Below are 1,153,433 nucleotides of genomic sequence, written 5' to 3' on the forward strand. Positions count from 1 at the left end.
CTGGATTAATGTTTGTATGTGTAGGGTGTTATTTGTTGTTTGTTTGCTTTTGCTTTTGTCTCTGATTTGTTCTGTTTCAGTTGTCAATTTCTGTTGGGTTTCTCTTTGAATATCTGATAGCACACTGGGGTTCTGTCAGGTCTTTCTAGAGCCTTATGTCCTAACAGATTCAGTAATTGTGTGTCTTATACATGTAAGTGTTTCCTAGACTTAATATTCGTTTAATCCAATACTCGGACATTAGTCTGAGGCTTGGACAGTCTTCTATAAACACCACTATCACCAGGACAAGCAACCCCAAAAGTTTGGACAACCATGAGGAAACAAAGAAACACCATGCAGGCAAAGGAGCAGGAAAAAAACCCACAAGACCAAATAAATGAAGAGGAAATATGAAAAACACCTGAAAAAGAATTTAGAGTAATGATAGTAAAAATGATACAAAATCTCGATAACAAAATAGAGAAAGTACAAGAAACAGTTCATAAGAACTCAGAAAAACAAACAGCAATGGATAACAAAATAACTGAAATTAAAAATACTCTAGATGCTATAACCAGCAGAATGATGGAGGCAGAAGAACGAATAAGTGAGTTGGAAGATAGAATGGGGGAAATAACTGCCACAGAGCAGGAAAAAGAAAAAAGAATAAAAAGAATAGAAGACAGTCTCAGAGACCTCAGTGATAACATTAAGTGTACCAACATTCGAATTATAGGCATCCCAGAAGAAGAAGAAAACAAGAAAGGGTCTGAGAAAATATTTGAAGAGGTTCTAGTGGAAAACTTCCCCAACATGGGAAAGGAAATAATTAACCAAGTCCAAGAAGAGCAGAGAGTCCCATACAGAATAAACCCAAGGAGAAATACACCAAGACACATATTAATCAAACTAACGACAACTAAACACAAAGAAAAAATATTAAAAGCAGCAAGAGAAAAGCAACAAACAACATATAAGGGAAAACCCATCAGGATAACAGCTGACCTCTCTACAGAAACTCTGCAGGCCAGAAGGGAATGGCAGGATATACTGAAAGTCCTGAAAGAGAGAAACCTACAGCCAAGAATACTCTCCCCAGCAAGAATCTCATTCAGATTTGAGGGAGAAATCAAAAGCTTTCCAGACAAGCAAAAGTGAAGAGAATTCAGCACCACCAAACCAGCCTTACAACAAGTGCTAAAGGAACTTCTCTAAGTAGGAAACACAAGAAAAGGGAAACACCTACAAACACAAACCCAAAACAATTCAGAAAATGGTAATTGGAACACACATGTCAATAATCACCTTAAATGTAAATGGATTAAATGCTCCAACCAAAAGACACAGACTGGCTGAATGGATCCAAACACAAGACCCTTCTCTATGCTGCCTACAAGAAACCCACTTCAGGTCAAGGGATACATATAGACTGAAAGGAAAGGGATGGAAAAAGATATTCCATGCAAATGGAAGTCAAAAGAAAGCTGGAGTAGCAATACTCATATCAGACAAATTAGACTTGAAAGTAAAGACTATTAAAAGAGACAAGGAAGGACACTACATAATGATCAAGGGATCCATTCAAGAAGAACATATCACAATGGTAAATATCTATGCCCCCAATATAGGAGCACCTCAATACATAAGGCAAATGCTAACAGCTATAAAAGGGGACATTGACAGGAACACAATAATAGTGGGAGACTTGAACACCCCACTTACATCAATGGACAGATCATCCAAACAGAAAATAAATAAAGACACACAAGCTTTAAATGACACATTAGACCATCTCGACTTCATTGATATTTATAGGACATTCCATCCAAAAACGACAGACTACACTTTCTTCTCAAGTGCACACGGAACATTTTCCAGGATAGATCACATCTTGGGTCACAAATCAAACCTCAGCAAATTCAAGAAAATTGAAATCATATCAAGCATCTTCTCAGACCACAACGCCATGAGACCAGATATCAATTACAGGAAAAAAACTGCAAAAAATACAAACACATGGAGGCTAAACAATTCACTCTTAAACAACCAAGGAATCACTAAAGAAATCAAAGAGGAGATCAAAAAATATCTAGAAACAAATGACAATGAAAACACAACAACCCAAAACCTATGGGATGCAGCAAAAGCAGTTCTAAGAGGGAAGTTTATAGCAATACAGTCCTACCTTAAGAAACAAGAAAATGATCGAATAAACAACCTAATCTTATACCTAAAACAACTAGAGCAAGAAGAACAAAGAAACCCCAAAGTGAGCAGAAGGAAAGAAATCATAAAGATCAGAGCAGAAATAAATGAAAAAGAAAGGAAAGAAACCATAAGAAAAACAAATAAAACTAAAAGCTGGTTCTTGGAGAAGATTAACAAAATTGATAAACCATTAGCCAGACTCATCAAGAAAAAAAGGGAGAAGATGCAAATCAACACAATTAGAAATGAAAAAGGAGAAGTAACAATGGACACCTCAGAAATACAAAACATCATGAGAGACTACTACAAGCAACTCTATGCCAATCAATTGGATAACCTGGAAGAAATGGATACATTCTTAGAAAAATACAATCTTCCAAGACTGAACCAGGAAGAAATAGAAACCATGAACAGACCAATCACAAGTATGGAAATTGAGGCAGTGATTAAAAATCTCCCAACACACAAAAGCCCAGGACCAGATGGGTTCACGGGCGAATTCTATCAAACATTTTGAGAAGAGCTAACACCTATTCTTCTCAAACTCTTCCAAAATATTGCAGAAGGCGGAGCACTCCCAAACTCATTCTACGAGGCTACCATCACCCTGATACCAAAACCAGGCAAAGATGTCACAAAAAAAGAAAATTACAGACCAATACCACTGATGAATATAGATGCAAAAATCCTCAACAAAATACTAGCTAACAGACTCCAACAGCACATTAAAAAAATCATACACCATGATCAAGTGGGGTTTATCCCTGGGATGCAAGGATTCTTCAATATATGCAAATCAATCAATGTGATACATCATATCAACAAATTGAAGGATAAAAACCATATGATCATTTCAATAGATGCAGAAAAAGCTTTGGACAAAGTTCAACATCCATTTATGATAAAAGCTCTCCAGAAAATGGGCATAGAAGGAAATTACCTCAACATAATAAAAGCCATATATGAAAAACCAAAAGCCAACATTGTTCTCAATGGGGAAAAACTGAGAGAATTCCCTCTAAGAACAGGAACAAGACAAGGGTGTCCACTCTCACCACTATTATTCAACATAGTTTTGGAAGTTTTAGCCACAGCAATCAGAGAAGAAAAAGAAATCAAAGGAATCCAAATTGGAAAAGAAGAAGTAAAATTGTCACTCTTTGCAGGTGACATGATATTATATATAGAAAACCCTAAAGACTCTACCAGAAAACTGCTAGCACTCATTGATGAGTTTAGTCAAGTAGCAGGATACAAAATTAATGCACAGAAATCTCTTGCATTCCTATACACTAACAACAGAAGAGCAGAAAGAGACATTAAGGAAACTCTCCCATTCACCACTGCAACCAAAAGAATAAAATACCTAGGAATAAACCTGCCAAAGGAGGCAAAAGATCTGTATGCAGAAAACTTTAAGACATTGATGAAAGAAATCAAAGACGACACAAACAGATGGAGGGACATACCATGTTCCTGGATTGGAAGAATCAAGATAGTGAAAATGACTGTACTACCCAAAGCAATTTACAGATTCAATGCAATCCCCATCAAATTACCAATGGCATTTTTCACAGAACTAGAGCAAGAAATCTTATGATTTGTATGGAAACGCAAAAGACCCTGAAGAGCCAAAGCAATCTTGAGAAGGAAAAATGGATTTGGTGGAATCAGGCTCCCTGACTTCAAACTATACTACAAGGCCATACTGATCAAGACAGTATGGTACTGGCACAAAAATAGAAAGGACGATCAATGGAATAGAATAGAGAACTCAGAAGTAAGCCCAAACACATATGGGCACCTTATCTTTGACAAAGGAGGCATGAGTATACAGTGGAAAAAAGACAGCCTCTTCAATAAGTGGTGCTGGGAAAATTGGACAGCAACATGTAAAAGAATGAACTTAGAACACTTCCTAACACCATACACAAAAATAAACTCCAAATGGATTAAAGACCTACATGTAAGGCCAGACACTATCAAACTCCTAGAAGAAAACATAGGCAGAACACTCTATGACATCCATCAAAGCAACATCCTTTTGGACCCACCTCCTAGAATCATGGAAATCAAATCAAGAATAAACGAATGGGACCTCATGAAACTTCAAAGCTTTTGCACAGCGAAAGAAACCATAAACAAGACTAGAAGGCAACCCTCAGAATGGGAAAAAATAATTGCCTATGAAACAACGGACAAAGGATTAACCTCCAAAATATACAAGCAGCTCATGCAGCTTAACACCAAAAAAGCAAATAACCCAATCCACAAATGGGCAGAAGACCTAAATAGACATTTCTCCAAAGAAGACATACAGATGGCCAACAAACACATGAAAAGATGCTCAACCTCACTAATCATCAGAGAAATGGAAGTCAAAGCCACAATGAGGTATCAGCTCACACCAATCAGAATGGCCATCATCACAAAATCTGGAAACAGCAAATGTTGGAGAGGGTGTGGAGAAAAGGGAACTCTCCTGCACTGTTGGTGGGAATGTAAGTTGGTCCAGCCACTATGCTAAACAATTTGGAGGTTCCTTAAAAAACTACAAATAGAACTACCATATGATCCAGTCATCCCACTCCTGGGCATATATCCAAAGAAAACCATAATCCCAAAAGAAACATGTACCATAATGTTTATTGCAGCACTATTTACAATAGCCAGGACATGGAAGCAACCGAAATGCCCATCAACAAATGAATGGATACAGAAGATGTGGCATACATATACAATGGAATATTACTCAGCTGTAAAAAGGGATGAGATGGAGCTATATGTCATGAGGTGGATAGAACTACAATCTGTCATACAGAGTGAAGTAAGTCAGAAAGAGAAGGACAAATATTGTATGCTAACTCACATATACGGAATCTAAAAATGGTACTGATGAACTCAGTGACAAGAATAAGGATGCAGATACAGAGAATGGACTGGAGAACTCGAGGTATGGGAGGGGGCGGGGGGTGAAGGGGAAACTGAGATGAAGCGAGAGAGTAGCACAGACATATATATACTACCAACTGTAAAATAGTCAGTGGGAAGTTGTTGTATAACAAAGGGAGTCCAACTCGAGGACGGAAGATGCCTTAGAGGACTGGGGCAGGGAGGGTGGCGGGGACTCAAGGGGGGGGGAGTCAAGGAAGGGAGGGAATACGGGGATATGTGTATAAAAACAGATGATTGAACCTGGTGTACCCCCCCCCCAAAAAAAATAAAAATAAAAAATAAAAAAAATAAAAAAGAAATGAACAAAGAAGAATCAAAAACAACTGGAAAACAAGTAATAAAATGGCAATAAGTACATACCTATCAATAATTCCTCTAAATGTCAATGGACTAAATGCTCTGATCAAAAGACAGAGAGGCTGATTGGCTAAAAAAACAAGCACCTTCAATATGATGCCTATAAGAGACTCACTTCAGGGTGAAATATACACAGACAAAGTGAGGAGATGGGAAAGATCACATGCGAATGGAAATGACAAGAAAGCGGGGAGTAGCAATAATCATAATAGACAAAATAGACTTCGACTCCATAAAAAAGACAAATAAAGGCATTATGTAATGATAAAGGGATCAGTACAAGAAGAGGATATTATACTCATTAACATACACGCCCAACAAGAATATACAATAGCAAAAAGTTTCTTCAGCAAGTGGTGATGGCAAAGTTGGACAACTACATATAAATCAGTGAAGTTAGTACATATCCTCACACCATACACAAAAATAAACTCAAAATGGCTTAAAGACTTAAACATAAGACACAACACCATAAAACTCCTAGGAGAGATCATAGGCAAAACATTCTTTGACATAAATCATACCAATGTTTTCTTAGGTCAGTCTCCCAAGGCAATAGAAATAAAAACAAAAATAAACAGGACCTAATTAAACTTAAAAGCTTTTACACTGCAAAGGAAACTATAAACAAAGACAACCTACAGAATGGGAGAAAATATTTGCAAATGATGCGACTGACAAAGGCTTAATTTCCAAAATATACAAACAACTCATACAATTCAACAACAAAATAACCCAATCAAAAAATAGGCAGAAGATGTAAATAGAAATTTTTCCAAAGAAGACATAGAGATGGCCAATAGGCACATAAAAAGATGCTCAACATATCTAATTATTAGAGAAATGCAAATCAAAACTACAATAAGGTACCACCTCACACTGGTCAGAATGGCTATCATTAAAAAGTCTACAAATAACAAGTACTGGCGAGGGTGTGGATAAAAAGGGACCCTCCTACACTGTTAGTGGGAAAGTAAGTTGATACGGTCACTATGGAAAACAGTATGGAGGTTTCTCAAAAAACTAAAAATAGAATTACCATATAGTCCAGCAATCTCACTCCTGGGCTTATATCTGGACAAAACTATAAATCAAAAAGATACATGCACCCCTATGTTCATATCAGCACTATTCACAACAACCAAGACATGGAAACAACCTAAATGTCCATTGATGGATGAATGGATAGAGAAGATGTGGTACATATATACAATGGAATACTACTTTGCCATAAAAAGAATGAAATAATGCCATTTGTGGCAACACGGATGGAACTAGAGATTATCACACTAAGTGAAGTAAGACAGAAAAAGAAAGACAAATACCATATGATATCACTTATATGTGGAACCTAAAATATGACACAGATGAACCTATCTACAAAACAGAAACAGACTCACAGACACAGAGAACAGGCTTGTGGTTGCCACAGGGGAGGGACAGTAGGAGGCAATGGACTGGGAGTTTGGGGTTAGCAGATACAAACTGTTACCTATAGAATGGATAAACAGATCATCCAGACAGGAAAACAATAAGGCAACTGAGGTCCTAAATGATACAGTAGAACTGTTGGATTTAAATGATATCTAATTAAAGGACACTACATCTGCCAAAAAAGCAGATTACCCATTCTTTTCAAGCACACATGGAGCATTCTCCAGGACAGACCTTGTTGCATGCTGGGGTCACAAAACAAGCCCCAACAAGTTTAAGAGGCTAGAAATTACATCAGGGATCTTTTCCAACCACAGTGGTATGAAACTAGAAGCCAACTACAGAAAGAAAAATGAGAAAAGAACAAACACATGGAGACTAAAAAAAAAACAATGGATCAACAATAAAATCAAAGAAGAAATCAGAATATGCTGAGACAAATAAGAATGACAGCATGACTTTACAAAATCTATGAGATTCAGCACAAGCATTTGTAAGGTGAAAGTTCATAGTGATACAAACCTTCCTCAAGAAACAAGAAAACCACCTAAGCTACCACCTAAAAGAATTAAAAGAAAATCCAAAATTCAGTAGAAGAAAATAACAAAGATCAGACAGGAAATAAAGTAGAGATCAATAAAACAGTGGAAAAGATCAATGAAACCAAGAGCTGGTTTTTTTTAAAAGATAAAGAAAAATCAACAAACCTCTGGTGAGGCTCACCAAGGGAGGATCCGGATAGAATAAAAAATGAAGAGGAGAAACAACCGATACCACAGAGATATAAGAAATCATAAGAAAATAGTATTAACAGTTATATGCCGACAAATTGGACAACCTAGAAGAAATGGACAAATTTCTGGAAACATACAGGCTGCCAAGACTGAATCAAGAAGAAAGAGATAATTTGAGCAGACTGATCACCAGACATGAAATAGAATTGGTAATTTAAAAAACTCCCTGCAGAAAAAGTCTAGGACCAATGGCTTTACTGGGAAATTATGCCAAACATATAAAGAAGAACTTATACCTATCCTTCTCAAACTATTCCAAAAAATTTATGGAAATGGAACCCTCCCAAATTAAAATTCATTCTATGAGGCCACCATTACCTTGACATCAAAACCAGTCAAAGACATTACAAGAAAGAAAATTATAGGCCAATATCTTTAATGAACACAGATTTAAAAATCCTCAACAAACCAAATTCAAGAATACATAAAAAGGATCACACACCATGATCAAGTTGGATTTATTCCAGAGTCACAATGATGGTTCAACATATCCAAATCGATGTGATATATTATATTAACAAAAGGAAAGACAAAAACCACATGATCATCTCAATATATACCAAAAAGAAAAAAAAGAAAAAAAAGCACTTGAGAAAAATTTGACATCCATTCATGACAAAAACTCTCAATGTGTATATAGAGGGAACATATCTCAACATAATAAAGGCCATTTATGTCAACCTACAGCCAAGGAAATACACAATGGTGAAAAGCTGAGAGCTTTCCTGGTAGACCAAGGAACAAGATAAGAATGCTCACTCTCACTGCTTCTATTTAACATGGTACTATAAATCCTAGCCACAGAAATCAGGAAAGAAAATTAAATGTATCTAAATTAGAAGAGAAGAGGTAAAACTGTTGCTATTTGCAGATAACATGATACTCTATATAAAGAATCCTAAAGTCTCCACCCCAAAACTATTAGAGCTAGTAAATGAATTCAGCAAGGTAGCAGGATACAAGATTAATGTACAGAAATCTGTCACATTTCCATATGCTTATAATGAAATATCAGAAGTTAAAAAAACACTCATCAAAAAAATAAAATACCTAGTAATAAACTTAACCAAGGAGATGAAAGACCTATACACTGAAAACTACAAAACATTGCTAAAGAAAATTGAAGATGATTCAAAGAAATAGAAAGATAGCCATGCTATCGGATTGGAAGAATCAATATTATTAAAATGGCTGTACTACCCAAAGCCATCTATAGATCTAATGCAATCCCTATCAGAGTATCCAGGACATTTTTTTACAGAACAATTCTAAAATTTATGTGGAATCACAAAAACCCCTGAATTGCCAAAGAATCCTAAGAAAAAGAACAAAGTTGGAGGTATAACCCTCCCAGACTTCAGACTATACTACAAAACTACAGTAATAAAAGCATTGTATTGGCACAAAAACAGACACATGGATCAATGGGACAGAATAGAGAGCCCATACACCTATAGCCAATTAATCTTTGACAAAGGAGGCAAGGATATACAATAGAGAAGACAGTTTCTTCAGCAAATGGTTCTGGGAAAGTTGGACAGCTACTTGTAAAACAGTAACATTAGAACGTTCCCTTATACCATATTAAAAAATGAAACAAAACAAAAAACTAAAAATGGCTTAGAGACTTAAATGGAAGACAAGACACCATAAAACTCCTAGAAGAGAACATAGGAAAAAGACTCTTTGACACAAATTGTAGCAATATTTTCTTAGATCAGTCCCCCAAGGCAAAAGAAATAAAAGCAAAAATAAACAAATGGGACTTAATTAAACTTAAAAGCTTTTGCACAGCAAAGGACAGCATCAACAAACAAAAAGACAACCTATGGAATGGGAGAAAATATTTGCAAAAGATGTGACAGACAAGAGGTTAATATCCAAAACATATAAAGAGCTCATAAAATTCAATATCAAAAAACAAACAATCCAATCGAAAAGTGGAAAGAATAGACACTTTTCCAAAGAAGTCTTACAGATGGTTAATAGTCATATGAAAAGATGCTTAACCTTGCTAATTATTAGAGAAATGCAAATCAAAACCACAATGAGGAATTACCTCACAACTGTTAGAGTGGCTATCATCAAAAAGTCTATAAATAACAAACAGTGGACAGGGTGTGGGGAAAGGGAATCCTTGTCCACTGTTGGGAATGTAAATTGGTGCAGTAGCCACTATGGAAAACAGTATGTTGTCTCCTAAAAAAACCCCTGAAACTAGAACTACCGTATCATCCGGCAATTCCACTCCTGGGTATATATCTAGAAAAAGTTAGAACACGAAATCAAAAAGATATGCACCCCAGTGTTCACAGAGCACTGTTTACAGTAGCCAAGACACGGAAGCAACTCAAGTGTCTGTAAACAGACGATTAGCTTAAGAAGATGTGGTATATATGTATACATACACACAGTGGAATACGTAATGGAATATTACTCAGCATGAAAAAGAATGGCATATTGCTATTTGCATCATTGTAGGTGAATTTAGAGAATATTATGCTTAGTGAAATAAGTCAGACAGAGAAAAACAGATACTGAATGATATCACTCAAATGTGGACTCTTAAAAAAAATACAAATGGGGCTTCCTAGGTGGCGCAGTGGTTAAGAATCCGCCTGACAATGCAGAGGTCACGGGTTCGATCCTAGCTCCAGGAAGATCCCACATGCCACGGAGCAACTAAGCCCGTGTGCCAAAAAAAAAAAAAAAAAAAAAAAAAAAAAATACAAATGAATGTATATAGGAAACAGAAAGTGACTCACAGACATAGAAAACAAACTTGTGGTTACCAAACGGGAAAGGGAGGGGAGACAAATTAGGAGTATGGGATAACAGATACAAAGTACTATACATAAAATAGATAAGCAAGAAGGATTTGCTGTATAGCAGAGAGAATTATACCCAGTATAACCTATAACATAATATAATCTGCAAAAAAAACTGAATCGCTATGCTGTACACATGAAACTTACACAATATTGTAAATCAACTATACTTCAATATGTACATGTTTCAAGATGAATAATAAGTAAAGTAAATGACTCATCTTTTGTCATACATAGTTCATCCTAACTTTACCTGGTAATTGGGGAGACCATATGTATTAGCTAACTGGGTTTATTTAGAGAAAAAGCAAACCTCATTTCTTTAGAACAGCAGGCAATTTTGCAACTCAGAGCAAAGTGCCCACTGACTTAGACTCTTATCCTGTCACAGAATCTGGAAGACATGGGTACTATCCCCCTTGATGTTTGCATTTCAAAGAGATGATTCCCCAGCTCTTCAGAAAGACACTGCTGGTCAGAAAGATGACAAGAGGCCAGGTGACAAAAGACCTATCTAGTCTTCAAAAGGATTTATATGTATTTCAAAGAGATGAGGAAGTACTTACAATGATAAGTTTTCTAAAGCAAACGCTCTGTGAAAAGGGAGGGGAGGGAAATCTCTTCCCCCATTTTCAGCAGGGAGAATTAAGCCTCTTATTTTTAATTTGTGTTTGTTCTTACATGTGCAACTCTGCGGAAAAAATCATTATTTGGTTTCACAATTGTCTGCTAATAAGATCTGTTATGTAAATGTTTACCTCTGGGCATTGAGACCCTGTGCAATATTTATAACTTTAACTCTGATAAATGTATCCTATAAGCTGAGTTCCCTAGAAATTTGAGATCCCTTCTGCAGCAGTCCTCCTCTCCATGCTCTAAGAAAACGGAGTTACTTGGGAGATCAGAGATCTGGCTTAGGTAATTTTGTAGGTGCCATGACCCTTGGAACTATTCAGTGGCCTGCCCAACTCTTGAGCTCCTTAGTTAATTTATATAGAGTTAATAATTCCTCCCTTGGCCTTCCTCTTAATTCCAGTTACTATTGCTGTAGATATCCTTACTGCACCCAGACAATTCCTTCTTACTCCTATCTATAACAATGGCTCTGAACACTAGACACGTATTATACTCACCAATGTACCTTTCATAAAATAACCATGTCCAAGAACCCATCTCTTTCAGAGATGCCAATTCAGTTGATTTGCCGTGGGACCCAGGCATCTATATTTTAGATCTCTACTGTGCAGCTTAAGTTTAGAACCACTGATCCAGAACAAATGATTAGTCTAATAAGCCACTCACCAACAATAATAATTACCCTCTGTCTGTAAGATGGTCCCATGCTGATCCGTTTAGAATGGTGGGGACTTCCACTTTGCTGGCTCTCTATATAATGGAGGAACATCTTTTAGGGAGACCACATTATCACTACCATCATCCCTGCCACCACCAATAACTGTAAGCTACATATTTGAATTCTTAGTACCATGCACAAAGTCTGACATGCACCTGCACCTGATAAATCTTTATTCAGTGAATGAGGAATGTCTTGTTATTGAGTAGTATGTGAGAATCAAAGAGACAGAACATGGAGTAAAGAAGGTCTTTTCTGAAATTCCAACTCCAGGGATGTAGGATCATATTAAAATTCAAGTACGTGACTATTTGCTGGTAAGAAGAATTAAGGTATGATCATAGTCGGCTGTTAGATTTAAAAAGGGGTGGGGGGAGGGACTCAAAGCCAGAGGAATTTCAATGGAAGTTAATTCCTGGATTTTTAAACATTTAGATATCAATAAAGTATTCTGTTATAGCCTATTCATCTCTCCACTGAGAGAGAAAAACAAGAAACAAAAGGAAACAACATCCGACTGCATTATCACTACTTGTTGACTTGGGTGGGAGGGTAGTAGTGAGGAAAATAAAGGAGGAAAACTGGGCAAAGATAATATTTTTATGGCTGAGGAGGAGAAAGGAAAAGTGTGGGAGGACAGAAGGAAATTGATTGAGTGGGCCTTTCCCGGTCAAGGCAAGCAGAGTTAGAATGGGGATAGTTTCTTCACACACAAACATAATATTTTATTAGCCTAAAAGACATCTAACAATAATTTTGGAGCTTCCTATCTTTTTTGACATACATCTTGTACCTTTGGTAAATGTGCTTCCTGGGTTTTTTCTCCCCCTGCAGCCATACATTGTCTTCTGCCGACAACTTTTTTTTTTTTTTTTTTTTAAGAGGGCAGGCATTTAACCAGGAGTTTACCTACATTTACCAAATGCTCCAGTCCCCCAAATGTTCTACATTCAAAAAAGAGCTCCTGGTCAGGTAAACTTGAAAAATAAACCTGAAAAGCTGTGTGCTATAGCCCCATGCATATTGACATGTTAAAGGTCCGAGAAACCTAAAGTGAAGAAATATGTTGAATTTTAACCCAGCATACTACATATTTATGAAAGCAGGGAACTCTTTACAATAACTTACTAACAGCCTGCAGAACTAGAGATCTGTATTACACACTTTGGGAAATACTGTATTAACTCACTTTACCTGCATTACATTTTCTATTCTGTTACTTTAGTTCTATTATTGTGTGCCTTTATTCGTTTGTATTACCAAAGACCTAAGAAAGAAGTGAAAGAAGCTGAATTTCGGAAAACAGGCAGGGGAAAGAGGAAAGCAAAGCTCCTAGAGGGCAGAAACCAAGACGGTGTTAGAGAAGAAACCCAATTAAGCTGATCAAGGACTTTTCACATGAATATCTAATTTTGGGAGAAGAAGAGTAAGGCAATAGACTGTCTGGATTACTGTATGTGATTTTAGGATTCCTACTAGATGCAATCTAGTTTTTAGACATACAGCCTGTTCAAAAGAAAGGGGATGAATGTTCGCTGAGCTTGAGATAAGCAAGAGGGTTAGTACAGGGAAAGAATGGTCATGTTCTTTGTGATGATTTCAGAAAAATTGCTCTGATTCCTCTCTAGAACCTGGTTATGACCCACATTTCATTAAAAAAGAAACTGTGTTTGGTTAATATTGTTGTTCTCTCTGCTACCTCATTACCTACCATAAAATTTATCATAACCCAAACTCAACTAACTAGATTCCTCTGGCTATAACCAAAGAGCCTTTCTTCATCGTTCTACATTTGGAAAAATAAATGCCAACAAAAGAAGCTAATGGGAAGGATTTATGAGATGTGCGATAATTCCAGTAGCATGACTTTGATTTCCAAAATGCTTTCACATTGAGTATCTAATCTGGTAGCGGCTAGGCAACTGTAATTATCTTAGTTTCCAGATGAAGGCAGTTAAATGATTTGCCCAAGATCACACTGCTGGAAGAGCCTGAACTTTAGCTCATTTCTTCTGACTCCAAATTCTATCTTCATCCCAACACATGTACAGCTTACATTACTAGTTCTTTAATTTTACAAATAATTCATACTTAAAGTTCACAGAAAAATGATGAGTTAACAGCTAACGATTATTGAGAAGTCACTATGCTGTGGGCTCCGTTTTGCGTCTACATAAACTATCTTATTCCATGCTCATAATATTCCCGTGGAGAAAACACTATTGCTGTCTTCATTTTACTGAAAGGAACCAAGGTTTGGAGAAGTGGATGCGTCTGGAATGGAGACTCAGGTCTTTCTGACACTGGAGCCCACTCATGCCCTAGAGCTGTTTGTGTTAGTTCTCTATCTATACAAATCACAACAAACTTAGTGGTTTAAAACAACACAAAGTTTTATCTTACGGTTCTGGAAGTCAGAAGTTCAACACAAATCTCACTGGGCTAAAATGAAGATGTCGGCAGGGTTGCAGTCCTTCTGGAGGCTCTAGGGGAGAATCAACTTTTGGCTCTCTCCAACTTTGAAAACCCAGCCACATTTGTTGGCTCCTGGCCTCCTTCCATTTTCAAAGCTTGCAAAATCCACCTAATGCTGCTCTCTCTGTGGGGCCTCACTGAGTCTGCTGCTAAGGACGCTTGTAATTACATTGAACACACCTGGATAATCTAGAAGACTCTCCCTACTTTAAAGGTCTGCTGATTAACAATATTAATTCCATCCGCAACTTTAACTTCCCTTTGCTCTTTAACTTAACATATTCAAGGGACGTGGACATCTTTGGAGGACATGACTCTGCCTACCATCCTGTACTTTCTCTTTTCACAGAAAGTAAGACTCAGTGAGGTTTGGAATTCTGTACTACATTTACTTAGGTAGAAAATGTCACTAGGATGTTTTTAAAATACTTTCAAAAATAAATATGTAAACAAAAATAACTTGATTAATAATGAAGGGCCTCGAAAATATGAATTTTCAATGAAACAACTGGATTTGCGTAGTACTATGTACTTTACAGAGTATTTTCACAGACATCTGATCTCCATAGATCACCTATGAGGTAATTAGGGTAAAGCTTGGTAGTTAATTAGCCCTCCTCCCACCCTGCTGTTTTTTTGCTTTCTTTTTCTTTTTATCCTGCCTTATTTCACAAAATTGTTTTTTCCCCAAAAATAAACTATACTGTGTAGTCCTGGTAAAGATTACAATTTTAACCTAAAATAAATGCATTTAAAATTTCCACAGCTTTCTATTATTTTTTAATTTACTTTTCAAGGAACTCGTGAAAGGATTTGGAGTATTATTTGCAGATGGTAGGTCTTGGAGCTGCTTTATCTCATCTATTAAAGGAAAATGAGAATAAAGTAGACATTGTTAGGAGAAGTAAGAGTGAAGTTGGTAAAAGGAAGGCATTTATTCACTGAAAAACCATATGGAACACTTACCATATGCCAGGCACTGTTCTAGGCTCTAGGCAAACAGTAATGAATAAAACAGCCTAGAATCCCTGTCCAGGGAGCTTAGACATCAATTTCTAGAAGAAGAGACAGATAACGAACAAATTAACAAATACATATATAATATTTAGCAGTGTTAAGTGCTGGGAAGTCTGAGAAGAGCCATTCAGGGTGGTGGTTGCTATTTTCTATGGTGATAAGTTACTATTGTGAATGGAGACAGAAAGGAAGTAAGAGACAGAGCCATGTGAATACATGGGTACAAGTGTTGTAGACAGAAGGAACAGCAAGTCCAAAGGCCCTGAGATGGGAATATTCTTGGCATATTGGAAGAAGAGCAAAGAAATTATTTTATTTCATTTTTCTAGCATTATTTACAATAGACATACATCGTTGTGTAAGTTTAAGGTGTGTAATGTGTTGATTTGATAAACTTATATATTGCAAAACAGTTACTACCATAAACAGCTAATACTTGTATCACGTCACATCATTACTTTTTTTTTTTTTTGGTGAGAACATTTAAGATTTACTCTCAGCAATTTTCAAGTGTAAAATACAGTCTTATTAACTATAATCACCATGCTGTGCATTAGATCCCCAGAACTTATACATATTCTAACTAGAAGTTTGTACCTTTTAACCGACATCTCCTCATTTCCCTCACCTCCCAACCCCTGGTAACCACCACTCTACTCTCTGCTTTTATGAGTTTGGCTTTTTCAGATTCCACACATAAGTGTTAAAAAATGGTATTTGTCTTTTATCATCTGACTTATTTTACTTAGCGTAATGCCCTCAAGGTCCATCCATGTTGTCACAAATGGCAGGATGTCCTTATTTCTAATAGCTGAATAATATTCCACTATGTATGTATTTATGTGTGTATGTGTGTCTATATATGTATTTTTTACCACGTCTTCTTTATCCATTCATCCATTGATGGACCCTTATATTGTTTCCATATTGTGGCTATTGTGAGTGATTCTGCAATAAAATGGGAATGCAGATATCTCTTTTATATCCTGTGTTCATTTCCTTTGTATATACATCCAGAAGTAGAATTGCTGGGAAGAAATTATTCTAAGTGAATCAGAGGGAAGAAAGCTAGACAGAAATAGGAAATGGGTTCAGAGAAATGCGACAAGACTATAGCCTAATATTTGAGAGATTTGTTTTTATTCTGAATGCGATGAAGATCCACTGGGTTTTTGGAACAGAGAAGTGAGATCTGACTTTAGTTTTGAAAAGATCACTCTGGCTGCTGAGAGTGAGAAGGGGTTAAGGGGAAGAGAGACCAGTCAGGAGGCCGTGAAAATCGTCCTATTGAGGGATGATGGTAGCAACTGAGATGCAGGAGGGGCCAGATTGTGAATTCATTTTGAAGGTAAATCTGTAAAGATTACTGATGAAGGGGAAGTGTGATGTGAGGGAAAGGTAGGAGTCAAAGATAAAGCCAAGGATTTTAATTGAGCAACTGAAAGAATGGAGTTGATATTTACTTGGATGAATGAATCCAGGGACAGAGTAGGTTTGGAGAAGAAAATGAGGTTTGTGGCTTTGGACATGTTAAGATTGAATTTCCTATTGGATACTCAAGTAGCAATGTCAAATAGGCAGTTGGATATGTAAGTTTGGACTTTAAAGCTGGATATATAAGTTGCGCGTCATCTTAAGTCTGTTTCCTGGTGTACCTCAATATTTAGCAGTTGGAGAAAAAAGGTGGAAATTAGCAAAAGAAGTTGAGGAAGGGCCAGTGAGATAGGAAGAGAATCAAAATATAGTAACAACCTCAGAGTCAAGTGAAGAAGGTGTTTCCAGAAGGAGAGTAAAAATGCAGCTAGTTGGGGGAAAAACATAAAATTGAAAATTGCCTGTTGAATGTAGCAATGTAGAGAGGACTTTGATAACCTTGACAGGAGTTTTTACAGTGACATAGTAAAGATGAAACTGATTGGAGAGAGCTCCAGAGTGACAGAGTGAAAGAAAGCAGAGACAGCAAGTATAGACACCCTTTAAAAATGATATCTGTGAAGAGGAGCAGTAAAAAAAATTTTTTTAAGTTATAGGGAATAAAGTTTATTTTGGCAGAGTGTTAAACAAAATTAAAATTGCATACATTAGTGACATAACTCAACATGTTTAATTTAGTATAAATGTGACACATTTTCTTGCTTTCCTGTGTTCTGCTAAATCACCATAACCTAAACTACTTTATAAAACTGATATGCTGAAATTTAATTTTACTGTTTTTGCTTACGGTCTGATTCCAACTGAATATTAGTGGAGAGGATCACAAGTCAAGGGAAGTTTTTTTTAATTTTTCTATTTTTGAAATTTTATTTTTATTGACATATATTTGACATTGTGTAAATTTAAGATGTACAAGGGAAGGTGTTTTTAAAAAATGGTAGAAATCAGAGTATATTTGTAGGCTGATAGGAATGAACTAGTAGGAGAAATTGATGATGCAGGAGACAGGACTATTGCCAAAATAAGTAGGTAAGAGGATGTGGGGATGCGGCTCAGGGAAGCACCAGCTTCACACAGAACCATGGAAAGTGCCAAGAGGGAAGATGGAAGATGCAGGTCCAGATATAGATAAATTGATAGATGTTCTCATTGCTGCTGAGAACTTCTGACGTCTCAGTGAAGCCAAATGCAAGGGCATCAAGAGAGAGTGACAAGAAGGGAGGAGCTGTGGAGAGTGTGAGGAGAGAGAAGAAGCAATCACCTAGGCAAGTCGGGGTGTGAGTATACTAGGGAGATGCGGTAGGATGCTGGTGGTGAATTTCAGCATGGTTCTGTGTTTGTCTCTAGCTCCCCCAGGGATAGGAGATTGAAACTCAATCACAATCATTGGAGCTGTAAGATTTTTAAAACTTGTAAAGATATTGTCTCTTTCTGGATCATAATAAAGTATTCTGAATGAAGCCTTTCATGTGGTCCACTCTCTGGGAACATTTGCATTTCCAACAGTAAGAGAAACCATGATGATTGAATAGTGGAATTTCAGGCTTCAGTAATAAGGTTGGTGAGAAAATGCTATTGGAGAAAGAGTATAATTGCTGTTCCTGAGATAACAGTATATTGTTATCAATGGATGCATGAATTTGGACATTTATAGATCAGTAATTGTGACTTTAGATATTTACTTCTGACAGAGGCTATTTGTTAACGTCTGGGTGAGTATGCCACTTAGCTCTGAAACAAGAAAAGAGTAGGAACAGGGAAAATTTTAAGGGGGTAGTATGGTTGTAAATCTTCTTTGTTGCTGTCCTGTGGTTGTCTCTTAAAGCTATGATTCATTTCTAGGGTTTTTCACCAAAGTGAATAATAGGAACCACAAAGATTCCCAACATTATCTTTTTTTAGCCCTTTGGCCCACTATTACAACGCTAAACTTAGACATCTTTGGAAAATGAGAGCACAGTGGTGTCCTCATAACACAAGATGCTAAGTCTAGTCACCCCTTCCATTTAATAAAGACAAAAGAGATGTCTCTCTCTCTTAAGTGGCAGAGCTAACCTTATAAACTGTCATAGCTCTGCTAAAGCAAGAAAATTCTGAGAAAACTTCTGACACATTTTTCTAGACTTCTGGAAAAACAATATATAAAGAACCAAGAAAGCCTGACATGAAATGAAGACAGCTTACTGCTCTGTCTTTTTCTTTAATTGGAAATACTGTTTTATAAGAAGCTCCATTTTGTTTTCATGTACTTCAAAGAAGATCAGAAGGGTTTGATTAGAAAAATCTTCACTGGTGTTTTAACATTGTTGTTTTATTTCAGAGTTCATGGTGTGGTTCAAAGAGAGGTTGATGGGCCTGATAGTGTTTTCTGGTCCAGGATACAATGGGAATCTTGAATTCTAACTGGGTAATTCCCAAACAGAAATGCAAAGATAAACAGCAGAAAATATAATGCAATACAAAGGTATTATTCACTTATACTTTGCATTTGCAATATATTGGTTTTTTTCATTGCTAAGGGTCATTATCTAGCCTGCTATTTATTCATCCATCTACCTTATTAAACTAACATTTATTGAGTATCTACATGGTTCTAGCCTTCACACTAGATGCTGAGAATATGGAGATTAGTCAGTGATGTTCTTGATATCATGTAGCACGTAATCTTCTCTTCCAACGTAGCCAATGGTATTGGGTTGAATTGTGTCCCCCTAAAATTCATGTCCACCTCAGAATGTGGTTTATCAGACCTCAGAGTGTGACCTTATTTGGAAATAGGGTCTTTGCAAATGTAATTAAGATGAGACCACTCTGTGGCATCCTTATGGGAGGAGGGTTATTTGAACAAAGACACACAGAGGGAAAGTAGCCATGTGAAGACGAAGGCATAGGTTAGAGTTATGCTACCCCAAGGAATGTCAAGGATGGCTGACAGTCACCAGAAGCTAGAAGGATACAAGGAAAGATAATATCCTAGAGCGTTGAGAGAGAGCATGGCCCTGCTCACACCTTGATTTCAGAGTTCTAGCCTCCTGAACTGTGAGACAATAAATTTCTGAAGTGTTAAACCACCCAGTTTACAATAGTTCGTTATTTGTTAATGTCAGCCCTTGCAAACTAATATAGATACACACCCATTTTGCTATATCTTCACTACCTTCAAATAATTCTCTTCTCTCACTTTTTCTTTTGTAAAATTATTCTCTTTAAATGGGGTAAACTTTCAAAGAAGTGGTCTTTTACTTGTTGATTTGAACTATTCTGTATCGTCCCATTTTCTTTTTTTCACCCAAAGTGTTTTTGTCTTCATGTAGGGTAGATGTTTTCTTTTAAAAGTATATCTTTGAGACAGTTTGCTTTCAAAGTACAATTATTTTGTGGTGTAGAAAAAAGTTAGCCAGAGGACTAACTAGAAGCTGCAAGACTTTTTTTTTTTTTTTTTTTTTACCAAACCATAGGTGAAGGGCTTCTAATTCTTCCCTGAATTTCAAATACTTTTTGTGAGAAACAAATATGGAAGGAAAATGATATCAGGGCTTCTTAAAGTTAAATGAAATTTCTACTTGGCCACGTCTTAATAAACAGAAGCCAGTTAAGCCATATTTTTTTTATCTGCACAAAATGAATGACATTTCAATCAATAGATCCAACAGCAAAGAGCAAGCCGTGGTGGTACAGCTGCCAATGTCAAATATAGTAAGTACTCAAGAATACATTGGCAGGGACAAGTTTTGTGCAAATGTTTCATGAAAAGCAAATTCTCATGGTAATTGTTGGTGACCATGGAGATCATGTTCTAAATTAACATTGTACGATTATTGATTTGGAGGTAGGAAATGCATTTATCCTAAAAGCTCATTACCTAGCAACCACTGAGGCAGAGTCACCCAATCAGACATAGCCTCTCTCATAAAACTATGGAAGTCAAATTGCATGTAGTTTTTTGTGTGTGTTTTGTATTCAAAAATAGGTCTGCATAGCATAGAATATCCATAGCCATGACTTTTCAAAACTGCTCAAACTAGATTCTCTTATAAAGAATAGAAGAGAGCATAAAAAGATCTCTTAGGATGCTTGGGAAATAGAAAAAAAGATAAATTACTTGCATTGGTTCCATAACTTTTATTTTTTTCTTCAGGAGAGAGCCTTCTTCCTTCCTGCCTACATTCTCCTCATTCTCTCTCTGTCTCTGTCTCTCTCTCTCTCTCTCTCTCACACACACACACACACACTTTCTCTTCTCTCAAGACTAACCATGTATAAAATCTTAGAACGTACATCTACAGAACTATTTAATCAACACAACCCTACTTTCATGTGGCATTTCCTTTAAAATATTTCTTTCTGAAATATTTCCTTAAGATAACGATGCTCAAGATTAATCAGAAAATTCTAACTTGATGTGAAATAAAATGTAACTGGGCTCTTCTTGGGTGATGATCCCATGAGAGACAGCTGTTGTGAAGTGCAAGTCCAAGTTTACTCATTCAGTTCATGGAATTAAATAGTAATTCACAGGGAAATAATGCCCCTCAGTGACAATAAATATTTGTGCATCTATTTTAAGATTCTACTAATTTCCTTTCATAATTGAATATGTTGGAAATAATTTCATGCTACTGTATAGAAGTGGAGGTGTTTTGGAAGTGGTGGTGACATATCTTTAAGAATCTGTTATAATAGCCTATCACATACAAACCCAGCTCATTTTTTGAATATTTTCTAAAACATAAGAATAAATTAAACTGTCACATTAAAACTAGAAGGATAAACTACTCAAAGATCTTGACCTTCCTTACTTAGTATCCCTATATGATTCTTAATGATATCATTAAGATTTGATGATAGTTTGACTAGCTCTGATCAAATCTCAAAGGAGAAATGGTTACTCAATAGAAAAATGGAATTCTACCCTAATGCTTTGCAGGGGAAAAATTATGTGAACCATGTATGTAACTATATTCTGAACCCTTAAAATTGGTCATAAATCTCTCAAAAATTTAATTTTTTAATCTGTGTAGACTTGTTTTCATTATGCTTAATGTTAAAATCTAGTTACCTGTTGAGTGCCTGCATGAAAGATGAAATGCTTGGAGCATTTGGCATGACAGTTATAGCCATTAGTTATTAAGCTGGTAAAGTTAAATTTACAACCAAGTGACAGATGAATGAATGCTTTACTCCCTAATCCTCATTTCCTATCAGTTAGGTGTACTACAGTCTGAGAGGCTCTACTAAGTTGAATTATAAACAATACATCTATATGTACACATAACTAGAAACACAGTGATGTATATAACTGAAGTTAAGATCCTTAGCTGGCAATAGTAATGTGTCCCGTGACTCAATCCCTAACAAATATTTATTGAATGCCTACTAAGGGCCAGGGATTGGGGATTTAGCAGTAAACAAAACAAAAATCCCTGCCTTTGAGGAACACTAATTCCACGATGACTTTAATTACAACATTGCAAATAAATAATTAACGAGAATTTTGTATAAGATTGAGCAATGTAACTGGATTTTTACTGAAGTAAAATTTATATAGAGTGTAATATACAGGTAGGAAGTAAACAGTTTGACAAGCTTTAATAAATATATACACCTGTGTAATTATAACTGCAGTCAAAGTATAGGACATTTCCATGTCTTCAGGAAGTTCTCTCCTGCTCTTTCCTAAAGAACCCATACACTGCATCAGGAATTACTGTTCTGATTTTGACAAGCAGAGATTGCTTCTTCTTTTTCTTAGATTTTATATAAATAGTATTATAGAGTATGCACTATAGTGTCTTACTTCTTTCACTCAGCATAAGGTTTTTGGGATTCATTCATGTTGTATCAGTAGTACGTTGCTTTTTATTGCTGAGTATGATTTCATTGTATGATTGTAACATAATTTGTCTATTCATTCAAATGTTGATGGACATTTGGGTTGTTTCCAGTTTTAGGTTCTTATGAATACAGTCTGTAACTTAAACAATCTGGCATAATCCTTTTTCATATAAGTCTGTTGTCAGATATATGCATTGTGAATATTTTCTCCCAAGCTGTAGCTTGTCTTTTCATTTTTTAATCATATCTTTTGATGAGCAATGTTTTTAAAATATTTGAAGTCAATTTGACACTTTTTTTTCTTTTATGGTACTGACATGTTCTTTTGTCTCATCGTTACAAAAACTTTTCCTTTTCAAGAGTCACAAAGATAGTCTATGTTTTCCTCTGGAAGCTTTAAAGTTTTAGCTTTTGGTTTTAGGTCCATGACCCATTTCAAGTTAATTTGTCTGTGAGGTAGAGGTTGAGATTTATTTTTTCTCCATGTATTTATCCAGTAATTATTGCATCATTTTTTTGAAAAGGCTATTTTTTTTCCCCTACTGAAATGCCTTGAGGAATTTGTCAAAAGTCAATCGACCATATATGTTTCTGGAATATTTCTGAACTCTGTTCTGTGTCACTGATCTGTTTTTTAATCTTTATGCAATACCATACTATTTATAATAAATTTTGAAATTAGGCGTTGTGAGTCCAAATTTGTTTCTTCCTTATTCAAAGTCATTTTAGATATTGTGGGCTCTTTCCACATAAATGTGAGAATTAATTTTGTGATTTTGTACTTTAAAAAGCTTGTTGGGGTTTTCCTGATTTTGTGTCGAATCAGTTTAACATAATTGAATTGTGTTGATATTTTTACAATATTTAGTCTTCTAATCCATAAACATGGTATATTTCTCCATTTATTTAGGTCTTCTATTTCTCTCAGAAATGATAGTCTTACATACCTTTTGTTAAATTTATTCCTGAGTATTTTATCTTTTTTGAAGCTATTTTAAATGCTATCATTTTAATATTTATTTTAAATTATTTGTTGATATATGAAAGTTTAATTGAATTTCATACACTGATTTTGTATCCTGAGAATTTGCTAAATTTACTTATTAGCTCTGTTTTATAAATTTCTTAGGATTTTCTATGTAAATAGATATATTTTCGGCAGATAAAGACAGTTTGTAACCAGACTTTCAAAGTCTTATTAGAAAACAAAATATTATTGAGGTTCAAAATGACTAATAATGTGAGTATAAAAATAAGCCACCAAGCCTTCACCATATTGACGTTATATGTTGAGTCTGAGACAGTTTTTTTGTATCCTTGTTAACATAGATCAGTGCTGTCCATTAGAAATACAATGTAAAAAAATTTTCTAGTAGCCACATTTTAAAAAGTAAATAGAATGGATATAATTAATTTTATATTTCATTTAACTCAATATACCCCCCAAATATTATTTCAACATATAATCAATATAAAAATTAAGAGATATTTTATAGTCTTGTCTTTGGTACTCAGTCTTTGAAATCCAGTACGTATTTAATGCTTACAGCACATCTCAATTTGGAGTAGCCACATTTCCAGTACTCCACAGCCACATGGGTCTAGTAGCTTTCATATTGAACAGTACAGATCTAGAGGATAAAAGACAAGTATATAAACAAGTAACTTGTTGAATATATATTTTGTCCTACAAATGCATGGAAGCTAATAAGATAACTTCACAAATTTACTTTCTTGAGGCACATTTGCATTATCTAGCACTCTTTTCAGTCTAAGCACTATTTTAGGGAGGGATGGCAACGGTTAAGAAGCTAAGCTCTGAGCTAGATCGCCTATTTTCCTATGCTGCTTCCATAATCTACTGTGTGACCTTGGACAAGGTTCTTATTCTCTTATTCTCTCTTTGTCTTAGGTGAGTTAAATAAGATCAAACAGCGCAAGGTGCATGGTAAGCATTCAAGAATGTTAATTCTGAGTATTTCACAGTGTGTGTGCATGTGTGTGTGTGTATGTGTGTGTATTTGCAAATACCTTATATAAGACCTGGATGAAAAATGGATCCAGTGTGTGAGTGTGTGTGTGTGTCTGTGTATGCAAACACCTTATATAAGACCTGGATAAAAAACACATCCTGTGGCAAGTCATGTTCATTGGTGTCCCTTTGGGTTGGTCTTATAGTTAAACTGAGCCACGTATTATCAGGTTTGATATATTAAAGTGGTATAATCAAAAGCATGACACTTACGAAGAAAAATCACGAGGAAATTGTCTGTGGAACCAACCAAAGGGAGCCACCTACCCTGGCCAGCCAAGAGAGGTTCCATCTAGGGATCTCAAAATCACTCTCTATTTAGAGCTGAATGGACTTTTCAGACATTTTTTATAGATATATTTGCTCTAATTTCTATTTGTTGGCTCAGTTGACATCTGGCAGCTCTCTGGCTCAGTAACAAGTCAAATTACCTTTTCCTCTTTGTTTTAATAACTATACCCTTCTATTCTCCTCTCTGGAAGCCGGAGAAAGGACAGAAGGAAAAAAAGAAGTCCCTCTGAGGCAAAGTCTTAGATTTTTGAAAGAATCTATTTTGGACTCGCTTTAAAATCCATTCATTTTGATGAATATAATCTAGCATGTGTCTGGAGCCAGCCCAGTAAATTTGTGAAGATTCTCGGCTTCCTCTCAGTACTCTCAGAGAGACAATAATTCTGCACTTCCGCGGCATAATGAGATTTATTTGCACAACTTCCATGAGTGTATCTATAGAATGTGCTTGTGGGGGAGAAGGGTTATTCAAGCACTATCATTTGACTTTCTGCTCTCAGTAAATGTTTGCTATTTGAGATATTTTTCTATGTATGTGTCTCTTAGAATTTCTTTGCTTTGTGATGTGTTCTCCTCTTGGGAGTCTGGCAGTATAAGTGTTTGACAAAAAAAGCTAATAAATCTGAGGTTAATAGGGCTCTAGACAGCAAAGTACATAGAATAAGGAGTCTCACTAGCTGCAGAGTACGGTTGAATGCAGAACTGTCAACAGGAAGTCCGATTATTGCAAAGGGCAGGACAAAGCTCAGAAAAATTCCAGATGAGTTTTCAATTCACTGAAGTCGTATCTCACATCAGCATATATCTCTCTTTTGGGTTTTGGAGTTGAAGAGAAATTAGTCAAAGAAGGATACAACTCTCTTAGGGTTTCAGCCTAGCTTGAATTTGGAAGTGGTTCAGGTAAAATACCTTGAGGGCAAAGGACACAGGAATGGGGAGTGTTCACACTTCGATACATCATGCACCTTACATGTCTGTATAAAGAGCTACATGGTGGAATCTCCTGCATTTTGTGATAATTTGCCATTCACTTTGCTTTTGAAGCTCAGTGACACAGATTCACGCCCTACCTACAGGGAAATGAGGCACATTGAACTCTTATCTGCTGTGGTTCCACAGTGGAGGTGAGGTGGAGCTGTGAGCGGGGATCCTGTTCATGCAGAACCTTAGTCAGGAGCTTGGCTGAGTGTGGGCACAGACTGCTGACCTCTGCCTGTCACGGCAGCCACCACTCTATTTTCTCAGAGTCCTCAGATGGGGTGAGGAGGGGTGTCGCTATGGTCGTGGAGGGGACTTGCTGCTGGACGGGGACTGCTTTTCTCTGAGATCTGAGCACCGAATCTGTGACGGGATGGAGAAAAGAGGCCTCATAGTTTTTAACACGTAAAAAGAGTAAAGGGCTGAAACATTGTACATTTGAGGAGTAGAAAAGGGAAAGGCAACTTACGTGTACATCTGACATGGGGACCCAATTATCAAAGAAACTAGGTTATCTCCGATCCATAACACAGGCATTGGTTTCTCTCAAAATCAAGTCGACTATCTCTTGAAACACACACATTTCTCACACTGAAGAAAAAAGAATCTCATTTAAAAATAATATGTCAGGAATGAGGATAAACTGAGGCTTCCATATAATTGTAAGTTTCTCAATATTTACTGAGTAGGCAATTTGTACCAAGTTCATTTCTAGGTCCAGCAGGGATGTCTCAACAGGTAAGGGTCTCATCCAGCAACAACTCCCTGACTCTTACCACGAGGTCCAACTTTGTATGAGGCACTGGCCCATGCGGGTTGGAGAGAGCAAGGGGAAAGAAGTTCAAGAGGCCTTGGGGGTGTCTGCCAAGCACACATTCACCTGCTCTAGAGACCACCAGGTAGCCTTGGGAAAGAAAAAGAGAAGGGGGTGGGAGCAGTATCACTGAGAGAGTAAACCCTCCAGCCTCTAATAGCTCTCTACCTTCTCATGTAGCCTGGCAGGACTTCTTGCTCTTAAATTCGTTGGAATAGAACTGTTTCTTAGACTCAGTTCCCTTTGAGGGCTTACGCTAGTTTGCATGGACATCTGTAATTTTTTTGAGCGAGGGCAGGCATACTTATAATTAAACAAGGGAAGATGAGGAAGTATTAAACTGAAGTAGAAATAATCCTTCCTATTCTAATTTCCATCTTCCTGCCTTATATGTGTATATTTTTCTTGATTCTCATATTTTTTGAGCTGCTCAATGTACCCTTCTCTTTTCTCTACCCTCTTTCCCTCTGTAATTTTATCTGATTTGCCATAATAATGATGTCAACGTAAATGAATCCCCATCTTTTCTCGTTTCTGCCTTTTATGCACATTATGCTGTAATAAAATTGGACTATCCACAATATGACAGAAATCTATTCCCCACATGGTTAGTGTATCAGTTATTACTGAACAAATACATTGTTTCCCATGTAAACCGTAGCCTTTCCTATTTTAATCTCTATATGGCCGAGGCCTATGTTTTTGACTCTGTTTAAATGCTATATATTTCTGATTCCTCTTGCTTACTTCACCCCCTCATCCTCCTCCCGTTCAAACCTACCCACCCTGGGAAGTAATTCTCTCTCCTTGAACTTCCCACTCTATCCTAGCTACTTGGCATGTGCTAACTCATTCAGTACTAACCATAACCCTATGATGTACATAGCCTTATAATCATCACTATTTTACAGATGAGAAAACTAAGGCATAACAATCACGTGACTTTCTTGATTTCATGCTCTTAGTAAATAATACATCCAGGATTCTAGATAGTCTGGCTCTAGGGTCCTTGTTTTTAACCCTTACTCTGTAACACCTAAATATCATCAGTGCTTTATATATAATGTTAAAGATGTTGATAGCAACTTCCTTTCCTACTCTAATCTACTTGAGTCTAGAGGAGCAGTTTGATTTTCTTTGGTTCCCCCACACTGCCTAGCAGGGTGCCTTACACATTCAGAAACTCAGTAAATATTGGGTGGAGGATTGATTCTCTTATTTTGTTACTGCATCACTTTCTGTAGTTTGGTTGTCTCTAAATTTAACCAAACAGCATGTTAGTTGATGGTCAATATGTTGATGTGTCAAAAACCTTATTAAGGCCAGAGTAAGCCATCTCCTTCATATCTTTCACGCCACCTCTCACCTCCTCCTGGCTGAAGAAGAAAGTGGAATTGGTTTGACATGACAAATTTTGTGGGCTGCTTTTAAACAACTTAGTAACCTCCAGGATTTTACAAATTGATCTTTTTCTTAATGAATTGCCCCAGAAACTTTCAGGTTTGAGAGTCAGACCAACTGCTCCATAATTCATGAGTTAGTCCTTGTGTTCTTCTTGTAATGCAGGATGAACTGATTAATTTTTTGGACATTTTGGCAAATCTGATCTGGGTGACTAAGTCCCTGGCCTGTTTTAAATCCTATTTCTTAAGTCCTCTGGTAGGAATTATATTATGTCTCTGACAATAGTGGCCTTTGTAATGAGAACTGAAACAAAACAGGCATTAAACATGCTCATGTTAGGCAACCAGTATTCATTTCTCTTGTTACTACAAAGATTGTCTACCCTTTGTTTTTGACTATATTTGAAATATATTTCCTGGTTACATCCCTCCCACTAAGCTGATTTTTTGTATCAGAAGCATATGCATAGTTCGAGCCTTTGGATGAGAGAATTTGGATTCATTTATTTTTGAAGGTTAGAGTTTGGGGATTATTTATTACAGCAGCCCACCCCATACAAGCATGACCTTTACACTGCTCATGAAGAAGGGCTGGTCACACAGACAACCATCTACCTAATCTCCCCTTCTTATGCCATGCAAGGGCCTGGGGAAAATTCTGCCGCTCATGAGGTAGTCAAAATAAACTAATCTATAATAGCTGAAGACATTTCCCTCTTGCCTGAAAGATGTAGCTCCAACACTTTTATTTTTATTTATTTATTTATTTATTTATTTTTATTATTATTTTTTTGGGGGTACACCAAATTCAATCATCTGTTTTTATATACATATCCTTGTATTCCCTCCCTTCCTTGACTTCCCCCCACCTCGAGTCCCCCCCACCCTCCCCGCCCCAGTCCTCTAAGGCATCTTCCATCCTCGAGTTGGACTCCCTTTGTTACAACAACTTCCCACTGACTATCTATTTTACAGTGAGTTGTATATATATGTCTCTGCTATTCTCTCGCTTCGTCTCATCTTCCCCTTCACCCCCCGCCCCCTCCCATACCTCGAGTTCTCCAGTCCATTCTCTGTATCTGCGTCCTTGTTCTTGTCACTGAGTTCATCAGTACCATTTTTAGATTCCGTATATGTGAGTTAGCATACAATATTTGTCTTTCTCTTTCTGACTTACTTCACTCTGTATGACAGATTGTAGTTCTATCCACCTCATTACATATAGCTCCACCTCATCCCTTTTTAGAGCTGAGTAATATTCCATTGTGTATATATGCCACATCTTCTTTATCCATTCATTTGTTGAAGGGCATTTAGGTTGCTTCCATGTCCTGGCTATTGTAAATAGTGCTGCAATAAACATGATGGTACAAGTTTCTTTTGGGATGATGGTTTTCTTTGGGTATATGCCCAGGAGTGGGATGACTGGATCATATGGTAGTTCTATTTGTAGTTTTTTAAGGAACCTCCAAATTGTTTTCCATAGTGGCTGGACCAACTTACAGTCCTACCAACAGTGCAGGAGAGTTCCCTTTTCTCCACACCCTCTCCAACATTTGTGGTTTCCAGATTTTGTGATGATGGCCATTCTGATCAGTATGAGGTGATACCTCATGGTGGCTTTGACTTGCATTTCTCTGATGATGAGTGATGTGGAGCATCTTTTCATATGTTTGTTGGCCATCTGTATGTGTTCTTTGGAGAAATGTCTATTTAGGTCTTCCGCCCATTTGTGCATTGGGTTATTTGCTTTTTTGGTATTAAGCTTCATGAGCTGCTTGTATATTTTGGAGGTTAATCTTTGGCCGTTGTTTCATAGGCAATTATTTTTTCCCATTCTGAGGGTTGCCTTCTAGTCTTGTTTATGGTTTCCTTCACTGTGCAAAAGCTTTGAAGTTTCATGAGGTCCCATTGGTTTATTCTTGATTTGATTTCCATGATTCTAGGAGGTGGGTCAAAAAGGATGTTGCTTTGATGGATGTCATAGAGTGTTCTGCCTATGTTTTCCTCTAGGAGTTTTATAGTGTCTGGCCTTACATGTAGGTCTTTAATCCATTTGGAGTTTATTTTTGTGTATGGTGTTAGGAAGTGTTCTAAGTTCATTCTTTTACATGTTGCTGTCCAATTTTCCCAGCATCACTTATTGAAGAGGCTGTATTTTTTCCATTGTATATTCTTGCCTCCTTTGTCAAAGATAAGGTGCCCATATGTGTTTGCGCTTACTTCTGAGTTCTCTATTCTATTCCACTGATCTTCCTTTCTATTTTTATGCCAGTACCATACTGTCTTGATCACTATGGCCTTGTAGTATAGTTTGAAGTCAGGAAGCCTGATTCAACCAACTCCATTTTTCCTTTTCAAGATTGCTTTGGCTCTTCAGGGTCTTTTGCGTTTCCATACAAATCATAAGATTTCTTGCTCTAGTTCTGTGAAAAATGCCATTGGTAATTTGATGGGGATTGCATTGAATCTGTAAATTGCTTTGGGTAGTACAGTCATTTTCACTATCTTGATTCTTCCAATCCAGGAACATGGTATGTCCCTCCATCTGTTTGTGTCGTCTTTGATTTCTTTTGTCAATGTCTTAAAGTTTTCTGCATACAGATCTTTTGCCTCCTTAGGCAGGTTTATTCCTAGGTATTTGATTCCTTTGGTTGCAATGGTGAATGGGAGAGTTTCCTTTATTTCTCTTTCTGCTCTTCTGTTGTTAGTGTATAGGAATGCAAGAGATTTCTGTGCATTAATTTTGTATCCTGCTACTTTACTAAACTCATCAATGAGTGCTAGCAGTTTTCTGGTAGAGTCTTTAGGGTTTTCTATATATAATATCATGTCATCTGCAAAGAGTGACAATTTTACTTCTTCTTTTCCAATTTGGATTCCTTTGATTTCTTTTTCTTCTCTGATTGCTGTGGCTAAAACTTCCAAAACTATGTTGAATAATAGTGGTGAGAGTGGACACCCTTGTCTTGTTCCTGTTCTTAGAGGGAATTCTCTCAGTTTTTCCCCATTGAGAACGATGCTGGCTTTTGGTTTTTCATATATGGCTTTTATTATGTTGAGGTAATTTCCTTCTATGCCCATTTTCTGGAGAGCTTTTATCATAAATGGATGTTGAACTTTGTCCAAAGCTTTTTCTGCATCTATTGAAATGATCATATGGTTTTTATCCTTCAATTTGTTGATATGATGTATCACGTTGATTGATTTGCGTATATTGAAGAATCCTTGCATCCCAGGGATGAACCCCACCTGATTATGGTGTATGATTTTTTTAATGTGCTGTTGGAGTCTGTTAGCTAGTATTTTGTTGAGGATTTTTGCATCTGTATTCATCAATAATATTGGTCTGTAGTTTTCTTTTTTTGTGACATCTTTGCCTGGTTTTGGTATCAGGGTGATGGTAGCCTCGTAGAATGAGTTTGGGAGTGTTCCACCTTCTGCAATATTTTGGAAGAGTTTGAGAAGGATAGGTGTCAGCTCTTCTCAAAATGTTTGATAGAATTCGCCCGTGAACCCATCTGGTCCTGGGCTTTTGTGTGTTGGGAGATTTTTAATCACTGCCTCAATTTCCATACTTGTGATTGGTCTGTTCATGGTTTCTATTTCTTCCTGGTTCAGTCTTGGAAGATTGTATTTTTCTAAGAATGTATCCATTTCTTCCAGGTTATCCAATTGATTGGCATATAGCTGCTTGTAGTAGTCTCTCATGATGTTTTGTATTTCTGAGGTGTCCATTGTTACTTCTCCTTTTTCATTTCTAATTGTGTTGATTTGCATCTTCTCCCTTTTTTCTTGATGAGTCTGGCTAATGGTTTATCAATTTTGTTAATCTTCTCAAAGAACCAGCTTTTAGTTTTATTTGTTTTTCTTATGGTTTCTTTCCTTTCTTTTTCATTTATTTCTGCTCTGATCTTTATGATTTCTTTCCTTCTGCTCACTTTGGGGTTTCTTTGTTCTTCTTTCTCTAGTTGTTTTAGGTGTAAGATTAGGTTGTTTATTCGATCATTTTCTTGTTTCTTAAGGTAGGACTGTATTGCTATAAACTTCCCTCTTAGAACTGCTTTTGCTGCGTCCCATAGGTTTTGGGTTGTTGTGTTTTCGTTGTCATTTGTTTCTAGATATTTTTTGATCTCCTCTTTGATTTCTTTAGTGATTCCTTGGTTGTTTAAGAGTGAATTGTTTAGCCTCCATGTGTTTGTCTTTTTTGCAGTTTTTTTCCTCTAATTGATATCTGGTCTCATGGCGTTGTGGTCTGAGAAGATGCTTGATATGATTTCAATTTTCTTGAATTTGCCAAGTTTTGATTTGTGACCCAAGATGTGATCTATCCTGGAAAATGTTCCATGTGCACTTGAGAAGAAAATGTAGTCTGTCGTTTTTGGATGGAATGTCCTCTAAATATCAATGAAGTCGAGATGGTCTAATGTGTCATTTAAAGCTTGTGTGTCTTTGTTTATTTTCTGTTTGGATGATCTGTCCGTTGATGTAAGTGGGGTGTTCAAGTCTCCCACTATTATTGTGTTCCTGTTGATGTCCCCTTTTATAGCTGTTAGCATTTGCCTTATGTATTGAGGTGCTCCTATATTGGGGGCATAGATATTTACCATTGTGATATGTTCTTCTTGAATGGATCCCTTGATCGTTAGGTAGTGTCCTTCCTTGTCTCTTTTAATAGTCTTTACTTTCAAGTCTAATTTTTCTGATATGAGTGTTGTTACTCCAGCTTTCTTTTGACTTCCATTTGCATGGAATATCTTTTTCCATCCCTTTCCTTTCAGTCTATATGTATCCCTTGGTCTGAAGTGGGTTTCTTGTAGGCAGCATAGAGAAGGGTCTTGTTTTTGTATCCATTCAGCCAGTCTGTGTCTTTTGGTTGGAGCATTTAATCCATTTCCATTTAAGGTGATTATTGACATGTGTGTTCCAATGACCATTTTCTGAATTGTTTTGGGTTTGTATTTGTAGGTGTTTTCCTTTTCTTGTGTTTCCTACTTAGAGAAGTTCCTTTAGCACTTGTTGTAAGGCCGGTTTGGTGGTGCTGAATTCTCTTCACTTTTGCTTGTCTGGAAAGCTTTTGATTTCTCCCTCAAATCTGAATGAGATTCTTGCTGGGGAGAGTATTCTTGGCTGTAGGTTTCTCTCTTTCAGGACTTTCAGTATATCCTGCCACTCCCTTCTGGCCTGCAGAGTTTCTGTAGAGAGGTCAGCTGTTATCCTGATGGGTTTTCCCTTATATGTTGTTTGTTGCTTCTCTCTTGCTGCTTGTAATATTTTTTCTTTGTGTTTAATTGTCATTAGTTTTATTAATATGTGTCTTGGTGTACTTCTCCTTGGGTTCATTCTGTATGGGACTCTCTGTGCTTCTTGGACTTGGTGAATTATTTCCTTTCCCATGTTGGGGAAGTTTTCCACTAGAACCTCTTCAAATATTTTCTCAGACCCTTTCTTGTTTTCTTCTTCTTCTGGGATGCCTATAATTCGAATGTTGGTACACTTAATGTTATCACTGAGGTCTCTGAGACTGTCTTCTAGTCTTTTTATTCTTTTTTCTTTTTCCTGCTCTGTGGCATTTATTTCCCCCATTCTATCTTCCAACTCACTTATTCGTTCTTCTGCCTCCATCATTCTGCTGGTTATAGCATCTAGAGTATTTTTAATTTCAGTTATTTTGTTATCCATTGCTGTTTGTTTTTCTGAGTTCTTATGAACTGTTTCTTGTACTTTCTCTATTTTGGTATCGAGATTTTGTATCATTTTTACTATCATTACTCTGAATTCTTTTTCAGGCATTTTTCCTATTTCCTCCTCATTTATTTGGTCTTGTGGGTTTTTTTCCTGCTCCTTTGCCTGCATGGTGTTTCTTTGTTTCCTCATGGTTGTCCAAACTTTTGGGGTTGCTTGTCCTGGTGATAGAGGTGTTTATAGAAGACTGTCCAAGCCTCAGACTAATGTCCAAGTATTGGATTAAACAAATATTAAGTCTAGGAAACACATACATGTATAAGACACACAATTACTGAATCCATTAGGGCATAAGGCTCTAGAAAGACCTGACAGAACCCCAGTGTGCTATCAGATATTCAAAGAGAAACCCAACAGAAATTGACAACTGAAACAGAACAAATCAGAGACAAAAGCAAAAGCAAACAAACAAACAAATAACACCCTACACATACAAACACTAATCCAGGGAGATTTTGTAAGCTAGGATCAAATATAGAAAAGAGCTGGAGTACCACCAGAGAGAATGGAGATTCTCAGAATGTAATTAGACAACTGTACTAAGAACTAAGTTAAAGACAAAAGCCTAATATTAAATACCAAGGCAGTGCGTCCTCTGGAGAATAGAGCAAGGAGTCTGAGCAGACTGATAGTGTTGCTTATAAGTATGTTAAGATAAAATACACTTAAAAAGGCTGGAAGAAAGGGGAACAGAAGAGTGTAATGTGGTTGGAAATATGCAAAGAAAAAGAAAGGAATAGAAATGTATAAAAGATAGGGATGAAAGGAAAGTATGAGAGATATATTGTCCGTACTACCAAAAACTTAGCTAGATATAGAAGTATATAAAAATGCCAAAAAAAAAATAAGAATAAAAAATATCATTAAAAACTTATGTTATAAAACTTGTAGATCCCTTAGGGCTAAGATCGTATTTAATAAAGAAAAAAAAAAAGAGAGAGAGAGAGAGAGAAAGAAAGAAAAAAAATTCCAGAATTGATCCCAGAATGGACCAGTTCAATAGGTATTGATACTACTATTTCTGTTTCCTCAGCGTCTCAGATGTAAGTGTCCTTCTCCTTGCCTTGGGTTTTTTTGCATTATTCTGTGACCAGCAGAGGTTCCTTTATTGTTCGTCTGTAAGCGTCGGTGTGTGGGGAGGGAGAGGGTACAATAGTGTCTCCTTCTCCTGGGAGTGAGTGAGCAGTGGCGCACTGTTGTTTCAATCGGGCTTGGAGGTGCCTGTTGCAGAGGGACGCTGGTGGCTCAGGCATAAACAGAATGTCTTAGAGTTGGGCCTCTCTCGGGGGGTTTTTTTTTTGTTGCTGTTGTTGTTTTTTTTTTCTCTGGGCAGCCTCCCTGCTGCTGGTGTTGCAAGGGGTTTTAATCTAGCCCCGCCCAAGTGCCTGAGGGTGCTTGTTATCCCTGAGCGCCTTAGGTGGCCCGCAGGGCGTCTCTCCACTGCCTGTTGCAGAGGCACCGAAAGAGAGAGGCTATGCATGCCGCTCCTCCACCCCCCCCCCCCCCGCCCGTGAGCCTGCAGCCTCCAGCCGCCATCATGGTCAGGCAGCTCTCAGGGACGGGCACTCCTCTCCGCGGACCTCCTCCCTCCTGTCCTCTCGGTCCGTCACCCTATGGGCAACGTTTCTCACCCTGAACTAGCTCTCTGGTTCCCACGCTATCACTCCCGGACCCTCGGTTCAGCCACGGATCGACGTCTCGGTCCAGGAATGCTGAGCTGCGCTGCGGACCCTCCATATGTTTCTCACTCCCTCCCATCTGCCACAGCTCCGCCGCTTCACCCTCTTTGAGCCTTCATAGATGCCTCCCTACTGGCTATGTCGGGCTCCCTGCGGTCCTTTCTGGTGTCCGAGGCCGCCTGCTGGTGTTCAGCTGGTTCTCTGTGGGAATGACTGCGTCCTTCCATGCATTCCCAATGCATCTGTGGAGAGGGATGCACTCCATGTCCCTCTACTTTGCCGCCATCTTTTCCCTCTCTCGCTCCAACACTTTTAAAGGGAGGCATTTATTTCTTCATTCATCCATTTTTTTTAAACAAATATTTATTGATGTTCTACCATGTGCCTGGTTAGGTGCTAGGTCAGGAGGAGATGAATAAGAACTGACCCCTGCCCTTTAGGAGTTCAGTCTGGTGAGAGGACACTGCCAAATTGTGTATCAACAAAAATATTGGGTGTTTACAGAAGGAAGAGTGATTAACTGCCCAGAGCACTTAGAGAAGGTGACTTTTGAACAAGGTCTTCATGGCTAGAAAGGAGTGTGCAAGACAGGGAGGAGGCAGAGGAAAAAGAGGTGGGGGATGAAAGAGAGAGAGAGGGATAGGGATGAGAAGAAGATTTGGGCTCTGATGGGGAAGGGTTTAGTGTGATTTTCTAAAGGGGTGATATTATCTTCTGAAGATAATAGAGTCTGAAGGTTCTGAAACATGAGCATGACATACTTGCTTTTTTTTTTTGGTAGAAAGATCATTTTGGTGTCAGGTGGGGGACAACTTGGAGAGAACGCTGCCTACAAATACTGAATGACACTGCTCAGAATTTGATTTTCTGAAGATGTTTATATAAAAACTCAACCCTAGTGGAGAGAGCACTTTATTAATGATGATCATGTGTTGATCATCGTTACTGATTTATTTGACCTATAGCAAAAGAATCAGCTCTGGCATGACTTTACTGCTCTCAGAGTACAAAATCACTGTTATTTTCCCAGCCTAGTGTGCGTATCTGAAATTCAACCAAACCCTTGGTATTTAAGCAAGTTCACGTTCATTTGTAAGCTGTTTGTGCAGTAGGATTTGGATAAACCTATTATGCAACTTGGTGGGAAAATGCCCTTAAAAGTAATTGTGGAGCCCAAACTTTCTCTCCTGATTAAAGCAGAATCAAAGTTTAAGAGGTTATGAGACTGATTATGGGACTTGGGATACTGTAGAGCTGATGGCAATGGTGTCTGCAGGCCTAATATAGAGCCTCACGTCCAGTCAATGGCCAAAATATTAATCAATTGTGACAAGGGTGACTGTGATGCATAATATAAGTCACCCTTGAAAAAATTAGCTTTCTTGAGCAGGAATAAAAACACAGATGTAGAGAATGGACTAGAGAACACAGGGTGATGGGGAGGCTGGGAGGTAGTGAGAGAGTAGCATTGACATATATACAATGCCAAATGTAAAGTAGATAGCTAGTGGGAAGCTGCCGCATACACCTGGAGATAGGCTGAGCCCTTAGTGATGACATAGAGAAGTGAGATAGGGAGGGTAGGAGGGAGGCTCAAGAGGAAGAAGATATGGGGATATATGTATACATTTAGCTGATTCACTTTGTTGTACAGCAGAAACTAACACAACACTGTAAAGCAACTATACTCCAATAAAGATGTATAAAAAAAATTAGCTGTCTTTCCTGTGTCCATGGATAGAAATGATTTCTCTAATGATGGAAAACTATATTCTTTTACATAAAAGTCTCAGATTCCATATTTGTAAAAGAAGAATCTTGCTGTTCAGGGTATATTTGAATAGCCTGCTCGATTCATGAGAGAACAGGGGTATATTACAATATTATGGAGTAATAGTAAACACACACACAGTAGGGCCCATCTTTAAGGTCTTATATCCTAATAAGACTTTAAAAATGTTAAAAAAAAATAATGAACATATATAGTAGAAACCCACGTGTGTCCACAATGAACTAAAACTCTAGAAAAATATCATGATATTTGACTTAAAATTGGACTCAGCCCAGGAGAAAGCAGAAGGAATTTTGCAGGTAGAAGCCATGATTATTTGATGTCTGGGGTGGTGGTGAGTAGCAATGACAAATCAAAGCCAGAGCTACTACCCATGTGAGAGAGTAGAAGTCTATCTTCTGAGTCAGGTCCAAGACCTGAGTTCAAGACCTGACTCTGCCACATATTGGCTCTGGGATTGTGGGAAATTCATTTAAGCTGTATATGCCTTAATTTTCTTATCTGTAAAATGAGCAGATTCAATTATGTCCCCCTGAGGTGCCTCCTAGTTCTAACATTCTGTGAATTCTATGAATTCATGTCATTGTCTGAAGGTCTACGATTTCAGGGGTTTGATGAACCTGCCAATGTGGTTGGTTTACCAGACTCTGTTGATGGGCTCTTAGGGCCATGGTGCCAAAACAGCAATGTCAATGAGGCAGTAAGGGAAGGACTTTCTCTATATTCCTTCAGGTTTGGAGCTGATCTCTATCTACCTCAGTTTCCACAAATCAATTATGAATGTGGAGTTACTGAATGAAGGTTATAGCTCTCATAGGACTGGATCCACCAAAGATACAGTAGCAGGATGCAAGGCTAGGATATTCTGGTCCTCTCCTACAGTGCCCATACAGTGCCGTGATTAAAGCATTGCCCATCTTGGTGACTCAGGCAAGTTGCTTAATCTCTCTGAGCCACATTTTCCTCACTAGAAAACTAGGCTAAGGATAGCACCTATCTCATTAAGTAGGCTTGAAGATTCAGATAAATAATTTAAAAAATAGTTTTTATTGAGTGGTAAAAGTCTGGCATTTTGTCTGAATATTAAACTCTTAATCTCACTTATTTTTCAAAAGGAGTAGAGGGAATGTTGAGTAGAAGGACTGGGGTGGTAGAGAGGGAGGAAAGAGGGACACCAGAAACAACAGTTTTGTAGCTTTGTAGCTTTGTTTTGGGCTGGGCTTTGTCCCATCATTTGCTTGTTTTCTCATAATTCATAGGCACACTGCTGTGGCACATGTGACATTTGACTTTCTAGAGGAAAATAATGAAGCAAGAGAAAGTTAGTGCAAGTGGATTCATGGCCAAGCATAAATGTAGCTTCTGTATTTCATGTTCACACCAGTGTGTTCTACTTTAAATTTCCCTATTTTTTCCCCACTTTTCAACTTGGTAGAAATCATTTGCTGTCCTTATGTTCAGTTAGTGGATTTCTTTTGTAGGAAAGAGAGCTTTTTAAAAATCTCCTGTAATGACCGCAGCACAAGTGAATTCTTTCTATAAATTCACTTGGATTTTTACCTTGACTGTCGCAAATGAAATGTAAGAATAAATTTAACATCCCTCAGAGAAGCAATAGGCTCCTCTTCTATTCATTTTAGGCTCACACCTATTATTAATTTGTTTTTCGGTTTCCATAAAGGGCAGACTAAGATAAATTGCACTCAAAGTGTAACAGGAGGGATTTGGAAGACAAAGTGTAAAACTGGCTTAGATGAAGATTTTTGAAACACTGTGGTGTATTTTCTAGAGTGCTGTGAAAATATCTCCCCTTGAGAATTTCCTAAAGAGGCTGGCTTCCTCCCTGTTTATATTATATTCCAGTAGTAGCTGAAGTGTGGTGGCGGAGGCGGTGGTGGGGGTGTGTATCCAAAGCCCTTTCCAGTCCAATCCTTCAGAGTCTAATACCAAAGGGAAAGAAACTTCGCGAAGAGCCTTTATCATTAGAGCCAACTTAATGACAAGGAGCATTGAAGCATTTCTATGGCGGGTGGTATTCTGTGTCTGTTAGCTATTATTAAACTTATTGAGTTTTTGCAGGGATTTATCTCTTGTTGCCTCTCTTTGCTGTTGGCTCAATAGGGCAATGAAATCAGAATTGCATGCCTGTGACAACATGGGGCGTTGCCACAGGATGAAAGATGTTACCAATTTAGCTTGCCGACCACTTCAAAATCAAGAGGAGGAGCAGATGGGCTGGCGCTGGAAAATTCTCTTACTTGTTAGATGAAAACAACTCATAAAATACTAAAGATGGAAAAGTGATCTTAAAAATTAAGCAAATACAAATCAATTTTTTTGTGTCTCTTGGTAGGTTTCCTAAACAATAAAGTCATGTTTGGCCTAGAATCAATCAAAGAGCATTTGTTGATGGCCTACTAAATATCTGTTATGAACTATGGAGTACAAAAGTAATGAGTTTTAAAGATATGGACTGCTTCTAAGGAGAGTACATATTATTACCAGGACAAGCTGCACACACGTGTGAATGTCTGTCTATATCTATTTGTCTATCTATATATGCATCTCTCTGTGCGTCTATGTATCTGTCTATATATCATCTACCTATAGAATTATATTAGCAGCAGGTCTTGAATTAAAAGTATATGTATATCCCATATAGATAAGACTAAATGTTAAAATTTGAGGTACTGGCGTATAAAAAATGGTCAGTTATGCAATATGCAATGCAGATATTATAAAGGAGAATTTTAAGAAAAATTAATATGTATAGAGGCATCAGAGAGGACTTAATCTGGACATTCAGGTGCATAGATGGGAGGAACAAAACAATTAGATGTGACAAACAGCTTGAGCCAAGATAGAGGGTAGAGTCAGGGAAGCAGTGAAAAGACCTGCTTAATAGGGGCTAATTTTTCTTGATTTGGAATTACAGAAGACAAAATAAGATAGGCAAAAGGCCAAGAGAGCTAGACAGAATTGGAATTAACATGAAACCCATTATAGGGTTCTAAATTAGAGATAGCTCAAGGTTTAGTGGATGGATGAATCTAGATTTGGAGGTAAGCTCTACCTCCACCATCTCGTAAAATTGGAGACTTGCTTAATGGAATCATTTGGGATGATGAGAGCTGAACAATTGTGCAAAAATGCCATAGTGGAGGCAAACTTTTTAAAGGTGGAGAGGTATATAATTTAGCATAGGAGTTGCTGCAAACTTGGTGATATCATCCATTTATAAAACATTTGTCAGTACCAGCACTCTGCTAGATACAGTCAATGGACAAGCTCCCTGTTCTCCTTGAATTTATAGTTGTGTTAAAAAGCAAAATTTAACTGAGTAAATTTTAAAGATCCTACTGGCTTTATTCAATGATTCATGAACAGGGAAGCATTTAGCAGATAGAAAGGAGCTCTGGGGCGCTGTGCAAAATGGAAGGCTTTATAGGCAGAAAGTGGAGAGGGACAAGGAAAGAGCAGCTTGTTTAAGGTAAGGTCACCTTCTTTTGGGGGACAGAAGGGGTCTATTGAGCAGATTACCTCGTTAGAGCTGACCAGATAATTCTAGAGTGACTGGTTAAAGGTTACAGTCTTGGCAGAGGGTGAAACTGCAGTTAGGTTAGGTATTGAGTCTTGGTTTGCTGACATGGGGCTTAGCACAAGTGACTCCATTTTGGGCCTGTTGCCTCTTTTTAAATAATTTGAAGGATGTCCACATTTAATACATACTACTATTTTGGCGCACAGAAAAAAAGTAGCTTATTTTTCTACAACTTGTCTAACCTTCCTCCTGATTTTTATCCCACTGGGTAACAGGAAAATATAACATTGCCAATTAACAATATTCCATCTCATCTTTCTCAATCTCAGTCATGTAATAGTCTCTGTGGGTTAAATCTTTAGTAAATCCAGAATTTTCAATTCCCCATTAGGGCTAGTTTAGATTGTCTCTTTCACATGACTCAATCTTTTAGGTAAATCTTTAGTTTTCAGATTTTTTTGTTCATCTTCCTGCTCTTTTCCACAGTGGCATCTGGCTGTGGAAGGCTTGTTTCAGTGGCTTTGAGATCGTGAAAAAGAAGAACTTAGGAATTCACATGGTGTCTTTCAGATACTGGTGACCTGAGCTGATAAGGCACAACCAGTGCTGTCCGAATATTTGGAATGATAAATGAGGTTAATCCCTGGAGTCCACAGTTAAGCCATTTATCTCTGATTCTATAGTCCTCTGTGTCCCGACGCAGGCCCTGATGGTCCACCACCGCTAGCAACAAATTCATGAGTGCTCACTGGGCTACACAGGACCCCTTCATGTCCCACATGGGCTCTGTGTTAGCAGAAGAGCTGTCTCCCTCTCTTCAGCTGGCTTCTCAGACCATTGTTGTACTGTTGTTCTCAGCCTTTCTTTGTGATGCCTGAGAAAAAATATGCAACTGATCCTCTTCTCTTCCATGTGGCATCACTGGGCTTTCTCAGACTTACCTACATGTTTCTAAAACTCCCCACATCCTGAAGATTTTAACTCTGTTTCAGTCTGAATTATCTCCCTCACCGAAATTCATATGTCAAAGCCCTAACACCCAGTTCCTCAGAACATAAATGTATTTAGAGATAAGGCCTTTAATTAAGGTTAAATGAGGTCATATGGGTGGACCCTAATCCAAATTGGCTGGTATCTTTATAAGACAAGGAAAGTTGGACACGCAGAGAGACATCAGCGTTATGCAGACTAAGGAAAGTCCATGTGAAGACACAGCAAGAAGGTGGCCATCTGTGAGCAAGGAAAGAAGCCTCAGAAGAAACTAAAGCTGCCAACATTTTGATCTTGGACTACTAGCCTCCAGAATGGTGAGAAAATGAATTTCTGTTTAAGATACCCAGATTACGATATCTTGTTATGGCAGCCCAAGCTGACTAACACAACTCCCAAAGCAAAGAGCTGAAGAGTTATCCATACGATTTCTTGGCTCTTTCCTCTCTTTCCTTTCTATGATTAACTGGAGCAGGAAAGTTGGACTTTCCATTTCCTGTGCATGATACTTTCCTATTTTAATCCTCCTTTCCATCCTAGGGATCAAGCCTCACAATACACCTATGGTGGAAGAAAGGATAACTTTCCCTACACTAATAAAAAAAAATCCATGATTTGAGTCTATCAGGCATGACTGTTCTTATGGTAGCCATGGAATAATTTGCAACAATGAAACTAGCATGAAAATGAATTAGTTTAATATCCTCAAAGTATTATCCCTGCTACATGGCTTAGTGGAGGAGACAAGCTTTAACATATAATCATACAAGCAAATAAGTAATTATGAAAAGGAGTGTGAGGAAAGAAAATATAGGACCTATTGAGATGGGAATAGGTGGAAGTAGGGAATTCCTCACTAAGAAAGTAGCATTTCAGCTGGAACTTGAAGGAAGAGTAAGATTCAGCCAGGAGCAGGAGGAGAGTGTTTCAGGAGTGCAAAGGCAAAGAGGAAGGAAGCTCCTCTGAGGAACCAAATGTAAACTAGTGGGGGTGGGTGGGGGGCTGAATCAGGATGAACATGCGGCATGGGATGTAATAGTGCACTGGGCTATTATGCAGACTCGACTGTGGAGAGCTGGTGGACTGCTTAGAGGTTTGAGATTTTAACCCCAGTGCAAGGGCAGCCACCAAAGGATTTCAGCGTGTGATTGCCAATTTGTGATGATGGAAACTCCAGGGAGCAAAAATATGTAATGATACCAGCTACAGTAGCATTTATTAAATGCTTGCTTGGTGTCAGGAGGTTTCTATGTTGTTATTTAATCCTCACAGCACCTGGTGAGGTAATAATTGCTACTCTTTATTGGGTACTGGCAGTATTCCAAGCACCATATTAAATACTTTACAAATAGATCTCTAATCTCACAACAAACCTGTCAGGAGGTATTATTATCTCCTTATTTTAAATAATAGAATACAGGCTCAGGGTGATTAAGAGATGATTAAGGTAAGTGGCAAAGCTAGTGTGCAAGCTACAGCTATACAATCCTACCTTCCACAGTCCTTGGTGTGTAGCGTATTTAGAGAAACAACTGAAAAGGGTTAACAGTAGACAAGGCAAGATAAACAAGTTAAAGATGTGATTTGAGGAAGGCCTTTAAGTATTCCTGAATCTCTCATTCTGGCTGAATTTAGGACAAATCCACAAAATCTATTGTTCCTATGTAATTTACCAGCAGCCCATTAAATCATCTTGTGTTCATGCCATGTGTATTAGTTTCCTAGGGTTTCTGTAACAAATAACCACAAACTCAACAATAGAAATTTATTTCATCAAGATTCTGGAGGCCACAAGAAATTAAGATGTCAGCCAGCCCGTGTTCCCTCTGAAGGCCGTGAGTAGCATCCTTCTTTGCCTCTCCACTGGTAGCTCCAGGCATTCCTTGGCTTGTGGCTGCATGACTCCATTCTCTGCCTCCATCTTCACATGACCTTCTCCTTCTTTACTCATTATGTCTCTTCTCAGTGTTTCTCTTATAGGACACCTCTCACTGGGTTTAAGATCCAGCTGGATGATCTATGATGATCTCATCTCTAGATCCTCAATTTAATTACATCTGCAAAGTTCCTTTTTCCAAATCAGGTCACATTCACAGGTTCGAGAGCAAGGATACAGCTTTTTCCCACTTCACTATGTGTTCCATTTCTGGAAGCTCCTCCTGTGTTCTGGATGAACAGCCAGAGAAAACCCAGGGGATGATCAATCAATCTGGTTGTGATCTCTTTGCTTCCAGATTCAGAAGACCTCTCTCCTCAGGGTTCAGCTCTCTTGCTGTGGTTAAACCTTCCGATCAAATATAGACAAGTTAAAAGTCTACAGACGCCCATGGATTTTTTTTTTCCATTTTATACTTGGGGGTTTTGTGATATTTCACAATTGACCAAGACCATATAATTTCCCTTTCCCTCCTTGATACACAGTTCTCTTTTATGTTTCAGTTGGTACATAGGGCATTAGAATGCGTGTGGTTATTGTACCTAAGAGTTAAAAAGTCTGTCTGGGGTATAAATAATAACCACAATTTCATTTTTGTTTTCATTTTTAATTCATCAGTGTTAGTCCAATGAACCAAAGTGAAAAAGATCTTCACACAGACCTGAGTTAACAAATTCTTTTCCACTCACTCATACATCCAGGCATAAACGATAAGACATCTTCTGTGCTTGGAATGGAGCCCTGTAATCTGACCTGCAGATCAAAAAAGTGCTAATAAGTGGCAATCAATCCATCACCCAACAAATGGTTTTATTTTCACTCAGTAAGGGTTTCACGCTTAAAGGGGAGATGGATAATTAAGACTTCATGTTTCAAAATATTAAATATTGATTTGTAGACATTTAGCAGCAGGCATAAAGCTCTCCTGAGGGATGACAACAACTGTCTAAAAGATTATAAAAGATTTTATTTCTCTTGGTAGAATTTAGCATTTATTTCTTATTTAAAAGATGTGAAGTGAGAGTTAGTAAAATATTATATCAAGGAGATAGCTTGGAGCTCCGCAAATGGCTGTCACGTCTGCGGTGTGTGGCTAGCCAGAGCTAAAATAAAACCGTTTTGCCAGTTTCATATCGGCTTTTGGTTTATTGAAGTGTCAGAAGGTTTATAAGCTCTTCAACTCAAGTTTTGATTGTTTTATCCAACTACTGTCACTTCTTATCAGTATTAAAGGCAGAAATCAAAGAAAAGGCCCAGGGGAGGAGGACTTCCAAATGTTGCTTTTTGCTGTCACTGTTGTAATGCTGATACTCTCCTGACAGGCCCTTTTTCTTGACACCACGGAGTAATTAGGGGGATTTTTATGATAGGCTTTACCAATTAGTTAATACATTTTCTGATTAAGCACTCCTTTGTCTCAGCTGTGGAGAAACTGCTTAAATGAGTAGGAGCTGGAGATGGAACCTACAGCCAGGGATAGAGGGAGACACAATGGTGAATCCAACTGTCACTTGAGCTTTGACTTTCCTAAGACCTTGAGTCAGGAATTCTTGTCAGTGCAGGCAACTGGGACAACATTAGGGCCAGACATAATATTCAGACCTCACAGAGTAATTTTGCAATCAATAGATCCCAGGTAACGTGTGGATTTCTAGCACCTCGATGAAATTCAGTGTCTTTCCAAAGATTTTCTCCACTGATAAGCTCTTTTGGTTGAGGGATTGTGCAAGACAAAGAAAAAGCACATTGAATGGATGTGGGGAGAACAACAAAACAGTCTAAAGGTTCTGGAAATACCTGACATGGAAGATTGATAAAAATTGCAAAATTCCCCAGTGTTGCCATAGCATTCTCAAAAAATATAATTTGTTTCATCTTAATTTACACTACTTAATATGCTTCAATGCAAGCAAGCATGCTATCAAAAAATTACATGCCATTTGGTTTATTGAACCAAGGTCTTAGTTGAAAAAGTAAAAAATGTGGTTTCAAGGCAGAGTTCTTTTGGCAAGGTAAGACTTGGTATTGTTGGGTAGAGTGAGGGGGTGGTGGTCTTGGGTCTGCTCTTCCACTGGGGTAAGAGTGGAGTTTACTCTAAGGCTTAGAGTTTCCCAGGTGGAAGACACCTTGGAGGGACTTGGCTGGGTGGTCTCTGCTGCCCTTCTCCTATTTGGCTCTAAGAGTGGCTTCCTATCTCTGAGCAGCTTCTCAAATTTCCTTCTTCTACAGCATTCACTCTAGGGTCTTTTATTTCTCATTTTAGTGCTGTGGAAAAGTGACAGTAGTTCACTTTAAAAAATTGGAATTTGGATTGAAGTTCTTATAAACTTCCTTTCCGTTGGAGATCATATAATGTTTGGGCATGTTGCTTTTGCCAGCTCCTGCTACTTGCTTGCTTTCTTTTTTTTTTTTTTTTTTTATAAATTTATTTATTTATTGGCTGAGTTGGGTCTTCATTGCTGCGCACAGGCTTTCCCTAGTTGCAGTGAGCAGGGGCTACTCTTTTTTGTGGTGCACAGGCTTCTCATTGCAGTTGTTTCTCTTGTTGCAGACCATGGGCTCTAGGTGCGTGGGCTTCAATAGTTGTGGCATGTGGGCTTCAGTAGTTGTGGCACATGGGCTCAATAGTTGTGGCTTACGGGCTCCAGAGCACAGGCTCAGTAGTTGTGGCACACGGGCTTAGTTGATCTGCGGCATGTGGGATCTTCCTGGACCAGGGCTCAAACCAGTGTCCCCTGTATTGGCAGGTGGATTCTTAACAACTGTGCCACCAGGGAAGTTCCTCCCGCTACTTTCTAAGATTCAGGTAGGTAACATCCCATAGGTGTAAACTGTGAAAAGAAATGAGCCAGAGCCTCAAGTTCCCAAATTGTAGCCATGATTCTCCACTGGATGATCCTTGGATCTCCACACCCGGTGATCTGCTTTCTATTGATTTTTGTTTTCTAAATCAATTGCACCATGGGGCTTTAGAATTGCTTATTGAGGAGGTTGAAAAAGAAGCAAAGTTGGTTCAAGAAAATTTGCACTCTAAATCTGAAGTGCCCAGCACTAGGGCTCTGCAGCCCTCACCTCATGCTTTGATGGCTCCATTGCATATATCCCATGGCAAAGCGGAAAAGATTTAATGAATAGCCTTGTGGTACATGAAATTGATTTCTTTAGCAAATATTAGTTTGGGAGCTTCATGTGTGAAACTGACATGCAGTGTCACAGTTCATTTTATTTTCTTTTTTTGCACTGGTATATTCAATTTTAGAATAAAAATATTTTTGTATTTCCCATTGAAATTCACTTGATGCAGTTTAGAGCTGTCTTCTGCTTATAATGAAACACTTAGAATTAAAAATGTATTCTTTTAAAGGCACATCTTTTTTTTTATTTAAACATTTGAATGCATCACACCATTTTATCAGCAGTAGTAAGTAGAGGATAGAATAGGGAAGTGACAGAAAATCCATTTGGCAGGGAAAATAGGCTCTCTTCATATGTGTATATGATTGCATGTGTGTGAGTAACATTAAGTAATCATAATACAAGGATAGACATCTTTTGGCATCATAATGGCAAATCAGAAAATAAAATACAATTTTTAAAATGTAGTCTGTTTTGGTCACTTGATTATTTCATACTAGCAGCAAATAGAAAATAGACTAAGACAAGAGAATCTACCACGCTAGATTCTAAATTGTCCTAGGTTATATCTCTTTTATAAGTGAAAGGGAATTAAAAAGGCAAGTCATCTCTTTGGAAAAGACAAGGAGACAATATAGTGAGAAATAAACAGTCATATTTTGTTTTAAACATATATTTTATAAAACAAAGAAGCAGCTGTGGTTTCTATAAGAGAACCACTGAGAGTGCATTAAATGGAATATTTAAAGCTGTAAAGTTGAAGTGGGAATTCATACCAATTATCATTGCCTCTAATAATTTAGATAGTATTTCCTAGTATGCAAGAAAATCTCTAAAGTATACAATCACGTCCATATTTATATTTAGGTTTGAAAAAACAAAACAAAGAAAAAAATCTTTTTTTTCTGAGAGCTTCCAGGAAAGTCTTATTCAACATGCAAATCCCTTCTGATTATCAGGTGATCGAGGAAGTATTTGTCATTTCTAAAATACTAAACATTAGATTCTGAAGATAATGTGCCCTGAAGAGGGGAAAACCTGGCTCATTTAATAATGCATACTTCATTTACAGTTGCAAGGAGCTTGGTTCTTCAGGCTACAACATTTCCCCCAGTCATGGCTTTGATGCATGCAGATCTCTAAGTACATTTTAAACAGAACAACAACTGAACGACACACCCAATAGGATTCATGAAGAGGAAATAGACATATTTTGGCATGGGAGAATATTTATGCATTATTTAACAGCAATAATGTTTGAATTCATACATTATGCAAATGCAGTTATAATCAGGAAAATGAAAGAACTTGGACTGCTGCAACATCCTTAAACTCACCATTAGGTACCTATTTGTGCATAATATTTAATGCTGCACAATGCCTTACAATGCTACAGTGTGTTACTTGAAGAGAAAAGTTATCAGAGATTAACTGGGTATAAAATGAAAAGTTGATGAACCCCTGATTGCTACCTTGATAGTGACTTCTATAAATTTACCCTCAAACAAGTGCAAGGATGTTAATGATAATTAACATGATATTGGAATAAAATGTACTTTACGCAAATGCTGTCCCCCACTAAAGCTTTCTCCTATTTAGTCAGATATGAACGACTTCATCTTCTTTATCTGGAGAGCCCCGCTTATGTGCAGGCACTATTCTGAGAATTTTACATGACTTACCTCATTTAATCTCATAACAATTAGCTCATAACAATGCTATGAGGTAGACACTATTACTATTCCTATTTTACAGATGAGAAAATGGAACCACCAAGAGGATGAGTATTTTGCCCAAGGTCACTGAAGTATTAAGTGGTAGAATCTTGACTTTGAATATAGGAAGTTGATCCAGAGTCTACTCTCTTAGTCCCAATGTCATGTTGTTTGTATGTATTACTATAACAGTTACTTATGTTCTACTTCCTTCTTCTAGACTGTAAATTCACTGCATTGAAAATGATAATAATTGAGCATTTGTTATATCCCAGGCACTGTGCCAGTCCAGATGGATGCAAAGATGAGTGAAATACAGCCCCTGCTCTCCAGGGGCTCCCAGTCTAGCAAGGGAGATAAACATGAAACTAGACTGCATTGTGGGAAGAGAGAGACAGGCATGCAGAGAGGGAATTAGAGAAGCAATTTGAAGGGGAAGGACATCTAACTCATCTGAAGAAATGGGAGTAGGAAACTGAAGGAAAGCTAAAGGAAGAGATGCTCATAACTGGGGCTGCATCCAATTTACTTGGTCCTTTCCTTATCCTCTAGCGTCTAGAATGGGATTCTGCACAGAGAAATTGAATAAGTAGATCAGTTTAATGTTTAATTGGTTGAATTAAGTCACTCTTTCCCAACACCAGGGACTTCCATGTTGGTGATCTTGGGTGCCACAGTGCCTGGGGAGAGTTTAGAGAAGACATGTGCCCTGATTTTAACTGAAAGTAGTGGTTCCTGCTGATTTGTGGAGAATTTTATAAAATCCATGATCTTGCCCCAGGAAAAAAAAATACAGCTATGTTGAAATATGTGAAATTTCAAGGTCCTTGTGAACTCTCTAAAACCACTTGGGACCCCAGCTTAGAGACCCCTGGTCTAAAGGATGGCAAGTTGGATGACTAATAAGCCGACCAGTATATAAAGGCCGTGAGTGAGTACAGATCAGCAGTTCTTAAACTTTCTGGTCCTGAGGGACTCCTTTACACTTCTAAAAACTATTGAGGACCACCCCCGCCCCAAGTTTTTGTTTATGTAGATTATACCAATCTATACTTATGTTAGAAATTAGAACTGACAAAATTTTTTTAAGCTTTTATTAGAATATAATTGCTTTACACTCTTGTACCAGCATTTGAGGTACACCAAAGTGAATTAGCTGTATTCATACACATATCCCCATATCCCTTCCCTCTGCGACTCCCTCCCACCCTCCCCGTCCCAGCCCTCTAAGGCATCACCCATCATCGAGTTGATCTCCCCTTGTTATACAGCAACTTCCCACTGGCTATTTTACAGTTGGTAGTATATATATGTCACTTCGTCCCAGCTTCCCCTTCGCCCCCGCCCCCCCAACCTCGTGTCTTCCAGTCCATTCTCTGCATCTGCATCCTTATTCTTGCCCTGTCACTGGGTTCATCAGTACCATTTTTTTTTTTTTTTTTTTTTTTAGATTCCGTATATATGAGTTAGCATACAATATTTGTTTTTCTCTTTCTGGCTTACTTCACTCTGTATGACAGATTCAAATTCTATCCACCTCATTACATGTAGCTCCATTTCATTCTTTTTTATAGCTGAGTAATATTCCATTGTATATATATGCCACATCTTTTTTTTTTATAAATTTATTTATTTATTTATTTAATTGGCTGTGTTGGGTCTTTTTTGCTGTGCGCAGGCTTCCTTTTTAGTTGCGGTGAGTGGGGGCTACTCTTCACTGTGGTACGCAGGCTCCTCATCGCCGTGGCTTCTCTTGTTGTGGAGCACAGGCTCTAGGTGCGTGGTCCTCAGTAGCTGCAGCACATGGGCTCAATAGTTGTGGCTCACAGGTTCTAAAGCGCAGGCTCAATAGTTGTGGCGCATGGGCTTAGTTGCTCCGCGGCATGTGGGATCCTCCTGGAGCAGGGATTGAACCTGTGTCCCCTGCATTGGCAGGCAGATTCTCAACCACTGCACCACCTAGGAAGCCCCTGCCATATCTTCTTTATCCATTCATATGTTGATGGGCATTTCGGTTGCTTCCATGTCCTGGCTATTGTAAATAGTGCTGCAATAAACATTATGGTACATGTTTCTTTTTGGTTTATGGTTCTCTCTGGGTATATGCCCTGCAGTGGGATTACTGGATCATATGGTAATTCTATTTTCAGTTTTTTAAGGAACCTCCAAACTGTTTTCCATAGTGGCTATACCAACTTACATTCCCACCAACAGTGCAGGAGAGTTCCCTTTTCTCCACACCCTTGCAACATTTGTTGTTTCTAGATTTTTTGATGATAGCCATTCTGACTGGTGTAAGGTGATGCCTCATTGTGGCTTTGACTTGCATTTCGCTAATGATCAGTGATGTTGAGCATCTTTTCATGTGTTTGTTGGCCATCTGTATGTCTTCTTTGGAGAAATGTCTATTTAGGTCTTCCACCCATTTGTGGATTGGGTTATTTGCTTTTTTGGTATTAAGCTGCATGAGCTGCTTGTATATTTTGGAGATTAATCTTTTGTCCATTGCTTCATTGGCAAGTATTTTCTCCCATTCTGAGGGTTGTCCTCTTGTCTTGTTTATGGTTTCTTTCGCTGTGCAAAAGCTTTTAAGTTTCATTAGGTCCCATTTGTTTACTCTTGATTTTATTTCCATGATTCTAGGAGGTGGGTCAAAAAGGATCTTGCTTTGATGGATGTCATAGAGTGTAGAACTGAGAAATTTAAAAATATTGTCTATTAGTTCAAAAATTACAACAATCCCCATTATGTGATTACATAAATGTTGTTATAGAGCATAACTATGATTTCAAAATCAAAAAATTAGCAATACAAGTGGTATTAGTTTGCAGTTCTGTAAATCTATTGAATGTCTGGCTCAACATAAGATAGCTGGATTCCCAAGTCTACTTCTGCTTTTAATCTGTTGGGATACGTTATTTTGGTTGAGCATACGAAGAAAAACTATTCTCGGATATGTAGTAGGAAAGGGAAGAGTACTTTAATAGTTTCATAAGATCATTGTGGACATTCTTCTTTGATATTACACCAAAACTTGGCAAGTAGTTGTTTCTTAAAAGTTATTTGAAATGTCAAACTTGAAACCATATTAATGAACTTTTTGTACTCTGTCACTTGAAAGTCTACTAGTTTTCTTTGCATTTTTAGTGGATCTTTTGCTCTTGCATGATTTTTATAAAATTTTGCAAAGTTATTTGGAAATGTAAGTTCATGGAGTTATGCAGATCTTCCAAATGTTGAAACATTTCATTATATAGCATTAAAAAACTGCATTCACTAATATCACCATCTATCTCACCCCAAAATCTTTAACTTTGGAAAGCTGTCATACTTATCATTATGGATATAAGATTTCCAAAATTTCAATTTTCATGTGAATGAAATTTAATTTTATCAATGACAACAAACACTGTCAGTTGCTTGTCTTGAAGTGATAGGTTCACTTCCTTTGTTTTTGAGAAAATATCTCCCAAATACACAACATTGACTAATCATAGTTTGTCAGTCATTCTTTCAAGTAAAAATGCTTTTCCACAAAGTGGCTTCTTCAGCTCACAACACAAACGATCACACAAGTGCTTCTCCTTGCGACAAAGCTTGTGCTTCTATATGAAACCAAAGTGCTTCATATCTACTTCCCATTTCATCTTGATTATTAAATATTGTATTCAAGAGTAGCTTTAATAAAATTTTTATTGTTTCATAAAGGACATTCTTAAGTGAAACTGGCATATTTTAAAACTGTAATTGCAAGGCAGTTGAAAAATAAGATTATACTGTATAGTTGGTTGTCACTTCCTTGATTTTGCGAAGGCACTGGAAGTCCTACCCACCATATCTTTTGCACAATTAATGCAAACCATCGGTACAATGAAAAAGGGAAATAATGTTTTAGTATTATTATGAAAATAGTTTTGACCTTGCAGATGCCCTGAAAAATCTTCGGGACCCCTGACATTCTGCATTCCACACTTTGAGAACCATTGGTGTAGAGGGTACAAAGAGAAATTCACTTCCTCTATGGAAGAAGGTTGAAAAAAATATGGAGGCAAGTTGAGAGGTTTGGGGGAACAACTTTTTAGGGAGAGAAGCTAACTAATAAAAGTATTAGTGTATACCTAAGTGTGTTTCAAGTGCAAGGAAATATTGTAGACTTCTTGGAGGCCCAATACACCAATTTTCACATTGGATTTTTCAGGATAAGGATGTGAGACTCCTGAGGCAGTCATTTTCCTGACTGCAATTGTTGACCTTCGTGTTTCAAACACACCAACATCTATTTCTCTGCATAGCATTTAAAGAAAGAGTCAATGGGAAATGGTAGGAGGGAATTACACTCAACCAGTTGAAAAATAGAGATTTTTAAAAACTTCAAAACAAAGGCTTTCAAGAGTGAACTTATGCTGCAAAGACATAAGCTTCGGAGAATTCAGGTTCAGAGTAGAGTGTTGACAGAGGCAAGACTGGGAAAGCAGGAGAAGGCTGTTCTGCAGTAATTAAAACTAAACTGAAGAAGTCGAAAGATGCTTGTTATCCTGTGTTTTCACAACAGTGTGTTCAGCTGCCATGGAGGAGGCTCTATTAGCATTTACTTTACAAATCTCATTTCTTCAGAGGTCAGAGCTCAAGCTGAAAATTCACTTCTGGTGGAAATTCCTTACCTTTCTGTTGGCCTGTGTCACAAATGGAATGCTTCTTGGGTTTATTTTAGTTGTCTAAATATTGTAGAGTTGCCTGGTAATAAATCAACTTTATGTAATATTTTTCTTCTCTTTATCTTTAGTCATCTTGAAACACTAAGGGTTTCTTGCCTTAGAGTAGAATACTGTATAATACATAGATCACTGATAAAAAGATAATTTGGTGTTGTGAAACAGGTTAATAAGAAAGAATATTACTAGCCATTCATCTTGCTGCCTCCAAGGCAAAGAATATCTTCCAGAGAGATAGCAGTTGAATGTCTTTTTAAAAACGCAGTGGTAATTTTCCTACCAAAATTATTGGCATGTGGATGGAAACTTGCAGTAGAAAGTTATCCTAAGCTTCAGATTTTGTTCCTACTTTGTGATTTCCTTGATATCACCATTCCTTTAAGCACAGTTAAGGTATATTGTGTAGGATCTTTCATATAGTCCGATATGCAGTTATTTCTGAGATTAGGTTAGCATTTGGTGCTGTTTCCTGCCAAAGAATTTTGCAAAGGAAATTGCTGTGCTTGGGTAGTGAAAATATATGCTCCCAGCAGAAAAAAAAAAAAAAAGCTTAGACTAGAAAAACTTACCCTGTTCTTCTGAACTCTGCGGGTCGCTGTCACAAGAGAGGATAAGGAAGTACACAACTTTAGAGATAAGAATAAAGGAGATAGGATAGTAGTCTCATGTTTCTACCTATTTGGAAGAAACTATTTTTGTGATTTGAAATGTTGTAGACATTCATACTTGGCTTTGTAACTAATATAGTGACTAAACACGTTTATGTAATTCTGGACTGGGCATCGATGTTAGATTAATGGAAGACCTTTTGGGTAGTGCAATCTGTTCAAGTCCCCAGTGGGGTTTCTCAGAGGACTTTTTGGAGGTATCTTATTGGGAAGTTTACATAAAAATAATCATAGAATTAAAAAATCATAGCAATAAGGGGGCCTTGGAGATGATTTATTACTAAGCATTCATTCCTTAGGTGAAATATGTTTTCAGCTCTTTAGGATCATACCAGATGAGAATGAACCTCTAAGATGGGAAATAGGCCAGAGAACTCCTTGCATTCCTTTCAAGACCTAGGTTTTCATGATTTAATAATAACAGATATAAAAATATTTGCATTGACATAAAAGCCCTCCATACATTCTAGCTATCAATTTTATTAACTGTTGGTTAGATGCTAAAGAGTGAGGGAGTTAATAATAAGACCAGGTCTGAGAAAAAGGCTGAGAAAAAGGCTGTGCCTCTATAGAGCTTTTCAAAGCAAATGAAAGCAGCATTAGCCTGCTGACTGGTCGTGATGGGGAACAGCTGAAAAGAGCTTAGACTGTCCAAATCAACACAAAAGCAGTACAGGTGACACTTCGATCTCATATAACTTTAACCCCCCCCCCAAAAAAAAAAACCCTTGTTGCCTTTGTGAGTCAGAATCAATACAGCCTAAAAAGAGGCCAAAGGAAGGAAGCATAGTATTTGCTTACTCATAATGAATACTCTCCCTGTAATATAATATTTGTGCTTTTGTTTTTAGAGATATAATGCCCCCTGCCACCCACCATCACCCATACACACATTCCAAGCTGAAACATGGCACCAAGAGCTTCACACTGCACAGTTTCATTATTAATAGTGTTATCATTAATGCAAATGTTGACACATTATCTGCACAACCATTTTCTAGTAAGGAAATCCACAAATAACGCCTGACATCTTGTTTGCATAGCAGCTACAGTGTGTATTTTTCACTGTTCTTTGTATCTTTTTTGCACATTGGAGCTCCACATCATTTTGGCCTGGTTCAAAATCTTTTAATATGCAAACCTGAATCAACATCAAAGGACACATCAGCTTCAAAACGATTTTCCACACTAACAGTCTTGTGCATCGCCACCAAATATTATCACATTGATTACTAAACAGTTTTAAGATTCAATGGTTTTGTGTTGATTTTTTTCCCCATTAATATATGTGGACTTTCACAATATGATTTTAGGGGCATAATTCTTTTTAAATTTTTTTAAGCTCTTTGTTGGAATATAATTGCTTTACACTCTTGTACCAGCATTTGAGGTACACCAAAGTGAATCAGCTGTATTTATACATATATCCCCATATCACCTCCCTCCCACGACTCCCTCCCACCCTCCCTGTCCTGGCCCTCTAAGGCATCACCCAGTATCGAGTTGATCTCCCTTTGTTATACAGCAACATCCCACTGGCTATCTATTTTACAGTTGGTAGTGTATACATGCCTATGCAACTCTCTCACTTCATCCCAGCTTCTAGGGGCATAATTTTATTTTTCTCATTTTCTTTTCTTAAATCTATTCTTTATTAATATGTAATTTTTAATACAACTCAGGGTTTTCTAGCATCATGATGTTAATGATACTTCAATTACTTTACACTATTGCTTGCAATGCAATTAAGCAGGACGCTGAAACTTTAACATTAACATTCCTTCTGTATGACTACACCCCTTACATAACTATTGCAAACTCGCTACCAATTCTGTAGGATTTAAATCAGAAACAATCTTTGAAGAGCTATACTTCACCATAGGCTGCAAACATCTTGGCTCCTAAGAAAGGCATCGTAGAGAGGGTTCACTAATTGATTTTTCCTTAAGAACAATCTGTTTCTCTTCCAGTTCATTATAGGAAACACTGGCATTTGTCATTTTTCCAATATTTGGAGCTTGCTGCCTTAATAAATGCACATATCAGATGATGCTCACTCCCTGTCTGATGGGCGAACGGTGTTGGGCAGAAGAAGGTCACACTGATGTTAAATTCACTGCTGAGCAAAGGATCAAAGTGTAAATGGAATCCTGAAAGCTGGGAAATGTGAGTGTGCCAGTGTAAATAATCTATTAATTATTGACAGCTGAGGGACTGAAAATTCCTATTTAGTCATGACATCTTCATTTTCACACTGACTGAACCATTTCTGGCATCTTAAAAATTAAAGTTTTCTTTCACTATAGCTATGAAATACTTCCATTTGTGCTAAATCTCTGCTGGTGCTTTCTTCTTCTTTTGACATTTTGTCTGATTTTTGCATATTAAAGCAATATCAGATATGACAAAAGGCAAGGAATGATCCGAGAAAGAACAATGGTATTAAGATTGCTTACACATTACACATTTAAAAAATTCTGTTCCTATGTAGGGGGGAAACAAGCCACAGGAAAATTGTGAGCGATGCTTGAGAAGCTTCAGGCGTGTTCACTATTCATAGAAGGCAAATGACATTGAAGGTGCTGACGCTTATGAGACCATTTAGCAGATATTGCGGGACTGTAGGTCGTGCTTCAAACATTTAAAATGTATTCAAGAAAAGGACAAGGCGAATGTAAAATATTTTAGTGTCCTTGCTGTAATTTTTTAGTTATTAATATGAGTCAGTCAATGACACGGTACCTTCATATATTCAATTTCTTTATCTCTACTACACATCATTTCTTTAGTTGCGGCATTAGCTATTTGTTTAACTGAAGTAACTGGCACTCTGCTCGTCAGAGTTTAACTGGAGAGAGTATAAATGTAGCCTAACGAAAAGGTTGGACCATACAAGAACATTTGGGGACTTCTGAGGCACAGTGGGTTGGTGCCCCTGACATGTGGGGGAACGGCTTTTATTAACAGCGCACTTCCATTGGCGAGGTAATGTTCAGGCCTTTGATCACTATAAAGACCCTCTCTTCTGGGTTTCTTAACAAACTAAAAGGTTGAATCAGGTTCCCTGAAGTTTGTGAACCCCTTTTTGTCCATTTGGGTCAAGTTTGAAGCCCAAATGGGCCAATTTATGTTTTCAGGTTAGTGTTGCTTTGAGTTGAGGAAATATGTTTGAACTTTCTTTTCAGCAGTCCAACTCAGGGGGTGTGAATAACGGTGAACTGTTCGCACGAGCCCCAGCACACCTCCACTGCTGGGTTTCCTACTGCTGGACTGCTGGTCCAAACTGGCCTTAAAGGATTTGACACCAGGAGGAGGTCTTTCATGTTTCTCTAACTTTGATTTCCCACTCTCTGCTACTGATCATTTATGATAAACTGGAGCCTTTTGAGGTGAGCAATGTCATGGCTACTGTCTACATTTGAAATGATACTACATTGATACATTTTACAACTAAAACATATATGAAATACTTGATTTTTAAAAGAAATGTTTTAGGTAATATGTCTAAGATAAAAAGGGAAAAAGCGAGAGGGAAGGGTTACCACGGAATAAACGTAAGTGTGAGGAATTTAATTATGTAGTTTGTTTAAAAGAAGAAAGAAGTCAGGAAGGATCAGTGAAGAAGGCGTGCATCAGAGGCTAAACTAATAGCAAACCATTATTCCTAACAGAATCACATAGTAGGTATGAGTCTTTGTCTCTTCAGTTTGCAAAGATATTTTTCTTTTGGGGGGTGATGCTATGCATTGTGTGTTCTACAACAACAGTATCTGAGATGGAGGAAATATAGATCCATCCTCACAGCTTATAACAAGAGAGAGCTAACTCAGCCATAGCCCTGGTGGTACTGGAAATGCTCATTATGTCCAGCAGAGGGCACTAGTAACTAGTGCACACCAGTAATGCATCATGGTGTTGCCCATGATGAATAACCATATTTTCAATACATCACAAGCCACAGTAATGAGAAGAGCCAGTTATTATTTTTGTTCTTGTTATCATGACATAATATCTTTTATTTATCCCAGTGAACATTTTCAACTTCTATAGCTTCAATTAAAATATCAATACCTGGTTCAGAATACTCTCTCAACATCCAGAATAGATCTGTTAAAACAAATCCACACAGATGTTTTCACATGTCTGAATAAAAAGGACTTTCCTGACTTTTTCCTCACACTAACACTTCTATTCATTTACGCCAGATTCCAAAGCCAAAGGGCAACAATTCTAAACACCGGAGATCTTTGAATGGATAGAAATGGTGCTTTAGAACTTTTAAGAACCGTGGCTCTTCTGCCCCAGCAGGGACTTTTCACTGAGGAGACACAGTCAGTGTTCAACAAAACTTGATTTCACAGACTTCAAAAATTTTAATTAGCCATCTCCTTACATATTTAGGTATTATTTATGTAACCATCATATTACATATTTAAACATTAACACTAATTTGGCAGCCTGCTGAGCGTTACTGAAGAATTCCTTAGAGAGTGACAGATATTTCCAACCTATTACCAAAATATCATTCATGAACTTTAAGGGAAGAAAGGTGGCCCTTTTCATCACCCTGGACAAGACGTGTAAAAGGAAGAAGCAATGGAACTTTATCTATCTTAACCGTTCCTCAATAAACTTACCTATAAAAAACAATAGCAAACAACTTCAAATCACTGGCAAGAAAGAGTTCCTTGCACTATTTCTGTGCAGTAGCAATCTGAAAGCATTATTATGGAATGATGGTTATCTAAATATAAAGTCTATGCATATTCTTATTAAAAAGAAATTTTATGACATTTTAAATTAAATTAGTATATTTTTATATCACCATGTGTACCCATGTGTTTAACTTTGTATCTTTGTGATTCTCCATTTTTGGTGGGGACACCTAGACCTTATGAATATGTGTGGTAGTTAAAAAATAAATAAAAACATGAATGTACACTGCAGATCATTGAAATGACATATTTTACCATAAAATTATGCCTTTTACGGCTTTCGCTGAAAATATAATATGTACCACTGGTTGACCAATCAGAGTTTTGAATTTTGTTACTCATATTTCTTGCCACCGGTTTATAGGTAGCATCCATTTTGCTTTCCATCGCAGTTGTGCCTAGTTGAGTGTAGAAAAAGTTACATTCTGGAATATGGTGAAAGCTTATAGGAAGATTTATGCCATTTTGAATGGATTGTTTCAGGTTGCCTGCATTTTTAATACCCCTTTCTTGTCACGGAGAAGAGAAGTTTGTTATTTTTGGCTTTCATTAGAGTTCTCACTTCAGAGTTGGTTAGTATGGGTTTCTGCTTTCAAAGCTGACATCTCTTTTCTTTTTAGCATCTGTTACATAAACAGGGTGAATAGCTACAGGGTTCCAAAATCGTGAAGGAAGCAGCTAACCCGCTTATTCCTCACTAGCCAATGTAACTGACAGCACTTAGCTCTCTCCACCCCTGCTGTCTCAGTTTTGAAGGGAAACACTGTTGTGCTGCCTCCCCGACACCAAGGTGCTGACAACAGGCAGATCTGAGGCAATGAGTGTTACTGGGAAGAGAGCAGAGGAGGGAAGCCTGGTGGTGGGAGAATGAAGGTAATAAAGGAAATTATTAACACTTCCATAGTGGTTTTTGCATATTTATCTCACTGATTCTCATACTATCCCTTTGAGAATATATAATTATTACTTCCAATTAAAAATTCTATATACATATTCATATATATGTATGTTTTAAGTAAAAAAGAGGATAAATACTCTAGATAGGAGATTTTTTTTTTTTTTTTCTGTTCTCTGAGCTAACATTCAGGCAGGGATTGGTCAAATCAAAATGTCTTAAACACAAAGGAAAATATTATCTCACACAACAAGAAGTTTCAGCGTAGAGTGGCTCCAGGGCAGAATGATGTCCTCAAGGACTGAATATTTGCCATGGTCTTTCTGCTCTGCTGTTCTCAGAGCACATTGGATTCACACTCAGCTTGTGTCTTCATGGTCATAAAATGGCTGCCACAGCTCCAGGAGTCACAGTTCACATTGTTAAACAACACAGGGTCTGGCACAGGTTCTTAAAGTTAACAAAGTCTGATGCATTGAATTGTACTGTTTTACCTCTGAACTCAGTGGTGTCTTAATTTCCAAGCTTCACAGGGAAGCAGAATAGCTCCATTTGCTCCTGCCTCTCAGGTTCAAGTACATAATGAAACAAACACAGAAACAAAAACCTTGGGCTCAGAGAGTTAAATAATTTGTTTCAGGATCTAGGAGCATATATGGAGCATAGTGCCCACTGTTCTGTCTCTAAGTTGGCCCTGGAAGGTGTTTGGCTTAAGAGAAGACAGTCCTCTTGGATATCTGTTTATTTGTACATAATATCAACTTCTTTGTACATAGTAGGCACTCAATCAGCATCAGTTGATTTGATTTTAGGTTTAAAAATGAAATTAGAACGAAGTTCCCTCTGGCTATTTGGCTTTGCTCTCTCTGGCATTTCCCTGTGATAAGTTTAATTGAGTTTGAACCAGACTCAACTGTGAGAAATGTCCAGGACCCAGATATCTTTTCTTATGTGTTTAATTTCATGCCGTTATCAACATAGATGGAGATAATCAGACTCAGTGAACTCATTCTGCTTCTCTAGGATGCTAGCTCCACTCTCTGTAATTAATCAGCCAATTAATCTACGTCTTTTGAGTACCCCCACTAGTACTCCATTGTACCTCCTCTAAAATATGAGAAGGTGCTTTTCATCAAGGAGCTTGCAATACATTTGGAGAAACATGTCAAATACATGTAAAGGGTGGTTAATGGTTTTAAGGTGTTATAAATGCATCAAATAATTAAGCTCCCTGGGACGTTCAGTACACAAATAAACACAAGATGTGAGCTGGCCTTTGGCAGGGGAACTGGCCACAAGGGAGCAGAACAGTGACTCTGATGGAGAAGCTCTACTCAAATTTTATGAACATGAGTTTTCTCAGATATCTGCAGCTGCACCACCTGGAGGGTTTAGAACTGAATAGGCCTCAGAGGCATACCTCAGGCCTGAAAAACCGGGCCAATTGCTTAGGGCTGTGAACTCTATGCAGTGGGACAAGGATTCAGAGAGTCAGCCTTGAGGGCCAACGGAGGATGCTTTTATTTAGCAAGATTTAACTATGAGGCAAAGTTTTCAGGATTTATTCAAACTATCAGCCAGTAAACGTGGCCCTCATCCCCGGTTCAGAGCCCACCCAGCCATACAGCCTCGTTTATGACATTTAGTATGGTTTCTAATTCAGCCTAATTTCCCTTGCCTTATCAGGAGTGTGGGCTCAGTGGACTTGAGAGCAAGAGTTCTCTGATTTACTATTGTTTCTTTCAGCAGAACCTCTGAAGCTTGGATCAGGAATAGAGGTATCGATTTGGAAGTCAAGAACAGGAGATGATTATTGACAACAGATAGGTACACTATCTAAGCAAGAAATTACCAAGGGGAAAGCCAGAGATAGAGCCCAGAGGATTGCTCACTAGGGTTGACTCTAACCAAAATTGTCCCTGGTCTTGGATGCCTCATTTGTAAAAAGAAGACCGTAATAGTATATCCACCCCACAGGATGTTGTAAAGTTTTGGTGAGTTAATAGATGCAAAGCATTAGAAACTTTCTTGACAGATAGAAAGTACTCAGTATTATTGTCAATAAGACTAATCATCTTCTAATTCTCCCTTTTTCCATTCTTATCCCTCTACACATTTCTCCTGTCACTACTAAGCTGCCCTAGTGTCCACATACGCTCCCTGGATGTTTGCGACCCTCTCCAAGCTCCTCTTGAGGGATGCGTGGGCCTGCAGTCCTCTCTCTTGACTTTCCACAATCCAAACTTAACTCTTGCATATCATGTAATCCAACATTTCCACTCTTGGGTGTATATCCAGGAAAAATGAAAACACTAAATTGAAAAGATACAGGCACCCCAGTGTACACAGCAATGCTACTGACAATAGCCAAGGCATGGAAGCAACCCAAGTGCCCATCAACAGACAACTGAATTAAGAAGATGTGGTATTTATATACAATGGAATATTACTCAGTGAAATACTGCCATTTGCCAAAACGTGGATGGACCTAGAGAATACTATGCTAAGTGAAATAAGTCAGACAAAGACAAATACTTTATCACTTATATGTGGAATCTAAAAACTATGTCAGAGAAAGACTCACAGACAGAGAAAACAAACCAGTTACCAAAGGGCAGAGAGAAGTGGGAGGGACAAATTATGGCTATGGGATTAACAGATATAAACTACTATACATAAAATAGATAAGCACCAAGTTCATATACTGTGTAGTACAGGGAATTATAGCCATTATCTTATAATAGCCTGTAATAAGAATATAATCAGCAAAAGTACTGAATCATTATGCCACACACCTGAAACTAACACAATATTGTAGATCAACTATACTTCACTTAAAAAAAAAAACTTAACTGTTCCATTTTAAGCCCCACTAATTCTGACATGGGTGTTTGCAATATAAGTAGACAATGGCTTAATGTCTAAAGAATATCTCTACTGCTGAGATATGACATCGATAGTGGTTCCTTGATTCAGGGCTCTCTTGGGTGTTTTGCTCAAAACACACTTGTGAGCAGTCCCCTACTCATGTGATACCTTGAAAGCAAGAAAGGAGAGAGCAAAATAAATGGTGAAGAAGTAGGACAGAGAGATGAGCAGTAACAAGGGTGCAATCAGACTATTTCCACAGAAACCAAGAACTGATTAAAAGAAAGAAGCAAACAAATTTGTGGTCATTTAAAGCCTAAAGACACATTTAATAACATTTCTTAATTTCTTTAAGTTTCTGTCTTTTTCCCCCTATGGAGGAAATCTACCCGATATAACATAAACCACTAATACTGTGCTCTAGGCAGAACATGGTTCTGTGAGCCAATGCATGCGAGATTCAGGGAAACTAACAACATTATTGATTTTAGTCGGGCTTATTAGAATCAGTGTTACATGCCCTCTTCCTCTACCAGATTGTATTTGGACTTCATTATGAAATCTCATTACATTAAAAGGAGGCAGCAATGAGTTCTGTAAATAAAAAATTTCCAAAGATGGACTTGCTAAAATTAGTATATCTGTGAAACCTACTTTGGGTACCAATCTGTCAAGAAATGGAATCATGTATTTTCTTCCTACCATGCATCCCCTCTGCCCCCTTTTTTTTTCTGGATTGGGAATATTCACCAAATCTAGCAGCATACAGAAATCTTCCCTTTATTTTCCTGTTAGCATCCCTGTGCAGCATGCAGCTGGGTGAGATATCACATCACATAATGACTACAGCAGCTTGAAGGGAAGAATGTGGGTTTGTTTCCCTTTCCATACAGTTCAGTGACACAATAAACTCGTGAATCCCAAACAAGAGCTCTGACAATGGAGTTCAGTCTGCAGCCGTCTGGCCCCAGGTTTAGTGCAGGACTAGAAGGGATTTGAAATCATTCCCATTTCTGCTTTAATATGTGGCATATTGTTTGGCTTAGGTGGCTTAAATGAATTGATGAAACTGATGGAAATGAACTGAAGTTATTTTTCCAAAGTTATTTTTCCACAGCAAATAGTTACAATATGTATTTTCTTCTTAGGCCCTCACTCCTGGGGCTGTTTATTCAGTATCAACACACACAGTCTTGTAAATACTGGAGAGAAGGATGAGAACTATTTAGCCAGAAAGCTGAGTTCTCTCTCTTCCAAAATTACAAGCACAAACTCAACACCAAACTCTGAGTGTGGCTTCACTTGGCACTGAGGAGCGATTCTGAAATCCCCATTTGAGAAGCAGGGAAAGATGAGAAGTCCAAGGCCTTCCTGGAGGGACTCGGCAGCAAACCCCTGGCCTGCTTCATACACGGCTCCCCAGTGTCAACTCGCACTAACTTTGTCTCAGAATGCTTCCTCCTCACCCACCCAGTTGCCATTTAGGATCTCTGCAGATCTGGGCATTGATCTCATCTGTTGCATTAATACTGACATGAGGACAAAGACCTCAGCACCAAGATGCTAAACAGATTATTACAGTGTAGGAAGAGCCACGCAGAGAAGTTAGAACTCCCAGGACTCAAGTCTCCAGGTAAAGGGTGACGGTTAAAGTGACAGGCTGATTTCTCCCTCTTCTGACATGGTTTTCCCCCTTCACCATACCCTCTATAGATTAGTAGTAGTGTCACACATTTACTCAAGCCACACATAACCGTGCTGGGAAAACATAGTATCTTTATATTCCATAATTGATCTGAGTCTTCTTTATGAGTCCCCTCTCTCCTGATGCTTTGAGTTGCCAGTTAACAAGATATCAGTCTCCTCTGCTTTAAACAGTCTCATTTCAGCCTCTGGTTCATCTGTCTGGCCTCCTCCTAGGACTGTCTATGGGCTGCTGCTCCTGCACCACAGGGACTTGGCTTGGTCCCAAAGTCTAGGGATGTCCTAGAGATTTGGAGCTTAAGAAAGCGGGCAGGCACTAGTTGCAGTGTTCCTAAGTTCCCCCATAACTGTAGGTTTTTAATTATTGTCCCCTCTTGGGCTGTGACCTCAGGACGGGTGGGGCAGGGGAGGGGGATTGTGTGCATAAGGAAATGCATATGCATCCCTTCTGCTTCTTTTCTTCCTGCCATTACTCAGAGCTGGCAAGGTTGGGCTTTTATTTTACTTTCTCTTCCTCTCTGGTCAGGACTTCTTACATCCTACATCTCCCTTGCAGAGCTCAATCCCACTAGTCATTGAGATTTAAAGACAGAATACAATTCACCAATAAAGGATTACAACTCAGAAGGCGTTTTGAAAGCATTGCACCCATTGCCCACTGTTGTATTGATAGAGGTAAAATTTGAGTGGAATTCTAAAATATTGGCATTTTCTCTTTCCCATATGAGCTTTCTTCACAATGTCCACTTTCAGAGGCAGACTTGAGATGTCTATTGTCCTAGCTCCCATGTTGTATAGCTAGATGCCTTGAATCTCCTAAAATTCTTTAAGCCAGATGGGTATTTATTTTTAATTACCACAGTATACTTGGAAAAGTGTGCATGATGTTTGTAACATAAACTGTGAAGGGTTTTGTATCAATCTGGTTATCAGTCTATATTTACAGTCACAAAATTCTCTCGCAGTGATTTCATTAGAGCACTTCAAAGCAAGGAAGTCTCACTCCTAGTTTATAGAGTTGTATATACAGAAGCATTAGGTTATGAAATTAGTTTTCTAAGCTTCTACAAGGGGAGAAATGATCTCATTGTACTCAACACTAGTCAACCTCCCCTGGATTACATTATACAATTCTGGATACAAACAGTACATCTCTCAGAGGGCAACTGAGATCCAATCATTCAACATATTTATTCAACAAATATTTCAAGCACTCTACAGCCCAGCTCTTTTTTTTTTTTTTTTTCTGTGCTGAGGACTGAATGGTGAAGTGTTAGATAAGGTAGATAAAGTCTCTATCCTGAGGGAACTTGTATTGCGGCAAGTAAAAAAAGAAAGGTTGAAAAATGTCACCTGCCTTATCAGTCAATAAAGGATGTTGCAGCCATCAAGCCATCAGCCACTGCAGCCACCCCCAACTGTGCACCCTGCGGGGATTCGGGATGGAGAAAAGCAGGATACTGGTCCTAGATAGCTAAGGTGAATATCAAAGGAATGATTCAATGAGTCCAGACTTTTGCATCTTCCCATGCATAGAAAAGCACTAAATTCATTAACCTGAGCTGTCTGCTTTTCTTTAATTAACAGCAATATTTTGATGCTCCATCAACCTGATTTTTTGTTGCAAAAATTCTTATATATCCTGGCTCCTCCTTTACCTATTCAGAGCTGTCCCTCAGAGCTATCTGAGAGGCTGTCTTCTGGGCTTAAGTCTTCAGCAAGTCTATTGAAAAAAACATAATTCTCAACTTTTAGGTTGTCCATGTTTTTAGTCGATATGGGTAAATATGAATAGTATCTAGGGACCTTTAAGAGTTTATCCATAAGAAGAAGAGAGAGAGAGATTTGGTAATTGTAAATAGTAGATGGCCTGAATTTTAGAAGAGAGGGGAACTATATTTCTATTTGGTGTTGCCGTGTAGAAAAGGACCAAGTCAATGTGGAGGATTAGGGCGGCAGATCTTGTTCAATATAAGAAAGAACTTGCTAGCAGTTAGAGTTTTACTTCACCTGTCTCTGTGGAACCCTAATATATTGCTGGTGGGAATGTAAATTGTGCAGCTGCCTTGGAAAACAGTTTGGCAGTTCCTCAAATGATTCAACATACATTTACTACATGACCCAACAATTCCACTTCTAGGTGTATACACAAGAGAAATGAAGACATACATGCATACAAAAAGTTGCCCATGAATGTTTATGGAGGCATTGTTCATGATAGAGAAAAAGGGCAAATGATTCAAATGTCCATCAACTGATGATCAGATAAAATAAATGGAATATTATTTTAATGGCCTTTTTATTGGCCATAGAAAGGAATGAAGTACTGATACACATTACGACATAGACAAAGCTTGAGAAGATTATGCTACATGAAATAAGCCAGTCACAAAAGACCACATATTGCATGATTCCACTCATATGAAAGGGCAGAATAGGAAAATCTATAGAGTCAAAAAAAAAGATTAGTAATTGTCTAGAGCTGTTGGGGGGTTGGAGGGGTGGGGGAATGAAAGCTAAATGGTATGCAGTTTCTTTTTGAGGTGGTGAAAATGTTCTAAAATTGATGGTGATGATGTCTGCACATATCTGTGAATATGGTAAAATTGTATACTTTAAATGACTAAATTGTAGGATACATGAATTATAGCTCAATAAAGTTGTTAGAAAAAGAAGTAATATTTGAATCTGTGGTTTTGACTTCTCAAACCAGATTATGGGAGACTCCAAATTACAGCTTTGGTTCAAAGGAAACGAGAAGGTCCATTTCAGACTCTTTTGAGCCTTTCAATTCTCTATTTTAGCAAGAATGGAAATCAGATATTCTCTGATGATTTGGGGAAACTGGGTTTTCTGAAAGATAACTCCTGCCTTTTTGTAGTGCTCTCTGTGTCCTTTGTCCTAGGTTCCCAGTCCTAAAGATGCAATGATAAGATCCAGAAGAAAGATCTGAGGGAAATTCACAAATCAGTTGCTACTCTTCCTCTCTCAACGAACTTTTATCAAAAAGGACAATTTTTAAATGAAACATATACTAAAAGACGGCTATCACTCATCAATATATTCTTGAAATTTATAATAAGGAACAAAATATCAAAATTGTATTATCGTTTGTTGTATGAAATAATGCAATTTTTACTTATTGATACTTACTGAGTATCTGTTGTGTCCTAGTCACTTTTATAAAGCTTAGTCATAATTCTCTTTAAAGAAAGAGTTTAGAGGGACCATAGTTTGCTTCAAATCACTGTTTTTTGTTCAGTGGCAGAGCCAGGACTTGAATCTGTGTCTTTCAGACATCAGTCTGCTGTTACAAGTTGCCTCTGAAGAAAGTGGACCAAAACTGCAGCTTGAACATCCTTACTGCTAAGGAGTATGAAACAACCTAAGAGGTAAGAAAGAAACCTGGCTATGTAAAAAGTCCCTCCACAAAGTTGCTAAAAGTGAAAACACATTCTAAAGTGAGTTCTCCCAATTATTTCTTAATGGGTCAATACCATTGCTCAAAGTCTTAAAAATTCAAAATTTCTTATTTCATGATTACTGGATTCAAATGGCAGTGCTCTCGCTGTCTTGTCTTTTTCTCTTGCTTTCACCCTATACAAATTGCTAGTTGTTGAGCTGCCAACAAACCAGAGCTCCCCTGGTGCTTCTCACACATCTCCAGAAACGATGTCAGACCAGCTCGGCTCCTGTTCATATTCTCCTTGGCTGATGAAATATTTAAACCGTGCTGATAGCCTCAGATGGCATTTTAGATGCTGAATACACCACCCTGTGGGTCTCTTTCCAGAGGAACAGTAGGCTGCAGTGCCCCGCATCCATCTCTCTCCCATGTTTATGCTAAAAATGACACTTCCTCCTAATGCTTTTTAATCAAAAGCAGCTCATCACCAACATTAAAAAAAAAAAAAGTCATTGCTAGTAGGTTTGACTGGGCAAGTGCACACAATTAGTAAGACCTTTTGGAGGAAGAATGTACAGAAAATGCTGTATTCGTTGACTTTCAATTAAAATGATAACAGCAACAGATCAAGTGATAGGAAACCTGTTGCCTTTCTGTCAACCCTGAGGCTGGTGCCTGGTGGGAGAGAGAGGCTGTCTCTGCAAGTACAGGTGAGCAGGTCATGGCAATGTGCAGCTTTCACACCCAAGCTAATTGAGGACAACATTTTCATTTTGACCTGATCCCACAGAAAACAGACAAACAAACCCAAAACACTTGTCGAAGAGCTGCGCTGACACAGGTAAGGTTAACAGGTGTGAGGGACTAGACTTTCCTTAATATTAATCAAAAATAATTTGAGCCTTAACACGATGCCCTTGCTCCTTAATTTTGATGGTAAAAATCAGGCCGTTTCCCTTCAATGTCGTTAATGGGGTCAGTCTCTGAGTCTGAGCCGGTTGTCATGCCGTCAGTCCCGCGGAATCCTAAAAACCGTCATCATTTGTTTCTAAACAGATCAAGAGCTATTTACCATCTCAGTGTTTTGTGCACAGCTGGGTGTCTGGCAAATGTCCAATATCCATTAACATTTAAAAATTAGTCCCATAATGCATCTTTTCTAGGGCTTGAGAAATATACACAGTGACACATGTTGGGAACCAATTACACTTGCACTAGCATTAGTCCGGCTGCATTCAACTTCCCAGTAAATGCAGGCTAATTTAGTTTCCAGAATGGAGTGTCTAAATTCATACAGTGACCTTAGAGAAAGCTGAGTATCTAAAGATTTAAAGTGGAACAAACTGCTTAGCAAGAATATTACTTCTCACAGTGAAAAGTGAAAACACATTATGTGATGATTCACTGAATTTCTGCATGTTTCCTTCTAATCCATACTTTCTAAAACCTGCAGTCAGGATGAGTGGGGAGGGCACAGTCAGACTAACAGATTTCAGTAGCTATTTCTTATTCCCTTGGTCTGCAAAGCCAACATCACTTTGTATGTTCACGAGTAATTCAAAATGTGTCTGTTCTTTCTCACTTCTGGGGTTATAGCTGGGTTACCTGATTCCATTTGCTTAACGAACGAACAAATTCTGTCTTCAGAGTAGAGCACTTCCAACGCTATTTGGGAATCATATTATCATATTGCCCAAGATGAGCAAAGCAAACTATAATGGGTGGTTTGGCAAAACGCCGAAAATAGAGAAATTCAGAAATAAATACTTTCTGGAAAGTGTTTTTCAAATTTGCCCTGTCTAGAAAAATTCCTCTACTAATATCCAAGGTAAAAGAGGGAGTCGGATCTATCTGGGGAGCAGCACCCCCCTTCTTCCCAGGTGCCCGTTCAGTTTTCAGTAATCAGGATGGAAACTGATTGGCTTCTCTGGCTGATGATTCTGGAGCACGTCGTGTACCAGGCTTATCTTAGCTCGCTTAGTCTATGTCATGCTGTTTAATAAAGCTAAACTGCTCACATAAACAGAATACTGTGCCATGGGCTTTTAGGATTCAGAGGTAGTTTAAAAATATAATTTTTCACTAACATTCAACAGAACAATTTAGCAATAGCTTACAGAAAATTGCAGGAAAGCAGTAATTTTCCAAATGTGCACAAACTGATTCAGCAATTTACAAATTAGAGACTTTGGGGGTGGTTGGGGATCTGCAGTGAGCTAAAAAAGTTGTCCTCTCCTAGGGAAGATTTCCCATGCTTCAGGCCATGCTCGAGAACGTTATTCCATTTTTCTCAAGCACCTTGGAAAATTTCACGGTAAAGCTCCTTTTGGAGGTTATAATTGTTAGGTTAAAATTGTATTGACTGAATTGATTTAAATTAGGGTTGATTCTAGGAAATGTCAAGGCCTCTGTAATTTAAGAGTAATTTTTAGTGAGTTTGGGAACATGTTAGGATCTCCTCTGGGATGCTCTTATTTTGAGAAGACTATATATCTACAATGTTTTGGGTTGAAATGTTTTTAAACATCATAGGAAATACAACTGCTTCATCAGGGCTGTTGATTTGTGTTTTTACTAAATTAGGAGTTTGGGGTTAGTATTCTCTTTCATCATTTGGGGAGTGTGAATCACAGTTACTGCTGAAAATTTGTTAGATAGGCAGATAGACATAGTAGATTAAAATAATAAAGAATAAATATGTCTGTTGCAGAAAACCGATCCCACGAGAAACCAAGCACCACACTCACAGAGTTGGAGAACTCAGGTTTATTACGCCAGCGGACCCAGACGAGTTAATGCTCCAAAATTGTGAGCCCTGTTTCCGCCCAGTTTTCTCCTTTTATAGATTAAGACATATAGCTACAGTTGGTACTAACTGATAGGTTACACAGTTTCTATAAATCACAGGTGGTTACAGAAAGTGGGGGTTGCTAGGGGTTACGGGACGCGGGAGTTCAGACAAAGGCGAGCAGAGGCAGGAACAGTACATTTTATACTTATATCAATCATTCCTATGCAATCATTAACAGGCAGGCAGGGTTCACATAGCAGGCCTTAAACTATAGATTTCAAATCTTCCTCATCATGTCTATTGGGGAAAACATTTCAAACCTATAATTTTTCAAAGCTGTTTATATAGTATGTTTCCAGGTCATTATTTAAAGTGTAGGGATTAACCCAATGGGTGTAGAAGACCTTGATTTATTAGATGAGAAGTTCAATTTGGTTGAGAATATTTCATTTTAATAACTTGAAAGGTAAAGATTTTTATGTCTAATGGTAATTTGAATGTGTGTCCTGCTTAAAATACTAGTTCAAAATAGGCTGGGGGAAAGGTGCATTTATCTTTTGTATAAAATGCATGCAGAGTTATGATCTCATCACACATACAAAAAGACCCTTTAGAGTTGGAATCGTGAACAAGAAATGTATTTCCTCCAACTTAATTATTTAGTTTCCTATGAAGAAGTTGCTCTGCAGAGGTCAATTATCCTTCAGGGATATCCTGGAAGAAATGAACAATTAGCTTGATTTTCTGTTGAATTTGGAGCTTGAGACTCAGTATGTGATCTATTAAAAAAAGGAGATAATTCCTCTTAAACCATGTCCTAATCTACATGGGAGTCTTACACTGCAGGTAAGAAATCAGCAAAGTAATCCAATCCACCACCATGGGGCCAAGACTGAGCATCTCAATACACAACAATCATGGCTTCAAAACATTAAAAGAAAAATCTCTCATGGGGAGCAGTGAAGGATAACAGAATTCACTCCTCTTATGAAGTGTAAAACCTTATGAAAGGGAAATGCCATTTGATTTTTTTTTTTCAATGAGAGAGAATTGCTCAAATCTGATTAAAGGCAGTAGTAGCAAACATTGTAATTTGGGGTAATCAGGAGAATGTACAGTTTTATGGAGAGATGAAAGACAAGAGTCAGACTTTCATAAGCTTCAGACTATCTGGGAGGCTGACTATTACCTGGCTCTGCTCTAAAGTAAGCTTTCTTGCCCCAAGAAACAGAATTTAAAGTGGGGACTAAATTGAGTTAAAAAGCATCCTACACAGAGCTTTTCAGAAAAGCACTGAATTCGCCTACACGATGAATCTAGAAAAAAATTATTTCCTCTCTGGAAATGTCTTTCTCTCTTTTTGAGTTAACATGGGAGTTGTAAATACAACATTCTCTCTCCCTTTCTCTCTCTCTTAATTTGAGGATGCTAGTTTCAGCTGGCTCTATTGCCTGCTGAAGAAGCCAAGGCTAAGCTTTAAGCTAAATAATACCAGATGCCCCTCAGGATCTTTACATCCCCTTCATGTCACTGATGGAGCATTTCCCCTGAGGATGCATTCATTTATTCTGTCTCAGTCCTAGGAGTCAGGCTTTTAAACACACACACACTCGCGCGCGTGCACACACGGAAGAGAGATGAGACTATGCAATGGGTTTACAGAAGAACTCGGAAGTATATTATGGAGTGGAAACTTGCTGGAGCTGTGTCGTTTCAAATAAATCCCAAGAAAACAGTTTTATAGCCAGTTGCTGGTTTTCTTTACAAGAGGAAGAATGGTTTTATCAAAAACCACGGCCTTGGGCTGGCAGAAATAAGTTTCTGCATGGAGCGGGGATAGAGCTCTCTTGAATGGCTGTTACTTATGATACCAAAGATAATTTGTAATAATACATAAAGAGAGCACCCTGAATTCATTTAACCAATTTCAATGGGATTTAGACACTTTTCACACAATTTCATTGCCTTTTATAGCATCCTGGTGAGGCAGAACGGGCAGATCTTGTTTCTGCCTCCACAGTTGAGAGATGGCTGTGAGGAAGACTAGAGCCAAGGATGTGTGGAGCAGCGTCTGGTGATATAAGCTTAGGTGCTTCTTGTCGAATCCCTTGTCTACTTGTTTTTCTGATACATTTCCCTTTCAATATTTTTCTGTACTCAGTTGCACACTGCTTCAAGTCTTGCCTGGAGGAAGGCGAGAGGCAGGTCTCAGGACTTTGAATCAATCTGAAACGCATACTCTTTGATTTTAATCCCCCCCTTTCACTGAAACTCAACTTCTGCTAACAGCCTCAACATGGCCTAGTAACCTGGAGCCATCGGACTGGGATCTGATGCGGCCAGAAGAGATTTTATGAGGAAATGTGTGGTCCTACCTCAGTCTGGACTTGTATCTCCAAAACCAAGCCCCAGCCTACTGTCAGCTTAATGTGTCCTGAAGGATTGAGTAGAGACAGTGATCGTGGCTTTGGTGTCAAGGCATGCCTGGATTTAAGCCCTGGCTCTGACACTTAGTCTGAGTCTTCCTCATCTGTAAAATGGAGATAACATTGATAACCACCTCAGGATTATTTATGTAGGTATTGGTCAGGATTAATGAGACAACGTGCTCAAACATGCTGTCACCACAGACTTGTGCTGAACACAACTCGTGTCTCTGTGATGCATGGTAGCTGTGGACTCAGAGTTTTCTTGAGCTTGGTCTTTTCTGTAGTGTGCTTTTTTGGTTAAAGCCCCCAAATGCCAGCTTTCTCTGTTATACCATGTCAGAACCCCACAAAGGAACTTCCCTGAATGTAAATTTATATCGAAAATATGTTACAGAACTCTTCATATCAGAAACTTTTGTTGGCCTTGATTATTTCACAGTATATACCTACATCAAATCATTATGTTGTACACCTGAAACTAATATAATGCTGTGTGTCAATTATATCTTGATTTAAAAAGTAAATTAAAAGAAAGATGACTGAGGAATCCATTAACTAATCTTTGTCCTATTTTTTTTTTTTGGCTTAAACAACTGAAATTTACTTTCTTACAGTTCTGGAGGCTAGAGGTCCGAGATCAAGGTGTTGGCAAGTTTGGTTTCTTCTGAGGCCTTTATTCCTGGCTTTCAGATGGTCGCCTTCTCACTGTGTCATCTTTGTCCTATTGACTAGTAAATTTTGTCGTAAGAAGGCCTCACACCTCATAAAACTCTCTGAAGGCGTAAAATATGTGTGGGGGCAGTTTCCAAAGCATTCTTTGGGCTTTGATACAGAATCAAACCTCAGAGAACGTTAGACCCAACAGCACCTGGAGGATAACCAAACTCACTGCTCAGCCCATTTCGCAGATGAGGAAACTGAAACATAAAATGGTCACACTGCTCTTCAGTTACTAAGTAGGATAAGAGCCTTGGACTCCTAAATCCTAGTATTGTGCCTTTTGTATCTCATAGAATAAAATATAATCTGTAATAAATATTTGTGGATACAAGTCTAAAGGCAAAGGCTAGTTGTTCATAAAACAACAGATCCATGTAAACAGTCCAGTTATTCAGTCAACTCACTCCTTGGCAGGGGAAGGGGGGACGTGTGGCTGCTGGGGAAGGGGGGATATGTTGCTGATGGCGAAAGGACTCAAATTGGCTGTTTGGCTAATTGTTTGATGAAATCACTCTCAGTTCAGGCCAGTGGTCATTCCAGTAGCCTTCTAGATACAAACAGATCAGGAAAAAAGTGCTTCAGTGATGTCCCTTTCACTGCTGTTCTGAATGAATGGGAGGCAGTGATTATGGCCAAGGGGCACTCAGTTTGACAGAAAGAGATGGTTTTCATTCCTTGGAATTTACAGGATGCATAATTGTGGCTAGTTGTCAACTCTGTCTTATTCCAAAGGATGGTTCTTGGTGAGCCATCACATATGTTTTGCTTCCATGGTGATTTATTTCCTCTATTCGTTTTTCCTTCAGTGGCGCATTTGCACAAGGCCTAACGAAAGATGGGCACCAAACTCAAGTGCGCAGTTCAATAGTTCAAAAGCCTTTCTCTGGGAATTAAGGGTATGTTTGAGCAACCACCAGAATGATAGATGAAGTCAATACAAGGCAATTTTAGTTTTTTCGTTTCTTATTTGCTCTTAGAACTATGCATTTTGCCTAATGAAGAGTTGGTGAAGCTTCCTGTCTAAGTTTTAAAACACCCCAAAGCATTTCCTACTCCATCTCCACATTCTTTTTCTCTGGTACAAACATTTTATTCTCAAAGGTCTCTAAAAGTTAGAAAATGTTTCAAAGGCGGCAACATCTGTTCCATACGTATTAGTTGTTCCCAAAAGAGCTTTGCAGAATCACCTTCACTAGTGTGGAGAAGCACTGAGCTCTGTTACATCTACTTATGTACCAAAATATCTGGATGCCTAACTACTTGTGTAATCTGAAGACCTGGATCTTATAAATAATGCCTCATAAACATTACTACCTGAACTTCACCAGCTCACAGCCCCCAGTTGCTCATTTGAGGGTCCCAGTCCCTCTCCCACTTGATTCACTAATCAGGTATGCAGGCCCATCCTGGGATACATTCACTTAGGATTCAGTCTCTCAGGTTTTATGCAGGGTGCTTCACCAGCCTTACAACTGTCCTTAGAAAGGAGGCTCTTCTTGGCACAGCAGTTGTCTGAGGATGGCCCCAAGGGCCTTTTGGGAGATGGAGCTGCACCATCACGGGGGTGTCAGGGGACTGGAGACTCATGAGAAGGGATAGAAAGACCTTCTTCCCAGCTCTGTGTCATACCTTGTCACCAGGACTCCAGAGCAGAAAAACTTGAGTCCAGAATCTTATAACATCTTCTGTGAATTCAGCTCCATACATCCTAACTTCTCCCTCCCTTTGTGTCCAATACTGCTGCCTGTCAGACTGGTATGGGGAGGAGAGTGGTTGGGGGAATGGAAGGATACCATGCCACCCCCTGCATCCCTCCTTCCACCTCAGCATACCTCATGTATATAACTACAACAACATTCTTAACCCCCCAGTGCCTCCTTCAGTTGAAAATCCATCCTCTTGGAAAATTCACTCATGGGAATGAATACATCCACGTGTGTGGTGGGGTAGGATGGAGAGGCAACTGGATAGGAAAGTTCTCATCCTGAAATCCTTGACCAGTGTAGGAACCTGGAGCCACTCAGGTGGTGAGACCCTTCCTTCATGCTGCAAGGGGGTCTGGCTCCTTTTGGCCAACAGTTGTTTCCTAAGCTGCATGGTTGTCAGAGGTAGGTTCTCTTCTCCCTGTGGCTGATGGAATGTCCTCCTCAGCTGGCTTCCAGGAGAACAGAGTATGCTGGTGACTGTTCTCAGCAGTTCTTTATTGAAGAGCTCACATGCTTGCTCTCAAACCATACAGTAAAGGGGATGAAGGTGGGGGAGACTGCATGGCCTCTGCAATGCAGGAAGGAGCAAGGCCTCCCTACCATGCCCTTGAGGATATGCCAAGAGGATGCTTTCTTGCTTACTAATTCTCCCTTTTCTTTCCTCTCGCCCCTTTAAAGCCCTTTCCCATGTGGGTTCCCAGCACCATCCCAATTTCCTTCCTACTTCCACAAATACTCCCATGAATTCAACACCCTGATCAGAATAATGGAGCCGTTGTATCCCTCCTTGTGTCAGGAAAAGTCCACAACATGGGCCTCATGTATCCACAAGATATCATGGCATTTTTTCCTTCTATCTCCTGGCCCACAGGATGAGCTCTCACGTAGAGTCCACTGAAGCCATGAAAGTCATGTTCCCCCTCTACCTCTTCCCAGGATGCTGTCCTTTTTTTAAAAAAAAAAATTAATTTATTCTTAGTTGCAGCACACGAGATCTTCATTGCGGCATAAGAGATCTTTTGTTGCCACATGCATAATCTCTAGCAGAGATGTGCTGGCTCAGCAGTTGTGGCGCAAGGGCTTGGTTGCCCCGAGGCATGTGGGATCTTAGTTTCCTGACCAGGGATCGAACCTGCATCCCCTGCATTGCAGGACGGGTTCTTTACCACTGGATCACCAGGGAAGTCTCCAGGATGCTGTCCTTTGGAAGACCTTGTACCTAATCTTTGGTACAGATTCCCATTTCTCCTTGTTAACAAAACTTTGACTTTGTTTCTTGAGAATGATCCTGGCTTTATATACGTTCCCCTGCATTACGTTCCCTAACATTCATTGGCATGAATGGCACCAAACCTCAATCTCTTCTTTCTCAGATGAAACTCAAGCCTCTTTGAAAATTAACTCATGGAAGTGGGTATACAGGTTGACCCTTGAAAAGCATGGGAGTCAGTGGCACTGATCCTTTGGCTCAGTCAAAAATGCCTGTATTACTTATAGTCTGCCCTCCACACATTCCACATCCAGGGATTCAGCCAACTTCAGCTCGCATAGTACTGTAGTGTTTACCATTGAAGAAAACAAAAAAACAAAAACAAAAAAAACCCATGGATAAGTGGACCTGTGCGGTGTAAACCCGCATTGTTCAAGGGTCAACCATACACGTGTGTGGTGGTGTAAGACAGCTCCCCAGATTTCTCTCTGACCACAGAGTTGGGGTGTAGAGGTGGGAGAACTTTGCAAGTAGTCTTCACAGTTCACCAGCATGGACTGTGCTGCTGGTGCTGGGGGTCCATGCCCCGTGGACACTCGGTATGTTTTCATATGTCCTTTAGCCTTTGTCTTAGGTTGGGTCCCCCAGGATCAGACCCTGAGACCAGGATTTAAGTATAATTATATAGTTTATCTGGGAGATGAACTCAGGAAACACCAGTGGGGGAAGGAAGGTGTAAGACAGGAAAGTGAAGGAAGGACGCTCATGTGTGCGCAGTGGACTCCCAGGCTCAGTCCTCAGCCAAACTCGGGGAGACTGTAAGGAACTTACCCCAGCAGCGGCCCACCCAACGGGTGGGGAAGACGGGTACTTATTCTTCTCTGTTACTGATGGCATGCTACTCTGGGAGGCATGAACTCCCTCAGCGTTTCCGGCAGGCCCTGCCCTCTGTTAGAAACCAGAGAAGACCCTCTGTGCAGAGTCACAAGGTGCTGCACAGAGCCGATAATAGCTTGCATGGGGACAGTCAGAGCCAAAGGGAAGGGGCAGCCAGTGGGCTGCCCTGTCTGCTACTGCTCTATTCATAGACACGAGGAGAAACACACTTTTATATTTTACTGGTCTATGACCCAGAAATGCAGAGACCCCTCCTTCCCTTTGGTCAGAACCCACTCCATGCAGTTTGCTGGTGTGGCTTTTTTAAATCAAAGCCCTCCCTACCCCCACCCACAGAGAAGGGTTTAGCAAAGAAGAAGGAAGCCTGGCTGGGATTTGGGCCATCAGTCTTTGTTTTGATAGCTCCTAAGAAGGTGGCTAGTACCTGTTTAATGAAAATAAGAATTTGTTAAATGAAATAATAAATTAAAAATTGGGATTTGAGTCAAGAACACCTGATCTCAAGAGTTGTGTTCTTTTCATTTAGTTCCATCCTTCCCTCATTAGGGAGTCCCTGAGCTGAGGAGGCTGGAAACAGTAGCTGCCACCAATGGTGGCAATGAAAGGGTTCCCTCACTGGGAATTCTCCTCCCTGACTGATAATGGCTTTTGTGTGTTTAGGACCAGGATCTGTAAATTGGCCTGCCAACCTAGCCAGAATGCTAAACCCCACTCCATTAAGGGCCATTCAAATCAACCAAAACGTCAACACTCTTAAAAACGGATCTATTAATAATTCAAAGGCTTTAGTAACAATACAAGCATTTTCTCACATTGTATTAGAAAATCTGACAATGTTTTCCCATATTTATAATTGTGCTGGCTTTATTTTTCAGAAATAGTATGATTGCTAAGCACTGACACATTTGTTTCTGTACTGAATAGTCTGGTTTGACGAAAATTTTCCAAAGCCCGTAGTTCTTATTTCAAGAAATAAAATTTATATAGGAAAACTGTGAATTCATCCCAAGAAAAAAGATGCTAATTTTAGCACAGCATTAGTGGTGTTTAGGTGTTCTTGTTTCTTCTAATTCTTTGATAATTTGTTATGGGCAGTAACTTTCTAATGAGGACCCATTCTGTTCTACCGGCTGTAACAGGTACTAAGGTTTCCACGCCGTGAGTCTGCACACACATTACTTACACATGCCACATGCATTCACACACTTAAGCTGTGTTCATTCATTCATTCATCCATTGGACAAACACTTGCTGATGCATAAATATGTCACTAAATGTATACACTTATTTGAAGGCTGACAATAAGGAAACTGCTTTGCTAAAAAGGAGAGTGCAGACCTTACATTAGGAAGGACCTTAATTCAAATCCTATTAGCTGCCCAATGCCGAATAAGAAGTGAGTTCAACTCTCCAAGTTTCAGTTTCTAAATCTGTCAGATTGTGATAAATAATACTTATCTCATGATTGATGAGGGTTCAATTAGATGAGACGTGAGTAAATTAATATTTAATTCTATGGCTGACTCTATGAGGTTGATATCACCATGCACATTTTTGTAGAGGAGGCAATCAACATTCTCCCAAATATGAGTCTCCCAAGTTGCACAGAATGGCATCTGTGTAGCTAACGTAGGAGGCCACATTCTGATTTATGTGCCTGACATCCTGCTCTGCAGTTTTCAGGGTTACACAGAAGTAGCAGGAAGCTTCCTCTTATCTCAGGTGACACTACAATTGTTCTTGTCAGGGAAGAGACATAGAATCTCTTTTTTTTAAATCAATTAGATACTCGTTAAGGTTAGCAAACTTTCCTTGATTGGTAAAGGAGTATTTGGCTTGTGAAAGGGGCAGTAGCAACTTAACTGCAAAGCAGAGGATGCCTAACAACTTCCCTAAAAGTATTTTCATTTATTTCCATTGGGTTTTATTAAACACCCAGCATTAGAGCCTAGGAAGGCTGTTTAAATATTTGAGCAGGAATTGATTGTGTGTTTTGACATAGTTGTGCTTTTGCAGGGGTATCAATGGATTGTTTGTCCGTTTGATGAACTTCTTGCATGAGTGGTGTTGACAGTCAGACTATTCCTTCAAGTGCGTGTTTGGTTTCACCAGCATCCTTCTGTAATATATTAGGGTAAATATTTTTCTTTGTGTGTATGGGAACACATTTCTAAAATCACAAAGGAAGGCAGCGGGAATATGTGATGTTCGTATACAAATATTTATTTTATAGACAACGTTTCAGGAACATTTAGTGCATAAAGCTAAATAGATCTATATATTGATTAAGCTGGCTGGTTCCCAGGGCAGGAGAACTTGATTCATCTCCCGTAAATTCACTATTCTCTTTAGAGTTTCAGGATCTTCCCTGGCAGCGTTCTGCCAGGGTGATAAATCCTCTGCCACCTACGTGGGCATGGGTAAAGAAGACAGAAGCATGAACAGAATTTTTTGAAGATAGCATTACAAAGCATAAAAAATGTTTACCTTTGATATCTTTTGTATAAGAAACCTAAGAAAAATAATCTTTATATTTTTTCTTCATATTTTGCCCTACTTTTTGACAAAGGGAAGGAGGATAAAGCAATAATGAGATGGGGTTTGGAGCCTGGCCCACCTAAGCGCTCCTCTACCCCTGAGTGTGGCCTGAAGGGGGTTCCCTACAATCCCGAATCTCAGGCTCACCCTCTAAAAATGGGTACAACTATAACTACCATGTAGAGTTGTGAAGATGAAAGAAAACGTATACTTTAATGTATACTTTAATCTTAATTATACTTTAATTTTCTGGGTACTTAAGTACCCAGAAAACAGTAAGTAATGAGTAATTGTCAGCTATTTTTATTTTTTAACAAAGTTATTATAGCCCCTGGGAAGACAAAATTTTGAGTAGTTGGAATATAGTATTAGAAGTGGGCAAGGTGCAAAATTCTCTTTTTAGCTCTACTATTGACTCATTGCATATTTGGCATTAGTAATGTACCTTCTTATTTGTGTCATTTAATTCTAAGTTATCTGGAAAATATGATGTTGGAATTTGGTGATAACAACAGTGTTTTCAGAAAGGAATATGGAGAAGGAATAGATCACACAGAGCCTTGTTGACCATTGTGGAGACGGTGGCTTTGACTTTTACCACATCAGGGTTTTAAGTAGAGGAGTACAGTTAACCTAAATTAGGTTTTTAATTGACTCTTGTGGTTGCTGTGTTGACAGTAACCTATGGTGTGGGGTTTGGGGAGAAAGATGAGGGAGGAGGCAGAAAGACCCGTCAGGTGGATATTGTAATAATCCAGACGAGAGTTGGTGGTACCTCAGATCAGGATGGCTGCAGCAGAACTTTTGAGAAGTAATTATATTCTTGGTGTATATTCAAAGTAGAGACAATAGCATTGTAGATGGGTTGGATGTAGGGTGCAAGAGCAAGAGAAGAGTTAAGAATCACTTGAAAGCTTTGGCCTGGGTAAGTGGAAGGATAAAGTGCCATCAGCTGGGATGGGGAGAACTGAAGTGGAGCAGATTTGGGGTGGGAGATCAGGAGTCCAGTTTGTGACATTCTGATTTTAAAATGTTTGTTTAATTCTAGGTAGAGATGCTGATTAGGCAGTCAGAGTTATGTATCTAGAGTTAGAAACATGAATGTGGAGATCAGGCTGGAGATACAAATTTGGATATCATTTGCATGGAGATGTTATTTAAAACCATAGACTGGATGAGATCACCAAACAAATTAGTGTGATACAGTAAAGAGGACCGGTGTTGAGCCCTGGGACAGTTTACTTCATTAAATGAAGTCTTCCAAAAATTAAAGGAAGAGCAACATTTTTCAAAAGAGACCGTATCTACATTTGATCACTTTTGTGAAAAGTATAATTCCTTTTGCTTTTGCTGGGTTTCTGCTGAAAGGGAAGGCATAGTATACACCAGGTGAAATTTGATCTTTTTGAATGGCTCTTAACTGCCATGGACTTGTATCTGGAATGTATAAAGAATGGTCAAAATTCAATAATAAGAAAACCAACCCTTGATTAAAACATAGGCAAAAAAAATTGAACTAAAACTTTACCAGAGAAGATATAAAAATGGCAAATAAGCACATGAAAAAATATACAATATCATTCGTCTTTATAAAAATGCAAATTAAAATCACAATGAGATATCACTGCACACTGACTAAAATAACTAAAAAGCAAAAACAAAAGAAACAAATAAAAAAAACATAGTACCAAATGCTAAGGAGGATACAGAGCAACTAAGACTCTGATGGTTAGGCATATAAAATGATATAGCCACTCTGGAAAACAGAAAGTTTCTTCTTATAAAGTTATATGTACTCACCACAGAGCCAGCAAGCATGTTTACCTGAAAGGAATAAAAACTCTTTAGATGTAACACAAAAACCTGTACATACCTATTTCTAGTGGCTTTATACATAATTGTCCCAAACTGGAAACAACCTAAGTGTCCTTCAACTTGTGAATGGATAAACTGTGGTACATTCTTACCATGGAGTACTATTTAGCAATAAAAAAAAAAAAAAAAAAACTGTGGATACACACACCAACATGGATGAATTTCAAATGCATTGTGGGAGTTTAAAAAGCCAGATTCAAAGGCTATATATTGTCTGATTCTATAAAGACAACCTATAAAGACGGACAGCAGATTAGCAATGTGATGGACTGGGATTGTGGAAAGGAGTTGACTACAAAGGGCACAAGTGAATATTTTCGAAGCAGGGAGCTCTTCTGTATCTGGATTGCGGTGGTGGTTACATGACTGTACACATTTGTCAAAACTCATAGAACTGCACACCAAAAAGTGTGAATTTTACTGTACAAATAATTATATCTCAGTCACCCTGGTTAAAAACATAGGCTTTCTTTACACTAACAAGAAACAACTGGAAAAGAAGTCAGAACAAACAGCCACATGGCTTCACAATGTTGAACTACTGGGAAACTACCTCAAAAGTCAAGAGAAAACCGGATCCCATGCTGAAGTTTTTCCCAAGGCCTGGGCAGGAGGGAGTGGGTCGATGAGGCCCACCCAGAGCACTCTGAACAAAGCCAGAGATGGACTTGCTGTGGACCGCTGGACAGCACATCGCCTCAGTGAAAGATGACCCAGCCTGATGTACTACAAAGTGTCAGCATACAACAAGCTTCTTGTATTTTTAGATCCCAGACTCAGAGACACCATGTATGGTATTTTCACCTGGGGTGAGGTTGACCTAAAACACCACAGGCAGATTCTCTGGAGTAAAGGATTTTTAACTACATGTCAGCAATGATTAGTTACAAAGGGAAAGAGAACTTGCCCCATTTGACACTAAATGACAGAACAATGTGACAAAAGCTAAAAACAGAAAAAAAAAAAAAAAATCAGTCTTTAAGACAAGAGGCTGATCCCCAGTAGTGTTTCGAACAAGTCTTTTGATTACATCTTTTGTCCCACGAATAATAAATCCCTACCCTCAAAAGGCTTTCTAGGCTGGTTTCCTAGATTTTGGCCTGGTGACCTCCAACGCACAATTTGCAGAGTTGAAGGAATCTGACCTGCATTTAATATTTAGTTTCTATCTATCTCTGCAAAGTGTATTCTGGAGAGGAAGCCACAGGATCTCGTTATCCCCCTATAAATCAGGCACGGCACGGACTACACGTTCTATAGCTTTTTAGAGACCTGAGTAATGGGTTAAAACCCTGATTAGTAAAAATGCTCTTTTACACCTCTTGACTTAGTCTTCTAGCCAGGCTATGAATTGTAATATTGGCTTTCTGTGAAACTTCAGCCTCAGCAATAAAGTATCGTGTAAGGCTTCGCCAGAACTAAGCACAGAGAGATACCAGACAGGGTCCCTTGCCATAAGGGCAGGCATTAGGGTAGGAAGAAGCAAGACTTAATAACAAAATGATAATGATGGTAAAGATGGCAATTCAGAGTAGTATACGCGAATCACAGATGTGCACGTGAGCTAGTAAACGCTATAGAGAAGCAGCACCCTGTAAGCAGAGGTTTGAGAATCACACGGTTCTGCCCTCGAGCCCAAGTTCCATTCCTTGGTGACTGTGAAACACTGGATGACTCATGGACCTTCTGTAAATCTCAGTTTCTTTATCCAGAAAAAAAGGTAATTGTAGATGCTACTTGCCAGCGTGAAGGAGATCATGCCTATAAATGATGAAGTACAGTACGTGGCACAGAAGCCCTCCATAATGTTAACTGTTGGTAGTGGAAGCAGAGACAGCAGAAGCCATCGTAGGATTGGAAAAAAGCGGCTGTTTCTGCAGCGGTATGTCGAGTGTGCTCTCAGGGGGAGGTCCCGGCCGGAGCTGTACGTTTGGGAGGATGAACAGTACTTACAATCATGGTAGTGGAGTGAGGTTAAGGAAAGAATGTAGACTGAAAAGAGGGCAGGGCCCATCACAAAGCCCTCTACCATACCAGAGTCTAGAGGTTGGGCCGAGAAGGAGCTACTAAAGTTGACATTTTTTTCTTTCTATTTATTTCCGAATTTACTTCTATAACACTTTACAAATTCTCCATGAATATCACAGTCATGGAATTACGCTTCAACCTAAACCCTAACAGATAGCTCCACTCACTTTCATTTCTGTCATTATTAAGGGAACGTGAAAAAATAAGTTAAATAAACTTCTGTTGGCCTGTGCAATTGTAGTCCGGGTCTCCACTGTCAAAGTAAAGGGTTGAAGCAATTATCTAGATAATTCAGGCAGAACCTACCAGGCCCTTGGGACCCTTCTCTCCTTCTGCTGCCTGTGCCTGAGTAACCAGGGAATCACTGCAATCCTTTCTCTGCTCACGTAACTCTGGTCTTGCTATGTCTTTAACCATCGGACCTTGTCACTGAAATAAATATATCATATTGGAAACAAATGCCAGGGAGGGAAGACACTCTCATTTCACATGTGGATGTGTTTTATTTCCATATGGACTATGCTGGGAGCCAGTGCAGAAGGCAGATCTAAAGTGTAAAGGATAAATGAAGGCAGACAGTCAGGAACTGAGTCCTTGTCAATTTGAAAGGAAATCAAGCTCACTAAAGGTGAAGAAGCTGAATTTTCTCGACAAGATCCTGTGTTATCATTCACTGTTATTTATGGCTCTTTGGGAGAACAGCAAGAATACTAAAATAAAGGAGAACATATTGACCCATGGCACAAAACACTATGAATTTATAACCTCCTCATTAGAGATATTTTTCTAATCAAGAAGTAGCACTTTAGCCTCATGGAAAGGGATGTGAAAGGGATGAGATGTTTTTGATAAAAGACTGGAAAATTGTACTTGCTTAAACGGCCAGGGTGGGATAAGTAACAGCAGAGTAAATGAAAATCTCACTAGCAAATGGCATCCTCCCTTTTGGGTGACTGAATCTAAGTCCATGGAACTTGCAGTTGTGCCCAAATAAAGAGAAGCCACCAGCTCTAACTCGGCATTGACAGAGGCTGTCAGATCTTATCTTAATGAGGCACAGATCCTAGGACAGGAGAGGAACAAAACGAAGCTGTGTGATAAGGTACACGGCGCAGTAATTGGATCAAGCTGAGGCAATGGTGGTCCTTAACAGCAGCTCTGGGTACAAATGAAAGGGCTGTCACTTGCAAATAATTTGCTATGTTTCAGTGTTCACTTTTGTCTATAGACTTGTGTGTCAGAAGAAGAGTCTTAGACTTTCCTTCTCCATTTGCCTTCCAGAATATTTATTTGTCTCTAACTACACTTCAGCAAACTGAACAACATGGAAATCTTGAGATGCTTGAAATCCTTGACTTACATGAATATGATATACTTTCTCAGCTCTTACCTTATTCTGCATCCAGTAAATTCCCTATGTTTCTGGCATAGTGTTGCAATTTGCATTGCATTGTCCGTGATTTGCCAGTGTTCCCCCAAATACTAGGTAAATATTGGTGAAATGAACTCTCCAGAATAAACAAAGGTCTTGTTACAATCAAAGAAGCATTTAGTTCCCATGACCCACAGCACTCTTATAACAGTTCCATGGATATTGTTTCTGATATCTATTGCTTTGTAACAAACTATTCCCAAACGTGGTGGCTTTAAATAATAACTTATCATTTCTCATTATTCTACAATCTGGATTGGGCTCAGTGATGGGTTCTTCTGCTCCATCTGGTGTCTGTTGGGGCTAGAACATAAGAAGATGGCTTCTCACTCACATGTCAGGGCCTCACCTTTGTTGTCTGGAAGAGCTGGGGGCTGATCGGGCATCTCTCTCCACATGGCCTCTTCATATGGCAGGCGTGGGTCTCCTGAAGGCATCATGGTCTCAGAGAAGTTTGACTTCCTACCTTGTGCCTGGCTTCCAATATGGAAGATGCAAAGTGTCTAGTCCTCTTAAGGCCAGAGCTTGTCCCATAACATCAATTCTGCTACATTGTACTGATTAAAGCAAGTGATGGGGCAAGACCAGACTCAAGGGAGGGGGAATAGCTTCACCTCTTAGGAGATGAAGAAGCATCATGTATGTACATGAGGGAAGGAATTGACCTTTAGGGGCCTTAGAGGTGCCTCCTGACTGCTCTGATGGAGACCGAGGAGCATTGGACATCAGATCTTTTGCTTATAGACGATTTATCTATAGTGTAGAGCATATTATTACAGGGATATGAGGAACCCTGGACATCATTTGAAAGGAATTTCTCAAACAATTTTATGGTTATCCATAATAAGAAACATCTTATATCATGATCCAGTATGAAAAACTATACAAACATACACACAGAAGTAGTTTCGTGAAACAATATTGATCCTTAATGTGTACATTGAACTCTGCTGGGTTTATTCTGCTTCATTTTAAAGAAAATTGGTCTTGACCCATTGAAACTGATTTTATGATCCACCAGTGGGGTAGCATTGTGATTTGAAAAATACCAATCTAATCCTATCTACTCATTTTACAGATGGCATTGCTGAGGTTTCGTGGGGCTGGGGAACTTGCTGGGCAGAGGCAGAACTAGAATGCAGTTCTCTTGACTCAGAGACTAAACCTCTACCACTCACCACACTGCTGTAGGAGCCACAGAGCAAGCTGTTATCTAATGTGTGCTGTCAATTTTGTTTAGTTTGCTTTCTCATTCTGGTCTACACGAAGGTGCAAAAGAGATTTTTAAAAAACATTTTCTTTCTCATTACCCTACAACATAACCATGCTTAGTGTATTTATTCAAGGGTGAGCAGTAACTCACAGCACTTTCAAGCAAGCACATAAATGATAACCTATTCTCCGCCCTTGGGCTATTTTTTTTGGTAGTTCACCTTCTTCACAACCCTAGGATAGGTAAAAGAACTAAAAGTTCATGTCAGCGCAAATAGGGAACATTTCCTGACTTCAATGCTGTGAAGACCTGGAGGAGTTTCCTAAGTGGGGTGGTGGAAACATCCACAGGAGATCTTGAGGGGTAGGGCTGTCTTCCAGGAAGAGTTTTAGTGTATTTCTGCCTGGAATCATAGATTGACTATATGGCCTCTGAATCCAAATCATTACTCACCTTGATGTAATGGTGTGATGGGGCTCCATTAACTGATGGCCCGATTAGCTTTCCAATAATAGAACTGCTTCTGAAGTACACTAAACCACCTCTAAACGTGGGCCTGCAGTTAACAGTGCAGAGCTGTGTAGAGGTTTCTCCGGTCCTTCCTGTAGCTAGAGGTTCTACTGCAGCACCGTCCAATAGAAGTATGATGTGTGCCACTCATGCAGCACTTGGAAGTTTTCTAGAAACCACGTTGAAAGAAGTAGAAAGAAACAGGTGGAACCAATTTTTAAACTTCATATTTTGAAATAAATTTAGACATAAAAAGTTTACAAAAATAATTCGCTATTCCCAGACATCTTTCATCCAGCTTTTCTTCATGTTAGCAACCTGTATAACCATGGTGAGGTTATCAAAACTAAGAAATTAACATTGGCGCAATATTATTAACTGAACTACAAACTTTATTTGGATTGATGGAATTAATTAACCCGGTACATCCAAAATATTATTGTTTCAACATAAAAATTATTAACAAGATATTTTACATTCTTTGTTTTGTAGTAAGCCTTCAAAATCTGGTGTGTATCTTATGCTTATAGCACATTGCAGTAGGGACCAGCCACATTTCAAGCACGCAGTTGCCCAGTGGGGCTGGTGGCTCCCACGTCAAGCAGTGTAGTCCTACCTTATCAACTCAGAGAAGAGCTGCCATCAATGATCGACTTACCCTGGAGTGAATACTGGGAGGTACTTGAGTTCATGGAGCACTGATGGTGGGGACAAAATAAGCTGTTGTTGAGAGCACTGGCTTGGGGTCAGGTAGAATGGAATTCCAACTTTGCAACTTACTGTTAGCTATGTGACTTTGGTATATATCTCAAATTTTCTGGGCCTCCTTTTCTTCATCTACAAAAAAAAAAAAAAATGGAGAAATAACACCAACTCATGGGGTTACCGGATTGACCGAATGAGATCATGCAGTTAAATGCTAGCACACTGCCTTACCCGGGGTGGCTACAAGGCAAATGTTAGCTTCTAGTGGTCATCTGTGTCATGGACAAAAAATCAAATATATGTGCATTTTCTTCAGTGTTGAGTGATAGGAAAAGTTGGTTTAAGGCTCCAGTTAATATTTTAGGAAAGCTCAACAAGTGGTTATTGAGCACCTACTGTTTTCTAGGCACTGTCCTGTGTGCTAGAGGCAAAAAGATAAATAAAAGCCCTTACGGAGCTTTTGCTGAAGAATCTGAAAGACTATTTATGTAAAAGGAATAGTTACCTAAGGTATTTTTTAAATCAATGGATCAGGCTGTGTTAATTAGTTGGATTAAAATTTCCTTATTTCCTTGTTATGGAATGAAGGGGCAAGCTCATGGAGATGGTTAGACGTGTCAAAGAAAACCATCAATTGTAATAACAACAAGAGCCAACATTTCTTGAGCACAAAATCACCGTGTGACCCCAGCAATATGACTCTAGAGCTTTGCCTTAACTAATGCCTTATGCTTTCTCTAGCAAAATTTTTTGCTACTTAAATCTCTGAATGTAGTCAATTTTTAAAATCTTGACACAAACAGAGAATCAGGAAACCACAGCAGTGATTCTTCCGAACTTGTAATTGTCTTTGGGAAATTGTACTATTGGATGATCCTGCACTTCCGCCCTCCCTCCTTCTTTCTTTCCCCCTCCCTTCTTTCTTCCTTTTTCTTTTCCTAGCTTCCTGTATTTCTTGCATTTACTTTGTATCATGAGATCTTTTGTCCGAATTGTCTAATTTTTTGTTATAGATGCAATTTAAGGAATGAACTACTTTGAACTAACATTCAAAATAAGGACTAATAGCTCGTTGGTATATTTTAAAAGATTCTATTTATAGCGCAGTGATCACAAGACAAACAGACTGCATTCTGGCTCTTATATATAGATATATTCCTTTGGGGCAACTTAATCAACTTGAGTCTCAGTTTCCTTATTTCTAACATGAGAGTAAGAAAAATGCCTTCCTTTCAGGATTGTTTTGAAGATTAAAAAAGATGATGTATATGTAAAGCTTGTATTACAGCATATGCTTTATACACATGGACCACAGAATGAGTGTGCAATAAATGGTTGTTTAACCATCAGTCCAAGATGTCAACCTACTTGTGAATGGGGGGGGGGGGGGCTAGTGTAGCAAGAATGCAAAAAGAAAGAGTACTTTAGCTTTTAATTAGCTAAATGGGATTTTAGTGCTGAGATGATAATTTTGAAATCTAGATTTTTTGAAGCTAGATAAAACTATATTCCCCCATTCAATTATCTCCAATTTAACTTTTCAAGAGTATTTTGGGCATGATATTTCTTTCATTATTTAAAGAGGATTGCCTTTCCACCTCTGCCAGCAAGGCCATGAGACTCTTTGCTCTGGCATGGAAGGAGGCCGGGGGAAAAGGCAATGAAAAGTCAGAAATTGGCCTCTTCTGGGCCAGGAGATTCAGGGAAAGGATGAGATGAGACAAAGCGAGGAGTTCTCCTTGCCCCCTGGTTGGGTCCACTTCTCATTGGCACAAGGAAACTTAAGAATCAGCCAAATAATTTGTGATCCTGAGAAGTGAGTGCTAGTGGCATGGTGTGGGGAGAGGCTGCACACTTTCATAACAAACCCAACTTTACAGTGGGTCTCTGCTCAACTTGATTTAGAAATGATGGTACCATCACTCTTAGGGATGAGCCTGAGGGAGCATCACTGGCTCGCCTTGACCTTTGTAAGGCTTAGCAAAATTGGCCTGGTGTGGGGATGTAGGGGCCTTGAGAGGCCAGAAGACTGCCAGAAGTTGGGATGAGAAGGCTGTGGAGCAGAAGACTCTAAGATGGGCATGAGGGGAATGGGTTTAAACAGTTGGGACTGTGAACTCTGGCAATGAACACCAGACTCTCACTATTAAGAAAATGTGAGATAGAAGCACTGTGCCGCTGTAGCTCAAGTTCATGGAACAGAACAGACAAGACCAGGCCATTTGTAACAGAGGACACTGGATTATTTGCAGATGCTTTCTCCCTAGTACAAGCCACATTCCTCCACATACTCTGACAACAGTTTTACAAATAGCAGGGGAAGGATAAGATAGTTTGAAATACTGAAAAGAGACTGTTATACAAAAAGAGGCTGAACTACCTTAAAGGAATAATTAAACTATGGAATCTAAGTTTACCAGATTAGATTAACATTTATTTTATCTTCTATTAACTGGTAGTATAGGTATGTATACTTGTACATGTAGAAAAAAATAGGAGAATGAGAACATGGGAAATATAGCCAATAGTTTATAATAACTAGAAATGGAGTATAACCTTTAAAAATTGTAAATAACTATATTGTACACTTGTAACTTATATAATATTGTTCATTAACTATACTTCAGTAAAAAATTTTTTTACATTTAAAAATGGGAGATGCCTTTCAAGGAGATGGGTAAGATTGTGAGAAGAGCACATTTTTGCAGGGGAAGATCAAAAGTTCCATTTTGTACATGTTAAATTTGGGATGCCAATTAGACAGCTAAATGGAAAGGGTGAGTAGGCATTTAGGTATGTGAGCCTGAAATTCAGAAAAGAGGGCTACACTGAATATAAAATGTAGGCATTATCAGCAAATAGTGTTTTTGTGCCAGGGCATGGCTGGTCCTTGGCAACTCAAGTGTTTGAAATATGTGTACCTTTCACTAGTTACCTTTCGGCAGCACTGCACACACAGCTGGGACAGGGGGATGGAGGCCCAACTGATTTTCCTTTTTCCTTTGACTATAATCTTAAGAAAAATGGAAAAGTAGGAGTAGATTTGGATGACCTAGAGGGTACATATTGGTGCTGAGTACAAAATTCTTAGACACCTGCGTGGTTTCCCATGAGGAAGGGAGCAAAGCAAACCTGCCCACACTCCCTACCAGCTTCACAGAAGGAGTAGTGAGGACACGATTGGCATGTCACCCAGGTCAATATTTTGAGAAGGAAAGTCCTATCCTTTTGTAGCCTGCTGGTTTAGTACAAAGGCACAAGAAGAGAAGACGTGAAAGAGACTGAACACTAACAAAAGCCACTTGCCTTCTACTGTTTCCACCTCTTTACCTTCTAAAAATAACATCTTCTAGAGCTGGGCCTGCATATACATCTGTCTGTTGGGGTTTTCACCATCTCTGGGTTATATTCATGCATCATGATGAGGAGACATTTAAGGCATGTACCTCTCACTCCCGTCTGTCCACTTATACCCTCCATGTTTACCTCTCCTTCATACATCCATCTTCCCCAAGTGTGTTCAGACCTAACAGCGGAAGCAAGTGCTCTATTTCATGTCACTGGGGATGGACACCATCTTTCTAAGCAGATGCGTGTGGATCGATCTTCTCTGCGTCACTGACATAATATAACCCCCCCACTCTGTTGAGGTGCCCACAGGTCCACTGTCTTACCTGACTTGTTTTTAGTTGCTGATTCTGCAGAGTCTATCTTGTTCTTGAAATAAACACAGTCTCCTTTTCTGAGAGGCTTGAGCAAAGTATAGGAGAAAGGTTAGTAAGTAATGGCTGGTATTGACAGCCACCATCATTCAATACCTTCTTATGTTCTGGCTCACTGTGCTCATTTCTTTGCCTGTCTTATCTCAGATACATATGAAGTAGGGGTTTGGAAGGCCTTGTATATGGCGGTTAGGGCCAAAGTTCTGAAGCCAAACTGTCTAAGTTAGAATGATCTGGGTTGCCTTTTGCCTTGATGTTTTCATCTGAGTAATATGAATATTAATAGTGAGGATAATAAGAGTATCAACTGCAGAGAGTGGCCTCACGGACTAAATGTGATAATACAAAGACACAAAATATGACATTAAGAAATTAGAAAAGCACTCGGCCCATAGTAAGTGATGCATAAATATCAGCTTTATAAATATCAGTATTAAATTTGTCCTCCTGTCAAAAATGAGAAGAATAAATCCAACGTAAGTGATCCTAAACTGCACCATGATAGGTGGTATGTCTGGACTTAAAGCCAGGTTTGTTTTAAGGCTATACATCTTCCAGTCGTACAGAGGCCAAAATGGCCCCATGACAGATTTCTGACATTTGTGTATAGCTAATGAAGGTTTCACTCTAACATAAGAAATAGTGGTAAACACAGGATGTGCTATATCACACAGGTACATGTTATATCACTGTCAAGAGAAGACCACAGTGTTGCCATTTTACTCAACTCCTGTACAAGTTCAGGTGGCCCTGATCTACGTGCAAACTAAAACAACAATAGTGACAAACCCCCTGCAGCTATGTCAGAAGGTCAGCGTGCCTGACCACTACCACATCAGATCCTGGGCTGCAGATTCCTGACTGCATAGTCGAGCCTGTGCATGTACTTTGTAAACTTTAAAGCTTTTATAATTATCATCCCGGGATGCCTATTGTGTGGGTACCAATACCTAGGAATATTTGTGCCATCGGGGTGGAAATAAAAAGTCCCTGAAAGTTGATGTTATAACTCCCAATGCATTTTTCCTCTCTATTTTTCTTGTTTCTAATGTTGACAACCGCCCACATGGTGTTCACTGGTTCTCAGTGTAGCCCACAGAAATGCCAGCTGGCTGCACGCCAGTGTCAGGAGGATAAGATTGTTGAGTGCTTCCTCATAGCAAAAGCTTGTCAACGACCAGCATTGTTTCTGAATCTGAAATATTTTTCTTTTTCTGTCCCTTTGGTTTCTCTCTCCACCTGGGAACGGGACCCAGAATGGGTTACTAATTAGATTGTGGGGGCAGTGATTGCTAACAACCCCAGCCCTCATCCTTATGCAGCACCACTCACTTAGCTGTTCCAGCGGATACGCGGAGATCGGATGGGGCCGTCAGCGTGCACATGCAACATCGCAGGACGTCTGCTGTGTCTCCTAGTAGTTCCACGCTGGCTTTTAAAATATGATTTGTTTTCTCCAAACCTGTCCAATGCACAACATCCAGAGAGATGTATGATAAAAACACAAAACCTGCCTCCTGCCTATTTTTGACAATTATAACAGTCTTTGTCTTCCATTAATGGAAATGCTAAGTTTATCTGTTTGAGAATCGATGACCACCAAAATTCAAACAGAGCATTTCAAAACCCAAGACCTTTCTTCTATCCTAATAACAGCTCCTCCGGTAGCAGCAAAAACTCTAAGGAGTATTCTTTAGTTTGGAATCTGGTCTTGTGTACATTGGATTGCTGATTAGAGCAATAACAAATGAAGGAAGCTTGCAGAGCGCACAGCACTTCCTAGACTGTATAAAAATATGTTATCTTTTACTCAACAGGCATAATGCTTTAAAAATGAAAACTCACAGGCTTCGGGACCTATTTTGGCCTCCAAAAGCTCCCAGCCAAAAATCTAAGGGCTTCTGGCTGTATGCATTTTGCACATAATGAAAATACATGGAGTGAGCCTTCAACCTGTGTGTGATGCGTGCATACCAATATAGTAACTCTGTGTGTTACTGTGCTTGTGTTAATCTGCCAGGAATGAGATCAGTTCACTGACAAATGTCTTTAGAGAATGACAGAGTCAGGATACAGAGGTGTCTTTGGTTTACACTTGGTGCTGTGGTAGCTCAGAACACTGTATTTTCTCATGTGGAGAGTGGTCACTTACCAAGGCTCTCAGGGGTTGCCATATTGGATTCCAAGTGCCTCTGGATTTGGAAGCAACAACAAAAGAGAGGCATTGATTGGTCCCGCTCTTCTACCATAGGCCTGAGGTTTCCTTCTATCTGCAACTCCTGACCCAGGGCTGTCCAGTAATTTGTTTAAAATGCAGCTATGGTTTGGAATACTTAAGTTTTTCTTGCTCTGGGTATATTGTGCATTTCTTTGGTAGAACAACAGATGAGCTAGTGTTTACTGAGGACTATGTTCTAGGCAGGTTCTAAGGGCTTTACATGTGTTAGTCCATGTAATCACCACAACAATCCTATCAAGTAGCATTATTATTTTCCCAGTTTCTTGATGAGGACACTAAAACACAGCAAGGTTAAGTGATTTTCCTAGGGTCACACAGTAAGTGGTAGAGGGGAAACAGGTCCAGTGCTTTTAACCACTATAGCCACGGACTTTAAGAGATGACTTTTATGCAGAAATAGCAGTAAGGAAATCTTCTAATATCTGGTCAATCCAGAGGAGAAGCAAGAAACCTCTGATTTATGATACATAAACTTCTTGGCTATCCAGGCTACTTGGCCCTGTTAGCAACAGCATCTAAGATTCCTTTATTTGGGGGAATATCCTAAATCTATTGTAGCTACACCTTTTCTCCTTTTGCAACAAAAATATTCTGAATGTGTAAAATACATGAAAAAATTGCAACTAGTAAGAGGTATGAACATAAAGATTCTCTTATCCTGCGTGGCGGTAATAGAATAGATGTTTCCAGAACTGGTACCATCCACAGTTTTAAGTCTTATCTAAGAAGGAGATAGGGTTCCACTCCAAAGGAATGCAATGTTCGCTGTAGTTAAATCATTCGGCTGGTGATGTACCCAGAGTAAGGAGTGCTGCTGTATCCTCCAACCATTTGTGAGCTTCACACAGTTGTAGGACATATTCTGTAAACTCATTTTCTGTAGGTGGTGCATTTGATCAATGACTAGACATTTCAAGGGATGCCTCTGAGTAGAATGTTTTGATTTGCTCCTATTAGGTCTAGCTCTCTCACGATGAGTCTTGGGTCCCCCTGAGTATTGAGATGTTGCAAGCATTCGAGGTAATACGGAGTGACTGCTATTCCTGAGGAACTTAATGAAATAAGGATCTGTTGAAACTCTACCCTTGGAGACTCACGTATAGACTTTACCTTGGTCTGTGGCCAGGACACAGGAGAGGGATGAGCCATTGGTTCATTTATTTCAATTCATTCCATATTATTCCACATCACCAATCCATTTTACTCTGTAGTAATACCAATAGCATTCTCTTCTTGGCCTTAACCGGTGAGTCCTTTAGGTGTCCAGTGCTATCTCCTAATTATTTTCATTCCTGCCCCCCCCCCAAAAAAAAAAAACAATCAGCAGCAGCAGTGTGCATGATTTGGTTGACTCACCTGCCAGTTTTGCTACATGTAGAATTCTACAGTAAATCTGCAAACGAAAGGGTGTCCAAGTGAAGACTCTACATGTTAGGATAATTCACTAACTAATGGTTGCACTGCTAATTTGATTTTGCTGCTGATCAGAGATAGGAAGAGAATTGTAATTGAAATGCATTGCAACCAATTTGTAAATGTTGGTACACATTATCCATCATTGTTATGCTATTATGCTATTAACATAAATTATCACATAGAGGTAATTTAAAACTGTTAACTGACACAGGTATATCTTTTTCCTGGTGATAATTACACATAAAGGAAAGAGGTCAGGCTAAATGTTGCACGGTATTATTGCATGGACTATTGATGGACAGTAGTGATTAAGTGATGTTAGCGTTGAAAAATTACTTTGTTCCCAGCATTTCTATTAATTTTCTGTTATACATGAATTTAAAATATCATATTCAAATAAACAATAGATTTTTTCTTAAAAATGCACTTTTAGGGTTAACTTTTCTAAGGTCACTATTCTGCTTCATACTAATTTAATATTGATTTTAACGAGTTTTTGTTTCAAGGTTTTTAGCTGCATACCTAGCTATAAGACATTTTCTTTTAAAAGTTGGATAACACTAACTCACTACTAGTGAATTCTTGGTTGAGTACATGAATTGCCAATTCATTTGTATATTGATGAATTGTGTTCTATATTCTTAAGCAAATTAGTACCAAAAATAATAAGCTTATGCTTCAAAAGGAGAGTATTCACTTTGACCAAAGGAATTGGGATATGTGGGCAGATTCTGTGTTGATGCTATGATACTATGAAGAAAGATTTTCTGTGGAGTCTATCAGATTATGTACTGTATGTGGCTTTGGTGATATTACTAATGAAAGGGGAACTAAGATCGATTACAGGATGGGAGATAAAGCCAGATGAGGAGCATCGGATTTTTCAGGTTTAAGCTTTGAAAGTCTTAAGTGCTTGAAGCACCTCAGCCAGAGGTTAGATTGTCAATGAATATCACAATAAAAATACTGGACAAGTCATTCCCAGAAATGTTCTATGAAATCTTACCACAATCGGATGTCAAGGACAAAATGTAAAATGACAAATAGGCCCTTAATAGAATAATGTGCTATAATCTCATCCCAAAGGGTTTCATCAATTCTAGGACTGTTGAGTCTATGAGAGTCGTGGGTTACCAAGTATTTATGAAATGGACATGAAACAACATAGGTGACATTCTGAGGCTGTGAAGTAGGAGGCCTAGACTGATTTCTCAGTGCTCAGGTCAGAAAATAATTGCACATAAACTTATATAGAACGTGCTACAATAATTCCTTGTTATTTTCAAATGTGGAGTGTTAAATGCTAAGTCAGGACATAGTGGGATGTTTCTAAGTGATAAGTTCTAACATAATCATGAAGGATGAAAGACATATCATCAAAATTACTCTTGAAAACCTCAGGAAGTTGCCCTATTGAAGACCGAGACACCCTCTCAGTAAATTCAGAGCCACCAGTTTTCTCCCAGGTTGTGTAGATCAGTATTTCTGTGCTCAGCAGAAGCAGTAAATGCTGTCTATTTATGGCCATAATGTACAAGAAGGATCTATGTATAAGCACCAGAGTCTGAGTTGACATAGCAAGGACACATGATGAGGGGCATATAAGAACCAGGGCAGGTTGAAGGAACAGATTTTCATCTTCTCACATGCCGTCTACAATTCTCTCTGGGATTTCCAGGTACTGAGTGAAACTGCCAAAACTGCTGGCCTAATTACATTATTTGAATAGTTATCTTTCTCTTCTTCTCTTTGCCCTCTCTCTTTTCTCTTCCTCTTTTCTCCCCTCCTTCCCCTCCCCTCCACTACTAACTCTCAATGGAGCATTATTTAGCATCACCCTGACAATCTTGTCAAGATAGAATAGAAACATTAAGACTTTTAAAAAACTTGTATGTAGTCTATTCTCAGCTCTAAGATCTCCAATTTTTCAAACCTCTGTGTCTTATTTTATGTTGGTACGGATTCTTAATGTTTTTGTAGGTCAGACTTTTTGAGTAGATTCTGAAAAGACATTTTCCCAGAAAAATGTACTATAAACATTCAAACTCAATGTAAATAAAAATCAAGATCCATGCATGGGCCTATAATTTTTGACTAAGATTCTCTAGAACAGCACAGATTTCTCCTTCAACCAGCAGGTGGTCCACATTCTTATGATCCAATATTCTCACCTATATCATCACTTTAGAGGGGACCTATAAGGATGATAAGGACAAGAATACTAAGCTTGAATAGCTAACATTCATTAACTGCTTAAATATGTACAGGCACTAGTCTAAGTTAACTCATTTACCATTCAGCACAACCTGATGACAAATGTGCTGTTATCTTCATTGCACTGTTAAGGAAACTGAGGTACAGGGAGGTTAAGGAATTTGTTCAAGATCACACAACTAGTAAGTGACTGAATCATGATCTGAGGCCAGAAAGTCTGGTTTGAGAGTCCAGACTCTTAAGCTCTGTGGAACACTACCTGTGGTATAAAATGAACTGGGCGTCCTTGCTACTCTGTTTGGTAAAAAGAGAAGAGAATATGATGATGGCTATACTGTACCATCAAATTGTGACTCTGGGACAGTGGTCATTTCTACCAGTGCTTCACTCCTTAGAAGAGGATGTGCCTCCTCTTAGTATTTGAAGCTGGCTGTTGACCTACAGCTACATGCAGCCAGTCTTACAATCAGCCCCTTGGAAGCACTTGAAGTGATTTCTAGCAGTTTTACAATCTGATTCTGGATTCCTAGAAGGACTATACTTACTTTCCAGAACAGCTTAATTACACATTATTATGTTTTACAATTAAAATATAATTTCAAAGACTGTTGAATAAAAATGATATTATTTAGGACATGTGGTGGCAAGTATCAGAAATTTAACTTGTTATAACTTCAGGAACAAAAGAAAAATTATTGGATCATGATCTCCAAAGATCTACAGAACAGTGAAGTCATGGAAAAACACACAGAAGCTAATACTGATGGATATATTTGGTTCTCACCTGCTTTTCCTTTTATCCATTTTCATTTATGGCCAACTGGCTTTTTCCAAATGGCAGGAAACATGAACCACCATAACTTACATGTTTTATATTTTACATCTTATCACAAAAGGGAGACAGTTTTATCATGTTCTTCATACCCAGTTCAAGAATCTAGACAATATATTTTATAGACATATTTTGGGTTAACTTTCCACCCTTGGAACAAATCAAATGTGACTTAGGATAGAAGGGTTGGATCAAGTGAAAACATATCAGCCCCATAGAGATATGTGGAGTGAATAGGAAGGGAGAAATTCCCAGGAAAAGAGGCAGAGTGATAAACAGACAATACTTACTGGGTGGCTACAAAAGAAAACTCAAGTAAATTTATTTTTTTGAAGTTACCATTAAATTATCGAGGACTGGAACTTCTCTGGTGGAGCAGTGATTAAATATCTGCCTGCCAATGCAGGGGACACAGGTTTGAGCCCTGAGCCAGGAGGATCCCACATGCCGTGGAGCAACAAAGTCCATGCACCACAACTCCTGAGCCTGCACTCTAGAACCCTTGAGCCACTACTACTGAGCCCATGTGCTACAATTACTGAAGCCCATGCTCCTGGAAGCCTGTGCTCCACAACGAGAGAAGCCACTGCAGTAAGAAGCCCACTCACCCCAATAAAGAAGCCCACTCACCCCACTCGCCACAACTAGAGAAAGCCTGTGAGCAACCAGTGAATAAAAAAGCCCAACGCAGCTGATAAATAAGTAAATAAATAAATAAATTATTGAGGAAAATTGGAAAGGGGGCTTAAAAACTTATTTCTTACTTTACACAGTCAGATGAATACATTAGGAGAAAATGATGTGCAAATCAAATTTGTGTTAATTCAGTAAATAAGTCACTATTGGAAAATTTTTGCTATAAATATTTCAGCAAAAGTACCACAATGTTCATTGCAGCACTATTTGCAATAGCCAGGACATGGAAGCAACCTAAATGCCCACCAACAGATGAATGGATAAAGAAGATGTGGCACATATATACAATGGAATATTATTCAGCCATAAAAAGGAATGAAATTGAGTTATTTGTAGTGATGTGGATGGACATAGAGACTATCATACAGAGTGAAGTAAGCCAGAAAGAGAAAAACAAATACCGTATGCTAACTCATATATATGGAATCTAAACAAATGGTACTGATGAACCCAGTGACAGGGCAAGAATAAAGATGCAGATGTAGAGAACGGACTTGAGGACATGGAGGGGGGGTAGCAAAGGGGAGGCTGGGATGAAGTGGGAGAGTAGCATGAACATATATACACTACGAAATGTAAAATAGATAGCTAGTGGGAAGTTGCTGTATAACATAGGGAGATCAACTTGATGATGGGTGATGCCTTAGAGGGCTGGGATGGGAAGGGTGGGAGGGAGTCGCAGGAGGGAGGATATGGGGGTATATGTATAAATACAGCTGATTCACTTTGGTGTACAGCAAAAACTGGCACAACAGTTTAAAGCAATTAGATTCCAATAAGGAACTTAAACATAAATAAATAAAATAATATCATCCTAAATTTGGATTTTTATCAGTTTAAAGTGAGATAAAATTGTAATGAGAAGCCAATGGGAATAAGAAATACCTTTCTTAGAAGAATAGCTGTGACGTCCTGCTGAATGACTTCTAGAAGAGTCTGGGACTATGATGAAGGTAACTAAGCTAAGAAGGAAAGTGAACACGCACAGTTTAGTGAAGGACTTGTCAGAGGTTTTTTTGATGGTGTGATTGCCACCTGGTGCTTTTTAATGAAATAAGCAAAACAGAATTAATACACATAAGACTTTAAGTAACATGATGCTGGGACATGGGCCTGGGTCAGCTCCTAGAAGAATCTGTAGTTTTCAAAAGAGGGATTTCACTGGTCTAGCTACACTTGCTTTACATTGCCATCACTGTGCTGAGTAAAAGATGGTTTTACACAAGAGTATTCTTAGGAATTATGTTAGTAAGAAAGGCTTGTACTTTATGGAGGTCACGTTTTCAGCACTGAACAAGAATCAGGATGTGAAGGACAAGTTTCTTTTTCATTCTTTCTCATTCCCATTAAGTGAGAAAAAGAAATTTACATGTGGAACTTTATGTATTTAAAAACACATGGGAGTCAGAGTGAAGCCTTTCTCCTTGACTAGCTTGAGTGAGTATGAGAAACATTGTGCTGTGGATGGGCACATGCGGCTCCAAACTCCATCATTTGGAAAAATGAATAGCAGAAAGTTTTAGCTTTAATGCTTTTTTAAAAATGTGCTTTATGTTTAGATTTGCAGTTAATATTTAAAAATCTCTTTCATCTAGCATTAACTCTGTAAATATGATGATGAAACACTAGTATCAATTTGTAGCAATTTTTGGTGAGGAATAGATGTATATTTGCACAGCAAGTTCAAAGGACACTTTAAGACTAAACAAATGTAACATCTAATTAAGGTGATAGTAGGCTGTCTCAGTAGCTTGAAAGGACAAGATGGTATATATGGGAGGGAGCAAACAGAAGGATGAGATATGGTGGGGGAAATGCAAGAAGGGTGCAAAATTTATAAGAAACAAAATGTATTTATATGTAATTACAGTCATTGATTCTATATAAAGGAAACAGAAAATAGTATGTTAGAAATATAATTTGTGAGAAGGAAAATCCAGCAGGCTTCTTGTTCATTCAGAATTATGACTCATTACTCATTATGTCATTGGAAGGCATTAGTATATAGTTGGTCGAGAGTATGGGCTATAGAGTCTAAGTTCGAAAATCTTTCTTATTGGTTGTGTGACCTTGGACAACTTTATCTTTTAAATCTCAGATCTACCATCTTGAGGATGTGGGTAATAATAGAACCTGCTTGAGAAGGTTATTCTGATTAAACAAGCAAATCCATATAATGTTATTACCACAGTGCCTGCTATATAGCAACTGCTTAATAAAGTTTCCTATTATTTATGACTCAGTCATTAATTCCCCCTCCTCACTTATGGATAGAAAAATCTGTCTCATCATGTACATGCTGCATCCTGCTCATATTCCTGACTTCAGCACTCTCTGGAATGGTCTTAAAAGTTGTTTGATCATGGATATCTCTTTGACCAGGGAATAGTAATAGACTGCTCAAGATAGAAGGTGGCAAAGGCTTAGCTACCATTCTTACTCATGAGAAAGCCGAGTCCCAGAATGCCTATGTACACTTCATAAGGCAACTCAATTAATTGGTGTTAGACTTGTGATTTTCTCCATTACAACATTTGTTCTTAAGATTCTTTGGGCCAGGAGCCTCTATGAGCGTCTGACAAAAGCCACAGACTTTATCCTCAACCACTGTATGTGTGTACATATAAAACATTGTGCATACAATTTCAGGGACTCCTCCCTCCACACCTCCAGAGGCTCTTGATTACGGACTCTAGCTGATCAATACCCTCCTGATTTTGCACCTTGAAAAAAAATTTTGGTTAGATTCATCCTTGTTTTTCTCCCCATCCATGTCCTTCATGTAGACTTTTAGTCTCTCTTCCCCTTTTTCTCTAGACCATAGGCACAGGATCAGGAGATCTAGAAGTAATACATTATATTTTAAAGTTGGTTTGAACCGAGAGGTCTTACCCCCTGAATCCTTTGGAAATGTTTCAACACAACCAACTCCTAGAAAAAAAATTTCTACCAAATCCCTCAGGAACAGGGCAAAGAATATGGTAGGAAAAACATAAATGTGGGAGTATGTCCATATGTGCGGCTGTTCTAATTTTTATTATATCAAGAACATGTGAAATGAGATGGTGCCTCTAGATTTGTGCTCATAATGGGGAGAAAAATTGCTCAAAATCATTGCTTTCTTTGCCTCTTGCAAATGATGACTTGGGTTTCAGCTGGAAACATATATCCAAACTAAAGCTTTCTCGTCAGTGGTAGAATGATTTTTTTTTTTTTCTTTTTGAAAAGTTACAAGCGTCTCTTTGTATGCAGAAGAGTGAACAGTCATACATATAAGAGAATGGAGGGAAAAGGAGTGATTCCCTTTCAAAGTAACAGAGGATTATTAGGGTATTAGTGAAGGAATAAGAGGGAGAGGCAAAGGGTCAGAGTAGAGGGAGGGGAGAGAGGAAAGGAAAGGAGAGAAAAGCATAGGGAGAGCAGATTGCCAGCTGTTCATCCACCCCCTGCAATTCTGTTGGTGGCAAGCAGAGGACCCCCACTGTCCCTTCCAACCTAGTAAAGCCCCCAAATAAAACAGCATGTACATTAGCATGCGAGGGATATTATAACAAAACTCCACAGATGGGGTGGCTCACACAACAGGCATTTATTTTCTCACAGTTCTGCAGTCTGGAAGTCCAAGATCAGTGTGTTAGCAGGGTTGGTTTCTACTGAGGCTTTTTTCCTTAGCTTACAGATGACCACCTTCTTTCTGTGTCCTCACATGGTATTTCCTCTGTTTGCACATCCCTGGTGTCTCTTTTGTGCGTCCAAATTTCCTCTTATAAGGACCTCAGTCAGATTGGATTAGGGCCACCTTAAGGGCCTCATTTTAACGTAATCTCCTCCTTAAAAGCCTTATCTCCCAACGTAGTCACATTCTGAGGTACTGAGTGTTAGGACTTCAACTTATGATTTGGCAGGGGGCGGGGGGTGGGGGGGAGGAGGGCCCAATTCAGGCCATAAAAGAAGAGTATTTTGTCAGCCTGCTAGCCTCATAAAATGGTCATCCAGGCAGAGGTGAGCAGAAATTTTGTGTTCTTCATTGGAGTAATGCTTCCGTAAGGTAGAGTCATGCAAGGTGGGCTCACCACTTACATCTTCAGCCATCAGGATTTGGAAGATATAAGGTAGACAGACAGTGATTACTTTGGCTTTTTGACTAAGGTAAGTCCCGAATCCTGCACCAACTCTCTCTGCAAAAATCTGAAGTGTCTGGAACAAAAGATTTTCTGTAACCCTGAGAATGGATTTCCAAGAAGGCTGCCAACCCTAACATAAAGGCTTTGCTCCCATCCAGCTCTCATTGCTGTGTATACTCACCATGGTGGAACATTTCCAATCCCATCAGCTTGTCTTTGATTTTACATTTTTTATAGTAACTTTCTAGCCAAATATCAATGCTGCTCACTGTCTTTTAGATGTTGAAAATCAAAAGTTGCAGAGTGGCTATGTTTTTATTTTATTTAAGGATTATTTCTATTTTTGGCAATCTTTGACAGCTCTTTTCAGCACCGACACTACAATAAACCCATTGAAACTCTGGCTTTTATGGAGAGCAAACAAGCCAGAGAATTATTTCACCCAACTAAGATGAGAGACAGATTTTTGCTGGCCTCCGCCTCCAAAAATCCTATATATCTCCATGACAGGTTTACCTTAAGAATGGAATTTTGTGTCTTGCTTGCATTTTCTAAATTTTGTCTGGAGTATTTCACATAAAATAGAAAAGTACTTTTCATATCTTTTATTTAAAGCCAGGATATCTTCTGGGCTAAAGAGGTGACTTTTAGAAATGGAGCTAGGACGTGATGGTCTGCCCCAAATGGGAGACAAATCTAAAGTGTGCTGAGCTAAGAAGCCAGACAGGTTTCAAAAACCTCTTACTGTATTTATTTTTATCTGTATACTTCATCTTGTGTCCATTCCCATATGATCTGCCATCAATTACCCAATGTAATGGAAACCTCAAGTTTCTTATAAGGTTGAGATACAATAAAAGTAACTGGAGGCCAGTGAGGATGCCAGTTCAGCTTTTGTCTTGTTACCTGCCCCTCCACATCCCCAAATCCTTCCTATGAGCTTGTTAAAAGCTTCCATTTGTATATTTCTTCCCTTTTCATCTTTTCAAGTTCATTGGGAAAATTATAGTGTTGTGTTTCAAAGCACATTGGAATACCATAGATCAGGAATTGAAATCCTGGCCCTATGCTTGCTGTGCCAACTTGAATGAGTTTCTTGTCCTTTTTTCTGCCTCAGTTTTCTCATCTGTTAATTGGTGCTATGAAAAATAAATGAGACTTTATTCACAGAACACTTAGTCTAGTGCATGGCTACGTAGCATCAGCACTCCACAAATGGAAGCTATTTGTATATTTCTTATTCTCCCTCATTATTATCTCTTTAATTTTGGTCCCCTCCTCTCCTCTCTCTCCTTTACTGTTCAGCTTTCCCTTTCTCTTAACAATAACATAGTATATGCATGCCTTTGCCTGTGACCCAATCCAGTGAGTCTCAAACAAGGGCTATGTTGGAAATGTTTAAGGATATTTAACTATTTCAAAAGCCTGAGGGAAGTCTTAAATTGATCTGTAACAGCACTTCATTGTTTCTTTTCTTTTGACTCCAATTAGGTGAACTCAGTATAGAGAAACTGTCTGGTTCATGTTTATCAGCAGCTCTGATGAGGAGTTATAAATGTCTTACATTAAAAAGAGAGAGAGAGAGAGTGGGAAAAAATCAACTTAATACACTTTTTTTTTCTGGGAATTACAGTTTTCAACATGTGGAGTCCATGAAGATTGGGAAAGGGAATAAACAAAGTTAAACACTTTTTTTTTCTCTTTTCCCATCTCTAAATTTAAAAAGACATAGATTAGATGCTTTTACCTGTCCTGAATACTAGTGGTATGGACCATGTCAGCGTGACTTTTTAATTGAAAGGTGTTTTGGTGTCTGAAGCCCTTAGCCCTTTCATTGAGGGATACTATAAGAAATAGGTTTATGAATCATACCACTGTATTAGTTGTTCAGGAATATTATTGAGGACATTGCCTGGACATTATTCAGTGTGGCTCCTATATAAAACCCATCTCATTATTTCATATTGGCATCTAGGAAATTTCCAAATTCAAATCTCAAATTTAATCACTGAAGGGGTCTTTATAGCTTACAATCTACATTCTATTCTCTCAGATCCTGGTGTTTAAAAAACAATGTTTTCAGATTTTTCTATTTTATAATATTTACCTTAAATTCTCTCTAGAAAAAAATCAGAGTGTACATTAATAAATAATTCTTCTCTCTTCTCTGGCTCTTCTAACTTCTTAGCACTCACAGACACCATTTCCTCCAGATGCTATTTCATTCACACATTTTTAAGGCTCTCTTTACCTCCTGTGTAAAATCAATGACTAATAATTTGTGCACATGGACAAAAGGAAGTGACTCTATTCTTTCTCCTTTTCTGACCTCTAATTTTTTCATGTGTATTTCTGTTTGGCTTGTAGATGTTATTCTATGCTATCTGGTAAGAAGAAAGCCACAGTGCTAACTGGTACCCCATATCATACCTGACTTTCCCTTATGGTCTTCATTTTGCTAGTGAAGACTCTGATATTTTTCTCTTTTCTACATTTCTCTTTTCTTTTGTTTGAGAATACGCTATATTTTATTTTGGAATACATCGTATTTTACCTTGAGGATATGGACCCTGGATAAAATTGTTCTTGAATTACTTAGCTTGTACCCTACTTAAAAACAATTAATTTTTGCAAGCCAAACTACCCACAGAATGTAGCTGGCTCATGCCAGTCTTTGATTTAGTAATTTACTATAAGTTATTGAAAGGGTTTCGCATTTTAATTTTGCATATTGTTTCAAGAGCGTTTCAATCATTTACAACAAAAACTTTAGTGAGCAGGATACACATGGAACATTATTTTTTACAGGAGAGCTGAGACACTGATAATTGAGATGGCATGTGATTTAGCACATGGTGAAAGCCATGGATCTGGAGTAGGACTTCTTGGGTTTGAACCCCAGATTCTTCACTTATTTGCCATCTTAGTCTTTCTGTACTTTATTGTTTTTGTTTTTTAATCTGTAAAATGGGCCCAAAGTGACACTTTTAGGTTAGCTCAGAACCTGCTGCATGAGCAGTATTATTGTTTTGATGATTTTAAATTTTCAGGATAAAATTGTCAAAACTGACCTGCAATGAACTGGAACGTAATTACATTTTATTGCCTTAACTCCACATCTCTTGGCTAATTGTTGTTGGGTTTCTGTTTTCCAGAGAAAGCTGTTCTATACGCCAGCATTATACTTGGACTTGGGGAACAAAAAGGAGCTCATGTAAAATGAAGCTGAAAAAGAAGTTGCTGATTTTAAATGAGAATTGTTTCTTATAAAACCCAGGAAGGATAAAGAGCCCCACTCAGTTCATTAACCAGTTACTAAATGGTGTTTGTGTTGTCCCCATGAATACTAAATGAATTCATTATGATGTGTGCTATTGCAGTGAATAGCAAATGAATTCATAAAGATGGTCTTCATAAAAATATTCCTAATGGAGAAGTTATGCATTATCAAGCTGGTTTCTAGAGGAACTAGGGCTTACGTTTAAACAGGGGAAATAAATAATACTAGGCATGACATTGGTTAGTTGGAGTTATTTGGGAAGGTTCTACAGAACTGAGAACACACTTCGTGTCTTGGTAATATATCAGTAGCCTCAGATGACTCTCAGTTTTTGGTTTCTGTTCTTTGTTACTGATGGCTGATATCTATTTTTGCTTTTGGTTCAAAAACAAGGATCCAATCATAGATAGCTGGTCAACAGTAAACCTTTGCTTTGTGATTAGAAAGATTAAGTGAGAAAGTCTTAAAGGGTTTTCAACCTTTCCTGCCCAGAGGCTGTCTGAAGGAATGGCTATCACACTTGACCAATCTTCAGGTCAGTTGCTGTACATAAAATTCTGTGAACCCCCTCATCTGGTCTACTTTCTCTCAGCGTAAGAATAAAATACATTTTAGAATTAACAGCATGAATGGTGCACCCTTGAAGTAATATTTGAATTTTATTGACCGTCATAAATAGATTATGAAATGATGGCAGCAACAAAAGCACAGATGGTGTCTTATTATAAACCTGCAAACTACAAGCAATGAGCCTGAAGACCAGTCAGAGTGCACTTGTGGGCCATCAATGGTCTAGAAACCACACTATGCTAACCTCTCATCAAAAGGTAGAATTAATTTCTTAGAAAAAAATTGACACAGCTTCTTGGTTTCATGATAAAATTAGAATATTTCCAGGGCTTAATTTTCAAGAACCAGCAGTTTTATGTGTCACCCTAATTTATGAATTACATTTGAGACTTTGAGAGCAAAATTTAGTGGGAAGTATAAAAATTAAAAGAAATAGAAGGTAAAACTTTACTAATGCAAGCAGTTTAACAATTCAATTAAATTGCAGCCTACAATGTGCAAAGCAGTGAGGAAGATACATAAAGAAGACACTGTGTTAGCCTTCAAGAAATATTCAGTAGAGTTTGTCATGTACGTATTTCACCATGATATAAATTAAACTGGGATAAGACCTAGAACCAATATACACATAATGGAATGTGAATAATTATCACAAAATAATAGCAATCACTTATATAGGATTTTTGTGTGTGTGCCAGGACCTTTTGTAAGCACTTTACATAAGTTACTCATTTAGTCCTCACAACAAGTCTATGATGTAGGCACTACTGTTATCCCAATTTACGTGTGAGGAAACGAAGCCACAGATGGTACAGTAACTCAGAGATAACTAACTGATTGTCACCTTTTCCTGGTTTCCTTCTATGATGGAGAAGAATTTTGAAGTTGTAGAACAGGGTAGAGCCAGAAGATGGAAGAAGGTTGGATTCTTGATACCATAAAGAAGGTTGGACTTTCCAAAATGGAAGGTAGTATCAAAAGCAGCAGAGGTATAAAATAGGATGACTGGTGAAAAAAGGCAGAAAAAGATGTTTGATAACTAGAACATTGATGGTATTTTTAAGTGACTGGTTCATGGAAATATTGGTGTAGGGACATGATTTCCAGATTAAACTTAAAGAAAGAATAGGGCATAAAAAAGTGAAGACAGTAAGTCAATTCTGTTCTTTTGAGAAATTTGGTGTTGAGGGCCAGGAGAGCAAGGATGAGATTAGTTACAGGTATTTTTAAAAAGGAGAGCTTTCAAAACAAGCATGGAATAGATTTAAGAATGATTGTCAGAGGGGAGGAGTCAATGGAGACAAAGTGATTAAAGGTGCAATCATCCCACCCTTTCTTGGGAAAGATATTTAATTTTGTTTAATTTATTTATTAAAATATAGTTGACATACAATATAATGTTAGTTTCAGGTGTACTACATAGTGATTTGATATTTGCATACATTATGAAATGATCACCATGATAAATCTAGTAACAATCTGTCCCCATACAAAGTTATTACAATATTATTGACCATATTCTTTAAACTGTATATTACATCCCTGTGGCTTATTTATTTTATAACTGGAAGTTTATATCTCTTAGTCCTCTTCAGCTGCCCCCACACCCCACCCTTTAGGCAAATACCCTTTTGTTCTCTGTATCTATGAGTCTGTTTTCATTTCATTTTGTCTTGTTTTTTAGATTCCATATGTAAGTAAGATCATATGGTATTTGTCCTTCTCTGACTTATTTCACTTAGCATAATACACTTAGCTCCATCCATGTTGCTGCAATAGCAAGACTTCCTTATTTTATGGCTGAGTAATGTTCTGTTTTACATATATATATGTCACACCTCCTTTATTCAGTCATCTATCAATGGATACTTAGAATATTTCTATATCTTGGCTATTGTAAATAATGCTTCAATGAACATTGGTGTGCATATATCTTTTTGAATTCGTGTTTTTATTTTCTTTAGGAAAATACCCAGAAGTGAAATTGCTGGATCACATGAAAGTTCTATTTTTAATATTTTGATGAACCTCTACATTATTTCCATAGTGGCTGTACCAATTTACAATCCCACCAATAGTGCACAGGGGTTTTAGTTTCTTCACATCCTTACCAACACTTGTTGTTTGTTGCCTTTTTGATGACAGTCATTCTGAAAGTTGTGAGGTGGCATCTCGTGATTTCAATTTGCATTTCCCTGCTTTTAGTGATGTTAAGCATCTTTTCATGTGTCTGTTTTTCATCTGTATGTTTTCTTTGGGAAAATGTCTATTCAGGGCTTCTATCCATTTTTTAATCTGGTTGTTTTTTGGTATTGAATTGCATGAGTTCTTTGCATATTTTGGATATTAACCTCTTTTAGCTACATCGTTTGTATACATCTTCTTCCATTCAGTAGGCAGCCTTTTCATTTTTGTTGATAGTTTCCTTTGCTATGCAAAAAGATTTTTAGTTTGATTTATTTTTCTTTTGCTTACTTACCCGAGGAGACGTATCAAAAAAATATTGCTAAGATCAATGTCAGAGAGCATACTGCCTATGTTTTCTTCAAGGAGTTTTATGGTTTCAGATCTTATGTTTAGGTCTTATGTTTAGGTCTTTAATCCATTTTGAGTTTATTTTTGTATACAGTGTGAGAAAGTAGTCCAGTTTGAGTCTTTTGCATGTGTCCAGTTTTTCCAGCATCAATAATTATTGAAGAGGCTGTCTTTTCCCCATTGTGTATTCTTGCCTCTTTTGTCATAGATCAATTGACCACATAAGCTTGGGTTTATTTCTGAGCTCTTTATTCTGTTCCATTGATCTACATGTCTGTTTTTGTGCCAATACCTTACTGTTTTGATTACTTTTGCTTTGTAATACCATCTAAAATCAGGGAACATGGTTCCTCCAGCTTTGTTCTTCTTTCTCAAGATTGTTTTGGCTATTCTGAGTCTTTTGTGTTGGTCTTTTATAGAATATTTGTTCTAGTTCTATGACAAATGACTGGTATTTTGATAGATATTGAATTGAATCTGTATTGCCCTGGGTGGTGGGTTAATTTCACCAGTACTAATTCTTCCAATCCATGAGCACAGCATACTTTTTCATTGCCTTATAGTTTTCCAAGTACAGGTCTCTTGTCTCCTTAGTTAGATTTACTTTTAATACAACTGTAAATGGGATTGCTTTCTTAATTTTCTTTCTGAAAGTTCATTGTTAGTGCACAGAAACAACAAACTTCTGTATTTTAATTTTGTGTCTTGCAACTTTACCAAACTCACTGATGAGCTCTAGTAGTTTTTGGTGGCATCTTTAATATTTGTTATATAAAGTATTACATCATCTGCAAAAAGTGACAATTTTACTTCTTCTTTTACAATTTGGATTCCTTTTATTTATTTTTTTCTTCTCTTATTGCTGTGGCCAGGACTTCCAATACTATGTTGAAGAAAAGTGGCAAGAGAGGTCACCCTTGTGTTGTTTCTTATTTTAGAGGAAATGATTTTAGCTTTTTTACTGTGGAGTATGATGTTGGCTGTAAGTGTGTAATATATGGCTTTTATTATGTTGAGATATGTTTCCTCTATACCCACTTTGTTGAGAATTTTTATCATAAATGAATTAATTCTGCCTAAAGTTTTTTTCTGCATTTATTGAGACAATTATATGATTTTGCTTCTTCAATTGGTTAATGTGGCATATCACATTGATTGATGTGAGATATTGAAGCATCCTTGCATCCCTGGGATAAATCCCACTTGATCATGATGTCAAAAAGACAACTTTTTTATTTTACAGCAATTGGACAACATTGTGTGAGGAAACATGACTTGGTGGTGCTCTCCCCAGCCTAAGCTCTTCATTAGCCAACTGGCCTACTTTTTTTGTGATTGTAATCCTAGGTGGGAAAGAAAGGTGCTTTTGACTAAGATTAAGAAGAAAAGTGAATCCAGGAAGTAATTTCAGGGATGTCAAGAGAAAAGTTTTCTGATTTTTTCGATGTTTGGTCCCTTTCAATGCCACTTGCATGTTTTCTGAAGAAATTTTTGTCAATTTTTCAGACTCTGGACCTTCATTAAAGAAAGTCTTATAACACACACACACACACACACTCACAATCTCCAGTTAATCTAACTATAATATACAAAAGCCTTACTTTTGAGCAATTTCCTATATTACTTAAACATATAGTATATACGATGATTCAGATGACTTTGATTATCTTAACTTTTTTAAAACACTGGCATTAGAGGCTGTCTAACTTATCAATGGCACATTACACATTTTAGAAATGAGAGAACTTTTCAACTAGTGCTGTTGCAATGCAAATAGAAGTGATTTTTCTTTTTCTTCTTGAGAACAAGGAAAACAAAGAGAATGTCGCACAGGCTAGAGGAGAAGGGTAACCTGGCCTGAAAGAATTAATCATTCCTTGTTTTACTTTAGCTGTCACTAATCTGTACTTACTAGATTTTTACTTCACAAAGCTAACTCCCTGATACTTAACTCTGTGTGAGTTACTTCCTGCCTCTTACTCGCTAACCTTATTTACAACTTGGAAGCTGCATTCCATATGACCATTGTAACAAAATCATTTGTATAGTTTGTTTTGCATCTCAGAAAGGAGGTCCCCAGCCAACAAACCATAGACAGACAGACAATCAACAAACTGCCAGACCCCTGTCACCGGGTGGCCTGATGCCAGCTGTAACTGTTTTGAAATAATACAAGGGAAAAAGAAGAATAATACAAAGGAAAAAGAATGCAAGACCCCCACCTACTTGATCCTTATCACATACCCCAGACTGTGAGCCCCCACATATAAAATCTACCCTGACTCCCAAGGATGGGGGTAGGGGGTGCGGGGGGAGGGGCACAGTTCTTGAGGCACTAGCCTCTTGTGTCTCCCCTTTGCCTGGAGAAGAAAAATAAAGCCATCTCTCTCTTCCCTCAAAATCTGTGTCTCCGTATTTCTATTAGGCCTTGGTGTACAGAGGAGCTGTTATTATGGCAATGTTGCAGAAATTGATCCCACCAGAAACCAAGCACCACACTCAGAGAGTTGGAGAACTCAGGTTTATTGAGCCAGCAGACCCAGACAAGCTAACGATCCAAAAATTCTGGGCCCTGTTTAGGGCCAGTTTTCTCCTTTTATAGATTGAGACATATGGCTACAGTTGGTACTAACTGATTGGTTACACAGTTTCTATAAATTACAGGTGGTTACAGAACACGGGGGTTGCTAAGGGTTACAGGACACAGGAGTTGCTAGGGGTTACAGGATGAGGGAGTTTGGACAAAGGTGAGCAGAGGCAGGAACAGTACATTTTATACTTATATCAGTCATTTCTATGAAATTATTAACAGGCAGGGGTTCACATAGCAGGCCTCACACTATAGATTTCAAGTCTTCCTCATCAGCAACAGTGCCTAGCAAAATGTTAAATGAATTAAATGTAATTAAATATGAGCTTTAACACATATTATCTCATTTAATGCTCACCAAAATCCTGTGAAGTAGGTAACAGTATCCTTTTTTACAACTGAGGAAAGATGTTAAGTGACTTGACTAAGGTTCCAGGGGTGGAGAGGCAAAGCGTGGTCTTGAATGGGCTTCGAGTATGCTAGTACTGCTTTCCCTGCATTACATTTGTTTCATTTATACTTAAAATTGAACGTATAAGGCAAGTTTAAAGTATAAACTTTGCTGTGCTATTAAAAATTATAATTTTTAGTGTAATGATTTCTAAAAACTGTTCACAGTCTTATACTGTGGTTTATGCCTCAGCAGAGAAAGCTCTCAGCACTTTGAAAGTGGGACCATTTTATGTAGCCTAAAAATGCTCTCAAATAAGGCCATTTAGTAGTACTCCTCAGACAACCTCCTGAATATAAAGTATGAACAGAGTCTAAATGAGAAGAAATGTTTTTATGGGGGGAGAATGCTATTATTAGCATCCTTAGAGTCACCATGGTCTTAGCGTGGTACCTGAAGAAAAATGATGTAGATTTATTGATACTAGTCTCTACTACCCTCCTGGAGGTAATTGATAATCAATTACGTAACTGTTTTTAATATCTTTTCTATTTCTACCATAACAACCACAATACAAGCACAGATGGATTAATGCAATCATTTATTCCTTCCACAAACTCTCTTTAAGTAATTATTTGGTGCCAGGCATTGGGATTAGCATTTTGGATACAAATATGAACAGAGTTCCTCATCTATTTCCTTGAGACTCTTGTTCGCCATTGTGTGCATTTTAGGTACTTACATGTATGTATACACGTTTGTAGTATTATACATAGAAACTTTAAAATGCATTATAAAAGATACCATAACTAATGATAACCTGGCATTATGCATCAAACTAACAGTTGTCCGAGACAACTCACATTCTAAACTTCTCCAGGAGAGAAGCTGCCTTATACAGCATTTCTCTTTCCTCCCTCACATCTCCCTTCCTTATCAGCTGGTACAATGGCTTAGATTTAGCAAGTGGCCAAAAATACTAATTAAATGAATTCTTGATTGGCTTTTGATGATCTTTATTCTTTAAGGTATATACATAGCATTTTTCTCTGTGGCAGAAATAATTTTTGATGATCAGTTAGATTTATTTTTTCACCAAACACTAATAAATGTTGCTAGAGGTCCTAGGTAGTGTCTGGATAATTGTCGCTGAGTTCAATTCACATCTAAACAAAGTCTTGATGCTCCAGGATTACTAAGGATGATTTGGCATATGTCAAAATTGTTTCTAAGATCCGTAAATCAGGCAGCGTTTGCATAATGCCACTGCCATTAAGTGATCTAACTTTCACATTCACGTGGTGACTTTATGTTTACCCATCCTGTGGAGGAGAAAAATTGAGAAAACCAAAATTTGCTTGGTCATAGAAGGCAAATCACTCAGTCAATTGTCTTGCCTCTCTAGGAAGCTATGGCTCAGAAACAAATTGAGCATATCTAAAGCTGGTAAAGTGGCTGAAGCTTCAAAAGCAAAACAAACCCAGAACCTGATAAATCCCTTTGCTTAAAAGCAAAACCAAAGAAAGTTAAGTGACTAAGAGAAAAGCTTTTGTTTAGCAGCCAGAGATATGACACACAGTCTTGTGGGAGACAGGATGAGAATTCAGCTCGCATAAATGATCCCACTGTTTTAATGGATGATTTTGAAATGACCAGAAAAAGCATATTGCTGTCTCATTTTGATCAGGGTTTAAGGTAATATAGTGGAACAAGTTTGATAATTAAAGAGCTCCAGGAAAGCTGATGTTTACTTAAAAAAATTAAAACTAAGCCATTTTTCTCACCATGTAATTTAGGTGACAACATTTTTTGTTTGTTTATTTTCATGAAAACCACTTCATTCTTTATCAGCTAGGCTCACTCATTTCTGAGAAGTCGGAATTATGTGCCCCCAAAGTCGATGATGTACAATCAAACCAGCTTGAAGCATTTAAGGTCATTTTGTGATTGATTAGATTTGAACCAGCTCTTCTTCTGGAGGATATTTTGTGGTAAATCCCACAATCTTGTGCGTGTATGTGTGTGTGTAATTTGTGCAATATTTAGCCCCATGACCCTTCCTTACTTGTTGAAATACTCTCTCCCTTTGGGCTGTATGATAATGAACTCTCTTGATTTTCCCCCCCAATCCTTTTACTTCTTAGTCTCCTTTCTGGGGAGTTTCTTCTTTGCCCCATCTCTTTAATATGACTTAGTTTTCTGCCCCAGTTGCAATATAGGGTGAAGAGTGTAAACGTTGAGTCAGACTGATTGTGGTTTCTCAATAATTAAGGGATTTTGAGAAAATATTTTAGCTTTTTATGTCTTGTTTTCTCTCAATAATATGCCAAGATAATTATTCTTGACTTTGTTTCCTAGGGCTGCCACAACAAAGTACCATAACCTGGGTGGCTGTCTCACAGTTTTAGAAACCAGAAGTAAGATATTTAGGTCTTAGCAGGACCATGCTCCTTCTGAGACCTGACATTTTGCCCCTTTCCAGATTCCGGTGGGTAGCTGGCAATCTCTGACATTCACTGGCTTGCAGTTGGGTAACTCCAATGTCTGTCTTTGTAATCATATGTGTTTTCCCTGTGTCTGTGTCTTCACATGGCCATCTTCTTATAAGGACCAGTTACATTGTATTAGAGGCCCACCCTACTCCAGTATGACCTCATTTTAACTTAACTAATTACATCTGCAACTACTTTATTTCCAAATAAATTCATATGTTGAGATGCTGGAGGTTAAGACTTTAACATATCTTTCTTGGGAGGACCATTTCAACCCATAACACTGACCAGTGGCATTCTTGTTTGAACTAGGATGATGGATCAAGTGCTTGGAATCTAGTAGGTGCTACAAAATTATATTACCTTCCTTTCTCCTTCATGCTGGGTTATAATTACCATGTCTGTCCATGACTGATTTCAGTCTATCCCAAAGTCCTTAATCTTTGTCCAAAAATGTGCACTGAATGTGGTGAAAGTTGGGTCACCACGTTGATCTCTTATTGATTCTCATCCTCACACTGGTTTCTGAAGACATGCGCTAATTAATGTTATTTGGTGTTTTTGTATAGAGAAGCATTTACCTGCACCTTATGTAGTGTTTATCCATTGTTGGCTTCTTTCTTTGTCATTTTATTCAGTTTTACTGCAATCCCTTCCAAACCACAATATACTTTTGTGCAAAGAACCAGATCACTCCAGGCAGAGGGTTAACGTCCACGATAGTGGACCCCACAAGCACCAGCTCTGATACAGGAGGCAAGACAGCTCTGGAAGTCACAAACTGTCCTAAGTGTGGATGCTCAAAGAAGGGTGGCTAGTTTTAATTGTAATACTTTACTTTTGGCTATGCTTACCTCCTGCCAGATTTCTAATTCCCTTAACATTTAAGATTGCCAAATCAGGCCATCTGTAAACATGAGAAGTTGTAAAACTGGGGTCTCTCACCAAAGCGATAGTTTTAATAATCTGAACAGAAGAAAGACTGATTTTCCAGTCCTGAAAGTCCCAAACAATTTAGTTTGGAGTGGGTATACCTTCCCCCTTTCTCCACCCTCTGCACGTCCTAGGACTTTCTGGATGTGGGTGGATTTTGGTTTAATGAACATCTTTTTCTAATTTTCTTTTTTCCTTTCTTTCTGTCCAGAATGTGCCTTGGCAAGCATTGTGGAGAAGCCCAGCACAGGCTTTCATGAGCCAGAAAGGTTAAAACTGTGCTGAAAGGACAGCCCCAGCTCTCTGCTGTTGGTGGGTTATTCTGTTTATTCTACATATGTTTCCTTTTAATTAAAATGTCATTTTTAATTAAAAATGAAATGTCAAGAAGAAAAAAATTGGCAAAGTCTGGACTATTGCAATGAATACAAGCGGAAAAAGTCAGTAGAGAGGAAAAAACTTTGAAAGGATGAGAACTGTATCTCATTCACCATTTTGGTAGAAAGAAAAAAATCAAGAAGAGCTTGGAGAGGTTTGAATGATCTTTGTTGTTCATGGCACACATGCACATCTGCTTTATAGCATGTTCCCATAATTAAAAAATATATATTTGATATGTGGGCACATGCTTTAAGTTAATGAGTGATGCTGATGGGTGCCACATTTTTCATGAGTGACAGAGCCACTAATGAGATGCAGCATTGACTGCAGAGGGCACCAATAAATTGTGTAAAACACCCCTGCTGGCCATTTATTTAATTTATTTTACAGACGTGTAATGCCTTATAGTTTAATATGGAGCTTTTATTTTGTTATAAAGACCGAAGCCTACAAAGGGCTTTTCAGGAATTATGCATCATTTATGCCTCTCATTCCAGCATTGCTCTGATACAGAATGTTCCATGTTATGATTAAATCCTCAAAGGGATGTTTCCATAGACAAGTAGATTTCATAAAAATAACTGCACTAGAGTACCCATCACTTTTCCTAGAGTGTAGGAGCTGACACGTGGTTAGGAAGATGGTGGGGCGTGTAGAAACCAGCTGTGGAGGAATGACAAAAAGTAGTTTTGGTATTGAATAAGGGAGAGACCAATGGGGAGTGAACCTCTCCCCAGCAGGTAGTACCTTGATTTGGCCTTTCATCTCTTTCATTTTTGTCTTGTTTTGCTCTTTTGATGAAAACTTCCCTCCCTTTCCATGTCTACCCACGTTGGTTTTATTTTCTTCCCTCTTTGGTACCATGTTTTTCCTTGACTTGAGTCTGTGTATAGCCTCTTCCTTACCCTTGAAATATAATTTCTCCCTCCCTATACTCTCCTCTAACTCCCTACCTAGCTACTCCTTCTCATCCTTTGGATCTCAATGTATACAATCTATTCTCAACAGTGACCAAATCAACTGCTTTTTCTCTACCATGAATAGGTTCTGTGATTACCCACCCACCACGATAATCTTTCATAACACCCTGGACTCCTCCCTGATAGCACTTATTGCAACTTTAATTAAATAATGAAATGCTCAACTGCCAACTTACTTGCTTACCTTTTCTAGAGTATAGGCTCCAGGAGGGGAGCCCGTGCCTACCTTATTGATGACTACGTCTCTAGCACCTGGCTCACTTTCCCATGCATAGTAAATATTAGATACATATTTGTTGTTGAATGAAGTTTACTCTCAGTAAAGTAAGACTCTGTAAGTGTGTGGTTAGTATGGTTTGTTGCAAAGCAAGTTAAAAGTAGTGTGCGTTCATGCAGATTATGAAAGGGCTTTACACACAGGCAAGCGCAACTCTAGCGTAGCTTTAGCTCTGTCTCTAGTACAGCTGTGATCCATGAAAACGACAGTGGTGATTAGAGTTTTATGCTGAAATGATCAGAAAAATGTTATTTATGGGGACATAATTCAGTAAACAAATACTAAGATTCTACTGTGACAGGCAGTGTGCTTGGTACTTACTGTACAATTTAGGAGCTCTCAATTTAGTAAAATTTTCTAAGCAAGTGAGAATGAAGGAACATTTCTATGTTAGCTATCTTTTTTTGTTCTCCACCAGTAGATGTTATATAGAGGAAAATGAAAGTTAGGTATCTGCCCAGTTCTTTACTGATCTACAAGGAAACATACTTGTATCTATTTATAAACCTGAAACTAAAGGAGATTGAAATGCTGTTCCTTGTTTACCTTAATAGCTGATGAATATTAAATGACTACTATTGTTGAAAAATAAATAAAATGGTAGAAATTTTATTAGGTATATATTAATTTCCCTGTGTAGTCCTCAGTTCTGTACATATAAGTAATAAAAGTAAAGACATTTGCTATCTGTTTCACTGGATTTTTTTGACAGTTATCTTTGAAAATTATTGAAAAGTTTCCCCCATTTTTCTTTATCACTGTGATAGTCCAGAAGTCCTGCCTTGTGTCCAATGGAAATCCCTCCTGCTTTATTAGACCACTTTCTGCTTGTTTGCTTCTCCGTATCCATGGAGAACAACTGATCGACATCCTTCATATAAAACTCTTTATATTCTTGGAGGCAGTAATTTCCTGTGAGATATTTAGTTGAAAGTTTTATAAACTTTAAGAGAAAAAAAAGGACCGTGGTTAGTTTATACTTCACAAAAATATTATCCAAAGTTTTGGACATAAGGATAGTCACATTTACCTTCCTGTGTGACAAATTAACTCTAACCCCCTTTTAAATAGCATTTTGAGCCCCATCATAATACAATTAAATCATGTATTTCCTGTCAAGCGTGGTTAATTATTTTGAAAGTATGTGCATTATAGCAACTCTTTTTGGCTTCTCTTAATTTCTTGGTAAATCTCTTCGACTGTATTCTATCATTTAAATTTATAATTGTCCCAATATGAATTATCAGTCATTTTGAATTGATTTTGGCAATTTGATTTTAAAAGCTTGAAATCTGATTATGGATAACCAATAAAAAAACATTCATGTGAGAGACAGGAAAAGATACTATCTTTTAGGGTTGAGTGATTCAACTTCAGGAGCAGTTTAAAAAAATACCTTATCTTTAGCATTAATTTCACATTAGCTGTCCACAGTAGTTTAAGAAATCCAAACATTTATGTAATAATAATGGCAAAATGTCACTGAAACTGCAAACATTTGTATGATGATCTAGATGTGAAGGTATTCTCTGCATTGACAGCACGTGGTATTAACTATGTCATAATGTCTTCATTCTTTACATCAAGGTAGCTCTTCTCCTTGGAAGTTGTATGACTGGAGGGGTCTCTATACAAATTAACAAAAAGTTCTGCCCAACTGTTTCCTTGGTTTTGGTGAAAGGCTGCCCTCTTGTGCAGAGATGAGAAGCAACTGTTAAAAAAACCTCATTTGCCTTATTAATGATGTAGTTCCTGTTGGATTCTGAAACGGACATTATTACTTTGCTTGGCATCCACAAACTATCATTTAGAAATAGCAAGAAGCCACTTTTAATCTTTCTTTGGACTCCTTGTACCTTAGAAATGAATTATGATTTTCATAATTCTTTTATACTACTCAGACCAAAGATAAACTTTCACTTCAATATAAGAAAATAGTCTACCAATAGGAAGAACTTATGTGGTTCCCCTTTTAAAAAATAAATGATATGCTTATTTCTAATGACAAAATCTTCTGATCTGTTGAAGGCTGGTCTTGACTTTATCACCAGAGGGAGATAAGAAACTTGGAAAATGTTTTCAAGATTAGCGCTTAAAAGTGAAAAATGGAGCACATACACTCTCCCACCTTTTTTTTGTCTTATTTTTCCAAGTATTTAGTTTCACTGAAGAAGCAGTGATTACAAAATGCATCTTTGATAAGTAGATAAAGTAGTTGGATTATTTCTAATACTTTTTAAATTTAGCATTTTAAGGAACTTAACAAATAGTTATTGTCACTTAGAAAAGAATTAGTTGACTACCTGTGAAAGTTACGAGCAATGAAGAATCCTGAGCAATGTTATCTGAATTAATTACTCTGTCTCTAACCCATAACTCATAGATGGAGAAGTAAAGCTTTGATGTGGCTTACACATTAGGATTCCATGAGGTCTTTAGTTATTGGATGATGTCTGAACTCCATATTTTTAGAAGATAAGAATGACTTAAAAGCAAACAGAGCCCGAAGAAAAATAAAAATATATGTCCACACAAAAAGTTGCAAACAAATGGTCATAGCAGTATTATTCATAATAACCATAATAGCCAAAAAAAAACGGAAACAATCCAATGTCCATCAGTGGAAAAAAATGTGGTTTATCCATACAATGGAATATTATTCATCTGTAAAAAGAAAAGAAGTACTTATACCTACTGCAACATGGATGAATCTTGAAAACATTAAGCTAAGTGAAATAAGCCAGACACAAAAGGCTATATAACGTATGATTCCATTTTTATGAAATGTTCAGAATAGGCAAACCTATAAAGATGGAAAGTAGGATTAGTGGTTTGGGAGTAGGGGTAATAGGGAAGGATGGATAGGGAGAGAGGAAAAGGAGAGCAGCTATTAATGGGCACAAGATTGTCTCAGGAGGTGATAACACTATTCTAAAATTGATTGTGGTGATGGTTGCACAGCTTGGTGAATATATTAAAAACCATTGACTTGTGCACTTTAGATGAAATGTATGGTATTGGAATTATACCTCAACAAGGCTGTTGTTTAAATAAAAAGGTAAAAAGCAAAAAAACAGAAAACAAAAAACAAAACCTCGCCCACTGTGTTCTGTAATAAAGTCTTTTCCTTTATTGTCAATGTCTGATATTTGGCATTCAAAACCCTTCGTATGTGTGCAGTTAGCCTCACAGAAACTTCCTTGGTTTACAAAGATTTTATGTCACTGGTTCAAATCTGCCTTCTTGTTTTATGAGTTTAATTGTTATGAATAATACTCCTTTAGACTCTTTCCCCCCTTCCAGGACAAAATGCCTTGGAGGGGATGTAAATATTTTAAGTGTTTTTACAATATTTATATGAGCAGAAACAAAGAGACAAGGGCGACATTTTGCCCTAACAGAGCAGAGCACAGGCTTTGAGGTCTGACTGATTAAGATTCAAATCCTGCTTATTAGCTGTGAAATCTTGCACAAGTTTTCTTTTTGAGTCTCAATTTCCTTAGCTATAAAATGGGGACAGCTTCACACAGTTGTTCTCTCGTGTATTAGATTAGATAATGCATTTTAAGCACTGCAAAGTTGCTTAGCACATGATAGATGTTCAAAAAAAGAGATCAATAATAATCTTTCTGAAGGAAACAATTTTGTTTATTCAACTAAAGTACATGAATAGAAAACAGAGTTAGCTTCCTCAAGGCACTTTAATGTTAATTAGGGAGTTTTTGCTTTGTTCTTTAAAAATAGGCATATTTATAGAGAGTTCGATATGAAGATGCACTTTTTTTTTTCCTTTAAAAGAAAGGCTAGATAGAAACATGTAAGGGGTCATCGTAGCTTTGGGAGAATGGACAAAATTATTCTCTTCAGGTATTATTTTCAAAATAATGGATTTTACTTGTCTTAGGAATTTTTTTTTCTGCCTTTTCATCACAATTGCAATCAGCACACTACCTACTCTCAGCAACAACAGAAACAGCTGGATCACCCATTTGGATGAGGGATTACTCTTCAGTATTTATAGTAACACCCATTTCACCAAGTGGAGCCCAAAAGAAGGAAAAAACAAACAAGTGACTTTCCTTATAACAGGTAACTGTTTTCTTTTGTATTAAATTTCCTTCCCTATTGCTTTCCCCAGCTTCAGATTCTGAAGCCTGTTTTGCCACTCAGGGGACACTTTGAAAGCAGCCAAACCAATGTAGCCAATAGAAATTTAACTTTAAAAATACAAAGTTCCCCTTTAAATATGCTGTAGAAGTGTTAAGCGAAATTTAGGGGATAAAAACAAGCACATAACTATGCCAAAGACCTTGAAATCTGAACAGAGACTATGTTCGAAGTCAGACATGCATAAATAAGTCTTTTCTCAGTGATATTAATGAAATGGTTAATTCTGTTGTCATGGCAACAAAGAACAGCTGTGATAAAAAAGCTAAAGGTCTATACATAATGCCCAATACAAGGTGTCTCTAGTTCTAAAGCTGATTTTCTTAGCTACAATAGAAGTGATGTGTTTTCAATATCATCCTAAGCTTTCACGTCAAATCCTTCCAGTTAATCCAATAAATAGATGAATAGCATAAAAAGGAATATATGTTTGCACATTATAAACCTTATAAAAGAAGTTTACCTATGCTCAATCTTAAGAGGGGATCTGGAAGGTAAACATATGCTCCTGCAAAAATAAAAACCTTTACTGAGTGGAAATTGTAGAAAATAAAATATGTTCAAATGGGATATCAGAGTAGTTATCAAATACATCTTTACATAGCCAGTCAGTAGGAATGTATTATATTTGAGATAATGACATCACTGTCCACAACAACAGCAATGTAATAGCAAAAATAATTCAATGTTTAAAATTCACGAGAACATAATAAGTGAACGAGTTTGTTTTCCAGGGCCATCAATGCTGTTTGTGTGAAAGTGAATTCACTTCAATTTGCTGAATAATTACACCAGTAAATCTACCCCAGATTGCATGTCAATTTCAGAATTTGATAGAGACCCGTATGATATTTCATCTTTCTTCATAAACCTCTTCTCTCCACCCTCTGGTTCCTGGAAGGTGGTCTAGCTTCCTTGGTCCTCCTCATCTCTGCTCCTCATGGGTCTCTATCAGAACTATTTTCTCCACTCTCGACCGTGTTCGTAGCTTGGGTGCTCATGGTTTCTTCCCTGCATTACTCTAATAATCAAAAGGGTCCTCAATTTAATGTCTTCCCAGATGTCAGAGTGACCTTTTTAAAACACAAATCCAATTGTGTCATTTGTCTTAAAATCCTTCAAATAGTCTCCCTTTATATTCAGAAAAAATTCAAACTTCTCTTTTTATTCGTCTTTATTTTTAAAATGAAAACTGTATATATTTAAGGTGTACATGATTTCATATATCTATACATAGTGACATGATTACTACAGTCAAGCTAATTGACATGTCAATCTCCTCCCATAGTTACCATTTTTTTGTAATGAAAGCTCCTGAAATCTATTCTCTTAGCAAATTTCCAGTGCATAATACAGTGTTATTAACTACAGTCAGGCTGTTCACTAGATCTCTAGACTTAAGGCATCCTACAGAACAGCAGCTTTGTATCCGGCGACCAAAGTTTCCTCATTCGCCAACCTCCCTGCCCTTGGTATCCATCATACTATTCTCTGTTTCTGTGTTTTCAACTTTTAAAAATTACACCTATAAGTAAGAGCCTGAAGTATTTTTTCTTTCGGTGTCTGGCTTATTTCACTTAGTATAACGTCCTTCAGTTTCATCCCTATTGTTGTAAATGGCAGGATCTACTTCTCAGGAGGCGCTTCATGATCTGAACCTCAGTGACTTCACTCTCATCTCCTGTGATGCCATCTTCCTCTCTGGCCAAAAAGACCATTTGAAGCTTTCCAAATGGGCAGTATGTTCTCAATGTCTGCGTCCCTTTACAACTCTTCCTTCCTTTAATTTGAATGTCTCTTTTTGCTTCTTCATCTATTGCTCTCTTCTTTGTAATTTTAGATCTAACTTATATTTTCAAAGTTGGGCAACATAGTATTATATGTAATGCTAAAAAATGGTCCAAATTTAAATGTCCCATAGTTAAATAATTTAGTTAAATTGCAGCATAGACGCAATATGGAATATTTTGAAACCATTACAAACTATGCCAGAGATATACATATATTGATGCAGAAGATATTTATTGCTATCTTTTAAGGTTACTATCAGGTGAAAAAACAGTATGTTCAATGTGATTCAAGTTTTTAAAATTAACTTGATTGATGTATAATTTACATACTATAAAATGCACACATTTTAATTGCATAGTTTGAGTTTTTTTTAATGCGTACTAGTGTGTGACCATCATCCAATCAAGAAAAAGAATATTCCATCACCCAAAAGTTTCCCTGGATCCCCTTACAAGTCAATCCCACTGCCACCCATGGCCCCAAGCAACCACTGATTTCCCTTCTATTACTATAGATTAGATTTTCTTTCCTAGAGTTTCAATGAAGCCACATAGCATGTGCCTTTTTGTGTCTGGCTTTTTTCTTCCAGCACAGTGATTTTGAGATTCCCCCGTGTTGTTTTACTGATAATCCTTTCATTTTATTGCTGAGTCTACTTCGTTATTCAATAATTTACCTGTTCACATGTTGATGGACATTTGAATTATTTCCAGTTTTTGCTTACTATGAATAAAGCTGCTATGAACATTTAGGTACACATCTTTGCATGGACATGCATTTTTGTTTCTCTTGGGTAGATATCTAGGAGTAGAATTGCTCAGTTGATTGGTAAATGTATGTTCAACTTTACAGGAGACTGCCAAATTGTTTTCCAAAGTGGTTGAACAATTTGACATTTCTGTCTTCAGTGAATGAGATTCCAGTTTCTCCATAGTCTTACCAAGTTTAATAGTACCATTCTTTTCAATATTGGCCATTCTAGTGGGTGTGTAGAGGTATTTCACTGTAGTTTGATGTGTATTTACCTGTTGATTAATGACATTGAACATCTTTTCATGTGCTTGGTCATCTGTTTATCTTTTTGGTATTTATTCAAATCTTTTGCTCATTTTTTAATTTGTCTATTTTTCTTGAGTTTTAAGAATTTAAAGATTTTTTTCTGGAAACAAGTTCTCTGTTTCGTGTATGTATTACACAATAGTACATAATGTTTTATGTAATTTTTACCTAATATTACATAATATTTTCACCTTGTCTATGGCTTGACATTTCATTTTTTTAATGGTTTTATTTATTTATTTACTTACTTATATACATCTTTATTGGAGTATAACTGCTTTACAATGTTCTGTTAGTTTTTGAAGTACAACAAAGTGAATCAGCTATATGTATACATATAAAGAAGAGAAGTTTTTACATGATTATGTTTAGGTTAAAATAAAGCATAAGCACATCTATCAAACACAGAAATAACCTAATTGTGTCTTTCATCTTTGCGTTCCTGTAACCTGGTTCAGTATCTGACATAGTCAGTGCACAATAAAATTTGATTGAATTCATTCAGCAAGTATTATCAAACACCTACAACATGCCAGGAGCTGTGCCTGGAACTGGGAACACAAGTTATATATGAAATACACACCTTGCAAATAAGTAGCTTATAGTTGAATAAGTGAAAGGCAGAATGCTGTATATGGACAAACCTCTATGTTGTCTGTGCCTAGCAGGATTCCTAGTACTTACTAGCTACTTGAAAAAAAGTGTGCCATTGAATGAAACAGAGTGATAATAATTGAGCCTTGTATTTTTTAGTGCCATTGTTTCAGATACACTCTCCATTTATTTCAGACGATTTTTTGCTTGTTTATTTGTTTTTAACTTTTTTAATAAATATGATGGCAGACAACCCAAATAAAAGAGAATTTGATAGAAGACTGAGACATGTTTATAGCAGAGTTTTGTTTGGAGTGACTGAACCAAGTGAGCTATTACTCTAGGGCCTCTGCAGACCTGATGACCCCTAAAAGGAGAGGGATCAGACAAATAAAAATTTTTTCATTATTTTTTTTAGGAGAGTTCATCTTTAAATAAAAATGGAGCCCCAGACAACTGCATGGAACTGTCTCCTTTTCTTCTTTATTAGAAGTGGTCAGATCAGATCTCAAGTGAGTTTAAATGTCTTAATTATTAACAAGACTATGATCATTCTTTACATAGATGTTGTCTAGGTATTCCTCAGTCATTAGAATCTCGACACCAGTGTCATGATCTGTATAATCAAATTGGATGATTTCATCCTCAGGCTCCCTAATCTACGTGATACTGGTAACTCATTTCCTGTGAAACATTAACTCCCAGATATTAGATATATCATTATTGGTTACTATGTTTGAACCTTTTTCTAATAAGGGCAAATAGAAATGGTGATTGCAAGAAGTCTCAAAACATATGAATAAAGAAAATGTTCTTTCAGCAGATGATAAATTCTAGTTAAGTAGTCGTTCATGTGTAAATAGAAAAAGCAATAGGGAGTGGGGAGATTTTTTATATGGATAAATTGACCATTGATCACTGTTTTAGTCATGGGATGTGTTTTTCTTTTTATGATAATATTTAATGGGCAGGTTTTTTAGTATCAAGCCTTTATGATGGGAGATCAAAGCATTTTTGTTTTAATTTTATGGTAGCATTCTACAGGGTAGGGACTTTTACAAACATTAGTTTCCTCTGCATTTAGCTTCTGTCTTCAGTTTTGAGAATAAATCACTACCTGTGGGTGAAAATATACACCTTGATACATTTGGTAATAGCTTTGAAGACAGAAAAACACATGCATGTTCTTTGGAGTGCAAATAGAGAAAATGCACTTATTATAATCTTTAGCTTTTCCAAATAGGAATGCATTTCTGGGGAACACAAAGCTGTTGTCTAATTATTAGTGAATTCTGAACTGCTGATTAACTTGTGTTAAATTGAAACTGGGATCATCCCTTAATCCAGCCAATGCATTGCACTATTGCATTTACTAAACTTTACTGGCTGGTTCATGACCATTTTGTTGTCCTTCTACAGGATGACTTGTTATAGAGTTCCTTAAAAAGCAGCATGATTTATTTTTCAAGCTTTCTCGGTTCTTCCAGAGTTGACAGACATTACCGTAGAAAGTCCTGGAGACAACAGTGGACTTTGTCTGGCTTAGATCTGTATGAGAAAACTCTGAAAGGGACAGCAACATTTTTCACACAGTCAGAAAGCCCTGGAATAAATCAGTTATCTTCTTGTGGGGAAAGGTGGCTTCTATTGTTCTGCCATAATTTAAAATCTTAATGACTGAAGAAGAGGGTTCTTAGAGGGAAGAAAGAAAGATATATAATTTTATTCTCAACAATTAAAAACCAACAAACTGAGACCCAAAGTCTAACCCAGTTGTAATGTTACCATCTAATCAATAAAGACAAGAAATTTTAAAGTTTGTAATTTTGTCAATTAACCTGTCATTGCCTCAATATCCTTATCTAGAAAATGAAGATAATCATGCCATCTTTGTCATTGACTTATTTCAAGTTAAATCAAATCATTTAAACAATCCACTAGGACAATAGACGACACAGTAAGGGCTCAATAAATATTAACATTATTATTAGTAGTACTATTGTTAATTCTATTATATTCCACTTTTATTATTATTTTGGATAACTCCTCTCTGGTTTCTGTAATGTTTAGAGTAAAGTCTGTAAAATGAAAATAGCTGAGCATTCATCTATTCATCTTTGGTGGTGATCAGGAACTGACATTGCCCTTCTGGAGAGAAGCATCCTTAAACATTAGAGATCACCGTGTCCTACTTAATGGATAGAAGAAAGCAGTGTAAGCCTTTCAGGCTTGCATCTTGGAGGAAAAAAAATGTCATGGGGGACTGCCTGAGCCTGAGCCGACATCCTGGGGCATGACGAAGTTTCCCACTGTGTTGAGAGAGCACTAAAGCTGAGTCAAGAGTTTGTGGTAATCAATTCACAGTTTTATTTGGCAATACAAGTCCATGCTCTTTTTTTTCCACAATTCTAAAATCTAAAAAAACTCCAAAATTCAAAAAGACTCCAAAATCCAAGAGGGTTTTTTTTTTTTTGCCGGGGGGGGGGGGTGTTTTTTGTTTGTTTTGTTTTTTAGTAACATCATTTGCCAGCGAAATTAACCTGACTTGCACTCATTTGGGGGTGAAATCTGAACTGATGTGATGTGAACCTATTGTAGCATCATCATCGCCTTAGAGTGAACACACTGATCTGGAAATATTAATGACTTCGTCTGTGGAGTGCTGCCCTGATCTTCCTGGGGGTGTGTATGATATACAGGATATGTGCATGCATTTTTTCCTAAAATGTGAGAGATTCTGAAATAGGAAACACGTGTGGCCCCAAGCTTTGTGGATAAGGGATTAAGAACGACAGCTACTCTCAGATTCACTTTGTTCTGGTAAAGTGAGCAGAGCCAGTGTGATCTGTCAATTCCCCCCTGAGTCACCACATCTGAGTGCCTCTGGAAGGCTTCTGTCATCTCCATGCAGCACCAGTGGGGTCCCTAAGAGAAGGGAGGCCATCGAGACCGAGAGCACAGCCTGACTATGGTGATTTTTTACCTTGGAGAAAGTAAACTGTTCCCACTTTTTTGAAGCCAGGAGTCAAAATTTAAAGACTATTGGGTAATCAGAATTCAATCTGAAGAGTGACCTCTGGAGTGAGATTAGAATATAACCTTGTGGGCCTGACATTTCTAGTTCCAGTAAGGCCTTTGTATATTGGAGACGTGGGTTCCTACCCATCTTTGGCTTTCAGTTTGGTGTTGAGAGCTCCTGCCCTAGTGAGCTGTCTACACCTTGCCCTCCTTCATTAATGTAGCTAGTACCCAGGGCCACTCTGGGCTGTTGCTTTCCCTTTTCTTTCCATCATCTTGAGAATAAGATACCACCTCTGATATTTATTGATATCTAGCAACTGCAGACATATAAGGTCATATTAACGGAAGACTAGGCTCGCCGGCCAAAACAAGACATGGATATTGGTACTTAAATATTTTAGAGAAGGAATGTGTAAATTGAAAGGGTGTTGTTTAGTAATGAAATCCTAGAAATGATATCACAGATGGAAATCATTAAAGCACCCTAGAGGGAAGGGACTCCGGCCAGGGGAGGTGACTTACCAGCCCAGGTGCTCTGTTCTAGTAGAAACTAGTGTCAATGAATATTCCAACTGTCTAGTTGACTCACTTTACTTTATTTTTATGTTTTCCTTGCCTAGAGGGAAAAAATATGTTAACCAGAAGTCTTGAGAATCCAGGCTCCTTGGATGTTCTGGTTCTTATTGCACAGTCTGTTTTATAGAACTGTGTCTGTGACTGGAAGTAATAGGAGTTTACCCCAAGATATGGAGCTAGTCCACCATGTGCACTAATAAGTCCCCAAGACTGAGCTACCACCCAGGAGGACTTCTTGTAGGTGAGTGGCAGCCTCTCCTGAGACTGTCTGCCTCTGCCTGCAGAGAGCAGATGGGTGATTAAATGAAGCTGACACGAGGAATTTCTCTAGTTGTCAGATGGGAAATGTACATATTCCCCTCCAGGTTTTCTTCCTGAAGGAAAACATCTATTTTGGTGTTCTTTATTCTTTCCTAAGGTTAGGATACATCAGATTGACAACAATTAGTTAAAAAAAAACATTTACTGAGTGTTTATTGGTTTGTCCTTACACTCTCAGGCCTTAGGGGTGTGCAAAAGAAAGGGAGATGTGTTCCTGCCCCAGGGAGACTAAACAAACAAACTTTAAACATGAAGAAGCCAGTTCTGCAGCTAAACCAGGGCAGGTAAGTGTGGCTGGTTTGATTGACAGTGGGGAGAACTGGGGACTGATTTGGTTAAAGGAGGGGAAGAGAGGTATGAGCAGACTTGGTGAGAGGTTCTAGAAACTTGTAAACAGGGAAGACACTCGCATGTCTGCAAGTGTCAGGTAGGCAACGGGAGGGGTGAGTGGGGGTGGTCTGTCCATCTGAAGAGCCCTGCCTAAAGGCTCAGCTGCTTGTAGTTTTAGCTCAGGGGTCAGCAAACCCTTCCTGGAAAGTGCCAGACAGTAAATATTTCAGAATTTATTGGCCATACTGTCTCTGTTATGACTAGTGATTATGAAACTCCAATATGCAACTTGTTACCATGAAAGCAGCCACAGACATTTGGGTTAGTGAATGGATATGACTTTGTTCCATTAAACCTTTACTTACAAAAACATGCTGCTTTGGTGTGGCCACTGAAGCATGCCCACCCCTTCTCTAGAACTGATGGTTGTTGGATCTGAGTTTCCAAAAAGATATAGAAAACAGGATCATAATGTGAAATATTTTGATTTTAAAATGTTGACTCAGTAAAATTTTTAATGCCATCTGATCCGAGCAAAATCATTTCTATGGCCCCATTGCAGCCAATTTGTGCGCTCTTAGTAAGATTTGATATAGCCTTGGGGATAAGCAGGATTTGACAACTGAAGAGGAGAAAGAAGAACTTTATAATAAAAAGAATACCATGAGAAAGATGATCGGGGAATGGAAGCTACTCATGGTGGGTGGTTTAGGGTTATAAACACTAAGGCCATCTACTAGTCATAAGACCTTGGATGAATGACCTCACCTCCTAGGCTTGGGTTTCCCATCTCTGCATAATAAGGATTAAATTAGTTATTATTTGTAAAAGTCGTTAAAACAATCCCTGGCTCAGAGGAATCACCAAGTAGCTATTGGGTTAATAATGGTAAAAAAAACCTGTTAAGAGGACTTGTAAATAACAAGCTAGATGTGTAGGCCAGCTTACTATTAGGAATAAGTGCAAAATTTTTCACTCATTGTCCATTTCACATTGATAGGTGTGTTTTATTATTTGTAGCAGAGATTAATGAATTCTACACAGACAGATAACTTCTGTTTGGTCCAGAATCAAACCACTCTTGACTGGTCACTCACTCTGCAAATGTGTCTCTTGATTCCAAAGATCAAGTATTCAAATCTGTATTCCACAGATACACTCTGTATACCAACTGCAGAGGAAGGAGAGAGAAGGAACCTATAAGGATATCTATGGTATGCAAATTGCTCCATAAGGTATCAGAGCTCGTGCTGTAGTCCTGTGAAGTAAATATGACAGTCTTCCCTCATCCTCCGAGTCCAGTAGCTTGCTGCTGCTAAGTGGCAGTGGTAGAAACTCAAACCCAGTGTAACATCAATACCCATGTCCTTCCTTCTTTCATAGCTGGGGTTTTCAAAATGTGTCTTGTGGAACTCCAGAGTTTAGGAGAGTGACCATAAGCCCCTTGTGAGCAGAGAACTTGAATGTCTTTATGTTGAAATCACCAAGGCCTAAAACATGCACTAGGTATTTGTTAAACAAATTAATAAATACACAAATAAAGGAGGGGAGGAAGGTACATAGGACCTTTATTCTTGGCCTATTTCGACCAGAGCAATTCCACTTGCATCTGTTTTATCCATTTGGAAGCCCCTGCAGTGCATGTCACTGCCTCCCCCCAAAGGCACATTATCTTTCATGGGACATTTGCAACAAAGCTCAGCAAATACTTAAGTGTCTTTGCTACATTATTGTAAGCAGGTGTCCCCTCTAGGCCTGAGCTGAGATTAGAACCATCTAGCAAGTAGAAGCTCTTAAACCTATGCTTCAGGAGCCCAGAATTCCCAACTAGCACTTCTAGGACTTTCCCAGGCCTGTTCCCTGGGTCCTCTTTCCAAAGACAGATCCTACCATGCGATGTGTCCCATGCAATGTGGGACAAAGTCTTTGGAGGAAAAGAAGGTTTTGTTTGTTTGTTTTTCCACTGACCTGAACATTTGCACTAAGGTGTCCACAGGCAAGTGTCTGAGGCCACTTACAGATACAGAGAAAGAGGGTGTTCAAGAGAAAGGTTTGGGCTGGAAAAGCAGTTTCCATTTGTACTTTTGCTCCACGTGCCATAAATATTAGGGCCAACTCATTGGACCCCTTTAACAGAAGGTAATACAAGGAGTGGGGACGGCTTTCATTCTTTTTTCCTAAAAGTAGAGCTGATGTCACACTGAAAGGATTGAGAGTTTTGTTGAACAAGAGGATGTTGATAATGTAGTGCAAATTCAGATTGGCAGAATCATGGTTTAGAGTGATGGGACCCTGGTGTCTCCAGGTGCAGTGCTGGTGGACAGGAGGACTGGGTCGGGTGGGGAACATGGCTCCTTGGAGACAGATGCTAATCCTATTGTTGTCGTTGGAAGTTGGGAGTGGGGTATGCTTTAAAAAGGGCTGACATAGGTAGGCTTGCAGGTGAGGGTTGACCATTAACATTTATTTCATAATGTTAATGAGACCTCATTGGTCCACATAGTGACCTAGTGAGGCCTGAAGATTTTCAAATCAGGTGAACAGTCACACGAGTGCTGTTTGATTATCCTGGTGCTGACAGTTCAGCATGTGCCCCCATTGGAGCAGTCCTCGCTAAAATTCAGCCTTTCTTGCAGTAGTTCTCGTTAAGTACCCTTTGTAATTCTTTGGATAAGGGTTTCTAAAAACCTATTCTATTAGGGAGCCCCAAATCTGTAATTTCCTTATAATGAGTCCTGTTAATTTGATGACAGCCTTCTCAAATATCAACACCACCCTCCTTTGGTCTGTAGGGGGGCTTCATAATGAGAAGGATCCAGGGGGACAGAGAGCTGCCAGACACATTAAAGAAGCTAGTGTCCCTGACTAAGGAAGGACTTATTAATGATTTCAGTCCCAAAGGGAGAGACACACAGAAATTCTTCAGAAAGAAAGGAATGGTGATGGTGAAATCAAAGCAACCCAGATGGCCTATAAACAGGCTAATTATGTGGAAGGCCCAGAAGCAACTCTGAAGTTTCTTCCCCAGCTGCCTTTGGATTCTGCCAGGTAGTCAAATGCTGGCAAGGTAAACACATCTTCCACAGGTCATCAGCAAAGTGGTGCCACACATTAAAACAAATGATAACCCCCTAGGATACTTCGTTAAGTAACAAAGAATATTTTAGATCTTTATGGGTAAAATTCTAGAGGATTTAGAAACCTCCGTGTTAGTCAATGAACAAAAATTATTATACAGATTGTTTTTCTTACTGGAAAGGCAAAATTAAGGAACACTGCATATATGTATTTGTTCACACCCATAACCATAATGTCAGATTAAGGAAAGAAAATGGTTCTAGTGCATTGTTAATTTATTGCAATTGAGAGTTAAATGGCAACATTTTGTTGAATAATGTCATTTGATGTCAAAATTTTCTTTATCATCTTAGAAGTATCAAGTCCAAAGCTTGGTGCAGACTCTGAAATAAGAAGTCAGGATTGAAAAGCTCTGCTCAATCTTTTGGCCTTCACCAGACCTCTTGTGACACCCTGACAGACATCTGAAAGCAGGAAGTGCAGGCCTTTTTCCCTGAGTTTGGTGATTTCAGCAATATCTGCAGAGAAGCCAGTTGCCCAATTTAGAATGGAGAAGGAGAGAGAGGGTGGGAAAAGGAAGCATGGGGGGGTTCCTATTTAAAATGAATGGATAGATATAAACATGGCCAGGATGATGTCATTAAAGGCATCTTGGTGATTACTAATTGATGTTTCCATGAGGTGGAAAGACTAGAACCCTCCCCCCCCAAGAAATCCAGATATTATGCAGGTGTCATTTTTAACTATATCTCATAGGAAGAGAGAACAATTGTTTGTGGTAGTTCTATGTTCAATATCAAGGCTTAGTCTAGAAACCTAGAAGTGGGGATTCCTAGCTGACCCTAGCACTCTTCTGGGCTTACACATTGTTATGTGATTTTCTGGTGTACATGCCAGTCTCTTGTCATTGTACTGTGAGTTCCCTGAAGGGAGGAGCCGTGCCATTTAACTCAAAATTTTATTATGGGGAAAGAAAGGTCTTTTCAAAAAATATGCTGGGACAAATGGACATCCACATGCAAGAGAATGAAGTTGGACACCTACTTTACACCATCTAAAAAAGTTAACTCAAAATGTATCAAAAGCCTAAATGTAAAAGCTAAAAATATAAAAACCTTAGAAGAAAACATAGGTATAAATTCTATGACTTTACATTAGGTAATAGTTTCTTAGATATTACACCAAAAATATAAGCAATAAAATAAAGTAGATAAATTGGACATCATCAAAATTTTTATAATTTTGTGCTTCAGAGGACACTATCAAGAAAGTGAAAAGGCAACATGCAGAATGAGAAGAATTTTTACAAATTGTATATCTGATCATGGACTTGTATCTAGAGTACACAAAGAACTCTACAACTCAATATAAAAAAGACAAATAACCTAACTAACATAAAAAGAGAACATGAATAGATATTTCTTCAAGGCAGAGACAAAAATAATATACACATGAAAAGACACAACATCATAAGCTATCAGGAAAACCCAAGTCAAAACCACAAGGAGATACCAGTTCACTTTGCTAGGATGACTATAATCAAAAGGACAAATAATAACAATTGTGGTGAGGATGTGGAGAAACTGGACATTCACACACTGTTGGTGGGAATGTGAAATGGTCCAGCAACTTTGGAAAGCAATCTAGTAGTTCCTTAAAAGGTTAAACATAGTTACCACATGACCTACCAATTCACTCCTAGGTATACACCCAAGAAAAATGAAAACATGTCTACACTAAACCTTGGACGTGAATGTTTATAGCAGCTTTGTCAATAATAGCCAAAAATACTTCTACTGACTGTCTGCAACTGCCAGTGCTTGACACCTCACATCAAACTACAAACAAAACAGGAACACAAACCCACCCATCAGCATAAAGACTTCCTAAAGCCATATTAACCTCACAGGTACCCTAAAAGACACCACCTGACACAGCCCTGCTCATCAAAGAGAAAAGACACAGAGCCACACACCAGAAAGCAGACACCAGACCCCGCCACCAGGAAGCCTACACAAGACACTGGACAAACCCCACCACAGGGAGTAGAGGGCAGAAACAAGAGGAATTACTACTAGGCAGCATAGGGAAAGGAGACAGCAAATCCTATAAATTAGACAAAATGAGAAAACAAAGAAACACCATGCAGGCAAAGGAGCAGGAAAAAACCCCACAAGACCAAATAAATAAAGAGGAAATAGGAAAATTGCCTGAAAAAGAATTCAGAGTAATGATAGTAAAGATGATACAAAGTCTCAACAACAAAACAGAGGAAATAAAGAAACAGTTAATAAGGACTCAGAAGAACTAAGGAGCAAACAAACAGTAATGGACAACAAAATAACTGAAATTAAAAATACTCTAGATGGTATAAACAGCAGAATAACTGAGGCAGAAGAACGAATAAGTGAGTTGGAAGATAGAATGGGGGAAATAACTGCCACAGAGCAGGAAAGAGAAAAAAGAATAAAAAGAATGGGAGACACTCTCAAAGACCTTGGTGACAACATTAAGTGCACCAACATTTGATTCATAGGCATCCCAGAAGAAGAAGAAAAAAAGAAAAGGTCTGAGAAAATATTTGAAGAGATTATAATGGAAAACTTCCCCAACATGGGAAAGGACATAATTAATCAAGTCCAAGAAGCACAGAGAGTCCCATACAGAATGAACCCAAGGAGAAACACACTGAAGCACATATTAATCAAACCAACAAAAATTAAGCACAAAGAAAAAATATTAAAAGCAGCAAGAGAAAAGCAACAAATAACATATAAGGGAAAACCCATAAGGATAACAGCTCATCTTTCTGCAGAAACTCTGCAGGCCAGAAGGTAGTGGCAGGTTATACTGAAAGTCCTGAAAGAGAGAAACCTACAGCCAAGAATACTCTACCCAGCAAGAATCTCATTCAGATTTGAGGGAGAAATCAAAAGCTTTCCAGACAAGCAAAAGTTAAGAGAATTCAGCACCACCAAGCCAGCCTTACAACAATTGCTAAAGGAACTTTTCTAAGTAGGAAACACAAGAAAAGGAAAAGACCTACAAAAACAAACCGAAAACAATTAAGAAAATGGTAATAGAAACACACATCAATAATCACTTTAAATATAAATGGATTAAATGCTCCAACCAAAAGACACAGATTGGCTGAATGGATACAAAAACAAGACCCTTCTCTATGCTGCCTACAAGAAACCCACTTCAGGTCAAGGGATACATATAGACTGAAAGTAAAGGGATGGAAAAAGATATTCCATGCAAATGGAAGTCCAAAGAAAGCTGGAGTAGCAATACTCATATCAGACAAATTAGACTTGAAAGTAAAGGCTATTACAAGAGACAAGGAAGGACACTACATAATGATCAAGGGATCCATTCAAGAAGAACATATAACAATTGTAAATATCTATGCCCCCAACATAGGAGCGCCTCAATACATAAGGCAAATGCTAACAGCCATAAAAGGGGAAATCAACAGGAACACAATAATAGTAGGAGACTGTAACACCCCACTTACATCAATGGACAGATCATCCAAACAGGAAATAAATAAGGACACACAAGCTTTAAATGACACATTAGACCATCTCGACTTGATATTTATAGGACATTACATCCAAAAAAAGCAGATTACACTTTCTTCTCAAGTGCACATGGAACATTTCACAGGATAGATCACACCTTGGGTCACAAATCAAGTCTTGGTAAATTCTAGAAAATTGAAATCATATCCAGCATCTTCTCTGACCACAATGCCATGAGACTACATACAATTACAGGGAAAAAACTGTAAAAAATACAACCACATGGAGGCTAAACAATATACTATTAAACAACCAAGAAATCACTGAAGAAATCAAAGAGGAAATCAAAAAATATCTAGAAACAAATGACAATGAAAACACAACAACTCAAAAACTATGGGATGCAGCAAAAGCAGTTCTAAGAGGGACGTTTATAGCAATACAGTCCTACCTCAAGAAACAAGAAGAATATTGAATAAACAACCTAAACTTACACCTAAAACAATTAGAGAAAGGAGAACAGAAAACCCCCAAAGTGAGCAAAAGGAAAGAAATCATAAAGATCAGATCAGAAATAAGTGAAAAACAAAGGAAGGAAGCAATAGCAAAGATCAATGAAACTAAAATCTGGTTTTTTGAGAAGATAAATAAAATTAATAAATCATTAGCCAGACTCATCAGGAAAGAAAGGGAGAAGATGCAAATCAACAGAATTAGAAATGAAAAGGGAGAAGTAACAACTGACACTGCTGAAATACAAAAGATCAGGAGAGACTACTGCAAGCAACAATACGCCAATAAATTGGATAACCTGGAAGAAATGGATAAATTCTCAGAAAAGTACAATCTTCCAAGACTGAACCAGGAAGAAATAGAAACTATGAACAGACCAATCACAAGTACAGAAATTGAGGCAGTGATTAAAAATCTCCCAACACACAAAAGCCCAGGGCCAGATGGATTCATGGGTGAATTCTGTCAAACATTTAGAGAAGAGCTAACACCTATCCTTCTCAAACTCTTCCAAAATATAGCAGAAGGAGGAACACTCCCAAACTCATTCTATGAGGCCACCATCGCCCAGATACCAAAAACCAGGCAAAGATGTCACAAAAAAGGTAATTACAGGCCAATGTCACTGATGAATATAGATGCAAAAATCCTCAACAAAATACTGGCTAACAGAATCCAACAGCACATTAAAAAAATCATACACCATGATCAAGTGGGGTTTATCCCTGGGATGCAAGGATTCTTCAATATATGCATATCAATCAATGTGATACATCATATCAACAACTTGAAGGATAAAAACCATATGATCATCTCAATAGATGCAGAAAAAGCTTTTGACAAAATTCAGCATCCATTTATGATAAAAACTCTCCAGAAAATGGGCATAGAAGGAAATTACCTCAATATAATAAAAGCCATATATGAGAAACCAAAAGCCAACATCGTTCTAAATGGGGAAAAACTGCAAGCATTCCCTCTAAGAACAGGAACAAGACAAGGGTGTCCACTCTCATCATTATTATTCAACATAGTTTTGGAAGTTTTAGCCACAGCAATCAGAGAAGAAAATGAAATAAAAGGAATCCAAATTGGAAAAGAGGTAAAATTGTCACTCTTTGCAGATGACATGATATATACATAGAAAACCCTAAACATGCCACCAGAAAACTGCTAGCACTAATTGATGTATTTAGTAAAGTAGCAGGATACAAAAGTAATGTGCAGAAATCTCTTGCATTCCTATATACTAACAATGAAAAAAACAGAAGGAGAAATTAAGGAAACTCTTCCATTTACCATTGCAACAAAAAGAATAAAATACCTAGGAATAAACCTGTCTAAGGAGGCAAAAGACCTGTATACAGAAAACTAATGAAAGAAATCAAAGATGTTACAAACAGATGGAGAGACATACCACGTTCTTGGATTGGAAGAATCAACATAGTGAAAATGAATATACTACCCAAAGCAATTTACAGATTCAACACAATCCCTATCAAATTACCAATGGCATTTTTCACCGAAGTAGAGCAAGAAATCTTAAAATTTGTATGGAAATGCAAAAGACCCCAAATAGCCAAAGCAATCTTAAGAAGGAAAAATGGAGTTGGTGGAATCAGGCTTCCTGACTTCAAACTATACTACAAGGCCATAGTGATCAAGACAGTATGGTACTGCCACAAAAGTAGAAAGGAAGATCAATGGAACAGAATAGAGAACCCAGAGGTAAAACCAAGCACATATAAACACCTTATCTTTGACAAAGGAGGCAAGAATATACAATGGAAAAAAGACAGCCTCTTCAATAAGTGGTGCTGGGAAAATGGGACAGCAACATGTAAAAGAATGAAATTAGAACACTTCCTAACACCATACACAAAAATAAACTCCAAATGGATTAAAGACCTACATGTAAGGCCAGACACTATAAAACTCCTATAGGAAAATGTAGACAGAAAACTCTATGACATACAACAAAGCAAGATCCTTTTTGACCCACCTCCTAGAATCATGGAAACAAAATCAAGAATAAACAAGTGGAACCTAATAAAACTTAAAAGCTTTTACACAGCAAAAGAAACTGTAAACAAGACAAGAAGACAACCCTCAGAATGGGAGAAAATACTTGCCAATGAAGCAACAGACAAAGGATTAATCTCCAAAATATATAGGCAGCTCATGCAGCTTAATACCAAAAAAGCAAATAACCCAATCCACAAATGGACAGAATACCTAAATAGACATTTCTTCAAAGAAGACATGCAGATGGCCAACAAACACATGAAAAGATGCTCAACATGACTAATCAGTAGAGAAATGCAAGTCAAAGCCACAATGAGTTATTATCTCACACCAATCAGAATGGCCATTACCAAAAAATCTAGAAACAATAAATGCTGGAGAGGGTGTGGAGAAAAGGGAATTCTCCTGTAAGTTGGTACAGCCACTATGGAAAACAGTTTGGAGGTTCCTTAAAAAACTAAAAATAGAAATACTATATGATCCTGTAATCCCACTACTGGGCATATACTCCAAGAAAACCGTAATCTGAAAAGAAACATGTACCATAATGTTCATTGCAGCACTATTTACAATAGCCAGGACATGGAAGCAACCTAAATGCCCATCAACAGATGAATGGATAATGAAGATGTGGCACATATATACAATGGAATATTACTCAGCTATAAAAAAGAATGAAATGGAGCTATATGTAATGACGTGGATAGACCTAGAGTCTGTCATACAGAGTGAAGTAAACCAGAAAGAGAAAAACAAATATTGTATGCTAACTCATATATACGGAATCTTAAAAAAAAAAAAATGGCCCTGATGAACCCAGTGACAGGGCAAGAATAAGGATGCAGATGCAGAGAATGGACTGGAGGACACAGGGTTGGGGGGTGGGGGGTGAAGGGGAAGCTGGGATGAAGTGAGAGAGTAACATAGACATATATACACTACCAACTGTAAAATAGATAGCTAGTGGGAAGTTGCTGCATAACATAGGGAGATCAACTCAGTGATGGGTGATGCCTCAGAGGGCCAGGACAGGGGGGTGGTGGAAAGGAGTCGCAGGAGGGATGGGATATGGGGATATATGTATAAATACAGCTGATTGACTTTGGTGTACCTCAGAAGCTGGTGCAAGAGTGTAAAACAATTATATTCCAATAAAGAGCTTAAAAAAATAGCCAAAAATGAAAACAAATATCCATCAACTGATGAATGGGTAAATAAAATATTGGTATTTCATACAATGGAATACTCTGTCACCACAAAAAGAAATGAAGTATTGATACATGCTACAAGTTGGATGAAACTTGAGATTATGCAAAGTGAAAGAAGCCAGTTACAAAGGACCAAATATTATGTGATTCCATCTATGAAATGTCCAGAACAAGCAAATCCATAGACAGAAAATAGACTGATGTGTGCCTGGGGTTGGGGCAGAGAGGAATGGGGAGTGACTGCTAGTGGATATGGGGTTTCTTTTGGTGGGGTGATAAAATTGATAGTGGTGATGATTGCACCACCCCAAATACACTAAAAGCTAGTGAATTGTATACTTTAAATGGCTGAATTTTATGTTATGTGAATTATATCTCAGTAAAGCTGTGAAAAAAGAATCTATTGTGGACTCAGCCTACAATATGCCAGCCCTCAACCTGGGCTGGGGAATGCAAAGATGCATATGACAAGTGCTTGTATGCAACCTACTGTACTTATAGGTAGATGCATAAGGAGCAAAGATATTACCAGGAGGGAAAGATGAACTCTCCTGTTTGGGGATTCCCTAGAGAAGAGAGCCCAACTTCCTGTGTTAGTTTTTGAAGAAAGAAAAAAAATTTACTCCTTCCGTGAGATTATGAAGAACAATACAGAACAGGGAAACAGCACAAGCTAAAACATTATAGTGTTTTATATATCTTGGCATAGGGTTCATTTTTTAAGCTTCTATGCTAAAAAAGGAAAAAAATAAAGAAGTTTAGAGAGCAGTTCACTGGGCAATTGATCTAGTATTAATGAGAAGTGGGAGGATGTCAATTCTGGCTGAAAGTGTGGGATGGAGTGGAGGGTAAGGACCACACAGAGGGCATCTTTATGGAGCCCTCACTCTGAACCTGTGTGCATCAGCTCTCTTTACCTGCAACAGGTCTGTTTACTCTTTTTTCCACTTTAGAGACAAGGGAAGTGAGGCACAGAGAAGTTAGGTAACTTGCCCAAAGTCTAAAGCTGCTAAGTGGCAAAGTTGGGATTCAAACCTGGGAAATCTGTCACCAGAAATTGAGCTTTCAGCCACTACTTTGTTGTTGTTGTTGTTGATGTTGTTTTTGGCCATCATCAAAAAATTTAGAAATAATAAGTGCTGGAGAGGGTGTGGAGAAAAGAACCCTTCTGCACAGCTGGTCAGAATGTAAGTTGACACAGCTGCCTTGAAGAACAGCACGGAGATTCCATAAAAAATTAAAAATAGGACTACCATAGGACCCACCAATCCCACCACTGGGCACACACCCCGAGGAAACCATAATACAAAAAGATACATGCACCACAATGCCCACCGCAGCACCATCTACAAGAGCCATGACATGGACGCAACCGAAATGTCCATCGACAGATGAATGGACAAAGAAGAGGTGGCACATATATACGATGGAACACCACGCAGGCATAAAAGAAAACGAAACTGAGTTACCCGTAGTAAGGTGGATGGATCCAGAGTCTGCCACATAGAGTGAAGTAAGCCAGAACGAGAAAAACAAACATCGTATATTAACATATATATGCGGAACACAGAAAAATGGCACAAATCAACCGGTCTGCAGGGCTGAAACAGAGACCCAGATGCAGACAGCAAACACATGGACACCAAATGAGGAAATCAGGGGGTGCTGGGGTGGGATGAATTGGGAGATTGAAATTGCCATACGTACATCACCAACAAGAAGAAAGGTATCAAGTTGTGCACTCCAAACGTATGCAGTCCATTGCATGTCAATTGTACCTCAATAAATATTCTTAAAGAAAAAAAAAATTGAGAATCCAACAACAACAAAATAAATAAAAAAATAAAATAAAATCCACTTAGTTTATATGCTTTGGAGAATCAAATTAGTTAATATACAGAAATACTTAGCATAAAATCTAAGATATATTAAATTCTCAATGTCAGGAATTAATAAGTATTAAATAAATAAAAAGAAGAGGTGGCACATATATACAATGGAATACTACTCAGGTATAAAAAGGAATGAAACTGAGTGGAAAAGGGATGGATCTAGAGTCTGTCATACAGAGTGAAGTAAGTCAGAAACAGAAAAATGAATACCATATGCTAACGCATATATATGGAATCTAGAAAAATGGTACTGATGAAACTAGTGGCAGGGCAGGAAAAAAGACACAGACATAGAGAATGGACTTGCATATACAGAAAGGGAAGGAGAATCTGGAACGTAGTGAGAGAGTTGCATTAACATATATTTATACTAATGAATGCAAAATAGGTAGCTAGTGGGAAGCTGCTGCATAGCACAGGGAGATAAGCTTGGTGCTCTGTGACTACCTAGAGGTGTGGGATGTGGAGGGTGGGAGGGAGGCTCTAGAGGGAGGAGTTATGAGGATATAGGTACACATATAAACTGATTTATTTTGTTGTACACCAGAAACACAAACCTGTAAAGCAGTTATACTCCAATAAAGATGTATAAAAAACAAAATAAAATGTTTAGAAAGGATATTCCCTGGTTGTCCAGTGGTTAGGGCTCCATGCTCTCACTGCTGAGGGCCCAGGTTCAGTCTCTAATCAGGGAACTAATATTCCACAAGCTTCACAGTGAGGCCAAAATAAAGAAATAATGTTTTTTAAAATGCTTAGAAAGATTTGAGGAAGAAGCAAACCCTTTCCCACATTCTTTACATTTATGGAGTTTCTCTACAGTGTCAATACACTTGGGAATGACAAAAGGTGAAGAATTGGCAAATGGTTTTCCCACATATATTACACTCAAAAGGCTTCTCTACCATGTGGGTTTAAAAATGTTTAGTAAGGGACTTCCTTGGTGAACTAGTGGATAAGACTCCTCCTTCCAATGCAGGGGGCACGGATTCCATCCCTGGTTAGGGAACTAAGGTCCCACATGCCATGGGGTGTGGCCAAAATTTTGTTTTTAAACTTTAGTAAGATATGAGGAAACAGTAAGGGCTTTCCCATATTTGTCACATTTCAATGGCCTCCCTTCAATGTTTATTTATATGGTAAGAAAGGCTTGAGGAGTGAGAAAAGGTTTTCCCACCTTCCTTACATTCATATGGTTTCTCTCCTGTGTGGGTTCGCTTGTGGATGATAACGTATGACAAAGTAGGATATGTTTTCTGACATATATTACACTCAGAAGTCTTCTCTCCAGTGTGAGTTTTCATATGTCGAGTAAGGCTTGAGGACTGAGTGAAGGTTTTTCCACATGTGTCACACTCAAAAGTCTTCTCTCCAGTATGAGTTTTCATATGTTGAGTAAGGTTTGAGGATTGAGTGAAGGTTTTTCTACATGTGTCACACTTAAAAGGCTTCTCTCCAGTGTGAATGCTAAAATGTCTATGAAGATATAAGGAATTTGCAAAGCCTTTCCCACATTTGTCACATTTAATAGTCTTCTGCCCGGTATGAGATTATAAATGTCTAATAAGATGGTACAAAGAAACAAAGGTTTTCACACATGTGTGACACTTAAAAGGCTTCTCTCTGGTGTGAGTTTTCATATGTCAAGTAAGGTGTGAGGGTCCAATGAAGGATTTCCCACATGTGTCACACTTAAAAGGCTTCTCCCCAGTGTGAGTTTTCATATGTTCACTAAGGCCTGAGGAGCGAGTGAAGATTTTTCCACATGTCACACTTAAAAGGCTTCTCTCCAGTGTGAATTTTCCTATGTCGATTAAGGCCTGAGGATCCAGTGAAGGTTTTCCCACATTCATTACATTTATAGGGTTGCTTTCCAGTGTGGGTTTTCAAGTGAACATTAAAGGGCAGATAACTTTTGAAGTCTTTCCCTCATTCCTTACATTTGTAGGGTTTTATTCCACTGTGAATTTGACTGTGAACAAGAAGGTATGAGGACAATCTAAAGGCTTTCTCACATGTGTCACATTTAAAAGGCTTCTCTCCAGTGTGTGTTTTTATATGTCTACTAAGGCTTAGGGGTGCAGCAGAGACTTTTCCAGATACCTCATATCTATAACATTTGTTAGCAGTGTGAGTTGGTACATATTCACAAAGGCTTCCTGAGTGAATAGAAGCTCTCCCACATTCCTTCCCGTCACAGGGTTTTTCTTTATTTTGAGTTCTCACTTGTGCCTGAAGGTAAGATGCATTAACAAATGCTCTCTGACTGTCTCTGCATTCTAAGGCTTTCTCTTGTATGCTAGATTTCTGGTACACAATATCTGGAGTTAGCCTGATGACTTTTCCACCCTGATTGAACATGGAACATTTTTCTCTAGTAAAGGATTTGTTGTGCAGGGTAAGGAAGCTTTTTTCCATACTGGTTATCTTCAAAAGTCTGCCCTCCATGTTGAGTTCTCTTGTGTGTCCTAAGGCATGAGTGGTCACTGAAGTCTTTCCCACATTGCTCACAGTCATAGAGTTTCCATCCATTGTCATTTCTTACCTTGGCAGACTCCTCTCTCCACAGTCCTCAACTCTTCTTGTTCCAACCAAGAGATCAGAGAGGGTTTCAACACTTGATTTCCTGCTGTGGTCAGGTTCTTGTAGTTCTCCAGCATCACATCTCTGTATAGTTTCCTCTGAAAGGGGTCCAGTAAGTCCACTCTTCCTGGGTGAAGTCCATAGCAACATCAGCGAAGGTCATTGACTCTTGAGAACAATTTCTCAAACACAATCACCATCCTTTATACCTCTATCTTTTCCTTAGGAAGGCAGAAAGAGTCCTTAGAAAGAACACCTAGGACCTCGCTGAAGATGGGAGCTCAAGTCCGGGCAGACATGAGGGATGGAGCCAGACCTGTCCAAAGAGACACCTCGAAAGCCCAGCAAACCTGTCCTTTAACGCTCTCCGTGCATCCCAGATCCTCCCTTAATGCGGGCCTCATCAGGGACATGCTGCAACGCACGATGACCAAAGTAACTCTCTCCTCCAGGGGTGGATCAAAGACCATCACCCACTACTTTGTTTTGAAGAAGTTGTTCCAGTTTTGCATCCCCTGAGAAACCTGGCACAAGGCTTGGCCCATCCCTGGTCCTTGGAAAGTGATTTTTTGATGGAATGAACCCAGCTCTCCTATCTGTCAAGCCCAAAGAGACTGTGTTAGGAAGCCCTGCTCTTGAGCATGGGCAGTGCCACCACCTAGAACCAGAGCAGTTGGAGATGGAGGCACTGGTACCATGTTTCAGGACAGCTGCCTCATTCCTTCCTTCCTTTTTACTCTTTATAGCATCCAGCCAACAGATCCTACTGCATGGCAGCACCATCCTGAACAGCTAGTTTAAAAAAATTTTGATATTATATTATAATTTGGTATTATTAAACTAATATTTATTGCACACTTACCACATGCAGGCACTGAGCTAAGCACTTTGCATGCATTTTCTCCTTTTGACCTCACAATAATGCTGAGAAGTTGATCCTTGAGAGAGTGGTATATTGGTTAATGGTATGGATTCAGGAGCAGATTGCCTGTGTTCAAATCTCAGCTCTGCCATTTACCAGCAGTGAGACTTGTACAAATTGTTTTGTAGCTCTGTGCCTCAGTTTCCTCATCTCTAAAGCTATTGATAATAATAGTACCTACTGCATGAGGTTGTGATGGTTAAAAAGGTTGTAGGATGTATGGTGTTTGGAATAGTTCATGGCATGTAGTGCTGGCTCATTAAATGTTACTTGCTATCAGTAATCTCCTTTGTCCTTCAGTTTACAACTGAGAAAACAGGCTGAGCTTATTAAGTATCTTCCACAAGAAGACACATCTAAGATGCAAAGCCAGGATTCAACACAAGGAGTATGACTCCAGAATCTGCTTTCCAAATCACTACACCATGTCACCTGCCTACAAGATTCTGTTCACTTGGTATACATCTTCTGTGAAGCATCCTTTGTCTTCCCCAGATGGACTAAAGGATGTCTGTATATTATTTCCATAATAGCATGATCAAAGTTATGTTAGAAGAAAATTACTTTGTGTTTCTTGTGTTTTCCCATTACTTTACACAGTAGCTGGTATCTACTGGTTATTAATAAATACATGTTGTTCTCAACTCTACAGCTAAATATATCTTCAATCCATTCCTTCTTCCTTAACCCCACTATTGCTGCCTTATCAGTTCAAGTTCTCAAAATTTCTTGTTTGAGTGGCTGTAAGAGCACCATAATTAAACTTTGTGCTACCATACCCATCACCATACCTCGTGATATGAGATACTCTTAGTAAGCCTCTGTCTGTGCAACCAAAATTCTACAGTTTCCCTGCTAATAAAATTGATCTGAAAGCTAAATCTATATACATCTAGACCCAACAATTTCACAATTTGGGCAACCCTGCCACCTGAAAGTCCTTAAGTATTATTTGATGAATGTAGAGCTGTCTCAGCTATTTATGTTGATGGAGAGTGTTGATTTGTAAACACTTCTTGGTTGAGTGTAAAAATGGTTGATGCAATAGTAATATGCAAAGTATGGTTTTCTTTACTGTTGCTATAGCAAACAAGCCATCTAAAATTTTCAACTGCCTAAGAAATTCCATATGGGTCTATTTATAGTAATGAACATCTTCTCTAAGGAAGGTATGTTCTAAACTTTCTGAAATTGACACATTCATTCATTAAAATCTCACTTGATGCAGGAACTAATAAACTTCCTTTCCTAAATAAACAAATCTTTTACAGTGTATAAAGATTAAGAAAATTTCATTTCTCATTTTGCCTCAGCATGAAACTTGTAGGCTAAATTTTATTAACTGCTCAATTACACAATCTGGTTAGGAGCCAGGCAGCTTCAGAATTTTCTATTTACTACTACAATTCTTTCAGTCTTTTCTATCTAGTAGAGTTGCACCTTATACTTTAGTTTTCAATACCTTGATGACGAATGAAGTTAAGCACCTTTTTCTACATTTATTAACAGTTAGAATATCCTCTTTTTGTGTGGCACCTATTTATGCCTTTTGCCCATTTGCACTATTGGTGGTCTGTTTGTTTCGTATTGATTTGTAGGTTTAATCTTTTGTATGTGAGTCATCAGTCATATGTATTGTAAATGTATGTTCCCACTTTGTGACTTACCTGTTCATTCTCTTAGTGGTCTTTTGATGGGAAGAAACTCCTCATTTTAAAAAAATTTTTAAATTTTTGGCTGTGTCATATGGCCTGTCCCCAACCAGGGATTGAACCCAGTCCCTCAGCAGTGAAAGCGAGGAGTCCTAACCACTGGATCGCCAGGGAATTCCCGGCAACTCCCAAATTTAATGTTGTCTTTATCAACTTTTTCCTTCATGATAAGGATTTTTGATTCCTGTTTCTTAAATATTTACCACTATACACCCATCAGATTGCTAACACTCCCTCTTCCAAGATAAAGTGTTAACAAGGGTGAAGAGGAACTTGAATGCTGCTGGTGAAGTGTAAATGGCTATAATAATTTTGGAAAACAATTTTGATAGCACAGACAATAATAAACACACACAATTCCAATGATTCAGCAATCCCGTTCCTGGTTATTTTCTCAAATGAAATGCATTCATCTATGAACCAAAATACAAATGCAAGAATCTTCACAGCAGCATTATTTGTAATAGTAAGAAAGACTACGAATAACCTATATTTTCTTCAATAATAACATAGATATGAAATTATGACATACTTATGAACTGGAATACTACACAGCAATAAAAATCATCAAATTACCATTATATCCAAAGGCTTATATGACTCTCCAAAGGCTAATATTGGGTGAAAGAAATCAATCACTTAAAAAAACACATATTGTGGGACTTCCTAGGTGGTGCAGTGGTTAAGAATCTGCCTACCAACGTAGGGGACACAGGTTCAATCCCTGCCCTAGGAAGATACCATATGCCATGGAGCAGCTAAGCCCGTGCACGACAACTATTGAGACTGTGCTCTAGAACCTGTGAGCCACAACTATTGAGCCCATGTGCCACAACTACTGAAGCCCACTTGCCTAGAGCCCACACTCCGCAACAAGAGAGGCCACCACAATGAGGAATGTGTGCATCACAATGAAGAGTAGCCCCCACTCACCACAACTAGAGAAAGTCTGTGTGCAGCAACAAAGACCCAACACAGTCAATAAAATAAATAAATAAATTAATTAATTAATTAATTTTAAAAAACCCCACATATTGTGAGTGACTCCCATGGCAGTCCAATGGTTAAGACTCTGTGCTTCCACTGCAGGGGGCACTAGTTCTATCCCTGGTCGGGGAACTATGATCTGGCAGGCTGTGTGGTGCAGTAAAAAAAAATTAAAAAACCACATATTGTGTGGTTCCATTATGTAAAGTTCAAAAAAAGGCAAACCAGCATGGTGTTACAGGTCAGGACAGTGGTTCCTTTGGGGGAGAAAGGAAGAAAGTCCAAGGAGGATTTCAGAAATTCAGGGAGATTTTTGACTTGGGTGGGGATTAAATGAGTATTGTTCTCTATGTGTGATAAGCTGAAACCTATGATTTGTGAACTTTTCTGTGTGTGCTACATTTTAATAAAAGAAGTTTATAAAAATAGTTAGCACATAAGACAAAAATTATATTAAATTTCTTTTTGAAAATATTTGACGACATTGTATTGTCTTGTCTCCTTATTTATCAGTGTAATCTGCTATTTCTTGGGCACAAAAGAATGCTTAGTTTTTGCTTCTAAGGTCATGAGTTTCCACTTTAGATAGTTTTTTTTTCATATCTTAGGTACTAGATTCTAGAAACACAGAACTAGTATGGACCTTAAAAATCATCTTTAAATCCCCTGAAGTAGGGCAGTGAGAATAGAAGAAGACACAGAAGCACTTATTTCAGAGGTAGAATTGATAAAAGTTGGTGAAGGATGGGAAGAATACAGTGGGACAGATTGTAGTTGAGTTTTATTCTTTGGTCCATCCATTCACCCAAATTTGGTAACAGCAGAGGCGTAGAAGACAGAGCCCACAGAAGGCTCTTGATTCTTGCTGAATATGTTTCCTATTGTTGCTGTAAACAATTACCACAAACTAAGTTACTTAAAGCAACACAAATATTTATCATCTCACAGTTCTGGAGGTCAGAATCTAAGAAGTGTCTCCATATGTTAAAAACTAAGGATAGGATGAACTGCCTTCCTTTCTAGAGTCTCTAGGGGAAAGTCCATTTTCTTGCTTTTCCAGCTTCTAGAGGTGCTTGCATTCCCTGCTTTGTTACCCCTTCCATTTTCAAAGCCTTACATGACCAGTTGAGCATTTCTTAATTGCCTCACTCTGACATTCTTTCTCTTCTGTCTGCCTGTTCCACTTATTGAGGACTCCTGTGGTTATATTTAGCTCACCGAGATAATCTAGGATAATGTCCCCATTTTAAGGTCAGTTGATTAGCAACCTTAATTCAATCTGGTACTTATTCCCCCTTTGCTATGTAGCACAATAAATTCACAGGTTCCAGGCATTAGGACATAAACAGCTTGGGGAGGGGACATTATTTTGCCTACCACACAACAATATATTATTTGTTATGATACAAGAAAGATGATGTGAACTTTAAGCTCCAGGGGTCACAAGTGGAGGCTGAAAATAAAGCCATAGAAGGCAGAACAGAGAGATGAAGGAATCTGAGTTCTGTTGATGTCATTACATGAAACTCTGGATCCAACTACTCCTGGGTTTTTAGTTATGAAAGTCAATAACATTTTCTTTTCCTAAAATATTTTGAATTAGGTTTTCTGTCACTTGCATCCTGACTGATATGGGGCAGGAAGGAAAGGAAGAGTTTATTGTAATTCCAATGATCAATCCTGAGTGACTAGAAGAAGAGCAAAGCTATGATATATGAGGAAGGAAGAGAAGAGATGAACTAAGGAGGAGATAAGAATTGACTTTAGGCATCTGGGGTTAGGGTTTGTAATTGAATATCTATTGTGCAATAAGCACTCCGATATATACATTTGAAATTCAGAGAAGTGGGGATGACACAAATAGACTTTGGAGTGGCCAATTTTTCTCCTCTTATCTTTAATGTGAATGTTTTATCTATGGTGTTCTTTGTTAGGTCCTTGGACTCCTATACTGCTGTCTTTAGCAGAAGAGGGCATAAAGTTACCATGTTCTTGTCTTCAGGAAACTTTCAAAGATTTTTATCTTAAGGGTTAGCTCAGAATAATATTGCAATAGGACATAATTGTCATTGGACATAATTGTTGGCAAGACTTTGGAGTAGGATAAAAATTACTCATGCTCATAGTCTCAAAAGAGAAAATGAACTTTCGTTATTAAATACATGCCCCCCCCCCGCCCAAGCACATACGTTGGTTGAAGCCCCATCAAAACATCACAGTCTATAAGAAGGAGGAGCAAGATGCAGTCTCCCAAATGTTGCAAAACAAAAGGGGAATGAAAAAATATATATATGATTAGCTTCCTGCAGTCCTGTCCCAAACCCCTAAGCCCTCCCTCTTCCTTTCACTCAAAAGGGGTTCTTTTAAAATAGAGAAAATAAGCATTTTTAAGTTTCTTACCTAAAGACATAAATTGAACTGAGAGTTCCTTATCTTTCACTCAGGTTCTTATACCTGTAAGAAAATATGCAGGCTTAACCTTTTCAATAATCTTGAATCTTAGCATACGTGTGTTTTTCTCACACTTGTATGTGTTGTCTGTATGTGTGTGTGTGTGTGTGTGTGTATGTATAGTTGCGTTTTATCTTTGACCAAATACTAGAGTCCATGGAGATGGATACCATAAGGCTAGGAAAGATGAATAAGCCAGCAATAGTAATAGGCAGGTAGATCTTATTTTCAACAGACACATAAAGGGAAATTATTGGTAAGAGAAGAGGTCTTAACCCATATGTTGACTAATACAAATCTTCAAAAACTGCCAGCAGTATGTGAATTTGAACTCATCAGTGGTAGTGGATTAGAGAAGGCAGGGACACAGAAGACTCTTGGTGTCTGTGGAACACAGCATATAGAAAAGTGCTACATAAATTCTGTAAATAAATAACTGCACAGATAGATTAATCGGTATGAGTCACTAGTATAGACTATTTACCAGTGACAAAATGACTTGGTTTCTTTGATTGCACGACAGTTTATAGTGCATAGTAGACGAATAGTAAATATGAAAAACAATGATAGACAATATCAGAGTTTATAAAAGCTGTTAATGAAAGGCTAATAGACTCAGAGGGACAATTAGCCATGCAAGTTTCCAACCCGGGTGGGACTACTAACTTTAAAAATGTCATTTGTAAATTTAAAAATGTAAGCAGAAAATCTGCATTAATTAATGTTACCATATTAATTAATAAAAGAAAGAGCTAGACTACATGAACCTCCCAGAATCATTAAAGATCTGGTCCAAATCTTCACTCTGCAGGCAGTTTGCTGAATTGTATGCATCTGTGGATAAAAGGAAAAATTACAGCTCTGGGTGGATAATGGTGTGTCTAATGGCTTTCCTGTTAATTCAATTAACTTTAGGATAGAAGTAGATCAGATCCTGCCAGGTAATAAGCTCTTTTCTAAGGACTGTATCTTAACTCTTTCAGACAATGGTTATAACATAATTTCTTCAGACCATTAAGTGCCACCCTAAGACCACCAAAACTGAACAATGCATCTCCAAATATTCATATTGTAGAAAAATAGATAATACCTGCTTAGCAAAATGATCTGGAAGAGAGGGTATCATCTGAAAGTCGTCAGCTGAGCTCCATTTCTAAATATGATAATTGGATAATTAAAAACATATGTAAGTTTTATTACTGGGATCTTTCATTTTTGTTAGAATTAGTTACCCTACTCTCTTTTTAAAAGAAGCTTGATCTTCCAACTGCTTGGAATGTTTTTTTCCAGATTGCTAAGGTAAGGAATGAATGCTTAGGAAGTCATACCACCAGTTAATACTAAGATAGTCTGATTTTGAGTCTAGCAAATGTAGATTTTTGCTAGTAGCCTTTTATCTCTTTAATGTGTATTTGAAAGTTCTGTGTTCATAAATAACAGCAACAGAAATTATAATTACATCTAATGTATTAAATGCAAAGCTATAATCATCTCCATTTTACAGATGAGGAAATTGAGGCTCAGTGCTCCAGTTAACGTATCCAAGTTCATGCACTTGGCAAGCAGCAGATCCAGATTCTAATAATCTGTGTGTAAGATGAATAACTTTTTTCATATTCATAGGAAGGTTTGGAAAGCACAAGTGAAGATGGGGAACAGGTACTGCGGGCTGCGCAGCGGGGGAGTGGAGTATTAGGTTTAAATATGGACTTTGCCCTCTTCAGTGTATGGTCTTGGGCAAATTGCATAAACTCTTTGAGCCTTGGTTTTTCATCTGTGAAATGGGCTAATAACTTTTATTCTGATCGAATTACTGTTTGTTTAAATGAGATGTTTTATTTACATTTTAATTTAGATTTATTGCTGTTGTTTTGGTTGATAGTGTTTTAAAACAGTGATAGAAGAACTTGTTCTGCATTAAAAATGTGTGACATACATGTAAACAATATTTACAGGTAATTTTTTTCTTAATATACAAAGTCAACAAGAATTTTTAAGTTATTTTATTATAGTGATAAGGCTCTCACATGAGTAGTATAAGACAGACCTCTGATAGTCTCTTCAGACAATATAAGATCTCAGAAACTGAGTGTTTTTTAATTATTGAAATTCTGTATTTATTATAAAGTATAACCTGCTTATATGAGCTCTAGTATAAACATATTTTAAGTGAAGATATGTTAAAGATTTTAATGGACTCATTATTAACAAGGGAACCAGTAAGATTTACTTGTTTCAGTATAAACTATTTAATTTTAAAGTAACAATACAGGGGCTTCCTAGGTGTTGCAGTGGTTAAGAATCCACCTGCCAATGCAGGGGACACAGGTTTGATCCCTGCTCCAGGAAGATCCCACATGCCACAGAGCAACAAAGCCTGTGTGCCACAACTATTGAGCCTGCGCTTTAGAGCCCGTGAGCCACAGCTATTGAGCCCATGCACCTCAACAAGAGAAGCCACAGCAATGAGGAGCCCGCACATCACAACAAAGAGTAGCCCTGCTCGCCACAACTAGAGAAAGCCCGTGTGCAGCATCAAAGACCTAACACAGCCAATAAATAAATGAATTTAAAAAAATGACAATACATAAGAGGAGACAGAAGATGATTTGTATTCAAAAGACCTTTATTTTCTAAATTGTTTCTTTATAGGATGGTTTTAAATAAGAGAAAAATAATTGATTACTTACTCAGTGAGAGTTATTTAATTAACCTGTATTATTTTGTTCCATCCTCACAATAACCTTAGGAATTAGAAACTATTTTAATACCAGTTTTAATAGATTAGGAAGTTGAGGTTTGGTTGTCTGAGGTAACAAGCAATTGACAGCCAGGTATCAAACTCCAGAGACTGTAGTTATCTTCCAATGTTGGTTAAAGCCCAGAGTATATAAGGGACGTATGTTTGGAATAGTAGTGGGGGACCTTAGTAGGAGAGTAGTGAATTTCATTTTAATGAGACTGCATTTAATTTGTTAACATGGGAGAGGATCTAGAGGTTTTTATGATGGTGGATAAATATGATGGGACATTCATGTTGGCAAGTAATCTACCAATAAAATAGCACTTGAAGAAGTAGGAGGGGCTGTGGGATGACCTGCTAGGAGGTTATTACAAGAGCTGGATAATACAGCTTGAAGGAATGAACCATGGCAGTTTCTACAATTTAAAACTGGGCAAAGACTTGAGGAACGTTTTAGGAGTAAAATTGTTGGACATGATAAAGGACAGGATGAAAGCAGGAAGATAAAAAGTGGGAGAAGTAACTATTTTGACTTTTGAAATTGGGTTTGAAATGCTTAAATACAGCAAGTGGTCAGATACATGGATAGAAGTCCAACTTGGAGGTATAGATGTTAGCATCATCTATATAGAAAGGGGGATCATCGGAGAGGAAATCTTAACGACATCTTCATTAGATTTGAACTAGCTTTGTATGTACTACTGAATGTGAATGGAATTTACTGGAGAATTAACTCCCAACTGCTCTACCTCAAAATATAAATGGTTGACATGGAATTGTAAAAGAGACAGCAAAATACTTTGTTATTTAAAATGCTTTATAAAATTTTATTTGATATTATTCAATCATACAGATTTTGTGGTAAATTTGAATTTCTAAAAGTGCATAATCAAACATTTAATTTTTCTTGATCTCTCATTTGTCACAGAAATATGCCACAGATGATTACATAAAGATTTACTACTTATGGATTCATATTAAAATATATCACAAAGAAGAGATAAACAAATTTATAGGCTGCTGCTTGCTGATTATAAAAAGAGAGAAATAAAACAATATTATTTGGCAATAACAGAAAATATCCATTTCTTTTTCATTTAATTACTTTGGAAATTCAATGTAAACACTAAAATAAAGAGTTGGTAAAGCGGTGTTGCACATTTAATATGTATTACCAATATTATATTTTTCATTCTTGAATAATGAAGCCCATGACCCACTGCTGTATAATCTGAGCTGTGTTCACACATTCATTGCTGAAATCACGAAGGTTACTATTAGAAGCAGATAGAACAGATCTGTGCACAGCAAAAGAGTGGCTTTAACCAGAGTTTCATCCTAACGTCTTACTTTGTTAGGAACATAGTTTAAATATTTAAAGAAGAATGTCATGTTGATTCATTGGTGGTGCTTGGACACCCATCTCAGGTGTGAGGGGTGAAGAGCACAGCATGATACAAATGGTTACTAAACATTCTTGGCTTCAGTACCCAGTACCAAAAAGAAGTTATTTCAGGGAACAGCCTTTAAAAAAGTTTCCCAAACCCTCTTGGTTTTCTTTTCCTGCCACAGTAAATAATTATTTGACTTCATTTGAGCTTTATGGAGCTAATTATCTTTGCTTAGAAACAGAGTTAAAATTAAATGTAATTTTTAATTATAAAATGTTTCCTTGGAAATATTTGCTTGATTGTACTTTGTTCTAAAATACTTAATTTCACTTACAATTAGGAATCAAAGACAGAGACCAGCATAGGGCAATTTGGAAACTGTAGCATTAATTGCCACAAAAAAGTTAGTATTTTTCATAATGGACAACTGATGGTGAACATCCAATTAACTGCTACCTAGTTATATTTAACAATTTTCCTCAGAAAAGAATTATTCTATTTTATGACCAGAAACTGAATGGTCACTGGCAGTAGACGTTTTTAAGATTTAGGAAATTCTTTAGAAATTATCTTTTGTTACGTAGACATTACCTATTTGTTTGAATTTAGAAAGAGCTGAGCATGCTGATCACAATTAAAAAGATCAGCATAAGTAGGTGACCTCAAAGTTCACAGCAACTGTTCCACAAAGCACCTTATCACATGGGATTCACAGCCAAGGGCAAGCCTCTCTTTGGTTCATAAGGTGTTGTCCTGGAAACCATTTTGATGCAGTCGATAATAGGGCAGACAGAGAGACACAGGGTACAGCCTGTACAAGTGTCAGTAATGGTGGGCAGGTGGGTTTCAGGATCAAACTGGATAGCCTGCAAACAGAAAGAAAGAGTCTTGCTGTCACGGCCCACAAAGGTCAAGAATGCCCCCATTTTAGCATCAACGCTTTTCTCCACTGCAGGAGAGCTGCACTTGGAGACAACTACGCCCAGTGCTGTGGTGCAGCTATAGCAACAGTTGAGCTGCCAGAGAGGAGGGGAAAAAAAAAAAAGAAAAGAAATCCTTTTAAATTCGAAACACAATGTTTAAAATTCCTTAGAGGTATTTTTCTTGCTTTGTGTGAGGAAAATATTTCATAACATAGTAACTCTCTAGGTTCCTGCATTCTGAGAAGAGAGCGGGTCCTGCCAGTCTGCCCATGACTGGGTGGGTGTCGGCTACCTGAGGGGGGCAGGGAGCTTCCACACCTTGTCCCCCTCACACTCCTAGTTCTCAACAGTGGAGAAGAGTCACTGTCAGATGGGGTGATGAATGAACTTGTTTGGATTTCAAATTGTGCTTGTAGGGTTTAGAAGAAGGCAGCAGGAGAAAAAAAATAGCATAAGAGCCAGCTTTCAGGTTTCAGGATTTCCAAGCTGATTCTAGGCATTACCCCACCACCAAGGGGAGAGAGCACTGAAAGATGGGAGCCTGGACACCTGGCTCCTGGTCCTGGCCCGACACTCCTCGGCTGGGAGAACCAGGATAAGGCTTCAGCTCTAAAACTGCTCAGACTTTTGAGAAATTCAGTAATTTATTCTGTTCTTCCTCCTTCCCTCTCATCTTTCCTTCCTTTCTTTCTTTTAACATGATGCAATCTATAATAGGCAATGAAAACACCTAGTGTGAAATCTACAACTGAGATTTTTATTTAAAGTGATGGTGATTGTTAGCCTGTTAAAGAGAGACATTTCAAAAGTGGAAGCAACATGCAAGAATTTCCACCTGGGGGTACTTCAGGGCAGCTATGTGGGGGCAGAGGGGACTTGGGGACTTCTCTGGAAGTCTCTTTTGCAGAACAAGTCAATAGTTTTACTCAGACTGCATGCTAAATTGGAGAGATGAGCTAGGGGGCTGAGAAAAATTATGAGGGACATTAAGCTCCCTTTTTGCCCCAGATACTCCTTGAGGCCAGGTCTGCAAAATCTTACATTTTCAAATAATTACTGAATTCTAATTTTTTTCCTGTGTCATACACAATGTGTTATAATCCAATTCGAAATATTTGTTTTTTTGTTTAAAAATTTACCTCCCTCCAATGAGGTTACTTGTAACTTGTAACTATAACTTTTTTCTCTTTTATGCACACAAAGATGAAAATGGCCTCATTAAATTGTCAGACTGCTTAATATTTTTTAAAAATTCTGATCTTTAAGGAAACACCCTTATGTCTGAACAAGAACTGTAGCTATGACAAACCATTAGAAAATTTGTCTAAACAAATTGTTGCCATGTTTTGTAAAACATCTCAGATGGCTGTTTACATGAGCAAAAGCTATTTTTCTTCCTTATGCACCCTTTTATAAATAGAAATCCAAGAAGCAGTTGATGAATATAAAAGGATACTTATGTTTTAGAAATCTTAAACTTTGAAAATGTGCGAACATGTAAAACTTTACATTCAGTTGGAGATTTTGATTTTTCTGTTATTTTTGAGACAGAAGAGTCAAAGAAGGACTTTAAAAATCTTTTAAATGCAGAATTGTGATTTTCCCCCTCATTAATAAGATTATTTTTGCTGAAGTGGTACCAAGGCTAGAATTCCAAGGTGGGCGTCATAACCTCTAAGATTTAAGATGTTAGAACCCTGATGCTGTGACTTTAGTGAGAGAACTTCCTGACTTATCTCTGATTGGTTAATTAGAGGAAAGATGAAATGAAAGTGATATGATTAGCATTTTCAGAATAACTGTTAGAAACACTTTTCAGCTAAAAAAAGTGATATAATGGGTAAAAATTTGGTATAGAAATAGTGTTAAATTAAGGAGGAAGAGATTTTTTAAAAATGAAAATTATGTCTGTCATACCTCTATTAGGTGGTCAGCAGAATACGTAAAATTGTACCAAGTGAACAGGACCTTTCTCCAAGCTGAATAAGGTAAATGAACTACAATTTTAAAAAATGGGCCATTTTATCTATCTTGAAAATTCATTAATCATCTTAAAGGGATCTTATTTTACTTTATTATACTTCTTTATAGCCTGAAATGTTTAATGAAAATAATATTATTCTGTAGTTTTTAGCCTGAAGACAGTTGAATGACCATCTTTTCTTTATTGTCCCATGGCAGACTGTCAGCTACAGGCTGAGGACCTGGGAAGAATCTCTGCCTCACTTCATGTGGTAGGAATATAACTTACTGGCTTTTCTAGCCACAGAGGAATGTCTGGTCCCAACTAGCACAACTAGTTGGTGGGAAAATGCTTTTTCTTTCTAACTGTAGTAAAAGTCCAATCGATACTAAATGGAAGAACATTCTCTTTTGGTAGAAAGAAGCAAGTCCTTTCAGGCTCGTGGCAATAAATGGTAGTTCTTTTTCCTTCCGTCTGCATGAAAGCATGATGCTTCCTCATGGCTATAATTGTGTGAATTTCTCTTTTTGTTTGAATTTTTCCTTCCAATTTTATGAGTGATGAACTGATCTGAAAACAATACTGTGCACTGAACGGTGGCATCGTTAGCATGAGTTATGGTTTCCCTTTAAAAACTCACTAGGCTATGTGGGTGAGAGGACGGAGAGCTATGTATGTCACTGCTGAGAAGCAATGTTTGGCACGTCTGGTCTGAATCCCACACTTTGCGACGGAAGATGCTTTCTGCTACAAAAGCCAGAAGAAACATGCCTCACAGCATCCTAATTACAACAAGGGTCTTACCTGGTAGCCAGAGTCATTACAGGTCATGTAGCATTTGCCACAGTTGATACACATTTCTTCATCAATCACAGCCACAACTTGCTCAAAGGTGGTCAGTTCACCAAATGTTCCAAGGTACTGCAGTGCTTTTCCAATCACATCCTAAAAGATAGGCACTGAATTACTTACAGTGTTCATTTTAAAACATTACCATGTGATGATTAATATCTGTCCCAATTTCCCTGTTTTTATAGACTGTTGCATTATATAACTTAGAAGCTTTTGGATATTGTAGTTCTCACAGATATACTTTTTATAATTGTAGCTTACATATTTGTTTCCTGAAAGATGGGCTTTCTCTACATACATAGCTTAGAAACACAAGACCTAACTAATTGCCTTCAACAGGTTTGCTACAAATGATCTAAATCAGCATTTCTGGGGACAGAAGAAATGACACCCTTTTCAGTGATTGTGGCTTACTTTTTCTCAATTTTGGACTTTGAATGATCCCAAAGTAATGACATGTGACAACGGGTAATGCACTGATAGTAGAAAACTTCAGATTGCTAGGGATGAGGGGAATAAAAATGTGGATGCTATGCATTTATAGCACTGCATGTGGAGTCTACATTTTCATTTAGAAGAGTGCTTTGATAGCATACCCACCTGTCATATCTTGAAGAGTATATTTCATTATTTAAAAATTCTAATTTATGTTAATTAATTAGGTTAATTTAATAGCTAAATAAGATGCTCTTTTACTCTTAAAGAACTAGGATTTTCTTCATTCATCATTGAAGATTTTTCATGCCATTACACATTGCTTTGTTCTTCATATTAATTGGAAGTGTGCTTAATATGTGAAGCACAGAAGATGTTTCAGCAACAATAAGAAACACTTTGTTTCATAAAACAAAACAGAAGAATGTAACAACGTTTGTCAAATTAGTATGCTGTCAAGATTTTCTGCTTCTGTTTTTAACTTTTAACAAGATGATCTTTTGTTTGAATTCAAAGTCCATGTTCGAGGAGGTTGACTCTTATTTAAAGGCATCTTCCTATATTCTCTTTGGTATTTTATTTTCTGCTCTTCTTTTTATGACCTTGGTTACCCTTTTTCACTCTTTTTTTTCCTGTTTCAGCTCTAAATGACATATTGCTTATGACTCTGAGCTTTTAAACTGAAACAAAGTTTACATTACTATATACTGTTCATTTGTGTCTCTCTCAAGAAATAAGATGATTGAAAACTTACTGTCTTTACTATTTTCTTTTCAGTGTGTTGAATCTATAATTTCAACGATACCACAGTCTGATTGTAGGGGGCGCTTGATGTCCAAATCAATATCTCTATTCTGAATTTGTCTCACAAACTCAAGATCTACTTTTATCAGCTGCATGATGAGCATGGTCACTAAAATTTGGTACATCAAATTCACCATTCAAGGAACTTTTCATCAACATCACAAAACTGGATCTTCCTTCTGATTTCCTTAGGCTCATGAACATGGTTAGGATTTTTTCAATCACTGAAGCCTGAAATTTCAGAGTTGCATTTCACTCTGAATTTTTCCCTGTTTCAATATCTCATCAGTTGCCAAGACGTCTAAGTTCTGGATCTGCAATAGTTTTTTGAATCATCTTTCCATGTCTACTATAATCTTTAATGACTACTAATTAATTTCCCATTACTTCTAATGCAGTTACAAAAGCCTACCTGGTAAGTCTCATCCTCATATTCTTCCTTTCCTTTCTACCTTATGCAGTGTTGTCATCTTAATCTATGCTGTAGAGCACAGACTAAATTCCTCACTACCTTACTCAAAAATCTGTTGCATTAAATACAGTTTCACATTTAAGTCTAGCATTTAAGGCTTTCTACCAAGTAGTCTTTTTTGGTCTTATTTCTCACTTCCAAACACCATGTGCTTCAGCTACACTGGACACATGCCCTGCACTGAACATACTTGTCAATCAACTCCTTTGGCACCTAATTTTATCTTGAGTCCTCTGTCCAGAATAGCCTTTCTTCCCATCTTCACTTTGAAAAATGCTGTCCATTCTTCAAAGACATCTCACGTGCCGCTGCTTCACGAAGATCTCCTCAATTCTTCCTTCTTTTCTAACCATATTGAAGCTAGGCTCTCCCTCTTCTTCTTTCTCTTCTTCCTTTGTCTCCTACATCTTTTCCTCCTCTCCTTCTCCCCTCTTCATCCTCTCCCCTTGTCCCACCAATGGACTATAGTATTTTATCTATTATGTGGAACTAATGATTACAGATTACTCTGAGTTCCTACTATGTATTGGGCCAGTGCCAACATTTTAAAGCATGTTCCCATTAAAATCTCACACATTTTATGGAGGATGACATTTAAGGTACAAAATTAAGTAAACGATGAAGCAAGGATTCAGACCAGTGCTTCCTAACTTCAAATTCTATGATCATAAGCACTCTGCTTTGCTGATTCATCTGTTATTTCTCCATTTAGCAAAGTCTACTTCATGCTGTAGATATTTTCTACATTTAGCTCCTATTTGCAGTCTCTTAGGAGGCCTTACTCATCTTTGTGTCTGATGTTGTGTATCTTGCTCCCGAGATCACAGAAACATGATAGGTACTCAAATATTTGTTAAAATAAATGTATCTTTAGTTTTTCTATATCCTAATCATACAGCAAAATACTAGTCACACAGTTGTATGAGCTAATAGCTACTTTTTGATTTACTGAATATTTTTATTAATATGAGAGTCACAAAAAGATTTGAGTACCTCTTTAAATACAAAATAATCATAGTCAAAGTATCTAGGTATGTTTAATATTTTCTCATAGTATTTTAAAACAGTGAATGCATGAGATCACTCTATGGCTGTAAAAGACTATACGTGATAGAAAATACTTTTTTCAATCTAGTAAACAAAGCAGTCAAAACAGTTGTTTCATTGAATTAGATCACGGCTTGACTGAAATCATCAGTAAATATTCAAAAGATGATTAAACATGAAACTCCCTAGACAGTCATTCAGCTTATAAGGCTTATTCCAAAGAAACAATGCATATTTCTAAGAGATTTTATTGTAGGAAACAAATCCACATTCTGTGTATATCAAATATGTCTTTTGCTCTGTATTGGAGACTTGCTGTTGTCATTTATTAAAACATCATTGTTTAATGTGAAACTAAATAAAACAAAGTCCTTGGAGCCTCTAAAAATTATTAACACATGGTGTTAAAAAGTCACCCCTCATTCATCATAGTCCTTAAGAAAATTATATATATATACATATATATATATTTTAATCTGGAAGAGGATAAAAGAATGACAACTATTTTAAATTATTTTGGAAAGAATATTGAAGAAAATGAATTATCCTTCGATTTGGCAGAAAATATGGACATGTTTTTAAAATTCCAAGCTTTCAGGTAGTACTGCCAGCTTATAAATACCCTTCAGTACACGTTCTGGAATTTGGAGTTTGCTGAAGGATGCATCTAATCAGTAAAGCACATATGGTGAGTCTAGTCCCTGTTGGACACACATCTGTGGAGATTAGGGAACCTACATTTATTATCCCAAGCCTGGTGTGGATATACAGAGGTCGCGTGATCTGCTATAGCCATTCCTGATTAGCGGAAAAGTTTGTGTATGAAGGTGTATGTGGAAACAGTGATGCCAAATTCTTTAAAGTATAGATGATACATTTGATTTAAATATGTGTTCCCAAAATTAATGTTGGGAAGGAGTACAGAATTCTAGAATCACATCTTTGTCAGTTAATTATTTGTTTGGGATAATCAAACATTTAAAAACTAGATCAGTCAATATTTCTGTTTAGGATCAAAAGTGAGGAACTGAGTGTCCCCATGCCATCCCCGCCGCATTATACTTAATATATTATGCTTAGTGTGTATTTCTTAGTTTTGGCCAATTTTTTTTACAAGTGATTGAAGTATTTTCAAGTTGTGGCATGTTAACCATCCTTCTTAGATTTAAGTCTTCTACACATCTGATTAGCACACTATCTACAGTACCTGTAAAAAGTGTCATTTAAAGGCCAGGACCAAGGACAGTGTGTGGTGGGCAATCACTAAGACGTCTATCCGAAACAGATCGAAATTATTTGGACGTAGCTGTTTAATGACTTTACCATTTTCTTATCTGTACCATTACCGATGTCACAGGTTCTTATCTTTTATATCAAGTTCACTACTTGCGTCATAAACCTAGCAAAATAGGAAATGAGATACTTTGGTTTGTTCTCACTGAATTTAAGCTGACACTTGATAATTTCTTCCTTTACTAAGGCTCTCAAGTCAAAAGTTTAATGATCCTTAATGAAGCTTTCTAGTCTACTTCTATCTTTTCTTCACTCCCCTTGCCAAATCAACCTTTGCCTTTTCTAAAGAACCGGGAGCACCATTTATTTTTCAGCAGTGTGATACAGCTATACCATACAAAAATATGAGGGTGAGTCAAAAATTATCCACACTCTGGTTATATTAAAACTTCTGTTGGCCGCACTGTCTTATCAGTGCTTTCTGTTTAAGGCTACTGTCTCCCCAGTCACTGCTGTGCAGGTGTGAATGTGTTACACCAGTTCATTTGTAACTGCAGTGCGAGCAAAAATGGATGCCCCGCTTGTGATCTGCGCAAAAGAAGAGCAGCGTGCAGTGATTTGTTTTTTGTTGTCTGAGGGTGTACCTGGCGCTGTTATTTATCGAAGACTTTGTGCACAGTATGGAGAAAATATTTTGTTGGGAAGAAGTATGTATGAATGGAAAGAGAAGTTCAGGGAAGACTGCACATGTGTTAGCCATCAAGAAGGAGCTGGGTTCACTTCTGATGAAGTGAAGACAATGGTGCATTTGTGCCTCGCAGCTCAGCCTAAAACATTTTCTAATGAGGGAATATGAAAGCTTGTTGACAGATGGACAAAGGGTATGGAAAAGCAAGAAGATTATGTCAAAAAATGACGTATTTGTCTTTTCTAAAAGTTAATTAAAATAAATTCTACAGCCAGAGTGTGGATAATTTTTGACTCACCCCAGTACTTTCAAAGATATAGCTTGCAATTTATTTTCGATATCTTATATAAGGTCCTCTGAGCTAGGAGACAGAGACGGTGACTGTACAATTAGAAAGGGAAGTCTTGAGATTAAATTCGGTAGAACTCTGATAACAGGACAGCGTGAATATGCTGAGTTGGGAAGGCAGAAACAAAGCATGATTCAGGAAATAAAGTAGCAGATTAGTGGAGAAGGTGACAGAAGCAAGCAAACCAAGAGGTGGGTTAGAAGCTAGTGAGGACCTGGGAACTGAAGTAGATGAGAGAAGGGACAGTAGGGGGAGCCTGTTACTGAGTGAGACAGATGGGTGAGGTTTGGGTATGGTCAAGGTTGGTTCAGTATAGCTCTGTGGCCCTGATCACTATATTCTTTTTATGTGGGCTGGCTCAGGCTTTAAAGTAGCAAGTTCTTGCCAGACACTTTGGATTTAAATTCATTTAATGAGGCTAAATGTGATGTGTTTTGACTATATCCTTACCTATCTTGGGCTTCAACTCTCCAATATGTTTTCCCTGTCCTTTTCAGTTCTAAGAGCATTCTTTATGGGGATGCTAGAAAGATAATAGGAGTTGAACAGTTCTAATTGTAAGTTAACAGCATACCATCTGCTCTAAGTAGTGGATGGATTCTCTCTTTTTTTAACTTTTAATAGACAAAATATATTTCCATTTTTCCTAATATTTTCTCCAAATTCAGATAATTTGAGGCTTTGGTACTTCTGGAACATTTTAAAATCTTGATGTGACTCTTTTATGATCATCGTTGGTAATGTGATCTCTATTTTCTCATATGACCAATGAATACTGAGTTATCTAAATGCTTAACTCTTTTCCTACTCCTTATGAAACTCAGAGATTATGTCATCAAATTTCAATTTGACGGCTTCTCATTCTACTTGATCCATGTTCAGGTTAGAGCTCTGACTACGGGATGGTTTTCTATTGTTTCTGAACTCCCTGAAAGTAGATTTAGTGAAGGTGGCATACTTGTACATTTAAGCTCAGACTTCCTTTCTGTGGCCTATCAAGCTCTACGATGCTATGGGATGGTTACTTTCCTTCAAGATTCTTTTGGCTGCCCTTTTCCCCAAACAGAGTTTTATAAGGAATCAGAAACAAGCCAATGCAGTAAGTTCCTCATTGCTTCTCTCTCTTTTGTGAGATTATATTTCCAACAAGGCAATTCAATAATTTTTCTGATGTTTTGCCTTTAGTGGAGTGGGATTTTCAGCTGAAGTCTGTAAAGGCTCACATCGCTGCTCTATCTTGCCCGTCCATATTAACCATCTGGTTACGAGGTCTCTGATGTAGTCCCAGGATAACATTTCTGTTTTCCTTTCCTTTCACTCTCCTGCAGCTGCTTCCTCCATGCTTCACCTTCAGGTTTGTGGATTTCCATGCACGTGTATATCTTTTTGACATATACTGCTCCTCCCCTAGCCCTTCCATTAGACCTATTTATTCCAAACAAGATATATCTTTCCATCATCATATTCTGGTCAGGAATCACATCTCAAACCATCCCCATAAGACTTATAAGATGATTTTTTACCAAATTCTGTTCATGTGTTTTAAAGTTCAGTTTGATAATATTTCATCTGCTATTTGTCTGTATATAGACAACCGAGAACGTTAAGGCCTCCTGCCCATTTCTCTGGTATCTTCTGAAAATTGCTGGGAAAGTCCTCCACTATTTTTCTTTCTGTGCCATACCTTTTATGTTTCATAGTATCTAATATGCCTTACAGTTTTATCTGAGTACTTTTCTCCTTCCCCTCACAACTCAGTTGAAATAATAAACCACTCGATCAGGCTGACTGGTCTCCTGCCAACAACTGTCTTGCCAGTCTTATGAGATGCAGTCCATCTCTTACTAGAAGCAGCAGGAAGAAGAGATGAAAACATCACCAGTGCTCCTAAACCATTCATTTTCCTACCCAGAAATTCAAAGATGTTAGAGATACATTCCTGGCTTCATAAAGAGAATGAGAATTCATTCTCATATATATCAACAGAAGTGGGAAGCATTCGGGGAACTTTATAAGTCTTGGCAGACTCTCAAATGTCTGTTATATGCTGCCTGGGAATAAAGCACGTTTCTCATTTAGCAGGGCCAAATGTGCACACTGTCACTTCAGTTCTCTTCAGCCAGGAGACAAAGCTGCCTTCCATTTGGTTTCTTTTCTCTAGTTCAGGTGAACCCCTGGAGTGTGTCAGGAACTTCTTCAGAAGATCCTGGTGCACCTTTTAGGAGACCTTTATATCCGTTGCTAGAGGCCAGTTCTGTTTTTCTCGTTTATCTCATTGTTCCCCTTCAGGCTTCCAGCACTAATTTTGATTACCCTCCTCTTCCTCAGAATCCTTTTCTTTCTATTTCTTTCACAAAAGCGATGGCTCCACAATATGGCCATATGTACAGTAAATGCTGTGTCACTATGAAATGAAAATCAAGATGTAGGGTTGATAAAGAGGAAATTGACTGGATGCCAGGCTGATTCTAGGGCCCCGGACTATTGCCTGTGGTAGGACTGACAGCCTCTGAGACAATTTTTTTAACTTTCAAGGATGCACGGAGAAGCTGGATTCCATGTTGGCTAGAAAAGACTTCTGGCTCTCAAGGACCCCCTATCACAGTGTAACACTGGGAGTAACCACTCTTGATGCTTTAGCTGAAATTCCTAGAAGGTTAATCAGTACATCCCCTTGCCCTTTCACATCATTTAAGACTGATCAAGAAATCTGGATTATTTTCCTCATTACTGCCCCTCAGTTTGGTCCTTTCTATTAAATCCTATTGAACAAAAGAATGAGTTTTGTATTGGATTTAAGGTCCCATGGCTACATATTATTCCAAGTATGTATTAACACTATGCTTTGCAAACAGACTCACATGCCTGAAATGCTACCTTCCTTTTTTTCTTTTTTGCCTTTTTTCCTTTCATGAGAGACAGCAGAAGATAGTGATTAAGGGCCCAAGGTCTAGAGCCAGATTTTGAAATCAAGTCTTGGTTTTGATGTCTTCCTAGCTGTGTGACCTTAAACAAATTATTTAACCTCTCTGTTTATTAATTACTTAATCAGTGAAATAGGGAAAATATGGGTACTGATAGGGCTATGGTGAGGATTAAATGAGTTAATCCACAAGTATGCAGAACAGTGCCTGAAACCTCATAAGTACTCAATAAATATTAGCTTTTATTATTAATTCTCTGCTTAATTAACACTAATTTATTAAACTCCATGTTAAATATCACCATCTCTGTGAAGCTTTCCACAATTACCGGAGGCAGAACTAATCCCTTTCACTCCTCTGTGTTCCCAGAGCATTTTGTACATATTTGATTGAACTGTAAATAATTTTTAACATGTGTCTTTCTCCCTTGTTAGACTATGAGCTCCATAAGGATAGATATCTTTCTTTTTAAAATTCATGTTGTACTCCCAGTTTCGAGCACAACTCCTGGATTGCAGCGAGTGCATAATAAATATGTGTTAGCGCTACATCTCCACTGAGATCGGGAAAATCCTGGTGCCTTGAACTGTACCTTGTATGTCTCTGGACATAGACCTGGTCCTTAGCACACTGCTGGTCATATAGCAAATACTCAATAAACACTTAACTGATTGACTGATGTTGAAACTGCCTACTTCTGAAGCAGCGGACCATTAAGTCTTATCTGAGGCATTTGAAAGAAAAGAACAAAAGATGAGATCTATTGAGCATGGCGTGCTTAGAAATAATATTGTCACACTCATAACCAGGGAAGGTAGGGGTAGATTAGAAACTTGAATGCATGACTGAAAAATTTGTTCAGACAAGAGGAGCTTAGTTAACTTTGTGGGGCACTGGGGCCCTTTCTATAGCAGATGGGGAATAAAATACTGTGCTAGCTGAGAGGATAAACAAAGCAGTGTTATGGAGTTTAAACTATTGAACAGAGGAATCTATAAAGAGGCCAGCAGAGAGGAGAGAAGAAACAAGCTAAAATAAACAGATGGGTGGACAGTGAAAATATTAAGCATGAAAACAGCTAACCCAGACCCTCTAGGAAAAAGGGAAGAAGGAAAAACAGTATGTCAAGAACAGAAGAAACACTGTAGGGAACACGTAAAAGTAATGATGAAGCAGCAGAGGGAAGTACGCAGTGTGCCTGGGTAAGTGTGGCACAATAAAACAATAAAAGCCCAGGAAGCAATGTCTGATTCCCATGGAGAGTGAAAATGACTCTTAAAGGGAACGTGCCTGTTAATTTCAATGGGGAATGAACAACCACACGGCTGCGTCATCCAGATGGAGTCTGAAATAATGGGCAAGGGGGCAAGGGACTCATATGAAAATGACAACAACCGTGGCTCCTCACATTTGAGCAGAACTATGCCTCGTACAATACTTTCACACACATCATTTCATTTAGAACAATGGAGTTGAGGCCTTCTGACATTATCTAGTATTTATTCTCCTTCCAGATCACGTCATTCTTCCTTTTAAAAAGCCTCAATAGTTTCCTGCCAAGGACTTTCCTTCTTAAGGGTCTTTGCATTTCTGTTCCTTCTGAATGGAATGTTCTTCCCCCCAGATGTTTATCTGTACTGATCACTCTCTCACTCTTTGAAGTGTTTACTCTCATGCTATTTACCCAGGCAGGCATCTCCTGATCAACCTCTCCAGCAATTCCTTTTCTGCTAATCCTGCTGTATCTTCTCCAACAGCACTGTGATCATCTGACATAGTATTTATTCACTTGTTCATTTGCTTATCATCTGTTCTCCTTACTAAAATGTAGGCGCCATGAGAGCTGGGCTTTTGTTTTGTTCACTACTGAATTGCTAGTGACTAGAGCAGTGCTGAAACATAGCGGGTGGACGTTAATAGTTGTTGGATGAATGATGAAACGGATGTATGGGTGAATAGGACAATTATCGCCAACTGGAAGTTGGACTCTCAGTGGTTACAAGTGAAAGACTAAATGAAATAATGCCAGATGCCCTTGCTAAGATGAGCAGTGCGTTCTGACCTGTGGACCACTTCCTCATTCTTAAGACTTCCTCTTTTTTTTTCCCTCCACATCATCGTTTCCTTCTGATTATTCTCTTATTTTTGTGATCACTGTTCCATTTGCTTCCCCAGAATTTCCTACTCCTTCATAGGGTGTTAAGTTAAGTAAGAAATAAGAAAATATATGTGAAGCTTCTGTCTTATGTCTGGCACCCAGTAGGTAGTCAATATGTCAGTTCTTTTTTCCTTATATCCTTTAGTGCAGGCCCATAATTAACTTGAATTCATTAATTTCAATATGCTCAAATCTAAATTTTTTCATCCCACACCAAAAAAATCCATCAAGCCTAAAAACACTAAGAACAAAACCCTGATTTATTATCTTTTATTTTTCTTTATCTCAGTTAGTGAGATAATCAAAAATCTAATCATCTTAGTCTCCTTATTTTCTACTCCTTACTATCCCTTATCCCTCAGTATATAATGAGAATCAGTAAGTTTTAGAGGAAGAATTAACAAGACTTCATCAGTTTCACCTCTGCCTCTGTTTCCATAACCATGGCCACTCACCAAATCTAGGACCACATTATGAATCACAGGGAACATCCTTTTTTCCCCTGACCATTCTAATCACTACCTAGTCTACAGGGCTCCTTAAATGCCACTTCCTCAGAGAGGCCTTCCTCATTCTCTTCAATCTAAATTGGGTCTTGTGATGAAAGAGACTCCATACATCCTATATTTTTCTTTATAGTTTGTATTACAAATACAATTTTATACTATTAGTGTGATTCTTTGTTTTAATACCTGTTTCTTTCTCTATTCTGCATGCTTTATGAGGACAGAGGCTGGCTGCTTTATTTACTGTCCTATAGATGCCCAATTCCTAGCACATTGCTTGTCTCATCGTCGGCATGCGATAAAGATTTTCTGAAAAATATATGGACTTCTTCAAAACTTCCAACTTGGTTGACCTCCAGAACTTTACGTGTTCCCACTGACATTCTTGAGTTCGCTTTATTGGAGATGTGGCAATGGAGAGTCACCTTAACCTTACCTCCTTCAAGCTGTCCATTCCTAACATCATAGCTAATGGCAGGTAACATTTATTTAGGATATATTTGGTTCAGACTAAAAGCACTTCACACACTATCTAATTTATAACCCCGTGAAGCAGAGTCTTTTATTATGTCCATCCTATATATTAGCTAACTGAGGCAGGTTCAGTGCTAAATGGCAGTACCATAATTTGAACCCAAGCAGTGTGATAGAGTAGATCCAAGCTTAATTCAGGAAACTCTTTTTCCATAAATGTAATCTCCTAAAATCTTACAAACTTTGCCATGTATTTCAATGAAGGAAATAGCTTCTTGCAGTCACTTTCTTCAAACACGGGCCAGTTACTACACTGACACTGGTAAACCCAAATTCAGTTTCATTAAATGCCTATGGCATTGCAGCAGGTAGAAAATCATAAGAAATATCACTATCTTATTCAAGATGATCTAATGTATTGTCTGGACTTCATTTCATCCCTACTTACCAAAGATGTAGCTCCTTTAGTCATGCCCTTTCTGGTAGCTTTAGCTATTCTCTCCTAGCATATAAATACATGCAAGCCTAGGTTATCCTAACATATACGAACCAACCTTTCTCTCTGCTACATGTCTTCTTATCACTTTCCTTCTGATCTTTCTCAAGTTCAGGAAAGAGTATTCCATATGCCTTATCCTTAATTTTGAAGCCTTCATTCACTCTTCAATTTACCACCTCCTGGATTCTACTTTTCAACATTCAACTGAAGCTGCTTAGGCCAAGATAAGCTAAAATATGAAGGCCTGATGGTTATGCTAAGGAGTTTACCTTAAGACCATGGTTAAGATGTAGGAAGTTTAAGCAAAGGGGAAAATAATCAAAACTGCATTTTAAAAAGAATACTCCATAATATTTAGGGGATACATTAGATAAGAATGAGAAAAGAAGGGGGGAGGCCAGTTTGTAGAATATTTCAGAATTTCAAGAAAGAATGTGTAAAGCACTACACTAAGGCCTCTGCAGCTGGGAAAAGCAAAAGAGGAAGAAGACATGACAGATAAAAATGGTGGACACTGGTAAATGTCCCATGATCCCATTCATGAATGGGATGAGTCACAGGATGAAATCTAGGCTACCTTTCACATTTCTGGCTTAAGTAAGAGGGTGGATAGAGTGTTGTTCATTGAGACACAGGACTCACAAGGAAGATCAGGCTTGGAAGGAATGATAATTAGTTTAGTTTTAAGTATGATGACCTTTATGAACCTTGTTTAGACTATCCAGGTGGAGATATCCAGAAGATCATGGGTGACACAGATTTGAAGTATAAAAAGAGGTAGGGATGGAGGATAGTTGAGTCAATGTATAGGAAAAGATTAGATGAATCATAAAGTGAAATGACATAGAAAGAAGGAAGCAGAGAGAGGAGTGCAGACAACATAATCATGTCCTCTCTCCACCCTCCTCTCCTATTGTTCCCCAACCTGCACCTGCTTCTGTCATGTGAAGCTACATGCTGCTACCTGAACTCATCAATCTCTTCCTCAAGGACAACCTTCTCCTAACTTTTCCATCTGGTTAATATCAAGAAGAAAAGGGAACTATATTGAACATATTTCAAAGTAAAGAATAAGCACTGTAGTAAAAGAAACATTTTTGTCTTCACAGAAATGTTAAAGTAGTATTAAGGTCTTGGTTTAAAGTAAGGGCCTTATAGCCAAGAATTTTGGATTTTGTCAGAAGTTCTTATTTGTAAAGTTTTTTTGTTAAACTCTTCCTTATTATACAAAGATTTACTTAAGGTATGAAATTTTTATAGAAATTGGCCATCCTTTTTAGGACTTTGTCTAATTCATTTCATTCGGTCCCACTTATGTATTTTTGTTTTTATTTCCATTACTCTAGGGGGTGGATCAAAAAAGAGCTCACTGTTATTTACATTGAAGAGTGTTCTTCTTATGTTTTCCTCTAGCAGTTTTATTGTCTGGCCTTACATTTAGGTCTTTAATCCATTTTGAGTTTATTTTTGTGTATGGTATTATGAAGTGTTCAAATTTCATTCTTTTGCATGTTGCTGTCCAATTTTCCCAGCATCACTTATTGAAGAGGCTGCCTTTTCTCCATTGTATATTCTTGCCTCCTTTGTCATAGATTAGTTGACCACAGTTTATCTCTGGGCTTTCTATCCTGTTCCATTGATCTATATTTCTGTTTTTGTGCCAGTACCATATACTGTCTTGATCACTGTAGCCTTGTAGTATTAGCCTGAAGTCAGGAAGCCTGATTCCACCAACTCGGTCTTTCCTTCTCAAGATTGCTTTGGCCATTTGGGGTCTTTTGTGTTTCCATACAAATCGTAAAATTTCTTGTTCTCATTCTGTGAAAAATGCCATTGGTAATTTGATGGGGATTGCATTGAATCTGTAAATTGCGTTGGGTAGTATAGTCATTTTCACAGTGTTGATTCTTCCAATCCAAGAACATGGTATGTCCCTCCATCTGTTTGTGTCTTCTTTGATTTCTTTCATTAGTGTCATAGTTTTCTGAGTATAGGTCTTTTACCTCCTTAGGCAGGTTTATTCCTAGGTATTTTATTCTTTTTGTTGCAATGGTGAATGAGATTGTTTCCTTAAATTCTCTTTCTGCTCTTTCATTGTTAGTGTATAGAAATGCAAGAGATTTCTGTGTGTTCATTTTGTATCGTACAACTTTACCAAATTCATGGATTAGCTTGAGTAGTTTTCTGGTGGCATCTTTAGGATTTTCTATGGATAGTATCATGTCATCTGCAAACAGTGACATTTTACTTCTTTTCCAATTTGGATTCCTTTTCTTTCTTTTTCTTCTCTGATTGCTTGGCCAGGACTTCCACAACTATGTTGAATAGTAGTGGCGAGAGTGGACATCATTGTCTTGTTCCTGATCTTAGAGGGAATGCTTCCAGTTTTTCACCATTGAGAATGATGTTTGCTGTGGGTTTGTCATATACGGCCTTTATTATGTTCAGATAGATTCCCTCTATGCCCACCTTCTGGAGAGTTTTTATCATAAATGGGTGTTGAATTTTGTCAAAACCTTTTTCTGCATCTATTGAGATGATCATGTGTTTCTATCCTTCAATTTGTTAATATGGTGTATCACATTGATTGATTTGCATATATTGAAGAATCCTTGCATTCCAGGGATAAACCCCACTTGATCATGGTGGATGATCCTTTGAATGTGTTGTTGAATTCTGCTGGCTGGTATTTTGTTGAGGATTTTGCATCTAAATTCATCAGTGATATTGGTCTGTAATTTTCCTTTTTTGCAGTATCTTTGTCTGGTTTTGGTATCAGGGTGATGTGGTCTCATAGAATGAGTTTGGGAGTGTTCCTTCCTCTGCAATGTTTTGGAAGAGTTTGAGAAGGATGGGTGTTAGCTCCTCTCTAAATGTTTGATAAAATTCACCTGTGAATCCATCTGGTCCTGGACTTTTGTTTGTTGGGAGATTTTTAATCACAGTTTCAATTTCATTACTTGTGATTGGTCTTTCTTTCTGATTCAGTCTTGGAAGGTCATACCTTTCTAAGAATCTGTCCATTTCATCCAGGTTGTCCATTTTATTGGCATATAGTTGCTTGTAGTAGTCTCTTATGGTGCTTTTTATTTCTGCAGTGTCCATTGTAACTTCTTCTGTTTCACTTCTAATTTTATTGATTTGAGTCCTCTCCCTCTTTTTCTTGATGAGTCTTGCTAGAGGTTTATCAATTTTATTTATCTTCTCAAAGAACCAGCTTTTAGTTTTGCTGATTTTTGCTATTGTTTTCCTTGTTTCTATTTCATTTATTTCTGCTCTGATCTTTATGATTTATCTCATCTACTAACTTTGGGTTTTGTTTGCTCTTCTTTCTCTAGTTTCTTTAGGTGTAAGGTTAGGGATTTTTCTTGTTTCTTGAGGTAGGACTGTATTGCTATAAACTTCCCTCTTAGAACTGCTTTTGGTATATCCCATAGGTTTTGGATCGTTGTGTTTTCCTTGTCATTTGTCTCTAGGCATTTTTTGATTTTCTCTTTGATTTCTTCAGTGATCTCTTGGTTATTTAGTAGCATATTGTTTAACCTCCACGTGTTTGTGTTTTTTACAGTTTTTTTTCCTGTAATTGATTTTCAATCTCATAGTGTTGTGGTCGGAAAAGATGCTTGATATGATTTCAATGTTCTTGAATTTACCAAGGCTTGATTTTGGACCCAAAATGCGATCTGTCCTGGAGAATGTCCCATGTGCACTTGAGAAGAATGTGTAATCTGCTGTTTTTGGATGTAATGTCCTATAGATATCTATTAAATCAAGCTGATTTATTGTGTCATTTAAAGCTTGTGTTTCCTTATAAATTTTCTGTCTGGATGATCTGTCCATTGGTGTAAGTGGAGTGTTAAAGTTCCCACTATGATTGTATTACTGTCGATTTCCTCTTTCATAGTTGTTAGCATTTGCCTTATGTATTGAGGTGCTCCTATATTGGGTGCATATATATTTATAATTGTTATCTCTTCTCCTTGGATTGATTCCTTGATCTTTATGTATTGTCCTATCTTGTCTCTTGTAACATTTTTTATTTTAAAGTTTATTTTATCTGATATGAGTATTGCTACTCCAGCTTTCTTTTGATTTCCATTTGCATGGAATATCTTTTTCCATCCCCTCACTTTCCGTCTGTATGTGTCCCTAGGTCTGAAGTGGGTCTCTTGGAGACAGCATATATATGGGTCTTGTTTTTGTATCCATTCAGCCAGTCTGTGTCTTTTGGTTGGTGCATTTAGTCCATTTACATTCAAGGTGATTATCGATATGTATGTTCCTATTACCATTTTCTTAATTGTTTTGTTTTCTTTTTGTAGGTACTTTTTTTCTCTTATGTTTCCCGCTTAGAGAAGTTCCTTTAGCATTTGTTGTAGGGCTGGTTTGATGGTGCTGAATTCTCTCAGCTGTTGCTTGTCTGTAAAGCTTTTGATTTCTCTATCGCATCTGAATGAGATCCTTGCTGGGTAGAGTATTCTTGTTTGTAGGTTCTTCTCTTTCATCACTTGAAGCATATCATGCCACTCCCTTCTGGCTTGCAGAGTTTCTGCTGAGAAATCAGCTGTTAACCTTATGGCAGTTCCCTTGTATGTTATTTGTTGTTTTACCCTTGTTGCTTTTAATAACTTTTCTCTGTCTTTAATTTTTGTCAGTTTGACTACTATATGTCTTGGCGTGTTTCTCCTTGGGTGTATCCTGCCTGGGACTCTCTGCACTTCCTGGACTTGGGTAGCTATTTCCTTTCCCATGTTAGGGAAGTTTTCAACTATAATCTCTTCCAGTATTTTCTCGGGTCCTTTCTCTCTCTCTTCTCCTTCTGGGACCCCTATAATGCAAGTGTTGGTGTGTTTAACATTGTCCCAGAGGTCTCTTAGGCTGCCTTCAGTTCTTTTCATTCTTTCTTCTTTATTCTTTTCTGCATCAGTGATTATCACCATTCTGTCTTCCAGCTCACTTATTCACCCTTCTGCCTCAGTTAATCTGCTATCGGTTCTTTCCAATGTATTTTTCATTTCAGTTATTGTGTTGCATATCTCTGTTTGTTTGCTCTTTAATTCTTCTAGGTCTTTGGTAAACTTTTCGATCTTTGCATCCAGTCTTTTATCAAAGTCCTGGATCATCTTCACCATTATTATTCTGAACTCTTTTTCTGGAAGGGTGCCTATCTCCTCTTCATTTAGTTGTTTTTCTGGCATTTTATCTTGTCCCTTCATCTGGTACAAAGTCTTTTGCCTTTTCATTTTCTCTTTCTTTCTGTGGCTGTGGTTTTCAGTTCCACAAGACGAAATACTGCTGATACTGCTTGATACTGCTGTCTGCCCTCTTGTGGAGGAAACTATCTAGGAGGCTTATGCATGCTTCCTGTTGGAAGGGACTGGTGGTAGGTAGGGCTGGATGTTGCTTTGGTGGGCAGAGCTCAATAAAACTTTAATCTGCTTATCTGCCACTGGGTGGGACTGTGTTCTCACCTTGTTGGTTGTTTGGCCTGAGGCTAGCCAGCACTGGAGCTTACAGGCTCTTTGATGGGGCTAATGGTGGACTCTGGGAGGGCTCACACCAATGCGCACTTCCCAGAACCCCTGCCGCCAGTGCCCCTGTCTCCTTAGTGAGCCACAGCTGCCCCCCATCTCTGCAGACAAGCCTCCAACACCAGCAGGTAGGTCTCGTTCAGTCTCCTGTGGGGTCACTGCTCTTTTCCCCTGGGTTCTGGTGAGCACACTTTTTTGTGTGCCCTCCAAGAGTGGAGTCTCTGTTTCCCCCAGTCCTGTGGAGGTTCTGTAATCAAATTCCGCTGGCTTACAAAGTCTGATTCTCTGTGGATTCCTCCTTCCGTTGCTGGATCCCCAGGTTGGGAAACCTGACATGGGGCTTAGAACCTTCACTTTAGTGGGTGGACTTCTGTGGTATAACTGTTCTCCAGCTTGTGAGTCACCCACCCAGCATTTATGGGATTTGATTTTAACGTGATTACACCCCTCCTACCATCTCATTGTGGCTTCTCATTTGTCTCTGAATGTGGGGTGTCATTTTTGGTGAGTTCTAGTGTCTTTCTGTCAATGATTGTTCAGCAGTTAGTTGTAATTCCAGTGCTCTTGCAAGTGGGAGTGAGCACATGTCCTCCTACTCTGCCATCTTGATCTGATCCCTGTACCATTTTTAATAAGACTCCTCATCTCTCCTTGAGGCTTTAAAAAATGTTTACTTATTTTCCTGACTTCCCATTTGCTTGCTTTATTTAATTCTGCTGAGTTTGATATTTTATTTGGATAAGTAAGTGATCAGCTAGCTTTAATTCAACTGCAGCAGGTCTTTTGTTTGTTTTGTTTTTGTTTTGCTTCTAGGTTATCAATACATTCCCTGAAGCAATAAAAGACTAGAAAATGCCACAGTGCTTTTATAATCACTTTGTAAAAGGGTGAGTCAAAATTGTCTGCACTCCGGTTATGTTAAAACTTCTGTAAAGTCTACAGCCAGAGTATGGATAATTTTTGACTCACCCTCATACTTCTTTTATTTCAAATATAAATAATATTTTTCTTTTAAATGTTTATACATAATGAAAAGATGGATATCTTACATTTATTTCAAATTAATTAAGTAGAGAAAAGGGGAGGGACAATTCCCACTTAACCCCAAATCATATATTAGTTACAGCCAAACATGGTGTGGGGGGTTGTGAAGAGCTGAAGGATCTGGCCTCTTCTTTACTATCAGTGTCCAGTTCATCTTTTCATTTGCACACAAATAATTTAAAGGAAACAGCTCAAGAGACTGTTTGGGGCTATTATACTGTTGAAAGTCCCAAGCGTTCACTTTATTTGGAATTATGGCATTGAAGTGCTGGTAGAAGTTGTGTTCAGCCACTTCCATATTTCCTTTCAGAACTCTGAATCACTTAATGCTCCCAACATAAAATCTAAATTCCCCTGTTTTTAGCATAAGACACATTTTTTTCCTCTCTGGTATGTAGAGGAGATTTCTAAGGGTTCCAAGTCTTAGTTGACCACTAAAGAGGAATTTCAAAGAGCTCCTAAGAGTAAGCTTTTCAACTGATGCTTCAACGAGAAATTGGAGATGTAGGAGTAGACAGTCACTAAATAGAGAAGAGTAAGTTTCAGTGACTGCAAACCACATTCAGTGATGCTGATTTCAGAGACAATGTGGACTTATAATACTCCCTTTTTTTTTTTCATTATGATTGCTTTAAAATAATTCCATCTTGAGGGAGGTGGGCAGGAAGGAAGTAGGTGTGGTTATAAAAGGGCAAGCTGAGATATCTTTGTGCTGATGAAACTCTTGTATCTTGACTGTGGTGGTGGACATGGGAACTTACGCATGGAGCAAAATTGCACAGAACTAAACACACGTGTGTGCACACATGCAAATCAGGTGAAGTACAGCTGGAGAGATGTGAATAAGATCAGTAGATTGTATCTGTGTCATTATCCTGGTTGTCATACTGTATTACAGGTTTACGACGTGCTACCATTGGGGAAACTAGGTAAAGGGTACACGAGACCTCTCTGTATTATTTCTTACACCTGTATGTGAATCTATAGCTCTCTCAAAAAGTTAAAGAAGAAAAACAAGAAATATAATGCACACCTAATTCCATCTTAATGATAATTTTTGATGGTATTACCCAGAAAATAATTTCCTGGGTAACATCAAAACCAGAGAAAGTTTGTCCAAAATGTAAAGTATCATGTTGATATTGATGGTGCATACTGATCATTTAGTTGTACTGTATGACTAACATATCTCTTCAGTTTAATTGTGGATTAAAATAATTTTTAAATGACTATGAGAAGACAAAAAATTCACTGTAATATTTTCTGGCCTATGTAATACACCAAAAATTTCCATGAAACACATACTTGACAGTGTTCTAAAAGGTATAAAATATACAAATAAAAGAGGCTATCCTATCACTGCAGACAAAATTTTTAAAACTTTCAATATATTTTAAAAACAAAATCAGTGATCTATTTAAACAGAATAAATACAAACTAAACAGTAAAATGGACATATTTATATACACAGTTTAATCTTTACCTTAATAGTAGGAATAGGCTTTTTGGGGATAAAGTGGTTTCTCTCAAGTGGTGGAAAAGTTGCATTTTGTTCTTTCCGTCTAATCTTTTCCTCTGCTATGATTTTCTTGCGCTGCTCAAGATAAGGTCCAAAACTTGGCAGTTTCTAATAGGAAAACACACAAATAAGAAAGTATGTTAGCTCACAGAAGAGAAAAATGTGAGGATATAAACACATAAATATTATCAACAAACAAAGGTGTGTTTTGAGATCGTTTCACGTATACTGTAACAAGGTCTTCATTCATTCTTGGACCACTTGTTCTTCTACGTATCAGAGTCCATTAATTATTAAAAGGAATACATTAGCACAATGCTTTTACCAAATATGTATGTATTAGATATACAAATGTTAATTAAAATGCAATTCTAAATAGAATAAAATTCACAATGGTGAACCAAACCATTCACTTAAAACAATAGCTGTTAGATCATTTGTTTGGTTCATATAGACAGAAGGTGAAACCTATTGATGCTTTTTTTCCTCTTCATCAGGTTTTTAGCACAATATAGACACAGCCTCATCTCTGACAAATGCTTTTGTCAATAGCAAAGGTACTTTGCCAAAGTTCTAATCTGTATCTCTATTTTGTGTTCAAGTTCTTACTACATCCCTTTAAAGATTGTAACTAATGTTGATTGCAATTTACTGGAAAAACAAAATGGTAAAAATATTGATTTCTCTATACAGGAAATAAACTTTATTTTGCACGCAGGAGGCAAAAATAGAAATGAAAAGCAGAGGAAATATCACAGTGCTTAAACAAACTCCATCAGTATTCAAAATCACATTATGGAGCTTTAAATCTCAAGGTTATTCAATTGTACTTTACAAAGTTCATTTAGAAAGATACCTGGGTGTCATGGAAAAATGCTAAGTGGTTTCAAGTTAACACGAATATGCCCTCATACTTTTCATTATCCTACAATTATTTCCTCTTCACTTTGTCCTTCTCTTCTAGAACCTTTGATCTTCACTTTTACTGACATATACTGCTGGTGATAGACGCCACTGAATTCCAAATGTTCTGTGGCTGCCTGTAACCTGGAATTGCTAGGTCTCTTTTCTAAGACTGCAAAAATACGCTCCACCCTGCTCTCCACCTCTCCTGCAGAATAAAGCACATTTATCTAGCCGTTGAAGGCTTGGAAAACTACAGTCCTCCAAGGTCATCCTGATCTCTGACCTAGCAAGTATTTTGGTGAAAAATCACACTTGTTTCAAAACACTGGCCTCTACCTGCCAGGTTACGTAATGCTCTAGGAAAATGAGTTCTCTGGTCCTTTAGAGATGTCAGTAGGGTAGGTAAACTAAACTTAAATTTTGTTCCAGTTCAGCCAAATTGCACCTGAAAATTTATATTAACAGAAAATATTCATGTGCAACTATCTAAGATTGTTACTTCCATTATCAATTTACTGTAATTATGTCAAGTTGAAACAGAAACAATGTTACGAATGTCAAATTAATTTACATACAATTAAACCAGAACTATATACTTCATTTCTGCACCTTAATGCTTTCCTAAATTACAATATTTAATGATTACAGTAATATGAAATGATATGATGGAGGGAGGGAATATATGAATATATTGTATCTATTTTATCATAAAATAAGTGATACTATCTTGTTACAAAGCATAAAATAGAGTATAAAACAAATCCTTGGTATTATCACATATTTAAACCCCTTTAATGTAGAAAAGATAATGCTTGTTTGGAGTGTCCTCTTATGAAATGACTCTTTCCTAGGGCAGATGAGGTATTAAGGTTTACACTTGGTGCCAAAGAAACGCCCCTAGGGTCCTGATAACACCTCATAAGGTGGTGAATGCATGTCCACTTGATATAGATCTTGTTAGAACATCACTCTCTCCACATTTCTCTTGTACAACAAGGATACCTATATCCTAATCTTATATCCTTGAAGATTATCAAAACTTGTTAGTGTGAAACACATGACCTCTGAGTCTAGCAGATCCCTCGCAGTGAAGCCAAGTTCTTTGAAAATCTGTGCCATTATCCTGATTCCTTGATGGAATCTTACCTTACTCAACACTAGTTCACTCCACCTAAAAGTTCTTTAAAGTCATTCAAAAGAGATCATTCTTGGAACTTCTTCTATCTTTTAAACAGAGAAGAGGAGACATTTTTTCCATTTAGATTATTCTTTATCCAAAGAGAAATAAAGCAGTTAAATTTAAACTGTGATGATTTCAAATTGTTCCAGTAATGGTAATAGTAATAATAATGATAATAATAATAACAGAAAATCCCTTGATGCAGAATGGAATACAGCTGGAATAGACACCAACCACCTGATAGTTTCTGTAATTTTTTTGGCAGTGGTTGACCACATTTGCCATATTTAACTAATGCAGCCTTTTCATGGTTTACGGTGCTATGATTTTAATGTGCTAATCTTTCATAATTAGTCCTAAGGAGAGGTTCTCAGTCTAACATAAAGATTCCTATAGGATTTTCTTTGTGTGTTTGCAGTTTGGAAAAGAAGGAAAACTGTTGCCAAAGTTTTCTTTAAATTGAAAGCACCTCCACACAGAATATCAGTGACTGCCCCCTCCATGTTCTGCCATTTATTTCCAAATCAAAGAGGGTCTATTTGCATGTAGTTTCTTTTTCTCACTGCCATATGGAGATCCCAGAGGCTGAAATGTTGTAGTACTAGCTTCCAAAATTTCAAGGCTGCCATAGTCATTTTGCTTCCTGCATTAGTAAGAGAAATTTCAATGCTTTTAAAAAATTATTATTACCTTGCACGTATTAGGATGCCTCTAGGATAGCTGAGAACTGAACATTCGAAAAGTTAAGTTTTCTGAAAATAAAAAAGATCAATTCTCCCTCACACCAGAGGATCACATATTACATTTAAGCATATGTTTGTATTCAGATCTTGCCAAAGGAACAAACCAAAGCAAAATAAAAATAAGAAAGAGTGAAGATGAAGGCATAGCGGGCCACTGTATATGTGTGCAATCAGCGATGATTAATAAAGCATTTAGTTCAAATCTCTGCCTGAACATATAGTTAATTGATTTCCTATTGCAGGAGGAGAAGCAGCAGGGCCTGACAGAGCCAGCAGCAGGAGCTTTTCCTCTTCATTCATTATTTTCTTGCAGAAAAAGTTGTAGCCCGCAGTAACTCAAAGTGAGAGGTTTTGAGCGTCATGCTATATTTCTTAAACAAAGGAAAAAGTTCTTTAGGATTCTCAAAAGCTGCTTTGTAACTGATGAGCTGAACAAAGCTCAGAAATGGTGTGATTTTTGTTTCAATAGTTCCTCCAGGGATTCATCACTGATGAATTTGTCCTCACCAGAAAAGCTAAATCCTACTCATTTAAAGATAACAGTATCTCGCACTAAAACTGTCTCTGTCCAGATATTAAAAGCATTACATTGCTGATAGAAAAGTGACAACATAATGAATCAACAAGGATACCTTAAGCCAGCAAGGCTTTAAGGTAAAGAAGTCTATTTGGGTTATAATTTATTCATGGATCAATCTAAAGGTAATTGAGCATATTATGAAGTAGAAGAGGGTTCTTGTTTCTAATAGAAGCGGGCACTAGTATCTTCCAGTTTAAATTGCATAATTTTTATGAGAACGGCAGCAAGTTGGCTAATAGCACTGGTCTATAGTGCTGTAAGAGATCAACTCTATTTTCCTAATCATACTCTCTCATCTGATTTGAAACAATGAGGGTAAGAAAAGTAATTTCTTTGATATCCAAATGGTAATAAGTTAAAAGATAAAATGATTTCAGGTTTATACTGAGTGCGATATATATATGTGTATATATAGTGCATATACTGTAAATATATATACACACACACACTGAGTGCAATATATATGTGTGTATATTACAAATTGCATATATATTTTGCACTCAGTATAAACCTGAAATCCATATATGTATGTATGTCTCATTTGTGTGTATATACACTGACAGATTGAAGAATAAATTAGATGTAAAGGATACGGTATGTTTCACGACTAAGAATTTATTTTTTTTACAAAAACATGTTCACATATGACTAGGTTACACTATTTATCTTTTGTCATTTATTCAACATATACAATATCAAATGCCTACTCTGGGCCAGGAACTGTCCTTTGCTACATTAAAGGTTGAATAATTTCCATACATAATGTGTGTAATTATCATGGTGAGTAATTTTATAAGTATTTCTTGTCATTCATTAAGGGCGAGTGTCAGACTGAAATATATATCAAGTATATCTGGTTGTTGCAGTTATCTAAAGGCAGAGTATACTAAGCTCCTTGGAAAACTATTTAATCTCAATCAAATGACCAACAAAGACAAAAGTGAAGAAAATAAACCTTCAAAGAGTTGATCTTTAACAAAACTCAGAAAGGCAATGGCAAATAAAATAAAATAAAATAAAAAAATGTTGGAGCACAATGGTTAAGAACCCGGGTTCTCTGAGTGTGTTCCTAACATACCCTAAATTCAATCACTGTACGTTTGGCATGATCCGAGGAAGTATGGGAGACAGATGAGAGGTCTCTGATCTGCACTGTCTGAATTCAGTTACTTTCTTCTTCCCTTTCTTCAGTCATGAGAGTAGTCAATTGCTTACATTCGATCCTCATTTTTATTCCAAAATCTGCTTTAACATGGCTTACATAATTCAGAAACTCAGATTTTCCCCATAAAAAACTGGCTTGTAATACTTAATCACTGATACGATAGTAAGCAATTTTTCATGATATTATCAAATTTGGACAGTGGAAAACAAGAAAAAGGCAGAGAGAGAAGGACCATCTGTACATTATGTTATCATATACTATGTGGTGCCCAGTGATGCAAATTGGGACACTGCAAAATATATGCAATTAATGAAATACATTAGTTTAACCTGATAAATTTAAGTGGACAACTTTTGATCAAAAATCCACTGTCTATAGCAGTCAAAAGCAACAATAACACGTTTCACAGTGAAAGCAGAAAGCCAACATTTGCATAGTGGTTAGGATACTGATTGAGAAGTCAAATTTGCATTAAAATCACAGTTTTACACTCATTAGCTGTGTGACTATGAGCCAATTACTTAACCATTCTGCTACTAATTTTCCCTATCAATGAAATGAGAATGATAGTATCTAACTCACGATGTTGGTATAAGCATTAAATGGAATAATATTTGTAAAGTGCATGCCTGCCAATTTATTCCCACAAGCCTTAACTGCTTATATTGCATTGTGTACCATGCTCTGTATTTCCATGTTTGCTCATGCTAGGAACAAGCCTGCCTTGTCTTTTTTACCTGGTACACGCCCATTTGGTGTTTTCCTCTCAGTTCAGCATTCACAGCGTCTAAGTAATGTCTTTTACTGACTCCCCTCTCTCCCCAGTGTTGGCGGCCCCTCGCAGTGCAGGAGAGCACTCTGGACACTTTTTATCCTTGTTCTTATGCGACTGCCTTATCACTATTAGCTTTTGCCTCCATCGTCCCCACTTGAGGTCCTAGTTAGTTTTTGATCCAGCACATAATAGGTTCTCATTATTCTTTTCCCCTTGTTTTTGGCTTGTTGCTTAGTTTTTTTTCTTAATAGGTTTTTCAAAACTTGAAAAATTATTGAATGAATGCACGCATGCATATCTTGAATGTATTTTAAAAATCCTGCTGGTTGTTTGAAATGTCAGACAATCCCAAACAATTATTTTCAGAAAGAAATTGTTACAGAAATAGGTTCTTTAAAATTAAAAATTATATTATACATATACAACAGCTGTGATTCATAAATTTAAAAAAAGAAACACTTATAGAGTGCAAGGCTCTTACAATTTATATATGAAAGACAATTTTTCTCCTTAAAGAGCCTGTAGTTAATAACAACTGCAGTACCCCAAGACAGAGGCTGTGGCAGAGGTGACCCAGGGGTGTCAGGGGAGCAATGACAATGTGCACCTGACCCAAGCTGAGAGGGCAGAACTTTTCTAGAGGAAACGACATCCAAGCTAAGTTCTGAAGGGTAAGGTGAAGGTTGGTCGGCAAGTAGTGAAGATGGAGGTGTGAGGATCAGGAATGGGGAAGAAAATTCTCTGAGTGGAAGAAATACCAGAGAGAGAAGGTGACTCTTTGAAAGAGGTGCTGGGGAGCCAGCAGACTGCTGACCCTCTGCTCTGTGTATCATAAGATACAGGAGGATGAAGAGCTTCTTCCGTGAAGGGGAAGCACGTTTTGTTGTGAAGTGATGAAGTCGGGATGTATGTTAGGAAGAATGTCAATCAAGAGAAGAAGAGTCTAACATGAATAGGATGCCAGCAAAGGATGAAGGAAGTAAGACTTGCTTTTTGCCAAGGACCGTGCAGGTGCTGGAGCCACAAAGACAACTAGGAGGTGGTTCTTTCCAGAAGCAGCTTACGGCCTGTGAGGAAGACTGATTCATGTTCAGTGGGACTGAGGTGAGAATAAAACAATAAAACATTATTGTTTTATACTGTAATATTATTTAAATGATGTACAGCAGATTCCTCTAAAGAGATAAACTTCATTGCTTAAAGAGATAACTTTTAAAGCAATATCTTTAGCTTGGAGTTCGGAAATTAAGCCCTGATGTTGTGATTGGAGAGAAGAACAAAACCAAAGAGATGGCCAAACCACTATGCACAAGAAACGCAGAAGAACTTCAAAGCAGAGGGACAAGAAAGGATAGAGGAGAGGGATGACGGAAGAGCATGAAGAGAAGGAAAACCAGAGACAGAGAGGGAGCAGAGCCTGATGATGTGATGGCCAGAGGACTTATACAACGAGGAAGAGTGAATATTCAATTTTAAGCCATTTGTGTTGCTGCAATCCAAATCCTCCTCCATGACCCCTAAAATTTTAATAATGTCTCCTACCCACTTACATGCCCTGGAGAGAAATCTGGAGGAAAGTCAGGGAAATAGAGTTGAGTTTCATGGTTGGACTGGCATATCACTCAAAGAATAGAGACCAATGAGAGGTGATATTTGAGGGAGATTCAGAAATCAGTGGGAGTAGGAATTTATTGCCAGAAGCGACATAGAGTAGAGAACATAATCTCCAGAAATTTTGTAGCAATATCCAGAAGGATGCGGCTGGGTGATCTCAGCTGACATCTGGGCCATGTGGGTAATCATAAGGAAGAAAGGGAAGAGGAAGAGACACATAAACAGTTTGATGTAACCCTGATCTAATGAGCAATTAATTCCAACTAAGACATTAAAGACTTTCTAGCGAACAAGGAATTTAAACTGTGACGGAAATTATAAAAGGGAGTAATAGTGTGTGGTGCTGGAAAGGGGGAAAAAGAGTAAGGAATGGATGAATAAAGGGACGAAACATTAAGAAACTACAGAACGAACTCATTTTTTAAAATACCTCTTTATTGGGAACGAACTCATTCTTACACAACTGAAACATAGTAAGTGCCTGAGGAATAGTAGCAGGTAAAGCTGGGCCATCTATGAAGGGCGCTGAATTCCAAGCAAAGCAGTTTGGATTTTTATTCTTCAGGAAACACCAGATATTTGAAAATATCTAATCAGGTCTTTGTGGTAGCAGACAAAAGAATGAATTGGGGGAGAATGCTTGTGGTAGAAAGAAGAGAATGATCCAGAATGTTGGAGATGGGATTCCAGTTGTAGCAGAAAAGTGAAATAGATGACATAACTTTTTTCTTTTAAGATTCTACAGTACTCTGGAAAATAGAGAAACAATATTGACTACACATCCCAACCCCAACAGCACACATTAATCTTCACTGCCTCACAACCCACCGATTGCTTTACCCCTGCTCTGACAGTGACTCCTGCCCGAAACCAGCTAGCTTTCATTCTTTCTGACAAAGAACCCCTCTTGGATAAACTTCTGTCTCTACCTCTTTGCTACTCAACTTTCTGCAAATGACCCCTCCTCTCTCACCATCCCCTCCACCATCAGAGTCTCAAACATTTTCAAAATCACATGGGAACTGTGTTAATGGGTAGCTGCACAGGCTGTGAGCTACAGAAGAGTTACATCTTAGTGAAAATGAACATAAAACAATGTTGGTAGGGAACCTGAGAGGGATGAAATAGGATTTGTTTTTCTTTCCTGGCATTCTGGAGGACTCCTGCTTGTGTTTTGTAGTAACGATGAAGTGGGGGGAGAAGACGTGAAGGAAATCAACTTCCTCAACAATAGCTCTAGGGAGAGGTGACTGTAAGTTCTGCAAAGGAAGAAACTGCACCATCACTGTTACCTTCACCAAAATCAGCGTATTTATTGAGCATCGCTATACACCAAGCCCTTTGCAAAGCGCATGAGTATATTATCTCCTCTTCATTGCAACCCTGTGAGGCGGGTATTGTTCTTGTTCCCATTTACAGATGAGAACACAGGTTCAGAAAGGCTAAATAACTTGCTTCCGTTCTCACTTATTAATATATGGAAGAGCCAGGATTCAAATCCCAGTCTGCCAGATACTAGACTTTGCGCTGTGCTGTCACTCATATTTCTGTGTAGTCCTTACAAAGCTTATTAAATGAGCATTTAATATATTTTTGATTGACATAAAGAAAAATACTACACACATATTCCATTCCTTGAAATCTATGCTTCCTGTTTTTCTTATTCCACAAACTGTGAAGGGAAAAATTCCTCACACAGTAGACATCATTAAAGGAAAATGCTGAACACATACCATGCAAAATATCTGTATTAGTTTAGTCCTGTTTATTACTGGCCTCAAGTTTAATGAGCTCAAGTTAATACAGGTGAAAGGCCAGAGTGTTACATGCAGCAGTTAATGAAATACCATAGAGCTGCTGAGAAAATGATTAGCAGGCAAATGTGATTTTAATATACTTCATTCTCAAGATGCAGTGCCCTGTGGGAAGCATCTTTCTGGGGGAGATAATGTTGTATATTGTAAGTAGCACTTGCTTCTGAGTTAGGAGATGAGGCTCCGATCTTAGCCTTGCTATCAGCTTTTCTTATGACCAGTGACAGTGCAGTGACTGCCTCTTAGTCTCAGTTTTCTCATCTGTAAAATGAGGAGGTTGGACCAGATAATTTATAAGGTTTTTTCCAGTGTTACGTTTTGTTTTGTTTTCAAATTCAGTTAGAAATCCTCAGGGTTTATGCCCAGGTAGCATCACACAGTCTGTGGATGAAATGTTGGATTGAGTCATAAGTTATATAACTCTTTTCCTCCTATTTAAATATAGAACATTCTGAACCTATTCAAGCCGTAAAATATGATATTATAAATAATGTTTATCAAACTCCTAAGGGTGGAGTTCATAAACTGTTTTAGCCTTCATCGGTACAACCACAGACAGCACTGCTATTTTATCTCACTATTAAATAATGAAATCTGTATCGATAATTAACAGAAATAAAAATAATTTTAAAAAGAAAGCTATAACAGTCTGTATAAATTAGGAAATTCCTACAGATCACAAGTAATACTACACTGTAATTACCTTTACAAAGTTTGATGTCTAGTTACAAACTCAGCTGACACACTCTATACAAAATCAACCACACACGTACTTGAAGTACATATAAGTGATACCAGGCATGAAATTGCCAAGTAAGTAAGAATAAAACACAAATACACTTTGATTGCTTTTGTGTATATTTGAAGTTTTAGGTTGTTAAAGGAAAATAGAGCCTTCTACTAGAGCAGTGTAATATACACAATGGTCACTCATCTTGGGATGGAGAGACTAAGACGCTTAGTCTCTAAGACAAGTCATCTGCCCTCTGTGAGCCTCATTTGTCATCTGTATAAAACAGAAATAACAATGATCACTTTTTCTCCTTACTCTTCACAATTTTTTGAAAAAGGAAGGCACTAATAGATTACTAAAGTGTAGCTCTTACCACTTTAAAAACTATAAAGCAGCAGAGAACCCAAGTGTTATTTTAATATATAGAACATAAATGTGATTTATGCTCAATATAATAAACAATATAAAGATGAAGTGAGTATGCTGCATTATAAAAATGTCACAAAATACCAGCTACACATGAAGAAAGAAGTCCTGAGCTACAGTTCTCCCAATGCTTTAGGAGGACTTGGATGAAATAATTTGCTTTTGAAATCCACCTTCACAATGCCACTGCTTTCATAGCTAAATTATTGCATAGAATGTCAAGGGCAAAAACCGTGAAAGAAAATGGAATAAAAATTACTTCATACAATGGGATGGAAGCAAAGGAAAACAGAAAAATGGAGTGATGAAGAAAATGGGACTGCTACAAATATGAAAAAAGCATTCAGGATTCAGGCTATATTTGGAGCCAGAGTAGAAGATTAATCAATCTTTTCCATATTTATTCAATATGATACCTAATATTTTCCTACATGGAAACACCTGGATGACTGCTTTAAGCCTTTTTACCTCAAAGTGTGGCACAAGATATGGACTGTTACATTTTGGTCCAATCAAAAACCCTATTTGGAGTTACATTTCAGGACATATTGGAAAAAATGATCATCACTTTGAAAGTCAACTTTTAGGGTTTCTATGCTAAGCAGGAGATTTATATTGGAGAGAAAATGAAAGTAAGTGCAAGTTTTTAGTTGAAAGGAAAAGAATTTTCTAACATAATTAATTACCATGCTGGTAGGAAGTATTTAACATGGGAAAAGAATCTTTTATATGCATGGCAAAGTGCTCCACAAACAATGGCTTCTGCATACAGATTAGAAAACACTAGCTAACATCCATCTGTAACATCAGATTTGTATCCAAACTTAGGTCACTACTGAAGGCAATCCTTGCCGCACAGATTTGGATTTTCCTCTCTGTCTCTTCCACATCACTTTCTAAACTATAATACCATTATTTATGCATTTTCTGTTTTTCTGAATAGATCATAAACATTTTGAGAAAAGGATACTTCTCAAACACGTTTTATCATTCCCCTTACTTCTTTACGTACAGTTGGCCTTAATTAAATATTTGATGAATGATGAAGGATTAAAATCAACAGAAAGCTGTACTGACAAGAAATTTCAGCTAACCATATGTGGTCACAGCTTAATGATGACAATAAATGATCTAATCTGAACACTTTTCATATAAAATATTCAGAAAGATTCTCTGTATGCACAATGCTTAGCAAGAGTGGGACTGATTTAATGCTTAATGACCAGACAAATAATATTTGGCTTGGCCCATAATATTGCATAAATCAATCCCTGATAATAACGGGGAATTGTAAAAACATTCTATAGCCAAATAGCATTTGTAGTAATAAGGTACTATAAGGTATAGTTCCAACAATCAATTTAGATTCAATGGCTTAGAACTCAATACAAATAATTTCTTTGTATTTTCCAGGTTCTTTGTTTAAAATTTTCTATCAAGAAAATAGTATTGACAAACTATTTCATTTTCCTGTTCATTACAAAAAATCAAACTACAAAACATTTTATAGGCCATAGTTATAAAAAACATTATTTTATTAAAAATTTGCTTTGAACAGTTGTGAATCTAGGCAATTATCACATGAGGTCAAATATCCTGCTTCAGGGAAAGAATCACCCACTTGATTTTGTGGCCTTGATGAAGGCCCTATGGCAATGCAATACGTGTTACTGTTCTTTTGCCCTCCCCCACCCCCCCACCCATTGGCTGCCATAGTCTTTTGTAAAGATGAACCTAATGCTTTGCGTTGGCTAATACCACAAAATGAGGACAGCAGTCAAAGAAACCAGGCACTTATACATAATTTTCTGAGCTTCATCAGACATCAGCCAATTGTTGAATATCACATGTCCTAAGAAGCATTAGCACCGAACTCTTGAACTCTTACGTAGCTCTAAATTTCTAAAACCATAAAACCATAGCTCGCGGTTTTAGAAATTGTTTTTGTGTATTATCTCACTTAATTTCAACACTAACATAATTATTATAATATTGATGAATCGAGGCCCATAGATCTGGCAAACATCTAATGCCCAAGGCACATAACATTAGGCAGCAGAGCAAACTCAAACCTGGGTCTCCCAACTCCAAGCTTAGCCCTTTCTCCGCTACTTTGACTGGCCATGTCCTTCCCAAGTTTTTGGCTGCTATTTCTGTAAGGTTTGGCATTTTAGGAGAAGATACCAAGGGAAAGAGCTAATAAAATGTGTTCTTGTGAAAAGCTCATTCTATGGGCTAAGCATTGAAGACATAACAGAGGGCAAAACAGATATGATCCCTAGCCTCAGGAAGTCTGTAGTAGTTTGTCATGTAATAGGATGAAACATAAATAATCCTATAAATATACACAATATTTATTACAATATTCAATGATATATATTTACCTGATTATTTATTTAAGGTTTAATCCTGTCTAGACCTAATCCTAACCTAATTCTCACCTCTAACCCTTTGTTGTACTCACCAGACAAAATCTTAGCCTGTATTTAACCCAATTATCCAGCTACTCTATATCTACACTTGACAACTGAATATGGCTAGAGAATTTGACTGCTCGCTGTCCCCAAAATGGGCACTCAGTACTGTCCAATAAGCCTTGGTATGTTATCCCTGTCACTCTTGAGTTTTCTCACTACAAAATAACATTTTTATACCTTCTTCTTTCTCCTGAAAACTAAACTGCCACTCCTCGTTGTTAGTTGATGATCTTGGTTAAAGTTCATTACATGATTGGTTAAACTTTTTGAAGTAATTGTTCTATGCTGAATTTTATGAAGCTACCTCATTTGTACTATCATCCTTCATCTTTTCTTCTGTTATGATAGGAAGTGTCCTAGTTCTTTCAAAGGATCCACTGAGGGCTCTATCTCACATACACCTGAACATCTGAAGGAATTTGCTTCTGTAATTTTTATCTCTCCCCATCCCGTGATTCACTCTCATTTTTAAAAAATTATTTACATGAACACACAAATACAGGGCTTCCTAGGTGGCGCAGTGGTTAACCATCCGCCTGCCAATGCAGGGGACCTGGGTTCGATACCTGCTTCAGGAAGATCCCATATGCCACAGAGCAACGAAGCCCATGCGCCACAACTACTAAGCCTGTGCTCTAGAGCCCATGAGCCACAACTATTGAGCCTGTGTGCTGCAACTACTGAAGTCCACCCGCCTAGAGCCCGTGCTCTGCAACGAGAAGCCACTGCAATGGGGAGTCCTTGCATCACAATGAAGAGTAGCCCCTGCTTGCCACAACTAGAGAAAGCCAGTGTGCATCATCGAAGACCCAACGCAGGCAATAAATAAATAAACAAATTTATAAAAACACACACACAGATATGCTTTAATCTCTCATCCTAAAAACAAATACATAAAACAAATAAAATAACTCCTTTGACTCTACAGCCACTTCCAGGTATCATTTATTTATTGCCCTTCAAACTTCTCTTAAGAATGGTTAATAGTGTCTGTGCTCACATGGTCACCTCCCATTTACTCCTCAATATACTTTTTTTCAGGAATTTGTTCTCCATTCCAAACCATGGATGTGCTTTGGTAATGAGGTCAACAACCACCTTTATTTTGCAAATTACATGACCACATTTTTGTGCTCATTTTACTTTCTCTCTCAGCAATATTTAACCTAGGTAATCCCTCCCTCCTCCTTAAAATACATTCCTTCTTTTCATCCTACATGACTTCTGTATCTCTTTCGCTGGTTAAATCTTTCCTTGTGAAACATAAGTTAGAATATCCAAGGCTCAGTCCTAGACATTCCTTTTCCCCTCCTCTGTCAAAATACTCTTCCCAAGTGTTTAATCTTGTCTTATGGCCTTAAATATCATTTAAGCTATGCCTTTCAGATTTATAGCTCCAGTTCTGTTCTTTATACTGAACTCCAGACTCTTACATCCAGCACCTTAATTAACATATTTAATTAATTGTTGAGAAGCAATCTCAAAATTAACATGTCTTAAGTAGATTTCTTGTTATTTCACTCCAAATAGGTTCCTTTTCTAATCTTCCCCATCTCAGATAATGGAGTGACTCCTCACCCATTTGCTCAAGTAAAAAACCTAGGGTTATTCTAGATTCCTTTCTTTCCCTTACCATCCTGGCTCGATCAATCCTTCAGCAAAACACTAGGCTCCACCCCGAACACACATCCCAAATCTCCGCACTTTTCACCACCTTCATTGATACTGCACTAAGTCTTTACTGTTCCTCACAGGGAACACTGCAGTAGCCTCCTAATACACTATGTATTCTCCACATAGTAACCAGAGCAATTGTCTCAAACAGAAATGAGAACAGGTCACTCCTCTGCTTAAAATTCTCCAGCGATTTCCTAGTGTACTTAAAATAAAATCTAAAAGCTTCACAATGGCTGCAGATTTGTCTGATCCCTATCTCTTCAGTTTTATTTTTTACTGTCCTTCTCTTAATTGACTATACTGCAGCCATACTGGTCTTCTTGATTTTCTCAGGTCTTATAAATTCCTATAGCCTTAGGGCCTTACACTTAAAGTAGGCCCTTCAAATCACACTCTGCATATCTCCTTTTTAATAATAATCCTATAATTAATTAATTGTTTGTTTCTTCATCCTCTCTAGAAGGTATGAACTACCAGAATAGGTTGTTCGTTAGTTTTGTTTCCCCAGAACCTTGAACCCTGGCTGACTCATTGTACATTCTTAGTGAATGAAGGTAGTTGGTAGCAGTATATTTAGGACAAACAGTGTAGTCCTTAAACTGAGCTTGGCTTCCAATCTTGGTCCCATTATTTACTAAGTTTTTGGCCTACTCAAATTTTGCTTACCCTTTATAATATCTCAGTTGCCTCATTCATAACATGTGAGTAATATTTCATAGGGTTATAGTAAGGATTATGTAATTTATACACAGTATATAAAATGAAGCTAGAGCTTCATACATAGTAGGCACTTAATAAATGTTAGTCCTTATCTTAACATCATCATGATTATAGAAATCCTAACAGTGCGTTATAGTTTTTTCCATTATTATCTTACATCTATTCCAGCATACTTTGCTATGTGCTTAATATTACCCTACAATTAACGTTCCCCTGCCTCTAGTAAACTATTTTTCCATCTTTTACAAGGAAAGTCAATGGATTAAGCATGTTTTACATGATGGAAAATTCTTTATTTTACATCTAGACTACACACCCTCTCTAAAGAAAGAATTGCTCACATAGTTATATAATTTTATGCTCTGCATGTTTACATAAAATTAAGGAAATGAAGATTTGATATTTGAGAAGTAAATGTAAATACTAGTGCTTAAAGAATGAAGGCAAGCCCCTTCTGTAGCCTAAAGTAAATGTTGTCATCTGTGGGGGTTGGGGAAAGACCCTAAGATCTCAGCCCATTACCATGCTACTCCATGAACATCTGGCAGTCTGTCACTTCACAGGCAACAACATCTTCTCTAAACAGAAGAGACTTGAATTCATCAGGGATTCCCATAGTATAGTATATGCTTAACTTAAGTACCTGCTTTCCGTGATTTCCATAGATTATCATATTCATGACACTGTGGAGTGAAAGCATTCTTCTCACTCTCTAACCAGAACATGAAAAAGAAATTAAGACACTGGCAGGCACTTTGTCTCCAGTTTGTTGGACAAGTAAGAAAAGGACTTTCTACCCATTTATGTAAATGAAATTCTGTCAGCTTGGAGCATTTTAACAAAGATGACAGCCATCTGTCTATTAATAAATACCTGACAAGATAACAATTACATTTGGAGTTGACTGTTTTTTCTTTCAATAAATGTAGGTCAGTGGGTATTTTTAAAGATTTTGTTTAAAATAAATTTGCAAACCCCAATAACTTCTCCCCTCATGTCCATTAAACCAGAAAGAAATTTCAACACATACATTCTTGCTTTCTTAGTAGTGGTTTTAGAATATAATGGTCAAAGCTTTCTTTAACATATATAGAATGATACAATTAAATATGCATGTGCTTACTGTGTGTATATACACACATGCACACACACATAAACATATGTAAGATACCCATACTCTAACCCAATATTTTGAATTTCATAGAAAGATGTAAAACATATTAGGCTCTGTTGTCCAGGAGCGGTTACTCAGTTTAGGGATTTTCTGGGTTCTTGTGCTGCTTCTTCTATTAGACTTTGGATTTTTATTTCATTAGGATAAGAATATGTAACAAGTTAATTAATCTGGTTACCCATCAAGCTTTGGGAATATATTTATGAATAATATTTAAGGAATAAATTGAGTTTTGGCAGATTATCTATAGAATTCATTAATCCATCCTGGCCCAATGGACTATTAGCTAGATTTCAGAAAGTGACTTTTTTAACCAGAATGAGGATGAAATTTTGAATTTCCTTTTATGGAAGATCATTCCAAGAGAATGTGTTTTTCTCTGTCTAGTGGAGTTTGGGAGAGGGTCTATGTTGATGTATTAGAATAACAGTTACAAGTACTGGATAATTTTAAATTTATTTGTTACAAATTAAAAGCACAACACTGTATTTAATCACATTTAAGATGTTATCATATACAATTATTATGCATTCAATAAGAGGAAAATATTATCAAAATAAATTGTTTAAAATATTAATAAAACCTTTTCACTTTCAGAGTCTGCTAATTTAAAGATGCCATCAATTAATTGCAAGACTTTCTGATTCAGAGGTATTATAATGTGAAAAAAAATGCATGCCTTATAATTGGGAATGCATTATGTTCCCCAAATACTTACTGACACAGTTCTAAGTTTCTTTCTCATCACTGTTAGCAGCTATAACAATGGTATTTCATTATTCCTGGAGCAATGCTATGTGAAAATTCTATCATCATTCCTAAAATTCCACTTATAAATAAAAGTCCAAATTTTAGAAGTATAAAACAACAACAAAAACCTTATGGTCAGAAAAAGGCAGGAAATTAACATTGTCTTATTTCCAGCTTTATCCTAAAAAACAATGTGAGTATCTGAAAGAAAGGGAAGGCAGAGAGGAGAACTCACTAGATGCCTCTAATTTGGGTGGCATCCAGATCTGAATGGTTCTGAGATAGCTAGGTATCTGTTGCTTCTTGAATTCTATTTTCCCCCTATATCTACTCTAGAGCTAGGTAATGACATTAAAAAAAAAAAGATTAATGTAAGTTCAAGGAGAAATCATCATAAGCAATAGTGTTTCTTCAAAGAAAATCATGATATCTGACATTTTTTAAAAGGAAAATTCACCTCTTGTATTTCTTACTAAGGTCTTTGCATGAGTTAAATACCTGAACAGTTGATGGTAGTTATTTCCAGGAGAAATTTCTGTTGATAAGAGTGCAGGGAATAATTCTAGCACTGCCCCTTGGAGACAATTTTTCTAGGACAGAAAGAGCCACGGCAAGAAAGATTTACATGACAATGTCAAAAGATACAGCATCATTCTGCCATTTAATGGCTGGTGTGGGTTCTGTCAGCCAATAGTCGTGGGAAAGTATGTTTTCCCTGAATAAGACTGAATCAAAAACATAATGTCATGTTTTATTAGAATCAATAAAATCATAAGCAAATACCATACACTCCTGTTAGTCATTCAGTGATGGAACTGTGTATGTGATAGCACTAATGGATTCCTCAAATGCAAATTACTGCTAAATTCCTAAGTAAACCGTCCCTCACTTCAGAGCCATTGTATTCCATCTCTTATGTCAGATGAACCATGAGACTTAGCTTTCTGATCGCATAGGCTTTACTACTCTTCTTCATTCATCTCTCATACTCAGTAATCCTTTTACCTCCCCTTTCCAAGTTTATCATTTAAAAGCAATCTATTCACTACTGAAAAAAGGACCCTAGTGTAAATAGGATGTCTTCGAGTTATGACCAAAGAAGCCATTACTGGTTATACAATGGCCCATATTCTATTACTCATATGACAATCTGGGGAGCCTCACTGCTTGCTCGTCTTCAGCAATGTTTTGCGTCAACACACAGAATCAAGGCTTGGTGCTGACTTTGGGGTCTCCTCCTGCTCCTACCTCTTTCATATGGTCTTACATTTCACATTTGAGAGAAAAGTCCCAGAGGGCCAGGATTGGCTGCAGTAAGTTCTTTGGCTTGTCATCAAAATGCATTTTGATGTTTTCTAAAGTTCCAAAATAGTGGATTGGCTAAATTGGCATTCATTCCTCAAAATCCTAGATGGCCGTTAAAAAAAAAAAATCACGTACAGGAGGATTATAAGAAGTATGGAAGAGGCTTACATAATATATTTTTAAGAGAAATAAAAAGCAGAATTAGAGCAATATATGCAGGATGATACTAATTTAGTTTGAGAAATTGTTTATATGTGTATGCACACATCTGCACACACAGTTGGGATCTCAGAGTAATAAGATTAACAATGATCTTTTTTATACCCAATGCATTTTGCTAATTTTTTACAGTGAGCACATATTACTTTTATAATCAGAGAAATGTTATTAAAGCAAATATTGTCTTAAAAGGTATACTAATGGGAAATATTATAAAAACCTTTGTGGGAATAAAATTACAATTATCATTATGGCAAAAATTGTTATTCTTTTTTAAAACTATGAGCTTCAAATATTAATTTAGAACAATAGCTGCCAAGCAAATGTAAGTTGTGGGAGAAAGCATATGCAATGACTAGACAGAAATATGATAAGCAAAACTCAGGACAAATTCTAAGACATGGTTAAATACATATTAAATCAGAAATGTTCATCCACTCTAGCAAAGCACTGTATACATTTGGGGTTATAGATGTTTATTCCTGAATATGTAACTAAATTTCTGTTCTATGTGGGGTGCTGGCAAGTTAATGTGCCTCCAAAAATCAAACTGTAATGTAAACTTTTTAAGAATTAAAACTCTAACACTAGCTTTTATTAAAGTTATTTTTCATTTATATTTCTGAAGAAAGACACACATTTAGATAGATGTGCATATAAAACATTTACACATACTCAGAATAAAACTTTGTCCTTTCAAAGCTGAGTTACCTAAACGACTGTGGTTTCCTGAAAATACGTCCCCAAGCCTGAAAATACTGCATCTCCAGAAGGCTCTTTGGTGGTAAGTATCATCTGCACTGAACAGAGTTGAGAAGAGCTATCAAGCTAAGTGTTACCCTCACACTCAGTTTCGATGGGTCCGTTTGTGGATTGAAAAAGAACACTTTTGACTGGCTAGTGATGTCTTTTGTAGGCCAGTCTTTTTATGCAGAAGTCAGTGAGTATGAGAGAAGTTTCACTAGAATAATAAAACCAATTTTAAAAATATGAAACAAAGAGTATACATAGATTAGAGGCCATAGCAGCAAATACATGGATGCTGGAAAAATAAGGTAGCAGTAGAGAGCATCTTAAACAACAGTTGGTGAGACACAGCGAAGGCTGGGACTTTACAAGCATTGAAGACCCATTAAGGTAATAGCTACTTCAAAAACATTTAAAAATGGGTATTTTTATTTCAGTAAGGCCTGCTATACACACATATATAACATGTATGTAAATATATAATATATACTATATAAATACATATATTTTATATGTATACACATGCATAAATACACATGGAGAGAAGCCAACTGTAATTTAAACTCCATCCTCCTCTGGAAGCAAAGGGCAAATGCATAAAAGGGAAACTGGGCACGTGCACATGATCTAAAAATAGGTAAATGAAGGAAAATATTAATGAGTCAATTGATTTTCCCATTGTATATGATACTGAAGTTCAGAAAAAGTAACTGTGGAAACTCTGCAAATGCTGAGACACCTGACGTGATCTGAAAGCTGGATAACCTTCTGTCTGAATAATTCAATTAAGTTACACCAGTGTTTACTGAGAACCTACGATTTTTTAGGCATTGCCCTCTCTTGCTGATTCGCTATCAGCAAGGAGATTCAGGCTGACTGCACCATGGACACCTTCTGAAGGCGGCTCTGCTGTATGGGACTGAGACACCAGCTGAGGAGGCCTAGAGACACACAGCTGGTGTGAAACGACAACCCTGGATCTGCTACGGACCCAGGGGATCTCTTCTCACAGAATTCATTTCTGTACACAGTCTCTTTTTTGCAACATTTTGCGGTAAAAATGAATGACCAATTTTGATTATTGTCTTCTAACATCTAACCCAGCAGATGCTTGAACAAGCAACTAAAGTCCCCATGGGAGAAAAAGCATAATAACAGGTTGAATGTGCTAACACTACAGGTTTCCCAAATAAAACTTTACTGATTGAATGACATCATTATCAAGAGTGGCCCATTTATCTGATCTTCCAAGTATATGTGAATGAATGGATGAACCAATACTTTTTTCTTGAACAGTCTTCACTAAAAGATCACTTCAAAATCATAGGCTAAAGCTTTCTTATTGCCATATAATTGCAGAGGACACTCAAAGGAAGCTAGGTCAAGCACTGTTACCGTCTTTCTCATATACTGATTCAATCTATATGCTGGGGTTTATCCTCATTCTAGAACGTTAATATGGAGATTAGAAGAAAAAGCTAATCAATTGTATAGATACATTGCTTGGAACTTTTAGTATCATTATAATGTCAAAGATGCAGTTTTAAATATTATTTGGTTTAGAATATTACCTGGTTTTAGTAGTTAAGTTGATCAAGGTTCATAAATTTATTGGGGGGTTTTCTATTATCTTTCTATAAGCAAAGATTGTTTAAATAACATAGAAACTCTGACAAAACTATTAGCTATTCAGCTGCAAAACTACTCATGCCTGATATCTTTTTAATGGTAAAATTTAAAGTTTGCTTTCCAGTTCTATAGGTGATAACTCATTACATATTTTCAAAAGTTTGGTTGTTTATATTTGAGGAGAAATTAGCTACTCTCTCTAGATTTTACCGCCAAAGAATTATACATAACATACTATTATTCTCTAATTCTCCTGTATCAGAGGTTACTTGTGTTTTCATTCTTACCGAATATATTTTTACTTCCTCCTTTTTTGAGTTTTAATAATAATTTTATCAATTTATTGCCTTTTTTTAAATGTTATTTTTTTGGTGTGTGTATTTATTTATTTATTTTTGGTTATTTCCCAAACAGACCTTGCTGACACCCAGGAGAAGTAGCTATTCCTGGTAGATCCAGTGTATCTCCCCCTGGTCCAGGTTGACCTCTTCTCTGAGCATCCTGAGCTCTCTTTATAATCTTCAGGTTTTATTGTGAAAACACCTTCTTTCTTTTCCCTTCTATTTTGACCCTGTCTTTAACCTTCTGCCCAGATGCTTTCTTTTTAAAATCAGATTTCTCTTTCTTTCCAACATTTCTTTTTCAGGCCAGAAATTTTGGCTTTCCAGCATACAGAGCATTTAAATATACATGTGTTGAAAGCAATAGATGATTATAAAATAGATTCCATGTTTCTTGGCTTCTGCAAAGAAGTAGGTATGGGAAGGACATCAAAAATTAGGTCCAGCAATAACGAGTGATGTTATTAAGTTTTCGGTTTAAGTACTAGGAAATAGCAGCATCTGCTGAAAAGAGTACTGAGTTGGAATAAGTTCAAAAGATTAAGGTTTTAGGTCTTTGTTTAAATTATTTTTTTCTGCCAGATTCAAAAATTAAGGCTTCTCTAAAGGATCTTTTACCAAATTTCCCTCTTTTTACTCAAAAGATTAGAGAAGTACACAGAACAAAAGTGGGGGGAAAAGACCCCATTAATTGTAAGCTTTACAGTCCCTTGAATCGGCTTCAAAACTTTGTAAAAGCGTATTTGTTTATTGTTAATAATTTACCTTTGATGGTTTAGACCAGGTCATCTGAGGACTCAAGTTTAGTGGGAAAATTACGGTGCCAGTTAGAAATGGAAAAGGAGTTTCTAAATTTAGCTTCGTGGCTTTGGAGATCTCTGACTCTGGGAGGGGCCTGCTACCCGCACACTGACCTGGGCAAGGAGCACAGCTGCCCCCATGGACGCCTCTTGTGTGTGTGAGACAAACTCTCTGCAATCATTTCCAACAAAACGTAATGAGACAAAAAATAGTGTAATATTATTCAGTAGTAAAGGCAAAACTCCTCCTGTTTTTCACAGGCTTTGGAGACAAAACGTGGTTGTCTGCCGGTCCTGGCAATTTTTAATAAAATGCCTTCAGTATAAAGCACACTAGGTGTGTTATTTATTGTGATTTCTAGTGACGTATTAGAGGCCAAGCAGAACAGTATTTGAAAAGGAAGCTCAGTGCCATGCATTCTATAACTCTGGCTCCAAACAGTAAGAAGTCAATTTGATGCCATGGACAGCACATCTCTTCCCTTCAGTGTGTCCCCAGAAGTCAGGTAGGAGTTCTGTGTAACAGCCCTGTTCGAGAAGACCGTTGAAGGCTGTGACATGGAAATTAGCACACCAAGTGTCCCGCTTTGCAGCCCAGTCCCTTAATTTCCATGATTTGACAGGAAGATCATATCAAAGGCTGCAGAAAGGTGTGAAGGAATAGGTGAGCAGTTAGGATCGCGTGTCACACGCTGACAGCAGGGGGAGTGTCGGGCTACCCGGTGAGTGAAGCCAGGAACATGGGCCCTATCATAGAAAATATGCTTTTTGTTAAAACTCTCAGCATCGAGAGGGAGGGGCAACCTTTCTGGCATGACTGCTCTACTGCTGTGAGGATCCAGTAAAAGGTCTTCTCAGGGTTTGTTTAAAAAGGTCAGCTCAGGAACTACTGACCCCCATGACTTCATCCTGACAGTTTCAGCCCTCTCACAAAATCACTCTTGTCACTTCTAGCCTCCTGTGCTTTTCTGAAAACAAAACCCTTTACCACCTGCCGTCCATTATTCCATCAGCAGGCAACACGCGCTCTCTTCAGCTGATATTTCAATTTATTTGTGGTTAGATGTGCAATAATCCTCTGACTGAAGCGGAGGGAACAGTTTAAAGATTTAAAACACAACAAAGCCAGTGCTTCAAACATCTCTTCATGCAAAGCTTACCAGACACAAAAATGTGGCTAATTCTCATCCACACAAAAGCAAAACTAAGACACGCAGATGGTCAGTGCCTGCCCTCTGCAGAGGGAGCAGCAGCGTTGGCTCCAAGTTACAAATAATTATCCAGGTCCTTTGTAAATCAAGTTGTACCACTTCTCCTGTGAGCATCCACAAAGACGGCTGCATATATTTGCTATTAGCTCCGTCTTTGTCTGGGGATTTTGTTAATGCCCTTTCTTCATATAAGTTTGTGTCGCCTTGTTCTCACATTTGACACCAACTGAAATAGCCTCGCAGAACCTTTGTTTCTATTTTCTTCAAAATGTGTATTCCTCAATGAGGTTTCATCCTAATCTCTTCTTTTCAAAAGGATATGAATTGAACATGCAGAGAATCAGCCTAACAGGACCGATTATCAATTTCCATTTCCTTTCAGCGCCTCTGCCACCCGTGGGCCCCCTAGACAGCGTTCCTTGAAGACAAAGAGTGTCTGAAATGGACAACTTTATTTTCTAGACTGGTCTCCCTTAGTGGACGACAGAGACTCATCGCCCATAATAAATCCTTCCTCTGACCCTTTTATATAATGCACAGCTGAGCTAAAAAGGAAATCAATGTGGCAATTTTAATTTAGCACTTTCATTCTGTTAATTTATCTAAAAAATCCTATGCCATGACTTCCCCTTGTCAAAACAGCCAATTCCTGTCAATGTGAAAATGTGAAAATGCTTTGAGTTTCTTCCCTTTTTTAAAATAGGATGGCTGAAAAACCATGGGTCACACACTAAGCCCTCTGTGATTTTCTTGTGAGTGCAAAGCTCCTTTTGAAATCAATGTGAGTGCAGCAAGTTGGAGAAATGTGGAGGGTCCCTAGGGAGAAAAGAAATCTGGGCCTACATTGTTTGTTAGCTTCACTAAAGATGCTGGTGAAACACTATAAAAAATGGGATGCCAAGTGTCTGAAGTCTGTATGTGGCTGTGAAGCCTGGTCATTTTAGTAAACTGGGGCTGTTTAATCATGATTAATCCTTGGGGAGAGTTCTAAGTAATGAACAATACTGTGTTTTCTGTAAGGGCACCATAAAATGACTCTTTGGTTTCACTCTTTCTCTCTTTATTTCTCTGAGCTTGAGGATGACTGGCAGGTGGGGCCTTACTCTGCTCTGGGCATGACCCTGTCATTGGGGAAGGAAGCCACCTCAATGCCACACAGCAACCAGTGCTACAGCAGGATGAACAGGAGTGGGGGGGAGGGGTGCAGATCCCACAAGGGAGGTGGAGTCTGCTGCCTTGGCAACACGAATTTCATGTCAAAGGAATTGCTTCTTCAAGTCTTTGTTCAAACCTGACCTTTTTAGCCATCCTACTTAAACTGAAAAATTTTCCTGCCATTTGCCATTCCCCAGCCTTACTTATACCACTTACACGCCATTGTTTTTCTCCTTAGCACTTACTGACTTTCCACCTCTTTTATAATTTATTTATTTTTATTGCGTATCTCCATTCCAGGTAAAATGTTAAGTGCCTTGACCAGTGGTTCACTAAATTATCCTCAGAACATGGCATAGTGTTTGGCACACTGTAGGTGCTCAATAATTATGTTTCCCAATGATATTTTACAAGGACACATCTGCCAAGTTGTCCTTTTTGTGTGGGAACAGCAGCACTGCCCCTGTACTGTCACCCCAGACCAAGGCCCAGGGTAGAGGGGTTCCGGGAGGCTGCCTCACATCATGGCCGTGTTTGGGAAGAAAATCACCTATTGATCTGAGAAGCCTCAGGACTTCCACAAGAACTGAGACTGGTAGCGGAGAGGAAGCCCAACTCCAAACCAGATCAAGGAACTAGCCCAAGTGTGGGCTTATAAACACTCAGATCCTAGGACTTGGGAATTCTAGAGACAAACCTAACTGGTTTCAGTTTGACACAAGGCTTCAGCTATTGGGCCAGCATGCTTTCAGCACAGTCTTTCAGTGAGGGCCATTATGGTACGGGTACCATGCCAGGCACTGCAGAGGAGATGGCATCGGGCCTATGTCTACAAGTAGATGATGATCTACAGAAGTTAGCTTATGTTTCAAGTCCAGAGCAAGACATGGAGTTTCCTATCTGAATCTTCAAGAATGCCAATGCTTTCAGTAGCAGAGATGAGATGAATGGAATTAAAAGCAATAGGGATGGTATTAAGAGAAGCAGAATGCATTTGAGGAATAGCAATTAGACTCACGTAATCCAGTTACCTTGCAGACATGTTTACTAGAGGGAAGTTGAAAAGGGAGATAAATCTAGAAAGATAGATGGCTAATTATATTGGAGATCGGTTTTATACGTTGTACTGTTTTATTGGGGAATGACCAATAGCTTTTAAGGAGAGGACGGACTCCTTCAGAAGTCTGTGCTTTAGGCAGGATGTTTTATTTGTTTTTGTGGGTGTAATGGGGTGGTGGTAAACATAATTAGTTAAGCAAATAAATATTTATGAGTGCTGAACTATAAAACTTAAGAACTATGAAATCCATCTAACTTCTTTAAGTAATAAAAGAATATTCTAGAATAGAGTCATGTATTTGCTTTTCAAAGACCTCCCAGACGGAGACTTTGCAGCTTTGTTCATCAATCTTCCTACTACTCTGAACAGTTAAGAAATTCTTATTTCCAAGCCAAACCTCTTAGCCTTCATTATAGCCAATTTTATCTGATTTCATCCTATATGTATACAGAGAATTACCGTATGCCACACAAAACGTCAGCCTGCTACATGCCTGAAGAGAGTAAGCAAGTAAAATTTGTTCAAATAGTTTACTGTTCTCTAAAAACCTTGTTGCTTGGATCTTTCCTAATGTCACTTATTTTATCCCTTTAGTTAAAAAAACAAAACTCTTAGGTCTCTTTGCTATCTTTATATTTCCTTCTGAAGATTGACATTAAAACTGTACCTTGAAGAGTATGCCTATTGAAGACTAGTGGATGATCATTTTGTGACTGCTCAATGTCATTGATTGACTATGTAGTCCTCAATTGTTTTGCTCTGATTAGTGTAATCAAGTATAAGATCTCCTATACCCTCAGATTTTTCTTTTTTTATACTTGGACCTAGTTAGATCAGACCATTCTCCCTTATCTTCAGAGTAAAGGTTAACTACCATGTGACCAGGGAAACATGGTTTTGATATATTAATTTAAGTTTTAAAGGTAAAACTTTCAGTTTAAAATTGATAAAATATAGACTGAAAATTTTAATGCCAACAGTAACATTCTGAAAAGTCTGGGTATTTTTACATATCAGAAACATATTTGCCTTGCATACCAGCCAGCACTAAGATATAGACACAAACAGTTTACCACAGTTCATGTAGATAAAATTTATTTTTCTAATAAATTCTGCCTCTAATAATAAGGTTGGAGTTTGACCAGTTCATTGAGACTTGGTCCTTTATTACCTTCTGAAATTGGTACTATCAAATGAATTTAAGAAAACCAGTAAAAATTCTACTGAATAGGGTTTGAAATATAGCACCTTCAATAGCCCAGAGGACTCTGCTACTTTCTAAATCTGATAAACAAAGTAAATATATGAAGAAAAATATATATGCTCCTTGACATCACATTTATATACTAGCTTATTTATGAAATTTTTCTTTATTGGTCCTTTGAATGTAAGAAAATAAGAAACCTAGATGCTTTAAAAATGGATGAGAGCCTTTACTAACCAAGAAAATAAACATGAATGTGTATCAATATTTATTTTTGTATTTTTATTCTATCATTGTTCCCCAATTTTTTCTATTTTATTTACTACCTAATCTTTAACAAATTTTTAAAAAGCTACATTACAACCTCCTAAGCATCCTGTTTCCTATTTAGCCACTGCTGGGCTTAGGTGGCGACCTTGATTGAGTTGTCAGAATGATGCAGGTGCTGAGCCCTCCGCATACAGAAGTCAATATGCCGTAATGAATCTGGGTCCCTGCCAAATATGGTCTGCCACGGTGACGTTCCATCCCTGCATTTTAAATCGTGCTGGAGTTTCTTGCATTTCACTTTTACTTGGATTTTGTTTCATGAAACAACTTTGGGAGAAGTATTTTACTTCTCTGAAGTATTTTAATCTCTGTGTGAAAGTCACTGATCGATCAGTGGATTTATGGTTTAAAATGACACAATGCCTGATGTGTAGGAATGGGAAAAAATTTTCATAATGAAGCAAGTGGTTCCCCCTACCCTGCTCTAAATAGCACTTATTTCTGGTATTTTAATACGTCATTAGTTTGACCAGACAGATTTTAATCCCTAATAAAATAATTCTCGTAAATCTTAACTTATTTATTTCTCTTAATACTTTGCTATGAGAAAAGGCAAACAGTCATGTTACCTGGGTCACAATGCTTTAATATTATAACTTTTAGTAACTTTTCTCAGTAATTTAAAAAACACAGAGAGGCACAGTTTTCCAACAGAGAGCCAGGGGAAACCAAAGAACTAGTTTATTTCCAGCACAGACTCAATAGGTCAACGTCCACATTAGAATTTGTGTTTTGCATTTTATATTATTTCCTTCAACTTGTTTCAGTGTCTCCCAAGGATGAGGAAATATATTTTCCACGGTCCATCTGGAATTTATTCCTCCATATTTGGGGAGATACTAGCGGTAAAATATTTGATTTCCATGGATAGAAGCCCACTGAGAAAACTTAGAGGCTACTAAAGTTTGCCTACATCTTTGGACATCCTGTATGACCCATCTCCTGCTTTCCTCCTGTTCCAAATATCTATGCATCCACACAGAAAATAGAATGGTGTGCATGATCTTCTCTTAGTGATTTGCTGGGCAATCTTTGTCTCATGAATTTAGGAGAGGCACTCTTCTTCTATCTAGTTTCACCCTAAATAACATCTGCAGGAAATGAATTAGTAAGGTAAAACCACAACTTTTATCATGTTATTTTAGCCTTAATTTTGAAATCTTTAAAAAGGATCCTTTTAGAACAAACTAGTGAGAAAGAAATAAACCAATTGTTTTTGGAAGTAATAAATGATTTTAGGACCTGATAGTAGCAGCTTCTCAAATCAGCTCTTAGATTAAAATTTTCAGAAAAGAGGAAATATTTTAAAATAATCACATTTTCCTATCTAAGGTGAGGATGGTTTGTTGGTGAATGGAAACTGAATTTGTATGACTATGTCTCCTATTTTATGTGGATGAATCTGTTTTTCAAAAGACTGTCTCAACCACATGAGTTCATTTTTCTTTAACAAACAAACCAAAAATTTATTGCATCTTAGACATTCTAATTCTTGGACGAAGCATCTCATTTTAGCACTGAAAATTAAGTATATTTCGGTTTAACAGCAGATCATCTACATAGGTGTAAAAAAGAAATTCCGGTTTTATAACTTCCTGGTACATATATTTATTAGAACTATGCTGAATAGTTGCATAGGCCTGAGGTTTAAGAGCCTTAATTTACTGAACACGCCAGAATAAACCATAACAAGCAATAAATTATTTTTATATAAATGCTTGGAAATAGTTCACTCTGTTTAGTGGAGATATAATTTATACCATTCCTTTCTTTTGATACTATGAATGGTTTATAAATCCTTTTGAGATTAATAGTACAATGATCAACTTTAGCCTTGCTCTTGCCTACCTTGTCACAGATTCTGAAATTTTAGGATAAAGGTGAGTGAAATTTGCTATATGCGTGAGGATTTTTCCAGAACTGTTCTCTGGCTCTCATTTTAACAGATGTGATATGAAGAGATAAATATCAATAGCTGGAGAAACCAAGAGGCAAGAGCTATTTCTCCACTTTTAGCACAAGGTTCCCAGTTGATCTAGTTGGGATATCTTCTCTGTAGATACCAATATCTATACATAAATCCGATAAATTTGCTTGAGTAGAATTTTAAATGTGAATATTTGACAAATTTGATTCTATGCTAGTATTTTTTATTATAAAGCATTTGTATATAAATGTCTTATTGAAAGCTCTGGATCTTAACAAAACAAGCACTTCCTTTGACTTGCCTCCCTGGCCCCTTCTTCCACACTTAAACTTCAGCCAAACTAAACTCCTTTCAATCCCCAAATGCTCCACTGTGTCTCATGTCTCTCCAACTATGCACACGTTGTTCTCTGGGTCTTTTTTCTTTCCTTTTCTCAATGTCTCTGTTTTAAATAGCAGAGTACTACACACACTAGTTTTACTATTTTATTTCCCTATACTTTTTTTTCCTTTTAAAAAATTTTGAGATATAATTGACATACAATAAACTGCATGTATTTAAAGTACACAATTTGATTGTTTTTCTTGTTAGTCATCTATTTTGTAAATATTAATGTATATATGGCAATCCCAACCTCCCAACTGTTCTCTGGGTCTCATATACCTTTAGTCTTCATCTGGTAAATCCCTACTATTTCTTTAGGTCTCAGCTTTGATATCACTTCCTCTAGGAGCACTCCTGTCAACACTTAACTTCTGTAACACCTGGGATTAATCCATTCATAGATTTACTTCACTACCCTGAGTACCTTACTTTCCCTCAGGCTAGTTCCTTGAAGGGCAAGGCCTGAATGTTACAGTATTATTAGCACAATGCCTGTCACATAGCTTGCTCAGATACATTGTACTCATCGAAGGATGAGTGGGTAGTAAAAACATCATCTTTTCTTTAATGTGCTTTCTGTATATGATTTCCCCATTTCAGCTCTTTTTATTCTCCTGGAAACAGTACCTTGAAATTTTCTCAAATACTTTGTTTTCTTTGGGAATTTTCTGCTGTGCTCTGCCTGGACAGTCTTTTTTTTTTTTTTTTTTTTTTTAGTTTTGTTTATGTACAAGGCATTTTGAAAGGTTGTGAGAAGAGCTCCAAGAGAAATCATACTTGGGAGTTGCTCTCAAAAAGTTTACAGTCTAATAGAAAAGGAAAGGCTGGCATAAAGAACACGATATCACCAAAGTAGAGAATAGTGTCATGGAAGGGAAATGATGTATTCCGCTGGCGAGACAAGACAGGTCTTCCTAAACATGAACCAGGTCTTAAAGCATGTGCTGGGTCTGGACATTATGGTATACAGAGAAAAGACATCGCAAGCAATGAGATAATGTGTGCAGAGAAGAAAGAGGAAAACAGAGAGCATGTAATCACAGACAAAAGCCTGTTTGGAGCTCAGGGTTTATGAAGAATTGGAACAGTATTGATGGTAAGTTGAGAAAGAAGCCTGGGTCTAGATAGTGGAGCTCATTGAATGCTAAGCTACAGAGTTAGATTTTTGGTAGACAAAGGGGACTATTGAGGTTTATGAGCTGAGCTGTAAATCTCTCATTGTCTGGCTAAGTCTTGCTTCATCTTCCTACACGATATTTCTGTATCTAACTATTTTTTCCCTAGAAAGCCACAGAAATACCTCTCATCCTGTTCCTGTTCCTTTTCCTATTATTTAATGACATAATCAATTCTTCTAAAAAGCCCCACTTGAAGGCTGCTGGAAAGGTCATTGTCAAACCATTTTCCCACATCCTCATTAAGCTTTATTACTAACATCAGGTTAAAAATCCCAATAATTAGCCCCTTCTGTAGTTTCCTACTGGCATCCTTCCAATTCCAATTTACCTGTTACAGATTTTTCTGGTCCTTTTGAGATGTTTGACTCTAAATTTTCCATTTCTGGAGCCATTTCTTTGTCTTACATACCTTGGTGTTGTCTCTATTTTTGAAACACCAACTCATGGTCAAGCTCCCTAGGACATCCTGGATTATGGAAAAAGTGTATTAAATAGAAGCCATTAACTCCCCCACATGATGTTATATATTGCAACAATAAACCCTGTCTGTATTGCTGATCTTGCATGAACCAAGCAAATAGTAGTAGGTATTTAATAAGTACTTAGTGAATAAATGAAGGGAATGAATGTTGATTCATGTTGGAATACATGTTCCTTAGTACATTAGGAATTAGTTTTTATATTCTACACCCTCCTCCACTCTCACTGGTACAGACACTCAATAAATGCTAATTAAATGACTGTAATTAATCCTTTCAGAAAAAGGAATGCCTGTGGAAAAGTCCCAAGGAAGTGCAAAAGAGAATGTTTTCTCACCTCAAAATACACAGAGGCTCATATACAATATTTAAGATAATACAGAAACATACTCTGTAGCTCTCATTTACTGATGCCTATATGCTTTCAATAAAATATAGCCATTGTGGAATTTTCTTTAAATAGTCCAACTCAAAGGCTTCATATGTTTGAACTAAGCAAGAGTTCTGGGTTTTTATGACTTGCACAAACAAACAGAAGCTGGATGTGGTTAGAGTTATCTGTGCTTAATATTTTAATTCCATTGTTCAATAATTCCCATTCCTTTGCATTACTTTTGCTTTATTATACTCTTATAATACTCTCAAATATATCTATAAAACTTTACAGCCCTTTTCCAATGGCATATGGTGTGTGTTCTGAAGAGAAACATGTTTATGAGCTGAAAGATGGGAAGAAAATGTAAAGTGCTCTTACGGGACTTGGGGAGGGATTGCTGCCTGCCTGCATGGCAGGAACACTGCAGTATATCAGACTCGTGCAACCTGAATCAGAGCTCTTCTGTTTCCACAATGAACAGAAGTCTGGGACTGTACTATGCCAACTCTGATGCTTTTAGGGCTTTTTTGTTGTGTCTTTCTTTCTTTCCTGCTGGAGACCGAAGTCAATAGTTCCTTAAACGATACTTTAATTTTGTATGCTATAGAAAAATATCTGTTAAGAAGGAAAGAAACTTAGCACGTGGACAATTTTACTGTCCTCTCCCATCGGAGCCCACCCAGACTCTGTTAGGCCACAGTTAGCTCCTTGGAGAACTTGTTCTTCCATAATCATTCTCGTAAGCCTACAGATCGCTGTTCTTAAAATGTGTTCTTAAAATGCCTCACTTGTGTTCTCAAAATGGCTCACTTGTGTTCTTAAAATGCCTCACTTGTTGACCTCTAGATTCAAATTTTGAGCTGCCTCCTATATAGAGTTACTATTTGTCTTTTTCATCCCAATCATGGATCGAACCAGAGAGATACAGAGTCTAGAAATCTTAGCATGGTCTCTAACCTCTCTTTTTGCTCCCTAGTTGGCCAACAAGGACAGCCATTTCTCCTCTCAGTTCTCTCCTACCCACTTCTCCCCTCCATCTTCTTTTTCTTCCCTAGTTTCAGGCCTTGACCTTATCTCCCCTGGCCTACTTCAATCATATCTTCAATCACATCTTAATCGATCTCTTCTGACTTTCCCATTCAAATTACCCTCCAAAATGCTACCCATAGGAGGAATAGTCCTTTAAGAAAGGAATAGTCCTAAATAGCTCCTAAAATAAACAACAACCCCTCCCTCCTGGCTACTAAGTCCTAGAGCACTTAGGGATTGTGCTGCTCCACACACTCTTTATATCAGCAGCACTGGATGCACTCAGGGTCTTCTGCACATTCTACTCAACCTTAAATCCTCTTGAACTTCACCCTCTGAAATACGGCTCCTCTGTCAAAGTGTGGCTCAAAGACTCTTGTATATATTCCTGGATTTCTCCAATTAGAAACAGTCTCCCTTTTCTGCTCCCTGAGACTATTGTTACTGCATCTCTGTTGTGGCATTTTTATTCTGCTTTTTATTGGAGTTTGCAACTTTAATTCTTATAGCACCCAGTGAGTTGCATCTTCCTGTCTTCTTCAGCATCTCCATTACCCATTTGACAGTGTGTGTTTAGTGGACCCAGAATTATCTTTGCACAAAATATTGGCTCTTCTCATGAGGATTTTTTTTTTCTTTTTTTTGTTTATATCTGACATTTGAAAATGACCCAGCCTTTCTTGTAGATATTCTACTAACGGTCGAGATTAAATGGCACGAATCTGCCTTAGCAACAGGAGGAAACTTCACTAGAGGTTGGAGGGGGTACAGAGGGTACTCTCATGCTGTCTGCCACTCAGATGATCAAACATAGATTTGAAAATAAAATATTCAAGGGGAACGTTTTGAAGCATCATTTTTTCTAGATTTTTCTAAGTTTTATTTCTAGGTGTTCTAAATTCAGGTTTTAGAGATCTACTTAACTAGATGGTCCTTTGTAAAAATCTCATTGCTGTCAACAGTGAAACACAGTATAAAGTGCTGCACTGTGAAATTCACTATTGCATTCATATCAGGGATGTGGTTCTAGAAACACTGTATCTTTGTAAGGATATGTCAGACACTTCTTGAGGAATTCCTACCGGAAAAGCTGACCTTTGCGTCTGTTGGTGTACACCTGTAGGTCTTATGAATTGTATATGTGTTTGCTCCACTTTCTGCATTAGCTGTTAGGCAGCTTAGAGTCTTATTTTTAACATTCCTTTATGCATGAACAGAAGGGCACTCATGTATAATGGCTACTAACTTCATTCCTTTTCCATTTTATTTTTCTCACTTTAGTATCTACCCTCTGATTTTTCCCCTAATATCTTTCCATCCATCCATCCATCCATCCATCCATCCATCATCTACTTATCCAGTTATTACTAATTTATTGAAAATCATTGTAAAAAGTTTTAAATGTGAACAGAGTTGAGGAAAAATATTCTAGTATTTCTATTTCATACAGAATACATAATATAGCACTTTATATATAGAAGTTACTCAAGGGTTTCCTGAGTGAACCCAAAGAATTTCAAAGCACTGAAAAATCCCAGAGAAAAAAGCTATAGGTCAGATGTAAATAGGCTTTTGGTCAAAGTTGAACACAGCACTATGGTACTTATTATTATTGGCTCCCATGCATTTATAGTGACTCATACTTCATAACTTTACATAAACAGAGCAAGGAAACATATGCAGTATTTTCCCTATTATAATCCTTATAAAGATGATCTGAAAGAGAATGGTACGTTTCATGCATGTAGTAATACCCAGGCACCACTATATCAGCTAACTCTGTTAAACAGCCATCACAAAAGCACATCAATATCTCTCTTACCTCCACCTGAGAAAGGTTAGTGTTATGGAACATGCACAAGAAGAAGGGCAAGGAGCGTGGATTGCTGGTCCCTGCTATATGTCAGAGCAAGACAACTGAAACACACCGAGAAGGTCAAGAGCAGTGGAAGCTGAAGAGACAACTATTTGTGTGTGTGTGTGTGTGTGTGTGTGTGTGTGTGTGAATGTTCATAGGATCTGAAAAAACCTGAGTACAAATGTCAGTCTTCATGACCTGATCACATATGACTCAATACAGAGGTGAAATCAAGATGCCCCTACTGAGAAGTTCAAAGTATAGACTCCTGAAGAATGAGACTGCAACAAGACAAGAGATCTGGTCATAATGTGAAGGAAATTCACAAGTACACTTTTTCACATCATGCTCAGTTGGATTAGCAATGAACAAAGATCATTAAAACTGATTAATTTTAGTTTTTAGGGTTACCTTATTGTATTCTTTTACGTTACAAAACTTTTCATTCATTTATTTACCTTTGCTTAAATGCTTTTTAAATAAGGATGTATGGTTGCTAAGGTGTCTATAATTTAAAACACATTGAAAAGATTTCTGTGACCTTCACAATTACCACGCTATTAAGAGTGAACACAACTAAAATTGGGAGGGACACGAAGAAAGAAGCCCAGGGAAAAAATTGTTTTTAAAAACACACACGCAAATGTAATTCCTTCATTATCCTCATCAGACTTTCTTACATCTCAGCATTCTTTAGGTGAATCAGTCAAATCGGTGCTAATGCTTTCATCAACAGGAACATCATGATTGAGGTTAATACATCAGCACAAGAGCTGTTATATTATAATAAAAAATTATGCTTAGAACTTTTTCCCTTAAGTGATGTAGAAAATGCCCCTACAGATAAACTACTACATCATTTCATTAATCTATTCCACATTCATTAACTTGGCTACAGTACAGTTTACTAGGATACGAAATGAATAAGATGCAGGAAATCTTTACAGCACACAAATATGTATCAAACATCTTGTTTCTGTGTTTTTCAATTATAAAGGTAAAATAATACTATAGAAAAAATTGCCACATGGAGAAAAGTAAAAGAAAAAAATAAACACACACAAATCCAGCACCCTAAAAATTCTTATCATTCTTATGGGTTCCCCTTCCATCTTTTTCATGTGCAAGTCATCATGATGTAAAATTACTGTTAGAATTGTTTCCTCATTTTGCATTTTATCATGTGGAGTGTGCCAGATCACTGCCTAGAAACTAAAATGCTCTACTCAATGATATTCCCAAATTTAACCAATTTTCCATATTGCTTCCATGTTTTTATAGTTAGTACGACTTGATTATTAAATAATGATGAAGTGAACCTGTGTGCATATTTTTTTTAAATGTATTTGGGAATGTTCCCTTGGAATTAATTCTAAGGCTCTAGATTATACAATTACTTTTCCAAAGAGTTGAAACTATTTCCAAAGTTATCAGTATTTACAAGATAACCAGTTTCATACCAATACTTGATTTTGTCTTAATATACATAAATGTAATTTTTCTGCCTATTTGTTATGTGATATAAAAATGAGACCTTATTTTTCCTTTTTTTTCAAAAATCAGTGGGCTTGAAATTTTTTTCTATGTCTTTTATTAGTTGTACTTTTGTTCATGAATTTGACTATAGAGGTATCAAGATATTTTTCTTAAAATTTTAATTTAAACTTTTATTAAATAAAAATAGCAACTCTGACACATTTATTATACTTTCCCTAAATCTATTGCTGGTCTTTTAAATTTGGGCTATATATTACATACATAGGTTTTTAAATTTATGCAGATAAATCTATAATTTATATTTATATTTATATGAATAAATGGATTCTATAATTGTTGGTATTACCTTTATTTTATTTTTAAATTGTTTTTTGATAGTGATAATGTACAGAGATATCACATTTTATTTTCTTCTAACTTTTCTCTTAAGTTTATAGCTAACATACAGAGAAATATATTTGTTGGTGTATTTTTCCTTTTTGTTGCTCTTTAAAATTGATTACCTGCAGAAGTTTGATAAATATTCAGTTTTAGTTTCTACCTGTTCATTAGTTTGTTTTTATATCTAACTATTTAATCCTTTTGGAATTTGCTTAGGTATATGGTATAACACATTTTCAATTTTTTTTTCTATGTAACTGCTATACATTATCACGTAATACAGGGGTCCCCAACCTCCAGGCCATGGAACAGTACCAGTCTGTGGCCTTTCAGGAATCACCACAGGGTGCGCAAGTGAAACTTCACCCACCACTCCCCATTGCTCCCCATCACTTGCATTACCGCCTGAACCATCCCCATCCCCACCACTCCATCCCCTCCCCCATCTGTGGAAAAATTGTCTTCCAGGAAACTGGTCCCTGGTGCCAAAAATGTTGGTGACCGCTGATGTAACACATTCTAATTAAAAAAAAAATACTTCCCCACTGTCATACAAAACTTTCTATGATACACAGAATTCATAGAACTTATTATACATACTAGGTTCTATTTTGAATTTAAAATTACATTCTATATAGGTGGAGACTCTTTGTCAAGGGCTAATTACATTGATAATATATGATAATTATGGGAAGCAACATTAAACTGATAATAATTTCCTTATCTTCTAGGTAATGACTTTTGACGAAGCTGGAGCTTTATAGAATTGGCGTTGGGCTGATCATAAGTTTTCAAGAAATGAGAAAAATATTGCCTTCAATTTTTAAACTGAGTTATTATTCTATCTCCAAAATGAAAATAATCCTTTTCATTATATCTGAGTATAAATGTTTGTTTTCCTTTGGTAAATGAACTGTTCAAAATAAAACTGCATTTTGTATCATCACATAGTATTGTGAGCATGGATTCTGAAGCCAGATTGGCTGAGTATAATTCTCTAGGCTGCTACTGACAGGCTGGATATTTTGGGGCAAATTACTTAACCTCTTTGTGCACTCTTTCCTCATATATAAAATGACAATAATAACAGTCAGTATCTTTTGGGGTTATTACAAGGATTGAATGAATATTTATATTACATTACCTAGTATTGGAGGAAAAGGGGAAACTGTGTTAACAAAGGTTTCCTAGAAAGGGTTATCATTTGGCTAAATCTTAAACCATAACTAAATGTTCACTATTTGAATTTTCCATTTTGACACCAGTTTCAGAAGCTGGTGGTTTCCGATTTCCATACTTTTAGAAAGGTCTGCCCAGCTCTTCTGGGACAAGCAAATCTTGCTTTTTCAAAGAAGTCCTAGCATGCTCTGGTTTCTCTTCAGATCATATAAATCTTTCACCTTCCTTTTTTAAATCAAAGAAGTCGTAGGCCTAATGATGAAGTATGTCAATACTGCCTTTGACAAGTATCTCCTCTCAGCAGAGCTAGTGCTGTGAGTACCCCAGTGTTGAGAGTATACATGGTAAGAGATCTGATAGAATAATTTACACAAGGGTGAATAGTAGCTAGTAGGTTACTTCTTCTAGGCAAGATCTCATGTACATTTTTTTATTTAAAAAGGGTCTCAGAAATAATTGATATTTTAAAGAATCAGCCTAAAGGGTAGCTTAATCCACCATTTTTCTGGGTTTCTCTAAGCACTAAATTTGGTCACCACGAAGCAATAATCCTAGAGTTTATTAGCTTAGCTCTACTCATACACATTTCTACTGAGTTGATTTAGCTAATCCTTAGCTTCTTCTAAGAATTGATATGGTATAGTTATTTGAAGGACATTTTTGTATCTTTCACAAAACAGCAGTTGCAGACATTGTACATTGTAGTGAGTATTTGTTAAATATGGATTCATGTAACAAAATTTCCCAATAACTAGTGCCTGTCAGAGCAAAATATTGTCTCTTGAGACAAACCTAGACGTCGCCTTTTATCTGATCACAAACACTGCAAAGCCCATGACTTTCTTTAGTTTCTTGGCTACCATTAAGTTTAGAGCTAAACTTGGCGTCCTGCTTCAGTAGTGTAGCTTATCTTTGGTTTCTGTTACAAGTACTTCCTACTTCCTAAATGATTCCTGATTACTCTTAAATTTAAAAAAAAATGGTATTATCTTAAATATTTTAAATCTGTAAGCTGCTTTAAAAAGCATATAGGTACATGAATGAAATAGTCATTATCTGTATTCCTCATTTGACCATTATTAAATGTTAATTTTTAAAAGACAATGGGGAGAAAAAGATGGCGGCGAAGTAGAGAGACGTGGAGTGCATCCCTCTCCACAGATGCATTGGGAATGCACGGAAGGACCAGTCATTCCCACAGAGAACCAGCTGAACACCAGCAGACGGCCTCGGACACCAGAAAGGGCTGCGGGGAGCCCGACGTAGCCGGTAGGGAGGCATCTACGAGGGCTCAAAGAGGGTGAAGCGGCGGAGCTGTGGCAGATGGGAGGGAGTGAGAAACATACGGAGGGTCCGCAGCGCAGCTCAGCGTTCCCGGACCCAGACATTGATCCGCGGCTGAACGGAGGGTCCAGGAGCGGGAGCGTGGGAACCGGAGAGCTGGTTCAGGGGGAGAAACATTGTTGCCGGTAGGGTCACGGACCGAGAGGACAGGAGGGAGGAGGTCCGCGGAGAGCAGTGCCGGTCCCTGAGAGCTGCCCGGCCATGATGGCGGCTGGAGGCTGCAGGCTCCCGGGCGCGGGGGAGGAGCCGCGCGCATAGCCTCTCCCTCTCTTTCGGCGCATCTGCAACAGGCAGTGGAGAGACGCCCTGCGGGCCACCTAAGGCACTCAGGGATAACAAGCACCCTCAGGCACTCGGGCGGGGCTAGATTAAAACTCCTTGCAACGCCAGCAGCAGGGAGGCTGCTGAGAGAAAAAAAAAAAAAAAAAAAACCAGCATCAAAAAGAAAAAACCCCGAGAGAGGCCCAACTCTAAGACTTTCTGTGTACGCCTGAGCCACCAGCGCCCTCTGCAACAGGCACCTGCAAGCCTGACTGAAACAACAGTGCGCCACTGCTCACTCACTCCCAGGAGAAGGAGCCACTATTGTACCCTCTCCCTCCCCACACACCGAGGCTTACAGACGAACAATAAAGGAACCTCTGCTGGTCACAGAATAATGCAAAAAAAAACCCAAGGCAAGGAGAAGGACACTTACAGCTGAGACGCTAAGGAAACAGAAATAGTAGTATCAATACCTATTGAACTGGTCCATTCTGGGATCAGTTCTGGATTTTTTTTTTTTTCTTTTTTTTTCTTTCTCTCTCTTTTTTTTTTTTTTTTTGATTTATTAAATACGATCTTAGCCCTAAGGGATCTACAAGTTTTATAACATAATTTTTTAATGATATTTTTTATTCTTTTTTTTTTTTTTTTTTTTTTTTGCCTTTTTATATACTTCTATATCTAGCTAAGTTTTTGGTAGTACGGACAAAATATCTTTCATACTTTCCTTTCATCCCTTTCTTTTATACACTTCTATTCCTTTCTTTTTCTTTGCATATTTCCAACCACATTACACTCTTCTGTTCCCCTTTCTTCCAGCCATTTTAAGTGTATTTTATCTTAACATACTTATAAGCAAACTATCGGTCTGCTCAGACTCCTTGCTCTATTCTCCAGATGATGCACTGCCTTGGTATTAATATTAGGCTTTTGTCTTTATCTTAGTTCTTAGTACAGTTGTCTAATTACATTCTGAGAATCTCCATTCTCTCTGGTGGTACTCCAGCTCATTTCTATATTTGATCCCAGCGTACAAAATCTCCCTGGATTGATGTTTGTATGTGTAGGGTGTTATTTGTTGTTAGTTTGCTTTTGCTTTTGTCTCTGATTTGTTCTGTTTCAGTTGTCAATTTCTGGTGGGTTTCTCTTTGAATATCTGATAGCACACTGGGGTTCTGTCAGGTCTTTCTAGAGCCTTATGTCCTAACGGATTCAATAATTGTGTGTCTTATACATGTATGTGTTTCCTAGACTTAATATTCGTCTAATCCAATACTTGGACATTAGTCTGAGGCTTGGACAGTCTTCTATAAACACCTCTATCACCAGGACAAGCAACCCCAAAAGCTTGGACAACCATGAGGAAACAAAGAAACACCATGCAGGCAAAGGAGCAGGAAAAAAACCCACAAGACCAAATAAATGAGGAGGAAATAGGAAAAATGCCTGAAAAAGAATTCAGAGTAATGATAGTAAAAATGATACAAAATCTCGATAACAAAATAGAGAAAGTACAAGAAACAGTTCATAAGAACTCAGAAAAACAAACAGCAATGGATAACAAAATAACTGAAATTAAAAATACTCTAGATGCTATAACCAGCAGAATGACTGAGGCAGAAGAACGAATAAGTGAGTTGGAAGATAGAATGGGAGAAATAAATGCCACAGAGCAGGAAAAAGAAAAAAAAATAAAAAGACTAGAAGACAGCCTCAGAGACCTCAGTGATAACCTTAAACGTACCAACATTCGAATTATAGGCATCCCAGAAGAAGAAGAAAACAAGAAAGGGTCTGAGAAAATATTTGAAGAGCTTATAGTGGAAAACTTCCCCAACATGGGAAAGGAAATAATGAACCAAGTCCAAGAAGCACAGAGAGTCCCATACAGAATAAACCCAAGGAGAAATACACCAAGACACATATTAATCAAACTAACGACAATTCAACACAAAGAAAAAATATTAAAAGCAGCAAGAGAAAAGCAACAAACAACATATAAGGGAAAACCCATCAGGATAACAGCTGACCTTTCTACAGAAACTCTGCAGGCCAGAAGGGAATGGCAGGATATACTGAAAGTCCTGAAAGAGAGAAACCTACAGCCAAGAATACTCTACCCAGCAAGAATCTCATTCAGATTTGAGGGAGAAATCAAAAGCTTTCCAGACAAGCAAAAGTTAAGAGAATTCAGCACCACCAAACCAGCCTTACAACAAGTGCTAAAGGAACTTCTCTACGTAGGAAACACAAGAAAAGGAAAACACCTACAAATACAAACCCAAAACAATTCAGAAAATGGTAATTGGAAAACACATGTCAATAATCACTTTAAATGTAAATGGATTAAATGCTCCAACCAAAAGACACAGACTGGCTGAATGGATACAAACACAAGACCCTTCTATATGCTGCCTACAAGAAACCCACTTCAGACCAAGGGATACATATAGACTGAAAGTGAAGGGATGGAAAAAGATATTCCATGCAAATGGAAGTCAAAAGAAAGCTGGAGTAGCAATACTCATATCAGACAAATTAGACTTGAAAGTAAAGACTATTAAAAGAGACAAGGAAGGGCACTACATAATGATCAAGGGATCCATCCAAGAAGAACATATCACAATGGTAAATATCTATGCCCCCAATATAGGAGCACCTCAATACATAAGGCAAATGCTAACAGCTATAAAAGGGGACATCGACAGTAACACAATTATAGTGGGAGACTTGAACACCCCACTTACATCAATGGACAGATCATCCAAACAGAAAATAAATAAAGACACACAAGCTTTAAATGACACATTAGACCATCTTGACTTCATTGATATTTATAGGACATTCCATCCAAAAACGACAGACTACACTTTCTTCTCAAGTGCACACGGAACATTTTCCAGGATAGATCACATCTTGGGTCACAGATCAAACCTCAGCAAATTCAAGAAAATTGAAATCATATCAAGCATCTTCTCAGACCACAACGCCATGAGACTAGATATCAATTACAGGAAAAAAACTGCAAAAAATACAAACACATGGAGGCTAAACAATTCACTCTTAAACAACCAAGGAATCACTAAAGAAATCAAAGAGGAAATCAAAAAATATCTAGAAACAAATGACAACGAAAACACAACAACCCAAAACCTGTGGGACACAGCAAAAGCAGTTCTAAGAGGGAAGTTTATAGCAATACAGTCCTACCTTAAGAAACAAGAAAATTATCGAATAAACAACCTAACCTTACACCTAAAACAACTAGAGAAAGAAGAACAAAGAAACCCCAAAGTGAGCAGAAGGAAAGAAATCATAAAGATCAGAGCAGAAATAAATGAAAAAGAAAGGAAAGAAACCATAAGAAAAATAAATAAAACTAAAAGCTGGTTCTTTGAGAAGATTAACAAAATTGATAAACCATTAGCCAGACTCATCAAGAAAAAAAGGGAGAAGATGCAAATCAACAGAATTAGAAATGAAAAAGGAGAAGTCACAACGGACACCTCAGAAATACAAAACATCATGAGAGACTACTACAAGCAACTATATGCCAATCAATTGGATAACCTGGAAGAAATGGATACATTCTTAGAAAAATACAATCTTCCAAGACTGAACCAGGAAGAAATAGAAACCATGAACAGACCAATCACAAGTATGGAAATTGAGGCAGTGATTAAAAATCTCCCAACACACAAAAGCCCAGGACCAGATGGAGTCACAGGCGAATTCTATCAAACATTTCGAGAAGAGTTAACACCTATCCTTCTCAAACTCTTCCAAAATATTGCAGAAGGCGGAGCACTCCCAAACTCATTCTACGAGGCTACCATCACCCTGATACCAAAACCAGGCAAAGATGTCACAAAAAAAGAAAACTACAGACCAATATCACTGATGAATATAGATGCAAAAATCCTCAACAAAATACTAGCTAACAGACTCCAACAGCACATTAAAAAAATCATACACCATGATCAAGTGGGGTTTATCCCTGGGATGCAAGGATTCTTCAATATACGCAAATCAATCAACGTGATACATCATACCAACAACTTGAAGGATAAAAACCATATGATCATTTCAATAGATGCAGAAAAAGCTTTGGACAAAGTTCAACATCCATTTATGATAAAAGCTCTCCAGAAAATGGGCATAGAAGGAAATTACCTCAACATCATAAAAGCCATATATGACAAACCAAAAGCCAACATTGTTCTCAATGGAGAAAAACTGGAAGAATTCCCTCTAAGAACAGGAACAAGACAAGGGTGTCCACTCTCACCACTGTTATTCAACATAGTTTTGGAAGTGTTAGCCACAGCAATCAGAGAAGAAAAAGAAATTAAAGGAATCCAAATTGGAAAAGAAGAAGTAAAATTGTCACTCTTTGCAGATGACATGATATCATATATAGAAAACCCTAAAGACTCTACCAGAAAACTGCTAGCACTCATTGATGAGTTTAGTAAAGTAGCAGGATACAAAATTAATGCACAGAAATCTCTTGCATTCCTATACACTAACAACGGAAGAGCAGAAAGAGAAATTAAGGAAACTCTCCCATTCACCATTGCAACCAAAAGAATAAAATACCTAGGAATAAACCTGCCTAAGGAGGCAAAAGATCTGTATGCAGAAAACTTTAAGACATTGATGAAAGAAATCAAAGACGACACAAACAGATGGAGGGACCTACCATGTTCCTGGATTGGAAGAATCAACATCGTGAAAATGACTGTACTACCCAAAGCAATTTACAGATTCAATGCAATCCCCATCAAATTACCAATGGCATTTTTCACAGAACTAGAGCAAGAAATCTTACGATTTGTATGGAAACGCAAAAGACCCCGAATAGCCAAAGCAATCTTGAGAAGGAAAAATGGAGTTGGTGGAATCAGGCTTCCTGACTTCAAACTATACTACAAGGCCATAGTGATCAAGACAGTATGGTACTGGCACAAAAATAGAAAGGAAGATCAATGGAACAGAAGAGAGAACTCAGAAGTAAGCCCAAACACATATGGGCACCTTATCTTTGACAAAGGAGGCACGAGTATACAATGGAAAAAAGACAGCCTCTTCAATAAGTGGTGCTGGGAAAATTGGACAGCAACATGTAAAAGAATGAAATTAGAACACTTCCTAACACCATACACAAAAATAAACTCCAAATGGATTAAAGACCTACATGTAAGGCCGGACACTATCAAACTCCTAGAGGAAAACATGGGCAGAACACTCTATGACATCCATCAAAGCAAGATCCTTTTTGACCCACCTCCTAGAATCATGGAAATAAAATCAAGAATAAACGAATGGGACCTCATGAAACTTAAAAGCTTTTGCACAGCGAAAGAAACCATAAACAAGACTAAAAGGCAACCCTTAGAATGGGAAAAAATAATTGCCTATGAAACAACGGACAAAGGATTAACCTCCAAAATATACAAGCAGCTCATGCAGCTTCATACCAAAAAAGCAAATAACCCAATCCACAAATGGGCAGAAGACCTAAATAGACATTTCTCCAAAGAAGACATACAGATGGCCAACAAACACATGAAAAGATGCTCAACATCACTCATCATCAGAGAAATGCAAGTCAAAGCCACAATGAGGTATCACCTCACACCAATCAGAATGGCCATCATCACAAAGTCTGGAAATCACAAATGTTGGAGAGGGTGTGGAGAAAAGGGAACTCTCCTGCACTGTTGGTGGGACTGTAAGTTGGTACAGCCACTATGGAAAACAATTTGGAGGTTCCTTAAAAAACTACAAATAGAACTACCATATGATCCAGTCATCCCACTCCTGGGCATATACCCAAAGAAAACCATAATCCCAAAAGAAACTTGTACCATAATGTTTATTGCAGCACTCTTTACAATAGCCAGGACATGGAAGCAACCTAAATGCCCATCAACAAATGAATGGATACAGAAGATGTGGCATATATATACAATGGAATATTACTCAGCTATAAAAAGGGATGAGATGGAGCTATATGTAATGAGGTGGATAGAACTACAATCTGTCATACATAGTGAAGTAAGTCAGAAAGAGAAGGACAAATATTGTATGCTAACTCACATATACGGAATCTAAAAATGGTACTGATGAACTCAGCGACAAGAACAAGGAAGCAGATACAGAGAATGGACTGGAGAACTCGAGGTATGGGAGGGGGCGGGGGGTGAAGGGGAAACTGAGAAGAAGCGAGAGAGTAGCACAGACATATATATACTACCAACTGTAAAATAGTCAGTGGGAAGTTGTTGTATAACAAAGGGAGTCCAATTCGAGGATGGAAGATGCCTTAGAGGACAGGGGCAGGGAGGGTGGGGGGGGACTCGAGGGGGGGGCGTCAAGGAAGGGAGGGAATATGGGGATATGTGTATAAAAACAGTTGATTGAACCTGGTGTACCCCCCAAAAAAAATAAAATAATAAAAAGAAAAAAAAAAAAAAAAAAGACAATGGTAATTTTTTTTCTTTCCAAGTAAATTTCAAAGTCCTACAGCAGGACAGGATTTCTTGTTTTATACCTTCTATACCCTTCACTTACAGGTTCTCAATAAGTAACTTGATTGATCGATAGCTGTCTTTTAAAAGAGGATGTCTAGAGAGGATTTTTAATGACGGATTTTCATAAAAAAATGATGGGTTAATAGCAGAAATATTGAGCCGAGAGAGGCTTTCTGTTACTTTCAGATTAGTCCACAATGGTCTATGATTATTTTCTATATGTAAGTGAGAGTATATTCAGGATCACCACTCTTTAAATTGGAAGGGCTTTTGATAGAGTTCAGTTCCTTCATTTCAGAGATTCGGAACACAAGGCCCAGAGAGCTTACATTTGCAAAGGTAACATGCTAAATCATTAGAAAGTCAAGACTGGAATTAAGGCTTCTCATTTTCCAGTCGAGTCACCTGAGGCCAATCCATTTATTCACTTTCTACATCCATACAATAAGAATGACTTGCATAAATTTTAAGGTTTGAAATCAAGCATGACCCTAATTAGAATCTTCATTCATAAAACTAAGCTTTAAAAGTGCTAGGAGTCATGACACAAATAACAAAGTTCTGAGCACTCCCTGTGCCAGGCTCTGTGTTAAACATTTCATTATTTCATACTGTCTTCACCATAACCTTTGATGTAAGTATTACTATTATTTCCATTTTACAAGATGAGAAAATGAGCATCAGGCCCCATGCTTAGTACCAAGATTCAGCTGAGCTGAGCTGAACTGTCATTTACTAGGAGTACTGCCTCACAAATCCATTACAGTACATGCTTTCCTTTTTAGATACGTACAGATTTTTTCCTAAGCCAGACCGCGCTACTCTCATATTCCTCTTCTAGAATTCTTAATTCCTACCCACTTAGGCCTTTTCCCTGGAAACTTCCGGCCATCAAAACAGAAATTCATACTCAGCACTTCAGGACTGAAGTCACAAGTAGTGCCGGAACCCAGGAAAACACCAAGGATTTGGACAAATCGGGGAGGAATAGTCTGAATTCCCTCAAAAGTCAGTGAAGGGACTTCCCTGGTGGCGCAGTGGTTAAGACTTCATGCTCCCAATGCAGGGGGCTGGGGTTTGATCCCTGGTCAGGGAACTAGATCCTGCACGCATGCAGCAATGAAGGAGCTGGTGCGCTGCAACTAAGGAGACCGTCTACTGCGACTAAGACCTGGCACAACCAAATAAATAAATAAATGTCAGCGAAAAGAAGGTGCTGCGATTAAGTAGTACCTCGGAATAATGTAGGAATCAAACTTGTGAAGAGAAGGAAAGAATCTAAGCTGAAAGCAACTGGATCCTTTCAACGTTTATTCCATCCTCAACACCAGTAAAGAGTAGCAGACTACACTCTGTTGGGCTAGAAAGAATAGCTAAAATGGGCAACTAACACCATAATATTTAAAAGTGACACATATTAGAGAAAGTCTCAGTAACTAACCTCTTAATTCCATAACTAGGATATTTGCCAAAGGTGAGCACCTGTTAATATTTCTGATGAAGCCTAAGGAATCATATGGCAAATGTCAAGGAAATAGTTCAATCTGAACCAGATTAATTGTTCAGCTGTTCACAGTACAGAGTACTGTGTACTGCTTGTGGGTCTTTTGTAGTTGTGGAATAGAGGGCCTTCTGAAAATGCTGAGTGCAGTGTCTTCCCAGAGTTGACTCTACCAGATGCCAGCCTCAAGGATGCTTGTCCCAGCTAATACCATGCCACACAACCCCACAATACTTTCAGCATATTTAATCATCTGCCTTGGGGAGATGGCAAATATTACTACTGATTTATCTTGGTGTTTAATGTGGTTGTTAAATTTTAAATCACTGTACAATGGCCAATACTTTGGGTGGTAATGTAATTCTTCCAGGTTTATCATCTCTCTGGAAGCTTGGCCATTTAGTATGTTGTGTAGCATTAAATTCCAGACAGAGCAATAGTTTTTAATAACACAAACACGTAACAGAACAACTTTTCCGTAAGCGTTCTCATAATGGTATTAACAGGAAAAGACAATTGTTCTCCTTGTGCTCCTCTGCAGACATCCTGCCAGTTCTGTATCTCTATAAGTTTTTCCATAATGTGCTCTTGGCACACTTACTTCAGTATTGCTGTCTTGAGAGCACTGTTTTTTTAATCCTTGTCACCAAATGTGATATTTTGAGCATCCAAGACACTGTGAGTGGGGATAAATATTGAGACTGATTAATACTGAGACTACAATGGAGAGCATGCAGGATCATCTACCTCTTTATAAAATGTCTTTAGGAAATTACTTCATGTTGGGAGTATGTCTGGCTCTTCTACACAATTTTTTTAAAAGAGCTAATAGTCAATGGACCAGGCAGCACTCCTTTCATACTCACTGCCAACAAGCAGAGTGGTCTTGGTGGATACACACTTTAACATAACATCGCCTCTTGCCTTTCCCACAGAGAGACTGATGGCTCCACTGAGTACACATCCCTGATCCAAGATATTAGTGAACACATTTCCTATCAGCAGTGGAGCTCTCAAAGATTTTTTCAGTGTCCACCAACCACATTCCAGTCTGGATGAAGGACGATAGCTAGGTATGGGACTAAGCACAGACACAATCTGGCTATTCAGGCTGACCTAGTGGTGGATGTTGGCTGCACACTGAATGTGGCCTGGCTGAAACCTGTTCCTATGTGAGTGTGGCATGTGGAAATTGGGACAGATGGCGGGGTCAGTAATAAGGAACTTGTTTGTTGTTGCCGATTGGAGGCCATTTCTCCTGCCAGCATGACTCCACAGATTTATCCTGGCTTTGGTGACCAAGGGGAGACAAACAACGTTGTTCAACAAGCATTCTGAAAGACAGCATATGGCCAGGAATAAATCTCTGGAGAATACCAGGATGTGTTGTGTTGTGCTACACAGTGGTAGTATTGCTCCTAAGCAGTAGGGGGCATGGTGAGTTCGTCCGGTTAGCAGTATAAATAGAAGTGACTGAACACAGAAGCAATATAATCTGGTGAGCTTGGGAGCAGTTGTGTGGTGTGCTGCTTCTAAGATTACTTGCTTAATAAACTGCATTCGTTTCATTCTTTCTCATTTTACTACCAGAAAATATTCATATGGGTTGGGTTTTAGGGTGACTACGTGTTGAGAACGATTGTTGATTATGTGTGTGTGTGCGTGTGTGTGTGTGTATATACACTTGAACTAATAAGAGAGAAGTATTAATGATGCTAGTCTAGAAGCTTAGTTAATTGGGAGTCTCTGGGGGAGTCACTCAAGTTGGTGTCTGCTAATTAAGGCAATGCATTTTCCAGGGATTTTGAAAACCAAGAGCCCGTCTGACTTTATGACCACTCGTGGGTTATTATGCAGTAGCAGCGACCAGCTTTCACTGATTCTCTCACATGGCTGACTTGGTTAGATGCATTTCACTCTCACAGCAACACCTGTGGGCAGTACTATAGTACCATCCGTCACAGAATAAAATACCTAGGTGACTCCACTTCAACATTTTTTCAGAAATTCAGAAATTCTGTCATTTAGTTTGGTCCTTTTGAAAAAAAGAAATCTGCCACAACTGCATATTTCTTCTGCAGTTTTGTGGATTCACAGATCTTATTCAAATATAGGTTAATTTCCTGAGATACTTCCAAATTAGGAATCCTGACATTCCATTGGTCCAGTTTTAATCCATGCCGGCTCTGGTTCATTAGTGATGAGCAGGTCCTGGTGCTTCAGATGCTTCTCTCTCATTTCTAATGCACTAGCAGGATCTTCCTAATTACAATTGATCAAGTAAATGGGATTTTTAAAAAACTGCAAAGTACTTTTCATTCTTCTGAGAACAAGTTATAAAAATAAAAATATTTACTCAAAGTGGTTTTATGAGATGAATCATACAAAAGTCAAAACATCATGAAAAACCCAATAATATAACTTCAAGATATGCAATAGAAGAATGAAACAGTGCCAAAGCCAAAGACTTGGTTTTATTCATAGATTTAAAAAAATCTTGGACTTTTGGTATTTAAAACTTCTCTCCCTAGAATTTGGGTTTAACCCTAACATTTGAGAGTGACCAGAAAAACTCTGAGACCTGCCCAGGGTCTTATCCAAAAGCATGAAAAGAACCTAGTGGGTTTGAGAGAGAACAGAGATGTTCCTGGTTTATTTTGAAAGTGAAGCTCATTCAGTAAACTGTAGTATCATTTTTTCCAAAATCTCAAGTAATTAAGTTTTGTGTTATACTACAAAGCGGAACAGCAGTGTGAGCTGAGAGTCACATAGGTTTGCAAACAGGTGGAGGGTAGGGAAAGTTCTCTTCTGAGTACATATTACACATGCAAACCTTGTCATTATAATCCCAAACAGGGTGGAATGGGAAGTGCTGGTATGGTGACCTGGCTTCATGGAAGAGAGTGCTTGCATTTTCTAGTTCCTGGCACATAATGGAAGCTCTATAAATGCATGTCAGACTGAATTTCGAAGCTCGGGAGACAATGGGGCAGGAGGGCACAGAAGGTGGCCAGCAGGTTCCTGAGTTAGAAGGGAACTAAGTTAGGGCATGAAGATGGGCGCCCTTGTTCCACTCTGCCTTACCTCCCTGACTTTATCACCTGTTACTTCCCCCAAACATTCTACTCCAGGACACTGCTCCTTGCTTTTCCTTAAGGCTTTCGCACTGCCTGTTCCTTCTGCTTGGAAACCTCCTCACAGGCATCCACATGGCTTATTCTTCACATCCTTCACAACTGTGCTCAAATGTCGCCTTTTCAGTGAACCGCATCCTGTCTCTTGACTCCCATACTTTGGACTGCCTTGCCCTGCTCTATTCTTCCATTTACATAGCCCTGTCTTCTGACACACTATTACTTCGTATCCTTATTGTTCATTTTTATGTCCTCTTTCTTGAACATAAGTTCTACAGGAGTAGGACTTATTTTTATTAATGTGTCCTAACTGTCTAGGACAATGTCTGGCAAATAGGGATTTAACAGTTATCTTAAGCTAAATGAAGAAGGACTACAGGTGGCCAGAGGTTTTTGTGCCATGTTAACTGAATTCTCTTTGAAGCATCACAGAATATATGCTGAGGGTGAGTGAGGAATTATTGACTCCAATGCCAAGTAGCTACAGTCCATATCCATGACCTCCTACCAAAAGTCAGTATCCTGGGTATTCTAAAATCACATTCAAGAATTACTCAGGGGCTCTCAAAGAGATATATGCATTTCCATGTTCACTGCAGAAGTATTCACAATAGCCAAGGTATGAAAACAACCTGTGTCATACACACACACACACACACAAAGAGGAATGTTATTCAGCCTTGAGAAAGAAGGAAATTCTGCCATTTGCAACGAAATGGATGGACCTTGAGGGCATTATGCTAAATGAAATAAGCCAGACAGAAAAAGACAAATACTGCATGGTATCACTTACATGTGAACTCTAAATAAAAAGGAAAAAGAAAAGACAAACTGAGAGAAACAGAGTAGAAAAGTGGTTGCCAGGGGCTGGGGGGAGGGTGGTGGAGGAAATTGAGAGAAGTTGATGAAAGGGTACAAACTCAGTTCTAAGATGCATAAATCTGAGGATCTAATGTATAAATGATGATTATAGTTGATAACTGTATTGTATGCCTGAAATTTGCTAAGAGAGTAAGACAAATGTTATCACAAAAGTAAATTTAAAAAAAAAGGCAAATATGTGAGATGATGCATGTGTTAATTAACTCTATGAGAGGGAAATACTTTCACAATGTACACAAATATCAAATCATCACATTGTACACTTTAAATATCCTACAATTTTATTTGTCAATTTTATTTCAATAAAGCTGAAAAAAAAGAGAACTACTCAGGGACTCAAGTCAAATGGCAGGTCGAAGAGCTCCTTTGGATTCCTCCTTGGCTGTTTGGAAGCAGGGTCTACTAAATTAGATTAAGATACTCAAGGTTTGAGAGTTATTCCTATGTAATGCAGAGAGGATAGGAATTTAGATACCATTGGGAATTAAAATACATTGAAGTAGGATCAATTTAGGTTAGATAGTTCTTCAAATCAGCTTGTACTCAGACAACACTGGACCTTTTTTTTTTGGTCAAAAATCAAATTTCACATTAAGGCTAAATAAATTTGTCTTCAGTAGGACTTTACCAAATATTTCTAGTGTTAGTGTGAGGAACTAACTTGAGAATTCTGGTGAATGCATTTTAAAGAAACCTTCATAAGACATTAGGGAAGGAAAAGAAACTCACATCTTTCATATAGTCCTATACGTTTAGAATTATAGATACACGAGAATCTTTTTCTCAAAGATCTAAGAAAAAAATAAAGAGATAAGGAAAAAAAGAGAAAAGAAATAAAAAGAAAAAGAGAAGATCCTAGGGATTTTTTCAGTCCTCTTCAAATAACTTATAACTTCTATCAGATTTAACTTCCTCGTACTAGTTTAACTTCCCTTCCTCAGTGGTAGACTTAGAAAACTGCACTCCTTTAAAAAAAGTTTACATAATAATCCTTTTTTAAAAAAAGAAGTGGCAGTTTTCCTTCAGCCTTTCTTTTTTGGCCAAGGCTAAACTAAGTTTAATTTATTCTACAAGCTAAATAATGCCAGTTCTTTATGCCCTTCCTGATTTTGCTTTTCAGTACTTGAATAGTCTTGATTCTTTTAAATTTGGCTCTTCCAGGGCTATTTTGATGAAATATTTGATCAATATTCTTTAGAGACTCCTACAAAACTTTCTAAAGCTACTACTTTCATTTTTAGACTTTGTCACTGTAAAAAATATATGTTCACTATGGGAAATTGAGGAAATACAGAAATGAAAAAGAAAGAAACCAAAATCACCCAGAATGTCTGCTCTCAGAAATGTCAGTTAATATACAGATATCTCCATAGCTTTCTTCCTGTCCACATATACATGTTTTTCGAATAAAGCTGAAATTGTATTTAGATATAATTTAGTTTCCTGCTTTTTTCTTTTTTACTTAATACAAGCATTTCCTAGGTATAATACACATTATTTTTAAATATTATATTTATTTTAAAAAGGAGTCACTTTCATCCTACCAAGGGTGTTTATAGCAAGATATGTTTTTGAAATCCTGCTTGGTAGAACAGTTATATAAGAAGTGGCGTATCTCAGCATTTGCTTTAAACACACCGAAATATCTAATGGCCAGAGTATTTGGTACTGAGAACACTTGAAAAATTAAATTCTTTGAACTGCAAAGTAAATAAACCCAGAAAAGTGATTTGAGGACCACTATTACTGATTGAGATATTTGATTCTCTTGTCCACAGTGGAAAGAAACCTCAAGGATAAGTGGACCTAGACTCTTGAGTAAGGCGTTTAGCATCATCCAGGGACTGTAGTAATTAGGTAGACCCTTCTACAGTAGTAACTCAGTACATATTTATAGTGCTATCTATAAAATAGGAAATAAAATCTTCATCTATATTCCACAAGTGCTTTCTTAGAATTTAAGTTTGTCAAGCATTCACATGTTAAAAATGAGTTCTTTTTAATAAAAATGAGTTCTTTTTAATCATAAGAATTTTTTTACTACAGCATATTACCAGGCAACTTAGCTATTCATTCCCATTCTGAGGTGAGTACAATTATAAACCAAAAAGCATCTGAAAAGAAAATTTACAACCCATCTTTGTAGGGCCACTTCTTATATGTCATCTTGAAACTTTTACTTTACCAGAATTTGGGCAAAGAGAATTATTCTTAATAAATGCGTAAAGGCTGCTTTTCTGTGTCATCAAGAAGAGTTATCCGCCAGCGCAAGCTGACTGATTCCTGGAGTGCACGTCATATCCCCAGGTACAGACCTTTCCCAGACGGTAATCGTTACTCCTGCTTTGCTTTTCTGGTCATCAAACCCCAGTATGTATCACCATGAAACAAATGTCCAATAAACAATTGTCTCAGGAAAACCCCACAGCTGAACTTCTGACTCTCAGACTTTGGAACAATACTCTTTGACTTTAAGGCCTTCGATAATTAAAGTGAATTTTTAAAGCAGAAGGACAAGAAATAGGTATGCTTCCTTAAAGGAGATCATAGGCAAGTGTTTTTCTTTCTGCTTTGCACAAATATAGTAAAAGAATCTTTTCTATTCTGGGCAACCAACCGGAACTCTATTAACTGATAGATGAAGTAAGCTAAACTATATGTTCCAGACATAACAGGAAACAAACGCACTCAATCAATGGAAGGTAAAGTTGCAGCCCCCAAATGGAAAGAACTAAAAGTTACCAGGTCATTCTACATGAAAAGTCCATTTTGACATTTCTGTGGTATTAACAATCTGTTCCTGCTTTGGTGGCCTTGGAAGAATGAAGAGCAATGTTCATAATCTCTACTACCAGGCTTGTTAATTTTTTTGAAGACCACTGTATATTTATTAACCCACAACTTTTCACTACTTGAAGTGTTCTGATCTCTGTAACAAATAGAGTAAAATCAACGGGGAAAGTTCCAAAGAGTGACAAAATTATTGGGTTTTCTTGAGATTGTTATGCTTACTTCTTTATAATGGAGGTCTTTTGAGTCACAGTGAAATATCACCTATTTGGAGTCACATGCTGTGCTTTATCCCTTTGGCAGATCAGAAAAAGAGAAAACTTGGGTCCATCACTATAATCTGATGCAGCAAAGAGGAGTGACAACTGAAGTAGTCTTAGATGAGTTATCATTTTTTCTTACAAATTACATTCTTATTCATTCTACAGATATGCCAAAATAGCATTCGTTCTCTCAGCAAATTTGACAAATAAAATAAAATACCTTTCAATGTAGTGGCTAAGATTCAGTGATGTTGAGGGAAGGATGATATGTAGAGAGATGTTAGTATGGTACAGGGTGTTGGTGGTGGGGGGGGCAAGTGTGCACCGTTAATAGGAGAAGATGTCAAAAAAAAATGAAGCATAATAATAGTGCAATTTATCCTTGCTAAACGTACTGCAGTGTGCTATAATTAAATATGAAAACCTAAATTTATCTCTATGTTCGGTTGTCATTAATTTAACAGGGAGTGCACATGTTCTAATCTAATGGCTGACTTTTTTTTCTCCATGTGCAGCATATTAAAATGTATATTAGCCTCAAGGTGCATAAACACAAAATAATAGACCAAAGGTTTTGGCCTATGGAGAAAAAAATCCATGCTCAAAGGCCGTCAAGTAGCTGTGATGCAGGGGAGACACTCACTTAGCCTCATTAAGCCAAAGCTCTCTTTTGCTTGTCTTTTGTTCTGCATGACAGCAGCCTCTTTGTTGTATAATAATTCATTCCAAGTTCGTTCCAAGCTACCGAAACTGGTGAACTGTGGCCATTTTAATGAGAAGTATTGGTGGTATGCATAATCTGGAAGCCACGTGGGCCAGACAATCACAGAGCACTGCAGCCAGCAAAATGAGATATTGTCGAAATCACAAATTTGTCAAGTTGTTTTTGGACAGGGTATTATAATAAGCACTAAAATATGCATCCTATTACTCTGCATCTGCCAGTCAAAGATCACAGTAATGAATGCGTGCTGCAGGGTAAAACCAGGCCGTTTTCCTAAGGAAAACAAACCTCAGAGTACAGAAAAGAATTATGCAGTAGTTTTGTTTTGTTTTGTTTTTTTGTTTGTGTTTTTGAGGTTTTTTGGGTTTTTTTTTTGTTTGTTTGTTTGTTTTTTGGTTTTTGGCATCGCTTGATTTTTTTTTTTTTTTTTAATTCTTTTGCACCAGGAGTCAGGTTCTCCTGGCATGGTGTCCACTGCTAGCAGTGAATACACAGAGCTTGCTGATGCCAGGGAGTTTACGTGAATACATTGCTTTTTAATAGGTGTGCTTACCAACAGAGAACACAAAACCTCAAACTCAAGGCTTAAATTGAGTCTAATGAAGAATTCCTTGGAGACAAAAGAAAAAAAGAAGGATAAGAAAATCTCTCCCAATGATATGAAGCCTTATGTTTTATCCTTTCCTACTTCAAATGGCTTAGCCTTTGGGACTTGTTCTTTGTTTGCTTGGTTTTTTTCCCCTGGGTATTTTTTTAATTTGTTTGTCTGTTTCTTGCTTTTTTGTCTGTCTGTTGGTTGGTTTGCTTTTTAGATTACCCTGAAGCTTCCATACCAGCCAGGTTAAGAAAACCAATACAATGTATAAGGTAAGTCTTTTCACTTGTCAATAAAAATGGTCCTTAGGGGGAGTGACCATATAATTTATCATCTAAACGAGAACTTTTTTGAGAATGAGAGGGAGAGGAGTATCAACAAATGAAGGCGTAAAAACAAGGTTTCTCACAGGTAAAGTGGTCTACGTGATTATCCTAACCACAGGTTCTTAGATTGGTAACTGTGAAAGAAACGCACCATGACCAAAGGCAGTACAACACACTCTGTTATTTTAGGCAGCGTGTATTACACATGTAGGGGTTTTGTTTTTCTTTTTGTTTTTGCCTTCAGCCAATGGACTCTCCATAAGGTCTGGCTAGAAGTACAATGACTGGAAGACAACTGTAAAATAGGGAGAAGAATCCACTGTTCCACTCTTTTCTAATCACTCATTTAAACAAGTTTTATTTTATCAGCAGGCACTATGACAGCCATCAATTTATAAAAGTATGGTCCTTGTGGTGTTTATAAACAGGTCTGGGGGTGGAAAGATGGTTAAAGACAATTACCACAGTGACTCAAACAAATAGATACACACCTAGTAAATGTTAATGTAGGTATAAACCAGATGGTCCCTTAGTTCAGAGGAGAGAAATATCCTAGCTGGTGAGGAAAAACGAATAAAGCTTCCTGAAGTAGATAATGACATTTGAAGAATGAGTAGAATTTCATTAGGTGGGAAGAATTGAGTCAGGGGAATTGCACGTCATAAGCTGAGATATTGAGGTTGTGACAGGAAGGAGCAGGGCATGTTTTGGGACCACCTGACTCAGAGATGATGCTGTATGTGCAGAGGAATAACAAAAGTAAGATTGGTATAATAGCTTGTAGTCAGATCACAAAAAGCCTTGAATGCCAAATGAAAGGATCCCTTACGTCTATTGAACAAGTAGTGTCACTGAAGGCTCTGAACAGGAAAATGAGTTTTGGAAAGAATAAACTGGCAGTGATATATAAGAGGGCTGGAGCAGGAGAAGCTGGGAGGAGATATCATTGTAGAGAAGGAGAGAGGTCCTAAAAGCCTAAACTAGAATATTGCTATTTGAGTTGGATAAATGGGGCTCATCCAAGTGCTCCTATTCTTTCTGAAATATTTCTACCATGAGACTTACACATATTTCCCAAGTTGCATCATATCTTCTCAATGTTTTCCGTGCCTCAGCCCACCAGTCCATCTTGTTTCCATGTCCATCTCTTCTGTGCTTTATCTCTGGCTCAGTGATTGGAGAGCAGGTGACCGGTCTTGAGCTCTACTTTGAGAATGCTCAGGACCAAGAGGGTGAGTCTATTTATGTGACTTGGGATAGCCTAATCTAACAGGCATTTTCTTTTGCCTTAATGTTTAAAAGGGTGAGCACTTTGGGGACATAACTACATTATTTTATAGGTGCAGGTTTGCAAAGGAAGATAAGTGCAAGGCAAACCAGAGCCCTGAGTTTGTCTCAGGAGATACAAGCTAGAAGCTCTGCCCACAGTTGAATCATGGAAGCCTGAAAGTGTAACAAATGTCCTGGGATGTAATGTCTGGAGTCTTAAAGCTGTGATGCATGACAAGCTAAGCTCTTCAGTGCCAGAGGTCTCTGTCTCTGGGGCACTAATACATTCCTCCAAGTGTCTTCTGTTTGGGGTGTATCCGTGTGCGCGCGCGCGCGCGCGCGCGCGTGTGTGTGTGTGTGTGTGTGTGTGTGTGTGTGTGTGTGCGTGTGTGTGTTTTCCTTTGGGACATTTGCTTTGAAGTCTGGTCATCAAACTAGGCTTTTCCCTGGTGAGAGCACCATCCTATAGAGAAAATATCCACATTTGCCTGCAGTTTGTGTAACTTGCTAAACTGAGGACAGACATGCTGCACAGCAACCAGAGTGTTTTCATTTATCTCTTAATTTCATTAGTTTGCATACACTGGTCAAAATTCTGGTTTTATTTTTCAACTCTGATAATGAATACCAAGAATTATTTTACTTATAGCTCTGTTTCATTTTGTAGGGAATGAGACGTATTCTGAATTTTTTTCTTTAAAGACCTCAATGATATTTATCATTTAAATGGAATCTTCAAATATACCAGGGCTATCTTATGGCTTACTACGTACTGGGACACGTCTATTATGTGATCCCTGGAAATATCTGGTTTTAATTAAATTGAAATGTCACAATAATATCATTCCACATTCTGATGTTATGACAAAAATCACTGAACTCCTGTTAAGTAAGCAGAAACATTTGATAAAACTTCTAACGAATGTTCTACACAAATGGAATCCCTTATATGCATTGCTTGTATTTTCTTTATATTCTTCTTGTATATTCTTCCTTGCATTATAGCTATTTAAGTTTTACCTTTCAACTAAATTATAAGTTCTCAATAGATAACACATGCTTCACTCTAAGTTCACAGCACAGAGCCTTTCATGTGCCTTGAGCTCAATAGATATTAGTGGAGTAGAAAGGTAAATCTAAATGTTTCACACTCTTCAGGGTTCAGCTCTATTATAGAAACATATTATGCAGGTGTGCTAACAGAAGATGACAAAAAATAGCAGTCTTCTTAAAACTAGTATTTATTAAATGGATGGGATAAGTGTTATAAGTTAATGTTATACAAACAATTAAAATGCTCTACAAGGACCATACTGAAAGCTCATATTGGCAGCAATATAATACAGGATGCTAACTGTATTTCACCTGCAAAAGACAGATTACTTTACTCCACCCTCAGTGCCATCATCCTAGTCTATGGCAACATCATCTTGCAACTGGATTTGTATAACAGCCAGTCCCACCTGCCTGGTGCAAAATAAAGATGCAAGGCCCATTGTTTAAAAAGTATTAAGAACTTCAAGATGGAGTTAGCAGGGCATTAAACCACAAGCAGAACTCTTTTGAAGAGGGGAGTGTTGTGTGACTGCACAGGTCACACACCCATGAAGCTGGCCCTGGTAATAGTCTTCTAATGATCTCTCTGATTCGATTTTGCATATCTTCTATTTTCCCACAGCAGCACAATGATGTATTTAAAATTAAATTTAGATAATATCATTGTTTCTGGGCAAAACCATTTGAAAGCTTCTCCTTGCACACTTAATATAATCCAAATTCTTTGTCATGGCCAATAAAGCTTTACATGATGTGGTCACTGCCTGCCTCTCTAATCCTATGTGGCATGACTTTTACCCTTTTTCTCTAACTTTGGCCATACAGGCCTTCTTTCAGTCTATTACATTGAATCACAGATGATTTTCTCTCCCAGTGGAATGCTGTTCCCTAACTCCTTCTCATTCTTCAGATCTCATTTCAAATATCACTCCCTCAGAGAACACTTTCTTGATCCCCAAACCAAAGTAGCTACATATTCCACCTATTCTCCTAAACACAATGTTTTCTCCTTCACTATAGTGATCACAAACTTTAACTTTTGAAAAAATTAACATTGTTTCTCTCCATTATCTGACTGTAATCTGCAAGAGGGCCAGAACCCAATCTCCCGCATTCACTGCAGGATAACAACACTTGGCACAGAGCCTAGCTTCCAATAGGGGCTTAATAAACATTTGTTGCGTGAACGAACCAACGAACGAATGAAAGCTTCCTTCGAATATTCAGTGACGTTTTTCTCATCCTCATTCTCTTCATGAAGTGAAGATGTAATTTGCTTGGGCAACCAGAAATATAACAAGTTCACTCTGGCATTTGGAGGGGACAGTACTAGGCTCTGTTCTGTACCCAGGAAGAAGCTATTTTCTCAGGATGAATATTTATTAATATTTATTTCTGTTATACAAAATAGGACCCAGAACTGAGTACTTTCCTGTGTCATCTGCTTTCATGACTCCTGGATGGTCTGAGATATAATGCCTCTTTCTAGGGCCTTCTCTTTCCCATTTTCTATTCTATTTCAGAACAGTGAGCTGTTATTTTTCACTAGCCATCTTGTTCTTCTTTGGCTTCAAATAGAGCTAGGGCTGTTTTTAAGAAACTACACACAAATGGAGTATATTGCCTCTTCTCGGAACTCTAGTACATTATTATGACAAATGTTTTTCACAGCAATATTCACTGCATTATGTTCAACTATTTTTGTTGTTGGCCTGGAAATACTAGAAGTGTAATTACTAGCTTTGACAAAGCAATAAAGTCAATAGAATAAAACTATGCTAGGATTATGGCCTCTTGTTATAAGTAGCCAAGTCAGTACATACATGGAATATTAATATTGATATCAAATCCAGCTATCTTATGCTCAAAATAAAAAAATTATTACATTCTTAAAATATCCTTCTACAAATTATATTCCATTTATAACCTGAGTGCTATAGAAAACATTAAAATACTTTATATATATTTATACAGCACTTCACTTCATTTAGGAGCTTCTTATTATATATATGTTTTTATTTCATATATATTCTGCTTACATATATAATATATATTATATAAATATATATGTAAAATTTCTTTTGATTCTCTATAACAGTTCTGTGAAATCAGCAGAGGAATATTTAGTTATCTCCATTCTCTAGATGAGAAAACTGAGGCTCAGAAATATTATCTAGGACCATGCAATCAGCTAATAGTAGAGTCAGAATTCAGATCTTCAGATTTCTGTTCTTTCTATTTTATTGTTCCATGTTTAACAAATACAGCAAATGCAAAATGCATTTTAAATTAAAAACATTCTGATGAACATATTCTGCTATTCCATGGAAGAATTTAATAGCAAAAATTTAATTCATGAAGAAGATTTACAATAGTACATTACCTGAATCTGTCTGGTATTATTTACTAAGCCTTCTTCAAACTTTCCCCATCAAAAAGAAGTGTATTAAGTTAACATTATAGTTATTTAAGAACAAACTTTTTCTAGCCTGATTTAATTTTATGGATAAAGTACTAACTATGATTTCTTGGTTTTCCATCAAAATTCCGTTGAGGATATTTAAACCGGTATTTCCAGGAAATTCCTTCTGCTAACTTTATAAAGCATTTACTTCACAGGAAGCATTTTCAATACTTTCTATAGGAAAATACACTGTGCAATTGCGGCCAGAGTTTCCAGGGATATGGAGGATTTATTTCCTGGCTTAAACCGTCTCTAAATGAGATTTAAGAGCTGGTGGTGAATGTATGGCTGGGCTCCATTATATTCAGATGAATGAGATTTGCAAGGTCAATATCAGTATCAAATTTAGGTGTAAAATGCAAAGATAGGAAGTTTGATGTTGTCACTTTGTTAGCTGATGACTGACTCACAAATATAGTGTATATATATATATATGAACATATACATATGCAGATGCCCATATTTAATATCTGTTAATGTATCTATTAAATGATGGTGTGATATCACATATACATACATAGACACATATTTAATAGATGTTAATATATTGTATATCATACATAATATATGCTATTATATATAATATAAACAGATAGGCACACATATAATAGATATTGACATATACAATAGGACATAGATACCGACATACAATATGTTATATATATTAACATATACATAATTATCTATATGATATTAACACTATCAGCTTCTTTTGTCAAGTTATTACTCTCACAGCTACAGCATGATTGAGAAATCGACACTTTTTTAAGCTTATGTTTGATGATTTTCATTGTATTTTCCCACTGATAAAGTAGAATTTTAAATATAACTTGTTTTATTTTTGTCTGTCCTCAATTTGAGTGCTGCCTAGTTCATTAAATTTAGAAATCCCTTCTCATTGCCCCTCTGCCATGTACTTAATGATCTGTAAAACACTTAAAAACACTGGAGGAGTTCGTTTTTTAAAAGAAACCCTACAGAGAAGCCTTCGGAAATGTGAGAAAATCTTTTGTAATCAGCGATTTATTTATTTGTGCTGTAACTACTGATGTTCATACAGTAGAGGTATTCTTTGGCAGGGCAAACCTGTATTATGCTCTGCACCTTACTCTGATGGTAGCTGACAACAACCTATTTAAAAAACAATTTTTTTTGCATTACTGTTGTAAACTAGTTTAGAGCCTAATGAGCAGAATTGCAATCTGGAAGAACAATAGGTTGAGCTGGGGGAAAAGAGGATAACAGCTACACTGCATCCACACTCCTTTCCCACCACGATCACGTTTGTGGACTATTTGGTGACATGGCACGATAGGTGAAATGAGGCCTGGCTGTAGGCTGCAGAACATGGTGAAGACAATGTTAAGAACATGTGTCTAGGTAACCTGCACAGTAAGTACCCTTGTCCTAGGTAAGTTAAATGTCTTTTTACCTGTGTCATCACAAAAGTGGAACAGGCTAGGGCTGTATTAGACTGAACTTTTCTCAAGACATGGTAATGGAGTGGGGAGTTGGTCTCAACTGGTTATCTTCTGTGTTGGGGAATGCTTACCTGGCCTGAATAGTTGAGCACCCAGACTTGGGCTGGGTGCTATTAGGTATGTGGCGTGTAACATCTGGGACATAGTTTTCTGTTTGATTTCACTACTATACTTCAAATTTCATGCTTCCTAAAATCAAAGGCTTTTCACATTTCGTATTTCCATGTGCTGTCATATGTCTGACCTTGGAATCATCATTTTAACTATTCTTAGTTCTTTTCATCTATCAAACTTTACAACCTGTTGTTCTCTGGATCCTGTATGAAGCATGAGCCTTTCTGCTTTTGTGGCCAAATATTCTCTTTGAATTTTCACCTGAGTCATTATCCGCATCTTCCATGGTCTGTCTCTGGATAGGAGGCCCCAAATGGCATTAGTTGTTTTTATTTTCCTAATACACTGAAAGCCTGATTTTAGCATAATTTGCTCTTCATTTTCATCCCAGTTCTAAGTCTCCTGATAATATTTTTTTTCTAAGTTGTGTCTATCAAATGTCTTATTTGGCATTATTATTTCACAGATTCATATCTTACATTTAACCAGGTTTCACTTCATTTCTTCTTCCTTATTTGTAACTTCTTTAGGTTCTTTTGCAGAAGTTAGCTTTTTCTGAGAATTGAAAAGTAGCTCTCAAATTGTAACCATCTACAAATTTCCTTACCGTTCTTTTGACCTCATTTTCCAATGATGTCACTAAATAAGACATACAAAGTGCTTCTTACTTTGAGATCTTATTTTATTGTATTATCTATACCAGTATTTCTCAAACTTTAACGTACATATCAATCACCTGGGGGTTTTGTTAAAATACACACTGTGATTCAGTAGATCTGGGGTTGGACCTGAGAGTCTGCATTTCAAATAAGCTCCAGGTGATGCTGATGTGTCTGGTTCAGGTACCATGTTTTGAGCAGCATTTATCTAGACAACTTCAGTTCATGCAAATAACATAAATAACCTAACTGACTTCAAATAAAGTTTTAAGGAAAATGTTCATGTTTTTACACATGGAACTTATTTGAAATGGTGGTTATTTGAGATGAATTTCTTTGACTTTGGATTAGAGAAAGGTTCTTACTTCAATATGACCTAAGAAGGTGATTAGAATTTGGTTTTCTCTTCCTTAGAATCTAGGGTTCTGTTTTGGGGTGAGAAAATACTTATATGGTTCTTTCAAACCCTTTGTGACGGAAAGCTATATTACCTGGAATTTGCTCACATTCAAACACATGTCACCATTCTAGCCCATTCATAGAACTTTAGAGATCCCTTTTCAGTGTATTGCCATCCTTTTGCCTTTTGCTCATTGGGGAGATTTATCTACTTATGTGGGATTTTATTCCTCAAATAAGGTAGGTTTTATTACTGACCCCTGAGAAACACAAAATGCCTAGTTATCCCTATTTGTAGTTTCCTATTACTAAGTCAGTTCTCTATGCAGGACAACAAAGTCCCTCTCATTTCCATGGTGAGTGAATGAAGAAGCAATGACTACAAGAAGCCTGCCAGAGTATATGATACAGAAAAAAGGAGGCTGAAATCTCTCCAGACTTAGGAAATATGTATTCCATGGCACAGAATGGAGTATCACTTTTGAAATATTTCACTTTCAGTGAAAACTGCCCACACCTCTTGATGGATATATTTTCAAGTTGTACAAGCATTCCCATACCTGTAATATGTGTATAAGCTCTCCTTTATTTTTGACACTTTTATTCACCCTTAATGGTACATGGAGCTAACAGTGATATATTTTCTAGACATGGCTTGATTTCAGGTGATGTATATCTGCAACCAGAGAATAAGATTCTTTACAATGAACAGTGTTGAATAAGTGCTTCTGTAATAATCAGGCATCATGTATTTGGACTTGACTGCTCAGGGTAACCATATATATTCTTATTGAAGTGCTGGGTGCTTAAAAATGTTTTACTTCATTCCGCAGTTAACAAAAATGACCCTGAAAAGTACACTGATAGCAAGCAGTATTGCACCAATTATACCCTTCACTGCATTTGATTGTGGGGTTTTCTCTTTATTAGCTTAAAAGTGAGCAATACCAAGTCCAATTCCCCAGGGCCTTTTGTGCTTCTACAAATCATGTCAAGTTGCCTACAACCACTGAATTCATTGCTCTGATTTAGAGATAGCAGTACATTGGATGAGAATTTAAAAACAACAATAGCAAAAAACATTTAAGTCTTCAATTTGTGCACATTCGCAATTTCATAGAGTTTTATATCTAGGTGAATGTTCTTTTTATGAGGATTCTTCATGTTCCTCATTTACTAGAGATGAATTTTGGAGAGTCCAGTTCTGGTAATGGCAAAGTACCTTGTGTTGGGTTTCTTTCCAGGTAACTCACCACACATACACACATACAAAGTTATCCAAAGGCACTTAAGAATGATTAAAAGAAAGCAGAAACTGAAGGGAAGTTGACATCTGGAAGAAGGGAATAACGCTATTCTTTTTGCTTGAGGATGGGCTCAGGTGGTATGAAGCAGGGAAGTTAAAATTCAGAGACAAATCCAGTCCTACTAGTTGAGAAACCAGAGTTCAGCACCATCAAAGCATCTAGAAACTGGGGGAATTTCTAGGAAAAGGGGAGAGCTACAGAGAACATCGAATTCTGCATATGTACTTGATCCAAATCTCTGGCTGACTTCTGAGCTATGCATGTGCTTGGCAGACTTTAAGCAGCCCAGCTAAAGCTGAAATAACTGAAAAGATATTTTAGCTTCCACTAAGTGCAGAGGGGTGGGAGTTTGGGGTTTGTGTTCACATAAGTTAACTGCCTGCTGAAACAAACAAAAATCAGCACTCTTAGGTAGCAAAGAATAGAGTCTGGAGTCTCTACGACGTATCATTCACACAGTCCAGAAACAATAAAAAAATCACCAGACATATAAAAAATCAGGAAATTGTGCCAATTGTCAAGAGAATGGGCAATCAATGTAGATCAGTCCTGAGATGATCCAGATATTGGAATCAGAGGTCAAGGATCTTAAGGCAGCTATTATAACTGTGTTCAGGATATAAATATTATAATGATGATGAGTGATAAGAAATCTTGCAGGAAAGAAAAGCTATAAAAATGAACCAAGAAGACATTCTAAAACTGAAAAATGTGGTATCTGAGATAAACAAAATTTCACTAGGTGGGCTTAACAGCATAATGGAGATGGTATAAGAAGAAAGATTCAATGAACATGAAGGGAGATCAATAGAAATTATCCAATCTGAAAAATAGAGAAAATTAACAATTGAAAAAATAAATAAAATAACTTCAGGGACCTGTGGAATAGTATCAAAGTCTAATATACATTTCATTGGAGTCCCAGAAAAAAAGAAGAAAAGAATGGGACATAAAAATTACCTGAAGAAACAACAACTAAATATTGCCCAAATTTAGTAAGATGCATACATTTACAAATTCAAGAAGCCCAGAGAAACTTAAGCTGAATAAATACTATAGATGATTTTTGAAGGTTTATAACATTTTCATATTATGTAGCGGGCAAGTTGGGGAAAATTTGGGGACTGAATTTGTAATATTTTTGGAGAAAAATGTAGCAAAGGGAATATGGAAAAATGGGAAAATAACAAAAATGAACTAGAAGTGCATTTTGTTCCTTTAAAATCTATTAGAATGTTAAACAGGAGTACTATAAGAATGAATTATCCATTAGATAATTAAATAAAAATAATATTATTTAGTCACTATGCCACTTCAATAAATTCTAAGATTTCCTTTCATTTCCCTTCCTCCCTCCCTCCCTCCCTTTTTCCCTCTCTCTCTCCTTCCCTCTCTCCCTTTTATCCTGGGGAAAAACAAAGAACATAACTTTTCTTATTGGCACCATTAGACTGAGGAAGAAATGACATTTTATTATTGGGTCAAGGGTTATTGTGATAACCAATAGTTTTATATTTATAATATTGAATATCTAACTAACTTCTCCACAATTATTATACAGTAGAGTGCAGGGCTTTCTAAGATGATTTTAGAATAACTTCTATTTAAAATATTTGAAATTGAAACAGAAAGTTATTTTACAAAAATAGGTGATAAAGAAAAAATAACAAGCAACTTTTCTCTATTATCTATTCAGAATAATAGATTAGGGTGAGTGGGAAATTATACTGAAATTGCAAGATACAATGTTTTCTCTACAATACTCATAGTACAATGTTAGTTATACACCCTCAATTGAACCAATGCCCTGTAGTTTTTCTCTAATATTGATAAAAGAGTTCAAAAAGGATGCTTCTTTAACGTATCACCTGACAAATGTGAGATTAAAGGTCCTGAAGAATTTTGAAGGTCAAATGATGGGGTGTCTGATTCTGAGAGAAAGCTAACTCTTTAAATAGAAACTAAAGATTGCATGAGACTTCCTCCCTTCTATCAGCCCCCTTCTAATTCCCAAGGTTTAAACTCAATTACAATTTCATTTGTATTTGAATTTTCCCATATTGTCACAAATTTTGAATGTTTGAATTTCAAAGAGAACACAAAAGCCTTACACATAGAATCAGTCATAGTTGGAAGGGTAACACCCAAATTATTTGCTTCATTTATAAGAGACTGTACCATTATTGGGAATGGTACAGTCAGATACAGTGTGATATCTGAATAAAAGCCTTACTTTAATTACTGCTTTCATTTTTTTTTTCAAAGCCAGTTCTCAACAAATTTTGAAAACATAAATTTGGACCTGGTCACTGTCTGTTCTCCAGTTAATTCTTCAAATAGCTTCAGGATAGCTTTAGTTAACTTGGCAAAATGCCCTCAGAAGTGAATTAGCATGTTTAACAACTTGGCCAATTTCTCCCTCATCCCTACCCCAAGCAAAGCCTGTTTAATTTCAAGCAGGCATTTTAGCATATAGTGGTCTAAATTCCATCCTGTGTTCCTATCTTGAATTGGCTGATTTGGAGGCAGGCAGACTTCCTTCTGTATCTCATGCAATTTAGAAACAACAGCAGATTAGCGATTAAATTGGCTGAACAACTTCTGGCTCATATCAATTAATTTCTCCAAGGATTTTTCCTTAAATAATGCATCTTTTATACACAGCTGCAGGGAATGTCTCAGAAAACCCAACTATATAATATACCACTACCTTTGAATACTTTCATTCTTAATGTTAGAAGTTCTGTCACAGAAACCCGCCTGGAAATCCATCATTATTCTACATTGATACAAGTATATGAAATAACAGTATCAATGTTCCAGTAAATTAAGACTTTGTAAATAAGAACTCTCATCTTCTGAAAGCATCTGCAATCATGAGGAATCTGAGGGTATTTCTAATCCAGTCAAGAAAGAGCTATATATTTGACATCTACAGAGGTATTCTCCTTAATTTTAAATTCAACATGAAATCTAAACCATGTATAGTTAAAGTGATTTTCCAAGTAGAAAGAAAACAACCAACCACCCAAGTCCACACACTGTGAACAGTATAAGGAGAACAGGATGACCCTCCTTTGGAAACAGAGCTGAGAGGATAAAGTTGTGATATTCACTTGCTTCTGGTCCCTAGTATTCGATTCTTAAAAATAGAAGGTTAAATATTTGTCTAGTAAAACTGAGTCTTCAGTGGAATGGGGAAAAAAAAACACTTTCCTCTTGGGGTTTCCTTAGGATGCTTGGTGGTTTACCTGTATCGTCCCCTCAGCTTTTGGCAGCTGATCAACCCAGATACCTACCTACTCCTTCCAAACTTCTCTATTCTCCCAATTCAGAGGTACCATGAATTACCTACAAGGAATTACATTTTGTATTGAGAACTCTCCAGACATAAACAAGAATCCAGAAATTTGTCAAATGGACTAAAACTTGTGCTTTAAATTTTTTAAAAATCAGAATTTAATGCAGATACAGGAATACTACCTATGTTCTGTATTATCTTAGCATTTTGAAAATTTTCCTTATATTTTATTTTCAGTAATTTTTATTACCACTAATGTTTTCTATAACTTTAGAGAGTATATGAGTGCTAAATTAGAAAATGGGAATGTTTCTGATAGCAAAAATTTAGATTTATTAAAAAATGGAAGAACAGATTTATACCTTTTTTTTCAATACACATACACATTTTTAATAGTAGCAGCATAATATTATCCATACCAGTTTACATATTACTTTTTTTTTAAAGAACTTTTACTAAGATACAGTTAATATACAATAAACTGCATATATTTAGAGTGTACAATTTGGTATTTTTTTTTCTTATTAGTAATGTATATATGGCAATCCCAGTCTCCCAATTCATTTCCACCCGAACCTGTTAAGTTTTTAGAGTGGAATTTTTTTTTCTTTTCAGAGGATATCCAATGAAAATTTTATATTTATCAAAAGTTTTAGTGCAGATTAAAAGTTTAAATTATTCTTGCCATAGGAAGAACAGAATAAACACTTCTGTGGAACATCTACCTCAAAGTTATACACTCCCTGGATTTATTTAGTATCCCAGTATTAGATTTAAAAATTAAAGCCCATATCACTCCATTTCCTGTAAGTTACCACTTCTTGATACTGTACAATTCTTGGACATAATTACTTTGAGTCTCTAGAGTAAGATCAGTAAGCAACTAATGAAAGATTCCTGGTAGAAGCATATAGAATGAGACAACGACTACGTAACTGAGATCAAATTATATCCACAGGGAATATGGTGCTCTCTATACTCTATAAAAGTCTACAGTAAAAGCTTACTAATTTGGATGAATTGTGTGAAGAGTTCTTTTGAATTGGTGAAAAGTCTGAATTATAGATTATTGGAAAGAAATGCACATCCACTGGAAGAGACTGCTAACAAATGCTCATTTAAAACAGCACATTCATTGTTGGTTTTCATAAGAATTTTGATAGCATACTTGAAAGCTGTTAATTATCTTAAGTAGGTTAAACAGTTTCTTGAAATGTGTTTATACTGATAATTTGTTTAGCAAAGCAGTCCTTTTTATATCAAATAACATAAAGGTATATTACAGCTACTAATGACTAAACACCCTGAATTTTTAATTATTTATATCTAAAATTTACAAGTTTGTAGTTTTTCATTACTAGTTTCTGGAAAAATTCTAGGCCCTTCTTTCAGAGGTCCACGACCCTTATTCAATATTCATAAAAAAATAACTTTATTAAGGATGACCATATCCTGATAGAGTTATGTTTTCAAGTTTGGATGACAGATGTCTATAATGCATGATAAGCCTAAACTTTTTCTTTCAGCCACATAGTTGCAGATTCTAATTGTAAATCTGAGGAACTCTGAGAATATGAAAGCTTTTTATAAGCGTGATATGCTCCAAACATCAACTTAAGCTTTTCGTAGGGAAATAAGAATATTATAAGGCTTACCTAGTACATATCTTGCTCTGTGATAGTCATCCCTACAGGGTTCAACAGACTATCACAGTCAAGTGTCAAATGCATTCTGGAAATCAAAGTACATTCGCCTGCAGCCATTGTTCTCTTTTGAGAGGGAGGTGGAGTGGTTTGGGTTTGGGTTCCAATTTCCTGTTATCTGGGTTCAAATCCCAGCTTGGCTATTTATTAGCCTTGACTGTCTTCTCTTCTGTGAAGCAGGGATACCAGCAAGACCTACTTCACAGGTTGCTCTGAGGCTTAAATGAGGCACTTAGTCCAGCACATGGTACCTGGTAGGAGCCAGGAGAATGTTAACAACTCTTATCTGTTTGCTAGAAATATATCAGAAAGAAGTTAGGTTCCTTTGGCATGAATTGCTCTTATTGAGTTTTCATGTCTCCCTACCCCTACCCATGAGCGTTGCTTTAGACAAATTCTGCCTCCAAAAGAACATTGTTTTCCTTTTTTAAAATTATATATATTTTTAAAACCAATGAGTTCAAGTGTGTTCCAGGGGGCCAAATGCAACTTTAATATTCCAAAATCTTCAGAAATCACATTTTTTCCCTTTGGTAAAATCAATGCATCTTCAAAGTTTTGGTTCTTCCCCTGTGTGTGATGATTTCTCAGAGATGACCAGTACTGTGTTTCATCACATTTTCAAGCTCTCTCAGTTCCCTGGATGCAATCTGTCTGGGGCTGGAGACTTGCATTTAAAGTGGTTAAGTACTACCTGACTAAACTTGCTCACATCAAAATAGGGCTTCAATTTCCGTTTAGTGATTTTTGTTCTGCTCTTTCCAGATTGAGATGATCCTTCTTAGTGGAGAAGATGGAAACAAAATAGGAGTTGAGTAGTTCTGTCAACTTTGTCTCGGCTGTAAACACTTGATAATTTTACATTTACTTTCCTAAGAAATGGTCTGATCACTACCATTTTCATCTGGTAGCTCTGAAAAATAACAACAATAATAAAAAAAACCAATATTACTCATGGAATGGATAAAATCCATATTACTCTATTCTTTTCTTTCCAAATCAAAATGTCTACATATTAGCATCCTTCTTACATTTTGTTTTATACGAAGCATCTATTTCTTTCCAAGGCAAAACATCTGAGGCAAATACCCTTAGTATGAATGTGATTACAAATGCCTGTAATAATGATCAGGTTTTCTTCTTCTTCTTCGTCTTCTTCTTCTTCTTTTTCTTTTTTTGGACCACTTGGGTTAAGTTTTGAAACAATGCCATACTTTCCTGTTTAGACAAACTCTATTCTCAACTTGCAGCAGTTAATCACTACTGAATCAGGTTATATTGTTCTAACCTGCATTCTGTACATATTTTGCATAATAAATTAAAAAAAATTCAAAAATACTCTCTGATGATGATCAATGGTATAACTCTCGTATGCACCAATTGCACACTGCCTGGGATTGTCGCTTGACTTTGTATATTCATTATGTTGAAATCTCCTCAAAGACCACCTTGAAGCTTGTCCTTCAGCCCCCAAATCCTGCTGCTGCTTCCCCTTACCCCACCCAGCTCTGGCCTTGTAACACCAAATTAAAAATGAGTGAATACAAATTTTAATTGTTTTCCTGGGAATATTTCTTAGGTCCAAGAATATGAGTCCAGATATCCTGTAGGGCTGCCAGAGAGAACCTTATAGGAGTACATCCAGGAAATATACAAGGATTGTAAATCTAGGGCATAGTACCCACATACAGGTCTAGGGTACTTTCAAATACCACTTGCAGGTTTAATTTTGGCTTGCTGCATACCCACAGACACCACAATGCTTGAATAAGGACTGCATGAATGGGCGCTTTGCCTGGAGTATAATGAAAATGTTCTAATGCTCTTGGCAAGTGTATGTAGAGGTTTGCTTACCATTAGGTATAAATCAGTCATTGCCTGGACAGTGACAGGCACTAGAAGCGCATAAGAGACTATGTACCATAGGAGAGTCTAAAGTCCACTCGAATACCAGTTACTGCCTAGATGGCTGATTTTACATGGAATTGAGATAACTTAAGAGAGAAAGAAGGCAACGTTCACAGTTTGGCTGGGCATCCAGCCAGACAAGCACACAAATCTAGACAGGCACTGCAGCTGCTGAAGGAGAGACCCGATGCAGGGGAGAACAAAGCAGTCTGCGGGAGCCTCTGCAGACCTCAGGGTCTAGGCCCCTCCCTATTGTCTGCAGGTGCTCTCTTTGCCATTACTCTCTCGCTCTATCTCAAACACGTTCAAAGGCATAAATCAGCAGACAAGAAGGACGAGATTCATTAAAGCAATTGGTGGGGAAAATATATGCATATAAATAAATACCTAAATTCAAAACCCAAACTGGATTTGTTGTAGAGGAGCTAAAAATCAAGATACCCAAAATAAAGAGACAGAACTGAAGGAAGAGATGAGTTCACTACTTTTGTCTGAAAACAGAGTACATGTGAGGATCAGCCCAGTGGGCAGGATGGCAATGTGGCTAATGATCTTGACGCCAGTGTTTAAGGGCCTAGGAAAAGACGTGATGTGCTTACAAAAGTAATGATTTACCCTGAGTCCACTGAATACAGGTGAGCAAGCAGGCGTCATGTTATTCCCAGTACCATCCACTACCACTGGTCACTGGAAGGTAGATGGGAAGTTCACCACTTCGCTCACAGATTAATAGAATCTTAATCTGCTGTCAACCCAGAATCAAATCTCAAGCATTAGAAACAATGATTTCCTCAGCACAGGATGATAAGTAGAGGCAGTGAAACACAGTAGGCAAGTATGTAGGTATTGTGAGCACATACACCTGGACTAGAATGCTGTCTCTGCTTTTACTAGTGTGGGAACTTGTACAACTTTCTTAACCTCCCTGAGTCTTACAGGAAAGAGACATAATGGTTCAAACCTTATATGGATTTTTATAAGGATTAACGTAGGTAACACGCAAAGCTCTCAAAACAATACTACATGACAACCAGTTGAAAGCATTTTTATCATATCATCATAACTATTAATTCTACATTTCTTTGGGCAAATAACCATGAAGTCATGAACTGACTCTAATAGTTTTGTCTGTTTTATAAGATGAAAACATACATCACTGAGTAGTAGAAGCAGGACTTAGCCAAGCTATGCATTAAGTGGGTGCAGTTGAGGGTATCACTGGCCCCCTGGAATAACAAGACTGATCCCACTGACAAGACATGGGATGATGAGACCATGTAAGAGGAAGTTCATGGGAACAAAGGAATTCTTGAAATGAGAATGTTAATGTCTAGAGAAGATATAAGAAAATTTTCAAGGTAAGGAATCATTGTGTTTATGACCATGACACAGGAGTTAAGAAATCAAGTGAAAGTGGATTTTGTGTCCCATAGCATTTGTAACACCCTCATTGTCACAACTGTTGGTAGATGATGCTGTTATATTTCTTCATCGCCTTTAGAATCTTTTGTAGTAGGTAGGAGGAGGGGATTCATATTTTATAAACTCCAGAGTACCTATATTAATGAGTAAAAAGTGTGCCTTGCTCTGGTTAACAGGTTTTTTTGGGTGTCCTTCAAGTAACAAATAAAGTATTTAAAACTCATTGGATTAAGTTCGATGAGCCTAGAAATGCTAAGGAGAGGGAAAGACATGGTTTGATACAGAGTTATAGATCTGATTTCTTTGTGTGGAAATTCACATTCATTGTTTTTGTCGCACTGATTCTGATAACCTGCCATAAAACTTTTGTTAATGCTAAGAGAAAAGACATAGCTAACGCTATAAATTCACGTAGATATCTCTGCCTTACATATTTTGGTAGCAAATTAAATTTATCACTTCATTATCCCTTCCTGGCAGTTGGAAGTTGTAGACTTTAATGGAAGGTGCCAGGGTTGCTAATAGAATCTTCTCGTCACAGATGAAGGAAATGTAAAAGCAAAACTCACAAAGATTTGATGGGATTTATGCTAAAAGACAACAGCACCCAAAAGCACAAGCTAAGAATGAAGGCTGTACCCTATCAGAGGATGGAATTAATTATCTAACAGATTTGTAACTCTTTCTCTGCTATAAATAAAAATGTGGCAATTTTCACAAGTGATCACTTGGCCACAGACATTGCCTAGTATAGACTGAAATTAATGAGGACATTTACATAAAGCTTATACTACCGTTTTCATCCCTCAAGACGGTTCATCTGTCCCTTCCCAGTTGCTCCTAATTTCGCAGCTTGAGATGGACACTTGTTCCTTTCTGCTTCTATAACTCCAGTATCATAGTAGCAGTTATGTTGAAAGGAGGTATAGTTAAATGGTTAACAGCATAGTTTTTGCAATAAACAGAACTGGGTTTGTATACTGCTTCCACTAGTAATAACTAAACCTCTTTAAGCTTCAGCTTCCACCTTTATAAAATGAGTGTATATTTACATATAAGTAAATGCATGTATATATGTATATGTGTAGATAGTTTCGTAAAGCATTTAATGTTTATTACTATTATCATTTTTTTTGTAATTGACCATTCCTTGATGATAAAGGGTTTATCTTGCTCATCACTCAATCTCAATTATCTACCACAATGCCTGATATGTACCAGATACTCAATATTTGTTGAATGAATAGGTATATATTTAAATGATTAAAAGTCAAACTCAAAGCTTCTGAGCTAGGCAGAGAGACATAAAATAAATTCTAGTTAGTACTCAAAATCAAACCTGTCACAAAAGTTATGAGTTAAGAAAAGATATGTGATATTTGTTTCCAGCCATATTTTTTTAGGAGATACGTCTTAGATAATAGGAAGCACAAAAGCAGAAACTTGAAGGAAAAAATACCACCATCAAAATATAGTTTTGAACGCTTTACAACTTTGCCATAGTAATGCTTCACAAAATGTACCAGCGTGAATGGAAATTCACCCTCAAGAGTTTTGTCTTTATTTCTATAAATGTTATAATTTTATTATCCATTAATAATAGTGCTATTACAAGACAAAATGTCGATGCATATATTAAAGCATTAGAAAGGTATTTGGCTTAAATTTCCAGACACATGTCCCACTGGGTTTGTTTGTATGAGGGTGGGTAGGACATTAGGGCAAAAGAGCCCAGCCCTGCAGGTAACACTCTATCAAAAATCGATTTAAGGTTTTGTTCTGGGAGCTGTGGCCTCGGGCAAGGCCAGGTTTTGTTAACAGAGGCTGCAGGCACTAGCTGATCCTACAAAGCAAAGCAAGTTGAAGGCATACCAAAGGACCTAATCAAATTTTCCACCTTTATGAAAGGGCTTCTCATTTGCATTGTGATGCCACATCCCTTACCTGTGTCACTCCTCAAGGAGCCAGATGCTCCCCTTCTAGATTCCTAAGCCCTCCTTGATGTGCAAGGCCTAAAGTATTCCAATTCCACGCCCAGCTGCTGCAGGCAAGTTGGCAGAGGGAAATACATTTGTTTATGCCCCCAGCCATCCATTTTCTTTAAGCTGGTTTCCAGCCAAGATTGTTATCTAGGTACCAGTTATTCTTTTCCAATGGTTAAATTTGTAAGGTTTTAGGTTTCCAGAGGCTACCTGATTAAAAGTAATTTGGACATAAAAAATGTCTTTAGTATTTCTTGTAATATATATCTTATTTTGTCCCTAGAAATATTATTTAAAGCTTCTTCTCTAGTTTCTTTCAGAATTAGTTGTTTACTTTTTTTAAAGTTAATTTAAAGTATGTATATTTACACGAAGTAAAATACACAGATTGTAAGTATACAGGTGGAGGAGTTTGAATAAATAAATATACCTATGAGACTATGACCCTAACCAAGGTATAGGACATTTTTATCACTCCAGAAAACTCCCTTGGGCCTACTTCCAGTCAATTTCTACTTATCATTGTTGTGATTTTAAAACTGAGCAGAACCCTGTGGAGCTCCTGGGCACAGAAGCCTTTCTATCTCCCCCATTTCTTGTTTGTAGGGAATAGGCTTCAGCCTCCATGACTTTCCGTGAGTTCCAAAGGGGAGGTTCAAACTGTTGCTAATCAAGGAAGGGAGGGGCAGTCAAGAAACAACAGTGCAGCCTTGGGGCAGGGTCCTGGTTTGCCTCAAGTGATATACATAACAATATCTTTGAGCTCTTCTGCAGAACTAACCCCCCAACAAATGGAAGATGTTAACTACTTGATGAAGTATTCTTCATTCCAGAGAGAAGGTCAAACTGTGATAACCTCAAGAACCACAGAAGCTTATCAGGAGACCACCTGATGATAGATTAAAGGTATACAGGCCCTTCACACACCCTGATCCTTATCAGAACCCCCACCCTTGAACCACTGCTATAAAACTCCTCACCAAATTCCACGCCCCCCCCCCCCCCACCGGGTTTGGAACACACAGTTTTGGGTCACAAGGCTGCTATGTCTCCTTTTATCTGGCAAAGCAATGTTGAAGGAATCGGTAGAGGTAGGCAGGACACCGAGGCTGGCAATACAGGAAGCAATGTTTATTGTACCGGTACAGGCCCAGTGGACTCACATCCAAAGACTGAGCCCTGAAACAAAGAAAAGTTTCCCCTTTTATAAACCAGTTCCCACACCTTTTTGGGAGCCTATAGCTATGTTTATCTAGGCAGGGGCAAGGTACAGAGGCCAGGGTGCAGAAGTTAGGTTTTCCCTTATCTCCTTGACTCAGATGTCTGGGCTGTTTATGGCAGGATCTTTGTAAAAAAGGCCATAAGTTACTTATTCCCTGAGGCTTGCATTCTCTTCTGTTTGCCTCTTCCTTCCCTGCTTTTGTTATTAACCTGCCTCAGCAATAAAGCTATTCTTTGCTACTTCACCCAAAACTCTGTCTCCAAGATTCACTATGGCATCAGTGCATAGAGGCTGAGTTTTCATTATCACTTTCTAACATAGATTTATTTTTTCCATACTTAAATTCTATGTAAATGGAATTATTTCATAAGTACTCTTTTTTTTTGTCTGGCTTCTTTCTCTTAACATAATGTTTTTGAAATTCATCTATCTCAGACTTTAAGGAGATATGTTTTTATTTCTCTTGCATAAATACCTGGGAGAACTGTTGGGTCTTATAAGAAAGTGCCAAAGAGCTTTACAAAGTAGTTGTAACGTATTATATTTCCACTGGCAAAATACAGAGGTCTAGTTGCTCCATATTCTTGCCAACATTTGATGTTGTCAGTTTTTTTAATTTTAGCCATTACAGTGGGTGTGAAGAGGGTGTCAAGTGGTATCTCATTACAGTGTTTTGCTGCACTTTCCAGTGTCACCTAAGCATTGTTCTGTTTTTCCTTACCCAGGTTTGTCAGTTTTTACCTAGTGCTGTCCTTTACTTAGGAGAAAATCATTCCGAACTACAGATCAGGCTAGCTAAACTATGGTGATGTGCAAGGCCACCTGGGTGATGGAATATAAGTTGGTGATGACAAAAGATGCATCTACCAAAACATTTCCTTGACTCACTCCTGCTAAGCTTCCTTTGGGTTCCTCAGAAGGGGCAGAATGAACCACTATTACAGATAGGCTTATCAGAATTTTGGTGAATTAATTAAACAGAGGTCTGCTCAATTTTGGTGTCAAAGGGCTGACAGAAGAATAAAGGCAAGGGAGTGGGGCTACAGAATGTCTGTCCTTGGACTCTACCTTGTTTCTTTTATTCAATTACTGTCCGCTCTAGGCCTTGACTCCTACCGAACCAGTTAATGCATTCCTCCTTAGCTCAGGGAAATTATCCTTGAAGCTCATTAGAATCAAGTGTATCTCTTATTAATTGATTCAAAGTGGAAAAAAAAAAAAAAAGAAAAAAACCCCACCACACTGCATACAATTTAGGCTAAATAAGTTTTTTAAACACAGTGCAAATCAATTGAACTGTCCTTTCATGTTGCATCCTTCGACTGCTGAATATTCTATATGGCATTTCACAGAAATATGATTTGATTTGAGAACATCTGCAGCAGTCTGGAACACATTTTCCCCTGTACTTGACTTTTAGCTCATTATAGCTCTCAGATGTTCTCTCAGCAATCCTGTGACATATTGGAGTGTTACTGAACAAACATCAGTGAAGCCTATGTCTTGAGTAGTGTCAATCTCAGTTGAAAATGTTTCAGCTTTCTTAGCATCAACACTAGAAGAATTTAATTAACCCACTGAAACTTTCAAAATGATAGTTAATGCATGTAAGAAATGAGAAATCTGAAATGTAGGGGGAGAGTGGATAAGTGCTTAACCTCCCACAAGCTGATGCCTGCCACCCTCAGCCTGCGCTTAGGCAGCCCATGAGAAGCCTTGCTGCTCTGTGCAGCCTCCTAGCTTTTGCCATGAAACCTCTGGCTTGCTCTATCGCCCCTATGAAGATGGAGAAGGTGGAGGTGGCAACTACTGCTGTCACACTCCCCTGGTCCCCAAACAAGGTCAGCTTCCAGCCTCTAATCAGCTCCCATCCAGCTGCTCTCATGTTTTTAGTAGGTGGGGTTGGGAGACCAAGGTCAGAAAAGCGCTGTTGGCAGTGACACGGTTTTTTGCCCACTGCTGCTATTACATTAAGGAAGCAGCTGGTGAGATAATGTATGCCAAAGTGCTTTGTAAATTATAAAGTGCTTATATAATTGTCAGGGATCATCACTACTGTTTTTTTATTCCTAGGTTGCAGGGAGAGCACTGAACTGGGCTATTGGGTGGCAAAAAGTCCACCAGAAAGCTGGAGAGATAGGTGTGCAGGGTTCAGAGGGGGGGGTCTTGGTGAAAGTACAGATTTGGACCATAACAGCAAGGAGATTAAGATTGGCTTTCAGGTCTGATGAGCACAGACAGTGACGCAAGAGCCATGGACAGGGGAATATTAGTATTTAAGGGCCAAAAAAGGGGAGAGGTTCTAAAAGATTAAGTCCAGGAAGGTTCTCGTCACACACAGTTGTTTGCCCCCAAGCCTCTGTCACACTTTCTGCCTTAGCCTGGGCCTTAGCCCTCCCGTACTTCCTAGACCTTAATTTCAGATTATTTTGGAAAACATTCTCAAGTTCCCCACCACCACGGCAATCCTATGCATCTCTCTACATCACTGTAATTAGCACACTATATTATACACATAACTCTTTGATTGCCTAATTTCCACATTAGTCTGTGATCCTTTTAAGGAAGGCAGTGTTATAATGCCTGGCACATACGAGGCGCTAACAGTTGTTCGCTTGATAAAAAGTTAAGAGAGAAACCAGGAGAAAAGAGTGTTCCAAAGTCAAAGAAGTTTCAAATAGCAAGAAGTGATCAGTTGTTGAATGTAACAAGATCTAGTAAAGACAGGACTGGAAATGACTGGATTTGGTGATCACTAAATTACATAATTTTAACAAGAGTAATTCTAGTGACTTGGCGGGCGAGGATGGATAGAAATCTAATTTTGATAGGTTGGAGATAGAAAAGCAAGTTAAGGAATGAGAGACAGTGAGTAGGGATGATGTCTTCTAGAACTTCACCTGTGAAAGGAAGAAAAAGTTCAGACCCTGTTATTTATTTTTCACAACAATCCTATGGAATACCTATTGTTATCCCAAGTTTTTAGATGAGGGAAGAGTGGCTAAGAGGAAAGTATGTAAGTTGCCCAAGGCCTTAGTACTAACAAGAAAGAAGCTTTGTGAAAGTCATAAACTCTGCTGGTTTCATCAGTTGGATTAGGCCAATGGTGGGATCTCTTCACAATAACTTATTTAAAACAGCTACAAAGCAGAAATAAATATTTTTGTTGTATAGTTTGGAAAGAGGGCTATCTGGTATCTTCAGGCATTTTTGCCAAGAGATCAGACCCAGCTAGGAGTGATGTAATGGGAAACTGCATTATGGTACCAGCTGCCAGCACGTGGAAAGAGATGCAGAAAGGAAAGTGAAGGTCACTAAAGAGGAGCTCTTCCATTTTACAATTTTTCAAAGGGCTACAGAGCTATCAGTCCTCTGGCAACAGCTACAAGTTATTTGCAATTCTGTATTAATCCTCACCGGCTGGTTGTACTCTGGTAATAATCATACCCGAAATGTCAGTGACTTAACACAATAAAAGTTGATTTCTCACTCATGAAAAAAGCCAGTTGTGTCTCTGGATATCCTCAGGGTGGTGGCTCAGTAATCTAGGCCATCCATTTTATGTTGCCTTTTTCAACATGAGACTTCAGAGTTTGCTACAGCAAAGGAAAGGGGATTTAGAGAATTGAGTGCCAGCTGTAAAACGCTTCCACTCAGAATCACATGCCACATTTCGCTCACATTGCATCATCGAAACCTAGCCATATGGAACATCCAAGAGGCAAGGAGGTTTACGTCTTCTACAGAACCAGGAACTATTAGTGAGCACCACCAATGCTGGCCACAAAATCTGAAGGCATGAACAGAGAAGGACAATCTTGCAAGCTTGCTTTACATCTCAGTGAAGATTGTATACGGTAGTCCTGGGATAATTCTGTTTTCTTAGGAGGCCCGGATTACCACAAATGCCATGTGCTTACTTTCATTAATTTTACTTGGGATCTATATTAAATGTAGAGAAACATTTAAGCAACATTTGGTAACATTTGGGCTCCAAAAGATAACCAGCATGATAGCCCTGAAATAAGGGGTGCCATTCTACAGCTCAGTTGGAACAGGCACATGCAGAGAATAACTCCAGCCAAGGATCTAGAGAAGGTTCTCTAGTTTGCTATGAAATAGGATAAAATTGATAAGCAGGAAAGACAAGAAAAATGGTTTAAAGATATATGGCAACAGAAGTTCAGGAGACACAGTCTTGCTGTGGTTTGCCAGGAACAATCCACAGTAGACGGGCCAGCATGGTGTGAGGAGCTGGCAGTGGGGCTTTAGGGCACTTGCAAGTCTATGAGGCAACTTCACAGACAGGGCCTGAAGCTGCACATCAAAGGATTCTCCATGTAGCATTAGTTACGTTCTCTGGGCAGGTTGTAGTCACATCTTCTCAAACACATTTCTAGGGGTCACTGGTAGCCATGAAGTACAGACTAAGAGAGGGCATGGATTTTAGACACTAATAAGATTGCTTTCTAATATTTATATAGCATGTAACAGAGGGGATATTTAGAAATCAGGTGGTTAATTAGGTCAATATGGGCAAGCAAACAGAGTAATCCTGTTTCTAAGGAGAAGGGGAAAAGGGATAGATATTTCATCTGGATATTTAAATGGATTTAGTTAATTGGGAGATTGCCAATTATTCAGCACAATTGAAGATATGTTGGCCTATCCTTCCTAAACTTCCAGGGTTCTGGTAATGCTATTCAATGGCAGTTGCAATGCATATAATTTCAAAGGTGAAAAATACAAAAATCCAAAATAAAATACAAAAACAAAATAGAAAAACAAAATGAAAACTACGGTTTGTTTTGGTTGATTGTTTGATTTTGGGGGGCGGGGGTAAATCACATCCCTCTTTTGAATTTCAAATAGCAGACATTTAATTTTTTTCTCACATCTTAGATTAGGATAAACTGGCATATAACTGAGTATGATTAGAATTTCTGTTGACTCTTTGCATTATCAAAATGACTCCTTTGACTCCTTTAATACCAGAAAATTATATCTTTTATATAATACTACCTTTATTCAAGTGGACAGATGAGCTTAAGCAGAGATATAACAAATACTTTTTTTCTTTTTCCCTCAGGGAGAATCTCAGGGGCATAGGGCATAGCTCAGAATTACAGAGAGATATTTAGCTTTATTCCATAAAATCAGGATTAGGAACAAAGCTAACTGGTTTGCGATAAATGTTCACTGATTTTGTAGAGCTCTTAGGAGGGAGGATAGGAGATGAGTTTAAGGATAGTATTTGAATTCAAATTTTATCATACATGCTTATAGTAATGGTTTCTTTACAAATCTTCAGTCCCCACCCAGAACAAGAAAAATCCTAATTTTTTTCCTGGCTTAAAAGTACCATCAGAATTAATGTGTGTAACTTGTGTTGAAGATGAAAAGCACTTTTACACAAGTTCTAAGTATATAATTAATATTAATGAGGTGCATTCTGATTAAAGTAGTATGTTTGATGAAGTATGAGGAATTATACTTAACCACTTACTTTCATGAAAGTGACAAAGGGAATCATTTCATTTGTGCTTGGCAATTAGATATCAATTTAATGAGTGAGAAGAAATAGGGAATCATAACTTTTAAAAGCATGATGGAATGCTGGCAACAGTAAAATGGTTGTATGGTTTATATTTTATTTTATGCACACAATGGTGGACTGCAATAAGGTGGGTACAACGGCTGCAAATTCAAAAGCTCATTGCTGTCTAAATTCCTAAACCAGTCAAGCTGTCAGCACTCCACACTCCAGGAAGTGGAAAGCCATATTCTGCAACATCTTGCCCTGTGTCGGTGCTCATGCAAGCATTACCAATCAATTACATACCTCTGCTGGGCTTGGCTATGAGTTAGAATTCTCCTCTACAAAGTGCTCTCAGCAATTGCTACCAAATATCAGAGTTCCCCTGTGAAGTGAACCCACTTACCCCTGAGATAGGAGAGAAAACAAGCTGGGAAGATTTATATGGGGCAAAAACTATTCTGGTTATAAGCGGTGCAAAACTATCTCTTCCCATAACATAAGAGACTTCTACTAGCACCTCCTATAATGGTTTAAAGTAGGCCCCCTCCCTTCCATCTATTTTAGGACCAATGAGGAACCATTCATGCTAGTTTACTGTCCAAAACCCAAATTAACAAATTTATCTCCATTTTGCCTGGAAAGCAAACACTTCTGATTTCAGAGCTTTTTTTGTGTGTGTATGAGAGGGAGTGCTTGAAAGGACAAAGTTGCAGGCTTTTAAGCAGATCAAACAAAACTAACCTAATAAGAGCATGTTATCAACAGAAGGCCAAGAGAATGTATAATAATACATGACAATCAGCTGGAAAATCTACACAAAAGATAGAAGAAATCAACTCATAAAGCATTGCTCAAATGTTTATGTTTACCCTAAGGTTATCCATATACTTTGGGTACAAATATATCACATATCCAAATTATCCCAATCCATCTATCTATGTTAGAATTAATTATAAAAATAACTGCCATGCATTGAACGCTTTCTACGTGCTACCCATATTATATATCTAGTTCTCACAAAACACCTGTGAAATCAACATCATTATCTCCCTTTGCCGTTTCAGGAAAGAAGAACTGTAGGATTCATGTGGCTGTCCCAAGTTCACCCAGTAGTAAGATATTGAGCCGGGATTCAAATCCAGACCTGCTGAACTCCAAACACTGTGCTCTTTTTACTACAGCAGCACATTGACTTCTTTGTGGAATCCTTACACGTTAATAAGATGATGAGACATTCAGGACTACAAGAGGGGGCTATCAAATCTTACCCAAACTTTTTTGCTTCTAAGTAGGAATAACCACCATTTATAACAAGTGATTGCCCTATTCTTAAAGGATACTTGGTATTTCAGCATTCTACCTAAGATACTACTCAAGTCATCTGATGATATTTAGAGTTGTAGATAAGTCCCCATAATAACCATGTAGTAGACTGATTTAGTAATTTTGGGAATTTTGAATTTCCAGGAACTGATGCTTTACTTTTGGATATGTCCTATGAAATGAACTAAAACAATAAAAAAATATTTAGCCTCATGCACTCAGTCATAAAAAGTGACTTCAATAATATTGCTTTCTATTTCAATCATTACCCAAGTAACTGATAGAAATGTAACGTCATCCGGAGCTTCTCTAACAATATAACGTACCCTCCAAAAAGAACTGCAAGCTGCAATGAGAGAAAATAGCATGGACAAGAACTACAAGGCCATAAGATGAACTTGAAAGAAAATGGCTTTCCTTGCCCTTGCTGTCTCTTTTCTGGGCTAGCTGTGCAAGTGGTCATTAGAGAAAAGAGCAAAAAAAAGTTATCATCGATGGGAGTTAGCTGCAAAAGCCCACAGGCAGGTCCCTCACCGTGGATTTTTCATTGTAAGATTCTGTACACTTGTTGAGAAGATTAAATTATTTCAAATCCAGTTTACTTTCATAAAGTATAACATATTTATTATGGTCACATGTTCTTTGTGATATATAAGTATTATGGATATTTTCTCCCATTCTGTGACTTAAATTTTCATTTCTTTAACTTGCCTTTTTATAAGCAGAAGTTAATTTTGATGTAGTGAAACTTACCAATTTTTTTTCTTGTATGGTTAGTGCTTTTTGTATCCTATCTAAAAAATTTTCCTTATTCCAAAGTCTTAAAGATATTTACTTATATTTTTTTTTTAAATTTGAGTTTTACTTTTATATCTATGATATATTTAAAATTACTTTTGTGTTCTGTGTGAGGAAAGTATGAGGTTCATTAAAAGAAAACAAATATCTAGATGGTTATCCACTAATTCCAGCACCATTTATCAAAAGGACTTTCCTTTGTGCATTGGATTGCTTTGGTGCCTTTGTCAAAAATCAGTTGAGTGTATATGTGTGGATTTACTTCTGGACTTTCCATTGATCTATTTGTCTATCCTGACACTAAAACACACTTGCTTGATTACTGCAGATTTATAGAAAATCTTGAAGGTAGATAGCTCAAATCTTCTAAGTCTGTTCTTTTGCAAGATTGTTTTGGCTATTCTTGAGCCTTTGAAATCCAATGTAAATTTTAGAATCAGGTTATCAACTTCTACAAAAACGTGTGCTGGGATTTTGATTGGGATCATCATAAATCTACAGATCAATTTGGAGAGAACTGAGATCTTAACATATCTCTCCATTGATATTTCTTCATTAATTTTTCTCAGCAATTATTTGTAGGTTTCAGTGGGTGGCTACTGCATATATTTTAATTTGTTCCTAAGTATTTCATAGTTTTCAAATGCTATTGTAAATGGCATTTTAAAATTTACTTTTCTGATTGTGTATTGTTCCTGTTGTTCATATAGAAATACAACTGACCTTTGTATACTGTCTTTTTTATCATAAAACTTTCCTTAGTTCATTTATTGATTTTAATAGTGTTCTTACAGGTTCTTTAGGGTTTTTTAAGTACACAACATTACTATCTGCAAATGAAGTCAGTCTTAGTTCTTTGTTTCCAATCTGGATGCAATTTATTTCTTTTCATGTCCTTATTGCACTAGTTAGGCCCTCCATTATAATACTGGATATAAGTAGTGAGCATAGACATTTATGCCTAGCCCTTGATCTTAGGAGAAAAAGTTTATTTTTTCACCATTACATATGATATGAGCTGTAGAATTTTTGTACATACCTTTTATCATATAGAGGAAGTTTCCTTTTAATAGATTGCTTAGGGTTTTATGAGGAGTAAATGATGGATTTTTGTCAAATTTTTTTTCTGCATCTAAGGACTTGTACCTAGAATATATACAGAACTCCTAAAATTTAATAACCCAACTTCTAAGTGGACAAAAGATTTGAATAGAAACTTCACAGAAGAATATATAGGGATGGAAAATAAGGACATGAAGAAGTGTTTAAATCATTACTTTTCAGGGAGCTGAAAATTCAAATCACAATGTTATACCAATATACATGTACTAAAATGTCTAGAATTAAAAAGAGGATACTGAATGTTGGCTGCAATGTGGAAGAACCGAAACACCCATCCGCAGTTGGTAGGAGTGTAAAATGGTACAACCACTTTGGAAATCTGTCTGTAGGATTCTTATAAAGCATACACATCACTTTATGACTCAGATACTAGACTCCTGGGTTTTACTCAAGAAAAGGGAAAGTACGTATTCACAAAACCAGTTATGCCTGAATGCTTATTTCAGATACATTTATAATGTTGAGAAAGTGAAAACAGCCCAAATGTTATTTTGAATAGATACTCAAATTGTGGTATATTTAATACAATAAAATATTTTTTACCATAAAAAATGAATTAGTTAACACTCCCCAAATCATGGATGAATCTCTGAAACATTGTTCTGAGTGAGAGTAACCACACACACAGAAACACATATTGTGGGATTCTACTCATATGATGCTAAAGAACATGAACAAACTAATCTATGTTGGTGGAAATCAGATCATGTTTGCTTCTGGTAGTGAGGAGGAGGGAGAGATAATGACTGGAAGAGTGTAAAAGGGAATCTTTAAGGTGTTGGCAATGTTCTGGATCTTGATAGAATGAAGAATTTCATGGGTATGTCACTTGTCAAAACTCATTGAATGGTTTAAGGCTTGTGTATTTAAAGACCTTTTTTCTTTTTGTAAATTATATCTTAATTGGGAAAAATAAAAAGCATGAAAAATAAATAGCATGAAGACATAACACTTTTAAAGTTGTGGGTAAACAGAAGATACCACTCACCTCTTCTGAGACTGTTATTATTAGGACTTTTGTGATGGTCATGCTTATGACATTATATGTTCCTTGTGGACACTTCTTTGTTCTCTGTGTTGGATAACATACCAGAGACTAATAAATAGACAGACACCTACATGTAAAACACCATAATCAGGTAGCAGTAGTTTTACAACATCATGTTACTTTTGGTTTTAAAAACATGAGAATGATGCATCTGGTCATATAGATGCACCAATTTTAGTTTCTATCATCAAACTAAAGCCTTGTTTTATACAAGCACCATGACAGTTTTTCTGATTTTATCCTAATGAAAGCTTTCTGAAGAGTACACATTATGTTCACTTATTAATATCACTGATATGCATTTCATCATATTTTAATACCTACTGAAAGTAATTTGGCACGTTTACTGTTTTCTTCTAAAATGCCTGCTATTCTTGCAAGGGCCTGGCTGGAATTTTAATTATAAGTTGGTTTCCTTTTTTTCCTTCTAAATAAGGACACCACAGATAGTCTGTGCAACTGAATTCTATAAACATGTAGCATTGTGCTAGGTGCTTGAAAACTCAAGTATAAATAAGACATCTGTTTTCAAGATGCTCATAATGAGCTCAGTGATGGACAAGAAGTAACGTAACTAGAAGATAATGTAATAACTACAATACCAGTTATATGAATAAAGCGCTGTAGGAGAAAGGAGTGACAATTTTCGCAGAGGGAGAGGAAGAGAGTCACAGATGGCTTCACAAAGGAAGTGACATTTAAGATAGATCTTAAGAAAAAAACAGGATCTGTACATCATTGAGCAATTCAGCTGCCACACTGTTGCTCCTATATGGTAGACACTGGTTCAGGTACAGGCACACAGTGTGTGGTCTAGGCCCTCAAACAGCTTATACTCTAGGTACATTTTGCCAACCCTAGAGGGAATACAGGTCACTCACTTGCCTACCTCACTCTTTCCACTCTGGCTTCTTTTCATTTCATTTTGCTAAACTAGACTCAAACACCAAAAGGGACTTTAAGTTCTAAGTTATTATTTTTCTTTTTACATTTTTTCATTTCTGATGTAATGGGAAAAGTGATGGTTTGATAAGTCACTGACTACTGGTATTTAGTTCTACCACTTAGCTGTTTCCTTACAACACGTACTTATTCATCAAGCATCATTTATTAAGCCCGTTCTGAGTATCAGTGGGTGCCCAGGAATTGGTATACAAAGATGAAGAAGACTGTCTGGTAGAGGAAACAGAGATGTAAAAATTCAAATGCCATGTGATACCAGTTGAAACTAAGGTTGAAGAAGAGAAGGAGAAATTAATTCTGGTATAGAGGTCAGAGAATAACTCAAAGAGAAGGAGATGCTTTAATTACTCTTTAGCATACTAGAAAGACATTCCAGATGTAAGGAACAGCATGTAAAAATGAACACAGACCCCCAGCAATCAGTAGTGTTGTCCTGTGCTGATTCCCTTTCAGGGGCTCTTGCTTAAGAATCCTGCTTTAGCTCAAGCACAGAAAAGTGAAGTCATTTCCTTTCATGCTTTCTGATTGTAAGATTTTCTGTTCTAATACTGGAGCATTCAATTTCTTTCATGTTGCTCAAGCAAAGAATCTCAACATAATTCTTATTTCCCCACCTAAAAGTGCCAAATACTAACATTTTATTTTCCAATATCACTAAAATATATATTTTGCCTCTAACGCTAAAGAAGAATTTGTGGATAAAGGTATAATTGCAATTATATTCTCATTTAAGTATTCTTCACAACGCTTTATCTAAATACTTGGGGCCAAGTGTATCTCAAAATTCAGAATTTTTTTTTTTTTGGACTTTAGAAAAGAAAAATGGTACACATACTACATTTTACCTAATACCTCCAGGAAGATGTGGGGTAGCAACCTGGACTCAAACACATTAGTCACTCTGTAGTAAACATGTAAATGTTCACTCTAAGAGGAATAAATAAAGATTATAAATAGCCTCATATCAGTTCAGGCCAGGTTTGCTGCCAAATGAGTTATGTGAAACATTTGGTTTCAGAGCTTTTTAGGTTTCAGAATTGTTAACGAGAGATTGTGGTCTTGAATTGTGGCTATCCTCATTTCATAGTTTCAGAAACACATTTAGAGAGATTAATTAACTTGTTCAAGCTGCTTAGCTAGTAAGTAAGGAAGCATTATGGAAACCTAACAGTCTTACTCTGACCTCTGCTAATAACCACTGTCCCATATGCAGCAAGCAAACATTTCACTTTTATTGAGTTGCCAGGTTTTCGCCCAGTAAAAGAGTGGATTAAGGTAACGGAGTATAAAATAGGAGTGTTTTGCTACCGACGCCCCTCCTTTTTGATGATACTGTGAATAGTCTCTGCTTCCTTATCCTCACAGACTTCCTCATTGCTGACTGTCAGTGTGAACTCTGGATGTCCTGCCTTACGTGACAAGTGAACTGTCTCTGTCCTTACAATTCTTCTTGCTTACATGTCTTTGACCCAACTGCTGAACTAACTCCCTGCCCCTGGTTCCTCAATGGGTATTTTCAACCATTGGCCATTCAGAACCCAGTGTGTTGCTTCTCTGGATTTCTTCCCCCAACTCTATTTCATTTCCCTTCCAGCTCTAAATCATTTCTTGCCAGTTTTCTCCCCCAAAAGAAGCTTGTGTTGCTCCCATTGCTAACTTCCCAATCTTTGACTGTATTCGGTTGCTATTCTTTTCTTCATTCCTCTTGGCAATGTGGATCCTTGTATTCTTCCATCAGAATCAGGATGTTAAAATGCAGATTCCTGGACCCACTTTTGACCAATTAAATCAGGACCGCTAGGAGTGGAACCTGGGAATCTACATTTTCATAAGCATGCCACATGGTTTTTAAGCACCACAAGTTCCAGATCAACAGCTTTGTGGTGTAGCAGAGCTAATGATTGCCCTTCCTACGGGATCTGCTCTCATGCTTATAGGCACGAATTTATACAACTTGCACCCTAAGACCAGAGCAAACCATAAACGCCTGACTCCTTGCTCTTCCAAAGTCACATGAAGAAATGTTGCTTGGGAAGTTAATTCAATTAATATGTGAGGTATGCATTAGGGAGAATATATTAAATATACTAATTGCTTGAAAGATAACATGACTAATTTGGCAAAATCCTTGTTTCCATGGCTCAAGTCTCATTTTTCCTCCATCTTCAAACACCGTACCATAATTGGTTTCTTCTAAATTTCTACTCTAATTTATTCTAGCTTGACCTCTGAGCAAAAGATTAAATAGAGTAACAATTGTACTTTCCAAACAAATTTTTCCTGTATAAAGAAGCCAGCTACTTCTAGTGGGGCTTTCTTAAAAGGGTCTGCAACTTCTCTTGTTTTCCCTTAAGCATGAAAACACAGTAAGAACCAGCATCTTATTCTTTAGATAATGAGAATATAATATGAATTATTTTCAGAGAAACACACACACACACACCCCCACACACACACCCCCCAGCAGCACCAGGAAGGAACAGCTAGGAAGCCACTATTAGGGATAGTAACCCAAATGGGATAGTCACCTATTGTTTGAGTCATGTCAGCCCTCACCAGAGACTCCAGGGCATAGATCTATTACCAGACCATCTGCTTGTTCCTCAACTTAGTGTTGAGAAATGAATCGCTAATATAATCACATAGGCAAAATTTTTTTTTTTTTTAACAAATGATAATTCTGGAAATCACACTTACAATTTTGATGAAGGTTGGGCTTACCAAAATAAAGTCTGAATCTAGATTCAAACTATCAGAAAATCAATTTCCACTTATGTCACTGACACAAGTGTCTCCATCATTATCCATCTTTTATTTGAATATGTAAGCTTTCAAATGAGTGTTGAAGTCCTTTAAAGACAAAAACAGCACAGTGCAATGCAGCTACTTCCATTTCAGCCTGCATGGTGACTGCATACATTTGAGACAGTGCTTTTACAGATGGTCATAAACTATCAAAACTATCATGCCAGAAAAAATTGACTTGATATATTTACATTGGATGAGTGTAAAGTTATTTGTGACTTTTTTTAGTTATGAACAATCTTAGGATATTGATGGTCATTGATAAAGGCAAGAACACTCACGTCTAAATACTTGCAGACTCAGTTTATGATAATATGATTAGTTATACTAACAATGCTGCTTAGGAACAGTCTTGCTAATTATAATATTATAAATATTAATGTCACCCAGGCTTTTTGTTTGATTGCCACTCATGGAGTCATTCATCATGATAGTTTTCTGGAATCCACATTGTAAGATTTTATTTCCTTCTCCCTTTTGTTTTTCATCACTGGACTTGCAGTCATACACATTATTCCCCAAGAAGCCCTTATTTGGGGCTGTTTAGAGAGAAATAGTGATATTTCCCATTAAAACTAGCCAAATGTAAATCGTTACATGATGTTTCTCTTATTCTTTCTGAGTCCCTAACCCTGCCATCCAAGGCAGAGTACCCAGGGTTTTTGTTTTCCAGTCTTTTTCATGTGACCTGTTTCAAGTAAAGATTCATTTGAATTATTAAATGCTTCCTTAAAGAATCTTTTTATGCTTGCCTCTCTTTTTTTAAAGTTAATTATTGATGTAGTGACAAGCTGAAAAGACTAAGAATTATAATTTTTTCCTCCCCTCATTCAGGACTCAAGAAACGTCTTCTGACAATGGTTGTCTATTTAGAATAATACAAAGGAAATACAAAGGCGAAATGCTGAATGTTGTTTTAGAAAAGATTTGCTAAAATCACTGTATTATACAAAATGTAAATGTAGTGTATATTTCTCTGAAAATAGCAGTTAGTGAGAAAGTTGGGACATAACCTTTTGAGCCCAGGTTTAACCACACAGCAGAAGCAGTTACAAAAGATACTGATTAGACTTTAATTTTAAAAACTTCATCATATTATTCAGGGCTCCAGTGATTTGATTGTCTTGAAAATAGAAAGGTAATGTTATAATTTCCAGAGCTTGTTAAAGAATAAAGAAATTTCCAGCCTCCCACTGGAAAGCATGCCAGTCATCACCACAGTAAGCAAGAATTTGGAGGCACTTTACACTATAAACTTCAATCTTTTTCTTTTATATGACCCTGTGTTATGTTGGTTTCATAAAAATGTAACTCAGAGACCTATCGTATAGTTGTAATCAAGCCTCCTTCAGAACGATTCTACTGCAGAAATCACATCCAACTGGCACTGTGTTTCCTCTGTTAGTGAGATGGTGGGAGGGCAAACAAAACCTGAAATAAAAAGGTGAAAAAGGCAGAGTTCTCAAGGACAACCCAGGAGAGGTGACCACATACCTTTCCCACAAGTTCAGCAATACGAGGAACTGGTTTCCCTTTCTGGTGACTCTCGGTAGCTGGACTCTGCCCGTCCCAGTCTTGTAGTTCTTCAATGCTTTTCAGATAAAGCAAGGCTTTGAGGCCAGTGCAGTAGTCTTGAATGACAGTGAAATCCTGATTCTGAACAGCACTGCATACCTAGAAAAGATGGAGCAACCAACTAAATGTCAAACTAAGAGCTAATTCTCCAAACAGTCTCACTTTTCATACTAGTCGACACAATTTATTTTATATGCCAGGCACTGTTCAAGCATGACACGGGTCAATCACTGCCTGGAGGGGATGGGAGTGGTAGGGAGGGAAGCACGACCAAAGGAGACTTTCATGGACTGTGAATACTTTCATCAGCTTGATATGGTGATGGTCTCATAGGTATACACGTATTTCAAAACAGACTGTACATTTTATATTATTTTTTTCTTCATATTTTATAATTACCTTTTATTGTGTTCTGTTAAGTGACCAGAGGGTTTTTCAAGACAAAGATGCTTACAAATTAAGTTATTATTATTAAATGCCTTAAGCCTCATATTAAGTTTAGACCGTCACTGGAAAATTTTGGTAAATAATATGCAGTATATAAGCATTAGACATAGTTTAATATATTTTAAATAGATTGCTTACACATCTGTAAGCACAAACGAGACCTGAAATTTTTTTTTTAGAACTTTTATTGAGATACAGTTAACATACAATAAACTGCACATATTTAGAGCGTACAATTTGGTATCCCAGACTGTACATTTTAAATATGTATGGTTTACTGTATGTCAGGTATAGTCAGTATGGCTATAAAAAATTAGGTCCAACCAGTAGAATTTCCAAGGAGTTAAATTTAGCACAACATAAGAATGGACATTTTTTTTTTTAATTTTATTTATTTATTTATTATTTTTTTGGGGGTACACCAAGTTCAATCAACTGTTTTTATACACATATCCCCGTATTCCCTCCCTTCCTTGACTCCCCCCTCCCCGAGTCCCCCCCACCCTGCCCGCCCCAGTCCTCTAAGGCATCTTCCATCCTCGAGTTGAACTCCCTTTGTTATACAACAACTTCCCACTGGCTATCTACTTTACAGTTGGTAGTATATATATGTCTGTGCTACTCTCTCGCTTAGAATGACATTTTAACGCTCTCATTTCACCTCCGTTGAGATGTGCTGCCCGGAGGTAGTTCCCAGGTCTGGAGGTGGTCATGCAGGCTGGAGGGCTGCTCATCCGTTAACAGAGCCCTCATGTATCACTGCCTCCCTCTTCAGCCTCATCTATTACTGTTCTCCTTTGTCTTCACTATGCTCCAGTCACCCAGGTCTTTCCTCTTTTCCTTGAATTTGCCACATTATTTCTTTCCCTAAAGACCTCCTAAGATCTCACTGCCTAGAAGACCCTTCCCTTCTACCTATGGCTAACAGCTCAGCTTCCGCCTCAGGGGAAATAACGCTTCTTCAAGGAGGCCTCCAGGAGCCCCAAATAAGTTAAGGCCTTCTTTTTTATTTTTTTTTCTTTTTTTAATTAATTAATTTGTTTATTGGCTGTGTTGGGTCTTCGTTGCTGCACACGGGCTTTCTCTAGTTGCGGCAAGCCGGGGCTACTCTTTGTTACACTGCGCAGGCTCCTCATTGAGGTGGCTTCTCCTGTTGCGGAGCATGAGCTCTAGGCAAGTGGGCCTCAGTAGTTGCAGCACATGGCCTCAATAGTTGTGGCTCACAGACTCAAGAGCACAGGCTCAATAGTTGTGGAACACGGGCTTAGTTGCTCCACAGCATGTGGGATCCTCCCGGAGCAGGGCTCGAACCCATGTCCCCTGCATTGGCAGGTGGACTCTTACCCACTGCACCACCTAGGAATTCCCAAGGCCTTCTTTAACTCATACATTTTTGACTTCTAACTCTTGCAAGATTATTTGACTGACAGCTCCTTCTGGCAACAAACTGAAGCTTCAGGAGGGAAGAACCTGTACCTATTTTGGTCAACATATTATTCCCAGTGACCAGCACAGGATTTGTCATTTATTCTGCTCTTAATAAGTATATGTTGAATGAATGCATAATTCAGAAGAGATTTTTTTAAGTTGAGTGACCATTTGTTAGAAAATAGATTTAATTCTAGAGTTAAGGAAGGTTGAATCTGAGAAATTAGAATCCTTCAAATAAAAACATACTTGAAAGCCTGTGTTAGGATTTGAGTTAGAGCTTGAATGTGGTGGATTTAGAGAAACACTTCCAGGTTAATTATTTACAAAGATACTTCTCCAATTTTGATACCACACATAATCTCCAGAGACTCATTTACAATCGCCGGTAGGACCTCTTCACCTATATAGCCCAACATCACTTCAAACAAATGTTACCATATAGAATTCAACACCTCTCCTCAGCCATATTTCAAATCAATCCAAAGAAACAACCACCCAAACAAAACTAAGCAAAGCAAAACTCACTCCTATCTCGTTTTCCCAGATGTTAAGTTCTTAGCATATATAATAGTTCCCAGTGATTGCAGCCAATAAAGAAAAACCATGTCATACATGAATGTAGATGAAGAAATACCTAAAGATAGGAGAATAAATCACATTCTATTTCAAGGTCTCTTAAAGCCTTCTGGGTCTTTAATTAATATACTTTATCATAATCCTCATGCCTAGCACACTACCTGATACCTAGCTCTTGCTAGGCTGCTTGAGAAAATTTATTGAAAACACACTATGGGGTTCCAGAATAGGGAATGGGAAGTAGACAGAGCCAGAGAAAGGGCAGGAAAAATATATACCTAGGAGTTCTCAACAAAAAGTGGTAGTGATTTCTTAATGTATATGAAAAAGAAGACCAAGTGTGGAATGCTGGGAATACAAGCATTTAAAAAGAAGGCTGGGACTTCCCTGGTGGCACAGAGGTTAAGAATTTGCCTGCCAATGTGGGGGACATGGGTTCGATCCCTGGGCCGGGAAGATCCCACATGCCATGGAGCAACTAAGCCCGTGTGCTACAACTAGTGAGCCTGCATGCTGCAACTACTGAGCCTGCATGCTGCAACTACTGAAGCCTACGCACCTAGAGCCCGTGCTCCCCAACAAGAAAAGCCACTGCACTGAGAAGCCTGCATGCCGCAACTAGAGAAAGCCCGTTTGCACAGCAACTCAGACCCAATGCAGCCAGTAAATAAATAAATTGGTAAATTTAATAAAAAATAAAATAAATAAATAAAAAGAAGGCTAAGGAAGACCATGAAGGACACTAACCAGAAGAGATCCAAGACAGTATCACAGAAGATGGCAAATGCTGCAAGAAGGTCAATAACATCAGAGGTGAAAAGTGATCATTAAATTTACCAATCAAAAACATTAGCATTTATGGGGGAGAAGCTTTGTAACAGGGCAGAAGCCATATTATGGAGAGTTGAAGAATGGATGAGGGTTGAGGAAGTGATGCTATGAAGACAGACTGCTCTGATGAGAAGTTTGGTTCACGTAAGAGAGAGAGGAGAGCTACAGTTTTAGGTAGGAGAATTTTGTATCTTATTTTTATAAGGATGGAAATAGCTATGTTTTAGGGGAATGTGGCCATTTTATATTTCAGAATAGGACAGAATGGCTTCTGTATATTAAATTTATGTCAAAATTGGCTGAATGATGGTGTGATAAGAAGAAAACAACATAATATCTCACATGAGGTGAGCTCCTACTATGGGCCACACACTCTGTTAAACACTTTTTGGCCAACCCAATATTATACCATTTAGTCCTCAAAATTTACCTATGCTAAAAGGTAGGTTTAATTTTTAGCCTTATTTTACAGATGAGGGAAGTGAGATGCAGAGACATTAAATGCCTTGCCCCAGGCAGGCCACATGGTTAGAAATTGGATTATACTGCATAATTCATGACCATGCAGTCTAGGTGACTAAGATATAGACATTCATGGAAGAAAAACTCTTTTCATGTAACTACGATAATCTTTTCCATGAACCAAACACTTGTAAGTATATGTTTTTAAATGATCAATTATTTTCAACCCAAACGTACCTATTGTTTTGAAAAATCGATACTGCTAGATAAAAATTGTCAGTCCACCCGTTTTATTGACTTCTTACTTGTATAGTGTGAGTAAAAACAAGGCAAAACCAAAAAGTAGAAATAAAAACCTATCATTTACTATTGTGAAGGGCTGTATGTTACCACCATGTAGGAAAGAACATTGAATAAGCACTAAATATAGAGAAGAATATTTTCTAGGAAGTCCATTTATATCACCTAAAAAGATCTGTTTCTCAGGAGGAACAATTTGAGCATTAATTAGGCCTGTTATAACTTTCTTAGAGTTGATTTTCTTTTCAGAACAATTATAAAGAACATCATTAAAATTTCCTCCACAGGATTTTTTTTTTAACTGTAAAAGTCAACTGATGCTTTACTTAATCTTCTTTGTTCACTGTTAAATTCTATTTTTTGTAGTATATGTTAATGGGTACACTTTTACTATAATTTTAAAAAAGCTCCCCATATGAACATAAGAAATCAGATTTTGAAAATCACATCATGTCTTGTAACTTATGGGATGTTCATGACTGTTGTGAAAACACGCTGCTAGAAGAACTCTAGACACGCTGCAATGTATGAATAGTCAAGTTTAATCTCAGTCCTCCCTTTTCCAGTGAGAAGATACAAGAGCCACTACTTCTGTTAATCCACAAACATGGCACAATTTGTATAGAGTAGACTCAGCCAAGTGGTGCTGGAGTGATCAAAAAGTAGACTTGTGTATTTTAACTATAGAAGAACATGTGGGGCTAAAGGCTAAAAAGGCTCCCTCTTTTCTACCTCTTGTATGCACTTTCACATAATTGGGAGCTACACTGAGTATATGAAGGGGACACAGAACTTGAAGAGGGAGGAGAGACTACCAGGTAGTGACTGAACATGGCCGGGATGGTGTGCTATGCTGGAAACCGTGGACGCCACCATCAGGCGTGGGTGTAAGAGGGCATGACTTCAGATATGTTTCATCATAAAGCAAATGTCACACTATTTATATACGTTTTTTAAGTGAGTATTTTAATTTTTACTTTCCATAAGATTAAACATTAATTTTTCTGATAGAATTTCTAATAATAGAAGCTTTCATACTGATCTTTTTAAAAATATTTATACATATACATATATACACGTTATCTGAGGGTCTTGCTAAAATGCAGATTCTATTTCTGTAGGTTTGGAGTGAGGTCCAAGATTCTGCATTTGTGACAAACTCCCAGGTGGTGCTGATGTTACTGGACTACACTTAGAATAGCCAGGATTTAAGCACCGGTGGGGATGAATCTCATCTTATCCTGAAATGCTGTCTGCAAAGTAAATTTCTTCCAGACAAATAATTTCTTGATTTTTACCATTACATTGTAGCAACATTTTCATGGCCCTTTAAAGAAGCACTACTTATAATAATGTCACATCTGAAAAAACAAGAGTAATTTTCTGATGAAATAGTAATGTGACCCAAAATAAATCTTAGGATGCAAGCATACCATTGGGAACAGAGCCTTGTCCATGGGATTTGATGGTCAGAAAATGGATTTGCTCAGAAAGGTGACTTGTTCTTACCTAACCTGCACTGAGGGCTTTATGTCTTTCTCAAAGGTAAATGGTTCCTTTTAAAACTCCAAACATGTAGCTGCTATTCCTAAATGGGTGTATTTTATATGACATCTCTTAATTGTTTGTTTAATGGCTCTGATTAGGACTCTTAATAGCTGTTAACATGTTTGCTCAGTATAATTTGTAAGTTCTTTATGGTGAAGGCTGGTTTATCTTTCTTCGCAGCAGGGCATCAGGTGCCATTATAAGGATCATTGCCACCATTAATTATTTCCATAAGCGCAAATCTCCCGACAGTGAGCTGCTCTAAATAGGGGCCCTTGGATTCTCAGCAGGACCAGCCCTGTGCAGGGGCTGAGTAGGTGGTGGCCCTCTGTGCAGCCTGACTTGAGGTGTACCATAAAGCTCCCATGGCCACCGAACAGTCTCCTCCAGAGGTCTGACACAGTGCCCTGAATTTTCACTCTAGGTGCAAGCACATTTAAGTGAAGCCTGTCTATGCAATGCAACTGTAAAAATACCTGGGAGGGGACAGAGGGCTGAGGGGTGCTATTCCTTTCTCATTAAATGAGATTCACCATATTAGTAGTAAACTACCTATTTATGGGGATTTATATTTTAAAAGTCTCCTTTACATACATTATTTCTTCCAATAGTCAGAGTAAAACTACAAATTAGGCAGGAGAGAGGATGGCATTTTTATTTTAACACTGGAAAGAGCTTGGACTCGAAGAATTATTTTGAAACGCAACAAGGTTTTTAAATAGGGAACTTGAAGTATTAGACACAACTCAGATGAACTCATGATCATAATGATTCCTTTCCATTTCTTACCATGTAGATGGACAAACTACACTCCAGGTCTCAGAGATGTGCGCTACCTGACTGGAAGTGAGTAAAATATCTGTACGTGTTTACAATTTAAGTCCAAAGTAGTCTCAAAGTTTCTGTAAATTCATTAGTAAGAGGAATATTGGAGAGTAAATACGTTTAAGCAAAAATGGAAATTCTTCTGCAATGCTTACCACATTCCAAAAAATACTAATAACAGAGTCATATGCGGCTAGAAGAAGTTCAAGAATATTCCATGAAATGAACCATAGATGATACCCTGAATAAGGAGGATTAGCCACCCAATTCTTAAAAGATTTCCCAGAAAAAGAAAAAAAAAAGTGATCCTATGACCTCCCTTTACCAATCTATTGATAAAGGGTTAATCTGTTTAAGCAATGTAAAACACCTGCAATATTTTACTTAGTGCTTTATTGTTTTCAAAGACAAAAGGAAATTTAGACCTTTTTCAGACCAGCCTCCTTGTTTTACAGATTAGGAGTCCAGAAAGGTTAAATAAATTGTCCGTGGTCACACACAGCTGGAGGCAGTGCTGGTCTCCCCACCTGGTCTGAAGCTTTCTGGCTAAGGCACTGCCTTCCAAATATCATCACTTATTCCATACACCAATTCTGAGAGGAAGACAGAGAAGGTACTATTAAATGTTTAATGAAGAAATGGAAACTAAACATTGAATGCTATGTCCCAACTCAAAAGATTAGTAGGTGGTAGAGTCAATGGTCAGATTCAGATCTTCTGACCTCTGCTTTTATCTTATTTCCTTAAATTCCAAAATCTTAACTGTAATGTCTTACACAGTTAAATATGCTCATATTTATAATTTTCATAAGAAGCACATTATTAAAAATGATTTGAAATATATTATTTAATGAATAATAGCAGAAATCCACAGATTTTTAAAAGGGTCTTAATAATTAGATGACTACTTGAAGGTTTACTATTAAAACTGGAAAACAGACCTCTACTGTCGTTGGATAAAAATGCGGTTTCCAATTTCATTTGTTCACACCCACTGATTAAAAACATTGGATTTTCCCAAGGCATGGAATCTGTAATTCCTCACTGAATTGAGTTCTGATCAGTATTAACAAACCTGTATAAAACTACATTGTACTTTTTAAACCAGTGTACAATACATACTATTAAAGTAATAATTCAGAATAACAATATCCCCCTATGAGGTTTTGGTACTACATAAACATGGCACTGCTTACTAGAATTCATGAATAAAACACCAAAATTATAATTTTATAAAGCTATAGGTGAAAAGACAGCCCCTGGAGATACACAGTACATAGGGAGCTAGACAGGGATGTATTTGTATATCCACATAAACCACAAATCTTAGTTGTTCTATCATATTAGTTTCCATTTGTTTTAGCTGTACAACATCAAAGTTGTGATGTCCCTATATATTGCATTTAGCAGTAATGTAACGGACTACGTGAAGAAATCAAAGTGAGAGTTTCTAAGTAGTTTCCTGGCAATTGAGACAGCAGGCTCTTTCATCTGCTCTGTAACTGTAGCAGTGCATTGATTTAAACTCCTTCTGAGATCTCAAATGCTTTTATACTCTTAGGTATCTCAAGCAGCTTTTTTTTTTTCTTCGAAGTGATAGAATTCTAGCATTCAGCAGAATACCATCTTGTTTCCCCCAAAAGGAAAGGGCTTATTTCAGATTTGCTACTAAACTGCACAGGATCACTAAGTAAAATAGCTGTCCAAATGCCATCCTATTAAGAAATCTGGCTTTGAGTTCAGTTTTCTATGTACTGACCATGGCAAATTGGATTGGGGAAGAGAAGAACCACAAACAGCCCCACAGATGTTTTTTCAAAGGTTCAGCTTAGAAAAAGCCCAATGGATAAGCAGTTAAGCTTATTAATTTTTTTTCAAAGTTGTCCTTTAATTGCTACTCATTGATAAATCCTAAAGGTATAGGAGTCAATTTGTTTTGTTTTGTATATCATCTATTTCATTGTTGATTACATTACTCATCCTCTTGTCTAGCCTTTTAAATTACATATTTTCTGACAAATTCTGAGTTTTTGAATGCCTCCTTTTTCCCCAATCAAGAAGGAATTTTATGGAGCTTGAAAGGCTATTTTTCAATGTCCATCTGTGGTCATTCTCTATCTGATTAATTTCTTAACCCCCATTCAGCTGAAGACAGACTAAAGAGAATAAAGTGTTTCCAAGGTATTTTACAGTGGGATCCAGACCGCATTTTGCCAACGAGAATACATTCATCTACTCTCCAAGTATTTTCTCACAGGCAGCACTGGTGATGGCCCTCACTTGACTATTATTCAGAGCAGCAATGTGGGGCTGATCTCAGTCACAGTTTGTTGATGACGCAACCTGACTGAAGATGACCTCGGCTAATTAATCCCCCACATGAAGCCACTGGGTTTTTTTTTTTTTTTTTTTTTTGGTCATGTGGCGTGGCATGTGGGATCTTAGTTCCCCGACAAGGGATCGAATCCATGCCCCTTGCAGTGGAAGCGCAGAACCTTAACCACTGGACCTCCAGGGAAGTCCCTGGCCTGGGCTGATTTGTCAAAGGGATGTGCCCTGCAGTTGAGACTGCCTCTGCCCCCCGCCCCTTGTCTTGTCCTTTACAAAGTCAGTTCCAATTGGACTCAGATCTCAGCGATGAACTGAACCAAGAAATAATAATAAAGAACTGCACAGAGACACAACACCTCTGTCTGCTTTTTATGAGGGGCTAGAAATAAAATGGGTGAGCCAGGCAGAACATGTAGGGCCAAAGAATGCAGACTGCTGCCCTGCCTCTTCAAAAACACTGCTGTTGATGACCTTGCTTCCCCACAAAGATAAATACAAGACTGAAAATACAGAGGCAAGACCTGGAGTCTTCTGCACATCAGGGTCTTATGCAGCCCATTCTTTGGTTAGGGGCTATGGCTGCAGTTTGAGGAAGCTCACTTTTGCTTCAGAAGCAGTAGGATTTTTCTACTAAAAAAAAATTCTCACCATCCTGGGCTATTGCTGTGATGCAGCATCAGTTACCACAGTAATTTTCAATTACTCTGCAGTAACACAGGTGGTGGTGCAAGGGTTTCATGTAGCGTTGTGCAAGCTCAGCACCTCCCATGATCAAAGTGGGACAAGAAAAGGAAACTAAATATCCAAACAATAGCTGTCAGATGACTAAAATCCATAATTTTAGGCAATCTCTCTTTTTCAACAGAGTCAACACAGCTGCAAAAACTTGACTTACAATATCATTTACTAAAATGCCACATGGGGTTTGGACGACAGAAGGAGAATAAGTCATAATGCCTAAAAAGGAAATGTCTATTGGGCAAATTATCCCATGGAAAATTTTTTATGGACTTTGAAGATGGATAAAGGTATGTAGTTATTCAACAATATAAGCAGACATTCATCATTCCAAGAAAAAAGGATTATTTGCCTGCAATGAGAAAAATGTTAATAGCATGTCAAACAACACTGTCCACTTCTCAACTCAAAGCACTCACAGTTCAGTAGTTGATTTTATGGTTAATCTATTATTGATAAAAACACAAATTTGTGAGAGTAGTGTGTAGCTATTATCAGTGAGTCAAGAATCTTGACTGAGTTGCTGATATAGTCTGGGACAAAAAAAGTTAGACAAAGCTCCATTGATTAAGAGTGAATACTCTACTTATAGAGTTAAGTGCTATAGAAAAAAAACCCTACCAGTGTTCAAGTTAATATACTGAAAGCACTTGTATTTACTGATGGAAGGCTGGAAAAGCAAAGCAAAAAGGTTTGTATTTTTAAAAAAGATGTGTTCTTTTTAAACATTAAAGACCTAAAGACAAACAACATTAAAGATTTGTTATTAATTCCTTTACTATACAGATAAAAAACATGAGACTCACAAAGTTTGTGACATTGTGGAAAAAGCAGGGAAATAAACTGTATGCTAGGTTTATATTGTTTGAAATTAATGAATACCAAGAACCTGAAAACAAAATGCCTGGCTTTCACGCTTCCACAGATGGATCACTGGAAAATGGTTACAGATGAATGAATGCAATGATCAAACAAGCAGTTTTATTTCTGCATTTCTCACTAAAAGGGCACATATTTTATGAGTTGTGAGTCTGACAGTTAACCTGAAAGATTACAAACACCAGTAAAAGTTCTAGGCTGAGGGCTTTAGGAGGATGCTCAGAGGTGACCATATGATTTACCATCAAAACTATGACACTTGAGAGTAAACAGGGAAATTATTCATGAAAACACCAGGACAATCAGCATAAATTAAAATTGTCCTAGACAAACCTAGATCTATGATTTCCTTACTTATTAGAGAGTTTTCTCCCCATGTTTAGATTGGAGGGAGATTTCAGCTTATCCTCATGGAATCCTTTCTAAAATGCTCTGTCACTTTTTTGTCTTGGTTTAATATTCTGGTCCTTTAGGTACTTATGCAGGCCTCAGAACATTAACACTGTATTGAAGTCAGAGGGCCTTTATTGCTTAAGTAGGGATTTGGAATCTTGGAAACCTGACTTGATCCAGATAGCCGGAGGTTTAAAGGGGCCCTCTCAGCCTCCAAGGGTGTTTTGGCATAATAAGAACTCAAGAAGAACAGAAACAATAAGGATTGTCCGAAATCTGAATCTTGTAAGCCAGACAAAACCACCCTTAAAGTTGGAAAAATATGACATATTTTACATAGTTAATAGTCTGTTCTTTTGTAGCTATCATTTTTTTTCTTTTTTTTTTTAGAACTTTTATTGAGATACAGTTATACAATAAACTGCATATATTTAGAGTGTACAATTTGGTATCCCAATCTCCCAATTCATTCCCCCCCAACCCTCCCCGCTTTCCCCACTTGGTGTCCATATGTTTGTTCTCTACATTTGTGTCTCTATTTCTGCCTTGCAAACAGGTTGGTTTGTACCATTTTTCTATAGTCCACATATATGTGTTAATATACAATATTTGTTTTTCTCTTTCTGAATCACTTCACTCTGTATGACAGTCACCAAGTCCATCCATGTCTCTAGAAATGTCCCAGTTTCCTTGCTTTTTACAGATGAGTAATATTCCATTGTATATATGTACCACATCTTTTTTATCCATTCATCTCTTGATGGACATTTAGGTTGTTTCCATGACCTGGCTATTGTAAATAGTGCTGCAATGAACATGGGAGTACATGCGTCTTTTTGAATGATGGTGTTCTCTGGGTATATGCCCAGCAGTGGGATTGCTGGGACATATGGTAACTCTATTTTTAGTTTTGCAAGGAACCTGCATACTGTTCTCCACAGTGGCTGTATCAATTTACATTCCCACCGACAGTGCAAGAGCGTTCCCTTTTCTCCACACCCTCTCCAGCATTTATTGTTTGTAGATTTTCTGATGATGCCCATTCTGACCGGTGTGAGGTGATACCTCATTGTTTTGATTTGCATTTCTCTAATGATTAGTGATGTTGAGCAGCTTTTCATGTGCCTCTTGGCCATCCGTATGCCGTCTTTGGAGAAATGCCTATTTAGGTCTTCTGCCCATTTTTGGATTGGGTTGTTTGTTTTTTTGATATTGAGCTGGATGAACTGTTGATATATTTTGGAGATTAGTCCTTTGTCTGTTGATTCGTTTGCAAATATTTTCTCCCATTCTGAGTGTTGTCTTTTCATCTTGCTTATAGTTTCCTTTGCTGTGCAGAAGCTTTTAAGTTTCATTAGGTCCCACTTATTTATTTTTGGTTTTATTTCCATTATTCTAGGGAGTGGATCAGAAAAGATCTCACTGTGATTTGTGTCAAAGAGTGTTCTTCCTATGCTTTCCTCTAGGAGTTTTATAGTGTCTGGTCTTACATTTAGGTCTTTTATCCATTTGGAGTTTATTTTTGTGTTTGGTGTTAGGGAGGGTTCTAATCTCATTCTTCTCCATATAGCTGTCCCGTTTTCCCAGCACCACTTATTGAAGAGGTTGCCTTTTCTCCATTGTATATCCTTGCCTCCTTTGTCATAGATTAGTTGACCATAGTTTATCTCAGGACTTTCTATCCTGTTCCATTGATCTATATTTCTGTTTTTGTGCCAGTACCATACTGTCTTGATCACTGTAGCCTTGTAGTATAGCCTGAAGTCAGGAAGCCTGATTCCATCAACTCCTTCTTTCCTTCTCAAGATGGCTTTGGCCATTCGGGGTCTTTTGCGTTTCCATACAAATTGTAAAATTTCTTGTTCTCATTCTGTGAAAAATGCCATTGGTAATTTGATGGGGATTGCATTGAATCTGTAAATTGCTTTGGGTAGTATAGTCATTTTCACAATGTTGATTCTTCCAATCCAAGAACATGGTATGTCCCTCCATCTGTTTGTGTCTTCTTTGATTTCTTTCATGAGTGTCTTATAGTTTTCTGAGTACAGGTCTTTTACCTCCTTGGTTAGGTTTATTCCTAGGTATTTTATTCTTTTTGTTGCAATGGTGAATGGTATTATTACCTTAATTTCTCTTTCTGCTCTTTCATTGTTAATGTATAGAAATGCAAGAGATTTCTGTGTGTTCATTTTGTATCCTGCAACTTTACCAAATTCATGGATTAGCTTGAGTAGTTTTCTGGTGGCATCTTTAGGATTTTCTATGTATAATATCATGTCATCTGTGAACAGTGACATTTTACTTCTTTTCCAATTTGGATTCCTTTTCTTTCTTTTTCTTCTCTGATTGCTTGGCCAGGACTTCCACAACTATGTTGAATAGTAGTGGCAAGAGTGGACATCCTTGTCTTGTTCCTGATCTTAGAGGGAATGCTTGCAGTTTTTCACCATTGAGAAGGATGTTTGCTGTGGGTTTGTCATATATGGCCTTTATTATGTTGAGGTAGTTTCTCTCTATGCCCAGCTTCTGGAGAGTTTTTATTATAAGTGGGTGTTGAATTTTGTCAAAACCTTTTTCTGCATCTATTGAGATGATCATGTGGTTTTTATCCTTCAATTTGCTAATATGGTGTATCACATTGATTGATTTGCGTATATTGAAGAATCCTTGCATTCCAGGGATAAACCCCACTTAATCATGGTGGATGATCCTTTGAATGTGTTGTTGGATTCTGTTGGCTAGTATTTTGTTGAGGATTTTTGCATCTAAATTCATCAGTGATATTGGTCTGTAATTTTCCTTTTTTGCAGTATCTTTGTCTGGTTTTGGTATCAGGGTGATGGTGGCCTCATAGAATGAGTTTGGGAGTGTCCCTTCCTCTGCAATTTTTTGGAAGAGTTTGAGAAGGATGGGTCTTAGCTCTTCTCTAAATGTTTGATAAAATTCACCTGTGAATCCATCTGGTCCTGGACTTTTGTTTGTTGGGAGATTTTTAATCACAGTTTCAATTTCATTCCTTGTGATTGGTCTGTTCATATTTTCTCTGTCTTACTGATTCAGTTTTGGAAGGTTATACCTTTCTAAGAATCTGTCCATTTCATCCATTTTGTCCATTTGATTGGCATATAGTTGCTTGTAGTAATCTCTTATGGTGCTTTTTATTTCTGCGGTGTCTGTTATAACTTCTCCTGTTTTCTTTCTAATTTTATTGATTTGAGTCCTCTCCCTCTTTTTCTTGATGAGTCTTGCTAGAGGTTTATCGATTTTATTTATCTTCTCAAAGAACCAGCTTTTAGTTTTACTGATTTTTGCTATTGTTTTCTTTGTCTCTATTTCATTTATTTCTGCTCTGATCTTTATGATTTCTCTACCTCTACTAACTTTGGGTTTTGTTTGCTCTTCTTTCTCTAGTTTCTTTATGTGTAAGGTTACATTGTTTATTTGGGATTTTTCTTGTTTCTTGAGGTAGGATTGTATTGCTATAAACTTCCCTCTTAGAATTGCCTTTGCTGCATCCCATAAGTTTTGGATCATTGTGTTTTCATTGTCATTTGTCTCTAGGTATTTTTTGATTTCCTCTTTGATTTCTTCAGTAATTTCTTGGTTATTTAGTAGCGTATTGTTTAGCCTCCATGTGTTTATGTTTTTTACAGTTTTTTTTCCTGTAATTGATTTCTAATCTCAGTGTTGTGGTCAGAAAAGATGCTTGAAATGATTTCAATTTTCTTGAATTTACCAAGGCTTGATTTATGACCCAAAATGTGATCTATCCTGGAAAATGTTCCATGTGCATTTGAGGGGAATGTGTACTCTGCTGTTTTCGGATGTAATGTCCTATAGATATCTATTAAATCAAGCTGATTTATTGTGTCATTTAAAGCTTGTGTTTCCTTATTAATTTTCTGTCTGGATGATCTGTCCATTGGTGTCAGTGGGGTGTTAAAGTCCCCCACTATGATTGTGTTACTGTCGATTTCTTCTTTCATAGTTGTTAGCATTTGCCTTATGTATTGAGGTGCTCCTATATTGGGTGCAGATATATTTATAATTGTTATCTCCTCTTCTTGGATGGATCCCTCGATCTTTATGTAGTGTCCTTTCTTGTCTCTTGTAACATTTTTTATTTTAAAGTCTATTTTATCTGATATGAGTATCGCTACTCCAGCTTTCTTTTGATTTTCATTTGCATGCAATATCTTTTTCCATCCCCTCACTTTCCATCTGTATGTGTGCCTAGGTCTGAAGTGGGTCTCTTGGAGACAGCATATATATGGGTCTTGTTTTTGTATCCATTCAGCCAGTCTGTGTCTTTTGGTTGGTGCATTTAGTCCATTTACATTCAAGGTAATTATTGATATGTATGTTCTAGTACCATTTTCTTAATTGTTTTGTTTTCTTTTTGTAGGTCCTTTTCTTCTCTTATATTTCCCGCTTTGAGAAGTTCCTTTAGCATTCATTGTAGGGCTGGTTTGGTGGTGCTGAATTCTCTTAGCTGTTGCTTGTCTGTAAAGCTTTTGATTTCTCTGTCAAATCTGAATGAGATCCTTGCTGGGTAGAGTATTCTTGGTTGTAGCTTCTTCCCTTTCATCACTTGAAGCATATCATGCCACTCCCTTCTGGCTTGCAGAGTTTCTGCTGAGAAATCAGCTGTTAACCTTATGGGAATTCCCTTGTATGTTATTTGTCGTTTTTCCCTTGTTGCTTTTAATAATTTTTCTCTGTCTTTAATTTTTGTCAATTTGACTACTATATGTCTTGGTATGTTTCTCCTTGGATGTATCCTGCCTGGGACTCTCTGCACTTCCTGGACTTGGGTAGCTATTTCCTTTCTCATGTTAGGGAAGTTTTCAACTATAATCTCTTCCAGTATTTTCTCGGGTCCTTTCTCTCTCTCTTCTCCTTCTGGGACCCTTATAATGTGAATGTTGGTGCGTTTAACATTGTCCCAGAGGTCTGTCTTCAGTTCTTTTCATTCTTTCTTCTTTATTCTTTTCTGCATCAGTGATTATCACCATTCTGTCTTCCAGCTCACTTATTCGCCCTTCTGCCTCAGTTAACCTGCTATTGTTTCCTTCCAGTGTATTTTTCATTTCAGTTATTGTTGCATATCTCTGTTTGTTTGCTCTTTAATTCTTCTAGGTCTTTGGTAAACTTTTCAATCTTTGCCTCCAGTCTGTTTTCAAAGTCCTGGATCATCTTCACCATCATTATTCTGAATTCTTTTTCTGGAAGGGAGCCGATCTCCTCTTCATTTAGTTGTTTTTTGGGGGTTTTAGCTTATCCCTTCATCTGGTACAACATCCTCTTCTTTTTCATTTTCTCTATCTTTCTGTGGCTGTGGTTTTCAGTTCCACAAGATGAAATACTGCTGATACTGCTGTCTGCCCTCTTGTGGAGGAAGCTATCTAGGAGGCTGGAACGTGCTTCCTGATGGGAGGGACTGATGATGGGTGGGGCTGGGTGGGCGGAGATCAGTATAACTTTAATCTGCTTGTCTGCCAACAGGTGGGACTGTGTTCTCACCTTGTTTGATGTTTGGCCTGAGGCTACCTAGCAGTGGAGCTTACAGGCTCTTTAATGGGGCTAATGGTGGACTCTGGGAGGGCTCACGCCAATGAGCACTTCCCAGAACCCCTGCTGCCAGTGCCCCTGTCTGCTCAGTGAGCCACAGCCGCCCCCCACCTCTGCCGGCAACCCCCTAACACCAGCAGGTAGGTCTGATTCAGTCTCCTATGGGGTCACTGCTCCTTCCCTCTGGGTCCTGGTGAGCACACTTTTTTGTGTGCCCTCCAAGAGTGGAGTCTATTTCCCCCAGTCCTGTGCAGTTCCTGCAAGGAAATCCCACTGGCTTTCAAAGTCTGATTCTCTGGGGATTCCTCCCCACATTGCTGGACTCCCAGGTTGGGAAGCCTGACGTAGGACTCAGAACCCTCACTTTAGTGGGTGGACTTTTGTGGTATAACTGTTCTCCAGTTTGTGAGTCACCCACCCAGCATTTATGGGATTTGATGGTAATGCGATTGCCCCCCTCCTACCGTCTCACCGCGGCTTCTCCATTGTCTCTGGATATGGGGTGTCTTTTTTTGGTGAGTTCCAGTGTCTTTCTGTCAATGATTGTTCAGCAATTAGTTGTAATTCCAGTCCTCTTGCAAGAGGGAGTGAACGCATGTCCTCCTACTCCGCCATCTTGATCTGTCTCCTGTAGCTATCATTTCTTTATACTTTTCCCAGATTCCTTTAGGCTTACTGTACTTTGAAATTCACTTAGTAGTTACTGCATTCCAAGCACTGTGCTTAATAAGTTCATGTGTAGCACCGCATGTAAACTTCACAATAACACCATGAAATAAGTGTTATTATTTTCTTCAATTAGCAGATGGGTAAACAGAGGGTCAGAGAACTAAGGACCTTGACTAAGATCAGACAGCTAATAAATAGCAGGGCAAATGTTCAAATCCTGGGTCAATCTGCTTCTAGGACCCTTTCTCATAACTACTGTGTACCCTTGGTTTTCTGTTGTAACCACTACAATCACTCATGTGGAAACAGGGATTGCTTTATACTCTATATACTTTCTTATATTATGAATCTATCTATCTAAAATAGAACTCTCGTGAGGACTATATCAAATGAAATGATATGTAAGTACTGGCTCAGGACCTGGAGTACGTGTAGGGTAGGTATCATCATCTGGATCTCATTCACCAGCTTTCAGAGACACTGTAAGAGGACAGGTACAATGTCTGCTTGCCCATCACTGCACACTCACATACAGACTCGTGCTTGGCATGTGATTTGTTCGATGAGTAAATAAATGAAGCAAGATGAAGATATCAGAGTAATAGCACTCAGTGACGAGCATAATTCTCTTTCATTGTCTCTCAACAATACGTTTTCTCTTCCTCTACTTACACCAAATATATCATAATTCAGAATTCACACCAACCCACAACAAGATATTTTTATTTCAATTTCTACTGCATTCATTGCACCATTAAACGTTAATGTCTTTGCATTATTACTTAACTCTTTTTTGGGAATACCCATGTGTTTTCAGGATGTGAAGAAGCAGCGCTACTTCTTTAGCATTCTTTTTTATGCTCAGCATACTGTCTGTCACAACCAAACTTGGCCTGTATATGGATTATGGCTTATCTGGTGGTCCCACTCTAGACACCTGAATCTTGACAGCAGTTGTCATTTGATTTTTCTCTTCTAGTCATCTCCTTTAATAATATTGGATAAATATATAATTTATTAGTCTATACAGACCTCATTTAACAATGATTGAACTTATAGTATCATGTCCAAATTATGCTATATTCTAAACTACTAATTTTCACTCATATATGTATATATGTTGAAGTGTTCATATATAGCAGTCTAGATTCTAGCTACGGTAAAGAACAGATAAAATAGAGCCAGGAGAAGCTAAGGGAAAGGTCTCTATGTTCATTTGTGTATGGATTCTCTTACTTAATTTTTTTATTTCTGCATCACACATATATCCATGTCAGTCCAGTAGTCTCCTTGGATCAGGACCAATATTTCCATTCTAAAGAATTCTTTCTCTATCCTTTATTTCAAGTTCATTTTTTAAATTTAAACTTCAGAACTTCATCAAATGATTCTAAATATTTCAAGGAAAATAATCAAATTTACTACTGAACAGATTTGTGGAAATACTGGCTTTTAAGACAACTTGCCCTCCTTTAATATATACCCTGGTTTCTTTTCAAATTCTATTATCAAACAAAACTTCTGACAGCAGCATCGTGAGATTATGCTGTTTGTTTTATATCTATGAGAATGAACCTTCCTCCAAAAGATGTCAGGACCAAATGAGATAAGAATTATGAAGAACTATTTACAGGAAGGCTCTCTTGTGTATGTGTGACACAGTTGGTCTCATTCAGAGGTAAGAATAACTATTCAAGTTCTTAATTGTGTATCTTGATGTGAAACTAGTGCCTTTTGAGTTTTCTTTCCAAAATGATTAATTTCTAAGATAAGTTACTATGCTGAGCCCCAGGACTAAAATTATCACATCTATGTTGTAAGAAATTAGCTTATCACACAAAGATGAATATATAAGATAAAATGTGGAGACCAAGAAAAAACGGAATTTCAATTGTCATGTTTTGACAACATAAACTAAAATCTGATTGTCATCTCCTCTCCACAAACCAATATACTGCAAGTTTTAAGTCAACTATGAATATGAATTAGAATATGTATATGAATTAAAGAAAAAGATGAATAAGGTAAATGTAGGTAAGTGAATTTTATGTTTTACATTTCAGTCTTGTCTATAAAATGTCACACTGTAAGTTAAAGTATTGCTTAAACCCTGAAGCTGTAATAAGAAACATTCCCTAATTATATAATGCTCTGAAATGCAATAGAACTGGCTTATTTTTTAACTCTCTTTAGATTACTCACATTTACTTTGTGCATTTCAGAGACATCAGGCCCTATGAATATGCAACATTATTCTTAATTTAGCTCTGTAAAACCAGGCATGTGCAATGTGTGGTGTATTTGGCCACGCTGAATTCACCAGTGATTAAATTGATTTTTAGCTTGCATCATTGTTTTTCAGGCCCAATGATGAGTCATGGAACTTTTCTCTCACGTCATATACATTAGTGCATCTGGTATCATTAGGAAGGAGTTAACATCCAGGATGTAGTGATTGATTTAGGGAGATGGTAATGAGATTATGGCTCATGCCCTTACAGCCTGACAACTGAAATCCTATCATTTTCCACATGAGGAAATATGCTAAATATTATAATATCTGACATGTCTATCACTGTGGGATTAAGCCAGCTATCTGAAACAGGTTTGATATTTTGATCCTTAGACATATTATCTTCTTTGTCTTACACACACAGCATAATTGATCCGAAGATAATGAAGGTTTGTATTTGCATACCCAAATTTTTAATTCCAAGAAGTTTTTAGGTCCTCTTGGTTCAGACCTGTCAGCTTAAATGAAAGAAGCAAACAACCATCATTGTTTTTCCTCTGATTTCATGGGGCAAGATCAATAAATAGGATGAGAGGTTTTAACTAGGTGTTTCACTAGAAATATGTATGTTTCAGACCAGGAGAATCTAGCTTGAAAGTTTTCAGAAGACCCATAGGTCACAAAAACATTAAAATGGGTGGGAAATCTGACAACTTAAACACAACAGAGAAGCAATATTTCCTGAATGCTTGAAGAAAATTAGTTAGGAAAATGGATGAGCATGTTTTTAAAGACGTACATTTAGGCTTTTTTTTTTTTTCCTTTTGAAGGAAATGTTTTCTACACCTTTTATTTACTTTAAAAATATACATTTGATGCAAATTTTATTTCTTGTAATCTTTTCCTCTAACACAATCTTCTAGAACTCAGCTTCAGGCTATACATATGTGTATATATACATATATATATATATGAGAATAATAAGGGGTAACTGAAACTGCCCTCTGAACTATTCAACACACAGACACTTATTGTCTATTTCTGAACATTCACTGATACAGATATCTATCCAGTCACTCATTTCTCAGCATCTAGCCACAAGCATGTATCCATGTATCTACTATGTGCCTAATCACTGCCAGGCATTCATAAGAAATTGAAAGGAATATACATCCTAGCTGGGAGAGAAGACATACATATATGGGTTATACATACATTCGAAGGCTCCGTACATCTCTGGAAAGTATGATGGAAAAAAGGAGATGAAACTGCCTGACATCTCCACTGAGATGTCTCCTAGGCATCTTAACTATGGTCAGAATAGCATTCTTTTTTTTTTTTTTTTTTAATTTACTTCTTTTTGGCTGTGCACGGCCTTTCTCTAGTTGTGGCAAGCAGGGGCTACTCTTCCTTGCAGTGCTCATGCTTCTCATTTTGGTGGCTTCTCTTGTTCTGGAGGATGAACTCTAGGCATGTGGGCTTCAGTAGCTACAGCATGTGGGCTCAGTAGTTGTGGCATGCAGACCTAGAGTGTGTGGGCTTCAGTAGTTGGGGCATGTGGGCTCAGTAGTTGGGGCATGTGGGCTCCAGGGCACATGGGCTTCAGTAGTTGTGGCCCACACGCTTAGTTGTTCCATGGCATGTGGGATCTTCTTGGGCCAGGGCTCAAACCCATATCTTCTGCATTGGCAGGTGGATTCTTAACCACTGTGCCACCAGGGAAGTCCCCAGTATAGCATTCTTAATTTTCTCAGTGTTTACAACCTATTTCTCCAATAGTCCAAAACCTAAGAATCATTCCTCATTCCTTTTGATTCCTGCCTACCAAATTCTAATCTTTCAGCAAGTCGTGTACTCCCTCAAATATATATTGTGAATCACTTCATTTCTGTCCACACGCATTGCTTTTTGTTATTCAAATCCATCATAATCTCTCACCTGGACTATAGGAATAGTTTTCACCTTCCACTCTTTACCGTCTCCAAATTATTTACACATCAGAGTGATTATTTTACAACACAAATTAGATCATATTTCAACACTGCTTAAAACCAGAAATGTCTTTTCTCACTTTGAAAAAATGGGAATGCCCGATATAGTACCTGACAAAGCCCTGTATGACCTGATTCCTGTTTACCTCTCTTACTCACGCCTGCTGCTCCAGCCACACTGGCCTTTTCCGAGCATGCCAAAAAAAATGGCATGCCTTTTATTTTGTCACTCATGCCTTTATTTTTGCCTTAAGGGTTTTGCCCTATCTGCCTGTATGCTCTTCTCCGTATTTTCATATGGCTGGGTGGTCTTCTCATTCAATTCTCCTCTAAAATGTCACCTCTCCAGAGAGGATTTCCCCAACCAGACAATCCAGCCGTGCAGTCACTATCACATGTTCTAATTTCAGTTTTCTGGATAGCACTTATCACTATTTGTGGCATTTTTCTTGTGTTTATTTCTTATTACTGTGTCTGATACCTATAAGATACTCATTAACTATTCAGAGAATGAATGCACTTTATTTATAACCACTACACAACACTGCTTAATAATATGAATCTCATGACTGAAGTTCTCAACAGATGTTAGCTATTGATATCATTAAAGCCAATCTCTCCCTGATGTGTTTAACTTTTCCTAAATAACATATAGTTTTGAAAATTAAAATACTTGCATCAGACATAAGCCTCTATACCAAGTATGATCATTGTTTATTTGTAAGAAAATAGTCCAATTTTAATACTTTAATGCATAGAACACATTTGCGAAATCTAGGAATACCTCTGCCAAGGATGCCTTAATTAAGCAGACTTATTTGAATGTGCTTGCTTTTAAATTAGGCAGGTTCATAAACATTTATTTAATTTGATTACATTTGAGATAATAATAATAGTATAAATATTAATGAATTCTTATAAAAGGTATTATGGCTCATTTTCCAGTGAAATTAAAGAAATCGAACTCCTCAGTATTATTGATATTCCTCTTGTTTACCTTCCAGGTTTTTCACTGTGAATCACTACTAATTCAGATTTCAAACCTTTATATTTAATAACTTTGTTACATACAGTACTTAAGCAATCTACCTTCAGGTATGTACATTTTTAAAAATAGCATTAATAAGGCATACTTTAATATTATAAAACTCACCTATTACAAGTGTGCAAGTCAATGATTTTTTAGTAAATTTACAGAGCTGTGCAGCCATCACCCCAACCCAATTTAAAAATATTTCCACCACCCAAATGTTCCCATGTGCTCTTTTACAGTCATTCTCCCACTTCTTCCCCAAGCTGCTGGTGACTACTGATCTGTCTTCTGTCTTCATAGGTTTGCCCCTTCTGACCATTTTCATATAAATAGAATTATATAATACAAATAGTACAGTATTTTGTGTCTGATTGTCTTCATTTAGCATAATGTTTCTACACATGTTAAAACAATCTATGCTGTTATGGTACCAGTTTATTTCATTGCTGAACACTATGCCATTGGAAGTACCACATTTTGTTTATCCATGCATCAGCGGATATGAATTTGGATTGCCTTCAATTTGGGGGTATCAGGAACAATGCTGCCACAACCATCTGTGTACAAGTCTTTTTGCGGATATATGTTTTTATTTATCTTGGATTTCTGGATTGTATGATAAATTTTATGTTTAACTTTCTAAGAGCTGCCAAACTGTTTTCAAAAGTAGTCGCATTCTTTTACAAACATGAGGTTTCCAGTTTCTCCACATCCTCACCAGCACTAATTACTGTCTTTTGAAAATAGCCATTCTAGTGGGCAACAATGTCAGTAGAGTATAGTGGTTAAAATCAGAGATGTTAAGCCAAACTACGTGAGTTTAGATGACAGCTTTGCCATTTACCATCTTGTAATTTAACATTCCTATTTATAGAACGGGGACAATCTATCTCACAGAATTATTGGAAGGGTAAATGAATTAATATAACTATTAGCTTGCAGAAGTATCTGACACAGAGTAAATTCTGTGTAAGCATTAGCCATTATAATAGCTTTGTTATTATGATTTGCAAAGTTATAATGTACGAATAGCCTGTTTGGGGATTATACTGAGGCTTTGGGAAGCTATTTAAGTTCTCTTCATTGAGAGTTTCTTATATGATTTTGGGATAAGATAGTTACCACAATATCCAGGCACTAGAATGTTAAGTTTTATAAAAATCGAAATAAAGATCTTACATATAATCAGAACCGGTAAGACTTCGAATGGCCAGAATGACCTATCAGACAACTTCAGTCAAAATTGGGACTCAGACAGACTGATTTAAGAAGTGGTTTCATTTATTCATAAAATGTATCTATCCATGAAAAAAACAGGGGAAAGCTAGTATGGACAAGTTGGTTTCCTACATAAAGTTGCATTCAGTTCTCAATTACTTGACTATAAGGACTTTCTTCCTCCCTTTTCTTTACCTGTATATTTGTGTGTCTCCCTTTTTCCTTTGCTTGACTGTTTGGATGATTAATGAATTATTGCTGCTTCAACCAAGGAATCAATGCAGAAGAGGCAAAGAATGATATTCTTCCTTCTCAAATCACTGCAACGCTCATTTTAGACACCTTTCCAGAAAGAAACAAGTCCCATCAGCTTGTCAGGTATATTTCTGATTAATAACTTTAGAATATGTTTTGCATGTATGCTACTCAGTTTTTAAATATTACTGAAAGCATTTCAGAGCACTTCCCCTGGGTTTCCAGCTATAAGCATGGATCACTTCTGCACACTGAGGTCACTGCTGTCCTAATTTCTCCAGGTTCCAGAGAGTCTTCGGGTACCCATCTAAATTCTCTCACAGCAAATCATTCTTACTTGAGACCACCCAACTTCTTAGCTTTCTGTGTCTCATTCTGGGAGTGAAGCGATCTAGGTTATAGTGTGGTAAAAATATTACTATAAAATTGCACACTATTTTACTTACGTTACCATTTATAAGCGAAGGTATGAACTGTATGAATATAATATTTAACTGTTTCTGTACTGACAGGGTTTTTCTCCATTTCTGAAATTCTATGCTTTTACAAAAATAATATGAATATATTCTGTCTAAAAAGAAGTAAGACCAGTAGATGAAAGATACATGGAAGTAGGTTTTCCACAATATGAGGCAGAATTTGCGTACAGTTTTAACTGGATAACTTGTAAGGTAATAAGTTATCTGTCACTGTGATTTCATTTATTCAAAAAAATGTATCTATCCATGAAAAAAATAGAAATATAGTTAAATTAAATAAAATATAGAGGCTTGATAACCAGATGTGTAGAAGAGATTCGAATCCTGGATGGAGTGTCATAACAGGCCACACTGCAGTGTACAGGAGCCCACTTCCGCAGGGTGATCAAACCCAGAAGGATGGGAGAGTTAACTCTCCAGAAGAATGAAGTTTAACCAATGAGAGAGAGAAGGCTGAAGGGAATGGCAGATAAATTTTTTCTCCACTTTCCCTGTGATGGATCGTCCCAAGGCACTGTTTCTTATCTAGTCTGTCTGGAGGCAATCCATGTGGCCAACTGACTACCGGCTTCTCTTCACATCTTGTGAAGCAGTGGCCAACTCAGTAATGCATTACCTTGTATTAAAATCGCATCTTCCTCAATCTCACTTCTGTTTTCTTTTACTCTAGCTACACTAGATTTTACCTTCCAACAAACCATCAGCATTTGACCTTCCCCTTAGGCTCAGTTTCAATCAGCTAAGGCTAGCTACATGCTCATCAAAAGTTAGAATAGAGAGCTGTAAGTTTTGTTTTAAAATTCTTTCTCAGTGCATAACAATGCTAGTGGAGGCATGATGTTGATGGTCATTCCTATCTAACATCCGTGAGGTACTTTGTTGCAGGTACTGTTTGAAGTGGTTTACATGTGATAATGTTTAATCCTCACATCCATCCTATGAAGTAGGTATTACCATTATCCCCACTTTACATATAACAAAACTGAAGTATAAAAAGTTCACACACCTATCAGTACCAAGGTCATATAGCTAATGCGCAGCAGAGCTAGGATTTCACTCTAAGCGATCTGATGCATTTTCTTTCGTGTCGAAACATTCATCAGTAAGGTACACTCTTCTGAGGTCTCCTGTGCTTAGCTGGCAATTCTGAGGCTGATAGCATTGCCTGTGTAGCTGACTCTGGACAAGGCCACTTGGGTCCTTGCCAAATGATGATGATTGGAACATGGTCTCTAAAGAGCTGAGGGCCCCTTGCTTTCAAGAATGTGTGTTTGTTGAGGCATCAGACTCTCTCCTTCCCAGGCTACTTAGCTCGCATGTTCAAAAGGAAGCATTGCAAAACACACATTTGGTTGCATGAAAGTTTCTCATATCTTCCCGCAGAAAGGTTTATTACAGAGATATGTAATAAAATAGACTTTTATTTTATGCTTAATTTAGGGCATTTGTAGTTTCACCTTGGATCATTTTTACCCATCATCATACAGTGCATATTACATCCATCCTGCACGCAAACAGACATGCCCACGCTCAGGCTCGTTCTATTCCCTTATGTGAGTCTGGGGGCTGTATTACAAAGGTTCCCACTTTGGATTGTGTAAGAGGCTTGCAGCTTAAAAGTGACCTATACTTTCATTTTGCCTTTCTGTTACTCTGTTTAAAATAATGGCCATAGAATCTCTTTCACAAAAGGTCATCTGTGTCAATGGACAGAAAACAGAGGATCGGATCACCTGCCGTAATTGCAAATTAATGCTCTCCTGGTAACGCATTAACTACACACTATTGATCTACAATTGAATCATAGAAGAATTACTGAAAGGTGATTTTACTTTCCTATTTTTTTGTGCTTTTATTGCTTTTTCCATAATGCATTTTTCTTTCAACTGGAATTTTCTCTAATTGTCTCCATTTTTAATTTCCCGCAGTGAGATGACTTCTGACTTGTAATTAGAATCTGTAAAAATTCATGTCTCTGTCTCCAAAGCCTTTTGGAAATCTACTGAACTGTAACTCTGATGCCATAAAACACATACATGATGCACTGATACATATTTCTGGAGAGCCAAGCTTTTGAATGATTTTTTTTTTTTTAGCTTAGATAAAACAGAAATCCATTTGGTCCTCTATCTGAAATTACGATTTGTTGAATAGTCTGCAATAAAATATTCAAAAGTTTCCCCTAAAAGCATTTTATTTGGGAGCATTGATGATGTAATTTCCATTCCTCCAGCAAACTTTTAACATTTAAGTAAACAGTTACTATCAGATACATTTTCTAAGGAGTGTAAGTGTGAGAGCAAGATACAAAAATCCGGTAAATATTTATACACATCTGCACAGAATACTTCTGACAAAATCCAGATTGTCACGTTTGTGTCAAACTTAATTGATAAAAATTCTTCTACCTAATGGAACTGACCATAAACTTGTATCTCAAGGCTGAATTTGATCATGCTCCTAGTTAAGACAGAGGTCATCTGGCCTAAGCCTGGTTTCTGAATTGTGAATTAGGAGTCACTGGAACTGGAGAGATATCCTGACAGAAATTTCCTTTACAACTTCTCATGCACCTTAAAGTTATCATTGATTTTTTTTTAAACTTCTAAATGGGAGACATAGTTGTGATTCCTAATAAAAAGTCTTTTAAGAATGTTGTAGGCCTATAAGAACTTTGATATTTTACTGTAATTTCTTTTTTTTTTGTAATTTCTTTCATAATCATTATTTGCATGAGTCCTAATCAATACTGCAAAAATAAATGTGCATCCAAATTATTTGCTTAGTCTTTAATCCTTAGCAAATCATTATCATCTGTAACAAGAAAACCTCTAATAAATATCAATTATATGACTAAAATTACATAATCATGGTACTCTTTCTTCTAAGAGTTTATAATGAGAAACCAACACAAGCAGAGTTGATATGCATTTTCCAACCAATCTGAGAGCTGTACCAGGGTGCTGGAGCCTCCCTGATGTGCCAAGCATTGCTGCATGGCAAGAGGTTGGCAGGATCAGAGCAGCTGGAGCAGAAGGGAGACACTAGATGTACTGGGACTCTGAATTGTGATACTTCCTTTAACATATTAAATGTCATTTCTCCCTTACAACAACCCAGTAAGGTAGATACTATAACTTCCATTATATAGATGAATAAACCGAGGTTTACAGAGGTTAAATAATTAGCGTAAACTTATTTAGCTATAAAGTGGTGAGGCCAGGAGTTGGGCAAAGAATTGTAGAACTTCAAAGCTCCTTCTCCTGACTACCATCCTATACATGGCAATACAACCAAATCCGGATACATCACAATAGCACACAAATACTGTCAAGAATCTTCAAGACTAGAATAAACGCAGGTTTTTGAAAAACATGAGTGACCAACAACATGTTTTTTTAAATGAATGCATGAAGAGCAAGGAACTTGAGACATTGTTTTGCAAGATAAACAAAACAAAACACCACACACCACACAATAATACAGAGGTATAAGGCAGAACTATTTGGCTTCAATTTTACCTCACTAAGAAGAGAGATCACTAACTCTTCTAAAGCAGTTCTCAGAGCTCAGGTATATCTTTGGCGTGGAGCCCTATGTGTTCTATAGTGCAGCTACTGCCTGACAGAGTCTTCCTCCCTTTCCCTCCCCCTTGGACACATCCTACATTAAGATCAGAAAGTGAATAAATAAATCTTCACATTCCTAATCTTTGAAGACAGTTAGAAATAAGATTTTTTTCAAATCTACCGCATAAGAAATGAGCTAGGTGCTCACATTTTAAATACTGCATATTATATGCAAAACAATATTTTTAATAAACAGGACAAGTGAAAATTCAAATTTGTATGACAATTATTTGTAGTGCATAAAGGCATTTTCTTCTTAATGCTTATTTCTTCTTTCACAAAAGAGAAAATTAACTCTGTAGTATGCTCCAAGTAAAAATAATGTGTTAAATATACAAAATCTAAAACTGTTGGATTTATTTTAATCCACAGAGTAAAATGTCTTTTGGAATGTTCTAATGTTAAATAAATCCACATTGCCATGGCCAAAAAAAAAAAAAAAAAGAGAGAGAGAGAGAAAGAAAAAGAATACAGAAATGAGCTAGGAAGAAAATCAGGAGTATCTCAACAGGAAAAAAAAAGAAAAACAGAAAGAAAAGAAAATTGGAGCAAAACCAGAATGCACCACAACTCAGATGATGACTGGATCCTTTCAGAAAAAGATAACTTCAGAGGGTCTAGTTTGTTGTGACTGTATTGTGGAGGTGATGACCAAAAATGAGACTGACAATAAAAAGACATGTACACACATGTGTAGGTGTAAGGAGGATAAAAGTTTCTAAAGTTTGGTTTGTTAATGATTGAAAAAAGAAATTGCTGTTTCAAAACATAAAGATACATTCTAAAAAAAAAATCAAAGGAATCAGCCTTAAAATACACTGGAAAAATATCTGAATCTGTTCTATACTTATTAGACTAAGGATAGTAAACATATGGCAGAGAGAGAAGTCATTTAAAAAGAGTGGCCATAACACAGGAATACTATTGTTATAATAAGCTATAATTCAGTGTCATCTCAAAAATGTAATTAAGAAAAGTGATAAAGGGAGTGCCCTGGTGGTCTGGAGGTTAGGATTTGGTGCTTTCACTGCTGTGGCCTGGGTTCAATCCCTGGTCAAGGAACTGAGAACTGAGACCCCAGAAGCCATGTAGCATGGCCAAAAACAAAAAACAAAACAAAACAAAAAACCAGTGATAAAAAATTGGGATAGCACATACAAAGTAGAAAAGTAAAATTGTAGGGTACAAAATTGAATGTCTGGCCTAGAAACTCTTATGAGGAACCAACTGGGAAATGTCTTTTTGTGGTCTGTATTTTCATTTTTTTCTTTTAAGAGAAATACTTAGAAATTATGTGGTCTGTACTTTCATTTTTTCTTGTAAAAGAAATACTTAGAATGGTATGAACAATCTATTCTGATCTGAACCCTTGGGGAAAACAACTCAAATATATTAAGCACATGATAGAACTGAATGATTCTGGAAAGGGATTTGTGTAAGTCTGATTTTTGGATCAAAATTTAATAATGTTTTTGTTGTATAGAAAGTTGATAATGGTGTTCTACCATTAACAGAACATGCACTGGGAGATATGTTTTTTCTAGAAGTGATGGATTTGTGTTGATAAAAACACATTTTGGGGAACATCATCCTTGGAAACAGTCAAAAAATATTTGCAAAGCAGCTAACCAAGGATGAGGGAGGCTGGCTGTAGCCCTAGAAGAGAGGAGAATTGAATCATGGAGGATAAAAACTGTAAATTAAAAAGTGAACCAGGTACTCTGGAAGTTCAAAGTAGAAAGGGCTCACTGAGCATTTACTTGCTCCAGGATTTGTAGAGAGAGGGAAGGGGTATGGTGTCAGCCTGGAAAATGTAAAGACCTTGTCACTCTTTAATAGGTTCCCATTAAAAAGAGAATAGCATCTAAAATCTCCACCGTGGCCTACAGTACTCCACAAGGTCCCCCTCTACCTGTGACTGCCCCTTCATCACCTATCATCCTCATCTCTGTTGTATCTTCCTGTCATGAAACAAGAGAAGACTGCCCTCTCCCTTATGCACCAGGACTTTGCATTTATGATCTTGCTCTTCCTTCTGCCAGGAGGACACTTTTCTCCCAGACCTCTGCATGGCTGACCTTTTTTTTTTTCACTCATCTGAATCTGGGCTCGATCATCTTACCACTCCTTTGAGGGAGCCTATAGCATGCAAAGTTCCTGAAAGCATTCTCAGTTGTCTGAGAACATCCCTGTACCCTTAGGGCTATAAATGTGCCTAGCACAAAGTGGGCAACCACCATGTGATAAACGATGTCATCTGATGCGAGTTCACCAAGGACCTCATTTCCCTTTTACTAAATATCACATCTCAAATACAACTAAGATCACATCGACATTTTTTATTTTGGAAGCTACATCAATATGCTGCTTTTGTTGACCTTATTATGAATTAAATCCCTCCACAGCTTTTCCACAAAATCTTTTCTTTGTCAAAGTTAGCTCTATTTCAGATGTATAATTAAATTTTTGCATCTGAACCTTACATTTATCAATAACCAGCTTTATCTTCTTATATTGTATCAGTCACATATGTGTCCCTTGCTTTTCCTGAAGTGACACTGGAATTTACTGGGTCTCCCTATTTCATGTTACTTAAAAATTTGATCAACTGGATTTCTATGCTTCCCCCAAAACAGAACTCAGGAACCCTACATTAGTCAGTTTTCTAGAAAGATCCAGATTTTCTTTACTCAGCACATGTAAAAATTTATTAGAACACAAAGAGATGGAGAGATATACCATGTTCTTGGATTGGAAGAATCAACATTGTGAAAATGACTATACTAACCAAAGCAGTCTACAGATTCAATGCAATCCTGATCAAATTACCAAAGGCATTTTTTTACAGAACTAGAACAAAAAATCCTAAAATTTGTATGGAGACACAAAAGACTCTGAATAGCCAAAGCAATCTTATGGGGGAAAAAATGAAGCCAGAGGAATCAGACACCCTGACTTCAGACTATATGACAAACCTACAGTAATCAAGACAATATGGTACTGGCACAAAAACAGAAATATAGATCAATGGAACAGGATACAAAGCCCAGAGATAAGCTATGGTCAACTAATCTATGACAAAGGAGGCAAGGATATACAATGGAGAAAAGGCAGCCTCTTCAATAAGTGGTGCTGGGAATACTGGACAGCTACATGTAAAAGATTGAAATTAGAACACTCCCTAACACCATACACAAAAATAAACTCAAAATGTATTAAAGACCTAAATGTAAGGCCAGACACTATAAAACTCCTAGAGGAAAACATAGGAAGAACACTCTTTGACATAACTCAAAGCAAGATCTTTTTTGACCCACCTCCTAGATTAATGGAAATAAAAACAAAAATAAATAAGTGGGACCTAACGAAACTTAAAAGCTTTTGCACAGCAAAGGAAACTATAAGCACGATGAAAAGACAATCCCCAGAATGGGAGAAAATATTTGCAAATGAATCAACAGATAAAGGATTAATCTCCAAAATATATAAACAGTTCATCCAGCTCAATATCAAAAAAGCAAACAACCCAATCAAAAAATGGGCAGAAGACCTAAATAGGCACTTCTCCAAAGAAGACATATGGATGGCCATGAGGCACATGAAAAGCTGCTCAACATCACTAATCATTAGAGAAATGCACATCAAAACTACAATGAGGTATCACCTTACACCAGCTAGAATGGGCTTCATCAGAAAATCTACAAACAGTAAATGCTGGAGAGGGTGTGGAGAAAAGGGAACACCCTTGCACCGTTGGTAGGAATGTAAACTGATACAGCCACTATGGAGAATAGTATGGAGGTTCCTTGAAAAACTAAGCATAGAATTACCATATGACCCAGCATTCCCACTGCTGGGCATATACCCAGAGAAAACCGTAATTCAAAAAGACACATACACCCCAGTGTTCACTGCAGCACTATTTACAATAGCCAGGTCATGGAAGCAACCTAAATGTCCATTGACAGATGAATGGATAAAGAAGATGTGGTACATATACACAATGGAATATTACTCAGCTGTAAAAAGGAACAAAATTGGGACATTTGTAGAGACATGGATGGACTTAGAGACTGATATAGAATGAAATAAGTCAGAAAGAGAAAAATAAATATCATATGTTAACACATATATGTGGAATCTAGAAAAATGGTACAGATCAACTGGTTTGCGAGACAGAAATAGAGACACAGATGTAGAGAACAAACATATGGACACCAAGTGAGAAAGGGGGGCGGGAAGGGGGAGGAAGGTTGGGGGAGATGAGTTGGGATTGCCATATATACATTACTAATAAGAAAAAAAAGTCAAATTGTACACTTTAAATACATGCAGTTTATTGTATGTCAGGTATATCTCAGTAAAAGTTTTTAAAAAAAAAAAACTAGAAAAAAAAACAGTGGTCTCAATACAAGAAAAAGATGTTATCGAACCAGGTTCCTTTGCTGGACACACAAGCCAAACACTGAGACGCCAAGTTTTGCAACAGAGAAGGGATTTACTCATAAGGCAGCCCTACAAGGAGATGGGAGGACAAATCTCATATCTATCTCCCAAAGTCAGGGCTGGGGCTGTTTATCAGGCAAAGCTGAGGCATGGGGAGCGTGGGGAAAGGTGATTGGAAGAGAAAGGTGAGATCATTGCTCTGCAACAGTGCAGCTAAGTCCTTAATGGGACTCATGTGTTAGTATTTTCAGAGAGTGGAGTTTTCAGCCCTCTGATGTCAAAAGGTCACTGAGCAGACACTCACACATGTCGAGTTAGAGGGTCGGTGGTCCCAACCATTCTTAGACTCCAGCTCAGAACTGGACAGAGCTGACTCCAAGTTCATGAAAAACAACTCTAGCAAATATCTTATTCTTTAGGCTACTTGAGGCTTGAAGGACATGAGAGTTTTTTGTGTCAACAATCGAAGCCAGTTTGATCATGAGGCAGGTTACAGATGTAATGGATCTGATGGTTACCCTCAGTTCAAGGAGACCCAACATTTGTATGATATACATGAAGATATAAAACAATAAAATAGAAAATATATTTTTAAAGTATAAAAAAAATAATTAGAACATAATTTTGGAAACTGAATAATTCATGGATAAAGTATTTAATAAGGAGTAAGCAGTTCAGCTGGAAAATTATAAGACTGGGGTAAACAAACGACACACAGGAGCAGTTCAAGAGCTGAGAATGAATCATCGGTTAACAAGTGAAGGACAGAGCATGCATTCACATGGTTGTGAACGATGATGAATTTCTTTTTCATTATGCTCGCGCATTTCTTGAGCACGATAACATGGATGGTAGGAGATGCACAGATAAATCATGGGGTAGAAATCAGGAACCATGGTTTCTAATCGCACTGGTTAGCCAACTGATCAAACAAACTTAAGGTAATTACAAATTTGTAAATCTATAAAATAGGGTTAAAAACACTTACTGATAGACTCAGAGCTTTGTAAGAACTAAATGAATTAATAACTACAGAAGACTTTTTGAAAAACAGATGATAATATTCATCATTAATATTCTTTACAAAATATGGCCTAGCACTTTCTAACTCTCTATTCAGTCTGAATTCTGAACCCTAACTTAGTACCAAAATGAGACTCTAAAACATTGAGGTGGGTTTTTAAACAAACACACAATTATACACATCTAAATTAGTTTGAGTTTTTCAAAGTAATCACCTTGGTGGATGTTGGCACTGCTCAGAATAATTTTGTTACACCCTTTTTAAACTGTTTATTAAAGTCAGTTTATGGACTGACAGAAAAAGAGACTCAAGATTTTGTATACCTAATTCAGTTCAACAACCAGCTTTAACTCAGCTTGGCTCTCTTTAGCTTTGTTTACAGGAAATGAGATCCATTCTCAAAGTATGAAGAGTAGTTACTAGTGGTGTTGAAAATACATTAGCGCCCAAGTGACTATTTCTAATAGTCATTTGAGTGGATAAATTATGGAATGATTATTAAATACTTAGTTATGTTTAATCACAATTAATTTCAAACGATAAATTGGAAAGATTCAGAGAAAACCAACATAGAAAAGACAATATTTGGAAAATAATATGTGAAATAAGAATAAATAACTGGGTTTTTTTTTAAACTGAAGAATAAAAAGGTAAATAATAGTTTAAAACTTTAGTCAGACATATGAAGATTCTTTGATGAAGAAGTAAGACTAGTAGTTTCACTATAGCTCTGCATACAATGCAAAAAGGAACAGACAGTGTAAAGGATATGGCCAGAGTCGGGAAAAAATTTACCCAAGGAAGTTTACACAAGATCAGAAACTTCATATGGCTATATCTGCAGACATCTTAGCTAACTCATGGTTATTTTCTCATATAAAATAGTCATTGTGTGATATAGTTACTTTTTCTTATAGTAAAACTGTCATTCAAAAAGATCAGGTTTAATTTCAATTAATTTCTTTTGAATCTAGATATTAATCTATCAAGTGTGTAATCATTCAAAAGCCTAGCAGGTTTCCATTTAATTTTCTCTATTTACTTATAAACAACATTGTTGCACTGGAATCAAGATGTTTTTCAAAAATTAAAACCTCTTCCATTAAAGAAACTACCCATTAAAGTAATTTAAAATAATGTAATAATTGACACTAATTTGAATTTCATTGAATGGACACTAACAGCATATTTCTCCTATATATTATTTTAAGAATATAGGGTTTCTATTTTTTAAAATAAATACTTGCGTATTATCCTTAACATTGTAAATGAAACACTCATTAAAGCGAGGAAACAAGAAATTGCATAGTGGAAAGAAAAAATATGTCTATTTTAACTAGCTATGTGAAATAATTCTGATAACATTTAAAATAAGTTTAAATAGTATCAACTATTCTTCCTTCATGTATCATAGTCTGACTTTAAAGGGAATTGTGATGAAATAAAAATTAAGAAAAAATTGAATAAATATATTTTCCACTTACCCAATAAGAATTTAGAATATAGTATGCAAAAATTTTACCATCTAAAGACACCCACCTATGTAGCTGAAGCACTGAAGACTTCCTGTGCACTATGACCAACAGAGAATGTCCGTAACACATCTGCACTCTTGTGGAAATAGTGTCATTGTGCTGCTTCAATTACTTTTTTCTCTAGTTTCAATAAAATAATACATCTTTTGATCACATTAAAAAATTCCATTTAGCTTGAACTAGCCCCATCAGAGCAGCTGATTATTGCCAAAAATTGATTTGGTTATATAACTCTGAGTGTCTGTCACATGACCATGACTCATAGCAAATGCCCACTACACTCCCTCTCTCTGTTGTATTTCAGGATTTTCTATTAACTTCAGTGACAAATCCATACAAAAGAAATGGAATAAAAAACCACCCATACAATCTCAATGAAGGCACAGGTCATAATTGTACATGAATGAACTGATGACCCTATAATTTCTGATGTCCTGAATCAAAGTCTTTAAAAGATTGAATTGTAATGGCAATATCATTAAATTATTATAGAAACCCAAAGTAATTCAGTGTAAAAAAAGGTAGTATAGTACTTATATCCTCTATCTATATACAATAGAGGAGAGTGAACATTTTGTGATGAAATCTATCACTAAAAGCAACTGACTCAGTCTGGGTTTTGGTTGCAATAGAAATCCCTAAATAATTTTTTATTAACAGAAATTGTAGACTAGTTCTTAAATCAGATGAAGGAATTCAATCTGAAGGCTAGGTGTGGGACAAACAACTTAAACTAAAAGTTAAAAAAGGAAAGCCAATGTTAATTTACTAAAGTAATCTTTCAAACTGTTTTAAAGGGAAATTATTCAAGTTGTTAATTTACTGTCCCTTTCCTGAATAACTAATTGGCAGCAAGAAGTAAACTTCCTTTTTTCAGAGTAGCCTTTCAAAAGATTTAAGACCTCAAGAGTTTATGAAGATTTTGAGAATGTAATTTAACAAAGAGGTATTTATAAATTTCAGTGTTCAGTATCTGAAATTTACTAATAATTTTCATTTAGAATTTTTATAGATCTAACTTCCATATTCTAACTAATGAGAGTCTATGAAAAAAGATGAAAAATAAGATTTCAAAGACACTGGGACTCACTTAAATGAATTAGGAGTTAGTTGAGTTGACTGAAAAGTAATAAGAGCAGTTACCCAAGAATACAGACCCATCATCAGTTTTGAATCTTATTTTTTGGCCAAAGTGTTGCAACTGGTTCTGTTGTAGTAGTCATTTTTGCTCCACAGTTGTTCCAGGGGAAAGATCTGGAATGCTCAAATTACTCTCTAGCTAAGTCCTTAGGTTTTATATTCAACATTAACTGAAGCACTTTTAAGGTAGGGTTATTGATTGCTTTACCATTGAAATGTTAAAATCCTTGTTAAAGCAAATTGTAGAATAAGATAATAGAAATAAACAGTGCCAATGAGAAATGGTACATTCCTAAAAATTGTAAGACTTCAAAAAGCAAAAAATTGCCCATTAAAATGCAACCTGAAACCCTAAAAAGCGTTTTCAATTTATAAACTGCAAGGTGGCCTAAAATATTTTGTGATTTTTATATTTCAGTTAAACTCTCACTTAGCAAAAATTTAAGCAAGAGATGCTACAATCAAAGTATTTTCATTCAATAAAAATTTCCCTGATTCACCACCTTCAGTTTTTTATACAGATGTTAGCTTTGCAATGAGACCTCTTTTTTTCAAAGCACATATCTTACCTACCAGATAATATACTTATGTTTCTTATTTATTATATTATATCTTTGTCCTCACAAGAATGTAAGCCCCATGAGGTAATGGACTTTTGTCTGTTCTACTCACAGAAGTGTGTGTTCCAAATTCCTAGAATAGTCCTAGGCATGCAGATTCTCAGTAAATATTTACTGAATGAATAAATGAATGAATGTTTCTCTGTAATGCATACTGATTAACAAGAAAAGCATACTCTATCACAGTTACCAAATTTATGAAAAAAAATTTAGCTTTCCACTTTTGAAATATCAGTACTTTTTCTGAAGTCACATAGGTGGTCATGGTTATTAAATTCATTTAAAACTGAATTTGAAATTGTTACTTTGAGTATAAATCCTTGTTTCAGTAGTGAACTTGCTTATCTATGTAGTTTATATATGTGCATCAAGAAAATCAGACTCAAACTGTTTAATTTATATCACTATTTCTGCACCCATAACTTCTTTTTCTGAACTCCAGTATATCAGTACCATCACACTACTTAAATACAATTCACCTGTCCGATTATGTCTTGCAAAAAATACACCTTGTCAGTACATATTTTATGTCTGAGAAGAAACAGTTAGAAAGATAGGTTTGATAGTATTCCATCTTAAGACATATAAGTGGATGGGCTCTTCAAGGGAAATATTACAGAGTCAGAGAAGGACTGAGGTGGGCGGTAACAGCCAATGAACAAATAGCAACAGTGAAATGGGAGGGTGATGATGGAGGGATTTAGGACCTTGAGGTGTACGAAAAAGATCTGAACCAACTGCCAGAGGGAATTTGAAGGGAATTTTTTTAAAAATGAATAAAAACTAATGCTTACTAGCACCCAAGGCCAAGTTGACATTAAACACTATGAATTTGGAATAAATTCAACTGGCAGAGTTACTTGAATTTCTCTAATAATATTCAGCAGCCCAGAAGTATAGCAAATGAAAGGTTAGATTAACCTAGGACTAGGGAGTGGAACAGGGTAAAATTCAGTTACAATGGAAGAGAGATAGAAATATTATACGTTCTCCACCCCATTCAAATGCTAAGCCAAAATTGTAAATTCAAGGATTTTCCCACTCATAACTGTCCTAAATATATCTTAATACTGATTTTAGTTCATACTTTAGCTAAAATTGGTTTAAAAACATTTTCTGGCTGAATAAAAACATGACTAAAGCTAATGACACATAATTGATACATAATCTGTAATTTTATACCAGTAAAAGCCTATGTATGGAAATTTACATTTTTAACAACATCAATTGGGAGTCAATATTCTACATAGCTGGAAAGTCCCTGGGCCACTCCTAGCCAGAGCTTGAAGGGGCAGTGCTTTGGCAGTCAACATACCATGTTGACCCTCTCATCCTCTCTTCACAATCTGGTTTAAAAAAATGACAACTCAAGCACATTCATTTAAAAAATTCTTTCTGCAAATATTTAATGTGTTTCTGCTATACACTGGTCAATACATCAGGTGACCAGTGTTTTATGATGAGGCCTGTTATGAAAAGATAAATTGAGACAAACAGATTTCCTCTTTTGAAAATCTGAGCCAACAGATACTAAGCTGGTGAGGTATTTCATGTAGAAGGTGGAGCTGAAAGACCACCATGGGGAATGGTAGTTTGAGTGATTCTCTGCTTCTTGATCTAAGATGAGCTTAAGCAGAAACTGCAATTTGAGTGGTTATTTCACCACACATTTTTAGGAGGACACATAGAACTCTATATATTTACATACCATGGTTCATAAATTGCACATCTGTGTTTGGAACATATCATATTGATTTATTTTTCTATGCTCTTACGTTTCTTCTCTTCTTTGAACCCTTACTCTAAGAATTAACTTGTAGCCTAAACATGTAAGCTTTTTGTAGGTGGGGAAGATCACCTATTATTGCTACTCCCACCTTAGAGGTTTTGGGAGGGAGACAGGCAGTGTGACCAGTTGGAAGAACGTTGGCTTTGTGGTTGTGAAACCCAAGGTCTTAGTTCTGGCTTTAGCACTAATCATGTGACTTTGGCTACACTACTTTCATCCTCTAAGACTCAGATGATGTCAAAGAAGTATAAAATGATTTCACTCCCAGGTAGTTTGTGGAAATACTGTATCTAGAAGTAGCTAGAATCAGCACACAGTAGATAGTCAACAATTTTCACCCCTCATGTGTGACTGGCCCAAGCTCACATGTCTGGAAATGAGCAGGAATCTTTTCTGGAAACCACTCATATCCCATTTTTATCCTCGAGTTCACATATTCCTCCATGTTAATGAAAATAAACTGAGGTGATAGTCAAGCCTAGACATCCATTATCTTCCAGATTCTTCTTGAAGATACTGCTCTGTATTCTCTCTTCCTTTCTGATGCCCCAAAGTACCTTCTTTTTTCATTTCCCTTCTTCTTAAGGAACTTCCTTCAGTCATTCTTTTAGTTATGCTTCCTGGAAATAAATTCTTACTATTTCTTGAGTTAAGAATGCATTGTTTTATCTTTCCTTCTTGAAGGAAACAGAATTATGGGTTGACAGTTCTTTTCTTTCAGTAGTGGAAAAAATTCGTCCCACTTTCTGGACTTGATGGTTTCTGATGAGAAATCTATTGTCATTATAATTGTTTGTTCCTTATAAGTAAGATGTCATTTTTTTCTTGCTTTCAAGGGCCTTTTTTTGTCTTTAGTTTTCAGAAGTTTGACAATGATGTGTTTTGGTATGGATTTCTTTAGATCGCTCATGTTTGAGATTCATTCAGCTTCTTAAATATTGTAGGTTTATGTCTCTTACAAAAATTGGGAAGTTTTTAGACATTATTTCTTTTTCATCTCCTCCTTCGTTGACCTCTCCTCTGGTTCTCTGATGACATGAATATTAGATCTTTTGTTACATTCTTACAGTTCCCTGAGACTATTCATTTTTTTCCTTTCAGTCTTTTTTCTCTCTGCTTTTCAGATTGGTTAATTTCTACTGCTCTGCCTTCCAGTTCACTGGTTATTTCTCTGTCCTCTCCATTCTTTTGCTGAGCCCATCAACTGAGTTTTATATTTATTATATTTTTCAGTGCTGAAATTTCCATTTGGTCCTTTATATCTGTTTCTTTTTTGAGACCTTCCATATTTTCTACTTGTTTCAAGCATGTTTGTAATTGCTTCTTAGAGTAACTTTATGATGGCTGCTTTAAAAATCTTCATCAGATCATTCTAAATCTCTGTTATTGATATCTTGGTATTGGCATCTATTAATTGTCTTTTACAATTCAGCTTGAGATCTTCCTGAGTCTTGGTATGATAAATGATTTGCAATTGAAACACTGACATTTTGGGTATTATGTTAAGGGATTCTTCATCTTATTTAAACCTTTTGTTTTAGCTGGCTTTTTTGGATAGTATTCTGGCAGGGGAGGGTGAGGATGCTGCCTTGTTACTGCCCAGGAGCCCTACTTGGCCCCCTTTTCAACCTAAGGGGCATAACTCCTTGTTACTGCTAAGAGAGGATAGGAGTTTTGGCTCCCCCCTAGGTCTCCTCAGACACCAGGGTGCTGAGAGGAGGGGAGAGAGTGGCCTTGTTACCACTGGGTGGTGATAAAAGTCCTGACCCTCCATTAGATTTCTTCTGACAATACCCCAGGAGGGAGGAGAAGGGACACTTCATTACTGTCAGTGGAGTGGAAGTGCATGCCTCCCACATATAGGAGCTCATTACTGCCCAAGGGCAAAGCTGGGTGCCTTGTTACAGCCTCCTGAGGCTGGAAGTATAGGACTCATGCTTGTCCTTTGCTTGTGTGGATAGGTGTGGTGCTGCAGTTTTTAGCTGTGGTGTTTGTTTAGAGTAGAGCAGTTATGGTCTAAAAGTTTTCTGTCTTGCTAGGCTGCCCTTTTGTGGTTCTCTGGCTAGAAAAAGTAGGGTTTTTTGGTTTTTTTTTTTTTTTTGCCTGCACCTGTTGTTTCCGGGTTGCTGACTTCTTTGGCTCCAATTCTGAGATATAAGAAGCAAAAAGAAAATCCAGGAAATTCTCACTGTGTTGTGCCTTGGGTCCTGCAATTCCAAGCCAGACTGCCTTCTCTTCACCTTTCAGAGTCTCTATTAGTTTTATATATAAAGGTTTTTAATTATACTTACTCAGAACCAGAGGGAAAAGTACATTTACTCTATCTTCTTGGAAGCGGAAGTCTGTCTCCATGAGCATTTTGGTATATGTTACTTCTACTTTATATTTTATAACAGGATGTTAATTCTGATTGTTAAATTGGCAACACAAGATACTGCACTCCACTTTCTTGCCAGAAAATATAAGCAATGCTAAACATTTTGCTTCCCAATTACCATCAATGCTAGGTAGTAAGAAGCCATATTAAAGGATTACCTCAGAGGTCACAGCCTAGTCATCATGTGAAAAATTTTACCCCTGGGTCAAGTCAGACCATCCAAACCTGCATATCTGGTCCCTGAGAGAAATGCTTATGCTATAAAGTGCTGAGGCACTGTACTGTGTCTATCCTGAACAACATTATAATATAAAAAGCAAGTGTGTAAATAATAAAAAAATTAACTAATTTCTGAGTTATTTGTAGAGGGCTAATGATGTACTACATCTCAGAGTATCAATTTATAAAGACAATGGATGATTCTCCCTCAGTTTTGTACCACAAGAAGGTAAACAACCAATTTATTTCTATATTTGAAAGCTGTGAGTTCCTTGCTTTGACTACTAGGAAGTTCAGAGTCAAGTTTGTGAACCCCTCCAGTACCATACAGCATTGATTTTGTGTATTGGCCTTGTCCTTGACTTTTTTTATTTTTCAATCAAGATTTTACTTTTACCTAGATTTCCTCATGTATTTGGTTTTTATCCAGCAGTATGGTATGCATTTTGGAACCTAATCTCACTTATTTTAGAAACATACAGGTGAACAAATACCTTACAAAAAATAGAGGGTTTGTAAGCCCTCAAAAGGACAGGAAATGGACCTCAACTTTGTTCTCAACTCATAACAGAAACTCAATGAGTGCCACCCTTTTGATCCAGCACAGCCTCTTTCTCAAGAGACCCTACAAGAACATATTTGTTGTCACTTAATTTTCACTTTATTTGTTAGATGGAGCTTTGTGAAGGGACAGGCAAACACAAGGACTACCTGGAGTACCGAAGCACCACTGTGGAGAAACTGAAGACCACTTTCAGCTGAGTCAATTCCACCAGTGGCCAAAATGGGAAATCCAGGCAAAGCACGAGCAATGGTGCTCACAGCTCTCAAAGCAATAGGTCTGATGGCTGTGCCTACGGAAAATGAGGAGGATCAATGGTTAGTATACTGACCACTTGAGCATATTGCCTTATAACCACTATCATGTGATGGCAGTGTTGTACTAGACAAGATTCAATTTTATTTCTAGTTAAGATATATACACATGTAATATACAAGCATTGTTATGTTTCAAAGTGTGTTAATTTGTAAATGGATGTGTACTTATTTTAAGGACTTTGATGCTATTATTGCATGCAGGCATGTTATGCAAGTGGGTATAGCAACTCTAGAGCGCTCGCATAAAATACATACATATTACAATTTGATATACAGTAATGTGTAAAAGATTGTATGGAAAACTCATGCTTCTGTTTTAAAAAGAACAAGGAACAGCAGATTTTGTAAAAGAAAAACAATCACATACAGTGCATAAATAGACATACAGCTCTATGTTTCTGCGAAGTATAAAGCAGCTGGTGTGAATAGAGATACTGCAAAAACAAGCAAGGTGCTGATGAACTTACAGATTCCATATTGCATTTTACATGTATTTCCCCAAATTTGATGAAACATAGTGAACCTAACCTAATTTTTTATACATTAGAAAACTGTAATCAAGTTAAAGAGAATTTACTAGAATTTAGTAGAGAGTGTGTGTTTGATTTTTTTATACATTATTTAACCAAACATTACCAATATATTATTTTCTAATTGTAATAATGGCTGCATGGATGGACAGAACACTCTGAGGTCATTGTTTTACATGATACACTGTATAAGGCTGCTTAGACTCTCAAGGGTTAACACAGCCTGGAGTAAATTAATGGTCTCATAACATAGTAATAGAATTTGATATTTCCAATGGACCATAAATCAGTGGTCCTTTAAAGGTATTTTCTGAAGTAAAAATAGTTCTTTTTGTGCAAGAATGTAGCATTGCGTTAAATCACAGCTCCACAAAGCAAACGGCAAAATCAGCTTCATGTGGTGAGTACTTTGGCCTCTCCTCCACCACCAAAGCATCCTTACCAGCATTCTCAATATGTATTCATTGGTGCTCCCATTAAGGAAACACAAAAAGCTTTCATTAACATCAGTTTTCTTTCTATCCTGTTCACTTCAGATGAAACTGAATTTATGTATAACTAATGCTTTTGCACTCAACGCCAAAAATGTTTGAGGAAATGTCTACTTGGTGCTCCCACACCTAAAAAATCTTCTTCTAGATACCAGTGTTTCTTAGTCAAGAATATTCAATGCTGACACTTCAGAATTCCATAATTGACATTTAAATACAAGACAGTAAGTTAGGGCAAATTAGAAACTGAACGTCAAGATTCTATTTCTATTTCAAAATATTTGTCAGTGATTTCTTCTTAGTCTATATGTTTTAAAGGCTAACATAGTGGACAGGAGAATGCATGGAAAGAATACACACACATATTTATAAAAACATATCTTTAGCTATACTTAAAACAAAATTCAAAAGTAAACGAGGAAAGCATTTTTAAGGGAATTTGTAACTTAAACAAACCTTTTAGACAAGACATACAGCTATCTCGACATAATATTACTGACATGTTCAATATATAATAAGTTGATGGTTCTTTTACACACGTTACTTTGAAGTAATAAAGAAATATTGGGATTCTATTTTTTTCTTATTTAGTTGACCCTAGAGAGTAAAGGAAATTTGTGCTAAGCACATAAATAATTTATTTCTAACTGCACTGTTAGAAGACTATCATTAACACTAAGGGGTAAGATTTCAAAGTGGTACACAGGGATTTGGCCACATATTCCAACTGATATTACTGGACATCAAATGGCAAAATCCCAGAACACAGCTTTGAAAATTTAACCAGTTACATTTAAAGGGCAACATTATTACACAGGTGTTAAAAAACATCAAATCCTCAGTGGCATTTGAAGATGTTCAACTAGGTCAATAAGATGTTTTCTATTTGATGTTTTTCTTCTTTTTCTAAAACTCCTCTAATTTACCTAATGAACATGGAAACTTTTCAAACTAATAAAGGTATCTTTTTAAAAATTAAGAGTAATTATGTTCTTTGAGGAAATGTGATCCAAAAATGAAGAAATGGATCCTTCTGTTGCTGGGTAATAGTAAATTCAGTTTAAATTTCCATTATGAATTCCATTTGATTGGTTTTCTTTGTAACTCAATTGATTTAACATGAAACATAATCTACCTGTTCTCAGCATTTTTATGGGGAATAGGTTTAAAAATGACTTTTATTCGCCATGAAAAATTTTTGGAAGGAAACTGAAGGTATGTAAAAGGATCTTTATAAATTGTTACACAGAAATTTCTCCCTAGTTTAAAATGACAGAAATGAAGAAATAATAGATTCATTATAAAAATAAAACTTTTGGTGTGAAAGAAATACATATATCAATACCATACAAGATTGTACATATGTTCATTAAAATGCATAAAGATTTCCAGAATCACAGTTATTGAGATAAGGATTTTTAAAATTCTGTCACTGCTACAGTAATTAATGATTTTAGACCAAAGACTAGGGAGGAAGAAGCCAGTTTGAAAGCTCAGGGAATTAAAAGTGGACTCAATCCTAAAGGAAACAACAAGATTTAAATGAAAAAAATTTAAATCCTATAAGCTTAAATTAATTAATAGGCAACATGCAATTTAAATTAAGCCTTTATCTACATGGGGTAACCAGATGAACCTGATGGGAAATTCAGTTGGCCTCGAGGACTGGAATGAACTTTTGGTATCTAATCAATCTAGGTCTTCCATATAGCCATATCTTAAAATGCAAATCAGTATGTTAAATTCATAGATCTGTGATAAACTTTACATAACATTTGATTGATTCATGGTCTAGAAAAACATTTCAGTAAGCCAGAGATGTTGAATTTAAAACTAACCAATCTCATTTTGATGAATTTTTTTTCTTAAGAAAATACTTGCTTATTTTAAATGCAATTTCAAAAATGCTACTGTTAGCAGTATTATTACATATGGATATGTAAGTATTAATGTGTTATGACTTAAACAGTTTCCTTACTCAGGCCTCATTTATCCATTCATCTGTTCACCTGTCTATTCAAGAAACATTAAGCACCTGTGCCTTCTTTTAAAAAAGAGGTAATTGTAAGTGAATCTGAAAAGCTTAAAAGACTATCTCAGTTAATCAGTTTATGTTCTAACAATATTGCCACCCAAAGTAGATACCCAAAACACCAGCTTCAATAATCTTAGGAGGTAGTTTCAAGGTAAATAATATGAGTTCAGTTTTTTATTCCGTACACGTCCCATTAGGAAAACTTCACATTCATTTAAAAATCATATATTTTATAATTACTATTAATATAAATTCTAGAAGGAAGGGAATTTGAGGATGAACTAGTTACAACATGAGAGACAACATGGCCAACTGCTTAGGTTCAAATTCTTACTCCATTATTTACAAGCTGTGTAACCTTGTGCAAATTTCTTAATCTTTTCATTTATAAAATAATAAAATAAACATAACTTCACAGAGCTGTTCTGAGGATTAAATTATTTAATATATATAAAGGGCTAGTGCATAATAAAGATTACACAGATGTTTGCTATTATAACCTGTACTACCTAGGAGGACAATTGCTTTCAGAGGCAGCATTTACTTACTTTCCTTTGTGCCTTCTATGTTGTTGCTGTGTGCTTGGTAATGCAAAGAAACTATGTTTTTTAATTGGAGACAAGAGCATGATGGTACGATGATGAAACTTTATAACCTCTGCTCCCTTAGGAGAATCACACATCTCCCTCTCCTTTCCCCCTCTCCAGCAGCTTTCATTTAGTGGTGTCATAATATTAGTAGGATTAACTGACTCCAAAGCTGAAAATCTCAAAGGCAGATATTCGTGTATTTAAGATCTTATTTTCAGAATCAAAAGGTCCACTAAATCAATATGCAAGATTTTTAATGACAACATCAGAACTCGAGTTTATTGGTGAGAAGGAGGCAGAGCTTTACTTAGCATGACTAAATCCTTGAAAAGGAAAGACATTTTTAATGGGCAAGATAGTGTGGAACATATGCTAATTTTGGATAACTGAAATTTTGAATAATTGAGTTTAATTCTGTTTGTTTTTCCCTTAATCATTTGACTCCTAGGACAGCTACTGTTACAGAATTAATTGTTAGAGCTAAGTCCACAATAAACTCCCTGATAATAGCTCTAGCTGGCAATAAAACAGAAATTGGGTTATAATACTCACTCGTGTTCACTGTGTATACAAAAAGAAAATGTAGTTTTAATTTGCTTACATTAATTAAAATATAATGAATTAAGTGGATAACAAATTCATTAGAAATTGAACTTTGACTCTCTAATTGTTAATAGTTTTAACATCACCCAGAAGAAGGAAACTATTAGCAAATCAAGAATTTTAAGGTTTTAGGAGCTGAGAGATTGATTTTTATAAAATACACATAAATCAAGCACCAAAAATTTATCCTTTAAAGCAACTTTAAAATGTTAATGAATCTAATATACTGATAAATATGTAAAGCACAGCTATTTAAAAATACATCTTTACATGGATTAAAGGCCTCTGAGAACATTAGCATAATTCAACCAGAAACTGAAGTACTTCAAGGATCAAGGGTTGTATCGAGAGGGATGAAATCTAAAGAGGGGAAATGGGAGAAAGAAAGCCAATTGTTTTATGTTGTTATTTTAGGTTTATTGGAAAAGCTAAAAATTTTCTTATTTTTGTTGACTATTTCAAGATAATTTTCCTGAATCTTTGTATCTTTATAGTTATCTGCTTCATAACATTCAATATGTTCATAGTCAATTCATATTCAATAACTTGGTATCTAGCATGTGCCAGACATTATAAAGCAATAGAATTAATACTATTTACCAGAGAAGGGGCCATTTTTCTTTCCGAGCACTTGTTCTTGGAGTGATTTCCATAGCATAACACCGAGACTGGGGTTTCACACACAGTGTGTGATTTAAACCCTTACAGTGCTGTGCAGGCAGATGTTATCATCTCCATTTTGTATGTGAAGAAAGGGAAGTTCAAGCTGAATAAAACTTGTTTGGTGTCATAGTTTAAAAGTTTAAACACCAAGTCTCTGTGACATCAGAGTCCATACTTTTCAGTGACTGCTGAGAAATGACAGTATAGCAATTATAAGGAGGATCATCTTCACATTGTTTTTGCCTAAGAAAACCAGTATCAATATCACCTGCGGTCTAATGCTCAGAGCACAGGTTCTAAAGTCCAACCAATTAGGTGTAAGTCGCAGCTCTATTACTTTAGGCAATTGTGACTTTGAGCAAGTTCCTTTGCTGCCTAGAACATTAGTTTTCCCAATCTGTGAAACAAGGACATCAAAAACAATAATATCATAGCAATTTGGGAACTACTACCTGATACAATTTGTGGAAAGCACTTGGTACAGTGCCTGGTTCCTATAGTATGTATAAGCTAATACTGTTCTCAAAGCCAGAGAAAACTGATCAGAGAAATAACCATTCACTATAAATATGTGGGGGTAAACACTTCATACTTAAGGAATGTTAATTAACCTCCTAGATATTAAATTTGGAGATCCTAAGTCATTTCATTTATTAAAAATTATAGTTTGAGTCTATGATTGTAAACACATGTATTTGTGTGAATAAATCTTAGATTTATAATGCAATTGCCATATCTAAATGTATATGGCTTATGCAGAAACTCCACTGTGAGAAATCTATTCCATTAGTACATAGACACAAAGTTACATGCACAAATATGCTCCTTGAAATACTGGTTTTTTTTTTTTATAGCAAATCAGTGAAAACAACCTAATCGCTAGCAGTTATGCTAGTAAGTAAACTATAGTTCATCCATGTGTGATATCGCAGGAAACCTTTAAAATTGATGAGGAAATATCTCTAGGACACAATGTTATGTGTTAAATCACGAGTAGCAGAACAATATATAGGGTGTGGTCCCATTTTAGGTAAAAAAAATATGACTGCATTTAGTACGTGGGCATGTAAATGCATAGAATGTTGAGTTTTACACTGTTAATAGTTATCTCTGGGGAACAGGTTGAAGAGGAACTTTCAAGTTTGATATCTATACTTCCATATTATTTGATTCTTTTAGGTAAGAAGGTGTTTATGATCACTTCTGCAACGAAAAATGACTTTTTTTTTTTATAATGCTTCTAGAACAATACAGGAACAGGCATTTTCAGATTCTGTGCTGTGAAACTTTTTCATACGGCATGTGCAATGATTCTAAAACTGTACATTCAGAAGAGCACATGTGGTTCTATACCCAATATTTTAAGTAAAATGTTAACAAAACAGGGTGAATAGAATGATCTCTCTCTCTCTCTCTCTCTCTCTCTCTCACACACACACACACACACACACACACACACACACACAATGAAATGGGCCCAGAGCCCGGAGATAGATGCTTATGAAAAGTTTTGTTTGGAATCAAAGGGTAAGTGAAACAAGTAAAGCTACATTTCAGTATGTCAGTTTTCTGAAGTAGTTTAGGATATGGTGATTTAGCAGAACACAGGAAAGCAAGAAAATGGGTCATACATATATGAAATTAAGGATGTTGAGTTATGTTATGAGTGCATGCAACTTTAATTTTGTTTAACATTATTTACCAAAATAAACTTTATTCCCATAACTTAAAATGTGTATGTATGTGTATATGTATGTGTATGTGTGTGTATATATATATTTATAGTTTATTATGTACAGTTAATTCCACTGTTTTGGTTGCAATAAAATCAATTTTGAAATAAAAATTAGAAAAAAATGATGTGTATGTGTATAAAATGGCTGAAAGTAATCCCATGAAGAAAGGCTTCATTTACATTTTTCTCAAAAGATAACTAGAGCCAATGGTTAAGCACACACTATTGGTTTTATTATTATTTTTTATCACTAACTTGTAAATTCAGCAACAGAAGTAGCTACACTGGGATGCCCCTATCCCTTGAACCTAAATGGATATTTGGCAGGTAGTGGCAGGTAGGATGCAACAGAAAATACCTCTGTACAATAGAAAATATTGGATTAGATGATCTCTTCCAATTTAAAATTCCAGGATATTATGAACTTTGTCATGCTATTTTAAGGAGCAATTTTATATTCTCTGTGGTTTCCTAATAGATACCAGTGATAAAGTTAGCTTATGAAAGGATTGTTTGATTTAAAGCGAAATTTTAACATTCAATACATTCATTATAGAGACTCTTCTTTTGAGTGTTTGCTAATTGCCAGGTCTTTTCCTAAGTGTTTTTTTATACATTGTCCCAGTGACATTACTATAGGTATTTTTTTGTCATCATATTTATAGATGTGTAAATGGCACTCATAAGAAATAAATATCTCACTCTCAAGATCACTCAGTCAGAAAGTGTGGGTCAGGTATTTGAATCTAGGTCTACCTGACTCCTAATATCATGCTCTTAATGACAATACTATATTTCTTCCCTATTTTAATTGTTTGCATATTAACTTACAGAGAGATGAGTTAATGATTTTTATAAAGAATAAAGATATGTTGTCCACGTATGATAAAACCAAGTATATTAGCATTATATTAATTGTTGGCTAGGAATTACATTGAAACAATAGTAGTTAGTAATTGCTACAACTAGAGAGACCGTATGATCTAGTTTGCCTAGAAGAATTCCAGTTTATCACACCTATATTTATTTGCAATTACATGATGTAATTATAAATCGCATCCTCTTTCACTCTAAAAGTAACCATGTTTGGATTATAAATTATAATGATAATTGTATCTAAGAATTATAGGACGAAGATAATTATGGAAGCAAAGTGAAATTTGATTTAGAACAAAACTGTAATCTATGAAAAACATAGAAACTAACTACACTGTCCAAGACTCAAAGGATGGCATGAAGAGATAAATTTCCTCAAATTTGTTTCTAGAGGGAAAAATATATGGCATTCATTTGTGATATCTAGGCATAATTAGTCTATATGTTCTATTTTCAACCTGTAGGTGGCCACCACAAGCTACACTTATTAAACAACTCATTAATAGTATTTTCAATACTGTCATCTTCAGATAATTAGCAATTTATTTAAATAACCAATTTCTGTAGAAATAATTGCCATGAAATGCCCTGAACCTACTTTTTTTTATAAACTATAATAAAAGTGTTAAGATAATCCCTGACATTTGCAAATGCCATTAGTTCACCTTTCCTTTTGATAGTGCTATGGCATTATGTTTAAACAATTACCCGATAACACAGCAGTTTAATGAAACAGTACAGTAAGCACATTCTTCAATATGGCCAGGGAGGACATTCAGATTTAGAAAGAAATCCAGTGTGCAGACATGTTAACATAGAGGAAAGACACACAGACAAAAGAAAAAAGATTATTGAAATAAGTACATTATTGCTATTCCCAATTTGTTTTCATAGTAGATGTTACAACATGTGTACTTTCTTTAGAAATGAGAATGGAGAGTTTTGTACATCGATTTGTGTAACTGGCCAGTGTCAATTAAAATTATATAAATCTATGAATATGTAAAATATACTCATCGTATTATTTGTCCAGTAACCTCCACACAAGAGAAAAAAGTAAGGAATTTTTCTTACTCTCATTTTTTAATTATTTAAGTATGTTTTTAACTTACAAAGTGGTGCAAATTTTCAAAGTAGAGTTTTCAAGAAAAACTGTAAATGGCTTTTCAGATGGTATTCAGATGGTATTCAGCATTTAAAATGGACCAGGGTTCTAATCTCAGTTTCTTTTTTGTTATTTAGCTCCCCATTCTAAGACCTACTGATGAGGGCCCATACTATGTTCCTGAGTCACCAGAGATAAAACTCTCTGAGGTCTTCGTGTGATAAAAGAAAACTAGAATTCAAAACCAATGGCAATATCATTTTATGGCTAAAAGGAAATAATGCTGAAAGCCTACTGAATACCAGGTGCTCTGCTAAGTTACTGACACATTATTTATATCCTCACAAGTCATATATGTATTACCCCCTTTGTACAGATTAAGAAATTCAGGCTCAAAAAAGCTGAATAGCATATGTACATAAGAAAGGCAGGGTTCTGTAGTAAAATAACACATTACCGCAATAAAACAATTAGTTTACAAGGTGACCATAAAATTCATTGATGGGTTTGAATTTGAGGGCTTTTCTTTATTTCCAGATTACCATATGCTTCAGTCGCTCTTGTATAAGTAATTCTGGTAGTGCTGTAAGCCTATAAATACAACAAATTTACCTATAAATATATGACTCTTTAAAAAATACACATATTTCCTTAGCAAAGAGATTCTGAATCATGACAGACTTAGCAAACTTGCTGTATAAACATTTCTCATATGATTTTGCTTAGGGATGTTCAGGGCAAATGTTATCAAACCATATACAAATCTCACAGTCGATGTGTATTCAGAAATGCTTATTTGAAGAAGAGAAAGAGGAAGATGACAATGACAATGATAATGCTGATTACTAGAACTAGGCTTCGCTCTTGGAGAGCCCACGACAGTTAGACGTGAGCATTTTTAGGAAGACACAGAAAATAACAAAAAGAGTTCCCACATTCACTACGATCACATTATCTCTTTCTTTGGAAAGCCATGATTTCTTTCCTGTCTGAAATTCTGTACTTGGTTTACACTATGGGTGGTTCCATGGTCAGGGTGTCCATGGTAGCACTTGTCCTACCATCAAACCTTTCCTTTTATTCTCATTCTCTTTTTACTTTACAATGAATTACATGTGTAAATCTCTGTGCCCTGTGATAAGGCTGCGTTCCTCAGAGTCTGCTGAAACACAGGTTGTTCAGCAAGCACTGAGGTTTTGTTCTTTTCTCTGGGCTGGACACCTCTCAAAGATAATAATGGGCTTTAAATTTTTTATTGAAGCATAGTTGATTTACAATATCATTTTAATTTCAGGTGCATAGCAGAGTGATTCAGTATTTTTACAGGTTATACTCCATTAAAAGTTATCACAAGAGAATACCTTGACTTCATGTGCTATACAATGCATCCTTGTTACTTATCTATTTTATACACAGTAGTTTGTATCTCTTAAAGCCATTCCCCTATTTTGCCCCTCGCCCTTCCTCTCTCCCCATCAGTAACCATTATTTTGTTTTCTATATCTGAGTCTGTTTTTGTTTTGCATATACATTCATTTGTAATATTTTTTTAGATTCCACATTTAAGTGATATACACTGTTTGGCTTTCTCTGTCTGACTTATTTCAGTAAATATAATATTCTCTATCTCCATCTATGTTGCTGCAAATGGCAGAATTTCATTCTTTTTTATGACTATTATTCCATTGTGTATATCCCACCTTCTTTATCCATTCATTTGTGGATGGGCATTTGGGCTGTTTCTATATCTTGGCTATTGTAACTAGTGCTGCTATGAACATTAGGGTGCATGTACCTTTTTGAATTAGTGTTTTCGTTTGCTTCAGATGTGTACCCAGGAGTGGAATTGCTGGATTATGTGGTGATCCTATTTTTAGTTTTTTGAAGAACCTCCATCCTGTTTTCCACAGTGGTCGCACCAATTTACATTCCTACCAACAGGTTCAAGGGTTCCCTTTTCTTCCCACCCTCTCCAACATTTGTTATCCATAGACTTTTTGATGATAGGCATTCTGATAGGTGTTTAAAGATAATAATATGGACAAGGACATCTCCAGGTGGACCCTATCAGAACCCTCTGAGAATCAGTGCTCTCTGTAAACTGACTAGACACTTTGGAAAGTAGGGGCTCTACTCATTAATATTTGTTCTACTGATTAGTAATTGCTCTCTCAATTTGCTCACAATAAAATGTCTTCCTAAATATCAATAGGGTACAAAATGAGAAATCATTGTTAATCAAAATTATTTCTTGTACCTAGCACTATGTCAGTTGCTAAAAGGCAGCAATGAAGGTACTTCCTCTCAGCGAGCTTATGAGACTGAGGTGATGTGATGAAAACATGAGCGGTGCATGTCCACATCCTGATTATGTGGAGCAGACTAAAGAAATGCTGAAACTCAGAGGACAGGACGATCCAGGAAGACTGAAGTGGCTCAGAAAAGTTTTGTGGGAGATGCAAGATGTCAACTGGGCTCTCAAAAGATGGGTAGGTAGTTTTGGGTTGAGAACTAGGATACTTCACAATCTGGCAGGGGTTGGGGACAAGGTGAGCAAAATTGCAGACACAGTAATGAAAAATTCATGTTTGTGAGACATGTTAATAGCAAAACTAAAGCAGCCTCTCAGGTTGGGCTATGGTATACAATGTATTTGGGTGGGGAGGGGTGTTGCCTGGTGAGCAGAGGGACAGCCCCTCTCCTACAGACCCAGCTATTATCTTCATTTCTGTATGATATTTTATTTAAAAAAAGATTTTTAAAATATTGATCTGGCATAAGAATTCTTGAATTGTGATGAATTTCAACAGTGTCTGAATAAAAGATATAAGAAAATGAAAGAAGTCCAGATTTATTTCATTGTTAATAAAAAATATTTCTCCAAGGAAACTAAACAGAATATATATTCTATGTACATGTCCCTGGCTCTAGCCTTTATAAAGATCATAAGGATCTTTCCAGTCTGATTTAAAAAGTAACAGGATTTTCATCAGTCACAAGAGACGAAGGTTACAATTAAAATAGTAAGATTCCTCTTTTTTACAATGTAGAGAACTTATGTAATGGAAGAGCATACAAGTTCCACTCCATTCAATCATTCAACAACTGTCACCAGTATCGTACATTTTCATTTTTATAAATGCATTTTAACTCTTAACAAACATCATAAATATTGCATGAATCTGCAGCAAGCATAAAATAGAACATGTGATTGAGCACTTAGCAAAGGGAAAATAATTTAACATTACATTACTTCAGACAAGATCTTCCAAAGAACTACCTCTCATGCTATGCTAGACACTGGGGATGGGCATCACTCTGGCAGCCTCTTCTCCCATGGCAGAGGGCAGCTAGGGGCTGAAACAGGTGCCTACAATGTGGCCCCTGATATTTCAGGGCTTTGAACTATAAGCAAGGATGCTCCTCAGGCAAGTGGGTAGTTAGAAACCAGCAGCTATTTGGATAACCATATAGTGGGAAAGAAAATCTAATGGACCTAAATAGAACCAGGTAAAATCAAATAAAATAATCTATGTAAAGCAGGTAGCACATTGACAAGTACATATTAAGTGCTTAATAAGCAGTACCATCACAACATATTTTAAAAACAATAAAAATATAAGAGAACACTGGGAACAACTTCATGCAATAAATTCAACAACTGAAATGAAATGGACAAATTCCAAGCAAAACACAGCTAACCAAAACTGACAACAAAAAACAGAAAATCAAAATAAAAAACAACCCAATAACTATCACAGAAATTGAATTCACAATAATGATAATTATAAAAAACATTTGTACCGAGCAAACTGCAGGCCCAGATGGCTTCACTAGTAAAGTCTATCAAACTTAAGGAAGAAATAATATCAATCTTACACAAACTCTTACAGATGATAGAATAAGAAGGAACCATTCCCAACTCATTTTATGAGGCCTGCATAATTCTGATACCAAAACCCAGTGAATACACTAAAAGAAAATAGCTATAGGCCAATATCCTTCATTAATATAGACCCAAATAACTTGAATAAAATTCTGGTAAACTGTCTTTGAAGAAACTGATAAGCTTATTTTAAAATTTATATAAAAATATAAACTATATAGAATAACCAAAATAATTATGAAAAAGAAAACAGAATTCAAGGATGCTATTTTATTTCAGGACTTGCCAAAAATCTACAGTAGCAAATAACAGTATAAAAATATAGAACAGGATGGAATCCAGAAATAGTCGCCACATATAAAGTCAATTGATTTTTGACCAAGCCACTAAGTAAGTTCAGTTGGGGAAAGAAAATCATTTTAACAAATAGGGCTAGAGCAACTGGATAGTTGTAAGAAAAAGGGGAAAAAAAGAACCTTATCTGCTACCTTACTTCATATAAAAAAATTTTTAAAGATTCAGAATGGATTGAAGACCTAAATGTAAAACCTAAAACTATAAAGTTTGTAGGATAAAAACACAGGAGAATATCTCTGTAATCTGGAGTTAAGCAAGATTTTTGGGCATCCCTGGTGGTGCAGTGGTTAAGAATCCGCCTACCAATGCAGGGGACATGGTTTCAAGCACTGGTCCGGGAAGATCCCACATGCTGCGGAGCAACTAAGCCTGTGCACCCTAACTACTGAGCCTGCGCTCTAGAGCCCGCGAGCCACAATTGCTGAGCCTGAGTGGCACAACTATTGAAGCCTCAGTACCTAGAGCCTGTGCTCCGCAAGAAGAGAAGCCACCGCAATGAGAAACCCTCACACTGCAGAGAAGAGTAGCCCCCACTCACCCTAACTAGAGAAAGCCCGCGCACAACAATGAAGACCCAAAGCAACCAAAAAAAAAAAAAGATTTTTTGGAAAGAATATTAAAAGCACTTACTAAATTTTAAAAAATGGATAAGCTGCATTTTATAAAAATCAATAAGGAAGCCAAAGCCTAGAAAAATACTATATTTACACACATAAATTTGAAAAAGAATTCATATCTAAAATGCATAAAGAGCTCCTATAAAACAATAGTTGCAAAATGAATAAAAACTAAAAGAAGCAAAACTTGAGCAGACATTTCAAAAAAGAAGACATTATAAATGGGCAATCAGTACATGAAAAGGTACTCCATCTTAAGGAAATACAAATCAAAACCTTCATGAGACTCCATTTCCCACTTATTAGAAAATCGGTAAGTCGAGATGACTGATAACATCAAATGTTGACAAAAGGGTGGAACAAGTAGAACTCTCATACATTGCTAGTAGAGTATAAAATGAAAAAATCACTTTGGATAATTGTTTGAAAATCTCTATCCTATGACTCAGCAATTTTATTCCTATATTTTAGCCAGGAGAAATGAAAACAAGACTACAAAAGTGTGTACACAAGAATGTTCACAGCAGCCTTATTTATAATAGCCCCAAATTGGAAACCACCCAAGTGTCCATCAACAAGAGAAGGGATAAACAAATTGTGGTCCATTAATTTAGTGAAAATTATCAGCAATAAAAAAGACTTGCCTACTGATACCTACAACAACACAGGTAGATATAAAAAATATTATGTTGAGTAAGTGAAATCAGCGTGTACACACACACACACACACACACAATGTGGTAGGGGTGTGAGAAAGATAGACAGAGAGGAAGAATAAATCATTTCATTTATATGAAGTTTAAGAATAGTATCTATGTATATCTACAGTGACATATATATAATATGGTGGAGGAAATGACTGCCAAGCAGTACCAAAGGGAATTTTCTGGTATGAAAAGAAATATACTCTATCTTATTTCAAACTATGGTTACTGCAGATGTATATAATTGTCAATGCTAATTTAGCTGAATACTTAGTATCTGTGCATTGTATTGTATGTAAAATACACTTCATTCAAAGAATAAAAAATATGTAAATACATTTAAGAGATTGCAAAAATGTCCATCTTAAAAGTAAGCATCTCCCAGTTGGATCCATGTCTAAGTAATCTTTGATGGTCAGATCCCTCAAAGACTTCATTTTATAAAATGTGAGAGCATCTTCCCATTAGTGGGCAGAAACTACATCCGAGAGAAAATGAATCTTATACTTTAAAGGTAAATAGGACTAAAGATCATATCTGCAGCATATCATGAACGAGAAATTTGGAGAACTAGATGACCCCTCAGGAGCACTTTTTATGATACTGTTGGCCTCTTCAATGCTTGTACTCTCCACGAAATTTTCTGGAAAGCAATGCTTTTAAAGAAGCCATATATATCCCATATAAGCATGTACACAAACATAGACACACCATCAGTGGTAAATCACTGATTGTTAAGAATAAAGATACATGGAGTACCAAAATGATGCAAATATAAAGACAGGTATTACGGCCAGGCCGTGGATCTAAAGCACAGCTCCTGAATTAGCCAGGCATGTAAGCACTGCTCCATGTAAAAAGACACAGCTCCGGTAAGCTGCAAAGGCAGTTTGGCCCTTTGCTGGCTGTTGTACTAAGTAAGACTCCAGAGCCAAATTTCAAAAATGTCATCAACTGATCACAAATATCGTTAACATATAATGAGAGCTTCCGTGTCTGCACTTTATGCCCAAATTGCTATTTGAGTATATCTTTACCTCTCCAAAACAAGAGAGCGAGCACTCAAGGGTGTGATTCCTATTAAAACCTTGTAATCATAAACTGATCTTCCCAGCTGAATCTTTAAAGAATATTTGGCTTATAGCTTATGTCAAGTCTGTGATGGGTTTGCAATGAAAAAATCCTCTCCCTATTTGCTGCTTTTCCAGTCTTTTATGTTCTCTGATGAAATTTCAGGCTCTTGTCAAATTGAGGTCGTTACTTTGTCAATTGGCATGGCTATTTAGGCTGAATTGGCAAGTGTGCAACCCCGGATGATTCAACTCATTGCCAAATGGCATTTAGCTAACTTCTGCATGCACGAAAAGGAGACAGCCTATTATCAGGACCAACTTGGTGGAAAAAGGATATATAGTCAGTATCTAATGCACATATCTAAGCATAAATGTGATGCATATGTTTTTCCTCATTCATAGATGCTCATTCAGTTTATATTGTTGCTGTAAGTGTTTCATCATCCAAATGCTTAAACTGTGCACAATGATTCCAAATAGCATTGGACAATTCAGAACTGGGCATTGAGTATCACAGATGTGCTAAATCCAGTTACAGAGGCATGGCTAGAACATGGTTTCCATGCCTCAAGGGGAGAGATTTTTTTAGTAATCTTTGCCAAAACTGCTATATATTGTTTTCTCAACAGAGCTCAGAGACTCTTTGTAATTGTGTAGAAGCTGACAGAAATCATATAGGACTATACCAAGCTTTCAAATCTTTTCAAGCATATCTGCAATGGGTATAAACAGGGCCAGCAGTCACAATGTATTTCTCTTTTCTAACACTAATATTTGTTTTACCCTAGGCAATAAGAATAAGGTATGAGAAATGGCATGCTCACAGGCAGTAAGTGGCTTGAAAAAGGTCTCCTGTTTGCATTCTAGAAGATCATTTATTTATAAACTCCAAAATACAAATCGTAAGACTCCCAGAGTTCTTATATACGAAAAGGTAAATTGTTACAGAGCAGCTCTTGAAATTTGAAATTTTAAAATGGCAAAGCATTAAAGAGTTTCAAAAAAAAATGATATATGTCCCCATCTCTAGCACAAACTGAACTAGAGAAACGTATTTGTGATTGCCAAAAAGGGCTAGCACTCTAAAGACTGTAGGCAAACAAAATGCTAACAAGTTTAATTATTCACAATGGCACATTTATGGAGAGTATAATGCCGCAATCAATAATTACAAGCCCACACAAACAGCATTGTAATAATTCTACAAGGCGTGTTCAGAAGTGAAATAATTTAGAATTTGAAATCAATAGCATTTATAGACATTGGAAAATGTCAAATGGAAAATGAATGCCAGCGTTTGTATTCTTTCTGGAGCATTCTCACTACTCAGATTGTAATTATTCCTTAAAAGATTTTCTAGTACCTAAAAGCAAAAGCAAACATTTGCCCTTTCATGTCTCAATTAACTCTTCCAACAGATTCAGACTTGTCAGGGAGCTGTGTTACGTACAGGAAAGCACAAGTCTTCACGAGAACTAAGGTTTGTCCCAAGTTTTTCCCTTTAGTCTTTGTCTCTTTTGGCTTCTCTCCCCTATGACTTTCTCAGCCTCCAGTCCCACAATGCTTTTGTTCCCTTTGTTTCACGTCAAAATCTCTTTGTTAGCACTTCGAAAATAAGGCTTTGGAACAAATACTTTCTACTCAAAAGATGTGACTTTGGTAAATTTGTAAATTAAAATGCTCCTTATAATTAAAAATAAAAGAAATTGTGTAAGGGATATACAGAAACTGTGTACTATCTTTTCAACTTTTCTGTAAATCTGAAATCATTTCAGAACAAAAAGTTTATGTAAAAAAATTTCCTTATACAGCACTTGTATTCTTCCTGTTCTTACGAAAATATTAGTTTGTCTATATTATTTGGCAAAAATGAAGACACAAACTTGTGAATATTGGAAACAGGTTTTTAAAAGCATAGCATTTATAGCTATTTTTATTAATTACCATTTCCTATTGAGAAATAACAGCAGTAATAATATCTTTTATTGAACTGTCTAGTATATGCAAAGCACTCTATTAAGGCTTTTACTTAAACAGTCCCATTTAAATCCCAGAAAATCCTTAGGAGCTATTACTTTTGATAATCAAATATCCTGCCCTTGCAATAATAACTGAAAGATCTTAGATTCCACCCAAATCAGTTGACTCCCAAATCAGTACTGCTTTTCACATTGCCTCACTTCAAAAACTTAGCATTTTTATATACTTATGTTCATACAAATATGATTCCAGGCACTGTACTAGGTTACATATTTGTAGGAGTGCTCAAAAATAACCCTGAAAAGAAAATGCCATTAGTCCTAAAAACAAAAGGAAACACCCTGACATTTTCTAGTAAAAGCCGCTCTAGTTATGAAAGCATTTCACTGTCAACTCTAGTCTTTGCTGATACTTCTTCAGGTTACTAAAATAAAAAGATTTATCTAGCCATTTCTTCATTAATGAATTGATGTCCAATCACCTTATGTATCACCAAATTACCTATCAACTGAAAAAGAAAAAGCAGAAAATTTAATTTCAGGTTACTCCAGAAACTATGGCAACCAGGCTGTTTGGCAGCCAAAGGGTGTAAAATCTAGATTAGATAGATGGATATATTTACATATTCACTTTTACATTAAACAGAGTGGATGACACATCCCTGTATAAAACCTATTATTTAAACACTTCAAGTGAAAAGTGTTAAAATAAATGGCTCATGACTTATGAAGTGTTAAAATAAACGTTTATTTCAACACTATACATGTCATAAGCCATTTATTTCAACACTTTCTACTTCAGAAGGCTCACCCAGACAAAAAGGAAAGATTTTCTTTGCTAAGATATGTCAAGAGGCCAAGACACAGAGGCTAAAATTGGAGTTTTAGTGCCAGAGCCCTTGGTTTGGAGAGGCTAGATCAGAAGGTATGATGGGAGGTTTGATGCTTCACACCTGGTAAAAGCTCTGTGGATGTGCTAAGCAACATCACCCACACTGGCTTTATTCAGACATCACATTTATCTAAACCGGTTTAAGATTTCAAGGCATGCCTGAGCATCAAATTGCAAATGAAATGTACTGTGTGGTGGTATTTCTACAAAGAAAACATATGTTCTATCTCATGTCTCCACTAATTAGAAGAGTCTGATGTAACCCAAACTCTCCAGGAAACAAAGCTTCCAAGAATAAAGGCAGAGTTTCATAAGTATAATAAAGCTTATATACCACTTCTTATATGCCAATTTGGAGAGGTGGGTTCTCTTATTTCAGACATTTTTTTTCTTTTTCTGGATGAGAAAATTGAGTTACAAAGTTGTTGAGTAACCTATCCAAGAGAAACTAGTAAGTGGTAGCACCAGGATTTTAAGCTAAGCAATTAGCACCAGAGTTCCTGCACTTCATCCCTGGGCTAGGCTGCTGCCTCTTAGAAATAGGATAGCAGACTGTTTTGTGTCATGGTCTCATGTAAGTTTGAGAAGTTGTCAAGTTCATCACTTCATCTTAGGCAGGTCCAACCTAAATAGGTGAAAATTTCTCCCCTTTGTAAGTAAGATATCTGAATAAAATAACTAATGATGTTTCTATAAGATATTAGTATTGACTAATAACTGATGACAGGTGTGTATTCTTTCAGTTTTGCCTATTTTAAGATTTTATTTCCCTATAAAAGGGTGAACATGTATGGTTAAAATGAGGATATCTGGTTTCTATGGCCTCTAGATAAAAATGAAGGCAAAAGTTTCCATTTTCAAGCAGCCCAACAGCAGTAGACTTCCTATTCTGAACCTCTCTCTGAGATCTCTTTTATAATGTCACTAATCCCATTCACCAGGGTGCCACTCTTATGTCTTAATCACCTCCCAAAGGCCGTACCTCCTAATACCATCACAGTGGGGGTTGGGATTTCAACATATGGATTTTGGAAGGACACAAACATTTAGTCCATAACACCAACCAATCCCTTTCACAATCTCAAGGACAAAAATTGGTAAAAAGAAGTCAGGAGACTGAGGGCATTGTGACATATGAAGAACATACTTTTAACATACCACGATGGGGAAAAAATTCTCAGAGAGATTATTATAGGGATATCTGGCATTTCAAGAGAGAAAACTAAAGTGTATAAAAATTATGAAAAGTATTTCACAAAAAAGACACATAGGATTTTTTTTCAAATGATAATTTGGATACTATTAAGATATATACTAATGGGTATAAAATCTCTATATTTGATGTTATTAGAATATAAACTAACACTTCAATAGTATAATTTTGATAATTATTTATCATATATTACATACACTAGATGAATGAGATCTACCTTTTCATAAATGAAACCTGATACTTAAGAATTATTATTGAGAACAATTTTTTTCTTTTTACTACAGGGACTAAAATAAAGAATATACATATATATATGTATATGGTGTCTGAGTGTGACTATCATAACAGCTTTTCCTCAATTTAAGAAAAGTTTCAGACCTTCAACCGGAAAACAAAGTTTAAATTAAAAATGAACTGTTATACAAATTTAAACTATACATTTAAAGTATTTAAATATTTTCATCCATTAAATCACCAGACAGTTCTTGAATGCTAACTATAAAGCAGCTATTACATCTGGAGGTGGTGAAATAACTTATTGTAATATATGCTAATGGCTCCAAAAATACCTGAGCAGGTGACCATGACAGTTCAGAGGAAGGTGCAGTGTACTTTGTCTGGCTGGGTCATCTTTAAGATAATATGAAGGACTTCCCTGGGGGCTCAGTGGGTGAGAATTCACCCACCAATGCAGGGGACACAGGTTCGAGCCCTGGGAGGATCCCACACGCCATGGAGTACTAAGCCCGAGCACAACAACTACTGAGCCTGTGCTCTAGAGCCCACAAGCCACAACGACTGAACTGCGCGCATGGCTGGAGCCCGTCTCCGCAATGAGAGGTCACCACAAAGAGAAGCCTGCGCGTCACAATGAAGAGTAGCCCCTGCTCTCTGCAACTAGAGAAAGCTCACGCAGCAACTAAGACCCAACACAGCCAATAAATAAATAAATAAAAATAAATAAATTTAAAAAAAAAAGATAATATGAGCTAAGCCTTAAAGGATAAGTGGTATTTTAAAAGGCAGAGAAGGCAGACAAAGGAATCACAGGTAGAAAGAACTGCTTGAGCAAAAGATCAAAGATCTGGAAGTAATTGGAACGTGAGGTGTGTTACAAGGCTTAGAGTAAAGTGTGGGTTAGGAGGGACAGGAAGGGGACAAGTCTGGAAGAAGAGTGTGGCGGGTGTCTTTGTGACGCACATCTCACCTCCTCAACCACCTCTGATTTTAACTGTAGCTGCTATGGACAGTTTCATGACAGTTATCATTAAGCCAAGAAGGAAAAGGCCCACTTCATGTTCTGCTAGGCTTCTTTCTCCTTTGCGCCCCAAAGTCACTGCTGACACAGCAAAAGCCTACCAGGTCTGTGCACCTGTACCCACAGAAATACCAAGCAGTTAAAATTCCCTGGACAGCTTTCAAGTAGGGGGTGATGGGCATCACTGGATAAATTTACTTCAGCTTTCCATCCTTCAGGTGGAAAATTCAGCAAGACCCTCTGCCTGTATCTATACTTCTCAGGAGTTCGCAACTGTGATCTCAAAACAACACTCAACTGGCTTTTGATTCTTCTTTGCCATACTCTCCCTCCTCCCTCATGCCTGCTTCCTCAGCTCAACTCCCAAATAAACTACCTGCATCCTGTTTGTTTCAGGTTTGGCTTTCAGAAGAACTCAAACTAAGGCAGCGAGAGTTACAACAGGGCCAGTTTGTGAAGGGTCCTATACTCCACTCAGCATTCTGAACTTTTTCTTACAGGAGCGGGAAAGCCTCTGCGAATTTTGAGCAGAGTGGTCACCAGATCAGATGGTATTTTAGACTTTATAAACGGTTAGTGGTGTTAAATAAGGATCAGAAGGAGATGAAAATGAAAGTGAAGAGATTATTAAAAGGTCATTTAAGAATTAAGTCTGTTGAAGTAAAAAATGTAAGTCCTCAAAAATACTCTATACAGTATTATCCCTTTGTATAAAGTGCAAATCCAAGCAGAATCAAATATCATATTGCTTAGGTATGTTACACATACACACACACACAAACACACATACAAAATAAAATTAAAGAAAAAACAAGAAGTTGGTAAACATAATGATAAAATTTAGGATGTTATCTCTGAGTGTGACACAGGAGAATGGGAAGGGAGGAGCATATAGGTGTCAGTTATTGGCAACGTTTTAGTTCTTAAATTGGATTAGTGGGATCATAGGTTTATAATATTAATGAAATAATGAATTAATAAGTAAATAAAAGAGTACCATGCATGCACCAATCATGATAGTGTTTTGTGATTGAAGATCCATTTTTGTGCATACAAGATAATCCAAACAAATGAACCCCAAACTAGTGAGATTAAGCAATAAGAATATCTTTGTAAAAGATTTCCACTAGGTTGTTTGCTGGTGAAAAAAATGTGGAATTAACTATTCTCCACATATTTTACTTCAGCTTTGAAAAAATCCACTGGAAGCTACTAAAAAAATAGTAACTACTAAAAATAATAGTAACTGCAGTGAAATGAAGTTACTTAAAGTATACACTGTTCTCTGATTGGACAGTGTCCAAAACAGACATGATTTAAAAAAAAGAATTAAGTGCGTCACCTGTAAGTTCAGGGCTTGGACTAAATTAAGGTTATAGAGACAGAAAATGAAGTAAAAGAGTTCTGTCACATTCAGAGATGGACCATATAGTACCTTCTGATTAATTAGATATACAGAGTAAGAGGCTGGGAGGTATCAAGAAGACTCAGAGGTTAATGTCATTAACTATGATAATTTCTATGGTTTGTAGAAGATAATAACTTGGATTTGGTTGAGAACCTGAAGTTATCTAGGTGCAAAACATCTGAGATACTTAGGAACATGGAATAGAGTCCATTATTTATATTTTGGTTTCCCATGCATAGTGTACTGTATTGTTGGGATTCTGTAAATGTCTTATTTATATATAGCAGCCTAGGGCTGAAAGAGGGTGTGACAGGGTTGACTACTGGAAAACATTTCCTAAAATGTTGTCCAACTAAAAAATCATCTATGGACTTTAGGGTCATAAAATCTTTTATAAATTCTGCTTTCCTCTCTTAATAGCAACCGTGAGCTGGATTTTAATCACTCTAAAAATAAACCTAACAACACCTACCTCATAAGGCTGTTGTGAGAATCAAATGAAATTCTGAAAATGCTTTGAAACGTAGAAGTGTTACACAAATACGAGTTACCATACCTTTTTAAAAATAGCTTTGGAAATTAATGAATATATAGCGACATGGATTCTGATGTTTCTGATGAGGATGATGAAAGCTAAAATCTACTACCCTTACTATATGCCAGCTAGATCTTTAAGCACTTCATAATGATTATACCTTAATGATGATGGCAGAAATTGGAGCGACAGAAAGACCAGTGAACCAAGAACCAAAGTGTTCAATCAAGGTGGGATAGTGACTTAAGGACACTAAATGAGATCAAGCGGCATAAAGAAAGCCAGAACTTCAAAGAATGGTGATTGAAGACTAAACAGCAATAATCTGGAAGGAGTAGTAAAATAATAAAGCAATGATATGAACATCATTAATTTTTGCTCACATTAAAACTCAACAAGCTTTAATCCTTGCTTTCTGTTCACATCCTTCCCCCACATCTGTTCAAGGTAGGCTAGCCACACCAAAACAGGGAAAAGATATGGACAGTGGCATATATGGATAGATAGGTATGTACACATACCTCTACATATATATAAAGTTGCCTTTCACCACTGTCATTCTTGGCAGATAAAACACTATAATCATTTTATAGTTGAATGGCATATAATGCAATAAAAGGTCTTCACAGGAAAAAAAAATATTATGTTTTCACCCTTTTACTTTCTTTAGCAGTGATTAGTTCCAGAAATGTAAGGTATCATCACTTCTCAAAAAGCGCTGTAGGTTATAAGACTGCTCCTCTGAAGCTGGCAACATGTAATAAATGTGCTTTATTCCTAAACATCAATCAGTTTCAAGAATGGCAGTTGCTTGTAGAATGGTAATAATAGAAATAGTCAGCTAATAAGTACGCTAGGCTTTAAAACATTGGATGACAGATGTGAAGACTTCTTGTTATAAAAGAACACTCTCTTATATAATTATGGTTTTATAACTAGTTACATCAGTTTCTAAATATTTAGTTTTTAAGATTTCTGTATCTTTTTTGTAACGAAACTTATATGGCAGTATTCTGTACTGACATAAGAAATAAGCTATAGAAATATATTTAAGAACTATATGAAAGTATTTCCAGATAGGTGTGGTGGCACTAGGTCATTTCATCTGAAGAGTATCCCATTTCAATGATCACCAAATGCATGATTTGAGAGTATTTTAATTTACTGCAAAAGTATGAACTTGAAGTAAGAATGTTTGTGATACATCTTGCAATTACCTGAAATTAAAATGTTTAAGTAATTTATGAACTAGTTAGATATGTATACTTTATTGAATGTGCTCTTTGGTAAAAAAACATGATGATTTTTATTTTCAAAAGCAAAACTTCATTTTGTGTCAGATACATAGAGAAAATAGGTCCCTAACCTAACCCGAGTCATATTTTCCTGGAGAGAGGATTTGTAGACTGAACATAACTACATAACGTAACATATCTAAATGCCAAAGAAATACAGTGGACAGTTCTAAAGGAGAACAGAGAGCAGGTGAGTTCCAGGATGTGCTGGGAGAAAGTGATCATCAAAGTACAAATTGAGATAAGTGGGCCTCAGGCATTCCAAACTCCAGAAATTTTTTGAAAGAAGGCATGGAAGTGAGAATCTATACACTGATTTTATAGAACAAGGAGATAAGTGTCCACTTTGAGTAGACAGTCTGTAAAATTATCTCTGAGATGTAAATTGGGAAGTAGATGCTTGCTAGATTGCAGAGATTTAGTTTAAGATGACTAAGAAGTTTGACAAATAAGACATTGGCATAATACACAGAGTTCTTTCTGTGGGACATTGAGCAGATTTTGAAGGCGATTTTAATATAAAGGTGCAGGGAGAGAAAGGGAAGGTGAACTAATTCGGCGCCTCTAAGTGCTAGGCACTGTGATAGACAACTTTCACTTTAAATATGTCATCCTTATAATTATGCTTTATTATTAATATATGGATTTGAAATTGCATCAATTCAAAATTATTTTAGAAAACCAATCGTGCAAGTATGGAAAAGTTTTGTACTAAATGACACTTGCTTGTGGGGATGAAGTTATGACAACCCTCTTTGAGAAAGAGATAAAAGAAGAACCTATATGTCAAGAAAGAACCAATTTTCATCTCTCCTACCATGCTATAGGAGGGAGGAAAATAAGAAGGAAAATTGTGCCAAGTGGTTATTTTATTTTAAAAAATTAGCTTCAGAAGGTAGTTCCAAAATTATTTCTGAAGGTTGAGAAGGGTATGATTTTAATTTGAGAAAACAAAACAATGTTCTTAGAATTGAGAAGTAAGCCTAGCCCGGACATTTGGCATGCTTTCTCTCATTTATCCCTCATAACAGCTCTGGGAGGCCTGCTTTTGGGTAATATCTTCAATTCACAGTAAAGATACAGAGGTCATCAGCTGGTATGTATGCTTTTGATGCTTAAACTCAGTAACAGCTTTGCATCATGTATGTGGCCTCCACTCAGTAACTCCTGAAACACTGAATTATTTGCAGTTTCTTGAGGAGACCATGCTTACTCCCATCTCCCTGTCATTTCTCTTGCTATTCCCACTGCCTGAAATGTTCTTCACCTTCTGATATTCTTCCTTTGAGGCCCATGTGAAATGTCACATCCCTTGTGGGGCCCTCCTGGACCATCCCCAATCATCACTTTTCTTCCTTTTTGTTTCCTTTAGTACTAGCAGCCATCATCTTGAATGACAGCAGTATAGGGCATGCCTCTTCCTTTGTGGTATGAGCTCTGTAAGGGCAGGAGAAAAATCTAGTTACTACCTTGACTGTGGGGGTATCCATGGGAAAGAAAATAAGAGTAAACTTTAGGAAACACTGAGCACGGCTGGATAAGTTCAGGAAGCTCTCTTCAGTCTGTTTCTTCAAGTGACAAATGGGGCCAAGGAAAATCCCACCCCACAGAGTTAAACAGGAAACTGCATGTAAAGTACTCCACATAGAATCTGCCACATTGTAAGCCATTAATGAGTGTCAGCTCTTACCACCAGTTCCACTATCATCACTATTCCTAGTTATTAATAAAATTCATTCCTTAACTTCCTGAAAGATCAAAAAAGGTTATGTTTTCCTTTAAAACTTGAAGACAATTTTATGTTTTATAAAAACAATTGTCATTGGGAGAGTGCCATTTGAGTTTTGAGTCACGATGAAAATACATTAACTTTTATTTCTTTTATAATTCATATTTTGTCTTAACTTTTGATCAAGGCCTCGAAAGAATTAGCAATTTGGGATACGTTAACTTTTTTTTTTTTTTTTCTTTGACCCATAGATTATTTATTTATTTATTTATTTATTTATTATTTTTTTGGGGGGTACACCAGGTTCAATCAACTGTTTTTATACACATATCCCCATATTGCCTCCCTTCCTTGACGCCCCCCCCTTGAGTCCCCCCCACCCTCCCTGCCCCAGTCCTCTAAGGCATCTTCCATCCTCGAGTTGGACTCCCTTTGTTATATAACAACTTCCCACTGACTATTTTACAGTTGGTAGTATATATATGTCTGTGCTACTCTCTCGCTTCTTCTCAGTTTCCCCTTCACCCCCCGCCCCCTCCCAAACCTTGAGTTCTCCAGTCCATTCTCTGTATCTGCTTCCTTGTTCTTGTCACTGAGTTCATCAGTCCCATTTTTAGATTCCGTATATGTGAGTTAGCATACAATATTTGTCCTTCTCTTTCTGACTTACTTCACTATGTATGACAGATTGTAGTTCTATCCACCTCATTACATATAGCTCCATCTCATCCCTTTTTATAGCTGAGTCATATTCCATTGTATATATATGCCACATCTTCTGTATCCATTCATCTGTTGATGGGCATTTAGGTTGCTTCCATGTCCTGGCTATTGTAAATAGTGCTGCAATAAACATTATGGTACAAGTTTCTTTTGGGATTATGGTTTTCTTTGGTGGGATACGTTAACTTTTACCTGGAAAATATATAAAGGACAATATTATCCTTCTTATTCCTCCTTCTCTTTTAGCAGGTGGAAATTATAAGACATTTTCTGGTAGAAAAGATATCAAACTTAGGTATATAGTCAGTTTTATTATGGATCCATGCTGGGAGAGAAAACAATGAATGTTCCACTTCACTTATAATTTCCACTGTGAACATGATAAGGACTAGTATATTCGCAAATCAAATTAATCCACAGTTGTAGCATTTAAGATACAGTGACAATCCCTAATTCAAGTGTACAGTATCACCTATAAAGCCAAAATAAATGGGATAAGATAAGAGTTCTCAGTCTTGGGTTATAGTGTCAATGCAAGACTTGAGCTGTGTTAATTCAACAAGCTTGATCTTGATTGCCAAAGCATGCTTGTCAATATTTAGCTCCCAGGGGGCATGTCAGGGGCCTTTACAGAAACTAGCTTAAATACAAAATACTATAGCAGGATTTGTGATCCTTTTCCTAACACTCAGATTAAACTGCTGATTTTTTTTCTTTTAGCTTTTTAAACCTGGAACGTGTTTTCCATATTTCTACAGTAACAAGAGGAGAAATTGCATAGAAGAATTGTAAATGCTGTTATTAGGATTTTTTGAAACCCAGATAAAATTCTGTCACATGAAATCACTATGAGGCTTTTATCTGAGGTTTGAAGTAGCATTTCCCTACCATGATTACAATACGGGAAAAAGCGTGGAAAAAATGCTATTCTGTATTGAGAAACAAATGTAATACAGAGGAGATGATGGGTAATGATTCCTACAAACTTAAAAACAAATAGTTTGCAATTTTAATAACTTATACTTAGAATCTTCTGCTACAATGATGCTATGGGGTTTCTAAACCTCTGTAGCCACTATTCTTTATATTTAAGAAAATATAGTGAGGATCAGTCTTATGATGGAGAAAACCTACACCCTCTATCGTGATTAAGAATAAAGCATGATATGAAAATTAGTATTTTTTCCTAAACTAATGCATTTCTCTTTTCCATCTGACTTTTCTGATTTAATAGATAGAGGTTAGCAATCTATATCTCCCTGTTATTGAGCCTTTGTCATAAATGACAAAGCATTTATGAAATAGAGTATAATGAAGATTATGGCAAAATTTTTAAAAATGCTAAACATGTATCTCATGATTGAAAAATTACCCTCTTCATCTGGTAATCAAAATTTTTATATATGTCAATTCCTTATAACTTAACTGAAAATGGCCTTGATATCACCCATCTTAGTTTTTTACCCAAAATAATAACTAAAGATGAAATCAGATCAATGGTGCACTAGTGAGAATCAGGCTGCAATGACCAGAGGAACCAGACCATGATCCAGCTATTTTTGGTTTGCTATAGACAGCTGTGATTGACAATTCTGATTTCTAATACATAAATGGAAAATTTCTCTTTTCAGTCTACACATTTCTGAATTAAAAACTGCAATGATTCATTGAAACAATAGTTTTGATTTATCATATTTGTTCTATTAAGGTAAGACAAACATGTGAGATACATTCTTAAATTCTATGTAAACTTTTATGTAGTGATAAATTGTCCCATCACTGTCCTTAACTTAAGCTTCCTAAATGTCAATTGACCCTCATAACTATTATCATATTTTATCGATGGATGGATCAACTGAGCACAAGGTAGCAACAGAAAGCTATGAGTATTTAAACCAGGACTTGAACCTGTGTTTGTTGATTACAACCTTGGGGCTCTATCTTAATCAACGTGTAAGAGATTTCTTGATCAAGGCAAAGCTTGAGTACAAACAATGATGAGACTTCTGGACCTAAAAATATTTTTAGTTTTAGAGAAACATTACTCTCCAACATGTGCCAAAGATTTAGCTAGGGAAAGATAAAACCTTACAGTTTTCAGTTATATTGTGTGTTGCCTTTTCTTAGAAAACCACTTCAATTTTCCCCAATAGATGATAATGGCAAGTCAGTTTTTATTCACTAACGCTTTTATCCTTGGACACTGCCTTACTGGATGCTGGGAATCCGAACTATAAGGTACACCATACTACTCTTGCTGTGGTTCATCATACTTCTGCCTCACCAGTATTTTACTGTTTCTTAAATTCCTAAACTCAGTAGTAGGTCCTCTGCATGCCCTCTTCCTTCTGCCTGGTATCCATATGATTGCCTGACAGGCACCTTTCATTCACACAAGTCTCAGCTGAAATGTTATTTCTCAGAGACACCTACTTTGGGCCCCAATGTAAAGCTCCACCCCTTTCATTCTCTATCAAAATTATATCACCTAGTTTTTCTATATTCATAATAGGTAGGAGTATCTGAGATTATCCTTACTTATTGTTTATTCCTCACCTCCGTCCTGCTCACTGTAGTTTGCTCAGAGTCAAGAACAGTACCTAGCATATGGGTACTGTTGAGCATTGAATCAGTCTCTTTAACATCCAAATATAATATATTTCACAAAATATTTTTTAAGAATAACATTGGTCATTATCAGCCCCACCTCTGGGAATTTGATCAGAGCAGAATTTGTGTCACTGTGAGGTATAAACAACTTCATTGTCTATTTTCTATTATGTAGTGTATTTTTTAATATAAATACTGATTATGAGATAAATCTGGTATTTTAATCTTTCCATTAAACTTTTCTTTAATACATATTTATTGAAGTATAATTACTTTACACTGCTGTACAACAAAGCGAATCAGCTATATTTATACATATATCCCCTTCCTCTTGAGCTTCTGTCCCACCCTCCCCATCCCACCCTTCCAGGTTGTTACAAAGCATCAAGCTGATCTTCCTGTGCTCTGCAGCAGCTTCCCACTAGCTATCTATTTTACAATTGGTAGTGTATATGTGTCAATGCTACTCTCTCACTACGTCCCAGCCTCCCCTTCCCCCCAACCCTGTGTCCTCAAGACAGTTCTCTATTTCTGCATCTTTATTCCTGCCCTGTTCATCAGTACCATTTTTCTAGATTCCACATATATGCATTAGCATACAGTATTTGTTTTTCTCTTTCTGACTTACTTCACTCTGTATGACAGACTCTAGGTCCATCCACCTCACTACAAATAGCTCATGCAGCTCAATATCAAAAAAACAAATAACCCAATTCAAAAATGGGTGGAAGAGCTAAATAGACATTTCTCTAAAGAAGACATACAGTTGGCCAAGAGGCACATGAAAAGATGCTCAACATCACTAATTATTAGAGAAATATAAATCAAAACCACAATGAGTTATCACCTTGCACCAATTAGAATGGCCATCATCAAAAAATCTAGAAACAACAAATGCTGGAGAAGGTGTGGAGAAAAGGGAGCCCTCCTGCACTGTTGGTGGGAATGTAAATTGATACAGCCACTATGGAGAACAGAACGGAGAATCCTTGAAAAACTAAAAACAGAACTATTATATGACCCAGCAATCCCACTACTGGGTATATACCCTGAGAAATCCATTAAACTTTTAAACACAGTATTTCTTTAATCTTTTCAAGTCACCTACTGACTAGCTCAATTTCAAACACATAACCTATCTATTCATGTCAGAACATTTTAGTATTCTCCACTTAGATGATCAATTTTCTAAGAAAACCCCATTCCTTTATTATAGTATAAGTTTGATTTCTCCACTCAGAATTTTATAAATTAAACATTCCATATCAGATGTATGCTACAACATTTTTATTGAGAAAAGTAATACATTGTACTTTTGAGTAAAAGTAAAAATTACTTTTAAGGCATATGAATTTAGACAAATAGCAGTACTGAATAAAGTTATTACCAATTACCAGATTTTTTTAGCTAAAAAGATGGAGATATCCAGAAATAAAGAAGTTAATCTAAGTTTCCCAAGAATTAGCTCATAATAATTTTAATAGAATATGAATTTCAGAGAAATACTGTGCTATAAAATCTGTATGATTCGTCCCTCTGAGTTCAGAAGGGTATTAATAAATGTCCCTAGGCAGCAACATCCACTTGGCTTAGGATGTCAAGGGAGAATACTAGCCAAGGAGTGAAAAATAGTGCAGTTGTGCTCAGAATATTTCAGCGGCTGGAAGAAAGCTCTGCACCGTGGCCAGAGTACACAGGAAGGACCTAGACAGACTCTAGGAGTGTGACCCAATACCTGATTAAATAACATTGCTGTGGCCTGCAATTCAGGGTCCTGGATCTTTGGCCTTCCTATGCAATTCAGTTGAATACTTCATTATACCTTGTTAAGTGACCTCTGGTGGATTTGCAGTTTTCTTCATCTTTTATGTGAATATTTCAAATGAATGCTGCATCATCTTGTTCTGTCCCTCCCTTTAGCAGACTAGTGAGAAACAAGAGTTTTATTTAGGTCAGAGTAATTTATCTGACCCACAGCAGAAAGTTCCTGAAATGCTCAGCATCTTAGCTCAAATGCTAATTTAAAAAGAGAGATGGAGTTGGGAACATCTTTTTCCTCCCTCTCTCAGCTGTGACAAGGCTTCAAGGCAGCCTGAAGTTGTAGGTTGCAAAGGACTATATTCCAGATCATTCTTCAATTTGGCCAGGATAAGGAGGATTAAGACCTGATTTCATGTCTGTTGGTCTTGAGGAAGTGTAGAATTAGAAAATAACTTCACAAAACTCCATATCCAGTCCAAAAAATCAGGTGGCGGATTCCTTTTTTTCAGCAGTGCACTTTCTGGGAAGCCACCGAGGAGAAGCTTTATTGTCAATGAAAGAACATTGTACTTAATATCACAACATAGTTCTCTAATTCTGATCTCATCATTTAGCATGCATGGACAACCACTTCCCCTTTCTGACTGTTGGTGCTCTTATCTTGAAGTGTTCACTAGGATTCTTCAGAGGATTAAGTGAGAGAAGAGCATGGAAGCTCTGAGGGTCACATGGAGGCACATTCTTTGGCTTTTCCATCAGCTTTGTTAGCCGAGCACAGGGTCCCTATTAGCTGTTGGGGGAGCTCAAAGTTTGTGCTCTGGACAAGGATCACACCAAGTAGAAACCTGACTCAGTAGTAGGCTTTTCTTTGGGAATTGTCACCATTAGTCCCTCAAGAATACACTTGTCAACAGCTCTGGCTGGCCCCACAATTGCTCCAAAGGCTAGATCTTTGAGCTAACAATTTTTCAGTGTGTTTGCTATTTTCTCTATATTATAGGCAACCTAGGAATATTATGCAACTATTACAAATGATAATCATGATAATTTCTAATCACATGACAAAGTATTTATGATGATATAATTTTAATTGAAAAAAAGAATAAAATTGAACATATAGTGTTTTTCTATAATGATAAAATATAAACTGCTTGCGTGTGCATACACACATGCACATATATAATGTATGCATGCACACACATATTAATAGTGACTAGAAGACAGAATTACCAATTTATATACTTGTCTATTATCCAGACAACAATTTTCAACAACACATCTTTGTTTACATAGTAATTTGCAGGTGTCAAATCCATTGGCTTTGAGATTATTACAATTTGGAATGATTTGGTATAAGGGCTATTTGTCATATTGCTGGTAGCCTTGTCACTCACTGCTTAAGTCTCTTCCCTTCCCCAGCCTCAATTGGGACCAATGCATGGATGTAATTTCTGCCATCCAAGGGTACTATACTTAGACATAAAGAGGAGGAACATTTTATGTCTTTCCCCCAACATGCTGTTCCAGGACAGCTTGCCTTTTATCATTAATGCCTGCCTGCTGTAAAGGTGTACTTACATTGTGTTAATCAGCTTGGTTGGACTGCCAAACAAAAAAATAAAATAAAATACCATAGACTGAATGGCTTAAACAGTAGAAATTTATTTCTTACAGATCTGGAGTCTAGGAAGTTCAAGATCTAGGTGCCAACTGATTCAATTCCTTAGGAGGGGAAGGCTCTCTTCTCGGCTTTCAGTCAGCAGTCTTCTTGCTACGTCCTTACATGGAGGAGAGAGAGAGCTCTGGTGTCTCTTTCTCTGCTTATAAAGGCATCACCTTTGTGACTTTAATTTTATTATCTCTTCACATGTCCTATCTCCAAACACAATGGCAATTAGGGCTTCCTAATGACTATGAATTTTGGGGGAACATAACTCAGTCCAGTGCTAAATAATTCATTTAAACTGAGCTAAAGTATTCAAATGTACATACACATTCAAACTGAAGATGAAATGTAACCCCTCAGATTATCCCACTGAAAAGAGTCACCTATATTCAAGTCCTACAGTCTTTCAATTATGCTGTACTCTCCCAATAAACTTATTTTGAAAAGGAAACAATTTAATATGTTATTTTGGATATTTCAGTATTTACCTGATAGAATTATTTTAAATATGCAGCCAAATATTTTTAAAATTATTTACTCATTATTCTTGCATTGTGGGGAATGACCTCACAATTGAAAATGCTGGATATTAGAATAAAATTTAAATCAATTTAAAATTTAAATGTTGTCAAAATCATGAATGTATCCTTATATGATAAAGGGGAAAAGACCAAAGTTTAGGTGAATAGGAATTTGTAGCTTGATAAAAAACTTTCACTGAAAAAATTTCATCTGATTTCAAAACAGTTTTATTGTAAATATATTAGGTATAAGTAAAAATGTTTTTAAGAAAACGGTTTGTGTAACTAAAAAGTAGCTTCATTGATGAGAAATCAGTGTTACTGCTGATGTGTGTGAGAGTTTGAATAAGATTGTTTGTGAAATGAACATGAAAAAGATAACTTCCAAATTAACATTATTTTACACACAATATACTTTTATGTATATATGAGAAGAAATTAAGATATTAAATATTAAGTATTTGAAAATCTTCTTCACATTCATACAATTTATTCAAACTGGCTGAAAGCTTTTTTCTCAATCAACTCACTGGAAAATGGAGGGCTGCCTTATAATCCTAGGCACTTTGTATCTGGATATAAACTGCCTTTACCAGACAATCCACAAAAATGTAGTGCATGAACTACATACAAAAGAGTGTTTAACACTGATTTTCTGGTTATTATATTGAAACACTGGAGATAGATGCTCATCTAATTGGTAGTTTTCTTCATTCCACTTAGCACAATTGCAGTTATCTTCTAAATGTTCACCAGTTATTACCTTACTAGATTGATTATAAGCACCTTGAAGGCCTGGGGCCACACATGTTTCTTTCACTTCATTCCCGCAGACTGCCTGGCATATAACTTTCTTAAAGAAAGGAAAGAGGGTAGAAAAGTAGGCAAGAAGGCGATAGAATCACTAAGCACCTAGCAATCTCCCATTAGGAGTCTGAAATCATAAACAGTGGGGGAATGAGCTTAGTTTTCTCAAAGGGTCTGTGGCATTGTGATGTTGAAAGGCAGAATGGTACTGCAGGAGAACGTTACAGACTCTAAATCTCCATCCTCCTCCTTCCCCAAACCTGCCTCCTTGCATTTCTGAACCAATTGCTGACACTCCTCATATATGAGCTACTCCTGTGGGTTACATCACAGATCTCCAGAAGAATCTAATTAAAATATACATACATTATCCGTGGAAGTTAATCAGCTAAGCCATTTATATCATTTCTCATTCACATGGACAGCTATGACGTCTGTGAGGGGATAAAACATAGAATAGGTAAATTCTGCTGTGAGTACGGGGCCAGAAAATATTTGGAATGCTAACTCAGGGTGGGGCTTGGGAGAAAAAAGTTGGGCTCAAACAAGGAAAGACAATATGATCACTGAGAATTTGTCAGCTAAAAAGGGAAATAAAAGTAAGACAGACAGAAACTTTGTCTAGTTAAGTTCCTCAAGAGCCAGCCCTGCCTATGCCGAACATTTTAATTAGTTATGTACGTTCTCTCACAAGCTCTTTTATGTATTTTGAGTAATTTTAGTTAGGAAGATTTTGGTTCTTTACTTAATATCCATCTCTTGTGTTGATTCCCTAAGTAGTCATTGAGTATCTACTGCTACTACTACTACTAAGTACCAGCAACTTTGCTAATAGAAGATTTAAAAAAAAAAAAAGACCAATAGCATTTCTGTCCTGAAGGATCTTTCAGACTACTAAGAGAGAGATGTAAACAGATAATAACCACAAAAATGACTGACTTCTCTGAGAGAAAATCACCAAGAGTACCTGTAAGCCACCACAGAGATTTGTTTGCACACTGAAAAAAAACTGGGATTTACCCAGACAGGGGAAAAGCAGGAGACAAGCAAGAAGCATGGGGACCAGAGAGCATATGAAGACCAGAGAGTGGTTCCCTGTGACTGGAGCACAGCTGAGTCTAGGGAGGTTGACAGGCAGAAAAATCTAAGGCTAGAAGGGTGCTTAGGGATGAGTTTGTGGCCGCAAGGAGTTTGAAGATTAAAGAAAGTTGGGTGTAGTATAAAGAATAGACAAGATGGGGAGAGAAATCACAGAAGTAAAATCAGGTAGGAGTTTATTTCAGTGTTCCCAGTCAGAGATAGTCTTGGTGGTTAGAAGAAAAAGACCAGCTCAGAAAAACATTAAGTACATTTTTTAGGTATTTGGAGATCAATTAGATATGGTAATACTTATCATCGCCTCCACTTATCATTTTGGAAGAGGTAATGTGCATTGAAGGTAAAACTGTAATACAAGTCAAAGAGGCTGTCTTTTAAAATTCAGTATTTTTCAAGGAATCAGCATATTCTCCACACTCTGATGATACTATTTTGAAAGCCCAGCAAAAGCATCAATTTAATTAATGCCCAGTAAAATAATGTAGAGGACAAATTACACAGCATAAATATACAGACCATTTTTTAATTTACTGCCCACTCACCACTGCTTTCTTTCTACTTCACCACATTCCAAATTGTATTCCCTGTTCTCCCACTTGGTGAACTGCTGAATCACGGTGTTCAAATGGAAGGACTTCCACACTTTGAATAATAATAATTGATCTCAAGCATGTTCCCTTAGGATTTAACATTCACTGTATTCTTCTCTCTGAAGTGTATTTATATCAATAACTGTAGCTTCATTTGCCCTTATATTACAGTGTTCCTTTTTAAGAGCAAACCAGTACCCTGAGATAATTGTGAGCCTCTTTGTGAAAGATGATTTGTTTCCTGCAGTTTGACCTTAGAGCAACAGATTTTGTCAAAGGCAAACAAGCACACTTTTCTCTTTTAAAAACCCAACTTTTGAGCACCTGTGAAAGGTCTGGATTCGATTTGACACTCGGCCACATCCTAGGAAAACCCCAACTCACAGTCGTGTTTATTTCTTCTCTACCTGTTCTCCAACTTCCACTACATTTTAAAATTATTTCCTGACTAAATTAATAAAGACAAATTAAAAGATGGCAGAGAGCACAGGCATAGAAGCTTATTTTTTTGAGAGGGCTACATTTAGCTAGAAGCATATTCTGTTGCTTCTAGTTCGAATCTTTATTTACACAACAATTAATCAGCTATAGTATGTCTTCTATCTGAGTAAATGATCAACAGCCCTTTCTAAATATGTTAAGGAGTTCATTTCCATCTGAATTCTCCTGACAAATACTAAAATAGAGAACCTTAATAAGGCACTAATGAGATCATTATAACTAGTTTTGTCTGTATTTAAAGCACAGATTTAAGATCTTCATTAATGATTAACTACTGGAAAACTTTGTCCAATCCCTTGAGTTATTTTTAAATCTTCATATACTATAATTACATATACTCAATCATAAAACTTTCCATGGTGCTGAACACAATTGAACTTTGGATAAGAACAAGTATGTTACAAATCTTGGCTGTTCAAAAGGTTAATCTTTAAGTAGATTAATGACGTAGCGATCTTTACTCATTTCAAGCTTTTTTTTTGACTGTGGAAAAGACACTTTACTACAAGCTATCTCTCTGACTTACAGGGATAATTTCTCTAGAAAATTTAACAACAAACACCTTGAACTTTCTGATTATAAGGTGTTTCTGAGATCAGATAAATTGCATGTGTCTATCACCGGTCTTTAATTTCAGTTGTATTAAAATAAACAAAGTGCACTTTTTCTCATCAGTTTTAAAGGAATGACAATTAGTTTTAAAATTATATTTAAGCTAAAATCAATGTACAAAACTTTAACCCTAAAGTTACCTGGCAAAATAAGGGCATTTTACATGTGGTACCACAAATTAAAAAGACAGAAATACTTGATATTCCCTTTCACTAAATACAAAATAGTTATTTCAAAAAATAACTAGTATGTGACTATACTTTAAATTCATAATGTAAAATTTCAGAATTAAATTCAGTTTCAAGGCAAATTAGCTAGTACTTTCCAGCAAAGGGGTGAACTTGAGAAATGTAATTTTCTAACCTAATCAAGCCTTTCAAAACATGGTTTGCCATGGGCCCAACAAGGCTAAGGGTAAGACTCAATATTTTCTGATCCCTGAGATCTTTGCAAAAAAAACAAAAAGGAATGCAGAAAATCAACACAGAAGTTTATAATCTATGCTAACATACTAACAGGACAACATTGATATTCATCTATAAACTATTCCCTCTCACAAGATATCATTTTTTAATATAGTACAATTACCTCTATGGTGACTGCAAAATGGCAGTTAAAGCTTTAAAGTGTAAATCTTTGCTTTTGAGTGTTTACCAGGCAGGGCTTTAAAAAGTGTTGGAGAGAACTAAGGAAGGTGGTAAGCTGTTTATAAATTGGAAGATATTTTGCATTTGATTAGGAATATATATTGCCAATATGTGATTCAATTACTGTACCAGTTTTCCCAGAGGATTTCTGTGCTTATTGCTTTTTTTTGGTGAAACATTTATCCAGCTTTCTCAATCTTGTCCTCTTTCTTGCATGAATTCACATATATTAGAATGCAGGTGTCTTGCTTGTCTGATATATATCATTTGCATTATTTGAAACCCTGTAGCCCTCCAATTTCTTGGAGTCTGTATGATTCAGGAACAAAATTATTTAGTAATAATATTCTAAGGATAAGACAATGTCTAATAAAACATACACACAACAGCAAGTTCACAACCCATTTTTTCAATTTTCTTGTTGAATTTTAGGGGTAAAGTTGGAGAAAACGTCTATTTTGAAGGAAGCACAGACTCTAAATTATAGTCATCATAGCCTGTAAATTATTATTGGATTCCCATTTTGCTCACAGGAGACTTTATACACCATAAAGTGAAGGCAATCTTGATTTTAGAAGCTTATACTTTAAAGAATAAATTGAAGTAAAATAACTTTAAAATAAGTAAAATAAACATTAGCTCAGATACATACATCTAAGTACAAGTAATCTGGAACAGTGTGAACAAGGTACATATTCTCGTTAACAATGATCACAATAATAATATCTAGATGTCCAATAAGCATTTACTAAGTATTGTTACACTAGAAGCTCCATGGGGACAAGGAGTGATCGGTGTTAGTGACCACTGTACCCTAATATGTGGGACTAGCATCAATTACTTGCTAGGCAAGTCCTTGCCTCCTGAAGTTCACAGTGTAAGGAAGACAGACAAGAAATTAGAAGTGGAATACAATGGCACCGTGATAGAGAAATGCACAGTATGCATGCACTCAGAGGAGGGGCTTCTAAATTGTTTGGGGGAGTGTAAGGAAAACACTGGACTTTGTCTTGAAGAATACATGAAAGAGTGGCTCTTGTAGAGCCCTGTATCAAAGTCACAATTTGGAGACAATTTGTGGCCTAGCAACTCAATTCCAGAGTTAGCTCGATCCTCATAGCAATGCAATTCTGGGGTTAGCTCGACCCCCTAGCAACCATTGTTTTCTAACTTAGGCTATGTTTCCAAACTTAGACTACATTTCCTGACATAAGCTAGCTGATAACAAGACCCTATGTTAGGGAAGGTATTCAACATATAGGATCCTGGCCAGTCACCTAATGACACCCTTTGCCTTATGGCTCACTGACCAGTCGATTAATGCCATTTTCCTAGCAGGAATTTTCTTTGTCTCGGGGTTATAAAAGTTGGCTGCAAGCCCAAGAAAGAGTCGGCTCTCCCTGGTCTGCCAGGAAATCAGCCCGCTGATTTTCCAGTGTCTTTCCCACCCTCTCTGTTCCTTGTTTCCAATAAACCTACTTTTTCTTACACTGCTTTGCGTCTGGAAATTCATTTCCAACCCGTGCTCAAGCCCCCACAGCCTTGATGGTCTAAGCAATGCCTCTATGTCTAAGGCAGGGGTATGTTTGCAGGTACATCAGCAAGAGAGAGCTTGACATGATGTAGAAGTGCAAGTAGCTCAGCATGGTTGATCATGGCTTAGGGTAGCTGTAAGGAATGACAGCAGATGAGGTTGACTTGGCTGGGACGAGATCATGCAGGGCCCTGGGATGCCACTGTAAGGCAGCTTTTATCCTGGAATTCTATCCATTTTATAAATTCCGGTTAAAAAATGATACCTCTCCCACAAATCCTCTCTGATCCTTCCAGAGAGAACTGAGCTCTCTCGCTATGGAATGTCTATAGAACTTTCTTTGAGTTGCTCTTCTGGCATTCACCACATTTCTCTTGAAATAGGTGGTAGAGTGAAAAGAATAGAGAAGTAGGATTCAGAAGGCAAGTGGTCTACTCTCAATTGTGTCACTTGGCTGTAGTCCATCTGCCTTGGGACAAATTTGTTAACTGTATTAATTCTGGGTAACACTACTTATAAACATTTACCACATAGAGTTATTGTGAGTATGTGAAAGTGCTCTAGAAATTCGGAAATGTTACTTGAGTTTTCTGAGTATATATCATGTATTTCCTATAAGAATGTACGCTCCTTTAAAACGGACAAGATTTAGACTCTAGGAGGAGTGGAGAGTAGTTTGCCAATTATTCATAAGCCTAAAATTTTGAAGATTTATCTCAATCATTACTTCTTCTAGGAAATCTTTGCTTTGTTCCTCTCCCTGATGGGTTACTTCCCCTCTTCTCGATTCACAGACATGTGTACAGCTATTGCACGGTGCTTGCCATATTATGCCTTCTAATCTTCCTCCTCTCAGCTTCCTTTGCTGGATCCTCCTACTCTTCCTGATCACAGAATGTTGGAACAGTCTTTGGATCTCTTCTTCATCTGTATGCATTTCTAGTCTATCTCATCAGGATCTATGGTTTTAAAATACCACGCACTGTTTACAGTCCAAATGCTCTACTTATGCCTTAAGCTCTTCCTTTCCTCTGAGCTTCATAATCAAATATCCAATCAGTGACTGTACATCTTCACTTGCATTTTTAATAGACATTGTAAACCCAACACATTCAAAATGAACAACTGATCTTCCTCCCTACTCCCCCGCCATAAAGCTGTTCTTCTCCAGGGTCCTCTATCACTTCAAGTGGTACCATTGTTCCCTCAGATCCTTGACTCAAACTACTTGGAGTCATCTATAAAGTTCCCATCCTCTCACTTCCAAAACCCAATCCCTCATCCTGACTTACTTATAAAACATACCCTGAATGCAACATTCTCAGCCTCCGCTGCCTCCATTGCTATCTCCCTAGTCTAAATCACCATCATCTTTTGCCTGGATTCCTGGATTAGCTGTCAAAATGATCTCCCTGCCTCCATTCTGTCCACCACAGAATAGCTACTGTGACATTGGACTTAAAAATGGAAATCAGATCACATGCTTATCCTAAAAATTAGAATAAAATCCAAAATCCACAGAGGGCCTACATGATCTGTGGTTACCCCTCTGATTGTATTGTCAATCACGCTCCTCCTTGTTCACCTTACTTCACATCGCACATCCTCACTGGACCTGAGCATTCCCCTATCTCAGGGCCTGTGTGCTGTGCTTCCCTCTGCAGGTGAAAATGTGGCTTGGGCCCACATTTAATTCAAGTCTTTTCTGGCCACCGTACTTTCTAAAATTGTGATTATATACCTCCCTTGCCCCTTCTCTGGTCTTTTCTTTACAGAACTTTTCACTATATTGCATTAGGTGTCTACTTACCTATTTATTTATTACCTGTCTCTGCTATTAGAATGTTAACTTCTGTAATAGCAAAAGAGCTTACTATCTTGTTCAGTCTTATATTCCTGAACAATTGAAAATAGCAAGACTGAATACTTACTGAATAAATATTCAATTAATAAATGTTTAATAAAACAGGCTTTATAAATATATTTGAATAACTGATTTCAAGTAATGGACCAGTTTAGCATTTAGCTGCATTCTGATCAAGATCATGCTCAACTGTCTCCTAATCCACCAATCTCTTCTTCATATTTTTTTAAGAACTTTTATTGAGATACAATTGACATGCAATAAACGGCATATATTTAAAGTGTACAATTTGATATATATTTTTATTAGTACTGTATATATGGCAATTCCAATCTCCCAACTCATCCCACCCGCCCCACTTTCCCCACTTGGTGTCCATATGTTTGTTCTCTACATCTGTGTCTCTATTTCTGCCTTGCAAACCCGTTGATGTGTACCATTTTTCTATAGTCCACATATATGTGTTAATATATGATATTTGTTTTTCTCTTTCTGACTCACTTCACTCTGTATGACAGTCTCTAGGTCCATCCATGTCTCTACAAATGTCCCAATTTTGTTCCTATCTACAGCTGTGTAATATTCCACTGTATGTAGGTACCACATCTTCTTTATCCATTCATCTGTTGATGGATATTTAGGTTGCTTCCATGTCCTGGCTATTGTAAATAGTGCTGCAGTGAGCATTGGAGTGCATGTGTCTTTTTGAATGATGGTGTTCTCTGGGTATATGCCCAGTAGTGGGATTGCTGGGTCATATGATAACTCTATTTTTAGTTTTGCAAGAAACCTCCTTATTGTTTTTCTTCATAATTTAACTGAACATTCATGGGTGATAGCTTACCTTCTAGGTTTCCTCTGTAAGGCACTTTCTTCAGCATGTTTTCTTTGGCAGTGCTGATCTATGTATTTAGTTTGCAGTTGTTCTGTTTGCTTTATGTAACTAACTCTGACTAATGTGCCATATACGTGTTTACTTTCATTCATCTCATGACTCAGCCTGTTCCAGGAAATGCAAAGATCAAAAAATATTAACTTCTCTTTGATTGTGGCTTAATATTTTTTCATTTTCGGAGATGTATTCCTCTCTGACTTGAACAATATCTAATGTCAATGAAAGTCTGGCTACTCAGGAACTTCAAAGCCAAAAGTAGTGAGCCAGTTTATAACAGAGCAGTGTCCTTCAAGGTTCCAATTTTTTAAAGTTACATTTACTATTTGACTGCCCTTTTACCACATTACAATACAGGCAGGACAACCAAAAACTCCAGAAGGTGAGTGAATAGGGAAAGAGATGCACAATTGTTGTTGATAATATAACAGCTGAACTAGTTAATTGTTCCTCAATGTTCTTAACTCAATGCCTAGATTTAGAAAGTCACAGACCAGGGCTCCAATTACGCTGAATTACCAGGTGGTATTACTAACCCCCAAGCAGACCTCCTGCCATTGCTCTCCTCTAAAAGTTTCAAAACTCTGTAGAGGAAAATGAGGACAACCAAATCAGGCTAATTTGATGTGCATAATTGGAAAGAAAGCATCATTTAAGAAAAGAAGTAGTTTCCTGTCATTGGCAATGATGAAAAAAAGCTAGAGAAATCTAAAATCCTGAATTCTGTGTAAAGAATATTTTTCTTGCACAAGGAAATTTACTAGTTCTTTATCAATTTTAGTTATGTTCCTGTGTACACACACACACACACAACCAGACAAGTACACATACATATACATTACACTCTTAATAAGTCAATGATATTTCACCAAAATTTTTCCATAGCTCTTGGTAGACACTGAACCTGAGCTTATGAATGATAAGAATTTATTTTAAAATATGTGACATGTTGAATCTCTAAGTATCAAGGTTCTCACATGGAAATTTTTCAAAGAATTGTTGTTTTAATTATTTAAAATGTAACATATTTTGATGAAACATTGCAGATTCATCACACATACACACTCCTTCCTGAAAACCCCACCTTAATGGTAGAAAGTAAATATTAAAAGAAAATAGCACACATATATGGAGACAAAGAGAATAAGGAAGGTAACTTCTGCAGATGAAAAATTTTTGAACTTGGAAACTGAATTAAGAAGTGGTAACATCCTTCGTAGAAAGCTACGAACACTCATGGTGTGGAACTCCCAGAAAGGCTCAGGACTGTGGGACGCAGCAATACGGTGGGATGCAGGGCTCACAAGGCACTGAAAATGGGAACATCGTGTGAAGACTGATATGTAGGGTCAACAGGAGAGGTCCCCTCTCCCACTCTTTGCAGTCAGATTAGTCCACTAGAGACCAGAGATTTATTTTTATTGAGACGGTGTACTAGACACACACCAGATATCAAAACTGGTGGAAGGCTATGATTGAGATGACAATGAAAAGTAGGGAAATGAAATGAAAGTCTGCATATTGAACACGAAGACTACCAGTCACCCTCCTTTCCTTTTATATCAGAAGACATGTGCTTCCATGATAGGAGCCTTGAGGATTCTTTTCCTAAGAAACTATTTATCCCTAGAGCAAAGACCTCAAGATACTCACATTTATGAGCCCTAATAAAAAAGACAGCTTACTGTTCAATCATTCTCCATTTAAACTCTATAACTAATCAACTTCACTCACAAACTCAGAACTTCCAATCAGCTTTTTAGTGTCTCACGCTCAAAACTGAATCAAGAAAAAGAGCCCCGGATTCCCAGATATTTCAGAAAGTTTCCTATGTGAACTAGAGAAATCATCAAAATAAATAAATGAATGAATAATGAGGAGGAAATAGGAAGCATATAAGAACTGAAGGAAAATTGAGAGAAAAAAAAAACAGAAACACTTAATAGCCTTAGAAAAAGTAAGATAAGGCACTGAACTCAAAAGATCAGCATGCAGTTAAAAAAGAAACTATTGGAAAATAAGGAAGAACTTTAAGAAAATTAAAATGCAATTACCAATAAAATACTAGGTTAGGGGATTTAAAATGATATAAAAATATATCCCAAAATATAGAAAAATAAATCTCCCAAAAGAGAGAACAGTAAGATTCAAATAGGAGAAAAAAGATTTTTTAAAAATTAGACAGGAGAATGACTAAAAGAAAGATTGGAGAAAAATGAAGACAAATTATAACAAAATAACACCAGGAAATTTCTTAGATCTAAAGGTATAAATTTTCAGATAGAAAAGGCCTGAAACCTCAACAATAAATTGAAAGGAAAATCCTCACTGTGAAAATCAGATTATAAGCAGTAAAGAGATCTGAAAAGGGGAAATAGACATATGACATATAATATATACAAAATCTTAAAAGAGCATGTATTAATTACAATCAGATTTCTCAATAACTGAAAAAATAAATTGGAATAATGGCTAAAATGTTTAGTTAAAAATGATTTTAATGTGGAAATTTACGTTCAATCAAATTAAGTATGAAGATAGAATAAAGATATTTTCAAATATGCATGAACTGAAAATTTATGAGAATGCTTAGACTATCTCAGGAAGTTCTTAAGCTAAGTTCCAGAAAAATGTACTCAGTAAATACACTAAGAAAGAGGAACATGGAGGATCCAGAAACAGAGAATCCAACACAAGTACGGAGTTAAAAGACATTCCTAAATGACATCAAGTAGGCATAGGGCATAGGTTTTATTTTGAAAATGTATATCAAGTTACAATTTTACCAATAAAGTGTCAAAATCACTATTTCATCACCATTTTTTGAATTAAATATTCCTTTTAAAATATTTTACCAATTTGATACTTAAAAATAACTCACTGCTACTTTACTTTGCATGTCTTTTGTAAACTGAGTTTTTAAAAATTATTTATTTTATTACTTTTTATTGGAGTATAACTACTTTACAATGTTGTGTTAGTTTCTGCTATACAGTCAAGTGAATCAGCTATAGGTATACATATATCCCCCCACTTTGGACCTCCCTCTCCCCTCAATCCCACTCACCTAGGTCATCACAGAGGAACGAGCTGGGCTCCAAGTGCTATACAGCAGGTTCCCACTAGCTATCTATTTTACATACGGTAGTGTATTTGTGTCAGACCTAATCTCTCAGTTCATCCCACCCTCTCCTGCTCTCCCTGTGTCCACACGTCGTTCTCTACATCTGCCTTTCTACTCCTGCCCTGCAAATAGGTTCATCTGTACCATTTTTCTAGACTCCACAAGTTTTTTTTCCTTATGTTATTATTTTCCATTTTTGCTCAAAGAACTTTAAAACTCTAACCCTAGTTTAAGACAGACCAGCAAAGAGCTGCTTTTATTGACTTGCACCTGGAAATTATGCTATAAACTGAGGGATATCACTAGAAAGCCAACTCACTGATGATAGCATGTTGGCTGTTACGTCTTTTGCTGAGGATAGAGTTATTATATTACATGGTATTCACTTAACAAGAAGGCATGCACCTTGGTTCTGAAGCAAATGCATTATTATCTTATGAACAATTTTACATTCATATTTTAGTTTTGCTCATGTTTTTTAAAAATATATAAATGTTTAAAATTACATGCAAATACATTCAATGTCTTCACTGTGATTTTTTAAAAATTTCTTTCATCCTTAGAAAGCTTTTCTTTTCCATTTCAAATAGGGTAAATATCCACCTATCTTTTTTTCTTTTTTTAGTAATCTAGTACAGTACTTCTTTAAGTTTTTAATATAAAACTTATTTTGATGTATAGTATGAAGAAAGGATATACTCAGATTTTTTTTTCCCAAAGAACTAATTTATCCTATTATTTATTAAACATTGTATGTTTAATAAAACATCTTTTCCCAATTGACTTGAGAGTCTCCTTTTATAATATGTTACATTGTTTGGAATACAGAGTTTCAGGGTTTTCTGCTCTGTTCCTTGGTTTTTCATTGATTGTTATGCCAGCAAACATTTTAAAGTTATCACAATTTTGTAATTTGCTTATCAATTGCATGTCCTTTTTCATCTTTCCTCTGATTGAAAATATTACTTAGTAACACTTTTTTATTATTTGCTCTTGCTTCTGAACTTGAAAATAATTTTGTATGTCTTGGAGAAAAGATTATTGTAATTCTATAATTGCATTAAGCTTACAACTTAATTTGAAATAAATGCCCTATTTACAGTAATGAGTCTTTTACTACAAGGACGTACTATGTTTTGTCATTTATTCAAATCTGCTTCTCCGTGCTCTGCAGTTATGTTGTTTGTTCCTTTCAGTCCCATATATTCTTTAAGGATGAATATTTTGTGCCTTTTTTTGTTTTTGCTAGTGTGAATGCTAGTGTATAGGAAAGCAACTCATGTTTGTATGTCTATTATACAGTGCAGGAACTGCTGCCCTAAGAGCATAGGCTTGGGAATCAGTCAGATTTGGCCTCAAATAACAATGATCCTGAGTCTCTGGCACACTTTTCCTCATTTATGAAATGATTCCTTGTAAAGGCTGCTTAGCTCAGTTCCTGGTACTCAGGGGCCCTTTCATAAGAGGTAGCTGTTACAATACCTTAGTGCCACCACTGTCATTACACTGTCCTATATGCTTATTAATTCTAAGACTTAATATTTCATTTATTTTGCATTTCCTAGGTATATGAGCAGAGCACTTCCAGGTAAGTAACTATATTTTCTAAAAGTTTATATCCCTTTTTTTCATGTTACATGTGTTACACATAACTTCCAGAACAATATTAAGTAACAACCTGATATTATGTAAATAGTATTTATAATATTAAGCCACCCTTACATTCCTGGAATGTTATTCCTTGGTCAAGATGGATAATTACCTTAATATAGTATTGAATTTAACATTAGTAATTAATGTACACTTAGATTCATAACTGAAACTGATCCAAAATTTTTATTTGGTGCTTTCTAAAAAATCAACTTTTTAGTATGCTGTTTCATAATGACTTTTCCATTACAGAAATATTCTTGGACTATTTTTGTAGTATTGGCAAAGAGGAAGCACCTTATAAATGTAACCATTCATTTCATACTTATCATTAGCTTAACCATCACAAAACCCTTCTGAAGTGAGCATTATTCTTATTCCTATTACACAGATGAGAAAACTCAGAAGATAAATGTTCCCAAGGTCTCAAAATATATTAATTCAAATCTCTGTGCTTTTGAGCACTACATTGCTAACATGACTTTCAAAAATATTATTTTCTAATTATATTACAAGACCACCATTCTTTATTTCAGGTATCAATTTTGAAGATTCATTCATTCAACAGTTTTTACTAAGCACCTGCTATGTGCCAGCCACTGTTCTAGCAACAGAAGATATATCAGTAAGTAATACAGTAAAATATCTCTGCTGTTGGAAAGTTTACATTTTACTGACTAGTAGCAGACCATAAACATACCAAGTAAATCATTTGTGGGATGTGTCTAAAGCACCACTTAGAGGGAAATGCATAGTTTTACACATTCACATTAAAAGAGAAAAAAAAGTCTAAAGCCAATTATCTGTATATCCATTTTCTATTCTAAGAATCTAGGAAAAGAGGAACAAATTAAATCCAAAACAAGCAAAAGGAAGGAAATAATAGAGGTAAGAAATGAAAAAAGAAAATGATCAAAAGCTAGAGACAGTCAATAAAGCCAAAAGGTGGTTCTTTGAAAAGATCAACAACATTTATAACTTCTAAGTAGAATTATCAAGGAAATAAAAGATAATGCACAAATTACCAATAACAGTAATGAAAGAGGCTAATAATTATAGATTCTAAAACATTAAAAGATAATAAACATTAAAAGAATTATAAATAAGTATGTATGTCCCTTTTCCTTCCAATTTTATTGAGATACAGCCCTACGTAAGTTTGTGTACAGCATAATGATTTGATTTACATCCGTCATGAAATGATTATCACAGTAAGTTTAGTGAACATACATCATCTCATATAGATACAAAATAAAAGAAAAAATTTTTTTCTTTGTCATGAGAACTCAAGATTTACTCATTTGACTTTCATATATAACACACAGCAGTGTTAATTTTATTAATCATATCGTACATTACATTCCTAGTACTTATGTATCTTTTAACTGGGAGTTTGTACCTTTTGACCACCTTTGTCTAATTCCCCATCTCCTTACCCCCCACCTCTGGTAACCACAAATCTGATCTCTTTTTCAGTGAGTTTGTTTCTTTGTTTTTGAAGTATAATTGATCTACAACATCATGTTCATTCCTGGTACACACAAAAAAGTGATTTGATATTTCTATATACACTACAAAGTGATTACCATAATAAGTCTAGTTACCATCTGTCACTACACAAAGATACTACACTATTACTGCTTATATTTCCCACACTATACATTTCATACTTATGACTCATTTGTATGGTAACTGAAAGCCTATACTTCTTAATCTCCTTCACCTATTTCTCTCTTTCTCCCATTGCCTGCCTGGTAACCACCTGTTTGTTCTCTGTATCTATGAATCTGTTTCTGTTTTGTTACATTTGTTCATTTGTTTCCTTCTTTTAGATTCCACCTATAAGTGAAATCATATGGTATTTGTCTTTCTCTGTCTGGCTTATTTCACTTAGTATAATACCTTCTAAGTTCAACTATGTTGTGGAAAATGGCACTATTTCAATTTTTATGGCTGAGTAATATTATATATATATATATACACACACACACACACACATACACACCACATCTTCTTTATCCATTCATCCACTGATGAGCATTTAGGTTGCTTCCAAATCTTGGCTATTATAAATTATGCTGCTATGAACATTGGGATAGTCATATCTTTTTGAGTTAGTGTTGTTTTTTTCAGATAAATACCCAGATGTGGAATTGCTGAATCACATAGTAGTTCTATTTTTAATTTTTCAAGACTCTCCATACTGTTTTCCATAGTGGCTGTACCAATTTACACTCCCACCAATAGTACATAAGAGTTCTCTTTTCATCACATCCTTGCCAATATTTTTAATTCATTGTCTTTCTGATAATAGCCATTCTGACAGGTGTGAGGTGGTATCTCAATGTGGTTTTGATTTGCATTTCCCTGGTGATTAGTGATATTGAGCATCTTTTCATGTGTCTGTTGGTCATCTGTATGTCTTCTTTGGAAAAATGTCTATTCAGCTCGTTTGCTCATTTTTAAATCAGGTTGTTTGTTTTCTTGATATTGAATTTTATGAGTTCTTTGTATGTGTTTGCATATTAAACTCTTATCAGATATATCATTTGCAAATATCTTCTCCCAATCATTAGGCATCCTTTTTGTTTTGTTGATAGTTTCCTCTGCTGTGCAAAACCTTTTTAGTTTGATGCCACCCTATTTGTTTATGTTTGCTCTTCTTTGCCCTTGCCTGAGGAGACATACCCAAAAAAATGTTGCTAAGACCAGTGTCAAAGAGAGTACTGCCTGTGTTTTCTTCTAGGAGTTTTATGGTTTCAGGTCTTACATTTAAGTATTTAACCCATTTTGAGTTTATTTTTACATGTGGTATGAGAAAGTAGTCTAGTTTGCTTCTTTTGCATGTAGCTGTCTGGTTTTCCCAATACTATTTATTGAAGATGTTGTCTTTACCACATTGTATATTTTTGCCTCCTTTGCTGTATTAATAGATTAATTGACCATTTAAGTGTGGGTTCATTTCTGGGCTCTCTATTCCATTCCATTGGTTTATGTGTCTGTTTTTGTGCCAGTACCATACTGTTTTGATGACTACAGCTGTGAGTTTGAAACCAGGGAGTGTGATACCCCCAGTTTTGTTCTTCTTTCCCAAGATTGACTTGGCTATTGGGATCTTTTGTGTTTCCACCAAATTATTTATTCTATTTCTTTGAAAAATGCCCTTGGTATTTTGATAGAGATTGCATTGAATCTGTAGATTACCTTGGGTAGTATGGCCATCTTAACAATATTAATTCTTCCAATCCATGAGCATGGTATATCCTTCCATCATTGGTGTTGTCTTCAATTACTTTCATCATTGTCATAGTTTTCTGAGTACAGATCTTTTACTTCCTTAGTGAGATTTATTCCTAGGTATTTTATAGTATATACCCTTTCTAAATTTCACCACTTCAAATAATAATTATCCTTAAGTTTTTCAAAAGGCTGTTTCAACTTTTTACAATTATCTAAGTCAAGAGTGAAGAAAAAAAAAAATCTCCGATTTAGGATAAGAAATTTGCACACCTGAATTTCTACCCAACTACTTTTATTTCTCATAAATTATTCTTTGTTAAAATAATCTGGAACTTAGATCTAAGCTATTTCCTTTTAAAGTTTTGTTAATATTTGTGGCTTCTTTTTCAAGATTAAGTTTTGACACAAACATGTAATTTTGAAACTCAATTTCCAATAACTATTTAGGCCTACATATATGGTTAATATTTTAAAAGCTTAACATTTATGCAATGCTCCTCTAATTCCTGAATTCATAATTTTATTCAATGGTTCTCACACTTTAGTGTTCATCAGAATCACCTGGAGGACTTGTTAAAACAGACTGCTGGGCCCTACACTTCAGAATTTCTGATTTAGTAAGTCTTGGGGTTTGCCCTGAAAAACCTGTACTTCTAATAAGTTCCCAGGTGATATTTGCTGCTGGCCCAGAAACCATAATTTGAAAACCACTGTTGTAATTTATCATTCAGTTATTTAGTACATATATCTTCAATTATATTTTTAAAGAATGATATGTTATATTTTCTGAGCCCCTGTATATCTAAGAATTTTCGCACATTACTATCAACTTGGATATTTGACTACCCTTTCTTCTAAAAATATGTGCCACTCCATTTTCTTCTGCTAATTAGTGTTGTTGAGACTATATCTGTGGCCAGCCTAATTTTATTCTTCTATTCCTGTAATTCAAAATATTTTGTAGAATGTGCTAGGTAAGTCTCTTTACAGATTTTTCTGGTCACCAGTGAATTCTTCCTAGTTAAATTATTTTTTAATTTAGGAAAGTTTTTAAAAAGTTTAAAAATACATGTCTTTCATTATGAATTAACATATGGACAGTGCCTATTAAAGAAACTAAAATATAGAAAACAAGCTTAGAATAGTGACTGGTATTTTTTCTTTAATTACTTGCTGCCCCACCCCCATCCTGCTACCTTCACCAAGAATTCCATTTTCAGTTGTTTGTATGTCCATCACCTTCTCTTTCATGATTTTGACTTCTCTGTCCTGTTTGTCTATATTTCGGAGAGATTCCTAAGGCCACCCTTCACAACAATGATTTGTGTTTCCATGGTTTCAATTTTTATCTGTCATAAAAGCAATGTGGATTTTATTTGTGCTATGGTATTTTTGCTTTTTTACTATTTTTCCTTTTGTCAACTATTTCCCTATCCCCATTCTGCATCTTCCAATCTCAACCAATGTGAATTGTCCCTGCTTTTTCTGTCTGCTTGGTTGGGCAAATCCCCTCTTCAGGACTAAAGGTGTGTGCAGCATTGATGTTAACATTTCAAAGGCAAATTGGCAGAATCTAGCAGACCATGGGAGTCTGTGAGACTAAAGTGGGGAAGTTTTATCTTTTCTGCCTTGCCTTGATCTCTGACACTCTTTAGAGATGGAATATATGTAAAACTAGATTATTCCCAGTGAACAGATACTAGGAGTCTTGGAGTCTATAATTCTACTTGAAGATTTTAGCTTATGAGGATTAGAGCTCTTAAACATTAGGCACTGCCTCCAGCTACTCCTTGCCACCCCTCACAGAGAGAGAGATGAAGTTTTCATTCATTCTAGAATCTATCTATGGCACTGGAAAAACAGCAATCCTGCCTGCCTTAAAGTAGGTATTAAAGTGCTAAGTGCTTCTTGGATCTGTTTTTATCTACTCCTGGTTTAGAAAAACAAAAAAATTATGCAAAAATTCTCATAAAAACAGCTCTTTTGATATATCCAATCACACGTACATTCTCAGAAATACCTGGTCAGGAATCCTATAGGAGTGGCAAAGAAGGGCCTCTAAAGATGTATCCAATCATCCCAAATTTAATACCTATATGTAAAGCTCACCAAATAGAAAGTCAATAAAATTGTTTGACAAGTGTGACATCTGGCTAAAAGTTAAGTCAACATTTTGCTTCTCCTTTGAATTTTGTTCCTCTTTATTTGTTCATGCATGTTAGTGAGAATTTTGGAGAGTCCATCTGAGGGTCCTCCCATTTAAAATCTAAATTATTATTAGAAAGATCAATGATTGAACTGAACCATCAAAGATATTTCGGTTAACTTCATTCTCCTTAAAACAAACATCTCAAAAATTTATATGAAGTAATATACCTTATATTGGTGACATTTCCCACTTTAAAATCCCCACCCCCCACCCTCAACCCTGCCCCAAACAGGGTCTGAAGATCACAGGTGTCAGAATCCTCTGAGATTCTTGTTGAGAAAAGTATGTATTCCTGGACTCACCTCAGATCTACTGAATCAGATGCTCTTTGGGTCCAGGGAGTGGCATATTTAACAAGCTCCTTAGGTGACTACTATCACACTAAACACTTGGGTGATCCCTGCTGTATTATAAACCTATATAAAAATGGTGAATCTAAAGAAAAGTCTTTGGGAATGATTTAGAATAATGGTTAGGGAACAAACATGCAAATACACACACACACACACACACACACCTATTATTTCTACAAAATGTTACCATACCCAAATCAAGTATAAACTTGTTGTTAAAACAAGGATTTAGGGAGCTAGAAAGGCCAAGGCAAAAAGATATTTCAACTGCTCAAACTATTATTGCTAGCCCAATTCATTTCTATTATGTTTTATTTTACACTATTTAAGACGGAAATTTATACTTTCATTTTAACATTGGACTAAAGTAAAAGACCACATGTTTGGAACTAGTGAATAAAAATCCAGCACAGAAATAATTTGATCCATTAAACCTTTGGCATCTGCCTTGAAAAGTACATATGTTTCTTTGTGTTATTTCTCAGTATATTAATATGAGAAATGCATGAAGCACAGAGGTTAATAGAAATACTGAGAGGTTTACTAGACCACTTACAGTATAATTGTGACCTGTCATTACAGTGATTTTTTTTAAAACAGTGATTAATGTTACTGGTGTATTTATAGATTATTTTCAGTCTAATTTTTTTGTGTTAAAGAAATACAAAAGTGGGTCTCTGTGTATTTTCATCCTACAATATGTTAAGAACATTACAAAAGCATGATAGAGTAAATTAATACAGAATGAGCTGGGGTAGAAATGCTGCTATAACACAGTGGTTAAATTCATAATATCAAGAGTCAGACAGCATGAATCCCAATATACCTATATACCAGCTATGTGACATTACAGAATTTACTGGACCTTTCTGTGCCTCAGTTTCTTTTTTAGTAAAACAGGTCACTAACTGTGAGCACCTGACTTGGTTGTAATGATTAAATGACATTACACTTGAAAAGCATCTGGTGCATAGTAAGATGGCCTATAGTCTATTAGAATTTCTTACTCAGTTACCAAATCTCACCAGCAAGTCAAGATGGATGGCAGAGATTGAGTCAGTTTGATCTCCAAAACCTATGAATTGTATACAACTGAAAATGAAGAACCAAAAGGTGTTTCTTGCAGATCTAAAATGTGCCTCTAACTTTCCTGTGTTTTTGGCAGAGATGACGAAGAAACAGCAACGGCTCCTGCTTTTAAGAAGCTTATAATCCAAGTAGGTCAATCATTAAACAGATGTGCTAAATGAACAAAGAAGTCCAAGAAACCCTCCTTGGACTCTTGACTTATGCCTATACCCTTCTTTTCAAATTAATTCACACTGATGGAAGTTTCTCATATTATATCATGCCCAATGTATACTAAGAGGGTTTCACCTTCTTCTTATTTTAATTATATTTTATCTTCTTTTGTTTTAAAGCAGGGAAAGTGAGAAATAGTGTAGTTTACTTTTTCCCTCTCAGAAAGGGCTTAGTATAGGTTTTCTTGCCCAATTTCTTCCCCACCTCACCATTTTCAAAATGTCCTTTTCTCTCTCCCCACCTAATGAAAAACTAACATCTCTGAATTACTTAACAGTGGTTTTTGCAAGCTCAGTTGAAATTATAAAGGAGATGATACTGCTCCTGGGGAAAAAGATGGATCTGTCCAAAAAGAAGGTGAGACAGTTGAAGGAATACATGTTCATTTGTAACTGACTGAAGATTAAAAAGATGGAATTAAGAAGGACACCCAAAGTTTGTTCTCAGCATCACAGTTGGACCAAGCCCTCATACAGTTTATCTAAGTCAGTAACAAATAAGGTTATTTATGGCTATATTGATGACAGCTTCATTTCAAGTGAATGCTGCATGCTTACACTTTAAGAAAAATGCTTGAATCCTTCCTGTCTTTTTGTTGTTGTTGTTTTTGTTGTTATTCTTTGGAATAAATTCAAGAATTTTTCCCTAATTCACCTATTTGACTCAATTTTCCAATTTGGAGATGAAGCAATACAGATAATAAGGGATACGATTTTGACTTTCAAATCCAGATAGAATACATTTTAAACTACTATGTGACATTTGTAGCCTATTAGAATTTAATGGGTATACCATATTTATACCATTTAGATGTATTGTGGCAGGTTTTGGATGAAGACATTGATAAAAACACCTAGCAGCTCATCTTTGGAGACAGATCTCAGTTTGAATCCAAATTATGACATGTCCTGGCTATGTAAATTTTGGCAAGTTGCTTAACCATCTAGAGTTTGAGTTTCTAAGTCTGTAAAATGGGCCCAGTAATATCCAAGTTACAGGGTTATTTAAATAAGAATGCACTTAGAGTGTTCAATACATTGCTCTGCACATAAAGATCATGCTATTAAAAGGCTTTGATATCCCACACAGCTGTTACTCATTTTCTGAATTGCCAGGTCTGAGGAGTGCAGAAATACTGATCGATTTTGCTAGTAACACAAGTGACTAGCAGCATAAATGTTCAAATACCATCATTAGCACATATTAACTTATATACTGAAATTTATTAACCCATGCAAGGAAATTTTCTCAAAATTGCTGATGCTACTTTAAGAGACATAGTTGAGTTTACATAAAAAATTAATCAAACCAAGGTACTGCTTTGTTGTCATAAAGTTGTGAGAAGATTGGATAAAATAAGCTAGCACTCTTGTCTTAAAAGTATGTACACTCAGTGATGCACTTCACATGGCAGTATGTATCCCATGGGTAAACTGATTTTAAGGGAGTCACTTTCTAGATCCCCAATTTCCATATGTATTATTTCTTAAGTTTTATTGCCTGAGAGTACTGTCAAGAGATCATGCTGGCTCTTCTGTTCCCAAGTCCTGTGTCTCAACAGTCCTTTCCATCTTAGAAAAAAAAGCTTCTCAATGATCTCAAATACTGCAATGGCATATAGCCTTATGGTGTAATAATTCTGAGGTACCAAACAGAATGATAATTCAAAATACTGGTGTCTGTCTATGATTAAGTAATAACCATTTTTGCAAATCAGGTGACTTCCAAGTTATCGCTTCAAAAAAACTGAAAGAGAAACTCATCAAATTGTTTATTTTTGGTGAAGATCAATAAGTAATGTTTAGCTTATAACATGAAAGGTGTTCAAAGATTTGAGCGAAACAACTATATTATAAAACTCTTTCCACTCTAATTTTAAAATTATTTAGATGAACAAGGATTTTCAATGCTCATGTCTAAAAAATAAAAGTAAGATAGAAGGATGCCAAACCCAGGCATTTTTAGGAATAACATGCATCAACAGATACAGAAACAAATTTTTTTAAAAAGCCATATTTTTCTCATTAAGAAATGCATTTCCAATAAAATTTACTTTCATGTTGAAAAACAATCAATATTTATAATACATTTATATTATATGATAAAGTATAAATTTTAAATTCTAACAATACAAAAGAAAAAAATGTATCATTTAAAGCCTTAACTCAGAAATTTAAAAAATATAAATGTTCAGTTGTACACATATACTTTATTAAAGACAAATTTCACAGGGGATCTGTAAAAGAAGTCCAAGCTTAAAAATATATGAAAATAGAATAAAATCTGGTGAAAAAGTCAATTAGAAATATTAATTCAAGGGAAAAAATTGTGTAAAACTTTCAATTATTATTTAGAGTTTGTTTATGTATTTTTAAATGAGAGATGTTGAGTATAAAATCACTGTGCTATTTAGACTCTATTAGGTTTATCTGAAAGAGTGATGTAGCAATTTTGTTTTAAGAATGAATATTTGCAGAACTTGGGAAATTCTGTCTTTTGCTATCAAGTAAATTTATAGCTAACATTTGTAAAGGTCAACCTAAAATAGGTGAAGCGTACATAGTATATAACTTTTTAAATGTGGGATATTTGTGAGCACAAAAATTTGCAGACCACTGACATAATGTGTATAGAATCCTTAGTACAGTTTCTGCACCAACATTTGTTCATTGAACTGAACTGAAGTGCTGGACTTTTTGCAAAAGCATAGCGAAGGAAGTTAAGCTGGCCTGACCAGATTCCTTTGTCTCCTCTATTCCAATCTTAGCTCTTCCTGTACCATCACTCCTGTGTCATCTTGGCAGTCTGCATCTTTAATGCATCAGATACTGCAAGGGCCTCTCAAGGATTACCATGCCCTACACCTAAGGACCTCTTGGAACTTATCAGGTATTCACATGATACAAAATTGTCTGGGCTGCACACCAGGACACTCCTCCATGCAAGAAGGCTGCAGGCAGCTCCCAGGGTTGCTGAGCATTATGGCAAACAGGCCATAAACATGACTTTGGAAGCCTCTCAGTGCATAGAGTAATCATGCGAACAGCAGGGATACTGTGCACTGAAATAGCTTATCTCCACAGCACTGGTTATCTCCTCCCTTTTACTGATAAAAGGATACCATTGCATGGGGATGACAGGAAAGAAGTAAGTGAAGAGAGAACAGGAGGCTACCAATGCTGTTGTCTTCCATATTTTAAAAGTCTGAGAAAATAACTAGGTTCATTGATATTTAAGTGCTTGTCCTGGGAGAAAACTGTTATTATCCAGTATGTTAGTATTTGCACAAAGTCAAAAAGGAAAACATAATATTTCACAATTGTGAGCTTAATTTTACCCTTGTCTACCTCTGAGACCTTCAAAGGATTACTAATATCCATAAAGTGTCTATAGTTGCACTCAGAATGGATTCTCTTTGCATAAATAATGGTTTGCGTTCAACATTTAATCTGGAATGGGGTGACATATTCTTTCTATTCTGAAACCTCAAATACTGTGTTCTATATTTTTTCTAGGAATTAATTCTGACCCTATTAAATACAATTTGTTTCAGATACTTAACTGTGGGCAGAGATTCTCCATTTATTTATAGAATACCATGATTCTCTAATTTTACCACGGATTAAAGATGTTTAAGTTATTTTTGAAATAAGTTATTCAAACCAAAATGCCCAGTGACACTAACTGTACTTCATTTACTGTTCAGTGCATCTTCTCAGGCCCTCCCAGACATATGTATCAGAAATTCAAGAGGAAGTCTCCTGAAATTTGTATTCTAATAAGTCCTACAGGTACTGGTACACGTTAAAGTTTGAGAACCATTGATCTCCTGGAGTCTCACCTTACCAACCGGACTTCCATAAGTAAAAACTGGCTACAGTTTAGAAGGTAAATAGAAATATTTCCTTTATCAACATACATGAATCCTAATATATAAAAGAATCATACATACAAATAAGTCCAACAATTAAGGGTTAATCTATTTTCTATTCTGTGATCAGGCATTTGCTTCTAGAAGGTTTCAAGATCTTTACCGAGAATCAATGACATTTTGATAGTTCTCTTGATGTTAGGAAGAAATGTGCTAGCTTTATAGTCAGAGTTTGCTGGAGAGTTTGGACCAACACTTAGGGATTTGAGCCAATGAATGGATAAAGATGGCGAAGAATCTCATTCTAGTCATGCCCTCTCTTCCTAATTTCCCTTTTCACTGTTTGGTCTTCTTCCGCTTTTCCTTAGGGAGCCAAGTGATTGATAGCCTAATCCAATGACTGTATTACAGCTGCCTCAACTAGGACTCTTTTCCTTATCATTAGCAGTTAGCCTATGGTTAAATTCACAGCTCACTGCTTGGTACAGCCCCTGAGATTTAAGGGTCTGGCCTTTAGAAAATATTTAACATAAAACTGAAATCTTGACACACTGAGAACTCAGTTCTCTGCAAGGCTTCTTTAATTAATCCAATGTACTGTACCATTGTTCCGTATGAGACTGTGACATGGTGAACTGTTTCTGAAGCTTACAGAGATGTGTAGCTCTAAATTAAACAGTCACTGACATGTACCTACACTGATTTTTTAGTACAGTAGATATGCATGAATCTGTGAATATTTAAATTCAAGCTCAAACAGTGACACAATACTCTCTAGTTTTATTTTCATAATAGAGCATTTTTTGATTAATTTCAAGCTTGAAATCATTTTTTATGAAAACACACACACACAGAGGAAAGAAATTTAATAATTCATTACCACTGCTGCAAAGGTAAGTTTTCTTAATATGCTTGTCAGAGTCCTTTAGTTTACAAAGTCTATCAAATATTTTCTTACGAGCTGGTAACAGACATTAATTTATTTTTCTAATTTTGAACAAAGAAAATATATATAATATCAAGATACCCAAGAATTTCTTGACTCAAAAAACAGTATTCGATTTTATCATTTATCTGCAGTTATTTTAAAATTCCTAAGGAAAGAATGTAGACCTTGATCTATGCTTTAAACCTTTGCCCTTGCTCCAGTCCGTCGATGAGCTGTAAGCATCTGTGAATATGGCAGCTGAGTCCCAGATGAAAAATTATGCATCTCATAAACTGCTATTCTGCTGAAATGTCAAGCCAAGGCAAGGCTGTACCTCAAACTCAGCACTTGGCATTTTCCTTCTGTCTGCTTTGTTGCCATGAAGCAAACATGAACAGTGAGGATTTGTGTAGGGCAGGTAGCAGGCGAGCTCACTGTCAAAAATCTATTATTAGGGCTCTGATCTCCTGCATAGACCAACTACAGCCAAACAGTGAGAAACTCTGGCTTCAGGAAAAGCGTTATAATGCAAAAGGGGATTCTTTGTCAATCCGTACATGAATGTATTCAAATAAGCATGATTTAAATGAGAATAGTTCTAATGGTGAGCTTCTCTCAACTAAACTGATAATTTATAATGAAAATTGTAATTCAGCATCTTTATTTGATATGCCTACTTTTGACTATTCTGCAAATATAGAACATATATTTATATAACGAGTTCTTTAAGAATTTGATCAGTTAAACTTGTGATAGTCTAAGAATGTTTTTACATGTGTGAATAACAACTAGAATTTTTTTGCATTATGTTGGTACATATAAAAAAAGAAAATAGATAAGTGAGTATAAAATGGAATGTTCTCCTTTTAATTATTCTTGTTGGCATGATTTATTACTGCTTTTTAAAAATTGTTTTAAATATCATCTCTATCAGGTTATTTTAGATATTTAAGTATTAAAATCTAAGCTCTTATTGATAAAGATGGTTACAACAGATAGCTGAATTTTTATGGCAGATCGTAGGTGTGTTTTTCTGAAAGGGTTTTATGCATCAGTAATCACGCGACTGACATAAAAAATCCAGCCCGTTAAAAACTACTTCCTATAAAAAATATCAGTGCTGCATTTTATGATATAATTGTACCATATAGTGTAAGAACTTAAAGCAATCTTACCAAAATATTCAGTTGCTTGCATGTGTGAAAATAGTTATTCAAAGCACAATGTAACTGAAGCTTCTGAGTTTCCAATCTAGTGTATGTTTTGTCACCTTCCCCATTTGACACAATAGTCACTAGTAAATACAACAAAATAAGTTTAAATTTATGATTAGAGCGCGTTATATTGGATTTGTATTTCTGTAATGTCAGTAGCTGAGTGCATGCTGCTAAGTCATCAGGTAGTCCCCACAACTCCTGAGTAACTATTTTAAAGATAAGCATAAAATCTGCCAGGTGGAGCCAATGCTTAAGATTCTTTTTTTAAGCTACTATTGATACATTGTTTCCCACAAGTTTTCTGAACTACACACTTTGTACTCTTTTCTAGCCTACATTGGCACTGAGTTGCTAGCAAATTTCCAATTTGCATCTACTTTTATTGGCAATTCCCATGTTGATTTTACAAAGAAAACACCTTTAGGCTTGTAACTGTAAGAGCTCAGTTAGTGTTCAGTGTCCAATAGTCCACACAGCTAGATTTCCAATCATACACCATTTATCTGTAGAAGGTAAGAGCATTTATGGAGTATGCCATTACCATGTGTTGAGAAATACACAACCATTTCTTAACCTCTGTAATATCCTTCACATGATTAGTAAAATCTGGGTTCCTGAAATAGAGCTCAAATCTTGAAGGCTGTCTTTAATGAATTATTAAGAAATCAGTATAAATTTTATAAGTATTAGTAGTGAATAATAATAGTGTTCTAATGTTTTAACTAAGTTGATATAGAATCAATAATTTCAAACATCTAAAGCTTGAAATTGAGAAAAGAATTTCCCTTTTTTTGATAAAATAAAATGAATTTAGCAAATAATTTAAGAGGAGTTAACTTTTCAACCTTGTAGAAAGTAAATTATATTGAGCCTAAAGTATCTATCATTATTTCATAGTGCCTTCTGCAGAAAAATTTCAGAACTTTTCCCTATATGTGGGTATGTATGTATATGTGTTTTCATGTAAAACAAACAAAACATGTATGGGACAACAGAATAACAGCAAACCTAAGGAAAACGCACATCCCCCATTAATAAAAACAGCCTTTTAAAATACAATAAGGAACAATAACAAAAACTCATTCAAATGAGTTTAGCTCATTGCTTGATTACTATTTCTCCTGATGCAGCTATAAATGAATAAAGGTTATCCTTGTGAAGCCAGTTGCAAGAAAGATGTATCTTTAGTTATGCCATGCAGGACTCATTTTTAACCATCGCTAAAAGAACCTTATCCAGGGAAGACTTCATGTGAAAATGTCACACCACAGCTGGATAACACCATTTATACTGGTGATAGTAATCCCTAAGTTAGGGGTGAGCTTAAGATACCGTTATTATTTGGGGTACAAGGTCAGGTAAGAGGTCAAGATTTGAAACTAAATCAATAATAAAAATAACCAAACTAAAACTAGGAAAAATAATGAATAATCCACTTGAGGGCTGAGTATATAAATAACGTTCCTGATGAGATTAGTGATTTTCCCAACCAAATAAATAAAGGCAAGGAATTTTCTCTCCTCCTCCTCCTCAAACAAACAAACAAGCAATAATGTACTCAACTGTGTAGTGAGACATGAACTAATTGCTCTTTGATGTTAAGAAAGTGTTCTGCATGGATTCTAGAAAAAAGAAAGTAACAACTTATAGTAGCAGGTCTCTACTGTCCAAAGAAAGGCAGAGAATATTGATTCTTTAAAGTCAATGATTTAGACAGAAGTACTTGTATGGCAGAGAGCTTAATTAGTCATCCTAGTTTCATGAACATATTCCTTATGAATACACTTTTGATACTGTTCTCACTATGAAATCACCTTTAATAGACTCATACTGTTATCATGAATCTTGCCAGGTAGTTCTCCTACAATTAAAATTTAGGTTTATAAATCATTTTACTATGAATTTGGTTTATATGTTTAACCACCTTCCCCACTCCAATTACCTACAGATGAGCTGGTAAATGTAGTTTCTAAAATAACAAAGCTGAGGATGAGACCTTGGAATGAAGTGCTAACTCTCCTTCTTGATATAAATTTTAAACTTCAACAAGTAGAAGTTATCTCACTTAATGACTCCTATAGGCATAATGACATCTATTATTTAACAAAGAGACCTCTCTCTAAAACAGCAGCCTCCCAACATTTTTGAAGTTAACCACAATAAAAAATTCATTTTACATCATGACCTAGTGCAGAAATATATATATGTGAGCATTACATGTGTAACTAAAAAAGTGTTTATCCCAACTGTGTGCAAAGCATTCTGACACTTTTTCTATTCTATTTCATCAAAAAAAAATTGATCACAGTTCATTAAGCTTAATTCCATAATACACTCATGAATTGGGAACCAAAATTTGAGAAACATTGCTTTAGAATACTCTAGAATCCAGACTAATCATATTTGAGATAATTAAACTGACATTCCTTAGCTGAGGTTCTGTTTTTGAAGCTAGTCACTGCCCCTTATCAGCTAATGTGTTTTAAAAGAAGGACATTACTAAAATGTGACCGTTGTTCTATAGTACGTGCGCTACTCCAGTTCCTCACCATTTCCCCACTGGGATAAAACAGAACCTTCATTTCAAATAGCAGGAATCTTACTCTGAGAAAAAAAAATTAAAAAAAAAAAAAAGACTGATAAAGAGCTAGAAAGTATCGAAAGAGAAAAATATCCTTCCCTGGCAATGAAAAGTGTGTATTGTACTTCAGGTGGCTATCCAAAATTGAACTCTTTTTAGCTTTCACTTAAAAAAAAAAATCTATGATTCAAGCAGGTCTTCTACAAGTAGACATTCCAGTGTTCTGAGAGAACACTTGGGTAAGTATTAGCACTGTGCTGTGGGAATGTTGTTTTGTTCTGTTTTGTTTTTCGAATTTTGTAAAAATACCTGGCATATTTTGTGTGGTTTTCTAAGTTGACGCAGCATAATTGATAAGACTTGGAATAGTATTTAGCCATTTTGGTATTTTCATCACTCCTAAAATTTGAAGCCATTATTATTTAACACATTTTTGCTAGACTAGGTTTTGCTATAACTCTTTCTGAAGGTACTTTGTTAGAGAACTTAATTCTGTCCTAAAATATATTATCATTGCCTATTTAAATTGCTTTTCAGATTATATTACCTTTAAATTAAAGCAAACATTGCTTCAAAGGAGAAAAACTATTAAATTTGTCAATATGGAAAGAGCCTATTTTCAAAACAAATTGTTTACTGTGAAGGGACTTAATGTAGAACCTATTAGAAATGAGGTGCAAACCCTTAAAAATGTTAGGGATATTTTGTTGTTTAAAATGAAAGTTTTACCCAGGCTTGGCTGAGTTTATAGCCCAAGTGAATATTTATAGATGAATTTATAAATCTTAGAAATAGAGTTTTATGGAAATGTTAACGGGCCCTGAGGTACAGCTGAACTTGTTTGCAGGTACTGCTATAATTTCCAGTGTGTTTATGCTTAAAAGACTGCAACACAAAAGACTTTTTCTAATGCTGTAATTCCATCGTTTTATTAGACTGAGTTATAGTATGTGAGAATATTCAGAAACTGCAGCTTAAATGAGAAAACGTGAATGGTGTTACTTATATAAAATACTACTGCAATAGTTCTTTTATTAATTTTTAATGTTCAGCACCCTCTGTGACCTCCTTTATTCTCTTGCTGTCAACATGGCAGGCTGGAAAAATTGAAATGGGCTGACAGAAAACACAGTGCATGTTACAGCCCAACTCTGGAATCTCTTGGCTCTCTTTCTGAGACACGTGCTAACTTGCTCTACGTTATTCTGCATTACAATAATATTTAAGGCCCTGTTTGATAGCTCCTGATGAAAGGGAGTTCTGTCTGGACGCTGAGCAGGTGCTCCTCGTCAGCCTTCCTCTTTCTGATATTGTGGGAATGGCATTCAATTAAAAGCAGAATATACTCTTTTTTTTAAAAAAATAATTGCTTATAGACACAACTTCACGCTCTCAAAACATAATACCTCAGCATGGAGAGAGCTTTATTTGTGTCTGTGCAGCCGCTTCCAAAGCACATGTTGGTCTGATTCAGCAATGCTTTTCTCAAACAGTGGGACACTGCTATGTCATGTATATTTACCACTGTCTCTATCACCAAGGAGACTAATCCCCATACCAGTACAGTCAAGAACCTCACAGCATTGTCTTTGCAAGACCAAGTTCACGTTGTCACAGCAACAGAGTGCACAGGGCAAAGACACTGAACGGGACTTTGGGATTAAAACTTCTCTTTCTGTTTCAAATGCAAGTGTTTTGTGATGAGAAAAAGTGTGCAAAGGTATGAGGTCTGCAAGTCTCTTGTCAGCTGAAGCTATAAATGTAATGTTTTAATGGTTTATTTCACAGTTGTGAAAGTAAAATGTTTGAAGAAGGTAGATTTCAAACTTCTAGGAGGAGGGGACACTAACCCAGACTATGAAAAAAGATATTAAAATCAGGGTGCCCGTATTCTTCTTTTAGAAGGTCTTGTTGTCAGCCTTTACTAATTAGTGATGAGACAACCGTGACAATGAGAACTTCTGACTAACGTACAGACTGCAAGAGAATATCATTTGTGTGAAATCCCATGTTGGTATTCTCTCCTCCAGTCTGCTATCAGTCACTTGACCATTCTGCTCCATCTGTCATAACTATGAGGAGTTTTGACCAGCAGGGAGTTACAAGAATTTGGGATCATAAAAGGCACAATATTCTTGTTTGTAACATGATCTCTTGATTTTTCACCAAACTCCAAGGAAGCAAAAATGCATGGAGAGGGTAACACCTACCAGACACTCCTCCATACGTAGTCTGCTTCCCAATGCCCACTGCTGGCCAGGGTGTGCCATCAGCTTTTAATCCCATGAGACCTGAAACGGTGTTGGTGGCTGTAACACCGTCTGCGCCACCTATGAAAAACACAACCTTTATCTACAGTTCTAAAAGGGACAGTGGTTAAAACCCATTCAAATCCACACAACCCAGGAAAACACCCTGTACAGTCTCTTGAGAATAGTTCCTCCCCTCAGAGGTATTCACTAATTTCATTCCTATAATTATGCTTAAAATGCTAGACATAAAAAGTTTTTAATTACCACCAGTTTATTTTTCCAATTATCATACAGATTTGTGGATGCCAAATGTTTTGTATTCAGTGTTATTTTCCAGGTAATTTACAATATCTTTACACGTCAGGATGCAGTGTCCATTGGATAGCACACAAGCATATATGATTTGTAAAATCATGCATTGACTGTATGATTTATGTATTCAAGATATTTGCTGAGCATGCATTTAAGGCAGTCCCATCAAATACAAAGGGAACTCATACGAAATTTCACCTGTGGAAGCAGCTATCTTTTTTAAAAAATTCATTAAAGGTTCAAGTCTATTGCTGGACTGTTACATTATGACGTCATTTATTTTGGAGTGGTTTGCTGTGATCGTGGCTTCGTTTCATAATTCTTTGTGTGTAAGACAGGTGTTTATTAGGAAAAATGATACATATGCTTGTATTCCCGGGCCAAAGTTTGGGGTACACTTACTAGCTTGAGTATAGGTATGGATCTATTACATTTATGAGGTCAAGCGCTCAATGTAATACTTTTCTTAAAGTTTATATTTGTGGATACACTTCAGCGTGGCTACAAAACTTAGGCCCATACTTACATAACGAGGGAATGGATAGGAGTCAGGTTCTTACCTTCCTTTGCAGCTCTGGCGATGCTTACGATATCAGTGACATTTGGGGTCAACTTGGCAAAAAAAGGAATCTGAACAGCTTGCCTAACCCAGCGACAGATGTTCCGCACCAGCTCTGGATCCTGTTCAAATAGGTCAGTTAAATATAGAACACAATTAAAGAATTGTGATCAAAATGTGTACTGGAACAACAGCAAAGCTGGAGACGTGCAAGACAAATCCAACCTGACAATAAGCAACATGATATATTTCTCAAATTCCTCCTCAGTATTACACCTAGACTCATTAGGGAACTAAGGTTAACACACTTCAAGTGAACTGCAAATTCATCACATAAAGGTTAAATTCCTCAAAGGAGCCTTTGGAAAATAAAATTACAAAGAACCAAATGGAAGAAAGTGTTTCCCACTTCTAGTTAAATAATATCAGAAATAAAACATAAACTTCTGGTGGTAAGTTCGGAAACATTACATAATTTCTAAAGACCTCACTAGTTTAAGCCTAAAAAAAAATATTTGAATAGCTGACTCCCAGGTGAATGATATGAACTCTGAAGCCTATTGTTTTCATTTTGTTAAAGTGTATTCAAAAGAAAATATGTGACTTTCTAATCAATCTAATTATGGTATGTCATATATGCTAATATGGGATAATTCAGCCTTAGGTTATACACTAGCTGATCAGTAACTTTAGCTTACTTTTGCAAATGTTACCAAGATCTGTGCAGCACTTTTCAACATTTATCTACTTGAAAGAATTGATCAAAATGACAAAAATGAAACAAAATATCAAATGCTCATTTTTAAAAGCAAGGAATAGACGTTTTTCCTGCGCCTGTTTCTTGTGATTTTTCTGGCTTCTATTTTCTCATGGGACAAGTATCATTTTGAGGGCAATCACCTATCCTTTCCAATGAAGATAACTTAGCAGTAGTAATGTTCTTTGATTTCAACACATACAATAGTCCTTTTTTCCATTACTTTTAGTGCAAAATTTATTCTGACAGGTACTGATAATGTGCTTTGATAAATTACATTAAAATATGCAACAGCAATTCATTATTGAGCTTGGTAATATTATCCTAGGAAGTTAAAATGCTTTTTTCTGAATAAAAGATCCACCCAGAAAAATACAGACATATATTTAAACTATGAAACAGTAGGCAAGTATTTCATTTGTAATTAATATTTTTATACGTAAGAAAGTTGCTCTTTGCATTTTAACCTTTTGAATTCTTTTAAGATGAGATTTCTAATGTTATAACCTTTAGAAAGAACCTTTTCACTTAGGTTTAATGTATCTTGATCAGTCATCTTGTATGACTAGAAGTTACAGGTTTGTGCGCGAAGACACTGCAATGAGGTAATTTCTGTTGATTGCTATTGTCGCTGTTCGGCAAAACTAATAATTTTAAAAAGAAATCTTTAACTTGGCTTGTTCTCCTTTCAGAATAGTAATTTCTTCATTAAACATAAATATTAAAAAAGCACTATATGGAATGCTCTACAGGGCATACTGTGCATTATGAATAGTAAAATCTGGAGACTTAGCTGTGCAAATTCTAACTCATGAAAATGGAGATCTGCCCCTGCCCATGCAATGTTCATGAAATATTTATAACCACTGCATTGGCATTACGAAGGCAGTTGCATCTTTGTGGCTTTCATTTTTAAGTTACGAATTTCCATGGGACTTAGCCTAGAAATGACAGCAACTCTAGATGATGTGAATTGCATGTCCTTTGTGAAAGCACTCTTTAAGGTAGAATTTGCCAATAATTTAAAGATCACCTGAATTGCATAATACATGGCAGGTAGCCTGATAAGAATGAAGTAAAACAAGTTTAAAATATTATCCGGTTCCAATACAGTAAACACTAATAATCTGATACAGGTTTCTAAGTGGCTTTCAATACTACTGACCAGCATGTCTTTACAATTTCCTTTGAACATCTGTCACACTTTTTTTCTGTTTATTCTCACTAGTTGAATACTTTAAATGAACGCCTTTTATCCATTGTTTAACAATTTGAAATTTGTTCAAAGCTTTTCAGTTGTTTTTTTTTTTAAAATATGGTCCATGGGCTACCTTTATTTACTTGAATCATCTGCTGGTATTTTGAGATACCATAGTTTAACCCTCCTATATTTCTATGATAAGGCTTTTGATATTCAGATATAGTTTACCTGTCTTCATACTCAGGTAAGCCAGCTGTTCGATAATCCTCACACCCAGCTGAAACCCAATTTGATTACCTGAGCATTTTAAAAGCAACTTCTAGCCAACATTATTGTAAAAATTAATGACTGTTCTGTTGCAAAGTTTTGTTTGACAGGCATAATAGGGAATATTCTAATATAACTGGAAATGTGGTGAAGCTAATAACATGAAAAAATGTACACTTCAGGGAAACTATTCACACACTCCTAGTTTCCTCACTTTTTTTTAAATTTTGCTTTTTTCAAATTTATCACTAGTTTATTGGAGCTGGGTTTTTATTTTATTTTTTAATATTTGTTGATGTGGACCATTTTTAAAGACTTTATTGAACTTGTTACAATATCGCTTCTGTTTTATGTTTTGGTTTTTTTGGCCCTGAGGTATGTGGGATCTTAGCTCCCTGACCAGGAATCGAACCCGCAACCCCTGCATTGGAAGGCAAAGCCTTAACCACTGGACATCCCGGGAAGTTCCTCCTCACACTTTTGATATGAATGACCAAGATCTAAAAGCAATTAAGAGTGCTTCTGCATCTTGACCTTTTCATTTGCTAGTGATAGCATCAGGTGGCATTGCCCTTCCTAACAAGCCAATGTTTACAATCTTATTGAAAGGAATAAATTTTGGATGATTTCTAATTCTCCCTCCAAAAAGTCTTCAGGGTAGGAAACACACAAAGGTATTAGATCTCTCAGAGGCTTTAACATTATCCATACCAACAAAAAGTAAATAAAAGAAGACAATTCTGGACTGCTTTTCTATTTCTAGGCATATAACATTGCAGGCACTCAAAAAAATTTGTGTCAATGAAAGAAGAATAAATGAAAACTTGGCAGATTTTCAATTGATTTTTTTATGTATCCATCAATTTATAGATTATGTCTGGGTTTAAGAAAAACACAAATATATTTTATGATAGATACTGTCTAAAAAAGATGAAATTCATAAAGACTTCTTTACAAAGCAGGAAAAAATCTGAAGAAAAATGGTAGATAAGCTTGGAAAAAAGAAGAGCTTAACAAGTCTTTTAAAATGTCTAGTCCACAAAAAACCCACCTGTACCAAGTTTTTAATTGGCTCTTCCTACAGATATTCGTAATTCCTATCCATGATCATAATTTGTAATCTCTCCCATAGCAACTGCACGTGTGCACGTGTGTGTGTGTGTGTACTACTTTAATACCTGTTCACCCTTTTGTTATTTACGTGATCACCAAAGAAAGCTGTGAGGCAGCAGAATGGGTTTTCCTGTAATGGAGGTATGCGATATTACAACCAGGAAAGCAGTAAAGCCCTTAAGGGAATGAGTGACAGGACTGGGGAGCATGTGGTGGTCTTGAGGGTACTACATGATATAAAGGCACCAGATCAAGCTTATGGGGTGCTAAGAACAGGATAAAAGCAAACTAGAGATAAATGTGGCTTCATTGACAATTTTAATGAGGAGCAGCCTTGTGTCTGCCTTCAATTAATACACTCTGGAACAGATTCCTGTGAAAACCAAACAACAACAAAAGCAAAAAACAGAAAATGTAGTTCTGAGTACATTGTTTGTTGCTGAAATTTCCATTGTCCAAAACTGGCTGTTTTTAAAAGCTTAATTTTCTATGTGGGCCACAAGATAATTTTTAATTCTAGTAACTAGTATGTCTCTAGTTACACATTAAGGGGCTTCTATAAATGATGCACCCTGTTGCTTTTGAGGACTCTTAGATGATCTCTCCATTGTAAGACAGGTATTTCCACCAATTACCAAGGGCATCAGATCTCATTGATTTCATGCCCTGTACAAAGGAATAAGCACTAGAGAATGAGACTGTGAGAAGTTCTTGATAGGCTAAATTACAGGTGAAATTTTTTACTTTAAGAAACATTTTTCTCCAATTTCCCTGGTAATTTTCACCCTGTACAATTCTTTTCAAAATGGCTTTCTTAGAAGGTGGCATTTCAATGAATCCGCTGAAAAATTTTACCAGTTATGAAATGTTTTCCGCTAAGGAACTCCTAAGTCTTAATTCACATGACATGCCAGGAGCTAGCATTTTTATTATGTCCACTTTTCTGATAGAAAGAACTGGGGCCCAGAAGATCAATCTGAGTACCTATTTCACCTTCTTAATTTTCTTTCCCATTATCATGTCCTAAACCATCATCTTCTTTAGCAAAATTGCCCCCTAAAGTAAAATGCAGCCGTCAATTGTAAACTAGAACTACAAAGGCTTCTACTTCATTTATACCTGTAAGACTAGATGTAGCTTCAGAGTAACAGGCAGAGTGATATATTTATCCTTCTATGTTAATAAAGTAAGAAAGAAAGAGTTAACTACTCTAGGTAGAATTATTAGTAAATGCAAAGACTAGGCATCAGAATGGGGATGTTTCAGATTAATTTATATTTTAGCATGTGTCCTTCTTGTTTTCCTGACTTAAGAATTCTAACAATGGCACAGTCACCTTGGAAAATCATTTGGCAGTTTCTTATAAAGGTAAATGTGCACTTCCCAATCCACACAGCAATTCTACTCTGAGTTATATATCCAAGAGACATGAAAACATATGCCCACACAAAGACTTTTACCAAAAGTTCAAAGCAACTTTTTCAAAATAGCTCCAAATTGGAAACAACTCATATATCCATTAATATGTGAGTGAAGTAACATGTCTACACAACTGAATACTATTCAGCAATTTAAAAAAGGAAAAAAAAAAACCGAAACTACTGAATCATGCAACAACTTGGACTTAATCAAGAAAACATTATTCTCAGTTAAAGAAGTCCACAAAAGAATACATGCTGTATGATTACATTTATATGAAGTTTCACAAAGGAAAAACTATGCTGATAGAAAGCAGAGCATTGGTTGCTGTGACTGGGGTTTGGGGATGGGAGAGAGATTAAGTGAGAAAGGGCATAAGGAAATTTTTTAGGGTAATGGAAATGTTCTGTATCTTGATCATGATGGTATTTACATGATTGTAGGCATCTGTCAACACATATCAAATTCTCCACTTCATTGTGTTTTTTCTGTTAAGTAAATTATACCACCACAAATTTCATTTAAAATTGTAAAATAGTTCCAATGGTGTTCAAATATAAATAGAAAAATTAAAGCCAGTGGCACTCTAGGCAATGCAGGTTCTATCCTTTAAACAAATATTTACTGACCACAAGGCACTGCAATTGGCCTACACTGGAGACAGAGATGAGTGGGACAAGGAAGGCAGTGTCTACTAGGAAGTACAACCCAGGCACATAAATAACATGTATGAACAGGAGATGTTCATTGGCCTGACTACTGAGCAGGTACTTCTCCAACTTTATTGCCATGGTTAGTTGAGGCAGTGGATTTCTAGTTGGGAAGATAGGATCAAGACAAACTGTGGAAATCTGAATCTGCTTCCATTGGGACAAATTGTAGTGGGGAAGATTTGAAATCTGAACAATTTTCAGAGCTGACTTCCATCATTACATTGCCACTTGGGAGTAAAGAAGTGAACTAGTGGACCAGAGGACACTTCAAAATCCTCTACATTAAAACATTTTTGAAAATGGCTTATTCTTTTCAGCATGCTTTCCACAGAGCTCCCCCCCAAATACCCTGATCTTTCCTTATATGTGGAGTATGGTTATTATTGTCCATCATGCAAAAAAGAGAGTTTTCCATAGTTTTATAATGAGGTTACTCAGCGTAACCTGAAAATTTTTCCTATATGGAGAAATAGGCTATGCACATGCTTTGCTGATACCATTGGTAGGGGTTCAAAATTGTAGACCAGCTGAGTCAAACTGAAACTCAGCAGGCTTCCCAATCACTGCTCAGAACACACTAAAAAGGCTTCAGTGGGTAATGAAGTGCCAGCAGTCACTTGCACTACTGTGAATGGATTCATTTTAGATAAGGGCAAGTGAGTATTTAAGTGTATAATAGGGAGTTTTTATTTTTTGCAGACTTTAGGCAGCTTGTCATTTGTTTTCTTAATGCAAAGCATTAGTGTAAACAGTGTAACAACTGATATTTCATACATCTCTTGGTCTATTCACTTAGCCTATGTTTATGAGTGCTAGAGTTAGAAAACAACCAGAAGCACAAAACCTTTATAATCCCATATTGGTGTGAATGATTAACCGACACAGGGAGGAGGCTAGTGTAAAACAGCCTTCTGCCCTGGAGCACTCATGATTCAGATACATTTAGGATGAAGAGAGTCTAGGGAAGTCATGCTTCTGTCCCGGGAACTTTATGAAATCCAAGCAAGAAGGAATTACTGCTGAGGCAATTTTAAATAACGTAGCAGAGAAAACCTCAATCCCTTGGCAATGAATGGTTTCAGCTAAGGGGAACTCATCCATAACAAGTTGGTACAGTTCCTTAAGGGATTTCTTCCTACTGCTGCTGTAAGAGCTAGAAAGAAATATCTAGGCCTTTGTTTGTTTTGCCAGCTCAGTAGACTGATTTCCCTCTTTGAGATGAAAAGGATTTGGACATAACTAAAAATGCGGTGACTTTATTGAAAAGTCTATGTGAAAATGTGGGATGGGGAAGATATTAAACATGACCTTTTGCAAGTGTGATATTTACAAATTCTTGATAGATAATTCATGGATGCTAGATTTTACCCCAAATTTTGACCAGTCTGAACCTAATCTATATCAATTTATTTATTTACACTGGTGGTTTACAAGAGTACACACCATAACGTGTGTGTGTGTATGTGAGTAGGCACGTGTGTGTAAAAAGAGGATACTCTATTTTAAAGTCTGTCAGGTGTCAAGGAAAGGAACCATGGTGAGGCTACCCCCACTCCCCCATTACTGACAGCTTATTACAAGTATATATGGGGAAGTAAGAAGGTAAGTGAGATGTTTTTGGCAAAGGAAGAGATGGTCTTCTCGGGTCTGAGATGCCTCTCATTCATCTTGCGGGACACACAGCAGCTCTGGTGACCGACCAGTGCAATCAGTGACAAAGAGCAGCTTTTCCTTTCTTGCTTTTCCTTTAAGAGTTGGTGTCTATTGCTTTTAGGATTAGAAACTCTGTTGTATTAATGAATCTGCTCTTACTTTTCAATATCACCTTTTCCATTTCTACTTCTACCCACTTTCTCTTTTTCTTATATTGCCTTTTTGGTTCTCCAATTCAATTTTTCTACAATCTACCATAGAATCTATATATTTCAAAACCAAACCCACAGAGAAGATCCTCAGATACAAGCAGAATAGGTTTTTTTTTTTTTTTTTTGGCGTCTTTCCTATTTCACACCCTTCTCATTTATTTTGTTAAAATCCCACAGTATGAAGTATTCATGGGACACAGAAACTATCCCCACTATGGAACCTACCGAAGAGAGAATTTTCTCTCTTTATTCTCTTGCAACCAAGAAACAATTACATGATTCTAGGCATGGACAACTGATGCTCCAGCCAAATTTTCAACCTCACAATCAGAAAAGTGGCTGAAGTTTCTTTGTGGTAGTGTGTGGTGCGATGTCTCCAGACAGTATCCAACAACAGCAGTAGTGGCAGATATCAGCACTGGTAGAGGCTGTGTGCTATCAAGACAATTCTTCCTGCCCATTTTCTGGATCCATTTGATTTCTGCCCCTTCTCTAAGCCTGTTGTTCCTGCCTTCCCTGATTCTCTAAGACATCTTGTACCCTGTCAACAAATCTCCTTTTCACTTCTGACAGCCTGAATCAGTTTCTGTTGCTTGCAGTTAAGAGAGCTAAATGATAGTCATTTAGCCAGTACCCAATACAGAGTGACCTTATTGCCTGAGCTATGGCACAACACTCCCTGATGGGCTGCTGATCTCTTTATCCTTAGTCTACAGGTGGTCACTTTTTGCTTAGGATACCATATCTGGTCCAATAAACTGTGGTCAAAGTATTCAGGACACATGCTTTTGTGACAGCTTGTATACAAGATATTGCTTTTGGTCACTTTCCTTTAGAAAGGAGCTTTGGGTGTGGCAGGTCCTTAGCTACATGGATTGTATAGTAAAAAATAAATACATAGCAATTTTTATTTAGCGCCTAATAATTAAATTAACCTGAAACTTTCCATGAAATTTGAAAATTACAAAAAAAAAAGGTATTAATTTGTCCTCAAATACAATCAAATTAGAATCACTTAGGGCACTAAAAATTGGTCAAAGTCAATGGAATATGTAAATCACCTTTGGGGTTACTCTATGTCATTATTTTCCTATAAATCATTTAGCATTTGAATATGTCATAATAAGCAAGATGACATATAATTCAAGAGACGCTTGCAGGAAGAAGTAATACATATCACCCAGGTACAGGAAAGCTTGATTTGAAATCTATAAAGAGTAGCTATGATTTCTTAAAAGACGGATATGTAAACAGAGAATGATAATATAGCCCATAAGAAAAAATATCTTGAGGCACTGAAATTAAATTAAAATGTGATCTCCCTTTCACTCTGAATACCTGCATGATTACCAATTTGACAAATAACATTGAACTAAATCTTTTTCTGGTGATTGGTGCTCATAATTACCTTGCTTTTGTTTCTAGGTGCTGTGTTTATGGATAAAATATGAATTCTCTTAAAGCAAACAATCAAAAACAGACCTTTAGAAGATATAACCCCTTAGAAGAGCTGAGTAGTCAATAGACCTGGGCCTGACACTAGTGGAAACTTATGTTACTACATGTTATCATGGGAGCAACTGTTGAGGGAGATAGAACTGGATTTTTCAGTTGATGCAAAATAGGCAAGAGCCCAACCACAATCAAACAATCAGCCTTTAGCCCCCACCCAACCACCAAGAGTATGTATGGGCTTCCATATCTCACTACTAGATGGATCTCCCCTCAGCACATGTACAGTTTGGTTCTTCCACAATGTTTAATTTAAGCCAATGTCATTCATAATAGGATTGTCCTGAACCTTATATACCACAGAGATCCCTAGTGAGAGGTAAAATGATAACGCTATTATACTGTGGCCACAGTCATTTCTAAATAATTAAGAAATAGACAATAACCTATACTATACATATAAACCATGAGATGCACTCAAAATCGGTCACTACATAATTTTAGAACAGTCATATTAGTCCACTATGTTTAACTACCAGACCAGAATTTATTAATATGCTTCCTCCATCCATAATATACTTACCCATTCATATCACACACATTAGCTCCAACCCTTGAGAGAATTAGTTTCCTCATTTATCTTTCCTTAGGATTTTATATATACTCATATTTGTAATGCTCAATAGAAATGTATTAAATAGATGAATGAATGAATATTACTTGTTATGTAACTGGATAATGTGATAAAAAATACTTTAAAATGTCAATAGGGTTATACATTTCCAAAGGCACATTAGTTAGAAAAAAGGAGGACTACATACTATTGAGTGAAAAAAAAAAAGACAAACTACATTAAATATAGGCATGCTTTTATAAAGCATCCTTATGTAATATTTTGCTAATTATCTGTCATATATTTACTTTTACACAATTAAATTTCCTTAAAATTTGCCAAAATTTTACTGTGATTATGTTGCAATCAATCATTATAGAAAAGCAGTATTATTTTTTAAATTCTTAGATTAATTTTATTGTATCAGTTCTTGATAACCAAGAGGCTTTTTAGCTTATGTTTTTGTTTTACTTCACATTTAATTGAAGCTAACAATTTGTTTAAAACGTGATAAATTAAAGAAAATGTTTCCCAAGTTGAGTTAGAGACAATTTTTAAACATTACTTCCTAGATTTTTGGGCAATTTGGTAGGATGTACTTAATAGCCTAAAACAGCTATTAAAGGATAAGAGAAAAGAAGAATAGTCGTAAATCTGACTTTTGTTAAAATTGCATGAATAGGAATAAGCATTAGCAAAAATATGTTTTAGGATATGGAATTGCTACCAATTTGAAGCATGCATAAATTCATTTTTTATGGTTATGTCATTAACTTTGAATTATCCATATTTTAGTGGTAAAAGCCACTTATAAGCAAATTCAAAAGCAAGTATATTTCTCTTTGGGATGTAATCATAGTTACAAATGTACACTTTTAACTTTATTTCCAGTAGAGTGATGCTTGATGAGCATTTTGCTGGTTACTAACGGGTAAGGGTAAAAAATATCTTTGAGTCACCATGCATGAATGGGACACTAAATAAAATATTACTCTACATTAAAACCAATACACTATAGATTATCTTATATCATATTTGTGAATTTGATAAATATTAAATATTAACATATTAAAATTTATAAAATAATACACATCTTTTATTTCTATGGTATTTCCCATAACTTTGCAATACCAAAAATACAGTATGTGTTTCAAGAACACTTGACAATGTATTTAGACTTTCCAAAAATTTCAAATCCAAGCTTTAATATAAATTTTATTATTAGTTATACATATAAAATCTTATACAGAGAACATTTTATATATTTTTCTCTTTTCTTAATAGGAAATGGACAAATGGACAACTGTTTAAATATTAAATACCCTACAATGCAACCTGCTTTTATAGCCTGAAAATCAATACTGATTTTTGTGGCTATAAAAGAAATCAGAGTGAGTCCCATGTCAACAGGTGAGTTAGCAGCAGGTCTAAAGAAATTGTAAAGACGATCAGTCTATTTTCTCTTTTATTATTTTCTTGTCGTTTATTGTCACTGTTGTTGCTTAATGAAGATGTGAACTTGTATAACTAAAATCTGCACCACAGTAAACAATAAGGCATCATCAGCCATATATAACTTATTTGCGTACTATGGGCTGTATGTTGTGCAACCAGTCCGTAATGATCTTTTCCTTATTTGGTGATACTCACTCATTCATTCATTCAACAAATATTTATTCAACTACTATCTTAGTTGCTGGGGGTAAACAGATGAAGCAAATAAGACAATGTTATAGTTTTCATGGAGTCTTCATTCAAGTGGGAAACACAATAAGGAAAAAAGAAATAAGTATGTAATACAATTTCCAGCAGGTAACAGAAAATTTACAGCAGGGTAAGAAGATAAGGGGAGAAAAAGTAACCAGGCTGTGGGTATGGTAAACTGAAGATGGGTTGCTTGGGTTAAGCCTGAGGAAGTTACATATAAATGTATGTATATTCTTTGACCAACACAAATAATCACTTTACTTTTACAGGAGCTTAAAATTATTTTAATTTCACTTAGTTAACTTTTTTCTTTGTTCCTAGATTTTGAGTTGTTTTAATAAAGGACCATATATATACACTTTTTTCATCATGCAATATCACCCGTAGAGGCAAGCATAATACTGATATATAATAGGCGCAATAGATGTACTAATCATTGACTACTCATCACTTTAGATAAAACTTTATTAGAATGAAATATGACTTCAAAGCAAGCACTATGTTGATATGTTTTATATGATCACTACCTGTTTCTATTACCTAGTTTTATGTATAACACAATAACAGGAAACTGAGGTGCAGATATTAGCTGGTAGAAAGTTTGCAAAAGTTAGACTAATTCTTCGCCAAGTGATTCACTTACACTAACCTTATTGTATAATTCAAATTTCCTGCAAAACTATATACTGCTATATTTGATATGAGATCCCTCACCAGCAGTTAAAACTGCAAATGTTCACACTCATGTTCAAATGGGTTATGGCTAGGTAGTGAGATTTAAGGAGGAAAGGAAGAAAGGTAGGAAAGAAGGAAGGCACGCAGGCAGGCAGGCAGGCAGGCTAAAGAAGACTAGACCTAAGAAACTGAATTAACTCCTTCAAAGCATCATGGCATTTGGTTTTTGTTACAAATAAATGATAGTGCCATGTATTTAGAGTGGTTTAAGAATGATGGGTATTCTTACTTTTTCAGACATAGATATAGAATAGTATAAGATTAATTGAATGTCTGCTTTTATTAAGAAAATAACTTTAAATTCTACTTAAAGTTACGTAATGCTTATGCTAGAGCAGGAGTTCAGAGAAATACAACTGCATAGTACTAAGGGAATATTCTTGGTACTATCTATCTATTATCTAGGAACTTTTACATTAGAAGAAAGAACGCCTTATTTCTCTCAGCTCAAGTTTTATATTTCCAGGTCCTTTTTATTCCATCCGAGATGCTATTGAGATAATTACTGTTAATTATCTTCTGATTGTGAACACTGAGAACACACTTGGTGTTGCTGGGCCTTGATACACCCCTCCTGCCTTGCTGTGCTATCTGGAGCTCTGAGGTCTGAGCTGCTTCCTTAAAATGATGACACACCCTGTCTGTATATGAGGTCTTTGAGCCAGTTCTCCTGTTTCTGTTTTACAACATACACACACACACACTCACACACACTCACACACACACATATATTTAGCACATATATTAATGGTGGTGGTAACATGAAAGTAGGACTAGGACTAACACACTATAGGCAAATTTTTAAAGTAGGAATTCTGTCACTGAAGGCCTGACCATTTTGTTTGATTCTCTCTCTTAAAGGCATCTCCATCTGCTCCAAGCCAAGTACTCTGCCTTCATGCTTGAGCATGAGTACAATTCAGGATAGTCCTCAACAAATGATAGCGGTGCTGTGATGTACGACAGGGACTAAACATTTACCATTTATTGGGTCCTGGCATACTCTAAGCAGTAATATAAATCGCAAGCTCTGGTGACAAAAACTGTAAATGAGAAGTCAATAAATAAATTTCTTATTATTATTATTGATGGACACTAAAAAAGCACAAAAGAAGCAATAATTACAACTACTGCTTAATACAGTAAATCTCTGATATTCATAGACTAAACATTTGAAATCTCAACTGTTTGTGAATGATTCCATGGAACATAAATTAATATATAATTTTATAAGAAACTTGGATGATGCCATGAGGTTGCTGTGAGTGAGTCACTTGGCTAGGAATAAGCCTAACTTTCAAGAACTTTTCTGCCTAGCACCTATGTTGTAGTGCAGGCTTAACGTTTTTTTAAATTTATTTTTATTTTTTTTTTAAATTTTTTTTCCCCTAAACTTGGAGGCTACAAAATTGAGCATGCCTCATTTGTGAGGGTATCTGGAATGAATGAATGAGCTCACTTTTTACCTTCTTAAAGATAATTCCTTTAAAAAGCATTTTTCCCCTTACATTTACCACTTTGTCTGAAGGGATACAGAAGAAGAAAACATTGTTCAACTTTTCTTGCTCTTAACCCCAAATTTAAATTTTTTCACAAAAATTTTTCATGTCTCTTTGCTATAGCATTTATACAAATAAAAAGGTTTTTTCATTTATTTTTTTCTGTTAGCTCAAAATGTGAAAGTGGTTAAACATTTACATGAAATTTAGAGGCTATGTTTGAGATAGCATGCTTTTGCCTGTATACTACCCACCATATGCAAAATTCACTTGTGGGATGGGAAACTGAGCTACCAGGAGGTCTTGGGACCTCTAACTCAGAAGATACATGTAAGTATTATGGGATACCCATTGACCCTCTAGAAAAAGAAGACAATAGTGGTTTCACATATGAATCCAAAGAGACATACTTAGAAGTACAAAATTATTTTTGAACATATCAAAAATATTTTGTGTAGAGTTACCCCCAAAGAAAGCCAATTACTAATTCTCATGATGGAAATAAGGAAAAATTGAAACAGTTTTATAAAACTGATGCAACTTAGAAAATAGAAGTTCTGGACAAATTTGGTGGTGATTCAGGCAAAAATGAGTATACCATATGCTCTATATGGGAAACAAGAAAAAGTGATGTTTGAGCCAGTGCTCAATTCAGAATTTATGTTAATAGCATTATAAATGACTTTAGTTCTGTTTCTATAGACTCATTAGGGGTCTACAGGGATCATTTAAATATTTCAGTTACACTTTACTACTTTTTATGAGGAAAATTATATATTATAGTGATACTTAGGGATTTGAGAAGGTCTTGGGACCTATCCCTCATTAATATCTAAGTCTCAGCACTTGTAGATTTACTTTTCTCCTATAATTTCTTGTTAATTCTTCAGTAATTGCTAAAATTTGGCTTATTCACCTTACTATGGAACTATTTTTGAAGATGCAGAGTTTTCTTGAAAGTTTTTGTTAAATTTCACACTATAATGCATAGAAACTTAGGACTTAAGACACCTTAAGAACTGCAACTTCTCCAGATGTCCAAGTGCTAGCATGGGCCATGGTTAAAGTTATATCCACAGCTGCTGCTGATTCCTGCTGCCTGGTCATTTTTTTGACTCATTTTTGAAAACGATGGCAGACTTTATGGGATTTCTAACATGCATATACATGGTCTGTGGTCATACACAGTTTATAGTCTAAGAAGGAAGCAGAGCCTGTAACCATAGCATAGGCTGGTATGGGTGCTAGAGGAAGCATGGTTTCATAATGAAAAGAATGTGGGTTTGGGATCAGCTAAACCTCTGTTTTCCTGGCTCTGTCACTTACCAGCTATATGACAGGTACCAAGTGCATAGCAAGAGCTCAATATACAAGATAAGCAGCACAAACTGCTGTCCGCTTTAGAGAAGGGACAGGTCAATTTGGGCAGCAGTGATCAGTAGATATATTTGACTCCATCCTTGGAGATCAAACAAGCTTGACCAGGCAGATGCTGGAAGGAAATCTGTGCTATGGCCCAAACAAAAACAAAGGTGCTATAGGGAATAAGAAACCCAGGTACATAATGGGGAAAGCAGAGTGTGTAAGTGTTGTAACATGTAGGTTCTGTGGATGGGTGAGGGGAAATCAGACCAAAAATGTAGATTTTTAAAGAAAAATAGGTTTCCTGTCTCTGTGATAAGCTTCTAGAGAGGGTACTTCCTTTGTTTTTCATCACGCTTTCCTTTGCAACATGTACAGGAAGCTCTGCTGTCAGCTTTTTGTAGAGGCTGCTTCCTAAATTTAATTAGAAGATGCTTCCTAACACGGAAGCAGAGCCTTCCCTCTTCTTTCCATTATTGCAGTTTATCTAATCAAACTCAGCTCATCAAATTTCCAGCTTAGTTGTTTTCAACGCTGACTTGCATCAGAATCACTTGTGGAGTTACACACACACAAACACACAAACAGACCTTGGGCCCAGAATTCTGGAAGAATCTAGGGAAGAGGGGTCCATGCACATTTTTTTTTAATTTTTAAATTTATTTTTATTTATTTATTTATTTAGGCTGCATTGGGTCTTCCTTGCTACGTGTGGTCTTTGTCTAGTTGAGGTGAGTGGGGGCTACTCTTTGCTGTGGTGCACGGGCTTCTCATTGTGGTGGCTTCTCTCGTTGCAGAGCACAGGCTGTAGGTGTGCGGGCCTCAGTAGCTGTAGATCCTGGGCTCTAGAGCACAGGCTCAGTAGCTGTGGTGCACAGGATTAATTGCTCCCCAGCATGTGGGATCTTCCTGGACCAGGGATCGAACCCGTGTCCACTGCATTAGCAGTCAGATTCTTCACCACTGTGCCACCAAGGAAGTCCCTGTTCTTTCTTTACTACAGTTGATCCACAGCACACTTAAAAACCAGTCAGGAGCCAAGGAAACTAAAGCTCTATGTGCCACTAGACAATTTGCTTTGGTCTATGCTTGTCAAAGAACTTTAGCAGCCTAATCAACATGGTCCTCACAATCTTCTGCATTACTTCTCACCTGGCCAATTTCAACAGATAGGACCAAGGATAACTCTAAATTTCTTACATTTTAAGATAACATATTGGAAAATACAACAGTGCAGTTTTTGCTGTGCTAAAAGTAGTCCACATGCCTTTCTGAGGCAAAGCCACAATGCAATGTACTCTTTCTAATTTTCTTTATTTTTCCATTCCTCTACCTTCATCCTAGTGATTTGAGGCTACCCAGACCTCCTTCTCCCTTTACTCCCATGGGCTATTTTCTTTATTTGGTGCCTTATGTTCTATTTTACATCTCATTCTCTCTCTTCAAGGTAACTGGTTTCATAAATTTAAATCATGAAGTTATAAATAGATTAATGATTTTTCCTTATAAATAAAAGTCACCTTTTGAAAGATAACTCCAGAAAACAACAATGTAATAATATCTCCACCTCCTTGAATGACTCAGCAAGGGTGGATAGTTCAGACACCATGACACAATAGTAGGAAAGATATATTTGAGCAAGTATGCCTTTACAAAGTGTCTCCTGAATTTCACCTTGTAGACTATTCAAAGCCTGACTAGTAGGTGCTTAATAAGTGTTTTAGAATGAAGAACTGTCCCAACGTATTTAAATACTGTCAAGGAAAGAAAATTGAACCAGGAGCCAGGAAACCTGAGTTTTAGCTTAGGAACAAGATGAAAATGGACCTGAAGAGGGGGAAAACAAGTGCTTAGAGAGATGGGAAATGAACCAGAAAAGTACAATTTTTAAAAGAAAGGAAATAATTTCAAAAGTGATTTAAATAAGGTCAAAATCTGTGCAGGAGACAAGAAGGTAGATGATTGTGAAAATGTTATTGATGACATTTTTGATAGTATTTTGACTAGAGTTAGAAGAAAGTCAGACAGAAGTTTTGATTGTGTAAATGGTGAAGAAGTGAAGACAGTGTTCTAGATGACTGGCAACGAAAGGAAAGAAGAAAAAAAAAATAACAGACAGGTTACTGAGAGGGTGTAGGATTGGAACAGGGTTTATCTCTGGATTTTGATCATGCATGTAGAAGATGGGGAAGGGGCCAGGGTGAGGAAGACATGAAAAATCACAAATATTGGGAAGAGAGTGAGATATTAATGAAGTGGATGAGGTTGGGATTAAGCACTTGAGCAGAGGGGTTTGTCTTGGAAAGGCGGAGAGACTAATCTGATATTCAAGTTAAAGGAGATTGCTGACTAGAAAGAAATATTCGCAGGAGAGTCAAAGCAATGAGGAGCAGAATTCCTCAGGACTCTACCAAATACCTCCTGTTGTACTCCCTGTCCCAAGGAACGTACTCAGTGCACCTCACCGAGACCACCACACACGGGCCCAACTCTATGGTATAATGTACTTATTCAGTTAGGTCTCCCAGGACAGATCCCTACTGTCTCCCACTGCTCTAAGGCAGAAGACTTTCAAAAGACACATTAGCTGATGGCCTGAACTCCTAAGCTTTTTGCCTGGGTCTAGACTGAAGAATTATGACTCAACACATGTTTTGGAACTGGTTTCCAGCTAAGAGAGTGCCTCAAACAAAATTAATATGGAGCTGAGTAGGATTTTGAAGGACTATATGGCCAGAAATCTCTAAGTCTGGCAGAATAGCAAGGGATAGCTTAATAGCTAAACACCATTTAACTATATTAACAGGCTTGGCTTTGTCAATACTGGGCAAGAGCTATCTCCCAGCAACAGAACCTGAGCCCATGGCAGCCAGACTGGCTAAATAAAGAACTTCGTTTACTTCACAGGAAAGTGAGTTACCACTAAACTGGCCAGCAGAAGGTGGTCCTTGCTTAGCTCCATTGACAATTATATCTTGATTCCCTTCTTCTCCTTTTCTAGATGGGTGGCTCCTCCATGACTGTTTATTAAGTATGGCAATTACTATGTCACAGAATTTTATAGATGAAGTAGCAGGACATCATGATCCCATTTTTTGACCTGCCACTTTAATCCCAAAGATATTTTGACTGAGACACGGGGAAAATCAGACTCAGTAGAAGAAACCCAAACAAGATAAAGGTGAAAGTAAAAAACTGTATTACATTAAACCTTTACACTTGACAGCCGTATTTAAAACTGTGAAAATGGATTCTGGGAAGATAGAAAGTTGCCAGAATTACTCAACACTGAAAGAAGCTTTGAGTTCTGCAGAGAAGAGAGCAAGTGTGAGGCTTCATTAACTGTGGGAAAGGGTGACAAGCAGAAGTCCTGGTAGGTCTGAAGTTAATACAGCAAATTTTTTTTGCCACTGGAGAGGGCTCAGCCAACATATACCAGTGATGCTCCAATCTTGCATATCTGTTAACATTTCACATGGTTCTCTGGGAGGCTACCTAATCCTGCTAGGGCAGACAGAGCTGGAAGAGTTGGAGGGTGGGGAACAGGTGGAATAAATTGCTCCAACCATTCATCTTTTAGGAGGAACTGACTTTCTCCCACTTGCACCTATACAGTCTTAGGACCTGGTGTTATACCCTTCTCAGAGAAGGGGTTCAGGTATGCCAGTGTGTGATCACTAAGTTAAAACCTCTGCATCATCCACAACCTTCCACTTGCTCAGAAGAACCTCAAATCCTGGCCTGTTCTTGAGTGACAAAATCTACATTACAGAAAAGTCAAAGAAGAATTACTACCTAGTTCATAGACTCTGTAAGTTGTGGGAAGGAGGTCAAGCTGAACAGGTAGCTACTATTAAGGAACAACTAATGAATTAGAGAAGAATGTTAATTTACATGTAATAAGTATTCTCAAGGAGCTGCAATTAGAAAATAAAAATAATAATCATCTGAACTAACAATAATGATTTTCAGAATTCTAAAACCAAATAGGGAAATATAGAGAGAGTAGCCACTGCTGAGAACTGAATTAGTTGGATGATCAAATAAAAGCAGGGGAAAAAAAGAAAATTAACAATAAAATAAGAGATTTAGAGGAAGATCTAGGTGACATAATATGCAAAGAGGAGTTCCAGATGGGGAAAAACTGAGCAAGGAATAGAAGTGATAATCAAGGAAATAATAGAATAAAAATTCCCTGACTTGAAGAAAGACTTGTGCCTTTTGAATGAATGGGTTCACTAAGACTCAGACAGGATTAATTTTACAAAAAGCCACACACCTAGACATAATCAGGGAAATGTCTGACCTCCAATGCTAATGAAAAAAATTCTTTCTTCTACCCAGAACAAAAAATAGTTTTCTTACAAAGGAAAGATTATCTGACTATGCTATTAAAAGAAAAGGACTATGATCCAAGAATCTTTATAGCAGCCAATATAATACTCAAATGTTAAGGAAAAAGCACAATGGTTTTCAACATTCAGGGATGCAGAAAATACGCCACCCACATATCGATGTCTTATCTGTAGAAAATACTCAAGGAAGTACTCCCAACCTCATAAAAATTCAACCAGAAGCAAATCTTTTCTTTCTAAGAAGAGGAAAGAACAGTACAATGAAACAGTGATAAGCAACTTGTTTTAATTTATATGACAACAGTTCTGTAACTAAGATTTAGAATAGAAGTTATAAGACAGGATTCTTAAAAACATATATTCTTCAAATTATATGTCTAAAATAAAACATATATATGTGTGTGTGTGTGTGTGTGTGTGTGTATCTTAAATAGGTTTAATAGAAATCTGCAACTAAATTTTTTCAGCTACTTAGGAAATCTAGGAATTGTGGAGGAAAGAAAGTAGAGGGAGGAAGGCAGGCAGAAGCCTAAAGGTCTCTAAAAGAAGTAGAAGGAGGAGGGCTTCAGGGGTAAAATGAGCAAGTAGGCTGTTCTAGTAGGGGCATCATAATTATTGAACTTGATATACTAATTGAGAAATATTGCTTTACATATCATTGTGAACAGAAGAATAAAAATCCATATTAGAATAAAAAACAAATAAATAATAAAGAAAACAATTGGGGGGGAAAACTTCAGCAAAGTAAGCAAATAGTAAACACAAAATAATATGACCTATTAAATCAAATAGATCAATTACCCCTATATGTGTGAGTAGGCTGAATTCTTTATCAAGATAAAAAATATCCAGATTGTGTTCAAAAAATCAAATCAAATAGCTAAAATAGAAAACAAACAAACAAAACCCAAAAAGGAATGTAGGAAGAGCAATTTAATTTTAAGCGTGAAAATCTAGACCAAAAAAGCATTAATGAAGATAAGGAATGATATTATCTAGTGATAAAAGGCATGCTTCTCAAAACTATATGCATAAACTGTACAGCAAACAAGGCATAGAGCATAACTTTAAGGCATAAGTTTAGCATAAGGCTTACAACTCTAGGAAACACATAGGAAAATACATAAAAACACAAAGATAATCAGAGATTTTAACAGATTTCTTTTAGATGTTGGCTGAAAAATAAGCAAGGATGTAGATAATTTGAAAGATACAATTAACAAGCTTGATTTAATAGATAATTGTGGAATTAGGTAACAAATATAGCACATGTATTTTTCTCAGATAGCAATGTGAATACACTGGACAGACAATTGGCCACAAGAAAAACACCTCAGCGGTTTCCCTCCAAACAGTGGTTTTATTCAGAGTTCTTTGACTAGAAACCAATAAATTTATGCATTAACCACCAATTGATGATCTATCCTTTGCTGATACTGTAGGAGAGTGACAACAAAGCTGAGTTATACAGAGAAACTGGTTCAATAAATAGAGATGGTACTGAGGCATCAAGTTCTCGTCTCCACTTTTCCCCTGAGTCAGCTGTGCTATCGTTCCTGTGGTTTGGCTTAAGTCAACATTTCCCTCATCTGGCTCAAGCTTTTACATTTTCATCCAAAAAAAGGCCAAGGTTCTCTCCCTTTCTCTCCACACATACATGCAAACGTGTATACTGAATTTATACAAACACCTTCAATTAGTCATGTTGAATTGCAAAAACCCTAAATCAATGCAAATATCTTCAGATTTACATCCATATGCACAAGGTTTGACAAGTTAGATTTTCCTCATAAACTTTTCTTTTCTTCCCCAAAATAGCATAATTTAAGAAGAAAAATATGTTGAGTATAGAATATACTTAGGAACCCACGGGATTTTCAAGTTTCTAAATTCTTTCACTGAATACAGACTACATCATTAAAACTAAAGATTTTGAGTTATCTGGCTTAGCATTTAAAAAGGTGAAATTTACCTTAAAGACTTTTTTGTTTTACCTGAAAAGTTAATGGTTCTCATTCCCTTTATCTCAAAGCAGATAAGCAAGAGATCTGATAAGAACAGCTGGTTTCTTGCTCAGCCATTTTATCACTCTGTGTTTCTCTCTTTGATAAAGACTGGCACATCTCCTGTCCTCAGTGTTCTAGTAGTGCTAATAGTGGCTGCAGAACTAAGTGTTTCATAGATGAAGCCTAACTATTCCAGTGCTGGGCCAGAGCCAACTCTATATTCAGTGACATCAGGTGTAGCTTGAAATTGGCCATAGTGGGAGCATTTATACCAAAGAAATCACAAATGCTACACATCAACGATTTGTTTTCCGTACAGCTAGTTTAACAGCAAACTAGTGGGGACTTCCCTGGTGGCGCAGTGGTTAAGAATCCACCTGCCAATGCAGGGGACATGGGTTCAATCCCTGCTCTGGGAAGATCCCACATGCCGTGGAGCAACTAAGCCTGTGCACCACAGCTACTGAGCCTGCGCTCTAGAGCCCGCGAGCCACAACTACTGAGCCTGTATGCCACAACTACTGAAGCCCTTGTGCCTAAAGCCTGTGCTCCACGACAAGAGAAGCCACCATAATGACAAGCCCACGTACCACAACTAACAGTAGCCGCAGCTTGCCGCAGCTAGAGAAAGCCCGTGCACAACAACGAAGACCCAACACAGTCAATAAATTAATTAATTTAAAAAACAAAACAAACAAACAAAAACCCCCCAGCACACTATTGATTTTTGTCTCAGGTAGTTGATTTGACAAAGTTTGGAATCTCATACTCTAGTAGGAAGAAATAGGTATAAAAAAGGCCTATTAGAAACATTTTATTCCTCTTGAGTAAATGAATATATTTCTTAGAAGTATAACTTTTTTTTAAAGTCATGGAGTCCTTAAAGTAATAATTTTAGGAAATGTTAAGTCTGAAGAATCATCTTATAAAATTATAAGCCGAGAAAAAAAATTGTACTTTTGCTTAAGGCAAGTTAAGCACATGATCTTGTCTACTCTTCTCTTTTTAATCTCCTGTATTCTTGTAGTAGCGAATCTTTCTAGTTTCTACTTCCAAGAACAACTAATTTAATTTTTCAAAGGATGGTTAGAATGGCATTTCAGTGAATAAGAATTTTTCATATTATGCCTTAATAAAACTTGGAGACCTGTTATTATTCTATGGGGAAAAAAAATTACCAAAGCTTTTTCTTTCCGATAAAGCACTGAAACATTCTTATTACTTTATACAACTTAACAATGCTAAGCACAAGTGGACTTATGTTCTTAATGGAATTAATCAATGTCCAGCCGATTATAACCAGTATTAGGTTCAGACTTGGCAAAAATGCTTATCAAAGTCATGTATGGGAACATGAACTGAAATCCCTTCATTTTCATCCACAAAATGTCCAGAAAAGTAAGAAAGGTAAAGACAAGGTCAAAACCGAGCACTGAAAGTTTAACACTGATGAATGTGCAGAAGTCTAAAAGATGGATTTGTGTTGGGAGTTGAACACATGATAAGGGGGTTGTCAGGAGGAGGCAGAGCCCTGGCTCTAAAGGGTTTGAGTTGTTTTTATTTAGCAGGCTTTGCAATCTCTGCCCTTGCCAGCTCATGAAGGGGCTTATCATCAGAGCCCCCACCACTCACCATTACCCGCTCTAAGAAGGACAATTCAATTTATTTTTATGACAGAGACCAGTTTTTGAGGTCTGGGTGAAGTTTGCTACCTCCTGTATTTGACTTACAGTTTCAGGTATTTAAAAAAACACTGTTAAAACAAAGAAGTGAAAAAAACCATACACACAAAAAACCACAAAGATAAAACCAAACAACTCAAAAAAAAAAAACAAACCTTATAAAAAACACTGAGAATTGGTGCATTTCCTTGATGTTATAAAGGGTCTTGAGATTCGTGTGTGTGTGTGTGTGTGTGTGTGTGTGTTTAATTGTCTCAGCTATCTTCTATGAACCGAGAAAGACCTTCTTTTGTTTGAATGTGACAGATCAGTTAGAACTGTGGCAACTACCATTTACAGCTATTGATTTCAATGTGACATTAAAGGTCCCAAATTCAACCATTATTCTCTTCAATTGTCACAAACAAAGGTTAATAATAGTTGAGTTTGGACTGAAGGAATCAAGTAAAGATTGCCAACTGAAATTAGCACGTTGTTCCTCTCTGAGTCACAAGTCAGCATGAGGGTCTGTGTTCCACAGATTACATATATATTATCACCATTTTAAAATGTGCCTTTCTCCCAAAAGTAATATTTGAAATACAGAAAAAGAAAATGTAGTTTCATAAAAAATCAGGCCATTTAAAATAATAAATAATTTAAAAATATATTTCTCTTGCTCAGAGTAAAAACATTTTGTTTTGTTGCTTCTATTGCAGCAAAATAATGTTTCTCATAACTGTAAAAAGTGGTATGTAGCATGATTAAACAATATTTCAACGCTTTAGTTCATGCAGAGGTTACCAGCTAGAGGGGAGAAAGGTTTGATTAGGTTTATGTCTTCCATGAGAAATTTTAAAGGAAAGCATACAACTTCTTTAATATATGAGTGCTGAAGCTACAAATGGCTTTCTCTCGTGGGCAGGTATGAAAGAATAAAGTGCCTTTACTGTAATAAATAGGCAAAAAATAGCTGGTAAGACATTATAAATCTTCACAAAAGCAATGGCAAATTTTAAGTCTACAAGTCTTTACAGTTTCAAATTGTTTATATTTGTATCATGACTTACTACCCATTTATCCTATTTGTAAGTGGTAAATAAATGTTCCTGTGCTATGTCCACTATAAATTTTTTTAACAAGTATCGTATTTTTAAAAATTACTCCAATAATTTTAATTATTATTGATTGATGTTATCATTAAATAGTTGTAGAGCACTATCAAATTATAATTCTCATTAGAGAGAAACTAGTCATTTTTGGAATATTTCATAGACAGGAATTTTAGATGAAGTAAATAAGTTTAGGATAATTTATTGTAGATCATTATCTCTAAAAAAAATAATGAGACTCTTCCCAAAAGTTAACCTGTGCTTGTTAGTAACCATTTTAAGGAATTTTGGAAGTGGAGCAATACATTTCCAAATAAACCTACTTTATTCTTTGAATAGAATAAACACTGGGTCTGATTTAATACCATGCAATAGCATTTCGTAGCTTAATAACAACAGAGGTAGTGGAATTATTTTAACTACAGGGTCACATCCTGTGCACTCAAATATAATAATATCCTTTTAAAATCTGACATATTTTAAAATACACAAGAATTAACAACTGTTCCTATGTAATTGTATAAAAGAAGAAATAAAGTTTCCCCCTTCCCAATCCCAGAGTTTCTAACCACTAGGAGCACTGGTGTGTATTCTTCTCATTTTTTACCCTATGTTTATATAGGCATATCTATATATACTTATGTATTATTGTTCTTTAGCAAAAATTTGATTGTTTGCTTTGTTCTCTCTCTCTATATATATATGTTTATACACACATACATATATGTATACACACACACACAGACGCCACACACATTGATATATGTGACATGTTCACTTTCTCTCCCTGTAAGACATACAGACCCACCTCATTCATTTTAATAATGGCAGAATGTTCTATTGTATGGATGTGACAGTCCCTTAAAGATGAACATTTAAGTTGTTTCCAGTTTCTGTGTTTTTACAAATAGTGCTGCACTAAACTATATTAACATGTTTATGCATGTACTAAGATTTTTATAGCATAGATTCCTAGAATTGGATTACTGGGCCTAAACATTCATGTCCTGCAATTTATTTAGATTCAGCAAAATACTTTCTCAAAGAGTGGTACGATTTACTTCCCCACTAACAAAACATGAAAGTGCCTGCTTCCCCCACACTCTCAATAGCACAGAAGGTTATACCACTCTTTGCCAATTAAAATGATGAAAAATTTAGTATCTGTGTTGATTTAATTTGCATTTCCATGCGGATCTACTGAGTTGGCTCTCTTTTCATGTTTACTGGCCATTTGCAGTTCTGCTTCTTTGAATTGACAGTCCATTTTTTTCATTGGGTTGTTTGTCTTTTTCTTATTAATTGGCTAGAAATTTTTTCCAATGTCCCTTTTTCCCGCTTAAATGGATAGTACATGCTCACTTTAGGAAATACATAGAGGCAAAAACAAGATTAAAGCTGTCCATATTTCTACCCACACAGAGAGGAATATTTTTGGCACATGTTTTGTTAGCAGCATTGATGATGAGATAAAATAATTGTGCCATTCTGTTTTGTCACCTCTTCTATTCACTCAACAACGTGGCCTTGGCAGTTTTCTATACTTTTAATGTTCATTCACTACTCAAAATAAAAGTTGAGTCAAAGCAGAGCTGCTCAATTAGCTTCTTCTCATAACTCATACCCTGTACTGGATTATAATGACTGTGGGAATGCAAGACAATGCCTTTTTGTTAGGTGGAAAACAGCAAGCAGAAAAATGACAAGAACCTCAGCTGCAATTACATATGCAAACAGACTCTATTCTTCTCAATATCTACATGTATTTTAATCTTCACTACAACACCATAGGATGAATACTATTATTAATCCATTTTACAGATGAGGGATTGAATGCAAAGTCACGTGCTCTATGTGACATAGAGCCTGGATCCAACAGTTCAGTTTTGTGATCTGTACTCTTAGTGACTATGCAACCCGCCTAACGGAAGTACAAGAGCAGCAATGAAATCGTTTGTACTTGGATTGGTGTTTTTTGAATTATTTTTCCCAAGACTTTTTTCCCCAATACATTGTAGAGATTTTGAACATAAGGATTTTTTTCATTGCTTGTTTTTCATTTGTTTGTTTTTTACTTTTTATTTTATATTGGAGTATAGTTGATTAACAATGTTGTGTTAGTTTCAGTTTTACAACATAGTGATTCAGTTATACATATAAATGTATGTATTCTTTTTAAAATTCTTTTCCCAATTAGGTTGTTACATAATATTGAGCAGAGTTGCATTTGCCATACAGTAGGTCTTTGTTGGTTATCCATTTTAAATATAGCAGTGTGTACATGTCATCCCAAATTCCCTAACTTTCCCTCCCCACCACCCTGCCCCATGTAACCATAAATTAGTTCTATAAGTCTGTGAATCTGTTTCTGTTTTGCAAATAAGTTCATTAGTGTCTTTTTTTTTACATTCCACATATAAGCAATATCATATGATATTTCTCTTTCTCTGTCTGACTTACTTCACTCAGTATGAAAATCTGTATAATATTTCACTGTATAACTACATTACAAACTTTTCTATCTTTTTTATTGTGGATGGGTATTTGGTTGTTTATAGTTTTTAGTTATCTCAAGCGGCTGTTCAATTCTTTTGCCCATTTTTCTATTGAGTTCTTTTTCTTCTAAATTTGAAGAAATGCATATATTCTAAATATTACTCCTCTGTCAATTGTTTGTAGAACAAATGTTTACTCCCTGTTTGTATCTTGTCTTTTCACTCTCCTCGTGGTATCTTTTGATATCAATCTTTTCTTTAATGATTTGTGCTTTTTCTGCCTTGTTTAAAGAAATCTTACAGATCATGAGGTCAATAACACATTCTTCAACATTTTTGTAAACATTTTTAGCAAATGTTTTTGCCTATCACATTTAGGTCTTTAAGTACATGTACTTGACTTCTGTGTTTTGCTAACAATTGTCCTAGTACCATTTAGTTAGTAGTTCAATATTTTCTGGTTTGCAATTACAGCTCAGTTCAATCAAGTTTCCATATATGTTTGGGTTTTTTTTCATGAATTCTCTACTCTATACCTTTGCTCAAATATCTAAACCTGTGCCAAAACCACTATCTTAAGAGCTATAGCTTTATAAGAATTGTTGATAGTGATTAAGGCCAACTCAATGTATATTAAGTGCTTAGAACAACATTTAGAACAGAATAAATGCTATATGGATCTTTGCTATTATTATTATTACTGAATGTCTTGGCTATTTTTGTGGGGGTTTTTTTTGTCATCCATATAAACTTTAGACTCAGTTGGTGAACTTCAATGAAATAATGTTGCAGGATTTTGACTGCATTTGCAATAAACATGGAGATCGATCTGGAAAAAAATGAAAATATTTATGTAACAATACCTAATTCCTGCAGATGGTATTTTCCATTTTTTACTTCTTTTTAAAATGCCTTTCAATAAAATTTTTAAATTTTCTGCAACATGATTATATACATCTTTTGTTAGATTAAATCTATTTATTTATATTTTTTAATGCAACAACAGTGTATAGTTTAAAAAAATACATGCCTAACTTGGTATAGCTAGTGTATAGAAATGATTTGATGTTTGCATATTGATTTTTTTCCTGGAAACTTTCTAAACTCTTTTTAATTCTAATAACTTATCAGTGAATTAGTTTAGATTTTCTTTGTAGATAATCAGAAAATAATCATTTAATTTTTAATCCTTATATTTTTAAATTTTTATACTTTTATTGTAAATTAACTTTTCTAGTCTTACTGCATTGACCTTTTATATCTAGTACATGTAGAACAGATATGCAAATAGCAGGCATCCTTGTTTCACTACTGATCTTAAAGAAATGCTTACCATTAAGTCTGATATATATTGCAGTTATTTTGCAAACGTGTTAGATCACTTTAAGGAAACTCATTCCTATTCATAGTTTTCTAAAATGGTTTTAAAATTATGAATAGATGTTGAATTTTATCAAACATTCATTTCTGTAGCTATTGAGATGATCATATGAATTTTTTCCCTTTTAACTGTTTATGTGGTGATTTACATTAATTATTTTTCTTTTTTGGTTAAACCGACCTTTCTTTATTGAGATAAGCCCCAAGTGTCACGCTATGTTCACCTTTTTTATGCATTGTGGGATTCAACATACTAATATTTTCTTTGGTATTTTGTATCAATGCTCATGAGTGAGATTAGCCTGCAATTTCTCACATTGACCTTTCAATAAGGTTATACTTGCCTCATAAAATGAGTTGAGAGGGTATTCCTTTTCTGCTATAGTCTGTAATAATTTAAAATCTTTTCTCCAAACACTTCCCATTTTTTAAAGCTAGTTTTGGAAGGGCTGCTTTTTTCTATGCACTAAAGACCAATCTGACTGTAATGTTGGTCAGCCACTCTATAGTTAAAATGCAAATTAGGAGTCGTTTTGACTAATTAGGTTTCAAACAGCTTTTGGTTTTACAGTATATTCATGGATGTTAAGACGGTATTGTCACAATTAAGGTTTTTGAAAAAATCCTTTCCAAGAGGATGTTTTCCATCAATAAACAGAAGTAAAATTAAATGCCCGATTAACAAACATAATGTCCTCTTTAACAATTCTCAGCACTCTGGTAATTCTGCTAATATTACTGTGCTATCTACAATTCTTTCTTTTTGTTTCATGTTTTGAATAATTCAATTAAAAGTCTGACAAAGCAATAACAAGGGATTAAATGTTGTTGAATTGTAATTCGAAAGAAAAACATAAGCTCTTTGGGAGTATTTATTAAAAATTCTACAAAATCTTTTCAAGTGTATGAGATTCTTGGATTCCATAAAGTTAACTGCTTAGCCAAGTTATCCTGCTTCCTCTTTTGTACCCAATTCCAGTAAATGAAGAAAATAAAAGTATGTAAAACTGAATGACTTTTCTGCAAAATAGACCACTTGGGAAGGACTCTGAGATGTCTCCATTTGGCCTACATTGAAGGAAGGATAATGCTTTGCCTTCTTTTTTCCTTTTCTTTCCTGTATTGTAAGAAGACACATCTGTTATAAGATGAGCACTGGACAGCAGGGTCTATAATTTTGACCCTTTATCTGGAAACTATTACGGTACAAGGCAATGAGGAGGATATGAAAAGGAATGTGATATAGACTTGCCTTTAGGAAATATTTACTTTAGTAATGGAGGTAGGACAAAAGTTATGTTCATGCACAAACTAATCTCATGTGGTTGGTGGGCAGAAGGGAGCCAAGAAAATACGCCAAGGAGCATATGGGTCAAGATGTCAACACCACAGGATTCAAACCTCCCATGTAGATATAGTTCTGCTCTCATCAGATTTAATGATAAAGAAAGATACAGTGAGGACATCACGTGTTCTTACGTCAAGATTAAAAACAAATTAATATAACCTGGCATCGTTTTAGAAGAGGAGCTGTGGAGCAGTGGTAAAGCATGTAGGCCTGCATTCAGACACCTAGACTCTGAGTCCTGGCTTGGCCATTTCCAGCTGTAGCATTTTGGACAAATTGCTTAATTTCTCTATGCTTCTGTTTCTTTATCTGCAAAAATCAGGATCATGGTAACACTAGCTCAGAGGGCTGTTTGAGAATTAAATAATATAATCTACATAAAGTGTTAACACATTTCCTGGCATATAACGAGCTCTCAAAAAAATAAGAGCTATTTGTTGCTGGCAATATAAGCCAATCCTACATGTTCTTATCAAAAAATTAGTGATAATTCTATGAGAATCAGAAACTGCAAAAGAGATTCAAACAAGAAAAATGCTAAGTAAGCAAAAGGAAAAGAAAAATATAATTAAAGAAATAAAATGAACCATGAGAATTTTTTTTTTAATTTTGTAAGATGAAAGTAGTCTCAGATCTCGGACTACTCTTCTTGAGAGCTGGAAAGAAAGGTAAGAATGACAGGGAAGGGTGACCAAAAAAAGAAAGGAAGTCATGAACAAATTGAAACTTCCTTTTTGATTAAGTAAATTAAACTTTACTATAACACTGACTGGGGTATTGGTGGTGAGAAGGAAGAAATTAAATATTCAAGTAAGAAGATTTAGCCCAAAATACATTACTTAAACAGCTTCATAATTTGAAGTGTACCACTGTATACAACCATTTAAAAAATAAAAATATAGCCCTCTAAATTTACCTATTTTCTTTATTTTTATGTTCAGAACTTACACCAGAATGTGGGTTGCCCATACCAATTTTATCTTAACTCATCTACATATAAGACTGTATAAGTTTTGCAGGCAACTATTCCATTTGACAAATTCAAGGTGACCTGAAAGTTTGGGTATAGGAGTCAGCAAAATAAACTAACTGATAAATTAATAGTTTATTTTTGGAGAGTTTTTTTTAAGATAAGTTTTGTATTAAAACTGGCACCAGTCAAAAAAGTTCCAGGAAGAACTGAGCTTCATTTATTAATGGTTCTATAAGTCACAAAATCAGGAGAAAACATATGATATAATGTTTTTGGCTTGTTTTATATACCGATTTAAAATGTTATTTAGTCAATTGTTTACAAGTGGAATCCAGTTGATAAAAATGCAATAGGAAATTCAAAAGAGATTGATACTGTCAACTTTATTTTTTATTTTTTATTAATTATTTTATTTAATTTTATTTCTGTTATTTATTGGCTGCGCTGGGTCTTCCGTTGCTGTGCATGGGCTTTCTATAGTTGCGGCAAGCAGGGGCTACTCTTCATTGTAGTGCACAGGCTTCTCATTGTGGTGGCTTCTTTTGTTGCGGAGCATAGGCTCTAGGCATGCAGGCTTCAGTAGTTGCGGAGCATGGGCTCAGTAGTTGTGGCTCGCAGGCTCTAGAGCACAGGTTCAGTAGTTGTAGTGCATGGGCTTAGTTGCTTCATGGCATGTGGGATCTTCCCAGACCAGGGCTAAAACCTGTGTCCCCTGCATTAGCAGGTGAATTCGTAACCACTGTGCCACCAGGGAAGCCCTGATACTGTTAACTTTTAAAAATTAGAGCATCATGTCAAAGACACACAAAACAGTAGCAATGCCTAGTCAAGGCAGAGCCATTCAGTAACGGGATGAATAAATCTCTAGAGGATGAACTGGATTCACCTAATACAAAAGTCCGTTTCGCTTGGTGGAATCAGTTATAAAAGCACTGCTTTTTAGGAACAAATCTGTGGGAGGTTTCCTGAGCTTCTCATCTTCTATCTTGTCACCAAAAATATTTCCCCCATGGCATCTTTTAAGGGTGCAAGTGTCCTAGTTACCACATTTACTTATTTACGTTCAGTCTATTATCTCCCTTTCACTTTTACAACATCCTCATAGCTCTTTATATATATTCCTCCCTCTTTTCTTCTTCCATCTAAGAAGGACAATATTAAAAATGGAAGTGTGAAATGTGTGAGAAAATAACATGAGCATTTGACAGCATCTGGAAGCTGACAGGACAACTGACTTATTCTTGTGGGTGCATAAAATGCTTTGAGAGTTTACTCTGAAAGCCCAAATTAGTAGAAAGAAGAGAAGTTGTTCATATGGGATTTGTAAAATGATATTAAAGGGACTTGTGTTTCTTTAAAAAAAAACTGATATAGGAAAAAATTAAGGGGCAAAATTCAAAATGGCAAAAAAAGAAGAAACCATAGAATAGAGGAAACAACCAGAAATTTGGAGATATGAGGAAGAGTGGAGAGATTAAAAATGTAAAGGAAATGAGTATAGAGACAGAAGAAAATCATTTAAGTGGCAAAAAGCAATAAACAAGCTTTTTTGAGCTACTATAGCAATTATTTAAAATAACAAGTCCAAAAAAAAATACCAGCAATAACCCTGGAATACAATAAAGTAAAAAAAAATAGAGAATGAAAATATAAAAATACAATAAGGATAGAAACAGAAAATCAAAGGTGATTCAGGAGAAACCAAATTTAGAATATAAGTTTACAAAAAAGAGAAAATAAAAATCAAATAAAAGCAAACAGAGGGAAAAATATTTAAAAGAAACAAGGAACTTAATACTGCAAAAGGAAGAGTTTAATTGTAGATTTTTATTTAATCACACTAATATTTAATAAGTATACATATTAATACAATTAAATTCAGCTACTGAAAATATTACAAAAATCCATAACCACACCACAGTACTGTTTATGTTGTCTTTAAATGCGACTCAAAAATGAGATTGAAGAATCTGACAAATTCTCGGGTATTCACTGCCAAGGAAATTTGAGTTTTCTAATCCAATTTAGCAAGAAAATCAGAAGTTCTCTGTAAATAAGTCTAAATAAAAAACAGGAGTGCTAGGTCCAAAAGGATCAAGGAAGAGAAAATGGAGAAGGCAGAATGACAGTAATATAATGTGTCCACAGAAAGAGGAAAGAAATTGGGAATAAGCGACATGACTAATTAAAGAATACAAAAATGCAAAACAAAGCTGATGATGTCCTGTATCCTCAACACCTGCACAATACCTGCCACATAATAGTTGCTCAATTAATAACTAATCAATTAATTGAATCAATGGATATTCCAACTAGCAGACTATCTTATCAGGCTGTGTTCATCAATGGAAAATCAATGAAGGAAAAGCATATAGGTAGTTTTGCCAGGAATCGTGTCAACATAATTGCCACTTTGGAATAATAGACTTACTCTTGGAAAAAGATGAAAACACTGAATAATCCAAAATTAGGAACAAAAACATACAGATTCTATGTGAATTGATCTCCAGGGAAGAAATAGGTCTGCACTGTTCTCAAAGAACTATTCTGCTGGCTGCTTTGATTGTTTTTTATTGTCATGAGCCTTGGCACTCCTCTGGACATGTGTGTGGAATTCTTGGACCCTAAATGAATATTACATACAGTAAAGTGCACCTATCCTGAAGGGAAAATGACAACCACATAACACCATGTAAAAGAATGCCAACAAAAAGAGAATTTGTTTTTGCGTTATATGAGACAATAAGGCAGAAAGAGAAAGAAAAGTAAAGCAAATGACGGCGTGACAGAAAAGAACGAGGCTCACAACACACAAGACCAAGAAAAGGGGGTGGGGGAGCCCACGAAGGCAGAAACAAGGTAACAAAAAGGACAAAACCAGCAGTAGAAAAGAACTGTCAGATACAAAACCCTCAAAACAATAGATACGAAAGAAAGAAAAAAAGGAACAAGATGACAGGAAAAGAGCAGCATGGAATCTAGTAAGAAAAAGAAACAAAAATTTCAAATAATGGATTTTCTAACACCCCTGCTGTTCCGCCAGTGCATTGTGTCACAGCCTCACAGAACAGTGCATAATTTATTATGGTCACTCGCTGCCAGGCTGTTATAAAGGGCAACAGCTATATGACAATACTCCCCACCATTGGATGGCTTAATGAGCTACCCTTTGCAGAGGGGTACGGCTGTGGAATGGCAGGCGAGGACAGGACCACTTACGCTCTGCATACTTAGTGCTCTCCACCCTGTGAAGAAAGGGTGAATCAACTCTGGGGGCACCTCTGTGGGGGGTTTTTCACCCCTCTTCAGCTTCTCCTGAGTAATCGCCACCTATCAGGAGTAGTTTCCGAATGCCCGATATCACATATTGCCTCCTTTAAGGAAAGGATGATGTCAAAATCAAAGAGCAAAATAATGGATTTTTAGAATAAAAACAGTCCTTGAAAATGAACAGTCATGACTGTAAAATTGCATTATATTTTAATCACGTCTGGAGATGTTAAAAAGAACTGTTAGGGTTTCTCTTTATAAATGAATTTGGATACCGAATAAATAAATGTGACATAGAAATAAAGATCATTCAAATCGTTTTTACCAATCATCTTCAGGAACATGGCCTTTTCAGTAGTGTTTATGTAGAAGAGCGTTCACTACTTCCGCAAATAGCACTGTCTTCAAAGAGAGAGGCACCATTCTAATGAGTATCCATTTCTATGGTTAGAAGCCAGGGAGTACTTCTTTAAAATTCTTTTTTGAGAGGCACTAGTGCCTGAGGTTGGGAGCAGAGGTTCACGGATCAAATGTCCAGGATTTGGATCCTGATGCTGCCCTTTACTTGCCGTGTGACTCTGCCACATCACTGACACTTTCATTCCCCGGGTTTTCCTCTTCGTAAAATGGGAATTAATAACAGTACATACACCATAGCGTTGTGGTGAGGATTACAGGAGTCAGACCTTGGATCAGAGCCTGGCAAACAGCATGGCAGGTGTCTGTGATTGTACCTGCTCTCAAATAACGTGTGAGGGGACATTCAGGAGGTGTCTGCAATCCAGAACTGTCTGCCATTAGGTGGCGGGCATGGAGACAGGAGAAAATAATGTCCTTAATTCCACTGGAGGCCAAGCTGAGGCAGTACATTCTCTTTCTCTTTCCTTACTCCTGAGTACAGACCTTGTGTATGTAGGATAGCAAGTTTGCAAAAGGAAGTCATAATCAGCCATTTTGATATCTTTCATCCTCCAAATTCCTACAGTAACATGTAGAAAATACTCATTCTTAAAAAAAAATGGTTAGTGAGTTCCAAAAATGGAATATTTGAAAAGGAGGTAGACTCCTGTCCAGCACTCAGGGAATGATGAATAATGTATAAATGAGTAGTATGTACTTCTGGACAAACATATATAGAATGGATTTGAGATACACATCGGAGAAATCAGACACATGCAACCTAAAATGGTTGAGGTACAAATGCAACCAAAAATCAGAACGAGGTATGAGATTGGTTTCAGAGGGAAGTAAAAGGACCTGAAATGTAAGTTTTCCACTCACAAAAGATCAAGAACTGCTTTACTGATTCATATTCATAAACTACTCTGCTCTGGATCGTCTCAATGTGAATGGCACAAAAAGCCATTTTGTGTGAAGGCTTAATTCATCCAATTGCTCATTCATTCATTCACTCATTCATTCATGCTTTTATGAATCTGTCCAAAAAAAATCTACTGAACTTACCATATGTCAGAATAATATTAATCCTGGGAGCTCAATGCAGAGCAAGTCACTCTAGCTGTAGTTCCTATGTCTGTAGTACATTTATCTTCCCCCTCAAACTTGATTGAGGAGTGGATGGGATCCTGTGTATAGAAAGACCTAGAACATTGCCTAGAATAATATGGGCACTAAGTGAATCAACTCAATTTCTATTCTTCATAAAAACTCTTCATGAATTTATAATGTATATATTATATATATATATATATATATATATATATATATATCATGGTAACTTTCTTTGTAGCCACCCCAAAAATACAATTCCTTATTTACTATTTATTGGGAAAACTGTATTTCACTTTACCTTTTTCTATAGACAGAATGAATATCTAATATGTATAATATTCAAAATTTTATACATGTAAGTTTTTAATTGTTTAAAATAAGGATGGCTCCATTTAGAGGAAAGTTTTTTAATAGGAGTTTAATGGTAAGGATCGGAGAAAGTATATTGAAGATACCAAAATCACAGATATCAGTGGATGGTCCAGGACTGGAAAGGTAAAGATGCCCTGATAATTGGGATTAAAAACCATGGATTTGTCTGAGGCTAGGTCATCAGATGGATAAAGACTGCTTATCTGTTGATAAGAATGAGTCATTCGCTACACCCTAGAGTGAAGAAAAGAAGCTAGAGACAGTGGGAATGCCGCAGACATCATAGATTTGACTGGATCCAGACAATCACAAAGTCAACTTCAACCTTGTACCATCACTTACATAAGCTAATATATCTGTCTTACTTTGTAATACCAGAATTCCTCCATCTGCAGAAGCCAGAAAGCTAAGAACTATCTTTCCACTTGTTTCCTCCTTAAAACCCATATCCAATTCATCCTCAAATGCTGTTCAATATACTCCTTATCTTTGGCATATCCATTTCTCTATCTCACCATCATTTTCCTAATCTAAGCTACAAGCCACTGAGACTTTTTATTTGAACTACTAACTGCAAGAGATTTCAACCAGTATTCTCAAGTCTGTTCTTATGTTCCTCTATTCTGTTCTCTCAAAATGAAAATATAATCCTATCACTCCCACCATCGTCATGGTCCCACTCACCACACACATGCACATGTATACACACACACACACACACACACACACACACACACACACACATTCAATAAACCCTTTAATAGCTTTTCACTGCTGTTTGGATAAAATCAAAATGCCTAACAAGACCTGATTATCAGGTCTTAGCCTAAGACCTGTATTTTTCTTTCCAATATCATCTTGTGCCACATGCATCTTCTCTAAGCACCCCATTCTTGTTTCCTGCCCTTCAACAGGACTTGTTTCATCTACAAGGCTTTTGCTCATGCCTTTTCTACTGCCTGGAATGCTCTAACCCACCCTAATCATTTCACTTAGTTAAAAATCCTTTAAATGTTTCAGTTATCAGATCAAATATCACTTCCTTAAGTAATACTTCCTTGACCTTTCAGAGTAGCCCAGAAACTTCATACTACATGCTCTTCAAGTATCCTGGACCACTGCTTCATGGTTACTATGCCAGTTACACTTTACTGTTTGTGGGGTTATTCATCCTGCATCTCTCTACTGAATGGAAAGCTCTATGAGGACGGAGGACAGGCCTATTTTTGCTCATCATCATATTCTTAGCATCTCACACAATTCTTGGTACAAGGTAGATGCTTTAAATATTTGTTGAATGAATGAAAGCAGAGAAATATTTGATGATTTGGGAGTGACAAATAGGGTCTCTAGAATCTATTTATCCTAAATAAAAAGGCTATTCTCTAAAGGTTTGAGACCTAGGTGATAGGACACAGAAGGAGAATCAAGAGTGAAAGAGGAACAGAAAGCAGACACTACAAGTGAAGGGAACTAACTGGTCCTTCATATGCCAAGTTCTTCCATATTAGGTAAACCATAATTACAGGAAAAACAGGAGTGGAAAGCCTACTAGGTTGCCATACAATTTCTGGTGTAGTCAAGGAAAGGAAAGTGTTGGCAATGGAAAACTGGCAACAGAAATCTCATTTGAGAGAGGACTAGAAATTTTACAAATAAGAGAAAAAAATCTTCATATTCTTTTTTGATGAATGATTCACACACATTAAATGTAACTGAATTTGTAACTTGATCTATTAGGACTTTTAAAGATGAACACACCCAGGAACAACAGATAGGGAGAGAAGAAGAAACGCTCAAACTATCAACTTTAGAAAAAATAAACAGCAAAAAATACACGGAAAGAACCAAAGATATTCAAGACATCTCAAAGTGGCTAAAATTGATAGCCATCCTTTAAATTGATATCTCTTTAAACAAAACTTTTGTTTCAGAGTATGTATTAATTATATTGCTACTTGATAAATTGATTTTTTTTTTATTTTGGTGAAAGAACGAAAACAACGTTAGCTCCAAACATGATTGTCATTAAGATTTCTGCAACGTAATCAACATCAAACAGACTTCATGTTTGTGTAAAATCTGTGATTCCTGATAAGGACCACCCCATGTGTTTCTGGAGGGTGGGGTTGGGGGGCGTGATAGTTCTCTGGGAATGTGGCTGCCAAATGATGGTAACAAAAGTCATAGAGATTTCAATTTTGAATCAATACTCTTGGCTGTAAAATGCTATGAGTTTGATAAATCTATTGGGTTGGCCAAAAAGTTCGTTTTCTTTGACTTAGTTTTTTGGGGGGAGGGGGCAATATTTTCTTCTATAGTCAGACAAATCCACGTGCCTCCTTCCCGACATTGCTCACCTACTCCCAGCTGGAAGGCTTGAACTGACTGTACATTAAAAGATTTCTTCTACCCCAGCGGGAATTGTGTAAAAACTTTCTCTCTGAAGTAGAAGTTGCTTTAATTTTCAGTCTTCTTAAAAGTGATGCCTCTTATGCCTTCCTTTGGTTTGCCTTATTCATTATCCTCTCTCTTGCTCTATCTTGAACTTTGCTGCCTCCAAGGCTCTTAGCTCCTGAGTTCTTATTAGTTTTCTGGCCCAATCTTGCTTTTTAGCCCAAAATGCAGTGTCCTTTACTCTTGGGTCTTTCGTCTCTTTTAATTCAGAACTCAAGTTTTGTCTGCCAGTTCTTCCAAATATTCTAGGCTGGCTGGATCCCATGACTGGACCCTCCATTCCAATGCCAATATTTCTGTCTCAGTAATTTTGGTTTCCAACTTTGTTTCCATTCTGCACTGCTGATACCTATTTATTCTGGTGTGACATTATGCTATACAAACTGCATGATACCACAGACTAAGATCATAGCCTCTTTCCACCTCATTCCCACATCTCTCTCTTTAGGTCAAAGATATTTTTGGTTCATCTTTGTGCTATAGTCAACAGACATATAGAAAACTCTCAAATTCACTGTGATGTGATCATTTGAAAGTGATTTTAAAGAAACAATTAGAGGACTTCCCTGGTGGTGCAGTGGTTAAGAATCTACCTGCCAATGCAGGGGACATGGTTCGATACCTGGTCTGGGAAGATCCTACATGCCGTGGAGCAAATAAGCCTGTGCGCCACAACTACTGAGCCTGTGCTCTAGAAGCTGTGAGCCACAACTATTGAGCCCGTATGCCACAACTACTGAAGCCCACATGCCTGGAGCCCATGCTCCACAACAAGAGAAGCCACCACAATGAGAAGCCCACCAACCGCAATGAAGAGTAGCCCCCACTCTTTGCAACTAGAGAAAGCCCCACACATCAACAAAGACCCAACACAGCCAATAGATAAACTATTTAATTAATTAATAAAAAAATTAGAAATACTATTGTTGTTTTATTTCAGGAATATAACATGATGAGTGTAGTAAAAAGCCACATTAAGTTTAAAAATACATATTTAGATGTGTTTCCTGCAACCATTCAGCAGGTGGTCCACCTATTTTTTTGAATTAAATATAATTTTTTTTTTACTACCAGATGCATGATTGTTATTCTAGATAAAAACAATGATACTTCCTGACCTAGAACTAATATCTCAGTTAGATTTAAAGGGTGTTGCTTTCTACTAAAGATTTATTGTTTTTAAAAGAAAGCAATCATTTTTATATCATTAACCAACATTAATAACTCAAATTGAAAAACTCATAGAGAACCTGCTTAAGGCAAAATATTGGCAGCTCTATAAATGCCTCTTATAGATCTCCTGTAGTTATCTACTTATCCAAGCACCCATGTCTATGCAAATGGCTGAGAATTAAAATCAAATGAAAAGGCAACATAATATAGTGTAAAGCAAATATTTCTTTTTAATCAGAGATACTTTTTCTCATAAACAAGTTGATAATTTATTTTAAAGCACTTCCAAAATTATACTTCTAAAAGGAAAATAAAAGAAGGCAGGATAAGTAAAACGTATTTGGATAATATCATATTTCAGGCACTTTTGCAGAAGCTTATACCACACAGCCATTTCTTCTCTCTCTTCCAGCAATGAGGTTACTTTACAGCGCAGTGATTTCCAAACCTGTGACCTCTCAGGGGCTCAACCCACTGAGGCCAACCTAGCCTGGTCCATGTTTAGCTAATCAGCTCATAGACCTCAAGTACAACTTCCTAGCCCGGACTTACATTTATCCATGCTGATTAGAGCAAAATTAAACGTCACATTCAGGACAAAGCAGCACTTTGCCACCCATGTTTCTTAGAGGGGCTAGTCAGAAAGGGTGAGAGGGATCAAGGGCCTCAAGCAAAGGAGGTCTCATGGGCACATACCTAACCAGTATCAAAAAGAAAATTTAATTCAGCAGTGATCCTCACCTTGGATCCCCCAAGAGATGCCAGAGAAGCCACTGTGGCTTCAGTTTGTATTTGTATTTTCAGTTTGTTGTATTTTACCACTGGTGGGGCTCCCATATTTCTTTCTCTAACATTTAAGATTTCTCATACTCCTGAGATCCTGCATTTCACCCCTCTGGGAAACATAGGAAGTGCTATGACTTGTTAGCTGTTTTGGCTTTAAAAGTAGTATCTTTATACTGTCCCGGCCACAGACATTCAATGGGGACTAGATTGAGGCCGGGCTGTGGTCACTGTTCCCTAGATCTTGTACTGTATATGAGATAGACAGTCTGTTAGCCCAGCTGTTGGAAAAAGGTTTTATTTCCCAAGGGAAGTGCTAGCACATCTGGGGAAATGTAGGCCTCACACTTAGTTTTGGATTCTCTTCCTGGTGACAGACATCTGCTCTCTGGCAAGGGTAAGAGCAATAATCTGTGTTTTATGAAAAATGTTGGCATGTTGTAACAGAAACAAATAATTTCTCTCTTTTTTTAAATAAAAATACGGGGTTGATGTAAATTAAATTTGGACACAGAACAGATCATGAGGGAAATAACAAAATGTTGCTTTAGGTGATCTTAATGTAAGTCAGTAATTATTTAAGATCACTAAACATTTTTAGCTTTATCACTTTTAAACCTGTTTGTTTTGCTTAGCTAAATCATCATAAAAGCAGGACTGTATATGTACTTCCTGATGATAAAATTAACGTTAAGTCTGTTTGAGTTGAATATTCCAGTGTTTAGAAATTCGATGCAGAGAACATATGTAAATAAATGGAGGGGCTGTGAGATAGCAGGACATAGCAGAGGATGATGATGGTACCACCATCTTTATTCAGGACACTACTTTGCCTGTAAAGCTAGAGCAGTCTTCCCTTCAGTTATATACTATCATTTTGGAATTTTTCATCCAAAAGAATTGTTACTGAACTAGCTGTGCACTATTTAGCAATCACACTTACAATGAAGGCCAAACCATGACATCCAAAACACTGAACCATGAGAACCCTCCAAGGGCCAGATAAACAACATCTTTGTAGCCTCTTAGAACTGTTAGGTAAAGAAATCCAAATACATTGACAGTGATTCAATCTCTAGGTCACCATAGATTGAAATGAGAGTATGCGCCTGGTTTCTGTCTTTAACCCGTTCACATACAATATATTATTTTTCCTTTCTCATGGAAAATTTGGTTGATGATACATATCCAAGTAATGAATTAGATGTCATTTGCAATTGAATTAGCCAGGTGGTTCTTATTTGAATAATTTCAGTTGAAAAGATATGAATTCCAGGCAGAGGGAATAAGAGTAATGCAAAAAGCACAGAGTAAGAAGTTTCCAGGGCATCTGACTGACCCATTCAGTTGACTAGAGATTTGGTTACACCCAAATGATATGGTAGAAAATACTGGACAGAACACCAGGTGGAGGTCAATGATAAGGGTGTCACATGCTCTGGGCCTTGCTAGTTGGTTACCTCAGGCTAAGGCTATTTAGATCACGTCCCAGTCCCCAATTCCTGTCATCTAAATAAGGAGGTTGAACTGGGAAATCTTCAAGGTTCCTCATTACTGACTCAAGGCAAAGAAGGAAACAGCTGGTGTGAAAAATAACTTAAGGAAAAGCTTTAAAAATATATGCTTTCTGATGGCAAGGACAAAAAATCATTTTGAAGGGGATTATGTAACTAGTTTTGTAAAGTCCTGTGCAGCATGTTGCCTGTTGCTCTTCTTTCTGCTACATGGAAGATAAAATAGGAAGATAGGAAGACAAAGCATCTTATCGCATACCCTGTGCGCCCCGGCCCACTACTTTTCTTTTGGTAGCTGATGGAGGGTCTAAGAAATGAAGGTGCTGATGGTTGAAGAAGGCAGCCTAGAGAATCTTCAATGTCAGGAACCCAGAAGGTTAGCAAAAATCCTGGGAAGACTTGGTTTCAATATTTAAAGGTTGAATCAGAGAGGCACATATTGATCAAATCCATGTTAAGAATGAGTACTGAAGCCAGAAAGAGAACAAATACTGTATGCTAACTCACATATACGGAATCTAAAAAAAAATGGTACTGATGAACCCAGTGACAGGGCAAGAATAAGGATGCAGATGCAGAGAATGGACTGGAGGACACAGGGTTGGGGAAGCGGGGGGGGGGGGGGGGGGGGGGTGAAGAGGAAGCTGGGACGAAGTGAGAGAGTAGCATAGACATATATACACTACCAACTGTAAAATAGATAGCTACTGGGAAGTTGCTGTATAACAAAGGGAGATCAACTCGATGATGCGTGATGCCCTGGAGGGCCAAGACTGGGAGGGTGGGGGGGAGCGGCAGGAGGGAGGGGATATGGGGATATGTGTATAAATACAGCTGATTCACTTTGGTGTATCTCATAAGCTGGTACAAGAATGTAAAACAATTATATTCCAATAAGGAGCTTAAAAAAAAAAAGAATGAGCACTTATCCTTGGTCAAATGTTTGCTGCTGTTTATACACATTCAGGCTTAAAGGAGCCTAATTAAGCTCTAGTTCCTCCTTGCTGCATGGCCAAGAGTGGCCATAACTTCCTTATTTCCAGAGACATAAGAAGTAGAATTTTTTTGTCTGGCCAGCTGTGTTTAAAATGTTGGTAATAATTTCAGAAACAAAACAACCACAACAACAATAGAAAGCTATTTGAGGCCTATTCAGCTCCTGTGTGAATCTAGGTTAGGAGGTTCTACAAGGTGGGAGTAAAAATATTCAGTATAATTCTAAAAGGACAGAAGAGGGATATTCACTTAATGCCCTATGAACATTTAGCATTTCGGAAAAGGAGACGGCCTCAAAGAGGTGTCATTCCATCATGACTTCATAGAATTTATTGTAGTTCAAGTACCTTTATAAAGTAATATGCTGTCACAGGGAAGTAGTTTACACAGATTGCATGTAGACAACTTTAAATATGAATGTCAAGACATCAGAGAAGCTCCCTTATTCCCCAGAGGCAGAATACCTAAACAGTAGGTTCAGGTTTGTTTGTGACTTTAGAGCTTAGTCCTGCACTTCATTTTAAGTTAATAATAATAGTTAGGCCAATATTCAAATACCAATTTATTAGGAACTGTTCTCAGTGCCTTCCCTATATTTAGGCTTACATACTAATTAAAGTTCAGGCCCTGGCAGCCACTGACCAGATGTGTGACCTGGGAAACATGGAAGCTCAGGTTCTTTGGTTTCTTATTTTTTAATTTGCTAAATGGGATAAAAACTCATTGTACTTCAGAGGATTGTTCTGAGCAGAAGGAAGAAGACAGACAAAAACCTTTCATGTTGTAACAGAACTCTGACTCTTTGGAGTATATGCAACACAAACGAGAGCATGCCTTTACCTTTATTTAAGCCTCAAGTTTATTGGGGGGTATCATTAAGTAAAATGGCAAAAATCTGATAGAAGAGCAGGCTGACATATTAAAAGACCCATGCTATTTTAACCATGTTAGGTACAAGAGGTCTATTAAACCAAAGGTTTTTCAGCAACTGCTACTTAGATTTTCATTCATCACATAAAGTAAAATATACCAAAAAGTGAGCCACATTGGTTGATATAAAAAAATTAGGAAATAAGTAAAACATTGACTTTCATGCAGGCCAGGGAAAATGCTAATGTTTTGAAAAAGAACAACGTGATATGCATTTGTTTATTTCTTTAGTTGTTCTTGTTTTACCAATGCTCTTTATGGATAGTTTAAAAATAACACATAAGCCTGCTGCCTATAATGTTAGCACCTAAAGAATATTAAAGCTGAAAGGGGGTTTAGAGAGCATCTAGTTCAAATCCCATATTATAGAGATGGAAACCAATGCTTCAGGAGAGTAAGTGGCTTGATCAAGGTGACACAGATGGTTGATGGAAAGAATAAAGAATGAGATTGCCTTTAAACACTTAGCAAGTGTCATGCTAAGTGTTTAAGATTTTATATGAAGTCTCACTATGCAGGGAATACACAATTCAAATTCCCAAGGTCAACTTGAGATTTTATTTATTTCTGTAAATTCCATAAATATATATGATGTCTCTATGTTGTAAAGGTTATTAGCCTTTTCTATTTGTATATTTCACAATTTTTAGTTACTTATGGGAACATGTGTAAAAAGTTTAAATATATATGTTTAAATATATACAGCTAATTCAAAATCACTTAGGTACAAAGGCAATATTTTTCACTTATTTGTTATTTGCAAGAAATTATTTGAGATAAAGGAGAAAAAAAAAACCAGATGTTTAGAGAGGAAAATGTACTGTATTATAATACTCTGCCTCATCTTAAGGAGCTAAAATCACCATGATTTCTAGAAACACCAGAAATGGGGACAGTACAAGAGAGTGTTTCTAATAGACAAATATTCTAGCCATGGAACTAATGGCAGTTTGTTTCATTCATGAAGCAAACATTTATCAGGCTCTGGCGATACACACATTTCTGTGCTTGGCACAGAGGGAGCTTTCAGCAGATGCGATGCAGGATCACACTGTGATGGGGAAGACGAATCGGAATGGCTCCTCAGTCCCCCAACACTGAGTACAAATTCCCCAACCCAAGTGTTTAAGACTAGTAACCTTAGGGAAGGAGGAAGAGGCAATGGGAGCAGGAGACAGAGAAAGGGAAAAGGAAGTGAAAGAAAAGATGAATAAACCCCAGATGTCTTTGTGTCCACTCGAAAAATTCTGAGTTAAAGTTTTTTTTTTTCCAATGCACTAATATTCTTCCGTCCTGCTATCTAAAATATTGAACATTCATGTGTCCCGAGGCAGAGTACTCATTTAAATTATGTTGGAGCAAAATGATTAAATTAGCTTTATTTTTCAATTATATAATTTACAAGAGAATATAATTCAAAGAAAATTTCTAAACTTGGCTAATGAAAAGAATTGGTTATAATTTTAAAGATTATAACTAACAAGTGAAATGGAAATGTTTCTAAGTTTCCTTCAGTCTAAAATATAATGGTTTGTGGAACATATGTTTTCCATGAGTTTTAGAAATCTTAATGATAACTGACTGCAACATTTTAGCACTTGCATCCTCATTCAGCCAAAGGCTGTGCAAAAATTTATGTGGCTAAATAACTCTCTAGAGAGGACATACCTAAGACACTTAACAGCTGGGTAAGTTTAGAGGTGTTCACAGAGCAAAAGTCCATTCTAAAAAATAAACTCAAAGCTGGGCAACATTTTCAAAATAATCCACATATTTGTGGCAAGGAATATATATTAAAATACATCTTTCTTTTAAAATTAGTCAATAGATTTAAATTTTCCATAGCTGTTTTAATCCATGTAACTAAAAGATATTTTGGTTCTAAGTTTCAGAGACTGGGAATGCGGTAAAGGGAAAAACTCGACTCCCTCAGGCCCTGCTCCAGGTATCCTTTTAGGAACCTTCCTCATTTTAACAAAGTTACACGTCTTGACACATTGACTGTTGCCTAATCATATGACTTATACAAATTATGAATTAATATAATGATACTTTCCCTCCACAGTTAATTCTGAGGCTTGTTCTGTTACCACACTTACTGATCTTCTGGATAATCTGTAGTGAGTGGAATAGAGGATACACTTGAACAACATTTGTCTAGGCCATCCTCTCCTGCTGCTACAAAAGAATGGTTTCTTCCTAAGTCACAGATCTGTTCTTGAATGTTAATTAAATATTTACAAGGTGCTTTAAAATCCTCCCTGAATGCTAATATGAAAATAGCAACCTATGTTCATTTGAATAAGCAGAAATTTCTGCCTGTCCAAATTAAGGGCCTATGGGCTCTGAGTTTAATTCAAATAATTCTATGACTTAAAAAAAAAAAAAAAACAGAATTGAAGAATTGAGCACCTACTATGTATAAGGCCCTGTTTCAGATGTGGAAATTAGACTTTCTAGGACTAGGAAATTTGTCATAAATTATAGCATTTTGTATTATTTAATTCACATAATTTCCCTCTGGGCTTAAGAGTTAAATTAGATGCAAAATACTCACCTTTTTAGCATTAAGCTTTTACACTGTTCCTTAACATATAATACTGTATCCAGTTACATAAAGATGCAATATATTCTATGTATTAACATACATTTCCACATTTTATTCATTAGGTTTTTGAAAGTATTTTAGCATGAAGGTTCCATTTATTGTATCCAAAAATAAAAATAGCATCAAAGTCTTTTAGTAACTCCCAAAACACAGTTAGGGAATAATGATCATATGCTAAAAAATGTAAAATGCAATTTGTGCTGTGCCCCATTTACTACAAAATCACTACGAACAATGCATTTTGTACAGTATATTGCTCCAGGGAAACTGGATCAGCATCAGGAATGAATAAAGAACATTGCATTTGAAATCAGCTAATTCTGCTTCAGCGCTCTTAAAAACTATTTGTTATGATATTACCTCCTGTCAAGCACATAATATGATATTTTCCTCAATAAAACTAAACAGTTGCTGTAATTTCAGCTCCTCTCATTTTCCACTTTTTAAGCACTAAATATTTAAACAATGCAGACCTGGAAATCTCAAGTCACTCATCTGATCCTCCCATCTTCCTGCCTAAGGTATAGTAACGATCCGTACAGGGGCCTGTTCTGTCACACAGACATACATAATGGCAGCTGTTGAGGTCCTTACCTGCCCGCAAGCCAGGCCCATTCCTCTTTCTCCCATGCCATGTGGACACGATAAATTTAACTCCAGGGCATCTGCTCCAGCAGCCTTTAAGACGTGGAAGGAAAAGGAAGCAAAAGGCAAAGCTTTATGCACGTACTGATAGGCTTTCGCCACTGATAATTCAACATAGGTCACATTTGCCAAGTTTTAACTACTCTGTTTTCTGCACCATGGCTATCTTGTGAGGTATATTCTGACTCTCTCAAATGAGAGTGTGTACAACAACGGTAATAATAACAGCAGCAAATATTTATTGAGTGCCTATAAGGGGACACTCACTGCTCAATGTGAGTTATATTTGTTAGCTCTAACCTTCATAAGCTTGGATTATTGGGGTGCCAATCTTACAGATGAGGAGACCGAAGCACAAGGGAATTAAAAGACAAGACTGGTTATCAAGTGACACAGCAGAGGTGTTAACTCAGGTCTGTTTGGCATCACATTTATTCCGTCCTACACAGCTTCTATTTTTATAGAAACAAATCTTACTAATTCTGGATACTTGGTACTGAAGGTAGCAGGGCAAAGACAAAAACGCAGTAGAGTAGGCTAGCTGGAATGAATCCGAGTAAAATTTTAAATGTTTTTCTTTTATCAATTAATTTTTATTATTTATTAATACTGCTTTCATATGCTTCAGAGCATTCAAGCATGTTAATTCCCCAAACCTGAACACCATTCAATGTGTTCTATGTTGCTTTAAAAAAATTCAAAAGTAAAATAAGATTTTTGTAACAGTTCAAATTAAACCAAAATATATACAAAATATAAGTAGTCTTTCTCTTTGTTCCTTCAATTTCCTACCTCTAAAGTAAACAATTAATTTAATGTGTAATTTTCTATTTTATTCTATGTATATAAAAAAGTAAAACCTAAATATAACACATGTATCAGGCTTCTTTTTTTCTTCTTGGTTTTGCTCTTTACATTTTTAAGTTTTTTCTTCCAGTTTCATTGAGATATAACAAACATATAGCACTATATAAGTTTAAGGTGTACAGTATAATGATGTGACACACATGCAACACGAAATAATTACCACAAGTTTAGAGAACATCCATCACCTCATATAGATACAGAATAAAAGAAAAAGAAAAAAAGTCCTTGTGATGAGAACTCCTAGGATTTACTCTAACTTTATATATAACATATTGCAGTATTTATTATATTAATCAAGTTGTACACTGCATCCCTAATATTTATTTATCTTATAACCAGAAGTTTATGCCTTTTGACTTCCTTCACCCAACACCTCCCCACTCTGGTAACCATAAATCTGATCTCTGTTGCTATGAGTTTGTTTATTTTTGAAGTGTAATTGACCTACAACACTATGTTAACTCCTAGTGCACAAGATAGTGATTCAATATATCTATACATTTCTATACATTACAAAATGATCACCACGATAAGTCTAGTTACCAAAGATATTACATTACTATTAACTATATTTATCATACTGTACATTGCATACCCATGACTCATTTATTTTGTAATTGAAAGTTTGCACGTCTTAATCTCGCTCACCTATTTCTCTCATGTTTTTTAACTGATAATCAATTTTATTGTATTTCTTAACAGTCCATGCAAGAAATATGAAGTACAGATAACTTTGTCTTACTTTAATAATTAAACAGGAATCTTTCTTATTTAACTCATAATTCATTAGGATACAAATGGATCCTACGAAAATGAACAAAATATTTCACGCTAAGCATTCTTAAAATAATTGGAGAACTGCAGAATTTTTGAGAAGTTTCCTGTAAAAACGAATAAAACACTTTTTAAGTTGAGGAATGGAGGATAAACTAAATGATTCTTTTACCTAACCTGTAGAATTCCTCCAATGCCACATTTTCTCTTTAAGTAAGGTAAACCAGAAGCTTGAATCAGTTTCCATAATATTATAACATGTATCACATCACACAAAGACTTAAAAAAAAAGTTCATTATTTTCTAAGTGTACCAAACCTTTCTTGAGGCCAACAGCTTTTCTTCAAGTCTCTCTTTACTTCCTAATTTTTCAAGATTTTAGCCTATTGTTTCCTGTTTTACGAATTTTAAATAGGACCTCAACAAACAAGAATTCTACACATAGTTAGCTCTTTCTTGGTTGACTTCCTTACAAAACTTTATTCATTGGTCAGTCTGCTTTTTCTTCTGCACATTTATGAAAGTTCATTTGATCATTCAGCCTATCTTCTAACATGGTTTTATTACGGTTTTTGCTTCTCTAATTCAATTTTAAAATGCTTCATGTTATTTGAAAATTACCGTGAATCACGCTACTTTTTTTCCCTGCTGGCTTGGTGGTAAGCTTGGACAAAGCACAACCTGCAGAACTCTGAGTTCTAATCCTAGATCTGCTAAGGAATTTGGGCAGGTCAATAAACCTTCTTTGCCTCCATCTATTCAAGTGTAAACTGAAGATAATACAACCTATCTAAAAACCATGTCAGGTGGGAATTTACAGCTTAATTAAAAGATTATACATTGCAATTATATACAATACTCTGCTTTTCTTAATTATTTCTTAGTTATTTCAAATATTTCTTATAGAATTCTTTATTTCTTTTAGACTGCTAGTTGAAATGCAGCAATTAATAGCAAATCAACAACATTTTGGAATAAGCTTTAGGTGTCATTTGTATGCATATTTACCTTGTACATATTTCCTAAAATGTAAGTGAAAGCTTACAATAGTCTATCATTGTAGACAATGATATCTAACATTTATTAAACACCTACAATATGTCAGACACTTTACTAGGCTCTTTGTAATGGGATATATCATTATTCCCATTTTGCAAGTGATAAAACCGAGGTACAAAGAGTTCAAGTGACTCACTTATTGTTCTATAGCTTATAAATGAGAGTAGGGTCTTGAACTCAAGCATTTTGAGTCCAGAGCCTGTATTCTTAATGATTAGAAATCACTTATTCCATGGCTGGAGTTGTTTCAGTGTGTTAACAAAATATTGCAACTTGATATCTTTAAAGCTTCTAAACTTTAAATAAATATTAAAATCTTGTAAAACCACTTATCCAGTTTAAAGTCTTTTCAGTGACTAATTGTTAAAAATGTTCCCAGTGTCATACACATATACAAATGCTGAACCACCAAACACATCTGGAAAGACCTTTGAAATGAGCATCTAAGCCTCAAAAAGGGATAATCCGGCTCAAGATAACATCAAGAGATGGGGAATATTCATCTGGCCTCTGCTTGAATATTCTCATCATAGAATGTACACCACCTTAAAAGGCAGTTAATTCTATTTCCAAGCAACTATATGCATTCAGAAAGCCTTAATTGCTGAATTAGCATGAAATGTTAAATTAAGTGAAACTGGGCATGCATCCTGACTCCTGTTAGTCACAAGCTTTTTAGTTTAGTCACTTAGCCCAGAGTTTATTCTGCCTCACCTAAATGATTATACAATAAAGTAATCTAGTGAAGGCAGTGACATAGGAAATTTGCTGTTTCTAATTTCATGTATTATCTATTTATCACCCATTTACCAGCATGAAGTAGAAAATAGTGTGGACTATGGAGCCAGTTGCATGGTTTTATATCCCACTTTTACCACATACGAGCTGTGTGAATTTGAGAATGTTATTTAACAACTTTTGGCCTCATTTTCCTTATTTCTAAAACATGGAAAACAATAAAAGTAACTCATGAGGTTGCTTTTCTAAGGTATAAATGAATTTAATAAAAGTGAATGACTTAGTGCCCAGACTGTGGAAAATACTATGTAAGTGTAAACAATTGCTATCTATCTACCTGCCTCTCTGTCTATCTAACCATCCACCCATCCATCCATCCATCCAATTAGAATCTCTGACTTGCCCTTCCTCATCTTTGACCTAAAAAAGGACTTAACGTAGTTATCTATACTTCGGGGCGGCGGGGGAAGAAAACTAGTCTAAGGAATTCTCAGAATAGTGGTAGTAGCGTAATTTCTAAAATTCTCTGAATCATTTTATAAAAACTCTCAGAGAAACTAGAAAGGCAAACCCACAAACCCTTGTACAATATACATAACAAAATTGGGTACACAGCTCTTTCCCTTGTCCTTTCCTTACCTCTCCCTTCCTTTCCGATCAATGTAGATCAAAAGTCATTGGTTGGAGCAGAGCAAGGTAGGTGACTAGGAGGATCTGAGGAAGAACCATGAGGGCCCAGTGTGGGGTGTCAGAGCCTGAGCGCAGTGAGAAGGATAGACACGTGGAGGGAGGCGTGGTGTGGTGCATCAGAGCCCTAGTGGGAAGGGAAGTCTTCCATGGGTCTGGGGGAACAGGCAAAGGACATCGGAGCGCAAGCAGGGTAGAGAGGCATGAAGCTACGCTTTTTTGATTCTCTCTTAATTTCTTCCCTTAAAAGTATACACGAGGTCCACTGCCAACTCTCTATGTAGCAACACTGTCAACTAGTCTCAATGATCCAAAACGGGGGACACAAGGTTTCTTGGATCTTAAAGCACTTTGAAGTGGACCTGGGACAGGTAAACACTGAACTGGCTTGGGCCCCGCTGCGCACTAAGTCTGTGACTATCTCTTGTCTCCAACTAGGTGTCTCTCTTTCCTGATTCCATTCTGTCCTGCTTACTGTCAGTGTTCCGGGGCTTATACCCATCTGGTCCTACATATTTCTGTAATGTGTATCTCTCTGCTTTTTACCTTAGCCTATTTGAGATCTCCTAGCTTCAACATCTGTTTAATTTTATGAAATACTGCTGGCCCAGATCCAGGTGAAAAATAACAAGAACCTGGCTTTGAAGTGGTTTATTTGGACTCTGCGAGGAATAGTGTAGCCACCTGGTTTTGACACCTCTGCCTCTCAGCTGCGCCGTCCTTGTCTCATCCTACGAGTTATAGTCAGACCCTTGGCAATCCCTCATCAAGTCCCCGACTTAAAACTTCCAGCTTTGGATCTGAATCACTGCAGGTTCATTCGTGCCAAATAAAGTGTGCTCTTCCCATTTACTCTAACTGCTTCCTTTTGTTTGTCACATGGCTGTACACCAGCTCTGTGCCTCTATTTTGCTTCATTCAACAAATATTTGAGGACTATCCACTGGCTGGCAAAGCCATATGTTTGGAATTGGGAATTAGACAGTGAACCAGACGGTCGTCTCCACCCCTACAGAGTCTGCTTTGTCATAAAGAAGATAGGCTAAAGAGCGGATGACACCACGGTTAATTGCCATTTTATTAAATTCTGCAGAGAAAAGACATAAGCAGAGGTACACCCAGATTTGGGGGAGCCTGAAGTTTGTAGAATTTGGGGAAACTTCGTTAAAAATAAAAATAATTAAAAAATTACAAACAGAAAATTAGGTACATGGGCTTGGAAGTAGCTTGTACAAGCAAGGGCTCTGAAGCTTAAGCTTCATTAGCTTTATGGTACATCAGCTTCTGAGGACAGGGTCTTGGAAGGAGTAGGACAGGGGGTTAACCTACTAGTCAGGGAGCTCAGAGTGAAGGACGAGAGAACATTCAGGCCAGGGGAAAGGGTGTAAGCAGCACATGTATTGGAGGAGTAAAAGAAGGCCACCAGGGGCTGGGGTTTAAAGAACAAACCCAAAGTGACACTGGGAAATACCAAAGTACCATATCACATCGGTCCAGCTAAGGGTTCGGCATCTTAAGAAAGGTAGTAGGAAGACTGTGGATTGATGGAGGGAGAGATTCGTGGGGCATCCTGACGTAAACTTAGATTAGGATGGTAGCAACATATACTGAGCCACACCTAATTTATATGTCTCCTCAAATTTTGATGACCTTACTGCCACCCAAGCTTTTGCCACGAGCTTAAAAAGGAAACTCGGCCCCTGTTGCTTACCTACATCTCCCGCCATTGCCAGCTCTCACAGCTCCCTCAGGACGACAGCAGGGCACTGTCACCGCCTCCACTGTACCTGTCAGAGTGGGAGCTCCAGGAGGGCCAGCGCCCTCAACACGTTGTGGGATTTGGCTTCCCTAGCAGCTGCCTAAAGGGGGCAGGACACAGAACCCAAAAGGGCAGAAGAAAGTAAAGCGTTGTGGTGTAAGAGTTGACCAGCGAGAGACAGGAGACAGGAAGGAACCTGTAGATAGCTCCCTCCCACTTCTCCTCTAAACTGTTGTGAGGCAGGACGATTCCATACAGCCCTCCCCATCCCACACGACGGAGCAACTGGCTGCGTCTCCTTGTGACGTGGCAGCCAGCTCTGGAATGCACCACGCTCTATCTGCTTTCCCTCCTTCCTATCGCCTTTCTCCCCCCCTCACTCTTACTGCTCTGGAATTGAATCCTTCAGCAAAGCATCTTCACATTAATTTTGACTCAGGCTCTGTTTTCTAAGCTAACACACATTAAGAAAAAAAATGGATTCAAACTCTATTCAAATGAGTTCAAGATCTATTTAAGACCTAGTATTATGTAGGGTTTAATTTGGTATACACATTTAAACCATGAACATGTCTACATAGCTAAAGCTATACCATATTCACCTTTGTTTTGGCTGGCCCGGGACTCTGCACATAGTAGGTGCTTCATAGATCTTCCTTGCATGGAATGGGAATAGGTTATCAATGTCCCAGAAAAGTAGGATAGTGTGTGATCAGATACCTGAACCAAAAAAATTGAGCAGAGCCTAACAATGATACTGATTTGACATCAAGCCGTAAAAACTCTTCCAGAAGCTGCTTCTGTTTAATGGTGCTCAAAGGCAAATTAAACAAGACAAATTAAAACTAGGTTGAGGAATGTATAAAATAAGAAATTAAAAGTGTGTGTATTCTAGGGTTAGAGTAAAAAGGAAGGTTTGGTTAAACATGATTCTATTTCCAAGAATATGCATGTGACAAAAATAGATATACTGCATGTACATTAACTTTTAAAAACAGCATTTAGTAGATTTGCCATATTTTAAGAATATACTAAGTTTTTTTTTTAACCATCCATATAAGTTTAACTGTTTATTCAAAATAGTAAAATAAAATGGCAGCCTCTGGTGAAACAAATAATAATGATCCCTTCTCGTGCAAATTTTCATTCTGATATAGAGTTTCTCAGTCTCTATTTTTTCATGTTCTTGTACAACTGGATCTATTCTGCTGTTACACATGTGCATTTCTGTTTTCAGATATAATAGTAAAGAGCTGATAGCAGATTTTCTTAATTCCCTACTGTGTAATTCAAGAATTAATCTACTCTAAGGAGAGGAACTTCATGAATTTAAAGTATATCCATCATCACATTAAGTGATTTGTTGAACTTAAACGCAGTGGCCTAATAGCACAGCTGGTGTGTTGCCTGAGATTTCTTCCCCCTCATTATCGCCACCCCCCAAAGAAGTGCACATTGTAAGCGATATAGTAACTTTGGCTTGAACCCTTTTTGTTTTTGCTGATATGTTTTAATGTAGGCTCTTCTATTGTAAGAAAATCTGTTTTAATCTATTTTGAAGCATGTGTTCATAGAAACAAAACCAAATGCTGACTCTACAAAGCTTTATTGGGTGCCTACCAGATGAGCTGTGATGGAACCATGCTGCCTATCGCTGCCCTCCAGGGGGATGTGAAGACCTAGGGGTAGTTCCTTCAAGTGTTATACCCTAAGCTGGTCCATACTGTAAGATTAGAGGGAAGTTGGTTTGTTTTTTTGTTTTTTTTAATTGACACCATCTAAGATTGAACTTCTTGATATGCAGATAGATTTCCTGTGGAGAGATCCCACAGACTCTTTTGACTGAGTGGAAGGCATATCTTTTTTTTTCTTTTAAAAAATGTTTTCCTTTTTCTCTTCCTTCCTTCCTTCCTTCCTTCCCCTTTTACCTTTATTGATTGACTGATGGATGGATTGATTGCTATGAGAACCTAGAAAATGGTATGGAATAAAACTGCAATTAAAGAAATAGGTATAGAATGTGAGAAATATGAAAAACACTTAAGTTGGTTAGCATGTTGCATATATAAAGGCTTTTGACTTTTTAAAACTAAAATTTGCTTACTTAAAAATTAATGTTCATTACTGAAGAAAATACTGTAAGTATTTTATTCTACAGAAGGCAGAGAAGCAAGTAGCATGATAAAGTCATTCATCATAGTCAGCTTTAAATTGGCAAAACTCATGCCAAGCATTGGCTCTGTGGAAGATTTCATGGTCAATTAGGTAAATACATGTATAAAATGGACCCAGCTACAAAGATCATAAAGCCAATCACTGATCATGTTTAATTTCACCCCCGTAAGTCCCAGAAATAATGTTGCCCTCACAGGTTTAAGATATCCAAATAAAATGTACAATCAATATTTCTGAACACTATAGAAAGCTTTATAATATTTTATAATGTCGAGTCCTTAGTTCATAAGTACTGTTAAATTTAGTCTTCTATATTTCTGAGAGGTTTTCAAGAAACCTCAGCTAAAACTGTCTACAGTATTTTTCATGACAGCACGATGGACATAAGTATACAATTTTAAGCATGTATTTTTCCATTTGAAATACAAATTTGAGGCACATGGTTAGTTGTTTGGATTTGTGCAAGATTCAATTTATATTACAGAAAACCTGCTGACTAGTGTTCCATTCAGGAGCATTCTGTCCTACCATTTTATGCATGTCTGTATTCAAACTAGAATAGTATTAAATGAACCTTTTATATTTTAAATATTCAAGAGGTTTATATTCAAAATTTCTCTTCTCGCTGTCAAACTAGTTTGCCTAAAGGCAAGGTAAGATCAAGTTAGACTCTCAAAGGTAGAATTAAATTTTATCATGGCATCCATCATAATATACAGTTTGCTTAATATGCAAATAAAGAGTATATGGATTCAAAGAATAAAGGGTTTTTAGGCAGTGTGAAATTCAAGGGACCACTTTTATAGAATACATTCCTTTTAAATTTACATTTCCATCATTTTAATGAAAACACAGGGTAAACAAATTATAATAGAAATGTTTTCAGTTACCATTTCCCATTCAATTTTACTTCTACTGGGTTATTTTTCATGACAGCTCTTTATTTAAAACTAATAAAAATAGAAGAGAAGAAATAAAATAAATATACTATAAAGAAATCATTACCTCGGCCTTTCTGGAGAGTTCCATCCAGTCATTCCTGTTGTAACTGCACATGATGCTAGCAATCACAATCTTTAAAAAGAGAAGGAAAGAATATTCGTTCAAAGACTCATGCCTTTGGGCACAAGGGTATATGACATTTATATGCGTATGTTTATAATGGTAAAAACTATATTATAAAAATTAGTTTTCCATCTGTTGGAAGAAATCATTAAAAAACGGCAGGGCATTATAGTGAAGCAAAGGATGAGATCTGGGGCTTCGGACTTGTGTCAGAGACTTTCTCATTCACTATCTTTGAATACTTGAGCAAGTTACTTAACTTTTCTGATCTGCAGCATTCTCATTTTTAAAATAGAGATAATAATACTGACTTTGCCAACCTCAAAAAGTGATAGTTGGAATTACATGGATTTGCGTATGTGAAAGGTTGTTTAAATTGTACAACGACATAGAAATATTTATTAATAAAATCACTGGTATAGCTAAAAGGCTTCAAGGTATGGAAAGGAAATAAATTAGTGTCTTCTTCAATCATTTCTTATTATAGTATGCATAATAACACCTTACATATTCAGAGTGAATTATAGTTTTAAAGTTTGTTAAATGTTGATTATTTAACTACAGTCTTACAGTAACATCATAATGGAGGCTACATAGAGTAGTAGTTAACGAGTATCTGCTCTGAAGCCAGAATGTCTAGATTACAGCTCAGACTCTACTACTAACTGTGTGGCCCTGGGCAAGATATTTAGTTTCCTCATTGGTTAAATATGGATAATAGTACTACCTACTTACAAAAGTAATAATTAAATGGCTAAGACTTTATGGCTCTAATGATGTACTAGGTAATGTTCTAATAGATTTTACTTTAGCAACTTACTTAATTATTCTCAGCATGATTCTCCCCATTTTACAGATGAAGATGTTGAGGCACTGAGATGTAAAGGTCACATAGCTAATAAAGAGCAGAGCCAGGACTCAGACGCAGAAATTTGACTGAGTCTGTGCTTTCAACCACTAGGTTTGCTGGTCTAATGTAAATATTCAATATATGTCAATAATTATTTTTTATTACCATTTAAAGACTATGAGATTGTGACACAAAGAGTTTATGCCAAGCCTAAAGTCACAGAGTCTAGTGGGAGAGTCCACTAAAAGCCACTGGGCTCTCACCACACACAGCGTTTTTTAAGTATGTCTAAAAAACAAAACAAAGATGTGTTGTACAAGTCAGATGAATGCTTTTCACATTAAGAGAAAGACAGAAAATAAGTTGTGATCCCATTGGAGAGAGCTCTGAATACCAGAGTTCTAAATACTGAATAAGCCTGTCCTGAATGTTAGGTCAATTTTTTCTCTTCTGATAGACTATAATCTCCATGGGTGCCTGGACTGCTCTGCATCATTCATCATTTTATCTACAATAACCAGCATGATGTTTGGCACATAGCAAGACGGAGAGAATAAATGTACAAGGTCACTAAAAGGTTTAGAAACAGAGAGTTGCTTTTTCAGCTCATCCTGTTAAGATTAAGCAGAAATGAACACCATGAGTTAGAGAAGGGAAAAAATAAACAACTGGTGAAAACTGTTGGCAAATAATTTTTATACAAGTCAGAGTGAAGAGTGAGCAGGGCAGCTGCGAGTGCTGGTCTTGGTGATAGAAAAAGATGTCAAAATACACAGAACTCATGAACCTGAAGGAGCAATAAAGAAAGAAGAATCAAGAGATCTGAGAGGCTGATCCTGAGTGACTGAAAAAAATCTCAGAACTTTAGTCACATAAAAGTAAGACAATGGTGAGAAGAAGGAAGCCCGGAGAAACAGTATATTCAAATAGACTCCTCTGCAGAGCGAGGAACAAAGAAAGAAAAGTGAAAGTAGATGATGAATAGAGGAGGAAAATTAAGAATGCATAATTATTTTTTATTGAGTTCAGGATTCAACTTTAGTGTCCAGTGAGGATGCAGCTCTGGATGCAGCTTTGAAGAATTTGAGAGAAAAATGTAAGAGTGATCCTTGGCCTTTTCTCTAGTGATTAAAAGAAAGTGAAAAGTCAAATTCCAAACTTTCCCATTTGCAAGCAAAAAAAGGGTCACTAGCATAATTGTGCATCTTCAGTAAGAGATGCTCTTGCTGCTACTTCCACGGGCTCTAGGGATATTCTGCCCCACTCATACTTTGAAAACAGACTGGGGAGGAATTCTGCAAGGGACACCAGATCTCCTAGAACTAGACTAATACCTCCTTGTGAGTATCCCTTCCATGGAAAAAAAATGTGGGACCTCATTTGAAAAGAAAATCAATTGGGATGAAGGCTAGGGGCAAGTGACAGATTCCTATTTTCCTCAGTGGCCTCAAGGTCAAGTAAATACCCAAGCATTTTTAAAAAATGGTTAATCTAAGAATTTAGGGAAGGATCAGACTCCCCAAGCTCATTGGTAAAACTTCAAGGGCAGGGTTAGATCCAAAGATTCAGACTAAAAAAGCAGCTTTAGCATTGGATATTAACTTTCTTGTGGTGAAAGAGACGAACAATAGACCTAGGTTTTTAGGGAGTTTTATTATTCAAAATAAATCAAGACAGACAAAAAACAAAAACAAAAACAAAACATGCCTCCAGTTATGACAAAGTAATCCTGGAGTTCACATTCCCATACAAATATGAATGGCTGCTAAATCAGCACCGCATCCTCCTCCCCAGTGTCCCTCTCAGGGCACCACCGAGGACAACAGGGAAGGACCTTCTAGTGGGCAGGAGTCAGGTAGGCAGACGGGCTGACCAAGAAAGCGACTTCCAGGGAAGCAAGGTTTGCTAGCACTGACAACTGGATATGATAGATGCTCTCAACTAGTGACTAACATAGTTCCTCTGTACCAAATGGCAATTTTTATTTTGCTAAAGCTGTTTTTGTTTCAAATATATATTGATTGTGTCTGGATTGCTTAAAATCATCATTTGCCTTATAAGTTGAGGATCATGGGGAGCTACACTTGGGCCTGATGGAGAGAAATAAATATCACCCAGAGAATAGTCCTGAACATTGAGAACACTGGTACCATCAAATTCCTAGGAATGCAGTGACTGGATATGATTTGGGCCACACTGTCATTGGGGAAGGGTGACCACAGGTGGGGGAGATACATTAGGTTGAACAGATACAAGTTTTATTTGTGTGCACTGAGCAGCCAAGCACTACCCTGTTCTCCTTTACTCCTCTTCTAAAAGCAGATTCTACCTGCTTGTCCCAAAAGCTGGGAAAATATCCCCAACAGGGTTAATCACAATGATCAACTACTCTCTGCTCTCATTAAAGTCCTTCAATGGAGCTGGGGAGATAAAGGCTTTTTTCCTTTTTGGACTCTAAATTGGAATGAAATGTGTTCAGAGCAGCTGGTAATCACTGACTGCTTACTTAAGCAACCCAACCCTCCCACTCCCACCCAAAGCTAGCTGTACTAGGTAAAAATAAAGCAGAGACAGAGGAAAGTAGAGATGCAAGATGAAGAGATTTTCTGCCACTATTTTTTTAAGTAATTAATTAATTAATTTAATTGGCTATGTTGGGTCTTCGTTGCTGCACACGGGCTTTCTCTAGTTGCGACGAGCAGGGGCTACTCTTCGTTGTGGTGCATGGATTCATCATTGTGGTGGCCTCTCTTGTTGTGAAGCACGGGCTCTAGGCGAGTGGGCTTCAGTAGTTGCAGCACACGGGCGCAATAGTTGTGGCTCACGGGCTCTAGAGCTCAGGCTCAACAGTTGCGGCGCACGGGCTTAGTTGCTCTGCGGCATGTAGTATCTTCCTGGGGCAGGGATCGAATCCATGTCCCCTCCATTGACAGGCGGATTCTTAACCACTCTGCCACTTAGGAAGTCCTCTGTCACTTTTAAGTCAGGTGTACCACTAACATGAGTGTACAAGTGAACCAGTAAATACCACTTTTGGCTTAAGAAAACTCAAGTTATATTCCAGTTTCTGTAACTGACAGTCTTGACAATCACTATATGTGAAACTAAAATTGTCACTTTTAAAATAACTTTGTAAGTATTTTTTTCTGTCAAGTAAATTTAAGGGAAAAATAACTTTATCCACCATTTTTAAATGCTGAATTATCTAAGAAGTCTAAAAATTTTTATCTAAAACCAAGGGATGGTTTGCAAAAATACATGGTGACATTCTAATTCAGAGGAATAATGATGATCCCAAATCATTTTATTTTTTATTAAAAGATATTAGGATTTTTCAAAAAGTCAGGCTAAAAGACATTAACGCTAAAAGAACACTGGATAGAATTTAATCTTTCTTTGATGATTAGAAAGCTCTTCAGTGTTTTGCTGTGCTTGGTTTTTAATCAAGCAAAGGAAGACAGGTTACTTTTTTCCTATGGAAAAAAAAGAACTGATGTATATTTTATATTGTGAAACATCATGAAATGTTAGTAGAAATGAATACGCGAAGAAATTTTTAAAACAGAGTATCATTTCCCTGTATTTCATTTAATTTATGCCATTTCTAGTGCTCCATTTTTCATGGCTCATATTCTAAACCATTATCGGATGAGTTTATACACAAAAGCCAAATGCTATGTAGGGTTTGAACTACACCCTACATTGTATAATACACAGTCTTGTGAGAGTGTCAGTGTTAGTTAATCAATTAATATGGAAACTGAGCATCTACTGTGGTAGGCACTAGATGACATGCAGAGGAGCTTAAGACATTGATTCAGAGCCTTTGTTTATTCAACATTCAACCAGTATTTCTTGAGACCTTCTATGTGCCAGTAACTGTAACACAGAACTGATTAACAAAACAGGAAAAGTCCCTACCTTCCTGCAGCTTACATTTTTAGGGAGGGAAAAACTCATTAAAAAATATATTATTAGGACTATTTCCAGGTCAATATGAAGGAAAAAGAGAGGAGAGCAAGATGGCGACTCACAGGGGTGCACAGAGCCGCATTCGATGATGGTCAGTAAAGGGCTCTATGAGATGAGAAATAAAAGATAAGAAAGCACCTCACACAGAAGAATGGATTAGGACCCGAGGGAAAGGTGGCATTCTAGGTAGAGGAAAGTGCACATACAAAGACTCTGAAGTGAGAGGGCGCCTGATGGACTGAAAGAGAGACGGCCTTTGCGGATGGTGTTCCGTGACCAAGCAAGGAGAGTGTGAGAGAAGCAGGCAATAGCCATACGTCTGGGAGCTGAAAGCTGTGGAGTTTGGGTTTTACTGTAGGTATGATGGGAGACCACTGAAAGGTTTAAAAGAGGGTGATACAATGATCTGATTTACATTTTCGAAAGATGCTTCTGGCTACTTTGTAGGGAATGGAATGAGGTGGCTGTCGGGTAAAACCAAAGAGTCCAGTTAAGTTGAAATAATGTGGCTTGCATAATATTCACAGAGATGCCAAGAAGTGGAATTCCAAGCTAGAACCCACACGATGGGCCAATGATTAAACTCAGGAGGTGAGAAGAAAGAAGAAATTAGGAATAATCCTAGATTATTGGCTTGAGACACTGAGTGCAACACCGACTTCACCGAGATGGAAGAAAGCCTAGTGCGGCAATGAGTGGGGACTACTAAGAGGTTCAGTTTTAACATATGACATACAAATTGTCTATCAAGCATCTCATTAGTGATGACAGCAAGTGTGCCACTGGATACACGAGTCTAGAAATCAGTGAAGAGGTTAGAGATGAAAGCAAACATTTTAGAGACTTCAACATATATTGATATTTAAAGCCACCTGGCTTAGTGACTCCACAAACAGAAGAGAACGGAGAAAATGAAAGAGATGAGGATTAACCAAGAGCCACATGAAAAATGTGGTGTCACAAATATCAACAGAGGGAAGTGTTCCAAAAAGTAAGGAGCAATCAATGGGGATGAATGCTTCTGAGAGGTGGTGTAAGAAAACAGAGAAGTGTCCACAGGATTTGGCAGTACAGATGCCACTGCTAACCTTTACAAGAAGGGTGTCAGTGAAGCAGGGAAGACAGGAGTCAGACTGGAGTCCACTGAACGAAGAGAATATGAAAGTGAGAGAACTGATACACAAAGCTCTCTATAGTTTTGGTAGGCTAGCTCACAGAGCAATGAGGCAGCAGATGAAGGGCTGTGGGAGGTCTGGTGAGAGATTGTTTTTAATGGACTATATTTGAGTATTTTTTTTATGCTGGTGGAAATAATGTAGGAAAGAGGAAGAAACGGTTGAAAAGGCAAGAGGTGGTGATGAATCCAGCACACAAGCAGAGAAAGTAACCTTTGCAAGGAACAGAGGTATTATTTCCAGTTCAACAAAGTGGAAGAGAGGAGTAGAGAGAGAAAATAGGAGCGAATGCAGTTGAGTTTCTAGATTTGGTGTGGAAAAGGTGAAATTAAAAAGGTGTTTAAGTTTTCTTTATGAGGTAGTAGGTGAAGTCCCCTGCTGACAGTAAGGAGAACAAGGGACAGAAGTTTAGACGTATGAGGGGGAGAGGAAAGTATTAAACTAGACATCTAAGAAAATGGGAACAAAAATTTACCAGAAGATTATGGTAAGATTACTGGGCCACAAAGGCAGGTGTATTTAATCAGGATTGATACTGTTTTTGGAAACAAGATTAATTAGTAAAAGGACAGTATGATTTAGAAAATTAGAACACAGATGAGACCCTCCTTTATATGGCTGACCATAAAATAGGTTTTATAGATTATGTTTTAGAATTGAGACCCATCTTATCAAGATGTTTTTTGGTGCTTTGGTCATTAAAATTTGATGTGTTCCATAAAAGGGCATTCTTATATCTAATTCTGCTTTATAGAGAATACTTTTAAATTGCAGTTTTACATAGTTTTGACTTTCATTTTGACTAATGCATAGAACTTAAAATTATACTCTTTGTGTAAACACCTAATTTCTATGAAACATTAATGTCTTAAAGCATATAAAATGCCAACTCTAATAACTTATGAATCAAATTCTGGGTGTTGTTTCTCTCTGAGAAACACTTCAAAGGTTAAAAACAACGGCACACTTGCTTTGCAACAAGAAAAAGTAGTAAGTGGCTTCAACTGTCATCCTTTCAAACTTTTAAAGAATCACAATTCACAGTCAAATTATTTTTTTAAATAATTCATTTCCTTATGGAATAAATAAAATGATTTTATTAAGTATTTTTTTAATATGAATGACAATAAAGTCTGCACATCAGAAATTAAGGTGAAGAACAACATAAAATTTCCAAGTAGTTACAAGCAGAATGTGTTGTCAAATTCCCAAATACTTACAGTCTCTGCCTAGAACACAGGTTGGAAACACTGTTTTGGTATTCTGTAATCATACTGTGAACTACATTGGAAATTCAGTCAACAATTCAGCCTCAAGACAACCTAAATTTTTCAGTAGGGAAAAACTGCAAAGTGACAGAGGTGAACAACTGTAAATTACAAGTAGCCGAGTTAGGTTTTGTCAAACAATTTAACAAAATCATTCCTAGCACTACTGGGATTATATTATCTTGAGGAGGAAAAACAGCATGGGACATGTGATTTTCAAAGACATTTCAACTAAGAAAATATATTTACTAAATATTAATTGTACAATATTCAAATTGTAAATATTCTTTACATGATTGTACAAATATAGTGAAAGTGAGATTGGTACAATTTTCCTGAAATGCACACATTGAGAGTAGAACATTAAAAGTAAAACTCATAAGCTCTTCAAATTTTATATGGTTATTTCTAATTTAATGGTTGCAAATGAGAATAGTATTCAAAGTTGTCTTTTATATTATTTTAAAATTGTCATTTTTTCGCTTATTTTCGGACTCACAAATACCTTGCTTATACAACTATTCCTAACAGAAAAGTCACGTTCAAAGTTATAAAATATGCACATAGTTTCCACAGAAAATCAGAGATGTTTTCCACTAGAACAAGAAATAAACAACCACTGTAGACTACTCAGGAACTACAGTAACTGCTGTTTTTTCCTCTCCTTTTGATCACTTCTTACTATGTTTTTATCTATTTTCTGTCCCCACTATAACTAGCAACTGATCTACACTAGGTCACCAGTGACCTTGGCAAAATTATTAGATACTTTTCAGCCCAAATCTTTAGTGGAACTCTTTTCAGCACTGAGACGGTTAACCACCTCCAGCTTCCTGAAACTCTCCTCTGTATGAGCTTTGGAAATACCTCCTTTTATCCTTATTTCTCCTATTTTCCCTATTCCTTCTCAGGCTCTTCTGCCTCTGATCACCTTTTACATGTTGATGTCCCCAGGTTCTACTCATGGTCCTTTTTTAGCATTGCTTCATACACATCCCTTAGACGTCATGTTCACAGTGAATTCAGATAATACCTATATGCAGAAAATTCATAAAGTAAACACCTGCAACCTGTGTCTTTCTCCTGAGTGCAAGAGCAGCATATTCAACTACCTTTGAGCACCTACATTCAAATCAAACTTAAATTTCTCCACCCTGAATTTGTATTTTCTCCACATTAAATATGTTTATACTCTACACTTTTGTCCCAAGTTAGAAAACTAGGAGGAGATTTTCTTTCTTCATTTCTCTCTCATTGCCTACATCCAATTATTTTCCAAATATTCTCTAGCCCACTGGTTCTCAAACTTGGCTGAGCACTGAAATCACCAGGAGAGTTAAAAACAACCCCAAGATCTGTATGCAGTTAGGCCCAGGCATCAGTGTGTTTTCAAGGATCTCAGGATAATTCTAAAGTGCAGTAAAGTTTGAGAAGTACTGCTCTGGTTTACTCTTCAAATATGTCTTCTAGGTGTTTTGACTCTTCATCACGACTGTCTTAGTTAAGACCTTCAGCATCACTCCCCTGGATTACTGAAGTAGCTTCCTTATTAGTCTCTCCATCTCTGATATCAGCCTATGCCATCTGCCAGATTCGTCTAAAGAGACAAACCTGATCATATCACACTTCTGCTTCAAATCCAACTTCAGCATAAAATCCAACTCTTTAATATGCTATACAAGACCACCATGCAACGCTTGCTCCAATCACACTGAATTATTGTTTCATGAATGTAACATGTATTCTGCATTCTCTTGACCATATGTCTATTCCTTTTGTCTGAATGAATAAGGAATGGTCCCCGTGCTCTAGGAGCATATGGTATAATAAAGGAGACATATGTAAATTGATATGAAAATAATTATAGTGTATGAACCAAAATATACTGAGAGCAGAAAGGAGCGATTATTTGTACCTGTGTAAATCAGGGAGGGCCTCATAGAAAAGTAACTCAATCAATTCTGAAAGCATCCATGGGTATTTATTGAAAACTGATTAGAAATAAAAAGGCCAGTTTTTTATGAGCACTCCAGCTATAGCAAGCAGCAGAAACAAAGGCTATGTTTAAGGACTCTCAAGGAATTCAATTTAACTTTGGGAGAAATGAATGGCTACACTTCATGGGCAATGGGGCTGGATGCACAGGCAAAAACCAGGTTTATTCAGGCAAGAGGCTAAAACAATGGTTTCTAATCAGCTGAGCATTTGGCTTTGAATTTTAGATTATTCTGTCTAGTAAATTACTGCTTCTCTTTTGCCCAATACCTTTCCTAGGAAGGCTTACCCGTTCACCGTTCCTTGCCTATGTCAGGCACCCCTCTTCTGAGCTCCCACAGCATCCTTTGCATTTCTCTATCATAACATTTATTATATTGTATTGAATTGTTGTCTGTATGTTTTTCATAAGATGACCAAAGTTTTTGGGGGGCAGGGCCCAGTTTTTCATCTCTATATCTCTAAGCATCCAGTATTGTACCTTATATTTAGGATTCAAAAATATTTGCCTCAAGAAATACTGAACTGGGTAGTAGAGAAAAGAAATCGCAAGTAACACGCATTGCAAATAATCCAAGTAATTAAATAATGTATCGCATTACATTTACAATATCTAATGTAAGTAAATTTCTGTATTCTACAGAGAGAATGAAACAGACATATAGGCGGTACAAGGTAAGATGTTCAAGAACCTCCCATATTTTATAAAGTATACTTTACATCAAAAAATAAGAATCCATTGTATTTGTTTATATACTTACACTTAATACACATTTTCACATACATTATCTCATTTATGCCACTTAATAATTTTGAATTTAGAAAACCTTATATTGAGAATAATGAGCACAGATAATTTATTTTAGCAGGGTCATGTAAATCAATAGCAGAGGCAGGGAATAAGCTCAGGTCTTTTGACTCCAAGGTCCTCTTGACTACATCAAGACTATACCATATTGATTTCCTATCCTTTCAATTTACATTAGGGATTCTAGTTGATTTTGTGTCCTCAACCCTCTTGTGGCAGATTATTTGAAAGAAAGCGTTCCCCTCCCTGTGTTCATACTCCTTTGCAATGTAACTGTGCAGCTATTCCTATCAAGTGGGGGATTTATTTACCTGACTTTTGAGTCTGGGCTTTGTTACTTGTTTTAATCAATAGAATATGGCAGAAGTGATGCTATGCCAGTATCAAACGACAGCTTGAAGAGGCCTTGTCCTTTTCTGTTTACTCTCCTGAAATCCTGCCTAGTCATGCAATCAAGCCAGCACAGCCTGCAGAAGGATCAAAGACCACATGAACCATCCAGCTGAGGCCACTCGTGACCAGCCAGCCCATAGCCCACCTGGAGTTAAGAAGCTGAGACCAAAAGAACCACACACCTTAGCTCAGCCCAAATCGCTAACATGCATGCAGAATTGTGAACTGCAATTAATAGTTGCTTCAACCAACTAAGTTTGGAGTGTTTTGTTATGCAGCCAAAGCTAACGGATACCACATTTATTAGTTTAACAAGAACAACAAGAACCAGCACTTGCTGTGTACTTGCATGTGCCAAGCAATATGTTGAGCATTTCACATGCATTATCTCTAATCATGATAAAGTGGAAATTATCAGCCCCAATTTACAGATAGGAAAGAAAAAGTTATTTAAAGAGGTTAAGTAACTACTCATGATTGGACAGCTAATAAGAGTAAATATAAATCTTGAACTCTCTACCTATAATATTTTTTCTCTGAATCATTTTTCTGTGCTCCTTAAACACACATTTATAGAAAACTTTGTGGGTTTATTTTTATACATGGTGGATTTTATTCAATGTGTGTCAGTTTTTATTACTTTCATTCTCAGAGGCTAATCTTATTCCTGTATTCTTGCTCAATACATTATTTCACTGTGACTCTATAAATACCATCTAAGCTAGAAAGGCAGACAGAACTACCTAGGACATCGTGAAGTCAAAGGGAAGATCAAGTGAGAAAGACCCAGTGAGGTGATTTGCTGTTTCTTAACCACCTAAACACGTTAAGGAGTGAAAATAGGGCAGTGTTGACCCTTTATAATTTGGCCCCAAGTCACTTGGGGTAGTTGCTGCCCCTTATCTTGACACACCAAACTGAATCCACCATATGTACTGGCTGCCAGACTTCTCTTAGGCTTCCATTCTTTTCCTGTGCTGATCCTTCTTCTCAGAGCCCACCCTGCTCCCCTGACAGTATATCTCTTATTCACTCTTCAAGTTCTAACGCATAGCTGATTTCTATCATACTCCCTCAGTGATCTCAGAGACACAATTACTGCTTTTACCAGGTGTTTGAGCACCTACTGCTACTCCAGTTCCTGTCGCACTGTAGTACAGATGTGTGTTTGTTTAGCCACTGTCTTCCCTTACTCCACTCGATGGGAAAACACGCTAGTTTTTACTCATCTTCAGTTTCTTGTTATTTGGTTCAGCATTAAATAGCACCTAATGTGCACTTAACAATTGTCTGTAGAAGGGAAGATGGCCTTTTGTTATTTTATTATTAATTTAAAAATTTTTTTCTCATTTATCCCTATAAAGGCTATAGTACTTGCTGCAACAATGAAGAAGTGTATATATGAAACTACCAAGACTAGCATATATTTCCATACCTATAATCCATTTACTGTCCTCACAGCATGATTTTGGCACTGGCTTTAATCTATGATGTCTAACTGAATTTAGGTTGTTCTATCACTGTTGACCCTTCACTGAGGTCACAGTAAGTAACCTGAAGTCATACAATTTGAATTCACTGTACACAAAGATGGTGTTACCCATATAAAACCTGTGAATGAGATTTGATTTTTCTTCTACTTAAAAGGTCATAATATGTTGCCTCTATTGATGTGGTCCATTCAGGGACACGGCTTTTCAAAGGCACATAAAGGAGTTGATTTGAAATATGTTATGCAATATCTATATCCCAACTTTAAACTTTTTCTACGAAGCTATAACAAATATTCATTTAATGAAATACCTTCATAAATTAATAAGGTTAACTGATACAGTGTTAAAATGTGATATAGGAATTTGAGGTTAAAAATAAAGTAGTAATAAAAAAACTCTCACGATAATTACATGGAATGATGCGCTACATTAAATAGTTTGGGCACTTCTTCTAATAACATACATGTAACACATGGGTGTTATAAAGATTACTGAAACATTTTCTGTAAAGACTTTAAATCCCAAATGAAAATTTTACGTAAATACTAAATATTATTGTAATTATTGTATGAGATGTAGCTCTTCTGCTCTCATTAACTATGCTTGCACGTTCAACGCACATTCAATTAGATAATCCTGTTGTGTAAGTTAGCGGTATTGTGTCTTCAGGGCTGGATGGTAAGTTTCTGGAGGACGTAGGCTGTGCCTTCCATCTCCGCATGTGTCCCTTGTGGCTGGGAGTGCCTGTTCTGTTTACTAATGTACCTGACTCAAAATATCTGTTGAATACAGAAATAAATAAAAGAATAGTTGAAATGCAATAATTGTTGGTTACATGCAATGTTTTTAAGAAGTCAGGAACTTCTAAAAACGCACAACTTACTCTTTCCCAGCTATGTGCTACTACCTCACAGAAATTCTCTAGGAAGGGTTAAATCCAATTCACTGTGGAACATGCTGCCCACCCTTGGGAGACTCTGACTCCGTTCTGGGGGCTTCCTCAACCTTACATATTCTTCCCTAGATATCTACAGGCACTTTCGCACACTTCCTTCCAGTCTCTGCTCAAATGCCATTGCCTCAGTGACACCTTATTTAAGACTGCAAACCATCCCCTCCCAGCTGTATTTTCTTTCCCATGACACTTTCTATTATAGCATTTTATTTAATATAGTCAATGTCTTTCTCGCCTCAGCAGGAATGTAAGCTCCACTAGAGGAAGAACCTTTGGGATACAGAACAGTGCTGGCATATAGTGATGTCCTTTACTTGTGAAATGAATAATCAAATACTAACATATCACCTAAACATCTTTTTGCATCAGCTACCTGATCTACAAAATGGGAATAATTTGGTTTACCACACTTATTTCATAGGGATTATTCTGAGAATAACATGGTTTTGTATATTTGACATTAAATACTTTTCAATGAAATTCAATGATTTTTTTTATGACTAAGAGAATAATGTCATATTCAGATTTGCCATTTTCTACAATTTAGAGCACAAACAATGACATTTTGAAATAGCACAACACTTTGGTTTTAAACATCCACAGATAAGACTTAAAAACATGTCATTGGAAAGGGTAGAAAGCATCATCTTTATATGCTCCTTTGATCTTTTGGTAGTGTCATATTGTAGGCATATTTGTAAATTAATACAGCTTAAAAAAAGAGACAGATTCACAGAATCAAATTTTATAGATCAATTCACATTTTATAGATATTAAAAATTATTTTTAGATTTCACTAAAATAGGAAATTCACTAATATCTAGGACATCTTTTTATTAAATTCGGTTTCTTGGCTTAAATTCTTTCATCAGAATTGAAATTAAAATTTTTTTCCTACTTACTCAGAAAAAAATTCTAAGAGCTTTGAGCCCCAGACATGTATGTTTCCCTATTTGGAAGACCCAAAGAGGGCCAATACTGCAAGCAAATACCACGTTCAGGACGGAGCAGCATGCTGCATCCAAGGAACTCTGGACAGTGGGAGAGGGGTTAGGAGTCATGCCCTCTCCCTGAGAGGTCGAAAGAACACGCACTCTAGACCATACTGCTGGAAGCTTTTCTTCTCACCCATGCTGTGCATGAAACACGTGCACTCCCATTGCTCCTGTCTTTCTCCTATGCATTTCTATAAGTACTCATTCATTGCCTTTCTCCCCATGAGACCACCGGCTTCAGAGCCCACCTTGAGATAGGCACATGGGAGGAGATGTGTGAGAACTAGATGACTGAATAAACTAATGACCCTGTGCACTCTTTTTACACAAATGATCCCATCTTCACTTTGTTTCCTGCTTTCTTTCTTCCTCTTCATCATGTCCCATCCCCATCACAGCTTCCCTCACCTCATCAGGTCTTTCTGTAGAAGAAGCTATTTCCATGTGGGGACTCATGTGCTTCCACCTCCTCCATTTGGAGCTGCTGCATCTGCCCACAATGTGCACCTTGGCCAACAGCAGTAGAAACAAACCCTCTAACACGCTTCACTTTTCAGGATAATGATTAATGATACTCGACTAATAAAATATTCATTGCATCACTGTATATTGATAAATGATTCCCTTGTCTTGATATGCTGTTGATACTTGGGAATCAACCAAAGATATTTCCACATTTTGTAAACATCTTAGGGTTTCATCTATATTTCAAATTTCAGTTCAAACTGTTCCTTCTCAGAAGCTTGGCATCATGCTTTACAACAGAAATAATGACAGGATCTTTTTCAAAGTGATTGGAACCTTTCCGGTATAAACTTTATACAGCATAATGAATGTGCTGGCATTTTGAACTTATTTGCATACTATAAAAATAAAACACAGTGTACAACAAAGTCCCTGTTAAATTCACATTACCTGTTAAATGAAGATACCAAAAGGCAGTGTAGCCTAATTAAAATCAAGAAATGGTATTCAAGTCATATACTTCTAAGATAATACATATGCACTAATACTTACAGTGCACGAAAAGGGTATACATCTCATTAAGCATATCGGAAAAAAAATCCGCAAATTTCTTTGCTTTCGTTAGTCATTTCATAAAATATTTCTAATATCTATATTAGCTATTTCAACTGCTAAGGTAAAGTCACATTTGTCAATAATCAATGTATTAGCACTTCTATTCCAAAGCAAACTCTGAAGGACCTTTTCAGAGTTTAAAATTTGATGTTTTTGCAAAATAATATATTTAAAGTTTAAAAATTAAAATTTTTTTCTCTTAAATGTTCTTTTTACTCATTGTTCTTACTTTACAGCTTGTTCATGATTGCAAAGATGTGATATCAATGCTGTTTTTAAGAAACAAAATGAGGTCATTGTTTCGTAATCTTTTCTCTCCCGTACCCCACATATAATTACATTATCTTTGAAACTTTCAAAGCAAATAAGAGAAAAGTAGCCTTTCAAAATAAAGTAATTGTATGGCTGAAATTTGTAGTCCTCTCAATTAAGGGTAGATTATACATTTTCCCTACTAGATAAGATTTGCCAATTTGCAAGTTCGTTTAAAAAATAAATGTATAAGCATACACGTCTTGGGAATTATTGTACAAAAGTATACACAATTAAGAGTTGGTAAAAAGGCATAAGTCTGAAATTTTGGGTCATCAAATGCTTCCCATTTTGATAATTATTGTATATTTTCAAAGAGCATTATAAAAACTACAGCACTGATTATTTTAATTACTTAGAATACAGCAAAGAACAGCCTCTAGAATAATTTGATTTAAAAAAAAAATTCTTGTTTAGACCTTTTGAATTATTTACCTCCAGTTGTTCTATCATTTAAGGAAGGAATGGAGATGTATCCTTACCTCCCTCACCAAACAGCAAATCACAGTAGAATACCATAAAAGCATGTGATGAGGATTCTTGTCTCAGATGCTGCCCATGTCCCCACATGCCTCATAAATTCTTCCAATGCATTTTCACATGCATGATCGTGAATGCCTATTCAGTGAAAAGGTTTACCATATGCTACATTTTTCAACTACCAAGAACAAAAGGCGAATGGTTCCTGCCTTGTATATGGAACAAAAAGCGTAAAAGCAAAACAAAACCTCTTACATTTTCACTAAATAAATGAATGCAGAATTGTAAAGACTGAGTGGAAGCTTCTTTGGGCACCAAGCTGTTCTTTTCTTGAGACAAACGTGTTCAATGAGGGACAGATAGGAAGGAAAGGAGATACAAGTGTAGACCTCATGTGTCACCCAATCCATCTTCTGCTTAGTAAAGGGCTGTTTGCTACAGTATAGTATTAAATGCTTCCTTCAGTATAATTTCAGTAATTTTGTTATTTCTTTAGGAAGAATTCACAATATGGTAGGAAGTTACTATCAAGAGTGTTTTTTTCCCCCTTTAAGATACTCTTGGGTATGCCTCTTGAATCAGGCTAAGCAATCCCTTTCCTCTTTCAATATACTCTAAAGACTTGGAGTATTATTTCTCAGTAGATATTATTCATCCAAGCCAGAGATATTTACTGCATTGGCCAAATGTATAATATATTCCTCTGAATTGTTTAGGTAAATAATATATACATATGTATACAGAGAAATCATATACAGGTTATATGCATTCATATACATACACTTCCACTCAATCAACTACTCCAATAACTTTACAATGAATCAGCCACCCATGAGCCTGAATTACTCAGCCAAACACACACACACACACACACACACAAGCACCATTCTAGAAACTGAAAGGAAAAATCCCAGTATACAAATATAACCTTAAATTTTTGTCCTATCTAGGCAAAGTCCTTCTTCTCGAATTGTAATTTATTACAATTAGTCTTTTTATCAATTGGCTACCAGCCTTGGTTGAGTTCACAAGCAATTTCTGGTAAAGGACTCATTGATTCAAAATACTATAGCCAAGAAGCTACAGGTGCTGTGAAGCTCATTATATGGGATATTATCGCTATCTTATACTTACGGTCTTAAGAACTTCCAGACAAAATTCACTCACAGCAAACTGGTGGCTATATTTCATGTATTAAAGGAAATACATTTCATGTATTGGTTTGGTGTCAGTCTCGTGGAGTCATTTTTCTGATGTGCATCAGAAGGGACCCACAGTGGAAAATTAACTTGGGCTTTTTAACTGGCAGAGCAAGATGCACATCTTCTCAAAATACTTATGCCTTAATGGTGTTTTTTTTTATATATATAGAATTACTCTGCCCCACTCCATTTCTTACTGCCTTCTTGTTTATTTGCACTTCTGTCATTCTCCATTGAATATGCTGTAGCTATAAAATTGCTAAGAGTAAAGTCTTTCTAGGTGCAAAGTATTTTAGTTCACAACCTGTATCTTACTATGCATGCTAACAGCAAGGAGTATTGCAGTATTTCTATTGCCTGCCTTGGCCTTTGGTCTGGTGTAAAGTGTCAGCTTCTTCCTCTGTTCATTTCATCTTAAATAACTTTGTCAGTGAATCTTTTTTAGGCCACCCTAAAGAATTTTTGTTAAACTTGGTGTCTCATTCTTTTTTTAAAGAAACTCATCAACTTTCCCTACTTTTTACTAAATTTTCTTTTATCAAATTAAATTTGTCAGTAGCAATGGCTGTTTTTACTTCATATGAAGCCACTCTACTTGAAGCTTTGAGGAAGAAGAAAAAAACCTTCTTTAAGGGGAAAAAAAAAACCCTCCAGATTTGTAGAACGAAAAGATGGGAAAACTACTATCAATCTACATATGTTTCAAGGACTTCCTTTTTAAGCTAGTGTTACAGCAGTCATCCATCCTAACTAAACTAATCAGATAGTCTTTTCCATAACCTCCATCTTTGATGAAACAACATTTCATTAACAATAATAAAAACCACTATGCTTTGTGAGTTGTCCCTATTTCAAGGAGATACTTATTGACAATGTGACATCTCCCATGTCTTGCTATTGATAAAGTTTTTCCTGACATCCCTATAGTATCATAGAATCATCCCTTTTCTATGATACAGTTATACTATCAGGGGTGTATGTGTGTGTGTGTGTGTGTGTGTGTGTGTGTACTCCCATAGCATTTACAGCTTGTATAGATACGAATTTTATAAAATAGTCTCTTTTAAATTTATTATTTCAGATGTGTTTGTCCTACCTTCCCAAGTGTATACCGCTTTGATGGCAGGGGCTCTAACATACTTTATTTTCCCATGAGTTGTGTCTTACATATAGTAGCTATACTCCTGATTAGCAGATATGGCAACTATTCAATACCACCTGTCACAGTATAAAAAAAGATGAAGGAAATGATTAGTATAGCAAGAGAAATCCAGAATATTGATGTTTAAGGACCATTAACTTTTTCAGTTCTCATTTTGTCAGAATTTGCTATTAAATCACTTTTTGTTGAGAATCTGAAAAACATGTCACAATACAGGATGCTTTAGAAAGAGGGCGATCTAATTTCTTATAGGATTTCAAACTGTGTCATTCCCTCTACCTACAAGGACTAAATTCACATGAATTAGCCTTTCACTCATGTAATGTGGTGCAGAAACTGACTGCTTGTCAATGGTTCATGTAGAACTATAATCTGGAATAGGTGAAGAAGATGTATCCAGTGACTGTGAATGGTGTTAGATCCTTCCAGAATCATTGATTGACTAAATGTTTTACTCTCTGATTTGCTTTATCCATAAACAACAAAATGTGGACCTCCCTCATTTTTAACTTTGAAGACATTGTTTTGTTTTAGCTTCTAGGTATGCAGCAATGTTTTTCCATCAGAAGTGGATCCTAGGATACTTTGAAGTAACTGACATAGCACTTCTCTCAAAGTACTTCTTATGGTACTTAGTTGACAAAATGTCACATTATTCTTGGTGAAATATAACAAAAAGATTCTATCTGAAAATCATTAGCAGTCCATGACCTATAAAACTATTTGCAAACCCAACACAATTTTAAACGAATGTGAAAGTGTTGCTCCATTCATCACTGGGAGGATGACAGAATTAATCCAAACCCTCTGAGATATCCTTAACTGAGAGATGGTCACTGAATCCCCCCTTTAATTAGGCCCTGGCTTCATCTCCAGTCCAAAGGATTTCTTACTGACATATTTTCCTACCATTGGTTCTCAACATTCACCCTCTAATATAATGTAGCCACACAGAGATTAATTAATTATAAATTTTCTAAGGTGTATACGGAAAGATCTTTGACTACGGTCCCCCCTGCTTGCCAGCTGTTTGACCACTGACAAGAAAGATACTTTCCTAAACTCTACAAGGGAGGTCACATGACATAGTGAAAAGAGCTTGGGCTTTCACACATTAGCTGTGGAGCTTAGGTAAATTTCACAATTTCTTGGGTAAGTTACTAATCTCTATGAGTGTCAGTTTCCTTATCTGCAACATGAGGTTAATAACAACTGCCTTAGTGAATTCTTGAGCTATTTTTGAAAAAGCACTTCTATTTGTCTATTTCTGTATCTGTCTCTACTGCTATCTCTAATCCTATCTCTATCTCTACTTCTATAGCTGTATTTCTAAATGATAATCATAAAACACCCCAAAAGTATTAGCTAGTTCCTTTGCCTCTGTACTTATCTAAAATTAGCATATATTTCTTATATATAAATGTTAAATCAAATATGTAAATTTCAATTTCAACAAATAACATATTACAATACATGCCTTTAAGCAGGAGAGTTGCATTAGCTGAATGGTTGAAGGCAGCATAAGAAGTACATTTCTTTTAAGCAAAGCTATATATAGTAAGAAGAATATTCCTTAAATAGACATATTCTGTTGTCTGGTATATCTGGTTTTGATTTTATTTTACTGTGTTGTTTTCACTTCAATTTTTTTTCAATATTGAAATACAAATATGCTTCTTATTAAAAACTACCCAGAACATCAAATCCCATGCAATAAGAGTGTTAACCGTTGTAAACCCTGTCATGTCTCTGAGAAGCAAAGGAATTATCTTGTTATCAATTTAATAATGGAACATTGAAGTAAATGATGCCATCCACTGACACCAGTAACACTGTCTCTCTGGGGAAATTCATGTCTGTGAGAACTGTCAATCTAGATGGATATGGACATATTAAACATACTCCCTTCAATCCATAAATCTACTCTTTCTGGGATGCCTTAATAAAAAGATGCCTTATTTTGGTAAAGACAAGCTATGCAGAGTATCTTGACATTACTGAACTATAATCCTTTTATTTAAAAAAATATTTTGTGGAAGGGGTTACTAAATAATTTAACAAATTTCCTTCTCCTTCCTTTGTCTCCTTTCTTATAACCTTTATGTAAAATATGTTTCTGAGATTTTAGATGAATGAAGTATTAACAATTACATAGAGATGTAAAATGCAGATATAAGGTGTTGATTCAGCTATTTGGTTTAGCAAGCTTTCTGTAAAACACAGTTTACCTTTGTTGTTTTGCATTAAAATTGCCTCTAGTTCTAATTCAGATGGATATAAGATGATTCTTTACTTTAAATGTGTCATACATTTTCCCATGAGAATATATGACAAGAAAAGTAAAAATCATAAGTATTAATATATCAATCAAATATGCAGTACTAGAAAAGACTGAAAATCTCAGTATAAAAATACACTGTAAGAAGAATCAGAAAACAAGAAATCAGTCAGTTGTATTGTAAAATTCCTGAGATGTTTTGGTAACTTAGACTGCTGGTGCAGATTAAATTGCATTAATGGACACAGGTTTTAGCTGAAACCTAAAAGTAATGATATCCTCAATACCTAAGGACTGTGAAAGGAAAGGCACATATTGATAAGGAGGAAAGAAGTTCAAGTTGGAAATAGGGATTCTAGAAAAGGTTCTTGAAATTTCCAACTGATTTTGAACGCTTACTCCCACCATCCCGACCCCAGATGACGATATTCCAGGGTGAAGAGAGGGCCAACTTGCCATGAGATCATTCAACCTGCTCTTGTCCAAATGCCTTGTGGGCAACACAACTAGATACCCCACAGACACCAGAAACACTATGTACCCAAAACCAAACCCACCGTCTCCCTTCCCAAATCTGTCTCTTGTTATATTCTATCTGTAGTGAATAGAACCATCAAATACATAGTTATGTAAATGAGAACTGAGAATCATTCTATAATACTTTATTCCCTTTATGCAACAAGCCCTACACTTGTTACCTGAATAGTCACTCTCTCTGGCAATTCCAACTCTTATACCCTCTAAAATGTATCACCTTTTCCATGTCCACCATCCTTGTCCAGGTTGTTCCCAGTTATTACCTACTATTAGACCTGGTACCTGATAGCTACTTAACACATATTATGGTTCTAAGTCTCACAACAATTTTATGACATAGGAACAAATATTCCCATTTTAAAGATTTTTTAAATTAAAAAAATTACTTGTATTAAAGTTTAGGTAATTGAAACAGTTTAGAAAAATGCAATATGAAGAATAAAAAAACTACCTCTAACTCTATCCTATGTCTCTAGGCCCTTTTTCCATAAATGCGAACACTATTAATGTTATTTATCTACTTAAAAACATACATTTTTACACCTAAGAGATCATATTATGCACGTGGTTCTGCCACTTGAATTTCAATTCCAAAATTTATCTTTGATATTTATTAAATCAGCCTCTATGGCTACATGTTTTTTCTTAGTTTTTTTTAAGCCATTAATACCACAAAAACTATTTTGTACACATATGTTGGAGATTATACCCATGCAGTAAAATCTTAATGAAGAGATTTCTGGGTGAAAGGGTGCATGCATTCAAAATTTTATTGCTATGGTCAAACTGTTCTGTAGAAATGGTGTACTAACCCCACTATCAGTGTATGAAAATATTTTCCCATATTCTATTATATTAATCAGAGCCCTGGCAGGAAACAGATGGCACACTCAATTTGGGCAATTTGAGTAAAGATTAATAAAAGGGCTGTTTACAAAGGTGTACGCTTGTGTAGGAAACCACAAGGGACAGTGGAGGATACTAGAGGAGCCAGTAAGGAGCCATGACCATCCCAAGACCTGAAGGCTGATGAAGAGGGAGGGCCACCAGACAGGAGCTGAGATTTAGTGGCTTTCACAGCCACCTCACAGTGACTCTGCAGGGAGGGAGCTCCCCAACCTTTCCACAATCTCTCTGGTCCCCCTGACTGAGCCCAACTGGAAGCCAGAGGACAAGGGGGTCCATTGATACAGTCAGCCTTCCAGATACAGATATTGTGTGAAAGGGGAGAGCGGATCTGAGCAGCAAATGGAAGATGTCAACCAGACCTTATCACTTCCCAGAGCTGAAAATTAAAAGGAGTTTGTGCATGATGCTGAAACGTGGGTATTTCTATTCTGTCATGTTGCTTTCTGAACTATTAAATCCTCCTGTGCTAACTGGTTTGGTGCTCCACCCTTGCTCTTTTTTTTTCAAGTTTCCGCAGAGCTCCTGAGGGATCTTTCCAAAATGCAAGCAGGGTCATGCCATTTCTCTGCGTAAAATCTCTCTGTAGTTCTCCATTTTTCCAGGATAAAGTTGAAACACCTAGGCAAGAATAAACGGTCTTGATAATTGGGCTCCTGTGGTCTGGGATCACCTCTCTAGACATCATGCCTGCTACCAGAAAATGCCCATTTGTATTCAGCTCTCGAGCAGTGCTGAGCCATTTGCAGTTCCCAGTTGTGAACCATTTTCTCACATTTGTATGTGACTATATTATGTGGTCAGCAAAGCAAGCTCTTCCTTTGCACACCTGGTCAACTCTTTTTCTTTCTTCAAGATGCCATTCCAAAGTCCCTGCCTCTGGAAGGCTCCTCCCAACCGACTCTCTTCTGGCAAAGTTAGACACTCAGTACTCTCAACCTCTATGAGACATTGTGTGTTTCTCCCCTGCACACAGTTTTCTGAACCTGTTTACTTGCTTATCTTCCCCTTTAGGGTGTGAACAACTTGAGAGCAGGGCTTGTTGCTTGTTCACGTTGTTCATCTCCCTCTCTGGTATGCAGCAGAGACTCCTGTCTGATGAATGTGAGTCCTGGAGCCTTCACTAATTTGCTGTATGTACTTGGTAAAGTCCCTTCATTTTTCCAAGTTCCTTAGCATGTAAAATGGATGCAATCATAGTGCCTCACTCTTACAATTATTGTGAGAGTTAAAAGAGTTTTAACTTTGCCAAACCTTTAGCACTATGTCTGGTATAGAAGCACTCAATAAATTGTTAGTCATTAATCTTGTTTGCTTCAGAATGTTTGTGCATCATATCAAACCACCAAGGATTCCATTTATAAGAGGTTCAGAGAGACTATTTGCATGAAAAACCACTAGATTTCCCTGGAGTCCTGCGAAAAGGTTTAGGGCCTGACATTACTCCTGAGGTCATTAAGTTTAAGATTTCTGGACAAACAAAAGAAACAAGTAGCTGCCCAAATCTCCAGGTAATTTAAGAAATATAAGAGTAGACTTTTTTTGTTAGTTACTGTTCATGGCATACAAGAGCGTCTAGCACATAACAGGGGATAATAATATTTGGTGGAAGAATATATATGCTTAGGTTGGGACGCAAACTGCTTATCGATATGAACCACTGTTGTGGCCCAAAGTGACACACAAGCCCTTTGTCTCAGTGACAGGGAAATTATTGCAACTCCTCAGGAGGATGGAAACACCATTCAGAAAGCATAGCAACAACGTAGGGTCTTAAAAACTATTGTGTCTGGTGGGAAATTCTCCCTCAGCTTTGAAGACCTGATGGCAGAATCAATAGGTAGAATGTTTCCAAGAGCAGAAGCAGGAAGAATTTCTGTAAGAGGTGAGTTCTGAAATAGTAAAACGTGTAAAGTACTTGCCTCTGAGGACAGGAGCAAGGAGATATAGCATAGGAGCAGTGGGGATTGGAGTTCTGTATTAATACTGAGTGCTGCTTTTGAGTCAAATGCTCCTGAAATTCTCATTCATTCATACTCCTTGTTTTATCTTTGGGAAAAGGGAGAGATATGGAATTATCCTCACCATTAATTCTAAGTGGTATTACGAATAAACTAAAAAAAATCTGATTTTTAAATTATAATATTACAATATTAAGTAAAGTACCACTATCTGGATATGGAATTGTTTGCAGTTTAGAAAACGCACCTTTTAAACAAATAATACATTCATTAGGGACCATTTTATAATTAAAGGGAAAAAGACTTTCACAATTTGATTATTTAGTCCTTATCGAGGCACCATGAAAATGACTGGATAGAGCCTCAAAGGGCAAATGACATTAAATGTGGGTCTTACGGTTACAATTGCAGACTTTCTCTGATATCACGTCCACTGCTGAGCAGGGATTGTGGTAGGCTGACCTAGGAGAAGACCGTGAAGGCAGCAAACCACAGGAAGAGTAAAGCACATTAAACTTTACTTTTCTCGTAGGGTCTAAGACACCTCGCTTCCTACTTCCCTGGTGTTGTTATGTCAGTGGCATTGCCTCAGATCCTGCACGTCAGAATAGAGGCTCTGAGCACATGACAGGGTGGTGAGCTCCGGTGCTTCATTCACTGAGCCCCTACTATTTGTTAGGAGTTGTGCTAAGTTCTAGGTATACAATAGTCAAGAAAACAGACGTGATACCAGCAGACACTAGATTATGGTCTAGTGAGGAATAGGAACACTCAAAGAACATAACAAAATGGCGTATGCCTAGAAACTGTGACGAGTGCTGCAAGTAGGTTGGTATAGTGTCCAAATAAACATATACATACACAAAATAATGGGGGCTTAACATAAATAATCCTTTCAGGTAATGTCTACCTGCTACCTGTTGCAGTGACTTGCCAGTGAAAATCTGACAGACAAGTGGAATTTAGGAGGTAAAAAATGGCCAAATTCAAGTAAGCAGACTATCATATATCATGACCCAGATACAGTGAGAGCTAGGCATGTTTAAATACATAAAAGAAGACCAGTGGCTGCTGGATGGTACCGAAAGAAGGGAACGGAATGAGATGCTGTCAGGGAAGCAAACAGTAACCATAGTAAAATGTGGTTCCAGTGCAAGAAACCATATTGTGATAATTCTGCTAGGAATGAGCTAGAAAACTCTCTAGCTCTCCCATGCTGCCCCATGCCTATTTTCTTCAACTGGAGGGTGGAGGTGAACATTACTGAATTCTTGATTTCATTCAAGTCTGTAGGGAACCACACATCCATATTGTAAGCTCTTTTTCTATCTGGTTCGTTGTCTGGCCTAGCGGGAGGAGGGGTATGATTGCGACTAAGTGGGGTGGGTGAAAGAAAAGCAGCAACTTCTTTTGTTCCTTTCCGTTCAGGCCTGATATTATCCTGAAGAAGAGAGTACAAAAATGACATTGCATTCCTCTTGCTGGGGAGAGTGCAGAATTGGTCATGGGCAATTGTGAGCATTGAGCTGACATAGTACTCTGGTGACCCGAATGAGTTAATGTATTGTCCAGAAGCTCTAATTTACAACCAGGAAGAATCTGGGGTATTGAGAGGCAGATTGAATAGGTCCATTTTTGCCCATTGTGATTCAGTGACAGGTCCAGTTCGCTCTAGTCTAAACTGACTCACCAAATCATGCATTCAGACAATTAAATCACCAACCCTTTGACATACTGTAGGATTTCTGCAATGTGACATAGCCCTGTCATTTCAGGTTCCAGCTTAATGTGCCCTTTACTTTCCAGTCCTTTTCTCTTTTCAGGTATTTTGTGCTGAAAATCTTCTTTGACACTGATTTTAAAACAAGATATGCACAGTGTTGCTTATCTTTCCATTAGCCTATGAACACAAAATCTTGCCTAAAAGCCCATAATAAAACCAGATACATGAGCAGAAATACAGCTAGTCCTCTTGATTCTTAGATTTGAGCTTTTTTAATTAACCAACACTAAGTCATCTCTGTTTGTCTTTTCGTGTGGAATGTTCTTTGTATATAATAACCATTGCATTTATTTTTATCTACTGATGATGAGATAATCCCAATAAAATATATAGCCAAAGAGAATTTTAAAACATATTTCCATAGTGATTCATAAAACTAATAAAAGTGACATATGGGAAACATTTAATACTTTTTCAATTAAAATACCTGTGGAAAAGAAGAAGTCCCTATAACAATGGGTGCTCAGTGGTTACATGGGGACACTCCAGAACTTTTGCTAGGGTAGTTTATTCAGAAACAGCCATGGTGTTGGATGGAAATGTGTCTTTCATCACATGAGTAGAAAAGACAACGGAAAGTGGTAGTCAGAATACCATTGGCAAAGAAAACACAGACATGTGGCTCAGATAAGAAGATAAACACCATGTGTAAATAAGACCTGCTAGACTGTGAAAGAAAGATCCTTTGGCCCCACTGGCTAAACTATATCATCAGAACCATAGTAAGAAGGAAATGAACATTGATTAGGGTACTAACTATGCATCATTTATTATTTGTTATGCAAACATTTGTAGTGAAGTTTTCCATAACACTCATTACACAGTTTGGGCTAAGTAATTTTCCAGAATCCTTCTGTTACCTTCATAAGACCAATCTGAAAGAGCCTTCCTCTCCTCTAGACACTGATATTAGTACCTGACCTAGCAGGCCCTTGAATATTATATTTCAGATGCTCATGCCCACAGTGAAAAAAATCCTTTTCAAAATGCTTTTGTAGTGAAGGTTAATTTTTTCTTAGAGTTCTCTTAAATATACAAACCAAGCAATTAAGAGTTCTTAGATTGGTCATCTCAGCTTCCCACATTATCTTTATTCTAATATGTTCCAAATGCATAGACTAACTAATTCTGGTTTTCAGATTTAAACTTTTCCTTGTATTTAAAAACATAAAAAGTTATAACAACATAATAACATTTATTGAATATGAATCACAGATAACAAGTCCGTGTTAAAAATTTTAGGGCATGCTCATCAGAGAGAAAAGACACAGAGCCACACACTGGAAAGCAGACACCAGACACCCCCACCGGGAAGCCTACTCAAGACACTGGACAAACCCCACCACAGGGGTCAGAGGGCAGAAACAAAAGGAATTACTACTAGGCAGCATAGGGAAAGGAGACAGCAAATCCAATAAATTAGAAAAAAGGAGAAAATAAAGAAACACCGTGCAGGCAAAGGAGCAGGAAAAAACCCACAAGACCAAATAAATGAAGAGGAAATAGGAAAATTGCCTGAAAAAGAATTCAGAGTAATGATAGTAAAGATGATCCAAGATCTCGAAAACAAAATATAGAAAATACAAGAAACAGTTAATAAGGACTCAGAAGAACTAATGAGCAAACAAACAGTAATGGACAACAAAATAATTGAAATAAAAAATACTCTAGATGGTATAAACAGCAGAATAACTGAGGCAGAAGAATGAATAGGTGAGTTGGAAGATAGAATGGGGGAAATAACTGCCACAGAGCAGGAAAGAGAAAAAAGAATAAAAAGAATGGAAGACAGTTTCAGAGAGCTTGGTGACAACATTAAGTGCACCAACATTCGAATCATAGGCATCCCAGAAGAAGAAGAAAAGAAAGGGTCTGAGAAAATATTTGAAGAGGTTATAGTGGAAAACTTCCCCAACATGGGAAAGGAAAGAATTAATCAAGTCCAAGAAGTGCAGAGAGTCCCATACAGAAGAAACCCAAGGAGAAATACACCAAGGCACATATTAATCAAACTAATGACAATTAAACACAAAGAAAAAATATTAAAAGGAGCAAGAGAAAAGCAACAAATAACATATAAGGGAAAACCCATAAGGATAACAGCTCATCTTTCTGCAGAAACTCTGCAGGCCAGAAAGTAGTGGCAGGTTATACTGAAAGTCCTGAAGAAGAAACTCCTACAGCCAAGAATACTCTACCCAGCAAGAATCTCATTCAGATTCAACGGAGAAATCAAAGGCTTACAGACAAGCAAAGTTAAGAGAATTCAGCACCACCAAACCAGCCTTACAACAATTGCTAAAGGAACTTTTCTAAGCAGGGAACACAAGAGAAGGAAAAGACCTATAAAAACAAACCCAAAACCATTAAGAAAATGGTAATAGGAACACACATGTCAATAATCACCTTAAATGTAAATGGATTAAATGCTCCAACCAAAAGACACAGACTGGCTGAATGGATACAAAAACAAGACCCTTCTATATGCTGCCTACAAGAAACCCACTTCAGACCAAGGGACACACAAAGACTGAAAGTAAAGGGATGGAAAAAGATATTCCATGCAAATGGAAGTCCAAAGAAAGCTGGAGTAGCAATACTCATATCAGACAAATTAGACTTGAAAGTAAAGACTACTACAAGACACAAGGAAGGACACTACATAATGATCAAGGGATCCATCCAAGAAGATGTAACAATTGTAAATATCTATGCCCCCAACATAGGAGCACCTCAATACATAAGGCAAATGCTAACAGCCATAAAAGGGGAAATCAACAGGAACACAATAATAGTAGGAGACTGTAACACCCCACTTACATCAATGGACAGATCATCCAAACAGGAAATAAATAAGGACATACACGCTGTAAATGACACATTAGACTATCTCAACTTAATTGATATTTATAGGACATTCCATCCAAAAATGACAGAATACATTTTCTTCTCAAGTGCACACGGAACATTTTCTAGGAGAGATCACATCTTGGGTCACAAATAAAGCCTTGGTAAATTCAGGAAAATTGAAATCATATCAAGCATCTTCTCTGACCACAACGCCATGAGACTAGATATCAATTACAGGAAAAAAACGGTAAAAAATACAACCACATGGAGGCTAAACATTATGCTATTAAACAACCAAGAAATCACTAAAGAAATCAAAGAGGAAATCAAAAAATATCTAGAAACAAATGACAATGAAAACACAACAACCCAAAACCTATGGGACACAGCAAAAGCAGTTCTAACAGGGAAGTTTTTAACAATACAGTCCTACCTCAAGAAACAAGAAAAATATCGAATAAACAACCTAACCTTACACCTAAAACAATTAGAGAAAGAAGAACAAAGAAAACCCAAAGGGAGCAGAAGGAAAGAAATCATAAAGATCAGATCAGAAATAAATGAAAAAGAAAGGAAGGAAACAATAGCAAAGATCAATGAAACTAAAATCTGGTTCTTTGAGAAGATAAACAACATTGATAAACCATTAGCCAGACTCATCAGGAAAAAAACGGAGAAGATGCAAATCAACAGAATTAGAAATGAAAAAGGAAAAGTAACAATGGACACCACAGAAATACAAAAGATCGTGAGAGACTACTACAAGCAACTCTATGCCAATAAATTGGATAACCTGGAAGAAATGGATACATTCTTAGAAAAGTACAATCTTCCAAGACTGAACCAGGATGAAATAGAAAATATGAACAGACCAATCACAAGCACTGAAATTGAGACTATGATTAAAAATCTCCCAACAAACAAAAGCCCAGGGCCAGATGCCTTCACAGGCGAATTCTATCAAACATGTAGAGAAGAGCGAACACCTATGCTTCTCAAACTCTTCCAAAATATAGCAGAAGGAGGAACACTCCCAAACTCATTCTACGAGGCCACCATCACCCTGATACCAAAACCAGGCAAAGATGTCACAAAAAAAGAAAATTAAAGGCCAATATCACTGATGAATTTATATGCAAAAATACTCAACAAAATGCTAGCAAACAGAATCCAACAGCATATTACAAAGATCATACACCATGATCAAGTGGGGTTTATCCCTGGGATGCAAGGATTCTTCAATACATGCAAATCAATCAATGTGATACATCATATCAACAAATTGAAGGATAAAAATCATATGATAATCTCAATACATGCAGAAAAAGCTTTTGACAAAATTCAACATCCATTTATGATAAAAACTCTCCAGAAAATGGGCATAGAAGGAAATTACCTCAACATAATAAAAGCCATATATGAGAAACCAAAAGCCAACATCGTTCTAAATGGTGAAACACTGAAAGAAATCCCTCTAAGAACAGGAACAAGACAAGGGTGTCCTCTCTCACCATTATTATTCAACATAGTTTTGGAAGTTTTAGCCACAGCAATCAAAGAAGAAAATGAAATAAAAGGAATCCAAATTGGAAAAGAAGAAGTAAAATTGTCACTCTTTGCAGAGGACATGATATTTTACATAGAAATCCCTAAAGATTCTACCAGAAAACTGCTAGCACTAACTGATGAGTTTAGTAAAGAATCAGGACACAAAATTAAAGCACAGAAATCTCTTACATTCCTATACACTATCAAGGAAAAAGCAGAAAGAGAAATTAAGGAAACTCTCCCATTTACCATTGCAACAAAAAGAATAAAACACCTAGAAATAAACCTGCTTAAGGAGGCAGAAGACCTGTATGCCGAAAACTATAAGACAATGATGAAAGAAATCAAAGACAATACAAACAGATGGAGAGACATATCATGTTCTTGGACTAGAAGAATCAACATTGTGAAAATGAGTATACTACCCAAAACAATTTACAGATTCAGCGCAATCCCTATCAAATTACCAACGGCATTTTTCACAGAACTAGAACAAGAAATCTTATGATTTGTATGGAAACACAAAAGACCCTGAATAGCCAAAGCAAGCTTGAGAAGGAAAGATGGAGTTGGTGGAATTAGGCTTCCTGACTTCAAACTATACTACAAGGCCACAGTGATCAAGACAGTATGGTACTGGCATATAAATAGAAAGGAAGGTCAATGGAACAGAATAGAGAACACAGAGGTAAACCCAAGCACATATGGGCACCTTATCTTTGACAAAGGAGGCAAGAATATACAATGGAAAAAAGACAGCCTCTTCAATAAGTGGTGCTGGGAAAACTGGACAGCAACATGTAAAAGAATGAAATTAGAACACTTCCTAACACCATACACAAAAATAAACTCCAAATGGATTAAAGACCTAAATGTAAGGCCAGACAGTATAAAACTCCTAGGGGAAAACATAGGCAGACACACATCAAAGCATGATCCTTTTTGACCCACCTCCTAGAATCATGGAAATAAAATCAAGAATAAACAAGTGGGGCTCAATGAAACTTAAAAGCTTTTGCACAGCGAAAGAAACCATAAACAAGACAAGAAGACAACCCTCAGAATGGGAGAAAATACTTGTCAATGAAGCAATGGACAAAGGATTAATCTCCAAAATATACAAGCAGCTCATGCAGCTTAATACCAAAAAAGCAAATAACACAATCCACAAATAGGCAGTAGACCTAAATAGACATTTCTCCAAGGAAGACATACAGATGGCCAACAAACACATGAAAAGATGCTCAACATCACTAATCAATAGAGAAATGCAAGTCAAAGCCACAACGAGGTATAACTTCACACGGGTCAGAATGCCATCATCAAAAAATCTAGAAACAGCAAATGTTGGAGAGGGTGTGGAGAAAAGGGATCTCTCCTGCACTGTTGGTGGGAATGTAAGTTGGTACAGCCATTATGGAAAACAGTTTGGAGGTTCCTTAAAAACCTAAAAAAAGAATTACCATATGATTCAGTAATCCCACTACTGGGCATATTCCCAGAGAAAAGCATAATCCAAAAAGAAACATGTACCATAATGTTTATTGCAGCACTATTTACAATAGCCAGGGCATGGAAGCAACCTAAATGCCCATCAACAGATGAATGGATAAAGAAGATGTGGCACATATATACAATGGAATATTACTCAGCCATAAAAAGGAATGAAATGGAGCTACATGTAATGCCATGGATAGACCTAGAATCTGTCATACAGAGTGAAGTAAGCCAGAAAGAGAAAAACAAATACTGTATGCTAACTCATATATACAGAACCAAAAAAAAAAAAAAATGGTACTGATGAACTCAGTGACAGGGCAAGATTAAGGATGCAGATGCAGAGAATGGACTGGAGGACATGGGGTTGGGGGGAGGAGGGCAAAGAGGAATCTGGGACGAAGTGAGAGAGTAGCACAGACATATATACACAACCAACTGTAAAATAGATAGCTAGTGGGATGTTGCTGTATAACAAAGGGAGTTTAACTCAATGACGGGTGATGCCTTATAGGGCCAGGACAGGGAGGGTGGGAGGGAGTCACGGGAGGGAGAGGATATGGGGAGGAATGTATAAATACAGCTGATTCACTTTGGTGTACCTCAAAAGCTGGCACAAAAGTGTAAAGCAGTTATATTCCAATAAAGAGCTAAAAAAATAAAAAGATTAAAGTTTGTCGTGCTAAACTGAAAACAAAAACAAAAACAAAAAAAAATCGTGCTAGGTTACTTTCTCACCAATATTTTTGTCAGAGTCTCATGATATTCATCTTTCTCTCTAACCATTGTAGTTTTATAGTTTAACATTTTTGTTTTTATATTAATTTGAATTTATTTAATTATTAATGACAATAACATTCTTTCAAATATGTTTTTATTTTTCCTTTTATAAATTGTTCATATCTTTGCCAACTTTTTTTTGAAATGGTCTTTTTCTTATTTAGTTAAGATGTATGTGAAAGAAAACTTCTTTTTCTTTGTACATTAAGAGTACTGATGTATTCTTTATAAAAGATTATTAATATCTTTATGGTGTATCATTTGTAAATTAATTTTGATTACAATATATTTTGTTACACAGAAAAAAATGTAGGGCATATCATGACTATGCTTAGGGTAAGTGCATTATAAAAATTTGATAAAAATAATTTGAAATCCTTAGATAATAAATATACATATACATTTGGCATACATAATTAATTCTTTTATTAAGTGTATATTAAAATCAGCAGGATAACTAGATGTTACCAAAATACTTCAACTCAATAAAAACCAATGCAAACTACCTGATCTCCTCTTTACAACAATACAATACAATAGGTTATTAAGCTGATATCTTTAATAAACTGATGATTTGCCTATTTAGTACATTTTGGTAGAACACAATTAGGCAAATCAAGATATTTCAGTATGACAGCAACAATTTTCAAAGTAAGTGGTAGAGTTATCATATTGTCTCATTAATTAAATATTAGTCAGGAATATTTTATTACTAAAAATAAAACTATAAAGATAGAAGAAAAGGGACAACTGGAGATTTCTGCTCTACTTTGATGATTACAACTTTTTGAAAACTCTAATCTGTAATGATCCAGTTCTTCATTACTCCAGAGTAAAATTTAGAAGGGACAGTTTATGGAAACAGATGTCTATGATTAGCAAGGTTTCATACATGATTATGCTCCTAGATTACAGGTAAACTTCAATGGAGATAAAAGTATATTTGACTTTCACAAAACAGCCTTCATCCAAACATGCTATGACTTCATTCCAATCCACCAAATCTGGTCAAATCCATCTGCATTTGATTCTAAAAACATTCTTACTTAAACTTTGACAGCATTCTTTTATTACCCTTTTCACAACTTTCATTCCTTGCTTGCATTTTAACTGTACACTCTCTCTCACACATATCATACTTATTGGCTTCAGCTTACTGAAAAATAAATCTGCATCTTCTTTACAGGTATAATTGAACAACCTAGTAAAGCAAACATTAAAAATCGTAACATTTGTTAGTCATGAGTAGTGTACACAAGGATGTTTGTTACATTACTTTATATAATTTTTACTATTTTTCATTAGAAAAACTAAGATAAAGGCATTACTTGAAATTAGTGTTTATTGAATACAGTCTAGAAAAGGAAAGTTGTAGAACCCAGAGTGGGCAGAGAGTTGGTAAGAACAGAGAGGAATTAAGAGGTGAGAGGTCACGGAGATGTGCTCTCTCTTGTGGTGGGGGATATAGAAGGTATAGGCTTTTGTTCAGATAACAGGATCTCAGCTTTCAAGATGGTAGAGGTGGCATAGTTCTTTGGGAAAACAAAACCAGGAGCTATCTATGGAAGAAAGCTAGTGAGACGTGATGGCAAAAGTATCCAGAGGATAAAAAGTTAAGACATAGTAATAAATACCATAAATGTTAATGTTGAAGTTGCGTAGAATGATGTCAGATGAAGGTTAAAAGTCATATGTTAAAGGTCTCATGAATATTTGAAGATGAGGAAGAATAAGAAAAGGGAATGCAGAGCAAGGATCCACAAAGTGACAGGAGAGGAAGAGCGTGGTTTAATTTCATGGAATGTGGCCCAATGATAAGACATGGTTGACTAGATAACTAGAAGTGGTAGTGGGAAGGTAAAAGAGTGCTAGATGCAAGTACTGGCCTAAGAATAGAAATATGAATGTATAGGGAGTGGGGCAGATAGTAGGCAAGGAGAATGGGAAAAAGTGACCTCTATTTGATAGAGTTTTAAGGAATGCTTCACTCTCCCAGGGGAAAGAGATATTTTAGTTAAGGCAAAGTGGTAGATGCAAGAGTCTAGGAAAATATTAAGGTTATCAGGAGTTAGGAGGATATGGGTCTCAGAGGGCAGAGTAAATTAGAAGGGAGTTACTCTTGGTAAGAACAAAGTTAAGTCCTATTGAGTAATAACTAACTGGAAAGAATTAACCTTCAGCAATGATGCAGGACTCAGGATAAAATAAAAGGAGGAGTTCAATCAGTAGATGTCACTATTTAGGCCATTTCGAATCCTTAGGATTTTGTTTTATACGATATTCTTGCAAATTCCTATAGCATGAGACATTTCAGATTCAGAGTTGGCAGAAGAACTTTCATCACATATGCAGCATTTAATATATGAATTAAATTGCTTTGATCCTGCACTATTTCATATTTAAACATCAAATACATTCTTTGAGAAAAATTGTATCAACAACCACTGACCTGGAAGACTCTGAGGCAAAAGGAAAGGCATATAGCTAAGGCTTTGTCCTTTGTTTTTTGGAAATTAATTATCTATTTGTTGGTAAATCTACTCAAAATATAAGCTTTCTGATATTGGAAATCTTGAAAATTAGACAAAAATGACCTTCTTGATTTATTTTTCCTGATCCCAAGAGCCAACATAAACCTATTTCCTATTTCTGCTTGGTCAAATGACTGACATTTTTGTGTGCCCAAAGATCTATCTATACCTTTATCACATACAAGCTATAATACAAAACTCCTGTTTGTCTATTCTAGGAAATTACTAAGAAAACATAACCCCAGTCCTTCACTCTACACTAGGTACCAAAATAATTTCACAGCTGATTTAAAACTCTTAGCCTCATCTTCATGCCCCAAGTGCAATGTGACCTGTCTAGCCAGGAAACTAACAGAGCATTCTCTCCCTTCCTCTTTCTGCCATGTGTTCCCCAGTTCCCAGCAGTGGTCTGTTCCCATAGTTAACCTCACAGACAAGATAAAGCTTTCTTGCCCAATGAAGCAAGAAGAAAAAAAATCTCTCACTGAAAATGTACCTCCATCTCAAAATTTTTTTTCCAGAAATAGATATTAATTCTGCCCCTTTGCTCACTCAGCCAATAGTCAAAAAACCTCTGAATACAAAAATTCTCAGTAATTTTCTATGTTGCTCCCATCAAACTATTTCATTATATATGACTAAAATGGAGTGGGGAATAGAAAATAGTATGTGTTCACCTCTGGAAAGATCTCATATATTTTCTGAGCATGAGATCCCACTGGCTTCTCTTATGTGCAATTCAAAGATGCCTAAAAAAAAAAAAGACTAAGTATTTATGGTTCAGTTAAAATGTAAAAGCTCTTTCTTCTACTATTCAACACCCACTGCAACAAATACTACTGCAATGTAAGTTGTATGGTACAATAACATTTCTCGGCCTCACTGAGAGATCTTTTTTAATCAAATCATTGTCAGATGTGTAGTATCGTTAGGGCAGTGATAATATTACCCAGTCTCTTTGTTTATGGATGAGACTATGACTTGGCCAAGTTCAGATAGCTGCCAGAAGAGCTGCAAAAGACTGTAGTTCTTGCAGACTGGGTCCAGCATGTATTCATGTATTCCCTACACTCCGTAATTGTCTCCCAAACTCATCCTCCTCCTGCCCTGGCCCCCACCAACCTTCAAACTCCCTAATCTCAGTTGCAATCAGTTGCTTGAAGTTATCTTGGAAAGAAAAGTAGTTCTTCAAATTCTAAACCTGAAAAGGAAAAAAATTCAAAAAGCTAATAGCCAACAAATATTTATTTGAATGATTACCATGTACCAGGCACTGTAGAACAAAATTAATAAGGTGGAATCAGTAGAGACAGAAAGGCAGTAGGTTTTGTTCACACAAGGAAGTTTCAAGAGTTTGAGCTCATTACTTAAAGTAATAAGGGGATCATGTACTAGGAGGCAGCTAAGACAGACATCCAATCAACTAGCCAAGGAGCTACAAAAACAAAACAAAACACCACCACCAACAACAAAAAACCTAAAAGCAAAACAACAAAATCTACCTAAGGTCCTTAAAAAAACACTTCATAACATCATTTACACAAGTAAGTGATTCACATAATTTGAAAATGAACATGTTCAAAATCCATCAAGTCCTTAAGTTTTTTTGAGTGTGTTTAGGTGTTTTTAGTTTGTTCATGTGAGAACCAGTAAGAAAGGTTTCTTTTCAAAGAGTGCATATAGGGATTTCTCTGGTGGTCCAGTGGTTAAGACTTCCAATTCAGGGGATGCAGGTTCCATCCCTGGTCAGGGAACTAAGATCCTGCATGTCAAGCAGCGCAGCCAACAAAGTGTCCATATGGTTATGATTAAATTGCAGTATTAATATGGATTGAGAAAATGGCTTATTTTCTTAAATAGAATATTGGGTAAATAGGCTATTAAAATTTTAAAGCATTTAGAAAATTTTACAAGGATGCAAATGAAATCAATATCAGTTCAGGAAAATTGAGGCGCTTAAGCAGTAAAATAGCATTTTTAGAAGTGGACATTAGACATAAATTTGGATTTTGGTAGAATTAATACAAACTACTATGCAGCCTTTTGTAACTATACAAAGAAATGCTAAATGTTTAGCTCAAACTATTAATAGTATAACATGATATAGATCTTGGTAAATTTGAGTTAACGAAGACTACAATTTATACTATGCGTATGATTGTAAGGATTGGTATGGTTTGTAACTTGTTTTATTTCACATAATTTGATTTTGTATTTTACTTAACTTGTATGCTTTTTAATTTTGGTAAATCAATAATATATTGGTGAAAACGTTTTACATAAGAAATAAGTTCAAAATAAATTAGCCTGCCTTAAACATAAATACAAAGAAATATCTATCCTTGTGGTCTGTGATTTCTTCCTATTTTTTTTTATTTCCTTTTCCTTCTTCCTTTTTGTTTTGTTTTGCTTTTTGGTGAGGAGGTATAATTAAATAGATATTGTTATAGGTAACATATATTGGAGAGACTGAAAATTTGAAGTTCAATTACTGACTGCTACTTTCTATCACTTTTATCTTAGGTAATTTACTTTTTATTTTTTAGGATTAGTATCCACATTTTTAAAGTGAGGAAAATAATACTTTCTGTTGAAAATTGTGACGTGCATTAGTCATAAAATAGATCTATTACTCTGCATAGCAACTGGCACAACAATGGGTAGCTATTACTAATGAATTTAGTCATCATTAATTATGATACCTTGACAAATAGATACTGGCAACATGTAATTCTAAAGCAGTGCACCTGGGCTTTAATACTATTCTCTTCAGTGTGTTTTATTCTGGGGGAGCTGGGAAGGAAGGTTAGCAATAACCAAAAACATGCATTTAGGAAAAGAGGCAAGAGGTGCTTAATAAATGTGGACAAACTGAACACCAGTTTATATGACTTGGGGACCAGTACCTCTGACCTTCATTTTTCTCCTTAGTAAACAGATTGAGCCAGATGATGCATGATAATTAATTATTCAAAGATTCTCTGGCATTCAAGGACTCTATGACTTAACAATTCAATTACATTTACTGAGAATACTGAAGAATGGCAACTCCAATATTTTCTACCATCATTGGATTTCCCTCTAAGATTAGAAGGCTGCTTCAGTGCTGATCAGAAGTAAATCTTAATGTAGATCAGAACTTTACAGGAGATGTACAGAAGTTTGTTAGAACTATGAGAAAGGAATATTACCCTTGGAAAATTCAAGTGTGTGATTTTATATATTCTATGCTATCAATCGCTGTTAGACTTTGACAGATTTGGTCATCTGTTTTGTGAGACTCAGTTAACATGGCCTACGGCACATGGGTTTTAAATAAGAATAATAATTTAAACTATTTTGACAGTTGACTTTTCTTTAAAAAAAAAAATGCAAACAGGTAAACAAAAACCTTTTATGGCATGTGTCCTTTAATTATATGGCTGATTTTTATAAATTATTGAAAATCTTAAGAAATGTCCATTTCCACATGAAATTAAATAACATATTTTGATGTAAATATATGACAGAGAAGCAACTGAACTGGGCTGGGCATGTGGCCTGGCCTTAGGAATACCAAGAGACCACTCACTGTCTGGAGGGAACAGACACTTTATGCAAATAATCACAAGATAGAGTGATATATGCATTGACAGAAGTATGATTATTCTTCTTCCATATCCAGTTCCTTTTATAAAAGTTCTAGTTTACATTTATACAACTTTTTGTATCTGTAAAAAGTGCTATGTGTGAATCAATCCTTTTGAGAATGTAGAAGTGGAGCTTGGGGGTTAGAAAGAACAAAGACAGAAATAATACATAGCAGAACGGGCCTTAGGAGTTTTTGTTAGACCATCTTTGGCGAGACAATATAAAACAGTGCCTTAGAATTGACCCTTAGAAAAATTCATTTATTCATTTTTCTTGAGACACATTAATTGATCTCCTACTATGCACAAGCTTCTGTTGAAGAAGGCTGAGATTCAAGGGCAAATGAGAAAAAATAAAAAAGGTCCCTACCCTTATGAAACTTATATGTTAGAGAATAAGTTTCATGAGAAAAGGGACTAGTTAAATAACATGTTCTAAAATAGTTTCTGGCACTTAGTATATCTTTGATAAGTATTGGTAGAATAAAAAAAGGGAATGATTTTGACAGTGATGAGAACTATTGGAGTTTGTGATAGGGGACTCCTCTCAACATGATGGTCAAGGAAAGCTGCTGTAAGGTGGGATGATTTGAATTGGTAATTTGTACTCAAGTCTCTCATTTCTTTATAACATTCAATTACACAAATTTCAATGAAAAGATTAAAATACCTAGGAATAAATCTAACTAAGGAGGTAAAAGACCTGTACTCAGAAAACTATGAGACACTAATGAAAGAAATCAAAGATGACACAAACAGATGGAGAGATATGCCATGTTCTTGGATTGGAACAATTAACATTGTGAAAATGTCTATACTACCCAAAGAAATCTATAGATTCAATGCAATCCCTATCAAATTACCAATGGCATTTTTTACAGAACTAGAACAAAAAATCCTAAAACTTGTATGGAGACACAAAAGACCCTGAATAGCCAAAGCAATCTTGAGGGAAAAAAATGGAGCTGAAGGAATCAGACCCCCTGACTTCAGACTATATTACAGAGCTACAGTAATCAAGACAATATGGTACGGGCACAAAAACAGAAATATAGATCAATGGAACAGGATAGAAAGCCCAGAGATAAACTATGGTCACCTAATCTACAATAAAGGAGGCAAGTATATACAATGGAGAAAAGGCAGCCTCTTCAATAAGTGGTGCTGGGAAAACTGGACAGCTACATGTGAAGGAATGAAATTAGAACACTCCCTAACAGCATACACAAAAATAAACTCAAAATGGATAAAAGACCTAAATGTAAGGCCAGACACTGTAAAACTCTTAGAGAAAAACATAGGAAGAACACTCTTTGACATAAATCACAGCAGGATCTTTCTTGACCCACATCCTAGAGTAATGGAAATAAAAACAAAAATAAACAAGTGGGACTTAATGAAATTTAAAAGCTTTTGCATAGCAAAGGAAACTATAAACAAGACGAAAAGACAACACTCAGAATGGAGGAGAAAATATTTGCAAATGAATTAACAGACAAAGGATTAATCTCCAAAATATATAAACAGTTCATGCAGCTCAATATAAAAAAAATAAAAATAAAAATAAATAATTCAATCCAAAAATGGGCAGAAGACCTAAATAGGCATTTCTCCAAAGAAGACATACAGATGGCCAAGAAGTACATGAAAAGCTGCTCAACATCACTAATTATTAAGAGAAATGCAAATCAAAAGTACAATGAGGTATCACCTCACACCGCTTAGAATGGGCATCATCAGAAAATCTACAAACATTAAATGCTGGAGAGGGTGTGGAGAAAAGGAAACCCTCTTGCACTGTGGGTGGGAAAGTAAATTGATACAGCTACTATGAAGAACAGTATGGAGGTTCCTTAAAAAACTAAAAACAGAACTACCATATGACCCAGCAATCCCACTCCTGGGCATATACCCAGAGAACACCATCATTCAAAAAGACACATGCACTCCAATGTTCATTGCAGCACTATTTACAATAGCCAGGACGTGGAAGCAACCTAAATGTCCATCAACAGTTGAATGGATAAAGAAGATGTGGTACATATATACAATGAAATATTACTCAGCTGTAAAAAGGAACAAAATTGGGACATTTGTAGAGACATGGATGGACCTAGAGACTGTCATACAGAGTGAAATAAGCCAGAAAGAGAAAAACAAATATCACATATTAACGCATAAATGTGGAATCTAGAAAAATGATACAGATCAACCGGTTTGCAAGGCAGAAATAGAGACACAGATGTAGAGAACATATGGACACCAAAGAGAAGTGGGGGGGGGGGGAATGGGCAGGGGGAATGGGGTAGGATGAATTGGGAGATTGGGATTGCCATATATACATTACTAACAAGAAAACAAAGATCAAATTGTACACTTTACATATATGCTGTTTAATGTATGTCAATTATATCTCAATAAAAGTCCCTAAAAAAAAGATTCAATTACGTGAATGTTAGAGGATTTGATATTGTCCTACAAGATCTCAGACACTGTGACATATTTTTCTTTGTTTTCTCAGTTTGGGTAATTTATACTACCCTGTCTTCAACTTCACTGATTCTCTGCTGTATCCAGTCTCCCTCAATGCTATACTATGAATTCTTCATTTCTGAAATAATATTCTTCATATATATCCATTTGGACCTTTTTAATATTTTACAACCCTCTGGTGAAATTCCACCATCTTTTTATGAATGTTTTTCTACTAGGCTTTTTTTTTCCCCCCAAATTTATCATGGTAATTCTAAAGTCTTTGATAATTTGAATTCTAGCTCTGGATCTGCTTCTACAGACAACTTGCAAGACAACTCTCTTGACCTAGGTCACATTTTTTCTCAATCCTTATAATTTTTTATTGTATGCCAGATAGTTTGTGTAAAACAACAGTAGAGACGTTAATAAATAAAAATTATCTCAGAGAAGGGTGCACCCCTTCTATTACCAGGCTGCTAATGTAGGAGACTGAGTTGATCAGATGTGTAGTTAAGCTGAGTCTGGGGTTTGTGTTGGTTTTACTAGATTTAGTTCTCCACTGGCTTCAAATGTTTTGAGGGCTGGATCAGAACTTTCTCTTCAGTAGGATTTAGGAACTGAGCCCCAGAAAGACTCCAGAGTCTCTTTATTATGATTAGTCCAGCCACTAACTTTCCAAACCAGGGGACATCTCTTGCTGCTTGCAGGCTAGCTGCTAGCTTTTCGTGTTGCTGGGGAATTCTCTTTGCTCTCTAGTTCCACAATGGCTTTCTGTGCTTCAGAATATCTTTCTGCTGAGCTTGCCTTCCTCGAGCCTTCAAAGGATCTACTGCAGTACAACTGGTGAAGGCTTAGAATGCCTTGGAGAATTTCTCTCAGGGCTCTTTCTCCATCCCAGCCTTCAGTAGGCCTCTGCCTTGTAAGTGGAGAAAATCCTTTTCCCTTTGGAATGATCTCACTGAGCTCTGCTGCCTTGGCCCCACAACTGGTAGGCAGCTCAATGAAATAACATGGGAAAGAGCTGGTTGCTAATGGCTAAGTTCTCTCCCCAGGCTCCTTGAGGTCCTCACACACCAAATCACTCCAAACATATCCATTAAACATTCTTTAAATCTTTACTGGTTTCCTTATTGTGATTTCCTTTCTCTCCCACCATACCTCCAGGGACCAAAGCAGCCAAGAGCCTCTTCTCTCCCAAAAAGATCTTACCACTTTCTGGAATTTAGTTCTTTTGGGTTAATCTACATGGGTTTTTTAAGAATCCAATTTTGCTGTTTATTGGACTTGTTCTGGTTTTTAGGGTGGGAGTGTAATCTCTTCTGTCTTTCTGTCTCCAAACTAAAGCAGAAGTCCTGCCTGAAATTCTAAGTCACAGTCTAAGCATATTGTATCTATCCTGGCTGAGTTTGAATTGGGAAGGTCTTGGAAAGTGTTAAGCAGGGATAAGGCAACCACCTGGAGTCATAAAACATGATACAAAACCCTGGAGTTGAATTGTAAGTATGAAAGTATATGTAAAGTATTTGGGGCATAATTACAGTCTGGGTAACAACAACAATTATTGTTATATGTCATTTTCCACGTTGATTTCTAAGCTGTTTTCTAATAATTTATCTCAAAACTTATTGCACATATAGCTTTTCCAGCCTATAAATGTATTCATTTTCTATATTGACACCTTGTCCCCCAAACTTGCAACCCGAAAGCCATAACTAAATTTACATTTTAAACTAAATCAACCACAAAACAGTTACTGATCATTTTAATATTGGAGATTTTAGAGGACACATTATGAAAAAATTAAAATGCAAAAAGCAGCACAAAGTTAAATTAAATTATTTATTATGGAAAGATTAGTCAATCTAGTTACTTCTCTAAATTTTTCATGAATAAAATATTACACAAAATTTCCTTTTGGGTGATCAGTATATAGATCAGAAACTCCCCAAAGATACTATATTAATAGTTAACTCATTCTTTATTAATACTCTAGGCATTTTAGCAACATACAAAGTGAAGTATCTATCTCAAAAATGACTTTAATGATAAATTATTTCTTTGGTTCATGTACATAATGGATAATTAGCGTAGGAAAAATCTCAAAGGGAGAAAAAATAGCCAACTGTGAAATTCACAAATACTTTCCTTGGACTGGGTGCAAATGCTATTCAGGCCAATACCAGGGATGCATAAATTGTTTCTATCCTATTTACAATCCAGTCTTGATTAGTTAGGAGCTCATTTTCCAGTTTGTGAATTATCTAGGTCTTTGATTCTTGTCTTCCCTCTGGCTGATTACCTTTCCCATTTCTCTGTTCATTAGCACCTCCACCAGAAGGGGAAGGAAATCCAGATGAAAAAAAAGTGACTCATACATGGACATTTTTAAGTACTCTGAAGCTTGACTTTAAAAAATAATTTTTTTTCTATTGTGAGTGTATGTACATCAGACTTCTGTTTTCCATTTAAAATTTTACCACTAACAGTCTGAGAAACATCCTTGGGAAATTACCTTCCTTTGATATCAGATTCTAACATGAAATAGGGATGATATTCATGCATTCCTTACAAGGTTATCCTGAGATCAACTCAGAGAAATACAAATTTGTTTACTGTAAATGGCTATACAAAATTAATAAGTTGTCAGGTTTTGAATTCATAAAACCTCTTTGTCAATTCTTGCTTCTTTTTCTTCTGTTAAGATTCAGGGCTTGCCTTGGGAAATGGCTCCTTGCCAAAAAACCTGGGTTTTTTTCTTCCTTCCTTTTTTTTTTTAAAAACTCTCTTTTCTCTTAACATGGTTATGAAGTGCACTCTTGGTAGAAAAGTAGAAGTGACTGCTAAAAATATAATATCTTTACTGATGTGTTTCATTCATCAATTCTTCTCTATCTGTTATTAAAATGGATAATCACAAGTTGCCTGTATTAATACACAGTCTTACCAAAATGGATCTCATTTTAATGTATATTTTCATGACTTTAATTCTTAAAATGAAGACACATCCTACAGAGTAAAATTTTAAGTAAATTAGAGGGTTCATTGTACACGTTTGTTCTATTAAAGTTTGCCTCACTTGTGATATTTTAAAAATGAAGTACCAAATTTGCCTGGTGATTAAATTAAAAATCCAATGCCTCCATGACCATTCCCCTTTCAGATTGTTTACAACTAATTAGATCATATTTGTGCATCACTGATATAGTTTTAAATTCTGATTAAATTGAATCAATTACCCAACCATAAAGAATGGCTGAAATAGAAAGATAGTTATTAAAGTACAGTATATAAACCTTTAAAATAGTACTATTTATTCCTTTTTTTTTTTGAAAACCTTCTTAAAGAATAAAGAGAATACTTTTAAGCAAATACCTTAGAAGATCTAAGGAAAAAAATATGAAATTTGTTAATTGTGAAAAATAGATCTCTGGAATATTCTCTGTAAGGTACAATGTAAAAGAATAAAATGCCTAGTGACCAAAAAAAAAAAAAGTAAAATAGATAAGTAGTTTGTAACAAAGTTAATGTAAAACATATATAACTATAGTATCTTATGTTAAATAACAGTCTTTATTTAACAACCTCCTACTTTTAGCCTCTCATAAAACATTGGTGCTTTTTAAAAAAATTAATAGATTAAATGGGCCCTTCAAGATAAAAAAAAAAAAAAGAAAAAAAGATACATTTTAGGGACTTGTGGGGTCAGGGGCAGTAAGAGGTTTTACTTTATCCTTTCTTTCTCCTAGTTTTCCTAATACTTTAGTAGAATGCATTAGAGTTGATTTCTCTACAAAAACAGAACACTGACTGATGTGAAATATTACCAAATTGATATTAAGTAAATGAATCCACTGAACGAAACTCTTCAGCTGTTTGAGTATGGACTTTGCCTTTATTTTATGACATGCTCTGATTATGTAGCAAATAATATAATTTATAAATTGTTTCCACTGCCTCTCTCATGAGCTAGTTTATACCAAGAAAGAGTCTAAACTCAATTCAACATCGCCATCCCCAGGGTCTCTTTCAACATGGTTCAATGTGTTGGATGCTATACTCCCAAGCTGAGGAGACAATATTGTTACCCAAAAGGCAGCCTGACAAATTAAAAAGTGGAGGAGAATTTGAGAGAAAGTATGTTGTACGCAGTTAATACTTATATATATAAAGTGACTAAAAAGCTTTGATGGATTTTCTTAAGATTTTTCCTTTACTGAATGAAATAAAGCACTAGGATTTTAATCTCCCACAAAGCAGAAGCTTAAAACACCACCCAACATTTCTTTTCTTTCTTAACACTGCATAAGGTCATTTTAACCTCATGTTAATTCCCATCTCCATATCAAAGCGAATATGATCAAAACGCTAGAAAATTCCATGGAAGGTAATAGTTGACTGGTGACTTGGGCAATGGGTAGGGACTGAACAGCTTGGTGACAAGGGTTTAGCCATTTAATCCAACCTGGGATTGATTCCCAGGGCACATCCCACGAAAAGTGCTTTTATAATTTTAATTTTAACCTATTGAATATGTTAAAACAGGCTTATTGAAATATAATTCTATATATACTATATATTATGTAAAGTAAAACATATAATAATTGCACATATTTAAAGCTTACAATTTTATGAGTTTTGACGTGTATATACTTTGAAACCATCATCATAATCAAGATAATGAATATGTCTATCACGACTCCAAATTCCTTATGATTGTTTATAATCCCTCCCCCAACTCCTCCCCTGTCTATGAGGCAACCATTAACCTATTTTGCATTCCTATAGATTAGTTAACAGTTTCTACAAGTTTATCATAAAATATGTACTTTGCGGGGGCGGGGGGAGTGGCTTTATCTTCTCAGCATAATTTTTGCGATTAACCCATGTTATACATATCAAGAGTTCATTCTTCTTACTTTTATCATACATTCTACTTACTTTTATCGTATGCATGCACCACAATGTGTTGATCTATTCAGCTGGACATTTGAATCATTCACAGTTTTTTTGCTATTACAAATAGAGGTGCTATAAACAGTCCTGTACAAGTCTTTGTATGGATATGCGTTTTGGTGTTTCTTGGGTAGTTATCTAAAAGTGGATTATCTGGGTTATATGGTAGATGTATGTTTAACTTCTTAAGAAAGTACCAAACTATTTTCAAAAGTGGTTTTACCACTAGCAATGTATGAGAGTTCTTGTAGTTCCATATCCTTGCTAACATTTGATACGATCAGTCTTTTAAATTTTAGACATTCTAATAGATGTATATCGCACTGTGGCTTTAATTTGGATTTCAATAATGATTAAGGATTCTGAGAACCTGTTCATGTGCTTATTTGTCATTCATAATCTTCTTTGGTAAAGTGTCTCTTCATGTGTTTTGCTCAAAGTGGGAAGGGTTGTTTGCTTTCTTATCACTGGGTTTTGAAAGTCTTTTAAACATTTTGGATACAAGTCCTTTACCAGATACATGATTTGCAAATATTTTTCCCAGTCTGTAGTTTGTATTTTCATTTTTTTAGCAACTGGTTTGAAGAGCAAAACTTTTAATTTGGAAGAAATCACATCTATTATCTTTTTCTTTCAAAGACTATACTTTTGGTATTCACTTAAGTAATATTCAATATTTGCCTAACCTGAGGTCACAGAGACTTTCTCCCTTTTTTTTTTAAAGAAGTTTTATAGTCTTAGGTTTGTCATTTAGGTCGATGACTATTTTGAGTTATTTATTTTTTTTAAACTTTTATTGAGATGCATTTAACATACAATAAACTGCATATATTTAGAGTGTACAATTCGGTATCCCAATCTCCCAATTCATTCCCCCTGCAACCCTCCCTGTTTTCCCCACTTGGTGTCCATATGTTTGATCTCTACATCTGTGTCTCTATTTCTGTCTTGCAAACTGGTTGATCTGTACCATTTTTCTATATTCTGCATATATATGTTAATATACGATATTTGTTTCTCTTTCTGACTCACCTCACTCTGTATGACAGTCTCTAGGTCCATCCATGTCTCTACAAATTGAGTTAATTTTTATATGCCATGTCAGATATGTCATTTATTTTTATTTTTTTGCATATGGATACCTAATTTTACCAGCATCATGTGTTGAAAAGACTATATGTTGTCCATTGAATTCTCTTTAGTTAGCATCTATGTCAAAAATCATTTGTTCATTCAACTAATTTGTATGTTGTTTTCTGGACTTGTTATTCTGCTCCATTAATCTGTTTGTCTATCTTTATGACAATACCACACTATCCTAATTACTGTAGTTTTAAAATAAGTCTTGAAATTAGAAAGTTTTAGATTTACAATTTGGTTCTTCTTGAATTTGTCTGGCTACTTTAAGCTCTTTGTACTTCCATATGAAATTCAGAATCAGTTTGTTAAATTCTGCAAAAAAATCATGGTACTATTTTGATTGTAATTTCATTTTACCCTTAAATCAATGAGGTTACTTGACATCTTAACAATAGTGAATCTTCTGATCACTGAACATGATATAGCCTTCCCACTGACTTAGTTCTTTAATTTCTGCCAGTAATATATTGTAGTTTTCAGTGTTCACGTCTTTCACATCTTACATCAAATTTATCCCTATTTCACTTTTTTGCTATATTGATATATTGATATGATATACTTAGTTCAGTTTCTAATTGTTAATTACTAGTATATAAAAAGTACAAATGATTTTTAAAAGTTGATCTCGTATCTTTGGTTGTGCTAAACTCATTTATTATTAAAGTTGTATTCTGGCAGGCCAAGACCAGGTTGAGGCAAGTTAGGCATTTGCCTGGAGTGCAGAATTTAACAGAGTGCAGGAAACGTTAGTGATGAAGTTACATAGTATTTTAATGCAGCTCTTAAAAAAATCAAATCTGAAAACAATAACTTGTAAGCTAGTTGCCTGATTTTGTACATAAAGTGGTTTTTATTGGTATAGTCAGTCAGATTTTCTACATAAACAATCATGTCATCTGTGAATAAAGGCAGTTTTATTTCTTCCTTTACAATCTGTATATCTTTTATTTCTTTATCTTCTCTTATTAAACAGTATAGGAACTCTGGCACAATGTGTACTAGAAATGGCAAAAGCAAATATCATTCTTTTATTTCCCTTAGGAAGAAAATATTCAGTCTTTTACCATTAACTATGATGTTAGCTCTAGGGATTTTTTTTTTTTTTTTAGTGCAATTTAGAGGGTTAAGAAATTACTCTTCTATTCTTAGTTTGCTGAAATTACTTAAAAGTTAGAAATGTATTTTTGAATTTCTTCAAATTTTTTCTATGTTTGTGTTGTTTATTATTTAGTTTGTAACTTATGTGAATTACATTATTTTGAAATGTTAAACCTATCAGAATTCCTGGAATAAACTTCATTTGTTCATGATGTATTATATTCTTTATACATTGTTGGTTAATATTTGTAAATTTGTTTACAACTTCTGCATCTATGTTGATAAGGGACATTGGTCCATAGTTTTCTTTTCTTGTCCTGCCTTTATCTAGTTGTGATATCAAAGTGTTGACATTACAGATTTAATTAGTATTTCCTCTGTTTTTCTTTTCTGAAAAAGTATGCATAGAACTGGCATTATTCTTTCTTAAATAGTTGGTAGAACTCAGTCATGAAGCCATCTGGGCTTGTAGTTTTCTTCATGGAAATGTTTTGAACCAGAATCTCTTTAACAGTATCCATTTCACTGATGTTGATGAATGTATTTGCATAAAATTGTTCATATTATTCTGCAATTATCTTTTTCATATCTGTAAAACCTGCAGTGGTATTCTCTCTCTCATTCCCTATATTGGTAACTTATGGGTCTTCTCTCTTTTCTCCTAATCATTCTGGCTCAATAAAGGAATCAGTTTTACCTTTCTTGACATTTTCTATTATTTTCCTCTTATTCACTTCATCAATTTCTTCCCTTAATCTTCACTATATCCTTTATGTTATTTATTTTGGGTTTAATTTTCTGTTTCTAGTTTTTAAAGGTGGAAGTGGTGGTCATTAATTTGAGATTTCTTTGTTTCGATACATGAATTTAATGCTATAGATTTTCCCTCAAGTAATGCTTATATGATATACCGCATATTTTGATATTTTATATTTTAATTTTCATTCAGTTCAAAATAGCTTTTAATGTTGCTTATGATTTCCTCTTTTATCCAAGGGTTATTGAGGTATATTATTTATTTTCTAAATATTTGGGCATTTTCCAAATACATTCCTGTTTTTTATTATGAATTTAATTATATTGTGGGCAGAGAATATACCTTGCATGATTTAAATTTAAAAAAAAATATTTAAAATTCTTGTATGGCTCAGAATATGGCCTATTATAGTAAATATTATGCATGTACTTGAAATGACTGGGTATTCTGTTGCCTTTGGATAGTGTGTCCTATAAATGTATTTTAGATAAGTGATAGCATTTGTCAAATCCTCAACAGACTCATTCTATCGTTTTATTAATTACTGACGGGCAGGTATGGAAATCTCCAATTATAAATTTGAGTTTGTTTTTTTTCCAGTTTCTTGAGCTCTGTTATTAAGTGCATAAAACAATTTAGGATTGTTATCAACTCTGGATGAATTGACTTTTTCATCATTGAAAAATGATCTTTTTTTAATCTCTGATAATATTCTTTGCTTTTATAACTACTCTATCAATATTATGAAATTTTATTTGAATAGAATTACCAAGGTATATCCCCTTCCATTGCCTCAATATTCTCCTATTTGTGTCTTCGTATTTAAAATTGCTTTTTCTTGCACGCAGCATACAGTTGAATCTTGTTTTTTTTTAATCAAATATGAAAATCTCTGCCTTTTAATTGAGATGTTTAGACCATTTACATTTAATTTGATTACTGATATGGTTAGGTTTAACTCTCTTTTGGTGTGAGTACTTTGATTCTAAATTATGCCTTTATTGTTCATGTTTTATTTGTAACTCAGTCACATTATTTTAGGGGTTATACAAAGCTTGGAGTATATATCTTTAAGTTATCAAAGTCTATCTCCAAGGAATATAAAACCTTACATAAGGTTTTAGAAACTTATAGTATACTTCCATTTCTTTCTCATAACTTTTGCACTGTTATTATCACACATTTTACCTTATGTATGTTATAAACCCCTCACACTATTGTATAATACGTTTTTGTTTAAACAACCAATTGTCTTTTAAAGTGAATAAATAATTTAAAAAATATATATTTACCCATGCAGTTACAAATCTTGGTGCTCTTTACTCCTTTGTGTAGATCCATATTTCAACCTGGCATCATTTTCCTGAAAATATTTTTTTTAACATTTCCTGTAGTGCAGATTTCCTGGTGATGAATTCTTTCAGTCTTTTTATGTTTGAAAAAGTACTTATTTCACCTGTATTTTGAAAGATATGTTGCTGAATTTTGAAATCTAGGTTAACAGTTGTTGTTTGCTTGTGCTTTTAATCTTTCAGCACTTTAAAGATGACCTCTAGCTTGCACTGTTTCTAATGATAAATCACAGCAGTAACCTTCATGTTATGTTCCTCTGCAAGGAACATGCTTTTTGTCCCTGACTGCTTTGAAGTTTTTCTCTTTTTCACTGGTTTAATTAATTTGATTATGATGTATTAACTTGGTATAATTTTACTCATGTTTCTTGTGCTTGGAGTTCATCAAGTTTCTTGTTTATTATTTTTGTTTGTTTTTGTTTTGTTTGCATACTGGGGAGGCTTGTAGTTTTAAGAAAAGTTGGGAAAGTTTAGTCCATCATCTCTTCAAATTTGAGGAATTCTGGTACATATTAGGCTACTTGAAGTTGTCCCCAGCTAACCAATGGTATGTTTACTTTCTTTTCTCGCTCTCTCTCTCAGTCTGTGTGTGTGTGTGTTTCACTTTGGATAGTTTTTATTGTTGTATCTTCAAGTTTACAAATTATTCTTCTGCAGTGCCTAATATGTTGTTAATAACTTCCAGTGTGCTTTCCATCCCTATCATTGTAGTCTTCATGCCTGGAATTTTGATTTAGGTCTCTTATCTATCCTCCATAGCTTAACTTAGCTTTTTGAATGTATGGAACATAGTTGTAATTACAGTTTTAATGTACTTGCCTGCTAATTTTAACATCATATTAGTTTTACTTGATTGAATTTTTTTTTATTTTGGGATTATTTTCATATTTCTTTACATTCTAGGTAATTTTTAATTGGATGCCAATTAAATTAAATTGGATGACTGTTTTTTATCTTGTTTGGTACTAGATATTTTGTATTCCTATAAATATTCTAGAGCTTTTTTCTGAGTTGTAGTTAAATTACTTGGACATATGTTTATCCTTTCATGTCTGGCCTTTAAGGTTTGTGAGCATGACCAAATCAGTGCTTAGCCTATGGCTAATATGGATCATTTTGTATTTTTATTTTTGTAGATTAGATATATCTTTTTAAAAAAAATAATAAAGTAATGTCACTAGATAATTGCCCTGGATTTTAGCAAAAAAGGGAGGTTGGGAAATATCTATGTCCTCTAGAATTTATGAACAATATTACAAAATCACTACTTAAGCCAAGGTATAAAAAAGGGAAGAGCTTCCTGGAAGATATATTAGGCTTCCCTTCAATGCGTCATCCAGCAGTTTTCTAATTTATTTAAAATAAATCAGCATGGGAACATGTAGAAATTTACAGAAACAGGGACTTTATAAGCTTAAATAATTCCAGATGAAACAAAGCAGGAATGCCTCCGTTGCAGGGACTCTTACATTTCTGTTGGTGAAAACCTTTCTTAGGATATGAAGAGAGAAGAGCTGAGGTGCTGTTTGTGCTTTATAAGCTCTGTGATAGGAAATCAAAAAGTAATGAATTTACACTGGTCATTGCCTCCTGACAATACATTTATTGTAGTTTTATTTGTTACAGATTTATCTGAACAAACTGAGCAGGTAACACAATCCCCTATTTCTAATTAGCTGGACTTAATTATACATACGTCAAAGAAAAGAAAGACCACGTCTGCTGAGTCAGCCTTCGTGGCACCCGTAAAAAAGACTGTGCAGGAATAATGGGGTGGCAAATGTCCACTGAATCATTCGGGAGCATCCACCTGCTTGGAGGATACCTAGATCTGACTCAGTCCCTCGACTTCTCTATTTTCAAGTACAGAACTTAACATAAGGCCGGGTACAAGTCAAGGTCCACACTGAGTCACTGGCATTGTTTTCTATAGACACCGACACCTCTGCAAGGCAAGAAGAGCTGAGCCATAAAATGTTCTTCACTGGGATGAATGACAGGACAGTGATTGACCGATGACAGAACTTTCTTTGTCAAATGAAAAGATTACTTTTTCTGACAGTCTGCATTTGAGAAAGTTCAATCTAATTGGCCCATGTGAGTGGGTTGGCAAGGGAGGGCTGTAACACATATATTCTTAATTCCTCAGGTTCTTTATGGTCAAATGGAACACCTCTTCATGTATAATAGAAAGATTTCCAGTCCCAATACATCTACTTACTAACTGTGTGATCTGCACAGTTAATGCAATATCTCTCAATGTCAGTTCCCTCACCTGTAAAATGGGGAAAAGCTCTGGTTCATAGATACAGAAAACCCTTAGTACAGTTCCTGGCACATAAACAGCTCCCAGTCAATAGTTCTGGTGTAGGGGTTTTATAAATATTTAATGATATATGTCAAAGACATTGATGGTATATGTAGCAGAATCAATTGAGGAACTTTATAAAAAATATAAACACACACACTTACATAGCTATACACATACTTATGTACACACTCACATAGGTATATATTCACTGTATCAATGCCAGAATTTCTGAAATGATTGAACTAGCATAGGGCCTAACCGTAAATACCCTTTTTGAAGCTCTCCAGGAGATTCTAATATGCAACCAGAATTGAGAAACACTGGACATAGGTTCTTAATCTGAGGTCCTTAGAACCCTTGACAGAAGACAGAATGAATTTGGATGGAAAAAAATTTAGATCTTTATTTTCACTAGCCTCACACTGAAATTTAGCATTTCCCCCATCATGAAGCAACAAATCAGTGCAACGCTATCAATACCTGTGACTTTGTACCAACAGAAACCATGGAAAATCACACAGAGTTGAAGAGTTGTTGCAGCTATCTCAAGATGTCACTTGGAGTCACCATTATATCACGACTGCAGTAGGTATTAGATCTGCCATTAGACTGTATTTCTAGTGCCTTACTAAAGAGTAACATATTTTACTACACCATATTTTTTAAATATTTCAAGAATTTTATTTTAATATAATGGGAATCCTTTATTACCTTATGAATTTTGTTTTATGCATTCAAAAGCTGTATTCTGATAGAGGCTTTTAGGCTTCAGCAGGGTGCCTACGGAGGCCATGGCATACACACAAGGTTAAGAACTCTATTCAGAGGCGACTGGTCAGGAAAGCATCCTTAGGAAGCCGATGAAGAGCACCTTCTTTGGAGTCATTTTGAACATAATGTGTGGAATGCTGATCTCTCAGTAATCAACTGAGAGAGGGTTTCAGTAGAAATGAGGTGTCTTATAATAGAAGTATATTTACATACCAATTGTTCTTCCTTTATTAATTTCTCTAACAAAGCCATCACTCCCTTTTCTATCTTCACCAGCTGATTCACGGATGAATCCCTATCTTTTGCCTAACTCTCACTTTAGCTGCCACAAATGATAGAAAATGTCAGTCTTTGCCTGCTAATTCAGTGCATTCAGACAAAATGCAGCATGCATTTTTTGGTAAAAATTTTTTGCATGCCTAAAATATATGATTTCTAAGGTTTTTGCAATGAGAATGAAAGTATTCACTTAAAATTGATTTCTGTGAGCCCTAATTACACAATACATTTCATAATAAGCACTGCAAAATCTCAGCTTAAGAAAGAAAAAAAAAAAAACTCTTAAAATAAATTGTCACTACAGTGATCAGTGTGCCAAATTTAATTTGCGGATAAATAAAAGGAAAACTTGAAAGCCAAGCAGAAGTCTGGTATAAGTGTAGGCTTTGGTATAATTCTGTGACAGTTAAGAAATAAGCCCTTACAATATGTTACAGGGGGTCTTAATATCTTTATATTTAAGATGTTCTTCCAGCTGACTCCTCTAGTTCGTGGTCAACTGGTGCCTACTTTCTCTGCAAATAGAGATACTGACTGTTGATGTTAGCTGACCTATATGCCCCCCAGCACAATTTCTTTTTCAGAAAAATTAGCCCTTGCTTAGAAGCTGCCACAATGGGTTGAATTATCCGATCCTTGTCATTAAAGGTGGCAGCCATGCACTTGAGAATGATGTGGGAAAACTCCAGTGAGAGTGATAATTAAACGTGGAAAATGAAGGGTCACCTTCTTTCATTCAGCTCATTGGGTTTGGTATCAGAGTAATTCCAAAACAGTGGGGGATATTCTACTCTCAGCATGGCAATATCTAGGTGCACACACATTATTTCTCTGGGTTCAAATGGGAATGCCATTTTATTTGTATTTAAAACATTATCTTTGATATGGGGAGTAAAAATGTTAGAAATTAGTTCTAAGAATACAGAAAAAGAATAATGAGTATAATCTAAATGGTGAAAGAATTAGAAACAAGAAAAGAGTGTATTGTTTCCTCAGAAGAAAAAGCTTTATAGGAGAAGAAAATTGTTCCTGGGGAAATTGAAAAGAACATTTAAATGTGTTCAAGCCTTTCTACTTGACTGTGGGATCACAAAACAAGGGTTCTGTCTCAACTTTCTTGTCTACTTACTGTCATTTCTGGGAAGCCATTGTTATAACATCTTATTCCTGCTCAAGAGAGGGTAGAAAGTATCAGGTGAGCTTAAGACACGTTATTGGTAGGACTTATTTTCCAGAAAAAAGGATTTTTTTTTTCAGATACATTGGCTCATCTAAATACTACTGAAGGAATATTTCATACTGTTGTTATTTTACATCAATGTAAATAGTATTGCGCTTTTAAGGGCCTGAAATGATATTGCACTACAAGCAGGTGCACTAGTGAATCCTACTACCAGACAGGAGCATGGATGCTAAAATCAAATTTCAAGCTCCAATTCTGGCTTCACCACATAATAGCTGTGAACCTTGGACACGCTACTGAACTCTGCGTGTCTCAGTTCCTCATCTGTGAATGGGGAAAATAATACTACCTATCTTAAAAAGATGTTGAAAAATGAAACGAGTGCTAAAATATAGAAAGCACTTAGAAGCATGGCTAGCACAAGGTGAACGTTATATAAGTGCTCATGCTCATTACCATGATGATTATTACAGTTCCTATTATTACTTTATTGCCTGTTCAGTAGCTATCATAGGTACTAAGTTGAGAAATATATTAATTAATTAAATAATTAAATAATAATTAAAAGTAATTACTTTTATGGTTGACCACTTTTTGTCCTTGTCACTCTGAGAAAAGTTCCCAAAACATGTGGATTCTTTAAAACACAAATAATCCAACAAAAGTGTTACTAGGGTTGATTGTATGATGCGCAAACAGATAATTGTAACCGCATGCTCAGAGAGTGAAACATTCGTACTAAGCAGAGGCTACAGATTTCAAATGGCCTTTATAGTTCCCTTCACATCTGAAGGGCTGAATTGAGGAAGATAAATTGTATCCTATGTGATTATATTTTGTTTCAAGATAAGAGAGAACTCTGAAACAATTAAAGCTTTCTAAAACAGAAAAGGAAACTTGATGAGCTAGGTGATAGTGTGATAGCTAAATTTCCTTTGTAAAATTCCCTGATTTATTAGTTTGTGGGCAAATATCCACAAATTTCATTCGATTTTAAAATATTTATTATTAGAATACCTGAAGTGTTCTCATTTGTCTTTGAAATCTTTTCTACAAAGCAAACACACATTGCCCCAAACTTCAACCTCAATTCATCACCAGCTCATTGAGAGAGACAGAATGAGAGAGAAAGAGAGAGAAATGTGTACGTGTGTGCATGGGAAGGGGGCTGGGGGGAGAAGGAGGAGAATGAGTGAATAACATTAAGGACAATCCTAGCCAATTGTTGAAGAGAAAATACTATCTGTGGACTAAAAAACTACAGGCAATATATACAATCCACAAAGAAATGAAATATTTTATGTAAGCCTGATTTTACTGTAGTATTTGTGTACAGTACTTTAGAAGAAATAAAAGGTTTTATAAAAGATAGTTGACTCATTCAGAATGAAGGTGTTAAAATTATTTGGTGAATTATTTCCCACTGAAAAAATATAAACTATACAAGAAATTCTGCTTCTGCCTCAGCTTTATATTTAAAATGATTTACAGTCTGCAATTTCTTCCTAAGGTCATCACCTTCATAAATACTAGCCACATACAGTGAAAAGCAACTCAATAAAATGAGTATTTCATTTCTCTTCCTCCTGCTTATGTAGATACTTCTTCCATCTACATGGCACCCATTTATAACAAAGCCTCACATTGTGCGGGTTTTTATGAGTTCTTGAGCATTTCTTTCTTTTTTATCTTTCTATGCATCAGCAAAGCAACTGGCAGATTCTTTAATAAAATATATTATACACATTAATATTTATAAGCCTATGAATTCGATGTTTAAATAAACATTCACCAACTTATGCCAATTCTTTTGTTTTAGACGTTAAATCACACTTACATTGTCTGGAAAGTCAGCTTTTAGTTCAGTGACACTTCGACACCAATAGGCAGCCGTTTTTTCACTGATGAGCTCAATATTCAGGAAGGAGCTTTGTCCAGGGCCATACATGGGGCCAGAGGTGATCCCCCGGATGATTCTCGGTGAAACATTTGTCACTATGTCCTGTTGAAAGAGTAAAGATATTGGGTCTCCTTTCTACAAAGAAAAACTGTTATCTTCATTCTATGCTCATTTCCATATGACAGTATTCTACTAAGTCCTGTCTCACATTTTTAACATATTTTAAATTATAGTTGAATACAAATTACTTTCAAATGAAAAAGTAAAATAAAATATTTGTTAGCTGTATTTAAATTGCTTCCTATAATTTTAAGGTTAGCATAGTGGAAAAATATGTAAATTCATTTACACTGGTTTTGGGCATACACATTTTAATTTGTTTGCAATTAAATAATAAATAAAAACACAATAAGTAAAATGTAAGAATATAATTTCAGTCTATTTACTCTAAGTATCTCCAATGAGATCTTAACTCAAATAAGAATTAATGTTTGTAAAGAAATTTTTTTTTCTAAAATGTAATTTCAGTATACATCAGCTAAGGAGTATATATTAGCACTACTGGCTCATCAAACTTTAACACACATTCTAACAAACTAACTTGGTTCACTCACCTATATGATTCTAACTATAAATTCACATTCAACGAGGACTAATTTTTCCCAAGACTGAAATAAGGATATCAATAACTTCCTGATAACTATAAACAGTAAACAGTCAAATTAACTTGCTTGTTAAGTATAATTAACAATCCATAACTGCTTTTAAAGCTGTATTAACAAAGAAGAGTAACATTCTTACATTGCTAAAAACTAAAAAGAAACAAAGAAGGAAAATGTTTCTTTAGCCAACTTCCAATTAAAATTAATTTTGAGTAAAGGTCATTTAGTTAAGGATTTATCAGAATTAGTCATTTAAGTACCCCTCCTTACCATCTTGTCACTTTTAGTGAGATAACATGAACCCCCATTAGTATATAGCAATTAAGGTCAATTTACATATTTTAATTAAGAACCACCCCATATAAAACAATTAGCGTAATAGGCATACTAACTGGATTTCATAACATTTGGACGTTTTTCCAACTAGATAGACAGGAAACCTTAATTAGCATTAATTAGTGCTGATCTGCATATGTTTGATAAGGCATACCCTTGCCACAAAAGATTATTTATTCCTGAATCTGCCAAATGCTACAGTTGCAGAGGATAAAAGGACTTTTCTTTGCATTGCATGTTAATTTCTGGCAATTTACATTCACTTTTACATTCGAATTAGTATATTATAAAATAAATGGTATAAATGTTACAATAAGCTGCCTTAAATATGTACATTTTTACTTATAGGAATCCTGCCAGTTAATGTTTTACTAATTAAGCCATTCCACTTCTATTGTAATTGTAGGAACGGCACCAGTCTTACTTTGATTTGCTATTGTGAAACCATGTTACACAAGCTTAACGGGTAAAATGACAAGTAGAGTCACTCCAGGAAGCTCAAGCCTACTGGGTCCAATTTCTATCTTGGCAAATGCTTAAATATGTGCCCTGTGTCCCTGCAGGTGGCTTCTGTGCTCACCCAGGTAGGCACTCTCAATCTGCCATGGTCTGAGAAGACAATTCTAAAAATGTTTCATTCAAATTAGGCTGATTTTCTCTTATGTTTCAATTTTTAAGACCCATACTTTTAAGCCTTGAATTCCTTTTCTCCTCTGCTATCTCCTCTACTCTAAATTTTCTTCTCCTAGATAAGTCCAATCTATGTCACAAGCTATGCCCTGCACAGGAGAATTTTACCAAGAAGGTGAATAGAATCCACATTCAGTTCACCAAGTCATGTGCCCTGGCACTGGGTAGTTCCACAAATGACAGGACATCTGCTTTATTTTTATTGTTTTATTTTTAATTTTTTAATAATTTTAACACAATTGCAATTTTTTAATTAATTAATTAATTGGTTGCATTGGGTGTTTGTTGCTGCACACGGGCTTTCTCTAATTGCAGTGAGAGGGGGCTACTCTTCATTGTGGTGCACAGGCTCCTCATTGTGGTGGCTTCTCTTATTGAGGAGCATGGGCTCTAGCTGCGTGGGCTTTAGTAGTTGCGGCACATGGGCTCAGTAGTTGTGGCTCATGGGCTCTAGAGCACAGGCTCAGTTGTTGTGGCGCAAGGGCTTAGTTGCTCCATGGCATGTGGGAGCTTCTCAGACCAGGGCTTGAACCCATGTCCCCTGCATTGGCGGGTGGATTCTTAACCACTGCACCACCTAGGAAGTCCCAGGGCACCTGCTTTAAATGAACATTTTGTAATTTACTGGCTCGTGTTGAAGAGGAAGAAAACTTTCTTCTACCCTTTTAGGTTCTTCAGGCTGGTCTAAGAATTTAATTGACATGAGACAGATTAACAGAAGAAAATGAAATTTAACTTCATTTGTATAGGAATCCCACCAACGTGAGAGTGTCAGGGTGCCCACCTACGTGAGAGGTTCAGAGATGAAAATGTTAAATGAAGTATAAATGCCATCCTGAGCTAAGGAAAGGGATAGGGATCTGGGGCTTTCAAGAACAGCAGCGTCATTATAGGACAACAAGAAGAGTAGATGTTTGGTAATTAGATGTTTGGCCTGTTGTATAGATGGAGCCACTTAGGTAAATAACTCTTTTCTGGTAAAAATCCCCAGTTTAAATTCTCCTAGGTAGTTAAGAGAGGGGCAGTAGTTTCTCTTAAACCTGTAGGATCTTGATTGCCTTTAGGTCAAAGTAACCCTCATGCCATTTTAAGGAGACTTATTCTGAACCCCTACATCTGTAAATGGATTTTCTGCTATTCAACAAAACTGACTCATGTGTTAGACTCCCTGCCCCTGCCCATCCTTCAGGTCTTAGCTCAGACTGTGGTCTATTTAGGAATCCTTTCTGATCTCGCCAACATCATCAAGTGTTAAGCTGCTCTCACTCACACCACCATTACAATACATACCTTCCCCAACTGGTACTCCTGACATTCTATATTGTGATTGTCTATATTCTTGTCAGTACTTTCCAATAGAGTGTAAACTTCTGAAGGGAAAGAACTATATCTTTTCTAATATTACATGTCCAGCTTCTAGCCTGGCCTTTAGTAAGTGCTCAAATAATTTTTATTTTCAATTGAAGCACAGTTGATTTACAATGTTGTGTTAGTTTCAGGAAGAGAGCAACGTAACTCAGTTATATAGGTATGTGTGTATATATATTTTTTCAGATTCTTTTCCGTTATAGCTTATTACAAGATACTGAATATTGTTCCCTGTGCTATACAGTAGGTCCTTGTTGTTTCAAATAATGCTGTATGAAGGAATCTAGACTAAAACCCTAGGCACTAGAAGAGGTCTTGTCCTGAAGCATAGGAACTGTAAGGTAATCATTGTTGGCTTCATTCTGCTGCTAAACAAACAAATGGGTTTGGGCTTATATTCAAATTTCAGGAACGCATTCTTTGCTTAAATCCTTTCCTACTGGTCCATTTACTTGCTTCCCCTTGCTTCCTCAGAGACCTCTTCTCTGAATACAGTCCTCCACCCCAGCATGGAGTGATGCAGACCATGCATTACTCCACTTCTCCCCTTCCCAGCCTACTGCAGAGCTTCGATGACAGAAAGTGTATTTGAACTTCATCACCTTGTAGCTTCTAAGACCTTCCTGACTGTTGACCCTAAGTTGCTGGATTTATCTGATCTCTAGGATCCAAACAGAATGTCCCCATTCAGATATAAATCAACTTTTACGCTTTTCCAGTTCAAATGGATAAGAATTCCTAACCTGATCATGGCCACTTAGGGGATTTCTTGGGTTAAGAGATATCTTAGGTTAAAGTCCTGATAAGATGATTTCTTCCTAGGACCTTAATCAGGACCTTCATTAAGTATAGTTGCCTCTTGTATCTGTGCCCTAGGCTGTGCCCACATCTTCACAGAATGTGTAGGCATTTTTTTATTATCATAAAATAAAAAAGACATGAGTGGAAGAATCACAGCTATACTGAGTAAGGAAAATCTCAATAGTCCAGGAATTCTAAGTCATAGGCTATTTTACAGTATTCCTCCTAACAGCAGTTAGCCAAGAACTCACAATAGCCAAAAGAGTCAATAAGCTGACAAAATTTAATCAGGGGACAGTCAAGCAAATGCTTCTTTCTTCAAATGTCCTCCCTCAGTGATACATTAAAACCTCAAATTCTCCCATTAGAGATTTTTTGTACTATGAGTTGAATTTATTGTTAATGTTGGAGTTGTTTTATTTTCCTCTTCTATAATCCAGTTTTCAATTGTAAATATACCATGGGAGGATTATCAATGATTTCCTTAACCAAGATCCAACCAGAAGTACAAGGAAAATCAAAGGGGAATTTTATCTGTTTTATGACAGGGATTGTTTACTCCTTTATGTTGATTTATGACAGGCTGTGCTTCTCTAAACAGGTCAGTTTTCTCTCTCCTTAACTCAAGCAAAGAAAAAGACCCTTAATAACTTTTACAAATTCCAGCCCAAATTCCAGCCACATATTGTGTAGAACTTGTCAACTATCCGTGAGTCAATTGTTACCATCACAGCAATTTAAAAATTCAGCATATTCCAAATTTAAGTGCCAAAATTCCAATATGGTCATCCAGTGATAAATCAGTAATATACATTTTATTCTAGGTTTTGTTTCCCAAATTCAGTCATATTTGCCACTACTTTATCAAAAACCTTATCCACTGACTTGAGACTTAGACTTTTTGAATTAAGTGAAAGATGAATAAAAACTTGGATACAACCAATTATCCTTGGTTATCCGATTAGAGCTTCAGTAATTGGGCAATAACTTACTAAAGCATTTGACCTGGAAATACTAGAAACTGTGTATGATTTTAGAAGATAATTTTTTGCTTTAATATTTAATAGCTAATCATATTAACATTGCTTAAGGGAGTTAATATAACAAACATATTCAAGAATAGTGAGAACAGATAAGAGTTTATTCTCTAAAACAAAGAACATGAATTACTATAGTCCTAGTGTTCACTACATTAGCAATATTCAGACTTTTTTTAAAAATTGATGTTTACTGATAAGAAAGCATTAGGTAATATCTCTGCTTTATGTGATATTGTAATTACCGTTATAAAATGGACTGCTAGTGACCTCTTAACATTTAAAGTGATGATAGTGATTTTTCAGCACTAGGAAAGAGATTTAAGTGGTAAACAGGCTGATTATATTTGTTTGTTTAAGTTCATTTATTTGACCTCCCTTATCCTAAAAAAAAAAACAACTATGCTGTTTCCATGGTTACTGCTGGAGTAAGAGAGTCACAATGGACTCAACGAATAGGAAAAGGAAACTCTGCAGAGATGATTTGGTAAAAAACTAGGAAAAGAATTGGGGTCCAAAAATGAAAAATAAAATTTGTGGAGTAAAACACAGTTACTATACTACAATAGATGAATTTTAAAAATATGTTGTTGAGAGAAAAGAGCAAGATGTAAAAAAATACAGAATATGATACCTAAAGCATACTTCTGTGATGAAATATAAAAATAAGAGAATAATTTAAAACAATTACTTTTGTTGCTTTCTAGAGTAGGTAGATGCTGGGGGAGAAACTGGGGATTGAGGAGCAACAAAGGCTTTCTAAAGGTATTAGTGATATGTAATTCTAAAGAAGCGTTATTCCTGAACCGCAAAAACAAATGGTAGAATGAGAAATCTGCTTAATGAGTTTTGTGCTAGCATAGTGAATATTGTTATAAGCTATCGATAAAATTTTACTGGTTTACCTGAAAACTTGTAACTTAAATCTTAGGGATATTTGTTCTTTTTTTAATTTCCAAAATTCTGCTGTGAATTGGTTGTTTTTTAATCCAAAAAGTCTTTAAATTATTTGGTTTTAATAGCTAGAATTTCAAAAATGTAATGCATTGCAGGAAAAATTGTCCTCTAAAATATGCCATTTTCTGTATAAGTAGGATTTAAGTGTACATTATTCCATAAAAGAGTAGACTCACTTTACAGATAAATCTAACAACAAATATCCTGTTACATACTATGATTCCATCATTATAAATCTGGCATACTGCTACCCCGAGAATAACAAAAAGTAAAATAAAATTCAACAGTGTCCCAGTTTCTAGTGCAACTCCACTATTATGAAAGAACTCTCTAATATTTTATTTTCTTCATGAACTAATTATTTTAATATTTGATTACTCCCTGAAATAAACTTTATAATGGTCAGAATAATTTCCATTTGGTTGTCTTGGAGGGGTGACACGGGTAGGATGAGAATTTGTTCTTAATACAACAATTTTCCATCCTAGTATCTTATACAACGATAGCACTTAAAAACCTGAATTAGTGATGAAATTTACCCATTTGTCATCAGGAACTTTAATCTGTCTATCCACATGGAAAACACTGTAAATAAGATTAACAATGTTATCCTAGAAATACAAAATAATTTATCAGAGAAATAAGTGGTGTTGAAAATCAAGAAACAATAATAATTTAGACTTATATAGCACAGATCTTTCACACAGATCATCTACTTGATCTTCACAACTCTGTCATCATGCAGTTAATGCTACAACTGGGACTTAAGAGAAATTAAAGTAACTTGTCCACTGTCGAACAGCTCTAGTGAGTGTTAAAGATGAGACTAGAATCTAGATGTATTTATGTGATATGAGTAATAAAATTATTAGTGATTTAACATTTGATGTATATGATAATAATTAGGACTGATTTTAGTTGCAAGAAAAATTAATCAACTTGAAAAACTTAAATTTTAAGAGTGGGATGTGGCATATCAGCTTTAAGGAAAAGAAATATATTACATAATGCCAGAATGTTAGGAATGTTTCTCTGTCTCTTTTTTCTGCTTCTATTTGCATATCTCTTCATTCTTTTCTCTTTCCAGAGGGCTTCCTCTGTCTCAGTTCTTGTGACAGAACATAGGTCTGTGACAGGTCCCAATTTACAAGCTATATGTATAGTCTCTCCCCAAAACTTGTAATCTCTCAGGCTCACCAACCCTGGTGTCGGAGACTCTGACATGCTTAACTTAGGTTTGCTAGTCACTCTTTGTCTAATTAACTATATCCAGCAGGGTAGAATTAATCAGGATTCACACAGATGCTCATGTAAACAAAGATGGAGTAACTGAGAGCTGAACAGGTAGTCTTAAACAAGTCTTCGACACCAGGACTAGTCTATGTAGGTTCATCTTAGAAAGAATAAATTATGATACGGGCATTGATAAAGTGTCATTAAGTAGGAAAATGGCTGCAAAAAAACAAAATTATTATCATTTAGTGAAATTAAACTTTCCATAGTTTTGAATCAACTGTGACAATCCATTTCTCATTCCTGTGGCCCCAAACTTTGCAAGATCAAAGTTCTAAGAACCCTTTGAAACCCTCTCATGTTTTAGAACATTGGGCATTCTGTATTTCCAGTGTGCTGGTGTGCTGAAGACTGTCAACACAAAATGGCCTGGTGTGCACTTAATCTCAATCTTGGGCTGGACAGAACTCACTGGATGGCTACCCTATATAAGGAAGGTAAGAGAATGGAAGGCATAAGAGGAAAAACAAACAACAACAGCACATTGTGCAACAGAATAATGAGGGAAACAATTTAGAACCGGATTAGGCTTAAAAAGAGAAGTGATGAACGCAAACTAAACATACTGAATGCCTGTGTTGATGCAGACATTCATATGCTCTGTGGGCAACCTGGGGCCAAATGTCTTTCTCCTCCTGGATAGTGTCAGACATCTAGAAGATGTGGTTTCTCACACTACACAAGTGTGAAGATTCAATTTTTGAATTTTATTCATGTCTGACTGGTAAAATTCTCGGTCATAGACATGTGTAGCGTTTTGTCTTTCCTCTTGCCCCTTTTCAAGGAGTTTATAACTTTGCAAACAGGATGCTAAAAAGTAATTTGATTTGCTCTCTGACTTTTTCATCTATCAAAATGCTTCGCTATATCACAGAGAGGTTGTAGGATATTACATGAAACAATAGAGCACATCCCTGACGTGGTATTCGATAAATAATTATTTATTTATTCATCAATTTACCAACTTTGGAGACAAAGTCGAAGTTGTGAAAGTTCAGGCAGCTGGCCTTAACTAGTGCATGGCTGAAGCTGGGAATGTAACAGGAAATGAGGATGGGAGGACTGCACAGAGTTAGGTCAGATTAGAGAGTCTTGAATGACTGTTTTAAAGAGTTCAAACTTCTTTCTGCGGGCTTTGAGAATCCATTGTGTTCTGTCTCCTATTCAAGTTATTAATACCAATAGCTCACAGCAGCTGTGCATGCACAGAGATAAGTTTTACAAGAAACAGATGAAGAGCTTTTTCAGTGCTGATATCAGATGGATTAGAACGTGATTAATCAGCAGGCAGACTGATTAAATTATTGGGTTCACTGTTCAGATAAGAGGTTTTGGATATACTCTGCCAAACTGTAATTAACTTAGAAATTTCTGCTGGCCTGCTCATAAGATGATCATGTGATATGCTTTGAAGAAATCTTTTAGGGCCCAAAACAGCAGCTGTGAAGGTGTAAGCATGAGTCAGTTCTAATAATTATTAAACATCTTCAAGTATTAGAACAGAATTTTCATTGAAAATGATAAATACTTTTTTTAAAAAAATTACTTTTTATAAAACTTGTATAAATGCTGTGGTCATACTCTAGAAGCCACTGGAAATGAAATGGCTATTATTTAAGGAAGGGGACATCTAAAAGAATCAGGCAGGAGTTCTCCATTTTTGCATTATGATTAACTATATATTAAGAGGAAGCCCTCACAATATAGTACATTTAAAAATACTGGACAGGATATGAAAAAACAAAAGCAAAAGATGCAAAACTGTACCTGTGCCAAAATAAGGAAATTTCTCAGAGATCAGAAATGACAACCAAGCAGTGACCCACAAGGCAAACCAGTTGTAGGGTGATGTTTTCCCTCAAGGTTTCTGCCAGTCCCAGGTGACCTAGGCCTGAGTTCTAATGACTTAGAAACATCTGAGTTAGCCACAACATCAGGGCACAAGCATGGTGGTAAGGCGATAAGAAGTCTCTACATAATGGTAGGACCAACAAAAAGTAATGCTCTCATTTTCTGAGCTAAAGAAAGACCATAGGGCAATGATGGGGTATGTGTCCACTTGAGCCTAAATATTGGATAGGAAAGAAAATATCTCTCCTAAGAATACAAACTTGTGTGGGCCCCCAAACCACAAGTGGAAAATTTGGTTTAAAAGTGGTTCTTGGTCATAGTGTCTTCAGATAACTAGTAGAAGCAGTATCAAAATCTCTCTGGAGGAATTTTTACCCCAGGCATGTGAGTTCACAGTAGACTTCTACTAATCCAATGAAGGAAAAAAAGGCATCATAAGTGAAAGTCAGTAGGAAGAAAAAGCTATAAAATTAGATCTTTAGATATACAAAAACAAATAAAACAAACAGAAAGCACAGATAATGAGATTTTCAGATACAGAATATAAAAGTTTAATATGTTTGAAAAATAAAAGAGAGGTTCGAATGTATAATCAAAGAATAAGAAATTTAAAACTTACCATAAACTTTAAGATATAAAGAAAGAATTTATAGAAATAAAAACGTAATAGTTGGGGAAAAAAGAATCTTAATAGTTTGGGGGTAAATAAGAGATTAGACATAGTTGAAGAGAAGTAGTCAACTTGATGATATTTCTGGGAAAATTACCTGAAAGGTAGCACAGACAAATGAGATGGAAGTAAAGAGACATGAAACACAGATTGAGAATTAAAGGAGAAATCTAACTGGAGTTCACAAGAAGATAAATGGGGAGAGTCAGGAGAGGAAATATTTCAATATATATTGTCAGAGAGTTAATAGAATTAATGAAATATGTCAATCTTCAGATGCAGGGACACCAACAAATTCAAGGAAAATACATGAAATCAATGGAAAAGAATAGAGAGCCCAGGAATAAACCCATACTTAAATGGTCAATTAATCTACATCAAAGAAGGCAAGAATATACAATGGGGAAAAGATAGTCCCTTCAATAAATGATGTTGGGAAAACTGGACAACTACATGAAAAATAGTGAAACTAGACTTATTATCTTATACCATATACAAAAATAGACTCAAAATGGGTTAAAGATGTAAATGTAAGACCTGAAACCGTTAAACTTCTTGAAGAAAACACAGGCAGTAAGCTCTTTGACATCGGTCTTAGCAATATTTTTCTGGATCTGTCTCCTCAGGGAAGGGCAACAAAAACAAAAATAAACAAATGGGACTACATCAAACTAAAAAGCTTCTGCACAGCAAAGAAAGCTATTAACAAAATGAAAAGCATCCTACTGAATGGGAGAAGATATTTGCAAATGACATGTCCTATAAGGGATTAATATCCAAAATACAAAAGAACTCATACAATTCAATAACAAAAAAACAAACAACCTGATTAAAAAATGAGCACAGGATCTGAATAGACACTTTTCCAAAGAAGATGTACAGATGGCCAACAGATACATGAAAAGATGCTCAACATCACTAATCATCAGACAAATGCAAATCAAAACCACAATGAGATATCCCCCAACACCTGTCAGAATTGCTATTATCAAAAAGACAAAAATAACAAGTGTTGGTGAAGATGTAGAGAAAAGAGAACCCTTGTGCACTGTTGGTGGGAATGTAGATCGGTATAACCATGATAGAAAATAATATACAAGTTCCTAATAAAATTAAAAATAGAACTATCATATGACCCAGCAATTCCTGGGTATTTAACCAAAGAAAACAAAAACAATAATTCAAAAACATATATGTTAACACCATACAAAAAATAAACTCAAAATGGATTAAGCACCTCAATATAAGGCCAGACACCATAAAACTCTTAGAGAAAAACACAGGAAGAACACTCTTTGACATAAATCACAGCAAGATCTTTTTTGACCCACTTCCTAGAGTAATGGAAATAAAAAACAAAAATAAACTACTGGGGCCTAATGAAACCTAAAAGCTTTTGCACAGCAAAGGAAACTATAAACAAGATGAAAAGACAACACTCAGAATGGGATAAAATATTTGCAAACGAATCAACAAAGGATTCGTCTCCAAAATATATAAACAATTCATGCAGCTCAATATAAAACAAACAAACAAACAAACAATCCAGTCCAAAAATGGGCAGAAGAGCTAAATAGGCATCCCTCCAAAGAAGACATGTGGATGGCCAAGAGGCACATGAAAAGCTGTTCAACATCACTAGCGAAATACAAATCAAAACTACAATGAGGTATCACCTCACACCAGTTAGAATGGACATCATCAGAAAATCTACAAAGCAGTAAATGCTGGAGAGGGTGTGGAGAAAAGGGAACCCTCTTGCACTGTTGGTAGGAATGTAAATTGATATAGCCACTATGGAGAACAGTATGGAAGTTCCTTAAAAAACTAAAAATGGAATTACCATATGACCCAGCAATCCCACTACTGGGCATATACCCAGAGAAAATCATAATTCAAAAAGATACGTGCACTCCAATGTTCATTGCAGCACTATTTACAATAGCCAGGACATGGAAGAAACCTAAATGTCCATCAACAGATGGATGGAGGATATGGTACATATATACAATGGAATATTAGTCAGCCATAAAAAGGAATGAAATTGGGACATTTGTAGACACATGGATGGGCCTAGTGACTGTCATACAGATTGAATTAAGTCAGAAAGTGAAAAATACAGTATATTAATGCATACATGAGGCATCCAGAAAAATGGTACAGATCAACTAGTTTGCAAAGCAGAAACAGAGACACAGATGTAGAGAACAAACATATAGACACCAAGAGGGGAAAGTGGGGGGGTGGAGAGGGGGTGGGATGAATTGGGAGATTGGGATTCCCATATATACGTTAATAAGAAGAAAAAAAAAACCAAATTAAAAAAAAAATTACTGAGAAAGGGGATGTCCTTTTCTGTGGAGGTTGTAAAAAAAAAAAAACATATATGCATCCCGATGATCCCAATGTTCACTGCAGCTTTCTTTACAATAGCAAAGATATGGAAGCAACCTAAGTATCCACTGATGGAAGAATAAAGAAGACATGGCATGTATATACAATGGAATATTACTCAGCCATGAAAATGAATGAATTTTGTGACAAGATGGATGCTCCTAGAGGGCATTATGCTGAGTGAGATGAGTCACACAGAGAAAGAGGAATACTGTATGATTTCACTTATTTGTCAAATCTGAAAAGCAACAAACATAACAAAAAATAAATAGACTCATAGATACAGAGAACAAAATGGTGGTTGCCAGAGGTGAGGGGTATAGGCAGATGGGCAAAATAGGGGAAGGGGATTAAGAGGTACAAACTTTCAGTCATAAAATAGATAAGAAACAGATATGTAATGTACAGCATAGGGGATATAGTCAATAATACTATAATAACTTTGTATGGTGACAGATGGCAGCTAGACTTATCATGATGATCATCCCATAATGTATAAAAATACTGAATCACTATATGGTATACCTGAAACTAATAAAATATTGTAGGTCAATTTTACTTCATAAATAAATAAATAAAATTAGTACCTTGCAGTAAATAAAGCGCTAAAAGCAAAGAGAAGACTTACAAAGGAACCAAAGTTAAAAAGACTACCTACAAGGGGAACTTCCCAGGTGGCACAGTGGTTAGGAATTGGCCTGCCAATGCAGGGGACATGGGTTCCAGCCCTGCCCCAGGAAGATACCACATGCCACAGAGCAACTAAGACCGTGCACCACAACTATTGAGCCTGCACTCCAGAGCCTGTGAACCACAACTATTGAGCCCGTCTGCTGCAACTACTGAAGCCCGCGTGCCTAGAGCCTGTCTGTGATCCACAACAAGAGAAGCCATGGCAATGAGGAGCCTGCGCAACATAACGTAGAGTAGCCCCCGCTCGCCTCAACTAGAGAAAGGCCATGTGCAGCAACAAAGAGACAACACAGCCAATAAAAATAAATAAATAAATAAATTTATATATATATAAAAAAAGACTACCTACAAGGAAAAGCAGATTGATAGTGAAGTTCTTGGCACTGCCAGTGGAAGTCCCAAGAGAGTAAACTATTTCCTATATAGAAGAAATGTTGACCAAGAATAATTGCATACCTTCAAAATTATAACTCAAGAATGAGGACAAATTAAAGACATTTTCCAATAAGAGGAATGATGAGCAAATAGTATATGGCAGAGAAAATGAACGAACCTATGCTAATTCAACTAAAATAAATGTGAAAAACAAAACATTGAACAATAAGATGTGAAAAGCAAGTTGCGTAAAAGTATAAACTATGTGCATATACTTATATAAAGTATCAAAACAGACAAAACTAAACAACATACTATTTAGGGATACATATGTGGCAAAATATAAACAAAAGTAAGAGAATGATTATCACAAAATCTAAGTCATTAGCTCTAGAGGGAAGAGAAAGGAATACAACTGAGGAGGGTTGCATAGAGTCAAAGGTACAGAAATGTCTTATGTTCTACATCTTAACTTGTGAAATGAGAAAGAAGTTGTCCATTTTATTATTTCTTAAACTATATATCTAAATTACACATACTTTTTGGTATGTATGCTATAATTCAAAGTTAAAAAAAAAGTATCAAGGTGGACAAAAAATGATAGGATGCAGACCTTATGGTGGAAGTATTCTAGAGTAAGCCATCTAGGACTCTAAGATTGGTGTGTTCTCTCTCAACCTTAACACCTCTGTCGATATATAGTCCTGAACAATGTTTTAGAAAATATTGATTCCAGTGTTCCTCTAACAAAATAATGAGGGTGTATGACATTATTCCTACCATCACTTTCAGCCACCACTGGTTAGGATAGCAAGAAGTCATTTATCTGTAAAACCATAAAATATTCAACACGCAAATATTTCAGATTGGAAATGTTGCTATCTGAACATTTTCCACCCATGACACAAATTTATGATTTTGGGCTAATCTCAAACTCATATTAAAACCACTTTAAGGTAACACACACACATGCTTTGGCTATCTTAGGGAATCCTCCCCACCAATATTCTACTGACTAAATTAAGACAACACAGTATGAGGGAGAAAAAAGAAGTTTAATTCCTCCAAGAATCTGTAAAACCAATCAGCTAACAAAAAATCATTCATCTGAGCAAATATACAAAGTCAAATTCCCCTAAATGTAAGTTAAGCAACCATGAGATTTAATAATTGAAATAAAGTTTAAAATCTATTTTCTCATAATTCTAACACCCCTACTCAATAACGTTCTTTCATATATTAGGCAATAAAGATGCTTGTATTATAATTACAAAATGCCATTTAAAAAATGTATTATGTCCTACAGCACTTAGCCTTGACAAACAATTACTGGATATCACATTCAACTGAATACAAAAAGCAATCTTTATCACAGGTTAAAATTAGCCTTGGAACAATAAATGCTTTCAAAGCTATTCTAAACTCCAAACTGCTTTCACCAGTCTCTTCTGAGGAATTGCAAACAAGTAAACTGAAGGATATTTGAAAAACTTCCTGTCTGTGTCCTCTAGTTTTTCAAGTTTTTTCTTTAGTTTCATAAGGGATGATCATGTTACACTTAAAAGGTGATCAATACAACTTCATAGGGAGAGGCTTTACAAATTAGAATCAAAATAAAATAAAAACAAATAACCAAGCAAACAAAGAAACTAAGAATTCTGAACTTCAGAATGCGTTATTCATAGTTGCACTCTATTTTAATTATCAGGACCACTTTTTAGGCATTATTGTAAAAAAGAAAACTGAATGGCAAAGTCTTTGCTTTGATGGGGTTCAGGAAATGCTACCCCAAAATATAGCACCTTGTCATATTAAACTCTTTAAGCTGAAGAAATTGTTTAAAATGGCAGAAGCAGAAAGGTCACACTGTTCTCATTCCACTCACCCTTTCCCCTGAAACATGTTATACAACTCTATTGTGAAAAGTATGCTTCCTGTGCCTGGAGGAGTGAAGACATTCTTATCCAGAGACGTGGAATTGGGGGCCAAGAAATCTGTACAAACAAATCTTCTTAAATTCACCCTTATCTTCCTAGTTATTTCTTCACCACTACTACTCCTAGCCTAAACTGCTTTGTCTTCTCCATCCTTCACAAATTTATTGTATCTTTGTCTAAAAGGTATTAAAGCTTCCCACTCTAGTCACTTCTTTAGGTCTTCATTCTCTTGTGAAGGATCCCATGTACATGTAGTACCTCAACAAAATGTGTATGCTTTTCTCCTCTTAATCTGTCTGTATCAGCTTAATTTTCAGAACCCAGCCAGGGACCCTACGAGGGTCCCGGAAAACTTTTTCTTCCCCTACAAATGGATTTGTCAGTTGGTTCAAATCCAGTATTCTAAGATAATATACTTTCTTGTCTACACATCCTTCAGAAGACAGCACGAACTGTAGAATTTCACCATTTAAATTACTTAATGAATTATTTTAATCATAATGGTTATTGATTCTGAAAATGGCATAATCAAAATCATACCAAAAAAGTTGTGGACTGATGAAAATGCTGGATATAACCATAAGATAAACATTCTTATAGATTGACCTAAAAATAAACTGATTCCTGGTAGAGATGTTACAATCAAAATCTTCCAGTCACTTTGGTTACATACTAAGTTGAGACTCTCCCACTAGCTTGCTGAAGTAGCCTTAGAGATCATTAGGTGGTTAGAAGGAACAATCCAGGGGTCAATTTTCCTGCCAGCTGTAATCATGTTATGACTTTAAGTATATCCAAAATTAATTAATTAAATAACAATAATAATAACAATGAATATATTTAAAGTAGCAATGAATTCAGTCAGTTAAATGCTTGTCCAGATGCCAAGACTGGTAAAAGCTCCTCCAAACTATAGCTCATATTTGTATAGTACTCTACAGTAACATCTGTGCTTTCACATATACAATAAAACAATGCTCTTAAACAGCCTATGAAATGAAACATTTTACAAGGGTGCTTGCTGGGATATTTGGGTATGGATGGGAAGTTCTGTGACCATACCATCTTGGGAAAACTTCAAAGTGATAGCTCCTCTTGGTGATTCACAATGCATCCTAAGCATACGAAAGGCCTTAAGATATCCAGTACTAAAGCTATCTGTCAATCTTTCTATAATCCATTATCTCACAAACATATTGGACTCTGAAACTGTAACAGGGAAAGGCTAAATCAGACTCCATGTTGGATCTGTTTATTTTACATTAACCTTCGTATTCTATTGCTTTTGCTACAAGTTTAGAATGGTGCTTTACAGCCTGAAATATACAGGATAGCCCATTCTCAAGCCTCTGACCTTTGAAGGTATAACACTTTTCCATTCATATAAAGTTGCAGAATGGAGAATAACATTTGTCTTGTTGGAGATTTACAGGAACATCGTGACCTGACCTACATGGACAGCTGCAAAAACAAAGGATTCTGGCACCAAGAAGTCTGCAACAACCAACAACACCCCTTTCCTTTTTTAGTGTAAAAGAAGCTTGAATTCTAACTCAGGAAAGATGGTTTTTTGGAGACACTAGTCTGCCATCTTTTCGGTCTGCCGGATTTCAGAATAAAGTCGTATTCCTTGTCTCAACATCTTTTTTCCAATTCATTGGCCTGTTGCGTGGCAAGCAGAGTGTGTTTGGACTTGGTAACAAAACTTTTTCTCACATATTGCCAATTAATATCCTGCATGCCTTTAGCATTTTATAGAAAGCAGATCATGATATACATATAGGGCAGTAATCTTTAAAATTTTTTATCTTGTACCCATCAACAAGAGCAAACATTTGACCATGCATCTCCAAATAAATAATTTACAAAAATAAAATAGTTTCCTACTTTCTTACTATATTCCAATGCTTTAGGGACCTTTGAATTCACAATGGACAGGAGGACACAGAAAAAGATCTCTCTGGAGTACAAAAAGAAGAGAAATCTGTCCAGAGAGAAAGCTTAAAATCTTACAAAAGACAGGAAGATTGTCCAGAGCAGAGGTCAGTAAATGTCTATTGTAAAGACTCAGGTAATAAATATTTTAGGCTTTGCAGGCAATATGATTTTTGTCACAACTACTGAATTCTGCCATTGTCACATGAAAGCAGTCATAGACAAAATGTAATGACAAAGTAAGCTGTGTTTCAATGAAAATGTATTTATGGACACTAAATTTGAATTTCATGTTGAGTACTGACCAGCTATTTATTTCTTACTGCTACTTACATAAATTTCATATAATTTTCACAAGTTACAAATACCGTTCTTCCTTTGTTTCTTTTTTCCCCCAAACTTTAAAAATGTAAAAATCATTCTCAGTTCATGGGCTGTATAAAAATAGGCAGAAAGCCAAATTTGGCCAGTAAGCCCTAGTCTCCAGACCTGTTGTCCGAAGTGTAAAGGGGCAGATTAAAGAGCAAAGCAAAGGATGGAGATGAGGGAAAGCACTATTTTGATTTCCCTACAAAGTTTAAAAGCGTGAAACAAATAGTTAAAGATGATTCTGTTTGTTAAGGTTTAGTAGGCTTAAGACATTTAAGCTGCTTGATTGGACAATACAAAATACAGCTGGTCAATATATAATGACTGATTCCAAAATATAAATGTCTAGAGGAATACTGTTCAAAATATTTTTTAAAATGATGGCCCTTTGACAAGTTTTCAGGAAACTTCAAGATTAGTCAGCACTAGCTCCATGGTCCTTATGGCCCTCTGTGGAGAGTCAGCACTAATGTTTATGAGTTGGAATTGTCCTTGCAAAAATGATACAAAGGAACTGCCTTTAATATATCAACCTCATTAGGAACTAAATGCAGTGCTAACATCTGTAATATTTCATAGCACTATATATAATTATTTTCAAGTTTAGGTGAGGGTTATACAAACATCATAGATCTCCAGAAGTCTTTTATCTGATAAATGTAAATGTAATAAAACCTCTTGGTTCTGATTACCAAGGCTTAAGAATGAGTAATTTAAACACTGCAGGCCTACAGATATACAATTTGTGTGATAAAATAGCCCTAAGGGGAAGCTCCAATTGCAAAGACAAAGGACACAAATAAAATGCCATTATTTCCTCACAAACTTTTTTGGTAGTGGTTGATTTTTTTAAAAAATAGTATTACTACTGCTGATTTCCTGGTAGTAAAAATAAAACAGTAGTTACTGGCACCACTGTTTAATACTAGCTATAAACAAGAGAATATTGAAATTTATTCATTAACATATTGATAAGCTTCTGTTTCTATAACAAAATTAAGTTCTACTAACAGTTCACAACTTAGACTGTAGATACTAACCACAGTACCATATAATGATCTTATAATTGGATTGTGATGTCTTGGATCAATTTTGTAATGGGAGTAATTTCAAAATAATCTTATTTCTTTTTTGAAATGGTTACAAATTTAATATATAGAGAAATGTGGAAGATCCCAAGTACCTGAACCACAGCAAGTAAGGTATCTGATTTTTCCCTTAGATAAGATGGAGCTAGGAAAAAAAATACTTAAATAAATGCTTATTCACATGGAAAAGGATTTCTAATATTAAACAAAAGGGCTCCACCTTCAGCCAAGTCATGTTCATTATTTTTATAAATAACTGATGGATAACTATATAAGGACTGGAATACAGATATAGAGAGATCATATTTATTAAATGTGCTGATGGTATTGAGGGGAATTAGAAGAAAGTACGCCAATGGCCTAAGAGACCAGATTAAGAAACAGAGGTCAATACTGATTACCTTAAACCTACTGCACCCATCCCCCCTGCATTTTCAGAGACTTTTTCTTATTTCTTTCTTAATACAAAGAAGCAGTATGGTGTATTGGTTAAAGAGAATAAAATCAACCTACTTGAGTTCATATCCTAATTCTTTCATACTAGCTGTGGCACCTAGACAAGTTACGACCTCTTTCTACTTCACTTTCCGCATGAAGACAGTCAGAGATAGCATCTAAAAAAGTTATCTTGTATAAGGTAAAACAAGGTACATGAAAAGTGCTTGGAACAGTATGAGATAAAATATAAACACATATTATAGTTTGATGATCTTCTTCTGTGCATTAACATTCTTCACCCTTCCTATAGTTCCAATATATTTGATATAATATTGATGTCTACCTTATTTTGGTGAATTGATACTGGGTATTGGGGAGGTTGTGCATGGCTCTGGGTAGCACACCTGCACAAAGATACTGGGAGAACTCTGGTCTTCAGGAGGACTTCTGCTAATTTACTGAAGCTGCACATGTTAGTTGACGCAATTAGACCCACAAAAAGATTATAAGATTTCTGAATTAGTTCTCCAGATGACATGTCACACTGTTTGTTCTGGTAAAAGGAAAGAATTTAAGCTGGAGATTGTGAGTGCTACACTGTGGAGAAGATCTAGGCCATACATGACCTTTTAAAAAAAACTTTTTACAAAGCTTGAGATGCCTACTTCACTGCTGCAAGTGTGTATAATGAGATCAATAAAGTTTCCCCAACAGTTGCAAATTACACTATCTCTACCTTCAATATGTTTTAAGGAAGATCATAAAGATTAAGGTGGGGACTTCCTAGGTGGTACAGTGGTTAAGAATCCACCTGCCAATGCAGGGGACATGGGTTCGATCCCTGGTCTGGGAAGATCCCATAAGCCACAGAGCAACTAAGCCCATGCACCACAACTACTGAGCATGTGCTCTAAAGCCCACCAGCCACAACTATTAAGCCCACGTGCCGCAACTACTGAAACGTGTGTGCCTAGAGCCACTGAGCATGTGCTCTAAAGCCCACCAGCCACAACTATTAAGCCCACGTGCCGCAACTACTGAAACGTGTGTGCCTAGAGCCCATGCTCCACAACAAAAGAAGCCACCGTGATGAGAAGCCCACGCACTGCAACAAAGAGTAGTCTCTGTTCACTGCAACTAGAGAAAACCTGCTTACAGCAACAAAGACCCAACACAGCCAAAAATAAATAAATAAATAAATTAATTAATTAATTAATTAAGGAAAAAAAAGATTAAGGTGGATGGTCCCAAGACAGGGGAAAAAAAACAAAAAACCTACTAGAGTGAGAAAGGGAGACCAATATGTTGGATACAGAATCAAATTTCAAAGAGATGTTCATGGCCCAGAATGACAGACTTAATTTAGCAAAATAGTATGTAATGAGTATTTATATTTTGGATCTAACACTCCAAATATGCAAGTACAAGACAGAAAAGGCACAGATCATCAACTGAAAACAATAAAATACTATGGTGCTTTTATTTCAAATGGCTATAAAGAAAAAGGAGACTACACACAAAAAATGGTGAATATATTAATAGTAAATACGTATTAGAAAAGGGGATGTGATTGTCCCACTCTTTTTATAGCTGTTCAGAGTATTGCTTTCAGTTACGGGCAATAGAACACTTTCATAAAAAAAAAAAAATGGTTGAGACTTAAAATCACTTCCTATAAGGAACTGTTAAAGGAAGTAAGTACATTTAGCTTAGATAAGGTAAAACAAGAGATATATAAGACCTTTGATCATTTATCTGAAGGACAGTTATATAAAGGAGGTTTAGACTTTTTCCCAAATCCTCTTAAGAAGGAATAACTTGCACAATAATTAGAAACTATTCAAAAGCACTTCAACTATGCTTTCTAATATCCAAAGCTATTTAAAGAGGCAATCATTTGTCAAGAGAGTTCCTCTTAACTGAAGTATTTGAGAATAGTGTAGTAGACACCTACTGGATTATCTATCCAACACTTCTTTTCTGAGAATTGTCTTTTCTCTCCTTCATCCACTTGGTTGTGGGGGCCCTACCTGCAACTTCAGATTGATTCTGGGGCAATCATTTTAAACAGAGTCCAGACATGGTTGCAATTTTTAACTACATTTTCTTCCTTAGGAAAACTGATTTCTTGTCTTTGGGATCTGTAGGGCATCCCATTATATACTTCTCACTTAGACTTAAGTTGCTGCAACCAAAACAAAACTAACATACCTACTGGCAAGGGTATTAATTGATAATGATGGAACAGGCAGATGACAGCAAATAAACCTGTAAATCCTCTTCCAGCTGGTATTTTACATTTTTGTGGTTACCTATTTTCAATAAACATCCAATTTTAAGGGCAGGATTCAGAAGTTTTATCACAAACCCTGAACTTTACCTAAATCTTGTTAGCACAAATAGCCATAAAAAGAGAAGAAAATAGGATAAGATGTTCCCCAAATCATTAAAAGACTGAATTTTTGTGAAATAATTCCCCATTTCCCCTCTCCCCCCAGTCCCTAGCAACCACCATTCTATACTCTGCTTCTATGAGTTAACTATTTTAGATAACTCACATAAGTGGAATCATGCAGTTTTTGTCCTCCTGTGAATGGTTCATTTCACTTATCATAATGTCCTCTAGGTTCATCTATGTTGTTACAGATGGCAGAATTTCCTTCTTTTTAAAGGTTAGTATTTCATTTTCTTTATCTTTTCATCTGTCAATGAACACATTGTTTTCATATCTTGACTACTGTGTATAATATTACAATGAACACGGGGGGCATAGATATCCCTTTAACAATCCTGACTTTAACTGTTTTGGATATATATCCAGAAATGGGATTGTTGGATCTTATAGCTGTTCTATTTTTAATATTCTGAGGAACTTCCATACTGTTTTCATAGCAACTGCACCATTCCACATTCCCACCAACAATGTATAAGGGTTCCAATTTTTCCACATCTTCACCAACAGTTGTATGTTTTTGTTTTTATAAGAATAGCCAACCTAACAGGTGTGAGGTAATATCTACTCATTGTTTAGGTCCAAATTTCCCTGATTATTAGTCATGGGTATAAAATTTCTGGTACACAAGAAAAGTAAGTTTTAGAATTCTGCTGTACAAAATTGTACCTATAGGTATAACAATATGGTATTGTGCACTTTAAAATCTGTTGAGGATAAACCTCATGTTAAGTAGTGTTACCAAAAAATAAAAATAAAAATCGACAAAAAAACACAAGCAAATTTCTAGAGATGATGAATATGTTTAGTATCTTGGTTGCAATGATAGTATCATTCATGGGTGTATGTATATGTCCAAACTCACCAAGATGTAAAAATTAAATGTGTGCAATTTTTTGTATATCAATTATAGTTCAACAAATCTAAAAAAAAATACTGAATTTTTGAACAGATGTGAAATATTGATCACAGGTCACTGAAATGACAAAGTTCAAGTTGTAATAAAATATTCTAATGATGAATAATGCAGTTTAAGGAGAAAGAACACAGATATAATTATTTCATATTCTGAGTAAATATGGACATTAACACAATAAAGTATAAATGCCAATACAGCCCAGGTATATATACTCTCAATGTTTGATTACATATGTGAAAACATACAAAAGATATATTTAGAATTAGATATAGATGAGGAGTTCTGACAGACATATTTCACGTTTTAAATTTCTGGGACTCTCTCTAATAACTTTTGGTATTTGGTGTTCTTTGATTAGTGTCTAGGTATTAAGTCAACTCTTCTTAAGATAATGTACAGATTAATATTATTTATAGTAATTGTATACTAGATATTTTGAATATATTTACTGTTCATTCATTCATTTAGTAAAAATTTAGAGGGCAATTACTCTGTACTAGTTACTTCCCATTAAAATTAATAAATAACCCCCAGATGAATAACAAATGCATAAGATATGTGTTATTCATATTAGATACAAAATATCATGTGGCATATAATGTAGAAAATGCATACAGCCATGTCATTTTGTCACTATGATTATCTTTCTTAATTTTTTATTTAGCCTGAATGAAATATATATAATTATAACAAATCTTGGACATTTTTCCTGTATAGAATTCTGTAAATCACGAATAAAAAGTAATTCCAATAAAGATTCCTTTGATTGACTTTTGGAATTATAGGACAATCGATAAATTATTTAATGAAAAATAAGCTAAAAATAATTATGACTTGCCATACAGCAAAATAGACACTAAATTTTATAAAGTAAAAATGAGTAAATGAACAAGAGCAAACAGAATAAATATATATTAAAATGCACCTCAATTTTATATGTTGGTAAATTTTCTAAGCATAAAATCAATGAAATCAAACAAAGAAACAAATAAATACAGAGGACAAAGTAGACTTAATAAAAATTTAAAAGATATATACTTCCATACCATATAGTCATAAAAATACAAATAAAAAACATGGAAAATATTTGCAGCATGGCTAGCTTGGATTAATACTCTTGATCTATTGGGAGGAAAGGATTAATGGCTGAGTTGCGGCCTTTCTTCTAGCTCCAGCATCAGCAAAATTTTCTCTGCAAAGAGCTACTTAGTTAACATTTCAGTTTTTGTGGTTCAAAAATCTTTGTCATAACTACTCTGCAAATATACCATGAAAGCTACCACAGACAATATGAGCTAATGGGTGTGGCTGTATTCCAACAAGGCTTTATTTACAAAACTAGGCAAGGGGCCAGATTTGGCCTGTGGGCCTTAGTTTGCTGACCTTTGCTCTAGCCTCAGAGATGCCCAAAGATTTGACCACTGGCCAAATTCTCCTTACAACAATAATTCAAAGAATGTATATCCCATCCAAGTTAAATGAGAGTCCTGCTGAGGTTATGCTCTGCTCACTGGATGGCTGTACCTTGTTGTTGAGTTTGGTCATTAATTAATTAATTGATGAGATGCAGCTACATCAAAGGATGGGAGCTAGGTACCTACGACTAGGAGAGCTATAAACTAGCAAGCTGAAAAAGACTGAATGGATCCCAGAGAGCTGATGGTTTCTCTGAACTGAGAGTCCTCACCTGGGCAGCCTCTTTTCTAGTAACCATGCAAGTCCACCAGGCAGAATGGTTTGTGAATGTTGGAAACTGTGCCAGAAACTCATGCCACTTCCACTCTGCTGTCACTCTGCATGCTGAACAGAACTGTCCTAGATCTTTTTAAAGCTAAGTAAACCTGATACTGAGTCTTTGAGCTTGACTAACAATCTAAATCCAAAGACAACTGCTGCTGGGAAGAGTAAAGTATATGTGTGATTATAACGGGTTTTAAATCAGTAAGACAAAATGAACCTTCTAATAGAAAAATGGCCAAAAAATATGAATGAACAGCTGACAAAATAAAAATTCATATGAAAAATAAAAAAAGAAACAATTAAAATGTTTTACCACATTAGTAATCAAAGAAGTAAGTTTAGGAACTTAGCTGGTGGCACAGTGGTTAAGAATTCGCCTGCCAATGCAGGGGACATGGGTTTGAGCCCTGGTCCGGGAAGATCTCACATGCAGTGGAGCAACTAAGCCCATGCACCACAACTACTGAGCCTGTGCTCTAGAGCCTGTGAGCCACAACTGTTGAGCCCACATGCCACAACTACTGAAGCCCAGGCACCTAGAGCCCGTGCTCCACAACAAGAGAAGCCACCGCAATGAGGAGCCCGCGCACTGCAACCAAGCAGAGCCTCCACTCTCTGCAACTAGAGAAAGCCCATGTGCAGCAGCAAAGACCCAACGCAGCCAATAAATAAATTAAATAAATAAAAAAGAAGTTTGAATGACACCCCATTATATGCCTATCAAATCAAAATTTGTTTTAATGATAAAACTGTGTATTGGTTTTGAAACTTGAGGAAATAGGAAACTTCATGGACTGTTATTGGAATTTACTGGAAAACTTGAAAGAATTTAGCAACAGAAGGTGCAATAAAATGTACTTTTTGAACAGTAATCTCATTTCTGGGATTTTACTTCAAATGTAAGTCATAAAAAATATAAAGATGTGTATATACAGATAGTATGTATAGCATTATTTGTAACAGCAAATAAATTAAATACAGCCTAAATGTCAAATAATAAGTTATTAGCCATAAAAATTATATTGAAACCAAATTCAGTAGACATTGTTCACTGCCAATCTAACATCCACTCCTATTTTTGTCTTTACGCACAGAATCCTAATATCATTTAGGGGACAATGTGCCCAATTTAAGACACGCCTCTCTATGTTCCCTTGTACCTGGGGGAGACCATTTGACATAAATCTGGCCAGTGAGAAGTAATCTGAGAATTTCTGAAAAAGCTTTGCTTCCTGATATATACGTTGCACTTTCCTGCTTTTCCTTTCTTTCTGCCTGAAAAACATAATTAGGGAGCCATTTTTAAAAAGGAGTGAATAATACCAATGAGGTATTTGCTTACATTCCACTTTGAGAGGTAGACCATAAACAGATAAATAAAACCACATGTATTAATATAACTATCTTGCTAGAAACTTAAAATCTTGATAAAGTTAAAGCTATTTTTAAAGTAAAGAAGCCATGGTTCCTTTGGTTGTTTCATTTAAGTAATTGATACCTGCATCGGTACATATTTTTATCTAACAAACACTTTAAATCACCAGTTCTTCTCAGAAAGCTGTATGAGCTCCACTCCCTCTCTCCCTGTACACGTATGATCATCCACACACACAGACATTTGCAAACACACACGTTTCTAGAGAAAGAATGTACTGACAGTGGATTTTCAATCATCATTGCATTGAAAGTATCTTTTTTCCATATAGATTTTACTAAAGTGGATGCACTATCTCCTCCTATTGGGGAGTGGCGGGGGTAGGGGGAGAAGGAGAGGTCTATCACATTGAAAGTTATAAAAGTGATACTACATATGGACTTGACAACAATTGAAGAAGCACAGTGCTGTTGCTGAGACAATGGTCTAGGGGATAGATATATAAAATCTGGATATAAAGATTTACTGTCAATCAGTGAACTACACAGTTATTTAATATGTGGATGTATCCAGTTCTTCCCATTGCATTAAACTGTCTTATTCCTCCTTTAAAGTGGTGTTATCCACCTGAACACATCTTCAATTACATTTTCCACTAAGGATGAACTGCTAAAAATCAATGCACACATCATAGACACCTATATTTTTCTTCCTCCATTAGAGTTTAAGATTGCTACAATTCTATAAGTATTGACTGACATCATTAGATTATTTAGGGTGAAAAACTTGAGGCAAAGATACTGTTTCCACGTGAGTACTTAATAGAAAATATATACTTAAATTCCACTGTTTTTTTCTTCAGGTAAGGGCTGAACCAGATTCGGGTACATATGGGTAAAAAACTGGTATGGATAAATAAAGGATACGTGCAGGCCAGTTTCATTAGTGATAACAAGGAAGAATTTTTATTATTTTATTGGGAATCAAAGATAGCAAATTTAGTTCTCATAACAGGAGTAGCAACTAAAAGAAAAGTCTGTATTTCTGGGTACTAAGAATAGGGCAGCCATCTTTGTGCAGAGAAAGTCCCCCACCTGCCTCTGCCTTTACCTATAATTTCCCATTAAGGAAGCTAAGATTTTAGTTGTTTTCATATTAACTCTCACACAAATTTATCCTCCTCCAACCTCCCAACGTATTTGAAAGCACTTTCAGTTAAATCTCCAACCCATATTTTTATGTTTTTAACTAGGTAAATGCTGGGATAGAGAGAAATAGGGGGGAAGAACAGAAACACAAACTTGACTTCTTTGACTATATCTTGAATACATTTGACGCTGGGCCAGGCACATACTTTACATAATTTAAAGCCAGCCAGTGGCATAACCCTACAGAGAGGTGCTACACAACACAGCTACTTTAAAACACTGGGATTTGTACACATCCAGTGAGACAAAAATAATGGCAAACAAAACAAAATATATATCAAGTTTTTTTTTGGTATTAAACTTGTTGGGGGAGTGGTATTGCTGTGTATAGTATAGAAGAAAGAAAATATAGATGTAACACAGACAACATTATCTAAAAATCATGTAATTTTGAATTTGAATTGGCAATAATCAGTACCATTATCTATTTTATTTTAAAACAATCAATATTCAGATTGCTGTCTACTACAAAACCCTAGTAGCAATGACCAACCCAGCATTACTGGATAGCCCTAGGACCCATATTATGGTCTCTAAATACTATTTTTTTATTAAGAGGAACCAGATTACTTAGAGAAATAACTAATTCTACTTCAGGGCAGCAAGCAAGCAAAGTTAGCCTAGAACATTTCATCCCCATCCAAAAGCAAGGAAGTTGTCAAAAAATAAGAGTCATATTAAAGCTTATGAACAAGTGGACAAAAATAAAGCATTCGTGCTGCTTCTCCTATATGAACTCTAGCTCAGTGTAACCAAATAATTCATAGTAGGAAATTACTCATTACAGATTTCTAGTTAACATTTGAAGAGGATAAGGCAGAATCAAAATATCATGTTTATGCAATGCCAAATAAATTAATAGACCCATGTAGAGTAGTAACAAAATTTGTTTTCTAAATCAGGGTACTATTGAGACACTGAAAAAAGAAACCACATGTAACCTGAGGCTCTTTGCTATGTATGATCTCTTGAGGTGACCAATAGTTACTTACAAGCACCATCAACACTGAAAGGGATTATTTTGTATACCCTGATAGATTAGAATAGACACCTATTAGATATTCTTGCCCAAACAAAAACAACAACAAATACTATCAATTCTCTAGATCTAACCACCATTTTACAATAAATCTAAGGGTCTATCGATAATTTAAATGAAAGCTCAGGGAGGCAATCAACAAAATCCAGGCTTTAAAAAACTTTAAAGGAGAGATTAGCTGGCTTTTCTAAAAAAATTGCAGAAAAAATTTCAGTAGTGGAACATTTTTAAAGAGATTTAAGAGAAATATCAAACAATTGCTATTTAGGGATCTTATTTGGACATACTAATTCAAATTAACAAACAAACAAAATTAAAAGCAAACATAAAAGTTGACTAGATATTTTATGATATTAAGGAAATACTGTTATTTATTTTTAGTTGTTATTCCAGTATTGTTTTCATTTTAAAAGAATATCTTTTTAGAGATATATATTGAAATAATTACCAATTAAATCATAAAAGAACTGATATTTAAGTCAAAATATTCTGGATTAGGAAGAGTGGTGAGATAAAAATGGATGAAAGTTGGCTATGAACCTATAATTACTGCAGCTTGGGGATGGGTATGGTTTTTACATTTTGAAATTTTCTGTAAGTAAAAATTTCTCATGTGATATGAATACCAAGTTCCATTATCCCTTTCAGATATTCAAAACAGGTTCTATAAAAATCTGTGTCTAATATCTCAATTTGTGTTCCCATCTGATTATATATATGAAAAGAATATTTGTGGCTATTGTAAATTTAATCTTTATTTCATAAGCTAACCACAAATTGGTATGAACCTACAGGTTTAAAGTCCAAAAAACAGTAGCTGTGACTAGATGATACCACTGTTTGAGCCCATAAAACTTAGTTGAAAAGACAATCCATAGCTTTGTGAAACTATTTATACTTGCTGATATAAAGAACCCTATTTTTAGGAGAAATTATGAGGAAAATTGTATTTTTAAGCAACTAATGAGTCTGGGGCATGTGCTACATGAAAGGGTTAATATCCAAAATATATAAACAGTTCATATAACTAAATATCAAAAACCAAACAACCTGATTTAAAAAATAGACAGAAGACCTGAATAGACATTTTTCCAAAAAAGACATAGAGATGGCCAACAGGTACATGAAAAGATGCTCAACATTGCTAATTATTAGAGAAATGCAAATCAAAACCACATGAGATATCATCTCACACTTAGAATGGCTGTCATCAAAAAGACCACAAATAGCAAATGTTGATGAGGATGTGGAGAAAAGGGAACCCTTGTGCACTGTTGGTAGTAATGTAAATTGGTGTTGCAACTCTGGAAAACAGTATGGGTTCCTCAAAAACCTAAACATAGAACTACCACATGATTCAGCAATTCCACTCCTGGGTATACATCTGCAGTAAAGGAAAACACTAATTTGAAAAGATACATGCACCCCAATGTTCACAGCAGCATTATTTATAGTAGCCAAGATATGGAAGCAACCTAAGTCTCCATCAACAGATGAATAGATAAAGAAGATATGCTACATGTATATAAAGTGGAATACTATTCAGCCATAAAAAAAGAATGAAATTTTGTCATTCACAACAACATGAATGGACCTGGAGCATACCATGCTTAGTGAAATAAGTCAGACAGAGGAAGACAAATACTGTATGATATCACTTATATGTTTTTAAAAATAAAACAAGTGAAAAAAAAAAAAAGATTCAGGCTCATGTTCTTATCTTGGTATCAAGGCAAGAGCCCAGTTCTAAAAACTGGATGAATTTGGCATAGCAAAGGCAGGGAAATTCTGACTCAGTAGTTCTCAGACTATCCCTGAGGGGTCTATTCCCATCACAACCACACATGCTAGAGCTACTCTAAGATATACCATAGGTTTGACCTGAGGTTACTGCCCTGGTTAATCCTCTCCGACTATCATGAAGATGACAAAATACAGCAATAATGATAGTTACCCTTTGTTGAACACTTACTATGCCCTAAGCACTTGCTAAGGTTTTACTTCTATTACCTGCTAGAAGTGTACTTGACACATAGATGAACTCAGTAAACTATAGTTATTACCATTTCATTACAACAATTTTACAAATAGGAGGCTGAAGCTCAGAGTTGAAATAACTTGCACAAAGTCCCCTAGCAAACTGGGACATGAAAGAGAAACCTGCTACTGAGTACATGAGATGTATCTATACTAAGTCCTGTCGATGTTTAAACCAGCTTAAAAATTCATTCCCAATGGCAGTGCTACTATGGAAGCTGGTTGGTGAATCAGAATCAAGCAGAACTGGGCTTTATTCATTAGTTCATGATTCAACAAAATTTCAATTCTTGCTCTAAATGTGTACCTTAATAATGCTACCCTCAGTATTTTTGGGGCACTTACTTGATGCCAAGAAATGTATCTAGTCCTTTCATCACTGTGCCAAATCGACCACTGCTTGGTATTGTTTGGGCAAGTTGCTAATATTTCTGGGACTCAGTTTCCTTTCTATAAAGTATTGATAATTATGGTGCCTTTACTAGTGCAGTATTATTCTCATCACTGTCATCAACTCAGTGACTATTCCCAACAATTCCTTGTGGTAGATGTTCTCATTTGCTCTACCACTTACTAATAGCTTCACTAGAGCAACCGTTCTGTGTCTCATCCTCATCTACTTACTCTATGGGACTAATACTAATATATACTGCACAGGCTTGTTGTGGAAATTTAGTGAGTCAATTAACCCACAGTTCCTGAATATAAACACACAAGAATTGTTTTCAACCGCATAAGCACCTGACGGATGGGGGAATGGAGCAGATATGAATGGCTTTGCCTCTGAAACCAAGAAAGAATTAAATACGTATACTGTGCAGTTGTGAGGGTTCACTGCTCTTCTGTGTCATCATTAACCTTTTAAGTTGCTTTTGATGCCATTTTTAGAGTAACATTTTTAAAGAATAAGGGGACATAGTGTTGTGTGGTAGAAAAACATTTGTTTTGGAGGTAGATAAACCTGAGTAAGAATTCTGGCTTCACCATTTCATAGCTGTGTGACCCTGAATAGTTTACTAACTTCTTTGGGATTCTGTTTCATTAATTATATTATTATCAAACAATATGAAAGCATAAAATTCTTATTTCTAAGAGCTGTCATGAAGATTAAATCAGATAATCTATGTCATAGTAATACATAAATTGTTTCAGTCATATTTTCCTCTGTATAAAGTTTTTACAGGAAGGTAGGCTCTACAGAAAGATTTGATCCCAGAGTTTTGCACCCTCTTCCCTAAAAGTTGCAACATCAGCAGATTCTCCCCCAGCTTTCATGGTAGCACTGCCATGGGGAATGCATTTTTAAGCTGGATGAAACATCAACAGGACTTCTTACGGATACATCTTGTGTATTCAGTATTCAGTAGCAGGTTTCCCTTTTATGTCCCAATGCCTCAAAAGGAGCTCTTCTGATATGGTATTTTTAATTCACTTCCACTTGTCAAGGAGAGAATATCAGGTTTTATTTCAAATTTGTGTCATCCCATTGCTGTGTGATACTTGACATCACAAAATATGATGCAACTCTCCACATATTAAGCTCGATACAGTCATAAATTTGCACTCCAAGCCCTCATTGACTTCAGTAGGGCTTCGACTTGTAGAATGATTGCAGATCAAGCCATTTTGATATAATGTAATTTTTTTAAGTAGCTTTCTTCCATAAGTAGAAACATGCTGCGAATAGCAAACTACCTGCACAGCACACACACAGCAGTCAGTAATCCCGCTCCTTGTCAAAACATTTTCTGTTCATATGGAAGTGTTGACTGTGGTGAGAGACTTAAAAAGATTTTAAGGAAAATCTCTGTAGCCACACTCTATTCCCTATTAGCATAACACAATATGAGGAGCTTCATTAAAATCCATTCTTACAGAACCACACCTTGGGTGCTTTATTACGATAAATTAGCTATCATTGGACTGTTGACTTTCTATGCATGCAAATCATAGCACGTTTTCCTTCATTTTAAAAGCAGCTTTTGTTTCCAAATGAAGATTTATTTTGCCAGTTGATCACAGTCTGAACATACAGCATAAATCACAAAGAGCATAGTCTGCAAAGATATGTTTCAAGTTCAAGCAGCAATGATCTGCTACTTATAATCCTGAAGACAATAAACATTTTTATCCAATCAAGCAGAGTCTAAAGAAATTCAAAGAATGAAAAGTCTTTGAAATATACAGGCTTTTGGATATCAAATTACCTTTGAAACCCCCCACCCAGAAGTATCTCTAACAAAATCCATTTGAAATACTGCTTCAATATTCTAAAAAATCAATAATTTAAAACACAGGTTGAACATTTTTACTGCTTCTACTGCAGACTGTCATTTTTCGAAATGAAAATGCTAATGATACCGAAGGGGAAAGCACTAAGCGGAAGAGATGCATGAATGAAACCTTGGATTGGCTAGACTTGCTGGTTTGATCTCTTTCTCTCTCACTCATCTGTGACAAAATGTCTTTTAAAATCAACAACTTTCATCTCAGTGTTTCTAAAAAATGCACTTCTCCGTTGTACATTACATTCTTCTCTATAGGAAGTTAAGGAATGTGCTATAGCAATACATTTTACAGTAAATATGAATACAGAATGTAATACCAAGTAGGCTCTATTATTTCAGTATAATCTATAACGTCAGGACACCTTTAAAATATTGCACAGAGCACAAGGGAGAGGATAATCCTCTAGTACCAACGGTTTTCATATTCATACCACTGGACTAAAACATAAGCAGTGAAGAAAGCCATGGAAATCCAGAGCCCAGAGGAGTTCAATTCAAAGAAGAAACTTTTTACTGCCTGTGAAACCTATAGCTAAATTATGACAAAAAATATTATTGATCAGTTTGTATCAAACGATAAATTACATCATGCTTCCATCTGGAAGAATAAAAAAAATCCTAACTTGAAATAAAGGGAGGAATTTGGCCTTTGCTGAGTGGCAGCTGTGTTGGCAGCACTGAACTATGACTGTCGCAGACACAAAGAACAAGGGGCCTCAGAAATTGTTACGCTAATATATACACACTACCATATATAAAACAGATAAACAACAAGGATCTACTGTATAGACCAGGGGGCTATATTCAATATCTTGTAATAACATATAATGGAAAAGAATCTGAAAAAAGAATATATATATGTGTGTGTGTGTGTATGCGTGTGAATATATAATATATATATAACTGAATCACTTTGCTGTACGCCTGAAACTAAAACAGCACTGAAAATGAACTATACTTCGATGTTTTAAAGAATTGTTAAATTTTTTTTTAAAAATTGTTAAGCCTCAGTTTATGCATGCAATGGGGATTACGACATCTACTATAGTGATTTGCTAATAGTAAAAAACAAAATGTAGATTATATGATTTTCAGAATGCCCGACACATACTATATACACAAAAAATACCCAATGCTAGTTTCTCAGAGGGACATAAATCTGGTACTCAGATAACGCTAAAAAAATTAAAATGTTCTAATTAAACATTTAGCATGGTAGACGAGAAAAGAGCTGGCTAATAGTTCACGCACCTCATTTTTCAAGGCTACATAGTGTGTTAGTGGCAATTCCATTGCAATTTTTGTTTTCTTCCTATTCAAGCAGGCAGTTCCTAGAATTCCAAAGGTTTGTGGGAGCACAGTTTTAAGGGAAGAGAAAGTTTCCAGGGAGAGTTACATCTAAACTGGCTCCTGAGGCTGAATTCGATAGGCAAGATGTTGGAGAGGGCTCTTCAGATGGGAGCTTGCAGCAGCGACAAGTGCTGGCGGAAGGCAGCACCCAGCATCCTCAGGGAACGCAAGGTTGCCCTCAGGCAGGTGTGGCTAGAGCGATGAGCAGGATAGCCATCTCATGCGCAAGCACAGTCTATAGGTTGGATAATAAAAGGAATTACATGGGGTCTCGGACATTGTATGAGGTTACAAAGGGAACACTTCTATTTAAAAAAAAAATGTAGACTTTCTGTTACTAACCCTCCTTTTGTGAAAAGGTGGAGTGGAAATTAAGGCTACGAAAAAGTTGGGTTGAGATGACAGAGGGCCTCGTATGACATGCTAAAGAGTATGATCTTTCTCCTACAGGCAGACAGGGCAGTGAGGTGCCCCAATACACGTTAGGGGGGCAACGCTGGCTGCGAATCAGTACATTAATTTCTGTTGGGAGACACCATGGGAACTAGACCCTTTAAGAGGCGCATGAAATGTTCTAAGTCAGGACAAATGAGGCCTTGAACAGGGAAAGTCAGTGCCGAGATGGACGATGTGTATAGAGCGTTCTGGACTCGGTGACTGATTCTATGGGAAGAGTCAACACTCCATTTGAGAAAGAGGAGAAAAAGAAGGAAAGAGAGGGAGAGGGAGGGGGAGAGGGACAGAAGGACAGAGTGGGGTGGGGGAGAGAGATCAGTTTCCACATCTTAATGAACTAAAAACATTTCTCAAGCCTTTCTCCGTGTTCCCTCTTCCCCTCATTGAAAGCTGAGAGTCAAAATGTAAATACGGACTTAAATAGATGAAGAGGTCTGTGCTGGTATGGTATTCACTTGTGAACTCAAAGTTTTAATAAATTTCCCTTTTAAGTTGCATCAAAGCTATTTGTTCCATTTTTGATTTTATTATTATTGATTATAGTATTATTATATTAGCATTTGAATCCGTGAAGTGCTGTAAGACAGTTTGTTCACAATTTGTCATGACACCTCTGCTGGGTGGGAGGATGACACACATCATTATCATTATTATTAAGATTTTCTTTTACAGCTGGTACCATGATAAATGATTACAGATAAACATAGCAATATTCAAGTTATTTATATCAAGTTAATTAATCATATTGATTTAACATCCTGCTCTGTTATTTAACTTTTCCCCTGTAGATGTTAGTTTTAGATCTAATTTTAGAATAATTAAATTGAGTTCAAACGTTCAAACTCTACATTAGTACCTATATCTCATCTGAAAAATTATTAACATTTTCAGTTCAATTTTAATAACTGCCGTTCTTCCACTAGGGTGGCCTTTTCCTTCCGAATATTTGAAGTAATTTTAGTTGGAGATTGAAAGTACCCATTGACAATTTTCTTTTGCTATTGAAAAGTCCTACTTCAGTGACTGGAACAGAACGCAGGAACCATGCTTTCCTCAGCCTATATTCACCTCCTTTGTGAATGGGACAACCAAAAACAGCTGCCAAGTCAGAGATCCAGGAGTTGTTCTTGCCTTGTCCCTGCCCATCTCTAGCTTCATGCTCTTGGTCACCAAGTCTGCTACTGCAGTCTCCTTTATACATTTTAAATAGGCTCATATTACTCAGTCTATAACCTTGGGCCAATACCATTTCGTCCCTAGTAGAATGCTCCTCTGAAGTCCATGAAGTCTGGATGCTCCTTGTCATGTTCCTCACCACTCTGTCTACAGTGTCCAAGTACAGTGCTTGGAAATAGAGTAGCTTGTTATAAATACTTGTGAAATGAATATATTGATCCTCCCATTCTTGCAGGCTATTTTCTAAACACTTTCTAACTAGTACCAGAGAAATCTTTCCAAAAAGCATGTCTGATCTTGTCTTATTCTTTGCATGAAGTCCATTCGTTATCCTTTAAGATAAAGTCTAAACTCTTCTCAACGGACAAACAAGGCCCTTCATTATCTGGTTCCAATCTGACGCTCCCTGTTCTCATTATATCATCCTTCTAAGGAAGCTCAAGTTCCACTTCTAACTGGGCTTTCTCTTTCCACTTGACTTTGCACATGCTACTCAGACACAACATGTTCCCTTTTCTTCTGATTCAGAACTTAGATATTTCTAATGATATCTAAGTTAGATATTTCTAATGACATCCCTTTCCTCCAGCTTGGTCTGGTATCTTTATAGCTCCTTGTTTCTACCTCTCTAAGAATGTTTTACAAAGTAGGTGCATTGGATACTGGTATGTCTCACCACCAGATGTTAAGTTCTCTGAGAGCAAGAGTAGTGTCATAGTTCAACAATATGTGATCCATAAAAATTAACAAAGAACTATAGAAATTATAAAATTCTGTTACAAATACAGTACTAAGAGTACCAAATACATGGTTTGAGACTGCCCTATCACCATCTACATGAACTTCAACAAAGCTGTTAATTAGTTAATTTAAGACTAATTCTCCTCATCTGGAAATGGGAGCTCTTAGACTAGAGCCAGAGTTAAAGTAAGTCTTTTGAACTCTCATAATCTGTGCTGCTGGAGCTAGAATGAGAAAAATACCAAGTAGGGCAACAGAGAACCGGGAAAAACATTTGATCCAGACTCCTAGAGTAATTTTCTTTAGTCTTGCTATCTAGAGTATATTAAATGTTTCTCCATAGGCTTCTATAATAAGTTATGCTCATAAGTTAGCCTGGAACATTTATTCATCTCTATGAACTATATAAGTGACCAAACAGTAAGATACTACTCTTTGAATATACGACATCCTGTAACATTATCTCCCAAACGCCAGGGACCCATATAAACTGGCTATTCATTAGAGGTTGCCTTCTACCCTTTACCCTAAACTCCTATTTTCAGACTTGCTCTCATGTCATGCCTCCAGTGCAAGTGGATTCGCCTTTCCTGATGACCACACTTCCTGGATCAAGAGAGAAGAACGAAAAATGGCAGCTATGTTAACTACTAGTTACAACAACTAGTTGTCATGGTGATATCTCATTAAGAATATTAAGGCAATTATGAGACCTTCATATTTTTACTATTCTAGTTATCACAATGAGAAACAACTTCAAACTCATTCTGATGGCTATAATAAAAAAGACGACAAAAAATGTTGGTGAGCTTGCAAAGAAATTAGCGATCCCATACATTGCTGGTGGAACTGCACATTGGTATAGCCATTTTGGAGAAAGGTTTGGTGATTCAACAAAAGTTAAACATAGAGTCACTGTATTACCCAGAAATTCTACATCTAGGTATATTCACAAGAAAATTGAATATATACAACCACTCAAAAACTTATACATTATTGTTCAAGAAAATACTACTTATAATAGGCAAAAAGTAGGAAAAGACTCTAAATCTTCGTGAACCAGTGAATGGATAAACAAAATGCTAGTACATCCACAAAAAGGAATGTAGTTTTGATACATGCTACAACATGGATGATGTCTTAAAAATATTATGCTAAGTTTAAAAGCAACCAGACACAAAAGGTAACATATTTTATGATGCCATTTATATAAAATGTCCAAAATAGGCAAATCCACGAAGAAAGAATGTATATTAGTGGTCTCCAGGGCCTGGGGGATGGAGGGCATACGAGCGATTGCTAATAGATGTAAAATTTCTTTTCTGGAGTGATGCAAATGCTCTGAAATTAATTAGATAGTGGTGATGGTTACACAATTCTGTGAATACAGTAAAAAACATGGAAGTACATATTTTTAAAGAGTGAACTTTATGATGTACACATTGTAAAAGAAAAAAGAATTCTGGAATGAGGTTTTTAGCTAAGGTTGCTAAATATTGTATTTCTTTACTCTGATTTTTTAATTGCAAGGATAAAACTTTTCAAAGAATTGAAAAAGAAACTGTGATTACATAACACACAAATATGTATGTATAATATACATATATTTATATAATATACATATGCTAAAGTAAAGTATTATAAGTTCTCAACAGATAACTACACACTCTCTTGATATATACAATTTATTCTTGTGATAGCCATATATAAATGGAAACTAACTTTTGAATTAATAGAAAAAACATTGAAATTTATATGTAAATATAAAGGAGGAACTTGTTTTGAAAATTCTGTTTCATAAATATTCTTTTTTAAACTTTACCTACAATGATAGACAGATATACTTGATTTCTTTTTATGCAAACTTATATCACTTACAACAAATAAACTTTTCATATTACTCTCTGAGGAATTAAATGAAAAACTGAGTAGATCAAAATGCAGAATGGTTGGAGTTGCAACACTGACCTCTATCTGATTTTTTTCCCTCAAGAGATATCTCTTTAAATAAGCAATTTCAATGTTTAGCCTTGTATTCCTTTGGTAAATTCACTTTTCTTCTATCTCGCATAATTTCTTTATAAAGACTTCATAACCTAAAACTCCAAATGGAATGAATATGATTTTTCTTTACCCTTGAAATAAAGAATATTTTTACATCTTTTAAAAATCTGTGACAATGTTTTAAAGTACTGCTTTAAGACAGGTTGAAAAACATCTTTTGTGTTAAAATAGCAAACATTGTCATTTACCATGCATATATCTCCAAGGTTAATGTTAATTCAAAGATATTTTACAGAGTATATAATGTGTATTTCTCTCTTTCTATTTAAAAACATACAGCATACACACAACTTCAAATCCTCCATGGAAAACAGTGAGAATAAAAAACATACACACCCATCTAATCATATGCATACATGCATTTTATTTGCTAAGAAAGCAACACAAAAATGTTGACACTATAATTTAATCAAGAGCTTATCTTTCAGAAATCTAGTTTCGAAACACTTAAAATTTTATCTTTCTTTATTAACATAAAAGCATAAATTCAAGATTTATTGTGCATCTGTGACCTTTTGATTCAGCTGCAACCTAATGTTCTATTCAAAATCTTATTTCAAAATCCTCAAAAATGTTGGAATCTAGAGGCAAATGGCAGAAGCGATCATTTGTATTCATGTCTCTTTTAAAGGGGATATGTTTGTGTATACCTAACTTCATTCATATTCTTTAAAGGATTATTTTAGTTTATTTACAAGAATTTTCATATTTGTATTTCAACCATAGATAACTTTTTCAAATGAAAAGTTATACTTCCTCAGCTATAAAGAACAATAGCATCAAAACAAACTTCTAGATCTTTTATTGTTAATGCACTAAAATTTTGCAAGTAATTCCTCCAACACTATTCACATTCATTCAGAAATGAAATACATAGAATTCGATATTGAAGTACTCCGTTCTCATATTTTACTAAATTTAAGCATAAGCCATTTGCATGGTAAAATTGTATAAATAATAAAATGGAAATTCTCCCATTACAAATAAAATTTTTTATTTCTTTAAAGTATTATCCAATATGTCTAATATTTTATGGTTCTTGGTGGTGCATAAATTAAAAATTAAATAATTAACCCCAAATTCTTACTTTTAATGCCTTTTAATCAGTCATATCTGTTATCTTCTCATATTTTCATAAAAGAGGCATTTTTTTTCTGTTAGATGTGTAGGATTTTTTTTTTGCACATGAAACCAAATAACATATGTTAAAAGGGGGAACTGTAAAAACACAATGTATATATTAATATAATGTGATATAGTGTATCAGAGTTGATAAATGCCAGACAAGCAGCATATTTAACATGCTGAAGCACATTTTAAGCCTTCCTTTACTCACGTAATTTAGGCTTCAAATGTGTTTCTCAATTGCTCACTGCAGAATAGCTGCAGAACTGAAACAAATTTTCAGTATAAAAATGAAAACCCTTTTGTTTCCACAAAATCCTTATTCTGTCATCCACTGGCAGTGAGCTTTCCAGTCATGTTCTCTGCCAGTCCTTACCAGTTTGCCAATTACACAAGCTGCTTCCCAGACATCAGACACAAATTCCACAAGACTGCTGTGCAAGCGTACCCTAATTAACCATCAGCTTAATTAGACAATTTACTGTGTAATTAGCAGGCAATTAGTCAACACCTCTCAGATCTTATTGACTGCTGTGACAGCCTTTCCATCTCTCCACATTCCAATACACAACAGCGACTGTGTTTCTAGCACTCTTCAACCCGGTACGACATGGTTCTGGATGGAGAAGTGGGTAATATTATATAACAAAGGAAAAAATCAATATGTAGTCTGTCCAATTATTGAACTGTTTATAAACTTGTCTTTTATTTAATACTGAAAGTTCAATATTAAAGATACTTTAAGTACCTGCTCCAAGAACGTCTATAGAGTCAACTTCTTAATATGTTTTATTTCATGTTTTAACATAAAACAGTATAAATTACATGTACATGTACTATGAATTATGCTCCATGATTGACTATGCCTCTATTAATTTGAGTGAATTTTCTGATCTGTGTATAAGAGAACTACTCAATTAAACCCCATTAATGTTAACAGCAGTTATAGACTCAAGCCCTACACACACTGATGGAGGGCGTTCTAGAGTTGAACAGGTTCAGAAATCAGATATCATAGCTTGGCATTTTAACATTTACATTAACACTTATTAATTGTAGATGAAAAAGGATTTTTAAAAATGTTTTTCTCTGAACCCACGTGTGTATCACGTAACATCCACTGCCCTTTGCAGTGAAATTTCTGAACCTTATAAAATACTTTCCGTTTTCTGGGGATTTTATGATTGGTAACTAATGAGATTCCAAGAGCCACAAGAAAGAACAATTCTTTACCTTTTTTCTTTTCAGAAATATTAAAGATGAATTTTATTGAATGATTTAAAAGTCACAAAATCTTCTGCTATTGGAAAGGAACAGAAAGGAAGAATATGTGACCATTATTTCATAGTTTAATTGGTCAATTATCATTTTATGTTATCTGATAAACTGCAATAAACATAGAATACTTACTACAATAGATTTTTTTCCTATATTATTTACACTTTCCCATTAGCAATCATTTCCTTTTTTCTTTTTTGTATGTAAGGGCCCAAAAATTCTAGGCAAGAAGAACAATTAGTGAACGGCCATAGGTGAAAATGAGGTTGGCTCATTGGAGAAAACTAGAAAAGACCATTGTGGCTGTACTTTAACTGTACAAGTAGAATGAGATGAAGTCTGAGAGACAGGTAGGAGCTATGTGATAAAGTGACTTGTACAAGAATTTTGGATCTTAGTTTGAGGGCTATGAAAAGCCGTTAGAATGTTTTAAGCAAAGGAGGGGCATGATATGACTTAGGTTGTAAGAGACCACTTAGACTGTGGTATGGAGGCTGGCATAGTATTCAGTGAGAAATGATGGTGGCTTAGATGTGGGTGGTACTAGTGGAGATAAGTCCTTAAATGAGAAGGGCAAAATTATAATGATTTTCTATGCTTTAATAAATGATTACATTTAAGTACTAATGCTTTAGTTTGGCATGCAGATTGTGGTAACAATAATTACAACTTTCACTGATATGATATTTCACGTTACAAATCATTTGTACATCTACTTTTTTTTTTTAATTCAAACTGAGCTTCACTAGAAAAACATAAAAAAAGGAAAACAGATATTTCGGTCTTGTTTTACAGAAGGTTTAGAGAAGTTAAATGATTTATTGACAGTCATGTTACATAGGAAAGAGATGACCCGCAACACTTTCTCCCAAACAAAGGGAGACAATTGTAATACTTGAATAATAACTTGCATGGTTTACTGTGAAAACCACAATCTAAAATTTAGAGTAAAATATCTCCTCCAGCCTTCTGCATGCTTATTTTCCTCTTTTCAAACAATAGTAGTTAAAAGAGAGTTTTTGTATTGGGTGCTATACATTTCTCTTTATATTGATCATAAGAAGATTTCAAAATATTGGGTTGGCCAAAAAGTGTCTTCAGTTTTTAAGTAAAAATAAAAGACATATTTTTCATTTTCACCAAGAACTTTATTGAACAATGTATTCACCCTTTGTTCCGCTACCTTCTGCCATTTTTCAGGCAACTTCATAATTCCATCTTCCCATTTTCCATTAAGAGAATTTTGTAAAGACCTAAATAAATGGAAATCTGAAGGTACAATGTCTGGTGAATACGGCTGATGGATCAGAACTCCCCAGCCAAGCTGTAACAGTTTTTGCCTGGTCATCAAAGAAACATGCGGTCTTGCGTTATCGTGATAGATTGTTTGTTTTCTGTTGACTAATTCTGAATGCTTTTCATCAAGTGTGCTTTCAGTTGGTCTAACTGGGAACAGTACTTGTTGGAATTAATCATTTGGTTTTCCAGAAGGAGCTCATAATATAGGACTCCCTTCCAGTCCCACCAAACACACATCGCCTTCTTTGGATGAAGACCGGTCTCTGGTGTGGTTGGTTGTGGTTCATTTCGCTTGCCCCACATTCCCTTCCATTCCACATTATTGTACAGTATCCACTTTTCATTGCCTGTCACAATTTGTTTTAAAAACAGAACATTTCCATTATGTTAAATAGAGAATTGCATGCAGAAATATGGTCAAGAAGGTTTTTTCCACTTAACTTACGTGGAATCCAAACATCAAAGCCATTAACATAACCAGGCTGGTGCAAATGATTATCAGTGTTTGATTTGGATATTTTGAGTATGTTGGCTATCTCGCACATGGTATAACGTTGACTGTTCTCAACTGATGTCTCGATTGGATTGCTATCAACTTCCACTGGTCTACCCCACTGTGGAGCATTGTCCAGCGAGAAATCTCCAGCATAAAACTTCACAAATCACTTCTGACATGTCTGATCAGTCACAGCAACTTCTCCATATACTGCACAAATCTTTTTTTGCGTTTCAGCTGCGTTTTTATCTTTCTTGAAATAATAAAGCATAATATGACGAAAATGTTGTTTTTCTTCCATCTTCAATATTAAAATGGCTACACAAAAATTCACCAATTTTGATGTCTTTTTTAAATGCACACTGATATGACAGCTGTCACATACAATCTAACAAAATTGTTTTGAATGACATTAAAGACAACTAAGCGCTACTAGAGCCATCTTATGGGAAAAAAACAAATGATCCTTTTGGCCAACTCAATTTAATACCAATGTTTGATTATTCAACCATTTAAAAAACATATACTAAGTGGATGCTTACCCTATGCTAGGTATTACAGGAAATCCAAGTGTGCCTGCGGCAACCTCACAAAGCTCCAACTACAGGGAACATAACGGATCAGGGGCCCCAGCTCTTGCACTGCATGATAATCACATTTCCATGGCTCAGCCAATGACTGAACAGGACAGAGATGCTAAGGCAGGTCCATTACCAAGAGACAGGAAGACTCCTCAAAGACTTTGCTGAAGACTTACTAGACTGCAAGGAACTCCAGAATGCTTCCACCCAACCTTCCTCTCTCTTTCACTTGGGGCCAGACTTACAATGCTGTGTTATAGCCCTCCCAGTTTTCTCTACCTTCCTTCATATTTTCTCCACCTTCCTTCATATTTTCTCCCACAGGTATTTCACCTAATAAAATTCTTTCAAGTTTAACCCCATCTCAGCAACTGTTTTGTGGAGGATCTGGACTCAAACAATTCTGATGTTATGTTAAACAGAAATATATAATCAATTAAGTGATAACCACAAAATCTAGAAAAAGGTGAGAGAAATTTTGTCAATGTAATTTACAAAATACATTTTTGTGAAATGTATTTTTATAAGGTAAGAAATTTTTATAATGTATTTTTATGTAATTAATATTGATAATTTAAATTTAACATAGACTTTAGTAATGTGACAATGTCAAAATGCAAATTTTGGTTGAGATCTTAAGGGGAATTGAAATAAATCACAAAAATAACATTTCCCTTTGAGGAAATGTCCAAGTAGTTTAAGGAACTCTTATACCCTTCTTCCCCAACAGAACACAAAAGCATTCTGGAAATTATAAAATGATTTCTTTGGAGCATGCTAATGGTGTGTTATGAGTCTCACTGCCATACCAAGCCTCAAGAGAGGGAACAAAAGCAGACCCCTCATAATACTTGATATGTGTTCCCTGCAATTTTTTCTCCTTTTGAAGAGTGAAAGCACAGTGCATGGTGTCCCGCCCTGTTTGATATGTCTAAAGGGAAAAGCGTGAGTTGTCGGCTGCTGAAAGATGAGCTAAAATAGATGCAACTGTACCTTGACCAGCCTACATTCCTAGGATTTGTCAGGGCAAAGGCAATGTAACATTTTCTTGTGGACCAGTTTAGGAACCCTATAAAATAAGGCAGTGTGAGGTCACCTAAGATCTATGCAATAGGGACACTTAGAAAGGCAAAGAGGTCTCAGCAGAGAAAAGTTAAAGAACCCAAGTAACTCCTATGAGTTGTGCAGGGAGTGAACGATATCCAAAGATTCAAAAGAACCACAGGGGAGAGAATTCCCTAAGGACTGGAGGAATTTTTTTGAAGAACCCATGAAAGCCTAAAAAAGTATGTATCCTAAAGCAGAATAATATAGCTGTATAAAATTCTGTTTATCCAAGAAAGTAAAATTGTTCATCATGAAGTAGTGACATTTTACAATTTAATACCCACAATAATGCTAAATGACGTGTTACATTCCAAAACATATTGTCTGCTGATTAGACTAGGGAAATAGTCAATCAACAGGTACTTTCCAGCTCCTTCATTTGGAGCTGCCTTCCAGAGGTTTACATTCAGGAAAGGAAAAAGAAACAAACACAAAAAGAATCCATCCTATCTTATGTCAATTAAGTAAAATTTTATCAAATCTCAGAGAATGTAGAGAAGATAACAATTGGTCGACATAGTGACAGAGGACTTGGGTCATCACTGGCCTTTTAATATTTGAATAGGAGAAGAAATCTTTGTAAGAAGGAATAGTAAAATTAAGGTATAGATGATGCAAGCATAAGCCTCGTGATTAGGCTGGATTAATCAGAAAAGAGAGACTACGTCGGGGGGAAGTGGAAGTTATTGAAATGGTGAATGTGAATTACATCATGATTAATAGTGATTTACAAATTCAATTATGTAATTCCTCTGCTTAAAACCTCTTCAGGCCCCTGTTGTCTATACAATCACTTTTAAATTCCCAGCCTAACAGGCCTTTTGTATAGTGGCCACAACTACTTATACCACCTTGTGATACATTATGCTGAATCTTACTTAAGATTCAGCTGCTGAATCTTAAATATGCTTGGCACTCTCAAGACCGTGGATGTCCATGTGCTATCCCTTCTGCCTAGAATAAAGATACAGCTCAAATGTGAAGTCATTTTTCTTTTTAAAAAACTGAGGAAAATACTGATTTTTTGAAGTAACATTTTTAGTCTAAGAATTTCTGTTGCCTTATGTCAACATTTAGTCAGCCATCCTGCATCTTTGGTGTATATTCTGAACGAGTTTAAATTTTCTAGAGCAAAAACCATTTACACACACACATGCACACACTATATGAATGGTCAGTGCCTAACAAATGTTTGTTAAGTGAATGAGATAAAAAAGAATGTATATAAAGACAATTAACTCTCAGAATGCAATCAGTCTAGTCCATATACCTAAAATTGACACTTTACTTATGACACTTTTAGATAAATTTTAACTTTAATAGAGGGTGAATTTGGCAGAAGCTAATGATAAATTGTTCCAAACATTTGGGATATCGTGGGGAAAGGTGCAAATGAATAAGCAGAGCACGTTGAAAAGAGCAGTGGACTTAGCCGAAAGGAAAGAAGCAGATGGGGAAGTCAGGTAAGTAAAAGTAACTGATGTATGAAAATAAAGTTTGGTTGAATGTTTCTCTAAAAAGCCAGTTACTTTCTTAAGCATCTAGTGACACCTTATTTCAGAAATAGTGGTGAATATTGAATATGAAGCTCACTGCAAGTCAAGTAAGGAAAAGGAGCATAAAGAGAATTGCAATTTAAAACTGAATAAATTCTTGTAACAAAATAGCCAATGTAGATATGTCTTTAATAAAAATTTGACAGTGAGCTAATCACTGGGTTTTATGTTTAAAGGTTTTTTTAAAATGAAGGACAAAGAGTATCCTTATGTAGTATGACTAGAATCTTGTTAAAAATCAATAAAGAAAATACAAAGCCACGGAGGGTATTATGGAATTCAAGTTATCTTAATTTCAACTAAGACTGTATCATTCAAATATACCCAGAATATGGATATTTTTCAACTAGTTAAATGTAAAATCTGCCAAAAAATTAAGTGAGACAGGATGAGGGTAAAATCAGTTTCCCAACAGCAGGCCTATACTTTAAGGAAATTTCCATTAGCCATAATTATGAGAATTTTCCATTAACCCTGACACTAGTTGCTTAAAAAAAGAAGAAAAAAAAAAAAAAAGGAACTGAATAAGAGGTATTTTCCACTACAGGTTAGGTTCTGCTACCAGCTAACTCAGACCAAAATTGTACATGTCAATTTATATTATTAAAAAGCCTATTTGAGTCTCACCTTGTCCACTCTACCAAAATGATTAACTAATTAACAAGTGTGAAATCACAGCCTGAAATGGAAAAGAGGAGACGACGTAATTATATTGGAAAATTGATTGGTCTCCTTCATAGTCAACTAGCCCAAACTGTGAAATAGAAGGTAAAAAAGATTGAGAACAATTTAAATAACTTTAACAATGTACCTGGTTAAAAATACTACTTTGGTTACAATTAAAAGATTTACGCTTAATATTAGAAGTATGTGCATTAACCTGTTTGGGAACATCATAATCTATATTTTCTATTGAACAAACTAAGCCTAGAATACACAGCATGTTTGAAAAGTATTCGTTTAGAACTTTGGGGAGAATTGGGAGTATTTTTCATTAGAGTCTAACTTGCAAGATTTGGCTTCATTATTGCAAGTGTACACACAAATGGGCATGGAAGCACACACATTTTTTTCTTGTTGAAGAGATCAAGACTGCTTCAGAGAAGAGCTTGCTAAATAGTCTTGAAATGAACATTGGGGTGAAATCTCCTACAGGACTATTACATGTGAACTGTAGCCTTTTAAAAAACCCATTCTTTACAATCTGAGGACAAGTCAATTATATGAATTATGAATTCAGTCAAAATTATGAATAGGATTTATATAACAATTAAAGAAACTAACCAGGTGAAACTATTACTACACTAAAGTCATTTATGGGTTTAGCATGTTAAAAGTTTCCCAGATGAAAAGTTTATGTTGAATGTATTTAAATAATTATAAGTCCTTAGTTAATGTATAGATAGCTATGCAATAGGAGAACAATACTACACAATAAAAAGAAATTAATTATGTACTAAATTTAAAGCCAGAACTATAGGAGTGAAAATAATGCAACAGACTGTTCATATATTGTTTTATAGACTTTCATGATAAAGTAAAAACTCAATACTAATAAGATACATTAGTTTTGATATAATGTTTTAAAAATCCATATCTTTATTTTTCATAAGGCCTTCCAAAAGGCGTATGAGTAAACTGTGATTTTCTGTATTGTTATCCAAAGAGAATTACCTAAGCTCTAAAATATTATGTAACATATTTGTGAAATTTTTCTTAACAACTTTAAATATTATTTTTAGCGTTTATAGTCCTGACAATGTTAGTCCTAATTTTTGTCTGGTTGATAGGTGCTAGCAATTTGTGCAAATGTAGGCAACTTCCTCTCAATTAAGATAATGTGGATTGAAACAAGTTTCTGGAAATCCACATGGGAGAACAGACAACCGACATGGTGAAAAGTCTGCAAACCTTATTATGGGAAGGAAAACAGGATTATTTAGAAAGGAAAAAGAAAAGGCTTGTGGATAGGACATGAGAGCTGTCTCCAAGTAACTGAAGAGCTGTCATGTGGAATTGTGGTTTAAATTAGAATCCTATAATTATTCATTCATCTAACAAGTATGTATTGCGTCCTTCCTATCTGCCAGACATGGTTCTTGGCACTGGGCATACAGGAGCAAACAGGAAAGATAACATCTCTCTTCTTATGAAGCTTACTTCAAATGACTAATACAGAAAATAGACAAGTAAATAAATAAATGATTAAGAGCATGATAATTTCATATGGTGACAAGCACAGGGAAGAAAAAACAACCAGGGAAATGTGGGACAGACAGAATGAGTTTTGAGTGGTCAGCAAAGAATTCTCTGAGGAGAGAAGTTTTGATGTGAAAACTTAATGAAAAGCAATAGCAGTTGTATAAAGACCTGAGGGCGGAGCCTTCCAGGAAGAGCAAACAGGCCCTAAGAGATGGAGGAGTCTACCATGCTGGAGGACTAGAAGAAGGGCCAGTGTGGCTGGAGAAGGATGGTGTAGGAAGATTGGCTTTTCATGACAACGGATTCCCAGAGGTTTTTAATAAGCCCCTCTGTCTCTCTCTCTGTCTCTGTCTCTCTCTCCCCACTTAGGTGCCTCTCTGCTTGAAGCAGGGGATGGGAGGCCCTCAGTGCAACTGTTCAGCTGAACTCCAAACGCTGATGGAGTCAAATTGCCTTCATTTTAGACATAAAGTAATGAGGTCCAGAGAGGATAAATTAGGAAACAGCATCATATCAAGAAAAGAGCCTGGATTTGTATCAAATAGACCTTGGTTCAAAAACCTGGCATGGTAGATTTGAGCCTTTGGATGAAAGGAGCCATTTCCATGCTCTTGGGTCCTGTCTGAGGACCCAAGCATACGAATGAAGGCATCAGGGACCAGCCAGTCACCAAGGAGTCTATCAACCGACCACAATTGCACTAGTGAGAATAAATAACATTACATGGGGCAAAAACAAGCCTAGCCAGCTGAGCCCTGACCAGATTACCAAACTATAGGATCAAGAGCAGATTACTTGTTGTTTGAAGACACAAAATTGTGGGGTGGTTTGATATACAGCAACACATAAATGATACAGAAACATTTGTTAGCATAAAATTTAAAACACGTGGCACTGGATTTCAGATTGAGAGGCAGGCAGAGGCCTCTCTTGAAAACTCAAGAGTAGTCTGCTAGTAAAGTCTGGAAGAATATTAGTGGAGGCTTGAAATGCACTGTGAAAACTGTTATTGGAGACTGGGGAAAGAGTGGCCTGTATTATGCAGTGACAGAACAATTGGCAAGAATGTCTCTGGTGATAATTCAGAAGATAGAAAACGTACATAATGCATTTGTGGATCTGACTAAAGAAATCTCTAGACAGAATGCTGAAAGTGTCAGTTGAGTGTTTCTACCCAAGTATAATAAGGTACTGCAACAGAGAAAGGAGCCAAATGAGGATATATTTGATAGCTAGCAAAATTAGAGTAAAGCAAAGGAGCCTAGGACTTGCTGGGTTGGAAAATAAAGCTATTCTTTATACTTCATCTCTCCTGGAAGAAAAAATATTTTCAAACTAAGAAATGACCTCATGGTAAAGATCACAACAAGAGCTTTGTTGTATGATACTTTATTGGGACTTTACAAAGATTTAAAGCAGGTCCTAGTAGATTCTTTCAAGTAGACAATGTCAATTCTAAGAATTTTTAGGACACTGTGTCACAGCAGCAAGACATATTCAAAATGGAGAGAAGCCTGTCTCAAAAAGAATTATGGATGTGGCTTTGGGGCATGAAGTCAGCCCATAACAGATTTGAAAAATTTTTAAGAGAATTTTATGGTGACATCACTATGACTTAGGACTAAAAGTGATAATTCAAAATAAAGAGAGGAATAGGAATTCCTAACTTTCTATGGGCAGAAACACTCTGAAAAGGCCACGCAACTGCCAATATGGACCATCACTGGTCCTTTCTAAACAAAACAAAACTCAGAGGACAGAATCAAGAGCCCAGAAGTCAGAGCCAATAATGGACAGGAACAATGGATTAGGGAACCACTACCAGGGAGTAGAACTGCATCCTAATCAAGTAAGGGGCCCTGACAACATGTGCCCAACTGAATTTCAAAGTTGCAGTGGACAAGTGACTGTTATGTTCCTTCCATTTCTTCTTTTTCTGAATGAGAGTATCTGCTTTGGTTCTCCTGACCATATCATTTTATGTTGGGTGTACAGCAGATAGACAACTTGCCTTTCGAGCTCACGGAATCCTGGATAAACTAAAGGTGAACCTGAGCAGCCTTATATGTGTGAGGACCTGATATAGATAACTAGATCATAGACATTGAGCCCCAAATCATGGCTGGATGACATTTTGAGTGTCTTGAAATGGGATGGATGTATTTTGAATGTGGAAGGGATGTGAATTATTGTGACCAGAGAGCAAAAGTTAGTACTTTTACAAAGACAGCTGCCATAATCCTTCCATGCTGTATGCATGCCCCTTGGTGACATGACTTTGCTGTTCTTCCCATCAGTGCGCAGATGGTATCTACCCACTTCTTGAATGTATATTGTACCTTGTAACTTGCTTTGTTCTGGAGAGTATGGTGGAAGTGACAGTGTGTGACTTTTGAGTCTCTGTCTCAACGGGTCTTGCAGCTTCCACTCTTGCCTTCTTAGAACACAGCTACCTTGTAAACAAGCCCAAGACACCCTCCTTGATGTTGAGATACCAAGAGGCAAGAGAGATTATGAAGAGATGGAGAGAGGGGCCCAGCCATCTCAGCCATTATAGCAACTCCAACCAGACACATGCGTGGGGCTGTCTTGCCAGCCCCCAGGCACCCCTCCAACTGACTACAGATGCATGAATGAGCCTAGCAGACATCGTGTGATGCAGAAGAAATTCCCATATGAGCTCAGCCAAACTACCAATGTGCATAATTGAGTGGATTAATAATTGTTGTTCTAAGTCCTGGGCTACTTACTTAACTTTCTCAGACTATTACAGTTGATCCTTGAACAATGCAGATTTGAAGTGTGCGGTCCACTTATATGCAGATTTTTTTTCAATAATTAAGTACTATAGTACTACATGGACCCATGGTTGGTCCAGTCTGCAGATGTGGAACCACAAATATGGAGGGCTGACTATAAAGTTATAAGCAGATTTTCAACTTTGCAGGGGGTCAGTGCCCTAACACTCGTGTTGTTCAAGGGTCAACTGTATTTCACCTAAAAAAAATTTACTCTCTATCTTATAGGGATATTGTGAAGATTCAGTGAATAACTTATGAATAGTATTTGGCGATGTCTATACATTCTAAGTATTCAATAAATGGTAGTTAGTGTGTATAAAAATAATAATCATAACAACACCCTGCGATTTCAAACAACATGTCCAAGATAGTGATATAGAAGCAACTCTGGATGGCGTCTGGACTTGCCCAGGTCAAATTTCTTTTCCCTAGATGGCACTGCCTCTCCATACTTGTTAGTCTTCCTCTAGGGTATTTATTTACTTGGAAGGAAAAAGAAACGACACCATATTTTAAAATCAACAATTCATTTATGTTAATAAGTTAGACAAATTTATGTCATGATGTCTCTGAGGGCAGAAATATAAAACATGGATGCAACTTATGAGAAGGCCGATTTGGGGACAATAAAAGGAATATATTTTTTAAATAGGTCTTTCTGTAGCTATAACACGCTGCATTGCCTTAAAGATCTAGTGTGTTCTGTCACTAAACGCATTCAAGAACAGGCTTCATTTCTTCTGTCAGTGCTCTTGACATATGAGCTTAGATAATTTGGCCAGATAATTTTTATCTCCCATCCTAATACTGTGCAATACTTACTCTGTTTTCTCAAAAATTCTCTGAGTTTTAAAGGCTTAGTCAACAATCTAAATCTTAATATACAATCTGTGCATTTAGAAATTCCACTGACATTTTCATTTTTAGACATGTATACATGTACTATAAAAGCAACCTAGGATATGAAAATTTTAAATTGGCCTTTTCTCCCTTGATTGAGATCAATACTCAGCACAATCAATTTTTTGTTTGTTAACTGTCTGTTCATATGGCTGGAAAAAAAATAAACTCAATATGCTGCTGCCAAGAAATCTATGCATTCATTTACTAATTCATTTATCCAAAAAATATTTATGAAACATTTATCAAATTCTTCCTATACACTTAGCATTGTGCTATGTGGTATAAGACTGTATTTTATGGAAACAGTTATAATCAATACTTTGATGCCAAAGAAATAATGAGGAAGCTTAAATATTTCTCAGATTTTAGTTTGCAGTATTTCATGTTGAGAGAGACTCATTATTTGTATACCTATTTACCTAATTATTTGATACTTATTAAAACAAAATATATGCATTCAAGACATTTTCTTACTAAAAATCAATTACAAGTGTACCATAATATCTATATATAGCTTATAAATGAAGTAAACTTATGCTTAGGTTTGAATTTGATTTAGGATAGTAACAAACATTTCTGAGTTTGTGTAGTGATGAAGATGCATGCACCCTGCAATTAGATATTGTATGTTTGCAGTATATAATATGTAGCTACCCAAAGAGAAAAAAATACATGATATAATTAACAAAATCAAAGTGTTTTATCTATTTTATATCAGTATAATGCAAACACAGGTCAGGAGGTTATGTTACGTGAAATCTAAACAATTTCTAATATTCCCAGTTAAACAGAATATTACTCTGGTTTGTCATAATAGTTTAGCTTTAATTAAGCTTGACAGATTGATTTCTCTCCTATGTTTTTAAACTTGAACTCAATATATATTTACATTAAAATTTTATAATTATATTTTAAATATCATTTTTATAATGATATTTCAAATACCATCTTTATAAAACATAAACAGAATCTCAAGCAATCTATGTATTTTGGGACGCTCTAGGAAAGTGTGATTTGGGAAGGAAGAATATAGTTAATAAAAGCCATCTTTGATGTTATTTAACACAAAAGCAAACACAGATCTTTTTATATTTGACATTAAAAATCTGATCATTTGCCTCCCTAAAGAAAGCACATACAGCTTTTATACAGACTGCACAGTAAAGAATAATAATACTTCTGTTTACTGAGATATCAACTGGCATTTCACTGTAAGTCAATGGTCTATCATTGCTACAGCATATTAGACCTCAATCTGGCATCTACAAATGTCAAGAGTATAAAAAATATATATATAGGATGAAAATCAAAGCATGTTCCAAACTCCCCAAAAAAATTAAAAGAAGGGAAACAAAGTTCACCTAAACATATTTGCTGCAGAAATCTGTGTAATATTCAGCTGTCAATCTAGAAAAACAACAAGGGAGCCACACTGTCAGTAGGATAGGATAATAAAATTTCCAGCAGATGTTCAGGCAGGGCTCTAATTTTTACTGAACTCCCTTGGTAAGCATTTAATTTCTTTATCATATGCAAGCTTGGCAAATTGTACTTCATCAAAACTGTATTGTGAAATATTAATATTTCATATGATAACAAAACTCCATAGAATAACCTTTGTCATATTAAGAGCACCCAAATTTCAAATGTCAAGACTCTGAATTTTAATACATTTTAAGTAGACTCTTGAAATCGCATACTAAATTGTAATAAGGCTAATCTAAATTGGTATGCTATAATGTCACACAAATGTATAATGCATATAATATTTTAATAGAGGCTGTGAAAAACATGTTTATAATACTCAGCTGTATACTACAATATTTCACCAATAAGAAAGCACAAAATTTGTAAGACAATAGTATATTCACAACAGATTTAATCATTAATTAAGGACAGTATAAGAAAACAAAACAAAAAAAAAACGTAGATCTCTACGAAGCAAACAGACTACTTTGCAAAATCATATATGGGAAATAATCATTTTTGAAAATAGAATTATATAAGCCCAAGGTGGCATCCTATTTATGTCACTACAATCTGAACAAATACATTTAAAAGTCTTTGCACAAATATTTTGTTGTACCCACCATCAAAGTAAGTAAAATGGAGCTTCCTAAAACCCCCATCATTATATTTTATGTGCCAAATTTACTTTGCATTTGTCCATAACTCTCCTTTCGAAGCAGCATCACGGACTTCTGAACTGATAGATTAAATTCAAATCGGAGGTTTAGAAGGAAGATAGCTCCCACATTTATTTCTGATGGTGATCCTAATAAAGGCAACTGCTCTTAGGTTACTGAAAGAGACGGCTTCACAAATCAAAACATGTCACCAACAGAGTAAAGAGAGATGTCTCTGATTAATCAGAATTCATTTCTTAGAAGCAAAGAAAACAGCAAATTCAAAGCACCTTTTTTTTCCTCTCCAATTCTTCACTTATACCTCATTAGCCATCTATTTCTGTTTACACATAAAATTTTTTAAATAGCATAACTAAAATAGTCATTAAGTGGTATCAGAGACTCAGTTTTTCTCAACAGATTGAACATTTAATTACAGCTTCTGAGTAATTCTTAAAAGAATTGAAATAAATACAAATATAATGTCAATATTCTACAAGGTTGTAAACAATTGATTAATGATATTCTAAAGCTAAATCCAATATGTTGTTTATTTTTACACTTTGTTTAACCAAAGTATTTCTAAGTATTTAGCCAATTTAAGAAAAAAACCTCCCCTTTAGCTATTTAAACATAAAAATATCTAACAAGTTTTTTTTTCCCCATGAACTAGTTTTCTAACTTTTGAGGATTCTCTAGATATTCTTGATCACACACATAGCATCTTGTAAAGCTGTCAGCATAAGACAGCCATGATGTTTTAGCCATAATAATGCCAGCTATTGATCCTAGTAAGAGGAGAAAGAAGAGATGGTGCTTAATGGTGCATATTTGTTCTCTATTATTTTCTTTGCCTAAGGATAAGTCTGATTTAAATAATGATACTCTTTTCTCAGCTACTAGATTCACACATTCTTATACATTAATTATTACTAACTACCGGTAAGTACTAAATACATCGATAGATGTAGCATTTAAAATTTTATCAATAAAGAGACGAAAAACATTAAATTTTGCTGCTCATTTCTAATTCAAAACCATATAAGGATGCAACCCTCTATTGCATAAATTACCCTACTCTGAAAACATTCACTTATATGCTTTCTGTACTTTAAAGAGTCCATCCCAACTTTAATATGTAGTTTATTTTCTATTAAGTATGTCTACTTGCAGTGTGAGTACAAAGTCATAATGTCAAATTAAAGTCAGGTATATGTATTTGGGGAAAGGTTTCTAGATGTAAAAACTCAAGAAGAATCTTCTTCCCAGCACCAGTAAGTTACGCTTAGTGATTCTTTTTCACAAGAATTGGATTCCAGGGTTATATGCAAATCAACTTCATTGTCTAACTTTAAGTTGAGTCATATGTCCTCATTCACACACATCCAGAAAACACAAAACTATTAACAATGCCAACATAAGAATTAGTGAGTCTGTGATTATTAAATGAAATAGATATTTTGCAGTATTTATATTTTTGATGATTCCTAGACAAATCACAACGTGAAATCTATGCCACTCCCCACACATGGGACAGAAGAATGGAAGGAAATTAAAGACTCATTTGTAATAATGTCTTATTCAGTAGTTTAACTGTTATTTCTTGGGCAGTAAAATCTTCCCATTATAATATTTATGCCCTAACTAAAATACATGATAGATATTTAAACATGACTTCAAAAATAATTGCTTACCTTATCAAGAGAGAAAGTTTTGGTCAGAGCAAAGCCCCATCCAGCTTCAAAAGCTCTTCGAATCATTGATGAACTGGTAGTCGGAGTTGCACTGGCAAGACCAAAAGGATTTGTAAACTTCAATCCAGCCATTTCCACACTAATGTCCACCAGATCAATAGGAGTATAAAAGAGGGGTAGTTCAGGCTTGGCAGAAACTGAAGCTCCATATTGTGACTGCAAAAAACCAAACAGCCAATAATTATTCTTGTATCACATCTGATTTTTCCATATAATCTTTTACAAAAATCACTTCAACACAGCATTTAAATTAATATAGATTACATTGATCTGTTTGGAATGATGAAAACGGGCAAAATAGTCAGTCAGCAGAGAACCAAATCATATAGTATCATCTTTTTCTTATTTAAAAAGCAGTATAGAGAATACTAACGGAAATAATATCAATAAACAGAAAAAACTACACTTAAAACATATTGAGATTTAAACACGAAAAGGAATAATTTCAGAATTTATCTTCCTGGTCCCATTAAACCAGCCTTTTCGTAATTAATTTGTGGCAATGTCTTTAGTGATCAGAGACATGGGCAACAAGCAAGTCAGGAGGCCTAAATTCAATTTCCAATAAACTCACTCTATTTATGAGATTTTAGAAAAGCCACCTAACACATCCTTGCCTTTTCTCCTTCACCGTTTTCAGTACAGCAACACAAATGCTGGTTGCCTAATTTCCTACCTCCTAGGGATACTGGAAAATGCAGGACATCATAAGCCACAGGCAGACATCTAATTTGGAAAGTGGGTAATGTACTCATGTGCATGAGGGGACTTTCTTTCTTCAGAAATCAAACAGGTATTAAACAGTTAATGTCAAAATCTTCAACTGGCTCTCAAACTGTAAAATTACTTTTGTTACATGAACATAGTAATAAAGCTACCTTGTATTATTGGAAAGATTCAACCAAAAAACCCTTTACAAACTGAAACATAGTGGGTACTTGTTAAATGTTGTCTCTCTGATTACAGAGGTTATTAAAGCTCTCATTAGGTTTGTTTGTAAAATGTCTCCATCTCTCTCCTTCTCTCCCTCCCTGCCTTTCTCTCTGTTTATCTCTGAAAGACAAATAATACTGGTAAATATAAAGAGGATGAATTTTCTTAGCCAAAGTGGTTACTGAATGGATAGGTCTAGTTAATTCTAAAGTAAGAACTATTTGCTCTTGTGAATCATCACTCAAAAGTTGTTTGAGCAGAACTTTAATTTTGCAGGAGTGTGTCTTGTGTAGATAAAGATTGCCATGACTTGCATAAAAATTATTTCTGGACCTCCACCATTTATAATGCAAAGTAAAGTTCACTTAATATGTAAAAAGGCATCAAACTTGTCAATTGAAAGACTAATGTGTCTCTGGTGCCTGCAAAGATGTGCCTGATGGCATCTAGGCTTCAGCTGTGGCAGGCATCTTCTGCCAAGAATGTTCTGGGTTTCAAGGCACATTTCTGAATATTGTACAGTTCTATTGTGAGGATAATTTCTCCTGCTCTCACATGGATTGCAATACTATTAAAAGGATTATTAGCAAAGACAAAAGGTACAATGTATAATATAAGGAAGTGGGGGATAATTTGAGGTCTCTGTGTTTGTGTGTCTGTGTAAGCCTGTACAGGGATAGGTGAGGAAACAGACATCTTCGGTAAGATTTTCTTAGCTCTAAATAATCATACTTTAAATTGAATCAAGGAAGTTCAGGTCAGACTAAGGAAGAATTTCCTGACACCACAGGTTGGTTAACACCGGGAAAATTTTAGAAGCATCTTCCATGTTTGAGGAACCTTAGAAACTTCAGGCAACCTTTGATCTGATGATAACAGCAGAAATACTTATGCTTCTATGTTCGTTATTAGGTGAGGTGAATGACACTACGTTTTCTCCTCTTCTTTTGGCTTTGTACTGAAATAACTTACCTCTTCAATCTCACAGAAGAATTTTAGTTTGTCAATAATTATAGCTATATAGCATTAGGCAATAGCCCAAGGAGGTATATATATATGTGTAGTTCAACTTGCATTTCTTAATTTATGTAGTTTTAAATACATAAAGCATTGCTTTCAAATTCTTAAGAAAGCTGCTGCCTTAATATTTAGAAAGGGAATGATGTGGACAAAACTTTGCAAGATTTTCCTTAAGCTTCAAAACAAAAACAAAGAGCAAACAACAAAACAACTAACAAAAAAATCAATATACACACAAAACTCTTCCAAATGAGAAGTATACCTTCTTATAAAATGTATATTTTATTTTATTGACTAAAATACTACGGATGTATATGAAGATAGGATATAACCTAAAATCTTTAATTGTAATAGGCAGTCTTTTTTCATATTGTTCGTACAGGACTATTTTTTTGTTTTGTCTTTGTGACTTTTTACCACAGTGTGGTGCTACAGCAGCCCAGTCTGTTTAACCCCACAATGTACTCAAGCCTTCATGTATGCTACATTTTCTGAAATCTAAAAGCCTATTCCCCTTTGTACCCTTACTCAGGGAACTTAAGCATCTCAAATTGCAGCTTTCACTACAAGGCTAACTTCTCCCAAATCCAAATTGCAACCTCCAAATTCAGATTTCAAAGAGACTTCAAGACCTTTGGATGTGGATACTTTGTTGTTAATTAAAACTCAACTCCTTCAAAATGTACCTCATTTTATTCCCTTCTAAAGAATACATTATCAGATTTTCAGTTTCAGACAATATTATTTTTCCAGTCATCCAACAGTGTTAGTAAATAACAAATGTAAGAAACAACCTAGATGTTGGATAATGAGGAGTAGTTCCCCAATGATGCTACCGTACAAACAATGTTATACTGGCATCAAGAGTGATACAGAAAAAAAGAATGTATTGACATAGAAGAGTGTTTATCCTGCAATAAGTGAAAAAAATAGTGATGAACAAAACAGACAAGGTCTCTGGAGCTTACATACAGAAAAACGTAAACAAAACTACCAACCAATCAACTGAACACAAAATTAAAACCACAGATCACTCATCACACTGCACTTGTGTCTGTGCATCATCTTATCTATCCCCACTAGCCTGAAATATAACCTAACACTTTCTTCACCCATCAAGCTTCTAATCATCCTTCCAAACACAGCTATTTCATGCAAGAATATGCTTCCTGGGGCATTTCTTTAATAGACTCCAAATATTGTTTAATGTAGCTGACTCTTTGATATTCTATAATTTAAAATATCGCTCTACCTCAGTAATCATCATACTGGCCTATACATGTTGATTTTCTCTTCAAACAGAATATAAGCTACTTGATGGCAGTGCCTACAACCTAGTCAAATTAGGATCTCCATTAGAGTTTGAAATATTAGCAATACATATGTTTATATTACATTATATCATATTATATATAAATACTCTTAAAGGTAACTCTACCCTCTATAGAAACAAAGATAAATAAAATCCCACAAGGCAACCTTCATTGTTTATATCTTTACAAGTATTTTTAATACACAGTGCTTTTCAACATTCTCACTGTCCTCTGTTGGATATCTCATTTATCTTTTATGCTCCGAAATTGAGGAGCCTGCTAATGTAGTTAAAACGGTTAAATACAGTAACTTGAATTTTAAAAATTTCCTCCCTTCTCTCCCCCTTCTAATGCAGGAATCATATTAAAATACGGACATCACCACAATCTCTCTGGTCATTCAAAATGGACTTAATAGAAACCAAAAGAAAATAACAGAATCAAAAGAGGCCAAAGTAATAAAGAACTGAGATCAGGATGGAGGGCAAGGGTAAAAATAGAGATTAAGGAAAAGCTAAATGTTCAGCAGATTTTTAGAGAGTAAAGCTAAAAAGTAACATTTCTTTTATAAAAGCCAGTGTCAGATATATGAGACACTGAGAATGAGAGAGATGTCTAAAGATGACTTTTGTAAAAGTTCGCTTTTTCCCTCTCAGAATTTTTTAGGGGAGACTGAGAAAAGACTTTAGTTACTTACAATTCAATCTAAAAAATAACTCCATGACATTCATAGACCATGAGAGGTCCCAAATTTATATGGGTTACACTTAAATTTTCTCATTTCATTTCCATCTACAACATCCTTCAAGGAGCTTCGCTACCTGCAGAATACAGCATAATCTCTTCAGCATTATATATTCCCTGTTGTGATCTGAACTCTTCCCTTTCCCTACACTTTCTAATCGCATCTTTCACCCTTTCTAATCTCATCTACTACCATTCCCTCACAACATCTTATGCTGCAGATTATTAAAGCGCTTGTAATTCCTCAAACAAAACAATACCATTAATGCATCTATGCATTATGACTTTTTATTTTTCCTAAAATATTCTTTCCTGCCTGGTTTTTCCGCTCTGAAAATTCGAACTAATCCTGCAAGAATCAGTCCTGTCACCTCCACCAGGAAACTTCCTCAGCTATCCACAAGTTCAGTTGTTCCCTTATCATACTCTGTACTTGGTTACTTACGTGTATGTGTCTCCTATCGAACTTACTTTCAGCACATAGCATAAGAATTAGCAGAAAGATGCTTAAAATATTTGTTGAATGCATCAGACTAGTGACCATGGGTACTTAGCCTCTTTTTACATCAGTTCTCGTAAGATGATAATCCATTTAGATGAAATAATCATTAACTGTATTCCAGATACTTAAAAAAAGTCCAACATTCTATTATTCTAATGAAGAGTAACATTCTGAAAGACTATTGAATTTAGCAAAAGCTCTCAAAAGAGCCATCTAGTAGGAATGGTAAATAATTGTTCTGGGCAATCAGGTTACTATGTAAATATAGGTATTCTATAATTCGGTCATATAAAGTGACATAAAAATTCACCTCAAATTTTCCAGGCTCCACCTTAAAATAACACATTTTTCTGCCCTCTATGACTTTTAACTTCCAGATTCAAATGGACTCCTTTGGTTCCAAGTAACAGAAACTAAGTTCAGAGGATTATTATGAGGGCATATAAGTATCTCATGTAACTCAGAAGGAATGCAGCAAGGCATCCAGGAAGGGCTGGGAATCCTTGTGAAAGCCAAATGATCTGTCTCTTCCTCTCTCCTCTGTTATGTGCATCTAGGTTTATTCTGTCTCTGAAAATTGACTTCCTCTGCTGCATTATCCAGAATGGTTGATACATTATAGGTCTAGCCCAGTCATTTTTAACTCTACATGCTAAAACATTTGGAGAGTTTTTTTAAATTCTGATGTCTTGGCAAGAGAGACTCCATACTAATTACATCAAAATTGTTCCGAGTAGGACTCAAGCACTGTAATTTTAAAAAATCTCTCCAAGAGATTTCACTGTGCATCCAAGCTTGAAAATCATTTCTTTAGCCATATTGATGCTTCTCCTAATTCTTATTCTCAAGTGAGACATTCAAGTTTAGCCACCATCATTTTAAATGTCTACCTTATTCAAACAAGCTGGGCACCTACTCTAAAAAGTGCTCACATGGGGATCTTTATCTGCTTAAAAGGCATCAGTTCTGACAACTATCAATACATTTTCCAAATGTTAAGGCCCACTGTAAAAATAGGTCACCTACTTTATTCTCAAAATGAAAAAGATACTTGTCTATTTGCAAATAATACTTATGCCAGACCCAGTGATAAGTGTTTTGTACTTATTCTCTCTTTTTGATCACAACTCTTCAAGTTAGGCATTATTTTCCTATTGAAGATGAGGAAAGTGAGGTTCAAAGAAAGTAAATTACTTGTCCAAAGATAAGCAGCTAATAAATAGTAGAGCAAGATCTGAATTCACACCTTTCACTTACTACATTATATCAAGTTGCCCCTATTTACATAAACATTGTTTTTCTAAAGTATTATTGCTCTCAAAATAGGAAACTAACCTGAAAATTATTCATGATGATTTGATTGAACACACACACACAACACATGTGTACATTCATTGAAAAATCTATTATCAAAAATGAAAAGTATATACCATTCAGATTTTACTGAGATAATCATAATGCCTTTCATTTGAGAATAGAAATAAAAACAAGTACAATCCTACACTACAATGACCTATTATTTCATTATTATATGATTATTCTCTACCACTGGTATTCTTCTAGTATACCTGGCTGGGTCATGGAATCATAGACAGAGAAATCTCATGTATAATAGTTATGTTGTTGAAGGAAAAGCAAATCACATCATAATTATGTATCCCAATTGCATTTTTCCCCTAATGTGCTTTACTAGAATGATTTTTTTTAAAAGCACTGTTAAAAGCAAACCTATTGGTAGTGCTATCTTTGATTGAAGAAGAGAAAATAACTATTACTATGTTGCTTCCAATTTAAAATCCTCAAACAGCTTTCACTTACTCACTTTATTTATATTTCATTGTGATATAACTACAATGGTCCCTATCTTGGGGTACAGCTGCTCTAGAAGCATCCATTCTGATATTATTTTAAGGCAAAGAATAAATAACATTGTGTAGCTACTTGCAACTAGATTAATTCATAGGCTGGATTAATGCATTAATTAACTCCAGCTCAGTTACTTTGCCCTTTGAAGAAATATCTGAGGGAAAAAACTTGCAAAGCAGAAATTAATTTGGATTAGCTGCTTCCATGATGGAAAGGCCTAGGTACAGTGATTATAATTATAACATAAAATCAGATTTCATTTCTCCATTTGAGAAATTATTATTTGTAATGAAAATTTCAGAAAGATATGAGGCTATAAAAAAGTTTCTAAAACATAATGATCCCACTTTATTCACTTCTTTAAAAGACCATATTCACATTGCTTTTAATAAGATATTTGGTAAGGTTACAAAATTAAATGATGTTAACTCAAATCAATGTGATCTTTTTCTCCATCTAAACTCTACCTCCACCCCTAACTACCAGCTGTTAAGCAACTCAAGGTAGTATCGTGCAAACATTCCTCTGTTCTTCAATGAAAAAAACTATTCCTTCCCCAGTTTTTCCCATTTACTTTATGAGACTACAGTTTATCCAGCTTAAGCCAATAAACTGTGAATCATTCTTGATGTTGTTCTCTCTCATTTCCCATTTCTCTTTCACCAGCAAATCTAATGAAAGTGTCTCCAAAATACATGAATCCAAGCACTTCCATCCATTTTCACTGCCACTATTATCTCTTACTGGGACTATTTCTTACTGGTTTCCCCACTTTCCTTGCCTCCTGCTGGAATCCACGCTTTACTTTGCACCAGAATAGCCTTTTAAAAAAATTAATTTGATTGTTTAAAAATTTCATTGACTTCTCATTGCATTTTGTTAATATTCAAACAATTATAGTCTGCAAGATCCTTCATGGTTTCGTCCTGTGTCCCTATTCAAACCTACCTTATGCCACTCTCTATGTAAATATACATATCAGTCACATGTGACTTCCACCAAACTCTATCTTTCCCTAGGGGTCTGCACTTACTATTCTCTCTATCTGGCTTTTTTTTTTTTTTTTTTTTAAATTCTTCAGTTTCCATGTAAAACTTTACTCCCACTGCCAAGTACCAGCACTTTTAGCAACTGCTATGGACTGAAATTGTTTTTTTTCCCAGATTCATATGTTGAAGCCCTAACCCCCAAAGTGATGGCTTTTGAAGGTTACTTAGGTTTAGATGAAGACTGGGCTTTTGAAGGTTACTTAGGTTTAGATGAAGTCATGGAGGTGAAGCCCCCATGATGGGATTAGAGCCTTTATAGGCAGAGACACCAGAGAGCTAGCTCACAGCTCACTTGTGCTTCCCTCTCTCTCTCTCTCTCTTTCTATCTCACTCTCCACCTCTGAGTACACAGCGAGAAGGTGGCCATCTACAAGCCGGGAGAACTCTCACCAGAACCCGATCATGCTGGCACCCTGATCTCAGACTTCCAGCCTCCAGAACTGTGAGAAAATTAATTTCTGGTGTTTAAGCCACCCAGTTCATGGTGTATTGTTATGGTGACCTGAACTGAATAGTACAGCAACCGAATGTAGAATCACCAATGAGCCAAGTGAACTTGTAAAATGTGCTTCCTAAATCTCATGTGTCCCATGACCTAAAATGTTTCCTAGGCATATTCAATTTTTCAACAATATTTATGAAGTGCCTACTATATGGTAGACATTGTGACCAGATCTAGGAACATGGCAGTAAACAAAGTACACTTTCTAGTTTCATGGATTTTATACAGAGTGGTAGGGGGTAGGTGGTAGGATACAAACACAAACATAGATTAGTGTATCTGTGTGTGTGTCCGTGTGTGTGTGTGTGTGTGTGTGTGTGTGTGTGTGTGATATTGCGACTCATAATAAAAGATATATATTTGGTTTTTGTCCTGTTTCTGGCACATTGTTCTTAAAACTCTTGGACTTTCCTCAATGACGAATGCAATGAAGGTGTCTTTTGCTATGTCAATGAGGTGACTTTTGGAAAGAACCAAAGGATGGGGGCTGGTTGCCAGGAGAATCAACCTTGTGGTAAGTTCGAACTTTTAGTTTCTGACTCCCTGACCTCAGTGGAGGGGAGAGGGGATGTAGGTTAAATCAATCGCCAATGGTCAATGATTTAATCAATCACACCAAGGTAATGAAGCCTCTATAAACATCCAAAAGGACAGGGTTTGGACAGCTTCTAAGTTAGGAACATGAGATTTGGGTGAGAGTGGTATGCCTGGTGAAGGCATGGAAACTCCATGCCCTTTTCCATATCTCACCCTATGTAATATTTCTTCCATCTGGCTGTTCCTGAGTCACATCCTTTTATAATAAACCAGTGATCTAGTAAGTAAAATGTTTCTCTGACTTCTATGAGCCACTCTAGTAAATTAATTGAACCCAAGGCGGGGGTGGGGGTGGTTAATGGGAACATCTGATTTATAGTCTGTCAGTCAGAAGTACAGATAACAACCTGGACTTGTGATTGGCATCCTGGGTTGGAGGGGGTCGTTGGAACCTCCAATCTATAGCTGGTTAGTCAGAAACATAGGTGATAACCTGGGCTTGGTGACTGATATCTGAAGTGGTGGAAGGGAGGAGGGTATCAGTCTGGTGGGACTGACCTCTTCCCTGAGGAATATAACACATCTCCAGGTACATAGTGTCAAAATTGAGTTAAATTTTACAGGATACCCAATTGGTGCCCCAAACATGGCTTGGTGGTGCACAGAACCACTTCCTCTTCACACACACATGTTGATATTAAGTCCAGAAACTCAAAATATTGTGTCTTAAAGTGGCTTTTCCTCCGAAACAGAATGTAGAATGTGTGGGTTAGGGAATAGCATGGCTGGGGCCAGGTAAGTTTTCCATCTGGAAACCACAGAGGTTTCTTTAATAAAGTAACACCTGAGCAGATATTAGAATGAGGTTAGCAAAGAGTCATGCATATATCTTCAGAGTTTTGGTATACCCTTTTTATGACTTTGAAATGACTAACCCAATTTATCAATTTAGCTACAGCAGTAACATTTGTTTCTACTTTCTAGTGATTATAATATTATCCATTAAGAAAACAGAATGTATCAGTCCTCCTAAGCAATAGAAATAAAAGCAAAAATAAACAAATGGGACCTAATCAAACTTATAAGCTTTTGCACAGCAAAGGAAACCATAAACAGGTTTAAACAAAGAGACAACCTATGGAATGCAAGAAAATATTTGCAAGTGATGAGACCGACAAGGGATTAATTTCCAAAATATATAAACAGCTCAATAACTAAATAAATAAATAAACAAAAACCCAAGCAAAATATGGGCAGAGGACCTAAATAGACATTTCTCCAAAGAAGACATCCAGATGGCCAATGGATACATGAAAAGATGCTCAACATTGTGAATTATTATAAAAATGCAAATCAAAACTACAATGAGGTATCATCTCACACTGGTCAGAATGGCCATCAACAAGTCTACAAATAATAAATGCTGGAGAAGGTACAGAGAAAAAGGAACCCTCCTACACTCTTGGTGGGAACGTACATTGGTACAGCCACTGTGCTAAACCTCTAAACAGTATAGAGGTTCCTTAGAAAACTAAAAATATAGTTATCATATGATCCAGCAATTCCACTTCTGGGCATATATCCAGAGAAATCTCTAATTTAAAAATATACATGCACTCCACTGTTCACAGAAGCACTATTTACAATAGCTGAGACATGGAAGCAACCTAAATGTCCAGCCAGCCACAGATGAAAGGATAAGGAAGATGTGGTATATATACAATGGAATATTGCTCAGCTATCAAAAAAAAAAAAAAAGGCAAAATAATGCCATTTGCAGCAACATGGATGGACCTAGAGACTGTCAAACTGAGTGAAGCCAGAGACAGACAAATATCATATGATATCACATATGTGGAATCTAAAAAATAATACGAATGAACTTATTTACAAAACAGAAAGAGACTCACAAAAATAGAAAACAAACTTATGGTTTTCAAAGGGGAAGAGGGGAACAAGGATAATTAGGAGTTTGGGATTAGCTGATACAAACTACTATATACAAAACTGATAAACAACAAGGCCCTACTGTATACCACAGGGACTATATTCAATCTCATATAAAAAATTACCATGGAAAAGAATAAAAAGAATATAGATATATACGTATATATGTATAACCGAATCACTTTGCTGTACCCCAGAAACTAACACAACACTGTAAATCAACTATGCCTCAATAAAATTAATTTTTAAATTAATTTTTGAAAAAGAAAAGAGCATGTAGACTATTACACAGAACCTCTACTTCGTAAAACCATAAGGGTCAGTTAAAAGTATAAAATAGTACTTTAAGAAATGGCTTCGAAGTTAGCTAAGGATCCCCCCCAAATAATAAATAACATGTTGACAAATTTTCAAAAACGTCAGTCAAGAAGGCAACAATTGTCATATTCACAGGCCCAGGGGCAAAGGTGGCGATACTGCTGACAAGATGTCAATGACTAGTGTAAGAAAAGCCTGGTGACCAGCACAGGGTGGTGCCTGAAGCAAATCCATGTAGCACAAAGGAGCCAGTGAGAGCCAGGTGCGGGTGATGAAGGTAAAGAAAGGAAGCTGACATTTAAGAGAGGTGACAGCAGCATTGTTAAATATTAAGGCTTGGAATAAAAACCTCAAAATCGTAAGTCAACAACCTGTCAGGCACTCCCTGTTTTTGTGTTGAGCTATGAACTCTTATATTTCTGGGAGGAGAAGTCTCCGATACAGGCTAAGGTGGGGATAGGATGCAGGGAGAAAACCAGCATAGTCTCTCAGAGATCGCTTTGCCACCCTCAACAGGTCAGTTAGGTCTCTTTAAAACTCATTTGTCTCATTTGTAAAACTATTGTGAAGGATGTTGTGGGAATCAAACGAGAAAAAGTATAACTCTGGTATGCTCATTTTCACCCTTTCATTTCCATGTTAACCGTACCCCACCACCTGCTTTAGCAGCTGAAAGTAGTATTTCCCACCAATGATCCGAGGGAATTTGTAAAATCTACTTCCTGAACCTCCCAGGCCCCGTAATCCTCAGGATATTCAGTTTTTCAACCACAGGTATCAAGTGCCTACCATGAGGGATGCGTTTGTCGGCCAACCAGCTACACCTACTATGAGGTAGGCATTGTTCTATGCACAGAGGACGCCCTAGAGAACAAAATGGACAGAAAAATCACATTGATGGCTACAGTCCCATGGGATGTTGTCCGGCATGCAGTGACTGTGCAATATATGCTACGTGATCCAAAAATGAAATAACATAATTTCGTGGGGAAGTTGTATGGATTACAAAAGCCCAGTACCCTTGTTCTCATCCACACTCTGGTACAGAGGTCTCTGATGACTGGCAGGAATGTACCTATGTGTTCTGCCTTCCACAAGCTCAGCTAAAGCTTAGCCAAGAGAACACAAGGAGGAAGAGGCTGGATAGTTACTGCAAAGAACAGTAGTGCTGAGGATGCAAAACCTTGGGTTCTAGCCCCAACATGGCCATTACACAGTTTCACGCCTTAACAATGGCTTTACATTTCTCCTGTTCCTTTGTGTGGATCCTATTGCTGTCTTTATCTCTTTGAGGATCTTTAACATATTTATTTTAAAGTGCTTTCAGAAGATAGTTCTACTATTCAATTCTCCTGTAACTTGAATTTACTCTTTCAAAGTCTGTTCCTCAGCTTCCCGTCCTGTGTGCTAAAGGGTTAAATCAAATGATATCCACATCCTCCTCAACCAACTTCGGCACAGTTTTCTCATTTGTAAAACAGGGGGAAGATGGTTACTCCAGAGGTAATTTTTTAGTATAACATGAATGCTAAGCCCCTAAAAAGGTAATGAACATATAACAGGTATTCAATAAATAAGATTCTTTATTTTTAACATGTATCCTTTTTACAGATGAAAATAGTGAGGCACAAGATAACACATTAGAGACTTTAGAAGGTCTCAAGTCTTTAAAGTGGGAAGTCCACCTCTATAAATACATTGTGCTATCTCAGAGCCATTAGTGAGATAACCAAAAGGCAACATGACATTCCCTAAGGTCTGAGGCCGAATTAATGAGTAATTATGTCAGGGCTTGAACCCAGGTCTCTTGACTTTTAGGCTTCCATTACAACACCTTATCAGGATATTTTTCTTTTTTTTTAATTTTTATTTTATATTGGAGTACAGCTGATTAACAATATTGTGTTAGTTTCAGGTGTACAGCAAAGTGAATCAGTTATACATATACATGTATATTTTCTTTTTCAAATTCTTTTCCCATTTAGGTTATTACAGAATATTGAGAAGAGTTCCCAGTGCTATACAGTAGGTCCTTGTTGGTTATCTATTTTATATATAGTAATATGTCCATTACAATCCCAAACTCTGATTCTTTACAACTTGTATAAGATTCAACTTTACTAAATTATTGGATGCAGAGGACAAAATTTTAGCTAAAATTTTGAATTGTTATTTTGCATTTGAATTTCCCCCAGAAAACTAAAGATTTTTAGTGCTTTGTTCTACTGCAATATTGTCCTTAACATCATACAGCCCCAGGCATCAAGATGTTAAAGATTTGGCACAGAATTCTTAACACCTATAGCCCATTTGGACCAAGTGACACTGCAGTGGCTAAGTTCTTTTATTCAACATCAGCACACACTGAGATCAGGTTCTATATGGCATGGATCAGATTTTTCAGAGTTATTTTTTCTACCCACTCTAATCTCGAGTTATCTGCCTGAAGTAGCAATCTACTGCTGTATTGGTAAGGAAATATTCTGCCTTTATGGAGACAATTTAATTTTAAATTATTTTTCAGGTCAAATGCTGCCACTTAATAAGGTTTGGAACCTTATACAAAGTCAATAAAAGGCATTAAAATTACTTATTAGTCATGGCATTTTCTTCCCCTATCACCAACTAGATAGTTTTGTTTTGATAGCTCCATTAGATATAGGCTCATTCCTCATTTTTTCCTTGATTTCCTTTTACAACATATAGATGACATAAAAAATAAATTCCCCTTCATACACAAAAAGCTATACATTATTAAAACTGAATTTTCAGTAGAAAAGTGTCAACTCTGATAGTTAATAATTACTTTAAACGTTTGTTAGGGAATACACCAAAAATTAACATGAACGTACCACCAAAAGGCAAATTCTATAGACAGTACTATACGGTTTACTATATGCTTATTTACAAGCACTTGAAATGGACTTTATTTTTCAATAACTGTAAGCAAATTTAACTTTACTACTTCCTATTGAAAGGGATAAAAATGAGATGACATTCATTTCTGATTTTTGTTCAGCCTAAATGTCCAGTTTCCCAATGAGAAATTGGGCTGAAGTCATCTCAATACTGTGATCCTGACCAAGTGGAAAAAGTTAGCATGGAAACAGCATTTAGCCATGATATCCTTCAATATTATTTTTCGGAGGCTATCACTATCTCAAACTAACTCCGTTATGATTTAAAACTGTCTTTTTATTGATATTCATTGTTTTTCAACCTGACAGTAGCCGATGATTTATATCAATTTTCTCTTAACACAGGAATTAAAGAGTTTGAAGTATATCTTAAACTACAGGACACTTTTTCAATAGGTCTCAAGATTTTAATACAGCTGTCATTTGAAAAGCCTTAACCCCTCTCAGTTGGAGAAGAGTTTAGAGAAGAAACCAGCTCCTTTGATAAGATTGTTTTTATCTGAAGCAGTGGAGAATTCAAAAATTAGTATGACATATTGATGATGCCTTTTTTAAAAGGCATTTTTACTCTCTAAGTAGAAGAATACTGCAGCTGGCTGTCAATCATTAAACCACAAATGAAGTCCTTTGCCTGGCTAGGAGATTTGCAACTACACCAATGCTGGTAAACTAACTACCAAATTATAGCCTTTTCTCCTGCCTCACCCAGATTTCACAGGGGCTGCACACCCAAATAAATGCCTCTTGGCTACCCATTCATCTAACAGCTGGAAAGATGACACTTGACATTTGGAAACTTTCCTGTGAAGATTGCTGCAAGGCTTTCCCATTAGCTTCCTGGTGAGACTGTAAGGTCGAATAAGCTGCCTCAAAACCTGCAAAGGGTAACGGAAATACTCTAATATTAAGCCTGTGCAATTTAAATTTCTAATTCTCAAATCATAGTTCTTCAGATATTGTAGAAACCACTGGTATATTTCAGGGCAAAAGAATGCCTTTGAAGATGTGGAATTAAAGTGATATTTTAAGCAATGATGATGATAAGTGTCTTTTACTTAAAGTTGGCACTGAAGGTCTTCTAAGCAACAGAGATTTGGACATAGATAACTTCTTCCAAGTTTGTCTTCTAAAATCCCAGACTGTCATATTTTTAGCAACTGTTTATCTTTGTCCAGAACAGAAATCTTAAACAGAAGGCACTGTCACTACCATTCTTTAGGCTGTATTTTCACATCATATAAGTTATTAGAGATAGCTTCAAAATTTTAACAATCTAACAATGTGGGTTTGTTTGGAAAATCATTGACCTCTACATAAAATAAAATTGTAAATATTCCAATATTATGAAAATGCTGTGATCTTATAAATCTTTCAAGTATAAATATAGGACTCTTTTTCTTTAGAAAGAGACCTTTTAAAGAGACCCCCAGATCAAAAAGTTTTAATAACCTGACTGTTCGCTAAAGATATTAGAAAGACAAAATCCCTCACATAATCTCAAATCCTAAAAATGGCAGAAGGTGAAAGATTTCATTTATTGATATGAAAGCACATAATTCAATTAGCTTTATAGCAAGGATCCTTCTGCACTGTGCCTAATTTTGAATCCCCCATCTTCAAAGTGTCCTTACAATTTTCTATTCTTGCTTGTTAACTCAGTATTTCCCATGTGAAAGATTCACAAGAATGAATAGGCCTCTCTAAATGTTCAGTCATGTATCTAAATGTAGATAAAATTAATAAAATGATTAAAGAGGAAAATGAAACATATAAAAATATATGCAGAAGGGCATTGAAGAAACAGGAGCCATGAATGATATAACTCTGAATCTTGAATTAATCACCATCTGAGACTGAAATCACTTTTTAAAAGTCAATTTAGAGATGCTGAATTTTACCCTATTAGCAACAATGACAGATAGGGATCCCTCTGGATGGGCATCTCATGTCCCCAAATCACAAACCAACACAAACACAAACCTAGCTTTCTCACAACATTCCATCAACAAATCCACCAAGAGGAGTCTTAGCTCACACAGAGATCATGAAATATTTAGCAATGAATAAACAACTCCTTTCTCTTCAAACTAGAATCACAACTACCATGTACTCACTCACTCTATGGTGGGACTATGGCATGACTCTCTCTCCACTAGGTACTGAAATCACAAATTTGTTTCACATAGCCTATTGAACTACCATCAGATGGTAATGACTTTCTGTCACTCTTGGCCTGGGGCAGATCTGAACTAGTGACCAAGAGGTTAAAGGCCCTGTATCTCATTACCAACCTCCTGAGATATCTAGTTCCTTCACCAACTAGTGATTCTTTTGTGCCTCAATCAAACCAAAAGAAAATACACAAAAACCTCAAGCAGTAGAGAAGCAGGACATCAAGGAAAGGAATTTATGATACTTTTGAAGAACTTTACACACATCTATATCAAAATATACCCATACACTACACACAACTGAGTAGAATCACATTAACTGTGAGAGCAATTCATTATAACCTTCATTAAAATATCATATAAGCTTCACTGAAGCACAACGACACTGTAGAAAGTGGAGCTGAAAAACACTGTAGAAAGCTAAAACTTAAAAACTACCTGTGCTCTGTGATCATATAGGGTTAGGAAAGACATTTTAGATCTAGTATGATGCCAGAATATTTATGTCTGTATCTTGTATATATGTTCTAAGATAATTTTGCCACAAGAATTAATTTCAGAAGGGATTGACAAAATGGAAAGTATAACATAAAGAAATAATCATAAATGAAATAATCATAACAGTATCAGGCACTTTAATATGGATAATTATTATAAGAATATGGCATATTTAATTAAGGTAAATTTTAAGAAAGGAAAAAAAGAGTATCATTTGGGAAGATGCATGTAGACAAATTCATATATAAAGAAGGAACACTGAAACTAAACCAATAATAAAATTAACTTTTTTTTCTTTTTTAAGCTCTTTATTGGAATATAATTGCTTTACACTCTTGTACCAGCTTTTGAGGTACATCAAAGTCAATTAGCTGTATTTATAAATATATCTCCATATCCCCTCACTCCCACGACTCCCTCCCACCCTCCTTGTCCTGGGCCGCTAAGGAATCACCCATCATCGAGTTGATCTCCCTTTGTTATACAGCAACTTCCCACTAGGTATCTATTTTACAGTTGGTAGTGTATATATGTCTATGCTACTCTCTCACTTTGTCCCAGATTCCCCTTTGCCCCCCCGGCTCCCCAACCCGAGGTCCTCCTGTCCATTCTCTGCCTCTGCATCCTTAATCTTGCCCTGTCACTGAGTTCATCAGTACCATTTTTTTTTTTTTTTTAGATTTCGTATATATGAGTTAGCATACAGTATTTGTTTTTCTCTTTCTGGCTTACTTCACTCTGTATGACAGACTCTAGGTCTACCCATGGCATTACATATAGCTCCATTTCATTCCTTTTTATGGCTGAGTAACAGTCCATTGTATATATGTGCCACATCTTCTTTATCCATTCATCTGTCGATGGGCATTTAGGTTGCTTCTATGTCCTGGCCATTGTAAATAGTGCTGCAGTGAACACTATGGTACATGTTTCTTTTTGGATTATGTTTTTCTCTGGGAATATGCCCAGTAGTGGGATTACTGAATCATATGGTAATTCTTTTTTTAGGTTTTTAAGGAACCTCCAAACTGTTTTCCATAGTGGCTGTACCAACTTACATTCCCACCAACAGTGCAGGAGAGATCCCTTTTCTCCACACCCTCTCCAGCATTTGTTGTTTCTAGATTTTTTGATGATGGCCATTCTGACCCGTGTGAGGTTATACCTCATTGCGGCTTTGACTTGCATTTCTCTAATGATTAGTGATGTTGAGCATCTTTTCATGTGTTTGTTGGCCATCTGTATGTCTTCTTTGGAGAAATGTCTATTTAGGTCTTTCGCCCATTTGTGGATTGGGTTATTTGCTTTTTTGGTATTAAGCTACATGAGCTGCTTATATATTTTGGAGATTAATCCTTTGTCCACTGCTTCATTGACAAGTATTTTCTCCCATTTTGAGGGCTGTCTTCTTGTCTTGTTTATGATTTCTTTTGCTGTGCAAAAGCTTTTAAGTTTTATTAGGTCCCATTTGTTTATTTTTGATTTGATTTCTATGATTCTAGGAGGTGGGTCAAAAAGGATCTTGCTTTGATGTATGTCATAGAGTGTTCTGCCTATGTTTTCCTCTAGGAATTTTATACTGTCTGGCCTTACATTAAGGTCTTTAATCCATTTTGAGTTTATTTTTGTGTTTGGTGTTAGGAAGTGTTCTAATTCTTTTACATGTAGCTGTCCAATTTTCCCAGCACCACTTATTGAAGAGGCTTTTTCCCATTATATATTCTTGTCTCCTTTGTCAAAGATAAGGTGCCTATTTGTGCATGGATTTACCTCTGCATTCTCTATTCTGTTCCATTGATCTTCCTTTCTTTTTTTGTGCCAGTACCATACTGTCTTGATCATTGTGGCCTTGTAGTATAGTTTGAAATCAGGAAGCCTAATTCCACCAACTCCATCTTCCCTGCTCAAGATTGCTTTGGCTATTCGGGGTCTGTTGCATTTCCATACAAATCATAAGACTTCTTGTTCTAGTTCTGTGAAAAATGACATTGGTAATTTGATAGGGATTGCATTGATTCTGTGAATTGTTTTGGGTAGTATAGTCATTTTCACAATGTTGATTCTTCCAATCCAAGAACATGGTATGTCTCTCCATCTGCATGTATCGTCTGATTTCTTTCATCAGTGTCTTATAGTTTTCTGAATACAGGTCTTTTGCCTCCTTAGGCAGGTTTATTCCTAGGTATTTTATTCTTTTTGTTGCAATGGTAAATGGGAGAGTTTCCTTAATTTCTCTTTCTGCTTTTTCCTTGTTAGTGTATAGGAATGCAAGAGAATCCTGTGCATTAATTTTATATCCTGCTACTTTACTAAATTCATCGATTAGTGCTAGCAGTTTTCTGGTAGAATCTTTAGGGATTTCTATGTAAAATATCATGTCCTCTGCAAAGAGTGACAATTTTAGTTCTTTTCCAACTTGGAGTCTTTTTATTTCATTTTCTTCTCTGATTGCTGTGGCTAAAACTTCCAAAATTATGTTGAATAATAATGGTGAGAGTGGGCACCCTTGTCTGGTTCCTGTTCTTAGAGGGAATTCTTTCAGTTTTTCACCATTTAGAACAATGTTGCCTTTTGGTTTCTCATATATGGCTTTTATTATGTTGAGGTAATTTCCTTCTATGCCCATTTTCTGGAGTGTTTTTATCATAAATGGATGTTGAATTTTGTCGAAAGCTTTTTCTGCATGTATTGAGATGATCATATAGTTTTTATTCTTCAATTTGTTGATATGATCTATCACTTGGGTGATCTGTGTATACTGAAGAATCCTTGCACTTCGGGGATAAACCCCACTTGATCATGGTGTATGAGCATCTTAATGTGTTGTTGGATTCTGTTAGCTAGTATTTTGCTGAGGATTTTTGCATCTATATTCATCAGTGATATTGGCCTTTAATCTTCTTTTTTTGTGACATCTTTGCCTGGTTTTGGTATCAGGGTGATGGTGGCCTCGTAGAATGAGTTTGGAAGTGTTCCTCCTTCTGCTATATTTTGGAAGAGTTTGAGAAGGATAGGTGTTAGCTCTTCTCTACATGTTTGACAGAATTTGCCTGTGAATCTATCTAGCCCTGGGCTTTTGTTTGTTGGGAGATTTTTAATCACAGTCTCAATTTCAGTGCTTGTGATTGGTCTGTTCATATTTTCTATTTCATCCTGGTACCGTTTTAGAAAATTGTACTTTTCTAAGAATGTATCCATTTCTTCCAGGTTATCCAATTTATTGGCCTGTAGTAGTCTCTCATGATCTTTTGTATTTCTGTGGTGTCAGTTGTTACTTCTTTTTCATTTCTAATTCTGTTGATTTGCATCTTCTCCCTTTTTTTCCTGATGAGTCTGGCTAATGGTTTATCAATTTTGTTTATCTTCTCAAAGAACCAGATTTTAGTTTCATTGATCTTTGCTATTGTTTCCTTCCTTTCTTTTTCATTTATTTCTGATCTGATCTTTATGACTTCTTTCCTTTTGCTTACTTTGGGTTTTTTTTCTATCTCTAATTGTTTTAGGTGTAAGTTTAGGTTGTTTATTCGATATTTTTCTTGTTTCTTGAGGTAGGACTGTATTGCTATAAACTTCCCTCTTAGAACTGCTTTTGCTGCATCCCATACGTTTTGGGTTGTTTTGTTTTCACTGTCATTTGTTTCTAGATATTTTTTGATTTCCTCTTTGATTTCTTGGTTGTCTAATAGTGTATTGTTTAGCCTCCATGTGGTTGTATTTTTACCATTTTTTTCCTGTAATAGATATCTAGTCTCATGGCATTGTGGTCAGAGAAAATGTTTGATATGATTTCAATTTTCTTCAATTTACTGAGGCTTGATTTGTGACCCAAGATGTGATCCATCCTGGAAAATGTTCCGTGTGCACCTGAGAAGAAAGTGTATTCTGTAGTTTTTGGATGGAATGTCATATAAATATCACGTAAGTCGAGATGATCTAATTTGTCATTTACAGCTTGTGTGTCATTATTTTCTGTTTGGATGATCTGTCCATTGATGTAAGTGGGGTGTTACAGTCTCCTACTATTATTGTGTTCCTGTCGATTTCCCCTTTTATGGCTGTTAGCAATTGCCTTATGTATTGAGGTGCTCCTATGTTGGGGGCATAGATATTTACAATTGTTATATGTTCTTCTTGGATGGATCTCTTGATTATTATGTAGTGTCCTTCCTTGTGTCTTGTAGTAGTCTTTACTTTCAAGTCTAATTTGTCTGATATGAGTATTGCTACTCCAGCTTTCTTTGGACTTCCATTTGCATGGAATATCTTTTTCCATCCCTTTACTTTCAGTCTATGTGTGTCCCTTGGTCTGAAGTGGGTTTCTTGTAGGCAGCATATAGAAGGGTCTTGTTTTTGTATCCATTCAGCCAGTCTGTGTCTTTTGGCTGGAGCATTTAGTCCCTTTACATTTAAGGTGATTATTGACATGTGTGTCCCATTAGCATTTTTCTTAACGGTTTTGGGTTTGTTTTTGTAGGTCTTTTCCTTCTCTTGTGTTTCCTGCTTAGAAAAGTTCCTTTAGCACTTGTTGTAAGGCTGGTTTGGTGGTGCTGAATTCTCTTAACTTTTGCTTGTCTGGAAAGCTTTTGATTTCTCCATAGAATCTGAATGTGATTCTTGCTGGGTTGAGTATTCTTGGCTGTGGGTTTTTCTCTTTCAGGACTTTCAGTATATCCTGCCACTACCTTCTGGCCTGCAGAGTTTCTGCAGAAAGATGAGCTGTTATCCTTATGGGTTTTCCCTTATATGTTATTTGTTGCTTTTCTCTTGCTCCTTTTATTATTTTTTCTCTGTGTTTAGTTGTCATTAGTTTGATTAATATGTGTCTCAGTGTATTTCTCCTTGGCTCTCTTCTGTATGGGACTCTCTGTGCTTCTTGCACTTGAGTAATTATTTACTTTCCCATGTTGGGGAAGTTTACCACTATAACCTCTTCAAATATTTTCTCAGACCCTTTCTTTTCTTCTTCTTCTGGGATGCCTATGATTCGAATGTTGGTGAGCTTAATGTTGTCACCAAGCTCTCTGAGACTGTCTTCCATTCTTTTTTCTCTTTCTTGCTCTTTTGCAGTTATTTCCCCCATTCTATCTTCCAACTCACCTATTCATTCTTCTGCCTCAGTTATTCTGCTGTTTATACCATCTAGAGTATTTTTTATTTCAATTATTTTGTTGTCCATTACTGTTTGTTTGCTCTTTAGTTCTTCTGAGTCCTTATTAACTGTTTCTTGTATTTTCCCTATTTTGTTGTTGAGATTTTGGATCATCTTTACTATCATTACTCTGAATTCTTTTTCAGGCAATTTTCCTATTTCCTCCTCATTTATTTGCTCTTGTGGGTTTTTTTCCTGCTTCTCTGCCTGCATGGTGTTTCTTTGTGTTCTCATTTTGTCGAATTTATAGAATTTGCTGTCTCCTTTCCCTATGCTGCCTAGTAGTAGTTCCTCTTGTTTCTGCCCTCGGCCCCCTGTGGTGGAGTCTGTCCAGTGTCTTCGGTAGGCTTCCTGGTGGGGGGGTCTGGTGTCTGTTTTCTGGTGTGTGGCTCTGTGTCTTTTCTGATGAGCATGGCTGTGTCAGGTGGTGTGTTTTAGGCTATTTGTAAGGTTAATATGGCTTTAGGTAGCCTGTGTGCTGATGGGTGGGTTTGTGTTCCTGTCTTGTTTGTAGTTTGGTGTGAGGTGTCCAGCACTGGCAGCTGCAGACACTTAGCCGAAGCCGGGTCTTAGACTCTGATACAGGGCTCTGTCAGAGTTCTCTGCAGTTAATCTTCCCTGTGTCTGAGGACTTCCTAGTAGTCTAGCATCCTGGATTCAGTACTCCCTCCTCAAAGGCTCCTCCTTGACTTCTGATGGAGTAGTCCAGACTTCAGAGGTTGCTTGTCCCAGCATAAAGGGGCTTAAAGAAGACTTTCCAAGCCCCAGACTAATGGCAGAGTGTTGAGTGAAACAAATACTAAGTTAATGAAACACATACATGTATAAGACCCACAATACTGAATCCGATAGAACATAAGGCACTAGAAAGACCTGGCAGAAGAACCCCAGTATGCAATCAGGCAACCAAAGAGAAAACCAACAGAAATTCAAAACCAAAAAGAAAAAGAAAAAAGAAAAAAAAAAAAAAAACCCACCACACACAGACAAACACAAATCCAGGGAAATTTTGAAAGCTAGGATCAAATATAATAAAGAGCAAGAGTACCACCAGACAGACTGAAGATTCTCAGAACGAAATCAGACAATTATACTTAGAACTAAGATAAAGACAAAACCTAACAATAAAAACCAAAGCTGTGTGTCATCTGGAGAACAAAGCAAGGAAACAGAGCAGACCAATAATATTGCTTATATGTATATTAAGATAAAATAAACTAAATAAGGATAGAAGACAGAGCAACAGAAGAGCATAGTGTGACTGGAAATATGAAAAGAAAAAGAAAAAATAGAAATATATAGAAGATAGAGATGAAAAGAAGGTAGGAGAGATACAGCCAGCATTATAAAAAACTTAGCTAGAAATAGAAATATATAAAAAGGCTAAAAATAAAAATCGCATAAAAATATGTTTTAAGATGTGTAGATCCCTTAGGACTAAGATCATAATTAAAAAAAAAAAAGCTAGAAGTGACCCCAGAATGGACCAGATCAATAGAATTAATAATAATATTTCTGTTTTCTTGGGGTCTCAGCTCTCAGTGTCTTTCTACACACCTTGGGCTTTTTGTGTTACTCTGTGACCAGCAAAGCTTCCTTTATTGTTGGTCTGTAAGCACCGGTGTGTGGGGAGAGAGAGGGTACAATAGTGGCTCCTTCCCGTGGGTGTGAGTGAGCAGTTGTGCCCTGCCTGGGTTACGGCGGCTTGGGCGGCTTGGGCAGTGTGTGTTCTAGAACAACACTGGCAGCTCAGGCCAAGAGAGTGAGTACAACCGCGGTTCCTCCCCCTGCTACGACTCCACTGGGGCGCCCTGCCTGGGTCATGGTGGCTCAGTTGGCCGTGGCGGTACCAGTTGCAGAGGGACGCCAGCAGCTCAGGTGTAAACAGAATGTCTCCAGAGCAGACTTTTGGCTCTCGAATGCAGCCACTCTAGGCCAGCCCTGCCTGGGCCCTTTGTTATCCCTGACTGGGTTAGCCAGGCCCAGAGGGGTCCTTCCTTTGTCCCTCGCAGGTGCCGAGAGAGAGGCTACACCCACGGCTCCTTCCCCCTGCTTTTGAGTCAGCAGTATAGAGCTGCTGCCATGGCTGCCCAGCTTTCCACAGTAGGCATTCTCCACTGCGGATTTCTTCCCTCCTGTCTTCTCAGTCCGTCTCCCCACTGCCAACAATCTTCCTCACCCTGAACTAGTTCTCCGGTTCCCACGTTCCAGCTCCCAGATCCCCTGTTCAGCTGTGAAACAACGTTTCAGTCCGGACATGCTGAGCCATGGTGTGGACCCTCCGTGTGTTTCTCACTCTTTCCCGTCGGCTGCAGCTCTGCCACTTCACCCTCTTTGAACAGTCCCAAATGCCTCCCTTCTGACCCAGGGAAATTCCCCATTGGAGAATGGGTTTCCCCGTCAGATAAGGGACGTTTCCCCGAATTCGGCAATCTCCCCTCTGTTTCAGATCCCCCTGCCCCAGGGTGTGGGACCCATCCCTTTCCTTTCTTCTCCTCCTCTTTCTTCTTCTTTTTATCCCCTCTGTCCTACCCAGTTATGTTGGGATCTTTGCAGTCCTTTCTGATGTCCAAGGTCGTCTGCTGGTGTTCAGCTGGTTCTCTGTGGGACTTATTGCCTCTTTTGATGTATTTCTGATGCATCGGGGGGGGGATGCATTCCATGTCCTTCTACTTCACCACCATATCAAGAGCTGAAATTAACTTTTTATTGTTGTTGAAAGTTGACCTCAAATACTGACTGACAATAAACAATATTTTGTAACTACTGAACTTCAAGTATTCTGTAACTAAGTATTCAGTGACTTCTAAAGTCACTTGTAATCTCAGTAACTGAAACATTTTTTTAATGTTTAAAGACCTAATGCCTCCTTCCTTACCCATTGCAGTTTCTCATCAATTCTACCTGGAAGAAATCAGGGGCTATTCTTTTCATTTCTTGCCTATGGTTGATATGCTCTATACTAATTCTGTCCTTTATTTGAATTTCTGTTCATTGTATATTTATCCTTCCACTACTAACTCTTGTCTTTTGTCTTTCAATACTTACCTGTGCACAACTACAACTGCTTTCACAGCAGCAACATGTAAAGTTAGTTAAACCCTCCCACTACTAGTAATACACATTGTGGTTTTTTAATGTTGCATATAAGAGATAGTGAATTTAAAATAGAATTCTGAATCACAGAATAATGACATGACTAAAGGATCACTCTAATGATGTAATCAAACCAGTGAGTTTTGAGATTATAATTTCCATATATTTAGATTGCTTTACTTGACAAAATGTCTTATGTTTATAAGATCATTTTCTGAGAACTACCATGATTACTTTAAGGAGAACAAACTTCTGATCTAGGGTTAGATTTAGAAGAATTTAGCTTAGAATTTGGAGGTCTAGCTCCAAGTTCTCAGAGAAGGACATGGCATGGTGAGATATCACACAGCCTTTTTTCCCTCTATTTTTTGTAACTAAATTTTTGTTTGTATGTTAATACTAGAACAAAGTCAGTGCTGAATCTTCTGAGTGACTGTATTTTTGTAAAAGAAATCTGGCATTAAGTCTTCTCTTTGGTAAAGTAGGACCTTAGGCACCTTTCACACTCTCTTAAACAAGTCGGTTGCACCAAACAGATTCACTGGACTAGTTTCTTTTCTCCTTTTCCTCTCTGAGACACACAAAGGAAGGCCAAGGAGTACTGAATCTCTGTAATGGGTGGGGTGCCCCATGTGCCTATGAACCTTCCACTCCACCTGTTGAGTTGTGTGCTTATTAAGAGTCAGTTGTACATTCTTTACCCCAATTTGTGTTGGCTCAAAGTGTAAATGAAAATTATATAAAGAAAAGAAAGAGGGTTGATTTTGTGAAAACTAAGTTTAATGTCTTCAAAAGATATGATAAAAAGGTGAGTTACTAAAAAACAGCTGCTGTCAAATTAGGTGTGAAAGAAACAACTGAAATGACTTCAGGGAAATCTTTAAAAATCCAGAAAATAGCTTTGTATGTTCCTTGAAACTGTTGTTCCACTTTAAAAAACAAAAATGGAAGTTGTAGACCATATATTATAGACAGGTTTAGATAAGAAATATGATAAAACTCTGATGACTGGATCAGGTCTTGGCCCTGCTTAATTTTTTAAGAGGAATGAAAATGAGAAAATATATAAATGCTTTAAAATAAAATATGTTTAAATATGTGTATATCCTTTTTATATTTTCCCATTTTAACTTTTTTGGATTAACTGAAAAATTATTGATTATTGTTTCATAGGGCAAGATAACTATTTTTTACTCCTGAGTTTTTAAATAAATGTTCTGGATTTAACCAGTTTATCATGAATAAATGTTCTGGACTTACCTATAAAATTAAATGTCTAATTTTAACCCCAATTAATAATTAAATTGTCTTTAATCATTCTAATTGAGCTAATTGTCGCTCTATTTTCTTTCTCTGGAATGTTCAAATTCCTAGAACTTTTCTATACACTTAATCATTCTGGTTAAGGTATATTGTAACCAGAATTAAGTTATGCACAGACTACAGCCTCCAATCACAATCTTCTAATTTCAATTTCAAACTGTAGAGGAACTCTCAGGAGAAGTTCTATTGCATTATTATATTTTTAAATTTTAATACACACTGTAGGGGAAGATATCAAGGACTGCTGCTAACTGGCAAGAAAACTAAGATTCCAGAGTTGAAAAGTACCAGGGAAGTAGTTTGGTACAGGGCAACTTAACAGCTAGACATTTGTGTGTCCAAATCTTGGCTTCATTTATAACAGGATATTGACTTTGAATAGACTTATCATTTGAGCCTTTATTTTTACCAGCTATGAAACATAAATAATGATGCCTGTTCAACAGGGTCATTATAACCAAAAATAATGTACAATGTATGATAGATGCTAAACAATTAGTAGCTGTTATTTCAACGTTTGACAAGTAAATATAAAAGGCATGATCCAAGGAGGATAATAATCAGGGACTATTTCTTTTGCAAGTCTTCTCTAATAATTCTGGTCAACATTGATTTATGTTCCCTGACATCTTTAGCATTTATTGGTTGTAGTAAATTTAGCTTTCTATTACATCATATCATATATTTTTCTCTGTTTCACATGGATGAAATAATTGAATTCAAACATCATTATAAGCTCCTTTAGAGAAGAAAGGCTGATGGGTTAATGTGGTTAATTTCTTTTTTTCCTAGTACAGAATTTTTTATCTATTCATCTGTCTACATACATGCACACACGCACACACAGACACATACATATGCATATACACACTAGTTAAATAAATAAATCCGTTAGAAAGATACAAGTAAAAGAGCAATTTTTAAAATTTATGGAATTTTTTTGTTTACTTGTAGTCATTCTTTCAGGTACATACTCTTTCTTTGGGTACACTGTCAAAATTATCTTAGATAGTCAGTATTCTTATTTAAATGAAAGAAGAAAACTCAAATATGCCTGGACTCCACCAACATCATAGTATTTATAAACAAGTAAGGTGAAGTCATCTTATGGGATAACTTATTAGTACAACTAAAGAAGAGCAAGTTTAATATTTTAAAATAATGACCTACTAGGAGAGAATTGATGACAAAATGAAAAATATTTCTCTCTATATTAATTCCAGATCTGGCATTATCACTTCTTTATTCAAAGAGTTCCTCATTACACACTCCAAATTAAAATCCCAAATCAGGTATTCTCATCATGTTCCAACCCGAATATAATAATAAGTCCTTTCTCCCATTTTTCCTGTATATTCTCCATGTTCAGGGCCTCCACTAGCCCAGACTGCCTTTTGGTGAAAAAAACTAAGCCGTTGCACAGGTGCAAGGCTTTAGAGCAGGCAGAAAGTACCTTTGTAAAAATTCAAGGAAGGCAGTCTTACCTCTGAATAGAAGCAGCACAACAAAAGATACCTTTGTTTGGTGAGTGGAAGTTGGTCTGGATTTCAGCCAACTGGTACCCCTGTTTGGGTACCCCTTGCACAATGGGAAAGCTATGCAGTCTTATCCAGCAGCCTTCTTTAAGTTCCAGCAATTCAAATCATTCAGTATTCTTCCAGTTTTTCTTATCTTCTGTCTTTACTTGCATCTTGATTTTTATGAAGTCTGCAGACTCATATCCTGATACCCACATCCAGACAGAATCAATCATCGTCTCTTCTATACTACCTCATGCCTCTACATTTTTTATTATTGCATTTGTTATTTTGTATTATATGTATGTTTACATAACTATTTTTAAAACACCATTTTTTAAAAAAAATATTGTTTATTGAATGAATGGATGAATCCATGCATGAATGACTACATGGACAGACAGATGCATATGGGTGAGTAAATGAATGGCTAAATAAAAATAGCCTCTTTCACTATTCATCTGTTAAAATGCTATACTTTGGTTTTCTATTCAAATCTCCTATTTCATAATTTTTCTCTGATGCCATTTTAACAGCCCAAGGGGAATAGTCTCTAAAAATTCACAAACAACAAATATTTATAGCTCATGCTCTTCTCTAAGAACTTTCCATAGATTTTCTTATGTATTCTTCCCTGAAACCCAATAGGGTAGCAACTTTATTATTGCTCCTTTATTAATAAATCATTTCTTTACCCCTAAGAAGACCATGTCTTGGAGAAATGAAGTGACTTTCCCAAGGTCATACAGTTTGAAAGTACTGGAACTGGATTTGAATTCAGGTCTGTTTAATTCAGAGTTCAAATTTCTAACTACTGTATTTACTTCTCCTCATTTATTCACCTTGGTACCCTCACCAAATCAAGTGTTAGACCCACCTGCTGGTATTCAATAAGTGGTAATTGATTAAATTAACTAAAAAAGCTTAAGTGAAGCTCACTTCAGATATCTATGGGAATAACTGAAATCCCAACATGGGTGTCTTTAAATAATCACATTTATCTGAAAAAGTGTATTACAAAGAAATTTTAAGTATCCAATTGTAATGACTGCATGCATGAATTAACACTATAATGTATGCATAAAATCATTTTTTGAAGTCCACTCTCTAGTATTACATTTTCCCCTAAACAATGTATAACATAAGACAAGGTGTTATAAACCTTTTCATGGACACCCTTCAGGCATTACAGAAATTTTTCTAAATAAATGCTACATTTGTAAGAAAACAGTATTTATTTGCAGTGCTAATTAACTTTTATAACAAATATATTAGTTTTCTTAACTCTTCTTTAAATTCCTTTAAAATCAATTATCACTACGTGTTTGTCCTATTTAATGGATGAATACACTCTTTATTTTGAGGGTATATTAGTAAACAAGCACGTCACTGGCTTGTGTAGCATCAGACGAGTAAGAAGGCTTCAATCAGGGAAACACAGGATACTAAAGAACACAGTAGGAGGAACGTATTTCTGGAAGAAGAGGAGGAAGCAAAGCCTGAAGGACAAGCGGGATGCAGACAGGCGAAATGGGTGGAGTCGGGAAAGGCCCAGATGTAGGAGAAATCTCGATGTGCTGGAAGAAACTCAAATTGGTATCACAAGCTGAGGAGCTTGGGCTTTATCTTGAGTGTAAAGAGGAGGCTCACAGGGTTTTAAATGAGGAAATTTGTATTCTAGAAAGATAACTCTGGCTGCGGTATAGGGGCCTTGGATTTGACAAGGGGAAATTGGAGGCAATTTAAGAGGTGATAGAAGCCAGAACTAAGTTACTGACAGTGTAAAGAGAGAAAAATCCTACTTTGTCTGTATGTTCCTTTTTAGTCTCATAATTGCTTAGCACTTTGTATCCAGCACCCTCGCAGAAAGGTGGAAGTGTTAATTTTACCTGACAGAGATTTTACCTACCTTCCGTTTTTACTCCATTTTTAAAATGCCATTCAATAATTTATTTGACAAATCTGAATCCTTCAGCCAAATCCAAAACTCTTACTGGTCACAAATTTTTAATTTTTTGTATTTTAAACACTATCATACCTAGCAACATATGTTTTTAAAGCACATGCACTTTTTTTTTTCCATCCTACCTAAGAGTCTGTGTCTTTCCTTTCATGAGTAAGTAAAATGATTGCTCATTTTTAACAGTACACATTTATCAGATTCAGGGAAGTAGAAAGATAACAGAGAAGTTAAAAAAAATACCTTTAAGAATCCTTCTGAATGATAATTATGAAGCACTACAAAACCACCATCATCATAAAATATAGTAAATATTCTCTATGTCTTTTAAGTTAAAAGCTACAAATGGATTTAAATATTTAGAAAACAATAACATCATTTTTCACTTGCCGATGTTCAATGTTACCTTTTCAAATCTCTCTAGCATCTCTGCCTTCCCACCATTTTCACTTCTGCAAATTGAATTCACATCTTCACTAGGTTTTATCTGGCCTAGCACAAAAGCCTCTTCTCTCCTCCTGAGTCCACTTTCATTTCTTCAAGGAGTTAACAGACTGGTCAGTGAAATGTCTGGTCAACCAAAAATCATATTTCACACAAAAAATAAGCAAATTAAAATAACTGTGTGAAAGTCTTTATAGGGATATAATTAACCAGGCATATATGAGAGAGAGAACAAAAGAAAATTTAGATAAATAGTTCATAAATAAGGTTGTGTACAGCAGTGCTGTTTTATGAGAAAAATATGTGTGTGAACACACTAGCGTAAATCTTTCAACCATGCTTTCTTATGAATTATCTCTATTCTGAGACTGTGCTGTTTCCTACTTTTCTCATAAACTTGCTTGTTAATAAATGCCAGTAAGTATTATAATTTCATGTGTTTGAGTGTTTATTTTAATGCTATTACTCAGCAAAACAAGAAGCAATCATCCCTATATTGGTTTCCAAATTGATTTTGAAAATTTTATTAGTCTGAGTAATCCAGAGTCTGAGGACCGTTGATATAGAGGATTTGACTCTAGGAATCAGAAATGTTAAATGCTGGAGGTGAAACAGGTTTAGGAGATTGAGTTTGGTTTAAAAGCAGTGAGTTTGAAGTGTAGGTAAGCTATATATCCAAGTGGAGTAGTGAATTTGAAAAGTAGTTTAAACAAGTGAAGATGTTCAGCAGACAGCTAGACCATGGAAGAGAATGCCCTACTGGAGATACAGATTAGGGAGTTATGTGCTTGGGAGCCTTGGGAAAACACTGTGAAAATAAGAAATGAGTAGAATGATCAATGCTGTTGATGACAAGTTGTCTTTAATAAATCATATGTTCTTTGCAAAAAAAAAAAAAGAGTAGAATGAGAAGATATAAAGAGTGATACGTTTGGGGACAGAAAGAGCAAAAAGAGCCAAAGCAGGAGTGCATCCTGGGTAGTTGTCTTGAACTGCTCCTGCTGTGTATTTCTGAGGCCACGGGGACTCTCGGAAATACAGATGCTGCAGAGACTAGTGCCGAAACCACTACCGACACGCCTCCCTTGTAGTCCCAGATTTGTCTGTTAAAACTGCATTCCCTTTGCCCATTTCTTCCTAGCCTAGTCCCTTATGATTTATGACTGATTTGGAGAGCATTCTTAATTTTAGATTTATTATCTCCTCAAAACACGGCTTCCTAAATCACACCTTTGTCTCTATGTACAACCAGTAGGCTGTGATTTACACCCATTCTTAGAGCTTTATCTTTCTGGGACACCACACTCTGGCCCAGATCCCAACATTTCAAGCCCCACTACTCAGAGATGCTGAGGTGAGGTGGGAGTAGGGCGGTTAATTGAACATAAAAAACATGATGTTATCAGTACCAAGTCCAGGACCTACCTAGTAAGTCAGTAGTCATGGATGGGTTACAGAAAGAGTAGGAGAACAACCGGAACAGACTAAATGGTGGCGACAAAGAGGAAGAAAAATATTCAAGAAAACATTAAAGACAAATTGAATTTTCCTAGCGTGTGAGAAACCAAAGAAACCAAAAGAAGGGAGGCAGGAATTATATCATGAATTTAGAGGCTTTCTAGAATAGGAAAGAAAAATAAGGATTTTATTTACAAGAGTAAACTTTTCCAGAGACACATTAAATGAGGTCACTGCATCTACATTTAGCTAAATTATAGAGCAAAAAAGAACAGAGCATTTTGTCAAAAAATAAGACAACTGAAATCTAGTAGTTATGGCTTTTTTTCCCCAAGACCACAAGGTTAATACACCAGAATATGTTTAACTTTATATTGTATCATTTTTACATTCTGCATTTGTATCATAAAACTAAACAGTGAAAAAAAATTGCTATTGAAATTTTATAAAATATTTGTTTTCTTTTCATTTAGGTGTATATAATTTAGAGAGTGAATAGGAACTCACTGATCCAAGTGGACAGATAACATAACTTTCTGGAACGTGCAAGATCATTAAGAATATAGATTTTATACCATACTGTATGTCATCTACATTTGATAAATATATTATCTATGTCTTTAAGCATTGATAAATACTTTGAACACAGAGGATAAATAACTTCATAGTATTCCACTGGTAGAAATGCACAATGAATTTTCAATCACCTAAACAGGCCTGATATCCAGTCCACATTTAAAAAATTTTATCCAAGTAAATATGTATGTGACTTATTTCATATATAGTTACCATACACCTTATAGAAACGCTCATATGAATGAGTAGCAAAAATAAATGAAGTACTTATCCACTGGAAAAAATTTAACTGAAACTGATGGTAAATGCCTACCTGTATATATTTGTGAATGTACCAAGAGGCTTGCTTTCCATCATTCACGGATTCCACTGTAGTGTTAGCCATACCAACAACATCACCACCTGCAAACACCCATGGTTCACTGGTTTGCATAGTTTCTGGATCTACTTCTGGGAGATCCCATCTGTTAAATTTTATAGGGCTCAAGGCTTCTTTTACTGGAAAAAAGTGAAAGACAACAGGCAATGACTAATCTGTGCATCACGAAACAATAATTTGAAAATTAAGAAAAATTATGATGTAATTATTGTTCTAGGGATTCAAACAACTGTTTTTAATGAACCATAAAAATGGAAAGTTAATGAAATATCTGAGTTAATAACACTTCAAAGTGTACTGACTTAACCAATTCAAAACAAAATTCACATGTTAAACTCACATGTTAAAGACCACAGATTTGGGCAATGTTTCAGATCTGGTATTTATGTCTAAGAAGTATGGGAGACTACGGTCATTTAAATATTCTAATGGTTATAAAATGCATTTTCTAAAACTTTGTCCATGACCATTATTTTCACAAATTTGTTATTACTCATATGATCCCAAATTTATTCCTGTGTAACACAAGTATAAGCTATATTGTGAATCTGAGCCAACTGCCAATCTCTTCCTTTCACAACAAGTTTTATAAATAAGACGAAATCAACTACATTTTCATCAAATTACCCATACTTATGATGTTAAGCGATTTAATGGACCTAGAATATGGTTACATTCAGCCAGTAATTTGTTTTATTTTGTAAAAATCAACAAATGCAAACATTACCATTAGTTCCTTGTGGAAACTTCTCTGTAAAAGAGATTTAAATTATTTATGCTGTGTCTTAATGAATCTAAACATGTCAGGAAAAGGAAGAGGTTGAGTCCCTTTAAGAAAAATTATCTAAAGGAAACTGACTAGACACACACCATCTGGATACTTGGAAGAGATGAAAGAAAGTAAGCTAGATAAGGGGTTGATCTAGAGAAGAAATGAACAAAGGTAGACAGTACCATGTAAGATGGTGCAAACTGAGCCTGTGTTTAAGATAAAATGTTCTTTCCAGGTATTCATGTCATGAATTTTAAGTACAGCTTCTCAGGATAGACTAAGGGAGATATTCTTCACTCCAATTGAAAAGAAAATATAACAACATAAACTAAAGGAGAAGATACTGGAAGTTCTTGGAACACAAAAATTAGTTGTTGAATAGATTAATAATTTAAGTTTAAAATAAAATAGCCAAATGTAAAAAATATTCTTCTAAAATTATCTTTTTCTGAGGAATAATAGAAAAAAAAACCATAAAAATAAACCCTGGTATATATTTGTAGCTTTCTGCTTGAAGAATATTAGAATTCTAGAAAACCATTAAGGGATTACTCTCGATTGTGTTTTCCCCACAAGACTGTAGGTTCCACGAGAACAAGAATGTGTCCATGCTATGCTGCTCACTGCTGTGCCACCAAGCCTAGCACAGCACTTAAAGCCCAAGAGATGCTCAATTCAATGGATGCATGGATGGATGGATGGATGGATGGATGGCTGAGTAGATGGATCAATGCCATTGTGCTCAGGTTTTTATTTAAAAATCTTCTATTGTTTGTATCTCTGATGAAATTTCACCTTTCATTGAGAGCAAAATTAAATATTCATGTAATTATTTTCAAAGCAGAATGGCATTTTGAGAAGATTTTTCTAATGTCTTTAAAGGTCACCTGAAAAGAGACCTTCAGCATTTGTTCCCCATTGCATAACAGATCATCATCACCCTCTGTTGACAGTTACTTGAGTTTCAAAACAGTCGATAGTGAGCATGGCTTGTCAATTCAACCTATTATCATAATGGTAACTGTAACACACCATCAATGAATGGACACACACATAGACACACATAAACACACACACACATCTGCATGGGGTAAAAAATAATTCTCCTGTATAAGATATGACCTTATTTGTCCAAGACTTTGATACAACCTTGTCCTATGTAGAGATCTGAAATAAAGATGGTTTTTAAATAAGGAGGAATTCAAAATTATTTCACTAAGAGATCAAAGCCGTTTTATATATTTTTCTCATTTTTTACAAGAATATCCTTGAAGGTTAGCACAGATTTCACTCTAAGCTTGAGCAACACAGGGATTATGCCTTAGTTATCTTTGATTTCCCACAGCAGCTATTAGAGTCAAAGACATATATACTGTGAAGTTATTGAAGCCTAAGCTTCAGGGTCCCTCACTTGCACGGGCCTCTTTCAAGGCCTAAATTTGAATTTGTAACTTTTTTCTTTTTTTTAGAAAAGTCCTCAAATTATACAGGCTTCAAGTCTCATAAAACTTGAATTTACTCTTCAGTATAGTGCACCTTAAATAGTAGGGGCTGAATAAATGCTTGCTGAATTAAGTTGAAGTTCATGAGTAACGTGCTTTATAATTTTTTATGATTTACAAATGGACATGGTATGATTCACTTTAACATTAGAGCTCCATCATTCAGTCAATAAATAGTCAGGAGATGCTACTAGAAGTTTAATAAGTAATTCTTGCATTGCTAAAAATATTTAGCACCAACACTCTAAGACAACCTGAGAATATTTATTTGTGAATTCAAAAGCACTGTTCTATTCACAGGTCTTTCCATTGGATACACATTGTATTATTTTATGTCTCTAAACATTCATACATATTCATGTTTACTTTTAAAAACATGCTCTCTTTCCTCTATATTTGACTCAATTATAACTTGAAGTCTTAGACCTGAATATAAACTGTTTTCATTATTCTATCATTTGTAACATTCAACTAACCTCACAAATAATCAAATAATTCTCTGACACTGTATTCCGAAACAGAATTTTTCTCTCATATTAAAAATTATATCAGCCCCCTTTTGAAAATCATCTATTTAATTTTCCCCCTACTCTTTTTAAAGGCCTTCAAGTTTAACATGTTCATAGTTTCATTTAAGAAATAAATAGAAAAAATGAGAGATCAAGCAATTGGTTATGATGTTATTAAATAGTATAGCAAAGCTTACATCAATCAAAATAGAGATCATTTGTTTGCATTTCAATATCTAATATTTTAACTGTCCTTTGTCCAAATGATAAAGGATCATTTGAAAAAGTAGAACATGGACAGCTTATAAGAATATAAGTGATGTTTTAGTGGGTCAGAAATGTTTTCAATCAATGGCACTAAGCAGCTAACACAAGAACGACTGTTCATTACAACTTGAACATCAAATGATTAGGATCCTTTCCCTGTAGGCACAGTGGACTCAATATTTAAGCACGAGAGGGAAAGAGAGAGAGAGAGGGAAGATTCATTAATTTTTTGAAACTCTGTTGATTCTGATTGTGCATCCAAATAACACTTTTCACAATTTCAATGACTCTTCTGAAATATAGGAGTTATTTCTATTATTTAATCATATTTTTAAAGCTCCAAAGTATTTAACTTAGAATTCAAATTAAGGATTCAGTGAAAAAAAAAAACCCATGTGCTTTTATTCATAATTTGTCAGAAAGGAGTTCATTTATTTAGCTGCTCCTTATGAGGGAGACTTTCATCCTTCTCGTCATTGTAACTATCCTTCTGTGAACTCCTCACAGCTTTCTTACATCTCTGCTGATATGTTTAACTTGGAATACAATAAAAATAGGTCTCAGAAGGATATCTTCTGTTCTGCCTTTATCTAGCTTGGAAGGAGTGAAAGCATAAGTGGATGAAAAATGTATATTTACATTTGCAAACCAAATAACTGCTTGCCATTTCCTATGAAGTGTTAAATGAATATTAATAGAAGGATTGTATTATTTTCTTTCTTGTTTATAAAATAATGGGGGTGGGGAAAGAGGGATTTTCTGTTATGATCATACAGTTTCCCCACAGATTTCCATGAGATTGCATCTTGCTGGAGCCTGCAGCATATGTCCTGGTAGCTCCATAGATGAACAGAAAAAGAACTTGAAAAAGAATCCCAAAACGTGCTTATTCACAGTCTATATTATTCTGCAAATGGGAGAGAAATGTGTTAAATGATATGGTGCCTGGAATTTTATGCAGCCTTTAAAAGGAATGAAAACATCCTTAATTCATACCAAACATTCAAGATTTATGTTAATTTTCTGCTTTAATTACTACTATGTTCGAATGAGCTTATTTAAAAAACAAAGACACTCTGAGGTAGCTTTAAAACAAGAAATGGTTTTGAAATGGGAACTTTTAGTCAACTTAATGTTATGCATGAAATGATTTTTTTATATAGACTTAATTGTATTGTGACACACAAGTTCTTCAATAAGCCACAGCTTAAAATTGCAGAAACCGTCCCTCAGGGACACATCACTAGCAGATGCAGATTGCCAAGGTCAATTAAACTGATGTAGCTGTGCTGTCATATATGTAGAAGAGAAACCCACAAGCATATGACAAGTATATTTCTCAGTATTTATAAAAAGATGTCAAGAATGTTATATTTTAGTACATAAATATAAATTAATTCTCCATAAACAATAAAATAATACAACAGAAATCATAATGAAGAAGGATTATTAGTATTCTCTGGAGAGTTTGAGATGTTATAAAACAATGGGGGGGAATAAAAAATTTCAACATTTATAATAAAATGATGTCTTGAAAACAGATGAATTCATCTATGTGCTTGTTGCTAAATTTTACATAACCTATTAGCCAATAGGACCAAAGCACAATGAAACAAAAAGGCGAGCTGAGGCAATAATCTCAGTAAATCAGAGCTGAAAGCAAAATCTCAGCAAGAACAAATAAATTCTAATTACAGGGCCAGGATATTAGAGCTCTTTTTTAAATAGAATAACCTGGGGTAAGGAGGGGACAGAACCATAGAATGCCTTCAACTAAGAATATTAAGTCTGGATGGCATGGGCTTTGTCCTCACATCTCCCTTCTGCCTCTAAGTATTCTAGTCAATATGCTGTCCATTCTCCACAATAGTGCAGACTATTCATCATTTTCTTTCTGTAAACCCCTCAAAAGTCAGTCTTGATACTGTACCTTCCTGCTCCTCCAGGACCTCAAATATCTCTGATTCTTTTTAGAATATTGTCTTCCTCATATTCTCCTATGTTGAAAAACTGGCTTTAACCTGGTTCTCTCCTCACTGCCATTCTTAAATCTTTTATCTAATTTCTTAGAGTAATTTACACTGATTGCCTATCTTTTTCACCATCAAATTATTCCTTCCAGTTTATCCCTCTTACAAAAATATGGTCTCTGTGGTCACCAAATTCTGTGACCTCAGTCCTCCTCCTTTCTGCCTTTCTATAGCATCCAATAGATGAATCACATTAATTTTGATCTCCCTCTCTAATTTGCGGAATGCTACTCTATCTGGACTCTGCTTTTTAAACCGTCCTTGGGCTCCATCTGGTTCCTCCTCATCTCATCATCATCCTCCTCCCAGCTCTCGACTACTGTTTACTCCACTTTTCTGTATCAGAAATTATAGTCATCTTATGCCTTTAACTTCTTCTCTCTGGAAGTGATCTCAAGCACTACCTTCTGCTTTTTTATTCTGACACTTCTAGCTGCCTGTTAGAGATTCCAATGTTGATGTCCTACTGTCCCTTTTAAATCATTGCATCTAAAATTCAGTTCACAAGCTTCCTCTTGGCCTTTCACATTTCACAACTGATTATTAGTAAGCTTGCTTTTTCACATCTTCTACTCATTGTGAGCACCAAAGCTTCACTGAAACTCTTTTCACTAAGATGATCCAGGTTGCCACATCCGGTGACTCATCTAGTCATCACCTCACTTCAGGACCAGAACTTAGGGTGGGGTGGGCTGAGGCACCCAGAGAACAAGATTTAAGAAGGTCCTTAGGCTCAAGATCGTGAAAGGGCAGGTTGGTGCCTCAACTGTCTCACCTCATGCGTGGCACTGATTTCCTTGATTTCTTAGTAGCATTCAACAGATGACCTCTTCCTCCTTATAAAAGTTCCTTATCTTGGCTTCAATGACACCACACTGCTTGCTTTTCCATTTGCCTCCATGATCACTCTTTAACCTGCACTGCAGCTTTCTCCTATTCTCCTTTCTCAAAAATCCTAGAAATAGATTTTAATCTTGGCATAATCTTTGAATATTTTAACTCCAATTATCTCAACATGCAGTCAGTTATCATGTTCTAACAATTCAACCAAATGAAATTCTCTCCTAGCTACTGCTTATATCTCATTTATATCATCCTCACCTAATGAAGAATGTTAAGAAAAGCAATCAGTATTTATTGATCCCTTGTGTGAGGCAGACATGATGCTGAATATTTCCATACAATGATCTCATTTAGGCCACAACACAACTCTTTAAGGTAGGTATTAGCATCCTAAACACAGCCAAGAGGTGGCAAAGTCAGTATATAAATCCAGTTATTTCTCACTCCAAAGCTCTCCATGCCATTGACCATTGGTGTGAGGGCAAGAGAAAGCCAGGAATAGGCCCCAAACAGTCAAAGTTTCACTACTGAGAACCATGGGAATCACTAAAATGAAGCAGATCTGGGTTGGAGGGACAGCAATTATTTTTCTTACAGGTATTATTTCCACAGTAAATCCAAACATTTTCCTTTAAAATTAAAGCTTCTGAAGAAAGTCTCTACAGTGGCAAGCACACCGACTCGAGTAAAATAGGCACTTGGCTAATTTCTTCTGATTGATTTAACTATTTGATTTCCCTACTGCTATGGTTAAATAATGTTCAGTTTGGATATGCTTGTAGAATTCAGGCAGTGCAAAAGTACAGATTTAATTTTCTTTCCCACCAGGCCCAGGACAAGTTTAGGCTCCACAAGTTAAATACAAATGATGGATGTCAATAATAGCCTGTAGCAACTCCTTTTGTTCTACTTGTATTCTACAGGGAGTCTCATTCTCATTTTGCTAAACTGACCGACTAATCAATTCAGAATTAAAATTGTCTAAACACTTCACCTTGATTTGCTTATTTCTCTGCAATAATTCCATCTATTTAAAACACTAAACTCCTTGAAGATTTGATTTCATTTTCTCTGGAAGAGATCTCCTCAAGGAGGTCAGTGTCCTTGAAGAAAATATATGGGGATTGTTTTCAAATTCTCTGTTGGATTCCCAAATGCTGCACTTTGATTTGCTTATTTATATTCAATGATACCATCTACTTAAGACTACAAACTCCTTGAAGGAATAGATCATCCTTTAATCTGATTTGGACCATAATCATCATAATTCTATGCACATTTGGGTGCTTAATACCTCTTGATAATTAGGAGACTGCAAAAAAATGGAAAGGCTGCTAAAATATTTTATATATACTTCTCAGTGAAATAACTTTTTAAAATGCTGAATGATACCATCAAGTGATATAAATAATTATGGAAAGGGGTTAAAAATGTTGAATATAAAATCCTCATTTGCTGCATTTAAAGCATAAATAAAAACAAATAGAAAGCCAGTAGTAAATTATACTTCTTGTGAAAACAATATTATTAAAATCTAAGTGAATATTGAGAAATATTTTAATTAACAAAATAAATCAAATGGAAAAGATTCCCTAAATAGAGCTTTAAAAGTAAGTCTATGTGTGTTTGACTGCCATGACTAATTATGTATCCATGTAATGTGTGTTCAATTTGGGCTTATTTAAATAGCAGAAATGCTCATTAGCTGCAGTATATCTGTGAAGCTTCAGTAAACAGTTTAATGGTTTTTATGTTTAACCAATTTCATAAGTTCCTGTAATTTTAGCTTTAGCAGCTCATTAATGTTATTTTTTGATATCCATCTTATGGCTTTTTCTTCTTTGTCAATCAGCTGTAGGCATACTTCAATGCAAACTTAAAACATACAGTAGAATTTATTTTAAACAATTTTAGCACATAAGTAAATGCATGATTCAAAAATATAGCTTGTTTATATAGAGTACTGGCTTTATTACCATGCAGTCAAGAAATATCTTTGGTATTGACTAAGGCTATATTCAATAGAATTCATGATGATAATAAAGGCAAACATTTATTGAGTGCCCCCAGGGACACGTGGCTGGCTCCAGACAAGGCAATGTATATGTTATCTCTTTGACTCTTCGCAGAATAGGTATTATTTTAACTTTATAGTTGAGGAAACTGAGACAGATAAGTTACACAGATCACATTCTCAGGATCTGAGCCTAACTACAAATCTGCCACAGCTGTACCAACTGGGAATACCTGGAGGTCTTCAGGGGCATTTGGAGATAAACACCTAGACCTTAAGAGAAGGCCCTATACCTTGGGATTAGATACAGTCATAGGATGGACAAAGTTCCTAGAGAAAGAACACAAATCTGGGTAAAAATAGAATGAATCATTTGTTTTTTAAAGTGGTAGCAATCACAACCTGAACTAAAGCCAGAGAGGAATCAACAGGGTTTCACGAGAATCAAGATATTTCTAAGCCTCACAGCCAAGAAGTGATAATTTCAAGAAATGTCGAATACAAGAGAAATGTAAGGTAGGTAACTAGATTTGGGGATCTGGAGTTCAATGAGCAGTAAAAAGGATGACATCTGCAGGTAAATGATGAAGGCAAAAGTCAGAATAAAAGGGGTTAAGAAGAAAGGATCTGGCAAAAACAGCAAGGCAGTGCATACATGATGTTCTTCTGGGAGTTTAATAATGATTGCATAGGAAAGAAAATAAGGCACTAGCTTGCATTCGTTCATTCAATTAGCAAATATTGTCTACTGTGTACTAAATCCAGCTGCAGGCACTGTAGTAAAGCACATATAAGGGAACTGTACTTGTGGAATGTACATTTCAGTTGGTAGAATATAAAGAATAAAAAAAACAAGTAAGTGAACTATACAATAGTGAAAATGGCTATGAAGAGAGTTATATAAATGAGAGTGTTATGAGGTGAGGGGTCTGAGAAGTGAAGGAGATGCTTTAGATCATGGTAGGGTTGGAGGGACACAGAGGACTCTCTGATGAAATGACATCTGAGCTAAAACATATAGGATAAGATTGAGCCCCCATGTGAAGACCTTGAGGCAGATCATTCCAGGCAGAGCAAACCATTACAGAGGAGTTAGAATGAGCTGAAGCTGATGCACTTGAAGAGGAGAAGGGAGGCTTTAAGCGGGTAGAAAAAAAACAAGCAAGAGGAGAGGAGGCCTAGAGATAGGCAGAGGACTGATCAAGGAAGGCTTCATAAGCTGTGGGAAGAAATGTAATTTCTGTTTATAAAGCTGATTCTGGTAGGATTATACGAAAGCAAGAGTAAATGCAGGGTGACCAATGAGGAGGTTACTATTTTCAAGGCAAGTGAAAGTATCTAGCATCTGACCATTCCCTCAACAGAAGGAGAACTTGCTGGTCTCCATGTGATACTTTACATAAACATTGTTTTCATATGCTTTTGTCTGTACTGTGAGTTTTCTGTAGGAGTATTTAGAATAAAGCAATCATTTCATCCACTCTTCATCCCAACATTCATCCATCTTTTCATTCATCCATTTCCCCATTCACTTAGTGAACCCTTGAGACTGTGCTGCATGCGTTGGATTAAAATATTAACAAATTACCCTGCCGTCCTACTGTCAACATAATTTAGAATATATAAGATGTATAGGTTGAAATAGGGGACAAGCAGGAGCCAAAAAGGAGACACATAGTTAATTACATGTTTCCCTTTGTGTATGAGCGGAGCATATTTTATTGACATGGCCCTTTAGATTTCCGGTACTCACCAACTTGAGAATAAAATGCAGATACTTTAGCCTAGCACTAAAACATTTTGTGAATTAGCAATGATATGTTTCTCCACCTTTACTATTTCTTGTTGTGTGCATTATGATCTAGCCAAAGAAATTACCCCTGGTCTGTATCCAGCCTGTTCACTGTGATAGAATATGCTTTCCCATGTCTCTAGTCTCTTAATTCCTATCCAGTTCCTCATCCCTATTACAAATGCCACTGCCTCTATAAAATCTTCTTTGATGCTTACAGCTGGAAGTCATCTTTCCACCCTGTGTGTTATGCTAGCAGTTTATCTGTTTCTCCTTGAGTCTACCTAACAGCATTTTTATTTATGTGCATTTTTACCTCTCTGTTAGACTGCAAGCTCCTGTAGACAGGGACAATGGGTTTTTTTTGTTTGTTTTGTTTTGTTTGTTTTTGTGAACCCAGGAGACCCTAACACAGAATCTTGTAAACTTAATAAATATAGAATGAAAGAATGGGAAATAAGGTCCCACAAGTATGTAGGAGGGCAGATTAGAAGGGTGTCAAAATTAAATTGAGGCATTTGGTTTCAGTCCCACCATCAGGGTAGAATAATTTTAGATTCTAAAGTATGAGAGTAATACAATGATACTGGTGATGTAGTAGCTCATTTGGCAGCAGTGTGAAAATACAGAGGAAACACTGGGCCATATTAAACAAAGTGAATTGTCAATACGCTTTTTGGAAAATCACTGGATGTTCACTGAACATAATATGCTTGACATCCTTTTGTGAACTTGTATTGAAAAAATGGTTGTGTAAATGAAAGTCCTTTGAAAACATTTTAAAGAGCTTCAAAATCACAAAACGTTACAAGAATGGCTACCATGTAAAAAAGGCTGGCACTGGATAGCATTAGAACATACAAGGGTGAGTCAAAAATTATCCGCACTCTGGCTGTATTAAAACTTCTGTTGGCCACAATGTCCTACCAGTGCTTTCCGTTCAAGGTTACTGTCTCCCCAGTCACTTCTATGTAGGTGTGAAAGTGTTACATCAGTGCATTTGGAACTGTAGTGAGAGCAAAAATGGATGCCCCACTTGTGATTTGCACGAAAAAAGAGCAGCGTGCAGTGATTTATTTTTTGTGGTCTGAGTGTGCACACGTTGGCACACTTCTGTCCACACTCTCAACATTCTGCAAAAACTTCGTTTTGAGGTGCTAAAGCAGCCTCCCTATAGTCCTGATCTTTTCCATCGGACTTTCCACCTGTTTGGTCCCCTGAAAGCAGCCCTACAAGGACAAAGATTCACTTCTGATGAAGAATTGAAGACAGGGGTGCATTTGTGGCTCACAGTTCAGCCTAAAAGAGTTTTTAATGAGGAAATATGAAAGCTTGTTGACAGATGGACAAAGTGTATTGAAAAGCAAGGAGATTATGTCAAAAAATGATGTATGTGTCTTTTCTAAAACTTAATTAAAATAAAATATACAGCCAGAGTGCAGATAATTTTTGACTTACTCTTATACAAAGCTTAGGCGAGACCTTTGAATGTATATTCAAGTAAGTGCTGGCTTTCTCTTCCAGCAATGCCAGCACATTTGGGATACCTAATAAATTACATATGCATATTACATTTGAACTGGGTAGCTTCTATATTTGGGGGCTATATATTAAATATGATTCAATGCAATTTTCCTATTCATAAAATTACAACTTACATTTATGTAGGTCAATATCTAATTTAACCAAAGACTATCTTAAATAGGTATATTGTTATTTTTATTTTGTGCTTTGAGCCAAAAATATAAATGCAAAGTAATTAACCCAAATAATCTGTAATACCAAATACATATTACTAAGAATATTAGCATAAAATCTACATCATTACTAAATTTATAATTTCACTAAGTTTTACATGTTGATTTTACATCTCATAGCAGCTTACTATAGTTTAACACATCACAAGAATATCAGGTTTCAGAATAAACTTGTAGTATACCATAAGCTAACTATTATTTAAAAGACAAATATAACAGGCTATGGTAAATAAAGCTCTGGACATGTATTACACTCACTATGTGTTGAATAACATTTTCCTACATTTAAAGATTTCTGTTCTCTGAAACAATTATGTTAGTTTTCCATTTTCTACCTTCTTTCCCCAGCAAAACTTGTTACATGCCACTGCTCTACTTCTTGTATGTAATCTTTGATTTGATGGAAAAGTACTGATTTATCCACTGTCTCCCTGTAAGAATGCATATGATATCAACCACTAGTGAAACCTGGAAAATAAAGATAAGGGAAGGCTCTGAACGGAGCTATTCACTGGGGAAACAAACCTATTCCTATGCAGTTATTAGAGGGAAGTAAAATAATTACAGAAATATCATGTTGTGCTTCAAATGGATGTCTAAGGCAGTTGTAAGTGATGTGATGTTGATTCCAAATTACTTTCAACACTGTTATCAGTTTGACCTCCCTCCTCATCACCTCCACCCCTTTAAAATAATTCCAAAGAAAAACTGTGCAAAGATTGCATTATTTTGGATGGTTATTCTGCAGAAATGCCAGTACTTGCTTTAAATCCTATCACTTTATCCTCACTCTGCACAGTGTATTCTATAATAGAAAGACAATAAATCTATCAGCCAGAAGAAAATTTGATAATTAGGGTAATTTTTAAGAAAATATGTACAGTTTTACTACTGGTTTCCTGACAGTGCTTCTTGCCTAAAATACAGTTAAAAGCAAGGCAACGTACAGGGAAGACTAAAAAAGGATTCATTCTCATCACTGGGCCAACAATACAAAGGATATATCAATGTTTTATTACTTGGGCATTATGCAATGAAATGGGAGCATCAGGAACCACATGCATTAGTGAAAGGGGGAAGGTACAGAACCATGGATTAAAACTGTCTTGATGCCATGTCCTCCTAAGATATTTACCATCTGAAAAGCAGCAATAACAAAAGCTGATTTTTTCCTCTTCATACGGTAGGTGAGATCCTTCTGGATTTCCAGAAGAAATGCCACATGTCTTCTTTTCATTATACTTTTAAGAAGTTATTATCTAAACTATAAGTTATAACAGCTTTTATCCATTAATTCAATCAATGAATAACCATTGTTCTGGGCACTAGGTTATGACAGTGAAAAGACAGACAAATGATACATAATGATTCCTAATGTCTCTTTTCAATCTGAACGTTCTTAGTTCTAGTCCTGTTTCCAGTTGTTGAATGGATTAGCAAATCCAAATGAAATACATCACCATTTCCTTCAGATCTGTTCTATCTGCTGCATTTGTGAGTTCTGTAGGCATTATGGATATCTGGTCAGATTTCCATGCTAGATACCCCACATTCCACCTCTTTATCAGAAGACCAAATCCCGACTGTCTACGTAAAAAACATGTGTGGATTTTGAATGTTATTCTGCAGTTCTATGTCCTTTAACCCAATCTGGGCCTGAATCAGTAAGCCACACACACTGACGAAAACAGTCTGTTAACAGGTTTCGTGGATAGCATTCCGTCTTGCTCCAAGGCCTTCTTTTTCAACATTATTGCCACCTTGGAGCAACATGCTTATTCCACACTCCTGATGCTTCCTTTCACGTGGGGAAACAATTATTGGTATAACATTCATGGGGTCTCTCTGTATCTTACTCACCTCTCTTAAAAAAGCTGAATTCAGCAATTATAATTAGTGGATCTGGAAGAAGAAATTAGGCATGCATAACGCACCCATGTCAAGCCTGTAGCTTGGCAGCTGCGCAGTTGAGCACAGACTGTCTCCCTTCCTTAATACTGAAAATCTTACTGCTGCAGCTTCCCAAAAGGGGACATGCAATGGTTGGATCACACCCGTGACTGGTGAGTGACTCTTCTTATTTAAGGCATCTAATACTAGGAAACACACTTGCCTCTGATACAAACCACCTCAAAGGTAACTTCATGGTTTCTAACTCCCAACTAATTGAAGAATATTACAGATGGTTCAAACCCAAGCAGAGAGAAGGAAGATCCATCACCTACCAGAATTACCTCATTAACATAAAGATGTCTCCCCATATTTAAACCCCCTCACTTGCCACCTGGGTGTCTATAGGATGAAATTAAAAACCCCGGCTTAGCATGTAAGTCTCTTGACTCCACATAAATTTGTTGCCAAGTTTCCTGCCATCTTACCCCTACCCACTTGCCACCTTATCGTACAATACAGCATCTGCTCCAGCTAAACAGGATTTCTCACTACTCAGGTCTGGTCACCTGAGGCCTCTAACAGAGAAACTCCTACTCAAGCCCTTAAACCCAGTCCAAATATCATCTCAAATCAGCACCTTATGCTACAATGTATGTATTTACCTGCCTGTTTCTTTCATTAGCCTATGAGCCCCTGGGAGGCAACGACCCTCTTTTACTCATGTGTGTATTCTTAGTGCCTGGACAATGCCTATAACATATTTGGATATTAAAAAATGTCCATTATATGAAAAATAATGAGAGAAAGAATAGTAGAAATCATAAAATAAAAAGTTCGATTTTAGAAATAAAAATGAAAGATTCAGATCTTCATTTATAAAGATGAGAACATGCATGAAATAAGTAGGCTGATGACAACTTTCTAAAGACATGCTGTTTTTTTTAATATAGCTTTTAAAAATGACTGTAAAATGACTACTTAATCTAACAGTATGGTGTTGAGCAAGTTGCATAATCTCCCCGTGGTTCCCTCCCTTCCACCCCCATTCCACCTGGAAACTCCTACACATCACTCAGCCTTCAATTTAAAACCCACTTCCTCTAGGAAGCTTCTCTGAACCTTCAGACTGTGTTCTGTGCTTCTCTAGGACTCTAAACTTCTCCCAGCACAATTTATTATGATTGTGAGTCTCCCCTGGTAAACTGCATTCCTGGAGGCAAAGTTTGCATTCACCTTTTCCCCACATCAACCCCAGAACACAGCACAGGGCCTGGAAAAGCAGGCCATCAGAAGTTATTCCCTAAACAAAGAAACCTGTGAAATTAGGAGTCTAGAATACATTATCTCTTAAGTCCCTTCCAGCACGTTTGGAAATATATGTAAGGAAAACTTCAATGCAAGTTACTATATAGTAACATATCCATAAGTTACACTGGACTGACTATTTTTCAGTTCTATCTCATCCATTCTTAGTCGTATGAATCATTAGTGAGGTCCTTCCTCTAACATTTGTGTCATTAGCTAAAAAGTTCTCCTATCTACCATTAAAGTACAGTATTCCTTAACCTGTTCTTTGAAACTGTACTGTAAACATTACTGTTTATACAAATGCAAACAACAGGGAAAATCTGACCAATTATGACATTCTCAACTTGGTACTCCATTCCTTCCCCCCCTCTTTATTTTTGCTAAGGCAGAAGAGGAATTATGAAAGCTGAAGGCCACAAAGAGTGGACAATTGTTCAAAGAAAAGTTTGCTGAATCTCTAAGTGCCACAAGTGGCTTCTGAAGGAGATATTTTATTGTTTGGAAAATGAAATACACGGGTTTAAAAAAAAGGGGGGTTATTAAAATGCCTTAGTGTTCCCACTTCTGTTAGTGAAGTAGGGTATAAGTAACATTTTAATGAGAAGAAAAATCAAACATACTGATGCCATGTCTTTTCAAGCACAGAAAACTATTATTATTAAGCACTTGCTTCATCTAGTGCTCAATTTAAACTATTTTTTCCAGGTTTTTCCCAAAATCTAAAACAACTGAGGAAAAAATGGGCCCATTTGAGAATTTTCTGAATATCTGCATTGTCACAGTTTCACACACATCATTTCTTGCCTGCCTAGCAATTTCTAGCTCTGGCTTAGGCCAGAACAAGGCAAATTAACTCATGGCCTGCACCTTTTCGCAGTGTGGGGGCAAGTGAATCAAATTGTACTTGAAGCTAGTATTGGCAGAATCTTTTATTTACTCCACGAGGGTTTGAAATACTTTTCTGAGGGCCTTCTAGGAAGAGGAACTGGTAAGCAATTTTAAAGCCTCCCCCACCCTCTCACCATGCCCCGCACCCCCCAAGAAAAAAAAACCCAATGAAACAAAACACAAAACACTCCCTTACAGAACTAACTGCAATTAATGCTATGAAGGAAGTTGCTTTCTGAGGGTTGCATTAAAGGTTCAGAAAGAACTGGGCTTCGTGTTTCCTTGCTGTCTCATGAGATGAGCAGGAAGAACGCTTGGCACTGCGCGAAGCGCACACTCCTTTCCCAGAAGAAGAGCCATGCACCCCTGCTGCACCCAGAGAGCCCAGCAGCCTTGTGCCCTGCCCCCCGAGCGGCGCCGCGCAGCATGACCCTGAGTCAGTTTTACACACCATTTATCCCACCTTTCCTTCCAAAACGAAGGTTTTTAACCTTAGCTATCTCATCCCATAATTTTCAAGTGCTTCAAAGCTCAAACTTAGTATTCTCTAAAGTGCTTCTCTCTTTACTTTTTAAGATAAAAATGAGCAAACAAACCAAAAGTTTGGCCCAGTTTTACCATGTTTAAGAGGAAAAAAACAAAGATATTAAAAATATCCTCTGCTCTTTAAATACTTGATTTATGAAAACTCAAAATGGAGATTTCTAACTACTAAAAATTAATTGAAAGAAATGTCCTTTCATTGGTATGAAAATCACCAGAATTGATAATAATACATTTTAAAACATATGATGCAGTTACAAACTATGCAAATTTTTTTCTGTAAATAAAAATAACCAAATATAGGAAACATTTTCTCATTTAAAAAAACCATAAGTTGTAAGAGCATCTGTTTTACTTATTTACAAAGACATGTAGACAAAGCCTGCAAGGCCCCAGATGAAGTCCTAATTTTCAAATGCTTTTATACCTAGACAACATTCACACCATCATAACAGTATAATATAACTCAATTTAATTAAAATATGATTTTGTTACACAAGGATAATAACATCTAAGACGTAAGAGATGCTCACTATGTGATAGACATATATCTAAGGGCTTTACATATATTATTGATTTATTTATTCTTAAAATAACTCTAGAAGGTAGGTACTATAATCTTCCCTCTTAAAAGATCAAGACCATGAAGTATGAAGAGACTAAGGGAGCCAGATTTCCAGCTGGGCAGCCTGGCTCCACAGCCCCTGCTCTAAGCTGCTACACCAGACAGACTCTAATTAGTGTCACATTTATTGGATTATAAAGAGTGCACCAATTTATGCCAAAATAGGGGAAAAAATCAATAGCAATAGAAAAACAGAACTTCTTTTCTAACATTTATGCTTCCTAAGAAAAATAAACCAAACTGATTCCACAACTGGAAAAAATAACAATTAGGTGTAATAAAATTAATATCTTAACATGAATCAAGTCAAGTCAAATGCACAAATGTATACTGTGCATCAATTATGGGCACAATAATATGTTGGCTACCATTGGGACGACAACTTACTATACAGGTACAGTCTCTGCCCTTTTGGGGTTTACAATCTAATTGGAAGATAAATTAAAATAGGTTCTGGAAGATGAAAGCACATAACTCTTTTCAAAGTGGATATTTCAGAGAATGAGAGGATGACATGGTGTCGTGTATGAAAGAGGCACAGAGGTCATGGCATAGGCTAAAATGCCTTCCTTCAGTTGCCTGAAAGCATAGTCAAAGACACATAAAACCATGTCATCTATATCTCTTAAGAATGTGAGGACAAGGCCAACTGTTCTCACCTCCATTGAAAAAATGAAACTATGAGGTCAGTGAAAATGGTAAGGGATTCTCCTTATCAATTCCAAACTAACAGTAAAGATATGCATACTTTCATAACTGGCAGTATGGTTCCAAGCATAAAGAAAAGGAATAAAATAAGAAAAAAGTCTCCTAAACTTGACATTGTCCAAACAAACAGAGGGAAAATTCAATTTCATAAACACTGATGTTGGTGTTTAACAGGAGAGGAGACTTCCTATATTATGAAATAGGTACTTTAAAAATTTCCAGTGAAGGGCAATATTTGTGGAGTAGAAATGCCAGTTAGAGGTAGCTTGTGCTTAATTTACCGACAGCCTTTAAAATCAGTTTTGAATACTAAAATCCAAATTTAATGTGATTTGGAATCTTACATACTTAGAGAAAATGGATGAGAATTTTGAAAAGGTGGAACCACGTTGAGTTTTTCATAGGAAAGATATTAAAAAAGGCTACGACTTTATCATCCCAATCAAATTAGAAATTGGACACCACACTGCCTTTAGAATTTGGGACAGTAGTTAATGAAGGATTCAATTAAATTGTGCTTATAATAAGCACACATATATTCCATGCACAGGGATGTGGAATATAAGGTCTTTTTTCCTTATTTCCCAATCACTGCTACAATCCAAAAAAAGATCAATAAAATAGAATTAAGTAAAATAATGATGATTATATTGTTACAAGCATTAGGAACAATGAAATAATTAGCAACTGTAATCCAAGGATATTATCCAAGTTTGTTTTATAAATTGGACATACTTATCTTTTCTATAAGCTATTGAAGCACTTACTATTTTTATGACATGAGATAATTATTACAAATAGATTAGGTGCTTAATACTAAAGTTATTTTATATTCTCCTGTGTGAAACATACAAATTAAGGGGCTTGAAAAAGTAATGCATGAAATACTTGAAAAAGTATATCAGAAAAAATGAGAATAAAATTTAATTTTCTTCAAATTTCCCTATTTAGTTTACCTTTATAAATACCTATTATTGATATAATTGAGACACTACAATTTCATTTCACTACTATTCATTTAAAATATTATTGTAATCAGACAACGCTGAGAGTATAAATTATTGCTGTACTTTACATGTACTCTGTTAAGTTTATTTCATTCCCTGAATTCTTCAGCATATATTTACATAATGCATTCACCAAGGACTTTCCAAATTAACCACCATGGAATCCACCCTGTACTAGATACTGTGAGGAACAATTCAATAGGGAACAGAGGAAAGTAAAGCTAGGCACATAGTTTATACAAAATCATTTGCTGAAGTTCTCAAGTACCAAGGAGTAGGAGATTCATCCTGTAGTATAGGGTTACACTGGTGAATTTAATGAAAAGTAAAACTGGAATTAGATATCTGAATTTGGGATACCATTTTTGAACTTTAGCGATAAGAGAACTACGGTACCATTTCCAATAACAGTGAAAAAAATCTGCCTTAGGGAAACCTGACGAGGTGATCCTTGCTTGCTTGGTGCATATCTCTCCAAATGTATTCTTAACTTGATAAAACAACTATTTGTTTGCAGGTCTGCCTCCAACCCCATATTGTGAGGTTTTTAAGCACAAAGAATGCCTCACTCACCTTTGTACTCTCCAGAATACAATTTGGTACCTGGCAATCATGAGAAACTCACTAAATGCTTACTATATGCATGAGCATAAACACAGGATGAAATGTCTTCTGAGACATGGAGAGTGGAGAGATTTCAGAGTCATTTCACACAGAAGTGCAATGGTGTCTACTGTAAGTCTAGCTACTACTTGGCACATAGAAGTTGTTCATTAAATATTTCTTATAGGAATTAATGTATGAATGAATAAATGAATCAGATCAGTGAAGGAATAAATACATTAAGAAGAGACAATGGGCAAAGTCTGAACTTTGGAAAGCTAGAGGAAGAAAAGCAGTCAGTGACAGTTAAAAGAAAAAGCAAGAAAATGGAGTGTCATAAACAATAATAATGTGTTACAGTTTCACTTCCAAAGCACTTTCACATTATTCCATTTTAATTCTGACAACAGTCCTAAGAGGTAGGAAGAATACGTATTATCATCCTTGTTTTTTTTACAGAGGAAGAAGCTGCAGCTCAGAAAGGTTAAGTGACTCGGAAGAGAGTTTTTCAAACAGAGAGAAATATTTAGCACTGTCACATGCAGAAAACAGAATAAGGGTTGAAAAGATGTCACCAAGTTTGGCATGCAGTTCATCGGAAACTGCAATGTGAGGTTGGGAAGGAGGGAAGAAGTGTAGAAAAGCAAGTTGATATTTAAGAAAGAGGTTATAAGTAAATATATTAAAATATATCATACCACATATGTAATAATCACAAAGGTATCACACATAAATCACATCACATGGGTATAAAGATGGGATACGATGCAGGGTAGAAGAGGGAGACGAGTATCTTCTCTTCTTACCCAAATGGACAACTTGCTTCCTATAAATGAATTTTCACTATATCTGATACAAGTGCACATGAAAGTTTTCTCTGAAATTATTATTTTAAGATTTTAAATACCATTTGGGTAAGATCTTCTTGATCAACTTCTAACAAATAATGATTCTCTCTACCATTTTTTAAATGTTTTCCATTCAAAAAAATATGTTGAATATATTTAGAAAGCAATAGAGCCATGAATGCTATTTAACATTCCAGCTCTTCCATCTCCCCTCTAACCTGAAAGTAGCTCTTATTAATGTCAACACTGAAGGGCCCTCGTAAAGCAAGTAACTCTATTTGAGGAAAATGTTCCCAAGCAGTTTGTTTTCCAAGTTGGGGGTAGGGGTGTGGAGGAAAGTGAAGAACCATTTTTCCTTGATTTCTCTAATGTATATGGGGTAATACATGTAATGCACTGGAAGAAACAAACACAAGTAAATTTTGGAATAAAATACACAAATAAATTCTTACATGACTTTGTCAAGGAAGCACAAATAAACCAAATTGTCTTTTCTCCTACTTCATATTTTAAATACTAAATTAAATATTTCACTCTTCACACACACAGGAACATAAGCTTTGGAAAGCTGTTTTCTGTGATCTTCTGAGTCATATCTACTTAAGTTTGCTTAGGAAAAGATATATTTTTCTTAATATCAGAGCTGTCAGTAGTGGAACATAAATTTAGATGGTAAAATAAATTATTTTTTGATGAGCCAACAATCAACAGAATTGCAAGTTAAACATGACTCACTTTTTATTCAGTTTTTGGTCATATGCAGAGCAGTAAGAACAATATGATTTTTTCAGATAACAGAATGCAATTTACGCATTGTTCTTTTTTTCCCTTCCTGAACTCAACAATGAACAAACCACACTGTGACTATGTCTACTATCACATAAACGTCTAGATGAAAAGTGACAAATTCAGGCCATCATCCAGCTATTTGAAAACATTTATCTTGATGACATTAAACATCTGGATGTTTCCAAATACCAAGATGTTTGATGTCCTGCAGATAAAATATCTTGATGAGTGGTTAAAAGTTTTACTTATCTGTTGCATAAAAATGCACATTTGCAGGCATATATCTCTTTCTATTTCAGACACAAGATGTAATTTTAGCATGGATATAGTAGAAAGATATAGGAATAGTCAGGTTTAGATTTTTTTTTTTTTTTGGTTACTGTTTTCCTTAATGAATTTCTGACCTAGAGAAACGTCTCTCTTTTATTTTCCTTTCAGTTAAAAAATAGTTTACTGTTATTTTGACAGTGCATAGTAAAAGGCAAAAAATTTGCAAAATGAAGGCATGGAGGTACCTAAGCTTTATATACAATGGCCCACAAAAACACTGTGTGTGGGGAAAACTTAACACAAAATAGTCTTAGCTGACTGACATTACTCAGTCAGAATGCTATATAAAACATTTCCTTTTCTCATTAACATTTTTAAGCATTTTGTTCTTTCTTAGCATGTCCATTTATGCCATTTAGATGAAATGACAGGAGTGCAAGCTTCCTAATTTGATAATGGTGATGTTTCTAGTGATGATTTGGCATGAAGATAGTAGTAAACATGAATTCTATTTTTGACTATTCATTAGATCCTAATTTGCTTGACTCATTGAAGATTGGCTATTACAACTTCTTTGTCACATTTTCTTACCCTAAGTCAAATTGAAGAAAAAGCTATTTTTATAGAGGAAACAAAGCCAAAATTATTACAAAGTAGGATATGTATTTGGATTATAAGCTTAAAAGAAAGATTGTTATTTTCAATTCCCACTACTTTAAAAATAATTCTGTATAAGCATTAAACAGCATTTCTAAGTCTTATGAATCAAGATTTCTTGCTTTTCATACTAGAAGAAGGAAATGAATGTTCAAGTGAAAAACAATTCCCTGAAAGCTGGAAACCATTATGGCAGTAAAATAACAGACAATTGCATAACACATTCAGCTCTCAAGCACTCTACCTTTAGGATCACTCAGAACTGAGCCAAAGGCACTGATGACCACATCGGCTTTCAGATGGACTATCTGATCTTCATCTTCATTCCATTTTCCAGTTTCATCTTGCTCTGTCCGAACAAATTGCACAGCTACAATTCTCCCACTTTTTACTATAACCTTCCGTGGGGATAGGAAAGGCAAAAATTCACATTTTTCTTCCTTAGCAAGCTCTATCTAAAATGAAACAGAACAGAGAAAAACTTGAAAATGTTTCTTCTTGATTTAATACTTGATATTTAATTCAATTATACATGCTAAGCTTATAATGTTTAAATCAACATGAAGTTTTTTTCTTTCACCAAAGCTGAGATTCAGTTATCAGCTATTTACATTTTGTAAATCATTGATTCAGCCGTGTCTTGGACTGAAGTTGTCATGTGGAGTTTTACAGATCATGGCATCACAAGGTATTTCTCAAGTTTTAGGCAGTGCATGCCCTGCAGTTGGTGGTGTGTGAGGTTTTCTCACTATATTAGCCCAGTCTCCTTACACTTTCATTTCTGTAAATTAAGTGCTCTTTGTAATCATGCCTTATATGAAAATAAATTCTTCTGATTCTTACCAGGCTGCATATATCTATGCTGGAAAAAAGCCAATTAAGTGGGTGAGCTAGTCTCTGGAAGTAAGTGATTAAAATGGTAGGTAGGAGAAAATATTAGAGGAATTCTGTAGAACCAAGAAATAAATAATAAATAACATTGATTTTACTTTTGTAAAAATATACATGAAAATTTCAAGGAAGAGAAACAAGGATGCACTTCTTGACAAATTTCCAGTTATTCCATATATCTCTCATAATTTATTCTGCCATAAAATTAAACACCCTAGTTTTTGTTTGTTTTTGTGCCCATAAAGGGATGTCTATCAAGACAAATGTTAATATTTATTTATTTGCTTATTTTTCCACCTACTGTTTTGGGGAGAATCCAGGCGTTTGTTAATGGGATCCTAACTAGTATGTTGAGCAGTCTTTTTCAAAAACTGTAAAAACTTCCCACTTAAGAGGCTGAGAGGGTGTCGAGTCTTATTCTTTCCTTACCCTGTGGAAGACAGGTAGATTCTCAGTTGACAAGTGAGTTGAGAAAGCTGTGTGTGTAAGGCTTCAAACCAGGAATTATCTGGGCTACATCAAGAGGAAAAAAACTGAGACATCAACTAACTTGTTCAATGTTGTTATGAAGCCATGGACCCATCTCTCAGTACTCTATCCATAACTAGTGGTTCCAAACTTTGCACTGCATCAGAATCACTTTAGAGGGCTTGTTAAAACATTGCATGGGCCCACCCCCAAAGTTCCTACTTCTGTAGGACTGGATGAGGCTTGAGGATTTGCACTTCTAACAAATTCCTAGGTGAGGCTTGCTGCTGGTCCAGAAGCAACACTTTGTGAACCACTATCATTTTAGATTATAGCTGTCTCTGAACTTAATTGATTTACACCATGAATTCTTAATAAGATTAATATTGCCCATAAGGGAGCAAAATTGATTCTTGAGGAAGAAAAATTCTTAGGTCACATAACAGCATAGAGCCACAGCATATAAAAATATATAGAATATCTATGGTATTAAAATTACAGTGTGGGGGTAATTAGAAAAAGAAATATAAAATGAGTCTTTCAAGGGATGATATTTTTTTTTTAATTTGAGAAACACAATATATTACCATATATTAGCATGAAGCTATTTTAGTCTATGTCTTATTTCGGATATTTTTTTAATACTGATCTTAAAGACTTAAAAATTGGACTACATAAGCTATTATCACACAATATTTTCCTTTTCATTATGAAATTAAGAGATTAGCAATAGCAAAAATACTAAGTAAGTGGGTATTGCAGGTGGTAAGTATATAGAACAGTGGATCTCAAACTGCTCATGGTTTAAAGGAAAATAGAGGTAAATGGAATTGAATCTGTTTTGAAACCCACTTCCACTGTTTATTTGGGATAGTTGCTGAATATCTTTGACCTTCAAGTTCCTTATATATAAAAAGGTGGTAACAATTCCTAACTAGTTGGTATGTGGTGTTGTTTAAGACAATTCAGAAGTGTAAAATACCTATAGCAGAGCTCAACATGTACAAGGTGAAATAAATGCAATTTAATTGTAGTTGTCATTTTCTGAATTCACTTTTTCTCCAAATCATTCTTCAATCTATTCAGGACCCCTTAGCAATAGGATTATGACTCTAACAGAAAGGTAGCCCAACAGCAAAGGTAAAAAAAGGAAAGGCCAAAGAAACTTAGACTCTGCTTTAATTTTCTACAAAATAAAAATGTGTGATGTCTGGAAAGCAAAGTATTCCTTAAATACTTCAAATTAGAAAATACATATGACTCCATACTGTGATACGTTTTCTGTATCACTTTTGTCACATTTGCATAATGTAGTGCCTTATAGCTCATCAATATAAACCAGTTATTGTGTTTCAAAAATATCAAGTAATGCTAAATTTTAATGATAATGCCAAACTTGACTGGATAACACTGCCAAATGTTTATGGTTTGAATATATCAATACATGATGTGTATTTATAATAGTGCTTTTTTCTGTGGAGGACAGAAATGAAACCCTGAACTTGGCTGCAATGGAAGTATGTCTCAGACTGGGAGAATGTCTCGGACTGATTTAGGGTCTGTTTTATTCCATTCTACTCTTCTTAACTATGAATGCTTAGATAGTATATATTATTATATGTAGATAATCTCATATACTTTTTACAATATTTGGCATTTATTAGAAACAAAAATTGAACACTGCAAACAAAACAAAACTTTTAAGAGTTTAAAATTAGATTACCAATGATTTATGCTTGAGCATGCTTTAGTAGTACTCATGAAGAAACTGTATTTTAATATATCCTTAGCTCATATCATAGTTTTTGATATGCACCAGGGTAGATAACGTGTATTCAAACACTTAGTATTCATGCCAGCTATCTGACAGTGCACAGAAGTCAGCAGGTATATACATTGGCCCCCAAAGAGACTATTGTAAAATTCTGCTTTTGAAACTTGCAATGCTGTTTACTCTCTCAAACATTTAAGATTAGACTATCGGGCAGCAGACATAAATCACACTCCTTCCTGCTATTTTGCTGTTAGGTACCTAGATTTTTCATTTTACATAAAAGAGGGAAAAATACTTTTAAAGGAGAGGTAGAAAGACATGACTTGAACATATGTGATTATTTGGAAAGTACTGACATTATATTGAGAAAAGAACTGAGATAATAAGATTTATCTTAGTCAATAGGGAAATATTAGGAAAATGAGAATTCAAAATAACTGAAGCCATATGTTAAGTGAAATATCCTTTGCATTATTTGTGGACAACACAGGAATTTACTTTCACTATTTAAGAAATAGTGAAAACTGTCTGATGAAAAAAATAATAATAATAAATACTTATATAGCGGCTACCCTTTAAGTGCTTTATACATAACTCACTGTTATTTTCACACAGGAGTTATGACACCTATATATTAGGTTTTTTTTAAGTATCTTTTCAAACCAACTTTTTCTCCCTGTTGCGGCTCAAAAAGTCAGTAACACACTGGATATCATCATAATTTACAGATTTATCACTCAACCTCAGGCACTCTGCTGTTTGCTAGCCTCACAGCCAACCCTTTGTGGGGAAGAAGTATTATTTCCTTCCTACAGAAGAGAAACTGAGGCTCAGAGAAACAAAAGGTATATTAAGAAATGACAGAGAAACCAAAGGTATATTAAGAGATGACAAAGCTTGGCGAAAATCCTAATACGGCTAAAACAAAATTCTGTGGCATTCAATTTTATTCAAAGGCAGAAATTGTAGTATATTTGAAAGAATGAGACTTTGTATTGTTCCAGTTGTTGAATCTCAAAACAATGCTACTTGGAACAGGAAAGGATCTAGCCAAAGGCAAATTAAAGGTAAGGGGTTGGCTGGACAAAATCTGCCCTCAGTGGGAAGAGGAAATTCAAGCTTCCTAGTCTAAGTAAGTTTAGAGGTATCATATAACCATGTAATACAGGAACCAAGTGATGGGCTTATGAACCCAATATTGTAAATTAGTTAATGGAGACTCCTTGAATCCAGAGGAAGGATAAGTTTAGAACAAAGAAGTACTACTTCATAAAGCAGATAGTAGAAAGATAGAACATACTATCTCAAGATATAAAGGTGGAAAATTAAAACAGAATTTAAATACATTCATTTGTTAGGCAGTAAACTCCTTCAAAAAACTCTTCACGTACAGAAAGAATATCTTACTTAACTTTCTATCCCCAGCATTCAGGAGTGACATTCAAATATTTAACAAATGATGAGCATAAGCGAATGAACATTCAGATGATGCCTGGCAAATCAGAATACACTCCAGCCAATATGCCATGTGGAAGGTTACCAAGTGAATTTCAGCCATGTCAGTATCTACCAAAATGATGGCACACAGTAGACACTAAATAACATTTTGTTTACCAAGATGAATGACTAATGTGAAAACCCAGAGGACATTCAAACTAACAAAAGGAAAACGAACTAGTAATATATGGAGTCAACAGCTACTAAACATCCTTCCCAAAGCAAGGAACCCTGAGCAAGCAGAAAACATGCTACCTGACCAGAGAATCCTATGTTGCGAGATTGAAATCAGAAAGCGAATGGTACTTCTCCTCAGTTGTCAGTTACACTGCCATGTGAAAATAATGGACCAGAGTGACCAGTGGTCTAATCTCATGCAGTGGGTCTTAATATTTTATTGTTCAAATTAATCAGTCTTCTATGCTAATTAGTTCACAGATGTCAGTATTAGTGCCTTTTAATACATAATGTTTGTTAATGATCATTAATATTCAGCAATTCAGAGAGTTTGGTATACAGACATTTCAGTTCATGGCACATATATTTATTTGTTTGATGGAGCCTGTTCTCATGAGGAACAACTGGTACATCAAGCAAACATACAAATATCTCTTGTCTTTTTCTCCACCAATAATTACTCAAGGGAATAAAAGACAAAAGCATCTATAAAGTTCCATTTTTGAGGTTCAATAAATCAAATTGTTACTTTCTTTTCATACTGTAGGAGGAAAGTGAAAAAAAAACACTTCTTAGCTTTGATTTTTACCTCCATATTCAGGAAAACATGTGGTTGATGCAGAGTGAAATAAAAATAGAGTGCTATAGCATGCAATAATGATCGTCATTTTAATGATTAACTTTATGTAATGTGATGATTTGGTCTGATTAATATTACAGGCATCATACTGTGGAAATTATGAAACAACTTAATTTACTATAATTAAAAGCATGATGTCAACTCATTTTTAGATTGCATATAGGCAAAGTAAGCATAGGTTATAAACCATAATGAGCAGAATGCAAAACCAGCATACATTAAATTCTAATTGCCAAACTTTGAGAAACGATATGAAGAAACTATATTTTTTGTAAGGATTATCCTCTAATAGCTAGACATTTAACAAGGTTATCAATCCTATATGAACATGAGGACCTCAGAGATGGTATTTCAAATCAAAATTGTTTGGTAGTCTGCTTTAGACAGTGATAATCCTGGACATTATCTTTTATTTCATCACTGTTAAATTATTCATACTACCTAAGAGTCCAATTAATTTATAAATTTACCATACATTAAGTACCTATTATGTATAAAAATGGTGCTAGGTACTGAATTAATAAAATAATCCCTATTTTCAAAATTCTCACAGAGGCAGACAAATCTGCAAGTATATTGTGTGATGACATGTAAACACATTCTGTTCTAATGGCACATAAAAGGGCATTTTACACAGCAGTTGTGCAGGTCAAGAAGGGGCAGCCTGGAAAAAGTACAATATAAACTAATCTTGAAGGATGAGTAGGAATTAGCTACTGAGAAATTCTGGTATGGAACAGATTATCTTCCTTTGGTGAGGGAAGATGTAGGATGGTAAAAGAGTTAATCTCAAGAAAGAAAGTGACTTAGTTAAATCCCCTTGTAAACATGCTAATAGAAAACAAACCATCAATCAGCATTTGCAAGTGGGAGAGCCCTTATCTGTGTAATGCTTTTGGCAAAATATACCTGCTAGTCAAGGACTGCTACGGTAAACAAAACCTGGGAACCGTGCTTATACAGCATGGCTCTCTCTAAAGAGTCATATGAACTATGTAACTATCTGAGTATAGACTGGAGATGTTTTATACTTAAAACAGTTTCCTTTCGTGTAAGTGATGGAGCTACAAATGTTACTTAGAGACCCTACATTATTCTGGATAAAGGCACACCCTGAAGCAGCAAGCTGGGACTTGGAGAACTGTACTGGCAGTCTTGCACCTCTTCTTTTTTACCCCACACTTCATGTTTACTTATATCCTTGAAATTATTTATAAAGCTCGATGCAATTTATATCTCTAATGCATGTGAGCTTGATTTCACAATCCAATCATCTGGTTATTTTGGTTACCAAGGAGACAAAGGAAGATAAAGACAAAGGCAGTAAACTCTGAAGATCCACTCTTGATTTCATCTTTAATTTACTAAATACTTCTTAATATATTTTGTACTTTTCGGTTTATACAGACTCACAGTCTGTGGTGGAATGCAGAGCAATTTTGATATGCCTACCACTGTCTGAAATATACCAGCTGATTCTGCAATTATTCTTTGCTTGGTCAAAAAAGTTTGCTGAAACCACAGGTTGAAGTTCCTTCTTTTAGTACCTCTTATGGTGTTACAAGCATTTGGCTTCTTTTAACTTTAAGATTTTAAAATTGAAGAATCTTGAACAGAAAGAAACATTTCTCCACATGAGAGTTGTACTACACATTTGGTATAGTTGCCCTTTAACTATTTTCTGTCATGACTGAGCTGCAAAAACCAGAAATGCAATCAATGCATGGCATAATTTAGAGGCTTAAAATGCTTTTGCACAGGTATTATAAAATACATCTTTTCTAACAAGAAGAGAGTATTTTTAAACATTACTCATTTATGATTGACAATATTTTCTTAAATCTGACTAGCTCTTATTATTCCTCATCTTAGATTTTGCCACAGTCAAGCATTCCTGGCTATTGTTGGAATATCTCACAAAATTACCTTCTGCATAACTTTATTGCCTCTGCAGTACCGTTTTTCTTTCTTTTAAAAAGAGTTTTATTGAAATATAATTGACATACAATAAACTGTATATATTTAAAGTGTACTATTTGATATTTTTTTCTTATTAGTCACCTGTTTTATACATATTAATGTATGCAGTACCTTCTTCAATCTTGAAATGCCTCTTCATATAAATTCTGTACATATCAGGATCCTCTGTCTTATGCAACTTGCTAATCCTCTCTGATTCTTCAACATTTTATTGATTTTTACTTTTGATTTCATATATTGTTTGGTTGAATTTCTTTCTTCCTTTCTTTCTTACTTACTTACTTTTTAAATTCTCAGCTATCTTTTGAGAGACTGAAGACCAGGAATGATTAACATTTTTCAATCTACTTTTAATGCTAAGTTGATATTGTAATGTAATAAATTATAAAAATTTAAATTAAAACATAAGTAATTAAAAATAATATTTAAAAGCTATCAGAAGTAATTTAGAGGTACATGCACATTATAAATATAAATTATAGACAAGAGGGCAGACAGCAGTATCAAGCAGTATCAGCAGTATTTCATCTTGTGGAACTAAAAACCACAGCCACAGAAAGATAGAGAAAATGAAAAAGCAGAGGACTTTGTACCAGATGAAGGGACAGGATAAAACCTCAGAAAAACAACTAAATGAAGAGGAGATAGGCACCCTTACAGGAAAAGAATTCAGAATAATGATGGTGAAGATGATCCAGGACTTTGAAAAAAGACTGGATGCAAAGATCAAAAAGTTTACCAAAGACCTAGAAGAATTAAAGAGCAAAACAGAGATATGCAACACAATAAGTGAAATGAAAAATACACTAGAAGGAACCAACAGCAGATTAACTGAGGCAGAAGGGCGAATAAGTGACCTGGAAGACAGAATGGTGATCATCACTGATGCAGAAAAGAATAAGGAAAAAAGAATGAAAAGAACTGAAGACAGCCTAAGAGACCTCTGGGACAATGTTAAATGCACCAACATTCGCATTATAAGGGTCCCAGAAGGAGAAGAGAGAGAGAAAGGACTCGAGAAAATATTGGAAGAGATTATACTTGAAAACTTCCCTAACATGGGAAAGGAAATAGCTACCCAAGTCCAGGAAGTGCAGAGAGTCCCAGGCAGGATAAATCCAAGGAGAAACACGCCAAGACATACAGTAGTCAAACTGACAAAAATTAAAGACAGAGGAAAGTTATTAAAAGCAACAAGGGAAAAATGACAAATAACATACAAGGGAACTCCCATCAGGTTAACAGCTGATTTCTCAGCAGAAACTCTGCAAGCCAGAAGGGAGTGGCATGATATATTTCAAGTGATGACAGCGAAGAACCTACAACCAAGAATACTCTACCCAGCAAGGATCTCATTCAGATTTGAGGGAGAAATCAAAAGCTTTACAGACAAGCAACAGCTAAGAGAATTCAGCACCACCAAACCAGCCCTACAACAAAAGTTAAAGGAACTTCTCTAATTGGGAAACATAAGAGAAGAAAGGACCTACAGAAACAAAATCAAAACAATTAAGAAAATGGTACTAGGAACATACATATCAATAATTACCTTGAATGTAAATGGACTAAATGCACCAACCAAAAGACACAGACTGGCTGAATGGATACAAAAACAAGACCCATATATATGCTGTCTACAAGAGACCCACTTCAGACCTAAGCACACATACAGACGGAAAGTGAGGGGATGGAAAACAATATTCCATGCAAATGAAAATCAAAAGAAAGCTGGAGTAGCAACACTCATATCAGACAAAAATTGACTTTAAAATAAAAAATGTTACAAGAGACAAGAAAGGACATTACATAAAGATCAAGGGATCAATCCAAGAAGAGGAGATAACAATTATAAATACATATGCACCCACTATAGGAGCACCTCAACACATAAGGCAAATGCTAACAACTATGAAAGAGGAAATCGACAGGAACACAGTCATGGTGGGGGACTTTAACACCCCACTTACACCAATGGACAGATCATCCACACAGAAAATTAATAAGGAAACACAAGCTTTAAATGACACAATAAATCAGCTTGATTTAATAGATATCTATAGGATATTACATCCAAAAACAGCAGATTACGCATTCTTAAGTGCACATGGAACATTCTCCAGGATAGATCACATTTTGGGTCCTAAATCAAGCCTTGGTAAATTCAAGAACGTTGAAATCGTATCAAGGATCTTTTCCGACCACAACGCTATGAGATTAGAAATCAATTACAGGAAAAAAACTATAAAAAACACAAACACATGGAGGCTAAACAATATGCTACTAAATAACCAAGAGATCACTGAAGAAATCAAAGAGGAAATCAAAAAATACCTAGAGACAAATGACAATGAAAACACAACAATCCAAAACCTATGGGATGAAGCAAAGGCAGTTCTAAGAGGGAAGTTTATAGCAATACAATCCTACCTCAAGAAACAAGAAAAATCCCAAATAAACAATCTAACCTTACACCTAAAGAAACTAGAGAAAGAAGAGCAAACAACACCCAAAGTTAGTAGACAAACTGGGACATTTGTAGAGACATGATGGACCTAGAGACTGTCATACAGACTGAAATGGGTCAGAAAGAGAAAAACAAATATCGTATATTAACACGTATATGTGGACTATGGAAAAATGGTACAAATCAACTGGTTTGCAAGGCAGAAACAGAGACACAGATGTAGAGAACAAACATATGGACACCAAGTGGGGAAAGCGGGGAGGGTTGGGGGAGAATGAATTGGGAGATTGGGATACCAAATTGTACACTCTAAATATATGCTGTCTATTGTCTGTTAACTGTATCTCAATAAAATATATATATATATATAAATTATATATTTTGAATATTTCATATTCATTTAAAGTTTTTCTATGAGGTTTTCAATACCCCTAAAATATTTTATTCAACATGCTTCACTGATTTGACATCTTGGATCAAGCACTATTCTATACTTTCAGTCTGACCCAAGTTGAATGAGCCAATCCTTTTGAAGGAGGTTGCACTTTAATTTGTGGGATGAGTATCAAAATAATAACTACCCTATGTGATAAGTGCTATAATATAGGAATCATAAAGGGCTATAGGATCTCACAGGAGGGAGAGGCTAATTAGGATGGAGCAAAGGAAGCCTGCAAAGAGAAAATTACATTTAGAGCAGATCTTGAAGGATGAGTTTAGTTTTTAAGAGAAAAAAAAAATCACTTTAAAAAGAATGACAATTTTTTGTTTTTGTATTAATTCATGTGTGTTTTTCATTTATTTTTATTTTAAACTGTATGTATGACGAACATGTGTTTAATAATTATGCAAATTAATTTTTTCAATTTATAAAAAAGAAGATATTGGAAAACTGAGATAAATATTATTAATGGTAAAGGAGCTTCTAAATTTCATATCAAAGTTAATAGAGTAATAACAGCATAAAGTTTAATAAAGTAAAAACAAAATATCACTATTTAATAAGGTTTGATAGTGACTTGATACCAGTTTAAAATGTTCAGTGTTAATGAATCTGTCTACCTATGTGTACATATATATTTTTTCATATATATACACATACATACATATAATATATATATGTACATAGGAAAGTTGGTAAACCTTTTTTAAAAGGTACATAGTTTTTAGCTCTACAGATATTCCTAAGTCAACACAATGCAGCCACCCCCTTGGGATTTTTTTAAATAATTAAGCATTTAGAATATATAATCTTGAATGGGCACAGGCTTTTGTTGGCTTCTGGCCTATTTAGGTCCTTTTTTTCCACTCACTGTGTGAATTATCATATGTAGTGTAGAATTCTGACCACCTCACCTGTCAGCTTCTTTGATATCCATGTCTTGAGTGCAGCAGATTTTACCTCACCAACTGACTGATGACATGTTATTTGCAACTTGTTTCAAGTGTAATAGTTAGAGATAGTGCCAACATTTCCAATACAGAGTTGCTTTCATTCCATGAAGAGATAAAGCCTTCCTGTCCAGATTCCATATCAGTTACATATCTTTCTCTAAATGTGCAACATACAGAACTTGGGGAATAGAAGAAACTCTGAAAAGCATATAGTAATAACACTGATTTTACAGATGGGCATATCAGACTAGAATACATAACCTAGAACCAAGTGCTTCAACTTTTAGTTAATTCTTTTTGACTGTTCCACTCTACCTTCCATACTACACTTAAATTTCAGGCTTTCCAAAAATGTAAACACACACAGATCACTAGAATGTCATTCCCACACCATCAAAAATTATTAAGGCATACTTGATATCTTAGTACCAGGGGAATCCCTAACTACCATTAATTAACTTTGTACGCCTGGAAACAATTGTGCATGTTTGTTTGTTTGCAGATATCGTCATCTCTCCAACCATGCTAACAGGTCTCTGATTACTTTCCGGGGAGAACACCAACCCAAATGATGTGCAGGTGCCAAATAGTGAAGAGCAGCCAGAAGCATCACCCTTACTAAGTAAAACTAAATTTCCCAGCTTATAAAGGTTATTTTCTAAAAATAGTCCCAGGGTCATATTTCTTATAACTAAATAAAAACTAGAAAGTGTTAGTTATTGGTAAGAAAATGCACGTTTAGCTAGCAACATTTAGATGATGCAAATATCTCTGGATGTAGCTTTAACATGATCACTTGATATTAAAAATATCTGAGGGGAGAACTATAGATCAAGCCACATGAATGATCTATTATGGGGCATGCTGTGTGGTACCAGAAGGATTCAATTAAAAGGTACATTTTTTCACATAAAGATGTGTTATTTCAGAGTCGTAGTAACAGATGAAGAAATTTTTGACTAACAGACCTGGCAATCTGGTCCTGTTATTTTATTATTAAAACAAAAAAGTATCATTATCAAAAGAGTTGACCTTCTGAATAGCTAAGGTACATAGAAACAGGCATTATCAAAGTTAAATCGGTTACCATTTTGGCAAATGAACAGGGGAAAGCCAAGGGGTGCTAGGGAGTAAAACAGAGAGTCCATTTAAAACACAGCAGAATTAAAGACCTATCATGGTTTGCTGCTTTTGGGAAACTGAATATGTGAACAATAGATTCTTGGTGTGTTCTCTATGTGTGGGAATGTGCTATTAAAATAATTCTGTACCACATTCTTCTCAGTAATAATTAATAAGAACTACAAAGTCCTTCCCTAACCTTATCCTTTAAATTTATCAACTCAAGCGGGTCTGTTGAGTCCTGACCTTCATGCCTCCTTCTAGGGATTCCCAACTGCCTAAAGCATTCTTGCAGTTCTATCTGATCTGTCAGCAGCTTTTAATACCAGCATTTTGGGGGATTCTGTTATCCTGTGAAATTTAATCTCACCTATTTAAGCTTGCAGAAAGTTCTGGAGGGAATTATTAACAGATTTTCCCTCATCTTCTTAGAGGATAGGGCCGAATGATTGGCTGGTTTCCCTAAGGACCCATGGCTGAGAAGTGCTAGTTTGTCAGTAGCATCCTATTTAGCATGTGTGTGAGGCCACAAGGGAGACTGAAAGACATTTGGAATCAGAATTACATCAATATGCTGATGATGCCTCGGTATCTTCGTTTCATCAAACCTTATATCCCGTAGCATTAATGCTTTCTTAACTAAGACGGAAAGTGCCCCCAAACAGCCCCCTGTTTATGGCTCTAATTAGGCAGCTGGAAACTACACTGATGATACCTTAGAGCAGTGGCTCAGCAGCCTCGGCATCACCAGGCAACTTGCTAAAAATGCAAATTCTCAGGCCCACCCCACACCGACTAAATCAGAAACTGGGACTAGGGCCCAGCAAACTGTGTTGAACAAGCCCTCTAGGTGATTTTGATGCACACTAAAGTATGAAAACCTCTGCATTAGAGAAATGGAATGTGCTTGTCACTGCAGAATCTGTTGGGTGGTGCCTCCTAACTTAGTAGATTAAAACATTTCTGGATCTAATTATATGGTTCCTTGTGACTAACCATGGAACAATTCCTTGTTAAATCTAACTGACCTATGTAATAACGTGTATTTGCCACTAAATGATGAGAAAACTTTATATTGTTCTGTATTTCTCTCACCCTTCAAAAAACATTTGAGAATTAGACCCCAGCTTTGGATGTACGCATGCTGACATGCCTGACAGTGAGGCCGCCATTTACCAGCAGACAAATTATGTTATTCCCAAATTCCATCCACGAGCCAATGCCCAATAAACAATATACATATTTGAGAAAAACTAAATGTCAATCTTCATTGACTTCAAAGAAACCAAGTGTGGCTGCAGTTTGTGTGTATTACGGGTAGAAAGCATCGGAGGAATAGAAGAAATACAAAGAAATTGGGTTTGATATTAAATTCTTCATATAGGTTAAAATGTTTTGAGGACATTCTCTCAAAACCTGTATCTTAAAGTAGATACATGATATTGACTTACCCGTTTCACGAGTGTTAGCACTACCATGTCTTGGGACTCTCTGATGAATTCAAAATCAAGTAATGGTCATGAGGGATTAACACTGCAATCTCTACAAATGCTGAAAGTCCACAATCCTAAAACGGGGTAATCACTGGCCGGTGACCCAATCCTGAAATCTATGCACATTTCGTTACTGTATTACTTACTAGTCCCCCTTTCATGCTGAAAACTTTAGCCTGGATTTAACAAATGGACCTTCAAATGCCTTCTGTTGTTACATTGATCTAACTTGGAAAGTATTCGCCTTTTTAATGCTAGAAGCCCTGGATGCATATCCTCTCCAGAAAACATTCATTCCACAATTATCTGTTGAACACTTCTTATGTGGCATCCATTGGGCTAGGCAGGGGAAGAAAAAATTGGTGATCATGGCACCATTCTCATAGAGCTCACAGCTCAGTCGTTTTAAGACCATGTAAGCACTTTAGTTTCCTGTAAGCTAATAATAAACATCCAAACATTTACTGTTCTAGTTTTAATTAAACCCCAGATCCACTTGAGCTCTACTAGGCTCTACTGCAGGCATGTGACAAGTTATCCCACCAACCCATTGCTTCCTCCCAATACGTTGATAACCACAGTTCATCCCACCAAGCTTTGGCCTTCTGACCGAGCCATGCCTGGACTGATCCTTGCCTTCCTGTAATCCAGTCACATTAACTCATAGCCCACTCTCCGAATTAGTCCTTGAATAGCCTCCCTGCTTCTGACACAACCCCCCTTTAATCAATTGTCAGTAGAGCAGTCCTTTTAAAATTTAACTCAGATCTTGGGATTTGTCTGCTCAAAACAGTTCAATGGTTTCCTCTTTCACTCAGTAAAAACTAAAGGCTTTATGAGCTTATATGTTCACTGCTGTATTCCAACTGCCTAAAACAGTGCTTGATACACAATGGATACTCAATAAATGTAGACTGATTAAACAAACAAAACACAAACAAGCAAACAAAACTTCTACCCTCTCAAGTAATTGATTATCTGGTCTCATTGCGTGTGTGTGTGTGTTCTACACATGCAGAAGAAATAGCCACCACTCACTTCTAGTGACCCTTGCCAATGGAGGATGACTATAATATAAAGTATGAAGTAAACTGACATTGCCATTCAGGGGTGTCTTCCCTTCCAATTTTCAAGGTGCAGCCTTTCATAATGAAAACCTCTCTGACTTTAGATTTAGAAAAACAAGATTTAAAATATTTAGTTCAAAACACATTGTTCAAGTACTTATTATTTGCTGAGGTCCTACGCTATGCATGAGGATACAAAGATGAATAAAACTAGCTCCTGTCTTCTTTTATCTCAGGCAAGTCACTTTACTCCAGTAAGGCTATTTTCATTTTATTTGTACCATGATAAGATTGCACTAATTGATGCCTAAAACAGTGCTCCGGAAAAAACTCCTATGATTACAAGGCTAGCTCCACCCTGGATTTTGGAAAAAAGTCTAAAAGGGTAGAGTGGATGGAGAAAAGCCCTGGAGAATAAAGTTGACATTTTTAACTCAGTCATGAACCAGTGGTGACTCTCATAGTTTGAGATTAATCTGTAATGCGGTTAGTCTATATGTGACAAATTACCTATTGACTATAGTTATAATTCTTGCCTAGTACAGAGCCTCCAAATATGTTCAAGCATTCTAAAGCAAATCAAATTCATAATACTGATTTGGATAAAATGAGTAATTTACCTTTTTTATAAATACATTTAGTTCTTGTTCTTAGAACTCATATCCTTTATAAGGCATTATCTTTCTTAACATTAAAATTTGAGAAGTCTGTGGTACATGTACCCAGCTGACGTCTCACCTAAGATTAGTCACCAGTCCCCTGTAAGAATGAGATGATTTTAAATGTCATTTTTTAGTAAGTTACCTAATTTTTAATTCTAAATAATGCTTACATTAGCGCTCTTTTAAAAAACAAATGGCAGTTTCTTTGTTCTACTGGCTTCCTAGCAGAATGAACTGACTATTACCAAAATATATATATATCTTTGAATGCAGCTTGTAAATTTGGCTTATGGAAAATTCTGAATGTCTCTAATTACAACATTCTCCTAATATCCATATATTTTGTGAAGAGTATCTACTGTTAGGATATGGAAGACTTACTACACTCCACTGTTACTAGTTAAATACAATACCTTTCAAAGATATTAACACTGAGAATAAGAAGCACTTGTGTATTGACAAAGACAAACTTCTCATTTTATCCAAATCAGCATTCTAAAATAATTTTCTTTTACTTTGAACGTCTGTATTAGAAAAGAGCAACTGTGAGTAATCCAGAAATTTTAAAATTTGCATTTGACAATCTGAAGAACATTCTAATGATTTACACTAGGAAACTGCACATTGAGTTACATGTTTTAAAATCTGTTGCATTACAACTCCATATTCTCTGATGGTTCCATTTTACCTCCTCAGGGACGGCTCTTATATTAACAAAGCCTTTTCTGAAGACGATGAACACTCGGCGGGCTCCACAACGTAAAGCGGATGTTGCACAGTCAAAAGCTGTGTCTCCAGCTCCGAGTACAATCACGGCTCCCCGTATCGATGGCAATGGAGAGTGACAGGCACACATTCCTGAATGATGAAAGGAAAACCCCATTTTCAAGTAGAGAAACCATTTCTGCATGACAGCTCAAAAGATACTTGTACTCAAAGCAGTGTAAAATTGCATCTTGCAGTTTTCGAGGATGGAGTGTCACTATCAAATTATTCTGCTTCATTGAAAGACAGTTTTATTCCCACTTTAAAAATATGCTCATATATGTAATTTCATAGTCAATACCTTTAAATTCTTTTTTTCCTTCTAGAGGGACAGCTATAACACAGTTTGAAGAGTTTGGGTCATAATAAACTGGAATCAATCAATTAAAACTCTCTTTGTCAAAGTTGTGATATGTATTTTTAACTTACTGTCATTAAATTTGTTTGTTAGAAGAAAAACGTGACCCCTGTGATCTGGGTTAATAATTTGCAGTATATCATCAAAACATTTTATTTAGATATCATTTTATAAGATTTCTAACATACAGCCCTGCTGTGTATTATGTTTAGTGAATTTTGAAAATTAACTAAATATGTTGAATGTGTTCAACATGCTGAATACGTTCCCTTTATGTAACTGAAGAATTTCTGAGAACTATTTTCTTGAAATAGTTAAAACTTTCTCCCTTCTACTGCTTTTTCCTGGTTTTGTTTGTAAAATTGAGTAATAGAAGAAATATGACTCTCCAAGTGTACCTTTCTCTGTGCATTTATATGAAGATTTGATGTCCATATGAAGATTCTTTAAAAAAGTAAAATGCAGGTGTTCGCTATGTATTAGGTAGAGTTGCATTATTGGATTGAATAAAACTACTGACAAGATAAATTACTATAATTTTTGAAATGCTCGAAAGAGTTTGTATTTGGGATTACATAATTAGCCCTTTGTAATTCTCAAATACATGTTATGTGTACTATGATCTTCCCTAGCAAGCATCATGTTCTCTTGGAAGGAAGAGGATGAAGACAGTACAACACTTTGGCTGTAAAGTTCTGCAGATTGATCTAAGAGAGCAAGTTTCTTATCTTTTACAATTTTAGGAGAATAAATGTAATTTCTTTTCTTTTCCATATGTAATTAGATGTTAGAATAGCTGAAGTTCAGAATTCCTTAAAAATATATATTTAAAGGAGTCTGACTATCCAGTTTTAGGGACTATATTATTGCCTCTTTATCTCTAAGACAGTGACTCTAGCCCAGTCAAAGCACAGGACAGGCATAGCTTCTGGTTGTTCTTCCTGTGGTGTATGAAGAGATATCACACAGAGACTATGTATTCGGGTATCCATCACAGTGTTTTACTTTAATTTCATAAAACTGTGGTTCAAGAAGAGACTGAATCTTTCTGCTAGTGTGGATACAAATCATGGAAGACATGATCACTTGTCCTATTTAAAACAGAAAAAATAGTCTCCAAAGTGAAGTTCCTGCCATTTCTTTTAAGAACATCCTCTGATGTTTGCTAAGGACACTCTTATTTTGAAGCAACTTTTCATGATGCAGTTTTGACCTGTATATAATACAGTGAAAAATCCTTATGATGATATTTGATTGGGAGGATGGACAAAAAGATGATTCTGGCTATTATATCAGATTTTTTTTTCACTTTACATTGGTGTTATAAAAGAATGAACTGGAGGTCTGGACAGTTTCCTACTGAGCCTGGATTTAATATAAATTTGTAATACATACAACAACATAGGCAGCATTAGGAACATAAAACAATATGTGATACCTGCTTTACTGCTTTTGGCTACAAGTGGCAGAAAGTCTTTGGATGTGTAAAATCCCTGGTCCTGTGTCAGGTCTTGAAAGATGTGATCCTTTTTGGGTTCTGGCAAACCTAAGTAATAGAAATTTATAAAATATCATTAGCAGGAGGAGTGACTTTTCCTACTGACTATTAGAAAGAATGTAGAAAGCTGAAATCATTAAAATAATGTGGTTCTTAAAGGGAAAAAATCTATAAGCAAATTAACATAAAAGAATGTACATAACAGTGCAACAGACCTCAGAGTGTATCTTTAATATATAACTAAGCATACATCATAAATCATACATTCATGTGCACACATACATGTACAGAAACATGGATACACACATACAGTGTTAAGGGGGAAATCACAATATATTCTTTCCTCATATCATAAATAAAAATAAATTTCCAATGTACTAAAGTGCTAATTATAAATGATTGATCACAAAAACTAAAAGAAAATATGGATACATATTTACCTAGTTCCTGAATATGGGAGGTCATTCTAAGGGGGAAAAAAAAGACTAAAAAACTTCAAAGGGAAAAAAAGTATTTTACCACAAAAATTCAGCTACTTCTACATTTCAAAAATAGTATAAACAAATTAAATGGCAAGTGATTAACTAGAAGAATATTTTAATAAAATGCCTTGTCTATATAAAGACATTTCTCAGTTTTAATGAGGGACATATTAAGTTTTCAATAGAAGCATAAACAAAGGATAACAAAAAATATTATAAGCACCAAAAATCTTAAATCCCTTAGTAATTTAAGAACTGCAAGTTAAAACAATGAGATATGATTTCTCATCTATTAAAAAGTAAAGAGTTTAAGAAAACTACACTATATGGCAAGCATAATGATGAGATTTGTTATGCTCTTTTGGTAAAAATTTGGTAGAAATTGGTGCTCAATTTCTAAAAAATAGTTTTGAGTCTATCATAAGAAAACACTAAGATATGCAAATAAAGGTTTGGTATACAAAAATGGTCAGTGGAAAAAAGAAAAGAGAGAGAGAGAGAACGGATGGAAGAATATCAAAATGCCAACAGAATGAATAATTCAGTTTTACTTTGAGAAGAAAAAGATAACAGCAAAAAATTAAAGCATTAAATAAGCAGCCATTAAAGCAAACATTTGAAAAATATGGTAACAGATTGTAGTCAAAATACAGTGTTAAATAAATCAGCAGGACATAAAAGACTGTGTATAGTATGATTCAAGTTTTATAAAAAAAGATTATATAAACCTTATAATCTGAACAGTGATCATTTCTGGTGGTGGAATTGTGGATATTCCTGGGTTTTTAAAACTTATTTCCTTAGTTTCCAAATGTTCTATAACATGCATGTAGCAACTAATTAAGAAATAATTGCCAACATTTTGAAAAGAATATGAAGTGTCAGCTAAAATGTTTTCAAACTACAAATGAAGCAAAACAGACAGCTTTCACCCACCACAGGAAAGCTTTTTATCTCAACTTTATAAGGGGGAAATTTATAGTTTAATGTTATTTACTATCCAACACTCAGTCTACCAATAGGAGATTCCAGAGAAGTAGGAGTTTATTTCATAGTTAAATGAAGGGCAATGGTAGTTGCTGGTGGACACAGAAAGTAAAAAGCATAGCCCAAGAGAAGAGTTTTATTGTGTGAGATAAGGTAGATGCTGTATCTGATCTGAAGACTGAAGGTGCTCCTGGACTGAGTGTGTAGCCAGCAATAAACCACTGCTGTCCCTTCAAAGTAAGTCAACATTTTTCTTCCCTGTCCAGCACCTCCTTCATTCCCTCCCCCACAAAAGATTTACCCTTTGTTTTTAGATTATTTTAAGACCATTTTTTTTAAGTATTTTAATTATCTAAGAAAGTTAGGCAAGTCATTTGACTTGCCTTTGCCTGGGCTTCTCTACAAATGAAACGGGATAAGTTTATTTCCTCATTTTCTGACATAGAGGAATATCCCTTAGTCTATTTGTAACATGAAAACTATTACATAAATGTGTGGTTATTAATGTAATTCTTTTAGAAAGACTAAGATGGGGGTGGTTACAGTTACATAAATACAGCTGAATATATACTTGAAGATTCTGATAACAAAACAATTTTTCTTAAAAGCTATTAAAGATAATTGTAGTTTAAGGTACATTTGATTAGTCAAAGCAACATGTATCATATATATATATATGTATGTATATATAGTATATATTTATGTACTTATAATATATGCCATATTACATATACTATATACACTAACATACTATACAATGTATACTACATTATATAGTATATATTTAAATAAAAAGGACCTGTCTCCCCTTTCATATTACTGTACTACAGAGATTGCTTATGTTCTATGGTACTTTATTTTCCCATTTTCCTGTTAAAAAACCACAAAAAACAAGAAAACAATGTGAAGTGTTTTGCAATTTCAAGGTGATATAATAAGCAAAATCCTGTAAGACAGATCAAAAACAAAGCACAGAGAATGTAAGTGGTAGATAAGAATTCCACAGTTTCTGGTAATGAAGTCTAAGATCCTCCCTTTTCTAATTCCTAATCTGAGCTTTTTCACTATGTGCCATGGTTAAGGCAAAGGGAGATTTAGATCTGTGCTTATTTTCTATAGACCCACTACTAAAATAGCTGTTATATAAAGAAATGCAAGGCTTTCTTATTAAACACACCACCTGACCCATAGAGATGACGTTTTCTCTCCTGCAAGAATTATTTCACACAAAAAAAGCTTTGGTAAAATTTAAATTTCATTTTCTCACTTGAATCAGACACTGACAAAGACAACTGAGTCACCCCACTCTGCATTTATCACTGTAATGAATTTAACATTTACTGGGTCAGAGTCTCCCTGTAAATGTCCAAGAGGGCACCAGTTAGGGGCTCTGACCTATAGATAGCGGCTTGAGGAGAGGAAAAATGAGCCAGTAACTGGATGGGATCATTATGATTGGGTTAACTCTGCAGCCTACTTAGCCACACTCCAGGTCATGGTCACTTTTAGATTCCCAAGGTCCACGGAGCCCTTCTCCCTGATCTGGGTGGCCAGTCATCCATCAGGACCGTGCATCTGAAGTTCTGCTCACAGACTCTTTGGTAGTCCCGCCCAGCTGGCAGAAGTACCCCATCCTCTGTTAACCATGATGCTGCTGGGTGATTAGGAACAGGATCTTTGTCATCAGACAGAGTTTGGTGTGAGTTCTTCCTCTCTCATTTATCTGGTTGTGGTCTTCTGTGAGTTCCTATGATGGTTACTTTCACTTACGTGTACATGGCTAAGTACACACATCAAATTATCCAATTAAACACTAATCCAGGTATTACTGTGAAGGCAATTTATAGATGTAGTTAATAGCTATAACCAGTTAATTTTAAGTAGAGGAGATTACCTTAATAATCTGAGTAGACCTCACCCAATCACAAAGGTCTTCAGAACAAAATTCAGGTTTTCCTAAGGAGGAAGAAATTCTGTCTGTCTGCTGGCCTGGCCTATAGATTTTAGATCTTCCAGCTCCCACAATTACATAAGCCAATTCCTTGAAATAAATCATACCACTCAATTTATCTATCTATTTTATATATCTCCTAAAGGTTTTATCTTTCTAGAGAGCGCCGAAAAAATTCATTAATCTCTCCAATCTTCTACCTCTGCATTTCTAAAACAGGGATAATAATTATACTTCTTTTCTCTCTTAGATGTGCGATTTAAAGGAATATCTATCTATCTACATATATACATATATTTGTGTGTGTATATATACATATGGCATTGGGACCTGGTACATAGTGAATGCTCAATAAACATTATCCATAGATATTAAGATAGGCTTATTATTCTGTAGTTTATAATTTATTTTTTCAAATTCCACATCTTGTGGCAAGGAAAGAATAAAGCTTAAATCAAAGTAAAGTATTAAACCTTAGCAAATTTAAACAAAGTGCTACAAAAGAAGAAAAATGAAGCAACTTTAAGTGAAATATGAAAGATAATGAAACTTGCAAATACCCATCTATCAAAAGAAGATTTCCCTGAGAGTAGGTGGCATATTAATAAATAAGGTATGTGTCTATACCAGGATGATTTCAAAATGACACTGAAACGACTTTTTAATTCACCTTTCAGTGGGAAGAGAAGGTTTATGAATAAAGAGGAATTGACAAAGATTTGACAAACAAAACAGCTCAGCATAAGATATGTATAGTGTTCTTTGTCTTTCAAGAAAGCCAGATAGTTTCTTTGTTCCCCTAGGATAGTTACTGAAGTTTTTGGTGTTTCAGCATGTATTTATACAAAGGAACACCTTCTTAAGAAGTACTGAAAAACTATCATTTTCAAGTTCTCCAAAAAGAAAAGAAAAAAAGAAAATTTTGCTTGTATTACAGAAAATCTAACTTAACATGTATTGATTACTTACAGGCACTGTTCTAAGTGCCTGACATATAGGTATAGTTATATACTAACTCATTTAATTCTCAAAACCACTCTATAAGACAACTCATTATTATCTGCATTTTAGATATGAGGAAACTAAGGTACATAAAGATTAAGTAACTTTGCTGAAGGTCATAGAACAAGTAAGTAGTAATGCCAATTTCTAACATAGTTGGTCTGGTTGTAGAGTGCATGCTTTAACTTCAAAATGCTACCTTTGCCACATATAAGGTTATACTTAAGCCCTGTTATAATGCATTGCTACATAACAAGTGATATCTAAATTAATCCTTCAACACATATGTACTAAGTTTCACTGTAAGGCTATGGATAGACATACAACACAGAATGTTTCAATCTAGCGGTACAGAAAAGACTGGCTGTTTCTCTAGGCTGCATCTTTGTTTTGCGACTGTTTTCTCTAGCACAATTCCTTTCTGAAATGTTTTCCTTCTTAAGTGTGTTCCCCTTGGGTATCTGCTGGTTATTTTTCAATATTTGATATTCTTTGAAATCTGTAACTTTGTTTCCAAAGCACCTCCCTCTGGAACAACTACAGAATAAACAGGAGTGTTTACAGTAAATTCTTTGTACTCTTATTAAGTTCTGCACAACTTTGATTAACATTAACAAGATATTAAATATTCTGTTTTGTGTTATCTAGTGAGTAATAGAGGAGAAATAACTTTCTAAGGCTGAGTCTTCAGAGCTATTGTAGGACGTGTTTAAGGATTTCTCAGATTTTATAATGTCTGTGTGTTACTTCACTGGGTCATTTATTCAGTGTTAATTGAATTGAGCAAGCATTTTGTGCGACGCCTCTCATTCTTGAAGGCATTCGCTTGAATGACAGCTGAGCCGTCACGGGAAATATGGTGATCAGATAGACCTGTCACTGGAGACAGCCTCACACATCCCACAGAAGTGGAGAAGACAGCACAGAACATTGTGAGACTGCCTCAGGTTCCAGGCAAAAGACTGTGGCTTATGGAAATAAGCAATGCTCTAGTACTGAACTCTCTCTGCAGGTACCTCAAGGCTTGTTATTTCTCACAAGTGCTTTTTCAATAAGAAGATTTTAGTAGACACACAAAATCCCATTGATTATGTTCTACTCTCAAGTTTACTGGCGGAGCACAGCAAAATGCAGTTGATGGCAAATGTCCTAAGTTTTTCACTTTTCCAAATACTTTTGTATCTAAGATGTTGCTTTCTTCTCAAAGAAGAGAGCACGCTGTGCGATCTCAGTCCCATTGTGACGCCTGGTTTGGGGAATGGTGCTGCATGAGTAAGAACATTAACGTGAAAATTAAACATGGATTCATTAAACAAACTCTCACTAAGGGACACGAGGCTATCTACCACAGATATGCACCTGTGTCTTTGCAAGAAATGTCCCTGTGTAACCACTGTTTTTCTGTATTTTTGTTTATTAAATCTTTTTAAAATATCTTAATGCCAACTGACATTTCTATCATTTATAAACACAGCATACTGAATAAGATAGCAAAACCTCTAAATCAGACTTTCTGCATTCAAATTCTAGTTCTAGCACTTACTAGTAATTATGACCTTCGGCAAGTAAATTATTCTTTCTGGGCAGCAGCAGCCTCATCATAGGATTGTTAGAAGAGTAAAATGAAAAAAAATATATGTAAAGCTCTTTGCATAGATGTGAAATGTGTTTCCTTTTATTTGCATTCTTTCCCCGAAAGCCTTTGTTTGATATAATGAAATGATACATTTGGATAGACATAAATTAAATGTTCATCTCATCCATGATATACACAATTAACACTACTGCACATTTTAGTGGTCAGTGTTAAACAGATTGGTTAAAATGAAAGGCTGTTGCAAGACAAGAGTATTCCTCTAACTTTATTCATTCTACAGACTACAATGGACTCAAAACATATGTGCTTCAAGACCAGGAAATAGCAAGATTGAGACCCTCTAATGGTTAAGGTATCATTCAAATTGGAGCAGTGAGTTAACATCCTGCCTCTGACAGCACTGACCTAGGAGTCTAGAGAACTGCGTTCTAGTCTCATTATATCCCCTTTCTAGCTGTACTTGAGTCAAATTACTCTTTTTTTCTTTCTTTTTTTTGTCTTTTCTGGGTCCTCGTTGCTGCACATAGGCTTTCTCTAGTTGCAGCGAGCTGAGGTTACTCTTCACTGTGGTGCACGGGCTTCTCATTTGCGGTAGCTTCTCTCGCTGCGGTGCTCAAAGTCTAGGTGTATGGACTTCAGTAGTTGTTGGTGCGTGGGCTTAGTTGCTCTGTGATATGTGGAATTTTCCTGGACCAGGGATCGAACCCGTGTCCCCTGCACTGGCAGGTGGATTCTTAACCACTGTACCACCAGAGAAGTCCTTGGTAAAGTTACTTTTAATACTGTGGCTCTCAAATTCTTTTCTTTTATTTATTTATGTGTTATTAAGGTATAACTGACATATATTAGATGCTCAGATGTTCAACATAATGATTCAATATTTGTCTATATTGCAAAATGATTACCACAGTAAGTTCAGTTAACTGCCTTGATTTTAGAACGAAGATATCCCTGACTTATGTACAGGATTGTTCTGAAAAATGAGGTAGAAAAGTACGCATAAAAGCACTCTGGTAAATCTAAAACAACATTCAAATATAAGTCATTATTACTGTCTTGGGTAAAATACAAAGACTATGGAAAATCAAGACTCATTATAAAAGATTCATAGTACACACTTTCACAAACAGAAGATACTGCAACTAATCATAAGAAGATATTTAAATGGCTGTATATAAATATGCAAATATAGGTATACATCAGAAATACATATATTTATGGATATATGTGTTTATATACTTATTAGAAAAAGTAAACTATTCCAATATCAAGCCCAAACAGTTGAGATTACAATATGGAAGTAAAATATTCTTTTCAAGGGCCTAAGCATTCCACATTTCCACAATGGATTATAAAGCTCTTCATCTGTCACTTAAAGATCACTTATATGACTCAAAGAATTTATATCTTATTTCCAAGGGAAAACAGTGCCATAAAGGTTATCATTATAGGATCTATATATTGATTAGAAAGAGAACAGATCAATGATGCCCTATTGTGATTCTTTTCTCAATAAAACTCCCCATCTTTTTTCTGACAACCCACTGTAAATACATTTAGGTCTGAGTGTTCAGACTGAATTCAGAAAGAATGGAGTGATTCAATATAACACATATGAAATCAGATCACCATGCATCACAATAATATTCATTTCATTGACTTTTCAAATCCCCATTAAACATCTGTCTGTATAACTGCTGTCTAGTCTCTCTCTCTCAATGTAACCACAAGCATTAATTGTATGGATCACATAATTTGTTAGAGCATAACAAGATGAAGATTTTCAAAAAATGTTATGAATGAAATCACCTTCTCAAATCAAATTTTTTCCCATTACACAGAGAATTTTTTTCTGTACAGAAACACATAACAATAATGATGTCCAGAACTAAGAGGAATAATGAACACCCATACACTTTTGAAAATCAGACAGAAGCTGAACTAAGATCTTTTTTGTATTTAATTATAAAAACAGTAAAATTCTAATAGCCTTGGATAAGAGAATAAAGTAAACAAATGTAATAATTCTTACAAAGTTACAAATGTTTTTCAGTTTCCTTTATTTTTTCATGTAGAAAATATGTACAAGTTTGATTATACCAATGAGATCAGTTCGTAAAACATCATATTAGAACTTAATATCAGGCTCCAATTTAGAGTTTGTATGGGGGACAAACAATATAAACATATTAATAAAGCAATGCATCCACAAGATCAACACATACGAAGTAAACTGAATCTAGGTAGTTAAAATTCTTCTAGAGGATTTTTTAATATGTTATTAAATATCTAGCAATTTCAAATAACAAAATGAGAATATGGTTCACTATGCATTTGTAGTCATAATTTTTACTGTTTTTATACATTTGGAAGAACTAGAGAGAGAAACTTTATTTTAAATAATAAAATACTGTCCAAGAATTCAAAGATGGACAAAATATCTTTGAGTGCATTTTACTTTCCTGATAAATAACTTCTATACTCAAGATCCATCTTATCTATTGTTCTTTCTACATTAAGGGACATATGAAGGCACCAAGACAACAAAATCCTGGACAAAAAAAAAAAAAGATGAACTATTTTTTCCTTACATTCTTGTAATCCAATTTTCTTATAATTAGCAGAAGTTATTTCACTAATTAAAATTTAATTTTAATATAAACATAAAATCTCATTAAAATCCCTCTTCTAGAAAAGATATATTAACGTAATTTTCTATTTCTGTCACAAAAGTATACCTATCCCTTTGGTTTTTGGTATTATTTATTAAAGTGTACTTTATCTCTTGGGCTTTTTGTATTTATTTTCCTCCCTTCTCATTTCTCTGTTTCTCATTCTCATTTGGCTTTTGCTAAAAAACAATTTTCTTAAATTTTAATCCTCACATCATGAAGTAAGGGTAAGCAAAAAAATTCAAACAATATGCCTCAGGCAAAGGTTTTTTTCTTAATGATTGGAATTCTTAGATGGTGTTAGAAATTACTATTTAGGACTATGTAAGTATACTATATTCCAAAGTAAAGAAATCATTAATAATAAAATACTAAAAAGGAACAGTTATATTACAAAATAAATCTACCAGGCTTACAAAGAAAACAAATTTGCAACAGCCACCTGCTGTGGAGATGAGGCAGTAATCTCAACAGCAGGAAATAAAAGAGAAGAGAGGAGAAAAAATACAAAAGCACAGACATTAAAAAAGTAATTAAAACACTTATCTCCATCGACATACATAACAAAAAAAACCCTCAACCAACCACCTAAAAACATACTCTATTGAACTGCACAGCAGGAAATAGCATTAAAGCTGCCACCATAAACACACATTCTGTAGAAGGGAGAAGACCCCTTTAAAAATGTAATCTCAAAAGTATTACTAATGTGTTAATCACCAGTAAATGTACCACACACTCATGTATTGTATTAGTTACTTTCCCAAAGGTATTTTTTAATTGTACGTCTGCATTTTTTTATTCAAATACATTCTTAAATATAGGTACTGGTAACTTCTTTATTTGTAATCGTTCTAATGAATTTTATAATTATATTGTGAGGCTAAAATATTCTGTATATCAAAAACTTTATGCAAAAATTTTTAATATAACATGCATTTATAATAGTTAATGCAGTTAAACTGTCTCCTTTAAAGCCAAACTAATCTTTGCTATAGTACTGAAATAAGAAGACTGAAACACAACGCAAGAGTTGAGGTCATGGATTAAAACTGAAATGAAAGGTAAGAATCATTCTTAATTACCCAAGTATGCTCTGGCCTTCAGAGCCCTGAAAAGTGAAATCATACAAGTCTGAGAAAGCAAGTGGCAGGCTTTAAAATTAAAACCATGCACCAAATGTGCTTGGTGACTCAGCTGCTGAAACTTGTTTCTGCATCTACCTGATTCTCCCTAGGCATGTCTGTGAAACAATGGAGAGCTGCCTGAACCAGAATCAAAAGACTTCTAATGGACTCCTGACCCTTACTTTTTAGCTATTAGCTATGAGCTCATGCACAAGTCATTAAATTTTAAACCCGTTTCCTCATCTTTAAAATTAGAAGAGTCACAAAAATGCATTTCCTTATAGAATTGTTATGTGGACAAGTAAGCATAACACAGCTCTAAAATGCTGAGACAACTTAATTTTATTTTATTTTTTTTATTTTTTTTTTTTTTGACAACTTAATTTTACAGGTGGAAAATGCAATTCACAATCATAGATATTGGTTTTGCTACCATATAATTCTTTTATCTTTTAATTATGCATTTTGTTCCTTACTCAACTGATACATTTCTGTGTAAATTTATTTATCTTACTCTGAATCACTACTGTGGTTTTATAAGTCTTACAAGAAAATACTTGTCTCAGTAGATTTTTTTCAAGACGTGTGTATAAGAAAAATATTGTTATTTCCATGATTAAATATATTTGGAATCTGTTTAGTATTACTGATATGTTGCTGAGTTAGGGATCTTGAAATTAGAATACTTTTCTAAGAATTCAGAAAATTCCACAAAGTAATCACTTTCCAAAGACATTCTTGATGGATAGACATGGTCAACCATTTCAGAAATGCATGGTTGACCTTGAACCTCAGTTTGTTCATCCACAAAACAGGCGGATTATCTATAAACCAAGTTCTGAACCTTGCCTGTGTTTTTCAAGGAATCCAAGACTATGAAAGTATCTTTGCATATGTGTGCGTTTTATCGTGTGTGTGTGGCGCGTGCAGAGTGTCCATACCTTTCATTATATCCCCTACGGAGCCTGTGACTCAAAAATAGTTAAAGAATCACATTTACCAAGATTAATTCAACTATACCATACCATTTATCCAGCTGCCATTCCAAGTGAATGGATTGTGGTCTCAAATGCCAAAATGCAATGTAGTTATCCACACCTGGCAACTGCTACACACCATGAATGAATACCAGTTTATATAAGAATTTTTAAATATATTAAGCCCTAGTAAAATAAAGTAATAGCTTTGACATCACACATAATTATGTTCATATTACTACTGCACTGTAAATTGGCTGTATAACCTGCAAAATCACAGCTATTTAAATTTTAAGTCTCAATTTCTGTATCTATGAAATCAGGTAGATTAATTGAGATAATATATCTCAATAATGTAATAAATTCTTACCACAGTGACTGGCATGTGGTAAAGGCTAGTAAATGAATTGGCTTTTACATATTTTAACTTTCAAAATCCTGTTACTTTCATACTTGTACCTTTCTTGATATTTTCCTTTCTTAATACTTAGCATAATTTTAATATAAAATACCACAACAACCACCAAAACTACAGATAATTTTAAAAACTCAGTGCCAACTGAAATTTCCTTAGGTATTGGTAATTAACCATATAAAACTTGGCAGGTTTGATGTATACTCACTACATATCTAGATCTGAAATTTTTGTTACTTAAAAAAGGCAAGCAAAACTACAATCCACCATATTCAACTTTCAAATCTGGATACTAGTTGTGATTTTTCAATTGTGATTAAGATGGAAATAGAAATCTTAGATGTTTCATTTATGTAAGCACTTATTTACTGATACATATTGAGTGCCTACTATGTGCTAGCTAACACATTAGGTACTAGGAATACAGAGATGAATATCTTCCAATCTAGTGGCAGAAGGACATATAACCAGAAACAGAATAAAGCAACATAAGTGCTATGACAAAGGGAGGCATAGGTAAGTGCACAGGAGCCCTTACAAAACACACTTCACCTGAGCTGGTGACAATAATACTTATGCTCAGTCTTGAAAGATGAATGTTTTCCATGGTAGAAAAAGTAAGAGGAAGAATGAGCAGCATATACAAAGGTGTGAAGGGGTAAGAGTTCAATCTAACTGAAACTAGGGCGTAGTCGGGGGAGCAGATGAGAGAAGAGAGGGAATAGCAAAATTTACAATTTGACAGATAGGCAGGCCCTAGACTACTAAAGGCCATGCAAGCCACACCAAGGAGTTTGGATTTTACCCGGAGGAAACACTGCAGGGAAATGATATAGTCAGCTTTGTATATTAACAAGGACAGATTGGTAGCAGTGTGTAGAACTGATATGCAGGCAGTGAGAATGAAGGAACTAGATCATGTAAGGTGACGCTGCATAAATCCAGATAAGAAAGGGACCCTAACCTTGCACTTCTCCACCTGGATTATTAGTAACCACCACTAACAGGGCACTGCAGGGAGCCTCCAGAGCCTCAGTAGGAACACAGCCTACCTTCCTGGGGCAATGTTTTCATTCAAAGATAACTCATTTAAATTATGGTGTTTATATCAGGACAGAAATGGAGACGTTGAGGCATGAAATGCAAATTTCGAATACAATTTTAAGATTTCAAAGAAATTCTGTATATGGGATTTGCAACGGTGCCTCTGGATTCCTTACACGTATGTTTTCACTTTCTTCTCTATTACAGTAACTTTAATGGGGAAAAGAAAAAGGATTCACACTAAGATACTGACAGTGGGATACAGGAGAATAAAAACATATCCTGAAGGTCTTTAGAGGTTAATTTTATTGGATTTGGCACCCAGTGGTTGAGAGGAGTACAGGGAAAGGCAGGGAAAAAGCTGAGCCTCAACTTCCTGTTTTGGTGTGCACTTGCTGGTGGCCCAGGACAAAGGCAGAGGAGCGGATTCTAGGGCAACAATACTGTTCCACTTTGACCATACTTAATGGAATGTGGGACATCCAGTAACGTTATCCTAGAGATAATAAACAAGTAAAAATTCAAGTCTGAGGTTCATGAGAGAAATCTGGTCTGGACCAAGAGATTTCAAAAGTGTAAGCAAAGAGACTGTACTAGAAACCATGAATGCTAATGAGCTAATCCTGAGGGAAAAAAAGCCAGGGGCGGAGCCCCAGATAACACTTCAACATTTAAAAAAGAAAGAGGAAGAGGAGCCCAAATGGAAATTGAGGAGGGATTCAGTCAGTCAGGAGAGGCAGGAGAAAGTAGTATGCTAGAAGCCAAGAGAAGAGAAGAAAAATACCCCCCCCCCCAAAAAAAATATATATATACACACATACATATACATATATCCAGTGTATAAAAATGTACAAAGAAACAGGTGTTTAAAGAGTACTTTTAATTTTAGTACTCATTTTTGAATTTTTAGTACAAGGTCAATATACTATAATTTTGGAAATAATAGTATTAATTAAATTTTTTTGGCAATAGTATAACTAAAGGAGATTTACTGAGAGAGAAAATAAAAAAGAACAAAACCAACAAAATAGAAATACCTCTACTGTAAATATGAAAATCAATTTCAATAGAGGCAAATCAGAAGAGGAAGAGGAAACAGGATAAACCCTATACTGACACCCACGCTGCAAGGTATTCTAGTGGTAATGCTTGCTAAAATATGGAAATATTTTGCTAGAAGAGGAATATATCACATGCCTTCCTAGGAATCCGTATCAATGGAGAATATATTCACTAAAGTGCTTTCTTAAGAAAAATAGAATTAGTCAACAATGGCAACTCTACATTAATTAAATTCTGGGTATATAACAAAATGGATATAACTTAGCTTGTATAGTATTTATTTGATTAAAAACAGCCTTTAGGAGGGCATCTTTTTTTTTTTTTAACAGACAATAAACAGCATATATTTACAGTATACAAGTTGGTGTCCCAATCTCCCAATTCATTCCCCCCCAACCCTTCCCGCTTTCCCCACTTGTCCATGTGTTTGTTCTCTACACCTGTATCTCTATTTCTGCCTTGCATTTCCTCTTTCATAGTTGTTAGCATTTGCCTTATATATTGAGGTGCTCCTATATTGGGTGCAGATATATTTATAATTGTTATATCTTCTTCTTGGATTGATCCCTTGATCTTTATGTAATGTCCTTTGTTGTCTCTTGTAACATTTTTTATTTTAAAGTCTATTTTATCTGATATGAGTATTGCGACTTCAGCTTTCTTTTGATTTTCATTTGCATGGAATATCTTTTTCCATCCCCTCACTTTCCATCTGTATGTGTCCCTAGGTCTGAACTGGGTCTCTTGTAGACAGCATATATATGGGTCTTGTTTTTGTATCCATTCAGCCAGTCTGTGTCTTTTGGTTGGTGCATTTAGTCCATTTACATTCAAGGTAATTATTGATATGTATGTTCCTAGTACCATTTTCTTAATTGTTTTGTTTTTGCTTTTGTAGGTCCTTTTCTTCTCTTATGTTTCCCGCTTGGAGAAGTTCCTTTAGCATTTGTCCTCGGGCTGGTTTGGTGGTGCTGAATTCTCTTAGCTGTTGCTTGTCTGTAAAGCTTTTGATTTCTCCCTCGAATCTGAATGAGATCCTTGCTGGGTAGAGTATTCTTGGTTGTAGGTTCTTCGCTGTCATCACTTGAAATATATCATGCCACTCCCTTCTGGCTTGCAGAGTTTCTGCTGAGAAATCAGCTGTTAATCTGATGGGAGTTCCCTTGTATGTTATTTGTCATTTTTCCCTTGTTGCTTTTAATAACGTTTCTCTGTCTTTAATTTTTGTCAACTTGACTAATATATGTCTTGGCGTGTTTCTCCTTGGATTTATCCTGCCTGGGGCTCTCTGTACTTCCTGGACTTGGGTAGCTATTTCCTTTCCCATGTTAGGGAAGTTTTCAACTATAATCTCTTCCAATATTTTCTCAGGTCCTTTCTCTCTCTCTTCTCCTTCTGGGACTCCATAATGCGAATGTTGGTGTGTTTAATATTGTCCCAGAGGTCTCTTAGGCTGTCTTCAGTTCTTTTCATTCTTTTTTCCTTATTCTTTTCTGCATCAGTGATGATCACCATTCTGTCTTCCAGGTCACTTATTCGCCCTTCTGCCTCAGTTAATCTGCTGTTGGTTCCTTCTAGTGTATTTTTCATTTCACTTATTGTGTTGCATATCTCTGTTTGTTTGCTCTTTAATTCTTCTAGGTCTTTGGTAAGCTTTTTGATCTTTGCATCCAGTCTTTTTTCAAAGTCCTGGATCATCTTCACCATCATTATTCTGAATTCTCTTTCTGTAAGGGTGCCTATCTCCTCTTCATTTAGTTGTTTCTCTGGGGTTTTATCCTGTCCCTTCATCTGGTACAAAGTCCTCTGCTTTTTCATTTTCTCTATCTTTCTGTGGCTGTGGTTTTCAGTTCCACAAGATGAAATACTGCTGATACTGCTTGATACTGCTGTCTGCCCTCTTGTGGAGGAAGCTATCTAGGAGCCTCCTGTGTGCTTCCTGATGGGAGGGACTGATTGTGGGTAGGGCTGGATGGGTGGAGCTCAGTAAAACTTTAATCTGCTTGTCTGCTAATGGGTGGGGCTGTGTTCACACCTTGTTGGTTGTTTGGCCTGAGGCCACCTAGTGCTGGCACCCACAGGCTCTTTGGTGGGGCTAATGGCAGACTCTGGGAGGGCTCACACCAATAATCACTTCCCAAAACCCCTGCTGCCAGTGCCCTTGCCTCCTCAGTGAACCACAGCTGCCCCCCACCTCTGCAGGCAAACCTCCAACACCAGCAGGTAGGTCTGGTTCAGTCTCCTATGGGGTCACTGCTCCTTCCCCCTGGGTCCTGGTGAGCACATTTTTTTGTGTGCCCTCCAAGAGTGGAGTCTCTGTTTCCACAAGTCCTGTGGAGGTCCTGCAATCAAATCCCGCTGGCTTTCAGAGTCTGATTCTCTGGGGATTCCTCCCGTTGCTGGACTCCCAGGTTGGGAAGCCTGATGTGGGGCTCAGAACCCTCACTTTAGCGGGTGGACTTCTGCAGTATAACTGTTCTCCAGTTTGTGAGTCACCCACCCAGCATTTATGGGATTTGATTTTAACGCGATTGCGCCCCTCCTACCATCTCATCGCGGCTTCTCCTTTGTCTCTGGATGTGGGGTGTCTTTTTTGGTGAGTTCCAGTGCCTTTCTGTCTCTTGCATGAGAGAGTGAGCGCACGTCCTCCTACTCCGCCATCTTAATCCTATCTCAGGAGGGCTTCTTAAAGAATTTCTCTTAAAGGATTTCGTCAAAACTGAAACTTTGAATTAGGGTGCTGTTGTTCCACCTCTATTAGGTTTGGAAATCCCTCAAAAGGGCCCATAGATGTGTGGTTCACCCTGCAACAAACTGTCGGACCTTTGAAAGCAAAACCAAATAACAGCTCCTGGACAGGTGAAATACATGGCCAAGGTAGTGACACCCATGTCTTCTCTCAGTTCCCCCACCTACTTGCTGTGTGATGTGCAGCAAATTAGCCTATTTCTCTGTGCCTTAACTTTTTCTTCTGTAAACAAAAGCTTTTAGCATCGCCTCCTCTGAGATTTTCCAAGAACTCTGGAATCATGAAGCATTATACAGACATGATAAATTTAATTAATAACCATAGAAAATATTTTCATTATCATGGAGTCTATTACATAGACAAACAGTCTCATCTTCTCTTTTACTACTACAAGGTGAAGAAATTACAGTAACACTGGATGGTGGATTAATCAGGGAGACCAAACTGAGATTCTGGGTTACTCTTCAGAAATGACTTAAATTTCCTATGAACTTTATAGTAGACACACAATCAAAAATTGAATATACTAACCATAGTATACAGAACATATATCTTGACATTATCCATAAAAATCTTACACTTTTTAAAGTCAATATAAAATAATGAATTCTATTCCAAATGCCTTTGATTTAATGAAGTGTGCCGTCAATGTTTTGATCTTTTATTTTCTTTTTTTCAGTTTCTGAACAGGTGCTTTCTACTCTGAAATATAACTTTAGGGCCATTTCTTACTGTAAATATTTGCAGATAAAAAAAATCATATTCTAACGCTAAACTGTTTGAGTTCTGCTGCTTAGAGCATGGTTCATGTAAAACCAATATCAGCAATTTAATCTAACCCAATAGTTTTAAATTCCAGCCACAATTAACTCTTTTGTAACCCTAACTTGCTGTCTTGCCAGTATATTCTGTAGATTATAAAGAAGAAGAGATAAAATGTAGTTCAGAAACTCTCTTCACCACCAACTCTCTTAAAAACAGGCTCAACCTCACATAAGCTCAGTAGTAATAAATATTTTAGGACTTTACATTTGTAGAGTGTTTTACTAGTTAATATTTCTTGTATATTTGAGCCCCACAACAACTTTATCAGCTAGACATCTTTATGACCATTTAAAAAATGAGCAAACTGAGGTTCAAGGCAGTGAAATAAGCTTTCTAAAATCTCGTAGCTAATAAGTGCCAAAGCCAGATTTAATCCAGAAAAAGCTCTTAAATACAGTGTTTCTTCCACCATTACATAAAATATACATTTAGGATAGCATATAATCTTTATTATTAGGGGGAAAAAAAGGAACTGTAACCTAGTCTTTGAAAATGTAGCATACAATGATCTGTGGCACCTTAAAATTTCTGAATGTTAATACAGTAGTTTTATTCATAAGAATGATAAAAACATGCTTTAAAGATTAGTAGGTAATTATTCACATATCCCACCTACGCTACATTTTCAAAGATTTTAGGTAAACTATGCCTACTTAAATTTAAATGATGTCTTATAAAAGGATTTTCTAAGCATTATTCATTTGTTTAAAGCACAGATGTACAATGACAAACCTATCATCAATTCATTTTGATGAAAGGGTAATAATGAAAGCGTTATTTTCCTTCTTTCACTGAAAGTCATTTGACCTATGTTAAATCAACTCTCAAATTTTCATTCATTATTTCTCCATGAAGGATTTTGCCAGCTCAAAGAAGTATAAATCTTCATTTGTCAAATTTAAACTATCACTGTCCCAGTTGCTATCAGGGCTCATAGCTCTTATCCCTTAAAAACAGCAAAATATTGTCAAGTCACACAAACTCCCCACAGCCTCAGATGACCCCTGGAATCAATAATATTTGTAACTTTTCAGTGCACAGTTAAGGAGAACAGAAGGCAAGCGCTGTCCTCGTTAACCACATTGAGCTGTGATACTAAAGCCGACTCCCTTGTGTGGTCTGTGATCAATTTTAATCTCCTGACCAAGAATGAAAGAATGCAGACTCCTGATTCTGGATTCATCTTGAAAGGAGATTATAGATTTGTATGTCTGCAGTGAGGATGAAAGATTTAATTCAACTGGCATTCCGGGAAAGAATACATCTAAACTATCACTCCTCCTCGTTACCCTCACTGCTTCCAGGGTCCTCTATCGACAGAACTAAATAGTGAAAAATGTGTACACAATGGGTTAAAAAGCAAAGCAGTCTTTGTGGACATATGATCAACTGACTACAGAAACAGACTTTATACTGATTTGTTTTACTGCTACATGACTTAAAAGTGGAATCGCTTCTTCTATCTCAAATTTCCCTATAAAGATTATAATTTTGTGCCAAACTTCTTTGTGTGAAAATCTTTGTTTAAGCAATTAAAGAATGCATCATTTACTAAAATCATCATTTAAAAAACCATGATTAGTTGTTTCCAAATGCACACATTCAGCTACGCAGTTACATTTTGGGAACTTTAAATTGCAAATTCATATGAGAAAGAAAAGACCTCACCAGTTTAATAGTTTTATATCTTCATATCTATACCCATGTCTCTCTTTATATAATATGCACATACATACATATGTTAATGCATTTACACACAAATGCAGAAGTATTCTTAATTTCCTATAAAGATAAATAATAAGGTATTTTATTGTTAAAAGTAGAGTAAATGTAAAATGTTCTAGCAGTTTATAGGGACAACCCAGGCAACTGTAATCTGAAAATTCACTAGTTACTATAAAATAGCATTTTCAACACATCAGACAAAAATTCCCATTCTACATGATCATCACCAACATCGCAACAAACAGTTTTTGAGCATCCATGATGCATTATGTACTGTGCTAGTAAAAACAAAAAACAAAACCAGAGCAAAGTGGTGAAGAACATGGACCCCAGAAGCAGAACCTAAGTTCAATTCCCAACTCTGCTATTTTCCAGCTGTTTGATCTTGAGCATATTAATTTACCACTTTTGCCACAGGTCCCTCATCTATAAAACAAGTATAAAGTAATTAATAACACTGAATTTAGTAGAGTTTTAGTAATGAGTAAATGAGAGAATACAGACAAACATGGAAATATGTGTGGTACTTTATGGGCACAAAATAGCTGTTAGCTATAATAAAATGTATTCTGGTTCATTTAATCATTTATTCATTAGTAAACATTCAATAAGTGCTCCCTATGTATCAAGGACTGTGTTAGGAAACAAAGATGAGCAGAAGACTTTTAACAATCTGATGTCTGCAAGTTGTTTAACTTTTGGGCATCAGCCCTCTTATTTACAAAATTAAGATATTAACATTTGTCTTGAAAGACTGCTATAGGGATCAAATGAAATTAATTATGTAAAATGCCAATCATAACACCAGCTATGTATAGGGGATAGTCAATAGATGATTATTGAATGAAGGAACAAATAACCGGATGGATGGATGGATATATGTTACACTTTAGGCAGGGGAGAAATGAGTGAATCAATCAGGCATCAGCTCAGAGCACACATTTATATGTGAATTTAAAATATTTCTAGACTAAAATATTGAAATATATCAGGTAACAAGGTTTTTACATGAAGTCCTGGCAAAAATACATTTGTCCTGTTTCCTCCTATAGAGAAATCAGTATCTAGAGAAAAATGTAAAGGATAGATATAAATATAGATTCCCTTCACAGGAGCTGCCTTTTCTCTGTTTATTAATTGTGTTCACAGCTCAAAAGTTCACAGTTCAAAAGGCCTGAATTTGGCAGTGGTAGTCAACTGATATTCTAAAACTAATAAAGCAGAGTATGGTGCTATTTACCAGGGAGGAGTAATTTATTTTATCATTTGATTTAAAAATATTTAATGAAATCCATGACATTTTGATTGGCTTGAAAACTCTGAAAATAAAAAAACAGAAGCAGGAATCAGTTTGACATTTTTATTTTAAGAACAATGACTCTTCCCCAGCCAACAGAAGTGAATTAGTAAAGGAATCCGTTTCTCTATGTGAACTTTAGAAAAATGGAAAATCATATTTATTCTGTTTCTTAAAATGAATATTAATCAGGTAGTTAAAACATACATTGATTTGAAAAGATAGCAACATTTTAACATATCCAGTATGCCAATTCACTCTAATTCTGTTCCATGTACATCCAAAGCTGATCAGTTATAATGAGCTGTTCTATGAAAGTAATACCACCAACCATTCATTTTTTTTCCTAGTTAATGACATGCTAAATTAAAAGTATAATGAGAAAGAACCCAGGAGTGTGCCAGCATCTTAAATAGTAAAGAAATTGGTGGATAGCAACCCAGTGAAATGGTAAGTAGAATGATAAATCTAATTGCAGTGTGTTCAAGTAAAAGACACCCAGATCCAAGTGGAAGAGCATGAAACTTGGAGTCCAGATTTGGCAGAGATTGGCAAAAGGCAGAAAGCAGGGTGAGAGACTGGTATTTAGAGCAAAATAAAGTAGCACTTCTTGCACAATGGTTCTGGAAGGATTTGTGGAACTAAAAACATTTCTTTTAGATGTCTTAAAAATACTATACTATCTGACCAAAAAGAGTGCTATAAATTGACTATTGTAAATGCCAGCTTATGTACAGAACCCAACTCATGTTAACCAAGGATAGACTTTGCATATGTGTGTATATGTGTGTGTATAATATATATTACATATTCAGGCAAACACATTCACAATTACAGGTAAACAAGTAACTCCATATCTACTTACCTAGCTGTATATGTGTATGTGTACGTACATTTTTAAAGTATTAGTTAATAATAACACAGTGTAACTTTATCAAAAAGTAATACAATTAACACCTATCCTTTTCAAACCCTTCCAAAAAACTTCAGAGGAAGGAATACTCCCAAGCTCACCCTGATCCCCACCATCATCCTGATACCAAAACCAGAAAAAGATATCACAAAAAAAGAAAATAACAGACCAATATCACTGATGAACACAGAAGCAAAAATCCTCACAAAATACTAGCAAACAATCCAACAGCACATTAAAAGGACCATCCCACACCATGATCAAGTGGGATTTATCCCAGGGATGCAGGGATTCTTCAACATACACAAATCAAACAATGTGATACACCATATTAACAAACTGAAGGATAAAAACCATATGATCATCTCAATAGATGCAGAAAAAGCTTTTAACAAAATTCAACACCCATTTATGATAAAAACTCTCCAGAAGGTGGGCATAGAGGGAACCTACCTCAACATAATAAAGGCCATATATGACAAACCCACAGCAAACATCATTCTCAATGGGGAAAAACTGGAAGCATTCCCTCTAAGATCAGGAACACGACAAGGATGTCCACTCTCACCACCATTATTCAACACAGCTTTGGAAGTCCAGGCCATGGCAATCAGAGAAGAAAAAGAAATAAAAGGAATCCAAATTGGAAAAGAAGTAAAACTGCCACTGTTTGCAGATGACATGATACTATACATAGAAAATCCTAAAGATGCAACCAGAAAACTACTTGAGCTAATCAATGAATTTGGTAAAGTTGCAGGATACAAAATTAATACACAGAAATCTCTTGCATTCCTATACAATAACAATGAAAGATCAGAAAGAGAAATTAAAGAAACAATCCCATTTACAATCACAATAAAAAAATAAAATACCTACCTAAGGGGATAAACCTAGTACCTAAGGAGGCAAAAGACTTGTACTCAGAAAACTATAAGATACTGGTGAAAGAAATCAGAGATGACACAAACAAATGGAGAGATATACTCTGTTCTTAGATTGGAAGAATCAATATTGTGAAAATGACTATACTACCCAAAGCAATCTACAGATTCAGGGCAATCCCTATCAAATTGCCAATGGCATTTTTCACAGAATTAGAACAAAAATTTTACAAAAAAAATTTCTATGGAAACACAGAAGACCCCGAATAGCCAAAGCAATCTTGAGAAGAAAAACGGAGCTGGAGGAATCAGGCTCCCTGACTTCAGACTATACTACAAAGCTACAGTCATCAAAACAATATGGTACTGACACAAAAACAGAAATATAGATCAATGGAACAGGACATAAAGCCTAGAGATAAACCCACACACCTTTGGTCACCTAATCCATGACAAAGGAGGCAAAAATATACAATGGAGAAAAGAAAGTCTCTTCAATAAATTGTGGCTGGGAAAATTGGACAGCTATTTGTAAAAGAATGAAATTAGAAAACTCCCAGTACCATACAAAAAAGTAAACTCAAAATGGATTAAAGACCTAAATGTAAAGTGGGACACTATAAAACTCTTAGAGGAAACCATAGGCAGAACACTCTTTGACATAAATTGCAGCAAGATCTTTTTTGATATACCTAGAATAATGAAAATAAAAACAAAAATTAAAAAATGGGATTTAATTGAACTTAAAAGTTTTTGCACAACAAAGGAATCTATAAACAAAACAACAAGACAACCCTCAGAATGAGAGAAAAGATTTACAAACAAAGCAACCAAGAAGGGATTAATCTTCAAAATATACAAACAGCTCATGCAGCTCAATATCAAAAATAATAATAGTAATAATAACCCAATCAAAAAATGGGTGGAAGATCTAAACAGACATTTCTCCAAAGAAGACAAACAGATGGCCAAAAAGCACATGAAAAGATTCTCAATATTACTAATTACTAGAGAAATGCAAATCCAAACTATAATGAGGTGTCACCTCACACTGGTCAGAATGGCCATCATTAAAAAATCTACGAACAATAAATGCTGGAGAGGGTGTAGAGAAAAGGGAACCTTCCTACACTGTTGGTGGGAATGTAAATTGGTACAGCCACTATGGAGAACAGTATGGAGGGTCCTTAAAACTAAAAAATGAACTACCATGTGACCCAGCAATCCCACTCCTGGGCATATACCCAGAGAACACTATAATTCAAAAAGGTACATGCACCCCATGCTCACTGCGCCACTATTTACAATAGCCAGGACATGGAAACAACCTAAATGTCTATCAACAGAGGAATGGATAAAGAAGATGTGGTACATATATACAATGGAATATTAGCCATAAAAAAAAAAAAAAATCATGCCATTTACAGCAATATGGATGGACCTAGAAATTATTACACTGAGTGAAGTCAGATACAGAAAGACAAATGTATGGTATTACTTATCTGTGGATCTAAAAAAAAAAAGAAAAAAGGGTACAAATAAACTTATTTACAAAAGTAATCAGTGTCACGGATGTAGAAAACAAACATGGTTAAGGGGGTAAGGGGTGGGGCAGAGGGATAAACTGGGAGATTGGGACTGACATGTACACACTACTATGTATAAAATAGGTAACTAAGAAGAACCTGCTGTATCACATAGGGAACTCTACTCAATACTCTGTAATGACCTATATGGGAAAAGAGTCAAAAAAAAAAAAATGGATATACGTATATGTATAACTGATTCACTTTGCTGTACACCTGAAGCTAACACAACATTGTAAATCAACTCTACTCCAATAAAAATTTTTACAAAAAAATAAGACAATTAATTGACTTACCTTGTCCCCTCTCATAGCTCAAAAATCATGCACAAAACTCAGCAGGTATAGCTGTTTTAGGTAGAATTGCCACTATGCTTTCCTACCTTTATCTCCTAAACTTCCTATAGGATAGAAATCACCCAAGTAGCCATTGACTGCCATTATCTAAGGTGGTTTAAGGCACTCAGACAAATTAGGGATAAGATGACCACCAGGCCAGGCTAAGTTTTAGGCAAACAATAAAGTCATTCATCATAAAGTCTTTTATAGCTGATGTACCTTCGGATTGGTCTGTGCCCATGCTCTGCTGATTAGTCAATATTTGAATGTCACTCCTGGGATCTAGCCAAATTAAAGTGACCATGAGGATGATATGCCAGAAAATATGCTAACATGGCAACAAGGTGGAGGGGGATGGGTTAGGGGTAGGAGTAACAGAGCAATGAGAAGACACAGAAATACCATCCCTTGCCTCTTATCAAAATATATAACAAAATCTCAAAGTACATCTATTCTTCACTGATTTCTTAATCCCTTATTTTGCCAAATGAAAATAAATATTCCCAGAGATTTATTGTTAACATGGCTTTTAAGCATTAGTTTACAACTAGAAAAATCATGAATGGCTCGTCTATTATTTGGGCCATAATGCCAAAAATTTAAAGTGCATCCTATTTCCACAGATCTCTCCTTAAAACCGGCATTTATATAGTAAGTGACATTAAAAGTACAAGGGGTTAAGAGACTAACTTAATCCTGTGTTGCATTTTTTTAAATTCAGCAGATTAATGCAATATGATATTGTCTCTGTGGAGTTTCATTTCACATGATAAAAGAAACAAGAAGCATCTGATCAATAAACAGAAAATCAAGTAACATATTCCCGCTAGGTTGCTCTAACAAGGATTAATCTCAGAAATGTTGGTGCATGCCTAATGTTGTGGCTTTTAATCCTCTCACACCAGTGGGTCTAAAATACTTGCTATTAGCACTAATGTAAAAAGAATTAATACTTTACATATGGCTATCCACTCTACTCAAATGAAGGGGTTAATGGTAAAATAAGCCTTTAAAGACGTAGATGATTCCTCCCATGTGGCTGGAAAATAGCTCAAGTGTTTTCCATTTAAAATTATTAACATATAGAAACATTATTATCTCTGCAGTTAATATGCACCTCACTGAAAAATCTCATGGTCTGCAAAAATTAAGGAAGGTAGCATCCTTAATGAAGTTATAAAACATATATCATTTATTAAGCAACAAATTATATCTTTAATTTTGGCTTTAATATATCTTTAATTTAAACTTTAATGATTATATGGAAAATGCTTTCCAAAGCCCCAGGACAAATTATGTCATAGCAATAGGGTTTGTTTCTTCTACCCCCCACCTTCCACCCACCCCCAGTGCTAAACAAGGTTGCAATTTACCTCAAGCTTCCTTTTTATGAGCAGGCACTTCTCTGAAATACCGAGAAAATCAAGGGCAAGACAACACTATATGAATGTTTTTCCATTAAGAGTCTAATTGTATCTAATTTTGACATTTTCTTATTGATTAATGCAGAGTATTGAATGATCTAGTGAATGTTATGAATCAGATTTTCATTGCTACCTTAAAATGTGAAATGTCAGAACAAAAAGGTTAAAGCCAAATTAGGCAGACATTTTTCTTCCCTCCTTTCCTCTCCCCCTACTTTCTTACTCCCCTTCCCTAGATTCTTTCCTCCCTTCAATAAATATTTATTAAGCAGTCTTGATATGATTGACATTGTTCTCTTCTGGGAAAATTTATCTAAATTTGCTTTAAATCATATACTAATTTAATATAAAGTCTATTTGCACAATCAAAGCATAATTTTGGTTGCCAATAGTTGATAGAGTTTAAGTCCAAAATCCCTCTTTCAACAGAAAAATATTTTATGTCTTGATAATAGAAGGGAACAAACTCTTTGTTCAGTGTGCTCATAGAAATCAATCATACTTCTCTGAAAATAATTAGGAAAGAGTAATAAGCATGTCATTAAAATCTTTAATAAGTTCCTTATCATTGTTCATCCTCTAACACAATGCTCATTACCTGTTTTACATAAACTGTTAGGTAGTTTCAATCACAAAATGTTAGGATTTTGATGCTATATCTAGAAATTTTGATTACATACCATTTCTCACTGAATAACCTAAGGCAAATATGTTTTTCACTGTGTAGCAGGTCAAGTGGAAGGATGAGTCAGCTGAAGGAGAAGAGATGTCATGATCCTGGAGGAGGCAGGGCAGGAGGTGAGGACAGAGGAGAGAGCACACTAATAGGTGTTGGTGAAACTTTTAAAACAACTGTTACTAATCCGGACTTGCCAATATGTGTCTAAATCTGTTCATTCATTTAATATAATTTACTAATTAAAATTACAATTTGAAAGAGGCAGGGTATGAATATAAACATAGGTAACGAATGAATTCTAATTTGTAAATTTTGATGCCAAATGACAAATAACAAGAGTATCATTACATGTTAATTAACATCAATAATGAATAAAGACACAAATGCAGAAAATAAAATGAAATTAGATTCCTTGAATATACAGAGGACAATTGCACAGAGCCAGAACTCCAGGCACCATACAAGCGGCAGTTACCCCATAGTTGACCCTTGAACAATTCGAGTTTGAACTGGGCATGTCTACCTATATTCAGATTTTTTTTCAATAGTATACACTATAGTACTACATGATCTGACTTTTGGTTGAATCTAAGGATGTGGGACTGCAGATACGGAGGAATTGTGAATACAGAGGAACTGCAGATACTGAGGGACAATGATAAAGTGATGCTCAGATTTTTGACTGCATGAGGATTGCTCCCTCACAATCCCCAAACTATTTAAGGGTCAAATGTATTTTCTTTTGTGTATACATATAAAATTACAATTTTCTTTGAATTTTTGCTGCTGAATCGTCTTTTTCTCTCTCCGGCTCATGAAGAGCCAGAGAGGCTGGATTTTACTCGTAATCCCAATGACATCTCTCATGGAGACAATATTCAGATGATTGATCTATGGGAAATTTTATACTGCACATACAAAGTTCCACTCATGGCACTGAAACATACTGATTTAAAATATTATAAATGTTTTCAAATGAGCCAAATCTTTAAAGTTGATTTAAATCCTTTTACAAGGTTTTATAACAAGGTGTATCAGATCAGGTTCCCACAAGAAACAGATTTCACATTTAAAGGATAATAACTGCAGGAGATTTTATTTCCAAAGGAAAAATTACAAAGGTGCAGGTAAGGTGTTAAAGAATTACAAGAGATAGAGACTTGGGGCTAGAAGATTTAATCTAACATCAATGATCCTGCCAGATAGTCTAACACTTTCACTCCGTTTTCAGTAGATCAAGTCACCTTTTAGGTATTATAGCATACAGTATTTACAATACAGCAAGGTGATTTCCCCCCTAAGTTTGACAGAGCAAAATCAAACATAGAAACTTCTTATAAAACCAGGTAACACTGAGATAAAAAGCACTTCCAGGATGATTTGCTCCCAGAAGGGGCTTGACTTGTCCAAAGGTGCATAGTCAACCAAGACACTAAGCTCAGGCCTGGACCCAGTTATTTAATTCTTGGGCCATTTAATTTTTGGTGACAATGAAAGCATTATGATTACCCACCAAAAGAAATCAAATGTACATCTTCCCCACTCACCAGAACATGCACTTTTCAATGTATTTTTAAAAATCACGTTTAAGTGTGAAGGTACAAGATTATTTAATGTTATAAGTTGCAGAGACCTTGGATATCGTCAGATCTCACTGTCTCATTTTAGTAGTAAGGAAATGAAGCCTACAAACTTTCAAAATATTTGGGTACCATAAGCTAGTTAACAGCAAAACTAAGACTTCAAGATCTTCTAATTCAAACATCCATGCTCTTTCCACAGTCAAAGCTGCCTCTTATTTCTGCCTTATTTATTCTATAATGGCAGGTTTTGATCTACTTTTCTCTCAAACTTTGAGGTATAATTGACAAATAAAAATTGTATATATTTAAGGTGTACAATGTGATGATTTAATATACATATGAAATGAAATGATTATCATAAGCAAATTAATACATCCATCATCTCACATTGTTTGTTTGCTTGATGATTTGTTTGTTTGTTGTGTATGTATGATGAGAATACTTAATATCCACTCTTTTAGCAAATTTCAGGTATGCAATACAGTATAACTAACTGTAGTTACTGTGCTCTACATGAGAACCCCATAACTTGTTCAGCCTGTACTGAAAGCATGTACCCTTTGACCAACAGCTCCCCATTCTCCCTACTCCTCAGTCCCTGGTAATCACCATTCTACTCTCTGGTTCTGTGAGTTTGACTTTTTTAGGTTCACTTATAAGTGAGATCATACAGTATTTGTCTTTCTGTGATTGACATTTCACTTAGCATAATGCCTTCAGGTTCACCCTTGTTCTCACAAAGAGCAGAATTTCATTTTTTACTGCTGAATATGATCCCATTGTGTGTGTGTGTGTGTGTGTGTGTGTGTGTATCACATTTTATTTAGGAAATGTACACTGCTAGTAATAATGTAAATTGATACAGCCATTATAGAAAATAGTATAAAAGTTCCTCAAAAAATTGTTTAAAATTTGATCCAGCAATCCCAATTCTGGGTATATATCCAAAGGAAATGAAATCAGTATCATAAAGAGATATCTGCATTTCACTGTTCATTGCAGCTATTAAAAATAGTCACCTCACACTGGTCAAAAATGACATCATCAAAAAATCTATGAACAATAACTGCTGGAGAGAGTGTGGAGAAAAGGGAACCCTCCTACACTCTTGGTGGGAATGTAAATTGGTAGGGCCACTACAGAGAACAGTATGGAGGGTCCTTAAAAAAACTAAAAATAGAGCTACCATATTATCCAGCAATCCCACTCCTGGGCATACACCCAGAGAAAACCATAATTCAAAAAGATACATGCACCCCAATGTTCACTGCAGCACTATTTACAATAGCCAAGACATGGAAGCAACCTAAATGTCCATCAACAGAGAAATGGATAAAGAACATGTGATACATATACACAATGGAATATTACCCAGCCATAAAAAAGAACAAAATCATGCCATTTGCAGCAATGTGAATATCTACAGATTGTCATACTGAGTGAAGTAACTCAGATATAGAAAGACAAATATGATATGATAGATAATTGCTTATACGTGGAATCTAAAATGGCTACAAATGAACTTGTCTACAAAACAGAGTTACAGATGTAGAAAATAAACTTATGGTTACTGGGAGTGGGGGGGGGTAAATTGGAAGATTGGGATTGACACATACATGCTACTATATATAAAATAGATAACTAATAAGAAACTACTGTAGAGCACAGGGAACTCTACTCAGTACTCTATAATGGCCTATATGGAAAAAGAAGCTAAAAAAGAGTGGATATATGTATCTGTATAACAGATTAACTTTGTTGTACACCCGAAACTAACACAACATTGTAAATCAACCATACCCCAATAAAAATTTTTTTAAAAAATAGCTAAGATATAGAAACAACCATTTCAAACTTTTCATGTATGCCTAAAAGAACTAGCTTAGGCTGCTAAACCCTGAAATACCATTTGAACGTCATTGGCAACTGTGATTCAAGTTAACACACATTTAAAGACCTATATAGCAGTGCTCTGGTGGATTAAAAAAAGATGTTTAAGACATGAGTCTTGTTTAAAAAAATTCACATATCCATGTATCCAACTACTTACTCAATATTTTCCACTGGTTGGCCTAATAATACATCAAATTCAACATGTCCCAAATTTGACCCATCATTTTCCTCCTCAAATGTACTCTCGATCCTACCTTCCCTTTTTATGAACAATAAGGTTATCATTCATTCATAATATATTTATAGAGCACCTACTATAAGCCAGACAGTGTGCTGAGAATCTATGCTGACCAATACTGAATTGACGGCTGCCTTCATGCAAAAAAAAAAAAAGCCTAGTGCAGAGTACACACCAACTATCTAGCTCATTAGATGTGTAGAAAAGTAGGAATCATGCACCTAAACAACTCTCTCTTCATCAAACCTCATTTTTATTAAATCACAAAATCTTTTTTTTTTTCACTTAATAATTTCTCAAGTTAATCTTGTCACTCTCACTACCATAGTTCAGGCTGACAAAAATACTCTCCCTAACTGATCTTCCTGCTTCTAGCTCATTTTTATTGGGATCATTTCCCACCATACTGGTAGAGGACATTTTCTGAAATGGAAAATTAGCCATACCACTGATCAGAGACTCCCTAGTGTTTAACTCCTTAGCATGGAATATAAGGCCCTTATTCAAGTTGTTTGAACTTTACTCTCATCTCTCTTATTCTTTTAACAACTACACTCCACTTCCAATAGACCGAGTTGACTTTCATTGTGTAGTATCCTGAACACAGTACTCCTCATTTTTCCACATATTATTAACTCCCTCTGTTTCGAATGCTCTGTCCTCCCTCCCGGTCTAGCTGTTTCTTACCTTGTCTTTAAGAAGCAAATGATAAATCAACTCCTCTGAGAAGATTTACAGACCAGCGTCACCCCCTATTCCAAACTGAGATATGAAATTCCCACTCTGTATCCCCCCTCTTTATTATTACTACAATTAGTGTTTGAATCTACTTTATTGGGTTTTACACTACACTCTAACTAATTTTATTTTAATTTTTTGTCCATGAATTCTTTAAGAAGTCCCTGCTTTGTTATTCTCTGTATATTTCCTGCCTAGTACACAGTAGGTATTCAATAAATATTAGTCCAATGGAGGAATGGTAAATTCAGTTATTCATTTTTCATTTATTTTCACACTTTCTCAGCATCATAAAAGAAATACTCCCTGCATATATGAATGATTCATCCTTTTTTCTTTTAATATTCAAGTATCCAAATGTAATTTTAGGATAATGAGATTTGAAATTATTCTATGAAGAGAATTCATCTTCAAAATATTATCTTTTTGAGACAAAATAGGATTACTATTCAGAGACCACAGGGACAATACAGAGACTCTGGACAGTTACCTATTGTTCACTTAATTATTCATACAAATAATTTGGATGTTGTGCTAGAACCAAGATTTCCAAGCATGGCAATATTATAAGTCTAGGAATGAGAAATATTAATAACTGTCACTACCCACATAGCTCAAATTACTTAAGTGCTTAGATAACTGTGATGACACAATTAGTAGAAAACTGATTCAGACAAAAAAAATATACATACACATATAAATCTCCTAGGTGAATGATTTGTACAATACTAAACATTATAATTATAATTTTTCATTTCAATTTTAATGCTATTGACAAAAAGAAAGCTCAAAGAATGAGTATTCTACTGTTGTACTAAAATTTCTAAGTTTATTAGAGGAGAGATTTGTTCTAAAATTAAGGTTATGAAAATATTCTTTCTTTCCTTTTTTCTCTTTCTCTCTCTTTCTCCCTCCATCTTTTCTCCTTTCCTTCTTTCCTCCCTCATTCCTTCCTGCCTTTCTTTCACAACTCATAAATAATCCAAAGACCCAATTCCTACATATTAACATGAGGCTTAACTATGAAGAAAAAAAAAAAACACAATGTACATGTTTACAACCCTTACACTTTCTTCACCAAAACCAGAAGACCATGACTCCACAGAAGTCAGTTTTGAAAATGACTGTACAAGAACACTAAACCAATCCACAATAAAATAAAGTTAATTGACAATAGCCTACTGATTTCAGGCACAATTATAGGCCTTTTACCAGGCTTACAGATCACTGAGATATGGTGACTGGAACAGACCCATCAACCTGTCCTACTCATATCTGCAAGTTAGCATTAAAAAAAAAAATTAAACTTAAATAAAGTTAGACTTACACTAAAATTCCTAGACCCTTAGCTTTGCTGGATCTTTGACTTTTGCTGGTCTATGTATCTAATGACAAACATCATTATTGAGGATGAGGCCAGGCTGAAGATGAAATGTGTCTTATGACCTGGGGAGGGTTACAGACTATTTGTAGGGAGATTCTTTCTCTGAGTGGGGTGTGTGTCTGCTGCCTGGCACTTAGGTTGGAGGATGTACTTGAGAAACAAGGCTTGTTAAACTCTTGCTTCTCTAAGCAAGGTCTGCAAGTCTGCAGTGTCTAAATCATGTAAGAGCTTCTGAGAAATGCAGAAACTCCAACCTCCACCCCAGACCCACTGAGTCAACTGGAAGCAGATCTCCAGGTAACTTATATGGACATTAAAGTTTGAGAAGCACTATTAAACCATTAGTTCTCACCCCAAAGTAAGAGTAAATTTTAAAGAAAAAAAGTTCCAACCAGCCTTCTCTTGAAAAACTCTTAGTTTGCCCCTTGGCCCCAATTAAAAATAGGTCTTACCACGGCCAGATCTGTTGTAGGTCTGATAACTGCATAAGAAACCAAATAGGCAAGTATATAGATAAAGAATTTGGGGAATGCTACAGTAGACCCTTTAGCATATTGTCACCTAAATGGTATAAAAATAATTTCCCTGCTTTTCTTTTTGCCCAATTTCACTGATGAGAAAATTAAAGCATTGCTTAGTGCTGTTCTAGGTCAGTGTTTCTCAAACTCTCTGTGTTGAGGGACCAGTCTTCTTTAATTCCAATCCAATTCAAAAAATAATTTTGGTAAAACAATATAAAAATAAATTACTAAAAGATGAATTGAAAAAAATAGCAAGCATACAAATACACGCCCTGATATTTTATTATTTGATTTATCAGGCATGAAATTACTCTATCAGTAATTATCGACCAGCCTATTATCGACCCGTAACAACCACTTCAGAGACTGGCACCAGTCTATGGTTACACTGTCAGTGGCACTGCCACAGACCACACAGAATTTGAACCTAGGGGGTCATGTACTTGAGAAATACATAGATTTGAATCCAGACAGTCAGACGTCAGAAGCACCACTTTCAACCATGGCACCATCACCACTGACTCGTGAAAGGCACAGCTCAGCCTAGAGCAAAGAGTTCCCTGTTTATACATCAGTACTTAGTTTTTGACAATGAGCCAGATCAAATCATAAGGCAGTGTAACACAGAAGAAATAATAATGCACCGGAAACATCAGAGGATATAGTTTTGTGTTTCAGTTCTGCACCGACTATTACACGTATTCAATCCATACCCATATTTTAATCAATGCAAGAGTAGGTAACTAGTGATATTGATAGAACCACTGGGTCTACTTGTACAATACTGACCAGAATTACCAATTCTTATTCCTTTAAAAAGTTTTAGTTTCCTTCCTTAGTCTTGGTATCTTCTGTATTTTTACCATATAAACAAACGCTAATTTCACTTAGTTTCTAGGAAATCTGGAATCAATTTTTATCCATTAAAATGGATATTTTTAATATGGCAACATTATTTTCTACACTTAATGCATTTTTAAGTATTGCCAGTGGCATTTGTGCCTATACTATTTGGCAGCTTTTTCTCATGTTGAAAAATAGATTTGGGGAAGTTAAATCAAATTCAAACATCTGTGATTACCATGACTGATTCAAAATAGAATGAATTTAGTCATTATTTTTTATTTAATTTTATAGTTAGGCAAAATTCCCTAGCATAAGTAAAATATATATATATATATATAGGAACTCTGGAATTACTATCCTGGATCAAACTCAGATTCCAGGGCTATTTGGCTACATCACTGTCTCAAGTATATTTAGGACATTGATCTTAAAGTTCTGCTATATATTAGTGTTTCCATACCCATTTGAATAAATTGAGATTTCCAATAGTAGCATCTCATTGATTATAAGAACCATTTCCATATCACCTTCTTAAAATCAGGCAAACATAACTGGCCAAAACATTTCACTTACGCTTGAAATAGCTTACAATTTCATATATTAGACCAGAAATCCATATTGACTTTTATACTGCTCACTATTGTATGACTTTTCTTAGTATATGCTCTTTCATTCTTCAGTCTCCCACATGTGGCGGTCTAAGGTTTCCTTCGTATTTCTGCCTTCATCTAATCATTTTAATTAGAGTTTTATGGTTCCATTTTTATGATCATTTTTAAATAAAAAAGTCATCATCCCATTTGCCAATGTACTACTATATGAAATTGGATAAATTAGAAGTTTTCATCCCATTAAGAGACCTATCATATTTACTTTAAATTCAACTATCTAATAATTGGCAACTTTGTACATCTACAGTATAAGAGTACCTAAATTCATAATTATGGCCATGGCAGCATTGCAAGAAGCTGAATGTCTTTTGGATATCAAAGAAATTTGAATTTGATTTTAATAAAAATATTATTTTTAGCATAAACATTGAGAACCTACTATAAATTTATCACTCTTCTAGGTACTTTGAGTAATACAGAAATATGATATGTACTGGTACTTATATATTATTTTATATTTAATGTAGCAGGATAGGGATATTGGTTAATTTCAACACCACTATACATGTACACTGAAACTGAACAATTAGGTAAATCAGTGGCAGATGATGGGAGTCAGCTTTCTCACTGTTGGCATAGAAGGATACAGGGTAAAAAAAGGGAAGATGCTAAAATGACCAAGTGATAATGAATTAGAGTTGGAGACAACACTATGTACTCATTTTCAGCTTAGTATAGATACAGATGATTATATATTTATAGATATATGTATGTACACAGGTGAGTATACACATATATTTTTTCTTACTCTGTCAGTTAAGAGGTCCTAGAAGAAATAACACTGCAGTAGCAATAAGCTTGGTTTTTTAATAAATGGTCCTTAGAGAAATGGCTGATTCTGGGACTAGGGCAAGAAATATACAAGATATGCCTACAGCCTCTGTTAGTGACAGAATTTAAGTGCTATAATGCAAATACACACACACACACACACACACAAACAGATGATGGAGGTACATCAAAGGAACACTGAAGCCAATTTAAAGAACTCCTAATGGTCACAGCTGGAAAAATTAGAGCAATAAAACAAATAACTTAATATTAGACTATATCTCAAAGCACAAAATAAATATCCACAAGCCCATACTTATATAAAAAAATGATTAGATAAATAAATAAACAGGAAGAATAGACAAATCTCCATGCAGAATAATTCCAAACAATTTATGTAAATACTCTCCTCTCAAAGAAGGGGAACATAACTCCCCAGCTCTTAAGTATGGCCTGCTCATACTGACTTCCTTCCAAAGAGTATGGAAAGGGGCGGGAGGAAGAGTAACTGAATAGAGGGGAAACCTGGCATACACTACTTTAGCCAGGTAGACTCGAAGAAGTTATTGAAGGTGGACTACCACAGAAAGCAAAAAGAATGACCAACCTAGAGTAGAAATGATTCACTGCAGAACAACTGTAAATAAATTTGGAACCATAGAGTATTCATAAAGTCAGCCCTAAGCAACAGAAGCATTTTAATGAGGGGTTTTTTGATAAGGGACACAATATACTGAAAAGCACTATTAAGGAAGATAATTTTAGTTGGAAGGGTGAAATGAAAGAAGAAATTCTGATACAGAGAACCTGTCTATAAGAGAAAATATTATTGTTTATAAACCTCTGAATTAGAGTAATAGCCGATACAATAGAAGAAAAAAGGATAAGGAATTATGATAGATTGTAGATGATATACAGGACAGTAATTTTTATGATCTGAGTTGTGTGCCCCAAAATTCATATGTTGAAATCCTAACCTTCAATACCTCAAAATGTGATTGTATTGGGGATAGAGTCTTTAAAGAGGTAACTAATTTAAAATTAAGATCATTGGAGCATGTCTAATCCATTAAGACTGGCATCCTTATAAGAAAAGGAAATTAAGACACAAGCACGCACAGAGGAAAGACCATGTGAAGACAGACACAGGGAGAAGATAGCCACCTACAGGCTATGGAAAGAGGTCTCAGAGGAAACCAACCCTGCTGACACCTTGATCTCCGACTTCTAGCTACCAGAATTGTGGGAAAACCAACTTTGTTGTTTAGGCCACACAGTTCATGGTAAATTTATGGTAAGCTTGGAAAATTAATATAATGATAAAACAATATTCTCAATTCTGAAGTCTTGCAACCGTGACATCACTAAAAGTAACTGGGAAAATGGAGGAGGGAGTTTGTGTGGGCTGTGGCAGATGATAAATCCCTCAATACAGATAAATCATTGCCCTCTTTGGGTCATTTAAAAAATCAAGGATGAAAAAGCTTGTACCTACTAGCCTGTGGGTAAATTGAGGTCTGAGACCACTTCCTTCTTATTTTTCACTCTCCGTGATCTTGAAACATAGCAAGAAATATATAAATATCTGTTGAGCTAATGAATTTATATTTCCCACAGTGCCAAGCCCAGAGTCTCTTGCATTTGTCAGCGCTTCACTAATGTCTGTTGAAACAAATCAATAGGAAAAAAAATGTTTCAAGCTCTAGCCAAAGTTGTAATTATTTTTAAATGTCAATGATACCAACATAACTTAAATGAGAAAACAATTATTAAAGTAATGAGAAAAATATCATGCAAATATCCAGCTACTTTAGATACTTTAAGATGATTTTAATCTCAATTTAATTTGGAAGTGAATACTTTCAATGCCTACAACTGGTTACTCCAAATGACAGGAATAAAAACAAGCAATGACATATAAGCCCCTCCAAAAACCTCTGCCTAACTGAAAGTGGGTTTGTGTTTTCTCTCACATTTCTACTTCAGTCTATAATTTCTAAATATGATGTATATATTTCCAAAATAAACAATAGTCTTCTAAAACAATGTAAAATTGATATCAGTTGTTAGTATTTGCCTGGATTGTATAGGTAAGAAGAATCAAGTCTTATCACATCTCCCTTCTGTATTAGCTTGACAATTGTCAAAATGAAAAGACATAGAAAGAGAAGAGATTGGAGGGGAACTATAATTCTTGAAATACATATTATGTGCCAGGTATTTTCTGGGTGACATACATTCAATTCCCAGAGCATCTCAGTGAAACATATTATTGTTCTAGTTTACCTAAGAGGAAATTGGAGCTTAAATAGGTTGAAGTAACTTCCCAAGGTAAAATATTCACTAAGTGGCAGATCCAGGATTTGGATCCAAAGTCTCGATGCTTTAATTTACAACACGCTGCCTTTCAGGATTAATGAAACTTTATATGTAAATATTAACAACAATAACTGGGCTTCCTAGGTGGCACAGTGGTTGACAATCCGCCTGCCAATGCAGGGGACATGGGTTCGATCCCTGCTCCAGGAAGATCCCACATGCCACGGAGCAACTAAGCCCGTGCACCACAACTACTGAGCCTGCGCTTTAGAGCCCATGAGCCACAACTATTGAGCCCATGTGCTGCAACTACTGAAGCCCACACCCCTAGAGCCTGTGCTCCACAACAAGAGAAGCCACGGCAATGAGGAGCCCGTGCACCACAACGAAGAGTAGCCCCCACTCACCACAACTAAAGAAAGCCTGCGCACAGCAAAAAAAGACCCAACACAGCCAAAAAAATAAATAAATTTAAAAAAAAAGAAAATAAAAGAAGCATTTAAAAAGAAAAAAAAAAACAATAACTTAATAACTATAATCATTTCAATTACCTCTTCCAAGAAAGTAAACTGCTGTTACCTGCCTAATCACCCCCTGTTGTAGAGCTGAGAGCGTGAGGAGCCAGCCAGAAATCACTTTGTTTCAGGGATTCTTCCCAGATCACCCTCCTGCTCTTCAATTTCTCAGGTTTCTGGATACTAAAGAATGCATGCCCCCGCCCCTTCCTAACTACGACACCGCACTTGGATGCCTCTGTCTTACCCACCTATGCTCTTGTCTGTGGCAGGGCCAGCAAGTTTGTAAGTTCCCTCATTCCAATCTTGCCTATGATGGAAAATCCTGCTCTGAATAACACTTCTCTCCTTCTCTCCAAGTACTGTATTTTGAAACATTTCTCCAACCTGGATGACCCAGGAGAGTGAGCACTATCAACTGATTATCATTTGACACTACATTACTAATTGCACTGAATTATAATAATACATATTTATGTAGATATATAGCATATATAATATATACAAATAAAATACATTATTATAACTATAATACTGTTAGGTTCAAAACAGAAAATTATAAAGAGCCTTTTGAGCCACACTAAAGACTTTGGATGCTATCCTGAGAAAGACCAGTTTGCAAGCTGAGTGGTAATTAGTAATGAAAAGACAAATTTCTCGGACTAAGGAATGATAAGAAAGGGACCCATTTCAGAGACATTTAGAAGTAGGCTCTTTAGGATATCAAAGCTGCCTGGATATGGAAGGAAAGGGAGAGGAAAAGTCTTTGAAACTCTGGTCATTTTCATTGAGCAAACCTTCAATTGCACTTGCTTCCTGGGTTTACGCCTACTACTGCCCCAGCTCTCATACTCCAGCAACCTAGTTCCACATCCCGCTTTAGCTCATGCCCGATATGTGCTCATCACTCCTCCTTGCATCTTGATACGTATTCCATCCCTAGATATCACCCAGTATGCACAGTGATTCTCTTATTGTATATGCCAAAAGAAAAAACTCTCAGACATTAACGGTTAAATTGTCAGTTGAAAACCGGCTAGTAATAAGAAAAAATCTTTGGCATCATATATGTTTTGCCTGCTATTTTAGGTCCTGCAATCAAGCACAGAGCAATATTCTCAAGCAACTATATCAAATAACAGTTAATTATAAGAAATCTAGTACCACTTGGTAATGTTGCCAATAATAACAATAATGATAATAATAATACCGCTTCATAATTTTTAGGCGATGAGAACAACCATGATTTGTGACGTGATAGTCAAATCCTACTCAGACCTACACAATGATTTACAGATGCAAAAAAAATGGCTAAAAGAAGGAAAATTCAAGATGCTTATTTCATTATATGTAAACAGAACTAGTAAATCCTAATGTATGACTGTACTGTTTTATGGCCCATGTACTATATGTAAAAGAGCATAGTGATTAAGTGCTTAGGCTTTGAAACTAGACACCTGGGTTCAAATCCTAGCCTCTGTGTAATAATGAAAGGACCTGGGATGAATTTTCAACTGGGGATCACAATGATGGGAGATAAGCATAATTCATTCGACTTAACGTGTAACAATTAGAAGAGTGCCTGGCAATTAGTACACTCTCACACACATTAGATATTATTACTGCTCCTTTTAAGTTAATACTTATCTAAAAAAAAAAAAAAAGCAAATCACTTATTTATTTGATTTTCCATTTTCCTCCCAGCCCATAACTACTCTAGCAGAAAATGCTATCTGTCCACCTCTAAGTCACATGTTAGATTTGACATCTTTTTACCACTTAGGTTGCTACCACTTGGTTTGGGTTTTCCCAGAAACAGAGCCTGAGACAAGAAATCAATTGCAAGTACTTTACTTGGGTGATGATTACATCCTTGGGGGATGAGGACATGAGTCAGGGAAGAGAAGAATGAAAATAAAGGGTATTTTCCAAAAAGTTAACCCATGAGTAATGAGCTCAGATCTGCTACGGATTCTGGGAGCCAATGTAGGACACTTGCCTCAGAGCTATCCCATCCCAGGGGTCTGGTAACTGGAGCATTTAGGGGGCATCAGTCATAGTTTGAAGGCTGTTCAGAGAGGCATTATTTCTTTTGGTACATCCACTGTCATCTCATACTGGCCCCTTATTTTAGATTGATACAGCCATATTTTATCAAATGCAGTAAAACTAGCATGACTGACACCCTCACATGATTCAATTACTCAAATGACTCTTCTCAGAGACGCCATTTCCAATAATTCTATTTAAAATAGCACCCCACTCCCCTGAAAAATCAAAAATTTATTTCAAATGTTAGCAATCTTTTGTCCAAGATCAACACATTCAGTAAATTCTATGAATCGGTTTTAGAAATTAGAATCTAGACAACACCATGATTTATACAAATCTTTTAAATTTTATTATTACAGCTCTAAAATGGGGATAATAAAGTCTATATCCAGGGGTATGAGAATTGAATAAAATAATATAAATATGCTATAAAGCACCATATAAATGTACTACAAATGCAGTGTTATACTTAACACTTCTTAATATTTTGTACTAAAGTTTTCTGTACAGTTCATTTTATTTCATTTCCATTTTCCTTCCTTAACTACTTATTTCTGTCTGTTTTGTTTTGTTGTTTGCTTCCTAATTCCCTTCAAATACTCTGTATGCCTCACCATCTCTTATGTGTCTAACCTGGTGCTGCTCTATTTCTCCATGACTTCTCAGTCACTCTATTTCTAACTCCCTTCACATCCTCCTCCTGGGGGGCTTGTTCCTTCCTCTGAGCATTCTGCAAGTATTGTCTCTCCTGCCGCTTGAAGCTAACAAGACCCTGAACTGCTGCTTCTCTAGGACCTCGGAGCTTAGTGTTTTGTCAGCTTCAAGCTGTTTTGGAGAAAGTGTTGGCTTATTTCTCAGCTGTAGCATTGACTTAGCAAGTCTTTCTTCTAAGCCTGTAAATAATTCATTTCAGGTCAAGTTTTTGATACTAGAAACTTTTCCCAGTAAATAACAAGTTTCTTTATCTCCAGTAAGACAGTATGGTTTGGTGGTAATAGTGGTAAGCAACTTATTAATAAAAGATAAGTTCTATAATAGGAAAGCATAAGTCTTCCACTTTGGTACAACACTTTGGTATTTGCTACTCTTTTTTTGATGGGGAGCAAAGCAAAGAATTACGGTGGTAATACAGCTTCCTGCCCTTCAGAAAGCCTGTCAATAGGCAGTATTGTCAAAAGCTTCAAGAGATAAGCCAAACCTCAATGGGACACTAATACTCCTGTTGTCTCGATATGTTTCATTCTAGGTTCTACAATAACTTAAATAATTGAAGAAATGGAGGTAGTTGAAACAACAACAGAAAGGTAGGCACGTTTAACAGGCTTCCGAGAGCAGCTTACTAATTCTCATTTTGCTGATACCACACCTAATGTGGCTTAAAGGGATCCCAGAAGGATTTCCCAGTCACTTCAAACTGTCATTGTCTGAGCTGCCCTGATGATGGGGGGATTGGGATCAAGAGCACTAGGCATTCTGTTAGTCACTCTAAGCTCAAAAGACTGTAAGTTAAAAAAAGGCAAAAACTCTCTTCTGATCGGCAAAATTGAAAGCCAAGCCAGCCACTATCAAGCCAGCTCAGAGCATAGTTTATTTTCTTTTGTCAATCTAGCAAACCCTATCTGTTGCTGGCATTTCAACAAGCAAGATTTATTAAGGGTGAAATGTCAATCTTGGGCCTTGCTCCACCTTGTCCCAGGTCAGTAGGCAATGAAAGTGGTCATTCTAGCAAGTGGCATTTTGCAATCATAAGTGCTTATGTGAAACCAATCTGAGAAATGATTTATGTTGACAAAGAGTAAGAGATCAAATGCATAAAGCAATAAAGAGATGGACAAAAAAATGCGCTTCTAAGAAACGCGTTATTCAGAACTAAGTTGAAGGAATTCCATGTATAAAAGTAGATATGAATTAATAATTTTTCTATGTTTTATTCAGGAAAAAGGATACACATGCAAACTACTAAGATATAAAAAGAAACAAAATTGGAGTTTTCTTGAAACACAATTTGCAATTTTGTACAAATGTCTTCTCTTTAAAGTTATGGGATTAGGGAAAAAAATTTGTGGCAAGATCTTTATAAGACAGTAGGGGGATAAAAGAGTCAGAGAAACCATAACATTAAAAGATGCAAGATAAGAATATTAGACCATTTTATGGATAACACAGTAACAGTTTTTTAAAATGATTTTTAAAAACCCCTTGAAATTGAGATTCGAATTATACATAAATACAGCCACAGGGTTGGACTTCTAGAATTCCATACCACCGCTCAATTGTAACCTAAAAGTAATGCCAAGAGTACATAAGCACAAGACCATGTAACTTCTTCCACAGTAAAAATAACTAATATAACAGGGAGTGAAATGAAAAGAGCTGGCAATGCATTTCCCCCCCAGCATATCAAGCAGGTTTTCATAAGGAAGCTGTGGTCATCAATCACTACCTCATTACCAGCCCGTCATCTGGGCTTAGGCTAAATGTATTCTGGCTGGCTGCCATACTAAATGTTCAATGAAACATCCTTAAGGCTCTCTACAAGTTCAGCTGAAGTCGCACATGCTATACATCAAAGAGGAACATTAGCGTTATCATAGCTTAATAAATAGTGCCATTCTGGCAATGTAATCTTGTGTTCTAGAGCTATCTACCATCTCCTGTATTATACTGCTTAAGTAAATAATCTTGCTGTCTCCTGTAAGGTTTATTTAATGACAAATGCATACAGAGATAATTAGTCATACTACTACAGATACAAAGATATACTGCCAAACGAACTCAAAAACTAGACATAAATGTGATTAACAAAATATTTTCATACACACAACATGTAAAAAAAAAAATCTCTCTGGGAACGTAAGTCATACATGTCCATTGCTATTTATCATGTTTGACTCTCACCAGGAAATTTTTAAGCCAAATAATGGCCCCAATCTTGTTAGTGACTTTTACAATTTCAGCTAACACAGATGTTTGGTGGTATGCTCTTTGTTGAAATGGTTGCTTGCTGTCATTAGTTGTATAATGATAGTCCCAGAATTTTTAATATGCATACAGGTGTCATTTCTTTCACTTGTATATACTACATAACTAGGTTTGAGGATGCGCTATTTTTTTTTAAGGTGAAATGTGCTAAACAGTTTGAGAGCCGTCAACATTTTTGCAGTGTCTGGTTATTCTTAGTTTGGTCTTTAAAGCCTAAGGATATAGGCAACATGCACATCACTAAGAAAAAAATGTCCCTGGCTTCTTCCCAAGTTTCAAAAATATAAGTAATTCTCACACAAAATTGTGGGGCATGCTTTTTTAACACTAACAAATTTGCTGAAGCCACACAACCTTCTCTAGTTTTCTTGCTAATTACATGCTTTTGATTAAGAGTTTCCAAAAAAAATAGTGATAATATTTAAGAGATCTGAAAGCTAAATCTAAAATATGAAGTCAAACATATTAATAAGAATTTTGAATCAAGATGTGATATATCAACAATAAGTAAATTTTAAAAAAGAAAAAGTGTCAAATATAAGGTGAAGGTCATCATGGACAAGAAAATGAGATAGAAATATAAAACAGCGAGCACAATTAAGGTCCTCATAAAGTAAAGGGGACTAAAAATGAGATGAGGATCTGGAACCAGGTTTCCCCTGAAAGTCTAGGTCTGGGGTTGGGCTAACATAACAGGGAAAAGTGGCCAAAACCATTGCCAACCCACTGTCTAGAACTATGACATTTTAAAATGTGAGCCTACAGGGGATATTTGGGCAAAGACACAGATTCTTCACTATTAATAAAACCAAGACATCAAATCACTGTGGGAAGAACCCCCCCACCCCAAACACATTATTAAGATGTCAAGGAGGAAAATCTTTCACTCTATCCTCTTAGATTCAGTGTCTTGGACCTGTGAATTCAACCAATAAAAGATTAACAGGAGAAAAGGTGTATGGTTTTTATTAATATTTACATGCACGAGAGTTCACAGAAAATAAGCAAAACTCAAAGACGTAGTTAGACCTGGGGGCTTATATACTCTTTTAACAAAGGAAAGGAGGTTTGGGCTGCATGGGAAGATAAATTATGGGGAAATGACTGAGAAATATATGGGGGAAATAAAGATAAGGGTTATTTTAGCGAAGTCTGTTTATGCAAACTCAAGTGTTGACTCCAATCTTTGGCAATGAGTTCCTCTTCCATTCCTTTCCTGGTGGGTGGGGCAGGTGGGGCAGGGGCATGACTAAGGGACACTTCCACAAAGAGAAGTTGATGCTCTGTTTTTAGGCAGCTAAGGGGAGGGCAGAATACTCTTCCTGTATCTGTGATTCTTAATTGCTTTCAACTCAAAATAATCATTATGCCTAAGTAGAATATTTTGGGGTGGCATATTCTCATTCCCTTCAAAGACCTCAATCAAGACTATAAAGTTCTGAAGAAACAGATGAGGAAACTGCAAAACAACTGGATAGGGAAAGGAGGGTATAGATGAGGAGAGAGAGAAAAGTAAACCAATACAAAATTTTTAAATTCTATTAAAAATGAATCTGTAAAAACAACCTAAAATGTTATAAAGGATTCTAATGCTGACAGAAAACCATCTAGGTCAATATGCAAAACAGGAATTACAAAAACTAATTTCATGGAACACTTTGACAAAAACGTTATAATAAGTGTGACCAGGATACTCAGAATAGAAAATGATGTATCGGTTTTTCTTAACAAAGTATCAACTTCTGATACAAAAAGAGAGAAATTAAATATGAAACAACAGATTTGAAAAAAATAATTGATATAAAATAATGGAAATAAAATACAATTAATAAAGTAACAATAAATGAAAAAATGACTCTTGCTCTGAAGATGTGAAAAAGATAATCAGTAACGATACTGAAAAATTCATCTAGAAGGCAGAAGAAAAATAAATAAGTATGCAGGTAGCAGAAAATGAAACAAGAGGGAAGGGGGCAGGGCACTAAAAGAATGATATAGCCATAGTACATGACAAAGACTGCTTAGAACCAACTGGGTCCAAGATGGTGGAAGATTCAACTTCCAGTGGACCTTGAGCTTCGTTATATGCTCATTGTAATATATTAGCATGCTAAGTGACACACCCACCAGCACCATGACAGCTCTGAGGCCAACCATAAAAGGCCAAAAAGTGGGTGGTGGCCCAATTCCTGGAAATCCTCCCCCCTCCCCCAAAATAACTGAAATAATCTTCCCACTCATTAGCCTATGAAATTGCCAGCCTATAAAAACTAACTACACTATATTTCTAGACTCTCTCTCGCCTTCTGAGATGGCCTACTCTCTCTCTGTCTGCCTACTCTCTAAATAAATCCACTTTTTACCTATCACTTCTTCTCTGAATTCTTTCACAATGAAGAAAAAACTACACATTCACAGGAAACAATATGAAAGATACCAACAGATGTCTTTGAAGTTCCAAGAATAAAACAGAAAAATAGAGACGTATGATTAAAAAAAATAGTAGGTGAGTATTTTACACTATTTAGCACTGGTGGCCAACATGAACATGTATGTTTCCACAAGGCTTGTAGAATAGTGTCAGAACAAAATCTATTCATGCCTGGGTGTAGTACAACTAACAAGAGCAAGATTTTTAGGGACAAAGAAAAGCCCCTCAGGACCAAATCTAATCTCCTCCATCTAGCTGCAATTGCCTGAAATTCCTTTAACTGGAGACAAAGCCTTTCAATCTATAGCTGGAGATAAAAGGCTTAAAATGCAAATAACCAGGAAGAAAGAATGTGTTCAGTCCATGCTCTGTTTACTTAGATGGAGTGTTCAAAAACGTGAAGAGGCAGGAAGCACCATGAGAGATCCCTTGAGAGTGTTGTTTCTGAAGAGAGAGTCTGCAACAGCACTGCCTCAGGTCCAGACTATCTGTGGCCCTGACTCTGGATTTCAGAAGGCATGGCTCTAGTAAATTTTTGGCTGTACTCCAAAAGGTGAGGTGTTCTGTGGAGCCCAAGCTATGTGCCCACCTGGAGTCCACCATGCAGGTTGGAATTCCCTTCACCAAAGCCCAGAGCCTGCTTCCTGGGCCTGCAACGTCTTTGTTGGTTATTACACCATCCTTAGCGAGGTCTGCACACCAACGGCTGAGGGTGGCCAGGGTGCAGCTACTGCTTCCCCATTTATAACATGGGAATGAGACTATCTATTCCAGAATTGCCACAATGATTGAAAAAGTCATTATATATGATTGATATATATAAACACTTAATAAATGCTCATTCCTTACTCTTTATTGATGCTATTATCGTGAAATAAATGTATGTGTACTGAATTAAGAATAATATTCTATTATCTTCTGTTATCTACTGTCCCATGGCTCAGACACTAAACAAAACTACTGTACTGTACTTAACATTAACTGTTATTTTGTGCATATATATTTGGTTGTTTCCTCCCATCCTTTTTCTTACCTATTATATACATTTTGGAAATAAGAAATTGCAATCACTGTGCATTTTAAAAAGTGTAAATAAGAAACAGTTGAATTTTCTGAAGCTTTTAAAAAAATCTCCTTTCCTAATGATTATTAAAGTTATGTGCTGTATCAAATAATCAATGGTCTCATTAAAATAAGACAGCGGTCTTACAAATAGTCTATGAAGCTGGGTCCTTGAGTTTCAGTGGTGTATGTCTGTGTATTTAATTTCATATAATTGGTAGGTAAACAAAGAAATAAGATTTTCAGCTATGACATTGATTCCAATTATCTCATTGTTAATTTAAGAAGCCCACTGGAAGCTTAAGATCCATTACAAAAATATAACCATATTAGAGCCTCAGACACATGTATGATTCACTAGATGATGCTTCACATTCCCATGCAAGCCGATGTGATTTCTGAGTGACACTGATACGGTCAACAGTCCTGTGAAAGCTGGTTCTTATTCTACTCAACCTGATTGAAATACAGGGGCAGAAACTGTATTATGATATCCCAAATAAGGAGTTAACTATCAAAACAGAAGCAACCCAAGGACAATCAGTCATCAGAGAAACTATCTCTTTATATAGTCTGCATATATAACTGACAACACATCAAAATATTTAAATATATATGAATGAAGTCAGGTTACGCAGTGACTTTCAGAATTTAAGAAGAACGAATTCATTTATTTGTTTCTAAAAAGAAATTCCTAAGGAGGAAAAAGGGCATTTTCCAACTCCCCTTGAGGCATTTAAGATTTTTGTTAGTGTTGCTTTCAGCCTCTGGCAGAGATATTTTTATTTACATATTTATTCTGTTAAAAGACTATCTGAGTCTGTAATTCTACAAACTGCACAACACCATGTCCTAACCAGTGTAAGTGGTTCCCTGGTAGTTGTGGAAAAGTTAGGACGGAGCCTACATTTGCAACATTTGTCACTGCCTTGAGGCTCCTGACCCTTTACAGATGCCATGCATCATGGAAATTTTCCCTGGGTGAATAAAATGGTCCTTTTTATAGAAATGTCACAGAGGTCAGTAGAGTGATAGCAGAAAACGGTGACTCATACTTGACTCTGGTGCTCCAGCTCTAAGGTCTGAAAGTTAGTTTAAATATCTTGTTTATTCTTTCCTGCTCTGACTTTAAGAGGTCAATTCCCTTAAAGAGATAGCTCCCAGCAGCTGGTCTGCTAGCATAAAATGCTTATTATGAAGTCAATGCTTTACTTTTCTTCTTCAATTTGAAAAGTTAGTTTTAGCTTCCCTGTCTTTCTTAGATGAAGATTATGACTGCCTGGCTGACAGATGCATACAATATAAAAGACATATGTCACTGCTTAGACTGTCCCAAGTCTTGCACTGGGAATAAACCAAATGATCCTTCCTTCGGACAGAACGGGTTAGATGGGGATGAATGCTTCATCCAGGTCCTAACCTCTGACCAGTCCACCCAGATGCTCTATGCAGTCTGTAGTGGGGAATTTGATTGATATCTGTAATGTAGAAGGTTAAGGACTTCTTTTGGAGACAAACACAATAATCACATGTAAATCTGTAGAGAAAGTAGAGGGTGAAGAGAGCAGAAACAAAAGGAGACAAATCAGATATGAGTGTTTGGCTACCAAGAAATGAAGAGCTTTATTTCTATTCCTGATGCTTTCCACTTCCCATAAAGCCTGGCAACATTTCATGTCCTATATTTACTATGAATTCCTATTTACTTCAGCTAGCTGTAGTGGCTTTCTGCAAAGAAGACTACCATTGAGAACAACAGCAAATATATTTATAATTACTGATTCCTAGCTCTATAAAATTTGAACAAGAACCCTCAAGTTCCTCCATTTCTAAGATGTAATAATCAAAATTGTACCTTTGTATAACTACCACAGGGTCATGTTAAAATGTCTTCCCACTGCTTTCTACCCTTAGATATCAGGTTACAAATATTTATGTATATATATATATATATATATATCAGATGATAATGCACTATAGAGTGAAACATCACGTTTTTAAAAGAAAATATTTTAAAGTTACATTTTGAAATATGTAATATTTTCACATAGTTCAAAGATAAGATACAAGAAGATACATTGTGAACAGTTCTTCCCTATTGTCTTCCTTGTTTTAACTTTTTTGGATAGCACTGAATATATGTATACACAAGTAAATATTCTTATTGTTTTACTTTTTTCACAAATTACGGCATATACTGTTTTACACCAACTTTTGTCACTTTACCGATCCATCTCAGAGGTATTTCTTCAATATTTTTAAAGCTTCCTAGTATTCTATTGTATAAATATACCATAGTTTATTTGTTGATTATTAGGTAGTCTCTCCTGATGAACATTTAGGTTTCCATTACTTTGATACTTTAAAAAATACTGCAGTTAATAAACTAGTAGACACATCATTCATTTCTTATGTGTAAAATAATTTCTCAGAAGTGGAATTGATGGTTTTACATGAACATTGTATGAGAGTGTCTGTTTTCTCACAGCCTCATCAACAATATGCCAGTCGAATAGATAAAATGGTACCTCAGTGGAATGTTAATTTGCTTTTCTTTTCTTACGAATGAAGTTCAGCATTTTTTCAGCTGTTTAAGGGTCATTTTTTATTTCCTTTTCTGTGAAACATGCTATTCTACCTAGGTAAGTTGTGAAACATAGATCCAACTTTTTTGCAAAGAATATCCCAGTTATAGCAATACTATGGAATGAATAATTTGTTTTTCCACACTAATTTGGAAAACCACCTTTTCATATACTAAATTCCTGTGTGCATTTGTGTCCATTTCTGGGTTTTTCTAATCTATTCTGTTGATCTGTCTTTTCATGCATTAATATCATATTTTATTGATGAGACTTTGTGCTTTAGGTTTACTACAATATATTTTAACTTCTGTTGCTCTTATAAGTACATTCTTTCATCTCACCACATATTCTAATAGGTTAATTAGAATCATTTTTTGTTTGCATATATAAAAGCTACTGATATCAGTATACTAATTTTGAACTCCAATTTTACTGAAATTTGTTTGTGAAAGTTTATCAGTTGATTTTTCTTTGGTACTCATCTATAATTAAATATTTTTTCTCAACCAATACAATTCTTATATCTCTATCTTCTTTCTTTTCCCTAAGTGTTCTGACTACTACTTCTAGTAAATGTGAAATAATAACGATAATGGATATTATTATTATTATTGTCTTGGTCCTGACTTTACTGAGAATGAGGATACAGTTTTTCCAAAAGAGAAATACTATGTTAGATTTGCATTAGGACATATCTCTGCATTAAGAATATATTCATCTCTTCCTACTTATAGTATTTTTCTTTGAAAATCAATAACGACTATTGAACTCTGTCAAATGACTCCCAATTTTGATAGAAATTATCATATTCTCCTTAGACTTATTAATATGGTATATCACTAGCTTTTCCTAATGTTGAACAATCCTTACATTCTGTAAGGAACTCCCTTTTTCCTGTTGCATTATTTATTCTTTAAACATATTGGTGGAGTCTGCTTGCTAAATTTTATTTAATATTTTGCATTAATATTTATAAGTGAGATTGGTAAGACTAGTACATAGTTTTTTTTGTTTGTTTTGTTTTTTTTTCCTTTTTGGGAGAATTCCCCTCAACTAACTTATATTTTAGATAGCACCAATACTTCCTTAATGTGAAAAATGATAAGATTTCTTCCCCTAACACCCATTCTCCACCACTGACCTTTAGTCAATATTATTTCCGTCTTTATTCTTTTCCATTACACTGCTAAATGTGCTTATACTTCTATGAAGTGACTCAGTCAGCTTTAAATTACCTAGTTATTAAAGATAAAGCCCTACATTGTTTCCCACTTTTCCTCCACATTTCTGTTATTTTTATCATTTCAGCATTATTATAACACAGATCATTCACATTCTGTTCTATCACCATGATCCCCACATTTGTTCTAGACTTCATTCTTCAGTTACGTTCACAGCACTCACTAACATTTTTGGCCCAGCTTCCAGCATCTTCTCTGATTGACTGAAGTTTGTTCTCTAATAGCTTCAGCAAGACTGGTCTCCTGAAAACAATCTTTCCTGAGCTCTTAGTGTTCAAAATTGTTTGTCTGTAGATTTTATACCTGAGGGACAGTTTGGCTGAATATAAAATACTTAGCTCATACTTTCTTTCCTTGACTTTCTTGTAGGTACTGCTTCAGTATTTTCTCTTCTGGAATAATGATGCAGAGATGTATGAAGCCGGTCTAGTATTTTTTCCCTTAAGTGTGACAAGATCTTTTCCCCTATATATCCAAAAATTTTTCTTATTCTTTAAAAATCCATTAATTTTCCTACGATATTTCACAGTCTTAAGCACTCCAGGGTAATTTTTCCTGACAAGACTTCCAAAGTATAATTTACAATCTTTTATTTCATGCATAGACGTTTTCTTGAATTTCTATTTCAAATATTTTTCTGGTCCATTGGAGGAAGAGGCTTGCTTCTGAAGGACTCCAATTATGTGTATGTTAGATCTCTTTTGACTGTTTCTTATTGTTATTATTTTCTCTTCCTATTCTTTCCCTTCAACCATATCATCTTTTTTTGCTGTTCTCATTTCCATATTAAATGTCCTTTACAGTCCTTTAAATTCATTTTTCTTTCATTCTGTCTTTATTTCAGTGATTATGTTGTTTTCTGTCATCTTTCTTATATTCTGCCAACTCATTTTTTAGCTCCTCTCATTTTTCTGCTTTGATTCTGGCACTTAGGCTTTTACTCATAGAGGTGAGGCTACACTAAGTTTTCTTGTTTTAAGTAAATAGCAATTTATGAGTCATTATTTGTATATATTCAACTTCAGTAAGTTTCTGAGCAGTGTAATTCATCTATTGGTAAAAGTATTTACTTTTTTCCACAATTTCTTATAGTATTTTTCTTTTAATGACACAACAGTATCTTATTACTCATTACCTAATGTTCTGACTTCGTTTAGACTGGTTATTTACAGGATGATCCTGCACAGTTGGCTAGGCAGTGAGAGAAGGTAACCTTCCAAGATTATTAACTCAAAGTTTCTTTCTTTTTTGGTAGCAACACGCACGGATGGCTTCCTGCAAATATGACTTTTTGTGTGGGATTCCTTGTGTAATTTAACCTACTTTGTTTTTCTGAACAAAATCCAGTACAAGAAGAGCTTTTCTTTTTTTGTTGTTTGTGTTTTTTCCTATGAGCATTGCCCATCTTAAGTTCCAACACTTATTTATGCAAAGAAGGGCAAATTGCCATGCTATCTGAGATCTCTCACTTCTGACTCTATAATATTTGTTTTCACTTTCTCTTCTACAGTTTTTGTCTGATTTAAGCAGCTCTTGACAGCTTCTAAAATACTTGGGAGTATACCAGTTATATTTACACTCTGATTGTGCTGAAAAAAATGTGTTTGGATGTTTTTGATATTATTGATGTTGACTTTAAGAAGAAATGTGAGCTAACTTACTAGAAATATAAGTTTAAATATTTTGGTCCCTTTGCACAAATAAAGAAAATTAAATTCATATATATTATTTCTTAAATTTTAACATGAGTTTATACATTTTTCTACATAAATCTTGTATTTGGTCACCCAAAACAATGGAAAAGTGCAGAGCCCAATTATTTATCTGATTATAAATGGAAGACAAATTCCTTGGAAGTGAGATATACCACGTATAGAACCATGAAAAACAAACAATAAAACAGTAAATTATACAATTTTATTATAATGCATACTTATATAGCATGTGTTTCTTACTAAAAGCAGAAAACTTTAAATCCAATATCACACATGTTTTCAAAGAGGGAAATTTGCTTATTATGATGTGTAATGAACCATTGAGCATAATTTCATTCAACAGTGCTACATCTTTATAATTTCTCTGAATAAGCCAAAGAAAGGTTATCTTAAAATACTTGTTATTGGACTATATTATACCTGCATAGTACCTTTGTATAATTATATAACTTCTAAAAATAAAGATATGCTAAAAATATACTCTATATTTGTTTTCCTAATAAAATATTAAGTACTGTTAAGTACTTTATCATAACCAAAATCATGTCCAATAGGATTACCAAAACAAAAGTCTCCTCACTTTCCCTTATTTTTTTCCAATTCATACATTTGATATTTTGCCAATTACTGATGAGTCAACTCTGCCCTTTCTCTTTCATTCATCTTCTCATATTCATTTCTGCTGCTACTACCAAATCAAACTTTCATTATCTTTCACCTTGACAACAGCCTCATAAAAACCTGAAAAGGTATTGTTAAAAGGAACTTTGCAGTCTTAACTAGGCCACGAATGTCAGGTCTGGATTTAATTGCAGCTGTTACTAGGTGATGGTTTGAGACTATCAGTATAGTTTTGGTCTAATAGAAATAGTAGTAAGGCATCTAGGTGGTGAGTTGCATCTTGGATTCAATCAAGTTGCAGCTATCATCCAGAAATCCCAGCCTTTGATAGAACTGTGGAAATCAGTCTGGGGTTAGAGTGAATGTCTAAGGCATTATAGGCAAACTAATCTAAAATGAAGGTAAAAGTAGGCCAGGTGCTGTGGACTGTGTTAACACAATAGGAAAAGGAATTAGGGAGCTGAGCTTTAGAAGCAATTTAATGTTTGTGGATCATCTCACTAGGTATTATGTTTTGTGCTTGATAGGAAACCAGATACTTGGAGAATAAACTTTATTTCTGTTATATGATTATGATTAAAATTAGTGTTTTGAGAATAAAATTTAGAACATAATTATTGAAAGTATCTATACAAATAAAAAGTAACAAAACAGGTAGAAATAGAATTAAAACTTGAGATTACACTGATTTATATCATGCAAGCATATAGTTTATTCACTATTGAGAACTGGGATTAAGATATAATAATAACTAATACATGTTAAGCATTTGTTTTATGCCAGGCATTATTTTAAGCATTTTATCTGTACCAAATCATTTAATCCTGTCTATGATCCTATGAGGCAATTATATTATTTTTCAGACTTAATTTTAAGAAGACTGAAACAAGGAGTCATTGAGTAACTTGTTCAATAAAAAAACTAAGTTTAAACCGAGGCACTCTTGTTCTGGAATCTTCAATCATAATCATTTGGAATACATGATTCTTTGAAACTATGCATAAGCATATGACTCCAGCTATCTCACTTCAGTCAGAAGAGATCCTACATAGAATAATTTTCAAGTAGGAAGACTATGCTAAAAGATAAACCACCTGGAAAAAAATCTACTTTTTTCTTGATATAACACACCATCGGTGGATTGTAGATTGTTTGCACAGAAGGCCATAAGAACTCCTCCCATCCTTGTATGCGTGACCCACTGCAGATGACTTTGCCATTCCTCTCCTAAAAATTTAAGGGGGATCTGTGACCCTGACCTTGCATTTGGATTATCTTGTGACAATTATTTTGACCAAAATAATGGGGTGAGAGTAACATTGTGTGACTTCTAAGCCTTGGCTTCAGGAAGCTTGAAGCTTGTACATTCATTCTCTTGCAACAAGCCTATCTTGTAAACAACTGAGTGAGCCTCCCTGAGGATGAGATACCATGTGAAGAGAGACAGAGGATGGGATACCTTGTGAAGAGGGATAAACATGTAGAGAAAAAAGTCCAATTTTCCAACTGAGACCTAAGACATGTGAGAAGCCCACCCTAGGCCAACCAGCCCCTAAACAACCTCCAAACTGATTCTAATTCATGTAAAAACAGATGAAAACATGTGTAGCAGAACTTCTGGTTGATCCCAGATCAAAACGCCATCCCACGGAATCATGAGCAAATAAATGGTGGCTGTTACCAGTCATTAAGTTTTGGGGCTGTTTCTTATGTAGCAATAGGAAATTGACACACTTTAAGCACAAAAGTTCATTATAAAATTGGTCATTTTGGTTATTTCTGCTGATTGGTCAATTTTGTAATCTGCTTGTTGACAGTGACTGTTTAAATTAGATTTTTCTTGATATTTTGTTTTATATATTAATTATTATCTCCTCTCTCTCTATTGCCCTCTATCTTTCAACATTTTCTCAAGTCCTTTGGGCTTTACCCTCATTTGTAATATGACTGGCTTATACTATAAAATATAATTTCTGTCTGTCTCTCCATATGTGTGGGTGTGTGTGTGTATAAAATATTGTATACATTGTGTATATATATATACACATATATAAAAAATATTATATGATTCTATGGAGTACTAGTCACTTCAACTTCTCTCTTTAAATCCCAAAATCATTTAGTTCAAATTATTGTGAGGTGACAACTTCATATGTGTGTATGTGCAGAAAGGAATGGAGAAAGACTATCTAAATAGCTATGTAATGCAGTTATTTAATATTCATTGCCCACAATCACTTTCTGAACTATTTCCCCCAAAGCACATAGGTATCCTTTTGCATGTATTCATTTCTTTCATACTTTTATTACAAAATAACCTGAATTATGATTCTTTCTCTTGTCACTCTGTATTCTTTCCTAGAACAGAAACCCTACTGAAGGTGCAAACTGTCAAATTTTCATCCGTTATGAAATCTCTCAATACTGACAATTAGCTTCTAGTTGTTTAAATCACCAAGTGCTACCTTCTGTCCCCACAGCCAGCCTAAAAAATGCAAAAAATGATCTTAATGTGGGATTGGTTATTGTCCAAATTTTCTTCTGAAGGACCCATGTAAGGACATAGAGTCTGCTTATGCCATTTATACGAATGAAACTGTGCCCACTTTTATAGATGAAAAGTAGGAATCAATGTCAGTACCAACAATTAATATTTATAAGGATTATAGACTGATGCATAATTATCAAGTTTTCACATGTGTCATTTCTTTTCATCATCATATCAACCCTGCATTTGGGACCTGGGAAGAGTGTGACTTGTCCAGGGTTGCAGATCCAGTTTAAAGATAGAAAGAACCAGAAATTTGTATTTACTCTGAATTCTTATTAGATTCCTACTAAGTATGCCCTGGATCTTAATTTTGTTTTACATATGTTATATCTACATAATTAGGAAGAAGAACATATCTCTATATGTTCTTTGATGTTAAGGATGTTAGGCTATATTAATATTTGACATCTTAGCAAGGAGTTCTAAGAAAACTCTTAAATCTAGAAGGTTTATATTTTCATATGTTTGCCTACATATTTCAGTTTAATTGAGGAAGCAATTTTTAGTCTTTAATTAATTGGAACTGTAATTATTCAGCCTGGAGAAGTCAATTTAATGAAGATTTTCAGCTACATAAGGAGCTCTCAAGATGATCATGCCTATTTCCACTTAAAAACTGATTTATAAGCAAAAAAAGATGAGGAAAATATTTCTGGCAGTGAAGGTTAGCAAATTTCAGAAAACATAAAGGTTATAGGAATTCTTTCTATGAATGTTATTAAACCTTCATATTTCTTATTCTAGTTATAACTTTGCACATGAATAAGTTACTTAAAAATATAATGTTTCTTTCAGTGTTTTGAATGATTTTGTGGCTACATATAGTAATGTATTTAAATCTGATTGCAATGCAATTAATCATGTATTACTATTTGGTAATTAAAAGATAGTATTAAATTTTTTTGACATTTCACTGCAGTCAAAATTTTGAAAATAAGCAAAAGGTACAAAGAAAACTTTGGGGACTGTCTTATTGACAGACAAGTATCCCTATGTTTAATTTAAATGGTAGCTAAGATTTCATGAATAATTCTAAGTTAAATATAAGGGGGGGAGTTGGGAGGCACCAAAAAGTAATGATGAAAAACCCCTTATTTCTAGGCCATGAACACTCCTAGAGAATAGAGAAAATAAGAGACGGGGAGAGGGCAAGAGACCATAACAGGCAAGATCTGTATTCCCAAAAAGAGTAGAATCAGTGTCATCATCTTGTGTTCCTATTACTAAAGCCTCTTAAATTATTTTCCCACCTCCACTGCTCCCTCTACACAGCTGCCAAAGAGATTCCTTTAAAATGGAAATCGGATTCTTTCACTTCCCAATCCAACTGTCTTGCCTTTCTGTCCACTAGTCTCTTTTCTTTGCTCTCTCCACACTCAGCTTACATGATCCCTCCCGTGTCTCCCACTCAAGGTAAGTCCCCTTAGAATGCAGCCTCACAGCCCTTTACACTTCATTATATCACTTTTCAAATTGTTTCACAATGTGATATGTGTTGTACTTAATATTTGTCTCCCACCAGCCTAGGAGCTCCTTAAGAGCAAGGATTATGTGTGTCCTCTTTTGTATTTCTAAAACCAGCCCAATGCCTGCCATGAAGCAGGTTCTCCAGTATCGTGTTAAATGAATGAGTAAATTTGCAGTGAACAACATTTTCTTTACTCAACTTTTCATTTATTCAATCATTCAATAAAACATTTAATAAGGATTTAGTTTATGCTCGTTCCTAAAGCTACCGCGGGCAAAAGGGATGTATAAACGTTGCCCCAATGCAGTGTCTAATTCATTAAGATAACATATGCAATACAGTCCATAATATTAAAAAAGTTATTTCATAGAATTTAGTTTGCTTATGATGGTTTTATATTTTTAAAAATCCTGTTGATCTAAGGAGCATGTTCCTCATAGTGACAACACCCAACTTTGCAAAAGTGCCTTGTAGGGGTGAGTTAAACAAGCAGCTACACCCCACAAAACACAAAAGAAGCAATTAGTAGTACTGATGGCATAATTCTCCTATTGTTCCCAGTTTATGTCCACATTGTTTTTCATTGGGTTTAACCCACTATGCGTATTATCAGGTTACTAGTAACTTGAAAGAATTTTAAATTTTATTTTCTGAAATAATTATTTAGTATATGTGAAATGTAAGGTAACTACATTTATAGAAAAGGTATAATTTTTACCTAAGCAACAGTGAATAATTCAAGGTGTGTACACACACACACATTCACATACACAACACACACACACATTAGAACTCCAACAGCAGTGCTTAAAATAGTACCATTCCCTCCATTGCATTCTGTTATTTATCATATAACATGTCACCTAACTAAAAATTGTTCAATCATAAAATGATAGATTATTCAAATGTCTAGCTATAGTAGTTGCAGTGATATCCTTAACTTTGAGTATTTGATGAGTGTTCAATTAAGACCTCAAGACTTCAAACCTTATTTCTGTTTGGGTGCTGTTGTTTTGAGTATCTACAATTTATTCATCTTCATACATAAAACATATGTGCAATTTTAACAGTTGTATATGATGCAAAATTTGAACATTTAAGGGATGTTACACCACATTAAGTTTAACCCTCATTTACGTCTGGGATGATAGATGCAAGAATTCCAGCTGAGGCGATTTTATGAACCAGTTAAATGATTTGTATTCAGAACAGCATTAAAAGTCCCCATGACAAAGTGCACTTGAACAAAAATACCCTGCTTGTGACACATCCTTTACAAGTAATGTGTTTTCATTTTTCACATGTTGCATCTCATTTATTTTACTCAGGCACACATACTTAAATCTGCAAGATACCACAAGCTTCCAATACCTTTGAAATAATAAATCACTTCTTGCAGATGTTTCCAGCCACTGCAAGGCTGCCGTTCATTAATCAAACATTATCAGTTTCTATCAGTGCCCAGTGTTAAACAGAAAAGGCACTTCATTTTGAGTTCTGACTTTCATTCACTGGTTAGTCCCTGACCCAACAATACTCACTGCTTACATTTTAGAAATGTGAAACCTCCTATGGTGTAATAGATTTTACAGCAAAAATCCTAAATGGTATTATATCTTTTGGATTCTGTATTGCTTCACCCAGAGCTAAATCACACTAGGTATCGAAAATGGCAAATAAATGCAGTCTTAATATCCATTCAGAAATAGATCCACAAAAATAATAAATTTATAACATAAGCTGTGTTTCTATGAATATATCTAACACCAAATTTGTAAAAAACAGATGCGGGGATATACTTTTTAAAAATTCTGCTTAAGCTATCTAAATCATTTCAGAAGACAATGAAGGGCAATTTGTCTACCCACAGTAATTTGTAAGCCTACAAAAAGAAACTGGAACAAAGTTAGAGACAACTGTAAAATCTTTCTCAATTTTTTTCTCTCTAGGGAACACATTACATAAAATGGTTGGACTTGTGATACAAGATATCACGGATGATCTTATGGATCATGAGTCACTAGAGACACCCCATGCCATCCTTAAGACCTAAATAACAGACAACGGATGTAAACTGCATCTCTTTACTGCCTTAAAAACAGCCCAATAATACAGATACTGCAAAAAAGAATTTCAGCAATCACTTTTATTTGCTTTTCAAAACCATGTTACTCATTCTTATGTTATTCATTCTCTTTGACTAACAAGTCTTGAACAATAAGAACTCAAAGCCAACTCAAAGATCAAAATTGATGTTACAATGAATTAATGAACTGGAGACTGCCATGCAATTAAACATAATGGAAATGCTTTATAAATATTTCACTGCACCATTATGAATCGATATCATTAGTGATTATTCATAAACCCTCTCTCATTAAGGTATGGTGCTAAAAGCCATACATATTGATATGGTCCCCTTTCCAGTGAATTTACAATAAAAATTATGTGAATTTTTGCAAGATCCCTTTTCAGATCAAGATCTGAGGGATTCAAAGTCAGTAAGAAAAGTGACATGAAAAGCATGTTACCATGATTTCACTCAGGTCTCAACTAATCTTACAGAATTTTAATTTGAGGGCAGAGGGGAGAGTAACAGTACCATGGCAATTGTTTTTTGCATGGTGATGCTCCTAAGCATGGAGGCCTAAAGCATGGAGGCCCTGATGACATCAGTCCAGAAATCCAGATGCCTCCACTGCCCCAGGGATAAATCTAAACTCCATAAAATTCTTAACCTCATATATGACCTATAACAATTTATTCATGCTGTACTGTCATGCACTTTCCACTGTCATACTTTTTAACCCTTCAGCATGAATCTCAGGAATACATCATATAATACTTGTCACAGTTTTCAAATTTCACTCCATTCCTTCAAGTTCCTGTGTTGCAGTGGACACCATCTTCTTTGCCAGTAGTGGAGTTACCTCACCTTCTCTATCTAAAAATCTCCCACCCTACCAAGTTAAAGTCTCACCCCTAGAGGGTCATTAAATATCCTCTCTATTCTCCCTTGTACTTTAGTAAATTTATTTTCCTTAAAAATATATGAGATTCTCTAGGAAGAGAGTATGTCTAAATAATCATGGAATTGCTAGTGACTAGTAGAGTGCCTAGATCAATAATAATTGTTAAAAATATGACAAATAATTGAATAAAATAATGGACATGGGTAAAAGTTGTATTTAGCAGTCAAAATTTGAATTGCTTATTCATGCCTTGATATTTTCTTTTCCTACATTTTTATAAAATCAGTCCCTCCCCCCTTTTCTTTCTCTATCCATTCTATCTTCTCTTTTTAGTTTCCCACAAGGTAAGGCTCTGAAACACTTCTGTATTAGGTTTAAAATAAGTGATAATGCTAAAATTTTACTCTTCCCAGACACATATGCACTTAACTAAGGATAAGCATACAATGTTGTCCTTATGCTAAATAATAAGCCTTTAGTTGTGAAAAACTGTAAGTTTGGGCTTAAAAGTGTTTGAGGAGAGAAATCAGAATCAGATCTCTAAGTCTAAACTTACTGTCTAGAAGTGATCAATCCTGCACATGTGCTCTCCATTTGTATGTACAATAACTTATCAAAGTGTCATCTACAGTTTATAACCCCCATCTTATCTCAACTAACCCAACAATCTCAAAAATTAATGGGATAAGTAGAGATGCCATTCACAAATTCATGTAAGGCCAAATAGTTACAGATATGTAATGATAATATATATTCTCCTGCTTTCATAATGTATTTGAGATAATATAATATTTGAGATAATCTCATATAATAATTGAATAATTACAGTGATTGAACACTCACATTACCTCTGCACTTCCTGGCAATGGAATAAAAATGAAATGATCATAAACTACATAGATATCAATATCTAATGAAAAGAAAGTTTACTACTTCAGCAGGAGAGACTATTTTTTCCAAGGAATTTTGTTATAGGAATCAATACATAAAATTTACTGACCAATATTACAATGTTCAATAGAAATTTTACAAGAGGAATAAGATTTCTTTATTTGGCTTTTTAATATTCAGAGAAGTCTAGTCAATTGTAATAAGATAACCATATATATCCATATAATTTTCAAGATTATGTGAGATATCTTATTGTAACCTTTATATAACCTTTATAAGGATAACCTGACATCCTTATAATCTTTCTGTATAGAATCACTAATATGTATTATTTGATCTGAGCGCAAATACACACCTTTAGAAAAAATAATTTGATGACTATATTACCCTATCTATCAGAAATATCTTTTATAAAAATAAGTAAAATATTAAATAGCAAACAATAACAAAAAATAACGTGAAAAATAATCAACAGAAATTAAATGTGGGCTACCATAAAAGGGATATTTTTCTATCTATTGTGTCCTACTTAAATATACACAAATATGATTAAATACTTGAATTTTCTAAGAAAAAAATCTTGACAATTAATTTTGTAATGAGGCATTTTGAAAATAAAATCCTATGTGATCCCCCAATGAAATGTCATGGATTTGATTTTTAAAATTACTACACAGCTTTCTTACAAACTAGTATGTATCTCTTTTTCCTTAGAGGCTAAAACATGGTCCCACTGAAGCTTAGCTCCACTCTCTGCTAAGCCTCAAACAGAGTGAGACACATTTGTGACCTCTGTTTCAGCTCTCAGAAGATACTTTTTGTGAGTTTCTTTCCTTTACCTGCTGAAACACATCTAGCCATCCCAGCTCCAAAGTGAGGGTGGTAATCTCTCATGGAGTGTTACAGTTTAGTTTTATTTTTGTATAAACAAGTTGATTCCTAAAACTCAGCTAGGGCAAGGAAAATAAAACCTTCGGGATTCCATAATAAAAGCTAAAATATTTTAAAATAGTCTTTTTATAGAAGAAGCAATCAAATGAGTATAACACACATAGACACACACACGAGTACACAAAGTGCTGGCATTTTCTCCCACTCAAGAAAACAAAAACTTAAAAATTGCACACATTTGATATAAACATGAATGGACTTGTGTTCTGAGGCAATTAATAAAAATGTTGACTTTTAAGTATTTTTCTGAGTCACCTGGCTTTCACTGTTTTGGAGGAAATAAGGCTCAAAGAGGGGGCAGCATGCCTGGGAAATTCAAGTAAGGACACATTTTCCTCTTTAATTTTTAATGAAAAATAATTGCTAAAGAACATTACTATTTCTTCTGCAAGAAGGAGGGCTTACAAGATTGAAGGGACTTTTCAAAATAGCAACATCTTTTGAGCTCTAACATTATTGTATTTCCATTTCTCTTGTAAATCTAATGTACCATTTCCCATTAGCTATTGATCTCTTTACAAGTCATAACAACCCATCTCATGTAACAAACAACCATGCCAAACTGTCATATTCTACCTACAAAGCAGTTGCTCTGAGAGCCCAGTGAGAGAAGGGATAACAAAATTCTCAACTTATAAGGCAATTCACTTACTTAAAATGTAGAAATTCACTTAATCCTCCCTTTTTCACTAGAATATCCTTCTGCCTTGTGTCCTTCGGTCTAGGCACTGGGTTTAGTCTCCTGAACAAATGGGGTTCTTGAATATTCAAGGTAGACAAGGGAGTCAAGAGATTAAGCTACTTTTTAATAGAATTTTGACAAATCTCCTGCTTCATTCCTATACCCACAGCTACCTGGTATTACTAATATTGAAACTTTAAGTGTATTCAGTAGTGCACGTCACCATACTTCTTGTTGTGCAGTTCAGGACTCAGTTTTCTAGGGTGTGCTTATTTAGTTCGATCTCATATAGCCATCTGATTTTCAGCTTCTAAAGTTTTATTGTTTCCTCTCCCACTCTTTTTTTTTCTTCTGTGCTTATGGCATTTGAAAAAATCCTATTGCTTTTATTTTGGTGGCAATTCAGGGTAGGATAGAAGGATACGTTTGTATTCAGTCTGACATTTTCAAAGGGAAGTCTCACAGACCCAACTGTAAAAATAAGAACTTCTGTATCATATCTTATTTGTGTTAATACTTGGAAACTTTTCTATTTTTTTCAATAACCTGAATAGAACTAGGAAATTTATTTGTAGGTGTGACTTTTCTCTCTTCAGTCTACATTCCAAGAATGAACTTGAACTTTCAAGATCAATTGTAATTTCTTAAGCCTGTTGCATAACTGTATTCTTTAGCACCTTCACTGTACAATTATCACATCAGTAAGCAAGACATAAGGCCAAAAAAAAAAATCAGCTATGGCTTTCTGTAGATATTTATTTACTAAAAATTCTAGAAAGTATTAAAATTTGTATCTTTAAATTTCTAAATTCTAACATACACAGTCCTGCCCATGAGTTGCCTCATGCTTGTGACTTTTATTTTTTTAAGAATTTTTATTGAGATATAATTGACATACAATAAACTGCATATATTTGAAGTGTACAATTTGATATTTTTTTCTTATTAGTAATGTATATATGGCAATCCCAATCTCCCAATTCATCCCACCCCAACCCAACCACTCCCAGATTGTGACTTAAAGATGTCAGTGTTTTATATGAGCCAATGTAATATAAAGTCAAATTATTTTTTGACAGCGTTGGGGCCTTTGCAATCAATGATATCACATCCTATTGCCATTATAGACTAAGCAACTGGTTTTATTTTTAATACATTGCGTATAAATGAAAAACCATCCATTTTCTTACAGTCACAGGTACATCTGATAAAAGATGGTCCCTAACAAAGGAACAAGAGGTGTCCAGAAAATTCAGTTTACACTGCATTTTCCTTCCAATAGTGATATCAGAAAACTAATAAATTGACATCAATAATATATTCCAAATACAAATATATTTATTATATAATTAATGGGGGATACTGAAGATGATTGTTTCCTCAGTTCTTCTCAGAGACCATTCTCTAGATCATCTAACTATAAAAATTGGCTAATTAGAATTATTTCTGGGGAAATTTAAAAACAGATACAGCTTATGTTTTTGAATTTCATATGAAAATTTAAAAAATTTCAAGTTCAATTAATGGCTAAAATATACCTATAGGACCACACCTAAAGAAATTAAAATGTATTTAGTTGCTTATTTCTGTTCATAAAATTCTAGTAGTTTTATTTTACAGACAGTACCTGCAGTTTGCATCAAATAAATCAAAAGAACATCAAGAAAACATCCTCTTTAGTTATACCAGAATTTAATTTTTGTTGATGCTCTATTAAGCATTTCAATTAGTTGTTATGTTTACATTTAGTTTTATAAATTAATCTTCTCGAATATTTAAACATACATTTCCTACTGAGCTTTAATATTCCAAGAGATAAATATGAGAAAATGCTTTGAAACCAATTATAAGAATAATCTTACATAATCTGAAAATGCTGATCAAAGTATATCATTCAAATAATGTCAATGCTGGAACAATACAGCTTTATTTGGTGAAAATAATGATTTTCACTTTTATGAGAGTGTTAGATTTTATCCTATGTACGCAGAGAGTAATACAACATTGAAAAGCCTTAGCTACAGGAACTTAAAAGACTGTATGTATAATTCTAATAGCTACTTACTAAGTGGCCATCTATTTTCCAATGTTCTTGTTAAGGTTTCTAATTTTAAATCATAAGGGAAAAGACCTAAGCCTTTAGATCTAAATATTAATTACTTAACTCATCTTTTGTACAAGTTCAAGCTCTAATCATCTCTTACGTACATTGTATAACAACTGCCCAGCTTGTCTCCACATGTCCAGTCCCATTACTCTCAAAGGCATCCATACAGACTATGCTGCTTAAAACCTTTCAATCATCTTTCATATTCAATATAATAACAGCCCAAGTTCCTTAGCTTGCTAAGCAGGCTCTCCATGGTCTGCTTCTTGCCTAACTCGCCAACCCAAATATTCAACAATTAGCAATTCACACACTCCAACAACAAATACTCAAGTACTCAAGATTTATTATGCTAGTTCACTGAAAACTTGCTGTCTTGAGCCTTCTGTCAGAAATAACCTCCTCCCTCCAACTTTTCTTTTCCTGCTACCTCTTAATCATTCTTGCAACTCAGTAAAGAAGCCACTCCCTCTAGTAAGTCTCCATGACTCTCTTCTCCCACCCTAAAAAACATTCTCACACTTAAATTCATCAGAGTCATGGATATGTTGGCCATCCCCACTGTGGCCCCACAAAATGGGCACTTCTCAGTCACTGCATACATTACCAGGATGTTTTGAAATTACGTTACTTTACACCCAGTGAGTCTTTCATCTTCATGAAGTCAAGTACAATGTTTTTCCCATTACTGAATGCTTAACAAGCAGTACCCACAATTTCTTTTGTTCAATACAATATCTGTCAAGATTCATCCATGTTGTTTCCTGTATCACTAATTCATGCTCTTTTGTTGCTGAGTAATATTTCATTGGTGAACATGCCAGAATTTGTTTAATCCATTCATCTATCAATGGACATTTGTGGGGGGTTTTTCCCCCATTTTTGGTTAATATGAATATTCATGTAGGAGTCTTTGTTGTAGACATGTTCTCATTGCTCTTGGTAAAATATCTAGCAGTGACATCACAGGGTAGGTATGTGTTTAACTATATAAAAATTTACTAAACTGCTTTCCAAAGTACATTTTACACTCCAACCAGTAATGGATGAAAGCTTCAGTTGCTTTGATAGTATTAGTCTTTTTACCTTAGTCATGCTAGTGGGTATGAAGTGGTTTCCCTTTGTGGTTTTAATTTGCATTTCTCTAATGACTAATGAATGATGTTTGGTATCTTTTTCATATACTTATTGGCTAGTCCTATATATTCATTTGTCTCTTCAAACTTTTTGCCTCATTTTTTTTTTTAAAAACTGGACTGTTTATCTTGTATACCATAAAGAATTTCTAGCATATTTTGGAAATATACAAATACTATATATATGTTGAATATTTTCTCCCAATCTATGATTTGTCATTTCATTTGAAGAGCTTTTTTTAATTTTAATGAAGTACAATTGATTTCCCAAATTTTAATGTTTCATTTTTTAATTCTCCTATCTCACAAGTGTTTTCCTATCTGATGAGCACAAGGATTTTAAGGGAAATCCATAATTTCAATGAAAAGTATACTAACAACCACTGAGCCCTTAGTATTGAGTACTGTGCTAAATTAACTTGATCATCAAAGTCATTCCAATGAGGCAAATTATTATCTCCACTTAAAAGATGAGGAAACCTAAACAATAAGAAGTTAAAGAATTTACTCAAGGGCATACAGCTAATATGAGACAGTGTTGGGATTATATTCTGGTCATCTAACCTTGAATTCCCTGCTCCTAACATTTACTGCTTTACTGCCTCTATAATTTTAAGCCCAGGTGACAATTCAACTGGGAATTTTAAAAATCTGGAAGATTTTTACTGCTAAAACAGATTATGAGAAATGTCTGTAGGATGAATATATAAATTTGACTTAATTAGGTATGTCCAAATAGGCTGCTTGTAAATTGGTACTCTGGAGATTTGGGAGAAAGATTCCAATGATAACCATTATATCACAGAAACAGTTTGTGCACCAGTATATGGGTGGTGTCTGCTCCATATATTCAGTAATGGAAATTCTTTGGTTATCTGTATTGTTCTTAATAGTTATAGTTTGTGGGAAGACATTCGGGAACCTTTCTGAAACCTTGAAAATGTTGAAGTATGTGGGCCAAGCGATGGGATTCAGAATGTCCTGCTTGAGCAGTGGAGGAATTGAGGGTGCGGGGCGTGGAGACTAATATCACCCTGTTTGGCCCTGAAGGATGGCTGGTTACCCAAAGACGGGTAAGATTCCTCAGAGGAGGAACAACCTAAGACAGGCACAGCCGCAAAGGGGCCAACAGGGGTGGTGCATAGAGCCTTCCTTATATCACCCTGTTTGGCCCTGGAGGATGACTGGTTAGCCAGAGACGGGTAAGATTCCTCAAGGGAGGAACAACCTAAGACAGGCACAGTCGCAGAGGGGCCAACAGGGGTGGGGCACAGACCCTTAATCCTTCTGAGAGAGGTCTCCTGCCCCCAGGGCTGTTTTGCTCTCCACCCCCAGCTCAAATCCACACCTGCTCAACTCGGACCCAGGAAGTAAACAAAGATAATTGCCTCAGTCATGTGAGGCCTTTGATTGTTTATGAGTGTAACCTGAGAATGTTAGCCCACGAACTCAATAAAAGCAACCTGGGATGAGTCATCAGGGCTCTTGATCCGAGAGGTCTTGAGCCCCCTGGTCCCACTTTTCTCTTCAGTCTGTGTCTGTGTCTTCTTCAAGCTTGCGGCACCCGTCACTCACCTCGAGTCGCCGAGCTGGTCTCGGCAATAGTTTAAGAAGATCAATCCATAAAAAGAAATATTTTCCATACTACACACATTGAACTATTGTTCTTTAATATATGGTTAATTAAGTCTTCGGCAGAACTCACTTTTTTCTTTTGACTAAAGTTTTGGCTTAAAGTCTTAGCTCAAAATGAATTACCTCATTTTTCAAGTCAGCAAATAAGAATTTTTAACTTATTTTTTTTCACTCATGCTCTATGGTAGATCTAGATTATTTGAAAGTGAAATACATGCACAAAGTATGAGAATTCGAGTTTTTGAATGAAAGATCATTTAGGTCATTCTTCATTGAATTTTACATACATTTATTTTGCTCTCTTGTCTTTCTCCTCATTCACTTTCATTTCTTCCATTTCCACCTCATTCATGAGTATTATGTATTCATATAGTCATCTGATTTTCATATAAGCCCAGCCTACAAAGCTCTGGTAACATAGCATAATATGCTTAAAGATGAATTTATCTTCAATTTTAACTTACAAAATGCCCTACATTTTTCCTAATAGTAATATTCTCTAATGGCATGGTGGCAAATTTCATCACTATACTCAAGCAAAACACAAGTTGTTGCTAAGGAGTAGTAATTTGCTAGAATACTACTGTTCCTGTATTTTTGAAAATAATATATTTGTCATAATAAGTTACTAATGGGGTTATTCAGTGACCTGATAGAATTAACTGCTTTTCAAAGCAATTAATTACTTTTAGCTGAGTATAACTTATAGCTAGACAAACTGGCTCAAATCAGCTTTGTGGGTTGCTTTTATTTTTACATGCCTGAAGGTATAATAATTTTCTAGATCTCTTATAATTCCATTGAAAAAATAAGAACTTATTTCGCTGTAATAAATTCAAGAGATATTACTTTTGTTGTAAATACAAATAAAAAATAAAACATGTTCAATAAAGGTATCATCCCCACTTGTTCCCTCTGTTATAATAAAATGTTTTATTTTGTTCTTTTCTTCCTTCTATCTGTCCCATGAAAGTAAACTGGTTAAGATCTCCCATAAATGTAAAAGTACTTAAGTAACACTTTAACGTTCTTTGTGTATATTAATCTACTTTGCTGCGCAGTTTCCTTTCCCCACTTAACATTTTCTGTTGTGTGTGTTCCTGGAGATAAGGTTTTCTCTTCTCTCTCTCCCTCCCCCACCTCCCCCCGACTTGGCTCATATTCTACCTTAGAATTTTTTCCATCTTCATCAAACTCTCAACGAGGAATAGTATCTTTACAACTTTCAAAAACTAACACATTTGCCTATGCTGTTCTTTTCTATTCTCTTATTCCTCCCCACCTTCTCCTCTTTAAATATCATTTTGAACTTTTGTTTACCATTTACATCTTGCCTTGCCATAAAATGTATTCAGAATTCTCTAATAAAACAATAAGTACAACTTTCTCACCTCTCCTCTTCCCTTAAGCCATTATACCACTCTTTACTTGCTTTTCTGTGATTACTGTATGGGGGTACTGTGGAATGGTAAGAAGACCATGAAGTCTGGAAATATGCTTTAGATCTTGAGATCCTTGGTAACCTTAGGCAAGCCACTTTTCCACCCTAGACATAGTTTCTTCAGCATTAAATCTGATGTAATGAACACCTACTCCCTGGGATTATACTGCAGTTTACATGAGATCCAATGAGATCATGTACGCAAAGCCTCTAACATAGTAGACATTCAAAAAAAAACTGTTAGCAAAGCTCTTAAGCATTGATGGCTTATGCCAAATTTGACATTTACAACATGACAGATGTGATTTATCTGCATTAGACAAGAAAAACTCTCAAAAACACCAAGTACACTTTCTAGAGTTATTGGTTTTTCTTCTTTTTTTCAAGTTTATCAAGTTACTGACAGAGCTTTTAAGGTTCTTTCAAAACACTCAACAAAGGCACTTCCCACAACTTAGATTCAAGACCCTAAAAAAAAAAAAAAGCTGCATTTCAAAACAGTCCTCACAAAGTAATCATGAAACATTCGCTAGCCTAACAGACATTTAAAATCTTCTAAATGACTTGGCTCAGGATTTTAGTTCATTTCCATTGTGACCATTTGAGGAGAGCTCACATCTGTGATCAACAAGCCTGTGTTTAACTGTTCAGTGTCCTGCCGCTTATCTACACGGGTTGGTGGAATGATCAGCAACGTGGTAAAAATTCCCACAGGATCCCAGAATCCTTTCAGCACCCTATTATAAATAAAAAGGAACTCTCCATTAAAGCCAATTTGATAAGAAAAGTATACATCACTTTTCAGCTGAAAGGTAGGTGATTTAAACAGCAGGTTTAAGCATTTTTGGGAAAATTAGTTATTTTTTAATAGAAATAAAACCAGTGTAATTTTAAAATTTGAATACAAATAATGAATTCCAGTGGCTAATATGATATATTGGTACCAGGATTCTAAAAAGTTACAATGTTGAAGGGAAAAAAATTTAGCACAACAACAATTACCAATCTTTACAAAGATCTGTTTATTTGATTTAACATAAATTATGTCTGTGGTAATAAGTATTAGGTAGAGTTTAATGCAACTAATTACTACAAATTCATTTTGTCAAGAGGGTAAACATAAACCCTGCGATCAAAGGCTTGCCCAAGATTCCCCCCCCACCTTTATTTCGTATACCGATCAACCCACAGTGATTTGTAGATAACATATGCTCAGCTTTTCTGCATTGTGAAAACGTATAGAATTTGTGAGGACTGATTTTACATTTCCATAATATATACCACACATTTTTTTGCCAGACATTAGGGGAATACAATACTGAACTCTAATGATGGCAAAAAGTTAATTTTACAGATGTATCTATTTAATAGTTGTGTAATTAAGAGAATTTCTAAATGCATTAAGCCATATACTAGTACTATATTTGGTAAAATAGAAAAAACAGAAAGCCAGTAACAATGCTCTAGGGAAAAAGCAAACTTAAAAAGAAACAAATTACGGCAAAATTGAAATTTTTTTTGCAAAAGAATTTCATTGGTTATTGAAAAAAGGATGGTAAACTCACATCTCACTTTATATGATAAACGTGTCTGGGAAAAAAATCAATAAATTTTATAAACTATATCTTATGTTAACTCGTTAAGGAAATCTGCTTTTTTAAGGACTGCAAGGTTATGTTTTGTTAAAGTAAAAATTTTCTTTCCCAATTCATTTCTTTTCTAAATATACATGTATGATATAATATTTTCTTATAAAAGGTATATTTTCAAGTAATTATTTAGTATTCCCAACTTGCTTATAACAAATATATAGTATTTCCAAGTCAACTCCTTAGCAAATAATAACCAGGTTTGAGAGTATTGGCTCTGTATATCAGCAACTAATAGTAACCGTGCTAAAGAACTTCAGTCCTCCTGTGAGCTAACTTTATTTTTTCTCTATTACCACAAAAGATGCCTCTATCCAGAGAGTTATCTAATCTATGCTAGGGTCAAAAGAATGGGACAATAACAAAACTAAAAATAACAACTATGAATAAGTAATGCTGAAATAATATCCCTAAACACAGAATTAGAATATAGGCATTGCAGTGTGTCTGAATACCACACTCTGTGAGTGTGGGCAGTCATAGGATTTCACTGGGCCTTAGTTTCTCACTCCACATAGGGTGGTTATGAAGAACTAATATGTAATCCCACTGATGCCATGGCTTCACATAATACCTATAAGTTGATAACACTAATGATTGCCATTTTTTTATTCCTACTTATGCCAATTTCAGTGAAAAAGTAACTTACATTATTTATATTACTTCCAATAATCATGAGTGGTAGGATACTGACCAAATTTGACCAGCTTTAAGGTTTATGGTTTTTTTGCTAGAGCATACAGCAAGTAATACCAAATCCACCTCTCCTGCCCACACTTTGAACTTGATTTACAGACATAATCAGGTACACCTGAAGGCTTGCTGGATCTTTCCACCAGGATATCACAAAGGTAAGAGGTCAAATCAGAATTCATAAGCTTCCCCTCTCTTATTCTATTGGCAAATTGACACCACCATCCAACTGATCAAAAGAAGTGTTGGAGACATCCTGACTTACATCTATTCCTAAAACTTTGCACCTGCCTTGCTAATTCTTACTTCTATTCTTCACTGACCATATCTAATCAGGTGCTAAGACCTACTCATTGCACTTCCTCACATTTGTTCTCTGTTCTCAGCTCTCACAGCCCTACTTCAGACTTTCAATTTTATTTTACCCGGATTATTGAAACAGGCACAGTGTAAAATCTCCCAGTATCTGCTCTTGTCCTTCCCTCAATCCATTTCCATAGTGCCACCAAATTAACCTTTCTTATCCCTTACCTTTCACATCACATTCCTTCATCTTCCACGTAAAAAGGAAATACACTAACTAAACTCACATGTGTATCATGCAACATCTGTAGACTCTGACTCTGTTATATCTGTTTGGCCCTACTTTCTAGCACACACCCCTGGCAGTAAAAGCTCCAGCAATAATATGGAGCTGTTCCATACGGTATTGCCTATATCTGTGTGTCCTCTTCATCTTCTGCCCCCTACCTGTTCCCTGATTTGTCTTTTTCATGGCCTAGGATGAATTAATACAAATACATATAGGTAAGTGAATACAACATTTAGAGGCTGTGCTACCATGTTACCTATTGTAGAAAGGAAAGAAAGAGTCACCTGGGGATCAATCAGGAAATGTTTGTTTGTCTATCTCCCCTTAAAACCACAAGCTTTTTGATAGCAAGGGCATATTAATCACCTATCAGGAACTTAATACTTACTGAATGAAAAACTAAATGAAGTAATATAAGCAATAATGAGACTGAAAGTCTTACCATTATAAAAATTATAAGAATGAAGGTCATTTACTATTGTTAATACTTTAAGTACGTCTGTTGATATTTTCTCCAGTGATGCCAGAGTTGGATTCTGAGGATAACTTATAAATATTAAATTTTTTAAATAGCATTTTCAGGTTGTATGGGCATAATTAAGTAAAAAATACAGCGATATATGTTAAACTATTCAAACCTTATTTTCATTTTTTAATCTTTGCCTTATTTTGTTCCCTGTTCTTAGAGGTCTTAATACTTAAAAAACTTTTAAAATCTACAAGAGAGGTTTGCTTCCCCTAGGCTGCTTTCTGACTCTTCTTCTACAGAAAAAAAGGGCTGACAGAATGAAAATAACCTTAAGATTATGTTGCCTTTACAAAATTACACTATCCTCACTTTACCCTCCTCAAGCTTTCATTTCTCAGAAAGTTGACTTTAAATTGAAAAAGGCTGGTGGTTGAGAATTAAAACAAATATCCCTACCCCAAAAACCCCTGCCCAGAACCAAGAGAGATGGTTTCATAACATATATGTCTGTGTATTTATGTGTGTGTGTGTATACAGTGTGTGTGTGTATATATATATATATACACACATTTATATATTTATCTAAATGTGTGTATATGCATACACAGAAACACACACATGTGTAGAAGAAAAAGGAACACATTTAAATATAAAGGAAAGTAGGAAAGGGTGAAGAATCAAGATGGCAGAGTAGGAGGACGTGCGCTCACTCCCTCTTGCAAGAGCACCGGAATTACAACTAACTGCTGAACAATCATCGACAGAAAGACACAGGAACTCACTGAAAAAAAAGACATCCCACATCCAGAGACAAAGGAGAAGCCGCAATGAGACGGTAGGAGAGGCACAATCGCGTTAAAATCAAATCCCATAAATGCTGGGTAGGTGACCCACAAGCTGCAGAACAGTTATACCACAGAAGTCCTGAGGGTTCTGAGCCTCACATCAGGCTTCCTAACCTGGCGGTCCAGCAACGGAAGGAAGAATCCCCAGAGAATCAGACTTTGACAGCCAGTGGGATTTGATTGCAGGACCTCCACAGGACTTGTGGAAACAGAGACTCCACTCTTGGAGGGCACATAAAACAGTGTGCTCACCAGGACCCAGGGGGAAGCAGCAGTGACCCCATAGGAGACTGAACCAGACCTACCTGCTGGTGTTGGAGGGTTGCCTGCAGAGGTGGGGGGCAGCTGTGGCTCACTGAGGGGACAGGGGCACTGGCAGCAGGGGTTCTGAGAAGCGCTCATTGGCATGAGCCCTTCCAGAGTCCACCACTAGCTCCAACAAAGAGCCTGTAAGCTCCAGGGTTGGGTCGCCTTAGGCCACATGATCACCAGGGTGGGAACACAGCTCCACCCTTTGGCAGACAAGCAGATTAAAGTGTTACTGAGCTCTACCCACCAAATCCCCTTAAAGTTTTACTGAGCTCCACCCACCTAGCCCAACCCACCATCAGTCCCTCCCATCAGGAAGCACCCACGAGCCTACTAGACAGCTTCCTCCACAAGAAGGCAGACAGCAGAATCAAGCAGTATCAGCAGTATTTCATCTTGTGGAACTGAAAATCACAGCTACAGAAAGACAGAGAAAATGAAAAGGCGAAAGACTTTGTACCAGATGAAGGGAGAAGATAAAACCCCAGAAAAACAACTAAATGAAGAGGAGATAGGCACTCTTCCAGAAAAAGAATTCAGAATAATGATGGTGAAGATGATCCAGGACTTTGAAAAAAGATTGGATGCAAAGATCAAAAAGTTGCAAGAAAAGTTTACCAATGACCTAGAAGAATTAAAGAGCCAAACAGAGATATGCAACACAATAAGTGAAATGAAAAATACACTGGAAGGAACCAATAGCAGATTAACTGAGGCAGAAGGATGAATAAGTGACCTGGAAGACAGAATGGTGATCATCACTGATGCAGAAAAGAATAAAGAAAAAAGAATGAAAAGAACTGAAGACAGCCTAAGAGACCTCTGGGACAATGTTAAACGCACCAACATTAGCATTATAGGGGTCCCAGAAGGAGAAGAGAGAGAGAAAGGACCTGAGAAAATATTGGAAGAGATTCTAGTTGAAAACGTCCCTAACATGGGAAAGGAAATAGCTACCCAAGTCCAGGAAGTACAGAGAGTCCCAGGCAGGATAAACCCAAGAAGAAACACGCCAAGACATATAGTAGTCAAATTGACAAAAATTAAAGACAGAGAAAAGTTATTAGAAGCAACAAGGGAAAAATGACAAATAACATACAAGGGAACTCCCATCAGGTTAACAGCTGATTTCTCAGCAGAAACTCTGCAAGCCAGAAGGGAGTGGCATGATATATTTCAAGTGATGACAGAGAAGAACCTACAACCAAGAATACTCTACCCAGCAAGGATCTCATTCAGATTCGAGGGAGAAATCATAAGCTTTACAGACAAGCAACAGCTAAGAGAATTCAGCACCACCAAACCAGCCTTACAACAAATGCTAAAGGAACTTCTCTAAGTGGGAAATATAAGAGAAGAAAAGGACCTACAAAAACAAAACAATTGAGAAAATGGTAATAGGAACATGCATATCAATAATGACCTTGAATGTAAATGGACTAAATGCACCAACCAAAAGACACAGACTGGCTGAATGGATACAAAAAGAAGACCCATATATATGCTGTCTACAAGAGACCCACTTCAGACCTAGGCACACATACAGACTGAAAGTGAGGGGATGGAAAAAGATATTCCATGCAGATGGAAATCAAAAGAAAGCTGGAGTAGCGATACTAATATCAGATAAAATAGACTTTAAAATAAAAAATGTTACTAGAGACAAGAAAGGACACTACATAAAGATGGAGGGATCAATACAAAAAGAAGAGATAACAATTATAAATATATATGCACCCAATATAGGAGCACCTCAATACATAAGGCAAATGCTAACAACTATGAAAGGGGAAATCAACAGGAACACAATCATACTGGGGGACTTTAACACCCCACTGACACCAATGGACAGATCATCCACACAGAAAATTAATAAGGAAACACAAGCTTTAAATGACACAATAAATCAGCTTGATTTAATAGATATCTATAGGACATTACATCCAAAAACAGCAGATTACACATTCTTCTCAAGTGCACATGGGACATTCTCTGGGATAGATCACATTTTGGGTCATAAATCAAGGCTTGGTAAATTCAAGAAAATTGAAATTGTATCAAGCATCTTTTCTGACCACAACGCTATGAGATTAGAAACCAATTACAGGAAAAATTGTAAAAAACACAAACACCTGGAGAGTAAACAATATGCTACTAAATAACCAACAGATCACTGAAGAAATCAAAGAGGAAATCAAAAAATGCCTAGAGACAAATGACAATGAAAACACAACCATCCAAAACCTATGGGATGCAGCAAGGCAGTTCTAAGAGGGAAGTTTATAGAGATACAATCCTACCTCAAGAAACAAGAAAAATCCCAAATAAACAATCTAACCTTACACCCAAAGAAACTAGAGAAAGAAGAGCAAACAACACCCAACGTGAGTAGATGGAGAGAAATCATAAAGATCAGAGCAGAAATAAATGAAATAGAGACAAAGAAAACAATAGCAAAAATCAGTAAAACTAAAAGCTGGTTCTTTGAGAAGATAAATAAAATCGATAAACCTCTAGCAAGACTCATCAAGAAAAAGAGGGAGAGGACTCAAATCAATAAAATTAGAAATGAAACAGGAGAAGTTACAACGGACACTGCAGACATAAAAAGCACCATAAGAGATTACTACAAGCAACTATATGACAATCAAATGGACAAACTGGATGAAATGGACAGATTCTTAGAAAAGTATAACCTTCCAAGACTGAATTAGGAAGAAAAAGAAAATATGAACAGACCAATCACAAGCAATGAAATTGAAACTGTGATTAAAAATCTCCCAACAAAGAAAAGTCCAGGACCAGATGGATTCACAGCTGAATTTTATCAATCATTTAGAGAAGAGCTAACACCTATCCTTCTCAAACTCTTCCAAAACATTGCAGAGGAAGGAACACTCCCAAACTCATTTTAGGAAGCCACCATCACCCTGATACCAAAACCAGACAAAGATACTACAAAAAAAGAAAACTACAGACCAATATCACTGATGAATTTAGATGCAAAAGTCCTCAACAAAATACTAGCCAACAGAATCCAACAACACAGTCAAAGGATCATCCACCATGATCAAGTGGGGTTTATCCCTGGACTGCAAGGATTCTTCAATATATGCAAATCAATCAATGTGATACACCACATTAACAAACTGAAGGATAAAAACCACATGATCATCTCAATAGATGCAGAAAAAGCTTTTGACAACATTCAACACCCATTTATGATAAAAACTCTCCAGAAGGTGGGCATAGAGGGAACCTACCTCAACATAATAAAGGCCATATATGACAAACCCACAGCAAACATCATTCTCAATGGTGAAAAACTGCAAGCATTCCCTCTAAGATCAGGAACAAGACAAGGATGTCCACTCTCACCACTACTATTCAACATAGTAGTGGAAGTCCTTACCACAGCAATCAGAGAAGAAAAAGAAAGAAAAGGAATCCAAATTGGAAAAGAAGTAAAATGTCACTGTTTGCAGATGACATGATCCTATCCATAGGAAATCCTAAAGATGCCACCAGAAAACTACTTGAGCTAATCCATGAATTTGGTAAAGTTGCAGGATACAAAATGAACACACAGAAATCTCTTGCATTTCTATACACTAACAATGAAAGAGCAGAAAGAGAAATTAAGGAAACAATCCCATTCACCATTGCAACAAAAAGAATAAAATACCTAGGAATAAACCTAACCAAGGAGGTAAAAGACCTGTACTCAGAAAACTATAAGACACTCATGAAGGAAATCAAAGAAGACACAAACGGATGGAGGGACATACCATGTTCTTGGATTGGAAGAATCAACATTGTGAAAAAGACTATACTACCCAAAGCAATTGCAGATTCAATGCAATCCTGATTAAATTACCAATGGCATTTTTCACAGAACTAGAACAAGAAATTTTACAATTTGTATGGAAATGCAAAAGACCCCGAATAGCCAAAGCAATCTTGAGAAGGAAAGATGGAGTTGGGGGAATCAGGCTTCCTGACTTCAGGCTATACTACAAGGCTACAGTGATCAAGACAGTATGGTACTGGCACAAAAACAGAAATATAGATCAATGGAACAGGATAGAACGCCCAGAGATAAACTATGGTCAACTAATCTATGACAAAGGAGGCAAGGATATACAATGGAGAAAAGGCAGCCTCTTCAATAAGTGGTGCTGGGAAAACTGGACAGCTACATGGAAAAGAATGAGATTAGAACCCTCCCTAACACCATACACAAAAATAAACTCAAAATGGATAAAAGACCTAAATGAAAGGCCAGACACTATGAAACTCCTGGAGGAAAACATAGGAAGAACACTCTTTGACACAAATCACACCAAGATCTTTTTTGATCCACCCCCTAGAATAATGGAAATAAAAACAAAAATAAATAAGTGGGACCTAATGACACTTCAAAGCTTCTGCACAGCAAAGGAAACTATAAGCGAGATGAAAAGACAACCCTCAGAATGAGAGAAAATATTTGCAAATGAATCAAAAGACAAAGGACTAATCTCCAAAATATATCAACAGTTCATCCAGCTCAATATCAAAAAAATAAGCAACCCAATCAAAAAATGGGCAGAAGACCTAAATAGGCATTTCTCCAAAGAAGACATACAGATGGTCCAGAGGCACATGAAAAGCTGCTCAACATCACTAATTATTAGAGAAATGCACATGAAAACTACAATGAGGTATCACCTCACACCGGTTAGAATGGGCATCATCAGAAAATCTACAAACAGTAAATGCTGGAGAGGGTGTGGAGAAAAAGGAACACTCTTGCTTTGCTGGTGGGAATGTAAATTGATACAGTCACTATGGAGAACAGTATGGAGGTTCCTTGCAAAACTAAAAATAGAACTACCATATGACCCAGCAATCCCACTCCTGGGCATATACCCAGAGAACACCACCATTCAAAAAGACACATGCACTCCAATGTTCATTGCAGCAATATTTACAATAGCCAGGACATGGAAGCAACCTAGATGTCCATCAACAGATGAATGGATAAAGAAGATGTGGTACATACATACAATGGAATATTACTCAGCTGTAAAAAGGAATGAAACTGGGACATTTTTAGAGACATGGATGGACCTAGAGACTGTCATACAGAGTGAAGTGAGTCAGAAAGAGAAAAACAAATATTGTATATTAACACATATATGTGGACTATAGAAAAATGGTACAAATCAACCAGTTTGCAAGGCAGAAGTAGAGACACAGATGTAGAGAACAAACATATGGACACCAAGTGGGGAAAGTGGGGAGGGTTGGGGGGGGAACAAATTGGGAGACTGGGATACCAAATTGTACACTCTAAATATATGCAGTTTATTGTAAAAAATAAAAAAATAAAAAGTTAAAAAAAATAAAATAAAATAAATATAATGGAAAGTAGTTGCAAAGAAACCTAAGACAGCTTTAGGGCCAAATCTATAGGACTCTAATAGGAAACCTGTCTGTTGAATCAATTATTAGAGACTCAGTCTTCTTTAGTCCCTATATGATCCACTCTATAATAGCCCAGAATTTTTGCACCAGAAATTCTAGTCAATAGCTACCAAAAATATACTAGAAGGGGAAAAGGACAGATACATAACAATGACTCAATTGTCCCTAGAGTCCCCCATTTAATCAAGCATTTCTACAGTCCATGGCAGAGGAAATCACATATATGCACACACAACTGCAATAATTTATTTATTTGACTGTGTCAGAGTGGTATTCATTAGAAAGTAACTTTAGTCTATATACACAAAATGTTTTTATTTTATAATAACATAATAATAACTGATTACTCCTTCCAAAAATGACAATAGGATTTTTCATTATTAATCTTGGTTAGCATTTGGGTTTTAGTTTATATATATCTATATCTATATATATATATAGATATAGATATATATACTTTTTTTTTTTTTTTTTTTTGCATTTTTCTAAGTAGCATAAAGGCAAACCTGAATCCAGTTTAAGGCAAATTTAGCAAAAAGCAAAAATTGAATTCATCAGTCCTGAATTCAATATACTTTTACAGTAGGTCAAACAGATATGGAACTAAAATAAAACATGTTTTATTCCACAATTACACAGAAGAATGCATCTCTACCTGATTTTACTATCTTTAAACTTAAGAAAAATCATAAGTTCTAATCACTATCCACATTTTTTCTTATTCAGTATTTAGTTTAATGTTATCTTCTTTCATTTACCATTTATACTTTTTCTATGGTCTTTCACAAACTTTGCTACATAACAAACACCTTATCTGTCTTTTGTATTAAGAGGATGGATACACTTGCATAAAAATGTAAGGATGTTCCAAATAATGCCCAGCTTACTCCCTGAGTACTGAGAATAAGAGGAATTATGGTCTGAGTGGCTCTTTGTCACTTCTGGGTTTAATCAACAGGTGCTAATGGTTAGAAATTATAATGGAGAATTGAGAAAGAGGACAAAATAATGTAGAAAGGAAAGTTAGATATATTTAATAAATCATGTCCTACCTAGAAAAAAAGATTTTTATTATGTGTGTATGTTTCCTATTTACCTATCAAAAAATGATGAGATACAGCAGAAACTAACGTGACACTGTAAATTGACTACACGCCAATAAAAATTAATTTAAAAAATTGATGAGAAAACATAAAACCAAGCATGAATCACAATTCATAAGATTACACCTTCAGAACCATCAATCACTTCATAGACAATTGACTAATTTCAGTTCTCAATTTCTGCTGTGATTTTAATCCATGGATATGTTTTTGTTTTTTCTTTAGCTGTGAAACCAAGCATACACTTATTTACTGATGACTACTTTAACAGAATAAAAAATTAAACCTGAGGGAAAAAGAAAAGCAGGTTTACCTATGTTAGTAATTTTTAAAAAATTAATATAGGCATGGCATCAGGAAGAAAAATATTTGTGGATACACCTTTCACATAAACTATTTGCAAAAATAGTAACTAAGATGTGAGGAAGCCAGGTGCTTTAATAAACACAAAAATGTGGGGACCTACCTACAAACAGCTATTTTAAATTGCTAGTATGAAATGATCAGTGATGGATACATTTTCTGCTTCAAAGACAGGTTTTATGTTGGTGTTCTTAAAAGTATTCGACAAACAGGTCCATACTCTCAAAACAAGTTAGGTGATATTAGACAAAAAGTTAACTTGATTTATATTGCATGTGGACTTCCACGTAAGGGCTTCTCTCATCTCAAAACTATGAGAAAGTATAAGCAGTTACTGTTCTTAAGTAATTCCTTGGTCTACAATCTGCTGGCCAAATCTGGCCTTCCACCTACAATATAGTTTTATTGACACACAGCCAGCTGTGTTCTTTTGTTTACATTTACTGTTTTCTATGCCTGCTTTTGCACTATAAAAGCAGAGACCATATGGCCCACAAAACGTAAAATACTTGCTGTTTTTTAGATAAAAATTTTGCTGACTTCTCACTTAACTTTTTGTTTTTCACTAGATAAAAGCTCAAATAGAAGATATTTAAGTTCTGTCTTTTAATATTCCTCTCTCCAAAATATTATGGCATTTCCTTGAAAAATTAAAAATAGGATTACTATATGATTCAGAAATTGCACTTCTGAGTATATAGCAAAATTAAGTGAAAGTGGGGACTTGAAGAGGTATTTGTACACCCATGTACACAACAGTATTATTCACAACAGCCAAAAGATGGAAGTAACCCAGTGCATGTTTATCCTTTCATCCACTCACAGATGAAAGGATAAACAAAATGCCATAACGCATAAAATGGAAAGTTACTTAGCCTTAAAAATAAACAAAATTCTGACATGTGCTAAAACACAGATGAACTTTGAAGACATTTGCTAAGTGAAATAAGCCAGCACAAAAGAACAAATACTGTATGGTTCCACCTATATGAGGTATCTAGACTAGTTGAATTTATAGACATAGAAAGTAGAATGGTGCTTGCCAGAGAATGTGAGTAGGGAGATTAGGGAGTTGTTAAATGGGTATAGAGTTTCAGCTTTGCATGTTGAAGACAGTTCTGTGGATGAATGGTAATAATGGTAGCACAAAAAAGTGAATGTACTTAATGCCGCTGAACGGTACACGTAAAACATGGCTAAAACAATACATTTTATGTTATGTGTATTTTACCACAATTTTTAAAAATTAATTTTAAAAATTTAAACCATTATATATGAGCAACACCATCTTATTATATTGGCTTTGGTTTCAGACAGACGTCCATTCAAATCTAGGTTCTAGCACTGAGAAAATCACTTAACTTCTTTTAGACACAATTTATGTATGTGTGAAACAAAAGTATCAATAATATCAATCCAAAATTACTTCAAGATAATTAAAATAATTTATGCAAAGAATAGAACCAATACTCCAAGTAATTTAGCTACTATATTTATTATATTTATATGTACACAATTCTTATTTATTAATTGCATTAAATTAGTTTTATTGTTTTTCTAAATGAATCATAATCCTTTAAATTTATTCTGCAATCTATAATCCTTAGCACATGTGGTAGATGTTTAATAACATACTTTGAAATATGATCAGCCAATGGTAAGATTAAAGGAATAAGAACAGTGGCAATGCACCTGACTATGGTATGGTCTTTTATAAACTACAGAACAAAGTTTTTTTTCTTTCGGTAAAAGGGAAACAACCATAGAGATAATAAATTGCAGTCAAATTTTAAAATATGTTATTCTAGCACTGATAAATTTATCAGTAAAATATTAAGGTTCACTAAAACCGTCATGTATATGAAAAAAGGAAGTACAAACTAGGAACTTAAAGAGCCAAGGAAGCAATTTTTAATTTAACCTAGCTTTTTTCCACTAAACTGGATGTACTGACATAATCTTTGACTGATTAACTCAATATCAATATCTTCTCCAAATTTAACTTACGAATTAAGAGTTGGATGCACAATTTATCTCAGTAACACAAGCAAAGTGAACATCTGTTAATTTTCTGTCATGGAAGTTTGTGTTTGGGGATGGGGGGGTGTGAACAGAGCCTCTGATGTGTAATGTTCTTTCCATCTGTACACCAGGTGGCACTGCATGGCTAATCAGAAAATAATGCACATCGAGTTTCTCACATATTTTGAGATAAGAAAGTAAATAAATCAAAATTTTGTTTTAAAATTTTTTTCTTAAATGTCCATGGCAAATATGCTTAAAAACGTGCTCTAAAGATTTATGTTATTTGAGTTAATAGTTATAAATTAGTCATGATCGAAGTATTGCTTTCCTCATATGTTAACTCCTTATATAACTTAAATAATATTATGAAGTAATATGAGTTTAAGAAATTAAGAAAAAGTAATGTAATCAAACTAAGTTCTCTCCCATTGATTTCTACTTATTCATTTAAATAAATTTGTGTCATACAAAAGAGCCTTGGGGGAATTCAGATTTTGCTGGAGGCCCCTTAACGATTCAAAGACAGGATCTGGAGAAAAACTGATTTGATATAAATTTCAACTGAATTGCTTCTAAAATAGATGTATTACTTAAAATGTCTTAATGAAGTCTCCTCTTCAAAGCACTTTTCTTGCTTTAGAACATACTGCTTTTAAGCACTTATGTCAAAGAAGGTGTTTAAAAGTCTATGGGAAAGAATATTAGCTCATCTGATGTAGTGCTGCTAGCCTAAGATGGTATAGCCTAACCTGTATAAATAGGAAATAAGTGATAAATAAGAAATAAATAAGCCTGCAAATTTTCTCATTTCTATTCTTTCTAGAAAAACGATTTCTAGAAAGAACACTAAAGCATATATAGAAATATACCTAGTTTCCTCTAACTTGCATCAACTCTGCCATTTCCATATCTTTTCTCATGCCTCTCTTATTAATCTCCCTTTCATTGTGTGTAATGGGCTCCCTTATTTTACCAACTTTTACATAGAGCAATTTACAAAAGGGTAAGATATGCAGAGTTGTGTAATTTGTAGTGTGAATAAAACTATATAGTAGTATGCCTCAACTCTAATTGGAAATCATTGATATTTTGTACACATATGTTCGATAAGGTCACGAATTTCAGATACAAATTCATCGAACTGGGGGGTTGAGGATGAAGGTTGTGTACTGTGGCATTCCTTAACATTTCTATGATATTATCCACTACCTCAGTGACTTCTAATCCTGTTAATTATTCTAAAGTTTATCCTTCAACATCAACATTCTACCTCTAGAGGACAACCCATACCTATGGGATGATTACTACATTAAAAAAAATCCATCATGATGCCCATAGCAAAAGTTCAATAATAACCCCTTCCAAAGTCAGATGATGATTTTCATCCATCAAAAAATGTAACCATCAGCATAAGTCATTGGAAACTGCTAAAAAAAATAGTGCTTTAACAATGTGCTTCTTTAATTTCAGCAACTACAGTAAGTGAAATATATTTTCATTTCATAAAATGTGTAGAGAGAAATACAACAGAAATTCCTCCGTGTCTCCATCCAAAGAAATCCAAAGAAAATGTGTTCAATATTATAAAATATAATCTACATTATTTTATAAATTTTAATAAAAAGAACATGGACTACAGAATATTTTAAAATAACCCTCTTGCTAAATAAATTACTTCCTCTTTGACTACCCTATGGAAGCAATCGTTATATTTTAATTAAACAAAGTTAATTCAATAGATATTTATTGAGCACCTACAATATCCCAGGAATTCTACCAGCAGAAAAGGCTATTTTTAAAAACAGATTTTCTTGTATTACCATCTTCATCATAAAATACTTATTAAACACCCTCAAGCAAATAGCTTTGCCTTTGTCAAAAATTCTCAACGAACCCATAATATTCAACTTAGCAGTGTAATACTTGATGTAATAATAGGCATAAATGTAAGAACGACATTAACATTTAGAATTTTAAATTTATTGCCTTTCAGTGGGTAATCAATACCATGAACATGTCTTTGTATTTCATCAAAAAAAAAAAAAAAAGATGCCTGGAAAGTACATGAATTTTAAGAAGGTTAAAAAAGCAAGTACAGTTTTAAGCTTCTCAAGAAGTTATTGTTATTTTTCATTTTTTGCTTTGTTTCTCTTTTCTTTTCATTCTTCCAAGTATTTTACTTCAAAAAACTGTATTGACATACTATGTGCCAAGAAATGTGTTGAAATTGTGGAATACAAAGATTTAAAAAATTAATCTCAGTTCTCACAGGTTTTTAATATTGTGTATTTTTGCATGGGAGCAGAGAAGTGGATATATACACACACCAAAAATAAGAAGAAAACTAAATTCAGTCCTATAAGTGATGTAAAAAACATTTTGCTATGTGATAGAGTGAACATTTATCTCAGCAGGGTGAGTATGACAGTCTCATGTAGGAAGCGCCATTTGAGAGAAGTATTCTAAGTACTGACTTTACTATATGGAAAGAGTATAAGCCAAGGTATGATGGCGGGAGAGTACAGGTTACTTTTGAGAAATGGCTAGAGATCTGGTGGAGGGAGAGGTCAATAACGGGTGTATTTTTAAGGAAAAAGGGGTATATGTGGACAGCTATGGTAGCCAGTTGAAAGTCATACTAAGAAAATTTGACTTATTCTGAATGCAGTGACAGCACAAAAACTATCTGAGACATCTATAGCTTATTTTTATGTATCTCAGGTAGAGAGTTCTTCACATTAGAGTATCATATTACTCACAGAAGCAGTGATAATCATCCTAGAGACCAGGATTACTCTTACTGAAATGATTAGCATGGTCTCCTAATATAATCAAACTGTTTAGGAATCAGTGCCATGGTGAACTCAAAATCAGAACAAGGAGATTTAGAGGTCATTAAAATGGACTTACTACATGTCTTCATGATAGGAGCTCAAATAACTCCAGGTTCATTGATTCAGGTGCCTTTAAAAAGACACTGCCAATATTTTCTCAGATTCTTTTTTCCTTTTTTTTTTTTTTTTTCCTTTTTCTATGCTTGGAAAGTTCACCAGCCCCTATTACCTGCTTCTGCAGATTAAGATGCACTTTCTATAGATATGTTAATATGATCAAAGACTAATTGCCTTACATCTATTTTATCTCCTTCTGGGGGCTTTGCTTGAACTCATTAAGTGATGATTTAATGAACTCTCAGCTGGAATTCTATTTCCCTCATTTCTGAATTCTTGGGAGCCATCTCACAATTATACCCAAGTACTTACAAGTGACACTAGATTAGACATTACAAATTAAAAAAAGTGGATTGGCAAAATATCCATGCCCTTTTTTTCACTTACAATTAAGACAGGTTTATTATTTTAAAATAATTTATTCAGAATTGCACATAATTCTTAAAACAACTTCAGTTTTTATCTTTAGACAGAAGTAAAGAGGGTGGTCTAAAAACCTATTTCATTTGCTTCTAAATAAATAGAAAGTATATATGATTGTGTAGAATTTAGAAACTCCTGATTAAGAAGCTAATTAAGAATAACTTTTACAGAGAAGAATTCTGGCTCTAAGAAGGCACAGGAGATTTAACTAAAGGCCACACTGTAACAAATTTAATACCATAATCTCTCAATGGATTTTCTTAATTGTAATTATCTCTTCTTCAGCTGTTACAATATTTGCGCATCTTCACATTTAAAAAATATTCTTTTCCGATAGTAACCGGAGAAAACCAATTGGTGGAAACAATGAGAAAAGTGAGGCTAAGTATAGAGCCTAATTCTTGAAGATTATGAAGTCCCATATTCAAGATCATTAAGTTGGACTCCTCAATGTAAGCAGGTGTCATCAGCTAACTTATTGGTCTTCAGTCACTGCGTCTGCAACAACTTTTTATGTCGAAGTATGGATGTTTGCATTTATTGCATTTTCCCTACATTCTCTATAAAACTCACTTTCCGTGTTTTGGTTGCCATTTACTAATTTTCTTTAGCTTTGTTTAATCTTAATTTCTTATCCATAAAATAGAGTTACTAATATCTGTCTCAAGGGACATTTTAAAAGTTAATGGCATAAATTATATTAAAAATTAAGAATGGAATATTTTAGCTAATACTGCTACTACTAGCATTATCACCACCACTAATATCACTATTCCTACTTGTTTATTTCATCTATAGTGTAATACCAAATTTAAATTTATGTAGTAGCTATTTCCCCTTGTGATTGGTTAATATTATAATACCCCAAAATTGCCAACATATTTTAACATCCTATCAATTTATTTTGGCAAAGAGTCAAAACAGTCGCATTAAATATTAATAATTTAAAAATATTTATAGAGTTCCTACCATGTGCCAGGAACTATGCTAGACACTGAAGATTTATCAATGAGTAAGGCAGATGGACTCTTCAGCCTGCAAGAGTTTAACTTCTAGTGGTGGAAACAAACATGTAATAAGTCAGTTATAACGCATGGAAATAAGTGGTAAAAACTGATCTGAATACCCAGAGAGGGAACAGGAACATAATGGTGTGAGGTTTGGTGGTGAGGAAGTGGCTTCATTCATTCAGGCTAAAGAGTGAAGGTAGGGAGTGGCTCATTGCATGTAAAGAGAACTACATGAAGCAGTAAAAAGGACATGTAAGAACTCAAATATGAAAATAAGGACAGTTCTGAGTCCAGCCAACACCAGGTCCAAAAACTGAGCTTAAAAAAAATTGAGATGAGGTAAAACTGAAAACATTTCAAATGTTTGCAACACCCAATTTAATAACTGATTAAAGACATAAGTTGTGAATAAATCATGAAGAGGCCTGAAAGTTTTATTTTAAGGAGTTTTTCCTGTATCCTGAAGGAAATAGGGAGCTATTGGGTGGAGGGTGGAGGGGGAGATTTAAATGAGGGAATGACATGATGAGATCCAATTTTTAAAAGATCACTTTCTGTTGTGTGGCTACGTGGCCAAGGAGACTAGTTAGGAGACTAAAGAGTAGCCTAGTAACAGGAAGGGAGGCAAATAGTGACAGTGAGAGGTGAATTCGAGAAAAATCTTTGCAGTCGACACAAATAAAGCATACAGTGGTGAGATAGAGACCATTCAACTCTATACTATCTTCCTGGAGTCTCAGCTCCCTTTGTATGTATTGTGACTGTAATTATGGATTTTACTGCTATTTAGCCCATAATTCCTTCTCTCTCCCAAGTATTAAAAACAAACATTCTGAAAAAGTACTTTGTCAGAAGAATATATGAAGTATTACCATTTTTCTGAGAGTGTCTTAGTTGACGTTCTTTCCCTTGCATGCTGGCTTAGCCTTTTCATCACTGCCATGTTTTGTGAGAATATAAGAGGTAAAACTACCGTAAAATGGGTGGTCAGAAACGGGAAGGGAAATAGGCTCCTTTGAAGCAAAGATTAAGGGTTTAATTCTTCAGTCACCTAGAGCAGTGACACTTAGATTCGCTCTAGAATATAATCACCCAAAGAATTTAAAGAAAAAAATATGTCTAGAACACTGTAGTCACTCAATACTTGTTTAATTCATGCAACAGCTGCTTACTGAGAGGTGTTGGGCATGCTATGGGGAAAAGATAATTAGTACTTGAGGGCCTTTACAACGTATAGCGATGGCTGTCAAGAGTTGACTATTAAGCTGCATTTTAAAAACACATTTCCCATATAATGCAGTATGCCTGTGCAAGCACACACACCAAAAATGAATACACATACGATGGAAAAACATTTTTCACAGGATGACACTTACCCTAACAATGTGCAACACACTTTGATATTTTCTATTTTTTTGTGCTCATTTTTTAATAATGAAAAAATGATGGTTGTATTTTATTATACTGATTTCAATACAAACCAAAGAAAGCCATCCAATACTCTGAAAAAACCCTGTACAGGAGATGTTCTAACTCTATTTCTGAACACTGACAGTAACACACTGTGCCAGTGCTTTTATTTCAATAAAAATACCAAAAATTTAGTCTTTTAAAAAAATACCAATTATCTCAAAGACAACTCAATCCAGTTTGAATAAGACACAGAGCTTTATCTCACTTATCTTTACTTCACTTAGAAGAAACTAAACTTCTCATGGGTAAAGAGACATACTCTTTCAGTCTCACAATGATGTACACACAATGAGATAATTTCCTTAATGGATTCTGGAATTAGTTAGGGAAAACTCTAAAACCGAGCAAGTTTTCAGCAGCAATATCACACGCAATACTAAAAATCAGGGAACATGAGAACACACTTGCCGAGACCAGCTCAGGCAACTCGAGGAGAATGACGGGTGCCGCAAAGCATAAAGAAACACAAAGACAGACTTAAGAGAAAGATGGGACCGGGGGGGACTCAAGCCCTCTAGGATCAAGAGCCCCGCTGATTCATCCCACATTGCTTTTATTGAGCTCCCGGCATTCAGGAAGTAAGATAGCATAAGGTTCCCACGCTCCCAGTTACATCCCACAATTAATGTTTTCTTTGAAGTAACCAATATTCTCCTTGTACAAAGGGCCTCACATCACTGAGAGCAGTGCTCCCTGCAGGAACAGCAGAAAAACAATCAGTGCGTGCCCAACCAGCATTCTAACTTGCGCTGACCAGGTATTCTTTTTTTTTTTTTATTTTTTTTATTTTTTTTGGGGTACACCAAGTTCAATCATCTGTTTTTATACACATATCCCCGTATTCCCTCCCTTCCTTGACTCCCCCCCTCCTCGAGTCCCCCCCACCCTCCCCGCCCCAGTCCTCTAAGGCATCTTCCATCCTCTTGACCAGGTATTCTTAAATCCGCACCCCTCACTCCTCTGCTACATAAGCAGGACGTCCTGCCCCCAGTTGCTCAGCCCACGTACTTTAAATACTTTTAGCCATATTTTCTGTTACATTCTCAAGGCTTCAGAAAAACATCTGAATGTTTTCCCACACACACTGTTAATGCAATGGATTTATAAAGCTATCCTTAATAAGTCATATTTAATTAAAAAATAAAGTCTTTTTCTTCATTTAGACAAACTAACACAGAATGAGGCAGTAGTTATAAATATAGAAGATCTATAATATGGTATTCCCAACTAGAGAAGGAGAAAATACTCTTTTATCATTAAATGACCTATGTAACCAGCATGTAAGGACTAAGTTCCAAGAGTTTTTTCTTTGCTATTAAAGGTTAATTGCTTTACCGATTTCTCTCAATAAGGATTCCATGTGTCAAACACAAATGATGATGCACATCTGTGGCAGAGACCTTTATTCTCTCCTCTCTCTATATCTATTATGCCCCTTCTCTATAGGAATACAAGTTTAATGGAGCATTAGGTCCACCCAGCTAAAGGCTCTGTTTCCCGGCATCCTTTGCTGCCAGGTATGTTTATGTGGCCAGGATGCAGACAATAAGATAAAAACAGAAGAGATATGTGCAATTTCTGGGTTATAAACTTAAATGGAAAGGAGCCCCCTTCCCTATTTCCAATTTTTGTTAGCAGGAATGTGGAAAAATTGGCCACCTAAGAACCAAAGACAGAAGTCAGGTGTTGAGGATGGTTCATGATGCCTTAGAGGACTGGGGCAGGGAGGGTGGGGGGGACTCGAGGGGGGTGGAGTCAAGGAAGGGAGGGAATACGGGGATATGTGTATAAAAACAGTTGATTGAACTTGGTGTACCCCCCAAAAATAATAAATAAATAAATAAAATTTAAAAAAAAATGAGAGAGAACTAACCATATATCTTGTTTAAGCCTCTATTATTTTCCTTTCTTAATATGGCCAAATATATATCCTAAGTAATATAGAATTCCTATTCCAAAATTTACTCCTCTATATTGAGTGGGAAAAGGTGAAAACAAAGTGAGTGAAGTTTAATTACAAATATAGAAGCATGGTGAATGAACAAAAGCATGTAAAGATGTGAGGCTGTCTAAGTAATAGGCAGTTATATGGTAATAGAAAGGTCATAAATTCCCAACTCGGCAATCAAGAGTGTCAAATAAATATTTCCTGGAGAATAAGGCTACTTGTCTTCTACACACAGAACCTTTTTTTTTGGACAAGATGAAACTTTGTTGTATACATTTCATACAAAATATTTAAATAGAACATAACTGCATTCTACACATCACTACACCAAAATGTCAAAAGATTCACTTCTCAGCGTGAAAATGCAGAGAAACATAAATATGAAAGGACTTCACATTTTAAATACTTTATTCACACTTCAGTGCAGAGTCAAATGGAGTATTGTGAACAGGATGTAGCACTATCAAATAACATATGTAAGGGGACTTAATGGAATAAAATAAAAGAAAACTCTGAAACATTCTTGATTCTTGCAGCTGGAAGATATTTCCATGGCTGAAACCATTCAGTGATAAAACATTCAACTCTTCCAAATTTTGTTATAATTTGCTTTTTGAGAAATTAATTTGGAGATATTTAAGTGTATTGGTTACTTGTTTGGCTGTATCTCTTCAGTACAGAGATTCTTTGCAGACAAAGTTCATAGAGATACACGAAACTGCATTAGTATATACAACTCCATTAATAGAAAACATACCTTTTACATACAACTGCTATAGGAAACCACAATGGTGAATTTCAGATAGCTATTTGAAAACATTGCCAATGTTTCAGACCTACTGCCTAAGTTTTTTTATTTATTATTAACCAAACACTTTTTAATATGCATTTGCTGAGAATAAGAGCAACTTACTGACCCAATTTTGCTGGATATTAGTGGCCCTATTTCTTTATGTAAAATTCTCAGTACAAGTGCAATGCTGAAAAGTAAAACCAAAGTCAAGGGTAGTCCCACTAAAAATGGAACCTAGGGAATATATCCCTATACATTTTCTCTTTTCTATTCTTCTCTACACATGATTATTGTACTTAGATAATATAGGGAAATACTGATGAAAATGGCACTAAAGTTTCTGAAAGAAAGGAGGTTCAATACAGACACTTAGGAGCTAGAAGACAGGAAAATGTATTTTCCTCTTCATAATTTTTCATCTAAGTAAAGAGAGTGACAGAGCTGGTCTTAGACTTGGTATCAATTATCTAGTAAAATATCACATACCATCCTGATAAGAAAAATTTCACAGGTGATAAAGCATCTGTCGATTTTACTGTAGAAACACTATGAAAAAGACAGACCCAAAACTTAAGGAGATGGAACAGTTTTCACCTCTGTGTAGTTTATTAGGCATTCATATTCAAAGAATGTGAACTAGAGAGGAGACAGACAAACTAAAAGCCATGGGGATGCACTTATTCAGTTTATATGCCATAACTGTTCATAGTATCATCATATAAGAGAATAAATACAAAGTTCATGAGACAAAGAATAAATCAACTGTTTGTTCCTTCCGGTCTCTCAGCATACACTAAGTAGAAGGGAAAAAATGTTAGAAAACTCAATCTCTGTGGGATATTTAGGCAAAATATGGAAGCATAAGATACATTAATTGCCTTTGCAGTTATACACTGTCCATGTGACATTCAGAACTATGATTAAACATCTTTAAAATTCAGCCAAATGTGAAAAGTCTGTAGAAAATATTGAAAAAAAATCGAAAAAGAAAATGCACCAATTCCAACCTTTAATATCAATTTAACCAAACTGTTTTGTCAAAAAGAGAAAGCTACAGCATCTAGATATATCTAAGCCCAAATTCTGAGCTTCTGTGGCATGAATTGAAAACACTTTGCTTCTTAGATGTTCACTGGTGATGAGAGTATGGTGAAAGAATGGGAAGATAAAGACTGTCTTGCTATAATGTGGTTAGGCAGTGTAACACATTATAAAACACAAAATTTTCTTTGGCCATGCATTTCTGTCTGCTCCTCCCTGAACAGACACAACTTCTACCATGAAAATGTCTGAAGGTAGTTATTCTTCTGAATACTATCAGGAAGTAAAAAATATTATAAAGAAAAATATTTTAAAGTAAGCTACTCACCTATCCCAATGAAAGCAGCTTTGTAACCTTCTTCTCTCAAAGTGCTAAGAGTAATTTCATTCCCTGAAAGGCTTTTACCACAAATTATCTGTAAGAAAAAACATGTGGGTAACTATATTTTGGCATTTGAATAATTAAAATGTAATCTTTAACATCAAAAATAATAAAAACAGTACACACACGTATATAATTCCATACATATGTGAAAATATTTTTGTCTTTTAGTATATAGGCTTACTTATACAAAATAGTTTATAAATAGAACACTAACATGTTTTATTTAATGGCCAAATGCATTTTTACCTTTTAAGTAGCAGAAGAAAAGCTAGTGTATTTAAAATCAAGTCAGTAAATTTTCACAGCTTAATTAGTATGTTCAAGACACTATGTGGGGCATTTTAAAGAACAAAATGATAAGTTAGTTTCTGCCTCAATGTACAGTAAAGATCTGTGCAGAAGATGCACAGAAATAAGTATAATAAAAACAGAGTGTGATCAGCACACATCTACAAGAACTCAGGGGCTGGAGAGATTCATTTTGGCTGAGGTCAGACAGATGAGAGAAAGAGAGGTAGTGGGATTTCAATAAAGCCGTTTCTTAACTGAAGTATAGTTGATTTACAATATTGTGTTAGTTTCAGCTGTACAGCAAAGTGATCTGGTTAAACATGTATAGGTGTATACATCTATATTCTTTTTTAATTCTTTTCCATTATAGTTTATTATAAGATATTGAATATAGTTCCCTATCAATAAAGCCTTTTCAAAAAATGAATAGCATTTTGATAGGGGGCCCTGTCCTAGGAAGATGAATACAGGCAGAGGTCAGAGGGCAGACACTCCTGTTAAAAATCACAGTGCTTTGCTCAACGCCCAGACATGAGCCGATTTTCAGATCTTGAACCTGTTGACCGAAGAGGTGGTCAGGTCCCTAGAGAGAAAGACCCTGCAACGTCCTAGCAAGTAAATACTGTAATGACTTCTCTACTCCTTCTCCAAAGGGAATTATGGCCATTTACCCAGGTGACTGTACACTGGGGAAAGGGGGGTAATCACACACTTCAAGGACATTGGACAAGGTTCTTCACTGACATTGACACCTGAAGAGTGGGGACCTACAGGGATAAGGTGAAAAATGGAACCTGGATAAAGTCTGGTTCACAGTGGGCCTAAGCGGATCACAGACCCAGTGAGTGGTTATTCCCAAGTCTCCAAGCGCGTAATCGAAATTGGTATACATGTCAGTAGAAGTAATCCCCACATTGGGTCTCTGGTCTGCGAAGTAAGAGCTATTATAACTATAATAACTGGGAAGACCAGAAAACTTCTGAAACCCTGGTCGAGAGAGTAAATCAAACACAATATCATAGCGTGGAGTGGGTGAGTTGGGGAGAGATGGTGGTGGTCCATGTTATACTTCTGTTTCATTTCCCATTCTGGCCCTGCTGAGACTAGATAATTCTTGGAGAATGACTGTAAACTACTGCAGCCCTGACCGAAGTATAGCCCTTACTGCAGTGTCTGTGACAGTTGCGGTATTGTGACAGATTAGTAAGGCCATAGGTACACTTCACATGGCCACTGATATGATGAATGCACACTTCTCACCCTGTTTCTGCGGAAAAGGGATCACACACAGTTCACGTTCATTGGGAAAGATAAGAATATTCATTCACAGGTTTGCCTCAGGAATACATCAACTCCCTGCTGTCATAACATATATAATCTGAAATGCTCTGGCCATACCGCAGAACATCATAGTGATCCATTACACTGAGAACATCACGCAGACTGGACAGCGTAAGCACGGAGTATAGCTAGTGTGCTGGAGACTTTAGGACACATGCCCTCCAGAGGGCAGAAGATGAACTTTATGAAGATCAGGACTAGCCACTTGAGTGAAGTTAAGGGGTCTACCTGTCAGGTATGTGCCAGTACATACTCTCTAAAATAAATGACTTTGCTGCAATTTTGCACTCATTTACCATTATAAATAAGGAAGCACAATGTCTGGTAGGTTTCTTTGAGTGTTGAAGGCAGTTTTGTTTTTGTTCCTAAAAACAAAAGTCTCTAAACTGATTCTTAACGGAAGAAAACAGTTTATCCATTAAAACAATAATTGCACCTAACCTGCATAGAGTACTTAACTAAGTACAAGACTCTCTTCTAAATACTGCATAGACTTCTTTCATCCTCACAATAGCATTATGAAGTGGTATCATTATCCTCATTTTACAGATGATGATACTAAGGGACAAGAGAGCTTTGACAACCTTTACCAAAGCCTACTATGTAGTTTTGTTGCAGAACCAGCACGTGTAACAGCTATGCTCATATGCCTCTTGAAGTTAAATGGAGAATAAAGGGCAGAACCAGCACCATCCTCAAAGGCTCAGAACAACATATTGCATGTGGAAAACTACTGAAATGTAGGGTTTCTGGAGTATAAAGTGCAAAGCAAAGAATAGAAAGAGAAAGTAGGGGGATAAAACAACTTGGAATATAACATAGAGGGGCATTTTTGTTTTACTGAAATACCAGTTCTTATTTTATTGGCAGACAGGGTAACGATTTGAAAGTTTACAAGCAGGGGACAACCAAGGTGAGATTAATAACTAATATTCAGAACTCTGGAACATATCAAATACCATGAAATAACTGGATGATTAAATGAACACATATTATTAAAAGTATTTAATACCGAGTATCTAATAGTGGGTATTACTATTAGAGTTAGTAGAATTAGATGCCATTACAAGTATCAAATAATAAAGCTTTAGAATTTTAATTTACTTTTCAAAGAGTAGATTTTTTTAAACTATTTCTGATCATAAAGAAACATAAAAAGTTCCAGTGCTTAATTTTTGAAATGACCTCAATGCCAATATACAATAAAGGTTAGACATAAAAGAAAACTATAGGTCCAAATATTCTAAATACGATTTTAGTAAACTGAATAATATAATTTCCAAAGATAAGCAGTGGAATACCCTGCCAATGGGTTTATCAGTGGAAGTGATACTCAGAATACTTGACTTTAGGTTTGGTTTATTAATTGACTCAGCAAAAAAATTCAAGGAAGACCCCCATCCTTCCGGAGGTGGTGTTTGTGCGCCTGTGTGTGCGCCCACGTGCGCGTGTAGTTTAGAAGTGGCATTCTGTGATTTATCAAATGGGATTGAAAATATCCCAATTTTACCACCCTGATAGAGTGAACCTGCCCCTGAATTTGTAACACACAGAAAGGATGCACAGACCTTTTGCATTTCTCAGTCTGTTTCCACCCTAGCAGGCAACAGTTTGCAACAGAGGAAGCAAAAAAGCTGAATTACACTTCCATGTATTTCAGACTGGAAAGACAAGCAGCTTAACTCCTAGTGTTAATTTACGGGGACTGGAACCAGTAAGACTTTACTTACTGTGGACAGACAGTGTGGGAACGGGGAGAATAACCATCATTGTGCAGCAAGCAGCTCCATGGCGCAGACAATAACAAAGCAATAGTAACAGTAAACAGTGGAGCGACAAACACGAGGACTTCTCCCTGTCTATGCTGGAAAATCTAGTCAACGTTCCCTTTTTTAAAAGACTCAGAGCCCCAAACATTTGCCATCAAATCAATAACTCACGCTCAGAAAGAACAAGGAGAAAGATTCTTTGACAAAGTTAAAATTTTGCTTACATTATGCCGTGGGAAATTGGACCAAGACGTGTAAAACTTAACTAAAATAAATATTATGGGACAACTACAGACATCAAAAATATTCTGTGGCTGATGTACTATGAAGTGCTAACATTATTTGTCAAATACATGTGATGTTAGAAAACTCACATTATGGGCATTTTGTTTGTGTTTTTGCTCCTTTTTTCTCCCATATTTTTTTATATATGTAATATTTTTTCATCATGATTTTCTTTGATATAGATTATAGCATATAATACACCTTCTTCTAATGGCTTTAGTAATATATGCCTGGGTACTCAAACATCCCCGCTAAATTCAGAATAAAATTCACTCTACATCAAGCTTAGTGTAAGAGTTATTAGTATTTCAATAGAAGGGCTGAATATAATAAGCTCTGAGCCAACGTTCCACCTAATATCTACACTGGGATTTGACAAAAACTTCCTTTATACATCCGTAATACGTCTTCATATGTATAATAATATTTTTAATGTAGAATTACGATTTACAACTTTTCTGGTGTGGAACTCTTTTTTATGAAATAAACTGTTCAACCCATTATTAAAAAATATGGATAACAATGTACATGCTCTTCACATTTTTTTGATAGAAAATTTGGTTAAATAGACCAAGTATATCCAGAATCTCTAACATAGAAAATAAGATAAAATAATTTAAAAAATAAATTCAGCTCCCTTTAGACACAAAATTATTTTGTTGCTTATTAATGCACATGTTTCTAGCCATCCAGTAGAGATAAAATATGACTTCATGTTAGTTTTATTAACATCCTATAACGATGGAAATGCTCGCTTCAAAAAAACATAATGACAAACAAGATGATGTAGAGAATTTATCAAGAAAGAGATCTCCATTGGATATTTTTACTCAAATTATGAAGACAAATTCCTAGCAACTACAAATTTAGTTTACTCAAAATAGAATTCTATCAAAATATTGAGAAATGACTAATATACATACTTTAAACATATTTAGAAAAATTTAAAATATTTATGCAGATTGATTTTTAGCTTTAAAAAATAAAGTCAGTAGAAATATTATAAAGATTATGAAACAAGAATATTTATACCTACCTAAATTCTGAATTGCAAAACAAACAAACAAAAAGAACATTTAATCTAAAAAATTAGTAACATTTTCAGACACAAATATCACAGGAGACTTTGTTAAAGTCCACTTAGGGTTAAAAATAATTGACAGTGGTTTATGCTGAAATTTTTATTCTAAAATAAAGAGTTTTGTAAAAATATAACAGCTTAGAGGCTATTTCTTCTAAAGAATATTTTTATTATACTAGGAAGGATCTTTTGATGTGAAATCAGTTGAAAGTATGTTTGATAAGTTAAAATTTTTATATCCTGCTAATAAGTAAAGTAAAAAATAAAAATTTGTATTCTATCACAAGAATACAGAAGCAAACAAAAATATTATCCTAAAAACTTTGTTTAAAAAAAATCAAAATAACAATAATAATGCCAAAGAAAACATATGAATGCTGACAAGGGTTTATTCAGAGAGAAATTAGTATTTTTAATGGTTTACTTATTCAAACTAGAAAAATAAAAATTAAATAGTATGCAACTCAAAAGGTTAAGAAAGAATAACAGTAAGTGTAAGCATAGCAGGGGGAATTAATTAATAAAGATAGAATCAGCAATTAGTGAATAGGAAACAAACTCTGAGACCTATTCTTTCAAAGAATGCATTAACTAGAGAAACCACTGTCTAGTCTTACCAAGAAAAATGTTAAAAACACACAATATATGTTTTAAAATGCAAGAGCAAATACCATCACAGGTACAGATGAGGTATTTTTATTGTATACTAGAATAATATGTTTAAATCTATGCTAATTAATTCAAAAGTCTCAATGAAACAGAAAATTTTTTTCTAGGAAAATATATATTTATCCAATTAGCATCAGAATAAAATAGGTGGAAAGACTATGGAAGAGTTTTGTTAAAACGTCAATGTTCTGTTTCTCATAAAAAGACTTTGAGATCAGAAAGATAAAATTTTCAAATTTAGCAAAAATATAAGTATCAAGACAATATTCTTACCAATAATAAAATGATGAAATATTTTTATAAAGCTAGCATGTCTATAACCAAAATCTATAGCATAATCCAAAACTCATGAAGATAAATAAAAAATAAAGCAAAACAAAGACAGACTTTCAGTAACTTTGAAACTCTACAAAGAAAGCAACAGAATCTGACTACTCCCTGCTGTATTTTTAGTTTTAATATTCAGTGCATAAATAAGTGAATGCAAAAGGAATTTTTTTAAAAAAACTCATAAAACAAATCTAGTTCTAGATGTACAGATATAATAAAACGATGCAAAATGTATACATCCCAGAAAAGCAAAGATTAATATAACCCAATACATTATCTGAACATAAATTTTAAAAAGGGCAATTAAAAAATTTAACATCCCTACTCCATTAAAACAAAAAAAACTACAGAAAATGTTAACATTCTGTCTAGAAAAAGAAAATATTTATTCAATATGATAAAAATATTATTTCATAGATCAGAAAAGATGCCACGCATTTACCACTTTTATAACATGCTAGAGATTCCAGACAATGAAATAGTGGAAGAAAGATATATACGTATATATATATATATATATATATATATATATATAATGTACAAATAGAGGGGTTTTTGTGACACAATATTTGACTGGAAAAATTCATCTTAGAATAAACAAGAACTAATCTATCAGCTATTAGATATAAAATAAATTGAAATTACTCAACAAGAAATTTAACTGAAGAATGTAGTTGGGAGGGAAGATGATGAATAGACTAAGTTTAAATATGATGAGTATATGTCATTTGGATGACAAATGTGCTCATTAAACTACTAAGAATACAGGACTGGAGTTCAAAAGAAACATGGTTCTAGACGAGTCCTTAGCACACTACTTGTCAAAAGTAAATTCTTGATAATTATTTATCAAATAAATGAAACAAATCTATTAGAAAGAGAAAAAAATCAGATAATAACAAAGAGAATGCTAGATCATGAAAGCTAAAAATACATACATACATAAACATACATGCATTGATAGATACATACACACATACATACATACATACAAGAATATATCACATGCTGCACATGAGCCAAACAGTATAAACCCAGAGAAAAATTCATTTCATTGCCAGAAAATTATTGTTGACTTTAAAATATACAGTGTTAGTTGAGAGGTAAAAACAGAAGGCAGGTTATAAGAAGAATCTGGTGATGAGAAAAATGTGCTAACAAGTGTAGAACATTTTTTAAAATATATATCCTTTCATGAATAAAGTTGATAAGTCATAAAAGATGCAAGTATTTCATCAATGGATGCAAGTCCTCAAAGCTGAATAAAGAATCTCATTACTGTCTCTCCTTAGAATTGTACACAGAATTTATTGTTTACAAAGCAATTTTGAATATTTTATCTCCTTCACATTTTAAAACAACTTGAGTGATGGACAAGACAGTATTAACTTTCTCTTTAATTCAGGTTCTAATTCTTTCTTGATGATATAATAAATTCACAGGGTTTAAAATTCAAATGTACAAAATGGTGATAAACTCCTTCCTACACCTTCCCAAAGGCAATCTATACTATCAAATTCTTTTACATTTCCAGTCATATACAAGCAAATACGTTTATATTTTACACAAATGGAAGTGCCATACTTTCCCTTTGTGAACAAATACTGACCAAGGCAAAGGACATTTATTGACTTTGTCAATGTTATCTGACTATAAAATTATAAAGTAGCATAACTGTAGCTGAGATGTACATTTTCTGGCACTCAGTGCATTGCCTACTATTATGTCTTAAGTAATAGTATGAGTAACAGGTATGCCCTAATTTATGCAGTATATCTGGTATGGTAAAAATTGAATGCAATTTTGTAATTACTTATAAGATGAATTTAGAGGTGTCAAATTAATTTTTGATTCATCTTCCATTTGAAGTATCACCTAATATATTAGTTTGAAGTCTCAATAATCATTCCCTTATTTAACGAGCTTTAGGTAAGAACTTGCATTTAAAATGAAAGGCATTTAAAGAACTTTTCAGAATATATTTATATAAAGCAAGTAATCACCCTTAAATCTATTTTGAACACTATTTTTGAATGCTGTTTTCATAAAGTTGTGCACATCTGTACTGCATACTTACTATATGATTTTTTGTTTTGTGATTATGTGTAAATCTTTCATCACCTAGCCACTGCCAAATAAAAAGTAATTATAAGTGTAAAAGCACAAAATACTGTTTTGAGCGTTTCCCTTTTTATTGGATATTTTAATTTTTATTTCTAAATGCAAGAGCCATGAAAAGTTTGCACTTTGCATAATAGCTTCTATATGTACTTACAGAAAGTATTATGTAAATCATAGTACTTTGTTAATCTATTATTTTATATCTATTATGGAAAGGTAAAATTTTTGAAACAAAAATAACAATATGTTCAAGTGAAGAGCCAGAATATGATACTCTTAAATAAAAGAACAGGAATATCTAAAGCTATGTTCAGAAAGTAAAATGGATTAATTTTTTGACCATCTTTAAAAGAACACCACAATATTTTTTTCACAAAACAATTAAAAATACAGAGCTGTTGCTTTCTACCTTGCTGATTTACTGTTATGTTGAAAAGGATTATCACATTAACACTACTGACTTTTATTTACTATACTACTATATTATGCATATAGTAAATAAAATGCAACTCTTTAAGAAATTATGTTCCAAATTGTGAAATACAAATGTTTCAGAGTGCACAAAACTTGCATGGAAAAAAAATACAAAACATGATTAAAGAAACCAAATCCTTCTATTAGCTGCACTGAACCCCTAAAGCAATTTAGGAATTTGTTTCTTACAGACAATTAATCACATGCAGGCGTGCCAGATGAGAACTATTGATTGCCCTTTTCCAGGCTAGTGGCATTCAGACAGTAGACAGACAAATGCCCTAAGCAAGGAGAAGCATCTTTCTGCTTCTGCCTGGCGTAGTTTTTAATTGTTCTTTCCTAAAGTGTGTGACATTTTGCTGCTAATCTTTAGTGTAGAGCTTACTCCTTTCCTTTGGAGCAATACACATGTAAGTGTTATGTTTTCCACTTACCTTTACACCAAGGTCCTTCATAAGCTCAACCTCAAAATTTACTACATCATATGGCAGCCGGAACTGAGGAATTTCAGAGGTACTGAAAAAAAATTGTGGGAAAATCACCAATTTTAAAAATGCAACATGTCTTTATTGATCAGTATTAAAGGAATAAGTATCTCTCTTAAGGGTATTTTCATAATCTGAATGTGAAGACATTCACATTTTTATATGCATGACAAAATATGATATGAGTTATAACAGAAACAGTAGAAGCTGAGGTGAAAATAAACAAACAAAACCAATGAAAAACAAATACTAAGTAGACAATTGGTCTATACTTTAAAATTTAGACCTATACTTTTAAGTTTATCACAGTATTTAGTTGATTTATTGACTTAATAAGTCTATAAATTCCTAAGAAAAGAGAATCTTAAAAAAACAAAAATTATTTGAAAGTATACAGTGTTTAATATACATATCATATATACATATACACATGTATACACACACACATATATATTCTATAACTATGCCTCTAGCTTGTTCAAATTCAAATCTGTAACTTTGTATTACCATTCTGTTCAGGACATTACAGGATAAGCTCCATGTGATCTACACAATATTTTTACAGTGCAACAATCTACAAAAGCATTGTGTCCCAAAAGGATTCAGTCATTAAAATGTAATCCTATTTGATATCAGTGCTCATTGTTTCCACTTAAACAAAAATATGAGTTTTAAAATACAATCACTTTAATAGTTAATAGTTCAGAGTATTAATGGTAACTTCAAATAACTTTTCAATATCATATAGCAATAAAAAGGCTATACATGTTCATGAATATACAGCAATTCATGTATTCATTCATCTATTTATTCAACAAGCATTTACAAAGTACCAGGCACAGTGTTAGCTGCAGTGATTTGATGGTGAATTTGACCAAATTTCCACTTTTAATAAGCTCTCATTCTTGTGAGCAAAGATATACAAACAGATAATTACAACAGAATGTAGTGCATGCAGTGAAAGAGCTATATCCAAGCACTATAGAGACTGATTTACAAAATAAGTAAATAACTGTTGAAAATGAACTTTCTAGACCATTCAATGCAAGGTCTTCCAAAGTCTTTTCATTCTTTGGTAACTTTAGAACTTGATTATCCAATTAATTTCCATACATTAATCAGCAAGGCACCATGCTCAGCTATAGAAAATGCAAAGAATTGAACAGTACAAAATCAAGGCCCTATATTAAAGGAGCTTTCTATCTAGTTAGGGCATAATATTATACACGAGAATGATTTAGGGCATAGGTCAGAGATAAGAACCTCCTAAGCTCATCTTTGAACAAGGACACTACCTCAGAGATTGTCATAATGCTCTGGGGACCAGACAGGACTCTGCCTTTGTAGGGTAGCAGAACATTCCACTCCAAATATGCCACTTTGACCCAAGATTATTTTGAGCTGAAGACAATTAAGAAGAAACAGATACAAGAAAAGCTCTGTGGTCCCCTATTATCTGCCAAAAAGCAGTACATAAATTTGCAGAGGTGTGTCTTCCTTTCCGGTACCAAGAAGGGCAAAACTCTTAATCACTAGGAGACAATTCTAGACCCTTATCAGCCCAAAGATGAGGACCAAGGGGAATCTATATTACAAGCCTTACTAAATAACTCTTATATTCCATTAGTTTCCCCCACATATTTACCTTCTCACAGTTTGCTGTCCCTAAAAGCATAAACCTCTTTTCCTTTGTCCTGTCACTTCTCCACAAATGTATCCTTCTTTAAGATGCTATATAAACCTAAAGTTCTGACTCTCCTTCTCTGAATGACTCATCACTGAGTTCTCCCCACACATATGTACAATACATGTGTTAATAAACACTGTTTTCCTCCTTAATTTGTCTTATGTTAGTTTATTTCACAAGGCAACTACTGACCTAAGAGGACAGAGGATACTTTTTTTTTCCCTCCCTGTACCTTTCAAGGCTAAGCAGAGAATATCTTAAATATTATAGATTATATGCAGACACAAATAGACACCCAGTCTTGATAGGCCTGGGGGTCCGTGGAAGAGAGACTGAAAATGGACGAACATTGGAGTCTGATGAAAGTCCTCAAAAGGCTGGACAGGAACCAAAAATTCCAGCTAAGTAAACCAACCACAGCAATGTGAGGCTCTAAATACGTACAGATACACTGTGAAGCTGGGTACCTTCCTCTCACTTGGGATTTTTATGGGCTCTGAATAGAAGTATATGATATAAAAGGAAAAAAATGAAGCTGGTTTAGGCCATTGGTTCTAATTTAAGATATAGCTCTGAAAGAGCAGGTTAATGAAGCAGGAACAATTTTTCGATAGACCAGAAGGAAAGGAGAACACACTCAACCTAGCAAGAAGAAACCAGAGCAAGGAGGAAGCATAGCTCTGAAAGCTAAAGTAGCCAGCAGAGCAAACAGAATGCCAGGCTGCTGGGGCTTGAGCAGCTCTGCTTAGAACCACATACTGCCCTAAAAGCATTGTAGCCAATACTCAGCACATGTGTTGTGAATAAATGTGTGAGAATCACATCTCCAAACATATTCTATAGGAAATAAGAGCAATGTGAGATACTAAAAAGAGTTAGATCTGATCATAATCAAGTAGGCAGGGGATACGGAGGTAATTATTGATCGTTATAAATGTGACACATTTATATTCACCAATGGATGAGGTCAGCAGACAGATGGGCGGTACACACACACACACACACACACACGGTACAATGTGACAAGTATAAAATACCAAATGTGAACGAGAGTGTTTCAAAGAAGAATAAGCCTACTGCAAGATGAGATCATCAGGTGAAATGGGATATAAGTTCAGCTTTCAGGCAAGTGAAGAAGAGGGAAGGCATCTCAGGATGAGGAAAATGATAGAAGGTGAAACAGAAGGAGGAGGAGGGAAAAAGAAGTGTACATGCTGTGTTCAGGGGATGGGCAACAGAGCAGAGGGCTGTCAGCAAGCTTTAACACGAACACTACCACCCCAGATACCAGGCAAATTCCTCCTTATTTCAGAGCTTTAAGTGCCATCAGTATATGATGGCACCCACATTTTTATCCTCAGACCTAAAGTCCAGACCTTCATATTCACTTGGCCATCTAATAGGTCTCTCAAATTTTTTATGCCCCAAACTAAACTTTGGTTCCTCCACCCCAACATGTGTCCTCAGACAACTCCTTCCTACGAGTTGTTCAACCCCTAAACTCCATACTCTATTCCTTCACCAGCATCACACCAGCAGGCAATAAAGAGGTGCACTGTCTTTAGACGACTACAAAAGTTATAAAACCAACAAAAATAAGCCTTTTTGTATTATCACCATGAGCAAGTCAATGATATTTTAACCACTGTCTCCCCCCAAACAACTCTTTGGTGGATCTAAATGCTAAATAACTGCTACAGTTGCTACAGAGCTTGAGTAATATATGTGTAAGTAATCCTGATTCATTACCCATTCACTAGTAAACACTGAGTTCTGCAGAGCAGTGAGTACGGAGAGCCCCAGCTAAACAGCCTCGACTGGCACATGCTGACTCAGCTACAAGCATACTCCTCATTCCAGCAGCCACAGTCAGCATGCGCTCCATCCCTGCAAGACTAAGTATCCCAACGTTTAAACAGTTGATCTGTGATTGATAAAATGACGACACACGAAGCAACATGAATCTACTTCAATTCTGCCATTTTGTGTGACCACAAGTTTTTAATTTGGGTTTAAAATTTAAAATAGTGAAACTCTGAACTACACCTTTAATACTGAAAATTATTTTGTTTTAATTGCTAATGTTGTTTTATGGGGGTGAGTCAAAATAATCACCAATTATTACATAACTCTTATTGAAACTTATTTTATTGTACAGACTAGAGGATAAGCATATTTTTAAAATTATCTATTCCAGATATCAAATGCTTTAGGCACAGCACTAAACTGCCATTTTTAAAGCCCCCGCGTGCGTTTATAAACACCTGACGTATTCTGTGTTTGGTTCATTGTTGCTTTATTGTCTACCTCCCCACTACCAGAATATAAGCCCCATGAAAGCAGGCACTTTGCTTTATTAACCTTTGTAACTCTAGGGCCTGAGATAATGACCAGCACATAGTAGGAGATCAATAAATAAAAAAGCAAGGGAGGAAGGAAGGAAGGGAAGGAAGGAGGAGGGGGGGAGAGAGGGAAATAACTCTTAAGACTATATATTGAGAAAAGGGATACGAGGACAGAAAATGGAATTTAATTGGAATTGTTACTTATATGTGCTTATAAAAACAAACTTTTATTCTTCTATATGTGCTCTTTTAACAATCTAAAGTTTTGAAAGAAATTTTCCTTGTGGCCACAAATCCTTTAGTACAGTCAGTGGAGCACCCAGATAACCTGAAAAAATAATCATTCTTATATGTTTCTTACATGTTTCTTTCATCTAAATGGAATTAACCAATAACAACCCCTTTCTCTTCTTTTTAAAGCACAATTTTCATATTTTGATAGAACTTTGCTTTAGTTTATTATGGTACAGGTATCACACTAAATTTGTGTTACATCACACATGTTCTCAAAATATTTTCTATGATTAAAACTATTTCACCTAAACCCCCTTTCTTTCTTGTTAATCAATATAAAATACAATAGGCATAGTGAAGACATAACATTTGAAATAGCTACAGCAAAGGACATTATTATTCTAACTATACTATCTAACAAAAATGTCGTAATCCATAGATATTAATTTTATAAGTAATAAAAAATTCAGAAAGTATGTATATATATATATGCATGCACACTTACATGTGCATGTGACACCACCTTTATATACCTTTGTTTCATAATATCAAGTCCTTTAAGCTCTTAAAATTCATATCTTGAAAAAAAAAAGCCACAATTCAAGGAAAGCAAAACTACTGACTATTTTATAAATTTGCTGACATCATCAAAAATCATCAAATGACTGTGTTCAATACAGTAGGGATTAAGTCCTGGATGTCTTTCACCAACTGTAGTGACGTTTTAAAAAGTAGTTGTGATACCTACTTACCAGGTCTTAAAAAAATCTATTTGGATGCAAAGGAAAAGGAAAGATGAACCTTGACATCACCTCTTTAAGCAAGTGATTTCAAACACAAAGCTAATTTAATCTTTTTTAGCCACTCTGAAAATACAAGAGAATGAGAGGCATCTGTAAGTGAGAAAATAAATTAACAGGAAGGTGTTGTGGTTGTAATTCTGGCTAAAATTCCAGTGTCAGTTTTTATAATCCTGTAACAGTGACACATAATGCCTCTAGCATGGGACAATCCAAAGCAGACGGATTAAACACTTCGTATTGTTCCTGGATACTGAGAAGATTCAAAGGCAAAGGAAAGAAACTAAATCAAAAAATATTTTTTTAAAACATGCTGGGTCGTTAATCCAGAGGAATCTGTCCTATTAAAAAATGTTTAGCAAATACATAAAAACACGTTTTGTGCCAGTTTATATGATTTAGAAATGCCTATCCTGCATTTGAGTTAAAAAATAGATAGAGATGCTAACAACTATGATAATTGTCTACCGAAACTGTCAACACAGTAATCCACAAACAGGGCTTGCTCCATTTGAGGCTACTTGCGAAAATGCAATTAAAGGGTAAAAAGATTTTTCCTAGTCTACTCGGCTACACAACAATTAACTTCATATTTTTTAAATTAGCTCACATATTCCTTGATGTGTATAATTGAAAAAAAATGTACAGTGTTTATACATATGTTGCTAATAGATTATGTTTTTCCTAATTAATAAAGCTGTGATAAAATGCCATTAAAAATAGAAAGCCTAAATAATTCCAGCAAAATAATATATTAGGTACTTTACTTTTCAGGAAAAAAATGTATAAAATATGTGTAATACCTAAAATATGTGTTTCACTCATAGTAGTGAAACATCAATATAGAAAAATAATTATTTCTTGGCACTCAGGCTATTCTTCAGTTTATGTTTCATATCCTCTCTAAAGGGTCTTCTAATGTGATATTATTGCTTGATGATTCAGTCTAATATTTTTATATTAACAATAGCTTATTTGGGACTTAGCATATTGTCATTGGACCAATATTAAAATATATATATATATATTTACTTACACATATTTACGGATGTCATAAAATATAAAAAAAAAATTGGGGCATGAATTTTAGTCACAACTTGATTAAACTCATTTTCTGTGATTATTAAACATGACAAATTTGTTGCTTAAAAAATAGTTCAGTAGCCATCAAAACTTAAATGCTGGGACTTCCCTTGTGGCGCAGTGGTTAAGAATCCGCCTGCCAATGCAGGGGACACAGGTTCGAGCCCTGGTCTGGGAAGATACCACATGCTGTGGAGCAACTAAGCCCGTGCGCCACAACTACTGAGCCTACGCTCTACAGCCTGTAAGCCGCAACTATTGAGCCCACGTGCCACAACTACTGAAGCCCACACACCTAGAGCTGGTGCTCCACAACAAGAGAAACCACCGCCATGAGAAGCCCACATACCACGATGAAGAGTAGCCCCCGCTCACTGCAGCTAGAGAAAGCCTGCACGCAGCAATGAAGACCCAACACAACCAGTAAATAAATAATAAAAAAGAACAAAGAATAAATAAATAAAAAGAATCACTAATGCTGTATTTAAAAACAATACAAAACTTAAATGCTAAGTAAATCAAAAGATACTGCAAATAGCTGTATCTTTATAATCAATGATTTTCTGATACAAAGTGACACATTTAGGGAAAAAAACAATGAATTGAGTAATATTATCAACTTATCATCCAAATTCTTTCTCATTTTTACATCAAATGTCTTAAGGAAACTCCAGTCCCTACTTAAATTTTATGTCTTTATGATCCTAAATGAAATACATGGAGTGGGACTGAAGGATCACACAGCAGCTCTATTTTTAGTTTTTTAGGGAACCTCCATACTGTTTTCCATAGTAGCTGCACCAATTTACATTCCCACCAAAAGTGCAGGACACTTCCCTTTTCTTCACACCCTCTCTAGCATTTATTATTTGTAGACTTTTTGATGATGGCCATTCTGACCACTGTGAGGTGATACCTCATTGTAGTTTAGATTTGCATTTCTCTAACAATTAGCAATGTTTAGCAACATTTCAAGTGCCTGTCGGTCATCTGTATGTCTTCTTTGGAGAAATGTCTATTCAGGTCTCCTGCCCATTTTTTAATTGGGTTATTTTTTTGATATTGAGTTGTATTAGCTGTGTGCATATTTTGGAAATTAAGCTCTTGCTGGTCACACTGGTTGCAAATATTTTTTTTCCATTCCATAGGTGGTCTTTTTGTTTTGTTGATGATTTCCTTTGCTGTGCAAAGGATTTTAAGTTTGATTAGGTCCCATTTGCTTATTTTTGTTTTCATTTCTTTTGTCTTGGGAGACTGATCTAATAAAATATTGCTAAGATTTATGTCAGAGAATGTTTTGCCTATGTTCTCTTGTAGGAGTTTTATGGTGTCATGTCGTATATTTCGGTCTTTAAACAATTTTGAGTTTATTTTTGTATAAGACATGAGAGAGTGTTCTAAGTTCACTGATTTACATGTAGCTGTCCAGCTTGCCCAACAGCACTCATTGACAAGACTGCCTTTTCTCCACTGTATATTCTATAGAGTTCCATTTATTTTATTTTATTTTTTGAGTTCCATTTATTTTATTTTTTTTATATTTATTTTTATTTTTTTATTATTATTTTTTGGGGGGTACACCAAGTTCAATCATCTGTTTTTATACGCATATCCCCGTATTCCCTCCCTTCCTTGACTCCCCCCCCGAGTCCCCCCCACCCTCCCCATCCCAGTCCTCTAAGGCATGTTCCATCCTCGAGTTGGACTCCCTTTGTTATACAACAACTTCCCATTTATTTTAAATGAACTCCATTTCTAAGCTGGCTATGACTTTTCGAAAATCAGATACAAAGTGAATATCTTCCATTTCAATGCATGAATCCTCATGGGAATCAATGATTATATGACTGAATTGGGGTTTATAATAATGATGCTGGTTAATAGCAAATAATAATACAGTATTTATGAGATAAACCCTGAATAAATATACATTAAAATGGAACATTTTTAGTAGACTCTAACATAATTGTAATCAAATGCAAAACTTAAGAGATTGGAGAATGAAAACATGTGACCAGGACAACACGTCTATATACACAACAAAATGAATTGTCCAATATTCTGTGGAGGTAGGTTTCCCCATCTCTAATTTGTATAATTTTCACATATATATCTTCATTAAAGGAAAGATTCACAGGGATGAAATAAGCTTTCTTTTTATTTTTTTAAAGACTTTTTTGAGGTGGATCATTTTTTTTTTGTTTTTATTGAATTTGTTACAATATTCCTTCTTTTTTTGCTTTGGTTTTTTGGCCGCGAGGCATGTGGGATCTTAGCTCCCTGACCAGGGATCAAACCCACACCTCCTGCATTGGAAGGTGAAGTCTTAATCACTCGGCCACCAGGGAAGTACTAAAACAAGATTTCGTATGATTGGTTCCTCTATTCATAAAATATTTTGCTGAGATTTCTCTTAAATTCACAGAACTAGACAGAGAAATTTTAAAATAAATATTGCTTAAAGCCAACTGCAAATTTAAAGGGAATAACGAAATCAAAATTTGAGCATTTGGAAAAGAAACACTTAAAATACCATCTGTGAGCCCAAAGTTCCTATACGATTATGAACCAACAATACTCATTTGTTTTACCCCACCATTTTTGACACTATGAACATGAAATAAATGTAGACATTACCTTAAACCACCAACGTATTCTTGTTTTTCAAATATAGTGATGTCAGAGTAGCCTAATCGAGCCAAGAAAGAAGCACAACTTATACTTGCAGGCCCAGCACCCAAAAGAGCAATCTTTGCAGAATAGGCTTCAGGCATTTTTTCTGGGGGACGCAGAAAAGGATTCCTGATTTGTGGGATATTCATTGCTTTGAATACCTGTGGAGAAATCAATTGGCATGGTAAAAATTTTTAAGCTAACTTTTACATTCTCAAACATATTTTTAATGTTTCAAATCCATTTGTGCTTTTAATAGAAATAAGCAGTACATTTTAAGTATTAACATAGCATACTTACAAGTTACATTGGGTCAAGTCGATGACAATATATGCTTGACTCTTTTTCAGTCCTTGAAGTTCCTGTCTAAGGTCACACCTCCTCTAGGAAGCATTCCTAACTCACTTTCCCTGCTTCACAGTCTGGACCAAGTTAAATGCTCCTCCTCTGAGCTCTGGTATCATACTTTGTATGCTATGAACAAAACCATTTACCATGTGTGTCACGTTTCCATGTTAGTCAGCAGAATATTAGTTCTTCAGTCAGAGAATATGTCATATATAAACACACACACCTATAACTTATTAACTATTTGTTTTAAATATTTTTAGAAACATGTTACCATTGTATAACCAGCAGTGAGCACTAACCTGGCACATGGGCATTCAGTAAATAACTTATGATATCTGCTTCTGGTTATGATAGATTAGCTTTTGAAGGATAACGTTTCAAAAATATGTTGGAAGCACTGGAGGGCCTCTGAAGTTAACCTGACTAGAGGAGCCAAGATCTCAGAAAAAAGGGAACAGCAGAGAAGTGAAAGGACAGTTTAGGACAGTTTACTTTTACCCTAAGGGAACTGGTTACTTCTTACCAGAGTGAGGAATCTTGTAGATAGACCAGCATAGCTCAGAAGAGACAGCAAGAGAGATTTTAGCTAATTTTCTAGGACTAGAGAGACGCCATGTTTATAAAGAAAACAAATGTCTATAAAGCAGAAGGGAGCTTTCGGCACTCTGATAGGCCAGAAGAAACAACAACTGGAGTACAAGAGTAGCTAAAGAAGAAAAAGTCCTAGTAAACACCTTGGCATACAGCTGAAACTTCTGGAGGGCTATACTCTGCAAGTGGGGCAATTCAGATGGAGACAGGTAACCTAGCCTGAGTCAGCTCAGCCCCTGATTTAGATGAAGGTGGTAAGGTCTCACTCCTGTCTACCTACCAAATGATAGGGTGAACCTTCTGTGGAGGAAAAGAAGTCAACTGCAACATCTACAAATTTTCATATACAAGGCCTGGCTTTTGAACAAAAAGCCCAGGCCTGTCATTAACTAAGAACTAAGAACTGTCAATAACTCAGAAAATAGAAAGATATGCATACATAATCCAGTAAGTATGGTTACCAAAGATAGACTTTAGAATAACTGTAATGAACATGTTCAAAAAATACATCAGAATGTGAACTTCACCAGGAAACTTGAATTTGTTTAAAAAATATAAAAGAAATTTTAGAAAAGAAAAATATTCAAAATTAAAATTAAAAACTAAATGAATGTAATTAACAGTAATTTGAACAGGTGAGGAAAAATGGACTCACTCATAGACTAAAGATGGGTCAATGTTTTGTTCTGTTATTTGTAACTTACTATGGCACTGGATTTCCCCCCTTAGTTTTCTAGTAGGGTGAATCAACCTTGGTTGTTTTTCTGATGAAGTGAACATCTGAATAAAATTTTGTAAACTTCATCACAAAGGGCAATATGTTTAGAGGTCTGGCTTTAAAAATTACACTCTTGGGGTTGAGTCTTGAGCTCCATCATTCTCATGGTATACAGTACTGAATAAGTCCTTTAACATCTCCATGCTTCAGTCTCCTCTAACTGTAAGGTGAGGTTAATAACACCTGTCTCATAGGCCTCCTATGAGAATTGAATGAGTTAATACATGTAAAGCTAATCTGAGGGTTTTTCTTCCCATCTGTAATAAATACCAGGGCACAGTAGAAGTGTACCACATAGTAGCCATCCAACAAGATTTTGATTTCAAAATTCCTGAACTTCAGTGATGGGCTTCAACAAATGAGTAACACACTGGGTTTTTCCTCAGTGATACAAAAGGATGGTTATTTACAGGTTATTTGTAAGTGAATAAAATGCTTCCTGAGGAGAATTTTAAATAGATTTCCTTGCATAATCATCCTGTGATTTCTGACCTTTCACTCATCTGGAAAGTGCATTTCCTTCATCACTCCATCTTGACTTTGCTAGCATGTCCCCCATCATTTTCACATTATTTTGAGGCAAGGGAGAAATTATCCTAATTTTAAAAATGGAAAGATTGAGACAGAGAGGGGCCATGTGATTTTCCCCCAAGCCTCTTCACATTCTGGAGACAGAAACAGTATAATTTTGTAACAATTATGTAGTGCTCTCTAAATGGAAAAGGACCTAACATATAAATGCAGATATTTACCAATTCTAATTTGAGGGTACTTTTTCTCATTTTTATCTTTCTCACTTTCTAAAATGGTACATAATGAAAACAAACACAAATATTTGGTAGCTATAATGTTTCCTCAATTACTCTATTTGCTCTTATTAACCAAGCAATAGCAAACGTAAACTATAGGGAAATCATGACAAATAAAATATTCTTGGAAATTTCAGAATATCTCCACTAGTTGAAGGATATATTATAAAAGGTTAGTTGTATTCTAAATATCCCATAAGAGTCTTATATTTTTGCAAGTATTTAACTTGATTTTATTATAGAATAAAACATAATTTCGGGTCATTTCTAAAGAGAGATTATTTCATCAGTGTAGGTCTAAGAGAAATCTTAATAAAAATAATACACTGGTTTTCATTTTGCTGGTTTCAGTTTCTTTAAGCTATTTAATTAGCAATATGACAGTCTGGTTACCTTTTGAATGCCTGAATGGAGAGCGATTGTTATTTGTGCATCCAAAAGTAAGTTACCTCAAATTACATGCCTTCTAGGAGACGCGTCTATGTAATTTTCTTTGTATCTTGCTTCCTTTTGTGAAAGAAGTCAAAGGAAATACTGAGTACATACTATTCACTGCACTCATCCTTCGAAAAGAAATATTCTTGGACTATCTGACAGTTTCTTCACCACAATTAAACAAGGGACACCAAAAGTGGGAACTGTGTTTCAAACACATCAGAAATAAGGAAAACTTCATGCTATGGCAAACTTCTAGTTATCAAAATTATTAATGCATTAGTGATTCTTAAAAAATGTTTCATTATTTTCTTCTTATTAAAATAGATATTATTGTGAGACATCGCTGGCATGGTAAAAATACTGTGCAATTTGAAATCAGAATATTCTGTTCCATTAAATTTCTACCTTAATTTGTTAAATATCTTTATGTACCCACTATGCACTAGACACTAGCATGAGTAAGACAAACACAGACATTCCAGTAAGTAGTTCCTTGGGTAACACGGTACTCATATATCTTAAATATAGAAAAATTATTACAATGCAATCTGTCCATGTGTAGGATTCATTTTTATACATGGTGCTCTTGGAGCTGGTGAGGAAGAAAAGTTATCTCAGAAGGGAAGAAAGATAACAAATCTTAAAAAAAATGACACGTTATTGTGCAGAAGATTTCACCTCTCTAAATGTCAGCTCTAAAATTAAGAGAGTAATAATTACTTCAACAATTTATTGTGAAGATTGAATAAATCAATGATGATAGGCTCCTGGGATTAATGCTTTCTCTTTATAAGGCACTCTCCTAGGTGCTTAATATTTATATCTCCAGCCCTAAAAATCTTTAAAGCTAGGTATGATTGTTCATTTTATAGACAGCAGAACCGATTCCTAAATTATTATTCTTACATTATAGTTCATATTTTTCTTATGATTAAACTATATGTTCTGTTTGTGATTTAAGGCTACAATTGAATTAAATGGTTAAGTTGACAAAATACAGTTTGAAAACATAGGTGTGTGTGCTTTGGTTATGAGCAGATTTACTGGTCCAAAATCATATGCAGGTTCAAACTAATCAGTACAAGCACTCATTTGCCTTCAGGATTTGCTCCTGCTGTTCTCTGTGCCTTGAATTCTCACCCACTCCTGACTTTACCACACTTGATGAACACCTTTCAGGATTCAGTTTAAATTTTACTTTCTCAACTCAGCTTCCCCTCCCTGCTAGACTCTCACATTACTGTCTGAATGCCCCCCTCTCAGCACTTCATTGTAATTTGCCTCCTAATTGTCTTTCTCTCTCACTAGGCAATAAGCTCCCTGAGGGCTAATATCATTCCTATCTTGTTCATCACTGTATCCGTAGCACCCAGACACTGCCTAGTACCTAGTTAGTCACTCAAATATGTGTTCAATGCTGGAGTTGGAAAATAAAGCTGCCAGGGGCCAGGCAATCCATGTTACAGCTTGCTGGGGACAAAAGGAGAGCTGGGAGGCAACAGGGAGTGATGGAGACATGGTAGGCTGGAGAGGTCATCCCCCATCCTATCAGCTTCAACTGACTGTTAATACGATTTTTCTAGAAACAGCAGTAATGATTAACTACTTATAAGCAGATCAATAAAATAATTAAAAAAAACAGTAATTAGAAGGCAGCCAGAAGTGAAATGTACAGGTCGTTATGTTATATGCCAGATAATCATTTACTAAACTATTTTCAAAGAGCCAGGTTTTCATTATTTTTGCTTTCATTTTCTATTTCATTATTTCTCTATTATTTTCATTTCCTTTCTTCTACTTTTTCAGAATTTATCACCACCACATCCCTCCTCCACCTGTTTCCTCTCTTTCTATCTGCTGAAATTAAACCTGCTTATTCATACATAATCTTTATCTTTTCTGTTATATACACTTAACACAATAAATTTTCATGTAAAAATGACTTTGGCTGAATTTCACATGTTGTCAGTGGAAATTGTTTCATTCAGGTGTAAACATTTTATAATTTCTATTATGATAAACTTTTTAACCCATATATTATTTACAAATGTGTCTTAAATTTGCTGCTATTGCCTTCACTTTGACAATATTTTGATTTTGATTTCTAATTTAGTTGTGTTGTGGAAAAAAAATGCAGCCTGTATGTATTTATTTGGAAACAATATATACATGTATATATACAAACACACACATATATATATACTTTTTTTTTCTTAGTACATGGTCAGTTTTGATAAATATTCCTTCCACAGGTTCATGAAAAGTTGGCACTCACTCTGTATTAGTTGAGTACAGGAACCTTTATAAATGTATTAAATCAACCTAATAAACTTTATTCAAATAAATCTTACAAATTTTGAGTAAGGCCATATTGTAATGTATATGTAAGTTCATAAATGTTATATTTTTAAGGTATTTATTCTTCTTTTCATTAATTATTTTTCTCTTTATTTTCATTAATACATTTTCCCTAAAATTCCACTTTTGTTACATACGAGTATCACTACATTAACTATTTATGGTTAGTATCTGCATGGTATTTCTTTTCTCAACCACCTTATTTTCAAGGTTTCTGCTAAGGTCTTTCTCTTCTAAACATCATATAGCTGTTTGGAGTATTTATTTTTAATTCATAATAGAGTTGCTTATGTTTTAATAAGCAAACTTAATAAATATAAGATATTGTTATTAATTACTTATTTGTATGTATTTCTACTTTCCGCTTAGTGTTTTCTGCTTACCGTATTTTGTATTTGATTCTCTCTCTCTTTTTTTTATATATTTTTATTGGAGTGTAATTGCTTTATAATGTTGTGTTAGTTTCTGCTGTACAACAGTGCATCAACTATGTGTGTACATATATTCCCATATCTCCTCCCTCTTGAGCCTCCCTCCCACCCCCCAGGTCTTCACAAAGGACTGAGCTTCTCTCTCGATGTATGCAGCAGCTTCCTACTAGTTATCTACTTTACATTTGGTAGCATATATATGTCAATGCTACTCTCTCACTACGTCCCAGCCTCCCCATCACCCCTGTGCTCTCTAGTCCGTTCTCTGCATCTGGGTCTTCATTCCTGCTCTGCTACTGTATTCATCAGTACCATTTTTCTAGATTCCATATATATGCATTAGCATACAGTATTTGTTTTTCTCTTTCTGACTTACTTCATTCTGTATGACAGTCTATAGGTCCATCCATCTCACTACAAATAACTTGATTTCATTCCTTTTGTGGCTGAGTAATATTCCATTGTATATATGTACCACATCTTCTTTATTCATTCATGCATGAATGGACATTTAGGTTGTTTCCATGTCCTGGCTATTGTAAACAGTGCTGCAATGAACACTGTGGTACATGTATCTTTTTGAATTATGGTTTTCTCAGTGTATATGCCCAGTAGTGGGATTGCTTAGTCATATGGTAGTTCTATTTTTGGTTTTTTAAGGAGTCTATATACTGTTTTCCATAGTGGCTGTATCAACTTACATTCCCACCAATAGTGCATAAGGGTTCCCTTTTCTCCACACCCTCTCCAGTATTTATTGATGGCCATTCTGACTGGTGTGAGGTGATACCTCATTTTGGTTTTGATTTGCATTTCTCTAACGATTAGTGATGTTAAACATTTTTCATGTGTTTGTTGGCAATATGTATGTAAAGAAATGTAAAGACAAAAGAAGGATGAAAACAAAAGGAAAAATATAAATCTACAAGTAGTAAAATAAAAATAGAAAAATATAGAATATAATTTAAAATAAAATTGAAATTGAAACAAAGCAAAACAAAGGAAAAAAACACATGGAAAAAACACAATATAACAAAAAAGCGCAGTAGAAACAGGAAAAAATAAGTAAAATAAAAACTATTATAAAAATAAAAGCATGAAAAGGAAAAGTAAAGAAAAAGTATGCAAGAATTAAAATTAAAAGCATAAGTTAAAAAAAAAAGAACAGAACAAAGCAAAAAGAACCTAACACATAGGAAAAAGAAAAAAAGGAATATTATCCTGTGGCCTTTGCTGTCAGTGCCACAGCCACAGTGAGCCACAGCCAATCCCTGCTTACCCAGGAAGTCCTCTAATACTTCTAGGTAGGTCTCTGGACCTGCTGTGGGCACTGTGGGGCCAGCTCAGACTCTGATCTGGCCTTACTCCCATGTGTGCTTGCCCTCAAAGTCCACAATTGCCTCCAAAGTCCACAGCCTCAATTGCAGCAACACTCGTCGTCTATTCAAGTATGCTCCTGTAACTGCAAGGAGATATTTCCCTTTTTTCCTCTTTGGTTGCACAGCCCCTGGTGTTCAGCTTTGGATTTGGCCCCACCTGTGTGTGGGCTGTCCTCAGGCATCTCTGTTCCCCTCCCAGGCAAGTAGGGCGAAAACAGTGGCTGATTAGGGCTCACTTGCTCACTCAGGCCAGGGGAGGGGAAGAGATATGGCAGTCACAGATGAAATGTTTGGAGGGTGTGTGTGGTGGCAGAGGCCAGCATACAGTCGGAAGAGCCTGAGGCATGCCATGCGTTCTCCCAGGGAAGTTGGCCCCGGATTGCAGGACCCTTGGCAGTGGCGGGCTGCACCAGCTGCCAGGAGTATGTGGACAGTGACCTGCCTTGCACACAGGACCCTTGGTAGCTGCAGTGGCTAGCTCTGGGTGCTGATATGACAGCCATGGCTTGTGTTGGTGCATGTGTATGCATTGCCGTGCCATCTGTGAGTGCACAGTGCAGGAAGCTCCTATGGAGGGCTGCCTCTCAAGCAGCCTGAAACAAAGGTCTTCTGCCTCTCCTACAGGCCCAGGTTTTTCCCCAGACTCCCTTCTGGCTAGCTGTGGCACACTAGCCCCGCTAGGCTGTCCTAATGCAGCCAACCCCAGTGATCTCCATGGGTGTGACCTCTGAGGCCCATACCTCGGTGCCCAGCCCCCACCTGCCCCACTTGGTGAGCAGACAAGGCTCTCAGGCTTGGAAGTGCTGGTTGGCACCAATCCTCCATGCAGGGATCTCTCTGCTCTGCCTTCCACACACCTATTGCTGCCCTCTCCTCCGAGGCTCTGAAACTCCCCTCCATCCCTACCAATGAGGGGGCTTCCTAGTGTGTGGAAACTTTTCCCCCTTCACAGCTCCCTCGCAGACGGGCAGGTCCTGTCCTGATTCCTTTGTCTCTTTTTTTCTTCCTTTTTTCTTTTGCTCTACCCAGTTATGTGGGGATTTTCTTGCCTTTTTGGAAGTCTGAGGTCCCCTGCCAGTGTTCAGTAGGTGTTCCGTAGCAGCTGTTCCACAAGTAGATGTATTCTTGACGTATTTGTGGGGAGGAAGGTGATCTCCACGTCTTACCTCTGCCATTTTCCTGTGAACCCTCTCTTTTGTTTTTTATATTTTCTTTCCTGTCTCTCACTGGATTAAGTTTTCTACCCAGCCTCCCTTCTTTGATTCTATGATTGTTCAGCAGTTACAGGTTGCATTTCTGTATTTTTTGTGATTAGCTTTTAATTTTTATCATAGGTATGTCAATGTTTTTAAAAACATGTTCTCAAGTTATCAAGTATCTGTCTTCTCCCAACACAAAAGGCCCTTAGCACCCTTAAATACCCACTGTGCTCCCCCACGCCCATCTCAAACACCTTCCTTGACAATTTTATATAGAATTTTATGTCTATCTTTATTTTTAACACCTCAAAATGAGTTGTTATCATTACCTTACAGTTAATGATTAATTTTATTTGCCACTCTATTTTGCTGGTTTCTTGCTCATCATTTCTTACATCTCTCTCTCTCTTTCATCCCAAGTTTGTCTCAGTCATGCTGAAGCATAACTTTTAGCAGTTCTTATAACAAAGTGACTAATAAGCCACCTTAGGTTTTAAATGCTTAAAATACCTTTACTCATGTTTGTATTGCTAAGGGATAAATACAGTTCTTTATCTTAGTTCTTTAAAAAAAGTGTTCCTGGCTTCTAACATCTATGAATGTTGATGAAAAGTCTGGGGTCATTCTAAATGTTGCTTGGTTTTAAAGTAATCTCTTTTCTCTTTTTCTGGAAGCTGATTCTTTTGAGATCTTTGGCATTTCACAATATTACAATTGTGTGTCTAATTGAGGAGCTTACATCTTTCCTTTCTTTCGGAAAATTCTCTACCATAACTGCCTTAAGGCTGCCCTTCACCAATCTCTTTCTACTCCATTTGTAAATTTAACTTTTTACTGGTATTTTTTACTACAGTGAATATTTCCAATCAACTATTTTTCATACCAAATACATTGTTGTTTTTTTTTTCATAATTTTACCTTATTTTTATGGATACTATTTTTGTCTATTTATTTTAAAGGCCTGATTACGGTATTATTTTTGGTTTCATTAGGATAAAATCATCTATCGATTGAGTCTTTTGATTATCACTGGCAGCATTAGCTTTTTTAATGTGGTTTGAACTTTTTGCTCCAGACTTACTCTGAGAGAACGTTTTCTGTCTTTGAACTTACCCTCTTGCTTCTTTCATCAAGTCTGTGGTGGCCTCCACCAAGCATCATTCCTCTCCCTTTGCCCCACTGCAGAACCAGGTCTCTTACTGGAAGTCCAGGGCTCCAGTCCCCAGGTGATATTTAGAGATAACACAGAAGCAAGTTACTGGACCACTAGGCACGTGCCTAAAACGGTGGGGCACAGTGCTCTCTGCTTCTCTCTGCAGCTTCACATGAGCCTTGGCCCTGTACCTATTCTTTTTTTTAAACTTTCTACCAGGGGTAGGTGAATCCAGTCCTCTACCATGTATGTTTTTGGTGTTTATTATCCCATACTAGTCAAACTCCCCAGAAGCCCCTGATTGCTTATGAAGAGCCTAGCAGACAGTGGCCCAAGTCCCCTGTTTACTGCTCAATATTTCTATACTATTTCTGGCCCCAAAATGTGTTTATTTTCCTTTTTACTTCAGCTATCAATTTTTCGTGTGTGCTTATTCTATTTCATTTATTATTACACTTTGGAGCAAACAAGTATTTAAATTTTCACTCATACCATGATGGCTCTTACAAGTGATGCATGTTGATATACTATTACTGCTTTATACTACTACTCATCAAATATATTTATGAAAAAAAATATATTTTTAAGTTGTTAAGATTCAAACAAATGAAAATCCATCCTTCTACACTGTAAGGGGTCCATAAGAGTATATACATTTGAACTTATAAAAAACAAATTTAAAAAAATTAATAGCAAATAATCTTAACAACCATGCAATTTAGTAAATTTCAATGTTATTGCCCCAAATCTCTGAAATTTTTGTGTTAAAACTCTAGATACTAATATACAGTTTTAAGACAAACTAAAATATTGTGATGAAAATCATCTAGCAATTTACCCAGTCCTGCAGTTTTATTATCCATCATTGTGCCAGCAATGAGTACTTTGTTAATTGAAGTATAATTGCTTTACAATGTTGTATTAGATTTACTGTACAGCAAAGAGAATCAGCTATACATATACATATATCCACTCTTTTTTGGATTTCCTTCCCATTTAGGTCATCACAGAGCAGTGAGTAGAGTTCCCTGTGCTATACAGTAGGTTTTCATTAGTTACCTATTTTACACATAGTAGCAATAGTGTATATATGTCAATCCCAATCTCCCAATTCACCTCACCCCCCTTTTGTACTGAGTATATTTAGTGAAATCTATCAAGACGTTATTACTTTCTATTAATCATTGCATTAAGACCGAAAGGAGAGACACAAATGAAGCCTGAATAGACATTATTTATGTCTGCATACCCAAAAGCAACCCTCTTGATTTTATTGGTACAAACTATTGATTTTATTACTGTTTAATGCATTATCTTTCATGTACATCTTAGTTCTCTCAGAAATACTTTTTTCTTCTTTTGTATGAACAGTATTCACAAACTATCAATAACATTGTTTTAAAATAAAAGAGTGGTATGGAGAAATTTTATTCAAAGATGATACAAGTTTGGGACAATAACACAAGTGTGAGATGTCATCAATCTAACAACTATTCACTAATCCATATTCTATTTATGGATGAACTGCAAAAGGTATTAGCTCTAAATATTGGTTATTATCCATAAATATTGGTTACTATCCATTATCATGGTAATATATCTTAGATTAGACATGTGAACTGGCAGATCTTATTAACCAGTATGCCAAACTATCATAAATGTGCTAGACTCATTCTTAAATTTACTTATAGACCAGTTATCACAAAATCAGGTGTAGGTTTTCCTAATTAATATAAAACTTTAGATAAAATCTTAAACTTCAGGGCCTCAATTGCACAGGCCCTTTCCAAGGCCTTGCATTTAAATTTGTAGTAGTATTTTTGTGTAATTCTTCAAAGAAGGCACCCAAAGTTTATCATCTCAGGCCCCATGAATCCTGAGTACTGGCTGTATAATAATCCTTCAATGGCAAGAAGAAAAGAAAAAACAAAAGCTTTTTGGTAACATGCATAAATGAAGACAACGACTAAGCCATATGTGTTTGTCTTACACAACCTATTTTAATAAGTTGCTTCATATCTAACCGAAAATGAGGTACAGCGACCTCATTTTGTGAGTTGTAAGGTACAGTGACTGAGGTATTTGTGGCTGAATCAACAAAGTGTAACACTGTGAGCCTGCAGCCAGAAAACCCAAGTTTACATTGACTTTGTATCAATAAATTATAACATTAGGTGGGACAGTGAGAGTTTGTGAAATAATGGGAATTAAATGCTTTGTACTCTAGATCTGCCCTTTATTACATATGAACTTGGGTAAGCCTCTTGTTACTCATACAAAAAATGAAGGTGATAACAATTATTTAGAGTTTTTTGAGTATCAGTCAAGTTCTAAGTAAAGCACCTAACACTGTCCAGGCCTAAAGGAGTTTGTTTAACTAATTATGATTTTCTAATCATTTTGATCCTTGGCTTGCTCATGCCCAAAATGGGAAAAACTTTAGCTAATTTACATGTCTTAGTAGTTTTCAATCAGCATTTTAAAGCGAGATATTATAAAAAAGCATTGAAGTGTTGTGCAAGTATGGAGTATTATGACTCTACATTTTCCTCCTACCTGATCCTATCCTTTGTACTAAGGTCGAATCACCTACAAAACCAAATAACAAAAATTAATGAAGATTGGATTATTAGTCTAAGGATGCTAATGTAAATGCATATGCCTTATTAGTTTGTTAAGAAATTTTCCTTTTTGGTTTGAATTATTTCCTGAAACTACAATGTTTCTCAGGACATGTTGTATGTAGAAGCAGCCTACAACAACACTTAATTCTAATCAATGCTCAATCAATGTTTGTTTGATTAATTGAATCCTTACCTAGTGGGAGCTTAATACACTGGGTGTTCATACAAGCCAGTTTTCCTGGGATAGTCCTGGTTTGTTTCTGCTGCATTGAGTTAACAATTAATAGTGTTCTCACTCACTCTCCAAAGTATCTCAGTCATTTGATTAATGTACTTATAAAGGAATCGACATAACACACAGTGTGTATTCAATCTCACATTTCAGTTTATGCACTTTTTCTTAATAATTGACTTTAATATGAGGACTGCACCTAAATTTTTTCTTCATCACTACTTATCTATTTGACAGATAGGATGCATCATAAAAATACATTATTTGAGAGAGGACATGCAATACTTTATTATTTATTAGTGTACATGTGTCTATATTCTCTTCCAACATACCTATAGAAGGCAAAAGTTTAAGGCTTTTAGTGACTCCATGTTCAAGGTGAAGATGTGGTAGAAATAATATTTGTCCTATTAAAATAATCACTAACTCAAGTAATCATGTTCCTTCTTCATTCACAATTTTTAAACTACTTACTGTAGCATTTAACAAAATATAAATGTTGATGTCATTTAAATAATTTTACTAAGTTACTTTATGTACCCTCATAATACCCTCATAATGGCTGTTTGAATCATATCAGTGTATTTTTTTGTTATGTTATAAGTACTGGTCAATTTGATTTGAACTGTGCCTACTCAATAAAATATAGAAACAAACACAAATAGTATATGATGTATAAATGGTGTATCATGGTAGAATAAGAACTGGGTATTCCAAATGAGAGGTGATATAAAAAACCTGCTGAGAGATACAATTAAAGAAAAATCTAAATAGTCATTCTGTTCTCAGTGAGTCACTCGATTTAGTCTGGAATTCAGTTTGTCAGTTCCATTCTTAACTAAATGTATGGAAAGTAACTATGAAAAAAGTGAGGTATGAAAACTACAATGTCAAGAAGTATATGCCACAAAAAACAGTATATTTAAGGGATTTAAAATAATCTTATAGAACATTTATTGTGAAAAACAAGTACTGTTGTAGACACCGATTTCACAATCTAATGTATTCCTAAAAATTCATAATTGAGGCAGCAATCTTAAGTACTAATCCTCTGAACTTCATTCATTTTAAGATTTAGAGTCAAAATTTAGAACCTTGGAATTTCTATTTTAATTTTTCTAAATTGCCCTTAAAACTCTTTAACATCAGTAGAAGGGAAGTGATTTGACATGCAGCTAATTATCTACTTATAGTTATTTTTCAAACTTTAGAAAATGAGTAGAAGGATGCATTCTCATTTCATTATCCTTTTGCAACAATTCATTAAATTTGAGAGGCAATGAGAGTCTGCTTAACTAAATGTGATAAATATATGATTTCTTAAAAATTCAACTAAATGAGCAAGCACATTTTAAAATAAAATTTTCAGGTGTTACATTTGTGTAGAGAAATTTTAAGACCCTGATGAAATTGATAAGAAAATCCACAGCAAACTACTATTTCCGAAATTAATTTATTGAAGCACTATTGTTATACCTAGCTGAACGAGGAAAAACTGCCTCCTAGAGAGATTTGGAATCATCCTGTAGCTTGTTTGCCCCACAAGCACACAAAAGTGTATGAAGCAAGGTCACCGCAGATATGGGGACAGCAAAGGACTGACAATACAGGACCAAAAAAAAAGTAGCTGAGTAGCTGGTTTCCTGATTTCCCTCATGCTATCCTTTATGGAATTTATTCCTTTTCTATTACAGTCCCTCCAAATCATATGCCCATATTCAAATGGAAAAGTATAAGGTATGGATTTAAATAATAATGGCAGACTACAGAGTTGATATGTTAAAAATAAGTTAGGAAAAACAATTTTGAAAAATATCATACTATTTTACTCTGCTTTCCTAACCTTTGTTTAATTTGGTTGAAAAATAGATTTATATTTCTTTAAAGGTCAAAATCAATCACTGTTTTATCCAACAACCACAACATGAAATTATTTGTATCATGTTCTGCTTTGACTTAAGTGTTCATATCAATAGTTTAAGAGTTTGAAAGAATAATAGTATTTTGCATATTGTTATTTAAAATTTAATAATTTAATATCTTTATTTTCATATTATTTAAAATATTCATACTTTTTCTTTTCACCAGAAGTCAATTAGTTCATTGTATTTTCCCTATTTTTTAAATTGAAGTACAGTTGATTTAGTGTTAGTTTTAGGTGTACAGCATAATGATTCAGTATTTTGCATATTATATTCCATTTAGGTTATTACAAGATAATGAGTATAAGTCCCTGTGCTATATAGTATACCCTTGTTGCTTATTTATTTTATACATAGTAGTTTGTATCTGTTAATTCCACACCCTAATTTGTCCCCCCATTCCCTCTCCCCTTTGGTACCCACGAATTTGTTTTCTATATCTGAGAGTCTATTTCTGCTTATCTTCACAACTTTGACAGTTGGGTAAGTTTAAGTAAACAGCCCTTTGACAGAACTCTCTAAAATAACTTGCCCTAAGTAGTCAACTTAAAAAAAAATGAATGGAAAGCTTTTCTATATAGTTCACTGGGAGATTTTTATTTATGATTTGGTAGATATATTTGAAGCCACAGTAATACAAAGTATAAATGGAATGTAATAAGAAGATACATTCCTATCTAAATTCCATGAGTCACTTAAAGTACATTTAATGCCATCCTAGTCTATGCTATGTCTTAAATAAATAGACTTTGCTTCGGAAAGCAGTGGTAGTAACTTCATTAAAACCAAGTGAGAGTTCTCAGAGGATTGGTATTTCCCTTTCTCCCCCTCTCTGTTTCCTCTCTCTCTCTCTCTCCCTTCTCCTCTCCCCCTCCCTCTCTCCCTCTCTCCCCTTCGCCTTCTCCCTCTCTCTTGTTCAGGTCACTGACAAACTAACAATATTATTTTAACTCATCTTGTTCTGAAATGCAGTGTTAGTTCGTATTGTGTGACCTTTTACTTACTACATCCTTGTAAGCTTGCCCTGTTTTAATGACGAGGCAATGAGTCCCCAAAGAAAAATGTGGAAAAATTCAAGTGAATCTTCCCTATCAACTAAGGATTTTCTCAGGTTGTAAAGATCATACCTTGCACTGGTCAGGTAAGCCTAATGCAATTTTGAATTTGGTAGGAAAAGAAATTAAATCCAAGAATTTATTGCAACAACTCACAACCTCAAATTGTTTCTATTTTCTCCTTCCCAGGAGCCCTTCCTTAGAATTAACCTGTCAGAAAGCAGTAAGGGAATAACCCTGATTTATTACTAAAAGCAAAGTAAGATTTAAGCTTGAGGGATATTATGGGAAGGGTCCTAAAAAGAAAGAATACGTTGTGTTTAAGTTGACAAAATCAGACAGGGAAGTCATTAACTAAAAATCTAGTGTTGACAGGCATTTAATTCAGTCTCCTAGCCAACTGGACCCCACGGATTACAAAATTTTACTGTAACCCCCATATAAGCTGATCATTTAAATGATACATGGGAATTGACCTGGTAGTTGACTCCAAAAAGGAGACCCCAGAGAGAATAAGATGTCCCAGAGAATCAAAGTCATTTTAAAAGGATTCATAAAAGAGAAAGACATGGCCTAAACTTACAGGATAAATAGGGACAAAGTGTTTTCATATTATTTCATTATAAATTTGCATCCAAATAACACACCTGCTTTTAATCCATAAGGCTGCAAAATCTAATATTAAAGAATATTATTCAGTTTCAGGGTGTTTGATAATTCTACAACCTCTATTACTCAAAAAATATTACAGAAGAATGCTGATGCATTATTTCAAGCTGTAAAGATTAAAGACAGTTTCAGGAAAAAGAATCAGTTAAGCAAGATAGTCTTTTCATAATGGTGCCTCCTAGCCACACTCCAATATAAAGTTAGTGAATAAATTCTATTTTCAGATCCTCCAATTTATATAACTTTCAGTCAAAGTATTTTAATAACCTTCTGGGATTACAATTAATTTGACATATGGTTTTAGAAAATTTCATTTTTGAAGCCAAGTTGATGAATAAAAATACTGTTTATGGCACAAAACACACTTTAGCTGTATATCACACTAAAAATGTTGGATATCAACAAAGCATCAAGAATTAAAGTTATTTTAAGATTTTTGCACTTTGAAGGTGAAGAAAATAATGTGCACATCTTACATACCTCAGTAGCAAACTGCTGCAATCCACCAATATTAATTGGTCCCTCTTCAGTGGCATATAAATTGCATCCACCTACACAAAGATCAGAAGTTGGACATACCATTCCACAGGTCAGACCAAGTGGGTTGTCAGAAAAAATCATCTTAGCAGCTCCATAATAGTTCTGCAAAAATAAAATAAAATAAAACAAAATAAAATAAAATAAAATAAAATTTTCTTTATGTAACAATGTATCTCTTAAACACTCAAATTATGACCTTTTTTTTCTATTAGAATATTGGATTGAAAATCAAAATGTGTATAAGATGCAGAGGTTATAATACAGTTTACCATCAGGAGATATCAAGTAATTATTAGCAAAGTAATATATAGGAGTATTCAATATACATTGTATTAATAAATGAATAATTAATCAACTTTGGTAAGTTGAAATTTAAAATATGAATGTTCTATCACTAGTTTTCTTTCATGAGGCATCTAACTCTATCCTGCTATAAATATTTCTTTCCAGTTTTAACAAAGGTTAGTTACATAGATTGCTTGAACAGGCTTAAAACCTAAACCTTAAAAAAAAAATTATGCTCAGGTTATCCTCCATTTAACTAAACTAAAAGCGTCCAGGGCTCTCTTTCCCTTCATTTCATCTGGCCTGTCCATGGATTCTATGTATTGTGAAACTCTGTGTTGACTATTTTCCTTTAATAGCATCCTATCAATCAAATAGCAGACGAAATTCATTATACAGGAGTAAACCTTAACAAGTTTATCCCTAATCACTCCCTTCCACACATTTGACTATTATACATTAGCTTAGACTCTTTTTCATTTCATTAAGAATTTTTGGAACTCAACTTGTTCATAAATTATACAACTACATTATCATTTACTAAATAATGAAGAATACTAAGTTGAGTATTTCAGAAGCATGTTTTACTCTAATAAAAATTAAAAATTGGGCTTAACCAGTATTCCTCAAAGCTGTCAAGTATTTCATAGAAAATAAAGATAATTTTGAGAAACTATAACAGTCAAGATGTCCCTAAGGAGACATGACAACTAAATGAAATGTGTTATTTTGGACAGGATCCTGGATCAGAAAAAGGGCATGAAGTAAAAACAAAGGGAATATGAAGAAACTATAAACTTTAGTTAATAATAATATATTAATGTTTCATTAATTGTAATAAATGTGCTATACAATGCTAGATGTTAATAGTAGGTGAAACTGTGTATGGAAATTCTCTGTAGCATCTTCACAATTTTATAATAAATATAAAAATGCTCTAAAAATACATTTTTAAAAAGAGGTGGTAGAATATATTTAACAATATGAAACATGCATTTATTTTTCTTTGAGCTTTTGTTTAAAGTACTTTTGAAGGTCTCTGAAAACACACATTGCTTCCATAACTAACTTCAATCATAAATACAAGTCCTTATATAAAATACTGATGATAATAAACAAAAACAATAATCTTTACTGTTTATTGACTCTTTACTACATTCCTGGCACTTTCTACCAGATCTTTATTTAAGTTTTAACACCAATCATCTTATATAAGATGTCCAGCACTATATAAAAAATTTCTTAGGTTGCTTTCATGCAACCTAAGTATCCATCAACAAATGAATGGATAAAGAAGATGTGACATGATGGAATATTACAATGGAATATTACTCAGCCATAAAAAAGAATGAAATTGAGTTGTCTGTAGTGAGGTGGATGGATCTAGAGTCTGTCATACAGAGTGAAGTAAGTCAGAAAGAGAAAAACAAATACCGTATGTTAGCACATATATATAGAATCTAAAAGAATGGTACTGATGAACCCAGTAGCTGGGCACGATTAAAGACGCAGATGTAAAGAATGCACTTGAGGGCACAGGGGTGGGGGGAAGTAGAAGCTGGGACGAAGTGAAAGAGTAACGCTGACATATATACACTACCAAATGTAAAACAGATGGCTAGTGGGAAGCTCCTGCATAACACAGGGAGATCAACTCAATGATTGGTGATGACCTAGAGTGGTGGGATAGGGAGGGTGGAAGGGAGGCTCAAAAGGGAGGGAATATGGGGATATATGTATAAATACAGCTGATTCACTTGTTGTACAGCAGAAACTTGCACAACAGTGTAAAGCAATTATACTCCAATAGAGATCTGGAAAATAAAAAGAATAATGTGATGAATCAGCCTAAAAATATGTTAATATAATTTAACATATTAATGGCCAAAAGGAAAAAATGTACCTGGTCCTGTTAGTACATTCAGAAACATATATTCAGAAACATATTCAGATGAAATTCAATACCCATTTGTGACAAAAAATATCGCAAACCAGATTAAAAAGAATCTTTCTTAACATCACAAAGGCTATATCCTTAAAGTTGACAGTAAACATAATTCTTAATGGAGAACAGAAAAAAAATTGGGAAAATGTAAAAATAGAGAGAGGATATAATAATTTCCGTTGCATATCCAGCAGAATCAACAAGTTATTATAATAGACTTCATCAAGCTTTCTGAACATAGAAAAGTCAATAGCATTTTTTAATTTCGGCAATAAGCAATTAGAACAGATAGTAGAAAATAAGATACCAATTTAAAAACTATAAATATATAGAAAGTAACCTAATAAAATGTGCATCTTAGAGAAAATTTTAACACCCTATTAAAAGTCATAAAATAGACCTGAATAAATGGAGAGATTACTACATCCATGGCGGGTTTGATTTAACATTGTAAAGATATCAATTATCTCCAAAATTTTTTCTTTAAATTTCACCAGCACTGACTGCTGGATCCTTCCTCCAAAATTCACCCTGGACAAACCATGAAAGAGGGAAAGAAGCATGGATCAGAGAATCTTACAACGACAACATCGAAACAAACAAAGAAAAACTGCAAGAAACACATCTGAAGACAAAAGAAGATTCATGATTTAATGTGGATGGAAACTGTCAGTGTGGGGGATTTTCAGTGATACCCCTTACATCCTCCACTTACAAAGGTAATTTTGCTTAGCTGAGCCAAGAAGCTATTGTAACATTACTCTACAGATAATGACTGAGCAGTGAAAGAAACTCATGATTCTACTCCATTTATAAATGATCAAAATATGAAAATCTTAAATAAAATATCAGGTGATGAAATTTAAAAAAAAACAGAACTGCTATATTGTAACAGAGACAAACTTTTAAATATTGGCCCTGGCATTTACTAGCAGGGTAACTTTAGCCAGACTGTTTAACCTATCTAACCCTCAGTTTTCTAATCTGCAAAATGGGGATAGTATTACACCCAACTCATAGTGCTGTTGTGAGGATTCAATGCCAGAATATATGTAAATTACTTAGTATAGCGATTGGTAATTAGAAAATACTCAATAAATATTAACCTTTTTTATTATTAAAAAAATTTCTAGGAATAAGAAAAGATAGAATTAAATCCCTGATAATCAGAGAAAAAAATAAATAAATGAAGCACACCCACAGGTCATCCAGAAAGTAAAATGAGCAGATAAAATCTTTAATTTTAATAAAAATTCAGGCAAAAAATAAATAGATGAAACAATAAAAATATAATTAGAATATTGTAATCTGTTAAAAAAGAATCAAGCTGACATTCTATAACTGAATAAAATGTTTAAAAATAGATCTAGGGACTTCCCCAGTGGTGCAGTCGTTAAGAATCCACTTGCCAATGCAGGGGACACAGGTTCGAGCCCTGGTCCAGGAATATCCCACATGCTGTGAAGCAACTAAGCCCGTGTGCCACAACTACTGAACCTGTGCTCTAGAGCCCATGAGCCACAACTATTGAGCCCACGTGCCACAACTACCGAAGCTCACGTGCCTAGAGCCTGTGCTCCACAACAAGAGAAGCCACCGCAATAAGAAGCCCGCACACCACAATGAAGAGTAGCACCTGCTCTCTGCAACTAGAGAAAGCCCATGTGCAGCAACAAAGACCCAACACAGCCAATAAATAAATAAATAAATTTATTTATTTATTTAAAAAAAATAAAAATAGATCTAAATGCATGGTTTTAACAGTATTCACGGTGGTTTAACAATATTTCTCTTATTCAAAGTGTCTCCTTAGCAATCAGCAGTCACATCTGACACATGTAAATGTTTCTTCAGTACACTTTGAACCCAAGTGAACTTTTTGGCCAACCCAATACATTCAACTGATTTTTAAAAGGGTTCCAAGACAATTCAATAGATAAAGAACATTCTCTTCAACAAGTGATGCTGTAATAACCAAATTCCATATGCAAAAGAATGAAGCTGAATCTCTACCTGACACCATAAAAAAAAGTTAACTAAAAATAGATCACAGGTCTAAATTTTAGAGCTAAATCTATAAAACTCTTAGGAGACAACACAGGAATAAATCTTCACAACCTTGGATTAAGCAATTGTTTTTAGATATGGCAACAAAACACAAGCAACAGCAAAAAAATAGATAAACTGGATTGCATCAAAATTAAAAGGACAATCAGAAAAGTTAAAAGACAACCATAGAAGAGGAGAAAAACCACACATGATAGGAAATTTGCATCTTGAATATCTAAAGAATATCTACAACTCACTAATAAACAAATAGCCAATTAAAATGAGCAAAAATGGCCAACGAGCATAATAAATGATGCTCAACATAATCTATTAGAGAAATGCTAGTCAAAATGACAATGAAATGTCACTTCTCACATACTTGGATGGCTATAGTCGAATGAAAAGTGTGGGCAAGGATGTGAAGAGATTGGAACCCTCATACACTACTGATGGGATTGGAAAATGAGGTAGCTGCTTTGAAAAATAGTTTGGCAGTTCCTCATAAGTTTTAAAAATAAAGTTACCATGAGATACAGCAATTTCACTCTTTGGTGTACACCCAAGAAAATTTACAACATATATGTATGGAAAACTTTGTACACTAATGTTCACAGTATTATTATTCCTAATGGCTGAAACATAAAAACAACTCAACTGGCCATCAACCGATGAAAGCCTAGAAAAAAAATGTTGTATAGCCATATAATCTACGTTATTTGGCAATAAAAAGTAATGGTAAATGCTACAACATGGCTGAACCTTGAAAATACTATGCTAAATGAAAGAAGCCATTCACAGAAGACTACATATTATATGACTGCATTTATAGAAAATATCTAGAAAAGGCAAAACTAAAGAGACAAAGCAGATTGATAATTGCCTATGACTGTGGGTCTGAGAAGACATGGAAAACAGCTGCTAATGGATACACAATTTCATTTTGGGATGATAAAATATGCTCAGTTTCATTGTGGTAATGATTATAATTCTGCAAATACATTCACCATCATTGAACTGGGCACTTTACATCGGCAAATTGTATGGGATATGAATTATATCTCAATAAAGCTGTCATATTTTAAAATGTACACTTACAGGACTGGGAATTATATAGGCAATGTGTAAGGCAATAAAAAACCATTCTTGTGAAAAACAGAATTTTTTAATAAAGGGATATTTGAATAAGATTGTTAAATTAGTTGCAAAACTGGACAATATCCTAGAAGGCAATAAAACATAACTTTTGCAGTTATATTTTCTACTGAATGGAAATAATTTGCATCTCTACTGTACACAAATATTAAAGTAAATATATAAATTTGCAGTCTAAAATTTTAATTAATATTAGTTCTTCTTCCTAAAAATTAAATAATACTTAGGTCTCACCCTTTATTTACTTACAAAATGCTTTTGTATGATAACAGTAAACAGATACGGACTTATCTCATTGGTCATTCGTCTGCTTTTGGATAATTTTTCCTAATGGTAAACATTAAACAAACCATTCATAATGAACAGTTACTAACTTAAAATTAATTGGTCTATTCCTAAGCAAACTTCCTTAGTTCCTACTTAAACTCATTGATCCACTAACTCAGCACCTGCAATTAAGCAGGCAGTTAATCACTGCTAGAGAAAATCTCCAAGTCATTGTCAGCATTCTTTCCTCATTTTACTTGACACCTCAGGAACATCTGACATGACTGATTAACAAATATTTATTGACTGACTCACTCACTAAAAAATCCTATTGCATAATTAGAAGATTTTATAATACAAAAACAGTATCATGGCAAAAAGATGTTAATTGCAGATAACTTTTACAGATATTTGAGAAAAAAATGCAGAAAGAATATAATCTAATTAAACACCTAAGGACCTTTCCACAAGAATGTTGATTGTTTTATGAGCCCCAAATTAGTTTCAAGACTGCACATAAAATAATGACAGAAGAGAAAGATACATATTTCGTTTTAAAATGAAACAAACAAAACATTTAAAATTACACTTATGGCTCACGATTTCCTAGAGCTGTCAAACTTACCAGGGCCTGATCTGTCACAGCCTATCAGTGACAATAAAACTGTCTAGTAATTCTTCAACACTCTCACGACTCCAAGTGTAACCCTTACACCAAAATAAAATTATAGGAGGCTATAAATTTTTTAAAAATTAATAAGAATTACTGAATGTTTCTTAAATTTAAAAATCACCATGACAATTTTTTAAAGGCAAATATATACTCCCTGATATCAAAATGATTTACTATTAGAGTAAGAAGTCATTTCAGGCTAAGGTTTAGAATCAGCTTTAGAATTGGTGGCATTCAAAATGACTGGAGGTGACAGAACTAAAAGATGAGAGGGAATGACATACAATCATTGTGGATTGAAATGAGTAAATAATCCAAAAATGTTCAGGATATGTTTTGGTGTAATAACTTGGCAATTTGGCTAGAGTAGTTCATTCACTCACTTAGAAAATGATGATTAGGAGATATATTTGGAAAATGTGCTTGGACCTAATTATGGAGAATTTTCACGGCCAATATAAAGGTTTGGTATTTACTTGAAGTTTTTTAATAGAAGGGTGCCAGTACTAAGGGACCAACTAGGAAGACTACCGTATAGATGATGTGGAAAGTCTCAGAAAGGGAGTGGAAACACAAGGAATGTGAAGAAGACACAATTTAAAGCTAAAAAAAAAGAGAAAGCTTTGGCATATATCACAGAATACAGAAACATGGTTTTGAAAATGGGCTGAGACAACATTTAGCAATGATTCAGAAGTCACCTTTGCAATCCACCTCTTACAAATAACTGAAGAAATGGTAGATAACTCCATGTGTAGAGATCTGGGTACTCAGAGTCAGACATTCAGAAACCTATTAGAAGGGGAACACTTCCTCAGCTCTTCCCATCAAGAACGTCAAGATCAATATCAATTATTTCTCTCATGGTAAGTGGGAAGATTTCTTGAGCCCTCCTTCTAAATAAGAGTTTTGACTCCAATTCTGTGAGCTCTTAAACCTTTCTGAAAGTAAAGGCTATAACATTTAAATTTAGAAGGGTACTTTAAAGACACCCCAGCAGTCTCCTTCTAGAAAATATACAACCACTTCAATTGGTTTCTACATGTTACCCAGTAACAAGTATTTTAGTCTTCTGCTGTGTGAAAGAAAAAAATGTACGGGGCTATGGTAGGGTGCATAAAAAAATAAATATCTGATCTTTTGTACACAAATTTATTTTACATATAAAGGATGAGGACTTTTACCTTTCTCTGAACAAAAATCTAAAAGACAAAAATGATACTTGATACGTTTGTTGTTTTTATATTAACACAAAAGAACAGGCATTGAATGTTCTCCAGTCCATCAACTTACCCAAGTATCTTGCCAGTGTTGAATTTTCTATTACACATTGGGATTTTTAAAGCATATTCTAAGGTACAACATGTGCCATTTATGTGAGTTAATTTTAAGATAACTTTTATCCTTTGTTTTTTGTTTTAAAGTTACCGCTTGAAACTGCATTAGTGTCATCTCTCTACAATTTAATTATTTTTAAAGTCATTATCAAGAAACACGAAAAACTCACAAGCCAGCTATTCTCTCATATGGTATAACTATTTTAACAAATAGTTCTATCATATCCAGCCCTTCATGTCACTACAGCATTATCAATACAGCTGGTGGATTTATTTTAAAGTGTTCTTCCTTCTTCCAATGAGTGTTTTCACAGATGGAAGCACCCTTCCAAGATAAACTCCAATCTGTTGCATTTAAAAAATACTTGGGATAAACTTCAATAAGTTTGCATGTGTGAGAAGGGTGAATTAACATTACTTGTATTTCTGCTTTGAGCGATATAATGGTGAGTATAATGATGTACATTAGTTGAACAGAAAATATCTCTAGTAGCACATACAAAAAGTACCGGCAAAAAGACATCCCTCGCAGTCACCATCCCTCAAGAAACAACCTATGGATCTTCACATATTTGGCAAAGGAGAGGTGGGGATATATCATAAACAGAAGACACAAAAATTGCTGCCCTCATAGTACTCCATTCTTGTGGAGACAAATAGAGACAGAGAATAGGTTTGGCTTCTTTTATTCTGAAAATCCTCCCTTCATACCACATACATTAATTTTAGAAAAATTGTACATAAGTAGACTTTAGAACTATAAATTTATTTTAGTCTCACTTGATGTATAAGGAAGTAAAAACTCATTCTTGTAGAAAGTAAAATTTTTGTCTGACCTCGAGATGCTAAACTAGAAAATGCACATTCAAGTGCACACACACATGGGCTTCAGAGCCATACACTCCTGGATTTGAATCATGCTTATGCCATATGATTGGAGGATAATGTAATGTGTCTTAGCCTAGGTTTCATCACTTAAGAAATACAGAACAAAATTCCTTCTTAATTAGTCACATTTATGTTAAATTTTTTTAAACACCTGACACCTATAAGATGCCTATTACATTATGTAGCATAGGATAAATTTAATAAATTTAAGTCTCCATCCCAGCCCCTAGGCTTTTTCTTCCTAAAAAGGTTTCTTAAAATGTTAATTCTAAGAGTTTAAGATTTTAACATTTATGAAAGAAAACTCATGTTAGGAAGTACATTAAGAAAGAAAGCAAAAAGAGCAAAAAGTACAGAAAGAAAAATTATCATCAATCTATTGTCATAAAAAAGAAATGGCATGGAGGCATGTAAGTAGAGGTGAAGTAATTTATATACATTATAGAAATGTAAAAACATCACTTCTGCTTCTCCAATTTTCTGCATGCTATCCACCTTTCTCTATTTATTGACTACAGAACATAATTTTCCCCGAGTTAGTGAAGATAACAGTGTGCATGTGTACATGTATTCAATTCACTACTCAAGTATATACAAGCATCTGCTTTGTGAAAGGGCTTTTGGTAAGCACTAGATATGCATGAAGAATCAGTATTTTTGCCTCTAGGTTGTTCTGGTTAAATGGAATACAATTTTCATCTATACCAATATCCATCCTTTTCATACCTTAAATCATTGTTCAAATACCAGTTTCTTTACAAAGCTTTCTCAATTTTTCACCATTTTCCAACTAGAAGCCTAAAGCCAGAATGTCCTTTCTTTGCACTATAGCTTTCGATCGTTGTATTTGCTAACATAAATTTACGATAGCTGTATATTTTTCTGACGTGTCTTTTATTAATTTTTAAAATTTTCTGGAGGTCAGAAACCATGTCTAATCTATACTCTTTGCCTCCAAGCAAGCAGTAGAATATACTACTAGAAACTCGATTGATTAGCATTAATCTTTTAATATCAAAAACATTTATATAAAATTCAAAATATGTAAAGTACTTCACAGTTTTGAATGACCAATTTAAATTAAATAATGTGAATATCTGTTGTGAAAACTAAAATTCCCACATTACCCAGAGAAAATAATAAAATGTACAATAGATTCTGTAAGAAATTTACAGAGGTATACTTTTTCATTCTTAGAGAGATATAAAGAAACACATAAAAAAACAATAGAATGCAAGATTATTTCATTCAGAATATGCTAGAATTTACATATAATGTTACCATAATTCATGATATAGTTTCTCCAGGGAGATGGGATGCCTTTCTACTTCTAAACTTCAATGCAAATATAGAAACACATATGTTAGAGTCATGATCATAATGTTAGAATGATCATTAAAGTGAAGAAGAGAATTGCAAAATAGAAATCCACAAGTATCATTTATAAATATTACATAACTTGCAAGCAAATGGAATTGTTTTAATTTGAGAAATTATTGAAGGTGAAGCAAAATTAATATTGACAAAATTTCCTATTCATATACTGCATAAAAATGCTACAAGATTTTTCTCTAATTTTATATTATAAACTTTACTTTTCACTGAGACTGTTTTTCCTTACAACCCAACTAAACCATATATCTTTATAAAGGTAACCAGAAATATGGCTTAAATATGATTCTTTTTACTTGAATAAAAATATACACATATTCTATACCAAAAGGGCATGCGGTATCTAAAAGTTTGAACTAGAAATTTAGTATGTGGATGTATTATTGCACTTCATATATCTCCTTCTTCTGAAAGATGATATACTAAAAGCAAAGCTACATCACATGTGCTATTGCCTATTCAGCAAATAATCGAGAATTATTTCATCGCTGATATAATTTAAATAAACTGGTTACTAACATTTGGCTACAAAGGGAAAAAACTGTAGAGGTTTTATTGTTGTTTCTTTATTCTTTAAAAATAGTTTGTTGTAAAAAAGGGTAAAATTCATGTCAATCAAATTATTGGCCAAGTTTTAAAAATAAATTTATATTTTCAATAATAAATATATATAATAGCAAAATTAAAAAAAAAACATAGTGTGTTATTCTATGTGGCTAATAAAACCAGCTGTCATCTACAATCTGTACAGTGGGTACAAATAGATTTATCAGAAAAGTCTCCATTCCAAGTGCATTAATTTAAACACATTACTACTTTCAAAATTATAATTAGTTTTGATTATAATAATTTACTCAAAATTCTTCTTTTTATAAAAGTAGTTTTCTAAAAATGAAACCCAAATTTCTTTAAGATGAAGTCTACTGTGTTATGCATCTGCCCACTATTCAAGTACTTATAAAACTCTGTCATGATAGCAAATGCGTCACTTATTTAGCCCTTTATATTTTATTAATGACTCATAATATATATACTTTATCATATAAATAGTGTAGTATGATGCAAACAAAAACACACTGGACAAGAATTCAGGAAAATCCAGTTATACTACCAAGTGTCTGGTTGATCTGGAATGAATCATTTAACCTTGCTGGATTTCACATTTCATTTCCATATAATGAGATGATTGGTTAGATTAAAATTCCATTTGTCTAGATTCTGTTACATTGAATTTTACTTATTAATATTAACAAATATTCTAAGTGGTATCTCAGGTGTTTATATGGATTTTTCTTGTCTTATTTGTACTAAAGAAAAAAGCCATAATTTCAGTTCAATTTACAATACAAACATAGACTATATATCATTGTTCCATTTTAAAAACAATTAAATTTTAAAAAATATTTACAATAGCATGTTTAAAGGAGTCTAAACATACACACAACCACAAACAATGTGGCTTTACCTGTTTCATATAAAATTGGCTTAATGTGTACAATGAATACCTTTTCACATTTAGTTATAGTTACATTACTTTTAGATGTTATATTGCTTATATTTTGTAATGTATTGACTAATAATGCTTTGCGCTATAGAAGGTTTTCAGAACTGAATGTTAATCTTTTGAAGCAAATATGAAGAAAAGGAGTTACATGTATTGGCTGTGATTAAAAGTAAAAATGTAACCTTTTAGAGGCCCAAAGACATATATTATAAAACAGAAACAGGACAGATTTTGCATAAGCATTAATAATTCAATAGACAATGTAACATCTATCTTTTCCAACACAACACATTAGAAAAGAGGGGACATTTTGAAAATAATATTACAGCCCTTTGTCTTTAGCACTAGTAGATTAAGCATCCTACCATTCGCTAGACTCAAAACTGAGAACTTATATATTAAAATGAAAGGCTGAATTCTAGAAAATATAGTTAATGTTATACCAACTGATAAATGAATGAGGTAGGATAAGCATACATTTGCATTAATATATTTAAATTAAAATGCTATTATAGTCCAAACACAGTGTTCAGTAATTATTTTGTAGAGCTTCTTTCCATTCCATAAAACTAGTAAATAAATATACTATCAAGGGAATGGCCTCTATCAATGGTAAGGTGTATTACACAGCATAGTAATTAAAATACCTTGCTCCTGTCAAAGACAGACTGATAGGACAAACAGAGGGTTTGAAATCGACCTAAATAAATACAGAATTAAGTATATGATAGATGTAGCATTTCAGAATAGTGGGAAATGTATTATTCAAGAGACTTGGAACTATTAGTCATTTAGGGAAAAAAAGCTGAATCTTTCTCTCATCCTTAATACCAAAATAAAAACCTAGAATAAGGCCTGAGCATTACTCTGTAACCTTTTAGCTTTATTTTATTTTATTATAGAATTCTACTTAATTATTTTTAGTAAAAATATACTTGCTCATTGTCAAAGTAAAATAATATGGACATTTATAAGAAAAACGTTAACAACATTTTCACCCCTTCCTCAACCTCAGTCAACTGAGGAATTTAAGTTACAGCCTTCTATGCCATGTTTAGCGTATATATAAATTAGATTTCTTTCCAAAGATAGTGTTATACTATTCATATGAATATGCAACTTACTTTTGTCATTTAATAGGGATATCTTTCTAGATCAGCAAATATAATAATAATGCATAGCCTCATAACATTCCATAATATAAATATAGCCTAATAGATTGAGCAATTTTCCAATAATGGGCACTATAGTTGTCTCAAGTTTTTTGCTACTTCAAACAATGCTATGATTGCTATAATAAATATTATTGTACATAATGCCATTACGTGGTGGTACTTTTATTTCTCTAGGAAGAACAGATAGCAAAGCATTGCTAGCACAGCAGTATATGTATTTGAAATTTTCAAATATATTATTACTGTATAGGACTTCCTGCTTCCTTTCTACTAAATAATATAGGAGGTTATTTAACTTCTTAGCTTAAAAATATGATGACAACCAGTTTGCAAGGCAGAAATAGAGACACAGATGTAGAGAACGAACATATGGACACCAAGTGGAGAAAGCGGGGAGGGCTGGGGGGGAATGAATTGGGAGATTGGGATTTCCATATATACATTACTAATAAGAAAAAAAATACCAAATTGTACACTCAAAATATATGCAGTTTATTGTGTTAACTGTATCTCAATAAAAGTTCTTAAAAAAAAATATGATGAGGGAAAACTGGTGTCCCACCCTTTGATTTACATATTTCTGGCTGATATGGCCATTAATCATTTGCATGACCTCTTCTTAAAATGTTTCTAACCTTTGCCCATGCATATACAGGGTTGGGTTATTTTGCTCATTTAAATTTTTAGGAGCTCTGATTTCACAGAGAAGTTACCTCCTAGCCTAAACATGCAGAGTAAAAAAAATAAATGTTTGCTTGGTTTTGTTTGGTAAGATTTTATTTTAAAAAACATTTTAAAAGGTGTACAATAAAATTTTCTCTCACATAGTTCACAGCTTCAAAATTATCCTTAAATCTTTTTTTTTAATTTAAAGACTTAGTCCACCTAAAATTTATCTTAGATGGCTTGATGAAGGGTTTTACAAGTAAAGTCAAAATTATACCAGAACCACTTTTCAGAGAACTCATCATTTTCCACTGAATTAAAGTGTCCTCTTCATCATATATTATGTACTCTTATTTACTTGGTTCTATTTACAGATTTTCATCTGCTGCAGAAATGTGTATTCCTGTACCAACCCTATAATATCTTGATTATAGTAGCTTTATAGTGTGTTTCAATATCTGAGAGCAGCAAATCTTTTTGTCTTATTTTTCAACAGTTTATTTCTTCCATATGCTTCCTCAATTACTATTCCAGTATTTACCAATAAAAATGTGGGTTTCAATCATTCACTATTCTTAAATACTTATATCACTTTTCCATATGTATTGGGAAATAGTTATCTACTATGACTCTTCTAATTTAAAAAGTTAAAATTATAGGTAAAGTATTTTTTAAAAAGTCATTGTAAACACACCCATGAGCTTTCATGTCCAGGAACTGAAAATGTCAAGGCAACAAGAGAAATAAGTGGAACCATCTTAAAGGCATTTCCCAAATCAGGTAAAAAAGGCTTTTATTTTCAGTCCTTTGTGAACACAGCAAATTTAAATTCCTTCTAAAGAAATATGCCTTCATTGCAGTCTTCATAGAATTTCCACAGATACAGCTTCAAAGAAAATGAGCATCCAGAGTTAAAAAAAATGTTTAATTAAACATACAAGGAAACAAAACACTTGGAATGGAGCCTCTAGACATCACTGACAATATATTCAGGCTCACAAATACTTTGGATATGGAATTCTCAGAGTATAAAAATAAGTAATTTTATCTGTTTTAATAAATTACAGATAGACTTGAAAAATAAAAGCTACCAGATTTTTTTTGATGTAAAAAAAAAAAAAAGAACTCCTAGAAATGGAAGATAAAATTTTATCTCAAGACTCAGCGGACCATTTTAACGACGTGTTTGAAATTGGTGAAGATGGTATTAGTAAACCTGACAGTAGAGTTGAAGGAAATGATCTAAAATGTAACCCCCCCCCAAAAGCAAAGAGATGAAAGTTTGAAAAATAAGTTGAATCATTGAGAATAAAGTAAGAATGTTTAACATCTATCTAACGAAAGCTCCACAAAGTGAGGAGAAAGACAATGAGCAATTCCCCCAAATGATGAAAGATACCAATCCACAGATTCAAGAATCACAATGAAAGCCAAGCAAAATAAATAAAAAGAAATCCAGACTTAGATAAATCACTGGAAAACTGTGGAACACCAAACATAAAAAGATCACCCCCCCCACAAAGACATTGTTACTCTTAAATGAGCAATAACTAGGCTGCTGCTAACTTTCCAATAGCATCAACACATGGTAAAAGACACTAACATGATATTGTGTGAGAGGTGAAAAATAAAATAACTGTCAACCTTGAATTCTATACATAGTCAAAGGATTTTTCAAGAGTTAAGAAATGTATAAACAGTTTCAGAAATAAAAAAGAATTGGTCAACAGCACACCCTTACTGAATAAAGATTTAAAGTATTTACTCTAAGCAAGAGTAAACTGCTTTCCCATGGAAATCTCAACAAAGGAAGAAAAACTGAAGAAATTGGCAAAAATTTGAATAATCCAATATTAGCTAGTAAAGTATTAACAATACTACTGATCACATTTTAAAAGGATAGAATATTATATTATGAGATAGGGAGGGGCTAATTAGAATTACAAAGAGTTTTTAAAAGCTATGTTCCCTTGAACATCATCTCATGGCAGGTAGGTAAGTTCCTGTCAGTCTTCTTGGGATGGACAGAGGTGCTCATCATACCATCTGGCAATAAAAGTGAGGGAACTAGCTTTGTATACAAAAGGAAACCTGAAATCTCATCAGTACATTTTGTTTTATATATCTAAAATATTCATATTTTTTAATTACTGAGTAATAAATTATGGACTTCCTAATACTTTTTTCATCTACTTACTTCTCTATCATAATAGTGTGAGAAAGCCCAATTGGCTTATATGATAGGTTATTATTTGGACATTAATTTCTAGGCAATGGGGAGCCACTGAAGTTTTTTGAACGAGGGTGTAATGTAATTAGAGCTATGATTTTATAAAATTATTCTGAAAATGATCAAAATTTTATTTGATAAGGGTATAAACCACTTAGCCATTGAAATTGAAAAGCAAACACCAAAGAAGAATGGATTAAATCTATTGATTACACTTCTGTTTTGTAACATTTGTGCATGTCTGTGAATATGCACGCACACACATACACACATCAAGAAAACATTTTTAAATAAAAATTATGTTATCAATAATATTTATCAATACATTCTGCTGGTTAAATTGTGTTGCTCCTGTGACTTCCACTTACTTTCAATAGGAATATGATAAGGAAAAGCCTTTTATGTTACCCGGAGTCATTTAGTCAGTTTTTTCTAATGTATATTATTAAATGTACTTATCTAAATATAAAAGCCACAAAATCTAAGTACACAGATTCTGTAAAATATGCAAATCTGTGGAAAAACCAATGCTTTACAATTGAATGTAAAATTTTGAAAGAGGAAATAACTATTGTTTAAAATATAGTACCATGAAACTGAGGAACATCTTCTTAAAGTTATTTTTTCACTACATTCATATATTGACCTTATGCATTCTTAAAGTACTGTTTTTTCAAAAGAAAACTATCAAAAAATATGACCCAGTATTCACAGTTTGATGAATCCGAAATGTGTACTTCTGATTGAGAGATACAATTGCAAACAACAGTCTGCATGAATGAAACAGAGAAAAACTGACTGAGCAGGTACAATAGAATTGAGTGTACCTTTGGAAACTAGAGCTGTAATCCAGTTTGTAAGAAAATAAAGAATGGAAGTATTGGCCTAAACTCCACTGCATCACAGAAACCTAACACAATACAACACAAGTGACATCCTTTTCTCAAAAAGGCACAAGGCTCATTGAGTCTGGTGATTCAATTACCCTCTCAACCTGGAAAGAACCCCCCTCCTGAGTTGAGGTCCACTGGCAGAGCAATGTGGGACAGCCTACATTGTACACAGCTGGTAAATAGCTAAAAAGCTGCAGGCTTTAAAATACAAGAATCTCTGACCTTTTATGATTGCTACAATGATTCTTCAACAAAACACTACTTACAATAGAGTTCCATAAATGTCTGACAAAAGATTACATTTTCAATTAAATACCTCCAAATATCTTCTCTTCATATGGAAATCTGTTTAAACAAATACCAAAGTGCAATGCTTCATCAGATAGTAAAAAATATGGACAAATTAATGAAACAATATTTTCCTAAAACAGAAATGATTCTGATCTTGTTTAGACATTTTATAAACTTTTCAAAGAATATCATTATTCCCATTTTGCCTTTCTTTTATAAACTTTTGTAGACCTTGAATGAATGTGCTATATACTAATTAGAATCACAAAATCACAATTGAATTATAGAAAATCTACAGAAAATTTAGCTAGCATGGATTATAATTTCAATATCTCCTCATGCTTGAAGCCAGGAGTGCTACCTTAGATATAATTTTAGCCAACACACTCTCTACTTCAAATATTGGACATTTTATCTTACTCCTTTTCTCATGAGGTTATTAATAAATAAATTAGATTTCATATACACATTTCACTTAAATTATTTATTTTCACATATAAGACAGAGATCCTGTGATGATAAATGTTTGGGATAGTACAAAGTTAATAAATGAGATCCCTTTTCAGACCTCATCTTCTTATTTACAAAAAAATATAAAGCATTAATGATTTCCTACTATCTACAGAATTGAGTCTCAAATATTGAGCATAGAATTCAAATATTTTCACAACCTAATCTCAATCTAATTGCCTCGTCTCTTTCCCATCACTCTTCTTCATGTAATCTAGGTCTCATTCTAGCTACGCTGAATTTATTGTATTTCCCCAAACATGCCATGTACATGCCCATATTCCTGCTTTTTCACATGCTGAATACTCTTCCTGAACAGCATGGATTGCAGTACTAACCACATTGAATTATGGCTAGGATTTTGTGCTTCTTTGTTTTTTAATGTATCTGGCTTTGTTCACAGATTATGAATTTCCAAAAGGCAAGGTCATAGCAGGGACCCTTTCTTACCCAGTGACTCTCACTGTGTTTGGTCGATAGCAGGTGTTCAATAAATAACACCAGATACAAAAATAGTAATCACTTGACTAGTATTTACCATATTGAGTGAATAGGGAAGTTCATAATTCCGCATCAATAAAATATTTGTTGAATAATGACCACATTAGAAATTTTCACTTATAAATACTATTCATTTCATACCACAATCTTGTAAGACAGATGCTACTTTCCTTGGTAAATGATTTCCTTGGTAAATGAAAGTAAAGAAATAATTAATTTCCCCTGGATTCACAAGTGTTCAATCTAAAAACTCAACCTGGACTTCAAATCCTAAAAAGTCTGACTATATAGAATAATACCACGTCCTATACCTAACTAATAACCCCTAATACTTCTGAAATCCTACAGCTATATAAATTTATAAGTTTTCTCCTACAATATTTTTTAAACCATTGACATATTGAGAAATGATCTTTATATATAAAAAGGTACTTGGTAGTTGAAGGGGCACTTACTGGATTTTTGCAGCATTTTAGAACATAAGTGTTAAACACTATGAAAAGAAGGATTCTCTATATCCTTATGGGAAGATTCCTTCAGCTCTTGTTCAGTTGTTAAAGGATAACATACTTGGCTAAGAGCTTGCAGTGCTCCTTTAACAAACAAAAGATACTATTAATTACTCATTCAATCAATCAACCATTCTCTTAGTGAACAAAAACTGGGCTTAGCATTGCATTGATTTAAAAAAAAAAACTTAAAGATCAAAATTCCTTTTTTTTCTACTCATGCCCATAGAAGTCTGTTTTCTATTTTTTAGTTGTTCGGGGATTTTTAGCTACAACTCTATCAGTTTCTATGAATTATTCCAAATCTTAAGCAAATTCCCTTGATTTGTTTCAGTTTGCCAGAGTTAATACCAAAGCACATTTTAAAACAAAGATACTTCACAAATTTGAAATGTGTTTTGATAATCAATGACAGTTTCTATCTGTAAGCATTTAGCAAGCTTAAACTAGAATCAATCTATTCAGTGAACGTTTTGGATTAAAAAATGATTAATTTTACCACAAACTAATTTTTAAGACAATAAACAATGACTACATATTTCACAATAATCATATCACAATTTGGAAGAGACATTAATAAAATGTGCCACATTTTCACATGCCTATAGAAATCATATTTTTAATACTTTAACCCAATTAACTAGGACAAGCTTTATGTTTAATCATGGTCATAACAGATAGAGAACAAGATCAAAGGCTCATTAATTTTCATTTGCAGAGCTAAATACAAATTTACCTTGTTTGAGATACTTGTGATGAACGATTTGATATCCAGATTAGTTGGACAGCTCTTCTGACAGGGGGCATCCGCACATTTCAGGCATCTAGGGAATAAAGTAACTGAATTAAAGAAACTATACAATCATTGAGATACTATTCTATATATTCTCTACCCCTATGCCCATTCAGAGTTAGTGTCTAGTAAGAACAAATAAAACTGTACTATTTTTAGGTACAAAAAACAGTTCTAAGCAATAAACATAGAGTAGCTGTGTTTCCCTTTTTGCACACCTCCTAAGCTGTATAAAATAACACCATTCAGGCTAATAACTGCGCTTTCTCTCAGTGTTCCTCTTAGAGTTTAAGATCATACTTATTTAAGATATATCACTCATCCACTTACTAAATCAGTCTTGTTTGGATCCCTCACTACACTGATAATGCTTAGAGAATGGAGTCTTTTATGATAAAAGTTTTGTACGCCTTTTAGACCACAATCATTATACAAACACAAAGGTAAAATCTCTCCTTTTACCACTTGTAAATTCCTTTCTTCCTCCCTTCATCCCTCCCTCTTTTCCTCCACCTCTCCTCCCTGCCTCCTTCTTCACCTCCCATTATCTCTCCCTCCCTCCCTCCAATTTTCTGATGTAGTAGATGCTTCAATACACAGACCAGATCCACTGGCTTCCAGACTGAAGCATTTATGCCCCCAGCTGCTGTGCCCTCAGGGGAAGAGAACAGGCTGAACCAAGGTCATTCCCTATTTCCAGCGGCAGCCAGTTTCCAATCACAGGTCATGAGGGGAGGCAGAGGCCCAGTCTCCTTGCCCTCACTTGGGGAACAAGTCTGCAGGGATCAGCTGCAGCCTTTATGGTGGCTATGTCTGTTCAGTCCTGATTCCTTCACTCTTGAACAGGTGTGGATCTTCTAATAAGCTTTCCACATACTAATCTCATATCAGAAATCTGCTTCCTGGGGAAATGACCAGAGCCACGTTCAAACTTCAGTGTGCCTAAGAACCACCTGGGAAGTTTGAGACATGTCATAATTTCCACAGAGGAGTCCCTCCTGAGTCTGAGTTACTGGCCTGAGAATGTGCATTTGGGAAAACCCCTTTAAGGTGATTCTGATAAATGTGGTTGGAGTCACACAGAGAGAATCACAATTCTATAATTAATACTTTAGGACTGAAACCACTGGCTAGAATGGTCTTTTTATTTTGTACATTCATATATGTACTTGTGCATTCATTTGATAAATATTTAATGAGCCCTTGTTACGTGGCAGAACCTGGGACATGAGGTTATAAAAGTGGTGAACAAGGCTACCATGGCCTTCTTCTCATGGACCTTGCAGTTTGAAGGAAGTTTAGACATATAAAAGGCACTTGTAGTAGTCAATGTGGTCAGTATGAATTTGGGTAAAAACAGCATGCTAAGGGCGTATATAAGAGGAACAGTAGTCCTGGAGGAGAGAGTCACGAAAAGCTTATTGGGAGGAATAATATTTAAGGGGATGCTTGAAGAATGAGTGGGCATCAGGGAAGTGGAGGAGGGTGGGAAATTTGGAGTGAAGGGCCACTCAAGAAAATGACCAAAGAATAAAAACAGTATGTGCCAAAGCCTGGAGAGAAAAGAACATGACAGCGTAGGTGAACGAATGGAATCTGGTCTGGCATAAAGTGAGAGTGGGAGTAGTGAAAATTTAGGCTGGTAATCTAAAATTTAAGATATACCATTGTCACATTTGTCAGAAGACGAGAATTCTCTGAGAATTTCATTGAATCCCATGTTACTCAGTGACAAAGGTGACTGGCTAGCTCATTTACTGTCCACGTCCATGTGTAAAGACATTGGTTCATTTCCTTCGAGAAAACAATACCAGTCTCCTTGTCATTCTTTTGTGAGTCAGAGTCCTTTTCATTGTCTGAACCAGTTTTCTCAGCACCTAATTAATATCTTGTTTTTAAATCTGATCTCGTTTCTCTGGTTTGTGCCCTTAGCCTTCTCTCTAAATTAAATTTTACACAATGAGTACCGAAGGCTTTTCATAATCAATTGTCCTCTCTGAAATGCAGTCATTAAACCTCTCCCCTATCATTTTTCTAAATGCCAGTTAGATTCACATCTATCATTTAGTTGAATTCCTATCTTCTCATACTTATGATTTTTTTTCCCTAAAACACTGTCACTGAGTTTAAAAAGAATTTCTTGGAAGCATGATCAGTAGCACAACAATCCAAAAAGAAAACAAAGCACGGTCTATTCAGCCCTTGATGCTGAAACGAGGTGATACTTACATGTGCTTTCATCACATGGATAAATGTGTTGTACATTAATAGTGGTTTGAAAGGATTTCCTATTACATGGTAAAATAAAGTAGCTAAAATAAAAATAGCTATAAAATAATATGCAATCTTAAATATCTTCTGATTTGTAGAAAAGTCATTTCGACAATTTTTTAAGTATCTGCCATTCCATAAGAACAAAGCAACAAAAATACTGTTAGGATAGATAAAGATATAGATAGAGGATTGTGGTTATCCCTAATGAAGTCACAAGTTTTTGGATTTTCTTCTTTCTAGCATCTAGCTTGAATAATAAGGCAATTAAAAAATAAAGTTATAATGTCAGCAGGTATGAATGAGCCAAATTAATGCAAAGTGTATTTTTCTGTTCTTCCAGAGAAATCTTAAATTCAATATAAACAGATTCACTTAACAGCACTGACAACGTAAGGATTTTTAGTTGTGGTTATTAAGCCTCTTTACCAAATAATTCTCCTTTTATTATTGAGCTAGTTCACAAATAACAGCTGTTGGAAATGTCAGATGTTAATGAGGCAGGGCAACGCAAACCTGAATTGTAGCATTCTTTTTTTCTTTGGTGCCATGAATATGCCAGAATGGGCAGACTCTGATAATAATACCATCTTGCAATTCTCTAAGCGCTCTGCAGACTAAAGTGCATCAGGCTGCCATTAATCCCACTTATCACTCTGACAGCTCAGTAATTACACTACTGCTATAGCCAGGTAGTCCTAATAAAATATCAACCACTGCACTGGAATGCATACTGGTGAGATGTTTTATTAAACTTGGGGGGGTTGATCATCAAGTGACATTAGTGTTGACCTATTTTTCTATTTGACAATAAATTATCCTTTGACCATGCCATAATAGATATTACAGAGTGCATTTACTGTACCAAATCAGAAAGGTACTGCATTACAACGATGTAGGCAAATGGTGTAAATAAAATAGCAGAAATGCATGTCAGAATGTTATTACCTAAATTGCTTTAAATGATTGATACCATGAAAAATCACAGACACAGTACTTAGGGGAATATGTCAACAATTATTGTAAACCACAGTTCTACATAAATTTTTCATTAGAAGTAACATTTAAATTACACTTGTTTTTATCCTCAGTCATTTAATTCCCCTTTTATATTTCAAAGTTACTCTTTTATAGTGCAGTTTATTTTTAAATGCATTGTAAGAGGCAAAAGTTAATTCAGATAAACACTTATGTAATATTTTTAATCCCCAATTACATTTATACTCAGGATATTAAATTATTTTTAAAACAATAAAACATCTTAGATTTTTTACTAGTGATGAACTCTTTTCATTTTCATATTTAATAGAGAGCATAACAATAGATTTCATTAAAAGCAAAACATAAACTCTTTAATAACGTTAATCCTTCGTGATTCAACATCACCATAAAAATGTATGAAAACTTTAGTACCATTACTTAAGGGACAAAAACTATTAAAGATATATTTATCCAGGATCTTTCTCTAGGGAAAGAGAGCTATGATTCCCCTCCCCAAACATCAGCGAGGCTGGACAGTTTTACTCCATGACACCAAAAAACATTACAGTGAGTAATGAAATAAGCAGCATTTCATTCTTCACACATCTGAGAACAGACACCTGCTTCTTTCATTGTTACACAAACACAGCAGTTGGAATAGTAACCTAGCTTAATAAAGAATTTTCTAATCCATGTGTTTAAATAATAATTAATTTCTCAGTTTAAAAAAATCATACAAATCTGTTTGAAAGATTTAAAACCTCACATTGCATTGTCTTTGGGTTTTTTGCTAGACTTTGGTTCAATCAAGTAAGCACTCTTTCATCAGGTTTTGTATAATCTATATTAGCATATATATAATCAAACTGGGCAAGTTAATATTTACCTTAAAAATTTTTTTTCTTAGTATTGATGTTCTATTTCCACAGATCTTTGATATTCAGTACCTTTATTTGGAAGGTCTAACTAATTCAGATGTAGCAGTGGGTACAGGATCTAACTTCTCTACCATATAATAACCAGTGTAGGCAAATACATAGTCTAATATCCTTCCCCAAAGTGGCAATATTTCTATTGAAACTGGGTAGAATGGAGTATCGGATTGAATGAAAGGAGTGTGAATCAAGAAATGGAGGTTAGAAGTGTCATACATAAGTCCGAGTTCCACAGCTTACATCACTTGTACCCAGATTTGGTTATAATAAAAGGAAAGATGGTTGGCATCTTTAAAACATGATGAGAGTAATCCAATGTTCTGATACATTAAACACTCAAGGGCCATTCTCAGCTTCCAATAATTCTGCTTCTCTCAATATTCCATTAACAGCCTTTCCTATATATTTTCTGACTCTGCTTCTCTGATTACACCACAGGTTCTTATTAGCTCAAGGGTATTTGGAACTAACTTTGAATATTCCTAATATGCATCTTGGCCCAGCTTTTACATTCCACTCGGCTCGAAAGCTATGGCAACATCATTTACAGCAACTGAATTTTTTATCCTGTGCACCATTCTGCCTTTTAACCACACCTATGATGTTCATGTTTTAAGGCTTTTCATATTTATTTGATTTTACAGGTTAACAACAAAACAACATTTAAGTAAAGTTATTTATTCACTAGAAATTTCCATTCACATGTGGGTGCTCCGAGACAGTTCAAAAGAGGCAAAATTTAGCAGCAATTCACACAATCAATGCTCAAAACATCCTGTTGGATGATCATTAGTCTAGGAATACAGCACAGCTAAAAACCTTTCTACAATATTTCTATAGTCCATGTCAGAAAATTATTGTTTGTCTCAAATACTAATGGATAAAAAATGTGTATTTTACATTTTTTGCATATTTTGAATTAAATGATGGAACTTAAAGTCAAAAATAATACTCATTTTTGATCTTCATACATAACTGATTCTTAAAAATTAATAAGACCACTTTTATCTCCACTTCATAGATGAGAATATTGAGGCACTGGAAACCTCCCAGAAGCATAATGAGACCAGTGGCCAAGGCAGCTGAAGGAACTACTGGAACATATTTACCATCTTATACCCAGGACTAGTCCATTCAGGTATGAAGACAAGTTAAAATTTTAAAAAGCGATGTTTCACTGACCTCATCTTTCGGCAACATCATTGCCTCCTTGCCAGAGTAATTTGAAGATGGAGAAAAAAAGCAGTTACGAAGTCACAGCTAGAAAAAGCTATAGTATCCTCTCTCCTGAAGTTCAATTTTAGTTTAAGAAAAAAAAGTGGAAGGTAGTCTTAACCATCTCCTCAAGAGACTTCTCAAGTCAAGATGAAAACATGAGTTCTCTCTATGATATTACACAATTTCGAAGGCTAATTCTATTACAATTTTAAACAGCTTTGCTATAGCCACTTCTATGGGAAAGATACTTTTTGACCATAGTCTTATTTTTTTAAATTATGTATGCTACAAAAACCTCAACAGCATAAGAAGCAATAAATTTGCATATATATTGTCATGCAAGCAAATAAAACACTTCCATAAGAACTTAGTATTATCACCTGAAAATTTTTAAAAAAACATATTGTCCTATTTTAAAACACAAAGAAAATATCATCATGAGGATCTGAAGAATGCTACTCTTAAACTTAGATTTTTCTCTTTGTTACAAGAGCCAATGGGACTTCAAGTTTTTGTTGTACAGAGTGGAACAAGAAGAATGTGATGGCATCAGTGTATATTATAAACTGCAAGAAGAGTCATTGAAAGAAAATAAACACACATCCTACATATATGCATAAGATAGAACTAATTAGGTATGAAAAGAGAACCGAGTATGATTAAAGGAAGTGGGGTCAGTCCTTAAGGTTTTCGGAATCTACCGGGGCTTTAAGATACTAGAAATAGAAGTTTTAGATAATAAGCCAAGATTTAAATACCAGTACCAAAATCTAAAGAAAATAGGTTCAGTTGCCAAATGTAGGTTATAGCAGAGAAGGAAGGGTGCCCCCATTTCCAATTTCTCTCTGCTACAAACTTATTTGAAGAGTACAAGATCATGACGTACAAACTGAATTGTTGAAATGGAATAAAAAATATTTTTATATTGCAACTATTAAAAGAATCAATAATTAGGAACTTCCCTGGTGGTCCAGGGGTTAGGACTCCATGCTCCCAATGCAGAGGGCAAAGGTTCAGTCCCTGGTTGGGGAGCTAAGATTACACATGCCACATGGTGCAGCCAAAAAGAAAAAAAGTAATATTACATATTCACAAGTTTTTAAAATACGACAATAATACAGAAACACTTTCCACCTCTGTAGAGTCAATGAATACAGAACAAATCAAAGTATTTCTTAAACATTTTTTCCCTGCCCAGTAGATATCTAGGCCCTAAAACCTATGATACAATTTGGTCCCTGTCACTTGCAGCTACAACAGAGGTATAATTTGAACAAGAAAACCAGAGAATATTATAGATAAAAGCTCTGCTTTATGTCCTGGAGGGATGGTCCTCTTGGCAATACTCATAAGAAACCATTCTTTATCCACCTTAAAGATGATGAGGATTGAGAGTATTTAAAAGGGATTGAAGAAGATAGCGAGATTCAAGAAGAAGAAAGACCTTCCTCTGTCTTGCAGTAATGAGATAGTGATTAGCCATGAACCTGGATAGGGTTACTTGTAATATCTGGTTATAGTAAATATAGCCAGCATAAACAAGCCAGATTATACATAGCTTATAGGTATAATATATAGAGCGCATGTGTATACACACCCAGACTTATGTTAATTACCAAGTGTTCAAATATGCTTGCTTGTCCAAAGCCTCTAAATATATTAACTCAGAAAGCATAGCATAGAGGTTAAAAGAACAGCTCTGGTTCTTGATTGCCCATACTTAATTCTTGACACTTTACTGGTGGTTAAGACCTTAGGCAAATGACCTAATCTCTCTGGGGATCAGTTTTCTCATATACAAATGGAGATGATAATTTGTACTTCAGAGGTTTGTTGTGAGAATGTTTAAATATTATACATTTACACGAAATAGTAGGTACTTCTTTACTTAACAAGCATTCTCTATAATTCTCAAAATGCTCTGAAAGTTATGTATTGCTTTTTCTCCTTTACTGTGAAATGGGTCACTAAAAATCCATTACACTATGACTAAAGAGTCACAATATGATGGTTTACAGTTATTTACATACACTAAACATAGTGGATATCTGGCAAACATAAATATATGCTTTAAATCTTCATTTTCTCCTTCTGGAATTTCCGAAGAAGGAAAAAGTGTTTCCACCTCAGGAAAATCAGAGAAGCCTCTCAAACAAAGATACTTATGCTGGAGACTGAAGAACAAGTAAGATTTTACCATGGACTGATGAGTCTACTAGAGCTTAATATCCAGAGCAAGTTATGGATGCATATTTGGTTCTCCGTATTCCACACAGCGCATACTACATCATGTACATTTTACCTGCCAAATAACATGGACAGAATGAATAAAAGGAATGAGGGGAAAAGAAACTATATTGCCTAATGTGATTTATTAAAAAAAAAGACTATGGGTTCATCCAGGGCAGAGACTATAACCCATCCTTGGTTCTTAGTATCTATGTTAGTAGCTGGCACACGTATAGTTGTTCCCACATGTTTATGGAAAATTCCCATCAATACACTTCTTCAGGAATCAATCTCATCAGTGACCCAATGTTATCTGTATGGAATCCTTTTAAGGCTTCTGGTTGTTTCTCCATGCTACTAGTATAAGGTAAACATATTCTTCTCCCAAAAATTAAAGATGATAGGTTGGGCAACACAATAGACTGTGAAGTTTGTGCTTTTGAAAAATGGATATATCCTAACTAAAAGTGTAACTGATCTTTATTATGGGTGTATAGTTGAGTAAGTAACTAACATAAGCAACTAGCAAATATGAGAATCCATGTGATGAAAGAGGCTTTCCCTTATTCCTGCTCCACACACTATCTCCTAGTACTTCTGTATTCTCAATGCAAGGCATATTTCTCCCTTTCGCTTTTCAACTGCTGCCTCCTGGTGAGATGGTGACAAAGTATTTCTTACCCTCCAGGATAGGCTAGCATTTTGCCCTGACAAAATATGCCATCTATGCACAAATATTTCCTTAGGTAACTGTTTACAATTAAGAAAATACCTATATTTTATATACCATTTTAATTTGAATAAGTTTATGTATATGTGATCACAGACATCCAAAATAAAGATCAGTTACATGTTTAGTTAGCATGTAGTCATTTTCAAAAACCCAAGATTCACAGTACATTTTAGAGTTTAACCTACCATTTTTAATTTAACTACAACAAGCCATATGTAATTATTTTTCAAACTAGCATATTGTTGCTCAACACAAGTGGGGTTGCCCTCACATTCTAGACAGCTGTTACATGATGCTCAATACACTTTTGATCCTTTACAGAACTTAGAGAGAATTGCGTGACAGTACTGACAGTTTTTATTATAGCTTTCCTACTACTCAATAATCTTATTTCACCTGGACTGTTTTCCCAGTAGTGTCATAAACTCTTTGATTTATATTGAGAATCCTTCCAGGCTTTCTAGAAAGAAGACATTATTTTTCGTAGCACATCCATATGCTGTGCAAATTATATTTTCAAACTTTGCAACACCTGTTGTATGTTTATCTTAATGTCAATGAAACCCCTTTAGGAAGGGCAACCAAAAAGAGTAATTTATATTAGTCATAGATGCTCTAAAAACAAAATTTTCAGCAAATTTCAAAACTGAAAAAGCTTTATGACTTTTTTCAGGCAGTTTCAGAAATAATAATAGTAATATTGACAGATTTTTATCTGATTTCTAAAAAGATGTAAAAGAAACAAAGTCAAACAGTTTAGATATGTGGGATATATGATCATTAAAAAAGAACATTTGTGTAAATATGTAAACTTGCTTAAGTGCATGTGGACTAAGGTTGGGGATAGAGTGTACTTTTTACGATGTTATATTCTTTGAATTTTTTGCAATGTGCAAATAAAACGTAATTTAAAAAGTAAAATGTTAGAGGTTGACTGGCAACTAAAATCACATTATCCTGTGTAATGTTCATTTTGGTCATTTGAATTGGCAAGGCAAAAGCCAATCCATGATGCTCCCATATCCTCTTTAAGTCTTACAAAGGATCCAGTTAAAGGTTTTAATAAGATGACCACGATGAAGTTTACTTCTGCGTAGCTGGTGGTTCACAAAGCTAACAGAACAAAAGCTCAGGTCTAGCCAAAAAAAAAAAGAGTGAGTAATAGCACAAGTGCTGGAGGGACACATTAATTAAGTTAAAACAGCTGAATAAAATACTTGGCCTTAAAATTATAAGATAGTATTTGCCAATAATAGAATTTAAATTTATCCAAATCTTAGCTGTCTAGATATTATAGTGCAGGAATGCAGGAATTTATTTATTAAAAAGCCACCATTTTCTAAGTTCTGTGCCGGCAAAGGAGAGAATTTACCGAAACTTACTTGGAAGATGTTGACTTAAAAATGTACTGGACTCACTTCATGCAAAAGAGATTTTTGTCCAGTTTCTTTTTTTCTTTGTAAGTGCAACAGTGATTGAAATACTTTAGGTGCCGAAAGAACAGATTTGGAGAGCAACAGCCATATCTGAATCTTCTTCCTGTTGAAACTAGTATTCACTTTCATGTGTGGAGCCCATACAAATTTATTTAAAAGTTTTACTTCATAAAAATAATGTCACCCCTCACTTTTTAAAAGCAAAATTTTAAAACACACTTTAAATTAAATTTAAATTTAAATTTAAATATTCATCACTTTTACTTAGTTAAATCTATGATGATTACCCCAAGTAAGAGACAACTGTATTCAGCACAAATTTTTTTCAGTGTTTTACACAATCCTGGTGATCTTTTTAAAAACCCATATCTAATCATGATATTATTCTGCTTAAAGGGACCTTTGAACTTGGCCCCTGCCTACTGCATTTCTCCAGTTCCAGCTGCAACACCTGCCCCACTCTAGAACTCTGTTTGTACTTCCGTGAGTAGACCAAGTCAGCTTTCAACCTGTATGTATTCCAACATGCTCTTCCACTGCCTGACGAGCCACACTTCAAGCTTGCTGCAGAGCTCATTCCACGCGTCCCTCATGGAGCCCCTTGGTTCTTGACATTCTGATCTCCCAGAGCACCCTGTGGTTTTTTTATTAAAATAATTATCGCATTGGACTGTAACAGCTGATTTTCTGGTCTCTCTATTATTTCTTCCTCCAGTGAGAAAATGGTTGGTTTCCTTGTCTTTGTTGTTGGTCTGCTTGGAAATAGATTAAGTTTAAATTGGCGGAAAAAGACAACCAGAATTTTGGGAATATGCCATCTACTGTTGTTAATGTTTTGGAAAAATTATTTTAATAATTGCTTTTCAAATTGATGTAAATAATATACACTTACAATGAAAACATTTATATTTTTATATTTAATTTACTTAATAAATACTTACATAGGAGTTACTATTACTATTGTGTTTTATAAATATTAACTCACTTTATCTTCATAACCACTCAGTGAGGTAGATATAAATATTAACTCACTATATCTTTATAAGAACCTTTATAAGAACCTGATCTTTATAAGAACCTTTAAAGAACAACAGTAGATACTGTTGTTATTCTCATTTTAAACACAGTAAGGCACAAAATTTTCTTCTCTGATTTAGGTTTGAAATATTTTATTGCTTATTTCTGTGATCCTGGTGATCATTAAGTTAACAGACATTTCCTAAAGGCCTGTGATTCCCTATTTTGTCTTCTACTTCATTCTAAAATCATAATAGTGTATGGTGATGTCAGGGCTTGCCTCACAGGCTGTGAAAGCCAGATTCAGGACTCCTAACCAGGTTTGACTTTCTCCAAAGTCCAGTCTATGGGTATCATCATTTCACTTCTGCAGTAGTTCTCATAATGACAGCCAGGAGCCCCAGAGAACTTGAGAAAGTTTCTGATGTAATATAAAAACCACATGTGTTATAGTCATTATTATACAATATATGCCATACATAGCTCACTCAAATGCAATCTAACAAAACTCTTTATTTGCCTTACAAGGTACCCAGCAATAATACTTGCAGATCACGCTATTCTTTACAAAGCATTTTCTTATATGCAAATTACCTACAGAAACCACTAAGATCAATCTTTTCAGTAAAAATACGAGATAGACAAAAGCAATTAGAAACAATCTATAGATATCACAAATATGAGTCAAAATAGATAAAAATGATTCAACAACCATAATCACGACCAACCTAAAGTAATTATGTCACTATAATTATAGCATTTGGAACATTATATATTGTAGCAAAAAAAATAGTTAAGACCAAAATTGTTCTGTTAAAGATGTTGTCCAGACCACTATTACTTCCCGCTAGGTTTTTTTTTTTGTCTTTTTTTTTTAAACTCTTTATTGGAATATATTTGCTTTACACTCTTGTACCCGTCTCTGAAGTACACCAAAGCCCGCTAGGTTTTGTGTGAAGTGACTTAGACACTATTTCAGTCCTTGGGAATTTAATGCCTAAGAGTCAATGCTCACATAGCACATGAAGAATATGCAGAAATTTCAGAAAATTAATGAATATGGGAGAAAACAGATAAGAATAGAAATGTTTAATCTTCTTAATTTAATTCATATCTAAAGGTGGACCAAGGTTTCAGGCAATAGCATTGCTGAAAATGAACTAATGTGATGATGGTCTGATTATTATCAGAATATTTTGAAAAAAATCAGCCTAGAAGCTAAAGGACACAATGTTCATACATATCTTGAACATTGCCATCAAAACTAGCTGCTTACAGCTTAGTATTATTTAAACTCCAAAAACAAGAAAATAAAAAAGCTAAGGGCAAATCATATATTTTTGTAAAAATGGAAAACTCCATTGACCAAGCTTCTAATGAAATACATTATAACGCTGACAATGCAGTCACAGTTTGTCATAAGGACCATTAAATGTAAGAAATTTAAATGAAGAATATGAGTGAAAGTAATAGAACTTAAATACGTTTGTGGTCCATGGAATCTTAACACATTATTTCCTTTGGTTTTTCATTCATTTCCCTCCTTCCTCTTTTTCTCAATCAACAAATATCTACAGAGCACTTACTTTTGCTGGGAATTTGTAATTTGCTGGGTTCTAGAGTAAACAAGTTGGGTAAGCTTTGGGTTCTGCCCTCAAGAAGCTCACAGTGGAGAAGTTAGACAAACGAATACATATTCTCAGATGATGTGAAGGTGTGGTAATGGAGAGGTGAGAGACGTATATACTTGCCCTGAGTTTAGAGTTGCCCCCATCTATCCTCTCCTCTATCTTCAATTCCCAGTATAATGCTAAGGACACAATGAACAGATTTGTTTCTCTGGGGGGGTGTGTGTGTGTGTGTGTGTCCATGTGTATACAGGTGTGTTCTGTGGACAGGCCAAGTAATACAGGGCTTGAGGAAGATATACAAATTAAGGAACTGGAAATATTAGCTACTGTCTCCTGAAAGCAGCATAGAGATCTCTGTCCAATTACTTTTAGATTCACCTCAATCACAAACAGATCATCTCTTTCAACTGATCTTTCTTCTGTTACGCACACACCAGCCAGTAAGTACCCATCACAGCATAATACCATACGAAACAATATAGTTTGATGGTTTCTGGATTTAAATCCAGCTATATCACTTACTAGCTTTGTGATCCTAGAAAAGTTATTTAAACACTTTGTGCCCCCAGCTTCCTCATCCAACTTGCCAATTATAGGCTAGACGCCATACCATTATACGGAGAATTGCACATATTAATACATGTAAAATATTTAGTGCCTGCCACATAATACATGCTCAATGATCTAAATCACTGTTGTAAATCATTATTGTCTAGGAAAAATGGAGAATGCAATGGAATAAATGAGCACTGTTTTTCCACAGCTACTGGGAAGCACAATGCTATGATGAAACTGTGAAATAATGACTACCACACAGGTTACTATGAAAACTAAATAAGATAATTATAAAGAGGACCAGCGACAACGTCATGTTCATAAAAGTTGCTCAATAAATGACACATAGAAAACATTTTGAAAAATATCTCCCAAGCCAATTCAAGGGAATCTGTGGAATACAGAAGTAAAGTGGTATAATTCTGAATTTGGGTAGTAAGTGTAGGCAAATTTATATGTCAAAAATGAAAAGGCGTATTGGAGCCTAGGGTAGTGAGAGTAGGCAGGGAGGCAAATGAATCTTGCTTTGTCAATGGAAGCACCTCTGATAGAGGTATAAATTTTTGCCACTTTTATTTCCCACATCTAACATGGATATTTTCCCAATATATGAATGTATTTCATATGATGGGTTATCTAAATGTTCTACTTTAAGTAAACAGGAAGAGAAAGAAGTGAAACTTATTTTTTAAAATATTTTTAAAGAATAATTTTCTTAGGTACTACCTTTTTATTCAAGCTGTGAAATGTCCCACCTGCTCCCTTCTTGATATTTTTTAAGGTGAACTTTTCAGAACAACCCCACAGAGAGGAAATTGCTTTACAAGCTAGGAAGATATGAATCTGTTCTCCCAGTAGAGTGAGTGCATAAATCCTTTTTTATTGAAGAGGTGTTGTTAAAGTTCTATATATAAGACGACAGTACAGTATTGATTTTGGTAATGCTGATACAAAAGCAGTATTTTTATTTAAACATGCCATATTCTTTCCATTTTCCTGCTTTTGCTCTTCCTTTTTGCTCAGTATAAAATGCATGACTCCTCACTCATATTCCTCACCTGGCAAATTCTTGGGCATCGTTCAGGATGCAGCATAGGTATCATCTCTTAAGAAGACTTCCTCAATTACCTCCTCTTAAAGGTTATTCACTTACTTCATATCCCCATATTTTTCACACTATACTATAATTTCTTTTTAAACTAACTATATTCATAAATAGCTGGTAGGTTTCAGAGGACTTTCATTCATTAAAAAATATTGATTGAGCACCTGTTAGGAATAAGATCATGAGAAAATAATGGCTAGAAAAACAGAGCTTAGGGTTAAACAAACAAACATTTCATTGAAGATGAAGATGAATTATAATAGCATAGAGCAGTGGGATCAGGGGATTATGGAAGTTTTCCTGCCATCTCAAGGATAAGTAGGAGTTACCCCAAGCAAAGAGAGGAAGGGAGGACACAAAGAAGACAGATGTGCAAATGCTATGAGGTGGCAGGAGGCTCAGAGGTTGGAGGCTTTGAAGGGAGATTCTGGTGCCTGGAGCAGGAAGTGTGGGGGAGGGTGGCTGACAAGGGCTGGGAGACTTCAGATTTAGTCTGGGACTTCCAGTAACTAACCATACCAGGTGCTCAACAAATGTTTGCTGACTAAATAAATGAATAATAATAATAATAAAAAGAAGACTATGCACTTGCTTCATTCTTGAGGGTTTATATTATTTCTATCTTGGGAAAATTAAAATTTTTACAAGGTAATTTACTTCACATTACTATAAACAGGAATATTTTTGCCTTGTTAAGACTTTCCCCTTTTCATATATTTAAAAGTAATTTAGAGAGCTATAATTCAGATTTAAATACAGTATATAAAGTATTTATGATGCAGCTAACTTGAAAAACAGGCATCTTACATACATCTGCTTCCAGAGGAAATATTTATAATATTTACAAAGTTTCTCTGTGGATTCCAAGAAGATGTAAATTGTACAATCTCTTTAGGAGAAAAATGATCATCATTTTCCACATAGCCTTACCAAATGAATGCCCCAAAATACAGCTTGGCGCTAACCATTTCTTTTGTCTGCACTACTGAATTCCCATAATATACACTGCTCAAGAAAAAGGAACACCTGCCCCTGATTGATTATCTCATTATAGACATTTCCCATCACAAAGTGTTTCAGTCATGAGGCAGAGACACCCAAAAATAAACTCTCAGGGGAAGACAAATTCAAGAATCTAATCCGTAATTGTCCTCTGCATTGAAAGAGCACTGGACAGAGTGCTTTCTGGCTCTTTTTCTGTTACAAACAAATTATATAACCCTGATCACATCATTTAACCTGATTAGGCCTCAGTTTTTTTAGCTTAAAGGCATGGGCGTAAGGTTAAGTGGTCTCTAAAGTGCCTTCTGACATAAAAGGGCCATGGTCCGATGTCCTCTTCACATGCTTCTCAAACGTTATGAGATTATGAGAGTAAAATTCTGAAGAAAAATTATAAACTCCACATTCAGTTTTCAGTCTTGGGAGTCGATAAAGAATCACCAAAATTTTAAACACTAAAGATTTTTTTAAATGAGAGAAATGAATATTTCAATAAATGGAACATAGTTTGAAGCCAATAGTGAGACCTCTCCTAAAATTTCATTAGCAGCATGGAAAACCTTATTTTAAAAGTAATGTGAATAACTTGAAAGAAACCCAACCCACATTAATAAAAATGGTAAAATATTTGACAACCTTCATCTGGGCCAAAATATTTGGCTACATCAAGTGATGAGGATATAGAAAGTTTCCACTTTCTCCACCCTGTATTTCTTGGCAGCCTGACTTAATTTTGGATTAAAAAGTCCTTAAGAAAGCTATTTAATTCCATTTTTAAGTGTTAGGAACTGACCTCCTCTACCTACACTACAGTCAGAAATACCCATTTATTTCTATCTTCATCATGCTATTTTAACCGACTGCACAGGAAACATCAAGCTCCTTTTTAGAAAGTGTATCGAAAGGAAACAGTTTGGGGCCAGAAAATATGGGCTTATATCCTGTCACTGCTACTTGAAGTCTGTGGCGCTTGGGTAAGCCACCTAATCTTTCTATGCCTACCTTTTTCCATCTGGCAGGTGAGATAATACTTACTTTAGAATCATGAGAATTTAATAATGTACATGAAGGGCTGAAGCCCAAGTAGCTATTCAAAACAGATTTATATGTTCACTTACACATTCTGTTTGCTGGTGTTCCTACTCAACCTGCCAACACCTTACCTGGAGCATGTCTGTCAGGGGCTACGTCTTTTGACCTGTATTTTGTGTACTTGCTGCCAAAGCTATTAGCCAGAATGACTGAACCCCACAGACATACACCTTTTGCTGGACTGGTATTCAGAAATATTTCACTAACTTTCCTAAGGCCCTAAAATTCCAAAGATCTGTTAACTACTCATTAAGTCAGATTTTTATTTCTGTCATCCTGTCTCTCTCCATCTCTAGACTATACTTCTTAAAATTGCTAAAATCCTGAATTTTGAGTCTTCACTGCCCATTTGGCTTTTAATATTAAGGCCATCTATTCTTAGATAATTCAATAAATTTATCCATATGGCTTCTTCTAACCTCACCACTCTTTTGATATCTCCTTTCCCTCCTAGACATCAAGTTATATGAGTGGAAAACAGCATTTATCTTAGTTAACGTTGGTGTATTTCTCCTAGGAGACAAATAATGAACTGTATTTTTGCTTAATTTTGTATATAAACCACTACATATAATTTAAAAAAAAAACGATAATTTGTTTTAGATGAATATTTGTAAAGCAATTTTTATACTGCATTGCCACCCTCTATAATCTTTTATAGATATGTGTGTATATACATATACACATATGTATATATATTTGTATTTAATTCACATTCCTAAACTGAGATGCTATTAAGAAAAGACATGACTCTAATTTAATTTGTTTCAGCAATAACTACATATTTATTTATTCATCAGGCATTTTCTAAGTACCTACCATGTGACAAACACACACCAGGGTTTCAAAAAGAATAGAATGTGATCCATGATTTTACACAATAACCATACTGTTGGGCACCAAATATTTAAACACTTAAACATGGGTATAGAGGATGAGATAAATTAAAAGATTCTACAAAATGCTCTAGAAGCATAAAGAAAGCAGTGATAACTTTATAGTGGGGAGAGTCAAGAGAAGTGTTCTGTGGAAAGTGGCTTTTAATCTGGTCTTAAAGAATAATGAATTTGACAGAGAGAGAATGAAAGGGGGGTATTCTGAACAGAAGGAGGAAAGGCATGGAACATAACAGTACATGATGTGTTCCTGGAAAAGCTGTTCTACAGGAAGGTTAGACTAACAGGTACCTGAAAGGGGGTAGCTAGAAAAAAATGTCCAGAAATATAGTCTGGATTAGAACTAAGTTTTACTTGTCCTCTAAGAATTTTGGTTAAAATGACACTGTAAAATTTTGGTTTGAAGTTCATCTTCATTTCAAATAGTCACATTACAGTCTCTCTCTCTGCCTCCCTCCCTCCCTTCATACATACATACATATTATGTTAAAAGTGGAGAGGTAACCTAAAGAACAACTGAGATACCTCAATGGACAGGAAAACAAACAAAACCACAGAGTAGCCAGCACTTTGGAAGCAACAAGCCTGATGGGCCCCAGGCCCTGAAGCAAACATAGGAGCCTGGAATCAACTCGTTTGGTATAACTGAGACCAAAAGTGCCCCACCTGAGGTGGGGGACTAGAATACGACTCTCTACTTAAAATCATGGGCCTTTACCACATAAGGAATTACGAAAACACTGAGAGTTGTGCTAATTTGAATAAAGACTCATATAAAACTCTATGTCAAAGAGAGACAGAAGAAAGATAATACAGACTTGATTCTAAGACATGGGTCACCATCCCTTACGTGGTTACCACAGATACAACATCAACACAATATTACTATGGGATAACTTCCCGAGCCACTGATAGAAGACATGATTCTAGATCAAGCACATTGAGATCCATATTGAGGCAATCACGCAATTATTAGATGGAAAGGGAAGAAAAACACATTTCATCACGAGAAAAACAAGCACAACAATCACTCAAGATACCGAATACACAAAATTTCTAAAAATGGACAATGAAAAACTTATATTAAAAGACTGCTAGTAATCAGGAATTGGATTTATTACAAAGTGAAAATACAGAGTAATCTGAAATTTTCAAGATTACTATCTTTATAATCCTCATAATAAAATAAAATAAAGGAGTAAACACCATCCCTTAAAAACAAAAGAATAACATATGAAACAAAAACAAGCAGAAATGAAAGATAAATGGGAGGATATTGAAAAGAACCAAATAGAAAATCAGGAAATAGAAAATTTTGTCATTGAAATGAAAATATAATAGATGGGATGCATTCTAGAGTGGATGCAGAGAGAAATTTACACAATTGTAATGTGATACTGGAGAATTCATATAACATGCAGCACACAGAGACAAAGGTTCACACATTTATATTCTGGGATAAGGAGTTTAAACATCATTGTACAGCAGATAGTGGGTAATTAGTATTCAGAGGATTCTTTAGGAACTAAATTCTGGTGCCAGTATAAAGAATGAACAACAGGTAACTATCATATTCCTGCCAAGTCATGATGAGGTCATGAGCAAATCGGTAGTAGAAGGAATGGAAAGATCCATTATTTTCCCCAGCTTTTCTCTCAATTAATTAAGTTTTCATATTTTAAAAAATTACTTAGGTCAAAACTTCTTCAGTTATTCTCTGAATCCTCTCTTTCTTGGCTTCAGCTTCTTTCTCTACAAGTATTCCTATCTTCATTCTTTCTTTCCAATCCCCCTAGTATACAGCCTTATTATTACTTACAGCCCAGAGTATTGTTTATTTTCAGTATGATTGGATATCTCCAATCATGGCAATCATACTATTTTCTAATAACTGTCAAATGGAGTGCAGACTCTTGAAAAATGATAATAGAAATAGTACTATCTTAAAAGTCGAATGGATCTGGTTTCAAATCTGTCTCTTCCACTTATTAATGTGACAAGTCACAACTGTTGTGAGCCTCACCTTCTGAAACTATACAAGTAGATTCATAGAATTATTATTCGGACCAAAGGAGATTAAATATCTACGGAGTCTAGCTAAGTATTCGTAATGTAGTAAGTGCTTCATAAATGTTAATACCCAACAAGAACAGCATTCTCTAATATTGCTGATTAACCAAGAAATAAAAGATCAATGCCCCCATTGTGTCTTATCTTTCCCTGTTTCTGTATTTGGTTAAACTAATTTATTTACCCAGCTGTCTCCCCCACTACTCTATACAATTTTCGGAGCAGTGCCCATCTTTATTCCTCTCTGCATCACTCTATACCTAGCACAGTGCCCAGCTAATAGCAGAGGCTTAATAATAATTTGTTAGATGGACAAGTTAATGTAGCTACCATCTCATTTATTTCCCACTCGCTGCACCTACATGCAACCAATGCCTTTTAAAACTATACAATATAATCTTTTTTTTTTTTTTTTTACAATATAATCTTAAATTACCTTTACAAGTCTCTTCCTCTTTTGTTCTCCTACCATTCCCCTCGACTTTCCTCCTCCTGACAAAAGCACATCCAGTCACTCTCTTCTACTGATTTTCTTTATTATCTCCCTCAAAACTAACATATCACTTCTCTGAACTCCTCAATCAAAAAAGAGAAAGGATCTTAACTATCATTATCCAATAATATATTCTGTTCCCTAGGCTAGTTTTTCACACATAGTAGGAACTCAAATTTGTTAAACTGACTTGAATAATCTTGCCAATTAATTAATTTTTTTCATAGCAGTAGAATGCATCATAAAAAAGATAATGCATATTTTAAATTATTAAGATTTACTAACTTGATTATTTTGATTTATGCCTGGAAAATTGAAATGAGGATTTAAAAATCCAAATAGGATATTAAGATTCTCAATATTGATTCAAACATCTATTATGAATCTTATTTCTCTCTGAAAGTAAAGCTTCATACCAACCTAATTAGCATGCATTTATTGTGTATAAAAACATCCTCAAGGATTTTACTTTTTTTCCCAATCACTTCATAATTGCTTGTACTAATAGCTACTACATATTTTATTAACTTAGAATTAACATAAACTAAGATATCACTATATATAAAAATAATAAGAACACTGCTGACAACTTGTTGGTAAGAAGGAAAGCATGAGAAAGAGGGTAGGAAAGGAGAATAGGAAACTAGAAGGAAGAGGTGAAAACTAAGAAAGAATTACCATATGACCCAACAATCCCATACTGGGCATATACCCAAAGCACACCAAAATTCAAAAGACATGTACACCCCAATGTTCATTGCAGCACTATTTACAATAGCCAGGTCACGGAAGCAACCTAAATGTCCACCAACAGATGAATGGATAAAGAAGATGTGGTACATACACACAATAGAATATTACTCAGTCATAAAAAGGAATGAAATTGGGACATTTGTAGAGACATGGATGGACCTAGAGACTGTCATACAGAGTAAAGTAACCCAGAAAGAGGAAAACAAATATTGTACATTAACACACATATGCAGAATCTAGAAAAATGGCACAGATCAACTGGTATGTAAGGCAGAAATAGAGACACAGATGTAGAAAACAAACATATGGACACCAACAGAGGAAAGCAGGGTAGGGAGGGGTTGGGGTGGGATAAATTGGGAGATTGGGATTGCCATATATACATTACTAATAAGAAAAAAATATAAAATTGTACACTTTAAATATATGCAGTTTATTGTATGTCAATTATATCTCAATAAAAGTCCTTTTAAAAAAAAGAAAGAAACAAGAAGGAAGAGTACAGAAAGAAAGAAGAGAAAAACATAAAAGAGAACAAAGATCATAAAAAGGTAAAAAAAATCTTAGATGCATATGGTATTTATCCTATCCTTATGTATAAAATTCTAGCATTTTGAAATTAAAATATAGTATAAGGTAAAATGACTCAGCTCCCCCAAAACAGATTTTTACCATTTGGCCCATTTCCAGCTCAGAAATTGTGCAGTTCCATAACACTTAAAAGATGAGATCTGGATTTATATCACAGCCATCTATTTTGGTTTAGCATAAAGGTGACATTACATATACATCACATGTTCACATTAATAACAGTGCATGCTTCCACCATTTGTCATCCAGTTTCAAGCCAAAAAATAAACTTTTAACTTTATCCCTTTATACAAAATAATCTGTCAAATTGTGTTTTCATATTTTAGGTTAAAAGAGGTAAACTAGTTTCTATTCATAATTAACCTACACTTTACAATAATTGGTTATTGTAAATTAGAGATAAAACTCTAGGGATAAGACTGGTTTACCTAAGAATAAATATTTATTGTACTTTATTTTGACCTACAATGCTGACTTGTTAATAGCTTCTCATATTTTGTAAGATTTATTTTATACATTTATTTTATAATTCTCTCCTTGAAAATGATATTAATTCTAATTCATGTTGCATCTCTCATTCTTTACACAATAATTTATACACTCAAAAAGTGTTTCTTGAATGAATGAATTAATTAATTAATATACCAATGAGATGTTATGGCGTCAGTATACTTTGATTAATTCCTGTGTAAACTACTTTTTCTAATTTAGACATATTGTTTCTGCTTCTTCCATTCTACCCTATTACTACCAAGCTAATCTTCTTTATTTTTTAAATATGATTTATTTATTTATTTATTCATTTATTTATTTATATTTTGCCTGAGCCACGACACATGCAGGTTGTTAGTTCCCCAATGAGGGATCAAACCCGTGCCCTCTGCAGTGGAAGCATGCAGTCCTAACCACTGGACAACCAGGGAATTCCTTAATCTCCTTTAAATATTCATTTTACAATGATATTCTCCTTCCTCAAAACATTCAAAAGGCTCATCCTTTCTGAAGCTTAAAAAGTTTAAATGCCTTGAGCTTCCTACCATTCAGTGATGGATTTAAATGTTCTCCAACACTTAACTTTCACTCTGATGAGATTCTTTGCTTTTTGTTTCAAGTATATGACATTGTGGTAAATTTGCTGTGGGAGTTCTTTATAGAGCTTGTGGGAAGGAAATGCTTTTGCAGGTTATGTTTCATTGCTTGGATATTTTACATATGTCGGCACAATGTCTGCAGAAATTTTTGTTTAATACATTTTTATGGGCTATGGCTATGACAGGCTACAGGACCACCTCAAGGTCACTATACTCAACACTATACACAATATTACACCAAGGTAGGACATCTGAGATATTTAGGTGCAAGCTCGGAAGGCGTAGAATCAGCTGTGGAAGACAAGCACCTATTGCAAGCAATACCACATATCCACTCAAGAATTTCCAAGTTTCATCTCTAGTCAACAGTTCATATCTCTCGGGTGGGCTTAGAACATATCCAGAAGAGCAGCTGGTAGCCTTACTTCTGATGATATACTAACAACCGGTGAAAAAACTGGCCAACCAATCAAACCTAGTGCAGATCTACAAGACTCCATCCAACCCATAGTCTGGTAAGCAGTAACATATGCACATTGTTCTAAACCAATGAGCTGTGGGTGTCTTTTTATGTGAGAATAGCTAATTGATAGGAAAACTGTATCTAGAAGTTCAGTACTATCATAACAAAAACCTAACATATATGGCACTGACTCTATAATGAGGTGGTAGTCAGAGGCTGAAAATTCTTACAAAAGATAGAAAAATGGCAAGAGAATTATTAGTAAAGGCTGGAAAAGTGCTGAAATTATTATGGATGCTGAATAAAAAAGGTTGACTTGTGTTTGTAACAGCAAATGTAAAACTGTGGCCTATAGTAAATTTAAAGATAATATACCTAATGAATTTATGGACCTTGGCAAGATGACTTTTCTCCATATTTTCTTTTCTCTAAAATTCCTCAGATTTTAGAGTGAATATAGAGAAGCCAAGGGTAGTTAATTTGCAAAATATAATTGTTTCTCACCTCTAGTGTTCCAAGCTGGCAAAAGATTTTCAAAGCGAAATGATGCCTAAGCACTACAATCAAATCAAGGCTATGGCTGTAAGGCTCTTTGCTAAGAACTCTAAAAGAATTAAGTGGTGTTCAGTGGGGAGAGAAAAGATGAGGACATACTCCTTGAATTTAAGCTGATGCTGTGAACTTCCTTGGCCAGGAGAATGTGGCAAATGGTGTGCCAATATTGAACCTAGGTTTCTAGCAATCTTTCATGATTAGGCACTCTCTCTTGCAACCCTGCCATTTCTGTGTCAACAACTCCTAACCAGTGTGAGGTAGCTAGTACATGAGTGACCAGAGGGAGAAGAGTCCAGTTGTAAAAGCCAAGGCTACCCCAGACCTCCCAACAGGCAGCCAACACCAAACATGTGAAAGAGTTTAGTAAAGATCAGCAAAGTTACTTGCACAACTTAGCCCTGACAGGATGCATAAGTATACTCATGTACAATAATAAATACTATTGTTTTAAGCTGTTTGGGGATTGCTTGTTATGCAGCATTAGCTAACTGATACATGTAATGATCCTCTACAAATCTCAACTGCAGACTAAATAACAACCAAATTTTCAACAATGTCTAGAATTAAGTTCAATAGTCCTCTCTTTAATAGAGCCAGAATCAGATGATCATTTTCAGTTCTTTCAACTTATGACATTGTTCTTTCTGCCAATGCACAAAAGAGAGCTTGAGATTTGGCAAAATTAAGAGGAACCTCACTATCACCCACTGTTAGCTGATTCTAAATGCTCTTTTTATGTAAGTACTGCCAGACATCATTCTATAGGGAAATTCTAAGAATTTCCCACAAATCATAGATTGACAGTGAAATAAATTCACTCATCCTTTTTATTGGCATTTTAGAAGACACATTAAGATCTGTGATGATAATGTAAAAATTTCAAGTATGCTTTCATGTTCTAAATTTAGTCATTTTCTTTGTAGTTTAGAGAGTTGAACAGTTATTTCACAGTCATGTAAAAATAAGAATCTCAATTACAAAAGCTAAATTCTTACTACAAGAGGGATAAATGTTCAACATTTTTTGCTGTAAGTAAAACTACTTTTTATGACTGTAGTACTCCCAAAATTACAAATATTTATTTCAAAATGCATCTTTTCCCATAAGGAAAAGTCTATATCAATCTACCACGTATTGAAGGTTAAATGAGAGCCTTTTCAAATTTAGCCAAAGAAATTTCACAAAATAAAAACTATTTTATCAAGATATGATATTTTATCAAAAGATTATAAATATTTATCATATTATAGTAATAAAAGAGATAAGAAATAAAATGATATGTATAATATTAACCGTGATATATCACATAATCCCCCTAAATAAAAATAAAGAACCTTAGAATTTAAAAATGAAAACAATTTTTCATACAAAATTACAAAAAAATAGCATTTATTAGGTTATAACTTATAAGAGGACTCTCTTTTGCCCTTCATCTTTCTATTGAGGGAATGTCCCAGATTCTTACAAATTAGGTAGAAATTGCTGGTCTTGCCTTGATTTCCATTTACTAGCACTATTCTGCAGGAAGGAAAATGATTTTTGGAAGAAATAAAGTACTCTCCGGTATAACAATTTTCATGCTCAAAGAATACAAGAGCTGGATACAATAATCCAAATTTTTCTAAAGCAATAGAACAGCAAGTTTCAATCAATTCAATGTAGGTTTTTTACCTTAAAAAAAAAAAAAACCAACATTTTACCAACATTCTTCAAGCATAAGAATAATCTCCATCATACATTTGAGTTATAAAGTACACTTAACTTACCATGTTGGAAAACATTTGTCATTGAGTGATGATGTGTTCACTATGAAACTGTGACTGTTGATTCATTTTTAGATTAGAAAAAAAAATTTAACACTGTCAACATGTGGGACAAGATCTCAAGACTACCCTCAATATATTTTGTGGAAAACATCTCAAAGTAAAATGTGAACTTAGTTTAGAAATATTTCTTAGCTGTTAAAATATAAATGCACATATTCTCAAACTTCTGCATCATATTAGCTGCTTATTCCACATGGGACAATAACTTTAAAATACTCAAACATTATTTTTCTCTATAACTTATAAAGTACACAGTGTCTGGGGAAATAAAGAGGAAAATAGGAGACATTAGGAAGAAGTTATCGTCCTTCCACTTCAAACCTTCCACTTTGAGTAGAGGTGGAGGTTGGGAAAGATAAAGGAATAAATTAGTAAACAAATTAATCATCAATATGATTTCAGCTACTGATAAATGCTTTGAAACAAACAAAAAACACATCAAAAAAAAGTGATTAACAGGAGCAGATTAGGTAGTTGGGGCTACCCTTAAGATGCAATATTTGAACTAAGTCCAAATGATATTAAAAAGCCAGCTATCGCTGCTGTAGATCTTAAACTTACACAGTGCTGTACATCAATGATATCTGAATAAAACTGGAAAACAAATTTTTAATGTGATAACAAAACCAAGAAAGTCAAAACTAAGGCAAGGAGTAGAAAGAACACAATGCCTGATTGTTAAAAGGTCCATTACTATCTAGTTTTAGGACCTTAAATCACAACTTAGTTGAGCTTTAGGTTTTACATCTCTAAATTGACAGAGCAAAGCTAATTGAGTATGATTCCTATATAGAAAAGGAAATTTCAAATGTAGTGGGCGATAAATTCTAAGATGATGGAAGCTGCAGATGGAAACCAGCCAACATTCAGCAAAAAGCAGGATATCCAGTAATACAACACATGGATACGAATTCTGCCAACAACCTGAATTAGTTTGGAGTAATCTTCCCCAGTCAAGCCTCCAGAAGAAAATGCAATTCAGCTAACACCTAGATTGCAATCTTGGGAGAGCCTGAGCAGAGGATCCAGTTAAACTGTGCCCAAAATCCTGACTCATGGAAACTGAGATAATAAATGTGTGCTCTATTTAAAAAATAAAAATAAAAGCCAGCTATGGGAAGATCTGGAAGGAAGAGTGATTCACCTGGAGCTTCTGTAAATGCAAAGGATCGCTGCTTATTAACACATTCATGCTGTACTTCCATAACTAAACTGAAAGTTGCCTGAGTTCAGAGATTACATTACCCAAGTTGCTTTCTATGAACATTAGTATCAGTATAACTGTACATTCACAATAGTTGATTAATGACAGTTTGTTAGTTAATGAAAATACGAAATTTTGTAGGAGTATGATACATGAATGTGTTTTTAGCTATTAGGAAAAGTAAAATGTTATGACAAGTTACACAAATAAGGAAATGCCAGATATATTTTTTTTTTTTTTTTTTTATTCCCTCCCTTCCTTGACGCCCCCCCCTCGATTCCCCCCCACCCTCCCTGCCCCAGTCCTCTAAGGCATCTTCCATCCTCGAGTTGGACTCCCTTTGTTATACAACAACTTCCCACTGACTATTTTACAGTTGGTAGTATATATATGTCTGTACTACTCTCCCGCTTCTTCTCAGTTTCCCCTTCACCCCCCGCCCCCTCCCATACCTCGAGTTCTCCAGTCCATTCCCTGTATCTGCTTCCCTGTTCTTGTCACTGAGTTCATCAGTACCATTTTTAGATTCCGTATATGTGAGTTAGCATACAATATTTGTCCTTCTCTTTCTGACTTACTTCACTCTGTATGACAGATTGTAGTTCTATCCACCTCATTACATATAGCTCCATCTCATCCCTTTTTATAGCTGAGTAATATTCCATTGTATATATATGCCACATCTTCTGTATCCATTCATTTGTTGATGGGCATTTAGGTTGCTTCCATGTCCTGGCTATTGTAAAGAGTGCTGCAATAAACATTATGGTACAAGTTTCTTTTGGGATTATGGTTTTCTTTGGGTATATGCCCAGGAGTGGGATTACTGGATCATATGGTAGTTCTATTTGTAGTTTTTGAAGGAACCTCCAAATTGTTTTCCATAGTGGCTGTACCAACTTACAGTCCCACCAACAGTGCAGGAGAGTTCCCTTTTCTCCACACCCTCTCCAACATTTGTTGTTTCCAGATTTTGTGATGATGGCCATTCTGATTGGTGTGAGGTGATACCTCATTGTGGCTTTGACTTGCATTTCTCTGATGATGAGTGATGTTGAGCATCTTTTCATGTGTTTGTTGGCCATCTGTATGTCTTCTTTGGAGAAGTGTCTATTTAGGTCTTCTGCCCATTTGTGGATTGGGTTATTTGCTTTTTTGGTATGAAGCTGCATGAGCTGCTTGTATATTTTGGAGGTTAATCCTTTGTCCGTTGTTTCATAGGCAATTATTTTTTCCCATTCTGAGGGTTGCCTTTTAGTCTTGTTTATGGTTTCTTTTGCTGTGCAAAAGCTTTTAAGTTTCATGAGGTCCCATTCGTTTATTCTTGATTTTATTTCCATGATTCTAGGAGGTGGGTCAAAAAGGATGTTGCTTTGATGGATGTCAAAGAGTGTTCTGCCTATGTTTTCCTCTAGGAGTTTGATAGTGTCTGGCCTTATATGTAGGCCTTTAATCCATTTGGAGTTTATTTTTGTGTATGGTGTTAGGAAGTGTTCTAATTTCATTCTTTTACATGTTGCTGTCCAATTTTCCCAGCACCACTTATTGAAGAGGCTGTCTTTTTTCCATTGTATACTTGTGCCTCCTTTGTCAAAGATAAGGTGCCCATATGTGTTTGGGCTTACTTCTGAGTTCTCTATTCTGTTCCATTGATCTTCCTTTCTATTTTTGTGCCAGTACCATACTGTCTTGATCACTATGGCCTTGTAGTATAGTTTGAAGTCAGGAAGCCTGATTCCACCCACTCCATTTTTCCTTCTCAAGATTGCTTTGGCTATTCGGGGTCTTTTGCGTTTCCATACAAATCGTAAGATTTCTTGCTCTAGTTCTGTGAAAAATGCCATTGGTAATCTGATCGGGATTGCATTAAATCTGTAAATTGCTTTGGGTAGTACAGTCATTTTCACGATATTGATTCTTCCAATCCAGGAACATGGTATATCCCTCCATCTGTTTATGTCATCTTTGATTTCTTTCATCAATGTCTTAAAGTTTTCTGCATACAGATCTTTTGCCTCCTTAGGCAGGTTTATTCCTAGGTATTTTATTCTTTTGGTTGCAATGGTGAATGGGAGAGTTTCCTTAATTTCTCTTTCTGCTCTTCCGTTGTTAGTGTATAGGAATGCAAGAGATTTCTGTGCATTAATTTTGTATCCTGCTACTTTACTAAACTCATCAATGAGTGCTAGCAGTTTTCTGGTAGAGTCTTTAGGGTTTTCTATATATAGTATCATGTCATCTGCAAAGAGTGACAATTTTACTTCTTCTTTTCCAATTTGGATTCCTTTAATTTCTTTTTCTTCTCTGATTGCTGTGGCTAACACTTCCAAAACTATGTTGAATAACAGTGGTGAGAGTGGACACCCTTGTCTTGTTCCTGTTCTTAGAGGGAATTCTTCCAGTTTTTCTCCATTAAGAACAATGTTGGCTTTTGGTTTGTCATATATGGCTTTTATGATGTTGAGGTAATTTCCTTCTATGCCCATTTTCTGGAGAGCTTTTATCATAAATGGATGTTGAACTTTGTCAAAAGCTTTTTCTGCATCTATTGAAATGATCATATGGTTTTTATCCTTCAATTTGTTGATATGATGTATCACGTTGATTGATTTGCGTATATTGAAGAATCCTTGCATCCCAGGGATAAACCCCACTTGATCGTGGTGTATGATTTTTTTAATGTGCTGTTGCAGTCTGTTAGCTAGCATTTTGTTGAGGATTTTTGCATCTATATTCATCAGTGATATTGGTCTGTAGTTTTCTTTTTTTGTGACATCTTTGCCTGGTTTTGGTATCAGGGTGATGGTAGCCTCATAGAATGAGTTTGGGAGTGCTCCGCCTTCTGCAATATTTTGGAAGAGTTTGAGAAGGATAGGTGTTAACTCTTCTCGAAATGTTTGATAGAATTCGCCTGTGAATCCATCTGGTCCTGGGCTTTTGTGTGTTGGGAGATTTTTAATCACTGCCTCAATTTCCGTACTTGTGATTGGTCTGTTCATGGTTTCTATTTCTTCCTGGTTCAGTCTTGGAAGATTGTATTTTTCTAAGAATGTATCCATTTCTTCCAGGTTATCCAATTGATTGGCATATAGTTGCTTGTAGTAGTCTCTCATGATCTTTTGTATTTCTGAGGTGTCCGTTGTGACTTCTCCTTTTTCATTTCTAATTCTGTTGATTTGCATCTTCTCCCTTTTTTTCTTGATGAGTCTGGCTAATGGTTTATCAATTTTGTTAATCTTCTCAAAGAACCAGCTTTTAGTTTTATTTATTTTTCTTATGGTTTCTTTCCTTTCTTTTTCATTTATTTCTGCTCTGATCTTTACGATTTCTTTCCTTCTGCTCATTTTGGGGTTTCTTTGTTCTTCTTTCTCTAGTTGTTTGAGGTGTAAGGTTAGGTTGTTTATCCGATCATTTTCTTGTTTCTTAAGGTAGGACTGTATTGCTATAAACTTCCCTCTTAGAACTGCTTTTGCTGCGTCCCATAGGTTTTGGGTTGTTGTGTTTTCGTTGTCATTTGTTTCTAGATACTTTTTGATTTCCTCTTTGATTTCTGTAGTGATTCCTTGGTTGTTTAATAGTGAATTGTTTAGCCTCCATGTGTTTGTATTTTTTGCAGTTTTTTTCCTGTAATTGATACCTAGTCTCATGGCGTTGTGGTCTGAGAAGATGCTTGATATGATTTCAATTTTCTTGAATTTGCTGAGGTTTGATTTGTGACCCAAGATGTGATCTATCCTGGAAAATGTTCCGTGTGCACTTGAGAAGAAAGTGTAGTCTGTCGTTTTTGGATGGAATGTCCTATAAATATCAATGAAGTCGAGATGGTCTAATGTGTCATTTAAAGCTTGTGTGTCTTTATTTATTTTCTGTTTGGATGATCTGTCCATTGATGTAAGTGGGGTGTTCAAGTCTCCCACTATAATTGTGTTACTGTCGATGTCCCCTTTTATAGCTGTTAGCATTTGCCTTATGTATTGAGGTGCTCCTATATTGGGGGCATAGATATTTACCATTGTGATATGTTCTTCTTGGATGGATCCCTTGATCATTATGTAGTGCCCTTCCTTGTCTCTTTTAATAGTCTTTACTTTCAAGTCTAATTTGTCTGATATGAGTATTGCTACTCCAGCTTTCTTTTGACTTCCATTGGCATGGAATATCTTTTTCCATCCCTTCACTTTCAGTCTATATGTATCCCTTGGTCTGAAGTGGGTTTCTTGGAGGCAGCATATAGAAGGGTCTTGTTTTTGTATCCATTCAGCCAGTCTGTGTCTTTTGGTTGGAGCATTTAATCCATTGACATTTAAAGTGATTATTGACATGTGTGTTCCAATTACCATTTTCTTAATTGTTTTGGGTTTGTATTTGTAGGTGTTTTCCTTTTCTTGTGTTTCCTACTTAGAGAAGTTCCTTTAGCACTTGTTGTAAGGCTGGTTTGGTGGTGCTGAATTCTCTTAACTTTTGCTTGTCTGGAAAGCTTTTGATTTCTCCCTCAAATCTGAATGAGATTCTTGCTGGGTAAAGTATTCTTGGCTGTAGGTTTCTCTCTTTCAGGACTTTGAGTATATCCTGCCATTCCCTTCTGGCCTGCAGAGTTTCTGTAGAAAGGTCAGCTGTTATCCTGATGGGTTTTCCCTTATATGTTGTTTGTTGCTTTTCTCTTGCTGCTTTTAATATTTTTTCTTTGTGTTGAATTGTCGTTAGTTTGATTAATATGTGTCTTGGTGTATTTCTCCTTGGGTTTATTCTGTATGGGACTCTCTGTGCTTCTTGGACTTGGTTCATTATTTCCTTTCCCATGTTGGGGAAGTTTTCCACTAGAACCTCTTCAAATATTTTCACAGACCCTTTCTTGTTTTCTTCTTCTTCTGGGATGCCTATAATTCGAATGTTGGTACGTTTAAGGTTATCACTGAGGTCTCTGAGGCTGTCTTCTAGTCTTTTTATTTTTTTATCTTTTTCCTGCTCTGTGGCGTTTATTTCTTCCATTCTATCTTCCAACTCACTTATTCGTTCTTCTGCCTCAGTCATTCTGCTGGTTAGAGCATCTAGAGTATTTTTAATTTCAGTTATTTTGTTATCCATTGCTGTTTGTTTTTCTGAGTTCTTATGAACTGTTTCTTGTACTTTCTCTAATTTGTTATCGAGATTTTGTATCATTTTTACTATCATTACTCTAAATTCTTTTTCAGGCATTTTTCCTATTTCCTCCTCATTTATTTGGTCTTGTGGGTTTTTTTCCTGCTCCTTTGCCTGCATGGTGTTTCTTTGTTTCCTCATGGTTGTCCAAGCTTTTGGGGTTGCTTGTCCTGGTGATAGAGGTGTTTATAGAAGACTGTCCAAGCCTCAGACTAATGTCCAAGTATTGGATTAGACGAATATTCAGTCTAGGAAACACATACATGTATAAGACACACAATTATTGAATCCGTTAGGACATAAGGCTCTAGAAAGACCTGACAGAACCCCAGTGTGCTATCAGATATTCAGAGAGAAACCCAGCAGAAATTGACAACTGAAACAGAACAAATCAGAGACAAAAGCAAAAGCAAACAAACAACAAATAACACCCTACACATACAAACATCAATCCAGGGAGATTTTGTAAGCTAGGATCAAATATAGAAATGAGCTGGAGTACCACCAGAGAGAATGGAGATTCTCAGAATGTAATTAGACAACTGTACTAAGAACTAAGATAAAGACAAAAGCCTAATATTAATACCAAGGCAGTGCATCATCTGGAGAATAGAGCAAGGAGTCTGAGCAGACCGATAGTGTTGCTTATAAGTATGTTAAGATAAAATACACTTAAAATGGCTGGAAGAAAGGGGAACAGAAGAGCGTAATGTGGTTGGAAATATGCAAAGAAAAAGAAAGGAATAGAAGTGTATAAAAGAAAGGGATGAAAGGAAAGTATGAAAGATATTTTGTCCGTACTACCAAAAACTTAGCTAGATATAGAAGTATTTTAAAAGGCAAAAAAAAAAAAAAAAAAAAAAAAAAAAAAAAAGAGTAAAAAATATCCTTATAAAATTATGTTGTAAAACTTGTAGATCCCTTAGGGCTAAGATCGTATTTAATAAATCAAAAAAAAAAAAAAAAAAAGAGAAAGGGAAAAAAAAAAAAAAAATCCAGAACTGATCCCCGAATGGACCAGTTCAATAGGTATTGATACTACTATTTCTGTTTCCTTAGCGTCTCAGCTGTAAGTGTCCTTTTCCTTGCCTTGGGTTTTTTTTTTTTGCGTTATTCTGTGACCAGCAGAGGTTCCTTTATTGTTCGTCTGTAAGCCTCGGTGTGTGGGGAGGGAGAGGGTGCAATAGTGGCTCCTTCTCCTGGGAGGGAGTGAGCAGTGGCGCACTGTTGCTTCAGTCAGGCTTGGAGGTGCCTGTTGCAGAGGGCGCTGGTGGCTCAGGCGTACACAGAAAGTCTTAGAGTTGGGCCTCTCTCGGGGTTTTTTCTTTTTGATGCTGGTTTTTTTTTTTTTTTTTTTTTTTTTTCTCTCGGCAGCCTCCCTGCTGCTGGCGTTGCAAGGAGTTTTAATCTAGCCCCGCCCGAGCGCCTGAGGGTGCTTGTTATCCCTGAGCGCCTTATGTGGCCCCGCAGGGCGTCTCTCCGCTGCCTGTTGCAGAGGCGCAGAAAGAGAGAGAGAGGCTATGCGCGCGGCTCCTCCCCCCCGCCCGGGAGCCTGCAGCCTCCAGCCGCCATCATGGCCGGGCAGCTCTCAGGGACGGGCACTCCTCTCCGCGGACCTCCTCCCTCCTGTCCTCTCGGTCCGTCACCCTACCGGCAACAATGTTTCTCCCCCTGCACCAGCTCTCCGGTTCCCACGCTCCCGCTCCTGGACCCTCCGTTCAGCCGCGGATCGATGTCTCGGTCCGGGAACGCTGAGCTGCGCTGCGGACCGTCCGTATGTTTCTCACTCCCTCCCGTCTGCCACAGCTCCGCCGCTTCACCCTCTTTGAGCCCTCGTAGATGCCTCCCTACCGGCTATGTCAGGTTCTCCGCAGCCCTTTCCGGTGTCCGAGGCCGTCTGCTGGTGTTCAGCTGGTTCTCTGTGGGAATGACTGCGTCCTTCCGTGCATTCCCAATGCATCTGTGGAGAGGGATGCATTCCACGTCTCTCTACTTCGCCGCCATCCATGAATCCCAGATATATTTGATAATTTAATAATTCAAGAAAAAAAACTTTTCCAAAAGTTTTTTAAAACTTTTGCATGTATTTTTTTCTATGAATACCAATATTTTACAAATTAGGATATAAAAAATATATATTTGCATAATTAATGTTGTGCATGTGAGTGAGAAAATACCCACTGGAATAAAAAGCACCCCTATGTTCACTGCAGCACTATTTACATTAGACAAAATATGGAAGCAACCTAAGTATCAATTGATAGATGAATGGATAAAGAAGATGTGGTATATATACCCAATGGCATATTACTCAGCCATAAAAAAGAATGAAATCTGTGATTTGCGACAACACAGATGCATCTAGCGTATTATGCTCAGTGAAACAAGTCAGACAGAGAAAGAGAAATATTATATGATCTCACATGTGGAATCTAAAACACAAAACAAACAAAACAAAACAGAAACAGACTCATAGATACAGAGAATAAACTGGTGGTCACCAGAGGGGAGGGTAGTGGGGGTTGCTGAAATAGGTGAAGGTGATTAAGAGGTACAAACTTCCAGTTATAAAATAAATAAGGCACAGGGATGTAAAATATATCATAAGGAATGCAGTCAATAATACTGTAATAATTTTGTATGGTGATAGATGGTTACTAGACTTACAATGATGATCATTTCATAATGTATTTAAATGTAGAATCACTATATTGCACACCTGGAGCTAACACGGTATTAGACAGCAACTATAGTTCAATTTTTTAAAAAAGATAATTGTAAGTGACTAACGCCTTACATGAGAACATGCTATTTTGAGTAACTAGAAAACATACTATGTTTGCATGAGAGCTTTTTGATACAGGCACTGTCTAGGCAGATTGGATAATATAACAATCATTTCTATTTTATTAAACTGGGAAACATCATAAGATTCTTGCAAATAAATCTTTGTAGATGTTAGATCAAGCATAGGCAATGACATGAAATATATTAGATATGATATCCAAAATCACAATGTAACAATTTATTTACTACACGTCTCATTCAAATATTATATTTCTTAAATTTATTTATTACATCCTTAATGCATCTTAAAACATCATAACTTAAAACATAAAAATATATGTGCACACACATAAACATCTATACCTGTAGGATGTATTTATTTGTGTATATATAGATAAAAGACAATAACATTATAAATACTATAAATTGGCAATTGTGAAAAATACAAATGGCCATCCATTTGACATATTTTAAAATATTTAAACTTATTTTTATCAAAAAATTTACAGTTAAATCAAAATGAAATTTTTCCCACATCAGATTGGCAAATATTTAAAAGTGTCTAATGTTGGAAAGTAAATGGGAAATAGACACATTAATACTCTACTAGTGGTTATCAACTTTAAAGGGCTATTTGACATTTATGTATAAAAAAAAATACTCCTGCCCTTTTACCCAGAAGTTCACCTTTAGGAATGTATCCCATTAAGACACTCATATATATGCACAGAGACATATGTGCATATAAATTTATTTCAAATGAGTGAAGGAGAATGAACTAATCAAAGGAACATTCTTTGTCTAAATAGCATTACTTTTATTCAAAAGCACAAGTTCTAAAGCAAAATCCAAAATTATTGTATGAATTTGAAAATAAACATTTTTACATGACATCATATTCTCTTACATGTGATTGAAAGCAGTTAGATACATGCAATAGTCTCCTTTAAAACCAGCTATGTGTGCCACATTTGGAGACTAAGAATGCCTCTAACTTCCCTTATCAATATGATAAACAGGCAGTACATTACCTGTAAAGATTTTCTAAATAGTAACAATAAAGTTCATACTTAGTGGATAAGGAAAGGAAAGTGACTGCTGTGTTAAAAGTGGATAACTCATGTGCTTGATGACATAGTCTAAAGATTTTAGGCACCATACTTTTGTTTTATCTTACAAAATACTTTGTGATATTATAAAATATTATCTGCTACGTGGTCCTTTATTACCCTCAATTAATTTCTATTTTTTAATAAGGGGAAAGCCAATGAAATCAAATAAATAGAAAAATAAGTAAGGGTAATTATTTTTGGTATCTTTCCTGTGTACTTCATCCTACTATACCAAAAATAAATGATAAATACTTATTTATTTATGTTCTCTCAGTCTTTCTACCCAACAACGTTCTTTCCATTTTTTTCACCTCTCTCTCTCTCTCACATTTCCTCATTCTCACCAATAAATATAAACAAAATGGAGAAAAGAAGAGAAGATATTCTCGAGGGCCCTCTATATACAGTAAATATTTCTTACGTGCCGTCACCATGTTTCCAAGGCACTGTACAAAGTCCTGGGGAGTCAGTAGTAGACACAATGAATCTATGTTTTGACTTTATAGAATTCAAAAATTATACTCCTTCTCTTCCTTTTATTAGAAGATAAGTTAGTCATCTAGGTTGCTCACAGTTAATGCCAACAGTATTTTGCCTCTTATCCCATCTTGTATAGAGAACTGTAAAGAAGCTACTTGAATGTAGAGAACTCTATGGTGATCTTCAAGAGAATGATTTTAATAGAGCATTTTGAAAGCATTTCAGTGCTAAGAAGTATTTTTGTTGAGGAAGTAGATGCAGCGTTTTACAAGCAGTTTTGTTCAAAATAGTTGGCTTACGAAAGAAAGAAGATAAAGAGGACAGTAACTAGGGAGGACAGTAATGTCAAGCTAAAGCATTTTCAGTATAGAGTGTATTACACATGCGTGTAATGAAGGAAATCTGGTAAGCAGAGGAGAAAGGGGAATTGAGGAGGAGAACAACAACAAAAGCATATGTTTGAGGGATTAAACTTCTGGCGTTAAGTAAAACTGTGAAGGCATAGTTTAAACGTAAACTTAGAAATAATATAAGTATTTCTTCTACTACAGGTATAGGAAAGTGAAAGGACAAATTTTCTGAAGAGGATAGATGGTCCCTAAATAAAGGAGCTCTGTGAGGATGATTTTTCATGACCTCAAAGGAGACTCACTTGGACAGTGAACATTCTTCTCCTGAGAGAACAGAAAATCAGTAATCTAATTAACTAGATAAGAAGTTAAAATTGGCTTAAATTAACTCTTTAAGTTCCTAAGGAAGATACTAAAAGGTTGCATTCTATCTCTAACAGTAGCTCTAGAATATGCGCTGAGTTTATATCATGTGCCATACACCCTGCTGGGCTCTTTACCAGAGCATCTTCTGTACTCTTACACCAATCCTGGAAGGCTGACATCATTATTAGCTCATTTAACAGATGGGGCAACAGGACAGCAAGTGGTAGAACTGATATTTGAATCCAGAATTAACGACCTTAATCACGAATAGGTATTTCCTCTGAACTTAATTGCACAAGACATATTAGGAAATAAATAGTAAATGGAGTACTCTAAACTTTCAACCTTATGTTAGTGTTTTTGCCCAAAAAGTAATATGGTTTTTATAGGCAATTTTATTTTTTTTAATTTTTTTAAGAACTTTTATTGAGAAACAGTTAACATACAATAAACTGCATATATTTAGAGTGTACAATTTGGTATCCCAATCTCCCAATTCATTCCCCCCCAACCCTCCCCGCTTTCCCCACTTGGTGTCCATATGTTTGTTCTCTATATCTGTGTCTCTGTTTCTGCCTTGCAAACCAGTTGATTTGTACCATTTTTCTATATTCTGCATATATGTTTTAATATACGATATTTGTTTTTCTCTTTCCATAGGCAATTTTAAACACAGAAAAGTACAAAGAAAAATATCATTGGTTAAGATTAAAATCATTCTTAATGTTTGCCACAAAAGGATTTTTTGTGCACATATTTTCTAATCTTTCAGTGATCATAAGCACACAAACATTACAAAAAGACATCATCTTATCTGTTTTGAAACCTGCTCTCTACATTTCACAATATATTGAAATATTTTTCCAGGCCAACAAAAATAGATGTCATAATTTTCAATCATTGCTTATTATTACATTGTATAGCTTTACTAAAATTTATTTAAATAATCCCCTATTGTTGGACACATGAACTATTCCTATTTTCTTTTTCATTTTATTATGAAAAATAGGTAAGAAACAACCTTTTATACCTAACTGCATATGTCATATTATGACATTCAGAGTTTCTTTTTTATAATTTTATAATATATAAAATACCACGTATCTTTGGTTCTGTTCTATTGAACTCTATTTTTAGAGCTCCACTGTTAAATTTTTTTTTAGATTTCTAAAATGTTTTACTATTTTCAAGGCTAAAATAACCAACCCTTGGTAGCTTTATTTTTCAAATACTTGACTAAAATTAAATTTTATAGTTGTGAATTTCTGCAAGTTGCTTAACCTCTATGTATCTTATTTATAGACTAGTAAAATGGAGATAATAATAGCATCTACCTCATAGGATTGTTGAGAAGACTAAATAAGTTAATATGTGCTGAAGGCTTACAACAGAGTCTGGCACATAGTCAGTAATGAACCGTAATATGTATACACATATATACATCCTATATATTGTTATCTGTGTATGTTTGTTTTGTGTATATATCCTATATATATCTAGTTACATAATTAACTATATATAACTAATTTATATATGTATATACATGTATATATATAACAAAAATGTTACCACCAGTACACATGAATAAATGCTTATGTTGTGCAATTTCTAAACAATTTGAATATCATCTCTGACTATTATTCTTTTAATATACTGCTGGGTATGATTTCCTAATTTATTTAAACTTTCATCTCAATGTAAATAAGTTCAAATTCAATTTTATTTTAGTGCGATCTTTGTCAACTTTTGGTATCTACAGGTTTAAAATAAATTATAAAGCTCCTCATGCCTTCCCATTTTCTAGAACAATTTAAATAACACCAGTATTATTAATTAAAATTAATAATAATTATTATTTACGATTGTTGACACTCACCTGTATTCATGTAGCAACTCTGCTTGTTAAAATTCTTCTTTCTTTTTGTAACTTTATCTTTTTTGCTTCTTCATAATTCTTCCACTGTTACATCTAGTAACACTTTCTAATTCACTGTCATGTAATTCATGTACATTTTCTAATTCATTTATATTTTCATAAAAGACTGTTTTACTGAGGTTTCAAAATTTGAGTAGTCTAGAGCAGGGGTCCCCAACCCCAACACCAGTCTGCAGCCTGTCAGGAACCCGGCGGCCCAGCAGGAGGTGAGCAGCGGGTGAGTGAGTGGAGCTTCATCTGTATTTACAGCCGCTCCCCGTCACTCGCATTATCACCTAAGCTCTGCTTCCTGTCAGCATTATGGTGAGTTATATAATTATTTCATTATATATTACAATGTAATAATAATAGAAATAAAGTGCACAATAAATGTAATGTGTTTGAATCATCCCAAAACCATCCCCCCGCCCCTGTCTGTGGAAAAACTGTCTTCCACAAAACTGATACCTGGTGCCAAAAAGGTTGGGGACTGCTAGTGTAGAGTTTATAAATCAATAACTAATAATTTTTCTGCACCTATGGGTAGATCTCCTTCCTCGTTTCTAATATTCTGAATTTATGTTTTATATCATTTATTTTTATCCATTTGGTTTGTTCTACCTAAATAATTGATTTGTCTTTTTGAAAAATCAGCTCTTAGACTGAGTTGTCGGTTTTCCATTTTTTATTTGATATCTTTGTTAATTTCTACCGACTTGCTTACTGCTATATTTCTCACTACTATTGGGCTTCTATGAAGCATCCTAATTCTAATAGTTTTCTCATTATAAATAGCTCAGGGTTAATTAGTACATAACATTTTTCTTTATTTTTTTCCTCCCCAATGTTTGACAAGGTACATATTCTGCTTTGAATTTTTCTCGTTGTTCTCTTTGTGTTTTATTTAATAGCATAAATGAACTTATTTTTCTCCTGGTCAGTTAAAAGTGAAATTGTATATTTTGATTTCTTTCATTTCCTTACTCCATAATTACTCATTCTTCGTTATTTCAGTCTGGGGTTTTACATGCAGATTACCATCATTACATTGACATGTTTACATTATAGTCTATTCTTTCAGAGATATTTGTCTTTTACATTCACTTGTACACAAAATATTTTAAACTCCATTCCTGATTTTTCAATTTATTTTCATTCAGTTGGAAAATATTTTCCAGTAATTTTTCCTAATAGTTTAAACGGTACATATTCTGAATACTTAAATCTTTAAGAATATCTTATCACTACCATAGACAAATACCCCAGCTCTTTATAAAACTATGAGAACACAATATATTTTTCCCTTAAAATTATATAGAAAGAATTTCTCCATTGTATTCTGACCTATGGAACTGAAAATAAGGTCTGTGAAGCCAACTGATATTTCCCCCTCTTGATAATCTATTTGTTTCTTTGGCCTAGATATTGGTAGAACTTTTCTTAATTACTGCACTATAATAATTTGACTAAACAGTAACAAAAAGAAAAAGAAATTACTACAAGCTACACATTTAGGTAAATAAAGTATTCTTCTATTATGCCTCTGATTATTGTCTCATTTCCACTTTTTTTGCTTTCTCTTTGGGGCACATCCATTTCTGCCCCCTACTCTCTATTCCCTTACTCTGCTCTTTTGATTCAAAGTATCGTTCAGTGTATTATATATTTCTATGTCCTCATGTCTATAATCCATTATTCCTCCACAGGATGTAAGCTCTGTGAGAGCAGGTACAATATTTATTTTTGTTCATTGCTGTATCCCTAGAGAATTAAATGAGATCTAGTATAGCTAGAATGTAGCTAGAATCTAAATATGTTTTGAGTGAATCACTGCAATCATATATATTGGGTTATCATTTTATCCTTAATACAACTGATTTTGTCTCACGTTATTTTAAACATCATTTTTCATCTGCATTATTAAGAGCTGCCCAAATTTGTTTTTATCACAGATTTTATTTTTTTTAGCCCTAGTTCTACTGGGGTTAAATGTGGGATTTATTACTGTCTCCAAAGTGGGATTTATTTGTTTTTAGATTCTTAGCAGTTCTGTCTTGCCTCTTTTCCTTGTTTTATCTCTTCCTGTATTCTGCTCTGTTTTCATAGAAGTCATGTCTTCATGACGGTACTGAAGTCCTAAAATCCTGCCAAGGTGTGTGCAAGTCTATGTACTTATCTTTGTTATTATTTTTGTTTAGAACTTTTATTGAGATTCAACTGACATACAATAAACTGTATATATTTAAAGTGTACAATTTGATATATTTTTCTTATTAGTAGTGTATATGGCAAACCCAATCTCCCAGTTCATCCTACCCCAAACCCCCCCGCTTTCCCCCGCTGGTGTCCATATGTTTGTTCTCTATGTACTTATCTTTAGACGAAAGATAATGGGTAACAGTTACAGGCATTGTTACGGGGGTTCATCTGCTTCATATGACCAAGTCCTGTGACTATTTTGGGACTACCTTTCAAGGAAGATCCTACAACTTGATTAGTTTTTGCAGACTTCCTATCCAGTTCCTCTAGAACTTTCAAGATCTGCCTATGTAGAAGGAGGAAGGAGGAATGGTGGAGACAGGAGCAAGAGTCCCTTATATTCCACAGAAGTTCCAGAAGGGTACAGAGGAACTGGTACTTGCCTTCATCATTATCCCAGGTATAAACTCTTCAGGTCAGAACTACAGCAATGAAGCATCCTTCCCCCTCAGTCTCAGGCAGTCTTTACGATATAAATTTCAGGCACAATAAAAATATGAAACCTAGCCAAAGTTTTCTTAGGGTAATTCCTTTTGATGTATATGTAGTAAGTAATTCTTCAAGACTAACAAATTGTCCATCAGACTTAGTTGTCACTGTTTTTGTAAGGTTCGACATCTTCAGTATATCTCGTTTATTTAGCATTCATAAAGGCTGGAAAAGGCTACATTATGTAAATTTTAATTAAAGTAGCATTCAAATTTTTTGACAGGTATTATATACTACTAACAAAATTATCTAAAATACCACATGAAGTGTGGATACTATTTACCGTGATTAAGCTACTAACTACAATTAATAATTATTTATTTATATGTCCTTCTTCCCTGGATACTAATTATTTGCCACTTACCAGCTGGTAGTCAAAATCCATAATGATTAATTTTAACCCAGATTATTTAAAACATTAATATTTTAAAATTTATATATGCCAGACTTTTTCATATTATGTATGTCTGATTTTTCACTTGTAATATAGAAAAAATGATGTAGTAATGGAAATGACTTTCCCTTTGCTTATGAGCAACTATAAATCTGTTCTTTGGAAACAGTGTCAAAGATACTCCAAACACCCAAGCCCACAATCATTTCTCCTCTCTTTGAACATCTATTGCACATTCACTCACTAACATGCAATTCAGTGCTTAATTATTTGCAAATTCATAGTATGAAATGTTCTTAAAATAGAAGTGCCAGAAGGGACCTTACAGATTATCAAGTTCAATTTACAAATGAAAGAACAGAACCACAGAGACATATTCAAGATTGCAAAGCTAGCTAATGGCAGAACTGAGGCTAGAACACAGGCCTTACAATTTCCTTTCCAGTTTTCTTTCTCTAGCCAGATGGGAAGGTATTTACAGACATAGATCATGTCCTCTATGTCCTAGTAACCTCTTTCATACTCATAATATAAGTGAAAAATGCTGAACCACTGATAAATGGGGGATGATAAGCGAGACTTGCCTTTGTTTTTTTGTTGTTCTGACTTGACTTCATGGTTAGATAGCAATGATGTACCACATCATAATAATGTGGCAACTAAATATGACAACCCTCAAATTTTTTCTCAAAATAAGGTCCCATCAAAAATACTTAGAAACAAGAAAGATTTTCTTTGGTTGTAATAATAACTAACAAAATATCTCAAAGTTTAGTAAGAACATCAATAACACCTTCTCATTCAATCTTTCAATGGCCTTATTTAGCAAGCATTATTATTATCTCCAAATTACTAATAAGAATAAAAATCTCAGAGGCAAAGTAACTGGCTCAATGTCTCAAAACTAATGAGTGGGAAGGCAGGAAATTAAACTTAGTCCATTTCATTAAAAAGCTTAAATTCCTTCTATCACTTCTCTACAGACGAATGCTGTTTATTAAACCATGTCCAAAAACTCCTGGATTCAATACCACCAAAATGAAAATTATAATTATTACACTCAACATTCAAAATTACTATAACCTAAAATATATTTCTTAAAATGTGTAAACTTAGTTATCACTTCTGACTAAAACATGTCAATGATTATAATAGAAAGCATTCTTTTCACTGTTATGTCATTGTATATAGGCATATACAGGATGAAGAGAAAGGTTTCCCTTTATGTAGCAGTGAATACTTACATCTATTTAACAGTCTTCAGAGTTAGCCACAGTAAAACTCAAAAAGAGTAGTACCTTTGATAATTTTCCACATATTTCCTAAGAAATAGCTGCTCAGTCTTCCTCAAAACAAAACAAAAACCTTAGGTAGAGCGAATTTTTATGTATAGCACAACATTGGCTAAGGAACCACTTGGTGCAACAAGCCCTCTTTCTATACTGCTGGTTATCATTGAAACATACTGCCACCTTATGACAATTCTTTTTATATCTTAATTTTCAGAAAACTCTGTTTTAAAAATAAACTTTTGCCAGGAATATGACCATGAAGTAAAGAAATTATCTAAAATTTAAAATGAATAAATAAAATAAAACCCCTAGCTCTACTGAAAACAGACTGAGAGAAAAATGCTATAATTAAAAGAATATTTTTAGATTTTGAATAACACAGTGATTTTGATGCAATGATGTGATCATTTTTAAATTCAACAGACCAGGATACAACTGATTGCATGCTGGCAATGGACTTAAATTTTGAGTCTAATTTCCAATTATAGTTTTAGAAGTTGTATCCAATGCATTCATCCCTTATTGTATCTATCATACTGCATACTCACACCCAAAAGATATAAAAATTGCAATGGTTCTGATTGGAAGTATAGGGGGAAAAGACACTAAAATTAAGAAAGATTGAATAAAGTCCTTATTGTGTGAAATTTACAATAAGGCAAAATAACTATTATTACTACCACAAATTAAAGTACCTATTTACATACAATCCTCTTTTTGTTTCCACAGTAGAAATTTCTATTGTACCAGAAAATGTGAAGCTTCTATTCAGCAGCTGGCTTATTTTTCTCTATGGATCCAGTGATTCATGTTTGTATTGGGTTTTGTTTCTTTTTTTTTGCATTAGCTCCTAAGGTGCTTACAGATGAATTTATGGTTCATATTTATCAAGTATATAAGAAGTCACTGTATGCATTTTGTACTCTACCATCACTCCTGGCTACACCTTATTTTCCTGCTTTATTTTTACTTTGGCCTAATAGTACCATTTCCTTTCATTTTTATGTACATACTTGGTACTGTGGAATGAATGTGGATTTTGGAAGCTGAACAACCAGAACCAGCTCTAACTTTTACTAGCTGTAGGATCCTGATTAATTACTCCATCTCTAGGATAAATTATAGATTTGTCATTCATAAATTAGGGTTAAAATACCTTCTTTGCACAATTATCGTAATGATTAGAGACAATGATTAAAGATATCTAATATTTATTGGGTCCCTGATATGTAATGGTTACTTGTATAACAATTTCTACATTTTTATTTCAGTAAAGCTTCTGAAATCGTTCCATTTTATAATTGCAATTAATACAGTAGTGTTCTCTGATAAAACATGTTTTTAAATCAGTGATGTCTTAGAATCTAGGAAAAACAGTATTAACTTATTGTGCTGTATTTTTATAATCACCTTCATGCTCTTTTTGAACTAAGCTGAATTATTAACGAAAATATTTCAATGAAATGCTCAGTTGAGTTAAATTATGAATGAGAAATAAAGGATGTAATAAAGACTCTGGCATTATAATTTTAAGGGAAAAAGTTGACAATTCACTAAAATTTTCTATTTTTGTTTAAAATTTATGAGCAAAGGAACAAACATTTAAAATAGAATTTGTGCACAATAACACATTGCTTACTTTAATTACTGATTTGCTTTTTGCCCAAAGTTTTAATCAAGAGAGTTCTTACATGTGGATAACAGTGGAGACATCTGTAAAAGTTAGTGCCACGTTTAACTCCTCTAGGCATTGCAGCACCTGGTGACGCCACAGGGAAGAAATCATGGATACTTCTTGAACATACTGCAACAGCTGTCAACTCAGAAGGAGGTATATTCTAAGTTCTACCAAGCAAGTAGTATTCCACGAAACCTCATTCTGTCCCTTCTTTTAACTGAAAAGAAGCCAGATGGAAACATGCAACTTGTCAAATTGCAAATAAAGAATTCATATAAATCGTATTGCATGGGTCTCTTTACATTCAGCTTTAAATACTTGGTCACTCAATTTTCAGAATAATTTCCCTGACATTTTAAAATAGAAAATAAAGATGCTGGATGCTTTTCCAGGTAAAGACAATACCACATCTCTAAGAGAATACAATAAATGTAAAGACAGCGGAAATGTAATTGTATCTTCAGCATAATATCAGAATGAAGAAATAAAAGACATCATTCTAGAAGCTTAACAATGTCCAGAATGACTATGACTGCTGCATGACTAGCTGTCTCCCACAACAGTTAATACTGCAATCTTCTTGGAGCACACAGCCACAGAAAATCAGAAAAGCTTTTTTTATACATGACATGGCAATCCTAAGCAGTACCGGTATGGCTAAACCTCCACCTATATCTCCATTACGGACTTTTATTTCCATCCATTATATGAAATTACCATAATAATTTTAAATATACTGTGGCCAGATTTAATTGTTAATGTATACAAAGATCAGAAACTAGTAATTTTGTGGTATATTATTGGTACCAAAAATCACCTATGGTTTTAAGATCAAAAGATGCTTTTCATAAAATTGGACATACAATTATTCAATATTTGGAGTTCAAGCTTCACTATTTCTGAGGTGCCACTGGGAATGTGTTAATTCGTCCATCTAGTCTCTTATACCTGCATAAAAACATTAGTTGCGTACCTGCTATATAACATATACCATGCATTTTTATTTACACAGAGCTATTCCTTCAACATCACTAAACATTTCTTTTATAACTAGAGTTTAGGGCAGGAAAAATACCCTACAAAATCTGAAAGGGAATGATTTATATCAAAATTCTGAATCACATCATAAATGGTCTCCATTGGGTATGATGTCTTAATGATGGTGTGACAGACATCACTGAATCCCTGTGAGCATTCATAACATTCCCCACTAAACTCACTAACCTAAATTGTAGTATAAACAATTTCCTAACAGCTTCTTAATGACACAAATTGTTTGCTTCTCCTCTACATAAAGCCTAAGAATTATATAAATGATTCTAGCAAGTCAACTCTCATTTTTCTATACCAATAATAGCACATCTTAATGTGGTTAATCAACACTAAATAGTATTTTATTAACAATATTATCCACTTTTCAAATGCTTATAATTTTACATTATCTAATATAACAACCACATCATTCATGAAAAACAGGCATCTTTACACCCAACACTGCAGATGAAAAAGCTGAGCCTCACAAAGGTTCAGAGAGCTTCCTAAGATCATGCAGAAAGTGAGAGTACGGGGGTTCTGACTAATTGATTCATGTTTGTGTCCAGCCATGTCTCATTCCAGTCCCTTATCCCCTGATAAAGCTTTTAGGCACAAAAGTTAAGTATTAGAATGTACTCTTTAGTATATATTGTAAAGGAAACTTTACAGGACAGAAAGATGGCACTTAAGTTGTTGAAGGAGGAAACCCAGCCACTACTTTCTGCTTTCTCTCTTCCTCATTCTCTCCCACTACTAGATGCACAATTAAGCCACTGCAAACAAAGAAGCTCTTTTCACGAGGTGTAGTTCATACTGCCAAGTTTCTGTGAGTTACATAACTCACTATAGGATATATACTCGTGACTCTATTACTTCTAGAATCCTCACTTCTTTATGAGCTGTTTTACCTCTCATTTCTTTTCAAACCATCATCCCACTTCCTTCTGTGGCACCAGATAGCTGCTGTGGTTAACAATACAAAGGATGGCAGTCACTGTAGCCTTGCCTGGCACATGCTCTATGGAAGGTCCTCATCCTGGTAGCTACCTCTTTTCTGGAGAATGGAAGCCTACCACAAAGAGCTCTTGATTATCTGCAGGTAGAACATCTGCACTGGGAATTACCCATTTGCTCTGGACACTGCCTTGCACACTCACTTTTCTTCCCACCCTACCAACTGTATTTCAATTTCATTCAGTTGCCTATTTACATTTAAAACTTCCAACAAAAGCACAGAAATGAAACTGGTGCAAAGGCATGGGGGCAGGTGGGGAAGGCCCACTCAGAAAAAGGCCACAAAACCATACTACTACGGTACATATACCCACTCTAGCATTAACAGGATTAGTCAACTGCCTTCAGTTATTTATAAAGAGTAAACTATTTTCCTTGGCTACATTCATAAAACAGAATAAAAGACTAACTCCTTTTCTGCATTTGTCCATATGATTCAAGCCTTAGAACATATTCCCTGAGTATCAACTGATAGTACCATCAGGGTGTTGCTATAATTCTTTGTGACACAAAAATATAAAATGTGAACCAACATAATGAAGGAACAATCCTAGAGAAACGTGCAATGATGTTACAGGCATTCAAGGATTCTTAGAGAGTGGGGGAGGGGAGGGCTAGCCAGAAGCACAAAATGTTAGCATTTATAGTTCCTTTGTTACCCATCTCTCAAACATTCTGTTCCTAGTTTTTATTGAATCACGATTATGGAACATACAAACAGAATAGAAAACTTCGATCTTGACAAAATAATTTTTGAATAATTATGACTATAAAAATGATTGGCACCCTCTACAATATAAAGAACTCCATGGCTCAATTTTATACAGATATGCATTGATCATCCTATTTAAACAAATTTTTTATACAAGTGGACTCAGACCATAGGAAATCAGATGTGCTTCCATTCTTGGGCTGAAGGCGAGGGGTCGTTTCCCCAGGAATGATGTTGATAAGCAAGGGAAGAATCTACACTACTTTACTTTGAAGCAAGAATAGGAAGGCATCATTTCTTGGGGATCATAAGGCTGGAGAAAGAGAGAACCAGATGACAACTTGTTCAATGGAAGGCCATACCTCTCTTAAGATCAGTTCTTTATCCTAAATCCCAAACTTGTCCCCATGTCAGTAATAGGAAGCATCAGCTTTTCCACACAATCCCTCATACTTCTAATAAAATCATGTTTCCCATGGCAACAGATGATATCTTAGGAGAGGCAAGTTCTGAGTAGAAACAATAAACATAATTGTGGTTTAAGGAGCAGGACTGATACTACACTGACCTTATTATCCTCTTATGTTTTCTGTTAGTAATAGTAGTAACAGTTTACAAGAACATGAGTCACATTATGGTATAACCAATCTGATGTGCAATATTTGATCTCACTTGAATTTCTGTTCCCAAGAGATAAAAAATGTTCAATATAGAAGCAATATAAATAAAAGCAAAACTAAGGGTATCTCAATTCCCAGTGATCATCTCTCCAAGCAATACTGTTTCCTTAGGTATGAGCCATGCTTTTCCTTTTCCCTTTTTTTTTTAATTACTCTTACAGTGGAAATAAAACCAATTTTTCAGGTTTTCATAACAACATTTGAAAGTATAGATATCTATTCAGTAACCTAGTCTCCCTGGCAAAAATCTCTAAGGGGTATATGAAGAAGCTCTTTAGAGGAAAAAGGCATACAGGACAAGAGAATACGCTTAAGTCTCTAAGTGTATTAAGGAAAATGTAAATAGACACAATTTTATAAGACTAAATCATTGTCTTCAAGAAATGGAGCACACGATATATTCTGGGGGGTTCTCATTTAGAACAATAGGCTATGAATCAACCAGATTATATATTTCCTCTTACTCATAAGGCACTAGGGAAGCACTGTCTCTCACAGATGGTTTATATTCAAAAATACAGCCCCTCTCTTTGCTTCCCTTTCAGAATACTTTCTAACTACTTCTGTGAAAAACATGTGAGGGGTTCATATTACCTGACTAGGCTGACACATGTTATCCAAAGTGGCATTGTTATGAGACTGTGATTTTGACGGTCACCTATATCAACTTCTTCTCAACGTCTCGTTCTTCACAGTGTTAGGTACATAGGAACAAAGGTAGCTAATACATAAAAATGTGTGTCCAGAGGAATTTTAACAACAACAGAGGCTGGGGAAGTAATTCCTGTGTTGGTAACTTTTGTGTCAGGAAATAATGTACAACTATGGTGTACATGGTGTTCTGACTTTAGTAAACACAGTGATATTTGTTAGATTTTTGTTGTGTAATGAGAATTAGATTTACATCTTGCTGTTTAGTAAAATCATTAAATGAGAATATAGCTAACAGACTTTGCAGAAGGGAAAAAAATACAGCAGCACAATAAAAATATACTTGCCTTTCCAACAAACTTCAAACACCATGTCCATTAAATGTCCATTAAACATTTAATTTAATTAATATGCCTATGTCCTTAGTCACTGTGATAACATTTACCATATTTTAATATGCTTTTACTGAATATGAGAGATCAAAAATGTATCTTTTGGATTATGTACCACAGATAGAACACACATTTCCTCTACTAGTATCATATGAAGCAGTTTGGGCCATTGTTTTATGTTATGCATATTATTCAATTTGAATATATATTTAGAGTAGTATTTTACAAGTGGAAGAAGATAACTACTCATACACATTTGTGATTCAAAGCTTTCATTTAGGCAATGACACCCACCCATCAATAGTCTTTCATGCCATATGTTTTTATAGCAGTTCTCTAAACACAAAGGGAAACTAAATATGCAGTGAGTTTCAAGCACATCAGACACCTCTGTGTTTATTAATAGATCTTCATGTGAGTTGAAAGAGAAAGATGACCTTTCCTTATAGGTCACTGCCTCCTGACTGAAATAATGTGTGCCCAAGTTGGCCTTTAAATCTTAGGTCAACAATATGCCTCAGCCAAATTAAAAAAAAAAAAAAAAAAAAAAGACAGCATTTCTCCAAAAATACGCAAGACAACCTCATAGAAGATGAATAGCATTTAAATCTTATTACTCTGAAAAGAACAAAGGCAATTTTTTTAAAAAGCATCCCCCTTCTCTTTTTATAACATGTTTATTAGTAACCATTATTTTACCAATCCTATCAAATATGATGGTTGGTGCCTCAAAAAATTTAATGATATTTCTAAGGAAATCCATTTCTTCTCATAACACAAAAATGAGAAAAAAAAACAAATAGGGTGATATGTAAAAATATTTACATTTATGACTTGTAATTAGCCTCCATTTCTATACAAAAGACATCATCCTTGCAAATAATATTTTTTTATAAAGCAGAAAGATAAAATGTGCCCAGTCCACTCTGAATTATTGTAATGTTCTCATTTAAAACCACCATCTGTCAGAGATTATCTTATTTTATACCAAGGGGACATCCATTAAATTTTCATCCTCTCATCCTGGAAATATGCTCATACAAGATTAGGGCCCTACCTGAGGAGATCTGAGAATTAGTTGTTTTATTAGCTCGTCTCTGAATGAACCTTAGAATAGACACCTGAGAAGTTTACACCTATAGAGTAGCATTCTTTTTAAGACAGAGTGTGATTTCTGAGGGCTGCTATTAATTTACACATTCTGAGGCCAATGAGTTAATTTATACTATCTTGGCAACAAACGGTTATTTATTTTGTTTTATTTTAAAATAGCAAAAATTTGCAAAGGTAAAGTTTGTTAAAATACAGCATATACCTGCAAGAATTTGGGTGGAAATAAAAAGCTAAGGTTGGCATAACTGCTGAGGGGGAAAATTGGGTAAATCATTCTTTTTTTGCATGGAAGTTCCTAACTTCTAGACTACTTAATCACAGCTTCATATTTTATGCTTTATTTCTCTGGCTTTGGGAAAAAATACACAGGTCACTGTGAACTAAGAGCAGTCCTTAAAATATTCATGCCACCTTCTATTCTTCATACAACAGTAATGAGAAAATTGAACATTTTGTTCAATTACAGAAAAAACTACTCAAATTTCAAGTTATATATGCATGCAAATAATACATAAATTCAAAAAGAAAATAAAGCCTCCTCTCTCATTTAACAGATTTCCCAGTAGGATACTGCATATAGGCTTTAAAAATATTTGAAAGTGTAACTTAATAAGCCATAATTGCATCTGTATCTAGAGTAAAATACAAAAAGTGAGACTTTCATCCTAAACAGTGAAATAGATCATAATGTCACTTTTGGAAAGAAAGAAGTTTCAAGATGCTATATCATAACTGCTGGCTTAAATTGTCAACCTGCATTTCTAGTCTTCATTTAGAATAGTGGCAGTCTTCCATGGCAAGGTTCCCCTGCTACTCTCTAATACATGAAGAAGAAGAAAGAGGTCTATTTACAAGATTCAACTTACCCTTAGGCAGAGAAGTAGCAAACACTTTAAAGAACAATTCTTGGCAAAGACTAGAAGCCTAAGACACAAAATTCAAAATAATGATCCTCCTGCAATTTTTATGATGTCCTTTACTTTAAAAAAGAAAAAAAAAGCTAAACTCTGAAGAAACAGAAATTCAATTGATCAAAACTATGGTAATAAAACTACTTTTAAAAATAGAGCTAATGACTCTCAAAATGTACTTTTCTGAAAATAGAAGACAATGATATGTTAAGTGCTAAAATATGTGTGCATCAACATCGATATTATCATTATCAATACCTCTGCACAGAGGTAACTTTGCCATTGGCTATTATTGGTCACCTACTGCACACATTTGAGAGACAAAGTAATAAGTCTTCCCCTAGGAAAAATACACCATAGTGGCAATGTAGGCATGAATAAGTGGAAATAATCACTGCAATACAATGTAACAAGTACTTTATTAGTAATATGTGATAGATGTTCTTCAGAGGGTACCAACAATCCCTCCCATCCTTGTATGTGCATGCCACTTCGCCCTTTCAGAGATGGAATCTGTTCCCTCTTGAATTTGGATCACATTTGTGACTTCCAGTGATCAATAAAATGGTGGCAGAAGTGCCATTGAACCAGCTCTGAACCAAGGCTTTAAGGCGCCTAGCCGCTCTCACTTTTGTTTTCTTAGAATCCAACGACGATGCTATAGGATGCTAGTTTAGCCTGCTGGAGGATGAGAGGCCACACAGGAGAACCCTGTGGGAGAGCCACGCGCGTGAGACCATTCTGGTATTCCAGCACTGGCTGTGCTCCCACAGGACTGCAGCCACAGCATCGAGCCCACATAAGAGCCCAGCAGAATTATCCAACCGAGGCCAGCCAAAGGAACTGTCAGAAACAGTAAACTGATATTGTTTTAGGCAACTAAGTTGTGGGATGGTTTGTTCTGCAACAATGCATAAGTGATATAAAATAAGAAAAAAATAATCATGGTGTTCATATGCCTGTAGAAACTAATCTAATTTTCCCAAAAATAATCAGCTAGTAAAGGACAAAAAAACAATTTTCTTGAATTCTCACCCAGGATGGAAGTATAGTGCAAAAGCAAAAATACAAGCTCTATTCTCAGCTTGAACACAAAATCCTTTGGCTGAATATGAATCACATTAACCAACACAAGAGATGACCTACTTTGGTGGGACACATGAGTATCTTCATTCATTAATAAATTCACAGTGATCCAGAATCTGGCAAAGGTTCATATAACAGCCCAAATTTAAAATATTACAATTAATTTGCTAACTATTCAGTATTAAAAATTTGAAAGTGATATCCACATATTACATTTCAGAAACTAATATAACAGGACCATATGAGCTGAGTGAGCCTCCTTCAAAAATGCTTTATCTGAGATATGGTTTAATGATAAGGCTTCTGACTGTACTGGGAGCATCGATCATTGAACAGCATCTCTTTCTTTTGTAAAATCAAATGATAAGCTATTACCCTCATACTTACTATTGATCACTAGGATACAAAAACCTGTGTGGTAAATTCCAGTAGTTTAATTCTTGGAAAATAGTTTGTGAACATGAATTTTAGACTTTTCTTTCCAGAAGGTAAATCATATTTTTTATTATAAATGTTAAGCAAAATTTTAAATAGCCCTATTTCTTTTTTTTCTGCTTTTCTCTCACCTCCCACACTTCTTTCTCAGCCCATGGGATCTTATGCTGGCCCGAGTTCCTTTTGCTATTTCACAATTTTCTCAATTCCCCAGAAAAGCAATATTTGAATAACAAAATTAAGTATAACATAAATATGTCTTTTTAGATACAACTCCCAAAGGACTTCATGTCCCCAAATCACTCAACTCTTTTCCCTAAATCAACATGCTCAGTCTCTGAGTACAGCTGGTATCAGCTAGTTATTAGCAAGAAAGCTTTAACACATGACTGAAAAAAATACCACTTTAAATCTCTGATAGAGTTAGAGATGGATGCTTTTGAAAAAATCAAGGAGGGAAGCCTTCAATAGTGCAAGGGAGAAAATCAAGTCAAAGAGCAGAGAACTACACTGAGGATGTGTGTGAGAGGGGAGGTGAGCCTTTGGAGAAGGGACAAGCTGCTGAGTATCCACATTAACAGGAAGTTGGGATGTGTGTTATAAATCCTTTACTCACCTCCCTCAGAAAATCTTCAGGAATTTATCCACTGCTTACTAACAATTTCTAAGAAAACTCTTTCTGGGGATGGAGAAAAGTGATATATTCTGTCTCAAAGTTAGTTTGCTCATAGACCCAAGTGACTTCAGGAGTATGTTCTTTTTAAACAGAAATGGTGCTCCTAGAAGAGGCCACTCTTCTTGCATAAGAGGGAGAGCAATGATATCAGCATTTTAGTCTCTAAAAGTTTTTTCTTACACACATTGAAAAGGTTGGTACAACGCCTGGAGGGATTCCACATCGGGACCCAGGAGAGAATAGATTTTCTACAGAATCTATGCATTTCAAACAAAAGTACCGTGTTTCCACGGAGGGCACAGAATATACTGCAACAATGTGACTTATATGGTCCTCTTACTTTTTTGATATTTGTTTCAGAGAAATTGCCTAATACACTCTTTTTTTTTCCCTAAATGTGGATAATAACATATGTCAGAAAAGTAAAAACAACAAGCTTATTTTCTCTGTTCGCCTGTCATTTGAATATCACTTGTTACTCTCTTTATATCTCTTCTTTAGAATTCCTCAAAATATTCAGTTTATGTATGATCATTTATATTGGGGAAAAGTAGAAGTACTACAGAGGAATTTCTGTTGAGTTCAAAATATTCAATTAGGAAAAAAATCAATACATCACTTAATCACACTTATAGGCATGATTAAAATTATCTACAATTATCACATGGTAAATGTCCTTCTTTGCTTTAGCATAAACTGTGATCAAAACTAGGTTTCCACTTATCTATTAAATTATCATAATATGTTTTATAAATAGATAAGTTACTCTATTGGGTTTATAACTTCTTTATTAATGTTTATACATTCAGTCAGGAAATAGGCAGTTGGTTCATCCAAAGTGTCTAAATAAGATATATATATATATAAAATAAACAAATACTCAATATGACAGATCAGTTATACCCACAGTTTCTCAAGAGGCATCACTCACATTTTGTAAGGAAAAACTTTTTTTTGTATGGGGATATCTGAGATCTGTGATGCACTGCTATTAGATGCCAAAGCACCCACCCATGTTTGTTAGAATGATCAAAAAACGCCTCCCCACATTTTCAAATGCCCCCTGAGGGGTAATAACACCCACTCCCCCAGTTAAGAATTACTAGATTCACTTTATAATTCAGGAGGGAATAAAAATCTTTTACAAAACTGAAACCAATGAAACCTCTGCTTAACTTGGAAACCATAATAATCTGCTTTTGCAACTGTAGCATCAGCAGTGCTGTAACAAGTTTTATGATCTAGTGTGTATTTATAGGATAGCTGTTCTAAACATTTTTGAAGGAGTGAGAAATTTGCATTTGCAACAATGCAAAGCTTACAGGGAAACCATGCTTAAGTCTAGTAACTATGTCGTGGTCTGCCCATGAATCAGTTGGCCCCAGGTACAGTTCTTTTTACATGAAAAGATGCTCAACATCACTAATCATCAGAGAAATGCAAGTCAAAGCCACAATGAGGTATCACCTCACACCGATCAGAATGGCCATCATCACAAAATCTGGAAACCACAAATGTTGGAGAGGGTGTGGAGAAAAGGGAACGCTCCTGCACTGTTGGTGGGAATGTAAGTTGGTACAGCCACTATGGAAAACAATTTGGAGGTTCCTTAAAAAACTACAAATAGAACTACCCTATGATCCAGTCATCCCACTCCTGGGCATATACCCAAAGAAAACCATAATCCCAAAAGAAACTTGTACCATGATGTTTATTGCAGCACTATTTACAATAGCCAGGACATGGAAGCAACCTAAATGCCCATCAACAAATGAATGGATAAAGAAGATGTGGCATATATACACAATGGAATATTACTCAGCTATAAAAAGGGATGAGATGGAGCTATATGTCATGAGGTGGATAGAACTACAATCTGTCATACAGAGTGAAGTAAGTCAGAAAGAGAAGGACAGATATTGTATGCTAACTCACATATACGGAACCTAAAAATGGTACTGATGAACTCAGTGACAAGAACAAGGACACAGATATAGAGAATGGACTGGAGAACTCGAGGTATGGGAGGGGGCGGGGGGTGAAGGGGAAACTGAGACGAAGCGAGAGAGTAGCACAGACATATATATACTACCAACTGTAAAATAGATAGTCAGTGGGAAGTTGTTGTATAACAAAGGGAGTCCAACTCGAGGATGGAAGATGCCTTAGAGGACTGGGGCGGAGAGTGGGGGGGGCCTCGGGGGGGGGGAGTCAAGGAAGGGAGGGAATACGGGGATATGTGTATAAAAACAGATGATTGAACTTGGTGTACCCCCCCCCAAAAAAAAAGAATAAAGAAAGTTTGGGTACTTAAAAAAAAAAATCCCCTTTCTTTGAGAAAAAGAATATTTAAGTGATACACTAAACTAATTCATTCCAAACAGTATCCCACATTTGTGGACAAGAAGAAAACAAATATTTTATAGACTTGTCTAAAACTATTCTGATCACTGAAATTTGTTCAGTTAAATACTCAGCTACATCAATATTTTACTAGATTTTTCTTTTTTTGTTAAATTGTGGCAAAAGACAAGGAAACAGGAATATAGATAAGGAGTTAGTAATGGGAAAAGAGAAAAAAACAAAAATCTTTTCAATTATTAACTGCTCTAGGAAGTACAGTGTTCACAATATTTTGGATTTAAGAAACTGATTTCAAAAAATATATAAGCATTTTAAAAATGAGGGAATAAATGTATGCTTCTCAATAGCTCACAAAGAGAACCTTCTTCTCCTAACACTTTCATGCAATCATAATGCAGCATAGAGTAAAGGTACTTCAATTAGTAATTGTTCATTGTAGGCCCATTAGATACAAAGGAGGAGTATACTGTCAGAAAACCTTAATCAGAGATATCTACAACACCAATTTAGTCATAGGACTTAGCCCATCTCCCAGAGAAAAAAAGAGAAAGATACTGCTACTGACTCTTCAGTCTGCAGCTGCCCTTTCTTGTACTAAATACTTTTTAGATATTTTTTTCTTAGTTCCACAGCATTTCAGCAGCAGTATCTTCACTTTACCAATGATGAAACTAAGCCTCAATTATGTCACACCACCCATAAGTGTCATTAAAATAATATAAGAAAACTGATGATTAATAAGATAACCAGAGCTCAGTTAAAGTCATGCTCCTTTATGTAAGCTATCAGTCTTCGGTAATTTCAAAATGGGTAGCAGAAAAATATAGAAGAGAAAAAAGTTTCTGTTTGTAACTTCTTATCTCTAAAAAGAGATTCAGCAACTGGAGGCAGCTTATGACATATTCATCATAATTCATTTATTCATTCAACAAACATATCTATGTACAACAAATATGATCACATTATTTTATTCCATCATTTATCAATTTTCTAAATGCTAGGGATATGTAATTTAAAGTGTTGGAATGGGGCTTCCTAGGTAGCACAGTGGTTAAGAATCCGCCTGCCAATGCAGGGGACATGGGTTCGATCCCTGCTCCAGGAAGATCCCACATGCCGTGGAGCAACTAAGCCCATGCGCCACAACTATTGAGCCTGCTCTTGAGAGCCCGTGAGCCACAACCTCAATGAGCCCATGTGCCACAACTACTGAAGCTCACGCACCTAGAGCCTGTGCTCCACAACAAGAGAAACCAGGGCAATGAGAAGCCCACACACCACAACGAAGACTAGCCCTGACTCACCGCAACTGAAGAAAGCCCGTGCACAGCAAAAAAGACCCAAGACAACCAATAAAAATAGAAAAATAAATAAACAAATTTTAAAAAAATAAAATAAAATAGTGTTGGAATAATAAATAACTATGCAATCAACTATTGAACATTTAGTGAAACATATTAACTGTAAGTCATATGTGGGTCCTACTAATAGAATACATAAAATATATTAAAAAGCAAACTAAAGTAGAATGGAGAAGAGTATACATTACAGCAAATAATCAGAAAAAATATTCCAACATAAACTTGACTTTCATTTATATAATTTTACCATTATCTTAACTATTCCACTTTTTGACATAGCAAACAAAATTTCACATTCATCATTGCAGTTTTTTTTTTAAAAACAATAAACATAGTATACACACTTCTATGTATGTGTCTAACTTTAATATATGTATGTACTCAGTAAAGATAGTATTAAATATTAACTTCAATCTCTGAGGAATTTATTTATTAAAAATTACTGTTACAATAATTGCATGTCTCATTTTGTTGCACCCAGATATAATGAAACACTATCTCTTATTCTAATAAAATGTGATAAAAATGATCTTTCCCTGTGTTACTATTATTTTAAAGTCTCCCTATAAATCTTCTCCTACAAATAAAAAAAAGTATTTCATCAAGAAATGCCCCCATTAAAGACACAGCAATGATGGTGACACCTTAAAACTTGTATTATACAGTTTAAAATTCACTTTCTCTTTTAATCTACATATTAATTCTGTTAGGCAGATATTATTATTATCCCCCATTTTATAGACAGAAATACTGAGGCTTAAGGCAGTTTTTTTTCCTTGTGTCAAATTACACAGCTAATCAAGAAAGTTAGGTAACATTCATTTTTTTTCAGTGCTTTTAATCACATTGAATGGATTCCTCTGTTCGACACATGGATTTAATTTTCTATGAAAACAATATTATAATTTCTCATTCCACACTAATCACAAATTTAAAATATTCTCTCAATACACGAGAAAAATCTATGTTTTAGTCCTTACATATTTGTGATGTAACTAAACATCCTAACTATGGACATGACTTACCTAAATAAGTTTTCACCCCAATTCGCTGTAACTTTTTCTTAATGCCAGTATAAAGCGAAAATTACTCTACAGTGTTTCTTGTGAAAAAGGTGTCAGGGAGATTCTGAACCAACAAAGGAGGAAAATATAGGAAGGGAAGGGAAAAGAGAGATAAGGAAGGAGAGACAGAGAAACGGAGAGAAGAGAGAACAAACATCCAGCAGTAGTGACATGAATTATTTGCTTAGTTACCACAAAAAGTAATAATTACGCTGTAACTTCATGGGAACAATGGTAATTTCACAGTAGCTCACATTACTATTATCATCCTATAACCTGATAACTGTGAAATTAATTTGTGGCACTACTGTAAGTGTTGGCCATAAGCTGTTCCCTTGGAAACAGTATTATGCTACCATAGAGAAAGAATGTTTGGCAGTGAAATGGGCAGCAGCAAGCTGATTATACATGGGAAAGCTCCTAGCTAAATACACACAGAATAGCAATCACCCTTGGAAAAACTACATGGCTTTCCAAGAGTCCCCTCTGTTCACTGCCCAGTATCTGCTGACTGTAGTTAGTTCAAATGAATAGCAGGTAATGATCAAATTACCAGTTTATATTTAGTAACAGAGCCTTCTTATCTTTAAAAAACTGCAAGGAGAAAGTACAAAATTGTAATACATTTATCTTGCTCTCTCTTCTCTTTCCTCCCCTGAAATTATTACATGCTATTAGAAGCCATACCAAATGTATACACACACACACACACACACACACACACCCCCTTACACAGTTCAATGAAAAGCATGCATGCAGCTGATAGCTAGGCAACCCTTAGGTATAAACAAAGATACCAGGCATATTTTTAAAACAATTTTGCTTGAGGATATTCATTTAAGAAGCAAGATCTGTTACATCTGCAGTCTACTACCTTCAAAGTCACAGAAGGAAAAGTTGAACATTTGGCCGAAAGGATAGTAGCTTACATTTCTACTTTTTCATTTTCAACATAAAATATTGAAGAGAGTATACACTAAAGTGGAAGAGCATATAACTGTATGATATCAGAAAAAATTCTGAATTAGAGATGTGTATTTTAAAAGCCATGCATCCCAAGCTTTGGATGGCTTAACAACCCAGAGGCAGAGGCCATATTCTCCAGCTCACCCCTTCTTTCATAATACTAAGCAGGCTGAACACCACTCCAGGATGGTAACAAATTGGCTAGGCATACTGTTTAGATTAGCTAGCAGTCATGTGTCTGTGCTAAACTAAGCATCATGAGACTGGCACTATTTTGTCAATTTTCAGATAGAAAGTTCAGATATAAATATTTCAGAGTTCAGTAAGTCTATTTTAAAAATCTGTTTTTGCTTTTGAAATGATCAAACTGTACGTAGAGATATATCTCCATCTTAATATTTATAAGCTTTTGCTTAGTAACATATGCAATGCAAGGTCAATACTAGAAAGTCTTTTGTTTGGCATGTCATAGATTCCTGTCAGCCTAACTTCAGGGACTATTAGGTTCTGATAAGTTCTGAAGAAACATTAAATCACAGACAGAAATGTATTGAGCTTAGTTGGCTCCTACCCACAAATCTTTTTTTCTCTAAGTACCTGGCACATAGTAGGTTTACAATATTTGTTGAATAATTGAATAAATATCCTCAAAATCCTTATTTGGCCATATTCCCAATAAGGACATAGTCCTCACCTACATTTAAAGTCATCTCTTTTGACATCTACTGCTCCAGAGTTATTCTCCTAATTTAGATCTCTAGATATTCTCTCTGCAATGAGAAATGATCAGTGAGAATGGGAATTACAGGATATTATTTTATTTTATTTTCATAAGACCCAACCGTTCACAGGCTAACCACAGACTAAGCTAATAAACCATGGTTCAACAGCATTCTCCATAATAACCCAATAAATAGTGAAATAGTTTTTGCTATTATGAATTTACCACCTCTTCAGTGTATGACAATGGGCAAGTTTCTTGACCGACTTGAGTCTCAGTATCTTCATACATAAAATGAGTATAATAATAGTAGCTACATCATGGGATTATTATTATGAAGAAACAAGATATCCATGTAAAGTATTTAGCACAATACTGAAAAACAGAAAGTTCACAATAAACATTTATGTAACTGTTATAAAAATATTATGTTAAACACATCTAAAGCATTGATACTTAAGATATATTCACTTAAGTGTTTAAATTTTTATCTACGATGTCATGTAGCCCACATATGTTCCAAAACCTGTGCTGAATAATCTTCTGTGTACCGGGCTCTAAAAGTGGTATTGAAAACAGACAGACTTTGGTGTCTAGCAGACAAGAGTATAAGTTGTAGCTTTGTCACTTAAGAGAGTTTCCATCTGCAAATTACTGAAGCTTTTTGAATCTTAATTTTCTATCTATTAAAAAGGGTAGAGATTATATGTTCACTTGCTTCTTAATGTTCTCTTAATGTTCACTTAAAATATTATTAAAATAAAATTCATACTCCTTCCCACAGCCAACGGGTCATATACTGCCTCAGAACTCATCTTCCTCCACCAAATTCCATCCACACTGCTTTCTTCAGGATCCTCATACATGCCAAGCTTGATATCATATCAAGGTGGACCTGAAACTCTGTGTACTTCACCTCAGTGGTTCATCTCCCCTCACCCATGGAAAGCAACAGGGAGGCATAAAGGATTTATATAGTGATTAGTCACGCACATTACGCCAACTGAAATAAGGTTTCCAGGAAGTTTGTACATTTGAGTAACTTCAGTATTCCTTAGGAATCATGAATGCTTATCCTAGCCTTACAATAACATGTGACCCTGATTTGTGTGATCAATGAGCAAATTTTCATGGAAATTATTGAGTATATGACAATAACTTCTAGAGGCAAATTTACACCTGCATGAATAAGTTCTCATCCTGAAAAAAAACTACCTTCTGAAAGTCCATGCTAGTTATCTGAAATAACAAAGGTGAAGTATAGACTATGCACTTCATCATAATGTGAAATAAACATGTACTGCTCCTCTGTGATTTTGGTCTTTATCTCTGTCTGAACCATTTCTTGAGATTATTACCTCAAGATGCTCTCCCATGGAGTTTTCACTGAGAATACTTTAATCCAGTTTCTTAAAAATCCATAACAAATTACTAGGGTCTCAATGACTTACCATCACTCCTATGCTTCAAAAATGATACATAAAAAACATAATCTTCAGTAAGTATGACTAAAGTATTTTATACCTGCAGCATTGAATTGTTCCATTGGAAGAGAGCAGGAAAAAATATAAGTTCGCATGCCAAAACTAGAACCTTGTTGTCACTTTAAAGTGTGTTCCCTCTGAATTTACTAATTCAAAATTCCACAATTCCAACATAAATTTCTTAGCCTGCAATTCTGCTTGCTCATTTTCCCAATCAGTACTGGTCTTTATGTTCTTCAAGATCTCTGCTGTACTCTGTGTTGCAAAATGATTAAAGTGAAGACATCCAGAACTAGACTATCAAATGGGTCAATTCCCTGATCTGCTATTTATTATCTGTGTAACCTTAGGCATGGTTCTCTTAACTGTAAAATTAATGTAAGAATAATACTTCGAATTTAAGTAATAATAACACCCACCTTATAGTATTGTCACAAGAATTGATTAATCATATGTAAAGTATTTAGGAAGTTCTTGGCATAAGGTAAGTAAGCAATAAATTACAGTTATTATGATTGAGTCCTTCAATTTTTCTTTATTTTAGTTCATCCCTTTTTTTTACTTAAACTCCATTTTAATGATTTTAAAGAACCTTCTATAAAGATGCCTATCCTCTTGTTACTCAGCTCTTCCATTATGCCTTTCTTACAAAATTCTTATTCTGAATGAAAACTTTCATGTCCACAGAGAAAACCATACATACATACAGAAAACCAGCAGCATAATATAGCCAGTGTCACCAATTAATTGAGGTCTCAAGACTCCACAGAAATGGAACCTATGTCTTTGGTCAACTTCTCATTCTTCCATTCTCCAGAACAACTATGTAAAACTTTCATCTTTTCTCCTGACTTCAAAGCCATTTCTGTTCCATTCCTTTATCCTCAGCATGATAATCTTCCTTTCCACTTTTGTGACAAAAGCCTTTAGTTGATTCTCCCTAACAGAGCTGCCTCAGTTCTCTAAACCTGCTTGTAATGACCACCGTCTTTTCTTATGCCCCTATCACAATGGTGTTTCTGGTCCTCTTCCTATCAAAGGTGAATCCCCACAAATGCAATAGGATTCCATCTCCTTCTACTGTCTCTAAAGTCACACGCTTTCAACTCTCACCTCTTTCTCCTTTCATCTCCTAGAACCTCCTCATTAGCACCTAATTATTTTTAGTCATTCAAATGTGATAACATTCTTCCCTGAATCCTATATCTCCCTCCTATGCACAGCCAAAAAGTCAAAATAAGTTTGTTGTCTATACTGACCATCCCCGTTTTTTCCCTGCCCAATTATTCATTCATTTATTCAGCAGTCTATTCCAGTCTAGTTTCTGCTCCTACTTCTCCATGGCTACACTCATGTTACTAAGCATGTCCACACCATTCATTCCAGAGAATACATTTTCAGGTCTCCTCTTATTTAATCTTTCAGAAGCATTCAATAAAGTTGGCTGCTGTCTCCATCTTAAAGCACTCTCTTTCAACTTTAAAAACAGTATATTTTCCCCTTGCTTTTTTGGTCATTCCCTAGTCTCCTTTGTTTTCATTTGCGTTTTCCCATTCTTTTTCTAAATAATTATTAATATTGGAGTTCTTCAAGATATGATCTTTTGTCTCATTCCACACTCATTTCTATGGCTTCAATTATATCTCCATCTTTATATCCTGCATTCTCAGATCTCCACATTACAGCCCATCTCTGTCCTTATCTTTGGGCTTGTATGTCAAATATAATTATTAAATCTATTCATTCATTGCTCATTCAACAAATACGTACTAAACATTTGTCATGCCCCAGGAACAATTCTGAATGGTAGGCATGTGCAGTGAATAAACACACAAAACTTCCTGCCTTCATAGAGCTTTATTCTATCAAGAGAGATACATAAAATATAAACAAGTAATATAGACAGTATATTAGATAGTTGTGAGTTCTCAGGAGAAAAATAAACTAGGAAAGATGGATAGGAAATGCTGATGATGTAACTTGGGTGTTGTTTATATAGCAACCAAGAAAGGTGTCTCTAAGAAGGTAAGATTTCAGTTCTTCAGAGAGGAGAACTGAAGACTGAGAGGAAGGAGAGGGCAGAGAAAATGGCAACTGCAAAGGATGATTCTTCTCTCTTATCTTCTTTTTTTCCTGTGCTCTGTGAAACTTTTTATGGTTTGCCTCCTCTCTCTCTAATCGAATTTTCAGCCATGTATAATAACTATTCACTGCCCAGCATTTTTTAAAATTTCTTATGCCTTTCTTAACTGTTTACTTTGCAATAAATAACAAATATTATTTACTTTATTATTTGACTAGCAGTGTCTTATCTTCATGCAAACAGATCCTCTTTTAATTTATTTTAGAAGCAGGATATAAATGATAACTAAAATAAACCAAATTAAAATACATCAGTATGTCAATTGAGCTTTTACTTTGTAAAGAAAGGATACTATGCTTAAAAGAAAAAGAGATGCAAAGAAGCCAGATTGTAGTGGGTAGAGGTATGACTGAGAGGTAAAGACATGGAGTCACACTGTTCAGAGTACATATTCCAAAAGGTTGGCAGTGAAACGCCTTCCAGATAAATTTGTAGTTGGTTACAGCACGATTCTGACAGTTGGCTCTTAGTGAATTCTTTCAGGTTTTTAAAGCTATTTAATTATGAACATATGAACATAAGCCTTAAGACAAATCTTTCTTCTGCCTGAATAGGAAACTGCTTAAATGTTGGAGGGCAAGACTAAAAGTTTCTGTCTAAATTCATTTTACTGTCTCCACATTTACATACAACATGCCATGCTACCAGGAACCACTAAGCACATTTTCACATAAGTTCAGGGCCATCCATGCTCCAGTAAGACTTTTGGACTTGAAGAAATATACAAGAAACCACTGAGTCAGAAGCAGTTTTCTACTACTCAAAGTACCATCTGTTGCCCTTTGGGTGTCCCAGATATACTCCTCAGATATTTCTTTTACCAAGACTCTCAGCTTTATCTTTGCAAGACTCACTATCTGAGATCCTGACTTTGGGGATCTTATTCTCTTTACTGTAGATGTCAGAGCTGTCTTACTTATCTTTCATGCCTTGGCTGATCTTTCTGAAATTTAGAACTTTTACTACTAAAAAATATGTTTTCAATGTCTATAAATCTATATAATGAGCATATTTTTCCCTCTCAAGCTGTAGTCCAAGGTATGGCCCTGAAATGGTTTCAGGTTTTTTTCTTCAAAAGTTCTATTGAATCCTATATCAGTTTTTCTTTTTTCTTTCCATTATGGTTGTTGTTTAATTTACCCCACCAGTAACCTTTCTTTCTCAAACTGAACTAAACTGGCTCATCAAGATATGGTCAAGTAAAAAGACAAAAAACTGCAAAAAACTTGATAAAGGCAAAAGTAGCATTTAAATGATTCAAAGTTCTATTCTTACATGTCTTCAACACACTAGTTTATTATTCTTTTCAAATAAACATTATTTTCTCAAACCGAAGGTATGAAATTATTACAATAAAAGCAAATTAAATATATTAAATGCTGTATAATTATCTCATTTATATGGCTAAGGTTATTAGCTTATATATGATGTCTTTAAAATAACTCCCATTTGCTGTTACATTTCAAACTGCAGATTTGACGCCCCAGCCAAGAGGAATGCCACAATTCCTGCTGTGCTAAACTTACTGAAACAAATAGAAAAAACACTTTATTGTGTTTTGTTCCTGTTTTACTATTTTGTAATTGGACTACCCTACAGGAAATACTCTTCTTTATAATATATCACTGAGTTAGTATAATAATCTTGTTTCATGCTCTTCCTTTATATACAACACAAGGATTTCTGAATTATTTTAAATTAGAGATAAAAATAATATGACACAAAAAATTTAAAGATATTAATCAAAAGGTGTATTAGAACTGCTTGTAATGGCAAATGCTCCTAATAATATGATTGAATGTATTTTTTGACAATGGAAATATGGGCACACATACTTATATCCAAATATCTATAAAACTGGACTACACAAAGCTAGAGAATAAGAAGCATTCTGAAAAAAAAAAAAAAAAAAAAAAGGTGTCTTCTCCAAATGTTTTAAATGATTAACAGCATATATCTTACTATTCAAAGATTACAAAATTGTTGTTTTTTTCCTTTTAATTATTAAATAAAATACAGCTAAAGAGCAAAGTCTCTTTGTATACAAAGTAGTCTTGAAATTTATACCTGGAGACAATCATTTAGGGTTATATTAAATGATTAATTTTGTCAAAATAAATAACCTTTATGAAAGTGCTAATATCTTCATAGAAGAATTAAAAGAGATCTTTAGAAAATGCTTGATAACTCCACTCCATCTCTCGCAGGATTCCGCACGTTAAGACCACCTTTAAAGTAAATTGTGTCACTGAAGTAAAAAACTGATTCAAAAGGTTTTTAAGCTGGAGTAGCTTTATGGACAACTGTGCTAATAGTAATAAAATGGTATTTCTAGTGAATAATGAAAAGTCTTATCACATTCTATTTAGAAAAAAAATTGTTAATACGTTACCTGTTTTTTTCTTAACCCTAATTCTCATTTAATGCAGACATCTTTAAGGGGGATAAAAAGGACTGCATATAACGGGATATAACATCTAATTTGGAGCTTTATATAAATACCACCCATTCCTTAAGTACTATGAGTATTTACTGAGGATCAGATTATAAGGATACCAAAAAACTATTTTACGTAAAAGCACACATAAAATTTCTTCATGAACAGACACTTGTGAATATAACAGTAACAAAAAAAAAAAAAAAAAGGAACTTAACATAATGGTGCAAATTACATCTTAGGGGATGATGTTCTAAAACTCTCTCCCCAAACTCACTATTTCTGAGGATTTTAACATGTTATACAAATTCATTGAGAAAAATAAATAAATGCATTTATTTCATAAAACTTTAATTAGACACATCCTACAATGTGTCTTTGACATTATCTATCCCTACAGAATCTCATTGATATTTATTTTCCTACACCAAAGTCTTAGGTATTTGATTGTGTTCACCCAGGTGTAGCATAGTCAATGATACAGAACTCTCTCCTGAGTAAAGAAGAGGGAATTAAAGAAATTAGAAGATAACAGGTTGCATATTCTAGTTGCAAAAACAGTCACTTTAGGAAAAGTAAGTGTTAAAGTGGTCATATAAAAAGCCCAATTAAAACTAATTTAGCTTTGTCTCTTAGGATTTGTAAACCTACACTTTTAAGCACTGAACTGAATTGACAGGACCAATTAATAACTAATTCTTATCAAAATAGTGAATCACTTAAGCTACATGTGGGGTAACCTGAATGTATATTATTTTGGTTTTGAAAAAAAAGATAAATACTAACTTGACACTTGCTAAAATATTTTGTTAAAACAAACAATGACCTGGGGCTGTATTTCAAATCATTTAAATGAAATATAAATTTAAAATGTTTTGAAAAGGCTCATAGAGGTTAAGGAGCTTACTAAAAGTTACAGTGAGTCCTAGGGACAGAGCCAAAATTAGAACTCTGGAAGGGTAGAAGACCAATTAAAAGGTAAAGGAAATTAACTTTGGTTTTAGGCAGTTGAATTTTGCATATGTCAAATAAGCATTTAGAGGTTTATGTCTGGGGTTCAAGATGATGTGGCAGATAATATTGATTTAGGAGACACTAACTAATATGGAGACTATGAATAAAGGCAAAATAAGTAGGTGACATCACTAAAGGCATGAACACAAAGTGAGAAGATGAAAACTTCTTATATCCCTATATTTTAGAGAGAATAAGAAAAAAAAGTGGATTAAATATTCTGCTTGAAATGAATAAAGCAAAAAAAAAACAAGATTTTTTTCTCTAAAGTTATAATGACATGTAATTGCTTACATTCACCCAGTACATAAATTTAATAACTAACACAATGTATTAAGGTAACAGAGGGGTACTTCAACTTCTAGACAGAATGCAGTAGGTCAATCGATACTCGAATTGCAAAAAAACTAGAAAAAAGCTGAATAAACCACAAACATATTATCAGAGGCATCAGAGATCTGAAAAAGCAAGGAAAATTACACAAACTAAAATTCCTGAGAAGGGAGAATGTTCTCAAGATGAGTTGAGGAGAAATTACCAAACTTCTAGCGATCATTGGCACAAGGGAAGGGGTGTTATAACTGGAAAACTAGGAGGATGAACACGTCTGTCTCTCTGCTGGACATATGCAGAATTCTAGCGGTGTGTGGGAGGCTTATAGAGTGATACTAAAAAATTCTAAAAGGCAAACACAGAAAAAAAAAGGAGGAGGGAGAGGGAATGGGGCATGAAATGAAAACTCTTAGAAACAAAAGGAGAAAACTGACAAATCTCAAATCATAGTTGAAAAGTTTAACAGCCCTCTCTCAGAAAAAAATATTTAAGTAAATAAAAATCAGTAAGGATACTGAAGATCTCTAATTGACATTTATAGAACATTACACTCAACAATTGCAGAATAAACCTTCTTGTCAAGTCCACATGAAACATTCACCAGGCATAAACCATATACTGAGACAGAAATCAACTTTGAAAATATTTAAATCTTAGAGATTTTATTTTCTGGCCATAATTTTTTACAATTGATAAATTAGCATCGACATATCTTGATCACTCAAAGTCCATAGTTTACTTCAGGGTCACTAAAATGTTCAGACTTCTGCCCATTTTTCAGTCAGGTTGTTTGTTTAATTATCCCAGTTTTAAGAATTCATTGTGTATTCTGAGTATAAGTCTTTTATCAAATACGTCTTTTGAAAATATTTTTCCCAATATGTGGCTTGTCTTATTCTATTGGCAGTGTCTGTGCTGAGAAATTTTAATTTCAAGGGGGTCCAGATTATCTATCTTTTTTTCACAGATCATGCCTTGGTATTGTATTTGAAAGTCATCAGTGACTCATGATCATCTATAGTCTCTCCCATGTTATCTTCTGGGAATCTTCTAGTTTTGCACTTTACATTTAAGTCTATGATCCATTTTGAGTTAATTTTTGTGAAGACTGTGAGGTCTGTGTTTATATTCATTTTTTGCACGTGGGCATCCAGTTGTTTCAGCTCCATTTATTAAAAAGACTATCCTGTATCCATCATATTGCCTTTGATCTTTTGTCAAAGATCAGTTGACTATATTTGTGTGGGTCTGTTTCTGGGCTCTCTATTCTGTCCCATTCATCTATTTGTTTGTTCTTTAGCCAATACTATACCACAACATTGCAGCTAGAATGTCTTAAAACTGGGTAGTGTAAATTCTCTGACTTTGTTCTTCTCCTTCAATATTATACTGGCTATTCCGGATCTTTTACCTCTCCACATAAACTTTAGAATCATTCTGTCGATATCCACAAAAAAACCTGCTAAGATTATGAGTGGAATTGTATTAAATCTAAAGATCAACTTGGGAAGAACTGAGTCTTCCTATCCAGAAGCATGGAATCTCTCCATTTATTTAGTTTCTCTTTGATTGTGTCCATTAGAGTTTCATAGTGTTCTTCATATAGATCTTATACATATTTTGTTAGATTTATACCTAAATATTTCATTTTGGGGGCTGCTAATAGAAATGAAAATGTGTTTTTAATTTCAAATTCCAATTGCTCATTGTTGGTGTCAGAAAAACAATTGACTTTGTATATTAACCACATATCTTGCAACCTTGATATAATGCTTATTATATCAGGAGGTTTTTTTGTCAATATTTGAGGAGGGTTTTTTGGTCAATATTTTTCAGATTTTCTACATAGATAGTCATCTGTAAACAAATACAGTTTTATTTCTTCCTTCCCAAACTATATACCTTTTATTTCCTTTTCTTGTTTTATGCATTTTTTAGGACTTCCAATATGGTATTGAAAAGGAGTGTTAAGAGTGGACATTCTTGCCTTGTCCTGGATCTTATCAGGTAGAACATCTTTTTATTTGGGTCTTTCTATCTCTTTTATTATTTAATATAATGATGTATACATCCACAATCTTTTTTCCTTTTTCCTTTTTATTTATTTTTTTATGTTTTTATTGAAGTATAGTTGACATACTATATTGTGTAAGTTTCAGGTGTACAGCACAGCAATTCGGTTATATATATATATATATATATAAATTTTTTTAGATTCTGTTCCCTTATAGTTTATTACATAATATTGAATATAGTTTCCTGTGTTATACAATAGGTCCTGTCAGTTATCTATTTTATACATAGTAGTGTGTATATGTTAATCCCAGCCTCCTAATTTATCCCTCCTGCCACTTCCCTTTCCCCTTTGGTAACCATAAATTTATTTTTTGTATCTGTGAGTTTCTTTCTATTTTGGAAGTAAGTTCATATGTGTCTTTTTTTTTTCCTTTTAGATTCCACATATAAGCGATATCATATGATGTTTGTCTTTCTCTGTCCGGCTTACTTCGCTTAGTATGATAATCTCTAGGTCTGTCCATGTTGCTGCAAATAGTATTATTTCATTATTTTTTATGGCTGAATAGTATTCACTGCATATATACCACATTTTCTTTATCCATTCATCTGTCAATGGACATTTGACATAGGTTGCTTCCATACCTTGGCTATTGTAAATAGTGCTGCTATAAACATTGGGGTGCATGTTATCTTTTCAAATTATGGTTTTCTCTGGATAAATGGCCAGCAATGGGATTGCAGAATCATACAGTAGCTCTATTTTTAGTTTTTTAAGGAACCTCTATACTGTTCTCCATAGTGGCTATACCAATTTACATTCCCACCAACAGTGTAGGAGGGTTCCTTTTCCTCCACACCTTCTCCAACATTTATTATCTGTAGAGTTTTTGATGATGTCCATTCTGACTGGTGTGAGGTAATACCTCATTTTAGCTTTGATTTGTATTTCTGTAATAATTAGCGATGTTGAGCATCTTTTCATGTGCCTTTTGGCCATCTGTTTGTCTTCTTTGGAGGGATGTCTATTTAGATCTTCTGCCCATTTTTGGATTGGTTTGTTTCTTTTTTTTAATATTTAGCTGTATGAGCTATTTGTATATTTTGGAACTTAATCCCTTGTCAGTCACATCATTTGCAAATATTTTCTCCCATTCTGTGGGTTGTCTTTTCATTTTGTTTATGGTTTCCTTTGCTGTGCAAAAACTTTTAAATTTAATTAAGTGCCATTTGTTTATTTTTATTTTTATTTCCATTACTCTAAGAGACAGGTCCAAAAATATATTGCTGCAATTTATGTCAAAGAGTGTCTTGCCTATGTTTTCCTCTGAGAGTTTTATTATATCCAGTTTTACACTTAGGTCTTTAATCCATTTTGAGTTTACTTTTGTGTATGGTGTTAGGGAGTGTTCTAATTTCATTCTTTTACATGTAGCTGTCCAGTTTTCCCAGCACCACTTACTAAAGAGACTTTTCTCCATTGTATATTCTTGCCTCCTTTGTCATAGATTAATTGACCATTAATCAATTAATTGATTGAACATTAATCAGTATTTTGCCACTTTTATTCAACATAGTTTTGAAAGTCCTAGCCACATCAATCAAAGAAGAAAAAGAAATAAACGGGATCCAAACTGGAAAAGAAGTAAAACTGTCACTGTTTGTGGATGACATGATACTATACACAGAAAATCCTAAAGATGCTACCAGAGAACTAATAGAGCTTATTAAGGAATTTGGTAAAGTTGCATGATACAAAATTAATATGCAGAAATCTCTTGCAATTCTGTACACTAACAATGAAAGATCAGAAAGATAAATTAAGGAAACAATCCCATTTGCCTTCACATCAAAAAGAATAAAATACCTAGGAAAAAATATACCTAAGGAGGCAAAAGACCTGCACTCCGAAAACTATAAGACACTGAGGAAAGAAATCAAAGAAGACACAAACAGATGGAAAGATATACCATGGAAGAATCAATATTGTCAAAATGATCATACTACCCAAGGGAATCTACAGATTCAATGCAATCCCTATCAAATTACCACTGGTATTTTTCACAAAACTAGAACAAAAAATGTTTACATTTGTATGGAAACACAAAAGAACCTCAAATAGCCAAAGCAGTCTTGAGAAGGAAAAATGGAGTTGGAGGAATCAGGCTCCCTGACTTCAGACTACATTACAAAGCCACAGTCATCAAAACAGCATGGTACTGGCACAAAAACAGAAATATAGATCAATGAAACATGATAGGAAGCACAGAAATAAATCCACTCACCTATGATTAATTAATCTTTTTTTTAATATAGTAACAATGGTAAGGGTAGTTTAGTTTTATAATAAATTCTGAAACTGTCTTCCAGAGTGGCTATAAACTTTCCCCTAAATTATGATTTAATTGCATCTGACATATTTTGATGTTTTATTATTTTGATGTTTCATTAGTATTCAATTCAAAATATTTTTTTAAATTTCCCCTGTGATTTATCCTCTGAATCATGGTTATTTTTAAATTTGTTGTTTAATTTCTAAATAGTTAGGCCACCCTGGCTGGAAGTAAGTAAGAGAGAAATTGGGTCACAAAATATAAAGTCAGAGAGGCAGTCAAGGGAATCTGAAATATAAGAGATACTGTAGAAATTTTCCATTTTACTTTAGGTGAGGTAGGAAAGCAATAAGGGGTTTTGAGCAAAGCAGAAATATGATCTGACAAATTAATAAGATCATTCTAGTTCCTGCATGGAGAACAGACTTTGTGGAGATCAATTGGAAGTATAGTCCTCAACCTTGGCTGCATTCAGGAATCACCTGAGATGCTTTAAAAATATTGATGCTAACTAAAGCCTCCCCAATGTGTGCACATGCATGCACATGCATGCACACACATACTTCTCATTTAATTGGTTTGGAGTTTGGGTAGAATTGGAAGTTTTTAAACTTCCCTTGTCACCATGGTGATTCTAATGTGCCTCCAAGTTTCAGAACTACTGAGCTTGAACATTCTGGATATATTTTTAAAGAAACAACAATATTTTCAGATGGATTCTAACAGAGTGCAGAATATGAGACAAAAGAAAAATAAAAAGAGTCAAGAATGACCTAATTGTTTGGCTAGGCTGACTTCCGTTAAACTACAAGGTGAGCTAGTGGTAATGGAGATGTCTGGGTTGGCTGAGGATCCTTTCATGCGCCATATGCCCAAAGAACTGTGCACCGCAGTGGTTTCCCATTTATGTCTTTACCTCTTCTCTTAGCCTATAGCCTCCTAGCCCTCCTTCATATCTCAGCTCAATTAACTCCCTTGGTGAATCTGCCTTGTCAAATCATCCTATAACTTACACTCTTACAAATACAATTTTCTTTTGGAGAACTATCTTAGTTACAATTTAATATACATTTATGTGGTTGTTTGATAAATGCCTACCTCCTCATCTCATTACCATTATGATGGTAAAGCTCATGGAAATTTGCTCAAGATTGTAACTCAAGATTGTAACTCTCATGCCTAGTTGTGCTTTGCACAATTAAGAATTTAATAAATACTTGTACCATGTCTAAGAGTAGCTATCTCCACAAACTTTCAATGTCACTGTGTTTTCAGCGGCCTTATATCTATTATACTAGAGTCACCCTTTTAGATATAAATGCTATTAGAGTTCACAAATATAGACGTTGCTCAAAACAACAAAAGATTTAGTGTAATAACAAAGCCCTCTTTGTTATTCAAATCTTCTAAAATGTCATAGATGAGATTCAAGACTCTTGTATATAAAACATAACTTCATTTTTTTTTTGGATCAGTGCTGAAATTTTTATTTCAAAAAAAAAAAAAAACACCAAAAGAAAGCTGAGTGGAGTAAGTTGAAATTATCTTTTTTAAAATGCATTTTTATTGGAGTATAGTTGATTTACAATGTTGTGTTAGCTTCTTTTGTACAGCAAAATGAATCAGTTATATGTATACATATATTCATCTTTTGTAGATTCTATTCCCATATAGGTCATTACAGAGCATGAGTAGAGTTCCCTGTGCTACACAGTAGGTCCTTACTAGTTATCTATTTTATATATAGTAGTGTGTGTATGTCAATTCCAATCTCCCAATTTATCCCTCCTCCCTTTCCCCTTTGGTAATCATAAGTTTTCTACATCTATGACTCTATTTCTGTTTTGTAAATAGGTTCATTTGAACCATTTTTTTAGATTCCACATATAAATGATATCATATGATATTTGTCTTCCTATCTTATTTCACTCAGTATGACAATCTCTAGGTCCATTCATGTCACTGTAAATGGCATCATTCTATTCTTTTTTATGGCTGAGTAACAGTCAATTGTATTTATGTAACACATCTTCTGTATCCTAACTTTTCTTACAATTCAATAAACTGTATTATCAATCAGTATATTTAATTACACCCCAATATACACACAAAATTTTAAAGTTCTACTAGAAAACATAACCATGATAGTTTTATATATATATAAAACATCCTAAATTATAATTGAAATTCAAAATTTGTTAAGACTCACTGTAATTCTTGCTACAGATAGTCCTTATAAACCCTAATACCAATTAATTTCCAATAAAGAGCCTGCGATTACTAACTTAAAGAAATTAATTAAAACCACAAATAAAAACCTGATACATCTATATTTCAAGGATAGCAGTCAAGATGAGAAAATCAATTAGTATTTAAACTGAAATTTTAAAAACCAATACAATGAATCATCCCTTGCTGATGGTAAATTGTTTCCTTATCAAGAACCTCCTAACTGTGAGTATTTCTGGGTTTTTAGTTTCACCAATTGCTCCTCACCACTGGTTTTGTTTTAATCTTCTCTTATGATTTTAAAATTAATAAATACATGTTAATGACTCACAAAATTTTATGCACATCACTAGATTCTACCTAAACACTTTATAAAAGCCACCTTTTTTTACCAGGAAAGACTTACCCCCAGGCATAATGCTCTGAAAGTAGAGACTGAAGGCTGTTCACACCCCAACTCTGGCATCCAGCCCACACCTGGTATTTGGCAGGCCCCACAATTAAACTGATTTGAATAATCAAGAACAAAAAGAGGTTTGACTACTTTTGTTTTTAGTAAACATATATGATAACTACAATCACTTCTGAGCACAAGATAAACCTGGAATGTGATAAGATATTCAAAGATATTCAGTTTGAATTATGCTACAAGGAACATATGAGTGTGCCTCTGTGTGTGTGCGCATGTGTGATGCATAAGTTGAGTGTGTGTGAGCATTTAATAGTTATATGTTTTCAAACACTGAGGGTTTCTTTCCAAAGTAAATTTTAAATTCTGAGTACCCTAACGTTAATATATCAGCCTGGATGGAGTCAAGTCCAAATAATCTACCATGTTGCATACTTATGACATTATAAAATATAAAATTTAGGTTAAGGAATTTACTCAGAGCCTAAATACACTGTTTGGAAATTTATGTAAATATATTATTTCTATGCAACATCATATTTAAAATGTATTTGTTGTTATATATAAGTAGACAAAAAACTAATCAGAGGTATGCAATAATCTAGCATGTCTAGATAATCTTAAATTTTCTCATATATTTATAGATTGCAAATAGTATGTATTAGTATTGACATAGTCAAGATACCTTTCTGGAAAAACTATATCATCTATAGAAATATACACCAAAAATATTTGTCACGACCCTTAAAATCAGGTAGCTATTTTGGTGGAAGTGCTGAAAGAACAATCAAGTCTCTAAAAATTTCAAATGAGCAGAATATTCCTAAAGAAATATGAATTGCAGGACGAGTCTTGTATTACTACCAAATAAAAACAGACTTTCATTTTAACGGAAAGACCTAACCTAAGGAATGATTCTCAGACTTCAATTAATGGTTCTAACTGGCTCAAACTTGCTACCCAATGCTTTTTAAATTATTTAATATATTTTATTCATATGCAATCATTTAACTATAATTATATGTCAAAACTAGTAATTTATTTCTTTACAATGAAGAAATTTATTATCCTTGTTTCGCTATTAAAAAGAAAAAATCTGATTCCTCAAACAGCTTTGTCAATCGAAACTGTTTAAATTTCAACACAATTCTTAGCCCTGGGTTAGAAATGTCTCAAGCAATATTCCCTCACAGAATATGAAATTATAAACAACATCTAAGGGGATGAAGGAAGAAATGAAACATGAAGGAAAAATATGACAGTGACAAATATAACACCAGTAAGTAATTTAACCTTATTGTAAATTATTTTTCTTACCTAGCTTAAAAAAAAAAAAAAAGGATTGCTCTAAACTCTTCTCAAAGATGGAGGGAGATACTGACAAGATAATTGGTTTGTAAACAAAGCATAGATATTGACTAAAAGTATCACCTCTGAGGTCCAATAACAAACACCCATTTCCACTAAACCTTGACAGAAGCTGATGTTATGGAAGATTTCTAAATACAATGACTACTATTATTTCTTCTATTTGCCAGTCAAAGTAATGGCCCTTAAAATGGGAGAGAACTATAGGGCTAAAAGTTAGAACATGCACTAAATTAACTAAATTTGGGGGGGAGGTTTCTTGAAGGTATTAGGAAGATTGAAATTTAAAGATCAGGACTTTTTTTTAAAAAGAGTTCAAGTATTCCCATATGGTTTCTCACTGAATCCTAGAAAAAACTTCTTTGTGCACTAGAAGAAAAAGATTTATTCATTATTCACTGATTTATTAAATAAATACTGATTGATTAAATTTTAACATAGAGGCAATTCCTCAGACAGTCCCATGGGTACAAAACTTTGTAAAAGAGTTAAATCGACCAAAAGACACATCACAATGATTATTTTCCAATAAATATCAGATATCATGCATGTACTTTAGTAGATGCCATGATTCTTCATCCCTTTATAGGATAAACTAAAATATCACAAAGTTGTATTTTCATGGGTACCACATTGTGGTTAAACTAGTGTCAAACTGGAGAGTAACATTATACTGTTTCATAATGTACATGGTTCTTCAACCACAAGCATAACAAATTAACATTAACTGATTTAGTGGCATTGATACAGATACCTCATGTTGGCTGCATATAGGTGATTTTACAATTGCAATTGACAATTTAATTCTTAATCATGCTCGTTTACTCACACGAGTAATCTAGGAAATGTAACATTCAATTTCAAGGACCGGCCCAGAAGTTGTGAGATATGACACCTCCGTAAATGTTCTGTCATGCTTATTAATAAAATTGGAAAAGCTTCATAATGTTTTTAGTATTAACCTATCACAGAAAATTACAAATTCATACTATATGTACCAAACAATTCTTTGAAATGTATTTTAATTGGTTTATGTCACGTTTGTTCTTAACCAGGGGTCAGTAAACTATGATCCATGGGACAAATCCAGGTGGCTGCTGATTTCTATAAATAAAATTTCATTAGAACAGAACCTCAACAACGCAGCCTCACCCATTAGTTGACATGTTGTGTGTGGCTGCATTTGCACTACATCAGCACAATTGAATAGTTCCAATGGAGACCATACGACCCAGAAAAGCTGAAGATATTTACTACCCGGAGTTCTACATAAACTGATTGCTTACTTCTGCTTTAGACTATCAAATTGTTAATTGAAGCAACAAATTCAGAAAAAGTAAATCTAACTTACTAGTTATCTTCACCAGTTGTCAGAATGGGACACTTTATTTCCCCCAAAATAGAATAAACACAAACACTCTCAATGGAACAAATTCAGTATACATCATAATAACCTGTAGAAGTAATAGATAAGAAAAGGTAGAAATTTTCTTTTAAATGTAATGTGCTGATCTCTGAGGAATGATAAATAGGAAAACTGAACTGCAATGTATATCTTCTAGAAGACTATTACAGAAAAAAAATAGAATCAACTATTGTGTTATATGTGGAATGAACCAAAATTAATTAGAATGAGCACTAACAAAATATACCAATGTACTTACAAACAATAATGAATTATCTATAAACACATTCTATTATTCTTCTTAAGTTGCAGAAAATGCCAAATATAATTACAAAATATGTATTCAAAACATGTAAACCCCTAATTTTCCACTTGTAAAAGCCTGATTCAAAAAGCAATTTACTTTATGGTTTACTTAAGCTTTGCAACTACATTAAAATATGATAGTATATACACAACAGCTTGTTAACAAGATTATCATAACATTAAAATCATAATGTGGCACTTCAATTATGGATACTTAAAATTAAAGCTAATCCTCACAGTACCAATTTTTATCTCCTAAATAATTTTAGCTATTAGCTGCTCATTCAAAGTCTGGATCTAAAACGATAAGCATTCTAGAATAAGACTTCGCTCTGTACTTTTCTTTGGTAGTGAAACAAAAGCTGTTTATTTTCTTTCTAGTCTTAAACACACAATCCTTTGCTACTAAAGCAAAAAAATGCAATTTTTTTTTACCTTATTTATGTTGTTGCTAATGTTGTTGCTTTAAATGGTAACATCTAACATACTAATAATACATATTTTCTGTTTTGGTTTTATTCTAAATGAATCAAGTTGTCACAAAATAGCAGATACAATATTAATTTGATTTTTTTCTGTAAATATTTCTTTTAAGAAAATATTGTCTAGTACACAGTAGGCACCAGGTTGAAAGAACCAATGCTCAGATTAATGAATATGATAATGCATTTTATAAATATAAAACTGTATTAACCCATACCTGATTTATTTGTGCTGTTGTTTCACAAAATTTATAATTAATAAGTATGTAATCAGTATTCCCCACATTCAAATTCTAATTAAAGTTCAAAGTAGAGAAAAACATAGTAAATCAACATAGTTCCTAATTCATATATGCCAATTGCTAACAAATCCATAAGTAATCCACAAGTATTATTATTAAGCATATATTTGGTTTTATTAAACATCAGTGAAAATTAAAATAGAACTTTTCTTCTATTTCCCATGAATGGTGAAAAAATTAAATTATCATTGGCCCACCTAAAACTGAATGACAAATCTTGCTTTCACTCATCCCTGGAGTGAATGAAAGTAACATTCCTATACAGTAAACAGATAAAACCAAATGTATGCGTGTGTGTTCATGTGTGCATATTTGCACATTTATGTATGAAATGTGTGTTACATATATATTCATATTACACAAATTACATTAACTTAATTACATGGAACATATAATCAAATGCAATTAATTGCAAATACTTTTGTGTAATTAATCATTTTCCTAAAGCCAAACGTACATTTTCTAAGCTGCATTTCAATAAGGTTATTAAAGTAGTTCCATCATCATTATCTAGAAGAAGGGATGGTGTGCTTTTGTCTTTATATTTTATAAAATCTAAAGATATTCAGCCTGGTTGCCCTCTTCATATGTTAGGTGACACAAACCATAAGCACGTGTGCTTATGTGCATAGAAAAGTGTGTGCCTCTCTCTAACAGAAATGATCAAGACAAGGTGTTCTCTCCGCATGGAAGAAAAGAGGGCTCTCTTGCAATCTGTTTACTGGGGGCAGTGGGATGGGGGAGTTTTCCAGAGATTCCTGCTGATCCGTTTAATGAAAACAAAACTTGGAGGAAAATAGTGACGAGAGAACCAAGAAATATGATTAAAATAGAAAGCTTACAATTTGCCTCTGCATACAATTTCACAGGCCAAACTTTGCATGCAGTGAAAACACATACATACACACACACACAGGCATCTATGACTACCTTTCTTTTTGAAAACTTTGAAAACAAAAATATGTTACTACTATTAAATCATATGTAATCATTTATATCATGATATAATGTATTCAGGATTTTAAACAATTCATGTTTACTTCCCATACCATTAAACAACCTGATGATTTTATTAGAAGTATGTTAATAACTTCTCATTTTATTTATATTTTTCTTCAACGCCACTTCAAATTTTCTCATGCCTTATATTTGTTTTCTAAAGTACTTATTCAATTCACTATGCATAAATATTTAGGTTGCCTTCTCCCTCCTCCTTTTTTTAACAATTATGAAAGAATTTCATTGAAACTTGTGCATAAAACTGTAATTCTAACAGATATGTCTGAAAAGTAAATGGATCTCCAAATTTCAAATGCTGTCACACTGCAAGATTTCCTTGACTGGGGCAGGGAGATTTGTACAGAGACAGAAATAAAAATAGAAATTAATAGAGTACATATATATAGACATATATATATAAACAAATGCACTTATACATATATATGTATATATACACACACACACAAACTTATCTACAAGTGAAGGTTAACTAGGATAGTGATAATGTTCTTATCTTCAAGTATTATTCAAATGGACAAAATAACTCACAGACAGTCTTTTACTCCAGTTCATGTAGAAGTACCAGTTAAAGAAATATCAGTGTAGTTTAACTGTTATGCTTAGCAAGGGATGCAAAATTAATACAACTAAAACAATAAGCAACTAAAACAATATTTAGGTAGCAGGAGTAGCACATCCCTTAAATAACATGGCAAACAGCCTCAGTCCCACTAGATATTAACAGAGAAATGAAATTAAAGTTGTACTTTATAGACTAACACATCTAGAAGGGAAAAACTGAAAAACACCTCTTTTTAATGTCTTTGAATCTCTCTTCAGACCTCACTCTTTCAATGAAAAGTTTAGATTCCTCTTTATATCCTCCTACCTCTGAAAGGCTATGAGTCTAAAGCAAAGCAATAAGCTTTAAAGGATTTCTATCTTTTGACTTAAATATTTAAAATTTACTGTATCTCTTAAAATTATTTTCCTAATTTACATAGTTATACTTTCAGTTTTTACTCTGGATACATAGCTGGGTTTATGATACACCTACAATTACTATTACACACACCAGAAAAAAAGCCAAGAACATAAACTGTGCAACTCAACATCACCATCTAGTGACAGAATTCCTAACACGTGACAAAGCTGAGCAAAAAGGAACAGATTTCAGAGATTATAATGTACTGGTAGTTTGTAATGATCATTTAAATGAAACAGCTCTCACTGAATATGTTTGGCTCTGCAAATAAAATACTAACCCCTAATTGGTAATATTTGTACTCTAAAATGTAATTTATATTCTCACCATAGAGGTATATACATAGATGTCACCAATCTATATTTCTGTGTATTAAGTCATTATCCGAAAGCTTCATATAGTTTTTTACATTTGTTTCTTAATAAACTATATTCTACACGTACCTTTTCTTTCAGATTTTGACACCCCATTTTCTTAAGTTATTCAACGCAATACCTTCCAATTTCATATTTCTACTACGCATGGCCCACTACTGCCTCGGGAAGTAAAAAGGGGACAAGGAGACACCATGTTTTTTAAAAAGTCCCACTTTCCCCCTTGATGTTTAGAATTTACTGCAGAGGCTAAGACAGGTGCAAACATGCTAATAGAGAAATAAATCACTCTGGCATTATAAGAGGGTTGAATTAGCAGAGATATGGGGAAAAAATGATGAAAAGAAATTGAGAATTTCACTTCTAAATTCACTACTATTATACTATAGACAGAGATTTCACCTAGAGATGATACATTTCTTTTCTATTCTTAAAATTTTTTTATGTGATCATTTTCAGAAACCCTGTACAGTATTTCCACACAGCCATAGAACTACAATGGACTCTGTAAGTTAGATAAAAAATATTCCCTCTGGTATTCTACATTCTAAGACCACAATGAAGTTGTCCAGTCAATTCCATTATATGGCATATGTAATTTCTTTGAAATAAGCACCATTAAATGGAAATAATGTATACAAACATTGCAATACTTTGTATTTTCATTTTCTTAATGTTTCATAAATTACAAAGCATTCTCTCCTACATTATGTTGTTCTTCATAACAGTCTTATTGTTTTCAATCCTATCTTACAAAAAAGTAAGACCAAAAAAGACTAATTATCTAAAATCACAGTTGGAGTCTAAAAGCTGATTTTTGCCACTTATCCTGGTATTCGTATCTTATTTTATTTTTTCCATTTTTCCATTTATTTCATTATTTTTCTAATCATTCATAATATGCTCCTATTATAGCAAATTTCGAAAAGAAAATTATAAGCCAGAAAAAAGTATAAGCCCACCACCCAGATATAGTAGCTATTTTGCTATATTTTATTCCTATCTTTTTTCTCTTCATTCTTTATATTCGATGGAGATCATGTTCTACACTCAATGTTGTTTCCTGGTATTTTTCACTGAACATGAGGATTCTCGTGTCAGTAAAAAACACTGTGTTAAAGATAACTTTAATATCTAGATATAACTAAATATGCCCCGATTTACCATTATGTATATATATATAGATATAATATATCATACATATTATTCTATATTCTAGAAACGTCTTTTTTTCATTTTCTTATTATTATTTCCTTAAACGTAGACAATTAGGTTCTACTCCATTTGTTTACTGTTATATTCTACAGTTTGAGAAACAGTTTCAGATTGTCCATAATTTCTATGTCTTGTGCATAGCATATTTCATGAAGTTAGAGTCATATGAAAAGGGGTATGTTTGTTTCAAGGTTCTTGGTACTTATTGGTACACTGCTTTACTTAAATGCAGAAGTAATTTCAACTCCTCTTGACCTCTGAGAATGGGACGATGGCTCTTACTATTCCATCTCCAGAACTCAAAAATCTCCTCCCCGCTGAGCTGCAGTTACGTCAAGAACCAAGAAATCAGTACTTTTTAATGTAATTTATATTTTGCTTGCCATTAGATTCAAATATCTTAAGAGTTTCTTAATCATACTTTGACAATGAATCACTGAGCTCCTAAATCTTTTTGAATCTCTTACACACATGGCAATACAGAACACTGATGTTGTCTAAATTCTGTGGGTTTTATTCCATATACAGAGCTTCTTTTAATGCAGTCAAAGCTTAGTTATTTCCTCATCTACTTTTTAGATTATTATCTCTTTCCCCGTCCAAACCTCAGACATAGTCACTTCCATAGTTTATTGGACTGTGGCTGTCTCATTTATTTCTTTTAGCTCTTTAATAACATGAAACTTCTTTTAACACCTGTGAGGTGAAAATATAACGTGATTTCTTTTTTCTAAACAGCAAAACAACTGCCTCTTATACCACTGGCCAAATGATTCACTATTCCTGGATGACTGGGGTCCTCTAATACAACTGCCTCATGGGATCTTCATGGAATAGGTAATACACAGAAAAGCTCACAAATTCCCATCTTTATCTTAAACTGACCACATTACTAAATTCTTTTATTAATTTCTAGTGTGTTTTTGTTGTTAATTCTATAGTGATTTCTACATACAACTTATGTCTTTGGAGAATAATAGTCACCTCGTCTCCTCCACATCGATTTGCTAATTTTTGTTTTATATCCGCTACTATGTTACACTTTTACTCTTCTTTTTTTGAGAGAGAGTGTGTGTGATGTGTATGTGTCGTGTGTGAACATGGTTTAGCCTTAACCTAGACTCTCCTTTGATAATAATTCTATCAGTGAGAAGAAGGTGAATGTCATGTTAGCAACTCAAAAACATCCCTCTGGGGAGATGCAGTCCAAATCATAGCCACTAACCACATGCAATGATTTACATTCAAGTTGATAAAAATTAAATAAAATTAAACATTCAGTTCTTCAGTTATACTAGCCACAGTTCAACCGCTCAGTAACCACACATGGCCAGTGGCTATCATGATGAACAGCAGAGAGCATTTCTACCTGAGGCAGTCTTTTACTCCAGTTTACGGAAAGTTCTACTGAGCAGCACTGCTCTAGATGTCTCCATGAGCCACAGAACACTGGGCAGGAATGCCACCACCCTTTTCTTCTCAGGCACACCATATTAGAGTCCCAAAAACCTCTGCTGGAGAAAGTTATTTAAAATTTATTAATTCCAAAATACGTTTCTCTCTGACACACATTTTCCTAAACCAAGTATTTTCTTAGGCATCCTGTTAGACTCTCCTCCTTTCTGATTCCATGTACTGTCATTGCAAATCTGATGCTTTCCCATGGCTACAAATATCAAAATACTTAACAAATCCCAGTCCTCATCCTCCAGCCTTTTTCTTGATTTGCAGAATTGTTTTCCTTAGCCTACTGCAAATTTACACAAGTCTGACATAGATATCTCAAATTTATCTAAAAAACCAAAATCGTCTTTCTTAATCCTCCTCTTCTTTTGTCTCTCCCTATCTCAATTAATGTATATCCAAACACTCAAAATAAAAACATTTGAGTTTAAACTTATACAGTGCTGTATGTAAATTATATCTCAATAAAAATGGAAGGAAAAAAAGTTGAATACAAAGTGAAAAATTTTTTTTGAATTGCCCATCCTTCTTACTTTTTATCTTTATCAATAATTCAACAAATAACTATTAAGCACCTACTATATGCTGATACTGTGGTAAGGCTAAGAACACAAAGGAAAACAAAATAGCAATCCTCCTATTCTCATGAGATTTACTATCTAGTAGAATACACAAATAATTTAGACTTTATTCTAAAAGTATAAGAAAATTTTAAAAGGTTTTAAACAGAGCAACACAGATTAAATCAAATTTATGATTTATTGAGGCTATTAATCACAAAGTCTCATCAGATCTACCTTCTAAATACTTCTAAGTTTTTCAAACACACTCCCCCTCTGCTGACCCTGCTCTATACCCTTCTATCTTTATCTTAGTGGGGTCAGTGATTTCTCTAGCTCTCTCATTCCCTTCACTGTACCCTCCACTCTGTTGACAAAACAAACTTTTAAATTTTTTTCCCATTCTGGGTATGAGTTAAAACCTAATCAAATACCTGTTTTATTTAGCCGGCACATTCCAAAGTAGGCTATAGCCCTTTATGCTTTTTAAATACCTGGCCACAGGTCCTCACAACCGAAATTAGATCCTCACATCTGGGATCAGGGAAAAGCACAGGAGGGGTCTAAAATGATTCCTGAGCTGGGACACTGATTAAAGAACAGGTCCAAGAGTGCATGGCAAAGACTGGCCACAAAGAGAGACAGGATGAGGTGATGGAGAATTGAGCAAGGGCAGAAACCTCTCTTTTTTGTTCTAAGCTCATAGAAATAGTAGAACCTTCATAAACAAGGAGGTAATACCCAACTTGATGATAGGGCCCAAACACAGCAGCCACAAAATGTCAGTCTTCAGATTCAGTCCAGTTTTGCTCCAGCTTCTCCAGGCTAGACACACTCAGGAGGAGGGTACATTGTGGGTGCCCAGAGCCACCTGAGGGCTGCTGCAGAGGTTAAGTTAGTGAGAAGAAACGATGCTTCATAGCCAAGCTATATCATGCCCATGGGCCAAGAGAAAAAATGCCATGGAATTTCTGGGACCAGGGAAACAATTCAAGTACTGGGGCTTGAAGGCTTCACATCAAGCATTTGATTTTTGTATCTGTCTCCCCCACTAGGCCATTAGCTCCTTGAGGGCAGAGACTCTCTTATTCATATCTGTCACCCCATTACCTGGTATATTACAGAAACCCAATAAATGTTTATTAAATAAATGAATGTATCTATCCTCACACTGTAACTTGTTACCCCATTAAAATTCTAAAAAGCTATAAAATAATCTTCATAGTTTAATCAATATATTTAGCCCTGTCACCCTCTTCCTTAAAACAATGACTCCCTGAAATAATTTAAAGTATATATCATGGCAAGCTAGATTCTACATAACTGACCTCTAGAATATGGTAACAAACACATTTCCAACCAACCTCCTGAGACCAGCCCCTGAGCTAACTGAAATTTTTGGCAAATTATTCATACCTGTTTCCCACTGCCCCCTCTCACACTTTGAGATTCTGAACAGTTCCCATCATCCCTGCCAACCTCATACTACTTTATTTCTACCCAAGGATTCTTGGCATATAAGAAGAGATATTACTGACCAAATAATTCTGCCTATGTGAGTTTTGTGGGAAAATATATACTCAAAAAAGCTTGAAAAAAAGCTTTACTGTTCTTGAAATATGTCTTGCACCTGTAGCCCAATGCCTTTGCTCAATACTTTCCCTCTACCTGTAAAACTGGCCATCTTCAAGGCCTAGATCAAATTTCTTATCCTCTCCATAGTTTTCTTTGATTCAACCCCTTCATATACAGTAAAAAAAAAAGATCATAGATTAGAGAACAATTACTTTTTGCCCCTTGATGCAGTATGCTTTTATTCTGTTAGTCACATAACATTGTAACTTTTTGTTTATATATTTCCATAATCTCACATACGAAGAATGAGCTCCTGCTGTATTTTCTAAAGGCAAAAACCAAATTTTTTTAAAAAATGCTAGCCCACAGTTTACTAAATTGTTGAATGCTTTTGGTAACTAGATTATTTAGTTGTGTTTAGTGAACCTAAACATTATAAATGTGTGTGTGTGTGTGTGTGTGTGTAAAATATGCTCCTAATGTAAACAAAGTACATTACACATCCATATGATTAAATGCTGATTTAAATTATCTAGACTACTACTCTTTCTCATAGCATGGGTGGTTGAGAGGTTACTCCAATCAGGTAATACTTGTTTTTCTCATTAATTCATCTCTACTTTTTAAAAAGCATAATAACCTGGTATTTTCTAAAATGGCAAGTATTAAAAAACTTGGCAGAATTTAATAATCTCTTCAAATGTAGTTCTCCCATAATTCAATTTGTTTTTTTTTTTTTTTTGGTGATAAATTTTCTGTACTAATTACATGTCCTTTCCTTATTCATTGTATTTCCCTCACTCACATCCATTTTCATTCCCATTGCCCCTCTGCAATTCTTTCTGTGTTTCTGGCCTTTTATTCAAAGCTTCAGAGCTGGCATTCTCTTTGTCTTCCTGTGGGTCTATGTGTTTACTTCAAACAGAATAGATATGAAAATACAGAGAATAACTGTACTGTTCTAAATAAATATTGGTGTTACGCTTAATATAGTCAAAGTTATTATAATAAACATTTACAAAAATGATGTTTTCACTGTACACCTGTGGTACTTTCAGATAGAGGATAAAGAATATATTGAAAAACAGCAGTTCACTCATAACTCTGCATTGGCCTTTTCCACAATATTTTTTACTCTTTATTTTAAATTTACTACTATTTTCAATACTTTTAACTTTCTGAGAATGTCCGATTGCACTGTATATCAATACAAATTCTCTATTGTGGACTCAGTTTTATTTTTCTTCTTTTTTTTATTAGTAAAGACATTAACAATAAAATAGGCTCACTTGCTCCAGCTGGTAATTTCTCAGTACTAGTAATATATTATTCCTCTTTTTGTGACATCATAATCATCTATATAGAAGTACCATGTATCTTTGTGTAGAAGCTACTGTTTCCATTAAATTTAATTACCTCCCCCTGTGGTTTTAAATAGAAGTGGCTTCAAAATGAGGGCAGCTTCTATTAAATTTAATTACTTTCCCCTGCTGCTTGCGTGGTAAAAGAGAGGTCACTAAATGAGAGCAGCTTCTAGACTAAAGTATATGGTAACTGTGTGCCAGCAATAACAAAACTGTGCCCAAACTACCCTTCTAGGGAGCTTCACAGGTTTATCCTTTCTCCTATTTAAAATTTTTTCTTTAGCCTTGATTTAAGCCCCTAAAAAAATGAGCACTGAAAGAAGGAGATATATTTTAAAAATCAATTTTAGTTTCACAGGCTAAATCAAGGTAAATATACTATTTCTGTACAAATATATTGGAAATTATCACACTCAAAGCTCAGAACTTTTAAGATTAACATCATTTGTTGCCATTTCTCCAGCTGTAAGGATGCTAAGTTTTATTCTTCACACATTTTCAATGTCTAGTAAAAGCCTTCATTGACTCTGATCAGATGAATTTAAAGACTGCTTCCTAAAAATTATTAAAAAGGTATTAAGTTTGGGGAGATTTCAGAAAAATATTCAGAAATAGCAATGTTAAAAAGAAAGAAGAAAAAACCATCAGGTTCATTACAGACTGCTGTATTTGAAAAAAAATTAATCTGTATGCTTTATAATACTATGAAAATGTATATCTGTTTAAAAATACTATAGTATAATCCTATAAAATCTAATAGAATATGAAATTTTAAGTACTTCTTTTTAAATTAAATATTAATTAGGAGAAAATACTACTCAGTTAAAAGACCATTGTACTGTTTATTTTTTTTACACAGGCAGAATGTAGATGAACAATATTTCCATTCAATCACACAGTTTAGTATAAATATAAAACAAGACACCCCTTAAGCATTTTAAGTAACAAATTAAACATTTACATTTTTTACTGTGCACTGAGGCTTAACATTTATGCAGCTTCAAAACCAAAGTACAGCCTCAAGGGAAGTCTCTCCACTGACAAATTAATACCTTAGAGAACAGAGCTGAATGGTGGCAATGAACTCATTTGTTCCCCCAATAATGAAGAATGACTTTTTCTTTACCACATCTGTGACTGTTGCTATGGTGACCCAGACTTACCTCATTGCTTCTCGGAGAGCTCCTCGCTCACCAAGAGTCGTGTGCTTGATGTCATCAAAATTATTCTCCAGCTTCTCACAATTCTGCAACATATTAGAAAAATGCATTAATCCTCCAACATCCTGGATAAAATTATATCTATGCAATTATGTAAAATATAATTGATTATATTGATTATAGACCCAAAAATATGCACACCACTTTAATTGGGTAGGATTCATTAAAATTGACAGTGTGAATTCAACAGTAACAAAATAAAAACGTTTTATGATACAGCTGTCACAGAAGTCTTATCAATTTTTCAAAATTGGGTAAATAGAAGAAATGATTATATAAAAGTAGTACAACTTCTAGAGTTTTGAGGTTTAAAAATTAGTTCTGTAAAATAATCTCAAGTATATCAAAGCCAAACTGGAACTCAAAAGAAAGTCAATAAAGTTTTAAATCACAATAAATTGTATATGATAAATACTCAGTTCTAAAAAATTAGTACTTATTGATGTGGAAAGATAAAGCCCGGGCATAACATAACAATAAAAGTTCAAACATTTTGAAATCAAAATTTTAAAATTAGATCTTTAAATAGCAATTATATACAAATAAGTCCAATCATTAAAATTGTGACATTATATCAGGCTCTTAGCATTACTAGATCGAATTTTCTATGAGGTTTTTTTACAATTTTAATTATATTTTTGTATGTAAAACTAACTTAATCTTACATGACCCTAATAAGTTACGAGAACATAACATATAGGATTAAATTTTAGCATAAAAAATGTATCCATATGAATCTTTTGGCAGATTAGATTTCAAGTATATTTTAGTGGTACTTAGGTAATAAAATAATTGGATTTAGAATTTCAGTTAATTTAACAAACAGAAAAACTAAATAATAAAAATTTAAACACTAACGGGTTCTATTTAAATTGTAAATAATTATGCTGGATTTTACAAAAATACAGAATTCAGATTAATAATTTCCAATGTGTAAGAATTCATTGATTTAAAACCCATTGTTATATACAGCATTACCTTACCTTGATATTTTTTAGGTCGGCCAAATTAAGGCAAAGATCCTTTTTAACATATAGTTACATGTTTTACAATGAAAATCTTGAAAATTAGCAAAATGTACCTAAAATAATATGAATTCTGAATAAAAGTCCTTTTTTGGGTATGTGAGTAGCAAATATCTCCTGCTCTGTGTCGTCTTTTCACTTTTTAATAGTATCTTTTCATAAAGAGCATTTCTTATTTTTAAAGAGGCCCAATTTATTATTGCTTAAATTTATGGTTAGTGCTATTTGTGTCCTGTTTGAGAAATCTTTGATTTCCTCAAGGTTATAAATATATTTTCCTATATTTTTTCCGCAAAGATTTATTACTCTGCATTTCACATTTAGATGGGTAATTCATCTGGGATTGATATTTGTATATGGTATATAACAGGAAATCACAGCATACAGGTCAGCAATTAAATCAGTACTCTTTATTGAAAAGACCACCATTTCCCCACTTTAATTCATCCTTTCCATAAAGTAAGACACAGTTTACATAGTGTCTGTTTCTGGAGTCCATAATGGTCCACTGCTCAATTTCCTATACTTGTGCCAGTATCACACTTTTTTTAAGTTACTTATACCTATAATAAATAAAGAACTCTTACAAGTAAATATGAAAAAAAACAGACAATTCAATGTAAAATGGGCAAAAGACACATAAACACTATATAACAGAGACTATACAAATAGTTAATGTAAAAAAAAATGCTCAACAGCATCATGAGAAAGACGCAAATTTTAAAAATGAGATACCACTATACACTTTGAAAATGCATAAAATGAAAAAGATAGATGATACAAAAGTGGTTTTTTTAGCATAAAGAGCAAGTGAAGCACTGCTGGTGGAATTGTAAATTGTTACAACCACTTGATAAAGCTTTTTGGTGGCACTTTCAAAAGCTGAACATTCATGTCTAGAAATAGACCCAGAACAAATATATAACACATTCACCTAAAGTCATATACAAGAATGTTAATTGTAGCACTACCCAAATTTCCCAAAACTGACAATAAGTCAAAGGCACATAAAGATGGTATATGTAAATCAATTGTGTTATGTTAATACAATGGAAAATACATAGCAACGATAATGAACAAACTACATTTACGTGGAGTAACATGGGTGTATCTCACAGCTGAACTACTAGATAAATGAAATGACACATAAAAGAGCACATAGAAAAATTATTCCACTTACATGAAGTTCAAAAATCAGCAAAGCTACAGTGAATAGTCCAACAATAAAAGAAAACAATTCCATTTATAAGAACATAAAAAAGAATAAAATACTTGTGAATCACTTTAACAACAGGAGCATAAGACTTGTATACCAAGAAGTACAAAATGTCATGAAAAAAATTAAAGAAGAGCGAAATAAATGGAAAGACATCCCATGTTCATGGATGAGAAGACAATATTGTTAAGGTGGTACTACTCCCTAAATTAATCTAAAGCTTCAATGCAATTCCTGTCAAAATCCCAGCTGACTTTTTTTTTTTTTTTGCAGATTTTGATAAGCTGATCCTAAAATTCATATGAAATTAGAAGGGACCCAGAATACCCAAAACCTTAAAAACAGAAGAGCAAAGTTGAAGGCCTAGTACTTCCTGATTTCAAAAATGACTATATACCTACAGTAAGCAAGACATATATCTGCATATATATATATATATATACACACACACACATGTTCATAGCAGCATTATTCATAACAAAAAGTAGAAAAAAAGCAACTCAATAAAATGATAAATGTATAAACAAATATGGTATCCAATATAATGATATACTACTCAGCCATAAAAGGGTAAGTTCTGATACATGATAAGCTTTGAAAATATTATGCTAAGTGAAAAAGCCAGATACAAAGGCCACATTGTATCAATTCATTTATATAAAATGTCCAGTACAGGCATATCCATAGTGACAGAAAGAAGATTAGTGGTTGCTGCAGAGAGCAAAGGAATTACTGCTAATGGTAACAGGCTTTCTTTTGGGGGACATGAAAGTTCTGAAATTAGTGGCAATCAATGCATAACCACTGTGAATATACTAAAAACCACTGAGTTGTATACATTTTAAAAGGATGAGCCTTATGATATGTGAATATATCTCAAAAAAGCTGTTATTTTAAAAATAGGCAAAACTAATCAAGATATGGAAAATTAGTGGATAGTGACTGCAGGAGCAGAAGAGGCTCTTCTAGGGCACTGTTTAATTCATTTTGTGAAAATTCATGGAACTGAATACTTAAGATCTGTTTACTTTTCCATATCTAATACTGCAATAAAAAGCTTTTAGAAGAGAGTTTGAATTCTGGTGAAGGACTCATAATGCGATAATATATCACTACAGTTAAAGAATGCAGATAAAGAAGTTCAAATTATCTAACACAGTAAATGTTAGCTACCAGCTAATAATAATAAAATAGCATTTTATTACTTACTAAAATTCTGTACTAAGGATCCAATTCCTGCAACTTACCCTGATAAACTTTTGATACTTCATTAACTAAATTATGAACCTTTTCTCTATATAGTGGTCGTCATAAAGAATGACATTTATATGACTATAATTGCAAAGATGAGTAACTAAATTATTTGAATTAGATGGCCTTTAATAAAAATTAGTCTGGGCCTCTAAAGTAGAAAGCAGAGTTTTCCTTTCTTTTTTCAGGGAAAAAAAAGGGGGGGGGAACAAATATAAATTTTACACTGTACAGATTATAGTGCCCTTTCAAATATTCCTATGGAAATAATAAGGTTTTTTAGAAGCTTTATGTTCATAAGTGTTCAATGCAGCATTTTTATGACAGTAAAATATTGGGAGGGGGGAGTCTAAATTTTCAACAGTAAAGGAATGGTTAAATAAAGCACTTTAAATTTGAGGGATGTTACAAATTAATTACAAATGCTGTTTAGATAGAGTTAGCCAATGCTTGTATGACATTGTGTAATTTTTTTTAAAAGACTATAAAATTGAATACCTTGTATGATGTGACTACAATTTTGGAAAATGAACAAGCAAAGCCAAAAAAGACTAGAAATGAAATAGTAACTCAGATTATCTCAAAATGTTGAATAAACAAGGGTTTCTTTTTTACTTATAGTTTTCAGTATTTTCCAAAGTTTCAGTTATATGTTTGTTTCTTTTTGACTTCAAGATAAAAAAATCAAGATTTTTTTAAGTTTTTGGAAGTATTTCTATATTCTATGTTGAATATGCTGTTTTTGTAAAATATAATACAACAAAATAATTGTCAACAATAAAAGAAATTTAATATAAAACAGGACTTGACTTTTCCAATATTTATTTTTTCTATTAAATATACACCCGATTAAGACTTCTGGCTCCTCTGATTATTTGCCAATGAGTTCATGAAAGTTTTAATATTTCAAATTGTCCAAAAAAAGTTTCTGATCATCAGTTTGATTTCTTTACTTTGGCCCACCCCAAAAAGAGGTATAAGGATATACACAAAGCAGTAAAAGAAAATAAAGTCATGTAATAAAATCAGTTACATTTATTTGCTATATTTAACCTACAATATAGCTTAATGTGAACAACTGCTACTCAAATAATGCTACTTGAGCTAAGTGAATACCTGAAAAGACCCAAACACAACTACTAGGCATACAATATTTGAAATGTTCTGTGTTTACCTTTCATATATTTAAACTTAATAACAGATGACTAGTATTTATTCTTGATTCTAAACAGACTTTGCAATACAATTTTTAGACTTGCATAATACTCCACTGCATCCATGTGCTATTATTTATTTAGCTAATTCCTTTTGGTTTGGTTTGTTTGTTTTCTAATGTTATTATAAATATAATATAAGAATAGATGGCTGAAATGAAATAAAAGCTTAAAAAGTATTAAGAAAAAATAAATATTCATTGACTGGCATTATTCCTTCCAACTAATTTCCCATCTAACTCAAATTGTTTTCATGTAAAAGACATCCACAGTACTTGATATGGTAGAGTCAATACTCAAATTCAGGATTACTGATGCTGAATCTCATTCTTGTTGTTTCCCAATTTAACCATTAATGGAAAACAATGCATGTTTTCTCTGTGGTCATATAATTATACTCACTTTTTTCAAGGTTTGCCATAAACCCAACCCCATCAATTTGGATGAATCACTACTAAGAGTCTTACATTTACATCTTAAATTGGAAAAAGATTTCATAACCTTTTTCTTTCAAACTTTACTGACGCGATATGGAAAACAGCATCTTTCGCTTCCCCACAGGTGGCTTATAAATCAGATGTGGAAATAGATATTTCTACTTAATTGTTATGGGTATATTTTTTATTTCTAATAAATCTCCTACTTTGGATATATACACAGATACACACATGTATATACATACAAATGTGTTTGCTAAATGGAGTCATTTAATAGGAATAAATCTGTACCTTAACAAAGTATTTTTGTTTTCTATGATTGACTTTCAAGAAAATCTTGGAAATTTTGTTTTTACCAACAGGGATTAATAAAATCAAATGTTATATCTGAATCTTTTTATTTAAAAACAGCTGTCTTCAGTTAGGGTACTGTCTTTAAGACTCATGCTCTATAGGAAATGTGAGATTTAATCATTAAAGCCAATGGAAAGGCTAAAAAGTCATACTACTGTAATTAAGAGAGGATTTTAAGATCTTGATTTAGCCATTTAAAGTAACTCCCTAGACCAGAGCAATAATGCCCATGGAAAAACAAAGTCATAGACAACAAATATTTAAGGCAGCCTGCTATAACCATGTGACACAGCAGCTTAGAATCAAAAGCAAACACAGATGGAGTCCACAAAAACCTCTTGTCATCCCAATATCCATTTCTGACTCCCTTGAGAAAAACTGTATAATAAAATGTAAAAAGCAAAGATAAAAAATAAGCTTTTATTATTTCTTATAATTTATAAACCATTTCAAAAGAGTGAATGTTAATCTGATCAATTTTGGAAAAGGTCAATTCACAGTAAAATCTATGTGTGGACAACCATTTAAAAGAAGAATTCTTGTGGAAATTTTACTTTTTCAGATTTGTATTTTTAAAAATTATACAGATAGTTTCAGAATCTCAAACGAGTCTAGATGTTACTACAAAAAAAATGCATTTGCCTTCCTGCTATGTGGTAAATTGAGAGCATAAAGAAAAAATACATATACTTTTTTGTTTGTCTGTTTTTTCTGTTGGTCCTGAAGTCCCTCACCACCGTTCTCCTCTTTGCTACCTGCACTGTAGTTTTAAACTTTATTTTGGCCTCCACTGCTGCAGAGAAACAAGTTTGTGAAGGACATTAAAGAAGAAACAAACAAAATTCCTGGGTTTTGAGTTCTTAAAGGCCTATCCCTAGCATGAACAATAGGGTGGAAAGACTACTTGATTGTCTAGCTTTTCCAGCCACAGAGGTAGGAGATAACATTCTTTTGAAGACAGAAAGAGAAGTTGGACACAGAAGTCTGAAGTAGCCCCACTGAGCTCACTGTGGCTCCAGGAACTAAGGAGAGCCACAGATCTCAGAGTTGACTGAGAGACAAAGTGTTCCAGAACATATGAAGGTATTTCTCATGTTAATGATGAGAAGACTCAAATTTAATAGTGATTTTATCTGGAAGTGGCTAAAATGACGTATTTTGCCATGAAGTGGAATGTGAACCCAAAAGTGACTACTGAATAACAGAAAAGGAAAGAACGTTCCATGATTCACACTCCCTGAGTCTGCACAAATCTTACTGTGCCCCACAGAACAATAGAGGAATTAAGTAAGTCCTCTAAACATTTAAACGGTCTACTTGTTACCTTCACCAAAAATACCTCTGTGTCCTGAAGAAATCAAATCCAAGATTTTTTTAAGAACAATATATGAAAGTACCAAAGAAGAGATACAAGAGTTAAATTCTAATTCAGACAAATGTTAGTCTTTTTCCAGAATGAGATAAACATCTCAAGCAACTAACATCTTTATCTGTTCATCCTCTCCATAAATAAAATTAAGCATCAGATTCATTAGATGAGAGGCAAAGAGACTCACTCTCATGTCCACCATCAGTAACATTTCCCTAATATTAGGGACAACTGTAAGAAAAATGGAGCCAATGCCCTTCTATCAAAGTCTATTCTCAGCCCAGTTCATATAAGTACAGATCTGAGAAAAAATTGTAAACTTTTTAAGTAACAAATAACTGCATATGTTATTCATTACAGGGTGAAACCATGTAACTCAGATTGGGACTTGAAGCCACGTGCCAGGACTCAAATCCAGCCTAAACCTGGACTGAGACTTGAATCCACAGTCCTTTAATTGAGATCACACACCTGGTCTCAGGACTTAATGAAGCTTAAGTTCTTAATGTCTCATCACAGAGAGAATTCAGTGAAAGACAAAGTGATAGGTAAGAAGTGAATTTATTTAGAGAGAAACACACTCCACAGGCAGATGTGTGGGCCATCTTAGAAGGCAAGCAGTTCCAAAATATGGTGTGTTTTTAGTTTTTATGGGCTGGGTAATTTCATAGGCTAATGAGTGGGAGGATATCCAATTATTTTGGGGCAGGGCGGGGATTTCCAGGAATTGAGTCACTGCCCACTTTTTTGACCTTTTATGGCTCAGAACTGTCATGGGGCTGGTGGGTGTGTCATTTAGCATGCAAATCTATTACAATGAGAGGATGAGGAGACTCAAGGTCCACTGGAAGTCGAATCTTCCACCATCTGGGACCTAGTTTGTTTTAAGCAGTTTTTGTCAGGTCCTATGGTTGTGTCATTCTTTTAAAGTTTGTGCCCTGCCCCCTTCCCTCCTGTTTCAAGGGGACTTTATATGTTAGTGTAGGATTATCCCAGAATACAATTTCAGGCATAAGTTAAGGCATGGGGGACTTTCCAGGATGTAAAAAACTTCCAAACAATTCTAAAAATTACCTCTCCCATGGTGATGACTGACACTTCCTATTTTTCAAGTGCCTCATAATTTCCTTTGATCAAGATAATCGCTTGAGAAAGCTGCAACCATCACAGCAGATGCAAGATGGACAATCTATTTTATAGGAAAGAAGGAGGGGAAAGGCAAAGGGTAAATAAAAAGGAAAAGGGAACATGACAGAGGATGAATGAACAAACTACTCCTCAGATTAGGAAGCATAACAACAAGAAAAACCAGTGATTAGTAATAAAACACTGGAACAAAAAACAGGCCTATTAGACCAAACACCACGGAGTAAGCAAGTGGAAACACACAGGAAAAATGGAAGGACATGAAAAGTATTGAATTTAATGCCGACCACACATTCCATTTGCTACAACAGGCAAAGGTTATCTCTACTTAATTAGTAGGAAACTGGAAATCCATATCAGCAACCAAGGTAAATGTCATACTTTTTTGGCAAATAAGAATGAATTATGTTAACAGTAAACTAGCTAACATGAAGGGCTTACTCTGTGTTAGACACTTTTCTAGGAACTTTACCCATTTAATCTGCACAACAACCACTGAGATCTGTACTTTACAAATGAGGAAACAGGCAGAGGGAGATTAAGATAACTTGCCTAAATTCATATATCTAGTAAGGGATAAAGCAGGAATTTGAACCCAAGGAGTCTGTCCTCAGAGCCAGACTCAAATCCCTCAGAGACTGCTTCAAAAGAGTAAACTGAATAAAGTGAATATAATAAAGTTCTAAATAGGTCCTCCTCTAGGTATTTGTTGTTAAATTTAGATACTGGACTGAATGGATAATAGTTTACTAATAAAGTGGGACATATATTCGTATAGAATACTCTTATGTTTCTCTAGATGTGCTATACTTTACAATGCAGAAAAATAAGGAATCCAATATACACATTTAGGTCAGATTAATACCCATAAATATTTTGTATGCAAGTCTTTATTTGGGTCTGTGACACCACTGTGAGAAATATAATGAGCCATTAAATTCCCAAGTGCTCAGATTTTGGCAGCAATTAAAGTAGAAACTAGAAACTAAGCATCAAAAAGAACTGGTTTTGGTGGCCTCCTGCCAAGTGAATCCCCATGGGTTGAGAGAAGGTCTAGAGTTTCAATTGTAATAGATCTTACAGTGTTTTATATCTCATCTGTATTAAGAGTTGTATAAAAGTATAATAAAACAAATGAGTAGAATATCAACAGCAACATGGGGGCAAAGTAACACACAAGAAGATCTCTGAATGCTGAGAAATTTAAACAAGATCACTGAATTATCTTCGCTTAAACTAAACCAAACAATAACAAATTCAACCAAGTATCTACTGATTCACATGCTGGATGAGGCAGGAAAGAAGCAAAAATGCCAGCCAATTACATTATTAAATAAAGAATTGATGGTATTACTATATAATTTAATTTCTATTAGGACAGCATTTCCTTTATGAAATAATCACAATAACTAGAACTAAAGAGACTGGGTCTAAAATTTATATAGTAAACTAAATTTTTTAAATTAGTAAATTAATTTTAATAAATGAGGAAACACTCCTATATTATTAAGATCACAGAGAGTTAAAGGCTTAGCTACTAGAACTTAGTCTCATAATTACTAAATAACAAAAGCTGAAGTTAATTAAATTTCAATTCAGGAAAAAAAACTTGAAAATCTACTATTTGTTAGGCATCATGCTAAGCATCAGAGATACAAAGGTAAATAAGAAAAGACCCCCATATTGATCACAATCCAGGGATAATATAGAGAAGAGAGAGAAACTAGCTCTCCAGAGCAGAGATGTCTATGAGTTAATGACTTCTGAACACACCTTTGAAATGAGTTAAAATTTTCCGGATTAATAGGGGCTGAGAAGGGGCAAGAAGGCAAAGGTAGTGCAATTGGCTCTAGCCTCAGACCTCAGCATTACTGCCTACTAGTTATAAGTCCTTAGGCAGGACACTTAGTTTATCCTAAGCAAAATACACTTGAACCTTCTAGCACTGTCATCAAAATTAAATGAGATAACATGTAAATCATTTAGTACACTAAACAAATTGAAAGTTTTCAATAAACGGAGGAAGCAGAGGAAAAGAATAAAGAGGAGGAAGAGGAAAAGTATCCATGAACTGCACCATAATCCTAATGGATCAGACATTATATAGTGAGGTGGGAAAAAGTGCATTTTTCATGTCTTCTGAGTGATTCTAATGAGTAATAAAGTAAGATATCGACAGTCTTTATGGGAAAAAGATTTTAAACATTTTGATCATAAGATCCCTATGAGAATATAATGAAAATCATGATCCTTTCCTCTTATAAAAATAAATATTCACAAAAATTTCATATGCATATATATACAATATGCTATGTACAATTTCAATGGGCCAATGGGTCCCCTAAAGCCCATCTACGGCCCTATGTCTATGTGTGCCAAATTTTAATACCAGGAAGGATGATTTTGTAATGGACCTAGATGACACAAAAATGAAAGTTACAAATGTAATGTTGTTCTGAGTACCTTGAGAAGCAAGGGGTCCAATAGCTGGCAAATTTCTATTGTTTGATAATGATGCTTAAGTTCAAGTATTCATATTATTAATAAAAACAGGATGCAAAAGTCAATCTTGTTGCCAAGCTAAAAATGAAAGCAAGTCATTGACTCATTCATTCAATATTTATTTAGATTCCAATGAGTGCCAAATACACAGTAGTCACTGGGGATACGAAGGTTTAAAAAAAAAAAGCCTCCTCACGTTCAAAAACACAATTTCAATCCAATAAGGAAACTATTATCAGGCAAGTATGTCCCACATCCAGTGGAAGAATCATTGCCATACATTAATCACATATTAATGCGATCATTACAAATCTCAGATGACTGGAAGCCTGCAGGACCCTCAGGGAATTTACCAAAGAGGCCATAAGTTTTATGGAGGCAATTATAAATTTACATTTCAAAATCTGAACAATTTAAGTAAAATAGCACACTCCAAGTTATACTGCTATAACTCTAAGGCAATTTAACACTGATTAATTTAATGATTTTCTTTAGGCAGTAAAGTAAACAGGGAAAAGATAATACCAATGCCTATGTTTCTCATGAAGTTAGAAATTCCTAAGGACTAAGTTCCTCCAAAGAATGACAGTTAGATGAACTTACTTTTCCAATAAAATGTTATGTTTTAAATTTTGGCACTTAGCAAAAAACCTCAAAACCAGCCACACTGAAGTTCTTTACAAGTGAAGTAAGAAATAATAACCATATTCAGATTTTTTAAATTCCAGATGAACATTCTAATACCAATATATGATTTCCAGTTCTCATCAAGAGATTCATATTTCAATAGATAATTGCTTTTCCCTTCGGTATGTCTTAACTAGTCTAATCCTTTCAGTGAACATTAAGACATAATCATATTTAGCTAATGTCATTTCACTAATGGTGGCCAGCTTACAATCAGGGCCTGTCTAGGAGAATCTCATATGAGTCACAGTGAAATGGAATATAATATAGTAGGAGACGTAGGAGCTGTGGAGACAGGAAATCTGTTTTTAAGTTCCAGCTTTGCAACTAAACTGTTTACATGTCTTAGGAAAATGCTTAACATCTCAATCTGCAAATATTCTCTCATGAAATGAAGATATCAATGAAAATGATAAAAGTAATGACACACACTTCAAAGTGTTGTGAGGATAAATTAAAGGAGATCATGTGTGTGAAAATATATTCTCAACAAGAAAGCACTGTTCAAACAGTGCTATACATTTTTAAATGGATAGAATAAATCTCATCTCCAGGCTCATATTCAAAATCAAAATGTATTTTAGCTACATTTACCTTAAAGTATTTTAAGATTTTAACTCTTATATGTGGTAAGAATTAAGTAACATTTTAGTACTCTCCCAAGGTAAGCAAAAATTAAAATAAAAACAGTTCTGCTGCAGAATCCTACCTCCTGAGCATTACTTCCTGTATCTAAAGGAGTTCAACAAAATTCAAGATCAAGTATTTACTTTTAATCTTGATTTATTATTCAAACTACCACATAGTTCTTTATATAACAGATAGTTATACAAGGGTGAGTCAAAAATTATCCGCACTCTGGCTATCGAATTTATTTTAATTAACTTTTAGAAAAGACAAATACATCATTTTTTGACATAATCTCCTTGCTTTTCAAAACACTTTGCCCAACTGTCAACAAGATTTTGTATTCCCTCATTAAAAAACGTCGTAGGCTGAGCTACGAGCCACAAATGCACTGCTGTCTTGACTTCTTCATCAGAAGTGAATCTTCGTCCTTGTAAGGCTGCTTTCAGAGGACCAAACAGCTGAAAGTCCAATGGAGCAAGATCAGGACTACAGGGAGGATGCTTTAACTCCTCAAAATGAAGTTTTTTCAGAGTGTGGACAATGTGGGCAGAAGTGTGCAGACGCGCATTGTCACGCAAGATCACAACGCCCCTGGAGAGCAGTCCTCTGCATTTAATTTGAAGTTTAGGCTTCAGCTCTTCAATAAGCGTCTCACTGTAATGAGTACTGTTGATTGTTGACCATTTTTCCTGATAATGTTCCAATACTGGCCCTTGAGAATACCAGAAAACTGTAAGTATCAATTTTTCAGCTGATGGTTGACTTTCGAACTTTTTCTTGATCGGCAATTGAGGATGTTTCCATTCCATACTCTGCCGTTTACTCTCAGGCTCATAGTGATGAATCCATGTCTCATCACTAGTAATGATTCTATTTAAGAAACTTTCACCTTCCTTAGAGTCCAAATTTTGTTTGCAGATATCCAAATGCTTCTGTTTATGCTCTTCCGTGAGTTGTTTTGGTACCCATCTCGCCCAAACTTTTCAAAACTTAAGTTTGTCGTGGATTACTTTGTTTCGAGGTATTAAAGCATCTTTCCCATAGTCCTGATCTTGCTCCATTGGACTTTCATCTGTTTGGTCCCCTGAAAGCAGCCCTACGATAGCAAAGGTTCACTTCAGATGAAGAACTGAAGACAGTGGTGAATTCATGGCTTGCAGCTCAGCCTAAGACAGTTTTTAATGAGGGAATACAAAATCTTGTTGACAGATGGACAAAGTATTTTGAAAAGCAAGGAGATTATGTCAAAAAATGATGTATTTGTCTTTTCCAAAAGTTAATTGAAATAACTTCTACAGCCGAAGTGTGGATAATTTGTGACCCATCCTCATATTTTGAATGAATCTCACATGGTTTACAGGATAACCGAATGAAAAACAATACCATTATTTCAAAAAATATTGTGGAGTACTATGTGCCAGACACTGCCAATCTCAAATCACCATACAAACCATAATATTTGCTTTTTGGAAGTCTTATTATTTACTTATTCACTTAATCTTGATGAGTGGAAGACTTTCAAATAGCAATTTAAATAATGAAAATCTACTACTTCAGCCAGGGAAGTTTACTCATCTTAAAGCTCTGTATGATAAGGACCCATCTCACTTGCACTCAATTTGCTCCAGTCACAGTGCCTCTTTGCTGTTCCTTCTACACAAAAGCACCCTTTCTCCTCAGGGCCTTTGCACACACTGTTCCCTCTTCCTGAAATGTTCTTCTGCCAAATATTCACAGGGTTTACTCTCTCATCCCATTCAGGTCTCTGTTTAAATAGCAACTCTTTAGAAACATCTTCCCTAACCACTGTCTCTAAAAACGAATCTATCTTCACTCTTTCCTCACCTTTCCCTACTTTACTATTCTTCCTCATAACATTTATTATATCTAACATTTTATAACATTACAGTATTTTTAAAATACTGTTTTCATAAAGGCAAGTGTTTGTCTTTTATTTATAAATATTGACCATATTTATGAAGGCAAGAAATTTTTTTATTAATTTATTTACTACCGTATTTCCACATAGTAGTTAACCATTAAAGGCTTGTTGAATGGATGGTCTAGGAACTTTCACATACATGAATCAGATAGTAGCTTCAATTAAAAGTGCAAAATGATGTCAGTGAAGTCACCTAGCTATCTTTCATCTAAGAGACCTTCCATTGTAGCCTTAACTTGATGACTACATCATGGTCCAAATTTGGTTATTCAGTCTTGCAAACTAACAGTTAATTTTGTCAGTCCATGACAATGAGTCTGCCTTTCATATTCTGTCACACATTAACCAAGTTAATAGAAACAGAGATACCAAATTAGAGCGCAAATGCACTCATTTATTATATGAAGCTGTTACATGGACCAGACTATTATGATAACATGAACACTGAAATTTAACTTTCAGGAAATTCAATATGAAATGGCAAATAAAAATCAATGTTGAATAGTGAGCATAGATTCTAATGAAAAGAAATCAGACTTTAAAAAGCATTACTTAAAAAGAGACGGCATAGAGTATTCTTGCGTCCCACAAAGAGATCTTTACCAGTGCTTTACTCGACATGAATAGACACTGCCCTTGTTGAGCTTTATAACTCATCTTCTCCTATGATTCTAGAGTTAAGCACTCCTAATGGACATTTGGGTAGAGTTAACCCAAACAAGTCTTTATCTGCCAGTGGAATCTCCCAAACTCTTTAAGATAATTTTTCCTATACATACCCGTAAGTCACAACAAAATGCATTTTAGGATGCCAGAAAACAAAAAGGAAACCAAAAAGAAACCACTTTGCAAGTCAAGTCACCACAGTAAGAAAACAAGGACTTCCAATTCAGTACTTAATAAATTGCTAAAATGGAGGGGAAAAAAACAAGAAAGCAAACAAACATACAAAAAACCCCTGAAAGTACCAGAAACTGATGTTGCTTATAGAATCTGCCTTTTAAGAATAAGAAAAATGGGGGAAAAGTTGATTATAAATCATAACCCACATTTGTATCAAGACATTGCTTTAATTCCTAGCTCATTTACAGCACTCTCATCCAATTTAGCCTAATAATATCTACAAAATAGCATGGGTATATATTTTTTTGATGAATGGCAAACATTTACTGACCAAACTGACCTTCCTGTGTTCAATCATACAGTGGAAGATGGGCAGAAAGCTAAAGAAGGAATGGGAGCTTTGATCACCTTTTTGCCTCCTAAGCTTGGCTGTCTGCACTCATATTTAAATACCTCTTTAGCACTGGAGTGCGTGCAGACCGTGGTTCACCATGAATTAACTCCCTTTTGGCAGTTCCTTGATCTTCAAATGAATGACAGAACTTTGTATACCTTCAAATACCCCTCTGATGGATATTTTGAGCCCTGCTATGCTAAATGAGGCCAATAGGAAAAACCTAATTTCAAGAAGATCAGAACTTTCCCAAAAGACAAGTCTTTAAGTGTTATATATTTATGAGTTAATTTCTACAAAAATTATTTCTACCAAAGCAAAAAATTAAATTCATTTTCTTAATACTAATAAATTCACAGTACCAAGCACTTCATATACTAGCTGATTTGTCATCCTAGAGAAGGATCAATATCAGTCTGAGTAATCTACATTAAAATAACCATCAACCACATGATCCAACAGCTACTTACCTTTGTCATGTGGAAACTTGAAAAGAAACTATTTACTAATAGTTTTACTAACATCAGTATGCCCCACCCCTAAATTAATTACCACCAATAGAAAGGCATAAGTACACAGTTGTTCTATATAGATCTTAAGCCTATTCAAAATTAAAAATCTGATATAATCTGGAGGCTTTAAAATTAAACAATCCCTTATCTTGGGCAGTTTACCTCTGAAGCATTATTCTAGAATAGGTGTGTCTAGGCAGATGAGGAAAACATTGAGGTTAGGGTTAACGGTGTTGGGGGAGTGGAGTAATTCCATTATTACTACTCTGGCATCAGTGGTGTTTTTCTACATCTCAAAGACAATTTAAGTTTTTCATGTGGAGGATTATATTTAGGAATATCATCCACTTTAAAAATCTTAAACAAGTGTCTCATTTATGGAATCCAATTTGCTTATTCATGAACTTATTACATAGAAAGAACACTATTCTCCATGTTTAGCACTTAATATTTAATATGTTTAATTTGGTCACAGTCTACAAAAGTCTACAGACCATATGGCTGTGTAATGCAATGCATGATGTATTATAACAGTATCCTACAAACCATGTAAGATGTAAAGCTGGACATCAGGTAAACTCACAGATGTGAATATATGCGAACATAGTCTTTTCTCCAGTGCTGGGAAGGATCACTTATTTTAAAATTCTATTAAAAAATAATCAAAAGCTAGCTATGTATCACTTTAAGCTATCTCAATTCTCTTCTTCGGAATAAAACCCCTTGAGAAAGCGACTCAATTCAAACAGGAAGGAGTAATTCAGTAGATGGAAGTACTGAAATTTAACAATCAAAAATTTTAAATGTACATTACAAAGAAAAATACGCAATCCAATTCAACATGTCTCGATAAACAGAATCTAAATTGATAAACTGATTTTTGTTTACAAAAACACATGCCTAAGATTTCTCTATAAATATGGAATGCATGCTAGTAGACAGATGAACAAATAAACAAAAGATCCTAAAATAGTATTTCTAATCACTTACCTTTAAAAGCCCATGTGCATTTTAAATATGTGAGAAAAGATTAATAGAATCATTTACGTTCTTGTGTTAAGTTAAAATTCAGAAAAACAATCATTTTTAAGTCACAAATATAAAGCCTTCTAATATCCTTTTGGTTTTGAAGAAATAAAGGCTTTTTACTTGACAGTTACTTACATAAATTTGTATCAAAAAGAGAAGTTGGCAGAGACTTCTAAATTCATAACAATTGTCTATTAGTCTGTTTTTAATAATTTTTCGTTGGCATGTAATCCTCTTTAATTAGATTCCACTCTCTGTTGTTTCAAGACTCCATAAACTGGTGTCTTATATACCAGCTGCTAAAGCAGGAGTTACTGTCTAAATGATATTCACAATGAGTATTTAGAAGGTTTACAATTATACCCTTGCTAATAAATTGTGCTATTTTCCCCAACAATTTTAAGTGCTAATCTTCAGAAGGCATTTTAAAATTAGCTAAAATTCTGTCAAGAGATTTACAAAAATTGTTAGCATGAAGATAATTATGTCACAGTCCTTGGACTCCATCTCTGATTGTGTGCATAAATCAGAAAATGTCAGCTGTGTTTTCCCTTAATAATTATCCTTGCAGCGATATATTATAGTCTAAACTCCTATTATCATTTTTGTTTCTGGTTTCTAAAACATCAGACAATTATTTAAAAAGTTTGGAACTGATTAAATAATTTATATTCCCCAGAATAGTAAGTGATTATCAGTTGTAAAATTTGAAGTATCAGTAATAAGTGGATCAATACAGAAAGTATAAATTCAGTGCTCATGAACCCTCCAACCTCAGGAACTAAACACTTGCATATGCTAACAATTTTTTTAAAATGTTGATTAGGTAAAAATCTAACATAGCAGATAGCAGGCACATAGAGGTATAGATTTGAGTAGAAATTCTAAGACATATATCCTTTTTTATTTCAACACTAAAGGTACATGAAACAGTATCTGTGTATCTGAAATATGTATTAAGTTTCTTATCATCTGTCAATATATGATTTTTCTATCTTTCTTGTAAAAAAATATAACCTTCATTTCAGGAGGTATCAAATGAAAAATAAATTCTCTCCCTTTCTTCCAATAATCATAAATTACAGATGTTTTGATTTTTTATGATTCAACAAATTAGACTAAAAGATGGAATTTTGATATAAACTTAGTAACCATAATAAAAACCAAAGTCTTAGGTAGTTATCCTTGTACTTAATTAATAGCTAATACTAGGAAATATTTTTGGTGTATTTCTCACCATATCAAGCATTTTAGAATTAGCAAAGATAAAAATTCCAGTTCTCAGAACACATCAATGCTATAACTTATCGAAATGGCTCGATGTTAACAGTTAAAGGCATGTAGATGAAAGCTGTGAGTATTCAAAGACTAGTGAAACAAGGGTGCATTTTCCTGGAACATTAATTTCATGAAATATTTTGGGAAAAAGTTTTGAAATTCTGCCAGTCAACTACAATCAGTAGAGTCACATTTTCCATGTTATCCAATATTATATCCTTTCCATGAAATCTCAGAGTGGAAAAAAATTATGTGCACTAAGTAACTGGCAAATATTGGGAACTGAGTATTATTATTGAATTCAACATTGTAAACTCTACAGTCACATCAAATTAACAGGACCATTGCTAGTCCAAAAAGGAGTGTAAGAGCTAGAACCAGTGATTTCAGCAGATGCCCATGATTCAGTTTTCTGAAAAAGTAACTTTGTAACCTTTGAAACCAGGCTTCTTTCCTCATCAGTCAAACCAACCAACAGACAAAACCCTTTCCCACAAAACACATCAACATCTTCCATAACTTTCTTAAAAATGCTTTAGTAATACACATCATCAAGCCTCAATCCTTTCTCAGCATACTCCCCAATATAAAAAGCATGTTGAAAATTGTGCATAAGTGAATTAGCATTTTGAAGTTTAATTTTTCTTTAGTTTTAATTTTTATTTGATAATTAGATGTTCAATTGCAAAAGTTATATAAGCTCCTTGTAAAACTGGAAAAAAATACGAAGTTATATAAAAATTAATAATTTCCTAGCCCATGCTAATATCTATTGAAATCCTCTATACTAGTCATTTTAAGCACAATTACTACCATTCTATAGAGTTTTCCAATCTCACAGAAACATATACTTTATGCTGTAGCTTTCCTGTTTGTGTGTGGGGTGGGGGGTGTTTTTCAATGGAGTCCACCTTTTTAAAAAGTCAGCAATTTTTTTTTCCACATAACATGAATATGTAGATATCCTACCAGATCAATAAATATGTCTCTAAAATTCCAAAAACTAACTATATCATTCCATATTTTCAACAATTTTATTAATGAAAGAAATGTAGTTTTTATCCTAGCATTTTATTGCTACAAATAATTCTATAATATGTACCACTTTACATGGGTGATGATAATTTTTCTTATCGTGGGATAAGTTTCTTCATAGTGGAAATGTTAGGACCTTTTTTTTTCATTTTAATATACATTACTAGATTTTTCACCAAAAGTTTGTACCAATTCACAACCCACCAGCACTGTATGAAAGTGCTTAGTTACCTGAAACTTTGCTAATGCTAGATCTTACTAATCTCCGACACATTTGCCAACTTAAGACTGGAAATCACTTTACATTTACCTGACACCTAATGAGGTTGAGCATCTTTTCATTTGTTTACTGGCCGTTTATATTTTCTCCTTTAGATATTGCCTATTCATACCCTTTGACATTTTTTTAATCATTTATGTTATAAATGTATTGCTAGACAATTGCTTCTATTTGATTTATTTAGGGTACATTTTGCCACACAGTCATTCCGTGTTGTTTTGTTGCTTGTTTTTAAAGTATATTAAAAACAATGACAAAAAATGACATAAAATTTATAAGATGAAGCTAAAATGGATTTTTAGAGGAAAATTTATAACACTGAAAGAAATAACATGGGAAACAATGATAAAATGTTGAAAATTTTAAAGTATTTACAACAATTCATAACAGAGAAAAAAAAAGAGAATGCCGCCACATTTATCTGATGGAAATGGGAGCAAATTTTTGAAGCCCAATGCTGTAATATTTTGGTTGCATCTGCTTTGGATCAGAAGGAAGCTTCCAAGCAGAAAACATGGCTGTTATTTGTGTTTAAACCATAAAATTTAATATATTCAAATGACATCTGAATAACTAGTTGAGAATAGAGGTTAACCAAACACTGTATTTTTCTTAAATGACAGCATGAACATCATTAATTTCCTTAATTTTTCCATACTCACCATTTCACCCTGTTATTTAGTATGATGTGTTCATTTTCCAAACATTTAAAGATAATCAGTGAAGAAAATTTCAGTAGGCTATTTGAGTGTTTTCCTTGTATTTCTTTTTATTATTATTTTAAGATATTGTACTAATTAGAAAAAAATGAATGGAGTCATGTGTATCATGATGCCAAACCCACGAAAGGCAAGAAGATCCACCTGCATCTGGGCCATGCCCCTCTGAACGCTCCAGGGGCTACAGCCTCATCCTCAGTTTATGCTTTGTCTCTAAAAGTTTGCTTCTTTTTTCCTGACTGGTTTAAACAGCAAAACAGCTAGTTGTACTTATTTAAAAGTTTGAAGTATCAATAACTCTATTTTTAGATTATTTTTACAGAAATAGACGAGAATGTGTATAGTTTTCTCTGCTGCACTTCACTGGAGACAAGTGTTGGTCCAAGAATTTTTCATCATGAAAGAAAAATGATGTTCTGTAAGAGGTTAAAAACTGAAATAAGGTAAATCAACTTAAATTCATTGCTCACTCTAATACAGAGATTTGCAAATTTAGCCTATTTAAACATTCTTACAAGTTTACACGATTCATTAAAAAAATTATAAGGAAAACAGTATATTTATTGTATATGACCAAAATGCTGCAACAAAAATTAAATTTGAAAATTGAATGAAGAGAGTTGATTATGCAGATTGCAAGGCTCAGATAATTTACATGTGATGAAAATTACAGTATCAGTTTTTAAATTAATGGCATTATCAGTCATCGTTTTTCCCTGAATCACTCCTTTTATGAGATTATCACACAGACAAGAGAAGATGGACCAAAAGATTAGTGACCCTTTTATCCTTTTCATCCCATCATAAACCACAAGTGGCTTAACTTGTCAAAAAATATACTTATCAAAATTTCCATCAACACAGCCTGGAAGTATTGCATTGCACTGTCTCTCTGACTTGATTCTGGATCTCTCTTATTAGTGATTATGTGGATGGTACCTAGTAAGCAATGAAGAAAAGAAAGCGGTGGCATCTCTCCCCTACATGACTGTGTGCAATCACCAATGCTGGGAAGGCTGAAAAAGAATGATACTCACCATGTTGCTGCAATGAATATGTGTTATAAGTACTTCTTAATTAAACCAGCTTCCTGACACTGATAGGATCATTGAAAAGCATCCTAGCAGCTATCCAATAGGAATAGCTGGGGAAAAATATTGTTCCTTGGCATAAGCAATTCAAGTATTTTAATGTCAAATTGAACAAATCTTAAAGTAATCTGACATACTAATATTTTACTTATTTATTTTATTTGCTGTTAATTTTATCAAACTAGAATCCAGTTTCCACAAGAGAAGGAATACTCCTATATTTTGTTCACTGCTGTGTTCCCAACGCATCAAACAGTACCTGACCATAGAAGGCATTCAATGAATGAATAAAGACCATATTATATGTAGAATTAAAAATCTGCATAAATATTAAAATTAAACAAAAGAAAGACTTTATAGACATTTTCCCTGGGCTAAAGGCCCAGACCTCCTCCAGTACGCAGTAGCTCCTTTGATAAACACTACTTTATTGATACAGTTCTTAAAAACTGACTTGCTTCACAGGGGAAGATGATAAACATATCTTAATTTTATTTTAATGAATATTAGTAATAGATAAAGTAATGTATTACTTCAATTATTATAAAGTAATATTTCTATTAAGCATATTAAATATTTCAACCTGATAAAGTGGGTAGCTACCTTGCCATCCTTGTTAGAATAATTAAATGTTGGCTGCAATCATTAATAGAATAACAAGTATAATAAAACTGTCAGTGAATATGTTAAAATTGCAAAGATGAAAAAATTATTTTGGAGCTTAATTCTCAAACGGACATTTTTAAGGAAAATCATACTACACCAGAATTCAAGATGATTTCCTCTCTCACTAATATATTATTTATTTATTTCTATCAGAAGATATCTGTATAATACATTTAAATAGTCCAAATATCTTAATTCTTCAATTAATTATTATACACATATTACATACACATATATTACATATATATACTTATACATACCCTACAATTCCTATAGGAACTTACTTGGTATAATTGTCTACTCAATGATACTATTAATACCTTTTACTAATTTCACTACATTATTATTATCATAATTAACATGATTATGGTTAGTATTAACTTAACTAGCTTATATGTTACCAGTTCTACAAAGATCTGCTCAACACTGTATTCATTGTTAAGATTGCTGCTGAGACCACTGAACTGGAGGGGGCCTTGAAAATGCAGTAAATGTTTGTTGAATTGAAACTACTGCCTATTGGTAGTTATGAAGTGAAAATCTATATCATTTAAAAGACTTCCAAAAAACAAAATTCACAGTCTCTCAAGGAATTAAAATCTTCACTCTTAGGACATTCTTTAGTTCTAATCTAAAGCCCTTATGCTTCCCATCCTCTTGTTCTGCACTCAGTGGAGATATTCAATAAATATTTGTTAAATTCCATCCTCTTGTTCTGTACTCACTGAAGATGGAAAACAGCTAGTCATCTTTCTTTTGTAAGAACCCTTCACCCTTAAAGACCGTTATTAACTCCCTACTCGTATAGTCTCAAGCTTGAACAATCCAATTTTTTAGCCTTGCTTCATCATTCTGATTTGTTTTCAACTCTCAATTTATACACGTGCTTATCTCAGCAATCCACTTCAGTTCTCAACTTCCCTTCTTATTAATGTGGCTCAAAACTGGGTAACTTGTTCTATGCATTTAACCAATTTTGAACATAATCAACAAAAGATTGCTTTACAATTTCTTACTATAGTAATACCTCCCTCTCCAAGCACCCAAACTAGATGTTCTGAGGAATTAAAATGACACTTTGACCCACTAAAACATACAGATTTAGGGGCAGAAGCTATTTTCCCTCATAGCAAATAATATGTTTTCCCTTCAGTATATTCCATAGAGTTTTATCATAATTTTCCTCAGCACAAGCTGATTACATGTAAACTGAATACAATTTTAAAACAAAACAAAGTAAAAAGTGACACCCATATGCCATTACATGGTGGATTTGAATAATTCTATTTTCTTCTCCAAATCCATTCTTTATGGTGCCTTCTGACAATCCCCAGTGAACAATATATCTGCTTCATGAGAACTTTTATTTCCTCAGCTAAGTTGAAGATGTAAACTTGATTTTCTAAACACTTATCACAGCATACAATCAGGCTGACCCTGCTTAGCGTATTAACTAGATTAAATGATAGCCACACTTCTCTCCTTAAAATGTCAAATGTCCATTAATTGAGTGAGTAATACTCTGACACGCCATAATATCTGCATACATAAATCACTTGTTTGAATTTTATTGGCATGGATTTACTGGAAATAAATTAATAATACTTTCAGAGTTTATTCTAACTATTCTAGCTCTCTGTCCTCATAAAGTTTACATTTTAAAGGAGGGGAGAGAAATGATATATATACTTCAAATATCTATTTAAAATATGGTAAAATATACACTTCAAATGTCAACATTTAACACTGATAGTCTCAAAGACTGCTAAATGCTTTTAGGAAAGAAAGGAGAGTAATGTGACAGTGAGGAAGATGTGGACCTAGTACAAACAGAATGGTCAGATAAGGCTTAGTTTCTAAGGCCATGATAGAGGAAAAAGGCATTGCAAAGACCCTGAGATGGCTATGAACTTGGCTAATTCCAAGCAAAAGAAACAGTGTTCCTTAGAGTTAGATAAAGTGCATAATGGTAGAAGTTAAAACAGGAGAGGTGGACAGGGTCCAGATCATAAAGAATCTTGATAAATACTGGTGAGGAGTTTGTAATTTATTGGAATTACAACATGAACCCTTCACAAGAAAATACTTATTTAGCATCATTGTCTTAAAAGCATAAGAAAATCATCACATAATATTTTCTGTTCTCTTTTTTAATCACTATTCCTTGTTTACTAATTTTTTGACTTCTTAAAATATTAGTTCATCATGTGCTTCTATAACACACATATTCATCAAGAAGTGTAGATTTCTTACTGTATGCTAACTCATATATACAGAATCTAAAAAAAAATGGTATTGATGAACCCAGCGACATGGTAAGAATAAGGATGCAGATGCAGAGAATGGACTGGAGGACATGGGGTTAGGGAGGTGGGGGGCAAGGGGGAAGCTGGGATGAAGTGAGAGAGTAGCATAGACATATATACACTACCAACTGTAAAATAGATAGCAAGTGGGAAGTTGCTGTATAACAAAGGGAGATCAACTCAATGATGGGTGATGCCTTAGAGGGCCAGGATAGGGAGGGTGGGAGGGAGATGTGGGAGGGAGGGGATATGGGGATATATGTATAAATAGAGCTGATTCACTTTGGTGTACCTCAAAAACTGGTACAAGAGTGTAAAACAATTATATTCCAACAAAGAGCTTAAAAAATATAAATAAATAAATGAATAAATAAACCCAAAATGGCTTAAAGACTTAAAGACAAGGGACTTCATAGGTGGCCCTGTGGCTAAGAATTCACCTGCCAATGCAGGGGACACAGGTTCCATCCCTGCTCCAGGAATATCCCACATGCCAAGGAGCAACTAAGCCTGTGCGCCACAACTATTGAGCCTGTGTGCCACAACTACTGAAGCCCATGCACCTATAGCCCATGCTCCACAACAAGAGAAGCCACCTCGATGAGGAGCCTGCACACTACAATGAAGAGTAGCCCCCATTCACCACAACTATAGAAAGCCCATGTGCAGCAATGAAGACCCAATGCAGCAAAATAAATTAATTTTTTTAAAAAAGAAATCTATCCAAGTGAAAATATAATTTAAAAAAAAAGACTTAAAAACAAGACACCATAAATCTCCTAGAAGAGATCATAAGCAAAACATTCTCTGACATAAATCGTACCAATATTTTCTTAAGTCAGTCTCCCAAGGCAGTAGAAATAAAAACAAACATAAACAAATGGGACCTGATCATACTTACAAGCTTTTGCATAGCAAAGGTAACCATCAACAAAATGAAAAGACAGCCTATGGAATGGGAAAAAGTATTTGCAAACGACGCGACCAACAAGGGTTTAATTTCCAAAATATACAAACAGCTCATACAACTCAACAACAACAACAACAAAAAACCTAATAGAAAAATGGGCAGAAGACCTAAATAGACATTTCTCCAAAGAAGACATACAGATGGGCAATAGGCACATGAAAAGATGCTCAACATGGCTAATTATTAGAGAAATGCAAATCAAAACTACTATGAGGTACCACCTCACGCTGGTCAAAAAGGCCATCATAAAAAAGTCTACAAATGCTGGAGAGGGTGTGGAGAAAAGGGAACACTCCTACACTGCTGATGGGGTGTCAGTTGGTGCTGCCACTGTGGAAAAGAGTATGGAGTTTCCTCAGAAAACTAAAAATAGAATTACCATATGATCCAGCAATTCCACTCCTGGGCCTATATCCAGGCAAAACTCTAATTTAAAAAGATACATGCACCCCTATGTTCACAGCAGCACTATTCACAATAGCCAAGGCCCAGAAACAACCTAAATGTCCACTGACAGATGAATGGACAAAGAAGATGTGGTACATATGTACAATGGAATATTAGCCATAAAAAAGAATGAAATAATGCCATTTGCAGCAACATGGATGCAACTAGAGATTATCTTACTAAGTGAAGTAAGTCAGAAAGAGAAAGACAAATACCATATGATATCACTTATATGTGGATGATATCACTTATATGTGGAATCCAAAATATGGTACTGCAAGCCACAACTATTGAGCCCACATGCCACAACTGCTGTAGCCCATGTGCCTAGAGCCCATGCTCCACAACAAGAAAAGCCACCGCAGTGAGACGCCCACGGTCCGCAACCAAGAGTAGCCCCCGGTGCTCAGCAACAAAGACCCAACACAGCCAATAAATAAATAAATTTATTTTAAAAAAATATATATATGGCACAAATGAACCTATCTACAAAACAGAAACAGACTCACAGACATAGAGAACAGATTTGTGGTTACCAAAGGGGAGGGGGCTGAGGGAGGGATGGGCTGGGTCTTTGGGGTTAGTAGATGCAAACTATTACATATAGAATGGATAAGCAACAAGGTCTTATTGTGTAGCACAGGGAACTATATTCAACATCCTGGGATAAACCATAATGTAAAAGAATATAAAAAAGAATGTATATATGTGTATAACTGAGTCACTTTGCATATAGCAGAAATTAACACAACATTATAAATCAACTGTACTTCAATTAAAAAATCAATTAAAAAAAAGTGTAGATTTCTAAAAAATTGCGCAAGAGATAAATTACCTTTTAGCTTGTGGAATTAAATATGATGAATAAAAGGGGGGATGGATTGCTGTCCTAGTCATCATGTGTAGTTAGCCACCCTTAGATCTGACTTGCACTGCTCATCTCTCACTAAGAATCACGGTTATTTTAACTTACTGCTAAGAAGACACTGAACTATATATTTTTCCTCAATATAAACTATTTTTGGGAATTCCCTGGCAATGCAGTGGTTAGGACTCCACACTTCCACTGCTGGGGCCCAGGTTCGCTCCCTAGTCAGGGAACTAAGATTCTTCTGCAAGCCATGTGGCATAGCCAATAAATTGTTTTCCTCCCAGGAACAACCAAATACTTTTGGGATACAGTAACTCCTGAAATCTAAGAATACAACCTCTACAAAAAAAAAACTTAAATAATTATTCAAACAAGAACTCGCTCCACTTATTGCATTTCTTAAGTACAAAAGAAATGTTGTATAAAAAACAAAGATAAATGAGGAATAAAAGGGTAAAAAACGTAAGCAACTGGTAATGTGTCCTTAACATACCTATGAAGTTTAGTGAAAATAAATTATTCTTAAAAGTCTCATAGTACTAAAAAATAAAACACTTAAAACACAGGCTTATCCTAATAAAATAATAAAAGGATTAGGCAGGAAATAAAAGCATGCTATATTTATCAGCTCAAATGAGAGGATGAAAGAGAACCTCATTCCATTTATGGATTCTGGTATTTATTGATCATGAGAGAGAAGTCAATTAATTAAAATATATTAAAAATTTAATATTACACACATAGAATCAATATATAGTGTATGATTTATTAGTCTAGAGGCAAAAATTAAATTTTCAGCAAAAAAGAAAGAGAAAAAGAAATATAGATGTGATGAGGGTAGGGTGCGGACTAAGATAGCATTTGAATGCAATGTACCAATTAAACATAAATGTAAAATGGTCAAGCTTCTCTATTAAAAGCCATTCTCAGAATAAAAAAAAATAATATATACCTCTATATCAAATGACAATTATAAAAATAGGATGGGCCAGGCAAATGCAAAGAACAAGATTGTTTTATATTGATAAATAGTAAAATCTGCAAAGATACAATAACAGTAACTGAGACGGAAATACATCAAAATATTTTTTAAATAGTCATTATCAATGAAAAACTTTGACATTTCTCTATTTTTTAAATTATTTTATTGAAATATAATTCACTTATCAATACAATTTTTTTTTAAATTTTTATTTATTTATTTTATTGGCTGTGTTGGATCTTTTTTGCTGTGCGTGGGCTTTCTTTTTAGTTGTGGTGAGTGGGGGCTAATCTTCATTGTGGTGCGCGGGCTCCTCATTGCCGTGGCTTCTCTTATTGTGGAGCACGGGCTCTAGGCACGTGAGCTTCAGTAGTTGCAGCACATGGGCTCAATAGTTGTGGCTCACGGGCTCTAAAGCACAGGCTCAATAGTTGTGGCACACGGGCTTAGTTGCCCCATGGCATGTGGGATCTTCCTGGAGCAGGGATCGAACCCGTGTCCCCTGCATTGGCAGGCGGATTCTCAACCACTGCGCCACCTAGGAAGCCCATCGATACAATATTGTGTTAGTTTCTATTGTACAGCAAAGTGACTGAGTTACATATATATATTTTACATATATATACTTTTTTAATATTCTTTTCCATTATGGTTTATTACAGGATATTGAATATAGTTCCCTGTGTGCTACACTAGGATCTAGTTTTTTATCCATTCTATATACAATAGTTTGCATCTGCTAATCCCTAACTCCCAATCTATCCCTCCCCTACCTGCCTCCTCCTTGGCAACCACAAGTCTATGCACCATGTCTGTGAGTCTTTCTGTTTTGCAGAAGTTCATTTATGTCATATTTTAGATTCCACATACAAGTGACAGCATCTGGTATCTGTTTTTCTGTTTCTGACTTACTTCACTTAGTATGATAATCTCTAGGTCCATCCATGTTGCTGCAAATGGCATTAGTTCATTATTTTTATGGCTGAGTAATATTCCATTGTATACATATTCCACATCTTCTTGTTTTAAGGTATTATTTGCATTCTTTTAAAATTTTATTAAAGTATAGTTGATTTACAATGTTGTGTTTAATTTCTTCTGTACAGCAAAGTGACTCGGTTATACATGTATATTCTTTTTCATAGTCTCTGTTTAACAATAAGAAAATATCATTTCTGTTTAAGAACTTTTAAAGATTATGACTATTCTCCTAAATTGTCATACTGAATAAAATAAATCCAAAACATTTCATCCTTTAAAGGACGTGAAAAGTGTCATTGTGAAGGAGATAGAAGGTTGGGCTGTGACATGCAATTATATTTTACATTATTAGGGCAGCAGATCTAATTTTAAAAGTTTTATTTTGTGTGTATATAGCATATAAATATCTAACACCATTATTATATGAACACTTACAATATATGTGTATAATACACATTTAAGTTTTCTTTTTAAAAAATACTAAAGTAAATCTACAAATATATGAAATTACTAATTATACAATTATGTCTAATCAGATATGAATCAGTGTTATTCATGTCATAGTCATAAAACTGTGTTGTATAATTAACAGCAAGTATTATCTCCCTCTTTACATCACCATTGCTCAGCATCTTGAGTGCTACATTTGTTTTGGAGAAGCTCAAATAAAACATCAAAGAGTTTTCAGAAGAAAACAATGAGAAAAGATTAAGGACTTTTTCCTGTTTATTATAAGATGATGAGTCATACTTTCCAAACATTTGAAATGTAATCAGTTTAAGTTTGCTTTAAGTTATAGCTAATAACTGAAGATTAGACGTGAGAGAAATTTCTTATATAGTATATCTTAAGGAAATAATCTTAAATATACAAATATGTGAAATCATGGCCTTTATATCAATACCATGAGGCACTGTTGACAGTAGCAAAAAACAAAACAAAATAAAGAAAACCTGTATAAAATTGCATGTTCAGCTCTAGGGCACTGAATATATAAATTATCATATTACTGTCGTACTAAAGGCCTTTAAGTAATATGTACTATGATATGTGATTAAATTGAAAATTTACATATTATTTTAAGCGAGCAAAACAAGGTTACGAACTAAGAAGTATGCTATAATGTCATTTTTTACATAGAAGCATTAACTAAGACTGAAACAACACACCAAAATGTTTGTGACTTTATTTCTGAGGAGTAGGATTTCAAGTGATTCATTCCACTTTTCTCTGTTCTGTCTATATATATTTTCTAAAATTCTCTAAAACTATTAAAAAATTATTTAAGAGCCAACTCTTACTGAATTCTTGCTTTGTATCAGGCATCGTTCTAAGCACTTTATATGTCTTAATTCTTTTAAACTCTTACAGCAGCCCTGTAAAATAGGCATTACTAAATTTGCTTTTTTTTTTTTTTTTTTTCAGATGAGGAAAAGGAGGCAAAGAGGTTAAATAACTTGTTGCTAAATGTTTCCTGGGTAGAAACTGACAGTGCTCAGATTTGAACCTTGCAAGTAGGGTACCAGGACCTCCACTACACTCTAAGCATTCCACAAATAAGAATTATCTTTTACAATTCTCAAAGCATTATAATAAGTATATTAAAAATTAAAGAAACAAACGACGAATATAAGGATTGCCATGATCAGTTCTATCTCCTTTTATGCATATTTACAGGAAAAAATATGGGCAAATATTTTGCAGCAATGTTTGACTAAAGCTTTTCCTAAAGACATGAGTCTCTCTCAAACTTTTAATTTTGTGACTTTCCTTTAACAAAAACAAAAAATCACGTGCTGTTGTTGTCCTCAGGAGCACTAAGAAATTTCCTGCCTGAGAAGTAAATGACTGAGGGGAAAAAATTACAGACCATTATAGCATGCTAATAATCCAAATTAGATAAACAAACACAAGCAATGGAAAGGAAGAAAGAGCAAATGCATTCAGCAGAGAATGGTGATAAAGAGTAATGGACAGCTCATTCTCCACAAATAAAATTGCACAAGCTGAGCTGTCTAAGGGAAATGAGTCATCTGATTCTCAAGTTATAAGGGAATCTTAAAGAATATTTTGAGTTTGAATAGCTAACACTGCAGGCCATTGAAATAGGTCTCCAAATATTTGATTAAAGTCATGCACAATTACAAATGGTATAGAATATTTTTGCACCACTCTTACAAATGGTAAAATGCAGGTTAAATTTCCAGTTTTCTCTGTTACTTAACTTCCAAAGTGGGTATTAATTAAGGAAGTAAATTAAGGTTAACTAAAATTTTAGTTATGAAAATGAAGTTTAAAACTCTTAGGACATTATTCACTTCTACAATGCATCTTAATGAACTTCATTCAATAGTCCTTTTATTTCATATGAATTCTTTAACATAAATGGATTTTCATACCAGAATCTGGTTTTAAATCTCTAAAAAAAATCAGCCTTAGAATACTAGAGTGACTGAATAAAAGGAAAAATGAGAAGAGGAATAATATGAGGGGTGCTGTGCAACCATGAGAGATAAGAAATACATAAGATCACAGGGAAAATAAAACTACTAATAATGTCATCTATAGAATTAAGACTCTAATTTTTTCCAACTTAACTTGATCATGCAAATTGCAAACTAAAAACCATCAGGCTAGGTGATTTTTGTATTTCATTACTTATAACTACAACTGTACCAACTGTTCTTCTGTAAATGATATATTAAAATCAAATCAATGATGGGATTTTTAAAAATATATTGTCCTTTTTTAGAATATATCCCCCATGATTCCTTACAAATTTGCTAATGAAAGGGGAAAATGCATTGTCCTCTTTTTTCATAAATTGTCTGTGTAATAAAATAAACACAACTTATGGAAAACACAGAATAGAACTTCAACACCTTTCCTAAGTGAAGTACATCACTGTTTTACCATTTGACGAAGCAACAACACTCAAAGAGTAATATTTGACAAAGGAAACAGCCATATCTATAGTAATAGAAAAGATATATAGAGAAGGACATCTTAATTTTTTCAAATATAATGTCTCTAACAAGTTTTAATTTTAGAATACAAATTATCACTTGTCTAATTCCCATATATATGTTATTTCTGTTGCCCTTTAATATTCTCATTCAAACCAAGTAATGAAAAGTATTGGCTATAATGAGGTCTAATTAGGATCCTCCTTATTTTTAAGGTAGTATAATATATCACCTCACTCATTATTCCTTTCACCTATAAACTATGATAAACATAAATCACCTAAGTATAGATATTACATATAAGGTCAAGGTCAAAGGTGAAATTCTTGAAAGGTATATACCATCATGAAAATTCAAGAAAGAGTAATTATAATTTAAATATGCAAGGACATTTGGACCTCCCTCCCTTATGAAGTCTTTTTCAGATATCCATATATTTACACTATTTTACAGAAAGTTTCTGACCCTAAATCAAAATTAGATAATCTATCCTAGTCCCCAAAACTCTGCAAATAGCAAACCAGACCATACCTACTTTTATAAATTTCACAGTGGCTAATAGTGCCAGCAGCAGAAAAAAAAATAATTAGTAGCTGAACAAATAAATATGAAAGCTTTCTATAACTGTAAAGCACTGTAAATAAGAATTGTATGTCTATGTGTGTGCGTGTCTGTGCTTGGTTCAGGTAAAACAGGACTGCACATCTGAAAGAAACTGAGTTGTTAAATTTTGCATTTCTGAACTAGTCAGGAAGTGCAGTTATACGGTGACTGAAGAAAACAAAATGCAGGAATGGAGAAATGAAGTGGAAATTAGGCCAGTTTTAACAAATATTCAAGGATCAGCATGAGAGACTGAACTATTATTAGCTAGATTCTTAAAATCAGAAATTCTCACATTCAAAACTAATTCTCTGCTTTAATTTTCTTTCTGTTTTCTCTTAGTTATAATAATATCCACTAAGTGTTATTATGGCTTACATAGTGCTTGCTATGTGCCATATATAGGATGTCACATTTGTTAACAATATTATTATTATATGTTATTATTATTAATATTAGTATATATTAATATCATCCTCATTTTATAGATGAGGAAACTGAGCACCAGAGAGTGGAAATAACCTCCCTAATATCACAGAGCTAGTAATTTTCTTTTCTTTTTATTTTACAGAGCTAGTAATTTCCTAAACCTCAGTTGCCCCATTTTTTAAAATGGAACACAGTATAATATATGTAATGCATTATAATAATTATTATTATTTATTAGTGATAATGTTATCCAAATTGTAAAAGTGGAGTTGTAGCCAATGAGCACTGAATATCCACATTTTCTAAAAAAGGTCATCTCCATCATTAAACTGCTTTGAAGAATGGCAACTTTCTATACATCTTACTGAAATTCGACTGATCTGATGCTCACATAGCAACCTTCTTATTATTATTTGGCTTTCAATGGAGTTCTTTTCTAGTCTTCTGCTACATGGAAGAGTTACTTTCCTCATTATAAACTAATAGACTGGCACACTGAAAGTTAACAAGAACTCGTCCCATATATATCCCTCAGAAATAGTTTACCAATTTATTAGCGAGAACCAACTGGCTGTCAGTACCCAGACCCCACAGTGCATTCTTTATATCTTGACATCACCTACAGGCATAAGTCTCCCTAAAACCCATTAATTCCATTCTGGGTTAATGATTAAGTAGAAATACTTTCTAGCACTTGGGCATCTGTCTGTCAGGTTATTTCTCTTGTATTATTGTTCTTTACTAATGGGTTTCTCTCCCTCAATTGATAAAACATTCTTCTGTGTATAAAAGTTCATGCATAACCCAGTGTTAGGTCGATAGTAGGTGCTCAATATCCACTTACTGGATTAACTAATGATTGATTTATATTTAATTCAACTCTTCAGGAACTTCTATGCTTTGAGTTTAGTCATGTGCAGTCTTCAAAATTTTTGACTTAATAAACTCCTTGGGCATTGTGATACTTAAATTTCTGAACTGGGTGAATCACTCTGAAAAGAATAATTAAGATTCTGTTGCCAAATGTGGGCACATCTGATGAGCAGCAACCTTTACAACACTTCTGAGTAAAACATCAAAGCTGATTTTTTTTCCTATCCAAGCATGAGACATACTACACCACACCTAGTCTAGAATCTAAGCTAGAACACTATCTGAATAAAAATGTTTAATAAATCTACTAAACTGTGTAAATAAATCAACAGCCTTAATTTATTTAACATTTAATTTTTCTTTCAAAATATATTACACACCATCTTCAATTATCTTCAGAATACACTTTTATTAGAAGGTTGACATGAAGGATGTCATCAGATAATAACAGATCATCAGATAACATGAGTCACATGACTTATCTAAGATTGAGTAGTTAGCATAGAGTCTACTTCCATTTTCCAGTACTGCTTTGCTTTGTGAAACGAAAGAAAGAAAGAAAGAAAGAAAGAGAGAGAGAGAGAGAGAGAGAGAGAAGGAAGGAAGGAAGGAAGGAAGGAAGGAAGGAAGGAAGGAAGGAAGGAAGGAAGGAAAAGAAAGAAAGAAAGAAAAAGAAAGAAAGAAAGAAAGAAAGAAAGAAAGAAAGAAAGAAAGAAAGAAAGAAAGGAAGAAAGAGAGAAAGAAAGAAGGAAAAGCAGTTATAAGAATAAACCAGGCCACATGGAAGCAAATGCCTTATCCTCACAAAAAAAATTATAAGCATAAAAGAATAATAATAAGAAATAATAGAGATGGAAAAACATTTCTAATTACAATGTTTGGTTCTGGGCAAATATTCTGGAGGAAAAAACAAATTTATAAGAAAATTAATCTGATTCAAAAAGAATCAGAGGACTTCAAAAAGAATTTGGAGGACTATAATCAACTTTAAGAGACAACAGATTCAAAAACAAATCATTAGAAACATGCAAATTTACAAATCTTTAATAAATAGCTGGAAAGTTCCTTTTAGAAAAGACCCAGAAGAAGAAAAATCTAAATGTTTAGAATAAGTTAAGCTGGGAGCTGAAGTTCCAAGAAAGTTTCAGTCTTTAGAAGACATGTCAAAACACAGTCAACTTCATGTAGCTGCACCCAAAACAGCCTTCAGAAGAATTAAGAACGACTTCAGATAGCACTAGAAACAGCCCATTGGATAAAAATTCCAATCTTCAGGGAAATACAAAACTAATTTCATAAGAAGCCAGAGAATGGGAAAGGTAACGGGAACAAATGTATTAAACAAAATAAAATGTTAGAAAACTCTAAAGTGTGTATATAATGAATTCTAAAATATAAAGAAAGTCAGATCAAGCCTTGGGGGGACACTAGCTAAAGATGACGGATTGGGCTACTGCTCTTGGAGAAGATAACACAGAAGTTAGGAACCTGGAATTGAATTTAAGAATCCATTAGATCCTAAGTGTCCATCAACAGATGACAGATGAAGATGTGATACAAACACACACACACACGCACACAGGAATATAATTCAGCCATAAAAAGAATGAAATTTTGCCATTTGTGACAACATGGATGGATCTGAAGGTTATTATGCTTAGTGAAATAAGTCAGAGAAGGACAAAAAGGTATGAGTATGTTTTCAGTTATATGTGGAATCTAAAAAATAAAACAAATGAACAAATATAACAAAACAGAAACAGATTCATGGACACAGAGAACAAACTAGTGGTTTCCAGGGTAATGGGGATTAAGGGAATACAGTCAATATTTCCAATAACTTTGTATAGCGTATACTATGAAAAAATATCGAATTACATGTTGTACTTCTGAAACTAATACAATATTGAAAGTCAACTATACTTTAATTAAAATAAAGAAAGCATTAGAAAATTGAGCCCTTGTAGAAGATGAATTAGAAGTCATTTTGAAGAAATTAATTGATGCAGCTAAGTTACTTATTTAACAACTCAATAAAATAGATAAATGTTAACTAAGCTAACTGAAAAAGATTAAGAGAAATTATGTACTTAAAGGTTACATCAAAAGTTTCCAAACTCACAAAGCTTCACTGCAGTCAGAACACACACACACACACACACACACACACACACACACACAGACTGAAAGGGAGAAGCTAAAGCTCTAGTGGAAACTTCAAGTTTTTCCTGAATTGAATTTAAAAAAATACATTTTCACAAAGTATACAATTTAGAGTGAATTTATTTCATAAAGATAGAGGAGAAACTTCCCAACAGAGATGGAAAGATCAGCTACACATGTAAAGAGATAGACATCTATAAAATTATTGATAAAAGTCTTTCAGAAATAATTTCAAAAAATGTCATTGGCTATTATTAAAGGCAGCTCAGTCCCCATGAGAAAAAAACTCAGATAATAGATTGAGAGATCTGTTGGCTGATAGAAACCCTGATAACATAAGAAAACAAAGTATCTACACATTAGACAAATTATTAAGAACTTAAATATCCTGAAAAGTATCCTAACATCCTCAATACTCCAAGTAGGGCACTTAGCAGAGATCAAAAAGGACTACCTGGAAATGCTCTGGATGAACAGATCTCTGGAAAAGGAGGAGCATCAAGCTGTGATGTTGTGCAGATGCACAGTTTCAAGTCTAGAATGGACCAGATGCCACCTGCTGCTGGCCCAGGGTTAGAGCCACCTGAGCAGGGACCTTCCATAAAGCCAAACCCCTCCTGATAGAGCAGGTCCTCCACAAGAGCAAAACTGACCATGCACTGGCAGATGTTTTGGACCTTCTTTGCGCTGAACTCTTCCACTTGACATGCAGTTGCTGGTCCAGACTCTAGTGGTCTAAGTCTTTCTATTTAAGGTCAAATGTTACAGAGGGGTACTCAGAGGCAGGTATTAAGAGGAACCCTTGACCTTCCTCCAGTTCTGTTAACCAAAGATGAACTTCCTGAAGAATCCACTCCCCTGAAGAAACTCTCACTCAGTACCATCCTCCCCTGACAGCAGGAAAGATCTCTATACCAAGCACTGAATTTTATCTTCTAATCACAGAGCCTGAAGATAGAAATAAGTAAATTTCCTAGTTCATCCCACCTTCCCGTGAGCCTGCTTCTTAAGATCCAGAACCACAGCAAGACGCTTTTTTTCCTCCCCTTGCTAAAGGAATTTTTTTTCTCTTTTTACTATTAAGTGATTACACAATGGCTCGAATGAAAATTTGACAGGATTATAATCTATAGGAAAATGTTTTATAACTGTATTATTTAAATGTGAATCATAAGTAAATTGTTTCCATCTTATTTAATTTGTAGGTAGTGTAATTACAGTATTTTTGTTTTTAAATCCACTAAAATAATCCAGAAACACAGGCAAGTATTTTTGTCTTCTTCAAAAATAAACATGATTTTTTTTCCCTTTTTTTATGGCTATTATTTAAGTGATTATGGAAACTTGATGGGGTTACAATTCTTAGGATAATGTTTTGTAAATGAAGTTTATTGAAAAGTGAATTTCGTGGGTACATTGCTTGTTTTCTTCTGTTTCTAGATAGTACAAAGACAGTACTTCTGTTTTGCTGTTTTATAAGTCTTCCCTAACATTAGATGTAGTAAGAGTTTTACAAGGGAAATACTGCCATACAGCCATCTGAAACTCAAACTGTATTCTGTAACCAGTGATTAAATTTAATGTATTGGTGAAACTAGTATGTTTACCAAAATAAACTTTGGTTTAAAAAAATTAAAATACCTAAACATCTAGGCTTTGGGAAAGAAAAATAGAGAGCACTGTCTAGTACTTCCATTAAGAATTATCAAATCTACACTACTGTCAAAACAATTTTAATACTAGGCATAATATATGCTTAATATACATGAAATCTTTAATGCCAAATGCAGAATGTATTTGACAAATATTATGTGACAGTATTCTTAATTTTGAATCAAAATACATGCTGTATTATAGTTCTGTGAATTTACAATGATCTATAGTTAATGTTTGATATTATTTCTGTTTTTCTAATTTTTACTTGTACTGGTAGTTTTCAATCGTTTTTCCCCCTTTCGGAAACATACTTCTTTGTTTTTGAAAATATCAAGCAATTTGTTTGTTATCTTTGCTTTATTCTTCAGCTTTATATCTGCTTGCCTATTACCCAAATGACCCTAAGCAGTACTCTTTCTAAACCAAGATTAAAAGATTAAAAGAAAATGCTCTCTATGGGACTGTTGTATGGTCTAGCAACATCATTCATTGCCCTTTGTAACACAGAGCAGTAACAAGGATTCCTTCCCTTTCTGTCTCCTTAGTATACTACACAAAACCTTTCTTTCACTGTATGTCAGTTCATTGGTAAACAGAAGAAAGATACAAATGACAAAGATATGTTCCACCATTAATGCCAGTATTCATAACAATTTAATCTTTTTAAAAAATTTCTCTCTGGTAGATTAAATGAGACAGCCTTAGATTTTCATAATTATGGAAGACAATATAAATTCTAAATACTTTATGAAGTCACATTATAAAATATTTCTTTTACAGCTAGAAAACACTTACAAGGTACTAATATCCTTACTACTATTCAATTATTGACTATTAAAATTGGAACAATGTAAGCTTAAATATAGCTATTAAAGTACACTTTTTTTCCCAATAAAGGAAATTTTCCTACCAAATTATATTAAGATAGAGGTAAATATAGCTTAGTATATGTGCTAAAAGGTAGAAAACAGTAAAAAAGATTTTAAAACCAAATCATAGAAGGCATTTAACAAATTTATCATTTATGATCATTTGCATTCACTAATAATAGACAAAGTTTCTCACCTTGAATTGTAATTAAATCCAAATCTATACTACTTAGGAGAAACAGACCAAAACCAAACAAGCCAGAAACAAACTTTTTAAAGATAAAAGCATGCACAAAAATACATTAAATAAGCAAACAAAAATTAAAATAGCTACAATAATATACTAACAGATAAAGTAAAATAAAAAGCAAAAATTTTAAATTGAGTTTCAACACATGATAAAATATATAACTGCCTAACTTAAACGCTACCTCTTCAGAGGCAACCAACCTGAATTCCCTGTCTAGTCACTTGCTCTCATTTGCCTCCACTTATATTCACCACAATACATCCACAATATATTTACAGTACCCCAAATTTTATCTATTTAATTACTGTTCATCTTCCCTAACTAGATTGTACACACCATGTGGTCAGTCCCATTTAAACAGAGACCTGATAGTATTGTTTAAATAACACAACTAAAAAGTTTAAATTAATAAATATATATCAAATTTCACAATATCCCATAATTAGGGGATATACTTTACTTTCAATTATTCTTAGGACATTAAAAAGTAATAACCTAATATTACACAAATTTAAAAAAAACTTTACAGTCAGTTATAAAAAGCAATTATATTGGCTTTCTCACTACAATGCAGCATAATGAGAAAATAACAACAAGAAAAATGTGACCATTTGGACAAAAGCACCCCCATTCTCCTGAACATCTATTAGGTAAAACTATAATTTAAAAAAAAACAAAACTTGTTTTAAATAAGTAAAATGGAAAAACTCCACACAGTAAGTCCCCTACATACGAACCTTCAAGTTGCAAACTTTCAAAGATGCGAACATGCCTTCCATGTCCAATCACATTAAGTTAGTTCACATCTGGCGTACATTGTCACATGCGTGCATCCTCTACAAGTGGTTGTGTTTTTGTGTACTTTACTGTACAGTACTGTATAAAGTACAGTAGTACAGTATCTTTCTTTCAAACCCAGGATGTCCGGAAGTAAGCATAAAAGCAGCAGTGATATAGCTGGTACTGCTAAGAAGCACCAAGCGATAACGATGGAAACAAAAGTGAAAATAATTGAGAGTGGAGGGAGACAAAAAGAGGGTAGACGCTGCTTGTTCTTATAACATTAAACTCCTTGCTGTGCAACACAAGGAGCTTACTATTGAAGACCTGATGGAATTGAAGGCCCAGAGAAAGGGTAAAGAGAGACAAGAGGAAGAAGAAGTAACTGAAGAACCAAAGAGATTCACGACACAGGAAATGGCAAGGAGACTTGTTTTATTTGAGGAGGTGACGTTAGTTTCTGAGGCATAGGACCCAAAGACAGAACAGTACATAAAGGCTGCAGCAGTCATTCAGAATGCAATCCAGTGCTACTGTGTCATCTATGACGAGAAAAAAAGAGGTACTACCCAGACATCACTGGATTTTTCAGGAGGTAGATAGAATTGAATCCAGCAAGGAACCAGAATCTGTGCCATCATGGTCAGGCATGAGTGAAATTGCAGCTTGCCCTCCATCTCTTATTGCTGACGATTCTTCAGCTCTACCATCTCCCACCTCCTCTCCCTCCTCCAGTCAGTAATTCTTCTTCCCTGTTCACTGGATGCCAGCCCCTGTATGCCAGCTGTTGTATGGCACTACTATACTTTTCAAGGCACTGTAGTATAAGATTAAAAGTGTTTAATTTTTGTGTCTGTTTTTTATGTATTATTTGTGTGAAAAGTATTATAAACCTATTACAGTAGAGTACTATATAGCTGATTGTGTTAGTTGGGTACCTAGGCTAACTTTGTTGGACTTATGAACAAATTGGACTTATGGACGTGCTTTCAGAATGAAACTCATTCGTATGTAGGGCACTTACTGTACTGAAGACCTATCCAAGCTGTAATTATTATTTTTTAATCTTAATGATATATTTAATGCAAGAAGTTATGACTTTAAAAAATAAGAATGACAGTAAAAAAGTGAAATATGATAGTAATGATATTAGTAATTAGGATAAAATGTGATGTGGCATGCTATGAGGGCTTCCAGTAGAAACACACAAGCTAGGCTACAGATTCAAGGGCAAACTTCCCTTCCTTTCATAAAGAAATGCAATATGATCATTAGAGGATGAGAAAATTGAACACAGACATACACACCACACACACACACACACACACACACACACACACACACACACACACACACACACACACAGGAAAGATCTATAAAGAAGAAAGGGAAACAGTAGCTACACTTTTGTGGGGAGTATAAACTGGTAAACTCTTTCTAGAGGAAAGTTTGTCAGCATTCATTGTTTGAACCAGCAATTTCACTTCTAGGAATCTATACTATGGAAACACGCAGAGGCACTTCCATGGTGGTCCAGTGGTTAAAACTCAGCGCTCCCAATACAGGGGGCAAAGCTTTGATCCCTGCTGGGGAACTAAGTTCCTGCATTCCCCGTGGCGCAGCCAAAAAAGAAAATGCAGGTATGCATGAAGGAGGTAGACAGAAGGAGCTTCACTATGGCGTGTTTTGTAATGGTACAGAACTGGGAATCACTAAAAGTCTTTTAAAAAACGATGACCAACTATGTAATTGCATATGTACATAACAGACTATTATATAGCCATTAAAATAAATCAAATAGATCGATATGCACTGCCCAGGAATGAGGTAAAATCTGTTTTATATGTAGCAACTAACAGCAGGCTCTTCTAAAAGTCTATAACCTGATGATCAATCCGATATAACAGTGTAAGTTCCAATGTTACATAAAAGTATACATAATATTAAGTTTCTGGAGAGCAATCAATAAACAAGTAAACTCCTAAAATGGGACAAAAGGAAAATAATGCATGTAACATAGCAGTATGGACCTGCTCAAGGAGAACTTCTCTTTAGTGTCCTAGCAAAGCATGAAACTGGCATTAGTATAAAGTTAAGTCGTATAAGACTGTGGAATATGGGAATGGAGGCTAGGCTAATTTGGGAAAAGTACTCATCAATTAGTGGGAAAGGCAGATTTAAAAACTCAATAAAAAATTTTAAGCATTTAATAAGATGCTAGGCACTTGGTATAAGAACTTATAGTATTGGGAAGAGTGACAAGTAAACAAGCAACATAAACAATGTGAGAAATATCTTAATAGTATTATGTAATTTACTTATTTGTAAATTTTTATTGTCTATCTCCCCTGACTAGAATGACAGTTCCATGAAGAGAAGATTTTTGTCTAATTGTATTCCAAATGCTTATAGTAATGCCAGGGAATTAATAAGTCCTAAACAGATTAGTTGATTGAAAGAAGAAAGGGAAAGAAAATAAGGGAAAGCAGAAAGGAGGGAGAGTGGGCTACACTGGAGGTAGGTTCAGGGTGTCAAGAGGCCGGGGAGAAATCTGAGAAGGTTTTCCAGAAGATATAAAACCTTAGCTGAGACCTGAGGATGAGACTGAATTTAGTGAATGTATTTGAATGGTGTGACATTATCTTTGGTGCTTGATCAAATAAATGGAAGACTGCTTAGACAGAGCTAAGTGAAACTGATTTCTGTAAAAATGTAGTTTTATTTTGCAACTAATGTTCCTGTGGGGTATCCAAGGTAAAGATGATAGATAGATAGATAGATAGATAGACAGATAGATAGATAGATACATACATACATACATACATACATACATAGAATTTGATACATATATCAAATTATACAGAAAGTTCCAGTAAGAAAAATGATTGGAAATATGTTCACTGGACTTAGCAATACAGAGGCCATTTGAGACCTTGATGAGAGCAATTTCATTAAAGCAGAGAAAGTGGAAACCAGATTGTGGAGGGTTTAGGAGTAAAGGAGAAATGAGTGCTGGGTATTTCAAAAGAATGGGCAATGATTTTGAGGTCTGGATGAGGGAAGGAGATTTAGATGGTTACATCTGTGAATACCTCTAGTTACAATGTATACTTCAACTAATTTTTAAAGTGAAAAGCCTAGGCTACATGTTTGTATGTAGAAGACGAATCATTGCTGCAAAAGTAGAGGAGGAAAAATATATACTGCACTCAAAATGAGCTTCTTCCATAGGCTTTTGGACATTCTCACCAGGAGCTTTGAGAATTCAACAGTATAAAATTACCTATTGACACTGGTTGGTGAGGAGAAATATTTGCCTGCCTATTATTTGGATGTGAAAAGAAAAGAAAAACAAACAGCTTTAACAAGGAGAGTAAGCTTGTTCACTGAACTACATGAAGTGCATTTAATTTTCCTCTCCAGGAGTGTACTCAAGCTTGTATATCTCTGTGCTTTAGTTTATTCTAGGACAATATCTGTTAAAATATCAAAATATTTCTGCACATACTTAAAAACATTTATTCCAAAGAATATGAAATACTGAGACCTAAAATTCATAATTTATTGATTATTAGATATTCATTTATATAATGGAAAATTACCATGGAATTTCCACCACTACCATTTTCTCATTCTATTTTTTTCTGTTTCTTTCTTGCCATCCCCCCTCACTCTTTGATTATCTACATAGTTCCATTCTCTACACAATTTATTGTCAAGAAATATTTGCTGAAAGTTAATAATAATAATAATAAATAATAAATATTTGCTGAAAGTTAAGAATAAATAATAATAAAGTGTCATAGCATTGAGATAGATTTCAAATGAGCGAGTCAATAACATTACATTTATTTTGTTATACTTAAATTTATCGCAAAAGTAACCCAGAAATTTCATCCCTATCATGTCAATATGTGTACATTGCTTTTACTTTTAAAATTAGTTAAAAAATTATAAAATACTTGACCATATTATAATGGGGTAATCGGCACTCTTGTTGCAAAGCTTTTTTTTTTTTATAATTAAGTCACAATATTTGGGAATGTGTAATTGGGAGAACTGTATATGGGCATATCAATAAGCTTTTTTTAAGAAATATTATTCTGGTCAAACTATGACCATAATGTTTCTGACTAAAACCCCAGGTTTTTAAAAATAAGACTAATACAAACAAGTATCTAAAATAATTTAAAATATCAATACTGACACACATTTTAAACTAGCATAAATAGGACTGTTTTTTTTAAATTATTCATTATTGATCTATAAGTGGTTATACAGACATCAAAGAACCAAGGATGACTAAGACACAATCCCTATCATCAAACAGCTCAAATCATCTCTGATGTTATAATAGAAGACATGGGAATCCATGCAGTTATAGATAGAAAACCTCCTTCCTTAAAGCTAGGATGAACCTCAAGCAGTATTTCCAAAACTACATATAATCTTTATTTTCCATTCACTTTCCAAACCACCTTCACACCTTTGATTAGTTCAATCAAAAGATGCCACAGGAGGGCAAATGTAGAGTAATCACACATGTTATGGCCTCTCAGTATGACTTCCATAAAGGAGCTTCTTAACTGGCTTTCTGCAAATGGATTAGAGGTGTGGCAGGACATATTGATCGATGTAAAGTGATAACATTTTTTTTTGATAAAAACTGAGTCATTGTACATATTCAAAATTTACCACACTTGAAAATATATTTGAACACTATATAGTGTTCTGCTAACTTTCTGATTTTAATTTTTAAAATATCCTATTTGAAAGGTTTTTTAAATAAATTATAAATAGTTAATATCTTCTTTCTATACTTGATTTTTACTTCATTATATTATTCTATTTATATATATTTATGTTTTATATATAATGACATCTTTATGTTATATATTTACTTACATATAAATATTCTTATTTATGTAAATTAACTTATATACAGAAATGTAATTAACTCATTTACCAAGCCCCATTTATACACCTCCAAATACTCCCTGGTACCTCAGTGTGGTATGCAAATATTTCTGTGTGTGCTAAACAAAACAAAAATTTTAAAAAAGGTTGGGAAGTGTTGTATTAAATGATTACTCAATTTGTAATGATGCGAATGCTGGCCTATCTTCACAGTAGTAGTGCTCTCCTCAGCTAGATTATTCTGTTTGTGAAATTTTAACCTATAAACAATATTACAAAGTATGCCTCGAAGGATCTCACAATTTCATAAAATGTCCAGGTCTTAAGTGCATCGGGGTAAGAAACATTATTACTGATTTCATTTGAGCACCATAGAAAAAGCATAATATGCTCCTCTTCAAGTCCGTTATACAGAATAATTCCAGACAAAATAAAAACTTCTCATCATAACAGTCCAAAGATATAAGCTATGTGATATTTCTCTTCTTATGCCCTAAAACAGTCTTTTCAGTTAAAAGCCAGGATGATAGCTGTATTATATTCACTTATAGAACTTGAGAATAATTTCGCTCACTAAAAGGTACTGTTACATGGTTAGAGAAAATCAGGCATTCTACTACAGACCTTTTTATTGAGTCCGCTGGGGGATAAACATTTCTAATTCTAATCCACGTCAAAATGGATACAACATGAAAATACTGCTATTCAAAGAAGCAAATAAATTTGAAAAACCAAACTTTAAATGTGAACTTCAATTTTGACACATGTATGACTACTTTTTTTATGTTTTGTTAGATTTGTGATAGTAACATGGTTTAGTTTCTAGAATCATTTTTTTCATTGATTTGTGTATATACTTTGGGCAAGTATTTGTTTTGGCCCTAAGGTTACAGATGTGAACAAAACTGACTGAACCACTGCCCTCAGGAAATTTGCATTCTAGAAAGGAAGTCAATAAACAAATAAACCAGCAAATATATAGATGACAATAAATGCTATAGAGAAAAATTAAGTGTGGTTAGAGATAGTAAGAAATGCTGGGATGGGAGATGTTGCTATGTGACTCAGTCTCAAGAAAGATCTTGTCTATTGGATCGCATATGAGCAGAGACCTAAAGGAAGTTAAGAGAGTGTGCTATGCAAATATCTGGGAAGGAATATTTCAGACAATAAAAAGAAAGATAGTGTAAATGCCATGAAGTAGGAAGCTATATGATGTTTCATGAAAAATTAAGGAGACACGGACTTCCAGTTTCTGGTTCTGCATGTAAGGAGCTTGGAAGTCACTACTGCAAGCTAACAACAAGTAAAAAGCTAAACAAACTGAAAAATCAACAGCTTTTCTTGGACTTGTAAAAGAGGAGAGGACCTGGAGCAAAGCGTTTTCCCCAAGACTGGAGAGACAGGTGCATACGTGGAGTCGGAGAGTACCTGTATGAAGACCAAGGGAGGATGTGGAGAAAAGGGAACCCTTGTACACTGTTGGTGGGAATGTAAACTGATACTGCCATATTGAGAACATATGGAGGTTTCTCAAGATATTAAAACTAGAACAACCATATGACCCAGAAATCCGACATTTGGATGTATATTCAGAGGAAATGAACTCATTATATCGAAGAGATACCTGTACTCTCGTGCACTGCAGCATTATGCACACTAGCCAAGCTATGGAAACAATCTCAGGGTCAACTGATGGACGAATGGATAAAAACAGTATGGTACATGTATATATACAGTAGAATATTATTCAGCCTCTGAAAAGAAGGAAATCCTGTCACCTGCTAAAACAAGGATGAACCTTATGGTAAGTAAAGGAAGCCAGACTGAGAAAGACAAATACCATGTGGTATAATTTATATGTGGAATCTAAAAAAATAAGTCAAACTCATAGAAACAGAGAGTAAAGAAAAGTGGTTGCCATGGGTTGGTAAAGAGTACAAAGTTTCAATTATAAGATGAATAAGGTCTGACTATCTGATGTACAACATAGTGAGTATAACTGATAACACTGTAACATATAACTGAAATTTGCTAAAAGAGTAGAACTTAAATGTTCTCTAAATAAATAAATAAATAATAAATAAAGCATATGTGTAAGGGAATGGATTGTCACTAACATGAAGGGGAGAATCATTAGGAAAATAAAAAAATAAAAAGGGCACTATGCAATAAGAGGTCAATTCTCTAGGAAGGCATAAAAATCCTTCATGTTTACATGCTTAACAACAGCATGTCACACTATGTGCAGCATAAATACATGTAGAATTGCAAAGAGAAACAGATGCATCTACAATCATAATTGGAGACCTTAACACACCTCATCAGAAATGGACATATCCAACAGGCAGAAAAAGTAATAATACAGTTGAACTCAACAACTACATCAATCAACTGGATATAATTGACATCTATAGACTACATCGAACAACAGGAGAACACACATTTTTTTTCAGGCTCATAGGGAACATTCACCAACATAGAACACATTCTGGGCCATAAAACACACCTTAACAGATTTAAAAGAATAGAAAACATACAGGGTCTGCTCTCAGATCACAGTGTAGCTAAACTAGAAATGAATAACAGAAAACAACTGGAAAATTCCAAAATACATGGAGATTTAACAACACACTTTTAAATAACATATGGGCCAAAGAAATCTCAAGAGAAGTTTAAAAATATGTTGAACTAAAAAAAGAAAAATACAACTTACCAAAATTTATGGGATGCCGTGAAAGCAGTGCTTAGAAGGAAATTTATAGCATTAAATAAATATATTAGAAAAGAAGAAAGATCTAAAATCAATAATCTGTTTCCACTTTAGGAAACTAGAGAAGGAAGAGCAAATTAAGCAAAATTAAAGAATGAGAGAAATTAATAAAATTGAAAACAGGAAATCAATAAAGAAAATCAATTAAACCAAAAGCTGGTTCTTTCAGGACATCAATAAAATGGATAAGCCTCTAGCCAACCTAACCATGAAAAAAAGACAGAGGACACAAATTACTAACAGCAGAAATGAAAGAGGAGACATCACTACAGATACCTATGTACATTAAAAGATAATAAAGGAATATTAAAACAACTCTATGCCCACAAATTCGGTGACCTGGATGAAATGGACCAATTTCTTGAAAAAGTCAAGCAGCCAAAACTCACACACAAAGAAACAGACAATCTGAATAGGACTATATTTATTAACAAAATTGAATCGACAATTAATAACTTTTTTTCTGATCTTTATTGGAGTCTAATATCTTTACACTGTTGTGCCAGTTTGTGCCGTACAACAAAATGAATCAGCTGTATTTATACATATATCCCCATATCCCCTCCCTATCCCACCCCTCTAGGTCATTACCTCTTTATCCATTCATCTGTCAATGGACATTTAGGTTGCTTCCATGTCCTGGCTACTGTAAATAATGCTGCAGTGAACATTGTGGTACATATATCTTTTTGAATTATGCTTTTCAAAACAGAAAGCACTAGGTCCAGAGGGTGAATTCTGTCCCCTGGTGAATTCTATCAAAGAAATTATATCTATTCACTACAACTTCCTTCAGAGGATAAAAGCAGAGAAAATACTTCCTAACTCATTCTGAGGCCAGCATTACCCTAATACCAAAACAAGAAAAAGACACTATAAATAAAGAAAATTGTAGACCAACATCTCTCATGAACATAGATACAAAAATCCTCAACAAAATATTAGCAAATCAAATCTAACAATGTATAAAAAGAATTATACACCATGACCAAATAGAATTTATTCCAGATATGCAAGTATGATCCAACATTCAAAGATTAATACAATTCATCAACAGGCTAAAAAAGAAAAATCACACAATCACATCAATAAATGCAGGAAAAGCATTTGACAAAATCAAATATGCATTCACTTAAAAAAAAACCAAAAACAAAACCAAAAAACCTCTCAGTAAATTAGAAACAGAGGAGGACTTCCTCAACTGGGTAATGAATATCTACAAAAAATCTGCAGCTAACATACTTAATGGTGAGAAACTTGAAGCTTTCCCACTAAGATCAGTTACAAGGCAAAGATATCCCCTCTAAACCACTTCCTCTCACCACTCCTTTTCAACATCATAATGAAAGTTCTAGCTAATGAAATAAGACAAGAAAAGGAAAATAAAAGGTATACATATTGGGAAGGAAGAAATAATGCTTTCTTTGTTCACAGATGATATTTCTGTCTATGTAGAAAATCAGAAGGAATCTACCAAAACACTCCTGAAAATAGAAGCTATTATAGCAAGCTTGCAGAACACAATGTTAATAAACAAAAGTCAACGGCTTTCCTCTATTCTTGAACAAATGGAATTTGAAATTAAAAACACTATCATTTACTTTAGCAGCCAAAAAAGTGAAATACTGAGGTATAAAGTGAACAAAATATATACAAGATCTATACAAAGAAAGCTAGAAACTCTAATGAATGTAATCAAAGAGGAACTAAATAAATGGAGATAAATAAATGATCGCAGATAGAAAGGTACAATATTTTCAAGGTGTCGTTTCTTCTTGATCTATAGATTAAATGTAATCCAATTCTAAGTATCAGCAAGTTATTTTATGGATACTGACAAACTGATTCTAAAGTTTATACAGAAAGGCAAAAGACCCCTCAATACCCAACACAATACTGGAGAAGAACAAAGTTGGAGGACAGACAGTAACCAATTTCAAGAGTTACCATAAAATTACAGTAATCAATACAGTGTGGTACTGGCAAAAAAGAAAAATAAAAAAGATAAATAGATCAATGGTACAGAATAGAGAGCCCAGAAATAAATCCACACAAACTGATCTTTTTTTTTAACTTTTTATTTTTTTATTTTTTACAATAAACTGCATATATTTAGAGTGTACAATTTGGTATTCCAGTCTCCCAATTCATTCCCCCCCAAGCCTCCCCGCTTTCCCCACTTGGTGTCCATATATTTGTTCTCTACATTTGTGTCTCTATTTCTGCCTTGCAAACCAGTTGATTTGTACCATTTTTTTATAGTCCACATATATGTGTTAATATACAATATTTGTTTTTCTCTTTCTGACTCACTTCACTCTGTATGACAGTCTCCAGGTCCATCCACGTCTCTACAAATGTCCCAGTTTCATTGCTTTTTACAGCTGAGTAATATTCCATTGTATGTATGTACCACATCTTCTTTATCCATTCATCTGTTGATGGACATTTAGGTTGCTTCCATGTCCTGGCTATTGTAAATAGTGCTGCAATGAACACTGGAGTGCATGTGTCTTTTTGAATGATGGTGTTCTCTGGGTATATGCCCAGGATTGGGATTGCTGGGTCATATGGTAGTTCTATTTTTAGTTTTGCAAGGAACCTCCATACTGTTCTCCATAGTGGCTGTATCAATTTACATTCCCACCAGTGATGCAAGAGTGTTCCTTTTTCTCCACACCCTCTCCAGCATTTACTGTTTGTTGATTTTTTGATGATGCCCATTCTAATCGGTATGAGGTGATACCTCATTGTAGTTTTGATTTGCATTTCTCTAATAATTAGTGATGTTGAGCAGCTTTTCATGTGCCTCTGGGCCATCCGTATATCTTCTTTGGAGAAATGCCTATTTAGGTCTTCTGCCCATTTTTTGATTGGGTTGTTTATTTTTTTCATATTGAGCTGGATGAACTGTTGATATATTTTGGAGATTAATACTTTGTCTGTTGATTCATTTGCAAATATTTTTTGCCATTCTGAGGGTTGTCTTTTCGTCTTGCTTATAGTTTCCTTTGCTGTGCAGAAGCTTTGAAGTGTCATTAGGTCCCACTTATTTATTTTTGTTTTTATTTCCATTATTCTAGGGGGTGGATCAAAAAAGATCTTGCTGTTATTTACGTCAAAGAGTGTTCTTCCTATGTTTTCCTCCAGGAGTTTTATAGTGTCTGGCCTTACATTTAGGTTTTTTATCCATTTTGAGTTTATTTTTGTGTATGGTGTTAGGAAGTGTTCTAATTTCATTCTTTTACACGTAGCTGTCCAGTTTTCCCAGCACCACTTATTGAAGAGGCTGCCTTTTCTCCATTGTATATCCTTGCCTCCTTTGTCATAGATTAGGTGACCATAGTTTATCTCTGGGCTTTCTATCCTGTTCCATTGATCTATATTTCTGTTTTTGTGCCAGTACCATACTGTCTTGATCAATGTAGCCTTGTAGTATAGCCTGAAGTCAGGAAGCCTGATTCCCCCAAACTCCGTCTTTCCTTCTCAAGATTGCTTTGGCTATTTGGGGTCTTTTGCGTTTCCATACAAATTGTAAAATTTCTTGTTCTAGTTCTGTGAAACATGCCATTGGTAATTTGATCGGGATTGCATTGAATCTGTAAATTGCTTTGGGTCGTATAGTCATTTTCACAATGTTGATTCTTCCAATCCAAGAACATGGTATGTCCCTCCATCTGTTTGTGTCTTCTTTGATTTCCTTCATGAGTGTCTTATAGTTTTCTGAGTACAGGTCTTTTACCTCCTTGGTTAGGTTTATTCCTAGGTATTTTATTCTTTTTGTTGCAATGGTGAATGGGATTGTTTCCTTAATTTCTCTTTCTGATCTTTCAATGTTGGTGTATAGAAATGCAAGAGATTTCTGTGTGTTCATTTTGTATCCTGCAACTTTACCAAATTCATGGATTAGCTCAAGTAGTTTTCTGGTGGCATCTTTAGGATTTTCTATGGATAGGATCATGTCATCTGCAAACAGTGGCAGTTTTACTTCTTCTTTTCCAATTTGGATTCCTTTTCTTTCTTTTTCTTCTCTGATTGCTGTGGCAAGGACTTCCAAAACTATGTTGGATAGTAGTGGTGAGAGTGGACATCCTTGTCTTGTTCCTGATCTTAGAGGGAATACTTCCAGTTTTTCACCATTGAGAATGATGTTTGCTGTGGGTTTGTCATACATGGCCTTTATTATGTTGAGGTAGGTTCCCTCTATGCCCACCTTCTGGAGAGTTTTTATCATAAATGGGTGTTGAATTTTGTAAAAACCTTTTTCTGCATCTATTGAGATGATCATGTGGTTTTTATCCTTCAGTTTGTTAATGTGGTGTATCACATTGATTGATTTGCATATATTGAAGAATCCTTGCATTCCAGGGATAAACCCCACTTGATCATGGTGGATGATCCTTTCAATGTGTTATTGGATTCTGTTGGCTAGTATTTTGTTGAGGACTTTTGCATCTAAATTCATCAGTGATATTGGTCTGTAGTTTTCTTTTTTTGTAGTATCTTTGTCTGGTTTTGGTATTAGGATGATGGTGGCTTCATATAATGAGTTTGGGAGTGTTCCTTCCTCTGCAATGTTTTGGAAGAGTTTGAGAAGGATGGGTGTTAGCTCTTCTCTAAATGTTTGATAAAATTCACCTGTGAATCCATCTGGTCCTGGACTTTTGCTTGTTGGGAGATTTTTAATCACTGTTTCAATTTCATTACTCGTGATTGGTCTGTTCTTATTTTCTATTTCTTCCTGATTCAGTCTTGGAAGGTTATTCTTTTTCTTTTATTTACTGATTTATTTACTTACTTACTTATGTATTTATTGGCTGTGTTGGGTCTTCCTTGCTGCACATTGGCTTTCTCTAGTTGCAGTGAGTGGGAGCTACTCTTCGTTGTGGTGTGTGGGCTCATTGCTGTGGCTTCTCTTCTTGTGGAGCACGGGCTTTAGGCCCGTGGGTTTCAGTAGTTGCAGCACACGGGTTCAACAGTTGTGGCTCACAGGCTCTAGAGTGCACAGGCTTAGTTGCTCCACAGCACATGGGATCTTCCTGGAGCAGGAATCAAACCTGTGTCTCCTGCATTGGTAGGCAGATTCTTAACCACTGCACCACCTAGGAAGTCCCTAAACTAAACTTTGACAAGAGAGCAAAGGCAGGACTTCCCTGGTGGTCCAGTGGTAAAGAATCCACCTTCCAAGGCAGGGGACATGGGTATGGTCCCTGGTCTGGGAACTAAGATCCCACATGCTGCAGGGCAACTAAGCCCATGTGCCACAATTCCTGAGCTCAAGCACCTCAACAAGAGAGCCCACATGCCACAAACTCAGAGCCCAAGCGCCCTGGAGCCTGCGTGCCACAACTAGAGAGAAGCCCACACATCACAAAGAAGAGCCCGTGTGCCGCAACTAAGATCCCGCTTGCTGCAAGACCTAATGCAGCCAAAAATATTTTTTTTAATTAAAAAAAAGAGAGAGAGAGAGAGCAAAGGCAATACAATGGAGCAAAGATCTTTTCATCAAAGCGTACTAGAAAAACTGGACATTTACATGGAAAAAAAATTTAAAAATAATCTAGGCATAGACCTTATACCTTTCACAAAAATTACTTCATACTGGACCACAGACCTAAATATAAGAAAAACTATAGATGATCTTGAGTATAGCAATGGCTCTTTAGATACAACACCAAAGGCACTTATAAAGAAATAACTGAGAAGCTGGACTTCATTAAAATTAAAAGCTTCTTCTCTGCAAAAGTTAATGTCAAGAGACTGGGAAGGCAAGCATCAGACAGGGAGAAATTATTTACAAAAGATTTATCTGAGAAAGTGACATTATCCAAAATATTAAAAGAATTCTTAAAACTCACAATAAGAAAGCAAACATTCTGATTTTAAAATGGACCAAAGACCTTAACAAACACTTCACCAAAGAAGATATATAGATGGCAAATAAGCATATGAAAAGATGTTCCATATCACATATCATCAGGGAAATGCAAATTAAAACAATAAGATACCATGCATAACTATTAGAATGACCAAACTCTGGAACAGCAAATGCTGTCAAGGATGTAGAGCAACAGAAACTCTCACTCATTGCTGGTGGGAATGCAAAATGATAAAATCACTTTGGGAGATAATTTAGCAGTTTCTTACAAAACTAAACATACTCTTACCATATGATCCAGCAATCACACCCCTTGGCATTTACTTAAAGAAGTTGAAAACTTATGTTCACACAAAAACTTGCACATAGATATGTATCACAGCTTTATTCATAATTGCCAAAACTTGGAAGCAGCCAAAATGTCCTTCGGTAGATGAATCAATAAGTAAACCATGGTACATACAGGCAATGGAATATTATGCAGCACTAAAAAGAAATTAGCTATCAAGCCATGAAAAGGCATGAGGAATCTTAAATGCATATAAAAAGTGAAAGAAGCCAATCTGAAAAGGTTACATGCTGTATGACTCCTACCACATAACATTCTGGAAAAGGCAAAACTATGAAGACAGTAAGAAGATCAGTGGTTGCCAGCAGTCTAGAGGAGGAGAAGGATGAACCGGCAGAGCACAGAGGATCTTTAAAGCAGCTAAACTACTCTGTATGATACAAAAAAGGTGGATACTGTCATTTTACATTTGTCCAAACCTATAGAATATAAAACACCAAGAGTGAACCATAATATAAACTATGGAGTTTGGGTGATAATGATATAGTCAATGTAGGTTCATCAGTTATAACAAATGTACCACTCTGGTGGGAGATACTGATAACGGGAGAGGCTATGCATGTTCAGGAGGCAGTATGTACATGGAAAATTTCTGTACCTTCCCCTCAGTTTTGCTGTGAACCTAAAAATTCTTTTAAAAATCAAGGTCAGAACAGAGTAAGTCATTGGGAGAACAATAGAAGTTGGAGTAAGGATAGTGTTGCACGTTGTACAGAACTGTATTTTATCTTGAGTGTGTTAGGAAGACAATGAGAAGACATGCTGTATTTTATGTTTCAATATAATAATAATATGGGTTGGGGGGGGGTTGTTTGTTTACTTTAAATATCTCAGGACAAGGGGAAAACCAGGAGACCATATAGGAAAATACCTAAGTTCAATATTGCTTTAGATCTGGGCAAGAGATGGTCATGTTGGAGAACCTCTATATATCAAACATTATACCCATAATATATTTATTAAAGAACAAATGTCTGCTTCTGTCATTCTGAAACTGATATTAGGAGCTGACACAGTTCTAAATCCTATCATGATTCTAGACATCCATTATCCTAACCAACCATTCAGGCTCCAGAGAACACTTCGCTACATCTTCCATCCTATCTCCTTCAAAAAGAAAGAATAACACAAATAAGTGTGGGTTATGTCATTACCGACATAGATGAAAACAGCTTTGGAATGAAGGGAGGATTTGAGTTGTAGAGACTTTTAAGTAAACAAAGGAAAATTAAAGTCCTTCCTTACAGATAGCATAAATTCAATACTTCTTGAATCATTTTCTGGTAGTGCCAAGAGTTCATTGATTTGCTTCTTTCCATCTTCTAATTCATAATTCCAGAAACATGGTATTGTAATCATACAGAAACATTTGCCACCCCAATATGTGTTTCTTTGGCTTGAGGATTATTTTAGGCTGATTACTTTAAAGAAACAAAAGGCTCAGGAAGAGTTTTTACCTCCTCCCCTTAACTTCCAATTAAAAATTTGTATAAAGGACCTGTTCCAGAAAGATCACTATTACCAGAGATACCTACAAAGAATATGAGCTAAGTGTGGCCCAGGCCTGGAGAAGAACATGGTTTTCCTCCCCCACACAATCCTTACAAAATCTGCACATGGCAGCCAGAGAATAACTAGTAATATTAAACAGTCCATATTGCTGTTAAATTTGTATACATATATAGATCTAGATATGAGAAGCATGATGTTTATAGTATCATATACATGAAAACTAAAGCTTATATTCAGCTTATATTCAAACTGATTTATTTTTATCCAAATACCAATATTGGATAATATTTACAAGAAAGTTGAATATAAATTCCAACTTCATTTAAATATTTGTATTTAAAATTTTGATATTTAATAATTATAAATCGTTTTACTTCATTGAATGATTTTGTTTATATTGCTTTGTTATACCATTTTAACAAATGAATATTTTAGAAAAATATTTTAAATATATGAAAATAGTTTGTAAATGTTTAAATATTTACTTTACATTTTAATGAAATATATTCATATATTCAAATTTGTATATTTTGAATAAACTCCATTTATATTTTAATCCTTTAAAACATTATTGCCACTAGAATACAAATTATATGGCATCCTCAATTATCACAACACAATTTGTTCCTGCTGAAACAAAGGCAAGAAAAAAATAAATTTCATAATATAAATACAGTAATTTATAAACTATACACGTTTATTTTATTACTCATCTAAGCATCAGCAGCCCACCAACAGAACAGACATGTATAAAAACCATATTTTTCAGCTTTGTCATTATGAACATATATTTGTTAAAGTTGGGTGTTAGAATATAATTTTTTTAACACTTTTTTGTCTTGCATTATAGCTTGTAAATGTTCAGACATATGAGATGTGGGCCTCTATATGTATTCTTGCCTGAGCCAAACAAATGTCCAAGCAAGGGTAACAGCCAGAAGACCAGGTATTGTTGTGCAGTTGTACACATAATTCTAAGAGAAACCACTTACACAGATCACAATATAAATGAAGCTCCCTTGAGGTGGAGAAGAGAAGTTGTCTTTTCTGTACATATTTAGAAGGTAGAGCTAATTTATTAACAGACTAGATATGACATGTGGAGAAAATGAGGAATCAAGAATTCAATATTTTTGGCCAGAGGAATTAAGTGGGTGAAGTTATCCTTTACTGAGAATTATTTGGCTATTAAAAAGAAAAAAGTTTAGGTAACTGTTAAAAAAAACAACTCCCGACACTTTCTATGCATTTTCTCTTGAGAGGAATGACAGAAAAATAATACCTACCGTAGAAAGACTTCACCAAGGTGGTAAGATAAATGTCAAGTGTTTTGCATTCCTTGAAGGAAAACATTCTATAAACGCAAACTGGAATTGCTATCTTGATATTACATTTATGATAGTTTTAAAATGATTTCTTAGAGTATATGTTCTATCTAGATTCTTTCCTGACACCAACAATTATTTTAACAGTGCCAAGGAAAGACTCAAATACAATGCAAATCTCAGAAAACTTTTTTTCTTTCATCAACATCACTGTTTTCAGCACTTCAGCACTGTTTTCAACATTACTGAATTTTACTGATCTTTCACATGTAGCTTTCTAGATGTTTATTCCCATTATTAAAGTACGATTCTCTTTTTAATTAATAATAAAATATTTTCATTTTTCTTTAAGTTACTGCCTTTATGACAGTACAATAACATTATTGCTTTGGGACAATTTTCTGTCAGATATATCAAGCTGCTGAGTATAATTAGATCACTTTTTTGAAAATAAGTTTCTTTGGAAAACTTGATTTGCATTTTGAGCAAACCCAGTAAAACTTGCCTAATGATATATTGGTAACAAAAACAACTTTAATAAGGTGGGTAAATGTAGCAACTGTTCCTGTCTTGTTTCAGTTTGGTACAAAAATATTCCAAACATTTAATTTCTTCTTGCAAAAATATAAATATATTTTTATATATTCTGAAGTGTGCTAGGACTTGCAGATGTCTAATTTCACCCCTAGGTGTTCATATTTTACTTATTAGCTACATGATTTGGACAAGGAGCTTAACATCTCTAATTCTCTGTTCCCTCATCTGTAAACAGGGATAACTCTAGAATTTACATCAGTGAATTATTGTGAAAAGTAAGTAGGTGCTGTTTAATTTCTTCTAAAAGGATGGGTAGTAACACACATTTAAAGGCCTTCATCAGCTGGTCCTTATTATCCTGCCTATTCTAGTAATGTTATAGTTATCTGCAGGTCATTGAAAACATGTCACTGTTTTTGAAATCTGTGAGGGAACACATGCTGTTCTTCTGCTTGTATTGCTTCCTTTTCCCCATCTCTTTCCTGCTTGGGTAAAGGCTTGCTACATCTCCAAGCTTCAAATGACCCATCCTCTTCTCTGGTTAGTCACTGTATTCCCTCCTGGCAAAGGTCACTGTTCTATAATTATCCAGTTATTTATTTCACAAATATTTATAGGACACCCAACAATATCCACTTTTCTAGAATTTTTCTATGTTTTGGAATTTATCTATTCAAGATTATCTTAAAAATATAATTGTGTCTATTTTGACCTTGTTTCCTCATCTTTTTACCATCAGTCCAAACCCAGTTTGTTGAATGAATGAAAAGAAGACTGAAATGCCACAATTTCCATTTATTTCTATCTTTGAGGGATTAAATATCTGATCAACTGATTCATAATATTTCCTACTCAAAAGATTAAAACTAGGTAACCATGATGACATTCATCACAAAGAAAGCAATGTGTCAGGGTTGGACATAATGCACTATGAACCATTTTTCCAAAAAGCTATAAGATGAATGGAGTAAAAAGGAATAATGCTTTTATAGGGAAGACAAGTAATAGTATTCAAAAGAACACTTTCAGTGAAAAATTACAAGGATATGATATTCAATCTAACAAAGCTTGTATACATCTGATAAAGCCTAAACCTTGCATCATGGATAACTTGCTCAATATACACCCAAAAATTTGAGGCTTCATAAGTTCTTTCAGCCTTTTTCTGGGTTGGAGTGAAGTTATCATCTCTTCCGCTTGTTCTCATTTTCATTTCTGCCTAGAGGCAATTCTGGTACAGCCAGAACCACAGAAGGGATAACATTACCAGTAATTAGGAAGAAGTGACTTTACCACTGAATGACTATAATAAAAGCAATAGTAAGAGGAAAAATCAGCAACAATGAAAACAAAATCTATCAAGAATGAATATAATAGCTAGCAATCGTTGAGTGCTTACTATATGCCAGGCACTATGCCAGCCGGGAGAACAATGGGCCAAGGTGGCACCATAGCTGGTATTTTCCATTGTATGTCAGTGATACATTCCACTGCTGTCTGTTTCCCCCTAATAACAGTATGGATACCTTCTTATATCCCTACTCTGGTACTCAATATGTATTTAATGTATGATGAACATTTTATTTAATTTTCTTATCCCTTTCCAACAAAGAGCTCATTCTTCTTAAATAATTTTCACAATATTTGAAGAATCTTTAATTCCATTCTCTCTATTCCCATAACTCCCACTTTTAGTGATGCTCCTAACTAAAAGAAAGTTCCAAATTAATATTCTAAAGATTACACATTAATTTTAAAACATTACTTTTATGATGGTAGTATCCTAGTTAAAATAATGAGTTTATTGCCCTAAGAAAAACATCCAAATCCCTAAAGTGTACTTAATTTTTTTCACAAGCTCAATCCAGTCTTCTGTTCTAGACATTTTTATATCCACCCTTCCTTCCAAAACTCTTCTTCTATTGCTCTCAGGCATGAATCCCTTCTGGAGCCTGAATCATCCATTGGACTTTTGCCTCCCAAACATACAATGCATACTCCACATTCAAAACTCTATTCTCCTTGCTGGACCTCCTGGCCTTCTTCCTTTTACTCACTCTTTAAATCCTCCCCTACTAAACCAAAATATGGCAAGAACCCAAAGATGATAGAATTCCAAATATGTGTAAGAAAAACAACCACTGTCAAACTTTTTTAGGCAGTGCTGTGGGGAAATGATTTGGGTAGATTACTTGTTGATCTGCCGTTTACAAAGCTGCTAGCTTTAAAGCCAGAAAGTATAACTTTAAAAAGAAGGCATACAGGTATAGATTTAGAGATAAAGAGAGGTAGATTAATATAGAGCTATAGATATAGATTCTGATTCTCAAAACACATGAGAGGCAATTTAAAAGGAAACATAATAAACCTAAAAGCAAATGGATAGAAAATGGATAGGATGAACCTATGGATAATAAGGGCAAAGGTATATCATAAATACTTACTGGAGCTCAGGGAGGAAAAAACTACTTCCCGTAACATGGAAACAAACTAAAAATATTACATCTGTATATGTTCTATTTCATAGAATAAGCAACACTGAGGCAGTTTATGATAAAGAGTGTATTTAATCATGAAAATCATATGGCTATATCAACCTGGATTTGTTTACCAAATACCCAAATGGATGAAGTGGTCAACTGTATGGTGATGAATGAATGGTAACTAGACTTTTGGTGGTGATCACTTTGTAGTGTATACAGATGTTGAATTATAATGCTGAAACTTATATAATGTTACATACCAATTTCACCTCAAATTTTTAAAAAGTATGACATTTGAAAAAAGTCACACTTAGGATAAATAAATGTAGTATCACTTTACTTAGTTTTTAATATCTTTAAATTATGACTCAAGAGGTAAAATTCTTCAAAGAAATCCTAGATAAATGTTTTATCATCTGAACCTGAGACATTCCCCACATGCACATAAAAATAAAATAATAAAATAACACCATTTAGTGAACAACTACTATGTGCTAAGCTTTGTTATACCCTTTTAAAATTCATTAGTTCATTTGCTCCTCAAAATAACTTAGACTGCTATAATTATTAGTATCTCCATTCTTTATTGAAGGAAACTACAGCTAGCTGATAGAAATGAAGACTCATACCCAAAGACAAGTTAGTAAATGCAGAGATGTGATTTGTACCCAGGCAGTCTGTCTCTAAATGGGAACTAATTATATTACATTCTACTGCTTCACCCAACACATAAAATTTAACTATCCTTACTCCTTACTCTGTTTTTCTTTTCCTACTTAATTATAACTTTAACATATTCCCTAAAACTAAAACACCCTTCAAAATTTGACAATATACCACTGTGCTCCTTAGGACTTTTTGGTTGTCTATACCTGCTTTAGATAGTTTTAAGCCAAAAAAGGAAGACTATATTTGGATTACAAGAGTATCTCACAAAACACAAAATTGCAAAACTCTCCTGATGAAAAGCCATGAGTAACCCAGGCAGCTTTTTTATCTACATCTGCCTCAATCTTCTCTCTCTTCAGACTGGCTTTTTCTGCTTTTAATATAATTGGCAGGTGGGAAATGGCCACCCCACAATACTCAGGTTTCATAGTTTTTTTCTGCTCAAACAGCCTAGAATGAAATATAATCTCTTGTCCCAGATTTCTAAGAGAGAATCTGTTTTTCCTGGGTTGGGTCAGTTTTCTCAATCAGATTCAGAATCTGACCCCAGAATTGGGGTCAGAGTCAGATGGTACAAGTACAGCTTCAAAGCCCCACACCTATGTGCTTGTGAATTGGGGGGCAGATACCTCAAAAATATACACCAGAGTCACATTTATTCCAGAATTTATAAGTATTTGCCTCTTGTAGAAAAGAATCCTATAACTAAGGAACATAAAAAATACAGGGAGCTCAATCCTAAGAGGTTGTACATGAAGGTAATCAGAGTATGCTACCCCAAAATACACTACTTCCGCATAAAGATTATTTTGAGCTGAAGGTGATTAAGAAAAAGCAAATGCAGAAAGAGCTCTTTGCCTTCCACTATCTGTCTAAAAGCAAGACATAAATTTCCCTTTGTGAAAGTGTTCCTCTTCCCTTCTCCTGTACCAGAAGAACAACTCTTATCACTGGAGACAGAGTTGACACCAAGATGCAAAAACAAACCTTACTAAAGTCTTATCATCTATTAGTTTCCTCCATATACTTACCTTCCTACAATTAACCACCCCTAGAAGTCAAACCCATTTTCCTTTGGTCACTTCTCCACAATATACTGCCCTTTATTAGAATGGTATATAAGCCCATGAGTCTAACTGCTTCTTTGAGTCTTCACTTCTCATCTATGAAAGCCTTCATGGAGATAAACTATTAACATCAACTAAAATTTTCATGCCTTTTCTTCTATTACTGTTTTTTGCCAGTTTATTTCACAGACCTCATATACTAAACATAAAAAGATAAAACACTTTTTTCTCTTTTACATAAATTTTAAATATGGATAGATTAGATAGATAGATAGATAGATAGATAGATAGATGATAGATAGACAGAAAAATATATAGATATTTGGAGCTACATCTTCAAATGTTGATGTTGAAATGTTAACCACTGATCCAATCTACAAACCTTGAATAGATATTAATGTTTTCAGGATCAATCATATGCAATATTCTGGATAATAGGTTTGTAAAATCTAAATAGATATTAGAAATTCTGAGAGAAAAAGAAATACTCCATTATATCTTATTAAAAACTATTGAATCAAAGCATAACCATGCATAGGATACAATGCAATTTTGTTTTTGTTGTTAATAAAGCAACTGAAGAGAGGTAACACTAAAATACCCTGGTCTAAAGAAAACAGAAAAATGCAATGCAGTTAAGATGGTCTGATCTTGATTGAGTTATATAAAACACCAAATAAACTTCCATAATGGAGGACTACGACAGCAGAGTTTCACATTTCTGTTCATATTCTGTAAGTGTGTGACTACAGGAGGATTTTTTTCAAGCTATTTCTCTATGATCCCTATTCTCTATGATACCGAGAGTGCATGCAATATTAATGTTCTAGTTTTGTGAGTATACATCATACACCAAATCCTCACTAAAAGAAAAGCTCCTCAATTCCTAATCATTTCAATAGGCTCTAATGTAATATTTCCTACATTGGAAATCACTGCACTTTATTTAAGGAAATCAGTCTGGCCAAGTGAGCTCTGTGGAGTGCAGCCTGCACAGACGTCAGTTCAAAGGATCAGATGTCAAAGTGCTCCCTCTAATGTCCCTTAATCATCACTCCGATTAGTGCTTGAATAGGACTGTGATTAAAAACGCTGCTGCCATTGTCTACCTATTCAGGCGCCTAGCATTCTACGTGGGTTCCACCGATTAGTGTTTGAATAGGGGAGCGATTAGAAAGACAGCTGCCATTGTATGCCCATTCGGAAAACAGCAAAACTCGCATATTTATTTGTTATGAGCACCAAATAAATGTTTTGCAAAGGTAAAATATACCATTAGGCTCTAAAGACAATTTAGCTGATTTCTTTTGTTCAGAGCACTCTATTTTCCCATATGCAAAGATATTTCTTATTTGCAAATACAGTAATATGCTTCATTAATATCTTTTAAAATATACATATTCTGTTTTTATAGACATAGTCTTAACACATCTGCTGTATTATATAGTACTTATTGACCTACAATAAATCATATAATTCCAGTTTAGTATTTATGACTATGCAAACAATTTCTGTATAAACAAATCAGATCTGTTTGGTTTCAGATCTTTTGGATTCCCTTCTCAATATTCTTGGACTAATACGTAATCTATATGAACAACTTCTCTAAAAAGAAACTTCCTTGTCATACGTTTGGAAGAAATGTTTCACTCTCGGGCCTTTTTAAGGGAAGAAAAACATTTCAGGTTAGCACTTAGTACCCTGCAGGGGCTCACACAACAGAGCATCAGCCAGGGTGAAGTCCCCATGACAACGAAGAGCTATAGACTGATGAAACCAGACAGGACCAAGGTGTCATGCTGAAGCTTTTTGGAGAGGGCAAAGCGTGGCAAAAAAATTCACAGGAAGATAATTCATTCCAACTTCACGCATGTATTAGGCAGTGCTCAAAAAAGCTGGTAAGTCTGTTTCTGTCTCTATTTCTTTCTCTCTCTCTCTCTGTTTCTCTCTCTCTCTCTCTGTCTCTCTCCCTCTCAGACACACACACACACACAATTTGCTGCTAAGAAATTTCTGGACAATACAGGAAATGTCTGCTCTGTTTTCCATTACCGTCCTTAATGTCTTCCTGTTTATTACCCTTCCACATTCTTTCCATGTTTAGTTACTCTGTTCTGTATCCACTGTCATTATGGACCTACATATGCAGTAACAGAAACAGACATGGGAGCATCAACTCATCGATGCTAAACAATGACAATTATAGAGGATTATATATATGCCAGAACAGTTTTAAGTATAGTATGCAAATTGACTCATTTAATCCTAACAACAAATAAATCAGGTAGATGCTATTATTATCCTCATTTTACAGAAGAGGAAATGGAGGCAGGAAGAGATTAAGGAATTTACTCAAGGTCACATAGCTAGTAAATGGCAGATCCAATAACTGAACTCAATTAGTTTATCTCTGTAACTCACTCAAACCAATCTTTCTGCTGATAGGTCATCCCCTCAGCTTCCATGGTCTTCTTTCATAAAAAGCCAACCTCAAAGATAAGGAAGCTAGCATTAAAGGGAAAGATTTCTTTCTTTTGCTAATAAAGCTAACTGAAACACACCTTACTTAGAGGAAAGTTTTTTCCAGTTCAGTTTAAATCCTAACTAGATAACTATGCGCCATTCTAATTAACAATAAAGTTGGTTAAAAAAAAAAAAAACACCACTTTATTATAAAATTTCAAACTAAAGAGGAGCAAAATAAAAGTAACAGGGCTGACAGCTGACAATTACAAATGAGTTTAATTTGTGTGTCACATGAACATGGAGAAAGTTGTGATCAGTCTGAAATAAATAATTAAAGCAAAGCTTTCTCGTAACAGCCTTAGGAAATCAAGAGTTAACACTTTTCTTCTTTTTAGTCAATTAAATTTTATTACATATTTTGCCTGGAGAATAAATCTCTGACAATACTATTCTGTGTGTGGAATAAAGTGCCAAGAAAACACATACTTTCAAAGACAGAACCTAATATATGGCAAAATTCCAAATTATAGCAGGTAGCAGAGTATGCTTTCTTAATGAGATGACGTGCACTTCTCTTAATGAAAGAATCAGAATACAGAACTTTTCAATAAATGTAATTATTAATATCATCACTGTTATTGTTTCTTGTACTACTCCCCTCTGACCTCTTCTGTCTTGTCACTTGGTACCTTCCCTGCACCCCACCCCTGCCCATATTCGACACTTCAGCCATGCAGCACTAAAATTGTTAAAGTATAAATACGTTTAGTTCAGTATTCTTCCTCATCTTAAGTGTTTGCAATATATAGTCTGTACTCTGGTGGGATTCTTCTTTTTTCCCTCATCTATGTTTTCAATTTAAATTCTGTTTCCTCAGGGAGGTCAACCCTAAATCCTGAAACTAGCTTACATACTTCAGCTGTAACTCCAATGGTTGTCTACACTCACAACACTTGGTTGTGAATGAGTTTAATGCCTGTTTGGATGACTATAAGTTGTCAGGGCAAAAAAAGTATCTGTCCCTTTCCCCACATTTCACAGTGGTTGGTACATGTTAGGCCTTCCATTAATATTTGGTAATTAAACTGTATAACTCAGATTTCAAGCAAATACACTATAAATAATTACTGAAATCATTTATCCATAGTAGCGTTGAGGCAGGAGGTAAACCACACACACCCCCCCGCAAAGTAAGCAATTGGAGTTTTGTTCCCTGTGAATACTCCAAGTTGAGAATAACAGGACAATCAAGAGAAGAGGCTGGGCCCTGCCCAGATAGAAGATAAGAGACCACATATTTCTCATTTGTGAAGTCAAGGAGACCTTCCTGACTTCTGAGAAGCTCCTCAGAGGTCAAAAGGGGAGTGATGCCAAGCTACCCATAGGCCTCTTGGATGGAATCCATCTTGGCTGAGAGATGTGTGCGCACACATGGGAAGATCCTTGGATGTACTAAATACAGACTCTGAGCCAGGCAAATCAAATGGTTGGCCAAAGGAAACCTGGAAGAAATGCCCCATATAAGTGATTTAAACTACCACGAGTGCACGGCTCTCTCTCTGAGTCTGCCTGTGGGTCTATCCACACATACTATACTCTTTTTTTCTCCTAATAAACACTTTACTTGTTTCACTACATTCCATCTTCATTGGAATTCTTTTCTGCAAAGCCGAAGGGCCAGGGCCTGTCACTCACCACTGATCTATTGGCTAGGATTTGGCACTCTCACTGTCACGACCCAACCTCAATCGCTGGCCAGGAACCAAAACCCTGCTTCAAGCCACTGCAGGCCGAGGCCACCCAAGATCAGTGTTGTATAAATATGGAAAAATGTGATCCAATATATTAATTATCTAAGAGAGTTTACTGCTACGAAAAGTACCTTATTTCTAGTCATTGGATTAATGCCCACAAATGTTCAGGAGATGCTTTTTGGAGTTCGTACTTCATATATAGACAATGGAAACCAATCGATGATTTTGTATTTTAGTTACAGGTTCAGAGTATACTCTATATTCTTAAAGAAACTGCGATTGCCCAACATTCTCCTTTTGAAATTCATAACTAGACTTTAAGACTTCTACCAAAAATGCCCTTCCCATAAGCACTATGCTACTATATTAAAATAAATACTGGTTATGTGTCAGAATTCACATGGCAGAAGACTCCATCCCAATTTCAAAATTACAAAGTCTTCATATGTCTAAATGACCATGCAGCAAGAGTGTAGGCTTAGATTCTCTGTTCTTCTTGAGGTTGTATACTCTGACAACAAGATTTTTAGGTAGTCACATTTCACAGTACATTTTATCTCTGTAAATTTTTCCCTCTGCTGAACTTTTAATCTTGCATTTTCTTTAAAGGATCAAATGCTTTTTTCTAGTTAATGTCTATCCTAACACACACATGAAATTAATTACTGCATTTATATAGTAATAACTTCTAACCTTTGTTCGAAGTATGGAAGAGATTGTCCAATAAAGATCACTTAAAATATACCTATTTAAAAACAAACTTATTTTTCTAATTCATTACAATGTCCTCAACAGAGTAACTGTTCTTAAAATATAAAAAATATAACCATACCATATTAATGATTCCAAAAAATCCAATAATGCATAAAATATGCAGTAGCATTACTAGGAAATTAATGTAATGACCAGGGAAGCCCACCCAGTGAGCCAGCCAGGATTTCTGGGGCCACGCGTGCCATCCAAATCCATGTGAGTCCCTGCTGCAGGCTGGCAGTTTCTACCAGAGTTTAAACACTCATGCGGACATTCCTGGGTCCCAAGGCTAGCTGGTACCCAGGATAGTGGAAGCCCTTTGGTTGGCAGCTGCGTTCAGGGCCAGTACTATGGTGATGTAAGTGAGGTGTCTATGTCACAAAATTTAAGGAGACTCTTACTCTCAGAGTCCTGCAAGTACTTTCTCAGCTTCCCAACAAAGGCTTTGCCCGGCCTCATCCTTCTTTCTTAGTCTCTCTGTGACCCAAAGTAAGAAACTACCCTACCCTAATCTTCCTACCCCAACAGACCTCATTTGAGACTCTACTGGATGGAGGCTAGGAGACAGTCATCAATTCTGTTAAATCGAAATTCAAAATCAGACTTTGTGGGATAGGGGATGTTATACTGTAATTTCATCTCCTTCCTCCTAAAGTATATTATGCATGTTAGGCAGCCAGACCACTGGCTTTCATTTCTGAAAGGGAAGAACGTATGTGCAGAAAGCAGTGACACAAAGAGATTTTCTATAAGACTCTGCATTTCGGAAGTCAAGTTGTCAAGCAAACTGAAAGAACCAGGGTGATGAACAGTGTGGATTTAGGAGGATATGTGTAATGAGTTAAAAGCAAATTTTATCCTCCACTCCTACTTTCCCATCTAAACTATATAAATATTTTAAGAATGGAAAAACAAAACAAGGATCAAAAGGAAAGGGCATATTGGCAGATCTAAAGAAAGAAGATCCGTTCCTCAGGCTGGACACAGGGGATGACAAATCCTAGCCAAGTGAACAGAAATCACGAGCTGGAGAACCTGTCACTCACTCATTAAATGAAGCCCTGGGAAGAGGTGACTAAACCGTGAAGTTCCCAAAGCCCCAGTGTTGAGAAGAACATTAGAATGACTGTCATGTGTTCAAGAGTAGCTTCAAAGTAGAAGAGATGTGAGGGACAGGAAGGGACCTGGTGAATGGGAATGAAGGATGACTCCACATTCCCCATGATGGTTATTAGCAGAAAGATGTCATAAAAAATCAGCTGGGCTCAGCTCACCTCTCACACTTGCCACCAAATCCCCAGGAACTCAGATATTAGTTCAGAGAAATAAGGGGGAGTGCGGAAACAAACAGGAAAAAGAGAATCCTGAGAGTGACAGTGACTAAACTTCCACTCTTAGAGAAGCTCAAAATAAAAACTAAGTTCAATTATAGGAAAATAAAGGAGGTTTTATTTCCTGCATGCTTGAGTTTCTAGTCTGATATTTGTATTCTCTACACAAACAATGTATTTTTCACCTATTGAAGAAGGCATTAAGTTGCAAAGAATCTTGGTTTCGGTTATTTTTTTTATTCCAGAAACTCCTTCAGGCACTGAGTCTATTTTTGGAAGAAAGCTATTGTCAGCAATCAGGAAAGCAAGCTCAAGCTTGAGAAGTTGTTTTAAACTATGGTATAAGAAGAGGCCAGGGCAAAATACGATTGCTTTCTTACTGTGAAACTGGTTAAAAACTCATTTAATTTTGAAACTTAAAAACAGAAATTCATTTTGTGAATTTGATATGTACCAATACTGGGACCTGCAATCTATGTCAAGTTTAACAGAGCCAAAAAAGCTAGGGACCCAAGCTTCCACTTTCTCTTTCTGAATGAAATTAGTTGACTAATAACTTTACTAACTACATGGATTTCACCTCTTAATAGTCATGTGAAACTGAGAGGAAAATATGGACTCAGCAGATAAGGCAAACTAGAAGGATGAGCTACAACCTTTAAACTAAACAGGATGACCCACAGGTACAACAAGCTCAAAAGATCCCAAACTGAATTCACAATTTCCCTCAATTTATCCTATAAACAAATAAATGCACACATAAAGTCAACTCCCAAGTCATTTTATTTTACTTCCTGTTATGGACTAGATGTTTGTGTCCCCTCAAAGTTTGCATGCTGAAATCCTAATCCTCAATGTGATGGTATTAGGAAATGGGGCCTTTGGGAGGTGTGTAGGTCATGAGGGTGGAGTCCTCACGAATAGAATTAGTGCTTATAAAAGAGGCTCCAGAGAGCTCTCTCTGCCATGTGAGGACACAGAAAAAAGATATCTATGAATGAGGAAGCAGGCCCTCACTAGATATTAAATCTTCCAGTGCCTTGATCTTGGACTTCCCAGCTTCCAGCACTATAAGAAATAAATGTTTGTTGTTTAAGCCACCCAGTCTGTGATATTTTTGATATAGCAGCCCAAACAGACTAAGACACCTCCTAAATATATTCAAGCTTATCCTCTCTCCTACATACCCACCGCCCCTGGTCTTCATGATTTGTCTTCTAGCCTTCCACATCAGTGCAGAGACCTGGCCTCCCATCTTTCTCATTGAACCCATCTTCCACACTGAAAGTTAGACTGATTTATCTCAAGGCAAATCTGACCAACTCAAACTGATAATTAAAATTCCTTCATGGTTCGTCCTTTGAAAGAGTACTATATATTGATATTTCTGTCTTCTTCTAAAGAATGTGAGACCTTCTTGGCAGGGCCTATATCGTGTTCATCTCTATTCTAGAGTGCTAAGTGGCACAACAGCCTGGCCCATTGTAAACAGGCAATAAATGCAGAAACAAAGTAGTGACTAAGATTGTGAAGCTCACCCAGGGTGGGGAAAAATGATTAGCAAAACCTGTATATTACTTTACTCACTTCCTAGAAGAAAAAAAGGTCAATGATTTATTTTTACTTACTTATTTTAAAAAGTCTACTTAAAGAGCTCTGGTACCAGACTACATGGATTCAGCCTCTAGTTCTACTCTTTAGTTGTGGACCCTTAGACAGGTTTCTTAAGCTTCCCTCATCTATGAATGGAGATAAAATATAATACCTACCCCACAGGGTGGTTCTGAGGCTTAAATGATCTTACTTCATAAAAAGCAGTTTGAAATATAACTGCAGTTAGCAAATTCTTAATATACATTGTGGCTTATTCTTATTTGTATTATTTTACTTTGAGCACCTTCTATGTGCCACATGTTTAAAATAAATTAGCTAAAATTCTCAAAAACATGTCAAATAATTGGCTGTCTTTAGTTGCCTTTCCTTTTTATTTTCACCCAGGATAAGTTTTCTGAATTGTAATATTTTCTGGTCTTTAAAAATTGCTAATGGAAAATGAGTAAAAAATATTTATGTAATTAGGACAGTTCAACATTTTCAAAAATGGCAAAAATAAACAGCAGTTATGGAACACCTGCCTAAAAGATACTGGAAATAACTGCTTCGTGCTCCATTAACCAGTAAAAACACATTTGCCAGTTTAAATCCCCTACTGAATTCAGAATTTTTAATTATTACTAGAATGGCATGAACTTGGCAAGGAAAGAAATTCCTGGGTAAAAAATTTCAGAATTGCCATTCTTAGGGTACTTCTACAGGCCAAACAGATGCCTATTTTCTAAAAAGCCTATAAACAAGTATTTGTTTATTAAAGCTAAATGTGATTTAATTTAATATACAATTTTAGACTACTTACTTTGCATATTTTATTCACCTCTGAGTGGCATTCAATTCAGTGCCTGACATATAGTTGCTTCAAGGACCAAAGTGGAAAAAGAGAGACAGAGAGGATACTACCCAAATAAACCCAAACCACAACTTTGATGCAGATGCGCTAAAAATGATAAGGCAGTGATTATCTGAGACAAACCAAAACAGATAATTGTAAAGCCAAAGGAAAATAATTAGAAAATATCAATAAAACATAATAGAGCTTCCCTGTTGGCACAGTGGTTAAGAATCCGCCTGCCAATGGAGGGGACACAGGTTCAAGCCCTGGTCTGGGAAGATCCCACATGCCGCGGAGCAACTAAGCCCGTGTGCCACAACAACTGAAGCACGTGTGCCAAGCTCCGCAACAAGAGAAGCCCCCACTTGCCACAACTAGAGAAAGCCCACCCACAGCAACAAAGGCCCAATGCAGCCAATAAATAAATAAATTTTAAAAATAAAAATTAATTAATTAATTAAATAAACACAAATAAATAAAGCCTTTATATTTGGTAGTCAGGGTGTTGCCTCAAAATGACCTCTTCGGCTGTCTTCAGAAACGATGTACAATTACTGGTCACAAATATGACAACCATTACAATCTACATTTTCCATAACTTTGATGTATCTATTTTCTAATAAGCTTATTTGTGTTCCCTAGGGAGGCCAGGTAATACACTGGAAAGGACACACTAGATTCAGATGACCAGAATTCTAGATATGGCTGCAACACCAAGTAATTTTAATGAATTTAAGTAAATAATTTAACATTTTCAGCAGAGTCAGTAAAATGAGGAAACAAATCTGGGTTGTCCATTCACCTTATGGTAAAAATCAGATGCAATATGCAAAGGTATTCTGGAAACCGTATAGCACTATACAAAAAAAATGTGACCCTTCTGCCTAGTATGTAAAGGCTATGTGAAAGAAGGGTCATATTCATTCAACATATCCTTAGAGAGCCCCACTTTCATTTTTCCTCTAACACTTGCTCATTGTAGAAAATTTGAAATATACAAAGGTGCTAAGAAAACAGATATAATTACTATTAACATTTCATTCTTTTTTTCTTTATGAATATGTGTATAGGTGTGGTTGTGTAAAAGTGCATACAATCATGCTTAAATACAGTGCTGTTTCATGCCTTGTCCATATAATATAGATTACAAGTATTTTTTCAGAGTATTATTTCAAAAGCAATTTTAATAGTTGCAGAATTTACCACTGAATAGACCTTCCCAAATTTACTTAACCATAACCCAATGGTTGGAACTCAGTAGGTTTTCCCCCCACATTTTTCTCTACAAATAAATAATGTTGGGATAATCTTCTTTCTATTTTTTATCTACATTCCTAATTCTTTCCTTAGGATAGTTTACTCGAAGATGAATTACTGGGTGTGTTTGATAATTTAAAGGTATTATTATGGACTGAGCTGTATGTATATCCCCTCAAATTCATTTGTTGAAATCCGAACCCCCAGTACCTTAGAATGTAACTGTATTTGGAGACATTCTTTAAAAACATAATTAAATTAAAATGAGGTCATCAGAGTGGCTCTTATCTGATATATTGGTGTCGTTATAAAAGCAAATTTGGACAAGTACAGAGTAAAGACCATGTGAAGACATGGAAAAGACAGCTACCTACAATCAAGAGAGAGACCTCAGAAGAAATCAACCCTGCTGACACCTAGATCTCAGATTCCTAGCCTCCAGAGTATGGAGAAAATAAACTGTTCTTTAAGCCACCCAGTCTGTGGTACTTTGTTATGGCAGCCCTAGCAAACTAACACAGGTATTAACAAATATTGTCAAAGATACTGCCAAATATACCATCAAATTGCTTTTCTAAGAATTTGTGACAATGTATATTTAATGGAGAAAAGCCCATCTCACTGTATCTTTGCCAATTACAAGAAATATGATAATATTCAGTTGGCCAAAAAGTTTGTTCAGGCCAACCCAACATAAACCACTCAATTTACATGCTAACATTATGGAATGAAAATGTTAATTTCCATAAAATAACAACAATAATAATAATAGAGAAAGCCTCTCTTTCTAAATAAATAGTTTAATAATCTATAAAGGGAATCTTAGAGAATTTATCTAATTTAATCTAATTTATCTGGATCACATTTAAAATGAGAGTTAGACTTGATAATCTTTAAAGGCATTCTAAGTTTGAAAATTACATGGTTCTTTTTTCAGTGTCCTTCAATTGTTCACATCATTATACAGGAACATGACTGATAGTTGATCTATTCCTTGATCTAATTTGGACCACACTAGTGTCCTTCCAGAGACCTCTACTAGAAATGTCATGGTAGAATGCAAAGCTCACAGAACTGAAGCAAGGAAAACTGAATTTCAAATCCAGATCTGCTAGTAAGTGGCTGTGTTATCATCTCAGGTCATGTTGTTTCTCTGTATTTCTATTTCCCTTTTTTTATTCAAAAAACTTTGTTGGTTGGCCAGTGACAGAAAAATTAAAAATCAGATAAATACAAATGCACATGTGCACATACCCTCACACACAAAGTACCAAAAGAATTAACATAAAATAAGCTAATACTACTAATTAGCTCACTAATTACTTTGATAAAATTAATTTTGGAGAAATTAATTTTGGGAAATCAGGTAAAAAGGAAACTGCTTTCCAAACTTAAAGATTTATACCCCCTAAGATGGCACTTTAAATATTTCCTTCGAGGTTGCACTTAATCCCCATTTATGGCCTAACAATCCCAGACCTGTAATCATTTCATGGGCCCAATTAAATAACATTTTAGCAATCAGTAATCTCAGATTTTTGCACCTGCACCTCACCTGGAAATATAAGATGTTCATTTGGAAAACCTAATGTTCATATGTTCCCCCAAAGAATATTTTACACCAGTTTGTATTTACTAGTATAGCCTTTTCCAGCTGAATTATATCTGTAACATGGACACTCTTCTGGATCGCTGTGTCATTACAAAATGATTTTAAGAGGTTTTTACAGATTTTTAAGAAAATAAATTTTGGCACCAAATTAAATTTATGTGATTTTAAACTACTTCAATAGATTTTTTTATGCAGCAAAACTTTTGAGATTATTCAAATATAAAATATTTAAAATACGAAAAAAAATCACAGCTATACTTTACACATATTTAATTATATTTCTAACTACATATAAAATCTGGTCTTCAGTGTGTAGAATGAGATAATTTTCAGCATCAAATTATGTATCACTGGTACTTACAAAGCAGTTCTTATCAGGATTTCTTTTCCAATGTTTCTTGTCTAATTTCTTGGCCAAAGTGGAATGCAGAGTTGCATGAGATTGTGTTCGAGGATTTAAAGCCAGGATACTCTGAAGACAGTATAAACAAAGTATAAGCATGTATAAATATGTTGGCATTTTGAAAAATCAGATTTTATTTTAAGTTTCCCCACACATACCCCCAAGACATATATTAAAAATGTTGTTTTCCCCTTCTACTATCGTAATTCCACAACAAACTTATCTAAAGTGATCTTTTACTGGGTGATATCCCAGCTGACTTTATAAAAATATTTATTAATGATAATATGGAGTTCAAAAACATGTAAAATATAACAAATGACTCTTTAAGATAAATTTTATAATTAGTATTCTTAGATGAGAATGAAAAGAGGGGTACTTCATACCAGATTTGATTTAAACTAGTAATAATACTCTCTACTTTTAAGTTTTTAGTTTTACAAATTGCTTTCACATGTATTATTTACTTTAACTTACAAACAGCTACTATTATCTCAAAATTTTGGATGAGCAAATAAATTCAGGGTGGTTAAGTAACCTTCTCAAGATCTCACAATTAATATGCAGAAGGAACTGAATCAGAACTCAGTTTTCCTGAGTGTTGGGCTTACATTCGAATTCATCCAAAGATGAAGTCTATACACTTCTCTATGACTTTGTGAAGTATAAAGTAGAAGAGAAAACCTTTTTAACCACACATGTAAAGCAACACTTGGGTAACTGAATAAAGAATTAATTTCAAAGTGCTGACTTAAGCAAGGCTTTAAAATATAACCACCAGGAGTCTTCCAGAATGATCGCATGAGGACCTCTGCATATCAACTCCCCAGCAGAACAATATAACGGATAAAAATTAGTAAAAATAAGAATCTTTTGGAGTCTCCAGAAATTGTCTTAAAGCCAAAGAGCAATTGAAGAAACATTTATTCAAGAAAAATCTACTAAAACTTGGTAAGAATGGCGAGGGTCTGTGGCATTTGAAGTACAGTCTGCCCCCACCCTCCGCGTTCCCAGTTCAGCATGACAGAAATTCTACCTCAGCTGAGTGCAGCCAAGAACACAGGGCTCCCTCTGCCCTGAGCCTCTAGCTGAGGCTGTGGTGTCTCCCAGAGAGAGGCAGGGCATTAGCATTTCTCACGCCCTCTTCCTACTCTACCAGCTATATAGCAGCTAAATGCCAGAAAGTGCTCCTTTGCTACACCCAGCCCCTAATCACAGAGCAGAGGCTCTACCTCAGGAGCAAACGTGCCAGGAACAATGGGGTCCTGAGCACCATCATCTCAGTTCACTCATGGTTTAGAGTTAGCAAACTAGGAGAAGCAAACTGAGATCAGAGCTTACTGCCTATATCAGGACCTTGCTCATACAGCAGGAGTTATCTCTATTGAGAGAAGCAGGCCACTATAACTACCCTTAGATCTGGAGCTGTGGTTCAGAGATTTTCCCAAAGAAAGAGGCAGGCCATAAGAACAGATGGCTCTCCCCCAAAGAACTGATTTTATTTGAATTAATACATGGGAAGTTTAAACCTAGGAGTAGTGTCAAAAACAAAAAATATTTTGATGCTAAACAATTAAGAGGAAGTTGGTAGCTTCATGAGAACAAAAAACTAAATCATAAGGCAGACAATTTACCAGAAAAAAAAAGCTAATAACTCCTGTAGGGCTACAGGAAACCTCAAAGACTCGATCTAAAAACCACCCCTGCAAAGGGGCCCAAATTTAACTGAATCACACTGTGGAGCAATTTGTATCCTAGGGCATTATCAAAAACAACAGAGCAATCAACTAGCAATCAGTAGAGACTAAGAGCTGAGTGTGATACCAACAGAGGTGGACAGTTTAACAAAAATATCCTAAGAAAAGGCACAGAGAGCACCACTAAAAATCACTGTCATCCCAGAGTTACTGTGCACACACCCACGGCATCACCCTTTGTGTGTGCTATCAGAGGTTCACACCTTGAGGGAAATAGACTTCCCTTAAGTAGTCCACCAAATCACTAAACAAATAGGCAATCAACAACAAGCCTGCATCCCTTGGGTGGGAGAGAGGGAAATTAGAACTGCTATACTATCTGAAACGATCAGCAATTTTTTTTAAGAACTTTTATTGAGATACAGTTAATGTACAATAAACTGCATATATTTAGAGTGTACTATTTGGTATCCCAATCTCCCAATTCATTCCCCCGCAACCCTCCCCACTTTCCCCACTTGGTGTCCATACGTGAAATGATCAGCTTTTAATGAAAAAAAAATTACAAGACATTCAAAGAAACAGGATTATGTGATCCATGCAAGAAAAAAAGCAGATAATAGAGACTGCCTTTCAGAAGTTCCAGGTGTAAGATTTAATAAATACTTCAAAGCAGCCATTATAAGGAAGGTATGGTAACAATATCTCATCAAACAGAGAATATTCATACAGAGATAGAAATTATTTTAAAAATTCTGTAGAAAATGAACTATAATAACTGAAATGAAAAAATTGCTAGAGGAGCTCAATAGTACATTTTAAGTTGCAGAAGCAAGAATCAGCAAACTTTAAGAGAACTCGAGAGATTATGCAATCCAACAAAGAGAAAAACTAATTTTTAAAAAAATTAACAGAGCCTTAAAGATATGTGGTACACCATTAAGTACCCCAAAATATTTTAGAGGGATATCAGAAGGAGAGGAAAGAAAAGAGGAGAAAAGTATAAGAAGAATAATGGCTGAAATTTTGATTTAAAAAAAGACAGAAAAGACAGAAAAGACATTAAACTATATAACCAATAAGCTCAACAAATTTAAAGTAGGATAAATGCAAAAAGATCCACACATAGGCACATTGATAAAAATGCTAAAAGTCAACACCAAAGAGAAAATCTTGAAAGCAGCAAGAGAAAAATACTCATATGTACAAGGGAACTCCAATACGTTTATTGGTTGACTTCTCATCAGAAACAACAGATGTCTGAAAGTAGCAGGATAACATTTTCAAAGTACAAAAAGAAGAAAAAAATTGTCAACCAAGAATCCTATACTCAAGGCAAAATAACCAAAAGGAAATAGATTTGAACAATACTGTAAACCAACTAGACCTAATAGATACCTATAATTATACTCCACCCAACAACAGAATACACATTCTTCTCAAGTGTACACAAAACATTCTCTATGACAGACCAGATGCTAGGCCATAAAACAAGCCTCGATATATTTAAAAGCATTAAAATCATACAAAAGAGTTCTCCAACAACAATGGAATGGAAACAGTTATCAATAACAGAAAGAAATCTGGGAAATTCACGACATACATGCACATAGTAAACACTGTAATAAAAGAGTCCGTTACACAATACCACACATTGCATGATTCCATTTATATACAATGTCCAAAATAGGCAAATCTATAGAGACAGAAAGTAGATTGTGGTTGCCAGGGGCTGGAGAATTAGAGACAAATGTGACATGACTGCTGAAGGGTATATGGTTTCTTTTGGTGGAAACTGATTGTGGTGATAGTAGCACAACTGTGAATGCACTAAAAGCCTTTGTATTCTACACTTTATACAGGTGAATTGTACAGCATGTGAATTATATCTCAATAAAGCTGTTACCAAATACTACTAATAATAAACACAAATTCTACATTAAGTGGATTTCACTGCATACTGCATTCATTCCAATAAACATCACTGGGACTTATTTTACTAGCCCAATATAAATGAAGATTACTTTTAGTAATTGCTATACATGATGGACATGATATTTCTTCAATCTATCAATTTAGATGTCTGTGTTCTAGACAACAAACGTACAATAGAGCTATAAGTTTTAAAGGGTATATTCCTTACAATGAAATAATGCCAAAGCAACCTAGTAATAAGAGCCAATGTTAGAAAACTTAAGTAATCTCATTTTTATACTAAAAGTTGAAAACATTTTCTAATTATAAAACAGATGCAGTTTTGTTTGTTTAGTTATTCAACCTGAATAATTACTAATCTCACACATTAATTCAAACTGATAAATAAAAAGGTGGTATTTTTTAAAGGTAGTTACTGTGGCCAACATTTAAAGCAAAAAAAAAAAAAAGGGTAATATGCAAGAAAGATGGCTGTATTTCATTTAGTTTTTACTTCCACAATCCATATTGTGATAAATGACTATGTTTATCTATGTCGGCATAGTAATGTAACTTTTGAGAATAAACATTCTGAATGCAATTTATTGGCTGCTTATCACAGTAACTTTTCTTTTACACAGCATAAGTAGAAAGTATAACACAACATGAAATATTGGGTTAACCTTTTGCAAAAAGGCAGTGAGTTGAATTCAATGGATCTTGGGTAAAAATAAATTGGATTGTGGAGAATGGTTACCAAGGATTTGACTTAATAATATCCCAAATGAAAAGTGATATAAAATAAAAATACAAGACATGAGTGGTTGAGAGCTGTTAAAAACAATTTTCCAAAGCAAGACTTTTTAAAACTAAAAGTCAATATCATCAATAACTAAGCAGCTGGCAGAATAATACAGGAGAGTTCTAAATTGCATTCTTCCTAAGAAATGACCAAAGCCAGGTCCTAACAGGGTCACAGGGTCCTCTCTCTGGATAAATTGAGCACTTTAAGAGGCCCATTAACCCTTTCAGATATAAGGCATATTGCTTATAAAGGGAGATTTTCTCCCCTGCAAAGAATTTGGCCTTTGGCTTTCCCAATCATTTTCAGTAACACAATAAAAATGTACTGGTGAGTCTAAAGGCAAAAAACAGAATTTGAGAAAATTTCATCGCACTAATTTTATTTAGGTTAAGAAATGATAAAATTTGATCCAGAGACAGATTTACATACGAGATCAAATCAGAGGCATGTGTTGTCACTGGGCTGTCTGTTAACGCTATTCTGGGAAGCAGCTGCAATGCCACAACACACAAACTAGAATTCTGCATCTGAGGAGCATCCTGCTGTACTACCGCCACAGAAAACACAAAGAGGAGCCCATATTGACTACAATCACAGGCCCTCACTTCACAAATAAAAAGCATTAAGTCTTAGCCCAAAAATACTGGAACTGAGTACTCAGAGCTTGAATTCCAATTGCAGAAAGCCACTTGGCCAACGTATTCTCTTTCTAAAAGCATAGCTTTGTTTTATATCACAATATCGATTATTCAAACATAATGCACCATTAAGCTCCCTTCATCCTTTGCATTTTAAATTATAAGCAAATGTTTCCTCTTCAGTACTGGTCACTACTTACTATAATTCTGAGCCATTAACATAATACACACATACTGACATTTTCACTTACAGGCTGAACTTGATGAATCAGATTTTCTCTTATTTAAATTACGCTTAAATTTTGTCTCTGATGACTTATCCTGAGTTCTTTATAAATGTCTCCTACTTTCCATTGCATCAGGTAAAAAGTAAATAAATAAAATTTAAAACATGCTTTTCTCATTTTTAATAATTCTGTATAACTATCTTGATTTCAATAAAACATTATATTGTGCTGCCATTTTTTTCCTCAATAAATATTCTCAGCTAACAGAAAAACAGAAACAACTAAAAAGCTTAATGCTTTTGTTAAGTATCTCTTGCTTCATCCAGGTAACAATCTAACAAATGTTCATCAATGGAGAACTGAACTTTTCAGCACTCATTTGCTTAACAGTCTTTGGTTTACAGGCCCCAATCTCAGCCAATTATCCCACCCCTTCCCATATCTGTCACTAGTCATAGTGTAAGAAGAGTTTAAGTAAGTAACTTAGGAATTTACAAAGGTGCCTTTGGTTCTTGGATAAGCTCAGAACTCCAGCTGGGTTGGGAGCAGAAGAGGAGAGGACGCAGCCTCCATTTTGCACCTTACACCCACCCTTGAGATATAAGTAACCTTGACGCCTGAAAACCTTGGAAATCCATGGCCATCAGTCCTGGCCAAGAACCTCAGATTTTCCTAATTATTTTTAATGCACTTTCACGCTTTGTCCAGGGTCAGATTTCTTTTCCTTTAGGTTGGACTATCTTCCCAAATAACTTATCTTCCATATTTTTTATTTTACTAGCTCTATTCAGAGAACATTTTTTCCTTTATGCACAATGACTAACTCATTCCAGTAATACATAACTGATGAAGGATGGAGTCTCTAACAGTCCTAAATTTTACAACTTTCATTGTATTAAATATTTACTAAGCAATATGCATAATGTTTGAGGTTAAATTTGGGCTTAGATTTTTAACTCTACTCTTTCTGCTATTATTGAAACTCTCAATCCCTCTATTTCTTCAACTATAAAATGGTCATTAGTAATAGCACCTACCCCAAAGGGTTGTTTTGAGGATTAAATAAAATGATATATAAAACTTAGAATGGTACTTGCAGAAAACACTTAATACATGTTATCAATTAGTATGTGATGGAACTAGATTTTAGATTCCACTCTACCAATTTATATTCATATCCTTGTACTGTTAATTATGAATATATATATGAATCATTTTTTAAAGTACAGGAATACAGAAAAAGATGAAGCCAACAGGTGAAAAGATAACTATAAATGAGATGGTAAGCAGAGATGTATCCCAGGTGAAACCAAATCATTGGTCCCTGAACTTATCTTTGCCCTAAGCTTGCAATTTCAAAGGCACATCACCTGAAAATGCAATATGGTCTTCACAAATTAAAATGGCAGTGTGGAAGGGTCATGAAATTCAAATACAGATTTTTAAAATCCAGTACATGTATATAGCAATGTAGATATCATTTTATAATACATACAACTGTATATAACTCATAGACCCTTGGTCCCAACATGTTCTGGTGAACTCACATTACATTTCCTTCCCAAGAAAGATAGAGCAAGTCAAAAGTGATGAATTTATAAAACATCAAAAAACTCATCAACCGGAAATGAATGAACCCCTTCAGAATGGCAGTCATATTGCCTGGGAAATTTTTTCTATTACTACAGAATAGTAGTTAACACAAATAAAATAGTTTATGTATCCTTAAACATTGCATTCATCACGTCACTCTCTTACTCAACAAGCAAAGGTCTGACACGTGAAGCTGCTGTCTGCCTTTGCAAGGTCCAGTATGTATTCTCCTTCACTTACAGAATACACACCACATACTAGGCACCTGAGTGCTTCCTAATTGAAAAATGTCTTTTAATATCGTTCAGAAAAGATTAAGAATTCAAACACAGGAATCATAACTTATACATCTGATATTAATCTCATAATTCTTAATACAGAACAGAGCATGCCGAAGGTGGTGACTGATTCTGACTCAGACACTGTATTAGTCAGCTTGTGCTGCTATAAATGAATCTCGTAGACATTTCTTTCTCATGGTTCTGAGAAAGCCCTATCTTCAAATACTATCACATTGAGAGTTAGGGCTTCAACACATAAACTTTAAGGCGGACACAAACATTCAGTCCGTAACAGCCAAGGAAAGGATTCTACAATATGTGGAATTATGCAAATGATGTTAATACCGGGCAATAACTTAAGATATTTTTCTCTTAAGATTACAAATGGTATTACATTGAGTCTACACTTTTATTTTATCAAGAAGAAACTTCAGAACAAACAAAAGATATATTACATGGTATTGCTTAAATTAAAAAAAATAAAAACAATATTAACAAAGAAATTAACACTAGTCATTAATTATGTATCTTCCTTTATTCCTTAAACCATTTGATTAGCATATACACCAATTTATGTACTGTTTATATATTTTCATTACAGGAATTGAAAATAAAGGGTCGCATGCAAACCCTTATAAAGTGGTATCAAAAATATGAAAAAGATGAGAACCTGTACTACCAAGAGTTGTGTATATATGTATATATATATATATATATATGAATATATATACAGAAACCCAAGATAAAATTATAAAGAGAATTAAAGAGGATTATTACATTACTAAAAAAAATTCACCAGTTCATTGATAATTAAGAAAATACATATTCTAGAATTTATACTTTTTTATATTCAAGAAAAAAATAGTAACTTTATCTCAAAACTTACTTTACAGAAATTTTTTGGCCTCAAAGTAAAATCATCCTTTGAGAGTCTTTTTAAGTAATATGAAAACAATTACTATTTACCTTTAATCTATTAACTTTTGTGTATAAGACACATTTCTCAAAAGAGCTGTGTTTACAAGACCAAGGGTCACTTTAGTTCAAAAGAGGCTAAGTGCACATTGCTTTAAAAATAAAGGAATACTGGCGAGCAAATGGAAAAGCTAGAAAACATGATTTAAGGGGAAAGAAGGGAGCATGACCTTGGTTAATTGAGTTCAGATTTTTTAAAAATTAACTAAATTGAGCAAGTAGTATCATTTTCCGGTTTACAAAATAGCAATAAATCAAGGATTGACTAGTTGCCCTTCATTTATATGGTTAAAAGCTAAAAGGAACATTTATGAGCTAGCAAGTGATTTATATCAGAAATAAAAACTAAAATTATTTTTAAATGACCTATTAATTTCTTGATTTTATTAATGTCATGAGAAACACTGACTGAAACAGCCCGCCCTGGCCAGACAAAGACAGTAACAATTTGCATGAGTTATTTTATGACAGGAGACCCTGGTAAGGAACACAGAACTCACAGGCCACCACCAACTGGAATAACATGGGAAAAGTCAAAAGGAGAGAAGGGACACCAGTCCACGTGTCCTACCAGCCTCCCAGAATCCTTCTCGATGAACTCCATCTTGGCTGAGCGGTCGCATGAGCCACCAGAAAGGACCCTGAGTCAGAATGATTGGCCAGAGACAACCCAGAAACTAATCCCGTAACCATAAAACCTGAGGCTGTAAGCCACATGGCAGAGAAGTCCTGTAGGGTTGCCTTACCCTCCTGCTCTCTACCTCGGCACCCCTTCCCAATAAAGTCTCTTGTTTGTCAGCACGTGTGTCTCCTCAGACAATTCATTTCCGAGTGTTAGACAAGAGCCCACTCTCGGGCCCTGGAAGGGGTCCCCTGTCCTGTAACATTAATATGAAAAATTATCATAAGACACTTTTTCTTTTTGTCACCAGGAAGTGATCCACACCTGTGCAGAGACTAACCTACTTTCTTCCTTTTTTTTCCACACCATCATCCGTTAGCCTATGCCCACAGCTATGCTTGCTTAACAGAAACTAAGGCAAAACCGTTGAACCAGCCCGAGCCAGAAAGGGTCAAGATGGCGACATTCAACTGCCCTGAACCAGTTCCAGCCCAACCACGAGGGCAGTGCCTGCACAGGCCAGACCCAAGCTGTCTGAAAGTTGCCTTTGCCTCATTACCATGCTAAAATCTCTGCCCAAAGAGGGAACTTGCACTTCGAAAGACACAATCTCTACTGCGTGCAAAGGAGCCCAGAGGACTACTCATGCTCTGATTGTTTCTGGAAACTGCTGCCCTTTTCCTGAATTCTGATGGCATACTCACCTGTTCCCTTAAAAGTTTCTCACCTCCCTCCCCCATAGACAAGGAGTCATCAGAGCAAGGAGCTTTCCCTTCCTCATTCCTTTATTTATATCAATAAATAAAGTTTCCTGCTCTGCTTTGTCGAACCTGCACCCCTTCAATTAGTGCAAGCAGCACCAGGCAAGGAAAGGACCAATCTGGGGTCCACCCGATCCAAGAGCGGGTGGATAACAACATAAGAAGTATACGAGTAGGGCAAGGATATGGTGAGCTGGGGAGATAAACTATTTAAAATCAAGAAAATGCAACTTTTGAAATCATAGTTTATTATGCTACAAGCTTGTGTACTTCTCAACTCACCATGACTTTTATGATGTATTCAATACTGTTGGTTTGCTCTTCTATCCAGAAACACATCCTCTTTGGTTTCTCTGACATCAGAGCTTTAAGACCTCTCTTTCTATTCACTGCCTTTACTTTTGTGATTTCCATTGCCCTCCTGACCATAATTAAATGTCCTCGGACCTCTTCTCCATGCCCCTCTACTAATGATTACTTTTCTGCAGCTGAGTCTTACAGCTATATTCCAAACCCTGAGATCTCTCTCTCTCTGTCTTAACCTACAGTCATCTGCTTCACTGGATGCCAAATAACCCGCAAGCATGTTCCATCATTATCTCAATTTCTTCATATCAAAAAACAATGTATTGCCTTCCCCCCACCCCAACTTTTTAACTCCACTTGACTTCTGTCAATAATACCACCACTTCTCCAGTAAACTGAACTTCATCTGTGGTCAATCTGTAACTACTGTTACTTTTGTTCCTTAAACCCACACAATGCCAGTCAATATTATCCACGTCTGGCCTGTCCTTTGTATTTCCCATTTCTACAAACTATTGCAGATCCTATTATACTACACTTGGATCATGATACAAATGTACTCTCCTAGTTAAACTATTCACCTCCATTCTGTACTTTTTCTCTTTCATATGTAACAGACATCCTGCATACATACATATAAATGCATGTGCACACACACATATACACACCACAAAGCTTAAATGTCTCCCCATTACATATATAATGCCAATAAAAACTATCACTTTGCTATTCAATCTGGTACCACCTACCACTCCAACCTACTTCCACTCTCACCTATTTCTTGTTTATTGAGTCTATGTACAATTCTACACCCACATCTCTGCTCACATCACTTCTTGTCTAGGATTCAGCCACTTTACATTAGTTTAAATGCTAACAATCCCTTAAGATCTAAGAACTATTTCCTCCAAAAATTAAGAACTGTCCCTGCCTCTATTTAGATCATATCTATGAACTTCTAGATAACCTATTGCCACTGTCACTGGACACATCAGATAGGATATCAAGTAATTATTAATATATATGCCCTCTGTCATCAAACTGCTCAGTAAAACCCTCAAAAGCAATGATATAGTTTATATATCTTCATACCCTCAAAACCAAGCATAATTTTTCACTAGCAAAATTATGCAAAAAAATTGTTAATAAGAAAAGTTTTTTAGCAAAACAGTCATAAAAGCCAGCAAGAAACTTCCACTGGAGAATGGACTTTACTGCTGGCAACACAAAATTTTGTTTTGTTCTTAGTGCTCATTCTATTGCAGAGGACAAAGAACACCATTTAGTACTTGTCAGCACTTACAAAGATTTTTAAGCTATATAATCATTAACTACTCCAAAATTGGAGGTGAGTGTTTTCCTACTTTCATTGGAAAGTTTAATCATGCAACTCAGTTGCTGAAGCAGCAGTGAAACACTTTGACCTGAACCATGCAATCTGTGGTAATAAAACACCAGCAACAAGTTCTAACAAGAAAACAAATGAATTACTTCTTATCCACTCTGGAAATGTTTTAGGGTCAAAATTTTGGATTTTATTACACAATACAGACATCTCTAACATATGAAAGACGTGGTCCCTATGACAAAAGAAGATACAGATCACTGGAGGAAGCAGACACAAAAAAGTAAAAATAAAGTGGTTTAAGTATGTTCATTGAGTAATACATGGTGCTAAGTCAGCCCAGAAGGTGAGTCTAGGAAAGGCTAGATTTGAAGTGTATTTTTTAAATGCTTCTGTTGTAACTTTTAAAATAAAAAGTAGATCCTCTTAAAAGAAAGTATGACTAGTTATTTATAACAACAAAAAGCTGGAAAATACCTGGCAAGAAAAGTTAAATTACAGTCTGTCTACAGTTGAATAATATACATACTTGTTATAAATCATTTGAAAATATATTTACTGATGTGGAGAAATAATCATGGAAAGTTTTTAAATGAAGGAAAATCAAATTTATATATGAAATAAGATCAGTTCCATGAGGAAGATGTAATTTTGTGTATTAAATAACTTTTAATTAATATAAAATTCATGTATATAATTACTATCTAAGCTACTTCTCTTAAGTGATATCTTGCATTCATAATTAATGACCTTTGTTTGAGTGCCTACAGAGAATGCTCTCCATTTAAAAAGTGGTATTAGCGGGCCTTCCCTGGTGGCACAGTGGTTAAGAATCCACCTGCCAATGCAGGGGACAAGGGTTCAAGCCCTGGGCCAGGAAGATCCCATGTGTGCTACAACTACTGAATCTGTGCTCTAGAACCCACGAGCCACAACTAGTGAGCCCACACGCCACAACTACTGAAGCCTAGAGCCCGTGCACTGCAACAAGAGAAGGCACCGCAATGAGAAACCCACGCACCGCAACAGGTAGCCCCCCACTCACCATAGCTAGAGAAAGCCCGCGCACAGCAACGAAGACGTGATGCAGCCAAAATAAAATAAATAAATAAATAAATAATAAAATAAATCAAAAAAAAAAGTAGTAGTATTAGCTAGTGGATAATATGCAGTATGAAATCAGATCAAGATATCTCAATTCTTTAACAAACATGCTCTAGCAATTCCAACTAGGGGCATAAATATCTCATTTTAAATATTTTAGATTTAAACCTAAATTAAGAAATGAAGAAATGATGCTTCTTTTACTACTCTTCAGCTGTAATTAAATACTACTTGACCTAAGCTGGTTTCTTTTCAAGAGTAAACAAAATGAAGTCTCTGCATATTCTCAGGGTCTCTAGGATTTAGTACGTTAGAGTTGGAATGGACTTTAGATATTAATATTTGATTTCCCACCCTAATTCAGAAATCCTATTCCAAACATTTATTAAACTAAATCAATTAAATGTATCAAAGAAATATGACAAAGGGTTACTCTATAACATATATAAAGCTCACACAAATTATTAAGAAAATGCTAAAGATAAATACAAAAAGGGCATAAACATGTCACAGAGGAATGCATATATATTTCCAGTTTGACAGAAATGCTCAGCGACCCACTGTCTTCAGTGAAATAAGTTTCTGCTCCTATCACTACTAGAAATGCTCTTGTCAAGTCTCTGATGGTGAACAATTTGCCCAGTATTTCTCTGTCCTATTGTTGTCATACATTTTACTTTTTTTCAAATTTTGTAACATTTTTTAATTTTTTAAGTAATTTTTATAATAGCTTTATTGAGATAAAATTCACTTACCACACAATTTACACACAAAGTATACAATTTAATGGCGTTTAGTGTATTCAGAGTTGTACAACCATCATCATAATCAACTTTAGAACATTGTATCAATTCTCCCCCCCCAAAAAAAAATCCATACCCATTAGCAGTCACTTCCCATTTCCCCCAAACTCCCAGCTTCAGGCAATCATTAATCTACTTTCTGACTATGGATTTGTCTGTTCTTTTTTTCCAGCTTCACTGCAGTATTATTGACAAATAAAAATTATATATATATATATATATATATTTTTAAGGTGTATAATGTGGATCTAACACACACATACATCATGAAATGCTATCACAATCAAGCTAATTAAATACCCATCACCTTACAGCTACCTTTTGTGTGTGTTTCTGTGGGAAGAACATTTTAGGTCTACTCTCAGTAAATGTCACGTAATACAGTATTATTAACTATGGTCACCATGCTGTACATATCAAATCTCTAGAACATGTTCATTCTGCATAACTGAAACTTTGTACCCTTTGACTATCATCTCTCCATTTCCCCCACCTCCCAGCCCCTGTTTTTGCCTTTCTGTGCCTGGTTTATTTCACTTAGCATAATGTCCTCAAGTTTCATCCATGACATTACAAATGAGAGAATTCCCTTCTTTTCTATGGTTGACTATTCCAGTGTGTGTGTGTGTGTGTGTGTGTGTGTGTGTGTGTGTGTGTGTGTGTGTGTGTGTGTGTGTGTGTGTGTGTGTACTACATTCTAGTCATTTACTCATCCACTGATGGACACGAGTTGTTCCTTTATCTTGACTAGTGTGAATAGTGCTGCAATGAACATGGGAGTGCAGATATCTTCTCTTCAGATACTGATTTCTGTCCTTCAGATATATACCCAGAAGTGGGATTGCTGGATCATATGGTAGTTCTTTTTTTAATTTTTTGAGGAAATTTCATACTCTTTCGCATAATTGCTATACCAATTTACAGTCCCACCAACAGTGTACAAGGGTTCCTTTTCTTCACATTCTTACCAGCACTCATTATCTTTTGTCTTTCTGATAATAGCAATTCTAATAGTGTGAGGTACGCTTTCATTGTGGTTTTAATTTGCATTTCACTGATGATTAGAGATGTTGAGCACCTTTTCATATACCCATTACTCATTTGTAGGACTTCCTTTGAGAAGTGTCTATTTGGGTTTGCCTTTTTAATTGGATTATTTGTCTTCTCACTATGGATTCACCTATTCCAGATATGTCATATAAACAGAATTACACAATATATAGTCTTTTGTAATTGCTTTCTTTCACTTTGAACAATATTTTCAATGTTTTATCCATGTTGCAATTTAATTTTATATATCATAAACCACACACTATATATTTTTCATTTAAACAATTACCTTTTAATGAGCTAAGTAAAAGCCATAAATTTACCCATGCAGTTATCACTTTTGCAGCTTTGTATTCCTTTGTGTATATCAGTATTTCTGCCTGATATCATTTTCCCTCTGTCTGAAGGACATGACTTCCTTCCACAATCCTTATAGTACAGGTTTGCTGCTGATACACTCTTTCAGCTTTTGTATGTCTGGAAAGGTTTTTTTCACCTTAGTTTTTGAATGTTCATTTCACTGGGTATAGAATTCTAGGTTGAGAGTTGCATGTTTTTCCCAGTACCTTAAACACATCGCTCTGCTGTCTTCTCACTTGCATTGTTTCCAAGAAATCTGTTTACCTTATCCTTGTTCTTCTGTACCTAGTGTGCCTGTTTTTTGTTTTTTTTTTTTGGTTTTGTTTTGTTTTGTTTCTGACTGCTTTGAAGATTTTTTCCTTATAACTGGTTTTGAGCAATTTGATTATGATGTGTCTTAGTGTGATTTTCTTCATATTTCTTCTGCTTGGTTTCATTGGGCTTTTTGGACCTATGGATTTATTTTCTCAAATTTTTTTCTGATTTCTCATCCCACTACCACTCCTCTCCTTAGGGGATTCCATGTTCATGTATATTAGGCCACTTAAAGCTGTCCCACAACTTGCAGCTCATTTTTTTTCTCTCTGTGCTTCGTTTCAGATATTTACTATCTCTATGTCAAGTTTACTATCTTTTATTCTGCACTATATAATCAGTGTTTCATCTTATCCAGTGAATCTTTCATCTTATATATTGTAGTTACCATCTCTAGAAGTTCAATTTAGCACTTCTGTCTTATCCTCTGTGCCTCTACTTACCTTTTTGAACACATATAACTATTTTAATTGTCCTCTGCTAATTCTAACATCTGTGTCAGTTCTGAGTTTGTTTCAATTCATTCATTTTTATTCTCTTCATGGACTGTATTTTCCTACTTCTTTCAAGAACGTCTGCTAATGTTTAATATGGATGCCAGGTATTTTGGATCATACTTTATTGGGATGTTTTTGTATTCCTATTTATATTCTTGAGTTTTGTTCTAAAACATAGTTGAGTTATGCGGAAATAGTCTGATCTTCTTGGGTCTTGCTTTTAAGATGTGTGAGGTGGCATCTGAGCAGCATTTAGTCTAAGGTTAATTATTTCCCACTACTGAGGCAAGTACCCAATGCCCTATGAATCATGAACTATTCCAGTCTAGCTGCTGGGAGCAGGCATTCTTCCCAGACCAATGTAAATGCCAGGCACTGCTCCTTCTAGTTCTCTCAGATTGTTCTTTACCCAGCTTTGGGTCATGTGTCTCACATTCATGTGCTGAGCATGCCTCTGTGGGAGACTCAGGGGGAGGCCCCCTGCAGAGCTCCAGGTTTCCCTCTGAGAAGCACCCTCCTGTTACCCTCTTCTACAAACTCCAATGGCCTTGGTCTCCCCAGAGTCCATCAGGCTCTGGTGTGTTCCTATTTCCTGAGCTGAAGCTTATAAACTCTCTCAAGAGAGTAAGCTGGGGAAAAACTAGGGGCTCTCCTTCTTTGTTTTCTGTCTCTCAGGGATCACAATCTTTTGTTGCCTGATAGCTAGTTTATTAAAAAAAAATTGTTTCCTATGCTTTATTTGTTTTTTACTGTCAGGTGGGAACATATGAAGGAACGGGTTCGTTCAGGAAGTCTGAGTTGCTCAAATCCTGCTCATTCCCAGGATTAATGATGAACATCTGCTTTTTCTCTGCTGGTCTGGAGCTTGAGTAACTGAAGTCAGTTATGCAGCATTATATGCTTCTGTGACTAATGCTCCCAAAAAACTGTGGAAACTAACACTTGGGTCAGCTTCCCAGTTGGCAACACGTCACACATTTGTTACACATTGTGGTTGGAGGAATTAAGCGTGTCCTACATAACTCCATGGAGAAAGGACACCTGAACACTTGTACCTCGTTTCCTCTGGATTTGACCTATGTTCCTTTCTTCTTTGTTGACTGTAACATATCTGTCATGTAATAAAGTGTAATCAGGAATATAATAACTTCTGAGTTTTGTGAACACTTCTAGTGAATCAATGAGCATGAGAGTGGTCTTGGGGACCCCGACACAAAATGAAAACTCATTCTCTTTTACTCCACCTTAAGCAGAAGTGGAAGTAGAGACAAGAGTACCATATTTTAATGGTCTCTCTGTCTCTCACACAACTTAACTTTCTAAAGCATCTTGACAAAAAGACATAGAAAAATTCTCGAAATGGCAATAAAGTGATTTCTCCACTCACTTATATATTCAACTAAGTGTCAGCCAGCAAGATATATTTAGAAGTGTCTTTTAGGAAGTCTCATTAAAGGGAGAAGTGCACTCTTCTATTCCCCTTCCTCCCTCCTTTTGGAGCTATCACTTCCCAACTGAACAATGAGGTGGACTTGAGGATATCAAAGTATAAAGATGGAAGCCTGTTGACAAGAAAAAGCTGCTGCATGCCCTGCACTATGTATCTCTGCACTTCTTTACATGAGGAAGAAATAAATCACTGTCTTGTTTAAGCCACTTTTATTAATTTTTTCTATAATATGCCTCATAAACTGGTTCTTACAGTGCCCGAGGTGATTCTGGTGGCCAACTAGGTGTGGGAAACACTGATGGTCCCATCAACAGGCAAAATATTTGGAGACAGAATATATATAAACATCAAAATGAAAGCATTTGGCTTATGTACTTAAAAGAAAAATGGGAAATCACATCAGCATAAGTTAGTAATTTTCCTGAAATCCATCACAATGTCAAAAATCCTAAACCAAAAATTACTCATTTCAAAAAATGATCAATGGAAATTCTGTTGTGCCAGCACAGGAAAAAATGATTCATTTTAATCTCCATTGATTGACTGCTAATAGGTTTCTCCATTTTAACTGACATGAATTTATCACAATATGGCATGATGATGTGAATAAAAATTTACCCAATGCTCCTTCATAAACTGTTTTCTGGAAACCGTCCATAACATCCTTTGCACACTCCCTGCCTTCCATCCACACTCCCAACCAAGCTGTGTTAAACCCAACTTACCAGGCTGTGGTAGATTACACACTTCCATGCTCCTAAGATACACTATCTGTATCAATGTTTTCTGACTTAATTTCAGGATTTGTTCTCAGCCTAATATATTTATTTCAAACAAGGAGAAAATTTAACTCCTTTTCTCAAAATTTTATGTTTCTTATTTTAAAAAATACTCAGACACATTTTTCTAATGTTCTTAGAACAGATGACTGTTCATAATAGCTGACATTATTAAATGGGAGCTTCTAGTGTGCAAAGCACCTTTCTAAGTGTTTTCCAAGTTGACCATCACAACAGTCCTATGAAGCCACTCTTATCATTATTGCAAGTTTATAAACAAGGAAACAAAATAGCGAGGAGGTTGAATAACTTGCCCAGAAAGTGACAGAGATTCTAATCCACGTGTTTTCTCTTCAGATTCTATACTGTGAATCACTACTCTGTACTTTCTCCATGGGCAGCAATAATATTAACTCCAAATTTATTTTTGATGTATATAACTCAAAGATTGCTGTATATTCACTGTAAATAATGAAATAAGTTTTGCATTAGGACATATAACAATGTAAATAAGACATGAAATAGGTCAGACAAAGAAAAATCTATTATTTGTCTGTGAGCCACAGCATCTAACAAACTACCTGGTATACACTGACTACCTGATGGGGCTAAGTAAAGAGACAGAGGCAAATCTCAGAAATACTGTTAAGGAAGCTCTGGAAGGAGCTGATGACAATCACTGTAGGCTGTGAAAAGACAGGAAAGAAAGTGTATCTCCCAAGCCAACAATTTGTGATTATAGGGGAAGGGTAACCACAGAAGATAAAAGTTGGGATACAGAACTGGCTTAGGAAAAAGTGTTCAGTTCTTTTTGGCACATCATTTGAGTATTGGTGTCATCTTACAAATGATCTATAAGCTAAAAAAAAATGACAGTGAAATACAACATGTTACCAGTGCCTTTCAATTGTTAGATTTGAATTAAGTCCAGACATCTTATCTGAAAAGCTAAGATGTTTCCTTAATTGTGAAGAAATCACAGATGCTCTGGTACCAAAAATAGTTTACAACTTAGAAATGCCAAGTAACACCACTTCCATTATAATAGAAATTATATGCTTAACACTTTCAGTTTATACAATTTTTTACATATATGATTAGATCATGTGTTCCAGTTGAAATTCACACTGTAAAAACTGTCTACCTATGTGCCTGTCTGCCCAACTAGACCTGAACATATTGAGTTTAATGACTGGCTATGACTCATCTCAGTATCTTCAGTACTTTGTATAGATACAATATAAAGAAGGCTCACAATGAATTGAATTGCACCTCCTTAGACTGCTAGATGCACAATGGACCTCCATTTATAGATGAACCTAGGAAGGTGAAAATGCAACCCAAGTTAAAGGCAGTGAAGATTAGGACCAAGTCTCCAGGTTCCATTACATTACCATATTCATATAAAATATTACTACAAAGAAGCTACCAAATATTTTGTTATCCACTATTTTATATTGCCTCTGCTCCCACTTCCGACAGGAAGCCATATATAAAAGTAGAAATGCAGCAAGAATCAAGAGACGTATAAATAAGACCAGACAGAGGCATAATAGGTCAGAAGTTCAGTGTTTCAGATTTTTTGGATAAAACTAACTTCTTTTGTTTCCACAGGAAAGATTACATGATCCCTATTTTTAAAATAATTTTTCAAGCATTAAAAGTTTTCCATTGCCACTGAAATACTCTTCACCTCGAGACGAGTAAATTATCACCGTCACTTTCAATACAAAGCTTCTTACACTTCAGCTGTCATTTTACAGATTCATACTGAAAATAAATTTTAAGCAGAGTTACATTGCTGTGTAATGAGTAATAACTTTATCAAATTAGGAGCATTCAGCTTCTAGTGAGATTTATTATTTTATTCATGGAATATTTTGTAAAAAGAGCCTACTAAACAGAACCATTTACCTTTTAAGACTTTTCTAAAATGAGGCACACCACTAGGAAACAATCAGTTATTATTCTCCATTTCAATCTAAATAACTGTAATAACTTCCAGGTGTTTGATAAAAGGCACTTCCCATCACTGCATAGGTCCACATACTTTGCCTTCTCCTGGCATTTGAACTTATTCAAAGGTATAAACATTTTCCTCAAAAATGATGGATATTAACTTGTAATTAAGGTTATTATGTTGGCATAGAGGAGAATTTGACTTAATGGAAGACTCTCTGTGATGGAAATTAGCAACGTTGCTACATAGTTACATATCTGAATTGATTATGAGCAACATTGGTGCTATTTACACACTGGTTAAGATTTAAGGAAGCAAAGGCTAGATGATTAATACACCTCTTGTAGTATTTACTATGAAGAGAAATAAAAACTTGAAGGACTAGAAACAATTTGTTTAACATTATCACAGAGAATGAGGTATCTCAGATTTCTTTTGCCTTAATTTTTTTTACACTGAACATAATAATTGTTACTGGAAAAGGTAAGAAAAGTTTTAACTAAAATGAAATTTGCAGAAATAGAGACACAGATGTAGAGAACAAACACATGGACACCAAAGGGGGAAAGAGGGGTGGCGGGAATGATGAATTGGGAGATTGGGGTTGATATGTATATATGCTAATATGTATAAAACAGATAACTAATAAAAATTTATTTAAAAATATGAAATTTAACCCTCCTAAAAATTCAGGTTATGGAACTGGATGAAGCATTTGATAACTTTTAAATACATTAAAAAATAGTGTTTCTCACAATTCATGAATTAGTTCCAAAGTAGAGCTTCTGCCACAACCAGAATTTTGAAATAGGCAAAACATACTAGTCTAGCAAAGCAATACCTAACATGGGCAAGGCTGCCAAAATGTCTTGTGGTTATTAAATTAATTCTATTATTAACATAGCAATATCTTTAGGATCACTAATACCTTTTAAAAATTATTCCTTGGAAAACTTTTCTTGGAACTATCTTACAATTCATTGTTTTTTACTTTCTGCCCATTATTCAGTAATTTAAATTAGTTTCAATTTTACTAGAGGAACCCAGAGATCCAAATATTTAGTGTTTTAAAATCTTAATTTAACCTTTAGGTGGCCTTTTAAAAAAACTGTACTTTCCCAAAACTGCTAGGCAAATGGCCAAAGACAAAAAAGAAAAATGTCCAAAAACGTGATAGATGAATAGAAACTGGACTCACACTAGTGGGTGAATTAAAAGCAGAAACAGCTACAAGTGTTGCCTCTAGAAGAGGAATGGAGAGAAGATGGAGAGGGCGTCAGAGAGGTCAGTGTTGTGCTGGATCCAGCTCCAGGGGGTACTGGAGAGCCTACAGCTAACATTTTTTCCCCAGCTTCATATTTTTAGGGATTAAAATCTACCATGAAGGATGTATTACCCCCGAGTAATCAGCAAACACTACAGCTCAGGGCTTGCCTGCTCCCCACCCCCCTCTCCCCACTCCCAATCAGTTCTTTACCAGCATATCCATGGGAGGAATAGGAGAGCACCTCTGATTTCTTTAAAAGCTTTTCTTCTTTTTCTTTTATTTTTATTTTGTGCATTTGTTACACTAACAAAAATTAAATTACACAAAGCTGCCTTTATTAAAACAATGGGGTAATTCAGAGATTATTCCACAGGATTCACTGGGCAGCAAGATAATCATAACATTTCATTGACAATACCTTAATGATAACGGAAAGAACTCAAAGTTCCATGTTAATCCAAAGTAGTTCCCATGGGTATTAAAAGGCACTGCTGAACTTGAGGAACAGCATGAGTATTTTCATAACAAGCCAACGTAATTTAATATTGCCAAAAAAGTTGACTCAAAGAATAAAATTTCTCAAACTCAAAGGTTACATTTTTAAACCACAGGTTTTTATGGAGGTACACTATTTTAAAAGTGAGAAATGAAATAATTACATAGATTTCTGATTTATTTCACTTCCAGATTAACTGAGAACTAGACAAATTGCTTTGTTTTGAACATTGTAGAGCAAATTATAATTACACATAATGCATCTCTAAGTATTTGCCACTGTAGCATAATTAATTCAAAATTGTGTTAGTACTAGAGACGCAAAAGAGGCAATATAGGCTTATATAAATGTACCATAGATTATACCCTTGCAATGATTTTTTTCTAATTCTCAAATAGGAACTGATCGTCTTGACAGTGGCATCATTATTGTTACAAAGTAGAATTGCAAAAGAATCATAGCCTTCAGTCAAAGGGTGCAGGGAATCAGTTTTATAACATGTTTAAATATATAGAAACTAAAAGAAAAAATATATATACATAGAATCCCAAAACCAGTTCCAGTTTTGCAGTCTATTTTGCCTATTTTCCCTAATTTCTCCAACAATTAAAGACTGTGTCCTGTCAGAGGTCAAAGTAGCCTGGCAAAGGGCAAAACCGGTCAGTTGACACCATGTTGAGAAGTGATTGATGAAACCTCATCAGCTCCCTCCACTGCAACCATCTGGCCTGTGGATTAGAAGCCATTCATACCTCGCTTCATTTACACATGTGAAGGACTCCTTGAAGAACTGAATATAAAACATCTTATTGAGAAATTTTGTGAATGCATACAGTGGGAAAAAAATGAGGTAACGTTTGAAGGACTTCCCACTCCTATACTTCTTCGACTCCTCATTTTCATGTCATGTATTTTAATGTCTGAATAAAGAGCGATGTAAAACTGGGCTCATATTCATAGATTTTAGTTTCCAGTTCACTACTGACTTTAGTCAAACCATTTAACCTTTCTATGCCCTTGGCTTCATCATCTCTGAAACTAATATATCTTTGTAAGGCTGGAAACATGTTTTTAAGTAAGGCAGGAAGGAAAAAAGTGCTGTGAGTACACAGACCCACATTCACCCCTTTTAACTATAACTCTGCCAGCTCCTGTACTTACACCTGACCTGCTTCAGCCAGGAAAGCCCTCCTCTACCTGTCCCTAGAAACATACACCTAACTCATTTTTTGGCTCCTGAATTACAGGAGATTGGAGTGCAGGTGGGAGAAGATTGTAACAAAACTTACATGACTCTCTTTATTATCATTTATTTAATAAAATGAAAATAGTGCAAAACTAAATCATCAAGCTACATGAAAGTGGATTTATAACATGCATACTTTAATTCTAACACGATTAATTCTGAACCATCACACCCAAGCAGTTTTCACTTTTTGTCTTGATTTATACTTCTTTGTGAATTTGCTTCAAATTCCATTCTGATGTCATAACCTCATTTAGGGGAGATGCATTTATCTTTTTAGCCAGTCCCCACATAGCACTTAATGTAGTGCTTAGGATATAGCAGATAACTTAACAATTACTTATAAAACTGAATGAAAGTATAGTCTTTTGTTGGTAACTTTGGCTTTGGAAAAATATATATTTAATTTTTAGTGTAGATTTTAGAATTTATCTACTTGTTTCTTTATCATATTTGATAATAAACATATTTTTCCTCTCATTCAAGGACTGTACATGTCTGTAAGTTAAAGAACTTTATGATAAGACAAGCTTACAGATACATTTGTTCTTAATTTATTTGTTCCAGTCAACAATAGTATGAGGTAGACAGGACAATGGTCATGATCTCCATTTTACAGATACAGAAATTAGCTTAATTTGACACAGCTATACAGTCGCAGAACTCGGACTTTAATAGCATATGTAGGGCTCTTTAAAATACATTATGATATTTAACCCCAATTACTTCCTTAAACTATGAATGTGAATTCAATAAATATCTTCTCTCTTACAAACGTTAGCTATTCCTAGCCTTACTATTTCTACTTCCAAAATTTCACCCTCCTTCCTTTCCTGCCTTTCACAAATATCCCAGCTTTTTTTCAATTCATATTAAAATTTGTATTCATTTGCTACGGTTGCTGTAAAAAAATACCACAAACAGGGTGGCTTAAAACAACAGGCTCACAGTTCTGAGGTCTATAAGTCTGAAACTAAAGTGTCAACTGGCTATGTTTCCTCCTCAACCTGTAAGTTGTCTCTTGGAGGCTCTGGTGTTTGCAGGCAACCTGCATTCTTTGGCTTGCAGTGCATCACTCCAATCTCAGCCTCTGTAGTCATATGGCCATCTTTTCTCACATATCTTCACATTATCTCTCCTCTGTATTCTACTCCTTATAACGCTGTGCTCCTATCAATCTACCTTGGTCACCACACCACCCTCTGCCCAAATTCAGTGAAAATTTAACATCAAGTTTTCTTTCCCTGCTCTCCATTCTTTTCAGCAGTCCAGTGACTTCAACAGCCACTCAGACCATCCAGCAACTGCCTCTTAAACAATCTCACCAACATTTTTTTTTTCTTTCACATCACTTCAGTCTCCCTTAACATTGTTATTAATTATTGTACCATCTCCAAAAGCTTTATTTCAAACACACACTCTAATCTTCACCTCTTATACTCTTTCCCCTTACAAAAATTCTTTGACCCTATTGAGATTGCCAACCCATGAGTACATCTCTGGTATTCTCACTACCCATCTTCCTCTAGGATTCTGACTTCCCCCATCTTCACAACACCTTAACGCCCTTCCCCTTTCTCACACCAGCTTTATTGCCCAGGCAAATCTGAACCCAATGAAACCCTTTAACTGCCTTCTCTACACCCAAGCAGTTAAAAGTGGCTGGAGAATCCCCGATTATGTTCACTCTTCTCATGTTAAATTTTTGACAAATTTTAAATGGAAAACAAACACTGCCTAACAATCCTACTGTACTTTCTTATGATTTTCATTCTCCCACTTTGCAGAAAATCTATTCATACTTTCATCTGTTCTTCAAGTCTATATTGCATTTCCTCTTACCCTCAATTAATGATCCTGCCTCATACTCTTATTGTGAAAATCAAAACCATCACATGGGAAGTCCCTCAACTTCCCACCACCCAATATACCACCTCCTACCTTTTGTCCTACTCTAATGCTTATACTCTCAATCCTATTTCCCCTCACCAAAAGAATCCCTTTCATACATGTAATTATCCCTTCTATGTATTCAACACTGGCGTCTCTTTCCACTGGATCTCTTCCAATAGCATGTGTATATGCTCTTTTATCCCCTTCCAGCCACTTCCCCATTCACATGTTCCTCTTTACTGCAAACCTTTTCCCCAGACTTTTCACTTGTCATACTCTCATTCCTTATATTCTGTTCTCTTCTCAGTCCATTCTTATTGGCTCCTTTCTCCAAGCTAGCTATTGTCAAGCTCACAATTTCTCCATGTTAACAAACTAAAGAATCTTTATACTCGCATCTTACCCTCTCAACAGCAATAAAGACAGTTGACTCTAATACATCCTTCCTCTTTCCCTGGTTTCTGTGATACCAGAGACTCCTCAGCCCCTTGTCCAGCTCCACTGTCTCTAAGTGGTCTTAACTCCTTAATTCTTCAATAGGACTTCCTCACTGATTTCCAGATGCTTATTTCCAGCTGCCTATTTGATATCTTCGCTTTGGTATCAAATAGGGATTTCAAACTTAATGCCATTACATACAATACTTGTATCTCCCTCATACTGGTTACTTCTTTTTGCTCTTCAAACTAAGTTCTATCCTACCTCTTTGATTTGCTTTCTTTTTTAACTCAAAAGCCATGGCAGACTTCTTCTGGTCTTTCAGGTTTGAGTTCAAATGCCACCTCCATAAGGAAGCCTTCTCTGACTGTCACATATATTAAGAAGGCTCTACTAGTCATTCTGCATCATTTTATTCTGGTTTACTTTTACCACAACTCGTCATACTATCTAAAATTACCATGCATTAAATTTTTTTTACTGTCTATTATTCGTCTACTGTAATGTAATTTTTTTAATTAATTAATTTTTTTATTTATTATTTTTGGGGGTACACCAAGTTCAATCATCTGTTTCTATACACATATCCCCGCATTCCCTCCCTTCCTTGACTCCCCCCCTCGAGTCCCCCCACCCTCCCCGCCCCAGTCCTCTAAGGCATCTTCCATCCTCAAGTTGGACTCCCTTTGTTATACAACGACTTCCCACTATCTATTTTACAGTTGGTAGTATATATATGTCTGTGCTACTCTCTCGCTTCGTCTCAGCTTCCCCTTCACCCCCCGCCCCCTCCCAAACCTCGAGTTCTCCAGTCCATTCTCTGTATCTGCGTCCTTGTTCTTCTCACTGAGTTCATCAGTACCATTTTTAGATTCCGTATATGTGAGTTAGCATACAATATTTGTCTTTCTCTTTCTGACTTACTTCACTCTGTATGACAGACTCTAGCTCTATCCACCTCATTACATATAGCTCCATCTCATCCCTTTTTATAGCTGAGTAATATTCCATTGTATATATATGCCACATCATCTTTATCCATTCATTTGTTGATGGGCATTTAGGTTGCTTCCATGTCCTGGCTATTGTAAATAGTACTGCAATAAACATTATGGTACAAGTTTCTTTTGGGATGATGGTTTTCTTTGGGTATATGCCCAGGAGTGGGATGACTGGATCATAGGGTAGTTCTATTTGTAGTTTTTTAAGGAACCTCCAAATTGTTTTCCATAGTGGCTGGACCAACTTACAGTCCCACCAACAGTGCAAGAGAGTTCGCTTTTCTCCACACCCTCTCCAACATTTGTGGTTTCCAGATTTTCTGATGATGGCCATTCTGATTGGTGTGAGGTGATACCTCATTGTGGCTTTGACTTGCATTTCTCTGATGATTAGTGAGGTTGAGCATCTTTTCATGTGTTTGTTGGCCATCTGGATGTCTTCTTTGGAGAAATGTCTATTTAGGTCTTCTGCCCATTTGTGGATTGGGTTATTTGCTTTTTTGGTATGAAGCTGCATGAGCTGCTTGTATATTTTGGAGGTTAATCCTTTGTCCGTTGTTTCATAGGCAATTATTTTTTCCCATTCTGAGGGTTGCCTTTTAGTCTTGTTTATGGTTTCCTTCGCTGTGCAAAAGCTTTTAAGTTTCATGAGGTCCCATTCATTTATTCTTGATTTTATTTCCATGATTCTAGGAGGTGCGTCCAAAAGGATCTTGCTTTGATGGATGTCATAGGGTGTTCTGCCTATGTTTTCCTCTAGGAGTTTGATAGTGTCTGGCCTTACATGTAGGTCTTTAATCCATTTGGAGTTTATTTTTGTGTATGGTGTTAGGAAGTGTTCGAATTTCATTCTTTTACATGATGCTGTCCAATTTTCCCAGCACCACTTATTGAAGAGGCTGTCTTTTTTCCATTGTATATTCTTGCCTCCTTTGTCAAAGATAAGGTGCCCATATGTATTTGGGCTTACTTCTGAGTTCTCTATTCTATTCCATTGATCTTCCTTTCTATTTTTGTGCCAGTACCATACTGTCTTGATCACTATGGCCTTGTAGTATAGTTTGAAGTCAGGAAGCCTAATTCCACCAACTCCATTTTTCCTTCTCAAGATGGTTTGGCTATTCGGGGTCTTTTGCGTTTCCATACAAATCATAAGATTTCTTGCTCTAGTTCTGTGAAAAATGCCATTGGTAATTTGATCGGGATTGCGCTGAATCTGTAAATTGCTTTGGGTAGTACAGTCATTTTCACGATGTTGATTCTTCCAATCCAGGAACATGGTACGTCCCTCCATCTGTTTGTGTCATCTTTGATTTCTTTCATCAATGTCTTAAAGTTTTCTGCATACAGATCTTTTGCCTCCTTAGGCAGGTTTATTCCTAGGTATTTTATTCTTTTTGTTGCAATGGTGAATGGAAGAGTTTCCTTAATTTCTCTTTCTGCTCTTCCATTGTTAGTGTATAGGAATGCAAGAGATATCTGTGCATTAATTTTGTATCCTGCTACTTTACTAAACTCATCAATTAGTGCTAGCAGTTTTCTGGTAGAGTCTTTAGGGTTTTCTATATATAATATCATGTCATCTGCAAAGAGTGACAATTTTACTTCTTCTTTTCTAATGTGTAATGTAATTTTATTGAGAGCAGAAACCTTTTCAGTCTGTTTGCAGGTGTGTTTCTAAAACTAGACCAGTGCCTAGTACACAGTAGGACATTTCTAAATATTTTTAAATGGACAAGACAAAAAAAGTAAATTTCTGTGTTTTTAAAATATCAGGACAACATATTTTCAAAGAGATGCAAAGTCCAATGGAGTTAAAATAATAATGGGTAGCCATTATTAATATTTTAATAGCTGACATTAATTGCACAGTTACTGTGTTAGAGCTTTTAAAAATATGCAGTATTGAATATGCAATATTCCCTTCAACCATACAATAATCTTATGCTATAGATACTATTACTGCTCCCAATTTTCAGACAAGGAAACAAATAGAAAGTTACAGTTATTTGCTAAAGTCAAAAGCGAGTAAGTGGCAGAGCTAGGATATAAACCCTAGCACTCTAATTCCAGAGCCATGCCCTTAACCACTAATCCGTGCTACCCTTTCATTACAATTAAAATAAATAATAATGATCCATTACATATTACCAACAAATATGTTAATAGGTTAAGTAAACTGATCTATTGCTGTTTCTGAAGTTATCTGAGGGTAGTTTTAGTGGATGGTATGTTTCCAAAATAGCATTAGTTTGTTCTGATTTTGTAATTCATTAGCATCTAATTTTCTTAAAATATGTGATATTTCTACTGTTTTTATTTGTATTTCTTATTTTCTCCATTTTATTATTACATTACAATCCTGTTAACGTAAGTTGTTTAAAAGAAAATCCAAACAATTTTAAAATGTGGGAAAATGTTCAAACTTACAATATTCAAATAAATGCAAATTGAACCAATCAGACAAAGAGTTTCACCAAATTGTTTATTTAAAAATTAAAAATCATTATTAGCCTTAAAAGGGCATCAGTTCATACACATTCATACACTGATAGCAGCCATATGCATTTGTACTACAACTCAAAAATATTTCAAATCCTTCAAATAGTCATACCTGTAGTTGGTAATTTCTCTTCTAGAATCCTTTCATGATAATGTGATCTTAAACATGTATAAAAAATATTTTAAAGTTTTGTTTATTACTGTCTAGTTTTGAGGTGAAGGGATGATGGGCAGTAATTTTCATGAACCACATACGAATTTTCTTCTACAAATGTTTTTATCACTTCAAAAAAATACAGAGGCTTCAGCATATCAATCTTCAGAGTTCAGACTGCAAGTAAATTTTAGCTTTAAAATGAAGTGTGAATCAAAAGTTATTCTGGGAATTCCCTGGTGGTCCAGTGGTTGACTCCACGCTTCCAATGCAGTGGGGCGTGGGTTTCATCCCTGGTCAGGGACATAAGATCCCACATGCCACAAGATGTGGCCAAAAGATTAAAAAAAATAAACAAAAATAAAGAAAAGAAAATGTTTTTTAAAAGAGTTATTTTGGTTAACACACCCAAGACAAAAAAAAAAAAAAAGTTTTGCTTGATTAAATTTGTCATCGTAAGAAAACTGTGTTGAGGCAAAAGTAGTTACTCTAACTGCCCCTTTCCTATTCCTAAGTACTATGAGGAAAAGAAAAAGGAAAAAATTGCAAACATACATGTTTTGTTTTGGTTTTTTTTAGGTTTACTTTTTTTTTGATAATTTTATTTACTTATTATTTTTGGGGGGTACACCAAGTTCAATCATCTGTTTTTATACACATATCCCCGTATTCCCTCCCTCCCTCAACTCCCCCCCCACCCTTGCTCGAGTCCCCCCCACCCTCCCCATCCCAGTCCTCTAAGGCATCTTCCATCCTCAAGTTGGACTCCCTTTGTTATACAACAACTTCCCACTGGCTATCTATTTTACAGTTGGTAGTATATATATGTCTGTGCTACTCTCTCGCTTTGTCTCAGCTTCCCCTTCACCCCCCGCCCCCCCCAAACCTCGAGTTCTCCAGTCCATTCTCTGCATCTGCGTCCTTGTTCTTGCCTTGTCACTGAGTTCAGCAGTACCATTGTTAAATTCCATATATGTGAGTTAGCATACAATATTTGTCTTTCTCTTTCTGACTTACTTCACTCTGTGCAAACTTACATGTTCTTGAGCACACATATGCGCATGCAGGGGCACGCACACACACACTCATTACTCATTCTTCTGATGTAAAGACCTAAGGTGAAAGAATCCTTTGAGAATCTGATCTGCCAGGGTGATTTTGGGGGTGGGGCTATAATGTAAAAGTTTCCATCCTTGGTCACATGTTGGGACATCTGCAGTTGGTGTTACACTTATTCATTCGCAATCACAACCTGAGATTTATCCATTCAAGATAACAATTTGAGACCCATCCTGTTTTCCCATGGCAGAAAAAATAAGGAACCATCATCAGGAAGTAAAGCCACAATCTAGAAATAAGCATCAGATCAAGACTGAGTCCAAATCAAGCCATACCCACATCAAGGGAAAGGATAGACAGATGTCTGAGTGTTCCACAGCCTTGTATCAGTGGTGGGAGGAGGAGGCAAATGGGTAATTGGTTCCAATCCCATTTTGTCCTTTCTGTCTTTGTATCCAGTGATGAGCTCTATTTCCATTTTAAAAATACTTTTTAAACATCCTTAATTCAATTGAATCATTGTAGGTTAGAAGGACAGAACTGAAATGCATTTTTATAAATCATTAAAACCACTGTCTCAAGTATATTTACAATATTTTAAGAAAATAATTTTGTTGAAGCATTACTTGTAATAACTATACTAAAAACAAAATAAAGGTCTGATAATAAAGGGGAGGCTTCAATAAACTTGGGTATCTCCACTCCCAGAGAATCATGCTGCTATATAAAGCTTTTTAAAAAGTTAGTAAGAATGTACGGAAATACTTCTGGCAGGATAAAAAAGTAAATATAAAATTGTATATGATTCCTTCTCTTTTTTGTGTTTGCATGTATTACAGATTTTTGGTCTGTAGTTAACATGAGGTTTATATATATAACAATATATATATGCATGATTCTTCCAAGTTGCTTATATCTTAATTTCAAATGCATTTTAACAACCCTGCATTTTTACTCCCCACCCCTCACTACTACTGTTTTTGACAGCATATTTTACATCTTTTTGCTCTGTGTAGCCCTTAACTTCCTACTGCTGATATAGATGATTTTACTACTTTTGTCTTTTAACCTTCTTACTAGCTTTGTACGTGGTGGATCTGCCTTCACCAGTGAGCTTTTTCCTCCTGTAATTTTCATGTTTCTGGTTTTGGCATTTTCTTACTCCCTTTGTGAAGTCTCTAACGTTTCTTGCAAAGCTGGTTTGGTGGTGCTGAACTCTTCTTCCTTTTGCTTGTCTGTAAAACCTTTTGATTTCTCCATCAAATCTGAATGAAAGCCTTGCTGGGTAGAGTATTCTTGGTTGTAGGTTTTCCCCTTCATCACTTTAAATATATTATGCCTGCAGAGTTTCTGCAGAAAAGTTTGTTGATAGCCTATGGAAGTTCCCTTCTACATAACTTGTTGCTTTTCCCTTGCTGCTTTTAATTAATTTTTGCCATTTTAATTACAATGTATCATGGTGTGGTCTTCTTTGGGTTGATCCTGTTTGGGACTCTCTGTGATTCCTGGACCTGGACGTCTGTTTACTTTCCCAGGCTTGGGGAGGTTTTCATCTATGATACCTTCAAACATGTTCTCTTCCCTTTCTCTCTCTCTTCTTCTGGAACCACTATAATGGGAATATTAATGAGCTTGATGTTGTCCTAGAGGTCTCTTAAACTGCCTTCATTTCTTTTCATTCTTGTTTCTTTTTTCTGTTCAGCTTCAGTGATTTCCACTACTCTGTCTTCCAGCTCACTGATCTGTTCCTCTGTATCATTTCATTTACTGTTGATTCCTTCTAGTGCATTGGTCCCCAACCTTTTTAGTACCAGGGACTGGTTTCGTGGAAGACAATTTTTCCACAGCCGGGGGTGGAGGAGGGGCGAATGGTTCAGGTGGTGATGCAGTGATGGGGGGGGATGGTTCAGGCAGTAATGTGAACGATGGGGAGCAATGGGGAGTAGCAGATGAGGCTTCGCTTGCTTGCCCGCTGCTCACCTCCTGCTATGCAGTCCAGTTCCCAACAGGCCGGGGACGGGACAGCCCGCAGCCCAGGGGTTGGGGAACCCTGTTCTAGTGTATTTTTCATTTCGATTATTAAATTCTTCACCTCTGTTTGGCCCCTCTTTATATTTTCTAACTCTTTGTTATAAACCTCTAACTTCTCCCTGTTCATTCATTCTTCTCCCAAATTCTTTGATCATCTTCACAATCATTACTGTGAACTCTTTATCTGGAAGACTGCCTATCTCCACTTCACTTAGTTTTTCTTCTGGGGTTTTACCTTGCTTCTTTATTTGGAGCATGTTCCTCTGTTGCCTTATTTTGCTTAAGTTGCTGTTTTTATTTCTATGTATCTGGTAGGTTGGTTACATTTCCTGACCTGGGAAAAGTGGCCTTCTGTAGAAGATGCCTTATGTATCCCAGCTGTATACTCCCTTCTGATCACCAGAGCTACATGCTTTACTGGTGCCACTATGAAGATTGCACGGGCACTTGTGTTGTGGTGGGCTGACTACTGTGGATGGCCTGGTACACTTGGCCAGCCCTTGATCCTATTGGTTGCCAGGCCTTGCCTTGTGGCTGCTGGCTATGGGTTGGCAGCGCCGGGTCACAAGGCAGCTGGCTGCAGAACCCCAGGGGGGTCCCAGGACAAGTACTGGCTCACTGGTAGGCAGAGCTGGGTTCTGGAGTTGGTGGATGCAGAGCTGCAGTTCCTGGATCTAGTGTCAATCTGCTGTCAATCAGCCCCTCCCTGATATGGCAGGCTGTGGGTTTCTGGGTGTCCCAAACCCGGTGCTGGTGTGCTGGTGTGCTGGTGAGTGAAGCTGGAAATTAGGGCAGCTGGCTGAGGAGTCCAAGATATCTCAGATATCTATTGTCCTGTTGGTGGGTGAAACCAGGGTTGGTGGGGCCTGAGGCTGGTGCTGGACACCGGTAGGTGGGGCCAGGGACCTTGGGGTCCCAGGGCTAGTGCCAGCTTACTGTTAGGCAGAGCAGGGTCCCGGAGTCTCTGGCTGCAGGGCCCCAGGATGTCCCAAGGCTTGGGTTAACCCGTTGGTGAGTGGAGCCACTGGGATGGCTGGCTGAGGGGCCCAAGGTTTCTCAGAGCTGATAGGAGGAATCAGGGCCCACTGGGTCCCAGTGCTGGTGCTGGCCTGCTGATAGGTGGGCTGGGTCCTGCCATGGCAGGCTGCCAGGCTACAACGGACCTGGGACTGGTGTCCATTCACTGATGGGTAGGGCTGCAACCCAGGGGGAGTTTGGAACTAGTGCCTGCCCACTGGAGTGAAGAGCTGGGTCCTAGAGACTCTGATTGAAGGGCCCTGGGGGGTCCCAGTTCTAGTACCTGCTCCCTGTGGTGTGGCATCAAGTCCTAGGCCCTCTGGTGGACAGGGCCATGTCTAAGGGAGGCTGTGGGTTCCAGTGGTCTTAAGGCAGCCAGCTTGCTGGTGGGTGGGGCCATGTATATGCGTCTGTGTGTGTGTGTTGTGTGGCGGGGAGGGAGGGGGGGAATACTACTCAGCCAAAACAGAGAATGACATTTTGCCAATTTTGCCATTTGCAACAATATGGATGGACCTGGAGGGTATTATGCTTAGTAAAATAAGTTGGACAGAGAAAGACAAATACTGTATGTTATCACTTACATGTGGAATCAAAAAATAAAATAAGTGAATGAAAATGACAAAAAAGAAACATACTCACAGATACAAAGAACAAACTAGTGGTTACCAGTGGGGAGAAGGAAGGGGAAAGGGGCAAGGTAAGGGTAGGGGATTAAGAGATACAAAGTACTATGTACAAAACAAACAAGCTGCAAGGTAGAGCGCAGGGAATACAGCTAATATTTTATGATAACTTTAGAGTATAATCTACAAAAATTTTGACTTACTATGTTGTACACCCGAAATTAATACAATATTGTAAAGCAACTATATCTCAAATAAATAAGTAACTATCGTATATGATTCAACTACTTAAGGAAAAAAAAACATGTACAGAAAAGTACTATCAGCATGACTGTTTTATGTGGTGTGATTGTATGTTTGGGGTCTTCTTTTCACTTTTTTTTTTTTTTTGCATCATTTAAATCTTCTGTAATGATCATGAAAAATAATTTGTTAAATTAATTTAGAGAAATTAAAAAATTTTTAATGAAAATTAACCCTCCAAAAAGAGTATTTTGCTGTGAAAGTTGTCACGCTTTAATCCTAGGGATCTGTGAATGACTTTCTTCTTTGAATTAACAAAGATTTCAAACTTTTACACCACCACTCCCCAAAATCTGTCATGGAAAAATATTTGGAAGAAGATTCCCAAAGCTTTGAGGACACTGTGGTACAAAGAGTCAGAGAAAGGTAACCTGAATTTCTGTGGGGCAGGGGACCCACTATTTGTACTCCAGTTTCCACGGACAGTGGAAATCAAAAAGCACATTGGAGAAACTGATTCCTTTCTGGAATCTCTGGTCTTAATTCCTAGTTAAGGACAGCATCATCCTACAGATACACAAAAATGTGAATTTATTAATTCCAGATCACCTTCACAGAACTCCAGCCATATATAGACGAATCGGACTTTTTCTGTACACTCAGGAGAGATTTAGACTTAACTCATTCATTTGATAAAAAAAGAAAAGGAAGCAGGCAAACATGAAGAACACTTAAAAATCAGGTGAATAAGTATATCAAATCCACATAGCTGGCACAAATGGTGCACTTAATCCTACCTAGCATGTAAAATACAGTGGCTCTGATATCACCACCTTGCATTTCCTTAATATGATCACCCAGCAGGTCACATTTCCAAACGATTTCACCATTGCCATATTTTATTACAAACCATTCTTAAAAGACTGATCAATAGCAAACTCATTGAGGAATCAGCAAACTTTTCACAGTGGTTGAATGATTTCCACAAGGTCAGACAGCAAGGGATCTCACTTATGGAGCAAAAATATCCCCAGGCTTGGGCCCTATCCCAGAATACTTATTTTAATTAACATATACTAAATACACATTATCTTCTATTGCTTTGCTGAAGATTTTCACAAGGGCTTTAATTAAACATACTAACATTTTTAAAGTTTTAACAAGCTACTATGATCAATTTTTAATACCATTCAAAGGATTTCACAAAGACTAAACAAACATGTACTTAGAAGAGTCAGTCTTGGGTAGGTAACACAAGTTGAAAACTAGAGGATGTTTTTTGAGGGAGGTGAAAGTAGGGAAGCAGGAGGGGAGGATCAGCAGAGTGGTAGGTAATAAAATATTGGGGGAGGGAGATGTGCAGTCAGGCTCCATCCTTGAGCGCCATCTGTATAAGTCAGGCCTGGAGTTGACATGTAATTTTGTGTGGGTCCCCTGAGAAGTGGCCCTCGGGGCTTCATTATTGATGAAGAGATTTTTCTTCAAAGTGGCCTAGTCAGGAGTGCCTCAAGGGGACATTCATAAGCACTCATAATATCAATTTCCAAGCACCTGGGAGGTAGGGACACAGACTGTCTCTTTAATTATTATGATAGAGGTAGAGGATAGTGAGAATGCTATGACACAACCAGGCTGAAATCCTCAAAGAAATTAAATTATTATAACCTAGTATAAAAAGTTTACTATCCGAGTCATCCTTTAGAAAGGGCTCACTTTACCTTTTCCTGGTGCAAAACAGGTTGATCTCCAATTCCCTCCTTCCTAGTTGTTAAAAAAAGTTATACATACAAATACAGTGTGTGTAGAGATGGTTAGAAGTCCAGAAGAAACTTTCTTTGACGCTAACATGCTTGCATAGAGAAACTATAAATTTAGTCCAGTTTATACAAAGAGATATGGAGTTGGGCACTTTTTCTTAAAATAATTTAATAGGGATTTCTTTTCAGAAAAGGGTAACACCCATCCCTTCTAAACATCACTGAGAATGCCAAGATATAATTTTCACCAATGCTTGGGCCTGATCTAGTGAGAAAAACACTCAGAAAAACACCAAAAAATCAATCCACATGTACACCACAGTAAAACAGCAAGGGTTGGGGGCAGAAGGACAATCATCCCTAGATTTGAATCTTATTCTCCAGTGTATTAGATGTGGTTAATCCTATATAGACAAAGCCTGTGCCACATACTTCCTTTGAATCTCCTGCAGCTTACACTAGAGGGCTGGCAATACAGTGGGTATTAAAAATATTTTTTAAATGGAAATAAAAAGCAAAATGAAAAGGGTCTCTTTAATTTGACCTGAATTTCAAAAACTCCCCCATCTCATTGGTAACACTGACAAAAAGAGTTCAGGAATTGTATCATAAATCCCATCTGCAACATTTTTTAATCTATCATAAGCCTCACTCATAATTCTTTTAACTTCATTAACTCTCCCTTTCCTCCTGTATTCTAACAGCTTTTGATACCACTAGTTAATTCCTGGAGTTGAACAACATTCTAGCCAAGTGACATTTACATAACACAGATGATATATGCAATAATAATATTTAAAATTACTACCATTCAAAAAGCATATATTTTAAGTGACAGATGCTGTCTGAGGTATTATATGTACATGACTCGAATTAATCCCTAGAGCTATTGCATAAAATAAGTTAAGATTAAATCCAACCGACAGAGGAAGAAATGACAGTCTAGGAAACAACCTGACCACAATCACACAAATAAAATAGTAATAGTGCCAGGATTTGAACCCAGGACTGTTTTAATACAATGTTTTTTTTGTTTGGTTGGTTGGTTGGTTTTGATTTTTAAACTAACTATGAAGTGAAGCTTGATTTTGTGAAATACAAAATAAAAAATTTTATGCAAAAATACTGAGTTTCTAACATCAATATATAGATAACTGTGGTGAAGAGTCTGAAAGAAAAGTTATATGTTGAGTTAAATACAGATGTTTCATATCTAATAGTATAACATTTTAATTAAAAGCAATGGAAGCAGTAATAATTATAAACCACAGGAAGAACATAATCCTATTAAGAGTTATCAGTAGTATAACTGGCTCCAGGATATCTGTGAACACCCACATTACTGATGTCTGAGGCCAAAAAACACCTTCTGTCTTAATATGGAGGATTAAAAGCAAATGAAGTCCAGAAGGGAAACATGTCACATTTGAAAATCAAAATTCTGATTACAGATAAATTTAGAATCTCAGAATGCCTTCTTAAATATTTTTTAATTAAGGCAGGATATAAATGACAGAATTTTCCTTACAGTTTACGGACTAAAGATGTCTTCCTCCTACTTATCATTGTGTCCATTTAGCTAAGAGGCAGGAAAGCAAATTGGCCAATTCTACTTTTCAATCTCTTCAGCCACACTGAAACCTAGACTATACCAAATCTCTTATAGTTTCTTTGTTACATTATTCCAGGACAATTTTTTTTTTTTAGTCTCATTGTCTTCAATTTTAGTATTTCTAATTTTGTGACTTAACTTTATGCTAATTATTAGAATTCTCCCACAGTGACCACACGTTTACCGTATTGGAAGGTTTATTTTTCAGCTCTTGTGTTGTTGTTTATATACAGAGTTTGGTAAAATGCTGTACTCAAATAGTTTAGGAAAGATATGATTGCTTAATGATCATCCAATTATCTTAGCATTTTTACTAGAGATCTTCTTGGTATTCTTATTAATTCCTTACTGTAAATGTAGAGCTTCCCAAAATTGGATTTAGCACATTTTTACAATTAAGCAATCAGTCAATACTATCTGCTATGATTAAGATTAAGCAGATCCAATCTAAAAATCTCCCTAGTGACAGATTCATCATTAGTCATTAATCTCACAGTTTGTAATTAAACCACTGAAACTAGCCATCTGAATTAATGTGTAGGAGGCAGAATTTTTTTTTAAACTGTGATGAAATATATATATATATATATATATATATATATATGACCATCCTTAACTACAGGAATGTGTAGTACCTTAAAACTACAAGGAGCTATCACTGGAATAACTCTCCAAATTTGGGGTAACTTTCCAAATCACATAATCAGACACATTTCTACTGCCTAGCTAAATTCCTTAGAAAGGGGAAATACTTTAAAATAAAATTAAATATTGTCCAAGGGACAGCTTAAAGTAGGGAGAACAAGCACATTTTTAACAACCCAAACTCACAAAACAAATTTTAAAAAAAATTGTCTTTTTAATGCTTTAAAAGTCTTGGCAAGTCAAGATAGCATCCGTGGAGATTTGTGGTGGCCAATCGATAAAAGGAAGGAGACAAAACTGTATGCAGCAAAAAACATTTAAGTTTAAATAAATCAATAAAGAACTCATGATTTTTGCAAAGTTGAATTCTTATTCTCTGCTTTGGATCTATGAACATCTTCCCTCCCCAGGAGCAAAAGCAGTTATGATAAAGGGCATTCTGAAATATCTTTTGCCATTTCTACCAATTCACAAGCCTTTTTTCAAAATTCTCCTGAAAATTTACTTCATCCATGTTGTTTCCATTATACTGCCATTTCCCAAAGCTATCATTCTATTATCTTATTTTCTTAATTAATGAACAGAAAATTTTTGATTATCTTCTCAAATGAATAGAAGTCATAGTATCAGTAATTCAGAAACCATTTCTATTTAACTCTAAAAAACATTATGATTTTGTGGACATTGGACTGAAATCCTTTTTTCATTCAAGGTAAATCTGAAATGAGTTTACAGCCCCTTAAATGACTCAAAGTCAATAACTGATAATTCTAAGAATAGACCTTGATTTGGGATCGTGGAAACAGCATAGTGGTAAATAGCAATTTAGTTCAACTATAAACGCTTCCCAAAATTGCTAATATCCAAAGAGTTAATTAAAAGCTCACTGTACCAGCATACATTTTCCTTCAGCTATACTTTTATAGTAATCCCTCAATTATCCATGTCAGTGGAGGGGAACACGACACTGAACAAAAGTGAACTCTTCCAAAATTACTCTTACCTGCTTTTAAAAGCACAGATTTTGACCTCAGACCAGTTGTCAATTCAAACTAAATGAAGTATTGTGAAAGTATTGCTGAGGTCTGGGAAAGTGATCAATGATATTCAACTTTTTTGAAACCTTCCCAGAAGAATTTGTATTCAAAAGTCATTCTTGACAAAATTCAGCTGTATCCAAAAAGTAAGCCCACAACGTAAAATAACTTTTAAAAGTACATAGCTACCATTAATGAACTTTAAAATAGTAGTTATTTCACAGGCAGTGATTTCCCTAAGACAGTTGTTCTATATTTTTATTTTTTAGCGTGTTTTGTCCTTTCCTGACAAGACGTGAACTTGTGACATTTGTTTATTACTTTCTCTATGATTATTTTCCTTACTTAGCAGATTATGCAGATATGACACAGAGAAGCTAGGTAACTTAAACAAAGTCACCTGTCTAAAGAGGGGTAGAACTAGACCTCAACCATAGGCGGTTTGCCCCAGATCCCAGGCCCTGAACCTGATTGATATGTCTGGAAAAAAAATCTGACTTCTCATACATCTTCTACCATCACTACAATGAAAATAAGTTTTGAGAATATGAGCTAGGTTCTATTCTAGTATCTATTACCTACTAATGCATCCCTGCTATGCCTATCTTCAAGCCCAGGGATATTTCAGTTTTGGAGTCTGGTGACCTTCTGACTGTTTTTTTATGCTACCAATCCTTCAAACCCTGATGTGATACTGGATTGAGGCTAGAAATATGAAGTGAGCACAAAAAACAACTTTGTAACCCTCAGCAAATTTTTCCCCAGAAACAAAAATATTTCTTAACTGCTCTACTGAAACCTGAGGTTCTACAGGTAGCTTAAGCGGAAAATTAAATCACTATTATAGTGGGTTGTCATCATCACTTTCTGTTCTTTTCACATTTATCAACTGAACATGTACTCTGTTTCATACTGATAATTTTTTTAAAAAGATTACATACTTCACATATCTGAGACAAGGCAATGGTCACAAGCAGATCAATCTCTAGACAATGGTTTTAATGAATTCATTCAAAAAAGGCAAATCCAGTGTATGCATTCAAACTTGACAGAAAAGTGAACCTTCATAATTCATTCTGACCCTTCAAAAAAAAAAAATGAACTGTGGTAAGTCAACAAGATCACCTGAGACATCTATGCTTGGATGTGTTCCTCTAGATTTAATGTGTTTTTCCTCACTGCATTATATTTTAATGATTAATTTCATGCTCTTTCATGGTACTCTAGCTCATGAATCGTGGGTATTACTTTGAGGGAAAAGAAAATTACTATGTATGATGAAAGATGTTACTGATTAAAGTGTATTGCATATATGGACTACATAAAAGCTGAAAAAGCTTGAATGCCACTATTCTATATTACAAGTAATATCAGACCAACTAAGGTTAGATTGAGGTGAGTAAATGTGAGGGTTTGACCTTCTTAAATGGTCTTAGTTGAAACAATTCATGAAATTAATCTGGTCATTAATGTTTCACTGCCATCTTTTTCCTTAGTATAAAGTAGTTAAGAACTGATTTCATGGACAACTGCAAAAGAGATACAGATAAAGAAATTCAAAAGCCAAAAGCCACCTGCCCTCTGACATTTTCTCTCTGAAATCAGTACATCAGTACTGCCTGAATACTGTCAAACGCTTACTATTTGAGTTAGCTTAAAAGGGGGGGTTGGGGGGCAGGGGGCATTTGGTTAAGCCAAAGTAACAAGGACCAAAAAGGACAATGACATAAATCAAGTATCTTTTAACCTGTGCATGAATAAATATTGGGTTAAATATATCATATTAATCAATATGAAAAAGTATGCTATCCACAAGAGAAACCACAAGTAAATAAAGTAGACATGTCCACATAATATACTTAGACTCATTACTGCAGTGTATTTTTCAAACCAATGTATGGGGTCTGGAGAAAACACTACAGTCCATCCCCCAAACAGAACACAAAGTTCCTTCAATCAATGATAGAAGCAACACGGTGGCGACACAATGGCAAAAAGCAGCTCTTCTGCAAACAGGTGGTTTTAACATTTTACTCAAGCGACTGAAAGGACTGAGGAAAGGAAAATTTTGTCATTTCTAAGGAACACACAGGCCTGCACATACACACGTTTCACCAGTGTAGGAGACTCAAATTTTAAAAAGCCCCAAACAAAACACAACGTAAAACTAAAAAGCAGTTTATTTTAGCTCAGAAGTGCTGACATTGGGTTAGTATGTCTAAAATCACTGTTTGTAATTATATCTGTCTCATCGCATAGATAAAGGTCTTAAGGAGAACTCAAAGGAAATGGTCTTGTATTTCACGGAGGACTTTATTCACAGGAAGAAAAATGACATTTTTACAGAAACAGAGTGCAGGAGAGAATCAAAAACTGTTGAGAGAAAAATACAGTTTATTTTGTATTTCTGAAGGCACTGTATTTTTCATGCTCTCAATACCTTACCCCATTTTTCCCCATGTTAAATTATTTTCATAAGCAATACGAAGGCTAGCAGGGGCTGCTATAGCTGACACACAGATCTCCTTGATTTCGATACTTTGCAAATATGCAGAATTCAGTGACTGCAGGTGGGAGCAGCAGACAGGTGTCCCAAAGCGCGAAACGCTTACTGGGGCAAAAGCGGAGGTGCGGGATAGACTGGGTGAGAGATGAGCGCTCCTTGGAGAAAGTCCATCTCTCTCGAACTCTCGTGGTTCTTCAGCCACTGCCACTCAGGGACTTCTTTAACCCCCACTCCGAAGTAAACAGCCAGGTCTCAACCTAAAGGTCACCCTTACAGTCGCGGGCCCCCCGCTTCTCTCCCAGCCAGCCCTCCCGGGGCGCGGGCTTCTCGCTCCTCCACCTCCCCCGCAGACCTCCCGCGGAGGCAAAGTTTCCCGCGTTTCCCACTCTTTCCCCGGCCCGGCGCGGGCCGCGGCTGCCTCCCCGACACCCACCAGCCGCGTCCCCCGCCCGCCCCAGGCCAGCCCGCGCGCGGTCGGTACCTCGATGTCCGCCACGTCCTTGCTCAGCACGGGGGCCATGGCGATGCCCGCAGCCCGGAGTCGCCCGGAGACGAACCCTCCCCGCGTCCTCAGGCTCCAGCCCGAGACCAAAGCCACAGCTCGCCCGAGCGCCCTTAGAAACAGGAAGCGGAGGGCAGGCGGAGCGGGGGCGGGGCGGGCGCCAGGCGGGGACGCCCCCGGGGCGGGGCTGCGCGCTCGGCCCCGCGGCTCCCGGCGCTCCCCACCGCAGGCCAAGCGGCGGGAGGGAGCCCGGCCCGGGTCCCCCGCCCCGGTCCCCCCCTCCCGCCCCCGCCCCCAACCTAGCCTCTGGTTTCCCTTCTACTCGCGGGAGGGAGGGAGGGAGCGCTCGCTCTGGGAACTCGCCTTTGGCCTATAACTGTGAAAAGCGGAGGAAGGTAGGTGGGGGCCAGGTGTGAGAGACCCACAGGATTAACGGTATAAACAGTCGGCGCTCTAAGTAACGAATCACTCCTTTTCTTTCCTTCCACAGGCGCCCTGCGAGGTACAGAAACATTGTGTCCTGGGCAACTGCATCTTCAGAAGTCCTCAGGGACAAGGTATTAAATGTTCCTCAGTCCGTCCGGCACAGACGCGGGAGCAGGCCAGGGCAAGGGTCTTCTGAGAATCGATAGTGGCGGGAGGTGGGAGGTGGGGGGGTGGGCGGACCGGAGGCCAGGGATGGAGGTGAGCAGAAATTTCTACGGAGAGAAGCTGCAAGTAGTAAATCCTGTAGGCGGTACAAAATCAAGAGTGTATCTTTGCAGGGAAGCCCGTTCTAATAGCTATTTAAAAATTTATTCTAAAATGTGAAGCTCTTTTGGAGAGTTCTTTATGTTTTGTTGTAGAGCTTGCTAGGAAGAGAGGGAGCGATTTCATTTAGAGATGGTCTCAATCCAGAAAATATTCTCCTCATCTTTGAGTGTATCTGTACTCCAGACGTCTCTCCTTTCTCCATGTCCTCTCTTCTCCTGTAACATGTCCTGCTTACTTCTATTAAGGCTTTTATCATACTTCTTAGTCCTCTTGGCTAGATAGTGAGCACCTTGGATTCCAGTATTACCTCTTTATCATTATTCTTTCATTAGTGTATCATTTCATTCAACAAATATTAAACATTTTCAATTACCAAACACTGTGTTAGGTGCCCTGGCGCCTAGTCTTCAAGAAGACACATCACTCTCATGGAAGTTTTCCTCAGAGTAAGGAAGTGAGCAAACTAATAGGAGACTGAGATGCCTGCTTGGAAAATAAGAGGATTAGGACAGAATAACTGGGGTGTGAGTGCTCACTACATTGAGTGGTTGGGAAGACTTCTTTTTACAAACCATCAGATTACCTTCCAGAACCTGGAATTTTCTAGAGGATGGATACATTTTTCTTAAATCAAATAGTATATTAAGAGAAAGTAGAAAGTTACATAGAAACCTTGGACTCATTCTTGATTCCCCTTTTGTCCCACATTTAGTGCATCGCCAAGCTCTCAGGATTCAATCTCCTAAATACATCTTGGAACATTTCTTCATGTCTCCATCTTCACTGCATCCACCAAGATCCAAGCTCCAGATTGAACTTAAAAAGTATTAATTGGCTCACCACACACACACACACACACACACAGTATAAATCTTTCAATGGATCCACTGAATTCAGAATAAAATACAAACTCAATAATGATCTCTGAATAATCTGCTCTTCCCCTCTTCTCCAACCTCACCTAGGGCTACTCTTGCCATGAATGGTTATGACCACAAAGTAATCTTCCCATTATCCAACTACTTTCCTCCCTTTGCATATATCCTCCATTCTACTTACACTTTAGGTTTCAGAGAAACCTTCCCTGACCCATCCCTACCACCAACAAAATTAGACCCACCCTGTCTCTGTTGTTTTCTTTCATGACACCCTATTTTTTCTCCATAGCCCTATCAAATTTTACTTGCATATTTATTTGAGTGTGGTTTGTTTAATATTTGTCTTCTATTTAGAATGCAAGCACCAGGAAGGGAGGGTCCATATCTGGCTTGGTAGCCTACTTGATATTCAGTTCCTAGGCCAGGACTGAAACGTAAGAGACCAGGAATACTGGGTGATTGAATGAACTCAGTAGATCCTGAAGTTAGCTTATGCACTAAACAATTCATTTTAGAAACTTTAGTTTCACTTTACCATGTATTCTTTTCAGTGTTCCACTTATTCCTAGGAAGTAAAGTATCTATCAGTGAGGTATCTATCAATGACTTTCTAGTTAACATGTGTCAAACTAACTACTTTTCTTTTCATGGAGTAATATTCCAAAGTCTGATTTCCTTCATCTCCCTACCATACCTTACTCACCACAAAAGTCATCTATATCCTCTTTCTTGGAGATATTTTTATATATACATATATATATCATACATACATATATATTTCCAAGGAGAGAAAAAAGATACACATGTGCATATATACACATATGATATATATAGTTATAATACATATGATTCCTTCTCCAGTTTAACCAGAAAATTTTCAATAGTCAATTTCCTAACCACCAGAGGTACAGATTTATGTGTTCTTTTAGACTGCACACTAATACAAACCTTATCAATTAGCAGTCCATACTTTAGTTGTTTTATGGGTACAAGTGTCCAGTTATCCTTAAGAGTTAGACACTATATTTCCCTTTTTATTTTATGTGATTATTACTCTCCTAAATCATAATAAAGGATAAGCCCAAAATATGCTGTGTTTCCAAAGGTGAGAGCTTCTTCAGTGATACTCAATGATCAAATAGAAAATTTTAATGTTATTTTACTTTCCCAACCTCACCAAACACATGTATACTATTCTGAGATATTTAATTAAGGCATGTAATCACATTGCTCATATGCCACACCTATTCTCAGTGATCAGTGATTGGATCTAAGAATATTTTAAATCCATCAAAATTCCACATTAAACACAGTTGTACCTGTAAATAATCCAAGCTGTTTAAGGCTTACTGCAAATGCATTCACACTACACTTTTTTAAAGCTGTAAATTCTGATGGCATTTGTCAAGCTGTCCTTCCATCTGGAAGCACAGTCAACTATCAGGTGTTCCACATTAATTTTTTGTAGGCTTTGGAGAGACAGCTTATCTAATAGTGTACAAATTTACCGAAATGCATCTCAGCCTAATAATTTACATTACACAAAAGAATACTATTATCATTACCATAGTCAGAAGGAAGGCTTTTGAGTCATCTTTCTGGAAAGTTATTCACTACTACAAATTTAGAAACAATAAAAACTTACATTTCCATATGCTTTTATTTCCCCTCTTAATCTAGCATTAAGCAATTTTTAAAACATTCTTTGGAAGGTGATTTTCTCCCAAAAAAGCCAGAGACTTTGATTTATCATAAAACCTTTTCCCCCCATCTGATTTTCTGAGGCCAGATTAACTCCTGTCCAAACTGACCAAGAGAATAATGACTAAAAATCAGTTGGGTTCAAATATTTCAAGTATTCCCACTCAAAAAGGTAATAATATATATATTAGTCCTATCTTATGGAATAAACATGGTATAATTTATTCAACTACATATACCATGTATCCTATATAAGCCTGCATGTGCACATGCATACACACGTGGCTGCTACATACATGCATGTATATTATGTAATACCATAAAAATCACAGATAATGAAGAGAAAATATAAATCCCTGTCAGAAATTTATTCAGTGATTACTTATTGGATGCTATTGTTTCAGGCGCTGAGATAGGCAATAGTGATACCTTGGTGTATAATAAATGTCCTTTTCATCACAAAAATTAAGCCACTAGTTCAGAAACTCATACTGTCACATAGTAATTTTGAGTAAGTGGTTTAAATGAATGGGGTTTTTATGAGAGTTAAATGACAAAATGTGTGTGATAGTATTTTGTAAATTGCAAAATGCCATGCAGCGTTGCACATTAAATATTTAAAGATACATTCTCCAATACTCACATTGTGGAAATACACTATTGGGGTATGATTGACTATGAATGATTTGGGGTAAAATGCAGTGTGAGTAGGAGGTTTATAGACTTAGCTGACTTAAACTAGGGAAAATATCCCCTAGAATGAATATTGCCTAAATTTCTGTCACTACCTCAAGGCCTTTTTCTCGGGCTTGTTGCTTCTCTCTCACAATCAAAACTTACCATAATTCCAGCAGCTGGCAGTTAATAGCTCTCTCTTGGTTTTCTTGCGGAGATTTTACTCTTTCATAGTTTCAAGTGTGCTTATATTTGGGATTGAGACAGAACCTTGCTGAAATTACTCACTGTTTCTTTTGGTCATCTGCAGTGGTTGTCTGATGTGCCTCACAGTTTCCCACCCTTCCCTGCATGTTCAGACTAAGGTTCTGCTCTCACAGCTGCTCAGCATGTTGGTGGTTGACAGCTCTTTGCTGAGTCACTCTTTGGAAATTGCCCCTGGCTAAAGAGAGCTATTATTTATTATTCACTTAAGGGTCATGCCTCTTCCTCAGGTAGTCCACATCTGATAACTGATTGATGTGGGGCCAAAAAGGTTTGGCACTTGCCTCAATTCAAGATATCTTTGAGGGGCCATCCCAGTTTCAGAGGTCCCTGGAGGGATCATCTCATCCCCCCCTCGCACAGGTCCTCATCCAGATAGCACTTCCCAATAAAGAAACTTCCTGCATGTACATTTCTATCTTAAGTTCACTTCCCAGGGGACCGAAGCTACATTATCACCACTATGTATTATTTCAGTGACAAAATATATTGCATGTAAAATGTACTTAATTACACACATCTGGACTTAAAAAAATTGACTCATATAATAAAGTCTCATCATTTATTTCAATATTCTGAGATATTCCTATATTCACATATATGTTTATATCACAAATAACTATATGCTTAATTTGTACTAGGTAGAGTGAAAAACATTAACAGTACCGTGGTGAGCAAAAAGAAATGAAGTCTCTACTCATGCAGCTTGCAGATGAGTTAGACAAACATTTGTCAGTTAATCACACAAAAATATAATATTTACTATGAATAACAATATCAAGGAAAATATAAAGAACTGTTATATAAGAAGGACTGGGAAATCAGTGAAGGACACTTTGAGTAAATGACGTTGCTACTAATTTCTGAAGGACAGTAGAAGTGAAGAAGGCAAAAAAGAGATCAAAAGCATTCCAGGCAAGGAAGTAATCTCTGCAAAGACTCCAAGAGCAGTGGTATACTAATGGAAGGGAAATAAGGCTCTGATATCTGGAGAGCTAAGGGAAAAGTATCCCAGAGTGAGTCAGTAGAAATTAGAATGGCCTGCAGTGTTTTAGTCTTAGTTTAGGATTTCAAATATTATCCTATAAGAAATGAGAAGTCATGGGAGTTTTTTAAAGCAGTGGAATGACATGATCAAATATGTACTTTGAAGTATCACTCTGATTGCAATGTATGTGTAATTGCATACATATACTCACTTGGGTAAATGTGTGAAAATCAACCAAGGCAAGTGATTTCTGGGGATGGGCTCAGTCATTTCCTCCACATGCTAGCCTAACTGATAGTCACCATTGTCATGGAAACCAGAATAGTGAATTTCCTACCATATATCAATGTCATTGTCATTTATTATTTACTAACAATTAAAAAACAGGTCTCTTTTTTTTGCATTGAGGTGTAGTTAATTTATAGTATTATATTAGTTTCAGATGCACAACGTAGTGATTCAAAATTTTTTAGAGATTATACTCCATTTCAAGTTGTTATAAAATATTGACTATATTCCATATGCTATGCAATATATCTTTGTAGCTTATTTATTTTATACATAGTAGTTTGCACTTCTTAATTTTCTAACTCTATCTTGCCCCTCCCCCTTCTCTCTCCCCACTGGTAACTACTGGTTTGTTCTCTATATCTGTGAGTCTTTTTCTGTTTTATTATATTGATTCTGCCCCAGGATCCAGCCCCACTCCAGCCCACCAGTGGGCAAGCACCAGCTTTGGGACACCGCAGAACCCTTAGCCAGCCATGTCAGGAACTGGCCCCACCCACCAGCAGGCCAACACTAGCTCTGAGAACCCTGACCCTGCAACCACCCACCCCAGAACCTGATTCTGCTCATCAGTGAGCCAACACTAGCCCAGGGACCCCACCCCTCTCCCCAGGATTCCACAGTCAGCTGCTTCACTATTTGGCCCCATCTAAGAGTTGCCAGCAGCTTCCATATAAAGCAGGGCCTAGCAACCAACCAGACTGATAAAAGCTACCCACAGCCCACCACAACAGAAGTACCCACACAGCCAACAGAGTGGGTACCCTTAGAACATATAGCTCTAGTGACCAGAGAAAGGGAAGTGCACAGCTGGGACTCAGAGAACATCTGAAAAAGGCACTTTTCCCAGGTCAGGAAGCATAACAAACCTACCGGATACACAGAGATGAAAACAGCAACTTAGGAAAAATGAAGTGACAGAGGAACAAGATAAAACCCCAGAGGAACTAAGTGAAGTGGAGATAGGCAGTCTACCAGATAAAGAGTTCAAAGTAATGATTCTGAAGATGATCAGAGAACTCAGGAGAAGAATGGATGAACAAAGTGAGAAGTTAGAGGTTTTTAGCAAAGAGTTAGAAAATATAAAGAAGAATCAAACAGAGGTGAAGAATATAGTAATTGAAATGAAAAATACAGTAGAAAGAATCAACAGTAGATGAAATGATACAGAAGAGTGGATGAGTGAGCTGAATGACAGAGTAGTGGAAATCACTGAAGCTGAGCAGAAAAAAAGAAAAAAGAATGAAAAGAAATAAGGACAGGTTATGAGACCTCTAGAAAAACATAAAACATAATAGTGTTCACATTATAGTGGTCCCAGAAGAAAAGAGAGAGAGAAAGGGGCAGAGAACATATTTGAAGGTATAATAGCTGGGAAGGTAAACAGACATCTAGGTCCAGGAAGCACAGAGAGTCCCAAACAGGATCAATCCAAAGAGGATCACATTGTAATTAAAATGGCAATGTAATATATGCAGATTTTTGTCTGTTAACTGTATCTCAATAAAAGTTCTTAAAAAAAGGCAATGTAATTAAAATGGCAAAGCAAATATTAAAGATAAAGAGAGGCTAGATTATTAAAAGCAGCAAGGGAAAAGCAATGAGTTATGTACAAGGTAACTCTCAGAAGGCTATCGGCTGACTTTTCAGCAGAAACTCTGCAGGCCAGAAGGAAGTGACATGATATATTTAAAGTGATGTAGGGGAAAACCTACAACCAAGAAAACTCTACCTGGAAAGGCTTTCTTTCAGATTTGATGGAAAAATCAAAAGTTTTACAAACAAGCAAAAGGAAAAAAAGAGTTCAGCACTGCCAAACTAGCTTTACAAGAAAAGTCAAAGACTCATGTTAACTACAGACCAAAAATCTATAATACTTACGCACTGAAAAAAGAGAAATTAATTCAAACAACATTAAAGATAGTCATGAAGATACAAGGGAAAAGAACAAAATAAGAAGAAAGGAACAATAAAGAGCTACAAAAACAACCCTCAAGTAATTAACAAAATGGCAATAGGTACATACCTATCAATAATTACTTTAAATTTAAATAAACTGAATGCTCCAGTCAAAGACATAGAGGGGCTGAATGGACACACAAAAAAGATCCATATAATATGCTGCCTACAAGAGACTCACTTCAGATCTAAAGAAACATACAGGCTAACAATGAGAGGATGGAAAAAAAGTATTCCATTCAAATATAAATCAAAAGAAAGCTGGGGTAGCAGTACTTATATCAGACTACATAGACTTTAAAGACTGTAAAAGAGACAAAGAAGAACATTTATGTAATGATTAAGGGATCAGTACAAGAAGATACAACAATTTTTAACATATATGCACCCAACATAGGAGCACCTAAGTACATAAGGCAAATATTAACAGACATAAAGGTAGAAATTGACAGTAACACAATAGTAGGAGAATTTAACACCCCACTTACATCAATGGACAGATCATCTATACACAAAATCAGTAAGGAAACGCCTTAAATAACACATTAAAGCAGATGGATATATATATATATATATATAAATTCCATCCAAAAGCAGCAGAATATGCATTCTTGTCAAGTGCACATAGAACATTCTCCAGGATAGAACACACGTTAGGCCACAAAACAAGCCTCAGTAAATTTAAGAAAATTGAAATCATATCAAGCATGCTTTTCCGCCACAACTCCATGAGACTTGAAATCAACTACAAGAAGAAAAACACAAGCACGTGGAAGCTAAACAATATGCTACTAAACAATCAATGGATTTCTGAAGAAATCAAAGAATAAATTTAAAGAAACCTGGAGGCAAATGAAAGCAAAAACACAGCAATGGGTAATCTGCGGGATGCAGCAAAAGCAGTTTTAAGAGGGAAGTGATAAAAACCTACCTGATGAAATATGAAAAATCTCAATTAAACAACCTAACTTTACACCTAAAGGAACTAGATAAAGAAGAACAAACAAAACCCATAGATAGTAGAGGAAAGAAATCATAAACATCGCGCAGAAATAAAGGAAATAAAGACTAAGAATACAATAGAAAAGATCAGTGAAACTAAGCTTGTTCTTTCAAAAGATAAACAAAATTGATAAACCTTGAGCCAGACTCATCATGAAAAAAGAAAGAAAGCCCAAATTTATAAATCAGAAGTGCAAAAGGAGAAGTTATAACAGACACCATACACATACAAAAGATTGTAAGAGATTACTGCAGACAGTTACACTCCAATAAAGTGAACAACCTAGAAGAAACAAACAAATTCCTAGAAATGTACCAGCTCCCAATACTGAACAAGAAAGAAAAAGGAAATATGAACAGACCAATTATGGTAATGAAATTGAATCAGTAATTTTAATTTTAAACTCCCCCAAAACAAAAAAAGTACAGGTTCAGAAGGCTTCACAGGTTAATTCAACCAAACATTTAGAGAAGAGTTAACACCTATCCTTCTCAAACTATTCCAAAAAATTGCAGAGGAAGTAATACTTCCAAACTCATTCTGCAAGGCCAACATTACTCTGATACCAAAACCAGACCAAAATGTCACAAAAAAAGAAAATTACAGGACAACATCACTATCGAACATAGATGCAAAAATCCTCAACAAAATATTGGCAAGCCATGTCCAACAATACATTAAAAGCTTCTTACACAATGATAAAGTGGGATTTATACCAGGGATGCAAGGATGGTTCAGTATCTGCAGATCAATCAGTATGTTACACCACATTAACAAACTGAAGAATAAAAACTATATGATCATTGCAATAGATGCAGAAAAAACTTTTCACAAAATTTAACATCCATTTATGATAAAAACTCTTCACAAAGTCTGTGTAAACATACCACAGCATGATAAAGACCATATATGATAAGCCCACAGCTCATGTCATACTCTGCAATGAAAAACTGAAAGCATTTCCTCTAAGATCAAGAGTGAAACAGGGATGCCCAGTCTCACTACTTTTACTCAACATAACATTGAAAGTCTTAGCCACAGCACTGAAATAAGAAAAAAAATAAAAGTAGGCTAAATTGTAAAAGAAGAAGTAAAACTGTCACTGTGTGCACATGACATGATACCATACATGGAAAATTCTAAAGATGCCACTAAAAAGCTTCTAGAGCTCAACAGTGAATTTGGTACAGTTGCATGATACAAAATTAATATGCAGAAATCTGTTACATATCTATACACTAACAACAAACTATCAGAAATAGAAGTTAAGGAAACAGCCTCACTTATAATTGCATCATAAAGAGTAAAATGCCTAGGAATAAGTCTAACAAAGGAGATAAAAGACCTGTACTTGGAAAACTATAAGAAACCGATGAAAGAAATTATAGACAACACAAATAGATGGAAGGATATACTGTGTTCATGTGTGGAAAGAATTAACATTAAAATATTCATACTACCCAAAGCAATCTACAGATTCATTGCAATCCCTATCAAAATATCAATACCATTTTTTCACAGAGGTAGAACAAATAATTTTAAAATTTGTATGGAAACACTGAAGATTCCAAATAGCAAAAACAATCTTGAGAAAGATGGACAGAGCAAGAAATATCACACTGCCTGACTTCAGACTATAGTACAAAGCTACAGTAATCAAAGCAGTATGGTAATGGCACAAAAACAGACACATAAATCAATGAAACAAAATAGCCCAGAAATAACCCTACTCAGCTATGGTCAGTTCATCTACAACAAAGGAGGGAAAAAGGTATAATGGTGAAAATACAGTCTCTTCAATTCATCATGCTGGGAAAACTAGGCAGCTGTATGTAAAAGAATGAAATTAGAACATTTTCTAACATCATATATAAAAATAAAATCAAAATATATTAAAGACAAATGTAAGATTAGAAACTATAAAACTCCTAGAGAAAACCATAGGCGGAACACTCTTTGACATAAAACAATATTTTTTTGGGTCTGTCTCCTAAGGCAAAGGAAACAAAATCAAATATAAATAATTGGAGCCTAATTAAATTTAACAGCTTTTGCACAGCAAGGAAAACTATCAACAAAATGAAAAGAAAACCTACTTAATGGGAGAAAATATTTGCAAATGATATGATCAATGAGGTGTTAATATCCAAAAAATATAAACAGCTCATACATCTCAATATTGAACCAAACAACCTGATTTTAAAATGGACAAAAGACCTGAATAGGCATTTTTCCAAAGAAGACATACAGATTGCCAACAGGCACATGAAAAATGCTCAACATCACTAATAATCATCGAAAAAATGCAAATCAAAATCACAATGAGCTGTCACCTCACACCTGTCAGAATGGTTATCATCAAAAAGCCCACAAATAACATATGTTGGTGAGAATATGGAGAAAAGGGAAAGCTTGTAGAATATTGGTGGGAATGTAAATTGATACAGCCACTATGGAAATCAGAATGGAGCTTTCTCAAAAACTTAAAAATAGAATTACCATATTGTCCAGCAATTCCACTCCTGGGTACATATCTGAAGAAAAATGAAAACACAAACTCATGTATACCCCAATGTTCACAGCAGCATTATTTACAGTAACCAAATACGGAAGTGGCCTAAGTGTCTAGCATCAGATGAATGAATAAAGAGGATGTGATATAAATACACAAGGAAATACTACTCAGCCATTAAAAAAATGAAATTTTGCCATTTGCAATAACATGGATGGATTTGGAGGGCATTATTCTAAGTGATATAAGTCAGACAGAAAAACAAATATTGTATGTTATCACTTTCTGTGGAATCGAAAAAATAAAACAGATTGCTATGATTTTAATCAAAGTCTGGAAAGAAGAAATTCTGTCTCTCAATCAGTGGCTATCTTTCTGTTTTCCAACATGAAACTATAAAGATCCATTTTTAATCTTCTGAATACTGAATGACAGGCTATTCTTGTTCTTCGGTTTGTTTTCATGATCACCACCTCCTCTATACTGTGAGGTCCTTGTTAGATTTGAGTGTGTCTTATCCTTTCATCCTCCATGCCTAACACAGTACCTAGTAATAGTACATATGTAAATATGTTGGAAGTGGTATTATTACTCTCTCTAAACATGACAGAGGATATAGAAAGCCCAAGAGGAAGAGATTTCTAGTAATGAATGAATAAATAAAGGGCATTAATGGGCCATTCACAAAAAAACAAAGAATACAAATGGATGATTAAAAAAAATGAAATTGTAACAAGCAAACTAGTAATCAAAGAAATGCCAGCTAAATGATAATGAGATATGATTTTTCACCTATCAGACTGCCAAAGAAAATTTAGAGAGTGATCAAGGCAAAGGAAAACTAACAGATTCATAAGACTCTATAATGAGTAAAAATTTCATACAGTATATAGTTAGAGCAATTTAGCAATACACACCCAAATTTTAAACATGGGCATTATCTTTGTCCCAACAACTTCATTTCTTATATTTTTATCTTAAAAAAGTTATGCTTCCATGCAAAATTTACCTAAATATATGGTTCATTCCAAAGTTGTTTATGCAAAAACAAAAAGGTAACAACATAAATGTCCTACAAAAGGTGACTGATTGATAACTGTATTGAATGGATACAGTTAAATTTTATGCAGTCTTTAGAACTGAGGTTGTAGAATTTTACCAACAGTGAAAGGTACTGACAAAATATCAAAGAATGTACGAGATTTTATGGCCTAAATAAACATGGATAAGTAACAAACACATATTAGTTAATTATAGGAAAAAGTAAAAGTTATTTTAAAAACTATTGCATTATGAGCAAACACAAACACATATACCTTTTATAAATTTGTATGTGTTCTTGCAAGGAAGACCTTCCTTACTCCCACCATAGTGCTTGGCACGTTAGGCACTCTGTAATTTTCATAAGAAGTATTTTACATGAAAAACAATGCCAAAATTGTCTATAATGTTCTACAGTTCATTCTATGAAAATAGTTATTCATATTGCATTCCTGGATGAAAATCTCTTAAGAGTTATAGAAACTGGAAAGTAGAATTGTTAATATCATAGTGCTGGTTACAATTTTTTAAGCTATAGAAACTGGCAAATAGTGAACACTACTTAAGCCTCATCTAACTAGACAAAATAGTCAGAATATTTGAGCAATGTCCTATTACAAAATGAATGTATTAATATATTTAATCTATAAAGTAATAATTACATCAGTCTTTTGCTCCAAACCCTTCATGGCTTCCCAATTTACTCAATAAAATTTACATTGCCCTATAAGGCATGCAGGATGTAGCTGTTTGATTCCTCTCTCCCCCTAATTCCTGCTGTTCTTATTCACTCAAACTCTATCCACATAGGCCTTTCTTTTTGCCCTTCCCTCTGCCTGCAGTGATATTCCACCAGATATCCTAACACCAGATATTCTAACAACTAGCCCTTCATCAGCTTCAAGCATCTATGTAAAATTCACCTCTTTGGTAAGGTTGTTCTGACTACCTAATTAAATTTGCAGCTCCCATTTCTCACATTCACTATACCCTCTCTCCTTCTTTACTAAAAAGTAGTACTCTGTTTTAATTATGTGTTTATTCATCATGTACCTTAAGTTCTGTAAGGTTGTTTTGTTCGCTGCTGTAACCTCAGTATCTGGACTACTGCCTAGCACACTGTTTACACTCAACAAATATTTTGCTGAGTGTATGATACAGCTAGTACATTATAGTCCCCCTTCACTTTTTCATACTTCTGTATTAGCATTTAATATTGAATATTGTACATGTGTGAATCTGTCTCACCCACCAGAGAGAATAGTTCAAGGGCAAGGACTATGTCTTGTTAATCTTTGAATCCTTAGCTTGCTTAGTCTAGAAATAAGTAGATGTACTCAGATATGTGCTGATTGAATGAACAAATGGATTAAAAATTAGCATATGTGAGTATTTTCCCAGTAGCACTTGCCCCAGTGCATCCTTTGACATTTAAAAGTTGAAATTTATTATGTATGACAATCAGAGAAACTCCAAGCTAGAAGCTTACTCTGAAACATGTTTCCTGTTCTCATTCTTATCTTAGCAACTTACTTGGCAATATTTGATAAATATTGCCTGTGTAAAGTACCTAAACTAGTATTTTCAATAAATTTGAAAATATTTTCCATTTTCTTATTTCATGTGTTAAACACAGAGAGTTTCATTATTTTTGGTTTTTCAAGTATCCTGAGCAGTCTCTTCTCCATCTATTTAAATGTTATCAAATTATGCTTTTTAAAAAAATTGCATCCGATTTGCAGAATGCTAGAGAACAATTATTTGGTAGTGTTGGGGAGCAGAATTTGCCAGCCCAAAATATGTCTCTTTGGCATATTAACTGTTTTAAACTGGTTATTTTCTGAGAAACAGCAGACATGAAAAGGGCTCTGAAAACCAAGTAGGAGTTGCCCTTTTGTAAGAAATATATTTGTATGAGGAATCTCCATTTTAAGGGTGTTTTTCTTTCTGTGCCTGAGAAGATGACCAAATATCTAGAAACTTACCAGTAGAGAAAGCAGCAACTTAAATTTGCATCACAATCACCCTTGTTTACTTTGTTTTTCCGGATATCTCCCCAAACTGACTCTCCCACTGTCAATATCCTATTTTTTTTTTAATTGGGGTATAATTGATTTACAGTGTTGTTAGTTTCAGGTATACAGCAAAGTAAATCAATTATACAAATACATATATCCACTCTTTTATAGATTCTTTCCCATATAGGCCATTACAGAGTGTTGAATAGCATTCCCTGTGCTATACAGAAGGTCCTTATTAGTTATCTATTTTATGTATATGTATATATTTTATGTATATGTAGTGTGTATGTGTCAGTCCTAGTCATCCAGTTTATCCCTCTTTTGTCTTTAGCTGAAGATGGTGTTTGAGGGCTTCAGCCATTCTGGCAAGTTATTCAGTTTTTCTGGGTCTCTCCCATGTAAACATATTATTAAATTTTTGTTTAATTTTCTCTCGTTAATTGTGGGAAGACATTCAGAAGTCTTTCTGAAACCTTGTAAATGCTACTAAAAGTAATTAAAGTATGTGGGCCGAGTGACTGGATGCAGGATGTCCTGCTTGAGCAGTGGAGGAGCTAAGGGTGCTGGGCATGGAGACCATGGGGGCATAGGCTACCATGGAAACAGAACATTGACCCTCTCTGGGGGCGCAGCCCCTTTCTCTCTTGCACACCTCATATCACCCTGTTTGGCCCCAGAGGATGGCTGGTTAGCCAAAGACAGGTAAGATTCCTCAAGGGAGGAACAACCTAAGACAGGCACAGTCGCAGAGGGGCCAACAGGGGTGGGGCACAGACCCCTAATCCATCTGAGAGAGGTCTCCTGCCCCCAGGGCTGCTTTGCTCTCCACGCCCAGCTCAAATCCACACCCAGCTCAAATCCACACCCAGCTCAAATGGGACCCAGGAGGCAAACAAAGATCATTGCCCCCAGTCATGTGAGGCCTTTGTTTGTTTACTTCAAAGATAACCTTGTTTGTGGGACTAAAGTGGGAGTGTTAGACCCTTAGGCTATGCCAAGAACTCAATAAAAGCAACGTGGGATGGATCAGCGATGCTCTTGATCCTAGAGGTCTTGAGCCCCCAGGTCCCATCTTTCTCTTCAGTCTGTGTCTGTGTTTTCTTCAGTCTGTGTCTGTGTTTTCTTCAAGCTTGCGGAACCCGTCACTCACCTCAAGTCACTGAGCTGGTCTCGGCAGTTAATCTGTCTCATGTCAATTTAATTCTTAGACCAGGGAGAAGAACCTAGAAGGGCAGAGGAAATTTTCTTGCTACCCAACAACAGTTTGCATCATAGGCAAAATAATCATTCCTAAAGTATTTTAACATTCTTTTAGAAGCACTAATAATTACATTTGTGCCATTGTATGTGACGTGTCTGTGTGTATATAGATATAGTTTATCATTCAGTATACGTTTTAGATTTATTGCTTAAGATTAGTCATCACTGAACTCATAAATTCAACTATCTTGTTTTAAACTTCAATTGAGAGAAATTCTTTTAAATATTGTCTTATTCTTTTCCTTTTTTTCTTTTTTGAATAGGAGGAGTGGGAAGGTGAGGGATAGTGATTAGCATGACTCTTCCAAGTAGCACAAATATATTTCACAGTGTGACCTTTGATAAATGTCCAAATGGATTTTAAAACTAAGTAAATCGAACTGCTTTTTATTGAGTCCCATAATTTATTCCAACCATCTGTGTCACACACACACACAGAAGTTTGTTTCTTAAGGGCTTTAATTTTTTTTTGTCCCCCTCAGCACCATCATTAGGATATAACATTAACATATTTCAGGATTGACTTTGACCCCCTAAAGAATATAATATATCTATCAGTCAAGAAACATTTTTCAGCACCACTATTTGCAATTTGGAGATTAAAAAATATGGAACCAAAAGCATTCTTTTGGCATCATACTTTCTATTTAAAGGCCACCAAATGTTTCTTTCTGAGAGATTGTATTGAATGGTTAGGATCTTGGCATCCACTATTGTTCTAGGGAAAGATTTTCCTGGCCCACACTTGTTGTTGCTGGATAATGAATGACTAGAGTGTGTGGACAGAGCCACCTTCCCATCTGTACTAGCTTTAACTACCGTCGATTGCTATGTGGTGTCCTCTGTTGAACCATGCATGCTTAGTCATTAATTTTACTTAGAGCTAATAAAAAAAAAATACCTGCCTTTGTTGGTCATCTACTGTGTGCCTAGGACATTACACATAATTTCTTATTTAATCATCACGAAAATCAGAATTTAAAGATAGAGAAAGTAATGCTTAAGTATTTTATTGGAATTTCTGTTCACTAGTTTTGTGTGTGTGTTGTAGAAGTTATGAAAACAATGTTAGAAATTTGTGAATTTTATGTGTTTCTTGTAAATGCATTGTAATTTATAAAGTGCATCTTTAGTTTTCTTCAAGGACAATGATACTAACTTTTAAAGTGTCTACTGTGCTAAACTTCATATTAATTATCACAGTGAAAAGAAAAGAGAGGCTTAGTAAAGTTAACTGTGTATCTTCTCAAGACTGAATCCAGGCATATGCTGGATTCTTGCCTAGGACTTCTTCATTCAGTACATGTTTCATGTTGAAACAGAGTAATAGTAGCCTATATTCTCCTACAGAATCTACCTATCTTCCTAACTATGTATGTATCTATCTAGTCTAGTCTAGTCCAGTCTACCTGTGACCTATAATAATCTTGATGTTTGGGGAATGTTATTATCTAAATGGTGACTTTTCTGTGCTACAATAAGAAATAAACATATAAGTTACATATGTAACTATATGTATCAACCACATCCTATATAAATATACATATTTGTGGTTGATACATACAGTAAATCCATGCCTAGATGATGAGTTCTATCACAGATTTCACCCAAATATAGTGTAAGTACTACGTCATCTTTCTCTCATCATTTGCACTACGCTGAATAGCTAAACATACAACACAAATTTCAAAACAACTCACATGATGCAGTGATACAAAAAACAATTCATACTTTAAAGTAGATTGTTCTGAGAATAAGAAAAAATTGGCTGAAGCAACAAAAATACAGAAAGATGAAGGAATTTGAGATCATTTAGCCTAGAGAAGATAAAGCTTGCTAAGTTTGACTAAATGATTGTATTTAAATAGGTTTTTATAAGAATAGTGAGCAGTTTGTTTTTCATCAGATCAAGAAATGAATTTAAGGAGTTATCAAAGAGTTTAATTGGCTATAAGGAAAATAACCTCTTTGCCAAAGTGATGAAATAGTAGAATGGACTACTAAGCAAGATACTTGGAAATCTGCACAAAGTACATAAACAACCATCCTGCCCCCAGAAGCAAGCTACTGGACAACAAGAGCTCAAGTAGTCTTTTCTAAATTTTTGTTTTATAGACATCATAACTCTTTCCTTACTTTTCTTCCATCTCTCCCTGCCATTCATAACAATACCCTAAACAGTAATAATTTCTGGCTTTTCTTTTTAAACACATCTGATTATAAGACTATTAACTGCAGTTTCTCTTTTACATTCCATTGTCAAGAAGTGAAAGCAGTTATATATGAGCCAGTTTTTCAGCAAAACTGTAGAGTCCAAGGGAGAACACATTTAAAATGTATTCCTTACATACATATAGCAAATAGATTGATGGTTGAAAAATATCATTAGATCATAACACTCCCCTGTTCAAAACCTATCAATGGCTTCTCAAATCCACATTCCATACAATAGTCTACAAGGCCTTTCAGGACCTGAACATCCTGTATCTCTGATCTCATCTCCTCCCACTCCAGTTCACGCCACTTCAGCCACTCTGGCCTTACTGCTTATCCAACACACCAGCTTCTTAGCTCTTCCTAGTCTTTGTCCTAGGATTAATGCCAAAATGATACGGAGCAGGTGACCACTCGGCAGTGTTGGATGAGGGTGTTCCACACTTGGGGAACAGCAAGTACAAAGCTCTGAATGGCTCCCTTTCTGTCATTTTCCCCTGAGCGTGCATAGGCAGACATACACAGCAACATCCATATCTTTCTCCTGAACATTCTTCTTTGCTGCACACCACTGACATTGTATCTGTTTTGTATACCTGTTTAGTGTCATTTTCTCCTTCTATATCATGAGCACTATGATCAAAGACTGCTTTCTTTCTTATTCTCTGATGAATTGCCTACACCCAGTATATTATCTGGCATATGATAGACATTTAATAAATCAGCCTTTCACTTCACTTTCAATTTAAAAGTAGACATTATTTCCACAATGCCAAAATCTGATGGGAAAAAATGTTGCTTACAGTTGTGACTATAGCCAAAGTCAGTATATTTGTGACTGAATATTACACTTTTTGTCCATATGTTTTGTCATCATGGAAAAAGAGATGTAGTCTGAAGGTGAACGGGAAAGTACAATTTGCAGAAATTATATCATTTATTCTTTCTGAAATGAATCAAGGCTTATTGTCTTTGGATGAAAATGTATTATTAAAAAAAAGAAACTTACAGTGAACTTCTTTTCTCCATGTAAGAAAACATTTGCTATTTAAAAAATGTGATTCTCTCTCTGATGTGAGAAGAATTTATTCCATTCACTATCTGAGAATTTCATTGCCATTTGCATGTTGCCTGGAATACAAATTGTACTTAGTAATCAATCAGTGTTTAATTGCCGCTCAAGTAAACCCTTGTAATCAGACTTGCTGTAAAAATGTTAAGGTGTGCAAAAAGCATAAGGTGGCATTTTCCCCTCCTTCTTATTATGCCTGTGTAACTTCCATTAATACTAATAGGAGGCACAGCTGGTCGTCAACAGGAGATTACAGGTTGCTGTTTAAATCATATTTTATTTTTATGCCTTGGCAAGATTTATGTATTGAAATCGGTTGGCCAGATTCTTGCTGTTGTTAAGAAAGCTTTTACTCTGAAAGAATGAGATTGGGGGTGGGAAATGGAGTCTCATATTTTTTATTTTAGGAATATAAAGACTCGAAATCCAAGCAGCAGCTTGTCCTTATACAGCAAGTCTGTCTTATGCTTTAGCACCAGCTGGAGTCCCATTTCTAATTTGCTGTGAAGAATTAAGTGATTTGAGACCCATACCCTGGAGTATTTGACCTCCAGTGTCAACCAGCTAGCTTGCAGTTCCCTTGGCTGAAAAGTTTCTCCAGAATTGATTTGAACTAACATCAGTTAAAATACTCTGCAATATAGTAGTAAATATCATTGCAAATCTGAGGATGACTTTATAGCCATGAAAATAAACACACTGTAGAATATTAAGGAAAGGAGTTTAAGAAACATGGAGAACTTTGTGGTCAGAAATGTTGTGATAAAAGAACCCTTCACCTCAAGGTTTGAGTCTGGCACAGTTGGGTAGCTTCACAGGCTGAAGGTGGTTGCTTGTGGCATATGTGAACTTTCAGTGCTCTCGAGTTTGTCATAAAACAGCTATATTTGTTATTCTCAATTGCCACAGTGTTGACAATTCTAGAGGAGATGAGAAGGACTAATAAGGACAAAGTTAGAGCAGTATCCTCATTACCCCAATGCAAACCAATCTCTGTTTATCTCAGTCTTCCTTCTTCCCATGTTGTTGTCCTCTTCGGGATTCTTGTCCATTTTTTCTCTGTACCTGATCTAGTCCTTCGAGTCTTTCAACTCATTCCCTCTCCATCTCCATGACACTTCTCCCAGTAATCCTAGGGATTATTATTTTCTCATTCCTGACCTTGCTTGGTATCCAGTTACCTGATGATAAATATACCAATATGAGTAACGCTGTTATAGGTCGGGGAATAAATGTCACCATTCCCATAATTCTTCTTGAACTTTTCTATACCTCTATTTTCTTCTTCCCTAGCTTCCCCTACAGTTATTTGCCCACATCCCACGGAGCCATATCCTGATTCTCACCCCAGAACCTTACCTGGCTCCTCACCCTAGTTCTGGGCCTCTAGTTTGCCACTGCCCACCCTAACTTTCTGTACTATCCACTCTAAATCATCAAGGGTACAATAAAAGCTTATAACCAGGGATGTCCCCATCCCCTTGACATGATAAAGTAGATGAAGGAGAAAGTATGTGCAAAGTGTCAGTCAGGAGGTGAGATGAAACGTGTAGGTACCTTCTGAGAGCATACATAGTTGGAAAATTACATAGTCATTACCTTTCATAGCCTATTTTCCCATATTTATTAGTCTATGTTTGTTGGAGTATTTAGTACATTTAATACTACATTTCAAGTATAGTATGAGTTAATGTAGCCTTATGATTTTACATAATCCCCCAAACCTTTAATGTCTGTGTTTGTTCCCAGAGTAAAACTACATGGTGGGACTGAGCAATAAAAATAGCTACCTTTTATTGAGAGATTACTCTATGCCAGGCACTGCCTTGAGTGCATAGTGTATATTATTTCATTCAATACTTAAATCTATCTCAGGAGATATTATTATGCTTGTTTTATAGTAAAGGAAATTGGGCCTTCAGGCGTTTAAGTACCTTGACCAAAGTCATATTGCCAGAAATATCAAAGTTTCAGGCTGAACACAGATATTTTCAACTGCACAACCCATTTTCTTAACCAGTATTACCCACAATGTCTTCAAATACTAATATTTTGTGATTTGATCCACCTATTTAATACCTAAGGTCTAGCCTGAGATTTACCACAATGTATCGTTTTCTTTAAGGAAATACTATGCATATACATTCAACTCAGTGCTTTATTTAATATATGTGGTAGAATAAAGGAGACTTACATTTATGTGCCATTGAGTGCCAATTCCTGGTTGTTTAAGCCTTTGTTACCCAGTAAGATTTTGAGTGTAATAACCCAGTAACTGATGTATATTTCCTTTTTTTCTTAGAAAGCATATGACACATTATTGGGCACTGAATAAATGCTCAACAAATGCTTATAGCTTTGAATTGATATTCTAATAAAATTATCAAGTTATGGAAATTCAGAAGTTCGCATCTTGCAAATTTTGATTTTAATTTGAAAGAAAAATTTATCCTCCTTCCTATTAAGGTACCCAAGACTATACAATCCGCTGGTGAGGTTTTGTGATCATTTTTTATTCATAATTTATTTTTTCTGAATATGTGATAATAAAAATGTAAAAAAAAGTAAGAGAGAAAATATTTAGCAGTCATAATTCCACCATCAATGCTTTAATCTATGTCAATTTATACAGTTGTTTTACACAATTGGAATTATTTTAATAACCTTGATTTGTGATCTGATTTTTTTCACTTAACACAAAATATGCTATTTAGTAGATTCATGTTATTCTAAATTTTGAGTGTTCTATGTTATATTAGTAAGTATAGGTTAGTATGCTTTAATAACAAATTAGGTCAGAAATTTCAGAGGCTTTTGACCACAAAGGTTTATGTCCTGCTTATGCTACATTTCCCACATGGGTTGCCCAGGAGGTTTTGCTCTATACAGTTACCCTGGGACCTAGTTGCCAGAGGTTTCACTTTCTTTTGCCTGCACCTTCTGGAACATGTGGCTTCCTCAGTCACTGCAGCACATTAAAAAAAACGCAGGAAGTTTTCAGCTTAGCAATTAAATACTTAAACCAGAAATGGCACATGTCCATTTCCACTCATAGTCCAATAGCCAAAACAAGTTATATTACCCTCCTGCTAATTGCAAGGGGGCTGAAAACTGTAAGGAAACGTGTGGAATATTTAATATAACTAATCCTCCTCACTTTTTTCCTTTAATATAATTCCTTCAGTCTTATATTTAACAGAGATTTCTCAAAGTTATGATTTTCAAGAAAGGCATTCTTTCCTTTTTTCAGGAGTTGATAAAAACATACTAGTTACATACCTAGACTTTAGACTTAGGTTCACCAGAGATATAACTTAATTCATTCTTTAATAGAACTTAATTTTTATTCTGAATCCTTAGTCAAATGGCAAAACCAAAATCTCATTTATTATAAGCCTTCTTTTCCCTTTCACATAGAGCTGCTTCTAAATTCTAGGCAGTTGATAAAGTGCCAGAGTCTTAGTATGGAGAGTGGGCACCTAGTCTGCAGTCATTTTCATGTTTCTCTGATAAATGATGAGATGACCATCATCCATTCTGTTCACTATCCACATGTGTAGGCACTGTTTTCTTCTCTTTCCTGAAGACTAGGCCTCCAAAGCATCCTGTTCCCTCTGTTACTGCTGTGCCCCTGTGGAACAGAGGGAACACATTATTCTGCTTCTGTAGCCATATTGGGAATGTGTCAGGGATGGGATGAGTATGAGGGGATGCAAAACAGGCAGAGCTTGAGTCCTTTTCTCAGAGACCCAAAATGACTACTTTTTCGTTCTTGATAGAAAAGATGAGAAATATAGAAATTGATCACATATTCCTCCCAAATATTATGATGTAGCATAACCTTGTTCCTGGATCTCAGGTTTTAAAATGAAAAAGATAAAATTCAACTCATTTTACTCATGTTTTATGACTCTCATTTCAGGCTGTAATCCAACTGAATAAATAGAGGAAAGGCAAAAAAAAAATGAGAAAATGAAACAGAAAAGTCCATGCCAAATTATCAAAATATTATTCTGTAATCTGCTGACCAAGTACTCATAGCTGGTTTCTTCTGTGTAAGTTGGCCATATTCCGCACCATGCAACTATGTTATCTAATAAATCCTAACTGTCCGGTGTTTATTTGGGATCCTGGAGCCAAAATTCTCCTCTAATATTTTGTGGCTCAATCTTATTCTCAACCTTAGAATTTTGCTTAGAGACTCAGGTGTTCCCAGGAATAAAATTTTATTATATATCTTTAGAAGTGGTGGTAGTGAAACGGGAGGTTGTTGATGCTTGTTCATTTGTTGGTTGGTTGTTGCTTTAGAAGCATCTTGTCTATCACTGTGGGTAGATAATTCATTAGTTGTGAATGTGAATTCATTAATTGTGAATTAGTTATGAATTCCCTCTCCCCCTACATCTGGCTCCTGGGTAGGAATCTCTGTCTTGTTTCTAAGGAATTATTTTCCAATCCTCCTGCCCCTCAAGCAAAGTTAGATAAATAGACTATGTTGTCATTCTGGTGGAGGGTGTTTTGACTGAACAAGCCCTTTTTGAGATATGAATTCACATTTTGAGAAAGAAAGGGACAGGGTTAGTACAGGCCTTATGTTTTGGGAGTGGAGTGAGAATGAGAGTTGACCTTCAGTCCTGAGTGGAAATGGGAAGGAGTGTAAAAAAAAAGTAAAGTGAGTGCAGCTTCCACAGAGTAGAGGCCCTCTGAATATGTAGGGTCTCAGAAGTTGAAGGCTCCAGGAGTTCCTGAGAAGACTGAGTACTAAGTTTCACAATCTTGAGGATCTTGGAAAGTGTCCCCCGCAGCTAAACCAGATAAAGTGGAAGTTGACCTTCTTTTGGAGCTACAGTCGTAAAGGTACTATGCTGTCTAGGCAGGAATTCTGATTAAAAAAAAAAAAAAGAGCATTAGTGAAAGGTCAAAGTCTAATATTAGATGACATCTTGTAGACCCTAGATGGTCTCTTTACTTTTTTGTAAACCTTTCATTTTAGAAAAATTTTAGAGTTACAAAAAAGTTGCAGAGGTAACATAGAGAGTTCCCATGTAACTTACATCCTGTTTTCATTATTATACATCTTAGATTAGTATGGTACATATATCAAGTTAATAAACCAACGTTGGTCCACAATTGCTAACTAAAGTTCAAATTTTATTCATATTTCCTTAGTTTTTACCTATTTTTTAATTGTTGCAAGATATCATCCACTATACCATGTTATATTTAGTTGCCATGTCTCCTGAGATTCTTCTTGGCTCTGGTAATTTCTCAGAAATCCTTGTTTTTGATGACCTTAAGAGTTTTGAGGAATGCTTGTTAGGTAGTTTGTAGAACGGCCCTTAATGAAGATTTGTCTGATGTTTTTCTCATGATTACACTGAGTTAAGGATTTGGGGGAGGAAGACTACAGAGGTAAAGTGCCATTCTCATTGCATAATATCAAGAGTATATGCTATCAATCTGGCATCACTTTTGATATTAAACTTGATCACTTGCTGAAATAGTATTTGTCAGGTTTCTCCATTGTAAAGTTACACTTTTTCTTTCTCTCTTTTTCCATACTGTATTTGGGGCGGGGGGTGGGGGTGGGCAGAGTGATTAAGTCACTATAAAAGCCTACACTTAATGTTTGGAAAAGAGGAGATCAGTGATTGGTGGGTAAGAGTGAATAGGTGGAGAAGTATGTAAAAGAGATAGAGTTTGATCTGTGCTTTGAAAGAGAGATAGGTTTGGATAGGCAGAAGGAACAGAGGATGTGGAGTTATGCTCCCCCTCCTTGAAGGCTGAGAATCTATATAAGTTACCTGGAATTCTTCTGCATGGGAGCTTTTAAAATTCTCTCCCATTCTCTTATTCAATAACTTATTCATTGAATAAAATAAATATTGAATAAATAAATATCCATTTATTAATACTTTAGGATCTTTAATACTTTAGGTTGTAGTGCATTACCATTTTATTATTTTTTTGCTCAAATAGTTCCAGCTTTAACATTGGGAGCTCTTTCAGTTGGCTTCTGTGTTGCTTCGAGATTCCATTTGTGCGTGCGTGTGTGTGTGTGTGTGTGTGTGTGTGTCTCTGTGTGTGTGTAGGTATTAGTCAACTCAGGCTGCTATAACAGAATACCATAGACTGGGTGGCTAATTTATTTTTCACAATTCTGGAGGCTAGGAAGTCCATGTACAAGATGCCAGCTCATTCAGTTCCTCAGTGAGGGCCCTCTTCCTGGTTTGCAGGTGACTGCCTTCTTATTTTATCCTCACATGGAGGAGAGAGAGAGAGAAAGAGAGAATGAGAGAGAAAGAGCAAGCTCTGATTAATCCTGTCATGGGGACCTCACCTTCATCTAAACATAATTATCTCCCAGAGCCTCCATCTCCAAATTGGGGATTAGGGCTTCAACATATGAATTTGGAGGAAATACAAATACTCAGTTCATAACAGTGTGTGTGTGTGTTTTAGCATTTTCTTTCTGGCACTACAATGTGCTGCAAGCTCATCGTGGATATTTCCTGCACAGTCTGGAAGCAACAATTTCTCCAAGGACCTCTGGTTCATTTTATTGGAGAATGGTATTAGAAACCAAGATCTGTGCACTAGGTGTGCTTACTGCTGCTAGAGTGTCATTGCTTCTAGGCCTCCTCAGCAGACGGAGCAAGAAAATATTTGTATGTATACCAACCCTCGTGTAGATAAATTTCTATAAATATTTCCTTTGTATCCATCTTTGACTATATTAAACTAAATATGAGTTCATACTGATATCTTCAACTCTAATCCATAACTACATTGATCATCTAACCTTCTCCCCTTGCTTTTCTGTAACCTCTTAGTCCAACAGTGAAAGACCTGACTCCACCATCCAACATTCGCTATTAATTTACTTAATTGTTCAATTTCACTGTACAGCTATAGCAGTACCAGAACTGTTAACCCATGATCCAGTGGGAAGCAACTACAATACAATGCTTTTGTAGTTAATTTTGCCTAGTTTTACACACTCTGCTAATTTGCAAAGTTGCTTTGGTCAGCACCTATTCCCCCCACTTCTTTCAATGAGGTTATTCTGTGCATTTGTAATATAGTTAGATTCTATTATCACAGTCTGTATTCTATCCTGTGATCTCTTGATTTCCTAAATAATTTTTTTAGTTTGCATACATTAAGGTTTACTATTGGTGTTGTAAAGTTCTGTGAGTATTGACAAATGCATTATGTCATATATTCTCTACTAACATTGTCCAATGTCCATTATTTTTGTTATAGCCATCTAAGGTGTATGAAGTAGTATCTTACTGAAGTTTTGATTTCCATTTCTCTAATAACTAATGATGTTGAGCATATTTTCTTATGCTTCATGTGCAAACTGTGGGCATAGTTTTCAATCAATTTGGCAAATACCTAAATGCATTATTGTTGGAATATGTATTAAGACTATGGCCTCTTTATTTTTAATCAATCAAATAAATATGATATGAATTGCAACCAGTATTTGTGGAAAAACTTCTACCTGAAGGGTCAGGATTTCAAACTATGACAGCTAGCCATTTGTTAGGAAGATAGGAGGTAGAAAGCTCCTATTACCCTGTGTCGTTCTTCCCTGAGAGTGGGGAGGAGGCATTTCACCCTCCAGGGAAGCTTGATGAAGTGCTGGGGTACTTTTGGCTTAAAAACGACCAGTGTGTGCTACAGGTATTTATTGTCTGAGGCCCAGTCAATATTGTGCAGTGTGTGAAAGAGTCTTGCACAGTTAAGAAATGCCCTATCTCAAATGTCACTGAGTATCCCAAGTGAAAGTATCAGCCAGATGTATGAGTCAGCAGAAACCAAACGGTAGAAAAAAAATGTAGGGTAGAGTTCAAAATTTGCAAGTCATGGAAAGAAAGTAGTGGCTAACGATAGCTTTCTGGGACTGAGAGGTGATATGATCTTCTTCCTAGAGCAGTCTTGAGTCAGTCATGTCATCTCTGGGAACTCTATATGTTATAGTTGCTATTTGACCCCTGGGTCACTTGAGATTCTTGTTTTCTTTATATTTTGTATCTTCATCCTGACCACCTAACATTATGTAGCTTACCTAAGTGAGTGTCTGGTTTTGCAATCAAGAGATGCTAACTAGCAGGCCTTTTTTTCCACCCATAAAGTTATGGAGAGGGTGGAATTTGAAGTGCGAAGTCCACTTTACTCTGAAGTTATTCATTATAAGCTGTTAGGACTAATATTTGCATGTGGTTAAAATATTACAAGTAATTGTGGTATCTTTCAATATTAACCTGGCAAACTCATTTTTTGGTATACTTTGATTAGTTATTTTTTTCTGTGTGATTCTACTAAATTGGTTTCTGAGAACACTCCAAATTATGAAATGGAAGCCAATTTCACATCAAATATTTGGGGAGGAGAAAAAAAAAAAGCCAGTACTTTGCAACTTTACTCACACTGTGTGGTATGTTATTTTAGACAGCTTAGTATTTCACTAATGTATTCAACATTATAAATCATGAATTAACATAGAAAATGTGAAAACTTCTCAATTTAACTCCCATTGGTAGGAATTATAGTTCAAGTTGTGGTTAAAGTAGAACTTTGTCAAAAGAATAACCAAGTTACATTCTGTACATACTAAAACATTTAATTTCCGTGTACTTGAATTTTGCACATTACCAAAATGCTGAAGTCATTTTTTCCCTATTAGAAACAAATGATTAGAACCTGGAATACATCGTTCTGTATAATCAGTAGTCAATACAATCGGTAGTGATTAAGCCACGTGGTAGTCAGTTCTGTTGGTGGCCCCAGATGAATCAGTCTCCTGGTATTTGTCTCCTTGTGCCGTCTTCTCCCTGTGAATCTGGGCTGGACTAATAATGTGCTTAACTAAAAGAATAGGTGTAAGGTGACTGTGCCAGTTCCAGGCCTAAGCCTTTAAAAGTTTGGCAGCTTCCACTTTTGCACTCACCGGAGCCTTGGCCCTCCAGACAAGAAATTCAGCTATGCTTCTAGAAAGGCCATGAGAAGAAGCAGCGAGGAGAGTGAGAGGCCCTGAGACTACATGAAAGAGAGATGCCTAGCCCTCCCAACCTCCCTACTGCCCAGAGATGACTTGCCTGCTGAATTCATCCACAAAAGTGACCAGCAGTAGGACAAACAGAAGAATCAGAAGCTGAGCCCAACTCAGACTACAAACTTGTAAGCAAATAAAATAGTTGTTTCAAGCCAGTAAGTTTTGGGGTGGTTAGTTTTGAAGCAATGAATAACCAGAAAAAGCACCTACTGAATATCCAACACTGCACAGTTTGCCAAGGAGGTACAAAGAGTAGATGATGGAGTGATGTATGTTTGACGTCCAGGTTTATTTCATTTTATCTTATCTTATTTAAATTTTATTTTATTGAGGTAAGAACACTTATCCTGAGATGTACTCTCTTAACAGTTGTTAAGTGTAGAATACCATATTGTTGACTATAGGTACGATGTTCTACAACAGATTTCTGGAACCTGTTCATGTTCACATTGCTTAACTAAAACTTTATGCCTACTGATTAGTAACTCCTCTATTCTCTCCCCCTAGCCACTGGCTCTTCCACTCTGATTCTATGAATCTGGATATTTTAAATAACTCATATAATTGACTTCCAGGTCTTGAGCTTCCAGTCTTGAGTACACTATACATCTTTTCACAGATATTTTTAGAAATTACATTTTTTGTCATAATGTATTTCAGCTACATTTTAGATTATCCAAAATATAGCATGGAATATTAATTACATTTAGCATTTTTGTGGGTGAATAAGTTTTCATTGTCTAATAAGTAGCTTATAAATGAACTTTGGGAATGCATTAATTTTCTGGGTGTTTTCTGGATCATCACATACAGTACTTCAAGGTATAATTTTCAATTATTGCAGTAATTCAGGCAAGGGAGAAATTTGGACCTGCCTGAGCAATTCAAGAAAGATGCAAGCTACTTTGGTACCTGGAACTGATAGGAAGGAAAGAGATGGAGTGAGCCAGGTATAGAAGAACAAGACAGACATTCTGAGTGAGGTGTGATGTGCTCAGAGGCACAGCGGCAGAGGGGAAGCTGCCATCTTCAAAGGGGACTTAAAGACCTGGTTTAGAATCATACTAGATGGGTTAAGAGGATTTTAAAGAAATTACCCAAAGGTAACTTAGCAAGGAAATTACATGATTAGGCCATGTTTTAAACTTATGAATTTATTTGGGCAGCAATTCTGAGGACAGAGTAAGGGAGAGGTTTGACAAAATCATGAAAAATCTTACTGACATCCAGTATTTTCAGAACCTTTCTCTAGTATTCAAAAGAGGTTTTGGTTTTCAAAAGAAAGATAAAATAATTGCAATAAATAGTAATAAGTATTTTTGCTGTTTAGTCAAATACTTTCACATAATGTCATAATAACAACAACGTAGAAAGACTACCATATCTCCTCGATCAAAAAGTTAATTCTTTGGTGATATGACTTTAATGATCAGCCTGGGCTGTCCCATGATGCTGTAAATAAAGAGCTGTAGAGTTTCTGCAACCGTAACCTTTGTCATCCTGAAACAACTTTTTTTATATTGACTATCCTTAGAAACTTTAACGTGCTTATGTACGTACATACATATTTTTCTTTCAGTCTCTTATCCTGAACATGATTTTTTGTAGTTGGACTGAACATTAAACAGCAGAGCATTTTCTTACACATTTGAATGTCACTAAATAAATGTGAATGTGTCTTCTTGTAATGAGAAAAGATGTTCAAGACAAAGAAATTCAGCTGAACTATGAAGGAATAATTGCCTCAGGATGAAAAATAAAATGAAAAATGTTCTCCATAACTCTCAATTTATTCCAAAATATCTCTTAAAATATCTTAGAGTATGCTATGCCAACACATACCTATGCTTCACAGTATTATTTGTAATGGAGTAGGGAGTATCACAAGAATGGAGACAAATATCTTTTTGGAATTTATTAGCTTTATAAAATTTGTAACCAAAGAATTTGTTTATGCACAAATACTCTTCAAAGGGCAGGGCTTGTGCTTAATATCCAGTTGTGGCTAGAGTTAGTGCTGGAAAGGCAGGCCCATAAAGTGTGTCCAATTTATATACCTAGGAGGATGAGTCATATTAAGATTTCTTCTAACACACAGCCTGCATATTCTATTCTATACAACTTTGTAGAATGTGGTGGAAGCCTTTCCAAATTAGGTAAAGCTTTTTAGAGGGTTTAGTATTTAGCTAAATTTCCTGGATTGGTCTCAGAGCTAATTTAGGCTTTAGTGACATGTAATAACAACTTGAGACATTTCCTTGGCCAGAATTTATGTGATATGTGCTTCTGTGATTTAGAGTGTTATGTTGTATCACTGGATTACAGATAATCCATTTCCCATTGAAATATGTAGCCACAAACTTTAACTGAATAAAGAATGAGTTGAATAAGAAGCATAGCAAATGTTGCTAAAATGCAAAGTCTGCATATATTTTTAGGTTTGTCTGTATTAGAACCTATACTATAAAATATGGAAGTTCTTTTAAAATCTGGAAATACTGCATGGTTTTGGAAAGCATTACTCTGAATGGATCTCATTTAGGTTTTAAGTATTGTTTGTGATAAAATATTAAAGGTAGCTTTTGATTTGAGATATTTAAATTAGAGATGCCTGTCGATTAATTTCAAAGATTAAAACTCATAATCAGTTGTTAATTCTAATTCTTTTTACTGTCTTATAAGTGTAAAATTGTATTTTTATCTCTAAGGTAACATAATGAACCATGAATCTAAGATTTGAAAAACTGTATACTAATGAACTTATAATTCCCTTGTGCATATGTTGGAAGGCTTTTTTTCAAAGCATATCTGAAAGTATAAAGAATCTCTTTTTAGTGTTTGATTAGCAGCAAAATTAGTGAGTTAGAAACATTATTCATAATACAATAGAGACGTAGGAAAGTTGGAAACTCTCCAATTGGGTATTTGGAAACAGGGACAACTTAATTGTTCTGAGGTTGAGAGACAAATTATTGATTACATTTTCCCACTAAAGTATTCTCTTTAAAATTAAACTGAAATTGTTGATATCTTTTGCTAAGAAAACACTCATCCTTTACTGAAAAGTGCTTGCAAAATGATAAGTACTCAATAAATATTTTTAAAATTAACACTAAATGCAAATATGTCTGCTAATTATGAATCTTCAGAGCATACTGCTTATTTGAATTTAATAAAAAATATGGTTTATTTTTTCTACTTGTATAGATTATACACAGTAAAGAGATATGGATGCTGATGCCACTTTTGGTGATTTTATGAAGCAAATTTGTGATTTGCAACATTTTAACCCAATATTTATATTTCTAGTGTACAAATATCTGATTTCTGGAAAGTATTAAAGGCAGTTTTCATCGGGTATCAAATGCTTTGATCTTTTCAATAATGTATCTTGAACATGTATTTTTAAAATATAAACTTGAGCAATAAAAGAAAGAGTACAAGTGTCTAGATATTAAATGAAATGTTTAGAAGAGTATTTATTAAGCTATACCCACTCAAAGATAAGAATTTTCTAGGCAGCATAAGAAATTATACTACAATGAGTTGCCTCTGTTTGTATAAGTAAGTATGTATTGGGGTTAATGTTTTGTTTGTTTTACAATAAATGGAAAAATAAATGATACTTCTGTGGCTGAGTGAGAATTTCTAGTGTCCTAAGTTGTGTATGTATTAGATGAGAAAAATATCCTTACATATTCAAAATCAATATTATGGTTATATACATTAAGGAAGTTCTTTCACTGAATAGAGGAAGCAATGCTTACAGCAGTCTTGGAGTTGGGTGAGGAGAAAGAGGGTCAAAGATAAACAAGGATAGAAGTAAAGAGAGCCATGAACTAACCGAAAGTGTGAAAAATACTTTTATTATTCATCGGACAGGAAAATTACAAACTCAAAGATGCAGAAAATCCACACATTTTGACATGTGTGATTTAGCCTCAGTTTAAAAGATGCTGCTAAATAGAAGAGAAACAAACTCAGATATTTCCAAATGAGGCTTGTGTCTGGAAGAAGGAATTTCAGGCTTTACTCCAATCTACCACTAAATGTATCTGATACCATCATCAAGTATGTAGTAATAATCTAGCACTTATGTATGTACAATATTATGTTAGATAATGAGAAGACAGAGAATCATTAGACATGGTTAAGAATTCTAAGTTTTCAATCTTATTAGAAATCCAGGAAATACCTATAGAAAGAAAAGAAGATCTGATATCATCTGCTATGTTCCAAATATGTGTAACAAATAATAAGTGCTATATTCAGCTATGATAGGAGGTGGAATGTGAGGTGTTAAAAATCAAGTAGCGAGGGAGCATAAAAGGTGGAGAGATTAAAATTGGGGGAGAGGAAATGGGATTTTAATACAAGAAGCTTTCATGTAGAGGGAACAGTATAGTAAAGGTACTAACGTAAGAAAGGTTGAGCAAGATTGTGGAATTGCCCTAACTGAGCACATAGCGTGTATAGTGGTGTAAAAGTCTAAAAAAAGTAAGTCGAGTACAGTAATGGAGAATTTCAAATGTTGGGATAAGAGATACTAATTGTATTAAATAAACCTGTGAAACTATTCAGTCTTTCAGTACTCAAATCCTTGGGTAACATCATGCGATGTTGGGTTTAGGAAGAAAACTCTAGGAGAGGGTAATGAAAAGAATAAAGTGAAGGTGTGGAGACAAGAAAGTTACTATAATAATCCAGATGATAGGTATTAAGAATCTGAACTAGAAAAATAATAGAATGCATGGAAGCAAGAGGTAGATGATGTTGCAGAGATTGAAATAAAAATACTGTGCAATCAAATAGATGTTAGGACAGATAAAAGAAATAAAGATGTTAGTAACTATTATTTGTTACACATTTTTACATTCATATTTATTGTCTACAATTTTCTTTCTCATAATGTAATTGTCCGGTATGTGTGTCAGAGCAATGCCAACCTAATAAACTGAGTTACTTCAATTAAATTTTATGCAGATATTTGCAATGTTTTGAAGTACCAGAGTGTCAATTGTGGGTATAGAACGGTTCTCTCAAATGAATGAAGAATAATAGGTAAAATCTGATAGAAATTGTGAAATGTATGGGAGATATATATAATCTGAAAAGATTATTCAGAATCACTTTTGGAAAATGTGTGGGAGTAAGAAAGTTTACTCACCACCTAAACTGATTCATTTAAAGTGGGATTAGGTATTATCTGTTTAATGAGAAAAATGAATAAGATAAAGGCCAAACCTGAACATATGAAATAACAATACAAGATAATGGAGAAGAAGCATCTGGCTGACCTGGTGAAAGGGCTTGATTTCTGAAAATGATTTGCTGCAAGAACCAAAAGGAAATATTAGGAAACAATCAGCATTCAAAAGGTGTGCAAGAAAGCACTGTTTTTACAAAACAACAGAAGAAAGTCATTTAGAGAGATAATGTTCAGGTGAAATGGTAAAGGAGCCTCTAATATTTTAATTAAACATAAAATGCATATGGAGAAATTTGAGAATAAGATAAACTCCGTATATCTTTTCCCAGAAATATGTACACATGTATATACACCTAAAACTCTTTTACCAATTTAATGAGGTTCACAGACCTCCCAAATTGCATTCAGGTACCCTATATTAAGGTGAAAGAATTCCCAATATGCAGTGGATCTGAATAATCTAGTTCAGTATTTCCAAAAACAGTATTGCACGGGATACATTTTTTTCCTCCAACTGGCTAGGACCAAAGTATCACATACTCAAGTTTGGGAAATGCTAGGATAAGCAATATTAAGCAGATTCCATTACTACATCACTTCTCAGAGCCTTTTATATTCAATGTATCAAAACCTAACTGTTTTAAAAAATGTTTACTCTTGGGAAGAATCAGGAGATTGGGGTTGACATACATATACTATTGATACTATGTATAAAATGTGTAACTAATAAGAACCTACCGTATATCACAGGGAACTCTGCTCAGTGCTCTGTGGTGACCTAAATGGGAAGGAAATCCATAACGGAGGGGATATATGTATGTGTATGCTGATTCACTTTGCTGTACAGTAGAAACTAACACAACATTGTAAAGCAACTATACTCCAATAAAAATTAATTTAAAAAATGCTTACTCTCTGCCAGACTCTGTCCTAAGTATTCATTATAATATATATTCATTTTACAATCCCCATAACCATCCTGTAAGTACTGCACTGCCATTTTTCCTGCTTTGCTGACATGGAAAGTGAGGACAAGTGAGGTTATTAAATAACTTGTATAAATTCACACAGCCTGTAAATTGGAGGAGCTCGGATTCAATCTAGTTTAGACTCTGTGTTATTATCCACTGCAGTAAGGACAGGAAGCAGGGCATATAGGGACCATTAAACTTTTTTGAGGTGAACCTATCACTATTCCACAGAAGTAGTATTTTATAGAGCATAATATGGAAAGTGGTGATATGATTAAGTAGTTGAAATAGTATATAAATATAAATATAATGCAAAACACACACACACACACACATAGTTACATAGCTTTGAAAACAAAATACAGAAAATGTTTACAAAACTTGATCATTTATTAGGCAACCGAAAATATCTCAACATATTCTGGGCGCAGAAATTATTCTTTCTATTTTCCTTGTTAACAACATAAAGAAACTAAAAATTATTGACTGTATTAGTTATGATATAATTATAGCTGCTGATGCAGAGTCTCAAAATAACAGCTCTTAAAAGTTAGAAGTTTATTTTTGTCACACACAATTCTATCATAAACCATCAGGATAGATAGGGCAGCTCCTGGTGTCAGGGACCCAGGCATCTTCTACTTGCTTATTCTACACACCTCAACCTTTTGCTTCCACATTGTGATCCAAGTTTGCTGCTCCAGCTCCTCTCTCCTTCATGTCTGCATTTCAGGAATTGAGAAGAAGAAGGAACACTTTCATTTTCAGAGTACAGGTTTATATCACTTCATCATTCCATCACTTTCACTCACATCTTCTCATGGAACAGTTACATGGCAACACCTAGCTTCAAGAGCAACTAGGAAGTAGTAGTCTTCAGGTTGGTGGCCATGTGCTCACCTAAAAAACATATCACCATATAAGAAGAGGTTAACAAATATTAGGATGTTGGGACAACCAGTAGCTTTGGCCAATCTAAAAGAAAATATTCTCTTTACTCAGACACACGATGAAATCAAAACTATAGTTATAGCAGGTTTAAAACTGGTGGGATGCTGCCAAACCTATACTCAGGAGAAAATTTAATGCTTAAATGATCTTATATTAAACAAGAAAGAATGAAAATAAATGAAATAATCACTCAAGTGAAGTTAGAAATAATTCTTTAAAATGAGTAGAAGAAAAGCAAGGAAAAATTAATAAAGATAAAACTGTAGGTTAATAATTTATAAATGAGAAAAAACAGTAGAATGATAAATAAATGTAAATGCTGGCTCTGCAAAAGATCATTAAAAGAGACAAACTGCAGAAAATGCAAGTCAATAAAAAAGGAAGATGCAAGCCCTTTACATTATGTATGAAAAAGAGAATATAATCACAGATACAAAGGAAGATTTATACTCATAAGCATAAATCATCACCTAGTACAGTGTCTAGCAGAGCACCTGTCACAAGTATCAGGACCTTAGTTTTAATTAGTTAATAGGCCTTAGCCTATAAAAAGCTCTTATCTATAAAGTAATTAACAGAGATCTGTTATAAAAATAAAATCAATTTAAAATGTTAGAAATGTGAAGCAGAGGGGAAAGAAGAAAATCAATATTTTTGTAGCACATTCTATCAGGTACTTACATACTTTTTTCTCATGTATTTAAGCGTCACAACCCTATAAGGAAGGATTACTGCATTTCAAAGCTGAGGAAACTGAGATTCAAAGAGGACGACCTAATTAATTGAAATGGCGTCTGTACAGTTTAATCTGCCTAACCTGAAAGCTGATGTTCTTTCTACTGCCTTGCATCCTTTTGTTCATTCGAAGACTCCTCTTCGCCAAGAAAATCTTATCAAGTTCCTTATATCTAAGCAGGCCCATTTAATCTAGTTTATTATTTCAAATAGCAGATATTTGTATAAGACTTCTTTTGAAAACAGTTTGCTGCTCAAAAATATGTTTTTAAACTATTGCGTCTAGGTGGGAGGGAATTTACCTAAGGCAGAAGTTTCTCTCAGATCTCAGGACAAATCATATTGCTTCTAATCAACTAGTTTACTTTTTATCTTTCAGACAATGGTCTCATGATTGACTGCTTCTTTCCTCTTAGGCTTGTGAGAAGCTCAAAAAACAGAGACCAGGTTTTTTCCAACACCCTGCAAAACCCATGGGTGATTTTTGTACTAACCTTATCTCTGATTTTATTTTCTCTAAGCTTTTTAATTTTTGTTTGATTTTAATGTGTTTATCATACCCATGATGTTCCAAATACTTTTGTAAGCCATTTAAAATAGTGTATGTACTAAAGTGTTGACTGTATAAACATATATATATAAACTGATAATTTCCCTAACCATTCTTTTAGTTTTGAACATTTAGTTTCTTTCACTATATTTTTCTGCTTTCCTAATATACCCTAATAGCTTGCTCTGACACAAACGATGTTTTAAATTGCCAATTTTACCACTTCCTCATAAATGGTGGATATTGTTATAACCCATACGTACTTTAATCATAGGAATAAAAGGACTTGGGTATAGAAAGGGAAGAAGGTCAAGAATGGAGAGGGAGAGCATAAGGGAATTCATTTGATTACAGGGTTGGCACTAAGGAGAGCAGTGAGCAAACCAAATCCTAGTTGAAGAGGATATGGCAGACTCACTTGATTTGTTCTGCCAATAATGTCTAAGTATAAGCTTGTGGATTGAAGCAGAGCAGCAGGGATTTCAGGATGGTGGTATTCTTGTAGTCAGGTCGATGGTAGCACCAGGATTTGAATGCAGCATTTTCCAGTTTAAAGCAAAATCCAGCTAACAGCTAGCATTAAGAGTCAGGGTCCAATACCTATGAAGTCATATGTACCAGTTATCAGAACTGATTTAATAGACAAAAAAATACTTATTTTCATTTTCTTCTTGATAAATTAATCAGTTTAAAATTAAATGTTACTCTATTAAATCTAGCTTCTCATTAAAACTTTTATAAACTTTAGCTAGTTATAGAGGTATTATTCCAAATATCAACTTATGAGCTCTTTGTATAATACAGTCAGTCATTTTATATTTGCTGAAAATATTTTCCCAGTCTTTAAATATATAAGTATATTATTTACAACATGGAGAACTTGTAGGTATATATTAAGTTAATACTCCTTTTTTAATATATTGATCCCTTCAAGAAGTATTGCTTACAAGGTACATCCACTTGTTAGTATCATAGATCATCTTGCAGTAGACCAGCATTCCTGTTGAGAACAATGGAAGGAGATTTTAAAAATGCATATGACTTCTGTGTATTTTCTGCTCAATTTTCCTGTAAACCGAGAACTTCTCTAAAAAAAATTGTTAATTAAAAAAAAAACATGTGTTTAAAGGTGTTGGTGAACTACAGAAGCAGGAAGACACAAGATTTTGGACAGAGGGACAGTTAAAACTAGTAATTTAGTTAAAAGATGAAATTTGGGACATGTGGGGCTAAGAGCCTAGTGAGAAAGGAAGGGTAGAAAACTTACCTTAGCACATGGCACATTTTCCCTGCAGTATATTTGTCGATTTCTGAAGCTATACGGATGAGAGCTAAGAAGATAGTTTCTGAAAAATTGTGATTTGGGCACTCTTGTTAAAATGAGTACACAATAATAATATTTCAAGATCTACCTTTAGGGAAAGGAACTCAAATGAACAAACTAACCTCTAATTTGGAATTAGTAGATATACACACAGAAGTGAAGCAAACTAAAATTAGGAAAAATCATACAAGAGTTACAACTGATCTTGACTTAGTCCACCCCTGATTAAATTAAGTCCTCTTTTTTCTGCCTGGCAAAAGAAAATATGAACCCTCTCTGCAGGAAAATAATGTCAAATGGTGACTCTACAGTATCAAAAATGTGTGAATGATATTTAATTATAAATTACTAGACATGCAAAAAGACAAAGAAAACAGGAATAAAAACTGAAAAAAAAATAGAATAACAGATAAAAATATTAGAAGTTAAGAGGCAAGAACTTTTAAGTAAATATGATTAATATATTAAACTAATCAGAAGGAAAGGTGGAGAAAACAGGTGAAAATATTAAGAATTTAACTACTGAATTACAATACATAAAAATAAATGGAAAATTTAGAACAGAAAAATAAAATAACAAAATGAGAACTTTAAAAGGGGGGTCAATAGCAGATTAGACATAGCAGTATAGAGGATAGGGAATTGCAAAGTGAGTTAATGAAATCATGCAGATTGAAGCACAGAAAAAAATGAAAATCCAGAAAAATATAAAAGAAAGTATGACATAGTAAAATGATCTAATGTATACATGATTGGTTCCCATAAGGAGAGCAGAGAGAGAATAGGAAAGGAGAAATATTTGAATACGTAATGGTCACATGTGTTTTTTAAATGATGGAAGATATCCACCATACAGTTCAGAAATTTTTCCAAATCTGAGAAAGCTATACATAACCAAAACCACATGTGAGGACACCATGGTAAAACTGCTTAAATCTAAAGACAGAAATAAAATTATAAAAACAGTCAAGATAATAAAAACAGTGTCATAAAAGTGCAACAAGATAGATAGTGCATTCTTTAAAGAACAAAACCAGAAGACAGTGAAATGGTATTCCAAGTGCTGGAAGGGAATCCTATTTGCAGAGAAAACATCCTCCAAAAACTAAGATGAAATAATTTTTCAGACAAATAAAGACTTATAGAATTTGTTGCTAGTAGAGTTAAACCAAAAAAACGAAATGAAAAGAAAAGAAATAGAGGTCTACAGAGCAGAAGGAAAATAATCTCAGAAGGGAAAAATAATTAAGAAAGGAAAATGTAAGTATATGAGTAAATATGAATGAATACTGATACTAAGTAACAATACTAATGTCTTGAGCGCTTTGCAGTGTATATACAATTAAGTGCATGATAATAATGAAAAAGTAGCTCAATGGGTATAATATTTTCATAATGTATACATAAATCATAACATTGCACACTTTTACCTCAATTATACCTTAATAAATCTGAGGAAAAAATAATACTACAAAAAGCAAGAGTGGAATAAATTGAGGCAAACTATTCCAAGATCCTTGTGTTGTCTCAGCAGTGAAAAAATAATAATTTGTAATCAAGTGCATATTTTAGTAACTATGACAATCACAGAAAAAAAAAGAACGTAGAACTAACAAATAGTGGGGAAATAGAATGGCAAGATATAATTCAACCCAAAGAAGGTAAGAAAGGACACGAAAATACAAAACAGATGGGTTATATAGAAAACAAATAGTCCCCCATCAGTAACTATATGAAAGATAAAGGGATTAAATAATCTGAATAAAAGATTGAAAAAATAAAACAACTATGCTACTTATTAGAGGTATTTCTTAAATATAAGGACACAAAAAAGTGTGTGTGAAAGGATATGAATAGATATATCATAAGGATGTATTCAAAAGGAAGCTGAGTATTCTATAATATAATACAAACTAGGTTTTAAGACTAGAAGAATTCATACAGGAAAAAAATATTTCATACTAATAATAGGTCAAACCAACAACAGTAATTGTAAATTTGTATATACCTATGAACATAGCATATATACGTTTTGATAGACAGACAGACAGATAGATAGATAGATAGATAGATAGATAGATAGATAGATATAAGCAAAAGTCAATACAAGTAAAAAAGAGAAATAAACAAGTCCGAAGCATATGAGAGAGTTTAACTCACCACTATTCATAGATGATAGAGCAAATAGACAAAGAAAATTGTAAGAATATAGATCTGAACAACACAACCAATTACTTATTGGCATAAATTGAACAGTGGATACAAGCAAGATAGAATATACATTATCTTTAAATGCATATTGAATACGTACCAAAAACTAAACTTGGCAAATTCCATAAAAATAAAAGGAACTCCAAAGAAATTTTCAAATAATTGAAAAATGCAGAGTATAGGCTTCTGGCCACTGCTGAATTAAGCCATAAAATAATAACAGAGATAACTAGAAAAATCTCCAACTTTTGGAAATTAAGCGATATAGTTTGCATGATTGAAAGATGAAATCACAATGGAAATCAGAAAATCTTAGGAACTAAGTAACGATACAGCACACGAAAACTTAGTTACAGCAATTTTCTCTAGAAAAAATTTATAGCTTTAACATCTTATATTGGAAAAGAAAGAGCTAATAATCACTATCAAAATTTCCATCTCAAGAAGCTAGAAAAAACAGTAAACACAGAAAAGTAGTTTTATTGAAATAATAAAAATAAAAGTAGAAATAGACGAAATAGAAAGCAAGCGCACAACAGAAAAATCCAACAAAGTGCAAAGTTGTCTTTTGTTTTTAAATAATAGAATTGATAACCACAGACAGGAGACAGGCCTGATCAAGTTAAAAAAAGAGACAGAGAGAGACACACACAGAGAGAGAGAAAATCAACTTACCAAAATCAGGAACAAAAATGAGACATCATTATACGTCCTATCAATATCAAAAAGATAATAAAGGATATTTTGAATGACTTTCCACAAATATGTATGACAGTTTAGAAGAAAGGAATAGATACCTTAAAAAACAAAACTTGCAAAGACATCAGGAAAAGAAATAGAAAATTAAATAATTCCGTGTCTATTTTAATAATAGAACCCAGTATTGAAAATTTTACACAAAAAAAATCCTGTCAAGTTGATTTCACCAGTGAATTCTTCCAAATACCTATGAATAAACAACACCAATTCTATAGAAACACTTCCAGAGGATTAAAAAGAGAAGAAGAAAAAGAAAACCTTCCCATTCTTTTTATGAGGCCTACATAATTCCAGAAAATCTGGAAATATTATAAAAAATTAAAATCACACAAAATTTTTTACATGAACACAGATGAAAAACATCCTGCACCAAACAGTGCAATATGTTAAAGTGAGTCAGTTTTATTCCATGAATTGTAATGGTGCTTTAGCAATCAAAAATGAATAAATATAATTAATATTAATGGAAAAAGGAGAAAACATATACAATCATATCAATAGATAAAAAAATAACACTCATAAAAAATTGTGTAAGCAGGGAACAGATGCGATCTTCTGTTTTATTGAAAGCTTTCTTCAGAGTTTGGGAATGGGACAAGAGTGTCTGGAGGTTTCAGTCTGTGCAAAAATATCTGAAAAAAGAAATGAAAATCAGGAGGATATTACAGGAGGAAATAAAACTGTCATTATTTATAAACAATAATTACATATGTGGTACATCCAAAAAATATGTGGACAAATTACTAAAATGTATAAGTTAATGCAGCAAGATCACTAAATACAAGGTCGATATACCAAAAATCAACTGTATAGCTATATACCAGCTACAGAAATTATAAAAATGTTAAAGATAACTTTTACAATAGCATAAACCATAAACTATCTAGAAATAAATCTAGCAGAATATGTGTAAATTTTGTATCCTGGAACCTACAAAACATTGTTGAGAGAAATAAGACTGAAATAAATGAAAGAATATAATATGCTCATGAATTGAAAGACATAATAAGTGTATAAGATAACTATTCTCTGCCTTATAAGTGATCTATTGATTCAATGCATTCCAACTAAAATCCCAGAAGAGTTTGTTTTTCTGGTGGAAATTGATTAGCTGATTCTAAAATTTACATAGAAATATAAAGGTCAAGAATAGCCAAGACGATCTTATAGAAAAATAAAGTGAAAGAATTTCCAGTGCAAGTTACCATGTCTTATTGTCAAGCTGCAATAATGAAGACACTATGGTACTGGCAAAATAAAAGGCCAGATGAGAATCCAGAAACAGACCCATGCTGACTTGGTCCCATTATGTGTGACAGAGACGACACTGCAGGGCAGTGGAGAATAAGAGGTACTCATTCCATTGAATATCCATACGAAAAAAATGATAGTTTTTCCCCCAGTTTTATTAAGATTTAATTGACACATAATTCTGAATGAGTTTAAGGTGTACAATGTGGTGATTTGATACACTTATATATTGCAAAATGATTGCCACCATAGTGTTAGCTAACACGTCCATCACGTCACATAATTACTATTTCTTTTTTATGGTAAGAACATTTACAATTTACTCTCCTAGCAACTTTCAAGTGTATAATACAATATTATTAACTATAATCACAATGCTGCGCGTTAGGTTCCCGAGAACCTATTCATCTTATTTTAAAAGTTCAGCTTTTTTAGAGTCCACATATAAGTGATATCATACAGTATTTGTCTTTCTCTGCCTGACTTATTTCAGTTCTCATAATGCCCTCAAGGTCCATCCATGTTGTCACAAATGGCAGTATATCCTTCTTTCCCATGGCTGAATAATGTTCCATAATGTATGTGATATATGTCTTTAGATAGATGATGATGATAGATAGATAGATAGATAGATAGATAGATAGATAGATAGATAGATAGACAGACAGAAAGAAAGAAAGAAATAGAGATATATCACATTTTTATTCATTCATTATTCACATTTAGGTTGCTTCCATATCTTGACTATTATGAATAATTCTGTGATGAACACAGGAATGCAGGTATATCTTCAAAAATCTGTTTTCATATCCTTTAGATATATACCCAGAAGTAGGACTGCTGGATCATATGGTAGTTCTATTTTTAATTTTTTGAGGAACATCCATACTGTTTTCCATAGTGGCTTTACCAATATACATTCCCACCAGCAGTGCACAAAGCTTCCATGACTCCATCCTTGACAGTTCTTGTTATCTCTTGTCTTTTTGGTGAAAGCCATTCTAACATGTGTAGTGATTTCTCTTGTGTTTTATCTGCATTCTCTGATAATTAGTAATCTTAAGTACTTTTTCATGTACCTGTTGGTCATTTGTATGCTTCTTTGGAAAGTGAATATTCAGTTCCTATGCCCATTTTTAATGAATCATTTTTTGCTCTTGTGTGAGTTTTTTAAATATTTTTTGAATATTACAATCCTTATCAGATATATGTTTTGCAAATATTTTCTCCCATTCCATTGGTTGTCTTTTCACTTTGTTGATCATTTCTTTTGCTTTGCAGAAGCTTTTTAGTTTGAAGTAGTCTCACTGATTAATTTTTGCTTTTGTTGCTTGTACTTTTGATGTCATATCTATGAAATCATTACTAATACTAATATCATGGAGCCTTTTTCCTATGTTTTCTTCTAAGAGTTTTACAGTTTCAGGTCTTATATTTAAATTTTAATCATTTTGAGTTAATTTTTTCTCAATGGTGTAAGATAGGGGCCCAATTTCATTATTCTGTATATGGTTATTCAGTTTTCCCAGCACCATTTATCGAAGAGACTATCCTTTTCCCATTGAGTATTCCTTGTGAAATATTAGTTGACCATATACACAAGTGTTTATTTATGGGCTCTTGATTCTGTTCCATGGGTCTATGTGTTTATTTTTAATGCCAGTACCATACTGTTTTGATTACTATAGCTTTGTAGTATAGGTTGAAATCAGAACATGTGATGCCTCTAGCTTTGTTCCTCTTTCTCAGAGTTGCTTTGAATATTTGGGATCTTTTGTGGTTCCATACAAATTTTAGAATTTTTTTGCTATCACTGTGAAAAGTGCCATTGGAACTTTGAAAGGAAATGCATTGAACCTTTATATGGCTTTGGGTAGTATGAACATTTTAAAGATATTAATTCCTAATCCATGAACATGGGTATTTTTCCATTTTTTGCTTCTTCTTCAATTTGTTTCACCAAAGTTTTGTAGTTTTCAGTGTATGGATGTTTTACCTCCTTGATTAAATTTATAGCTAAGTATTTTATTGTTTTTGATGTTACTGTGAGTGGAATTTTTTTCTTTATTTCTTTTTATAGATGCTTCATTATTACTGTATAGAAATGCAACAACTATCTCATGTCATACAGAAAAGTAAATTTCAGAAGTGTTGTAGATCAAATTATTAAAGTTAAAACAATAAAGATTAAGAAAAAACATAGTGAGCTTTTTTGTTTTTGAAAGAGGCAAAGATTTATTTATCAGGACATACTATTAAGTTTACATAAAGGAAATAATGATTAATTGGATAATATTTAAGTATGTAAGTTTTACTGCATAGAATTAAGAATATCCACTGATCAAAACACCATTAATAGAATCAAAACCAAGACACGATGGTAAAAAATTAGATAAATAAGTGATAGATGATAGATAGATAGATAGATAGATAGATAGATAGATAGATAGATAATCTGGCAAAAGACTTTTATCTCGAATATATTAAAAAATCTTCAAATCAATAATAAAAAAGCATGCAGTCCAGGAGAAAAATAGGCAAATTATTTGAACACACAGTTCACATAGGAGGCCATCCAAATGGCCAATGAATATAAAACATGCTTGATATTATTGATCATCAAATTTGTGCAAACTAAGACCAGATTGAGATACCATTACTCACCCACCAAAATGAGTAGAATGAAAAATACAGATAATACTGGTGTTGGTGAGATTATGGTACAACTGAAACCTCATATAGTGTTACTGTGAATGTAAACTAGTACAACTACTTTGGATAATGGTTTGACAATGCCTACTAAAGCTGCATACATGCACTACCAGCAATTCCACTTTTATATATACAGCCAATAGAATAGAGTATATATACTCACCAAATCATGGGGATGACTTATTTTGTAGTAAGAGAAGAGAAAAAGAATAAAATGCTAAGATGAATCTAATTTAAGAGTTGGGTGATGTTTGAAGCAGCTACTAACTGTAGGGCTAGGTTAAATTCTCCCAGCTAGTGATTCTAGAAATGCTCTCAAAAGCCTCTTTAGCTGGGGCACATGTTCCTGGTCTGTTGCCTTGGTCCCAGTTTCAATATCTCAGCCCATCTTCCTCAGATGGAGGTGTTAATAAAGTGGTTTGCTTGATCCCAGGCTTGTTCTTGGATCTTGACTTTCTAATGTTTCTCTACTCCATAGTCTACAATCTGTGAAGGAATTTCACCCTATTCCTATGATCAGCCTTTCTCACAGAACTTCAACCCAGGAATTGCCCTCAGAGGCCCTCTGAGGGCAGAAACAGGCAGAAAACTAGCAAACGGTAAAGAATCATATTTATTACGTGGCCACTATTTTCCTAAATGTCCTATTACTTTTGTATCATCAATTGGTTTCTCCATTTTGATGAAAATTAATTATAGATATTCTAACTCATTGCTTTCCTGGCAGCCTTCTGGGCATACATTTATTATCAATACAATTAAAATGTTTTCAGATACTTTGCTTTCGGAGAAAGTTCAGGTAGTTGAAGTCTCTCTTTAACAAACACTGTGCCTTGCCTTCATGATAGCCTTTAATGTTTATCAGGAGAGTGTCATGAAAATTCTTTTTTTTTTCTTTTTTTAAAATTATTTTTAAATTGAAGTATAGTTGTTATACCATATTGTATGTTACAGGTGTACAATATAGTGATTCATAATTTTTAAGGGTTATACTCCATGTATAGTTGTAAAATATTGGTTATATTCCCCTTGTTGTACAGTGTATCTTTGTAGCTTATTTTATACCTACTAGTTTCTGCATCTCTTACTCCTCTACCCCTGAATTGCCCCTCCCACTTTCCTCTCCCCACTGGTAACCACGAGTTTGTTCCCTACATCTGTGAGTCTGCTTTTTTTTTTGTTATATTCACTAGTTTATTTATTTTTTAGATTCCACATACAAGTGATATCATATGGTATTTGTCTTTCTCTGTCTGACTAATTTCACTTAGCATAATGCCCTTCAAGTCCATCCATGTTGCTGCAAATGGTAAAATTTCATTCACTTTTATGGCTGAGTAGTATTTCAGTGTGTGTGTGTGTGTGTGTGTGTGTGTGTGTGTGTGTGTATTACATCTTCTTTACCTGTTCATCTGCTGATAGACACATAAATTGCTTCCATATCTTGGCAATTGTAAATAATGCTGCTATGAACATTGGAGTGCATGTATCTCTTCGAATTAGTGTTTTTGTTTTTTTGGATATATACCCAGGAGGGCAATTCTTTACATAATTCTCCAATGGTTTTACTCCCTTTGTCTCCTCCCCTTGTTTCCTTATTCCCTCTGTTCCTTCCAAAGTTTGAAAATTTCCACATATGTGTGGAATATCATCTTGTCATAAAATGCAATGCTCCTCCGCTTTCTACTAAGCTTTAAAAAATATATTCACACTTCTTTTCTCTCTTCCAATATTGAGTTATATCTCATCATGTTGTACCTAGAAAACATTTTGGTTAACATTTCAAAGTAATTTTTGTATTAAATACATACTCTACATAGGATCTAGAACAGTCAGCTTTCTGTTTTGTTTTTACATTTTTTATAGTGGCTTAACATCATAGCCCCATTCAGAGAATCAGGTAGAATAGTGAGAAATTTTATCATCTAATTGACATTCTGCTACATGACAGACCACTCATAAATAGAATCAATTTTAGATATTACACAACAAATCCATTCTCACTGCATTTAGGAGAAGTTAAAGTATTTTTCATTTAAAAAGTATTCATAAAAGGGTAAATGTTAAGAAGATCAATTCCATAATAAGTGAAAAATGTTTGGCATCTGGTTAGTGGGAGGGGGGATGAAAATAAGAAAAAACTAGACATGATATAATTTCTCAATCCTTACAAGTTTTAAATATTCTAAACCTAGTATAATGCCATCTTCTTTCTCTCTGCATTTCTGTTACTCTCTGCACTTTTATTCCTTAAATCCTTTAATTATAGCACTGGACCAGCCGCAGCAGTGATTGTAGATTGTAACTATGATTTGCTAAAACTCTGTACATTTTTCAGTTTCCTACAATTCACTACCTCCTAAACAGATTGGATTTGCACCTCAGCTTTCAGAGAAAAAGTGTGGGCACTTGTACTCACATGAGATTGAGTGCTAGCTGATCCAGGTGGTGCCAAGGATGGACTGTACAGGGCTCAGTTTATGCATATACCTAACATCTGCTTGAAACCACCTATATCTCCAGATCTCAGCCACTTCCCTCTCTAGTGACAGGGTAGAGGGAGAGACCCTCTAGCAAATACTCACACCTTCCACAATTATGAAGCCTTGGACACTGCCACTGACACTGCCACCTTCATCGCCACAAATTTAGAAGCCTTCACACGTTGCACAAACTGACATAAAGACATTGCATCTGCCCATTGGCTGTATTGGATGCCTGGCTTCCCCAGCATATACCTGGAGGGGCTAACTAACACAGCCTAGAAACTGGGGAGTTATTACTGCATGGGGCATATAGAAAACAAATGGATCTTGCAAATAAATTGTTTGTTTTTCCTTCCCCTCACTGGACTATTCCAAGTTGCAATAGTTACTTTTAACTCTGCTGGGATATCCTGCAACAATTAACAACCAACTGTGACACAAAGCTGCAACCAGCTCAGAAATATTCTCCTTACTATCCTCAGTTTTTCCCTCACTCCTGCTTCTCTGGGATTGCATCTGCAAGAAAGTCATAGCACATAAGCTTTTGCCTCAGAGTCCATCTTCTAGGGAAGCTTATTTAAGACATGGACTGAACATCAACCAAAAAGACAATTTTAGAGTCCCTCTTCTAAATGGCCACCACTAAAACATAAGGATGTGAAAAAGTTGAAAGAAGTACAGAAATATATGTAGCAGGCAAATATTAATTGTAAAAATCTACTGTAGTTTTATTAAAGACTAATTTAAATAAACTTTAATGAATAAAACAGCATAATAAGTAATAAAGTGGCCAAATACATGACAAAGAATTCATCAGAAATATTAAATAATTAAATTGTGTGCAACTAATAAAACATCATTAAAATATATTCAGGAAAAATGGTTGAAACAAGAGCAAAGTGATAAATCTCCAGCCATAGAGACCAGTCACTCTTTCAATTGTTGATACATTAAGAAGAAAGACATTTAAAAATAAAGATTATTTGAACACACAATTAACATATTTATAATAGCAATGTAAAAAACTGGAAAAAACCCAAAATATTCTTTGTTAAATGACTGAATTAAAAAACTGTTATATAGGCACTAGATGGAAAATTATGTAGCCATGAAAATGAACAAATTATAGCTACATGCAACACAATCAATCTAAGAACCATAGCCTTGAGTGAGAAAAGGAAGTTGCAAACCATGAAGATAATAACATCATGTTATACACTTCAAAATCTAGAAAGAGACACATTTATGACAGAAATTTTTTGAAAAAGCAAAGGAACACTAAACCCAACGTTCAAGATATTGGTTACCTTCTGCGATTGGCAGGTCCATGGGGTTTGGAGGAAAGCATATATACAGCCTCAGTGACATGGGTAATATTCCCCTTCCTGAGCTGGCTGGAGGGTTCATGACTTTCATATTTTCATGCTTCATGATTTTTATATATCAAATATTTCTATTGATATATATCAATTTTATACATCAAATATAATATTAAATATATATATTTGATATATCAATATATATTAAAATATGTAAAATTTTAGTCTTAAAGATCATGTCTATTGAGTAAAATATTGATATATCATTAGTTAGTGATAAAAATTATTTAAGAAAATGAATTTTAACAATTTTATTATTAAATTTCAGTCACTGTAGATCTTGAATTGTGGTCTACTCAGAAAAAAAATCATATTTTATATTCTGAGTCTCCTAGATTCTCAAAGTCCATAAAAGAGTAATTTTTAAAATGATAAACTCTGATTCAACTTAATGGTCTGTTTTCCAATTCACTTCAGTATTTTTTCAATATGGAAGGGGTATAAAGTATATACAGGGAAATATGGCATGTTTTCTAATTGTGTTCAGTGGTGTGTCCATAATTTTGAAACTATCAGTGAACATGTAAAATTTTCTTAATATAGAGAGTAATATCAGTGCTGCTAGATGTCATGTAAATATTCTTCCTTGAATTACATATGCTATACATATAATGCGATATACCTTCACTCCCATACCTGCAAACTAGTAGTTCAGTCTGTGCACAGAGCTATAACATAAGTGATAAGCTTAGAGAACACCAAGATGATATGCCAGTCTGTTCATTTTATTCCTACATGCTGCCAAAAGCCCCAATATACCTCCTATCTCAAATATACACATGGATTGAGATAGCATAATGATAACTGCTGATTCTAATCAGACCTTCAGACTTATTAGCTATAGGTTACTTATTATCTCGCTGCCAAATTTTCTGCATTTTAAAAATAGAGATAATGTTATTCCCCAATTTAGAGTTTTGTTGTGAAGTTCATAGCACAATGTCCTTTTTATTCATTGAAAGTGCTCAGTAATTGTAAACTACTGTCATTATTATTATATAGTTGAGGTAGTGCTTACACCTGTGACCATTTTTTTTTTTCTCAAAGGAAATAGTACTGGTGTGCTCTTTTACTCTTCTCTAAGATTTCAGACTAGGTAGGCTCTATAAGAATATCATGTTTATACGTATGGAGATTGGAAATAAAGGAACGAATGCATCGGTTTCAACTGCAAGATACAGAAGACCCAACTAAAAGTGGCTAAAACAATAAGGAAAGTTTATTATGCCATATGTGAAGAATTCTTTTATAGATGTAGGGTGGTACTACACAGCTGGTTCAGAATCTTTTCTGCCATACTCAACTTGTCTGTTACTCTCTCCGGCCTTACAAGAAGGCTGCATTAGCTTCAGATAGCTTCTCAAAAGACTATTCAAAGATTGGATGAAAAGGCATCTCTTCCTTTTATCTGAAGAATAAGAAAAAAATCTTCCGAGATGATGTTGTCTTATGTCTCATTGGCCACAACAGTCTCACATGTCTCTAGAAGTGGGGGTGGAAGGCTGTGAAGGTAGGTAGTGACAGTATTTGTCACATTGAGGATGGGAAGGAAGTGTTGGAAGCAGCATTGAAAAGGTGAATCAAGCAACAATCAGCAAATATTTACTGTACAACCTCTAGCATAGAGAGTTATTCTATAAATATTTGGGGAAAATACCAAAAAGAAAAAGATGCAGTATGTCATTAAGAAGAAAGATAAATAATAAAATTTTTATTAAAAAAGCAAAAATACTAGCAAGGACATAGATTCAATTAAAATAAAAATTTACAGAATTATAAAATAGAATTATCACATTATTTGTGGATAAGCAAATGTCCTTATCGATAGATAGATAGATAGATAGATAGATAGATAGATAGATAGATAGGTAGATAGATAGATAATCTCCTCTTTATCCATAATTACATTTCCTTCAAGGGAAATAACACTCATTTTATTTTTGGTATTAGCATGCCACATGGTTTAGTGAAGTCCCCTTTGTTCTGGTTGTTACCTGGACACTAACATTTAAAAAATAAGTGAGGAAACTCTAGAAAAGTTATGCAATTTGCAATTCAAGAGGAAAATTAAAATGATAAACTAAGCACTTAGCATGTATATATAATATTATGCTTAGATTCTAGGGCAAATACTTAGATTCTTATTGACAAATGGTAAGCATAAAAACACTTACACAAACAAGAAAGTATATCATAGTTTAGTTCAAAGCCGTCACAGAAGCTATAAAATTCCTTCGTGCACATTTTTGAATTTTGAAAATATTGATGATTTATGCATACATATTGAATCAAAATGGTCATCAAGAGAGTAACCAGTAAATATTTAATGGATTTGTGAACATTAGGCCTATTATTTTTAACTTGTTTCCATTATAGATAAAAGGAATATTGAAAAAAAATTCTCAGTGCTGTTTTTATTGCTGAAGACGCCAAGTTTTTAAAGGCTCTGAACTCATAAAAGTTTTAAAGCTAACAGCAACCTTATAAATAATTTTCATCCTTTCTCCTAATTTTACTAATGAGATTCAGGTAGAGAAGAGGTTAAGTGACTTTTCCCAGTTCACGCAGCTGGTTAACTGCTTGCTGGGACTGGCTTGCACCTTTTCAGCCTGAATTTGTACCTTTCTCACAAGCTCTTTCCTTTTCTTCTCTACTGTATTTGCGTCCTTCAGTTTTTCTCTGTCATGCTTGGAATACACAGAACTTTAAAACCTGATTTTTAAAGCAGGCAAATAAGATATTTTACTTAAATTTTAAACAATTCTGTCAAACAATCTGGAGAGATGGATTATATTTTAAGTTAGTTGTTCTTCCCCCCCCACCCCACCCCAATTTAGTGAGGTATAATTGACAGATCAAAATTATATATATTTAAAGTATAAGATGTAGTGATTTGCTATGCATTGTGAAATGATTACCACAATCAAGCTAACTAACACATCTATCACCTCACACAGCTATCGTGTTGGGGGTTTTTTTGGATGTTTTGGTTTGTTTTTTTGCGTTTTTGTGTTTTTTTTTTTGTCTTTTGTTTTTTGGTTTTGTAGTGAGAACACAAGATCTATTCTATTAGCAAATTTCAGGTATACAATAACAGTATTATTAACTATAGTCACCATGCTGTACATCGGGTTCCTCAGGATTATTCAACTTATAACTTAAAGTTTGTAGCCTTTGGCCAACATCTTCCCATTTCGCCCACAACCCAGCCTCTGGCAGCCACCATTCCACTCTGTCTTTATGAGTTTGAACTTTCTAGAATCCACATTTCAGTTGTGCGTTTGTTTGCTCAAGTTTGGATTCTGATATCTGGGATTATTATTTCTCTGATAGCTGGGAAATCTAACCACCAGCTCCATTCCTCACAAGCACACTATCCTCAGTGTTACCCAAAAGGCTATTTAATAACATAGAAGAATAACACAGTAATTATAGAATAGCAGAACAGAAAAAGTGCTTCAAAGTCTCTACCCCAAAGCTATGTGTAGTTCTTACAGGGCAATTATTCTTATGAATAAAGATTTTTATCTCCAGTCCTTGGCCCTGAACTAAAGTCTACTCTTTTCTCCAAGACAGAATGTCTTCAAGGCAACATGGTTCAACATTATCTTCTGAATATACCTCTGCTATGTCTATATTGCTTAAGCCGTTGTCTGTTTCATATAAGCACACTCTTTAGGCAATTTCCACCTGGTCTCATTAAACTCCATGTCCATTTCCTATACTGGTAAAATCAACCAGCTATTTTCCTTTCAGAGATTCATTCCTTCCATAAATATTGGTTAAGCATTTGGCATATTCCTGGCATCCTAAGTTCTGGGGATACTTTGGTGAGCAAGAAAGAGACAATTTCTTTCCTTAAAGATTATTTAGTCCACCAGGGAAGATATGCAAATAGACAACTAAACTCAATGCAATTCTTGCTCTGATCCAGAAATTATGGAGTATGATGAAGGCATGTGACAGAGACGCCTAATATGACTTCCATAGGCAGTTACTTTTAAACTAGACACTGAACACTGAGTAGGAGGCTCACAGGCAAAATGAGTCAATTTCATTTTTCTTTTGTAAATTCTTCCTCATTAATTTTGCCTCATTAATTTTTCAGTGAAATTGTTCATAGAAGAATGTTTTAAAACTAGAAGCTTTTCTTTTGGAAAGCTTAACTCTTTTTCTTTTTCTCCAGAGTTTATTTGCCACATCTAGATTTCCACACTTCCTGGAACTGTCTTAATATGTGAATTTAATTTCTGTCATGGCTGTGGTTTCCAAAGAAGAGTCACTGACCCCTATCTCAGAATCACTTAGGGTAATATTTAAATATGGAGGTTATAGGTAAGCCTCCTAGTCCTACTGAAACATCATCTCTGGGAGTGTGAGGAGAGGAACAGAGAGAACTAAAATTTGCATGCTTAACAATTCCCCTCATACGCACTAAAGTTTGAGACTTACTAGCTGCCATCACTGAGCGTATATTCAGAATGTAACTAAAATCCTCTTCTCCAATTTTCTTCGAATTGCCTCAAAATGGAGTATATGTGTCTTTCAGGGAGAACTATCCCTAGCTGTCCAAGTGCCAAAAACTCACCTTGATTACTTCCCATTATATTACCTAAGGCAGCATGTTGGTATATAAGCATTTCTTGGGACTAAAATGACACATGCCTAGGGCAATCACCAGTTATTGTGGCCCTCTTACTTGGTAGAAATAGGAATCAGTAAGGTCAGTTTTCAAAATTCCTGCTTACCCTATCTGGAGTTGTATATTTTTATCAAGGGAAACAAAATCACCGTTCCTATAAGTGACTAGCCTCTGGCCAATTCACAAAATTGAGGTAAAGTTTATCAAAGTACCCTAGAGTTTTTGACCCAAGATCCAAAGTTCTACCAGCTAAATCATTTTGATACCAAAATATAGTGCACAAAACGACTGTATTAGTTAGGATAAGATTAGTCTGCTGCAAAAAAAAAAAAAAAAAAAAAAAAAGACTCTCAGGGAGAATTCAGTGGCTTAAGGAAGATTCGAGTTTATTTCTCTCTCATGTAATAATCCAACATTAATTGGTGGTCCAAGTTGAGGGTGTATGGCTCTGCTCCACATGGTTTTTAAGTGACCAAGTTTCCTTTCACTGTATTGATATCTCCTCCATTCTCTAGAGCATTCTACCTCTCTGCGTGGTAAACCGGGTTTCTGTAGGTTCCGGTTAGGGGAATGGAAGGGGAAGGGGAACGGGAGCATGGAGAAAGCACAGTAAGGCATACATCATTTCCACTCATAATCCAGAACTGAAAACTTCATCCTGCGGTTACACACAACTGAGAATTGGGCTCAGAGATGTAATCTCTGACTGAGTGGCTATAAGCCCGGCGCCAATTGTATTACTATGGGAAGAGGAAAAAAACAAATATTGGTGTACAGTTAGCAGGCCCCATAACTGTACTTCAGAAATGCAAACTGAAATGGTATTGCTTTTGCCATATAAGAGATTATTGACCCTGAAAAAATGCATGTATTTTGTTCTTGAGCACTGGACTTTATTAGCTTAAGAAATGAGACATATTCCTTTTCTTTGGAAAATAAATCCGTCTCATTTTTCTATTGTTACTTAACAAACCATCCCAAAACGTAATGGCTTAACACAGGGATCAGCAATTTTTTTCTGTGAAGGGGCAGATAGTGAATATTTAAGGCTGTGTAGCCTCATAGTCTTTGTCGCAACTATTCAACGCTGGCATTGTGGTGTGAAAGCAGCCATAGGCAATACATGAACAAATGAGTGTGGTTGTGTTCCAGTAAAACTTTATTTTCAAAAACATGCGGAATTCTGCATTTGGCTCATGGGCTATAGATTGGCTGACCCCTGGCTTCAAACAACGATTATTCTTTATTTTTGCTTATTATTCTGCGGGATAAGTTGATCAGCCCAGTTAGCAGACAGGTCATCTAAGGCTAAATAATCTAGAATGGCCTCACTCATGTGCCTGGTGTTTAGCAGGTTGGTGGGTCTAGGGGACCTTAGCTGGTATGGCTCATCTCCACCCTATGTGGTCTTTCATCCTCCTGGAAGCTAGCTTGAGCTTCTTCACATGTCAGTCTCAGGGTAGCAGAGACGGCAAGCCCAGATGTGCAAGTGCTTGTCAAATCTCTGCTTTCATCTTGTTTCCTAATGTCTTATTGGCCAAAGCAAGACACTTGACAAAGCCCAGACTGAAGGGGTAGAGAAACTTCAGCTCTCGGTGGGAGGAAAAGCAAAGTCATAATGCAAAAGGTGTGTGCAGACAGGGATATGAGGGATTATTTTAATCATCTTTGTAAACAGTCTGCCATGAAGTCTTTGAAGTACTAAAGGACATTACAACTCAACTTAATATTTTTAATAATAAAATGATCTTTTTGAACTATAGTGGAAAGTGGGAAGGTATAGCTTATCTTGAGATATTATGAAGAATTATATTCCAAAGCCAGAGAAATGAAACAAGGATCCTAAGAATAAACCCAAATTGAACTCTACCTAGATGAGAGGGCTGTTAAGTAGGCAACTAAGCAGGGTTATCTCTAGACTGCTTAATCTTTTCTTAAATTCCTTATTTCCTGCCATCTGTCATCTTGATAGACATTGTGGCCTCTGGCTCAGAATTTTCTGTTTGAGCTTTCCAAACAGTGGGGTATACAGCCAACATGAGTTCTTGTATTAACTTATCAAGAAGTTTTGAAGAATTAAAGCCATGGATTTAATCTAATTTAGAGGGTGGTGGGCAAAGGATGCCCTTGAGCTTCTATATGAGTCATTGTAGAAAGCAGTTTTTCTAAACTAATTATACAGAAGAAATATACCATACAAGTATTGGCAATTGTTTTCTTTACAAAATATAAAAACATATAGGAGAAATAATTTCATCTGTAAAGCCAGTAAAACAATTTTTACAAATCCTCCTCTCCTGGAATTTTGATGAACTAATTGAAATGCTTTCTAGTGTGTTAGAAAAGCAAAATGGTTCAGTGTTTTGTGTAATAGGCTGAATTAAATTACTAGAGTGCTACCATTATTGATGTTTATACTAGGTAGCAGGCATCATGTGAAATATATCATCCATGGAAAGGTCTGCAGAATATTATGAGGACCTGTCATATTTATTTTTTCTTCTCAGAAGAAAAAGCCTAAAGCTCAGAAAGATTAGGGAGTTGCCCAAGGTCCAGGGCTGTGCTGGTAAGCTGGCACATGGGGGGAAAAGCCCTGACTTATACAGTTTGCCAATTTTTGCGGTGTAACTAATCTCAACTTGGCTGTGAACATGATGTTGGGAAGAGATGCACATAATCAGCTATCATGAGCCAGTAGGAGGTGGCTCTGGTACTCCATTGCCAGGATCACAAGCATAATATGAAGTTGGAGAGCCAGGATGTGAGCTTCTGGCTGTCTACAAAGTCCATCCTTTAAACCATCATACAATAATGCCTTCTGATATAATAAACTATTCACCTGACAAATCACAAAAAATCATGAATGTCCACAACATCTTTAATTCTGGAAACATAGATATTTCTTTATTCTCTATTCTATTGAAACTAATACAGGAAATTCTCTCTCAGAATTATTCAATAATCATATGTTAGAGGCCAAGAAAAACTGTATGCTTCTTCCATCACCATTTCCATTTTTCTTCCCATCCATTATCTTAAGCTTTCACTCATCTTGCTAGTGTTGCTTCCTATTCATATTTCATTGCCACTTTTCATCTTAATAGCCGTATGCTTGGTCCCCAACAAATTCTTTGCTGCTTCAGACTGTTGGCTGCTTTTTTTCATTTTCATAATTTATTAAATTTTTTCTTACCTTATGTTGTAACTTTCACACTTATGCTCTTTAGTTCTTCAACATTCTGGCATTCCTTGTTTGAGCAAGTAAGTAAATGAATAGAAGTCTAATTACTAAAATAAGATGGGTTCACATTTTAAAAATTATTTAACCTTTTTTATACCAGAGTATCCTCATCTGTAAAGGGGATAATAAGAACACTTACCTTGTGATTTATGAGTGGTTGATCATTTAGAAAACAAACAAACCAGGAACTATAAGAGGAACAAAAATGGAGGGTCTGAGATGGGGGTACAGATGATGCTTTGAGAATGGATGAGCTCCAACATCATTTTATGCTGATGAAAAAACGTCATTTGATGTTTGGCGAGAACACATCTCAAAGATTTGTAAACAAAAAAACTTTTGAAAATGATAGCATTTTTTCATAACATGAAATAAAATTGCACTTGGGTATTTTCTTTGCATAACAGATTTTATAGTAAGAATTTTCATCCTTTGTTAAAATAATTAAGGTACTCATGAATACCATTTACTGTTACCATGGATTGAAAGAATGACAGATAAGAAAATGAAATTTTCCCCAAATAATCTTACATGCATTAAGCTTTAAGAAAAATAAAGAAAACAATTTTGCAAATTGGTATAAATTTGTATCTGATTGATAAGAGGAAATTTATGAAAACGTACCTGTGATGATAGACCAATACATGTTTACACTATGCTAGAAAACGTGAGAATTTTAAAACTCATCAGAATTTTCATAATTTCTTCAAATAGCTGAATTGAAGTGAGTGGATACCCAGCAAATATTTTTTCATATACTTCTATAGAAAAATAAAAGTAAAAATCACAGTGATTTTTCTTTTTATAAAATGAGCCCCATTATATATTTTCTTCCCATATAAAGACAGAACATATACTGCAAAAGAACAAACTTAAAATGGATAATTCTCACTGTCTAGTAGTAAAACAAAAATCTTACCTTCTGTTTGATTTATTATTCTTGCTACTCCATAACAAAATTCAGTGATAGCATGATTTTCTGTTGAAATTATTATTTTATCATGTAGCATACCCTAGAGTTTTGAAGAGTAGTACAGAATGGTGAATAAGAATTTATTTTTTTGACCTGACGCATTTTTAAGTACATTCAGGCAAATGAAAATAAATAGATAGGAAACAAAGCTAATTAAGAAGGCTAAGGTTCAAATGAAATAAAATCAGAAATAGGAACAACATTGAACTCTGAATCAGGAAATGAAGCCATGAGTGAATTCAATTTTAAGTAGTGGTTAATTACACTTAAACTTCAAGCATAACTTGTAAATCATGTATCAGAACATTAAATAGAAAATATAACAAAGTTTGTGTTTTGTATCTTTTAATTTACTTTTCCTTCCTCAGCTCCTACTCTAACATTGCTTTATACTATGGAAAGCCAAGTTTCATATGAGCAATAGAAGGTAGTTTAATAATGTAATAATGCCAAGGGCCAGAAGGGAATTCTGGAAAGAAAAATCATTGACTTAAAATTTAACCAATATTATTCTAATAAATGGAAAGTACTGATGACAGCATAAATGCTGCATCAACATAAAGAAAATAAATCTATTGAATATAATATCTCTGTTCTTTCCAAAGCCAAACGATTCTCTTTACCATTCCAATGGCTTCATTTGTTAAATTTCATCACTTAGCAGGCAGAATGTGCAACTTGGCAATAATATAGTCATATTGGCATTTTTTCCTCCTACAACTAAATAACTTGAATTTTCCTTCTATATAGCATATTACACTATAGAGTTACATGTTGTTTCTCTTCAAATTTTGGTATTACCATAAGGTGTGAGCTTCACTTATTAAAACAAGATAATTGAGAGATTTAACTTTATTTTATTCAGAGGAAAATACGGGGAGTCAGTTTGGGCATAAAACTTTGGAGTGTAGTAAATCTCATTATTCTCAGAATCATGGGTTAGATTTTTATTGACTAATAAAATAACATGACATTTAAGACGTTTATGATAATTTATTTTCAATGTAAAAATGTATCACTGAGGAATGTTGAATCTAAACATACTCTAGTTTAAACAGATTGTAAAGCAGAAGTAGTGAGAAAGCTAAATAAATAATAAATAAATTAAAGAGGAGTCAGGATTAGTCACAAAGTGAAAACGAAAGCTCTAATAATGACAAGGTTGTGAACAAAACATTTGAAGAAAATGCAAGACATATCTTGGATTTCTAAATTTCTGTTTCCTCACAGTTTTTCTGGGCTTCATTTTATTATTAGATTATGAAATCTAGCCTAATGGAATAATAAACATGCTGAACTTACAAAGAATGCTACCAAAATTATCTTGCAACATAAACGTGGATTTTGCATCATCCTGAATATAATCACTATATTGTCAAGATGTTATATCTAATAGTTTTTATCCTTCAATGTAGGCTACTATAATTCTTTGAATGTTTATTTATTTACATAAATAAGCTATCATATTATTAGACTTTGCTTTTTGTCTTGAATATTTTATTGTTATATTAAATCTAACTTCTAGAGAACAGTGGAGAATGTTTAAATTGACCATTTTTATGGAGTACATGATTTGTCATGAGCAATATAAATAAATACATTAATTGCCTTATCATACTTTTATCTGACAGATGGGTCCCCAGGCACAGAGCCTAACCTTTTATTTTGACACCTGCCACATTTTGCCAGCCTGACCCTCTTTCTTTGCCAGAGTGTTGCTGTGCTGTTCGCCATGGTTGCACTAATCTCCAGCTTTTAAAAGGCATAATATTGGAACCCTTCTGAGAATCGCTGCTATCAATCAGCTGATACCACAACATAAAGCATTTCACAGATTCATCCAACATCCTTTTCCTCCTGTGATTCAAACACATTTTCTCTTATTTCTGTGTCCTACTGGCTCAATAAGATTACATGGAGTTTGTTTTAATCTAATACCCCATATTGTTACCTTCTGATATAAACCATTTAGTTTAGCTGTAATTTAAAATTTAGAATTTATTGGAGAATAATAAAAGAAGTTATGGTTCCATCTTTAAACTAAAAGATACTTCTTTACTACAAAGCAAGTATGCTATTTTAACGTAGCTAAGGAGTTAAAAATAATCTGGACACATTAATCTGAAAACAACAACAACAACAACAAGCCTTAGGGCAATAAAACATGTTTTGAGAATCACTGTGCACTCAATCTCAGACCTGCACCTTTCATTTCTGGGGTGATTCCAAAAGCCACTAACACATGATATGTGTCTGGATTTATACGAACTAAAAGCACATGCCTGGTCCATTAGACAGAGGTCTGGTTCTAAAGAGCTCTGCAAATCAGAGGACATACAGAGGGCGGGTAAGCTGTGGAGGCTCATCCATTACGGAAATAATTTAATATAAGTTTTAAAGGCTTCCTTCCTTGAGAAAAATCAGACTATAATTAATATGGAAAATGTAAGCAATCTTTCAGAAGGAATATGTCAGTAACAAAGAATTGGAAAAGTAGATAAGTCGGTAGGAGATAGATATTTGATAGCAAACATAAAGTTCCACCAGACCAACCCAGTTTGGCTTACTATCTCATTGCAGCGTGAAAGCCAGTTAGAGACTTGTACACTAACAACCCGCCCTTCAAATATGGCATCTGTTGTTTCTGAAATGAGCTTATTTGGAATAAGGGAAAGAGCCTTGTTCTATGCCTTAAATAAGCTAAGTTTCTTGTATAATTTAGACCCATTTATGCCAGCTGGGATATACATTGCAAGAAGTATGGGATCTGCATCTTAAGACATTCAAAGAAAATGCTCTTTCGTGCCTGGGGCTAAGGGATATTGGAGTTAAAAGGAAATTCTAGAGTTATGGCTGCTTTTTTTTTTTAACCTCAGCATCAGCAATTTTTGAATCTTTACTGAGCCACGACTAATATGACTCAGCTGTATTTCACCCCTTCCTCTTTCTTCTCTGCCCCAATCCAGCTTTCAGAGGTTACTCGGAGTTTCTGCTTACCTCATATTTTAAGCATGTACAAAACCTTGGGCTATCAGAGAAAATCATTTTTTCACTTATTAGATCTAAATCCAGAGACAAAAAACCTGAAGGGCGCAGCTCATCTTTTCAAGCCTGGCCATAGTTCATAGATTGCCGGCCAGTCTATTGTTTGGTCCCAATTCAACCAGCTGTGAATGGTGGGAAGCAGAGATCACTTGTGAGTAAACATCTCCACTTAGGTAGCAGGTGTTCTGGATGAGAATGATTCTCTTAGAAGGAATATGCCATGACTGACCAGACAATACTCAAAGTGTCTTCCAGAGACTGGAGCTGGTCCCTGTGCTATTTGTTACCCATTCAAAATGATAAGCACATAGAAGATAACCATGTCAGAATTTTACAGCTATTTTCCAAAGTCATTCGATGGCTCTTGAATCCAACAATAAAAGTTTAGATTTGTGTTTTGTGTATATTTTTGTTTCTTGTTCTAGTAATTCATTTATATTATATTATTAGAAAATAATGGTTGGTGACAGATTGAGAGTGGGTGGTAGATTCATCTATCACTACAGATATTTTGATAGGCACTGGATTAGAAGACTTCTAGAGTTCTAATGATGGTGCTCAGCTAACTAATTAAGTAATAATGATCAAATCTTCGCAGTTGTATTATAATCCTTTAAATATCAGTTTCCTCTGTAAGGAAACTCACCTTCCCGAGTTATTATCTGTCATAAGGCAATACATGAGAATAAACTTGAAAAGTTGTAATAGGTTAATCAGAATTGTTATCATATCTCACTGTTATTAAAGTCTCTATATACATATATCTATATATGTCTGATAACTTTCCCATATAAATATAAGATATGGTGGCAGTGGGGATTTTATTACTCATATTTGCTAGTTTTTGCAAAAGGCAATCAGAGATCAAATTGATAAAGATTTACTCAGGAAACACCCTGTTCTCAATAACTTTACAATTTAGTTGATTGTAAATAAAAGTTAAGTAAAAATATTTAAGCAGTGTAACATTCCAAGAGGAAGGAGTACATATTTAATAAATTAGTGATATAAATATTAAAGACTAAAGTATTGAAAGGCAGGAGAGAGGATTTCATGCTATGGTGATTAAAGAAAATTTTTAGAACAGGTAGGTTTTGTACTGTATCTTGAAGAATGAATGAGATTTGGAAATGTGGGAAGGACAAACTAGGTTATTCTAGGCAGAACAAAACTTTCAAGTGGAAGCATAGAGTCAGAACATCTATGAATATGTGTGTGAATATGTGTGAGTATTCCAATAGATAGGTAGATAGAGGTCATAAAATAAAATTAGAAAAAAATATAATTAAAAATTCTAGAAATTAAATTGCAATACGCAAACAATTTTTTTGTAGTTTTCCTCACCTAAAGCATGATATTAAACTATTAAAATTGGAGCGCTTGAAATAGAATTGATTTTACATTCAAGTCATTTACTGTCACATGTTAAATGCAAACAATAGAAGTGCAAAATAATTTAATAATTTTCTCCAAGTAGAACAAAATAATTTAAATAATTTTAAAAAAATCTCATAAACAATTCAAAGAATAAAAACACAATTATTAAAGTATTAGTATACTTTGCTGCGGACAGCTGACATTTCAGTCTAATGCAAAGAACAAAAAACTGAATGGCAAGAAAATTGCTTCGCCTAATAAGCAACTTATTACCTTAGCAATTTTATTACTTTACAATATGGTCATAATAACTAAATTACAGAATATTATAGAGCATCATGTAATTTGAACCACTGAACATGTAGTGCCTCAGTTATAAAAGTCCACCAAGTATGGATGCCATTATTTTAAGACATAAGAACTAACACATTATTAGCAATTTAGTGATTTCAATACAGGTTTTTGGTATTTCATATTCAACTCTACGATACCAATTTGAAGTACCAAGATACCAGTAATTTTGTTTGTATGGTATTTCTATTTTTATTCTGAAAATTTTACATTATAAGATTAAATCAACAATTTATTTATTCAATTTGTACAAAAATGACAAACCAAAAAATAATCTACAATTCTAAAGTGGTCACTGCCTAATACGATAAGCAAACTTATTGTGCTGCTGCAAACATATATTGCAAGAGTCATCCTGCTTTGGTGACTTATAAATAAGGCAGTATTGAAAGTGAGAGAGTAACTCTGTGTAGGAATCTCCAAGTACATAAAATAAAATTAAGGATGGTAAAGACGAACTGAAAATGTTAAGCAAAAGAAAGTGAAACCACAGTTCTACCTTACTTTTAAAAATTGCAGTTCCTGGAAAGAAAGAAGGTAATAAAAAAGATCTTAAACGTATCAAACAATAGGTAGAATTATTTGAAAATGAAAGGAGTAGAGGAAAATGTGTAGAAATAGTTTATAACTTCCTCTGCAGCATTTCTCAGACCATGTAGATGTGGCAAGAGCTTATCAATCAGTTAGAAAAATACAACAAAATGGATTGAATGAAGCTTTTCCACTTAAGATCACAAATATATAACAGCAAAGAATTTTATTTTGCTTTCAATTTGTCTTAATTAAATTTTCTCGATTTTTCTAGTATTTTAATAATACTTTTATTAATTTACTATGAATAATTTATATTAAAATTATGCTTAATATTCACATTATAGATTCTTGAATTTTGCTTTGTAATGTGTTTGTAAATGTTTATCTTTGAACTGTATAAACTCTTGAATTTTGCTTTTTTTCATTACTTTTTAACAATATTCAAACAAAGCACCTAGCATCAGGCTTATCATTTTATCTTACTATTAATTGCCTGTCCAATTGAAGTTCAGTATTAAGCCAAACTAGATGATCTCAACTGAGGACTCTTTTAAGGAAAAGATGTGATGAGAAAGATTGTGGTTGTTAGGTGATTTTTAGTCAGTGAGCTGGCTTCTCTTTTTACTTTCTTTCCATTTATTCTACTCCCTCCTTTCCATAAACTGCTAAGTAGCAATTAGACTTACTCCCACAATTAAATACGATACCTGTATAACATATAATATTAAAAAGGTATTTTTTTATTTTAAAGTTATGATTTTTCAAAGAATGGTCCGTATTCACCACTTTGTTGGTTACCACACATTTCGCTCCTCAACCACTTTTAAACTTAGTGTCCTGTATCCCAGCTTTAGCTAGCAAGGCTCTTCCGTTAGCAAACTCATGGCGTTTCCTCAGAACTAATTCTGAGACACCTTTTGCTTTTTTATGTTACTGAACACTCGCATCTTAAAATGTATTTCTTTTGGCTTCCTTGGCTTTTTTTTTAACTCTAACAATTTGTCTGCCTCCTTCTTTTTTTTGTCCTGGGATGCAGGTGTTTCCTAAGCATCAGCTTTCTTTTTTTCCTTTATTTTTCTATTCTGGGGAATGTAGCTCTTGTCTCTCCCTACTTTAATCTCTGTGAGGATTTTCCCCAAATCACTATCTTTTACTCCATACCACCCATTGGATCAACCTGACATGCCACCAGCACCTCAAATTCAATACATCCAAAAGCATCTCTCACCAATCTCTACACACTTTGCAATTCCTTGGGTAGCAGGACCATAACTCTAGAAAACCAGACAGGAATATCGCACTGGGGTCTCACTTCCCACCCCACAATCCTCACCACATGTCTTGAGTGTAGAAATTGTGTGGATTTTGCCTTCACAACATTGCTAACATCTGCATCCTCATCTGAATTCTCATTTTTGCTGTTGGTCTCTCATTTAACTTTGATCTAAAATATCAAAATAACTATATAACAATTCTCTATATTCACTTTCTTCTTGTAAAACATAACACTGATCATGTTCAGAAACCTCCAATAATTTTTTATGAGAATTCTAAATTACTTGTTTTTAAATTTCAATAACCTCTTCTATTTGGCCAAATATACTTGTCTAGCCTTATTTTTAAATTCTGTATCTTTTAAGATACATTTCCCCTGTCTTTTCTCCCTTACAATAGACTGCAAGTTTAAGAATTAGGGCTTGGTTATTTGCTATTTGTCTATGTGTTCCCTAGACCTTCACACAACATTTTATTCTAGGGTCTCAATATACATATTTTCATGGTGAATGAATAAACGAATGAAGTAGCTTTTACCCACCACCTCTTCATCCTGGAAATTCTAACATCCTAGACTAGCAATAGAATTCTCTTAAGATCAAACCTAATAAAAAGACCAAGAGTGGAGGTCACAGCCCTGGATGCACTCTGGAATCACTGGGAAGATTCTGAGAAACGCTCCACCCCCAGAGACTCATTTAATCGTCCTGGGTGGGATTCAGTAAAACGGTATTTTTAAACGTTCTCCAGGTAATTTGAAGTACACCCAAAGTTAAAAACTTTTGAGCTAGAGAGTAAGTGTGGGCTGGGGAAATTGGAATTTTGAATTTAGTTTAAGATGAATTTTCACGTACTATATTTACCCCAACGTTAAAATCCACCCAAATGAATCCTTTCACTGTCTCTAGCATCAGAATTTGATACTTGATAGATCTACAGCCAATGGAAAATAGTCATAGAAGAAAGAATTAATTTTAGTTGAATATTAGACTTTTAAAATCTATAGGTTACTCTCAGCTTCCTGAAAAAAATAAATAAAATAAAATCTATAGGTAATTATCTGAGATTAAACTATTCAAAAAGAGTATTAAGACTTGAAAGTAAAGCATCAGAATTTAAGCCTGGGCCTTTTATTCTATTTATGTGGTGATCTATTTATTCAATCAACATTAATATTCAGTTATGTTTTGGTTGTTTATAATTGCGATTTTAATTTGTACAGAAGTAATTTCATAGCAGGCTATTTTTAAATTCTAGATTTTATTGATCCATAGTACATCTTATGTAATCATTAAAAGTATTGATTCTCTTTGGGGTTTCTGGGACCTGGTAAGATCTTCAAGCTCATTAGAGATTTTGAGTCCTTTAACTAAGCTTTAAAGAGGGAAAGGGTGCAAATGACATAATAATTTCTGAGTTTTTAATATTCCGTTATTTTGTCTTGTCCTTAAATACAGATATAACACATATTTGGAAATATGTTTTACATTTCAGATATCACCAAGCAGCCAAGCAGTATTGTTTATCTAACGCTAATTGTTTTAGAAAGTATTGTTTTTAACACAACCATTGGTGACTCAGTAATTCCTTAACTAGTTCTGAAATGCTAACCAATATTTTTCTGAATAAGTCCTTCCTGTCACTTCCCTCCCTCCTCTGCCCTAACTCTACTCCAAAACTGTCAATATTTCAGAGTAATATAGAAGTAAATACAGAAAAAATATTTAGTTTTTTTTTTTTATTCTGAAACTGATCACAAAAAACTTGAAGCCCTTGGAGATATGGAGAGGACTCAGAGTATAGATATATTTATGAGAGGGAAATTTCTTAAAAACTAAAAACGTGCCACCCCACCCCCATCCAGACTTGTTGGGTATGGAGGAGGTGGAGGAAAAATGATATAAAAAGATTATCTATCATTATAAACATACAAGGGATGAAATAAAGTGAGCCACCTGAAAGAGTAAAGCAGGAAGGAATAAGGAATGTGTAATAGATGGTTGTAAGCACGGACTTGAGCCAGACTGCCTCTGTTCAGATCCCAGCTCTGGCATTCACTAACTGTGTGACTCCAGGCAAGCTACTGGCAATTATGTTGCCTAATTTTTCTATATTATAAAAAATGGGGATAAATAAAGTACCTACCTCATAAAGCTGTGGCAGGAATTAAGTGAGTTGGGGATGCTGGAGAGGATGTGGTCTCACTCAGATCTCCCAGCTCCCCATGTACTTCACAACATCTTTTCCCTCCCTTGGCTCTGTGATGATGCTTCATCCGCATTCCTTCCTACTAGCTTAACTATTCTGTCAAACTCAGTTTATGTAAGACCACTGTCTTTAAGAGCTGTCTTCTGCCCAACGCTCCAGGTCACAGGTATCCTAGAAAGACCCTGCCACCTGCTTAAGACACTTCTCTAAGCTTTGCCTCCTACCATCTAAGCTGAATTTCTTCATTTTTCTTTGCTCAGTTGCTTTACATGGAACTTACAGTTAGATGGCATACCAGGCTTTTAATTTGGCATCTTCCCCTCTGTTTCATCCTCTCAGCACCTAAAGCGCTTCTGATAAGAGGAGCACACACACTGCCCCTGCACTGGACCAGGCTTCCAAGATTCTTCCCAGGCCCCAGGTCTGGAGCCTTACTTTTCTCCTTGGGTTGATCACACATAGTAGACTTCCGTGTATCCAGCTGCCCCTTAAATGATCAAGGAGCCTCTCGTTTTCTCATTCCCCACATTAACCCAACCTCCTTTTCCTCCATGATTCCAACATTCATTGATAGGCTAACAAAAATAATGACTTAACATTGATTGAATGCTACTGTATACCAAACACTTTGTGGAGGTAGGTAGTATTATCTTCAGTTTGCAAATGAAAAAACTGAGGCACAGAAGGAGTAGATAACATAACCAAGGTCACACAGCTCATAGATATGAAAGGGAAAAATGGAAATCTGAATCTCCACACCAGGTTTGTACCAAGTGTGGTTTTTAGAAGCAGACAGTCTGGGTTTGAATCCTGCTTGGCTGGGAGCTGTGTGACCTGAGGTAAACCATTTAATATATCTGTGCCTCAGTCTCTCATTTATAAAACTGGGGTAATTATGCCTGTCTCTCAGGATTTATGTGAGTATTAAGTGGGATAGTATATGTAAGGCACGTAGAACAATACCAGCACAGAAAGTGGTTTAATGGTTACTTATTATTACTCTTTATTGCCTCGTCTGTCTTTGTTCCCAATGTTTTGAACACTGACCCATGCATCTGGCTCTGCTAGATGCCTGGGTGTTCCATACATGTCTCAACTCATTATTATTTCCCCACCTTATCGTTCTAGTATAGCTTACCTTGGTGAATGCTATCATCATACAAAACACAGGTGTCATCGTGGGCCCCTTGTTTTCAATCACTTAATCCCAACAATGAATTTCCCCATATTTTTCCAGCCTTAAATGTTACTCCATCTTCCTTCCTCTCATTCCTACTTATGGCAGACTAATTTCTAGTAATAGTGAAATACTTCATGATAGTTTACTCTTAAAAAACAAACCAACCAAGCAACAAACAGGAAACCTGCTATATGCCAGCAAGTCAATGACATTCATAAAATGAATAATACCTAATCTCTTCCCTCAAGGATCTAGCAGTCTAATTAGGAAAAGAACACATTAATAATTGAACACCAAATGGTGAGTGCTTTACAAGGATGCCAGGTAATAAGGGAAGGTGGAAATGGGGGTTATGGATGGTGTGGTGAAGGAGGCAATACCAAAGGTCAGTCTCATTCAACAAGCCAGTGATACCAGGCTCTGTGGTAGGTGTTGGGGGTATTTCTTCTGGCCTGGAGAATATCATAGTCTATGGGAGAAACTATAAATATATATTTCAGTATAAAATTGCAAATGCTAAGATAGAGGGAGAACACACAGTGAGTTCTGAGAGCATAATCGAGGTCTGCGGTATGAGTAAGAAATTTTAGAAATGTCAGGATCTTTAATGATTGTTCATAACACTGCCTCTGCTTCATTTGACTTCTCTTGTCGTGTCTTACTGGAAAAATCTATTTTTAAGGCTCTCTTCAGATATTACCTTCAGTTTTAGGCTGATCATGGCTTCCTTCCAAGTGGGTTTGGTTCACGGTGTGCATTTCATCCCACTCTAATCACTCTACTCTCAGCCTTTTCCCTCTCCTTGACCACTCCTCTGTGAAAGCAAAGGTAATTTCTTTTTAAAATGATTATTTGCATGGTAATCTTTCTCCCAACTTATTATCAAGTGAGACACCTCAATATGTGGGGAGTTTGCCACCATAAAAAGCTCATTTTCTTATAGTAATCCACTCAGTTATCAAATGTTCTACCCAGTTAATAAAAAACTGTACTTGGTGACTTCAGAAATTTACCATGATTGAAAATGAGAGTTAAGGATGCAGTTTACATTTAATCAAGGTGTTCATTAATACAAATAGTATAAATGGATACAAAATATCTTCAAGCCTTAATTTTCTTTATTATTATAGCAGTCAGATTACACTTAAAATGTGTTTACATTCAGTGGATTTATTTAGTTAAAACATTAGTCACAATGAAATACCTACATATTACCTATAATATTATATATAATAACAGTAAAGTTTAGTTATTGTTGTTAAATCCCTTGTACTCAAATTATCTTCATTGATAGCCAAGATATGGAAGTAACCTAAATATCTATCAACAGATGAACGGAAAAGAGATGTTGTGTATAAATATATATGCAATGGAATGTTAGCCATAAAAAAGAATGAAATTTTGCCATTTGCAACAGCATGGATGGACCCGAAAGGCATTATCCTTAGTGAAAAAAGTCAGACAGAGAAAGACAAGCATTGCATGTTTTCAGTTAATTGTGGCATCTAAAAAATACAACAAACTAGTAAACATAATAAAACAGAAACAGACTCCCAGATACAGAGAACAAACTAGTGGTTACCAGTGGGGAAAGTGGTGGGGGGAGGGATGAGATAGGGGAAGAAGATTAAGAGATACAAGCTACTAGGTATAAAATAAATAAGAGAACAGACCAATCACAAGTACGGAAATTGAGACAGTGATTAAAAATCTCCCAACAAACAAAAGCCCAGGGCCAGATGGATTCAGAGATGAATTCTATCAAACACTTAGAGAAGAGCTAACACCTATCCTTCTCAAACTCTTCCAAAATATAGCAGAAGGAGGAACACTCCCAAACTCATTCTACAAGGCCACCATCACCCTGATACCAAAACCAGGCAAAGATATCACAAAAAAAGAAGATTAAAGGCCAATATCACTGATGAATATAGATGCAAAAATCCTCAACAAAATACTAGCTAAGGGAATCCAACAGCATATTAAAAAAATCATACACCATGATCAAGTGGGGTTTATCCCTGGGATGCAAGGATTCTTCAATATATGCAAATCAATCAATGTGATACATCATATCAACAAATTGAAAGATAAAAATCATATGATAATCTCAATAGATGTGGAAAAAACTTTTGACAAAATTCAGCAACAATTTATGATAAAAGCTCTCCAGAAAATGGGCATAGAAGGAAATTACCTCAACATAATAAAAGCCATATATGAGAAATCAAAAGCCAACATCATTCTAAATGGTGAAAAGCTGAAAGCATTCCGTCTAAGAACAGAAACAAGACAAGGGTGCCCACTCTCACCATTATTATTCAACATAGTTTTGGAAGTTTCAGCCACAACAATCAGAGAAGAAAATGAAATAAAAGGAATCCAAATTGGAAAAGAAGAAGTAAAATTCTCACTCTTTGCAGATGACATGGTATTATACATAGAAAACCCTAAAGACTATACCAGAAAACTGCTAGCACTAATCGATGAATTTAGTAAAGTAGCAGGATACAAAATTAATGCACAGAAATCTCTTGCATTCCTATACACTAACAACAAAAAAGCAGAAAGAGAAATTAAGGAAACTCTCCCATTTACTATTGCAACAAAAAGAATGAAATACTTAGGAATAAAACTGCCTAAGGAGGCAAAAGACCTGTATGCAGAAAACTATAAGACACTGATGAAAGAAATCAAAGACGATATAAACAGATGGAGAGACATACCATGTTCTTGCACTGGAAGAATCAACATTGTAAAAATGACTATACTACCCAAAACAACTTACAGATTCAACGCAATCCCTATCAAATTACCAACGGCATTTTTCACAGAACTAGAACAAGAAATCTTATGATTTGTATGGAAACGCAAAAGACCCCAAATAACCAAAGCAATCTTGAGCAGGAAAGATGGAGTTGGTGGAATCAGGCTTCCTGACTTCAAACTATACTACAAGGCCACAGTGATCAAGACAGTATGGTACTGGCACAAAAATAGAAAGGAAGATCAATGGAACAGAATAGAGAACTCAGAGGTAAACCTAAGCACATATGGGCACCTTATCTTTGACAAAGCAGGCAAGAATATACAATGGAAAAAAGACAGCCTCTTCAATAAGTGGTGCTGGGAAAATGGGACAGCATCATGTAAAAGAATGAAATTAGAACACTTCCTAACACCATACACAAAAATAAACTCAAAATGGATTAAAGACCCACATATAAGGCCAGACACTATAAAACTCCTAGAAGAAAACGTAGGCAGAACACCCTATGACATCCATCAAAGCAAGATCCTTTTGGACCCACCTCCTAGAATCATGGAAATAAAGTCAAGAATAAACAAATGGGACCCCATGAAACTTCAAAGCTTTTGCACAGCAAAAGAAATCATAAACAAGACAAGAAGACAACCCTCAGAATGGGAGAAAATACTTGCCAACAAAGCAATGGACAAAGGATTAATCTCCAAAATATATAAGCAGCTCATGCAGCTTAATACCAAAAAGGCAAATAATCCAATCCACAAATGGGCAGAAGACCTAAATAGACATTTCTCCAAAGAAGACATACAGATGGGCAACAAACACATGAGAAGATGCTCAACATCACTAATCATCAGAGAAATGCAAGTCAAAGCCACAATGAGGTATCACCTCACACGGGTCAGAATGGCCATTATCAAAAAATCTAGAAACAACAAATGTTGGAGAGGATGTGGAGAAAAGGAACTCTCTTGCACTGTTGGTGGGAATGTAAGTTGGTACAGCCACTATGGAAAACAGTTTGGAGGTTCCTTAAAAAGCTAAAAATAGAACTACCATATGACCCAGTAATCCCACTGCTGGGCATATACCCAGAGAAAACCATAATCCAGAAAGAAACATGTACCATAATGTTCATTGCAGCACTATTTACAATAGCCAGGACATGGAAGCAACCTAAATGCCCATCAACAGATGAATGGATAAAGAAGATGTGGCACATATATACAATGGAATATTACTGAGCCATAAAAGGGAATGAAATGGAGCTATATGTAATGAGGTGGATAGACCTAGAGACTGTCATACAGAGTGAAGTAAGCCAGAAAGAGAAAAACAAATACTGTATGCTAACATATATACGGCATCTAAAAAGAAAAAAAAAGGTACTGATGAACCCAGTGACAGGGCAAGAATAAGGATGCAGAGGCAGAGAATGAACTGGAGGACATGTGATTGGGGGGGCAGGGTGCGAAGGGGAAGCTGGGACGAAGTGAGAGAGTAGCATAGACATAGATACACTACCAACTGTAAAATAGATACCTAGTGGGAGGTTGCTGTATAACAAAGGGAGATCAACTCAATGATGGGTGATGCCTTAGAGGGCCAGGACAGGGAGGGTGGGAGGGAGTCGTGGGAGGGAGGGGATATGGGGATATATGTATAAATACAGGTGATTCACTTTGGTGTACCTCAAAAGCTGGTACAAGAGTGTAAAGCAATGATATTCCAATAAAGAGCTTAAAAATAAAATAAATAAATAAATAAATAAGTAAATAAATAAAGATACAAGGATGTAATGTACAGCACAGGGAGTATAACCAATATTTTATAATAACTTTAAATGGAGTATAACCTGTAAACCTGAAACTAATATAATATTGTATACATTTTGAAAATTATCTTCATTGAACATAGGAGCATTTCCCCAGTGTTTCCTAAGTGCCAGGCACTGAACAATCTGACCTGACCGGGCTGCCAGCCACTAATTCTAAGGGCATTGTTGTAGAATTTAGAAAAGGCACCCTTCCTCAATACTTTTTGTGTCCATCCTCAGGAAGTTGTCATACTAAACTGATTTTATTAGAACAAGCCACCATACTGCCATATGCAGAAAATTGTTGTAATAAATACTTAAATCTGCAAAGTATACAATGTGAATGGCTCCTCTAGTATTGTGCCGTGAACAGCGTACACAACCATTCAACTGTGGTCCAGCTTAGTCTATCCTTGTCTTCAAAAAGAATTTTACATCTAGTAAGAAAAATAAATGCTTCAATAATGCACTAAATCAGAAATCATCAGTTTACATAAATAAACAATTTATCAAAAAATTATTACAAAGAAAGATCATCTTAATAAGTAATGAGTATCGTACATGGTTTCAATTTGAAAAAATGTCATGCTGACTGTGAGACCTCACACTATAAATGATGATGAACTTTTGGCTATAGTCATTATTCAGAAAATCTGCTTTTTAATAAAAGCAGCTGAGAATCTGTCAGACACTCAGTTATTGGGTTGAATTTGACCTAAGTCCACGTGTTCAAAATCCTGTTTCCAGGGAAAAAAAAGCCTTAAACCACCTAAAATAAATATTTATCTTTTAAAAAATATTAACAATTTATATTAGAAGAAAATCCTCCTTATAGTTAAATTCATAGTGTTTAGAATTTAATCTCTTTTCTCTTATTTTCTCAGTGTGAGGATAAATGATACAAAAATGTACAGTGCCTAGATATGGTAGGTACTCTATAGGTGGTAAAATCCTTCTTATTAATGCATTTAGAATACTTCTCATGCTTCCTGTATTATGACAAGTTATAGTATTAACTTCCTGCCAGCAAATACAAATGGATAATCAACTAGTTGATTACAGTGCCTGAAATTTTCTTTATAAAATATGCATATGGCATATCTTAGGTTCACAGTAGAGCATATGCTGTGCGAGTATAAGATTTCACCAGGAGACAGGAACATTGTAAAAGTTATTTAAAATCTAAAGAAAATGGCTTTTTAAGATTCACATCAAACATTGATTTTTAAAAATTGGGACTGCCCAGGCTTGATGAATTGAGATGATGCATAACTAACTAAAACCAAGCAATTCCTTTTCATTACCATGGAATCCCTTTACCTGTTCTCTTTTTCTTAACTATTTCTTTATGTTCTCATTTTTCCAACACTTCTCAATTCTTTTTCCATTCAGCTTCTTACTTCCACATAAAACTATAATGTCAAAATTTTCTGCAATTTCTTTTCTTTCTTTCCTTAGATTCTTTTTTTTTTTTTAATCGTAGATTACCTTAGATATATTAGAACAGTAATGTGTTCGGATGACTGCAAGAAGGATTCCATATGGTCCCAGTATCAATATTGACCTGCTTTCTTCAGTTTTATGTAGCCCAATTAATAACAGATTTTGTTTGTTTGTTTTTGAACATTTTATGTGTAGAATGTTTGTATTTTTCATAGTTTTTCTTCTAATGTATTGACACTTTTAGTGTATTCCTAGCCTTTTAATTGCACAGAAAAAAAAAAATTCTCCAGCGCTGCAGCTTGAGAGATAAAAGGGACACTTCTATCCTCGTGCTTCATAATTACAACCTGCAGCTGGGAATGGAAGTCATGATGGCACAGCCGGAGTTGCTTATCAGGGACATGAGATTAAGGATTCTGAAAGAAGAATTTACCCGTTAATTGTGGAGAAAGAAATAAGGGGATCATTTTCTTAATTACACGAAAATGTAGTAAGAAAAAAATCTAGGAAAAAAGACTAAGACTTGTATTTCTGTAACAATTAGTAGAGAAAAGAAAACTTTAATCAAATTATTTTCACACTCTCTACACAAAAAGATTCAAAAACTCTTATCCACAGCAAAGTGATTTAATTATTTTTTCAGTGAATTGAATAACTATTCTTTTCCTGATTGAGTGAACAGACCAAATGTTTGACAACTTCTAGTGGATGTTGACAGTGTATTGATGTCAGTCATGCCAATAATATTTTTTGATTAAATATTGCATTGAGACTATCCTTTGAATTTCTCATTAAATATGAAAGTTCATATTATTTCCTTGCTGTACTCTTGGAAATAACTCTTACAAACAGCACCAAACACCTCTTAGAGAGGAAAAAAGGAATTCACCGCCTTGACTTTACCAAGGACTATTATGCAAAATTTGTTGTTGTTTAATTCAGGGGAAAATCCTATATTAAGCACTGAAAAAATTAAAAGAACGTGATTTTTAAAATAACGTAGCTACAATATAAATGCGAGTTATTGATCTGTCCCACATCAATCCAGCTCCATCAGACATCTTCTAAATTATGTAAGTTGCTCTTTTTCTGCCACATAGGCCACTTCTTTTTGTTGATACTATTTACTATAATAGTAGCTAATGTCTATGACTCCAAAAACCAGACTCTCTGATAAGTAGAAGGTGTTTAAGACAAAGGCCTTCATTCTTTGTAAAAAGACAATCATTCAAAAGTTACATGTGTGACATATTTTACATGTTCAAAACTATATAACAGAACTAATTGATTTTTTTTTAAAATAAATTTATTTATTTATTTATTTTATTGGCTGTGTTGGGTCTTTTTTGCTGTGCATGTGCTTTCTTTAGTTGCGGTGAGTGGGGGCTACTCTTCATTGTGGTGCATGGGCTCCTCATTGCCGTGGCTTCTCTTGTTGCAGAGCACGGGGTCTAGGCGCGTGGGCTTCCGTAGTTGCCTGTGGCTCACAGGGTCTAGAGCTCAGGCTCAATAGTTGTGGTGCATGGGCTTAGTTGCTCCGCGGCATGTGGGATCTTCCTGGAGCAGGGCTCGAACCCATGTCCCCTGCATTGGCAGGCGGATTCTCAACCACTGCGCCACCTAGGAAGCCCAGAACTAATTGTTGCTTAAAAGAAAACAATCCTTTTAGGGAAAACTAGTAAAAATAAAATCTGTTTTTAAATCCATAGAGTTTTGGGCTTCCTTGAAGGCACAGTGGTTTAAGAATCTGCCTGCCAATGCAGGGGACACGGGTTCAAGCCCTGGTCTGGGAAGATTTCACATGCCGAGGAGTAACTAAAGCTGTGCGCCACAACTACTGAGCCTGTGCTCTACAGCCCATGAGCCACAACTACTGAGCCCAAATGCTGCAACTACTGAAGCCCTCGAGCCTAGAGCCTGTGCCCTAGAAGAGAACCCCCTCAATGAGAAGCCTGCGCACTGTGACAAAGAGTAGGCCCTGCTCTCCATAACTAGAGAAAGCCTGCGCACAGCAACAAAGACCCAACATGGCCAAAAATAAAACAAATAAATTTTTTTAAATAAATAAATAAAAAATAAAATAAATCCATAGAGTTTAAGTTGCCATTAAATTGATGACAAAGGAAAATAAACTGATTTTTGATTATACATTTAATGTTAATTCAAGTGCCTCTTGATATCACCTTAAATTAATTTAAGCTATAAAAATGCCTGTTGACAGTCTATTTTTATAAATCTCTTGTTGAGAAATATTTGCATTATCCATCATTTAATTCTAGTTTTTATTAAAACAATAAAATTTAGTGTTTGTAATACTATTGTCATTTCTACCTAAAACTTAGTTATATTTAACAATATACTTTACCCACTTATTTGCACAGTGGCTCCCTGAATCTTTTTGAATTTACTTATTTATTAATGAAATAGGTCCTTTAGTATTTCTTTAGCATTGTATGTCTTTAAACTTTTTTATTCTACCTTCTCCTGTAAATGTTAACTTTGAATGTTATTTCCTCAGCACTTTGAAGTTATTACTGCATTCTCTTCTGGCCTCTCCTAATGATGATTAGGTCTGCTATCAGTCTGATCGTTCCTTTGTAAATACAGAAATTATTTTTCCTTTAACTCTATTTGATTCCAAGATTTTCTTCTTGTCCCTGATGTTCAGCAATTCACTACAAAGTGACTAAGTATAATTTGGTTTATTTTTATTTATTTTTGATATGATGACTCATCTTTGTCTTCAGTTCAAGATATTTTTCAGCTATCGTTTCAACTATTTCCCCCTCCCTGTGAACACTATTAGTTCTTACTCAAATTATTATTAGACGTATATCAGAACTTCTTGATTGTTTTGTCTCCATGTCTTTTATTTTTTTAATTGTTTTTCATTTATTTATTTATTTATTGGCTGCACTGGGTCTTTGTTGTTGTGTGCGGGCTTTTTCTAGTTGCAGAGAGTGGGGGCTACTCTTTGTTGTGGTGCATGGGCTGGGCTTCTCATTGCAGTGGCTTCTCTTTTTGTGGAGCATGGGCTCTAGGCTTGTGGGCTTCAGTAGTTGTGGCATGTGGGCTCAGTAGTTGTGGCTCGAGGGCTCTAGAGCACAGGCTCAGTAGCTGTGGTGCACAGCCTTAGTTGCACTGCAGCACGTGGGATCTTCCCAGACCAGGGCTCAAACCTGTGTCCCCTGAATTGGCAGGCGGATTCTTAACCACTGCACAACCAGGGAAGTCCCTATCTCCGCATCTTTTAAATTCTCTTTAATGTCTTTTTTTCTTTCTGTCTCTCTCTCTGTGCTGCATGTTTCAACCTTCCTAGTCACTCATTTTCTCTCCATCTATGTCTAGTCTACTTTATGTACTTTCTATTATTGTTTTATTCCAGTGACTTTGTTTTATTTAATTGAAAATATTTTTGGTTTATACTTGTGGAAGCTGGGAACTCAGGCTTCTATACTAAGTCAGTAATTCCAGAGAGAAAAATCCTATAATTAAGCTACAAGATGCATGAGAGAAAGGATATATCATTATCTTAGTAGCCCTAGTACCTAGTAAACAGCCTGGAAAATTGTATATTCTCAATAAATGTTTACAGTATGGATTAAATATAAACCAAGTGTTAAACTTAGCAATAGTATACTCTAGCATTGATAGGTTGTCTTTTCTAATTGTCAGTGGTTCAAGTACAATAATTCTCAAACCAGAGATATTTAAAAAACACCTCAGGAGAATATTAAATAATATAGGGCTCACAACAGAGTTTCTGAGTCAGTAGGTTTGGAAAATATCTAGAAGTCTGTATTTTCACATGTTTGATTTTGATTCTGGGAGTACAGAAAGCATTTAAGAGAAATATTACCTGAGTGCAAGCAGACTTAGAAATGGTAGTATAGTAGGTAAACCAAAGATTCCTCTACATGATTTAGTCAGCAGAGGACAGTGGAAACTGACAGGAAAGAAGACTTTTGGAATAAAGGTGAATAACAAGAAAATTTTGAGAAAGGCTGATCCTGCCCTCATCAAGTATTATATCAAAGCTAGATCCTTTAAAAAATACATAAAAATAAATGTTCAGTCATTTGCTCTAGTGAAAAGCAGCATTTTACAGCATACAATTTTTTTTTATTCTTCACATGGGTTCCTTCATTAATTAAAACGATTTGAAAATAAGTAGAAAAGGTTAATAATGGGTCTTTTTTCTTGTGGATTTATTTTTTTAAAGCTTTGCATTGAATTTTGTAGCATCACAGAATAATAATGTAATTTAGCTTAAGATCTATTTTGTGTTAGATGACAGTTTATTAAGCAGAACCAATAATCATCATTCTTCAGAGTCATAACGACCCATTATAAATGGCCTCATTTTCCCTAATTTTAATTTTACCTCTTAGAGTATGCCTTTCTAGAATAGCTGAAATGGTTACCCTTGATTTCTTTTATAAATACAATTTTAACAATCACTACAGAAACATAAATCATCTAGTAGTTAATACCACTATTCTATATATTTGAAACAAAACTATTTGAGTGTCTTGGTTTGTCTTAAGCTATCAGACAGGCAAATTTCAGGAAATTAAATTACCATCTCTTTTGTGTTGGAAACTTAAATTGAGATGAATAGGCTTTTCTTTCTAGGGTGCCACCTTTCTGACCCCTGTATGTCTTAGGGTAGAGATTAGCAATCAAGTTCGACCAGAGTGGGACTTGTCCCCAGGAGCCTCTAGAATAACTGGATTCATAGTCTCCTCTTTAATAATATCAACAAGCTAGGCTGGTTTTACGTTTATCAGGCATTTTAGCTTAAAGTGAATAATTTTAGACAACAATCAGATTGTTTTTTGTCTCAACAATTGCCTCAATAGGTGAGAATTTGGAGAGGGGAGAGAATGAAGTTATTTAGGTCACGGATACTTCAGAGCAGAGAAGACATCAGAAGTTCTCCAATTTTAAAGTTGTTTTAAATAATATTAAATATCTATTCAAAGTAGTATGGTTTACAGAGCATTCTCGTTTGCATTCTTCCATATAAGCCCACAACTTTTCTTCCAGGGGAACATCATTATTATCCTAAATTTACACTGAAGGAACTAAGTGTCAGAGAAATTAACTCACACTCAAGCTGGTTACCTAGATCGAGCAGAGGCAAAGCTAATGCTCTTTCCACAACATCAGAGTCTTGACAGTCAGAGCACATCCCAAAGGCTCTGGATGCCTGGGAACAGAGGCAAAAGGTCAAAGAAGTTCAAAAAATGAAGGGTGAAGGTCACCTCAAATACAAACTTTACCAGCTTTATATTATTGTCCAGGGACCAGCATGCAACAATTGCTTAGAATTCAAGGAAAGTCAACTCTTTTCGGCTTCTGTCATGGGCACTATAGGTGGCTCCTGTTGCTTTTGAGTAATAATTCTATTTCATCTGTACATGATTAAATATAACTTTCTTCTATAAAATTTGTGCCTGAGTGAACTAAAGATGTACTTCCGAGCATTCAAGTGTACTATGAAGAAATCTAATCCATCCACGTATGCAAATATGGATTAACCCATGATGCCATCATGTAATTTGATATATTACTTTTATATTATATATTTATTTATTCAATAAGTAAATAGTGAATACCGGAACTGCATTATACACTGGGATCATAGAGAAAAAGACAAAGTCTCTGATCTTATAAAGCTCATACTCTGGTTACAGAGAATGGCATTGACAATACAACATGATAAGTAATATAGTAGAATTCATAGGAGGTCCTGGGAGTGCAGAGGGAGAACCTTTAAACCAACCTTGCAATTATTTTTGAAATTATTGTTTTGCTGTGATTCACTTACATACATGCATTTCAATTATTTGAAAGTTTGCACGTATATGTATATAAATGTAGTATGTAGTTTTACTCTCTCACTTGCTATCTAATCTGTAAATAAAATAATGTTCCCGAGTTTGTTCAAACAGAAAAGCCTTATGGAGAATGGTAAATTAGAATTGCTTTGATTGTACTTGAAGCATGTGGTTAATACAATGACTATTCGGCTATCTATATTGATAGGGGTCTTGATAAGCCATGCTGATAGTGGCATTTTAAAAAGTCTTGGATAAATTAACAAAAGAAATGCTTTTATTTTTAGCCTAACAGATGTTTAGTTTCTGGCTTATAACCATCTCTTAAAACATTAGAATCACTGGGATGCTGTAACTACCCAGGAATTCTGCCAGTCTAGCAAAGTCTTTAAGATAAAGCTAGAATAACTGAGAAGATAGGATATTTCTGTCAATATGTGCTGTATCTATAAAAGCCCTGGTCACAAATTATGGTTCTCTGAAAATCCATGTTCTCCATTTTAGTTTCTAGGTCAAATAGTTATATCCATTAGTTAGTATAAATAATACAAATTATCTGAATCCTATCAAGTGTTTTGGTTATATTTACATTATTTTTATTTTAAATAAAAATGATCATGGTATTGGAGTAAGTCTTCGTGGCCAAATTCTGAAGCTTTCACTATCTTTGACTCTGGACAAGTTTTTTGCTCAAAGATTTGGTTTCTTACCCAGAAAATGAAGATGATACTTATCACATAGTTTTGTTGTCAGGATCAAGCACAATATATTATAGAAGGAACCCCAATAGCAAATGGCATAGGGTAGTTTCTGGGTCAGTGATAGTTTTTATTTTTGCTTGGCTATAAAACCTGTGCTGGATAATACTTTTTATCATTTAAACACACCTTCTCACAGCATTCTGATGCAGGCATTTAGTCAAAAAATGTAATGATTCCTATTCATTTATTTTGTGGGGACATCAAACTCACCTGTCAGTGATTGGCTTGGCCCATATGAGCTGACCACTCAAAATATTACTCTGGTTGTGTTTCCCCATCAAAAAAGGTTGAGGCTTACAAAGCATTTTCCTTTTATTTTCTCATAATTTTAGTGTTAAGTGATGCCTGACATTCTATTGTTTTTCTTTCTTTCTTTCTTTTAGAACTTTTATTGAGATACAGTTAACATACAATACACTGCATATATTTAGAGTGTACAATTTGGTATCCCAATCTCCCAATTCATTCCCCCCCAATCCTCCCCACTTTCCCCACTTGGTGTCCATATGTTTGTTCTCTACATCTGGGTCTCTATTTCTGCCTTGCATACCGGTTGATTTGTACCATTTTTCTATATTCCACATATACGTGTTAATATATGATATTTGTTTTTCTCTTTCTGACTCACTTCACTCTGTATGACAGTCTCTATGTCCATCCATGTCTCTACCCGACATTCTATTTTGAATGCAGAGGCTGAAGGCTGTACAATAAAAAAGAATTGGGGATGCTTTCTGAAATTCATCAAGGTATAACAACATCAGTTTATTTTTAAAACTGGATTAAGTGTAGTTGTATTATTTGACACCATATGGATATTCAAGCTTAGTTGGTCAGAACTTGGTACTAGTATGTCAGGTTAGGGTATTCAATCTCCCTCATGTACTAATTACAATCTGATTTTGCACTCACTGGATTTTTGTTTTGTTTTGTTTTGTTTTGTTTTGTTTTGTTTTGTTGTAGGCTTTCCGACTGCAGCTGTAACTTCAACTTACCAATGTACACTATTGCTCACAAGAGATGAGAGAGTGTGAATGAATGTATTGCCAGCCCTTTCCTACTCCCAAAACAAAACAATCTTGCAGATTTGTTATTGATGGGTCATAGCACCATCTTCATATACAAATGACAACATTTCATATGGCGTTATTTCCATTGTAAATGATTACAGAGATCATAGGGAGGCAGTACGAATTATCTTGGGCTATTGTCTTATTTATAGATTAAAGTACAATTTTGTTTTCCACTGATTTACATTCTGACATCTTAGTTGATTATGTTATTTGCTTCTTTTATGCTGGTTCTCCCCTTAGATCTGGCATGACTATTCTTTTCTTCACTATTCTTTCCCTTGTTAGATTGTTTGTTTTCTCTGAGCGGCAGAATACCTTTTTTATTATTATTATGAGAATGCTTAGTATTTACCTAATTACCCTTCAGAGAACATTGGAAGACAATGCAGTTGAAGAAATGTATGAATACTGGAAAGGGATTACTGAATAATTATATTATTTCTGGAAGTCAGCAACTGTTTTCTCTTACTTTCACATATTTTTGTTCTAGCTTATTTTTTTCATGACAGTTTTTCAAGCTTATAGCTGGTAATTTTTTTCTTCCTGTTTTAAAAAATATTCCAAGAGTGTGCAAGTACTCAGATAAATATTATCTACTAAATATTCATGAATTCCAGAACTGATGAATACATTTGTTCATTTTTAGAATGAAAAAAATAATATAGTATTTATTTTTATATCATGGCTATTAGTTCACATATAAGTTTAAGGAATTTCAAATTAAATTTTATGCAAATCCAAAAATTGAATAACTAATGTAAATAAAAGAGCATAAGCCCAATACAAATAGAGAAGAATCTCTAATTTATTTTAGGCAGTCAATCAGTCATCCTTCATACAATATCAAGAGCATAACTTTATGCCAGGGATTTCTGTAGATACAAAGTTGAAAAGACATAGTATGTCTCCTACAAAATCACATACTCTATTAAGGTAGATGATGTGGATGTAGAAACAAATTAACACCAATACAATGCAGTCAGATCTATCATAGAAATACATAGAGTCACTGAGAGGCTACCTACCCCAATGGATAATCCAATCTGGCAGACAATGTATGCTATTTCTGCTTCAATTTAGAATGCATTCTGATTTTTGCCAAGCAAGTTTGTTTTATTAACTTTTGAGTTGGGTTGGCTAATCTTTAAATTGCTTTAATTCCTTACAGACATATTATCTAGGAGTAGGACAAATGATAGAATATGATGAATGATAGGCTAAAGGGTCACGTGGGATTAAACATTAGTAAAAAATAATTCAAAAAGTGGAATTCATTCCTGAAATGGAGAAGTGATTGCAAAATTAGGAACATGATGGAAATTCAATAGCATAAGCTTGGCATTGACAATCTGATTCACGGCTCTCTTACTATCTATTCACATTTTTCCTTTAGGGGAAATTTGACAATGATGTCTCGCAAATGTGTTGCCCCTTTCAAAGCTTCTTGCTAGCATTTTAGCAAAGTGGAAAGCAGTTCTGGCATTTTAAATAAATGTTCTCCAAATCTTCCCTGCCAGACATCTCATTAAGTAGGAAGCCTCAATAGAGTAATATGGAAAAGCAATTTTAAATAGAAGTTTGATCCAAAGCATGGTGATTTTTGTAAATAATATTCTGGGAAGTCTTCTGTGCTTTTTATGGATTTAATTTTGCTATTGGAGTTGTATGCCTCCCTTGTTTATCATGATCAGAAATATCACCCTGCCACCCACCACTCCTTTTCAAAGAGAATGGATTGTAAATAAATGTATGAAACCATTCCATAATTTACAGAGAAGACTATTCAAGAAATGACACTTTTTGAAAGGATCATTTATTCAATATGTTCCCACATAAATATTCTCTAAGATATTAAATGTACCCCATTCTTTAATGTGATGATACTATTTAATGATATGATTATAGCCCTTCTTTTAAATACTATATTGTGACAATTATCTTTACCTCATTGTGATTCTCTTGCTAAAAGTGGACCCCTGAAAGAAGGGTTTGTGTCATATGCACTGTATACACCTTTGTATCTCCAACCCAACCACAAACATATAAGTACCTGATTTATATTTTTGAAGCAGTGACAACTGGCATGACTTATCAATGTTAGATCCTTGCTGATATCTACTTATTTCTTTTATACACTTGTATATGACTTTGAATGTGATTGATGATCTTAGTCTAATATTCTTGTTTGCTGAAATTGGATGGAAACAATCCTGTGCCATTCTGTCTGGACTGCCTTCATTCCGGTGCATGTTCTCGTCCTCTCTTGGTTGGATTACAGAAATAGCCTTCTTACTACTTACCTGACATAAGTCAAATATCCCCACCCACTCTATGTCTGACTTCACTCCCAGTGATATTTCCAACACTCAGATCTGATTATGTCACACTCATGCTCAGGACTCTTCACTGCCTGCCCTTCACTCCACAATGACTCTAGATTCCAGGGTTATTTTACCTAGACTTAGTCTTAGGAGTATGTGAAAAGTCCTGTCTTTTCACTTTTCTCCCTGAAGTGCTCCACTTATGATGTTCATTAAATATTGTTGAATAAACCCTGCAGGACTGAATAAATAAAGATGTCTGTTGTAGTCCACTTGTGCCAAAATTTGGGCAGGCAAGTTTGTTCATGAAAGTTTTTTGATAAAAATGTTCGAAAATGCAGATGGATGCTTTAGGAAAGCATTTCCTACATTGGGCCTGTTGATAAAAATCATCTGAGGTGTGTGTATTTTTTTGTTGTTTTTATTTTATATTGGATTATAGTTGATTTACAGTGTTGTGTTAGTTTTAGGTGTACAGCATAGTGATTCAGTTATACATGTACACATATATATATATATTCTTTTTCAGATTCTTTCCCCATATAGGTTATTACAGGATATTGAGTAAAGCTCCCTGTGCTATGCAGTAGGTCTTTGTTGATTATCTGTTTTATATATAGTAGTGTGTATATGTTAATCCTAAACTCCCTGGAGGGATAAATGAGGTGTGCTTTTAAAATGAAGATTTCTGGAGTCAGAATTTGCTAGAGAAAACTTGAGAATCTTCATTTTTTAAAAATAATTGTTCTAATTGATTCTCCTGTTCAGACAGGTTTGGGAAAGATCTCCTGGAGTAGTAGTTAACATCTGGAGACTAAGATGGCTGTTCAATGTGGAAAGCTAGAATATGTGACCCTAAATTCATCCCCTTCCATGAATTTTGAGGAACTGGGATTCTAGTGGAGGTTACAGTTTACACATGTGTAGATGCAGATAATTGACTTGAGATTTACCTGAATGCAAGATAGGAAGAGTTTGGGAACAAGTGGCTGGGTCCAAGGTCATAGATCTAAGAGTTATGACCAATTGTCAAGGATTCTTAGGGAAATCACTCTCTAATCCCCATGTTTGTTTACTGATTCAACAACTACTTGTTGAACACCTATTATGTGCCAGGTACAGTTCTAGGTGTTGAGATGTAGCAATAATTCACATAATCTCAGCATTCTTTCAGGTGATGTCCCAATTCACCATGCTTGACTCTAGAACTCTCCAGTTAACAGTAATTTTCATAGCCACTTATGCAAATTGAAAACAATCTTCCCCAAAGAGGCATCATTATCCTTGTTAAAAATGTGTCCAATATGCAGTTTATTGTATGTCAATTGTATCTCAATAAAAGTTCTTTAAAAAAAAAATGTGTCTAGGTTTTTTGGTTTGACTGAAAACTCTGAAATTATAACAGTTGGATCCAGGTTATCAGGCACAACTTCTCACGCTATGAAACTTGTTTATCTTTTATATGACCTCTTATAGAGAGTTCATTCTAGGCCTAGCTCCAGATCTCTGACCATTAAATGCCCTATCATGTTAAGTGAAAATACATTGTATTTCTTATTTTTATCTTTTGAACTTGGCATTTTTCTGCTCACTTTGATAATCCTATAAATATTTCAAGCTGTAAAAGTGGGGAGAATTGTTCTTACCTCACAAGCTGTGAAATTAAATGAGTTATAGAGTGTTATATTGACTGACAGTTAACATCTATACATTAAAATCACTGTGTTATTTATCTGCATTTTACAGGATGTTAGGAAACCAAAATTTGAGGTGGCTAAGATGACTTGTAAATATTTATTTATGATAACGAAAGTGTCTTCAAACATTGTCAACTTTTTAGTGCACCTAATGTTTCTATGAAGTACTGTAAGTTAAAATGATGGCCTTGAGACTGTTTTCTATTCTACTATTTTTTAAAATCCTGTGCGGTAGTCAAGGTTTATATTTCTTAGTATTCCATTTCTCTGTGGTAACATTAAAATTAAATTGCTACATTATTTATTTGGAAATTCTTCTAAAGGAAAAGTCTACTAAATTAAATCTAAAGACAATAAAAAGCCATATTGAAATAAGTTCAATTTAAAAATAGAACTGCAAATACAAAAACTAAAAACAAAATACTAAGCATGGGGGGTTTTTGTTTTTAATCAAAACACTTTTATAGGTATGGATGCCTTGGAAAAATGGAATAATTTTCAACAAGAGCCAAGAATGGCATAGTGATTACTGTGAGTGTATTTCCAAAGACCAGAAGAAATATATTGCCACTAGATGGGAATTACGTAGACTCTTACATAGATAGTACACCCACTGAAAAGCAAAGAACTATCTTACTTTTGGAATTTCTGTAAAATTCCACTTGCAAGTTGCAAAAATAAAATGAGAAAATGGTCTTTATTAGCAGTGGTCTTATAGTCTATGGAATGGTCTTAAAGTCTATGGCACAGTGCAATTGACTTATGAAAGTAGAAAGCCAGGATATCCAAATAAATATCCTTTTTGTTTTGTTTAATAGAATGAGGAGGATTTTTACTAACTACCATGCTGTAAATATAAGAAAGTTAAATCATTTAATAGTTTCCTTTACTGTTCACATTTTTCTGGGATGTTTTGAAGATGATTGCATCAAACAAACTATTTTAAAAACTAGTAGATTAAAAAGAGAAGTTACCTCTTTTCCTTCTGGGGATTTTATGAGCCCACATTTAAGTGTTTATCATTGTAATTAGGATAATTCCCAACACTACAGCGACATCACCATCTACCATGTGTATTGTACAGCAAGGTTTCTTAAATTCTTCCACATCATAGCACTCATTGAAAGTAGCATTTGTATAGCACACCAGGGTTATTAAAAAAAAAAAAAAAAAAAAAAAAAAAGGAGGCTTTTTCCTGAAGAATCTGAAAGCTAGGGAGGGTCTGGGCCATACCCCCAACCCAGAAGCCCAGAGGGCTGCAGGCATCACTGTTCTGGCACACGCGTACTCCATTTGCACATATTAGGGTGTATTGGCACACCTGCTGGGGCACTCTGTGTTTGATTTGAAAGAGATGGTAACACTAAAAAGACTACGTGTTCCTTTTTTTTTTTTTTTTTCAGTTTCCTTGAGCCTAAATTTTAGCAGGAAATATTTCTGTATGGTATATCTCAGCTTTCTATTGGAATAGATTGCTTCCAGTGTCCTCAGTGATGAAGATGATGCGAAGTAAGTATTTGAGTTTTCTCTCAAATAAATGCAATTAGCAAAAGTGAATCCGTTTGTAGCGACTTGGGTTTTTCCTTTTTCCTGAAATTTTCAGTAAAAAATTGGGGGTTCAAAGTAGCAAATTGGATGGCTTAGCAATTTTTTTCTAAGGTAGTTATTGATGGTTTGGAAGAAAAGAGTAAGGTGCGTATCTATGTAACTTGATTTATTTTATTTTAAGTATCTTTTATTTTTTTAGTTTAAAATATAATGTTTTTCATCTAACTTGTGTATAACAGTGACAATCTCTAAAACAGAATTAAGCATGCCAGCCAGTTTAACTTCGGGAAGAAATCCCTTTAAAGCAATTAGAGTGGTGAGTGTGGCGAGAGATTGATTTATCAGTTGCCCTTAGTGTGTTCAAAATTTAACCATTCTTCCTGTCTAGAAACTGTTATATGTAGCTTTAATCTCTTCTACTACAATGCAACTTCATTTTCTCTTTTTATGTCTTGGAGGGCAGAGGGCCCCAAGAGTGTAAGAGAAGTTAAAGAATAACCAGCTCTACAACTGTGATTGGGTAGCGTTGACACAACTATAAAATGAAAGCTATTCCACTTGTTCTATAGCCCTTAAACTTTGGAAATAGTGTCCAACAGTGGAAAATTTTTTTAAAAAAAGTCTGCGTTGTTGTCCAAAGGAAAAGAATCATGAGTCTGTACATGTGATAGATTAGGTCAATTGTATTTCTTTCAAAAGCTTTTAAAAGCACAAGTGAGGTCTAAAAGAAGTTATATGTCATCATGAAGATGTCAGTAACCTGTGACACTTAAGCAATTGATTCCTATGTTCATTTTGCTTTATTAATAATCTTTTGTATATTTCCCAACACATTAACCTGTTCATACTTCCATAATAATCCCTTCAATTTTGAAGATAGTCTCATTGCAGCATGTACTCATGAGGACTGGTCTCATCTGTTGGTGATTGAGATCATGTACTAGGAATACCCTTTGAGCTTTTATGACCTTAAAACCAGTGTGAAATTGGATCACAACTACAGAAAAATACCCAGTCTGTAACTATATGTCTCAGACATCTTAATGGCAACTCTTGTACTTGAAATGACTTAAGAAGACTATTCAACATCAAATCTTCTCTGAGGAACTTACTGAAGTACATTTGAATTTTATCCTACTTTTAGAAAGCTTTGCAGAAACTGTCGGTTTCAACATATATGTCCTTTGTTCCTTTTGTTTTGTGTTTCAAATGGACAAACAATGGGATTTTTTCCATTCTTAATGGGCACAATGGATCCATTTCCTCAACATTTTGAAATGCAGAGGACAAGAAACTATACACCAACTATTCCTAACATATTTATAACATTTCCGATGATCTTCAATAATATACATTTAATACATTGTACATATAATGTATTAAATTTACCCAGTATATTAACTATTTATTAGAGTTTTATTACAAACATTGAATTGACACACAGTAAAAATGTCTCAAAATTATTAAACACAGAGGGAGTACACACTATTGTTATTCTACAGCATTTAGAGAAACAAATAAGGTGAGTTGGTGTATCTCACTTATTATTTAGAAATTGTTACTCTCGTATTTTTCCAAATAATTAATTAAATCCTGGGCACCAAAAGATTGTGGCAGGGGAGGTCTTTCTGTTCATGTGTAACCTCTGAGGTTCTGGTTAGATGCCCACACAAAAAAACTTTCACTCATAAATAAATGCATGTGATAGTTAAATTTTATTTCCAGAACATTTTAAACTAACGTTTCCTGTTAAGCCATTTTACAATTTCAAATTGATATAAATTATGCCATTTCTGAGTTATGATTCTTCTGTAGCAGTTTTTTATCAAGTACTAACTAAACATATTTCCTAACTCTCTAAAATAGACTTTGCTAATTTTTTGTAGATTCTTGATTTGAACTATCAACTAATTATAATACTGCCCTTTCTATGAACTTGGTAAGTCGAAGGTTTTTTCTATAATTCAATAACCAATTTGAATGAATTTATTTTGGCAACATACAGAATTAGTCTAAATGATCTTTTGTTAAGGTGAGTTCAGTTTAGATAACAAATTTAATTTTAGAAACATAGCTCCATATACCCATTTTATTAACTGATACTAATAGCTGAATATATGGACTAATAAGTGAAATGTTATTCATGAGAAAGTAGAAAAGTCAAAATAATTTCCTGATTTTCTTTGATCTGATTATTAGTGATACTGTTATATGCTTTTACCAGCTTCTATAGTTAAAACTATATAAAGCAAATGGAGTTACAGATGAAGCTTTGTGTTTTTAAAGACAATCACATGAGGTTCTTTCCAAACCATTTAACAGCTACTCAGAAAACTGCTATTTGTGAATGATATTATTTTGCAAAGATAATTATCACTATTACATCTAAAAATTATTACTACAGCATAAATAGATAGGTTATGTTTCTGGTTTTCTACCAAAGAATCTCCTTCATCTATAAATTTATGAGTACATTTTAATATGAAGTCCGTATTTTAAAGACATGAAGACAAAAGGGGTGCATCCTGGTCAATGGGTTTGAGAAGTTCTTTTCTTTCTCCTCCAAAAGAGGTCATTGGTTTGGAGGTCAAATCCAACACATGTGCAATGTAAACTTCTCAGAGTTGTCTGGCCCTGAGCTTCACCTGGAAGTCTTACACATTTTATTAGTGAGAAATTCTCGCCAGGCCAGATCACCTGTGGGACCCCACCATCTGCTGTTAGCCCGTATCCTGAATCCAGTCTAGCCTCCTCTTTAGTTGCTGGGGGATACACATTTAAACAACAGGGGATGCCACTTTCTGGCTATCAGTTTACCAACATTTTACTGAAACTGGAACATACAAACAATATAAGTACAGTGGGATCAATGTTTCAAAATATGGATAGTGGGAATGAATTGATAATTCTTCTAAAAATCAATTTGACAAAAATGCATCAGGAACCTGAAAATATTTGTGTCATTTGAGGCATTAAATTCTATTTCTGGGGATCTGTCATAAGGAAAACCTAGAATATTGACTAAAAGTTGTATTGAAAAGTTTTGGTGACAGTGACATTTGTAACATGGGAATAACAAACATTCAACACAATTTTACTGGGTAAATAAATTATAATTCACTCATATGAGGAAAAGAGATTACAAATAATTAAAATTATTTATAAGATTATTCATAATATGGGAAATGATTCAAAATAAATATAAAAAATGACAGTTGAAAAACAACCGTTCAGAAAGGATTACATAAATTCATGAGGAATTGTATCTGCATGTATGTGCATACCTATATTTTGTACCTATTTCTGCATTTTTCTCTCTAACTATATTTAAAGTGCATAATGAAGTGTCCTTAAGGAGATAATAAAATGTCCTGTGTTTTCTTTTAAATTTCTTTATACTTTTACACATTTTCAAAATTATATAAAATTAGATATTTTTATAATCACAAGAATTTTATTAAAAAAAAATAGTCTCAGGCCCTAGTAATAGAGAAAGCGTGCCCTTCGTCAGCTGATGTGTCCCTGTCTGACAGCACAAAAAAACACTAACAGACTGTCCCCATATACTAAAACATTCCATCACTTACTCATGGGTGACAAATTGGGGTATATTTGATAACTTGGTTTGTATAATTATTACCAATAATTGACGCAGTGGGCTTAATACTTCCCCTTTTCAAGTATGACAATGAGGATGAGTTGAGAGTTTTTCTAAAATCCCAAAGAAGGTGCGAAAATAATAACTGAGAAATAATTTTAAAAAATCATACAGAAGACCTTTATAACTCACCAAATATACTACAAAATTAACTTTTTCCTGAGGAGATTATTGCAGTGTATACTTTAAGTGCCTTTTTATAAACAATACTGACTGGAGAACTTGCGTCTGTAATGTTTGGAAACTAATAGGAGTTTATTAATTTCATTTAGGGTATTTCAAAGCCAAGTCTTAGAGTTGTTAAAGGATCTTAGCCATAGTACTAACAATATTATGTTTTGTTATATTGCCATCAAACTGGTAACTACAGATATGGAAGAATGGTCTTAGGACAAGAATAAATTGGAAATAGGCACAATAGTTCAATTTTGTCCTGTAACAGAGGTCTGAGGAAGAACAGTGGTGCTATCAGATGATTTTTGTTCATGGAGGAAACCACAGCTAACACCTTAACACTTTTTCACTGAATAACTACAGGCAGGGAAAATGTTTAGCAATGAACTGCATTAAGTTAACGTGTGTGAAGTTTACTCTGCACCAGGCACGCTGTGACACAGCATTCTGTACACGATAGGAATGAGTTGAAAAGAACGTAGAATGAATGAATAAATGGCAGGCATTTAATGAACCCTGATTTCCTTTTCCTTCATCACTGTTTCTTCCTTAATTTATAGGCGAGTCAAAAATTCAAGTCTGCTGTGTGGCCTGGAAGATTTCATGCTAAAAATAATACAAAACAAACAAACAAAAATATGTTTATCAGGTACAACCCAATGATATTAAATTTATTTTGATTAACATAATTTTTAAATCTCCAGAGTAACGTAAATTCAAATAGTAGGCAAAATGCCATGGTTTTTAGTTAAAATCTCAGGAAAGTGGAAATTTTTACATATGCCTATTAATAACCCTAGAATATATGTTTTCATGATTAAAATAAATAAAATAAAATAATTTATAAATATTATTTATAGACCCTTACAGTTGTACTGCTGAGAGCTGTGTATCAGGATGAATTTGCATGAAGAGTGTAAATTTCCTTTTTGTCATAGTGATCTGACTTTCATCACATGTGGCTATTACATTTTTAATGGATGCTTGGCAACTGAATCTATAGCTTTTGTTTGGTAATGTATATTGTAGAGAAAAAAATCACATTTAATAGGAGTTAGAAAAAATTCTGGGTTTTATATTGATTGATGCACATTAATTGTTTACCAAAATATTTAAACATCCCCCAGCTCATCACCTGCAAAATCATAGGGAAATAAAGCATAATTGATGGGAGTAGCATTCAGCAAATGCCTTGTGATTTGAATTTTATGTGTATTTTATAAATGTGGTTTTATGGATAGCAGAAAGTGAATAATGTATTTATCTTTGGGTAGAATTTTCACCAGTAAGCTAACTAAGAAACTAAAATTTGATATCTCTGATTGGGGTAATTTGAAGATAAAGTTGTATGTGTTTGAAAAAAATTTTAAAGTACTGAACTACCCAATAATAATAAATACAAGTTTTATTGAAAACTACAAATGCAAAGCAATTGAAGCATTGATCATTGCAAAAAAAAAAAAAAAAAAAGGAGTGAGGGTAAAGGAAGGAAATGAGAAATGGTTTTATCTCTCAATCAATATGTCATTGCTGATTAAAGAAAGATATGAGACTTCATTGTGTGCTACAAAGGAGGATGACATCAAAGTGTCCTGTTGGTAGCAAACTATCTATGTAAACCACAAAAATAGAGCTGCATTAAAAATACAATATGTTGAAACAGTAATTTTTCAATGCTGTGTAAATACTATGGACATTTTAAATTCAAAGATAAGCAGAATCAGCAGATAGTGACAGATTTAAATTTGCTAAAAATCAATAGAAGAGCAGTAAAATGCAATTTTCCTAAACCAGGCTGTAACTTCAAGTGAGCTGAACCATTCCTGATTCAACTGAGAGATTTTTTAATAGGACTTAAGAAAGTGGATTTAACATTGTTTCATTTTATTAGTGCTTGAGCAACATAAATGTGAAGTGCTTTGAAGTAATCTACATTATACTTTTATTAGCTTCAGAGCTTCTATATACATATTTTATGTTCCTTTCAGAGGCTTAAATAGTATTACATTCTAATTATTATTTGCAGATGGTATTTGTTTTTCTCATAATGACCAGTCAGAAATCAGTACTCTGAGTTCATGAAAAAGAATCATTTCATGTTGAGTAGCAGTTACTCAGTATGCATTCTAGCTCTTCCTCTCAGAGGGAAAGATTTAAATAATGTATGGCAGGTTCCTTTGTAATGAGGTGCTCTTTTTTTATGTTTTGTTGTGATTTTGTCACTTTAGAGGAAATGTTAGTTAAAGGGTCACAAATCATATCAAGGATTTCATCGATGCCATATAATTGATATATATATATCTTTTAATGGGTGGATGAATGTCATTCAAGGCTCGTGTGCATTTAATTCAAATACTAAATTTAAGAACCATGAGCATATCGATGAGTTAGGAAAAGATACAGAATTGTGTTCATAACACAAGACCTGGGCGAACATCTTTTTTTTTTCTTTTCTTTTCTTTCTCATTAAAGATTGATCTAAAGATTTTTTTTGAGGGAGACTTATTTGATAGACATAGTCATTTTTTTTGGTTCCCAGAGTGGTAATAAAAAAAAAATCACTCAATAAAACACCATTTCACTTTTCTCTTGTGTCCGGTACTCCCTTTCTCTTCAAATGCAGCTGTTTTCTGAAGGGTTCTTTCAAAAGTGAAGGCCATGGGGGAAAAAAAATAAAGTTTCTGAAGAGCCAAGTTGCTTCTTAAAGCACTGAATTGAAGTGTTGCTTCTAAGTGTTGTGTGGCTTCTAAAATAGGCTATCTTGAAATAATAAAAATTAAAAATAACAAATCTCTGCAAATTTTAACAAAAGAGTAGGCTTCCTAGATACCTTTAATTATTCTGTCATCTCTTTTCTTAAATGTTTCCTGCATGTGAAATCTCTTGTATCCTCTAGTGCACATGACTTGTTCAGGTATTGATATTTATTTTGTGCATTTCTTTTTATTGCCTACACATTTTGCTATTACACCAAGTCAGGCCCTTTGACAGTATGCATAGCCCTGTATTTGGGATACATGTCTAGGAGGCATAATAAGTAGTACCAACACATAAAGCACAAGTCAGTAACCTCCTGTGCCAGAGAAAATAATTTTTTGAACCAAAGTTTTGTAATATTCTCTTAATTTCAAACACTAGCATGTTAATTGTACCTGTTTTCCAAACAGCATGCCATTATTATTGACATGCTGCTGTCTTTATGGTCCCAGGATGCATGAATTATTAGTGTTGCTTGACATTTTAAAATCCCTAACTCTATAGCCTATAGCTATACTTCCCGTTAGCTACTACGGACTTTAAGAGGCCATGCTAGTTCCTGATCAATGATTGCTCAGTAATTCAGAGGTGTCAGATTCTCTTGTCGGTTAAAAAAAATCTTGGCTGTTATTTTTAGACTTTATAAGACATTGTCTAAATAAAATTGTAAAACACATGTATCATGCTTAGAGGACATCTACTTTGATTTTTGTAAAGAAACTACACTTACTTTTCTACCATTATTTTTTAACACTAAATATTAAAGTGCAATTATTATTAGATTTCAGTGTCTCTCTCAAAGTATTCCAATGAAATATTATAACAGCACTATATCATATATAATTGAATATGTCAATATTATTATCCCAAAAGTCCACCTGATTAGGAGGAATAATGAAAATATTTGAGTTACAGGAAAGTATAGCATATTTTACAAGTCTAATTTTCCAGGGAACAACATACTGATTCTTATTAGACTGAATTTTTAAGTGGTTGTTTGCTTGTCATGGAAAGATACAAACATTGGAAGCATGAAACACAAAAACAGAAATATCAAAGACGTCTGATTTTTTTCCAAAGAATTGTGTTACTTTATTTTTGCATTCTCAGTTTATTTTTCATTGTGAGAGATGTTAACTGACTTAAATTTTTTGAAATCTTTAGGCAAATCAACGCATTCTCAAATAATATGTCTGTGTTTGGGGGTTTTAATTATTAAAGAATTACAATGGAAATATATTTTGTCTCATTTTTTTCCTTTAACATACACTTAGCCAGTCCTATCAGCAGAAAGCATTTTAAATTAGGACACCAGTGATGAGACTCAGCACAATTAATTGCCTGTTAGTCTCTTACGCTAGATCTACACTACTAGTTATGTTGCTAAATTGTGGGTTTGGAAACTTGCTTTATACAGATTGTCTCCCAACTCATCAAAGGATGTATTCCAAAATCCCACTGAATTAGTTCCAGTGATCAGTTGAGAACAGGAAACACATTTTTCAGTGTTCTCCCATTGTCATATTTAACGGCAGATTTTAAGTCCTTATCCCAACTCATCTCTCTGAAGCATTTCAATCTGTGGGACAATTCCCTATATCTTGAACTACTCTTTTCCTTTGGCTTCCATTCCTCTCCTCTTCTCATCCCATCACTAACCAACCTCTCTCCTTTCTGGGTCTCTTCCTTTTTCCCATTCCTCTTTTTGCGTGCTCTGCTCATTTATCCAAAGAACATTTATGAAATAATTACTATGTGTACTACAGTGTGAAATCTCTGAGGTATTCAAAAGTGCATATGATAAAGGCACTATCCTGAAGACCTTGACCTTTAATAGTGAAGAAAGCATGTAAACATATCTTTCTAATTGAATGATGTCAATGCTTCTCTTCTCTGCGTATTCTGCCAGAGTAATCTCACTGATCCTCAAGACCTCAGCTAGAGAGTGTGCTGCCCATCCCTGACACTTATCTGTAGCTGCATTTCCAACTCCTTACTAGACTTCTCTCTTTGGATGTCCTCTAGACACAAAACTCAATGTGTCACAAGTTATACTTTCTCTGAACCAATGATACTTTAATTTCCAGAAAAAAAAATCATTGTTCATCTTTTAGTTTCCTGGTCTTGAATGTTGCCACCTGTGTTAATACTTTCCCAGTCTCATAACCTCTAAATTATCCTTGACTAGTGCTTTCTTTCCTTTTTTACACTGAATCTGTTTTTTTTTTTTTTTTAAGTTTGCTTATTTTCCTCAGAAATGGCTTCTGAATATCAATTCCTCATTGCCACTTTCTTATTTCAGTCCTACATCACCTCTCATCTGGATGAATGGCAATAATTTCGTATCCTATTTCCCTACCATGCAGACTAGTGGAAATATAAGGGGCTTTGGAATCTTTCAAAATGATTAAAAGCACAGCTGCACCACTGACTATTTATGTGATCTTGGATAGCAAACTACTTATTCTAAGTTTCAGTTTCTCATGTATGTCATGAAGTAATAATATGAACATTTCAAATTTGTTGAGAAAATTATTGTAGAATACAATTCCTGGCATAAATTAAATGCATACAAATATTAGTTACCTTCTCACTTCAAGTTATCCCAGACAATACTGTTAGAATGATCTTCCTTTGAAATTCTGATCATATTCTCCTATTGAAAATCTTCATTGAATTCCCATTGCTTAAAAATTACACTCACCTGGATATTTTAACTCCAGTCTACTTCTCTAACCTCATTTCCTGCCTCTCTACTCCTGGCTTCTATTGACTAAATTGTACGGACCTTCTTACCATTCACAGAGCTCTCCTATCCCTGCAAATATTCTGTGTCTCCCAGACTGTTCCTACCCCTTGTTTGGAAGGGTCTTCTCCCACCTCTTCTCTTGGTAAAATTCCTATTCATCTTCAAGACTCGGATCAAATGGCACATCTTCTGGAAGCCTACACTGACTCATTCAAGAAGAAATAGTCATTCTGCCTTTTATGCTTCAGCATCACTTTGTTTACAAACATAATGGCATGTTAATTTCTTGTGACCTTTCCTACATGAGCTTCAGTTTGCTAACCAATAATAACAAGGAGAACAACAGTAATAACATTTATGGAGTACTTCCTGTATGTAAGGCATTGTGCCGTGCCTTTATATTGCTTATCTCATCTGGACCTCACTGCAGCATAGAGAGGTATCAATAGATGCTATTTTATTCCTAGTTTACTGATGAGCAAATATGCAGTTAGACCTAGATGAACCACTTAGGTAGATCCAACTTCAGAGTCCATGCTTTTAAACACACATACTTACTTATTCCAAATATCATATATGTTGCTTTGTAAACTCCTATAAGAATATGATAAAAATCATTTTAAAAATACCATTTGCAAATCCATTTCCATATCATGTAGCTCATGGATCTTCTGAGGAATCCACTTATCTGAAGATAAAACCCCTTTCCTTACAGATCAAATTCTTAATTCTATAACCTGATGAACAAATATTATCAAACTTTGCATTTTTAAGTAAAATCCACATTTAAAATGACAACTTACAGTTGTCTCCATGATGTGGCTTCTAAGGAAATTGAGATCCTTTAGGTTTCATGAAACAGTGTTTGAAAAACACTGGGTTGGGAGGGTTGGGGTGGGATGAATGGGAGATTGGGACTGCCATATACACATTACTAATAACAAAAATATATCAGATTGTACACTTTACATATATGCTTTTTACTGTATGTCAATTATATCTCAAAGAAGTCCTTAAAAACGAGAAAAACACCACGTTAAGGTAGTGACATGTTCAATTCCTCAGAAAACATTAATTTTTTTCATGTGGAGAATGAGCTTGTTATTAACTATACAAAATTTATCCTTGCATCCCATCATGAGTTTTTTAAAGGGTTATTTACTCAATCAAGCTTTTATCTGAATATTTCAATAAGGTTGGGATTTAAAAGAAAAGTAAAATATGTCTCCACAACCAAGGTAAGTAGGGCAAATTACTTTTTATCATGAAAACTGAGCAACATTGACAAATAGCTGACATGAATGGAAATGTGTTGACCCAGATTATTGAGATTACCCCCAGACATATTTGGATCAGTGCTCAAACATGTGAATTATAAATGAATCAGTGGATAAAATGAACAAAGTTGTGCTTATGTATGGATAGCAGAGATTGCAAACTGGCTGCCTGTGGACTCAGTTTGGCCCATAAATATGTTGTTTCTTCTGCAAGATATTTTTTAAAAATTTAAGATGGTATTTAAACACCAGGGTACTTGTTTTTTATACGAATCTCTGGGTTTACAGCTTCTCTTGAAAATTTGGAAGCTCTGACAACATTGGGCCCATATTCTCATGTGGCAACAATTGGCTAGAACTGAACAGCAGCTATTCCCTCTACATAGGACTTGTACTTTCCTGTTTAGCACAGCCCCCAGCAGACCCATTTTACCCATTTACCATACCTGCCTGTCCATTGTTGGCAGTTGTAACCCTAGAAGACTGGCCTGGAAGTCCGAAGAGTTTATAGGAAGCTGTTATGTTTAATAATGCATCATGTGTTGCAATGCAAAATGAAACCACCTCTTCTAAATTGTAGGTTAGAAATATATACTCCTAGATAGTCACTTGAGGCTGCTGTGACTCCCAAAAATGGTGTAAATAGAAAAATCCCACATTTAAGTGGGATTGAACTCAATTACTTTTGACTATGGAGAAACAAAAAACTTGAATTCTAGCCTCCTGGTCAAAGGCAAATCAGTTCTGCTGGTAGTAATTAAGCAGCATGGAATCCAGGTACCGTATGATGAGTTTGAAATCAAATCCAGAAGCCCAATAGTATTTCAGTGAATAAGGCATCCACAATTAAATGTAATTTTAATATTGATTATCTATAAGAAAGATGGGAGAAGGGGATTGGAATGAAGATCATTTTTCTTTTTATTCTCTTTATTTTGGTATTATTAAATTTGTATGTCATCTTGTAATTGGAAACAACAATATAAACAAGCAAAACATAAATAGGCAAACATTTTAGTTCATCATATTTTACAATTCTTTGTTTTCTAGTCTTTTCAATCTGGTGATAATGATGCTAGTATTATTAAAATGGTCTGGTAAATAACAGTATTTCCAGTTATTTTAAATCCTTACAGTTCTATAGGACCTTGAAGGAAGTTTCATTATGAGAAAAAAATTAACTATATCATGGTTTAATTGTTTGTGTTGGCTAATAAGTGTAACACTAAATTTCTATTCCTAGTGCTTTGTTGAATCTTAGACCAGAGGATATATTAGAGGACTGATGTGATTTAGAAGGACTTTGAGTCCCTTAAATTATCATGGAAAACCAGCTCAGATTTCTTTGATGTGTCACTCATCTTTCAGCAGCCCTGGTAATATTAGAGCACTTCATTTTTTTTCCAAAGCACTTTCACATACTGCAAACTTGCCTTTAGGTATTGCAATTAAGTTAATTTAGGATATTTAGCCTAATGGAAGTATGAACAAGGTAGCTCAAAAAGGAGGGCGACTGATTGAGAACTTTTCTTTCTGGTTCACCAGTCTTTTTTTTTTTTTTTTTTTTAATTTTTTTCAGCAGTCTTTAAGAGATTTAATAATTCTGATAAGTAGGTAACAGGAGAACCAATATCTAGGAAGACTCTGGAAATATGAACACTGTCATTTGTATTAGATTCTCACCATTTATGGATTTACCATTTGAAATCTGACTCTTCACAAACTGCCCCAAATGTTTATGACTTTTAAAAACTGTGATCATTTCTTGAACCTTAAAATTTGAATTATTTTCTTTTCAACTCTGGTAATTTGAAGAAAATCACTTAGCTAGTATGTGAACCTAGTTACTCACTGGACATCAATGCTGTCTGTTGTTCTCTAACCACCTCTGCATACAAAGCATCTCACTTAGAATGGTTAAAAAAATACGACTGTTTCTTCGTGGAAAGAAACTGATCTTCAAAAGAGAAGAGGAGCTTAGAGAGTCAAAAACAAAAGCAATTAACTTCTGATGAAAGGATTTCTCAACTGAAATAACCCAACACTGAAAGCAGTGTTTCTGTTTATAAGTTTGGAAACTTCAGATTTCAAAAACCGAAAATATCAGGAGTCTACTACGCTTTCAATATATCCTTTAATCCAATTCTCTTATTTTTAACAATGGACACATTTGAGTTTGCTAAAAGGTCAATTTAATCTTCATTTAGTGAAACAAAATAATTCTCATTGATGTCTATTTATGCAGGTTATGGGATTAACAGAGAGTAAAATAAAGCACTGTTACAAATAAGGTTCCTTCCAAAGATATTCCTCACCTTCTAGATTTAAAGACTTCTATTTCTCATCATACGGTCCTCTGATTAATCACTTTCCTTTTCATTCTGCTGTAAAGGAAATCTTCGCATATGCCTTTTATTCACCTTTAAATGATCTCTGTGCCTAAGTGCTATATTTGTTCCAGATTCAGCTCAGGTGGTAATTTCTCCAGGAAACCTTGCCAAGGAGAGTTGAGCATTTTTCTTGACTCTACTCAGTACTGTATACAGACTTCTCATGACATTTCCCATTGTAATGTGATTATCCATTCATGTGCTTTTCTCTACTGGTATCTCCATCACTAGGACTTTACCTTATTTAGGGGTTAGACCTTTTCTTTTTTCAATTAGTGGGTATCCCCAGTGCACATCAAAGTGCCTAGAAGTGTAAACATTCATTTAATTTCTAATAAAGTTAGGAGAACCAGGTGGAGAAAAAGGCCCATCTTGGAGAATGGGATGATGAAGTGAGGTGGATGTTATCCTGGAAGGAAGAAAAAGCTGAGAGGCAGCAGGGTTCAGTATATACAGAACATCAATGTGCAGTTAATTGAGAGCTGACAGTACACTGCCAAATGAGAAAAGAGCAACTACACTGGAGAATAAACTTGCATCAAATCCAAGAAGTACAGTAGCCATTTGTTCAATGACCATATGATTGGGTTTGATTCTGTGCCTAACAGGCAGTACTTTATCAAAATGATTCCCCCAGATGTGCTTCATATCCAGAAGAAATAAAACATTGAGGATGATGCAATAATGTTCTAAACTTAAAAAACATCTAAACAAAATATCTTCTTGAGAGAGGCATAAATTACAAAACTCAACCATATATGTAATTTAGGTTGTATCTACGCATTCAAAAAGATAAATTATAACTGTATGCCACTAATTTATCTTTTAATGATCTTCATGTTCTTACATGCTTTCTTATTATAGTATTAAATAATATAGATACCAGCCCTAGATAAATTTTTCTTAGTTTGATAACTGTTCTAATTATGAAAATCTGATGCAGCAAGAATTCAGTCTGGAATAGCTCTCTTCTTTTGATTCTCCTTTAAACATTCTATATTTATTCCATTATGTGATTTCTGTCTCCTGATACAAAACAGTCTTTAACATATTGTTTTATTCACAAAGATATACTTAATTTTGTCTAACCTTTTTTCAGAATTTTTGCAAATAAGATTCCCAGAATAAAATGCTAATTTTTAAGATTAGGAATCTTTCATAATGACAACATATCCAAAAAATAGGCCTAGTAATTTGTTTTCACCTGAGGATATGACTTAAATAAAGGTTTTCCAATTACAACCTGAGGAAAGGAAAACAGGTTGTATAAATAATTTTATGACCTAATATTATTATCTTTCTTCACTGAGGGCTGTGACATCCTGAGCACAGTACTAGGCCCTGGAACAACCAAAATTAGTTAGAGAAAGCTCCTGCTTTTGAAGAGTTAATAATCAAGTAGGGAAGATAGACACAATAACAGAAAATGCAAATATTTGAAAAAGAATTAGAGCTTTGCGCAAGCACTATGGGAGCAGAGAAGGGAGGGCATTTGTACCAGTTTGAAGGCTTTATAAAAATGTGGTGGAGATGATGCTGAGTCTTAAGGATGAATAAAAGGAGGTGAAGGAAATTCCAGGCAAGGGAGACAGCAGGTACCAAGACATGGGATTGAACCATAAAGTACCTGATGAATCAAGCATGTTCCTATCTCAGGGCCCTTGCACTTGCTGTTTTTCCTTCTGGAATGCTTATCCCCCAGAAAGTCAAACGATTTTTTTCTCTCATTTCAGTCTGTTCTCTGATCAAATGCCATGTAGTACTCGCTAATCTGTACTCTCTATCTCCTTACCCTACTTCATTTTTTTAGAGGCGTTATTGCTATATGCTTATTATATTTGTCCACATTAAAGCTCATATGGAGGCATGAACTTTATATGTATCTGGATTCAAAGTCTCTAGAATACGAAATGACTCTCCATAAATACTTGCCAAATGAGTGAAAGAATGACCCTGAAAGTATTAATAGCAAATGAGCATACCTGAGATTCAACCTTTCCTCTGTGACTATTTCAACACATAAGAAGACTTAGGGCAGGAAACATGTTAAATAACCCTGAACTTGAAGATAAGAGCATGAATTATGGAGAGGAATAAAGTTCTCCATACTCCATTCCTGTTCCTAAAACTGCTCCATCAGTTTCTTAAAGCTTTTCTGAATAAACCAGAAGCCCCATATATTTGTAGGATTAAGAGTTAATCTCACATATGAAAGTTAAATTTCAACCCCAAATTAAGTGACATTAGAGCATCTAGATCAACATATATTTGAAGAAGCTTATGTCATAAACTATTCTTACAATATAGTCATGACTATAATCTGAAGATTTTCTGGCCTAGAAGCCCTACTCCTATAAAACACTTTTTCCAGGATTTCTCAGTTCTCTAATAAAAGAAAATATAAACCTCATTGTCACAAACCAACACATTCATAACTTTGAATTTGGTCCAATTCTCCTTGAAATTCTCAAGAAATGTGTATGTCTTTCCAAATATATAATTTATATTTGCACATGCCTAAATGCTCTAGATATGCTAGATACAGATCGTGGGGAAATATTTGAATTATATTAATAGGAAAAGTGATCTAGTGGTTATAAATAGGCCCTGCTAATTATTAATATCACACACTATACATCTTACATTTGAAGTTAATTACTTCAAGTTAATAAAAAAAGGCAGCTATTTTATTTGATTATAGTGTAAGTTAAAACACCTATCTTCCTCATCCTTGTAATATAGGTCATGCACTTTTAAAATATTTGAGAACATAATTTGATTTTATATTATTTTACATGCTTGCCAAACTTCAAGCATGAATATAGCATTAATGCTATATAACTACAGGTTAAATTACATTTTGAAGAATATATATATATATATATAATGTACATTAGGAATATATATATGTTTATATATTTATGTATGTTTATATATATATGTTTAGAATATACATATATAGTTTGATGTAGTCTCACTTGTCTATTTTTGTTTTTGTTATCTGTGCTTTCTGTGGCATATCAATGAAATCATTGCTAAGACCAACATCATGAAATTTTTGCTCTATGTTTTCTTCTAGAAGTTTTACAGTTTCAGGTCTTACATTTAAGTCTTTAAGTCCATTTTGAGTTGATTTTTGTTTTTTGCATTGTGTGAGATAAGAATCCAATTTTGTTCTTGTGCATACAGATATCCAGTTTCCCCAATACCTTTAACGAAGAGACTATCCCATCTCCATTATGTATTCTCAGTACCTTTGTGGAAGATCAGTTGACTATATACATTGTTGAGCTCTCTATTCTGTTCCTTTGGTTGATATGTCAGTCTTTATGCTAGTACCATACTGTAGCTTTTAATATATTTTGAAATAAGGAAATGTGATGCCTCCAGCTTTGCTAATCTTTTCAAGATTGTTTTGGCTATTTGTGGTCCGTTAAAGTTTCCATATGAATTTTAGAATTGATTTTTTCTATTTCTATAAAAAAAGCCATTGGGATTTTGAGTGGGACTAAATTAAATCTGTAGATTTCTTTGAGTGATATGGACATTTTAACAATATTAAATCTTCTAATCCATTAACACAGGATATTTCCCTATTTGTGATTCCATTCCTTAATTTCTTTCATCAGTGTTTTGTAGTTTTTAGTGCAATTCTTTAATCACCTCAGTTAAGTATATTTCTAAGTATTTTTATTCTGTTTGTAAATGAAACTATTTTCCCAATTTCCTTTTCAGATAATTCATTTTTAGTGTACAGAAATGCAACTGACTTTGTTGATTTTGTATCCTGCAGCTTTACTAAAGTTGTTTTTAGTTTAACAGGTGTTTTTGTTGTGGTGGGGTTTTTGTTTGTTTGTTGGTTCAACAATCAACAGAGTGAACAAGCAACCTATGGAATGGGAGTAAATATTTGCAAACCATATATCTGATAAGGGGTTAACTTCTAAAATACATAAGAAATTTCCACAATTCCATAGCAAAAGAATCTAATAATCCAATTTTTTAAAAAAGGGTTAAGGACTTGAATAGACATTTCTCCAAAGAAGATATGCAAATGGCCACCAGGTATATGAAAATATGCTCAACATCAGTAATCATCAGAGAAATGAAGAACAAAACCACAATGAGACATCTGCTAGACCTCACATCCGCTAGAATGGTTATTATCAAAAAAACAAAAGACAATGTTGGCAAAGACATGGAGAAATTGAAACCCTTATCCATTGTTGGAGGGAATGTAAAAAGGTACAGCTGCTGTGGGAAACAGTAGGCAGTTCCTCAAAAAGTTAAAAATAGAACTACCATATGATCCAGCAGTTCCACTTCTGGGTATTTGTCCAGAAGACCTGAAATCAGGATCTCATCTCAAAGAGTTATTAGCACTTCCATATTAGTTACAGCACTATTCACAACAACCAAGATGTGGAAACAACCTAAATGTTCATTAAAAAATGAATGGATAAAGAAGATATGGTATATACATACATGGGAATATTATTAAATCTTTAAAAGGAAGGAAATTCTGCAATATGTGACAACATAAATGAACCTTATGCTAAGTGAAATGTCAGTCACAGAAGGACAAGTACTGCATGATTCCACATATATAAGGTATCTCAAATAGTCAAACTCATAGAAGCCAAGAGTAGAATGGTGGTTTCCAGTGGATGGGAATAGGGAGAAATGAAGAGTTGCTAATCCATGGATACAAAGTTCCAGTTATGTAAAATGAATAAGTTCTAGCAATTTGCTGGACAACTTTATGTCTATAGTTAACAATATTGTGTTGTACATGTACAATTGTGTTAAGAGGATAGATCGCATGTCAAGTCTTCTTACCATTTTTAAAAAAGTATATGTACTTATATAATTTAAAAATATGTGGGTTGTTTAAAATATTAAAATGCTTTTTTTCTTTTTGTTTTGAAAAAATAGGTTCCATTATTAAAAGTAATTGGTCATTTATTTTAAAATCAATATTAAATGGGGGGAAAGGCTTTTTTTAAAACTAGACATCTGAAATAGTTATTGAACTTGAATTACTGTAACTGGGGAATACATAATTATGAAAATTTGAGAAACCTTCAAAATGTGAGTATATATTTCAGAGTTTTTCAAAGTGTATCTACATGAAACCAGCAGATGTTGGCTATGTGTATTCATATTCTTTGTAAGTGGTGTAAACAGCATTATTTAGCATTTATATACCACCTGACAGAGCAGTCAAGCATCACAAAGACATTTAGTTGTTAATTATTAAAGGAAATAGGTGTCAAGAATAATTTAGAGTATATTATTTATGTCTCCAACAGGCTAATTTTATAAACCTTACAATCAGGAAGAAAAAAGCCACAAAGAAAAGCAGTATTCTCGTTTTCATAGGCTAGGAAAATTAGACTGTTACATAGAACACGTAAGAATTTTCTCCCCTATGTGATCTTGGGGAATATTTTCCCATGTATAATAGAAACTTGAGGGGGCAGGGAAGGGAGGGGAGAGGGAGGGAGGGAGAGAGAGAGAGAGAGAAAGGCCCTAAAAGCATCTGTTATATAACTTTACGTGCTGACAATGAATTGGCTGTGAGGTTATGAGACAGGAATCAAGTCTAACACCTGTGCCCTAATTGCCTTCATGAATGACAACTGCAGATATACACACAGGCACAAGTAGAGAAGTAGAGTATATCAAATCTATGACATCTCCATGTAAAATATGGAGATATGACACCAAATGGTTTCCTCTTTTTCAGTTTTTCATCTTAAGATAGATCCCATAAATGAAAAAAAGTATATTACTTCATAGTTGTAGCTTATAAATTGATTTTCCGGTTTATTAGTGAAATAATATCTCATTAGCAAACAAATATTAATTTTACCACATCCAATCTGTGTATGCCTTTTTCATTCATAGCTGGGACTCAGCTCTCCAGGTAAAGGAAGGGTTAATATTTGAATAAGTGATTTCACCCATTTAAACTTAGAGTAGGCAACTATTAATTTTTACATATTCATGATTGCCAATATTTTGATTAATTTTCATGAATTTCAACTGATACCAATACTTGAAATAGGTTTTCCATAGCTTTAATGTGAGTTATTAACATAGACTAAGGCATTATTATCAATACCTCTCCTACAAAGAAAGACTAGATGTGAAGTGTAGAATACCTTAGGAATGTATTGATCAGTTTTTAAGCAAAAAAACCACTAAAGTTAATTTTCATTGAATTGGTAAAATGATTTACATACATCTAGAATTCCTGGCATATTCATTTTTACCAAACCCTTAGGGAAAAAATCAGCTATATCAAATTTCATCTGGAAGCAACTAAATCTTAATGTTAGCTACCAAACAGAGATACTACTTCTTTCAAATGTTGTGAGTTTTCTTCATTTCTAAAAATAATGAGTACCAGAATGTTTTAGGTAGATTATTCTAAGGGAAGCAGCATAGCATGATAATAAATTTCAGAAAGGGCTCTTCAGTCAGATTGCTTTTTTAAATCCCTGCTCTGACATTGCTAATGTTTTCCCTTGGACAAACTGCTTAACCTCTCTGTGCCTGTTTTCTATCCATAAGACGGAAAAAATCATGCCTATCTCACTGGGTGGTTGTAAGAATTAAATAAAAGAATCCATTTCAACTAAGCACTGTGCCTGACACACGGAAAATGCTCCATACCTTTTCAATATTATAGCAATGCTGTTAAAATCAAGGTAGTCTCAGTTTAAAAATAAATTGGTCAGTAAATTTTAAGACTGTGGAGTTTGACATTTTTACTTATAATTTGTTTGTGGGGTGCTGGTTTTAAGAAATGTTGACAATGTTTGGAGGAGAACATATTTCTGACTTCTTTCTTCCCTGCAAACTTAAATGTGGAATTTTGGTTGTTTGCATTGCACTTGAACAACTATTTAAACATGTTTCTAAGATACTATCTCTAAAATTACCTCTATAAGCCTCCTCTCTGTTTCCTGTAGCTTGTATTCTACACCAATGTAGATGAGATAAGTATAGCATTGCATGCTAAAATATTCTGCAAAAGTCAGCATGGGTTTAAACAGTTTCATTGATTCAATTATTATTGGCGTTATCTGTATTTATGTATCATTCATATTACTATATACTCCACGCAGCTTCCTAATAAAATGCTTAGTAGGCAAAAGTAACATAGACAAGGAAAATCAAAGACACCCTTATATTTTCTCTTTATGCATACATTTACTTCGTACTTCAGAGTCCTGTTGTTTTGGCTGAGATTTCCAATATTTGTACTGGGTGCACAATTAGTAAACTTGGCACTAACATATGTTTCAGAGGTCAGAACCATGCAAGAATATAGTTCCTTGCTTTGTCTCAAATTGGCCAAGACTCTTTGTGATAATCGCAAATAAATCATCTGCTATGTTTTGCACACACACGTGCACATACAGACACACACACACAAAGCCTCTCTATAGGCTTCTATGAGATTAAAATTTTTCTCAATGATAGGAGTAGGTGTATGTAACCTAATATTATAATCCAAATACGTTCTAAATGTTAGGTCTTTTAATAATTTTTTAGATTGCTTTACTCTATTGAAATTTTAAAAAGCAACTATGGCCTCAGTATAAAGTCGTGGGATTTACACCATAAAGAAGTACTAGATAATACCTAAAGCTTAGAGTGTTTGCATTTTTATTAATTTTGACCTGAAAAAATAAATGCAATTGAAATTAATTCAATGTATTTCAACATATTCTGTAAACTGTTTTTATTCTATTATCTCATTTACTTTATGAAGTTATGGGACATTGTCATAGCCATAATATCCCAAAATAAATTATTTTAGATAACAGAGAATTTAGTAAAATTTGTCAGCAACTTCCTGTCAGTTAACAGTAGCTTTTAGTATCCTAATTTATCTTCTCTTTTTCTCTTAAGAATTAGGTGTTCCTCAAATATCTGCTTCTATCTACAGTTTTGAAAAAGTGGAGAAAGTATTCACTATTTGCTGTGTACCCACACTTGTATAGCTAATCTGGAACACCATTTAGTGTGGTACTCTTCCCATTTTCCTCATTTTGATTGCTTTTTCAATCTGGAATATGGTAGGTCAATAATCCAACAGGTCTCCAGATGGCTGCTGGATCATTTTATGTAGTATCTGTCAACAATATTTGATGAGTTATTTAAAGTTTATCCAAGGTGTTTACAAGTTAATTATTTGGTCATAAAATATAAATTTTACCTGGAGAAATATCATAATCTTAGATTTTAGGAATGAAATCTTATGGATTATTTTAAAGAAAGAAACAGGAAAACACATTCATATCTTTCTGAGAAACAGATGGCTACTCTTACTGTTGGTTACCCAAAACTTTTTCTATTTTTACCCTGCTACACTGGCTAAGATGACATTTTAGTAGAAACAGCATTCTTACATACAGACCATCTTTGTTCCCTGCAGGACAACTATTGAAATAAGAAAGCATTTGAGTTTAAATTTCTGCACAACAGTGAGATAGACCCACAGAGCTATAAGGATCAATCAATGGAAGTGGAATCAGATCATAATGATACCATGAAGATGTGATATGAGGCACGAGTGTAAAGATGTGAGGAAATTATAATGTACATCCTCACGTGAATATAAATGTGCCTAAAGGAGATCATGGTTTATCAATCTCCTTTTCTGCCTCCCTACCAAAACATGCCAAATCTTTAATGTATTTTGGAACATGAGTTTCTTAATTTATCCTTCAACATTCTCCATTTCTCCATGGTTTTGTAAATAGGACTGGGGTAAAAAACTGTTTTCCCCTCTTTCTGTAACCAACTCCTGTTTTATGCTTAACTGATTTTAACTTCATCTCGGTTACATTTTCCATTCTCCATTCATCCACTTAGCCTTTCCTTTTACATTTACTGAATACCCACTGGAGATTCAGGAAGGATAACAGGTGATTTAGAGAAAATCACTCAGGGAGCTCTTAGGGGGAAAAATGGTACGTGAACCAATAATTACAATAAAGTGTGACGGGTACCAGAAGGTATTCATAAGGAAATGTGAAATCACAGAAAGCCCCCTAACTCTGTTAGTTGGATTCCAGATTATTACATCTTCATGTTTTCCTGAGTCACTATCTGTATATAAATATCTACTTTATCTCTCACACAAGATTTACTGAAGCATGTTCAATGACATCATTTGTTGTATCAGTGGAAGTATTTGCAGTGGGCTTAAAACCTTAACAAGCAAACCCTAACTGAAATTGGAACATACTTTCCAATTTGCCTCACCTGTGTAATACATGTGTAAAATATTTCTGAATTAATTATTCCCTCTTTCTTTTCCATGCAAAAATGGAAAAGGTGTTCATGATTCTTGCCTAATGTCTATTCATTCTTCAGGTAAAGCTTTATATTATAACCTCTATAATAGGACCAGAATTTAGCTTCGATTTTTAAGCTTTAGCCTCCAGTTAAGATTATCATGTCATATTTGATGAGCCTTTCTGAGAAATTCTTGATATCTTCAGCTTTCACAAAATGCTTGCTCTAGAATTTACTTTCTTCAAAGTGGATTTGGATTCTGTTTCTTTCATCTCAGAAGAGATGTATTAGTCCCTATTAAGTTCTAAAATTATTTCAAAATTGATTGAACAATGACATTTAACTGCTCTCTATGTTTTAGAATTAAATGAGAATTACAATTATCCGAAAAAATCTGAAGATTGAATGATGCCTATTTCAAGTACTAGGCTAAAAATTTATGAGACCTACTAGTTTTAGTTTATTTTAAATCTAATGACATTATCATCTGATAGAGAAGTGCAAAGTTAGTGAACTAATTCAATGTATTTATTTCTTGTCACTTTGCACTAGTCAATTAAGAACATTTTCACCTAAACAAATTTCAGAATAGTCATAAAAAGGCGAGTCCTTATATTTTGTGTACAAAACCAATTTAATTGATTTTTCTATTACTTTTTATTAATTTGTTTTGGCTTTAGGTAGATATGTTTTTATTATCATGAATTTGTGTGTAAAATTGACTACAATTCATTTTCATAAAAACATTATAATCATTTTATTAAATATTATTTAATTTATTTTTGGTGGTGCAATGTAAATATTTCAAAATAAAGTAAAACAGTCTGTAACTAGCGCCTGTGTATGTGTATAATATAATGAAAGTATAATATAGTAAACCAATCTTTGAGATAGTCCATGTATTTTTTTCTGAAACAGTGAGTTAACATGAAAATATTTTCAGATTTTTTTGACAAAATTTAGCTTTTTCTATCTTCCCCAAATATGATGTATATTTTGGAACTCAAATGCATTCGTTGCAAATACGTAGAAACAAATAACAACAGTTACTCCTCTAAGGACACAAAACATGTTTTGTGTTTTATAAAAACACATTAATCTATCTTATAGACTACTATAAACAGAAAATTCAAGCAGAGATCATTGCTCTGGAACATGTTTCTTAAAAATATAATATCCAATAAATAATAATATTTTAGGTATTAAGTACTTTATCCACCTCACTCTTAAAGCTGTTTATTTTTCTAAAGTACTACAACTTTTTAAAAATGCCTCCCTTCAGCAAATCTTTCTGCAAAGAGTCAGAATTTTCCTGAGAATCATGCTAATTAATGAAACTGGGCAAAGCAGAGAATGTATTCCTAAAATATTTTGATATGTCTCAGTGTCTTTGCACTTGATCCTGCTTTGGCTTAGAACACTCTTCATCAAGCATTGGTTTCTTTCCTGGCTTTCAGGACCTCAGAAATTCACCTTATCTCAATTGGCTTCCTCCAGTTAATCTCTGTCTCCTCAAGGCGTTAATTTCTTCTGTGGAAGTTTTCACAATTGTAATTACTTTTCTCTCTATTGGTTTAATTGTTTATTGGTCTCTCTTACTGTGCTGGAAGCTTCAGGTAAGTATCAACTTTGTTTTTTAGCAACAAAAACCCAGCACCTTGCATAGTGCCTGGCATGTAGTAGGAGTTCAAATAAATAATGTTGAATTAATAAATGAGTGAAGTCAAACTTAATCACACATTTTTTGACCAAAATTTCTACTAGCTCAAAATAGCCTAAACTGACATATTTTTGTGTATATAAAAATCACATATTCCAAGAAGGTGTTTTAGGTGCTTACAAATTCTGTGGAACAATAATTTATTATTATTCCTAATACAAAAATTGTGGCATTCTGTCGATATTTATGCACTAGCAATATGAGAGCACAGAGTAATAACTGCTGAAAGAAATGATAATTCTTTTCACTTTGCCATCATTTACATTTTTGTCAAATTTAGAAAAGGAGAAAATGGTGAGAAAAACCTGTAAAAAGTTTACACACAAAAGAATATTTCAACGAAGAAAAATATGTCAGCTTACTACACCATATTTTGTTCTTTCAAAATATTACAAAATTGACATGGGACATAATGGTTGATGTTCTAAGAAAAATACAATATGTTTAGGAAACTGTATATGTGATATGGATGCATCATTGTAAGAAATACATAAAGAATTGTTAACATTTCAAAAGCACAGTTTTTCAAAGTGGTATGTATATGTGTCTGAAATTGCTGGTGTGCTATAGTTAATTTTTATTCACTTATCTTTTTTTTATTCACTTATCTTTTATAGACAATTTCTGTAGCTTATCATGAATCCCGAGAGCTGCTATGATTAAGTCAATATATGTACTTGAATAGTATGTAAATGTATTTAGGTATTTAAATATAGTGTTCTTGATATAGCCTAAGGTGTTTCACATGCATATATCCAACATTTTTGCTTTTTGAGGGAGATAAATGTATTTTTATGCTTCACCACACATACTGTAAATGCCTTTTATGCTTGTACTAAATTCCCACCTTGCTTCACATCATTCCTTTAATTTTTTTATATATGCTACATAATAAATGCATGGTGCTAAATTCAAACTTTGTAAGAGTCTGACCCATGATAAGTCAATTCCATATTTTTCTCTGTGCTTCACTGATCTAGTCAGAATATGGACTTCTTTTTATATGAACAGGATTGTTCTGTGATGGAAGCCACGAAATCAGATGAGAACCTGGGAAATACCAGAGAAATACTGCTCAGTGGCATTACAACTGTGATTTTTTTCAATTTTCTTTCTCAAAACAACAACAACAACAGCAACAACAAAACGTTTCTCTGAGATTACTTAAAATCACAGAAGGCTAAAACGAGTTCTATCACTTAATTCTACAGATGAAGGAAATGAGACACAAAGTTTTCGTCTGAGGTCACATTTCAGCTAGTGGCCGAAGTAGGAGTAGAGCTCAGTTCTACTAATTCCCAAATTGATGCTCTTCTCAGGCATCACTCATCTTCACTGGTAGTTTTAAGAAAACATGGAAATGGCAGTGAAGTGGGAAGAACTGAACAAGGCTTTAATATAAAGTAGCCTTTAGGCTTTTGAACTTATTAGCTGTGTGGCTTTGAGTATATGACAATCCCTGTGAAACCCAGTTTTCCTGTTTATAAAATGTCAACAATAGTACCTGACACATTTTCAGAAGTAAACAAAACAGGATAATAGATACTTTATACAATGACTTGTGTGGTAGGCATTCAAATAAAGTATACTATTATGATTATTTGCAATTAGCATTATTTTAAAAGTTAATCGTTACTATAAACATGAGTAATCTTACAGCATTCTATAGTATGAGACAATCACTGGGTGGGCAGAGCTCTCTTGACACTGGAAGAATCTAGCATTGCTTTGGCAGACTGTGGCTGCACCCAGTTTAGAAGTAATTAGTCCTACTCAACCAAGGTAATCGGGACATTGGCTCTCAGACCATATTTGCAATTTTAGGTGGAGAGAAATAATTCAATATTCAGTAATGGTTAGGTACTTTCAGTGTTCAACCTTGAGTTCCTTGTGTAAATAGGATTGTTGTTGAAATGGAATGGAAGTTTTGTGTGCAAAATGACAGCAGGAGCAGCCCCTTAATCGGGTTTACACAGAAAAGGAGGGGATGTGCCCTCATGGGAATGCCAATGAGAAGATGTGCTGAATGTGAAAATCAGTTATTTTTAATGTTACTGTAAATATTAACAGTAATAACTGGACATAGAGTTGTCCTTCTAGTTTCTATGTTTCATAAAGGAGAAAAGAATCCCATGTTTTATTTGTCATGTTATGTTTGAACAATATTTTCATTTCAAATAAAGGCACAGAAATATTTTATATTAAATAAGTTTCATAAGATTATCCAGTAATTGAGTAAAGAATGGGACAATTAGGGATAAACCATGTGAGGAAGAAAATTTTTGTAATAATAATAAAGATGATCATGCAAATACTTGGGAGGTAAAAAACATATGTGTTGAACTAGATGTGACGCATGACTTTGGAGTTGTTACTATCAGCAGGACTTTTCCTGGAGAAAATAGTATCATATTAAAACTGGAAGTTGCAATTTCTCTAAAGCTCAATTTCTCATCTTTAAAATAAGAGTGACAGTACCAAATGACCATTTAAGTCTCTTTCAGCACTAAACTCTGAAAACAATTCTATCATCAATTCAAAGACAGAGTCTTTCTTCCTGTACATACACCCAGAATCCATCAGGACTGAGGCTTGAGGGGAGATGTTCTACCTGCAAGTTTCATGTTATCAATCAAATCAATACCCAGGATTACCAAAGGATTTAGGAGTGAGCTCAGAGATACTGCTTCTGTAATCACAACCTAGTTTGTTCCTGATCCTTCAGGACAGCATAAACCTAGTTTTTGACTTCAGCAGGAAATCCCAAATTCAAGGCCAGAAACAGAACTGTACTGTTGTCCAAAACTGGGAAATAAGTTGCAGTGTACTAACCCATTCCCTCGGTGGCTGGGATATAAGTGACATCACAAAATCAGCTCTCCTTTTTCATGCTCACATATTTTGACACATAGCTTGTTACACCACAAATTATCCTTTATCCATGTGTTGTCTGGAACATGGCTGAAGGTATTCAGTGGTCTTCAAGCTTCAGGATTCCAATTTTACAAAATTTTAGAGACATCCATTCCAAATTTCCTTTGTTTAACCTACTCCAGAAATCAAAGTGCCTTTAAGTATAGATGACAGGATAATAGAACTCTAAGTCTTCTTTGCAGTGAATATTATGCTTTCATTTTGCACAGTAGAGCTCAAAATGCCTCATTTTATGCTGATGGTGGGCAATTTTAGAGTGTTTCATCCTCCTACAGTTAAAGCACATGACAAAGTGGCCACTTGCAAAAAGAGATGAAGGGGATGGGAGCATGAAATTCACAGAAATTAAGACCACATTAAACACTAATTAGATGTACTTCCATCTACCTCTATTTATAGTTTAAACTTTAAATTTGATATACCAAGAAATTCACATTGACAAATTACTTTTCTGGTTAAAATTAGATACCTTGGGGGAAAATATAATAATCATAGTAAAGACAAACTGGAAACACAGTAATCCTCACAAATCAATGCAAATCAAATATATAGATATGTATGAGTAGCATTTAGATATTTATATATAGTTCTTAAAAATATACTACTAAAGGAACTTAATACATTAGAATTTAATGTATTTTTTTTCAAAATAATTAATATCGGCAGCCATATGGATCTACCACAGAAAGAAAATTAGGTATACTGGAAAATGAAAGTAGAATAAAGAACATGCCTTTCCTAAATATCAACTTTATTCCTTAAATTAGTGTAATTTTGTATTATAATAAATGTAAAAAAAAATCTATTTAAATCTCCCTTCTACTAAAAAGTGGAGAGAAATCAAAATGAAGCTAATTCTTTTAAAACAAATTTCTGTAAACAAATTTTTGCCATAAGTGTTCTTTCTGCTGATAAACAACATGTAAAGTTAAAAGAGAGGAAAATGAAAACAGTAATCACCATTCACCAAATATCATTTTGGGAAATCATTTCAGAATCTTTTAAGTCAAACTGGATTTTTCTCTCTTGATTGAAAATAAGTAGTGGCTTCCTCAACACAATAGCCTAGTTTTTTCATATAAGCTAATATGACTAACAAGTGAGGGTTATTAAATATTATTTTACATTTTTGAATGTATCTAAATGAATGTAATGTATGTGACATACCTGTGAGATATGTGGGATTCCTTTTTAAAGATTAAGAAACCAAGATAAATTAGGATAACAGTTAATAAATCAGAACAGAATTTCAAATTTGATACAATTTTTTTAAAGAAAAATAGATCATAATTTTAAAGGAATTAAATGATAACTGTTTATATTTTATAATTGTTTCTACATTAGACTAAGATACTGAATTATCCTAAAGACTGGACATTTTGTTAGTGGTTATATTTTTTTAAGAGATGTAAAAGCAAAAGTTTATCATGTGATGGTCTTTTATCATGGCCTAGCTTTGATTAGTAACACTTAATCCCTATTAATTTAGCTACTAAAATATTTTGGATTGTATTTACAGATTTTTAAAAAGCAGTATACACAGTGATAGAAAAGGATTTAAATTATTTGAGTATCTTTATCATTATATGGAAGTACTTTGCAATTAGCTTTACTGTTTTATCAGTAATCTATGGCAATCTTTGCACTAAAATGTCAGTCCCACAGTTTCATGAATCATTACAAAACATCATGGAGTATCACTTATAATGCACATCAATTCATTTTGATCCAAGAAAACAGACCTTGTTGCAGTATGCCATTCTTGGATTCTATTTTCATGTAATTTGAGGTAAGTACTAAAATTGTGATCTGGCCTGGTTCTTGTTAGTGAGTCAGGCATGGCATTAAAATCAATATATATCAAAAAAGGAAGGACAGAAAAGACGGGTAATAGAAATAATTCGATTTAATAAACACGTTACACCTAATATTTCCTGTTTTAATATGCTAATTTTAATACCTGGACTTAATACTTGGCCAAAGTGTGCTTTCAGTTTTATTCCCTTAGTATCTTTTTTCGAATTATCTTTTCCTGTATGGCCAAAAATTTCAAGTTTTCTTCTTTAAAGGAAAATGTTTGTTATATAAATATTATTTGAGTGTTTTAAGAGAGAAAAAATAATTCACGATTCAAGAAGACTGTGAACTCATGCCAGAAACCAGTGTCTAAAAATTAAAATTATTTTAAGTCAGTCTTAATAATTACTTTCTAAGTGTATAGTTACCATATAATTTTAATTGCAAGTTTCCTATTATAAATAAAAATCCTAGTAGTAATTCTTAATAAAATCCATCATTCATTTTTGAATGGTAACAAACAGATTAAATATTTAGTTTTTTTATAAACGTGAAATTTCATTTACTACAAACTTTAAAACACACGTTATTTAAAAATTAGAGTTCAAAAATTATAAAATAATACATTTTTCAGGTGGATAATTGTTTAAAATTTCCTGCATGGATCTACTTTTACAGGCATATTGAAAAACTTTCTAAGTAGCATCAGGTAGCAGTTTGTAAATTAAATGGTCAAGAGAAGTGACTAAGTCAATTTTGCAAAAGGCTTCAAGCATTCTAGAATAGAGATGTTAAACCACTAATGTTTTATTGTTGATAATTAATAAGCTCACATCTGATAAGCTTCCAGCTATCAACATACTAATTTAACTATAAATCCACAATGATGAGATTATCAGCAATATAGGTCCACAATAAGTCAAATGAGATGTGCCTAAAAAGTAAATCTATATACTCATTTATAATGTTAACAAAATTTTCAACCTGACTTTTCCTTTACAAAATGTTTAAAGATACATTTGTTACAGAAAGAAAGAATGTGTGAAACATCAACAATGTAATAATTGAACACCTATGAATCTGCCCTATAACTCAAGAACTAGAGCCAATAATAAATTGAAACATTTAATAAAAATACAATAGAAAAATAAGCTGTTTTTGACATTTCCAAATTATAAGTATCTTTTCTGCCTAAATATAGGCTACTTGGTACTTACTTTGCATCCTTTTTACAGTCAAAGCTTCTTTGTTTGAGGTTTGAAGTACTAACCTTTAAATTAGTGTCTATTTAATTTAATAACTAAATCCATCAAACTTCAGACTTACTAAAATGATTTCATTTTCCTTTCTGGTTAATCTGAAGTGCTTAATCTTAAAATGTTAACTGTCAAAATAATGGACTTTTTTTTGTCCTCCATAGGAATAACTTGGATTTCTAACATATCTCTTGTCAATCATTCTATCTAAACTGGGTGTGTGTAAATTGCTCCACAACTGAGATTCTCTCTTAACTTTAGTGTTTAAGTCTGGACAGCGTTGCTCGTTTCTACTGTGAAAAGGAAATAAGATCATATTCTAAAATGAAGTTATAGTCCTTTGCTTACAGTCAGAATGTATTTTTAGAGACAGAAAGTTCTATTATTCTGTCAAGTAATGGAGCAACTATAAAAACATTTTTGAGAGAACAGGATATTACAGAACACATTAATGCGTTAAAATTATAAAGTGAAATACTACATACTTTATTATTTAATATTATACATATTCTCCATTAGGTAATTTTTTAATATTTGGGCTACACCTTCTCTCTTTATATATTAGTAATGGCTACATTTTTTACTAAGAAATATTATTATTAGTTCTTCATTATATATTCTGGCATCCTATAATGCATATGACTAAAATTATAGTTTGTCATAAGCAAGTACTGTGTCTTTTAATAGAAGGAAGACGTTACACTAAAAAAAATTCCAGTTATATTGCCAATCGGTTACTTTACCATTAACTCAAAGGTGGTTTGAGATTACTTTTTGTGTTAAATACAAACACCAACTGTAATGGATCAGAGAGCTAGTCTAGCTCTTACAATCCAGAGTGATACAGTTTAATCGCTGTCCTTTTAATTTGAATTTAAAGTATAAACAGAAACAATTCCCTGCACTTTAGAGCTGTATTATTTTAGCCTTTAAATTTCCAGTGTTTCCATGAAAGCTTGAGTAAAAAGCTGTGGTCTGACAAACTAAGAACATATTGTAGATCTATGAAAGTCTCCAGTTGGCATAATGAGAACTGATATAATCTGTTTAACCAGTAACATTCACTTTTACTATTATATAATAATCTATATTCTAAGCAACTTTTAATCACATGAAGTTCTAATAAACATATTTAGGAAATTTATTTTATACTATTGTATTACTTGCTGAAATGTTTTATAAATGCTCAAAGAATTTGATCAGGGCAATTCACTTGCACGAGAATTTAAAAATTCTTTGTGTCCTTGATGGACGAGAAAATGTTAACAGGGACAATAATACACACAAACAGCATTGAAAGTACTTATTCAATGCTTTACGCTTTTTATAAGATAAAGCTGATTCTCCTTGCTTCTGAACTGGAACATAATTTAATACCAGAGCAAAATTTGGGAAGCTACTAGAATGACTACGATGATAATAACTTAAATCAAAAGAAAAGTTTAAGTTCTGGAAAAGTTCAATTCAATGTGTACTATCACAATTATAAAGCTATTATCAATAAGAGTGCTATTAAGAGTATTATATAATACTAATAAGAGGACTATATAAGTTCCATTTGAATAGATCTCCAAATAAAATGGAATATTTGGGAACCTAAAGTATTTCCCAAATGTTACAGAATCTGCTAGTGAGGTGAAGTCCTGCTTTTGAATTTAAAGTATCTGCTATAATTAGTAACTAATAATAAAGTATTACTATAAATTTACAACAGAGCCTAAGTTATTATATTTGGGTCAGTGTTGCATAGAAGCTGACTTTAACTGTGAATTATTTTTAATCCATAGGAAGCCATGGTTCTCAAACTCCAGCAGGCATCAGAATCACACTTGTTAAAACACAGACTAGCAGGCCGTCACCTCCAGATTTTTGGATTGAGTGGGCCTGTGATGCCATCTGGGAATCTGCGTTTCTAACAAGTTCCCAAGTGATGCTAAGACTACTGATCAAGAGACCACCTTTGAGAACCACTGACCTGAGCTGCAGCATAGTGCCTTTAACACCTGCTTTGAGAAAGCCCATCATCACGTTCTCAAAAGACATTCACTGACTCTGGAACCTAAGATTATTAATGGATTAGGCAATTACACATATTCACTATCATTTTAATAGTTACTAAAATAAAGTTTCTGATAACCATAGATACACTAACAATTTTTCCTAGGACACTATAATTATGTGTAGTTATAAATGGTGTTATTACAACTTAGAAACGGTAATAAAGTAACATTGCTTTGAGGTGAAAAAATGTATACTTAATTCTTTTCTTATCAGGTGCTTCCTTGGTCTATTTGGTTCTGAAAAATAGTCTATAATCTAAGGGGAAAAAAGTCCTTTTAGAAAGGACTTTTAACATTATTATATTTGTGAAGGGTCAGTGTCTTCTGGTTAATAGAGACAATAGTAACAGCTGGTGGCAGCATTCACTTTTACACAATTGAATATTTGTTATATTAACCACAACCTTGTAAAAATCTTGAAAGGAAGATGTTTCTTTACATTCTTTTAAATCCCCCACAGAGCTCATAAGAGCCTGGACTGTGAGATGTCCTAGAGGGCATGAGTGACTTAACGACAATGTAACCCCAACATTTAGAAGAATGCCAAGTACATAGTAGGTGCTTAATAAATGTTGACAGACCTGAATAGATGACTCATGAAGAGTACACGTATAATAGATATATATTTACTGATTTATTCTGAAATGCATCCTAGCTTTTTTAACTGTACAAGCTGCTTGATCTCAGCATCAAGCAGAAGCTTGTTCATCAGAAGCTGCAAAATGAAACGTGGGATGGTCTAAAAATCCTTGCATTAAGGCAGATGGCTTGATAAATGTCAAATTGGCCTCAAGTTATTAACTTTGCCCATGTCTATGCTACAGGGATTACAATAAAAACCTGTTTCTACATTTTAAAATTTTTCTCATTTTTAATAATGTAGCTATGACCCTGTATAAACAAAATATATATTCAAAATGCACATATTATCATTGTTACATGTAGTGTAAGCTACAGGTTTAATGAGATTAGAATGGTTGAAGCCAGATTTGGTTCTGTTTGTGGCTGTGGGAAAGAGCTTTATAACCTAGAACTAGGACTTCTAAGGCTTAAAAAGACCTGTTTATTACCTCTGAAATGTTAATCTAATTTCTGCTTTTAGAGTATATTAACTCAGATATTATCTTTGCTTTTTCATCAGTTCTGAGAATTGTACCCTAACATATGCAGGGAGATTTAACTGCATACACTAAATGACAATTACATCATTACAAAGAAAAGATGAGTTTGAAACCCAATGACAAAAAAGTTATGAAGGAGTTCTGTCCTCCTCTCACTGGCTGGTAACCTAAAAGCCCAGGAAAAACAATTAAAGCACGTAGGATGTGTGGTAGGGGAGAAATTGCAATAACATCTGATAAACCCAAATGCCTTGATAAACCTGAACTAATTTTTTCTAACGTAATATGAAAAACCATTGAAGACAAAACACTTTAATAACAGAAGTCATTTAAAAGCTTTTTTTTTTTTTTTTTTTAAGGGAAGAAAGTAAAAGAAAAATCACAGAAAAAGCCCTACTGCTCTGCCTCTGTTTTTAATACTGACACCCAATACACCAGTCCCAGGACACAATACTGAGACATGCTGGCTATGACACCCCATCCACCTTCAAAGAAAGAACAGGGTGGGAAAGAACTGTAATGTTGCTTAACACTAAAGACTCTGCTTCTTTCCCCCTTTCCTTATAAACTGAATGAACTGTCTTTATAAGACAACATATTGCTAAGTTAATGTAACTTAAAAATTTACAGCAGGTTGTATGCCTGGAGGCACATTATGGGGCCACCTGTAGGCATCAAATTCCACTGAAAATAATAAATAATTCTGGAGAATTCCTCTGAGTCTAGCGGAGAGTAAGTAGGAACTGTGTTGCTGGTTTACCCCAATACAGATTCTGTCGTGGAGGATTAGAGAACTGTACTCTCTCCAACAAATATGAGTAATCCTTGTCCCCACAAAAGATCCATTAAATGCAACACCAGACACCGGGGTGCCAGATCTACACAGCCATTTCTTGGGCACTTTTGATAATCCACCTGCAGAAATTGCCACATGGCAACTGCTTAATATAGCACATTGATCCATTTGAGACTTTTTTTTTTTTTACAGTATAGAAAGCTATTTTGTTTGTCTCTCTACATCCTGTTTATCTCTTTGAAGCCTCCTCATATTTTGGCAAAGGTAAAAAGTGACAGTAAGAATATCCTTGATATGATTCCCAGCATTTATCTGGAAGAAATTAATATGTGTATTTTAGCAATGCTAGGCAACCTTGACCTTTTTCACCTGGAAGGTAAAATTAATATACTGCAGAGCTACTTTAAAGATAAAGTGTTTGCTATTATGCTTTTGCCACAAGGTAGGTAGATTTAGTACTTATTCTGTAGCTATTTAGAGTATACATTACTTATTTAAGATCCTATTCTGCTATAAGACCAGTGAAATTTTACACACACACACACACACACACACATGAACTTTTATCAAGTAGGTTCTAAAAGCTAGCCTAAATTTTCATTCATTTGGGTTATAAATTACTCATAAACTTTACTAACGTAGCTCTTAGTCTTAGAGTCCCTGCAAATACTGTTTGGATATTAAATCTCTGACAGCTTTCCTCCACAACAACCGCATGGCTTTGAGTTAAGAAAACTACATTTAAATTATCATTTACGGGGAGGATTGGATTCTTGGTGGTATTAAGGGTGACATTTCCTTCTATTTGTACTACACAAAGGGTTAATAAGGTTTGCACAACCTTATTCTTTGATGGCTTTATAGCAGAGTATTACAGGATTGCTGCCAAAACACATTTTAACCCCTTTAATCATACCGTTAATAACCACATTGTGCAGAGTACAGCCCATACTGCACATAAGGTAATATAACTCTGAACGCAGTTTTGACCTGATATCCAATCAAGGAAAGGTTCCTAGAGATACTTGCCATTTTGGTTGCTATGGTGAGTTTCACATTTTGTGGAAACCACTGCTAGGTGTCTTAAAATAGACCTTTGCCAAGAAAAACACTGGTCCAGTGGCATATGCTGGCAGAGCATTGCAAGGTTGCTCAAATTCCCTTCCTTTGTTTTTCCCTCTCTCCCCTGGGGCAACTGCTCCAAGCATCAGCCCACTAGTCTGGCAGGCTGAGAATCCAGAAACTTGCTGCTAATTACAATGTTGACAATTCCCAACCTGTTTACTGGCGCCAGCAATCAAACTGCATCCTCTCGAGTGAACCAAAAAGCACTTGCTGGCTTTAGCTTCCTGAGGTTCCAAGCTGGCTATATTAATTACTGTTAACTTAAAACTGTATGCTGTACAGAAGAAGCTTAATTAGCTGGTTTGAGGATTAAAATCTATCCTTTACAAATTTTAAAGCCTTCTGTTTTATGGATTCACATAGAATCTTTCCTTGGACAAAATGTTGATTATTTTAAGTGTGGCTTCTCAGAGTCAGTTTCGCCACTGTATTTATTACCTTGAATTAGGCACCAAAATAGATCAAAAGAACATCTCCCTCCTTCTCTCTCTCCCCCCCCTCCCCTTCTTCTCCCTTCTTTCCTCTTTCCCTCCCTCCCTCCCTCTTTGCTTCCCTCCCTCTGTGTTTCAACTTTTTATCTTTCTATCTATCTTAGAGTTATGTCTACATTTTATTTTTAAAAATTGAGGAAAATAATGAGCATAATTATTTATAGATATTGTTTACAGTTAATGAAAAAGGAAAACCTTTTGATGAGGGCAAAGTGGTCAAAAGATGCGTTTCTATCTTGGTAAATTTTAAAACCGTAATAGTTACTTGTATCATTTTTCAAGTGAACTCTCACTGCTGTGAGTGAGGTCTGATTCAGGAGCATAAGTATAAGAAGGATATTTCCTTTATTGATAAACTGGGTGACTATCAATCACCCAGAGAGAAATCGCTCTCTCAGGCTCCTAAATGGTTAGCATTACGGGTAACCCACCATGTAATTCTCATACATAGCATAACAACAGTGGACAAGGGTTTAGTAAAATTGAGAATTTTATTTTGACTCTACTGTAATCTGAGTCATTCTGTCTTTATTCAAGATAGCTTTGAATAATTAAAAACTGAAATAAAAGAGAGTAAATACAACTTTAATTTGTATATTAAAGATGTGATTTGACTTCTGTTCTTTGGTGTATGAAAATCAGTCAGTGTTATTTACTAATCTTATTTTAAATTTTCCATTGAATGTACTACATGACAAATATTTGTCATTCCAATCTTTCAGCCAATAGTTTCATCTGGGAGTTCATTAAATTGAGCTGATTTAATTGAGACTAAAATTTTCCTTGTTTTACTGAAATATTGCAACTATGTAAAAGATCAAGCTATTCCTTTAATTGTGATTTATGTATGTTTCTGCATTAACATTAATTTGGCTTATAAAATTCTCCCTAGATTTTGAAAAAAAAAAAACCTCTATCTATAAGCACACTATAGACCTTTAGAATCTATTTGCAGATTCACATCTGTATATACAATATTTGAGCCTGAAAAAGATTAAATCAGATGGATAACTAACTAGTAAGAATACTATAATTATTGTCAGATACCAGGAAAAGTAGAATTATAAGAAAAACTTCAATACTGAAATTTCAGTGTGATGTGTTAGAAAGAAAACATCCAAAGGACTTAGAAAATGGGTTCCAAATATTATCTGGGTGTCTGTGGGGAAGTTACTTAGATTCTCTGTGTTGTTAGGATTTCAAGTATAAAACGTGGAAGTGTGACCATACATCACATAACTGGATCTGAAATAGAAAATTATCATGACAACTAAAAATCATAAGAATTTACTATAGGTTTATCTAAGACTCATGAAATTTTGTATTCTGTGTGGATAATGGACAGGAAAATAATTATATCAAAAGAAAACTAATGATCAAGTGGGAATGTTATGTTTTTGGACACAAGAGCCAAGCCAGAGAACAAGTGTGTCAATCCTCTATAACTTACCATTGTTAATTAACAAACAGTCCTCCTCCCTAAAATCTAAATCGCAGTGAATAGGAAAAGCTAAACTCTTAGACACAAGTGTCTGTATTTTATATTGAGAAATATTGCTAATACTGTCTTAAACAAATCCCCATAGGTAACTTTATTTCTAAAGCAGGGATTCAAATATAATATATGTCTTTTCCAATTGAAAAAAATGGATTAAAAATGCTTTTTAAAGCCATGTTCCCCTTAGGCTTAATTTTCCACAAGTCTGTCTTTTCAGACTGATGATCTTTCCTTTGACCTGTAAAACATTCAGATTTCATGCCTTTCTCAATTTTCTACTTATAAGTTAGGCCCATTTTACTCAAACACTATTTCTATTTTAATTGATTCTATACCAGTTTTATATAGTTCTATACTAGGGCATGACTTTCCATCTAAATAAAAGCAAGAACTTTTGAGTACTATGAAAGAAATCCTACTATATAGTGTAACTATAAAAAAATCAATTATGTCAACTTCCCATATACTGGGAAAAGGGCACTATATAAAAAAGATCTCTTGTAAAGTTTCCTAAAAACTGGTATTTGCTCACTGTGTATTGGTATTAGCTATTAGATCTGCCAATAAAACAGCCTCAAATAATTTCATTATTGTTTCTTTAACACATCACCCAAAACTGCACGATCCTCTCTACAGTCCACATCATTAATATGGTTACTTGCTATCATTGTCCCTTGTCTCTTGTCAAATCCAATTGTTATCTGCACAAATCGCCAGATCTAAATGTGAAACTGTCTAAAAAATTTAACATCAACACTGATTCTTAATATAGCAGCCACAACTAAAAAAAGCCTGTTTATTTGAAGTAAAGAATCCTCATATTTCGACTCTGTCCTAGTATGGAGTATTAAACAACCTCAGAGGTGTTTTGGACAACCACATCCAGCAACAGAAAGGAAAATGAGATATTTTAATTAAAGTGTAAGTAAATAGCTTGTGAACCTCACACTCCTATCACTAGAAATCTATTTGAAATCAATTGCTTTTGAAAGCTTTATAGAACTTTTATTAAACCTATTTCCAAAGTTTTAAATGGACATGATGTGTCATATCCATCATTAAACTGTGGATGAAACATTATGTAAATTACCTGGATAAAACAACAGCTGACAAGCCATATTATTTTAATTTGAAGAGAATGGGTGTATTCTTTTGTGATTAAAAGATTAACATATTTATTATACTTGGAACTTCCAGGAGAGTTATATACTTTTCAAATAAAACTATAAAGTAAGTTTGCTTATAATTTGTTTGCTTTGCTAGTAAACAATGAAAAATATATACTGCACAGAGCCTGACCTTAGAAAATATATCTATCACAGTAATTATTATACTGGATAAAATGAATTTCCACTTATTATTTGTTTAACATTTTATGAATTCTTCTAAGTATTTATAGCTTTAATATTAAATGAAATATACTGGGTAACATTTTCAATATCAAAATTCACATGGAATGAAATGAGTCCAGAGTAAACAGTTACTTGAAGTTCTAAAAAGAATACCAGCTTAAAATGTTCCCATAGATTTTTCAATTACTAGAAGCACTACTAACACAACGTTGTAAATCAACTATATTTCAATTAAAAATTAAAAAATAAAAGCACTATTAAAAATTTTAGAATTAGAGTTTACATTAATATTAAAACTTGAATACATGCAGTTCAACAGCCATTTTTTAAAAAATGATATTAACTATGGAAAAGATGTGAAATTTGTGTTAACATGTCCTGAAAAGATCAGTTGCTTTCACTAAATTAATAAATACTTTAAAGCACCTATCATGTGCCAGACACTGGACTAGGTATTTTAAAATGCTATACCAATGCTATGCTATTTTAGGATTAAATACCCTAGACAAATATTAGCCCTTCTCTTTTTAACAGAATGAAAAATAGTAATTTCCCCATTCCTCTAAAAATTGTAATTAAATTTAATAGCATAAACATTTACACACAGAGCAAACATTTTAAAAGGCCCAGTGTTTATTCTTTATCCACTATTTTTGTATACACTGACTTTGAAAAGAGCTGTTTTTGATTTGGCCTTATTAACTTGAAATATTTTTGAGGTGTATCCATGGTTTGAGAGCCTCACAAATATTGTACACATAGAGACACACACATACATGCACTCCCACAAAAACACACTAGGATGAATCAGTAAGTCATTTTTGGGGGGCTTTTCTTTCCCACTAAAACGTCAAATAAAAATCAAAGGGCAAAGAAGTGACAAAAGTGTTTCCACATGCTCATATTTTAAAAATTTGAGTAAAAATCTTGAAGACCAACCTCCCGTTTGATATCAAGACAAAATATGTTGGTGAATACCTTTGAAAGATTTATGTCTTTTTTAAAGCTGCTTTCTTAGTTGTGGTATCGATTTGCTCACCATCTACATATAAAATAAAGGGTAGAATTCAGGCCAAAACAGAAAGGTTATTTTGGAAATGGGATTCATAAGAGGTAGAAGAGCCTTTGAGAGAATCTAAATCCAGCCCTCCTTGCTGTGGATGAGACACTGAGGCCGGGCAAGCCCTGTGGCTAGCCACAGTTCACAACAAAACCTATACTCAAAATTAGATTTTCTAGCCTTTATTCCAAAGTACTTTCTACCATAAGATGCACTCTCTTCCATTAAGTATCAGATAACTGAGGAAAAAAACGAGATTCAAATTTTCTCCGTAAAACTGCCTCAGTTCTCTAATTTGCTTTGTCTTTGTAAACACTGTGAAAGCCTGTTTAAAATAATAGTTATGAAAACAAATTGTGCATGAAACTGGACTCATAAAGTAACTTTAATTCCCCAGCAGCTATGCATAATATAATCTAGAATATTTGTTGTCTTATCCTAACATGTATATATTATAAAGGAAAAGATGTTTTTGCAATTATGCTTCTGATAGAATATTAGGCACGGCATTCATTCATTCATTCACTCTTCTTGAAGTCACAAAAGGAATGGAACATTTGTGAGATAAAAAAACAATCTTAAATAAGTAATTTTAGTTTGGGATTGTTTGAAGCAATTCTTGAAACTGGCCACATTTGCTCACAGAGTTAAAAATAGACCTTAAACAATTAATTTCCACTTGTATACTGGATATGTTTCTTAAAACATTACAAGAAATATCCATTTTCCAGTTAAATTGTATCATTGTTACGAAAAGAATTTTTTAAAAACAGTGTCTCTTAAGAGCACACATTTTATTTAAGTTTAAAAAACACTACTTTCAAATTATGCAGTTATGCCACTATTGTAATTTGTCAACTTGGAAAAAAGTGTACTATGATATAAACTGTATTTTAACCAAGAACATAGTATTAGTAAATAGACTACAGCAATGTAAGTGTTTTTTAGTTTGAAATTTGAGATTCAGTATTGTTTTGAAGCTAATAAAATAAACGTAGGAGGCCTTATTTAAAATCCTTTGACTATTTTAAAGTTCATAGTGTATTCTGAGGTTTTTTTTTTTTAACTTTTAGTTTCAGCTAGAGGTGGCGTGTGTATAAATTTTCAGATACCGGGGATTGTTACTGAAATTCAAAGGGTATTTCCATAAACACAGTAAATAAAAAGTGTTGTCTTTACACTTGTATAATCAGTATAATACTCTTCATTGGTTTTGGAGATCAGATTGTCTTACTTAGCTCTCATTATTAACCAGGATATAACAGAACTCAGAACACAAAAGATTTAGGTAGTCACATATTTGTAATCTGGGACAACAATACAAATGTTAGGGACACATTGGTTCTACCAGCAAGATGCACTCAGCAAACTCAACCAGGTACTAAACATATTTCAAGAAACTTAAAATTTCATAATATTTCTTTAGCTTACAGTTTTTGCATGACTTGCAATGTCTTCTCAATTAAAAAGCTTATAATATATATTCACATGAAATGTTTTGTAAATTTAAATTTAAGAGTTCTAAGTCATGGTTTAAAGTATAGGGTGCCAGAGGAGAAAATCCCAAAACATTTGAAAAACAAATTGTACTACAAAACTCGTTGTTTAAAACACATTTAGCATTTATGTTTATAGGTGTACAACTACCAATAACTAAATGTAATAGCTAAACATAGTAATGAAAGTCTGTAAGTATTCTATCATTAATATGTTTTCTTTCTATTGAGAACATTTATCATCAAGTAAATTTACTTTCAAATACAGTACTTTATAAGAGTAAAAACATCATCCTGTCATTTCTGTGATGCAGTGACAGCTGAAACTGTACAATACTGAAAAGTTGGTGAATAATGGCGATCGTCTTATACTGTCTTCTGTGTCCTTAGTCCTTCTCTGTCCTACATAAAAGCACAAAATATTTCCCAATATTCCCATCATCTCCACCTAGACAAAAACCGTCCAATTTTAGACTTGAAAATTTACTAGTACTAATGTGGAATATAACAAAATAATGGTAATATGACTTATGGAATTTTCTACCCATCAAATGATACTTCATCATCATTCTCCTTTGCCTGGACATTCATTGACAGTTCTGTTCTAGTTCTAGACTGGCACTGTTGTGATACCAAGAAACACATCATTCTAGAACTAACAACAGACTTGGAGAGAGATCCTGGCTCCAGGACATGATTATTTATTTAAAAATATACTTGGTCAGAATCATCTGTACGATATTTTTTTTTTGTATTCACAGAGGTGGTCATGATCCTCAGTGGATGTTTAACCCTGAAAGCCACCATTCCTTGCAGTTCTATTCAAGCAAAAATATCAGAAAGTGATTCACAAACAAAAATAAAATCAGAAAATTCTTTATAAAATGCACTTTCTATCAATCTCCTTACCTGAGACTCAGTAGTAAACCATCAACCAAGATGATGTTTCTTACACCTATTAATGAATATCATATTATAAATCTGAGTGTTCACAGATGTAAATTTCAATGAGAAAACTAAAATTCTCTATCAAAAGCCAAAAATTGTGTTCATAAAAATTTGAGTACTTAGGCAGACTTAACTAAAGTAAAAATAGCAGACAAAAGTAATTTTTCACAAGTTTTTTTCCTTTCCCTTCCATTGTGCCTTAAGTATCACTGTCAAATAAACAGTCTAAGCTGTATTCATATGCTTTTCTCACCGTTGCAAAGCAAACCACATTTTAGAGAAAGGATACATACCCACCTAATATTTGGACATCAATTAAAAAACAATCCAACTCTTATGATTACTTAAAATCACTTGTATCTAGCATGAAAAACACACACAATCACTTCGAACTTCTTTAATCTTGGCTATGGATACCAAGAAGGCAAAAGTGATAACAGGCTAGTGGTGATGTAATTTAAAATTCTATTTTCTGAGGGAAAAAAAAAGCTGCTTTATAACAATAACAATTAACTACAGCAATTTCAATTTAATAAAGTTTGGGGGATTTTCCTCATTCTTATCTAAAAAGGCCAAGTATGGTGAAAACCCACATTTTTTTTTCTAAATTTAAATAGGAACCAGCTCAGTCAGACTGACACCTAATGGAAACTTTTATAAGAAATAATTCTGCAAAGGAAAAAAAGCAATGAGGTAAGTATTTAAACCACCTGAACCAAGAATATCAAATAGTTTTTGTGACCATGAGATGAGTAGGGGATTTTTCTAGATTTCATCACTAGCATTTAAAATTATTGCACTCTAAAAAATTATTATTCACTTATGAAGCAATTGCAATCATAAGCTAAAGTACCAGTGGCAAAGAACTGAATGAAATAGCTTATTTTTCAAAAGTTCTTCCTCATTCTCTCAACAAATGCCAGAGTATTACACCTTTCATTTCTTGCAAACTGTCACTAGGTTCCTAGCTCCCTTTCTGCCTTTCAAATCTGATGCATTTATTTAGCCAACCAGCATGAGGCCAACTTTCCAAAGATCACCGAATTACTAGATTATGTAGCTTCTCTTTACTTTCCAAATTTCCTAATGAAACAAGGGCACCAGTAGACATATTGAATTTTTTAAAATACATAGCAAGCACAATATTTAAAGGCCCTTAATCACCGACTGGTGAATCCCTAGAGAAAGGGGGTAATTCATGGAATAATGAAGGAAAGAAGTGTAGTTAAAAAATTCTCTTGCTAGTGACAGAATTTCGAGTCCAAAGATAGTACCTGTTTTCTTTTCTACTTAGACTTATTCTTAAACAGGGCTCGCCAGCCCTGGGAGCTTCTAAGAAGGGCCCCCCACTCAATTTCCTTGCAAACAACCTTCCCTGAGCTCAAAAGCTGTGAGTGCTGTTACCCTGAAAGTAACTGTGGGATCAGATGCGGTGTGCTAGGAATAGGGACTGGGAGAGGAGTGGCATAGTGCACCCTTCACTGGGAATCCAAAGTACTGGAGGAAAGGCGAGACTCTAGATGGGAAGTGTGAGAGTGTGCCTGCCTCCTTCGGGGCACTTTTCTCTCAACGTCTCCAAGGCTCTGAGCTGCTTAGGTGGGCAAGAACCCAGCGGGGTACTTGCACGTTGCGCCCGCGAAAGACCAGTCCTCCCAAGGGAAAAGGTGTCTGGGGCGCAGCTCGGTTTAGAGCTGGTTTGGGAGCGCCGCGAGGGAGAGCGTCGCAGGCTTCTCTCTCTTTTTCCCCTCCTGCAGCTTCGACTTCTTAGGAATTCAGTCTTTGCAGCCCGTGCGCAATCAACGGCCACCACGCAGGGAGGAAAGTTGGTCTTAGAGTCCTAGGCAGTTCTTGCTGAGCCTCGTGGAACCTTCTGGGTGCCTGGTACGTTCTAGTCCCCAGCATTTTCTCCTTCCACCTTTGAAGCGCCGCCACTGGGCGAGTCCTGGCGCCTTCCTAGAGGGAGAGGAGAATTGCACAGCCGCGAGGTCCTAATCCCGCAAGAGCTGAGAGCTGGAACCTCCTCGGCCCGCGCCTTCTCCCGTGGATCATCTTTTCTAGCACCATCTTGGGCATCTCAACTCCTGCCACATCCGATTGTCCTCAGATGTGCCCGAGGGGGTCGGCGGGTAGTTGCTTGCTCTTCGCTAGGACCCCTCCTATCCTAGACAAATCCGTAGGGTTTTATCGTCCATTAATATTTGAAACAAACAAACAAACAAAAACTGGAAGTAGAAGAAGGGAAAGGCTCCCTCTTCCTCTAGTCCCATCGCAGCAGACCTGAGGGGGGCACGTGCCTTGGGTTTGTTGATGTCTGAGACTTATCCTAACGGCAGCGGCAGGGAAGAAAGCGCTGAAGAGGTGTCCCGAAGAAACTGGACGGCTGAATAGTCATTGCCTGCCCCACCACTCTCAGGAAGGTTCCAGTTCTGTGCCACACGGCAGCCAATCCGGTTCCCATACTGATTCTCCACCCCTTCGAAGAGAATCCGAAAAGAAAATGCGGGCCCCTGAGAGACCCGCCACACTTCCAATCTGGAAGTTCTGGGGGCACCCAGGCCCGGGTCTCCCGCCCGCTCCCACCCGGGCCGCCAGGTCTGGCTGCGGAGTGGCACGGCTGGGGGTGGGGCTCCGGCACCGCCCCGGCCCGGGATTTGCGAAGTCACAAGCTTCCTCAGCTTGCGGGGGCACCTTCGCCCACGGACACGCCCTTTCTGCGCAGGCAGCCCCCAGCGACCCTCTGCTGAGCTCCAACTCCTCACTCGCGACGCTGCCAAACTGCTCACGGCCTTGCAATCATTCCCAACGGAGATTTCGCCCGGTCCGCGTCTCTCCCCGCAGGTGGACCCCACGGGGGAGAGGAGACTAGAAGGCCGGGGACACCGCAACTCCCCTCAGGCTTCGGGGAACAGACCCCCATCCTTTCCCCGCCCCTCCCCTCCGCCTCGACCCCCGCCTTCCTGCACGCACCCATTCTACAGCCCCGGTCACCAGAGGCGCGGCGCACACAGCCCTTCTGGTGGGATGCGTCTTGTAATTACCTAATACGCGACCCAGAGCGAAAACACCGAGGAAAGGAAAAGATCAAAAAAGTGCTACCTTGGCAACCACAGGCGTTTAGAGGCCAGCTGGTGGGCTGGGAGGGGCGGCCGCTGCCCGCCTGCCGCTGGTACTCTCCTCGACTACGCGTATTCTTAAGCAATAACAACGTAATCCGTATTATCCACCCAAGAATACCCGTCACCGAAGAGAGTCAGAGGACCAAGCTGCTGCTGCCGCTGCTACCGCCGCCGCTGCTACTGCCGCCGCCGCCGCCAGAACTCTTGCTGCTGAGCCCGCCCCTGGCTGGGGCTGGGCTGAGCTTGACCGGGACCATAAATCCATAACTCGATTTCCCTAAAGAAGGATCCAAAGCTGTGCTCGGCTGCTTCCTGCCCAAATCCAAATGGCTGCTCTATCTCCAATTCTGAAAGACAAATCACAAACCAAGCACTTAACACAGAAGAGTGCTCTCTTCCCAGTGAAGAAGGAGGATGTGGGGAAGGCTCTTTGGGCACAGAGTGGGCATGACAAGTAACCTTTAGTTTACCTGGTGCTCTCCCAGTGCTCTGTCCTTGCTCTGCTTGGTACCCCCTCTGGACTCGTCCAGCCCACTCTAGGTGCTTTGATTGAGTGTCATGGCAGCGAGAGAGCCCTGTAAAAGACATGCATAGTTAAGCACACAAATATTACAAATGTATTTGCCTAGACGGCTTTAAGAAGAAGTGAGGCTCAAATAAAGATAGGGTCATGCATGGGTGAAATTTTCAGCAGTGTGTTTTGGAAATGCATTTTCTCAAGCCCAAGATCACAGAAAATAAACACTCATTCAATTTACTACTTGAAATCAAATACTTATAGATCTACAAAAATAGGCATCTCTTCTTTGAAGGCCTTAGAGCTATACAACATAATGATTTTTAAAGGAAAAAAAAGGCTTCAAAGCACAAAATAATTAAACTCATTTTCCATAGTATCAGAACTCACTGAGTTGACAAGCTGGTAGAGTTTTGATTTAGGCATCGTTTTGTAGTACCACAATGTGTAATTCCATAGCCCATCTTTTTAATATACAGTATAAATGCATTGCTGTGCAGTTGTTGTGAACACCTCTACAGAAAAGCCTTTGAAGCTGTCTTCATAAAAATATTTTAAGAAAAAAACCCCCACTAAAAACTCATTTGCAAAGTGACTGTAATTTTGGTTTCCAGAGAGAGAATCTCTGTGATTCTTTGATGATCAATATGGCTCTTACTGGAAAAGCTTTGTCTTAAGAACCTGCTGTGAATATTCTGATAATAGGAGTTTATTGTTCACTAAATAAAATGAACAAGAGCAACGTCACTACCCAAGACATGTTATAGCTCCATTAGAAAGTTCTCAATTTGCTTTTCCCTTTACTCTTAAATACATGGAAGTACATCCATGTAAGTGGAATAGGGAGGGGATGTGGAAACATGGCAATAGACATTATGATTCCTCAAATTATGTAAGTGCAAATAGCTCTTCATCAAGGGGTAATTATATAACAGAATCTCTCCCACTACCACAACTCATCTCTAACTGACCTGGTTGCAATTTAAAGCATTTAGGTTGTTCTTTCTCTTATTACTATCATTTTTTTAAAAAATATATTACTTCTCCAGACACACCAACTCATCATTTTCCTGACATGTTACTTACAGATAGAAAAATAAACATGAATTCTAGGTTTCATGAACAGCTGTTTAATATGTAACGTCTGATGCCTAAAATAACTCAAAAGAAAGGCAACATTGCCCAATTAATAGCCTATTTTACAGTATTTTCAGATGACTTTTAAGTACAGCTTTCACAAAAAGGCAGATGCCAATTAAACAAATTAATAAGTGCTATTTTCTGCCATTACCTAACAGAGCTATAAAGTGAAGCTTTTCTCTGGGGGTGCTACATCCAAACACACACACACACACACACACACACACACACACACATACACACTCTCACAGAAAGCTGACAGGTTCTCTTCAGCTTGAACTCCTAGAAACAAAAGCCCTTAGGGAAAGTAATGCAATAGTCTATGAGCAAAGTGTACATTTGTTCCTGAACTCTTCCATGTAAAATCAACTAACATTAAAAGGAAAATAAGAAACACATTATACAGACAGATTTTGATTTAGTAAATAGAACATTCCTTTTGAATTAAAAAGGATTATCAAGGCATATATACACTACACACACACACACACATACGTATATACATATACATACATACATACACACACAACAATACATGACATATCAGAATCACAGCATAAATGCCCACACAGCTTTTCAATGCTTTTGGAGTAATCTCCTTTAGTTTTGCTTTCTCACAATTGAAATAAAACACACACACACACACACACACACACACACACACACTGACCCACAGGCTCACACGCTTTCAAAAACTAGAACAACGCAGTCAATATGCTTTCTTTTTATCCAAGTAGCCAGTGCCAGCCCTTTCCCTACCTACCCAAATGTTCTCCCAGCTTCAGCACCTGGACGAGTGGACAGCTCAGCCCGGGCCGATTGCCGGGAGCACTTGCAGCAGAACTGACTCTCTGAGCTCTAACCAAAGCTCTCTCGTGCTTCAGCGGGGCAGCCTGACTTACGAGAACAGCATTTCCTACGAGACCACTGCCGCTGGGTGCATATTCAATTCAAACCTCCTTAAGCTGTCGGATTTCCCCCACCCATCCACCCTCCCCCCTTCTCCACCCTTCACACAAAAACGGAAAAGGGAAAAAAAGCCCAAGACCATCAGGGCGTTTGTTGATCAACTTACACTTTGCTTTTGAATATTTAGATACTGCTAGCAGAGCAATATCAACGGAGGCTTAGGTCTGCATTAAGTACCTTTGTTCATCGACTCCTGCAAGCCATGTTTATTAGAATCTACATTTCTCTAGCTCCCCAATAACTAGAGGTGTGTTTTGCGGGCATGGGCTTTCAGCACCTTTTGATCTCTCAAGGCCACCGCGACTGAATGCCAGTCCCCACTACTTTCCCACCCTGTCCCCCGCACTCCAACACCCATCCCAGTCAAACGCTTGGTAATTTGCAACCAAATATACATAAAGAAACGCGACAAAGCAATCGGTTTGAGGAAATAAGCCAATTAAGCTAAAGCAGAAATGCTTCTCTCTCTCCCCTCCTCCCCCTTGCCTCCCTCCCTCTCCCTTTCCCTCTGAAGTAGAAAGGGGGAAACACCGAGGAGAGGGAAAAAATCGGGAGGAGTGTGATAGTCGACTCTTACAATCAATGGAAAAACACTATACACATCTCTACTGAATAATACTCTCATTCTCAGACAAAAAGAAACACGTTTATCGGTCTCCCTGTTCCACACATCCTACATCCTCTACGTTTGCTGAGATTTGTCTTGCGGTATAGCAAAGTAACTGTCACAAATCCATCTCGATTGAAGTGCTTACCCTCTAAATCCAGGTTTCAAGCGGAACTCCAACTGTGTGTAGAAGCCAGAGAGTCATCTGATGAGCAGTGAGGTAGGCTCTGGGCAGTGGGAGCTGCTTCCCTCGGAGTGCCGGGTTACAGTGTTAACAAGCCCTGGGAAGGGACCTCGGTGCCTTGCGCTGGCTGTGCCCCAGTGCCTTCGCGTGGTGGCGGCTTGCTCACGCTTCCGAGGAGTCCCAGGCGGTAGCCTTCAGCTGATGCGAGCTTCCAGAAAGGAGTGGGGAAGGGAAAAAAATCATCTAATGCAATCAAATCGATCTGATCTACACCATCTGTCGCCTGCCACTATACACAAACGTTAAAATAGGAAAACGGAAAACACTGACAACCCGAGAGGGTCGATCTGCAAAGAGTTCATTTTTAGCAGAGCATAATTGGGTATGGTCGGCGTACAGTTACAAAAGCTGCTGTTAACCATCCAGTAGTGGATCCCAAACATGCTAATGGTGGATTAATTGAGGAAGATCTGACGTGCAAGCTTCATAGTCTCTTATTCATGACTTCCCAATGGGAAAGGACCAATGCCTTGTGGGACTATGGTAACATACAGTCAAAAAGCTGCTAAGAAAATGGCTGTGTGTTCACAGCACCTCTCTCTGATAACAAACATATGTCGACTAAAACGGTTTAGTAGAATGGGGGGGGTGTTGGAGAATAAAATTTTCTTTCCCAGTATAAGCAACCCCATCTTCTTTCCTTAAAGAAATGAAAAAATAGATACCATATCTTTACCACAGTGGAGGAAAAAAGATGTTTTAAAGGGTTTTTATGAAGATTAAATTCTGCCATATAAAAGAAACAGAACACTCCTATGCAGCAATTCTTTAAAAAAAAAAATCTATTATTTTTTCCCTTACAGTGATCAGAGTAGATCCATAGCATGTGCAGTATATAGAAACTCAGCCCAGTTAATCCCACCAGGATTGACTGGATGTTGTTTAATGCCAGGTACCCTTTTGACTTCCTGAAATCAGGATGCCTCTTGGGCAAGACATTTTGCATCATTGAAAACTGACATAATGAACGTTAAGTGTGATTGCAGTGAGGAGATGGGGAGAGTTTTCTTTTTTAATTCTACAGTTATTCCCTCTGGCCAAAACTCCTTTTGGTCTGTTTCCAGTCTTTCCTGATCAGCTGATGGGGGAGGTACAGGGAAGCGGAGGGAGTGGAGATATGGGGTCAGGGGGGAGAGGGAGTAGGGAGACTGTAGATTATCAATAGTCAATAAATTCAATTCTATCTGTAATAAATAAAAAAACTATGCCAATAAAAGAGATCACTTAGTAATTGCTGATCATGATATTTAAATATAAACCAGTTTTCAAAATTAATGTTTTACATGTGGAAAGAAAATAGTACAAACAATAGAGTGACTGTCCCTTATCCATTTGTATTTTTAAAACTAAAAAAGGAATGTAGAGAGTTTATTATCTAGATATGTGACATTTTATTATCCATGTCCAAATAGTCCATGTTTCCTCCAATTTTGTCATCATTTGAACATTGAAAGCTGTGTTTATTTTGATTTGGCTGCCTTTGAGAATATAAATTACATATATTCATGGTAAACAATTAGTGTTTAGGATAATTCTTGAGATAGCTGAATATGTTTTCTGAAACTTTGATAATCTTTGTAAGGGGAAAAAAAACCCTAACAGTTATGAATTAGATTAGTCTAAAAATATAGCTTGAAGACAAATCAAACAATTTACCTGATCTTTTGTTTCAATATACATTAATTAAGCACAATTTCCAACCTACACAACATTCCAGGGTCATAGTCAGAAATCCAAGTCTAATAGCTCAGCATCCTTTGTTGTCATTCGTGTCAAGCTATTGCCCCCTGCAGGTTAGGCTGAAAGTGCAGGCAGAATTTGGCCAAGTCCCTGGTAAATTTATGGTAGTCATGTTACTCATTCTCTCCCAGTACTTAAGTAGAGTCCACTTATTAACTTTGTTTGCTTACATCATCATTTAAACTGTTTAGAAATAGCTAGCAAACTTGAGAAAAAAATGAAAAGAAATTTGTAGATAGATGATTTCAGTTTTCCTTCTGAGAATTGCTGGCTGAAGCTGATTATCCACTTTGTTGTCACACAGCAAGTACCCTGATGCACTCAATATAGTTTCTTCACCTTTCCTTATCCTTTTCCCACAAACTCCAGCAAAACTTAAAAACAAATGCAACAGAATTGGAATTATGATTTCTCAATAATAAAGAAATAATCCTGGGTAACTTACTACTTGATGTCAGTGTGCTCTTGGTAGACTCAGTGAAGTGCATTTGAATCAAACCCTTTCAGAGTCTTCCTACTACTGATACAATGGGGACAATTACACTGCTTCTCTTAAATATAAAATGAAATGTTATTTCAATGTTCATGCTCCTGCCATCCTATCCTCCTTTCCTACAATCAACTTTTCCAAACAAGGCACCTCGCCAAGATGAAATAAATTTACTGTTGACAGAATAGAAATTAAATAAACTTTTCCACAGCATTAGAAAGTGGGGCAGGTTTATGGGAATGATTTCAGAAGGCTTATGGGAAGATTCTTTTATACTGTCAAAGTCATGATATGGCTACCTGCACTGAGTTGTAAAGAACCCTGCAATGGTATTTTCCTATTATTTAAATATATATCTTATTGAACAATGGGATATCATTATGCAAAATATTAATTGTAATGCCAAATCAGCAATTAATAAAAATTTTACCCAGTCAAATGTTAGAAGTATTATTTTCACATTGTGTTGCAGTAGTTAGAAACATGAAATACATTTTGCTATCTTACAGCTATTCTGAAATGCTCACAAAAGAGTTAAATAAGGATAGTGGCAAGACTCAGGGCTTTCTTGGAGGATTTTTTTACCCTACTCACTGATACTTTTTCCAGACTCTCAGGCATAAAAAGTTGGGGTAGGAACTGGGGATGACTATGTCATATTTTAAACAAATCTAAAAACAAAACCAACCAATCAACCAAGCAACCAAAAAGCAAAACCTGAAAACCTATGCTTGTTTTATTACATTTTTAAAACTTGTTAAATTTCAAAAGGACACTACATCTATAAATTAAGATCTTTGCTTCTACAGTTCATTAATACTCTTGATCCAGGCAAAGAGAGGATTTGGATTACGCTGTTGGACTATTAATTGCATAGCTTGTTGTAGCCAGAAAAGTCACTGTTTGCCTGCAGCTGACATTTCTAGCTGTCTTTGAGTGGACATTTTTAAAGAAAAGAAAATTCACCTTTCTTTCAAAATTACATATCATATATTTGATATGATTACACATGATTATATATATATATATATAAGCACACTGCTATTGAGCCATACACTTTCAACTATTTTGATTCAAATGTCTATCAAACATCTATGGACAGAGTTGCTTTTAATTAGCGTCCAGAAAAGAGAGATGGTGTCATTTGACCTGCGGGTCTGAATCAAGGGCAATGATTTTTAATTCTCCCCGTACGTGACGCAGCAGATGGTTGCAAGTGCCCTGAAAAACACAATTCTCTTCCTCCTACTATCATCCCTATTATTCTAATTGTTTCTAAAGGATCCGAACAGGGTTCTAGAAACCTTGTAATGTTCTATTATTGCCGGAATCCTAGGTTATTGGACAGTCTTATCCTCAGAAGCAAAAGGCCAGGCAACCTTATTCATTTGCATCCTATGACTCAACTCAGTTTCCACTTGGCGGGCCGTGTGTGTGTGTGTGTGTGCGCGCGCGCGCGCGCGCGCGTGTGTGTGTGTGTGTGTGTGTTTAGGTTCATCCTGAAAGTGCTTGTTTCCAGAGGTTTTCAAATGCAAATAGAGTGGGAGTGGTGGGAGCTTTGGTGGAGCGCGGTGTGTGGGTTGAGGGGATTTGGGGAGACGGTGTCTCAGGCAGTAACTTTATACAAATTCAAGGCCATCACTACTGCTGCAGATCAAAACAAGGTAGATCTGAAAGACCCCTTAGAAAGACAGAGTATAATCTAGACTGAGGCCAGCTGAAGGCAGGTCCCAGTGCTCGCGCCGTTTTGAGAGAGGGTCCCGAAGACCGCCGGAGGCCAGCTCTCCTGGGAGGGCCCGGGGCTCAACTCCCGTGGGGCGAAGGGCAGCGCGCCGTCGCCAGGCCCAGGGCGCCATCGCGGAGGGAGGCCAGCCGCCCCGGGCCTGGGCTCGGCTCGCTTTCCCCACACGCCCCGCAGCGGGACGAAGGCACCGTTTTGGCCACATCCACTGTCGTTTCAGCAGCTGCGGCCCGCCAGCGCTGGCTCGGACCCGGGCCTCCTCGGGGAGAGGAAGGGAGCGAAAACTCCACCGCCACCCTGGCTCTCAGATCGAGGAAAGGAAGCCAAAGCAAAGGTGTGGTGACACCGGACGACACACAAACCGTTGCCTCTCTGGGTTAAGTCGGCCTGCGTCGTGCAGCCCCAGGAGCGCAAGGTGCGGTCCGCGCGGCGACGGGGGCGTAGGGAGTGGCCGCCCCCGCGGCATCCCCGCCGCGCGCTCTCTCGGGCCGCCAGCGTCCCGGCCGGCGACGCGGGCTCGCCCCCTCACACGCTCGCCGGGGATGGCTTGCCCCGGGCCGGAGGCCGGAGCGAGACGGCGCCGCGGCGCTCGGGAGCCAGAGCAAGGCGGAGGCGCGGACCCCCTGCCTGAACGCGCCCGACTCCTCCAGAACTGGTCAAGTGTCAAGCGGCTCCAGGAAGGCGAGCTTTCGGGGAAACGCACTGTGTGGCTCACCCCGTTTGGTCTCTGAGAAGCCCTCGCCTTCCTCGCCTCTCCAGATCCTCCGCGCTCCCCGGGTCCGGGGGAGCGTGGGCTGAGCCGGCAGAGGAGGCAGCGCCGCTTTAGGCAGAGCGAAGGGGCCCCCTGCTGGCCGGACGCGGCAGGCGCGGCGACCCGCCCCCGGTTCCCGCCGCCCGGCCGCGCCGCCCCGCCCCGCCGCGACCCTCCCGCGCCCCCTGCGCTGGGGGCGCGGTAAAAGAAACAGAAAACAAAACAAACACACAAAGCGCCAAAATCCACTCTCACCTCCTCTACTGCCTAAAGGTAAGTGTGAGTCCGGCCTCTCCCATGCCCCTCTCTGACCCTCCTCTGACCCTCCTCTGGGCTGAGATTTGGGGGGGAGACAAAGGGGCAACTCAAACTGCCCCCCCCCCCCCGATAAATCATGGCTGCTTTTGAAAGCACGTTTTGCAAGCATGGAGCTCAAACACAGGCACAGACACAGACACACACCCACACACCCCCTCAACCAAACCCACGCGTACCAGTCCGGAAGAGGGCTACGGATGCGCATGTTTCTGGAAGCATTTCATTAGCTGTTGGAGGAAATGTTTACTGATACTTCAGGTTGTAGGCAACACCAATACTCCTGTGGATTTGGAAGAGGAGGGAAGAGGAAGAAAGAGTCCCCTTAGTTTAATCCTCCCTCCCATACCTGGACGTGAGTCCTTTTCTCAGTCTCAAGTCCTAGCACGGGCAGAAAAGTTTTCATTCTCCTGCTGAGAAGGAAGAGGGAGATTCAGCCATTTCTGGGGGGCTTCCTGTGTCCTGCTTCCATTCTTCACCAGAGAACTGGGGAAGGGATTGTTTTCTTTATCCAGACAATTCATGACTTAGTTATGTATGGTGGTTTGAAATTAGTTTAACCTTGAAATAAGCTATGTGCTTTGAGTGGCAGGTTTTTCTGTGCTTAGGTACAGGTTGTTAGAAATCACAATGTTTCTTTCTATTCAGGCAACCTTGAGTTAGAGATGGGCATAATGTCTTACTATTGTGACTTTCAGTATTGTCTGTTGACTGTCTTTGGAGAAGGAGCAGAGTTTAAAATTTTTGTTCTGTAAGTTTAGGCGAATAAGGATAGGTCCAGTAAAAGATCAGTGCTATTTGCTTCTACTTTCTTCACACACTCTTTGGAGGAGAGAATTAAGGGTTTTGTCCCTGAGACTAGATTATAGTAGGCAAGATCTGTAAGAGTATGTTTTGAAATGGTGTCTGTTTTTTTATTTGGTATTTTCAGATAGCTGACAAAGTATTTGATCTGCTAATAGGAAAGGGAGTAAGGCTGATTTGCAGTAGGATTTGGTACGTCTCTTTTATATCCAACAATTCAGGAGGTCTGAGCAGGTCATAGAGGATTAGAACTCCGGAAGATAACAATAACAATTGTAATAATAAAAACTCACGGGTATTGGGTGTTTACTCAGTACCAGGTGCTAAGCTGCAGCCTTTACCTTCTCATTTAATTCTCACTGCAGTCCTATGGATAAGGTACTGTTGTGGTTTCTCATTTTACAGATCAGGGAAGTAAAACTTAGAAAGGTTTATTTATTTGACTAAGGAGACAGCAGGTGGTCATCAGAAAGCAAGGATCTGAAAAGTAGGCAGTGGGAGAGATATCTGGAGAAATGATGCTTATTGTATTGAATGCAAGGTGATAATAAACTAATATTTTAAGTCTGAGTTTTAGTCTTTCATAAAAAGGAAGATAATCTTTTTTATGAAAGATTAAAAAGAAAATATTAGATAAAATGAGAGTATTTGTTGCAAAAAAAGTCTAGTCATCAATTCCCTATCCCTGTTTCACCGACAAGAAAACCGAGAGAATGAATGGACTTAGCTACCCTGTCAGGGTGCACAGCCAGGCCTGGAAAGCATATTTTCTGATTCCAGCTCCTTTGTCCATTCTACTTAACCACACTGTCCAAACACAGAAGGAATCTTCGTTTTTCTCAAAATACTAAACAGTAAATCATTAACAACTCATAGTCCATATATCTCAGTGAGTAAGCTTTCTTTCACTTTAATTGTGAATACCTTTTTATACTTGAAAGGATGCAAATGTAGAAATTGTGCTATTCTCAGTGGTGAATTAAATGACATAAAAATGGCAATAGACTGAAATAACTACATCAGCTTTACTTGAAAGGCAGTTAAAGCAGTTAAAAAGATATCTGAAAGGCCTGTCTGAGTACAGTTTTAGTCTTCCCCACCCCCAAGACCCATCTTACCCTACCCCAGGTAAGTCATTCCACATTACATTTCTGCTAGTTTTTGTTCATGAAGGAGTTTAACACTCGCAAGGTTTTGGTACTTTTCATCTCCATTCATATATTTCTTCTTTGTTCTGTGAATGGTTACAGTAAAAATGTCAAAACAAATCTCTGCAGTGGCCACTTTAATGACAAAAAATATATAAAATTAATTGGCAAGAGATTTTTAGACTGGCATCCACATTTTAAGGCACACTTACAATGCACTGAAGTATATTGGGTAGAACTGATTTACTTTATGTTGTAAAGTTAGCTCAGGTACAGAATGTGCTTCATAAAATGGTCTTAAGGGTTCCTTCATTTTCAGTAGGACTCAAAGTATCAGAAAAACCAGATGAACTGCCTTAAGTCACTGATTGGACTGAAGCCCATGTGTCTCATCTTTCTCAGTCATTTGTGTGCATATTATTTGGCCACATGGCCTCCTGTCATGTTGGGGATCTGTGATTTTTCCAAAGGTTTAATTTAGTTGAATATGATTGTTAATGTCAAGTTGGGAATTTTCTCTCTCCTACTTCTCATTAAAACCATTAGTATCAATATCAGTTTGAAACTATTATGTTATGTAATGAAACTTGCTTGTCTGCGTAAACTCATACCAAAACACATCCACAGATTTTTAGACTTGAAGAGCTTTTTGAAATTATTTAGTCTAACCCTTTTATTTTACTGATGGGTAAATTGATGTCCTAAGAAGTAATTCAGAATTCTCTAGGTCACTGTTTAGCTAGGGGAAGAATGAGAACTGGAACCCAGATTTTCTGTATATAACCTCTAAGGCAAGTGCATTCCCACAGCATCATGTTCCTTCTTTATTTGATTGCCAGAGATTCAGTCACTCATTCAACAACTAGTTATTGCCATGAACTTGGCAGCTGTCCTAGGCATTAGAAATTCAATAAAAGGAAAAATAAAACAACCCAGAAAAAGGCTTTAATTTGTTGAAATTTACATTTTAATGGTGGACAAAAGCAAATGCCAGTCCTAACAATGGTTAAAAAGACATTTTATGAAGACATTTTTCTTAAAAAAATACCTTTAATGTGTTATAATGTGTAAGGCAGCAAAAGCATGCTAATATTCTTCCATATTTCCTGCGTAAGAAATTTGGGGGTACCCATAGTGCCAAATAATTAATTGACTGGAAATTGGTAAATGGACAAAGCACATCATCGCCAGGTATGGAGGGCCCTCTCAGGGGATCCATTCAAAGATCAAGGGTTATTCTTTTCCAGAGTCTTCTTGTGATTTGGGATGACATGCCTGTGAGAAAACATGGACTTGTACAGGAGCTGGGATAAAGAAATAATAAAGAGATGAAAGAGGAAATTATTCAACAAGATGTTTTTAAAAATGACACATTTTCAAATGTATATCAGATTGTCCTAGCAAATGAACCAAAGGGCCAAGAGAGCACTAGCTTGAGCGTTTAAGCCAGCAGCCTCGGGGTCTAGTATAACTGGTTTTTATGATAAAGTCAACTTTCCCCTTTTAGAATATGATATACAGTAGCCCCCTTCTCTACCCCCTGCAGTGAAATAATTAGGGAGGGAAAGGTATAAAAAGTTCAATCCTGTAAAATCCTGGGTCTCATTATTGTGAGATTCATCAAAAATAATATTTTTTAGAAAATAGAACAAGCCATTACAAACTAAACATATACTGGACATTGAAATGAAAAATTACCAAATGATTAGGATACAGCAGCTTCCTAAAATCCCTCCCCTGCTGCTGTAAGAATTTTGCTTGTCAGAGTTTAAACAGTGAGGACCAGTGGCCGATTGTCTCATGTCCACATTTGGGACCAGTGAGGGACGGTTTTTTGTTTTGCTTTGTTTTGCAGGGTTTTACCACATTTTGCTTAGTAATGAAGTTTTCTTTTGACAAATACACTAAGTTGAACTTTTAGTTAATTGGGGAGAGTGGGAGATGGGGTAGGGAAAAGAGAGCTTTGCCTGTGATAAAGCAAGGGGAAAAAGTACATTTACACACTGAAATTTCTTTTGTGCTCTTTCCTGCCAATTTAATTTGTATTTGTTCTCAGTTCCAATAAAGCAATAATATAACATATTAGTTGTAATATAGTTAGTGATATAGTATAATAGTATAATATATTAGTTAATAAAATAGTAGTTTGGATATTTCACATTTTGGCAATCTGTGTGTTAGTCATGTGATAGGCAAGACTGGCTGAAATAAACTATTGGATGACTCTTCCATAATTAGGACCACCCAAATCCAATTCACTGTATTATGAACTGTTGAGGAAAGCTTGCAGAATTTCTCTTTCGTGTTGCCTGGATGTCGTGTGTTGGTATCAACCAAGGAAATGATTAGATTATATTCTCAGGAGAGTCACTGATCTAATTCCTGCCTCCAAGTATAACCAAGATTAAACTGCAACTACACGAAGTGTTGCATTGGCGATAAATGGTTGAATTTTTATCCCTACTACCTGTATTAGAGACTAGACGTTAGAAGTAAAGAGCTTTGAATCTCCTACTTTTTCTGCCCACAGAAGAAGCAATAGCATACTGCCCCTCTAGGATCAATGATAAAAGTAGCAAATCTTAAATAAAGGAAAACATGAGACCTGAGACCTTTTTGATCTGCTTTAAGGTTCGAGTGAGCTTATGGAACAATTATGTTGGAGCACCCAAGTGATGTGACTGAGGTTCTCTTTCTGGAGGGGTGAAAGGTCTTTGTGAAACACACAGCTTTCAGCTTTCGGAGCCTACTCTCAGTGGAAAGAAAGACAGGAAGGAAGGGAGGGAAGAAGGAAGGCAGGAAGAAGGAATGGAGGGAGGAAGGGGAAAGGGAAGGTAAAGAAGGAAGAGGAGAAAGGGAGGAAGGGAAAAAAATTTCTTTTTCAGGTGGGGGTTGAGTGACATGAGAAACTTTTAGCCTTCAGGTTTATTTTCTCTGCACTAGATATATAACAATATAGTTTTTATATCTTTAAATTCATACTTAGCTAGGCATTAAGCACTAGGAATAATCTGTATATAGAAAATAAAGCCACTTCTATTTGAAAACAAATGGAAAAAATAATTATTTTTTCCCCAAATGTGTACCCTTTTAATTGATCAAATGCATCCAAGAAATTCTGCCGGCAATTGGAACACTGTAGGTGTTGTTGCCGCTCTAAATTTGTCTGCAAGAGGAATTGTAAATGGTATTTACCTTTTAATTAAACAAAGCATCTTGCAAATTAAACACATGTTCTTGCACATCAAAATTTAGTTAACATCCTTTTCATTGTTCATCCTGCTGACACTCTGACAGCATCATGAGTCCACACGCAATATAGAATCACGCTGCTCCCCCTCCCCTGCACTTTGCATTCCTCAGAGTAGATGATATCACATGCTAGAGTACACTCTGTAACTGACTGCTCATAACTGAGCAGCTTTTCCTATTTAATATACTTAATATTGTCTAAAATACGGTACTGCATTGGCGTGTCCAGAACCTGGAAAGCTTTGGACACTGATCTGACATATGTCTTATAATCTTACACTAGAAAATTGACAGTGAATGACAGAACACCTTAGAGGAATATAAGAAGCTGATAAAGGCAAAAGCACTGCACATGAATGCAGAGTCTGGTTTCTAATAGCTACATACTTTTTCACATGCATACCAGTAATTTGACATTTATAATTCACTGTGGAGCTGAATTTCTGTCATTTTCTTACTGTCAAGTCTTCCACATTTTGAAATAAATGTCCCTTCTAATTATTATATGAATTTGAACTCCAACATTCAATTTTTCCCCCTGTCCCTTATAATGGAGTACTACATTTGGCTGAAGTCTGTATTGTAAGACCATTTAGGAAATGTGATTATTTCACATGTATTCCCACAAAACTATGCATGGGAACCCCTTTCTTGATTGTACTCTGCCTTACTTGTGAAAGTACGATTTAAAACTCATCCATCAATACTATTTCCAAGAAAATAAGGTTATTGATGGCAGAGTGAAACTGAGATAATTAGGATATAGTCTTAATGGAACAAAGTCAGAGGTTTTCAATAAAGCAAAACTGTAGTTAACGACTGTCACTCATTTGTACCGGTGCTCATTAATCTCTTTTATTTCTGTTTATTTATGGTTTATGTAATTGAAATAAAGTCCTTTGCTTAGAATATTGCCAAAGGAGAAATGCTTTGTGCTGTGAAAAGCGGCATCTCAGAATGAAGTTAAATAAAATTCAGAGTGAGATGAGGTCTTCCCTTATCATTATGGCACCTTGAAGATTTTTCTTTTTTTAAAGTTGAGAGATTATTTTTACTATCAGTGTTTAGTTTTAAGGTTCAGGTAAATAGCATGTTGAAGAGATGCTTCTCATGTAAGAAACTGCTTTAAGGCACAGAAATGATTGGTGTGGATAGGGTGGAGGAAAGGGTGAGCAGCCCTTAGTATCATCATAAAAAGCTTCAGCTTAAAAGGAATCAATTACATACAATCTTGCTCTGTCGTAACCAAGCTTTAAAAAACAGAAGTAAATAATACAAGTACAATATGCAAATACAGAATTTTATGTTTTCAATAGGGGTTTATAACAATATTGGTAGTATGATGCTTGTTTGTTGATTAAAATAAGCCTTCACACAAAAAGAATAAAATGTCCTTTTTTGATTTCTAGGAAATGAACAGAATGTGAATGCTGAATGCATGCAAATAGGACCTGTAATAACCAAATTCATTTCCCTAGATTCAGATAAGACCAAAGATGATGGACCTTGGCTAGTGACAGAGTTTTAAATGTTATTGTTGGCTTTTATACCAGCACAACTTCTGTCCCCTTGTTTAAACATTTCACAGTTTTCCAACTATGAAGATAATCTATGCCAGTCAACAAGTTTCAGAAATATTGATGGGAACTTTCACTGATGTGTAAAATGTGCTTGAACTATAGACGTAGATTTTCTGTCTGAAAAAAAAAATTTTTTAAAGTTTCATATTGATCCTTGTGCCATTTGGTTTTCGCTAGGCTTATGAAAGATAAAGCATTGATTTAACTCTTCATAGAGCCATCCAATGTGTTATAATTTTTAAAGTGATGTATAAGGCTTCCTTCTTTTAGAATGATTTTTATAGAATATTTAATAATGTGCTCTCATTTTATATATCAATTTCCAAAAAGATAAATGAGAAGTTTTCAAAAAATAAGCAGTGCTTTCATGAACACTGACACAATGGCCAGTGCTACTTTAGTTTTTGCTAACTACCAGGCATTGTGCTGGATATGGGACACATCCTGTTGCATCTTACAGCAACCCCATGTGGAGGTACTCTGAGGGGACTGAGACTTACGGAGACTGAATGCCTTGTTCAAGGCCATGCGTCTATAAAAAGTGGGAATTGGTTTCAAACCAAGTTCTGACATGTGAGGCAATCGTCTTATATACATTGCTGTGTGTCTTCTCACAGTCTTATTTAGTGAACACTTACCATGTACCAGACACTGTTCTTAGTAATTTACAGGCTGTGAAATGTGTCTTCTTTAGCACCAAACCTAAATCATAGATCTAAGAGAAGAACTTTGACTCAAATGGTACTTCTAGGTTTAGGCTGACTGGGAAAGTGGAAGGGTGTATATGTAGGGTCACCTGAAGCAAATATGCTAAATGGGCCAAGTGTGTTTTCAGTTCCTTTTCATTTCCACTTTCATCTCTCCCCCAAGTCTATTTCCCATTCCCACAGAACAAATTTTCAGAAGAAAGTACTCCTCCCGAGGATGCGAATTTGATTAGAGTCATCTAGAAAACTGAGTGGAAGTTAAGCTCTAAGGAAATAGATTCACTCGTACTTTAATTCACTCATTTATTTCATTTGTTTTAAAGTGTGAAAGGGATGTGAGGACCAGAGAATATTTTACAAATCATCTAGTTCAAAGGTAGGAAACTAGAGTCCCTCCAAATAGGGCCGTCAATGTGGCTTTTCCCCATTATATTTTATTTTGAAAAATGGAATTTGAATGCCTTTAGGTGGGGCATAGTTTGTCCAGTAAACCATAGATCCTCACCGCCAATTCCATCATACTCTCATCCTTGTTCCACACATTTTCTACTTGGTTCCTCAAATCATTCTAAGCTTATGACCATAGATAGTCACACATAGAAAATTTTTGAGATGACTGAGTCCAAATAAGTTAGGTTCTCTTCCCAAAGTCAATATCATCTTATTCTTTTCAACACCTAGGACAGTGCTTTGCACATAGGAAATGCAATAAATATTTAGTGACTGAACGAGTGAATGAATGAATTAGTGTGACAGACTTGAGACTGCAACCCAAGGGTCCCTGGTCCGATCCAGTGTTTGTTGCACCTTATCACTTAATTTTTGGGAGGAATGGGGCAATATCTCTACTTTTGTGCACAGGAAATTTGGCTCTATCTTTCAGTACATGATTTTTCTTTTTCTACCTAAATCAAATGAGGCCTAAACTAAAAGCAGTTCAGCCAAAGGAGATTCATTCAAAGGTTGGGTTCAAATTGAAATCATGTAAACACAACAATTAAATATACAGTACTTTCCAGAAGACCGAGAAAATCACATTTACTTCCAATAAAGTCATGATTATTGATGTAGTACACTATCTTCATCCCTGAGAATGAAAGGGACAAAGAAATATGACAAAGTGAGTATCTTTGCCAGGCATATCCAGAATATTTTAGGAGCCTGGAGAAACCTTTGGACTGAGCTGATTTTATAGCCAAACTTCCAGGGGGAAAAAAAAAGAATAACTGAGCCATTTATCTATCACTGTGATTAATCTACTGTGTACCAAAAGCCGGCTATTTGGAAAACAATTGATTCCTTTATTCAGCATTCATTTGTATATTTAGTATGATATAGCTTTGAGCTGATTCTTCTATCATTGTTATAGTGTGTCAGCCATATGACTGCTCTGGAAAATCTTGGAATGTCCGTTAGGGATAATTGTATAAAGTAAGAAAAGTTATACTTTTGATTGAGAATGAGTTTTTAAGCCAGTAACCATGTTGCCACAGGTGTGAGAAATACTCTAGTTGGGCATTTCAGGTGTACAAAGTCAAGACAGTGTATGACATCTTATTTTAAACTGAGACCAGGTCCTCATCTGCCACGTAACCATTTGCATGACCATCACATTACCATTACAAACTGTTTCAAAGCCTTCAATACTCCTTATTTTCTAAGAACAGATTTTAAAGTCCTGAGCATGTCAGTCAAGGCTTACCATGCTAGGTGCTTAATAAATATTTTTTCAATGAGCTCATGGATATTGCTGCATATATTGTGTCCTGCATTCACCCAAGAATTCTCAAAGGCCTCTGAGCCCTTTTTTTTTTCCTATGACTTTTCCCACAGTTCCCTGAGAAAGCCCTTCTCTTACTTCAAGCATGTCCCCAGCCTCACCTCATTTATGAAACTATTTCTGTCACTGTTCTTGAACCCTCTGAAAAGTTTAAAGCAATCACTCTCTCCTCTAATATATTGCACAGCAGCTGCTTGGCTGCTATTATGCATATATCATACTTTACCTCTTTTATAGCTATTAGGTACACACCAGTATTACCTATATTATAGATGTTAGGTACGTGCCTATGTTACCTATATTATAACATTATATGGCTATCTAGGCAGATAGATAGATACACACACACACACACACACACACACACACAACCTAAAAAATGTAAGCTGAGAGGAAGTGGTGTTATCTTTTGAGATCTAGCCATAGCTCTACCATTTTTTGCTTTTTTGAGTATGACTGTAAAGTAGTATATTTTCTCTTTACCTAACTTTTTTTGTTCTTTTCTTAACATTTTTTTTAAAAACTATAAAATTTGCATAGCAAATGTAATTTCATCTTTCAAATTGATATTTATTTTGTTTATGCTGACATCATTAAAACACTTTTTAAGATCATCTCCTCTGCAATTTTTTTTTTAGCTCTTTATTGCTTTACACTGTTGTGCCAGTTTCTGCTGTACAACAAAGTGAATCAGCTGTATTTATACATATATCCCCATATCCTCTCTAAAAGTCAGTCTTGTTAATTTCTGCCAGCCTTTATTTTTTGGTCTCATTTTAACCCATGTTCAAAATTTTAAGATTTGCAGCAACCGAAAAAAATCCTAAATGCCAAACAAGGGTTATTGGTTAAAAAAAGTGTAATAATCCCTATAAAGAATATTATGCAACCATTAATATAATGATATTATGTAGGAAATTAGGAAGTTATTTGTATAAAAATTGTTCCTTGTCTTTTTCCTTTTTTGTTACTAGTAATGATTTTTTTCTTTTTGTGAAAAAAATATTAAACCTAAAGAGAATTTGAAAGAACAATTCAGTGGACTCCCGTATATCCTTCTCCTTGGTTTGTTGATTATTAACATTTTGTAAACATTTTCTTTATCTGCTTTTCTGTTTCTGTTTAGATTAATAGAGAGATAGGTCGGGGTGTGTGTGTGGGGGGGTGTGTGTGTGTGTGTCTGGGTCAGTTTTCCCAGTTATACAGTGGGTCCTTTTTATGTGAGAGTCAGGTCTTTTTTATTACCAGAATTTATTCCTATGATTGTAATTTTATATATTTCATTGTGTTTTAAAAATGTTCTGGGGATCAGATCATTTCTATGATAAATGTAGTATAATCTATTTTATGTATCAATTACATTTTCTCTGATTTTTTCCAATTTCTTTTGTTTTCATTGACATGGCTTTATGTTTGCATTTCTTTAATATCCTTTATGATCTATTATTGTTGTTGTTTAATCCATTCTCCCTTGTGCACCTTGCAATTTAGCTTTCATTTCTAACATGATTTTTATAATTTAAAAAATATTTCTTTTTGCGTTTGTCAATTCTTACTTCATGTCTTTGTTTTTTTGCCCATTTCTGTTTTGAAGTTTATAAATTATGACCTAATTTTTTAAAATTTTGTAAATTCTTATTTGAGGTTATTTAATTCAGTTTCTTTCTGCTTTATTGTAGTTTCATTAAGAAGAATATAAACTGAAATATTTTGATTTGAACTTTCCATTTTCCCTGCACAGTAGTTTTGTATGAATGTTGTTGGACATCTTTTTAAAAAATTTTAAATGTGTTTGATTTTCTTAGACCAGAGGTAAGTTTTATGCGGACAAAGGAGATAGGGTTGGGTGGTCTATTAGTACAAGAGTACTTCCTTCTTTTGATACAGCAACATTAATTTTCTTTTATTAATTTCATTTTTCCCCCCTTGGGGAGGTGGTTGATTGTGTCTTCTGATTTTATAACTTTGTTCAGGCCATTTGACTTCTGTCTCTTGCTTCCTTCTTTTGCATTACCCTCAAGTCTCCAAGGGGACCCTTTTCCTTCCAGAAATGGTGCTTTCCTAAGAGTACTGTTACTGGTCTTATGCACTTTATCTCTTTTCTCTTGGTTTCCTGGGTATGGATGTAGCAGGTCCTAGTTGAGCAGTAAAGGGTGTACTTCACAAGCATTCTCAGGTAATCAGTGACCTTCTTCTTTTCATAAGCAGTTTTGATCAAAGAAAAGGAATGGTTTATGGAAAAAAGAGAATAAAAATGCGTTAAAGATAGTTATATGTTGCAAAATATTTGTGCAACAATGATAATGAACATGTTTAGAATATTTGGATGAGTAATCACTACAAATATGCCACAAGGATTATGACATTATTCTCCCTCAAAAGAGCATAATGGAAGTAAACTGAAAGTAAATAAGAAAGGGAATATCCTTCATGTGCTATCAACCTTTATTTGCTGGTGTTTAGAGTTCTGAAGTTATTTAGAGTTCAAGGAGAAAGAGTTCAGTAAAATCAGGAAATTCACAATTAAACTGTTGACCATTAGAGAATTTGATAATATAAGATTGTAGATTTGCATTATTGAGCGTCTTTATTCATCTTATTTCAGAGCTACTTATTTCTCCTTAAATGGAAAAACCTAGTGTTTTATTCTTAAGTGTGAGCTTTCTGATGACATGATCAGAATCAATCCTTCTCTCTCCCACCCTTTCTGTCTCTATTATTCAGACTTAATGCCATTCACCAAACGTTTCTTATTCTCCTTGGGCACATAGAATTAGTTGTGACCGTTACCTATGTTGGTTAAGGAAACGTGAGCAAAAGTGCTGTGTGTCTTTCTCCATGAAAGTATTAAGAGACAGAATGCAATGTACCCCACTTTTTGCCTGGGAAACCTCTCTTTGCTTGGATCCTGGAGTGAGGGGGATGAAGAGCAAGGTCCGCAGCTCCCCTAACCCCATCTGTCACGCACAGCAGACAGAAGAATGAGAAATTAACTCTGAGATTTTGTTTTTGTTTTTAACACAATAGTATGTAGCCTATCCTGTAAGCATATAGATAAAGAAGGAACTTTCGGAATCAGGCTTCCTGACTTCAAACTATACTACAAGGCCATAGTGATCAAGACAGTATGGTACTGGCACAAAAATAGAAAGGAAGATCAATGGAATAGAATAGAGAGCTCAGAAGTAAATCCAAACACATATGGGCACCTTATCTTTGACAAAGGAGGCATGAGTATACAATGGAAAAAAGACAGCCTCTTCAATAAGCGGTGCTGGGAAAATTGGACAGCAACATGTAAAAGAATGAAATTAGAACACTTCCTAACACCATACACAAAAATAAACTCCAAATGGATTAAAGACCTACATGTAAGGCCAGACACTATCAAACTCCTAGAGGAAAACATAGGCAGAACACTCTATGACATACATCAAAGCAAGATCCTTTTGGACCCACCTCCTAGAATCAGGGAAATAAAATCAAGAATAAACAAATGGGACCTCATGAAACTTAAAAGCTTTTGCACAGCGAAAGAAACCATAAACAAGACTAAAAGGCAACCCTCAGAATGGGAAAAAATAATTGCCTACGAAACAACGGACAAAGGATTAACCTCCAAAATATACAAGCAGCTCATGCAGCTTAATACCAAAAAAGCAAATAACCCAATCCACAAATGGGCAGAAGACCTAAATAGACATTTCTCCAAAGAAGACATCCAGATGGCCAACAAACACATGAAAAGATGCTCAACATCACTAATCATCAGAGAAATGCAAGTCAAAGCCACAATGAGGTATCACCTCACACCGATCAGAATGGCCATCATCACAAAATCTGGAAACCACAAATGTTGGAGAGGGTGTGGAGAAAAGGGAACTCTCTTGCAGTGTTGGTGGGACTGTAAGTTGGTCCAGCCACTATGGAAAACAATTTGGAGGTTCCTTAAAAAACTACAAATAGAACTACCCTGTGATCCAGTCATCCCACTCCTGGGCATATACCCAAAGAAAACCATCATCCCAAAAGAAACTTGTACCATCATGTTTATTGCAGCACTATTTACAATAGCCAGGACATGGAAGCAACCTAAATGCCCATCAACAAATGAATGAATACAGAAGATGTGGCATATATACACAATGGAATATTACTCAGCTATAAAGTGGGATGAGATGGAGCTATATGTAATGAGGTGGATAGAGCTAGAGTCTGTCATACAGAGTGAAATAAGTCAGAAAGAGAAAGACAAATATTGTATGCTAACTCACATATACGGAATCTAAAAATGGTACTGATGCACTCAGTGACAAGAACAAGGACGCAGATACAGAGAATGGACTGGAGAGCTCGAGGTATGGGAGGGGGCGTGGGGTGAAGGGGAAACTGAGACGAAGCGAGAGAGTAGCACAGACATATAGATACTACCAACTGTAAAATAGATAGCCAGTGGGAAGTTGTATAACAAAGGGAGTCCAACTCGAGGATGGAAGATGCCTTAGAGGACTGGGGCGGGGAGGGTGGGGGGGACTCGAGGGGGGGAGTCGAGGGAGGGAGGGAATACGGGGATATGTGTATATAAACAGATGATTGAACTTGGTGTACCCCCAAAAAAATAAAAAAATAAAATAAAATAATAAAAAAAAAATTTAAAACACACACACACACACACACACACACACACACACACAAAACAACAAAAAAAAAAAGAAAAAAAGAAGGAACTTTCCATTCTTCATGCAAGTTTAGCATTTTGGAGTTGGGGAAATTACGCCATAGGTCAGTTTATTATAACGTCATAGTTCGTGTATGTTGTTATAGCTTAATAACATAGCATTTTATTTCTTCAAATGCTTCAAGCTGACTCATTCTTGAGGATCCACAAGGTCAATTCCCTTTGCAGGATTTCCTCCCTATTTGTATGGTTGGCTCCTACCCATCCTTCAGGTCTTGACTGGGATGATGTCTCCTCTAAGAGCCTTTCCTGGGTACGCTGTCTAAGTAGATCCTTACCTGTTACCTTTTATCGCAGCATCATGTCTGCATTTTCTGAGCTTGCAAGTAGATATTTGTTTGCCTGTTACATGTTTATTGTCTCACCCTCTAGCCTATCAGCTCCATAAATCAGTGTCTGTCTTCTTCACTACTGTTTAATGTGTACAGGGCAAAATGACAGGTTCAAAGTAGACAGTTAATTCATTTTCAATGATTAAACAAATGACCAAATTATTGTGATAAATGTACATACATGGAATAGTTGTAACTCTATACAGTATTTTGCACAGTACTTTATATAATCATGAATTATAACGTTTCCCCCTAAAACATCACTTCTTTTAAGCTGGTGGTAGAAAACAGAAGTAGTTCAGAGGTTTTGTTTCTTATTCAAAAGAAATTAGTCATCATCATCATCATTATTGTTGTTGTTATTATTATTATTATTATTATTATTATTTACTTTTGACGCACCTGTCAATTTTTAACACGAAAATTTGCTCATGTGTTTCTATTTTGAAATACCAATCGAGTATTATTAGCATGATGTGTTAATTAAGAAGTCTGCCTGTGATTGTGCTAGGATAGCCAGTGCATTTTCAATTCAGATTGACAGCATAAACGATCTAGGCACTACAAAGTCTGTTTAACAATAATAAATTTTATTACAAAAACTGTGCACATATGATATCTAAATATATGGTTAGAAAAGTTTCTGGATTATTTTCTTTTTAGAAAAAAACAAAAGAAAATTATTTTTTATTAAAATTATCATTTTAATAAAAAATAGAGTGTTCGATTGATTTGACTCCACTGGGCAAATCCCAAACACAGTCTTTGGAGTTTACAATTACTATTAATGGTTTTTGTTAAGGGCTTTAAAAGTATGAAAGTATCTAGTCACATGTTTTTGGAGTGTAGTTAATGTTGTGAATATAAATATTTTATGTAACAACATTTTCAGTGAAGTTAGACTTTCAGTGATTCCATATTATCAAAATAGTGATATAAGACTACAATATGGTTAAAGAATAATTTCAGACACAAGACATTAAATTTGTAGTTAACATACTTAGGGAGAATGAGCCTTTTGTATATAATCAAAATAATAATAAATGCCAAGTATTTATGAATTAGGCTCAAAATTGTTTTAAGAAATCTTTAATCCAAGAATTCATAAATAACCGCGTGCGCACACACACACACACCATTTTAGCTATTTTAAATAGGAAATACTTTACTAGAGAACGTAGGAGGGTCACAGAATTTTTGGAGGGCTGAAAAAAAGCCTTTAGTCTAAGCTTTCAGAAGTGACTTGAAACCACAGCAGAACCAAGAGGACTGCTGTGTGTGCCATGATCAGGAAACTGCAAAATTAGGACGCTTTCCTCTTGACTGCTGGCTCTGTCATCTCCCTGCTACTACCCTGATCCACGCCTGCAACCTGAATGGGTGCCTTGCACCCTACCTCTCTCCCTCTCACTGCATAACTTCCTTTCAAATGAAAGAGGAATCCAAATCACAAATGGGGCCCAAGCTACAAGCGGATAGAGAATAGGTCCTTTTTAGATTTTGAACCTCTGCCATTGAAGGGAGTGGGTGTTGAGAAAGCCTATACAACGCTTATAACATCAAACAAAGTTAGAATTATACTATACAGACAGCTTTGTATCTTGCATTTTTTTCAGTTTAAATTTTATCACACTCATTTCTCACATCTTAAATATGTTATAAAATCACATTTTTGGATGACGCAATTCAATTTATTGAAATATTTTAATCATTTTGATTAATAAATATAATTTTAAAAATTATTAGAAAAATATAGTACATAGCATATATGAAGTACTGAATATATATTTGCTGAATGAATGAATATCATTTGAGGATCCAGGGTGGTAACAACAATACCATCTTAAATGCACGATATCTGACATATCGTCATTCCTACCCATGGGTCGGGAAGAACCTGGGGGGGTGGTTTAGGGAACTTTGTGGGGCAGGCTTGGAAGTAGAGTATTTTATTAATAGCAATAACTTCTGCTGACATTCTGGGGAGGGGGGCGGGGAGAAAAAAGACACAAAGTCACATCTAAAGCAAGGGAGAAGGGAGGATAGGAAATGGAATGTTCCTGGGGTAGAAATTTTAAAGGACAGCCTTCAACACAGCATAAGAAAGAATTAAAACTTATTTTTCTACCTTGTCTATAAGGCCCTTCGTACTTGGGTTATTCTTTGGTTAACATTATTTTTGAAACTGCTGATTGTTCACAATTTATATTATTAGTATCTAATTTAACCTTAACAACACATTTTCTCTAGAAGGAAGGAGTAAACGTTAAGTGGAGACATGATGCATTTGAAGTATTTTTATCAGAACAGTTGACTATACAGCATAACTAAACAGAATTCTTTTCAACCATCATGATATATGGTTTGTAGCCAATGCCTAACTCCACTGAGACAACTGAAATAAGTTGTCTGAACTGAAATAGTTCTGTAGGCATCCAGGTCTTCCCCATTCTCTTTGATATATATAACTAGAGTACAACTTTTCTTTCTAAATTTCCTATAAGGAGTCTACTAAAATACAACCAACTGGTTTACGGTCCTTTTATTTCACTGACCTTACAATCTGATCTGGACTGTGTCACCAACTGTTAGGAGTGCACCCTGCCACATGATCACTTTTCCAGTTTTTCATAAGATAGAGGCAATGCTCCTTCCCTCTTTTATTCACAGCCTGTATCTTCTGTCATTAGGAAGATCATAAGTCCTGTTTAGTACATCACTAACTACATTACTGCTCAGCAAATTACTTCTATTTCTGTGCCTCTGAAATACACACAGAAAATAAGACAAGGTAGGTCAGCTTGATAAATGTTGACTTTGACTAGAAAGAATTTATGTCTACTGCACTGGCTGAGATAAATTAGACTTAATCATACTTACCATCATCATTAATTTTCTCCCTAAACTTCTAAATGATAGCAAATCAGTTAAAATGTGTACCTACTCTAGAGTAAGCAACTCAGCCTTGAGGTTATTATACAATGGAAAGGATAGACTCTTCAAATTATTTTCATGAATAAAGAGCAAATCTTAAGTCTTAAAGAGATAAAATGTGTATAGAATCCATGAAAGTAGGTAAATATGACACTCATCTTAGCAAATTGTCATCCAACTTGGATAATTAGGAATATTTATTAACAACTAAATTGGTTGGCCAAATAGTCTAATGGATTAATTTGTGGGCAACCTGCTATGGATTTATAGTCTTTTCAAAGGTTAGGGTAGTATGTATATGTTGAAATCTTTTTTCAGTGATTGATCTAACCAAAATAAGATTCTTTTTCCTAAAATGGATAAGGTAGATATTCATTATTCTCATTATCTTTAGCTTCAGAAAGACCCTATTTTTAGACAATTTGAGAAAAAAATGAATAAAAAAAAGTATAGTAGTACTAACGATCTTTGTTGTGTGCTTACAAGGCTCCAAACACCATGCTAAAGAGTCAATCAGCAAATATTTTCTGAGGGTCTGACAGGTACTGAGGACACAGCACTGAAGAAGGAGCTACAAGACTCTGGAGTTTATATCTCAGAGGGTGGAGGTGGACCCTATTTATGATAAATAAGTAAATTTTGTAACATGTTCCAATATGATAAGTCCTATGAAGAAAACAGAGGAGCGTAAGGGTGAACAAGAGTGTTAGGCTGGGGCTGAACTTTTAAACTGAATGGTCATGGTGGTGTTGAACACAGAGATGGGGTAGATGAGGACAGTTACAGATTTACAGACTCTATCTGTCCTGGATTCTCCTTTACCTTGCCAGCCAGAGTTCCGTGTCACTGACCTGTGCTTTACAGTTTGCTCTCACTTTCTATCTTTTAGTTTGATTCTGAGCCCCTTCCTCTGTCTGGAGGATGAGCAAGGCCTTCCCATCTGGGCTACAGTGTTACCTTTTCAGCTCAGATTGTAGCCACGCTTCTCAAAGCCAACTAAGTCCCACTTCTACCAGAGTCTGTCCAGAGAAAGTTGCTTCCAGTTTTTTTCTTTTTGGAGCACATAGCTGGAAAGGCTAAACTCATCTGAACCTCTTAGTTTCTCTTTATTGCTCTCTAAACTTTCTCAAGTCTATACAGTTTTAAAATGAAGGAGGGGAATTAAGTTAACTACTTTCATTGACAAATATTGTGTCATAGAGTATGATGGCTGGTTTATGTTATATTTATGCATGAAAAAATTGAAGGAAATAGATATTACTCTTCCATATATAGTTAAGGAAAATGAGGCTCAGTGAGTGGTTGACTTGGGGTTAAAACCCATGGCAGAACTTTTTAAAAAAAGTAAAGAGTTGCTTTTACACAATCCCTTCACCCAATCTCACATCCCAATTCTCCAGACATGTTAAACCACTTTTTGATAAAATACAGAAATCCTATGTTTGTAGAGTTTCTGTTCTTTGAAACTGTTCATATCAGAATTAGATTTCATTTTTGTAACAAAATATACTTGAATATAGAACTGTATTTTTAAAGGAACAGCAAAGAATGTTCATCATACTGGCATTTTCAGATTTTACCTTTTCAACAATCCTATAATGTTGGTATTATTATTATCTCTATTTTATAGGGAAGCAAAGTGAGGTTCAGAATGGTTACATCGCCCAGGGTGACATACCTAGAAGTGATGGTCCTTAGATGATGAAAATAAATAATAGTTTAATTAATTACTTTTAACAAAAGTGTGAGCTGAAACACCTCCCTAAATTGGCTATGGAGAAAAATGTTACTACTTAGACTTTGATAAAACATAGTTATTAAGATTGAAGGAAAAAATTAAAATAAAAATTAAGTAGGAAATTTACATGTGACTTTTAAAAATTTGGAAAACTGTTTTTACTGTTTCAAATGAAAGGGAATCTTAAAAAGTTAACAATCTTATAACCACCTGTGTTAACTTGCCCCTAATGTTCCCTGTTTTTCCTGCACACTTAAATATTATTATTGGCATGTGTGCACATGCGCACACACACACATACCCCCAACAAAAAAAGAAACAGCTTTTAATTTAAAATCAAAATGTAAAATGTGTCCTTATGTAATGAAAAATGAAATGATATTTTAAAAACTCTTCTTTTAGTATTTTAAATTGTAAAGTGTGAGCATGAATGTTGCTTTAAGAAAGGTACTCATATTATTACAAAAATAGAACTTATGCTTGTGATGTTGCAGTTGCCATGGTTACTACAAATTTGTTACTTAATAGCAGAGCAAATAGATTCATAAACATGCTAATTATATCTGATACATTTTCAGACTGTTTTATATGAATATGCATATAGTTTGCATAAAAATGAATGTCCCAATCCAGTAATTTTGCAAGTTTGGGAGGGTTTTGCTGTATTCTCTGTAATGTAGTGTATGACCATCTCAACATAGGAAAAAAGCTAAAAGAAAACTTTCAAGAAAATAATTTTATGATTCACAGAGTAGACAACTGTTGTTTTTAAAGTAAATGATACAAAAAATTTTAAATGCCAAATTCTTTACTATGCAGTCAGTCCTTAGGTTAAAGTTTTGGATTTATAATAAAGCTTTTATTATTCTGTCATTCCAGTTAAAGAAATATTAAGAAGCCAATATGACAAATAAATATAGTTCTGAGTTTTGACATGAATCAGCACGCTGTAAAATTTACACATGAAGATGAACAAAGATTTTACAAATGTAATGTTTCCCTTTCTGTAGCTTAAGTATTTCATAACAGTGAGTGCACACTGAACATTGCAAAAACTCAAGGGCCCTGCTCTATCTTTTTCTAAAAAGCAAAGCTAACAACATAATGAAAAGGGAGGAATAGTCTTCTGCAGTTACAAAACCACGAGGAGGGGGAAAAGTTGGGCCAGATTACCCATTGAGTGAGCACATGATATAACTCAAAATAGATGCAGGAAAGAGGCTGTGACCCTTTCTGAGAAAGAGGATTTGCTTGGAAATTTGTTACTTCAGTCAGGGCCTTGTGTATAGCTCTCTGATGAAAGAGGGAATATATGTGTCTCCAGAGAGTTACACCAGGAGGGGTCTTTGCCCTAACCTTGTGATTGAAGATGTTACCACTCTTATGTCTCCATTTAAAACAATGCTCCACTTTCTCTTCTATTGATACTGACTTTTCTCTACTTTGATGAAGTTCTAGGTAAAAACACCAGTTAAGTGCTCAGAAACCAAGTGGTATTGAGCAACATATATGATATTAACAATCAGGCACTTATTTGTTTATGCTCTGTTTTTCACTTTCACAACCAAAGCACATGGAAGTTGGTTGCAATATTTCAGAAGTTTGAGCATGTCAGGGATATTGACTGAAAAATCTGCTCTGCAGCGCACTGTCACTTAGTGATTGATATCAGCTGTAACAAGATAAAATGTTATGGCATCATAATTCTGTTTGATGCAAGGTAATCTTTGATCTTTTACTATCAACAGAAGATTATAATATATACTGAGTGTGATAAATAATACCCTTTCACTGATGTCAGAGAAAGAGCAAGTTAAATTGATATGGTTCCAATAGCTAGCATTTTATTTGCAATTTTTGAAAGATTAAACATCTTATAAACAGAAAGACTAGATTCCTAAAATGTATTATTATTTATTACTTCTGTTTGTTAATAATTAATTATCAATTATGTTCCCTTTTGCATTGAACTAAAGGATGCGTTTTAAAAGCTGTTAAATGCATAGCCTTGAGGTAGCTTTTTGTTGTAGGGCATTATGGTACTTAGGTGCCAATTAGAGGCATTAATTTGCCAAAATATTATGTAAATAAAAAATCAGGAATTGAATATTTAATATGTGAAATACTGTAAATAGTATGAACAACTATCTTCCCTTTCTTTTAAAATATAGAGTCCCAAATCCTTCCTTAGCATGTAACAAATGCTTGATAGATGTTAGCTCTTAAAATTATTTTTATCATAATTAATTGTAGCTCTTCACATATGCTATGATCTTTTGATTTACCTCAGATGTCCCTTGTGTGCCTAGAAAAACTCTCACCTTTCAAGATATAGCTGAAATGCCACTTCCTTTGAGAGATTGGTCCAGAGTATCCTTTCTCTATGTCTCAGAAAGGATAGTTGTTCTTCCTCTCTGCTCCCTAGTGTTTTGGCCATGTTTTTGTTATTACTGTTTTTTTATTACCTTGAGATGAGTTGTTGCTTGTATGACATTACATTTGAATGTGAGATTCTCGGACCAGGGATTGGGTCTTGATTATCTTTGCCTTCCATGTTCACTAGGTGCTCAGTAAATGTTTGTTGGTTGAGGTACTGAATACGAGTGAGAAGGCCACATGGTATGAAAAGCAAAAGGGCAGAAAAATGAAAATGGGAAAAAAAATCAATTGACAAAAGAAAATGGTCTTAAAAAAGAAAACACAAAGTCTGCTTCTGGTGTTAATCATTTCTATCCAAAACCTTACAGCTTTGTGTACATATAGCAGACCTCAGGCATTGCACTGAATTGAGAATTGCCTAGACCTCTCACTTTTCCTTTCCTCTGGGTATTAGCCATAGAGCACTTAAAAAAAAACTTTTTCATTGAATCCTCTGATTTGATCCTCACAATATCCTTGTGAAATAGTCAGTTCGGGTATATCATCTTTTTTATAGATCAGGAAACTGCAGCTCAGAGAGGTTAGAGGTTTATTCCTGGTTACACAGCTAAGAGACAGATTGCAGACTCAATCTGGCTGCAGATAAAGGGCACTTTCACTGATGCCATAAGTCTTTCCTGAGGCTAATTACATAACTATGTAATTAGCCTCAGGAAAGACTTATTGTCTATTTGAGAAATGTTTACATTCAAAATACTAGATTCATGTTGAGCTGGCTATAAAATAAGTAGATTCAATGATGTCTACAGTTGAATTGAATTTTGGATAGTACACAAAAATGTATCATTTTTGATTCTTGCTACATAAACGATATGAGAACATTAAGAAGAAATGAGAACTCAAAACATGGTGCAGCATTTTCAGTCAGATATTTCTTTATTTCTGCAGATTCCTCTAGTTAGGATCTATTGCCATGGCTAAGGATTTTTAGAAATAATTTTGCTGTGAAATATGGAAAAATTTACAAACTTCTGTAAGTTCATCTTTTGTGTTAGGTTTGCACATGCAGGCCAGTACTATTCACCCGATCATATTGCGTTTATTCAACTTGTAAAAGGAAACTCTTTCCAAAAATAGCAGATTCCCTTAGACTTTTGGCAAAATCATTGTTCTCAAAGAGATAACAGATGTCATCTTTCTTTAGCAGGTGAGAATCTGGGCTTTCTAGATAGTTATGAGCAATATTCTGAAACCAAAACTTCAGTTAATTTGGATCTACAATTGCTGTCAGCTGTAGTAACTTAGAAGCGTAAACTTTATAGCTGAGGTGACTTACAAGATTTTCTAATGAGATCTGTTTGCACAAGAAGAAATTGTGGTCTGGAGAGGTTAAGAGGTTCATCCAGTTTTACAAGGCTCATCTATGGTGCAACCAGTAATTGAAGCCATATTACCTTCCTTCTTTTCAGCATTCTTTTCTCTGAATATGCTGACCCCATCTTGATGGATCTGTCAGTTGTCTATTGCTATGTAACTAATCACCCTATCTGATGGTGGCTTGGGGAAGCTGTGGCCATTGTTGTGGGCTGTGCTAGTGATTCTGTCACAATGATAACTTTGCATACCAATGGAAAAAAAAAAACTCTTTATCTATTTATGTAAAGGCCTCTTTTCTAATTGTCTGGTCACTGAGTCACCAAGTGACATATGTATAGGACAAGGATGTAAGTAAAATGTATGATCGCTAAGTTTTAATTTCCGTTTCACCAAGGAAATGATTCAACATTAATTAGCTGGGACTACATACCAAATGTATTTATTCAAACATAAAATACCCTGAATTCTACCAGTTTGAAGTTATTAAAACCAATTTTAGAGAGAAGGACCATGGGTTTTCCCACAGCAGCTGTGGCATTTTACTCCCTTCTGGAAATTAGCATTGAAGGAGTCAAAAGTATCTTCTTTTAGCTCATATTTCATGGCTTTCACAAATGAAAGTAAAGATGTAGACTGGAATTTAAAGAAGCCAGATATTTAGACAACAATTTTGAGCTTCTTTGATTCTTTTCTGAAGAAGCATCTTCAGGAGACGTAGGATCAGAAAAAAAACAAAACAAAACAAAACAAAACAGAACAAGACATAAAGTTTTGAGAGCAGTAAGGAGTTGTTAGAAACTAGAGTATGGCCAACTCTGTGAGAAGAGGGAGAAGTATCTGTAGAGGATTTGAGGAGGGCATTGCACAGCTGAAATGCCAAAGTTCTTTGCTAATTACCCTGGTCCAATCATTACTCCGAAAAACAGAATTTAAAACATGCTCCAGCAGAAGGAGAAGATGTACAGCCAATTATGGGTGATGAATCAGAAGAAAAGAAGCTAACTCATTTTGATACAGCCTGGCTTTCTTTGGGTCCAAAAGTTACAATTGCTCATAATATATGTCAAACTTTTATTATCAATCTTCTGAAGAACTTCATGGAGAATCAACAAAATATGCCACTTTTTTTTTTTTCAGGAAAACTGAAAGCAAAAGCAAAAACTTTAGTAGCCTGAAATAATGATTGTGTTGCTCTTCATTCTCTTGTTCAGACATTATAGCTGGGATCAACTGGGTGACTTTTCCGTGAGTCTCACTTGAGGTCACTCTTGTGAATGCAGTAATATGGGGGCTTAATGGACGAAATGATCTAAGATGGTCTCACATCTGGCTGCTGACAGGGCTCCCCCCTCTCTTTCTTTCTGTAGCCTATAACTATCAAGAAGGCTAGCTCAGGCTTCTTTTTCATGGTGTTTGGTTTCCAACGAGGTGACAGTGAAAGCTGCAAGGCCTGTTGAAGCATAGACTTGGAACTCGCGTAACATATACCCATCATACTTTTCTGGTCAAGGTGAGTCACAAGGCCCATAGCAGGAAGAGAAATTGACTCTACCTCTTGCTGGAAGGAACAGCAAAGTCATGTTGCAAACAGGCGTGTGTGTGGAAGCAAGAGGCATTCATGCGCCATTCCCTTTTTTTACAGTGTGTTACTGGATATGCCAAAAGTTCTTACCATTCTCTTTCATCTACGTTTTATATAAAATAATACTTTAAGGTGCAGAGAATTTAATTTCTGTCTTATTTTTGTTTTGCTGAGAAGAACGTGTGTGGTTACATGTGGTAAAGACAACCCTTTTCTGACTCAAAATAATGATGATATTGATATTTTAAAGTTTTTTTCCCCCTTACTACAAGTCAATGGGATAGGTTGACATTTTTATAAATATAAATTTCTTATTTTTCTCAGGAAGAGGTTGAGGGCAAAATTGGTTCTCTAGTGAGTGTCTGTGTTTTGGTTTCTGTTAAATGATGATCTGTAATTGATTTGTGTGCCAACTAGAACTGCCTCAGACTGTTTTCAGCTATTTTGTTCTCAATTCAATATGTAGCTTATTCACAAGGAGCATTACCAGCCTTTTCCCAGATAATCAATCATAAACTAAAGAGAAAAAGACTGTTTTTAATGGAATATTGAGAAAAGAGGAAGTGACTAAACGGTGTGGGGTTGGGGAGGGAGAAGAAGGGGAGAGTAATCTTAGGAACTGTAGAGCTGTTTTGTAATAGGTCCAGCTTTCTAAGCGTTCTTTTGTTATGTAACCTTATGCTATTTGAGACGCTAGGGCAGAAAGCAATAGATGGTTAGGGACAAACATTCAAACCTAATGTGTTTATATGCTAAATAGACAAAAATGTTATTTAATCCTTACAACAGTTCTATCAAATAGTACTCTTATACCCATTTTGCAAATTAGAACGCTGAGGATTTGAGGTTAGCAATTTATCCAAATTTGCACAGACATAAAATAATAAGAGTAAGATAATGCAGAGAAGCTTGATTTCAAATCCTTATTTTGTTCTTCTATTGCACACAATCTTTTGGGGAATATTAACATCATTATCCCTAATTTTTCTGTAGGGTCGTAAATAAAGGTTCATAATAGCCAGGCACAAAAAGCTGCAATTGTTTAACAACCACAAAGAATACAGTGTACATTGTAAGTGGTAATTGTTCTACTAGAAATATTTATCAGTATGTCTGGTCTAAAGAATTCATGAAAATATCTTGCCCCTCCTTTCAGGGTGAATAAAATTTGGCCAATTTATAGCACTGTTTTAGAGGGACTTCTGGGAGGAATGTGGGTTGGCAATGAACATTAATGGACGGTAACTTTGTTATACTAAATCTTTAATCTGGTCTTAAAAATATTAGTTTAGAAGTCTTAGGCTCCACTGTGACAAGGAACAAACTAACTCAATAAGAATCAAACTTGAGTTGTATATTTTTTTCACATTACACCTCTGAAATCAGAATTTGTCTTATAACCAGTAAGAAAGCATTTTATCATCTTTTAACTGTTCGGTGGTCATTGATTCAAAATACTAAAAATGAAAACAAGCTCGAGCAGGTGGCTCACTGTTTTTTCTCTTATAGATGAAGTAACTGAAACGCAAAAGTTTAACTAGCTTTTCCAGTGCCACAAGGGTAGACGCAGGATTTGAACCAGGGAAGTGTGAACAGCAAGAAAGCCTCGGGTAGCAAAATTAAGCCTAACTTTGGGAGTATAGAATGTAGGATGTGTAGAAATTTGGAGAATGGAAAACTCATTATGTTTGATGTGTCACTGCAGAAAAATTTCCATACTTTATTCTTTATTCTAACCTTTGTGTTTACAGCTGATTCACTCAGTGACATCAATGGCCCTCTTCTTTCTTCTTTCTACTACCCCTTTTTGTTTTCACTGTGCAGCCTCCACCATTTTGCTTGTTTTCCCTAGGAAAAAACTGCAGCCAGTTGCTACAAATCCTGTACTCCATTTCCCTATTCCTTTTTTTCTAACTAGCAAAGCCAACAATGGATGACCTTATCTGTGCACGTTCTCACATACAGTAAACACTACACAGCTGGGCAGATTCATGGTCACCAACCTGAAATGGACTCTCAACATTTTTGAGAAACATAGTCTTTTCCTTTTTTAACACTCTCTCCCGTTGTTCACATCAACTCTTTCAAATATCCTCCACCTGCATCACGTTTTCCTTCTCGTTTTTCCTGTACTTCACATTTACTCTAAAATTCCTAACTTCATCTCAAGTTGTAATCACCCAAATGTTATAACATTGTTATAATAACAATGCTAAAAGATATAATATTCATTTATTTTAATGGAATCGAGAATAAAAGTTGGAGGCAATATAGCATAGCAAATTGCAGAGGAGCCAGGCTTAGAGCAAAAGTTTCCTTGTTGCCAAAAATGATTTCCATTTCCTTATTATCTCAAAAACTAGGACACACACACACACACACACACAAGCACATATACATTTGACATTTTGTTATCTTATTGTGAATAGATAATACATTCACATAGTTTGAAATAAAAATCATAACTCCTTCCTCATCTACCCCATTCCCTCCTACCCACTCTAGGTAGGCACTCTTCCAGTGTTTCTTTATGCAACAATATGTGAATAAAAACAAATATTTTTATTCCTCCTTTTCTTATACAAAGAGTAACATCATATATATGTATATATACATATATGTCTGTACATATACATATATACATATACACATATACATATATGTAATATTTTTGGAGAGAAAGAAGGTTCTCTTGGAGATACATATGCATGTACCTATATACGTGTGTGTGTTCTGCACATTGAGTTTTTCACTTAGAATATGTTTTGGCTTTCTCTCTATGTCTCTATAGAGAGACCATCATCATCTTTTTTTTTTTTACTTGTTTGCTTTTTTAGTAGTTGTATAGCATGCTGTTGAATGTATGCACCATAGTTTATGTTTAACAGTTCTTTATTGAAGGACTCATAGTATATATCCAACTTTATGTTATTACAAGCAATGCTGCAATTATATCCTAGTATGTCTGCCATTTTGTTCATGTGAAAGGGTGAGTCAGTTCCAGAAGTGGGTTAAAGAGTAAAGTGTTAGTAATTTTGATGGATATTGTTAAATTACCCTCCAGAGGCATGTACCACTTTATATTCCCACCAGCAGCATGTGAGAGTGCTTTGACAACAGAGTGTACTTTAGCATTTTTGTGAATATGATAGATAAGAAAAGATAGGTAAGAAGTTTTAATATGCTTAAGAACTGTTTGTGTTCCTATTACTGAGGTCTGTCTTTTCACACCATTTGCCTAATTTCTTATTGTATTGCTGTTCTTTTTCTTCTCCATGTCTTTCTTTTTTATTTAAGCTCTTTATATTCTTTTTTTAATTAATTAATTTATTTATTTTTATTGGCTTTAATGGGTCTTTGTTGCTGTGTGCACGTGGGCTTTCTGTAGCTGCAGAGAGTGGAGGCTACTCTTCATTGTGGTGTGCAGGCTTCTCATTGTGGTGGTTTCTCTTGTTGTGGAGCACAGGCTGTAGGTGCATGGGCTTCAGTAGTTGTAGAGCGTGAGCTCATTAGTTGTGGCTCACGGGCTCTAGAGCACAGGCTCAGTAGTTGCGGCACACGGGCTTAGTTGCTCTGCAGCATGTGGGATCTTCCCAGTGCAGGGATTGAACCCGTGTCCCCTGCATTGGCAGGAGGATTCTTAACCACTGTGCTACCAGAAAAGCCCCTTCTCCATGTCTTGAAGTCATTTATTTATTAGGGATAAGTCCTTTATTTCCAGTATCAGTTGACATTTTTGTCCCCATTTTGTCCTTTGTTTTTGCATTTATTTCTGGTGCTTTTTAAAAAATGTAATATAGGTTATTAATTTTTTCTTGGTTTCTGGATTTTTTGAGTCAGCATTAGAGAGAACTTACTCCTCCAAGCTTGAAAAGAAATTTGTTCATATTTTCTTCTAATAATTTAATTTTACTTTTTTATAAATTTATTTATTTATTTATTGGCTGCTTTGGGTCTTTGTTGCTGCACACGGGGTTTCTCTAGTTGTGGCTAGTGGGGGCTACTCTTTGTTGCCATGCGTGGGCTTCTCATTGCAGTGGCTTCTCTTGTTGTGGAGCACAGGCTCTAGGCATGCAGGCTTCAGTAGTTGTGGCACATGGGCTCAATAGTTGTGGCTCACAGGCTCTAGAGTGCAGGCTCGGTAGTTGTGGCACATGGGCTTAGTTGCTCTGCGGCATGTGGGATCTTCCCGGACCAGGGATCAAACCCATGTCCCATCCCGCATTGGCAGGCAGATTCTTAACAACTGCGCCACCAGGGAAGTCCCACTTCTAATAATTTTATGATTTTACTTTTACATTTACATCTTTAATCCGTTTAGAGATTATCCAGTAAGGGTCACAGATGTCTGTTGATGCCTATTCATTTGTTATAGTACCACTTGTTAGAAATTTCGTTCTACCTCACTGATTTGAGATGCCACCTAATAATATGGCAAATTGATGTTTCTTCTTTGGGTCGATATTTCTGCTTTCTGTTGTTGTTCTTGTTTCATTCATCTGTCTGTTTATTCATGTGCCAATACTTTACTGTTTTAGTTTCCTTAGAACTGTGCTATCCAATAGGGTAGCCACTAACCACATGTGGCTATTGAGCAGTTGAAGTGTGGCTAGTGTGAAATGAGGTGTGCTGTAATTGAGAATTACACACTGGATTTCAAAGAGTTACTTCACACAAGGAATTTAAAATACTCCCTTAATTTTATATTGATTATATATTGAAATAATATTTTGGATATATTGGTTTAAATAAAATATACTTCAAAATTAATTTTACATGATTCTTTTTACTTTTTAGATTGTGGATACTAAATGTTTTTTAATTTTATGTGTGGCTTTCATTATATTTCTACTAGACACCTCTGCTTTTGAGTATATTTAGGCATGTTGAGTTTAATGTGGCAAAAAAGACGATTAAGTGGAGACCTAGGGAACACTGAAAAGATTTAAGTTTGTGTAAGAAATCTGCTTTGCTCATGGAGAATTAGGAACTTTCTTGTCATGCTCTCACTTCCCTTCAAACCTGCATGTTGCTTCTGCTTTCTGGAATGCCCTTACATATATGTAATATATTACATATATATATATATAATGTGTATGTGTGTGTGTGTGTGTGTGTGTGTATTTAAACACCTGACTATCTCTTACTCATTTATGACTCAGAAATCCCATCCTCTGCTGGGCTCACTGTCCTAGCTATGCCTGAATAGGTGTTTTTTGTCTTTTTCTTAACTCAGTTCTAAGCTCCTCGAGGATGAAAACATTGCCTTAGTCATATTTGTGAACCCACTGCCTAGGACAACGCATGCATAGGTTAAACACTCTCTAGTGTTCATGGAATGAATCAGTAATGAGAATCTATGAGATTGAATAAGTTCTTCACAAGAGGAAATGCTAAGGGGAAAAGAGTGAATTTTAGGAGGCATCTGCAGGTAGATAAAGCTAGAGAAAGAGGAGCAATGAAGGCAGCCTTGAACTAGAACTCCAAAATGCAGGAAGTCAGCCAGGAGCATTCTTTTTGTAAAAGAAAATGAAGTGTGTTTGAAGAAATGAGTTATGAGCAAATGATTTTTAGTTTGAATGGAAATGTAGTGATAAGAGGCCTTGAGAATTATTGCATTCTTTAAAGAAGCAAGTAAAGATGGGGAAGTTTATAGGCTACTAAACTCCTTTAATGAATATAAGAATTCCCCTACCTTGCCCAATGTTAAATATATTAATTAAAAGATGCAGTATTGCTTAATCTCACTAACGTCTTTCATTCAGAATAAAATGCAAGTGATTCATGTGAAAATTTCTGAAAGGGAATATATTAATAGTTTAAAAGAGTTGGAAAGGTCACGTGAAATGATTTTTTTTTCTAAATAAGGAAGATGCATGCACATTTGCGACACAGAGAAGGAGTCCATAGAGAAGGAAAGACCCAAGATGCAAGAGAGAGAGGATGGCCCGTCTCTCAAGATTCCTCACAAGGTGAGAAGGGAGAGTGTTGTGAGCCCAGGTAATAGGGATAGCTTTTGGGATGTAGAGAAACATTTTTTTCTTTAGGACCTCGTTTACACTGGGTGTTTCATGGAGCAATGATGCTCAGGTCGTGTTTATCTTAAATTATTATATAAGCCCTCTTTACATTTTATCACCCTTCTTTTTTCTATTATTTGAGACACAAAATAAGGAAGATAGTCAGGTTCGGTGATATTTGGCCAGAGTCAATTTTTGTCTAGGGTTTTTGTGTTTGTTGCCTGTATGTGTGTTTCAAAAACTAAGTTCTGGGAAAGTAGCACTCTACTCAGTTTTATTGGATTCATTTTGGAACATATAAGCATACTGATTTCAAACTTGTTTAAATATTTGAAGTTTTTGATTTTCTACCAGAGATTAATAACTCTAAAGAACATTTGCTGATTGGATTTAAAGTCTCTGTAGTTTATGCCTCTATTTCATAGAGTACAGAGCGAGATAGCACATTTGTCTGACAAATATATATTTATGTCAGATAATATCAGTTTTGTTATCACCATCTGCACTCTGCTATATTTTAACAACAATATGAACAGATATACATATAAAATCATGGATTTATAACAGATATCATCACTAATTTCTAAATAACTAGATGATTTTTACTAGGTTAGAACACTTTACAGTATTAAGTTAAATAGCAACTGAAGCTCTACTTTATGTTCTCGGAAATATTACATTTTATAGAGGATTAAATTAAAGGATGAAGAAAATGATGCCAAATTAAAGCTAGTTTAAATGAAACCATGAAGGCAAAATATCTGTTTTTGATATGAAAGCAAATTATTATATAACATTGTGATTATTCATTGAAGATTTTTATAGTGCATGATCTGCAATTTAGGGTTGTTAATTGTCACGTAACTCCAAGTCAATGTCTGCTGAACATTTTCTGTAACAGTATATGCAATGAGATGGAGATGGTGAGGTTATGCTTACATTATAATTTCAGCATTCTTTTCTTCAAAAATTAAAGTTTTTCATGAGATTATTATTATTCAAAAGAATATGTTATCTTAATATAAATATATTTATGCCAGACCTAAAGATTTTGCTATTTTCTTAATATATGTCTAGAAGTATCACTTTATAATCATTGAAATCAAATACAAAGGAGAAATTCACTCATAATCCTAGCCAAAAAATATGACTATTTTGATTTCATAATATTTGTAATCATAATCTAAATACAGATTTTAACAATATTATAAGAACTGCCCATGTTCACAGTCTTATGTGCTCATTTTAATGAATCCATAATAGTCAATTAAGTTAATATTTGTTTATTTATTTATACACTCCCTAATATTAGGAAATTAGATTGTTAACAATTCTGCCCACCATAGATATTGTTGAAATACATTTCTTTGTAATTATCACTTTTTCTTTTTAGATTTGGATTCAGCAGGCCTAGGTTTAAACTCAGACACTCCCACCTAAGTGATTTTTGGCAAACTGTTTAACTTTACTAAGTTTTAGTGTCTTCATTTGTAGAATGGTGTCACTATTCATTACTTTGCAAGGTTTCTTGGGAATTGAATTCTAAAAATATTGTATTTATTTCACACATATTTAATGAGCACATATTCTGTGGCAGGTAGTGTTCCAGATTCTGTGTACACTATGTTGGAGAAAACAAAATCCCCTGCTATTCTATTATATTGCCTACATAGGGAAAACATACAGTATTATATATATGGGAATGATATATAATAAGGATAACAATGAACTAGTATAAAGGAGATAGAGAGTGCTGGGGGTGGGAGTAACTGTTTCTATAGAGGGGTATCTCAGAGTCTCAGATAAGATAGCATTTGGGCAGAGAACTGCAGAAAGTGATGGAACAAGTGATCTGACCATCTGGGTGGGTGGAGTTGGCAGTGAAGGAGAATAATGAAGGCAGAGAAAACAGCAAGTTAAAAGGTCCTGAGATTGTGTTTGTGGAGCAGGAAAAAAAAGGCCAACAAGGCAGAAGCAAGTATGTGAGAAAGAGTAGGAGATAGGGTCAGAGATGAATGAGGATGGGGAAGGGGCTTGCCCATGATTTAGAACCTTGTAGGCCATGGGAAGGATATGGCTTCTCTGAGTGTGATGGGAATTACTGCAAGGATTTGAGCAGAGAGGAGACACAACTGGATTTAAGGTTTAATATGTTCATTTTGGCTGCTATCCTGAGAATATATTCTAGGTTGGCAGTGGTGGAAGGAGAAAGACTGTTCAAGAGGCTACTGGAAAAACCAGGCTGGAAATGGTAGTAGCTTAAGGTAAAGTCATACAAAGAAGTGAAGAGAAGTAGTTTCATTTTGAATTTATTTAAAAAACATCCAAAAGGATTTGATGACAGATAGTTTGTAGGATATTTGCGAGAGAGAGGGGTTGAAGGTGATCTCAATAGTTTTTCCACTAAGCAACTGAAAGAATGACATTGTCATTTCATGATATGTGGAAAGTTTGGGTTGGAAGGTAAATCAGAAATTGATTTTAGACACATTATATTTGAAATATGTATTATACTGTTCTGAGGTCTTCAGTAGACTGTTGAATGCATGAGTCTAGAATTCAACAGGAAGGTCCTAGCTAGAGTATTAAACTTGAAAGTGGTCAATATGTAGAATATGTAGATGATTTTCTAATTTATAAACCTGAATGCTCAGCTATAGATTAGTAAGGTTGGGGAGGAAAATGATTTGGAAGGTTGAGCCACTAGGCAATGCCAACATTTAGAGGCTGGGCCATAGAAATCAGAAAGGAGGGAGAGAATCATTAGTCAATGACTGAGGAGGAGAACCAAGAGAGAATTGTCTTCTGAAAGCCTAGTGAAGAATGTTTGTCAATAAGGATGAAGTGACATATTAAGAGCAATGCAAAATAAAACTACTATTTCTCACCAGTTGTATTGGATGGCAACTTAGTAATAGCTGTAAACATTACAAATGCATGTATCTTTCAACCTAGTACTCCATTTTCAGGAACTTAAACTATATACATAACAGAGTACTGTGGAATTATGTATGAATAATTATGTATGAATACTGAGTATTCAATGAAACTTTTTAATATTATAGCAAAAGTTTCATCTATAATAGGCTGGCTGTATAACTTACATCTACATGATGGAATATTATGCAGTTCTAGAAAAAAATGAGGAAGTTCTCTATGTAACTAGTATGAAAAGATTCCATGTTATATTATCAATATTAAGTGAAAGTATATATAGTATACTATCTTATCTATAATAAAGGGAGGAAGTAATAAAACCCACAGTTGTTGTATGTGCATAAATAAACATTGAAAATATATACAAGAAAATAGTAAAGGTGTTTACTATATGGTGGGCAGATATGGAAGCAGTTGGATAGGAATGGGGATGGGAGTGAGTGTTTTAAATATATATTAAATAAAAATCATTTTGATATTTGAATCATATTTTTTTGAAAGGGAGGAGGAAAAAGAGATTAGCTTTTTCAAATGCTGCTAGTAGGTTGCTGAGATAAATTCTGAAATAAATTGACTATCGTATTTGGTAAAGGAGACATTTCAGTAAAGAAAATACCTTCTAGAATTTGTGTTGAAAAGGGGAGGAGAGATATGGAATGATAGCTAGAAGGGGATATGAAGAAAGAATGTTATTAGATTTATCTAGTGATGAGAGTAATAGATCAGAAAGGAAAATATTGATGATGCTGAGAGAGAGAATTGCCTGAGTGGGTAAAAGACCTACCAATGATGGCATTCCTTTTGAATTTTCATTTTCATTCTTCAGACTGATATCAAGCTATCCTCTCAACAAAAATGTTTAACATCTTCCTTCACTTCCTTACATCTCTGCCCCTTTGAACTATTTCTCTGTTTGCCACTGCAGAAGTACAAATAGAATAGATCAGAATTTTTAGAGATCTAAAATATTCACTTTATGTAGGTACCTAATTTAATCCTCAGAACTATCCTGTGAACTTCATATTGCTATTCCCATTTCACAGATAAGGAAATTGATATGCAGGTTGATTTGCCTGTGCTTGTGCAGTGGATAGTAGCACATTCTAGATGCAAATGTCAGCACTTTATGAATTTAGAGATTTTTTGTTTTGTTTTGTTTATTGTTTTACCATGTTGTAATGACTTCCATGGATAGTCTGAAAAGGCTTCAAAGAACCAGCTTTACTTCAAGCAATAAAATTTTCTTCTACTTGTTCATTCAACAAATAGTTGTTGAGCACCTGTCTTGCATTAGGCACTGATCTAGGTATGGAAAGAGATGACTGGGATGGATATGAATTCTGGCCTCATGAGACCTATAATCTTTTGAAGAAAAGAGATTCAACAAATCATTAAGATTACAGGAGGTGTTATAATAGGCAAAATGCTGTCTGTGAATAGAAACAAAGTTCTATACTGAGGGAATGAGCTATAATAAAAAAGCTATGGGCTATAAATAAAATAATAGGATAAACTTTTATTTTTATTCATTCACATGAGTTATTTGGTCAATATAATTATAAATAATAATAGTAAACTGTTATTGAAAAGAGTCTGTCAAGAATCACAGAATAAAATATCCTTTAAGTATCTCATATATTAGGGCTTAAAAAAATCAATATTTTATGATACTAAATATGTACTAAAAGAAGTTTACCTTTTTCTTAATTTAACTCTTATTCTTAAATAAACTCATTCACAGTTTTAGAAAACTTGGAAATAAAACTCAAACACCTGTAAGTTTTTCTTTGGTGATCTGTTAAAGTTTCATGAAAATTATAAATATTATCTTTCATCTTTAAAACCATGTTCTTTGACCCTCTAGAGGAAATGACATGGGAATAAATAATACATTTGTAAATCCAGGATAGAATATAATCTTGACTTTGATAAGCATTGACGTAAACAACATAGCTAATAAAGTACACATCACAATGCCGACGTGCAGAAGGTATGGGGAGAGATACAAGACTAAGGGAAACACAGTAAAAAAGAAAAGTACATGATATAACTCCCTCAATATTTTAAAACAGATTGTCATCACATGCATAAAGTTTTCAGCATTTATGTATTTCTGATTGTGTACTTTGTTTCAGTCATGAGAACTATAAAGAGTAACACAGTGTTTACCTTTTATGAATTTATCCTTCCAAAGATATTATGCACAATAACCAAGGTTTGTTCTTTTACATTTTCATCAAAACTGGAAAAATATCTTCTAAGTTAGCCTTGAGATGGATGCCGTTGCGCAGTTTCACTAAAATACCCAGATATTTTGATATCATGTGCACATCTGTTAGTTCAGGAAGAGCAAGGGAAAACTCTGGGTGTTGTCCATGTATGGAAAGTAGTCATAACTTCATTCACGTTCTCCCTCCTCCCCATCTGGCATCTAGTAGCTTGAACATTCTTCAGTGGTTCCCTTTCATGTACAGGGTAGAGGATCCACCTATGAAAATGTACAATATAGGTCATGTCATCTGATTCCTGCCATCTCCCAAGCTTACTTATCTCCTGTCCTCATTACTTTCTAAATGCTCTTCCATTCCCAGAAGACCCATGCTGTTTCTCACTGTTCTCCATTCATACAATACTTAAAGTGCCATCCTGCCTGCTCTTTGCCTGACACACCCTTACTCACTTATCAAGACTCAGATCAAAGGGTCACCTCTTTTGGAAGGGCTTCCCTCACCTCTCCAAGTGGAGTTAATCACATCTGCTTTTCTGCCTCCATTGTGTATTTCTTTGGTCTTTGTTAGTGATTTACTTATTTAAATATCTAGCTCCATTCTCAGATTGGTAGTTCTGGGAAGGCAGATTCCAGTCATCTTAGTATCACTGCACAGAGTCTGGTCTATACTTGTCGTTTAAAAAATATATGTTTAATAAGTCTTTTGGGGGTACAGTGGGTGGAGGTTAACATCAGAGAATAAACAGTAGGCTCCTGGGGCTGCTAACTTTGAACCTGTCTCATGGGGATTTGGGCTACTGGTGATGGGGGGCAAGAGTCAGATAATGCAATGAGCTGGGAAAAAAAGGGCAACCAAAGTTGGACACATTTTGAAAGAATTATGGTTTATATATTTCCAGCATTTATTTCTAAAGGGCACTGCTTCAAGAGTGTTTCATTGGAGTGTGGTTTTAATAAAGTCTAGAGCCATTTGCTTGTCCTCAAGATGTTCCTTGTAACTCTAAGGCTATATCTAAATTAAAGCTAATGACCAAACAGAGATTTTTTTCTCTGTTAATGTCTAGCAGGAAAGAACCATTAGCAAATTTGTGAATTAGAGTCTGTTTATAAGTTATTGAGAAGAATTGTCATGTATTCCCTTAAGCAATTCCCTGTGCCTTAAAAGTGAGTATAACTGATATGTTCAATGAGCAAGACTCATGGGATGTAATCAAAAGCAGCTTTATTTTGTCTCCCACTATTCTAATAAAATTTATTCAGCAGGGAGATGTTCCTCCTCTGACCCTGGATAAAAAGTCTTGCAGGCCAAAGACTTTCTATTCACTCCTAGGTAATAAAAAGCCCTGCAGCCACTTTAAGTCACAAACACAGTCTCCTTGCATAATTAGAAATGCCTAGGGCCCCCTGGAATAATCAGAGCTTCAAACTTTATTCACGGTTAGAGGGACGCCTTGTCCTCACAAGGGCTGGTTGCAGACCAGCGCTTTGACTTCTTTCTGACCGCCTTCTCCCTCACTAATGGTTATATTTGATGCTGCTAGAGTTGAAGTTCTGGAAGGAAGGGTCAGAAAGAGGCCAAGAAGGTCTTATTTGGCTGACATTGCTGTAACGTGGCATTGGGGGTTCCAGTCTGGTTCTTCCTCTCATAGGCTCTTTGTTAGGTTCTTCAGAGAACCCCATGGGAGCCTCTCACCACACCTCCTAAGGTGTGGGTAATTTGGGACTTAGACGATGCATTCTCTTCTGCCCTCATCAGCCAGTCATGGGTCTACCCTGGTTGGGGTTACAGTGCCGCTCCAGACAGTCCTCGTCAGCCACATTTTCACAGGCTCTAGGCTGGCTCTCGCTCACCTGGCTCACAGTTATGAATCCTTGCCTTCATAAACAGAATGGAGCCACACGGGTGTAGCCCATACTGATCTCTTTCACTACTTGCCACCTTAGACTGAAAGCCGAGCCTCTTTCCCTTAGATTCTAAGGCATATGTTGGATAACTGTCCACTGTGCCTTCTAAAATCCTGGTGATACCTACCAGAGCAGACATTCTAGCCCTTCTCTTCAGGCTTAAGCTAAATACATCTCCTACCCCCTCTCCGCACCAGCACACTGATGGCTGTCTCCAAAGAAGGACCCTCCTTTTTCAGTCTTCAGAAACTTTACCAATTTACATCCTTGGTGGGAATAAAGGGTTTTCAAGAGTCTTGTAACTACTTTTCAACCATCACTTTTTAAATTCTGCATATAGCCTGGCAGTTTCTTTGGAATGCATCCCTTATGGTATCTTGGTGTCTAAGAGGAAACTTCCAAATTAAAATTCTGTTACTCAAGTACACATTCTCAAAACAGTGATAAGTAGACATTTGAATGTATTACTCTTCACTGATAAGCATTATTGACTTATTCATATGAATTTAGGGTTAGTGATCTGTAGAGAGGCCTCTAAGAAACAAATGAATTAATTGTTCTTATGCGCTTGATGTTGATCTTATCTTGATACCCTCACAAGCCTAGTGAGTGAAGAGGTGAACAGGTGAATCATATTAATTGTTCTTCAAAAATTCTCTAGCTTGTAAATTTAGTGGATTCCAAAATACAACATATGTGTAATTGGGATTGAGAAGGCATTTTCTCATAGAAAGAACATGGTAAGTAGTTCAGAATAAGTGTCTGATGAATGAATTAAACAATGATCTAGGCTAGTCCTAGAGGAATTCAGTTATGTCCCTAAAAGTACTAGCCTGCAATCTAATGCTAAGAACAGAGTGATACATGGTTTTAGTAGAAGAAGAGGAGTTTTTTTTTTTTTTTCCTTTTTCCTAGACTGAGTTGGACAAAGTATTTAAGTAGCCAGTTTTGTCTTTGGTATACTTTAGCCTCCTTTTTTCAGGTACCTTTCTCCTGTCTCCTTGTGCTCAGGCACCTGTTTACCCAGTACACTAATAGTTGTCTAAATCCCAGGCCCAGCGTTCTTTTCAGAGTTTTCTACATTCCTAATTCACCTCCCTTTTTCATAACCACAGTTCACATCAGCACCACTTGCTGACTTAAGTTGGAGATAGCAGAAAGTGTTCTGATTGAATTAATTCATACCAATGTTTAGATAGCTGGAAATAGTTTAAATAGTTTATCCCTGCCAGAAATCCAATATTTGCCTCTTAAAAAAGAGGCTTATTAATCCAAATTAATTTAATCTGTGAAGGAATAAGAGTACCTCACATAGGACCTGGCATATGTTAAGGTTTCAATATTATCTGTTGAATGAATGAAGGAATGAAAGTTGGGCTTTCAGGCAGCATAAAAAATGACCATTTTATGCAATTTAGGGTAGCTATTTTTAGATAGGCGTGGCATCTTTTTAGACTTACCAACTCTACCTTCAGGGTCAGCCCTTAGACTGCTTTACTTTTTAAAGTTCTAAAGATAAAACCCATAGAGTATTTAAAAATCTAAACAACTTTACAACTCACAGATGGAAGCAGAAGAAAAAAGGCAGTGGAAGATTGGGGAGTTGGGATTGGGTGGGGAATTGTAATGCTAAGGTACTTGTTAGTGCAGATTTGTAAAACTGAGGTGCTCTAAACTGATATACAACATGCGTAGAGTGTAAAAACTGGATTTGACTTCATGTTTATTTAGCTTTTTTGGTGTAAATTATCTGGATCCTTTTATCAATATGTAACATGAGCTCCTTGGTTTCTTTCATAGCTATTTTGCTTCTCTAAATAAACCAAACTGTGACAAAGACTGGGCCCAATGAGGGAAAGAGAAAATAAAAAAAGAAATTTGCCTTATGTCTACCAGCAGTCACAGTCAGCATGTGAACAGGAGGCGGATGAACTTGCTTGAGCTGCATCCTAGGTTGCGAGTTGGGGCTGGTGCCTTTGAACTGCTTGACTCTGCTCAGGCACTAGGTAATCTGGACTGAAAAACAATGAGAAAGGCAATGTCAGATAACATATACTAATAAAGTACCTGAAATTACTATATATTCAATGCTGTGTAAAATAAACCTTCACTACCATAAAGAGCAAGTGGGTATAGCTAAACTAGAGCCTCTTCCAAATAAATACTAATGTAAAACATCAGGAGGAAAAATGGCCCGACAAACTCAATATATGCTTCACATTAGTAGAATAATGCTTTGGGGTTAAAAAGAAAAAAAAAGAGTTGGGGGGGGGGGGGAATCACCAGTATGCAAATAATTAGAAGCTAATTGGATTTCCCAAAGGAGTAGAGTCGAGAACCTACTGGTTGTTTAAAGAACTATGAATTCTGAGCTCTTACGTTGAAGAAGATCCTCCATGCATTTAGAGAGGTCACGATGCCTTTTAAAGCATCCGTAGGAATACTGCTAAAAACATTGCACAGATAGTAATCTTTAAGCCTGGGATGAGCCAGAGTCAGTTTTGCAATGCTGCCTGCAGAAAGAAAGATTTCATTTGTGAAAATAACCCCTCTGTTTTCATATTGCCAGACATCTGCTCTTGGCTAAGAACAACATGAAAGGGAATTTGTTTTCTGGTAGGGTTCTGTCCTTCCGCAAATGGAGACCTTCTTCTGAGGTAATTGACCATCCTTACAGAGCGGCCTATATGCCTATCTAAAAATTAATCTAATTTGGTCCTTCCCCGTGGGTTAAAATTACCACTTAACTCTTGTGGATGCCTGATGGCATTCTTATCCTTACACTTTATGCCAGGGTCAGCAACTACAAACATAGGTTGCAAAATTTGGGGGGAATACAAAAATACAGTGTCATAGAAGAAAGTGAGGAAATACACATTCAGAGAGCACCTATGGCTTGCATTTATTAGGCATGCTACTCTCCTATATATACCTTTGCAACAACTTTTTGAAGATGAGGAGCCTGAGCACAGAGAGTTTAAATAACTTACTCAATATTCCTCAGCCTGTAAAGTGAAAAATGTAAAATTTAAACCTAGAGCTATCAAACCCTAAAACCCAGGATCTTCCCTTTGGAAGGGTTCCTTGAGAGACTTACAGGTTGCAAGAAAGGCAAGACATGAACAAAAGGTATTGTGAAATACTAAACACCTTTGTTGGGGCAGAGAACAGGGGTGCCAGGGACACAGAAGCGTTCTAGACGTTTCATTAAGTGGGTCCTCCCTTGAGCACGTCTGAGTGCACTCTGTGTTTCAGTGTTTTCTCCTCAGTGACACTACAGTTTCTTTCAGTCCAGGACTTTTAACTCTAATCTTGTTTCCCTATATCGTGCCTAGCCAGAGTATTGGTAACACAGGGAAGGGTTGTGTTAACACGTGCTGCCCTGTTTTGAATGGAACAGAGAGGTCCAAATAGAAGCCCACTTTGTCAGAAAGGTGAGCTATTTTACTATATTTCACAGGCATTGCTTTGTGGTATTTTAAAATTCACAAGCATATTGTGTTGTCTTTTCGATTATGAATTGTAGATATTTTGAGAAACCAGATATCTAAGAAGCCCCTTCTATAATTTAGGTAGCAAAGAAATAGAAAAGAAACCCTTTTTCTTTGGAATTATTTTATGTGGTCTGGTCAATGTCAAAATGCTGTAGTTGCCTAATAAATAGCAGGTCATACCAATCAGTCCCCCACGGGTCCATTGTGATTGCACAGCAGACCCCACACATCAACAACCTGAGTGATTTTGACACTCTGACTCTGAAAAAGGTAAATACAGTTAAGGCCGGGCTGTGAAGTAAGTCTAAGTATTCACTTGGGAATGCTAATCAGATTTAGAGACCGACCCCAAAGTATTCTCAGTATTGTGTGTTTTTTTTTTTAAATCTATAAAATTTTATTAAAAGTGAGAAATATTGAAACTACCAAATAAGCATGAGGAGGATATTAAGTGGCCTGTCTACTGATATTAACTGTGGAATACACTGTAGAAAAAAAGAGCTAGTGCAAAATCCGCATTCTGTCCGGTGTCATTACTCTTTGACGAACACCAGACATTTGACATATTAGAAATGGCTTAGAACCAAGTCAAAATTTAAACGGAGCTACTAATTCTATTTGTATAAACTTGACTTGGCAGGGCTGAGAAGGAGCACTGGACTGCAAGTTAGGAAACGGGCCCCCGTCCTGGCTTAGTCACAGCCTGTGTGATCTGGAGGAAGTCTCTTCGTCTGTTGTTTCAATGACCTCATCTGGACAATGGGGGAAATAATACCTCTCTCTGCCTGATGTTGTGAATGTTGTGAATATCAAACAAGATAATCTAGGTACTAGCAGTGAGAAGCATGTTTTAGCACTATAAATTATTATTATTATCATTACCCAGAGATAAAGCTGTTAAAATGAAAATCTAATTTGATGTATCTAAAAGAGGTATACAATAAATACCTTGTCAGTCAGATCAAGGCAATGTCTTTTATTGATGACAGTAAAATATACATGCATAAATTGGCTTTCCTACCAACTGTTCCCTACTATTTCCTGAGGAACATTCCCTTTCACCCCCAACAAAAATTAAGCTGTAGAAATCTGTTATTGTGACATTTAACCATCAGACACTTACTTTACCATTTCACTTCTTTCCTTTTTATTGTCCCTAGTGGTAAATTCACTGGAGATGGGAGCTCTGGTAACATGCAGGTTGGGTCTTTGGATTTCCAGCAGTAATAATTGCCTAACTGCTTGAATGTCAGTGGTTGGTATACAAAAGGACTCCACTAACTGAGATTTACGAGTTTCCCCCTTTGATATTCCATTAAGGATATTGTAGAGAGAAAGTGTGCTTTGAAATATTGTTAGGAAGGACTGTGAGTTAGGTTTCTAGAGCTCTACCACGTATGGCTCTAGGCTCAACAAGGCTGCTAGGTGCAGGGAGATGAGTGGGAGCTCTGATTATGACCAGTGTCCAGATCTTAGCTCCTCCAGTTACTCATTGAAATGACTTTGGGTTAAGCAATTTATTAAATTCTTCAGAGCCTCAGTTTCCTTGGCTGTGTAAAAAGCATGATGGTGCATTCATGTATTTAATTACTGTGTATTGAGCACTTGCTGTATGACAGATATATGCTAGGTTCTGAGGGGCCAGTGATGATCAAAACATGCCCATGTGGAGTTTACATACATAAAGCGGGGAAAATGGAAATGGTGAGATAAACAAGGTAATAAGCTTTTCTTCATAAAGTTTAGGGAGGAATCTAAGTGGAAGAGCTATAGACTGTGAGAGTATTATATAATTATGAGATTAAAGTAATAAATTATGGGGATAAGCTGAAAAGAGATTTGGAAGGATATGTTTACAGGACTACACCTGATAACAATAGTAGCTACCAGTGCATTCAACAACAGCAATAATAATAGCTATCATTATTGAATGATTACTGTGTGCTACATATTGTGAAAGTAGTTTACATGTATTATATACATTTTATCCACTTTACACACCAATGAGATAATTATTATTGTTTCTTTTAACAGAGGAGAAAAATGGAAGCTCCAGCAGATTAAGTGACTTTCTCACGTCTTGCAGCTTGTGAGTGATGAAGTTAGAAATCTGATCCCAGGTTTTTTAAGCCTGAACATTCACGCTTGTAACCACTGTGCTATATCACCATAACAACAACAACAAAAAAATCTAAATTTTATGGAAATGTTACCTAAATATCTGTTCCCCTCCCTGTCCACTCCTATCGTGTGTATAAAGAAGCTTCTACAATTCAGGAATTGTGACCCATGAAGACATTCTTTTTGCAATTCAAATGTCTAATCTTCTTTTGGGGGTTTCCAACTTCCAGGCCCGAAAGTCCCTGACTAATATATTTCCTTGACAAATAAAATAAAGCAAGTGTGTTGTTCTACCTGGAAATCTTTAAATTATCTCTTTAGACTTTCAGCTCACAATTTACAAGTGACAGGCAACATATTTCATTATCTTTATGTTTGAAATAACTTTCAAAGAGAGTGGAGAGGGGCGTTTGACATTATTGTAATCAATTCTGTCAGAATTATTATTGGATTTACTTGATTTTGTAAACACAATCATTTTTCATTGTTATTCTGAATTTTCTCAGATGTTTTACAGGAGGCTAACATAAATAGTAAAATATGCTTCAGTAAGACATCTATTGAAAAAATAATGAGGAAACGCTCTTCTGAGAAGAGGTACTGTGTAAGCTGTGGTGGCCTCTTTTTATGGCAAAAGAGGCAAATTCCGAAGTGTCCTCTGGCTAACACAAACTCCCCTCTCCTCAGCCAAGAGGGTGACATGACTTCCTATAGCTTGGATGACAGCTAGACTTTGTTGGGTTTAGGAGGAAAGCATAACTTAGAGAGGCACTAAAAAAGATTTAACCTACATACACTGTAAGGAGGTCCAAGCCTTGACAAGATTATGAATTGGTCTCTGTTGGCCCTGACCCAAACTTGCCTAAATTAAGTGCTTTATTGGACTGAAAACCTTTGTGTGTAGGTTCACTTCTTTGTTTGGTTACCATTTATATGTTGGGTCTTTCTCACTGAGAGTTAAGTTGAAGAAGGCATAGGGCAGGCATCATGTGGCTGGCAGCTCTGGATGCCTCACGTCCAACAGTATTTTGAAATAGTACGAGGGAAACTCTACCTATGTCTTCTTATATGTAGATGAGGGGAAACTGGTCTTATCCTTGGGCACAATTAAAGACTGGAGCAGAAATATGCATTTAAGTGAGGCACCTACCATTTAAAAATTACTGTGTGTCCTTAGTTGACTATAACTCTTGTCATCTTATTTATTTTTCTAAGTAAGATATTTGTTGATCTTATATGTAGAATTTGAAAGAATATCTGGAAGAGGTCTTTGATGTAAATTGGAGAAGGCATTATCGTCCTCATTTTATGTATGGGGGATCCAGATATCCGAGAACTTAAATTATCTAATGATTCTTAGCTACTAAGTGGCAGAGTAAAGAGTGCTTAGAGTCTAGGTGCTTTTCCCGCAATACCAAAATCTTGCATTTGGAAATATTTTTGTCATATATCTATAGTTGAGATGAGAACCTTGAATTTACTTGTTCTAACTGCCTGCCCCATGGACTAATTTCTATATTTTTTGGTTTGTAGTACTATGTGTGCCTTATGTGTGTGTTTGATGTGATTGTGTATTTGTATGATATGGGAAATAGTCTCAAGAGTCTTTAGGAGAGATATTAAACAAAATTTTTCTTCCACAAATGTGAAAAAAAAAGTGAGTTATTTCTATCCCTCAACTAATTTTGTTTTTTATTATTAAAATAATATTTTGACATTGTTAAGCATGTTTTTTGAGGGTATGAGAGTAGGGCAGCAAAAAACAAGGCAGTGTTTGTCCTATTTTTGTATTCCGAGGGCCTAACAAAACAGCAGTAAAAGATTACTGAATGTTTAAAAATTTGAATCACAGAATTCTTCTGAAGGAAAGCAGTTTGATTCCTTTCAAATATACCTAGCTATCTAAATTTAGCTAACATAAGCTAAAATTACCTAAGAAAGTTTCTAAAAAGATCTATTTTGATGAATAGCTAAGCATACTTTAAAGTTAGCATATCAGATATCAAGATGTAAATGAGTACTTCCAAACCACTTGAAAAGCATTTGTTCTAAAACTTGTACTCTAAGACTAGCTACAAAAAGTCATAAGTATAGAATTTTATACAGCTCCATGTTAGGAATATTGTAAGAGTGAAGTAATCAAATCCTGCCCTCAAGGGGTTGGTAGGCTGGCCTGCTGGGGAAAGTAAGTAAGAGTTAAGGTATTTGAACTACCTACAGAACATGCTAGTAATGAGGGATAATACTCATGCCAAATAAGGCTTCAGTCAATAAAGGTTTAAAACGGAAGTAAATAGAAAGCAGGAAAAGAATGACGTGAAGGTGGAGTAGGGAAAGCTTCCTAGAGGAGGTGCAATTTGAGCCAGGCCTTTAAAGATTTGGATTAGCAAAGCCAAGGGAGGTTAGACCTACACTGCTCAGAGAGCTAGAAGAAAAGGACCAAATGTGCACAAGCAAGTGAGGCCTTCCAAGGGATAACAAGGACCAGTCAGGGGAGCAAGTATGATTGAAAAATGATTCGCCCATCAAAGGTAATTCAGCCTTGGTTTTGCTGCCTGGTCTTCCACAAATTTGCATCCAGATTGATGAAGTTATGATGTATGTGGTCTCTAGCCTGTTGTAAATTTCCATCTCTGTGTTTTTCAGGCATTTCTCTCTCATGAGCTCCCTTAGAAATCAAGAGAAGTAATACATTGTGCAGAGGAAAGAGAATCTGGTCCTTTGTGCATCCCTGCTGTGGTGCAGCATGGTCTGATGACCAAGGGTACAGGATCCTATTTCTAGGATTAGTCAGAAAGGATTGAGCACATGTCTGTAGAGTTTTGCCTCAATATTATATTTTAGATGGTTCAGTCGGAGCTGTTACATTTGGCAGCATTCCTTGTTAGCATTTGATAAACAATTATTGCCAAATGTTAGCAAGGAAACCTGCCAAATGTTACAGCTCAGATTTAACTGCTGAAAAAAAGATGCAGTACGAAAAAGCCTTTTGCTACAGAGCTATCGCCTGGTGTGCCAGTTCTGAAGCTGCAGGGGACCCCAGTTGGGACAAATTGTGAGTCTAAAGGTATAGGGCCGTTTGCCAGCAGTTCTGGGTTCCCCTCTGAAGTTATGAATTAGTTGACACCTGTTGGTTTTCAAAGCAATAAGTTTGTGGCAAATCATTTTTGGTGAACATTTTGTTTCAGGGCATCTGGTCACATTTTATATTTGATACATTCTCTTTCATGGCACTTTATGCCAGTAGATAATCAGATCATATTTTCTCTTCTTGCTCATCTTTTGGTGAATTGTCCAGTTTCTTTCAGGGTTCAGTGTTCTTTATTAAGGTACAGTGGAATTATTCCTATTTTCCATTTACCCATCCTTTCATTCTCATTTTTCATCCTTGGTAACCAAAAAAGAAAAATTACCATGCTAAAATTACCAGTGCATCCCCCCCAACCCCCATTTTGAATAGTTTTACCATCCTGGTAAATCAAGAGAATATTGTCAACATGGTGCACCTGGATTTTAGTTGTAGGTTACTATCTATGTCAGAGGAGTTCTAGATACTTGGTTAAGAATGAGAGAAAATAGATGGCTGGATAATAGCATAGTTAGCTATCTTTACAGCCCACTGAAGAGCTCTTGGTGGAAGTTGATTAAGATCAACTTCAAACTTGAGAGTCTTTATTTAACAGACCTTTGGTCTTGTCTTTGCCCTGTACAATTTTGCCAGAGGCTTGTGTTAGGATAAGCAGTTTTATTTAATGCATGGGTGGTTTAAAGCTTGGGGGGATAACTAAAATGTTGGGACACATTCAAGGTCCATAAAGATAAAAAGCTTAAAATTAGAGGTAAAAGTCTGACAAATTTACTAAATAGGAATTGATAGAAAAATTTGCCTTTATGTTAAAAAATCCATGGCACAAGTCACATTTGTATTTTCTCTCCAGGATTTAATCTCTTTTTCAATGTTGAGGTAGTTTTCCTCCAACCATAAACTCAAAATGCCAAATACTTGCTTTTCTGGGACAGTATTACCAAGCAGCTTGTCTTGGCCAGTCAGATGTGCTAGTCCAGGACGTTGAATGTGAAGTTAGTAACTCTGGAAGGAAAGATAGTAAGAATTCATCCTGCAGGATGCGGTGGTGTCTGTAACAAAGAGCATCAGTAATTCCCATAGGTCAATTCAGTGCTGGTGGCAGTGACAGAATATTCTTCTTATAATGTATAATAATATTAATTGCAAAGTTGAGTTTATCACTTAATTGTTTATTGAACCTTTTGAACCTCCCCATCACTATGACCATTTTCTAGTTCATATCTTTATAATTTCCTCCCTGAACTAGTACAGAGGCCTCTGCACATGTGTATGTATTCTGCACATAACCTATAACCTACTGAGTGATCTTTATAAAATGGAAAAAAAATCACATTTCAAGGAAAGACAAGATATAGTAAGAAGGTGTTAATTAGTGTTATAAGATCAGTAATGACATGGGAGAGAATTAAGAGCATAATCTAAAGTAAAAGCCTTGGTGGGATTGCAAAAAGGTAAGGATGAAGATGCATGTAAATAATTTTGAAACTTGAGGAAAGAAAATGAGGAGTAATTGCCCTCACATTTGCTTATGGAGTACAAGGCAAAATCATCTGCTAAGATGTTGAACTGGGTCTCGAAGGGATAGAAGGTTTAGAATATCTACTGAGGGAAATATTGGCTGGCCAAAGAAAATTAAATAATTACCATTATGAGGACTCAGCTAAGATTGACAGCCACAGAAAGTGTTGTGGCATCAGTTGATATTGTTGTGAGAATAAAACTCTTCTTTTCTGACAGTCAACATACAAAAGTATAGAAAGTAAAATATGGGGTTAATTTAGGTTTGGGAATTTATCAGATGGGTCTGGTTGAAGGGTAGTTTCACCCAAAAATTGAAGATGGGGATGAATGAAAATTTCAGTTCTGAAAATGAGGAATAGGTTGGGTAAGAAAAGAAGCAGGTCAGAATATACAGGGCAAAAACTGAAGAAGACAATAAAGGAACTTACTTTGAGATGGAAGAACCAATTATGGTCATACATTAATCTTATTCTTTCAAAGTTGGAGTAATGATGGAAGATGCCAAAAGTGATTATTTTGTTGATAGGTAATCAGTAGTTGATTATTAAAATGGAATGAAGATAAAAGTCACTAGAGTACGATTTGATCTAAAAGTCTGAGTGGAAGTCTGTGTTGTTCTGAGGACTAAAAAATGTTTCCTTAAAAGAAAGAGGAGTGGTAGGTTTCACTGCCTACTGTTATTGACCCAGCACTGTAAGAGAGCTATAGCCACGTGCACAATGGTTTTTCACTGGAAAACTTTCTGTCCAAGAACACAAATAAGTTGGCAGCAAAACTCATGGAGAAAATAGTAGAAACCTCATAATTAGTAGTAACTTCAAAGTTTATATAACCTAAAGTCCTACCCAGTTAATTCAATTTGTAATTTTTCTGATCAGCACGAATACCACAAGGGACAGAGAACTCACTTGCCTTACAAGACAGTCCATTCTGCCATGGAGTTGATCCACTTATTAGTAATTTCTTCCTTGAATTGTGTAGACATATAGGCAGAAAGTTCGCATACTCCTACTTTCAAAAATCTGCTCTTCAATTGTGTGGAGACATTTTGTGTTCCTTCTTCTTCTTCATGGGATGAAACCAGCCCATTTCCTTCATTTGACCCCTATAAGATATGGTTTCAAAGCCTTTTGATATCCAGATTCTGAAAGCTTAGGGACTGAGTTATAGACTGGCCTTTCTTGATCAGACACCACCTTTCATCTCTGTTCTCATTTTGGGGGACCTTTGTCTCCATTACCCTGCATTCCAGACCCATCTCTCATCTCAGTTTCCTCTGACTACCATTCACTTTGCCTGGAATGATCACCTTTTCATTCTTCTCTTGGTGACATCTTATTTATCACTGCATACCCAGCTCAAATGTTTACCATTCTTGTTTTTCAAGACAGCTTTGGCTACACCTGTTTTATGCTACCAGCACTTGTTTTACACTTGTTATAGCACTTACATTTATTTTTTTCCACTAAAGTATATTTCCAAAATGATCTTATGCATTTTGTGTTCCCATTGCATAGTATGATTCTTCTTGTAGAATCCAGTAAACATTTTCAAATGTATACATTTTTTTTTATAAGTGTGATGTCCCAAGTTGGACACAGTACTCCAGCTGCAGAGTAAGATGGAAATACCACGTTACATAATCTGAACACTGTGCCTACTGAGGTGCTTATTTATTTGTTTTATCATTTGCTTGTTTGTGTTGTGGCTCCAGTTTACTCATACTGTGCTCATGTACAACAGCATTCCCTGTTCTTTTTCACTAGACTCTGCTATTAAGCCAGATCTTCTCCGTTCTCAGTTCCTAGCAACAGAAACTGACTCTGCCTAATTTAGTTAGAAAATAAAAGCAGTTGTTGAAAGGTGGTATATAACTCACAGATGCAACTGGAAATCTGAAATTGAGAAAAATGGGCAGGAGCAGGGAGAGGCCAGGCAGCTAGAAGCACAGCCAAAACCCTGGGGAACATGGACATTTGAATGGCAGATGGAAGAAAAGAGCCCAGGAAGGAAAACTGCGAGGACACCATCAGAGGGGCATGAGGAGAACCACAGCAGTTTTAAAGCCATGGACTCTAAGAGAGTGGAGAAGAGAATTCCACCGAGAGAAGGCAAAACAGTGGCAATGCAGCAGAGATTTAAGAAGAGAGTGATTGTCAAATGCCCTTTGCACCTGGCAGTTAGGCAGTCGTTGGAGAGCTTGGTAAGAGCATTTTCAGTCAAGTGGTGAAAATAGAAGGTAGCTTCCAGTGAGGAGGTGAGAGAGGCAGCTGGATAGGCTAAACTTTTTAGTATTTTGGGTGAAAATAGGTGAATAAAGGAAAATGTGACTCCAGGGGAGAGCTTTTATTAGATGAAAATCTTGAGTGTTTTTATAAGCTGTGGGAAAATACTGGGAAAGAGGTTGGAGCAGAGAAGAGAGAAGGGATAATTGGTTAAAATGTGTTTCTGAGGAGACAGAAGGAGCTTGAAGCCGAAGTTAGAACAGTAGTCATGCAGGTGGGAGGATCACCTCATCCTCTGAGGTGGAAGGAGGGCAGAAGAAAGGTGTGTGAACCTAAGAGTAAGTTTGTTTCTGGGGATGAAAAGCACATAGACATCACCTTTGATGGTTTCCATCTTCTCACTGAAGTAGAGGGGAAAGTGATTTATTGAAGATGGAATAGGACCCTTGAGGGGTTTCTTTTTTCAGTATATTTTGTTGTTGTTTTGTTGATGGCTCCATAATCTCACTCCATAACCAGTGGTATTTGCCAGAGTCCACACTCTCCCTAAATAACCTAACCCAGGGCTACTTGTAGTTGCTTTCATGATAGCAGGTATCATTTCTCACTGTGTTTGTTTACAGAGGCATCCACATCCACCAATACATACTGAACTTAAAGAAGAAACCCATGTTTTATTTCCATTCTTGATCTATAGATGGTCCCTAACCAGTATTTGCTGAGTGAACAAAAGGTTTTCTAAATTTAATCTCTTTACTCTGGTTTATATTAAGGGCTTTTATAATTGACATATTTAGAACACAAGGCAAAGTAGAGGGGGAAAAATCAAATGCACTGTTTAATACCTCACTCTGGAATTTTTACATGAACCCAATATTATGTCCCTTTAGTTCTCAATATTTCATCAACAGGCCTCCATGCTCTGGTGTGGACATCTTGTATTGTGTATGCTGATGTGTCCATTTAGTACCGTGGGTAACTGAAAGTTGGATAAAATTTACTGTGAAAAAGACTTAGAGCTTAATTCTTTCTCTGGTCAGTAACTGAGCCGTGTGTGATGCTGCCTAGAGAAGTGAGGCAAGGGGCCTGACATCCCCACATCCCCCGACTTGGAGGAGGGCCCAATTCTCTAAATGGCCACTCTGCTTCTGTGACTCATCGAAGCAGCAGAGGGCAGGATACTGCTCTTGCTTTTGCTTAAGCAGGGGTGATGACCCCTAGCTCCCTGCTTTACCACTTCTCCTCTGATTTATCAGAGGACTGTGTGGTCTGCAGGCCTATGTGGGCTGTTCACGGTGACTCAGCGGTTCTGGGATAGAACTGGACATAATTTATGGGCCCAAAGACCTGAAGAAGAGAGATGATGGCTTGGCTGTGGTCTGTGTCAGACAATTAGCACACCCCATTGGGACGGAAAGGGACGATAAGACAGAATGTTTTCTGTATCTTTAGTGTACTTATTTTAGGTCCTCACAGAAAGGGACTTCACATCTGCTTAGAAAGGAGTGGAAGAATACTGGGAATAGAAGCTGACTTGCTCAACTCTCTTCATTGACTCTGCTGCATGGTTTCTGTATTTTCTTTCCTGCTTTGTCTTCTACCTTAATTTGAAAGGCCATACGACTGCGTCTCTAAAGTCTGTCACTGTTCAGTGGTTATGATCCAGGAGGACTGTCTCAAGGTTGACATCTGTTCTGGTTTCTTGGTGCCCATAATACCTAGATTCTATTTATTAAAAATACCAGTTCCGGACCAGAAGAATCTGTGGAGAGGAAAGGTTTGTCTCATCCTCCTGAAAATATTAATAATAGTTATCATTTAAAGAGTAGCTGAGGCACTGTGCTAGGCACTTTATACACATTTGATTTTTGAAATACCTCTTGAGAAATAGGTGTTATTATCCATATTTACCCAATACCTACTGAACCACAGAATGTTTCCGTGACGTTCCTGAAGTCATAATATTAGTAAGTGACAGTGATTCAAATCAGGTGTGACAGATCGATCCCAAGTCCACTCCTTTTCCACCGAACTTAGCCCCGTGAATTGCTTTGGAGAAGAAAAGCAGTACTGATTGGCACTAAGGATCTAGAACGTTAGGTAAACGCATGGAAAGGGGCTGTTTTCTCTGTAAGTCCCTCCTCCACCGCATGTTGGCATTGATGAATGTTTGGGCTAAGGAGGAGATAAAAGTGAAAAGCATATGCTGATATGCACAGGAAGTTCTCAGGGCCTCACTGAACAAGCTGGGAATGGGGCCCTCTCATTTACTCTCCGCTTACTCTCCAGTCCAGTTTTGAGGAACCCTAAAATTTTGACTAAAAATATTTCTAGTCTCTATGCCTTTGGAACTGTTCTACCAAAAGTTTAAAGTCATATAACAGTATAGGAAAGGAATGAGAGAGGCAATAAAAAAGACTGAAGTGGAAAAGGAACAAAAGGGGTTTCACCTCGGCCAATTTTGTGTGTGTGAAGTTGTCCATCAGCTGCCAAGTATCTTCCACGTGTAACAGCTGTGCTCTTGAATATATGCAGAGAAATTTAGGAAGCCTATTCTGTTTAAATTAAATGAGTTGCTTATAAAAGTGCTGATGCCGTGAAGGTCTAGGGTTTCATTTAAGTTAATACACACGCTCAAACCCCAGGCTGATGAGGATCAGGAGATCTGATTTTTATTCGAAAACCACATGTACTGTTGATATCTTTGCTCTCACTGCCATTAATTACAGAGTAAGGCACATGACTAAGGCACTGGGGCAATAAAGCCATATTTAGGAGCCAGACAAACTGGGTTCAATTTCAATGCCGACCTCTCATCAGTTATAGGATCTTGAGCAGGTTCCTGGAATTCACTGTAGCTTGCTTTCATCATCAGAAAATGTTCATAAAATAATACTTTCAGTGAGCTGATATGTACAGTGTATGTACAACAGTGCTTAGTATGGAAGTAGCCATATGTAAAGATTCTTTTTTTATTACACAAAATGAAATGGCACTGTGTAGAAATGTACCAAAAAAGAACCTTAGACTTCCCTCTCCCTCACACACAGTAGAGTTCTAGATGGAGACTCTCCCAA

General features: G+C 35.5%; 1 protein-coding gene across 3 annotated transcripts; it reads right to left on the minus strand.

Moving 5' to 3' along the window:
- Positions 1 to 153,738: 153,738 nt before the first annotated feature.
- Positions 153,739 to 960,754, minus strand: DPYD (dihydropyrimidine dehydrogenase). Of its 3 annotated transcripts, XM_057718457.1 has the most exons (23): positions 960,511 to 960,754; positions 918,976 to 919,086; positions 846,663 to 846,745; positions 759,057 to 759,144; positions 739,994 to 740,155; positions 723,489 to 723,685; positions 714,652 to 714,733; positions 705,800 to 705,887; positions 614,518 to 614,625; positions 612,645 to 612,814; positions 596,571 to 596,781; positions 574,636 to 574,820; positions 542,422 to 542,637; positions 487,452 to 487,616; positions 430,796 to 430,864; positions 421,681 to 421,764; positions 375,440 to 375,560; positions 374,526 to 374,645; positions 310,273 to 310,415; positions 268,492 to 268,671; positions 177,695 to 177,838; positions 158,000 to 158,140; positions 153,739 to 155,175 (listed from the first exon to the last, which is right to left on the minus strand). In XM_057718457.1, the coding sequence occupies exons 1-23, from the start codon at positions 960,547 to 960,549 to the stop codon at positions 155,008 to 155,010; spliced, it is 3,075 nt and encodes a 1,024-aa protein (XP_057574440.1). In that variant the 5' UTR covers positions 960,550 to 960,754; the 3' UTR covers positions 153,739 to 155,007. The 3 variants fall into 3 exon arrangements, with proteins under 3 accessions (XP_057574440.1, XP_057574450.1, XP_057574458.1); XM_057718467.1 differs by lacking the exons at positions 153,739 to 155,175; positions 158,000 to 158,140; positions 177,695 to 177,838; positions 268,492 to 268,671; positions 310,273 to 310,415 and adding an exon at positions 319,595 to 319,659; XM_057718475.1 differs by lacking the exons at positions 153,739 to 155,175; positions 158,000 to 158,140; positions 177,695 to 177,838; positions 268,492 to 268,671; positions 310,273 to 310,415 and adding an exon at positions 336,573 to 336,929.
- Positions 960,755 to 1,153,433: the final 192,679 nt, after the last annotated feature.

Source organism: Hippopotamus amphibius, chromosome 1 (assembly GCF_030028045.1).
Source record: "Hippopotamus amphibius kiboko isolate mHipAmp2 chromosome 1, mHipAmp2.hap2, whole genome shotgun sequence".
In the NCBI taxonomy this organism is placed as follows: Eukaryota; Metazoa; Chordata; class Mammalia; order Artiodactyla; family Hippopotamidae; genus Hippopotamus; species Hippopotamus amphibius.

Coding starts and splice junctions, on each gene's coding strand:
- DPYD (XM_057718457.1), bottom strand. CDS start 960,549: ATGGCCCCCGTGCTGAGCAAGGACGTGGCGGACATCGAG. Junction 846,746..918,975: donor ATCCTGATAAGAACTGCTTT/GTAAGTACCAGT, acceptor AATATGTTGCAG/AATTGTGAGAAGCTGGAGAA. Junction 612,815..614,517: donor AGCCAAAAGCAGTAAAGCAG/GTATCACATATT, acceptor TTCATCATTCAG/GAATGTGTGCCTGTCACTCT.